A 1147011-nucleotide genomic window follows, 5' to 3' on the forward strand; every position below is an offset into this window, starting at 1 on the left:
CCTTTCTCAGGTGGGTTTCAGATATTAGACAAACATCTTTTCCTGTAATTCTAAGAATAACTGTAGATCAGTTGCATCCCATTTGCATTCAACATTGTACTTCTAATATCTTTATTTGCCATTTATGGTGTTTGAGGCCACTGCGCTATTGTTATTTTCAAATTTTTGGAGCCTTCCTCCAAAGTGCGTTATATCTTTTTGCATTTGGTCTTAACAAATACATAAGTCATGAAAACCTCAAGCGAGAATTATAGGGTGTACAAACAAGTTTTGACTTTTTTTGTAACTTAATTTCTTTTCATTTCAGCAACGATTAACTGAGTTGGGTTCAACTCGAATTATCGAGTGCCTTCTTTCAGTTCTTATGTTAATGATTCAAAACTGTTTTATAGACGATAATAAATTTAAATAAGCCGGTCTTTTCAATATTTGTATCATGGTATCGAGGAAAATTGTCATTTCATATACAGAAACAACAGGTCAATTTCTGCAGCATAACAAAACCCAGACCGCATGTTACTCAATTTGTATAAATACACGAAAGTCTTTTATTTACTCAAAATTATGATTGCACCAAATATTCTCACCAGTACTCAAGAAAACAAAGTTTAAGAAATGTTCAAACAAATAAAACAACTAAAAATTTATGAAACTTTTCATCGTCTGCTAAACAACTTAATTGTGGCCTACCATAACCATCGCTACCACCAGCGCTGCGGCCGCCATATTGAACCGTTTATGGAGTTAAATCCACTGAAAAGTATCGCGTGATATCACGGCGTAATGGCGGATAATTGAAGCGTTCAAAATATTTTTTGTGTTTCCAAGTTAACCAGCTATTTATAATGTTGGTAACAATAGTTTGGCGGTGCAGTAAAATTACCATCGATAAATTCGCTTCTTTTGTTGTTGTTGTAAAATACAGGATCAGCCCGCACGAAAGAATCAGTACAATGTCAATTTTTCGATCGTTTATTTTTATTTTCGACGTACAAGGTACAAAAACTCGTGAGCAATAATGTCGTAAACATTTGATGGATCGCATTTTTTGTATACGAAATATTGACGAAGGAAATAAAGTTAAAATGCAGGAATATTATTAGAGAAATATGTAAATTATGAAGAATAAAAGTCTACTAAGTTATAAACCAGTCCAAGTTTCGAGTTAAGTTTAAATACCCTAACTGATATAATCTTTCATTCAAACATTTAATAGACACAAAAATAAGAATTCAGAAAGATAAAGAAACTAGGGACAGGCAATTATAAAAACCATATCTAATAGAAGCTATAAGATAACAAATTAATTATGAAAGGAAAGGGGTGGAAAATTATAAAACTATGGATGAAGAAAAGGAAAAATCGAAGATTAAAAAAAGAATTGATCTGGCGACGTAAAGAAGAACAGTGCAATCAAAGAATATAACTTTTTTTTTACTCTTTGTGATTCCACAATCTGCCCTATAGGCAATAAGTATTTCTTATGTCTATATTATATTTTCATGGCAGGCAGAAAATCACTTCATTAAGCGATCTTCTGTATAAAATATTATCTTAATTAATTAGTCTTATTCTAAAGCTTCTTCTAAACTTTATATATGTCCAGTAATCAGATCAGGTGGTGTTAAACATTCTAGTCTACGCACTTCACTATCACGTCGCATATTTAGCTGATTAGCGAGTACATTGGGATGCACCGACACTCTTTCGAAGTACTTATATTAGATTTGCCTAGCGGTACCCCATAGTTGGATTCCATATGACCAAATAGGCTTGAGTATAGATACAGCAACACCTTGTTATCTAATGATAACTTGGATTTGCGCCCGATGACCCAATACATTTGATATAATTTCGGACGAAGTTGTTTTCGTTTATAGAGTATGTGCTTCTTCCAGGTTAGCCGTCGAACTAAGTACAAACCAAGATATTTAACTTGCTCTGCTTGGGGGAGTTGACGATGATTCATATTCACTGGTGGACATGTTCTTCTATGCAGGGTAAACGTTACATGGGTGGATTTTATTTCATTAACTTTAATGCGCCATGTCTTCAACCATAATTGTATTTGATCCAGATGGGTTTGTAGGTATATTGATACTGTGACCGGATCTTCATGGGATGCCAATATTGCTCTGTCGTCTGCCTATGTTGCCACAGTAGTTATTATTGTGGTGGGAAGATCGACAGTATACAGAAGATACAGTACTGGACCCAGTACACTACACAATCATGCGGAACTCCTGAATATATGGGATTTAATTCGGTATGTTCATTACCTTGATTTACAATAAAATGTCTATCAGTGAGATACGATTTTAGTAACTGATAGTCCGGATGAGGGAAGAAGTTTCTTTAGTTTAACCTGTAAGCCCGTATGCCATACTTTATCAAAAGCCTCAGATATATCTAGAAAAGCAACCGAACAATATCTTTCGGCATTTAAAGAATATAACACGGGAATTAAAAAAAAAGGAATATAAAAAATGGGCAGTGAGTACACCAGCACTAATAAAAAGTAAAAGATCCCATAAAGGAAAATGTTAACACTAAAATAGAATAAACAGAGCAAGTGGTATTTTCAAGTACCAAGAATTTACGAAAAATCCAAAAACGATCGCGAAGGAAACAATTACGAAAAATGAAAACTAAAATAAACAACTGGATTGCAGAAACGATTTAATGATTCAAAAAGTCACTCATTCTTTATCAGTAATGAAAACATCTACATATTTAATCCAAAAAGTTTTATGTTTTCAAATATGATTCGGTGTAATATTAATTATTATTCCATTCCAATTAGTCCAGATCCAGCAAACTAGTTACCAAACACCTTTCATGGATTCAAAATGGTACAAATTAATATTTCTAAATTAGTATAGAAAGAAATATATATTAAAATGTATTGTGATAGACTTCATGCAGTTTACAGTCGCCTTTCGCTGGTTTTTTCCCCAACATATACCTCCGAGGATAGATTACCTCCAAGGCGATTGTCACAGATAACTGTCGATCTTTCCATGAAGAGTTTACCAAGAGATAATTGTGTCTCTAGCAATATCGACACCCAATTCAATCAAGTTAAAACTGAGAAATATCATGAATACCGGCTCTAAGAGCAATGACTACGTAGCGGCAGCATTTTCATCGGTGATGTCAAAAGTTGAACTATTCGCCATGTATAAAGCCCTAATATCAGTACAAGTGATTCCATGGGCTCCTTAAAATGCCTCCAACCATCTCTACCTGTTCACCCCCTAGTAGTGCTTATCATTGAAAATAAAAAAGCGAATTACTTGACCAAAAAAAAAGGAAGAATCACTTACGGAGAACTTCCTCTCCTTTTAAAGCACAACTCTTCTAGGATCTTTAAGCATATAGACCAACTAAGATGGGACCTAATAGAAAACAACAAGTTTTGAGAGGTGAAAAAAGAGTATTATCAGGGCATTAACACCACCAACCTCATCAGACGCAACTTAAGCTTATTCTCACGTCTTAGAATTGACCACTGCACATTGACTAATGAATTTCTCATTAAGCGAAGATGTCCATCTCTGTACAACGAATGTAGTTCCTCCCTACCTATCAAACACATACTAACTGAAATCCGAAGATACAACTCGCAGAAACGGTTGAACAACCTGGGAGAGACGATGGATCAGTATCGTAGGCTGAAGAACCTTGACAAGCTGATGAATTTTCTAACTGTAACAGGACTACTAGTAGAAATATAATAGTGTATAACTATATAACATCATGCATGTTTGTTTACATATTTTATATCTCGTATCTTTATCACTGTCATGGGTTGTGCGACCATTGTACTATAGCATTCATATATTCATGCATCTGTATGCTTTTACATATTTTACTTGCCACCTTGTAATTTTACTCTTTATCCTATACATATATCTCTAGACTTAAACTTTATATCCGACCATATATTTAATATTGTTCTTTTCATTCTATACATAACATTGTATACTTTAATTGACAAAAGACTGTATAACTGTAAACAGACCCTAAATAGTCCAGGAAGCCGATGGGTTTATCATATGAAAATAAATAAACAAAATGTACTGAAAGATAATTATAAATAGATTATTGACCAGACAAACCATATCAGGAATAAACAGCAAACTTGCCAAAAGCAAAAGAGCAAACATATCAGTATTGCATTGTGGGATATGGCTATAGCTCCAACAATGATAGAGAGTATTATCATTCCATTTTATTTGGTCTTCTATTCCAAATTGGAAGCAACGATGAGTACCGGAGAAATGAAGCTTGGATATAATTTAGATTTTTTGGACATTGTGCAAACCCCTAACTGTAAACTTGCCGTATGATAGATCGACTCAAAACTCTTGGTTGTCTGATGAGCTTACAAGTTCACACCCTCGTTCACTTCCACAACTATCTTAAGTTTTTTGTGGAAAATATTTTCATTATTAAATAAAATTAAGAGTTTTTATTTAATTTATTTATTATATTGTCACTAGTCGTTGCATAAATTTAGACATACATCCAGAGGATCCATCGGTCCTATATTAGTCTCTAGTGTAATAATGTTTATGTATTAGCTGCTGTTTTTCTATTAAATCCACCTCACTACAATACACTATACAAGATCAAATATTTTCTGTGTTATTTGATCATCAAATGATCTTTTGAGTTTGTGTCCAATTCTGATATTATCCAAGATTTCTGTTACTTCCATATTGACATGATAATGGAGTCTGCCCTTATACCTCTTGATTTTCTGAGTTTCTTGTGTAGGATTCAAATCTTTGTTTAAATATTTTATTTTATTGCTTAGATTATATTTTCTTTATTTATTTTCTTCCATTTATTGCAATAAAATTTGTTAAATCATGTAACATTTCGACATTATTTGTCTACTGCGAGGAGTTATATAAACCTAAAGAAATAAAAAATCGCAAAGCTTCAAATCCTATGTTATCAATTTTTTCTAACCGTTTTCTATTAAGTACACCTTATATTTACACTATGCTGAAAATTCATGGCATTTCGTTTAAACATTTAGCTTTGTTCTTCTTTTGAAATATCGCTAAATTCGGAGAGATATAAGTATAATAACAAATAAAAAGAAAAGGCATATAATCATGATCATATTACATTCTTACCTTTACTATAATCTTCAAATAAGTTCTGTTTCCATATTATTTAACAAAAAATATACCATTTGTTCCATAGCAATCTACAAAATTGGTGTTATAAAATGATAATATTTCACTAATAACTTATACCTTCTATACTTATTTTCATATTATCGGTCGCTAATTTTGCCTATGAAATAATTATATTACCTGAACAAACTGTAAATACAAAATTAACCTAAAAATAACTTCTAACCACAACTGTAGTAAACATCAAAGCGTATATACAAAAGGACGCGTAGTTGTGAAAACTTTCAGTCTAGATTAGAACAACTGCGCATATGCAGGTCTAGCCAATCGAAACTTGTATAGGCATGGATGTGTCGGGTTTTTACTGTTGTCTGTAAGTATGTTAATCAGCCCTGTAGTATCTCAGTGTACCTAAAATACCTATATTAGTTTTCCTGGAATATCACCGTAATTGAATTCCGTATGTTCATATAGGTTACAATAATTGCTTCTGTAATAGCAATTTATTATGTACTGATAGATTGGTTAATAATATATAATTTTTTATAAATTTTAATATAAATTTTCCTATATTTTAACTCCAGTTTTTTCTTTCCCTTTTTACATGTTCCTTCCAGTATTTCCTTTTTCAACATTAGAGTTATATTGTTTAAAATATTTGCATTTTCAGGCGTTGTGTTGACATTTTTTTCGTAGCTCTCGTTTTTTAACTACCATTTCCTTGATTCCTTTCAGATAATTAATTGCCTTAAATGTATGTACTCTTAGTTTCTGGAGTACTATTCCAAGCAGCTTCTTGGATGCCTACAACAAATTTTTTCGCTTCAATATTTAATTGTTCGGCTGTCTTAAGGAGTACATTTAGTTAAGATCGATTGTTCAATTCTTCAGCAAATTTTTCCAGTGTGTTCTCTTGCTTGCTAATGTTGGGTTTTGTTGTTTTCTTATTATTTTTTCACTCGGTGTCAGAATCACTGGCATGTGATCTGAACTTAGGTCAAAGTTTTCTTCGACTTTCTTATAGTTGAATGTTATGTTTCTGAATATGAAGAAATCTAATAGGCCTAGGTTTTGTTCTGGATCGGTCAGCCAATAAGTTAGTTTTCTAGTTGACTTGTAACTACATCTTACCTCATCAACTACTTTATGATATACATTGTCTCTAGTTGTTTTCATTTTAGATCCTCATCCTGTAGCTTTTGTATTAAAATCCCACCAATTATAAATATTTTACCTAAGTTATTTAAGACATTCAAATAATGTTCCTTCATTTGATTGTATTTTAAAGGGCAATAAATTGCAGCCAATATATCTGGTTTATTTAACGGTTACTGTAGTTACCTGATTTTCTGCTAAATTAATCCCGAATTCTTGATAGTAGCAAATGTTCTTTTTATTATTACGGCACTTCCTTCTCTTGTGGTGTTACCGAGATAAAATGTGAGTGATAAAATGTTTTCTCACAGTATCTACGTCAACCAATAAGCTACACAGTACAAGGCCAAACAAAAAGGGATTTGTTCTCCGTATGAATATATAAAGATCTCCATTATTTTAAAACAACTTCCTATAACTCAATTTGAATAACGATATACTAAATCTATAAATCAGCCTACAAATACTATTTTAAAAAAGTATCCATTCATAAAGGATGTGTATAACTAACTAATTGAAAACCTCCTCTTTCAAAGGTGTCCCAGTACGTGGAGGATAAACAGACCTAATTATCAAGCATGCGTCCCATTTTAATGACCTCACGTCAAAACTGCAACAGTACAGATTATTCGTCCCATTTCCTGTGTATTATTAAGACACGGGTCGCCCTCCCAGGCCGCCCTTTTGACCGCCCCTTGCGCTAAGTAGGTCCCGAAGGTGGTCGCGCTCTCACAGCTGGATGGGGGTGTGACCCGCGTGTCCGTCACGACGACACACCGCGCGACGACAATACCCTATTTTTTTCCGCTACTCTTTAACGGGATTTTGCCAATGATCGAATATCCACCGTTCGATAGGAATCAGAGGCGGATCGCTCCTAGGGCGACTACCGAATCGAGGGAGCCAAAGAAAGGTGTTGCGGAAACACGATTTGTTTGTCAGACAAGCCATCGGTATTCATCGTTGATATAATGGACACAAAAGATTTGCACGGTGATTGTGATGTTACGTAAGCACGGTGGAAAAGGTTACACTAATTATGCTATATCCCCCCTCAACATTATAATTATTATGTTAGTACATAAAAAACCTTTTTTGATAAACCTTTATAGTAGTACATAAAAAACCTTTTTTGATAAACCTTTATAGTAGTACCTTTAGTTCTAGTAAGAAGTATAAATTACTTCAAGAAATTTGGCCTTTAATTAGACATCGGTTACAAAAAGATATTGCTTCAGAACTATTGTAAATTACTTAAATCATGTATTTCTTATCGTAGATTCAAAATATAATCGACAAAATGTTCAAAGCCAGAAAAACTATAATCATTGTAATTTTCAGGCTACCTGCGATGTCAAAACTATTTGAGAATCTGCTTTGAAAATTTTCAAAATCACCACTCGACAATCAATCAAGTGTATAAAGAAACAGCGGTTGTTAAAAAAGCATTCGAAGAAGACAAATACTGCCCTGCAATATTCTTGAACGTCTCACAAGCTTTTGACCGGATATGACATTTGGGATTAATATACAAATTTCCTACCGCGGAATTGCTGTCTACTGCTGGAATGATATATTTTCGAAAGAAAATTTAGTCTCGCATGTAGGGGTATTCTTAACACGTAAACCTATTTCGGCTGGAGTTCCACAGGGTAGTCTCTTCGAACCACTCCTATATCTGCTCGATATTGCTGATATCCCAACAGCAAAAGAAACAGTATTTGTAACATTTGCGGACGACACGGTTATCATGGAAAAAATTAATTATAAATTAAGATTGTACTAAGCATATCTAATGAGAAATTTTTGGTATTTTTCAATGTTGTACATACTTGTTGACAGACCATTTATTTCGGTTTTCTTGATATTTTCAATACGGTTATCATACATCACGTATTTATACATCATAACTTCCCAACTAGTCTCACTCAATTTCTACGAAGTAAATAAAAAAATAGATGCGTGGCCAAGCGTAACTGATCAGTTATCATCATTATCATCATCATCATCATCATCAATTCATAACCGGACTTCAGGCCACAGGACTAAATAGTCTCCACTAAATCTTGCCAATGTTGCAGATCAGCCTCAGCTGTTCTGGCCTCGGACAATGTTAATTTCCTATTTTTCAGATCGTGTAAGAAGATCAAGATCCATGTTTTCTATTTGACAACTGTCCAATGATTGCCACATCTTCAACTAATGATAAATATATATATATATATATATATATATATATATATATATATATATATCAAAATGATAGTGGTTCACGTCTTGGAGTCTCACAGCAGACTGGTCACAAGATAAGCGTTGGAAAGAGGATGGATTTTAAGGATTTTAGTTTTGATTGTAACATTTCGTACCTTTGAGAAGCAAAAGCTTCTGGGGCTTGTGAAAAGCAGTGGAGAGACGACATCTCCTTTGCAAACACCGGCTCAGATCTCAAAAGAATTTGGCAAAACATTCCGTGCACATATAGTAGAACCATCGTAAGATTTCTGAAGAAATTTTTAATTTTTAGGGGAACATGTTCATCTTCCAAAACTGTCTCACTTTGGGCAGGTGTATACAATCGCACACTTTCCACATCTAATAGGTTCCTCCATAAACTAGTGAAGCACGAAAATCTTTTCCACAAAACTGCCATTGGCCCTAAATCTTGCTTGCTTGTCTCCTCGTGAGCTCCTTGAACACTCATTTATATGATAGGAGACTTAAACGACGACAGTTTTTACAGAGTTCACTATTATCTTTTTTAATGAATTTAGTAATGGGAGTAATAGGAACATCTTTCCTATTTCTCAGTTCTGATCGTATTTTTTAATCGCCCGCTTCAATAGCATAGTTGGTGACAGTATGGAGTTGAATTAATGTTTGCCACTGTAACTGTAACTTCATAAATTCCAAGCATCGAGTTTTTTTCTGGCTTTCCAGAACATTGACATTTCCGGAAGAAAAATAAGGACAACAATTCTGATAATAGCGTTCACAATACGAGTACTCGTCGCCATAAACATCACACAATTTTCTGTAAGCCTGAACAACGTTTCTATCTTATGAAAAATAAAAAGCAAAATTTGAAGAAAGTGACCTGGAATCTTCATTCTCAAACCGTATTAATTTTTGACTGAGTAACTGAATGACGCTACCTTTGTAATATATGCCACTTCACGTCTTCACTGAATAAATATTACTATCCATCTATTAACACAAGAATAAACCGATATTGTTCTCCAACCTTATTACCTATTACAGTCGCGACGGTCTTATAAATATAAGGGAGGCTCTCACCCAGATACTGATTACTCCCTATCAGGAGATAATGACTTTTTTATTATCAATATTTAGAAATTCGTAAAGTCAGTATTGTCAATAGATAATACAAAGCATCATTGGTTTAAAACTATGAAAATTTAATAAATCATATTTTGTGATGGTTAAACAATTCAAATCGCTAGAAAATGTGCGTAAATTTGTCGATAAATTTATCACTTCACATCCTGCATGTTTCTTTCGCTACGGAAATCGAAAACAGAAAACAGCAACATCTGAGATACGGAATAAGACAGTAAAAAACAATAGATAATATTCTTCAAGATTAAGCTTATCGTTTCATGCATTTATTTAAAAAATATTAATTAGATTTGCTAAAATACGTTTTAAAAATTAATTCGTAGGGAAATACTACAGGTATGTACTGTAGTTTATTTAAACTAGAAGTATATGCTCAATTCATTCTATTCAATATAGAACTCAGTCAACTCTAAGTTCTAGATATCCGTCCCTTTACCTTCCATTGTTTCAATAACGTATCTATATTGTATCTCAATGGCTTGTTCGTATCAACATTAGTCTTATAAATATCTCCTTTTTACATCAATCAATCTAACATTCTACCAGTTCATCAGTTCTATTTGAAAATCTGCTTTCCTACTTTCCAGGAGATATAAGGCCTGTGAATGGGTTTAGAGAAAATATCAACTACAAACTTGCCGAACTGCAAGTATTTTTACTTCCCCTAATATATAATCAATCTGTTGCAAACTATAGAGCACTAAAAACTTAACAAGTAGTAAGAAAGTAAATTTACTCCTAACTATTTTCCACGGTTTTCTACGAAATACTCTTTTAGCTTGCTAAATCCAGAGAATAAGATCGATGTTGAAACATTTGTATTTTAATTAAATGTTTCTATCGTAAACAGAGTTATTTTTACGACTTTTTTTCATCTAATTACTACCAAAGGTTACAATAAAAATCTAAGTTAATTGTTTTACCAGTATGAAACTAATTGACAAAGAAATCTTTTACATACATTAAAGCTGAAATAAACGTCTTCTTGTAGGAAACAATAATTTCAAAATTAGTACTTTCAAAAAGTACTTTCAAAAGGTTCTAAAAATATAGGGGAGACATATGCATTAAAAGAATGCAATGAAAAACTTTAAGGATTATACGTGTCTCTGTAAATGACACGTGAAAATAAAATATCAAAAATTCTGAAATTACGATATAATACTCGAGATGAAATTTGAGATACCCAGCGATCTTATAAGCCTGATACACTCATATGCGAGAAACTCGGAATCCTACAGTTTCCCCACTACATCACTAAGATTGAAACAGTAAAATCTTCGTTTTATTTGGACGAAGCTGTTTTCTTTCTATACTCTGCAATGTCCTATACATACATCCTAACACAAATTTCAGGAAGTGTTTAATATAAACACTTAAATGGACACAATTTTTGAAGTTATAAAATAATCCACAAAAGAATACCAAGCGCTATTTTTTTACAGTAAATAATCACTAAAATCAATTTACTGATTGAAAAAAATCTCATTTCGTGGCTACAAAAAGTCAATGGGGCTTCATTTTAGATATATAGATTCCTATATAGATCAAGTAACCTAACAGTCTTAATTAAAATCCTCGTATATGATGCAATAGTACAATCTGTGTACATAGCAGATATGCCCTCAAACCTATTAAGATAAGAAAACTGCACGATTTCAAAAATAGCATGCTAAACGATGATTATGAATAATGATCAATATCAGATATCATAATCAATAACAACTTAATTAGATCTATTCCCTCTTCGGTACCATGTTACGCAAAACTACTGATTGGTAATTAAAAAAGGTCTTCATACCTTCATACCATAACGTTCCCTAGGGTTCTGTAATCCCGAAATTTTGTTTACGTTCTTATGAAAAACAAAATATTAAACCGGCCTGTAATTTTTAGTACTACTGCTGGTAAATAGATAAAAACAGAAATCTTAACACTAACTACCGCTTATTTATGATTTTATTCTCAAAAGACGTGGTATAAAGTTTAAATGCAGTTATATATAAAGAATTTTGCATAATAAGCCTTTCAACTTACGAAGTATCAATAATAAATAATAATTAACTCACAATCCTCATACTACAATTAATGATACAGCAAAAAATTATAAATAAACAATTTAATAACCCAGTCCATTTGTGAAACATGAATTCTTGGATTTTGATGTGCCTACACAAAATGTTTTAATTATTTAAGTCAACAAACTAAATATTAGTCATAGAACTATTTCGTCAAAGAAAGAAAAGCTAACCATATTGATGTTACTGGGATTTTTCTCAAATAAATGGTTACTACCTAATTATTACTGGACTTTTGTCCCACCACGGCCACTTATAAAAGGAACCATAAAAGTGTCCGATATCTAAGGGACGACATGCCTTTTCTTATAAGTGTAACTAAACCGACAGCGACATGGGTCAGAGGCCTGGAAGGCGACCGCCCGCAGCGTTGACAAATCCGCTGACACAAGTCAGTTAGGGCATTGTTTATGTAGTTGGCAATACCTTCAGATAAAAGAGCCACAACGGCATCACGTTGACCCTAAGCGATAGTAATAACTCCGATGATTCTTTTGCAAATAAAAACCCGTCTAGTTGAATATGAATTTTAAAGTGGCCCCGAATCACTTGATTAATATTAAAAACATATGGATGCTCAGAATTTACTTTAATATAATGTATTCGTTTATTAAGTGACCTTTCCAATTATTGTAAACCTGTTAGCATAATATTTGGAAAATAGATTCGTTCTCGAATAGGATATTCGGGCAGATTACATGACTGATATCCCTAAAATTGAAACAGTAAAATTCGCGTTCTATGAAGATGGCGCTGCTTTATTTCAAATGACTCAAATTCTAGATGTTGAGGATGATTCTGAATGCCAAATGGTATGTCAGAGACAAGTAACTACAACGAGAAATGCAGGTGTCATTAGTCTCTGAATTCACAAACTTAATTACCGAATAGTCCATAAAATTTTTAACTGTCAGCATCAATAATATGTCAAATCGGTCCATTCTGATTCAATTACCCTAATAATGTTACACATTGTGCAACGGTATACCGATTTGTAAGTAAGGAAGATCTTCTTCACGCCATTCCCGAGTCATCGTGTCATGAAATTAAAAAACGTTCTTGACATCCTTTGTATTTCCTATCACAATTCCGATTACAAAAGCAAAACTTAGAAAAGTAGTGTAAATATAAGCCATTCTCATTAAAACATTTGATTTCAACAATCTATAAACTAAAGGTGAGAAGAAACTATAAATTCTGATACACTTAAGCGTTCTTGGTCAAATCATATATATTTAATCCTATATATATTTAATCCAACATTCAAACATAACTCTAGTTGGAGCTTTATGGTTGATTTTAGTTGATTAGTTTCTGAATTCGCAAATAAAATCACCGAAAAGTTAAACAAACAAAACAAACTAATTCGAATAATTTCTAACTCTGTTACCATCACCCCGGATCCCTTCTGATCCCTTCAGTTTCTATAAAGACCTGGAACCCATCATTAAAAAAAACTTTCCGGAATAGCTTTAACTAGAGACAAGAAAAATATCGATATTTTGATATATCGATATTTTTTAAAATGTCACAGGAAAAAATTCAGATCAGATTTTTTTTTGCAATAACTGCGATATTTTTTAAGATACCTTTAAAATTAAATACTAAAATACACACATTATAAAATTACATACCAATTTTATAGCACTATTTATAATGTTTAAGAAATACCTTTATTTTTGAAATATCGGTCAAAAATATCGATATTTTTTCGGCATCCCTAGCTCTAACTCTGACGGTATAACTATCCGTCAACTTCAAGATCTTCCATACAAGCAGCTTACAAAGTGCAGTAAGATATATCTTTATTATAACGCCGCAACAATTTCTTATTATTTAAAAACATATATATCCCTATTATCCATTAAAAAAGCTATATTAGCACCCTCTAACTATCATTATTTAGCTGATAGTTATGGAAGCAAAGCATACTATGCAAGATGAACAAATCAAATTTCGAATGAAACACTTTTTTAACTATTGGTACTAAAGTTAGATATCCTCAGAGTTCTTCCAAAAGTGATACATATGTCATTATGCTCCATATAAACCAATCTATTGGTTGAAATAAATAATCAAATTGAATAGCTCAATCAAATCATTCAAATCCGAATGAAAATTTAAAACATTTGCATACCTTCCCTACATAATTCCTACTACAACTGTAAATTTCACATTGCAAGACCGAACATCATCATCATCAATGCACAAACATCAAATCAATTGAGAAGTTTGTTCATATTGAACGTCATGTCCCTTTTTAAATACTTTTCGCTTAATTAAATCTACTCTTACACTGAAAAACAGGGGAGAGATGACATCTACTAAACACACTGATATCATTACTAAACAAAACCGACTAACATAACGAGTTTATTAGGAAAATATTTACCATTCCAATTTTAATTTTGGTGCCAATGCAAAACTGATATTTTCCTGATATTAACCAGTTATTTAATTTAAAATATGTATATACGTATATAATTTATTAAATTATTGGGAATGCTCGACAAACTATCACCGATGTTCTTCCTGTATACGAAACCAACCCAAGTGTAAACAATATTATACAATTATAACTTGCGAACATGGCTACCAATTAATAATTCATAAAAACTCAAATAAACATGTTTGTTGGGCTGAAAATCAGTTGCAAATTCAGTTAATTATAATCAAAGAAAAAGCCAATCTTCATCCAACTTGTAGGTAATTTGGAATTTGTTTTCGTAATGAGGATTAAAAGCTCGAAAAGCACATAATTTTGTTATTATAACAAACACACACACAGATCTAATTTGTATTGATGTTGGCATTGGTCAACGTCGTTGCAATATGAGATCGCTAAGATTTATTAAGAATATTTTTAGAAGAATGGGAGTGGGTTTATAAAAGAGAAAGGCGTGCCAAACTGCGAAACTGAAGAAAACCTAAAAGACATTGATAAATATTACTAATTAAATTTTAATTAAAAGTTTAGCCTCATCGTCGTATAATGTTTCGTAATAATAACAGATAAACATCACTGATATATCTCCAATGTTGATTATAAGGTATCGTTACTCCTTCGATCACATTACATTTGCTTACATACATCCACTAAATTAAACAAAACTGCGTGAATAAATATTAGTAAGTTGAATAAAAAATTACGAAGAAATCGAAATGAAGAACTGCTTCAAGGGCCATTCCAAGTTAAAATCGATGATTTTTTCGACCAAATTCATCCGATATCCGGTTCCTTTCTGTGGCTACAAAAAGTTATATAAGTTGGACTTCATTTTGATCGCCATCTTAGATGGTCAGAGCAAATCTACCAAGCCACTGCGAAGGGTTACGCTGTATAGAGAGCACTATTTTCTCTCCTGTGTATCTCGTCTCCTCAAACAGGCTAGTCTCAAACGGTCTTCCAAAATAAGATGTTGAGGATGATTCTGAATACCAATAGTATGTCATACCAATAGTATGTACTGAAACGACTGTCTGAAAATACTCGAAACAGTTGATAGTCGCAAAACAGTCGAGAGTCAAAAAACTAAAGTAATTACTCCTTTCAGTCAAATGCGCGGTTCGAGTGTTTTTATTAATTCGTGATGTCAGATGAAGGTGTACGAATCCTTTCCTATATAAGTTGTGAGAGATGAAAGGATGGAGATAATTGCTTGGGGCAGTTAATTTTATATGTGGTTATATTTTCCAATGAATTAATTGCTATTTTCAAATAATATACTATAATAAATATACACAATAGAACTTAAACAAAACCTAAGAACTAAAAATGCACAATAACCATAAATACTAAATAAAAATTAAACTTATACCTAATCATAGAAAAACCTACCCTACTATTACTTATTTACCCTATTACATTAACAATCTTGAAAAATATTATAACAAAATGCTATAATATTAATATACAATATATTGTTATTTACAAGCAAACTACTAAAAAATCATAAAACTACATATATTACATATAAAGCAATGTAAGCATAAATTGGGTATATTTTTGTCAAGGTCGCGGCTAGAACGACAGAGCCAGAACATTAAAAATACGTACACAGATGACTAAAAACGAAAACTATTCAGCAGACATATAAAAACTAATAAAAAGAAAAAGAGAAGTCTGAGGGATCACAGCCTGAACCAGAGATGGACGGGAGAAACCAAGAGGATCAAGAGACCTAATAATATAATCTTTCTATAAGCAGCAACAATTGATTATGGGACAGAAGCAGTAAACCAAAATCAGAGCTCCTTGCTGAATATCCAGCTAAAGAACGTACTCCTAAAAAAATCAGTAAAAAAAGTAAAAATCTAATAAATAGAATAGCTATAAATATGTACAACTTAACCTAACTAAAAGGAGTTAAAAACTTGATGAGACGTATCCAAAAGCAGCGTACAAAAACACTAAATAAGTGATTACACAGATGGCTAAAAGTGTAAACTACCACCAGCAGTGAAACAAAAACTAAACAAAAAGAAATAAGAAAAGTGTGAATGACCAGAGCCTGAAAGACCTGATATGAGTCAGAGAAACCGAAAGAATCAAGAGGCCTAAACTTCCAATCTTTCTATAAGCAGCAACAACTGATTATGGAACAGAAGCAGTAAACAAAAATCAGAGCTCTTTGCTGAATATCTAGCTAAACTATATATACGACCAAAAAAATCAGTAAAAAATAAAAAAAGTAAAAATCTAATAAATAGAACAGCTATAAATATGTACTAAATAAAGATGTACAACTTAACCTGAATATCATTATCAAAACGAATGTTATTTGAATCTTAAAAACAAAATATCAATTTTCAACAAAGTTTGGTGTGAAAGTTTAATATAACTAAACAGAATACTTTCAAACCAATATTATCAACCAATATATCTAATAGATCAATAAGATATGAAACTATACCATTTTTATTATTTAATATTTACGTTGTTACTGGTTGTTTCCGTCTAACTTACAATTTGTCTCTATGATAACTTAATATATTATTATATAGTATTTGGATGCACCCACAGGACTTTGTTCTGAGAAATGTGTATTTTGTTACATATTATTGTTACGTACTATTGTATTATGTTACTCTTTGCAGAACATCCCCATAATTGAACTCCGTATGTCCATATAGGTTTCAGTATTTGCTTATGTAATAGCAATTTATTATGTACTGATAACTGTGATTTTCTTCCAATTAGCCAGTACATTTTCCCATATTTCAATTCCAGTTCTTTTCTATTCTTCTTTATATGTTCCTTCCAGCGAAGTTTTGCATCAAGATTCATTCCAAGATATTTAGCGATGTTGCTATATGGAATAATAGTATTATTTAATGTTATTGGTGCTTGTACGGTCTGTTTGTAGGCGAACTGCGCACGTACAGATTTACTTCCATTAATTCTTATTTTCCAAGCTTGTGTCAAATTATTTATATTGTCACTTGCCTGTTGTAAATTTCGTGAGGCTTCTTCACTATTGTCTCCGACAGCTATCATCGCAGTATCGTCAGTAATATTCTCCATTTGTGGTATATCACAAGTGTAGAGTAGATAAAGCATTGGTCCCAGTACACAAGTATTGTTTTGGTAGCATTTTCTGTATTTTATGAACAAGGCCTTCATGACAAACCTTATGGAAGGCTTGTGCTACATGTAACAATATAGCTGAGCATACCATTTTACTTTCGTAGCCTTTTTCAATAACATCTGTCATTCTGTGGGCCTGGTCAATTGTTAAATGCTTGTTAATAAACCCAAGCTGGTGTATTATGTTTTTTCTCTCTATGATGTAACTATATGAAATTTTGTTTTTGAACCTTGTATCATTTATTTTTACTATTTATTTTATAGATCTAAGTTTTCGAAAAATAAAATTGTAAAAAATATATTACCTAATTGTGTTATTTGATTGTTTAATAAACATGTTATTGTTTTAATATACATGCTAAAGACAAATATCAATTTCAGAATGGTTTTATTCATATATTATCTGGTTTAATATACAGATATGTATTACTTCATTTGTTATTCCATACTTATGTTCATAAGATACAAGTAAAGAAAGAAGTTAAAGCTGAAGTAAAGAGCTGAAGTTGTTACAGTTTGAAAGTAATCTTTGTTATGATACTTTATTATAATGTTCAGTGGCGTAGTAATTTATACTTATTAATATTTTGTAAATTATTGAAGGCTAATGGAAATAAGATTTAATTAAATGCAATTAAAAAAAATTTAGTGATTGTTAGTTCTTGAGATTTTTTGTATATATTTTAATATGTTCTAATATAACATTTATTGTTTTAATTAAAGTTATGTATCAAATACATTTCCGATCTTATATTGAAATTACTGTGAAAACAAGTTTTAATAACATATCATTTATAAATTCGTCCTTTTACCCTATTATGAGACAAACATATTACTAGTTCAAATAAATATGTGAAATGGTAATAATGATTTAGAAAAAAAGTAATGATTTACAATTGAAATATGACCAATGGAAGAATTGCCTTGTATCATTTCGATATATCATACAATATGTTAGAGAAATCATTTATGATATTGGACATAATCCTCTAACCAAATTTTAACTCAATATTAATCCTCCTCGTATTGTCGTCATAACTGTCATTAATGTCAATTTCAGTTAAGATCTCCATCAACTACCTGACACCCAGTATTGTCATCCACGAACACCTCGTTCAAAGATCGTCATTGGCATCGGACAAGTGAGCATCTATTATTTCCGAATCGTTTCCTGTCCCTTTCGACATCATCTACAGCACAAAGATGGCATCTTATGCGGACGGTAACGTAATATCGACGCATTATCATCACCGTTCGGACCCGATACCGACAAAAATAGCCGGTCCGGAAACGACGATTCTTGTGGCCGATTCAGGCAACAATTGCGGTTTCTCGACAGTAGCAGAAACGGTCCGGATGCCCTTCCGATGTCACTATTATCGTTCGACAGCGGCCGAATAAATTTCTTATGAAACAAGACGTCATGAACGACAGCGGCAGCGTCTTGGTGTCGCACAAAGCCGCCGACGTTCTTTTCGGTTGCTCTTTCTTCCGCTACATTGTACGCATCTTTTGTTACACGCACGCAGAATGATTACTTAAGAAATGCTATTTTAAACCCATCTTTACCAGCTGACATCTTTAAATTCAGTTTAATAATAACTAGTTGAACAAAATATCTATGTTACATCTAACTATCAATAACACAACTGTACGACAAAAATGTCGTTCTTTGTCCTAAAGTTTATTTTATCATTTTCCGCTTAGTTATGAACAAAAACGAAAAAGAAATATCTTTTTTTGTTATAAAGTTTGCTTTTTTAATAGTTATAGTAATAATACTCATATTTGAATCACTACATAGTATAAAACAAAGTCGCCTTTTCTGTCCCTATATCCCTATGTGCGCTTAAATCTCTAAAACTACGCAACGAATTTTGATGCGGTTTTTTTCAATAGATAGAGTGATTCAAGAGGAAGGTTTATATGTATAATACATGCATAATATACTAAGGCAACATTGCTAATTTTAGAGGTTTCTAACGTGATGTCGTAAATTAACCTATTTTTTTAGGCTTATTTAGCAATTAGCAAAAACGCTGCCTAACCCTACGAGTTAGATCAAATTAATGTACTACAGTATTGTACACCATAAAAAGGTCTACAAAAAAGTCCGCGATGGTATATGTTTATCTTTTAGGGATAACCCACATTAACCATTTTTATTGTTTACTTTTTACGTGAGAAAATGGCTTATTTACGAAGCTATTTTAAGCAATACGGCATTAATCCTTATCGAATAAGTACCTTAAATACAGTGTGCAATTAATATAGATCAATATGGTTCCTTACAGCATGTAAATTAAAGAAATATTTTCGGAGATATTACAAATTTAAAATTTGCGTTTAAAAATGTGTAATGTAATAAAAATTGTATGAATTCAGATATTCCAAAGATAGCAAGAAATCTTCATAGTAAGTATAGGGGAAGAGGAATTGTTTTACTCCAAATTTAATGCGTGCAGGCCAAGGGTAGTAATGAATGAACCAAAAATACTGGATCGATTTTAATCATGTTTTCATTGAGTGACATAGGCATATATATTTTATGCCCGTGCAAAGTCGGAGCGGGCCGCTATGTTTTTATATTCAACGTTCATATTTTTTCTGTAGTGTATTTAATTTAGTATAAGCATTGCACCCGTGCGAAGCCGGGGCGGGTCGCTAGTTATTTATAAATTTTAATTATTTTTAATATATTGAAAAAAACCGCGCGATCCGAGTGGGGTTTAAACGTTCACACAGGGCTGACAGATGGTACTAGAGTGTTAAACAATGATCAGGGTTTTGTACAAATCTAGAATACCTTAAAATGTCGTCGCGAAAGTGTAAATATGATGCTGATACATTTTATTATATATGTGGGCAATTTATTAAAATTCGAGACATAAAATACGAATTAAATACATCTCACGTTCTCTGTGAAGCCTACGAAGTATATTTTAACTGTCCTGTTCGGAATCGAGACAAGACATGTTGGTTGTAATAATTGTAAAAGATGTTTGGAAGGTGATCAGCAATTTTTTAATTAAATGGTGAAATTTAAACTAATGTCTATTAGACATTAAAATCTGTTTCTATATTTTAGGCTGGTATCGAGGTGAGAAAAGGTCAAAGAAATTTGCAACACCAAGAATCTGGCGAGAACCAAAAAATCACGTTAACGACTGCTACTTTTGCATTGTGAATCCGAGTAAAAACGTAAAAGAGGTAAAAATGCAAACCCTATCGAATACCCTGATCTGGAATCCTCTTCTGCTCCGAAAAAATTATATCGGAAAAGTAGCTCATCTCTTAGTTCTCAAAAAAGTAATTCCAATAGGACACCAGAACAAGCAAAACACCATCTTCTTACTACAGAAGATTTTTAATGTATTAAATAGGAATTTGAATTTACCAAAAATTAAAAAACACAGTTTTTAGGCTCTCGCTTAAAACAGTAGAATTTGCTTAATGATGTTAATATCACGGATCATGATAGGAGGATGGGATAAAAATTAACACCACAGATTTTGAAAAACATCGTTCAAGCGGTTTCCTCAATAAAAAAGCAACCTTTTTCATGTTATATATTTTTTTTCGTCTAATTACGGCCTAAAGAATTGGAATTTAATGCTTTAAAGTCAAACTCGAATTTTGTGTTGACCTGTGTAATCAGTACAATGACATATTTACTAAAAAAATAGGATAATAGATTTAGAAAAATGCGTTTATTTTTATTCTATATTAGAGCGAAAATAATAATCTTCCTCTGAAGCTTATTTAATAAAACAGCACGTAATGCAGCTGCACTGAATATTAATATGGGCACAGTCAGCACAGTTTGAAGGACAAGATCGCCGAAAAATGGCCGCATTTGAAGATAAAGGAAGTGCTACTTCACCAAGACAACACACCGTGTCAGAACTCCGTGAAAACGATGACAAAAATCAATGAATTAGGCTTCAAATTGCTTCCTCATCCACCGCATTCTCCAGATTTGGCCCCCGGCGACTATTTCCTATTCTCAGATCTCAAAACTGTCTGTATTTTGGGATGCGCATGGAATAATTTTCATTGACTACCTTGAAAAAGGAAATACCATCAACAGCTGCTATTGCATAACCATTATTGGACCGTTTGAAGGATGAAAACGGCCGCATTTGAAGAAAAAGAAAGTGCTGCTTCACCAAGACAATGCACCGTATCAAAAATCCATGAATTGGGCTTCGAATTCCTTCCTCATCCATTGTGCTTCCTGTATTCTCCAGATCTGGCCTGATTTCCTTTTCTCAGATTTCAAAAGAATGCTTGCTGGGAAGAAATGTTCATCCAATGAAGAGCTGATCGCCGAAATTGAGACCTATTTTGAAGCAAAGATCAAATCGTACTACAAAAATGGTATCGAAAAGTTGGAGGGTCGCTATAATCAGTACATCACCCTTGAAGGGATTTATATTGAATTAAAAAAAATAATTTTGCCAAAAAATGTGTTTTACTATGGCAGGCCGGGGACTTTTCAATTAACCTGTTATATTATCATTAAGTGTACTTCCTAGTTTGTTCTAAAAACAAACAAACTTTCTTACACTAGTTTAAAAAATGTTAAAATTTATTCAGAAAACATCAATGACAGGAAGTGTTTTTGCATCATTTTATTGAAAGAATAAATATCACAAAATTAGTTATAATGTAGTTTACTATAAAAAAGAAGACCAACAGCGTAAGATTAAAATAGTGAGCATAAAAACATATAAAAGGGACTCAAAATATTTGTGAAAATTTGCTAAAGTTCAGAAAATATAACAAAAGACCAATAAGAATATTTATTACATGGGTAAAACATATTTATATATTTGTTTTTTAATTGTCGAAATTAAAATATTATAATGAAGATAAAGCAATAATTAAGTTTATAAATATATGTAAATCCCTGTAAGTAATAAGTAATAATATGCACTAGTAAAACATTAATTAAACACGTAACTGAAATTAGAATAATATACATGAATTATTATGAATTATATAGCCGTGACAATATTAACAAGATTAACAGTATAAAATGACTTTCAAAGCTAACAATTGTACAAAATATAAAAAGTAGTCTAATACTGGGGTATGTTAAATTCATATATATTAGCATCCTTGTTGATAGTAAATGTTAAAAACATACATATACATATGTTAACATGTTGCATACTGCATACTTTATAAGAATATATAAGAAATGTATGGGTATCAATAGTTTTACAGACAATATTATACTTATTATACAAAATACAAACATAGTTGTACTTTTGTAGACGATTACGACTTCTTACGATTCTTACTTTGGATACATCGATATTGAAATATAACAGGTCAATTGAAAAGTCCCCAGCCTGACACATAGATGGCGTTACTAGAATTAAATCCATATGTTTTTTAGACCTAACCCTCAAAAGATGCGTGCATAAATTTGACAGCTGTCGGATCATTAGTTTGTGAATTATAGCATTTTAAGTGAAGCAACTTTTGTTATTGTGGAAAATAATGGATAAAAGGGAATTTCGCGTGTTTATAAAATATTGCTTTTTGAAGCGAAAAATACAGTTGAAGCAAAAACTTGGCTTGATGCTGAGTTCCAAGACACAGCCCCAGGAAAATCAACCTTCAAGGATTGGTATGCTGAGTTTAGACGTGGTGAAATGGGCACCGAAGATGGTGAACGCAGTGGACGCCCAAGAGAGGTTGTTTCCGACGAAAACATTTAAAAAATCCACAAAATGATTTTGAATGAACGTAAATTGAAATTGGATGAAATAGCAGACACTCTAAAGATATCAACTGAACGTGTACATCATATCATTCACGAATATTTGGGTATGAGAAAACCCTGTGCAAAGAGGGTGCCGCGCGAGCTCACTTTTGACGAAAAACAACGACGAGTTGATGATTCGGAACGTAATAAACCCAAGTTTTTGCGTCGATATGTGACAATAGATGAAATATGGCTCCATAATTTCAGACCGAAGTCTAATCGACGGTCATCCAAGTGGACTTCACACGATGAATCAGGTCCAAAGCGTGCAAAAACGCAACAGTCGGCTGGCAAGGTTATGGCGTCTGTATTTTGGGATGCGCATGGAATAATTTTCATTAACTACCTTAAAAAAGGAAGGACCATCAATAGCGACTATTACATAGCGTTATTGGTCCGTTTTAAGGAAGAAATCACCGAAAATGGCCGAATTTGAATCAAAAAGGTGCTGCTTCACCAAGACAATGCACCGAGTCACAAGTCAGTGGAAACGGTGGGAAAATCCATCAATTGGGCTTCGAATTGCTTCCTCATCCCAGCGACTATTTCCTATTCTCAGATCTCAAAAGAATGCTCGCTGGGAAGAAATTTTCGTCGAATGAAGAGATGGTGGCCGAAACTGAGGATCGAAGGACAAATCGTACTACAAAAATGATATCGAAAAGTTGGAGGGTCGCCATAATAAGTGTATCGTCCTTGAAGCGAATAAAAAAATAAATTTTGTCAGAAAAAAATGTGTTTTACTAGGGTAGGCCGGGGACTTTTCAATTGACCTGTTACCATATTTGATATCAATTTTGTTTTACATCATTCATTATGTTTTCATACCATACCATTCATTATGTTTTCATTACATATTTCATATATATTAGTTTTCAGTACCTCAATAAAAAACTTTTGCTTTTAGTATTTTAAGTAATTTAAATTTTAATATTAAATAATAAGTTAAATATTGAGTTAACTTGTTCAATTTTCAATTCCATTAATTGTCCTAAAATATTAATAATTGCAATTGCATTATGATGAATTACATCTTAACGAACAACGTATTAAATAATAACGTAAACAATATCGTTAAATAAACGTATTCCTCGTCTAATATGGACCTTTGAACAATAAAAACGTGATACATAAACATACTGATTCGAAATGTTGTTAATTTTATTTAAGTGCGCATGTGCTCGATTAGCCAATAGAAAAAATTAAAATTTTTAAAGTGTCAAATAATAAAATGAGAATAAATATAACAGGAATTTGTTGATTTCTTAAGTTTGCAGTATTGCAATATTGGCCAGACACTGCATCTTCAGATTAATAGCAGATTAACAACAAAGAGTTAATTACATCGAAATTCGAATTCTAAAATCGCGTAGAAACCTATCAGGAATTGAATCAATTTATAATTCTTTAATATTAATATTACAAATATAGTATATGAAAGAGATTATTTTTATAAACGATCTAAAGATCAATTCAATTTTATACAATAACAAATCAGAGGAGGCCGTCCCTTAAATTAAAGATGGAGCAGCTAGTGACTCTACACATAAATTAAATCACAACATACGATTCTAAATAAGCATATATTAAAGCGTATTGGGCTGGTGAGTCAAAAACACTATCTAAATAACAAATAAACTTGCCTAATTCATTGATATGTTTAGCATTAGAAAGCTTACGACAATTCGCGTTTTAAATACGAACCACTTAATTTATATTAATTGTTAAACTTATTTATTAGACTTGTTGCAACATGTTAAACCACCCTATTTAATATTATATATCGATAATCACATTTTGCAGTTTATAAAATGCAAAAAGTAACATGATTTGATAAAATTAAATTAAAATTAAATGTATTCTACACAAATTAAATAAAATAATTGTTCAAATAATAATAAATACATTATATTTGGCACATTTTAAAACTAGGCTCGCATTTATGCAACTAGTAAAACCATCTGTAAAATACCCATATTCAAATATATATTATTTCAGTCTCTTCGGTATTTTTTTTAAAGATAGCAAATATTTTTTTAAAAGATAGCAAATTACAAGACTTACCTCGATTATACATTTTCAGAAAATCCATCACCTAGAAAATATCCACATTTAAATTAAGGACATATTTCAATGATTTGTAATACTCATACGGAAAAAATTGTTTTATTATCCGTGATACAGTAAATTAAAGGATAGTTGTTTAGTACTAAATAATTTTTCATTGATGAATATATTAATTAAATACAAAATAAAACTTACAAATAAATAAAAATATCTGAAAAATTAACCAACACTACTTCAGAAAATTGGGAAATGCACTAAACCGGAATTTGTTTAGCAGAAATAAAATCAAAGCCTTCTTCGCACCATATCTATGCAAACAACTAACCATTGTAAAAAATATGCTATGTTTGTTGTCGATGCTAATCGTTTTTTGTCTTATATATCTTTATATATATTTATATATATATATATATATATATATATATATATAGGTATATTCGATTAAAGGATAGATAGCGTCCGAACAGCTGTCGCTGTCACTTAACCTCTCGGTTGTGTTGATTTTCCAGTTATCTGGTATTATTTCCTAATTAAAACTATTCTAAGGCAGGAAAATTGTATTAAAGTAAGTGTGAATGGTTTAGTTTTGATATTTTATCATCGATTTTATGCGCGAAGTGTTTTTAATTAACCAACATATGATCTTTTAATATCGTGGTGTGATTTGGAGGTTAGAATAATTGGCCATTATATTACGGGGTTATTTTGTGGTGTGTATTGGAAACATTTTAAGGAATGTGAGTTTTCTAAACCGGTGATTTCTGTTCATGTATTTGTTTAACTACAGGGGTAAATTGTTAGTTTATTTATTAAGTGGAACAAGCACATTTTGCGTGCTGACATCTCTGGGAGCCGGGCGGAACGTTCACTAAGGCTGGGTTTACACCAGACGGTGGCGTGCCTATGCAAATTTCGACTTTTTTCGATTCCGCCGAGCTTATTTTAGTGTTTCAAACAATTTTATTGATTAAATCGGTAAAATCGTAAAATATATGTTCACGATATGCCGCCCGGGGCCGGTGGTACGTCAAATTATATTAATACGGAGTCGCGGAATTGCTAGTAAATTCGAAATTGCTGGTTGCGTAGGGTTCGGACTGGGTGATTAGAGCCGTTTTATACCGGCCAGTCTGGGGAAAAAAGCGCGCCGTACAATTTCGGTATCAGATTGAAAATTGCTATTTTGTAGAAATTAAGTTGCCCGACCGGCTAATACGTGTTATTACGCGGACTGTACCGGAGAGAAATTTGAATATTGCAAAAATCGCGAGAGCGGACCTTTTGTTTGTTCGCCCGCTGATCCGTATCATTGTCCAGACTCGTTAATACGCCAAGGCAACTTTCTCAGACGAGTCCTGATTCGTAAACGTTACATGCAGTTCTTGTGATTCAACAAATGTCTCGTTATTTTCAGAATGCCACCGAAAAAAGTCGCAGAGCCAGAGAGGAAGCCTATGATCGGCCGGGTCGGCACCAATTTGAAAGTTGGCATCGTTGGAGTTCCCAACGTCGGTAAATCGACGTTTTTTAACGTACTCACCAAGAGTTCGGCAGCAGCTGAGAACTTTCCCTTCTGCACCATCGATCCCAATGAAAATAAGTATCCCTTTTAGTATACATTGACAGTCACTAAAATATAACAGTATTATTTAATAAATATCAACTTATGTCCAACTGTACCAGAAATCACCATCAATATTTTTCTCAATTAAATATGTTGACCCATTAAAAATGTTCCAACACCATTCGTTAACTTTCAGCAGTTATTTTAATTATCATTTCTATAAGTTAGAAAGTTCTTCAGAAGTTCTATAAGTTACACTGTTTATTATAATTGCTTCAAATATGGTTGATAGTATTATATTTCCCCTGGAAAAAGATACGATCAGTTCAACACTTTTTATATAGTATTATAGAATAGTAGAACAATTTCCACTATGAATATTTTTTTATTTGAATCAAATATATTTTTCCAAAGCCATCATTTGCGTTTTAAAGACTGGTTGGTATGTGGTATATGGTGAATGGACAAGGAATGGGGAACTTCAATCTGTGTAATTACTTTTTAGAAATTAAGGATTTGTGACATTTTACCATTTCTTAATTCAAGCATTCAGGTGATTCAATATTTTTATGCCTGTGGATAGTTATTCTCTTTTCACAATAATCATTCAATATTCTCAGTATTTTTATAGCTTTGGAACGTTTTAACTTAATCTTCTATTCACCAAGCTAAGATTTAAGGTGTTCCTTTGATCTCAAAGTTTTTTCTTTAAATTACTTTTTATACTTAAACAAAAATAACTACTTAAATTTTGTTAATAAAATATAGTAGATATAAAAGAGCAACATTTAAACAATATTCAAGAGTGGACAAAGATATTAAGTTAATAAGAGTTATTAAGTGTAATTAAGTTATTAAAGTATAGAGTCCAATTAATAATTTGGTGAGATTCAAGTCATTCATGATGAACAATACATTTCCATCCCCATCAGACACTTGGCTTCACCTTTCATGGCTTCAATATGGGTTTTGCAACCGTTTTTTTTTGGGGGGCTTTTGGGTATCAACCACGATTGTTTCACACATTATTCCATTTTCCTCGCCTATAATCATCCGTATCTAAAATGGCTCGATTTAGTTTCGTTTCAGCTATTCACAAATGGAAATTCGGTTCATTCAATTTTATAATAATATATATATTATTATAAAATAATGTGGTATAAATTAATGTGGAACCCACGTATCCATCTTCCTTTAGTATCCAACCTTATGTAAGTGATTTATTGAGGCTGTTTTGTCGTCGATATTTAGTTCCATAGCAATATTGTCGGATGAAATATGTCGAATGATGAAAATATAAAATATAACACTGTTGAATTTGTATGAAATAATTCAGTAAGTGTTGTCGCTAGATAAGATATTCGTTATTTTATGGTGTGAAAACTCATACAACTATTTTACATAGCATTTTCCATCATTTTATTGCAAATATCAAAATATCGGTCGGAACTAAATCTGGCGAATAGGATCTCTATTGTGAGGATTAAAACTTTTATTCACTGGTTGATTTAATGTGAGGAAAATGATCTTACCTTGATGATAAAATATGTTTTTTTGAATTGCCAGCAAGGTTTTTTTTAACGAATTTTTACATACAACTTGTCCAAAACCTAACTCGCTTCAATTTCGGACTAGTAATAGTAATTACTATTTTTAGTCAAATGCACTATGCATTTCGGTGAAATCTTTCTTCTTTTGCTACTAAGTACGTCTTGTTACAAACTTGACATATTAATTTACTTACACTACAAAATTTAAGTCATTTAATTAATTTTACTCTATTTGTAACAACTGAAACTAAACTTACCTTTTACTCTCCATATTTGTAATCCTGTTAAAATGCTGAAATGTTAACTAAAAGGCCTTCTTTTTGAGTAAAAAGGAACGTCAAAATATAACTTTATAAATAGCCATATCAAACGCTTTAATAGTTAAACAAATAAATGTCCAACGTTTAATCAGAGCAATACGGTACATCGTCATTTTTTTTCAGGCACGCTTCTTGCAATACCATGCAGTGTTGCCAAATCTTGCAAAAACTATATATTCTACTAAATACTAAAAAAACGTTTCTACTCTATTTTTTTTGTCAAAACAAAATATTAAAGTTAATGTCAGAAAGTCTTGTTAAATATATTATTTTTCAAAATAAAACAAATAGTCTAGCTGTAAATTTGGCAACATCGACTTTTAGCATTTCGGCTTGCGGCGAGTAGATTGCGCCGATGAATAAACGAATAGTTCCGAAAGTAGCCGAATCTCTGGACCGCGATGATTTTTAATGTATACTGTTAAAAATAAGTCGAGTGAAACTAGTAGAACCAAAAATAGTAACTAAAAGTACACGACTGAAACAGTCGATAGTAAACAGTAACAAAATCAGTCGGGCCGAAAATAGCGACTGAAACAGTCGATAGTAAAAAATAGTCAATTACTAAACGGTCGATAGTCGTTATCAGTCGATAGTTCCCAACACTAATTATTATGATTTTCAAAGTCGCAGTCGAATATATGTTTGTATCATTGTTAAACACAAAGTTTATAAAAACTCTTTGAATTGGACACTAATATGCTCACTATCTTCGTGCAACAGGTCATTTCAACGGCCTGAAAGGGGTTGGTTGTTGTTGTGAAGAAACCCTTCGAGTAATGATTATTTCAATACAATCGGATATTCAACTATGCATTATGACTCATTTTGAATGTTTGAATCATAGTTTTTTAAAAATTTACTAATATATTATTACTCGTCGTTGCCAACTAACTTACAATTTGTCTACAGTGACTTAAAACTTGGTACATATCTAAGAAGGCCCATTGGCCTTTACTTAGTCTCCAAAAAAAGTTAGTAGCATTTTTCAGTATTTTTACCATCTAGTAGTTCACTACACAACTACATAAGATCACACAGTTTCACGGGATCACACAAGAATTGCAGCACTTTGGTATTAACATGGGAATGAATATCTTCATCAGGGTGTGTTGTGAATCTCTTGATTTCCTCTATGACAATTGGATTCCGGAGGTCTCAGTATAAGTATTTATACCGATAGTACCTGGGCGTATCCACCACTTGCATTACGTTGATAATACCTATCGCAGAACATCCCTTTAATTGTATTCCATAGGTCCATATAGGTTCTAGTATTTGCTTGTATCGCAGCAACTCATTATGTACAGATGATTTAAATTTTCTTCCAAATAACCTTTAAAATTTCCTATTTTGGCCGGCGATTAAAGGATTTTTTCTTATGTGCATTCCTGTTATTTTTCTAACCTTCGTAGATCCATTTGGTCTCGAGATCATTCATGTATTTTTCATTAGTTATGTAACTATAAGTTTGATGATTTAGTTCAACCCCATATTTGTCCCCATAAGTGCAAATAACAGGTATAAAATGGATAAAAAGAAATTTCGCGTGTTGATAAACGCGCGTGTTTTTGAAGGGAAAAAATACCGAAGACGGTGAACGCAGTGGACGCCCAAAAGATGTTGTTGGAATGGCCGTAAATTGAAATTGAATGAAATAGCAGACAGTCTAAAGATATCAACTGAACGTGTACATCATATCATTCACGAATATTTGGGTATCAGAAAACTTTGTGCAAAGTGGGTGCCGCGCGGGCTCACTTTTGATCAAAAGCAACGACAAGTTGATGATTCGGAGCAGTGTTTGAAGATGATCAAGCGTAATAAACTCGAGTTTTTGCGTCGATATGTGACAATGGATGAAACATGGCTCCATCATTTGACTCCGAAGTCTAATCGACAGTCATCCGAGTGGACTACACACGAGGAACCCGCTCCAAAACGTGGGAAAACTCAACAGTCGGCTGGCAAGCTTATGGCGTCTGTATTTTGGGATGCGCATGGAATAATTTTCATTGAGTACCTTGAAAAAGGAAGGACCATCAATAGCGACCATTACATATCGTTATTGGACCGTTCGAGGGACAAAATCGCCGAAAAACAGCTGCATTTGAAGAAAAAAAAAGTGCTCCTTCACCAACACAATGGGCCGTGTCACAAGTCAGTGAAAACGATGGCAATAATCTATGAATTGGGCTTCGAATTACTTCCTCATCCACCGTATTCTCCAGATCTGGCCCCCAGCAACTATTTCCTGTTCTCAGATCTCAAAAGAATGCTCGCTGGGAAGGAATTTTCGTCGAATGAAGAGGTGATCGCAGAAACTGATTGAAGCAAAACCTATTTTGAAGCAAAGGACATATCGTACTACAAAAATAGTATCGAAAAGTTGGAGGGTCGCTATAATCAGTGTATCACCCTTGAAGGGAATTATGTTGAATAAAAAACTAACTTTGCCAAAAAAATGTGTTTCTGTGGTAAGTCGGGGACATTTCAATTGACCTGCTAGGATTTATAATTTACTGATAAATCAATCTCATGATCTTAGGTCAAGTTGGGAGTATCTTCCGACTAACCAGTACAGTTCTTTGATTTTGAATTCTTTGCCTTAGAAATAAATCATCACAGGTCCGATAATGAATTGAAAAATAAAACGAATAACTTATCATAATAACGAATAACGATTAAAAATTACATAATTGTTTTATAAATCTAAAATTGATGTGAATAAAATATGTTTTTAAAGAAGGCGCTTTGGTGTGATGCAAACAAATGTGATGTTCATCTACAAAATGTTGATACTATTTAATTCCGCGTAACTATGCACAATTAAATATAATTGCCTGTCTGCAGGGTATTGTTTGTTCGAATATCGAACATATCTTTCCCTAGATACCAGTAATAAAAATAACGAATAATATCAATTACCTCTAGATGAAATTCTATACTTTAACCATAATTACAAGTAAACTGCGGACTTTTCAGAAATATGGAATAGTATAGTGTTATTATCAGTGTCTTATTACAGTCTTTCTAGCTGTTGTCCTAGCATTACTTACCTATTTCTTGACATATAATTTTATTTTTTCTTCGCCTCTCACAATACCCGGCGTATTTAATAGCGTTACGTAATTATATTTTATTCTGTTTTTACTATATTTATCGTTAGTTTTAATGATCGCTGAAATATTTACGCTTATCTGAAACCTGATATTAGATCGAATTATTGGATCGTACAATCGATAGCGAGCTTTCTTCTATGGTAGCAATGTTGACACTGTTGCGTATTGGAAATACCAACGTTTAAAGTGGTTATTTAACTGACTTTGAGATTAGTCGAGTGATTAGTGTCGAGGAAAAAATAATTTCGTTTTTTTATGTCGGTTTTATTCATATATATTTCCAACCTTAATCAGTGATCATAACTATCACTACAGAACTTCAGAAATTTCTGGGCGAAAACCATATGAAATTCACAAGCCTCATTTGAAGTTAGCTTTACGCTTTTAAGAGAGCTTTACAGATACTAGAAGAAAAATTTGTTGGTTCTCCATAAATACCCATCAAAATTATTTTAAGAAATGACGAAGTCTAAAATAATATTTATTTGTTATCTTTTCACAACATGGGTTACGGTATAATTCATGACATTCATCACTTTTTTCTCTATTTTCCTTGCATTCATTTTTTTAGGTTAATATTCACCCTTCCACCAGACACTACATTATCGGTATTTAGTCGGCATTATGAACACTAACTGCATCACTATTTTTAAGTTTGGGAACAAGTATTCTCCCGAAGTCCTTTTAGGACGAAACAATTTACACAAGTAGCATTCACCATCAATAACATCTTCATAAAGTTCAAGTCTATGTTGATCAAATTGCAGCATAGCATGAGCTCTCACTTCGTCATCTGATTTTTGGAACTGGAAATTGCTTTACCACTGATACTAGTGATTTAATTTGTAGTTGTTGAACTTCTGATGGATTTTCAGCGGATATAAAAGAAAATGTTGGCAATTAGGATTAATTAAGATCGCCGAAATCAATCGCCTGGTGAAAATTCTATAAAAATCTGCAATAACAACACGAGCTACGTTTTCATCTTCTTTCAAAAATTCCATACTTTCTGCAGCTTTTAAACCAATGTATGTCTTGGTCTATATCTAAAGAATGTGTTGAATTACTAAACTCAGCGTTTAAAATATTAGCGTAGGAATTCCTATCAATGTTATATTTGCGATGAGGTGTCAAAATCCCCGCATAATGACAATCCTCGATCAACATGAGATTTTTCGAGGATTGGGGAATTCCCTACAAATTGACGTTGTTCGTTACTGTTGTCGTAATGGATGACAATTCTTTCCTAGGTCTTCATCAGTTCTGGCCATCTTCTTGATTGTCTGCTTCAGTCACATTAATACTAGAGAATCGAAGTAATGATTTGGCAAACAGCTCAAGATGAATATTTGCATTCCAATGCCACCAAACACCACGCTTTCTTGGTGTCAATGTGGGTTTGCAACCTTTTGTGAAGCATCTCCGGGATTTGATCGCCCATAATCATTCATTAGCTCGACTTCATTTCATTTGAGGTCCTGTTCACTATTAATTCATGTGAAACCCGAGTATCGAGCTATTTAGGTATCCAGTCTTATATAAATGATTCAAAACATTTTTTATTGCTGATGTTTAACGATTCGAAACGATTTTATTGTGATATGATAAGATATGTCGACTTTTGCATACAAAATAGCAGCATTTTCCGCAAATTGTGTTTTGTCGACATAAAAACATTATTAGATAGATTAGTTTTTGACGAAATTTAATACTGTCTAATTCATATCTGTTTTCCAACTGAAAAAGCAGTTACGAGGGAAAAATTCTCGTGAGAAGAAAATATTGATATCATTATTAAGTCTTATTCTAATACTTAAAGGCAGTTGGTAGCTGAACCCGTTTAAATAATGGAATCTCCTCTTCATTTGACGTAAATGTCTTCCCAGCGAGTATTATTTTGGAATCTGAGAACAGGAAATAGTCGCTGGGGGCCAGATCTCGAGAATGTGCTGACTGAGGAAGCAATTCGAAGCATAATTCATGGATTTTTGCCATGGTTGTCACTGACTTGTGACTCGGTGCATTATCTTGGTGAAGCAGCATTTTCTTTTTCTTCAAATACGACCGTTTTTCTGCGATTTCGTCCTTCAAATGGTCCAATAACGCTATGTAATGGTCGCTGTTGATGGTTCCTTCCTTTTTCAAGGTAGTCAATCAAAATTATTCCATGTGCATCCCAAGGTACGGACGCCATAACCTTGCCAACCGACTGTTGCATTTTCCCACGCTTTCGAGCTGGTTCATCGTGTACAGTCCACTCGGATGACTGTCGATTGGACTTCGAAGTGAAATTATGGAGCCATGTTTCGTCCGTTGTCACATATCGATGCTAAAACTAGGGTTTAATACGCTTGATCATCTTCAAACACTGCTAAGAATCATCAACTCGTCGTTGTTTTTTGTCAATAGTGAGCTCGCATGGCACCCACTTTGCACAGAGCTTTCTCATACCCAAATATTTGTGAATTATGTGATGTACACGTTCAGTTAATATCTTTAGAGTGTCTGTCTATGTATCAGACCGGGGACTTCCAGCCTGCAAAATAGCCCTCTAGAGTGCTTTTTCGTTAGATAAAAATCGATTTTCACGAAAAACATTGTTGGGACATGTTGTATTTGTTATTTGTTTGAAGAATATTTGGAACAATTTGTTTTGTAATTCACTGATTTTAACGGTCTTCTGCACTGCGTGTTTCTTAGCCAGACAAAAACTAAAATTGACTTTATGAACTACAGATTTCGTTCATATTCACACACTACTACTCTTCGGTTTTTCTTTTTACGACAAAAGCTAAAATTGACGTTCTAAGCTACGGTTTCGTTCAAATTCACACACTAGGCACTTTTTGGCATGCTGGTTACGAATTGATTTATCTCATAGTTTCCAAGTTATAGGCCATCGAATATTTACATTCTTCAACTGTCCAATGCATTTTTCTTAATACTGCAAAACCTAAAATTGACATTATGAACAACGGATTTCGTTCAAATCCACATGCTAGGTGCTCTTCGACATATTTCTTTCTTTCTCTTTTTCTGTCCAAAAGCGTTTTTCCACTTATTCCATGAAGTATCTTCATATCGGTTTTCTCTAGTGTTGTTTAGTTTTCAATATGTCAGGACGAATTTCTGTGATAACCGCTACGTTTTATTATATTTAGTTTCATTAAACTGTTCTTAATTTGTAATGTTCAAATTCTTTTTATTTGATGATCGATGACCTGATAATTTTCCAAAGCTTGAATTTGTTTTTAAACACTATGGTAATGTTGTAATGCAAAACTTTAGATGAGCTGGGTAAAGATCGTCCTCATTCTGCAAGATGATAATTGAAAAATGCGTCATGTGATTTGAAAGTTTTGATTAAATTTTATTATATTTTTTTAAATACAATTGTTGATTTAAATATTTACTCTCAATAAGTAGAAACAGAAAAATTTGCAAAATCGCATAAAAAGAACATTAAAATTGATTTGTTTATCGAATCTTATAATCTTATGTTTATTGAATTGAATCTGAGGAAATTAGTATCGCAGCAGTATTTTATGGTATCGAAAAGTTGTTCCAATTGTTCAATATTTTAGAGTATGATAAAATAGTATGTGTATAATTTTTAATACTTTCTAACCAACAGAAATGTTAAGCACGACAATATAATACCTGACGGAATGCTTGATTTAGTGAACTTTTTTTGATAATTATAGCTGCAAGAGAATGGACTATTTGGATTCTGATCTTCCTAACTTTCTAACATTAATATGAAAGAAGCTACTATTTTTAACTCTAGGAATATATCTGCTTAAACAAAGTCAATCTCACACTGACATAGGCCTTAGCCAAACAGTGTTGTAGTCTATGTCCGATATCAATATACATTATGACAAGCAAGTACACAAAATACATGGCCATAACAAAAAGAATAGGTTTAAGACATAATACTCATTAAATAGTTAGTGCGACTTGTCAGCGGCTGCGTATGTTGAGGATACATTACTCCACAAATATCTCCGGATTTGGCGCATGCGCACCCTCCTGCATAGAATAAACCATAGAAAGAAATAAACTATATTGCCTTCCTTTTCTAATGGCGGTACATTCTTTTCGACTCGATCCGTACCGTCGATCAAATCAAAACAACAATAAATTCTAGAATATTTAGATGGTGTGTTACATTAATAATTCTATAGTTATAATAATTAAATTATTATGTTATTCTTGGTGGCCTAACATACATTGATTTTAAAATATGGAAGAACAAGGGTAAGTGAAGAATGTAAGGTTACATTTTTAAAAGTTATAAAATCCAATCGGTATCAATTTTATTTATAGTGGGAATGTTAGTTGCCAAATTTATAACACATCATTTTCAACGAAATCGAATAGGTATCAATATATGCCGAACAGAGAAGAAAATTATTATTGTTGTGTTGGAAATAGTCAAGCCATTAATGAGGTTTGTCCATCAAGAATAATAGCAAAAGTTATAGTAACTGGTAATAATTAGACATTTATTTTAGATATAATATATTTTAGTAATGATTTAAATTCTATTTTATAGCTAAGATATAGCTAGAATTTGTTAAGAGTGAAAGTCGAAGAATCTGAAATTGAGAGAAACCATTTTGCTAAGATTGAGGAACAGTGTACAGTGATACCATGAAATAATTAAATTTGCTAATAAAAGTAGACATGGATCAAATAAACAAAATCAACGGCACCCTAAAGATCTAAAGACAAGGAAAATACACTGCATTATTATGTAAGAGTATAAGTAAATAAATTATTGTTTTGTAAAAATAATGATGTATTGACTGAGATTTCTTTCAGCTTAAAAATACGATAACCCATTCATTTTAGGCTAGTAAATGTACAATATGATAATCGAAATCTCGAGGTAGTCAATTCTTTAATGGGGCTTATGGATCAAGAATAGTAGCGATCATAGTTGATCATATTTGGAGATTTTTAGGAGAATTTCACTGCTTTCATATATAGTGGTTGCTATTTCGTTTAGTTTTAACTATATTGGCTGTATTTGATCTTAACGAATTTGTTTTTTTTTTATGGTATGTGTATTTATATGGTTCTTGGAGTTCTTGTTCATTGTTCAAATATGTAAATTAATTTAAATATGGTGTTTTATAAAATTAGAAAGGTATATAGAAATTATTTTTATTATTTCGTTTTATTCACTGTGTGTACTATCGTACTATTGTTGTATTCGCTACTGTGTACAAAAAAAATTGTTATTTCCATAATTTTACCATTTTATGCGCCAAACTCGGATTATTCTCCGTTTTAACATTAAATGTAACGTAACGTATGTTGTACCTGTACTATGGTACTTAAGGTTTTGATATATAATACATAATAATATAATCATAAACTTTAGTTACAAATATTTTAGTATACTTAGTTTTTTCCTATTTTACATTAAAGAAAAGAATTGGCCAAGCAGCCTAATTTTTACCCAGCTCCTTTCGGTTATAAGCAAATCAATGCAATGTGTAAGCAACCACTTCAATTTAGATTTTCTTCACTTATGCTTAGATACATTTCAAATATTATTTTCACATTATCTTGTAGATTAGTCTGATATTACAATTCGTCCTATAACTGTTACTTCAGATTTCGTCTAGTAACTGAAAACTGTTTTTTTCTTTGAATGGCTTCATTCGCGCCTGGTCAATTAGGTTTATTTTATTTCATATTTATAGCGTTCAAGCTGCGTAATCATAATTTTAAATCTTAAACACTTTTTTATTACCCTTAGTAGTTAACAATCTGCCTCATCGGCAATATATATTTCTTATGATAATTAATATATATATATATATATATATATATATATATATATATATATATATATATATATATATATATATATGACATGTAGAATATCACCTCAGAGGGTATTTATTCTGTAATGTATATAAAAAAATCTATTTTATATTCTATATTAATTCTATATTTGACTAATCTATATTTTCAAATATTAACTCTTTTAGAATATGCCCTTAAGAGTATTCTAGAAATTTAAATTATTTTCCGAGAAATAACTTCATTCGCATCACTAATGTGGCATCTAAAATCGAAACTTTAAACGCGTTTTTCTCGAAATTACGTTTTTTCGAGAGTGTTGACATAATATCTCAAGTTCTGCTAAACCGATGTACTTCAAATTTGGTGTGTCACTTCTCTATACATTCTTCTATCTAAATTATTATTAGAGTTATATTATTTTAGTATTGAGTTTTCTTAAATTTATTTTCACCGATCTTTTTGTTATACCTGTAATAATACTACCATGACATCAGAGTGACAGATTTAATATGTCCTGCAACATAAAACCAAGCAAAACAAATTTTTACTTACCCCTTGATGATAATGTTCAGAATTTTCCCGTTGATCAGACCGTAATCTTCCGGGTTTCGAATTTGAAGCACGTACCCTTTCTAAACTACAATGAGGACGAGGAAGAACCGACAAAATGTGACGAATGGTATCCTGGCGCCAACTCTTACTACAACTCCGTTGAGGATATCGATCCTTTGAACAAAGTCAACTATCTTCTTGCCACGCCTGATGTTGCCAGCCAATATTGCCAAAACGATAAGCAAAATGTCTACAAATATGATGCTTACACAGAACGAGAAGCTCAAGTACGGTACTTAGAATCAAAACCAGTTTCGTTTATTATTATCGGGAAGCCAGACGTTGGCCAGAAGGAGCTCGGCAGAGAACTGGCCAAATTCTGGAACTGTACGTTCATCGAACCCCAAACTCTCATCGAAGAAGAGATCGAATCGGGTGGAAGAGCGGGACAATGCATTGAGTTTAACTTGCGATGTGGTAGAGCGGTCAGTATTGATGTCATCTTAAGGTTGGTTCAGAACAAGGTTAAGTCCGAGGTCAGTCGACATAGAGGGTTTGTAATTTGCGGTCTTCCGGTGATTCCCAACGACCTTTTCGAGGAGGACCCGGTATCATCCGAATCCGCCATATTCACCGCTAAAGATATATTCGATGAACTCGTTACAACCATTACCGAGCCTGTAATTGCACCCAGCAAACCACTAGTGTCGGTGTCATCGAAATTTCGGAGCGTGATGGGCCTGGATTCGGTTCAGCAGTCAACGTTGAATTTTGAATTTGCAGAAAGTAAAACTCCCGATCCTGTCCAATCGACAGAGTCAGGCACCCAAAGGGAGATCGGTCTAGATTACGAGAAACAGCTCGACTTTTTATTTAATCTCCTGGAAATGCCCTTCTTCATCATCTATATTTACTCCAGCGGAATCGACACCTTAAACAAAAGAGACAGTAATAGATTCCAAGTACAAACAGGTGACGTGTTGAATTTGCAACGCCTTTTCTACAACAAACTCTACCGGGAGATATTCATATCCGATTCCGGGATGGATTTTAACGAGGACCTTTTTGATTCCGACTTTTTAGATATCGACGACTTTAGATTGAAGAATCTTGTAAAGTTACCGAGCGATTTTAAGGCTAGCGTATCATCTCAATTGGATTACTACGACTGCACGGCCTTAAACTTTATCAAAAGCAGGGTGATATCTCATAATCCTGAGTACTTCATTAAATTAGATGCCAGGACCACCGTCACTCACATGTTAAATATAGTGAAATCCAGAATAAAGATTATGAACGTTCAAGTGGTCTTAGTTCCGCAAAAATTAAGTTCCGGTGACTTGGAGACGCATGAGACAACTCAGGTTACTTTGTTAGATACAGAAGATGAGAAAAGTGAGAGAACTACCGATACCAAGATATCCATAAGCCCCAAGGAGTATTTCAAGGAGCTGAGAAAGTTCAACGTTCCCAGCAATATGTTCATGTGGTCGTGGAGTGACTGGAATACATTATGTCCTGTTGCTATGAAATCTGGAACAATAAAACAAGGCAGCTCCAACTACGCTGTACAGTTCATGAACAAGATTTTCTTTTTATCTGACTATGAAGCATTCGCGAAATTTACTGACAATCCACGTCCATATTTGCTGTATCCATTCCCTCGAACTAGTTGCAAGATGATGATCTTTGGTCCGAAGCTCAGTGGAAAATCTGCTCTCGCTCGTTGTCTGGCTTATTGTTTCAACGGTACTGTGCTCGAAGCTGGTAGCATCATGAAAGAGTACATGAACCAGAGACACGACGAGTACCTGGAGAAAATCAAACAGCAAGCCATCGCTGAAGCTCTGATTCTGCTTAACGCTCAAAGACGCGCAGAAGTCGAAGAACTGGAGAGAGAACGCATCGAGAATATCAAGGAATGGCTCAAAACCGTCTTGTTGTTATTGGGACAAATGAAAGAAGTACTAGAAGAGTTGGAAAAGGTAGAGAACAAGGAACATTTCGAGATATCTTCGTTTCCCATGCAGATGAAACGAATTGCCACTCAAGATCTTCTGGATGACTCGGAGGGAGCGATCGCTCTGACAAAATTACGGGAGGAAGTTTACGGTATGGGGGTGCCAATATATAAGATGGACGTTAACACTTGGAAAGGCCTGATAACAGAGAGGAAACATTTACTTCAATATTTACCACCCGAATTGGCACAGAAGCACGTTGCCAAGCCAGCCACAGTTTTCGACGAATTCGTCCAAGACCACGTAGCTGAATGCTTGTCTAAAGCTGGTCTGGATGACATACAGATCAGTGGTAGTGGAATTTTGCAGATATTTCTAAAACACATTGATATCGCGGAGAAGAAGTATCAATCCCAGGGCCTGGGAAATGGAGGATGGATCATCGACGACATGATATGCAATCTTTCTGTGCTTCAAGAATTTTTCCCCTCATATATAGGCGACGAAGTGATACTTCTCCACGATCCAGATGGAGACTTTCTACTTGAACGTTACAAGAACCGAGAGAATACATACTTCGACGATTACAGAGATTTTTTCCGATCTCAAGGCCTAGTCGATGCTATCTGGCGTAGCCCTTCCGCGAAATCCACGGAAGTCACCAGGAAAAACTTCGTCAGGACTATTCTAGACAATATTCTGGATTCCGATGAGTTTTACACCACCCCTGTGCAAGATCAAGTCGATCAGAAACCCCGTCTCGATGAATGTAGAAAGGAACTGAATCAGTTTAACAAGAACTGGCCCCAAATAAAAGACTTTTATCTTCAGCACAATATCACCCCAATTGAAATCAATGTTCGTGGCAAGTCTTTGCCAGATATTTTTCGAGAGGTTATCAAAACTATAGAGAATCGTTACAAAGCTCTGCCGGAGTTGATTGAAGAAAACCCAGAGGAAATCGTCGATGTAGATAAGGATGAAACAGATCGAACCGATGCAGAAGACACGACAATTATAGAGTCAAAATCAGAGTATTTATCGGAAAAAAGTTCCAGTCAACGTGATACCTTTTACTGCCCGGTTACATTTTACGAAAAATGGATACTATGGAGAGGGAAGGACAGGTTCATGGCGAAATACAATAACCAAGACTACTCGTTCTGTACAGAAGATGACCTGAAAAAGTTTCTGGAGGATCCGTCGAGGTATGTTTTTTCGCAACCACAAAAAATCCCACCACCTAGGATATGCATCGTTGGCGTAACCGGATCTGGAAAAACAACTTTATCCAGGGCAATTGCGAACAATTATGGTTTAATGTATGTTAGTTTCGATGATCTATTAGGAAAATCATCATCCACTGCTAAATTACTTAAACAAGAAGATGACATATTAGAGAAAAATGTCGAGAAAATCGAGCGATATTGGTTAAAAGAACCTTTCCGATCTAGAGGTTTTGTTATCGATGATTTTCCGAGAAGCAGGTCTCACGTCGATTTCATGACGACGCACAAACTGATACCTGACTTGGTTCTGTACCCATCCTCTAAAGAGGCGTATTTGAAAACGAGGTTTGTTGATCGAGCTCTGAAATCGTGGCAAGAATCCGTAGAAAAACACCGACAGGAGATTGAATCCCGCCATAGCAAGGCCCTGGAGAGATGGAGAGACAACAGGACGACTCTATTCAACGAATTAATGGAAGAGAAACGCCAGCAACGTTACTCTAAAAAGCTGGAAGCTAGGGATGATGATGAGAAAGAAGAGACAATGTCACAAGTCAGTTTCGATTCAGTGGCGGAACAAGAAGATGTGGATGAGGTTAATAAATTAGTTGATTCGAAGCTACCGCCGTTGAAATTCGATGTACCTCTAGAAAATCCTGCTGAGTTTTTATCCAAAACAGAACCGTTGATTTTCAATAGGATACAAAAAGATATGACATTGATTGAGAGCATTCGAGAGAAATGTGTAGAAATGTTGATACCATTCGCTGAAATTGATCTCAATCTCGACAACTTCAATAAAACCATCATCGCTAGTTACCTTCTAATAGAACCATTAAAATTTCGCACTGCGTCTTTCCTGGAGAACACATACGAGGTGAGTTTGGAATTGGCCGACAGATTGTTGTTATCTGGATATTTTTTCCTAAGCAAATTCGGAAAAACTTGTCCTGTACAAGCCTTCAATAACACCGTCCCCATACAGTCCTATATGTTGGCCGAGGAAAGAAACTGTTTATATCCAGTGATACATCGCAGTTATATATATTTCGTCGTTGGTCCCGATAATAGAAGCAGGTTTTTAGCCGATCCTTTGAAGTATATCAACGCAGAATTTAAACATCCTTTGATAACCTTTAGAGTAGGTGTTACTGGACCTCCAAAATGCGGTAAAAGTAATTTAGCGCAAAGGATCCATGAAGAATACGGATTCAAGATCATCACCCGAGGTAGTGCGGTGAGGTACGTTTTAAAATATTTACCGTTATCGGACTTGGCTCAAAATATGGAGACAGTGTTGAGAAAAGGTTGGGAATTAACTGATGAAATGGTTATTAGATCCGTAGAAGCTGCGAGTTTCGATAAGAGAGCTGCAACTTTAGGAATTGTTTTTGATGGGTTCCCTAATAGCATCAACGAGGCGAAACACCTTTCTATTTTAGACATTTTACCCAATATCGTGGTGGATATTGGGTCTAGCTTGGAGCAGGTGCGACTTTGTTTGTCGAATGATGTTTCTAGAAGTCTCCCCAAATATAGCGATGGATTTATGACACATTTATATGACGAATGGAAACGGGAAGCTGACAATTTTCGAGCATGGTTCGACCGAGAATATCAAGGCCTGACGAAATTATCTATAGCTCCTTCTAGGTGGGCTTTATTTCATCAGTGCAAAGACTATTTGGAAACCATGTTCTGGGAGGTGATTCATTATCATCGTCATATTAGGGATGAATGGCCATTGAGACTCGGGAACATGCTGGTCACGCCTTTGGAGTTTCTTGAACGACAAAGCATCTTCAAGCATTATTGCCCGGTTTGTTTACATTTCCTCAATCGGTTGATTTCGAGTGGCGAACCGCCGGATCGTACGGGCTTGATACAGTTCCGATTCAACTTTTACTGGATCTGTAACGAACACGTCGAAATGTTCCTGAAAAATCCTGATAAGTTTCTTCCTCCCGTGAACAACCACAAAATGCCATCCAATCTCCCAAAGGCGTTGGTCTGCACTAAAATACCCGACAACGTGTATGAAAATGGTGCTTGTGCGATTTGTTACAAGGCAAACCGGGTCATCGTCAAAGGAAAATTGGAGTTTGCAGTTTCGTATAATGAGAAAACCTATCTCTTTGACTCGAAAAACTGTCTAAAAACCTTCCTGAGTAACGCCGAACAATACATGGTTGGTATAGAGTTCCATCCTCCCCAATACCCCGACCTTAACTACAAAAAACTACCAATTCTGGGCATGCTAGAACAATACTTGGCCAACTATGTCGTTAAGGGCGTTACATTCGTGGCCCAGAAACGTCCGGTGATACCGGGATTGAACGTGGAAGCATCCGCGTTAGTTGGTTTAGGGTTGTTCATCAAAACCCAAGACGAGAAATTGGATTTTCGGCTGAAGTGCTTTTATGAGGAAGGCTTGAAGCTCTACAACGATCGAAGGGAGAAATTGTTAGACCACATCGAGACAATGAAAACCTACAGGAATCCTTACGTCCACTACCAGGAGATACTTCCTCCTTTCAAGCTTCCGCCGTCTATTAAGAGCGAAAGTTTGACGACAATGGTATCGAGAATTGTAGATCAATGCGTGGATAATATGGACCTTTATCTCTATCGATCTCCTGATAATTTTGATTAATATGATTATTCAATATTTTTCTGTTGTAGTTTAATATTATATGATATTAATGCATTAATTATATTCTTTAAATATGTTTACACTAGATCTTTGTTATAATGGAACGGAACTTTCTGTTTCGCTAATTTAATAAAAAATATTGCCTACAAACATCAGTGCTATTTTGAAACATCCAAGAATCCTTACTATTTTTGCTATTTCAACGTATTGTTAAATAGTTGTCAGATAGATCAGAGGGATCAATATCAGGCAAATATAACCAGTGCTATGGACTTTTCCAGTCGACGTTTCCATCCAGTTATCAAGGCTTAACTCAGTTTTTGGTTTCAGTTTATATATCTAACAGGTCAATTGAAAAGTTCCCGGCCTGGCACATAGTTGGCGCTACTAGAATTAAATCCATATGTTTTTTTAGTTAGCCCTAATCCTCAAGAGATGTCTGTATAAATTTGTGAGCTGTCGGATCATTAGTTTGTGAATTATAGCATTTTGAGCTGCTTCACTTTTGTTATTGTGAAAAAAATCGTTAAAAAGAAATTTCGCGTGTTGATAAAATATTGCTTTTTGAAAGGAAGAAATACAGCTGAAACAAAAACTTGGCTTTATGCTGAGTTTCCGGACAAGGCCCCAGTAATATCAACCATCAAGGATTGGTATGCTAAGTTTAGACGTGGTGAAATGAGCACCGAAGACGGTGAACACAGTGGACACTCAAAAGAGGTTGTTACCGACGAAAACATTTATAAAATCCGCATGATTTTAAATGACCGTAAATTGAAATTGTATGAAATGTCAGACACTCTAAAGATATCAACTAAACGTGTACATCATATCATTCACGAATATTTGGGTATGAAAAAGCTCTGTGCAAAGTGGGTGTCGCGCAAGCTCACTTTTAACCAAAAACAACGACGAGTTGATGCGTCGGAGCAGTGTTTCAAGATGATCAAGCGTAATAAGCCCGAGTTTTGCATCGATATGTGACAATGAATGAAACATAGCCCCATCATTTCACTCCGAAGTCCAATCGACAGTCAACAGTCGGCTGGCAAGGTTATGGTGTCTGTATTTTGGGATGCGCATGGAATATTTTTCAATGACTACCTTGAAAAAGGAAGGATCATCAACAGAGACTATTATGTAGCGTTATTGGACCGTTTAAAGGACAAAATGGCCGAAAAACGGCCGCATTTGAACAAAAGGAAAATGCTGCTTCACCAAAACAATGCATCGTGTCACAAGTCAGTGGAAACGATGGCAAAAATCCATAAATTAGGCTTCGATTTGCTTCCTCATCCACCGTATTCTCCAGATCTGGCTCCCGTCGACTATTTCCTGTTCTCAGATCTCAAAAGGAAGGCTGGGAAGAAATGTTCGTCGAATGAAGAGGTGATTGCCGAAACTGAGGCCTATTTTGAAGCAAAGGACAAATCGTACTACAAAAATGGTATCGAAAAGTTGGAGGATCGCCATAATCAGTGTATCACCCTTGAGGGGAATTATGTTGAATAAAAAAATTGCCAAAAAAATGTGTTTTACTATGGTAGGCCAGGGACTTTTTAATTGACCTATTAAATATCTTGTGTATCGACAACTTAAAGTTGTCATACGACAGTCGACAACACGTACTTGCTAAAGTAATAGAAACATTGCATAATAATAGCAATAGATTGGACTTGAGGTAAACAAACCAAACAAATCTAATCTATATAAAATCTAAATCTATCCTAACATAACAATATATAGGCAACGGCTATAGGCAACTTCTAATAAATCTAATATAGTTATCATTCAACGGTTACAAAATAAAATTTTGGGTTCTATAATCGATGTGTGATATCCCTATAGAACCCATAACGAGTACAATTTAAAGGGTTAGTGTTAAGTACTTCAAAAGGATGTCAAGGCAGTGTAAGAAGATTTAAAATAAGATATTTTACACAGGAGACTGACTGACTGATCTCATACATATCATATTAATAATAATTATCATAAGAAATAATTTGTCCACTTAGAAGATTCTAGTTAAAAAAATGTGTTGATGTTTACAAATCCATTTAACAAACTTTTCGTTGTTCATTCTTTGTGAAAAAAAAATTATCGTGAATTAAAACAATATTCTAATCATATTTTATACGAAAAACACTTTTAAACTTTTTTTATTGCCAATATTTATACCACACAAATATTAAATAAATATAAAACATATCTATCAGTACTATCAGTATTTTATTTAATTGTTTTTTTTTAAGATTTTATCATGATATTTTTTCTTTTTGTTCAAGTAGGGTTCCAGTACCGGATGATCGATTTGATTACCTTTGCCAGTACTTCAAACCAGCTAGGTAAGTTACAATTTTCGTAACCTTAGAATCTGTAATCTTCGATTGGAATTGGTTAGGGAACCACCCAAAAAAAAAATAGGGAAAATAAGAGGTCGGAGCTGACGAAACAGTTTAGCCGTAATGTTCTTTCCAATAATCGAATTAACTTGTTTCTTCTGGTTGGATATTTTTACGTTCCCATGCTAGAGTGGGCGCCAGCTAAATTACACTGTAGTCTGCCTCCTTAATAGATATATAACCCTTATTTTACCTTAAGAGACCTATAAAACTATGGACAATATTCAAAAATACTTTAATAATCATTCGATGTTTTATTCGAACAAAATTACGATCGTTGAGTATTAATTTATAATGTTATTATTGTAAAATAAAGGTTCTTGTCGATTAGCATTTAAAATGGGTAATGAATTTTGAAAAACAACATATTTTTGGTCAAAGAAATAAAGAATTAAAGAAATAATTTGAATTTATAAAAAAATTAATATAAAAAAATCATATATGAGCATTATTACTATAACTATTACAAAAGCAAACTTTATACCAAAAAAGGTATTTTCTTTCAGTTTTTGTTCATAACTAAGCGAAAAATCATAAAGAAATAGGTCCAAATTGGTTTTATGGTTAACTGATAAACCAATCTCTTTGATTTTGAGTCTGATCTGCTAGACTTTTTGTCTAACGTAATTAATAATGTTCATTATAAGTAATGAAGAATTATAATTAAGTACAGACTGATTATCTCTTTTACATGGTATAATTTGTGTTCCACATTAGTGTATCACATGAAAATTTAACGTAAACAATATGATGATTCCGCAAGAGACAGAACATTAGGAACTTATAAGGAATTTCTTCATGTGAAGCAAAACCTTTCAATGTTAAATACTCACGTTCATAATAGTATGACGACGGATGAGTATAAACGCTGCCTTGGATGCTGGCGTTACGGGTTGTCACGCGTCAAGCATTATCCTGCACTTCATCCTCGCTTAGGTCGGCGAAATCATAGGCCGAGCCGATTCCTTCTGGCGTCGCACGAATCCGCAAGACCAAACGGTTTTCTATCTTTCCGTGGTTCGGTGAAATGACAGCGTTTTGTTCTACTATACAGGATGATTCTGTCATATTTTAAAACGGAAGCATTTTGCATCAAATGATAGGAGTAATGTAAAAATGCAGATTTTCGACAAGGGTGCGAAAAAACAATCCACGTTTATTAAAAATTATATTTTTTTATACAAATCATCAACTAAACTTGTCAACAACAATGTTATTATCATCAAGTATTGGTATGCTAAGTTTAGACGTGGTGAAATGAGCACCGAAGACGGTGAACGCAGTGGACGCCCAAAAGAGGTTTTTACCGAGGAAAACATTAAAAAATCCACAAAATTATTTTGAACGACCGTAAATTTGAAAGTGAATGAAATAGCAGACACTCTGAAGATATCAACTGAACGTGTACATCATATCATTCACGAATATTTGGTCATGAGAAAGCTCTATACAAAGTGGGTGCGGCGCGAGCTAACTTTTGACCAAAAACAACAACGAGTTGATGATTCGAAGCAATGTTTGAAAATGATCAAGCGTAATAAACCCGAGTTTTTGCGTCGATAAGTGACAATGGATGAAACATGGCTCCATCATTTCACTCCAAAGTCATCCGAGTGGACTGCACACGATGAACCCGCTCCAAAGCGTGGAAAAACGCAACATTTGGCTGGCAAGGTTATGCCGTCTGTATTTTGGGATGCGCATGGAATAATTTTCATTGACTACCTTGAAAAATGAAAGACCATCAACAGCGGCTATTGCATAGCCTCATCCACTGTATTCTCCAGATCTGGCCTGATTTCCTTTTCTCAGATTTCAAAAGAATGCTTTCTGGGAAGAAATGTTCATCCAATGAAGAGCTGATCGCCGAAACTGAGCCCTATTTTGAAGCAAAGGACACAAAAAAAATGTGTTTTACTATGGTAGGCCGGACACCTTTCAATTGACCTGTTAATAAAGAATCACAAAAATATTGATTTGTAATAATGATATACTATAGAGAGATTATTGAAAATACATTTTTATTTTAAAAATAAAAGTGGAATTATTAAGATCTTACTTACAAATTAAAACACAACATTTCAAAATTCGCCATATTAACCATAATCTCCTCGTTTTTATTTGGATTATTTATCTTATATTTTACATATTTTTAAATGTATATTATGCTTTTTCTGTTTTTACTATTTCTGCTTTGTTTACGTTAGAGCTTAAAGCTTCGGCTTCTTACTTTTTTGTGTCCAACCCCATTGATTTTATAATTTCGATGATTTTATTATTGTTTTTTTAATTTTTTTTTCTTTTCCCTTTTATTCAATTCATTATACACAGCTATTGTTTGATTTTTTTGAGTCTGATCTGAACGAAGCTCGATAATTGTGTTTTATACGAATGTGTCGTGAAATCGCTACTAAAACCAAATAAACTGGAATCATTTTTGAAACTAATGACTACGGATAATGAAAAGTAGATCATGTCCGACAATAGTGTGCAAAAACATCACGTCGAAGCTTAGAATAGCTTTACAAACGGCTAAGTTTTTCGGCTAAATCCCCATGAACTGCATAGACATTAGCTACTGGTTATTAGCTGCTTGTTAAGAATAAATGCGATTGAAACTATTAAAAAAAAACCAAACAGCCTTTTTATTACATATAGTTTTAATAATTTTCTAATTTCTTACTCTAGATATTCTTCAATTTTTATTCAAGCTTCTTTTTGATTTTTGTTGTTTTTTAGTATGGCTTTTTATTTTTTGTGTCCAATCCCTTTAGTTTTATAATTTCGATGATTTTGTTATGTTTTTTTTTTTTTGTATTCCATTTTTTCTCCTCTATTCTAAATGTTATCAGATTTTTTCTTGTTATTTATATCTGATTCTTGTCCACTTATGTATTAGTTATTTCATTTCTTTTTTTTTCAACTGTTTTCCCTTGCTCTGATCCTTGCTTTTTATTTATATATTCTCTTTTTCCTGATTTAACCTATCTTATTCATAGAAATCTTGTTCTCATCACCATTTTCTTCAATTCCCGAATCGGACTTTTTAGGATTACTTCTTTACGGACCTTAAATAAAGTCAGTTTTAAATTGATTTCTCTATAGAATATGTTTCAAATAGATCACATCATATTTCAAGTGGACCTGAGGGTATCTAGTTCACCCTGTACAAACTCGTGGGCTCTCGCGACAGCACCACAACGAATACGCCCGCTAAAGACGGCCTTTTAATTTAATAAACACTATTTTTCGGACCGCTTTACTTACCTGGTGTTGAATACAAAAGACATAATGACAAGATGAGACAGCCGCATTATAGAAAACGTCGTGATAAAAAGCCTCGAACGGTCCCAGGCAATTTGCCGGAAGAGGAAGAGCAGTCTCGGACCATTCGAGACATTTCGTGTGATATTTGCAACATCAACAGTTTTAATGATGGTTTATTTTAATGGCAGTTCTTTTCGGTCGGTCTGTAATACGTTCCCAAAATTAGAGTCATTTAGCAGGTTTATATTTAATGGGGAGTATTATTTTTCTTTTTTTAAATAATACTTTAAATTGTCATATATGAATGAAACCGTCAATCAGGATATAATAAATACCATTTTGTATAATCATTCAGGATGAACCATTGATGTTTTGTTCCACTTTTAAATAACCACTTTTAAATAAATAATTTTTAATAATTTAAAAAATTAAATAATTTAATTTTTGTTAAATTTCATCTGTGATTGTACTCAGATTTTGATAATAAAACACTAAGATTGTGTAAAAAAATGCCATGAAGATACCACCAGAATGTATCAATCAATGTGTGCTTCATTACTGTCTTTCTGGCATCAAGATTGACACGTGAGAAAAACTGATACAATCTTAGGTTCGGTCCATTTTAATATGCCTGAAATGCTCAAAACAATATAAACACAATGTAGTTTTAGTGCTACTTACTTATTTTGTTTAACTGTTCGTATTAATTATTCGACGTAAAAAAGCTAAACTAATCTAACCTTAATTATACTAAGCCACTCTTTCAGAAACCCGCGTATATATCTCTACCATTTCTGGTTTGACTGCTTTTTATCTATATCTTGATTACATGTTCTTATTTAAGATTCGTTGTAATATGATTTGTGGTTTATTTTTAATTTTCACTCACATGCCGGACTATATTATATATATATATATATATATATATATATATATATATATATATATATATATACAAACGTACAGTTAAACAAACTAAGTAAGTAGTATTAAAACTACATTGTGTTTATATTGTTTTAATACCATGAATATATGTATATATCCACCTGTAAGAGGCCTACGTGGAAATTGGACACGCAGCAATCAAGAAAAAGCTGAAGCATTTGCTGAACATGAGGTGTGAAAATTCAACGATTGAACAGTCATGCCGAATGAAGTAACCAAAATTATTAAGATTGACATTAACCCTATGTTATGACTTAGTAACAGGACAATTGCTGCAAAAACTACCAAGAAAGGCAATTATAAAACTCTTCAAATTGATCAATGCAGCATTTCGACTGAAAAATGTCCCAGACGTTTGGAAGATGGAAAATCACCAAATAAAATAAAAGCGTATGATCTATCCTAGACCTATCTAGCTGGTACCAGTAATATTTAAGGTATTTGAAAAACTCCTGTTGAAAAGGGTAAAACCTAATATAGAGAGAAAAAACCTAAAACCTACACATCAATTTGGGTTTATTAACAAACATTGACGAAGGACCATGTGTTTAGAATAACAGATGTTAATTGAAAAAGCCTATAAAGATAAAAAGATATGTTCAACATATTCTAGTCTTTTATTACAGCCAGAATGTTTAGTGTCCAACACAAGGAAGCCTACTCTACAATAAAAGAAACTAAAGCAGGTGTACCACAAGGAAGTGTACTCGGACCAATTCAGTACCTACTCTACACATGTGATATACCACAGATGAAAAATATCTGACACTGCGGTTCTTGCTGTCGGAGGCAATACTGAAGAAGCCACACAAAAATTTGAATAGGCAAGTGACAATATAAATAATTGGACCCAAAGTTGGAAAATAAAAATTAACGAAAGTAAATCTGTGCATGTGCAGTTCACGTATAATAAGACGGCACAAGCACCAATAACAAATAAAAATATCATTCCATATAGCAACAACGCTAAGTATCTCGGAGCGAAACTTGATGCAAAAGCTCGCTGGGAGAGAATTACAAGAAGACATGAGGACAGGCTTCATTCTCGTGTCAATACCGAAGTAACACAACTTTTGGATAACACCAGAACGGAACACAGGCTCAAATGAATCAATCCATTTGAAAAAAGCAATTTCGCGTGTTGATAAAATATTGCTTTTTGAAGGGAATAAATACAGTTGAAGCAAAAACTTGGCTTGATGCCGAGTTTCCGGACACTGCCTCAGAAAAATCAATCATCACGTATTGGTATGCTAAGTTTAGACGTGGTGAAACGAGCACCGAAGACGGTGAATGCAGTGGACGCCCAAAAGAGGTTGTTATCGAGGAAAACATTAAAAAATCCACAAAATTATTTTGAACGACCATAAACTTGAAAGTGAATGAAATAGCAGACACTCTGAAGATATCAACTGAACGTGTACATCATATCATTCACGAATATTTGGTCATGAGAAAGCTCTATACAAAGTGGGTGCGGCGCGAACTAACTTTTGACCAAAAACAACAACGAGTTGATGATTCGGAGCAGTGTTTGAAAATGATCAAGCGTAATAAACCCAAGTTTTTGAGTCGATAAGTGACAATGGATGAAACGTGGCTCCATCATTTCACACCAAAGTCCAATCGACTGTCATCCGAGTGGCCTGCACACGATGAACCCGCTCCAAAGCGTGGGAAAACGCAACAGTCGGCTGGCAAGGTTATGGTGTCTGTATTTTGGGATGCGCATGGAATAATTTTCATTGACTACCTTGAAAAAGGAAAGACCATCAACAGCGGCTATTGCATAGCCATTATTGGACCGTTTAAAGGATGAAAACGGCCGAATTTGAAGAAAAAGAAAGTGCTGCTTCAGCAAGACAATGCACCGTATCAAAAATCCATGAATTGGGCTTCGAATTGCTTCCTCATCCACTGTATTCTCCAGATCTGGCCTGATTTCCTTTTCTCAAATTTCAAAAGAATGCTTGCTTGGAAGAAATGTTCATCCAATCGCATCGTTCATCGCCGAAACTGAGCCCTATTTTGAAGCAAAAGACAAAAAAAATGGTAGGCCGGGGACCTTTCAATTGACCTGTTAATAAAGAATCACAAAAATATTGATTTGTAATAATGATATACTATAGAGAGATTATTGAAAATACATTTTTATTTTAAAAATAAAAGTGGAATTATTAAGATCTTACTTACAAATTAAAACACAACATTTCAAAATTCGCCATATTAACCATAATCTCCTCGTTTCAAATTTTTAGTGCGCCTTATTTGGATTATTTATCTTATATTTTACATATTAAATGTATATTATGCTTTTTCTGTTTTTAGTATTTCTACTTTGTTTACGTTAGAGCTTAAAGCTTCGGCTTTTTACTTTTTTGTGTCCAACCCCATTGATTTTATAATTTCGATGATTTTGTTATTGTTTTTTTATTTTTTTTTCTTTTCCCTTTTATTCAATTCATTATACACAGCTATTGTTTGATTTTTTTGAGTCTGATCTGAACAAAGCTCGATAATTGTGTTTTATATGAATGTGTCGTGAAATCGCTACTAAAACTAAATAAACTGGAATCATGTTTGAAGCTAATGACTACGGACAATGAAAAGTAGATCGCGTCCGACAATAGTATGCAAAAACATCACGTCGAAGTTTAGAATAGCTTCACAAACGGCTAAGTTTTTCGGCTAAATCCCCATGAACTGCATAGACATTAGCTACTGGTTATTAGCTGCTTGTTAAGAATAAATGCGATTGAAACTATTTAAAAAAACCAAACAGCCTTTTTATTACATACTAGCGACCCGCCCCGGCTTCGCACGGGTGCAATGCTGATACTAAATTAAATACACTACAGAAAAAATATGAACGTTGTATATAAAAACATAGCGGCCCGCTCCGACTTTGCACGGGCATAAAATATATATGCCTATGTCACTCAATGAAAACATGATTAAAATCGATCCAGTATTTTTGGTTCATTCATTACTGCCCTTGGCCTGCACGCATTAAATTTGGAGTAAAACAATTCCTCTTCCCCTATACTTACTATGAAGATTTCCTGCTATCTTTGGAATATCTAAATTCATACAATTTTTATTACATTACACATTTTTAAACGCAAATTTTAAATTTGTAATATCTCCGAAAATATTTGTTTAATTTACATGCTGTAAGGAACCATATTGATCTATATTAATTGCACACTGTATTTAAGGTACTTAATTCGATAAGGATTAATGCCGTATTGCTTAAAATAGCTTCGTAAATAAGCCATTTTCTCACGTAAAAAGTAAACAATAAAAATGGTTAATGTGGGTTATCCCTAAAAGATAAACATATACCATCGCGGACTTTTTTGTAGACCTTTTTATGGTGTACAATACTGTAGTACATTAATTTGATCTAACTCGTAGGGTTAGGCAGCGTTTTTGCTAATTGCTAAATAAGCCTAAAAAAATAGGTTAATTTACGACATCACATTAGAAACCTCTAAAATTAGCAATGTTGCCTTAGTATATTATGCATGTATTATATATATAAACCTTCCTCTTGAATCACTCTATCTATTGAAAAAAACCGCATCAAAATCCGTTGCGTAGTTTTAAAGATTTAAGCGCACATGGGGATATAGGGACAGAAAAGGCGACTTTGTTTTATACTATGTAGTGATGGTTGTAACAATTTTCTGAATCTCTAGTTTCTTACTCTAGATATTCTTCAATTTTTATTCAAGCTTCTTTTTGATTTTTGTTGTTTTTTAGTATGGCTTTTTATTTTTTGTGTCCAATCCCTTTAGTTTTATAATTTCGATGATTTTGTTATGTTATGTTTTTTGTGTATTCCATTTTTTCTCCTCTATTCTAAATGTTATCAGATTTTTTCTTGTTATTTATATCTGGTTCTTATCTTCTGGGTATGTATTAGTTATTTCATTTCTTTTTTTTTCAACTGTTTTCCCTTGCTCTGATCTTTGCTTTTTATTTATATATTCTCTTTTTCCTGATTTAACCTATCTTATTCATAGAAATCTTGTTCTCATCACCATTATCTTCAATTCCCGAATCGGACTTTTTAGGATTACTTCTTTACGGGCCTTAAATAAGGTGGTCTGTTTTAAATAGATTTCTCTATAGAATGTGTTTCAAATAGACCACATCATATTTCAAGTGGACCTGAGGGTATCTAGTTCACCCTGTACAAACTCGTGGGCTCTCGCGACAGCACCACAACGAATAGGCCCGCTAAAGACGGCCTTTTAATTTAATAAACACTATTTTTCGAACCGCTTTACTTACCTGGTGTTGAATACAAAAGACATAATGACAAGATGAGACAGCCGCATTATAGAAAACGTCGTGATAAAAAGCCTCGAACGGTCCCAGGCAATTTGCCGGAAGAGGAAGAACAGTCTCGGACCATTCGAGACATTTCGTGTGATATTTGCAACACCAACAGTTTTAATAATGGTTTATTTTAATGACAGTTCTTTTCGGTCGGTCTGTAATACGTTTCCAAAATTAGAGTCATTTAGCAGGTTTATATTTAATGGGGAATATTATTTTTCTTTTTTTAAATAATACTTTAAATTGTCATATATGAATGAAACCGTCAATCAGGATATAATAAATACCGTTTTGTGTAATCATTCAGGCTGAACCATTGATGTTTTGTTCCACTTTTAAATAACCATCTGTTTTTGTTAAATTTCATCTATAATTGTACTCAGATTTTGATAATAAAATACTAAGATTGTGCAGAAAAAATGTCATGAAGATACCACCAGAATGTATCAATGTGTGCTTCATTACTGTCTTTCTGGCATCAAGATTGACACATGAGAAAAACTGATACAATCTTAGTTTCGGTCCATTTTAATATGCCTGAAATGATCATAACAATATAAACACAATGTAGTTTTAGTGCTACTTACTTATTTTGTTTAACTGTTCGTATTAATTATTCGACGTGAAAAACCTAAACTAATCTAACCTTAATTATACTAAGCCACTCTTTCAGAAACCCGCGTATATATCTCTACCATTTCTGGTTTGACTGCTTTTTATCTATATCTTGATTACATGTTCTTATTTAAGATTCGTTGTAATATGATTTGTGGTTTATTTTTAATTTTCACTCACATGCCGGACTATATTATATATATACATATATATATATATATATATATATATATATATATATATATATATATATATATACAAACGTACAGTTAAACAAACTAAGTAAGTAGCATTAAAACTACATTGTGTTTATATTGTTTTAATACCATGAATATATGTATATATCCACCTGTAAGAGGCCTACGTGGAAATTGGACACGCAGCAATCAAGAAAAAGCTGAAGCATTTGCTAAACATGGGGTGTGAAAATTCAACGATTGAACAGTCATGCCGAATGAAGTAACCAAAATTATTAAGATTGACATTAACCCTATGTTAGGACTTAGTAGCAGAACAATTGCTGCAAGAACTACCAAGAAAGGCAATTATAAAAGTCTTCAAATTGATCAATGGAGCATTTCGACTAAAAAATGTCAGACGTTTGGAAGATGGAAAATCACCAAATAAAATAAAAGCGTATAGACCTATCTAGCTGGTACCAGTAATATTTAAGGTATTTGAAAAACCTGTTGAAAAGGGTAAAACCTAATATAGAGAGAAAAAACCTAAAACCTACACATCAATTTGGGTTTATTAACAAACATCGACGAAGGACCAGGTGTTTAGAATAACAGATGTTAATTGAAAAAACCTATAAAGATAAAAAGATATGTTCAACATATTCTAGTCTTTAATTACAGCCAGAATGTTTAGTGTCCAACACAAGGAAGCCTACTCTACAATAAAAGAAACTAAAGCAGGTGTACCACAAGGAAGTGTACTCGGACCAATTCAGTAACTACTCTACACATGTGATATACCACAGATGAAAAATATCTGATACTGCGGTTCTTGCTGTCGGAGACAATACTGAAGAAGCCACACAAAAATTTGAATAGGCAAGTGACAATATCAATAATTGGACCCAAAGTTGGAAAATAAAAATTAACGAAAGTAAATCTGTGCATGTGCAGTTCACGTATAATAAGACGGCACAAGCACCAATAACAAATAAAAATATCATTCCATATAGCAACAACGCTAAGTATCTCGGAGCGAAACTTGATGCAAAAGCTCGCTGGGAGAGAATTACAAGGAGACATGAGGACAGGCTTCATTCTCGTGTCAATATCGAAGTAACACAACTTTTGGATAACACCAGAACGGAACACAGGCTCAAATGAATCAATCCATTTGAAAAAAGCAATTTCGCGTGTTGATAAAATATTGCTTTTTGAAGGGAATAAATACAGTTGAAGCAAAAACTTGGCTTGATGCTGAGTTTCCGGACACCGCCCCAGAAAAATCAATCATCAAGTATTGGTATGCTAAGTTTAGACGTGGTGAAACGAGCATCGAAGAGGGTGAACGCAGTGGGCGCCTAAAAGAGGTTTTTACCGAGGACAACATTAAAAAATCCACAAAATTATTTTGAACGACCGTAAATTTGAAAATGAATGAAATAGCAGACACTCTGAAGATATCAACTGAACGTGTACATCATATCATTCACGAATATTTGGTCATGAGAAAGCTCTATACAAAGTGGGTGCGGCGCGAGCTAACTTTTGACCAAAAACAACAACGAGTTAATGATTCGGAGCAGTGTTTGAAAATGATCAAGCGTAATAAACCCAAGTTTTTGCGTCGATAAGTGACAATGGATGAAACGTGGCTCCATCATTTCACACCAAAGTCCAATCGACTGTCATCCGAGTGGACTGCACACGACGAACCCGCTCCAAAGCGTGGAAAAACGCAACAGTCGGCTGGCAATGGTGTCTGTACCTATCTGTGTAGTATAGTGTAGTGATGTGCATTTAATAAAAAAACAGTAGTATTAATACATAAATATTATTACACCAGAAACTAAGATATGGCCGATGAGTCCTCCTTGATATATACCTAGGTTTAAGTTAATGTAAAAGCAACGGCAACGACTAGTAACAATGTAATAAATAAATTTAAAAAATAAACGTGCGATAATGTGCAATACACATTGTGATCAAAATCTGGAGTAGCTTCACAAAGAGTTGTAAAGCCCGCATTTACGTCGAGCGAGGTGATAGGAAGTGTTTCGTGGAATTGTTGATCATGGATTCAGAAACTGTTCATCATAGTCAAACCATTAACTTGGTATATTTTCAACAATTAATGCGATTGAAGAAGGCGATTAAAGACTAATTAGTAGAATTAATTAGTAGAAAAGGCTTTATAGCATCATGACAACCCGCATGTACATAACATCTTTAGTAACTCTAACCAATTATAATTATATTTACTTACCTATTAAGTAAATAAGTAAGTTCTAAGAGCCTACTTTAGTAACACTATTCGGAGAAAAGTAATACAAGAGCTCCATAAATTTAACATTAATGAAGAATCAACTATGAAAATCTATTTATATCTAAAAACCGATTTTAATAGGCGAAATAATGAATCAATTAAATCTGGACACTTTTAGAGGAGTTCAATTCTCTGATTACGGATTACGGAGCGTTTGATAAAATATTGCGTTGATAAAATACGATAAAAAACGTTGATAAAATATTGCTTTTTGAAGCGAAAAAATACAGTTGAAGCAAAAACTTGGTTTGATGCCGAGTTTCCGGACACTATCCCAGGAAAATCAACCATCAAGGATTGGTATGCTAAATTTAGACATGGTGAAATGAGCATCGAAGAGGGTGAACGCAGTGGGCGTCCAAAAGAGGTTGTTACCGGCGAAAACATTGAAAAAATCGACAAAATGATTTTGAATAACCATAAATTGAAATTGAATAAAATCATTTCATCGTGTACATCATATCATTCACGAATATTTGGGTATGAGAAAGCTCTGTGCAAAGTAGATGCCCAGTTCACTTTTGACTAAAAATAACTACGACTTTATGATTCGGAGCAGTGTTTGAAGATGATCAAGCGTAATAAACCCGAGTTTTAGCGTCGATATGTGACAATGGATGAAACATGGCTCCATGGGAAAACGTAACAGTCGACTGGCAAGGTTATGGCATCTGTATTTTGGGATAATTTTCATTGACTTGTTATTGGGCCGTTTGAAGGACGAAATCGCCGAAAAATGGCCGCATTTGAAGAAAAAGAAAGTGCTGCTTCACCAAGACAATGCACCGTGTCACAAGTCAGTGAAAACGATGGCAAAAATCCATGAATTGGAGGGTCGCTATAATAAGTGTATCATCCTTGAAGGGAATTATGTTGAATAAAAAACAACTAATTTTGTAAAAAAATGTGAAAAGTTCTACTATGGTTGACCAGGGACTTTTCAATTGACCTGTTCACATATAATATAGCTGACGCGTCTGGTTAATTGTTAAACCAAACTGAGTTGCTCGTCATTAAATTTTTTATTTCTATATTTGTTTTAATATTTTCTATCTATATTTCTCCGTTTTCAAGCGCAAACAACTTTCCAGCAACTTTATCATGGCTTTGGAATCTGTATTTCCTCCTTTCCTATTAGTCTAAACTGTGTACGTTAAAAAGTAAAACTTTTGTTGCAGCAAAGTTCCTGCTTTCCTTAACATCGTTGATATCGCCGGTTTGGTAAAAGGAGCCTCTGAAGGCCAAGGACTGGGAAATGCTTTTCTCTCACACATCAGCGCCTGCGACGCTATATTCCACCTCTGTCGTAAGTACCCGCCGTTGTACAGACAGCACCATCATTCCAACTCGCAATCGCTACGTTTTTGTTTTTTTTTACAGGAGCGTTTGAGGACGATGACGTAACCCACGTTGAAGGCGACGTCAACCCCGTTCGCGATTTGGACATCATTGCTGAGGAACTGAGACTGAAAGACGAAGAGGTACTCATGAAGAACCTGGAAAAACTGGAGAGGACCGTGCTAAGGGGCGGTGACAAGAAACAGAAACCAGAATATGTAAGTCACCTTGTAATCTATTCAACGATATTTATGTGCGTGTGTCTTTACAACACAACAAAAATAAGAATGGAACTGATGTCACAGGATGACTCGCGCTTTTTTTGTATCGTATTCTTTTTCGTGTTTCCATTCTTCGGACGACGGTGATGAGGTGGCCGAAGGACGATGGGTAGGCGGGGGGGATCGTAACACGACCACATCAAATGACCGAAAATGCTTTATGGAAATCAGAGAAAAGTACGCGTGGCGTGTGGTCCATCCGAATCATGACGAAGCACTGATAGTTATCTGGGTTTTTAACACTGATTATGTCGACATTGCAAAGCATTTTTTTTTTCATGGTTTATATGTATATGATATGGCGGCCGTATATATATATATATATATATATATATATATATATATATATATATATATATAAGCATAGGCTCCATTTTGGGTCTTGTTCTATTTAAATTCTATATTTATTTAAAAACTCTAAAAAATAAACATTTCACTGATAGACCAAATTGAAATATTTTTTTGCAATTATAGTGCGTAAAGGTTCCTGTAACAAATGTATTCTCCTTACAGTTAATGAAGTTAAATTAATATCACCATATTTTGTGGGCCTAACTATAGCCTCTAAATATTCATTATTTTCGTTATACTAATCAATCTACGCAATTGTATTAATCTATAAGGAAATCTAGACAGAACTAACAATACTAAATCCATATTATTTGAAAAAGTTTTCTATTCTCAAAAACATATTAGGTGTTCTTCAGAATGTTTTCTTAACTAGTCGATGTTCTTTTATTCCAGGATGCTTTAGCCAAAGTCAAGACCATTTTGGTTGACGAGAAAAAGCACATTCGCTTTGCTGACTGGGACTCGAAAGATGTAAGTAATTTGTTCGTAATTGTTATTATTTTATCAGTACCAATTAGTAGTAGTCATTAGCGGCATTATACTAGTTATGTGCAGTCCATTTTATATAAAACTAACTAATATACTAGTGTTTTATAACTAACTGTACGATTTTTAAAATGAAACGCTAGCGGATTATTTATTTTTCCAAATTTATTTCAAAAAATTAACTCATATCATTGAAACAATCAATTACATCAGAACAAATCATAGTCGAAAAAAGGACTATCGGATTGCGATTTCACATTTAAAAGTTTTCATTAGATTTTTATCCATATTCAACAGTTGTCATGTTGTAAAATTCGTTTGTTATATATAACAAGCACCAAGTGTTTGTAACATTCATCCCAGCTCCAGCTAAATTTATATTGTAGTTTAGTCTGTTTAGACTGAGTTCTATACAGCAATCTGTATGAATCAGACTCACTTTTATTATTTCAAAAACATATAGTATAATCCTATAAGAAATTTTCGTCAAATGACGAGGTGATCGTCGAAACTGAGGCCTATTTTGAAGTAAAGGACAAATCGTACTACAAAATGGTATCGAAAAGTTGGGGGGGTCGCTACAATCAGTGTATCACCTTTGAAGGAAATTATGTTGAATAAAAAAAAATACATTTTTCCAAAAAATGTGTTTTACTATGGTAGGCCGGGAGTTTTCAATTGACCTATTATAATAAAACAGTATTGTTGGGATCTGGGGCATAAGATATTGCATTGCCTTTATAATATCAACTTGTCGGTCTACTGAGTTATTCATAATTTAATGTTATTCAAAAATTATAGTACAACGGAAAATTTTATTGTTTGTATAAGAACATCTGAAATTGAAGGTATAGACCAAGTTGCAATTTCTCAACTCCTGGTAATACATACCCCGTTAGTAAAGAAGTAAATTATCTAAAGCGCCCTCATGTTCAGACGACAGCAAAAGCTGCTGCCCATGCCCATTCATTTGAAAGCAGCTTGAAGTCTTTCACAAACGACAATTCTAATTTTGCAGCACTAATATTATAAATTGCTATGGAATAACGAGATATTTATGTTAAATAACTTGAAAACAGGAAAAAATTGTTTGTTTAAAAATTGTAGTAAAGGTAAAAATGCAAAATGGCCATAGTTGTATAATTTGTACCTATAACTCTTTGATTTTGCCGATATTTCAAAAAATTACCAAAAAGTAGATGTTTAACAAATAAATTGTCATGTAAATTGTAAATGTTTATACTACTGATGGACTAAAAGTGATAAAAGCAATAAGGTAATATGTTATATTGGGCTTTTGGAAAAAACATATTTCCATAACCTTTGTACATTTGGTTGCTGGAAAGTATTGTTGCGTTTCCATCTTACGTTTTCTTTTTGGGTGATTTTTTTGCTGAAATCTCTAGTGCATCACCTCGGTAGTCTTAAGTATTTGGTTTTGAGAATCTTGATCCATTAATTTCAAAATTTTATATATATTGTATATTCTATTACCAAAATCATTGTCTAATCTTCTTCTTCCGCTACTCACTGCGTATATTTTTCTTCCAACATTCTTTTAATTCCTTCTTTATCTTACGATTTAATTACCCGATTTTCTCTTAGAGTACTTGCTACATCATCTACCAAATAATTAGTACCCATTCTCTCCTCCTGCATATATACTAAATACACGTGCTTACACAGAGTATTCTTTATCGTATACTCTGAACAGCTACAGACATACCTATGCACACAAATCTTGCATACTCTACAATACAGTATTTTATAACTATAACAACAGAACAGTGGTAATAAATTAATTTATAAATTAAGATTGTACTAAGGATATCTAATGTAGGATGTAATTAATTTAAAGAAATGTTGTTAATTTAAATTATTTTGATGGCATGTCAATGTTTTTACTTATATTCAGCTAATTTCATATGCATTAATATATAAAAAAACAACCCGATTACATAACACAACAGTATCAAACACAAAAGGAAGAAAAAAATCTATTAGAGTCGCCTCGTGTCGTCCGACGGATCTTGCAGATCACCGTCGACCTGTTAAAAGACGCCCCACGTCGCCGACAGCGCCCCCAGGTGGTGATATTGTTGTGGCACATTAGCATTGTGCCGATCCTTGTAAATGGAATCATTCATCCGCCGCGATACCATCTCGCGCCGCGAGAGTCTTCGTTTTTTTCTCTTCTTATCCTCTGCCCGATTCTTTTCACGTCCTCTCATAATCGATTTGACGACGAGGACGACGCCCACACGCCTCGTGAATTGTCTGTTCCTATTAGCATAATAATGATCGATCGAACATAGTTTTTGATTCGTTTTGTATGTTGATAGCCCCTTTAAAAAGTCAAAAAGACCGAGGCCAATTTCGAGAAAAAAAAAGACTGCACGTTATTGTCAACAAATTTAATATTTAAAAAAAAACGTACATTTTTAGATTATTTGAAATAGTTCTAGTAAGCCTATTGAGGATCGTTCATACTCAAAACTCAAGCATTATTGTTGTTACTTATTGTTAATTATAACAGGTCAATTGAAAAGTCCCGGCGTGACACATAGATGGCGCTATTAGAATTAAATTAATGTTTTTTAGTTAGCCCTAACCCTCAAAAGATGCGTGTTTAAATTTGACAGCTGTCGGATCATTAGTTTGTGAATTATAACATTTTGAGTGAAGCAACTTTTGTTATTGTGAAAAAATGGATAAAAAGGAATTTCGCGTGTTGCTAAAATATTGCTTTTTGAAAGGAAAAAATACAGTTGAAGAAAAAACTTAGCTGCCGAATTTCCGGACGCTGCCCCAGGAAAATCAACCATCAAGTATTGGTATGCTAAGTTTAGACCTGGTGAAATGAGCACCGAAGACGGTGAACGCAGTGGATGCCTAGAAGAGTTTGTTATCGACGAAAACATTTTAAAAAATCCACAAAATGATTTTGAATGACCGTAAATTGAAATTGAATGAAATAGCAGACACTAAAGATATCAATGAACGTGTACATCATATCATTCACGAATATTTGGGTATGAGAAAGCTCTGTGCAAACTGGGTGCCGCGCGAGCTCATTTTTGACCAAAAACAACGAGTTGATGATTCGGAGCAGTGTTTGAAGATGACCAAGCGTAATAAACCTGAGCTTTTGCGTCGATATGTGACAATGGATGAAACATAGCTCCATCATTTCACTTTGAAGTCCAATCGACAGTCATCCGAGTGGACTCCACACGATGAACCCGCTCCAAAACATGGGAAAATGCAACAGTCGGCTGGCAAAAAGGAAGGACCATCAACAGCGACTATTACATAGCTTTATTGGACCGTTTGAAGGACGAAATCGCCCAGAAACGGCCGCATTTGAAGAAAAGAAAGTACTGTTTCACCAAAACAATGCACCGTGTCACGAGTCAGTGATGGCAAAAATCCATGAATTGGGAATTTGAATGAGGAAGCACTTCGCAATGCTTCCTCATCCACCGTATTCTCCAGATCTTGTCCCCAGCGACTATTTCCTGTTCTCAAATCTCAAAATAATGCTCGCTGGGAAGAAATTTTCGTCGAATGAAGAGGTGATCGCCGAAATTGAGGCCTATTTTGAAGGCATATCGTACTACAATAATGGTATCGAAAAGTTGACCCTCATCACCCTTGAAGGGAATTATGTTGAATAAAAAAAAACTAACTTTTCCAAAAAAATGTGTTTTACTATGGTTGGCCGGGGACTTTTCAATTGACCTGTTATATTCGAACATCGTTTTTGTTTCGTTTTGTATGTTGATACCACCTTTAAAAAGTCAAAAAGATCGAAGTCAATTTCGAGAATAAAAAAAACGATTGCACTATCGTCAACAAATTTAATATTTAAAAAAAACGTATATTTTAAAATTATTTGTTCTAGTAAGCCTAATGAGGATCATTCATACTCCAAACTCAAGTATTATTGTTGTTAACTTGCTGTTAATTATATATTTTTTACATTAGCCGATTAACCAATAAATTGTGATCGCCCTGTAGTTAAAATTCGACCACATTTTATAAAATTAATCAGGTTTCTCTCATAATACACTGAAAAGAATAACTTAGAAATGATATGTTAATAGTACTAAAACTATTTTGACAATATTTTCAATATAGGATCGTAAATATATTTGATTATTAACATTAATTACAGTAACAAATGTCTGTGTATTAAAATATATGCAAACTATCTCAAGAATTAACACTCACTAAGCCTTTTTAAATGGAATTTAATTAAATCTAATTTCCATCAAGTTTTAGTAGTCATCAAAGTATTAATAAGTTTAAATTTCTGTTGGACATTATAACAAAAGTATCATAGGTAAGATTATTTTCAGAACTGCAACTTTAGAGTATTAAATATATGTATATATGATTTTTATGTACTTTTATGTTATAATTATATAAATGAAATATTAAATGAAGTAATACATGTTAATTAAAACAATAACGAACATAATCAGGCATCAGAAATTATATTAAAGTAGTGTATTTATAATCATTAAATGAACTATTGACTTGACTGAAAAGTTAGGCCTATAAAGTAAATAACTAAAATAAATGATAAGAGGTTGCCTTAATTTTAAAATGAAATTGTATTGTTCCTTGCATATTTATTTCACTTTTCAATCTCTTTGCAGGTAGCTCATCTTTAGTTTGTCTTCTATTGCTTTCTACTTTGTCTTATATCCCACATAGGAACTAACAACTCACCAAAAAATGCAACATGTAACAAAAAAAACGCAGGTTTTTTTTGTTCAAAATTGGTTTGATTAGTAGATTTAGATTTTGGTAATCTCCATCAAAAGCCACACGATCGTTCCAGCGTGGCTCCACCAGTCAGCAGCTGCTGTCCACTCAGATGACGATCGTTTTGATTCGGGAGTGAAGTGAGTGATCCATGATCCATTGTCACATATCGACGCACATTCATGTTTGTTACGTTTAAACATTGCCAAACACTGCTCAGAATCATCAACAGGTTGTTGTTTTTGATCAACAGTGAGCAAACGCGGCACCCACTTCCCATACAGCGACAGAATGCGGAAATAATCATAGTTATGTCCCATTGATGCGAAAAGTTGATTGTCGGACGACGCAAGGTCTGGCAAGTACGGCAGGTGTGATAATATACCCTATCCCAGTGCTTTCAGCGCTTCCTTGACCGGTTTTGCTTTATAAGACCGCGCGTTATTGTACGATGTTAATATTGCCAAACACAGAGCATTGTCTTGCGACCAAAAGGATTCGATCTTGTTGTGGTTTTCAAAATTAATCCCGTCACTTTTCATCATCCGTCACTATTCGATGCAGAAATGACTTCTGAGCATACCTTTGAAGCAGCATTTCACAGACGATTTTTCGATTTTTCATTTGTCTGCCATGCAATTGTTTTGGCACCCTTCTTTCTTCCCATCTTTTGGATGTTCCCTATTGCTCGTAATTGGTCGCTAGTCGTTTCTTGGACCACATTTAAAGCTTCTGCCAATTGTTTTTGAGTTTGGGTTAGGTCTTCATCCAATAACTCTTCCAGTTTCGCATCTCCAAACTTTTTCGGTCTACCAGAACTTTATTTGTCTTACACATCGAAATTGGCACTTTTAAATCTTTAAAATCATGCCTCACGTGTTTTTAAGGTTAGAGGATGCTTACCGTAAGTTTCTGTCAGCAAACAATGACCTTCAGCTGCAGTTTTCTTTAATTAAATAAGAAAATGTATGCCTATCGCAAATGCACGTTTTCAGGCACGAAACTTGACATTTTCAAAGAGGTATAAATCTATGACGGTATTACTTTCGCAAAATATAACATGTATAGCGTTCAAGCTTGATGTCGGTAGATTAAAATGACATATGTATCAAATCATAACATTGCATAATTAGGCTTAGGGACATCTGTTAAAAAACGACGTCAATTAAACAAACTAAACCCGCAACATCGTTTTTAAAACGGTCTCTCCATGTTGTGAGATGGATGATGATGGTGGAAAATGGGAAAAGTGATTAAGTGGAAATTATTTTTATTAACGTACATAAATCCATATTTTCTCAACAAAGATTTAAAACCGCATTTGACAAAGAAAGAAGTATTGCTTCGTCAAAACCATGCACAATTATACATTTGTGCAGTCACCATTACAAAAAAAAACACAAATTGGCCTACGAACTAATACCCTATTCAGCATATTCTTCAGATTTAGTCTCCTGTTTCCCGTTTCCAAATCTGAATAAACGGCTTTTTAGGCGCATGAAGAGTTCATCACTTAAACAAATGCCTATTTTGAAGTATTTCAGAAAATTTTGAAAAAATTAAAATATTGGAAAAACACCGGAATAAATATATTATCATTGATTTCATTCAAAAATTCACTGACTTTATGAGACTGCCCTCGTAAATGTAGGACGATTCAAATGTATAATAACGATTTTGTGGTTCTTATATTATAACTAGCGTTGGGAACTATCGACTGAAAACAGTCGAAACAGTCGATAGTCGCAAAACAGTTGAAACAGTCGATATTCAAAAAATAGCGACTGAAAATAGTAATTACTATTTTCAGTAACGACTGTTTTTTTTGCATTCGTGATGTCAGACGAAGAGGTACGAATTCTGGTCTGTATAAAATGTGAGATAGGAAGGACGGTGATAAATGCTTGGAGTAGTTTATTTTAAATGTCTTTATATTCTCCAATGGTCGTATAAGCGAGACAGATATATATATATATATATATATATATATATATATATATATATATATATATATATATATATATATATATTCACTTGATAAATTTAAAAAAGAAAAGGAAAAAAATACTAATTTCTTTTATCATGTAATAAATAATATAATTTTAAAGGAAGTAGGATTACTTTTATACTGAATGTTCTGTGGATGTGTAAAAAGGAATGGAATAATAACACCATAAATGTTTAATCCTGTTTTAATATATTAATTTATTATTGCTATTATATACCTAATCATTGAATAATCTTATCCATGATGAATCTAAAAATAATCCTACAAACTACCAGACCCTTTTTAAATAAAGGTTTTATTTATTTTTGAACGGAAATATTTTTAAATTACTGTGAATATTATCATGTTCAACTTTTCTCCCGTGAGGCGATTTCTTCGATCGTTAATTATTTGCTCAGATTTTGAAAAAGCTCGTTCCCAGGGGACAGATGTTACGGGTATAGAGAAATATTTTACGCGTAACTGATATAATTCAGGTAGTTTCATTTTATGGGTTTGCCAAAAATCCAATGGGTTTTCTAAACGCCCAATAAATGGAATTTCCAAATACTGCTAAATCTGTAAAGTAGTTGCAGTACCTGGAATAATTACTTCTTTCATTCTAGCCATTTTTTTATCAAAATATCTCCAGATGTCAATACATTCTTGGTCAGTAGTTTTGTCTTGAATTTCTAGTTGTGGAACTATATTTGTATTTTTTGAAGTTAGAATGGAAGATACCTCTTTTATGATAACTTTTTGTATCGCCTCAGAATTATTCGCAATACCAAATCATGCCTTTTTAAATCCAGGATCTAAAAATGTGGATTTCCCGCATATCGTGTTCATTTCTAAAATTACCAGTCTTTTATTGATGACATCTCATAGACAATTTTGTCAATTTTTCCCCATTCACTTGTTGCAGTTCTCTTATTAACCGTATAATTAGAGACATCGTTGGGATATCTCACCAGATAACTCGGTGGTCATTATTTCAATAGGCTTTAAAAGTTGCACACATTCTGTTAAGATAGTCCTTTCATTAACAAATAAATACTGTGGTGCTCTTCTTTATAGCCAACAAAATATATTGTTGAATATTAAAGTAGTTTTCCTATCAGAAAATGTATTTATTACAAATATTTAATATACTTTATTCACCTCTTTACGGTTAATATTTTTAAAAGAAATTTAACAACTGCTACTGTAAAAAATTCTTCAAATCTTTTGCATCTATACAATTTCTGAAACCTTTGGAACCTAATTTTAATTTTCAATATTTTAGGAAAAAAGTTTCGACAAACAAGAGGCTTGGATAAAAATCGTGAAAGTTTATCAAAAAAGTATTACCTATTATTCCAGCCCAAAGTATTACCTATTATGCCAGTCAAAAGTATCTTACTATTTATCATTTACAATTTAATTTTTTTGCCCTCGAAAACTAGCGTTCCAAAATGCTGCTATATTAATTTACAATATATAGTTATTCACAAGCAAACTACAAAAAAAAACATAAAACCACATATATTACATATATATATATATATATATATATATATATATATATATATATATATATATGTATGTATGTATGTATGTATGTATAAGCATAAATTCGGCGCATTACTTTCAAGGTCGCGGCTAGGACGGAAAGCCAGAACGTTAAAAATGAGTCAAATGAACTAGTAAAACCGAACATAGTAACTAAAAGTAAACGACTGAAACAGTCGATAGTAAACAGTAATAAAATCGGACCGAAAATAGCAACTGAAAACAGTTACTAGTAAAAACAGTCGAACCAAAAATAGCGACTGAAACAGTCGATAGTAAAAAGTAGTCAATTACTGAACAGTCGATAGTCGATTTCAGTCGATTGTTCCCAACACTAATTATAACGATATTCTTTTTTCAGATTGAAGTATTAAACCGTTACCTGTTCCTGACATCAAAACCGTGTATATATCTCGTAAACCTGTCCGAGAAAGATTACATCAAGAAGAAGAATAAGTGGTAAGTGATATCATGTTTCCTCCACCGAACAAACCACATTTTCAATCAAAAGCAACAGCCGGTTCGATGTAATTAACCCGTAATGGTAGGAAAAAAGTCATTATCCCTCTTGACAGTTCGTTTTTGGTGGCCCCAGTTATTGTATTAAAATGCGATCAAGGCCAATCCTTTCGGCGGACAAACCCCCATCTTCTAGTCGAGTGGCATGTTTGTATTAAATAAGCTGGCTAACAAAAGACCACGAAATTTCATTTTGTTAACATGTGACGGGCGTATCGAATCCGGACAGGTAAACAAGATTGATGTTTTTTTCGGCAGAAGGACGAAGAAAAACCCAACCGGGGGACCAGGAAACCGCAGAGCGTAGACGAAAATATGTTGTTTGGGGTTTTTTTGTGTTTTGATTACTTTTTATTTAATTTAATCCGTTTAGTATTCACATTTTATTTTTCATCCACAATTTCTTGCTTAAAAATTCCTCGAAGGAGTTTATCTCTTTATATAATGCGTCATGAATATTTGTGACGTCGAAACGGCCAAGGATGGGACTTCAATGCCAAAAGTCGAACTATATTGGTTGATGTTCTTGATATGTTCTCGATCGCTTGTCTTGATAATTTACGTCAACAATTGTAAAAAATCATTGTACGAAAATCTTCACGAGTTAACTCCATTTTTTCCACTGAGACTGATTTTCAAGTCACTGTAAACAAAAGTTGTGCTCAAATCACAAAACGTTCTGAAGAAGGTTACGGTTATAAAAGTCAAATTTCAGATGGAGGATACATTATTTAACAAATATTTCCGGATTGGGCGCATGCGCACTATATTGCACGGAATAAACTATAGAAAAGAATAAACTCTATTATCTTCCTTTTCTGATGGCGGTACGTTTTTTTCGAGTCGATCGAGTGAAAACAACAAAAAAAACAGAATATTTACATTTTGTGCTACGTTAATTATTCTACAGGAATGATAATTAAATTGTTGTGTTATTCTTGGTGGTTTAACATACAACGGTTTTAAAATACAGAAGAACAAGGGTAAGTGCAGAATGTAAGGTTCAATTTTTAAAAGTTATAAAATCCAAATAGCAACTATTTTACTTATAGTGGGAATTTATAGTTAGGTGCCAAATTTATAACACATAATTTTTAATGATATCGAATAGATCAGCATCTAACAAAATTTAATGATAACAAGAACTGAGAAGAAAATGATTCTTGTTGTCTTGGAAGTAGCCAATTTATTAATGAGGTTTATCCATCATGAATAGTAGCAAAAATGTTAGTAACTGATTTAGTAAAGTGATTGAACAAAAATGTTATCAAATATAATTTATTTTAACATTATAGTATATATAATACATACATTACCGAAGGACTTAAAACTACTATTAATAACAGAGTGATAACAATTTGTAGGTTAGATTTGCTTTGTTTACATTGAACTCTTTTCCACACCACCCATAAGGTAGAGTTTCTAGGCGCTTTTTTTATGTAGTGGTATACCCCTGGAGGTCTAATCCACCTAATTAACAATTGTAGATATGATATATTGTTTTTACGTTTAGTTCTTGTTTCCTTCGATGGTGTGTTTACTTGTCAAGTCAACTTGGTGTCACTGTATATTTTATTTCTTTTGCTACTACCTGTTTACACCATTATTTATAAAATTAATCACTGAATTCTGTCTAATATATTTACCATATCTACAAAACAGTTAGTATTTATTCTCCCCTCATACGTTCTATCGTGTTATGGTTGACAATGCTTCCTTCCACATATCTAAATATTTTTTGATGGAATATCCTTCTCGATCAGCAATATATCTGCAATTAATTATTAACAAATATAACGACCAACAAAACCTAATCGAATGCTATTGCAACTTTTACCTTTTTCCATCAATTTTTGTTGTCTTTACACATTTTTTGTTACTATCTTACGAAGACACCATTTAAACCCTATGCCCTGTAAGACTGTATGAAAGGATGTCTTACATCCCTCAAAAAGCTGCAGGTCCCTGACTCTTTTATGTATTCTTTCCAGGCAGACAGTTTTCTGTAAAATAATTTTATTAAATTATGTTTATATCGATAAAATAGTTTGTGTACTTACTATTCTTATACATGTTGTATATTTGGTCTCGAATAGAGCCAATATCAGGATGGTCAAGATTCGTCACCCGCTTTGTATGTAGCCGGGGTTTTTTGGATGAATCTAACGTATTATTCTTAATTTTTTAAGGGATGTTATTCACAATACCCACACTAGTATTTAGCGCGGCAGGAACCCGCTAAAAACATTTTCAATACAATTGTAGGGACTCATATTATTTAATATCATCAGTAATTACCTCTCTAACGAAAATTATAGGCAAAAGGGGATCTCCATTATCTCGTTCCTTATCGAAATATTTTATTAAAGCCGCAATCAATTTGTCACCCTGACTATCTATTGTTTTCGGCATTTTCAAAGAAATGATATCATATATTACGGAGCGATTTAAAATTCATCACAATAATCAAAGCTCTAAAATAACGTTTGTCGGTCTTTAATTTGTAGTAATAATAACTAATATTTTGAATAATTTTGTGTACGTCTGACAATCGGCCACCGTCCGTTTGTATGGCAAAATCAAACTTAACTAAAACTCAGAATTGATGCGGCAACATTGCAATGTTTCGACGTCACAAATATCCATGACGCATTACTAAAACAACTTTGAGTAGCCTATATAATCCCTACTGCAATGTTTGCTACTATTCTTGATCCACAAACCCCACTAATAAATTGGCTACCTCCGGCTTTCGGTTAATATATTGTATATTTACTAGCCTAAATCGAATGGATGATCGTACTTTTAAGCTGAAAGAAATCTCCAGTCAATACATCATTATTTTTACAAAACAATAATTTATTTACCTAAACTCTTTTATAAAAATGCGTTCTCTTTTCCTTTTTTAACATTAGATCATTAGGGTGTCGTTGATAGTTTTATATTTTGTTTATTTGACGCAGGTCTACTTTTGTTAGCAAATTTAATAATTTCATAGTATCACTCTCCACTATTCTTGCATCTTAGCAAAAGCCTGTCTAATTTCTTCTCTGATTCTCTGAATTTCACATTCTTCGACTTTTACCCTCAACAAATTCTAGCTACATCTCACCTATAAAATTAAAATTAAATCATTACTAAAATATGTCATGTTTAAAATAAATGTCTAATTATTACCAGTTATTACAATTTTTGCTACTATTCATGATGGACAGATCTCATTAATAAATTGACTACTTCCAAGACAACAAGAATCATTTTCTTCTCAGTTCTTGTTATCGTTAAATTTTGGTATATGTTGATGCTGATCTATTCGATATCATTAAAAATGATGTGTTATAAATTTGGCAGCTAACTATAAATTCCCACTATAAGTAAAATAGTTGCTATTTGGATTTTATAACTTTTAAAAATGGAACCTTACATTCTGCACTTACCCTTGTTCTTCCATATTTTAAAAGCATTGTATGTTAAACCACCAAGGATAACACAACAATTTAATTATCATTCCTGTAGAATAATTAATGTAGCACAAAATGTAAATATTCTGGATTTTTTGTTGTTTTCACTCTATCGACTGTATGGACCGACTCGAAAAAAACGTACCGCCATTAGAAGAGGAAGATAATAAAGTTTATTCTTTTCTATAGTTTATTCCGTGCAATATAGTGCGCATGCGCGGATGCCCGGAAATATTTGTTAAATAATGTATCCTCAATCTGAAGTTTGATTTTTATAACCGTAATTTTCTTCAGAACGTTTTGTGATTTGAGCACAACTTTTGTTTACAGTGACTTGAAAATGTAGTCTCGGTGATAAAAATGGAGTTAACTCGTGATCATTTTCGTACAATGATTCTTTACAACTTTTGACATGAATTATCAAGACAAACGATCGAGAACATATCAAGAACATCGACCAATATAGTTCGACTTTTGGCATTGAAACCCCATCCTTGCCCACTCTGAAATATTGATATAACAAATTTAATCGTGACCGCAGTTTTTTCAGGGACGAAAGTCGTTCAAGATTAGGTGTTCCGTACCACGAAGAATTGATGCTGCGCGCGAAATGATATTGCAGGATCGTCATGTGACTTACCTTGTGCATTTATATGACACGCATCAATAAGATATTACCTGAACATTTAAACAACTGTGAAAAAGATTTGTTCACACAATTTGTGTTACAAAAATTAGCTCAATCTAGGTGGAAAAAATATTACGAAGATTGGCTCAAGCCCATACGAATGTGTCTTGATCGTCATGGAGAATACTTCGAAAAACAATAAAACCAATTTCGTTAATAAGTTACTATCTTCTCATTGTCATGCTCAAAATATAAATAGCAATCCTCGTATATTAGGTGTAATTTTGCAACTTTTATAGATTTTTCAAGAAATGCATTTTAAAATACAAAAATTAAACACTCATTTTACATGAGTTCCTTATAAAGAGCTAATTAGAAAAAAATTAATAATAACCTTTGGCATGGGTTCACAGTTGTTATTGGTGATTAGGCATATGTCCCGCGTAACTACTGTAAATTATTGCCGCTTATTATACACACCAAATCAACAGTATGCATACAACGTTGTAATTTCCATCGCCCTGACACCTCCTATGGCCTGGTGTTTCACTAATTTCCTTTAATACATCCAATCAAATATCCGACATCAATTCGCCTGTACCGGTCGCGATTAGCTTGCCAATTTCCATTAAGCTCCAACATTGACTGACACCATCATCTTAATTGGTTAATTAGCATATAGACAATATACGTACATTGTTCACTAAAAACATTACATGTAGGAGGTGACATTTTAAAATATATTTTGCAGGCTAATCAAAATCAAGGAATGGGTAGATAAGAATGATCCCGGTTCCCTTATCATTCCCTTTTCTGGCGCTTTCGAGCAGAAACTGGTAGAGGAATACGAGGATCCAGAAGCGAGAAGTAAATTTTTAGAAGAACATAAAACGACAAGGTAAGATTTTTAAGCATTTCAACATTGGAGATTTTTAGAGTTCGATAAGTTGTTCAGTAGAACCAGTAGAATAATAGAACTAAAATTTCACCGAAAAATGTATGTGAAATAAATGCGTGTACGATGTAATACGATTTTGAGATTGTTTAACACATGGACTGAAAAGTCCCGGTCCTAACACATAGATGGCGCTAGTATTATTGCATTCACCGCTTTTTTAGTTAATACTAACTTTTTAAAGAAAGCTGTTAAAATTTTATGATATTCTGCTCATAACTAAAACAATTTTGTATTTTAATTTTACACTGATTTTTCTTGATGGGAAAAAAAGTACTGTTCAAGCGAAGCAATGGCTTGAAAAGTGTTATAAGGACTCCGCTCTATCAGAAACAACAATAAAACTTTGGTTAAAACAGTGGACGCCCAAATGAGGTGGCAACTCCAGAAAACATAAAAAAATCCACAAAATCGTTTTGAATGATCGAAAGGTGAAATTGCGTGAATTAGCTAACATCGTAAAGATGTCAAAAGTAGGTGTCGCGTTAGCTCACTGTTGACCAAAAACAAAAACGTGTTAATTCTTAGCAGTGTTTGGCCATGTTTAAACGTAACAAACTAGAATTTTTGCGTCAATATGTGACAATGAACCTCGCCCAAAGCGCCCAAAAACACAACAATCCGCTGGAAAGGTTATGGTCTCGGTATTTTGCGCTATGCGTGGTGTAATATACATCGACTATCTTGAGAAGGGAAATACCATTAACAGTGAATATTATATAGAGTTATTGGAGCGTTTGAAGGCCGAAATTGCAAAGAAAGGAGCACATGTGGCAAAGAAATAATTTTGTTTAATCAAGACAACGCACCGTGTCACAAGCCAATCAGAACAATGGGAAAACTACAAGAATTAAACTTCGAATTGCTCCCACATCCACCGTATTTGCCAGATTTGGCTCCCAGCGAGTACAGCCTGTTCGCAAACCTCAAAAAAAATTACGCTCGAATGAAGAGGCCAAAGGTAAATCGTTCTACAAAAGTGGTATTGAAATGTTAGAGCGACGCTGGAATAATTGTGTGGCTGTTGATGGAGATTACGTTTATGAATAAAGCCAATTTTGAACAAAAAAAAATCGCGTTTTCTTTGATACGGCCGGGACTTTTCTGCCCACGTGTTACATCTCATCGTCACTACGGATGAGACTTGGATCTAGAAATTTTAGAAAATCATTTTTCTTTATATCTTGAAGGCTTTAAGAATATACCCTTAAAAGGATTTTTCAAAATTTAAATTATTGTCAAAGATATAACTGCTTTAGTGATGATCTAGAATATATAGATATTTTAGGCGCTTTTTTCTCGGTTTTTTCAAGACGGTTGACATGAGTTCACTGAACCGATTCACTTGAAATTTGATGTGATCCTTCTCCATACACTCTTCTCTCTTATCAAAGTAATTTTATCGCCAAATTACGGCTGGTGTACTTTGATGCGATAGAAGAATGTATAGAGAAAACAAGGCTCAGATGCAAGAATTTGCCAAAAATGACTAAGTTTAAAAGAGACAGATAGAAGAAAAAATGCTATCGCTAAAATCTCTAAATACATACTATTCGTATGTAACTTATACGCATAAGTTCCAATTGTTTCAATGTCCAACTTATTCGCCAAAATTAACTCCTCCTGACTTTCCGAAGCCCTATTTTACAGTTGTTGGAGATAATCACTATCATATTTTCCGGAAATTACTGTATTAATTTTTGTTTAACAAATAGCAATACCAATGTCTTTTTTCCTTTCTTTTTAATGTTATCAATGCCATAACCTAACTGATTATTAAGTATAGACGCTTTTATTAATAAAATATGGAAATAAATGAGTCAATTAATGTCAGTAAACATCTGCAGTAACAATTTCATCGGGTTTTACCAGTTCATAATACACAACATCTTGCTGATCTGGCCATATAAACAGCAAGATTTTATGACCATGATTATTCCACTTCGCTGTCAATGTATATGGATGGCTCTCTTATGATTTTTTGCACTTGGGATTGTAGTAGTAATATCTTACAGAAAATTCTTCTGTTTTGGATTGCAAGCAAAGAAACTGCGATGTTGAAACGGTTCGAAATGGCATTTTCAGTCAAATCTTGTGCTAACTATTATCCGTTCTTTTTAAACTTCATCATTCAAGTTGCAGTTGACTGTTCAATTCATGCTGGGTTTGCGTCCAATAAATCCAGTAAAACATTATGTTCGAATTTTGGAAATTTTGGTCCACCAAGCTGTTGTTTTTCATTAATATTAATCACTGAATCACCACTTCTAAATAGTACAAGCCAAATCACACAATTGGAATATGTTTGTAAAGGTCTTTAATGGGCTTTCCGCAAATCAAACAACAAAAGTTATGAATGTCGGAAAAGCAATTTTGACCGTTCCATGATTAACGCTAGATAAAGTGAATAATTTATAACAATACTAAATAGAAATTCATTATTTTATGTAGAAGATTTCAAACCCATTTTCATCAGTAAATATCACTAATCAAAATACATACAAGCACCTTTTAACTTTGAAAACAGTGAAATGCAATTTTGAAAAATCCTCTTCGAATATGTTGAAGGTTTTCATTATTTCAGCAGTTCAAAATTAACCACTTTTTGATATAATCAATTTAGAATTAAATCTAGAAAAAATCTATCTAGAAATTAATAATCTATAATCTAGAAATTAATCTCAAAAATAAATTTGTTATTTTAAAAAAATGGATAAAAAGGAATTTCGCGTGTTGATAAAATATTGCTTTTGGAAGGGAAAAATACAGTTGAAGCAATAAATTGGCTTGATGCCGAGTTTTCGGACACTGCCCTAGGAAAATCAATTGGTTGATTGGTATGTTAAGTTTAGACGTGGTGAAATGAGCACCGAAGATGGTAAACGCAGTGGACGCCCAAAAGAGGTTGTTACCGACGACAACATTTAAAAAATCCACAAAATGATTTTGAATGGCCGTAAATTGAAATTGAATGAAATAGCAGACACTCTAAAGATATCAACTGAACGTGTACATCATATCATTCACGAATATTTGGATATAAGAAAGCTCTGTGCAAAGAGGGTGCCGTGCGAGCTCACTTTTGACCAAAAACAACGACGAGTTAATGATTCGGAGCAGTGTTTGAAGGTGGTCAAGCGTAATAAACCCGAGTTTTTGCATCGATATGCGACAATGGATGAAACATGACTCCATCATTTCACTCTGAAGTCCAATCGATGGTCATTCGAGTGGACTACACACGATGAACCCGCTCCAAAGCGTGGGAAAACCCAACGGTCGAATGGCAAGGTTATAGCGTCTGCATTTTTGGGATGCGTATGGAATAATTTTCATTGACTACCTTGAAAAATGAAGGACCATCAACAGCGACTATTACATGGCGTTATTGGACCGTTTGGAAGACAAAATCGCCGAAAAACAATCGCATTTGAAGAAAAAGAAGTGCTGCTTCACCAAGACAATGCACCGTGTTACAAGTCAGTAAAAACGATTGCAAAAATCCATGAATTGGCCTTCAAATTGCTTCCGACTATTTCCTGTTCTCAGATCTCAAAAGAATGATCGCCGAAACTAAGGCCTATTTTGAAGCAAAGGACTAATCGTACTACAAAAATGGTATCGGAAAGGGTCGCTATAATCAGTTTATCACCGTTGAAAGGAATTATGTTGAATAAAAAAACTAATTTTGCCAAAAAAAATGTGTTTTACTGTGGTAGGCCGGGGACTTTTCAATTAACCTGTTAGATCTTTTTGAAATTTTAACATTATTTAGATTTTATCACTTACTACGAAAGTTATCCTAAAAATGTAATGATTTGTTAAAAGTTATTAACTGTTATTAACATTTAAAACAAGAGTCCTCAAAAAGATTTAAATGTTACTAATAGGAAATCGATATTTTTCTTAAAATTCTATATCTTTCGCATTATTATTAATCTAGTCAACAATTTTTTTAAATTTTATCATTTTGTTAACCATATGTTGAGCTATACAAACAAAGTAATTCCAAGGCCGGTTTATTAACTATTAATATGTTTTTATTATTGTTTTATAGCGCATTGGACAAAATAATCGTACAAGGATACAAAGCTCTCCAGCTGGAATACTTCTTCACCGCGGGACCCGATGAAGTCAAGGCTTGGACCATCCAGGTAATTCCAGTCTCCTCTTAACATGGATTCGACGAATTAAAGGGAATTTTCCATTTTTCGACCGTGCGGAAAATGCGCAAATCTCTCCACTTTTCCGGGCCGCAACGTTCCGCGGGCGGCAGGGCGGCCCATTCTCATGCAAATTTCGAAGACAATTTCATGGTAATTTATTTGGCTTCTCTTCCCGATTCGAACGGTTTCTGTTCGCTCGTTCCCCACCTTTTATTTAGTCAAGTCGCTGCCGGAATATTGGAATAACTTTTAGATTATGCAAAATCGGCCGGGGTCGGCCCGGGAGGGGTGTGGGTGAAAGGGTCGCGATCCCGCCCTTTTGTCGACGTCTCTGAGGGTCTCCAACAATTTTTTTAAACTTTATATTTTGACTAGTTCAGATGTACAACTGTAGAAAAATGTTTGGGGCTTTTAAATGTAACTGTACATCTAAATTCGCTTATCTGCCATAGCATGATTTTCATCACATGTTATTCGGTCTATCTTAGGAGTTCAGTAAAAAGTCATCTGAATTTTGACAGCTTCAGGTCAAGAATCAATTGATTTTTATTGAGATTTGCTTCCAATATTACTTCCACCAAATCATATTGAAAAGTTATACTATTAAATATCACCTCCAAACAAGTGTTCGTTAAGGCCACAATTTTATCCGACAGATGGATGAATGGCTTTGTTATTATATTATATTATATTTCATCATTGACCACATTGACAACATTGATTGATTATTACACTTACTGCTACTTTACGCTAATACCGTTTGTTTAAGTAATTGTGAAACTAAATTGAACCAACAGACATTTTGGAATAATTCATAAAAACTTTTTATAACCTCGAGCTGCTAAGTGTAAATTTAATCAATGTTTAATAATAAAATAATGTGTTCTTAATGTCATGAACACTGAGCAGGACACTGAAGACGGTTTAAAAACTATGTTTTGAAGAATCTACATTACAGCGAAATCACTAAATTTTTATTACAGAGGTAACAGTTCAGGCGCTACGTTAAGTGTGTAAACATATAAATTGGTGCAGTTGATGGAAACAAAAAGAATGAAAAATAGGACAGCTGAGATGGTCCAAATTGAATAATATGAAACGTCTTGCATTCCTTTATGATATACTTTTTTGACAATCCACCAAACATTGCGAGGGCTTGGTTAGGGTTTTATTGCCTTCACCATATAGTCCTGATATGTATCTCGCTTATTTTAATCTCCGCAAAACTCTCCTTTTAATTAAATAATTTTCAAATATCTTTTACAAACCTCTTGAATCAGTTTTTAACAAGAAATCACAGAAATGTTTACTGATGGCAACCTGCGTCTAATCGAAAGTTGGTAAAACCTTGTCGAAAGCTATGTAGCCTACCCAGTTTAAATAAAATCAATTTAAACTAAATTAAACCATAAACCTAATGTCGTTCGGTTTATAAGTAACATGTGGTCGAGAGGAAACCGGAAGGGAATGGTAGAAGAGCAACAGAGAGGAAGAATTTTCTACATGCATCAACACTAACCTAGATCCAAACGAATGGTTTTCGTAGATATTCTCATAAAATACGAAATGGTAGGAAAGCAAATGAAAATTTAGATTTCCAAACACATGTTGACACCTATCTTGTACTTTTAATATACAACATTTATAGAGTTTTCCACTCCTCTCGGCAAACTATTATACAATTTTGATATATATTGCGCTGGTTTCGTGCTAAACTCATCCGGTAACAATTCCTTCAACATGTTATATATAAATACGACTACATGGTATTTTAACCCTTCCCTTATGGATATTAAATTTAGTATCCCCTATTCTTACATACCTGTTTACTCGCAATATATCTCTCATGGCCCAGTTTTGACCTTTGGAAATGTACTTATCTCTGTTTTCTTCATATTTATCATCACAGTAACATGATTCCCAAAATAGAGACTCTATGATGATTTATAAACCAGATGTTATAAGTATGTACAATAGATAGAGACGACTTTTCAACTTAAATCATATGGCCGGTGATCCTTAAACTTTAATGTGCTTCCTATCATGATTTCCACATATTTCATTATTGAAACCCTCTCCAGATCGTTGCCATACTCCACTATAAATCTAATATACGACAGTGGTTCAAATATGATGGAGACAAACGCTCTAGGTGGCACATATGTATGTTTTGGAGGTCGTGGCTTGAGTATGTTATAGCTGGGTACCTTACGAACAGTGTGGTATAGTTTTCATCGGGTATAGTGAACGTCAAGTGCGACCGTCGTAGCGCAACGTATTATGATTCGTTTTTTAGTGAGGGAAGGCGTTAAAAAGAAATTTTTCTGCGTTTGCGAAATCAGTTCGATAGTGAGTGCCTGACTAGGGCTGCCATGTTTAAAGAGGCCAAAGCATTCGAGGATGGCCGCGTAACCGTCGACCGCGAACCAGCATCACACCAGACAACATTCGCCGCGTAGAACAACTCATTTTGGAGGACCATAGGATGAATGTTCGAAACATTTCGGCTGAATTCGGCATCAGTATTGGTAGTGTAGAATCATCCATGAACACCTTCAATATCACAAAATAACGGCGCGATAGGTTCCTAAACTGTTGAACTTCATTCAAAGTTTGTCGCCGCTTGCTGATGCGATACGAAGCGGAGAAGGGCGATTTTTTAACGCGAATCTTCACTACAGACGAGAGATCGGTCTATCTATAATGCTGCATACTACTCTAACCTTCTGAAAACACACGTGAAATCTGCTCATCGCTCGAAATGAAGGAGCATTCCAGCACCAGAACACCCCCTCCCCCTACATTCCGGATTTATCACCCTGCGGCTATCACATGTTTCTACCACTGAAAGAAGCCCTCGAAAGTCAAAGATTCAACACCGACGACGAGGTATAGGTCGTGCGCACATGGCTGTCTGAGTTACCCAAGAAATTCTTCAATATCGGCATCAAAAAACTTTCGGAAAGATGGACAAAATGCGTAACTAGTGAAGAGAAATACCTAGAAAAACTGTACAATTTTTTCAATAGTAAATAAACGTGTCAGAGTATTTGTCTCGATCATATTTGAACCACCCTCGTATCTGAATATGTATGATCTAATACCCCTTACAATCATTTATATCGTTTTAGTTGTATTCATTTTCATGTTATTTTCTCTCTATTCTTAGTTTTTCTATTTCTCCTGCGAAATATCCTATTATAAAAATAATTGCAATTATTCTATATACAATATTACTGTTAATTTTAATGTACCATATCATTAATATAGAATACAAGAAGTAAAGGACCTAATATGAAACACTGTGGTACTCCATTTGTTGTAAGCTCTTATGTCCAAAATATACTATTTTTTACTTAATTGACAAATACTACTCACTGTTACTATTAAAGCTTACACAAGGACATAAAAACCGATTTTTTGCTTTTCTATTTATTAGTGTTACATGGTCCACAAGAGAGTTCATAAAAGAGTTAAGGTCAAATTATAGTATACCGATAACAGAGAGATATCGTCCTATCATCAAAATACTCCCTCTCAAGTTGTTGAACTGTTGTTGAGTTTTTCTTCGTAAATTCTTCTTTCGTTTCTTTCGAATGATCGTAAAGCGTTTTTAACCACATATTTGCACGACAGGACTAATGGAGACCGGATACTGCTTGGAATAATGCGGAAGCAGAACGGTGTTCAGGTGTGCGATTTTGATGTTCGTATGGTTATTTTAGCTTACACATTCCAGCTTGTACAGCATTTGCTGACTTTTTAATGCATTTTCCCCGTAATTGTATCAAGAACAGGGATCTTCTTAGGTCTTGGGTATACTTGGAGCAGTTTGGCCACGTAGGGGTCACCAATGTAACGTACTATAGAAGCTTACATAGGAACAGAAATACTGTTCCAGTATCCAGAGTAGGATCAACAGGAAAATAAGTTAAAGATCATTGACTTATATATATATACCAGAAATTAATAAAAAGAGACCTTATCGCCCTGGCCATTTATGTTATATCCTCTGACGTCATGGTACCAATCCTTGCGCATTGCCAACAGCAGGTTCATCGCTTATGCGATCGTCACAACATAACCAGTAATAATATAGTCCGTTATACAATGTTACAGAAAGGAACTAAAGCACCACAGGCTGCTGGTCGCATCCACACCGACTTCGAGAAGGGATTCATCATGGCGGAGGTGATGAAGTTTGCCGATTTTAAGGAAGAGGGTTCTGAGACGGCTTGTAAATCTGCCGGCAAGTACAGACAACAAGGTAGGCGCCGATTATTGTGTATTTTGTATCACTGACTCACCTTAACGTGCTCGTATTCTAGGACGAAACTACGTGGTGGAAGATGGTGACATCATTTTCTTCAAGTTCAACGCCGGTGCCGGGCTGAAGGATGCGAAAAAGAAATGATTAACACTGAACCTAACCGTGTGCATCATGGTTTACCTCTACGTCAACATGATATTTTTTTACGCGAGCATGAATTGTTAAGTTATTGTTTGTTAAATCTTGGCTCTTCGCTATTTCTCTACATTTCGGTTCAGTTTTATTCGATTGGTAAAAATGAATACGCCTTAAAAATAACGTAATATAATGTTTATAATAAAGGATTACACATGGAAAAGTGAATTTTGTTTAAAATCATTCCTGATAATATGTTCTGCTATTCTATTTTTTCTTACACGATTTTCTGTTGAAATTGTAACCCAATATCATCAAAATTTTAGATAGAAATGGTTCAAATTTAGTAACGATTTTTTAGAAAGTTAATGTCAATTTTATTTTAAAAATTATATCCAAATTCCACAATCTTATGTCTTTAACATTGTTTTAAACAACTGATAAGAAATAATATCTTGTGTTGATTAAATTAACTTTACATTTGTTTGTTGACAAGAAATTCAGCGGTTCTTCCGGAAAAACTATACAACTGCAAAGTATAGAGCATTGGAAAAATTATTTTTATTTTAAATATTTCATGGATTTGCCTTATATAAGTCTGTTTTTTTTTTAATAAGACATTTTCTGTTAAAATTGTTACCCACTATGTAACGTATCTGATACAGCAATTTTAGAAGATTGATGACTGCCCAAAAGCCATATCTCTTAAATTCAGAGATATATTGCACAAGATTCTTGCTAGAAGTGCCTTAACTTTCAAAAGTAAATTTGAGGAAAAGGTAATTTAGATTTTTCGTAATAGATTGCATATCATTTTTCTAGTAATACTTATTCGATGAAGATATACAGCCGATAGACGTAAAGCTTGTGTTAGCCGTTGCTATTATTTAAATTGCATAGTGTTGAGTACTTAAGTAAATGCCAGGGTGAGAGTTGTTTTGCTTATTTTCGTTCCGGAAATTTAATGTCAAAGAAGAGGCTCGGCCCGATAGGGAAAAGGTCGATAGATTTAAAACACATAAGCTCAAAAGTCGCGGGCGTAACAAAAAAAACGCGGTTTTTGTTCAAAATTGGCTTTATTCATCAACGTAATCTCCATCAAGAGCCACACCATCATACCAGCGCCGCTCTGACATTTCAATACCACTTTTATAGAACTATATATTTTTTGCTTCACCGGTTGCTGTCCACTCAGATGACGATCGTTGAAACAACGTTGTTTTTGGTCAACAATGAGCAAACGCGGAGTCGGTGCCGCAGAGCTGCTTGAACAGAGCTTTCTCATCAAATGCTCATGCAATATAAAAGCAACACGTTCTTTTGGTATATTTACGATGTTAGGTAATTCAAGCAAGTTCATTTTTCGATCATTCAGAACAATCTTGTGGATTTTTTTATGTTTTCTGGTGTTACCACCTCATTTGGGTTCTCACTCACTGCGTCTGCTTCATCGGTACTTCTACGACCATGTTTGAAGTCAGCAAACCAACGTTTTATTGTTGTTTCTGATGGAGCGGAGTCTTTATAATACTTTTCAAGCTATTTTTCGATTATTTTTTCCCGTCAAGAGGCAATATAAAATTAAAACACCAAATTATTTTTGATTCATTCTTTTGAAAATAACAAAAGTAATATCACTTATAGCACAATAACTCACAAACTTATTATATGACTAGAATATCATGACATTTTAACAGCTTTCTATTGAAGGTTATTACTAGAAAAATTGGTGAATGCAATGAACCAAGCGTCATCTATGTGTTAGGCCCGAGACTTTTCTGCCCAAGTGTTGTATATCATCGCCACGGATTTAAACATCAACCATAAAACCGTTTTAAAACACTACATAAGACTGGGTACTAAAAGAAGCTTATTGGATACTTGGATTTCGTAAGAATTAATAGTAAAAATTAAATGCACGAAATGCGTATTTCTGAATTACTACTGAGAGTCGTAAAAAATTAGTGTTCGAAACTTGGGGAAATTTCACATAAATGTTTGGTGAAATGGAAGATAATTGTTCATCATGAGCTGCTTGAACTTGATCAGGTCATTCAACTTTCTTTTGAAAACAACTAAAACAATTGAACCATGGGACTAAAAATGGCCAGAATTGATCAATAGGAAAGGAATTGTCTTCTATTATGACTGCAGTAAACAATAAACATCTTTAATATATGTTAATGTCGTTTAAAATGCTTTTTTTACAGTTTAAAGAGAAAATCCTAATATAGCATTATAATATAAATGTTTTAAAATAATACATAAGGGGCTTACCTTGTTAAAAATATGTAAAATGAATTTCAACACCATAGAAACTATATTTACGTATAAGGGATACTTAGAGTACCTTTAGATAGATAGAGAGAAATAAACAGAGTAGTAGGTATCTCATCTCTTTCATTGAATCAGTGGGAGATAGTCTTTGTTAAGGCATGATAAACATAATCAAGCCAAACTTAGATCTCTCCTTTAATTTTCTGCTTTGGTATGTTTTTGGTCCCATGTAGGCTTTGATGGAGAAAAATGACAAAACTCCTACATTAATTCGCATTCACCATTTAGTCCAGATGTGACCAGTGATAGATCTGCTTTTTCGACGAGGGATATTATACTTCTAAATAAATTCCTGTTCAATATACTTCTCTTTTCTCGTAATATCACGAAGTATGATCAAAGCCTTTACATGCCTCAGACCAGACCGAACATAACAATATACAGTAAGGAGCTAAGAGAAAGATTTATGTCCAGTAGATGATATTGATGTAGATTGATTGACTAGTTAGTTACTGGAAATAGTTGATGATAATACCAGATAGTTTGATGCCAAATTCTATAAAACTCTGTTAAACTATAAATGTGTTAAAATACTAGAGACTAATAGCTTTCCTTTCATAAATGTGAATGATTAGGGTGTAGAAAATATCATATGGCATTCGTAATATTATTTTAAAAGGAGATACAACAAAAGAAACAACAACATCGTGTTTTATTGCATTTTATACAATTGCTAAAAAATCTAACCTAATATATACATATAACATTTTATAAAAATACTTATTCATGCAAATATTTATTATATTCACAGTCCTAAGTCGATGTGAGCATTTGGTCAGTCTTTTCGCTAGCATCTATCAAATTCACAACAGTGACATCACTTGTTCAGTCAATCTATTTTTAACCCATCGGTAAAAATTGTTTTCGGTTTCCAATGCCTCGTCCAGTTTCTTTCTCACTAGGTTCGGCACTTCAGGATCTTTTCTTTTTTTAAATATATCTACAAAATCAAAGAATGGTTAGGCCTAGATGCGACTAAAATTAACTGAAGTTTGGCAAGTTTGAATAAAAACATTATATTTGATGCTTTGAAGTTATTAGAGTTCTGAAAATAATTTTATTTTACTTATAACACTTTATTATAATGTTCAGTGGTGTAGTAATTTAAACTTATCAATACTTTGTTGATTATTGAAACTTAATGGAAATTTAATTTAATTAAATACCATTTGAAAAAGGCTAGTGAGTGATAGTTCGACTGGTGAGACAGTCCTTTTATTATGTTTTAATATACAAACAGTTATTATTTTAATATTTTAGATTTTATATTGAAAACTAGCGACCCGCCCCGGCTTCACACGGGTGCAATGCTGATACTAAATTAAATACACTACAGAAAAAATATGAACGTTGTATATAAAAACATAGCGGCCCGCTCCGACTTTGCACGGGCATAAAATATATATGCCTATGTCACTCAATGAAAACATGATTAAAATCGATCCAGTATTTTTGGTTCATTCATTACTGCCCTTGGCCTGCACGCATTAAATTTGGAGTAAAACAATTCCTCTTCCCCTATACTTACTATGAAGATTTCCTGCTATCTTTGGAATATCTAAATTCATACAATTTTTATTACATTACACATTTTTAAACGCAAATTTTAAATTTGTAATATCTCCGAAAATATTTGTTTAATTTACATGCTGTAAGGAACCATATTGATCTATATTAATTGCACACTGTATTTAAGGTACTTAATTCGATAAGGATTAATGCCGTATTGCTTAAAATAGCTTCGGAAATAAGCCATTTTCTCACGTAAAAAGTAAACAATAAAAATGGTTAACGTGGGTTATCCCTAAAAGATAAACATATACCATCGCGGACTTTTTTGTAGACCTTTTTATGATGTACAATACTGTAGTACATTAATTTGATCTAACTCGTAGGGTTAGGCAGCGTTTTTGCTAATTGCTAAATAAGCCTAAAAAATAGGTTAATTTACGACATCACGTTAGAAACCTCTAAAATTAGCAATGTTGCCTTAGTATATTATGCATGTATTATACATATAAACCTTCCTCTTGAATCACTCTATCTATTGAAAAAAACAGCATCAAAATCCGTTGCGTAGTTTTAAAGATTTAAGCGCACATAGGGATATAGGGACAGAAAAGGCGACTTTGTTTTATACTATGTAGTGATACTGTGAAAATAATGTTTAAATTATTCCCTTTATTCTGTTATGAGAAAAACATGATTAATTTGATAAATTATGGTCGAATTTCGACCATAGGACAATTACTAGTCCGTTTTAATATGTTTATTTTTTCTTACACCTAAATTAAAGGAACCTCTGGTGAAACACTGGTTCTACCCAAAAATCCCATTTATCAAGAAATATGTTGTAGCTATTAAAAATTGATACTTACCAAATAAGGTACTGTTAAAAATATCCTCAGCGCCTCGAAAGAACTGTGGAAGCTTCTTCTCTAATACTTTTAAAGTGTCTTCGAAATTCTCCAACACTCCTACCACCGGATAAAAACGAATTACGTTGTCTTTGGCTGTTTCCAGAGCCCACTGGCTGTTGATAACCCTAAAATAAATCGAATATAATCGGGTTTTGTGAAATTACATAATAGAAATCATACCGACACGGTGGATCATGTCCGCAGAATAAGGGAATTATTAAATCTTCCGGGTTGAGAGTGAAACTGCAATTCGTCTCGCTGGCCATCGCGCACTGCAAGAAATCGTCATGTGGTTTTCTAAAATTAAACCAGTTTATTGCAATTTTACTGTTTTCGCCAACATGTTGCTAATTATTAGATAATCTAGTGAGAAAACGAACAAAAGAATGGATTAATTGGTTGTTGCTTTCGTGTACTCTGATGTTCTGATGTTACATCATACTTCTTGCGTATTTGTATTTATTTGTAATGCTATTTCAAAACAAGGTTAATATTCAATTTTTGATTTATATACTATAAATAGAATAAAATAAAAACATAACAATATTTTTATATTCATTTTATTTGAAATGTTAGTCACAGTAGTAATATAACAGGTCAATTGAAAAGTCCCCGGCCTACCATAGTAAAACACATGTTTTTTTGGCAAAATTATTTTTTTTTAATTCAAAATAATTCCGTTCAAGATACACCGATTATAGTGACTCTGCAACTTTTTGATATTATTTCTGTAGCACGATTTGTTCTTTGCTTCAAAATAGGCCTCAGTTTCGTCGATCATCTCTTCATTCGACGAAAATTTCTTCCCAGTGAGCATTTTTTGTGATCTGAGAACCGGAAATAGTCGCTGGGGGGCCAGATCTGGAGAATACTATGGATGAGAAAGCAATTCGAAGCACAATTCATGGATTTTTGACACGGTGCATTGTCTTGGTGAAGCAGCACTTCCTTTTTCTTCAAATGCGGCCGTTTTTCCGCGATTTCGTCCTTCAAACGGTTCAATAACCCTATGTAATAGACGCTGTTGATGGCCATTCCTCTTTCAATGTAGTCAATGAAAATTATTTCATGCGCCCAAAATACAGACGCCATAACCTTATCAGCTGACAGTTGCGTTTTCCCACGCTTTAGAGCGGATTCATCGTATGCAGTCCACTCGGATGACTGTCGATTGGACTTCGGAGTACAATGATGGAGCCATGTTTCATCCATTATCACATATCGACGCAAAACTCAGGTTTATTACGCTTGATCATCTTCAAATACTGATCCGAATCATCAAGTCGTCGTTGTTTTTGGTTAAAAGTGAGCTCGCGCGGCACCCACCTTGCACAGAGCTTTCTCATACCTAAATATTCGTGAATTATATGATGTACACGTTCAGTTGATATCTTTAGAGTGTCTGTTATTTCATTCAGTTTCCATTTACGGCCATTCAAAGTCATTTTGTGGATTTTTAAAAATATTTTCATCGGTAACAACCTCTTTTGGGCGTCCACTGCGTTCATCGTCTTCAGTGCTCATTTCACCACGTCTAAACTTAGCATACCAATCCTTGATGGTTGATTTTCCTGGGCAGTGTCCGGAAATTCGGCGGCAAGCCAAGTTTTTGGCTCAACTGTATTTTTTTCCTTCAAAAAGCAATATTTTACCAACACGCGAAATTCCTTTTTATCTATTTTTTTCACAATAACAGAAGTTGCTTCACTCAAAATGCTATAATTCACAAACTAATGATCCGAATTAATACACGCATCTTTTGAGGCTTAGGGCTAACTAAAAAATATATGTATTTAATTCTAGTAGCTACTCTAGTATTCTACGTGTCAGGCCGAGGACTCTTCAATCGATCTGTTAGAATTCGAACAATTCAATTAGTCACACCGAAAGAGGTAACCAAAGTTATCAAAGTTGACATTAATCCATAGGAATTAAAATATTATGATAGAATCGAAAGTTCCAAGTTCAAGCAGATTGAGATCAGATATGGAGCAAACCAATCCAATGTTAATTACAGGAGAGATATATAGCGGCTTTCGCAAAACTTACACTACCAAAACCAAACTTTCATTAATGCTTTTTTAGATAACGTGTAAATGAATTGTCATCTTACTATCAGATCTTATTAATGCCAGTAACTTCCGAATTACCTGAAAGCATTCTATTTAAAATACTGAAGCCACTACTAATAATTGATAACAATATAATCCCAGATCTTCAATTTGGCTTCAACTTCCTACTGATATCATTACTGCCATTTTTCTTTACGTGGCGCAGGCTTTTGATAGAACATGATATGAAGGCTTTGATTTTAAGTTAAACAAGATCATTATCTATATAGCTTGCAGAATTATTAGAGGATGTCTATTCGGAATTGAAATAAGTAAAAGCAGGATAGTGTATTGGAATCAAAGACCACGAGGAAGTAGCAGTAAACGTGCGTAAACAAAATGAACAGTTAGGCCAAGCAACGGAGAGTCAGTTTGAATGAGACTAAAACACACTGTGCATTATGTGTCAATTTTACAAATAAAAGAGAATAAATAATATCCAAGTGATATATGCTAATGCAGCAAAATATTTATTAATTATATTTGACGAATTTAATATTAAATTTCACATAATGTGTTCGCTATTTGGGAAAAAATGTGTCCTAGTAACGTAAAATAAAGTACCGCTGTGTAAACAAATCCTTAAGTTTGTACATTATAACTCAGGGTTCAGTATCAGTATATACTAGTGTTGGGAACTATCGACTGAAATTCACTATCGACTGTTTAGTAATTGGCTACTTTTTACTATCGATTGTTTCAGTTGCTATTTTTAGTTCGACTAATTTTACTACTTTTTACCAGTGACTGTTTGACTATTTTTGGTTCTACTAGTTCCATTCAACTGATTTTTAACGTTCTGGCTCTGCGACCTTGACAAAAATGTACCCAATTTATGCTTATATAGATCTATATGTAATATATATAGTTTTATGATTTTTTTTAGTTTGCTTGTAAATAACAATATATTGTATATTAACATAGCAGCATTTTGGAATGATATTTTTCAAAGTTGTTAATGTAATAGGGTAAAAAGATTAAAATTGTTAATGATAAGTAGTGAAATACGTTTGACTGTTTTTATGGCAATAATAGGTAATATTTCGATTACTCTCTCGATTTTTCTTAAAAAATATTTCCGTTCAATAATAAATAAAGGATTTACTTTATTTAAAAAAGCTCTAGTAGTTATTGTGCGATCATTTTTAATTATGTCACGAACTAGTGATTTTTTCTATAATTAGGTATATGCTTAATTTTTATTTAGTATTTATGGTTATTGTACATCTTTAGTTTTTCGGTTTTGTTTATGTTCTAATACTGTATTGTCTATATTTATTATAGTATATTATTTCAAAATAGCAATTAACATCTTAAAATACGATAAAAGATTTGTGGGTTATTACTCCATTCCATAGAAAAATTCCATTACTTTTTACAGATCCGCAGAATATTCAAATATAAAAGTAATTCTATTTCGTTTAAAATGAAATTATTAATTTATAGTATTCAGTAATTTTTTTTCGTTTCCTTTTCAATGTTAGTACGTGAAGGAATATGTACATCTCCGTCTGGGTTATACTACCGTTGGAAAATATAAGCGCATATAAAATTAACTACTCAAAGCAATTATCTCCGTCCTTTTCTCTCTCACAATTTATAGAGGAAAGGGTTCGTACATCAACAAAATAGTCGAACCATGCATTTGACTGAAAATAGTAATTATTATTTTGTGACTGTTTTGCGACTATCGACTGTTCGACGGTAGTTCCCAATGCTAATATATACTCAGATATGTTGTGCTATTAGGGGCTTTGAGAAAAGGTTCTAGCGTTTCTCACGATAAATGGCGTAATTACAAATGATACCATACAAAAGAGCATACATAACAGACATGAAATCACATTACAATACTATCATACCAATTATCATGAAATAGCATTTATCATAGATTATAATAATTCACCTTCAGCTGAGAATAAGTAAATATATCAAAGTAGTACCTACTGTTTCACCATTTTTATCACTGGATCCCTGACTAAACTTAGGTACGTAGGCGACTGCTTGTCGAAGTAAGTGAAATTAATGAAATCAGTGTTCCTGTCGAAACTTAATGGTACTGCCATTTCTCGTCTGATAAGATTCATTTGTTCAGTGATGTTTTCCTGTAAAAATAAGAATGTATATGTAACGTTTGCCGGGCAAGATCAGATTATAATATATTAATTTTATTGTTACAAAATGAATAGTATTATTATTTAACCCAGATCTTCGCGTATTATATATTATCATATTATTATTGGGTGCTTACATGTATTCTGGTCATATTCTCACGTTTAAGAGACATTTATTGAAATATATTGGTATATATTTTCCAAAATTTTCCAAACTTATCTATTTAAGCTAAAGTTAAGAATACACTTATATACTAAACAAATTCGTGTGGTTTAGTTCGCTTCAATCTTCTGATTTCCTGCGTGTTGTCCAGTAGCTGTATTGCTTCCACGTTGCTGTGATTTAGCACCATGTGTATCCATTTGATTTCGAGGTCATCGTGTAGCTCTTCGTTGGTTACGTAGCGATCAGCATTGGTAATTAATCGCAGAACATCGTGCAACCACTTGATAAACCAATCTCTTCGATTTTAGGTCATGTTGAGAGTATCTTCCGACTAATCAGTACAGTTGCTTGACTTTGAGTCTAATCTGCTCTGCTTTTGCCTAACATGATGTTTCCAATTCAACCTACCATCGAGATGTATTCCCAGGTATTTAGCTGATTCTGATTGAGGAATCGGCCACTCGTCAAGTGATATAATTAGGTTTTTATCATTTCGCCGCAACGCAAGAATAACATGGACAGATGTGGAGCTATTAAGCTGTATTTTGCAGTTTCTAGTCCATTTGTAGATCTTTTTGACTGCTACTTGTACTTTTTCTACACTATTATGTAAATATACACCTTTTGCCATGATAACTGTGGCGTCGGTAAATGTTTCAAGTGTTACAAATCACTTACTGATTCGGGACGGGACGGAATTAATAACACTACTTATGGCTTTGGAACAAAAGAGAAACTTTATTAACATCGCTATTATTTTATAAATTTTTGAACAGTTTCCATACAAATTACAGCGCCCTCTACTAACTCTTCTTCTTTTCTACACTGGCTCTTGTATCTATATAAATCATGTATTTAACATCAAGTAAGTTAATATGAAAATTAATTTGTTAGGTTTATTGTCTCTTCTGGTATATTGTTTTTCTTTCGTGTATTATTTAGCGCCTTTTCTGTAAGGACATTGGTAAGTATCACGTCAAAGCCTAGTAGTAGATATCTATGCGTTCGATGAAGTGGCTTGAATTTTTAACGAAACCATTCTACCATTATTCATTATCCGTTATTGTCCATTATTTTTATTAAAACTATGGTCGAACGACATTTGAACAATTTATCTCTGGAAATCAGTTGATTTTGTTGTTTTTTATTGATGGAACTTATTTTAATTTTGGCCTTAGTAGTTTTCTGTAGATATGTGGTTGGATCTTTTGGGATAATTAATATGTCGGGTCATCTAGAAGTGCTGCCTCTCTTTATAGTTTTTCCTCTCCATTATTACGATTGCGTGTCTTATTTGCTGTGATGAAAAGATACTTTTGTTGTTTTTTTTAAGCACATAGGGCTGGGCTCGGTACTCAACACGGACAAAAAGATTAGAGCAATCTTACCTACTCTAAAAACCAATGTTGAGCTGAAGGCCAAGAAGTGTACAAAATATCCTATCATGACTGTAAAAATATTTACATAGTACAAATGAGTAGAAGAATAGGCGTGTAAAGGGAGAAACATTACTGTGCGGTCTGCGTCCTCTCACAACATACAAGAATGCCTTCACATAAGTTTGATTTTGACACACTTGAATCCAAGAATGGGAGTAAGAACTAAGGAAGAAAACAAGAACTAAACATAAAAAAGTAAATATGCTGCCGATTGAAAGTAAAATACATTATTTTTATATACAATTAGGTTAATTAGATGGATTAGACCTCCAGGGGAATACCACTACTTAATTTAAAATTAAAATATGTGCCTAGAACTCTACCTCATGGGTGGTGTGGAAAAGATATATATTGTAAGATATACCAAAAAGCTTACAATATTCGCTCCTTTATCAATAAATTTAATAAATAATTTGGAAAATTTGGCTTATTTGAATCCAATTTTGCTGTTGCGGAAATAACCGTCAAGTACTTTTATCTTCATGGAATCAAATAATGTCTAAAAGGCAAACCAGTGAGGTTTATGTACAGCTTTTGGTACTCTGTGGGGTTAGCAGATTTTGTTATAATTTTTTTTGCTATTTAGAGGCAAGAAGGCTCAAATTTCAGATGGTACTGGCGATGGCTTGAGTTCAAGAGTGATAAAAAGTTGCTTGAAGTGTGTAAGGATTTTAGTGCATATGCAGTTTGCTTCGATAACTTTTTCGTGCAGTTTTTTTGTATGCAGTTGTTGCATGAGCAAAGTCAGAGGCAATAGGACTAAGAAATGTCCAAATCATGACAAAATGAAAAAGAAATCCGCGCTAAATAATCATTTTGACAAAATGACAAAAATGTTTTTTTTTATATATATTTTAAAGTCTCCTTTTACCAACTATGGGTTTATCTGGACTGGACCTACAGTTTAACGCGGGATTCTAACCACGGTCCACAGCATTAAAGCCTACAGACTGGCGAGTGACCAACTTTAGAAGTCATCCCAGAAGACATCCGGTCTTACCCAGCCTGATTACTGGCGTGACTGGGATCGTTTTCCTCGTCGGATTTTACACTCTTGCCTAGAACATTCACAAATTTTAAACAATCAGAAACATAAATTTACGACCATGCCCCAGCAGGATTCGAACCCGCGGCTATCGCAACAGTAGAAAGTCTGTCCCATCGCCTTTACCACTGCGCCACCAAGCCGGCTTCCAATGTTTTTGATGGGTTAAACCAGAAATATGCAGAAATTTATTATGACTCATAATGGATCAAGCACAGATGATTAGTTTAAAAACAATGATTGATGTTATAAATATTGTTGTCAAGATCCAGTAATACTATCATGTTCCATCAAACATTATTCATTAGTTTAATGATTTTTATTTGTAAAAATAACTAACATACATCTGTTACTTCAACTTAATAGCTCCAAATCTGTATACGTTAATTTTGCATTGCAGTGAAATAATACAAACTTAATTATATCACTCAATAGATGCCCGATTCCTCAGGCAAAATCAGCTAAATACCTAGGAATCCAACTTGACGGTAGATTAAATTGAAAACATCATGTTAAACAAAAAGCAAAACACATTAGAACTAAAATAAAACAACTATACTGGTTAGTCGGAAGATACTCTCAACTTGACCTAAAATCAAAGAAGTTGATTTATAAGACAATCATAAAGCCAATTTGGACCTATGGGGTGCAAATATGGGGTTGCACTAAACATTCAAATCAACTAGTCATCCAACGCTGTCAAAACAAGGTTCTTCGATTGATTACCAATGCCTATCGCTACGTCACCAACGAAGAAGAACACGATGATTTGGAAATCAAATGTATTTGCGAAGTTATCCAAGATTTTGCCTTGAAACACGAAAGAAGATTACTAAATTATAATAACGTGGAAGCAATACAACTGCTGGACAGCGCAGAATGTCTGGACTTTGAAGTGAACTAAACCATACGAACTTATATAAAGTGTATACCTTTAGAGTAAACTATAACTATAAGTTATTATAGTTTTATAACTGAGGAATACATATTGATGTATTTTTGGCACTCGTCTTGCTTGTGAATTAATCCAAGTACAAATGAAAAGTAGTAATAAATTAATTTATAATTAAGATTGTACTAAGCGTATCTAATAAAGATGTTATAAAAAAATATTATAATATATATCACGTAAATTACAACATAAGAGCGCGCTGAAAACTGATCTGGATGTATAATATATCAAAATCGTAGTAGGCGAACGACTTTCTCTCGAGGCCTATGCATCAGCTGTCGCGAAAACCATTATAATTCGCATCATAAAGCATGAAGAAAAATGAAAGCAAATCAAACATACATAAATGTTCAAGCAAGATAACGATTTCGACATGCCGGTTGAATAGTTCGGTTGCTGTTAAAGCCGAACACCAGAGTCGATAGTCACTTGTTTACGGCCGGCGAGATTCTGCAATTGCTGTCGAGTTGGATTGGCGCCTGCGGACAGAAACTTTCTCTTGAGATATACGCATTGATTAAGGCAAAAGTAATTATGTTGCATAACAGAAATTATTGAGGTGATACAACTATTTGGAATACAAATATCGTAACGAAACATTCAATCTCGCTCTAATTATGGGAATGCAGGTTTAGTTAGTGTGGTTGTACATAATCATCAAGTATTATAAATATGCATATAGTGCTACAAATAAGTATTTCACTATATTATATTTCAATTTAAAATTGGTGTAGATCCAACAAGCTACTTGGAATAATACTCCAGAAATAAAGAGTACAATTGAATGAATTAATTATACCAAAAAAATCGCATGCAGCAATAAACAAAAAGTGGAAGCATTTGCTGACATCTAGAAAAAACCTTTAAATCAAACGAAACCGATATTGACTATAATTTACCGGACACAGAATGTAAAAATTCGACGATTCAATTAGTCACCCCGAAAGAAGTGACCAAAGTTATCAAAGTCGACCTTAATCCAAAAAATCACCAGGCTATGTCTTAATAACGGGACAATTACTGCAAAAACTTCCAAGAAAGAGAATTATAAAATCAACAACTTGATCATTTCAGTATTTCGAATAAAACATGTCACAGACGTTTGGAAGATGGCCTATCCCACTGCTGCAAGTAATATCCAAGTTATTTGAAAAACTCCTGTTAAGAAGAATAAAATCGATTATAAAGAGAAAAAATAATACTTACACACCAGTTTGGATTTATTAACAAACATTCAATAATTGACCAAATTCATAGAATAACAGATTTTTTTTATTATTTAATTATTACATTGTTACTAATAGTTTCCGACTAACCTACAATTTCTCTTTATGATAACTTCAATCTAGGTATATAACTAGGAGGACCCATCGGCCCTATCTCAGTCTCTCGTGAAATAATGTTTATACATGTCACTGCTGTATTTTTTATTATATGCACCTTACTACACAACACTACACAAGATCAGATGGTTTGATTCTTTTAAGTCTGTGTCCTGTTCTGGTGGTATCCAAAAGCTGTAATACTTCAATATTCTCATTAGAATGAAGTCTTTCCTCATGCCCTCTTGCAATTCTCTTGATTTCATTGACTGACTGTGGGCATCTGAGGGTCTCGATGTGGTAATCAGTCCTATAAATACTATAGGAGCGCCCACAATACCTCTTAGTACTTTGTTCTGAAAAATTTGTATTTTATTTATGTTACTCTTTGCAGAACATTCCCATAATTGAACTCCGTATGTCCATATAGATTTCAGTATTTGCTTATATAATAGAAATTTATTATGAACTGATAATTGTGATTTTCTTCCAATTAGCCAATACATTTTCCTATATTTCAATTCCAGTTCTTATTTTCTTCTTTATATGTTCCTTCCAACGAAGTTTTGTATCATGATTCATTTCGAGATATTAAGCGTTGTTGCTATATGCTTTCCAAGCTTGTATCCAATTATCTATATCGTCACTTGCCTGTTGTAATTTTCATGAGGCTTCTTCACTATTGACTCCGACAGCTATAATCACAGTATCATCAGCAAATGTAGCCACCGTAATATTCTCCATTTGTCGTATATCAAAAGTGTAGAGTAAATAAAGCATTGGTCCCAGTACACTTCCTTGTGGTACACCTACTTTATCTTCTTTTATTGTAGAGTAAGCTTCTTCTTGTTTGACTTTAAACATTCTGGCTGTAATGTAAGATTCTGATAGTTAAGAGTGTTAAGTTTGTTTGGGCAGCATTTTCATGTTTGGACAACATACTTTGTTTGAAAATGCCTAAAACAATAAATATTCAGGGTCACAAATTGATTGCGACTTTAATAGGTTATTTCGAAAAGGAACGAGATAACGGAGGCGTCCTTTTGTCGGTAAATTTCGTTAGAGAGGTAATTATTGATGATATTAAATAATATTATAAGTCCCTACAATTTTATTGAAAATGTTTTTAGGGGGTTACTGATATGCTAAATATTACTGTGGGTACTGTGAATAACATCGCTTACGAAATGAATAATACGTTAGATTCATCCAAGAAAACCCGTCTATATACAAAGTGGGTGACGAATCTCGATCATCTTAATATTGGCTCTATTCAAGACCATATATAAGAAATGTATAAGAACAGTAAGTACACAGGCTATTTTATAGATATAAACATAATTTAATAAAATTATTTTACAGAAAATTATCTCTCTGGAAAGTATACATAAAAGAATTAGGGACAAACGCGCCTATAAACTCTACCTCATGGATGTTATGGAAAAGAGTTAAATGTAAACAAGACAAATCTAACCTTCAAACTATTATACCTGTGTCCTTAATTGTAGTTTTAAGTCCTTCGAAAATATATGTATTAGATGTACTATAATGTTTAAATAAATTATATTTGATAACATTTTTGTTCAATTATTTTATTTAGATTAAAATTTTCTTGTGTCAAAGCCAAACTGAACTAAAACTCAGAGTTGATGCGGCAACATTGTAATGTTTGACATCACAAATATCCACGACGCATTACTTATAGTCACATATTTTATTGCATTAATTGTTAAGCATCTTAATATTTATCAGCGGTTTAAAGAAATTACTAATTTACAACAGTAACTTGGTACAACAGTTATTCATAATTTCTTCTATTTATTCCATGTGTTCCATCAAGGCAAATTATATAGTTTCACATTATCTTTTAAAAAATAACCTTCATGCTATTTTAGTTATTAATTAATTATTATTGTATATTGACGTTACAAGGGCCAATTTAATATAATTCAGATAAAACAGTAGACACATTTCTAAATCTAATTTATTTTTAAGGTGGGAACTGTTTTTTCCTATCTTTTGAGGCATTTAATTATCTATAATTAGTTGAAGGTTTTTTTTCTAAGTAAAAAGACACAGAAAAATATTATAAACAAGTTTTTTTTCGTCTTTTTTTTTCTAATTTAGTAACAGGAAATCGATGGATTTTTAAATCGAATTCGAATAATGAGTTCGTGAATATTTCGGCGCAGACAGGGTGGAGCGACCAAAAATCTCGACGGACTTAATGACTAACAAAAATGCCTAGAATGTGTCATTTAAAAGGCAAATCAGTTTCTGCCGAGAAAGAACGCTTTTTGGGTGTGTTGACCACCGTCGTTTTCATTGTTGTTTCATTGAGTTTTGCTGATTAACCCAATTCCAATGACTTAGTCATTGAAATTTCGAGGTTCATGACTTGCTACGATTCTGCGTCCGGTTGCGTAACCTAAGGTCGATATAATTTCTTTTGTTCTCATTTCTGTATCAATTTTAATTCATTACGTTCCAACGGATAGTTATTTTTGAGACTAAAAAAGGAAATGCAACAAATATTTATAGTTTTCTTTCTTACATAACAGGTTAATTGGAAGGTTTCCGGCCTACCATAGTAAAACACATTTTTTTGGCAAAATTAGTTTTTTTTTTATTCAACATAATTCACTTCAAGGGTGATACACTGATTATAGTGACCCTCCAATTTTTCGATAAAATTTTTGTAGTACGATTTGTCCTTTACTTCAAAATAGGCCTCAGTTTCGGCGATCACCTCTTCATTCGACGAAAATTTCTTACCAGCGAGCATTTTTTGAGAGCTGAGGACAGGAAATAGTCGCAGGGGGCCAAATCAGGAGAATACGGTGGATGAGGAAGCAATTTGTAGCCCAATTCATGGATTTTTGCCATCGTTTTCACTGACTTGTTGCACGGTGCATTGTCTTGGTGAAGCATCACTTTATTTTTCTTCAAATGTGGCCGTTTTTAGGCGATTTCGTCCTTCAAACGGTCCAATAATGCTATGTAAGTTGCTGTTGATGGTCCTTTTTTTTTCAAGGTAGTCAATAAAAATTATTCCATGCGCATCCCAAAATACAGACGCCATAACCTTGCTAGCCGACTATTACGTTTTCCCACGCTTTGGAGCGGGTTCATCGTGCGCAGTCCATTCGGATGACTGTCGATTGGACTTCGGAGTGAAATGATGGAGGCATGTTTCATCCATTGTCACTTATCGACGCAAAAACTCGGGTTTATTACGCTTGATCATCTTCAAACACTGCTTCGAATCATCAATTCATCGTTGTTTTTGGTCAAAATTGAACTCGCGCGGCACCCACTGCCCAGAGCTTTCTCATACTCAAATATTCGTGAATGATATGATGTACACGTTCAGTTGATATCTTTAGAGTGTCTGCTATTTCATTCAATTTTAATTTACGGTCATTCAAAATCATTTTGTGGATTTTTAATGTTTTCGTCGGGAACAACCTCTTTTGGGCGTTCACTGCGTTCACCGTCTTCAGTGCTCATTTGACCACATCTAAACTTAGCATACCAATCCTTGATGGTTGATTTTCCTGGGGCAGTATCCGGAAACTCATCACCAAGCCAAGTTTTTGCTTCAACTGAATTTTTCCCTTCAAAAGCAATATTTTATCAATACGCGAAATTCCTTTTTATGCATTTTTTTCACAATAACCAAAGTTACTTCACTCAGAATGCTATAATTCACAAACTAATGATCCGACAGCTGTCAAATTTACACACGCTTCTTTTGAGGGTTAGGGCTAACTAGCGTTAGCGGTTAGCTAACTAGGTTAGCGCTGTCTATGTGTCAGCCGGGGACTTTTCAATTGACCTGTTACACTACACACTTTGACGTTAGTTTCTAGTTTATAAAATAGTTACAATTCATAATTCACAATTGCAACCACAAAACTATTATCTTCGATTTACCGTAATTTAAGAATTATGTGGAATATACGAATATATGACAAGTCAGTGAAAACAATGGCAAAAATCCATGAATTGGGCCTCCAATTGCTTGTTCATTCACCGTATTGTCCAGATCTGGCCCCCAGCGGCTATTTCCTATTCTCAGATCTCAAAAAAATGCTCACTGGGAAGACATTTTCGTCGACTGAAGAGGTGATCGCCGAAGGACAAATCGTACTAGAAAAATGGTATCGAAAATTTTGACGGTCGCTATAATCAGTGTATCACCCTTGAAGGGAATTATGTTGAATAAAAAAAACTAATTTTGCCAAAAAAATGTGTTTTACGATGGTTGGTCAGGGACTTTTCAATTAACCTGTTCTTAAGTGATATTTATTTCTTTGATATTTCATTTATTAGTAAATGGTTTGGTACAATGAAAGTGTCAAAGTTTAGAGAATATTTCTATGAGTACTAGGAAAGGAAAACTATTGGAAATATTCAGCAAGTAAAACTCAGTAATACATTTGCATTTTCACTTTGAGCATATTAAGACCCAATTACTTAATGTACAATTACAATTACTTAACTTCTTCTAAAAACCATTTAACAAAGAATATAAATAAAACAGGTCAAACTCCAAAGCGCCGAAGTCGACTGAAACTAGATATTTTTTAAAATGTAATATATTTATAATATTTTTAAAAGAAAAAAACGTCAACTAATTTTTTCAAAGATAACTTTTAGTATTTAAAGAACCCATAGAAAAATTAGAGATATGCAGCTCTTTAAGGGACATAAGTCACTTGTGTATAGACATAGAAACAAAAAGATCCCAACAAGTAGTCGGTAAAGTAATTAAGGTTTGGCTTGCAAAACATAAATTAAGTTTTGCAGGTATATTAAAGAATGCAGTATTTCCATTTGGCACTTGGTAAATATAAATGAAATGTTTAATTGTTTTTTTGCAATTTACTTTTTTAGAAAAAGGCCTGAAAAAAGATACACTGTGTGTAACGTCTTCCTTCCTATCACAACATATACAATAGTCGAATTGTTAAAAGATTATGACAATTACTACAGTAGATATATAGGCCAAGAAAGATATACAAGCAAGAACTGTTTGGATATGTAGAAAGCAATATACTCTCTACAATAACACCCTTCGGTTGGGATGAACTCCATTAGACACGCAAGGAGAAGGCATTGACAAATGGTGGAATTGTGAACTAGTGTTAGATTGAAACAGCATAGTTAGTGACTTAGCTATTGAATAGTGGCTCAGAATGTGACAGTGAGTGAATGAAACTTTCTGGATGTGGGATTATAATTCAATGTTGACAACACCAAGTCAGCGTCATAAGAACGGAAACAACTGGAGGTGAGTATATAATTAATATAAGATAACTGTAAAAAATCATATTGTACAGAATATATATATATATATATATATATATATATATATATATATATATATATATATATATATATATATATATATATATATATATACGATAATTTACGAGGACAGGGAGATTGCAACCAAATTACTTAATATTATAATGTGGAATAGTTGGCGAATTGTTTACAAAAAGCCGGTTATTGATATATGTAAATAGCACAGAATCATTATGATCTAACCGAATGAAATAATTCGTTTAAAGCGCAGAAAATAAACATGCTTCACACAGACAACTGATGTTAACAAATCTATCTACATTCATGACAACGCAAACATCTCAACGACTACAAGGTCGATTATTAATACTCTTCTGCCGTTGAGTCGTCCTCAGGGTCAACAACAACGAAAAAATGTATAATTTTGAAAATCGATATATATTTGTTAATTCATACCTGTTCTGAAGATGTGAGATGCTTCGCAGGGGTCTCTTTCAATCTCACGTGCCTGAAACTGTTCATTCCTTGCACCTTCTCCAACAGGAACACCAAAATTTCGGCTCCATTTCCCGCCATCCAATTGATAAACAAAAAATGGGGATTGATGTCGTCCATCTTCCCCAACTCCGACATTGATTTCGTGGTGTACCTCTTTCTGGTACTGGTGGACAGCCTCCAAGTCTCTGTTGTGCTGTTAGGAGAGTACTCGACACTCAACAACGACTTCTTGGGAAAATGGTAACTCATATCATCACGTTCCGAGTCGTCCGACTTTATTATCTGACTGTAGAGGTATGTAAATGTACATATAGTGAAAATCACCACCAAAACCAACTCCTGTTTGAGTCTTCTTCGACGAATCATCCTGCTGCGAGTCTTGTTCGAAGAGAATATCGATTAAACCGTGCAAGAACGCTGAAGTCTTCCCTGCGCCGGGTCACACAGACATCTGAGCTTGGTCCAACAAAGGTGAAAGGTGCTCGAATTTTAGTTAAGTTCCACCACGTTGATTGTTTCCCAGGAGGGAGGAAACAACCACTCATGGAACGTTAACTATTTGCAATTTTCATACCAAACATCTATCTAAGAAATAAAATTATTTAACAAAAAATAACATTAAAAATACACCTTCTGCACAGTAAACAAGAAACACCACTATTATACTTTTATATAATTGTACGCATACACTTTATTATGCTTTGCAACATTTCTAAACGTAAAAGTTTTTATTATATTATGAAAAAGTTTTAAATAATTTATAATGTATAAAATACCTATAAAGAATACTGTACTACTAAACCTAGTTCAGTTTCAATTCTATGCTACAGATAGCGCTGATGTACACATGGTATTGATGGTTGACTAACGCTGATTTTTTCATTCTAATTTTTTAAGTTTTTTTAGAATAATGATGGAGTATATTTTTTACTAAGTTAATTTAAATACATAGTTAATATAAATATTTAAATAAACTTTTTAAAATAAGAATATAAAATAATGGTGTAATTTTTCGTCTCTAGATTTAAATCAGTCTTACTGTTGTACTATTAAAGATTATTGTTATAGTGCGTTTTTATTATTTGAATAATATGCCTCAATTCTTAAATAAAAAAATCATTTCGTTAGTGTATCAGTTTTCTTTTATTATAAATGAGTTTATCAAGTGTTCACTGATAGCTTTGTCCAATTCAGAGTATTACGAACACAATGATAATAAAAGTACTGATTCCCGATAAACCGATTCAAAACGGACGTTTTTAAATCTAAATGATGCAAAACGCTTATCTTTGACGTTCGATTATTTTAATTGGACTGATATGAATTTACATTCATTTGATATCAACAGAAAATTTAAGCATCGTGACTTATATTTTTATAAAAACAATCCTGACACTCGATGACCTATATTTTATTTCATAAATACAGATATTTTCCTGATATTCGTGCCAAAATCCCACACAGCCAGTAGATATTTCGTTTTATTTATCATCGACCAAACAACGCTAACTAACACACGGCTATATCAATATTTGCGTTTCGCTTTTCTACTTTACCATAGCAACATTATATAACATTTGAAGGTTGTGCCTTTGTGGAAGATTATTTCGAATTTCGCGGCTGCCGCTGATACCGGCTGTTTTTGACGGCTATACGTCTGTTGAACCGGCTGATTCGTCCACGTGAACCGCAACGGAATATTCTAGTTTTAGAGTGTTTGTTTTAATACGTGAATATATACACGTTTTTATCCGGCGTTTGATTTACGCATTTACCCAGATTATTTTCATACTGTTTTGTGATGGCACATTCATTCGATCGGCTCAAAGAATTGAATTTGTCCCGTGATGAAGTGAATCGAATCGGAGAGGCCTTAAAAAAAGAGGAATTTCGAAAACTGTTGGCAGATTACGTGGAAGAGATCCAAGATCCGAAAAATCGACAACTGTACGAGGATGAAGTATGTCAAATCGAAAAGGAAAGAGGCCAGGACGTTACTTTTTTGCATCCCTCGCCCGGTTATGTGATAAAAACTAGTGTAAACGGTAGTCAGAAGGGTTTTATAAATATCTGTTCGAATTCTAATATAAATAAGCCGTCATCGACGCCGACAACGAAGGAAGGAACGCGGGGTCTTCAGTGGTCATTGCCGCATTCTTTGTCGCCTCCTCATGAAGATCTAGACAACAAGGGCGTTCGCTGCCAGGTATTTGACGTTCTATTTCATCCGGACGCTCTCCATTTGGCCTACAAAAATGCCGGCTTTCGTTCGCTGCTCAATAACACGGCAGTCGAAGCAGTGGAGAGCAATTTCAATGTGGAACTGGATAAAAAGAATTTAAAATTCCCCAAGCTGAACTACAAGGGAATGAAGCGCGCCTGCATTATGAGAACTACATCCAAAGTTCAGCCATTGGAAAAAACGCCAGAAGAACAGGAGATGTACAACAAGCTTTTTGCAGATATAGATGCGCAACGATCGGCGAACTCATTCAAGTCTAGCAGTCCGAAAAAGACAAGATCTCGAAAAAATAGTAATGGGGATTCATCCTCCTACACAACACCCAAGTATGTGATTAAACACAGAAGCCATATAGATATACAAGAGTTCAGAGAAAGCAAAGATGCAAAAATAAATGCTGCCATTCCTAAGGAGCTGATTGTCGAGGTGGATTTGCCTCTTCTCAAATCATCTAGTGATATGAACTTGGATGTGACTGAAAAAACTGTACAAGTTACCAGTGAGAATCCTGCAAAGTACAAATTAAATTTAACTCTGCCATATCAAGTTAATGAATTAAATGGTAATGCCAAGTTTGATAAAGATATGAAGAAATTAACCATCACTTTACCAGTGAAGCAGAAGCTCACTCTACAGTCACTTAAGTTTGATGACAGTGGTGTTGAAAGTTCAGTGGATAGTGATACTCATAGCCCTACAAGTCCTGAGTCGGATGATGATTCTATTCAGGAACATGAAAATGTGATAAAACCCAGTGAAACATTAGTGAACACATTGAGAACTAATAAAAGTGATGATTTCCTTGACGCTAGTGATCTCTACATCTTACCTGAATACAAATGCAATGTTTTTGATAATACTGTTGTTTTTACATTTAATGTAAAGAATGTTGATGAAAAGACTGTTCAGAAAAGACTGTATTCATCTGAGTCCTATGTTAAACTTAAGTTTACAAGTATTAGTCCTAGTTTTTATCCATCTTGTTATTCATTTTATGTTAAGCTGCCATCCCATAAGTTCATTGAAGACAGTGTGACTGTTGAAACATGGGACAATGATGTTATATTGCAAATACCACTGATAGCTAATGAAACCCAGTTTTGTAGTTATTATTGTGGGCTTAATCAAGATTCATTATCAGAGAAATTTATGGAGAAACCTGTGATTATCAAGAGCTTAGAAAAACCCGAACCAGTGAAAGAATCAAAGGAACCATCCAAACAACTAGATAACAAACATGATCAGGGAACTCAAGAGGTCAATAATAATAATAATAATGCCATGAATCAAAGCAAAGCTATTGATATCGTAGGCTCTTTCTATGAGTCCAGTGGTGATGAATTAAGTTCGAGTAGTTTCTCGCCCAGAAAAAACAAAGGCATCTTAAAAAGAATGCCCAGATCCAAATTTGGTAGAAGTATATCTGAATCCAGTTTGGATGATATTGTATGCTCTTCATACGAAAATTACCATGGCAGCATTGAATGTGTGCCTGAAGATGACAGGGAACATGAAGAAGACATGTCTTCAAGTCTGAAGAAAACTGTACGCTTTAGTGATGTCATCATGAAGCAGTTATTCAGGTATCTTTTGTTATTTAATGTATAATATTATATGGCTTGTTTAATAATATTTATGAATGAATCAAAACAATGAAAATCATAACAAAGGACTGGCGTCTAATAAAAATTATCAGAACGTTGTTTTTGCACATATTATCACAGGTTAAAAATAAATACACTCATTGTTAGTCTGCACATGTGCACATTAGCGACTGTTATCACTGTTTATATAGCTGGCAGAATCAAGGGCTTTTCCCCTATGATTCTAGTGGGTTATTTATTTTTATATTATATATTTCGCGGTGATGCCAGTTGTGGCTTTATTTTCTTTGCTTTTAGGTAATTTGTCCCATGCTTCTTCCAAGCTTTGCAATCCGTAAAAATTCAGATGGTATTATCAGGTATTTAAATATTAACCTCCCAACCTCTTTTAAGGTTTAGTTAGATCCTGTGAATTCCACATTTATAGGGAATAACTGACAGGAAAAACTGGCCATTATGAAAATCGCATTGCTTTTTACAGATAACAAGTAGCAAATGTCAGATAATTTTATATCAGGCTTAATTAACCAGTTTTAATAGTTGTACTATAGTCTGAATTTTTGATATATTTTGTAAAATAGTATGATGTTTTCCAACGCTAAAAATTTTGTGCGGCGGCAAAACCTTGTCACACACCGTTAAAGTATACTATATTGTAATTGTAGCTAAATCCTTCAAAGTATGTTTAAACTAAAAATTCAAGTCAACTGAAACATTCGAAAGTGTCTGGCTGCTTTAAAATACTTTAAAAGGGTTTAGCGAGCGATGGCACTATCTTAAGTATCTCTTAAATTATATCATAAATTCATCATCCTATAGATGATCCTTGCTTTAACATTTGTAACCTTTTATCTATCAAAGCAACTGGGACCAATTTTTCATAAGTCATTTATTTAGTAGTATCTGTAGTGTAATTTATTAGAAAACATTTGATTTTTTTAGTTGGTGGCGGTAGTTTGGAGTCTGCAGTAGATGTAGATGATCAAAATTCTATAATTATTTTTGACATTGGTTGATAATTTCATCTAATCTAAGTTGTTTCATTTTGATGGTGGTCTTTATAGTTGGGAGTTGGGTAGTTGTAACGTTATACCCCCATGACAATAATTTGAATGGCGTAACTAACCCTTTATTGGCTTAATTATATGTGTTTGATTGAGTGATACTTGTTAGAGTAAATTAGGTAGTCAATAAACGTAACTTCGAAGTTATTCTGATGTATATACCTTTTATCGGTTGCAGATCCAATTCTAGTATTCTTGGACAGAAGAAAAAGAATCAGCGCAAGGCGCGTAATAAAAAACGTGCTCAAGAGCGTCGGTACAGCGAGAGCGAGGCGTCCGACGTCGACAGCAAAAAGGAGGGAGAAAATCAGACTAATATCAACCCGGAACGACTAGTGAAAACCGTCTCAAGCATCCAAGCCGACGAGAAGAAAGACGACGCCATTTTTCACCTGGAAATCAACAACTAAAAGTTGCGGCGCGTGTCGTTCGATTTTTATGTTTATTCAAAGTTTATAGATTGAAGATCCTTTATACATTATTTTGTGGTCCACAAGTACAAAACTCGAAAATAAAGCGACTTTTATATTGTTGTTAACATTTTGTACGCGTGTCCATCTTCACTTTATAAATATTTTGTAGAACACTAATACTATTTTTTATTAAATATTGTTGAAAAGTTGTGGCGGTTTGTTTCATTTATGGCTCATATTTGTACATACACATTAAAGTTATTATAAATAATTGGCGAATGCGCGGTCCTATTGAATTTTTTATTAAGTACATCTTACATTAGATACCCTTGGTATTATCTTAATTTACAAATTAATTTATCGCTACTGCTCTGTTGTAGTTGCATTAATACGCTTCAATCTTCTGATTTCCTGCGTGTTGTCCAGTAGCAGTATTGTTTACATATCGCTGTGATTTAGCAACCTTATTTCATGTTTTAATGAGAAATCTTGGATAACTTCCTGTATCTATTTAATTTCGAGGTCATCGTGCAATTCTTCGTTAGCTAACTTACTGAAATTGTGTCGTATTTCAGTCTGAAATTCACTGAGAAATTTCATCTTGTCGACGATGGTTGGCTCGTTGATTAGAGATTCCTTCTTTTTTACTTTAATTTGTTTATCACTAGATTTTTTGTGGCATATATTTTTTTGTTGTTGGAATTACTGTTTCTTCCAGTTTTTTATTTTCCATGGCAGATGGCTTTGCAGAATTTTGAGCGTTGTCGAGTTATCTTAATTGCTGTACCGCTGTCATTTTATTTGGCGGAATTTATTTTATTTTCTTCTGGTACACTACGCATCCTTTATAACTGGGAGAGTGTCGTTTTTCGTTCAATAATGCACATATTGCTACGATATTGCGTTGCTTTCTGTAATGATTTGTGTGGTGTTTACCTACACACTTCACACATCTAGGGTCCCTACTATAGACATTTTTAGTATGCTCAAGCTGTTGGCAGTTTGTGTATTGGAGAATACTAATATTTTTCTTTGGGCGTTCTACTGTTATTTTTATTTTACAATCAATTAGGTATTTGTTGAAACTGAATCTAAAAAATATGTAAATATCACTGTTATCAAGTTTATGATACTTTGTGCGTAGTATAAAAACATAACTGATATTGTTTTAGAAAGAATAGAGGTTATTGTAAAAGCAAAACAATTTTTTGGGATTTAATACTCAAAAATTTAAATTGATAAAATGAAATGACGAATGCACCAGTTATCCAACCAGGCTCCAATTTGTGTTAAAATGATGAATGCGCCAGACCATCCAAATGTTAAAATTAATAAATATAATCCTCCCTAATATTGCTGTAGTTTGATCAAACTTTCGAAAGATTAATGATATTTTTCCACTTCAACTTTCCAGGAAAGTTTTTAAAAAAATTGTTTTGGACGGAGCTTGCGTATTTTTTTGACTATTAATAACCACTAATGGCTGACATATTTGATATTTTCGTAATGCTACAGTGTCTAAAAAATATGATATATAATTGAGATGAAAGAAAGGTGCAGTATTGATATGTAATATGTTATAATTATATTTTGGACGTACCTCGTGATTATTTTGTGATAGATGCCTTCATTGATTATTAAACCACCTGTTTTTTAAAATAATCTGGAATGTAAATGTTGCCACGCTTTAAATATTGTCGGCTTTTTACTACATATATATTTTTACTATACTTCTTACTTTCATATATTGCATATCAGTCGTTGTACCGCCTGGACAGGTTATAGAATTAGTAAAATTATTTGCCTGTACCTTTGTCTGCTAGTTTGCCTTTGATTATTTTCTTAATTGCATTGTTTTGATCGAAATTTTTATGGTATATCCTATATAGAATGAGCGACTGTGTAACCGAGCTACTGCAATCTGTCTTTGGTGGATGTAGACCTTGAACTGTAAGCTTCTGTTCAAATTCCAATAGACTATTATTAATTCACAGCAGCTTAAGTGCCCTTTCGATGTTCTTATACTTTGAACTGCGATGTTTGTTTCAGGAATTCACTGACTAAGGATGTTTTCCAAATCATGAATGTTTCCTAATTGTAATAATTTATGGCTAGAGGACAATGAGCATCTTAAGCTCACCTTTTGTAACCTTTGTGGAACAATTGCCAATCCAATTTCAATTTGTTCTTAATAAAACGTTTATTTTATTGAAAAGTAGGTTGATTCTGACTAGTTCAATTTTTTATATAATTTTACATATGCTTAGTACAATTTTAATTTATAAAATTCATTTATTACTAGTGTTCTATTGTACTTGCATCAATATACAAGCAAGACGAGTGCGGGTTAAATACATCAATGTGTATTTCTCAAATTTAAACTACTTAAGTTAAAGTTTTAGTTCTGTACAAACCATCGCGGAGTGCAAGAGGTACCTTTCAGAACGTTCTGTTGTAAAAAAAACATCCGAGTTACTATTGGTGTCATAAAAGTGCCGGCCATAAAAAGTAAAAACTTAGTCTCAACCATTGTAGGGCGAGAACGTGATTTAAAACGTGAACTGCTGAACGTGAAATTTAAAATTTATTTTTTATAAGCAAGGCACTACCCTCTAGGTATGTTCTTTCTTATTTTCGGAACGGTAAATCGAGCGAGTAAAATATGAGGCGCGTAAATTTAAAAATTTAAATTAAACATTTAATAACTATTAAGTTATCTGTACGACTAATTTAAATACATGATGGCTAATCCACAATAAATTTCTGTCGATTTATTAATTGAATCACCCGCTATTCGAAATAGCGATCAAATGCCAATAACTAAAACCCCTCAAATGCCAGAATGGAATATTGTTTCAAACAAAAACGCTGGAGAAGTTCCGAAGAACAAGTCGGTCGAAAACAAACGGAAATCAGCGACTATTGGCTTCAAAAACCCATCCAAACATACAACAGTTTCAGTGCCCTGACAGAAGAGACAGAAGAAAATCAGAACAAAGAATACCAACCGAAAGCAATTCCAGACCACCCCCACTAACAATATATAAGGTAGGTGTTGTTAAACATCTGCATGACCTGCTCAAGGCAATATGTAATTTACGCAGTAAAAACAATGGGATCTGAAACAATGAAGATTCAAATATTTGACCCTGAACACCTCACTCAATATGTTAATAAGAGAATTGGACAATAGAAATACACAATACTATACTTCTCGACCAAAGCCCAAAAATACATTTAAATTCGTCATAAAAGGACTATATCACCCCACAGAATCCAAACACAATTAATATAGCCGTAGCTGAACAAGGCAACAAGTTGTAAATATACACAATATTAAACATCATGCAACAAAGGGGCCACTCCAATGTTGATAATGATTTGAAGCCAAAATAAAATAATAAACATGTTTACGCGATTAAGTATTTGGACCACAATGTCATTAAATGTGAACCACCATACACAAAAATAATCAATCCACAATGCGCCTGTTACCAAGCCTATGGACATAGCAAAACATCCTGTCGCAAGTTGTATAGATGTGTGAAATGCGCATTAGAGCATGCGACGAATGATTGCACGTGCGAAATACGCGACGATAAAGTAAAATGCGTCAACTGTATCGGTGACCATCCTGAAAATTATAGGGGATGCTTAGTCCATAAAGCGTTGTAACAAAAATTTTATCCAGCACTGAGAGAAAAAAGAAACTTACAGCCAACAAGACAGTCCATATCATTAAACTCGCCTAAAGCACCAATAAAACCTCCTCATATATCATACGCACACGCAGTAACCAATAGTCAGACCCAACCTAATACGCATACGACACCAATCACCACCGAACCTGTAAGTACTATTAGTAAATTAGAGGAAATGATGAGTAAACTTATGAAACAAATGAGTACAATGATGAATTTACTCACCGTCCTCGTTACCAAGCTAGCCTAATGACTGATAGCCATTACAGAAAATACAAAATAGCCGTATAGAATGCTAATGGACTCTAGAAACATGCCAGGAAGCTTAAAATGTCCTTATATGAACAAAATATTAATATTATGATGGTATCCGAAACACATTTCACGGGTATGGATTATTTACCGATTCCGAAATACAAGCTGTATCACAGAAAATACCCAGATGATAAAGCACATGGAGGAACATCTATAACTATCCGTGAAAACATAAGACACTGTGAAAGAGAGAAATTCAGCGAAGAATATTTACAAGCCACCAGTGTAGCCATTGAAGAAGTGCACGGGCCATTAACAATGAGTGCTATTTATTGTCCACCTAAACACAACAAGAAGGCAGAACAATACCACGGTTCCTTTAACACGCTGGGTAATAGATTCATTGCCGGAGGAGACTACAATGCAAAACATGTAATGTGGGGTTCTAGATTAATAACACCAAAAGGCAGAGGATTGGTTAAACAAATGAAGCCACATAATTTATAGTATATCTCCACTAGTGAGCCAACATATTGGCCATAAAATTCTCGATACCATCGACCTTTGTGATACAAAAAATATTGACACCAAAACGTGCAAACCTGAAGCATGCTTCGATCCATCATCTGACCACTCGCCAGTTATTATAACAGTGAACTCAAGTATTCTCAACAAAACTAAACCGCCTTATTTGCATAACACCAAAACTAACTGACCATTATTTAGAGAGAAACTTGAGAATCTAATAACCCTAAATTTACCTCTTAAAATAGAAAGAGACACAGAATTAGCAGCAAAAATATAACAAAAACTATACAAGAGGCCGCATGGTACGCAACACCTAATAGCGCAACTTATCAAAAGTTTAATTATATTTCATCTACAATTAAACAAAAAATTTCTGAGAAGAGAAAACTCCGAAAACCCAGGCAACAAATCAGAACAGAAGAAAATAAGAGAAAATTCTACAAGGCCACAAAAGAGTTGAAAGAGCTAATAAATAAGGAACAAAATCAAGGAATTCAAAACTAATTAGAAAACTGGAAAGTAACGAAAAAATTAATAAGTCTTAACAACATAATCGACCCATTGAAATTGACAACAATGCCTGGGCTAGGAATGATAAAGATAAAGCGGAATTTTTCTCTAAACACTTAAAAACAATATTTAATTCGTAACCGTCTGAAATATCCGCAACAGATGAAAATAACATAGTTGACTTTCTTAACACTCCGTTTCAAATGGATCTGCCACATGAAAAATTTACTGTTAAGGAAGTAACACAAACAATAGTTAAAGAAATCAATGATAAAAAAGCTTCTGGTTTTGACCTAATTGGAAGAATCTTAAAAGAGCTCTGAGGAAAGTGCATCAAACTAATTACATTCATATTTAATGCCATGCTAAGATTTAATTATTTTCCTAGCACTTGGAAAGTAGCTCAAATCATTATGATTCTTAAACCTGGGAAAAAATCAGAAGACGTCTATAAGCATATTACCTGTGATCCTTAAACTATTCTCTAAATTATACATTAAGAGACTCAAAATAATCGCAGAGGAGATAATTTTTATTCCAGACCATCAATTTGGCTTCCGTAATAAACACGGAACAACAGATCAAATACACAGATTAGTCAACCAAATTAACAAAACTTAAACGATAAAAAATATTGCTCTGCTGCATTTCCCGACATTTTTCAGACTTTCGACAATGTGTGGGACATTGGACTGCATATTAAATTGAAAAAGCTTTTTGCCCCATACGCACTTTCAACTGCTGAACTCATACCTCACAGACATACATTTTATTGTCAAACAGGGTGTCGAATACACTGTCTTACACCCAATATATTCAGGTGTTCGGGTGTTCTTCGCCCATTGTTATATATATTGTATACAGCTGACCTACCGACCTCAAGAAACACTACTGTTGCAACATATGCTGATGATACAGCAGTTATATCATCACACGAAGATCCAATATCAGCCACAAGAAACCTCCAACTTCATCTTAACAAAGTCGAATTGTGGTTGAAAATGCGGTGTACCAAAGCAAATGAGACAAGATCAACCCATGTGAACTTCACCCTTTGTAGAACAACATGTCCTTCAGTAAAATTGAATAATTACGAATTTCCGCAATCAGACAACGTTAAATATATGGGAATGCATTTGGATCGACGTTTGACATGCAAAAAAACATATAGTGACAAAAAGCAAACAGATTGGGCTTAAACTAAACCAAATGTATTGGCTAATAGGGCGTAAATCTAAATTATCATTAGATAACAAGGTTTTGCTATATAAGTCAATACTTAGGCCCATTTGGACCTATGGTACTGAACTGTGGGGTAGTACTAGTAAATCTAACAAAGATATCCTCCAGAAGATCCTGAAAAAAGTATTGCGAGTCATCGTCTTTGCCCCATATTACGTGTCAAACAAACTGATTTAGTGCGATATCCCCTTAGAATCCCTAACGAGTGTGATTGGAAGTGTTAGTGCAAAGTACTCTGAAAGATTATTAGTGCATCCCAAGTGCATGCACTCGCCAAACAGTTAAATGTGCGCGATGACAGTGAAGTGCGTTGGCCCAAACGCAAACTATCATACGAACTGATTAATAGACACATAGTGTAGTTAGAATAGTCTTCAGAATAAGTTAGGATAGATTTTAAAATAAGTTAGAATAGTATCTAGAAAAAGATTTAGATTGTTATTGTTAGATTGTTAGTTGTACAGCAGATCACTGAAGTGATCTTCTACATGTCAGGATGGTTATATTATATAACGGAAGTCATATAATAGTACTTACTGCCCACGGGTAGATCGTTGACGTTCTAAGAGATTAATAAAAAAAGTTAAAATTTTAAATAAACACTTATACGCTATACAAGTTTATTTGGTTTCGTTCGCTTCAATTTTCTGATTTCCTGCGTGATGTTCAGTATCTGTGTTGCTTCTACTTCGGTATATAATCTGATTTATTAACCTGAATTATGTTTTAGATCGAAATCTTGGTTCGAGATCATCCTGCAGTTCTTCGCTGATTACGATATACTTTGGCAATTAATCAAAGAACTTTGTTTTAGCATCGTTAGTTTAAGGCTTTTGACTGATAAACCAGTCTCTTTGATTTTAGGTCAAGTTAGATGTCTTCCGACTAACTAGTACACTTTCTAGGTTTTTACTCTGATCTGCTCTGATTTTTATCTAACGTTAGATGAATTAATTCAAAGACCAATTTATATTTCTGTCACGTACACAACTTTATTATAGTGAGCTGCTGATGTTTTGGTGAAAGTAAATTTTTTCAGGTGGTAATATTGGTTCTGTTTCACAAAACAATCGCCTTGTTGGTAGTTTAGAACAAAATTTCCAAGATTTAATGAACCAATTAATTGAATCAATGCGTTGAAGATGTCAAAAATTAAGAAAATGTTTCGCAATCGAATATCAAGATATATTATTTTTGTGTTCTTAATCTTAGTTTCTTAATTTATAACCACATTTTACTATTATTGGTTAGTCTTTGACGAACATATAAATAATATTTTTGAAATATATTTATTATTTGTCCTACTATAATTAAAACAAGGCTGATAATGCAACTAACTTGACTTGTACTTTAAACTTTTCCATTATATCTACAACTTACGAGATCTTGATCCCCTCCCTTCGAAGTGGACTCGCTAAATATCAAAATACCGTCGATCTATCTAGCCTAAGGCCTCTTTGGAAGGCGTTCTTGTCACATAACACATATCGATTAGGACATTCCTTAAGGGATAAACCTATTCGACAGACTAAACAACAAAGATAACAGATAGTACAAAGCTCCATTCATGATTTATGCCCTTTACATATTTGAAAACGTTGGTAGATTAATTTTATATAGCATGTCTTTTCTTAATTATCATATAATTATAATATAATACAAAATTGTTATTAAATGTTTATTTCCACCAGTAAATATCAATCATCGTCAACTCCCCCAAGCAGAGCATGTTAAATATCTTGGTATGCATTTAGATCGACGCCTAACCTGGAAGAAGCACATACTCTCTAAACGGAAACAACTAGGACTAAAATTATATCAAATGTATTGGCTCATTGGGCGCAAGTCCAAATTATCATTAGGTAACAAGGTATTGCTGTATGAGTCTATACTCAAGCCCATTTGGACATATGGAATTCAACTATGGGGTACCGCTAGCAAATTTAATATATCCATCATTCAACGGTTCCAAAATAAGGTGTTGCGTGCCATTGTTGATGCTCCGTACTATATTTCAAATAAAATGATACAACGCGATATTCCTCTAGAACCTATAACGAGTGTAATCCAACGTGTTTGTGTGAAGTACTTCGAAAGAGTGTCAGTGCATCCCAATGTACTCGCTAACCAGATAATATTTTATACAGAAGATTGCTTAGTGAAGTGATTTTCTACATGCCATGTATATATAATATAAACAGAAGAAATTCTTATTGTCAATAGGGCAGATTGTGGACTCACGAAGAGTAAAAAAAAATATTTATTAAAAATAATTGTAACAGGAATAATGTATGATGTATGTAAGATTTCTTGTTCATTTTGCTGGTCTCTTATAACTGTATGACACATCTTATTAGATCTTATCATTAATATACTATGATGAAAGCACGCGTGTAAATTTCAGCGTTGGAATCTGAAACTTGAGAATTAGTCTTGATATTTAAACAATCTCTTCGGCTGAATTATTTAGTACACCTTGACAAATAAAATATCTGTTTTCAGGTACCAGTGAAATATTGTGATTGTGAGTTGGTTTGTGCTGAAGTTTTCGATAGGATGTTACTTACGTATGGTTACGATAGCACTCATCTGCATCTTTTTCTTCATTGGTGGTTGTGATAGTAAATAGTCCTCAGTATGAGGAAACAGTAATTGGTAACCGATTCCACAGCAGGATATACATTTTTGTTATTGTTTTATAAGGTTATTCTTTTAGTTCTGTATATACAGAAGTAATAGTTAGTAACAAGATCTTTTATTTTCCTTTAAATTATACGATTAGATAGATGCTTCTTATTAGAGGTACGTACTTTTTCCTTCTTCATTTTTTTGCCTTCTCTTATTCTCTCGATCATCCAACCACATACATCTCCAAAAGCAGCTGAACAATCAATCAATTGCTAAAAATTTGGATTCTGTAAATTAATGGACAGAAACCCCAAGTGATAATTTTCCACCGTAAATGGTTTCTTACTGAAACTTATTTACTGATTAAAAAGTTATCATTCCGTTGCTACAAAAAGTTACACACCTTGGGCTTTATTTCGACTTCCGTCAAGTTCGTCAGATCAAATCCATTAAGCCACTTCGAAAGGTGATGGCGTATCAAGAAAAAGAAAAGTAAACTACCTGTCTCAATTAAAATCCTTATTCATTAGCCTATGACACGTTATATCATTATATCGGGTTGTTTGGTTCGCAAATATGATCTCGATTCCTCAGACCTATTGAGATTCCAAAATAAGATATTGAAAACTACCAAATACATCGACAAATGGGAGTGTCATTAGTCTTTAAATTCACAAACTTAATTACCTACGCATCAGAAATACTGTAGGTGGCCAAATTATTAGGGACAGTATTCGTATTTATATAATTTATAATTTATTATATTTGTTAGAATAAATTATATTGTTTCTAAAGGGTTATTTTATCTTAAATAGGTACTGGTATCATTATTATTGTTTTTGTGAAGTGGCAACAAAGTACGAGGGTCACTATTTATTTTCCGGGAATAGGAAAAAAAAACAAATAGTTAAGCTTCGAGTATATTTTTATTGTTTTTCAAAGTAATCACCACGATGATCGATACACTTTTGCACACGCTTAAACCAATTTTCAAAGCATTTATTAAATTCCGAATGAGGCGGCATCTTCAAAACATGATTTTTGAACGCTATTGAATTCTTCGGGCGATGAAAATTGTTGACCACGCAGTTTATTCTTCACGGATGGGAACAAAAAGAAGTCATTGGGTGCCAAATTAGGGCTGTACGGCGGGCGACCCATCAATTCGATGTTTTGTGTGCTCAAATAGTCTCTTGTTGGAGAGCTCGCATTATCATGATGAAGAACAATCCGGCGTTTCTTGTTTGATTTTCTTATTTCATCGAAGACTTCTGGCAAACAAATGACTATGTACTAATCATAATTTACTGTTCAAGAATATTCTAGAGGCACGGTTGCAAAATGACCAGTTTTCCCGAAGAAACAGGCCACCATTTTCTTTGAAGTGCTTCGTGTGCGAACAACTTTTGTTGGCTTTGGTTCTTGGAACACCCATACTGCTGCTTACTTTCGGCTTCATATGATATATCCATGATTCGTCACCTATCACGGTTTTATAAATGTCTTTAGAAGCACTGCGATTGAATTTCTTAAGCATTTCTTTGCACCAATCAACACGAGGCTTTTTTTGAGCGATTGTCAAATTGTGTGGAATTCCACACGAACATAACTTTCGCACAGCTAAGTGTTCATGTAAAATCGCATATATGTTGGTGGAGCTAATGCGTATTTATGCCTCAATCTCACAATAGGTGACATGACGATCTTGCTTAATTATTTCGCATACAGCATCGATGTTTTCTGGCACAAGAGCCGATTTTGGACGACCTTCACGAAACTCGTCGGACAGCGAACTACGAGCACGATTGAATTAACTAAAGCAGCGATACACGGTTGTTTTTGATGGAGCTTCATCGCCAAAAAATCATCGCACGGAAATGTTCACGATCCAGTTCCATTTCTTGCCGAGACGAAACTTTCAACTAAATATAAAATAAACAAATAGCGTCCGTGTGAAATATATATAGTGACCCTCATATAAGTGCATGTATGCATTTGTCAATTGTGTGATGTTTCTTCTCATTCAGTCATTATTGTATTGTCTAGCTATTATAATATCATTGCTTTCAATCGACTTTTGCGTCTAAAACAATATAAAAGTTAGTAATGCTCCGTATTACTTTTGCTGTTTTGTCTACGAATTTATATTTTTTTAATTGTTCGAACGCGATTACCTCAATTTTTCAACTCTTCATGATGGGTAAGGTTTTGGATACGCCTCCAAAAAAATATAAAGATATCCAAACGTATACCAGAGAGAGGTGCAGCTGTTGCTGGAGTTTCAAAGCCTGTCGTCAATTGAGTTAAAATTAAAATTAATAATAAAGAATCTCTTGAGGCAGATCATATTGGCAAGTGTGACCGAAAAAGAATCAACACACCTCGTACTGATCAAAATATTATAAATATTTGTTTTGAAAGTTGTAAAAAGAGCGTTGCTGATTTGACTACGATAACAAACGACGAGGGTGTAAAGATTTCGGAGAGGACAATGCGGAGCCGGTTGGTTGAAGAGAATCTAATAGGACGGCGGACTTCCAAAAAACAACGTCTAACCGACAGTATGAAAAAGAAACTACTCCAATGGGCTAGACAATATCGAAATTTGATTTGTTGCAGACTGGAGTTAAGTAAGTATGACTTTTTTGAACAATTGTTTTATAACGATTTTCTAGTATTAATTCTATTAATTTATAGGTATGCCTTTCCGAAGAATCAACCTTCCAAATTTTGATTGACAAACGTTCTTTTGCAAGATGGCGGTCTGGTGGATCATTCTACGCCAATTGCATTGTAGGGAGGTTCTCTGACGATAATAACTACATTTTTAAGCATTCGTATTTTTACCAATTTTTATCATAAAACACATTCAGCCACCTAAAATTACATTAAATTACTGCTATTGAATGACTGTGCAACATAAATTTCTTCTTCTGGGTTACTTATTCTTGTGCTTAAACTTCTGAACTTGTTTTAACTGGACGAAATTTATGGTAGCAAGTGATCTGTCGGTTGACAATATTTTAGCTTTTTGTTTTTTAATTGACGTTGAGAGTCTGCAGCATTCACGATTTTTTGCGATGACCGATTTGTAACAGATCAATTGAAAAGTCCCCGGCTTACCATAGTAAAACACATTTTCTTGGCAAAATTAGTTTCTTTATACAACAAAATTCCCTTCAAGGGTAACACACTGATTATAGCGATCCTCCAACTATTCGATACCATTATTTGTAGTACGAATTGTCCTTTGCTCCAAAATAGGCCTCAGTTTCGGCTATCACCTCTTAATTTAACGAAAATTTCTTTCTAGCGAGCATTCTTTTGAGATTTGAGAATAGGAAATAATCGCTGGGGGCCAAATCTGGAGAGTACAGTGGATTACTAAGCGGTTTGAAGTCCAATTCATGGATTTTTGCCATCGTTTTCACTGACTTGTGGCACGGTGCATTGTCTTGGTGAAGCGGTACTTTCGTTTTCTTCATGCGACCGTTTTTAGGCGATTTCGTCCTTCAAGCTGTCCAGTAACATTATGTAACAGTCTCTGTTGATGGTTCTTCCTTTTTCAAGCTAGTCAATGAAAATTATTCCATGCGCATCCCAAAATACAGACGCCATAACCTTGCCAGCCGGCTGTTGCGCTTTCCCACGCTTTGGAGCGGGTTCATCGTGTACAGTCCACTCGGATGACTGTCGATTGGACTTCGGAGTGGAATAATGGAGCCATGTTTCATCCATTGTCACATATCGATGCAAAAACCCGGGTATATTACGTTTGATCATCTTCAAACACTGCTCCGAATCATCCACTCGTAGTTGTATTTGGTCAAAAGTGAGCTTTCTCATACCCAAATATTCGTGAATGATATTATGTACACCTTCAGTCGATATCTTTAGAGTGTCTGCTATTTCATTCAATTTCAATTTACGGTAATTCAAGATCATTTTGTGGATTTTTTTTAATGTTTTCATAGTTTCACAACACCTTTTGGGCGTCCACTGCGTTCACCATTTTTAGGTGCCCATTTCACCACATCTAAACTCTGGGGCAATGTCCGGAAACAAGGCATCAATCCAAGTTTTTGCTTCAACTGTATTTATTCACTTCAAAGGGCAACATTTTATAAACACGCGAATTTCCTTTTTATCCATTTTTTTCACAATAACAAAAGTTGTTTCATTCAAAATGCTATAATTCACAAACTAATGTTCTAAAAGCTGTCAAATTTATGCATGCATTTTACGAGGGTTAGGGCTAACTAAAAACCTATGGATTTAATTCTAGTAGCGCCATCTATGTGTCAGGCCGAGGACTTTTTAATTGGCCTGTTAAATTGTAAATAAAACACTAATTATGATCAGTAAATTGTTACTTATGACAAACAAATAACAAAACTATATTAAGAAAGAGGGCCAAAAGAAATATCAGAACTATATTAATACGTGTGTTACGTTTAAATGATATTTAAAGAACTGATCGAGTACATAATAAACATCGACGGATCATTGCACTTAAAAGCAATAAATATGACGAAGAGAGGCAACTTCCAGGTATAAAGCTCACTTTTTATTACGCTTCCTGACTCATGTCTCATATTATATCACCGTATCCCGCTTTATACCCTTTTGTTTTAAAAGCAATATAACCGATGTATGTACCCATCAGTATATAAAAAGTTACAACGATATTTAGCGGCAATTTTACATCAGCTAGGGAGGCTTTATGATCAGCTTTAAGTTTTAAGTGACCTTTCAAAAAGAATGTTTTCCCAGACGGACTTGATGCCTCTGGTTCTGAAAGTTTAGTTAAGATCAACAAATGTTTGCACTGTCAAAGTTTAAAAATACACCGATGACTAGTTATTTTGATTTAAGATTAAAAATATACCCGTTCTTTTATGTCTAATTATTTTTTGATATAATGTTTTAAAAGATTGAGAAGTAGCGGGAACATCGCCTGTAAAAAAATTATTGTATGAAACAAAAAAAAACTAAAATAGAAGTTATAAGGAAATATTTAAAAATCAGAATAAAGTTGTTAAAAAAAAAGAAACTATCGGAAAACGTCCTTGCGCCTTTTGGTATTTAGTATCACAGAAAGAAGTTCTTTTGTATCAGAGCTTTTTGCTTGTTTTGACATATTTCTAATCGTTGCTTATTATTACTCTGATTGAACATTCCGAAGTCAGACAGAACAGTTGGCGTCTCTAATCTGCTACTTCGGACAGGAACGAGATAATGGAAGCCCCGTCTTGCCAGTAAAATTCGATAGAGGGAACTGAATTCACTGATTATTAGTATGGGCACGGTCATTAAAATATCTCAAAATATGAAAAATATGATCTTGAATTCCCCAAAAAGGAACCGTCCTCATAATAAGCGGTTGACGAATCCAAATAAGCTTGATGTAAGCTTTGTCAAAGATCAGCTATATGAAATGTGTAAAAACAGTGAGTAGTTTTACCAATATTAGCATAATTTAATACAATTACTTCAGAGGAAACTGTCTCGGAAGTATCCATAGACAGTTTAGAGGCATGTAGAACATCTCTCCGTACACTGTAAAGTAATATAGGGTTTAAATGTTGCAAATACATCCCATGAAGGGTTCTAATGGAACTCGTAGATACTGTTTTTGAAAGAATACAATTTTTAAAAGCATACAGTAAACTCAATGAAGACTTATTATTTCAATTTGTGTATTCAGATGAAACGATGAACGAAAAATTAATATTTCAGAAATGGGCATTGGGTCATTCAAGACAAGATGATAATCACAACTGTTAAGATAATAAATGTTGATGGAAGAACACATTGAAGAAGAAATTGACCAAAGATGAAATAGTGAACAAATGTTAGATAAATTAGAAATTAACAGCTTAGTTATTCACTTGAATTAAACTTTCTTAATGTGGTATTATTTTTTAATGCTGACAATTTCCAAGACAGGGTAATGAGAGTGGAAACAACTGAAGGTCAGTATATAATTAATATAAGATAACTATAGGAAGTTGTATTGAAGAGTTTGAATGATTTGTCTGCATAGATACGTGTGCAATAGTTCAGAAATATACATGAACATTACGTTAAAATGTATGAAGAAAGGATGAATATTAACTCTTTTGTAGTTATAGTAAAGGCAATTCTATCAAGAATAGTGTATACAGGTAATAACAAGAGAAACAAAAAAATACGATAATATGGAAATGACTTGACAAGGAAATACACCATCGAATACACTATCTAATGACAGTAAAATACATTACTTGTATATACAACTGTTTATTAGGTGGATTAGGCCTGCAGAGGATACCACTACATAAAAAACGCACCTAGAACTCTACCTCATGGGTGGTGTGGAAAAGAGTAAATGTGAATATAATAAAATATCTCTAACCTATAAACTATTGGGACTGTGTTCTTAATTATGATTTTAACTCCTTCGATAATATATGATGCATTAGATGTACTACAATATTAAAATAAATTATATTAGATCACATTTTTGTTTCATTATTTTATATAGACTAGAACTTTGTTACATGTCAAAACCAAAATAAAATAAAACTCACAGTTGATGCGGCAACATCGCGACGTTTGGACGTCATAAACTAAGTTGACGTATGTTTACTGCTTCTTTGAATAGATTATATACAATTTTTCTCGATGATCGATGATCTTTTGCCCCTTTTCTTGTAAAATCATGATTTCATCAGTTTAAAACTTCTGATAGTTTTAGACAGAAAACTGAAACAAGTGATTTTCATAAGACTCTTTTGAAGTCAACTTGGCACCATTAAGAGTGTTTTGCAGGGCGATACCGTGTTATACAGTCGATATATATTATATAATATTGGTTACGGTTCGGACTACCTGTTTTCTAATAGATCAGAACCCTCAGTGTCGCTTTGTATCACCGCTCAGTAAGTTGCCTTTTCCTTCCGTAAAATAAAATAATTTTCATACTAAATTTGACAATGGATTTGCAACCTACATTTCCAAATCTTAGTAACTTCAGACCAAGTGGGCAAATGACATTAGCGTTATGTCTAGAGTATTCTATGGTGTGTTACCTTTAAAACGCGCTATAGAAAGGCTTTATTGAATAAACAGTACTAGAGATAGATTTTATAGCGATTTATTAGGAAAAAAGCAAAATGTTTTTTCCACAACTCTATATTAACAAAAACAAATAAGTTTTTCTGATGATACGACTGAACGGATGATTTAAAGTCTTATGAAGGGACTTCATAATTTCTTAAACTCTGTTGTTTCATTTTTCATTTTATTTCATTTTTATTCTGTAGTCATTCATTCCCTGCAGTTCTTATTAGCGCCAGTATAGTCGTTAATATTTTTCATTCATAATATTTTAAGTGTAATTATTTAAATTTTATTTTATTTTAGTTCAGTTCCAACCTTCGTAGGGTGAAGACGTATTTTCAATACGGTCCAAGCTATAAAAAGATACCTTTCTTTAAAAAAACCCAGTATTTTATTACGGTTATTTAATTGAGTGTTAAAAACGCATAACAGATGCGGCTATCCGTCTCTCAGTGGACCTAAAGTGTAGTGAATACGTGTTTACGTGACCAGACAAAAGGACTGCATCTCATTTTTATTAGTGTTTAAAATAATTTCATCTTATTTTACAACAGTCCTTTTGAAATTCATTTATAGTATTTATAGTAAAAAAACTAGTGCTAAAATAACGTAAGTGAAAAATGAAGTGCGTGAAATAAACAATGTATTTATTTTATTTTTTTTATCCTCTGGAAGTAAATTAAATAAAATATTAAAAATTAAAAAATGGCAAACAATAGCGACTCAACCAAATCACCTGCACACTTTGATATAAGATTAGAACAAACAGCAATAACGCAAACTCCACCATCAGAATGGACTACAGTCGTTAACAAAAAACGATTGAGAAGTCCAGAAGAAGAAATCGCGAGGAAACAAACAAGAATCAGTGACTATTGGTTGCAGAAACCGATAGAGACAAAAAACAGTTTTAGCAACCTGTCGGAAGAAATTGAAGAGAACATACAACCAAGCCCTGAAAAAGTTGTTCCCAAACCACCACCAATAACAGTCTATAAGGTAGGAATAATAAAAAACATCCATGATTTATTAAAAACCATTACTACGAACTACACAATTAAAACAGTGAGCTATGAAACAATTAAAATCCAATTGTTCGAAGCGGATCACTTTAAAGTTCTTATAAAAGAATTAGATGAAAGAAACACCCAATACCATACATTCAGGCCAAAATCCGAGAGAACATTTAAATTCGTATTAAAAGGATTACATCACGGGACGGACTTTAACACCATCAAGGTAGCACTAGCTGAAAAAGGCCACGAGGTCGTAAATATTCACAATATACGACATCACACGACAAAAAAACCTCTGCCTATGTTTTATATAGACATAAAACCTAATGGAAACAATAAGGCGGTGTATGAAATCACCAAATTGGAAAATAATATTATTAAATGCGAACCACCACATATAAAAAGAATTATACCACAATGCACAAGGTGTCAAGCGCACGGGCACACAAAGACTTACTGTCGCAAATCATATAGATGCGTAAAATGTGCAGGAGAACATAAGACAGGAGATTGTACTCGTAAAGTTCGCGATGAAAAAGTGAAATGTGTCAACTGTAACGGAAATCATCCAGCGAACTACAAGGGTTGCGCAGTTCACAAGCAACTACAGCAGAAACTCTATCCTGCCTTAAGGGAAAAAAGGCATCAACAAAAACAATGCACTACTACCAATCTACCACTACCCACCAGAACAAGTCAACCAGACATAACTTATGCCCAAATAGTTGAAAATGGTTCAGCACAAAAACGAGAGACAATATCTCAACCTACTGAAACTAGCAACATCTCAAGATTAGAAAATATGATGGCCAAACTAATGGATCAAATGAGTACGATGCTTGGTCTACTCACAACCGTCGTAAGCAAACTTGCCTAATGCCTGAAACCAATAGCTACAAAATCGCCGTCTGGAATGCCAATGGGCTTCAACAACATGCCAGGGAACTAAAAATGTTCGTAATTGAACAAAATATTGACGTTATGATGGTTTCCGAAACACACTTTACGGACAAAAATTATTTGAAAGTTCCTAAATATAAGCTTTATCATACAAATCACCCTGATGATAAAGCACATGGAGGTACAGCCATAATAATTCGAGATGATATAAAGCATTTCGAAAAAGAAAAATTCCGCAAAGACTACCTGCAAGCCACCAGTATAACCATAGAGGAAGCCCATGGACCATTAACAATTTCTGCGATTTATTGCCCACCCAAACATAACAACAAGGCAGAACAATTTCAAGAATTCTTCCGTACGCTAGGTAATAGATTTATAGCAGGAGGAGATTATAATGCAAAACATTTAATGTGGGGTTCAAGAATAATAACCTCAAAAGGTAGAGAACTGCTCAAAGCCATAAGGATAGATAACTTACAACATATCTCTACTGGTGAACCAACATATTGGCCTTCAGACAGAAATAAAAAACCAGATACAATAGATTTCTGTATTACAAAAAATATTGATCCAAAAAAGTGTCAGGCAGAATCATGTTTCGACCTGTCTTCTGATCATTCACCAATAATAGTAACAATTTCTTCAAAAATTACCATCAAAGATAAACCCCCTTCTCTGTGCAATAATAGAACTAACTGGCCCTCATTTAGAGAAAACTTAGACCAAAATATCTCTCTAAACTTACCGTTACAAACTGAAATGGATATAGAAATAGCAGCAATAAATCTTACAAAAAATATACAGGAGGCAGCATATTCCGCGACTCCCTACATTGAAACATTTCCAAGGAAAAATACACATATATCATGTACAATACAGAAAAAGATAGCAGAAAAAAGAAAGTTACGACGAAATTGGCAACAGCAAAGGACTGAAGAGAATAAAAGAAAATTTAATAGGGCCATAAAAGAGCTGAGAGATCTAATCCAAATCGAACAGAACCAAGGCATTCAAGAATACCTAGAAAACTTGACATCAACTGAGGCTACAGACTATTCGTTGTGGAAAGCAACAAAAAAGCTTAGGAGATCCCAGCAGCATAACCCACCTATTAAAACAAGCGAAAATAATTGGGCGAGAAGCAATAAAGAGAAGGCCGACATTTTCTCAAAACACTTAAAAAATGTTTTTAAACCTTTCCAGTCTCAGCTACATAAAGATGACGAAAATAAAATTACTAGCTTTCTAGATTCGCCATTTCAAATGGATTTACCGCACGAGAAATTAACGGTCAAAAAAGTTAAACATACAATAATGAGAGAGATTAATATTAAAAAAGCTCCTGGTTATGACTTAATTACTGGCAAAATTTTAAAAGAACTATCAGAAAAGGCTATAAAACTATTAACATATATATTTAATGCTATGCTACGAATTAATTACTTCCCTAGTATCTGGAAAGTAGCTAAAATATTAATGATACTTAAACCAGGAAAAATACCAGAAGATGTGACCTCCTACCGACCTATAAGTCTATTACCAATAATCTCGAAAGTTTTCGAGAAGTTATACATAAAAAAACTAAACTATATAATAGAAAAAAGAAAAATTATTCCAGAACATCAGTTTGGCTTTCGCAATAAGCATGGGACTATAGAACAAGTGCATAGACTTGTAAACCAAATAAACGCTGACCTAAATGCCAAAAGATATTGTTCGGCTGCTTTCCTAGACATATCTCAGGCTTTTGACAAAGTATGGCATACGGGCTTGCAGGTTAAACTAAAGAAACTTCTCCCTCATCCGGACTATCAGCTACTAAAATCGTATCTCACTGACAGACATTTTATTGTAAATCAAGGCGATGAACATACCGAATTAAATCCCATATATTCAGGAGTTCCGCAAGGTAGTGTACTGGGTCCAGTACTGTATCTTCTGTATACGGCTGATCTGCCCACCACAAAAATAACTACTGTGGCAACATATGCAGACGATACAGCAATCTTAGCATCCCACGAAGATCCAGTCACAGCATCAATAAACCTACAAACCCACCTGGAGCAAATACAATTATGGTTGAAGACATGGCGCATTAAAGCCAATGAATCAAAATCCACGCATATAACGTTTACCCTGCGTAGAAGAACATGTCCACCAGTAAATATCAATCATCGTCAACTCCCCCAAGCAGAGCATGTTAAATATCTTGGTATGCATTTAGATCGACGCCTAACCTGGAAGAAGCACATACTCTCTAAACGGAAACAACTAGGACTAAAATTATATCAAATGTATTGGCTCATTGGGCGCAAATCCAAGTTATCATTAGATAACAAGGTATTGCTGTATGAGTCTATACTCAAGCCCATTTGGACATATGGAATTCAACTATGGGGTACCGCTAGCAAATCCAATATATCCATCATTCAACGGTTCCAAAATAAGGTGTTGCGTGCCATTGTTGATGCTCCGTACTATATTTCAAATAAAGTGATACAACGCGATATTCCTCTAGAACCTATAACGAGTGTAATCCAACGTGTTTGTGTGAAGTACTTCGAAAGAGTGTCAGTGCATCCCAATGTACTCGCTAATCAGCTAAATATGCGACGTGATAGTGAAGTGCGTAGACTAAAACGTTTAACACCATCTGATCTGATTACTGGACATATGTAGAGTTTAGAATAAGCATTAGAATAAGACTAATTAATTAAGATAATATTTTATACAGAAGATTGCTTAATGAAGTGATTTTCTACATGCCATGTATATATAATATAAACAGAAGAAATACTTATTGCCAATAGGGCAGATTGTGGACTCACGAAGAGTAATAATAAAAAAAAAAAAAAAAAAAAAATTTTATTTTATTTTAGTAATTTGAACAAATCATTTAAAATATTTCTTATTGATATAGAAGTTTCTGTTTGTCGCCATTATTATCTCTTATCTTCGCCTCTACATTCCTGTTATAATTTTGTTGTTATTTGTTGACCCATTCCTTTCACTTTATTGATTTTTCTAAAATATTTTCCATCACGTCTTTTGTCTTTAGTTGTCATAGAAATAATATCATTCCTATATGTTAATAGTTGGCTTATATCTGATCTGATTACGGCTTTTTGATTTGATTTCCTTCCTTAACTCTTTTATATACTCTAAATCAGCTGTTTTCGCCCTTTTGTTCACTGGTTCTTGTTTGGGCGATCGTCATATTGATAATATTTAGTATGATTGATTGCCGTTCATCTGTCCCAACAATTTGTTACTATTAATAGAAATAAACACCTGTTCTTTGTTGGTCTGTTTTATCAGATACTATGCGGTTTTAACAACTGACCAATAATATTTTTTATTTGTTTCAGCTACTATAATAATGACTAAAATATAACTTATAAGGCTATCAATAAAAGTAATTGTTCGGGTTCAGAACCCTCATATGATATATCTGTTCTCGTATAGATGAAGGCAATAATTGAGATTATTTTTCAGTTCCACTAAAGAAATAGTTTTAATAATTTAAAAAGTTCTACAAATAGCGTACAATACGAGGGAGCACATAATAATGACAAAAATATAAGGCTATCAATAAAAGAAATTGTTCGGGTTCAGAACCCTCATATGATATATCTGTTCTCGTACAGATAAAGATAATAATTGTGATTGTTTTTTAATTCCACTAAAGAAATAGTTTTAGTAATTGGAAAAGTTATACAAATACTGTACAATACGAGGGAGGTTTCACTTCGTTGGACTATTACGAATTATTAATATGAATTTAAACGCTATTTAGTATTTAACTATTTTCTTTGATAAAACTGTATTACGATTTAGTGTAATGTCGTGGTATTTCTTATATGTACTTTTATTTGTCTTAATGCTATATTATCTCATCTAAGAACTTATGATTACTTGTTGCGTATAACGAACTGTTACTTGTACAATATTAAATTTTTATGGTGAATTCAAGCATTTTACGAACCGTAAAACTTTCGAATTGTCTTATCGAGTTTCAACTGATATTTGAAAAGTTCTATACGCGCGGCCCTCTGTCTGTATTCCTAAAGCAATAAAATTTCCCGGTCCCGATCCCGGTCCCGTTCCTTGCTGACCGTTAGCCTCTAACTTTGTTCCTTCGATAGCTCCTTCGACAAAAGACCGCAGCTAGATTAGTTAAGGGTTTGTGCAATATCGAGGTGAAACTAATATATAAAGTTTTTCATTAGAACTGATTTTGATTCGTTCGCAATACGCAGTATGAAATTGATTATATATAAGGACTGTAAGTTAATATGGATTTATAGCTGACATTATAGTATTTATATTAACGTAATAGTTTTGTTATGACAGGAAGTTTAGAATTTAGAAAAAGAAGAGTTAAATGTCATTAGGTGCTACTTTTTGTTGTTAAAAGATTTATGGGGAATGGGTTAATTCATCTTCCAATTAGTTTCTCTTCCTTAACACATTTATAAAATAGAATGATCCAATTGTTAATAGATAATTCCTTGAATTTACGTCAAGTGTCTTGAAACGTGACTTGGAAAGATCAAATTAAGAAATCAGAGGAAACTGTCTTGAATGTATCCATAGATAGCTTTGAACTCTGATATATGAACTTTGAGGCATATAGAATATGTCTTCGTACAATGTTAGGTAATATAGGATTTAAATGGTGTAAAGATAACCCATGAAGAGGTCCAAAGGAACTTCCAGATATTGTTTTTAAAAGAATACAATTTTAAAAAGCATATAATAAAGTCAATGAAGACTTATTATTTCAATTTGTGTATTTAGATGAGACATGAATATTTCAGAATTGGACATTGGGTCATTCTTGGCAAGATGATAATAAAAAGTGTTAAGATAATAAATATTTATTTGATAAAATATTTATTAATAATTAATTACAGATATATTGTCCTTGTTCTTCTTACACTTTTGGTTTGGATGAACTTGGTTGAGGGATTTATAATTCATATTATATTTATATTAACGTACCCAATTTTGTTATTGCAGTATGTTTAAAATTTACAAAAAGTGCAGTTAAATGTCATTAGGTGCTATTTTTTGTTAAAAGATCTTCGAATTAATTTCCCTTCCTTAACACATTTACAAAATAGAATGGTTCAATTGTTAATAGTTTATTCCTTGAATTTACCTCGAGTGTCTTGAAAAGACCAAATTAAAAAATCAATCTTTAAGTTTCCTATCGACTGAAAATTGGTGTTTTGAAGAGATAGAGGTTGACTTATGTAGCTAATACCTGCTATACAATAACTAGAATTATATTTCGAGATATAATAGAAAATAAGCGTAAAATTAAACTAAAACTAATATAGAATAAAAACAACTAAATAAATTATCATTTACTTTTCATTTTAGGTAGTAGTTTTTCATTAAAATGCAATTAAATTAATTATCTTTTACACATCGTTTTACATTCTTATTGTTTATGAGAATTGATATTTATATATTGAGCCTTACTGTAAGTTAAGTGTTGTTGGGCTCCATCTGACAAAAGTTGTTGACCATCTGGCTGAAAGGGATTTGTTCACATTCGATCCCACATATGTTCATAAGAGTTCAAAAATATTCTCGTAATGAAATTTTATATTCTCGTCAATTATTGTAAATAAATCGCGAAGAAATAGTCTGGGTGCATCAAAAGCAACGTATAACATCTATACAAATGGTTTGGTTTGGTAAAGGATACAGTGTTGCAGCTCGAATGTATTGTAATTACTGTAATTTTACTTATCAGGTGGACACGACATCGCCATGTTGCCAGAAACATTTGAAAAATTCTCAATAAAGGCACTTCTAAAGTGAAAAATAATGAGACATATGCAAACATCTAATATAATAAATAACAAATGTTCTTTCGATAGACAGGTTACCTTTTGAAACAATTATGTAAGTATTTTATTTTGAGACATACTTGAAAATTACCCAATTTATAATAAAATGAAAATTATTCAACAGTATTTGTGTATACATTAATTTTTGTTAATAACCTATTTTTATGAATAGCGACTTTGTTTTACTTGACTATTTTAATTGCAAATAAAGTTTTGATTAAAAATATGGAGAGCTTTATTCAAGTTACTAACAGCATTTAAAAATAATAAAAGCTTCAATATTGATACACCTGGATGGTACTAATCGGACTCATTGATTTTTTTTATCATATACAAAAAATTTAACAACTAATACATTTTAGACCAGCGGAAAAGGGGTCGCGCAAGCGTCAGTAACTATCCAACGGGATCGCCGATTTAGTTACACGGAAATTGTTGAAAAATGATCAGAATACACGCAATAATCTAACATAATAAATGATAAATATTTTTAGCTTATAGACAGACTAATTACTTTTTTTTTGAATAAATCTATTACCAGTTTATTTTGAGATATATTTGTAAAGTATATACACAAAAACTCAACAGTATTTATGTATATCGGCTTGGTTAGCGCAGTGGTAAAGGCGACAGGACCGTCCACCTACTGTTGCGATAGTCGCCGGTTCGTATCCTGTTGGGGCATAGTCATAAATTTATGTTTGTGATTGTTTAGTATTTGTGATGGTTCTAGGCAAGGAAAATGACACCAGTCACGCCAGTAAACAAGCTGGGTAATACCGGATGCCTTTTGGGATGATTTCTAAGTTGGTCATTCGCGAGTCGGTAGGTTTAATGCCGAGGATCGTGGTTCGGAGCCCACGTTAAGCTGTAGGTCCAGTCCAGATAAACCCTTAAACCCAGATACTTTAAAAATATATATAAAAAAGTATTTATGTGTAAATCAATGTCTGCTAATAATAAATTCTTGTAAACAGCGACTCTGTTTTACTTGACAATTTCAAATAAAGTTTCGATTAAAAATATAGAGAGCTTTATTCAAGTTACCAACAGCATTAAAAAAAAGCTTCAATATTGATACACCTGGATGGTACTAATCGGACTCATTGATTTTTTCTACCATAGACAAACAATTTAACAACTAATGCATTTTAGACCAGCGGAAGAGTGGACGCGCAAGCGTCAGTAACTATCCAACGGGATTGCCGCTTTGTATTCCCGGGAATGTAAGCTCGTAGTTTCTACGTGGAACACGCGACGGGCGTCTTGCTATCAAGCTCACCAGCGCCGCGACGCTTGTCGACTGCGTTCCGAATTCGACGCTCAAAAGTAATAATTGCGAATAAATAAAAAAACGCGATCCCCAACTATAGCAGAGCATTCGAACAGCATTTAGTCGTTTGGCTTGATACTAATTTTTTTGTTGTTTGTTGTTCGGCGAACAGGTTTTTTACATGATGTTTATGGTTGTGGTAAAGTGCGTTGATATCTGCCAGTTATTTAGTTTAACGTAACGTTGATTTTAGTACTGACGACAGTGGTTCCGGTGTTAGAAGGATACGATTTCTATTTTTCTGTAAGTATTTCTTTGATTACATTTGACCTGTTGCATGCCAGCGAAATGTTATATGGTTTAAAAAACGTATCGCAATAATATTAATGGTGGTTTTCTTATTTCTTGACACATAAAATACATAAATACTATTATAAAAGCTGTTATGCATGTTATATATTAGGCCTATAATTTTAGTTTTAAAGGATTTTTGAAATTTTATGCTCTGTTGTGAGAAATCGACACAATGTATTTCATTCAAAATATTCCGCCACCACCACTTTTTCCAGGCTTTCGGACAATTTTCGGATTTAGCCTTGAAAAAACAATGTGTCTTTTCATAAGAAGTGACGCGCTACTCAGAGAGGTCACGACTCATATGTCGGAACAGGTCAGAGCTAATCAGAAGGAGTAAAGGTCTGGAGAATCCGCGGGTGGGGTAGCACTTCCCATTTTAATGCTTCCAAGTATATTTTCGTGTGGTCGAGCGTTGTCATACTGAAGAATAACATTGTTATATCTTTGTTCGTATTCCGACCGTTTTTCGTGCTGTGTTCTGCAAAAAGACATCATCAAACGCAGTCGATAGCGATCCCCATTAATGGTTTCATCGAGTAATGTCTTCAAATCCTCCTGATCCAATTATTTGGTTCTCCAGAACGCTCTTTATAAAAATTCATAATAACACAAACTTCACATAGCATTTGATGACCTTCAGTCCACTTTTTCTTCAGTTTTAAGTAAAGAACTAAAATTTCCGACAAAAGACTGTTTCAACATATTGAAAAATCTTTTTAAAAGATAAACATATACCATTACGGACTTTTTTGTAGACCTTTTTATGGTGTACAATACTGTAGTACATTAATTTGATCTAACTCGTAGGGTTAGGCAGCGTTTTTGCTAATTGCTAAATAAGCCTAAAAAAATAGATTAATTTACGACATCACGTTAGAAACCTCTAAAATTAGCAATGTTGCCTTAGTATATTATGCATGTATTATACATATAAACCTTCCTCTTGAATCACTCTATCTATTGAAAAAAACCGCATCAAAATCCGTTGCGTAGTTTTAAAGATTTAAGCGCACATAGGGATATAGGGACAGAAAAGGCGACTTTGTTTTATACTATGTATAGAAATCTGAATATTTTTAACCTTCTTCAAAGAGTTTTGTATAGTTAATAACGAGAGCATATAATATATAAGTGAAATATTTTATAAAAAGAATACTGGAAACGTTTTGATACGTTTTTAAAACTTTTGATCAAATAACGCCGTGTTTAGATATAAAATGTTCTATGAACTGAAACATTTAACTTCAAACTCGTTATAATATCATAATAATATCATATAAATCATAATTAAATTCATTAAATAAGTATCACTTGAAATATGGCAATAATAGGAAAAAGAAATATACAATATAAAGAAAAATCTAAAGGTTATGACGAAGTCAGTCAAAAAATAATATTAGTCCCAGATAATCTGCAATAAAGTTAAAATTAATAACTACCGTATTATTATTAATAAAAACCCACCCTTTCTTATTATATATCAGAATATTTTTAACCGTGTTCAAAGAGTTTTATACAGTTCATAAAAGGAGATACTATATAAGCCGAAACTTCTACGAATATTAAAAAAATCTTTTATAATTTCATCTATTTAATTCAATGAAACTTTTACAAAAAGAAAACTCATGAATACCGAAAACTTTTTAATATGTTTTTAAAACTGCTTCTATATTAAGATTTTGTTATCTTTTTTATATAAAAAGAATATAATATAAGATTGGGCGAAATTTAATTTTGGATTTTCTTAAAAATTAATAATTTTAAAGCCGCATATCTGAAGTAGTACTTACTCAGTGAAGTCATATTTTAGCACGTTTTAATGACATCTATACAAGATTCTAGATGTAAATGTAGCGCTATTTACTTAGTCAAGAATTTTTTGATTTTAAAAGTCACAAGGTTTTTTCTTCGTGCTTTACTTTTTTATTTCCGAAAAAGGAAGATTGCAGACGTATCAAGAATTATGTGGTCTTTATGGTGATGGGTTCTTAAATGAACGTCAATGCTGAATTGATTTCCTAGTTTCCGTCTCAGAAATTTCGATATTAAAGAAATTTATTAATTTATTTATTTATTATTAATTAACGATCCAACAGCCTATCGGGCTTTTTAGTGTCAGCGTTTACATAATTTCTTTACAAAAATATTTTGCTGGCTAGGAAGAAATTGAATATATATATATATATATATATATATATATATATATATATATATATATATATATATTTAGTTGATCATTAACTGACTTGTGACATTGCTATAGAGATTGTCAAGTGCATTGTCTGCTGCACTTTCTTTTTCTTTTTCGTTTTTCGCCGATTTAGTCATTCAAACGGTCCAGTAACGCTTAATGTAATAGTCGCTGTTGATGGTCCTTCCTTTTTCAATGTAGTCAATGAAAATTATGATATGCGCATCCCAAAATACAGACGCGATAACCTTGTCAGCCGACTGTTGCATTTTCCCACGCTATGGAGAGGGTTCATTGTACTCGAATGACTGTCGATTGGACTTCGGAGTGAAATGATGGAGCCATGTTTCATCTATTGTCGAATATCGATGCAAAAACTCGGGTTTATTACGCTTGATCATCTTCAAACACTGTTCCGAATCATCAACTCGTCGTTAGTCAAAAGTGAGCTCGCGCGGCACCCACTTTGCACAGAGCTTTCTGATACCCAAATATTCATGAATGGTATAATGTACACGTTCAGTCGATATCTTTAGAGTGTTTGCTATTTCATTCAAGTTCAATTTACAGTTATTTATAATCATTTTGTGGATTTTTTAAATGTTTTCGTCGGTAACAACCTCTTTTGGGCGTCCACTGCGTTCACCGTCTTCGGTGCTCATTTCACCACATCTAAACTTAGCACACCAATCCTTGATGGTTGATTTTCCTGGGGCAGTATCCGGAAACTCGGCACCAAGTCAAGTTTTTGCTTCAACTGTATTTTTCCCTTCAAAAAGCATTATTTGATCCACATGAGAAATTTCTTTTTATCCATTTTTTTTCCACAATAACACAAGTTGCTTCACTCAAAATGCTAATTACTCATTAGTATCATTAGTATGCTAATTTACATACTAATGATCCGACAGCTGTCAAATTTATACACCATCTTTTGAGGATTATGGCTAACTAAAAACATATGGATTTAATTCTAGTAGCGCCATCTATGTGTCAGGCCGGGGACTTTTCCATAGACCTGTTACATATAAACACAGACACATAAATACATAAGTACAGACTTGCACGCATATATGCAGATTATAATTAAATGACGTCACGGTAGGACCCCTCTTAACAATAGGGGTTATATTTCCCTACAAGGACGAGTACCCCTTAGGAATGACTTCAATCTATCCAAATTTCGCAGTCTAAGGCAAGCCTCCTAGTAGTTTCCAATTTCGAAACTCAGTCTTAGATTTGTGTATTTTCTGCATTTAGTTAAAATATATTTTATTTCATCTTACAATGACCTATTTTTAATCGGGTGTATCTAAATAGACTTTCCCTTGGTGTGTCCTCGATATTTGACCGTTCATAGTAATTTCTTTTGATCTCCCATAGTTTATTTTAATCCAAAAAATCCCAAAGTAACTGGTCAAGTTACTTTTACCGTTCTAGCATATGAGTATTTAGGACTCTATACCAAAATAAATTATTCAGTACCAGTAATTCCTATACCCTTTCTACAAGGTAGTCAGCACGCTCATTAACCTCTATGCCCGTATGAGATGGCGGCCACATGAACGAAATCGATTTCTGATTTAGTGATTTAATTTTATCAGTAATGATCTCGGCCAGAGGGTGTTTGGGTTGTGTGGAACTAAGATTATTGAGGAAGCTCATGGAATCTGTCGCAATTATATAAAATTTGTAATTTTCTTTTTTAATGATTTTTAATGCTTTAACAATGGCAAACAGTTCTCCAGTCAAAATACCAATCATTATGGCTAGGCTAAAGTGTTGCTCTTACATCAACTTCGTAAATCCCGATCCAACGTAATAATCTCTCTTGGAATCGTTAGTAAATACGAAGTGATGATCCCGGTATTGTTCTTCCCTTATCAAAAATGTCACGAATGCTATACGAGTTGATCTCACTTTTGGGGAATCTTTTCAGAGATAGATTAATTTCAACATTAAGTCGAGCCCATGGAGTTATTTCATTATTAGAGATGAAGGCAAGGGCATAGGTCAGTTTAAGTCTATTTATAATATTCCAGAACCAATGATTTGATTCTGAAGGTGATATTAAAGGAAAATTGAAAAAAGACATTTTTGAGCATATCGAGGTAAACATATTTCATATCGAGTTATTTGTTATTGGACCTAACTTGTAGAATATTTTAGTTGAAATAACTTGAATATTATATTTACATAACAGAAAAAAATATTTCAGTTCTACACCAGAACTTTTACAGTGAGGGAATTAATATTTATCACAAAAATTATTTTATCAGTTTAACATTTCTTTGAATGGATTTTCTTGGGTTTTAACAGCTACATGATACCTTCTTTTGTTATTATTTGTTTTCTTTTATGTATGTAGGTACGTGTGTATTGGTTCACGTCACTCCTTGGCGGTTTTTGCCTCCAGATCATTGCTAATTAATAGTAGAAGATATTAATTTTTGATGTGATGATTGTTTATTATCAGATTATACACTTTTGTTTATAAACATCTACATTTACGTGGTCTTAAAAGCTTTGACGTTTTCTCCATACCAACATTCTGAAAGTAATAACAGACGAAAAAAATACATATTTTAGATTTTCGAAGGCTTTTAAAGAGACTATGAAGCGCGATCGTGAACATTATTAATGAACTGCGTCAATGCGGTATAGCAACAGCAATAGCAATATATATTGTAAGGCTGTACACACTCCTATTAACTATAATCAGAGGATTTTTTGACGGCACGTGTTGAGATGCTACGTAAAGGAAAAAAGTGTTTGATTTTATGATCTGTTAAGTTGTAGAATAGAATAGTATATTATAAATATCCTGTTTGTTACTCCATTTGTATTAGACTTATTTATTTATTTGTTATTCTTGAGTTATTACTTTCTTATAACAAATTACTTAGTCTTTTTATAGAATTAGTGTAAGTTTGTATTGCGTTTTGAGATAAGACCAATATCTGGAGAATTATTGCGAGAAAAACTTTCCTTAAATTGTTAGCTATCAGTATAAAAGAGCCTCTAACTCGCAAAATTCACAGTTGTGGGACAATTTGCCTGACTATTGGCTTGACACACATTGGGAAACTGTCTGATTTGTTCGTGTACGTACCAGACGGAAACACAAACAATAATGTGTATCCTTACTAATTTCAATAAACCCCTTATACAACCAAACACTTCTTTACTTTACGTAGTATTGCAACACATAGCGGGTACAGGTATATACATTTTGTTTTACTGACGTCTCTTCAAATACGACAAATATCATATATAATTACTTTTTAATTGTATCTATTTTCGTAGTGTAAAACATGAACTAAAAAAATCACTTGTTATTTATATATATTATATATATTAGATATATGATTAAACTTGCACTAATATGAAACCTAACCAATGAAGATTTTCGCGAGGACTTGGAAATAAATTGGATATACTAAGTGATCCAAGATTTTGCATTAAAATATGAATTAATGTTGCTAAATAACATCAACGTAAAAACAACACAGTTAGTGGACTACAAGCAGGAAATTAGAAGATTGAAGGTAAACCAAGTGTTTTCTTAACTTTAGCTTAAGTCGTTTAGTTTTATTTTAGTTTAGAAAATACTGATTATGTATTAATACCGTACTCGTCTTGTCTGTCTATTAATGCAAGTGTAAGAATACAAAAAATATAGACAAAATACATAGACAAATCGTCTACATCTTTATTTTTGGCTGCTAAATAGCTCCTTTGTTAAATAGCACGGAAACAGTTTCACTACTTTTCATTTTTCAATACGATTCTTCAAACATTTTCTTTCATATAAACCTTGTCCTGGCAATTACAAACACACACAAAAGAGAATTAGGTAAAAACAAGTTAAAATTATTTACTGAAAAATTACGAACATGGGAATGTCAATAACTAATTATTCTGCTTTTTCTAAAACGTCTTTTTTTCAAGTAATTATATTATACCGACAGAAGTTTCATGACGAAATTATTTAATGTACTCTCTACAAAGGTTGGACAGAAATTAATATGAAAACTTTTACATAAAATAATATATTTCTTTATAATTTCGGATATTTAATTCAAGGAAACTTCCACAACAAATTTGTAAAGCCTACAAAAGTTTCAAACTTAAATTATTTTTTTTCGTGTCGTTTATTATTTTTACAAAGGGCACATTTTAAAATATTATAAAAACTTTTATAGCATAAAGGCGTGAATTTCTACAAATATTCACTCTTATAAAGATGCCATTGATATTAGGTCCTTGCAAGTATTGCAATAACTTTTTAACTATCGAAAGGTATTTATTATATTTATTTTAAAAACATTTTTTACCATTTTTCTTGAAAAAATTATGGTAGTTTAGCAGGGATCCAATCATTTATCCATTTTCGCCATGCTACATCGATCTCAAAAGTTCTAGTAATCAGAAGACGCTATGAGAACACTGGGTGTTCAAAAACTACCCATTTCAGGTGCGATAGTGTATTCTTCACAATTCTTGTAAGATGTAGCTGAGCATTATAATACAAGGCGATTTTTGCTAGTTTGTTTACATCGTTTGCATTTTTAATATTTTGTAATTTAAATTGCTAAAATTTATTATAAATAGTTATAAATTTAATATCTTTTTGGTATGTCTGTTGAATATTTGTGTATTTTTACATATTTGAAATTTCAATTAATATAGCGGGGAAGCTCTAAATTAAACCCTTTAGCACAGTATATAATAGCTTAAGAAAACAAAATTTTTCGATATGCCTGAATAATATTGTCAATTTTTGGTTTGGCTTTATCGTAAATTTCCCTGTCACATAAGTAAGTTTAGTATTGGTACTGACTTACTTTATCTAAGTTTATTATTGACTTGCATTGTACGAAACTCACAAATGTTTTTGATCAAGCTTTGTGATAAATTACTTCGAGAAAGGTGTGAGCCCCTTAAACGTGGTCAACCATATGTATCACAAGCACCATGTATAGCACAAATGGAATATAGTCAAATAATCTCACAACACAGAGAGGGGTGTCAAAGATATTCAAGCTTAAATCTTAAACCAAAAGGAAAGGCCAAGGTGTGGTTGAACTGACTTTTTCGCGGGTCTTCAGTTGATGTGGTAACCTGAGCAGGTTCGCGCTCTTCGTAGAGGAGTCTATGAGTCGTGGGTCGATCTGACACAGCGTTTCTTAAAGGAGTTTTGCTCAATGGGCGCCACGTAGCTATTAGATCTCTCCGGGATCTCTAACCTTGAAGGGCATACGAGTTACTCTAAATAGTAATACTGAAAAGAGAAAGGGTTCAAAGAAAAGATAACAAATCGTAACCTAAACTAATAACTAATATCAACACAAAATCAATAACTGCTCAATTTTAGATCTCCCCAGAACTCCAGTGATGCTTGCTACATCGTCATAGATTCATGAGACAACTGGAGGACTTCGCTGAACGGTCATACAGCAACTGGCGAACAAACACCAAGATGTCCCAGCTCAAAAATGTCCTCATGCTATACTCTGTGTACAACGGTGTCAGATCACGTACAATAAAATGAAATGACTTTGCAGAGAGTTTTGTAACTACTGGAAAGTCATCAATCGACCGACACCCAGTCCAGGCCGCATATATGTAGGAAATACACCAAACAGTTCCCGATGTACCTCCGCAGATCCAATGGCATGAAATTCTGATTACATTCTTTAAATTTACACACGATTTTCGGCACAGCGATCAAAAACGAACGCTACAATCTTGTGTTCAGAAAAAAGTGTTAGTGTCTGTTTCTTAAGCGTGCTAAAATAAGTTAGTTCGTGGACTGCCTCCAAGCTGACAAATCATTGAACTGAAAATTATTTCTGTAACATTTATATGAACCGGGTACAAAAACCATGGAAAAATACATTTTTATTAAGATAATTTACATGCAGAATTTCCCGAATAAACTAGTTTTTCGCTAGAGTTAGTTTAGTTCTCTCTGATTTTGGTTCTATTTACATCAGAAACAATTTTGATCAAACGATGATTCTGTATATTTAGTAGACCTTCCGGCACACCAATAACAACGGGATCGTTAACATAAGTGTATTGAAGTTAAGAGAAATTATATTTTTACAAAAATCAAATAATTTTTAAAAATTTCCACGAACTTACCGTAAAATCTAATATGTGTGGGCGATAGCAATTATTAAGAACAGACATCTGAGAGGGGTTTCGGTATTGTGAGTTGTTGAACAAACTAATTTGTTAATTAATTGAATGGCGATCGTCCAATATGTGGGAGGCTAGTCGAAATTGAAGAACTAAAGAGCATAGCAATTTAGTTTTACTAGGGATATTCATTATGTTGATAAAACTTGCCCAGCAAATACATTCAGTACAGAAACAAGTTTCTATTAATATCTAAAATTATTTCAAAAATAAATACTTATAGTTTGTTGTTCTGTTCACGTGGCGTCATTTAAATAGAAGGAGTAAAAACGACGCAATGTTACAGCATTTACTATGAGTTTTAGTTCGTTTTGACTCCGATATAACAAAATTCTAATCCAAGTAAAATAATGAAAGAAATATATTACCAAATATTATTTATTTTAACATTATAGTACATCTAATGCATATATTATGGAAGGACGTAAACTATAATAAATTATACAGCCACAATAATTTATAGTTAGAGTTGTTTTATTATATTTATATTGAACTCTTTTCTTGCATTCTCTCTAATGTATTTGCCATATCTGCAAAACACTTAGTATTCTTTCTCTCCTCATACATTTTAACCAAATGCTCATGTATATTCTCAACAATTACACACATACTTATGCGCATAAATATTCATTTTATAATTATATACGCATCTTTAGTTGTTTCCACTTTCATCATCTTATATTGTCGGCATTGAATCATAATCCCACATTCAGAAAGTTTCATTTAAGTGAATAATTAAGCTGTTAGTTTCCAATCTATCTAACATTTGTTCACGATTCCATCATTTGTCAATGTGTCTGATCAAGTTCATCCAAAGTGAAAGTGTTGTTGTTGCAAGCATGAAAAACAATATATCTGCAATTAATTATTAATGAGTGTTATGACTAATAAACATTCATTCTGAAATATCCGTGTCTCATTTAAGTAAACAAATTGAAATAATAAACCTTCCTTGATTTTCTTATATTCTTCTGAAAATTGTATTCTTTTAAATGCAGTATTTGGAAGTTTCATTGGACCTCTTCGTGGGTGATCCTTATACTATTTAAATCCTCTATTACCCAACAGTGTTTGAAGGGATGTTCTACATCCCTCAACGAGCTGCATATCTCTAAGTTTTCTATCGAAGCTGATGTTGATTCGTCACCCGCTTCGTATGAGCACGGTTTTTTTGGTGAATCCAAGCTTACATTTTTCTTTTACTGAGATATTTTACCTACCATATTCATACTAATATTCAATATTTATCGCTACGTAACCAGCGAATAACTGCAGGATGGTCTGAACATCAAATGGTTTTACGAAGTTATCCAAAATTTCAAGGTTACTAAATTAGACCAATATGGTTAATGGACAAGGCATAGGATAGAAGATTGAAGCGAACCAAACCACATAAACTTGTAGTATTGTGTCACTCTAAACTTTGGCTTAAATAGTCCAATTTAAGTTTAATTTGGGAAAAAATATACTGATGTATTTATCTCACACTTATCTAACTTGTGTATTGATGTAAATACAATATAATCATAGTTAATTTTTAGTAGTTAATTAACTGGTACTAAAATGTAAGTAATAAACAAAATTAAGAAAAATAGTTTATTTGCGTTTTTAGACCGTATATATTTATTTAACGAGGTACCGATCTGCTCTATTTTCCCTATCTCAACAATGTGATATGTGTCGCGATTTATCGCATTTCTCGAATTTGGTCGAGTGAAATACGACGTAGTTATGTAGCAGTCAATAAATTCCCACATATTTTGTGATGAAAACTTTGGGTGAAACACTTCGATTGAAATTTATAAAATCCTTGTGTATATAACGTCAACTATACACTATACTTAAATGAAGATCGAGTATGCACACATACTATCTACATTCAGTGCAATTGGAATGTATTTCAAATTATTTAAAATTAGATAAAAGTGTGTGAAAATAGTAAACAACTAATTACAATAATATTAAGGTGGATCACTAGAATGAGGATGGGTATAGGACGAAAGGAAAACAACTTACACTGAAATGGGATAAATCCAGATTAGTTTACTCTATTATACCGTTCTTATCCATTATATCTACTATTTCCGGTTATCTATCTTAGGGTGAGTCGATTATTATCGTGTTGCTTATTTCTGTCACTCATAATGTTTCCTTTTTCCTTGTTGTTTTCAAATGCTGTTGTACATTTTGATGTGATTTTCTTTTACAGAAATAGTAATGCTTCTTCGATTGTGCTTTTCCGTTTTATACATCGTTTTGGTCACTGATTTGCAAATTTCCTGTATTCCTGCCTATCATTTCGTTGCCTAGTGACTACACATTGTTGTTTATGAATGTAGAGGTTAGGTGCATTTTTTGTTAACTTCATGTTTGTGAACATTATTCCTCTATTAGTTTATATAATTATTTATTACCTAACAAGCAAAATTATCAGTAGACAATACGCGTGTAAAGTATGAATTATAGGTAAAATATTATAATTTAGTAACGTTAATTTCGTATATTTCTTAGGAACAAAAGTTTATTTATATCAAATAATACGAAAAACTGAGCAGTATGACGTAGTTTTGGTAAGTGTGATATGCGAAAAGGACTACCGAGGAAGGTACTGCTACTAATAAAATATATGTTTAAATCTATATAACTGCCAGTGCCCTGAAAATAATATCAATGACAAAGGAATCATATTCATGTCTGTTTTTTTCATATGAGAAACTGCCCTACCACAGCTATATATAAGCCAAAATGTGAGAGAAATTGGTGAAGATTACTGTATGCTGTTGTAAAGAGCAGTTGTAGTACTTCGACGTATTTATATTTACGTAGTATTTCGTGGTGTTTTTTCACAAGCCGTTTAATTTCTTCGCTGACCGTTGGTACCCATCATCAGAGATTGTCTGGTTTATGTGGTTCTATAAATATAGAGCCACTTATTAGTAAACAAACCACTGTAAACACGTGCATAAGTTATCTTGAAATAATCAGGCTTGTGGTTCAACTTAAAATACATTTTCACGAAATTTCAACAAAGCTTTCTGAATTCTTATAACATTATTTTAAATGAAGCTTAATTTTAGAGCGACATTGATACGTAAAACGTAATTTTACATGTTTTTTTTTATGTTAAAGGAACACTATTTGTTCCCTAAGCCCATACTGTTCTATTTAGGACTATTTAGTTCTATTTAGAGAGAAATAAATCCAATATTAATATAATTCAAACTAAAATAAAGTTCTTCGCAGCATTGTTAACACCGAATGCTATATTAGAGATGAAAATATCCACAAAGATCTAAGGGTGTCTTTGTAATGTCGTAGTAAATGCACGTTAATGCACTACACTGTACTCTGCTATTCTGTTGTTATTTAGAACGGTCTGAAGTTGCAGTACTTATTTGCTTACGATATTGACATGAGAATGGAGTTTCTTCCCATGTATCCTTGCGATTCTCTTGATTTCCTGAGTGACAGTCGGTATCTGAAGATCCAGGTATCAGTAATCCTGTAGTATCCGGGGGCACCAATAATACTTCTCAGGACATTGTTCTGGAAAACTTGTATTTGTTTATAACATATGACATTTTATGTGGCTTATGGACAAGGCCGTCATTAAAGGCTTGACCTGTATCTAAGAGTACAGCTGAACATATTTTTAATTATATCTGTTATTTTATGTACCTGGTCAACTGTTGAATATTTGTTAATAAATACAAACTGGTGTGTAGGTATTATGTTTTTCTCTCTATAGTCGGTTTTATTCTTTTTAACAGGAGTTTTTTAAATAACTTATATATCACTGGCAGCAATGAGATGGGTCTATAGGTTCTTGTTTCATTTAGTGATTTTCCAAATCTTAGGATCATGATAATTTAAGACATATTTCAAATGTCTGAGATTTTTTTAAAGTTTTAGTCGAAATGCTTTATTGATCAAATTGGTGAGTTTTTAAACTCCCTTTCTTGGTAGTTTTTGCAGCAATTATTCTGTTATTAAGTCATATAGCCTGGTAATTTCTATGGATTAATGTCAACTTTGATAACTTTGGTTACCTCTTTCGGTGTGACTAATTGAAGTGTTTGATTTCTAACAGATCAATTGAAAAGTCTCTGGCCTGACAAGGACTTCGAAAAGAGGTTGTTACAAATCAACACAAATGAGAAATGTTATTTATGGATTTGTTTTTAATTTTCAGTATTTCTTCTAGGGAATTGCTTAAATATTTTTTTATTGTTTAGATTGAATCCTGCTGTTTTCCTTTGGTTAATCTTTTTACTTGTCTCCTTCTTTTCTATTTCTTTTGAGATAATAGGTTTGACAAAATAATATAAGTTATTACTATTAATTATGGTGTAATTCAGATATTCAGTAAAAAGCTTTGTTTGTTGCTTCTTATCGAAGGTTGACTATTTATATGCTGATAGCAAATGTCTGGTCTGATCATTTCAGTTTCATTGTTAAGTGTACTCTTATCTAAAGGATTCCTAGTTTGTTGTCACCTTTTTCTAGCTTTTGGTTCTCTTTAACTAGTTTTCGGATGTGTGTTTGCGATTTGGATTTAGATATTTAGATATTTTTATAATGAATGGGTGAATAATAAACAATAAGATAAATATCGATCCATCTCAACTGAAAAAAACCTTATACAAAGAAGATCAAATGCAACAATATAATTTCTCCGTCTCTTTGCGTCTTTTTAAACGTCCTAATAAAGATGATTACTTGCTTATATTTAAGTCTACAGACATTCAAATTCGACCTAATTGTATTTTATATCTTCTCCAAATATTCAGGATAATTAACATTAGATCCGACGTTTCATTAACTTATTCCTTCATTCTCAGACCTTCTTCTGGTTTAGATTGGAGAGCAAACAATTGAAATTACATGTATATATTTTACTAGATTAATGTAAAAGTAACGGGAGTATTTTTAAGGGAAACTCTATTTATCTTTTATATCTCATCGATATTTTTATTTTACTTTTTGTATTTCACTCGACTGGCATTAGTATTAAATAAAAACGATTAATTTACATGGTGTAATTGTTTTGATCCGGTCGGCATTTTTTATCATGAAAAATATGACAAAACGACATCAAAGCTTTTATGACTGTTAAATTGCCACTTTGACTTTCCTTCAGTAGAGACATGTTGAGACATTTTATCGTGTTTTCTTTCATCTTAAAATTCCAGAATATTATAGAGAGATCAAAGAGGTTCAGTAGGATTAGGATTTGGAGGAAATATATTAAATATTTTATAAAAAAGTGAAAAATATTTCTGAAACACAAAGCTAATAGAATAAAACATATAACGGATGACATTCCTTTGTTATAATGTAGTAGTGAGTCATCATTTATATAATTTTTATATCCCAAAAATTGTTTTCAATTCATATTCTATGACGTTAATTCACAGAATATACACTACCTTTTACAAGTGAAAAAAACATACTCCAATAAACCGTTAAATAAATATGTTGCTTTTTAGGACTGCGTTTATAATAATAATGAACAAAATTATTAGTATTATCCATTAAACCTTATTTTGAAAAGACTTCATCACACATAAAGTTTCCTGCACTGCCAATAGTTGATTTCTTGGAAGCGCCCGGTTTAGCAATTTATTTTATATTATATATAGTTTAATATTTTATAAAGATGGGCTTAAAATTTCAAAAACTATTAGTTTAAAGTTCAGTGAACTTTAGACGTTCATGCAATAGTTACAACATTTCATAAGCGCACAAGATAGGTCAAAAGAAAATTGATTTCTTTCGAATAGCGGAGTGCTATAGGTACTTTAAATGCATAAAAGCTCGAAGCTTCATATGAATTTGAACATTATAAGGGTATAATTTTACAGGAGAACAATATACTACAGGAAATTAAGACCGAAAAAGGCCTGGATGTATCAAGTCTACAATAAAGCAGGAAAATAAGTTTATTGTATATGTTATTATAATATTAATGTTTTCTAAAAGAAAAGCCACTTACAGATACAACTTAGGCAAAGCTTACCGGGCATTTAACCGAGTCTAACCAGTACTCTTGAGAGAAGTACACTGGAGTGGGCTAAAATACATTAAATTTTATCGAAAAAAAACTGTCTGTAAAAAAATATACTGTGGTTACATATAAACTTCAAATATTTGGATTTGGATGTAATGGATGTCTGTGTGCTGATAAAAAAGGGAATGAGCTTCAGAAGGGTGCATAGTGAACGGTGCTTAAAAATGTTTTGAAAATAATAAGCACGGTCATATGACTAATATTAATGGAAAACTGAATAAAGAAGGCTATCTGAAAGTACTTTAGGAAAATGCGATACCTTTTGGAATGAATGTAATTAACATAACGTTTGTGGGTATATTTACAAAGTAAATGAAAACACTGGACTCCGAAAACTTAAATAAGTTAATAAAAAAATTAGTAAATGTTATTAACAAGTAATTGAAAATAAAGATGACTATTTTGACGAGACAAAAATTTAAGGAAAAATGTATTAAATTTTTGCTTTGTAGTAAGTTTAACTAAATGTTACTAAACTAAAAACTAACTAAAAGTTTTGACTAAGATTTGAGTGTAATATATCATAATATGTCTGTTTTTTTTAATCCGTTTTTAAATTACGTTATTGTTTTCAACTTTTGAACTGTAGTGTATATATAATATTTTGATGTCCTCTCGTAATTCTTAAATAATGGGACCGAAGGTTCCCGAAAAATGAACTACAGAAGTTAGACAACCTCTCATAATATCAAGTTTTACTATGATGACTAAGAAATATTGAAACAAGCATATAAATTAATATAAATAAAATAAACATTTTTTCAAAACAAAGTCTTAAGAGGTATAATTATATATCTTGAATATATATATATATATATATATATATATATATATATATTTATATATACTATAAGAATAAATACTTACACCGATGTGTAGTGTATTTAGTATAAAAAACAGCAGTTTTAATTGATAAAGGAACATTATTACTATAAAGAAGGACCAATGAGTCATTATATATATATATATATATATATATATATATATATATATATATATATATATATATATATATATATATATATATATATATTATGCATTATATGTTGTATATCATGTTTTTAACTTCTTATAAAAACTTAAAAAGTTATTTGGAAACTATTAGTGATGATGTATTAATAAAATAATCAGGTAATTTTGTATACTATTGGAGGACATCAAATAGTGAAATGAGTAGATGTTATTTTCGCTGAAATTTTGTTTAATTTTAATTTGAAAAAAATATTGCAAATATTTAAAAAATTCTTCTTCTTTTATTTAAATATATCTGGAGAGGATAACTATTAATTGAGACCCTCATAACATTCATTTAAGTGAAAAAAAAAAGAGGCGGAAGTGTCCAAAATCTTAAGAAATGTGAATTTAACATCGAAGGTAACAGATACAACAGAAGCTTGAAAATATGTGAATTTAATCATCATGAGATATTGCTTTTAATTAAAATAAAATTGAAGCGTTTGAGTAAAGTATTTAAAACAAATTATCACTAGAGTAATTGTAACATGATAATTTGCATTATCACATTATAATAATATTGTATATCGTCGAAAATCCAGGAAAATCTACCAGGATACATGGAGTCTAATGAATGGACAAATGGATAAAAGTAGTTCTAAAATGAAAAATAATGTAAACAAATAAAGTTTGCAACAAGTTGCCAGAACCCCAAAACTTATTTGTACCTGCTACAGAAGCGGAAATAATATCCAGTCCCATTTTCGATTTTAATGTCGAGCCACAAAAATATAATGGACCAATAAAACATTAATAACCTAACATTTTCACTTTCAAAATTTGATTTTATTCGAGTTTTATCGGACGAAAGTAATATATCACTTTGATTTACGCTTTTCTTTCGAAAAAAATAACTTTCTATCGGAGTTTACAGGCGAGCTTGTGTATGTTTACTTATTTCCAGTGGGAGATATGGTCCAAAAACAGCGAGAAACCAAAACCAGTGGATGAAGATAAATTAATTTACGACCTGGTGAATGCTGCGCAAGGATATTGTCGATGAGGGACTAATCCGAACAAATTTGAAAATACGTCCTTTTTTTACAGCAGGATATTTTTTATATTCGCGTTCGCGGCAAAGCTTTTAACTGATAAATTTCGATATAATTCGAGTTAATCTTCTAGTATGTTGTTGTTGTTGTATGTTGAGATAAACAATTTTATACGCTTCACAACTAAATCATCATAATTAAAAAAAAGGATCGTAAATGTTCGCGAAAACGAAATTAAAATTTGCGGAATCGGAATTGAAACAATGGATTTGCAATTGTAAAATCTACTTGATTTTTTGAGTGTTACCTCTCTCTTTTTTCTTGGGCCTGATTTATCAGCTGAAAAGGTTTCCTTGCTGATGTTAACTCAATTTGTAAGAAAGGATTGCCCGTGAATGAGCTTTATTTTGGGGTATAAGAACCTTTGGCGGCATGAAGAACCGCTTTTGGGGGTGTGGTAATTTTTGGAGAGAGCTGAGATTTCATGGAATTTCTTGTATAAGGAGAAAATGAACCGTCTTATTTCTGGTGTGTCAGTTTCCCGATGAATTTGGGTATTTCTAACAAACCACGGCGCGCTCAGTGTTTACCTGAGAGGTTTATTTGCATTACCTGAAGCTTGTCCCCTAGTTCCGGCCTGACAAACCGATGCCAAGTGTTAGATCCATATAACATGACGGGTCTGATAAGCAGCTTGTAAAGCAAAACTTTAATCATCGACATCGAGACAATTTACTTTTTCTACAGATGAGAGGGTTAAGCACTGTGGCGACACCGTAGCCTTTGGAGATTGCTTTATTTATCTGTGTTGATCATAGAAATCTACGGTCAAAGATGAGGCCGAGATATGTGGCTTTTTGTCGCCACGTGATTGGGACTCTTTCCACTCTCAGCTGGTAGGCGCGGATGTCTCTATGATTGTGAAAGATTATGGCCTGGGTTTTTTGGGGGTTGATTTGCAACCTCCAGAAATTTAGCCATTGGACTATGGCATTTAATTGAATTTGAAGTTTTCTCTGAGCGGCATCTAGAGAACGGGAACTGGTAAAGATAACTGTGTTATCCGCGTATTGGGCGGTTTCCACATCTTTCTTCATTGGGATGTGTGACATGAAGAGGTTGAATAATGCTGGGGCTAATTGGGAACCTTGGGGGACTCCTGCTTTGACTGTTTTTGGACTGGAGGGTGTATTACCGATCTTTACTTGAAAGGATCTATCCGACACAAAGGAACGCAGTACAATTATCAGGTCTTTGGGTAAACCTGCTTCGATGGCTTTGGCACCGAATTTCTGCGGCCAATTTGGTGATCTTTTTGGGTTTAAGATTGCTGATGATTTTTTGTAACACCTTTGGTGAAACTACATAGTTTTGGAGATAGAGTTACCTCTCTCTTGGCGATTATAGATATAACAGGTAATTTGTTCTTGGCCTATTTCTGACTATTGTTTTGATTTGGTCTCTCTTGAATTTCTTAAAATTAATTATATCTTACATTGAATATTCCTAGTATAATTTTAATTTAGCCAGTTAATGAATGTCGTCTAACTTATTTACTGAACTAAATTTATGATTTTATGGAAGTAATACAATGAATGTAAAATAAACCTTAAGCTCAGTACTTTATTCAGATTATAACACAAAAGAATATAAAAATCCTAAAATCGACTATATCGATCGACATAATTCTTCAATGAAGCATCTTGTGAAAAACTATATTTTGTTTTATTTATCAGGTGCAAGAGCAAATAGAGCGGATGGTTTACCGACACGTGAACAGGCCACGTACAGTTGACTATGAGAAAAACATGAACTTTTTAAATTCAAACCACAAACAGTCAATTATTAGCCTTGTGATTTATTAATCGTCATGGCGAAAGCAAGACGAATCGGGAACTACATTCGTTTAAACTCAAAGGGCATATCCGTTGGGATAATCGGAAAGAGAACCAAAAAAATGTGAAAAATGAAAAGAAAGTGAATCACATTATCTATTAGTTTTCTTAACACTAAGAGCATTCCATTGGTTACTATTATGAAATTATTAAAATTAGTGATCATTCAGGGGTCGATGGTATTTTATTAAGTTGTATATGTCTTTTGTAAAATAATAAAGCGGAGGTAAGAAAAACTCTCCTATTGTTTTATAGGTAAAATAAATTTAAAAGTTGTATTAGTATACTAAAACTTTCCTCATTATTACTAAACTATTTTTGGTTGTTAATAACCTTTGCAATATTTACTTTTACTTAGTACAAAACCACATTCATATAATTACTATCCGTAATATTTGACAAGCTCTTTTTAGATTTACTGATTTTTTACTTTTGCTTAATATATTTTCTTAAGTAAGATGTTTCCCTGGGTTTTTCTGTCCCGTGTTTTCCAAATTTAAAATTCATCAACAATTTTAAAACTCAAAGTGTATCCGTTAATTATCGTATTATTTGAAAAATATGTTTGTGAACATTCTCCTCTTGTGGACAGAGAGTTATTTTGCTTGTTTTTTTAATTTTGTTAAATTATTTCGGGATTTAACTTTTCGCAACTGCCGTTCTCCTCACAGCTAATCTTTCGACAAAGGGGGTACATTAATTTGGTTTTAGAACACTTGTAAAATGTTTTAACTTTCTATATTCTAACAATACTGGAAGGTAATACAAAAATTTAAACAATATTGTAACCTTGGTATTGGATACTCGTGTGATAATAAAACCACTGTATCGTCAGCATATGTTGCAACAGTAGTGTTTTTTTGGGGTCGGTAGGTAAGCTGTATATATAAGATATAACAATGGACCAAGAACACTGCCCTGCGGAACACCCGAATATATGGGCTGTAGGTCAGTGTATTTGACCCTGTCGTCACCTTGTTTGACAATAAAATGTCTGTACGATCTCAGCGGTTGAAAGTACGTATGGGGCAAAAGCTTTTTCAATTTAACGTGCAGCCCAGTGTGCCACACCTTGTCGAAGGCCTGAGAAATATCGAGAAAGGCAGCGGAGCATTATTTTTTATCGTCTAAATGTTTGTTAATTTGGTTGACTAATCTATGTATTTGTTCTGTTATTCCGTGTTTATTACGGTAGCCAAATTGATGGTCTGAAATAATATTTATCTCCTCTGCAATTAATTTTAATCTCTTAATGTATAGTTTTTCGAAAAATCTTGAGATGATAGGTAACTGGCTTATAGGACGATAAATCTTCTGAATAGTTTTGAATTAGTTGATTTTGTTCCTTATTTATTAACTCTTTCAGCTCTTTTGTGGCCTTGTTGAATTTTCTCTTGTTTTCTTCTGTTCTGATTGGTTGCCAGGTTTTCCGCAGTTTTCTATTTTCAGCAATTTTTTGTTTAATTGCAGATGAAATATAAGTATAATTAAACTTTCGCTCTGTTTGGTGTTGCGTACCATGCGGCCTCTTGTATAGTTTTTGTTATATTTTTTTGCTGCTATTTCTGTATCTCTTTCTATTTTGAGAGGTTAATTTAGTTATAATAAATTGTCTAATTTTTCTCTAAATAATGGCCAGTTATGGTGTTATGGTGATTTTGTTTTGTTGAGAATATATGAGTGCACTGTTGTAATAATTGGTGAGTGATCAGATGATAGATCCAAGCAAGATTCAGCTTTGCACGTTTTGGTATCAACATTTTTTGTAAAATAAAGGTCTATGGTATTGGGAATTTTATTTCTATCTGACGGCCAAAATATTGGCTCACCAGTAGAAATATGATGTAAATTATGTGCCTTCATTGCTTTGACTCATTCTCTGCCTTTTGGTAAAGGATTTTTAGTTCTCAACTTGTTTGGAACTTACACTGCTACAGCAGGCTTTTGAGCATGTTACACTTGAATTGAAATTATTCCTAACATCTTTCAGTTGTTTCAGTAGCAACTGAGGAAAAATATGTATTAATTGAACGCCTGCATACAAAGATATTATAAGTATTTGCGATATCAATCAAACATGCCTCCATCATTGCGGTGAAATAAATATAAAATTAATAGTCAGCTATAAAAATATATTTGTATCCGTATATATATATATATATATATATATATAGATATTTTCAACATAAACAGTAATTAAAATAATTTTAAGGAAAATACCACTTGTAGCAAACAAATCTAGTAATTAAAGATAGTCTAGACGAGGGGTCAGCCAGTGATTTTAAGTGGGATACGGATACTGTTGGAAAATTCTATCGAGGCAGAGGAAAAACTTACAATACTTACTAATTTTTATTTTGTCCAATTTAATTATTTATATAACACAAAATAGATCAAATCAACGCGAGAAATTACATATATTATCTTGAGCCCGTTTTCATAGTTTTGTTCATTTAAAATATTCAGTATTAGAGCATTTGTCCTGAATATGAAATCTGTAACGATACGAATAGTATGCCATCTTTAGTCAATAAATGCGGCTCCCAATCACAAACCAATAATTCAAAACAAACAAATTTCAAACAAACCATAACTATGAATAACCATGTAGGTTTAAAGGGTTTAATATAGATAATTTTAGTGAATGAGGCTTTTATTTTTAGTTAAAGTGAGATGTATATATATCACAGATACACTCAGTACAATCTTAATTTATAAAATTAATTCATTACTATTGTTCAGTTGTACTTTATTTTCCAAATCCAAATTATAATCTTAGTACATTATAATCTACTTAAATATATTTGACTTCAAAGTCATCGTATGATTATTCGTTGATCATGTATTGATAAGCATTAACAATTAATCAAATAATTTTGTTTTGGCATCGTCCGATTATAAATTGGTTTGATGTTTTAGTGAAGTCCAAAATATCTTTCATTTTAAGTTAAGATGGCAGATAATCTTCCGGCTAGTTAGTACAGTTCTTTGATTCTGAATCTGCTCTGGTCTGCTTTTTGTCTAACGTGATATTTCGAATATTTTATTAATATATTTTCCTTTCAATAAAATATCTTGATATAGTTTCAATTAGAATAAATTAGCAAGATATTGAACTGAAATATTTATGCTGTATTAATGCGAAATAACCGAACTGGATAAATTTCAAGAAAGTTTATGTAACAAGATGATCGACAATGATATTAAGTTTGATAACAGGCCTTCTAACTATTTCATATTAGTATTATAAATTAGAATCCAAGAATATAGGCAACTTAGAAATAAAATACGATGATAATTCTCTTTTATAACAGTAAACGTCTTAGATTCGGCTACTTTGAGTTGTTTATATGGCGGTTTAACGTACCTGACCATGCCCAACAACCGTTGCCAATGAACTCGGACATTACGAATTTATTTTGGTTTATTCTTAAAAATAATCCGACTTATAAATAAAACAGCTGTGCACAGAAATAAATGCAGCTATGTTAGACCAGTAAACTCAAGTTTAAACGTTATTTTTTAAAATAATCATAAGGTATGAAGTAAAAAACTATATAGTTAATATACCAAAATAATGTATAAAATATGGTTTGTTTGAGAAAAACAAACCATATTTTCTGCATATTTGTTTGTTTTTAGTATGTTTCTTGATCTAAAACATGTGCTGAAATGTCCCGGGCCTAAAACATAGATGGCGCTAGTTTTAGTGCATTCATCGCAATTGTTACTAGTTAGTTAGTACCTTAAACACAAGCTGTTAAAATTCCATGAGATTCTCATAATTTTGTGAGTTATTGTGTTAAGAGTGACACTACTTTCATTATTTTCAAAACAATGGATCAAAAATAATTTTGTGTTTTAATTTTACACTGCTTTTTGATGAGAAAAACTACCGTTCAAGCGAAGTAATGGTTTTTAAGTGTTGTGAGTCCGCTGCATCAGAAACAACAATAAAACGTTGGTTTTCAGACTTCAAACATGGTCATAGAGACACAGATGATGCAGAACAAAGTGGACGTCCGAAAGAGGTGGTAACACGAGAAAACAAAAATAATCCACAAAATCGTTTTGAAAGATTGAAAAATGAACTTGGGTGAGTTAGCTAACATCGTAAAAATATCAAAAGATTGTGTTGGTTTTATATTGCATGAGCATTTGATTATGAGAAAATTCTTTTCAAAGTGGTGCCGCGTTTGCTCATTGTTGACGAACAATAAAAGCGTGTTAATGATTCTGAGCAATGTTTGGCCCTGTTTAAACGTAACATACCGGAATTTTTGCATGTGACAATGGATGAAACATGGGTTCTTCCCTTCACTGCGGAGACAAAATGATTGTCATCTGAGAAGACAGCAACTGGTGTTAGGCCTATTTTGAGGCAAATCATAAATCCTCTTGCGACAGTGTTGTTGAAATATGGCGGCGCTGCAATGGATTGTGCGGCTCTTGATGGAGCAACAAAAAAAAACACGTCTTATTTGTAACGTCCGGACCTTTTCAGTCTCTATGTTATATTGTATATTGAGTTTGTTTTGAACATTCTTATTAAAGATAATATTGAACGAGTTATTGTAATGTTTCTAGCATTATAACAAATAGAAGGAATGCCTGTTATAGCCTTCTTAGCGAAAAATAATACATAACCCAAAAAGTTGTAAATTTCAAATCGCTTTCGTTTTACTCATAAGGGTCGGTTTGTCTTATAATTTTTATTTCATAAATGATGACTAAATTATGATTGTGAATTAAACCTCCTCGCGTGCTCACCGGTAAGTGCTTTGTCAGATTTTATGATATACTGCTGTCAGATGGCATCCAATCTAGTGCTATTTTGCACATTGTTGACTAAAATGTTGTTTTGATGAACGAACGTCTATAGTAGTTCTCTTCACTGCTGGATTATGAACCCAATGCATATCAATTTTCAAATCCGGAGTGGCCATATAATAAATTTGATTAAGAATAAGATAAAAATTGATGATCTGCATCTGGTAGTGGTAACAGCGCTCTTAGGAAGTGATAACTTTGTCCTTGTATCTGTAATTATCTGTAATTATGGAGGTCTTCGTGTAATTTATTGAATGAAACTATGTTTCATATGGTCTAATCTCGTGAGTGTAGTAAGTTTTTAAGGGACTCATAAAAGTCTTGTCAAGAGGTTGCATCTTGTTGAGGGATCGCATTTTGCGTGTTGAACGTGGAGGTAAACTAATAATTGTGATATTGCTAGCTCTATCTGGCCTAGAATAATGGCCAGCCAGAATTAGGAGAACAGGTGAGGCTTCAGTTGGGTGAGTCTTGTCAACGAAATGATTGATGGTATCTTCCTATTGAACCGTGACCGTAATATTTTTGAGGGCAAATATCAACAACGGTGGAATAAATATGCGTTTGTTTCCGATACCATAGTCACCAAAGAACCAGCTTCAGCGGCATCTACTTGTTTTTTTAGCTCGCAGACCAATCACTTTCTCCATTTTACTTTGTACGATAAATAGCCCGGTTTCGTCGCATGAAAAATTCTCTCTCGAAGATAATTATCTTTATTAAATGCTTCTTCAATGATGTTAAAAAACGTATTCATTGTTTCTTTATTGAACCCTCGAACTCGAACATTGGAAGTTCCTGTTGGTGATCGAATGGAAAGTTTGTGTTTGTCGCATAATAAAAAATCGTCATGCTAAGCTCGCCCGGTTATATCATTTCTAAACGGATGTTGAATATTATTTATCACTGCCAACTTTTAGGCCATTTTATGAGCATCCTGAAATTACTTTCCATGACGAGAATATATAACACGAGGCTTTCCTCAAGGTGAGATTGTAGGATAGGTCTTCTTCCTGTAGTAGCACTGACAGCCTCCTCGGGGGGCTGGTCAATGTGCGATGGCCGCGGGCTCGAATCCTGCTGGGGCATGGATGTACTTTAGGTTTGTGATTGTAATTGTAAATGTCTTTATAGGCAACAGTGGAAAATACGTCAAGGAACAATCATTCTTGTCACGAATCTCTTCAGTGTGGTATATTTTGGTTCACAGTAAAGTTTAACGGCTTTTTTCAAACTCATTTTCCTTTCTCACTGGTTCTACAACTTAAATCACGTTACTGGTTCAACTTTTTCTTTTATCTTGGGCTTTGTTGACAGTTGAGTTCGCCGCATGACTAAAACCAAAAAAAAAACAAGATAAAGACGATGATAAATACGGTGCGGGTAATTTTGAACCCGATAACATATCACCAGCACCTGTAAGGTTCGAAATGAAAACCTTACGATGTTTTCAAATAATCAAGAAAACGAAAACTAGTTTACAACTCGTTCCTCCATTGTTAAAATTAAATAGTTAGGTATATTTGACTCAATTTTAAGTGCCGGCTTGGTGGCGGTTCCTCCATTAATAAAATTAAATAGTGGTTAAGTCGACAGGATGGTCCTCCTACTATTGTAATGGTCGCGGGTTCGAATCCTGCTGGGGCATGGATGTACTTTAGGTTTGTGATTGTAATTGTGTATTTATAGAACAATCATTCTAGTAACGCTAGTAACCAGGCTGCGTAAGACCGGATATCTTCTGGGATAGTCGCTAAGTTGGTCACTGGCCAGTTGGTAGGCTTAATGCTGAAGGCCGTGATTCGGATCCCACGTTAAATAGGTCCAGTCCAGATAAATCCTCCTTGGAAAAAAGGAAACAAAAGTGTTAGGGTGGCTTGTTGCTGACTATCAGTCTAAATTTTCGATAAGTCAGTTTTTCGTAATATTTTTAACGGATTCTTTTGTGTTTTTTTTAATACAATTTGTCTAATATTAATAACTTGATCATTTTCGTTGATTCTGACTGGTCTATATTATTTAACCAAAGTAAATTATGACCGTCGTTACCTCTTTAATGTATTTATGTATAATTTGTGTAGTTTGGCGTGACTTCAGCGTAGAAAATTAAAGGTTGGATATTAATATATTTACACATTGTAGATGGTAAACTATATACTTAAGGGTAAATACATTTTGACTATCGATAAAATTAGACAGAAACTGCTTTGGGAATGTGTTAAAAGAAACGAATAAATAATGAACTAAACTAAGGAAAAAATGTAAAGAATCTTCTCTTATCCAATTAAATTTTGCAAACGTATATTGGGCTATTTACTTTATCCAAAATTTATTTCTGCAAAAAATGAAAGTTATGAAGTATTAATTGATGTTTGAAATGATATAGTATTAAATGTGCGACAAAGTGTGACACTCTGAGTGTGACGTAACCGCTTTAGTAAACATTTTATTATTGCTTGTATATTTACAAAATGTTTGTTAACATTTCATTGAACGGGAGTGTTTGCAATATAGACTCTTATCACAATCTTGCAATGAGACCACATATATATCTTCAAGAGCCTACAAGAGCTCCTGTGAAAAATATTATAATTTTGATATGTCTTAGAACATTTAATGTCAATAATATTATTCTATCATGTAATTTTCTCAGGCAGGCCACCTGGTGCTGATATTATGATTTCCTCACAGGGTTGGCTGCTAAAAGTCTAGCTTCCTTAGTACTATCTAGTATTTGAAAAGATAACGTCTGCATATTGTAATGTAATTCAAAATAATTAAATAAAATATACAAGGGATCGACAAAATAGTATTAAGACTTGACATAACAGGTCAATTGAAAAGTCCCTGGCCTACCATAATAAAACACATATTTTTGGCAAAATTAGTTTTTTGTATTCAACATAATTCCCTTCAAGGGTGATACATTGATTAAGCGACCCTCCAACTTTTCGATATCATTTTTGTAGTATGATTTGTTCTTTGCTTCAAAATAGGCTTCAGTTTCGGCGATCACTTCTTCATTCGACGACAATTTCTCCCTAGCGAGCATTATTTTGAGATCTGAGTACAGGATTTTTCACAATATATATATATACATATATATATATATATATATATATATATATATATATATATATATATATATATATATATATATAAAGAGTCTTCTCTTATCCAATTAAATTTTGCAAACGTATATTGGGCTATTTACTTTATCCAAAATTTATTTCTGCAAAAAATGAAAGTTATGAAGTATTAATTGATGTTTGAAATGATATAGTTTTAAATCTGTGACAAAGTGTGACACTCTGAGTGTGATGTAACCGCTTTAGTAAACATTTTATTATTGCTTGTATATTTACAAAATTATGGTGATACATTTTTAAAATTATTTTGAGTTTGACCAGGTTTGCAAGTTTTGCAGCAAGTTGTTTGTTATCATTTCATTGAAGGGGAGTGTTTGTAATAAGACTCTCAATCTTGCAATGAGACCACATATATATCTTCAAGAGCTCTTGTAGTCCTGTGAAAAATATTATAATTTTGATATGTCTTAGAACATTTGATGTCAATAATATTATTCTATCATGTAATTTTCTCAGGCAGGCCACCTGGTGCTGATATTATGATTTCCTCACAGGGTTGGCTGCTAAAAGTCTAGCTTCCTTAATACTATCTAGTATTTGAAAAGATAACGTCTGCATATTGTAATGTAATTCAAAATAATTAAATAAAATATACAGGGGATCGACAAAATAGTATTAAGACTTGACATAACAGGTCAATTGAAAAGTCCCTGGCCTACCATAATAAAACACATATTTTTGGCAAAATTAGTTTTTTTTATTCAACATAATTCCCTTCAAGGGTGATACCCTGATTATAGCGACCCTCCAACTTTTCGATACCATTTTTGTAGTATGATTTGTTCTTTGCTTCAAAATAGGCCTCAGTTTCGGCGATCACCTCTTCATTCGACGACAATTTCTCCCTAGCGAGCATTATTTTTAAATCTGAGTACAGGATTTTTCACAATATATATATATATATATATATATATATATATATATATATATATATATATATATATATATATATATATATATATGTGGCCTTTTGCAACCAACGAGTTGTGGCATTATCAATGGTAAGTCCGGAGAAACTCCCTCTTGCAATGGAAAACAATTATTTAATTTGAGTTTTGTAGTTAAAAAAACAAAATTACATGACCGGGAAGTGTCTCATGCAGTATAACATGTGACACCGTTTAATTGTTAAGTTTAGTTGTTAATTGTTTAAAAAGTATCTTTTTTTTGGATGTTCAGAAAATCTATTCAACGAAGTCTTTTGTATGTATATGACCATTACAGATTGTTTGTATAACAATTAGATTTTCTAAGTATGGACGTTCAGATCTTTAGTGAGTAGACATTACAGATAACTTCTTTGAAATTTCTATTATTTTCTACGATGCCAAATTGATGTATCTTAATGTTTCAAAAAAAAACCTTAACTTTCAAAAAATAACAAAATTAATTTAACTATAATCTGTTATATTTCGTACAATATTTGTAAACTCTGGTTACTACATTTTAATGAATAAACAGTGAATACGTTTTTTTAGTTGTCAAAGTTTATTACACAAAAGGTGGTAAATTAAAATATTTTCATTCTTTGCTTTATTATCATTATTAGATATTTGCTTGTATTTTGATTATTGGTAAAAATGCTAAGTATCAATGTGAATAACTGTTAAACAAGCTAACAAGCTAACTGTTGAATTCGATGGCTTTGGCAAAATAACTGTTTTATATTTAGTATCATTGAGTTATTGCGTGTATATAGTCACTAATCATTAAACGTTCAAAATTGAATTCATTATTTTATTACTTTTTATTGTACAATGTTGATTACTTTTGTTTGAATTTAATAAATTTATATGGCGATGCTGCTACGCCATAACCCAATAGTTGGTTTCAGTTTCAACTATACAAAAATGGCGACATTGAAGTCAATAACAAAGAACAAAAAGGTTTGGAGACAATGAATTGCAATGAAATTATTATACGAAGACCCAACACAAACCCTCAAAGAATTTTCCTACAACTTACCAGGTGATGAATTCACTGAAAGTGCCATTTGGGAGCGTTTTCTGTTTCTTTCTGTTTTTATGACGTTTGTGGATGGACATGAACAGTAAATCTACGTTGATCAACCCAAGCGGCAAAAATCATCGGTTATTCCAGGAGGCCATCCAGATCAGCACCTAAGCGGTATACTCATGGTGATTAAGTCTTGTTATGCACATTGTGGGATCATCAATGTGTAGTGTATTACCAGCTACTAAAACCGAATGAAGTTGTTCAGAAAAAAGTGTACGTCTTGCATATACTGTTCTACCGCATCTAGCACCTTGCGTACTTATCAGACATAGCATAGATCGTTGCAAGACTGCTTAGTTAGCATATGGTTTCGAAATGCTGAAGAAGTGCTAAAATTTACTGGTGATTGAATCGCTGCGAAACCAATATCGTTCTTTCGACACGGTATCGACATTTTACCAGAAAGATAGGAACAATTGGTAGAAAATGATGTAGCAGCTTTTTGTCAATACATTCTAGCAATTTTTCTCAATGAATGGCAATTTAAAGTGAAAATATGACGAGGATCCTAATTTTAAAAAGAAAATATAAATGTTAATTTGGTTTTCTCCAATTTTTCAATATTATGGTAGTTGTTTACTATTCATAGCCTTCGTAATATAATATTTAACATAGTACTAATTAATATACAATTAGTTTTTATATTTTAGTTTCGGTTCCCCAAAAATTCAAAGTTTGGAAATGAGTCAAATAGGTTTCAAATTCGCTAGCGTCTATACACATTCGTACTTTAACCTCAACGTTCCCCAAGCAATTTGGTTTTTTTATTTGCACAATATTTTTCGGCAAAGTTAATAGATTCTTTTCTTATAAAACCCAGTCTATTGGATGGGTTTTATTGACCTTTTCGTTATCCCTTATTTCGTTTTTTTTCTGCCTTGCTGAAAGAAGTATTAAGGATTGGTATTAGCAAGCCCCGAATCATTGTCAGTGGATAAGATGCTGCTTTTGCACATTTCTCTCCGCCTAAATCACATTTTCAAGTTTCAATGCCTGTCCGTGTTATAGAAATTAAATTAAATTTTATTTTATTTATTTGCTAATAATATTTATTTTATCAAATTTTGATACTAATTATATACGTAAGAACTGTGAATTTATTTTGAAGTCTTTTTTGTATTTTTACAAAAGATGTTTACACTAAGTTTGCCCACATATTTAAGGGTAAAGCACGAATAAGATTACACTGAGGTGAAAGACATTAGTGCTGAGTTTGAGCAAATATTCCACCTTATATCTAGAGTGTTTTATGGTATACTACGTTTCTAATGTGCCATAGTTGAATAACTATTAATAGAGATTGAAATTAATTATTATACATATCCCATCTATGAGGAAAGACTAAAATTTGTAGTTGTATTACTTGTGGGACGTTGATATAGTAAATGTAGTTGATTATACATTAATGATAAGATAGAATGTTTATATTAAAAAAATTAATTAAAACTAGTTACTATTTTTCTAATCGTTTTTTAAAAAAATTATTAATTAAAACTAGTATATAGCTAACAATTATCTCTAATCTGATCTACTAACAAACAACTACAACTAAGTTACTTTCCACTGAATCACTTAGTGTTCAAAGATTTACAGAATCAGGAGTTTTTTTTGTCCGTTTGAGACGTTTAATGATATTATGCACGTTTAGAAGTCTGGACGCTTTCGTTTTGACGTGGTTCTGGAGTTTTCTTTGATGGGAATCCGCAAATCTTCTGACAATGTCCGTAACAATGTCAATTTCTAGATCGCGATGGAGATCACACACGGTTACAAGCCACATTCACAATACACTTCAGAACCTAATTTTGGAAGCTCTTCACTGACTTGTGACACGGAGCATTGTCTTGGTGAAGCAGCACTTTCTCTTTCTTCAAATGCGGCTGTTTTTCGGCGGTTTCATCCTTCAAACGGTACAATAACGTTATGTAATAATCACTGTTGATGGCCCCTCCTTCTTCAAGGTAGTCAATGAAAATTTCCATGCGCATCGCAAAATACAGGTGCCATAACCATGCCAGCGGACTGTTGTGTTTTCCCAGGCTTTGGAGCGGGTTCATTGTGTGCTGTCCATTCGGATGAGTGTCGATTGGACTTTGAAGTGAAATGATGGAGCCATGTTTCATCCATTATCTCATATCGACCAAAACTCGGGTTTATTACGCTTGATTATCTTCAAACAATGCTCGAATCATCAACTCGTCGTTGTCTTTCATCCTTTTTGACAGAGCATTCCCAAATATTCGTAAATGATATGAAGTACACGTTCACTTGATATTAGGGTATCTGCTAGTTCATTCAATTGCAATTTACAGTCATTCAAAATCATTTTGTAGATTTTTTAAATGTTTTCGTTGGTAGCAACCTCTTTTGGGCGTCCATTGTGTTCACCGTCTTCATTGCTCATTTCACCACGTCAAAACTTAGCATACCAATCCTCGATGGTTGATTTTCCTGGGGCAGTATCTCGAAACTCAGCATCAAGCCAAGTTTTTGCTTCAACGGTATTTTTTACCTTCAAAAAGCAATATTTCATCAACACGCGAAATTCTTTTTATCCATTTTATCACAATAACAAAAGTTGCTTCACTCAAAATGCTATAATTCACAAACTAATGATCCGACAGCTGTCAAATTGTACACGCTTCTTTTAAGGGTTAGGGGTAACTAAAAAACATATGGATTCTAGTAGCGCCATCTGTGTGTCAGGCCGGGGACTTTTCAATTGACTTGTTAATGTTGTGGGGAGATCATTGATGTATAGGAGATAAAGCACTGGCCATAACACACTTCCTTGGTTCACGCCATGCCTTATCGGTTTAAGATCAGAGTATGTTAATTCATGTTTAACACGAAAGTGTCGATTAATCAAATAAGATTTTAATAGCATGTTATTAAGAAGGCCAGTGCAACATCGAGAAAGACAGCAGATCACACATCTTTGTTTTCTACAGATTTTTCAGTTACATCTGTAATTCGATGTACTTGGTCAATTGTTGAATGGACATTCGTAAAACCACACTGGTGAGATGGTATCAGCTTTCTTTACTCGAGTTTAGGTTTGAGGCCTTTAAAAATGAATTTCTCAAAGATTTTAGCCATAGCAGGCAATAAAGAGATAGGACTTTGATATGATTCAACTTTATTTAAATTTTTACCAGGTTTTGGTATTATTATTACTTCAGAAACTTTTCAAACATCTTGTACGCAGCTCAACCGAATGCAAGCATTAAACAGGTTGGTTAATTTAACCTAGGGTTTTCTTTGGAGTCTATTAAGAATCTCTTCCGTAACAGAGTCTTAAGCTGGTGCTTATTTCAAATTAAAATGGTGTTTAATTTCTTTCAAAACTTCCCTAAGATTAACCATTGCAATCCCCTGAGAACAGTTATTGGGATTGATAGGTGGTCGAACATTATCTTCTTAGTTTGGCTGGAATATCTCTTCCAGGTGTTCTGAAAATATATTTTTTAAATTTCCAAATTATTTCAATCCCAACTATCATCAGGCTTCCTAATAGAAGGCAAAATATCTTATCTTATCTTTTCGGTAGCATTCAAGTTCCCCATTATTACTTTTTTGTTGAATTAGAAACAGAAAAGTAAGTAGTTAGCTAATGATGTTTTACGAGGCGGGAAAATCATAACAGTTGTTTTTTGTGAAGTGTTTGATATAAAACAGTTGTCGCGTGAATTATTATTAATATATTTTATACTATTTTGTTGGAAAATTTAATATTTTCTCAGAATGGGATTGATGATGTAGTCAGAGAGCACTGTATGCAGTATTCACACATGAGAAGTCTAAGAAATAATTCTGTAGTTAAATGTTGCCTAGTTTACCATGTTGTATATAATTAGTTGTAAGAAGTATTTACTCATATGTTAAATATGTTAATTGTTAAATATTGTGATGATTTGATTGCATCGAGGTAGTTGAAGTTTGATGGTGAGTTACCAAGAAGCCACCAGTTCGTAAGTAGCTGACGTCACTAAATATAAACAAAACGGATACAATGGTAGTTCCATTCAAGAACTATCGAAGAGGTTCTCTAGTGTAGGTATGAGAACACATTACCATTCACTTTTTGAAAGACAAATCGGATCAAGAATTAAAAAAAATATACCGATTTCAGTTGAAATTCCAAAGTTTAAGCTTCTCTATTATGAAACCCATTAGAAATTATATTCAGTGAAATATCACATATTTGACTCGAGTCAGGGTGTTTTTTTTAATCGCTCATAAATATTCTGTAACTTTTCTCACGACAATTTCAATATTACAACAGATTAAGCAGGCTTCCGTGCGGGTGAACTTAAAATTTCTCGCTCCTGGTGTTACGTTTTTTTCGCCAACTTTCAATCCTCCAAGGAAACCAACTCAAATCTAATCCGTCGTCGTGGCTTGGTCGACTTTCCAGTCAATTTCAATATTGTCGGATAATTGAGGGTTTTCTTAACCTATTCCCTCATCGGACATGTTCGTTTCCAGAGGGAGTTTAAAAAGTTGAGTTGGTTTTCTCTCCTATTAAATGAATACTCCATGAATTACTTTTATTATTGGAAACGACTACTGAAGTATAAGAATTGATACACTCTGTATTAGAAGATACAAATATATATCTTTCGCAAATTATCCGTAAATATGTAATTAGTTTTAACATATCTATTTTAAGTAGCGATAATCTACTGCTCTGATGAAGTCAAATGTGTTATTCGATTTGGATTTGAACGGAGTTTATACTTTGCTACACTGATAAATGTTCACTTATTTGTGGTGCAGTCCAACTTGTAAGCGTTGATGACAAGAATCTTCTTATGGGTTTGTTATTCGCGTGCTTTATTTCGACGGCTCTGATGATAAGAAGACTCTGTGCTTATTTGATTCTTGATTTTATATGCATGGTTAGATATATTGTATTTTATCGTTGATGCTCCTCGCGTTGTCCGTGTAAATTCTTGGAACATTTGCACAACTGGGCCTCTTGTACTGGCGCGCCTGAAAAGCCATTATCTTGAGTTCAAATCTTATCTTCAATTTCAATATTGTCGGATAATTGAGGGTTTTTTTAACCTGTTTCCTCATAGGACATGTTCGTTTCCAGAGGGAGTTTAAAAAGTTGAGTTAGTTTTCTCTCCTATTAAATGAATACTCCATGAATTACTTTTATTATTGGAAACGACTACTGAAGTGTAAGAATTGATACACTCTGTATTAGAAGATACAAATATATGTCTCTCGCAAATTATCCGTAAATATGTAATTAGTTTTAACATATCTATTTTAAGTAGCGATAATCTACCGCTATGATGAATTGGGCTATTTACTTTATCCAAAATTTATTTCTGCAAAAAATGAAAGTTATGAAGTATTAATTGATGTTTGAAATGATATAGTTTTAAATGTGCGACAAAGTGTGACATTCTGAGTGTGACGTAACCGCTTTGTAAGTTTGCAAGTTTTGCAGCAAGTTGTTTGTTAACATTATCTTCAATTTCAATATTGTCGAATAATTGAGGGTTTTTTTAACCTGTTTCCTCATAGGACATGTTCGTTTCCAGAGGGAGTTTAAAAAGTTGAGTTGGTTTTCTCTCCTATTAAATGAATACTCCATGAATTACTTTTATTATTGGAAACGACTACTGAAGTGTAAGAATTGATACACTCTGTATTAGAAGATACAAATATATATATTCTGCAAATTATCCGTAAATACGTAATTAGTTTTAACATATCTATTTTAAGTAGCGATAATCTACTGCTATGATGAAGTCAAATATGTTATTTGATTTGGATTTGAACGGAGTTTATACTTTGTTACACTAATACATGTTCACTTATTTGTGGTGCAGGAAAACTTGTAAGCGTTGATGACGAGAATCTTCTTATAGGTTTGCTATTCGCGTGCTTTCTTTCGGCGGCTCTGATGGTAAGAAGACTCTGTGATTATTTGATTCTTGATTTTGTATGCATGGTTAGATATATTGTATTTTATCGTTGATGCTCCTCGCGTTGTTCGTATAAATTCTTGGAACATTTGCACAATTGGGCCTCTTGCACTGGCGCGCCTGAAAAGCCATTATTTTGAGTACTTAGTTTGTCATCGCTAATGTGTTTTCTGATGTTGACTGACTCTACCAGATTTTGTATATACGTGGGTGGTCCCACTTATATGGTTCTTAGCGTATTTTGACTTATAGTACTTAGAAACTGATACTAGTACTTTTAGCTCCATACACTTGATCTAGCGATGTTCAGACTTCTTTAACCCATCTGAAAAATACGTTTTCTCGAGGTCTGTATGGTAGGCTTCCGTGGCGGCGATGATCTTCTCATTCGAGTCAAATTTCTCCCTGGAGAGTGACTATTTCAAGTTCGGAAATAGAAATAAGTCGAACGGGGCTAAATCTAGAGAATACGGTGGATGGGGCAGCAGTTCGTTGCTCAATTGGACCAATCAAAAGACCTCAATTGGTGCTTTGTCATGGTGGAAGAACACTGTTTTCTTCGCCAAATCGTTTTTCTGCATTTTAGTACAGCTCTGTGTGTTAGTCGATTACCTTTTCGGCCGATGGAACAATCTTTGCCATCTTCGGAGTACGTTTGTTTCGACAGGTGTTTTCTGATATTTCGACTGTTCTTGGGTCTCTGGTGTGTTCCAGTGGATTCTTGTTTCGCCGACGGCTGTGGAACGATGCAGAAACCCTTTCGGCGTTTAAATAGCGTCAAACATCGCTCTGAAGTGGTCTGGTGGTTGCGCTTGTTGTCCGGAGTGAGGAAACGCGGCACTCATCGCGCCGATAGCTTTCTCATGCTGAAAATTTCGTGTGGGATTTGACCATCGCAGTCTTTTGAGATGCTTACACTCTCAGCTCGAGCACCTTCAGTTGGTGGTCTGCCAATATGAGATCGTGGATTTTTGTCATGTTGTCCTCCGTGGTTGCCGTATTCGCGACACCTGAGAATGGCTCATCAAAAACCGACGTCCGACCACACTTAAACTGGTTAAACCAATTTTTGACAAAACAAGAATCGAATTACCGACCGATGTTGCTTTATTTTTTATTTTTCTGAAATTCGTGGACATGCCCGCTTCCACAAGCGGTCAAAACAAAATTACGAAACCGATTAGGCTGAAATTTCGACTACTGTAAAGTTACAAGTATTCGCTCTGTGGTCAAAATTCGACAGAAAGATAATAGAGTAAAAGGACTAATTTAAAACGATATGTGACTAAAACTTGTTTTCACAGTATTGTCTATATAAGATCCATAAATTTATTTGATTTTTGATAACATTAATTAAAATAATAAATATCTGTATGCTAAAACATATTAAAACAACTAACTCAAGAACTGACACTCAAAAACCTTTTTTAAATGTTCTTTACTTAATTCTAATTTCTATTAAGTTTGAATAATCATCAAAGTATTGACATGTTTAAATTACTGTACTGCTGAACATTATAACAAAATATTATAAGTAAGATACCAATAGTAAGAACTAAATTAAGTAATTTATTTTTTTTTACAATTTGAAAACGTATATTAAATGAATGTATTTATAATTACTAAATTAACTATTGATTTTTCAATAGTTAGGTCTATAATGTAAATAATTAAAATAATTGATACAAAGTTCAAATAATAAAATGTCTTATTGTCACCTATATAATAATAATAATCATTAAACACCTTAATATTTGCCTTAAAAATGTTTACAAATTTACCGTTAATAATTTTTTTTTTATCTTTTATCCATATTTCTTACTTCAATGAAGCTATTTTATAATTGTTAATATTCTATGCAACAACATTTTAGATCTTGATGCACAAGTTAACGTATTTATTGCCTGAAATACTCCGTTAGTTCTTTGCGAAGAAACCATTACCAAAGGTCAATACCACTAAAACTTACAGAAAAATCTTAACAACCTTTAGAATTACCTTTAGTACATTGATATACTATGTCTCCAGAACTATCGATTTATAACAGTCCTTAAGCAAAAACAATTTTTCTTTTTTTCTTTTTCTCCACCAGACATCAGATTTAATTAGTATTGTGATGTCGCAAAAGCAGACGATTCTTGTTATTCTCGAGTTTTGTTAACCAATGTTGGGATGAAATTTTCACGGGCCTTACTTTCACAACTGTATATTCCGATAAAGCAGGCACATTAATTTGTGTGTGAAACACAAACGTGAAAAACAAACATTCACAGAATTTTACCTATCACCACTTTATTTTATTTTATAAAGTTAAAAAAAACTTTACCCCTAGCGAGATTCGATCCTAGTACGATATTGTTCACGAGCTAAACTCTTAGCCCGCACGACTACCTGCTAGGTTTGTACATCTTGTGTGACCAATCTGATGGCTATTCCTGGTTGCTTGATTTGGAAGTTATATTGTTATATTAGAATATATTTATTTGTAGAGAGTATATATCACAAAAATATTATGCCTAAAATTTCTTCCTCGATATATACTTTAACTGTGCGAAATTCGACGCCTCCAGGTGCACCCGTTTTCTTCAAAAAGAGAGCCAAAATTTTCGCTATGCCGATTAATATACAGATTTATAGGTAAAAACCATAATTACTTTTTCGGCATATTCAACTTTTGACCTTCAACCTCTCCCAAATTCTCGCCAACGAAAATTATATTAAAAGGTCTTCGCTCTTATCATCTTAATTAATTTGGTGATTTAAACATTATTCCAAATTTGACCATCTGAACCTTTTTTTCGGGTTCGTCCAGGCTGTCGTCTCTCTCTAGTCACCTGTTTTTCATTAAACCTGCCGGTTAGATGACTCCCGGTTAATTCCAAGGCGTGTCGATGGTTAGACCGGTAAATTTGTAAATCAAATTTGGGCCGCCAGAGGTCCCTGACGGGTTAAACGACACGACGTCGCTGTTTATTAATTCATTATCACGACGGAACCGGAACGGTAATCAAAATGATGCCGGGGCGGCAACGGTGCCATCGTAATCCCTGCGGTGCACATCGAAAATAAGCCGCAGGATTTTCGTAAACGCCGCGATGCGGTGAGGGTTTAATCCAGGGAGACATGGAGGATGTGCATTTTCGAGGATTCTTTTCTGTATAATCCACGGAAATGGGGAGTTATGATTTGTTTATTGCAGATATAAGCAGAAGACAAAAGGAAACAAGAGTTGAATACATGAAATACGGCTAATATCGGAGCCTGCTTCAGCCGGTATGCAGTCTCGAGCAAAAATATAAATTAAACATAAATCCTTGAACGTATATATAGGAGCTTACACGTACTGTCAATTTTTTACTTTATAATAGCATTTTTAATCATCGACAGTCAGTAAACCATACTTTAAACATATTCCTCTATAATATTTCCTAAACTAAGTTATGGCTCCACTCTATTGGCCGCTGCTCCCAGTCAATTGAAACGTTCCCGACCTGACACATAGATGGCGCTACTATAATTAAATCCATATGTTTTTGGTTAGAGCTAACATTTAAAAGATACATGTATAAATTTGACAGCGTTCTTATCATTAGTTTGTGTATTAAAGCCCTTTGAGTGAAGCAACTTTTGTTATTGTGAAAAAAATGGATAAAAGCAATTTCGCGTGTTGATAAAATATTGCTTTTTGAAGGAAAAAATAGAGTTGAAGAAAAACTTGGCTTGATACCGAGTTTCCGGACACTTCCCCAGGAGAATCAAGCATCAAGGATTAGTATGCTAAGTTTAGACGTGGTGAAATTAGCACCGAAGACGGTGAACGCCGTTGACGCCCAAAAGAGGTTGTTACCGACGAAAACATTAAAAAAACCGTCAAAATAATTTTGAATGACCATAAGTTGAACCTGAATGAAATAGCAGACACTCTAGAGATATCAACTGAACGTGTACATCATATCATTCATGAATATTTGGGTATGAGTAAGCTCTGTGAAAAGTGGGTGCCGCGCGAGATCACTTTTGACCAAAAACAACGACGAGTTGATAATTCGGAGCAGTGTGTCACAAGTCAGATGCTCTTCAGAATACTGCCTTAAGAATATTGCTGGGGACTTCCCTAGTAATTAGCGTGTACAGTCTTACATCAACCTCATCTCTTACTTATCGCATCTTTCTCAGACTTGACCTCCTCTTGGCGACTTCCACTAATCCTACGACATCCGCTCTCTATCCTTTACCACAATTTTCCCTCTTGGACCTTTACTACCCTACTTATAAAAATATCCCTGAAGGTGTCTAAAAGAAATTTCACGGATCTTTAAGATAACGTAATTGTAAGATTGTTTAGATAAGATTATAGATATGGGATTCTAAAGTGCAATATTTCACAAGCATTAAGCAATATTACTTTGGTATTGTCTGCTGATACTTTTCTTTATTTAGTAACAAATTACTATATAAACTAATCGAAGAATAATTTACATATTTCATTAATCTAAAAAAGACTACCTAACGACTACACCCATAAATAATGACTCGTGGCATTCGCCGTCACCACCATCCAAATACGGCAAGAGCACCAAAATGTTCGAACACTCGCAATGAGTGGAGGAGCTGGTGAAAATGCGTGTATGGTAAAGAAAACACACCCTCTCTCTCTCTTGTTCTGCACAAGTTCTGGAAACTTGTTATTACATTGATGGTTTTATATTCACAGTGGGCATTCAGTGGTAAAGAATGGTTCACCCTTACTGATTCCCGAAAGTCAAATGTTTCCTAGAAGAGAGCCTGGTTACCCTAATAATCTAGAATAACTCTAGAGTGCATCTCGTCTCATATTAGCATACAAGATATAGAATTGGACAAGCCTGGTCTGGTAAGTGACACCCAAAATGTGTGGGTTGCTTCCAATTCGAGCTGCAATATCCTCCACAACTCTTGTAACGTATGACCGAGCGCTGTTACTCGCTATTACTGATCCTTCTTGCAATAACACATTGTTAAATTTGCCCAATTTACGTTTGCAGTCATCTGCACTAAGATTATCAACTGGTTTTAACAGCACGACACTACATGTTTCTGTTCCAATGACATGTTCTCTGTTCCCATAATATGCATTCTGTTCCCATGATATGCAGTCTGTCCCAGATTTAATCTATGTTGTCGTACTAGATCCACTTCTAATCGTCAATATCAGAGAACGTTATAGAAAACTCTTCATTTGTTTCTGGCAAACAATAAATCCGTGATGTTGAAATGGTGCGAAATCGCATGTTCAGTCCATTCTAGTATGCATCTCATTCTGTTTTCATTCCTTTCGAATATGTACTATCTTACTAAATGCGCGAATGGCTGAAAACAGTTAACTTATGAACTACAAAGCTTTCTAAAGTTCCTTGAGAGTTTGAATGGGATTTTTGTCCAATAACTCTTGAAATTCATCATTTTCGAGCTGTTTTTATCCCCTAAACAGTTGCTATTGATATCAATATCACCATTTTTAAGTCGTTGATACTAAAACCGACAATTAGGATAATATAAACTAAAAACTCGATAAATTCAAATTTCTTCAAATAAATTATAAATACAAAATTATTGATCGATTCCGATGATACTAAATGATATTAACGATATCGATGATGAAAAATATGATATATGAAAAATAGAGTATATATATATATATATATATATAATGGATTAAATACATAAATAAAACTTGCATCCCAAATAAATGTAGAGGCTATTTAACAAGAAACTTTGGTATTTATGTAAACCAATATATTTTTAAAAAACTATTAAAAAATTTTTAAATTTAAGAAAATGCCTTCCACACTTTTACTCCACTGCCCCAATTATTAATAAGTCAGAAATCTAATTCTAGGTCACAACACTAAGTTTCAGAGTAAGCAAAATTAAACGTACAATATTGTTAATTTTACATTGCTTAGGATATCTCTTTGGCTCAAATACGCTGATACCGCAGAAATTTCTACTCGTACCCTATTAATTCTAACCCATTTATGTCAAATGAACTACCTTCATATCAACTAATAATCAATCAGGTTGAGAAAAATGTAATTTCTGTTTTTGCTAATAAATTACTCTAAAGTTTCATCTATCTAGTGTATAATACCAGGCATTCAGAGAAGTCGTTACCGGTTTTTATAAATGAGGTAGGCAATGTTAGGCAATGTTATAATTTGACACATATGTCATTTTATTATACTAACATCAAATTTCACAGCTATACACATAGAATAGAGAAACTTAGAAGCGCATGTCCCATGTTAAAATTGGTTCTAAGTTACGTTCGGTATCCCTGTGTGAGGGCGCTTACGCATGCGCCCTATAACGGTTAGGTACGGCGGAATATTTAAAAATGTTTAGCGGGAATTTCAAAAATTTGAGCGGGAAGTATAGTAAAAAATTTTACTAGAAATTTTAAAAAATTCTTATAATTTTATTGGAAAATCAAAAAAAATCTATTTGAACATATTTTATTGAAATATTACAATTACATCAATTTTCCTTGACCATGAAGACATTGACGTAATCACAGAGATATCTTCATTACCCAAAACACGTAATCCGCTGATATTATCTTCTATCTAATATTTAAAATAAACCTGAAACAAACATTAAAATAACATGATATAACTATTAGTTGTTCAGTTATTTCATCTTTTAGAATCAACTGAATTAACAACCTACCTAAATTGAGGTACATTTCATGAAATATGACAACTGTAGTTTCATCTATTCAGTCAGGTTTCTGAGCTACAACCACTAACGACCAAAATCAGAGGTACTAGTCTAGCAGCAAATAGAAACCTTATTCTGTATGTGCATTAATGTTCTTCTAGAAGACAAGCCGAGTATCCTCGATAACAGCTTATATCATCTGCCACTACATTTCAGTAAGCATAAAGCCGTTGTTTTTTCATGCAACCTGAAACGAAGCTGTTGAGACAGGCTGATATATCTGCAAATAATCTGTAAACAAACATATAAATGTAATTTCCAGTTTAGAACCTCCATTCTCTAATAAATAAGCATAAGTTTCTTATTATATACTTACTTCTGGGTCCTTGGTCCTTTAATTGGCTCAAAAAATTTCTGTGATTGTAATATTGCCATTGGGGGCTTTTTGGTCTATAGTCTTCATCTTTAAAATGTTTATCAAATCAATATATTTTTTAGGGAGACTACTAAGATAATAATAGGATTGTGATAAATCACCTGTCATTTTGTTTATACCACTATTGTTACAAAATATATGCGTTGACTGTTTATATTAGAATATTATTTTGATTGAATGTTGATTTTCATTAGCCTTCAACTGAACGTTATTTTAGCTGTAATAAACATACAAAATGTTTTAACTTAAACAACTTAACTTTAACTAAATACATGGGTTAATTCCGGAAAATCGTCGATATTATGATCTAAACCGAACATCCATACTTAACAGATCAATTGAAAACTAGAATTAAATCCATAAGTTTTTCAGTTAGCCTTAACTCTCAAAAGATGCTGTATAAATTTGATAGTTTTCGTATCATTAGTTTGTGAATTATAGCATTTTGAGTGAAGCAACTTTTGTTATTGTTGAAAAAAAATGGGTACAAAGGAATTTCGCGTGTTGAAGGAAAATCAATCATCAAGGATGGGTATACTAAGTTTGGATATGGTGAAATGAGCACCGAAGATGGTGAACGCAGTGGACGTCCAAAGGAGGTTGTTACCGACGAAAACATTTAAAAAATCCACAAAATGATTTTGAATGACCGTAAATTGAAACTGGATGAAATAGCACACACTCTAAAGATATCAAGTGAGCGTGTACATCATATAATTCACGAATATTTGGGTATGAGGAAGCTCTGTGCAAAGTGGTTTCCGCGCGAGCTCACTTTTGACCAACGACGAGTTGATGATTCGGAGCAATGTTGGAAGATGATCAAGAGTAATAAACCCAAATTTTGCACCGATATGTGCCAATAGATGAAACATGGCTCCATTATTTCACTCCGAAGTCCAATCGACAGTCATCCGAGTGAACTGCACACGTGAACGCGCTCCAAAGCGTGGGAAAACGCAACAGTCGGCTGGCAAGGTTATGGCATCTCTATTTTGGGATGCGCATAGAATAATTTTTATTGACTACTTTATGAAAGGAAGGACCATCAACAGCGACTATTACATAGCTTTATTGGACCGTTTGAATGACGAAATCGCCGAAAAACGGCCGCATTTGAAAAAAGAGAAAGCGCTGCTTCACCAAGGCAATGCACCGTGTCACAAGTCAGTGAAAACGATCGCAAAAATCCATGAATTCCATGAATGGACTTCGAATTGCTTTCTCATACACCGTATTCTCCAGATCTGGCCCTCAGCGACTGTTTTCTGTTCTCAGATCTCAAAAGAATGCTCGCTGGGGATAAATTTTCGTCGAATGAAGAGGTGATCGCAGAAACCGAGCCTATTTTGAAGCAAAGGACAAATCGTACTCTTACGCGACAATGCTGGATCCTCAAAAAGACATTTTAGACATCCGAAATTATAATTTACCTTCTTTACTGCTCTTTCCTTATCATTACTTAGTATTTTGAAACGGCGCGAAAAAGTGTAAAAGAGTGGATAGCGTCCAAACTGACATATTTCTATCGACACAGTATCATGTTGCCAAACAAAGTGAAAAATTTAGAAAATAATAAAAAATATTTTGATTGAATCTATCTTCCAAGTATCTTTGCTTTTTCTCAAGATGATTCAAATGTTATCAACAATCATTTTAATAATTTAATATTTAAGGGGGTATATAAATGTGACTAAAAAAAAATCATCAAAACAGGAAAAGAATGATGAAATATGAAAATGTTGTCGAATTTTAAGTTATTTTATGTATGCATTATCCAGTGCGCGGATGTGTGAAATCCTATAAGAATAGCCACTCCAGTTACACTAACAACCAAGTTGGAAGGTATTGGAGAGCATTAGATCTAGTACAGATAAATCATAGTTGGTAAAATGAGATTCCATAGTATTAAAAACATGTATTTTCGAGACGAAATTATAAGGACACATAGGTACATCACCGGTAAAAATATAATTACAAATAGGCGCCGATTTTTATTAAATATTCAATTAGCCATTTTACCGAAGTAAAATTTCCGCTAGCAGAAATTATATCGTTGGAAAAAAAGTGTCTACCTCCGGTGTTTCGGGTTTGAATTTCCAGATATTTTTTAATTAAAATTCAACACCGCTACAAACTACACTTCAATTAATATTTTAGCGTCGGTGCCAACTTTTTCAACCGTTATGTCGATTATTTTCCCGCCCCAGTTCGGAAAATTATTTTGTTAACTCACTATACTGTGTTTTGTCATGTGTCGAATAGTATAATTGTTTTTATTTATAACTAAAATTGTCGTAACATGCCAATCATCAATATTGACCAAAAATTGTTTTCACCAATTTTTCGTTTAAGGGAAATATTAATAAAGTTTCTCAATAAAAATATTTTATTTAAAATGGAATTGGACAGATATTTACTACGGTAATAATACTAATAATCGTTGCCCATTAACTGACAATTTCTCTTTATAGTGACTTATAATTAGGTACTTATCTAGGAAGACCCAAAGGTCCTTAGTATCTAATAAAATAAAATAAAAGTAGCAGTTTTCAGCAATGGTGGCTTGTGCAAAAGCGCTGAAGAGCTGCAGAGCTTCCAAAAAAACTAAAGAAGCTCCCAAAATATAGTATATTAATCTCACTATTTTACTTACCAAAAAGCAAATCCCACTTGGCATTCGTGAATTCTTGTTGTAATAAATTATAAAAAAACTGCAATGGAGGTCCGAGCTCCGGAAGTAAAGTGGACCAGTGCAATTACCTACCGTGGGTAGGCTACCGACTCACGCTATCGCTATGGCTATTATATATCTAGGCCACACGATCGTGCTCTGCGAGCTCCTTCAAACACCCGCCGGCACTCATCTCCCCCATGCCAGACCAAACGGTCGATATTTAAGTGGAGATTTCGCTGCATTTAGTCCAGCGCCGTATGACCCGTATCTAATATCAATTATATGTATCGGAATTTTGCGCGATTTTCGGTCAGTTAATAATAACAATATTAATAACTCTGACTATGGAAATGGTCTTTGTGAAGACATTTTTTAAATATTCTTATGAAAAAAAGTTGGAATTTAAAGGAAAAGGTACACCAATACCAGATCCGTACCAGAACCCGTAAATTTAATAGATATTTATTCAAAAGATGATTGAATGGACAAAGCTATGATACAGCAGGGGTGATTAGTGACAAACATAAAGGCGTTCAAGCATTAATTAATAAAAAGTGTCTCTTTGCTCACTATGTAGACTGTTATGCGCACCAATTAAATTTGATTATGTCTAAAGCTGCTTGTCCGTATAAGCAAGTCCGTGTATTTTTTGGCAATCTACAGGACATTTCTGTTTTAATAACTCACTCCAACGACTGCAAGTGTTGCACAAAATTGTGAACAGAAGGATTCCACACAACGCTCCAACCCGTAGATATGCCCCACGTAAATATCCTTTTTAACAATTACAGCAAAGAAAAATCGAACCTGCAGATAGAAAATACACTATGGGTAATTTTGAACGCAGTATTATTCAAGTTTGACATAATACTTATAACATCATTAGTGAAGCATCAGGTATAATAAATCATGAGCTACCGGAAAATAAACGCAACCATCCAGGCAAAAAGCAGTTGCATCACTTTTCTTTTTGGAATATTTTGGAGAGTATTGCAGTAAAATTCCTGAGGATAAACTCACATCCATATGTTTCTTTTATTCCCACTTCACAAAGAACGATTACGAACTGAACTGTCAGTTATTTATTCAACAAATTATTGCAGAACTGTAAATAGTGCACTACCTCTTCTAAAATGTTTAATAGGAAACAATCTAGCAGACACGTTGAAGGAGACCAGACAATTATTAGAAATCGTGGTAACAACATGACAACATCATGATGATCATGATGACAACATCAGAGGCCTAAAGGTGTTGCTCGACACGAAAGCGCATCAAAGCGTTTCTCAGAAATTCAATGGCCGAAGATCGTTTAACCGCTCTTTCCATATCTATTGAAAACCAGTTTATTTCCGAAATAGACAATTTTAATGACAAAGTGATCAAATTTACAAGCAGAAAATAACGTAGCATGGACTTAATTAAAAAAAAAAATAGGTAAGCAATAATTGTTGAACACCTTAACATTTTTTAACAGGAGCCGCCACTGTTTTTCAGTATTTTTACCATTTAGTACACTTCACTACACGAGTACACAAAATCACATAATTTGGTTCTCGTGTGTCTGCATCCTAGTTTAGTATTGTCCAAGTTCTTCGGTATTGGCATGGGATTTGAATATTCCTTATGTCTCGCTGCGAATCTCTTAATATTCTCTGTAATAGTTGGAATACGAAGGTCTCGGTGTAAGCAGTTTTTTCTATAGTATCTGGGTAAGTCTACAATGCTTCTTGGGACTTTCTTCCTCTGAAATATTTGTATTTTTTTAAATATTATTTCCCGCAGAACATTCACATAACTGAATTCCACAGCTTCTAATAGGTTTTAGCATCTGCTTGTACAGCGTTAACTTATTATGTACTGATTATGTAGATTTTCTTCCACATGAACGATATATGTTATTGTATTTTAGTTCGAGTTTTTTATTAAAATATTAAAATTCATCGTAAGGTAACGTTGTTACTATATGGGATAATAGTATTATTCATATTTATTGGTAATTGAACAGTTTGGTTGCAGATAAATTCAATATGCACTGATTTACTCTCTTTGTTTCTGTTTTTATTGTTTGGGTCAACTTATTTATATTTACATTATACTTGCGTGTTCTAACATAATTTTCTGCTTGATTTTTTGCTGTTTTCTCTAATAGCCATCACCGCTGTGTCATTAGTAATTTTAATCATAGGAACATTTTATATTTATGGTTCATGTATTGAGAAGGTAAAAAACATGACCCAAAACGTTGTCTTGCGGGACACCTGCCTTTGTTTCTTTCAGTGTTGAGTTAGCTTCTTTTTTAACTTTAAAGATACTGACTCAGAGGTAAGGGTTTAACGTTAAATTTATTGCTTATGTCAAACTTTTTTGAGGGATTGGGCTATGTCCAAGAATTAGCTGAGCAAACTTTGTCGATGATGTCTGTGATTCCATGCAATTGATATATTGTTGAATGTTTGCTCATTTTGCTCATAAAATCAAAGTAGTGTGCAGCGCAGGTATTAGATTTTTTCTTATATTTTTAGCAACTGGCCTATCTATTTCGGTTTGAGATTCTAACTCATATACAGTCTCAGCCGGTACTGACTGGGAAGGAGTTTTACGAGAGTTTAGCTATGGAGAAATTAATGACAATGTTTTTGTTTATTGTAATTTACCAGAGGTGAAAATCTAAGAAACTTAGCGTTGTTACTGTATGTTATAATAGTATTACTCATTTCTATTGGTATATGAACAGTATGTTTGGAGGTGAATTCAATATGCACTGATTTACTCTCTTTCATTTCTGTTTTTATTTTCTGTGTCCACTTAATTATATTTATGTTATACTTGCGTGTTGCAACATAATTTTCTAGCTGATTCTTTGCTGTTGTATCTAATAGAAACCATCATAGTGTCATCAGTAAATGTAATCCTAGTATCATTTTTATTTGTGGTTCATGAATAGAGTAGGAAGAAAACATGATCCAAAAAATTGTCTTGCGGGACATCTGCTTTTGTTTCTTCCATTGTTGAACTAACTGCGTTTTAATTTTAAAGATACAGGCTCAGATGTAAGGGTTTAACGGTTAAATTTATTGCTTATGCCAGACTTTTTCTAGGGTTTGCGCTACGTCCAAGAAGTACCTGAGCAAACTTTTTTCTTTTCGCAGGCTTTGTCAATAATTTGTGTGATTCCATCCCCTGATATATCGTTGAATGTTTGCTCATAAAACCAAAGTAGTTTACAGGTATTAAATTTTTTCTATATATGATTCGTTTAAATTTTTTTAACAACAGTTTTTTAAATAATTTGGGTATTGCTGGTAACAGTGAAATTAGTTGATAAAATTTTAGAATTATTTATATTCCAGCAACTAACCTATCTATTTCGGTTGGAGATTTTCTCTCACCTACAGTCTCAGCCGGTCTGACTGAGAAGAAATTTTTGATTTATCCTCCTTGATATCTGGTTTGTATTGGCTGGGTTTACTTTTTGTCTACTGTATGGAGTTGTGAATCTGACCACTATCTTCACTATACATTTGACCTTCGTGCAACAGAATGGAGTTTTTTTTTAAATACAATATCAAAAATCTTATCGGATTTTCCATTTAATTGTCGCTATTTTTTGGAAATCACTATAACATTTTCATTTATCCTATATCTCGAGGTTTTGGAAAATTCCATATATAGAACATCATATATTTTTAACTGTATTATATATTCCAAGCAAGTCTTTGCGAAAATAAGCCGTAGGATTTTCGTAAATACCCGGATGCGGTAACGCTTTAAACTTCAAAAATGCCGCCAAAGTATATTCTCACATATTTTGCGAAACAAAAGGTTATTGTTTGTTTATTTTCAATAAATAAACAGTAGACGCGTGCAGCATTTAAAATAACCGCACAAACTGTGCGAACAGCTGACGCAAAATTGTCCTCATTTACTGTCACTGTGTCTTTTTATAGATTGGTTTAATCTAAAATTATATATACTATAACATACTATACAGAGGCTGAAGAAATTATCCGACATATACACAACATTTATTAATTAATAAGGTGCATTATTAACAACTAAAATTCTTCGCGGAATGGATTCGTAGAGTGTCTGAATAGTTTTCAAAGGAACATTGTCCCATTCTTGTACCAAAACATCCGCCTATTGCTTCAATGGAGTTGGACATTGGAGATAATTCTACTCCTCACTCCCTGCTTTAGAACTCCCCATAACGGTTAATTTATGCTGAGGTTTGGCGATTGTGCTAGCCAGGGAGGATGTTCTATGATATTCTGATGTTCCTGAAACCAAGGCGTAAACAAAAAAAATTTTTTTTTGGTTGTTTGTGTGGGTGCATTATTATACTGGAATATCGCAGTGCTTCGTAACAAAATTCTGGTCATAGGGATAACATCATCATTAGGATGTTACAGTAATCCAGCTAGTGCAGTAAATGAGAGAACCTGCTGAATGCCACGACAGTTCTGAAAAATCAGATGCAGAACTTTCTCCATACTTGATTATAGAGAACAGGCAGTCTGGATCGTAGGCTTCTTTTGGAGCTCTCCATTGGCCGTTTGTAGGAAACAAAGCAAGCGATTGCTCATCAGACCATGTCATATTCATCCAGCATTGAGCACACAAATTCATTCGAATTATGAAGTATACAGGTTTTGTTGTACCTCTTCTTTCAGAGTTTAGCAATCGCAATCTTTCTATGAATGTTAGCTTTGTGGAACTCCTGTGCTGTTTTTGTCGAAACGGTATTACTCATGTATGAGTATTAAATTCTGCTGTTGTTCTGCTATTGCTCTTGCTACAGTGCTTTGCTAAGTTATATACGATATTAATCGGCTTAGTGAAAATGTTGCCTCCCTTTGGAGGAAACAAACGCGCTAAACAAATGAAATATGCTCAAATCAAGCAACCAGGAAAGCTGCCAAATTGGTAATATAAAACATATAAACAAATATCTTAGCTTCTATTTTCATTGGACTTGGCCTACGCGCTGAGAGCTCCAACTCTTATACAGTAGATTATTCGTCGTTTTTGTTGTACGTAAATCAACTACGGAAGTGTATTTTTAGGATAAAAATCTGGCAAACTCAAACAAACCATAGAGACAAACAAAAGCGTTATAGAAATGAGCCAATAAAATGTCTTTGTAGGGCAATTCAAACGAACCAATCATAAAAGTGGTCTCAGCGCCTGCGTTGATGGGACCACACAAAACATTTCCTCGGTTTCGCCTATTTAAGTTAAATCTCTATATAATACTCTATGATTCAGATCAGATATCAATTTAATCATATCAGTTTAGTAACCTTAATTTGAATTGTTTCACTCTATAGTCTACCCAATTCAAATAACAGGTTAATTGAAAAGTCTCCGGCCTGACACATAGATGGCGACACTAGAATTAAATCCATATATTTTTCAGTTAGCCCTAACTCTCAAAAGATACGTGTATAAATTTGACAGCTGTCGGATTATTGGTTTGTGAATTATAGCATTTTGAGTGAAACAAGTTTTGTTATTGTGAAAAAAATCGTTAGAAACGAATTTGATAAAATATTGCTTTTTGAAGGGAAAAAATTAGTTGACGCAAAAACTTGGCTTGATGCGAAGTTTTCGGACACTGCCCCAGGAAAATCAACCATCAAGAATTGGTGTGCTAAGTTTAGACATGTTGAAATGAGCACCGAAGACGGTGAACGCAGTGGACGCCCAAAAGAGGTTGTTTCCGACGAAAACATTTAAAAAATCCACAAAATGATTTTGAATGACTGTAAATTGAAATTGAATACTCCAAAGATATCAACTGAACGTGTACATCATATCATTCAGAAATATTTGGGTGTGAGAAAGCTCTGTGCAAAGTGGGTGCAGCGCGAGCTCACTTTTGACCAAAAACAACGACGAGTTGATGATTGGAAGCAGTATTTGAAGATCATCAAGTGCAATAAACCAGGTTTTTGCTTCGATATGTGACAATAGATGAAACATAGCTCTATCATTTCACTCCGAAGTCCAATCGACAGTCATCCAAGTGGACTGCACACGATGAACCCGCACCAAAGCGTGGGAAAACGCAACAGTCGGCTGGCAAGGTTATGGCGTCTGTATTTTGGGATGGGAGAAAGGAAGGACCATCAATAGTGACTATTATATAGCGTTATTGGACCGTTTGAATGACGAAATCGCCGAAAAACGGCCGTATTGGAAGGAAGTGCTGCTTCACCAAGATGACGGATCGTGTCAAAAATCCATGAATTAGGCTTCGAATTGCTTCCTTATCCACCATATTCTTCAGATCTGGCCCCCAGCGACTATTTTCTGTTCTCAGATCTCAAAGGAATGTTTTCTGGAAAGAAATTTTCGTCGAACGAAGAGGTGATCGATGAAACTGAAGCCTATTTTGAAGCAAAGGACAAATCGTACTACAAAAATTCTCTCAGAAATTTGGAGGATCGCTATAATCAGTGTATCACTCTTGAAGGGAATTTTGTTGAATAAAAAAAACTAATTTTGCCAAAAAACTGTGTTTTTCTATGGTAGGCTAGGGACTTTTCAATTGACCTGTTATGTGTAGGTATAAAGAATAAACTCACATTTTGGAAGAGTTAAGAAATAAAAATCATAAATATTAAACATTTTGTAGGATCCGTGAATTAGATCTGAGAAATTCTTTGCGTTATGGTAAAAAATATGTATCTGAGGCTTAATTCTTATAGACTTTTACTTTGAATTTACTATTAAACTATCGTTTTACCCAGGACATTTCAGTTAACCTGTTACAAAAATATATATTTATTTATTGTTAGATATAAATAGTTTAACGCACGTAATAGTAAAACTATATCAATAATGCGAAAATCTAGAACATTATTTACGAATTATTCTGTTTTCAACGACTTTCAACGAAGACAACTTAACGATCTGTTTACCCAAACTTCATTCAAACTAGACATATCTCAGGCACAGTTAGATCTGGTACATTTGAATGTAAATATTTTGGAAAAAGCCGTTAATATACTGTGTTTATCACTTAAGATTGCTCGGAAATATCTTACAAACACTGATGACATTGAATTTTTTTTTGAAAGTTGTTACTGCAACTAATCAAATGGATTCGAGTTTAGCGGAATAGACCGAGATAATTAACTTAATTTAGCTAATTGGGACGTTATCCCTGAAGAAAATGAATCAGGATACTGTATGTTTAGATAAATTACTCAGATTTAAAAATATTTATGTGCGTTTACACGCTATTTTTGAACCAATGCTAACATTAGTGCCATCTGTTGTTAGTAGTTGTTAGTTGTTAGTTGTTAGTACTGTAATAAGATTTGGATTGATTGAATAATATTGTAGTAATTGTGTAATAATAATATAACAGCAATTCTTAAGGAGGTCAAAATATTAAAATATGTACAAAACTAACAGGTTAATTAAAAAGTCCCCGGCCTGACACATAGATGGCGATACTAGAATTAAACACATATGTGTTTTTCTTAGCGCTAACCCTCAAAAGATGCGTGTAAGAACTTGACAGCTGTCGGATCATTAGTTTGTGAATTATAACATTTTGAGTGAAGACACTTTTGTTATTGTGAACAAAATTATTAAAAAGAATTTCGCGTGTTGATGAAATATTGCTTTTTGAAGGGAAAAAATATAGTTGAAGCAAAAACTTGGCTTCATGACGAATTTTCGGACACTGCCACAGGAAAATCAACCATCAAGGATTGGTATGCTAAGTTTAGACGTGGTGAAATGAGCACCGAAGACGGTGAAAGCAGTGGACTCCCAAAAGAGGTTATTACCGACGAAAACATTTAAAAAATCCACAAACTGATTTTGAATGACTGCAAATTGATATTGTATGAAATAGCAAACACTCTAAGGATATTAACTAAACGTGTACATCATATCATTCACGTATATTTGGGTATGAGAAAGCTCTGTGCAAAGTGGGTGCCGCGCGACCTCAGTTTTGACCAAATACAACGATTAGTTGATGATTTGGAGTAGCGTTATTAGGCCGTTTGAAGGACGATATTGCCAAAAACCACCGCATTTGAAGAAAAAGAAAATGCTGCTTCACCAACACAATGTACCATGTCACAAGTCAGTAAATACGATGGCAACAATCCATGAATTGGCTTTCGAATGGCTTCTTCATCCACCGTGTTCTCCAGATCTGACCCCCAGCGAATATTTCATGTTCTCAGATCTCAAAATAATGCTCGCTGGGAAGAAACTTTCGTCGAATGAAGATATGATCGCCCAAACTGAGGCTTATTTTGAAGCAAAGCACAAATCGTAATACAAAAATGGTATCAAAAACTTGGAGGGTCAATATAATCGGTGTATCACCCTTGAAGGGATTTATGTTGAGCAAAAAACTTTGCCAAAAAATTGTGTTTTACTATGATAGGCCGGGGACTTTTCAATTGACCTGTTAACACAATCATAAATAGGAGTTTTATTTTTTAACTTTTCTTTGATTTTATTTTATCTACAAGCTTATAATGTTAATCGTATAGTGAATTTTTACTTATGATGATCTCATTGTATATGTCTTACTGTTGAAATAAATGAATTCTCCTAAGTTAATACTCAATGTTTGGATAGGTTAGCATCAGTTTTCTGGGTATGGCTTTATCGGTTTCTCTTTAGGTCTATCTTGAATTAGATATATTTATCGGAAAATTACAAAGAGCGTGTTTTTACCATTATGTTATTAAATAATATAACTAACTTTCAGTGTAGCTAAGCAGACAGGTTATCTGAGAAGAACTCATACCGATAAATCCAAAAATTCTACAATTCTACCTGAAGAGGTTATCAACCTATCAATTGACTCCACCATATTGGAAAGCATTCAAAAATATAAGAAGTACATAAAATATATAAGAGGAAGGGCAATAGTGCCAAATATCTGTCCAAAGTATGTATCATTAAATCACCAAAGTTAAGCATTAGTTACCCCGAAAAAACTGAGCAGAGAGATATGAATACATTGAAATCGGAGGAAAATATGGGGATTCTATCTAATTACTCTAGAAATGTTAATTTAATTGCCTACAAAAGCTATAAAAGTTTACTAATTGATTTAACATATCTTTTAAACTGAAATATTTATCTGCGAATTTGATGGTGGCGAAGGTGATTATGCTTACCAAAACCTGATAAGCAACTGAATAATAGTAAATCCTACAGATCTGTTAACAATGGCGTCGAAGCTTGAACTTCAGAAAATATTACTTAAGAGAACGAGGCTAATAATAAAACAGAACAACTTCAATACCGCCATCAACAATCCCATACTACCAGGTTGCATTTAGACAACATACTCGACTATCCACCTATTCTATTCTGAAAGAGAAACAAATATGATCGCAATTCATATGGCACAATTCTTTGACAAAATTTGACACGAAAGCTTGATATTTAAACTAAAGAAAACGCTTTATAAGTAATATGTACATATGTTAACATTCTAATCTCCAACAGATTGTTCAGAAACAAACAAGAGGGTGAATATTTCGAACTGAATGAAATACATGAAGAAATATCAACAAAATACAGGAGACAAACATTGTTAAGTGAATAAAAACCAAGAAATATTTATAAAAAGAAAGTTCAGGCGATAAACTAACAGATTAGTCCAAAAAAAAACAGCTAATAATATAAATGAGCTGTTCTGTGCAAATACTTTCAAATCTGTTTCTATCAACTTTAAAGACTAAATAATCTATTGGTCTTGAACTTAAAAAATTGCATTCATGTACGTTTTGATAATATTGTCAAATATGTAGGTCTGTCATTGGATGTCATGTTAATTAAAAAGTAATTGGCTTAGTGCAAACTAAAATATATACAGCTATATTTACTTCTTAGAAGAACGTTCAAAATGTTGGTATACAATAAGTTTATGATTTATAGTCAAATACTGAAACAAACCTGGCAATATAGTGGACGTACTTTGGTATGTATGCGATGACGGCTTGCAGTCAAGAAAGAAAACATAAGGTTGGTCGAGTAAGACGAAGACAGCCAAGACCTCCATGGAAATCCAGAGGCTCTCCAGCTACCAGACCGACAAGATATAAATTTAGACTGAAAAGGGCCAAAACAAACCCTGAAAATTTGCATTTCAAGTGAGGATAGGTGACGCAGTCTCCTCTCGAAAATAGATTTCCGCAGGAGCCCCAGACATGTTCAACCTATATATGGCTGATTTCCCACTCCAGAAACACTTACACACAGCATTTTATGCAGATTATACAGCTCTTTACCACCGTTCAGTCCCGACGCCATCCGCGAAAGACTTCAAATCCAACTGAACCAGGCGATTGCATGCTATAAATTCTGACATCTGCAGATTAACCCAGGCTATTCTGTTCCATCGCAAGAAGGATTTTCGCGCTTATCGTCTCCAAATCGATAAAGTTCGTGTGCTCTGGCTCCAGAATCTATCATAATTCGGTCTCTAGTTCGACCGCAGGTTCCAATGGTCAGCTCAAATCCAGCACGCTATTTGCAAAGACAATGGCGTGTACAGTCTACTCTTCCCACTCCTTTGCAGAAAAAGTAAACTCCCAATCCTTCAGAAAGCGACACTGTATAAGATGCTAGTCGGTCCAGTCTGCCTCTACGGAGCACAGGTATATCTCTGAGAGGTAACTTGAACGACTCCAAGTGTTCCAATCCAAAAAAGTCCGCGAGTTACTCAATGCTCCATGGTTTATGAGAAACGTCAACACACCTCGAATCAGGCATCCCGTTCGTGAAGAGTTTCACGAACACGTTCAGTGTAAGGTTCTCCCTAGGTGCCTTAGAACACGATATCAATTTGATAAAATCCCTACCCATCCACAAACCTCGGTAGATAAACAACTACGACAATCCTAGTGGAAACCCAGGGTCTCTGTCGCCCGCAAAACACTCACTATCCCGAACCCGAAGCGACAGCAGCAAAAGACCATTTGGTTTTAGCTGGTCAATCTGGAATAAGAAAAAATAAACCTGAAAATTGTCGAAATTCTACGTGAAAGAAAGGGATGTCAAGTGGTAAAACAAGAATGAATCAATGTGAATGTGAATAAGAAATCTCAAGTTTATCAATTATGTTATATTTGTATCTTACACGAATAAGGGTTGTTTAAAACAATAAAGAATCTGTAGAACAATACAGAAATTGTACAGGAATCTCTTAAACTACTTAAAAAATATTAAAAACCCAATTTAAAAATATCCTATTGTTGTAAAAGATAAAAATCCAATTACTTTCGACATCTCTATACAGAACGAACAGACGGTAGAAGTACATTACTTAATAAATCTAAGAATATCCTCACCAGCTTCATTAAAAGTCTGCTGTTGATAATTTAAAACGTTTATTTAAAGCCGAGCCGAGTTTAAATTAAATATTTCGGTAGATGAAAATCAAATTTAGCGAGGCGTATTGACCGCGAATTGAAAGATAATAAACAGGCATTTTTCATTTTTACCGGGTGGGATTTGGAGTCTTTTTCTCGTTTAAACTGACGGAAATTAACAAATTATTTAATTTTAAAGAATTTTTTTATATATATTTTAAAGTCTCCTTTTACCAACTATGGGTTTATCTGGACTGGGCCTAAAGTTTAACGTGGTCACCAAACCACGGTTCTCAGCATTAAGCCTATCGTATGGCGAGTGACCAAATTTAGAAATCACCACAGAAGACCAGCCTGGTTACTGGCGTGACTGGGATCATCTTCCTTGTCGGATTTTACATTCTTGCCTAGAACATTCACAAATTTTAAACAATCACAAACATAAATTTAGGACCATGCCCCAGCAGGATTCGAACCCGCAACAGTAGGAGGACTGTCCCATCGCCTTTACTACGGCGCCACCAAGCCGGCAAAAAGAAAAAAATAATCTAAAAATGCAGATTCAAATTAGTTGATGCGATATTTAAAATATAATGTTATTGAATTTTCAATATAGTTCTATAAGGGAAATATATTAATTGTAAAAAACTTCCGGATATTAACAGAGAATGACTTAAGATTAATATTTAACGCCATATTACGAATTAATTATTCTCCTCTATATGAAATGTAGCTAAAATAATTATGACTAGTGATCACTCTGTGATCAAAATTCGATCACAATTTATTAAGTTAATCATACTTCTCTCATAATAGAGTAAAGGGAATATTTTAAAAATTATATGTTACTAAAACTTGTTTTCAGACAAAACAGTATATTTGATATAAGATCAGAAATGTATTTGATATACCACATTACTTAAAATAATAAATGTCTATGATTTAAAGAAAATAAAAAAAAATATTCAAACTATATCAAGAACTAACACTAATATGTTTAAATGGCATTTAATTAAATCTAATTTCTATTAAGTTTCAATAATCAACAAATAATAACATAAACACCACTAAACATTATAATGAATTGTCATAAGTAAGATTATTTTTACTGTAACAGCTTCAGAGAATCATATATGTTATAAGCATATATAATCTTTCTTTATTTTTGTGTTATAAGCATAAATATGGATTAATAAATGAAGTAATACATGTTTATATATTAAAATAGACAATATATGAATAAAACAATTTTGAAATTGGTATCTGACTTTAGTATGTATATTAAAACAATAATAAGCACAATTAGGTAATATATTTTTTACAATTTGGTAATGTTTATTAAAAGAATGTAATTACAACCATTAAATGAACTATTGATTTTTCAAAAATTATAACAAGTCAATTGATAAAAAGGAATTTTGCGTGCTGATAAAATATTGCTTTTTGAAAGGAAGCAATACAGTTGAAGCAAAAACTTGGATTGATGCCGAGTTTTCGGACCCTGCCCCAGGAAAATCAACCATCAAGGATTGGTATGCTAAGTTTAGACGTGGTGAAATGGGCACCGAAAACGGTGAACGCAGTGGACGCCCAAAAGAGGTTGTTGCCGACGAAATCATTAAAAAAATTTACAAAATTATTTTGAATGACCGTAAATTGAAATTGAATGAAATAGCAGACACTCTAAAGATTTCAACTGAATGTGCATTCACGAATATTTGGGTATGAGAAAGCTCTGTGCAAAGTGGATGCCGCGCGCGTGCTCACTTTTGACCAAAAACAACGACGAGTTGATGATTCGGAGCAGTGTCTCACAGTTTGAATTGCCCCAGAAGCAGAATAGTCGGCTGGCAAAGTTATGGCGTCTGTATTTTGGGATGAGCATGGGATAATTTTCATTGACTCCTTTGAAAAAGGAAGGACCATCAACAACGACTATTACATAGCGTTATTGGACCGTCTGAAGGACGAAATCGCCAAAAAAACGGCCGCATTTGAAGAAAAAGAAAGGGCTGCTTCACCAAGACAATGCACCGTGTCACAAGTCAGTGAAAACGATGGCAAAAATCCATGAATTGGGTTTCGAATTGCTTCCTCATCCGCCATATTATATTATCGTATTCTCCCTATCTCTTTTTTTTTGCTTCTACTGAATTTTTCCATTCAAAACCAATATTTTATCAACACGTGAAATTCCTGTTTATCCATTTTTTTCACAATAATAAAAGTTGTTTCACTCAAAATGCCATAGTTCACAAACTAATGATCCGACATCACGCATCTTTTAAGGCGTAGTGCTAACTAAAAAACATATGGATTTAATTCTAGTATCACGATCTATATGTCAGGCCGGGGACTTTTCAATTGACCTGTTTGTGATGAATTTTCTCCAGCATCATAATGAATCTGATGCATCTGAGAAAAAGTGGAGAAAAAGCTCTCTTACATTATCGATAGTGGTGAAGAGTATTTCCTAGAATAACTATGTAATTGTATAAATTAATTTTTAAAAATAATGAATCCGTTTACATTTTATATCAAAAATCTTATTCTTTTCCTCACTTTGCTTCAAACTTTGTCCCCGGTATCAAAATCAGCACTTTTAGAACTTCAGAATCAGTATTTACATGGTTGCAATAAGCTTCACACAGTATTCGATGAACTTCAGTCGGCTTTTTTTTTAAATCAGAGTAAAACTTCCCCCAAAAGCGATTTACTAAGTATAGTATAAACTTAATGAATTGAAAACATTTTTTGTTCACACTTTGACGAAATATCATTTACTGAAATATGAAGCCTGAAGTCAGGCTTTAGCATGAAGTTGGTTACAATTGTACCTAATGCGATATACAATGGATAGTTAAATGCATTTATTCAAAGCTTTGGCCATTTGATTTTATTCATTTTGCTATTCGTCAGACAGATTATGGAGGTCATTCAAAAAGAATACATTCTCTTTTGAGATAAACCATTTATTGCTGTTCTGCAAGCGCGTATCCCATCGATGAGGAAAGGCAATAGTCGAATAGTCATGTCTGGATTGTGCGGCTGGTACGATAAGACTTCCTATCTAAGTGATTTGTATACTTCTTTGACAGGTTTTATTGCATGAGATGGCACATTGTCAGATAGAAAAATCACTTTATCCTGTCTTTTAGACGACATATACGTACTGAACGTATTTTAGACGACGTATATCAATTTTTCAACACCCGTTACTGTTAGATACAGAAATCTTTTGTTGTTCATACGTTTCAAGCAGTTTGTTGATGACTTTTCGATTTTTTAATTGCCTGTAATTCAATTCATTTCACATCCATCTTCTCACCTCATGAAATAGTCCACAAATTACCACTTGTCTTAACAGTTAAGTTCTTGCCAACGATTTTTGAGTTCGTGATGGGTCTTGATTAAAATTTACTATATTGAATATGAGAAAATTAATTTTAAAATAAAATAAATCGGTTTATATTTTATATAAAAAACATACTATATTTTTTAGCATCAGTAATATACTTTTAGGTATTTAACGCAGCGGCTTACATTATACAAAGATAATGAAAGAAAATTAAAGAAATTAGAAAACTGAGAAGGTTTTATATATTTTAAAAAGTAATTAATAATATATTGAAGAAATAAGCTTCTTAATTATTTCTTTGAGAATGATTAAAAGTGCCAAAATTACGCGGTTGAAAACCGATGGTTCTTTATTTCTTTGACATCAAAAAGTAATTACTTATTCAGTAAAAATATTACGTATATTTTACACCTTTACTGACTATTCCGCGGATCTCTTCTCATCCCATGGCTAACAATATTTAATCTTCATTTGTCAAATTCGAGTCAAAGTCAAAATCAAATTCGCAAATCAACTGATCGAATAAATTTCAATAGATTTAGATGGATTTTCTGGTAAATTCCGACGATAAAAGAATGTAAACCAATTGATTTCGTTGCGAGCTATTCAGATCGATCTCAATTTAGATAATTATAGCTCGGCATTGAATAGATCTGAATCAATTAGGGGGTATTCATTAGGTTTAATTCTGCATCAGCATCGATAACTTCACAATATTTACTTCAAAGCGTATTTGTTTTTGAATGAATATTTTTTTAATATAGATATTTATATATATAGAATATTGAAAAAATAATTATAGAAATGAAGAAATTTTAATTAAATTATAAAAAGGGACAAGTAAACCTGTTGGTTCTGTGGCATTTACTTTTCTCTGTGTGTGTATTTTAAATGTTTTAAATGTGGTTTTTCGGAAAGTTATCTTTTTCATTCTTAGATGGATATAAAATGGTGTTACAGGTTAACAACAGTTAACCACTTTTAGTTGCCTATCGATCAGAGAACAAATTAATTAAACAAGGTTCGACAAAATACCAAACAAAACCAATACTACAGTCTATCCAAAGTAGCAGTGAACTTACGTCATCAAGATGTGCAATGCATTGCCTATTACAATTTGTAAATTCGTTTTAATACTAGCCAATATTTTTCTTTCCTCGTTTTAGTCCAGGTAAAAAGAGATACAATGCTATCTGATACGTTTGAACATGTAACCGAATCAGTCTGCAAAAGTCGTTCCATTGTCAAATGTCTGCAAAATTCTTAAAAATATTAATGATTAGTGGTTATAAGCTTTGCTTGTTTTGATATATTTCAAATTGCTGCTTAATATTTGAGATTAATCTGATTGGCAGATTACATATCTAGTCAATAACTTCGAACAAGAATGAGCTAATGGGGCCCCGTAATTATTCATACTATTTTTATGGGAAATATTATTATTGTCTTCCAGCTGCAATGAATTCAAGTATGGACAACATAGAAAAACAATATAATGTTGGAATTGTTAAAGAGAGAAGTATTTGTTTAAATGTTTTATGCAATTTACTTTTTTAGAAATAGGCCTGAAAAAAGATACACAGTAGATCAGATGGCAGCATAATATGGTCACTGAGTGTAATATCTTCCACTCTGTCATTACATATTCAATCAAATCGAATTGTTGTTATGGGATGTGGGAAAAATTACTACAGTAGATATGCTGGTCGAGAATGGTATACAGGCAAGAACTCTTTGAATATGTGGAAAGTATTGTCTACAAAACCTTTTGATATGAATAAACTCAGTCAGACACACGGATACACAGAGAAGAAATTGACAAATGGTAGAATTATACACTAGTGTTTGATTGGAAATTAACAGATTAGTTAATGATTTGAATAGTGGCTGAGAGGTATTATGATTCAATGCTGACAATACCAAGACATGGTGATGAGACTGGAAACAAATAAAACTGAGTATATAATGTAGGATAACTGTAGGAAATTGTATTGTAGCGTTTGAAAGATTTATGTGTAATTTTTCCGAATATATATGAGCATTAGGTTAAAATGTTCGAGGAGGGAATGAATACTATCTGTTTTGCAGATATTTCAAATGCATTAAAGATAATTTAGTCATTAAAACTAATTTTATCACACACTAAAAATACTAGAAACACAGTAATATTAAAGACATTTGACAAGAAAATACAACAACGAAGGAAACAAGAACAACATAAACAAAAAGGTAAATATGTCCTCTAAAAAAAAATACATTACATGCTCAAATATTAATTTAGTGTATTAAGCCTGCGGGCCATAGGTGGTTTATAAAATAATTCAGAAAATGTAAATATAATAAAATAACCTCTAACAAACTATTCTGGCTCTTTAATTAACTGTAGTTTGAGTCCTTTATTAATATGTGCATTAGATGTACTATTATGTTAAAACAAATTATATTTTATAACATTTTATTATGCAAAAATATACAACATGTTATTTTATTTATATTAGAACGTAAAATCAACTAAAATGTCAAAGTCAATACTGATACTTTGTATACAGTGTAATATATGTTGCTCTCCGATAATACAACATAGGGTGTTGTTTTTTAATCTTCTTTCACTCAACACAACCTTTTTTAAATTGGCTTCGGGATTTCTCTTTAAAGAATTTATTTATTCAAAATATTAGCGATTTTGCCCATTTCTCAGGAAAATAACTGATTTTGCTGCAAAATACGTTGTGGAGCGCGTTGTCATTCTGCAAAATCATCTTCTCATTGTATGTGAACGTGTTGTGGGCATTTTTCGATTAATTTACAGTTAAAATTGATCATAAGTGTACAGTATTAACTGTTTCTCTAGGTTTCAACAGTTCATAATATACGATACCAACCTGGTGCCGCTAGACACGCTCACACGATGAGCCGGTTTCGCCAGGTGATAACAGTTGCTGCAAATCAATTCATGTGGCACCCACCTTACTATTTTATGAGACGGACTTAGAATGCGATCTCCCATGTTGTAATCAAGTTTTGTTCGTACTAGCCACGTGAACGCGCGCTAGTTTATTTACTACAGTATTATAACTAAAAATTATTTATATTACAGGCAGAAATTAAAAAATACAATTTTAATAAAATATTTTATTTAAATACTGGTTAAGATTTGTATAAAACGCTTTCAAAAGTCATCAAATAAACAATATCTAATCTGACAACTAATAACTTTTTTTCTAATTGTACATTGTTATTGCCTTATGTATTATAAAAGAAAAATCTATATTACAACTACAATTTGACTAACAATGTAATAACTAAATAATAAAAAAAACAATTATTGATGTAGATTTTAATGAAAAGCTTAGAATTAAAATTACAATCAGGAATTGTGACTTGGACCCATAAACATCTGGCCGGTCTGAAATGAAAAGAATAAACCTTTCTGCTCAAATTCGATATCGATAAGAGGTTCCTTGAAGTTCATCATTATTAACTGATTTTGCTGCAAAATACGTTGTGAAGCGCGTTGTCATTCTGCAAAATCATGTTCTCATTGTATGTGAACGTATTGTGGGCATTTTTCGATTAATTTACAGTTAAAATTGATCATAAGTGTACAGTACTTTTAATAACCGTTTATGCGTTAGAGCAGAATTCTTTGGAAAATAATTAATTTTATTTGAACCTTCACATCCCAGAAATTAACACTCTTAATAATTTTACATTTAAACAAATAATATATAGTTTAAATGCTAAAAAACAACGTCACAACAACAAATTTCCTTACAATTATACACAGTTCTAATTCTATATTAATATGTTTTGTAGACTAGGCTCAGATTTAACTTTTCTGCCAATTATTTATGAGTTTGTGTTGGGTCTTCATCCAATGATTTCTGTAATTCCGAATGTCGAAATATTTTCGGTCTACCAGTTCTATGTCTTGAACGTTGAAATCACCACATTTGTATTGTCGAAACCACGTTTCACATATCCTTGTGGTTGCAACATTCTCACTGTAAGTCCCTACCAGCCAACGACGACATCTCAGTAGCCTTTCTGTTTTAACGAAAAAGGAAACAAAAGCGTGTCGCAAATGCACGTTTTCAGTCATAAAACTGGACATTTTCAAAAAATTTAAAAAAATTCCAACGCTGTTATTTTGGCAGAATAAATCTTTTGTAATATCGAAGTTATTGTCAGTAGAATAAAATTTCATATGAGTCAAATCATAACATCATATATTTATCGCTAGTGAAATCTATTACAAAAACTTTAAAATAATTATCGACACGCTTGGTAGTTCCAGCAGGTCAGCCTTTATGTGTCCCATATTGGCCACCACAATGAAAACTCTACAAAAATATCGGAGGGTATAATTCTTACTGATTCATTTCATTTCAATGTCGCTTCATCGTTAATGAAAATAACGGTTGATAAGTGGACATTTTGACTCCCTTTTTGAAGAAAACGGGAGTACCGAGATGCTTGCAATTTGGTACGGTTAAAGCTTATACGGAGGAAAAATTTTAAGTTTTATATTGTAATATGTAATTAGTTTTTTATTCAACATAAAAGGGCGAGACACTGATCATAGCGACCCTCCAACTTTTCGATACTATTTCTGTAGTACGATTTGTTCTTTGCTTCAAAATAGGCCTCAGTTTCGGCGATCACCTCTTCATTCGACGAAAAGTTCAAGTTTTAGTAACATATCATTTTATAAATTGTGGTAAAATTTAATCGCCAGGGCTAATTACACTAGTTTAAATACATTAGCAACTTTTTATGCACAGTAAATGTGCTGATTCTCTATATATAACCAACCACATTTTGTATAGGTACCAAGATTAAGGAATATACTTTTGGAGCGATTTATATTATGTTTTATATAAAGTAATTAAACTTGAAATTTCTTCTTCAATGGCCGCTAAGCCTAATAACACAAACCATCACATAAAATTGCAATATTTCCTTTCTTACCGTGCCGTTATTAAATAAATTTTCTCCCGTTATTAAATTTTAACTTGTTCATTTCGCCGAAAGTCACGTTATGTTCCCGGTGAATGTGGCGGCTCGTCAAGAAAGGAAAGCGTCCAGAAAATGTACGTGGCTTAGTATATATCGTCGTAAAATTACGAACACTTTGCCCGTGCGATAATGGATTGGGCCATTTCTAATTTGACGGGATTATTTTTTCCATTCTCCTTTTTATAAATAAAAGAAAATATTTTTGAGACTTTTTTGCTTTATATATACATTGTTACTAATTTTACTCTAATTTAAATCTAAGTACCAGAACATATCGAAACCATAAACAAAATTGTAACTCTAGTAAGTAAAATGTTTTTCATGTCGCACATATTTTAAAACTATAATATGTGATATAGTATAAATCATTTAAAAAATTTCAGTTAATAGGTGACTCTAATAATAATCAATATCCGGCCATTATATAAAACCTTGAAAAATTACTTAATTTGTCAATGTCACTTCATAAGTCAATTGAAAAGTCCCCGACCTGACACATAGATGGCGCTACTAAAAAAGGGTGTATAAATATCATTAGTTTGTGAATTATATATGATATATATATATATATATATATATATATATATATATATATATATATATATAATATATATATATATAAATAATATAAAATCTTATATATATATAATCTTATCTTACCTCACAAGTCAGTGAAAAATGATGGCAAAAATTTATAAACGAAGACTATTTCCTATTCTCAGATCTCAAAACAACGCTCACTGGGAAGAAATTTTCGTCGAACGAAGAGGTGATTGCCGAAACTGTAATCGCCCATTTTGTTGATCCAAGGACAAATCGTACTACAAAAATGGCATCGAAAAGTTGGAAGGTGGCTATAATCAGTATATCACCTTGAAGGGTATTATGTTGAATAATAAAATCTAATTTTGCCATTAAAATGTGTTTTACTGTGATAGCTTCGTTCCTTCCATAGATTTTATTTTGCATCGATTTAAACACTAAGTATTACTTGTAAATAACATGTAAATAATCATTATAATTCACTGTGAACGTGTTCTTTCATCATCAGAATAATATTGCCTAAATTTTGGGACACTTCACAAAAAAATACAACATTTAGAGTTCAACAATGCGAAAATAATTAAATATGCTATTATTACTAGTTAAATAACATTTTGTGATTAAGAAAACGTATGAAATCACAAGTAGTTAATTTTGATTAAAAAAATTGAATAAATAAAGCTGAAGGTGAAAATATATGTAGATTATTTGAAACATTGCTAGTAAAAAAATGTTAATTTGGTTTTTTATGTGAAGAAGTGGAATAGCATATTTAAAGGAGCGTTGGATTAACTGATAAATTGATTAACGACAAATAAAATACAAATCATCAATTAATTAATTAAAACTTTTAAGCATTTAGCGACCGCTACAACTCTTTGGGCCACCACACATTCACCTACAACAAAGTCAAAGGTTGGCAACGCTGGTGGATTGGTATCATGCGGTTCTCTATCGCTCTCTTTTCCTTTCTCTACCTCCTTGTAACAGTACTACTTCCACAGCGCTACCGTACTTCCCTTACCTTAACCTAATATCCTGTCAATTCTCCCGTCGACTACATGTATAATTTAATATCGCAACAAACAAGTTTTTATTTAATCACTGTTTTCAGTTCCCGTGCGAATTTCTTCCAGAAAATAGTAGTAATTGTTCGGAGAAACAATCGCATCGACTGCCACACATTCCAACCGACCGACCGACCAGACACACATACCTACAAGCACATCTCAATAGTTAAAGCGCCAATAATATATTGTTATGTTGTTCTTGTTTGTTGTCCATATTTTTAATATTGTTATTTATAGCTTTTGCTAACTTTTCGATAAAAATGTTCTAACCATAATTGGAATACAAATGAATACAGAACTTAAGACTGTAACATGGTCAAATCCTCGGAGCTATACAGAAGAATACGCAAAATAAGCATTGAACAAGAATAGATTTTAGTTTGTATGGTAATAATTCCTCCTCTCTACATCAGCTGTAGAGGCCACTTGCTTCTTCAGTATTACTGATCGCCAAGTACTTGAACTTTTACACTTACTTTAATATCAGATATTTTAAGTTTATAATGTTACAATGTCAAAAATATTTATAACAGCAATACATTTCTGGACGTTTGATATGATATAATTACTTTGGTAGAGTTATTTTAACCTAATAAAATTTTCTGCAATAAAGAAAATTGAAAATATTATAAAATATAAGTACGTGCTGGTAAATATTATGTCAATAATGATAATGTACTAGTGAAGAGACAGTACTTCTTGAAGCTTTAGTGAGTTGTGAGATTTAGACCGTTTAATATGATAGGAGCATCAAGGACATGACTTACAAGAAGGTTGAAGAAGGTTGAAGATCCGACGTTCGACATGAATGACTTTGTGAAAAAATTTAAAAACTTAATTTAAGACAATTAGTAACGTAAATAAAACTTATTTGATTTATACCATTGTGCATTGACTGGATGGTCGTCATCATCGACCAGCAATGAAAGTGATTTCATTATGGAAGAAAAGCATTTAATTTATTAAAGAATGTTTATCCAGATTGATATTTAAAAACTAATGGCCGACAGAAGGTTTGCATAATATTTAATACCTGATAAAATAGCAGCAAGGACATGTTTCAATCTGTTATCCACAATTTTCTTGGAAAGCTTCAATGGCACGTAACCCATAATTTGTTGCAAAATTACGCTAGTAAAAAGACAGTGTTAATTTGGATATAATAGTGTTTTTTATGTGCAAAAGTGGATTAAAATATTTATATAAGTTTTGGATAAACTAATAAATTGATTAACGACAATTAAAATTCAATTAATTAATTAATTAATTAGAATTTATAATCACATCTCATTAGTTAAAGCGTCAATAATATATTGTTATGCGATGTCCATATTTTTAATATTATTATTTATAACTTTTGCTACATTTTGAGATTAAAATGTTCTAACCATAATTGGGCTGAAATATAATCTGTTTTCATATGACATTTCAAACAACGAAATGGAAACTGATATTGTCAGAGATATACGACCTTTGCTATATCTGTTGATAAGAAACATAAAATCGTAGCATCACTGAATACCCATCCATCTTATTCAGTTTTGAAGCTTCGCACAATTTTTTTAAAGGAATATTAGGGAAGGATGAGTATACGGTAATAATTATCGGGTTTTGTGCCAATTAATATTATTAACTTTTATTCAAATTCACGTTAATAATATATAGGATGTACAATAAAAAAAAAGGCATGATGAGCCCTTACTCTTGGACCACGGTTTCTGATAATTCACGATAATAGTTCCTTAAAAGGTTCCATAATTGAATTCAATAGAAAAAAAAATCGAACGCCGAAAGACGACGAAGAAGGGAAAAAAACGAAGACCAGCTGATACTATGAAAATTGTTGAACGTCGTGTTTTTTCGAGGATTTAATAGATGATCTGGCTGGTTGTTTGATATTGAGCTGGTACTAAATTCGTTAAATTCGAGTTTAAGGTAAACTGTTAGGAGCAGTTAATTTTCTCTATAGGATATCTATTAGATGTTCATAGAAGTAATCTACATTCTACAAAACAAGATATCATAAGCTACAACGGACCAAATAATATGAAAACCTGACATATACACCATATTTATTTATTAATAAGGCGTCAAGCCACCATTTACTTTTAAAACAGCTGCATTTCTTCGTGGAGTAACGTCTGAATCCTGCGGAATGTTATCTCATTTTTGTAACAAGACAATCGCTAATTGCTTCACAGCGATATTGCAGATGGAAATTTCCGCACTCTAAGGTCTAAAACTCCCCATTAAGGTTGAACTATATTGAAATATGGCGATATTGACTTGACTAGAAAAAATATTTGATGATATTCTGATGCTCTTTAAAACAACACTGAATCTTCTTGGTTCTGTGTATGGAGGCATTATCATCACTTTGGAATTTGGTAGTGTTTCGCAATCGCAGCACTTCTAACACGTCAATTTGTCAGGACTGTTGCGTTTTCTCACGCTTTAGAGCGGGTTCATCGTGTACAGTCCACTCGGATGACTGTGGATTAGACTTCGGAGTGAAATGATGGAACCATGATCCATTATCACATATCGACACAAAAACTCGGGTTTATTACGATTGATCATCTTCAAACACTGCTGCGAATCATCAACTCGTTGTTGTTTTTGGTCAAAAGTGAGCTCGCGCGTAACCCACTTTTCATAGAGCTTTCTTATACACAAATATTTGTGAATGATATGATATACACGTTCAGTTCAGTTGATATCTTTAGAGTGTCTGCTATTCCATTCAAATTCAATTTACGGTCATTCAAAATCATTTTGTCGATTTTTTAAATGTTTTCGTCGGTAACAACCTCTTTTGGGCGTCCACTGCGTTCACCGTTTTCAGTGCTCACTTCACCACGTCTGAAGTAGCGCCATCTATGTGTCAGGTCGGGGACTTTTCAATTGACCTGTTATAAATGTGTAGAGCTGCCGTCGTACTGTTTTCATCGGAACGATATTACTCAAGTGAGTTAAGTTGAGTTGAGTTTTGCTGTCACTTTTGCCGGTGCAGTTTTACGTTCGCCACAATCTTAACATTCGTAGATCAAAACCGGGTAACTTTGGGTTTCGTTCACTATACCTCTTGGCCGATGAGGTGTTACTATATTCCATGTCTCATTACCGCTGATAGTGTTGCTGTGTAACATTAAACAGGTAAATTGTTTTCTGTTGCTCTTTCAACCACCGCAGAACAAAGCGTATACTACAATGAAATTTTACTTACAAGATTTGAGATGTAAACCGTGTTAATAAAAAACTAGTTATTTCTTCGTCGTTGGACAACTTCTTCGATTGCTCACATAACGAACTGTAATTGGAGCACTTTTATTTGTTGAATCAGTTTGCGCCTTAGTTGCTCAAGGTTGGAAACACTTTGTAGTATCTTAGTAGTTTATTTGTACTATTAAATACAAGTTAGGTGAATCAATGCGATCGTTAATATGGATCTTTCTATCTAGACTTCTCGACTCTGACTCATCAACTATCGCGAATTGTGAGTTTAGTGAAATTAGTGAATTAAATGAATTAATTAAAACTCCTCCGTTCGTCCTATTTAAGGTGGCATGTATGTCACACCATGAAAGTGTAGGAATGTTCGTCGGGTCGGTCAGTCGGTCGCTGCGATTATTTGTCAGAACACTCACTACTATTTTTGGAAGGAATTTGCACGAGAACTGAAAACACTGGTTGAAGAAATACTGTTTATTTCAATGTTAAATGATACATATGGTCGACATTAGAATTGAAAGGATATTAGGTTAGGTAGAGTAAGTATGGTAGTGCTGTGGAAGTGGTACTATTACAAGGGGATGGAGAAAAGAAAAGAGAGCGAGACTTAATCGTGGTGGTCTTTTATAACCTGGAACTGCATGGTACCAATCCACCGGCGTTGCCAACCTTTGTAGTTGTTGTTGATGAATTCCTGGTGGCCTAAAAGGTCGTGGCGGTCGCCACAAAAGTATGCTGTACCATCTTTTCTTCCAACCAGTCACCAATTATAGAGGTTTTTCAATGTTTTCCACCTTTGTCAATGTTCCAACAAAATGTAATCAAATACTGACCGGCTATATAAACTTTAAAATTTTGTAAACAAACCGAGTAATGCATATATATATATATATATATATATATATATATATATTTGTTATATTATTGAATAAATTGAGCTCTTCCTAAACGGTTGAACTGATTTTGATGAAATTTTCCAGTATTTTTGATTTTTGCTGGCGTATATAATTCAGACTGATATTTTCATGGTAGTCGCCACATTGCCTGATACATTAGTAATGTAGATAGAACAACTAATATTTACAACATCGATATCGCATATATTGCTCCATCATCACATGTCTGATGCTGCACACAGACCGGGCCAACGAAAGCCAACGAATGGGTTAATTGGGATATTTTTAGTTCTATTTGGACGGTCTGACGAGGGCCAATGAAGGTTTGTTGGTTTGTTTGTTTGCATCCGTAGAGTGTCGGTAATATATAAAAATGAACGGAATCGACAAATGCGGTATGGATCGCCACCGCCATTGAAAAATACGGATTCACGCTCAACGAACGTTAGCTCCATTCGTTGTCCTTCGTTGGTCCGGTCTATATGCAGCATGATGGTCTGTATCATATCCAAGAATATATTCAAGACATACTGTCGACCACATCTGTTCATTACATTTACGTAGAATCCAAACTGGGATGAAATTAACATTTTTTGTTGCTAGGTCAAATATCCATGTATAGCTATGAAATTCATGAACAGCACGTGCATTCAAATAGAAATTACAATCGTTGATAAACTAAAAATTACACATCACTCTACATGAAAAATGTGGTTTATACCGGACAGCCCCTATCGGGTCTGCTAGCATATTTACAATATTACAGAATTATATGATTAGAGCTAATTCTGAACCTTTTATTTCCAGATCTGAAGTGGTACATCAACTTTGAATCCTGATGCCCGCAAGGAGGGGGCTTTTAGCGCCCCAAAATACCTTCCTAGATACTATAGCTACCCGATTCGATGGAACTCGTAAGTCCTCTTGTCTTATCTTCCTTTATTCTAAACATATCATTATAATTTAGTCAAGGGTAATAAAAACACACCACACTTATTATTTTGGAACATGCTTTGCTCTAATATTAACGTACTTCAAGCATTATCTGCCATAATAACCCAGTGTTTATTCAGATTGCTGGTTAACGATAATAGTTCTCAATTAAACCATATTTGCTTTGCTGTATTCGTCTAGTAATTTCTGCGAAACCACTGTCATTTAAGATAAAGATGAAATATATATGCCATCCATTTGTGCTCGTTTATCCTGCTGACATATAGCGGGACGGGACAAAGCAAACAAACTAGAGATAATGAAAAACAATTGCCACTTATTAGGGTTGACGTGGCTTTATCAGCATCGATTCAAATATGACATATTTATATTGATTAAAATTAATATATTAACGTGATAAATATGTGGTGGGTATTACAAAAATAATAAAATAATGTTATAGTGCGTTATATTAGAAGCTATGAATAAAGTTGTATGATAGTGAGATATTTATGTTTATAATACTAGAAATATCAGGAATATATTGCCTCGAAATGGAAGTTTTCGTAGTTTCGTAGTATTAGAAAGGTTTATGGTTTTAATATTAGGTTCTTGTATGTATTTTGATTATCCGTAATATTTACGAAATGTCTATAATCCGTTCAACAAAACAGCGAACTCAAGTCATCTGAATTGATGACGTCAAACGTCGCAATGTTGCCGCATCAACTGTGAGTTTTACTTAATTTTGACTTTGACGTACAGCAAAGTTCTAATCTCAATAAAATAATTAAATAAAAATACTGTTACCAAATATATAATTTACTTTAACCTTATAGTACATATAATGCATATATTATCGAAGACAACTACAATTAATTTTACAGTTATAAAAGTTTGAAGGTTATGGTTGTGTTTAACACTGCATTCTCCCTAATGCATATGCCATATCTGTAAAATAGTTAGTGTTGTCTCTCTCCTTACACATTTTAATCAAATGCTCATATATATTCTGTACAATTACACATATATCTGTGCATATAAATCCTTCACACTCTGCAATAAGATTTCCTACAGTTATCGTATATTAATTATACAACTTTGTTAAAAAAAGATAAGTTTAGGATAAAAAAGGAATTTGGTTTTCACAAACATTTTATTTGGTTTTTTTGTTATGTTTGAAAAATTATACCGGCTAAATGGTGACCGCGATTCGTTATGTAACTTTCGGCTCTTTTAAAGGCATTTTCATCCTGCAACATCTGAGTTGCAATTTCTTCAATTTCGTGACGAATATTGTCTTTAAGATGTTTTATAGTTTGCGGCTTATTCACATAAACTTTTGATTTTGAAAAACCATAAGAAAATGTCTGGTGCTGTTAAATCTGGAGATCTGACTGGCCATGCTAAATCGTCACTTCGTTAAATCAGAAAAGCCGTGGAAAAACGTCATTCAATAATTGAATTGTTGAACGATATGTGTATGTGCTGTGACCCATCTTGCTGAAACTACATGTCCTCTAGTCCTTGCTATGCCATTTCAGGCACCAGAAAATTTCTAATGATGTCTTGGTTCCGTTCAGCACTAACAGTAAAATAGGGACCAATGATATTTCCGGTATAAATACCAAACCATAAAGTGCTTTTTAGTGGATGCAATAATGTTTCATGAATGAATTGAGGATTCTGTGTTCCACAAAACCGACTGTTCAGGTTATTGACGTGGCCTTCAATTTCACCAGATAGCCTTAGCATTGCATTACTGTACTAAAATTTGCCTTAAACTGCGTGCAGAAATGTGTAACTGGGAACTACGTTTCCAAATTGATGTTTCTGGAGGCTCTGCAACACTATTGCGCACCAAAGCCACATTTTTAGCGTTACGAGACGTCCGTTGTGTTACAGAATGAAGCCTGTCTGCTGTAGTATCGTATTGTCGAAAATTCTCATGTTAGTAATAAATTGTGGTTTCGTGAGGCACTGGCCTATTAGAATATTTTTGACAAAATTTCCGCTGAGTGGAAGTTATGGAACTATAATTTTCAATAAGTATTGTCACTATTTTTGTCCGTTCTTGTGTAGTATATTTATGCATAACACATTTTGATGTCTACGCAACACAATGGTGCGCAATCAAAAGAGTAGCGGTACTATTGCCTTACCTCTTATATTCACCTTTAGTTGTTTCCACTCTCATCACCCTATCTCGGAAATTGTCAGCATTTCTTTTCTGTTTCTGGACAATAAACAATAAACAACCCTACAATTCCTCGTTGTCACGAAATCATGCTTCATGTATTTATAGAGAGAACTTGTTCTAGACTTTCCAACAAAGCGCAATACTAACATTGTGAGCAAGTTTCTGACTAAAAAACAACCACCGTATTCACCAGATCACCAGATATCCTGTTTATTTCTCTCTTTTCTTCAAGAATAAATTACCACTTCGAGACCTCCGCTTCCAGGCGATAAAAGACATAAAAGATAATTCAAGGCTAGAGTTTTCACAATTTGATTACTCTTTGGCATGACTATATTATGATGGAGGCGTCTTTTTTGTAGTAGATACAATAACATTATATATGTAATAATCACTACATAGTATAAAACAAAGTCGCCTTTTCTGTCCCTATATCCCTATGTGCGCTTAAATCTTTAAAACTACGCAACGGATTTTGATGCGGTTTTTTTCAATAGATAGAGTGATTCAAGAGGAAGGTTTATATGTATAATACATGCATAATATACTAAGGCAACATTGCTAATTTTAGAGGTTTCTAACGTGATGTCGTCAATTAACCTATTTTTTTAGGCTTATTTAGCAATTAGCAAAAACGCTGCCTAACCCTACGAGTTAGATCAAATTAATGTACTACAGTATTGTACACCATAAAAAGGTCTACAAAAAAGTCCGCGATGGTATATGTTTATCTTTTAGGGATAACCCACATTAACCATTTTTATTGTTTACTTTTTACGTGAGAAAATGGCTTATTTACGAAGCTATTTTAAGCAATACGGCATTAATCCTTATCGAATTAAGTACCTTGAATACAGTGTGCAATTAATATAGATCAATATGGTTCCTTACAGCATGTAAATTAAACAAATATTTTCGGAGATATTACAAATTTAAAATTTGCGTTTAAAAATGTGTAATGTAATAAAAATTGTATGAATTTAGATATTCCAAAGATAGCAGGAAATCTTCATAGTAAGTATAGGGGAAGAGGAATTGTTTTACTCCAAATTTAATGCGTGCAGGCCAAGGGCAGTAATGAATGAACCAAAAATACTGGATCGATTTTAATCATGTTTTCATTGAGTGACATAGGCATATATATTTTATGCCCGTGCAAAGTCGGAGCGGGCAGCTAAGTTTTTATATACAATGTTCATATTTTTTCTGTAGTGTATTTAATTTAGTATCAGCATTGCACCCGTGCGAAGTCGGGGCGGGTCGCTAGTAATGAATGTAATTAATAATTTTGTTTATTGATCTATCTTCTGTATTTTCGACATAATGATGAATCAGTTCTTTCTAAAATTTCTTTCCAGTTTAGCAAATGAATATTGTCAAGAACATATCCCTTAAATATATACAAATAAATAAATAACGAGTTAACACCATTATCCAGAAATAGTATAATAACCCGCTAGCGATTATATCGAAGAAATACACACGATCGTCAAATCTGTCTTTGGCAGGTCGTTAACTACTTCACAGGGCAACATTCTCTGTATTTCGAGATGAAAGTTTCGAGCTTATTTATGAGGATTTAATGAATTGCGATGCGAATTTTAATACTACCATTCAGGTTTTGAATGTTTATTGAGCTATTTTCTGTATTTTTGCCCTAATGTTCAATCAGTTCCTTCTAAAATGTCTTTCTAGTTAAACATTTGAATATTATTAACACTATATCCCATAAATATATACGAATAAATAAATAACGAGTTAACACCATTGTCCAGAAATAGTATAATAACCCTTCTAACGATTATATCGAAGAAATACACACGATCGTCAAATCTGTCTTTGGCAGGTCGTTAACTACTTCACAGGGCAACATTCTCTGTATTTCGAGATGAAAGTTTCGAGCTTATTTATGAGGATTTAATGAATTGCGATGCGAATTTTAATACTACCATTCAGGTTTTGAATGTTTATTGAGCTATTTTCTGTATTTTTGCCCTAATGTTCAATCAGTTCCTTCTAAAATGTCTTTCTAGTTAAACACTTGGATATTATTAACACTATATCCCATAAATATATACGAATAAATAAATAACGAGTTAACACCATTGTCCAGAAATAGTATAATAACCCTTCTAACGATTGTATCGAAGAAATACACACGATCGTCAAATCTGTCTTTGGCAGGTCGTTAACTACTTCACAGGGCAACATTCTCTGTATTTCGAGATGAAAGTTTCGAGCTTATTTATGAGGATTTAATGAATTGCGATGCGAATTTTAACATTCCCATTCAAGTTTTGAATGTTTATTGAGCTATTTTCTGTATTTCTGCCCTAATGTTCAATCAGTTCCTTCTAAAATGTCTTTCTAGTTAAACATTTGAATATTATTAACACTATATCCCATAAATATATACGAATAAATAAATAACGAGTTAACACCATTGTCCAGAAATAGTATAATAACCCTTCTAACGATTGTATCGAAGAAATACACACGATCGTCAAATCTGTCTTTGGCAGGTCGTTAACTACTTCACAGGGCAACATTCTCTGTATTTCGAGATGAAAGTTTCGAGCTTATTTATGAGGATTTAATGAATTGCGATGCGAATTTTAACATTCCCATTCAGGTTTTGAATGTTTATTGAGCTATTTTCTGTATTTTTGCCCTAATGTTCAATCAGTTCCTTCTAAAATGTCTTTCTAGTTAAACATTTGAATATTATTAACACTATATCCCATAAATATATACGAATAAATAAATAACGAGTTAACACCATTGTCCAGAAATAGTATAATAACCCTTCTAACGATTGTATCGAAGAAATACACACGATCGTCAAATCTGTCTTTGGCAGGTCGTTAACTACTTCACAGGGCAACATTCTCTGTATTTCGAGATGAAAGTTTCGAGCTTATTTATGAGGATTTAATGAATTGCGATGCGAATTTTAACATTCCCATTCAAGTTTTGAATGTTTATTGAGCTATTTTCTGTATTTTTGCCCTAATGTTCAATCAGTTCCTTCTAAAATGTCTTTCTAGTTAAACATTTGAATATTATTAACACTATATCCCATAAATATATACGAATAAATAAATAACGAGTTAACACCACTATCCAGAAATAGTATAATAACCCTTCTAATGATTATATCGAAGAAATACACACGATCGTCAAATCTGTCTTTGGCAGGTCGTTAACTACTTCACAGGGCAACATTGTCTGTATTTCGAGATGAAAGTTTCGAGCTTATTTATGAGGATTTAATGAATTGCGATGCGAATTTTAATACTACCATTCAGGTTTTGAATGTTTATTGAGCTATTTTCTGTATTTTTGCCCTAATGTTCAATCAGTTCCTTCTAAAATGTCTTTCTAGTTAAACACTTGGATATTATTAACACTATATCCCATAAATATATACGAATAAATAAATAACGAGTTAACACCATTGTCCAGAAATAGTATAATAACCCTTCTAACGATTGTATCGAAGAAATACACACGATCGTCAAATCTGTCTTTGGCAGGTCGTTAACTACTTCACAGGGCAACATTCTCTGTATTTCGAGATGAAAGTTTCGAGCTTATTTATGAGGATTTAATGAATTGCGATGCGAATTTTAATACTACCATTCAGGTTTTGAATGTTTATTGAGCTATTTTCTGTATTTTTGCCCTAATGTTCAATCAGTTCCTTCTAAAATGTCTTTCTAGTTAAACATTTGAATATTATTAACACTATATCCCATAAATATATACGAATAAATAAATAACGAGTTAACACCATTGTCCAGAAATAGTATAATAACCCTTCTAACGATTATATCGAAGAAATACACACGATCATCAAATCTGTCTTTGGCAGGTCGTTAACTACTTCACAGGGCAACATTCTCTCTATTTCGAGATGAAAGTTTCGAGCTGATTTATGAGGATTTAATGAATTGCGATGCGAATTTTAACATTACCATTCAAGTTTTGAATGTTTATTGAACTGTTTTCTGTATTTTTGCCCTAATGTTCAATCAGTTCCTTCTAAAATGTCTTTCTAGTTAAACACTTGGATATTATTAACACTATGTCCCATAAATATATACGAATAAATAAATAACGAGTTAACACCATTGTCCAGAAATAGTATAATAACCCTTCTAACGATTGTATCGAAGAAATACACACGATCGTCAAATCTGTCTTTGGCAGGTCGTTAACTACTTCACAGGGCAACATTCTCTGTATTTCGAGATGAAAGTTTCGAGCTTATTTATGAGGATTTAATGAATTGCGATGCGAATTTTAATACTACCATTCAGGTTTTGAATGTTTATTGAGCTATTTTCTGTATTTTTGCCCTAATGTTCAATCAGTTCCTTCTAAAATGTCTTTCTAGTTAAACACTTGGATATTATTAACACTATATCCCATAAATATATACGAATAAATAAATAACGAGTTAACACCATTGTCCAGAAATAGTATAATAACCCTTCTAACGATTGTATCGAAGAAATACACACGATCGTCAAATCTGTCTTTGGCAGGTCGTTAACTACTTCACAGGGCAACATTGTCTGTATTTCGAGATGAAAGTTTCGAGCTTATTTATGAGGATTTAATGAATTGCGATGCGAATTTTAATACTACCATTCAGGTTTTGAATGTTTATTGAGCTATTTTCTGTATTTTTGCTCTAATGTTCAATCAGTTCCTTCTAAAATGTCTTTCTAGTTAAACACTTGGATATTATTAACACTATGTCCCATAAATATATAGGAATAAATAAATAACGAGTTAACACCATTATCCAGAAATAGTATAATAACCCTTCTAACGATTGTATCGAAGAAATACACACGATCGTCAAATCTGTCTTTGGCAGGTCGTTAACTACTTCACAGGGCAACATTCTCTGTATTTCGAGATGAAAGTTTCGAGCTTATTTGTGAGGATTTAATGAATTGCGATGAGAATTTTAACATTCCCATTCAAGTTTTGAATGTTTATTGAACTATTTTCTGTATTTTTGCCCTAATGTTCAATCAGTTCCTTCTAAAATGTCTTTCTAGTTAAACATTTGAATATTATTAACACTATATCCCATAAATATATACGAATAAATAAATAACGAGTTAACACCATTGTCCAGAAATAGTATAATAATCCTTCTAATGATTATATCGAAGAAATACACACGATCGTCAAATCTGTCTTTGGCAGGTCGTTAACTACTTCACAGGGCAACATTCTCTGTATTTCGAGATGAAAGTTTCGAGCTTATTTATGAGGATTTAATGAATTGCGATGCGAATTTTAACATTCCCATTCAAGTTTTGAATGTTTATTGAGCTATTTTCTGTATTTTTGCCCTAATGTTCAATCAGTTCCTTCTAAAATGTCTTTCTAGTTAAACACTTGGATATTATTAACACTATATCCCATAAATATATACGAATAAATAAATAACGAGTTAACACCATTGTCCAGAAATAGTATAATAACCCTTCTAACGATTGTATCGAAGAAATACACACGATCGTCAAATCTGTCTTTGGCAGGTCGTTAACTACTTCACAGGGCAACATTCTCTGTATTTCCAGATGAAAATTTCGAGCTTATTTGTGAGGATTTAATGAATTGCGATGCGAATTTTAACATTACCATTCAAGTTTTGAATGTTTATTGAACTATTTTCTGTATTTTTGCCCTAATGTTCAATCAGTTCCTTCTAAAATGTCTTTCTAGTTAAACACTTGGATATTATTAACACTATATCCCATAAATATATACGAATAAATAAATAACGAGTTAACACCATTATCCAGAAATGGTATAATAACCCTTCTAACGATTATATCGAAGAAATACACACGATCGTCAAATCTGTCTTTGGCAGGTCGTTAACTACTTCACAGGGCAACATTCTCTGTATTTCGAGATGAAAGTTTCGAACTTATTTGTGAGGATTTAATGAATTGCGATGCGAATTTTAACATTACCATTCAAGTTTTGAATGTTTATTGAACTATTTTCTGTATTTTTGCCCTAATGTTCAATCAGTTCCTTCTAAAATGTCTTTCTAGTTAAACACTTGGATATTATTAACACTATATCCCATAAATATATAGGAATAAATAAATAACGAGTTAACACCATTATCCAGAAATAATATAATAACCCTTCTAATGATTATATCGAAGAAATACACACGATCGTCAAATCTGTCTTTGGCAGGTCGTTAACTACTTCACAGGGCAACATTCTCTGTATTTCGAGATGAAAGTTTCGAACTTATTTATGAGGATTTAATGAATTGCGATGCGAACTTTAACATTAACATACAAGTTTCGAACAATGCAAATATCCTTTTAACAACAGATGTCTGATATCTTGTTCAGTAAACTGGATGATTTGATTCAGGACAAGAAAGCGGATATACATGCAAACTTCCCAAAGAATAAAAACAATTTTCGGTTATTTAATATCTGAATGACATAAAATAACTTTCATTATTTTTCTCTTATTTATATTTGCTCAACCTAATAGAAGGTTTGAAATTTATTACATACAAATTATAACCTGTGGTTATTATAATTAATATTTTGAAAAATTTTTCAGACGTTTGACAACTGGAAAACTGTTGTAGGGTAGCTCGGTTACATTTTCAAACTTATTAGACTGCATTGTGTCTCTTTTTATCTAGAATAAAATGAGAAGGAACTTATTGTCTCATTCTAAAACGAATTTACAAATTGCAGCAGGTAATACAGTAAACATCTTGATGACGTGAGTTCACTGTTCAGGACGACTTGTTAATTAACCCTAGTGAACCAGCGTCTGATTGCTGTTTCATGAAGCACACAAAGTAACTAAACTCTTGAAGGACAATATTGCTAGAATTGACAGACAAAAGAGACATTCATGGACCTCGAGCTAGATACGTGAGTTATGAGTTTTTCATTATCTATTGAACCATCGCTTCGAATATTATTTTATGAATTACATCAGGTAATTCCATAGTTGGATATCAAGAAATCGGATAAAAGTTCATAAAATAAATGAACAATGCCTATGTGTAGGAGAAAACTTGTATTGAATTAAATTATTGTGAAATATTAAAAATTGTATTATTTTAAATGCAATATCCGGTTTCATTAGACCTCTTGGCGTGTTATCTTTACGTCATATAAATCCTATACTATGCAAGAGGGTATGACGGGATGTTCTACATCCCCCAAAGAGCCGCATATCTCTAAGCTTTCTATGGATACATTCCCGACTAACAGTTTCCTCTGAAATAATTGTATTAAATTATGATTATACTGAAAACACTACTCCCTGTTTTTATACATTTCGGTTTCTTTTTAGTGAAATTAATATTATATCTTTAATTTTTCAGATATTTGAGTGACTGTTTCCATATTAATATTCAGTGCAGTGCAGCTGCAACAGGCTAAAAAGATTTTCAATAAAATACACCACAACTTAATATTTATCAGTAAAAATGCTTACTTCTCTAACAAATTTTCATGGCAAAAGGGGGCCTCCATTATATCGTTTCTGATCAGAGACATAAACCGTTCTGCCAGGCTTCGGCATTTTCTATCAGATTAAAAATAAGCAGCGGTTAATAACCCCTAGTTATTATATCTAATATTTTGAAGAATTTTGCAGAGGTTTGACAGCTAGATGACTTTCGTAAGTGTTCGAAAGTATCGGACAGAATTGTATCTCTTTTTAACTAGAACAAAATTAGTTATGAATTTATTGTGTCAGTCAACGTAACACCTATGGGAATTACTCTAAATTTAAAAGTAAATGAGAGTCAGTAAGTTAACCGGCTTTTACTGTATTTTACTTCCAGAAAAAGACACTACATTGTTAGGATCATTATGCCGGAGGAAAATTGAAATAAGAGTTATAAAGTTATGTTAGAGAACAATAAAACATTTTTAGTATTATAAAATAATTTTTATATTCTGATTTAGAATTTCCGCGAACTTGTCTATTTTCTATCAGATTAAAAATAAGCAGCGGTTAATAACCGCTAGTTATTATATCTAATATTTAGAAGAATTTTGCAGAGGTTTGACAGCGAGATGACTTTCGTAAGTGTTCGAAAGTATCGGACAGAATTGTATCTCTTTTTAACTAGAAAAAAATTAGTTATGAATTTATTGTGTCAGTCAACGTAACACCTAAGGGAACTACTCTAAATTTAAAAGTAAATGAGAGTCAGTAAGTTAACCGGCTTTTACTGTATTTTACTTCCAGAAAAAGACACTACATTGTTAGGATCATTATGCCGGAGGAAAATTGAAATAAGAGTAATAAAGTTATGTTAGAGAACAATAAAACATTTTTAGTATTATAAAATAATTTTTATATTCTGATTTAGAATTTCCGCGACCTTGTCTATTTTCTATCAGATTAAAAATAAGCAGCGGTTAATAACCCCTAGTTATTATATCTAATATTTAGAAGAGTTTTGCAGAGGTTTGACAGCTAGATGACTTTCGTAAGTGTTCGAAAGTATCGGACAGAATTGTATCTCTTTTTAACTAGAACAAAATTAGTTATGAATTTATTGTGTCAGTCAACGTAACACCTATGGGAACTACTCTAAATTTAAAAGTAAATGAGAGTCAGTAAGTTAACCGGCTTTTACTGTATTTTACTTCCAGAAAAAGACACTACATTGTTAGGATCATTATGCCGGAGGAAAATTGAAATAAGAGTAATAAAGTTATGTTAGAGAACAATAAAACATTTTTAGTATTATAAAATAATTTTTATATTCTGATTTAGAATTTCCGCGAACTTGTCTATTTTCTATCAGATTAAAAATAAGCAGCGGTTAATAACCCCTAGTTATTATATCTAATATTTAGAAGAATTTTGCAGAGGTTTGACAGCTAGATGACTTTCGTAAGTGTTCGAAAGTATCGGACAGAATTGTATCTCTTTTTAACTAGAACAAAATTAGTTATGAATTTATTGTGTCAATCAACGTAACACCTATGGGAACTACTCTAAATTTAAAAGTAAATGAGAGTCAGTAAGTTAACCGGTTTTTACTGTATTTTCCTTCCAGAAAAAGATACTACATTGTTAGGGTTATTATGCCACAGGAAAATTGAAATAAGAGTAATAAAGTTATGTTAGAGAACAATAAAACATTTTTAGTATTATAAAATAATTTTTATATTCTGATTTAGAATTTCCGCGACCTTGTCTATTTTCTATCAGATTAAAAATAAGCAGCGGTTAATAACCCCTAGTTATTATATCTAATATTTAGAAGAGTTTTGCAGAGGTTTGACAGCTAGATGACTTTCGTAAGTGTTCGAAAGTATCGGACAGAATTGTATCTCTTTTTAACTAGAACAAAATTAGTTATGAATTTATTGTGTCAGTCAACGTAACACCTATGGGAACTACTCTAAATTGAAAAGTAAATGAGAGTCAGTAAGTTAACCGGCTTTTACTGTATTTTACTTCCAGAAAAAGACACTACATTGTTAGGATCATTATGCCGGAGGAAAATTGAAATAAGAGTAATAAAGTTATGTTAGAGAACAATAAAACATTTTTAGTATTATAAAATAATTTTTATATTCTGATTTAGAATTTCCGCGAACTTGTCTATTTTCTATCAGATTAAAAATAAGCAGCGGTTAATAACCCCTAGTTATTATATCTAATATTTAGAAGAATTTTGCAGAGGTTTGACAGCTAGATGACTTTCGTAAGTGTTCGAAAGTATCGGACAGAATTGTATCTCTTTTTAACTAGAACAAAATTAGTTATGAATTTATTGTGTCAGTCAACGTAACACCTATGGGAACTACTCTAAATTTAAAAGTAAATGAGAGTCAGTAAGTTAACCGGCTTTTACTGTATTTTACTTCCAGAAAAAGACACTACATTGTTAGGATCATTATGCCGGAGGAAAATTGAAATAAGAGTAATAAAGTTATGTTAGAGAACAATAAAACATTTTTAGTATTATAAAATAATTTTTATATTCTGATTTACAATTTCCGCGAACTTGTCTATTTTCTATCAGATTAAAAATAAGCAGCGGTTAATAACCCCTAGTTATTATATCTAATATTTAGAAGAATTTTGCAGAGGTTTGACAGCTAGATGACTTTCGTAAGTGTTCGAAAGTATCGGACAGAATTGTATCTCTATTTAACTAGAACAAAATTAGTTATGAATTTATTGTGTCAATCAACGTAACACCTATGGGAACTACTCTAAATTTAAAAGTAAATGAGAGTCAGTAAGTTAACCGGTTTTTACTGTATTTTCCTTCCAGAAAAAGATACTACATTGTTAGGGTTATTATGCCACAGGAAAATTGAAATAAGAGTAATAAAGTTATGTTACGGAACAATAAAACATTTTTAGTATTATAAAATAATTTTTATATTCTGATTTAGAATTTCCGCGAACTTGTCTATTTTCTATCAGATTAAAAATAAGCAGCGGTTAATAACCCCTAGTTATTATATCTAATATTTAGAAGAATTTTGCAGAGGTTTGACAGCTAGATGACTTTCGTAAGTGTTCGAAAGTATCGGACAGAATTGTATCTCTTTTTAACTAGAACAAAATTAGTTATGAATTTATTGTGTCAGTCAACGTAACACCTATGGGAACTACTCTAAATTTAAAAGTAAATGAGAGTCAGTAAGTTAACCGGTTTTTACTGTATTTTACTTCCAGAAAAAGACACTACATTGTTAGGATTATTATGCCGCAGGAAAATTGAAATAAGAGTAATAAAGTTATGTTAGAGAACAATAAAACATTTTTAGTATTATAAAATAATTTTTATATTCTGATTTAGAATTTACGCGACCTTGTCTATTTTCTATCAGATTAAAAATAAGCAGCGGTTAATAACCCCTAATTATTATATCTAATATTTAGAAGAATTTTGCAGAGGTTTGACAGCTAGATGACTTTCGTAAGTGTTCGAAAGTATCGGACAGAATTGTATCTCTTTTTAACTAGAACAAAATTAGTTATGAATTTATTGTGTCAGTCAACGTAACACCTATGGGAACTACTCTAAATTTAAAAGTAAATGAGAGTCAGTAAGTTAACCGGCTTTTACTGTATTTTACTTCCAGAAAAAGACACTACATTGTTAGGATCATTATGCCGGAGGAAAATTGAAATAAGAGTAATAAAGTTATGTTAGAGAACAATAAAACATTTTTAGTATTATAAAATAATTTTTATATTCTGATTTAGAATTTACGCGACCTTGTCTATTTTCTATCAGATTAAAAATAAGCAGCGGTTAATAACCCCTAATTATTATATCTAATATTTAGAAGAATTTTGCAGAGGTTTGACAGCTAGATGACTTTCGTAAGTGTTCGAAAGTATCGGACAGAATTGTATCTCTTTTTAACTAGAACAAAATTAGTTATGAATTTATTGTGTCAGTCAACGTAACACCTATGGGAACTACTCTAAATTGAAAAGTAAATGAGAGTCAGTAAGTTAACCGGCTTTTACTGTATTTTACTTCCAGAAAAAGACACTACATTGTTAGGATCATTATGCCGGAGGAAAATTGAAATAAGAGTAATAAAGTTATGTTAGAGAACAATAAAACATTTTTAGTATTATAAAATAATTTTTATATTCTGATTTAGAATTTACGCGACCTTGTCTATTTTCTATCAGATTAAAAATAAGCAGCGGTTAATAACCCCTAATTATTATATCTAATATTTAGAAGAATTTTGCAGAGGTTTGACAGCTAGATGACTTTCGTAAGTGTTCGAAAGTATCGGACAGAATTGTATCTCTTTTTAACTAGAACAAAATTAGTTATGAATTTATTGTGTCAGTCAACGTAACACCTATGGGAACTACTCTAAATTTAACACTAAATGAGAGTCAGTAAGTTAACCGATTTTTACTGTATTTTACTTCCAGAAAAAGACACTACATTGTTAGGATCATTATGCCGGAGGAAAATTGAAATAAGAGTAATAAAGTTATGTTAGAGAACAATAAAACATTTTTAGTATTATAAAATAATTTTTATATTCTGATTTAGAATTTACGCGACCTTGTCTATTTTCTATCAGATTAAAAATAAGCAGCGGTTAATAACCCCTAATTATTATATCTAATATTTAGAAGAATTTTGCAGAGGTTTGACAGCTAGATGACTTTCGTAAGTGTTCGAAAGTATCGGACAGAATTGTATCTCTTTTTAACTAGAACAAAATTAGTTATGAATTTATTGTGTCAGTCAACGTAACACCTATGGGAACTACTCTAAATTGAAAAGTAAATGAGAGTCAGTAAGTTAACCGGCTTTTACTGTATTTTACTTCCAGAAAAAGACACTACATTGTTAGGATCATTATGCCGGAGGAAAATTGAAATAAGAGTAATAAAGTTATGTTAGAGAACAATAAAACATTTTTAGTATTATAAAATAATTTTTATATTCTGATTTAGAATTTACGCGACCTTGTCTATTTTCTATCAGATTAAAAATAAGCAGCGGTTAATAACCCCTAATTATTATATCTAATATTTAGAAGAATTTTGCAGAGGTTTGACAGCTAGATGACTTTCGTAAGTGTTCGAAAGTATCGGACAGAATTGTATCTCTTTTTAACTAGAACAAAATTAGTTATGAATTTATTGTGTCAGTCAACGTAACACCTATGGGAACTACTCTAAATTGAAAAGTAAATGAGAGTCAGTAAGTTAACCGGCTTTTACTGTATTTTACTTCCAGAAAAAGACACTACATTGTTAGGATCATTATGCCGGAGGAAAATTGAAATAAGAGTAATAAAGTTATGTTAGAGAACAATAAAACATTTTTAGTATTATAAAATAATTTTTATATTCTGATTTAGAATTTACGCGACCTTGTCTATTTTCTATCAGATTAAAAATAAGCAGCGGTTAATAACCCCTAGTTATTATATCTAATATTTAGAAGAATTTTGCAGAGGTTTGACAGCTAGATGACTTTCGTAAGTGTTCGAAAGTATCGGACAGAATTGTATCTCTTTTTAACTAGAACAAAATTAGTTATGAATTTATTGTGTCAGTCAACGTAACACCTATGGGAACTACTCTAAATTGAAAAGTAAATGAGAGTCAGTAAGTTAACCGGCTTTTACTGTATTTTACTTCCAGAAAAAGACACTACATTGTTAGGATCATTATGCCGGAGGAAAATTGAAATAAGAGTAATAAAGTTATGTTAGAGAACAATAAAACATTTTTAGTATTATAAAATAATTTTTATATTCTGATTTAGAATTTACGCGACCTTGTCTATTTTCTATCAGATTAAAAATAAGCAGCGGTTAATAACCCCTAATTATTATATCTAATATTTAGAAGAATTTTGCAGAGGTTTGACAGCTAGATGACTTTCGTAAGTGTTCGAAAGTATCGGACAGAATTGTATCTCTTTTTAACTAGAACAAAATTAGTTATGAATTTATTGTGTCAGTCAACGTAACACCTATGGGAACTACTCTAAATTGAAAAGTAAATGAGAGTCAGTAAGTTAACCGGCTTTTACTGTATTTTACTTCCAGAAAAAGACACTACATTGTTAGGATCATTATGCCGGAGGAAAATTGAAATAAGAGTAATAAAGTTATGTTAGAGAACAATAAAACATTTTTAGTATTATAAAATAATTTTTATATTCTGATTTAGAATTTACGCGACCTTGTCTATTTTCTATCAGATTAAAAATAAGCAGCGGTTAATAACCCCTAGTTATTATATCTAATATTTAGAAGAATTTTGCAGAGGTTTGACAGCTAGATGACTTTCGTAAGTGTTCGAAAGTATCGGACAGAATTGTATCTCTTTTTAACTAGAACAAAATTAGTTATGAATTTATTGTGTCAGTCAACGTAACACCTATGGGAACTACTCTAAATTTAAAAGTAAATGAGAGTCAGTAAGTTAACCGGCTTTTACTGTATTTTACTTCCAGAAAAAGACACTACATTGTTAGGATCATTATGCCGGAGGAAAATTGAAATAAGAGTAATAAAGTTATGTTAGAGAACAATAAAACATTTTTAGTATTATAAAATAATTTTTATATTCTGATTTAGAATTTACGCGACCTTGTCTATTTTCTATCAGATTAAAAATAAGCAGCGGTTAATAACCCCTAGTTATTATATCTAATATTTAGAAGAATTTTGCAGAGGTTTGACAGCTAGATGACTTTCGTAAGTGTTCGAAAGTATCGGACAGAATTGTATCTCTTTTTAACTAGAACAAAATTAGTTATGAATTTATTGTGTCAGTCAACGTAACACCTATGGGAACTACTCTAAATTGAAAAGTAAATGAGAGTCAGTAAGTTAACCGGCTTTTACTGTATTTTACTTCCAGAAAAAGACACTACATTGTTAGGATCATTATGCCGGAGGAAAATTGAAATAAGAGTAATAAAGTTATGTTAGAGAACAATAAAACATTTTTAGTATTATAAAATAATTTTTATATTCTGATTTAGAATTTACGCGACCTTGTCTATTTTCTATCAGATTAAAAATAAGCAGCGGTTAATAACCCCTAATTATTATATCTAATATTTAGAAGAATTTTGCAGAGGTTTGACAGCTAGATGACTTTCGTAAGTGTTCGAAAGTATCGGACAGAATTGTATCTCTTTTTAACTAGAACAAAATTAGTTATGAATTTATTGTGTCAGTCAACGTAACACCTATGGGAACTACTCTAAATTTAAAAGTAAATGAGAGTCAGTAAGTTAACCGGCTTTTACTGTATTTTACTTCCAGAAAAAGACACTACATTGTTAGGATCATTATGCCGGAGGAAAATTGAAATAAGAGTAATAAAGTTATGTTAGAGAACAATAAAACATTTTTAGTATTATAAAATAATTTTTATATTCTGATTTAGAATTTCCGCGAACTTGTCTATTTTCTATCAGATTAAAAATAAGCAGCGGTTAATAACCCCTAGTTATTATATCTAATATTTTGAAGAATTTTGCAGACGTTTGACAGCTAGGCCACTTTCGTAAGTGTTCGAAAGTATCAGACAGAATTGTATCCCTTTTTAACTAGAACAAAATTAGTTATGAATTTATTGTGTCAGTCAACGTAACACCTATGGGAACTACTCTAAATTTAAAAGTAAATGAGAGTCACTAAGCTAACCGGCTTTTACTGTATTTTACTTCCAGAAAAAGACACTATATTGTTAGTATCATTATGACGGAGGAAAATTGAAATAAGAGTAATAAAGTTATGTTAGAGAACAATAAAATATTTTTAGTATTATAAAATAATTTTTATATTCTGATTTAGAATTTCCGCGAACTTGTCTATTTTCTATCAGATTAAAAATAAGCAGCGGTTAATAACCCCTAGTTATTATATCTAATATTTTGAAGAATTTTGCAGGCATTTGACAGCCAGGCGACTTTCGTAAGTGTTCGAAAGTATCGGACAGAATTGTATCTCTATTTAACTAGAACAAAATTGGTTATGAATTTATTGTGTCAGTCAACGTAACACCTATGTGAACCACTCTAAATTTAAAAGTAAATGAGAGTCAGTAAGTTAACCGGCTTTTACTGTATTTTATTTCCAGAAAAAGACACTACATTGTTAGGATCATTATGCCGGAGGAAAATTGAAATAATAGTAATAAAGTTATGTTACGGAACAATAAAACATTTTTAGTATTATAAAATAATTTTTATATTCTGATTTAGAATTTCCGCGAACTTGTCTATTTTCTATCAGATTAAAAATAAGCAGCGGTTAATAACCCCTAGTTATTATATCTAATATTTTGAAGAATTTTGCAGGGGTTTGACAGCTAGATGACTTTCGTAAGTGTTCGAAAGTATCGGATAGAATTGTATCTCTTTTTAACAAGAACAAAATTAGTTATGAATTTATTGTGTCAGTCAACGTAACACCTATGGGAACTACTCTAAATTTAAAAGTAAATGAGAGTCAGTAAGTTAACCGGCTTTTACTGTATTTTATTTCCAGAAAAAGACACTACATTGTTAGGATCATTATGCCGGAGGAAAATTGAAATAATAGTAATAAAGTTATGTTAGAGAACAATAAAATATTTTTAGTATTATAAAATAATTTTTATATTCTGATTTAGAATTTCCGCGAACTTGTCTATTTTCTATCAGATTAAAAATAAGCAGCGGTTAATAACCCCTAGTTATTATATCTAATATTTTGAAGAATTTTGCAGGGGTTTGACAGCTAGATGACTTTCGTAAGTGTTCGAAAGTATCGGATAGAATTGTATCTCTTTTTAACAAGAACAAAATTAGTTATGAATTTATTGTGTCAGTCAACGTAACACCTATGTGAACCACTCTAAATTTAAAAGTAAATGAGAGTCAGTAAGTTAACCGGCTTTTACTGTATTTTATTTCCAGAAAAAGACACTACATTGTTAGGATCATTATGCCGGAGGAAAATTGAAATAATAGTAATAAAGTTATGTTAGAGAACAATAAAATATTTTTAGTATTATAAAATAATTTTTATATTCTGATTTAGAATTTCCGCGAACTTGTCTATTTTCTATCAGATTAAAAATAAGCAGCGGTTAATAACCCCTAGTTATTATATCTAATATTTTGAAGAATTTTGCAGGGGTTTGACAGCTAGATGACTTTCGTAAGTGTTCGAAAGTATCGGATAGAATTGTATCTCTTTTTAACAAGAACAAAATTAGTTATGAATTTATTGTGTCAGTCAACGTAACACCTATGTGAACCACTCTAAATTTAAAAGTAAATGAGAGTCAGTAAGTTAACCGGCTTTTACTGTATTTTATTTCCAGAAAAAGACACTACATTGTTAGGATCATTATGACGGAGGAAAATTGAAATAATAGTAATAAAGTTATGTTAGAGAACAATAAAATATTTTTAGTATTATAAAATAATTTTTATATTCTGATTTAGAATTTCCGCGAACTTGTCTATTTTCTATCAGATTAAAAATAAGCAGCGGTTAATAACCCCTAGTTATTATATCTAATATTTTGAAGAATTTTGCAGGGGTTTGACAGCTAGATGACTTTCGTAAGTGTTCGAAAGTATCGGACAGAATTGTATCTCTTTTTAACTAGAACAAAATTAGTTATGAATTTATTGTGTCAGTCAACGTAACACCTATGGGAACTACTCTAAATTTAAAAGTAAATGAGAGTCAGTAAGTTAACCGGCTTTTACTGTATTTTACTTCCAGAAAAAGACACTACATTGTTAGTATCATTATGACAGAGGAAAATTGAAATAAGAGTAATAAAGTTATGTTACCGAACAATAAAACATTTTTTACTATTATAAAATAATTTTTACATTCCGATTTAGAATTTCCGCGAACTTGTCGAACTATCTGGTATAAAGCTATTTGAAAATTCTGCCCTTCATAACAACATTCCCTTCTCTTACTGCGATCCCAACTGAATATCGCGCGAAAAGTTTCTAACATATTTTACATTATTTAAAATCAGAATCTGGATGCTCCCTTTTCAATTATTACGGGTCTCCCGTTCTCGTGCGGAACATTTTATTGCGTGCATAAAACCTTATCTCGTCCTAGCGATTTCGCATTCCGCCGTTCTATTTCCGAACAATTTTTACAACTGGAAACGATGTGCCAGACAGAAGAGGGAGAGAATGGCTGAGAATAGTCCGATGACGTGAATAGAGTTCCTTTACCTTTTTGGAACGGTGACGTCGTCTGAAAAACTGCACCGACACTGAAACCATCATCTCCGTCCGGATGGTTTTGACATGTATTAGCAATGACAACAAGAACGGATACTTCACGTTAGTTTTTATTGTCGCTAATGAATTCAATGCGCCTTGTTGTACTGTATACGTTTCGTCAAAAAATACAAGGGATTGATAATTTAAAAAGTTCTTTTAAAGGGTTCTCAATTTGCAATTAATGAACAATATATGCATTTGTTTTTTTAAATCGCCCTGATACACAGTTATATATTATATATATATATATATATATATATATATATATATATATATATATATATATATATATGTTCATCACATTTTGTTATGATGGAGGAATGTCATTATGTGAATAAAAAAATATCTGACTCGTCTTCGGCCGCAGAATTCTTGAAATATATATATATATATATATATATATATATATATATATATATATATATATATATATATATATATATATATATATATATATGACATGACATTCCTCCATCATAACAAAATGTTTGGCTTTGCGCTCAATGATGGACATAAAAAGATTAATAAAATTCAAAACTTACTTATCGAAGATCCAACTAAAAACTCAGTTAACGTTTAGAATGCTTAGCAATTAAATAATCAACTGTTTCTGGATTCAAAAGAAAGAAAAATGGCCACCGCTTGAATTAACTGAAAATCCATTTCGAACCGTTTCAATATAGTTGCTTCTCAAGCACAAACGAAACGTTTTTTTGTGGCGTATTGTGACTGGCGAACATTGATCAATTTTAACAATACTAATAATAATTTTAATTTAAAATTATCAAAGCTCGGCCACTCGTTGTAAGAGTTATGAAGGATACACTATTGCAGCTTGAATCACTAGATGTAGTGCCTTTTCATCATCACTTGTTTAGATCGGTGCATTATGGCTTGGCGGTTGCTAGCACTCGGTTGTGAAATGACGAAGGAGTGCTAAAATGGATTTATTATAATGTATTTTAGAAAATATTTTAAAACTTATATTTGTAAAACTTTAGATACATTGCGAAAAAGACACAATTCTATGAATTAGAACAAAAATATATACCGAATTCAATATTCTATTCAGGATTCTGTTATGTAATTTGTCATGTATTTGGTGTAATAAGATAGGAGCCTACCTATAAGCCTATATATAACCTTCCAGAAATTTCCAATTAGGACACTGAGCATTTAGACACATGATTTCTTACCTTTAAGTATTCGAAGTTTCGAGAATATATATAAATGAACGTTTTTCAGTCGCTTGAAACAGCTCTGTTAAGCAAAAGTTAAGGGGGGGGGGGTCAAAAAATCAACTTGGAAGACCGGATTCAGATTGAAGAACTGCATTTTGAGGTCGAGAAATTGATTAAGGATATTCAGCACACATTGTGGTAAAATACCCCAGAAATCATACGGTAACTACATAGTAACGACTACCCTAATTCTAATTTTAATAGAAACTAATATCTATTTTCCAATTGACCATATTACCGGGAAAATATTAAAGGAATTTTCAAGAAAAGCACCAATTGAGATCATCAACCTAATAAATACTTCATTCAAGCTGCAATATGTACAACAATTGTGTGAAGGGTAGTTGAAGTAACTATGATTCCTAAACCAGGAAAGGCAACCTCATGAAACAGCATACTGGCAGGTATGACGTACAATATTACTATTGTCGACAATATTCAAATTATTTGAAAAACTACTATTGAAAATAGTACCCAATCATTGAGAAGAAGCATCTTATTCTAGATCATCAATTTGGTTTAAGGAAACTACATTCCACGATTGATCAGATTCTCAGAATCACATAGAAAATATCATAGAAAATTTACTAAAGAGAATACAGTTTTTCTGCAATATTTTTAGATGTTGCTCAAGTTTTCGGTAAAGTTTGTCATTAGGGTTTAAAGCACAAGGTTAAAATGTTTTTCCTTGACCGATATTCCGATTAAAATTCAGAGTCATACGTAGCTTTAGAGACAAAAAATAAAATGCCTCTTTTGATTTGAAAAATATAACTAGGTTTTCTGCAGGGAAATGTATTGGGACCAGTTGTTTATCTGATGTACCCTCTAGACTTTTCCACAATCAAGGAAAATGTTGCTACATTTAAAATTTTACCGAAAATTTACTATCAGCTATTGCTTAAATACATGGCTCGGGAGAAAAATGGCACATCAAAATGGGAAAATCCGTGCATATTGATTTTACCAACAAAAGAATCAAGCACAAGCTGTATATAAATCAGCAAGTAGTTCCTCATGGAAATATATCCAAATAGCTAAATATCCAAAGCCATATGTTAAGAGTTCAATCACAAAAAAATTTACTGGCTATTAGGTAAATATTTAGCCCTGTCTGTATATAACAAGCTTTTGCTTTACCAACAAGACGTTAAGTTTCTGGATTTTTGGTGTTTAACTATGGGGTTAGACTAGCCAAAGCAATAGAAACATCATACTGAGATTCCAAAATAAGGTGCTGGGAGATATTGCTGTTGTTCCATGGTATATTCGTAAGAACAATCTGTATAAGGACCTGAAGATAGAATCTGTCGGTAACGTTATCAAGGACTATACCCAAAGACTGAGCAGATCTCGTGCAAATTAAAAGCAGTGAAATATAAGTCCAAAGTTTCTATTGTGGAATAAGTACTTTGTAATTTTAAAAATAGGATAAACATAAATAGCTTAATAGTTTTAATTTATTAGATTGCTAGTTTAGTGAGATTACTGTTATTTTTTAGATCTCTTTTGCATGGAAGATACAGAGAACATCTCCGAAAGATACATGACTCAAGATTATAGAAAATATAGCTTATTAGTGTTAATTTATTAGATTGCTATAATAAATAATAATTAAAAAACATAACAAAAGCTCATGTAATAGAGTCTTCAGTCAATAAAGTCTAATTTAATTGAAACAAGCATAACAGCAATTAGTCTTGCAGGAACATTTATTCTTTCACATCCATTTATTCTTCGAAAAACTCCAGTTCTATGTTTATTTTGTTTTAAATAGCACAGTTGTATGATTGCTTTCAAGTCAATATATTACCGTTTTGAACCACTATTAAAATATATTTTAGGCAGAAAATTTTTTACTTTTTCATTCGAGATAAAGTATTGATGATACTTGAGAAGTTACTGTCGATATATACAAACAATTATTTGCATTTTATAACGTAAAATAAAATTTGTTATAAAACTAATTGATGCTCTTCACAAAACAAATCTAAATCAGTAAAAAACCTAAATTATTTTGCATAAAATGTGAATAATCATAAGACAATTTTTCATTGTACTGACTATTGTAAAATTTGATCTAAAATTGTAGAAATGTCTGTATGATTATAGTTAACGGGTATTACTTTCTTTTTCTTATTGTCAGTTCAGACTAGCTCGAGACACGGACTATTATAAATTTAAAATAATATAAAAAAGAATCCTAACATTTTTATTAGTTCATAGTAGTGTTCACATTATTTTGTCTATAGAGCCTGAGTTTACTGTTTTCTAATATGGAGGCAATTCTTGAACATTTTCACGACTAATTTAACCACTTTTTTTAACGAAGGTGGTGGTAAAAATAAAAAAGAATTATGGATGTGATAATGATGAAATGATGTACAAAATATTTTAAAGTCGTAATGGAATGTGTTTTAGTACTGTTAGCTACACAGCTTGTTATACCTTTAGAATGAAATTTAGAATTTTTGGTTAAATTTTTTCGAAAAGTCAAATATTACTATGGCTTCGCATTTTTGCTTTTCTGCTATTCTGCTATTGAAAAACTTAGTATAAGCCATATGAAATAATTTCGAAGTATTATTTTACATATATCTGAGTTGTTATACATGCATTATAGAAAAACTTTCGCTCTATTCATGCAAATGTAAACGTTTCCTTCGAAAACATAAACGCAAAATAGCCATTGCTCGACCGTTTTGACCCGAGACAGAGCTCTTACACAATGCGAACGAACAAAAAGAATCAGCGACAAAGAAGCGTGGATGAAAAACCAAAATGACAGAAATTCACGGAGTATTTCGCGGAAATTCAAATTTAAGTTTCCTTCCTCCGTCCTGGCGCAAACAAAGCGTACCGCCACGGAGTTTTATTTGTTTTCGATTTCAATAAACTTGTAGCTGGCGTTGGCGTAAAGGGATTCTTACCAATTCTATTTCTAAAACCCATCTAAGAAATATGATGTTCTAAAAGAGCGTGATATATAATTGTTTTATAATAGAGTTTTGTGCTCGATGGAAGTAGACGCGATTAGCTTGATCTCTTTTACATTTTTATTAACAAATTTTTGACAAAACCGACTCAAATGCGATTTAAAAATAATTTAATCTTCTACATGCGCTTTAAGAATGACAATAATTAAAAAAAACATAAAATTAAAGTTCTTCTTCGTTAATAAGTTCTTCCAACGTGTCTACAAAAGTTCCTATTATTACCATTTGATATTTCCATGACCGTGTTATATTATCACCTGTGTTTTTTCGATAACAAATTTTTATTCTATAGAAGATTTAAATATATTTACCTATTAACTAATTTTTTATATATCCTCTTATAGATTTCACTGATTAACTGGGCAAAAATTCTGCTACCATTTTGATTGCTCGTCGCCTTTGTTATGTAACGTTTAGCTCAGTTTCGTTTCATTATGGATAAATATACGCCACCAGAACTAGTAGAAATAGTGACAATATTTATTAAAAATAATCGTTCTATTATTGCCACTCAGTGGAAATTGCGTCAATGGTAGCGGGGCCCCATATATATATATATATATATATATATATATATATATATATTTGTTTTTTTAATGAGATACGTTTCATTTCTATTGGTAAAGTGTGTTATTTTCTATATTTGTAACAAATTTGTAGATTATATTGTATGCTTCATATTTTATTTTATATAACTATAATCATATATTTTTATCTAATTAAATTCATATTGTTTTTTTATTTCTTTTTAATAAATAATTTTAGATAATTAATATTTTTCAATTCTCAAGGAATATTTAGGGTAAATGATGTCGCTCGGTGAATGGAGGTAAAACGAAATGAAACAGTGGTGTTTACATTATGTGACCGTTATTTATTGAAGTAATATAAAAATAAAAATGATAAAACGGATGGCAGCGGTGTTACCTGGTAACGAGGCTTGGGCAGTCGATGGTGGCACGTCTAAACCAAACGAGGGTTGAGCACTGAATGACCGAAATTCCCTTCAATAACATCCATAACATATATTTCTAGGTATTTTGTAGACCCTTATTCCACGATGTAAAATTCGACATGCTTCAAGGTCGCTACAAATATATAAATTAAATATATCAAACCCCTATAACAACAATGGTAGACTAACCAAATTCAGCTAAATTTATACAAGAGTTGGCCGATCTATTGTATTATATATTCATTGAAATTAATTCACATGCGTCTTTCTAATAAACCTTTTTGAAGCAATCTATTTTTAGTGAAATATATCTCTTAGAAGAAATCAATTTATCATATTGGGAAGTCGTAATGGAAAGTGTTTTAGTACTGTTGCCTACACAGTTTGTTATATGTTTAGAATGAAATTTAGAAATTTTGATTATATTGTTTCAAAAAATTTCTATGGCTTCACAATATTTATTTGATATAAAAAAGGGGGATGAGTTAGATTAGGTTGTTTAAGAGTTCTTTAGATTCATACTTCGCATTACTACACCTAATAAAAATTGACATTTCGTTAAACGTTTACTATATATCATTAAGACTTTTTAATTCATGAAGTAAACAGAACAAGATTAAGCTGGTGTACCGCAAGAATGTGTATTGATGCCAATTCTTTACTAACCCTACAGATGTGATATATCACAAATATGAAGAATAAGAATTAACAAAAATAAATATGTGCATATCCAGTACTATAATTAGACTGCACAAGCACTAATCCATATAGCAACAAATTTAACGATCTCGGAATAAACTTTGTTACAAAACTTTTCTGGAAGGAATATATAAAAAGGAACTGGAATTAAAATATAGGAAAATGTGTCGCTTAATTCGAAGAAAATAGCAATTACCAGTACATAATAAATAGTCATTATAAAGCAAGTATTGAAACCTATATGGACATGTCGAATGCAATTATGGGGATTTTCGCGAAAAGCAATATAAATACAATGCAAGTTTTCTAGAACAAAGTCCTGAAAAGTACTTAAACTGAGACCTTCATATACCGACTGTCACTCAGTAAATGAAGAGAATTGCAACGAGATATGAGGAGAGACTACAATCTCATGTCAATGTCGGAGTAATAAAACTCTTGAAAAACACCAGAGCAGGACACAGACTGAAAAGTATCAAACTATTTGATCTTGTGTAATATGCTGTAGTGAAGGCATTTAATAAAAAAAAAAGCTTTAGGGCCTATGGATCCTATTAGATATATACCTAAATTTATACATCACTACATAGTATAAAACAAAGTCGCCTTTTCTGTCCCTATATCCCTATGTGCGCTTAAATCTTTAAAACTACGCAACGGATTTTGATGCGGTTTTTTTCAATAGATAGAGTGATTCAAGAGGAAGGTTTATATGTATAATACATGCATAATATACTAAGGCAACATTGCTAATTTTAGAGGTTTCTAACGTGATGTCGTAAATTAACCTATTTTTTTAGGCTTATTTAGCAATTAGCAAAAACGCTGCCTAACCCTACGAGTTAGACCAAATTAATGTACTACAGTATTGTACACCATAAAAAGGTCTGCAAAAAAGTCCGCGATGGTATATGTTTATCTTTTAGGGATAACCCACATTAACCATTTTTATTGTTTACTTTTTACGTGAGAAAATGGCTTATTTACGAAGCTATTTTAAGCAATACGGCATTAATCCTTATCGAATTAAGTACCTTAAATACAGTGTGCAATTAATATAGATCAATATGGTTCCTTACAGCATGTAAATTAAACAAATATTTTCGGAGATATTACAAATATAAAATTTGCGTTTAAAAATGTGTAATGTAATAAAAATTGTATGAATTTAGATATTCCAAAGATAGCAGGAAATCTTCATAGTAAGTATAGGGGAAGAGGAATTGTTTTACTCCAAATTTAATGCAGTTTATTAGTGTAGGCCAAGGGCAGTAATGAATGAACCAAAAATACTGGATCGATTTTAATCATGTTTTCATTGAGTGACATAGGCATATATATTTTATGCCCGTGCAAAGTCGGAGCGGGCCGCTATGTTTTTATATACAACGTTCATATTTTTTCTGTAGTGTATTTAATTTAGTATCAGCATTGCACCCGTGCGAAGCCGAGGCGGGTCGCTAGTCTAAATATATACCTAAGTTATAGTAAAGACACATTTTAGTGGCAATATTTTAATCGGGAACGACTATTAACTATGTAGTAAATTTTAAAACCTTCAGGAAGTTAATATTATAGGATCTGTTTTATTATATTAAGCGCTGTCATCAATAAGAATAACGCCCCAATGCTGTCTCCTCTTAATTCCGAAAGGAAGACGTGTTTTACAAAATCCTCTTTGTCGGCACTCACTTACACCATCATCAAACTGAGAAAACAATCGGCCTAAGCACCGCTATAAAGCTTTGCAGTAACAATTACTGGCAGCAATAAAAACCTAAGTGGTATTCGCCGATAAAATTTAATCGGCAAAAAATAAAACAAGAAATAACAGAATTTTAAACACCAAATTTTACATAAATTGTCGGATGGGGAATCGATGCGATATTTGGTCGAAAAATGCAATATTCGCAAATATGCAAATTAGTAGGAATAGCCGTCGATTTGCAGTCATTTGTTCGCATTTTTATTTATATTTATTTATTTAGTCGTGGAAAGACTGAACGTGCACGAATTAGCCCGATATAAAATCAGAACTATTTACGACCGACTGTTGATTATTATTCAATCAAACAATCGATCTGTATTTACCATTTATTGCTTTTGCAAGCGAATCGGCTTTCATACTGAACACCTGTTTGCGATTGTTTCAAAATATTCAGTTAGATTTATAGCTTGATTATTCGATATAAACTAAATGAAATAATAAATATAATAGAAATAATAATAAATACATGGGTGCATTTTCAATTTTTTCTGGCGTAGAAATAAAATTATATTTAAGTAAAGCGATAAAATACAATCTATATTCTAATACAATTATAGTTTTATAATATTTTGAATATGTGGAGTTTGGTATCTGAGAACGTACATTTGCACCACGCATTACTTTTCTCATTTCATCAATATACAAAGCCACGGAAGGTTGTCATTTGCTAACATCGACTTATGCTTAGGATACTCTAATCACAAGAAGAAAACGTGGTTTCGACAATTCGGATTTGATGATTTCAAGGTTTAAGACACAGAAGTTTTGGTATTGTTGCCTTTGCTTTATTGGATGAAAAAACAACTCAAAGTTAAAAACAATTAGGATAAAAGTTGACTGTGAGCTGAGTCACAATTTGTGAATGATCACAAGCGATGGGAAAGATCCAAAAGATGGCAGATGGGTGTCACATGAATTGAATGACAAACAATTGGAAAATCGAAGTGAAATGTTGCTTCAAATGTATGAAGGGAAGTAATATCTGCATAAAATAGAAACGGATGATAAAAAATGGATTTATTTCGAAAATATCAAGCAAAAGAATCATGGTTATTACATGTCCAAGTCTGCCCATCGACTGCAAGTCCAAATAGCTTTGATCGCAAGACGATGCTCTATTTCTGGTGGCACCAGGTGGATATTATGAACGGCTCTAACTTGAAGATACAGTGAATACTGATCGTTGCCGACGACAAATGATCAATATTAACTGTGCATTGACCGAAAAACGTCCATAATACACTCGAAGATTGTTAATTTGTAGTATAAGAATGCCTCATATAAGGAAACCAGTCAAAGAAGTCTTGAATTACTTGTATGTAAAGAAATCACTTGTACAAAAAAGAAACTCTGGCAGTCACAAAACATAGAGGAATTGGAACTGTATCTCCAATATATTACCTGTAAAAAAGTGTAGCGCTCATTTGCCACCAGAGGGCGCGACTAACAATATGCGTAGCGGGAAATTTAAAACATAGTAAAAATAAAAATGCAATAAAATTTAAAAAATACATGTTAATTAAATATATGTAAAATTTACATTGCAAATATTATTTCATAGGACAATTCTTAGAATTTTCTGTTTAATGACATTATATTATTTTTCATGAAGTTAGTCAGACTAAAATGCGACAAAATTTCAGTCAGTTAGCAAAGAGGGTAGAAACATTAGAAAAGTCCCAAAACAAGTTAAAGAAAAACAAAAATGAGTAATTCGTTCTTAAGAATTATAACATTGAGCGCAAATGGGCTAAATCAGTGAGTTCGGGAACTAGAACTATTTCGGAGAAGATACAACATAGATATGGCTCTCATATCGGAGAATCATTATTCTAAAAAAAAATAAATTAAAATATGGGGGTTATGACACACACCCCAGTGAACGTTCTCGAGGAGGAATTACCCACCCCACCGACAGTAATAAAATACCAGACCTACTGGTCTTTCTCATTTCGCAAGGCATCTCATCATATAAAATACAGATCGAGAGCTTGTTCGAACTATCTTCTAATCACACTCCAATATAGTTAACACTAGGCGCGACAATTCTGAACAAAACAAAGAAGCCCAACTTTACTAACAAATTTACTAACTGGGACACGTTTAGACTTATACCGCAGGAACAAATCAGTTTAAACGTAAGACTCAAATCTATAGACGATCTTAAGCTGCAAACCCGAAATATAATTGAATAAATTCGGTCTGCCGCAAAAGAAGCTACCCCGACATTTAGAGATAAATCAGAATATGATGTAAATTATCCCCTCGGAATTAGGGAATTGATAGAAGAAAGACGAAAAACTAGAAGAGTATGGCACAGAACCAGAAATGATCTGGACAAGAAGAGTACCGCCTATTAAAAATTATCAGAATGAATGGGTTCGACGCAATGACGAAGAAAAAACTGAATTAGTCGCAGAGCATTTAGCTAACGTAATCCAGTCGAATGATTAGAGTCTACAATAGATACAACTGTTCTTCAATAGAAGTTGCCAGAGAAATTGACAACAATCCCAATCCTAAAAGGACTCCTGGAATTGATGATAATTCACCTGGGTTATTAAAAGAGCTACCATGAAAAGCAATCATCATGTTGACATATATATTTAATGTCTGCTTAAGGCTGAAGCAGGTCCCGGAATGATTTAAGATGACAGAAATAATTATGCTCAAAAAACCTGTCAAACCTACAGAACAAGTCGAATCTTACAGGCCTATTTCGCTACTACCTCCGATATCAAATACTTGAGATACTAATAAAATTATTTGAGAAATTGAGATTCTCAATCGACCAAGTGCACAGAGCGGTTGTTGAAAAGGCATTCGAAGAAAAGACATACTGCCCTGTAATATTCTTGGATGTCTCACAAGCATTTGACTAGATATGAAAATTAACTGAACATTTGCTGACAACCCAGTTATAAAGGCAAAAGGTTTATCTCTGTCTAAGGCTATAGAGATTGTACAAGTAGAGATCCACAAGATCTACAAATAAAATAGAGACTGGAAAATACAGCTTAATAGCTCCAAATCTGTCCATGCTAATTTTGCGTCGTGGCGAATTGACAAAGAATTAACTATATCACTTGACGGATTCCCGATTGTTCAAGCATAATCAGCTAAATACCTCGAAATATATATCGACGGTAGCTTGTCAACTGGAAATATCATGTCAGACAAAATGCAGAGAAGATTAGACTCAAAGGCAAGCCACTGTACTGGTTAAAGTTTATCAGTCAACCATAAAGCCTATATGTTGCTGTAAAACATCAAACCAAGTATCGTTACGTAACCAACGAAGAGCTGCATGATGACCTAGGAATCAAATGGATACACGAGGTGATCTAAGATTTCGCCTTAAAACATGAAATAAGGTTGCTAAATCACAGCAACATGGAAGCAATGCAGCTACTGGCAACATGTAGGAAATCAGAAGATTGAAGCGAAACAAACCACACGAGCTAGTTTAGTGTATAAGTGTATTCTTAACTTTAGATTAAATAGTTTAGTTTTATTCTGATTTGGCAAATACATATTGATGTATTAATCCCGTAGATGCCCTGCTTGTATATCAATGCTAGTGCAACAGAATAGTAATATTAAATTAATTTGTAAATTAATATTGTATTAAGCATATCGAATGTAAGATTTAATTAGTAAAAAAATGAAGTTAATAAGTAGCGTTTTTAGAAGATTTTCTACCTCTCTACCTCTGGTTCTAATTATTATGAAATTATGTTTCTGATTGATTGATTTTGTATTGAAATTCATTAGTAGTTAAAGTATATGAGACATGAATTGTAAATGTAGGACAGTGGACTGGTTGTTCATTGTAATCAGCATTTCTTCGCTAGTCTTCCACGGAACAGAAAATATTGTATTTGTTAAATAGTATTTTAATGGAATATATTGGTCTAGCAAGCGGTCTACACATGCTTTTAGTTAGGCCCATGAAGTTTGAGGTGGTACAAGAACTTTGAAATTTTAATTTACGACGAAATGATAAAAGCTCTACATTTTCCACAAATAGTACCAATCCCCAGTCAACATGACATTCCCCGCAGATTGGGTAATTCCCTATAAGTTGGTCACGCTGCTTATATATTCCACAAAACCTATTTATTTATGGAGTAAACCTGAGAAAAAAATCCCGAGTACGCCGGCTTGGTGGCGCAGTGGTAAAGGCGACAGGACGGTCCACCTACTGTTGCGATGGTCGCGGGTTCGAATCCTGATGGGGCATGGTCGTAAATTTATGTTTGTGATTGTCCTAGGCGAGAGTGCAAAATCCGACAAGGAAAATGATCAAAGTCTCGCTAGTAACCAGTCTGGGTAAAACCGGTTGCCTTCCAGGATGATTTCTAAATTGGTAGAGTGATTCCCCATTGGAGCCCACGTTAAACTGTAGGTCTAGTCCACATAAACCCCTAGTTGGTAAAAGAAGACCTTAAAATTCATACTAAAAAAAAACGAGTACTTTGAAGTGAAGTAATTAGAATAGAATATGAGATAGTGGTTTTATTAAAATTATAGCTCATCATTTATGAAAATATCTGAATGGGGATAAAACTGGTAATATGGAATTTTTACAACGAACAAAAACTAAAAACTACCTCTTTAACATGTACCAGATAGAAGATTTTAGTAGTGCCACTTGATGTAATGCTTTCTCGGTCAATATTTATTTATAATTCTGGTCGTAAAGTCTGCTGCTTTGCAAAACGTTTCTCTTCATCCTCGAATAATGTCGAATTTAACGATCAATTTTATGCCGCACATTTCAAGTATACGATCGTATACGGCACGAATTCAGACGGTGACGACCACTTTTATTGAGTTAATATTTTCCCTTGCGTTACACTGTTTGTCTAAATATTAATATACAGCCAGGCTTCATGACTATTTTTAACAATATGGTCTTTAAAACAGGTTTGATATTAAACATAATTGTTTATCAAATTGGCAAATTGACTTTCATGTATTTCAGCGTGTGCAGTTAAATATTCTCATCTTCTATGAAGATCAATCTAATTTTCATATATAGGGTGTCCCACAATTTACGCAAAATTTTAGTTAAATTAAGAACATAGCAATTTGCTTTATTGAATCACTAGCGACGCACCCCGGCTTCGCACGGGTGCAATGCTGATACTAAATTAAATACACTACAGAAAAAATATGAACGTTGTATATAAAAACATAGCGGCCCGCTCCGACTTTGCACGGGCATAAAATATATATGCTTATGTCACTCAATGAAAACATGATTAAAATCGATCCAGTATTTTTGGTTCATTCATTACTGCCCTTGGCCTGCACGCATTAAATTTGGAGTAAAACAATTCCTCTTCCCCTACACTTACTATGAAGGTTTCCTGCTATCTTTGGAATATCTAAATTCATACAATTTTTATTACATTACACATTTTTAAACGCAAATTTTATATTTGTAATATCTCCGAAAATATTTGTTTAATTTACATGCTGTAAGGAACCATATTGATCTATATTAATTGCACACTGTATTTAAGGTACTTAATTCGATAAGGATTAATGCCGTATTGCTTAAAATAGCTTCGTAAATAAGCCATTTTCTCACGTAAAAAGTAAACAATAAAAATGGTTAATGTGGGTTATCCCTAAAAGATAAACATATACCATCGCGGACTTTTTTGTAGACCTTTTTATGGTGTACAATACTGTAGTACATTAATTTGATCTAACTCGTAGGGTTAGGCAGCGTTTTTGCTAATTGCTAAATAAGCCTAAAAAAATAGGTTAATTTACGACATCACGTTAGAAACCTCTAAAATTAGCAATGTTGCCTTAGTATATTATGCATGTATTATACATATAAACCTTCCTCTTGAATCACTCTATCTATTGAAAAAAACCGCATCAAAATCCGTTGCGTAGTTTTAAAGATTTAAGCGCACATAGGGATATAGGGACAGAAAAGGCGACTTTGTTTTGTACTATGTAGTGATAAAATACATAGTAGAGTAGAGACATTAAAATATTATTATTATACATTGCAAATTATCTCAAGAACTAAAACTCACTAACATTTTTTAAATTGCATTTAATTAAATCTAATTTATTATTAATATTACTACGACACTGAACATTATAACAACGTAAGATTAATTTCGAAACCGTAACTTCAGTGCATCAAATATAAGGATACATGGAAAATTATTTTTATGTTATAAACATAAATACCTAATAATAAAGGAACTAATGCATGTTTGTACATTAAAACAAACAATATATGAATAAATAAATTTTGAACTTGATATTTGACTTTTGCATGTATATTAAAACAATAACGAACACATTTAGATAATTTATTTTTTACAATTTAGAAATGTATATTAAATGAATATATTTATAATCATTAAATTAATTATTTATTATCGGAAACTTGGCTCTATAAAGTAAATTATCGAAATAGTAAATTACAAGGTTCAAAGAATAAAATGCCCTATAGTCTGAAGTCACCTTAATATTTATCAGTGCTTAAAAGTATTTACAAATGCACTCTTAATAATTCATAATTTCTTCTATTTGTCCATCTATGTGTTCCATCTATATACATTATGTAGGTAGTTTCATTTTCACTCCTGCATATTTTCATTACTTCATTTATGCATTAATATAGTCTTTACCTTTAATCCATATATCTCACCTAAAATATATATTACAAAAAGAATACATCCACCAGGTTGATTAAAATAGTAATTTATTTAAGTTTTTAAAAAAAATTATATTGTTCTTTGCTTATTTATTTCACTCGTTAATCTCGCCCTTGCAGATAGTTCATGTTTAGTTTGTCTTCTATGGTTCCCACTTATCTATTGCTTTCTTATTTTCTATTGCTTTCTTATTATCTTATGTACCATGTGCTCCAATTAAAATTCTATAAAACTACTTTATAACTGTTAATATTCTATGCAATATTCATTTTATCTCTTAATACACAAATTAATATATTTATTACCTGCAATATTCCGTTAGAGATTTACTAAGATTTGAATTACGTGTAAAATATAGTAATTTTATTTCAATATATATATATATATATATATATATATATATATATACATTGTATGTTGACAACATTGTATACTAATGTATAGCTCAGTTCACTTGCCAAGTCTCGCAGCAGTACGGCAGAACCTTCATAACATTCATGGAAGAGTTGCGATTGCAAGACCCTTTATAACAGATGTTTTTGCGTTGATAGAAAAAATTGGTGCAACGATCATAAAACCTAAACACTTTAGGTTTGGAAGAATTTGATAAGTGTGATTAATAGTTTATACTGTTTCTTATAAACTGCCGGTTCTATGTATGGAGAACCCCAAGAGAAGTTTATGATCCGGACTCCCTGCTTCTCACAGTCAAGCCTGGGGAAAGTTCCGTTATGATTTGGGCGGCAATATTCTGGTGCTCAACTGGTATTCCTATTCACTTCACTGGCCGGATTACCGAGAATGAGTATCTCGACATCTAAAGTGAAGTTGTGACTAGTAACCAGAGAATTAGTTAGAACAGTCGCTGCTTGATCAGCACCATTTTAGAATAAATACGCTGCAATGATGCATTCGGAGCATATGAGTTTTCTAAATCAAATAGCTCAAATTAATTACGTTTGGTAATCAAACAATCAAAGTGAAATATCATTTGCTGATGTCCAATAATCCATTCAACCAGATCTGTTCTCTCTGCATGGTGATTAGTTTTTCTAGTAATTCTTGGTCAGCAGTACTATGATGAATTGGTTTATTGTTAAATTTTGAACGGTTTGTTATTTGACGGCTTGTGTGCTTAACAACAATAGCCTTCCTATTGTTGTTCCTCTTTACAATTGACGATGCTGAATCAATATTAAAACAATATTTTATAAAATCTGTAAGAACTGTAGTTAGTATATTTAGATTATTTCTTATTTTTGAAATATTATTTAATGATGAAAACCTATTATTATATCATATTGATGAATATATATAGTGGATACTATCGCCAAAATACCAATTGTGGTGCACAAATGGCGGTAAATTCGAATCTTTTGTAAATTTCAAACATCAAACACCATAATAATGGGGGACTCCAAAAGTAATTTTATTCTACATTTTGTTTTATATACTACTAAAAGTGCAATACATATAATACTTTATTATAGGTTCCAAGGAGATATGCAAATGAATTAACCAAAGTTAAACGTTTCAAACCTAATCTTCACAATTTCATACCACTCTTTCTACATTTAACATTATTTGTAATTTAATTTCAGTTATGTAATAAATAAATAAATAATTTTACACTAGCTACGTCTTTGGGAATTATATTGAGCAAAGAAGAAAGCAATACTCTTGAATTTCCAATACAACGTTTGTTCATCTCTTATGCTTCAACAAGAATATTTACCATTTATTACAAAATTAATTCCAGAGCCTATAAAATTATTTCGATAAATATTTTAATTAAAGTACAATGTCTTCTTTTATTGAAAAAATATTCTAAAAAGAACTAATTAATATAGATAAATAGAAATGTTTTCGTTATGTTATTAGGAAAGTTGACATATTAAAATAACATCAATATTTTAGTTCTACTGCTCCACAAGCATAAGAAAGATTAATTGATTAAAAACTTTATTTAGCTAACAGCTACTATATAATAACTAACTAAAAATAAAATAAGTAAGTTTAAATATAAAATCGAATAAAACAATAATAAAGCCAACGAAAATTTAGATTTGTATGCATATAGCAATATTTATGTTCTACTTTTGATCTCAAATCTTTTACTCTCTCTTAAAGACACTAAAATTTTTATAATTTTTCACTGCTCTCGACTGTCCTCCTATGAATATTTTATTCTGTATTCGTCAACTTTGTTTATGAGCTTATCGTTCTTCCTTTATGAGATTTTCTATCTTGTGCTTGTGTCGTGACAGTGCTACCAGTCCTCATATTGGCCCTATCCGATTGTCATGTTCATCCGGTAATATATTTTTTAATATTTTATGTATCAGGATAAAATATGTGTGTTGTATTGTGCATTATATTCGAGAAATATTTCTTTTATGGACATGAAGTTTAGCGTATCAGTTATTCTTGCATACTCGCAATAGATTCCCCCGGCTTTATGGATTAGCCCGGGTGTCCGTTTCCTCCTAATTACCTATAGTATCATATACTTGTACTTATTTATTCACTATAATTGTGAAAAATTGTGATTAAAATGATGCATTACGATGTTTTTATAAAAAAAGAGTAAGTATTCTGTTAAATTATTCTTTATACGCTAGAGAAGGATTAGTTCTTTCAACTTTCTTTAGAATATATCACTAGTCAGCCTTAATCTTCAACCTGAAATCTGTCGCCTATCATGATCCCCAAATATTTCTTTATTGAATCCTCTTCAGTTCACTACCATTTTCCGTAATCAAATTAACGATTAATGATATGTTAAACCAAAAACAGTAAACTTACAATAATATTTTGCGTCTTTCTTGAATTCATTTTATCCAGACAGTTTAAGCTATTCTGTACTCTTTTAACTTTATTTCTATTTCTGACAATATTTTCAGTTACATCAAGTAAAATAATCTTACTGTTGATTTCTTTCTCATTATTTGTACAATATTATTAATATGTAATTAAAAAAAAACATGGAGCCCAATACTAAACCTTGTGGTACTCTATATATTGGAAGCTCCCTCGCTAAGATATTCTCACTCATTTATACTTGTTGATATTTACCCAATAGTTTACCTAAACGAACTCAGTTAGTTTCCCTTTTATGTCTTAATTTTCCATTTAATTTACACTTGTCCGTCAATAAACCACTTCAACTACCTTCTTAGTAGACATTTTGATGTCAATTTGTCTCACCACCTGTGACTGATGCTCTATCATCTGTTACTGATGCCTTGCGATGAAATATTGATGATTTGTTTCTTTACTATCAGTTCTAGAATTTTAGTAGCACATTGAACGAGTATTGACTGATGTATACTCGCTTAATACTAATTTAATATAATGAATACTTTTGGTACTTTTGGTATGGTTAAGTAGATGTCCATTAGTTGGGATATTTTACTTGTTTTAGTATATTTTCTCGCTTATTTGCGCAAATGTGTCCGAAAAGATTTATTAATTTAATTTAAGTAAGCAAATTTTCTGGAAACAAAGTCCTGAGAAGTAGTGTTGATACATTCAGATACTATAGAATTGAGTACTTATACCTTCAGAAACCAGCTTTTACTCAAGACAATTAAGACAATCGATCTTGTGTAGTTTAGTGCAGTGCAGTGTATTTAATAAAAAACCAGTAGTGTTAATATATAAACATTATTAGAAACTAAGATAGTGCCAATAGGTACTCCTAGATATATGTACCTAGATTTAAGATATTGTAAAGATAAAATGCGTGCAACGACTAATGACACTGTAATAAATAAATTAAAAACCATTGATAGAAAAATTTGAAAAGAACAACGAAATTACGGCCAATAAAAAACTCCAAGTAGTTCTAAAAATAAACTTAATTAAAAATCGCATTTTTGAAGAGAAACCTGGGCGCGTCCTGAAATACGACAAAAGATTCTACAGGAAAATATCGTTAGTACGAAAGAACGCAGAAAGACGGCGGAAGGGGGCTCAGATATTTTGAGGTTTCCGTCGCGTTATATCGCTAATTTCAACGGAAAACGAATAGGACGGGTCCCTTTTCTACCCGAATTATTATTTTATATTCAATTCGGCCTGATCCAGATGAGGGAGGACCGAGCTCTGTTAAAAAAAACAGGTTTTTTATAACCAGCCATGGCGGTCGTTAAAAAACATCTCGCTGACGAGGAATATCGAATATTTTATCTTCATTTCTTCCTTTTTCGGTTAGTGTATTGTTGAATTTTCGAGCAAATCTTCAGGAAACGTCATTCCTACGTATTTATGAAATGGTATAAATTATTGGTATTATGTGGTTATTTTTTTTTCCTTTTGTTGGTCAAACATAATTACGTACTAGTAGCTGTTATTTTGTTATATATATATATATATATATATATATATATATATATATATATATATATATATATATATATATTCTTTTCTTCATTCATTTAAAATTGAAACTTAATTTTAAATTTTGATTTAAAAAAAATTCTCATATACATCGACATTTTTCTGGACAGCAGACACCCCGAAGTGTTAGTTCACAATGGTTTCTTTGTATTGTATTTACATATACTTTTGCGTAACTAGTTTATCATTGTCAATGGAAATTTGTGTTCTTTATACATCGCAAATATTATAACTTAAGCAAGTTTGCAAAATAACTCAGTAAATTGTCCTTATTTTCTTCGTTTCTTACCAAAATACCTAAAAACCATTTTTATGATATTATCCTTTATATTCTCATTAAATATTCAATCGTATAATTGATTATATGAAATAAATTTTTGAAAAGAGTTTAAAAATGGAGTTAATCGGTACAAGTAAAAGGCTTAACACAAATGGCCTTAAAATATAATCCGTAGAAATCTAATATAATCACAGTAGTTCCAATAACTACTGATTCATGCATAAACAGCAACTACAAAATATGGCACCTATTCATTACTCATCGCTACAGCAGTAAAATGGTCTGCTATTATCGGAACGCCATTGGACATATCTAAATATGCGATCCCTATCCACTTACGGCCGATTAAATTCTCAACGCGCATGGAATTTTACTGCTCTCGTGGATTTCAAATAATCGTTAGCCGGTAATATACCATCCAAAAGCTGCACCAAACCTTATGCAATATCGGAATTAGCTGCATTTGGTTTCTTCTACAGTATATAATCGAAATATTGATACAACGTCTTCTGCTTCTTTTCTGCGAAGAACTTAACTGAAGAGTTGCAAAGACTGAATCTATTGATGACGCTAAATTCGCAGATGGCCTAAATGTTAATATCGAAGAAGTTCTTGAAAATATAATACAAGTAGCGTCATAAATAAGAAGTACAAATTTCCACAAGTTGTCTCTAGCGAAGACTCACCAAAGGTAAACTTCTGCCTGGTTATAAAGTTTAATTAGTACAATAACTGAATCCTAACAATAATACATAGTTTGGAATGCATTATCGAATATCAACTGATGCTATAGATGTTGACCTTTCGACCAAAAACGCCTTAAGTGATTAAACCGATTCATCATTTAATGATTGAATCTGCCGCATTCGAATCAAAAGCATCCACAACGTGTGACTTTTTGGTGCAGTATTTGAACTCTACTTCTTCAAAAATGAGGCTGATCAAAAATTTTTGATGCGCGTTTTTGATACTCCAACATGTTTTTCATGTTTTTTCTTACTAAGATGCTTGGTATTGATATGAACGATATATGATATGGATATAGAGTAATGGAGAGAAAGCTCAATAAGGGTCTCTGGAGAAAAGTCTTACTTTGCCCAATATCTATATAGGGTTATAATCGACCATTCAAGTAAAATGAATGGCCAATTTAAATCTCTATTATAGGCTGTAAGAAAAACATTTTCTATTAACACATTTGATTGGCTGTTTGATTTAGCACTATATATATATATATATATATATATATATATATATATATATATATAACAACATCCAGGTATATATATATATATATGCCGTGGTGAAACAAAACAAAACAGACTAACAATAGCAAAGCCATATTCTTGACTTGACAATGCTCGGCCACACATTGTAAGGGCTGTGAAGCAACAAACTGCACTGTTGCAGCCTGAGGGGGAACTTCTGTCGCACCCAGCGTTAACCATCACCCAAAGCGCCTGATTATTACTTTTTCAGAGTGACGCGGTATTCCTTTGCTGGCACACGGTTACCTAATGCTGAAGAAGTTCGAAACTGTATGGAAAACTGTCAGCCAATATCAATATTTTGACACATTATCGTCACGTTGCCTGAATTATGGGAAAAAATTGCAGAGAATGATGGAAAATATTTTAATTAATATAGTTTTCTCAATAAATGCCTTTTTAAAGTAAAAAAAATGATCAGAAAACATGCTTATATTAACCTTATATATTTAAGTTTAACTATCTAGCTTAAATCTTGGGATACTCTATATTAGAGATACCATCAGACCAAAACTAATACCAAAATTGTATTATTTTTAAATTTAGTTTCCTAAGCTGGGAACTATATTAAAATTCCCGCGCTAATAAACACAGCATGGATATTTACATTAATGTAAAGCGAGAAATACGACAGAGACCCGGATATTTTAATGTTGTTTGTTATCGTTGCTATTTTTTTCCTGTCTTGTCGTTCGCATTACTGTCCACCAAAATACGACGAGATCTCTGGACTTGTTTTTCTGGAAAACCAAATTAAACCGTATATTTGTAAGGTGTCAGAAAGCGAATCTCTGGGAATATACAGGTATACGTTCTTTATCGAGACAAGAAAGTCGCCATAGGTTAGGCCTTCTCCTCGAAATCTTAACATTTGAGGCTACAGAACAAGACTTCTGTACAACTATAAAGAACCTGAGGGATAAATGATAATGTTTTTATTAAATATAGGGGTGAGCTTAAAAGCTGATGCACCTTGTTCTTGGAACATTTTCTTTTGTGTGCTATAATACGTCGATATTTTTGCAGTTAGAATGCGGATCTAATAATCTTCGTTGTAGGTAATAATTACTAGTGAATTTGAGGTGAATGATTAGGTGTGTTGAAAACTGTACTTGAATTACACATAATAGATGAGATATCTCCCTTGCTACGTTTATAATAGGCCGTAAATGACTAACTATGTAGTAAAATCTTTATTACTAAAACCGAGTACCTTCATTAATAAAACCCAATAAAAATAAATTGATATCGAGGGTCAGAGGTACCGATAATGAATATGCATCTGTATATGCAAGACCAATCAATTTTTTAAATTTATTTATTACATTGCTACTAATTGTTGCCGACTAACCTACAATTTGTCTTTACTATAATCTAAATCTAGGTATATATCTAGGATCAATCATATCTTAGTCTCTAGTGTAATAATGTTTGTTTGTTAACACTAACGCTAGCTGGTTTTCTATTAAATACACTTCACTATACTACACCACACAAAATCAAATATCTTAATTCTTTTGTTTCTGTGTTCTGTTCTGGTTCTATCCAAGAGTCGAACTACATCGATATTAACATGAAAGTAGAGTTTCTCCTTATGCCTCCTTGCGATTCTCCTAATTTTCTGAGTGATAGTCGGTATCTGACGGTTTCGGTGTAAGTAATCAGTTTGGTGAGTATTTCGGTGCACCTACAATATTTCTCAGGGCTTTGTTCTGGATTGTATTGTATTTATATTAGTTTTCGTGGGATATCCTAGGGAGATCAATATTTGCATGTATAATGGCAATTTATTATGTCTTGATAATTGTGATTTTCTTCTAATTAATCAATATATTTTCCTATATTTTAACACCAGTTCTGTTCTGTTTTTCTAAATGTTTATTCCAGTGAAATTTTGCATCAAGATTCATTCCAAGATATTTAGCATTGTTGCTATATAGAGTTGTAGTGTTATTTATTGTTATTGGTGCTTGTGTGGTCTGATTATATGTGAACCTTACATGCACAGATTTACTTACGTTAATTTTTATTATCCAAACTTGGCTCCAATTATTTATATAGTCATTTGCCTGCTGTAATATCCATATGACTCCTTCGTTATTGCATTCGACAGCAAGAGTAGCATTGTTATCAGCAAATTTAGCCATCGCGATATTTTCGATATGTAGTAACACTTCCTTGTGTTACACGCGCTTTAGCTTCTTTAATTGTAGAGTAGGCTTCTTCTGGATTGACTCTGAACATACTGACTGTAACATAAGATTTTAATAGTTTAACGTGTTATTTCAGTAATAGTTTGTTTGGCTTATGGATAAGGCCATCACCTTATCGAGGGCTTGTACTACATCTAAGAATATAACTGAACATACCTTTTTACCTTCACAGACTTTTTAAATTACATCTGTTATTCTATGCACCTGATCAATTGTCGAATGTTCAATGGGAGTTTTCAAATACTTTAGATATTACTGGAAGCAGTGAGATAGGTCTATACGCCTTTATTTCATGAGGTGATTTTACAAGTTTGGAGGTCACGATAATTTCAGCCATCTTCATCCATCATTGATCAAGGTGGTGAGTTTTATAATTCCCTTTCTTGGTAGTTTTTGCTACATTTGTCCTTTTATTAAGTCATGGCCTTGGCATTTATTTGGATTAATGTTAATTTTATTTTTATAATTTTGGTTAACTTATTCGCGTAACAAATTATACTCTATATCAGTTTCGTTTAGTTTGATGGTTTGAATAGCAAATGGCCAGCAAATGCTTCTGCTTTTTCTTGATTGCAAGACCAAGCAATAAAGCAAACTTTTGTGTAGTCTTATGATGTTTCACTAGCTGAGAGATATAAAATAATTGCACAAGTAATATGAAATCAAAGTAGATTTGTCAATTTTGAACAAGGCCAACTTTAGATGTTAGCGATGTTATATTAGCATAATTTTATATCTTTTCTTCTATAGGTATTTTGAGTGGTGAGCCAAATAAGAGCCAATAAATGTACAAACAAATAATGTATTTTACTTTCATTAGACTGCATATTTACTTTTTTAAGTAAATTAAGTTTTTTTTTTCTTCGATTCAGCGTTTTCTTGTAAAATGATTATGATATCAGTGTATTTCTCTCTAGTTTGTTCTGTTACTATTTGTATACATATTTCGTGTAAACTACTAGATTTAACTACTGCCTTCTCCCTAAAGCATTTGCGATTTCTACAAAGCGTTAGTATTCTTTTTCTCCTCAAACATTTTATCCAAATGTTCATTTGTATTCTGAACAATGACACAAATACCTCTGCACCTAAACCTTTCACACTCCACAATACGATTTTCTACAATTATTCTATTTTAATTATATACACACCTTCAGTTGTTTTAATTCTTATCACCCTGTCTTAGTAATTGGTAGTATAGAATTATAGTCCCAAATCCAGAAAGTTTTATTCAAACAACTGAGCTGTTAATTTACAATTTATCTAACACTTGTTGATAGTTAAAATAAATATATAAAACTGACCAGGGAACTTCCAAAGGCAAAAACACCTGTCAACATAACCAGCAGGAATAACTTAATGGCATCAGTTTACGTATACTTAAAATGATTAATATTCCATAACTATAAAATCAGTACCTGATATCCATTTTAGCGACAGTTTCTGGCTTAGAAATATAATTATATCTTTTATATTATACTCGCAACCTACTATCATCAATTTTATAGTGATTCAAAAATTATAATATATATTGATGGGAGTTCCTTACGTCGCTAAAATTCTAGTCACTGGTCCTACTCTTTGCGACTTTAAAACTGAAGTATTATGAAACTGTACTGATCCTTGAAGAGACATTGCATCTAGCAATAATAGTCTGCGAAAAGGGACCAACACTGTTGCCATTCATAAATGCCTCTGTTGTTGGGTGAATGCAAAGACGCTAGAACCCATGGAGAAGAAGAGACGGTCACCCCGCCTTGTAGAGTCACTAAATAAACACAATATTTTAAAAATAATTAAAATGTCTAATTAAAATTAGTGTTTATGTCGCATATATTTTTGAAATATAATTTTAAAAAATCGTTTTTATACTTGTTAATAATATATACGATTAAAAAAATCGTTCAATATGCTTCTATTTACAGACACGTGTTATCTTGTACAGCGTGATGTAAAAATATAGTTATTCTATTTATCAAATCCGCGCTGATCTCTGGTCTTATCATTTTGCCATACACGCAAGATCTTCTCATGGATTATTTAAATTAAAACTCGAAACCAGTACAAATAATGTATTATATAATATACCTTTGAATATATATATATCGAAAGCAACACCTTCCTAAAGCTGCCACATATTCACGTTTTTCACGGAACGATTCAGTATTATTAAATATAAATCTTGTTTTTGGCGAATTCTCTTCTCTAGAGGAATCGATATAAAATCGTGATCCCTCGCAAAACGGTTTATTCAAAGGTCAACTAATAACTTACAAGGAAAATCCATTTTCCTTCGATGCTTTAACTGTTTTTCGTTGATTCTGTTCGCCTGTTGACCCGGATAAAAGACTGAAGCATGAAAGCACCGTTCGGTCAACTTGATGATTAATTATAGCAAAACCCTTAACCGAAGCGTCCGACATTTTCACTTGGTTTTAGAAGTGGCGGCAATATAATGAAAAAATGTCTATCATATAGTTATTAATTATGAGTTGCAAATATTTTTTGTATTATATAAGAAAGACTTATCGAATGTTTGATCATATCATCTTTTAGATCAATTAATCACTACAACATTTCTAAATATTTCTAATTTTTAAGCACATAATTAATGTGGTAATTAGTATTTCTTTTTTTGAAATGTTCCTCCATCTAAATTATTAATTTTTTAAGAATTTTATTTAAAATTTATAATTGAAGGTGATTTTAAGGTTAAAATTACAAGATGGTGGTCTAGAATGAGCACAATTAAAAATAATGAATTACAAAGAGTTTCTATGGATAATAAAGAACCAACTTATCGGCGGATTGATACAAACAAATCCCTATACCTATTACGTTCCTTCATAGCAAGAAATAGCATGAGACTATATGGAAGTCGAAGAAAATTTTAATCTGTGCTCAGAAAACTGATCACTAATTCTGACCTTGAATGAAAATATAATATAGATGAATCGAACTGAAAGCCGATGATCTGAACAATCGAATTCCAGTAAACGTATCCCTGAAAACTATCGAACAATTAAATCTAGAAGCAGAAAAACTAATGGTTTACAGATATACAGCAATCAGCTTGGAACAGAACCTCAGAAATTAGGAGCAGAGTTTTAAGAAAGAAGTTATATATTCTAAAGAAATTAGGGAGGCGGTAAACGTAAAGCAAAAACTAAAAAGAATGGCAACAAAAGAAAATACCGAAAATGTAAAAACATAAACACGTAACTGGCGCTGTAGGCATTATTATAAGGCTTTTTAACTAGATTCATATTACTTATCAAGAAAAAAAGACAGGTTGATGTCAGATTGTCAATCGTTCAATCGCAGTTACTCGAAACGTTTCTTGGTGTAGTTAAGTGGAGTTTGGGTAAAAGTATCGCAGCTGAAGCGATAAGTTCACAAAAGGGTAATTGAAAGTGCTCAACTACCCCCAGCTATGAACTTTCCTAATTACTTGAATGTATAGTGCCCCTAGCTATAAATTATTTCAAGTAAGAAACATTCAAGTTTTGAAATACACTCCTAGTCCCTGGATTCCAGGCACCTGCATCACAGTTCAAGGTGTGAGGTCAACATAAATGGACTGAAATTGCTGTGATTTAACGGAGATTACTGGATTTTGAACAGACAGCTTACATGCAGATTACAGTAGCTCAGTTTATTTGCTGCAGACTATTGGAATCTGGACTCAGTTAAGCTAGAAAGTTATTCCATAGAGGAATACCATAGAATTTTGGGTAGAAATATTGCCATTTTGAAGATCTTCAAAGGCAATCTAGCCAATGAAGTTACAGGAGATATTCAAATATAATTTTACAATAACTATAAGCTGCCCAGGGGCAATAACGACTACGTATATATCTGTGGCTTTTTCTTTAGGAGGAAGGTGTCGTGTCGGTCTCTGAATGGTGAACTAGGGAGGTGGGTTTGTCGGTTTTTACCTTCAGCATCATTTTGTATCGCCGTGTAACCAATCGCCTCTTTTTTTCTTGAATAATTCAGTTTTAAAGTAAAATAATATTTTTTGTTTAGAACTCATTTAGATTTCATAAAATATAACTTATATCGATATGTACAATAAAAATGTATGTTCGCGCAGTCCAAATCTAATAGATCTAGCTGGAAATTTGGCACGCAATAATCAACAAAAAGTTGACTTTTCTGACAATTTAGAGCAAAACTTCAAACCAATCGAGAGTAAACTTGAATATAATTTATGATTCAGTCAGTACAATAATTCGACCTTTCATCCAGTTACGCCAAAGCAAGTCATCAATGTTATAAAAACTAACATCAACCCAAAGGAAGTACTTGGCTGCGACTTAATGGCTAGACAAGCGTCACAATGTGTAATTTAAATTAGTTATAAAACCCACCGATGCAGTGTTTCGAGTAAGACATGTCTCAAATATTTGGGAGATGGCTGAAATTATAATGACGCTAAAATCAGGAAAAAGTGAGTGAAATTGGAAAGAATTATTTCACTGTTACCAGTAATAGCTGTATTATTTTTAAAACTTCTGCTGAAAAATCTAAAATAAATTATCAAGAAAATCTGCCTATCAATTTTGTTTTAGGGGAAAATCTTTATTAGTGAAAAAAATTTCTGTTCAGCTGTATTGCTCGATGTAGTTCTAGACTTCGATAATGTTTGGCATACGGGAATTATTTAGAAACTTTAGAAAATGTTACCAAATCAGCACACTGAATTATTAGAATATTATATTACAGCCAAAATATTTAGAGTCAAACAAGAGGAATCCCATTATGCAATAAAATAAGCTAAAGCAGGTAGTGCAGGTAGCAGTTGCATTACAGAGAAATGTATTGGAGCAATTATTCCTATATTTTCTGATAATACTGGAACATATTTCTGTTGAAAACGACAGGGAAGAAGGAATCAGAACATTACAATAGATGAGTAACAAAATAAATAAATGGACCAAGACTTGAAGAATGAAATTGAAATTACTTACAATCAAGCTACACATACCATAATAACAACGTTAATATTTCGGAATGTAATGGCATGCAAAACTTTGTTGAAAGAAGCATATTAAAAATGTATTGGTTAAATGGAGTTATCCGTATTCATAAAAAATATTCGTGCATAATAAGATGGTGTTTAGTAAGTAAATTCTAACGACTATATGAACCTATGGAATCCAATTGTGAGGATGGTCCGCTAAAAGTAACATAAATAAAATACATTCAAAAAAATTACATAGAAATTAAGACAAACTAATAACTGAATGGGTTTATTTAGTTCCAGAATAGATATTAGATCATGAAAGTGTTGAATCCATAGGTAATTCTGGAAGTATATGAAAGCTAGACAGTAGTAATTTTAGTTAGTTTTAAAGTATCGACAATTGGAACATTAGTGGGGAGGGAGTTTATGTCAAATATAACGTGGATGTCGTCCTCAGGATTGCTTCGGATAGATTTTATTTTCCTTTAGTCCTTGCAGATCTTATTCTTAAATATTTAAATTGGAATTTGAATAGAACAATATCAGCAGTAGAACGTTAAGGTAGTTGCATTTAGGAATACAATAAATAAAACAGCCTCCATGTTATATATTCATCTAAAATATTTTACCTTCTCATCATTACATTTGAAGCGCAAAGTCAAACCATTAGATATTGTTTTCAGCGCAACACTGATAAGTTACCACTGTTCTATGAAACGCTGCGTTAACATAACGTACCCTCATTTAATTTAATTCAACCCTCTACTTAGCGGTAATTGATTTGTTGCTTATTTGTTTCTAATTCCACCGATGTCACTAGTATTATTTCACGGTTTTCTTAATTGCTTATTATACCATTGTAGAGGTTTCCTCTTCTTTGATATTATTCCTATTCGGCCTCCTTGCAGAACGGAAATATCAAAAATTCTTTTTCTTAACAAAAAAATTTAATAGCATTCAAAATTCCAATGATATATCTAAAAATATAATCTTTTCTGAAATATAGAAAATAAGATACAAAAGTAAATATTGTTGAAGTTGCTTTCGAGGAGGAAAAACACGTCTTGACACTAGAGAGATTGAAATCGAACTGAAATCAAAAATGAAACAAATACATTTTAGAATAAATGACCATCACATTCGACAGACTTGCCTCCTACAGAATTAGTATGGGATATACTAAGTTTTGATTAAGATTTCAGTGTAACAAATCATAACCGTTCGACTGTTTTGTTATTCGTGATGTCAGACGAAGATGTACGAATCCTTTCCTGTATAAATCGTGAGAGAGGAAAGGACGGAGATAATTACTTGGAGCATTTAAATGTGTATATGCTTATATTTTCCAACGGTAATATAAGACAGAGATGTGGTATTCCTTCACGTTCTTTAAATTTTAAAAATTGTTCTGAAAAAGAAAAGAAAAAAAAGTTAGTGAATACTATTATCATGCATTTAATAATTTCATTTTAAACGAAGTAGAATTACTTTTATATTTGAATGTTACGTGAATGTGTAAAAAGGAATAAATTTTTTTTTGGAATGGAATATTACCCCACAAATATTTTATCGTATTTTAATATTTTAATTGCTATTTTAAAATATACTATAAGAAATATAAACAATATAATAGAAATTAAATAAAACCTAAAATCTAAAGATGTGCAATAACCATAAATACTAAATAAAAATTAAACATATACCTAATCATAGAAAAAAAAACTAATTCATGACATAATTAAAAATGATCGCACAATAACTATTTTTAGAGCTTTTTTAAATAAAGTAAATGCTTTATTTATTATTGAACGGAAATATTTTTTAACAATAATCTAGAGAATAATCGAAATATTACCTATTATTGCCATGAAAACAGTCAAAAGTATATTTATCATTCACAATTTTAATCTTTTCACCCTATTATAATAACAATCTTGAAAAATATCATTCCAAAATGCTGCTATATTAATATTGAAATTGAGCACATTGTTATTTATAAGCAAATTACCAACAAAAAAAACTATATATATTACATATAAATCTATGTAAGCAAAAATAGGGTACATTTTTGTCAAGGTCGTGGCTAAGACGACAAAGCCAGAATGTTAAAAATCAGTCGAATGAAACTAGTAGAACCAAAAATAGTAACTAAAAGTACACGACTGAAACCGTCGATAGAAGATAGTAGCAAAATCAGTCGGACCGAAAATAGCGACTGAAAACAGTCGACTGAAACAGTCACGGGTATAAATCAGTCGAACCAAAAATAGCAACTGAAACAGTCGATAGTAAAAAGTAGTCAATTGCTAGCAAGTAGTCAGTCGATAGTCGATTTCAGTCGAAAGTTCCTAACACTAGTTATTACCTTATCGATTAAACTGTCTCTAGTTAGCAGTAGTTATAACAGAGTTGACCATAATCACTCATAAACTGTAGTTAATGATAGTAGATATACCTAATTGGCAATACCTAATCAGTTATTTCCTAATACAAAATATTTTTGATTGACTATTTTTCAAATCATATTAACACGAATATCAGGATTTATATTAAAACTTACACTATTTACCATGTAACCATTTGTTTGGTAAAGTTAACTAGAATTTTCTAACTCTCAAGGTTTCATGGATATATGGTAAATCACAATACATTGAATATGAAACAGCAAGATATTCAAAACATGAGATCTGTACCCAGCAAGGCTACAGTGACTCTATCAATATCTATCAGTTCGAAGCCAAGGCCAAAATCCTGCGTGATTTGCGCCATATAGAACTGTTCTCCATAGTCCTAACAGGGAAGCATTCCGATAGATTATTTTAAATGTTTGCTTTCTACATAAAAATATATTCTAATTTTATGAGTATTATATTATGGAAGATATAAGTTCTTAATTTCCAGTATTCATAACGGACTAACAAATAACAATGCATATCTTAATTTTTTTAAAAGTATTAAATCAGCTTAGTTAATATAGGTTAACCCAAAAGCACGTTGTTTTGGTTACTGATTCGTCTTTCTACCCACATAAAAATTAGTTTAAACGAGAAAACAACTTTATAATTGCTCAAGTTAGCCATGAGTTGCTAAATTTCACACCGCAAAATAAAAATACAGGTGATTTTATTCAAAGTGCCGCCACATCAAAATATTTACTACATTCCGAGTGCGAGTTTATAAATTGAGATATTGACAACATTTTGAAAGCAAAATAATGAAACGATGAGTATAAATGGCACCAGATATATTAGGAAGCAAAATAGCAGTCACAAATATATGTTTCATGTCCATTATCTTAAAAAATATACGAGTATATCAAGCCCGCGAATTATTTTTAAGGGATTTACCAACGAACATATAACGTAACAACGTAGGCTTTACGATTAAGTGTCATTTTGGTGAGATGTAAACAAAATATTTTTCTCACGTCTGAATATGTCGAATTGCGAGATAACAAAGCAATTGAAAAAACAACCAATAACAACATTCGATTATTTTTTTTACCTAATATAAAGCAAAGCATTGAGTTCTGATTTTCTGTATATATAAAATATATTTGTTCATAGTTGAATTAAATTTCAACAGTATTTTAATATTCGATATTTCAAAAGAAGATAATTTGAAATTGTTAAAAATGTAGCAAGCTCTTTGCGACATGGATGTAACAGGTTAATTGATATGGTTAATTGAATTGGCATATGAATAGTGTGTTTGTGGTGAGATCAATATGCACTGATTTACACTCGTTGACGTTTATTCTCCATATCTGAGTCCACTTATTTATGTTAATGCTGGCGTGCTGAAGTAGTCTTTAGCTATAGTAACATTTTCTATTTATGATATGTTAAATGTATAGATAACTACCCAAAACACTGTCTTGCGTTTCACCTACTTTTATTTCTTTCATTGTTGTGTAAGCTTCTTCTTGTTTAACTCCAAACATCCTGGCTGAGATGTAGAAGTCTTATCTATTTCTTCGGTAATATTTATGGGATTTATACATGAGTTCCTTAACTGTTTTCTCTTCGTAGGCTTTTTCTGTAATGACTGTGTTTCTATATATCTCATCAATTGTTGACAACTGATCAACTGTCAGTTTTGACGCTGACAACATAAAAACTTTTTTCCTTTTTCCCTTTAAGAAAAGAAAAAAAGTTAAGAACAAAATATCACGGATATCTAGAATCTCCATGTTAAAATCGTAATGTATTTTTACTGTGTAAATGAATGATATCATCTTAATATCGAGATTGTTCAATGAACGACTTGTTCATAGAACAATCAAGAATAGACCTTTCAAGCGTACTATAGTAACAGATCAATTGAAAAGTCCCCTGCCTACCATAGTAAAACACATTTGTTTGGCAGAATTAGTTTTTCTTATTCAACATAATTCCTTTCAAGGGTGACACATTGATTATAGCGACCCTCCAACTTTTCGATACCATTTTTGTAGTTTGTTTTGTCCTTTGCCTCAAAATAGGCCTCAGTTTCGGCGATCACCTCTTCATTAGACGAAAATTGCTTCCCAGCGAGCATTCTTTTGAGATTTGAGAACAGATCGCTGGGGGCCAGATTTGGAGAACACGGTGGATGAGGAAGCAGTTCGAATCTCAATTCTTGGATTTTTCCATCGTTTTCACTGACTTGTGACACGGTGCAATATCTTGGCGAAGCAGCACTTTCTTCAGCAGCAGGACGGAAAGTGGCATCAAGCCAAGTATTTGCTTCAACTGTATTTTTTAATTGAATAATTGAAGTGAATATTTTAAAACAATCTATTTGGGAAAAGTGAAACTACTTTTATTACTTTTTAAATCTCCATTTTTATGTACAAAGACAAACTTATTAAATATTTAATTTCATATTATATAAACTTTCAGCTGCTATGTAATTTTTATTGAGAACACTATCAAAACTCTACGTAAATATTTCCATACACTAAATGAAATTAAACTGTATTTGAATTAGTGTATCTGATAAATCAGCATCTAGTTAATAGAGTTCTCGAAAATGCATATTCTTACTTCCACCTGTTCGTATGCAGCAGCATTCCGCATAAATGAATAGCGTCGGGGAACAGAGAGGGGATGTTATATGAGCGAGAACGAAATAGCGTTAAAACAGACATAAGAGCGTTCGACAGCACGAGGGTTAACTATAAATTGCAAATCCCCATCTTTTACTTAAAATCGAGAACTCTCAAGGATAATCGAATTTTCAAATTATCTCCCGGATCTTAAACCACGGAAAAGAATAATGCACTTCCGCTATTAAAGGCTTTCGAGCGTTTTGTCTGACCCAGTGGCCTGCACTTGAATATTTTATGTATTAGAACATTAAAATTCCACTAGAATTAGAACTAGGGTAGATCGATTCTATGTTTAGTAGAATATGAATTACTTATTTCTTAGTGATGAAAGAAATAAGTACATATTATCAGGTATACTACCATTTTGCACATTTATTATTTTCCTATTTTAATTTTCTTTGAGAAGTTAAAGCAATCAAATTCTTTAAAAATTTTTTTTTTATTTTTGGTTTTGTTGCCATTATATATATATATGTTTTGTGTTATATATATATATATATATATATATATATATATATATATATATTTATATATATAATATCCAATATATCATTTATCGATGCAATATCTCCAATCAACAGTAACTGTTCTGGACTCGGATAAAATTAGTCCCGCAATATTTAGATCATTTTTGGTTTGGTTTGATTTGGTTGGTGATTTCGATCCATGTCTATTTTGGAGCTGTTTGCTGTATGTTCCACTAAAAAAGCCTATGAGGGTTTTGTTCTTCAATTTTGCACTGATTGTCGCATACTAATCTAATGCCTTGGAGGGACCTCTGGATCTCGAAGACGAAATCTTGTTAGAGGGATCGATAAAACAGTATTGACTGTAATATTTCCTCACCTCCATATCTATCATAATATTTTTTTAGAGAAAGGGAATCTCCTGTAGCTTAGACGCTTAAACTTATTGCTTCAAGCGAAGATATCACTTTTTTCTCCTGAATGGCTGGTCTCAAGTTCCTAACTTCTACATGTGTTCTAACTAGGTGCCGTTGAGATTTACAATTGCAGTCAATACTTTGATTTTCTGTTCAATAGTTGAAGCCATAATGACCTAAGTTAGAATACGTGCGTGTTCTTACATCTATATTAGCAAACATAGCATATTCTTCATCATCAGATCGATCAAGAAGTTTAAAGTTCTCGGAGAGCATTGCTAAAAATTTACAGAGTATCTCACCTACTTGATAAAAAATAAAGATAATTGGCGAACTACCTCTTCTAGATTTCTTAATAACAAACAATCTAGGAAATATATTGGAATGAAATAATCAATTATTAGAAATTATGGTGACAACTCCCATTAATACTGTGGCAATATCACAGGTCGAACGATGTCTATCTAAACTAAAATGAATCAGAAAACCTTTCTCAACAATCCAATTACCAACGATTGCTTATAAGTTCTTTTTAAGCTACCTATTAAAAACAATACCGAAATCGTCGATTAAGTCGTAGATTTATGTACGAGGTAAAACAACAACGTCAACGATACAGATACAGATGTTACAGCAGAAATTAATTAACCACAACTAATTATGAGTGAAATCCAGCAAAAGTTCTAATAACATGAACTACATAAGCAGTTGTGGATATGGAGCGGTAAGTAATGGAAATATTTCTTAACTTCAAAAAAACAAAAATCAAATGGTTTTACTACACTGAGCGGATGAAACCTCTGTTCATGTCTTTGGATTTAGTTATTGATAACGTTATCGACAGTTTCTATCTTCAAGTCCTTATGCAGACTGACATTACGAATATACCATGGAGTACCAATAATACCTCGCACTACGTTACCTTGTTTTGCAATATTTTTATGATATTTCTATTGGTTTGGCCGGTACAACCCCAGAGTTGAACACCACAAATCTACACTGGTTTCAAGACTGTTGGTAAAGTTCAAGTTAATTTTATACCGACAGGGTTGAACATCCTACCAATAACCAGTATATTTTTTGTGTTTCGGATTCAGTTCTTTGCATTTTTTATCAACATGTGTCTCCGCGTGAGTTTAACACCAAGGGCCTTTTTGTTATTCAATTCAACTTCAATTTACTGTTAGTTGTTAGTTGGTTCGAGTTATTTCCTAGACTTATTTTGAATTTAACTGATGATTATCGACACAAATTTTCCCTTTATGGGATGGAAGAAGAAATTTTCCAGGTGTGTTTTTATTTTTTGATTAATCCAACTGTCCAGGCACCGAGGGCCACTGTCTTTTTTGTGGTTTCTATGGTGTTCTTTTTGGTCATAATCGGCTGTCTTAAAAGAGATGGTCAATATGATCGATGACAGGGGTCGATTTACGGTTCGATTTAAATCATCAGAATGTCATATAGAGGGTTTCATTATGAAGGCATCAATAGTATGTAACAACGCAAATATATTAAATTTTCTATGCTTTTGTAATATGCGACTAATTGCAGCAACAAATATATATCGTTTGAAATTAAAATTGAAAAAAGATACTCGAGCGGGTTTAACATATATATTAAAACTCTTATTTAGATAATTACAAAGCAAATATGAGCAATATATAAAGACAATAAAGGAGATATAATAAACAGGTAAATATTAAGAGACATGTGAACTGTACGAGGTGGTACTGTATCCTTTTGTAAAAATTTGCTATAAAAATTACATTATCAATTTTCAGAAAATTTAAATTTTTAAATTCTTGAATGCAGAAAAAACATATTATATAAATATTTTTTAAAAATTTCGAAAATTATACATCTTAATATTTTGCAGGGTATATTCTATATACTAATTATTACTAATAATGCAAATTTAAATATTGCTTAACTTTTGGGACTCTATAAAATCATCTATATGTTTTAGGGTAAGTATATGTGGCTCGGTGAATGGAGGTAAAATGAAATGAAACAGTTATGGTTACATTATGTGACCGTTATTTATTGGCAAAATACTGTAGATAATAGGTAAAAGGGATGGGAGCGTTGTTACTTGAAGACTAGGTTTGGGCAGTCGATGGTGCCACGTCTGAATGGAACGATGGCCATTGACTGAATGATCGAAAGTTCCCCTCAATAATATCCCAGATAAATGCCTCGGGGTTGCCTTATATCCGTAATCGTTTACTAGTTGGCGCTGCTAGCAACCCGCACGTGTTTAACACCTGGGATAATCTTTCTGGGTATTTTGTAGGCCGTTATTCTAACATGTAAAATTTGATATGTGGCTACTATACTCCCCTGCCAGAATTTTACTTACAATTGTTAACAAAAAAAAAAAGAAAAATATATGAGGAAACCAAACTGATTGACTGACATGTCAACATTTGAGGATGCTGGTACGGCTGTCGATATCTCTTGTTCCTACTGATATCGTTGCTTCATCGTCGCTTTGGCACTTGAATGTGGTCTATGAACGACGTTGGTAATAATTCTGATACCGCGGCGAAGACATGAGAAGTCTACGGTAACTGCAATCGATACCAAGCTTCTGGGGATTCTCTGTAACTAATCCGTGGCCACATATGTTACAGTATTCGAGGGAAAACAAATAACGTCGGTATCCGACCGAAGCTGCTCAAAGCCTTAAAAAAAATGTCTGCCAATATGACTAAGACAGCTAGCGAAGGAAGATATTATGTCTTCCTTCGCTAGCAGCATTGTCTTGTAAGATTGTCTGATACTATTATCTTCGTAAGATTTAATTGTTTCAGCACCAAAATAAAATTTAATTAGAAACAAATATTAGAAAGAATGTAATGTTGCAAGAAAAAAAAAAAAAATGGAAAACGAATCGTATTAAAATGATAGAACATTTTGTATCAAAGAAAAAATTTAACGGTGACTTACATCACATCATGTTTTACGAAATTTCCATTCATGAGACCAAACCCTATTTTGCGGAAGATCACGTCGGGGTCACCACTTACGTAAGTATACGTGGCTCGGTAAATGGAGATAAAACAAAATGAAATAGCTATGGTTACATTATGTGACCGTTATTTATTATACAAATACTGTAGATAATAGGTAAAAGGGATGGCAGCGTTATCATCTGAAGACGAGTCGATGGCGGCACGTCTGAATTGAATGATGGTCAGTGATTAAATGATCGAAAGTACCCTTCAATAATACCCCAGAAAAACGTCTCGGGATTGGCAGATATTCGTTGTCGTGTACTATTTGGCGCTACTGGCACCCCGCCCGTGTTCAATATCTGGGATGATATTTCTGGATATTTTGTAGGCCTTTATTCTAACATGTAAAATTTGACATTCCTCGAGATCGCTACGATCTTTTAAATAAAAAATGAACCTTCAAAGCAGAACGAAGATATGTGCATATTCCGAGGCAAAGTTAATTTTAATAGAAGCACTTTTTTGCACTCCGTGCAATCTCCGGACAGCGTCAGTCCGTCCCGACTAAATTTAACCTGATTACATATAAAATGCTTTAATTGACAATTAATATTCAGCGAACGGTGAAATTTTAACACTGGCACACGCGTTTCATCGCACATCCCTTTACACGTTGTTCCATCGATCCATTATTTGTTGATGGAGCGAGTATTTCAGCTTTCAGAAGGGCGAAAAAAAGAATAAAGGTAAAAATCGTGACATATATATATTCTATAAATAACATAAAAAAATTGAGTGAGTTTGCATGAAAGCTAAGGAAATATATTGGTTACTTGATTGACTCACTAGAATCTATCTGAACCTGATAAATTTCGGCTGAACAAATACATTCTCAAATTGCCTAAAATAGCCTTGCCTTATTTCATGAAAACTCAACACTGTTTACGCTGAACTATAGACATGATGATATATACCTTTTAAAACTGTTTAGTTTCTGCTATTTCCTACAAATATTTTATAACAGCAGAAAATAAAGGTTTTTCGATTTTTTTAATTTTAGGTCTTCAATTTGCTCTAAAATTGTCTTTGTCATGCGGTCTCATATATTCCGTTCAATAAAAAGTATTTTTTTAACTCTTTGTTATTCCACAGTCTGTCCTATAGGCAATAAGTATTTCTTATGTTTATATTATATTTACATGGCATGCAGAAAATAATTTCATTAAGCGATCTTCTGTATGAAATATTATCTTAATTAATTAGTCTTATTCTAAAGTTTATATATGTCCAGTAATCAGATCAGGTGGTGTTAAACGTTTTAGTCTACGCACTTCACTATCACATGGCACATTTAGCTGATTAGCGAGTACATTGGGATATACTGACATTCTTTCGAAGTACTTCACAAAAACACGTTGAATTACACTCGTTATAGGTTCTAGAAGAATATCGCGTTGTATCGCTTTATTTGAAATATAGTACGGAGCATCAACAATGGCACGCAATACTTTATTTTGGAACCGCTGAATGTTGGATATATTAAAGTTTCTAGCGGTAGCCCATAGTTGGGTCCCATATGACCAAATAGGCTCATACAACAACACCTTGTTATCTAATGATAACTTGGATTTGCGCCCGATGAGCCAATATATTTGATATAATTTCAGTCGAAGTTGTTTTCGTTTATAGAGTATGTGCTTCTTCCAGGTTAGGCGTCGATCTAAGTACAAATCAATATATTCCGTTCAATAAAAAAAAGATATTTAACTTGCTCTACTTGGGGGAACTGCGTATGTTGCCACAGTAGTTATTTTTATGGTTGGAAGATTGGCCGTATACAGAAGATACAGTACCGCACCCAGTACACTACCTTGCGGAACTCCTGAATATATGGGATTTAAATCGGTGTGTTCATCGCCTTGATTTACAATTAAATGTCTGTCAGTGAGATACGATTTTAGTAGCTGATAATCCGAATGAGGGAGAAGTTTCTTTAGTTTAACCTGCAAGCCTGTATGCCACACTTTGTCAAAAGCCTGAGATATATCTAGAAAAGCAACCGAACAATATCTTTTGGCATTTAGGTCAGTGTTTATTGTGTTTACAAGTCTGTGGACTTGTTCTATAGTCCCATGCTTATTGCGAAACTCAAACTGATATTCTAGAATAATTTTTCTTTTTTCTATTATATAGTTTCTATTATATAGTTTCTATTATATAGCTTCTTGATGTATAGTTTCTCGAAAACGTTCGAGATTATCGCTAATAAACTTATAGGTCGGTAGGAGCTCACATCTTCTGGTATTTTTACTGGTTTAAGTTTCATTAATATTTTAACTACTTTCCAGATACTAGGGAAGCAATTAATTCGTAGCAAAGCATTAAATATAAATGTTAATAGTTTCATACACCTTTCTGATAGTTGTTTTAAAATTTTACCAGTAACTAAGTCATAACCAGGAGATTTTTTAATATTAATTTCTCTCATTATTGTTTGTTTAACTTTTTTGACCGTTAATTTCTCGTGCGGTAAGTCTATTTGAAATGGCGAATCCAGAAAGCTAGTAGTTTAATTTTCGTAAACAGAGCTGAGACTGGAAAGGTTGGTGTTAAATTTTCTAGGTATTCTTGAATGCCTTGGTTTTGTTCAATTTGAATTTGTTCTTTCAGCTCTTTTATTGCCCTATTACATTTTCTCTTATTTTCTTCAGTCCTTTGCTGTTGCCAATTCCGTCGTAACTTCTTTCTGCTATCTTTTTCTGTATTGTACATGATATATGTGTATTTTTTCTTGGAAATGTTTTATTGTTAGTAGTCGCGGAGTATGCTGCCTCCTGTATATTTTTTTGTAATGTTTATTGCTGCCATTTCTATGTCAATCTCAGTTTGTAACGGTAAATTTAGAGAGATGTTTTGGTCTAAGTTTTCTCTAAATGAGGACCAGTTAGTTCTATTATTGCACAGAGAAGGGGGTTTACCTTTGATTGCAATTTTTTAAAATAATGTTACTATTATAGGTGAAAAGTAAAAAATGAAAATAAAAAAATAAAACGACGAACCACGTCACTTAAACTGATTAAGACGTTGCAATATGGCCGCATAAACCCTAAGTTTCAGTTCAATTTGGCATTGACAATAAAATTCTGATCTAAATAAAATAATAAAACAAACTTTTTATTAAATTATTCCTTCGGTATGTTTCCTTGTAAAGTAATTTTGATATTACTGTATTTCTCCTTAGTTTGTTATGTTACTACCTGTATACATCTTTCTTGATAGAACTAGATTTAATCAATGGATGCTTCCGAAATCATTTGCCATATCTGCAAAAAGTTAGTATTCTTTCTCTCCTCACACATGTTAACCAAATTCTCAAGTATATATTGAACAGTTACACACATATCTGAAATTGTAGACCATTAGTCTTTGGCTCTCGTGCTTGTTAAAGCTCTGAGCTGGTCGTTCCTACATAAAATCCCCGAAACGGTTCACGGATGAGCCTCCGAGCGCCTGTTCGGTACCGTCGCGACATTATAGCGCTATTTATTCTCTTAGTTCCCTGTCATGTTCAGTCCCTGATCTCTAGCCTGGCCGCTTTCTTGCGCGCCAGCATTTGTCTCCTCTTGGCTGCCATTCTAGATATCCCTTACCTCAAAATCAATTACCGTTTCGGCTCAAACGTTAATCCTTGTAACAGTTTCCTTATCGACTAGCCCGTCTATGTTTCTTAGCTGGTACCTACCGTCGGCTATCCGATGCCTCTTTCGGGCATCTACAATTTTTCAAATTTCACATATCTCCAAGATATGCGTAATGTGTTCTGGTCCTGTGCGACACTCGCATAGTCCATCGGTCCTTCAGTTCCTTCAGCCTTCAGTTTGAATCTGTGCAGGTAAGCTTGTATATTCCCGTGGCCTGTCATCAGTTGCACAGCCTTCCTGCTCAGTCCTATTTTTCCTGTCCCTACTTGTTGGCAGTATTTGGGTAATGAATTGCTCCCAAATATTTGCCACCTTCTTTTTTCCTCTCCTTCTTTGAACCTTTTGATGGTTTTAGTGCTGATCCATCCGTGGTTTTCCAGCCCTATTTCTTTCTTTCCGGTGGCTTCTCTGGAGTCTATCCACGGTTACCATTCCCTCGGTTGTCATTCTCCGGCACCATCTTAGCGATATTTTACTGCCGGTTTTCTGCAAATCTAGCAAGGTTGTTTTGATTTGCATTATGTTCTTGCTTCGTATGTTTGCGTACTCAGTTCATCATATGGACATCCTAATGTGCGTTCGTATGGTGATTGGTCCCAGGGGGCTTCTGTCCCGTACCAGTTCTATGGTGTTCTGTACCGCCACGAATTCCGCCGCTCTGGAGCTCGATTCATCTTTTATTCTAATTACTTATCTCTTCCTGGGCGTCTGTTCTTATCTGAATCACTATTCCCATGCCTGCTTTTCCTTCTTTAGGACTAGCGTCTGTCCATATCTCGGTGGTTTGGACGCTGTTTGTCCGATTTTCCCACGGTTCCCCCCATGGCCATGGCATTTCCTTCGGTTCTAATCCTTTTGACCCATTGGGTATTCGTATTTTTCTGCAGCTTAGACCTGGACACGCATAACTATGCACACAAATATTTCACATTCTACAATAAGATTTACTACATTTATCGTATATTAGTTATATAGTCACCTTTAGTTGTTTCTGCTCTCATCGAGAGGGTGATGAGATTTGAAATCGTCAGCATTGAAATATAATCCCACATTCAGAGAGTATTATTCAAGTGAATAACTAAGCTGTTAATTTCCTATCTATCTAATATTTGTTCAGGAAGCCATCTTTTGTCAATTTCTTCTTCAATGTGTACTCAAGGTGTTATTGACCATTCCTGTTTCCAGCATGATTAACAATACATTTGCAATGAATTATTAATAAATGTGTTGACTTACAAAACCTACACATTTGTTATTCTAACCTAACCATTTTCCGTCAACTTTTGTTGTTTTTACATTATTTTTATTATCATCTTGCCATGAGTGACCCAATGCCCATTCTGAAATATTCATGTCTCAACTAAATGCACCAATTAAAATAATAAATCATGCTTATATGCTTTTAAAAACTGCATTCTTTAAAACAATGTCTAGAAATTCTATTAGATCTCTTCTTGAATTATCTGTACACATTTTAAATCCTATATTACTTAACAGTATATGAAGCGATGTATAACATCCCTCAAAGAACTGCATATCTTTATGTTCATGTATGGATATTTTGTAAACTAACGACTATAGTATTAAATTATGTTTGTATTGAAGAAACTACTTACTGTTTTTATAAATTCCATATATTTGATTTCTGTAGAAGCTAATTTCAATGTAATATATAAGCGTTTCGTGTAAGGACGGTTTCTTTTCGGTGAATTCAACATTATATTGCTTTTCATTTTTTGATATATTTTAATTGTCCCGATAATTAATATTCAGTGCAGCTGCAACACTCTAAAACTATGTTCAATAAAAAGCTAGTTTAGCGCATCTTACTGGCAAGAGCACTTATCTCGTTTCTGTTGGAACTAACTGATAAGAGACACAATCTATTTCTGACTCAGACTATCTCATAGCTAGGGCATTACTTAGGCTCAACCAGAGTGATAATAGGTAGCGATTTCAAATTTATGGGAACAGGCAAAGCGCTAAAAGAACATTTGCCACTTTATAACCTGCAGTTATTATAACTAATGTTTTGAAGAATTTTATAGACTTTTGACAAGCGAACGACTTTTGTAGACTGATTCGGTTAGATATTCGAACTTATCGGAAGCATATAATAAAAATGAGAGAAATATAATATAATATAATATAATATAATAAAATGAGAAGAAAAATATTGTCTGATTGTTTACTGTTATTTTGAATAGATTATAGTAACTACAGCACAAAAAAAGTATGGATGTTTGATTTTCTTAAACTTTTATTATAAACTTTTTGTATATATATATATATATATATATATATATATATATATATATAAATATATATATACAAATAATAGCCTTACAAACTTATAAGCATATGCAACTGCAGTAGTTGGTAAAGCACTTTACAAAATCTGTGTTTAAGCATGCGATATTAAATTCTCCTATGAATTCCTAAACTACATCTCCGTTTAGTTTATTTTACTTTATTTGGGTTCAAAGACACAACTTTTGGCTCATAATGTTTGGTAGACAATGGCCTATACGTAAGTGTTGTTCGAAACTTCTGTCTGTCAACAGACATACCGGGCTGTAGAAGTTCAGTTAGTAAAACCTTAAATTTTATCAACAGTATTATTTACCTCGATTTTACGTTTATAAGATACTTAAATACTTAGAATGGTCTTCACGGCAATAATTTACCGATGTTCTAGTTATACCGGTTGGTACGAGTATTGCAAGATTTAACATTTTTCTGTTTATATGATTAGGTAAACACCACAGATAAATATAAGCATACACATACACATTTCATCTCAACATTTCCATCGCCGGGTCCCGAAATTATTATAAATTATAAATTATTCTTGGATATCCTCAAAAATGTGTGGCTTTCCTAATATATAATTTATTCGATAGCAATGACGAGTAACATATAATAAGTTCTTGTATCTGCAAATATACTGGCACATAAGGGAATCATCAATCCTCAAGCCGTTATGAAGCAGCATGGTTAATGGCTTGTGATAAATGATAAATTACATATAAATTACATTACATACAATAATAAATCGAAAACTGGAAGAACATCTAGATATATATATATATATATATATATATATATATATATATCCTAAAAGTGTCATAAAATTACTGGTGGATATCTATTTCGTTTTGTGAACTAATCTCTACTTTATAGAAAATATTTAACGAACACCCCGTTCGAATTTCCTTCCATCCCCACAAGCTATTTAAGAATATCGGCTTTATTGATTGAGACCGTAAATCGCACATAGTCTTACCCACAATCCGAACGATGGGGAACAATAAGAGAAATACAAATAAGAGCATTTGCGAGCAACAATAAGTTTATAGGATTATTCGAAGGTTGGATTTTATCTATCGATTTATTTCGTCCTGATCTATCCGAAACTCGCCAGACGTCTCTATGTTGTTATTCTAAAAATAAAGTTACAGTCTTTTCGAGGATCCACTTTAGAATCGCCAAAAAAATCGACTTAAAATTATTCAGATGTTAGTCAGCTTAACTTTATTGTCAAATTGGTAACACTGGTACACATGTAATTACTAAGTATTCATATATTAATTATAATACGGAAATTGCTGGTTTTGGTACAAAAATTACTTAATTTTTCGCTATAACTACCTTAGTAGTAGAAGTAAATATTCAAACAACAAAATTCAAAAAGCCGAAACACAATGAGAAGCCCTAAAGTAGGAGCAAGCTCTTCAATCAGATCTATAATTATGATCCACCACGGCGTTTAGCAATTACTCCAGCAATTGATTCAGAAACTTTAACGAAGAGTGGCCGAATTGCGAACGAGACTGCCAGAGTCAAAGTGACTATATGTATGCAAAGCCAGTGTAATAATATTGTTTCAATGGCTTCAAGTGATCCTCAAACAAACTTTGCGATCGGAAAGGGCACCGTTAACATAGAAGAAACCCATATATGTTCTTGTACCGGACAAAAGAGAGTACATGTTTAACATGTTCATGAAGGTCATACAAGTATGACTTCAAGCAGCTTGCGAGACAAGATTTAGGCCCAATCGCGGTTGCACGATAGTCCTATATTCACTGATATAGATTTTAAGATATATATCCATGGATTGAACGCCGAACATTCTTCATGCTATTTGTGCTGTTGTAATATACATTCTGGAGTTCACTTACTTGAGATCAGTAATACTCAATAATAATTATGAGAAGAAAGTGCCAAGCTGCAGGAGCTTTTGCTTCTATAATATGACAAATACAAAATTTAACCTTGAGGTTCTTCATTATTATAATGAATTAATCATCACATAGGATGATTAATTCCATATGTTTCTTTGCGAGATTTTTGAAGAAACCATTTTGATAATAACCATAAAAACCTCCAAATTTAAACAGAAATAACAAAGATATTTAAAAAAGATAATAGTTTACTTTATATATATACACAAATCTACATATAAAAACAGATAGAAATCACCCCGATCCCTATTTTAGATATCTCACTTGTAACACCATTCAAAACAGATGGAAATCCCTCAGTTCACAGTGCAGTCCGTAGCCGATGAGTAGTTCGATAATGTAACATCTCCCTCCTAAAGAGTATAACATAAGCATGGACATGGTCGTTCTCCCGCCTGAACAGCTTATAGTTCTAATAAAATAATGTTTGAGTATTGCCTGTACCTTTGTCCGTCAGTTTGCCTATGAACGTCTTGAAAATGTCACTGTTTCTACGAATATGTGTATGGTGTCCATTTATGGAATGGCTCTGCAAGTTTTGGGATACTGATAGTATTGCTATTGTATTGGGAAGTATTGGGAACTATCGACTATCGACTGTTTCATTCGCTATTTTTGATACGACTAGTTGTACTACTTTTTACCAGTGACTGTTTCAGTTATTATTGTCGGTCCAACTGATTTTGTTGCTATTTACTATCGATCGTTTCAGTCGTGTACATTTGGTTACTATGTTTGGATTCATTCGACCGATTTTTCGTTTTAGCGATTTAGCGTTCTGGCTCTGTCGTCTTAGCAGCGACCTTGATTTATATGTAATATTTTAATGTTTATGTATATAGTCTTAAAATTTTTTTGGTAGTTTACTTGTAAGTAACAATATATTGTATATTAATATGGCAGTATTTTGGAACGATATTTTTCAAGCTTTTTAATGTAAAAGGGTAAAAAGATTAATTGAATTGTGAATGATAAATAGTAAAATTCTTTGACTGTTTCTATGGCAGTAATAGGTAATATTTCTATTACTCTTACGATTTTTGTTAAAAAATATTTCCGTTCAATAAAAAATAAAGCATTTACTTTATTTAAAATAGCTCTAGTAGTTATTGTGCGATCATTTTTAATTATGTCACGAATTAGTTATTTTTTCTATGATTAGGTATATGCTTAATTTTTATTTAGTATTTATGGTTATTGTACATCTTTAGTTTTTCGGTTTTGTTTATGTTCTAACACTGTATTGTCTATATTTATTATATTATATTATTTAAAAATAGTAATTAACATCTTAGAATACGATAAAATATATGTGGGGTGTTACTCCATTCCATAGAAAAATTTCATTACTTCTTAAAGATCCACTGAACATTCAAATATAAAAGTAATTCTACTTCGTTTAAAATGAAATTATTAATTGCATATTAATAGTATTCAGTAATAATTTTTTTCCTTTTCTTTTTTAAAGTTAGTACGTGAAGGAATATGTAAATATCCGTCTCGCTTATACTATATACGTTGGAAAATATAGGCACATATAAAATGAACTCCAAGCCTTTTCTCCAGCCGTCCCTTCCTCTCTCAAAAATTTATCCAGGATAGGGTTCAGACATTTTCGTCTGCCATCACGAATTGATTAATGCAGTCGAACTGAAATGAAACTGACTGAAAACCGAATTTGACTAAAAATTTTTTCTTTTCGTTCTGAAGACTTTTGAGTAAATATTATTTTCAGTCTCTAATTTTTGGACTATCGACTGTTTCGACTGTTTTCGAGTGAGTGTCGGTGGTTTCCCAACTCTAATATATATATATATATATATATATATATATATATATATATATATATATATATATATAGATTGGAATGGATGTAGAATAGATGTAGAAGAAAGCATTAACCTGAATATTCCACTGAAACCAATCTGAATTGTTGCTACTTAATTTAGAAATGGAATATCCCGATATCAAAAAGCAAATCACCAGCCAAGAGGAATTAGAGAACACATAACAACCAAGCCTGAAACGAGCATCAGAACAAATAAACTGTGCTAATTAAAATGAGTCAAGAAGCACAAGCAGGAAAGTTGTATTTTCAAAAACGAAATAAAATGAGATATTAAATCAACCAAAAAAGAAAATCACCGATCTGTAAGGAACACGAAGGATGGACAAAAAATATAACGAGAGACTTTTTGAAGAATTGTATGCTTAGTACATAACAAACCCCACCTTGGTTACTTATTCTAACTCTACCTATTACTAATAAATGGAAATATACAGTTCAGACTGACGACTGCTCAGAATCTATGCATTATATGTCAAGAATCTATGTATATATCTATTTAACTTTGAATCTGATACCTTTGGTCTCGACTTGAAGAACGATATTCTGATTAAATTATTTTATAGTGAAAAATTAGTTTTAAATATATTATTTGCGATGCGTTTGAAGTAAGAAATCCTATTAAATAAAATTAAGATAAAATAAAAATATAAATAGTCTCAATGTTTTAGGTTTTGATTAGTTATGGGATTACTGGTTCTAGATTTAGTAAAATATAGATATTGTAGATAGATTTCGAAAGTTTGAGATTCAAAAATATAAAAGAACTAGCTTAGTTTCACCCTAAAATGCATTTGTTATTCTAATATTATTGTATTTTATTGTTTTACTGTTCCTATGAATATTTGTTTAATACATTTCGATTTATAAAAAAAACAATATAAATAATTTATCAACGTCAATTCATATATTCAAGAATGGAAAAAATGTATTCATATTTTATTAGTATTGTCTTAAATGCAACAAAATGAATTTGTATTATATTTTGAATCACGCTTTTGTTCTTCAAATATCTCTGTGATCAAGAACACTTTTATTTATATACAGTTGGTTAGAAAGTTATAAAAAACATTACAAAAAGAATAGACTAAAATAAAATTACTTCATGAGTTACGACGGGATAAGAACAAGCTTTTATCGCTCTCTGGGATATATAACGTTAAAGTCTTTTTAAAGTCCACCTGGAAAACTTTCAGCAATTTATAACACAGTAGAAGACAAGAATTCCAAGTATTCCAAAAGAATTGTTGCCCTTTCTAGGGTATTCTAGATATACAAAGAGCGTCTCAGAACGAACTTCTAAAATCTAGTAAAATTTTGTTTCAAGTTGAAAGTGTAAAATTTACCCAATTATAATAAATTTAATATCCATCAATGAGTTATACATTTAGTTGGTTGAAAAATTTTTCAAATAACCGCCATTATCTTCATTCAACTGGATATCTGAAATTACTACACTAGTACTTTCAGTAGTAATGGAAATCCTCAATCACTTCAATTTATTTTTTCCAATAATCCTTCTGTTTATAGATCCCATCAATGTAGTAATTCTTAAAAAAACTATAAAGCATCTCCATAAAAGAGCTTTTGAGATATGGCAGGAACTATAGAAGTTAAAACTAAGAAATAAGCTGAATGTTTAAAGAATTCTGCTGGAACAGTTTGAATTAAAGGTTGCTATGTTCCATATACGGTTTTTTTACAAAATTTCCATGAAAATAGTTCAAAAACGATTAAATAACCATTTTTACCCTTTGCAGACTTGTGGCACAACCGCAAATCGAGCAGCGTATTGATTAAGCAGTAGACAATCTTCACGAATGCTAGTTCAATGACAATTTCAGACAAAATAAAAACGTTGGAACAATATATCAAGTTCTCTGGTGTAATCCACCCGAATATTATATAAAACAAAGAAAATTAATAAAGCAGTCCGTAGGTTATTTTGTACATATTCCCTTCAATAAACTGACTCCATTTACAGTTTATAAATACCGTCAGACGTCTGACAGACTATAACAATTTATTAGGTTATGCGTAACATTTTTCCCAGGCTAATTGGAATGGGATTTTGGCTTAACACAGTTTTACCGATATGTCAGGACCATTATTCATCATTCTCTTTTGCGAATTAGAACAACCGGGCTGACGTACGGGTTTATTGAACATAACCATCAATTGTTTTACCGTCAGTATAATTAACTCAAATAGTTGCTCAGGTTATGTCAGACTTTATGTGGCAGAAATTTACTGCTCTGTTGGCTTTCGTTATGGTTTCACCAAACATAATATATTTTAATTAAAATAGAATAAATACTGTATATATATATATATATATATATATATATATATATATATATATATATATATTATATATTATATATATATATAATATAATATATTTAATACAAACATAAAATGAATTAGTTAAAAATGAATTAGAACATTACAACCGATGTTTGTTTTCACCGTTTTTTTTTATTTTAATATTTTGAAATTAGGTGTTAAAACTAAAACTTGGGGTTTATCTTGTAAAATAACTTCTTAGGAAGAGTTCGAGTATTTCCTCATTTCTTAGATACCATCAGAGGACGAGGAATTTTGTTAACTCGGAGTCCGTATGTTGTTTGAAAAATGGCGAAGACTTATAGCTAACGATGGACAACACTTCGACTAAAATATATTTTTCTAGATAATGCTTAAATGTTACCGGAAAAATACCATTAGAAAGTATTTTGTAAACTTTGTACGTTTTTCAAATAATTTTAAATTTGGAGTGTTTAAATATTCTTCGTCTTTTAATCAAATTCGTTATGTATTTTCCAAATTTCCTTTTTTAATTTTTCAGTTTACGATCATTATTTTTACTCAATTTTCTTCTGAATTATCCAAAAAAATGTACTAAAAGGTATTTGAACTGAGAATATTTAATATATTATAAAAGGAAACTTATATAACTTATATAATATATTATATAAGTCGGATCAGTACTTAACCTCACCGTAGACGGCTACTGTCAGCCGAATCGGACTGGTATTTTTATTTTGACTGCGAGTGGAAGCAAGCGGATGTCCACGGATTTTAGAAAAATGGAAAATTGAGGGATTTGATTCTTGTTTTTGGAAATCGTGCAGCGAAATCGAAGAGCGCTTGGATGTTGTGTCAAAAATTGCTTTAACGAATGTCAACGTGGTCGCACGTCGATTTTTGATTGACAGACTATAACAATTTATTAGGTTATGCGTAACATCGCACGTCGATTTTTATTGAGCCACGCGCACGTACCACGGAAGATAACATGACAAAAATCGATCGAGATGTCGTATTGGCAGACTATCGATTGAGATACATGAAATAGCTGAGAGAGTAGGCATCTCAAAACACTGCGTGAGTTATATCCTGCATTAAATTTTCGTCATGAGAAAGCTCTCGCCGAGATGAGTTTGCTCACTCCGGATAACAACCGTAACCATGTGACCATTTCAGACCGCCTACGAAACATGGCTCTACTGGTCCACACCAGAGATCAAGGAAAAGGAACACCCGGAGAACGTGTTCCGAAGAAGGCAAAGACTGTCCTATCGGCAGGAAAAGTGATGGCCACAATTTTCTTGGATTTACAACATGTGATCTGAATACGTGATGATGAACACACAGGGCTGTACTATGCCGAATTATTGGGTCGATTCGATGCCAAATTGCAGGAAAACGGTCTTATTTGGTGAAGAAAAAGATCGTCTCACAACTCCGCACTCTCCACGGCCTGTATCAAGTCGTCAAATTTAGTAACGAACTGCTGCCCCATCTACCGTATTCTCCAGATTTGGTCCCGTGCTTTTTACTTCCGATCTCGCTCACTGTAAGGCGTTGGCGTCGATGTAGGTTTAAAACCATTTTGGAAGCCTTTCCGGGATTAGACCACGATATTTTTCACATATTCTATTACAAAAGCAGCGACTCACACATGTATAGTCTCGATATATAATATGTTTCAGCGTTAATTCATGTAGAAACAAAGTATTGAGCTTCTCTTGGTATCTGTTCTTATTTAAATGGTTAAAAGCTATTGCATGGTCATTGTTTAAGGCCGTAGTGATATTGAGATGGGAGATACGCCCGTCTACCTCCGTATTTTAAGAAATTTCGTCGATATTTTCAACGATTGGCCACCCAGACCCAGAAGGACCATTTTTTATATCCAAATTTCTAGAACGAAAACCAAACTCACACATCCGTAATTAAAAAAGTAAATGTGATGAAGAACAGAAAAACTTCTGAAATTAGTAAACGAATGAACCTACCCGGATATCTAGGAATATTTTATTGACTGTTATATTACTCTTCAAATTCTTCATTTCAAAGATTCATTGATTAAGTAATTATACTAGAGAAGTGCTACTTTAAAGACATCTCTTTCAAAAACTAAAATTACTTTTTCTGCTTCATAATGTTATTATCATCTTACACGATATTAGTGTCAAGCTATTCGTCCCAAGGCGGCGAAGTTATAATCGGATCTTGATTTTCATAATCATAGAAATGCGCTTTGTTGTACCGATTCGAGGGCATCATTTTAAACCACTTGAGCAAATTAAAACAGAATTAAAGAAGGTTTTAAAGACTAGTCCAGCTAATTGAATTCAACGGCAGTTTCGAATACTGGAAAAAATTCTGCCGTAAATTTATTGAATCCGATGTGGATATCTCTGATTAGTGTCTAGAAATGTACTATTTTTTTATAAAAATTATAATCAAATTAAGACTACTAATATATCAGCTCAACAAAATGAATAAGATTTGCCCTTAATGGAGATTATCCTTATCATGTCAACTTCTGAACTTAGATTCCAGTTTCTCATTGCACAAGCAATTAAATGTGTTAAGATATGAAATGGAATACCAGGTGTGTCGGTAGTTATCTCCGAGGATAGTTTTTCACAGGAAACAGATTTCACTAGCCATAGAAGAAGACGAAAGAAGATTACTAAATCAAACTAACGTGGAAGCAATACAACTGCTGGACAGCGCGCAGGATGTCAGAAGATTAAAGCGAACCAAACCATACGAATTTATATAAAATTAATACCTTTAGTGTAAACCATAGCTATAAGTTATTATAATTTTATAATTGAGGAATATATATTGATGTATTTCCTCGCACTCGTCTTGCTTGTGAATTAATCCAAGTACAAATGAAAAGTAGTAATAAATTAATTGTAAATTAAGATTATACTAAGCCTATCTAATAAAGATGTTATAAAAAAAAGTATGCTATGATATCATTGCACAATTGAGGATAATAAATATATCGAATATAATATTTATAATATATAATATTATATATAATATATATATTATATATTATATATATATTAATAAATGTTAACTATCGAGTATATATACGTATACGATTATACGTTGATATATACAGTTTAATTAGCGTTGGGAACTATCGGCTGAAAATGACTATCGACTGTTTAGTAATTGACTGCTGTTTACTATCGACTGTTTCAGTCGCTATTTTCGGTCTGACTGATTTTGTTATTATTTACTATCGACTGTTTCAGTCGTGTATTTTAATTTACTATTTTTGGTTCTACTAGTTTCATTCGACTGCTTTTTAAAGTTGTGGTTCTGTCGTCCTAGCCGTCACCTTGACAAAAATATACCCAATTTATATTTACATAGATTAATATGTAATATATTATATATATTGTATATTATATATATATATATATATATATATATATGTGTTACCCTCTGTGGCCATATTCTTCAGACATCGGAACTACTGTGTATAGTTATGCTATGCAGTCCCTGTAAACACAGTAATATATAATTAAGAAATATATATAATAATGATCCGAAAATAATTAAATCATGATAATATATAAAGGTTTTTATTGGCATTGTCATTATTAGTATTATTTTAAAATAATTCTAAATATTATATTAAAATAATTTATTTAATTGAAAATTTATTTTATATCTAACTTTAATTTTCTCTACCCAAACAAATATGCTCTAAAATTATTTTACTAATTGTATGTAACAGTTTATACTTATAGGTTTACATACTGAATTATTTGTTTCCGTTTCAGTTTTATTTTCTTTTTATGTATTACTTAACTTGAAATAATCACTATTAAAAATATATAGTAATCAATTAACACTAATTAAAAATAATTACAATATAATAGAAGTTAAAAACAATATAAAATAAAATTCTATCTAATGAGTTTTATTGATACTCATTTATGTACGGAATGATACAAATTAATAATACAGAACAAACGGGGCCTTATGATGCTTTCATATTATTTTATGAAACTAATACTCCAATGTAAGCTATGAATAATAGTTGAGCCGAACTATTGTTATTATGTAAGTAATGTGTTCTTTATCGAAGAATCAGTAAAAGAATTTCCGAATCACAAGGTAGATAAAATGTGGGCAAATTAAGGTAGGTTTATTAAATATTTATACCCGAGGTACAATTGTTACATCTAACTAATCGAGTGGAGATGGCAACATAATTTTTAGTTATTGAAATAATATGCTAAATATTTATTTTAATTTACCACAAGCAGACCGGTTCATATTGCAATAATTATTGTTGAATAACTAACAATAATCATATACAAAAAACAATAGTTTTGCATTATTTTTTAATTAAAACTATTTCCAATTAACACTAGATCTAATCAGACCAAGGAAGAAAGCCTACAAATTCCCTTAACACACGGTAAATATAAAAACAAATAGCCCTCTCGCTCTTAAGTCTCGAGAAAAACATCTTTTTTCGCTATCAAGTTTCGTTGTTTTCCTTGCCGTTGACCTCTTGATTCTCCGAGAGCACAAAACAAATGGTTATTTCCCATTCTCATCCCCCTTTCGTTCTTTATAAGGATTGCCAAATAAAAGTTTTCAACGCTATTCCGTTCCGAAGTCATTAACGCTTAAATTTTCGTTTACTTGTATACTTACCTGAACATTATAGAAATAGAAGAAAAGCTTGATTTTTTAACCGACTTCAAAAAAGGAGGAGGTTCTATGTTAGGCTGTTCGCCGATTTCTCCGTCAATTATTTACCGATTTTCAAAATTCTTTTTTTATTCGAAAGAGTGCCCTTATGAGGTAAACCCATTCGAACCAAGTTAGGATCAGATAGGGGAAATGGGGAGAAATCGATGAAAAAACCTTAAATTTCAAAGGCCCTACAATGTTTTCACATATTTTTTATCTAAAATAATCAACCGAACCGGATAAGGCGATTTTTATGATATATCTATCTAACATATATCACCAGATTCTATAGAATTAAATAAGAAGATAAATATTTTGAATACAAGGGAATGTGTTAAAATAACAAATTCAGCAAATGAAACAACTTAAATTAATACAAACTAAAACAATTTACAATTATACAATCAATATAATTTAAGTTGTTTCAAGTAATTTCTGAATTTGTTATTTTAAGTGAACTCCATAACAAAATCATGTCTTGGAACCGTTCAGAAGTAACAGTAATTACAATACCTAGGTAATTTTTAGAGAAATAGGGACCAATGATGTTTTCAGCATGAATACCACACCGTCCAGTTGTTTTTAGTGAATGCAATGATGTTGCGGATTGTTGTGTAATTGCGGATTCAGTGCGCCCCAAGACCGACAGTCCTGTTTATTGATGTGGCTACTGAGAAGAAAATGGGCTTCATCGGTCATTAGACCAAAAATCTTCACTTTCACTAGACAGCCATAGGGTTGCATTACTCTCGTTGATTAAGATCTATCGATAGTAAATTGAAATTTGAAATTGATTGATTTTGAAAACTATAAAATTCGCCTCAAAAAGTATGAAGCAAAATACGTGCAGAAATATGTAACTGGGAACCACGTCTCCGAATTGATGTTTTTGGAGACTGTGCCACACTATCGCGCACCAGAGCCACACTTTCAGTGTTACGAGACGTCCCTTGTCTTCTAGAACGAGGCATGTCTGCTGTCGTACAGTACTGTCGAATGTAATCGAAAAATTGTGGTTTTGTGAGGTACTGGATGATTAGGATATTCTTGACGCAATTTGCGCTGAGTGGCAATAATGGAAGCATTAGTTTCATTGAATATTGTCACTATTTTTGCTCGTTCTTGTGACGTATATTTATTCATAATAAAATTTGAGCATCTATAGAACACAATGGTTAAAGCTAAACTGAGCTAAACATCATATAACTAACATGGTATGTAATCAAAATGGTAGCGGGACTTTTGAACCCACTTGTTATGTAATATTAGATATAGAGAGATGAGTATTGATAGAACGCATGCCATTGTAGTTTTTATTGATTTGCTCTCTATTTTCGACTGCATACTATGGTTTTGACTTTGGACAGCTTTGGAAGCTCAACATATTGTCCATTTGTGTATTTAGACTGACATCTACGGCTGAAGCAATAAGCCGAATCCGCCAACACGCCGGAGCTTCCGCTTCTCTAATTGGGCGCATATGGAAGAGAGTAAATATTTCCACTATTAAGGCCAAAAGCTCCAGCTCTTCCGACATGGCACTGCACATGGCAAGAATCATGGAATCACTAAGACAAGAAATATGGAACACATATGACAAATAGAAAACAGTATGAATTATTAACAGTACATTTGTAAACATATTAAAGCATTAATAAATATTATAGGTGACGTTGTATTCTTCGAACCTTGTATCAATTATTTTAATTATTTACTTTAGAGAGCTAAGTTTTGGAAAATCAATAATTAATTGGTTCGATAATCTATATCTCGGAAACTATAAGAGTTAATTCAATTTAGCAAACGACTACGTAATCAGCCTGCCGAACATTACTTGGTATGTGAATTGGAACGAAATCACAAATTCATAAGACCAATTTACAATTTCGGCGAATATCGAGAAACAGAGCCTGTAATGTAAAATTTCGATAGCCTATATCTCGGAAACTATAAGAGTTAATTCTATTTGGCAAGCGACTACCTAATCAGCCTGCCGAACATTACTTGGTGTGTGAATTAGAGCGAAATCCATAATTCATAAGACCATTTTACAATTTCGGCGAATATCGAAAAACAGAGCCTGTAATGTAAAATTTCTATAGTCTTTATCTCGGAAACTCTAAACCTTAATTCAATTTGGCAAGGGACTGCGTAATCAGCCTACCGAACATTACTTGGTGTGTGAATTAATAATTCTAATTAGAGTGTATATACATTCGAAAAAAAAAATGACCTAATTGGGTTCGTTATTGTTTTAATATACCTGCTAAGGTCAAACATCAATTTAATTTTTTTATTCATATATTCTCTGTTTTAATATACAAACATGTCTTTTCTATTATTCCATATTTATGTTTATAACATTTAATATTTGATGCTCTGTAGTTCTGACAGTTCTAATAATAATCTTACTTATGATACTTTGTTATAATATTCAGTGGCACCGTAATTTAATTGAAATTAGATTTAATTAAATGCTAAAATAAAATCAAGAATCATATACAATCATATGCATCTAAATACCGCAATCAAATTTAAACTTCGAATTTAACCGTCAGAAACTAAGGGAGGTATAGCACAGACGTCATATTATTCAAATTTATCGTTCACGACAGTCAATTCTGTAGATGTCACATTTGTTTCGCATAGAATTTAAATATATAAAACTTCTTGATTTTGCCCGACTCGATCCTTTTCGATCCGATTCGATTTCAATGACCTGCGGCTAAGGTTTACCCGTAAAGCTGGGTAAAGCCTTACGTGATTCGACGCCCTATAAGACTCCAAAATTCGTTCTTACCTTTGATAAATCCATTTAGTTCACTCGGCGATTAATTGCTAAAGTTTCTTATAGGAAATACAGTTAACTGAAGCTAATATAGGAAATACTCGGTGATTCAATATAGAAAAATAAAAACAATTTCAGTTTTTTCTATTAGATGGCTTTTATGTCGCACAGGAATACTCAATAAATGAAGCAACAATAAAATACGATCCTTAGATAGTTTTGAATATAAAGGTTGCGTCATTTCAGTAAAAGGTTAATCCGTTTTAAAAATGGAGATTCGGGAGGTTTATTTTAATTATATTTTGGTTTTTTTCCACATAATGCGAAAAATAGAGTGCAGACTAATACAGAATTGTATAGTATTTGAGATAATTGGTGGTAATATAAGGTAAACATTTTTTAATAGTTTCAATAAGTATTCAACCTTTTTAGTCACTCTATAAATTTCCACACCTATAAATGTTTCTGAAGTTAGTGATACTTTTTATGAGAAAACGAAAATTCTTCTTAATATCTTCCAATTTATTGTTTTATTATTTTTATTTAATATTTTAAAATTAACAAAAGTAAGCTAGCTAAGCTAAATTAAATAAGCTGTTCTCGTATATACATACATATATATATACACTCGATACGTATTATTTGTTGCTGATCCGACGTTGGATAAAATTAAATTTACCCAGAGCCTGAAAGATTGAGCCATTTGCTTTATAATCTAGGCCTATTATCTAATGAACAAAGCATGAAAACATATTGGCAACGCGTGACACGACCAAAACAAATAAATCCCCGCGCCGTTTCTGTTTACCGACCACTTAATATTCGGGTAGCTTACCGAGAGCGGCACAAGCCTAAATTCGTTAAATTTTCGTTTTAAACTGGAACGTTCCTTAATAATTCAGATTGTTTTCCTGCGCCAGCCAGCCATTCGCACATTACATAATGGATTTAGGGCCTGTCTTGGGACCCACCGCGTTCAGGTAAATACGAACGGATAATTGGTAATGGATAAGCCGCGCGCCAACAGGGGACCACTTCAATTCCATAATTCCGTCTCGGTTAATTCGGCTTATCTCTCAAGAATTTCCTAATTTCTGAAGGCCTGCATACCTGTTGGCGGGTTCTGAACTGTTGTTAACGTCTGTTTTGCTTGTTTCGTCTGGTGGCGAAATGCACTTGAAGCAGTGGCGGCGCCTGATAAAAATTTGAAGATCTGGTCAGTAATATTTGCAAAAGAATCTTACCTATTTTTTATAAATTAAGTCCATCATTTGTCATTAAAATTGTCTATTTCAGAGATAACCTGTTTTTCATTAGGTAACATGGAAAGAGCTGAATGATCTTCGGTCATTGAATTGCTGAGAAACGTTTTGATGCGCATTAATGTTGACAAACACCTTTCGATCTCTGGTGTTGTCATGGAAATTGTTATCACGATTTCTAGTAATTGTCTAGTCGCATAGAGTGTCTCCTAGATTATTTGCTATTAAAAATATTAGAAAATTTATTGCATCATTTATGATTATGTTCTGCAATAATTTCTTGTATAACTAACTGACAGTTCAGTTTGTAATCATTCTTTATTAAGTGTGGTATAAAAGAAATATACGAAAGTGAGTTTATCCTCAGGAATATACCGCAATACTGTCCAAAGCATTCCGAAAGGAAAAGTGATGCAACTATTGGATGTTCTTTAAAATTAAATCTAGCTTATGCACAATTTATTTTTAAAATCACAAACCTCTAACAATAGATAATCGGTGATCAAATTCGCTGCTGCCTGGACGACAGTGTTGATGCTCTGGTGGCTCATAACTTGAATAATACTGCATTCGAAATTATGGATAGCATCTCTTTATTTCAGTAGGTTCGATTTTTCTTTGCTGCAGTTGGTTAAAAATGATATCTACGTGGGGCATCACATGAAGGAAACAATTTAGCCAATAATTTAAGGGATCATTTAATATACGCCGAATAGATTCTGCTGCAGTACAGTGTGTGCTGGAGAATTGATCTTCTATTTCATCTATACACTCACTACATCATTCCATATAGCAACAACGCCAAATAACTCGGAATGAATATTGATGCAAAACTTCGTTGGAAGGAATATATAAAGAAGAAAAGAAAAGAACTGGAATCACAGTTATCAGTACATAATAAATTGCTATTATATAAGCAAATACTGAAACCTATGTGGACAAACGGAGTTCAATTATGGGGATGTTCTGCAAAGAGTAACATAAATAAAATACTCATTTTTCAGAACAAAGTCCTGAGAGATATTGTGGGCGCACCCAAATATTATAGGACTGATTACCTACATCGAGACCTACAGATAGCCACAGTCAGTCAACAAATCAAGATAATTGCAAGGGGCATGAGGAAAGACTCTATTCTCATGAGAATATTGAAGTATTGCAGCTTTTGGATACCACCAGAACAGGTCACATACTCAAAAGAATCACACTATCTGATCTTGTGTAGTGTTCTGTAGTGAGGTACATATAATTGAAAATACAGCAGTGACATGTATAAACATTATTTCACCAGAGACTGAGATAGGGCCGATAGGTCCTCCTAGTTATATACCTAGACATAAGTTATCATTAAGACAAATTGTAGGTTAGTAGGAAACGACTAGTAACAATATAATAATTAAATAATAATAAAAATCTATACACTCAATGAGATTATTTATAATTTCGAACGCAACATTAATAGTTCATATGTTAAATTTCCAGCGGGTTGGAGCACCTTCTGTTCACAATTTTGTTCAACACTGGGATGATTTATTAAAAAAGCTAGTAATATCCTGTAGATTGCCAAAACATACACCTACTTTGTGGAAGTAACTTAAGACATAATCAAATTTAATTGTTGCGCATATCAGTGTACATGTGATGGTGAGCAAAGGGATATTTTTTTAACGCTTACACTTTGGTCGCTCATCACCGCTTCTCTATCATAACTTTGTGCCATCCATTTGTTGGGTGAATTTTGAACTAAATGATCTATAACGCTTAAAATTGTTTTACCAAGTGTTTCTGCATCACATTTTTCAGGAATTAAGTAGTTACGCTCAATTGCCTCACCATCGCGAACATATCTAGAAACAGCTACCAGTTGAGATTTTGCAGCAAAATCAGTTCTTTCGTCCGGTATGATCGCCAAAAATTTATAATTATTAAGTGATAGTTCAAATGCTCCACAAAATTTAAGGAAATTTATATTTTTTTGTAAAACATACCTATTTTTTTGACATATTTCCATTATGTTTTTGTATATTTATCCAATACGCAGAACCTAATTGAGCCATATTATTAGTTGATCCTAGTAATGCATATTTTATATATGTTAATTATAAAGATGGATTTTAGAGTTTTCATGTCTTTTTATTTTTAAACTTAAGTGCTCTAGATCGGTGGCACATATTTCCGTCCAAGCTTTATCGCCACCAAAATGTAGGTATGAAGAACAATACAACGCATTTTTTTTACATTCACAAATCCATTAAATTTTAAAAAAATCTCTGTATTAAACTATTTACAGGTGTAACTTTTCCAGATTTCAGAACTTTTCTTCTAAGAATATTTACAACATTTCTGCACATTAATTAAATTAAAGACCACTTACTTAGTCACAGCCATTAATATTGTTTTTATTAACTGATCGAAATTCGCGTAAAATTCCGACAGAAATAAGTGATATCACATACGGATCATACAGCGCTGAACTAAAGGCAGCGAAATCTCCACTTAAATATCGGTCTTGATTAGACCGTTTGGTCGTGACATTGAAAGCGGAGTATCGCTTTTTTTGGCCTGGAAGACTGCCTGGATCTAGTGGGCTACCCACTAGACCCCACCCTATCAGCTAATCCAATGACCCTAACTGATATTTCTTACTGTTAGTAAGTACGGTGCCCGTAACCGGCACCACCGTTAAGAGACACAATGGCCAGGAAAGGACGTGGCGTCATTATGACACAACGCAGCTTGCGGTACATGAGTTAATCGCTCGCCGGAGAAGTTCGAGACAATTTTGAGTTAGAGCACGACGGATAATGGTCGGCTGTGATAGAATAAGGCCACGAAGAGCCGAATGAGTTATTGGCCTAAAATATCGGCCAGGTCGGTAATACATCTATTGTCAGAGAGACGAAGACTGCAGAAATATCTCGAGTAGAGCACGGATATAAAATCTTGAACTTGGGGGACGTCTGTTTCTCTGTGAATTTCATTGTTCCTGACGAACCAGGGGGCAGTGATTATTCTCCTGAGAATTTTGTTTTGAAAGACTTCAAGACGTTCCATCTAGCTAGGCGAGACGTATTTTAGATAGACACTGGAGCCGTATAGAATGACTGATCGAACCAGCATCTTGTACAGGGGAGATGTTATAGAGAGAGGAAGCCTGCTGGCCCGAGTGATAAGCGGGAACAGCAAATTAACAATACCTTGACCTTTATGGAGGGACCTTTGAATGTGGGAATTCCACCTAAACTTGCGATCGAAGACAAGACCGAGATAGGTGGCTTCTTCTGGCTCGGAATTCGGCTTCGGAATTTCGGCGTTCTCGATTTTAAGATGCTCGGTGTGAAACGCTTCGTGTGGAAGAACAGAGCCTAGGTTTTCTGCGGGTTAACATGCAACCTCCAGAAATATAAGCACTGAACCGTCTCATCGAGTTGTTTTTGGAGTCTGCTTCGGATGTACGGTGCTACTCTTGAAGAAGCAAAGTAAGCAGTGTCGTCAGCAAGCGGAGTGTCGCGCAGGTGATTGAAAGAGCTCGGAGAGCACAATGGTGTAGCCCAGATAAATAACAGGTCTACGTTACTTGCGTGGCTCGCACTTTCATTGCAGCTTATTTTTATCAGAACAATAATTCGCGAATGCTAAATGGGACTTGCTTTGGTTACATAATTATTTTTTGGGAGCTTTGCAGCACTACAGCGTTTATGCACCAGCCGCCTCTGAATTGCATTTTTCACCTCTTAGTTGGTATTTTGTATTAGTTATTTCTGGATTTATTTCTAACGAAAAATGAAAAATTGTTGCAACGTAATAATATTTATTTATATTTTAGAAAATTGTTTAATTTTTAGTTTACTGTTATTGTTTTTTTCATAGTTTAGGGGTCTAATTTATTAGATTTAATGTATTTAACTGGTTCTTGTAATATTGGTGATATTAACATTTCAAATTAACTTTATCTTTTATATTTTTTTATATTTTTCATTTAAATAAACAAACTCGTCTATTTGCATTAGTAAAAATTGTACCAAAGGCAATTTCAGGACGATACTCTATCCACAGCAAGTATTTCTATTTTATATAAATTGTTTAAAAAATATAGGTCATAATAACATACTTATTATTTGTTTTATGAAAAAGGAATCGATATAAATTTGGCAATATAAGCAAATCGTTATTTTCCATATTCGCAGCAAATACAAATATATTTTTAGCTTTAGACAAAATTATCATTGCTAGTAATCATGCAGTAACATACTTGAAATTTCGACAGTTCGAATTCAGTCGAGTTAATTATGTTCTAGCCTACTAAAAAATAAGCAAAATAATTGGAAAAGGTATTTTAGTATGCTAAAATTTGACACCAATCTAAAATTAAAATTCAACAGTTTTTTCAAAAATAATTTTATTCTTAACACTTCTGGTATTGTCATTAGTTTACAAATATATCAGAAAATATATGTTGTTATTATACCAAAAATCAAAGAGTTTTAAACAAAGATTAACCTTTTAAATATGAATACACTCATTTTAGCTAATTACTGTTTCATGTCATTAGAAACATTTTAGGGAGTTAGCAATTAACCTTTGACGAGTAATGACGTGTGTATTGGGATGGGTATTGGTAATATCACCAGTTAGACAAATCAATGAGATAAATCAACTGATAAGAGGACAAAATTAAAAAGAAAGATAAGTGGAAAAAGATAAAACTTATTTTAGGAGAACCAAAAGAAAAGAAACAAGCCCAATATACATCAGTATCAAAAAGAAAAAGAAAAATTGCCTAGAGATACCAACCCATAATATATTTGAAGTACTAGAAGGCGAACAAGTGCAGGATGGTGGAAAATAAAACAAAAAAGGAATACGTACCTAATCCAGAACCTATCTTTGTGGCAGAAGTTTTAAACGTAACATCACCAACGGGTGAGTTAGATAAGATTATTAAAAATTCATTATATGCTATTATCACTCTAAGATCAGGTTATGTAATCAAAATAATACCCTGGGATATAAAAACTTACAAGTGCATTAGAGAAAGTTTTATTTCCAGTAACATATCACACTACACATGTCATTACATGTCATATTATGGGGCCTACACTTTTTAGAAGACACCATATTAATTGCAAAATAGTTTACTGTAATGGGACACGAGATGAGGCAAATCAGTCAACTACGTACGACTACAAAGGGCCATCTATCAACTAATAACAAGGGCATATTTAATATAAAGTATATTAACAATCTTAAAGTTACGTTAGAAGGTCAATATAAAATAAACCAAGAAAATTTTACCATGCAAAAGGTGTCGAAGATTTGGCCACACTATAAACTAATGTTACAGACCCATTACGTCCTACCACGAACTGATCAAAAAGTCCAGAGACTAATGCCAGCGGCTATTCCCTGTTCTCCGGTCTTAAAAGAATGCTCGCTGGGAGAAGATTTTCGTGGAATGAAGAGGTGATCGCCGAAACTGAGGCCCATTTTGAAGCAAAGAACAAATCGTATTACAAAAATGTTATCGAAAAGCCGGAGGGTCGCTATCATCAGTATATATCAGTGTATCACTTGAAGGGGATTATGTTGTATAAAAAATGTTTGTCAAAAAAATGTGTTTAAGTATGGTAGAAATAAATATATTTGTAGCGAACAAAAATATTAGGCCTAAAAATGTTTCTTCGATATAAATCTTTAACGGTGCCAAATTTTACACCTCTAAGTGCCCTCGTTTTCCTTAAAAAGGGAGGCAACATTTTCGCTAAGCCGATTAATATATAGAGATAGATAAGGGCGTTTGTTATTGAACATACATTATATATTTTACTTTATTAATTAATAAACAAATTAAAGCTGATTTAAATTTAAATGACCTATCAAATTGTTCATTCTCTTGATTACATCTTTCATCGATTTACACTACGTCATTCGTTTTCCTTAATTTTCTCCCATTATTTCATCCATATAACCTACTAATAAATCTTAATAGTTTTTTCTCTTAATATGGATAATAAAAACAATTAACAATTAGTGTTATTATGCATTTACTTGGAAACTTAACCTAATACTAATCGCTGGCTAGTGTAAATCCAGTTAGAGAAAGTGGAGAAGTTCAGGTACTTGGAATCAGTGGAGGGAAAGGAAATGATATTCACTGCTTAAGTACTAAGCAGAATTAGCTTTTTGTGCCCTCCGAGATCGGAGAGAGGAATTATTACTACAATCAAGACTAAAATCTGCCTATTTCTTACGCTTATATTATCAATCATTGTATGGTTAGAGCTAAGTCTAAACCCTGTTGCAGTCTTGCACCTGTTAGCTTGATAATTTTTAAATGCGATTCTTACGACATATTTTAAATGTTTCTCCCTGTGATCATATTGGAAATGAAATTGTCCCTTTAAGATCCGACAATCAGTGCACAGTTGAGGAACAAATTCAGAGGCGCAGATTGCAACGATTTCCTCATAGACTTCTGTCAAACATCAAACAGTTCATAAAAAGACATGAAACTGAAAATCAATGTAAAGTAGAAGATTAACACAGTCATCACCAGCTGTAGCGAGAAATAGTGAAAATATTTGAAGTCTATGCTAGCAACAGCAGAGCGTATTAGATGAGAACGATGAGGAGATAGAGAATGAGGGACAGCGTCTACCCCCAACTCCGGAAATTGATTGATGATAATAAAAATGAATGAAAGAAATCTTCTCTTCTCCTTATTTAGTGAATATTAGTTATATATTTTAGCCCTCTCCATATAAACTTTAACAATGCCAAATATATACAATCAATCATCGTTTACGCCATATTCTTAAAAAATCGAGGAAATGTTGACATACAAATCTGAATAGGTTCAATCAAGCAGCTACAGTTATTTCTAATTCACATTTACTTTATATAGCATTAAAAGTATTTCATTTCAGTAATATTTTAGGTATACAAAATATTCTTTGAATGATGCCTTTAACTGCAGTAATATTAATAGAGAGAAATATCAAAGATGCCTTTAACTTCAGTAATATTAATAGAGAGAAATATCAAAGAATATTAACTTCCAGACATTTACAGGATCTTGAAAAATATATTAAATTTTACGTATATAATACCGAAGAACTGCTTGCAATCATTCAGTAAAAGTATAATATTTTATTTTTAGACAATTTCCTAAAAGATCGATTTATTAAAATGTTCCTATTTTGTGAAATAATATTACTACTTCGTATTCTTTTATTGCTTAAATGGCTTGAATGACATATTGGCATTTCTCTGGCATCCCAGATATATAAAGAGATTAAATTCAATTCCGAACACAGTTCTAAGGATTGCTCCAGGAGCGTTCCATACAAGTCCAATTGACAGTATACTCTGTTAGGCGGATATTTCTTCCCTGGACTCTCGACGAGAATTTTTGCTACTAAGGTACGCGGCTCTTTAAAACTCAAGCCGGGGATATCTCGTATAGGTAATTCTTCCCCATCAACCGCAGTATCAAAATAAAAGGGCAAACATACAAAGGGTCTGGTCATTGCTTCCAGAAAATCTGCAATCGCTTGTCATTGGAGATAACTACGATCTGTAAATTCGTGAATAAAATACCTCCCTGGCAGAACGCACCTAATTACCATTGATTGCTCAATGAGAATTCTTCCTAAGGATGCTCTTAATTCTTTTAGTGCACGCTCCCTTTTCAAACAATTGATCTTCGAAAAATACCTTAATCATTGTCAGATTTACACTGCTGGATCTAAAAACAATGAATATACAGGAGCTGCATATACATCAGTATTGAAGAAAGAACATTCCAAATTGTCCTCTTTGACTAGTGGATTTACTGCCGAATTTCTAGCCATACACAAAGCTCTTAAACGCGTTTAAGACAGTCCAGATATGATCTCGGTGGTAATCATCACTGACTCTATGAGCTATCTTAAGAGCTTAAAATCATCACAGGCACATCATCATCACCACTGACAATACATATTCGAGTGACAATGCACCTATATGTGGGTTCTACCTCAGATGAGAATCGAAGGTAACCAAAGAGCCGACCATCTTTTTTTACCAGAGAGACCATCGAGTTTTACCAAGGTCTCAACTTTGGTAACTTTAGCAGGCGAAAATTGGCTATTTTCCAGACTCAGAATAGGCTGACTGAATAGTCTCTACTCAAAGGAAAAAGTGCGCTCATTTGTGATAGATGTAGATCCCCGCTGAGCATCAAACACATCCTGGTTGAACGCCAAGGGCACGCTCTTCAAAGACAACTCTCTGGCCTGAAGGGATCCATGAAACAACTTCTACAATTTGAGAATCTTAAACAACTGATGAACTATTTGGCTGCCATCGGAGTACTCCAAAACATAAAATAAATTATGAATATTACTGCCGTTAAATTATGACTTTTAAACTGTTCATTTCTCATAATATAGATTCTAAATAGCCCTCGAGGCTGATGGGACTTTAATAAATAAAATCTATTTATAAATCTGTCTATCTGGCATCCCAGAAGCACGTTCTAGTCAGGACAGTTTGAATGGATATGAACGACAAATGAACAGAAGGCGCCAAGTATGATAAATGCATAAAGTGTTCGAAAAATTCCTATTAGAATCGTAATAGAATGCCCTTCGTATCACTTGCCCTGTATCTCTTAATGTTGTCACGTAAGTGGACGATACTGTTTCGGTTCGTCGTTATTACTGACCTTTTTCGAAACAGTTCTCCATTAAAACTGTCCATTTAACATTGGTATATTAGTAGTGATGATTTTATTGTGCTGTACCAGCGCTTATAGTAATCTTCCTTGTTAAATGCAAAATTATTATTAAAGTATATAGAGTAGTGGCTGCGATTTTTTAGAGTATCATAATGATTTTCTTAAATACTAGAGACAGTAAATACTAGAGACAGTTACAAAAATATCCAATTTTTTTCTTGCGAGCTAGTATACCACGATCTTGAATTTTCTGGAAAATTAGCTGAGTTTACTCACTACTTAACCGCTTACCCGTGACGTACCTAAACGTAAATTGCGACCACCAAATCCATGGAGGTTATAGTTAAAAACCTACATACTTCCACCCGAGGAGGAAATCAGAAACAACATCTAAAGTGTCTCTAATCCAAGTATGCTTGTATAAGTATGCTATAAGAATTTTCTAGTATAAGAATAAACCTGAACACAAAGAAGTCACCGGGATTTGATTTAGTCACTGGAGAAATCTTAAAACAACTGTTTATAAAAGCTATAGTAAAGTTTACTAATATTTTTTTACGCAGCTTTTAAACTGAAATGTGTGCCGGCATATTAGAAAGTAATTATAATACCAAATCCTGGTAAACAACCTGATGATATCAAGTCGTATAGACCTATTTCTCTACTGGAAGATTCTGAACTGAAAAATCGAAAAGAAAATCTAAAATAAAGGCGAGAACGAAACCATACATCCTCATTGGATAGACTATAGTGTCTAAATTAATAAAAAGTAAATTAAGGGTAGGTCTAGCAGATCACTATTAATAACAAATAAATCTAAAAAATGATAATTTTTACATCATTGAAACTAAATATGATACCTCACATCAGATTTCTTCTAATAACGAAAATTATGGAGAAATTTCGTAATGACGGGATCTACGGTGGAGCACTTTTTCGACATCGAGTTCTATCTTTACAAGTTCATCAAAACTTTCGATTTAAAAATCAGCAAAAAGAGGCTCACTGTATACACTGTATAAAGTTGCGATAGACAAGATGTAAAAATAAATAGGTTTAATGGAAGCTTTATTGTGATTCTGATGTAACAACCAAAGATCAACAGATTTGACCGACTAATCACGTAAACATTTGTAACATACATGTATGTAGTTGATGAAAACGTATCGTGTTAAGACTTTCGGGTATCGTATTTAATTAATTAAATCTAGTTTTGTCAAAAAAATTGTATACAGGTATTAACAGAACAATCTAGGAAGAAATGCAATGATATCAAAAGGTCTTTACAAGGAGACACTGTAACGAAGGACACAAAAACTAAGTTTTGAAGGTAAATATGATCCTTAAAGAATGTAAAATATATTACTTGGATGCACAATTGTTAATTAGGTGGATTAGGCCTCCAGGGGATATAACTACAAACGCACCATAAGTATGGAAAAGACTTCAATGTAAAAATAATCAAGCAAAACCCTCGCCTACAAACTATTATAACTGTATATTCCAATCCCTACGAGAATTTTTTCTTTCCTTCAGTATTTTTGTTTAATTATTTAATTTGGATTAGAATTTTGTTGTGTGTCAAAGCCAAACTAAAACTCAGAGTTGATACGGCAACATTGCGACGATTTGACGTCACAAATTTAGATGGCGTATGTATAAAATTTCTTCTTATGTCTTCGTATGTATTACTTCGTCTCTTATGGACAGAACATTCCTACAACTTACTTCCATAGGTTCATATAGGTTTTAGTATTTGTTTGTATAGCAACAACTTATTATGTATGGATAATTTAGATTTGAGTTCTTTCCCCTTCTTTTTGAACTGCTTTTTGTATCAAAAGTTTTGCATCTAGATTCATAACAACGTACTTGGTTGTAGGTTAATCCAATATGCACTCATTGACTTTTGTTCTCCATGTTTGGATCCATGTATTCATTATTTACTTGATTTTCACATCATTGAAATGAAATATGATACGTCACCTCAGATTTCTTCTAACAACAAAAATAATGGAGAAATTCCGTAATGGCAAGATCTACGGTCGAGCACTCTCTCGACATCGAGTTTTCTCTTGACAAGTTCATCGACACTTTCGATCTAAAAATCAGCAAAAGGAGGATCAAAACTGTATAGAACTGCGATAGGCAGGTGTAAAAATAAATAGGTTTAATGGAAGCTTTATTGTGATTCTGATGCAAAAACCAAAAATTAACAGGTTTGACTTACCAATCACGTAAAATTTTTCCTATACATGTATGTAGTTGATGAAAAAGTATCATGTTGAGACTTTCGGTTATAGAATTTAAGGAACAAGTCTACAATCATAATGTCTAAGAAGCACCGAGTTGATATATACTTTATTTTATGGTCGGTTTTGGATTCAAAGCGTTAAAGTAGCGATTTTGATGTCGATGACAAAGAACAAATTAAAGGGCCGCGAAAATGCGAGGATAAATAAGTGACTAATGTGAAACTACATGATCCATGAATAACATGACGATCTGCAGATGTGCTATTACTCTGCTGAATTGGGAAGGTCAAGTACCTTAAAAGATAAATATTCGGTTTCAAAAGGATCCCAAAAGCAACATATATATAGAATTTCAATTCAATTATGAAATAGGACTGTACTAAAAAATTTACTACCTAAATTATACGTAAAAATTGCAGCTTTCTAAGCAGTGCTTCTCCGGATTTTAAGCTTTTCCACAAACCAACATTTCTATGAAAGACCTAAGACCTCATTAGGCAATCCTTAAAATATTCTATATGAGGACATTTACATGGTTTGGTTTTTTCGTTTTCGTTTTTTTTACATTAATGATTTCGACTGTAAGGATAACTAAAATAACTTCCTATAAAACAATTAAAAAATATCGAACGAATAGTTTCTTAAACAATAAGAAGCTTGTTGAATAATAAGCACATTTCAACAAAGGACCAAGTACATAAAATTTTTGAAAAAGCTTGCTAAGGGACAAGAATAGTTTGCTCAGTTCTTGGATGTAACCCCTGAGAAAGTCTGACATAAGGGACTGAAAAGGATGTATAAATTTCATAAAATATTACCGAATCAACACATAGAACTCTTAAACTTCCACATCTCAGCCAGGATGTTTAGACGTAAACGAGAAGTAGTTTACTCAATAATGAAAGAAACAAAAGAATCTGCAGCGTAAGATAGTGTTTTACAGTACAGAGTTATTTACCTACTATATACATATGACATACCATAAATAAAAAATTGTTACTAGGGCTACATTTACTGATGACACTGCGGTACTTGGTAATGAAGAAAATAGCGAAGAAGGCAAACCTTCTACGAAGTACTTGAAAACATACAAAGTTAATCAACTTCAAAAAGGAGGAAGTTCTGTGTTCTACTAGCTAGGTAGCCGGGACCTGAAGCGTTCCTTATTTTTTTATCAATGTTTCGTTATTCCTATTTTTCCTAATACATGCTGCACATTTACTTGGCCTATCCATTGTAATACTTACTAAAATAACTGTCTAATTTATTGAATAAATATCTAACGCTTAAAAGAGAAAAATAAAATATTTTTCACAAAAAATTGAACCCACTTCAAGAAATAAATAAGGAACTTACAAAAAGTAAAAAATAATCAAACTTAGATTTTTAACACAAAACAAGAACCTTTTAAAACCAAGTATGTACATATTAACCATTGTCCTCAGCAATAAGCCTATCGACTGGCGAGTGACCAACTTTAGAGATCATACCAAAAGACATCCGGTCTTACCCAGCCTGTTTACTGGCGTGACTGGGATAATTTTCATTGTCGGATTTTACACTCTTGCCTAGAACAATTACAAATTTTAAACAATTACAAACGTAAATTTACGACCATGCCTCAGTTGGATTCGAACCCGCGGCTATCGCAACAGTAGGAGGACCGTCCTATCGCCTTTACCACTGCGCCACCAAGCTGGCTAAAATATTTTTTATTATATTATTACATATATACATTACACATTCATATTATTTCGAGTATTACTTATTTCCAATTCATTTAATTAATATAAAACCAATAAAACTTTTAAGCATTATATTTATTCGTCATACATATATTTATTCGTCCCTAATTTTTATTGATATATTAATAAAATTATCAATTATTTCACTTTCAGACAGCAATTTCGTCCTGGGTAATGCCCAGGTGCCCACGTTATATCCCATCGTGTACTGTTCGGATGGTTTTTGCGAGCTGACTGGGTTCGCTAGAGCACAAATTATGCAGAAGGGGTGTGCCTGCAAGTTCTTGTACGGACCCGAGACGAAGGAGGAGCACAAGTCCCAAATTGATAAAGCTCTGGAGTCAAAAAACGAACTGAAACTAGAAGTAATATTCTACAAGAAAAATGGTAAGGTACAACTAATTAATTATGAAATTATATAGCATGTTCAATAATGTATGCAAGACCTGAAATAACTACAAAACATCGGCTATTTTTTAAAACAGTAGTTTTTTGTTTAATTGGATCATAAATAATATGGAATTAAGCTTGATGTTCTAAATCCTTATGTATATATTTTTTATACTAAATATAGTGATATTTGCGACCGCCGAGTAGTCGAGACTCGACCACGAGATATTAAGTTAATCTTATTTCTCATACAATAGAGGAGGGAATAATTTCAAAATTCCACGTTTTACTACTTTGTTTTTACAATATTTTCAACATAAGATCAGAAATATATTAGATATATAACATTAATTATGTCTGTATATCAAAACATATTAAAATATATATATATATATATATATATATATATATATATATATATATATATATATATATATATACCTGACCAAACTTTTTCAAATTGCATTTAATTAAATATAATTTCTAGTAAGTTTCAATAATCAACAAAGTATTGATAAATTTAAATTACTACAATACTGAAACATCATGTTAGATTAGGTTCAAAGTCAAACCAACTAGTAAACCTATGCACCCAAAAAAATTTCTACGATTAATTACCAATGCTTATTGCTACGTAACTTACGAAGAGCTGGCTGATGACCTCGAAATCAAATGGATACAAGAAGTGATCCATGATTTCGCCTTTAAACATTAAATAAAGTTACGAAATCAGAAGATTGAAGCGAATCAAACTACACAAACCTTTCTAGCCTATAATTGTATCTTTAACTTTAGCTTAAGTAGATAAGATTTATCTTTATTTGGGAAATGCATACTAATCCCGTACCCGCCTTGCTTGTTTATTAATACAAGTACAACAGGACAGTAGTGATATATTATTTTGTAATTTGAGATCGTTCTAAGCATATCTAATGTAAGATGTAATTAATAAAAAAAATATTTTTTCCTTTCTGATGAAAAGGGAAATGATCTGTGAATATACATTGTTATATCATGTATTTCAACTGAATTATCGATGTACAACACGGTGTACATATAAATGAAATATTTACTATTGCCTCTAGGTGAAGCAATGATATTCCACAATAGGGTCCATAATCATATATATCATTTTTCAATAATCAATATAAGAAATAAATTTTCCTATTCGAAAACTTCATGTAAACAAATAATATTTACCTTAAATGCAACAAAAATAATATCACATCAGTATCATCTTACAATTATACACAAAAATAGAAAAACCATCACACATAGAAAACCTGTCACAAAATTTCAAATCGAATGAACGAAAAGAAATCTGCATTCTTGTTACCTCCGGCTAATGATTCGGATGCGATCATTGTTACAGTTGTGCCCATTTAAGTTCCCATTCTATGTTTGTATATTTTATGTTCTAACTCTATTCATGTCAATTTATTATTCCGACTTTTATGGGTAAAATACTGATCTTGGTTTAAATATTTAAAAACTGAAAATAGAACAGTCCATTTAAGAGACTCACCATTTGAATAGAATACATTCGAGTTGTGGTATAGAAATATAACGCTCATATACTGTTTTAAATTTCATATACTATTATAGATCTATCAGTAATGCTTATAGTGCTTTTATAATGTTGAAGTTTGAAGCTACTCTGTATTTTTTTAAAATTATTATTTAATTAATACATTGTTACTATTCGTTTCCGTCTAACCTACAATAAGTCTTAACTTAATGTAATAACTTAAAACTAGGTATATAACTAGGAGGACCCATCGGCCCTATCTCAGTCTCTGGTGAAATAATGTTTATACATGTCATTGCTGTATTTTTTAATATATGCACGTCACTACACAACACTACACAGGATCAGATGGTTTGATACTTTTGAGTCTGTGTCCTGCTCTGGTGGTATACAAAAGCTGCAATATTTCAATATTCTCATAAGAATGGAGTCTTTCCTCATGCCCCCTTGCAATTCTCTTGACATACTGTGGGTATCTCCACGGTCTCAATGTAGGTAATCAGTCCTATAGTATTTGGGTACACCCACAATACCTCTCAGGACTTTGTTCTGAAAAATTTGTATATAATTTATGTTACTCTTTGCAGTACATCCCCATAATTGAAATCCCTATGTCCATATAGGTTTCAGTATTTGCTTATATAATAGCAATTTATTATGTACTGACAATTGTGATTTTCTTCCAATTAGCCAGTACATTTTCCTATATTTCAATTCCAGTTCTTTTCTTTTCTTCTTTATATGTTCATTCCAGCGAAGTTTTGCATCGAGATTCATTCTGAGATAGCGTTGTTGTTATATGGAATGATAGTATTATTTAATGCTCTTGGTGCTTGTATGGTCTATTTATAGGTGAACTGCTCATGTACAGATTTACATTCATTAATTTTTATTTTTCAAGCTTGTGTCCAATTATTTATATTGTCACTAACCTGATGTAATTTTCGTGAGGCTTCTACACTATTGTCTCCGAGAGCTATAATCGCAGTACCTTCAGCAAATGTAGTCATCGTGATATTTTCCATTTGTGGTATATCATAAGTGTAAAGTAGATAAAGCATTGGTCCCAGTACACTTCCTTGTGGTACACCTGCTTTAGCTTCTTTTATTGTAGAGTGAGTTTCTTCTTGTTTGACTCTAAAGATTCTGATTGTAATGTATGATTTTAATAGTTCGGTGTGTTATTTTGGTAGCATTTTTTGTAGTTTATGAACAAGGGCTTCATGCCAAACCTTATCGAAAACTTGTGCTACATCTAAGAATAGAGCTGAGCATACTTTTTTACTTCAATTATTACTTTCAATCATCAAATTTTCAGCTTCTATGCCCGGTAAATTATGTTCAATCAGTTTCGTTTGGTTTAAAAGTTTTTTCTAGATATTCAGCAAATGCTTCTGCTTTTTAGTGATTGTCACGTGCCCAATTCCCACATAGGTCTCTTATAGGTGGACCGTGTAGGCATGACATAGACTTTATCATCTGTTAAATTTCTCAGATAGTCATTACCAAACTATAGTTTGGTAACGTTGTTACCGTAAAGCTATTGAACCATAACACCATACAATCCTATTACAGATTTAGAAAAAAACTCAGTGTTTTTATTCATATATTAGCTGTTTATCTAGATATCAACTATCTTTGATTTCACCTTGAGATACTCCATATTTTCGGACACTCCACTAATGGAATATTAAAGAAAATATCCTGCACTTTTCTATGTGCTTTGTTGGTATCCACTTTGTTGGCAGCCGTTTGCAATTTGCTTGTCTTAACGTTGTTACTTGACGATATCACTAATATAGAGAAAGTGCAATATTAGTGTCTTATTGAAATATTATTACTGGCTTTTGATACATGTGATATTATTTATGGGTATCCGTAACCATATCTTACTATGAACTGAATATGTACGTTATACGTTGTACTTGGCCAATTGTCGTATATATTTTTTTAAAGAAAATAATTCAGAAAATCAATGCCATCAAAACTCAATCAACGTCGACCATTTTCTCGATTTAAAACCGTCGAAAACAAGCCGACAAGTTCTTTGTGATTGCGAAGTATCGCTTAAAAAAGTTGTCAGGTGATATTCACTTATTGGTATCCCCTTTTAAAGAAAATGGAATGAAGGAAGCGGCGAAAGCGAGTAGGAAAAACAAATTTTCCTTGGGCTTCTTTCCCCCTAAGAGTGATTTATATTCATCGGGAAGATAACAACTTGCGGTTATCTAATTTTAAAAATGGCAAATGATATACAACGAATTTTACAGTTTTTTGTTTAATCAAACTCTCTAGTTTTTATTTATTTCATGTTTGATAATGATAATGCGAGACGCTGAAGTTTCCTCGTATTTTCAGCATAAATTATGATGAATGACTTTCTTATATACTGTGTTGCCATTTTACAAGAATTACTCTTTCAATAACTGCTTAATCTATTATTGTCTGTTTTACAAGTTGAGATATATTTCTTGGTGTTGTCCCCGTATGCGTTATATATTTATGGATGTAAAACAAAATTATAAAATAGATGGATATAATGAATGATTCATGATGACAATCTTCACACTCTCAAAGAATGTAGAAGACTGGTCAACATTGTTGTGAAGACTAGTGAAAACTGTTTTAAACTGTATGAAGACTGGTGAAGACTTTGTATTCTGATAAAAAAATAAAAATTTATCAAACAATGATCGCCAATCTGCCAGAGAGACTGTCATAAATCGACAAAAGTGCAAACAAAAACGGTATTAAGGGGTATAAATATTACAATTTTCGTAATTAACGTACGTAACTAACTAATTTATCTCTAGCATACTGAACAAGTATTTTATACAATAACTAAATAATGGAAATGTGAACTCAGAAAGATATCACTAAATCACCTTTGTGTTACATTAAACATTTTTAATGACTACAAAAAACAATATCCAAATCCAATTAAACTAGATTCAGATCTCCAGAAATTTTTAGTTTTAGAAAATTTAGAATTCACTAAAAATGTAAATGTTACAAACAATTTTGAAAACAAGCATTATTTATTTTATTATATAAATTGTTATACAGCAATCGATCATTTACACATTAAGCTTGATAACAGTGTTATCAGTTTTTCTTGCTATTTGACATATTTCGTTGGTTTTAGAAATGTATTAAGGATTGAAATCTAATAGCCATTGAAATAAAATTGCTTTTGAAATCAGAGGATTGAAGCGAACCAAACCACACGAACTTGTTTAGTGTATAAGTGTATTCTTAAGTTTAGTTTAGGTAGATTATTTTTGTTTTATTTTGGGAAATACATAGTGATGTATTAATCCCGTACTCGCCTTGCTTGTGTATTAATTCAAGTACAACAGAACAGTAGTAATAAATTAATTTATAAATTAAGACTGTACTAGGCATATATAATGTAAGATGTAATTCATCGAAAAAAAATATATCAGAAATTGTACGTAAATAAACCAACCATTATTTAAAAACATAACGCTTACACATACAGTTTCAATGTCCTTACTAAATAGAAAGGAATTATTGAATAAGGCGTTATATGATTTGGAGAAATATGGAAATTTTTCTAATATTTTCAATATTAATTTTCTAGGATATTAAACAAATTCGATGAAGATATTTACATATTCCCAGTTATAATTTCCTGTAGTTCCATTATTGTAGTGTTTTCTGGAAGATTTTGAAAATGCAAGTCTGTGGCAGTTAATAAATTCTCGTTTGTACAAAATCGATTTCTAAATAGAACAAAAATTGAACTCGAAGAAAAGTAAAACTGGCAAATACGTTGAAGAAGGATTCATAATTTAATTCAATGAATTTAACCATTTTTTTTATCTTGATACGACATCAGTTTTTTCTGTCTTTTGTTACTTTTTTAAAAAAAATCCCAAAAAATTTTTTTAAATTAATTACATCTTACATTAGATATGCTTAGTACAATCTTAATTGATATATTAAGTTATTATTACTGTTCTGTTTCTACAAGTTCATGTCGAGTGTATAAGTACCCCGTATTTTTATGCAATTTTATTTAGAAAAATGAGTTTCCGATATAAGAGTTATATCTGTCAGAGGCAGGGTGTCCTTTTTCATTACATATAAGATTATGTTACTGCACATATCCCGTTGCTTTCTGCAATATTTACCCACACACTTCACACATCTAGGTTCCTTACTGCAGAACTTTTTGGTATGGTCAGGCTGTTGGCAGTTTGTTAAGAATACTGTTATTATTCTTCGCGTTTTCAACTTTTATTTTCAGTCAACTAGACATTTTACGTCATGTTTTTCTTTCCTTTTATATTGAATAGAAGTCAAATAGCGGAATCATCTTAATAGGTTTATCTCCATTTAAATTCGTCGTTTTTTTTTCACTATAGGCGTAACGGTAACGACACATGTCCGTGAACCTCAAGTTCGCTTTTAATATCATCCTGATTTGTTGACGGTAATCCTTTATTAGCGAATCAGTACCATTTATCACTTTTTAATTGATATGTGTGAAACTCAAGTTTACTAAAGTTATTTAGTTAAATAAACAGAGCTTTGAACTGTACTTGGTTAGTGACTACTCCTTTTATCTGTGTTCTGACTATATTAAATTGGCCAATATTGCTTACCTTGATAAAGGAAGGCAGATGAATTTTATCTTCTTGCTTCTTTCTTAATGTTCTGTACAATATGTCCTTGATGATTTATTACTAGCGGGTAAGTTGTTATCTTGGGCTTACTCATTTTATCCTTCTTGTTTTTTTTTACTGCTGTCCATTTGAGTTGTTCTCCTACCTCTCGTTCTAATTCATCCTCGTTGGTGAAATACACGCCTATATAGTTTTCTCGCTTTCTTGGTGTATCTTTGAAGGTTTGTAACTGCATTGATATAGCTGCAAGATCATTAGTTAGTTCCAACAGTTTTTGGTTTAACTGCTGATTAATTATTTTTAATTCGTTGTTTTGTTCCATAAGTGCAACTAGATTTATTTCGTATGATATTTCTAGTATATTATTTAAGAGATCAAGAGTCCTTTTCACTATCCGGTTATTAAAAGGGTAAAACTTTATTTATTTTGCAGCACATATTCACTTCAGTTTGGGGACTACCTGGGAACTCTTTGAGACCGTTAACTAAAAGTTGACTGCAATAATATACAGTTATATTTTTTGTAATATTTGTAGAGGGGTGTTTTCGAGTAGGGAAAAACACGTTTTGATCCTAATAAGGTTGAGACCGAACTATTCCTGAAGGATATATTAACTAACTTTGTTGAACACGAACAACATAGTAACTGATTTGGAGAGATGGCAAATGCTTTAAGGAGAATGCAGTGATCTAGTTTTATCAAGAAATATGTATACAGGTATTATCAGAACAAACTAAGGAGAAATATAGTGATATCAAAATGTCTTTACAAGGAAACACTGTACCAAAGGACCCAATAACTAAGCGTAAAAATAATTATGATCTCTAATGAAAGTAAAATATATTACTTGGATATAAAATTGTTAATTAGGTGGATTAGGCCTCCATAACCTCTAATATTCTAACTCATAGATGGTATGGAAAAGAGTTTAATGTAAATATAATCAAATACAACCCTAACCAACCAATTTATTATGTAGTCAATAAACTATTATAAATGTGTACTTAATTGTAGTTTTAAGTCCTTCGATAAAATATGCATTAGATTTGCTATAATATTAAAATAAATTATATTTGATAACAATATTTTTGTTTAGTTATTGTATTTAGATTAGAATTTTGTTGTATGTCAAAGCCAAACTGAACTAAAACTCCTAAAGTTGATACGGCAACATTGCTACGTTTTGACGTCACAAATTTAGATAACGTATGTACAAAATAACTTTAGATTTTCATTATTTTCTTCTGTGTTGATTCAATTTTTGGAAGTGAACAGTTTTTAACCAAACGACCCACTTACAAGCTATTGATCTTAATATAACAACTTGCACTTAACACACTTAATATTTGGTCTGGAATTTCACAGCCTTTAAACATAAAATTCTATCAATTCACGATGCTCAATTTTTGTTAAAATGCACTAACAATAAATATCTTGTAAACAAAGAATTAATTTACAGATTGTAATGAAATTTTGGATATATTCTAATTAAATGTGAACTATTAAAATGAAGTGGTAGTCTTGCCTAAAAGTGTCGTATACATAGTCCTCCTATAAGATACATATGAGGAAATTTAAAAGAATCAACAATATTTAAAGGAAATGAAACTGACTTTAAATATAATTTATCATATGAGTGAGAAAATTTGACGAACAGCTAGTTATACCAGAAGTTAGCTGAGATATCAAAACTGACAACGACCCAAATAAAGTATCGTCTTGATTTACTTTGGCTGAACTTTTTAGATTTTTGTAATCGATTTAATTAGTCACACGTTTGCATCGCATCATAATATCATGAGAAAGAATATCATCAAATATAACAAGAAAGCTTGCTTTGAAGTATCCTGGGATGAATATAATTATAAAGCTCTCTGAGAAGCAGCACTTTAGAAAGAAAAGAAAAAAACTATATGTGAAATATAAAAATGCTTTTGTCAATTAGATGAAAATTGCAATTATTTGTACATAGCAAGTTGTTCTTGTACAAGTAAATTCTAACACAAATATGGATCTAGTTCAAGTTTTCGGATAAAATTTCTAAAGGCATCGCAGATGCACCCAGATAATTTAAGGAAATCAAGAGAGTTGTATAGACACTTGATGAGGATTCTCACGTTGATACCGAAATATTACAACTCTTGGATATGACTAGGCCATAGACTCAAATGAATCAAACATTTAATATAGTGTAATGTATTGAAGTATATTTTACAGAAAAAAACTGCTAAAAAGTTATGATATGTGAAAGACTATATAGCTGGATAGTCAGGGCTTTATTACATAACACCTCCCTTGTAAAGAAACGGCCATAGTACAGACGTATGTGATCGTCAACAGCTCAAAATTGTTATAAACATGGTTTCTGAGCATGGATTGTAAATTCGACCTCCAGTTTGCTTTTGAATACCTTCAAAATGGTACTATTTCTACCCAAATTTCCATGATACCCTACGGAATAGATTTCCAAATTTGATTAACTTTATATTTCAATAGTCTATGGTTAAGAAGCTGAGCTACAATTCGCCTTTGGTTTAGTTGGCCTTACACCTTGAACTGTCACGCATGTGCTGGGGATCCACGGACTAGGAGTATTTTTCAAAGACTGAAAGTTCCTTACTAGGAATTGTTTATGACTAGAGGTCGTTGATCTACTTTTTGCGGCCTTAGCTACAGCTGCTACTTCAGATTTTACCCGAACTTTACTTAAATACATCAAGAAATACTTTGAGTAACAACGGCACAATTGCCAATCCTTCATCAACCAAAAGGGGACATCCCTATGATATATCCGGAATACCACCGACTGTGCCAGTTGTAATATGTAAAAGGTTTCTTTACGGAAAGAAGAGAATATTTGAATGACAATAAAAAGCGAACTAAGGGTTCTTATCTATTAGAAAACAGACAAACACGTCTCACTTGTTCACCATTCAGCTATTTTTAAATCAGATGGCTAAATAGTCAGGGTCATTTTACATAATACATAATAGGTAAATTGAAAAGTCCCCAACCTTCCCATCATAGTCCACATAGATGGCGCTACCATAATTAAGTCCATATGTTTTTCAGTTAGCCCTAACTCTCAAAGGATGCGTATATAAATTTGAAAGCTGTTGGATCATTAGTTGGTGAATTATAACATTTTGAGTGAAGCAACTTTTGCTATTGTGAAAAAAATTGATAAAAAGGAATTTCACCTGTTGATAAAATATTGCTTCTTGAAGGGAAAAATACAGTTGTAGCATAAACTTGGCTTGATGCCGAGTTTCCAGACACTGCCCCAGGAAAATCAACCATGAAGTACTGGTATGTTAAGTTTAGACGTGGTGAAATGAGCACCGACGACGGTGAACGAAATGGACGCCCAAAAGAGGTTGTTATCGACGAGCGCCTTAAAAAAATTCATAAAATGATTTTGAATGACCGTAAATTGAAACAGAAGGAAATAGCAGGCACTCTAAAGATATTAACTGATCGTGTAGATCATATCATTCAGGAATATTTGAGTATGAGAAAGTTCTGTGTAAGGTGGGCGCCATACGAGCTCATTTTTGAACGAAAATAACGACGATGATGATTCCGAGCAGCGTTTGATGATAATCAAGCGTAATAAACCCGAATTTTTGCATCGATATGTGACAATGGATGAAACATGGCTCCATCATTTTACTCCGAAACCCAACCGACAGTCATCCGAGTGGAGTGCATACGATGAACCCGCTTCAAAGAATGGAAAAACCGAACAGTCGGCTGGCAAGGTTATGGCGCCTGTATTTTGGGATGCGCATGGAATAATTTTCATTGACCACCTTGATTCACCAATACAATGTACCGTGTAACAACTCAGTGAAAACGATGGCAAGAATCCATGAATTGGGTTTCGAATTGCTTTCTCATCCACCGTATTTTCCAGATCTGGTCCCCATCGACTATTTGCTGTACTCAAATCTCAAAAGAATGTTCGCTGGGAAGAAATTTTTGTCCAATGAAGGGAGATCGCCAAAACTGAGGACTATTTTGAAGCAAAGGACAAATCGTACTACAAAAATGGTATCGAAAAGTTGGGGGGTCGCTATAATCAGTGTATCGCCCTTGAAGGGAGTTAAGTTGAATAAAAAAAAATTGCCATAAAATAGGCTCCGTTATCTTAGCGTATAAACCAGTATATACGACCTAAGAATTATTAAACAAATCAATACGATACAGCTCTAAATAATCGCCATTTCCTGTTTTAGATACTTTAAATAAAAGAAAAGTTTCCTTTACCCGGCAGACGACGGAAAAAACTGGAATCCTGCCGTGAACTGAAACTTTTATACGTCGTAAAAATAAACTTCCTAACTAGTGGTGAGATTTACTGGCCTAAGAATGAGGGAGAAAATTCAGAATATCACCAAGGAAACTGAAAACGTCAGACGTACGCTGAAAAGTTTTCTTTTTTTGTCCACTACTCTCGACTTCGCTTATCGTAGAAAGAAATTAGTTGTGGAATACGAGCTGGACGCTCTCGGACGTATTTTTAGTTTAGATGAAGTCGAAACCGATCTTATGATTTTCCATTTTTGTTGTTTGCATTGTTTAGCTTATAGTTAAGGATTTGTTTTCAGTTTTCGTACTTCTCAGTTCATTGAAGCATTTGAATTAAATTGCATTTTCGTCAAATCGTCTTTTTTACATAAACCAATGGTTTCGAGCTCAAATTCGCATAAACTAAAAGTTGGTTTGTCTGGTTTTGAGAGCTTAATTAAAGTACAAATTACAAAATACTATTTCGCATATATTTAGAATACAAAATATAAATACAAGTATTTTAAATATTTGTATTTAAAATTCTAAATAAAAATTACAAAATGCAGTCATGTCTAAGGTTATGTAGATAGAATACAACTCATCTAGCTCAGGATACTGTAAACTGAAGGTAATTTCAGTTTAGCACATGCGGATTTTTATTTATTTCAATTAATAGTGTGAAGAAGTGCTCTCGTGGCAAACTCTAAGCAAGCCTATATACCTTGTTTTGTAACCGGTGTTTAAACTTTTACTGTAATCGCTCCGCAACGGAGAAAATAAGCCCTACGAATTTGAAAAATAATCAAACATGTTACAATAGTAACGTAAATCCTGGGAACTCATTTGATGACTAGTAAATATAGTAGTATGAAAATTATCGTTTATTTTTTATAATATATTTTAAATCAAATGCTAATAAAAATGTACATTTTAATAACTGAATATTGTAATTTTGTTTACCGAGTAAATAAAAATTGGAAACCATTTGAAAATAAAACTCATGCTCCATTAGAATATTTTATTACAAATCTTTAAAACGGAGTGAGAAAGACCATATTTATATAGAGATTACATTGATATTATCATATATATATCATATATATCATATATCACTACATAGTATAAAACAAAGTCGCCTTTTCTGTCCCTATATCCCTATGTGCGCTTAAATTTTTAAAACTACGCAACGGATTTTGATGCGGTTTTCTTCAATAGATAGAGTGATTCAAGAGGAAGGTTTATATGTATAATACATGCATAATATACTAAGGCAACATTGCTAATTTTAGAGGTTTCTAACGTGATGTCGTAAATTAACCTATTTTTTAGGCTTATTTAGCAATTAGCAAAAACGCTGCCTAACCCTACGAGTTAGATCAAATTAATGTACTACAGTATTGTACACCATAAAAAGGTCTACAAAAAAGTCCGCGATGGTATATGTTTATCTTTTAGGGATAACCCACATTAACCATTTTTATTGTTTACTTTTTACGTGAGAAAATGGCTTATTTACGAAGCTATTTTAAGCAATACGGCATTAATCCTTATCGAATTAAGTACCTTAAATACAGTGTGCAATTAATATAGATCAATATGGTTCCTTACAGCATGTAAATTAAACAAATATTTTCGGAGATATTACAAATTTAAAATTTGCGTTTAAAAATGTGTAATGTAATAAAAATTGTATGAATTTAGATATTCCAAAGATAGCAGGAAATCTTCATAGTAAGTATAGGGGAAGAGGAATTGTTTTACTCCAAATTTAATGCGTGCAGGCCAAGGGCAGTAATGAATGAACCAAAAATACTGGATCGATTTTAATCATGTTTTCATTGAGTGACATAGGCATATATATTTTATGCCCGTGCAAAGTTGGAGCGGGCCGCTATGTTTTTATATACAACGTTCATATTTTTTCTGTAGTGTATTTAATTTAGTATCAGCATTGCACCCGTGCGAAGCCGGGGCGGGTCGCTAGTATATATATATATATATATATATATATATATATATATATATATATATATATATATATATATATATATGATTGATATGTTTACATAAAGTCTATGTGCCATATTTATATAGACAACATCATATTGAAACATTTTTAGACAAAGTCCATAAATTATATTAACTTAAAGCCTTGTTATTATCTTATATTATTTAGGAAAAGTCCAGAAACTATATTTGTATATGTAATTCATCTATCCCAAAGCAAAATCTTCACTTTGCACACCATCGTATATTTTACCTGAAAGAAGTCACCAGTCAATACATCATTATTTTTACAAACCAACAATTTATTTACCTATGCTGTTTTATAAAAATACATAATTTTGTTTCACTCCTCCACCTTCAGAGTAGTAGTTGTTAGATCGTTAGGGTTTCATTGACGATTAATGTTATATGTTTTGTTTATTCGATTCAGGTCCTACTGGTAAATTTGATATTTTCAATGTATCATTCTTCACTACTATTTCATTCTGCAAAATCCTATCTATTTTTTCGATTTTTATAATTTAACTTTCATCAGCTGTGCCTCGACAACTACTAGCAAATTCACCTAAAAAGAAAATTGTTATAAATTTAAGTTGTTACTAAAATATATCATGATTGAAGTATAGACATTTTTATCAGTTACCGTAATTTTTGCTACTATTTCTGATGGAAAAACCGACCATTTCAATGAATCGACTACTAGACTGATCACCTTTTAATTGACGTATTCTATATTTGCTAACCTAAAACGAATGGATGGTTAATTACAACAAAATGTGTATAAAAGTTATAATTACCTTTTATATTACTTCTAGTACAATTGTATATTATTTCCCTCATACCCTTTGTAATATTTTTATTTCAACAAAAAGAATTGGTTTGAAATCGTTAGCAATATCGGGGTGAATGTTGGCATATGTTGACTTCTATTTGATGTCCAAAATGTTTTGCTACAAGTTTGGCACTTAATATTCTGGCTATAAACAAAATTGACGGTGTTTGGATGTTTTAACATTATAAAACTTAGCCGGACATTCCTTACTTACCTTTGTTCTTCCATATTTTAAAACCAATATATGTTACAATACTAAGAATAACACAACAATTTAATTATTATTGTTATAAACTTGTTAATGCAACACAAAATTTTAACTCAATCATTTTTTTTAATCTACATATTCCAGGTTATTTGTTTTCACTCGACCAACGGTTAATTTTAAAATAGCCCACAATATTCCATCATTCCCTGCAGTTTAGCGTATTCTATCTAGCCTATTAATCAGTAATAGAAAAATTTTCTTTCATGAGCCTCATATTTTTACTATCAGTCAAACAATCTGCCGTTGGGGTATGAATAAAACTTGAAGAAGAAAACAATCTTTCTACAGGTCCTGATGAGCACAAATTTGTAAAGAAATTGTTTGAACACAAGTTTTGTATTTGGATAGCATTTTCTTTTTATCCATTAGGAAGCTTACTAACTCCTTTTTTCACGTCTATGGTTGATCCCTGACCAAAAAAAGAATAAAAGCATGATCCTTTTTACTGGCTTTCTAGTACTGATGCTCCTGTTAGTTAAGAATAATTTCGTGTTTTTTGAAATTTGTCTTTTAGGCAAATGCATTGCTAGATTTTGAATTAATTGGCTCTGATCTGTTGTGATACTTTTCGGGCAAGCAATTAGTTTGGTAAAATGACGATAATATGGCCCCATTTATTTCAGGTGACAGTTTTAATAATTTGTAAAATCTTCGTTCTAAGTCCTCTTTTAATTGTAGCAGTCAAAATTTAGTACATAATAACAATAATAAAAAAGTGAACAGTAAACATAACAGTAAAATACCTTAAAATGAAATCCTGCAACTGATCTGCTCTGATTCACATAGACATGGAATAGACAGAAGTATGCCATAGTAACAATCGTAGTCCTGAGTTTAATCTAAAGGTGCAGCAACTAGTTTCAATACTTCAACAAATTACTTACTGGCGGTACAGAAGGTGGAATCTATTATTCGTTATTGGACCGTTTGAAGGACGAAATCATCGAAAAACGACCGCATTTGAAGAAAAAAAAGGAAGAGAAAAGTTAAAACAAACAAGTATATATTTAGATGCTAATATCCACATTTAAGCAAGCAGAAATCTATAAGCATTGCTTTATTTAAGTGGCCTTTATATATTCATTTTATCGTAAAAAAAATCACCAGAATACAATGCAAGGCATACTCATTGAGGATCGAGACTGATTACTATCAAGGGTGGATAATTTCTAAAGGTTATTCAGAAAAGTAAACCCACATTATACTGCTAGATTTCTACACCGTTAGATAAAATCACAAAGTAGAAATATTACACAAAGATTTCAAAACCACTACGAAGTTTTTTTGATGCTTCATGGTATATTCGTAATTAAAATCTGCATGAAGGCCTGTAGGTATATACTGTCGATAACATTATCAAGGACTATGTCCAAAGACATGAACAGCGGCTTCATCAGCACATCAATGTTGAGATTCTCCAGATCCTAGATGGTGATGCCTTAGGCACAAGATTAAATAGATTCAGTTCAGCACAACTCAGTGCACACTAAAGAACAGTAACATGGTTATGAAGCCCAAAGTGACTATAAGAGTAAGTACTTTGTAATTATTAAATAGTAGCAAGTCAGGATAAAAACATATAGCTTATTGGTGTCAATTTATTAGAGTTTTATAATACATAATAAAAAAAAAGAATACGCCACCTAACGCGAACTACGACCACGGTGTCGTGCATTTTGGGGTGGTTCAATTCTAATCCCAGTTGTAGTTAAGTTAAACTTCAAAGAGTTCGGCATTATTCGTGTATTATATTGTGTGTTTATATATATGTTTGTGTTATTATATGTTATATTTAGTGCCCAAATGGATTCAAAAAGATCAGAACTAACTTTTCATGAAATAAAATCACTACATAGTATAAAACAAAGTCGCCTTTTCTGTCCCTATATCCCTATGTGGGCTTAAATCTTTAAAACTACGCAACGGATTTTGATGCGGTTTTTTTCAATAGATAGAGTGATTCAAGAGGAAGGTTTATATGTATAATACATGCATAATATACTAAGGCAACATTGCTAATTTTAGAGGTTTCTAACGTGATGTCGTAAATTAACCTATTTTTTTAGGCTTATTTAGCAATTAGCAAAAACGCTGCCTAACCCTACGAGTTAGATCAAATTAATGTACTACAGTATTGTACACCATAAAAAGGTCTACAAAAAAGTCCAGGATGGTATATGTTTATCTTTTAGGGATAACCCACATTAACCATTTTTATTGTTTACTTTTTTACCTGAGAAAATGGCTTATTTACGAAGCTATTTTAAGCAATACGGCATTAATCCTTAGCGAATTAAGTACCTTAAATACAGTGTGCAATTAATATAGATCAATATGGTTCCTTACAGCATGTAAATTAAACAAATATTTTCGGAGATATTACAAATTTAAAATTTGCGTTTAAAAATGTGTAATGTAATAAAAATTGTATGAATTTAGATATTCCAAAGATAGCAGGAAATCTTCATAGTAAGTATAGGGGAAGAGGAATTGTTTTACTCCAAATTTAATGCGTGCAGGCCAAGGGCAGTAATGAATGAACCAAAAATACTGGATCGATTTTAATCATGTTTTCATTGAGTGACATAGGCATATATATTTTATGCCCGTGCAAAGTCGAAGCGGGCCGCTATGTTTTTATATACAACGTTCCTATTTTTTCTGTAGTGTATTTAATTTAGTATCAGCATTGCACCCGTGCGAAGCCGGGGCGGGTCGCTAGTTATTTCAATAAAGTAAAAGCGCATTTTTATCCCAACAATAGAAAAGACAACTTATGTACCATTATATATATATATATATATATATATATATATATATATATATATATATAAAACTAACCTAATACTAACTAATATATATATATATATATATATATATATATATATATATATATATATATATATTAGGTTAGTCAAAGGTTTGTATCGGTCGATTTTTAAATTTCCCGTAAATACACTACTACCAAAACTAATCCATATGATATATATCTTTGCTTTGACCTTTTTTATCATTTATATTGAAATGACACATCAAATTTGAAATCCTCTCCTAAAACGTATCCTTTTATTTCATTGGCATTATTTGAACGTAGGGCACACTCTCGAAATTTTGAAATTCAAATTTGCTAAAAGCTTTAAGTTCTCAACGTCGACGCATTATTTATTCGTTCCCTTTCACTCACTCTCTTACGCCGGTTATTCCTTTCTCTTTTTTTGAACGCGCAATACAATTTGCCTTAACCAGAGTGACAAATTAACCAGAAAAAGGTCTTTTTATGATGCGTAATGGCCGACCTCAATAAAGGAAAGTCATTTCGGCCGAGAGAGCCAGGCTCAAATTTAATACAAGTAATTTATTTCCATCGCTGTACACGTGAAATGCGCGTGTGTGTTGATGTGGTACCGTTTCGCGATGTTTGCCTACTGTAAAAGAGAAAATCGCTTCCGCCCGAGGGAAAGATAAAATCACCAATTCTGACATATCCTCAGGATTTAAACACATCCCGTTCTAAGAACATATAAATTTTAACAATATACTAACCGACCCGAGAGGCGACGTCCTATTCAAACGTCGTTTCTCATACCGAGTGATGTGCAACCAAGTTCATCATCGATTAATTTTTATTTGAACAGACGTGCAGTGATATCATGGCAATGCATTGATGTTTGACCTGACAATAACAAAATTTTATATTCATTCCAGTGTGGATAGCACGTAAATATAAGGAACAGATCTGGTCAACTGTATGTGCGTTTAAAAGTATTAACGCCTTGAAATTATTCTTGCATATGACGAGATCTCATTGATGATGAAATAATATATGTGTTACCGGTGTTGTCGATATAAGTTGTTTCATATCCTCTACATATCCTCAGGATTTAAACGCATCCCGTTCTAAGAACATATAAATTTTAATAATATACTAACCGACCCGGAAGGCGACGTCCTATTCAAACGTCGTTTCTCATACCGAGTGATGTGCAACCAAGTTCATCATCGATTAATTTTTATTTGAACAGACGTGCAGTGATAACATGGCAATGCATTGATGTTTGACCTGACAATAACAAAATTTTATATTCGTACCAGTGTGGATAGCACGTAAATATAAGGAACAGATCTGGTCAACTGTATGTGCGTTTAAAAGTATTAACGCCTTGAAATTATTCTTGCATATGACGCGATCTGTATGATGATGAGAGAATACATGATTTACCGATGTTGTCGATATAAGTTGTTTCATCTACGTTACTGATGATCAGACAAATTTTTGTAGTTTTCAGAACGAATCTTCGCTTGATTAAACTTAGTTTTTCGTAATGGCTCACTCTCAGTTTTCGCTCACATACCAATATTGTTGTTGCAGCGAAATTTAAGTTATTTATGTTCGTTTAAATTTGAATTTACGAAAATTGTAATATTTATTCTCTCTGTATTGTTTAGGGGTCTAATTTATTAGACCTTTTAACAGTTTTTAGTAATATTTATGGCAAGGGAAAAGAATTATAACTTGAGAAAAAATAAAATACCGCATGGTATCAAATGTCTGGTGATAATGTGCCAACCAAGAAAGGGTTATCCCATCGGCTCGTTGTCGAGTGTTTCGGATAATGGAGTTTCAAGTACCGAGGCTAGGCGAAGCGTGTCAGCACCTTATGTCACCTGTAACCATAAACATCAAGAAGATCTGAGATCGCGGAATTTTCGTGAATTCCTTATCACGTTCGCTGCCGATCTGGGATCTAATACTTATCCTAGAAGCCGACTACGTTTTTTCTGATTACAACAATAAAATATTCCTAATAACGTTTTTTAAAGTGTGTCTAATCTAGAGTTTAATATTTTTTGATATTTTTTTTGTGTCATTAAAATGGACAGAATAGGAAAATACATTGTTGATTAGAAGATATAATTTAATATACCATTACTAAATTATATATATACAATGAGAATGAATTTACTACAAAAATAATTTTAAAAAATATTCAGTAGAAAAACGAGAAAAATATAACTAAGTAAAAGTTACTACAAACAAACAAAATATCTATTCAAGTAAATTGAGAAGTAAATAGAAATAAATGAACGACCATAAGCTAATAAAAGTTGTCACTAAAATTCACAAAGTAAATAAAATCCGTATTTAGATAAATCATAAGAGGTTATTTTTTTGTCCAGTTTAAACAGTAACCAGAGTATACAGGACATGCAGGCAGTGCATACATAAATAGTGTCTTTTCTTCTTTTTGGCAAATAAAAATGTTTACTTAAATGCATGATAATGTTTGCATTTTGGCCATATTGCCGATAACGACTTGTGCATGTGACGAATAGTTTATTTCTTCGTGATATTCGAAAGTGACGTGTCTCTCATTATTTTAGCTCGAAAACGTTCATTGTGTTGCTCTCAGCTTTCATTTGCACGTGAGTTTGCAACCTAATCTCTTAAATAATCTTAATTTTCTGTCGGCTCTCTAAGACGTGGTATTTTGTGTTGATAAATGCAGAACAAATAAAAAGCTACTTATTTTATTATTAGTTATTTTTAAGTTGAAACTAATCGAAATAGTAAATAAAATTTCGCATTGCTTTTTTATTACCCATCCTCCTTTCTTCTCCCCTTGTATTTTCAAAAACAGGTTCGCTGATAACCGCTCTGGAAGTAGGTTTGGGCGGAGTAACCTTTTTATGACAGACAAATGAAAGTCGTAAATTGGAATACGATTGCTTGAATATTTATTGAATATGTATTTTTCGATTTGATATATCGATATTTTTCCCGCCATATGCAATTCTGTAATTCATGTCAATCAAAAAGGAAAAATCGAGCTCAAGCACGTAAATGACTCACCTAGAGTCATCAAATAATGCCGATATCAATTGTACGGGCGCACTGCTAATTCCGAACTAAATACAAGCCTTAAAAAGACCACCATACATATAAGGCCCTGGAGCGTAAATAACGTCCAATGAAACCTTCACAATACGCGCTACAGCGTTATTGGCAACAAACTTCTTAAGAGTCCGAAAGGCACGTGCTCTATCGGCGTGAGAAGTTCCTAGCTAGAAGAGACTTTCCCACCCCGATGTTCCGAACGAATCGGGGTACAGGAAAGGGTGTCTTCCGCCGGCCTTGTCCACCGACACCAAGAACCCCTGGGAGGAAGGGAGGTAGAAGCAGTAAAATGTTAAGGGACAAATATATTATCAGAATCCGAATGAAGCAAGAACAGTAGAATTCGTATCGTGTTTATAATAATCATTTAGTAAGATCCTATGATTTCAGTATTATCCAAAACCAGGCATGCGATTTAGTAAGTTAGTTCCATCTAATTCATAATTATTTTCACCATAACGTACCGATTTAACATCTTTAAATATTATTAATGTAAATAAACAACTCGTCTCTACATATTAATTTATGCAAGGAAGAGCGAAAGTAAATTGTAAATAATGTATAACCTTGTTTTCTCTCCAACAACTCAACAATTTTATCGATAAAATAGCTGGCGGAATCGGAGAAAATTATTATCTTGATTGGCGGGGATCATAGATCGGCTTACGTAGTTTATCGCAATAATTTTTTTCTTAATTTTTGGGCCTGAACAATAAAAAGGTAAACGATATATAAAGAAATTACTTGTACAAAAAAATATGTTGGACATGTTACTGAATATTTTGTAATATTTAAATTATATCCATCTTCTGCTTTCTGCTTTTGCGGATATAGTAAAGCATCGGAAGAACGATCATTGTCTTGTATTGAATCATCAGCACCATGCTACGTATATCGTTACGTATACGGGTTATACAACGTGGGTTAAAAGCCCCGCTACCATTTTGATTGCCTATAACTTTGCTCAAAGAAAAGATAAGTAAGTTTGGCTTTCATAGAAAGTTTATTGATAATATTTAAATAGGCACCGCTCATTATCAATTTAGACGGAAAATCTTCAATTTCACCAGACAACCTTAGGATTGCATTACTGTACTCAACTCGTTGATTAGGATCTCTCATTACCAATTTAGGACTAATTGAATTTTGTATGGAAACATTTTTGAAATTAGTTTTCCAGGGATCCACGTCTTAGAATTGATGTTTCTGGAGACTCTGCAACATCATCCCGCACCAGAGTCACATTTTTCAGCGTTACGAGACGTCTGTTGTCTACCAGACAGAGGCCTATGTGTTGTCGTACGGCACAGTCGAAAATTCGCATATAAACGATAAATTGTGGTTTCGTGAGGCACTTGCTGAGGCGTTGCCCTACCCGTTATCGCTAGTCATAACAATTGCAACTTTACTACTAGTTGATACATTGTATATCCCTAAGTGCTGTCCATATGATATTTTGTCTGGTTTAATGATAATATTGTACTTGTCATTTCATAATTTACTGTAAATGATGTTGTTGCAACAGTTTCTCCCTCCTCCATCTGCTCTTGGCATTGAGCAAAAAAGACATTGATTCAAAATTACAACCGTCTTCATTCCGAATGATTTTTGTTGTTCCCAACAATACCATTTGGAAATAAGAATTAAATTTACAAATTTTACGCAAAAACAATTTCGTTTGAGATTTGGCTCCAACTAATAGTATTTTCATCGTAAGTAGCATGTTTAGTAATAGCATTTAAAGATTTCCCAATGAATAGCAAGTATCGGTCGATTCACATTTGTACTTAAATGCATGATAATGTTTGCATTTTTTCTATATTGCCGATGACGACTTGTGCATGTGACGAATAGTCTATGTCTTCGTGATATTCGAACGTGACGTGCCTCTCGTTGTTTTAGCTCGAAGACGTTCATTGTGTTTTCGTTTTCGTTCATTGTGTTTTCGGCTTTCATTTACACGTGTGTTTGCAACCTGATCTCTTAAATTTATATTTTCTGTTGGTTCTGTAAGACGTGGTATTTTGTTTTGTTAAATGCACAACAAAGAAAAATAACTAATAATAAAATGTGTAGGTTTTTAAGTAAAAATTATCAGAAATAGTAAACGAAATTTTACTAATATAACTAATTACATTAGGAATAAAAGAGACAATAACAATTTCAGAATATTGCCACATCTTGGCAATGCTACTTTCATTCATCTGTACGTTACTCTAAATTATTTACACACCCTATATACCATGAAAGGGCTAAATCAACATATATATGCGAGGCTGGATTATTATTTTAGTGTTATGGTATTTAAGTTCAGTTGATTTGTCGAAAAGACTACGTTTTACTTTTATTAAAACAAATAATATTTCCACAAATTTCCTTTATTCCAATAGTTTTCTTAAATAGGTTCGTAACACGATGTTCCTGATTAATTCTCGAGTATTTATTTCTAAATCCAAATTGGCAAAGCAAAATGACTTGTTCTTGTTCAATAATTAATCAAAGAACAACTTTTTGAACAATTTAGGTATGACTGACGGTAGTGATATCGGTCGATGTGCTTTTCGTTATCATTGAGTGATTTACCTTGTTTAGAGGACATAATTTCGTCAATTTTCTACTCATATATATGAGCTTATATATATGGTGGGGCAAAAGTCCCACTACCATTTTGATTTGAGACTAAGATGGGGCAAAAGTCCCGCTACCATTTTGATTGCAAGCCATCTTGATTATGTGACGTTTATGTCGGTTTCGCTTTAACCATTTGTGTTGTGTGGATGTACAAATTTTATAGTGGATAAATATACGCCAGAAAAACCAGCAGAAATAGTGACAATATTTATTGAAAATTATCGTTCGATCATTGCCACTCAGCGGAAATTGCGTTAATGGTAGTGGGGCTTTTACCCCGCATTGTATTTATTTATTGGTGTTTAAAATGCATGTAGATTAATTCATTTTAAAAAACATAAAAAAAACAAAATTCTAATTTAATTTTCAGTCTATTAAATGAATTCAAAAATATTCTTATATTCTATTCAACAATAATCTGCAATACCATTAGCGCATTAAATTCATAATGATAAAACGTTTAATTATTTTTTGCTCTGATATCTAAATAATTTAAAAAATAAATAAAATAGTCATAATCATCCCAAACCTAAGATAATGAATTTAATAACTCCGAACGCAACGATATTTTTTAATCAGAGTCTTTCGCTGCGTAATCATATTTCGTTTCGACTTTTCCATTACAACCGACCCCCTTTTAAATCAATTAATATCCGATAGCAGTCGCCTAAAATCTCCACGTTTAATCGACGATCTGTTTCGTCTTAATTGATCATTAGATAAATCGCCGAATTCCAACGAGTTTACAGATTTAGACGGTACGAAAAACAAGAATATAATACCGCCTTTTATTGCAGGAACTCCGTTTTGGTGTTTGCTGGATATAGTACCGATCAAAAATGAGAAGCGGGAAGTGGTGCTGTTCCTGGCCTCGCACAAGGACATCACAAACACGAAAATGGCGGAAATGTCGGAATGCGAACTCTATGACAGTGGTAAGATCTTTGTGTAGGTGTGAATATTATTACCGAAACTATTCCCCGTTTCTATCTCGTTGTTTATTGAATAAAATCAATTTTATGGGCATTAAATTAAACTAATCAGCTCTGTTATTGTAGTTTAATCAAGCGGATAACGTGCAGTATTAATTAGCAACAGATATTGGTTGGATATGTGCCAGGGTCGATGGTATATACAAAAACGTGAATTAGTTCCGATCCTATTTGAAAGCAACTATGTTGCTATTTTTTCGGAATGATACAGGAACTCAAAAATTAAATAATCAATATTGTAATTTTTACGGTGTTTATGTTTTAATTTAGGTCTTTTGTATGATACTCTAAATTAAAATGTATATATTTTCGTAAAAAATATTAAAAACATACCTACAGATGTTGAGTAAGACTCGCAATTGTCATTTTATTTATCTTCTCCACAGCAGAGAATACTAATTCCAGTTAATTTATCTAATAATTAATATCTAATAGGAAGGAATGCAGAGAGTCCTTATTAGAGGATAAAATATATTATAGTTACGATTCTGGCATATCCTAAGCGATATCTACTGGTAAAACTGCGGAGTATCTAAGTAAAAAAAACTAAATAACCCAACCTAACTGAAAAATTCCATATTTTTGACATTTCTTCTTATTTTTTTAATTATCTGGGATGTTATGTTATGGTTCGGTGCATGGATGTAAAATGAAATCAAACAGTGATGGTTACATTTTGTGACCGTTATTTATTGATGTAATATAACATGTTTTGAAATGAAAATAAATGTACGGTAAGTACCCCACGTAAAGGTTTGCCAGCGGTGTTACATGTAGTCGAGGCTTGGATAGTCGATGGTGGCACGTATAAACTGAACGATGATCAGTGAGTAGATGATTGAAAGTACCCTTCAATAATATCCCAGATAAATATCTGGGGGTTGCCAGATCTTCGTTGTCATTTACTGGACGTCACTGCTGCCACCCCGCACGTATTCAACATCTTGGATAATATTTTCTGGTTGTTTTGCAGACCGCTATTCTACGATGTAAAATTCGACAAACGTCAAGGTCGCTACAATTATTATTCTCTTAGCATTCTATAATATGCGACAATATGATATTTATGTTATACAATAGTGATGTCCTGTACAAACTTGAACTAGAATTAAACTTAATTTAATTTTCTATTCTATGTTATTCTAAGAACTATTTTATGTATCTATTAATCAGGTTGGATATTAGTAAACATTTTGCCCTATGCTCTCCACTTTCAAGGTACATTACACTGACACTTCGGTCATACTCGTTATAGTTTTCAGGGAGAACTAGGTTATTACTGGCATAATATGGGACGTTAATGATGACACGTAGCACTTTATTTTGGAATATCTGAATGATGGCTCACTTGTATTTGCTAATAATACTCGACAGTTCGATAGCATACGCCCAAATAGATCTAAGAATTGACTTATACCATAATATATTATTACCCAAAGATAACTTGAGCGTCGTGTTGCAAAAAACTTTTATCTTTAGGTTGATTCGTTAGAAAAGCAGATCTGTAAATTAATAGAATTCATACTGGAAAACCATTATTGACCAATTCTATTGTTCAAAATACGTTTAGTTGCTCGACTCCAATATTCAACAGTCATATTTCAATGTTGTCTAGCCCATTGGAGCCCGTTTATTGTGCATGCTGTTGGTTAGGCGTGGTTTTTTGGAAACCCTGTTAGACTCTTTTCAACTAACCTCCTCCTCGTTGTCCTCTCCGAAATCTTTACACCCTCGTCGTTTATTATCGTAGTGTCATGTCAAACGAGCAATGCTCTTTTTAGAATTTTCGAGGTATATATTCCTGATTTTGTGAACGGGACGAGATATGGTGATTCTTTCATTTCATTTTTCATTTGTAGACCGGACTAAATGATCAAGTTTTTTGTTGCTGATATAATTATACGACACATTATCCCCATATAATCGTACTGATCTAACTAGCCTTTTATACACACTTACCAATATGAAACTAGGAAGTTTACTATTTCTGCAGAATAATGGGAATAACAGACTCTACATGCTGTTGTCCTCGCAAAGAAGGGATCTAGTTGTTCTACCAGTATATCCCATCTTACCACCGCATGGTTCGCTGCTGGTGAATGTGGTGTTGTTTAATAGGTTATAGCAGGCGCCACACATTTTAAATCTAACCATTCTAACCTTCAAACCTCTAACAACTTTTTTGGCAATCTGACATGTGTGTTGACAAGTGAGTTATATTTATAAGTGTTATTCTACCTAATTATTAGTACACCTCAACAGAAGATGGTGATGTGGTTCAGCTTAAATAAAGAAGTGATTGTGGAAGTTCGCCTGACGAAAAATACTGCATACAAATACTACTCGAGTGCTAACCGGCCCGATAGCCGCGGGTTTGAACCCTGCGGGGTTATGGTCCTAAATTTATAATTCTGATTGTTTAATATTTGTGATTGTCCTAGCCAAGAGTGCAAAATCCGACAAGTAACATGATCCTGGTCACGCCAGTAACCAGGCTGGGTAAGACCGGATGTCTTCTGGGATAATCACTAAAAAATCCAAGAGGACGTCACGTCAAGACCAAAAACAATATAAAATTTAACGTTACTCGAGTGCTAAAATTAATATGTCACTCTTTGTCTAAAATTTGTTACTAAAGGTCAAGAACTAGTTGAGTGATGTGCTCCATCTTTTACAGATATATCCATTATAAAATCTGTTTCCCCAACATGAAACCGTATTGCACTAATTCACAAATATCAAAATACAGAGCCTCTCTCTTACACCAAACCTAAATTTACTCCTTCAATGTAAATTAGTTTGCATTAGGCCCTTAATATTTATAATTATACGCATTTACTACACTGAATTTAAATCAAACTTTGTTTATTTTACACATTTCACACAAATTCATTCATTTTATTTCCCTCATTACATTTATAATCAGGGTGTAATACTATTCAGGTAGATTGACTTAACCAGCTGTATAGTATCTAATGAGTAGGCAGCGCTCATTTAACAATTAATTAATTACATTACAGCCTTACAGGGATTTTTGAACTTTAGTCATTGGTATTTTAATAGTTTCTTCCTGTACTTTATAATTTTATCATCTCTTTCTATTATATATTGTATTATATATATATATATATATATATATATATATATATATATATATATATATATATATAATACTTCTAATAACAACAATTAGGATGTCATTTGGCCATTGATCCATTTCATTACATTATTGTATAATTAATTTATGGTCTGTGTTTTTTCCTGTTGTTCATTATTATAAAAATTCATGTGCAACAAATCAGTTTTATTTAGTATTAAGTGACTAGAAAATGGTAACAACCACGGATATTTGATACTTAGTCATTGGTATTTTAATAGTTTCTTCCTGTACTTTATATTTATATCATCTCTTTCTATTATATATTATATTATATTATATATATATATATATATATATATATATATATATATACTTCTAATAACAACAATTAGGATATTACATTTGGCCTTTGATCTACTTCATCAACTGTATTTTATACATTATTGTATAATTAATTTATGGTCTGTGTTTTTTCCTGTTGTTCATTATTATAAAAATTCATGTGCAACAAATCAGTTTTATTCCCTATCTCTATCGACCTCATATTTAATTAGTGTTATTTTTAGATATTATTATGATTATGCCTATAATTATATCTCTTAAGTGACTAGAAAATGGTGTTCCCTTTTCAAACCATCTTCAGACTTGGTGTACACGTTCAAATATTGCCAAACATAAACTTTGGTTAGTATTTTAACATGGTTATATATAATATTAAAATTTTTTTTTTGTTTTTTTAGTTAAATATTTTTAAATATCTTCATTTTTCTTTACACTGTTTGATTTAAATATGCAATTGCCGGATATCTTCTTTATAATATATTTTTTATATATTATATTATTATTATAAATAAGGTTATTTTTACGGTAACAATCATTAAATGTGAAATCCATACAGAGCCTTGAAATGTGCTTCTAAAATTTCGAGACAGAATAAAATTGCACGTTTAGCAAAGAAAATATTGTAAAACACTTTTTTGGCGCAAAGGAAAACTCATTGAATGATACAGAGATAGCTCAGTAAGAATACAAGTGTAAAGTATCATTTAATCATTTAAACTGCATGAAAATTTTTTCCAAATTTGAAACACATTTTCCTCGAAATTATAATATTTTGCTGACTCTCGACATTTCAAATTCTACTGAATCCATTTACTTGAAATTTGATTGGAATCTTCCCTACAGATAACATCCCTTCCAGCACCTATATTCAAAATTTCCATAGTTTAAAAGGGTTAACAGCCCTTCCAAACTGCGACTTCTCAAGTTACAAACTATTATATCGTATTTAATGGTCAAAAATCTATTTTAAAAAATTCTAGATAACTATAATGTGCGAAATCATGTATAATGATAAATCATGTATAATTTCCGAAACCCCACTTTACTAGCCTCTATTTTAAATTGAATTTCGGTTTGTAATTTTTATAAATATTTTTATTACTTAATTATTACATTGTTACTAGTTGTTACCGACTAACGCACAATTTGTCTCTATGATTACTTAAATCTAGATATATAACTAGGAGGACCCATCGGCCCTAACTCAGTCTCTGGTGAAATAATGTTTATACATGTCACTGCTGTATTCTTTATTACATGCACCTCACTACACAATACTACACAAGATCAGATGGTTTGATACTTTTCAGTCTGTGTCCTGCTCTGGTGGTATCCAAAAGTTGCAAAGCTTTAATATTGTCATGAGAAATGAGTCTTTCCTCATTCTCCCATGCAATCCTTTTGATTTCTTGACTGACTATGGGTATCTGAAGGTCTCGATGTAGGTAGTCAATCCTATAGTATTTAGGTGCGTCCACAATAGTTCTCAAGGTTTGTTCTGAAAATTTTGTATTTTGTTTATGTTATTCCTTGGAGAACATCCCCATAATTGAACTCCGTATATCCACATAGGTTTCAGTATTTGCTTATATAATAGCAATTTATTATATACTGATAATTGTAATTTTCTTCCAATTAGCCAATAAATATTCCTATATTTCAATTCCACTTATTTTCTTTTCTTCTTTATATTTTCCTTCCAGCAAAGTTTTACATCAAGACTCATTTCGAGATATTTAGCATTGTTGCTATATGGAATGATAGTATTATTTAATGTTATTGGTGCTTGTACAGTCTGATTGTAGTTTAACTGCACATGTACAGACTTACTTTCATTAGTTTTTATTTTCCAAGCTTGTGTCCAAACAATTGGATATTGTCACTTACCTGTTTTAATTTTCGTGTGGCTTCTTAACTGTTGTCTCCGACAGCTATAATTGCAGTATCATCAGCCAATGCAGTCATCGTAATATTATCCATCTGCGGTATACCACAAGTGTAGTATGGATAAAGCATTGGCCCGAGTACACTTCCCTGTAGTACACCTGCTTTAAATTCTTTTATTGTGGAGTAAGCTTCTTCTTGTTGTAACTCTAAATATTTTGGTTGTAATGTACGATTTTAGTAGTTTGGTGCGTTGTTTCGGTAACATTTTCTCTAGTTTATGAACAAGGCCTTCATGCCTTATCGAAGGTTTGTGGTTTTTGAAGGCTTTTTCTATAATATATATTATTCTGTGGACCTGGTCAATGGTTGAATGCTTCTTAATATACCCAAACTGGTCTGTTGTTATTAGGTTTTTTCTCTCTACGATCGGTTTTATTCTTTTTAACAGGAGTTTTTCAAAAATCTTAGATATTACTGGCAGCTGTGATATAGGTCTATAGGCTTTTATTTCATTTGGTGACTTTCCAGGTTTTGGGATCATTATAATTTTACAAATATAATCTTAAAATATTAAGCGAAGAAATATTATCCCTTTATTGCACTAAAAATATCCTTCATTTGATCCAGAAATCTCCATTAAATCCAATATTGTAAATTGGTAAAAATATTCAATCTATATATATATATATATATATATATATATATATATATATATATATATATATATATACAAATAAATCATTCATACGCTCAATACAATCTATATTATTTATCAGAACTCAATAATATTTGATGTTAGCCTTCAATAAGTTGTTAAATCCAGACAATATATCGAATAAATATCAGGAAAATTATAATCCTAAAATTAATGTATGATATTTAGCAAAAACTACTTTTGCTTTACAATCTCTTTTCACATTTTTCCCAGTTGGCTCATTTATAAGCGCCAGTTTGCCTATAAACTATTTATATTAATATAGCAGGATAGCGAATCAATTTTGAGTGATTTAGCATGCATAGCGTATCATATATCATATTACACTGAATACGTTTGAAACCCTATTTATTTTGGAGCTCTGTCATTTAAATGTATTTAAAATTCTGTGCCATTTTACTGAAATCTAAACCATATGTAATATTTTATATCAATTCCGAAGATATCGAATTGCGAAGCTAGTAAAATTCCATTTGTCACGTTTGAGAACTATGGACTTTTTGAACATTTATAGCCATTGATAAACATATATGAGTACAGGTTTAAATTTTTTCGAAATGATGATTTCGATATAATTGACAAAGAAAATCCTGATCGAGTCAACTGACAGTTCTGTGATCCAAACTGAGAAACATCGACAAATAATTGATTCGTACTAAGAACTGAAAGTGAAATGATCGTTTAACAAACTGAAAGACAAGACCAAACAACACAAAGCTAAATGTTGTAAAACCTGAATGGAAACGTCAAATTCATCATTCATTGGTCTTTCCATTTCTTTCAACTAATGACACATGATGTGATTAGTCGGTACATCTGTTGTTCTGTAGCCTCAAATTACGCGCAAGTATCGATAGACTAACAAAAAATAACATTCGATGGACAATGCTTTAAGAGATAAAATTGAGTTGAGGGAAAAGTAATTTCGTTTATTCAATACTACAAAACAATTTTACTTATATACATTTCAAAAATGTATTAATGATTCCTATATCTTTGATCTTGCTTCATTTTACCGATAAAACCAAAATTCTGCCTTTCTAGAACTTAAGAGATTTGTGGGCAAAAACTTGGAACGAACTTGAACTCTTTTGAGATCAAATTCAAACTTCTGATAAGTTGTTCCTTTTAAATCCCACCAAACAACGCAAACAAACTTCAATTCATTTCAATTCAAATACATTCAAATTCAAATTAATGGCTTCATTGAATATATATATAGTAAGATATAACATATGCAATTTATTGCTATATGAATCGAAGCTATTTATTATAAAAAATCATATGCATGATGTAATTTACTGACATACAACTTTGATTTCTAAAAAATCCTCAACATTAATTAACAGTCCATTGCAACGAGATAAGACCAACATTGTCATAAATATCTGGCGTTTTCTTGCATGTTACAAATCTAAAGTGTTCATTGTCATTTTAGTAAAAGGACAGATCCACATTCTCTTAAAGTGTTTCGTTATTCTCTGGTATCCGCAGCCGCGGTCCTTGGAGCACGGTTCCGTGGTACCGCCGAGTCCTGCCTGCTCGCGGACAAAGCCAACGGGAACCTGGACGACCCCGAAGCACCTCCAGCCAACTACGGCCGAAGAAGATCCCGAGCTGTGCTGTACCAGCTCAGCGGCCATTATAAACCAGACAAAATGAAAACGAAGTTGAAACTGAACAACGTAAGTAATTTTAACATCAATGTTTTTCAGTATGTCCTTTATTAACAAATTTGTATAATTATATTCTCATATAAAAATATGGACAGAATCTTTCAGGCAACATGCTATTCTGAAAGAAACTTGTAAGCTTCGAGACGAGAACTGTTCAAATTTACGTACATTATCCAGTAAATCACTAGTTCTGATCAAATTCTGAGCTCAATTTCTGGCTAAAGTTTTCCCAACCAGTTAAGAACTCCTGCCTAATTAAACATTTCCTTTACGTCCCATCTGGTACAAAAGAAAACCTTACAATTTTCCACAAAAAATCAGTTTTCCATCATCACTTATATGAAAGAATGTTAAAATAACAGGTCAATTGAAAAATCTCCGGCCTACTAGAGTAAAACACTTTTTTGCAAAGTTTTTTTTATTCAACATAATTCCCTCCAAGGGTGATACACTGATTATAGCGACCCTCCAACTTTTTGATGCTATTTTTGTAGTATGATTTGTCCTTTGCTTCAAAATAGGCCTCAGTTTCGGCGATCACCTCTTCATTCGACGAAAATGTCTTCCCAGCGAGCATTCTTTTGAGGTCTGAGAACAAAAAATAGTCGCAGAGGGCAAGATGAATGCGGTGGATGAGGAAGGAATTCGAAGCCCAATTCATGGATTATTGTTACCGTCTTCACTGACTTGTGATACGGTGCATTGTCTTGGTGAATCCTGTTTCTTTCTTTTTCTTCAAATGGAGCAAATGTGTAATAGTCGCTGTTGATGGTCCTTCCTTTTTCAAGGTAGTCAATAAAAATTATTCCATACGCATCCCAAAATACAGATGCCATAAAGTTTCCAGCCGACTGTTGCGTATTCCCAGGCTTTCAAACGGGTTCATTGTGTGCAGTCCACTCGGATGACTGTCGATTGGACTTCGGAGTGAAATGATGGAGCCATGTCTGTTATCTATTGTCACATATCGACGCAAAAACTTGGGTTTACTACGCTTGATCATCTTCAAACACTGCACCGAATCATCAACTCGCCATTGTTTTTGACCAAAAGTGAGCTCGCGCGGCACCCACTTTGCACAGAGCTTTCTCATACCCAAATATTCGTGCATGATATGATGTACACATTCAGTTGATATCTTTAGAGTGCCTGCTTTCATTCAATTTCAATTTACGGTCATTCAAAATCATTTTGTGGATTTTTAAAATGTTTTCGTCGGTAAAAACTTGTTTTAGGCGTCTACTGCATTCACCGTCCTCGGTGCTCATTTCACCACGTCTAAACTTAACATACCAATCCTTGATTGTTGGTTTTTCTGAGGCAGTATCCGGAAAGTCGGCCAAGTTTTTGCTTCAACCGTATTTTTTCCCTTCAAAAAGCAATATTTTATCAATACGCGAAATTCTTTTTCTTCCATTTTTTTCATAATAACAAAAGTTGCTTCACTCAAAATGCTATAATTCACAAATTAATGATCTGACAGCTATCAAATTTATACACGCATCTTTCGAGGGTTAGGGCTAATTAATAATACGATGCAGCATATCATGGTTAGCACACACTATAGATTCGAAATGCTGATGAGACGCGAAAATGTATCGATGATCCATAAAAGCCAAACCAACATCGTACATCGTACTGACACGATATCGACATGTTGGCAGGAATCTGTGAAAAGCTACAGGAAATAGTGGAAATATTTTTTGATTAATGTATGTCATACCAGTTTTTGAAATAAGTGCCTTTTTAAAGTGATAAAACCGTGAAAATTATTAACCGTAACTTAGATTAAAAAAATACAGTTGGGATGTTTTTAAATAATATAGATTTTGTACCGCCCCGAAAATACACGTATTCATTCCACAAAGGTTACAATTGATATAATAAATTGAGAATATAAGGTTTTATTTGATTTGTGTATAACAAAGAAATAATTTAAATTGTGAAAAATAACTTATTTAAAATTATGACAAACGATTTCCATTTTTAGCGCTTATCTTCTCCAACTTCTATCCCCCGCGGAACACAAAACCAAGAGGGGGATAGTCTATCAGCCGCTCTTGATGATTTCTCGTCCCAAGGAGCGTCACCTCTTTATTAATATTTACGAAGAATCGGCCCCACACAATATTTTTTCCACATTTTACCGTTCTATCAGTAGAAACCGCCAGCGAAAAAAAAACAAATTATTTTCGAAAACACTTTCCCAAGTAACGTTTCAATAAATAAAAAAAGAACGTCAAAAACGATTTTCAAAGTACTCGCCTCTCAAACGGAGACCCACAGAATACCCTAAAGTATTAAATAGAAAATAGTATCGAGTTTAGAATTCAATTTAAAAAATCCTTAATGAAAATGTATTTGATTCGAAGAAAAGTTGGTTATTATTGAAAACTAATTGATATATTTTAACTCAAATTCCATTAGTTTGTTTAATTGATAGATTATTATTAGTTGCTGATGGTTTTTAAAATCACTTAAAACTAGAACGACCAGTTGATCAGGATCATTGTTATAGCGACTAAAGTAATAATGTTCATTAACTAATTATTACTTGAACATCAACAGGATCAAATGCTTTGATTATCTTGAGTTTGCATCTTACTCCAGTGTTATCTGAAATCTGTAATAATTAGATGTTAACACGAAAATCTCTTTGTCCCGTTGCGAATCTCTTAATCTTATCAGCCAGTTGGTACACGAAATCACCAATAACCACTTAAAGGTTTCAAAGACTAGCTGTAGAGCAAATATTTGTAATATTTAGTATATATGTGAGTCTCCCAACATATCATGTAAAAGAAGAAAGATGATATCTTTTAAGAAAATATTTATGCGTGAACGTGCCAAATTCCAATGTTTACCGTGCCAGTCCCAATCTTTACCTAATGCCGAACGATAGTGTTGATGTTGCGATCATAAAGATATTTAGATTTTGGTAAAAAAAACTTTTTAAGCTTCCCAAATCATATTCTCCCTGATCAAGTCTCAGCTTAACTGGGCTAGCTTCCGATATGAATTGAAAAATAGCCATTGAAAAAATGTTAATAAATATAAAGACTAATGAAACCTCAATTGATCAATTGTTATTGCAACGTTTACCTTTTTCTATCAACTTTTGTTATCACAACACATACATATTTTAATTATCATCTTGTTATGTCACTTTAGGTATATTGATACCATTCTGAAATATCCATGTCCCATCTAAACACGTAAATTGAAATAATAAGTCTTCCTTCGTATTATTTTATTGCTCTTAAAAATTTTATTCTTTTAAAGCAATATTCGGAAGTTCCATTTGACCTCTTCGATACTTTTTAGACTAATTAATTATATTTTTATTGAAAAACTACTCATTGTTCTTATACAATTCATACATTTAATTACTGATAGAGCTAACATCAAGCTAATCTTGATAAGTCACCCCTTCGTATGAGGACGGTTTTTGTTCGGTGGATTCAAGATCACATTTTTAATTTTTTGAGATAGCGACCGTGTCCATACTGATATTCAGTGCAGCTGCAACTCGCTAAAAATAATTTGAATTAAAATCGTAGAAAATTAATATTTAACAGTAAAAATGCTTACCTCTCGAATTAGAATTTTACTGGCAAGAGGGGGCCTCCATTATCTCATTCCTGGTCAAAGTAACTGAATGAATTTTGCATACGTTTGACAACCGGACGACTTTAACAGGCTAGTTCGGTTACACGTTCAAACTTGTCAGACAGCATTGTGTCTCTTTTTAACTAGAATAAAATGAAAAGGGAAATATTGTCTACTTCTAAAACTAATTTTCAAATTGTTAAATATTTTGATGGCGTATGTATCAAAATTTCTGAATAGACTATACAAAACTTAGCATGTACACTGAACTATACGGGTCGCAGTATTTATACGAAAGCAGTGTTGCCAACATGTGTAGGGTTATTTTTAAATCCAGAGCGTTAAATAAAATTATATTTAGTCAAACAATATAAAATAATCAAACATCTTAAATATATATAAACAGAGATCAAAATAAATGATATAACAACTATTTACTCAAAAAATGGCAGCCTAAATAATGCAAATAAGCCTGCGAGATCTTGATGTTCGAGGTAGCCGGGCGATAATTCTGATAACAGAATAAAACGTACCTCAGCAACCAATTTTCAATGACAAGAAGAAATTAACATACTATCGATAATAATGTATTAATATATCGACAAATACTAGGAATGGATGGTGTCGATAATCTTAAATAAAGACGAAGTCGGTGGTAGCCAACAAAAGGATAGATTAACCCGGATGATTAGCAATAATCTTAGTCTATAGTAGTCATAATAATTGAGGGACAATCATTATAAAACAGACAATAACGGGTACTGGTGATAATTATAATGATAAACTATGCTAGGAAGAAGTATGACATGTGCACACGGTATGAAGAGAAGGTAACGCGCAACGTTTCAGCTTATACCCTAACACTAACAATAACGGCGTGTAATGAAATCAAGAGAAGTAGCGCGCGAGATCTGCTGCCACTATGGTTAATAGACCTCGCTAGGATTAAGCTAAATTCTCAAAATAAATAAATAAATAAATGAGCAATACTCTTATTAGTGCACTCACTTCTCCAGATCCAGCTATGATGGACGTACAACGCGTACAGGAGAGAAAGCTAAAAGCCACACGCTAGATACACTGCCACAAAGAGCCAGCAGAAAACACTTTCGGTGGCGTTTATGTAGGCTTCAAGTTATCCATAGATCATAACTACGCATCAGTAACTTTAGCCACTTTGACGTTAATTTCTGGATTATGAAATAGTTATAATTTATGTTTACAGTGGCAACCATAATACTAATATCTTTGATTTGCCATAATCTAAGAATAATGGAGAATATACGACGAGTCGAAGAAAAAGTAGAGCATAATGAATAGAGAATAATAAGATAAAATAACAAATGGAGAGTTATAAATTAGCAATAATAAGTAGAAAATAATAAATAGAATATGAAAATTGGACGCTAATAAATAATAATTATAACATAATAAGTCGAGATTTAAAATATAATAAATGATAAATTAAAAGAGAAAAATGGAATACACTGTGAATAAACTCACCGTTTGATGAAACTCAGCTTGGACGGCACAAAACACAATAAAATAACTGGACGATGAGAACGTAGTAACTCTGACCGTTGTGTCTTGGACCTGGACGTGAAATGGACTTTTATGAAATTCCAACATCCCTAGGACGTGATCACAGCTAGCAACTACAACCCCCGAAGAAAGATCCACAATGTTACCGTTCATGGTAATTATTTCTGTTAATAAGTATTCACAATGGTGACAAATCATATAATTAAAAAGAAACGGCAATCCCGCCTAGTTCCTTTACATCATCGTTCAAACTTTTTTTAAAAAACACTGGAACGACCCAAAAAATTCTAAAATATCGAACTACGAGATGGACGGAACGATTTTTGATCTCCTTGAATGCTACATGTCTGCGTCTGTATTTTAGGAAAAAAATACGATAAAATATAAACAAATAAAACTCGGTTTTAGACATGCAACTAGATGTACTGTATTACATGATTACTACGAGTATATGCTTATTTTCTATCACTGGTTTTTACTTTCCATTCCTAGGCATAGGTGCGTGTGTGATAAGTAATAAGTGTCGCAATGTCTTATGGAATATGGTATTTTCCATTTATGGTAATATATTACGTATCTAAACTAGATAAATAATTTACCACAATTCACTTTCTTACGGTAGATCTGCTTTATTTTTAATTTGCCCTTACTTGAGAATACATTTTATCACATTACCAATATTTTCTGAAGCTTGTAGATTGGTTCTTCATATCAAATCTTGTTGGCTTCGGTTACGTCTAATAAGATTGTAACGGAGCCTTTTTCCCTTCATAGATTTTTTCAATGATGTATGATACTCTCTGCATCTCATAAATTATTAACTGATGTACAGTAGCACTCAAACTGGATGATAGTATTTTAACCCATTTGATGGTTTTCCAAATTTAGAAATCCTAATAATTTCAATCGTCCTCTAAATATCTGGAACAAACATCAAGTTGGTGAGTTTTATTGTTAGTTACTTTTTATTTTTTGTAGCACTTTAGCTTCCGATTTTTAAATTATAGTTTAGTGGTTTCGTTAGGTTGCTGTGAGTTTTATATACTTTGTAACTATATACAAATATTACATATATTTTGTTTCATGCTTGTCCTCTATAATATTTCAGACATATTTTCCTTTGTAATCACATTAATTTTTAAGCAACCGTTTTTTTATCAAACGTCGTCTTGACTTTTCTATTTCAGCATCACCTTTAAAATATGTAAGAGCCACCAACGATATATTTCGTTCTCACTGGCCATCATCTGATTTATTGATTTTCAACGAGTTTATATATTTAGAATCGAAAATAATAAATGATCCAAAGTCAAGGGGACCGTGTCGAGTATATATTTAAGTTCTAGTAATATTGAAGCTTGGTATATATTAACGTATTTTATTCCCGAGTATAATTTATCGTTAGCTATGACTTTTGTTCATATGTCAGGCTGCATATAGTTTCCTTGTCGAGTTTCTCGTTAAAATGTAATGCTAGTCAATCAAGCAAATAGTATTTGGAAGGAGTTATGACTGATGAATAAGGCGGGCAGGAGTTTGCACTGAAATATTTCCATACATTTTAGCAGTATATTCTCATATTACAAAAGCATTTGATCGCATTTTATGATTAACAGTGCCTGACTAAAATATATCAAATACAATGCGTAGCGGCCTACTATGTTTATTTAGGTTTGAACTTTCAATTTCTTGACTTCTATATCTTTGTCCTATCACAATCTCCAACCTTCTAAAACCACTTCATCTTTTCTGATTTCATTTTCAAAACAGCATTACCATGTGCTTCAATATAATAATCCATTTGTCTCATGCGCATGTTTCCTCAAATGTGAAATAATAATTCAAAATTCGAAAACAAGTAAATAAGAAATATCGAAGGGAAATATATGATCGGAAAAAGTGCTAGCTGGTGGCCCAGTAAAAATACAAGTTCAAGATGATTTCGGAACTAAATGACTAAATATTATTCTACGATTTAATGGTTTGCACGAGCTTGTAGTTTCATCAACATAGCAAGAGAGTTCTGTCAAAGATCGATAACACTCATTGCATATTGATTTTAATAACTGAAGGTATTAATTTAATTATTAATATTCTAACATTGTATAAATGGAGAATTGTATATTTTCCACGCCAAGTTTAAGTTAATAAACATTTAATTAATTTTTTTATTATTTTAAATTGCCCTTCGTTCGGCATATTATCATTAAATTATACATACATATTTAATACTTATGAGTTCAAAACTTGGCAGGCGTGTTAATTATCGATAATTTGTCAGTAAATCAGAGAGTACTGCATAGTACGCACTTGTTCCATTATTTTATATGGCAGATCCCAGTAGGCGTTAAAACTACTTGATATCCAAAGTAATCCACATCCGTGGGCGTACTTACCCATAAGTAAAAAGTACCGATCTTCAAAAATTTTAATTAAAAATATAACTTAAATAGAGCGTGCTGCTTTACACATCCACCGTATTCGCCAGATTTGGCTCTAAATGACTACCGGCTGTTTGCAGATCTCAAAAAAATGCTCACCGGTAAGAAATTTCGTTCGAAAGAAGAGGCTATCGCTGAAATTGAGGCGTATTGTGACGCTATATATAAATAGTCCTCCAAAAGTGGCATCGAAATATTGGAGCGGCGCTAGAATAATTGTGTGACTCTTGATGGACATTAGGTTGATGAATAAAGCTAATTTTGGATAAAAAAAAACGCGTTTTCTTTGTTACGCTCGGGGTTTTTTTGCCCATGTGTTAGGAGCTCATAAAGGGCACGATAACAATTAGCAATTTTTTTTCATATAAGTTACCAGAGAGCATTTAAAGCCAATCTTCCTGTTGTTTTTCTTTCCTGCAATATTTAAGTTTACCAGTAAATACTGAGTCACCAAAGAGCATTTAAAGACAATCTTCCTGTTTTTAATTATGCAATATTTAGGTTTAGCAGTAATTACTGCACTTTAAGATATCATGATCGAATTTCAAAAAAAAAACTTATCATTTGAGGATTACAAGTTTATTTATGTAGCGCTAGTATTATTTGACCTGGGTCAAAAAAGAAAATATTGGGCTGATTTATTGTGTGTATATATATTAGAGAAAAAAAGATGATATAAAGTAAAACAGAGTATAAAACTTTTTATCCGACTAATTCGACCGGAGCCAATGATTTATTGCGATACGTGTAAAAATCTCAGCACTTTTTTTCTCCTGTGCTAAATCCCAAACGTTTTGTCTACAGGATTTCCCCAATGGTCAGCTGGTCGGTCAAATATATCGTGGTATTTTATTAAACAGGATCAAAACGAAAGCCGGCACGCGGCCAGTTATACAAGAGCTGTCGTTTTTCTTATCTTATTCGTAGCCTTTAAAATATAGATCTAGATAATAGATCTGGAACTGGCAAATGGATACTTCTTTTTTTTACTTTAATGCTATTTTAGATGCTTGTTATATCAGCGATGTCTCAATATAATAACGTATTACGACCGAACGATATTGACACTTCTTTACATAAATAATAGACTTATTCCGTGTAACAGGTCAATTAAAAAGACCCCGGCCTGACACATACATTGCGATACTAGAATTAAATCCATATGTTTTTTAGTCAGCCTTAACCCTCAAAAATGCGTGTATAAATTTGACAGCTGTCGGATCATTGGTTTATGAATTATAATATTTTGAGTGAAGCAACTTGGCTTGGTGCCGTGTACATCATATTATTCACGAATATTTGGGTATGAGAATGCTCTGTGCAAAGTAGGTGCCGCGCGAACTCACTTTTGACCAAAAACAACGACGAGTTGATGATTCGGAGCAGTGTTTGAAGATGATCAATCGTAATAAACCCGAGTTTTTGCGTTGATATGTGACAATGGATGAAATATGGCTCCATAATTTCACTCCGAAGTCCAATCGACAGTTATCTGAGTGGACTGCATACGATGAACCCGCTCCAAAGCGTGGAAAAACGCAACAGTCGGCTGGCAAGTTTATGGTGTCTATATTTTGCGGTGCGCATGAAATAATTTTCATTGACTACCTTGGAAAAGGAAGGACCATCAAAAGCGACTATTATATAGCACTACTGAACCGGTTGAAGACAAAAATCGCCGAAAAACGGCCACAATTGAAGAAATAGAAAGAGCTGCTTCGCTAAGAAAATGCACCACCGTGTCACAAATCAGTGAAAACGATGGCAAAAGTATATGATTTAGGCTGTGAATTGCTTTTTCATCCATTTTCTTTTCCAAATTTGGCTACCAGCGACTATTTCCTCTTCTCAGATATCAAAAGAATGCTCGCTGGGAAGAAATTTTCGTCAAATGAAGAGGTGATCGCCGAAAGTGGGGCCTATTTTGAGGCAAAGGACAAATCATACTACAAAAATGATATCCAGAAGTTAGAGAGCCGCTATTATCAGTGTATCACACTTGAAGGGAATTGTGTTGAATAAAAAAAACTAATTTTGCAAAAAAAATGTGTTTTATTATGGTAGGCAGGGGGACTTTTCAATTGACCTGTTATGCAGTAGCCTAATGTGGAACGTCCAATATTGCATTTTAGACATTCATTAATTTTTTTGTCTGATTTGAAGCAATCTGTTGCCGACGCCTACCAAACATTTTTGTAAACTTACTGTGATGCTGCTCTATGATATCCCAACAGTTAAATGAGAACTAACAACGGCCTGGAGAATTAAAAAAAGTTGAATACAAAAAATTGTAGAACTTGTTATGTTGTCAAATTGTGAACTTGTACCACACGAATTGATAGAAAATGCCATTTCGCATACTTTGAAAATAGCGGTTCCATTGCTTCTGACGTAAGAAAAGAAAAGTGTTCTATGGCGTACTGTGACTAGCGATGAATATTGTATATGCTACGACAATATCTAGAGAAAAAAATAATATATTGGTACAAAAGAGACATCCATATGGACACCAAAGTAAATATTCATGTCATAAAATTTTGCTATGCACATGGTGGGATTAATTAGACGTAGTTTATTACCGGTTAAGTCAATTAAACTGTCACTACAGATGTCTAGGGACGTCAAAAATAACGTATTATTGCAAAAAAAACCAGCAATATTAAATTAAATACGCAATCTCATCCCATTTCTCCAGTCAGGCCACCCGTCTGACCGCACACATCCATCACGCTCTTAACCAACGTAAAAAGCTTGGAGCAGTTCTTCTGGATCTAACAAAAGCTTCTGACAAGGTCTGGTATAACGGTTTGATTACAAAATGCGTACCGTCAGGTCACCCAGGAGACCTAGCCGCTCTCCTCGAGTCCTATGTATCGGACAGATCTTTCCAGGTCACTATGAGGAACATACTTTACAGTCGAAAAGAAATCGACGCAGGTGTACCTATAGATTCTCCATTGGCCCCAGTTTTATCTAACCTCTTTATTTCATATCTATCGAGAAAAGAGCACATTGACGTCGCGTTTTACGCTGACGACACTACTTTCTTTTGGTTGTACAGGTGCAAAACGAATATACTTGTGTAATTTGGGAGTACAGAAGTGCCTTAAATATACATAAATGATCAAGCTGCACCATCTCAAAATTTAATGGAAATATGAAGTAAAGCCCCAGGTTGGCAGGCAAATGCTTGACTTCGTAAATCAGACAATTTAAAGCCTTTCACCGTTTACCAATATCTTGTAAAAACATTATCAAAATATCTGATTGTAAATTGAAAAATCTATGAATCTCCTATCAGTTGTTGGGAAGACAAAATCACACAAATGAGATTTCAAGGATCTCACGAGAAAATTACTCCAAAGATTATTATATTTCTCCAGGCATCTTATTATCATATTGTGATTATCTTATATATAGTTTATACATAATTTGTATTGCTTCTTATATATAGTCAAAAAGTTCCGTTAAAATATTCGTACTTGCTTGCATCACAGAATTATGAACATGGAAATTAAGCAATACTCTCCTAAATTTGCATCCGAAATTTACCCATTCAATCTAAAATGTATACTCTAAAGTCTTTATAAGACACTACCTTGAGGTTTACATTACATAATCTTAAAAGCTATGTCACAACCTTCATAATCTGAAACAACACATTTTTAATTTATGGTTAAAGTTGAACTAATAACTAGGCTTTTATATTATTTTGGCTAACGTAAAAACTTAATAAATCTATAAAAATTTCGCAATAGGGTATTGATTCCTAACGCAACCGAAAGACTATAAAGATATAAAGGGAACATTGAGAATGACCCTGTAGGAAGTCACGAATAAAACCTTTAAATATTTTTATTGTAAAAATATTAGCTGAAACTAGTAGGCGGTAAGAATATCTCGAGATATAAATTAAATATGATATTATTAAGGTTAAAAACTAGAAATCGTAATAAAACCTCCTCATTCGCCTACTCTCTGGAAACAGACAATAAAGCAAATCAAAATAAACACAAAAACAACATGCAACAGTTTACTAATTCGCCATTAAAAATAAACAAAACGTATACAAAAAAAACATTTTACTTTGACCATGACACAAAACGTCACGAACAGCAAAACAAATGATATTTCCATTGCTTTTCTGTACACATTTCTTTGTATAAATTATACTGGACCAATGGAAAAATAACAAAGACAGAATAAAATCAAGCCAAATGGAAACAGTCTGGAAATTAATAAATTCCTTTGATGATTGTTGGATTGTTGACGTAGTTAAACAATCAGAACAACTATACAGAGTAAATAAATTTTGTCGTAAATACATATTCTGAAATTTAAAAAAAAACGCAACAATCAATATAGAATTATTAAAAACAAATATTTAGTTAACCAAATAAAAACAATGGTGTTAAAATATTATAATTACGTGTTAACCAAAAGCAATATGTATATTTTTATATTATGAATCTTAGTAGCTCAACAATCTGTCCAGCAGGCAATAAACATTTATTATGATTGTAATTAGCGTTGTGAACTATCGACTGAAAACAGTCGAAAGTGTCAATAGTCAAAAAACTAGCGACTGAAAATAGTAATTTCTATTATTAGTCAAATGCACAGTTCGACTGTTTTATTCTTCCCGATGTGAGATGAAGATGTACGAATCCTTTCCTGTATAAATTATGAGAGAGGAAGGGGGGAAGATAATTGCTTCGGGCAGTTAATTGTATATGTACTTATATTTTCCAACGGTACTATCTTTAAAAAATAAAAGGAAAAATATAATTCATAATTTAAATTTAAACGAAGTGGAATTACTTTTATATTTGAATGTTCTGTGGATCTGTAAGAAGGAATGGAATTTTTCTATGAAATGAAATAATACCCCACAAATATTTTATCGTATTATAATGTATTAATTGCTATTTTTATATAATATACTATAATAAATATATACAATACAATAAAACTTAAAGAAAATCTAAAAACTAAAGATGTACAATAACCATAAATACTATATAAAAATTAAACATATACCTAATCATAGAAAAACAAGTAATCCATGACATAATTAAAAATGATCTGAATAAAACGATGTAAAAATTTTTTAACAAAAATCGAGAGAGTAATCGAAATATTACGTATTATTGCCAGAAAAACAGTCAAAATATTTCACTATTTATTATTCCCAATTTAAATCTTTTTAACCTATTATATTAACAATCTTGAAAAGTATCCTTCCAAAATGCTGCTATATTAATATACAATATATTGTTAATTACAAGCAAACTAGCCAAAAAATAATAAAACTACATATATTACACCATATTAATTACTAAACAGTCGATAGTTCCCAGCACTAATTGTAGTATAAACATGAAATGTAGAAAATCACTTCATTAGATGATCTTTTTTGTAATATATTATCTTAATTAGTTCAATATATTCTAAATGTTATTCTGAGGTCTATATATGTCCTATAACCAGATCGGATGATACTAGACGTTTTTGTTTACACACTTCACTATCACGTGGCTGAGTTAGCTGATTAGCGAGCAAATTGGTGTGCCCTAACACACTTTTAAAGGGTTTAGCACAAACATTTTAAATAACACTAGTTATGGATTCTGGACAGCTATCGCGTTGTATTACTTCATTGAGAGCTTCACGGGGCATCGACAATGGCACGCAGTTTGTTTTGGCACCGTTGCATGATGGCTCTATTAGACTTGATAGTTTTAAATGGGTAGGTTTTGATTTATTTGCTTTTAAACGCAATGTCTTCAGCCAGCGTTCAATTTTATCAAGGTGTGTTTGGGGGTTACTCGATGATGATCTTCGTGAGATGCTAAGATGATGTGTCGTCTGCATATGTTGCCACAGTAGTGATTTTTGTCGTCGGTAGATCAGCTATATATAATGTATACAAGAATGGGGCCCAGTAGACTGTTTTGAGGGACTCATGAATATATGGGATGTAATTCAGTAAGTTCATCGTCTTTTATCGTCATATCTCTACGATAATATTTTAGTAAATTAAAATATGTGTAACCATATTATTGACTTAAATCTAGGTATATATCTAGGAGGACCCATCGGCCCCATCGTAGTCTCTGGTGTAATAATGTTTATGTATTAACACTGCTGTTTTTCTATTAAATAAACCTCAATACATTAGACTACACAAAATCAATTGGTTTGATTATTTTGAATCTGTGTCCCATTCTGGTGTTATACAAGACTTGTTTTACTTCGATATTGTATAAGAATAGACTCTGCTCTTATATCTCCTTCCAATTCTCTTGACTTCCTGAGTGACAGTCGGTATCTGAAGGTGTAAGCAATCAGTCCTGTAGGATCTGGATGCACCAGTAATACTTCTCATGACTTGGTTCTGGAAAATTTATATTGCTTTTCGCAAATTTAATTGAATTCCGTAGTTAATTTATAGTTTTCAATACTTGTTTGTATAACAGAAATTTATTAGGCAGTGATGATTGTGATTTTCTTATGCAGTCTGATTATACCAGAACTGCACAAGTTTAGGTCCAATTATTTATATTGTCACTTGCTTGTTCTGCGTGTCTCCAACAGCAAAAATCGCAGTGCATTCAACAAATGTAGCCATCGTGATAATTTCCATTTGTGATATATCACATGTGTAGAGGAGGTAACGAATTGGCCAAATACACTTCCTTCTGATACACTTGCTTTAGTTTATTTTAGTATAGAGTAGTGTTTCTCTTTTTTAACTCTAAAAAACAGTCATAACTCATTCTAGCTGTAATATAACATTTTAGTAATTTAGTGTGTCTTTTTCGGTAACGCTTTCAGTAGCTTATGAACAAGGTCGTTTTGCCTTGCTTATATTTATCCAAGGCTTGTGCTACATTAAAAAAAAGTTAAACATACCTTTTTACTTTAATAGGTTTCTTCAATTACATCTGTTATTCTATGCACCTGGTCACTTGTTGAATGGCTCTTAATAAACCCGAACTGGTGTGTCAGTATTAGGTTTTTTTCTCTATAACTTTTTAAAGGTTATATTCTTATATATAGTTTTATTCTTTTCAGCAGGAATTTTTCAAATAGCCTAAATATTAGTGGTAGAAGGAAGATAGGTCTTCTTTTATCTTTATCTTTTATTATTTTATCTTTTATTTCATTTGGTGAATTTCTTGATTTTATATAATTTTAGCCATCTTCCACACATCTGGGGCACATTTTAGTTCAAATGCTACATTAATCAAGTTGGTTTATAAGTGCCTTTCTCGGTAGTATTTGCAGCAATTGTCCTGTTATTAAATCATAGACTAGTGATTTCTTTACATGAGTGCCAACTTTAATAACTTTAATTGCTTATTTTCCAATTAATAATAAACGATAATTGTGTTTACATTTTTTTTACATATTTTAAAATCTCCTTTTACCAATTATGGGTTTATCTGGACTGGACCTACAGTTTAACGTGGGCTCCGAACCACGGTCCTCGGCATTAAGCCTGACGAGTGACCAACTTTAGAAATCATCCCAGAATACATCCGGTCTTACCTAATCTGGTTACTGGCGTGACTGGGATCATTTTCCTTGTCGGATTTTACACTCTTGCCTAGAACATTCACAAATTTTAAACAATCGCAGACATAAATTTACGACCATGCCCCAGCAGGATTCGAACCCGCGGCTATCACAACAGTAGGAGGACAGTCTTGTTGCCTTTACCACTGCACCACCAAGTCGGTTTGTGTTTACATTTAATACTTAAATATCGGGCCAAATGATTGTTAGATCTTAAATGAAGAGAAATGTTTTTCGAACTAAATATTCACGTGCTGGTATTATTTCGTATTTTCAGATATTTATGATTGCTCTTAACGGATATAGAACGTTCGAATTTAATTATGGCCCCGGCTTGACCATTTTTTCGCTGCCTACCCATCGCGCAAACAAACAATCAAAATGGAACAAACAAGAATTATCTAGTAGCTTCAAATCGGACCCGAACTGTTTGTTTTATCGAGCATCGCTCGATAATTGTGATGCTGTTTTTTTACGTGATTCCCAACAGACTCTATACTGTAATCTTCATTGTTTTTATTTTATCATCGATGAAGTATATAATTTACATCGCTAAAACTGAATATGAACTGATATTTAACTGGTATTTTAATGATTTCCGGTTGTACCTGTTGATTTTCATAAAGAATTTACATATTAATTTCATGCTTTCACACTAAGTAACAATTCAAAAAATTCTTATATATAGTTGCTTTTCAGAATTTTGATCTACACAACACTAGTAGTGCACAGCTTGTCTAAAATACTTGACAATTTATTTATTACTAGCGACCCGCCCCGGCTTCGCACGGGTGCAATGCTGATACTAAATTAAATACACTACAGAAAAAATATGAACGTTGTATATAAAAACATAGCGGCCCGCTCCGACTTTGCACGGGCATAAAATATATATGCCTATGTCACTCAATGAAAACATGATTAAAATCGATCCAGTATTTTTGGTTCATTCATTACTGCCCTTGGCCTGCACGCATTAAATTTGGAGTAAAACAATTCCTCTTCCCCTATACTTACTATGAAGATTTCCTGCTATCTTTGGAATATCTAAATTCATACAATTTTTATTACATTACACATTTTTAAACGCAAATTTTAAATTTGTAATATCTCCGAAAATATTTGTTTAATTTACATGCTGTAAGGAACCATATTGATCTATATTAATTGCACACTGTATTTAAGGTACTTAATTCGATAAGGATTAATGCCGTATTGCTTAAAATAGCTTCGTAAATAAGCCATTTTCTCACGTAAAAAGTAAACAATAAAAATGGTTAATGTGGGTTATCCCTAAAAGATAAACATATACCATCGCGGACTTTTTTGTAGACCTTTTTATGGTGTACAATACTGTAATTTGATCTAACTCGTAGGGTTAGGCAGCGTTTTTGCTAATTGCTAAATAAGCCTAAAAAAATAGGTTAATTTACGACATCACGTTAGAAACCTCTAAAATTAGCAATGTTGCCTTAGTATATTATGCATGTATTATACATATAAACCTTCCTCTTGAATCACTCTATCTATTGAAAAAACCGCATCAAAATCCGTTGCGTAGTTTTAAAGATTTAAGCGCACATAGGGATATAGGGACAGAAAAGGCGACTTTGTTTTATACTATGTAGTAATATATAAGATCAATGTTGGTTTATTGTTCTTATTGATTGTTCTTATGCTATATCAATATAAATTGTTTTAGAGTACCGTATTTAGGTTCAAAAGCTAACGTCGTAGTGTATCAGACTTTGCTTTTCAGAATTTTGATCTACACAATAGTAATAGTGTATAGCTTGTCATAAATACTTAAAAACTTATTTATTATAGCACATAACTATAAAAAAAATAAAATATAATAATTTAAATATATGTTAAAATAAATATTCTCTCGAAAATATGTATGGACATAAAAAAAAACATCCAATTATTATCAGGAAACCTCGTTTTTTCCTTTTTCCTGCCAATTTGCGAAACTGATTCGAGTCTACTCTATATTGACTCGCATTTTGGGGACAATACAGGATAAGGCGGGGGAAAAATCATTTTCTTCCCATTTTCTTGATTCAATATCGATGGGATCTCGACAGCGCACGATACAATCCCCGTCTCGAGCAACAACTGTCCGTTCTACACTTTATTTTCCATATTCAAATTTCACGTTTTCACTACGACCGACGACAAAAAAGGGTTTAACTGTTATCGCAAAGATAAGAGGACAGAGTAAATTATACGACACGGGGCACCTGCCTGAATAATTGGTGGACTGAATGTGTTTATGGCTATATTTTTTCTGCTTGATACTTCTGTGAGAGAACAAAGAGTGGGGTCAATGATGAAGGATGAAAGCTTAAAAAGAAAACAGAAAGGTAGACCTTTACCAAAGAAAGAGGGTATATGAAAATAAAATACTAGTAAATTGTAGTAATATTAACAAGTACAAGAGATAAAATTTAAATGTATATGGGTCAGTTTATTATGAAAAAGAGTAAGTTTACTAATTAAAATAACTATTCAAAATCGTAAAGATCTTTGAATAGTTTTATTATATCTAAATACGCCCAATATATCAAAGCAATATTTACCTAAAAAGTTGTAATGGTGTTTATATATATGTAAATTAACAATCAACAAAACTTTTCTGGTTATTATAGACTAAAAATGCTACAATGCTGTAATTTATAAGCCTTAGCATTATATATCTTGGCATATATATAGATCAATTGATCTATATACTAATCGGCTTGAGAAACATTTTGCCGCGCTTTTTGAGGACCACGGGGGCAACAGGAAGCGTGAAACTTGGCACGGTTAAAGCTTAACAGGTAAATTGAAAAGTCCTCGGCCTGACACATAGATGGCGCTACTAGAATTAAATCCATTTGTTTTTAGTTATCTCTAACCCTCAAAAAATACGAATATAAATTTGATAGCTGTTGGATCATTAGTTTGTGAATTATAACATTTTGAGTGAAGCAACTTTTGTTATTGTGAAAAAAAATGGATAAAAACGAATTTCGCTTATTGATAAAATATTGCTTTTTGAAGATAAAAAATACAGTTGAAGCAAAAACTTGGCTTAATGCCGAGTTTCCGGATACTGCCCAAGGAAAATCAAGCATCAAGTATGCCAACTTTAGATGTGATGAAATGAGCACCGAAGACGGTGAACGCAGTGGTCGCCATAAAAAGATTGTCACCGACGAAAACCTTTAAAAAATCCACAAAACGATTTTGAATGACTATATAAATTGAAGTTGAATGAAATACAGACACAACAGACGCAACAAAGATATCAACTGAACGTGTACATTATATCATTCACGAATATTTCGGTATGAGCAAGCTCTGTGAAATGTGGGTGCCGCGCGAGCTCACTTTTGACCAAAAACAATGACGGGTTGAGGATTCGGAGCAGTGTTTCAAAATTACCAAGCGTAATAAACCCGAGTTTTTGCGTTAATATGTGAAAATGAATGAAACATGACTCTATAATTTTACTCCGAAGTCCAATCGACAGTCATCCAAGTCGACGGCACACGATGAACACGCTCCAAAGCGTGGAAAAACGTAACACTCAACTGGCAAGGTTATGGCGTCTGTATTTTGAGATGCGCATGGAATAATTTTCATTGACTATCTTGAAAAAGGAAGTGTCATCTACAGCGATTATTATATAGCGTTATTGGGCCGTTTGAAGGACTAAATCGTCGAAAAACGCATTTGAAGAATATGATAGTGCTGCTTCACCAAAACAGTGCACCGTGTCACAAATTAGTGAAAACAAGGGCAAAAATCGATGAATTTGGTTTCGAATTGCTTCCTCATCTACCATATTCTTCAGGTCTGGCCCCCAGGGACTATTTTCTCTCTTCAGATCTCAAGAGAATGCTCGCTGGGAAGAGATTTTCGTCGAACTAAAAGGTGACTGACCAAACTAAGGCCTATTTTGAAGCAAAGAATAAATCGTACTACAAAAATTGTATCGAAAAATTGGAGGGTCGCTATGGTCAGTGTATCACCCTTGAAGAGAATTATGTTGAATAAAAAAAGCTAATTTTGCCAAAAAAATTGCTTTTACTATGGTACTATGAACTTTTCAATTGACGTGTTATATATAGGAAGAATTTTTAGGCCTAAAATTTTTGTGCTATATGCGCTACAAATAAATAAATTCTAAAAAAAGCCAATACGCCTAACTCAAGCCTCTAGGAATAGCCCTCAAATCGGTGATACAAAATATATAATCAACTCAATCAACTCATCAGCTCCAACTCTTGTACGAGTGTTTGATTATTCGTCGATTCTGTTCTACGTAAAACGGTCAAGGGCGCGTGATTTTTAAAATCAAAATCTGGCAACGTTGTATCGCGAAATACATCCCGTATAATAACAACTCGAGAATAACAACATGTATACAACATACAACAATAATAACAGGAATTGCCTGTCCTCTTTGTTTACAGGATATTTAAAAATTCGAAATCAGCCTTTGCTCTTATTTAATGTCTGGTAAACAGATGTCAGATTGACGGCTAAGAAAAATTTTTCTTGCTTAAGAACTGCTGGTAACTGATATGGTTCTGGAGACATTATTATTGCGCTAGACGTAATTCTAAAGGTTATTAATTTTTTTCTGATTCATTTTAAGTTTCCTTAGTAAAAGCCTTTCGTAACAAGGCCCTAACCGAACATCGCAGGTAATAAATACGTTAACTTGTACATCAAGAGCTAAAACGTTGTTGCAAATAATATTAACAATTATAAAATATTTTCATTGAATTTTAGTCCCTCTTTTGTTGGTAAATTGCTAGTTCCAGCAACTTACAGATGAACTATCTGCAAAGGTGAGATCGAAGAGTGAAATAAATAAACAAATAACGATGCGATTTTATTTAAAAATTAAGGCAAATAAATTATTCTTTTAATCAGCCTGCTGTATTTTTTTTGCAATATGTATTTTAGGTGAGAAATATAGGTAAAAGATAAATACTATAGGAATACATAAATGAAGTATTGCAACTATTATTTTATTTATGATATTTATAATTGCACAATTTACACATATAAAAAAATAGAAGGAATTATGAAGTATTGACAGTAAATTTGTAAACATTTCAAAGTATTAATAAAGTGTTTAACGACAAATGTTATAAGACTTTATAACATTTTATTTTATGAACTTTGTATCAATTATTTTGATTATTTACTTATACTTAAGACCTAAGTGTCGAAAATTTAATAGTTAATTTAATGATTGTAAGTGCATTCCTTAAATATAATTGTGTTCGTTATTATTTTAATATACATATAAGTATTACTTATGTTCTGAAATTGTTACAGTCCTAAAAATAATCTTATTTGTGATACTTAGTAGATCAATAGTGTAGTAATTTAAACTTATCAATATTTTGTGATTGTTGTGACTTTATGGAAATTGCATTTAATTAAAATCAATTTAAAGAAAAAGGTTAGTGAGTGTTAGTTCTCGAGTTAGTTATTTTAATAATGTTTTAATTAACGACACCATTACTATGGCAAATGATATATCTCTGCCTAGGGCAGTAGAAAAAGTACAAGTGGCAGTAAACAAAATCTACAAATGGACGAAAGTTTGGAAAATTCAACTTAATAGCTCCAAATCTGTTCATGTTAATTTTGCATTGGGGCGAAATATTAAAAACTTAATTATATCACTGAATGGATGCCTGATTCCTCAAGCAAAGTCAGCTAAATTCCTCGGCATCCATCTTGACGGTAGATTAAATTGGAAATATCATATTAGACAAAAAGCAAAACACATTAGAACCAAAATAAAAAAACTATACTGGTTAGTCGGAAGATACTCTCAACTTGATCTAAAATAAAAGACATTGATTTATAAGTCAATCATAAAGCCAACTTGGACCTATGGGATGCAAATATAGGGTTACATTAAAAATCAACTAGTCATCCAACTTTGCCAAAACAACATTCTTGGATTAATTACCAATGCCTATCGCTACGTAACCAACATAGAACTGCACGATAACCTGGAAATCAAATGCATTTGCGAATTTATCCAAGATTTTGCCTTAAAACACGAAAGTAGATTACTAAATCATAGTGACGTGGAAGTGATACAACTACTGGACAACGCTGCAGGAAATCAGAAGATTGAAGCGAACCAAACCATACGAACATATAAAGTATATACCTTTACTGTAAACTATAGCTTAAATTATTATAATTTTATAATTGAGGAATACATATGGATATATTTATCTCGCAGTCGTCTTGATTGTGAATTAATCCAAATATAATAAATGAAATGTGGTAATAAATTAATTTATAATTAAGATTGTACTAAGTATAATAAAGATGTTATGAATAAAAATATATAATAATAATACATTTCATATCTTGTATTTAAAATACTGTAAAAACAAGTATTAGTAACATATCATGTTTAAATTATTCCCTTGACTTGGTTATGGAAGAAACATAATTAGTTTAACAAATTGTAGTCGAATTTCGACCAGGGGCGATCTCTAGTCAAAATAAATACTAAAAAAAGTTACTGAGATTAAAAAATGTAGACTTACAAAATATACAAGTTTTTCCATTAATTAACAATTATATACCTAAAACTCTGTATATGTTATTTCACCTTTACTATACAACTTCAGCCCAGCCTCTTTTGCATCTGCTCATTATCCTTTCTTTAGTTGTGATTTTCCTTATTTTCTGTAGTATCTCGCTGCTCCAGGATTCCTCTTAAGATTTTCCTTCAGACTATTAATATTTCTTGCCTCTTTCGTACGCTATAAGTTTCCAGACCTGCCAAGTTGTCTCTGTCTATACACTTCTAATAGTTCCACAATGAAGTATTTTCTTATCTCCGCGTTTCTCATCTTACAAATTTTTATTATTCTTATTATTCCTCAAAGATATTTCTGCTACTGAGATACAAACATTTTCAATTATAACATTGTTTTTCCTGGGTTCCGTTACGTTACATTTCTATTCCCATACATTTACTTTTATATATTTACATAATATATATTAGTTATCCCCTAGAAATTACGGAATTGCTAAAAGAATGACGAATGGCTAGAAGAGTACCGAACCAGAAATGCCGTGGGCAAACAATATTTAACAGAATTGGTAATCAGAGAAATAAAAGTTTAAAGAATATAAACAGAGTTCCTTCGAGAAATATGTAAGTGAATTAAACTTGGACGCAGACAAAGATTACTCGCTATGGAAAGCAACTCGGAAACAACTCTTATTACCGCCTATTAAAATTGATCAAAATGAATGGGTTCGACACAACGATGAAAATGCTGAATTATTCGCAGAACATTTAGCTAACGTATTTCAACTGAGTGATATAGAATCTACAATAGATATAAATCCTGTTTATCAGCCCAATGTAGCTGTAAATCTAATTTCTCCAATAGAAGTTGACAACAATTCTAGAAAGGTTTCAAAATAAATCTAAATCTAGAAACCTATTTTACTATTTGACTAAAATTTAGTAGACGCGTACAATGTTTTCACATATTTTTTACTAAAATAATGAGATATTTGTGTATAACGTTAATGAGTCATCAACAGACATCAGTACCATCAACCAAATATCAAAACGAAAAAAGAAAGAACGTGTTGGTTTTATATTACATGAGCATTTGACTATGAGAAATCTCTGTTAAAAGTGGTTGCCGCGTTTGCTCACTGTTGACTAAAAACAAAAACTTGTTGAGGATTCTGAGCAGTGTTTGGCCATGTTTAAATATAACAAACCACAAACCTAAAACTAATTTTTGCGTCGATGTGTGACAATGGATAAAACATGGATCCGTCACCTCACTCCGGAATCAAAATGATCGTCATATGTGTGGACAGCAACTGGTGACAGGCCTATTTTGAGGTAAAAGATAATAAATATCAGAGCGATGCTGCAGTGATTCTATGGCTCTTGATGGGGGTTACCTTGATGAATAGTACTTTTTCTAAATTTTCTCAATTACAATTCTCATTGTACTTTTTCTAAATTTATTTAAGTCCAAACTTAACCGATTATAATTAAATTACCAACTAAATCATTAACTATTATTAATAGTGTTATTTTTTCTTATTTGCAGAATCTTCTCAGTTCCACTCCGCAACCATTACCCGAATACAAGACGTCTGCAGTGAAAAAAAGTCGATTCATCATCTCCCATTATGGTATATTCAAGAATGCTTGGGACTGGCTGATACTTATCGCTACGTTTTACGTGGCTGTAGTCGTACCTTACAATGCCAGTTTCCTGAGACCTGAGTCGGAGAGACCATCCGTCATCATGGATGTTTTCGTGGAGGCTTTGTTCTTTATCGGTAAGCTACTCGTTATCTATAATTAGTGTATGAGTAAATTTTTACATATTTTCCACCATATTTATTAAAAATAAAATGTAGAAAACAACAAACTTAAACTCCAAATTATTGTATGTTATTGTAGAGAAAATGTTATATACATTAAATAAACTCACATAAAATATGATCTCCCATTTATAAATTTGTTGTTATAGGAAATTGGGTCTATCTTAACAAATCTTAACATTTCTATAAATCATTTTAGAAATATCAACCAAATTTATTTTTTTTATCCACCAAAACAAGCAACACCTCATTATTATATTTCTTATTACATTGTTTTGATCACTGATGTTGTACACAATTAATATTTTTAAAAAAGTTTATTATATGCGACGTAATATCTGAATGAGAGTTTTCGTTATATATAAAACACTCTTTTGCCAATAAATAAAGTCTAGAGATAGCTTCGTACATAAATGACTTAAAATAGGTTCCAGCTACCGTTAAATGTAGATAATACACACAACACATACACACACACAGAACATAATAGCAAAATCATAAAAATATATGTAACATTCTGGGTTGCAGTATTACCACATATATAGAATTTTCTTGGCCTTTGTGGTGTTATACTGTCGGGTTTTTATCTACATGAAGTTGAAGATAAAGGTGTTATAATTTTCAGTCTTCAAACCTCTCAATTTAATTCCTCTGAAAAAAATATTATAACAGGTCAATTGAAAAGTCCCCGGCCTGACACATAGATGGCTCTACTAAAATTAAATCCATATATTTTTAAGCTAGCTATATCCCTCAAAAGATACCTGTATAAATTTGACAGCTGGCAGATCATTACTTTGTGAATTAGAGCATTTGGAGTGAGGCAACTTTTGTTATTGTGAAAAAAATGGATAAAAAGTAATTTCGCGTGTTGATAAAATATTGCTTTTTGAATGGAAAAAATACAGTTGAAGCAAAAACTTGGCTTGATGCCGAAAATACGGACACTATCCCAGGAAAATCAACCATCAGGGATTGGTATGCTAAGTTTAGACGTGGTGAAATGAGCGCCGAATACGGTGAACGCAGTGGACGACCAAAAGAGGTTGTTACCTATGAAAACATTTAAAAAATCCGCAAAATGATTTTGAATGACCGTAAGTTGAAACTGATTAAAATAGCAGACACTATAAAGATATGAACTAAACGTGTACTTCATATCATTCACGAATATTTGGGTATGAGAAAGCTCTGTGCAAAGTGGGTGCCGCGCGAGCTAACTTTTGACAAAAAACAACTACAAGTTGATGATTCGGAGCAGTGTTCGAAGACGATCAAGCTTAATAAACCCGAGTTTTTGCATCGATATGTGACAATGCATGAAAGATGGCTCCAGCATTTCACTCTGAAGTCCACTCGACACACACACGATGAACCCGCTCCAATGCGTGGGAAAACGCAATAGTCGACTGGCAAGGTTATGGTGTCTGTATTTTGGGATGCTCATGAAATAATTTTCATTGACTACATTGAAAAAGGGAGGACCACCAACAGCGACTATTACATAGCATTATTGGACAGTTTAAAGACAAGACAATGCACCATGTCACAAGTCAGTGAAGACGATGGCAAAAATCATGAATTGGGTTTCGAATTGCTTCCTCATTCACCGTATTCTCCAGATCTGGCCCCCAGCGAGCATTTCCTGTTCGCAGATCTCACAAAAATGCTCGCTGGAGCACTTTTGTCGAATGGGAGGTCATCGACGAAACTGAGATCTATTTTGAAGCAAAGGACCAATCTTATGCAAAAATGGTATCAAAAAGTAAAGAGGGTCGCTATGGTCAGTGTTTCACCCTTGAAGGAATTATGTTGATAATAATAAAAAAAGTAATTTTTCCATAAAAAATATTTTACTATGGTAGGCCGGGGACTTTTCAATTGACTTGTTATATACTTACTTCTAATACTTTTTGAATATTCTAATGTGCTCCAAATAACTACAGATTTCAATATTTAACTTTTAGCCATAACATGTTCCTTTTGGATGGGTTAAAGGATATGATCTGTAAATACACACAGATTATGTATTTCAGATTAATTATCGATGTATATTTTAATAAAAAATTTATTACTAAAATTACAATTATCATTTCCGTCTTAGTTAAGTAATCATCTACCACATTTGGGTCCATAATAATCTGGTCCGACATGCAAAGAATAAACCCTGTCCAGAAGCTTGACGTAAATCTTTTCTACGCTAGAGCAGAATCCTTTCGAAAATATAATTTTTTGAAGCTTCAGATCCTCTAGAATAACACTCTTATTATGATTTTGCATTTAAATAAATAATATTTACCTTATACACCTCTAAATACCCAAATTGGCTAATTCAACGAATATTAATAAAAAGTGTTCAAAAGATATTGAATTACAACTAACATAATATTCATACAGCTTCTTCCCTAAATTAACAAATTTGTAGTTGGATTTTAATGGCATTATTTTTATTATATTTATTTTAATATTCTTTAACTTGAAACAAATAAAAATGTGTTTAACAATGAATACCTTATATTCAATAAATTTAACATAAATTAGAGATACAAAGTAATGGTTATTATATTCATAACAATAATAAACTTGGGGAAACCGTTCAAACTTTTAATCGTATTAAATTTCCTGGCCATGAAGACTATTGTACCCTTTGTCTAGATAAATTATGTGCAAATTTAAGAGATGCTCTTTAATTTTCTTATTCAATGTAAAGAATATTTGTAGCATTTTATTAGGATATATATATTTTTTTATAATTGCTACGAACTGATGTTAATATATTTGTTCTATTACTGTGATCAAAGAAGTCTTGTCTCCGTCTGACTTCATTTTAACAAATTTTTATTGATTAGAATTAAAATTAAGATAGGAATATATTCGTTCTTTTGCAATTTCGAAAGGATCAAACGTAGATTTTCAGAATACTAAAGGAATACGTAGTATTATTAGCACCAACGTTCGGAACTGGCTATTTCAATCTTAGTGACGAAAAAGCCAAGTCAAATCATCCCTAAACTTGCCGAAAAAAGTAATATTACTCGCTCCAAACCGTTCCACTGACGCGCAACACATAATTCCTAACGAACAATTGGGTTTCCGTGTCAAACGCTCAAGCCTCCATCAAGCTACTCGCGTTATAGCAACCATCCATCGGGTACTTCGATCAACGTTCATCTTCGAATTCAACGCTTTCGATCAAGAAAGCAATTAGGTCAACCGGATAACCTAATTTCCCTGATCCACTCATACTTGGAAGACAAATCCTTTCAAGTAAAGATCGCCGATCTGAAACAAATCTTTTAAGAGTCCCGCAAGGTACTACAGAAAGCCCAGCCCTATTCAAGACGTGCATGGCTCACTTTCCAAGCACTCACACATAGCATTTCACGCAGATGACACGGCTTTCTTTACAACCGGTTACGGTGCCGACGCCAGCCGCGATAGACTCCAGGTTCAACTCAACCAGGCGATCGAGTGGTATGAATTCTGGCGAGTGCAGATTAAATCAAACAAAACTCAGGCTATTTTGCTCCATTGCAAGAAGGAGTTACACGCATGCTGCCTCCAAATTAAAAAAGTCCTTATCCCCTGGCTACAGAAGGTATCATACCTCGGGCTCCAATTTGATCGCAAATTCAGCGCGTTATTAGCAAAGACAATATGTATGCCAACTATTTTCAGTTCTCCGCAGAAAAAGCAAACTCCCAATCGCCCAGAAAGCAACTCTGTACAAAATGCTGATTCGTCCAATCTGTTTCTAAGGAGCACATGTGTGGTACAGGTACCTCTCTGAGAGATAACTTGCATTTCTCCAAGTGTATTTTATTTTGTGTATTGTATTTTAAAATTGTATTATTTTAAAAGCAATGTCTGGAAGTTCCATTAGACCTCTTCGATAATTTTCAGACTAACAGTTTCCTTTGTTATAATTGTATTATATTATATTTATACTAAAAAATTACTCATCTACTCCTAATAACTAACCTAATCACTATATATTTGACCTCTAATAGAGCTAACATCAAGCTGATACTGATTCGTCACCCACTTCGTATGAGGACCGTTTCCTTTCCGTGTATCCAAGATTGTATTATTCATTTTTTGAGATATTTTAATGAATGTGCCCATACATACTAGTTTAGCTGCAACACTTTCAAAAATATTTTCAATAAAAACCAGAGCAAATTAACATTTAACAGTACAAATACTTACCTTTCTAACGAATTTTACTGGCAAGAGGGAGCCTGCTCTATCTAGTTCCTGTTCGAAGTAACTGATAAGAGCTGCTATCTGTTCTATCTAGCTTCGGCATTGTCAATCAGAATGATAATAAGCAAAGCGTTAAAACAACCTTTTGCTGTTTATAATCTGTAGTTATTATAATTAATATTTTGAAGAATTTTACGGACGTTTTACGACTTTTGCAGGCTGGTTCGATTATATGTTCGAACTTATTAGACAGCATTGTGTCTCTTTTTAACTAGAATATTTTTTTTATTATTATTATTTAATTAATACATTGTTACTAGTCGTTTCCGTCTAACCTACAATTTGTCTTTATGATAACTTAAAACTAGATACATAACTTGGAGGACTCATCGGTCCTATCTCAGTCTCTGGTGAAATTATGTTTATACATGTCACTGCTGTATATTTTAATATATGCACCTCACTACACAACACTACACGAGATCAGATGGTGTGATTCTTTTGAGTCTGTGTCCTGTTCTGGTGGTATATAAGAACTTCAATATTTCAATATTCACATGAGAATAAAGTCTTCCCTCATGCCCCCTTGCAATTCTCTTGATTTTTTGAGTGACTGTGGATATCTGAAGGTTCCGATGTAGGTAATCAGTCCTATGGTATTTGGGTGCGCCCACAATACATCTCAGGATTTCGTTCTGAAAAATGTGTACTTTATTTATGTTACTCTTTGCAGAACATTCCCATAACTGAATTCCGTATGTCCATATAGGTTTCAATATTTGCTTATATTATAGCAATTTATTATGTACTGATAATTGTGATTTTCTTCAAATTAGCCAGTACAATTTCCTGTATCTCAATTCCAGTTCTTTTCTTTTCTTCTTTACATGTTTCTTCTAGTGAAGTTTTGCATCGAGATTCATCCCGAGATATTTAGCGTTGTTGTTATATGGAATGATAGTATTATTTAATGTTATAGGTGCTTGTACATTTTGTTTATAGGTGAAATGCACATGTACAGATTTACTTTCATTAATTCGTATTTTCCAAGCTTGTATCCAATTATTTATATTGTCACCCTCGGGTTCGTGAAGCTTCTTCACTATTGTCTCCGATAGCTATAATCGCAGTATCATCAGCAAATGTAGCCATCGCGATATTCTCCATTTGTGGTATATCACAAGTGTAAAGTAGATAAAGCATTGGTCCCAGTACACTTCCTTGTGGTACACCCGCTTTAGCTTCCTTTATTGTAGAGTAATCTTCTTCCTATTTGACTCTAAATACTCTGGTTGTAATGTATGATTTTAATAGTTCGGTGTGTTGTTTTGGTAGCATATTTTGTAGTTTATGAACAAGGCCTTCATGCCAAACCTTATCAAAAGCTTGTGCTACATCTAAGAATATAGCTGAGCATGCTTGTTTACTTTCGTAGGTTTTTTTAATAACATCTGTTATTCTGTGGACCTGGTCAATTGTTGAGTGCTTGTTAATAAACTTAAATTGGTGTGTTTATAATATGTATTTTTTCTCTATGATCGGTTTTATTCTTTTCAACAGGAGTTTTTCAAAAACCTTAAATATTACAGGCAGCAGTGATATAGGTCTATAGGCCTTTATTTCGTTTGGTGACTTCCGAGATTTTGGGATCATCATAATTTCCGCCATTTTCTAAATGCCTGGGATATGTTTTAATCTAAATGCAGTATTGATCAAATTGGTGAGTTTTATAATTCCCTTTCTTGGTAGCTTTTGCAGCAATTCTCCGGTTATTAAATCGTAGCCTGGTGATTTCCTGGGGTTAATGTCAGTTTTAATCATTTTGGTTAACTCTTTCAGCGTGACTAATTCAATCATCGAATTTTTAGCTCTTATGTCCGGCAAATTATGTTCAATATCAGTTTCGTTTAGTTTGAAAGTTTTTTCTAGATATTCAGCAAATGCTTCTGCTTTTTGGTGATTGTCACGTGCCCAATTCCCACATAGGTCTCTTATAGGTGGACTGTGTAGACATGAGCGCTTTAGATATTTTGTGGTTTTCCAGAGTGAGTAATCAGTTTCTTTATCATCTGTTAAATTTATCAGATAGTAATAGTCATTTATGGCTTTGTTTCTAATTTCCAGTATTTCCCTTTTCAGTATTTGGGTTATATTGTTTTAACTATTTTTATTTTCAGGTGTTCTGTTTTGTTGCCACTTTTTTCGTAATTAACTTTTTCATTTCAGTTATCATTTCCCTCACTTCTTTTTAATAATTCATTCCTTTAGTTGTACTCTTAGTTTCTGGAGTATTATTCCAAGCAGCTTTTTGAATACCTTCTACGAGTTTTTCTGCTTCAAAATTTAATTGTTCAGTTGTCTTGAGGCTGTTGAATTTTTTTGTTCAATTTTTCAGCAAATCCTTCCCAGTCTGTTCTTTTGTTTGTTAATGTAAGGTTTCTTTCTTTTCATATTATATTTTCGCTCAACGTCAGAATCACTAGCGTATCATCTGAACTTAATTCAAAATTGTTTCTTACTATAAAGAAATCTAACAGGTCTGGGGTTTTCTCTTGGTCAGTCGGCCAATAGGTTGATTTTCCAGTTAACATATAACTACTCTTACTTCAGCAGCTGCTTTATGCAGTTCATTGCCTTTAGTTGTTCTCATTCTGGATCCCTTCTTCTATTTTTTACATAGAATAAAATGAGAAGGAAAATATTGTCTGCTTGTAATATGAATTTATAAATTGTGACAGGCATTACATTAAACATATTGATGACGTGAGTTCACTATTATTTTCAATAGTCTATAGAAGCTGTCGATAATGTTAGCAAGGACTATGCCCAGAAACACGAACAGAGGTTCTAGCAGCACATCAATGTCGAGATTCTCCATCTCCTAGATAATGGAGGCTTAGTCAGAAGATTAAAGAGACTAAAACGATTTCATCTAGTTTAGTTAACTTATAAATAAAAATTAGTACCCATTAAAAAACAGTGCCATAGATATTAAGACCAAAGTGTCTGTTGTTAAATAAGTATTTTGTAATTTTAAAGCATAGCACATGAGGATAAAAAATAGCACATTTGTGATCATTTACTAGATTGCTTTAATACATAAAATACATATATTAAAATTAACTTGCTTCGAAGCCTTATTTTAAACATCATAGCTTCTTGTTTGGGTTTAGGATTGTCGTGATAGATCCAAACTTAATCCACAGTGATTAAATAATGTCCAAAATCATTCTAATTTAATTACGATGCATTAATTATATTTTTCGAAAATAAAATGTTAAAACAGAATCAAATGTTATGTTCCGTTGTTGACAAATCCCAGGACTTACTGAACAATTTAGTATTTCTAGATCTTCTCTTTTATAGTTCCTCGCCTTAAACACATTTTAACACATTTTTATTAAAATATTTGAATTCTGAATCGTTTCATCCAACAACACAACAAGAAAATGAAAAAAAACCCGTTCAATATTTTTTTATGTATTTCCCAGTGATTTTTCCATTTTTAATATAAGATTATAATAAATATTTTGCGAACGACAACCCCATATAATACATATTTAAAAGAGATAAAACGATCTATATTCCCAGATATACCTTCGGGTCTTTAACCTCAAAATCTGTCATGTACAGGCAGTCATACCGCTACAACCCTACAGATAATATTTTATCTGCTACGTCGGCGATATTATCAATTTAATATAGTCGACGTAAAAAAAGATAAAACGTTCATTGATTTATCTCATCTTAGACATTTTAAATAAATTAAATTACTGATATTGGTTATTTTTTTGTTAGTTAGAAATTGAAGAAGTTGTATTACTAGATACTTGTATAGTACTATTGTACTATAGTTTTAGTTAACTAAGTTGAATATTAACTAAATTGATCAATAATTTCATGGAACGCTCTCTAGTGCAGTTATGAAGATGAAGCATACTCTATAAGAATATAACCAGGATTTGATGACGAACTGTTGATTCTTTGTTTACAAACAATTTAAAATATATGTCTTTAATAATATAAAAAATAAACATCGTACAATTATTAAATCATTTGTAAAATTTCAAATAGCTCTGAAAATATATATGTTTACCAAAATTTTAAATTCGTTAAACGAATATGTTCATATGAATAATTTATAAAACAAATATTTCCTTTCACAATAATGGAGGATATAATTTTGAAAGAAGATCCTGGACATGCCGAAAGAGATTTAATAGAATTTCCAAGTTTTTCAGTAGCCACAGTGAGTTTCTACTGAGTTACGAACAAAGTAATGTCGTTTTCTTTCATACTCTTTCAAAGTAAATTCATGTACATTTCAAACACTAACACCATTTATTGTCCCACCTTCTAACATTTCTGGTCGAAAAACTGAACCAACACATTTTAACAAACCTCTTTTGAATCCACTTTTACACCGTTAAGAAAATGTTGCAGAGACCAGAACAAATGGTGGTCAGATCGGGCCGGGTCAAGGTCAAGGTCATACACTGAAGATATATGTGGTCTAGCGTTGTCATGATACCAGACAATATTTTCCCTATTGATAAATTCTGATCATTTCTTTTGTCCTGTTTTAGCTAATTAGTATTTCAGTCGCATTGGTCGTTTGGTGAGTTGGTGAACAATAATTTGAACTGAGGTTCGAGCAATCTTTCGAATTTCACCGTACACTTCACATCGTTTTTCCTGTCATCAGTATCGGCTTTACAACAAGATTTGCAAAGCTACAGAATTCGATCTTAATCCTCCTATACACATTATTGTTATATGACACGTTTCATAGCCCAAAATTATTCGTCTAAGAACTTCGGGCGTTTCCTTCAATTTCAGATGAATTTCAGAAGGACCCAAAATATACAGTCAGTATTCTTTATACTTTTATAGAGAAAAAAAACTTCCACAAATTTTAGTCATATTAGAATCAATAAATACAGAAAATTTTAAAATATATTATCTATATGATCGGAAACGTAATGGCAGTCTACCTTTTTGCGATTCGATTTGGTTGATGGACATATTTTATGTTATGCAGGTCATGTTATCTAGACACTTTATATAGCCAGCAAATATCAAATATATTCAAGTATTAACATTATATTACAACATATCTGACACAGCATAAGATAAAGTGTACAAGTAACTTCAACATTTTTTGAAGCTCGTTTCAGAGAAATTTGTACAATTTTTTTTTACGTAGTTCTATTTCTCATTATCCATGATAATATATCTTAACAGTTGCGGAATATTTTATCCGGATATGAGGTACTTCAATGTATATCATTATTTTTCCAACGTCAATGCCTTTCCACGCATTCAGTTACAACAAGTTCAAAGGTTGGCACCGCCGGTGGATTGGTACCATGCAGTTCCAGGTTATAAAAGACCATAACAACGACGTCTCGCTCTCTTCTCTTTTCTCCATCCCCTTGTAACAGTAAAACTACCACAGCGCTACCGTACGTCCCCTACCTAACCTAATATCCTGTCTGCTAATGCTAATATTGTAGTGCTGACACTTGTCAACATATTAATAGGGTGTAACATCAGCTATTTTAGAATTTAATTCCCTTTTACTTTACTTACTTGTAGTGTTCTAAAAGATAATAAAATATATGCAAAAGGAATCAAATTTTCTAGAATAAAGCACGATAATATATCGAGAATGTTTTAAGTTATCGTATGTCTTGTTTTGTTTCAGACATACTATTAAATTTTCGAACAACATTCCTGAATAAAAAAGGCGAAGTGGTTTCAGACTGGAAATCAATTTCGCTCAATTATTTGAAGACGTGGTTCCTTGTGGACTTCTTGGCGGCTCTACCATTTGATCTGCTCTATGCTCTTTATGGAGAAGAGGTAAACATATTTTATTAACGATATAATATAAATAAAATATATATAAAAGTTAATAAAAGAGATTTTTTAAACAATAAAATATAGAACGTAAATAAAACTTGTTACATTAATAAATAACTTGTCTTTAAATCTAATATTTTTTATTATAAAATAAAGGATTTAAAGGCAATTACATTTTAACATAATGTTTTTATAAATAATTTCCGATATATATCCACCAGGCCAATATAACATATGGGCTGAAAAGTTCGGGCGTAACACATAGATGGCGCTGGTTTTATTGCATTCACCATATTCATCTTTCAGTTAGTACTAACCTTCAAAAGAAAGCTGTTAAAATTTCATATTATCCTGCTCATAAGTTTGTGAGTTATTGTGCTAAGAGTGACACTACTTTTGTTATTGTTAAAACAATGTATCAAAAACAGTTTCGTGTTTCAATTTTACACTTCTTCTTGATGGGAAAAATACCGTTTAAGCAAAGCAATAGCTTGAAAAGTATTACAGGGACCCCGCCTCCTCCTAAAGAATAGTAAAACGTTGGTTTGCTGACTTCAAACGTGGTCGTAGAGACACCGATGATGCAGAACGCAGTGGACGTACAAATGAGCTGGCGACACCAGAAAACATTTTTAAAAAATCAATAAAATCGCTTTGAATGATCGAAAAGTGAAGTTGCGTGAGTTAGCTAACACTGTAAAGATATCAAAAGAATGTGTTACTTTTGTATTGCATAAGCATTTGACTATGAGAAAGCTCTGTTCAAAGTGAATTTTTGTCTTGATATGTGACAATGGATGAAACATGAATCTATCACTCCACTCGGGAATCAAAACAATCGTCATCTGAGTCAACAGCAACTGGTGATAGGCCTATTTTGAAGCAAAAGATAAATTGTTCTACAAAAATGGTATTGAAATGTTAGAGCAGCGGTGAAATGAAAGTGTGGCACTTGATAGAAATTACGTTGATGAATAAAGCTAATATTGAACAAAAATAAAACGAGCTTTCTTTGTTACGCCTGGGACTTTTCAGTCCATATGTTATATAGGAACGGAGATAATCGTAGTATATGAGTATGGATGATTCCTCTAACATGTAAACTATACCATGCAGTCAACTTGTGAGAAGACCACTCTATTTAGTAAAATTATTGAGTATTTTTACTTTAAATTCAGCAAATATGTTTGTTTTTAGCCAAAGTTGAAAATATAAACATAACAATTCACAATGCTCTATAAATTTACTAAATAGAATATTGGTTATACCTACAAAAAAGTTTTTTTCAAAAATGTCTGTATGTGCGATATTAAATTAATCTACAAAACGAATTGACTAATTGACATTTTTTTAATAACATCTTTATTAGATACGCTTAGTACAATCTTAATTTACAATTAATTTATTGCTACTTTTCCTATGTGCTTGGATTAATTAACAATCAAGACGAGTGCGAGAAAATACATCAGTATGTATTCCTCAATTATAAAATTATAATTATTTATTAATTATTAACTTATAGCTATAGTTTACACTAATAATACACACTAAATGTTCACACAAGTTGTATGGTTTTGTTCGATTCAATCTCCTGACATCCTGCGCGCTGTCCAGCAGTTGTATTGCTTCCACGTTAGTATGATTTAGTAATTTTCTTTCGTGTTTTAATGCGAAATCCTGCACAACTTCGCAAATCCATTTGATTTCCAGGTCATCGTGCAGTTCTTCATTGGTTACATAGCGATAGGCCATGGTAATCAATTGAAGAACCTTGTTTTGACAGCGCTGTATGACCCCATATTTGCACCTCATAGGTCCAAACTGGCTTTATAATTGTATTATAGATCAACCTCTTTGATTTCAGATAAAGCTGAGAGTATCTTCCGACTAACCAGTATAGTTGTTTTATTTTGGTTCTAATGTGTTTTGCTTTTTGTCTAACGTGATAACTAATTGACTAAGCACGTTTTTGGGAATAGAAACATATAATAGGGCGAGGGAAAATAATGTAGTTGTTTGATGTTTTTTCGAAACAAATATATTTGAAATGTATTCCCAAAACGGTAATTCCCCCACTAGAATTGAAATTTCTACACTAAAAATAAAATCGAGTGATCTTCACGAGCGTCTTTTAAAGTCAGCGTTACACCATAAAGAGAGTTTTGCTGGGACTAGAGTACATTATAGTCGGACCCGGGAAAGTCTTGACTATAGGGTAGATGCAGCAAAATTTCCATTAATTTTTAAATATATGTACGGTGACGTTATATATGGGACAAAATAGACGATAACATTTTATATTAATAAACTCTGGCATCTTTTTATTCCACAACCGCTTTAGTAGTCGACAGTAGAAGATCGAACGAAAAAGGCTTTTCAATACCAGAAAATACTTCAAGCATCTCTATCCATGTTACCAATGCAGTCTGTACGACCGTTTGTGAAATATGTTCAGGCTTCAACGACGTTTTTATGCAATACCGTGCCTCATATTTAGATCCAATCAATTTTTCACCGTTAATTCATATGAACCAAGTGTCGAGTTTGTTTTGGTAAACAATCTTATGAAAATAGTTTAGTACCGCAAAGATTTTGAGATTTTACCTTTTATACCGAAAGATCCGAAGCAAAAATTAGAAAACCAATGTTGACACTGGCGTTAATTTAAGCAGCTTTAACTAGTTTAATAAGCATGTGTCGCGTTTGACCCGTTTCTACGGATTGCTATGTTTCAAATATGTTACATTATTAAAAAAGTTTTAATAGAGATATGAGACTTCAAAGATATGTATTGAGAAAAACGGAAATTACTTTTCTCAAACCTAATATAATAGTGAATTTCCGGATACTGTTTCCAGATACTGATATACTCTCTACGCTCATATCCTCTTTGTCTCATCATCTATTCTCTCGCATGTGCTGTAAGATTCGCCGCCAATAGAGTTGTCTCTTTTTATATTAAGTATTTTATTATGTCTTTACTTAACGTCCTGTCCATCTTCTTTACACCCCTAATACTTTTTAGTTATTTCATTTCTGCTGCTTGTATCTCCCTTATGCGACAGTACCCAAGTTTCGGAACCCAAAATTAGTATTAGTCCGTAAAATGATTTGTTGAATTCGTTATTTATAATTAACGGGTCAACTGAAAAGTCTCCGGCTTACCATAGTAAAACACACTTTTTGGCAAAATTTGTTTATTTATTCAATATAATTCCCTTCAATGATGAGATACTGATTATAGCGAACCTCCAACTTTACGATACCATTTTTGTAGTGCGATTTGTCCTTTGCTTCAAAATAGACCTCCGTCTCGGCGATCACTTCATTCGACGAAAATTTCTTCCCAGCGAACATTATTTTGAGATCTGAGACCAGGAAATAGTCGCTGGGGGCTCGACTTGGAGAATATGGTGGATTAGCTCATTTCATGGATTTTTGCCATCGTTTTCACCGACTTGTGACACGATGCATTGTCTTGGTGACACAGCACTTTCTTTATCTTCAAATGCGGACGTTTTTCGTCGAGTTCGTCCTTCATATGATCCAATAGCGTTATCTAATAGTCGCTGTTGATGGTCCTTCCTTTTCTAAGCTATTAAATGAAAATTATTCCATGCGTATCCCAAAATACAAACACCATAACCTTGCCAACCGATTGTTTTCCACGCTTTGGAGCGGGTTCATCGTGTACAGTCCACTCGGTCACTGTCGATTGGACTTCGGAGTGAAATTATGGAGCTATGTTTCATCCATTGTCACATATCGATGCAAAAACTCGGATTTAATACGTTTTGTCATCTTCAAACACTGCCCCGAATCATCAACTCGTCGTTGTTTTTGGTCAAAAGTGAGCTCGCGCGGCACCCACTTTGCACATAGTTTTCTCATACCCAAATACTCGTATCGTATTCTATATATTTAAGATTTTATGTAGATGTTCTGTTCTATCAGTTGTTAATATTACCACTTGCTGAAGCTCCCAAATATAACGTACAAAATATATTACTCCAAGGAAAACTGCAATAAAATAAAATATATGCATTTGTTTGGGTTTAGTAAGCTCTCACACGTACCGTAAATGTTAAACCAGTACTCAAAACCTCAATATTTAAACTATATTTTTATATCCATATATGCATTATTTTCATTTCTCTTTCTGTTTCTCTGCATGTCGAATTTTTTGCGAGCTCTTGCTGAGCGACCAAAATATTCCCAGTAATTTTTTCAACAAAAAAAAAATATCAGAGGGAAACCTAAGGAACGGGGAAAATTTGAATTCCTAAAGTCGCACGGTTCCAGCAGGGTGAAAATACCAGTATCAGACTGAAATTTCATTTTCATTTTTTGACTGTAAAACGCATAAAATAGCTGAGATGAATTTTAATCGCTGGTATCGATCCGAATGACAAGAAATAGTTTTATAGCTAAAGGGAATTCAGCATTAGAAGTTTCCATATATATTGAGACTCTCAAAAGTTTTAATTGATTTACAGCTAATTAGATTTAAAATATAACACTATATCATGAGTTAAAATAACAATTAGATTAAATAAGTAAAATAATGAACAAGACTACTCAGTCGAAAATTACTCCTTGGTGTTTCGTCATTCCTTAAAATTATTAATGTTTTACGTTCGTACTATATATATATATATATATATATATATATATATATATATATATATATATATTATTCTGAGATACCTGTTTTATATTGCTTCTCGTAGAACTTATAGGTTAAAATATTAGCTTGCATTAGCAGCAAGTCATTGTCTACGGAGAATTTGGATCTTCTTCCAAATAATCAATAATTGTTTTTGTATTTTGATGGAAGGGCGATGAAGGTGAATTCAATACCTATTGATTTTTATTCTCCATATCAGGGTCCATATATTTACAAGTAACGCAGTGGCTTCAACAATTATAGTCAATCACATGTATAAAGTAGGTAGAAAACAGGACCTAAAACAGTAACCTGACGTACAGATATTTTTGTTGCATCCTGGCTGAGATGTAGAAGTTTAAGAGTCCAATATATTGCTTCGATAATATTTTTATGAAGTTTATTCATGAGTCCCTTTTGCGAGATTTAATCCATTACTTGCGTTACGCCCGAGAATATAGCTAAGTAAATATTATTCTCTTCCTAGGCTTTTTTAATAAAACCTGTGATTCTGTGTACCTGGTTAATTGTTGAATATTCATTGAATAAACCAAACTGATATGCAGGTATTAGATTTTTTTCTACCTATGATTGGATTTAAGCTTTTTGATAATGATACAACCAGTACCATACAGTGACCAGTGATGGTCGATACAATATTGCTTCATTTTCTTTTTTCAAGTATCAGAAACATAAACAAATTAAGAAACATAATTAAAAACTGGGTATTCATTTTTATAATTATTTTTGTTGCTAGAGTTTTCAGCACATATATATAGTTCGGTCCCGGCGTTCATAGAGTCAAGACGTGTTTTTTCCTCCCCGAAAAAAAAACTCTGTAAAAATCAAATAAAAATACATCTGTATTTTAGTACGGGTAACTTCAGTTAATGGTTTCAAAGAACTCCAATCTTCAAGAAAGGTACCGGATACGGTGAAACGGTCAACCCAAAGTGAAGACGTGCTTCGAAACAAAAGACGTTCCACGTTTGCCAAAAAGTGAAAAAAGTTAAAGTTAATGAAGAAATATTTAATACAACATAATGGATTTAAATATATTAATGAAAGAAAACGAAGAATTAAGGACGAATAACGAGCGTCTGAACCAACGTCTGTTATAATTAACCAAGAATATGGCTGCTATCCGTTTGAAGCTGCCAGGTTACACGCAAGATAAATAAAAATGGCATACTAATTATGTAGAAGAAGACGGTACTGATGAAGATGAACTAGTATTAAAGGTAGAAGTACAGTCTGATTGAACCGAAGTACGAAACAAGAAGGATAAAAAGAGGAAGAAGTCAGATATGACGCCTTCGGCAATCGCAAAAAGTATTATAAACATTAAAACAAAGAAGCAAGAAGACAAAACTCCTCTGCCCTCTCCGATTAAGGTAAGCAATATTGGCAATTTTAATTTATTTATATACCAAACAAAGGGAGTAGCTACTAACCGAGTGTAGTTTAACGCTTTTATTTTTGATTACACGAATGTAAAAAAACATCTCATTGAGATGAAGAAAACCAATTCATTCAATAAACTCGAATAGCACACTTATCACTTAAAAAGTGATAAGTGGTACAGATTTATCATTAAAGGATTACCACAACAAATCAAGACGATATTAAGTCGAAATTACGGGCCTACAAGCACGAAGTGGCTACCGTCACGCCTAAAACGAAAAGACTAATGTAAATGGTGAAAAACAAATTAAAACTTTCCGTTGTTCTACGTAAGCATGTTACAAAATGAAAATAATAAAAATATATATGATATAAATTATTTAGTTGACTGTAGGATAAAAGTAGGACCTCCAAGTAAAAACAATAATATACCATTATGCACAAACTGTTAACAGCTTGGACATACAAAAAATTTCCACACCAGAGAACCAAGGTGTGTGAAATGTACCGGTAAATCACACAACTCAGTATATAAAACAACGCAATAGCGTAACAACATGCGTTTTATGCAACGAAAAAGGTCACCCCGCAATTACAAAGGATATGTGCAATATACCAACAAAAATAAATACAGCAGAACAGCGCTTAATACAAATTGACAAAGCCCAAAACTCTGAAGAATTCCAGACTGAAGTGAAACAGAAATTCAGTTAGTTAGCAGACAGGGTGGAAAAATTGAAGAAATCCGGATTGGAGAAAACTACCCAAAACAAGCTAAATAAAAAAAGAGTAATTCGTTCTTAAGAATTATAACATGGAACGCAAATGGACTAAAATGGATTCCCGGAACTAGAATTATTCTTGAAAACAAATAACATAGATATAGCTCTGATATCGGTAACACATTTTTCTAAAAAAATACATTAAAATTCGAGGTTATGATGCTTACTGGATACTACACAAGAAGAGATTAAAAATGAAGAAACACAAGCTACGATAGTTACAATAGAAAAAACGAGGCGGAAATAAATATTGACGCTATATACTGTCCACAAAGACATAAAATGACAGAACAACAATATAAAGATATATTTTCAAAATTAGGCCCAAGGATTATTATTGGTGGAGACTTTAATGTTAAATATATAGCTTGGGGTTCACGAATAATAACACCCGGAAAAGGAAACGAAATACACAAAGCCATTGCTTTACATATTGCAATTATCATTCAGGGCGCGAACCCACTTACTGGCACAAAGACAGTAATAAAGTCCCAGACCTGCTACCCTGACCATATTTCTACATTTCAAACACCACCTCATTAAATCAAATGGATGCCCGATTACTGAAACAGAATCAGCTAAATACCTCGGCATCCATCTTGACGGTAGATTAAATTGGAAACATCATGTTAGACAAAAAGCAAAACACATTAGAACCAAAATAAAACAACTATACTGGTTAGTCGGAAGATACTCTCAAATTGATCTAAAATCAAAGAAGTTGATTTATAAGACAATCATAGAGCCAATTTGGACCTATGGGGTGGAAACCTGAAGCTGCACTAAAAATTAAAATCAACTAGTCATCCAACGCTGTCAAAACAAAATTCTTCGTTTAATTACCATTGCTTATCGCTACGTAACCAACAAAGAAATGCACGATGACCTGGAAATCAAATGGATTTGAGAAGTTATCCAAGACTTCTCCTTGAAACACGAAAGAAGATTACTAAATCATACTAACGTGGAAGCAATACAACTACTGGACAACGCGCAGGATATCAGGAGATTGAAGCGACCTAAACCATACGAACTTGCGAAAGTATATCATTTTAGTGTAAAGTATAGCTTAAGTTTTTATAATTCAGGAATATGTATTGATGTATTTATCTCACATTCGTCTTGCTTGTGAATTAATCCAAGTACAAATGGAATGTGGTAATAAATTAATTTATAATTAAGAGTGTACTAAGCATATCTAATATAGATATTATCAAAAAAACTTATCAAGGTATTCAGTCATAGCATGATGCTTTCTTTGGGTTAATGTCACTTTTTATAATTTTAAGTGTTATTTGGTTTGAAAGTTTGTTTGAAATAAACAAAGGAAACGAAATGAAAACGGGGAATGTTTCAGCTTCTTGTTGATTATTGCGTGCCCTAGGTCTGATAGGTAGACTGTACAAATTTGACCGCTTTACGTTTTTAGTGACCACCCAGAGTAAACAGTCTGTTTCCTTCATCATCTGTTAGATCTCTCTGATAGTTATTTACGGAACCGTTTTTCCCTTTTCAACCTCTGTTTTATACGGTATAACTATTTTGTTGTCATTGCTTGCGTTTTTCAGTTACTAACTATATGCTTAATTTCATTGGAATAATTGAGTACTTTGTCAAATATAAAACATTTTTTTTTAATTCCCCTGCATCATTGGATGCGGAATTTAATTGCAAAGATAACGCCTTACGAACCGATAAAAATTCTAGTATAAAAAAATATTTATTTATGCTATTATATCACAGTATAAAAGAACATCGTAAAAAACAATGTACTTTGAATAAAAATTCTGTAAAATACTTGTATTATAACGTAAAGTTATAAAAATATTCTTTCATTAGAAACAAAATTGTTTTACAGAATATTTATAGAGAAATATTAAACCAAAATAATATTTTACCGTTATCTGCATATTAGTCGTCTAGCAATATTATTTTGTATTTATTGTTTGGGCTTGTGCTAGCAGTCTGGTCCCTCACACACTCACTTGATCAAGCTGACGAGGTTACTGCGCCTCTTGCGTCTACTGCAGAAAATCGATCGTTACTCACAATACAGCGCCATGATCCTCACCCTGCTGATGTTGTCCTTCACCCTGGTAGCCCATTGGTTAGCATGCATCTGGTATGTTATCGCCCAGGAAGAATTAGAGACTGATTTAGGTAAGTTTGTCTTTCAAATATTACCAATAATTGTTATACAATGCGTATAAATAATGCTCCCACATTCAACAAAATAAACGTCACGAAAATAAGTAAAACTAACTTAAAAAATAATATTTTAAAATTAAAACCAGCCACCTATGCAATACACTTTTAGTTTAAATAGGCTTTAATGAAGCAAAATAATAAAAATGAAGTAAAATAATGAAGCAAAAAATAACATTATCACAGGGAAGATATTTTAACATTATAATCTTACATCTTTAACTATAATCTTTAACATTACATCTAATGCATATATTATCGAATATTTAAACTACAGTACAATTATACAGCTACAATACGTTAGGGTTGTTTTATTATCAGGTCATTGAAAAGTCCCCAGCCTGACACATAGATGGCGCTATTAGAATTAAATTCATATTTTTTAGTTATCAACCCTCAAAAGAAGCGTGTATAAATTTGACAGCTGTCGGATCATGAGTTTGTGAATTATAGCATTTTGAGTTATGCAACTTATGTTATTGTCAAAAAAATGGATAAAAAGGGATTTCGTGTGTTGATAAAATATTGTCTGTTGAAGGGAAAAATACAGTTGAAGCAAAAACTTGGCTTAATGCCGAGTTTCCGGACACTCCGGAAAATCAACCATCAAGGATTGGTATGCTAAGTTTAGACGTGGTGAAATGAACATCGAAGAGGGTGACGCAGTGGACACCCAAAAGTGGTTGTTACCGACGAAAACGTTTTAAAAATACACAAAATAATCGTAAATGACCGTAAATTAAAATTGGATGAAATAGCAGACACTCCAAAGATATCAACTGAACGTGTAAATCATATCATTCACGAATATTTGGGTATGAGAAAGCTCTGTGCAAAGTGGTTGCCGCGCGAGCACACTTTTGACCATAAACAACGACGAGTTGTTGATTCGGAGCAGTGTTTGAAGATGATCAAGCGGGATAAACCCGAGTTTTGCGTCGATATGTGACAATGGATGAAACATGGCTCCATCATTTCACTCCGAAGTCCAATCGACAGTCATCCGAGTGGACTGCGCACGATGAACCCACTCTAAAGCGTAGTGAAATGCAACACTCGGCTAGCAAGGTTACGGAGTCTGTATTTTCAGATGCGCATGGAATTATTTTCATTGACTACCTTGAAAGAGGAAGGGACATCAACAGAGACTATTATATAGCTTTATTGGAACGTTCGAAGAACGAAATCGCCGAAAAACGGCCGCATTTGAAGAAAAAGAAGTGCTGTTTCACCAAGACAGTGCACCGTGTCAAAAATTTCCTGTTCTCAGATCTCAGAATAATCCTCGCTGAAAAGAAATTTTCATAGAATGAAGAGTTGATTGCCGAAACTGAGGCCTATTTTGAAGCCAAGGACAAATCGTACTACAAAAAAGATATCGAAAAGTTGGAAAGTTGGCCATAATCAGTGTATCACCCTTGAAGGGAATTAAGTTGAATAAAAAAAACTAATTTTGCCAGAAAAATGTGTTTTAATATGGTATATGATTTAATCTATAGTTTTTGATTTAGCCAATGCATTACTCCTCATATATTCCAACTCAATTTTTATATACAATACAGACAACTGAACTCATACACACACACACACATGAAAGTGTTATTGCAAACAAGTCTCTGCGTATTTCCACAAGCTTAACCGATATGATAATTCTTGATAAACCCCCCACCCCCTAATATCAATTCGATAGTATTACTCGCGCAATACTCTGTGACCGTATTGTTCATCACCACCATCACCTGATGTACTGTATAACTTTTTCAGGCTTGTTTTCAAAATAAAGTAAGTTACATAAAGCATAAACATTTAGTGAATATTTACTCAGTGACAATTTCAAATAGTTCTTCCTCAAAGAGCTGCATATTCCTGAGTTTTCTGAAAGTGCTTGTCAGTTTAACAGTTGTAATGTCCTATAAAGCAATTCGCATGTAGACGGTTTCTTTTTGGTGAACCTAACATTATATTGTTCTTTACTATTTGATGGCTTTTATGCAGCAGCATAGTATTTAATAGTATTAATAATTGCTTAACTGGCTCTAATGCAATTTACGGGCCAGATGATGCTCCCATTATCTCGTTGTTTTTCGACGTAACTGATTGAGACGCAATGTGTTTCTGACTGACTGTTTATGGGTATTTTCAATCAGAGTAATCATAAATATTAATCAATGATTTGAAATTTATCAAAGCAAGCAAGCACCAAAACAACGCTTGTCTGTTTATAACCTCTAATTGTTATAACTGTTTTGAAGACTTTTGCAGACATTTGACAACCAAGGGAATTTTACAGACTGATTCGGTTACATGTTGGAATGAATCAGAAGGCACTAGAAGGAAAAATACGGCCAGCTTGTAAAACAAATCTACAAACTGCAATAGGCAATACATAACATATAAGCATTTACGATTTTGTATCAATACCAGATACGTTTTTATTTTCCTGTCTTCGAGTTTTGCTAACCGTTTTTGGAAGGAATTTCCATTCTGGATATTTATGAGCACATGGCATAATGTTAAACTAATTGAAATAATTTGTCTCTAGTGGCTTTAAAATTGAAAGCACTTTAAATTTGATGCTGATGATACAATACGTAATGGATGGTTTAAAGTATATAAAAATTCGGTGTTTAATATTCAAGCCGAGATAAATATTCATGGGACATCAATATATTAATGTTTAACTTAAACATTGAATAGAAACTGTCGCCATAGTGCATTAAAAGATTTTACACCTTAAAGAGATAAATAGTTTTCACTAAAAAGCCAAAACTTATTTGTACACCATATAATTTTGATAATATACAATATGATAATCATATTTAGACAAATTATGAGCTCAGTAAAAATATACTAGATTGATTTTTTCGTCATAAGGTATTCATCAAACTATAAAACGTTGTTCAGTACGTATTGTCGTTATCTAAGAAAAACAATATATTTTACGTGTCATATTCTTGTAAATTAATTTAGGAAGAATTAGCTAGAGAATCCGAAAAATTCTCGAAATTCGCGTTCTGTTAAATCTGTCTTCAATCTTCGCTCTATAAAACTTGTTCTCCTATTAACGATCATCATATATCAACAACAAGATATCAGTAGCAGTTATGCTCACAGTTCTCTAAATCTCAATACGTCAACCTAACACATATTTCATTACTCAATGAAATAATTAAAATTCTTCTAATAACACCATTGTGTAGTTGTTTATAAAATTTGTTTATACTTAATATTACTTTACAATTGCTATATTCAAACATCATTGAATCTAAATAATCTAATATAATATAATTTTAGAAGTCTTAAAATAATTTTGTTATGAGATTTAGGGCTTCTTTCCTAATAATTAATATTGTCATCGAATATAGTTTTTTCAAATATTAAAAATGTATTTAATTTTAATCTGTAACGCTTATTAATAAATTAAAATAATAGAATGGAATGCCAAAGAATACTATAATAGAATAATAATTTCATCAAAAACTTAACTCGCATCATTTCACAACCACCACAATAATTTATCATATTTAGCTCCATTCTTGGACATCATTGAAAAATAAATTAAGGAAGTTGTTGAAATAGTGACTTAAGGAATCACAATTAACAATTATTTTCATAACTAAAAAAGTATTGAAGAATAGTTTGGAATTTTAGTTGACAACAACAATCAGTAAGAGTGTATTTAAATTATCTAATCGCAAGCTATATATATTAAGGGAAAATGAATGAAGGAGATTAAAAAAACTGTCTGTAAACTATTGTAATTTCTATTATCAATCCATGTTATGGTATAATTGTCATTTCGAATATTAATATGTTCTAATATGTTCGCTCTTTACAATTTAGTATGTTTGCAGTTTTTCCAGTGAAAAACAACTAAGACATCATCAACAAATTAATCAAAATGCGATTTTAATAAGTTCAACTTAATAAAATAAAATAAAACCGAGATATTTCACAACATTATGATACATTTTACCAACCTCATCCATTTACTTCAACATTGAAGATAAACCGATATTTTTTCATACCACCCTCAATGACACAAAAAGTAACATTATCACAGACAATTTATTTTAACATTATAGTACATCTAATGAATATATTATAGAATATTTAAACTACAGTACAATTATAGAGCTACAATAGGTTAGATTTGTTTTTTTAACACGTCAATTGACAAGTCCCCGGCGCTACCATAGTAAAACATATTTTTCTGGCAAAATTACTTTTTTTTATTCAGCATAATTCCCTTCAAGGGTGTTACACTGACTATAGCGGCTCTCCAACTTTTCGATACCATTTTTGTAGTGCGATTTGTCCTGGGCTTCAAAATAGGCCTCAGTTTCGGCGATCACCTCTTCATTCGACGAAAATTTCTACCGTAGATTAGAAAGCAATTATAAATCCAATTCTATGTAGGTATAGGATTAAGTGTCGCAATTTATCATAGGTTTCACAATAAGTTCCTCTGATTGTCTTCTTCTTCCACCGATTTATTCGTAACAAAATACACCCTAAAGCTCATAATTTAACTCAATCGTCATACAAACACCTGGCTTATATTCTCCGGCTCTCTCTTAGCAGACTATTGATAATGCTCACCACCGCTACTTGTTCAAGTTCTTGGTTCAAGCCAAAAATGGTATCGCACAAAATGATACAAGACATATAAAAATTTAAATTTAAATCCAGTGAAAACAAAAGCTTGACATTGAAAAAAGAGAAACAAAAGAAGTGTAATCTAAAATAACACATTAAAACCTTAAAATATTGAAGACCATAGGGCATAAGATTATGTACATATTAATTATACTCCCTCTTGCTTCTTGCCATTCACCTGTGCGTATATATATATAACATACAAACACCACGAGGGTTAATCATACAGGTTTTCAGAGTGACTAAACACACCTAAATGGAATTGGGGCCGTAGGGAAATTGCACACAAAGGTATAATACTCGTGTCTTTTCAACGCTCAATCTTATCTGAATGGATAGCGTAGTACGTCGAAATTAGACTGAGGAGATATCAGAACGGTTACGAAAGGTCACATCTACCGCATAGTATTATTCTCCATAGAAAAGCCTAAATCTATTTAGGAATTAGGCGACTTACGCTTTCGAGCTGGAATATATAGGCGGTTTAGTTGGCGGCTGCGGATCTATCTTTTTGCGTTCAAGCGAGGCCCTCCGTATACAGTTTTTGTGATCAGGCGGTGGCTGTATGGATGACGATTAAACGAGTTTTATCAACCGCATTTTACGGAATATTAAGAGTCTCTAAATGTTATATTAGGGGAGGAAAAGATGTTAATATTTTTGGAAGAGATTTTCAATTAATTTTAATTTTCATTATATACCGTGTACTTTCTAAAATAACGCAGGTCTGCAAAACAATTCTAAGAGCTGTAATCTTTCAAAATGATTTCCTTTTTGTCATAGGATGTCACGTTCCTTGACAATTTGTATATAAGCATATATAACGTGGGGATAAAGTCCCGCTACCATTTTGATTGCCTATAATTTTCCTCAAAACAAAGATAAGTAAGTTTGGTTTCCATAACAGCTTTATTTAATTAATTAACATGCATATTAACTGCTTTAATAATTTAAATGCATGTAGTGGCATGTAAACGATAAATTGTGGTTTTGTGAGGCACTGGACGATTAGGATATTTTTGACGCAATTTCCGCTGAGTGGCAATAATGGAACGATATTTTCAATAAATATTGTCACTATTTCTGCTCGTTCTTCTGACGTGGATATCCATAAAAAATCATTTGAATCTCCACACAACACAATGGTTCAAACGAAACTGAGCTAAACGTCACCTAATCAAGATGTTAACCACCTGTTATTAGTATTAAAGGATTTTCTTTAATTTAAACTTTTATTGTGGGGAAGCGCTACAATATATTTTATTCAAATCCTACTTCTACGCACAGCCGCCACTTTTTCTCACTTTTTACACAATTCATGAATTCTATTTCATAACAATGATGTATCTTTTGAAACTATCCACGCAACGATCTATTTTTCGCATATTCAGAACAAGTGAAGTGCTGCTCAGACAAGTCATGACTCATTTGTTGGAAAAAATAATCATTATAATAAGCAAGATCTGGACAATTATATAGGTGGGATAGCACTTCTGGTTTTAGTGTTTCCAAATATGCTTTCACTGGTTTTATAACATGTGGTCGAACGTTATCATGCTGAAGAATAAGATTATTGTATCTTTGCTCGTATTCCAGATAATTCTCGCGCAGTGCGCGACTCAAACGCATCAACTAAAGAGTAATATCTACAAGTCCTCGTCTTTAAATGTATTTGCCTATCCAAGACGCTTTTGTCCTCGGCATTTATCCAGAATTCGATGACCTTCAGCCGCCTTTTCCTTCAAATTAGAATAAAAGTAAAACTTGCCGCAAATGCGATTTACAGGGTACAAATTCAAACTTCTTAAACGCACTGAAAATAACTTTTATTCACACTGGCCAACATATTGAAAAGGGAAGCCTATCACTGAGGCTTTAACATGAAATATGTTACAAATGTGCCCGAGGCAATTTAATACACAATAACACCATGACTGTAAATACTTTAAAACTAATTTATTTGCCGATATATTAAACAATTTATTATAAAAAATAAAATTGAAAATACTTGAACTTGAAAAATATTATTTTATTTACAAACCATTAACTCATACTTATAACACATGATCTTTCTTTACCTTTGTGGTATAACTATAAATATGGAATAATAATTTTAAACTAATTTATTTGTCGATAAGTTTTTTGAAATAAATTTGAAACATATTGTTTTATTTATAAACCATTAACCATACATATTTTTGATCTAATATATATATATATATATATATATATATATATATATATATATATATATATTCATTAGAATACATTAAAACCTTAACAACCACCGTCTGTCGTAAATCCTTTAAAACTAATTTATATGCCGATATTTTAAACGAGTTATCATAATAAAATAAATTTGAAAATACTTGTGCTTGAAAAATATTATCTTATTTACAAACCATTAACTCATACTTATAACACATGATCTTTCTTGACTTTTATGGTATAACTATACATATGGAATAATAAATGAAGTTGTACATATTTGCATATTAAAACAGAGAATATATGAATAAAACAATTTTGAAATTTATATTTCACTTTAGCATATATACTAAAACAATGACGAACACTATTAGGTATACTGTATATTAAAGGAATGTATTTACAATCATTAGTTAAGTAAATCAAGTAAATAATTAAAATAATTGACACAAAGTTCGAAGAAATAAATATCATATATTAATCGTTAAACAACTTAATGTTTATCAATGCTTAAAAATAGTCTATTAATTTATTATTTTCATTTTTAGTAATTCATAATTTCTTCCATTTGTCCTATATGTTCCAACTATGCAAAATTATGTTATAATTAAGTTTCATTTTAACTGCTGCATATTTTCACTACTTTATTTATGTATTCGTTAATCTTTTTTAACTTTTATCCATATTTCTCAGCCAAAAATGTATATTGCAAAAACAATAAATACACCAGGCTGATTAAATGAATAATTCCTTTACCTAAATTTTTAAATAGAATTGCATCGTTCTTTGCTTATTTATTCCACTCTTTGATCTCACCCCACCATCTTTAATTTGCCCTCTTTCTTTTATCTACTTTATCTTATTTACAACATAGGAACTAACAACTCCTTAACAAATTAAAATTCTATGAAGTTATTTTATAATTGATAATATTCATTTTAACTCTCGATGTACAAATTAACCTATTTTTTACTTGTAATTATATTTTAATAAAAAAATTACCTTTAGAATTAACTCAAGTACAATGATATAGCAATTACTATCAATCTTTAAGCAAGAACAATTTCCCTTAGCTGTTCTCTGTTCACCAGACATCAACTTAAATTAAACCAAAAGCTGATTTCATAATTCTAAATATCTTGTGGATAAAGAGGACGGGCGATTCTTTTTATTCTCTTTATTTTATACAGCTGGATATACCTTCCAATAAAGCGGGCACATTAAGTTATTCTCTATAAAAAGGTAAAATATAATTTTACGTCACCATACTATTCTTACCAAACCAAATAAACATAATAAATAACAAAGATAACACTAAACTTTAAAAATAAAATTAAGTAACTTCGTTTAATGATGTTTAAAGACATTTACTACCCGTCTAATATCGTTTCAAATGTAAAATATAAGGATTTGTTATCCGATTCAAAATTTCCAGCCGCCATTTTGCGACACAATGTTGCCTGAATTTGATTTTAAAAATAGGTGCCCGTAGTTGATTTACGTACAACAGAAACGACTAATAATCCACCGTACAAAAGTTGGAGCTGGCAACGTCGGCCAGAGCATAAAAAATTTGTTTTGCTTTCTTCAAGTATTTTATGGTCTTCTTTATACTAACGAGGGTTTATCTGGAACGGACGTACAGTTTAACGTGGGCTTCGAACCACGGTCCTCGGCATTAAAACTACCAACTGACCAGTGACCAACTTAGAGCCCATCCCAGAAGACATCCGGTCTTACCCAGCTTGGTTCCTGTCGTGACTGGAATGATTATTCCTTGTCGGATTTTCCACTGTTGCCTATAAAGACACTGACAATTACAATCTCAAATATAAAGTACATTCGTACCCCAGCAAGATTCGAACCCGCAACTATCGCAACAATAGGAGGACCGTCCTGTCGCCTTGACCACTGCGCCAACGAAGCCGGCAACAATTTGCTTATATATTCCGCGTCTGATGGCTATTCCTGATAAACCAAATATACTCAAAAATGCTTTATCTAAGCATGTGATAAAAATATATATAATTATAAATATTTTCATGATATCTCGGAAACCAACTTAAGCGTATGTCTAGCTCTAAATATTGACCGAGAGTGATTTTAGTGACGCTAAATAACATATGGCCAAAGCAATCATAAAGAACGAAATTATTCAATAGATTTGATAATTCTGATATTATCATCATTTTGGGGTTTCTATTGTTTTTATCCATCTCATTTTCCGAACTTGTCACTGCGTCTTCCTCTGCAAAATTGATTTCGCCACAGAAATCTATGAGGGTTCAACTAAGCACAGATTGTCCATCTTAAATAAATAACATAAATGACTAACATAAATGTCTAACATGGGAGGGGATAATACAAGGAAAGAGAGGAACGTGTAGAATGTGGGGTTGTACCATCATCATTTTGGGGTTTCTACTGTTTTTATCCATCTCATTTTTCGAACTTGTCACTGCGTCTTCCTCTGCAAAATTGATTTCGCCACAGAAATCTATGAGGGTTCAACTAAGCACAGATAGTCCATCTTAAATAAATGACATAAATGACTAACATAAATGTCTAACATGGGAGGAGATAATACAAGGAAAGAGAGGAACGTGTAGAATGTGCCTTCTTGCCATTGATACTCAAGTACTAAAACAACTCAATCTTACTTGTAAGAGTGTATACAAGGTTTGGCAAGATAAGCGTTCCAAAGAGACAGATTAGCTCTTGATTGTAATAGTACTCCACAGGCACTATTTTAGAAAATCAAGAACTACTTGCTTACTACTAGCTTGGCCGATTAGGTAGTACCTTCTGCTCCTGTATTACTAACCAAAAATTTCCTGAAATTGGTCTTATTAGGTCCAGTTGAGATTTACAATAGCAGGCGATCTGTTATTCGTTAATACTTTGGTAATGTCTTCATTATCTCTCAAGTCTGGATCTACAATGCGAACTATATCATGACGAATGCTAGAAGCCTTAACACAACTATCTACACAACCCTGACTAGATTTTTTCGGCTTGTTTATTTCCAATTTCTTCGAAGCCTCATTTGTATGATTTTCATAAATAATGTCCTGAAAATTGATAGAACTCTTATTCCTTGAGAATTTGAATATAAACATATCAACACACATCTCAAAAGAGCCCGCCATTATTTACATTAAATAAAACATAAACCTGTTGATTTAGATACATTTATACGTGTTGGTTATATTTTAAACGAAAATTTAACATTCATAAAATAACATCAAAACATTTTAAGCAATCGTAAATGTACTGCTTTTATAAAAACAAGTGGTATTATTATATACGGATTGCCTCTAGAGAATACGTTAAAAGCAATAAAGAGGTAACAAAGGTATGTTTTTAATATTATTTGTATATTATTCTGTCATAAATATCTCTTTATACTTATTAAATATTGTAATTAATTAGTAAAAAATTTTTCATAAAAAAATGTTTTAATTGAGATTTAAATATTTATCAACGCTTCTGTAATAGTTTGAATGTAATAACAGGTTAATTAAAAAGTCCTCGGCCTGACACAGATTGCACTACTAGAGTTTAATTCATATATTTTTAATTGGCCCTAACGCTCAAAAGATGTGTCTACAATTTTGACATCTGTAGGATCATTAGTTTGTGAATTATAGCATTTTAAGTGAAGCAACTAAAATAGATAAAAAAGAATTTTGCATGTTGATAAAATTATGCTTTTTGAAGGAGAAAATACAGTTGAAGCAAAAACTTGTATCAAGCCGATTTGCCTGCCACTGCCTCAGGAAAGTTAAACATCAAGGACTGGTATGCTAAGTTTAGACGTGGTAAAGTGAGCACCGAAGACGGTGAACCCAGTGGACACCCAAAAGAAGTTTTTACCGACGAGAAAATTTTAAAAACCACAAAATGATTTTGAATGACTGTAAATTGAAATTTAATGAAATAGCAGACACTCTAAAGATATCAATTGAATGTGTACATCTTATCATTCACGAATATTTGGACATCAGAAAGCTCTGTGTAAAGCGGGTGGCGCACGAGCTCACTTTTGACCAAAAACAATGACGAGTTGATGATTCAGAGTAGTGTTTGAAGATGATCAAGCTTAATAAACCCGAGTTTTTGCATCTATATGTGACAATGGATGAAACATGGCTCCATTATTTCTCTCTGAAGTCCAATCGACAGTCATCCGAGTGGACTGCACACGATGAACCTTTTCCAAAGCGTGGGAAAACGCAACAGTTGGCTGTCAAGGTTATGACGTCTGTATTTTGTGATACGCATGGAAAAATTTTCATTGACTACCTTGAAAAAGGAAGGACCATCAACAGCGACTATTACATAGCGTTATTGGACTGTATGAAGGACGAAATCGCTGAAAAATAGCCGCATTTGAAGAAAAAGGAAGTGCTGCTTCACCAAGACAATGCACCGTGTCACAAGTCATTGAAAACGGTGGCAAAAATCCATGAATTTAGCTTCTAATGGCTTCCTCATCCACTGTATTCTCGAGATCTGACCCCCAGTGACTATTTCCTAATATCAGCTCCCAAAAGAGTGCTCGCTGGGATGAAATTTTCGTAGAATGAAGAGGTTATTGCCGAAACCCAGGATATTTTGGAGCAAAGGACAAATCGTACTACAAAAATGGTATCGAAAAGTTGGAAAGTCGCTATTATCAGTGTATCACCCTTGAAGGGAATTATGTTGAATAAAAAAAATAATTTTGCCAAAAAATGTGTTTTACTATGGTAGGCCGAGGACATTTCAATTGACCTGTTAGTATGAGGTGTAATTGCAACATCTTTGTAATGGTTTAAACTGTTTGCCTAACTAGAACGCGATACTTTTTCAAATATGTTTTTTTTTATAAAATTACTTGCGTTAGCCATTCTTAGTTCTTTTACATAAAAACCAAAATAATTTTTTAGAAAACAATTTGTAGATCATACTGTAATCATACTTCGATGAGACGAAACTGCAAAAATTCTGAGGAAATGAAATCAATCCGCTCGTTTCGTCGACAGGAACATGGCCATTAGTCAGTTAGGCCTGATAATCAGCAATTACTTGGAGAAATATTCAGCATATGGGTCCTTCAACAATGCTCTCATGTTTGCTGTCAATTGAAGTTTCTTCACATAGCGCCACAGATTTAATGATTGGATGCAAGCGTCTAATTCATCGGCAGCAGTCGATCTTGGAATAACTGTCAGTGTTTGACGGAAATCATCAGATAGTAAAATCATTGCGCCACCAAAAATTCTCGAGACATTGCGTCTCTTCGCGACTCGTCCCAGATGATGATTTTTGGGGCTACCTAGTAAAATATTTGCCATTGTAGAGTGTTTTACAATGTTAGATGTCGGTTGTTCAGTAGTTTGAAGATTTAAGTTTTATGCTGAATGAGCCGTACGGCAATCTTCTAACAACATGGTCGCTATTCCAGAAGAAGCAACTGCTACCACAATTTTGGATCTCGCGGCTGTCAACAGTGACTAAAATCAGTGACATGAGGAATGCCTTTTCATTTCCACCAGAGGCATCCAGGAAATAGAACCCACCAGGCCATATTAGCTTATAGTCATAGTTACATTTACCAAATCGCTATTAACATTATACTGGGTTATTATTATTTTAAACCTAAAACAGTTTGCCACTTGTATTACTAGATATAATGGTGTAATTAAAACAAAATAATCATTAAATTTTAATCGTTAAGATTTAAGAGATAGAGAACGTTTGGTACGAAAAAAAACATTACTATTTTCGATTTTTTGCCTAGGACACTCACAAATTTTAAACAATCACAAACATAAATATACGACCATGCCCCAGCAGGATTAGAACCCGCGGCTATCGCAACAGTAGAAGCTGCTCCACCAAGCCTGCTGTAAGAAAACTTAATGAGTATTTCAACTTCGTGCGTTTGATAGTTTTCCAATGGCAGTTTAAAAAATGTCATTTAACTATATCAGTCGGTATATATCCACTTAAATATATATTTATTAATTTCTTAGTGCATAGCTTATTCAATTTGAATATTAGGGGGGCTAATTTTTCATTTTCATTTGAATTTGGCTATTTCTAAAATATTACCAACGAGACGTACCAAATTAGGTCAGAAAAACTGCAACGCTGCTAGTTAATGAAATAAGCGTGAAATTAAGTTTAATTCTGGTTGATCTCGTAGAAATGTTGCTCTTAAACCCTATATAACTACATTCAATTATAACACGGCAAACGATTAGAGTTCATAGTAAATCGTTATTATTGGACCAATGAACGTTACGCTACGTGTCCACATTTACAAGACATTTAAGTTTAAAAATAAAGCTTTTAGAGAGTGTTGTGAGGCAAGATTGGCACCTTTGATACGGCCACAAGCACCACAACATTAGCTTCCGGAAATTGCTTTTTAACCGATTTCAAAAAAGGAGAACGTTCTATGTTCGGCTGTATACCATATAAATATATATATAATTATAAAAAATATATATAATTATAAAAAATATATATAATTATATAAAATTCTTTCTTTATTTTGTGGGACAAGTGGGAGAAATCGAGGGAAAACCTCAAATTTCAAAGGCACGTTCAATGTTTTCACATATTATTCATCTAAAATAATCAGATGTTGGTGTATAATATTATTGCTGAACTGATTTGATGATAAATCGGAAGTAATTCAGTGTAAAAGGGAGTCAGTTTGCTTTTTAAGCACTAACCATATCATATGAGATTTGGTAGAAACATTGTAAGCAACTGTTTCTATGGTATAATGGTTAAAACGTTGAGCTCACACGCGAAGGTCGTGGATTCCCAACAGGGCAGTAACCTTTTTTTGTTCCAGTTTGAATGGAAAATATGTCAAATCACCTAGGTAGCGGATCCCAGCGCCTGAAACATTCCTTACATGTAATCATTGTTCATTTATTTATAATAATTGTTTTAACAACAAATTGAACCGACTTTAAAAAATAAATAAGAAACTCACTAAAAAGTAAAAAATAATGAAACATAAAGTTTTAACACAAAAGAAAACCGTTTTAAAATAAAATATGTACATAATAATCATTATAATAAGTACATAATAATCGTTGTAATAACTACATAAAAGTAAACAAAAAAAGACCTTTTTCACCTATATACTACACGTATTTTGTATTCTACTAGCACAGACTAGCAGGTCTCCTAGCACAGTCATCAATTTATTCTTACACCTATTATTATTAGAATTGTAGCATTAGAACGTCTACGTCTACGTTTGTCTCTGCCGCCAAAGATTCTTTGAGTTCTGTTATGCATTCATCAATATACGATCAATTTGTCTTGATTTGACATTTTTCCTATCGCAAAATACCTCAAATGATTTTGCAATTTGGAGTTTCATTAGTTCGAATATTTAACGGCATCTTGAGTGTTGAATAAATTGTTCGACCGCTTTCCAACAACTTTGTTGAAATACCTGATGAAGCTTGATGTGCAAGTACAACTGCGTTTTGCCATCGAATGGTTGCCAAATTCAATGATATTACAAATGTTTCGAGGAACTAAGGAACAAGCGAGTGGGACTGGCTATGTGGAGACCCCACCCTATCAGCTGATCCTATGAGCCGAACTGATACTTCTTACGCCATGCAGCTCGCGGTACCTGAGTTAATTGTCGACCAGAGAAGGTCGAGACAATTTGGAGTTAGAGTACGACGGGGCAGTGTCGACTGCGATAGAATAAGGCCACGAAGAGCCGAATGAGTTAATGGCCTAAAATATTGGTCAGCTCGCTAATACATCTATTATCCGAAAGACGAAGAGTGGAGAAATATCTCGAGTAGAGCTAAGATATAAAATCGTGAATTATTCCTGACGAACCAGGGGACATTGATGAGATGAGTATTTGAGATAGACACTGGAGCCGTATACCAATCGAACTAGCATCTTGTACAGGAGAGATTTTATTGAGAGAGGAAGCCCGCTGGTCCGGTTGATGAGCGGAAACAGCAAATTGACAATACTTTAACCTTTCTGGAGAGACCTTTCAATCTGGGAGTTCCACCTAAACTTCGCGATCGAAGACAAGACCGAGATAGGTGGCTTCTTCTGACAATGGAATTTCGGCGTTATCGCTTTTAAGACGCGAAATGCTCGATGCCAAACGCTTCTTGTGGAAGAAGATGACCTGTGTTAATATCCATCGTTCACTACCTTCATGAGCGTACCGTAGACATATTTTTTTAGCCGACTTCAAAAGGGTGGGGGGTTTCTTTGAACCGTTTTCCCGCAATTGTAGTCGGTTTCGCGTCTCAACTCTTGATCAAATGTATTGTACATTGAGCTTTATTAATTCCTATTGTATGGTACTATATTCCTATTGTGAATTTCCTGGTTCAAAAGATATATAATCATCAACGTTACTTATTTAAGTAGCAGAGAACAAAATTAATGACGTTGTGATGATCTGCAAGAAGAATTACAACAAACACTATGTTTTTGAATTTGTTCCACTTCGAATTGAATATTCATAGCTGCAGTATTGGTCAGCTGGTTTTATATATTTTTGGTTGGTTATTTTATTTTAGTATAAAGACAATGAAGAAAAAGCTACTAGATAATAATCGATCAATTATTATTATCACTCATAAATAAAATTATATATAAAAGACTCTATGATCGTATTCTTTTTTTAATACAAAAAATAAGCAAATAATAGCCGACTCGGGAGCTCTAACTGGTACAACCATGAAATTTTAAATAGGTTTAAGCGTCATGGCTGGTCGGGTCCTATTTATTTTTAATAAGGCCGAGTTTTCAATTCTGACAGAGAAATGTATACAGACTCCGCGAGAGTAATTTAAAACCCTCCCGTAGAATTAAATGGAGAACTTTCGGACTCACAAATAGGTCTGCACGTGGATTCGACAAAACTATATTATGCTTTATAACTATAACTTTCTGTATATGTTTTCTAGAATAATTATGTTCTTAAAATCAGATTATTATGTTAATATTTTCGACAGGCTACAAATAAAAATTTCAAGGGAAAAATAATTTATCATCAAGGCTAAGTATCATCTAACGCAGGTCAAAACTACATGATAACTCAATTAATTAGAGTAGAATTTATTGCAACATGAAACTTATTCACCAAATTTAACTACCCACAACTATAGGACTTACATAATTCTAAATTCTAGCGCGTAAAAATATTCACTATATGCATAAACTAGAATTTATCAGAGCACATAGACTTTGAAAAATTATTTTTATACTCTATTTTACCGCTATAACCACAAAACTACTGGAATATAAACCATGTATAATATAGGTTTCAATTTAGTTTGGTTATGTATGATGTTTTGACTGTTTATAGACTAATATTTCGTATATGTCGAGAAGTAAATTCAGTTAACCGCATTGTTAACAATATTATGTATACTGTTTTTCTTTTAAAATTAATTCATCACAATGGGATTACAATTATAAATATTTTAAGACAATTAGTGGAAATCCAACTTGTATACTTGTATTATTGAATGCTTATTAGGTGCCAAAATGTATTAATTTACGATTTTTTTTGTTCACTAAACTTGAATATTTAAGTTCATAAAGTAGATTTGTAGTTTTTAAACAATTCGATAACCTCATTTATATTAAAACCAGCATGCTTGTTAAAACGTGGCAATCTTGCTACCTCAACTTTTTAATTTTAGCTCATTTAGGCTATGACAAAATATATAACAAGATTCTAATCTAAATAAAGTAATTAAACTTTTATAAATAAAAAAATTATAGTATTAAATTAAAAATTACTGTTAGTTTATTACGTTACTCCTTAGTTTATTATGTTGCTACCTGTAGGTAAAACTAGATTCAATCACTGCATTCTCCCTATTGCATTTGCCATATCTGCGAAACAGTTAGTATACTTTCTCTTCTCACACATTTCAACCAAATACTCATGTATATTCTGAACAATTACACATATATCTGTACATATAAACCTTTTACGATCCACAATAAAATTTCCTACAGTTATCGTATATTAATTATATATCACCATTAGTTCTTTCCACTCAAAATCGAAATTTCCAGCAATGTCAGAAAATGTCATTTAAGTGAATAACTAAGCTTTTAATTTCCAATATATCTAAGATTTGTTCACAATTCCATCATTTGTCAATTTCCTCTTCAACTTGCCTGGTCGAATTCTTTCATACCAAAGGGATTATTAATCATTCCTGTTTCCAGCACAAAGAACAATATATCTGCAATGAACTTTTAAAAATGTTTAAATTGTTATTTAAATCCTATATTACCTAAGAGTCTATGAAAGGATGTTTAGGGTAAATGATGTGGCTCGGTGAATGGAGGTAAAACGAAATGAAACAGTGGTGTTTACATTATGTGACCGTTATTTATTGGCAATATAAAAAATGTGAAAAATACAAATAATAAAATGAATGGCAGCGGTGTTACCTGGTGATGAGGCTTGAGCAGTCTATGGTGGCACGTCTAAACCAAACAAGGGTTGAGCATTGAATGACCGAAATACCCTTCAATAACATCCCAGATAAACGTCTCGGGGTTGCCTCCAGCTATTCGTTATCGGGTCCTAGTTGGCGCTGCTGGCACCCCGCCCGTGTTCAACATCTGGGATTATATTTCTGGGTATTTTGTAGACCGTTTTTCCACGATGTAAAATTCGATATGCCTCAAGGTCGCTACAATACTCCCCTGCCAGAATTTTACATAAAATTACTCCAAGTAACAAAAATACAAAAATGTATGAAAAAATATCAAATATAAAAAAAATTATATACCAAACAAAATGTGCTGCATGAAAAGGGCTTTGAAAAATATGGTAAATCGAAACGGTTGTAGTTGGTACGGTTGCGATCTGGTACGCCTGTTGATATCTTCCGGTCCTACAGAAACCGTTGCTTCATCGTTGCTTTGGCACACGATGTGGTCCATCGACGACGTTGAGAACAAGCTATTTTTCTGACAGGGCTCCCGTAATCGACGCTGTGGGAGGATCGATTGTTCGACGACGTGGTAGCTTATTTTCTTCGACGACGAGACGTTAGCAATTCTGGTACCTCGGCGAAGACATGACGAGTCTACGGTGGCTGCAATCGGTACCTAGCTTCTGGAGCTGCTCTGTTACTAATCCGCAGTCACATACGTTACGGTAATTCAGAAAAAAAAAATAACGACGGAATCCGACCGAAGCTGCCCAAAGCCTTTCAAATCAAAATGTCTGCATTATGACGGAGACGGCGAGCGAAGGAAGACATTATGATTTAAACATAGCGCTGAAAGAAATGTTTAGCCGAGACGCTGATGATTAAGCAGTGATGTAAAAATATCTATGAGTTCAAAAGATTGTGAAAGAAAATTTTGACAAAAAATTTAAAAAAAATTAAATGCAAGTGAAGCTTTATTGTTCCAGCACTAAAATAAAATTTAATGAGGAACGAATGTTTGAATGAATGTAATATAGAAAGAATTTGAATAAAATTAACAGGAATATTGAAGGTAAAATCGAAAACGAATCGAATTAAAAATGTTGAAAATTTAGAAACAAAAAATATAATGGCCACGTAAAATACACCATGTTGCACGTACCCTCTATTCACGAGTCCAAACCCAATTTTGCGAAAGATCACGTCGGGGTCGCCACTTTAGGGTAAATGATGTGGCTCGGTGAATGGAGGTAAAACGAAATGAAACAGTGGTGTTTATATTATGTGACCGTTATTTATTGACTATATAAAAAATGTGAAAAATACAATTAGATAAAACGGATGGCAGCGGTGTTACCTGGTCACGAGGCTTGGGCAGTCGATGGTGGCACGTCTAAACCAAACGAGGGTTGAGCACTGAATGACTCGAAATACCCTTCAATAACATCCCAGATAAACGTCTCGGGGTTGCCGCTAGCTATTCGTTATCGCGTCCTAGTTGGCGCTGCTGGCACCCCGCCCGACATGCCTCAAGTTCGCTACAGATGTTTTACATCACTCAAAGAGCTGCATATCTCTAAGCTTTCTATGGATCCTTTTCAGATTAACAGTTTCCTCTAAAATAATTGTATTAAATTAAATTTATATTCAAAAAACTACTCTACTGTTTGACCTCTGATAGAGCTAACGTCAAGCTGATCTTGATTGGCCACCTCGATATAAGGACGGCCCCTTTTTGGCGAATCTAAGATTATATGTTTCATTTCTTGAGATATTCCAGTGACTCTGTCCATACTAATATTCAGTGCAGTTGCAATACGCTAAAAATATTTTCAATATAAACAGCAACAACTTACTAATCAACAATAAATATGCCTACCTCTTTAAATAATTTTACTAGTAAGTTTTTGCTCCATTATCTCGTTCCTGTTGGAAGTAACTGACTAGAAACGCAATATGTTATATTAAACATTTGTGCTAACGTATTAAATGGCATTTATTCATAAACTGAAAGTGTCCCTTATTTTTCATTTCCAATAAAAGAGTCGTGATTTGTTATATTTTTCCGAATTTCATCAAATTCTCACAATAACATATAACAAAATAAGAAGCAAATCAAAACATAATGATAGGGTTGGAAAGAAAAGCATACCGAGAGTTACCTTATCGAAATGCATATGAAGAGAACAAATCAATCAAATACTACATCTTGTTTAAATAACATTCGTTTTTTAACGTGTTGTTAAAATAATTTTTAATGAAACATGATCAGAAATCATTCAACTGTAATTAAAACTAAAAGAGAATGGATTCTACAGAGCTGCTATAAGGAAAAGCACCCTCAACATTATATTCATAGAGAATAGATGAATTGAATGGTAGGATTTGGCCTTGAACCAAATATCACTACTAGTTCAAATAGTGGAAAATAGAAAGTGTGTATTATCTAGCGAAACAGAATTAGAAGTGACGTCCTGATGAAATCAAAAATACGATAGAGAAAAAAGATGAAGGAAATAAAGACTGGGTTCCCTTAAATTGGATGACGAAACCGTAGAGAGATTTAATATTACTTAGACTATATATTTAGCACTCCAGTATTTCCAACACCTTAATCCTTTCTACAACAACGATATGAAAATCCTACATACATCTAAATTTGTTGAATATGTATCCCAAGATAACAGTTTATTTAAAGTTTACACAGAAAAACACTCTGTTTATTGCGCTGTGTTTTTGGTGAACTATGAGTAGGCTGGTTTAAAAATATACACTGTAGCTTCACACTATTGTCATGTCTCCTATTTGTTCTATGATATCCTTATTTTAAAGTCCATAACAAAATGACATAAATGGCTGCAGCTTTCTGATATTTAGAAATATTTTGAATACCCTTGGGTGTTTTCTCAGTCAGGAAAATCTGCTTCCAAATATATTCTTGTGTATGCACCGATAGGTTCTCGAGCAGCTCGAACAACAATATTATGGATGTTAGATGGCATTCGATCCAATGCTATTTTGAACATGTCTACTAAATTGTTGTTCTGATGAAGAAACATTTTTAATTCTTGGACAATGGTTCTCTTCACTATTGGATTATAACCACAATAGCCACACTATTGGCCTATCAACTTCCGCATCTGAATTTCCCATAAAATAAATTTGTAAAAATTGATGATCTGCATCGGGTAGTGGTGACAGCGCCCCCAGCAAGTGATAAATTTGTTCTTGTACCTGTAATTTTTAAAAATTTATCCAATAATTATTTCTGATTTTACTTTGCCTCCAGCACAACATAATCCAGTAGATTCACCACTGTATTTTAACGCCTTACAATATTTAGAAATGATTGTCATTTTCCAATTGTTACCGATATGACGGCATAATAATCTATTGCCGCATCTTAGTGGAATGCAGCTTGTTCCAGGATCACAGTGTCTGCGGAATCGCTCAATTTCATTATGTCGTGCCCGCTGTTATTGTGTTTGATAAGCACGAACTCCTAGCATTCTAAGCCTCTCTACTTCATTGTCACTCTCTAAAGAACGCAATTCTGACATAGTAATACGAATATTTTCTTGATCTGTCTCTCTCTGGTCATCAGTTCGGTGAGCACTTGAGGTAGCTTTTCGCACATTTGATTGACTGCGACTACCTAGTCAGGTCATCTTCTCGACGCCATCGTAAATTTGACTATGACACTATGACAAAAAATCAACAGAAAAAAGAACACATAATTTGAAATGTCACTATCACAAAGGATCACCGAAGTTAAGCAAGCTCTCGCGCACGTAGCGGTAATCGTCACTCAAAAGATAGAGGAATGCATTCTTTGTCTGAGGTATCGATTGATATAGAAGATGGATCGACATATTAGTTGCTTTTCAAATGTCAAATATTACGGTAGCGGATAGAAATTTAATTTGTGACCAAAAGACATATTAGTTGCTTGTCAAATGTCAAATATTATGGTTGGGTTCAGAAATTCAATTTGTGACAAAACTTAAGATTTATCTAATCTGCATAAAAATAATCTGATAGTTAACAACTGCAGTTAGCTAAAATTAAGTTTATTTTTTACCTTCTGAGAATAAAGATATAAAAATTCTAATTAGTTATTTATTTTAAACTACTCTTTCTATTTGATTTCTGAACGACGGGGAATACATAAAAGAAAAAACAAAATAGTTGTTTTTATTTAATTTCGAGAATGTTCGTATTTATTCACCATTTAAACCTTCCCTGAACTTCCGCAAATAATTCAAAATCAAAATTATCCAGATGGGTCCAGCCGTTCTCGGATTTTGGTGAGACTAACGAACAACGATTCATATTTTTATATATAGATTTTTAATAATTTCCGAACTACTAGTTTAAATTGAAGCAACTTTTCAATTTCCTATCTTTAAACTTATTATACTAATCAGCGCTGAATGATCTTTCCTAGGCAAAGTTTAAAATAAAACTTTCATACCAATCTCAAGTAAAACTTTTCTCCAACGGTACATGTTTCAATATAATTGAATAGATTTTAAACTAAAACAAGTACGAAATGTTAATGTTTTCTAAAATGTTTTAAAATTTAAAGATTTTAATTAAAGAAAAAATACTAATCCCACGACGTAATCATATATATATAAAAACAACCTGGGTCAAAAGTCTTGCTACCATTTTGATTGCCTATAACTTTGCTCAAAGAACAGACAAGTAAATTTGATTGTCATAAAAAAGTTATTTGGTCTTTACATTTTTTTCGTTATGATTGAAAAAGGATTTTGGCTAAATGGTGACCGCGATTCGCTATGCAACTTTCGGCTATTTTTAAGGCATTTTTCATGACATCCTGCAACATCTGAAGCTGATTTTCTTCAATTTTGTGACGAATGTTATCTTCAAAATATTGAATCGTTTGGGGCTTATTCACATAAGCTTTTGATGTTAAAAAAAATAGCCGGTGCTGTTTTATCAGGAGATCTGGCTAAATCGCCACTTCGCGAAATTAGACTTCGTGAGAAAACGCCATTCAATAATTGAATTGTTGAATGAGCTGCATATGCTGTGGCTACATCTTGCTGAAACAACTTGTCCTCTAGTCCTTGCTCTTCCATTGCAGACACAAGAAAATTTCGAATCATGTCTTGGTACCGTTCAGCAGTTCAGTTCAACATTAACCGCAACACCTTGGTCATTTTCAAGAAAATAGGGACCAATAATGTTTCTAGATGAATTCCACACTCTGCAGTTGTTTTTAGTGGATTCAATGTTGTTTCATGAATTAATTGAAGATTATGTGTTCCCCAAAACCGACTGTTCTGTTTATAACGTAGCCACTGAGAAGAAAATGGTATTCATCGCTCATTATCAATTTAAACGAAAAATCTTCAATTTCACCGGACAGCCTTGGGATTGCATTACAGTACTCAACTCGTTAATCAGGATCTCTCGGTAACAATTTTTGGACTAATTGAATTTTGTACGGAACCACTTTCAAATCCGTTTTCAAATTTCGCTTTAAACTGTGTGCAGAAATGTGTGACTGGGAACCACGTCTCCGAATTAATGTTTCTGGAGACTTTGCAACACTATCGCGCACCAGAGCCACGTTTTCAGCGTTACGAGATGTCCGTTGTCTTCCAGAACGAGGTATATCTGCTGTCGTTCGGTATGTTGAAAATTCGCATGCAAAAGATTAATTGTGGTTTTGTGAGGCACTGGACGATTTGAATATTTTTGACGCAATTTCCGCTGAGTGGCAATAATGGAATGATTATTTTTAATAAATATTATTACTATTTCTGCTCGTTCTTGCGGCGTATATTTATCCATAACAAAATTTGGACATCTACACAACACAATGTTTAAAACGAAACTGAGCTAAACGAAAATGGTAGCAGGACTTTTGCCCCACCGGTTACCTGTGATATGGGAGAAAAATCATAACTTGGGAAAATATAAAATATCGCATTATATCCAATGTCTGATGAAGCTACGCCAAGATCAAAAAGACACCTACCAAACATAAAACACGTGGCTAGCAAAAAGGATGTCTCATCGGCTCGTTGTTGAGTATTCCGGATAATGGGGATGCCAGACGTAACGTGTCAGTAGTTATACCCGTAGGGGACCCTTTATGATGGCTATAACCATAATCTTCAAGAGAACCCGAGTTAGATTAAAAATCCCTAACGTACGTTCGCTCCATCGACGTGGAGGGATCTTTCCCCTTCCTAAAATTCTGAATGAATCAGGACGCAGAGAAGTATTTCTTGGGCCAACCTTCTCAGCCACCACGAAGAATCCGAGGGATGAAGTTGGGCGATATAACACGGTGCATTGAGAATGAGAATTAGCGAGATTCACACAATTAACAGAATGAAAAATTTACAGAACCAAGACCAGAAACAGCTAAATGTCAAGAGTATAGAATTAGCAAAAGAACAGTCAGAACCGAACAACATAATAAGACAAGTATCAAGATTGAAATTGGAAAAATGTCAAATTAAGAAGAAAGAAAAAGACAACAATAAGCGATAATATAACCATAAGTTGGGTGCGTTGTTAGAATTAGTATTAGCCAGGCATACGATTTATCAAGTTATTTCCATCCAATTCATAATACTTTTCACCATTACGTATCGATTTTACATCATTCATTGTATATGTTTTTATATTGTTCATTAAGAAACTCGCCTTCTGCATTAATTTACACAAAGAATAGTGAAAATAAGTTGTATTTTAATTACAAAATTGTTGTATTTCCTTAACAACTCAAGAACTATTGTATTTTGAAAACTTTTTTTTTATCATAAAGTACATAGGATATATTTATGTATAGAATGGCCTATTAGACAAAAGGTCTCAGCAACTGATACAATAACATAGTTTTGTCGGAATTTTATTTGACCACTTTACATAAAAGTGGATGAATTTCGTTAAAACCTTAAAATAGCAGATTAAACTGTACTCATTCAATATACTGGTAGTTATGTTTTTTTCTGTTTTTTTGGTTTTTCTTCATAATAGTTTCAAGTTATAATTTTGGATGCAGTACAAACTGTTAAAATGTCTATATAGAGAATATCAAACAAGACCCATTGATTGTTGTTTTATCTTTCAGTTATTCCTGTAATTATAACTGAATATGTGTTATAAGATATATCAGGAGCCCATGAAATTTTTGGTGAGTAATACCAATTCCAGATTAACGTGCCTGTAAATATTATACTAAAAAGTCATTTGTTTATTTGTTACCATAAAATTTTTAAACAAAAATCTAATTATACCCATTTGATAACTCCATTTATAACCGAAAGCCATGCATTCCCTAAAACTATTCACTAAAAAGTATTTGTTCTGACTACTACTTGCTCCGGTCGAAAACCAATGACCCAGGTCGATTCTTAGATCCAATAAAATTCATTGTTCCAATTTTTCCAAATTAATCTTTCCAAGTAACAAAACACCCTCAAGACTTATTTGTACACCCTGTAATTAGGGAATGGAGAAGCAGCGGCATGTTTAGATAAGCTATCATACCGAGCAGCGTTTTAACTATGGATCACATTATTATCTAATGGGTTTAATAGTCTCCACTGCCTATGCCTTTTATTAAAACATATTTCAAAACCATGTAAACGTTCAGCCGTGATGGAGGACCTGCTAATAAAATGCCGTTACATAGTAGGAGGATTTCCCGATTATAGCGTTCTCTGTGACTAACGTAAACAGTGTTAATGTGATACGATGGTTATCATAACAATGTTAGGGGAGAGGAAGAGGAAAGAATGCATACACATTATCAAAAACTAATGAAACATTTTAAATAACATTTTATTTACACTTTAAGGTAAATGAAGTGGCTCGGTGAATGGAGGTAAAACGTTATGAAACAGTGGTGTTACATTATGTGACCGTTATTTATTGGCAATATAAAAAAATGTGAAAAATACAATTAGATAAAACAGATGGCAGCGGTGTTACCTGGTGACGAGGCTTGGGCAGTCGATGGTGGCACGTCTAAACCAAACGAGGGTTGAGCACTGAATGACTCGAAATACCCTTCAATAACATCCCAGATAAACGTCTCGGGGTTGCCGCTAGCTATTCGTTATCGCGTCCTAGTTGGCGCTGCTGGCACCCCGCCCGACATGCCTCAAGTTCGCTACAGATGTTTTACATCACTCAAAGAGCTGCATATCTCTAAGCTTTCTATGGATCCTTTTCAGATTAACAGTTTCCTCTAAAATAATTGTATTAAATTAAATTTATATTCAAAAAACTACTCTACTGTTTGACCTCTGATAGAGCTAACGTCAAGCTGATCTTGATTGGCCACCTCGATATAAGGACGGCCCCTTTTTGGCGAATCTAAGATTATATGTTTCATTTCTTGAGATATTCCAGTGACTCTGTCCATACTAATATTCAGTGCAGTTGCAATACGCTAAGAATATTTTCAATATAAACAGCAACAACTTACTAATCAACAATAAATATGCCTACCTCTTTAAATAATTTTACTAGTAAGTTTTTGCTCCATTATCTCGTTCCTGTTGGAAGTAACTGACTAGAAACGCAATATGTTATATTAAACATTTGTGCTAACGTATTAAATGGCATTTATTCATAAACTGAAAGTGTCCCTTATTTTTCATTTCCAATAAAAGAGTCGTGATTTGTTATATTTTTCCGAATTTCATCAAATTCTCACAATAACATATAACAAAATAAGAAGCAAATCAAAACATAATGATAGGGTTGGAAAGAAAAGCATACCGAGAGTTACCTTATCGAAATGCATATGAAGAGAACAAATCAATCAAATACTACATCTTGTTTAAATAACATTCGTTTCTTTAACTTGTTGTTAAAATAGTTTTTAATGAAACATGATCAGAAATCATTCAACTGTAATTAAAACTAAAAGAGAATGGATTCTACAGAGCTGCTATAAGGAAAAGCACCCTCAACATTATATTCATAGAGAATAGATGAATTGAATGGTAGGATTTGGCCTTGAACCAAATATCACTACTAGTTCAAATAGTGGAAAATAGAAAGTGTGTATTATCTAGCGAAACAGAATTAGAAGTGACGTCCTGATGAAATCAAAAATACGATAGAGAAAAAAGATGAAGGAAATAAAGACTGGGTTCCCTTAAATTGGATGACGAAACCGTAGAGAGATTTAATATTACTTAGACTATATATTTAGCACTCCAGTATTTCCAACACCTTAATCCTTTCTACAACAACGATATGAAAATCCTACATACATCTAAATTTGTTGAATATGTATCCCAAGATAACAGTTTATTTAAAGTTTACACAGAAAAACACTCTGTTTATTGCGCTGTGTTTTTGGTGAACTATGAGTAGGCTGGTTTAAAAATATACACTGTAGCTTCACACTATTGTCATGTCTCCTATTTGTTCTATGATATCCTTATTTTAAAGTCCATAACAAAATGACATAAATGGCTGCAGCTTTCTGATATTTAGAAATATTTTGAATACCCTTGGGTGTTTTCTCAGTCAGGAAAATCTGCTTCCAAATATATTCTTGTGTATGCACCGATAGGTTCTCGAGCAGCTCGAACAACAATATTATGGATGTTAGATGGCATTCGATCCAATGCTATTTTGAACATGTCTACTAAATTGTTGTTCTGATGAAGAAACATTTTTAATTCTTGGACAATGGTTCTCTTCACTATTGGATTATAACCACAATAGCCACACTATTGGCCTATCAACTTCCGCATCTGAATTTCCCATAAAATAAATTTGTAAAAATTGATGATCTGCATCGGGTAGTGGTGACAGCGCCCCCAGCAAGTGATAAATTTGTTCTTGTACCTGTAATTTTTAAAAATTTATCCAATAATTATTTCTGATTTTACTTTGCCTCCAGCACAACATAATCCAGTAGATTCACCACTGTATTTTAACGCCTTACAATATTTAGAAATGATTGTCATTTTCCAATTGTTACCGATATGACGGCATAATAATCTATTGCCGCATCTTAGTGGAATGCAGCTTGTTCCAGGATCACAGTGTCTGCGGAATCGCTCAATTTCATTATGTCGTGCCCGCTGTTATTGTGTTTGATAAGCACGAACTCCTAGCATTCTAAGCCTCTCTACTTCATTGTCACTCTCTAAAGAACGCAATTCTGACATAGTAATACGAATATTTTCTTGATCTGTCTCTCTCTGGTCATCAGTTCGGTGAGCACTTGAGGTAGCTTTTCGCACATTTGATTGACTGCGACTACCTAGTCAGGTCATCTTCTCGACGCCATCGTAAATTTGACTATGACACTATGACAAAAAATCAACAGAAAAAAGAACACATAATTTGAAATGTCACTATCACAAAGGATCACCGAAGTTAAGCAAGCTCTCGCGCACGTAGCGGTAATCGTCACTCAAAAGATAGAGGAATGCATTCTTTGTCTGAGGTATCGATTGATATAGAAGATGGATCGACATATTAGTTGCTTTTCAAATGTCAAATATTACGGTAGCGGATAGAAATTTAATTTGTGACCAAAAGACATATTAGTTGCTTGTCAAATGTCAAATATTATGGTTGGGTTCAGAAATTCAATTTGTGACAAAACTTAAGATTTATCTAATCTGCATAAAAATAATCTGATAGTTAACAACTGCAGTTAGCTAAAATTAAGTTTATTTTTTACCTTCTGAGAATAAAGATATAAAAATTCTAATTAGTTATTTATTTTAAACTACTCTTTCTATTTGATTTCTGAACGACGGGGAATACATAAAAGAAAAAACAAAATAGTTGTTTTTATTTAATTTCGAGAATGTTCGTATTTATTCACCATTTAAACCTTCCCTGAACTTCCGCAAATAATTCAAAATCAAAATTATCCAGATGGGTCCAGCCGTTCTCGGATTTTGGTGAGACTAACGAACAACGATTCATATTTTTATATATAGATTTTTAATAATTTCCGAACTACTAGTTTAAATTGAAGCAACTTTTCAATTTCCTATCTTTAAACTTATTATACTAATCAGCGCTGAATGATCTTTCCTAGGCAAAGTTTAAAATAAAACTTTCATACCAATCTCAAGTAAAACTTTTCTCCAACGGTACATGTTTCAATATAATTGAATAGATTTTAAACTAAAACAAGTACGAAATGTTAATGTTTTCTAAAATGTTTTAAAATTTAAAGATTTTAATTAAAGAAAAAATACTAATCCCACGACGTAATCATATATATATAAAAACAACCTGGGTCAAAAGTCTTGCTACCATTTTGATTGCCTATAACTTTGCTCAAAGAACAGACAAGTAAATTTGATTGTCATAAAAAAGTTATTTGGTCTTTACATTTTTTTCGTTATGATTGAAAAAGGATTTTGGCTAAATGGTGACCGCGATTCGCTATGCAACTTTCGGCTATTTTTAAGGCATTTTTCATGACATCCTGCAACATCTGAAGCTGATTTTCTTCAATTTTGTGACAAATGTTATCTTCAAAATATTGAATCGTTTGGGGCTTATTCACATAAGCTTTTGATGTTAAAAAAAATAGCCGGTGCTGTTTTATCAGGAGATCTGGCTAAATCGCCACTTCGCGAAATTAGACTTCGTGAGAAAACGCCATTCAATAATTGAATTGTTGAATGAGCTGCATATGCTGTGGCTACATCTTGCTGAAACAACTTGTCCTCTAGTCCTTGCTCTTCCATTGCAGACACAAGAAAATTTCGAATCATGTCTTGGTACCGTTCAGCAGTTCAGTTCAACATTAACCGCAACACCTTGGTCATTTTCAAGAAAATAGGGACCAATAATGTTTCTAGATGAATTCCACACTCTGCAGTTGTTTTTAGTGGATTCAATGTTGTTTCATGAATTAATTGAAGATTATGTGTTCCCCAAAACCGACTGTTCTGTTTATAACGTAGCCACTGAGAAGAAAATGGTATTCATCGCTCATTATCAATTTAAACGAAAAATCTTCAATTTCACCGGACAGCCTTGGGATTGCATTACAGTACTCAACTCGTTAATCAGGATCTCTCGGTAACAATTTTTGGACTAATTGAATTTTGTACGGAACCACTTTCAAATCCGTTTTCAAATTTCGCTTTAAACTGTGTGCAGAAATGTGTGACTGGGAACCACGTCTCCGAATTAATGTTTCTGGAGACTTTGCAATACTATCGCGCACCAGAGCCACGTTTTCAGCGTTACGAGATGTCCGTTGTCTTCCAGAACGAGGTATATCTGCTGTCGTTCGGTATGTTGAAAATTCGCATGCAAAAGATTAATTGTGGTTTTGTGAGGCACTGGACGATTTGAATATTTTTGACGCAATTTCCGCTGAGTGGCAATAATGGAATGATTATTTTTAATAAATATTATTACTATTTCTGCTCGTTCTTGCGGCGTATATTTATCCATAACAAAATTTGGACATCTACACAACACAATGTTTAAAACGAAACTGAGCTAAACGAAAATGGTAGCAGGACTTTTGCCCCACCGGTTACCTGTGATATGGGAGAAAAATCATAACTTGGGAAAATATAAAATATCGCATTATATCCAATGTCTGATGAAGCTACGCCAAGATCAAAAAGACACCTACCAAACATAAAACACGTGGCTAGCAAAAAGGATGTCTCATCGGCTCGTTGTTGAGTATTCCGGATAATGGGGATGCCAGACGTAACGTGTCAGTAGTTGTACCCGTAGGGGACCCTTTTATGATGGCTATAACCATAATCTTCAAGAGAACCCGAGTTAGATTAAAAATCCCTAACGTACGTTCGCTCCATCGACGTGGAGGGATCTTTCCCCTTCCTAAAATTCTGAATGAATCAGGACGCAGAGAAGTATTTCTTGGGCCAACCTTCTCAGCCACCACGAAGAATCCGAGGGATGAAGTTGGGCGATATAACACGGTGCATTGAGAATGAGAATTAGCGAGATTCACACAATTAACAGAATGAAAAATTTACAGAACCAAGACCAGAAACAGCTAAATGTCAAGAGTATAGAATTAGCAAAAGAACAGTCAGAACCGAACAACATAATAAGACAAGTATCAAGATTGAAATTGGAAAAATGTCAAATTAAGAAGAAAGAAAAAGACAACAATAAGCGATAATATAACCATAAGTTGGGTGCGTTGTTAGAATTAGTATTAGCCAGGCATACGATTTATCAAGTTATTTCCATCCAATTCATAATACTTTTCACCATTACGTATCGATTTTACATCATTCATTGTATATGTTTTTATATTGTTCATTAAGAAACTCGCCTTCTGCATTAATTTACACAAAGAATAGTGAAAATAAGTTGTATTTTAATTACAAAATTGTTGTATTTCCTTAACAACTCAAGAACTATTGTATTTTGAAAACTTTTTTTTTATCATAAAGTACATAGGATATATTTATGTATAGAATGGCCTATTAGACAAAAGGTCTCAGCAACTGATACAATAACATAGTTTTGTCGGAATTTTATTTGACCACTTTACATAAAAGTGGATGAATTTCGTTAAAACCTTAAAATAGCAGATTAAACTGTACTCATTCAATATACTGGTAGTTATGTTTTTTTCTGTTTTTTTGGTTTTTCTTCATAATAGTTTCAAGTTATAATTTTGGATGCAGTACAAACTGTTAAAATGTCTATATAGAGAATATCAAACAAGACCCATTGATTGTTTTTTTATCTTTCAGTTATTCCTGTAATTATAACTGAATATGTGTTATAAGATATATCAGGAGCCCATGAAATTTTTGGTGAGTAATACCAATTCCAGATTAACGTGCCTGTAAATATTATACTAAAAAGTCATTTGTTTATTTGTTACCATAAAATTTTTAAACAAAAATCTAATTATACCCATTTGATAACTCCATTTATAACCGAAAGCCATGCATTCCCTAAAACTATTCACTAAAAAGTATTCGTTCTGACTACTACTTGCTCCGGTCGAAAACCAATGACCCAGGTCGATTCTTAGATCCAATAAAATTCATTGTTCCAATTTTTCCAAATTAATCTTTCCAAGTAACAAAACACCCTCAAGACTTATTTGTACACCCTGTAATTAGGGAATGGAGAAGCAGCGGCATGTTTAGATAAGCTATCATACCGAGCAGCGTTTTAACTATGGATCACATTATTATCTAATGGGTTTAATAGTCTCCACTGCCTATGCCTTTTATTAAAACATATTTCAAAACCATGTAAACGTTCAGCCGTGATGGAGGACCTGCTAATAAAATGCCGTTACATAGTAGGAGGATTTCCCGATTATAGCGTTCTCTGTGACTAACGTAAACAGTGTTAATGTGATACGATGGTTATCATAACAATGTTAGGGGAGAGGAAGAGGAAAGAATGCATACACATTATCAAAAACTAATGAAACATTTTAAATAACATTTTATTTACACTTTAAGGTAAATGAAGTGGCTCGGTGAATGGAGGTAAAACGTTATGAAACAGTGGTGTTACATTATGTGACCGTTATTTATTGGCAATATAAAAAAATGTGAAAAATACAATTAGATAAAACAGATGGCAGCGGTGTTACCTGGTGACGAGGCTTGGGCAGTCGATGGTGGCACGTCTAAACCAAACGAGGGTTGAGCACTGAATAAATCAAAATACCCTTCCATCACATCCCAGATAAACTTCTCGGGGTTGCCGCCAGCTATTCGTTATTGGGTTCTAGTTGACGCTCCTGGCACCCCGCCCGTGTTCGACATGTGGTATTATATTTCTGGATATTTTGTAGACCGTTATTCCACGATGTAAAATTCGACATGCCTCAAGGTCGCTACAGCACCATAGCATTTGAAATATAAGTAAACTAATACCATTAATCAAATATATAAAGTTGGGGAAAAATTAGTTTTAGTTTTTCCTAATAGATAGATTTGAAGCACAGTATTTTCTAATTTGGTCACTCAATCGGATCTTCAATCGTAGATCGAAGCCCACACTAAGCAATATGTCTAGTCCAGATAATCCAGAATTACTGAAAAGGAAACTCTAAAATACAAAAAAATAAACAAATGATTTTTTACTATAATATTAACAGGCACGTTAATCTGGAATTGGTATTACTCACCAAAAATTTCATGGGCTCCTGATATATCTTATAACACATATTCAGTTATAATTACAGGAATAAATGAAAGATAAAAAAACATGGGCCTTGTTTGATATTCTCTATATAGACATTTTACCAGTTTGTACTGCATCCAAAATTATAGCTTGAAACTAGTGTGAAGAAAAACAGAAAAAACAAGCCTTCAACATTTTATAATCCTGATTTTGAGAGAAAACGCGACCAACCGCAGAGGTTTAGAGGCAGAACTGGCGGCGGAAGTAGTTTGTTAGTCCGTTAATCTTCTGTAGAATAAAGGCAGGGTCTCCAAGAACATACACAGTCACTTTTATCGGGTTCCTGGTTTTGTAAAGGAAAACAGTATTGTTTCTCTTTGTTACATTAATGGTTTTTTTATGAAAACCTAAACTAATTAACATAGCTTCTCTGTTATATCAATATTCCTTCTCTGTTACAATTATAATTAATTTTCTGTTATATTTATATTCCTTATAACCGAAGATTAGCGAGCCTTAATTCATGATGTAAAGAAACAAATATTTTCTTGTGAAGCAGTGTTATTTCGTGATTAAAAAACACACCAAATATATTTCAAGCAACCAGACGATGTCTTTATGTGAAAAATGAATGGTGTGATAATGATGACGATTTATGTATATTTGATTAGATTTTAACTCGCAGTACCGTCTCGTATCGCAGTTTAGCAAGTCGCCGATTTCTTCCGTAAAATTTATTCGTTTTTATAGTAAGATAAACGTTTTCGTTGTTTTAAACTTTTCGTAGTTCATCACTGATTTATATACTTAACTGTCACAATTCCCTTAACACATATATTCATATTATAAAATGATCATATGGTGAAATTATAATGGCGCCTCTTGACAGAAAAAGTTCGATTATTCCAGGGGGTTTATACTTCACTCATTTAAAAATGGCTTTCTTTCCCAACAAAGACGGGAAAAAGGAGAAAAACAGTAGGATTTAAGCAGCGTACGAAACGCTTCTTATTCTTTTGTTTGCATGTCAACGTCAGTTTTTTTTTAATTACCTACTCGGTTGCTGACAGACATTTTATCATTTTATTAAGATGACTGTATTGTTCCTTAAAAATATATAATATTTAAAAATGAAATTATAAATAATTTCACGTATATTCTTGTAAATAAAGAAGATAATAAATAAATAAAATAAATAAATAAGATAATAGATGCGTCCATGTATTTTGATCAGCGATATCTATAGGTGAAAATGTAAAGTGTTAATGTATAAATCCGAAAAGCACAAATGCAAGTTAGCAGAATCAATAGTAGAAAATTTTCATTGGATGTTATTGAATTCGAGATACATTCGAGACCGACTTTGAATTTTAAAAATTAGAAAGATTCCTGGAACACTGGATCCTTTTAAACCGTGGACCTATAGGTGAAAATGTAAAGTGTTAATGTATAAATCCGAAAAGCACAAATGCAAATTAGCAGAATCAATACTAGAAAATCTTCAGTGATCAATTATATTGGTCAAGTTACTCGACTTCACTCTGCGACAGTCTTATTTCGATATTGTCTAGCCCACTAGAGTCATTTATTTTTCATGCTATCGGTTAGGCATGGTTTTTTGGAAGTCCAATTAGATTATCTTCAACCAACCACCTCCGCATTGTCCTCTTCGAAAGTTTACACCCTCGTCATTTATTATAGTGGTCAAATAGCCAACGCTCTTTTTACGATCTTCAATTTTTTTCTGATTTCTCAATCGGTACGAGGTGTGGTGATTCCTTTTATGCCACATATTCCAATACGATATGCCTCAAAAGGCTTTTATTATTAATTTTAAGTTTAATTCGATTTTTACTTCGATTCGATATTTTAAAACTCCGGTAATAGCTGCTATCTCTCTCTGGGAATGTGCGGAGTGCAACATTTGTGTCCCTCTATATTTTCTTGGAGATGTGTCTAAAGCCTTAGTCATCCTGAAAACTTGAAAATTTCAAGTAATCGTCTCGAACCATTAACAATAGTTCGTAGAGAAAACATAGCCAAAGTATTAATATACAGAGCACTTTACAGATACATAGTTTATTATTACATTACAATATACAGAGTATTAATATACATCCTTTGATTATTATAGACATAGAAATCGGTTAAAAGCAATGAAATAATAGTATCTAGACAACACAAACAAAATAGTACAAAGCGCGCAATTTAATTCACGATAACTGAATAAGAAAAAACGTCACACAATTGACAAATGACGCTATGTAAAATAAAATAACCCATTAAAAACAACATAATTTATTCAGACAAATATAACAATTTGACCACCTACTGCAATTGCCTGCACACTTTTACATGCAACGGGAAAGACTCAATAGGAACCAAAATGGCCATACAAATTAAGCAACAAAGAAAGAGTTTTATGTGGCATATTATGAATAACGATGAAAACTGTATCTAATACAACAAAACCAAGTGCAAAATGCCATGTGTGTTAATCCAGAATACCTACCAGCATAACAGGTTAATTGAAAAGTCCCCGGCCTGACACATAGATTCTACTAAAATTATATCCATATGTCTTTTAGTTAACACTAACATTCAAAAGATGCGTCTATAAATTTGACCGCTGTGGGATTATTAGTTTGTGAATTATAGCTTTTAAGTGAAGAAACTTTGGATATTGTGAAAAAAAATGGATAAAAAAGAATTTCGCGTGTTAATAAAATATCGCTTTTTGAAGGGAAAAAATACAGTTGAAGCAAAAACTTGGTCATCAAGGATTTGTATGCTAAGGTCAGACGTGGTGAAATGAGCACCGAAGACGGTGAAGGTAGAGAACACCCAAAAGAGGTTGTTACCGACGAAAACATTTAAAAAATTAACAAAATGATTTTGAATAACTGTAATTTCAAATTGAATGAAATAACAGACACTCTAAAGATATCAATTGAACGTGTATATTATATCATTCACGAATATTTGCGTCTGAGGAAGCTCTGTCTAAAGTGGGTGCCGCGCGAGCTCATTTTTGACCAAAAGCAACGACTTATTGATGATTCGGAGTAGTGTTTGAAGATGATCAAGCGTAATAAACCCGAATTTTCCGTCGATATTTGACAATGGATGAAACATGGCTTCATCATTTCACTCCGAAATCCAATCGACAGTCATCCGAGTGGAATGCACACGGTGAACCCGTTCCAAAGCGTGGGAAAACGCAAAAGTCGGCTGGCAAGGTTATGGCGTTTGTATTTTGGGATGCGCATGGAATAATTTTAATTAACTATCTTGAAAAAGGAAGGACTATCAACAGCGACTATTACATAGCGTTATTGGGGCGTTTGAAGGACGAAATAGCCCAAAAACGGCGACATTTGAAGAAAAATAAAGTGATGCTTCAACAAGACAATGTACCGTGTCATAAGTCAATGAAAACCATGGCAAAAATCCATGAATTTTGCCTCGAATTGCTTCCTCATACACCGTATTCTCCAGATCTGGCCGCCAGCGACTATTTCCTGTTCTCAGATCTCAAAAGAATGCTCGCTGGGAAGAAATTTTCGTCGAATGAAGAGGTGATCCCCGAATCTGAGGACTATTTTAAAGCAGTGCAAATTTAAAGCAAAGTTTAAATCGTACTACAAAAATGGCATCGAAAAGTCGGATGGACGCTACAATGAGTGTATCACCCTTAAAGGGAATTAGATTGAATAAAAAATATTATTTTGAAAAAAATATTTGTTTTACTATGGTAGGCCGGGGACTTTTCAATTGATCCATTAGACACCGAAGTTTCTGTAAAGCCATTTTTGAAAGCCAAATTCATGACTGTAAAATATTGCAGAGCATATAGTGGGGTCATCAAGGTGTTGTCTATTACGAACTGCTAAAACCGAACGAAAATATTATAGCAAATATCTACCGACGTAGTGTTGCAAAAGAGACCAGAATGAATGATTATCAGAGTCAAAGTGATCCTCTTGCATTACAACAGTCGGTTACATGTTGTAAAGTTATGAAGGATACAGTGTTACTGTTCGAATACTCACCACACATAGTGTCTTTTGATTACCAAATTTTTTTGCGTTTCCATAATGTATCGCCATGTTAATGAGAAAAAGATGAGAAGAAATATTGCTATACATGACGGTTTATTATATGTTATATATTAAAAGTACTATTATAACATGCTGTGACACCAAATAAATAAATAAATATATTTATATATATACATTCTTTGCAAAAACATTTTATAGTATATGTAATATCATACTTAAGCATCGTAAAAATCGTTTAGAAGCCATGAAGGCGATCCATCTGAAGAGAGCTCAAGCACTGAAACATCAACATTAGAAATTGTCTTTAAAATACAATGTATGGTTTTGCAATATCGTTGAAATATAGTAAAGCTCCAGGCATTTCACAAATTTCGTAACCCATTGCATCTCTATGCTAGAGAATGTAAAACAATTATCTATATATTAGTCAGCTTAGCAAAAATTTTGCCAACCCTTTTTGATGAAAAGGGGAACACTGAAAAGCATTAACAACATTCAACATTGTTAACAAACATTCTTAACAAGCAAAATGCAACTGAAAATTGCAGGTAATAAATACGCTAATTTGTGCATCAAAAGTTAAAAGTAATGTTCTACAAAATATGAACAGTTATAAATAGTTATATAATAATTATATATAGTTTCATAGAATTCTAATTCCTCATTTGTAGGTGAGTTGTTAGTTCCTACGTGGAACATAAGAGAATGTAGAAAGCAATATATAAATGAAAACCCTAGAGGACAAACTAAATATATACTATCTGCAAGGGCGAGATTGAAGATTGAAATAAATAAGCAAAGAGCAAAGCAATATTATTTAAAAATGTATGTAAAGAAATTATTCTTTTAATCAGCCTGATATATTTATTGCTTTTGTAGTATATATTTTAAGGCATATTATATATATATATATATATATATATATAAACTATATGACTATATGAATCTATAAATGAAGTAATGAAAATATGCAGGAGTTAAAATCAAACCTACTACATAATTTGCAGAGATGGAACGCATAGGACAAATAGAAGATATTAAGAATTATTAACAGTGCATTTTTAAAAATTTTAAAGCATTGATGAAAATTAAGTTATTTAATAATTAATATAAATATATGTGACCATACGACATATTTTTCTTTGACCTTATATTGATTGTTTTGATTATTTACTTTATAAACCTAATTATTGAAAATGTAATAAGTACTTTAATGATTATAAAAACATTCCTTTCAAACACACTTCTAAATTGTAAAAAATAAAATATCTAATTGTGTTCGTTATTGGTTATTGTTTTAATATACAATAGTTAAAATTGTTTTATTCATTTATTTTCTATTTTAATAAACAAACATGTATTAGTTCATTTATTATTCCATACTTATGTTTGTAATATAAAAGTAAAGAAAGATCATGTATACTTATAATCTTACTTATGATACTTTGTTATAATATTAAGTGCCCTAGTAATTTACAGTTATTAATACATTATATTTTATGTATCAATTACTATCAGAAAAGGCTATAAAACTATTAACATTTATATTTAATGCTATGCTACGAATTAATTACTTCCCTAGTATCTGGAAAGTAGCTAAAATATTAATGATACTTAAACCAGGAAAAATACCAGAAGATGTGACCTCCTACCGACCTATAAGTTTATTACCAATAATCTCGAAAGTTTTCGAGAAATTATAACTAAAAAAGCTAAACTATATAATAGAAAAAAGAAAAATTATTCCAGAACATCAGTTTGGCTTTCGCAATAAGCATGGGACCATAGAACAAGTGCATAGACTTGTAAACCAAATAAACGCTGACCTAAATGCCAAAAGATATTGTTCGGCTGCTTTCCTAGACATATCTCAGGCTTTTGACAAAGTATGGCATACGGGCTTGCAGGTTAAACTAAAGAAACTTCTCCCTCATCCGGACTATCAGCTACTAAAATCGTATCTCACTGACAGACATTTTATTGTAAATCAAGGTGATGAATATACCGAACTAAATCCCATATATTCAGGAGTTCCGCAAGGTAGTGTACTGGGTCCAGTACTGTATCTTCTGTATACGGCTGATCTGCCCACCACAAAAATAACTACTGTGGCAACATATGCAGACGATACAGCAATCTTAGCATCCCATGAAGATCCAGTCACAGCATCAATAAACCTACAAACCCACCTGGAGCAAATACAATTATGATTGAAGACATGGCGTATTAAAGCCAATGAATCAAAATCCACGCATATAACGTTTACCCTGCGTAAAAGAACATGTCCACCAGTGAACATCAATCATCGTCAACTCCCCCAAGCAGAGCATGTTAAATATCTTGGTATGCATTTAGATCGACGCCTAACCTGGAAGAAGCACATACTCTCTAAACGGAAACAACTGGGACTAAAATTATATCAAATGTATTGGCTCATTGGGCGCAAATCCAAGTTATCATTAGATAACAAGGTATTGCTGTATGAGTCTATACTCAAGCCCATTTGGACATATGGAATTCAACTATGTGGTACCGCTAGCAAATCTAATATATCCATCATTCAACGGTTCCAAAATAAGGTGTTGCGTGCCATTGTTGATGCTCCGTACTATATTTCAAATAAAGTGATACAACGCGATATTCCTCTAGAACCTATAACGAGTGTAATTCAACGTGTTTGTGTGAAGTACTTCGAAAGAGTGTCAGTGCATCCCAATGTACTCGCTAATCAGCTAAATATGCGACGGGATAGTGAAGTGCGTAGACTAAAACGTTTAACACCACCTGATCTGATTACTGGACATATGTAGAGTTTAGAATAAGCATTAGAATAAGACTAATTAATTAAGATAATATATTATACAGAAGATTGCTTAATGAAGTGATTTTCTACATGCCATGTATATATAATATAGACAGAAAAAATACTTATTGCCAATAGGGCAGATTGTGGACTCACGAAGAGCAATAAAAAAATGTATCAATTACATTTCTGATCTTATGTTGAAATTACTGTGAAAATAAGTTTTAGTAACATATAATTTTTAAATTGGTCATTTTATTCTATTATGGGATACTTGATTAATCCAATACATTGTAGTCGAATTTCGGCCATAGGGCGTTCACTATTTTATATAATTTTGAGTAAGTATCCCGCGTGATTTCTAAAATCAAGTAAGCGGTTAAACGACTTGATATCGTCGATTTACCATATGCATATTACAGTAGAATTTAATCAGCTGAGACTAATTGTGAATGGAATATGAGCCGTAGTAAATATCGTCGATAATGAAATGAACCGTAAAAGTTTCAAGGCGAGTTGAATAACAAGCCCTGTGGATCGGGGAAAAATATTTTTATTCCATTAGAGATTCTTGCTTATGTTAATGCGGAAATACTGGATGTTATTGAATTCGAGATACATTCGAGACCGACTTTGAATTTTAAAAATTAGAAAGATTCCTGGAACACTGGATCCTTTTACACAGTGGACGCATCTTCATTATCTGTATAAAAATAATAAAGGTCTTTTTGTCCTACAACAGGTACCACATTTATAACAACGCAGATATTTAAATTCTTTAGGTATTGTCGCATAAAATTTTATATATTAAATTGTTCTTCGCCGGTCTCATTGACGCAGTAGTCACGGCGCCAAGACGGTGCTCCTACTGTTTCGATAGTCGGTTTCGAATCCTGCTGGGGCATGGATGCACTTTATGTTTTGTAATTGTAATTGCAAATATATTTCTAGGCAATAGTGGAAAATCCGACAAGGAATAATCATACCAGTCACGCCAGTAACCAGGCTGGGTAAGTCCGGATGCCTTCTGGGATAGTCTCTAAGTTGGTCACTGGCCAGTCGGTATTCTTAATGCCACGGACCATGGCTCCAGCCCACGTGAAACTGTCGGTCCAGTCCAGATAAACCCTCGTTGGTATAAACGAGACTTTGAGATATTCAAAGAGAAAATATTCTTCACATTTTATTTTTTGGTAATTACATTATACAAAATTATCGAATAGTCGACGCTTCCCGCAAAAAACAAACATTCTTCTGAAATGCAGTGGCTCCTTTATATGTGAGATTGAGGAATCCATTTTTCATAGAGACTCTTATATTAAAGTATGCTTCATCCAAATAGATGACAGTAGATGGATAGATAAAGATGGACTGCAACATGTTTCAGAGCACGCAAATAAATAAGACTCACTTTTTTCCACAATATCCAATACCTAGATGGTACTATGACATGCTTTCGAGTAATTTGATTGCCTAGTTTACATCACATTTTATTGACATTTTGTTGCAATTCAACAAAATAAAAAATAATTTAATTTCTGATAGAGATTTATTGAATAAAATTTAATATAAACATAAGGGGTAAATACAAGAAAGTCATACATCTTATCATTCATCTCTTATCATAATATTAATAACATTTTATCCTGAACACCCGAAAACCCTTATGTATTATACGATGAAAAAGTTTAAAATTTACTTTCTTAAAAAGAGATCTCTTATAGACATGGCACAGAATTAATCATAAAAAATTGTAAACAAAAATTGCATTTAATTTCATTTTTTTATAAATTTTTGTGGTGTGAATATTTTTCACTGTATACATTCTAGTAGATCATAAAAATACCAACAATCCCGATTAGTTATCCAGAATATATTTCTTTATATAAAATAACCCGTTAGAACATGTATTCTACTTTAATAAGCATAATTTTAAAGGGAAATGCAATTTGACATTAATCAATTGTTCATTGGCTTTGCGATACAAATTTTCTTGTGGTTTAATCATGCCTAATTCAAATAATTTTATTATATTTAACAGCATCTATCTATCTTTTAAATAGAGCCAGAAACTTCTTGAAAGGAAAACTATGTCTCATTTCTTTGCTTTGTGTACATCCGCTTACAGAACACTTAGGAAAAGATGCCTTATAAGGAACCACTGTTGATTAGAATCTAGTCACGAAAATGCAAAGAATTATTAAACATAATCTCCTTTACGTCCTGCACACAGAAAATGGCACCCAAAATATATAACAACAAGCGCACCATTGAAACAATATGAACCAACCACATTCCTTCGCGGATATTTACATAGCGGTTCAAACAAACTAAAAAAATATATCGAAAAAGCGATTGTATCGTTATCAAAGTTAAATCTCTATTTATTCCAGCTCTATAACATATAAAGAGTATAATACTTTTTTATAATTTTAATATATTGAAAACAGGTGACTAGACAACTAGAAATAACATATATTCTTCTTCTTTCAGGATGGATTCGAGCATTAGCTGACAGACTAAAGATCATGGAGGTGTTCAATGTATCCAACACGGACGCTTATGTCACAGCCCTTTATTTCACCTGTTCCAGCTTAACCAGCGTTGGATTTGGCAACGTCAGCGCCAACACAACCAACGAAAAGATCTTCAGCATTTGCGTCATGCTGATTGGCGGTAAGCTGCACAAATCATATAATGTTTACAAACCAAAAAAATTCAAAAACTCAAACTTTTTAATTGATATGGTTTATTCAATAAGTTCTAATAACATGTATACGTCATATTCTTCGATCTGTCAATGTGTTCTTAGTTTATAACCTGTTTAAAATTGACGTATGCCGGCTTGGTGGTGCTGTGGTAAAGGCAATAGAATGGTCGAATCCATGGTATGAACGTAAATTTATGTTTGTGATTGTTTAAAATTTGTGATTCTCCTAGGCAAGACTTTAAAATCCAGTAACCAGGCTGGGTAAGACCGGATATCTTCTGGAATTATTTCTAAAGTAGGTCACTCGCCCCTCGGTAAGCTTAATGCTGAGGACCGTGGTTCGGAGCCCACGTTAAACTATAGGTCCAGTCCAGATAAGCCCCTAGTTGGTAAAAGGAGGCATTAAAATATATTTTTAAAAAAATTGGCGTATCAATGAATTTTTATTTTGATAAATAATAAATAAATAATAAATCGTTAGATTTTGTTGAAATAAATATTGAAAATTTGTGGTAACCCCACATCACTAATATGTAGATTTTGAATTTTCTCGGGCAATATAAGTGACATTTTATATGCATATGTAAAAAAGAGATTTTTTCAATATCCAGGGTCCAAGCAGGTATCTCTACCGGCGTAGATAGGTATATATTTAACAAAAGTATAAAATGGTTCCCATCGGTGATAATGCAAATGTAAAAGTTTTTATATTTTCAAAGCTCTAGTAAATTGATTCGCCATTTCAAATGGATTTACCGCACGAGAAATTAACGGTCAAAAAAGTTAAACATACAATAATAAGAGAGATTAATATTAAAAAAGCTCCTGGTTATGACTTAATTACTGGCAAAATTTTAAAAGAACTATCAGAAAAGGCTATAAAACTATTAACATATATATTTAATGCTATGCTACGAATTAATTACTTCCCTAGTATCTGGAAAGTAGCTAAAATATTAATGATACTTAAACCAGGAAAAATACCAGAAGATGTGACCTCCTACCGACCTATAAGTTTATTACCAATAATCTCGAAAGTTTTCGAGAAATTATACATAAAAAAACTAAACTATATAATAGAAAAAAGAAAAATTATTCCAGAACATCAGTTTGGCTTTCGCAATAAGCATGGGACCATAGAACAAGTGCATAGACTTGTAAACCAAATAAACACTGACCTAAATGCCAAAAGATATTGTTCGGCTGCTTTCCTAGACATATCTCAGGCTTTTGACAAAGTATGGCATACGGGCTTGCAGGTTAAACTAAAGAAACTTCTCCCTCATCCGGACTATCAGCTACTAAAATCGTATCTCACTGACAGACATTTTATTGTAAATCAAGGTGATGAATATACCGAACTAAATCCCATATATTCAGGAGTTCCGCAAGGTAGTGTACTGGGTCCAGTACTGTATCTTCTGTATACGGCTGATCTGCCCACCACAAAAATAACTACTGTGGCAACATATGCAGACGATACAGCAATCTTAGCATCCCATGAAGATCCAGTCACAGCATCAATAAACCTACAAACCCACCTGGAGCAAATACAATTATGATTGAAGACATGGCGTATTAAAGCCAATGAATCAAAATCCACGCATATAACGTTTACCCTGCGTAAAAGAACATGTCCACCAGTGAACATCAATCATCGTCAACTCCCCCAAGCAGAGCATGTTAAATATCTTGGTATGCATTTAGATCGACGCCTAACCTGGAAGAAGCACATACTCTCTAAACGGAAACAACTGGGACTAAAATTATATCAAATGTATTGGCTCATTGGGCGCAAATCCAAGTTATCATTAGATAACAAGGTATTGCTGTATGAGTCTATACTCAAGCCCATTTGGACATATGGAATTCAACTATGTGGTACCGCTAGCAAATCTAATATATCCATCATTCAACGGTTCCAAAATAAGGTGTTGCGTGCCATTGTTGATGCTCCGTACTATATTTCAAATAAAGTGATACAACGCGATATTCCTCTAGAACCTATAACGAGTGTAATCCAACGTGTTTGTGTGAAGTACTTCGAAAGAGTGTCAGTGCATCCCAATGTACTCGCTAATCAGCTAAATATACGACGTGATAGTGAAGTGCGTAGACTAAAACGTTTAACACCACCTGATCTGATTACTGGACATATGTAGAGTTTAGAATAAGCATTAGAATAAGACTAATTAATTAAGATAATATATTATACAGAAGATTGCTTAATGAAGTGATTTTCTACATGCCATGTATATATAATATAAACAGAAGAAATACTTATTGCCAATAGGGCAGATTGTGGACTCACAAAGAGTAATAAAAAAAAAATTTTCAAAGCTCTAGTAAATTAATTATCCAAGCATCATTTTTATTAAATTTACCGTAAAAAACTGTTACATTGCTGTGAACCCGAAAGTCAAACGATCGCGTAAACATTTCGAATGTATTAATTATATTTCAGTTTTATTCATGAATCTGAAATTTACTAATTTATAAAAGTTAATGTTTCGAAAAAAATCCATTTCCCATTCGTGGAAATTAAATATTAAAATTATGAAATTATATATACAAAAAAACAATTTTTACTAGATATAGACAAAAGATTTAATTTAATTATAACTACAGACGTACGTTTTTGCGTTCCTATTTGCTTGGTATAACATTTCTATATTTTACAGTGAGCTAGAAAGGATAATTAAATATAAAAATGTACCCATTGCTGGAAACATATTCAGTAAATTGATGTGGTTCCTAGTGTATTTTATACTCTTGCATATGGACTATCACAAAAACAAACTAAATTTTACATACATGAATAATTTCTTGGATCGTAATGAGAACTATGAAATAATAAGATAAGTAAATTAGTAGATTAGTAGATATCAAAATATCAAAATAAATATATAATGACAAAATCTAGAAATTTATAGTAGTAAGATTATACATTATTTTCACTCAAATGACAACAAGGAACAAAATAATGAATTTATACTAACCATTATGCATGTTTTTAACCCAGATATGCCTACTGTTCATTTTAACAATTATCGTACATATTTATACATTCCATCACATTCCATATTGAGAAGTACTGACTGCTAACTTCTATCACTTGAAGCTAGTTCTAAAAACAGCTGTTTAGTATTTGCATTCTTTACAAACGATTTTTGAAGTGAATTCTTTTGTGGGATTCGCAAAAATGACGCATCCTATTAACCTAAAGCTTGTAGGTTGAGTTTTTTTAAACTTTTTAATTTTAAAATATATTGTAGGGTATTAACAGGTCAATTGAAAATTCCCCGGCCTGACACATAGATAGTGCTACTTTAATTAAATCCATGTCGGACCATTAGTTTGTGAATTACAACATTTTGAGTAAAGCAACTTCTGTTATTGTGAAAAAAATGGATAAAAAGGAATTTCGCGTGTTGATAAAATATTGCTTTCTGAAGGGAAAAAAATAAAGTTGAAGCAAAAACTTGGCTTCGGACACTGTCCCATGAAAATCAACCATCAAGGATTGGTATGCTAAGTTTAGACGTGGTGAAATGAGCACCGAAGACGGTGAACGCAGTGTACGCCCAAAAGAGGTTATTACCGACGATAACATTAAAAAAAACGTAAATTGAAATTGAATGAAACAGTAGACATTTTAAGCCAACTGAACGTGTACATCATATCATTCACGAATATTTGGGTATGAGAGAGCTCTGTGCAAAGTGGGTGCTGTGCGAGCTCACCCTTGACCAAAAACAACGACGAGTTGATGATTCAGAGCAGTGTTTGAAGACGACCAAGCGTAATAAATCCAAGTTTTTTCACTCGGAAGTCCAATCGACAGTAATCCGAGTGAACTGCACACGATGAAGCCGCTCAAAAGCGTGGGAAAACGCAACAGTCGGCTGGCAAGGTTATGACATCTGTATTTTGGGATACGCATGGAATAATATACATTGATTACTTTGGGAAGGACCATCAACAGCGACTATTACATAGCGTTATTGGAACGTTTGAAGGACTAAATCGCCGAAAAACGGTCGCATTTAAAGAAAATAAAAGTGCTACTTCATAAAGACAATGCACCGTGTCACAAGTAAGTGAAAACGATAGCAAAAATCCATCCATCCACCGAATTCTCCAGATCTGGCCCCCAGCGGCTATTTTCTGTTCTCAAATCTCAAAATAATGTTCGCTGGGAAAAGTTAGAAGGTCGCTATAATCAATGTATCACCCTTGAAGGGAATTATGTTGAATAAAAAAAAATAATTTTGCCAAAAAATGTGATTTACTATGGTAGAGCGGGAACTTTTCAATTAACCTGTTGTATATATTATTAATATACATTGTAGGATAGGGCTAAAACATATTGAAGTTAGATTTTTTATAAGCATCACGCACACATTTATTAGTGCTTAGTTACTAATAAAATACAAAACTATTATATTTGGGAATTATTCGTCAATTATATCATTTCTATTTTGTTTTATAAGTTCAACTCTTACTCAGCTGCTAACAGAGCTATAACAAAATATCTATGACGGCAATAGTACTGAATATGATATTGGTATTCTATCCCCAACAAACGCAAACCAAGACCCCACTGACAAAGTTTCGGGAGATTAGCGAAACGTTACCATTGGTAGTCTACCTGCCTCCGAGTTATTAGCGGAAGCAGAAATTTTAGGAGTACAAAACGAACAAGGCCAACAAAATAATGAAAGAGTTGTGGAACAATGGGAGGAGGATGATTACTGGTCGCTACAGCATGATATAACACCAAAGCAAAAAAAATAAAGTCGTACCAGTGGCTAAAAAAAATGAGCACCATTTTTTCTGTAGTCCGCGAAATTTTTTAATTACGAGGTCATATCAATGTTGGTCCGATATACCAATCTATATGCTGCTGGAAGAAACAGAAAAACTGATATAAGTACTAAGGAAATGAAATGTTTTTTTTTTGTAAATTGTAGTAGTAAGTGGATATTACACAGTGAGTGGGAAAATAATGTACTCCAAAAATTCTGACAACACAAATAAAGGTCTAGATCCCAAAGCAATAAGCAGAGATCGATTTGAACATATTATGACCAATATGTACTATTGTGACATCATCGGATAAACATTAATGAAATAGATGAATAACGAAAAAACGCTTAGCTAAAATTATACCTTTATTCGATAATATGAATATAAATACAGTTTCATACCTAGTTTTTTAAACCATTTAGAGAAATCTATTATTTTAAAATGTAATGTAAAAACTATACGATTTATTCCAATATTTCAAAAATTCCGAAAAATAACAGAAAAAATAGTGTCAGGTATTTCAGGGTAAATCGAGAAGGATTAAAATTGAAGGAAGAGTTAAAAGTGTTAGAGAGAAAATGAAATTCATAAATCATAAAATTGTGAAAATTTAGTTTTATTCAAATATATATTAAGTGCCTGCATAGGCCCTTATCATTTTTTCACTGCAAAATATTGGTTAATATCTATTAATCAAGATATGTTTCCATCATTCTCTACAACTGTTTCCATCTCTGTGGGAACGTGGAGATACCGTGTCGAAAGAATGATCTTGATTTTTTTGTGCCAACCAAGGCAGGCAGCAGGGTAAGTACAGAATGTAAGATTATATTTTTAAAAGTTATAAAATCTGAACAGCATCAATTTTATTTACAGTGGGAATGTTGGCTGCCAAATTTATATGGTTCTTGGAGATCTTGTTAATTATTCAAATGTGTAAATTAATTTAAATATGTTTTTTCGTTATAAAAATAGGAAGGCATATAAAAATTATTTTTATTATTTCATTTTATTCAATAATTTTCGAAATAAAATGTGTTATTTCAAAAAATGTTCAATGTTTATTTCCCTCCTTATATATAGTTTCAACATTAAATCCATTGTTTATCAAATTTGTGTATATTTATTTATAAAAATAATGATGATTTGTAATATGATGTTTTTATAAAAATAAAATGATTGGACATATATTAATTATATCTTTATTATTTCGTTTTATTCAATAATTTTTTAAATAAAATAAGTTATCCAAAATTTTATCATATTTATTTACAATATATATATATATATATATATATATATATATATATATATATATATATATATATATATATATATATTGGACATTAAATCTAATAATAACGATTAAAAAAATGTAAGTAAATAAAGCTGTACGTACGCATGCACCAAATTTGGATTATTGTCTTTTTTAAAATTAAATGGAGCTCATTATGCGCATGCGCCAAAGCCGGAGATGACTGAGGAGTAACGGGAGTATCCTCGACTTTGTGGCCATAAATATTCCGCTTCGTTGTCGATGAAGACGGCTCTTCTGGACTGACCCATGACCTCTTGGAACTGTCATAATAGTTCCGCTTTTCATCACTAGTTACAATACGTCACGTAGAACTCTTCTTTTTGCCCGGTAAATGCCCAATTACTGCGGTAACCATTTTCCATTCTTCTAAATCTCTCTCATTGCATATCAACGTATAGAAAAAGCTGATTTGCCATCGCTCAACTTTTTTGACTTTCTAGGTCATTCCTTGTCACTAAAATCGATATCGTGTTTTTAAATAATTGAAACTAAAACCGATGAAGCAACATATCTATAAATTCCTGAAGAGTGAGATCCATGATTAGCGTCTGTATATACTTAATGACGTAACAATACTAAATGGAAAACTGTTATGACTGTGGAAACCATGTATGATAAAATAACATATACGCTTTCGACACACAGAAACCCGTAAGTTTTCAAACTCATCTTTTGTGAAATACTACGAATTGAAGTTTCTAATGCTTGCTTAAATGTAGTACCAAATATAGGATTATACCCATAGACTAATAGAGATGCAACTCAATAGGGGACTCTGGTGCAAAATTTTGCTTTGTCCAATATCCAGAGGGCGCCATAATTGGCCGTTCAAGTAATTTGATTGGTCAATTTAAATCTCCATTATAGGCACCGGTAAGAGAAATATTTTACTGTGAAGGCATTTGATTGGCTCATTAGTAATGTGACAGTGACGTGACAGCCGTTGACGTCATATTTAATTGACCAATGACATTTGAATTTAAAAAAATTTTCTGAATAAATTTATTAAATTTATTAAACTTATTAAATTTATTAAATTAAAATTTCAAATTTAAAAATAAAAAATATAAATGTAATCTTTAACAATAAATAAATATAAATATGTAATGTAAATTTAACTATAAAATATAATTATATACATATATATAAAACCATCAAAAGTATGTATGGCACCTTGTTATTAATTTTAATATTTTATCTGAAAGATCATTATGGAATGTACGATTGAAGGGTTTTAATTTTTTTTTGTTTTTAAATACATTTGACAAAAATTTTATTACATTATCGACATGGTAAAATCACTGAATAAAATAAACGAGATAGCTCAAAGACCTACTGACAGTATTTTCATTTCATCCCAGGTTAGTACAAAATATAAATATTTAGAGCCTTCATGTTCATCCTCCTCACAATTACCTAAAGGTCAATGAGTTGAAAAAAATTAACTTATGTTGAGCGCTTCAAATGATTCCTAAAACATACTAGCCAAGGATGTATATTCTCGAATCCATGAGCTAGATTCAAAACAAACCATCTTGGTTAAGTAGCCTTAAGTCAATATCTTTATTTGGATAATTACACTTTTTTTTCTTTAATGAAATGAACCGCTCAAAGTAGTTATTAAATTGGCACTTTAACAAATTTGTTCTTACTTGGGCAATAAATTTTATACCAAAATACCTTGTTTGTTGGATATAAGTTAATCCTCTCTTAATAGATTTGTATTCAGGAGCTATTATTTTATTGGAGCTGCAAGAAAATTACATAACCATTTGCATAGTGTTTTTCGGAAGGGGATTAATTTCTACAATTAAAAAAATAAATATTTGATATTTATATATATGAACAAACTTACCCCAACTTACAACAATGAAACATACTGTAACTATCATTAATTTTCTTCGATACTTAATCCAGTCGGTTTGGAATTTTTAATATTATCAACCTTTTTTTAATACTTCTTCGAACGAAAACGATTCTGTATTTCTTTACTATCTGTGCATCCGGATACACTTTCAAGACCGATAATTCAGTTTACTTCTTGTACTACCTACTTATATATACTAATGAACAAGTAGTTTAATCTGTAAACGTATTATTTCCTATGTCAGCCATACTGAAAATGGCGTTCAAAATAAATAAACAACAAACGTACCATAGAAACGAAGTAAGCCAATCAGATCCCATAAGGGTTTATAGCGTAGCGATTGAAGCAAGTAATAAGTTAAAAGTAGCGACATCTAGATGTTGGACGTCGCGAAACATTTCCCCAAAATATTCTATGAAGTTAAATCTCAATTTTTCTATGATTATACCCGATATTTTTTAACTTTTTGTTAAAAAAATCATTAAAAAATTATAATAAATATATCTATTTTCGTAATATACTTAAAATGATTTAAAATGGTATGGTTACTACGATGCATTTAACGTAATTAAATTATTATGTAGTTCTAATTAAATAGAGAATCAATTTTCCATCGGCCGCTATTATATTATGTGCTTTTATTAAAATATTATCGCACCACTTTTAAATATAAACTTAATTAATTATATTACAGTGAACTGAAAATCAAATTGAAAACAATGTTGTTGCTTGAATTGATACTATTTATATAGCTCAGATAACTATAACGGCTTCAAAATTAGTATATAAACCGCACGTAATACAAAAATAAAACTAAATCACACAGAAGTATATGCAGCTTCCTGTCACATGCCAATACATAATCGTTGACTTATGATATTTCATTCCTGCTTAAATTATTATAAAAAATTATTAAAGATTCACTGGAATCAATGGTTCATTGGAATCCTCTTTAATATTTCTAGTATGTTTATAACAGTTCAATTGAAAAGTCACCGGCCTACCGTAGTAAAAAATATTTTTTTGGCAAAATTAATTTTGTTTTATTCAGCATCCATCTTTCGAGGGTGACACACTGATTGTAGCGACCCTCCAACTTTTATATACCATTTTTGTAGTACGAGATGTCGTTTGCTTCAAAACAGGCCTCAGTATCGTCGATCACCTCTTGATTTGACGAAAATGTTTTACCAGCGAGCATTCTTTTGAGATCTCAGAACAGAAAATAGTCACTGGGGGCCAGATCTGGAAAACGCGGTGGATGAGGAAGCCATTCGAAGCTCAATTTTTTGCGGTTTTGCTCTTCAAAGGTCTAATAACACTATGTAATAGTCGCTGTTGATGGTCCTTCCTTTTTCAAGGTAGTCAATGAAAATTATTCCATGCGCATTCCAAAATACACACGCCATTTCCTTGCCAGCCGACTGTTGCGTTTTCAAACGCTTCGGCTTCTCGCACGGCACCCACTTTGCACAGAACTTTCTCATACCCAAAAATTTGTGAATGATATAATGTACATGTTCAGTTAATATCAAAATCATTTTGTGGATTTTTTAAATTTTTTCGTCGGTAACAACCTCTTTTGGGCGTCCACTGCGTTCACCGTCTTCGGTGCTCCTTTCACCACGTCTAAACTTCGCATACCAATACTTGATAGTTGATTTTCCTGGGGCAGTGTCCGGTAACTCGGCATCAAGCCAAGCTTTTGCTTCAACTGTATTTTTTCCCTGCAAAAAGCAATATTCTATCAACACGCGATTTCCTTTTTATCCATTTTTTTTTCACAATAACAAAGGTTGCTTCACTCAAAATGCTATAATTCACAAACTAATCATCCGACAGCTATCAAATTTAAAAAGGCATCTTTTGACGGTTAGGGCTAACTAAAAAACATATGGATTTAATTCCAGTAGCGCCATCTATGTGTGAAAAGGTGGACTTTTCAATTGACCTGATATGCATTATACATTCTTTATTTCGCTTCGAACTCAATACTCATTTGAGTAATAGCATTTGTAACGGAAGCCAATACTAAGCTGATCATAAAGATATGAACACTTAATATAATCAAGTATTGAAACCTATATAGGCACTAGGAATTCAATTATGGGGATGTTCCGTGAAAACTAATATAAATACAATACCGATGTCTTCAGATACCAACTGTCATCCAGGAAATCATAAGAATTGCTAAAAGATATGAAGTTAGACTCTATTCTCATGTCATTATCGAAGTAATAAAACTGTTGGATAACACCAGAATAGGTCACAAATTAAAAACAATTAAATCATTTTATCTTGTGTAGTTTAGTCTAGTGAGATTCATTTAGTAGAATAACAGCAGTGTACACATAAACATTATTACACCAGAAACTAAGATAAGGCCGATGAGTCCTTCTAGATATATACCTAGATTTAAGTCATTTTAAAGACAAATTGTAGGTTAGTCGGCAACGATCAGTAACAATGTAACAAATAAACAAACAAACAAAAATTGGTGGTACAAACGTGTGATTTCCAATCAATCATAGCGATTTGTCATCAGTAACTCTATAATAAACAACATGTTAAAAAAGCAAGCAATGATCATAATCAATGTTACTAATAAAACACTATTGCTATTATTCACATGTATTATTCGAAATAAATACTTGCACCTAAGAAACAGATATCACTTAAATATTTCGACTGGATAAATGGTATTTTCACCCTCGGTAGTAAAAATGTATATCAGTGCTTTTAAATTTGTCTTCTCTCTTTTTTTCTCGTCTGTCGTTTAACCAATAAATAAGAGATTTCGTTATATTATCTTCGCCATATCGTATTAAGCTCGAGAATTTTGACGATGCCTGATAAATTGAAACAAGTTTGATAAGTCTCGCGTTGTAAATTTCAGTTATATTACACGGGATATTGTTGTCGAACATTAAGGGGGAACCGTTGTTTCTTGGAACATATATTGGGCTACAGATTTTGCTTGTTTGCCCGGGCTTGTTGTAGACCTACTGTTAAATTCAAACAACAAGCCTGCTATTGTATTCAAAATACGTAAATACTTTACAGTATGGGGTATATTTTAAATTTAATAACCTCTTTTATATGTACAAATAAGGTGCACAAATAAATTTTGAAGGGTTTATAAGAAAAACAGTGTACGATTAGTATTAAATCCCATCCGATAATCTTACAAATTTTTTCAGGTTGTCATAGGATGTGATCACCCATATATAAATCTGTAGCCAGCCTGCTTGGTGGCGCAGTGGTAAAGGCAACAGGACTATCCTCCTACTGTTGCGATAGCCGCGGGTTCGAATCCTACTGGGGCATTGTCGTAAATTTATGTTTGTGATTGTTTAATATTTGTGATTGTCCTAGATAAGAGTGTAAAATCCGACAAGGAAAATGATCACAGTCACGCCAGTAACCAGACTGAGTAAGACCGGAAGTCTTCTGGGATGATTTCTAAGTTGGTCACTCGCCAGTCGGTAGGCTTAATGCCGAGGACATGGTTTGGAGCCCATGTTAAATAGATGGTCCATTCCAGATAAACCCATAGTTGGTAAAAGGAGTTGGTAAAATATGTAAAAAATAGTTTAAAAAAAATATTATATATATATATATATATATATATATATATATATATATATATATATATATATATATATTAAAAAGGGAAATTAATAAATGGAATTTTAGTAAAATGTTTTATTTAACTACTAGTTAAAATTTGTAAATAAAGCCTAAATATAGCTATATATATATATATATATATATATATATATATATATATATATATATATATATATATATATATTATATATATATTTATAAACATTTATTATATATTTTTCATTTCCAACCCTCCAACTTTTATATACCATTTTCAAAGCTTCAAAACAGGCCTCAGTATCGTCGATCACCTCTTGATTTGACGAAAATGTTTTACCAGCGAGCATTCTTTTGAGATCTGAGAACAGAAAATAGTCGCTGGGGGGCAGATCTGGAAAACGCGGTGGATGAGGAAGCCATTCGAAGCTCAATTCATAGATTTTTGGCACGGTATATATAATATAACATAATATGACAATCGTGAAATTATATATAACAATTCTTGCTTGCGATATTACTCAGTTTACTAACAGGTTAATTGAAAAGTTAACGGCCTGATACATAGATGGCGCTACTAGAATTAGATCCATATGTTTTTTGGTTGGCCCTAAAACTACTCCGCTCAAAAGATGCAATAGAGACATGTATTTGACAGCTGTCGGATAATTAGTTTATAAATTATAGCATTTTGAGTGAAGCAACTTTTGTTATTGTGAAAAAATTTAATAAAAAAGAATTTGACAATTGACTGAAGAATTGAATTGTCATTTTTGAAAAAGGATGTTGACAAAATATTTCTTTTTGAAGGGAAAAAATACAGTTGAAGCAAAAACATGGTTTGATGCCGAGTTTCCGGATACTGCCCCAGGAAAATCCACTATCAAGGATTGGTATGCTAAGTTTCGACATGGTGAAATGAGCACCGAAGACGATGAACGCAGCGAACGCCCAAAAGATGTTACCGAAGAAAACATTTAAAAAATCCAAAAATGATTTTGAATGATCATAAATTTAAATTGAATGAAGTAGCAAACAGTCTAAAGATATCAACTGAACGTGTACATGATATCATTCATGAATATTTGGGTATGAGAATGCTCTGTATAAAGTGGGTGCCTCGTGAGCTAACTTTTGACCAAAAACAACGACGATTTGATGATTCGGAGCAGTGGTTGAAGAAGATCAAGCGTAATTAACCCGAGTTTTTTGCGTCGATATGTGACAATGCATGAATCATTTCACTCCGAAGTCCAATCGACATCCATCCGAGTGGACTGCATACGATGAACCCGCTCCAAAGCATGGCAAAACGCAACAGTCGGCTGGCAAGTTTATAGCATCTGTATTTTGGAATGCGCATGGAATAATTTTCATTGATTACCTTGAAGAAGGAAGGACCATCAACAGCGACAATTACATAGCGTTATTAAACCCTTTTAAGGGCGAAATCGCCGAAAAACGGCCGCATTTGAAGAAAAAAATAGTGCTACTTTACCAAGACAATGCACCGTGTCACAAGTCAGTGAAAACGATGGCAAAAATCCATGAATTGGGCTTCAAATTGCTTCCTCATCCACCGAATTTTCTAGATACACCGAAAGGCCCCCGGCAACTATTTGCTGTTCTCAAATCTCAAAAGAATAGCCGCCGGGAAGAAATGTTCGTCAAATGAAGAGGTGATCGCCGAAACCAAGGCCTATTTTGAAGCAAAGGACAAATCGTACTATAAAAATAGTATCGAAAAGTTGGAGGGTCACTATAATTAGTGTATCACCCTTGAAGGGAATTATGTTGAAAAAAAAAACTAATTTTGCAAAAAAAATTATTTTCCTATGGTAGACCTGAGATTTTTTAATTGACCTGTTAGTTTTTTAAAAAAAAACATTATATTTGTACTTCTAATTATTTTTAAAGATTCTTAAAGAGTGTGGCCCGATTCCAATATTTTACTTGTTGCCAAAGTTTCATTTTCGACAGGTTAAGGTAAGTGATATCTGAATATACACATATTATGTATATTAATTCAATTATCGATGTAGATCTTAATGAAACTCTTACTGTTAAAATTACTATTAGGAATTGCATCTTGATTAAGCAATGATCTTCCACATTTAGGCCCATAATCATCTAGTCAGTATAAAATACAAACATTAAACCTTCCTGTTCAGAAGCTTGATATAATCTCAGGAAACCTCGTATGGAGTCATAGGAAGTTTCCTGGAGTTTATCATTGTTTACTTTAAAAATCGTTTCTGCGCTAGAGTAGAATCCTTTAGAAAATAATTAATATTACTTGAATCTTCACACCCTAAAAAACTACACTCTTATTATATTTTCGCATTTAAATCGAAAGAAAAGAAACTGTAGTGACTTAGACACACATTGAGAATATTGTTACAGGCATGCCTATTATACCTCATTCTATATATTGTTTCATATATATGTTTTGAGAATCAGTGAATGTAATTTAACTGAAAATTTAAACAGTATACTTTCCAACAGTAAAAATTCAAAAAAGTTATCGACCTAAAGGATACATCAGTGATGAATAATGTTTGAAATTTAAATAAATTCACTTTAAATAACATAAAAGAAACATAATTATTTTTACAGCAATCCATTAGTCATCGGGTAATTAGTTTTACTTTGTATACCTGCTTTATATTTTCACGTTATAATTTATTATTTTCAGTAGATTTTATTTTCAATTAATACTATGAATTCAATAGGTAACCAGAAAGTTTTGAACTGTAAATTGTTTTGGTTTTTTTGTGTATTCTCCCAGTGATTTTATTCTACTCAAGAGATATGAATATTCATTATCGCGATCCAAAAGTTTTGCAATTAACAACGGTAATCTCGCAGATTAAAACAAACAATCATTATCTTTGAACCGTCCTGTTCTCATCCTTCCATATTCCAGGTTCCAGATAAAATAGTATTTTATTCTTTATTCAGTAATATATTAAAAACTTTCAACATTCAGAGAGTTAACTGTGAAAATTTTAACACCTGGCTTGGTAACTTGGCGGTCAAGGCAATGTTCCCGCCGGTGTGAGTTTGTCAAAGTCGCAGGTTTGGATCTCGTTACCACATGTGTGTTTTTAATTTAATTTTATAGTGATAGTCTATAGGCAAGAATAATATTCGACAAGAAGCATATCACAATGCCGCAATGTTGCCGCCCCAACTATAATTTTTAGTTTATGTTCAACATACAATCAAAATCTAATGAAAATAAAATAAGTAAACAAAAATAATTTTATTAAATATAATTTATTTCAACATTATAGTAGATCTGATGCATATATAATAAAATGACTTAAAATACTGTTAATTATATTTATTATATAGCCACAAAAGTTTGAAATGTAGGGTTGTTTTATTGTATTTACATTAAACTCTCTTCCACGCCACCATGAAGTAGACTTCTAGGCAAATTATTTTTTGTAGTGGTATCTCCTGGAGGCCTAATCCGCCTAACTAACAATTATATATCAAATTATTATATTTTACTTTCATTAGAAACCATATTTACCTTTTTACCTTTTGTTCAACTTTCCTTCGTTGATATGAATATATTTCACCTTATTTTATTCCGTTAATAACTGGTCAATTGTAAAGTCCCCGGCCTACCATAGTAAAACATATTTTTTAGCAAAATTAGTTTTTTATTCAACATAATTCCCTTCAAGGGTGATACACTGATTATCGCGACCCTGCAACTTTTGATACCATTTTTGTAGTACGATTTGTCCCTTGCTTCAAAATTGGCCTCAGTTTCGTCGATCACTTCTTCATCCGACAAGAATTTCTTCCCAGTGGCTATTCTCTTGGGATCTGAGAACAGGAAATAGTCACTGGGGACCAGTTCTGGAAAATTCGGTGAATGAGGAAGCAATTCTAAGCTCAATTCATGGATTTTTGACTCGGTGAATTGTTTTGGTGAAGCAGCACTCTTCTTTTTCTTCAAACGCGGCCGTTTTTCGGCGATTTCGTCCTTTAACGGTCTATTAACGCTATTTAATAGTCGCTGTTGATGGTCCTTTTTCAAGGTAGTCAATGAAAATTATTCCATGTGCATCCCAAAATACAGACGCCATAACCTTGCCAGCCGAGTGTTGCGTTTTCCCAAGCTTTGGAGCGAGTTCATCGTATGCAGTCCACTCGGATGACTGATATGACGTACACGTTCAGTTGATATCTTTATAGTGTCCTCAATTTCATTCAGTTTTAATTTACGGTCATTAAAAATCATTTTGCGGATTTTTTTTAATGTTTTCGTCGGTAACAACCCCTTTTAGGCGTCCACTGCGTTCACCGTCTTCGGTGCTCATTTCACCACGTCTAAACTTAGCATATCAATCCATGATGGTTGATTTTCCTGGGGCAGTATCCGGAAACTCGACATCAAGCCAAGTTTTTACATCAAATGTATTTTTTCCCTTCAAAAAACAATATTTTATCAACATGAGAATTTTTTTTCACATTAATAAAAGTTGCTTCATTCAAAATGGTACAATTCACAAACCAATGATCCGAAAGCTGCCAAATTTATACACGCGCTCTTTTGAGGGTTAGGGCTAACCAAAACCATATGGATTTAATTCTAGAAGCGCTATCTATATGTCAGGCCGGGCACTTCTCAATTGACCTGTTAACATGTGTACATTTTTCTTGCAAAATCCTACCGATCTATATCTTCTGATTTCATCGCCATATTCCCCCTCATACATTAGTTTCATCATGTATAAATGAGTTAGTACCCATTCTCTCCTCATACATTTCAACCAAATATTATATTATATTAGTATATTCTGAATAATTACTTGCAATTATTTTCACAATCAGAATCACTGTTCAAGTAAATTATTACATTATTTGTCAATTTCTTCTTCTGCGTGTTTGGTGCAGTTCACCCAAACTGAAGACATTATTTTAAACAATTCTTCTTTACACAACTCCAAACAGTTCTTCATTACAGATCCCGGTCGACCAGCATTCTAATAATTCTTGGCACTTCAGTTCGGTAGTATTAAACATACACTCATAGGCAGGGGTACGTAATACTCTGTGGCCATATTCTTCTGCCATTTAATGTACTGCGTGACCTTTTACAGGTTTGTTTCTAAAAAAACGTAAATTACATCAAACACATTAATTTGCAACATTTATATTTACTAAGTCACAATTTGAAATAGTTTCCCCTCAAACAGTTGCATGTTGCTTAGTTTTCTGAAAATAGTCCCTATATTAAAAATTTCCCCTGAAATAATCGTATCAAATTATAATTATTTCGAGAAAATAATATCGCAAGTATCAATACTTACTTCTATAATACTTCGAAGTAACTAATTAGATATGTGGTCTGTTTCGGACTCTGACCATTTATTGGAGTAATGATTAATATGTAACCCAGTAAATTTTATAGGCTGATTGATTTATATGTTCGGATGCATCAGACAGCAAGAACTTTTTTGGGAGAAATAATACGACCTAATTTCAAATCTAATTTACAAATTGGAATAGGCAATATATTTGACCTCGTGATGACGTTAGTTCACTATTATTTTGAAAGGATTAGATCCAATAGGTGCGTGCATTTAATATATTCTGATCATTTTTTAAGTTTAAAAAGGAATTTACTGAGTTATTGGTACCCTATATGTTACACAGAAAATACCATCATGGTTCGAAATAACATTTTCAGTCAAGTCGTAACCATTTTTCCATCTTTTAGATTTTTCTTTCACATATAAACATCAGAACATAGTTAATCCATCAACTGCTCAGCTAATTTCTTTGAGTTTGAACTGGATTTTCGCCCAATAAATCTTGCAATTAATTTTTCTCAAATGCTATTTTAGCATTCCATGATTAGCGCCTGTATGCATGGAATAAGTCATTATTACCAAATGTAAAGTTGTTATTTTATAGACAGTAGAGATATTCAAAGCCATCAAATTTAATGGTAGTCTAAGTTGATGCTTCACATTTTCCCCATGATTTTATCAGTTCAGAAAACTTGAAAAAGCTTGAGTCCAATATCGCTTCCAACTTAGTGTAGTTATAGTTTATTCGTTCCCCTTCATGCTCTTTGCCAACAAAGTTGAAGTATGGTTGAAAATGTAGCGTATCAAAACAAATGAGATAAAATCTACCAACGTGATATTTACCCTTTGTAGAAGAACTTGTCCCTTAGTAAAATTGAATAATCATGAACTTCCGTAAGGAGATACCGTTAAATATCTGGGAATACATTTTCATCGACGTTTGACCTGGGAAAAATATATAGTGAAAAAACGCAAATAGCTTTAATCTAAACCAAATATATTGGCTGATAGGGCGTAAATCTAAATTCTCATTAGATGACAAGGTTTTGCTGTATACGTCAATCTTAGGCCCATTTGGACTTAAGGTATTAAACTGTGAGTTACAACTAACAAATCTAACCAGCCATCCTCCAGAGAATAATGTGTTGCGAGTCATCGTCGATGCCCGATATTACGTGTTCAACAAACTGATTCAGCACGAATCTCCTTAGAACCCAAAAAGAGTGTGATTCGAAGTGTGAGTGCGAATTACTCTGAAAGACTATTAGTGCATCCCAACGCACTTGCCAAACATTTAAATGTGCGCAATGACAGTGTAGTGTATAGGCTCCAACGCAAACTACCATACGAACTGATTAATAGACACATAGAGTGAGATCTAATAATCTCTAGAATAAGTTAGGATAGTCTTTATAATAAGTTAGGATATACTTTAAAATAAATCACAACAGTATCTAGAATAAGATTTAGATTATAAGTTGTAGAGCAGATCACTTACTGAAGTGATCTTCTACATATCAGTGTCTTCTACATATTATATAACTGAAATTATATGATAATACTTATTGCCCACGAGCAGATTGTTGAAATTCTAAGAGATTAATAAGAAGAAAAGTTCTTTGCCACTGATATCAAAATTATAATTTTTGAAACACCGACTACTTCTCACATATTTTTATTGATGGGACATATTTTTCACATTCGTTTTTCTCCAAATTAGTATGCTGTTTACACTTCAAAAGAATGAAATATACCGATGTTTAGAATAAAATGGTAATACTGTGACGTAAAAATAATTTAGAATGTTTGGGTTAGTTACATTATCTATCCATCTATCTATCTATATCGAGTCCGGGGAAGGTTTATATATTGAGAAAACATGGAATAATTGCGAGAAAATTACTAAAAACAACAATTTAATTTCCCCAACAAAATGTTACTGTCACTATCATTCATAGTTTCCCGTCACAAAGGATCGACATTTTTGTTGGTTGACTAAAAATATTGAATACCTAAAAAAAATATAAAACTACCGGCCACTATCAAATCATCAATCCGCTATAAGAATATTTAGCTTAATAAACATTGAAGATAATTTTTCGATATTAAATACTTCACAATAATTTATATTCCATAGATGGATGTATTTTATATAAGTACATTTATAACATGAAAATCATGTAAAAAAAACGTATATATCAAATATGCTAATAGAAATTTTGATTCGTTTTCTAACTTCGATCGAGTGAACATTTACCAAAAATGGAGATGGGATTTCTAGGTACTGTTTATGATAAAGCATATTTTATAAATGTATTTCTCTCAATGTTATTAAATGGTCACAAATTTAGCGTCGAAAAACTTTCTCTACTTCTGTTATTAACCATGACAAGGACAAGACGATCTGACTTAGGTCGTCGAAGTCAATCAAATGCGCGACGAGCTATCTCACTTACTAACCGCGCTGATAAACAGCGAGAGTCAGAAAATGATAATAGTATGTGACAATTGCGTTCGATTGTAACTGGAAATGAACTGGATAGGCTTAGAATACAACGAGAATGTACACATTAAATACAACAGCGAACACGTCACAATGTGATCCAAGAACAAGTTGCATTCCACTATGGTCCGAAATACAATTGGAGAAAAAAAACTCTATAACATCTTAATTTACAATTAATATATTACTACTTTTCCTATGTACTTGGACTAATTCACAAGCAAGACGAGTGCGAGAAAATACATCAATATGTATTCCTCAATTATCAAATTATAATAACTTATACGTATAGTTTAAACTAAAGATATCCTGCGCGCTGTCCAGCAATTGTATTGCTTCCACGTTAGTACGATTTAGTAATCTTCTTTTTTCAAGGCGAAATCTTGGATAACTTCGCAAATACATTTGATTTCCGGGTCATCGTGTAGTTCTTCGTTGGTTACGTAGCGATAGGCATTGGTAATTAATCGAAGATCCTTGTTTTGACAGCGTTGTATGACTAGTTGATTTGAATTTTTACTGCACCCCATAGGTCCAAATTGGTCTTCTAATTGTAGTATAGATCAACCTCTTTGATTTTAGATCAAATTGAGAGTATCTTCCGACTAACCAGTATAGTTGTTTTATTTTGGTTCTAATGCGTTTTGTTTTTTGCCTAAGGTGACGTAATTGGAGAAATGACCGTCGTTATTCAATTAAGTCAATTAACTAATTAATGTCAATGTAAGGCATTAAAATACAGCGATGAATCTACTGTGTTATGTTCTGGCAGTGGAAGACTAAAATTTTCATAATTGTTTAGTTCGTTTCGTAATTCTTAGTTTCTGTAATGGGAAATAATTCTAACCATTATTTGAACAATATGTCCACTTTCAAGGTATACTATAAAATTACTAAACATTTTGTTTCAACATTGAAATTTTATTAGAAAGACAATAAAATCTTAAACAATTACAGGATGGTTAAATTAATTTTTTTCTAGGAGAATTGCTACCAGATGACGGTCATTAATTCTTAGAATTTTATAGTATTGTCATTTTCAGTTAATTAATTTCAGTTTCAGTTATTGTATTTTATAGACAACCCGAACAGCAATTTACCGTACCGGATGCCATTTGACAGCCACAATATCGTCATAAGAACTGACAAAATACCAACCTAAGCTGTAGTTATTGTCGGCGAAAATTTACAAGATAGATACAGGTGATAGAAGACAGACAGACAATTCGATATATTCCAATTACAAGCACTATTGCTTGAGAAACGTCATTCAGAGATCACTGATCGCTCCAACAACGAAACGGAACTTTTCTAATTAGAAGTAAATGAAATTTAATTAAAAAAAAATTATTTCCGCAAAATTTCCTTCCAGTAAGTCACCAGCTCGTGCGGTTGTTCCGGTCCTTCGAGCCCTTTATACCGACGACCGTTCACTGTTTTTATGTCCCTCGTCATCGGCCGACAGAAGCAAATTAATTTGAACTGGATCTCGAGTATTTTGATTGGAGTTTGTTCTGTCTGACTTTAATAATAAGCAGGCTTTTTTTGGAGGAGACCGTTATTGTACAAATTCTGAATTATGTCTCATTATATTTTCTTGGACTTTTAACAATTACTAGTCATTGCCCTGTTCTCGATTTTCGTCCACAATTCATTAAGTTAATCATGTTTCCCTCATAACGGAGTAAAGTGAATAATTTCAAAATGATCTGTTTCTAAAACCTGTGTTCACGGTATTCTTCATGTAAAATCAGAAAAGTATTTATGATCAAATATATATATAATCATTCGATTAAATATAATTTCCATTAACTTTCAATAATAGACAAAATATTAATAAATTTAAATTACTACACCACTGAACATTATAGCAAAATAACAGGTCAATTGAAAAGTACCCGGCCTACCATAGAAAACACATATTTTTGGCAAAATTAGTTTCTTTTATTCAACATAATTCCCTTCAAGGGTAATACATTGATTATAGCGACCCTCCAACTTTTCGATACCATTTTTGTAGTACGACTTGTCCTTTGCTTCAAAATAGGCCTAAGTTTCGTAGATCACCTCTTCATTCGACGAAAATTTCTTTCCAAAGAACATCCTTTTGTGATCTGAGAACTGGAAATAGACGCTGCGGGCCAGATCTGGAGAATACGGTGGATGAGGAAGCAATTCGAAGCCCAATTCATGGATTTTTGTGACGATGCATTATCTTGGTAAAGCAGCACTAACTTCTACTTCAAATGCGGTAATTTTTCGGCGATTTCGTCGTTCAGACGGTCCAATAACGCTATGCAATAGTCGCTGTTGATGGTTCTCAAAATACAAGCAATAGTGCTTAGACGCCATAACCTTGCCAGCCGACTGTTACATTTTCCCACACTTTGGGGCGGATTCATCGTATGCAATCCACTCGAATGACATCGACGCAAAAACGGGTATATTACGCTTGATTATCTTCAAACACTGCTCCTAATCATCAAGTCATAGTTGTTTTTAGTCAAAAGTGAGCTCGCACTTTGCACAGACGTTTCTCATACCTAAATATTCGTGATTGATATGATGTACACGTTCAGTTGATATCTCTAGAGTGTCTGCTATTTCATTCAATTTCAATTTAGGGTCAATCAAAATCACTTTGTGGATTTTTTAAATAATTTCCTCGGTAACAACCTCTTTTGGGCGTCCACTGCGTCGGTTCTTCGGTTCTCATTTCACCACGTCTAAACTTAGCATACCAATCCTTGATGGTTGATTTTCCTGGGGCAGTGCCGGGAACTCTAGCCAAGTTTTTGCTTCAACTGTATTTTCTCTTCAAAAAAGCAACATCTGGTCAACACCTTGCCTTTTCATCCATTTTCTTCACAATAACAAAAAATGCTTCAGACAAAATGCTATAATTCAGAAACTAATGATCCGACAACTGTGAAATATATAAACGCTTCTTTTGAGGCTTAGGACTAACTAAAGACATATAGAAAACATTTAATTCTAAAAGCGCTATATACGTGTCAGGCCGGGGACTTTTTAATTGACCTGTTATAATAAGCAAGATTATTTTCAGGACTGTAAAAACGTCACAGCATCAGATATAAGTATACATGACCTTTCTTTACTTTTATCGTATAAACAAAAATATAGAGTAATAAATAAAGTAATTCATATTTGTATATGTAAACAGAGAATATATGAATAAAACTCAATAGGGTTTCTTATTTTTTACAATTTAGAAATGTATATTAAAGAAATGTGTTTACAATCATATGTTACAATACAATACATTTGTTACAATAATATTTTTATGATTCTTTATCATAATCGTCAATTAGCGTATTTCCTCAGCATGACTTGAACAGTAGTACAAAATAACATCGGTCATATTGAAATAAGCCAAATGAAATGCTTGGAGCATATTCACCCTGTTTGTCTTCGATATCGTATTAAACTTAATAATGTCTTGCTATAAAGGAGGAATGCACAAAGACGCAGTTTATGCACGTTTGTCGAATGGGATATGAATTAAGGGGCGCAATACTGACCCATTTTATCAATATTAGTATTTTAGATGCTGACCGCAAAAAGATATTCGAATTTTAAAGATGTTATAGATATTCATCAAAGTTATTAATTAAAAGTCGATTTTTTACAGTTTAATGGTTAGTAAATATGGGCATTTTCAATAAATGACAATAAAACTATTTTCTAGATTGTTCATACATATGTTATACATATGTTAAAGCTTCAAGCATTCTTCACTTATATAGCCTGAGGATTAATGAAGAAAATACCAAAGCATTAGCAACTGATGGATCACCTACTTTTTATCAACATCAAAAGTGGCATACGCAACTGAACAAGCAACAAGCAAAACTGTAGCCCAAACTGCAGGAGCTTTTGCTTCTTTCATACGGTGTGTGTGGCAGAGAGGTAATATTACAATCAATACTATCATCCAGGTCTTTCATATGCTTAGTTGTCTATTCTGTATAGCTCCGGGACTCCGGACTAATTCATTTCTTTTAAACGATTATTTTGTCAGTCGTGTTGCATAGCTTCTAGACTTGGACAATATTATAGTTTGAAATCTGTAAACTTGAAATATTTCAAACGTAATGCTTAACACAAATTCTGCTATTTCTCTCCGTGGCCGTATAGTAAATCAAGTTATGGGCACTCTTAGTATGAATATCATTTATATAGACCGCTATAGAGTCTCCGCAGCACCTAAAAGTAGTTTATTGATTATAAAATATTTTTTTAATTGAACCCACTTCATAAAATAAATAAGGAATTCGCTAAAAAATAAAAAAATAATCAAATCTAGATTCTTAACACAAAAAAAAACGTTTTAAAATAAAATATGTATATAATTATCGTTGTAATAACTAAATAAAAATAAATAAAATCCATATTTAACCAATGTACTACAAGTATTTTATATTCTACCATATACACACAATTTAATTTAATACCTAACAAATAAATTAGCAACAAATTAGATATGTTTTATTCGCAATTTAATTTTTTGTATATGACAAAAAATTATATTATTATATTTGGTATTGCTTAGACTCGGCGCCGACTCAACCTCCACGTGTCAGTTGAACACTTTAACCTCTAAAACATAGATTCAGTTATCTACAATACTTCTACGACTTCCCATATGATATGGTTAGTGCTTAAAAAGCACACTGAACGGTTTTTGCACTGAAGGACTTCCGGTCTTCCATCACATCAGTTTAAACATTATACACAAATATCTGATTATTTTAAATAAAAAAATATATGAAAACGTTGTACAGGCCTTTGAAATTTTAAATTTTCCCTCGATTTCCTCGAATAAAACCATCAGATCCTGACTTGGTTCCATAAAAAAAAAAATATGGAAAATCGGCCCAAAATTGAAATACAAAAATATAAAGTCGAACATAGAACCTCCTCCTTTTTTGGATAAAAAACTTAAGCTTGTTTTACGTAAAAAATAAAAATGTGTAAATAATAATTATTTACTACTAACTAGGTCTCTTGACGGTAATATTAGGTGTCATAATTGCACTTTCAAACCAAATCGAACAGGATACAACTTCAACCTGTCCAGAAGAAGTAAAAATATTAAGAACGAAAGTAATAACAGTTAAAATGATCGAGTTGTACATATCCAAACCTTTATATTATCGTAGTTGTTGAAAGGTCGGGGTCTCGGAGAACAGAGAAAATAGAGAAGGAAAAACGGTTTTCCAGTATTACATGACGGTTTAATTACTAGGGAAGCCGAAACCCCTCTTTCACTAATTACATATGCGCGGCTGCCCTGGAAACCCACCAATCGGAAACAATCTCATTTCGACAGTTTCGACGCGAAATCCTGCTCGGGGAAGTTTTAAAAGTCGAAAATCATACTCCATATTTTCTGTTGAAGCATACTTCACATTTTTGTTGCGACGCAATAACAGTATTATATATTTTACTGAGTATTTTACTGTGTGATGAAGAAAAACAAAAAATGGGCATGATTTTAAATATATGTATTTAAGCTAATAAATGCTTAAACTATTGACAATAATAATGGATTGGTCGATTTTTTTGTGTTTTTGTGGATCCGAGAATGATTCATAATCATCATATAAGGTTCCAGAAATATTTAACAACATTTTTGGTACCAACTGGTGTATATCTATCAGAGTCACATTTTCATCAAGCGAACCATTGGCTTGAAATATATGGGTACGAGCAAATTAGATTTCTTTTATTCGTAATTTAATTTTTTGTATTAGTTACCAAATTACATTGTTATTTTTGTATTGTTATTTATTTTTCCCTTTTTACTGTTAGATATTTTTTCAATAAATTACCCAGTTATTTGATTAAATATTGCTATGGGTAGGTCAAATAAAAGTGCAGCCCTTATGAGGAATAATAGGAATAAATTGTTGCCCCCGCCGGAAATCGAACCTGCGACCTCCGTATATAAGCTGAACGCTCTAACCACTACACCAGTTAATGTTTAAAAAGCAAAAGGTCTTCTGTTTTAATTCTATTACATCAGCTCAGCAATAATATTATACACAAATATCTGATTGTTTTAGATAAAAAATATATGTGAAAACTTTGTACGTTCCTTCGAAATATGTTTCTCTAATATCTCATCGCTGCATAATTCATCAGACAGCCATTTGTTCATAGAGACAGAAATGGGTTGATTTGTTTGTTGATGTTATTGATGGGTTAATGTTACACTAAAAGGAAGAATTCTGGATAAGTTGATTCATTTTATGATATCTTGTTATACTTTTTAGCACCGATAGATCGAAGAGTTTCTTTCTAAAGGTGATCCGGCGTATTCTTGCTATATAGAATGTTCATTGTACCTATCAAATTAAACCAAAACTTACGTACCCAGAAAGCAAGGTATGCAAGGAGCAATTAGTTCAAAACAAATAAACTCAATTTGGTATCTTAGCAATGGCTTTGGCATTGGCAAACATGGAGGATGTTTGAATTCTCCAAATTATAATTATTCTCCAATAACTGATTGACAGTTGAAAAATCCCTGAAGTTATTCTTCAACTATATACTGATATCGCATCTTAATCGAATAACTTTTTAAAACATTATCGGGTAGAAACACGCAAAATTGTCTTTAATAATCGAATTTAAAAGACTTTTTAATCTATGTACTTCTCAAAAACTTCGCCTTCCACTGTGTAGAGCAAAATAAGTTTAGTTTATCTTTTAAATTTACAATTAGTTTCGAAAGTATATCGAATCAAGGAATATCAAATAACCGTGCTGTAACATCTATAACCGATCTATAGAACACTAATATCGTAGTTTCACCACGCACGTGAATTTACTACTCATGAGTTAAAATACACGACACCATCACAATCATAAAATGGCCAATTCTAATTAGTTTCCGAATTTAATTTTATAAAATCTATTAGCCAAGATTTCATATACATTTACATATAGAGTATACTCAAACCAGCAGTCTACCTACATCATCTGAACTGATGATGCAATGTTGCGGCATCAACTCTGAGTTTCAGTACATTTTAACTTTGACAAATAACAAAATTCTAATCTAAATAAAATAATGATACAAAAATGTTATCTATTATAATTTATTTTAACACTATAGTACATCTAATGCATATATTATCGAAGAACCTAAAACTACAATTAATTATACAGCCACAATAATTTATAGGTTAAAGTTGTTTTTCTATATTTACACTGAACTCTTTTCCACACCTCCCATGAGGTAGAGTTACAGGCGTGTTTATTTATGTAGTGGTATTCCGCGAGGCTGTGGTATCCACCTAATTAACAATTATATATCTGAGTAATGTATTTTAGTTTCACTAGAGCACACATGTACCTTTTACGCTTAGTTCTTATGTCCTTCGATACATGTTTCCTTGTAAAGACATTTTGATATCGCTGTATTCCTCCTTAGTTTGTTATGTTAATACCTGTGTACATTTTAATTGATAAAACTAGATTTAATCACTGCATTATCCTTAATTTATTTGCCATATCTGCAAAACAGTTACTATTATTTCTCTCCTCATACATTGTAATCAAACTTTCATGTATATTCTGAACAATAACACACATGTACATAAAGCACATCACTACATAGTATAAAACAAAGTCGCCTTTTCTGTCCCTATATCCCTATGTGCGCTTAAATCTTTAAAACTACGCAACGGATTTTGATGCGGTTTTTTTCAATAGATAGAGTGATTCAAGAGGAAGGTTTATATGTATAATACATGCATAATATACTAAGGCAACATTGCTAATTTTAGAGGTTTCTAACGTGATGTCGTAAATTAACCTATTTTTTTAGGCTTATTTAGCAATTAGCAAAAACGCTTGCTTTATCACGCAATATTACATTGTTCAACAAACAAAATGCAGTCTCATCCCTGTCAAGATACTCATTTCTAATTCCTTTTTGACCTTACTTACCTATGCTTCAACATTTATACGCCTTGTCCTTTTGTACCTGTGAAATTTCATTAGTTTGCTTGCCGAATATCTTTACGAGTCAATAAGTATAACCCTTCCAAAATTCCACAACCTAATTTATATCAGATTTAATCTAATATGGCATTCATTTAACTCCTAGTTTCACTGCAATCACATCTGATTTTAATAGAAATAACCCACCCAAGTCATTTTAATGTCCTGCGTTTCCTTTCTATATATATATATATATATATATATATATATATATATATATATATATATATATATATATATATATATATATATATATATATATATATATATATATATATATACATATATATATATATATATATATGTAAATATATATATATATATATATATATATATATATATATACGTATATACATATATATATATATATATATATATATATATATATCTCTCTGAGTAATGTATTTTAGTTTCACTAGAGCACACATGTACCTTTTACGCTTAGTTTTTATGTCCTTCGATACATGTTTCCTTGTAAAGACATTTTGATATCGCTGTATTCCTCCTTAGTTTGTTATGTTAATACCTGTGTACATTTTAATTGATAAAACTAGATTTAATCACTGCATTATCCTTAATTTATTTGCCATATCTGCAAAACAGTTACTATTATTTCTCTCCTCGTACATTGTAATCAAACTTTCATGTATATTCTGAACAATAACACACATGTACATAAAGCACATCACTACATAGTATAAAACAAAGTCGCCTTTTCTGTCCCTATATCCCTATGTGCGCTTAAATCTTTAAAACTACGCAACGGATTTTGATGCGGTTTTTTTCAATAGATAGAGTGATTCAAGAGGAAGGTTTATATGTATAATACATGCATAATATACTAAGGCAACATTGCTAATTTTAGAGGTTTCTAACGTGATGTCGTAAATTAACCTATTTTTTTAGGCTTATTTAGCAATTAGCAAAAACGCTGCCTAACCCTACGAGTTAGATCAAATTAATGTACTACAGTATTGTACACCCTAAAAAGGTCTACAAAAAAGTCCGCGATGGTATATGTTTATCTTTTAGGGATAACCCACATTAACCATTTTTATTGTTTACTTTTTACGTGAGAAAATGGCTTATTTACGAAGCTATTTTAAGCAATACGGCATTAATCCTTATGGAATTAAGTACCTTAAATACAGTGTGCAATTAATATAGATCAATATGGTTCCTTACAGCATGTAAATTAAACAAATATTTTCGGAGATATTACAAATTTAAAATTTGCATTTAAAAATGTGTAATGTAATAAAAATTGTATGAATTTAGATATTCCAAAGATAGCAGGAAATCTTCATAGTAAGTATAGGGGAAGAGGAATTGTTTTACTCCAAATTTAATGCGTGCAGGCCAAGGGCAGTAATGAATGAACCAAAAATACTGGATCGATTTTAATCATGTTTTCATTGAGTGACATAGGCATATATATTTTATGCCATATGCATATAGGCATATATATTTATATACAACGTTCATATTTTTTCTGTAGTGTATTTAATTTAGCATCAGCATTGCACCCGTGCGAAGCCGGGGCGGGTCGCTAGTTAATTATATACTGACCTTTAGTTGTTTCCTCTTTCCTTACCCTGTCTTGGTAATTGTCAGCCCTGAATCATAAACCAACATTCACAAAGTTTTATTCAGTCACTGCACTTTTAGAATCACTACTCAAGTGAATAACTAAGCTGTTTATTTCCAATCTATCAAAAATTTGCTCATGGTTACACCATTTGTCAATTTCTTATTCAATGTGTCTGATCGAGCTCATCCAAACCGAAGGTGTTATTCTCAACAAGACTTTTTTCCTTAAATCCAGACAGTTCTGGTTTGAATACCCTCCCCGACCGAAATGTCTATTGTAATAATTCTTTGCAAAACTCCATATCAACTCATTTGGATTAAATATGCAGTTACAGGGAGGAAGGCGTAATACTCTGTGGCCATAACATTCAGTAATCTGATCTATCTTTTCTCAGGCTTATTTCTAAAAAAGTAAATTACATAAAATACAACTAAATATTTCATTTATATTTACCGAGTAACAATTTGAAATAGTTCATTCTTTAACATGGTTTCTTCGAAATTTATTTTATGTACTTTAAAACATTCCTTAGTTGCAGCCTTTGTTAATGCACTTGTTGGGATATTCTCTACCAATCTACTATGACAATGTCCACAATAAAAACTGATGGTTCTTCCAATTTCTTTAAAAGCTGATTTTCAAACCACTGCAAAAACAAGTTAGAATTCATTTCCCCATGGTAATCACCCTTGAACTTACAGGAAAACACTAATTCTCCACCAGGAATAAAACAATTCCTTTTTCCAGCATGGAGAACCATAAATCTGCAGCGAATTATTAATAAATGTTATGACTAACAAAATCTAATCCATAGTTATTCTAACGTTTACCTTTTTCCATGAACTCTTAATGTCTTTACACTATAGTGTATAGTGTTGTCATCTTGCCATGAGTGGCCCAATGTACCATTCTGAAAAATCCATGTCTCATCTTGTCTATCTTGATTTCGTTATAAGTTTTTAAAAATTGTATTCTTTTAAAAGCAATGTCTGGCAAAGTTCCATTAAACCCCTTCGTGGCTTATATTTACAACACTTAAATCCTATATTACCCAACAATGTGTGAAGGGATGTTCTACATCCCTTAAATAGCTGCATATCTTTCAGCTTTTTATGGATACAAGATTTTATGGATACTTTTCAAGACTAACAATTTTCTCTGAAATAATTGTATTAAATTATGTTTCAATTGAAAAGAACTACTTACTGTTTTTATACATTTCATATATTTAATATCTGATACAGATAACATCAAGCTGATGTTGATTCGTCACCTGTTTCGTATATAGGAGGTTTCATTTTGGTGAATTTTAGGTTATATTGTTTTTTATTTTTATGATATTTTACTATAATAATACACGATTACGTGAATTCACTGCTGTTTTGAATAGACTATACATTTTATTTCTGATTTGGAAAATCTAAATATATTGTAAAGCAAACACACCTGTGGTCCTGTTATTCTCGATTTTCACCTATATCGGGTTTTTCTTACACAGCTGTCTATACCTTCCGATAAACTGGACACATGTATCACAAAACACTGGTTAAACTTAAATAAATTCGTTTAATAACGTTTTAACCATTTACTCTCTTAATATAGTCTCAAATGTAAAAAACAAACATTCACATTTTAACAAACACTAACTTTTAATTTATTTTATAACCTTTATAAAAAACCTTTAGCACCAGCGAGATCCGATCCTAGTACGTTATTGTCGGCGAGCTAAACTCTTAGCTCGCATGGCTACCCACTGGGTTTGTTTTATATTTTCTGTTACCGATCTGACGTCTATTCCTCGTTGCTTGATTTGGGCGTTATTCATTTTATTGGAATATATTTATTTATAGCACATACTACACAAAAATATTAGGCCTAAAAATTATTCCTCAATATAAGCTTTAACAAATATGATTTGCGGATCAATATACAGACATTACAACAACAAACCAAAGTTATACTTCTATAAAAATATACGAGAAACTTTATTCCATACCACTCATGAGGTTGTTCTAGACGCAATTTTTGTATGTGGTTTCCCCCTTAGGTCTAGTCGATAAGCATCCATTTATCACGCAATATTACATTGTTCAACAAACAAAATGCAGTCTCATCCCTGTCAAAATACTCATTTCTAATTCCTGTTTGACCTTACTACCTATGCTTCAACATTTATACGCCTTGTCCTTTTGTACCTGTGAAATTTGATCAGTTTGCTTGCTGAATATCTTTACGAGTCAATAAGTTTAACCCTTCCAAAATTCCACAACCTATTTTATATCGGATTTAATATAATATGGCATTCATTTAACTCCTAGTTTCACTGCAATCACATCAGATTTTAATAGAAATAACCCACCCAATTCATTTTAATGTCCTGCGTTTCCTTTAATTTATAATATTATATATATATATATATATATATATATATATATATATATATATATATATATATATATATATATATATATATATATATATATTTCTTAATTCTGTAGAATGACTATAAGATGTTATATGATAAATGTGAAACTTTAATGAGGCATTTAATGACATAAAACGAACATCGAAGAATTAATTAAGCTTAAAATATAATGAATTGGTTATAGGATTGAATCCAATTTGCAAAATTAAAATGAAAATTGAATAGATACGCGCTTTTCTTATGTCTCTTCACATTAGAACTGCTACAAAATATTTTTGACAATATTCACAAATCAATGATTTAAACATTTCTGCTGACTAGTTATAATCAAAATGTGAACTGTACATTAACAAATAAACTATAAGCAACAAGATTCTTAACCTTACTTAAAAATACAACACTTAAGCTAGCTTAATCCAAAACGAAATAAACAATTAACTTAAAAAAAATTTAAACAATGTATTCACTATTTTGCATGAACATTTTTCCGTAAAAGAGTTGTGTTGAGAGTTTGCTCACTGTCGATTCCGAGCAGAGTTTAGAGCTGTTCAAGCTAAGTAAATAAGAATGTTTACATGGTACTATTGGATATCCTTAGATCAGAATTAATGAAAAACATTATCAAATGCAATGTAACAACTGCTACTTCACAAAAACAATACATACTTTCACAATCGGGTGAAAGCGATGTTCGAATTGAAGAAATCATGCTTCGAATGACTTTGCCACCCACCAATTATGCCAGATCTGGTCCTCAGTAGCTACTGGGTATTTTCAAGCCTCAAAATAATTCTCGGGGGAAACTGATTTTTACTCAAATAAAGAACTGATTGTTGAAGTTGAAACCTATTTTAAAGACAAAAACAACTATATTTATATAAAGAGTATGAAATACTAGTGAAACCCGGACTGACTGTATGAATATCCTCATTAATAAAAGAGAATCTTGCATAAAAATAATAATCTACGTCGGAAGGCTTATATTTTATTGAGTAATTTATACTCTTTACAAGTGCCTCTGTTGCCACCTTTGTATATATTCAAAAATAAGAATTATAGTGAATTATTAACGCAATTTACCTCTAACTCTATCAAAATAACTAAAATGTTCATGAAAACTATTATTCCAGATTACGTTCTTTAAAATTGCTACATTACGGTTATGTCTTTAATTTTAATTCGCCAGCTAAACTCGCTGATTCTTATGACCGTAATATCACGATTAAATGGTCACTTAAACAGCGAACAAACTGAGCAGCGGCATCTTTCTGCCTTGCTAATTAGTTCGGTTAGTGACTAGATTCAGTTGGCGGGCTTGCGGTTTATTCAGATTAACTCACTTGCTAATGCATGATGTCATTTAGAGTAAATTACCTCAAACTGCCACGTGAGGGGACCTTATTTAATTGTTTCATATTAAAAACCCTTAATCTGTCAGCGATTGATAATGTTTTGTCCAGTATAATGGGAATTAATTATTTTTTAATACAACAGAGCAATTGAAAACTTCCCGGCCTGACGCATAGATGGCGTTACTAGAATTAAATCCACATGTTTTTTAGTTAGCCCTAACCCTCAAAAGATGCGTGTATAAATTTGACAGCTGTCGGATTAGTTCGTGAATTATAGCATTTTGAGTGAAGCAACTTTTGTTATTGTGAAAAAAGGATAAAAAGGAATTTCGCGTGTTGATAAAATATTGCTTTTTGAAGGGAAAATATATGCAGTTGAAGCAAGAACTTGGCTTGGTGTCGAGTTTTCGGACACTGCCCCAGAAAAATCAACCATCAAGGATTGGTATGCTAAGTTTAGACGTGGTGAATTGAGCACTGAAGACGGTGAACGCAGTGGACGCCCAAAACAGGTTGTTACCGACGAAAACATTTTAAAAATTTAGAAAATGATTTTGAATGACCGTAAATTAAAATTGAATAAAATAGCAGACACTTTAAGATATCAACTGAACGTGTACATCATATCATTCATGAATAGTTGGGTATGAGAAAGCTCTGTACACAGTGGGTGTCGCGCGAACTAACTTTTGACCAAAAACAACGACGAGATGCATGCGCATGGAATAATTTTCTTTGACTACCTTAAAAACCATTACCGCGCTGACCATCAACAGCGATTATTACATAGCGTTATTAGACCGTTTGAGGGACGAAATCGCACTTGAAGAAAAAGAAAGTGCTGCTTCACCACGAAAATGCACCGTGTTACAAGTCAGTGAAAACGATGGCAATAATCCATGAATTGGGTTTCGAATTGCTTCCTCATCCAATGTATTGTCCAGATCTGGCCCCCAGCGACTATTTCCTGTTCTCAGATCTCAAAAGAATGCTCGCTGGGAAGAAATTTTCGTCGAATGAAGAGGTGATTGCCGAAACTGAGGCCTATTTTGAAGCAAAGGATAAATCGTACTACAAAAATGGTATCGAAAAGTTGGAGGGTCGCTATAATCATATGTATAATATATATAATAATATATCACCCTTGAAGGGAATTATATTGAATAAAAAAAAACTAATTTTTCCAAAAAATGTGTTTTACTATGGTAGGACGGGGACTTTTCAATTGACCTGTTATAGTTAAGTCTTACCAAACCTTACACCAAAAAGGTAGACTTATGAATTCTATATACGAAGGTAAGATGAAAAATTCTAGAATTGCCATTACTAAAAATATAGATGCAGATAGGAGTTCTTAGGAAGGAACCTAGATACACATGCCATTAGTTGTACAAGATGTTTGAACTAATAATCTAAAGTTCTTTTTCGTTAATATAAGCTCGATGGTCGTTTTGGATGAATTAACACCTGACGAGACTCATCCGAAGTTGATCCTTCATCATATTCTTCATCCATATTCTCTCGCTCTCATCAAGTTCTACCTATCGGATAGATCTATCCAGGTCAAAATCATTAAAATACTTTTCAGTCGAGAACAAATCGATGCTGGCGTACCTCAAGGTTCCAAGGTTCCACAAAGTCGTGTGTTAACTCAAGTTCGCGAATCAATAGAATCGCCGTGTCCTCGTGCCCAATATCGGCTCTCCGATCAGCGGGTGCCTTATCCCCAAATTTAATGCAGTAGCAGTAGCGACCCACAGGGGTCAACTGTGAGGCGGTTTCGGTTTAGTGTATTGGTAAGCCCAGGAGCGGTCCCACATAAGCCGGTCCAACTGGTCACTCCAGGGCAAGTCTCCGCGACCAGGTATGCGTCATGCTTTCCACGGTCTGGTTTTAGGCTAGATCAAAAAAAAAACTTTCTTTTGATGAATTTGCATCATGTTAATATTAAATTTCCTTAGGCAAGTTTATTCTACAGTATTAATTCGTATTGTTGTCCAAGCAACCATGATGTTTTTGGAAAGTCAGTGAGTGGAAGTTCCATAGGAAGGTAATGGTTTTGGACGCTGGTCATGGTCATGGGATGCGTTAATTGATTGTCTTGAAAATGGCGAAAAACAATTACCGCTATATATTAGTTTAACCTTTTTGACCAACTGCCAAACTTGAAGTTTTTTTCCTGAGAAACACTTCGTGTCTAATGAGGAAGTTGAGAGGACCAATAATTATGGGTTTTTCGTAACATTCAGGACTATCGTCTCCAGGAAGGAATATTGATGTTGGAGAAATACTGCACCAACAAAATCATTTTGATTTACAATCTTAATCCTTCATTTTAGAGCATTTTCGCCCAACCCTCAAAGATAAGGCAAAGCATGTGAAGGAACTTAAACTCAATCAATAAACAGTATATTGTTAGTGTATAGTAGTCAGGATTAGAATGACATTGTTAAAAGAAATGATATATAAAATGATAAAATATAAGTTTTGGGATTTTATTTTTAATACAACTTATTATTTGTGGTCTATGCTGTACTGAAAGTACTATTCTGCTAAGCTATGAATTATTGACCGGAACAGGTGATATAATCTCGCTGCACCTATATACTTTTCAGAACTTTGTTCTGAAAAACTTGTATTGTATTTATATTAGTTTTCACGTCCATGTATATTTCAATACTTTGCTACATACTATACAATTGCTAATAGCAATTTATTATGTAGTGATAATTGTGATTTTCTTCCAGTTAATCAATATATTTTCCTATGTTTTAACTTCAGTTCTTTCCTTTTCCTTTTTCGCGTTCCTTCCGAAGTTTTGCATTAAGATTCATTCCGAGATACTTAGCGTTGTTTCTGTATGGAATGATTATGATTAAGAGTATTATTTATTCTTGGTGGTGTTTGTGCGGTCTGATTATACGTGAACTGCACATGCACAGTTTTACTTTCGTTAATTTTTATTTTCCAAGTTTGGCTCCAATTAATTATATTGTCGCTCTCCTGTAGTAATTTTCGTGTGGCTTCTTCGCGATTTTCCACTTGTGATATATCACATGTGTAGAGTAGATAGAGAATTGGCCCCAATATACTTTCTTGTAATACATTTGCTTTAACATCTTTTAAGGTAGAGTAGGCTTCTTCTTATTTGACTCTAAACATTGTGGCTGTTATGTAACATCTAATAGATCAGATCAGTGTGTTGCTTCGGTAACATTCTGTAACTTATGAACAAGGTCGTCATCCTTATCAAATGCTTGTGCTACATCACCTGTAAAATTGTCGAACATTTGTTAATAAACCCAAACTGATGCGTAGATATTAGGTTTTTTCTCTCTATAACAGTCATACAAAATATAGTCAATGAACGAATTTCTCAACATCAAGTTCTTTCATTTTATTTTATATTTTTTCATGAAATATATTCCTTTTCAACGTATTTTCTAAGAATAACTTTTTTACTAAACAAATATATTTTTCTCCGACATTTTGACTTAACATTTACATATATTTTCCATTTTTTTTCAGCACTAATGCATGCCGTGGTATTTGGCAACGTAACCGCAATCATCCAACGCATGTACTCAAGAAGATCCCTCTACCATACAAAATGGCGCGACCTCAAAGATTTCTTCACCCTCCATCAGATACCTAAAGAGCTACAAAACCGAATGCAGGACTACTTTCAAACTACCTGGTCCCTCAACAACGGTATCGATATACACGAGGTAAAGAGAAAAGAAGAGAGAAGAGAACATTTTTCTTTGTGATCTTTATTAAATATTCAAATTTTCCCCTTAATAGAAATTTAAATTGTGATTTTTCCCGTCCCTGGACGGTTTCCAAATAAAAAATGCCCTATAGCTCTGGGAAATTCCGTTTAAATTTATTCTCGGTCATTATTGTTAGTGTCTAGAGGTGAGAGGCTTCGTTTCATTTATTTTTCATTGAATTTTTACGAATAATGAGGGGATGAAATCTGTCGAGGGCTTTTTTGTTGACTGTTCATTTTTTAATTATTAAGTATATGATTAATCTTTACGAGTTTATATCTTACAGCTTAAAATTATATTTAAAATAGAAATATTTTCGTGCTCTTTTGTGATTTTTGATTAACTTGCACTTAATTATACTTGAGTTACATAACCTCGTAGAATATGAAAGTTTTCTGATAAGAAAGATTCTTTCAAAATTATGTGGAGCTAATTTGTATTGTTCTTAGCACCGATACATGGGACAAGCAATGCTGGGGGAGCCCTAAAATTAAGAGATACGAAATTGCATGTTCTGGTGCATAAAGACTCCAAATGGAACAATTTTAAAAACTTGGAAGGCTTGTGAAACATGTGTTACCCGAACACAACAGATCAATGTTTGAACACATATTTTCGCTCCAAGAAGATTTTGTGGTTATCATGAAATGATTTTTGGATTAAATTATTACTGCAAAATTAATAGCATAGCCAACAATTAAATAAACTAAACGAGCGAAAAAGTTGATTGAAAAATAACATTTACTGTGCAATAATAAGACAGATCATCCTAGACTCAGAGAACTCCCTTAATCTTGGAAGGCAACTTATTAACTAGACTTGATAATGAAGTTAAGAACTTTCACTCATATTCTTCGTTATAATTTAGGCTTGAATACAATACCAAGGTCTATAAATGACCTGTTTGTCACAGCTAGACGAAAATATACACTAGAAAGAATTAATACCAGAAGGATAAATACTTAGATAGAGAATCAGACACAGACCAAACAAGTTAAAGGAAAAAAAGAGTAAAAGAAAAATAAGAAATAGTTAGTGGCTAAGACGTATATTGAGAAGTAATCAAGATATTACAAATATATTGTACATCATAAGAGAAAAATCAAAAATGACACCAATGATCGAGATGGTTAGATAAAGTTAACCATTAGTTCGCTTAAGCCGCCCCCTGGTTTTTCTCCTTATCTCCTTGCTTTCCATTATATTTTCCTGTCTTGTGTCCTCCATACATTGTCTGTACATTGTCTTCACCAAGGGAGTTTTCTTCTTTCTATATACTCTTGCACTAATTCAACACTGGGATCTATTCGTATTTCTTTACTTCTCATCCTGTCCATCTTTGTTACACCTCCGAATCTTTCGAGCTATTTCAGTTTGCTGATTGTACTTAGTTTTATCTCTTTTCAAGAGTATCCACGTCTAGCAAGCGAAAGTTGGTTTGTAAATTGCTTTATACACTTCCATATTGCTATTTATTTATTTATTGAATTTGCTATTTATAGCGAAGTACAGAATGATGGTTTTTCCAATTCTGACACTAATATCCACCTCCTGGCTTCCTTTTTCCTTTATCCACTTTCAATTTCTATAGGCTGTTATTTAAAAGCATTTACTTGTTCTATTGTTATATCATCAATTGATGACTTTTGTTTTCGTTTATCAATTGTTCTTACCTTCAAAAGATTCCTACCGATATTTATATTTTTTCCATTTTTTACCCTATATATAATCCTATTTCGCTTATTTGACATTTCCTTATTATTTCATCTATTAATATCATAAACTGAGTTGGACTTAAACATTGGCCCTTTCTTAGTGCTTAGAGTTTGACGGTTTCTAATTCCTTGTTGTTTAATTATTCTTACAACTTTATTATTTTATCAAATGTTATTCAGCAGTTTTTCTATCAAATGTCTTTTCCAAATCAATGAATGTTAGATATATCTGTTTTCTTTTTAGGCTTCAACTTTTTCACTATCCCTCTTAATTGAATCTATGGTATTATAGAGTCAGCCAGCATCTTATGTACTACTGATTTTAAACGTTTTTCTATAATTTGCTTGTATTTCTTTATGGATTAGACTAATCCTTCCATAATCATTACAACCCATGTTATCACTCTTTCTTTATATCGCAACAATAAGTGCCAATCATGTGGAATTTTTTCCTCTTTTCAATCTCTGTTGTAAATTACCGCTAATGATTCAGTAGATTTCTGGTCCATTCTCCAGTAAAATTAAACAAAATTTGTTAAAAATGCGAATACAAGAACATTAAATAAGGAAAAAGTTAACGACAGCACAGAGTAGAAGAAGATGTGTCAATAAAAAAAAATAAAAGGAAATGGTTAGAAACTCATGAGCTCCAAAGAATTAATAGGTTTCTCCAGAAGCGATTTTAAACTAATTATCAATCCATTGATGCGTATTAACAGCATATATTAATCTCGAAATCTATAATTGCATGATTCTTTTGTGTTTATTCCTCAGCCAGTACCATTTAATCTATCGATATAAATTCTCAACCATCGTGTAAAACTTTTTTTGTGAATCAGAATGAGAATAACCGCTTGTATTCTAATTGTTATAAAGCTTACGAAACAAATAATCTATGTATCTTTCACAGACTTTGAAAGAGTTTCCCGAAGAACTAAGAGGGGATGTATCGATGCATCTGCACCGAGAAATCCTCCAGTTACCAATCTTCGAAGCGGCATCGCAAGGCTGCCTGAAGCTGTTATCGTTGCACATCAGGACAAACTTCTGCGCCCCAGGAGAATATCTGATCCACAAAGGGGACGCTCTTAGTTATGTCTACTATATTTGCAATGGATCGATGGAAGTCGTACAGAATAATATGGTCGTAGCGATATTAGGTAAGTTGTTTCTTGTTATATTGATGACATCGAAATTCTCAATGGGAAACTTACCCTAACAATCCTTATAATAAAGTTATATTAAATATTATTTATATCTATAGTATATCCAAAGTACCAGTGAACTTACGTCATCTCAACTTATGACATCAAAACGATACAATGTAGTCGCATTTAACGTTGACATTTTACCCATTTTAGTTTATTTTAGCTTCGATATAAACAATATTCCAATACAAATAAAATTATGAAACAAAAATATATAATTTATTTTAATATTGTAGTACATCTGATGCATATATTATCGAAGGAGTTAAACTACATTAATTAAACAACCACAATAGTTTGTAGGTTAGAGTTATTTTATTGAAGAAGCTTCTGAATGCTCAATCCACCTAATTACTAATTGTACAACTAAGTAATGTATTTTATTTTCATTAGAGAACATATTTGCCTTTTAAGTTTAGTTCTTGTCTCCCTAATTAATGTATTTTCTTGTCAAATCATTCTGTTACACATCCAGAAAGTTTCATTGACTCATTGACAAATTCTGAGCCAGTTTTCAAATCGGTAACTAAGCTGCTAATTTCCAATCTAACACTGCTTCAAAATCATGTATTAATTTCTTCTTCTGTGTGTCTGATGAAGTTCATCCAAACCGAAGAGTGTTATTGTAGACAATCCTTTCCACATAATCAAACAGTTCTTGTCTGTATAGCTTTCTCGACCAGTAGATATGCTACTGTAGTAATTCCTTGCCACATCCCATAACAATTCGATTTGATTGAATATGCAGTGATAGTTAGGAAGATGTTATACTCTAAGGCCATATTATTCAGCCGTCTGATGTACTGTGTGTCTATATTCAAGCCTATTTCTAGAAAATATTGAGATAGTTCATTCTTTAACACACATAACTTTTTGGGGCCTTTTTGTTGGATTCCTGTTTCTAGCATCAAAAACAATATATCTGCAATGAATTATTAAAAAATAATATGATTTACAAGACCTAATCAAAATTTATTCTAACTTTTACCTTTTTCCGTCAACTTTTGTCTTGCCAAGAGTGGCCTAATGTTCAAATGTCTGTATACAGATTGAAATAACAAGCTTACTTTAATTTAATTATATGCTTTTAAAAATTTGTATTCTTGTACAGGCAAGGTCTAGAAGTTGTACTATATAAATTTTATTTTATTCTATTTAAATACTATATTTCCTCACAGTGATCGAAGTGTTTACTCAAAGAGTTGCATATCCCTACGTTTTCTATAAATACTTTTATTGGTGTTAGTTTGGTCTGCAATAATTGTATTAAATTATGTTTATATTGAAAAAATTACTCACCATTTTATAGATAGTACACAAGTACAAGTTTACATAGTACACATAGTACAAGTTTTGTAAATACTTTCTGTTCAGTGAATCCAAAATTATATGATTTTTCTTTTATTTGAAAGATTTTAGTTATAGCGCCCTCACTCATATTCAGTATATCTGCAACACAATCAAAATGTTTCCAGTAAAAACCCCAACAGCTTAATATTTAATGATATTAATAACTAACTCTAACGTATATCTCCATTCCTGGTCGAAGTTACTGGTTATGGACGTAATCTGTTTCTGACTGACTATTTATTGGACCTTGACATTTTCAACCAGAGTAATCAAAAATATTAAACAGCGATTTGAAGTGGATCAAAGCAAAGGGCCAAAATGGCGTTTTGTTTTGAAAAAACCGAACGAATTTTGCATACTGATTTGGTGGCATGTTCGAACATATCAAGCAGCAGTATATCTCTTTTTAAGTAGATTAAAATGAGAAAATATTGTCCGACTCTAACAGGAATGAACAAATTGGGACAGGCAATTTATTAAACATCTTGATGACGTGAGTTCACTGCTACTTTGGATAGATTAGAGAATATCTTTTTTAGCATGTCACTGAAAAGTGCTGCATTTATCGTAATTTTTCTGTTGATCGGAAACCAAGAAAAATCCTTATCAAACACATGCAAAAATAAACCTATACAACTTTTTATAAAATATAAACTAAATAATGTATTATAATATAAATATATATTTTTTGAGAATAATTTTGTTCCCAAAAAAGTATCTCTATTCCCGAAATATTTTTAAAAAATCTAAAGATTCATCCTTTTTTTAAAAACATGGGTTATGTGGCAACAATTATATCCTATTTAGTCAAAGATTTCAGCAATTTTTAGTGTAAACTGTGAGTATTTCGATAGCGTTTTAACTATGGTCACCGAATCATCATTGTAGCTAATTATCCCTGGAGACATCTTCATAAAATGGGAAAAGTAAAAGTATTAATTTTCCTCGTACCATTAATTATGTGATATTTTCGAATTTATTGTTATTGTATCATATCAATTCTACCTCTTAAGGAAAAAATATTCCATCAGTTGTATGAATAAATAACAATTTCTAAACCTATATAACTTTTATACTAAGTACGTGAATTAATTTTAAGTTTTCGATGCATATTCATATATATTCATATTTAAGAAGCCGAAACATAAGCTATATCGTAGGCTTTACATTATATTTTATTTCAAATTCAAAGATACTAATTTACAGGTTAGCAAAATTATATTCCCAAATATTTTACTTTTCTGAATTTTAATTTCCATAGCTTTAGAAATAGTAATCTCATTATAATTAAAATAGAACCATCTGGTCATCTGAATAAGTTCGAAAGACTAGAAATGAAAGCAGAGATTCTTGAACTATTAGATTATTCCTTCCTAACAACGTCCAAATACAAATTTCAGTCAGATGGGCCAAGATCCAGGCTATGCGATAGATTTAATTTAATAAATTCTGCTCATTCTTTTAATAGCCTTCTTCAATTGTACTAGTATCGCATCAAACACTTAGCATCATCTTCCTTGGTATTAACTCGAGCTTTGTAACCGCTTGTGAAGCTTCTCTGGTTTTTTTCAAGATCTTTTTGGCATATAATTGTAGTACGTAATCAACATATTTAAAAATGATTTGGTTTTGTGTTTCGAAATTATTGATATATTTAAAAATATCATCGACTCTTTCAACGATTAGCAGGTCAGAGTCCATTTTTACATCGAAATTTCCAGAGATAAAGCAAACCAAATGAACCTGTGCTACATTTCTCAAATACTTTAGGAGTATATCAAGGACCTTTTTTGAATATTTTTGAATTTGAATATTCTATGGGCTGCTAACTTTAGAACGCTTATAGTATGGCTTCATGGAATAAGTAAAAACTATTAAGAAAGACCGAAATTAGTTTTTCTCCTATCTGGTATAAAATAACAATATAATTATGAAACAACACGAACTAAAATATATCCGCAATAGATTGTAAACGATCATTTAAACTTATCGAAAATTATTGCAAAAAACACTTCTTCATCAAAGTTTAGGCCCTTAGTGTAAGTTTAGCTATAGCAATCAATGTACCGAACTTTTGCTACCGTATTCCCAGACCAATTTAAACTTTAAGATGGTCCCTAAACGTTTATAACTCCACAGAAACAGTTTTCCAGACAACAGTAATATTTAATTGAAATTGAGAAATCACAAAATATTACAAGAAACAAATGTTTATTCTTTCCGAATATATCCAGTGATTCGCAAAAATGTTAACAAAAAGAAATTTTGTTGGTTTTTTTGGAAGTGGTTTATAACAATAATCTGAGTTTATTATTTTATTAGAGTTGTTTCATCAATCACGAATAAAATATTAATTGAATCCTAAAAAAATTTCGCCAAACCCTTCGTTGGTCGATTTCTGGACAGATTTGCTTGGATTCCAAAAGCTCAAAATATCTTTCGTGGTTTCGTTGCATTATAGTTCTCCTAAATATTTGTTAGTGCGAAACCATATTTCTAGTTTAAGTTTAATAGATATTTTCTAACAGTGTTAAAAAGATAGTTCTGACTATTGATGACAATTATAACGATATTAATTGAATTAAGAAAAATTTGAATGTGTCACCAAAAATCTAACAACATCAGAGATAAAACAGGAAATAATCATAAAAATATTAAATTAAAAAAAATTCAAAATATCATTGGATGTTATCAACTCATCCTAAGAAAGAAAAATCTCAATAAAAAACATCGACTATTATAATAATAATCGACTATTGTACCCAATACAGTGGCAACAAGTGAGCAGGCTAATGAATATACGGGGGTGGTTCAAATATAATGGAGACAAACGCTGTAGATGGCGCGCATGTAAGATTTGAAGATCGTGGCTTGAGTATGTGATAGCTGGGTCTCTTACGAACAGTGTGGTATAGTTTTTGTCGGAAGTTCATGTTTCACGCGCGTGTTACCATGAGTGAACGTCAAGTGCCGACCGCCATAGCGTAACGTATTGTCATTCTTTCTTTAGTAAGATGGCGTTCAAAAGACGGAATTTTTTCTGCGTTTGCGAAATCGGCTCGGTAATGAGTGCCTGAGTAGGGCTGCCGTGTTTAAATGGGTCAAAACATTCAGGGATGGTCGCGAAACCGTCGAGAATGAGCCGTATGATCGTCGACCGCGAACCAGCATCACACCAGACAACATTCCTAAACTGTTGAATTTTGGGACGTGCTAGGTAGAGGAGTTCGTGCGTACATGGCTGTCCGAGTTTCCCAAGGAATTTTTCGATACCGACATCAAAAAACTTCCGCAAAGATGGACAAAATGCGTAACTAGTCAGGGGAAATACCTACAAAAACTGTACATTTTTGAAAATTTTTTTAATAGTAAATAAACGTATTTGCCTCGAGCATATTTAAACCACCCTCGTATTTCCAATGTATAAAAAAATCTTAGAATTCGTAGTAATGAGAGAACTACACAAGTTAAATGCAGAAAATAAATTACTTATAAAACTCTAATCTTGATTTAGATTATTAAGTAGACCTAATTGTATTAGAAGATGATAAGGAAATGGTTAGACTGATTTTCATAGACCTAAACAGTGCGTTTGGGACCCCTGACAGAGAAGCAATGGTAAAGAAAATGAAGAATTACGGTACAAAAGGGAACGCGCGTTGATGAGAATCGTATTTGCATAGGAGATATCAACAAGTGATATATAAAAGAGAGTTGTTTTGTAGAGTCCGTCTTTCTACCTGTTTCAAGCTTTCTTGCTTTTTATATTGGACAAGTAAAATCAAAAGAGGCAACAATAAAATGATACGGTGATTTTTTTCAATGACAGATTGTATGGGAGAAATTGAATTAAAGCTCCAACCGGCACTGAATAAGGTAGAGCGCTGGTTGTATGATAGAATAAGGAACATTAGAAAAGGCATATTTAGACGCATTATTAAAATTCATAACAGTCGGCTTGGTTGGCGCAATGGTAAAGTCGACAGGACGGTTCACCGATAGTCGCGGGTCCGAATCCTGCATGGGCATGGTCGTAAATTTATGTTTATGATTATTTAATATTTGTGATTATCCTAGGCAAGAGTGCAAAATCCGACAGGGAAAATGATTCCAGTCACGCGAGTAACCAGGCTGAATTAGACCGGATGTCTGGGAGATTTCGAAGTTGGTCACTCGCCAGTCGGTAGGTTTAATGCCGAGAACCGTAGTTACGTTGAACTGTAGGTCTAGTCCAGATTAACCTACAGTTGATAAAAGGAGACTTTAAAATATGGAAAAAAAAAGATTCATAACAATATCAATAATAACTCAATAATGATCTGAATTTGGAAATCACGATGGACTTCAAATTGTAGTTTAAGGATCTCAAATATTCTGAAAAAAAAAACTAAATAAATATTATAGCAATTAAAGAACTATATTTGCAACACAAATTACATGAAGTAGTCCGAAATGATATGATAATGATAAGAAGTTGAATAAATAGTACCTTGATATGTAAGAGCAATGTACGCAAAGGAAATAAAAGGAGAGAAAGAATAATGTATGATCTACACAAAAATTATCCAGACAGGATATAACAGTAAGTATCTACGGACTTAACGAATACGATCATTCACACATCTTTCACAGAATCATACATCCAGCAGAGAACCTAAATAGATATGAGTTTTAATAAGAAATTTTGAAAACAGTGAAGAAATAGTGGGCGCTTGCATATATTCTGATAACATTTTCAGTTTAAAAGGACATTTATTGAGAAACATTAGAACAGTATATTTATTATTAATTACAATATATATCATTTTCCGCAAGTTTGTTATATGCCTCTGGAAACCGCCTTAAAATAAGTTCAAGTTGAAATATTGTATCATCATGCAAGATGATGCCTTTAGATGCAAAGTCATGGCGTAGTCATAGGCACTATTTGCTCTCCAGTTTGGCAACAATACGTTGTTCAACTTGGTCATTTGTTGACAGTTTTATTTGGTTTTAATAGTACGTCATACACTTCACCTTGCTAATCCGACCATATCCACAGAAACACTTTATGACCATGAATATGAGGCTTTTCTAAGGCTCTCCTGGACTAACATCACTGTTTGCTCTTGTGTTTGTTGCAGTAGATCCACCTTTGATCGCCAACCACAATACTACATAGAAAACTCTTCTTTTTCTCGTAGTAACAATAAAACAGCTATTAAAACAGTTGAAAGTGTTTATATTTTCAGTCAATTCATATGATAGCCATTTTCCCTCCTTTTAGATCTTTACATCGTAGTAAACACCTAAAAACAGTTTATTCATCAACTTTGAGCTGTCTGAAAGCTCTTTGAAAGTTTGAGTTGGGGTTCCCTCCATTCCTTGGATTCCTTGTTTCCGAACTTTTCAGGTTCTTTAGACGTTCCTCGGTCATCGACATCAAAATCACGTGTTTGAAATCGCTGAGACCAAATTCGGTAATTAACATATAACAAATTTATTAAAACCAAACAAATCATCTTTATTTTAATCATAGACTAATAACGGGAAAAGTCAACAGGGGTTGCTACGTCCAGCATCTATAAGGGGTTATAATCGCCCATTCAAGTAATTTGATTGGTCAGTTTAAATCTCCATTATAGGTAACAGTAAGGAAAATATTCAGCTGTGAATACATTTGACGTCACGTTTTATTGTATATTTAGTACGAAGTACCCTGAATATATATGAATTTTATCGGCCATACATGACAAAAAAAATGACATGAAAAATTTGTTATATTATGAACGTGATAATTAATGTCTAATAATATCTCATTAAAATTTACAAATTGATATAATAATGCTTCCTTGATTTTGTTGTATGTTTTGAAAAATTATATTACTTTAAAAGCAATATCTGAAAGTTCCATTAAACCCCTTCGTTGGTTATCTTTACAACACTTAAATCCTATATTACCCAACAATGTAAGAAGGGATATTCTACGTCCCTCAAATAGCTGCATTTCTTTTGGATTTTTATGAATACTTACCAGACTAACAATATCTCTAAAATAATTGTATTAAATTATGTTTAATATACAATGCGATGTTATATTTGGTATCAAACCATAATTCTTTTCTCATGTCATAAATATTAGAAACATCAGTTAAAAGTCTAATAAATTAGACCCGTTAACTATACAACTGAAAGAATTCTACAATTAACGTAAACTTAAATTTACACGACTGCCCCAAATATAAATAATTAAATTTGCGTCGCAACAGTATCAAAATCCATAACCTATAAACATTTCTTTACAAGAAGTGTGAGTACTCCATGATGTTTTTAAACGTTAAAATTTTTAAAATCTAAAATTGATATATGTTTTCCGACTTCTTTCACATAATTGAACAGCAGGAAATAACGTAATGTAATCAACAAAACATATAAGTGAATTTATTAATAAAAATCGCTTTCTTCTTCTTAAATCTTACCAGTTTTCTCCAATAAAATTCCTCTCTATGAAATACTCTGAAAATATACAAAAATATAAATGAAAGGTCAACATTTTCACCAAAACTCCAAACATTAATCGAATACCTTCCTATTATGATCCTAACCGGGAATGTTTATGGGGCATAAACCCTTGGAATTCCTCCGAAACAAACTCTTCCGGATCCCGTCGGTACGAATGAAGCGAGAAAAAAATGATAATTCTCTATATAAGAAATTTATACGGACCATTAAAACTCTTCGGGAGTTTCGGATTAATTAAGGAACAAACGAGAGGGTGGGCAGAAGCGTTGGTTGCGGGAAAAGAACCAACAAAGGGTGACGTGGGCCTTCCCCAAATTTATTCTCATTTAGGACCCTTAATAGGAGATCGAATTTTTGTTTATTGTGATTTTTAAGATAAGATATTCCGAGGGGAACTTCTGCCTGTGGGATCCGAAGGCTGTCTACACCATAAATATATCAACATAACGTGTACTTCATATCATTCACGAATATTTGGGAATGAGAAAGCTTTGTGCAAAGTGGGTGCCGTGCGAGCTCACTTTTGACGAAAAACAACGACGAGTTGATGATTCGGAGCAGTGTTTGAAGATGATCAAGCATAATAAACCCGAGTTGTTGCATCGATATATAACAATGGATGAAACATTTCTGTGGTGGACTGCACACGATGAACCCGCTCCAAAGCGTGAGAAAACGCAAGAATCAAGGTTAAGGCGTCTGTATTTTGGGATGGAATGCACATGGAATGGAATAATTTTCATTAACTACCTTGAAAAAGGAAGGACCATCAACAGCGACTATTACATAGTGTTATTGGTCCATTTGAAGGACGAAATCGCCGAAAAACGGCCGCATTTGAAGAAAAAGAAACTGCTGCTTCACCAAGACAATGTCACAAGTCAGTGAAAACCATGGCAAAAATCAATGAATTAGGCTTCGAAAGGCTTCATCATCCACCGTATTCTCCAGATCTGACGCCAAGCCACTACTTCCTGTTCTCTGATCTCAAAGGAATGCTCACTGGGAAGAAATTTTCGTTCAACGAAGAGGTGATCGCCGAAATTGATGCCTATTTTGAAGCAAAGGAGAAATCGTACTACAAAAATGGTATCGAAATGTTGGAGGATCGGTATAATCAGTGTATCACCTTTGAAGGGAATTATGTTGAATAAAAAAAACTAATTTTGCCAAAAAAAATGTGTTTTACTATGGTAGGCCGAGAACTTTTCAATTAACCTGTTAAATCATCAAATTAAACCTAAAATGGGAATGACAGTAATCAATCATTACAGTAATCGGATTAATCGATTTAAAAAATTGTACTTACTTTCATATTTAGGCCTAATTGATAATTTATTTGATGAAATACTACCAGAAAATACAGCAATCCGCCATGACCAATTCATCACCGATTAGATCGAGTTACATCAGTATTCAATAACATTTTATACATCAAGATACATCGATTTTTTCAATAAATTATAATTTGACTACCCCGACTACCAAAATAAGATTGATTTTGATACCTTTTATTTATTTTTATTTATAGATATGTCGATATTTGTGCAACAAGTCAACAATCACTTCAAGTATCGATGTAAAAAACTGTTAAACAACCTAACCTAACATCGTAACAGTATTTCATTTACTGTTATTGCCATAATTTTATTACGAACTGCTAAAACCGGCTGCAAAAAGTCAACAGATGTTAAATAAAAAATTGAACTGTAGACTGAAAGTCATCCTTTTGCATGACAACACTCATCTACATGTTACAAGAGTTGTGAAAGATACGATGCTGCAGTTTTATTGGAAAGTTCTTCGAACGAAAGACACACCAGATATAGCGCCTTCTGATTTAAAAATGCTGAAGAAATGCGAACATTGATCGATGATTGGATTGATGTCAAAGCAAAATCGCATTTCGGACTCGATATCGCCATGTTGTCAGAAAGATTATTTAGTTAACTACATTTTGCATTAAGATAAGCTTAGTACAATCAGATAATCTTAATTTATAAATAAATTTATTACTACTGTTCTGTTGTACCTGCATTAATAGACAGGCAAGACGAATATCTATTTCCCAAATGAAAATAAAACTAAACTACTTAAGCTAAAGTTAAGAATACACGTATACACTAAACAAGTTCATGTGGTTTGCTTATCCAGCTATGATTTAGTAACCTTATTTCATGTTTTAAGACGAAATCTTGGATCACTTCGTGTATCCATTTAATTCTGAGGTCATCGTGAAGCTCTTCGGTGGTTACGTAGCGACAAGCATTGGTAATTAATCGTAGAACTTTGTTTTGGGTGCGTTGGATTAGTAGTTGGTTTGATGTCTTAGTGCAACCCTATATTTGCACCTCTATAGGTCTAAAATGGCTTTATGATTGACTGATTAACCAATTTGTTTGATTTTGGGTCAAGTTGGGAGTATCTTCCGACTAGCCAATACAGTTGCTTGACTTTGAGTTTTATTTGCTCTGCTTTTTGTCTAACATGATGGTTCCAATTTAACCCACTTATCGAGATGTATGCGGAGGTATTTAACTGATTCGGCTTGAGGAATCCGGCATCCATCAAGAGATGTAATTAGATTTTTGTCATTTTGCCGCACCGCAAAATTAACATGGATAGATTTGGGGACCAATACGGAGACTTACAGACTGTATTGAGAAAATTGTCGTAAAGAGCGGAAAATCACCGGGTTAATATACTAGGTGTATCGAAAAGTCATTACCGCTATTTTTTTTCGGGGAATAAACTACGTAATTTTAAAGAAAATGGAAAAATGTACTTATTCAAATTATTAGTCACTTTATTCTATACATCTTGTCCATATTTCTGGCAATTTATGAATGCCATCCCAAAAAAACTGGTGGTCCTTTAAGGAAAACCATTCATCGAGTCATTTTCTAACATCTTCGAAATTGGCGAAATGCTGCTCTGCAATATAGCAATAGTCTCTACGATAATCGAACGGAGCAAGGTTTAGAGAGTACAGCGGGTGCGATAATATGTCCCATCCAAGTACTTTCAAAAATTTCTTGGCTGGTTTTGCTATATGAGACGCGTTATCGTGATGTAATATCGTTAACCGTGTCTTACACCCCACTCTGAAAGTTTTTCGTTCAATGCATGGTTTAAGTTGATCACTTGTTATCGGTAATGATCACTATTAACTGTTTTACCAGGTTTCAACAATTCTACCAATTTATGGCATTTTAAAAATTATCCTAAGTGAAAATTTTATATGTTATTCTATATATCATATTTACCTGATATTTTAATTTTTGAAATATATTAAAGTTTAGGCATGTTCTTGTTATTAAATGAAAAATACTAATGAACAACCTGAAAATAATAACCAATATGTATACGTTTATAAAGCAAATATCGGGCTTTCAAACTATTTTAAAACAAATCCACAGCATTATGAGCTAATAAGGACCGAAACGTAATTAATTCGTAGACCAAACGAGATTAAAACGATTCATCATTGTTAGGAAACAAACAACCCTTAATCATATTAAAAAGGTAAATAATTCGAAAGCCGAGCTATCATTTATCAGCACCGGAAGAATATTAGAGCTGTCAGGCGTAGCGCGCTTGCGGTAAACTTTTCTCCGATATCTTACCTAACGATATCTAGCGTCAAAAAAGATGATGTTGCATGCGAAACAAAAGCTCAATCGTTTATCACGTAAAATAAATGTGTTTGTGAAAAATGGAAATATATTCGCTTAAATCTATTAATAGCGGTAATATATTAAGTTGCATTAATACGTTCTTTCATATGAAACCATAAAGTCTAATGATAAAGACTAGTGATCGCCCAATGGTCACAATCCGATCACGATTTATAAAGTTTATGATGTTTCTTTCCTAATGGAGTAAAGGGAATAATAGTAAAAATGGTATTTTATGCTACTAAAACTTTCTTTGATATATAATATTATTTAAATTAATATATGTCTGTATATTAAAACATATTAAAATATATGCAAACTATCTCAAGAACTAACGATCAGTAACCCTTTTATATTGCAATTAATAAAAGAATTAAAGAACATTGTCCGTACCTTATTCGGTCCAAGTTCTGTGAACTTCTCCGCTCTTACCCTAGCCGCAAGCACGTATATACCGATGTCTCCAAATCTCGCACAGGGTTCAGTATTGACCGCTGAACTCTTCGCGATATTCAAAGCTTTATCGTACATCTCAACCCAAACCTTCAAAGAATTGTTAATCCTGACCGACTCCCGAAATGCTCTCGATTTTTTCCTGGAGCAGAAGTTCAACCATCCTTTGGTCACCTACTCACTGTCAGTACCCTCTATCTGAATGGGATCAGGACAAGTTTATTGTGGATCCCTTCTCACTTTGGAATACCGGAAAATGAGCGCGCGGATAGTACGGCTAAATCGGCAGCCTAATCTCCCCTCCCCATCACGGATATTTGTGTCCATACCGACCTTATACCATTCGTATCTTGTTTCACAAATAGCGAGGTACAATGTCGTTGGGCCCAGGAGGCCAACCACAACCGTATGGGCTGCAAAATCTTCGAATTTCTACGGGAGATCGATTTTTTCCATAGAATCTAGCCTATGCTATAAATTTAGAGTTACTGACCAAATAACCATTACCACTTCGGTATATGTGCTGTCTGGATAGAACCTCTACTTCGTTATGGTTGTGTTTGTAGTCCTGTATTTGTGTTCATTTTTAAATTGTATATACACTATTTATTATTTTAGCCCCCCTGTTTGTGTTATTAATTTTATTTATTTATTAATTTATTATTTTATATATACGCTTTATGTGTGTCCCAGCCCCCTTAGATAAACACTAGTCTTGGGAACTATCGACTAAAGTTGACTATCGAGTGTTTAGTAATTGATTATTTTTTACTATCGACTGTTTCAGTCGCTATTTTCGGTCCGACTGATTTTGTTACTATTTACTATCGAGTGTTTCGATCTCTTTCGATCTGTCTTCTGATCATTAACTAGTAATAGTAACAATTGTTTCAAAAATCATCTTGAAAAATAAACCTCCTTCTCTGTATAATATTATAACAAACTGGCCGCTATTTAGAAAAAAAAAAGAAAATTAGACAGAATCACCTCTTTAAACTTACCATTGCCAAACCGAAATTGATATAGAAACAGCAGCAATGAATATTGCAAAAATATATACGAAGCAACATATTTCGCTACTCCTAACAGTAAAATATTTCCAAAAAAAAAGCATACACACATCATGTACAATTCGGAAAAAGTTACAGAAAACAGAAAATTACGATTGAAACAGCTAACAGCTGAAGAAAATAAAAGAAAATTTAATAAAGCAATATCCGGCATCTTCTCAAAGTATTTAAAAAATGTCTTTAAATCCTTCCCGTTTAAGCGATCTAAAGATGACGAAAATAAAATTACTAGCTTCCTAAAATCGCTATTTCAAATGGATCTACCACACAAAAAATTCACCATCAAAGAAGTCGGAGTATCGGCGGATAGAATAAAATTGTTAACATTCACATTAAATGCTATATTACGAAATATTTATTTTCCTAGCATCTGGAGAGTAGCTGAAATAATAATGATTCTGAAACAAGAGAAAACATCAGAAGATGTCACCTCCTACCGGCCTATAAGTTTACTACCGATAATCTGGAAAGTTTTTGAGAAACTGTACACAAAGAGGCTAAATTATATAATAGAAAAAAAAGATAATTCCAGAACACCAATTTGGTTTGCGCAATAAACATGGAACAATAGAACAAGTGCACAGACTTCTCCATAACATAATATCCATAACAAAATAAAAATGTATTTAAACGCCAAAATATAGCATTCAGACATGACTGCATTTCTAGACATATCTCAGACTTCTGACTAAAATATGTCATACAGGATTGCAGGTTAAATTAAAGAAACTTCTCCCTCATCCGGATTATGAGCTACTAAAATCTTACCTCACAGATCATCATTTTACTGTAGAACAAGGCGATGAACATACCGAATTAGTACTGTACTAAGTCCAGTACTATATCTTCTGTACACAGCCGATCTACCTAGAACAAAAATAACCACTGTGACAACATATGCAGATGACGTGGCAGTCTTAGCCTCTCATCCAGCAATAGCATCAATTAACCTACAAACACCTAAAACAAATGTGGCTGAAAACATCGTATCTTAAAGCCAGCGAAACAACAATCACATAACATGCAGTCATATAATTTTTGCTCTCCGTGGAAGAACATGTCCACTAATCTATGTCAATAATTGTCAACTCCCGCAAGCAGAGGATGCTAAATATCTTGGTATGGACCTAGCGCATACTCGCCAAACGGAAACTGAAACTCTACCAAATGTATTGATTGTGCTTATCACATGAATGAAGTGCTTATCAGGCGCAAGTCCAAGTTATCATTAAATAACAAGTCATATGGAATCCAACTATGGGGAACCAATTCTAATATATCCATCAAATAACGATTCCAAAATAAAGTGTTGCGTGCCATTGTCGATATTCTGTACTATATTTCAAATGAAGTTATACAACGCGATATTCCTCTAGGACCAATTAGGAGTGTAATTCAACGTGTTTGTGTGAGGGCTTCGAAAGAGTGTCAGTGCATCCCAGTATACTCGCTAATTAAGCTAAACATGCGAAGTGACAGTAAAGTGCGTGGACTAAACGTTTAACACCATCCGATCTGATTATTGGACATATATAGACTTTAAAACAAAACTAATTAACTAAAACAGTATTTTATACAGGAGATCACTTAAGTGATTTTCTATATGCCATGTATATATAATATAAATATAACAAATACTTTTTGCACTTTGGGCAGATTGTGATATTATTGGATAGAATTGGATTGTAAAATAGTAATATTTTTTAAAAAATGGCACTGTTGATAAAAGTAAGAAATTAAATTAATAGCTTGGCAATCTCAACACTTAGTATCACCTTCCTTGGTATTAATGAGAGCTTTGCAACCGCTTGTAAAGCTTCTCTTGGTTTAGACCACGATTTTTTCACACATTTTTGTCGTACGTGATCTACTTGTCATCACTCGTAATCACTTTCAAAATGCAATAAATTTTGACTGAATAGACGAATGATGCAATCTCAAATTTTTTACTGGTTTATCGACTATTATGTTTCAAAGGCGCTACAGTATGATTTCGTTGAATAAGTGTTGCTTATGCGACTTTAAAGCCATCTCTTGAGAAAAACAGAAATTCCCTACTCCACAAGTCGTATAGGCGAACATTAACAGCATATAACATTTTCTTGCCATTCTAACCTTAACAGCATCAGACAGAGAGAAAATAAAAAATTATAAGACGAAAAATACAACCAGCGCTAAAAGGAGATGTTACCCCGTTTATCGCCGATTCCTAGAAACATATATTGTAGCCTTACAGCTGCGGGATCCCCAGCTGCAAAAAGACAAAACAACCAATTTATACATCTTAACGTTTTCCTTGCAGGAAAAGGCGATCTCGTGGGATCGGACATTAACCTGCATTTACAGCACTCCAACGGCATGAACTGTCCCGAAGGCGGAAACAGAGGCGGCGGGGCATCGGATATAGTGATTAAAGCCAGCAGTGATGTTAGGGCCTTGACATACTGCGATCTGAAATGTATACACATGCAGGGACTGGTGGATGTCTTAAGGTACGGACAACAATTTTTTATATTGCATGTTTTTAGAAAATTTATTCTATGGCCATATGGCCTGATAAAAAATAAAGAAAAGACCAAAGTGTTGGTGATGATCGAGGAATACTCATTTAATGATATGTACAAATGTCTCTCAATACATACAAAGTTCTAAAAACAGGTCAATGGAAAAGTCCCCGGCCTGAAACATAGATGGCGCTACTAGCATTAAATCCATGTTTTTTAGTTAGCCCTAACCCTCAAAAGATGCGTGTATAAATTTGACAGCTGTCGGGGATCATTAGTTTGTGAATTATAGCATGTTAAGTGAAGCAACTTCTGTTATTGTGAAATAAATGGATAAAAGGAATTTCGCGTGTTGATAAAATATTGCTTTTTGAAGGGAAAAAATACAGTTGAAGCTAAAACTTGGCTTGATGCCGAGTTTCCGGAAACTGCCCAGGAAAATCAACCATCAAGGATTGGTATGCTGAGTTTAGACGTGGTGAAATGAGCACCGAAGACGGTGAACGCAGTGGATACCCAAAAAAGGTTGTTACCGACGAAAACATTTAAATAATACACAAAATTATTCTGAATGACTGTAAATTGAAACTGAATGAAATAGCAGACACTCCAAAGATATCAACTGAACATGTACATCATGTCATTCACGAATATTTGGGTATGAGAAAGCTTTATGCAAAGTGGGTGCCAAAGTGGTTTAAAAAACAACGACGAGTTAATAACTCGGAGAAGTGTTTGATGATGATCAAGCGTAATAAACCCGAGTTTTTTTCTCGATATGTAACAATAGATGGAACATGACTCCATCATTTCACTCCGAAGTCCTATCGATAGTCATCCGAGTGGACTGCAGACGATGAACCCGCTGCAAAAGACAAATCGTACTACAAAAATTATATGGAAATGTCGGGAATTATGTTGAATTAAAAAAATACAAATTTGCCAAAAAAATGTGTTTTACTATGGTAGGCTGGGGACTTTTCATTTGACTTGTTTCATTGCGCACCGGTATTTATGTCAAATAAAACGTTGAATTTTCACCCGCAAAATTTCTCTACGATATCCTATATCATGTAATGCGAAAGGAGAAAGTAATTTCACCCCCTTGGGTCCTGTATCTCTTCGGGAAATATTCGTAAATATGGTTTTCCGTACGCCGGCATTCACCTGATCCCTTCCGCAAAGTATTAATTCAATAATAGGGAAAGTACAAATACCCCTATCTCTATATTTATGTTATTCATTATATGATATCGATCTATATTACCTGAATTTCCTTTAGAGAAGAAAATGAAATATGGTTAAATTCCACTGTAAGCTAAACACTATACGAAATAATATTTTTGTTTTTATATAAATTGTGAATTAATTTTGAGGCGCATTTTTCGTGTATCCAACGAATTCAGTGTTATGTTCAAGTCAGTGCAGTGTTATATTTGAAAGAGGAGACAGCGATTAATAAGGCAATTACGGTAGGCGTTGTAGTTTCTTCCAATATTTCAGAATCACCTTGTCGCCTTGCATGCTCAGTATCTATATCCGATGATAATTTACATGAATTTAAATTTCCTTTTTCCATCTTAAAATATTATAGCTTCACCAGACTCCATTATCAAGAATATCCAACCCACCTCATCTAACATATAGAGTTTTTCATAATATGTGTGTCGTCAGCAAATGTTCCAAGTACTGTATCTTTTGTTGTAATGATATCAGCAGCGTTGAGCAGATACAGGAATGATCTCAAGACGCCATACTGAGACTCTCAAGCCGAAATAGGTTTAAATGTTGAGAATGCTCCTTCGTGCGATACTCTACATTCAAGATATGACTCTGGTAGTTGACAATAGTTATACCGTAACAACTTGTTCATTCTGTGGTTTAGTCCCAAATGGACAAACCCTAGCTAAAGTTTATGAGCTGTCCAAGAATATTACAGGACAATATTTTTTTTCTTTGAATTCCTTTTCAACAACAATTATTACTATGTGCACATGGTCGAATGTTGAGGGGTAATTCTCCTTTTTCAAGTTAATCAATTAACAGAATCTTTTTGACAATCCAGAACACGCTGATAAAAACCTTTCCGGTAAATACGATGGACTTCACTGTCTTTGGAGTTACCAGCGGTTCAATATACTGCTTCAGCAGCTATTTCCTCTCTGACGTGTAGCGGTAGACCCATGTCTTATCCATGGTGACAAATTGCCGCGCAAAATCGATCGAATTCGAATTCCTGAATCGGTCCAAATATTGCCTGGAAAATCATTTGCGCCTTTGCTTTTAGTCGACTTTCAGTAAATGAGGCACTCATCTTATACATAGCCTTCCTAATTCCTTGTGCAAGATGTATTCTCAGGCCATCTGTTATGATACCCACAACCTCAACTCTTTAATGGTCGAGATAGAAGAAGCCGTTTGTCTACATCGGATAATGAACCGCACCATATTCAAATTTAACCATTTTAGCGAAAAACACGCAAAAAGTGTAAACAAACTACTTGAGAGAACAAGTTGAAACTTGTCATATGAACTGATAATACGTGCGTCCAGAGAGGATACACACTTTTAGCAAATTTTACAAATATGACAGGTCTTAAACCTTCTATTTTAGTGTAGAGACATGAATTTTAGGTATTTTTTCAAGTGAAATAAAAAACAAAAAATATTGTCACCATCCGTTTCTCTACTAGAGAGAACAAACACATAAGAGTACAGAATAGGAAAAACATTGATAGGCACGATTGCAAACTTCCTATAATCCGAAACAATAAAAATTCTTAACCTAGAGAAGTACTGGTTTTCACGATGAATTTTTTAACTTTTGACATATTTCCGATTTTTTTTTAATAGTAAAAATTATCCAACATGTTTACCTTATACGATAGAAGAATGTATAGAGAAGGCTCACACAAAATATCAAGTAAATCGGTGAAGTAGAACTTGAGATATTAACAGGTCAATTGAAAAGTCCCCGGGCCACCATAGTAAAACACATTTTTTTGGCAAAATTAGTTTTTTTTATTCAACATAATTCCCTTCAAGGGTGATACACTGATTATAGCGACCCTCCAACTTTTCGATATCATTTTTGTAGCACGAATTGTGCTTTGCTTCAAATTAGGCCTTAGTTTCGGCGATTACTTCTTCATTCGACGAACATTTCTTCCCAGCGAGCATTCTTTTGAAATCTGAGAACAGGAAATAGTCGCTGGGGGCCAGATCTGGAGAATACGGTGGTTGACGAAGTAATTCTAAGGCCAATTCATGGATTTTGCCATCGTGTTCATTGACTTGTGACACAGTGCATTGTCTTGGTGAAGCAGCACTTTCTTTTTCTTCAAATACGGCCATTTTCGGCGATTTCGTCCTTCAAACGGTCCAATAACACTATGTAATAGTCGCTGTTGATTGTCCTTCCTTTTTCAATGTAGTTAATAAAACTTTTCACGCACATCCCAAAATAGAGACGCCATAACCTTGCCAGCCGACCGAAATGATGGAGCCATATTTCATCCATTGTCACATATCGACGTAAAAACTCAGGTTGATTACGCTTGATCATCATCAAACACTGCCCCGAATCATCAACTCGTCATTGTTTATGGTGAAAAGTAAGCTCACGCGGTACCCTCTTTGCACTCATACCCAAATATTCGTGAATGATATGATGTACACTATCAGTTACTATCTTTATAGGATCTACTATTTCATTCAATTTCAATTTACGGTCATTAAAATTCATTTTGTGGATTTTTATAATGTTTTCGACGTTAACAACTTCTTTTGGGCGTCCACTGCGTTCACCGTCTTCGGTACTCATTTCATCACGTCAAAACTTAGCATACCAATCCTTGATAGTTGATTTTCCTGGGGCAGTGTCCGGAAACTCGGCATCAAGCCAAGTTTTTGCTTCAACTGTATTTTTCCCTTCAAAAAGTAATATTTTATCAACACGCAAAATTCCTTTTTATCCATTTTTTCACAATAACACAAGTTACTTCACTCAAAATGCTATAATTCACGAACTAATGATCCGACAGCTGTCAAATGTATACGCACATCTTTTGAGGGTTAGGGCTAACTAAAAAACATATGGATTTAATTCTAGTAGCGCCATCTACGAGTCAGGCCGTGGACTTTTCTGTGCCGTGGACTGTGGAAGTTGTTTACTGGTCACTTGGTAGGCTTAATACCGAGGACCGTGGTTTGGAGCCCACACTAAACAGTAGGTCCAGTCCATATATACCCTCGTTGGTAAAAAGGAGACTCTAAATTATATTTTAAAAAATACCCCCGTAATATCCTACCAACCTGATGAATTAAATTATAATTTTGTATTACAAAATATTATAATAAAATAAAAGAAAAAATATCTCCTAGCAATCTAAATATTTACCAACGGAAAATCGTAAGCAGTTTTTATTATTAACAATACAACCTGTACATTTAAAGCGATAATCTCAATTCCTGTTACACGGCAAAACTCCGGCGCTCCGACTGTCAAATAAAGCGTAAAATAAGCAGGAATATAACGAGACTGCAGGACGTCGCCCAACTTTTTAATCGAATCTTTCGTTCTACTTTCCAGGCTATATCCGGAATATCAGCAACAGTTCGCCAACGACATCCAGCACGATCTCACTTTCAATGTGCGGGAGGGCTACGAAGCAGAGGTAAGAGGGAAAATTCGAACGGGGAAGTGCGGGACGGGTCAGCGGGAACTCGATTAGTTCTGTCGTGATTTGTCAAGGGAACTGAGAGGGTGGGGGCGGTTTAAATAAGAGGAAGGGTTCGTTAAAAATTGGTAGTGATGAATGCAAACGCAAACTGGCGCTACGTTTCGTGAGTTTGGAAGTTTCGAGCAATTAATTATTTAACTTTTTCTGGATAGAATATTGTCTCAAGGATTCCAAACTTACAGATAGAATTTATTAATAAATTGTTACTAGCCGTTGTCGAATAATCTACAATTTAATTTTGCAATAACTTAAAAACTAGGTATATATCTAAGAGAACCCATCGGTCCTTACTTAATATCTAGAGTAATAAAAGTCATGCACCAATTAACACTGCTGTTTTATCTGTTAAATACACTACACTGCATTACAGGATATATAGTCCGTTCAACTAAACAGTGAACGCACGTCATCTGAATTGATGAAGTCAAAACATCTCACCTTTAGCTGTTTCCACTGTCATCACCTTGTCTTGCAAATGTTCAGTATTGAATCATAATCCCATATTCAGAAAATTTCAATCAAGTGAATAACTAAACCGTTAGTTTCCAATCTATCCAGCATTTGTTCACAATTCAATCATTTGTCAATTTCGTCTTCAATCGGCCTGAACGAGTTCATCCAAACCGAAGGGGTTATTAACTATTCCTGTTTCCAGCATAAAGAACAATGAACTTTTAAAAATTGTTATGACTAATAAAACCTAATCTATTGTTATTCCAATATTTACCTTTTTCCATTAACTGTTGTTGTTTTAATTTATTTTTATTATTACCTTGCAATGAGTGACCATTGGGTATAGTGGCCCTCTTCTGAAACTTTCATGTCTCATCTAAATACACATATTGAAATAATACGTCTTCCTTGATTTTATTATATGATTTTAAAAATTGTATATATTGTATTGCTATTTTTATGCATTTCATATATTTGATCTATGATAGAGCTAACATCAAGCGGATCTTGATTCGTCACCCTCTTCCTATAAGGACAGTCCCTTTTTTCGTGGATTAACTTTACACCATTTAAATCCTATATTACCTATACTATGTTCTACATGCCTCAAATATCATCTCTCAAGCTCTAAGCTATCTATGGATACTTTCCACACAGTTGTCTCTGAAAAATTTTTATTAAATTAGATTAATACTGAATAAAATACTAATTTATTGTTATTCCAATATTTACCTTTTTCCATTAACTGTTATTGTTTGAACACTATTTTTATTATCACCTTGCAATGAGTGACCATTGGGTATATTAGCCCTCTTCTGAAACTTTCAAGTCTCATCTAAATACACATATTGAAATAATACGTCTTCCTTGATTTTATTATATGATTTTAAAAATTGTATATATTGTATTGCTATTTTTATGCATTTCATATATTTGATCTATGATAGAGCTAACATCAAGCTGATCTTGATTCGTCACCCTCTTCCTATAAGGACAGTCCCTTTTTTCGTGGATTAACTTTACACCATTTAAATCCTATATTACCTATACTATGTTCTACATGCCTCAAATATCATCTCTCAAGCTCTAAGCTATCTATGGATACTTTCCACACAGTTCTCTCTGAAAAATTTTTATTAAATTAGGTTAATACTGAATAAAATACTAATTTATTGTTATTCCAATATTTACCTTTTTCCATTAACTGTTATTGTTTGAACACTATTTTTATTATCACCTTGCAATGAGTGACCATTGGGTATATTAGCCCTCTTCTGAAACTTTCAAGTCTCATCTAAATACACATATTGAAATAATACGTCTTCCTTGATTTTATTATACAATTTTAAAAATTGTATATATTGTATTGCTATTTTTATGCATTTCATATATTTGATCTATGATAGAGCTAACATCAAGCTGATCTTGATTCGTCACCCTCTTCCTATAAGGACAGTCCCTTTTTTCGTGGATTAACTTTACACCATTTAAATCCTATATTACCTATACTATGTTCTACATGCCTCAAATATCATCTCTCAAGCTCTAAGCTATCTATGGATACTTTCCACACAGTTCTCTCTGAAAAATTTTTATTAAATTAGGTTAATACTGAATAAAATACTAATTTATTATTATTCCAATATTTACCTTTTTCCATTAACTGTTATTGTTTGAACACTATTTTTATTATCACCTTGCAATGAGTGACCATTGGGTATATTAGCCCTCTTCTGAAACTTTCAAGTCTCATCTAAATACACATATTGAAATAATACGTCTTCCTTGATTTTATTATATAATTTTAAAAATTGTATATATTGTATTGCTATTTTTATGCATTTCATATATTTGATCTATGATAGAGCTAACATCAAGCTGATCTTGATTCGTCACCCTCTTCCTATAAGGACAGTCCCTTTTTTCGTGGATTAACTTTACACCATTTAAATCCTATATTACCTATACTATGTTCTACATGCCTCAAATATCATCTCTCAAGCTCTAAGCTATCTATGGATACTTTCCACACAGTTCTCTCTGAAAAATTTTTATTAAATTAGGTTAATACTGAATAAAATATTAATTTATTGTTATTCCAATATTTACCTTTTTCCATTAACTATTATTGTTTGAACACTATTTTTATTATCACCTTGCAATGAGTGACCATTGGGTATATTGGCCCTCTTCTGAAACTTTCATGTCTCATCTAAATACACATATTGAAATAATACGTCTTCCTTGATTTTATTATATGATTTTAAAAATTGTATATATTGTATTGCTATTTTTATGCATTTCATATATTTGATCTATGATAGAGCTAACATCAAGCTGATCTTGATTCGTCACCCTCTTCCTATAAGGAGAGTCCCTTTTTTCGTGGATTAACTTTACACCATTTAAATCCTATATTACCTATACTATGTTCTACATGCCTCAAATATCATCTCTCAAGCTCTAAGCTATCTATGGATACTTTCCACACAGTTGTCTCTGAAAAATTTTTATTAAATTAGATTAATACTGAATAAAATACTAATTTATTGTTATTCTAATATTTACCTTTTTCCATTAACTGTTATTGTTTGAACACTATTTTTATTATCACCTTGCAATGAGTGACCATTGGGTATATTAGCCCTCTTCTGAAACTTTCATGTCTCATCTAAATACACATATTGAAATAATACGTCTTCCTTGATTTTATTATATGATTTTAAAAATTGTATATATTGTATTGCTATTTTTATGCATTTCATATATTTGATCTATGATAGAGCTAACATCAAGCTGATCTTGATTCGTCACCCTCTTCCTATAAGGACAGTCCCTTTTATCGTGGATTAACTTTACACCATTTAAATCCTATATTACCTATACTATGTTCTACATGCCTCAAATATCATCTCTCAAGCTCTAAGCTATCTATGGATACTTTCCACACAGTTGTCTCTGAAAAATTTTTATTAAATTAGATTAATACTGAATAAAATACTAATTTATTGTTATTCCAATATTTACCTTTTTCCATTAACTGTTATTGTTTGAACACTATTTTTATTATCACCTTGCAATGAGTGACCATTGGGTATATTAGCCCTCTTCTGAAACTTTCAAGTCTCATCTAAATACACATATTGAAATAATACGTCTTCCTTGATTTTATTATATGATTTTAAAAATTGTATATATTGTATTGCTATTTTTATGCATTTCATATATTTCATCTATGATAGAGCTAACATCAAGCTGATCTTGATTCGTCACCCTCTTCCTATAAGGACAGTCCCTTTTTTCGTGGATTAACTTTACACCATTTAAATCCTATATTACCTATACTATGTTCTACATGCCTCAAATATCATCTCTCAAGCTCTAAGCTATCTATGGATACTTTCCACACAGTTCTCTCTGAAAAATTTTTATTAAATTAGGTTAATACTGAATAAAATACTAATTTATTGTTATTCCAATATTTACCTTTTTCCATTAACTGTTATTGTTTGAACACTATTTTTATTATCACCTTGCAATGAGGGACCATTGGGTATATTAGCCCTCTTCTGAAACTTTCAAGTCTCATCTAAATACACAAATTGAAATAATACGTCTTCCTTGATTTTATTATATGATTTTAAAAATTGTATTCTTTTTAAAGCAATGTCTGGAAGTTCCAATCGACCTCTTCGTGTGTAATCTTTACACCATTTAAATCCTATATTACCTAACAGTCTATGAAAAGATGCTCTAGATCCCTCAAAAAGCTGCATTTCTCTAAGCTTTCTACGGATACTTTTCAAAATAATTGTATTAAATTATGTTTATGTTGAAAAAAATACTTGCTGTTTTTATGCATTTAATATATTTGATCTATGATAGAGCTAACATAAGCTGATCTTGATTCGTCACCCCCTTCCTATAAGGACAGTCCCTTTTTCCGTTGATTAACTTTACACCATTTAAATCCTATATTACCTATACTATGTTCTACATGCCTCAAATATCATCTCTCAAACTCTAAGCTATCTAAGGATACTTTCCACACAGTTGTCTCTGAAAAAAATTTATTAAATTAGGTTAATACTGAATAAAATACTCACTGTTTTTATATATCTCATATGTTGGATCTCTGATAGAGCTAACAACAAGATGATCTTGATTCGTCACCCATCAGTTTTTAATTTTTTGAGATATTTTAATGACCGTGCCCATACTAATATTCAGTGCAGTTGCAACACGCTAAAAATATTTTCAATAAAAACCGAAGCAACTTAATAATTAACAGCTTACCTCTCTAATTATTTATATTGTCACTCACCTGCAGTAAATTTATGGTTACATCTTCACTGTTGTCATCAACAACTATCGCAGTATCATCAGGAAATACAGCCATGGTGCTATTTTACATTTGTAGTATATCACTTATGCAGAACATATAAAGAAATTACCCAATATACTTCCTGTGGTACATCTGTTTTTAGCTTCCTCTATTGTAGAGAAACATTCTGGTTGAGACGTGATAGTTTTTGAACATTTGTTCATAAAACCAAACTGGAATTAGATTTTTTCCTTTTGTATTTTGTTATAATGTTTTCAACAGGCCTTTTTCAAGTTTCTTAACTATTATTGGTAATAGTGATATAGCTCTGTAGGATTTTAGTAGATATGGCGATTTTGCTAATTTTGATATCATAATAATTTCAGCCCTCTTCTGAGCATTTGAGACATCTTTTAGTCGATATATTAATCAAGTTGGTAATGTTTATAATTCCCTTTCTTGGTAAATTTTGTAGTACTTCTCTAGTTATTAAATTAATGATGTCAGTTTTGACAACTTCGGCCACTTCTTTTGGCATGGCTAGATGAATCGTTATTTCATCGTTTCAATCGTTACTTGTTCGTTGGATTTGCTCTTTTAAACACGCAAATAATATTAGTTTACTCCAGATTATCGAGGTTAACTTAAGTCGTATGGTATCACACTATCGATTCATCCTAAGCTACATTTTTAGCAACCCGGCACAAAAAGTTATATTGAAACACAAAATTTACGACGAATTGTTGGTTTGATGTTGACATGTAGACAAAAATAATGTTGACAGTCCCTTTAAGAGAAGAATAATCAATTCTCAATAAATTATTGACAGAAAAAATTTAACGAATTTATATATTAATTACTTACATGTATTCTGGTTATTTTTTCGCTTTTCTAAAGTTTAAAATTTAAATGAGTTTAAAACTATGTTCACCTTAATGTTACTTACGCCCTACTTCATCGGTCTGATGGCTGTATTGCCAGTGAGTAAAATGGGTTTTACTGTTTTCTTTTCGGTAACAGTTTCATTCGATTTTAATGGCTCGTAATACACCACACCCTGCCGATCCTGTCATTTACATTGTCACACAACAAGGCTTTATTGGTCATGAATATTCCTCTTCCATGTCGATGTGAATTGGTCTCCTAGACAGACCCATGCCTTTATGCTCTTGGGACTCTCATACTAAATGATTTGGTCTAAACGCAGAAAACTACTTTTCTTTTTGTCTGACAGGCAATGAAACCGCGATATTGAATTGGAAATGACATTTTAAGAAGTATTTCTTTTGAAGTTTTCTCATCTAATGTAGAGATCTAAAACAGCTTATTCATGTTCTGATAAGCTGTCTAAAAGTACTCTGTCAGTTTTAGCTGGATATTCGTCCAATAAATCTTGTCTTAGGACTTTTTTGGTCATCCAAGCCGTTCTTTGTCACTTCTTCAAACCTTACTTTTCAATGGTTGAGTTCTAAATAACAATTGGGATATGATGGGGTAACACCACAATAAGGTTGCAAAAGTAAATTGTAAATTTGTTCAAACGACAAAAATAATGAATATTGAAAATGCAATGTTATGCCATTTTTGACATCAAATTTAACAGATCGATTAAGTGATTCAACAGTTGTTTGCATTGATACTTCGTATTTTCACTAATAGATGTCGCTAATAAAATACACGCCAGGCCTTAATATAATAAAAAAGATACAAGACCAACACCAAGAATTCAATCTTAAAAATCACATAAAGATTCTCTTTTACTTCCCAATAAACAGCAAGAATCCGAAGGAAATGGCGGACCTTCATTAACGCTTCCCAGTATCAGTGAAGATGACGAGAACGCCCACGAGGAAACTGCTTCATCGCCTGTTTCACCTAACAAATCACCCATCCACGCCATAACCAACAGTCCCCGTCACACCAAATTTAACTTAAGGTAAGTAATTAGTTTTAATACGCGGCAGTTGATTATCGTAAGGTTCCCGATAGGTTACAAGAGATCCACGATCAAATCCAGCCTCGACGACATCGATTGGGCGGCGTAGCAACCAACCATTTGGCCATGCTACGCGAGAGAGTCGAACGCCAACGCAGTCTGGTGGTACCACACTCCAAGGTCAACTCTTTCGAAGAATTGGAGACCAAATCGGATAACGAGAGTAACAACAAAGGCAGCGTGGAGCGACTGGACAGCCAGATCACGTCGTTGCATCAAGATGTGGCGGCACTCAGCATAGAAGTACGAAAAATAACCTTTGTCTTATTCTCGCACAGACTGACTTTATTTACATTATATACAGGACAAAAAATACCGATGTAAAGCTGATTCCGACATCCCCTGTACCCTTATGCTATTAACACACAGTTACCTACTAGCACAAAAGATTCATAATCCATGTTGACAAAAGTGTATGCCAATGAAAATTTGGACCCAAACCCCCAGCTGTCTGTAAATACTTAAATTCTACCAACTTATCAGCAACTTCATCACGAATGAAAGAATCTATATGCTATGTATTTACAGACAACCTAAGAGAGCTGTGATTATCACTAAATAATATAATACAGCTAGCAATCGTTAACAGTTTGATTACATAGCAGGGTTAGCTGCTGAGCAGTCACTTTTTCTTGCAGACACCCACTTGCACTAATCTCCATTCTTAAGGAATATCAACTAGCTCCCATGCTTATTTTTTCTCAAATGTATTCAGCTATCTTCCATAGGCTTCTTCCATTTGTCAACATCGGGTCATTGCGAAGTATCCCTGACAGTTTCTGTATCATCTGTATGTGAAAGTTTCAGACACATATAAGTCTTTAAACCGGCATGGATTCCTTCTTAAGCAGTAGATGAATCGCTTTCATTTCAAACATCTTTCTTATTATCATTAAAGGCAATCTGAAGATGTACTTTCTTCGAAGTCCCACTGGAACTGATATTTGCCCATTAACAGGTCAATTGAAAAGCTGGGGACTTTCTTTTCACTTTTTTTTTTTGAAAACACGTCTTTTTGGCAAAATTTGGTTTTTTTTTATTTAACATAATTCCCTTCAAGGATGATACATTGATTATAGCGACCCTCTTACTTTTCGATACCATTTTTGTAGTACGATGTGTCCTTTGCTTCAAAATAGGCCTCAGTTTCGGCGATCACCTCTTCATTCGACGAAAATTTCCAGATCTGGATACGGTGGATGAGGGAGCAATTCGAAGCCCAATTCATGGATTTTTGCCATCGTTTTCACTGACACGGTGCATTGTCTTAGTGAAGCAGCACTTTCTTTTTCTTCAAATGCGGCCGTTTTTCGGCGATTTCGTCCATCAAACGGTCCAATAACGCTATGTAATAGTCGCTGTTGATAGTCCTTCCTATTTCAAGGTAGTCAATGAAAATTATTCCATACGCATTCCGAAAATACAGACGCCATAACCTTGCCAGCCGACTGTTGCGTTTTCCCACAATTTGGAGCGGGTTCATCGTATGCAGATGATGGAGCCATGTTTCATCCATTGTCATATATCGACGCAAAAACTCAGGTTTATTACGCTTGATCATCTTCAAACAATGCTCCGAATCATCAACTCATCGTTGTTTTTGGTGAAAAGTGAGCTCGCGCGGCACCAACTTTGCACAGAGCTTTCTCATATCCAAGTGTTCATGAATGATATGATGCACACGTTCAGTTGAGATCTTCAAAGTGTCTGCTATTTCACTCAGTTTCAATTTATGGTCATTCAAAATCATTTTGTGGATTGTTTAAATGTTTTCGTCGGTAACAACCTCTTTTGGGCGTCCATTGCGTTTATCGTCTTCGGTGCTCATTTGATCACGTCTAAACTTAGTATACCAATCCTTGGTGGTTGATTTTCCTAGGGCAGGGTCCAGAAACTGGGCATCAAGCGAGGTTTTTCTTCAACTGTATTTTTCCCTTCAAAAAGCAATATAATATCAACACGCGAAATTCCTTTTTATCCATTTTTTTCAAAATAAAATAACAAAAGTTGCATCACTCAAAATGCTATAATTTACAAACTAATCATCCACAGCTATCAAATTTATACGATTCCTTGAGCCTACCGATTTGAGTGTTAGGGCTAACTAAAAAACATATGGATTTATTTCTAGTAGTGCCATCTATGTGTCAGGTCGGGGACTTTTCAATTGACCTGTTATTTGCTTCTGTGTTCACATCTGCAATGTTTTTCATGGTGGTTACATCTGTAAAAAATGTATGTATCTTTGGATTATATACTCAAAAGCTCATGGTTTCTGTATAACTTCCTTCCAAAATACATTTTGAAGCCTCCTTGTCCCATTTCTATAGTTATTCTTTAGGAACGTGAACCATAACTGATTTACAAAGTATTCATAGGTTTTTAATTGCACACACTCTCCCTGTCCAAAGCTCATATGGATTTTAATTAAGTCCAGAGGGAAGCGATCTGTTTCGTTGGTAAACGGCCAGATGAGCTTCAGCACAGAGCTTCTCCAATTATGCCTCAAATTACATACGTTTGTCATTTTCGACCAGATGAATCATACTATTTGATATCAAGCATTTCTCAAACTTCTTACGGCAATATCCTCTGTTCATTCTAGAACTTGACCTTTCGTTTTTAAGAAATGTATAAGATTCATACAGCTAAAATCGTTCTCAAAAGTTGTCTGCTGGTTAAGGTGCCCAAAACGGCAAACTTCCCCTGTATTGTCTATTGCTGACTATAAACACTTATCAGCCTTCAATGAATTGGGTTTGTAGACTCCTCTTTGCAAATCTGCTGTCCCAACCAACCTTCTGTTTGCTGAATATCTAAAAACCATTATTCAAAAACGTCACAGCGTATCCGTTGACTAACTGATAACAAATTTGTAGAAACCGTGTGTACCGGAAAGTCATTGCCGTTTTTTTTTCGAAATCAAAACCATTCATCGAGATATTTTCTAACTTCTTCGAAATTGGCAAAGTGATGCAAGCGCGTATCCCATTGGTACAAAAAATGGATAGTCGGACGAGACAAAGTTTGAAGAGTACGGCAGGTTCGATAATATGTCACATCTAAGTACTTCCAACGCCTTCTTATGGTTTTGCCTTATAAGACGCGTTATCATGATGTAAAATCACATTACCGTGTTTTCGGACCCATTCTGGACGTTTTTTCGATCAATGCACGGCTCTAATTGAAATTTTGTTGATAACTATTACTATTACACTAGGTTTCAATAATTTGTAATACATCACACCATTCTGTTTCCATCAAACGCAGAGCATTGTCTTACGACCAAAACGACTTGGCCCTTCTTGAGCCACGTTTAACCCTTCTGAAAATTGTTTTTGAGTTTGGGATGGGCCTTGATCCAATAACTCTTGCAGTTTCGCATATTGAAACTTTTTCAGCCTATCAGAACATTCTATGTCTTGCACTTCGAAATCATCACTTTTGAATTTTCGAAACCATGCTTTACGTGTTCCTAATATTAAAGCACGCTCACCGTAAGTGTCTACCATCTATGATTTTCGACGGTTTTTTTCTATTGGTTAAATAAGAAAAGTAATGCTGCAAATGCACGTTTTCCGACACTAAACTTGACATATTCAAAGAGGTGTAAATCTATGACGGTGTTAGTTAATAATATGAATAAAATGACATAATAATACATTCTTAAGACTAGCGATATCTGTTAGAAAAACCGCAAATGACTTTCCTACATATGGTAAATTTGGAACATATAATATCTTTTTAACAGTAACTTCGTACTTGTCTGGTCCAACAACTATCATTAGATTTGTATCCCCTGAAAAAGAAAATTTGTTTCATTGAACAACTATTGGGGTCTGAATGTTTTAAACCCAGTCTTTGATGGCAGTTAGACGTACATTCACAGCAAAGTCTATATACACATTTAATTTACTAAATGACTTATTCAAAAAGACGAAAGAATTTTCGTCTCGCCATCGTATTTCTCCTTGTTGAAGCATTTATTCTTGAAGCGTCCGATTTCTTTACATGTGTAATACTTGCTTGCCCCATTTTCGACGTACTTCTTAAGTTCTGTCCTGTTTCAACGTATACATAACTTGTAAGTAACAAAATCAGGTTTCTTAACAGGCCAATCTTCCTTGTGAATCATTTATCGTTAAAGAAAGTCTTCAGCTTGTTCCACAGCTGCATAGTCGTTTTTTGCTTCTCTTATATAGAGGTAACATGCAAAGAAGCGTCGATTGTTAAAATTAGATTTTCTTTGACCTTGGCGTCATCTTCTTATACAACTATTAATACCCAGGTAAATAACCCTTCATCGTAATTTTCTCCTCGGTTCAGTCTTGGAGCATTAACGATGTAGTAAGTAACCATTCTTGTGCAAGAATTGAATTATTTCAAAATTATACTAGCGAAGAAAAAACGTGTTATCAAACATTTAGAGGTTAGCGTGGGTTTACAAATAATTTCCAACTGGGACCATAACCTATTCCAATTAAGCACTTTTGCCTAATTTCCGGCATAGACTGACTTTGTTTACATTATATATATTATAGAAAAAGGAATACAAATGTAGCGCTGATGCTGACATCTCTTGTACGCTAATGCTACTAACCCAATTATAGATATGATTGTGCAATAATAATAACGCGATTCTGTTTGTAGGTGAGAAACGCCATCCAAGCACTTCAGGAGATGGCCACTCCATCATCCGGACACGGTTCTGTCCATTATTCGGCCCATTCCAACCCAAACATAGCTGACTTCCGATATTCCTCCTCTGTCCTGGCTAGGAGCAACTCCCACCCACCCGAGATGTTCTGTTGGGAAGGCCCGCCGCCCCCTTCACCCCGACCGATAATCTCCATCACCCTGGCCGAGAAGGAAACGCAGACAGATAACGAGGAACTCCTCAGGAATCTAGCCATGGACAATCCGAAGATGGTCCTGGAGATGCTGGGCTTAGACCCCGACAAGGTACTGAACAAGGTCAATTTGAAAAAGAGTCACAGCAATCCGGAATACACCTGTCGAAGCGATAAACTATTGGAGAAGAACTCCGTAGGGGTCTCGAAGAATGAGTGCAGCATAGCCGTAGAAGAGGAGAGTGAGGACGACTACGAACACACGCCTTTCTTGTGGAATCAACAGGGTAACAACGGGAAAAGGGTGCAGATATTCGAGAATATAAACCTGGGGAGGGGTCCAGGTGTGATAAAGTATAGGAAAAGTATCGATAGCTAAACAGAAATGTGACTGAGTCATTGTATGTCTTAATATGCTAATATATCGCAAAAAACTAATTTCTCCATTTTCGTCGTATATCTTGGGTTGCCTATCAACAACTTTTTTCAACTATAAATAAATTGCAACATATCTAAACTGCCAAAATATTATTCTCTTTTAATTAGAGTATATATACACTATAAATATTATTATATTAAGACATTGTTAGAGTAAAATTGATAAACGAGCACACTTTTTTAACTGACATTATTTTTATAACCTCAACATTTTTTCACGAAGAAAAATAGATCCAAATTACCGAACACCCGTCCCCGATGGTGATGACTTAACGTCAAATTTAGACGATAATAAACGTGTACTGTTGTCAATAACACATACGAGACCAGTCAATATATAATTACAGAAATACGCCGCAGAGAGTAGACAAAATAACTATAATAGCTGAAACAATGAAATTAAACGCAAATAATTGAGTCCTATTTCATTTTAATTAAGTTAAGCAACTAGAAATACAATGTTGCTACGGACGTATGTTCCAATTACCTTTATGTTGTGTCCTTATAGCTCCAAACAAACGATGATATTATAACCATATTTATAAGGCCTTTAGGGAGACTTGGAAAGTTGTTTCGTTTTATGCGATGCTATCAATTTCCTTTATATGACTGATCCTTTATAATAATGAAACCACAAGAAGATAAAAATTGTAGTCATTTTGCTTCTCTCTCTGACAATTCTAGAGGTTCTCACAGGAATTGAATCAAAAGCTTTTGTAAGAGCCTCGCATCGATTATGTAACAAATGGAATTCTAAATTAATTGACGTTCACTAATGATACGAGTTGTATATAAGAAAATATGTATAATTTTCGAATAACTATTGTGTAAATATATGTAACAAATTTTAAAGTTGTAACTAATTTATTATATTCTTCCTTTCTCTTGGGATGCTGTATCATATTTGTTGTAAATATATGAGAAGTTATTTAACAACATAAGCAAGCATATCATGTGATTGATCTACGAAGGTAGTGCCTCTATTGTGATGTTTATAAATATCTGTCCCGTATTATTTTTATTATTATTGTAATATCAATATGATATGAAATAAAGTCAATGTAGTAGTAACTTTATAAGGTATTCGGTTCATGATAATTCTGTGAATAATATTTATATATATTTTAGACTATTCTAATGACATTCCATTCTTCATTGTGTCGACAATTTGTTGCTATAAAATATTGTTATGGTACATGTATGTTTCTTTTTAAAATGAATAAATGAAAACCGATACCCTTAATTGTTTTATTTGTAACTTGACGACCCGACGAACTTCGCATCACCTACATCTGTTATGTAAATATTTTCCAACAATAACGACAATACCGGCAGGTGCTTTGTCAGGTCTGATGACGATATTATGGCTGTCAAATGGTATCCGATCCAATGCTATTTTCGAACATTTTTACTAAACAGTTGTTCTGATGAAGAAACACTTATAGTTCTTGGATAATAGTTCGCTGATTGTGAGCACAACGCCTACAATTTCCGTATCCGGATATGACGTCAAAACATCACAATGTTGCTGCATCAACTCTGAGTTTTAGTTTATTTTGGGCTTTGACATATAATAAAATTCTAGTCGAAGTAAAATAATAAAACAAACATGTTATCAAATATATCTAATGCATATATTATCGCATAATTTAAACTACAGTTAATTATACAGCCACAGTAGTTTAAAGGTTAGAGTTATTTTATTACATTTACATCACGCCACCCATGACGTAGAATTCTAGGCGCTTTTTTATGTAGTGGTATCCCCCTGAAGTCCTAATCCACCTAATTTAGTCCTTGTTTCCTTCAGTGGTGTGTTTCCTTGTCAAGTAATTTTGATATCACTGTATTTTCGTTTTCGTTTGTATTTTTATTACTACCTATCACTGAATTATCCGTAATGTATTTCCCATATCTACAAAATAGTTAGTAATTATCATCTCCCTGAATGCTCCTCATATGTTCTAACCTAATGCTCATGTATAACTCTGAACACTTACACACATACTTACGCACATAAATTATTCACGCACTACAATACAATTTCCTACATTTATCGTATATTAATTATATACTCACCTTTAGTTCGTTCCACTGTCATCACCCTGTCTTGGAAATTTTTAGCAATAATAAACTCTCATTCAGAGAAGTTAATTCAAGTGAATAACTAAGCTGTTGATTTCCAATATATCTAACATTTGTTCACGATTTCATCTTTGGAAGAAATTTCTTCTTCAATATGTCTGATCGAGTTCATCCAAATCAAAGGTTTTATTAACCATTTCAACTCAACATTTCTAAGAAGAATAAGAACAATATATCTGCAATGAACTACTAATAATTGTTATGGCCAATAATACCTAATCAATTGTTATTCTAACGTTTACCTTTATCCATCAAGTTTAATTTCTTACCATGAGTGACCCAAAGTCCCATTCTGAAATAACCATGTCTCATTTAAGACATAAATTGTAATAATAAGTCTTCCATGATTTTATTTTATGCTTTTAAAAATCGTATTATTTTAAAAAGCAATGTCTGGAAGTCCCATTAGATTTCTTCCTGGATTATCTTTACATCTTTTAAATCCTATATTACTTAACAGTATACGAAGGGATGTCCTACATGCCTCAGAATCTATATCTTATAGCTCTAAGCTATCTATATATACTTTCCAGGCAGCTTCCTCTAAAATAATTGTATGACATTATGTTAATATTGAAAAAACTACTCAATGTTTATACAAGCTGATCTTGACTCGCTTCGTATGAGGACCGTTTCTTTTCGGTCAATCCAAAATTATATTTTCCATTTTTTAGATATTTTAGTGACCTTGTCCATACTAATATTCAGTGCAGCAGCAACACGCTAAAGATAATTTTAAGAAAACCGTTGTAACTTAGTATTTAGCAGTAAATATATTTGCCCCTCTAATGAATTTTACTGGCAAGGGTCCCCATTACCTTGTTCGTGTCCGAAGTAACTAATTAGAGTCGCAATCTGTTCTGCCTGGAGTTTGAAAGCAGCAATTTGCAGCGATTTGAAATTTATTAAACAAGCAAAGCGTTAAAACGTTTGCCGGTTTATAACCTATACTTGTTATAACTAATATTTTGAAGAATTTTGCAGAGATTTGACAACCGGGCGGGTTTTACAGGCTCATTCGTTTACCTGTTCGAACGTATCAGACAGCATTATATCTCTTTTTAACAGGAATTAAATGAGAAGGAAAATATTGTCTGATTATAAAACGAACTTACAAATTACGGCAGGCAATACGTTAAATATTTTGATGATGTGAGTTCACTGCTTCTTTGGACAGAGTATAGTTAAAAATTGATGACCTTCATCTGGTAGAAGTAACAGCGTCCCTAGTAAATAATAATCTTGTCCTTGAATCTTCAATACTTTAAGAATTTCTTATATTATTTTACAACAAATACTACAATTAGTTTGTGAATTATCACATTTTGAGTGAAGCAACTTTTGTTGAACGTATCATTCACGAATATTTCGGGTATGAGAAAGTTTTCTGTAAAGTGGTTGCGGCGTGAGCTCATTTTTGACTAAAAACAACGACCAGTTGATAATTCGGAGCAGTGTTTGAAGATGATCAAGCGTAATAAACCCGAGTTTTTGCGCCGATATGTGACTATGGATGAAACATGGCTCTATCATTTCACTCGTGGACTGCAAACGATGAACCCGCTCCAAAACGTGGAAAAACGCAACAGTCGGCTGGCAAGGTTATGGCGTCTGATGTTGGGATGCGCATGGAATAATTTTCACTGACTACATTGAAAAAGAAAGGACCATCAACAGCGACTATTACATAACGTTATTGGGCCGTTTAAAGGACGAAATCGCCGAAAAACGGACGCATTTAAAGAAAAAGAAAGTGCTGCTTCACCAAGACCATCGACCACCAGATACAAAGTGTCACAAGTCTGTGAAAACGATGGCAAGAATCCATGAATTGAGCTTCGAATTGCTTCCTCGTCCACCGTATTCTCCAGATCTTGCCCCCAGCGACTATTTCCTGTTCTTAGATCTCAAAAGAATGCTCGTTTTTCCTCGATTGAAGAGGTGATCGCCGAAACTGATGTCTATTTTGAAGCAAAGAACAAATCGTACTACAAAAATGATATCGAAAAGTTGAAGTGTCGCTGTAATCAGTATATCACCATTGAAGGGAATTATGTTAACTAAAAAAAACTAATCAAAAAAATTTGTTTTACTATGGTAGACCGGGGACTTTTCAATTGATCTGTTATTATACTTTAGATTGTTGGCTAAAACGTAGTTAGAATTATTTCCCACTCAGAAACTAATGAGCGAGATAGCTCTGGTGGTGGAACCAGTTAAATAATTAACAAAATATTTGTTGATTAAAATGAAGAAACCAGACAGAAGTTGTAAATATAACAGGAATATAACAGGAATGTAAATATAACAGGATAAGTGTAAATTAAGTAAAAGTAAATTATTAGCAAGAAGTAAATTTAAATGTGATTTATTGGAAATAGATATATGCGAAAATGTTAAAGGAAGAAAGGCGAAGAAAGGTGTAGAGGGAGAGAGTCATCAAGTAAAATAAAAACTGGAGAATGAAATATTTTTTAAATGTATTTATTACCCTTAGAGTTTCAACAATCTGCCCAATAGGAAATAATAAGTATTTTTATCATAATTGCATGTATATCACTTCAGTGAGTGATCTGTGTAAAATATATTTTTTTTAAATCTTGCTCTAATGTTTTAGCCTGTGCGCTTCGCTGTTTTCATTCACAGTTCATTGGGATGCACTGGTACTCTTTCGAAGTACTTAACACTAAAACTTACACTAACGAAATATCATGCATATACTGTAACACGTAACACTTTGTTTTCAAACCGTTGAATGACAGCTATATCAGATTTGCAAGTACTCCATGGATGGATTCCATAGGTCCAATTAGGCCTAAGTATTGATTTCAACAATATTTTGTATATAATATGGGGGTTGGGAATTACTAATCCTCGTCGCTCTACCGACCATAACAATCAGCGGTGATTTTTAATAAAACAAAAAAAGTAAACTGTCTAATTGTGAGATAAGATTCTGTTAGCTAAAAGTGTAACGTTCTGTAAAGCAGAACTGTCTTGAATAAGAAATACATAATTATATTCACTATACTTGATTCATACATTTATCAGATAACAGCAGAGAAAACAAATGAACATATCTGTATTAATATATATCTGCAAATATATCTTCAGTCACTTATAGATGATATATTACTTCATTTTAAAATAAATAACTCAAGATTGACACTTATTATTTCTCAACGGTATCTAGATTATCAATCAACAAACTAAAACTTCAAATTAGCTAGACGTCATTATATTACTTCATTTTAAAATAAAGAACTAAAGATTGATACTTTTATTATTTCTCAACGGTATCTAGATTATCAATCAACAAACTAAAACTTCAAATTAGCTAGACGTCATTATATTACTTCATTTTAAAATAAAGAACTAAAGATTGATACTTTTATTATTTCTCAACGGTATCTAGATTATCAATCAACAAACTAAAACTTCAAATTAGCTAGACGTCATTATATTACTTCATTTTAAAATAAAGAACTAAAGATTGATACTTTTATTATTTCTCAACGGTATCTAGATTATCAATCAACAAACTAAAACTTCAAATTAGCTAGACGTCATTATATTACTTCATTTTAAAATAAAGAACTAAAGATTCATACTTTTATTATTTCTCAACGGTATCTAGATTATCAATCAACAAACTAAAACTTCAAATTAGCTAGACGTCATTATATTACTTCATTTTAAAATAAAGAACTAAAGATTGATACTTTTATTATTTCTCAACGGTATCTAGATTATCAATCAACAAACTAAAACTTCAAATTAGCTAGACGTCATTATATTACTTCATTTTAAAATAAAGAACTAAAGATTGATACTTTTATTATTTCTCAACGGTATCTAGATTATCAATCAACAAACTAAAACTTCAAATTAGCTAGACGTCATTATATTACTTCATTTTAAAATAAAGAACTAAAGATTGATACTTTTATTATTTCTCAACGGTATCTAGATTATCAATCAACAAACTAAAACTTCAAATTAGCTAGACGTCATTATATTACTTCATTTTAAAATAAAGAACTAAAGATTGACACTTTTATTATTTCTCAACGGTATCTAGATTATCAATCAACAAACTAAAACTTCAAATTAGCTAGACGTCATTATATTACTTCATTTTAAAATAAAGAACTAAAGATTGACACTTTTATTATTTCTCAACGGTATCTAGATTATCAATCAACAAACTAAAACTTCAAATTAGCTAGACGTCATCATATTACTTCATTTTAAAATAAAGAACTAAAGATTGATACTTTTATTATTTCTCAACGGAATCTAGATTATCAATCGACAAACTAAAACTTTAGATTAGCTAAACGTCACTCAGTTTACTGGCTTCATTCTAAAACATAAGGATTTTTTCAGCTCCTTTAAAATTTAAAAAATTCGTATATTTATGACAATCGTTTTATTTCAAAAAGAAATCATAAGTATTTACAATGCAACCATTAATAACAAAATATAATCACGATCAAGGCAACAAAATAACTTTTAAAAAGGTAAAATGTATAATAATAAAACCGAATTTTAAAATCATAATCTGTTGAAGAATAAGCTAAAATATTTCAATAATATACAAATCACAATCGACAAATAAATAGTTTTTTTATGAACTACATTCATGTAAAAAAATTAACTGGCCAGTTTGTTTGTAGTGGTGGTGGTGGTAGTGTTATGGATAACTGCCAGAAAATACACCGAAAGAAGTGATGTAGTTTGCACCTTTTGAATTTTATGGTTCTTTATCACTTTTTTGGTAGTTTTTACAATTCGTCCCTTAATAGAGTGTAACGGTTCTTTGAAGGAGCCAATTTTTTGAAGGTACTTTCTGGTGGTTTCGTAGGCTGTTTCTCCGTTTCGCTGTCGGTGTCCGGCCCGTAATGGAACTCACGATGGAGCTTGCCTGAATACAGGTCCTGGATGAACTGTTTCAGTTTGCCAGGTGTCTCGATATCCTGATAATTACGGAAGAGATACATGTGCCGAAAACTGTCGATCGCTATAAGGGGCAAGTCCTGTTCACTTTTACCCAGATGGTGTAAGGGATGAGCGAATTTTTGCCCATCCGCGGTTAAAAAGTTTATTGACTCTGAAACAACATTACTTTGTTACTATGAACTTGTCTCGTAAAAAAAAACTTACGTTTTTCTGATAACAATTCATTTTTCACTACATCATTGAATTTTTTTATACTCTCCTTATCATCGGGAGAGTGGAACAGAATTAAAAAGGGTAGACCTTCTTCCGTGAGTTCTTCTGCGTTCTCAAATGTAATTTCCCTGATAAGTGGAACGCATTTATCCTACAGAAAAAAACGCGACTTCAAATTTTATTTATATTGTCAAATATTATAATGTTATCGCGAGTGCAACAACGAAAGTAACGGGTGCAAACGAACATCACGATTAAAAGTAAAGATAACAAAAATTAGTACCTGAACCCAAACATGTAACTCATCGAAATTTGTTAAAGAACCTGGATAGGTTTCATCCAAATCAGTGGACCGATCCTTATCGGGTCGGAAAACGATAATGGGCGTACCAGGCGGGTGCATCTGACGAGACGCTTCTTCAAATCCAACATGGAATTGACAATCATCCTTTAAATTTGTAGCAACCCTCCTGAATATATTATATTCTGGTTGATCCCGCCTATCAAAATAACCTTGCAAAATAAATAAATAAATATTATTCATATACCACAGATAATGATTCTGAATGATAAACACTTACTGTAGTTAAACAATATCATATTTATTCTAAAAATATCTGTAAATTTATACTAAACTCACCTATAATAATTCTTTTGTTGGATTCCAATTTCCCCAATTCGGATAACTGTTTGAACTCTTTTACAGGATCTTCCAACTGTTTTTTTATAAAGGTGGTGAAAGCTTCTACTGACCTCTGTCCTCTATATTCTCGTTTGGCTGGTGAACCATTTCTTAATAGCTTTAAAGTTGGATATTTTGTAATATGAAACCTGGAAGCTATTGAACTCTCCTTGTCACAGTCAACTTTTCCCATCACCACTTTGCCAGCCTCTGGAAACTCTTTCTTTATCGCATCAGCTGCCTCATCAAATATCGGCATTAACATATTACTAAACCTACACCAGTCTGCATAGAAATTTATGAAAACCAGTTCGTTTGAAGCTAAAATGAATAATGGTCATCATTGTATGTTAATTGGATTTATATGAAATTAACACACCTATAGTTGTATCAAAACTTTGTTGATCAAGCTGGACAGATTCACTGTCTGTAGGTTGATAAAATGTGCATGTAATCTGAAAAACAATTTCAAAAATTAGGTTATGAATTCAATGAAGCACCTTAATATATACAAGCAGCTCACACAAAGCTAAGAAAAAAGGTACAAAGTTGAAATTCAAACGAATATATGAATTTTCACTTAAAAATTGAATCGTGGCACAACAACCGGACACTTACCGTTAAAAATAATAGGTATTGCAAGTGTGGACTTATAAATTGAACCATTTTGTATATTTACTCTAGAAGTGCTTAAAGTCTAACTATTTAGTTATTTACAAAACTAATTAACAACAGAGTTAGCCCGGTTGAACCTGAATTTCCTTAAAAACTTATGATAAACTAAACATCCGAAATTTCAAGGTAACGTCATCTTGACAGGTTGACGCGAGCGCGATCTAACCGCGACGTTGATAACAACGAAAGGGACAGTGTCGTTTATCGAATTGTCTGTTCTAAACATAGTTACACAGGAAACTAATAAAAACAACTGAAAATATTAATGATTTATTTTTTGAAATTAGTATCTGTATCACTCATTACATATGGAGGTATAAAGTCTCTAATAACACTAATAATACAAATAAATATGATAGCTAGAAATAATAGAAAGGAAGATGGTCTAGTAACGGACTGGTTGTTTTTGTTACAGCCATTTCCTTTACAGCATGATGTGCACATATAATCTTCTTTGCTTCTATCGCAGTTCATGCCTAAACCTTTAGCCGCCATCTCGTCATCAAATAAACAAGGAGCTAGACCGCATTCCCGTCTTACTTCCAATCCAGTAACCTCTGAAAATAAATACACTGATTAAAAAATTGTCATTTATTTTTCAATACATACTTGATTTTGTAATGTGAATGGCACATCGATCGTATCTTGATGAACAAGGTTTTAAATCTTCCAGTCCACATTCAGCTTCGGTCGGTTTAACGCATTGATAGCAACTCAAATTCGAGCTTGAGGAAACTAAAAGAATATTTAATTACAACAACTTTGAATGTACATAATGTATTTTGTACAAACATAATGAACTAAACCATAACATTTTAAATGCAAAATGTATAAAAAATTTAAAATTGGATTATCACTATTGCTTTTGAAATAAAAAAAGATGAAAATTGATGTCATATTACACGAAGAGAAATGGGAAAAAATGTAATTTGCGACAGTCTGCTGTGCTGCAGTATGGGATCAATAATATCCCGCGACCCTTCCTGTTCACAATTTTATCCCAAGCTGGCTATAAATAGAATTTTCTTAAATTTTTTTTACTATATATATTTCTTTGTTTATAAATACATTTTTAGTCTATATTTGAACTATAAAGTGTATGATTATTTTTTATTCAACAGATAATCAAAAATAATAAACAAATTTACAATTACACATTTTATTATATGTATATAAGAAATTACTACATCTTAATTAATTTAATTAATAGTTTGATATAAATTAAGTAAGATATGTGAAAAAACTTACCATAAACTATAACGGAAAATAAAGTCACACAAATACAGATTATCTGCATTTGATTTAGTTTTTAAAAATTTAGTTCAAATAAGGAATAATATTTTATATACACTCCCACTCACAATATCAATAGGTAACCAGAATATACGGAAATCGGAAAAACACATGCAGATTTCTGGATCCGGTGGAGTTTTAGCACAAGAGCGTAAAAATGGATAGGGAATTTTGAAAATCTCTAGATAATGATGCAAGGATTTGATAATTACCTTAGAATATATTTATTAAATAAATTGTATTATCAATATTTATCACTAAAATCTATCCCTGCATTTATGGTAAATAAATAAATCATATGACTCTAAATCACTAAGTTGAGTAAGGCATTCCAGATAATTTAAGACGAAAACTCCCTGGATACGGAACAATCAAAAGGCAGAGACATCTATTTTCAATAATTCCTGTTAGGGATCTACAGCAGCCTTGATTGACCTTACTTGTTATTACTACTATTCACTAGATGTCGCTTATCTATCTATCAATGTGTAAATCATTCATTTATTTGTCAAATCACTAAATCATTATTATTCACTACATTATTTGCTAATTATTTTTGAAAAGATGTGTCAAATTAAACACATAAAAACATTAAAACAAATTATCTTATCCTAAATGAGTAATCGTGGATGTATTTTAATTATATATTGAATGTCTTTATATTATAAATACAAACTTACAAAAATGTATGACGTCATCTCGACTTGAAGTGATTAAATATTTGAAAGTGCTTAGAGTAGTGTTCACATTTTATTTGACAATTGTGGGTTTATTATTAAAATATATGTTTTTAAATAGTAAGCCGGTTTATAAATAAATTAAAGTTCATAACTATAGAGTTTATCATGGAGAATACTAATCCTATAACAGAAAAATATCATTTTAAAAACGACTATGATGATTATACCGAACACAATGCCAAACCGCACATTGAAAATAAATCTATTAGTGCCCAAAGTCAAATTGCTTCAAGATTGAACTTTAAATGGGATTCAACACTGAAGGAATTACAGCATTGGTCATCTAGTGATTATTCTGTTTATACTGGGACTTCAGGTGTAGGGTTATTGTTGTTGAAAAAAGCGCCAGATGATAAACGAAATTTACGAGTAAATAAATTACTCTCTGTATACTTTACTCGTTAATATATGATTCTATATATTTTAGAACATACGCAAGAAGTATTTCCAATTAGAACACCTAAAGAACCGCTGCATTACTTTTCTCTGTGGTGACGCGGGGCCTTTGTCTATTGCTGCAGTGATATCTCATAAACTGGAAGATCAGAAAATTTTTGATTTTTGTATTAAAAGGTACATACATATTTAAAGGAACATCAACATTAAAAAAAGCATTTAAATGTCAAAATTTAATTTTTGCAATTACTATATTTTTTAAAAATATTTTAGAATATATATATTTTAACACTATATATTTAACACAATTATTAGATTAACAGCATTCTTAAAAGTTGTGAAGAATACTAGTTCAGATTTACCCAATGAGTATCTTTATGGAAGAACGGGTTACTTATATGCATTGTTATTTGTAAACAAACATGTGTCGCCCCCACCATTTAGTGGCACTGTAATAAGAAGTGTATGAGTTTATGTTTTTGTTTGCAAACATAAAATTAACAAATAATTGTAGGTTATTACAACTATTTTGTCTTGTGGTGAAAATCTGGCTAGACATTTAAAAATGGAAAAGGAATGCCCATTAATGTTCGAATGGCATGAATCAAAATATTTGGGCGCAGCTCATGGAATATCCGGAATAATCTATCTTCTGTTGCAAGCCAAGGAATATCTCCTAGAGGGAGAACTGAATGATTTAATAAAGCCTACTATAGCATATCTTACAACTTTAAGGTAACAGACAAATTCCTTTTTATTGTAATTACATATTAATATTTCAGATTCCCTACGGGTAATTTTCCATCATCGATAGGTCCAGGAAAAAAAGACAAATATGTCCAATGGTGTCATGGGGCTCCAGGATTTCTCTATATGTACTGTGCAGCTTACAGAGTAAAACTTGAAATATGATTTAGATATATATTTAATATTGATACCATATTATATTTTAAACTTAGGTTTTTGGTGATCAACTTTATGTATACAACGCGTTAAAATGTGCGGACATAATATGGTGGAGGGGCTTATTAAAAAAAGGATATAGCCTTTGTCATGGGGTTGCTGGAAATGCATATTGTTTCTTGGAATTGTTTCAGACTACTAAGGTAATATTGGTAAAAAAATGTTTATGTCTATAACCATAATAATTTTTTTATAGGAGGAGAAACATCTGTATCGTGCGATTAAATTTGCAGAGTACTGCCTGGATTACACAGAACAAAGAGAAGAATGCACTCCGGATCGTCCCATGTCATTGTTTGAAGGTATATCTGGTCCCATGTATTTACTTCTAGATATACAGGATCCGATGAATGCAAAATTTCCGGGATTCACTTTGTAATTGCTTTTTTTTTCGTATGATGCTGACAGACTGAAAACTTCGGCTATCGATGATTTTTATTAAATGAGATTAAACGACTCATGTATGTTTGTTAGCTCTCTGAGTTTGCTTTGGTTGTGCTTATCGATGTTATGCACAAGGAGATTCAAAGAGTCTTTTCAACATGAAAAAATACATAAAGCATTAGGTTTTATACTGAGTTTTTAAAATTCTATCTGATTTATGAGTACAATATATCTCGTCACAACAAGGTATTACAGAAATAATTATATAATATTTAAATACTGATCATATTCTAAAATCTGAACCTGCCAATATTTTCATAATATCTCTCTATAACTATGGTCTAGTAACAGAATATAAAATTATTTTGTTACACTATTCATAACTCAGCTTCTTGACCGAATCATATAGTAAAAAGTGGGATGTAGAATATAAAGGATATAAATGTCTAGTCCTAAAGGTCTAAGTAGGCCTTTTCCAGAAGATTATAAACTATCATTAAACGAAAATGTGCCGATAATATAACCTGAATTTTTATATGAATATACCTCGGATTAGTTGTAGATATTCATATGATGTAAACAAATCTATATTTAATTGTTATTAAAATTATGGCAGTGATCAAAGTTGTTGGAATTTTCTTAGATATCCATAAAACTTTTTTCACAGGGTAATACAGCGTTACGCCTAAAAACAATTGACTACCATGAAAATTCGGTCGGATGATATCAAGTCAACATCATCGTACTATAAAGCGCGACTTCTTGATATTGTTCAAGAGTTTGTTTCTCATTTATTCATACTGAGGATTCATACTCATTTCTCATACATTTAAACTCGAGGCACTGGGAATATAAATTGGCCCGGGAATTTGGTTTCTTGGTTTTTTTTTATTGTTTCCACTCATTGTCATTGACGAGGCAAGACTTCTTTAAAATCCGTTAAAATGTAATTGTCATTTCTAAAATATTTTAATACATTTTTACAGTATCATAAAGCATAACTTTAAAAAAATTCAATGACTTTAATCCCGACCTGGATATTAAATAAGTTGAACTTTGGATAGGAGTATTCTTGTATGAAAGTGGTTTATATAGCATATTATAATGTATACGTGTAATATGAATAATAAGTGTTTAGTTGTTTATATCATAAGTATATAAATCAGCTTTAAAACTGTTCATGGACAAGTTAAAATTATCAATAGTGTTTTTGTAATCAGTTAAAACTCGTACGAAAGGTAATGAAGATGTTGGAATATACCTTGTGATACCGGTACGATAGTGCCTTAAAATTAAACGGAACAATTTACGTTATGTTGACTCAATCAAATTAATAATAAAGTTGAATATCAGTTTAACGGGTGCCAAAAAAAAACTTTCACAATGTCCACAATCACGGTTTAGAGTTAATTGTATGATGAATCAAAATTCTGTGCTATTAAATTATTTCAACAATCTTCCATCATCCTGTAACGTTTTGTTCTTCTACTTCCTGATTCTTCCACGTGCAAAATTTCTGTAGTCTTCCTTTATATGAGTTTGATTGCAGCATACAATTATTTAAAATTATTACTTTGTTTACTGTTTGTTTTTTATTCAAAGTATCAGCTGACTTTCTATTTGAACTTATATTTATGGGTATTGATCTTATATATAAGTGTACTTCAGCTATTATATGAATACACCATCATGGTTTATTAGATAGAAAATTGATAACCGTTTATAAATAGCAAGTCTTAATAAAATATTTATTACAAAACAAAACGTCTTTTTATTTTTAAAGTTCCTTAATACCAGGAGAATATATATATATATATATATATATATATATATATATATATATATATACAATATAATAGCAATATACAAAATATGGCGTTAATACCGGGCAGGTTCCTTACAATTTTCAATGATAATAGCACTGTATGCTTACGACCAACTTGCGATTAAACATAAATTCAATTCGTTTGAGAAAATCATGAGGAACCAGAAATTTAAAACAATTGAAAAAAAAACAATAATAGAACAAAATTTTCACAACTTTGGCTGTGCACAAGTAGTTAGTTTTTTTTTATTAAATATATATAATTTCTTTGATATGTAAAAATACATAATTATACATTAAAATACAATATGTACAATGTTTTAAGCCTATCTATAGACCAACAGTTGTTTTATTATACTTACATTGGCATATGAAAACAGTGTCAATCAGTATCAACACAAACCGAATTTTATAGACCGATTTGGTTACATGTTCAGACGCATTAAACTTCATTCTGTTTCTTTTTAACTAAAGTAATGCTAATTAGTAAAATAAGGAAGGAAAATGCTCGAGTTTAAAAGTGATTGTACATTTTTATAAACTGAATTTGACATTACGTTCGACGGTGTTGATGACGTGCATTGGCTGTTTGATTGGAAGGACCATCGGTAATCATTGAATATATACAGATATTATGAATTAACTTTCTATTGCAACCACGAAAAATGATTCTCCCTCCTAGCTTCTTTATTATTGCTCGATTGATTGTTTATTTGTTTGTGGATTTCAAAATTAATTTTTGTCAATGACTTGTCAGGGATTTCCATCACTATCGCATTTTTCTTGATAACCCTAACAATCGTAATGCTGGTAACACAGTCCTGATTCAGGTGTGTTAGAATAGTGTTATATAAATACTGTTAGCGCCTGTAGTTCCATAGCATAGCACAACATTTTGAGTATACATTATTTTGAAACCCAGTGTTTTAATTTTGAAAATTGATATATTTGCATGTGTGAACTGTAACTGGAAAAAGCCAGAGTGATCATTCAACGACTCATCTCAATCGTGGAGGTTAGAGCAAGTTGAAAGATCACTACAGCTGTACATATACATATTTTTCGATGACAGTTCTGTGGTATGGGATCACAATGTAACCGTCGCAAACTAAGGTATCGTTGCCGACAAATGACAATCATTAATAATGAAACAATGGGCCAGACATATATATATATATGAGTATGTCAATGTCAACTTCTTTTGTCACGTCTGGAGGTAATTATAACAGCATCGATATCAGTCTAGTAATTGCTAAGGAAAAAAGAGCAATCTGGCCTAGAAGCAGATATTCCGATGCACACTCTTTTGTTCTGGAGTTTTAGAAAAATAATATCGTAGAAAGCGCGGGATTAAACCAAGATCAAATGTTTCAAAGGTTGGGCTCTTCTGGAACAGTGGGGAAACATTTCAGTAGTGCGTTATATCTACTGACGAATCCTGAGGGTGACTACAGGAATTTTACGAGAAGAGTTAATATACTATAAGAGTTTATAACAAAAATAGTTTTTAAAGATTCCAAATAAACAAAAGGCGCTTTTAATAATATTTTATTTATAAAACTGAATAATAAAAAAAAGAAACAAATTTCAACATATTAAAATATTCAATTTATTTTAATAATTCAACTAATACTTGTAACATCTATTAAATTATAAATCTTATTTACAAATTCGCTAACTACAATATCACTACCAAAAATAGCAATATACAAAATATGGCGTTAATACCGGGCAGGTTCCTTACAATTTTCAATGATAATAGCACTTTACGCTTACGACCAACTTGCGATTAAACATAAATTCAATTCGTTAGAGAAAATCATGAGGAACCAGAAATTTAAAACAACTGAAAAAAAAACAATAATAGAACAAAATTTTCACAACTTTGGCTGTGCACAAGTAGTTAGTTTTTTTTATTAAATATATATAATTTCTTTGATATGTAAAAATACATAATTATACATTAAAATACAATATGTACAATGTTTTAAGCCTATCTATAGACCAACAGTTGTTTTATTATACTTACATTGGCATATGAAAACAGTGTCAATCAGTATCAACACAAACCGAATTTTATAAACCGATTTGGTTACATGTTCAGACGCATTAAACTTCATTCTGTTTCTTTTTAACTAAAGTAATGCTAATTAGTAAAATAAGAAAGGAAAATGCTCGAGTTTAAAAGTAATTGTACATTTTTATAAACTAAATTTGACATTACGTTCGACGGTGTTGATGACGTGCATTGGCTGTTTGATTGGAAGGACCACCATCGGTAATCATTGAATATATACAGATATTATGAATTAACTTTCTATTGCAACCACGAAAAATGATTCTCTCTCCTACCTTCTTAATTATTGCTCGATTGATTGTTTATTTGTTTGTGGATTTCAAAATTAATTTTTGTCAATGACTTGTCAGGGATTTCCATCACTATCGCCATTTTTCTTGATAACCCTAACAATCGTAATGCTGGTAACACAGTCCTAATTCAGGTGTGTTAGAATAGTATTATATAAATACTGTTAGCGCCTGTAGTTCCATAGCATAGCACATTTTGAGTATACATTATTTTGAAACCCAGTGTTTTAATTTTGAAAATTGATATATTTGCATGTGTGAACTGTAATTGGAAAAAGCCAGAGTGATCATTCAACGACTCATCTCAATCGTGGAGGTTAGAGCAAGTTGAAAGATCACTACAGCTGTACATATACATATTTTTCGATGACAGTTCTGTGGTATGGGATCACAATGTAACCGTCGCAAACTAAGGTATCGTTGCCGACAAATGACAATCATTAATAATGAAACAATGGGCCAGACATATATATATATATGAGTATGTCAATGTCAACTTCTTTTGTCACGTCTGGAGGTAATTATAACAGCATCGATATCAGTCTAGTATTTGCTAAGGAAAAAAGAGCAATCTGGCCTAGAAGCAGATATTCCGATGCACACTCTTTTGTTCTGGAGTTTTAGAAAAATAATATCGTAGAAAGCGCGGGATTAAACCAAGATCAAATGTTTCAAACGTTGAGCTCTTCTGGAACAGTGGGGAAACATTTCAGTAGTGCGTTATATCTACTGACGAATCCTGAGGGTGACTACAGGAATTTCGAGAAGAGTTAATATGCTATAAGAATTTATAACAAATATAGTTTTTAAAGATTCCAAATAAACAAAAGGCGCTTTTAATAATATTTTATTTATAAAACTGAATAATAAAAAAAAGAAACAAATTTCAACATATTAAAATATTCAATTTATTTTAATAATTCAACTAATACTTGTAACATCTATTAAATTATAAATCTTATTTACAAATTCGCTAACTACAATATCACTACCAAAAATAGCAATATACAAAATATGGCGTTAATACCGGGCAGGTTCCTTACAATTTTCAATGATAATAGCACTTTATGCTTACGACCAACTTGCGATTAAACATAAATTCAATTCGTTAGAGAAAATCATGAGGAACCAGAAATTTAAAACAACTGAAAAAAAAAACAATAATAGAACAAAATTTTCACAACTTTGGCTGTGCACAAGTAGTTAGTTTTTTTTTATTAAATATATATAATTTCTTTGATATGTAAAAATACATAATTATACATTAAAATACAATATGTACAATGTTTTAAGCCTATCTATAGACCAACAGTTTTTAGCTCCTGATCTTCGATGCTCTGCATAACTTCCGCACGCTCGTCGAATTTTGAAAATGATATGGCACTGAACCAACTTAAAACCGACAAGCAATGTCAAAGTTACATAGTGCCGAGAATCAATGCTATACACATAATATATAATCAAGGCACTCATTAACAGGTCCTGACTTAACAAAAATCTCGTCCAGTTTTCTTTCCAGCTACCCTCAAGATCCTCAACATTAAAATGATTTCAACGTACTGGAAACCGAAACTGGACAGATTCATTCTTTACACAAATTTAAAACTATGTACAGTGTCACAAGCCTTTATTTGGTGTATTTAAAAAAAAAGAACTTTCAAGGCAATCCAAATCTTTCCAACGCGAAAATATTTACAATTTTAAAATTCAATAATCCTAAAACTAAAATTCTCTCTCCTATAAATTCCGGTTTCGTTTCTTTTTTCGCCAAATGTTCGCTACGAGTTTCTATGAGATTCAATTTGAATCAGTGAACACAAAGATATCAACATTTTTTTACGCAACTTGATACTTATACAATTTCGATGCATCAGGTTCAAATTCCACATGTGGCATCATTTATACTATATACTATAATTCTGAGCAAATATCTTCTATAATACAGCAAATTCTGGTTGAAAATTATGTTGAATAAATTATGTTCGGTAACTGTAAATATATTTTGAGGTGATCAGGTGATTTTTAAGCGAAAATTTGAATTGATAATTGTTATGTTTCAAAACTAGGCATTTTATGAAATACTACTTCTACATAACTAGTTTTTTAATTAATTTTCACCTGAAAAGTATTTATTATATCACCACATTATTATACTTTTGAATGAATATATTATTCGGGTATTTACGTCACGAAATTGTGTAAAAATGAGGAAAAAATACATAACTCATCTGAATCGCCTTGTTTACAGTTCCATTTAAAAACTGAGCCTTTTTTCTTGTTACAAGATAACAATTTTCTACATGTTCACCTTCAACTTCAGCATATAAAAACAAACAAGCTTCATAAAATACAAATTTAAGGGGGACTTGTCCTCGCCGCAATCCCCAAAATTAATAACAGTCCCAAAATTAACTATAAACCTAAGACATGTGAAGGCCTCAGATCCCACCTATACACCACGATCTTCTGTAAAAAATTGCACCAATATCAATTCTTCGTCGTACAGTCCCTAGATCTACATGACCGTTAATCTACAACCCCAAATGAACGTTCCACTTTTGTGATCGACAATTGTTAACGATTTTAGATTTACGCTTAACCGCCACTCTCATTCCGTTTTCTGCTGACAGTAGAGTTCTTTTAGCGTCTTCAATTCGTCAATGAGCGCCTTGTTTTGATTTTCAAGCACAGCCACCCTGTTTTCCAAACATTTGATGTACTCTTTCTTTTTTCTTCGACACTCCCTTGCCGCCTCTCTGTTCTTCAGTAGCCTCATTTCTCGTTTTCTCGCTTGATCTTCGTTACCACCTGAGTTGATATTACCCCCTTGAGCTACAACTTAAACAAAAATTAATTTATTGCTTCGTACCAATGCGTTCGAAAATATTACACTACACTACCAGATGCACTAACTAAAAAAAGTTTAATTCTTGGTAGTTTAAAGTTTGGTCCTTTACCATCAGAATAGTATGTTTGATACAAAATAATAATTAGTGACAGTTTAATTTAAGTTTTATTAATACCTGGTACAAAAAATTCTTGTCCGGTATACTGTACTATCGCGCCACCCGCTGTTGCATTTGTCATAGTTAAGGTATGAATACCTTGGCCACCTTCAGAACTTGAAAGCTGTATCGCTGCTGCCGGTAAGACTGAAACCAATAGAGATTATATTTGAACATGCTTCATGGTGGTGCATAAAAGGCTAATTGTGATATTTCGACGGTAAGCGAAATGAGGTTTTTGTACAATGAGTAGTACTAAATTTTATTTTAAATTTTGATGTAAATGATTGAGAATATCTAAAGGTTCCCTCTTAAATCTAGGTATAGTTGGCATTAACAAACATTTCAAGTAAAAGGTAAACATAATTGGCAATAGTTAAACCTTTTCCTTCAATCATCTCAAATAGTTTGACAAATAATTAACGAGCAAATTATAGGGCTTGTATTTCTAGCAGACAAAAAAAGACAACTCGTCAAAATGTGTATCAATTTTACCTATCTCTTGAACATTTTTTCAGAACAACAGTACATAATATAAATACACTCAGATATCTAGAACAAAAACATTTTAAGATAAACATTCATGCAAAATCATGGTTTTAAGTAAGTAAAATGTAATATCACGGTGTTTTTAGATAACTTTTTGTTTAACGTTCGATTGTTAGCGAATTTAACGCATAACTTAAAACCTCATTCTGGTATTTCAATTCACAATAGAATCTAACTGATAAAAATACACAAAAATATAAGTCTTTAATACCACTAATTTATCTGGACACTCAATTGAGTTTATTTCACTCATTAGGTTAACGTTTGGTTTTAGTTTTTAATATTCTGGATATAAATTTAATTCCAAATGGATGAAGATTTATATAACGAAGCAAAACATACTAATTGATAATACTTGATTTCATAGTAGCCAACTATACTGGTCTTCTTCGAAGGAATTATTAGCATAGTGGTAACCTCTTTAATCAGAGTATTCCCATTTACTAATAAAATATAGTATCATTTCACAAATACCTCAAATTGATTAGTATGAATGAAGTGTAATAAAAAAAAAGCAAAATCAAACTTTATATGTGAAAGACTGGTTGGTGAGATCCATTCATCCATAGAAAATCGATCAAACGTCTCTACAATCTAAGCCAACTATGCCATCTAACGAAACTAACCTGTGTGGTATGGGATAGCGTGTGAGGATAACTCACTGTCTGCCTCCGATGACGTCTGCTCGACCTTGGGCTCTGCGAACATCGTAACAAAACCTTTAATTTAGAAAATTTCCACCAGTTACATTACTTTCTGATTTTAAACATAAACTTCTGTCTGGCCCATTGTTTCATTATTAATGATTGTCATTTGTCGGCAACGATACCTTAGTTTGCGACGGTTACATTGTGATCCCATACCACAGAACTGTCATCGAAAAATATGTATATGTACAGCTGTAGTGATCTTTCAACTTGCTCTAACCTCCACGATTGAGATGAGTCGTTGAATGATCACTCTGGCTTTTTCCAGTTACAGTTCACACATGCAAATATATAAATTTTCAAAATTAAAACAATGGGTTTCAAAATAATGTATACTCAAAATGTTGTGCTATGCTATGGAACAACAGGCGCTAAAAGTATTTATATAACAATATTATAACACACCTGGATCAGGACTGTGTTACCAGCATTACGATTGTTAGGGTTATGAAGAAAAATGGCGATAGTGATGAAAATCCCTGACAGTCTGGGTCATCTCTTATTAAACCCTGGTACTACTTGAATTGTGTTAAAATTAATTTTGAAATCCACGAACAAATAAACAATCAATCGAGCAATAATTAAGAAGGTAGGAGAGAGAATCATTTTTCGCGGTTGCAATAGAAAGTTAATTCATAATATCTGTATATATTCAATGATTACCGATGGTCCTTCCAATCAAACAGCCAATGCACGTCATCAACACCGTCGAACGTAATGTCAAATTCAGTTTATAAAAATGTACAATCACTTTTAAACTCGGGCATTTTCCTTCCTTATTTTACTAATTAGCATTACTTTAGTTAAAAAGAAACAGAATGAGGTCTAATGCGTCTGAACATGTAACCAAATCGGTCTATAAATAAACATAACTGTAATACATACTATATATACATCTATAATAAAACAACTCTAACCTATTTTATAACGTTATTTTTGTTTATTATTTTATTTACATTAGTATTTAGTTGAAATAAAGGAAATTTGAAATTTGGTGCGGCAACATTGCATTATAAATTTTGATGACGGACATTGGCTGTTTTATTAGAAGCACTAGAAGTGTAGGTTAGTTAGCGATGAATAGTAACAATGTAATATAAAATTTTAAAAAAATCAGTAATTTAATATATTTATTTACATTATAACAGTTTTAATTGTAATACAACATGTTGGAAAATTGATGGGATCATTGTTGGGAGATAGTTCGCACAACGATGATGCGATTTTATTGATAGTCTTTTTAAAATCTTCTGTATGAAGGATTTATAAAAATGTAAGCAAGTGGTACCCCATATTATCAAGGGATGAGGGTTTTTTACAAACCTGCTGAGGTAAAAACTATACTATTTGAACAGAATGTTGAGTGTTACTTTAGAAAATGAATCACATCAAGAGAAATGATCCTGGCTGTGAGTTTTCGATCCAAGCATTGTCTTTTTAATTTAAACTCCTCTCGAGATGCTTCACATATTTTGAGTATATATCATTTCATGGAAAGCATGCACGATATTTCCATAATTTGTTTACTGCAAGCAAGCATAACCCTGTACAAAATAACAGAAAATCCGATCCTTCTAAAAACTGAGATGAAAATATTTCGGTTATTGTTATTTTGCACACAATTTTCAATTTAGTAATCAAAATAAAAAGGCATGCATAAAATATGTATAACAAACCAACCTGACGCCAATATAAAGGTGAAACAAATTTAAACTGATGCTTGATGAATGAACATCTGTTTTTGAACTAAAAACCTGTTCTAAACATCACTAATAGTTTGTTGCGGTGGTAGTTCCAGTCAATGGATATGTCAAAAACAAAAGAAATAATAAAGTATCGACTCTCAGAGTCTAATGGCATTTATATCCATTAACCGAAAACGAACAATAAGATGAAAGCCCGATAGCATGCATAAAACATACCAGCTATCTCACCCCCGCCAAGATCGTTGAGAATCTTTCTATATGATGGCCTTCTCGTCAACAGGTCTCTTCGCTTCTTTGGAGATTCATCGTCCGAATAACTATCGTCACTGCCTGTGGTTTCCAGTACCTAAAACAATTAGAAATGAAATTATCACCTTAATAGCTAGTTCTTATTGTTTCTTGTCTATTATGTGGTGAGTAACGTAATTTAAATGATTCTTAAAAACATGCCGAACTACCTTTCAATTCTTCCCTCAATATCAGTTAACTAATAATTTAAAGCCACAAATAATGAAAATAGGAAATAACCCAAAATGTATATTGTTTAAAAAAATTCCTTAAAAGTTTAAACATTTTCTTTAGTTTATTTGAATTTATATATGTTTCAATATTATTGGTTTAACGGAAACAATGAAAAAAAAAATCAATATTACCCTCGTTTTAGTAGTCTGCGCAAATTTTTTAATTTAAATCTTGGATACTAAAAATGTTAAAGTAATCAATAAATTAAGGTAATGTCATCAAAGTGTCATTTATCAAATTAAAAAATATTACAAATAGATTATAATAATATAATATCGGAAAAAAACTTAAAAAATATATAAGAACTGATATATTAACTAACCTGAAAAAGACACAGATTACAATAACCCACTTTTTTTCGCACAGCTGAAATCGATACCATCGACAAAAATTACATGGATTCAATTGGTTAATCCCTATTATATCAAAATCCTAGCTGTATTCGAGAATGTAACAGACTGGTCCGTGGACTAATTAACATAAAATTAATTACAATTTTTAAAAAATGTCGAAGTAGTTTTGTGACGTCATTCGAACCATTATTTGGTTAAGCGATAAATTATGGCTGCCGCATTTATAATGTGAAAAAAAGTAGGATAACAAGTACCCCGACGACGTCAAAGTGGAAGGTTAAAATTGCACTCATTCTCAATAGATTTTTCAGAACGTTCTTGACATTCGGACGCTATCCCTCAGGTAAATAAGTAAACTAAAAATAGTTTTATTCGGACATACCCTAAGCGTTCCCTGTGTCGTTTGTATTACAGAATTCGGTTTGCTGGTAACTAGTATTACGTTTCCTTTACTTAACATCGGCTGGATGTTCGCTGCCGTCTGTATGACCGACTGTTGATTTGGTTGAATCACACTTTGAACCTAGAAAATATAGAACCTGTCAAAGAATATCAATGTATAATAAGAGAATCGGAAATATATCAATAATGTAATAACCGTGACATTCTCGCAAGACAGAGACGTGCAAAAATTAAGTGAAAACACGTAAAAAGCAAAGGACAATCAGTCTTTTGCGTGATTTATAGTAAAACTCTACTTTTATGACATTTAAGCATATGGATAAGTAGCGAATTTGAACGAAGGCGGGAAATTTCAGCGCACGTATCGGCCTTGAACATTATACATTGCCACATGATAAAAATAGACACGATTTGCGACGTTACACGGTCTTAAAATATCATATTATTCAGCCAGAACTGTTGTTAATATTAAGAAGTTTGATGTTTCTAAGCCTATGGGTGTCACGATTGACTCTGTGACGATCTTACATCATCGCCTGACGTCTAACGACATTGTGATTTTTATCAAAGCATACGTACGAAACTTTGATTGGTGTTAATCCCGTTCATTCTCTCGTGGTAAGCGAACGATCATCACAAGACACTATCAAATGCGATTTTTTCCAAGCTCGACGACCGAATACGAACATCTAAGAATATATGATAAGGTGGGAAATGTTAGTGCTCACTGGCATGCGCTTATTGGGTAAAATATTTTATCAATCTTTATCAATAACAAATTTAGCGTTTGTTGAGATAAAAATTGTAAATAACTTCTCTCAATGACCGGTGATATTTTTTAATGATATCATCTCAAAAATTGATGTTACTTTGAAACACTATAAAAAGTCTTTTTTTAATGTAGTTTCCTTATATTAGAAAAAAATTCATTTTCTGTCGATTCTTACTAAGGAAATAGTTTTACATTAATCCGATTAATACTAACGACGTCTTTATTACAAGCATTTAATTAATGACATATTCACTAGATGGAGCAGCAACCAGCCAATCAATTTAACAATACGTCACTAGATGGCGCGTAAACTTATCATTTTCACCATCGGTAACAAATTCAGAACATTGTTTTAATAGTCTGGAATTAATATTATTTTGTATGTGCGTGTGTACAATGGCGAAAAGGTAAATTGAGGATATTTCAAGATTACTATTTACATACTCATACAATAAAATAAATCAATACGTGTAAAACTTAAAGGTTTTAACGAAGTATAGGGTAAGCTGTCTAGACTCCTAAAATACTGAACATATTCCAAGACGTTTTTTACATCTACTCGCTTCAAGTTTGTAAGTACACAAACAAATGTATTAAAATATTTAACATATTTAAACGAAACAATAGACGTGTTGATTATAACGTACCTCATATGCCGGTAATAACTTCGTGGTTTATAAAATTGTACCAAAGGCCACTAAAATCGACCTATTGTATTTGCAAATAAAAAAAATCATTCATTATGAATCTAAATGTTAGTGGTATTGAAAGGAACTTTGGTATACATAATGTAATTTAAGCATTTAATTTTTATTAGTATTTTAGATGCCTAACCTATATTTTTAATTAGTATTTAGCTTATATTTTGATATTTGATTAAATGTTCGATGACAAATACTTCTAAATCTCATTAATTAACGTTTTATTAAGCTTTCAAAATTTAGTTAATAACATTAGTCTACTAGCTATATAATGGTGTGATAAAGTCATCCCAAACGTTTATATATTTTTTGTTCCAGTTGGTTTAGCATTTGATTGAATTATTTTGTTTATATTGAATAATAAAAAAAGTCAAGCTCCAATTATAATTCCTGTAACATGGTTGTTATCAGTAGAGATCTTTTGTTTACTTTTAAGACACTATGGTTGATAACTATTATTATCTCTATGGTCTGTGATATAAATGGTATAATTCTTTATATATATATATATATATATATATATATATATATATATATATATATATATATATACATGTGTGTGAGATTGAAGAACTGTATTCTTCAACTTTGTTTTAAAACCTCATTGTTAAAGATAATAAAACCTCAAACATGCTGATAACGATAAAACACAAGCACAACAGATCAACAAGCAACAAAAGTCAATATCGTAAGGGGGATTTAGTTACGACGCAGGGGGGCAGGGTCAACCCCTACCTGCGCTTGCTCATGGGGAATAGTTAGCTGGACAATATTAGTAGCCGTCACCATGGAGGGTTGGGAATTAGTGGTTTTTACCGAAGAGGCTATTGGACTAGCCGGTGCTGTTGACAAAGGATCACCATTTTCCTCAATCGCTTCCATCCTCAAGATCTTGGTGGCCACACCTGAAACAAATCATCTTTCATTAACATTTGCTTGGATTCCGTTGCGCACATATATTTTGTAGTTATACATTTGCTCAAAGAATAATCAACAGGGCAAAATTTATATAATATAGAAACGTGAAGTTAAGCAGTCTTATTTTCGTCATAATTATCTCACACTGCATGTCATCTCTATCATGCTATCACTTTGTTCCGTCAGTCCGATAAGTCACAAAATGTTTTGTGGTCAAAGTGACACGTATGGATGATGCCATTTGCAACGTCAAACTTTGGTGTGATATTTCTGTAAGTACGTATTTAAAGGTAGCAACAATCGATGACGGATTACTCATCAGTTATTTATTTAGTTCATGTAATCAATTTTATAATCCATATTATATTTAATAAAAAAACATCTAAGAAAAATAATATGTGAAAAAACATGACTTTTCCACGGCGTTCTTGCCTTATAAATTATATTATATTATAATTAAATTATACATACATTATTTAGAACTAGTTGGATAATTTAAATTAGAATCAAATGTCAATTAAAAATTGCTTGATATTATAACAAAGGATAATAGTTTAATCGTCGTTTTATTTCGATTCATACATGTTTGAATGATAACTGGGTAGTTTTTTGTAATTAAAATAAATTGCTTTAATGATATTTTAAAGCAATTTTTATTACCCTTATTATAAATTAGATTTCACTCAGACTAATAGTATTTTATATTTACCAAATAAATTATGTTTTAGTTCTCAATGTTGTAAAATATAATAGTACACCTACAGTTTTTTATAATTATCTTATTAGCTTAAATTAATTCATAATTATTTCAAATTTTGATCATTTGAACGTTTTCTAACACCATATAATTGTTAGGATTTTCAAGAATGTTTCCTTCTCATTTTATTCTAGTTAAAAAGAGATAGATGTAGTCTGATGCGCCGGAACATGTAACCGAATCAGTCTATAAAACTCGATTTGGATTGGTATTGGTGGGCCATGTTGCCAAATGTCCGCAAAATTCTTCAAAATATTAGTGATAATAATTAAAGGTTATAAATCGGCTAACGTAGACCAAAAGATACATTTTTGATGATGCGTATTGGATGTTTTATTAGACGGGCTGTATAAAAGGATCAAGGTGGATTATACGTGCAAACTCCTTACTCATAATATTTCACCACACCTAACCATTGAGTTTTAAATACATTATTGCAAATTTTTTGGTGGTTCCAGATCTCAGAGCAATGCAGTTGACTTTTTAGCTTTTCGTACATTACTTGAAGCAGCGTTCCAAATCAATCAATCAGTCAACTTAAATATTCCGCAAAAACTAAACGAAATGGCTTTATTTATAACTATTTCTGGTTAGTTGACAGATCGATGTCCGTATTAATTTTAATAATTTGCGTAAATTTAAAAATATACTTTATCAGGTTTCGTATTAACGCCGAAAAAATTCCGCTGTGCATAATTAACCAGCTAATGATTTAATGTCTCTTTTAGATAACACCGACAATGAACCAATGAAAATATAAATGGTATTTGAATAAATAGCGTTATCGTATGTAGATATGAAGCGCGTAACGAAAAAAGATACTCGCTGGAATTTGATTTTTAGACATTTTCGTTTATTTCATTTCCTATTCCATCGGGATCAGTTATTTAGCTGACAAGAAAATAATTCCGATTTCGCGCAAAAAAATTTGAAAATTTCGTCCGATGTTGCCAATACTTTTAAAAAATCTAACATAATGGAAAATTACTCTAAATATAATATTATAATTACACTAGGATCTTAGTAATTTCTTCTTAGTTAAGTATTTTATGTTTTCATAGATTTTGACAAGCAGTCGGTCTTGCGTGTTTTAATATTTTGTTTCAACTTTTTAATATATGGGCTGTCCATAACAAACTACGCTCACTAACATATGAATATTACTACACATTACGCGATAAAAAATAGCAAGACCGACAACAAAACTGGGTTATTGTATGATTAACAGTTGTTGGACTTAAACCATAAAAATATATTCTTCCATTCGGTTTAAATCTCAATAAACGACCAAAGATGACCAAAAAATGCCAAGAAATGTTTTTTTTTGAGTGTAGGGAATAGTCGGAAGTTCAACGGAGTTCAGGCGAATGGGTGATTTTTGTTTGAGAACTTTGAGAACCTTATTTACAGAAATTTTCTATATGATGTAATATAGTTATGATTCAAAAGTTCTAAAATAAAGTGTTGTGTGTTTCATGCTCCGTACAAGCTTTGTAATGAAGTCACACAGAGTGGTGATATTTCTCTAATATCTGTAACGAGTGTAATCCGAATTCTTGGTGTTAAGAACCTGTTAGTGCACCCCAACGTACTCAATTAGCTTTAAATGTAAGTGATATTAGCGAATTGCTTAGAAAACGTTGCCTACTTAGTAGTAGATTAGAGTAGATTTTAGATACTTTAGAGCAAGATCTGTTCTTCTAAATGTCATGGATCTAATAATTACCATAAGAAATACTTATTGTCCATTGGGCTTATTGTAGAAACACTAAGGGTAAGAAACATTTTTTAGAGGAAATTGGTACTATGTATTTTATTCGGTGTGATGTGGGATATTAGCTACGATTCTCCATATTACAGGCAACATATACGGATCCTTATATAACAGCAGCAAGTTGACTTTGTATGGCTTATTTTATTGAATGTGTGTGTGTTCCTGTTTTATATACATTTCTCACATTTCAGTAACAATAAAAGTGTACAAACATATTTCTTCCGCTAGTTAAGTTAGCTATATAATGTAAAATTGTCTGATTGGAAGAGTGTCTTAATCTGATCGCGAATTTCATTCTAACAAACCAAACACCAAACGGATGTTTCAGTATGAACGTGTCGAATGTTGAAATTGAAGGAAACAAGCACAGTGTGTGGAGTATTAACGAGATTCCTTTTTTATCTAATAGGTCCATTTTAACGACGGTCACTATGTGCAGAATATGTTTCGTTCAAATATCTGCCACCGTTTCTCATAGGGTTATGGATTCGAACGTTTCAATTTTGAGCGATGGTCTGGTTTACGTTGATCTTAAGGTCTATTGTAATTTGTTGACATAAACTTGCGGTTTCAGGAAATGGGAAAGATCGCATGACTTTGGTGACCATTTTTTTTTTCCATTATTGCCTCTGCTCCATGTTCAATTTGCTGCCAATGATCCAAAAAATACGTCTTATGGCTAAAGATGATTTTTCGTTCAAAACTGACGTCCTAAAGAGAGTTTTATCGCATGTTAGACTTGTTGTCTAGTCACAACCACAAACATAAATTTACATGCAAGCCCTGAGGGAATCGAACCTGCGACTAGCAGCACTATGAAGACTCCCCTGTCCCCTTGACCACTGTAACAAAATAAAAACACTCCACCCTGTTGATACGCCACAGTTAACTTTCTTGTTAAGACAATATCATTAGTAAATTATATCCCCTAGCGGATTCAAACCAAATTACTGCTCATTAAAAAACAATTAAGAATATTTGGTGGCTTGTATACAAAAAAACAATCTCATAAATCAGTGCCTCATTAGCCCGACAGAAGACGAGTTTCTAATATGTATTAATTAAATTATTTTAATACTTGGGGAACTTGTACGACCAAATCAATTTAAAAATAAATTAATTAACAACTAAGAGCATATATATTGCATCCATAAAATAAAAATAGTATAGGAATTTTTCGATTAATTAAGGTTCATTTAGTATCAAATAATACATTAAATCATAAAAAGTAAAGTGAGAGCAATTAAAGATATTTTAAAAAATTAAATAGCTTATAAGTTTAAAACAATAGAATATTTTAGTGTTGAAAATAATACTAAGCAAACAAATTTATTAAGAAATTAAAAATTTGCACTATAAAGGCACCATTTATATTTTAAAATTTACAATATACCTAAATTAAAAAAAATACTACATGTATTTTATACAATCAACGGGGGTATAATTCAGGTTATTTATTTTTTCTATGGCTTTTTCTTAAATTCAGATCGTCCGATAAAACAGCCAATGCACGTCATCAATATGTAAGACGTCAGCACGTCGTAATGTTGCTAATAAACTTAGAATTTTGGTTTACAATGTTTTCCGGGTTTTAACCTCTAATAGTTATAACTAATGTTTTAAAGAATTTTGCTGATATTTGACTACATGGCTCACCAATACCAACCCAAATCGAATTTAATACACTACTTCGGTTACATGTTTCGATGTATCAGTCTCTTTTTAACTGGAATAAATTGTCCCTCGTTTAAAACGAATTTTACATTTTTACAAATTGCAACTGACAATATATTCGATGTCAACGTTCATTGGCTGTTTATTGGACGGGCTAATGCTAGAATTCAAAAACTATTTTGGGGAGACATGTTGGTAACATTATAGAGTGATGAATTTCGAAGACATTTAAGTGTTGTGAGCACCCTTCAACTGAAGAATAATACAGAATTATATAATATCATGTCATTTAATATCGTATAGATCATAATATATATAGTACTGGTGCTCTAATGTGGTGATTTTGCAAAGTACCGGTAAAAAGTTGGCACGCTTATAATTCGTTTGTTTTTCGTACAGTTTCTAATTGGTGTATATACAAACTCGTTCAATTTTCATTGGGTTGACGTTTAATTTCAAATCAAGCTTTTCTGATAGATTATCGGATTATAATAGAGAATTTAATTAAGGTCGACTTTTCTTGTTCAAAAACGAAGTTGCTAATTTGAAGAAAAAATTTTTTTTTTCACATTTCGCTATTCGAATTTTTACGACACCATTATGCGTGTAAAAATGTTTATTGTAAAAAGCATGTCCGTATACCTGAAGACATATACCGAAATTTCATTTAAATCCATTCGGTAATTTTAAAGAAAAAAATATTCGAAAGAATCATTTTTCATTACGTGAAAATAGTAATCTCGCGAAAAAAACAACAACTAATATCTCTATTTGCACAATAACATTTATAGAAATAATGAAGTTATTAGAAGCAAAATCACGTAGAGCAGGATAGCTTCGTTTATTTTCGCAGAAAAATGATTCAGACAAATTTTCTATTTCCATGTCTTTTTATATAGCCCTCAACAACAACATTTCGCAACAATTAAAATATGCGTCATTTACTCGTCCAAACTCAAAAGTGACGACGATATTACTGGACAGAAGGCCACAAACCGCCAGACGTAATTACCGGCACTTCAAGTCACAATAACCCATCCACACTGTTATTTTTAATATCATATAAGGCAACCTCAACAAAAAGTTAAAATCTGCCCTATCGCACTCTACAATAGGTTGACTAAGGTCCCATTCACTCTCACAGTGTCACATTAAAATTGATAAAAAGACAAACTATAGATTCATTGACACAAAACAAAATTACTGACATTTATCCACATCATAGATATGTCTTTTTTCTACAGTATCTTAATTTAAAATATTAACATCGATTTCTTAGAATTACGAATGATTGAATACAAAATAAATTTATCTTTAAGTTGTTATTATATTATAAAATATCAAGCTATTTGTGTTATATACATAATGCAAAGAATAAGCATTATTTAAATTTGAATAAACCAAAAGCACACAGCACAAGAATTTAGCTAATAAAAGCAAAACCCTTCTCGTTTCAGTGTAATACTTTTTACATCAAGGTTAAGAACCAAAGAAAAAAACTGAACAAGTCGATTAAAACTTTTATTTTGGTAAAGTTATCGGTATCAGAAGACACTGGTGGTAATTAATTGCGTCGATTCGGCAGCGAATAGTATGTTTTACAGTGTAGTGGAAATTATTTAAAAAATGACGTAAATGTTTACAGTGTTATTATCGCACGAAATGTACGTTAACGTAAAAATATCGGATATGAGAGAAAAACCAAGCACCTAACCACAATTTTCGAAATATCTCACGGATTCAGGTTCCCCGAAAAACAACACGAGCCGTGACGATGTTCGTTCTTGTCCGTTTTATCGCGGATGGAGACGGATTCTTAACCCATCTAAATTTAAAACCGATTCACCGATATGACGCCATATTCACTACGTTTCCTAGCAAAAACCGAAAAAACATCCACGAGGCCTCCCGACACCGTGCCACCGTATCACTTCGACATGTTTCGATGGGCGAACGAGAAGGGTTGCCTGGGCCATGTCAGATTGTTATTATTCTTCAGCTGGGCACTTACCACTTACGTATTCCTCGTCACAAGTTTGCTGCAACCGGAGTGGGTGAACTGGGTATACGTAGTAGCCACGTCAAAATTTCTGGGCGGTCGTCACCGGGCGAACACTAAACACGAGTGCGCGTCACAATAATGGCGGTCGGGAATACGATTCAGACCGCTCCCCCTGCCTCGCCCGCTCCGCGGCCCTCCACGATCCGCATGCTGGTCGGCTTTTGTTGACGACACCGGCCGAGCGCGCGCCGACTTTTGCCGAACTATACAGGGTTGTTGTGTATTTGAAAGTATTTTTATCATTTTTTTTTTCAACTAATCCTTACTATTTGTCGCCATCCGAACAGCTCTGTTTAAACGTTTATTTAATTCCTTGTGTCCCTTACATTTAGAAAGACGACCTATATTTTACGCCATGAACATATTTCTCCGCCTTTTTTAATACAGTAAAGCGTATATTTAAAACTATTACGAAGTTTGCTTAGTAATATCAACAAACATTTCCTTTTTAGTTATAATATATTTTTAACCTGTTACCCGATATGTTCGCTGTGAGAAAACCTGAGATGTTTTTACGCTAAGTGAATGGACCTGAATAAAAACGGCACGACACCCCTTCGACGTGACGTAAGCCCGCTAACAAGTTGACCCAGAGCTTACGTCAGCCGAATATGACGTCATTCTGACTCATTATCGTGATATCTGCGTTTACGAATTGCATAAACGTACGGAAAATCATCATAAAAGGACTATATGTTTTGATATCTCATATTATTATTCCTATAAAAAAGAAAATAACCGTAGGATGTCTAAAAAATAAGACGATATACCGATTTGATTTTTTATTACTATTCGTTTTTTAAATCAGTTAATTTATTCTGGAGCCATTCCGTCAGTTTGTTGATCTGATCGAAAACACTGTTTTTGGCGGTTCCGCCGATGGCCTGATACTGTTCAATGCTGTTTTCGTAATTCCAAACCCTGCCTATGCCGATTTCAAAATGCGGACTAAAATTAAACGATGAAAAGGACGTGCGCCCGTCGCATTCGCCAATATATGGTTGACGTACCTGATCTCCCGTAATTCCTCCAGAGTTAAGTCGCATATGGTTACTTTCTTTCTCTCAGCTTCCGCGACGACTTTTCCTGCGATATGATGTGCCGTTCTGAAGGGTACCGATTTACGTACTAAGTAATAGGCAATATCAGTCGCCAACATTTCGAAACTGAGTGACGATCTACATTTGTCCACGTTTACTTGCAAAGTTTTAACAGTACCAGTAGTAACCTATAAAATATTTTAGTATTGTACTGGTAAAAGTACTAAAACTTAAATTATTGAAAACATTTTAACACTTATTTCATACAAGTAACAATATAAAGACATTCCATGTTAAACACATACCTCAAGAATAGATTGCAGCTTATCGAAAGTAGAAAACATGGATTCTTTGTCGTTCTGAAGATCTTTATTGTAGGTTGATGGTAAACTCTTCAGTACCATCATAAAGCTGCAACACTATATTTGCATGTGCAATCATAACTCTTACATTATTAAGTAATACCTGGCCGAAGAGACTACCACCAATACCCCTGATTAGTTCCAAGCTATCAGGATTCCTTTTCTGTGGCATTAAGCTACTACCAGTTGAAAAGCTTTCATGTACTGTAATAAATTCGAATTCCTTGGAGCTGAAAATTATGAGGTCTTCGGCCAAACGACTCAAGTGGATCCCAACCATCGATGCCCAGAATAAGAAATCAGCTAAAAATGTATTGCGACTTATGATATTCTCTTATAAGTTTTTTACGATTTACTAGATACCTATAAAATCTCTATCGCCAACTGTTTGCATACTATTCTGTGTTATATGAGAGAAATTTAGTTTCTTTGCCAATTCCAAACGGTCAACGTTAAATGGGTTTCCAGCCAAAGCTCCGCTACCTAGAGGCATTGTATCTAGAATACTTATGTTGTTTTCTAGTCTTTCGCAGTCATTTTTCAAGTTCCAAGCATGGCTAAAACGAAGAAAAAAAAATTGCATTTAAAAATTACGTTTTAACTAGGGTTTATTTTAAAAATATGTTATAAGTAATAGTAGCCAAAAGCTTAATTCTTAATTTAGTGAATATAATACCCGAATGGTGATTTTAACACTGAGACATTACCTTAAAAGATAATGAGCCCATCTGACAGGTTGAGCTCTTTGTAGATGAGTATAACCAGGCATAATTACATCGATTTCTTCTGTTGACCGTTTCACAATCACCTGTATCAATTCACATAATTTCTCTTCTAATACACCCAAATTGGCCTTCAACCATAGTTTCATATCTGTGACAACTTGGTCATTACGGCTGCGACCGACATGTAATTTCGTGGCTGGCTCTCCAATGAGTTCCTGACGATGTTCTTTTTAATTATTATATCAACAATTAACATGAATCATCTTACTTTTAGTCGTCGTTCATTAACAGTATGTATATCCTCCTCTCCAGCTTTGATCACGAACTCATCGTTATCCCATTCGAGTTTGATTTCATCTAGTCCAGCGCAGATAGAGTCTGCTTCAGTTTCGGTCAGCAAATTGATGTCCTTGAGACTCTGAGCGTATGCCTTGCTTCCTTCTATATCTTCCGCGTACATTCGCCTATCTAAGTTTAAGGAGCAGTTTAGTTTCTCCAATTTCGAGTTGGTTTTGCAAGTGAATCTTCCGCCCCATAGCTTGTGATTTTCTTGCGCCTAAAATACCCGATATTAAACGCTAATTATATAATTTTAACTTAGTTTCCATTGAAACATTGTGTAAGTTATATTATTATCAGTTTATAGAAGAACTTAACGTTGTTGTGAATGAAACCTTCAAAATGAGCATTGTTGTGAAGTAAAATGATAAATTTTAGATCCTTACCATTCCTTAAACGATTTAAATTAATTTAAAATAATATCAAGTGTTGTTTTGCTTATTTTGTTTCGATATGAACTGAAGATTTTTTCAAAATATTATAGTATATAAGGTCGTACCATTCTGTAATGTTATCTTACGAGGTTAAAAAGATTAATGTGTATGTTAAAAGAGAAGAATAAACCTATGTACATGCATGCATAACACGCAGTTTTAATATACACAGTCAGATACTGCCAGTTAGTGTCAAAACTCCGCGGTAAATAATGTTTTTACTTTTGGTTGCAAAACTGTTTGATTTCATGAATTTTAAACAATGGCTAAAATTTATCTTTTATCAGTAATTTAACGCTATAATAATCCAGCAGCGAATTTGTTAACAGAAACAAACTAGTGATTTTAAAATATAAATATCACATGATTGATAAGGCGGTGACAATCACAACTAAATTGAGAAAGAGTTAAGACATGAATTGTATAATTCTCGATGTATATGTTTATGGAACTGGAAGATGATAGAAATAAAGTAGGCGATGTAAATGAGAGGAGTTTCATATAAAAACAAAATATTGTTGATTAGCATTTCTGTTCATAATAATAAGGAAGAAATCTTTAAAAAATATTGTGTGTGCAGTAGAATCATTAAACCATCTGTTTCGTGACAGAAACTTGCAGTAGGGATAATGTTGTAGAAGGTTCATCCCGGAATAATTAGTTAGTTCATAAATTATTATTATTATGTCTGTAAAACTTTGACAGAAACTGACTTAAATTTTATATAAATCATTGTATTTTAATAGAACTGTGTTTTGGTGAATTACTGAATGTAGCTACTGTACTTTTAATCTTTTTACTAGTTTCTGATATTTAACGCCAGTCTCACAGATTGCTGTTTATAAACCTACGAGTGATTCCTTTGTCTTGCAATGTAAATTCTGCTGAATGATCCTATTGATAGATGTGTTTGAGTTTAGAATGACAGAATGCAAATTCTTCTTGACAAATTTGAAAAGTAGCCAAAACAATTTGAAATAGTAGGATTAACAATTACTTTATATGCTCAACATCTATGAAACGTAAATAATTAAAAAGTTTGAGGCTAAATTGTTTAATTCCCATTTTTATCCACACAACTGACAAACAAAAAATGTCATTTCACTAGCTGACTATAAGTACAATTTTCAGTGATAACATTTTTTCTTTCTTTAAATAATACAATATAGTTACAGTAGAGCAATATGTTTAAATGTGTCCCTAATGGATTATCTCTAATTTGTGTTCTGTTTTAACTAAAAACCTAATGTTACCTCTAATAATTGATATCGGACCAGGGCACAGTAAAACTGGTTAATATATTTTTCAAAATTGGGAATGATTCAGACAATATGACCAAGGACTTCTATGTAGTTTAAAAAAATATATTAAGATTTTTTGGAAAAGGATAAGATATCATAATGGTAGCATATAATCGGCCAACTCAATATTTAAAATAAAAGAAGAAATAAAGAGAAGTTTTAACATTATGTAAAACCATAACAGATTCATCCTGCTTCGATTTTGGTCAGCCCATTATTGTCCTTTAGACCGTGAACACGTATACACACAAGACTACATTGTTTGATTTCATGCCTTCAGCATATATTAATTTGTATGAATTTAAGAAATAGTTTCATTTATCCAATTATGAGTTGGTCAGGTAAGTTTCTTCTGCCCCGTAATAACCCGTAGTAAGGGTATCTACCTGTACTAGAAAAATGTCGATATTACAATATATCGATATTTCAAAAAATATCGATGTTTCGATTTCGATATTTTTAATAAAATATATTGAAAGAAATACATGATGGTAAAGTTAAGTATCAATTTAAAAAGTTTATTACATATAATTATTTGGTTTTTTATAATGTTTAAGAAATATATTAAATTTTTTTTTGTAAAAAAATATCAGCTAACAAAAATATCGATATTTTTTCAAAAAATAACTACGGGCTAGTAAAATATAAAATATATAATATATAACACTGCTTGAACGATATCTTCAATATGAAGGAAAATATATTATGAACAAGCTGCTAATTCTATAAGTGAACATATTTCTGGCAACATGGTGAAGTAATTTTATTTATTGTTTTAATATAATTTTCTTCTTTCAATATCATAATAAATATGCTACATTGTCATTCAAGCAATCATGGTTAAAATACCTGAGAGCTTAAAAAAAAACAACAGAGCTCTAGTCAGCCAATTCAAGATTTAAAATAAAAGAAAAATATATAAAAGCGTTAACATTAAGACATTTCAGTGGTAGTTACAAACCTCAATGGCAATATTAGACGCTTTCCAACGTTTATTTTTCCTATTGAGTTTATTCAGTTAAAATTCAAACAGACAGAGATCCAGAGACATAGACTGCAATGGTCTGGATATGTTTGTTAAACTTATTTGGTTAAATTGACCATTAATTCTAAAGAAAATCTAGATTGGTGTTATAGGGTTTGATATGAATAATAAAGTGACAATCTTTAAAACTAAGAACGCTACACTTAAAACAAACACACTGATTATTTTAAAATATTATTTATTAAAATACAAACATCACATGATCGATAAAGCAGTACACAATCACAATTAAATTGAGAAGGAGTTAGGAAATAAATTACAAAATATATGTATAATATATGACGTAATAGACTTAAAGCATTAAAAAGCGATATAAAAATAAGAAAAAAAGTCCAACGGTACCAACTATAAGGATTACTTCTCTTAGTGACGCCTAACGATCACTTGCATCGTCGGTGCGGCCAAGAGATCAAACATTTACGTAATTATGTTATCGATTGAGCTAGTTAATAGATTTTTTTATCATCTTCATTATTAAATCTAGTTTTGAGGAACTTATAGCTAATAGGGCGGAAATTATCGTTGATCGTTACTTGTCTAAATTAAATATAAATTAAGGAGATAATTATATATGTATAGTAACAGTTCGGTGGGGATCTACTAGTAATGTTGGGAATGGTTTGATTCTCTTAGTGTCTGGATCCTTCAGATCGATGGCATTTCTTGATATTCCTGAAGAAAGAAATTTAATTAGAAGAATAGAGTTTAAAAAGTGTTTCAATATATATGGACTGTTAAAAGCGTACACTTTAAATATTTAATACTTAAGCGGAAGATAGCTTTTAATCTCTAAATAATTGCGTCTTTAATTAAAAGTGTATTGAACAGTGATATTACTTTATCTAAAAGGGCCAGGTCATATTAGGAAAAAGTACACTTTTAACAGTATTAGTGAAACACCCAGTAATATACAATAAGTAAATAATTATAATATATATGTGTATTCATATATGTCATGTATTCCAGATACAGTATTTGAAAATATTTTTGACAATATGGCGAAGTAGTTTTCATTTATATTTTATTGTTTAATTCCATATACATATTGTTTTATACTGGGCGTTTAGTAATATTTTTCTAATTAGATGTTTTTTAAATAAATAATCTAAATACATTATTAGGTTCTACTTCTACTATGATGATACTACATTAGGTAATGAACAAGATCAGTATCTACTCATCGCAAATACACTAACTAGATCATGCAGTACAGTTTTGGAAAGTCTATCACTATTTCAAAATGTTTAAATGAGATTAGTACGTGGTTATGAATGAGTAATGAGTTATGTGTAAGAAGTAAGTGTGTTAGTTATGGTAAGTATGTATGTATGTAATTGTATATCTTGATTGAGATCGGTATGGTGTTAATCAACAATATAATGTAAAACAAATTTGTAATGAAATCCAAATGTGGATATTAAGTTAAATGAGTTCAAATGATACAATATAAGATTGTACAAAGTTTATTACTGGAATATGAGAAACATATTTGGTGATGCTGTGTTGGAGTATATCATGTAGCAACATAGAAATATGATTTGATATGAAATATGAAAATATGATTACAATAAAAAGGTCTAAAAGAATGAATACTCCGTACATATTCATAAAAGGGTAACTTGTTCCCAAACATATTTTTTGTACCTGAAAAATTTACGTCAATCATTAATAGAATGTAGAATAACGAAATAGTGTCATATATCTTAAGAAAAAAGAGAAACTATTTTAATGAATAGAGTTGTTATGTGTAGTAAATAAGTCATTGGCACTTTAGGTATACATGCACTCCAATAATAGTATATAATGAATGCCTATTAATATGTATAATACGAGGGTTGTCCCAAAACATGGGGCTTGAGGTACAGATACTGGTTTGTTTTTAGCAAGCATGATAAATGTCAACAAACAATTGTTTACAAAAAGTGTCAAGAGGCTCGATATAGAATGAGATCCAAGCCAAGTTGAATGAAGTTCATACCAAATCTGTTTCTGAGTTTTCAACTATATTATTTACAGTTGACTGACTATCCGAGATGATTTTAAGTGATCGAGGAACTAAAGTGGGCTAAATATTGTGGGTAGTATTATTAGTTTTATACGAAATTAAATGAAATCATCTCGAAAAGATATATTGGGGTTAAGAGCCAAGTTAATGAGTTACTCCTGCGAATTTTGAATGATTTCTAGTGAAACTGATGAATAAAATGTTTGGAGGGGGAAGTATACGGTCATCGATTTCAAGAGCGGGTTTTTGGAACATTATGTGTCAACGAGATGAGATTCCTGGTAAAACAGAAGGAATTAAATATGTTTACGACCTTTTTAGACTGAAACACGGGTATTTGCTCAAATTAAATAGGCCGATCGAAGTAGATGTTGGTATATTGCGGATTAGATGGAAAAGGCGATTTTTAGGGATACACATTGAATAATCTACGCCGTTTACATGGAAAAAGAAAAACAGCAACTTTAGAGCGGAGAACTGGGGTGAGAGAAGAAATGAAGAGAAAATTAATGGAACTAAAATTCACGTTATTCTACAATAACATTCACCATATTCAAGAAATGACACAAATCACATTTTCTAACCGGATTAAAAAAGATAAAATGCTTGGAAAGCGGACTAAAAAGTGATAATGTTGAACAATCCTTGTGGTAAAACCAGAAAATGTTTTAGTTAATAAAAATGTAAACACGTGTGCTTTTAAGTAAATGTAATGAGACATATATAGTGCCAATAAATGATATAACAGGTACGTGCTCGAAGTTGCTATTCATATGTTAGATGAAGTTGATATTTAAATAGTAGATTGAAATGAGATGAAAAGAAGGAAGTATTTCAAAGATATGTCTTAGAGCATATTGGTAAGTAGAAATTGTATATCTTAAGATAGATTGCTTCTGACTTTTATTTAATGAAATAATGTTGTGATCTGATATTGATACTCAAATAACATTTCGATTAACTGAAAATTAATTGCAATCAACACTAAATGAATTCATTATATAGGGTTTGTTTTAATAAGGACGGGTCGTTGTTGAAATAAAGTGAAATAAGCTGCATGTCTGTCTAGTAACTTCTTTCTTTATTCACCGTAATATAACACCGTTTGAATTGAGTGAAATTGAATTTAAGTGAAACATAGTGTAATTACTGATTATTTTCCTTGCTATAGATTATTTTTCGAGCAACATTTGGACGTTCTGTTTACTTGTGTAACTTGTCATAATGATTTGGCATCAGTGACTGAACATCGACCAGCCTTTATCGAAAAACCCCATATAAAACAAGAAAATAACGAATGTTAAGCAATAGCCAATGCATATCTGGCGTTACGGTAGCAAAGCTGTTACGAATATATCTCGTTCGCTCCAACGCAAGTACCTAAGTCTGATACTGATCGTCATTCACTACCTAAGTCGAACCATCGAGACCTAAACCACGAGAAGTCACGAGCACAAGCACGGGCACTCATCCTCCCGCGTGTACGCGTGCTTGTGGCGTCTTCGAACGGCACAAGCGGGTACGTACGCTGTGGAGATCCGGTGCTGGGTCACACCAGACTCTTTGTGCGTCGAGGTCATCCGTTGCGACGCGTGATGGTGACCTCTGGCGACGCTGGAAGACGTCGGCCGACCTGATGAGCTGCTAATTGTTTCTGTAAAAACAGAATGTATAAAAACGTTGTTTAATCGGTGATAATTATTAGGTGATGGAATTAATTCGTAGCGTAATTAACCAATTAAGGGGTTATTAACAACAATATGTTGAATTTTATGCACGATCTTTTTCACCAGAATAACAGAATGCACTATCGTCTCAAAAACAGGGATTTTAAATGAGACCGGCGAACGAACAGGGAACTGTGTTGATAAGTTACAAATATTTGCAATGCAGCAGTATATAAGTATGTAAGTTTTTGTAGTCACGGAAAATTGGTTTCAGTGAGGCAATCTGTACGGAGGTTAATTTGTAGCTTCGAAAATTTGAACCACTTATCAATTACGAGGATTAATATTTATATTTTGAGCCTAATAATGAAAATACAGTACATGCGCTTAAACCAATCGTCGTAACACTTTTTTCCATTCTGACTGAGGTACCCCCAAAACCCGATTTTCAATTGCATTGGATTTAAAAAGTCACTTGTTGCCAAATCAGAACTGTACGGAGGGCACTGAGCTGTCAAATAGGTGGTAATTATTAGAGTACCGCCTATTACAAATAATCGTAATAAACGCAACGATGAATAAGCTGAATTATTCATAGAATTTAGTGGAATACGTTTATTCCAGCTGAATGATACAGAATCTACAATACATACAAATCCTGTTTATCAGACCGATATATCTGTAAATTTCTTCAATGGAGGTTGCCACAGAAATTGATACAACCTCAATGCTAAAAGACTCTCACGCTGAGAAGTCACTAAAGAGCTGTCACGAAAAGCAATCATCATGTTGACATACATATTCAATGCCTGTTTGAGACTGAAGCATGTTCCGGAATATTTTAAGGTTGCTCGAATAGTTATGCTCAGAAAACCTGGCAAATCTTACAGGCCTATTTAGCTGCTACCTGCGATTTCAACATTATTTGAGAATCTGCTGTTAAAATGTACCATTTATAGAAATACCAGTTTTCCAGTGTGGATTTCGAAATGACCGATCACGAGGTGCAGAGGCCAACAGCTGTTGTTGAAAAGGCATCGGAGGAAAAGAAATACTGCCCTGTAATATTCCTGGACGCCTCACAAGCTTTTAACGGTGTATGGCGTTTGGGGTTAATCTACAAAATGAGCAAATTGTTACCGCGGAATTACCGTCGACTGCTGAAATCATATCTTTTCGAATGGGGTTCACCAGGGTAGTGTCTTGGGACCACTCCTGTATTTGCTCTATACTGTTGATATCCCAACAACAAAAGAAACAACACTTGGAATAGGTGCCGACAACATAGTTATTATGGCAAAAGATTATGACAAATGAACTGGTGCTGAAAAATACAGCTTAATAGCTCCAAATCTCCAAAAATGTATGTCTACCAATTGATACGAACATCTTTTTGAGCTGTTGTCAAACAATGCGGGATCAAACGTGAACAAATCTTTTGCACAGCTAAATGTTCATGCAATATCTTGTCGATGCTCTTTATATTACGAGTAATGCACAAGAATGACCCAATCTCACGCTGTCACATCAAATAGAGCCTAACAACAGAGTATTGCCAAGGCTAAAAATATAAATAGCAAACCGCCTAAACTTAATTGCTCTAGGAGTTTAAGATGTATGTGTAATAAATATGTATATGTACATAAAACGCGGATTTTACAATTTTGGGGATATTGGCCATATAGATATTAAACAGTACCCAGATGAGTGGGGAGCCCTGTGGAACACCAGAGTGGATAAAAGAACTAGTCGAAAAGAATCATCGACTTTAACTTGGAATTTCTTTAGTTCATTTCTGAATGTCTATCCATAAAAATGCGAGAGTCAGGGACCAAGAGAAATTCTTTTCTTTTCTGCGCTAATTTCTCGAATTGTAACCCAAAAATGTACCTCGTTGTATTGAAAAAGAAAACGAGTTATCGCTATACAAGTTACGAGTTTAACATTTTTAACAGTTAATGTACTTTACCTTTACTGTTACTTTCTCGCTTGTTGTAACTTCTCGATCTTGATTCTTCGTTTCTTGTTCTCGATTTATCTCTGGAACACTTCTCGGCTGTGCTTCTTATGGTAGAAACAGCGGTTTTGTGTCTTATTTCTGGTAAGCTACCCAAAATCCTAAAAAAAAATGTCATTGGTATAGTAACAGTAGAGGCAGAACACCCGCTACCATTTTAATTGTGCGCCATCTTGGTTATGTGAGGTTTAGCTCAGTTTCGCTTTAACCGTTGTGTTGTGTAGACGTCCAAATTTTAGTATGGATAAATATACGCCACAAGAACGAGCAGAAATAGTGACAATATTTATTTAAAATAATCGTTTCATTATTGCCACTAAGCGGAAATTGCGTCAATGGTATCGGGACCTGCCCCACGCTATATAATAAAAGTACATAGTTTTTAAAAAATCTGCATGTTATTTAACTTTATGTTGAAGCATACTGACTCACTTAGCTTCACTTTTCAGTATGTGTCATTTCGTCAATGAGTGAACTAAATATTTTTCAGTGCGTTGAAGGTCTAAATTTGTACCGAGTAAATCGCTTTTGCGGGAAGTGTTACTTTTTTACTTGAATTTTGGGAAAAAGACGGCTGAAAGACATCGAATTGGTTGCAAAGCTGATGGTAACCATGTTCCATCGTTTTCAACTTGTGAATATTGGATTCGACATTTTAAAAGTGGTGATTTGGTGTTCTGGAGAGGCAAGAAACTTAAAGACGAGGATTTGGAGGCATTACTCGATGATGATCTGTGTAAAACGCAAGAAGATTATGCAGAATTGTTGGGAATAACACAAGAAATAATTTCCAATACCTTAAAGAACATGGAAATGATCAAAAGATTGTAATAATAAGATGTGTAAATATACGCCACAAGAACGAGCAGAAATAGTGACAATATTTATTTAAAATAATCGTTTCATTATTGCTACTCAGCGGAAATTGCGTCAAAAATAACCTAATGGTCCAGTGCCTCACAAAACCAACCGAAACACCAAACCGAATTTTCGACAGTACGGTACGACAGCAGACAGGCCTCGTTCTGTAAGACAACGGACGTCTCGTAACGCTGAAAATGTGGCTCTGGTGCGCGATAGTGTTGCAGAGTCTCCAGAAACATGAATTCGGAGAAGTGGTTGCCAGTTATACATTTCTGCGCGCAGTTTAAGGCAAATTTTGAAAATGTTCTGGTACAAAATTCAATTAGTCCAAAAATTTCTACCGAGAGTACAGTAATGCAATCCTAAGACTGTCTGGTGAAATTGAAGATTTTTCGTCTAAATTGATAATGAACGAAGCCCATTTTCTTCTCAGTAGCCACGTCAATAAACAGAACAGTCTGTTTTGGGGAACTAAATGTCTCACGAAATTGAAGACATTTAGCTTCAGACGTTACAGGATGTCCTGAACAATGCCTTAAAAAAATCGAAAGTTGATATAATTTTTCAATCATAACGAAAAAAAAAGTAAAGACCAAATAAACTTTTTATGAAAACCAAACTTACTTATCTTTGTTTTGAGCAAAGTTATAGACAATCAAAATGGTAGTGGAACTTTGTCCCACGTTGTATAAGTCAGACGAAAGATATTAGATGCTTGCGTGTATTCTGATCGATTTTTTTCTTTAAAAAGGCATTTATTACAATATATTATATAATATAATTTTACAATATCTGTTACCATGCAGTTAAGAAATGTGGCATCGATCTGAAAAGTGGTAATAAGATGGTGGTATGTTTGGCGAGTACGCTGACGTTGGTAAAATTTCTATTTCACGCTGCAATAGTGTATCCTTGATAATTTTTAGAACGTGTAACCGAGCGTTGTCATGCAAGAGGATTACTTTGCATTTATTATTTGATATTGTATTTTTCCAATAATACGTCGTTCAATTTGTTCAAGTGACATCGGTAGAGATTTCAGTTCAGTAGAGAAGCAGTTCGTAATATAATATAACCTGTTGATGCCACCATATACACAGCAAGACCTTATGGTCGATTCATCAATTGCTAAGCTGTCCGAAAGCCTTGAGAATTTGAGCTGAGTTTTGGTGCAATAATTCTTATAATTCATTATTTTTGAACTTTTCTGGATCTTCAGGCCGTTCTTTACGTTCCTAAAAGTAGTTCATAGGTTTCGGCAGTAGATCTCTTCAAATAAAACACCAAAAGTAATAAATATCGGTTTGGATTAGTTTTTTATAGTTGTTTACTTTTATATTTTGCGTTTTCACTAATAGATATTGTTGATCAAAATACACGCAAGCACTTAATTTATTGTTTTGTTCTGTTGTTGTTATTGGATTTTAAAGTACGAGAACATTTTAAGTAAAGGACCAGATGAGTATCTCATTTTGGTCATGCTTTAAATGTGATTATTATGTGACAATATGCATGGAGGATCAATATTGAATATGAAGATATAATATTGAATATAATAAGAAGTTATGTTGGTAATTGTATCTGAAGGGGACAGGAGAAAATATGCAATGTCACATTTTTATGTTGTCTGGATAGGACATCTCACTCATCACCATAAATTCTAACCTATTAAAGCTACATGTTAGAAAAACATCGAAATTGTATGTAATATAGTTTTGACTGCTAAACGGTTTAATATACGATCTATAAGCGAAACAAAAAACATAAATTATTGTATAGACTTTCTAAATGGCCAATTAGTTATTATTAATGGCGCCCTGGAATTTAATTTGCACAGAGTGTCCTTTTTTATAAACATTTTTATAAACAATTTCTCTCGTATTTATTGTATGAAAAAATTTCATTATAATCTCAATATTTGAAATATTTTATTTGAATGTTCGGGTCTTTTGATTGACACTAAAATCCAATAATAAGAAGCCAAAACATTTTATTACCTGAGAAGTTAGGGCTTCTTAAGTCAGTTACCATGCAGTGAACCTCTGGTATCAATTTAATTCAACTTAATGTGTAACGTCTTAATGTCCTTCTGCCAGTCCGATGATAAAAGAAGACAAGAGAGATCAAAAGAAGTCTGTGCTTTATCACAGTCAATAGGGGAATGTTTAGACATTATTTTATGTCGGGATTTATGAGATTAAGTTATACCTAGTACCGGAAAGTAATTACCGGTTTTTCTCAGATATCAACAGATATCATTAGGCTTAAGTATGAAATGTTATGATTTGACACATATGTCATTTTATTCTACTGACATTAAGCTTTAAAACTATACTTCTTATATATTGCGAAAGTAATACCGTCATAGATTTATATCTCTTTGAAAATGTTAAGTTTCGAGACTGAAATCGTGCATTTGCGACACGTTTTACTTTTCTTATTTACTTAAAACAAAAAGCCACTGAAAGTCACCGTTTGCTGGTAGAAACTTACGGTAAGTATGCTCTAACCTTAAAAATATGTGAGGCGTGGTTTCGAAAGTTCAAAAGTAGCGATTTCGATGTGTAAGGCAAAGAACGTTCTGGTAGACCGAAAAAGTTTGAAGATGAAACCCAACCCAAACACTTGGCAGAAGCGTTAAATGTGCCCCAAAAATTGTTTAGCGACCAATTACGAGCAATGGGGACAATCCAATAGACGGGAAGATGAGTGCTACATCAATTGAATGATAGGTAAATGGAAAATCGCCCGTGGCAAAGTGCAAAAAAAATCATGGTTATTACTTGGCGAAGCTGGCTGATCGAATCCAAGGCCAAATTGGTCGTTTTGGTAGCAAGAGCTGCGCGCTCTATGTTTGGTGCAGCCAAGAGTGGCCACACGTGGTAATACACTATGAACTGTTGAAACCTGGTGAAACAGTTAACAGTGATCGCTACTGATAGCAAATGATTATTTTGAATAATGTATTGATGGAAGGTACGGTAACGTGATTTTACACCCCAATAACGCGCTATCTCATGGAGCAAAATCGGCCAAGGAAGCGTTAAAAGCCTTGGATGAGGCATGTTATCACACCCGCTATACTCTCCAGACCTTGCCTCCTCCGACTATCAACTTTTCGCATCAATGGGACACGCGCTTGCACAGCAACATCTCGCCAATTTCGAAGAAGTTAAAATATGGCTTGATGAATGGTTTTGCTCAAAGGACGAACAGTTTTTTTGGGAGGGCATCCATAAATTGGCTGAAAGATGGACAAGATGTATAAAATCAAACGGCCAATGTTTTGATAAATACATTTTTCCATTTTCTTGAAATATATGTAATTTTTTCCGAAAAAAACGGTAATGATTTTCAGTAAGGGCGAAAGAACAGTTAAATACTTTTATTTATATTATTATTTATTATATTCTTACCTTTCGTCACTTTTCGTGTGATTTTCCACTTTCTCCGTTCTACTCTTCCTCGCCGGCTTCTTCAGTTCCAACCCGTTGCTCACCGTGAGCTGCGTCGCTTTCGTTTTCTTGATGAGCCTCGGTTTCCTGTGAGGCAATTCGACGATCGCCGGGAGGTCCTCCGACGAACTGCCGTGCGACTGCAGGAGAGCTTCGCGACTCGAAGCTCTCTGAAGCCTTCTAGCTTTAGTAGAAGCCTTGGCCGAGCTGGAATCGCTCGATACCTTCTTCCTCGGTTTCTCCGGCTGCTGCTTGGCGGTGGGCGTAGCCGTTTTCCTCTCCATCGAGGAGGTTTTTCGCCGATCCTTCGGTATACTCTCCACCGAGGACGTGGACGACGTCCTCTTGACTCGGACCTTAGCCGCGCTGGCCAGGGTAGGCCTCATGCGGGCCTGGTTCTTGGCCTGTATGTCTTGGGCCGTGTTCTTCCACGATTTGGTTTCGGAGATCGTGTCGAGGGGCTTTCGAACCTCCTCCTCGTCGGAGGTCAGTCTATTTCTGCAGTCCTCGTCGGTGTATCCGTTTACAGCCTGTAAAATTTGGTCAGCGGCCTTCGTCAACTCGTCTAGGATGCTCGAGTCGAACTCTCGGGCACTGTGATACTTGGACTTGACCATTTTAGTAAGCGGTTTCAGGTTTTCGTAGATTGGCGAAGATGGTGATGATTGCCTTCGACTCGGCGATGACTTTCTCGGTCTCGTTGGTGATGGTGTATGTTTAAAATGCTGCAGAAGGTCCGGTTTTTCCGAGATCTTATTGTCTTTAATCACAGCCGTTTGAATCGTGTTCTTGGTGGCCTTGGAAGGCACGTCCACCCCAAAGTAAGTCATTTCGGACTTCTTCGGTTGTCTCAAGACAATATTCTCGTTGACGTACTTCGATTTGAGTTGAGTGTCGACTATGTTACGGTACTCTTTGTCGGAGAAATACTCTTCTTTGTCGGACCGAAGAGAATCGTCCGTTTTTTTAACTATTTGCGACGGACTAGAGTGGTTTCCTGTCTTGCGGAGATCAGTCGGTGCGACAGGAATCGTTTTCCTTAAGACTACAGGAGAAAATTTACTTCTGGTCGTCGGTACGCTGTATTTCGTATACGATCGATTCAGCTTACTGAAGTCCGTACAGTTGACGTAATTATCTAAAAAGAAAAACGAGAAAACACAAATAAGATTAAAAGGATTCCATTTTTGGTTATTTAATTTGATAAAATATTAGGTTTAATGATTTCGTTTTACTTAAGTTATATTTAAAATAGAAATAGAACTATTTTCGTTATTTATAGTGGTTTCGAATATCAATCCAATGTTTTAGAAGAGTGTACGTTAATTTTGCGTCAGTTACATAACCTCTTAGAATATCAGATACTAGAATATACTAAATTTTAGGGTTAATTAAAGGATATAATTCTTCTGATATATTTACATTTTCGATCTTAATGGCTCTGAACCTCGACTGTTAGAAGATGCACATTTGCAAACTCTGCTGGAGGAAGACTCGATGTAAAGGCAACAAGAGCTTGTCTCTGATCTGGTAGTGATTCGACAGGTATTTCCAAAGTTTGTATCGAATGATGACTCAACATAGTCTAGACCAATTTATTTCAGCATAACAGTCGATCCAATAGTGCAAAAAGTTTTTGAAAAACAGACAGGAGTTCAATGCTGCCAACTCCTTGAGCGATCTGATGTTCGTTGATAATAGCGCTGTATTTGCAGATACTGATGTCGAGGATTCTATATATCATTCTTCATGATATAGTTTGAAACGCACAGCCATATGGCTTGAGATTTAACGAAGAAAAGACTATTAACACCTACTATTGTAAATATTAACGGGATCAAGTTAGAGCAAGTTCAAGATTTCAAGTACTTGTGATCAGTAATACAGCAATTAGCTAAAGTAGTAAACCGAATAGGCCAAGCCACAGGAGCTTTTGCTTCCCTAAGATGGTACCTGTAGGGTTACAATAATCCCTGTTACAATAATTTGGACATGTCTAGCAAATAAAGGCGTGAACGAATTCCTACCTTCTAAATAAATCAAGTGAAGAGTCCAGAAAAGGCCGTATACTATATAAGTAAAGTCTTGAATTGTTGAATTTCTTTTTTGTAGAAGTATATGGACAGACATAATTTAAAAAAATTGTGAATGGCTTCAAAAATTTAAGAATGGACGACAAAGGACATAGTTTAATGTCGCAAGTGAAGAAAGGCGTAAACTATGAGCTAAAGAAACAATCATTTTTCTTAGCAGAAATGCGAATAAGTATTTTTGCAATATATCCTTTGTCTATATATTGCAGAATCTGTGAAGATACCAAAATTGGATTGATTCATATATATATTCAAGAGAAAATATATTCTTTTGTCATAGTAATTGTATAGCCATGTAAGAATGCTCATGTATGTTTTATTTATGTTATATTAATTTAGTATTTTATTATAATTTTATTAAATATAAAAACCAAAATTATGTTCCCGCTAATATATCCAGAAACCGTATTTTCTCAAAGCACTTATTTATAACATGTTATAAATTAATATATAATGTTAGAATAGTGTGTAGTTTTTACGGTGTTTGATCATACATGTCTCTTCAAATGCCATATCTTATAATAATATTTATATGTGCAATGATGATTGATTATGAACTTGATTAAGTTTGTAATTATTGCTAAATAAACTTCTATATAATTAATAAAAAATTCTATATAATTGTCAACAGATAACCTAGATTCTGCTTAGGTACCTACCTTTCCTACAGAGATAATTTATGCCAAAAATACTATCTAAACGCAAATATTCGATATCGATTTAAATTTAAATTCACTGTCACCGTTCACTATTGGGGTCGAATTTGCATAATTGCAACCAAAAGATATTTTTAATTAACCATAAAGTTCATTAGAACTGTATACGAATATTGGGCAATAATATAGTTTATGTAAAAAAGTTTGATAATTATAAAGTGTAAAACACTTAAGAGGCGGTTTCCCTTGTGCGTTGGAATATATACCTTGCAAAACTTATACACAAATTATTGGAGGTAAGTTATCCAATTGATTATGAAGTAAAAAATCTTCCAACACTGTAGCATAATGTAGTTTTAATAAATAAATTCGCCTTTTTCAAACAACAGACTCGTTACTTTAAGAGGTCATACCATCTTGAAATTCATTTTTTATTGGTTTAAACTATCTGAGTGTGCTTTGAGCTTAACGTGTGAGCTTCACAATTTTATTTTAATTAATTGTGCCGTTTTTGAGAAAAACACAACAAAAAAAGGTTAATTTTGCAAAACACCAAGATAATATAACCCCTTAATATTGCACAGTGCTTTTTGGTGGTTTAGTTTTAGATTTTTTTACGTACTTGCAATGTTATTAAATTACATTTCGCATATCTCCAATTGCGGTAAAATTTTTTAACAATATATTTTAAAAAAATAATGAATTATAATCGTGATATCTCTGAACTTTGTTTTTATACCTTTTTCCTCCTTAATATCACCATTTTTGAGATCAAATCTTGACTTAACAGCCCTAAAACTACCCCTTCCTGCATCGTTGAGGTTTCTGAACGCCCTCATCTTACTCCAACTGCCCGACACGATGCTACTGGTGTCGCTCTCCATCATGTCCACCTCCCGCTCCGTTATCCGGCTCATCAGTTGCTGGACCTCCTTGTCGGCGTCGCTATCCGTATCGCTAGGAACATCTTCGTAGAGTTTTTTCAGAGCCTTTCGATATGACGATAAAGAAATTGTGCGTTAATTTCGAAACTATTTTTCGCGAATAATTTGATAAAGGGGTTGTTGTAAAGCATGCGTCAAACGTGTCAACTAAAATTGTTCGAAAAATATCAAAATATATAAGTGGAAAATACAAAATTAAAATACATGAAATTTTTGTATGTGTATTAGGTGCTTGTATATATTTTCCGTTATTTTGGAGAAAATGCGAAGTATCAACTGTGTATTAACTTAATTTAACCGTTAAATTCGATGGTTTTGACATTTCTCTATATAAAGTAATAGTTTTCCATTCAGTATTGCTGAGTTATTTGGAGTATAAAGGGGCTGATCATAGAACGCTTAATGTTGCATTTTCTACACTCATTATTTTTGATATTTTAATTAAAAAAATCTGCTTCCTTAGGCTATTAAACATTTTTAGAAACTTATAAGTTTCAATGATTTAAAAGACAATAGATTGCAAGACTTATTGAACCAAAACCTTAAATGAACTTTCAGACAGCTTACGAGTTGACGGATTAACTGTTCCAGTCATTTATATGCGTGTGAAAAGATTCAAACGCAAAAAAACCATTTCGAACCGTCTCGATATTGCTATAGAGTGTTCTACATCATTGTGACTGGCGATGAGAGTAAATCAACTATGATAATCTCAAACGCAAACTGTCATGACTTAGTTCAGGAGAACCATTAATTGAACAAATTAACTGACGTATTGCTGGACAAAAGACCAGCAATAGAGAGTAATAAATGCAAGCAACAGGTTATACTGTTGCTCGAATGAGAAGTTCTGTTGCACTTAGTGCACTCAACAGATATAGCATATTCTGAATTCATATCGATGAGGCATAGCTTGAATGGCACACGGTTTCCAAAGAAGTGCGAAAGTGCCCTCCAACATTGTTCTTTCGACACAGTATAGCCATCTTTCCAGAAAAATCAGGAAAGGTAAAAAATTATGGAAGATTAAACCAATTTTTCTCTATAATAGCCGTTTAAAATTAAGTCATAATACTAATTCTAGTAAAATGTTTGCATATTTTACATTTGGTGTACATATTGCTTTTGTCGTACACCATGATATGCATCGTGGTATAGCTGAAACTTATGATTCACGGTACCAGTTTTATCTGCTGCATCAATCATTTGCATCAAGATATACAGAAATTCATTGTTTTTTAGGTCAAAATAAATTTGCATAAATATACCGAACAATGACAGTACTATTGGGTTTATAGAATATTTTAAAATCAGGACAAGCATATACGACAATATTATTTAGCAACTCAAAGCTATACAATTAGAAAACTTCTTTTTCAACAACCATTTTATATATAATACTGTGATTATTATATATTATGTTGCTCACACTATCAATGTGTGATCATCAATCAATGAACGTTATGATCGATGAGATTAAGCGTTGGTCTGGTAAAGACCATAAGAGTATATAATTTCATGATAATATCTTCAAAGCAATGGATCCAAGTCGTAAATGAATATTTTTCTAACCTTTAAATCAACATACAACAAAACTCTATTTGTGTTTCATTTTCTTCATTTCATTAAAAGAAAAGTGTTGCTAAAGTCATGGATTGCTCTTGGAAATTTACTGTCAACAATAATTCGGCAATAAAAGCTTGTGTATTGACGCTCGCTGAGGTTTTTTGGATGAACCGGATTTTGCATCACAACAATGTTGAAAAACATGAACAAAAGAAGAATATGGAAGTATTAACCTGGAGGCTAATTTACCGGAAATAAAAAGGAAAAAGACAATGGAAAGAACGGTGCAGAGGTCATGTTAACAACTTCAAAATACCTATAAGATAACTAAAAGAGACTGTACTTCAGTAGCCAAAGACATGCTAATGATCATATTTTCATGTTTTTAAATAAAGTTACTATTACTTGTGAACGTTAAAAAAAAGTATAAAATAAACATATTTTATTAAATATTATTTACCATTATTATCATAAAATCAAGGCATGTGATAATGCAAATTCGATGAGTCATGGCTTTAATTATTTAATATTAAACATCGGCGACTCGTAGAAGACTATAGAGAATAGTATAAAAAAGGAATTGAACGTTCTCGAATATTGTTTAAAAATAGACATCTCTATTTATAATAATTGCGATCCAGCATTTAAACAATTAAATAGACAAACTGATCATTTGTCTGGCATTGAAGCGTCAATTATTTTTAATAAAAATGTTAAATAACAATACTATGGTGAGCAGTTATTGAAATTGATTAAATACACTGATAAGTTTATTACACACTATATATAAAAATAAACGAACTAGGATATTAATAACTAGCCTGTTCAGTTAGTTTTATATTAGACGTAGGTCAAGTCTTCGATAAAGTTTGGTATGAAGGAGTTTCAGAAAATATTATCGAAGTAATGCACTGACCTCTTCGACAATATTTAGAATAAAACACAATGAATTAAAGCAGATATGTGTTACATATACAAGATATAATACATATAGATGATATTATCATGGCTATATTTCCCTTACATTGGATACAATAGCAAAGAAGCAACAAAAAAACGGTAACACAATAACAAAATAAATGAGTAGACCGAGATGGAGAATAGAAAATATACATAAACCAACGATTACAAATAACATCATCATTCCATATGGTAACAATGCTCAGTATTTTGGGTTAAATTTTGATTGAAAACGTTTAAATGGCCAAAAGAAAAACATCTATAACAAAATGTCTTTTCAACAAAAAGATAAGGTTATTGTGATTATATTTATTCATTTCTGCAGTTGTTGAGCAACAATTGAAAAATCCCCGGCCTGACTGAATGCACTAGAATTAAATCTACATGTTTTTTAATTAGACCCAACCCTCAAAAGATACGTGTATAAATTTGACAGCTGTCGGATTATTAGTTTGTGAATTATAGCATTTTGAGTGAAGCAACTTTTGTTATGGTGAAAAAGAAATGGATAAAAAGGATTTTAGCGTGTTGATAAAATATTGTTTTTTGACAGGAAAAATACACTTGAAGCAAAAACTTGGCTTGATACCGAGTTTCCGGACACTGCCTCAGGAAAATCAACCATCAAGGATTCGTACGCTAAGTTTAGACGTGGTGAAATGAGCACTGAAGGCGGTGAATGCAGGGGACGCCCAAAAGAGGTCACCGACGAAAACATTTAAAAAGTCCACAAAATGATTTTGAATGACCGTAAATTGAATGAAATAGTAGACACTCTAAAGATATCAATTGAACGTGTCCATTATATCATTCACGAATATTTGGGTATGAGAAAGCTCTGTGCAAAGTGGGTGCCGCGCGAGCTCACTTTTGACCAAAAACAACGACGAGTTGATGATTCGGACCAGTGTCTATAGAGCCCAGATTTTGCGTCGATATGTGACAATGTTTTGGAATGGATGAAACATGGCTCCATCCTTTCACTCCGAACTCCAATCGACAGTCATCCAAGTGGACTGTACACGACGAACCCGCTCCAAAGCGTGGGAAAACGCAACAGTCGGCAAGGTTATGGCGTCTGTATTTTGGGATGGTCAGATCTCAAAAGAATGCTCGCTGGTAAGAAATTTTCGTCGAATGAAAAGGTGATTGTCGAAACCGAGGCCTATTTTGAAGCAAAGGACAAATCGTACTACAAAAATGGTTTCGAAAAGTTGGATGGTCGCTATAATCAGTTTATCATCCTTGAAGGGAATTATGTTGCATAAAAAATACTAATTTTGGCAAAAAAATGGTTTACCAAATGGTTACAGCTCGGGGACTTTTCAATTGACCTGTTATATCAGCCCCTTTGATAGGATCAAAATAGCTGATGAGATGGTTGTTAACTAGACTAAGTTTTCGATATTTATATTATTTATGTACCATAGTATAAAACGACTTGACATATATAACTGTTTTGATAATATATTGATTGCAAGAACTTGAGAAAGTTAGGAAACCTTGTAATGAAAGATCTAGTGGTGAGAATAATAAACATCGCTAGCCATAAACTATCATTATGACTCAGATACGTGGACGACACTTTTGTAATATAGATGCATGGAGAAGAAGCACTACGAGGATACCATGAATATATTTTGGATAGTATATATCCTAGTATATACAATATGTTTATATAAACAGCAAAACGGCATCCTCAAGAATCTAGTAAACTCAGGAATTTTGCAATTTTCCTAAAAAGTTACTACACTTACTAAAAGTATCAACAGTATTCATATATTGGTTTGAAAATAAACGCTTCAAATATAATGTCGAAATGCTCATACAATTTTGAAGGATGCAAATCATGAAGATGAATAATATGTCAGGTCCTAGTATTGTAAATAATTCGAACGATCTACCAATTGTAATTCCACCTCTTCATTCATATCTTAACTTTTCCGATTATTTAATGGTCTGCTTTTAGGTAAATTTAATCCATATTCAGTCAGATAAAAGAGAAAAAGATCTGCAAGCAATATAATAAATACTTATACCGATACATACCCAAGTAGGTGTAAGGTAACAAAAAAAAAACAAGTTTAAAATCCATATTTTTACACATATTTAAAATTATAATCATTGCATTCGAGGTATGTAAAAATGCAAATCTCATGAATCATTGTTATGAAAAGCTTTTGTTGTTTGTTATGACGCATAGAGAACTAGACAGAAATTTATAAACAAAAAAGAAAATGTCATTCATTGCAAACATTCGTAGATTAAAGCAGCGAAATTAAAGAAAAATTACTCAATACGAAATCGCCAATTACCTCAATAAAATTACGATATTGTTCATAAAATTGATTTAATTGAAATCTTAAATAACAATTCGTTGTGAAAGACATATTGGAGCTAAGAGAAAAGTGTCATAATTTTATATATACTGGGCGTATATTAATAATAAGATAATAGCATTGTTTATTAAGTGAGTATATATTTCATCTGTTATTGTTGTTTGTACTTTGTACTTTAGCTATTTTTTCATATAAATATGGGAATGCGATAAATACGAGAATGTGTTTTATGTAATCTTCTGTTACAAAAATTATATTATTATATATAGAATAATTTACAATAATATCTGGTGATTGAAATTGTATAAAGGTTATTGTACCTCTAGAATAAAACTATTTCTTCCCTGCAGTGTATTTTAAGATTCATCAAGGAATTTTTAAGTTATAAATTAGGGTTTTAACATAAACTAATACGGTGACAACAAATAAAGGCATGATATGTATAATAAATTGAATTAACTTATTCGATATATCGAATTATTGTAGACGTGTCTTCATTCTAAAAACATTTTCACCATGTATGTTATGCTCGATTGTTTCAGGTGTTGTGCAATTATTACGTAGATTCTCAAGTTGCTTAGAAAATAGGCACGAAAATACTGGGCCAGCAAATTGATTTTGAGGGATTTGTTTACCATAAAATGGCTACTTACTAGCCAACAAAATTTCTTTTGCTGATAATTCAGTGAGAATCATAAGTAAAATGAAAAAAGTCTTTTAATTTTAATGTTTTAGAAGCAGTCCGATGAGGTTTTGGAAGCTTCAGTTGGATGACTTATGATATGTTAATTTGTATTGAATAATTGTAATAGATAATGGTATTAGGTCCTTGCATGTATTTTCATCAAATATATCTATTAATGGAAATGCGAATATCAATTTAAGCAACTGTTAAAACATGTATATAAAATAACAGTTCTCCCTTTAGTACTAGTGAGTTATTCAGTGTATATAGGCGCTAATCACGAAACGTTCAGACTTGTTTAATTGGAAGAAATCTACTGCCGAAACCCATTAACACTTTTAGAAGATGTTATGTTGATGCTACTCCATCATATCCCAATTATCGGTTTTGGTCTCAACGATTTCAAAGTTTTAATTTTGTTGTCAACGATAAAGAATGCTCTGGAGAACTAGAAAAGTTCGATGACAGTGAATTGCAACATTTATTGGACGAAAATTCAGCGCAAACTCTCTACAGGAAGGAAAATTGCTACCGTATGAATTAACTGAAAAACAACAGTTTGATCGTTTGCGGTATCATCAGATTATCAGAAAGAAATATCTTGATTAATATAAATGTATACGATTATATACTATAATGCCAATGATAATGGGAGGGGTAGTTATACGTTGGAGCCAAATGTCAGGGATAATAATATTTTATAATATGATAATACTTCGTAAAATCTATATAGACATACTTAGAATACATACATATATACATAGATAATATACAGAATATATATTGATGTGGATATATTGATAGGTTTCTGACCTCTGTGTGTTGTTTTTCGAAATAGAAATAATACAAAATGGTGTGATGAAAATACATCCCTCAAAATTAATTCGCAGCCTTTGTACTGAAAAAAGTTATAAAGGTTATTATACAGGGTGGACCTATAGTCCTACGACCTATAGTAGTTTTACTGAATAAGGACCCAACAGATATAAAAAATACAATGAAGAGCTGTAGAGTGATCTGTGGAAGGTGTTTCTTTTTTAAGACCATTTGTAATGTTTTTTTGGTCACTATAACTCTCTTGTATAATACAGATAATTTCAAGCCTTAATCCTTCCAGTAAAACAGCCAATGCACGTCATAGGTGACGTGGAATATACTGTCATGTTTACTGAACATGTAAATGAATCAATCTATAAAATTCGATTTGTGTTGGTGGTGGCCCACCCTGTTGTAAAATGTCTACAAAATTATCCAAAATACCGTTTCGTTGGCGCAGTGGTACTCTTGCGATAGTTGCGGGTTCGAATCCTGCTGGGGCACGGATATTCTTTTCGTTTGTGATTGTAATTGTAAATGTCTTCAGGCAACAATGGAAAATTCTACAAGAAATAACCATCCCAGTCACGCCAGTAACCAGGCTGGGTAAGAACGGATGTCTACTGGGGTAGTTTCCAAGTTAGGATTAGAGTTAATGTCGAGGACCGTGGTTCAGAGCCCAGGTTAATCTGTAGGTCCAGTCCAGATAAACTCTCGCTGGTAAAAGGGAGACTTCGAATATCAAAAAAAAAATTAGAGTGTATAAACCGGCACGTACATTGGCTGTTTTATTGAATAGACTATACAACGTTAACTGATTAAAATCAATAAGCTGAATAATAAATATTTTATAGAAATTACTTAGTATAGAAAATTTTAGTTGACACGCTTTGATGATAATAACATTTGGTTAGTCTACCTCTAACTGCTCAGGTATCTTGCTAATCGGTCTTTGGTCTTTCAACGTGTTCAAGACCAAAGGCGTGGACTTAAAGCTATGCAACGTGTCGGACCGTTTGAATCTGGTGTAAGTAAACGACGGCTCCTCCTGGGGTTTCTCGTTGGTCGGTGGCGATGGCGACAGATCGATCGTGATCTTCGTGGTGGTGGTCGAATTATTGCTTTCTCTCGATGTGGTTGTTTTCGAGCAGAGGGTGTGTTTCGAATCCTGCCGTCCTATTCGCACCACCAATCCTTTGTTAAGTATATGTTTCGAGTCTGCAAGTTGTAACACTGATTGGTAATGTTTGCGATGCGATTTTGTCAGTTTATTATATTTGATAGTCATCACACTTGTCTGTTCTAAATGTTAGAGTACATTAAATAATGCATTGTCATATAATATAATAGTTACTACAATTATTGCGATTGGAAATCGGTAAGAACAGAATTTTTTTTATATATTTCAACATAATATTATAGAATGGAATTTTATTGTTTAACTGGTCGTATTATAGACAGATATTAGGTTGTTTAATACGTTCATTAAGCTGAAATGAAAATGGAAATCGATAAACGGATTTAAATTTGCAAAAGGGCCTTTAATTCCTAGTATAATTTCTTAAGGCTTCAATACTACAATCAGCTTTTCGTTTGATGAAAGTCGATTGCACTTTTGGGGTACTAAATCCGGCGAATAAGCTCAGCATGTTGAAACAATTCGTATTTTAGTTCACTGATATTGGTGTTGACATCTTGGACAGTTTAAGAAGTTGAGTTATTTTCATATTTTTGTTCTGTAGACAATTTTTATGTTAATTTAAGTAATACAAAGGGTCACAATAATAATCTGAGATCATTGTTTTACCTGTTTGGAGTTAATTTAAAAGCAAATATCCAAAAAACTGACTGAACTTCTGAACTCGAACTAACTTTCGAACTGTAACTTTCGTATTTAAACTGGGGGCAAAATTTTTATTCCTACTATTAACGAATAGATGGTGTATTGAATAATAATTGCTGAATAATCTCATTAATTTGTAAATAAGAAATATTTTTTGAAGCAGATTTGTTTTCGTGTAACATTTTAATTATGCTATCAACTAAAATAAGTTCAGTTTCGCTAATCTTTATAATTTAGAATAGTAATTAGTGCAATTTTATAGTTAATTTGAATAAACGAAAAACTCTTGATGAACGCAAATAGTATTTGTAACTAATATATATGATTCTAATAGCTTGGCTTATTTTACTTATATCTTAAAAGAAAAAGTGTTTCGCATAGTGAAGAATTAGGAAAATTTATTTTTGTTTATTATTTTTTAGATTCGATATGGTGAACTTATAACTAACTTTGTACCTTATAACGTAACGTTAGTGTGAACCAATTATTGTTTACATTATCAAAATATTTACATTAACGAACGTGATTTAAGATTTAGATAATAATAATAAATATTGTAAAACTATAAAAACGAAACAAATATATCAACAGCAATAATTATTATTTAGTAAGAAGAGAAATAATCTGCAATTTTTGTCCCATGTTTTCATTATTGCGTGTTTACATTATAGAGCGTATGCTGTATATACATACTATACATGATATATTAGAAAAATGAGAAAATTAACTTTAGAAGGCGAACGCATTTTAATTGCAGTTATACAGTTGTAGAAACTATATATATAACTATATATATATATATATATATATATATATATATATATATATATATATATATATATATAACTTTAAATATAATCACATATATTTACAGATTTTTGATCTAAATTATCTAGAGAATTGACAACGTTGAATTTGTGATTTATTAACGCTTTATATAAAATGACATATAACGGAAAGTAATAAGGAAATTAAAATGATCTTATAGCGTAGGATAAGCATTTCCCAGTGAAATAGATATATGTTATATTTCCTTGATAAAAAGAAATAACTACTACTTTTACTTGCTACATATTCAAAGTACCGGATATTAGTGCAATTAATCCGAGAATTACATGTCATTAAGACGAATAAAAAGTGTCATGTCCACATTGTTATGATTTATTTTCTATGTAGCTATTCGATGTAATATAATTGTTTTTTTTTTGTTTTAAATAGATATGTTAGTTAACAAGAGTCTTATTTTATGACAAGAGCTTTATTATTTGTTTTAATATTTAAAGTTATAATTGGGTATAGTACATAATCATAAAGGAATTTTAGTAAATGACATTACTAATGAAATTGTTTTGGTGAATAAAAGAGATATGAAATGGGGGTAGTGTTTTTATAACATAATTATTTTAGAGATAAATTTATAAATTAATCATTAACGTAAAGCGTCACTGGTCATTATTATTTGCTTGTTGAATTTTCGGGTAAATAAATATTGTCAATTTCAAGTTTCAAATATTAGTGCTTTTGTAGAAGCATTTTGTATTAATCATTATTGTCGAGGAATTTTTATTTTGCGTCTTGTTAATTTAAATAAAACTGTAGACGAGAAAGAGAAGCATATCGCTCCATCATGAGAAATAAAAATTGATACACTCTTTTCAAGCATTGAAGAAAAACTATTATAGAAGTAAAAATACGATAAAGTTATTCTGTAACAATACAACCAGATAATTAAATGGAAAGCCCTGTCCAACATGCCGTATTTTCCGGACATTGCTTCCCCCAACTATCACTTGCATCGACCGAAGACTCATGACCCTCTTCATCTTCTCACGAAGAATAAAAAAGAAGATCCAAAAGAAGAGGAATCCATGTTAATAGAAAGTTGGGAAAAGTAAGGACTATTCATTGTTCCTCACCTACTGTATCCACATGATTTCATCAACTATCGATGTTTGGATATCAGTGACTAACAACGTTTACTTTAAATGAGAGGCAGGGGGAGAAGGTTGATCAATCGGTAGCCTGGCACTGGAGGTTTCCATGTCAATAGCGGCGATTCAAGATTGAATATTGGAGGTTTTCACCACTTAAATGATGCGCCAAGCATTCCTGTTATTCGAAAACGCGCGAAGCAGTTTGAAGAGATCGAAAAATCACAGGAAAATGGAAATTTGTGTGACTAACGTCTTCAAGAACGACAACTTACTTATTGCGACGAAAACTTATCATCAAAATCTAACTGATGCTAGTTAATAATGAAGTTTGAGAATCAAGCTTGAATGATTACTTTGAATTGACGTTGAATTCACTTTTAAGAAATGAATTGCCAAATTCTGTGCTTCAACAGGTAATAGTTAATAAACATTTTCTCCGATAGATGGCTTACTTTTTCTTAAATTATTGTATTAAATATATATTTTCGTATGAGACAATTGACATTTTATATATTTACAGTAGACTTTGACACGAATAATAGTAATATATAAACATAATGATTTGATTAGTTCGTTAGTAACATTTAAATTGAATTGATTTTAATTTTGATGTCACTGTAAGTTAAAAAGTATTTTTAAATTAAATACAAAATGATTCTAGTTTGGATTGTATTAAATATAGTGTATTAACTCAGTTGAAAACTCCTATTAACTTTCGTATCATATTTTTATCTTAATTGAGTAATGACATTGAAATGAAATGAAATGAAATCTTAAATAACTTCACAAGAGTCTGAAAAAAATATTAATATGCTTTCGTTCATTATTATTTCACTGCATGACTACAAAAGAAACCACAAAATGTACGTCATATTTGTGATTTATTGCGACATTGTCTATGATTGTCTAATCATCCTAATCATACGTGAAATGAAATATTATAAACTTACGTTGCAGCGTTACCACCAAAAATATTCTATTTGTAAATAGTTCTAAATATCTATGTGATAACGAACTTGTAATAATGTATTTAACATTCAGAACAGACAGCCGTGTGCGCGTTATTTACCGACAGTACAATCTTCAGTTCCTTTTTCGCATTACATTTTTATGATACATAACATATATGGTTTTCTACAATATCACACTGCACTACTAAACATTCTACACAAAGTCTACGGGAAAGTATGAGTAGGAAACGTCATGCATAGAAGAACAAAATTACAGGCTACATATGATATTCATGATGATAAAATGCAATATTTCAATGGTAGGTTTGGTCGACTTGCTATTAGATATTTAATTAGATAAAGCTAAAGCTTATATCGATAGCGTATATATATATATATATATATATATATATATATATATATAAAGCTTTTTATAAGTTATATTTATTATTATTGCTATGCTTTATAGCAAATTATTTGCTGTTTAGCTGTAGAAGAAATGAATGAGCATGTTTTAACAATTTTAATCAACTTATATTTTTATATCTAAATCAAATTTATTTCGAGTAACTTAGAGTTTAATATTCATGAAATATATTCTGAATATATAATATTGATGGAGTGTTATTCAATAATGCAGGGGCATGTTTTTATTAACACTCATGAAGGGCTGGGTGTTTTCCCAATATTTCAGGCAATTTACGGATTCTACCTCGAAATTACGATGTACGCTTCGTCATTTTTTTGGTAACTTTATAAAGCGCTTCTTAGATAGGTCACGACTTCAACGGTCACGATTAGTCGGAACAAGTCGTAATCAGAAGGATCAAGGTCGGGAGAATACGGCGGGTGGGGCAACACTTCCGATTTTAATGTTTCCAAGTATGTTTTTACCGGTTTTGCAATATATGATCGAGCGTTGTCATGTTGAAGAATAACACTGTGCTGTCTTTGTTTGTATTGCGGCCATTTTTCACGCAATAATCGGTAGACGATATGAATCGTCATTTCAATCAAGCTGATCCCACAGAGCATTATCTTAGAGCCATGGATATTCGGCTTTATCATCCCCAAGATATTTTTCACTTCGGATTATTGTAATGAATCACTAGTAATAATATGAACCTTTTCGATCTTGCAGTTGAAGTAGAATGTCACACATTTCCAAGTGCCCTTCAATATCTCTTGTCTTCAATTCATGCGGCACAAAATATACCAGCTTTTGGATCATTCCCATGTTCTCCACGTGATTGGGAATGGTTTCTTGTATTACTCCTAAATTGTCTGCATATTCTTCTTGCGTTTTACATGAAGCATCATTAGATCCTCGCCTTCCAATTTTTTTAGTTGTTTAGAAGACTATTTGTCTTCGGTATCAAAATCATTTATGCCCCTCAGGCGCCTTTTTCTTTTTTAATAGCCAATTTAAGTAAAAAGTAAAAGTGCCAGCAAATGCGATTTACTCCATACAAATTCAGACATTTTGAACGCACTGAAAATGTCTTTTCATACTTCAACGAAATAACGTATTGAAAAGTTAAGGCTGTCAGTGAGGTTTCAACATGAAGTTGGCTACAAATGTACCCGATGCGATCTAATATACAGTCACACCATTTATTGTAAATCCTTTAAATTATTAATTATATTAAATTAAGTTAATTCATGGGCCAATAACATTAATAATAAAAATAAATTAGGTAAAATTCTATATATTTTCATAGATTTGAGATACGGTACGATTGTGAAAATAATAAATGTATAAAATAAAATATAACATTAATAAAGTAAAATAATAAGAGTATTTCTAATAAACAAAAGATATTACTAACTGTAAAAAAAGTAACTTCTTCTTAACTGTATAATAGCTGGTAGTGATTATCTTTATGTGGTCTGATCTGATTCTCATGTTTCATACCATATTTTATCCATTAATTGCAAAATTTAAAGATCATGAGGGTATTATCACGCGGACAACCAAAGAATAGTAAAACCAGTGTGACCGTTACAATAATCAAGTGGTCGTCCAAGAGTTGAAGTTACTGGACGATAAGATTTTTCTGAAAAAGTTATTTTAAGAACTGTATCAAGAGCCAGATTTATAAAAATAATCAAGCTGCTGAATCATTTTGTAAATACATTCTGTTAAGGGATTGTTAAAACGTGAAGTTTTATCGTAATCTGTCATTTAATTTGTTTATAGAGTAGAGTTTTCGTGAGGTCATATTAACATCAACGTTTTCGATGAAGTTAATATCACTAAATGGAAAGAAATACTGACAAAATTTTGGATGCTGCATCAAGGAAACATTGCATTTCAAAAAAGTAACATAGTGAGCATAACATAGTAACATGAGTGAGTGAGCGATAACAAATACTACTGAAGAACCATCGTATTCACCTCAGTCTTTTTCTAAAACTCCAATTACACTTTTAACCAAAATGCATTTAATTTCTTTCCTGAGCATTTTATTAGTTTCTTGGTATAAGTATATTATTTCAGAAGGGGTTCACTTTGAAGATGATATATTGGTTAAACAATAAGAATTTGGGGTGTTATTAGCCAAATTTAATAATAAATGTGACCGCACATCCTGACCATGTCACCACCATGAAGTCACCGTTGTATCTTTTGAATTTTTTTTTTTGAATATTTGTAAGTTTTTGTCTAGACAGTTTGTTTACAATTTTACAGAATGCTTTTTTATATAATATAAATGCTATATAATTCACGCGATTTTTTAACCGACTTCAAAAAAGAGGAGGTTCTATGTTCTACTGTATGTTCTATGTTTTGTATGTATGTTCACCGATTTCTCGGTATATGTATCAATTGTAGACAGATTTTCATCATTATTTTTTTATTTCAAAGAGTGCACTTCCGAGGTGGCCCATTGGAACCAAGTCAAGATCTGATGGTGGAATCCCGGGAAATCGAGGGAAACATCGTGGGCGGTTTCATTGATTGCCAGGCAAAAAAGATAAGTTTTCTGTGGGGTATTGTGACTGGCGACGAAAATTGGACCTACTACAACTATCTTGACGACAAAAAGTCATAGGTTAGTCAAATAGAACCATCCATATCGAAACTGATGCAAAATATTCAGTCTTGCTGTGAATATGGTGGGATTCGCAAGGTGTAGTATATTACGAGTTGTTAATATCTCACTGGTTGCAAAAAAACAGCAATAGTGAGTAATAAATGCAAAATCACCCTCTTGCATGACAACGTATTGCAAGAGTTGTTGTGTTTAAGAATGGAAACTTCTGCCGCACCCAGCTTATTGACAAGACATAGATTACTACTTGTTCAGATCAATAGAAAAGGGCGAAAATATATTGATCGGTGGATCGCTGCCAAGTCAACATCTTTTTATTGATTTAGTATCGCTATTTGTTTTTGCCATGATAGCTGCGACGTCGGCAAACGTTCCCAGTACTGTTCCTTTTGTTGTTGAGGTATCAGCAGTATAGAGCATATATAGGAGTGGTCCTAAGACACTATCCTGTGGATTTTCAGCCGAAATAGGTTTAGGTGTTGAGAATGCCCCTTTATACGAGATTAATCCCAAATGCCATACCCGGTCAAAAGCTTGTGAAACGTCCAGGAATATTGCAGGGCAATATTTCTTTTGTCGATTGTCTAGTGGTGATTTCGAAATACAAACTGGAAATCCTGTATTTCTATAAGTGGTTTAATACGTTATAACAACAGTAATATATATAGGATAATTAAGATTTCATATATCTTTCGGTTGGAATACGTTAGCTAAATGTTCCATTTATTAGTTCATTATTGAAACTTATACAAATTTTAATTGGTATTTAGTAATGTCGTAAGTTATTTTCGATTTGACGTAAAGCCAGCAACAGATTTACATATTAAGTTAGACCAATTTAATTGAATTATGGATGTATCGAAATATCGATTTTTTTCTTGTTATCAAACGTCAAACATATTCATACACACGCCTGACTGAAACGAGAACAGTACCAAAAACAGTACTTTTCGCGTTTGTTTACAAGTTTTTGTTTTCAATCGTTTCTATTAATATGTAAGTGTAACAGTGAACGTAATACATTTACCAATATGTCTCTCGAATCTAACTGTTGCTAGTCGCTGCTAAATCCTTGACGATATATCGAATATTTGAAATAAAAGCAAGGCTAGCCGCGCGTTAGCTGGGATTGTCACATTGGAGGGGTTTGTTAAAGATTATTCTGTTATTATATAAGTTCGCGGAGTCGCGTTCAATATTTATGCGCTTTTGATACGGGATTGGTCGGATCTTGCTGTTTATGTTGTTTGTTTCTTCGCGAATCTTCCGATGGTATTTTTCGTAATAAATTGGTAATAAAACAATTATATAAATATCACTATAGTTCATCTATGAATAATTCGAGATATTAAAGAAGTAGATATATATATATATATATATATATATATATATATATATATATATATATGATATGCAACGACGTTATTCTACATTATTGTTAGAAGAAAACACATTAAAATAATGGTTTAAATGATATAAAAATAACGAAGGCTTAACAACATTTTGATGAAGATAGATTATTTTTATTTAAAAACACATGGCACATATATTATTTATTAACTACAACTACTAGGTGTACCGAAAAGTCATTACCGGTTTTTCTAACAGATGTCGCTAGGCTTAATTTTGCAATGTTTTGGTTAGACACATATGTCATTTTATTCTACTGACATCAGGCTTCAAAGCTACTCATCATAGAATAAAGAAATTTAGAAGTTATATGGAAAAATCGGATCCCACGTTTAAGCTTTTCGGAATCCCCCGTTACGTGGCCAAATGTAAATGAAAGATGCAACAGCCATATGTGTGTTTCTCTCTCGTTCGGCCTCGGTATTAATAATTCTAACCTAAGCAGTTAACGGCCATTTTTAGGTGATATAATATGTATCGTTTATTTACGTCAAGTTTTTCGGAATTTGTTTTTATACATATTTGACAATTACTTTAAATTATTGTGTTTAATTTATTAGTGTAATAAAAAGAAAACCTTAAGGGGTTTCTTATGATCTCCTATGTAGGTCCAGGAAAGTTTGTAATCATTTTAAAGATGAAGACTATAGACCAAAATGTGGAAAGCCATGGCTGAAACAAGATGCAATTCCTACTAGTAATTTAAATAGTAAGTATTTTGTTAAATAATAATGATTTATTGCATTGAAATAATTAAGCAATATTTATTGTGATTCTTTACCTTTAGTACATAATAAGGAAGATATGCCCTCAATGGCAATATTACATCACATACGTTTTTTGAGGCTTTATTCTTATTGAAATGCAGTGGCAGCGGATATAAACTGTTATTGAAGATATTCCGCTTGCCTTCTAGAGGAACATTAATGCAGATACTGAATAAGGTTCCTTTTTGCTGCTGGAGTAGTAGTCTGAAGATGCGAAACTGCAAAAGCTATTGGATGAAGACTCAATCCAAACAGGCATGGAATAATAGGCAAATGGAAAATCGAAAAATCGTCTGTGAAATGCTTTTTCTGTATGATTGGAAGTCATTTCTGCATCGAATAGTGACGGACGATGAAAAGTGGATTTATTTAGAAAACCCTAAGCGCAAAAAATCATGGCGAAGCCTGCCGATCGACTCCAAGGAAAAATCGTTTTGGTCGCAAGACAATAATGCTCTGTGTTTGGCGAGACTAGAGTGGCCTGGTTTATTATAAATTGTTGAAACTTGGTGAAATAGTAAATAGTGATTGCTACCGATAACAAATGATCAATGTGAACCATGAATTGACCGAAAAACGTCCAAAATGGGCCCAAGGACAATGGACAATAATTGGTTAACGGTCTAAAAAAAACTTAAAAACAATTTACTACAAAATACAAAGGTTCGTGGAATTATACCATTTCATTAATTCATCATCTTCATTCATAAGGACTTTTGAACGCCAAAATTGAACAAAACCATCTTGGGAAATCGCTATAGACGCATTTGATCACAACATCGAACGAAAAGTGGTCGTTATGTACGACAAAGTGATACTGTGACACTCCTGAATGTTGAAAAATAATGATTGATATAATTTTTCATATTACAGGCTTGAATTTAAACGCTAAATTTAATTTTAGAGAAAAAATAAGACACTAAATGAATACTTGCTGTTTTTTAACGCTTATTACTTTCAGGATAGTTTAGGATGGAAATGTTTCTATATTTTCAAGAAATTCTTCAAGCAGAATTAGCGGAATACTTTTCCGTGGTAGTTGCAACAACAAAAAATTAAATAACTCTATTGGTTAGCCGGAAGATACTCTTATTTCATATTCTTACTCCAACTTTATCTAAGATCAAAGAGCTTGGTTTATCAGTCAAAAATAAAATCTATTTGTGTTAGTACTCCAACGTTGTCAAAATAAATATCTTGTTTTACTTATCAATGCTTATTACTTCATAACTTTCATAACGTAGTTTTCCGTAAGTGTTACTATTAAGTTACTAAATCTGATATATTTGATGTATCTTCTGTAAACTATGTCTTCAATTGGTGTAATACGGTAAAGTTGATCTATGAAATAAAACATAACTGAATGAAATGCAGATATAATAGGTTTATGAAGTAGAATTTTATGTAAATCTAAATAAAATGCCAATAGAAAGTACAGACGTGAAAATGTTCTTATGAATAATAATAACGAATACGGTATAATAACACCGTAATTAATTGACTTGTTTCTCGTTCTAATTTTCATAAAAAGGCGCGTTGTTCTATAAATACACGAATAGAACAAAGATTTTATTATTTGTTTGAATTAAAAGGGAAAACATGAATATGTTAGACCAGCATGACACAGTATGATTTAGGAATATTTAGATAGTTTATATTTATCTAGTTAACATAACACTAATTCAGCGTTATTCAAAAACATTCTTATGGAAGTTGTTTTAAAAGTAGAAATAAAAAAAATTCGATGCCTTTTGAACTTTTCATATTTCATAAAATCACAACAAGTATTTTAAGCTTCACTGGATGGTGGCAGTCTTCAATATGAGGAATACATTTCATATCTTTCATATAAACGACATTATCAACAAAAGTAACTTAGTGCTTAAGATTTATTATTGTTTTTTTTAATAATTACAACTTACATTAGATCTGCTTAGTACAATCTTAATTTACAAATTAATTTATTACTACTCTTCTGTTGTACTTACATTAATACACAAGCAAGGCGAGTATGGGATTAATACATCAGTATGTATTTCCCAAATTAAAATAAAACTAATCTACTTAAGCTAAGGTTAAGAATACATTTATACACTAAACAAGTTCATGTAGTTTGGTTCGCTTCAATCTTATGATTTCCTGCGTGTTGCCCCTAGGTCCAAATTGGCTTTATGATTCACTGATAAACCAATCTCTTTGATTTTCGGTCAAGTTGAGAGTATCTTCCGACTAACCAGTACATTTTCTTGACATTGAGCCTAATCTTCTCTGCTTTTTGTCTAACATGATGTTTCCAATTAAACCTACCATCGAGATAAATTCTGAGGTATTTAGCTGATTCAGCTTCAGGAATCGGCCATCCGTCAAGTGATATATTAGGTGTTTGTCGGTTTGTCGCAACACAAAATTAACATGGACAGATTTGGAATTATGCAGCTATATTTTCCAGTCTCTATAGCCTTAGACAGATGTACATCTTTTTTCATTATAACTGTGTCGTCGGCAAATGTTCCAAGTACTCTCCCTTTTGTTGGTGGGATATCATCACTATAGAGCAGATATATGAGTGGCCCCAAGACACTATCCTGTGGAATTCCAGCTGAAATAGGTTCAATTGTTAAGAAGGTCCCTTCATACGAGAGTCTAAATTTTCTTTCGAAGGGATTTGATTCCAGCTATCGACAATAATTCCGCGGTAGCAACTTTGCCATTTTGTAGATTAATCCCAAATGCCATACCCGGTAAACAGCTTGTGAGACGTCCAGGAATATTGCATAGTAGTATTTCTTTTGTCGATTGTCGAGTGGTGATTTCGAAATCCAAACTGGAAACCACTAATAATAATTCCAACAAAGAATCCACAGTGACACTTTCAACCACCGTTCAACAATTTGACCCTTTTTTCCGTTAAGTAAAATAATATTTTTAAATAAAATAATATTTTTTTGTTTAAATACCTTTTCGCATATTTTAATTTTACGATTAGTTTTAACAAAAACGACTTTTGCTTCATATTATAATTAGCTTCAGTTGATGGCTGACTAGAGGGAGGTAAGTTCGCCATTAAGTATTTGCTCGATATTTCCATCTATTGTAAAAATCACGAAAAAGGCTGATGAGATTAACTGATAAGATCAAGCACTGTAAACAAACCTAATGACACATTACTTCATTCTCCCTATCAGTATAGAGGCGAGTTGTGTCCATTTAGCACCACCAATTCCTTTAAGAAGCCTTTTGCTAATAAATTCTCCTCATTTTTGACAGAAAATATAATCCATACATAATCACAGAATAGGACAATCACAGCCCATAAAGAAGTGCAAAATTCGACAAGGAAAATCATCTCAGTCACGTTAGTAACCAGGCTGGGTAAGGCCGGATACAGCTTAGGATAGTTCACGTTAAGCTGTGGGTCCAGTTTAGATAACCCCTAGCTTGTAAAAAGGACACTTTAGGATTTGAGATTAAAATCCCATTAATTTTTAAGAATCTATATATTCGGTTAAGCTGAACAACATTTTCTATGACGAAATTATTATGAAATACTTAATTACAGCACCCCGACCAAAAAAGAAAGTATTTAGCAGTATTATTAACAACTGCAATTATTCAACAGATATTTAAACCATATTAAAAACCGGCGTTGAATAGCAAACAGTGACTATCAACATTCCACTTTTTAATATTGTAAATAATCCGTTAAAAAATCAACGGCTTCTTAACCGAATTTCAATTAATTTGCGCTATAAACAAATTAGATATACGCATACATAAAAAACGTATCGCCAGTCAGTTTTTTTTTTGTATTACAAGGCTAATAAATGTCTTAATATCGCCTAGCTCAAACAATTATTTTTATGTTGTGCAACAAATAAAGAAATATCAGTTACCGCAATTTTGAAATTAACCATTAAAAAGTTTTCGAGATTTATTTACGCTAGATGGGTGTTATGTCATAACGGACCGCATAATATACAGGATAGATTCTCTTCGTACATCTATAATATTGTCGAAAGTGTCATAAATTACACGGTGCTTAAAGGTCGCGACCCAGTATTATTGTTCAATATATTCGCAACAATGAAACAGAAATTAAAGAATAAAAATGATTATAATTTTTTATAACATCTTTATTAGATAACAGGTTACTTGAAAAGTCCCCCGCCTGACACATAGATGGCGCTACTAGAATTAAATCCATATATTTTTTAGTTAGCCCTAACCCTCGAAAGATACGTGTATAAATTTAACAGCTGTCGGATTATTAGTTTGTGAATTATAAGCATTTTGAGTGAAGCAACTTTTGTTATTGTGTTATTTCCAGTGTTGATAAAATATTGCTTTGTGAAGGGAAAACTAAGTTTAGACGTGGTGAAATGAGCACCGAAGACGGTGACCGCAGTGGACGCCCAAAAGAAGTTGTTACCGACGAAAACATTTAAGAAATCCACAAAATGATTTCAAATGACCGTAAATTGAAACAGAATGAAATAGCAGATACTCTAAAGATATCAACTGAACGTGTACATCATATCATTCACGAATATTTGAGTATTAGAAAGCTCTTTGCAAAGTGTGTGCCGCGTGAGCTCACTTTTGACCAAAAACAACGACGAGTTGATGATTCGGAGCAGTGTTTGCAGATGATCCAGCGTAATAAACCCCAGTTTTTTCGTCGATATATGACAATGGATGAAACATGGCTCTATCATTTCAATTCGAAGTCCAATCGACAGTCATCCGAGTGGACTCCACACCACGATGAACCCGCTCAAAAGCGTGGGAAAACGCAACAATCGGCTGGCAAGGTTATGTACTGCAGTTTTTATTGAAAATATTTTTAGCGTGTTGCAACTGCACTGAATATTAGTACCGACATGGTCATTGAAATATCTCAAAAAATGAGAAATATAATCTTGAATTCACCGAAAAGGAACTGTTCTTATACGAAGGCGGTAACGAATCAAGATCAGCTTTATGTTTGACAATTTCCAAGATAGGGTGATGGGAGTGGAAACAACTAAAGCTATGAGTATATAATTAATATACGATATCTGTACGAAATCTTATTGTAGATTGTGAAAGATTTATGTGCACAAATACCTGTTTAATTGTTCAGAATACACATAAGCATTTGGTTAAAATGTATAAGGAGAGAAAGAATATTAACAGTTTTGGGGATATGGCCAAGTAAAGCCAAGAAGTAAATGCTGTACCGACGGAAATAAGAACTAAGAGTAAATGATAAAAATGCTCTCTAACGGAAGTAAAATATGGTGCTTGGACATACACTTGTTAACTAGGTGGATTAGGCCTGTAAGGGATACCACTACATAAAAAACGCGCCTAAGTCACAACTCGAACATGAACACGAACTCAAAGTCATAGGTGGTATGGAAAAAAATTCAGTGTAATTATAGAAAAACACAACCCTAAGCTACAAACTATTATAACTGTATAATTAATTATAGCCTTCGTTAATTTATGCATTAAATATACTGTAATGTTAAAATTAAATTATATAGTATAACAGTATTTTTTAATTTAGTAATATTTTTTTATTTTATTCAAAATGAAATAAAACTCAATGTTGATGCGGCAACATTGCGAGGTTTTGACGCCATCAATTCAGATAACGTATGTTCACTGTTTTATTGAACGGATTATATGCTAAAACGTTTGTCATCGTTCATTTGTTTCAACCAGATAATTTGTATTTTTTAACATGGTCAATCGATCTTAGAAATAGAGGTACATTATTCCTAGAAGAACGTTTGTTTGGTTTCTGTACATCCGGCTACAAAAGGCTTCTTAGACCGAAGCTGCATTATAATCAACTAATATTGAGACTATTCTCAATGTTAGGAATACAGAAATTTGCAGTTTAAGGCAGGAAATGTGCAAGAACAAATGTAAAGTACCTAGCTACGGATATACGATCGCAGTGCCATCTAGTTAGTGGACGTCGCGAAACAATTTTCCAAGGTCACGTATAAAGTTAAATCTCTATTTAGTGTATATGGCTATAGTTTCATTAAAGCCGTTTGTATGTTTTATTTGAATTGTTCCATTTTTTGTTATTTTACTGTACAATATAACTTGTTGGTTTTGAAGCCGTCCGAAGTCGCAGCAGGACAGCATTGTTGAGAAGTTTCTCTTTTCTTGTTTGGTACAAGGAAGAGTGCTAGAACCATTAGTTAGGACGTTTCAGAAGTGATAATTTCGGTAGTTGAATGTCGTGCTCACCAAACTTTGCCCTATCCAATTATTATTTGTTTTGATGCATACCATATCAACTGATTCAGATCACTTGGATAGCCTTATAGAAAGGATGTTATTTTTGACATTGAATTCAAATGCTTCTATAAAATGGGAAAGTGTTCTTGCTGAATTTACTACAATAAAGTATTTAATATTTAAAAAAAAAGTCCATTGAAGCTAAGGCATTGCCCTTATATAATAATAATTGTTGTAAATTGTCTTCTTTCAAACAAATAATAAAAATATATGTTAAAATTTAGTAACGTTAGACAAAATTCTTAAAATCATAACGACTTTAGTATATTCAATGATAAATAATACGATTCATATTTAGCACCAAATAAACTTTACCGTCATTAAAAATAAGTTCTACATAAAACAGCCGCAAGTAAAACCACCAATTTTCGTGATATTTTATTCTAAATGTGGGTGGGTGTGTGTATTTCACGTCGACGACAATCCTATTAGATTGCGATCAACGCAAACATTGATGTATCGATTGTTATTGTTCTCGCAATTCGATCAAGGCGAAATATTAACCAATGTCAAAAAACGCCAATCATTTATTTGTAAAGTAACCATTTAATTAATGTCGTATATATCGTTTATGAAAATAATAGACGTTTTTTAATATTAGGTGTGGTATTTAATCATAAAGGATTTTAATAGGTGGCGCTAATAATGTTCGTAGTGGTAAATCGCTAGTAGAGTTCAGAGTTTCCCTTTCAGGGTCAACAATTCCGAATAGTTTTAATTAACGACAAATTTATATCGTTGGTGTATGTTTCTTTAAAATATATTTTAGAGTCTCCTTTTACCAACTATGGGTTTATCTGGACTGGACCTACAGTTTAACGTGGGCTCCGAAGAGTGCAAAATCCGACAAGGAACATGATCCCAGTCACGCCAGTAACCAGGCTGGATAAGACCGGATGTCTTCTGATTCTTAAGTTGGTCACTCGCCAGTCGGTAGGCTTAATGCTGAGGACGGTGGTTCGGAGCCCACGTTAAATTGTAGGTCCAGTCCAGATAAATCCATAGTTGGTAAAAGGAGACTTTAAAATATATTAAAAAAAAAATAAGTCATCAAAATCATTGCTTGCTTATAGAAATGTATAGCGTACACATTTTATTGATTTATAGATGTAAATAACTCAAAAAGTCCTAATCTTCCAAAACTTTACGTAATAGCTTAACCTTGAAACTACATGTATAACAAAATGATGATAATCTTGTATTTAGCTTAAGAGTTGCAGTGATTTTCGGGAATCAACCTCACGTTACTTGTTATTATCAAAATAATGGATAATAAACGACTTTGTGTGTTTATTGAATATAGATTTTCGATGGGAAAAAGAATGTTAAAGCAAAACATTGGCTTTGAAGTGTTATTTGGAATAGGAACATTTTTGGAGAAGGCATAAGAAAGGAAGGAATCCGGGAATGATAATATATAAAGGAATAATAATATTAAATTGCAAATTAGAGGTGTAAAAAGGAGATGGAAATAAATTCATGAATTCGAAAAACCAGGAATTTGTATTTAGCTATAAAAACAAATTCCTTAAAAATCGAAATATCAAGCAAAAATACTAAAAAGCATATCAAGCAAATTACCAGACCAATCCTAATGTTCGGTTGTGAAGAAATAAAATTCTTCAGAAGAAAACAAATCAACAAGTCAACAAAGATGAACAGGATGAAAATGCAAGAAAGCAAAGAAGACCTCAATAATGAACGAGTGGGTATATTATGTTATTCGGATTCTCCTCTATTAATAGCCACGATTAAAAGGTAGTATGCTGATTTTAAATGTAGTTACACGGATAATTATGTTACAAACAACACAAAAAAAGTCCATAAAAACGTTTGGGTTTATCGTATATTGAATTTGGGTGAGATAAAAAAAGTTGAAAACAAGAAGTGGGAGCGAATTCACTATCTTGCATAAATGTTTGTCAATGATAAAACTACGTTTACAGTGGGGATTGCATTTGTCCACTTGAGATAGTTTGAACCATCAATATTCAGTATTACATTGGGAATTGTTGAATACTATCCGCCATGTAGTCCAGTTCTAGTCTCCAATAACTACTGGCTGTTTACAGACCACAAAAGCGGGCACCACAGAAAGAGGTTTGGCTCAAATGAAGAAGTGTTTGTTGAAATTGAAGCATATTTTGTAAGAAAAAGACAAATTGTATCACCAAAAAGGAATAAAAAAAATTAGGAACTCTTGAATGAATTTATTTTGATGAAAAAAAATTGAATTTTGTTTTACAGAAAAAAATGTGGAGGGAGACAAAAACAAGTTTATCCTTTATCTTATGTTTATTTATAAAATATAAATAAGTTTCTTCATCTATATTTATTCTATGTTCTTTTTTAAAGTAATCATTCTCATAATTCAAAATTCGCATTAGCGACAATCAATTCGACTAAATCGAGAATTTAAGTTGAAACATCTTGAATATATTAACATAAACCGTGCATTTGTTTTTCAGTCATTATTATAAGTCAACAAATTGATAAAAAACAAGATCCTTTAAAATTAAATACCATACTTAAAATAACTATCTATACGTCCGGCATTGAAAAAGACATGAAGTATTAACTTAAGCAGACATCTAGGCGAAATGTTTTTTTTGTCTGTAAGGCGTAGCCCGCCAAATGTTAGACTTGACTGGTGAATATAGTAAATGTGCAATGAAACCAGATTATTAGAGTGTTTTTTTTACTGTGTACTACTTTCTACAGAACTAAAAGTGCAGTGTGGTCTGTGTACTACTACTTATGGTCAATAATGTTAGTTTTAGTATAGATTTTTTCACGCAACATTAGACATAATTAATGTGATTAATTAATAATGTTGAATAAATTGTTACACCTTTTTTCGTTTATCTCTAATATTATATTCTATCACTTTAGATCTATTTAAAAAATATGACGTAATATTTGATAATATTATTGTGATTTTCATAAGATGTAATAATAATTCAACAATATTATTACCAACAGCATGCTATATATACACACGATCAACTATTAAACGATAAATAATTATTAATATGTAGAAAAAAATTATTCTTATATATTTGTTAATAGTTTATTGTTGAATACATTTAGTCAATTTAGACATACTTTTTTATTAACGTATTTTATTGTAGTACAATTACTGCTTTATTAATATAGCTATTTAATGAAATATTGGAATAAAGTGAGAAAATAGACCCTAAGTAATTTAATTCTTTAAAAAGGATCAAATATTGGTGTGGCGACCGCCACGACCCTTTAGGACACCACGCCTTCACCAACAACAAGTTAAAAGGCTGGCAACGCCGATGGATTGGTACCATGCGGTTCCAGGCTATAAAAGACCATCACGACGACGTTTCGCTCTCTTTTCTTTTCTCCACCCCTTGTAAAAGTACCACTTCCACAGCGCTACCGTACTTCCTCTACCTAACCTCATATCCTGTCAATTTTCCCGTTGACCACATGTGTAAATTATAAGTTAAAATAAACAAGTTTGATTCAACTAGTGTTTTTAGTTCTCGTGCAAATTCCTCGCAAAAATAGTAGAGAATGTTCAGACAAGCAATCGCGTCGACAGCCATTCATTACGACCGATGGACACGACGGACATTCCTACAATTGGTGACCCCGACATGATCAAACTGCCTAACAGATAAATCAGCTCAATATAAGCCACTCGACAGGTGCTTGACACGTGCATGGAAGGACAGTACGAGGAATGGAACCCATCAACATCACATGGTCGACGACATCCCACGAGACTAGCCTGATGAACGAAAACCACAGAAGCCCATCATGTATAACATCAAAACATGAACACCCTTGCATCACGAAAGGGGACACGTAAGGCACCACACTTATAGGTACCCTCAAACAAAGCGGAACGCTCCAAGACGAACGAGGTTCTGCTACAACTTCGATGGCAGCTGATCCCGTAAAACTCCTCGCTCAGGTTAGGATCCTCATCTCATCAGAAGTCCCCGGGCCTTTGTTTGCATTATTGCGGGTGCACTCCGGAACCTACACCACATAGAGGTACGTTCCACGGCAGTTCTACTAGGAGAGGAGTTATGTGGCGACCGCCACGACACTTTAGGCCACCACACATTCACCAACAACAGGTTAAAAGGTTGGCAATGCCGGTGGATTGATACTATGCGGTTTCAGGCTATAAAAAACCATCACGACGACGTCTCGCTCTCTTTTCTTTTTTCCACCCCCTTGTAAAAGTACCACTTCCACAGCGCTACCGTACTTCCTCTACTTAACCTTATATCCTGTCAATTCTCCCGTCGATCACATGCATAAATTATAAGTTTAAACAAGTTTGATTTAACTAGTGCTTTTAGTTCTCGTGCAAATTCCTTCCAAAAATAGTAGTGAATGTTCAGACAAGCAATCGCGTCGACAGCCATTCATTCCGACCGATCAACCCGATGGACATTCCTACATTAGTAATTTATAGGTTATAATAAGAAATTCTTTGTATCAAATATCATACCAGCATAGCCGCTACAATTAAATAGTGAAATTACATCAGTCACGTCAGTAACCAGGCTGGGTAAGACCGGATGTTTTCTGGGATGACTTCTAAACTTGGTCACTCGCCAGTCGGTAGGCTTAATGCTGAGGACCGTGGTTCGGAGCCCACGTTAAACTTTAGGTCCGGTTCAGATAAACCCATAGTTGGTAAAAGGAGACTTTAAAATATATATAATAAAAAAAAAATGAAATTAGATTAAGTAATGTTTAAAACGAAAATAATCGCAATCTTCAATAAAATAGTTAAAAATACAAGCTTGGCTATAGAAGATTTGTGATTGTCCTAAACAAGAGTGTAAAATCCGACAAGGAGAATGATCCCAGTCACGTCAGTAACTAGGCTGGGTAAGACCGGATGTTTTCTGGGATGACTTCTAAAGTTGGTTACTCGCCAGTCGGTAGGCTTAATGCTGAGAACCGTGGTTCGGAGCCCACGTTAAGCTTTAGGTCCAGTTTAGATAAGCCCATAGTTGGTAAAAAGAGACTTTAAAATATATATAATAAAAAAAATTAAAATGAAATTAGATTAAGTAATGTTTAAAACGAAAATACAAATACAAGCTTGGCTATAGAAGATGCACCTCTTGTATAGACTTAACAATTCTTTGATTAAAAAAATCGTGAGCGAGAGAAAGAGAATACTTGTTAAAATGGTCATTTTTTTCTATTAGTTTTAAGGATATATCTTAGAAAAACTAAAATTGTTTTTATCCAACCTTATGAATATGATATAATTTATAATAATAGATAATAATAACGTTAATAGTTGTTTGCCTCTAATCTCTATGTAACGTTGATCCTATATATGGCGATGAAATTGTAGTAATGTTGTATCTATTAAAATATACCCATACAATTATAACATTTTAGGTGTTCTTTCAAGTTCTTTTGGGTGTATGCTTTATTTTTACGACAAATCTTTTTCACAGATGTTATTTATCATAATTTGCCTATATATAGCTATGAATTATTTATACAATGTTCAACCACTCATTAGCTTTATATCACATCCTATGAGCATAAGGAAAACACAATAATTTGTGGTATAAGTCATCTTTTCGAATCGTTGTTAATAATAACATATGAGAACAATATTAACGTGACCTTGTTTTTTTTTATTCCGCTTTTTTAATTTACATGGCAAATTAAAACGTTTCCGTTTATAAATCACCAAACCGTAAGGTAAGTAAGATATTGACCCTGAGGATTCAGATTATTATCTGTTATTGCATATAGTTCAAGTATATACAAACATAATAAATTCGAAGTAAGGACTTAAGAATGCCCTGTTAAAAAGTATCGTTTTTAATTTAAATGCTGAATGTTCATTAACATATTTTAAATCTGCTAATTGTTCTAGAAAACTCTTTGGTGTGACAAATTAGTTTTTTCTTGTTGATTTTACAAACTATCATCATAAAGATCATTTGAGAAGATATCCGTCTCTTTTTTTATTTCTCCTTCTAATATGATTTGTAGTACGTGATATTTGTTTTTTAGTTCTTGCTAAATTTTCTCAATGATTATTTATAGCAGTTTTTTTATTCTGAGTGACACGCTTTTAAGATGATTTGTAATACGTGGTATTTGTTTTTTGTTTCTTGGTACACGTCATAGGTATATACGTTTTCTTTCACTGATTTTTATTTTATGTGTTTTTGGTCCTGAGTTACATGCACACTAGTCACTCTCTTGTTTGTGCACTATTACTACTTCTACACTAGTACATTTTCTTGCTATTCGTCTATATAACATTTTAAAACCATTTTGATTGTTGTTATTGTCAGTGTTCAAGTTTATAGACCATATAACAATATTACAATTAGAGTTTTTAAAATTTTTTTTATTGTCACAATCTTTGATGCACATTTTTCTAGCTTGCTAGAGGAGCGTTTTATTTTCTAATTTGTGATTCAGTTGTTTGTTTATTATTACCCCAAGATATCCGAAATGTTGTACTTTTTCATGTTTCATGGCTTACCTTTCATCGTTTTTTGCCCTATTTTTGTTTAATATCAGAACTGGTAATTAGTGAGGTTATAGTCTCCATCAACTCATATGCCATTATTCTTTCCAATTAATATCACATCAAAAATAATTTCAGAGTAGAAAAATGGGAAGCCTTGTCTGAGGCTTTTTTTTGAAATTGGAATTAATATAAAATATACAGTTATATAATCCAACTGCACCAGTACATTTTCTTGCTATTCGCCTATATAACATATTAAAACCATTTTGATCGTTGTTATTGTCGGTGTTCAAGTTTATAGATCATATAACAATATTGACCACATGAAGCATTTCAATGTTTTTAATTAGTTTTTTAAATTTTCTTTTATTAACTCAGAATGTTTGATGAACATCTTTCTAGCTTGCTAGAGAAGCTTTTTGTTTCCTAATTCGTGATTCAGTTGTTTGCTTATTATTGCTCCAAGTTATTTGAATATTTGTACTTTTCATGTTTGATGGCTTACCTTTCATCAGACAAAAAGTCTTATTTTTGTTTAATATCAGAGCTGGTAATCATTGAGGTTATTCGCATATCATAAGTTGTTTATATAGTCTCCATTAACTCGTATACCAATATTATTTCCAATTAAAATCACATCAAAAATAATTTCAGAGTAGAAAAATGGAGAGCCTTGTCTGAGGCTTTTTTGAAATTGGAATTAATATAAAATATACAGTTATATAATCATTTAGATATAGATTGGTGAATTCTCTTAAGAAATTTGTCTTAACCATAGCTTTTATTTTCTTCTTAACACAAACTATGGGTGCCAAATAGATAAAAGTAATGCACAATGTAATTTTAAATTATTTAATATGTTTTGAACCTCTTGGGTAGCTGGATATCGATATTTTTAATGATACATGCTCGATTCTGACATCTGACAATTTTAGTAGAACAAGAAACTTTTATTAGGTTAATTCAATTAAGATGTGTTTATTTTCTATAAAAATATTTATACATATTCTAATAAAAGCCTTGCATTTCTATGTCAAAAACACATTTCGTAAGACATTGAAGGGAGTTATACGTAATATTATTGAAGCTTGATTTGTTGCATCCCCAGTATCCTTTCTAGATAGATGCTAAATAGCTGGCTAAAATGCTTGGTCAATTTAATATCTGTAGGACAGAGTATCCTAGTTGGCTATTGTATCACATAGTATCTTCTTGATAAACATTTTCGTCTTCCAGTGAGTAGTGATATAGGTCATTTATTATTTCATTTTTTATTGTTTTATTGTTAGTATTTTTTTTGTTTAAACATAGGAAATTATTCATTCTAAAGGGTCATATTTTTAAAAAATTGTATTTTAGATTCTTGTTTTTATTAATTAGTGTTCTTCTGGACTAGACCTCTTGCTTAACCTAAGATCCGAGTCAGGGTCATCAGCTTAAAGTCTACACACAGAAGAAGACTCTAGACTTATCTAGCTTGGTATTAGTATAACTCAGATGGTTGTTTATTGTAGCATTTTATTTTAGACAAAATATAGTATGATACTAAAGGTTTTCAATTTTAGCAGGCAATAATAATGAAATATAAATAATTTATTCAATGTATTACTTTCTTGTCTATGTTTTAATAGTTTTTCTAGTTGATCATATGTTTAATAGTTAAATAGCAACCCTTAACCTTATGTTACCACCACCAATATTGCTTTATGATGATTGACTTACCCTTTGATAGGTTCTCTGTTCGTGGCCAAGTGGACTGATCATTTTCAACAACAATGGCTTCCCCATCACCGAAGTTAATTTTAGTCGAATAACCTTTGTTTTCCTGAATGTCTTCGTTCTTATCCGCCACAGACCAGGAGGATCTTCTGTTATCTTTAGTCGCGGACACTACACGAATATTAGCCAAATTGTCAGAGTATCTGTTCTCGTTGTCTGACAAATAATCCGGTTTTTTGATGGGTCTCAAGTTACGGAGAAGCTTTTGGAACTCCGGTGGATCGGTACTAGATGGCGTGGTACTGTTACTATTGTAATTCCCGTCGTTTTTGGTTGTGAACGTACTGTGTACGGTTACGGTGGATTTCCAAATTGGCGGGTCGTCTTTGGGGACGTGTCTTAGACGGACTCCCCAAGTCCTGGAGTCCTCATCGGAAGCGGATTCGGAAAATGGGAGGGTTTCCCCCAGATGGTATGGTTTAGGTTTGGTAGGTTTGTTTTTCAAGATGCCTTTGATGTTTTCGTCGGCAGTTTCTTGTTTCCTGTCTTCCTCGCTGTAGTCTAGAGGATTATTCGAATTAGTGTTAACGGTAACCACACCAAAAGCTGCAGGTACACGGCTCTCTTCGCTCGACACGTTCTCGTAGAGTTCTTGCACGATGGACGTTTTTTCTTCGTTGTTCTCGGTGATTTCCGAGTTGTACATCGCCTTTTCGTATGAACTGTCGCCAAAATGCAGTATGGGTAAGCCGTTCCTGTTGAAATCCTCATTGAAATTTGTTAGGATACCGGAATTTCGACGACGTCTTCGGAAGTTCTGGGTGGGAGGCGGTTTCTCGTCGGTCTCCACTATGTTAACCTTACCGGATTCGGCGGCGAAATGCACCTCGGTCTTGCAGAACTCCACTTTCTTCGTTTTGCGGTTGCTGTTGACATCGTCCTCGACGCCATCGGTTCCGATCAGACTGGTTTTTCTCAAGCGGGTGTCTGTGGTCGCGTATTTGGCCTCATCGACCGCGATCGAGTGCCTTTTCGTCTCCTTCTCGGGCTCGTCATTCCACGACAAGTCTATAACGTTGTTGTTCTTCACTATCGGTATCGTGATGGTCGTCGACTTGATGTCACCCTTCTTCCATTCAGCGTCTTTCTCTTGGTTGAACTTGCTGGTCATTTTTTTCACGTTGCCATAATGAATGCCGTTGAGCCCATTGGAGTTATCCTGCTCGCTTTCGCTGTCCGAGTTGAACCGGGAATTTTGCTTAGTCGCCGTAGGCACCACGAGAATGTCATTGGAACGACAGATGCCGCTGTCCGTGCTCGACTCCACCAACTTCTTGTTCTTCAGGGAGATCGCGGCATTCTCCTGCTGGGTGTGGACCTGCTCGAACCCGTACGACTTCCTCCTGTTATACCAGTCCTCGTTTTTGTGATTGCTGTTACCGTTCACCAACTTCGAGCGCGATTCCAAGCTTCCCGTACTGATGACTGGCTTTTTACTCTGCGCCATAGTCTCCATTCCATACACATACGACTTCACCCGACCCGATTTATCTTCCCTGGTGTCTTCCGTCACGATACCGTCGTCCGTCTCCTCGCTTCGCGGTCTCGTCCCGGGCTTATAAATATCACTACCGGGCGAGCTAGTATGTCTCAATCTACCTTTTACTTCTTGCAGCGATTCCACCGTGACGAAGGAGTCTCGCTTCGTTTTCGGCTTGGAGATCTGCTGTTCGTTCTCGTGCTCGTCCAGGTTGTCATCCACGGAGCTGCGCTCGATCGAGCTGGTGCTCGATATCGACTGGATTATCTGATCCAGAGTCTCCAGGTTGGCGGAAACCGAATTGTTACGCAGAGCGGTGTTCAGACGCCTCCCCTTCTCCAAATCCTCGCGGATCTTCTTCACGTTCACGCTGCTCTCGGACAAGTCGGGCGGTTTGACGGAGGCTTCCACCGGAGACGCGATCTTGGGGTGTTGCAGGCTGCGTCGCACCTTGGAGGTCCTCCTCCAGTTCTGGAGCTGTTCCAGTTCCTCAAGGCCCTCGAGAACTCCCTTGGCTCCGTTGTCTTTATCAATACTGTTGTATATGTCCTCGCTGCTGGTGCTCTTGGTCCTCGCGAGCACGGAGGATGCGTTTATTTCGCTGTTGGATCCGATGCTACCTTCGATTTCCGTAATCTCCACTCCGCTGACGCTGCCATCGCCGCTTCCTCGCCGAGAGACGGTCGGCGATTTCCGTCCGAAGGCGTTTCTCACGGCTGATTCGTGTATCTGATGACAGAGTCGGGAGACTCGGTGCTGGTTAGTAGCCGCTGTTAGATGCGAGTGTCTTAAGGGGTTACTGAGATCATTCTGGAACACAGAAGACAAGTTGCGCGGCTGTCTGGATGGAGGTCGTCTGTTTACGCTACGACCCACTGAAGCTTTCGATTTCTGTGACGATATGTCCAGGGGATTTAGTGGTAGCTGAAAATGAAGAGAAAAAATACATGAGAAGTGGTTCGAATTGTGGGAATATAAGAAGGAAATGGGTAATTGCCGGCGGATGGTTATTTAAAATTCAAAACGCCGATATAGACGTTATAATGTTTTTATATTAACATAAAAAACAACGAGTGTTCTACGAGCTCGTTTCCTGTTTGAAGTTGTAGGGGATTTATTCATCTGTTATTATACCATTAAAGCTATTATACAAATTTATATGATTATAATAGACAAGGGAAAATAACAACAGTTTTTTTTGTTTTTAGTAATTAAATGTATTCATACTAGTGATCGCCCTCTGGTCGAAATTCGATCACAATGTATTAAGTTAATCATGTTTCTTCCATAACAGAATAAAAGGACTAATTTAAAAATTATATGTTACTAAAACTTGTTTTCATAGCAGTTTTAGTATGAGATCAGTAATGTATTTGATACATAACATTAATTAAAATAATAAATGTCTATATATTAAAATATATGCACACTATCTCAAGAAGTAACACTCACTAACATTTTTACAATTGCATTTGATTAAATCTAACTTCCATTAAACTCCAATAATCAACAAAGTATTAATAATTGTAAATTACTACGCCACTGAATATTATAACAAAGTATCATAAGTAAGATAGCTTTCAGATGATCTCTGGCCTGGTCTGGCTCTAACAACTTTAGAGTATCAAATATAAGTATACATGATATTTTTTTACTTTTATATTATAAACGAAGATATGGAATAACAAATGAAGTAATATATGTTTATATATTAAAACAGAGAAGATATGAATAAATTAATTTTAAAACTGATAGTTGAGTTCATGTATTTTAAAAGAACAATCAACACAATTAGGTAATTTATTAAAAAATAAATAATAATTTGAAATTTGGAAATGAATTTTAAATGAATGTATTTATAATTATTAAATTATTATAATATTATTAACATATTATATTATATTAAAACTATATAAATATATTATATTATATTAAAACTATATAAATATATTATATTATATTATATAATATATTATATTAAAACTTAGGTCTATAAAGTAAATAATCAAAATAATTGATACAAGGTTCAAAGAATAAAGTGTCATATAGTCACATATCTTATTGTACTAATCATTAAACACCTTAATATTTATCAATGCTTTAAAATGTTTACCAATATACTGTTAATAATTCATAATTTCTTCTATTTGTCTTACGTGTTCAATTTTTGCAAATTATGTAGTTAGTTTCATTTTAACTTCTTCATATATTCATTATGTCATTTATATATTCATATAGATCTTATTTTTTAATACATATTTCTCACCTAAAATATATATTACAAATACAATACATACATCAGGTTGACTAAAAGCATGACATTTTTAGCGAATTTTTAAAATAATATTATGTTGTTCTTTGCTTATTTATTTTACTCTTCGATCTCGCCCTTGCTACTTTGTTCTATGTCCCACGTGGGAACTAAAAACTCATCTACAAATGAAGAATTAAAATTCTACGAAACTATTTTATAACTGCTAATATTTTATGCAATTCATGTTAAGTCTTTATGCACAAATTAATGAATTTATTACCTGCAATATTCAGTTAGTGGTTTGTTAAAAAATGCGTTTACTAAAGAAAACTGAAATTAATCAGAAATCCATAACACTAAAAATTACAGAAAATTCTTAACAACCTTTGGTAATGTCTCTAGTACAATGATATACTATGTCTCCAGAACCATATCAATTAATAACAGTCCTTTTTTCTCTTTTTGTTCATCAGATATCAAATTAAATCAAAAGCTCAGATAAAAAGCTTATGTTGTGTTTTTCTTTCACAGCTGTATATACAACGTGAGGCAATAGTCCCGCTACTATTTTGATGGCCTATAACTTTGCTCAAAAAAGAGATAAGTAAGGTTAGTTTCCATAAAAAGTTTATTTGGTCTTTACATTTTTTTTTCGTTATGATTGAAAAATTATATCTGCTAAATGGTGACCGCGATTCGCTATGCAACTCTCGGTTCTTTTAAAGGCATTTTTCATGACATTCTGCAAGATCTGATGCTGAATTTCTTCAATTTCGTGACGAATATTGTCTTTAAGATGTTGAATCATTTCGGACCTATTCACATAAACTTTTTATTTTAAAAAACCCCATAAGAAAAAGTCTGGTGCTGTTAAATCCGGAGACCTGGCTGACCATATCGCCACTTCGCGAAATTAGTCTTCGTGGAAAAATGTCATTCTATAATTGAATTGTTGAACGAGCTGTGTGTGCTGTGGCCCCATATTGCTGAAACCACATATCCTGTAATCCGTGCTCTTCCGTTTCAGATACAAGATCATTTCGAACTATGTCTTGGTAATAGTAATAGTAACTGTAACACCTTGGTCAATTTCAAAAAAAAGCTAATGATATTTCCAAGATTAATACCACAACATACAGTTGTTTTTAGTGGATGAAATGATGTTTCACGAATTAACTGAGGATTCTGTGTTCCCCAAAATCGACAATTCTGTTTATTGGCGTGACCACTGAGAAGAAAATGGGGTTTATCGCTCATTATCAATTTAGACGAAAATTGCCTCATCTGTTACATTCTGATAAAGCGGTAGACTACTCACTTAATTTTAACGAAGACTATCCTTTATATTATTTTATAAATTTTAGCAATCGTCGTATGTTAACCATAATTCTTAGATTATGGTAAATCAAAGATAATAGTTTTATGGTTGCAACTGTAATTATAAATTATAACTTTTTCATAATCCAGAAACTAAAGTCAAAGTTGCTAAAGTTACTGATGCGTAGTTATGATTTATAGATAACTTGAAACATACATAAACACCACCGAAAGTGGTTTCTGCTGGTTCTTGGTGGCAGCGTATATAGCGTGTGGCTTTTAGCTTTCTCCCTTGTACGCATTGCACGTTCATCATAGCTGGAGCTGGAGAAGCGAGTGCAGTATTAACAGTACTGTTCATTTATTTATTTATTTTGAGAATTTGAGATCTCGCGCATTACTTCCCTTGATCTCATTGCACGCAATTATTGTTAGTGTTGGAACATAAGCTGCTACGTCGTGCGTTACTTTCCCTTCGTACCGTGTGCATATCATGTCATACTTCATCCAAGCACAGTTTATCATTGCTATCAATTATCGCTATATTCGTTATGCTTATTTATTGAAGGACACATTTACATATGTACTTCCCGATATATTCATTTATTCATACCATTATTATCTATACTGTTATAATTGCCAGTATTTTGACTGCCTGCACCATTCTATTTTAATTACCTGACAATAGAAGTATCTATCTACCTAATATGTCAATTATATTTTAATTTCTATTATGTTTGCAGATTTATCACCCGACCACTTCGAACGTCAAGATCTCGCACCCTTATTTGCATCATATATTTTACCATTTATTGAGTAAGTTGTTGTTATATCATTAATTTTGATCTCCCTTTTTATATATTTAAGATATTTGATTATTTTATATTGTTTTACTAAATATAATTTTACTTTACCCCCGGGGATTAAAAACAACCCTACAGTATTACTGGAGATATGCGACTTCTGAAATTCATCTGCTTCCAACTTCTATTTATAAAATGAAAGAATCACCTTTTAATAATCAACTAGTAAAATTCAATTTCTGATCAACAATTTAAAGTTATTAACACCCGGAACACCACGACTCAACTAATTTGTCAGCCAATCGACTCCTAACGGTCATAAATAATCCGATTTCCTTTTTTGAAGAACATTAGGTGACTCAATATAATTCACATGCATATTAAATGGTTCTGTTGGCTGGTGTTGTGAATTCGATGGCGTGGCAAAAACAGTGTGACTAATAGTTGACGATAACAATTTATGCAAACTGTCAGCTTCCATATTATGTGTGTATATATTATATTTTTGAATTTCGTTGAAATTATAAAGTTCTAGTAACCAAACAAAGCGAGTGTTATTTGTTTATATTTTCTGAATATTTTTTTCTTAAAAGGAAATTATAAATCGTTCCGAATGTCTATGGTACTAAGGATTCCATCATTGGTAATTCAATATTTTAGACTTTTTAATCTTAGGTCGTTTTTTATAAAATGTTTAAACAATTATGTAAAGGAACTAGGCGGATAGGAAACAGAAATAATTATAAGGAATGACAACATAGTTGATGTTTCTTCGTGAGCTGTATTTGCCAGATGTGATATCTAAACATGTCCAAGGGACGTTAGAACTTCATAAAAGTGATGCCGTGATGCTCAGAGTCACTACCATTTTCTTATTCAGTTGATTTTGCTGTGTTTTGGGCCGCCCAACGTGATTTTCGTCAAATGGTGTGGTGAATTTGTTAACAGAGTATTCCAATTTTCTGACTTTAATTCTCATTTATTATTTATTAAATCTCCATTTATTATTTTCTATTTATTATTCTATATTCATTATCCATTGTATGTTCTTTCTGAGTTATATGTTGTAAGTATGGTTTATTGACATTCGGAAGTATATATAAACGCCACCAAAAGTGGTTCCTGCTGGCTCTTGGTGACAGCGTATCTAGCGTGTTTACCTTTGGCTTTTTCCCTTGTACGTATTGCAGGTTCATCATAGTTGGAAGAGGCCAGAAGAAGTGAGTACACAATAGCAACAGAGTAGGTTATTTACTTACTTATTTATATATTTGAGATTTTAGCTTTAGTCTTGACGATCCTCGTGCATCTACTTCCCTTGATCTCATTGCACGTCTATTATTATTAGTGTTAGGGTATAAACTGGTACGTTGTGCGTCTTCGTACCGTGTGTATATGTCATACTTCATTCCAGCATTGTTTATCATTGCTATCAGTTATCGTTATTGTCTGTTTTGTTAGTCAATATTATTGTTACTATAGCTTGACTACTAAGATTGTTGTTAACCATCTTGGTTATTTCATTATTGCTATTGATTACCATTCTCATAGTCTGTTTTTGAGATTAACGTTACCATCCATTATCAGCACTTGTCGGTATATTTATTTATCGATACTATTATTTATCAATACTATGATACTCCCGTATAATTAACTACCCGTACATTTAGCTGTCAGTATCATCAGTCAGTACCATTATATTTCAATATTACCTGATTTTAGAAGTATTTGTCGTGATAGTCACCGATCCCTGTTATATTTCATGTATATTTCATCCTTGTCATTGAAAATTGGTTGCTTAGATACCTCATATATAAAATCTCGCAGGAAGAATTCGCTTTATTTATTTTGTCACTTTTTGAGTAAGTAGCTGTTTTATCATTTATTTTGATCTCAGTTTTTATTTATTTAATATGTTAAATTGTTTTATATTGTTTTATTAAATATAATTTTAATTTTACGCCACGCGTTTAAAATTAGCTCTACAGATGTCCAAGAAGTTTTCAGTAGATTTTATATCTCTACAGCGTTTTTAATGAAAACTCTTTCCAGGAAATATCTTTTTGGAATACATATTTTCTGGATATATGAATTTCTTTAAAAATTTAAACGTCTAGTAACTAAACATGTCACAAGCCAGCTCAAGAAGCTCGAGATTGCAAAAATAGATTTATTTCTCAGTATCCATCATTGCAGTTCATTTGTTTTCGCTCAAATAATCAATTTTGTGAGAAGCTATAGGCCCAAGGGAGCTAAAACTGGCAAATAAACTGTAAAATGAAACAAATCGTACTTTAATTCTCCAATTTTGGTGCTGCTGGGCAAAGCTGGCCAAAGAAGTACGTTATATTGATTGGACATTATTTTATTTATTATAACCGAAGTTAGTGAAGAAGATATTCAATAGTGATATATGGTCATAGCAATTATCAAGTGCTTTGATGTATTCTGATCATTTTTTGCTAAGCTAACTTTCAGACGTTCTTTGAGAGTTTGAGCTGGGCAAGTCTTACAGTTCATTGCCTTCGAACTTTATTATTCGTTCCTTGTCATTGACATGAGAATCGTCATTATTAATTCGTCGAAACGAAAATCAATAATTGGGATATGACGGAGCAGCATCAGTATAAGTTTCTAAGTATATATGATGGGCTTATGCAGTAGATTAATTCCAATAAAACTATAAGTAATGAAGGTTGAAAATGAAATTATTAGCGTTCCATGAGTCTGTATAGTCTGAAGGACTCAGTAACACAAAAATAGAAATTGTTATTTTATGTACAAAATTTTAAAACCATCAAATCTAACTGGTATCGCTAGTCAAAGTACAGTTAAGCACAATATATTAAGAAATTCAAAAGTCAAATATTTTGTAATGTAGTTAAGTGTCACTGTTCGTATACTTTAAACGATCAATACCAACTGAAAGTTAAAGGTTTTCAAAGGTAAACAATTGATTTGTCTGTGAAAGAAAACCACCGAGAGGAATGGAGCTAAAGAAAGCGGGTTTAAATAAACAGACAAGCCATGAAAATCAAACGGTCCATTCGATATGGGAACAATACAAATCAAATTATAATTTCTCTCAGAACCAGTACGGATTTAAATTTGGACCGTTTTCTTATAATTGAAGAATGAAATTGACCGCTTTGGTACTGTCGAAAAGTAACAAAACCGAACAATGACGGTGTTTATCAGACTATAACAAGATTTATAATCAGTTGATAGTTGGTTGTCATGAAATATTGCGATATTTTGAACTAAAGTACAACGATATGTTCAAATTCACACAACCAAACTATTCGGTTAGGTTTTTGTGCATAAAGGTTGTCAGAATTTGTGTAGTATTAAGCATCAAAATGTAACAATTAAATATATTCTAATGATTAACAAGAATACATAAGAATAATTTTAATAATGTCATAGTAGGTGTAGAAAAATAAATCCTTTATTCTTTAATGAAATTGAGGGTTTTATTTAAAAGATATGCGTCGATTTGTTCATTAACTTGCCGCCATTTTAAAAGCAATTCCATTATGCCTGCCTCAATGAAGCTTTTGTCGATTTTCTCACATTTATCTTGATGATGAAGTTTCTTTTCACCAGCAAAATAGTTCTATAAGGTGGCATAAGAATGTCTCACCCAAGCTCTCGGATTTTCTGGTGAGTTTCTGTCAATACGTGGCCTGGCTTTGTCTCGGTGGAACAAAATTATTGTCCTAATGGCCAAAGTTGGGCGATTGCTTTCTTCAGACGGTCCAATTGTCCACAGTATAGGTTTAAATTAATAGCTCGGTCGTAGAGGAGCTCATAGTATATTACTTGATGTTTCGGCTTGACGTCGTCGCAGATAATCTATTTTTCATGTCAGTTACCATCAGCTCAAGAAATGTGACGATTTTAATACGATATAATAACTAAGCTTGACTATGTCTATGATTTAATCATCATATTTGACGAAACCAATACTACGCTTGCTTGATTCTTGCAGTTTCATAATCATAAACACTATTCACATTTTCATTCTCTATCTGCAGTACTTTGATTTTGTTTTAGTAAACGCTGACAAGTGTAATTGTTGTGTAAAGCATGTAAGAACAAAGCTGTATAAGTGATCACTTGGTGAAAATGTATACTTTTCATTTTCATGCTAATGCTATGGAGAGAACAGAAAAATTATGTAGATGATTGTTACTTTTACTCTATTATTGCCGTCGATATAAAATCAAAAAGAAATAGCACCGTATAAATATTCTGACCTATCATCGTGTCGAAGCCACTTCCACATACAGCCAGTGACCCATTGCCAATTTATTCAGGTACAAGCGCAATAAAATGCCCTAAGAATTTAAAATATAGCGAGAATCGAAAGGTGATACCAAGGATTTTGGAACAAAAGCATGATGAGCGATTACTATTGGACCCAAACGCGTGAAACATGTCCCAAAACAGTATAAAAGACTGTGATTTATACTTTTTAATTCAATAAATGCCTATTAATGGCCAAAAATAGTAAAATAATGAATTTATTAAACATTTCGAAAACTAGAACCAATTTTAAAAGGCGAGCTGCTGATCTAGATTCAATTTACTTACCTTATAAATAACTTTTAGTTGCTCAGGTCCAAAACCGTGTATATTTGTTTAATTATCATATACACTCTGTTAAGAAAATATAGGGAATTTCTCAATAAACTACAAAATATATATTGTTTATTCAAATTATGCCAATAAGCTTGATAATTGCTTAATTATGTTATAATAACATTAAAATAAGCTTAAAATATATTCTGATTTAATATCAATAAGAGATCATTTGAATAGTCTCCGGCCTACCATAGTAAAACACATTCTTTTGGCACAATTAGTTTTTTTTATTCAACATAATTTCCTTCAAGGGTGATACACTGATTATAGCGATTCTCCAACTTTCCGATACCATCTTTGTTGTACGATTTGTCCTTTTCTTCAAAATAGGCCTCAGTTTCGGCGATCACCTCTTTATTCGACGAACATTTCTTTCCAGCGAGCATTCTTTTGGGATCTGAGAACAGGAAATAGTCGCTGGGGTCCATATCTGGAGAATACGGTGGATGAGGAAACAATTCGAAGCCCAATTCATGGATTTTTGCCATCGTTTTCACCGACTTGTAACACGGTGCATTGTCTTGGTGGTGCAGCACTTTCTTTTTCATCAAATGCGGCTGTTTTTTGGCGATTTCGCAGTTCAAACGTTCTAATAACGCTATGTAATAGTCGCTGTTGATGGTCCTTCCCTTTTTTAAGGTAGTCGATGAAAATTATTCCATGCGCATCCCAAAATACAGACGCCATAACTTCGTCAGCCGACTGTAGCGTTCGCCCACGCTTTGGTGTGGGTTCATCATGTGCAGTCCACTCGGATGACTGTAGATTACACTTCGGAGTGAAATGATGGAGCCATGTTTTATCCATTGTCATATATAGACACAAAAACTCGGGTTTATTACGCTTAATCATTTTCAAACACTGCTCCGAATCATCAACTCGTCGTTGTTTTTGGTCAAAAGTGAGCTCGGGCGGCACCCACTTTGCATAGAGCTTTCTCATACCCAAATATTCGTGATTGATATGATGTACACATTCAGTTAATATCTTTAGAATGTCTGTTATTTTATTCAATTTCAATTTACGGTCATTGATAATCATTTTCTGGATTTTTTTAATGTTTTCGTCGGTAACAACGTTTTTTGGGCAGCCACTGCGTTCGCCGTCTTCGATGCTCATTTCACCACGTCTAAACTTAGCATACCAATCCTTGATGGTTGATTTTTCTGGGGCAGTGTCTGGAAACTCGACATCAATCCAAGTTTTTGCTTTAACTGTATTTTCAAATAGCAATATTTTATTAACACGCGAAATTCCTTTTTAGCCATTTTTCACAATAACAAAAGTTGCTTCCCTCAAAATGTTATAATTCACAAACTAATGATCCGATAGCTGTTAATTTTATACACGCATCTTTTGAGGGTTGGGGCTAACTAAAAAACATATGGATTTAATTCTAGTAGCGCCATCTATGTGTCAGGCCGGGGACTTTTCAATTGACCTATTATATCGTTACATATTACATTAATATATTAATACATGTTACATATTTAATATAACATTACCATTCAATTTTTATGATAATTAATCATTACGATATAAATTTAAAAATATTTAAAATAAATTCGTTGCCACATCTATATTTAGATTTGCTCGAAAAGTTCTTTAGTTTACCACGGCGGATGTTATTCTGATATCATCTACAGGACATTCATCAGGACATTGACCGGTTGGGATTTGTTTATAAATTTGAGCTTCACTTGACTATTAAAGAAGTGTAGAATTTGTATTTATTCTCGAACGTTATAGCTACTTTAAGCACATTTTAGCGTGACTTACGTTTGTCGAAGAAAAAAAAACAGGTGGATTCTTTTTCGTCAGATTACATTAGTGTTCAAGTATATTTGTTGGCCACAAATATTAGGGATATATAAATTAATGTTAACTGACATAATATAAAAATAATAAAAATATTTAATTGCTTTTCTTATTTAATATATAATTTAATTATATTATATATATATATATATATATATATATATATATATATATATATATATATATATATATATATATATATATATATATATATATATATAGTAGATATAAATATTCTTTAAATAATAATCTACTGAAATAGTTTTACTGTTCAGGAATTCAACAGTTGTATTGTTCTTTACAAGCATTTATTTAAATGTTATATTAAATATTTCCCAAAAAATAGCTTTGTGAGGGAATAAATTTAAACTATTTTTAGAGGAAATGTTGTAGGAAAGTGTTGTCACTCACTAGATATTTATTGAAACTTCTGTTTCAATAAATATTTGCTCTAAATCAGCTGTCCTTTCTCTTTAAATTGTCGACGATGACGACAATATATCTTTATATTTTATCTTCTGTTTTATTAATCGATTTGTTCTTTTCAGTTCTTTTCCTATTTGTATTAATTAGGTTAGTGGTTAGTGCAAGATATTTCAGTTTTTTTTCTGTTATTTATTTATATAAAATTAAAAAACTAATCGTTATTATATATATATTATTTTGATCGTTCACCTTTTGCTACTTTTTTGCTAAAACTATAATTCTGCCACTGCAATAACTTCTGAAATTTCTGGGCGCAGAATGTAACAAGGACATTTTAAGTGACATTTGAATACATTAAAAGTGGTTGCAAATTACTGGTGTGATGAAAGACAACCGCTTTCCTAGTGATCCATTCTGGTCCTTTTTAATTGACTGTCTAAAAGACTTTAGTTGTTCGCGGCCAGGTTCGAGAAGGTCATGATAAATAATTTCTGTCCAATCCCACCAAAAGCTTCAATTATTTTTTGCACATTATAGTGACTGGTGACCTTATTATTATTCCCTATAATTATTTTTTTCTATTAGATTCTGTTTCTTACTAAATATTTATTGCAAGTTGTTGTACAAATCACTTTTCACTTCTTTTTAAATTCCTGAATCGATAATATCTATTTAATAATAATATCTAATTAATTTCATTGTACTCTTTTTCTTCTGTTTTCTTCATATGACTATAAATTGCACTTTAATTGAATTTACTGATTTTTTCTAGTATAATAGGTTGAAGGAGAGAGGAGATTTTGTTTTTTTGTAATAATGTTTTTGCTAATATAGATGGGATAAACAAAATAATATATATTTCACTATATTATCACACACAGTCTCAAGAAGCTATAGGTGATGATTGATAAGACATGATCGGATTGATGATTGGAAGTATGTAGTATGATGAATAATCATATACATTATTTTCTATAAGCGGTGGATTATATGTGTGGAGAAAAGAAAGCCTATGATGCCGACTACCTGTTTCCTACGGTTAAGCATAGAGGTGGCGGATTCTGTTATGATTTGGGTGAGAATATCGTTGTATTATATTCAGTTGCTCTATCTCGTTTACGTCATTGACCGGAATTACAGCGAATTAATGTCTAGACATCCTCAGTGATGAAGTTCTTAATGTGATTAGCATATTGCCACCAAACACTGCTATATTCTAAGATGATAATGCGCCCGTACACACATTTAAAACAGTTCAATTGATTGATTCAGTCAGTCAGACTTGCATTCAGTCAATCAACATCATTGAACCATTATGGAGATTTTTGGAGCAGGGTGTGAGGACTAGGAGATTTCTACCTCCAAAATCATTGCAACAATTGGCGGATCTGTTGGTATAAGAACGGTATTCCGTTGGAAACTATTCAAACACTTTAGGAATCTATTCCGTGAAGAAGTGCAGCTTTTAAAAGCAAATGGTATGTGTATTGTATGTTGTTTCAGGTGTTCATATTATTTTGTACATCCCCTGTACGTGCCGTTTTAATTGATGAATTTTTATCACTATTCTGATAAAACTATTGTTTTTATTATTCTGCCAAATCCCGAAATTTTTGTGCGAAAAATTGAAACAGGTAATATCCATAAACTACTTTTTACACTATTAAGATTAGTTTGCTGAAAAAAAAACAAATGGTATTCTAAGGGGACAAGATCTGGGCTATATCAGTATTATACTACTTTCTTCAGTAGGCACATCTCATGTTGACAGATTGTTCACCTTATCTTAAGAATCCTTCGGTTATTTCTTTTTGAGCCGATAAATCTTCGATTGTTGCAGATAATAATACTTTCGCAGTCCGTGCGTGAAGATATATAAAACGTCCGTAATACAAATGGACGAAGTGACAAATTTCATTTCAGTCATGCACGGTTTTCTCTCGGAATAAATTACATATGCCGGTTCCCGTTGTTTTACACCGAAACTGCTAAAAATCGAACCGAAGAAAGTAAATCCAAGCGATGCTATCGAGATGCTTTATATGCGAAATAGTACGACCTGAATTACGATGCACCACATGACATTTATAAAGAACTGCATTATAAACATATTTAACATTTGAGTACTACGGAGAAAAAGAGAAAGAAATGTTGACGTTATTGAATGCATTGCGTAACGTTATTGCAAAAAAGTTGTTTATTGATCTGGTTAATACATATATTAACCTTACTTAAATCTTAGATAATTATATCTATGATTAATTCAATATATTCCAGAAATATTTTATTAGGCATAGAACTCTGGAGGGATTCTTGGAAGGCATTTTTTACTCCCTCCAACGGTTCCTGATGATGTCTTTTCAGATTTCCTGACGTTCATCAATTCAAATTACAGATCAGATGATTAGATATGGAAAAATAATAGCAGAAAAATCTTCATTTGGATGAAAATATTCAAACAATATTTCAACAAACTGATTCAGCGCAATATCCCCATAGAACCCATAACGAGTGTGATTCGGAGTGTTAGTGTGAAGGACTCTGAAAGACTATTAATGCATCCCAATGCACTCGCCAAGCAGCTAAATGTGCGCGATGACAGTGAAGTGCGTAGGCTCAAACGCAAAGCACCATACGAATAGATTAATAGACACATAGACTAATATTTAATAATCTTTAGAATAAGCTAGAATAGTTTTTAGAATAAGTTAGGATAGACTTCGAAATAAGTTAAAATAGTATCTAGAACAATATTTAGATTTTACTCCTTCCAACGGTTCCAGATGACCTCTCTTCAGATTTCTTGATGTTGTGGGAACAAGAAGAATCAAATTACAGATCAGATAATTAGATATGGAAAAATAATAACAGAAAAGTCTTTATTTTGTTGAAAATATTCAAAGTTTCAACGGGTTTTATTTTATGTATAAAATGCTCTGCAATATATTTTTCATTCATTTTTACACATCCATTGTTCCTCTCTAGCCATATTGGAGACAATAATGAAATAAATAAAATATTGATGATCGAAATTGAATTTATAGTTCTTAAAAATATTCCCCATGAAACTCAATGTATTATTTCATGCACTAGTATCAAGTTTCGTAGCAATTTCCAATCTGATTGTGGTCATTCCAAGAAACGAATTTTAAAACGTAGTTTCTCTCACTTAGGCGACGTTTTATCCATTTTTGTCATTTTTCATGGATTTTAGGTCATTTTAAAATATACACCATTATTTTTATAGTTTAAAGTGAATTGAGTTATTGAGTTAGACTGTGTAAATTGTTATTTGTGGAACAAAAGCTCCTCATAAATTAGAAATTAATGGCTCTAAAAATTCGGACTTTAGCCAGAATTTGACGCCAGTCATTAAACCACTTACTGTTCTATACAATATTCTAAGAATATAAAAAATTCTTTCATATAATCTGCCATTTTTTCATTGAATTGTATTGAATTGAATATAAAATTTAGTTTTCAAGTAAACTTTTTATTTATTTATGTATTTATTATAATTTTGATTCCATCAGTCCCTTGGGATTTTTATCGTCGGTTAATGCGCCCAAATACAGAGAAAAAAAGGTCCAATATTGGTATGAGGAGCACCAAAATGCAATCAAATATCTTCCATTGTCAGTACAATCGCCAGTCCTCAGTATAATTGAAAAATTATGAGGAATTTTAGAGCAGAGGATGAAGAGTAGATTTCCTTCTCCAATATCATTGAAGCAATTTGCTGGTGTTATGGTACAAGAATAGGACAACGATCTGTTGGAAACTAGTCAGCCACTCTACGAATCTATTATGTAAAAACTTACAGGTGTTTTAAAAACAAATTGTGGCTGAACGCCTTATTAATAAGTAAATATTATGCATAGGTCAGATTTTCATTTTATTTTGTCCATATCCCGTATATAATAAGCAATTAGGTTTATACATAATCAAGTAAAACATAGTGTGAAGTATACTCAGCTGGAGTCCAGAAGATTTTGGGTTTTAAATATGAGTGTGTTAAAATACAACAAAAGCAAGTACAAATACACAAAGAAGGCAAAGCCGACTAAAGCCTAGGAAACTTACAAAAGTGATAGATAAGCTGAAAAATTGTGTTAACCAGAACCAGGCCGGGAATGAATCATGCCTTCATGTATTGGAAGTATTTTCCTAGATTGCCTTTGATTCGATTAATATATATATATATATATATATATATATATATATATATATATATATATATATATATATATATATATATATATTACTAACAGGTCCGTATTGCAAAAATCACAAATAGGGGCTGATTCAATTTTTAATAGAAACTCATGTACCATTTTAGTATGAACTATTCTCAGACAATTTAACAGATGTAGCTTTTTTGAGGATATGTTAGCGAAATCGAGGTGAAAATGGAAGTTGTTCTCTCTCCCAAATTAAATAAGTTTTACCGTCTTCACGTTCACGTCTTTATCAATAACCACGAGAAAAGGCTCTTATCACTTTCAAACATACTTTTTTCTTGTACAGCGACACGTAATACAGGTCGAGGGCAAATTGGTCTTATCTCATTCAGAGAGCTCATAGAAACCATGGTAATAACGAAGTTACAGGCGTCAATTGTTATAATTTCGTCTAAAGCTTTATATAGCAAATAGCTCTGCAGTGAGGATATCAGTTGCCAGGTACAGATTAAATGACTATTCAAATAGGTTAAAGCTTACTGCAGCACCAACATCGTCTGCTCTTTTGGAACCCTTTTATTATTTGGCTTCTCCCCTTTGGTAAAGCTGAAATAATTCTGGATTATTTTAACACTAAAACTATTCTTATGAAACTGTTTCATAGGTAGATCAACAGCGATATTAGGAAATATTACTAGTTAGAAAGGCATATTCTGGAGGTTGTCTTTTGAATTAATTAAATTAACCGGAAACAATTTATTTAAGGAGAAAATAATATCTGTATTAGTTTCCACAATTCCATATTCTAATACGCAGTGTTGGATTGGAAATCATTTCGCTTGAATTCACCTTGAAGCATTCGATGATAGATGATAGATCCTTGATTGAAGATTTCTTGATATAGTTTAAGTCCCCGCCCTGACACAGATGGCACTACTAGAATTAAATCCATATGTTTTTTTAATTAGCCCTAATCCTCAAAAGATGCGTGTATATATTTGACAGTTGTCGGATCATTAGCTTTTGAATTATAGCATTTTGAGTGAAGCAAATTTTGTTATTGTGAAAAAATGGATAAATAGGAATTTCGCGTGTTGATAAAATATTGCTTTTTGAAGGGAAAAAATACAGTTGAAGCAAAAACTTGTTTTGATGCCGAATTTCAAGACACTGCCCCAGGAAAATCAACCATCAAGGATTCCTATGCTAAGTTTTGACGTGGTGAAATGAGCACCGTAGACGCCGAACGCAGTGGACGCCCAAAAGAGGTTGTTACCGACGAAAACATTAAAAAATTATTTTGAATGACTGTAAATTGAAATTGAATTGAATAAAATTGAATGAAGTTGATGATTCAGAGCAGTGTTTGAAGATGATCAAGCGTAATAAACCCGATATGTGACAATGGACGAAACATGGCTCTCTCACGATGAACCCGCTCCAAAGTGCGGTTATGGCGTTTGTATGGGATGTGCATAGACTAATTTTCATTGACCACCTTGAAAAAGGAAGGACCATCAACAGCGACTATTATATAGCGTTATTGGACCGTTTGAGGGACAAAACCACCGAAAGGCCGCATTTGGAGAAAAGGAAAGTTCTGCTTCACCAAAACAATGCACCGTGTCACAAGTCAGTGAAAACGATGGTAAAAATCCATGAATTGGGCTTGGAATTGCTTCCTCATCCAACGTATTTTCCAGATCTATTTTGAGGCATAAGACAAATCGTACTACAAAAATGGTATCAAAAAGTTGGAGGCTTCGCTATAATCAGTGTGTCACCCTTGAAGGGAATTTTGTTGTATAAAGAAACTAATTTTGCCAAAAAATGTGTTTTACTATGGTAAGCCGGGGACTTTTCAATTATATATATATATATATATATATATATATATATATATATATATATATATATATGTATGCCGTAAAAGTAATTTGAATTGCAACCTATTTCGTTTCTGACAATTAACATTCTACATGTAATGCGATCAATTTCAAATGGAATTAAAACATCTATATTTCAGCTCTCGTATCTGCACAAACGTGATTTCTTAATAAAGTCGAATAAAATATACGCGCACTTAACGTTGCACAATATTCAATCGGGACGTGATGAAGAAACTACGTTCCTTACCACTGCCTGTTTGGTAGTCCCCAAATGGTAAATATATTTTATCATGTGCAGTTCCGAACACGATGTAGTCCATTATAATTTAACTTGAAATATATGGCGTTTAAAACGGTTGATTAAATTGCTATAGTTCACTCTTCTTTATATATACAGAGTGTCCATTCGCAGAGGTTACATTTTAGTATTATGTGAAGAATAAAAGTAATTATAGAAAAGTTATTTATTTACTATTGATAGTTAATTTTGCTGTTTTTTACAATATTCTCCGTGGAAATCAATGCACTTTTTTCCATCTGTTGGAGCTAATTTTCGTAGCACTTTTTTCACTTTGATTACACTAACCAAAAAACACATTTTTTAAAAGCATCAACCGCTTCATTGCATACTTTGGACAGTCAAAAATCCATTATTTTAATCGAAGTGTTACTTATCATATTAATGCCCAAGAATACCTTATTCTCATGATACGTCACATGACAATTTTGCTTTATGTATGGTGTCGATATTTTCTGGTACAAGATATTTTGAACGACCCTCACAGAATTCTTCTTGAATCGAGCATGTCGGATGTAGGATGGCGCTTTATCACCATTTAAAGAACTAAGTTTATTGACACACTGTTTATCACAAAACTGATCGCCCGAAAATTTCAGGAGTTAATTTAGTTTCTTGCTTGAGATAAATTTTTCAGGTTACAGTGAACAATACAATACAAAGCCCAAGTTTCTAATCATAAAAGAGATGGTATTTGCCTTGAAAAAAACAGAAATATAAATAGCAACTCTCATATGATATGTTAATAAAATATGTTTAACAAAAAAAATGAACCGATATCAAAAAATAAATAAGGAACTCACTAAAAAGTAAAAAATTATCAAACTTAGATTTTTAACATATTAAAAAAGGTTTTAAAATAAAATATGTATATAATAATCGTAGTAATAACTAAATAAAAATGAACAAAAACCTTATTTAACCCATCTACTACAGGTTTTTATATTCTACTATATACATGAAATTTAGCTTAATACCTACCTAAACCTATTTATCTATTTATCTATTACGAACCCAAACAGTTATATTAATTCAGATTTTCAGATGTCACGAAATTATATTATTATTTTTGTATTGTTTGGTCTCGGCACCGCCTTCAAACTCAGTTGGTAGTAGTTAAAATAATATTGTAAATTGATAAATAGATTTTGGTAGGTATGTTATTAAGCTAAATTTGATCTAAATATATTTTATTTCTTCGTGAGTTCCTTATTTATTTTTTGAAATCGGTTCAATTTTTTTGTTAAAAATATTTTATTTTTATCTTTTTAGTTTTAGATATTCACTCAATGAATTACGCTGTTATTTTATTAAGTATTACAACGGGTAGACCAAGTGAAGGTGCAGCCCGTATGAGGAAAAATAGGAATAAAAAAACAATGATTGAAAATAAGGAACGCTTCAGGTCTTTGGGTTCACTGGCTAGCTTAGGTGATTTGACAAATGTTCTAACTAACCTAGAACAACAACAAAAAGTCGTTGCCTCCGCCTGGGATTGAACTCTCGACCTCCGCATGTGGGCCGAACACTCTAATCACTATACCATACAAACAGTTGCCTGCAACATTTCAACAGCATCTCATACGATATGGTTAGTGCTTAAAGGAAAACTGATCGGCTTTTACATTAGTTTTATATTAGTTCAGCAATAACATTATACACAAATAGCTGAATATTCTTGATAAAAAATATATGTGAAAACATTGTACGCGTCTTTGAAATTTGGGATTTTTTTTCGATTTTTCTGGATTCCGACATCAGATCCCGTTTTGATTCCAATGGGACTACCTCGGAAGTGCACACTTCCGGAGAAATCGGCGAACATACATGAAGAAAGATATACAGTCGAACATAGAACCTCCTCCTTATTTGAAGTCGGTTAAAAATTATGTTAATTTCGAAAAAGTATAGATTTAAATGTGGAAGGCAAAAAATGTTTATGAGTGAAGAAAGATTGAATGGAGTATGAAGAGCTGGAAATTTGTAGTCTTATAATAGAATAGAATAGTAATGGGAGTTAGTTATAAAGACGAAAAATAGAACTAACATTGTCTGTCAGAAAGAACCACCTAAACTGATGATACTTGAAAATCTGTTTGAAATACAAATATTTAACTTATTTATAGATCGAATTATGGATAAATAAACCAAGGATAAAATAAAAAATAAAAAAGTAAGTGTAAAGAAGCGCATAGTAAATGAAGTAACCTAAAAAAATAACAATTAATTTTTGGAGAATCCCCAGAAATATAAAATTAATCAATAATTGGCGGACTCGTAAGATTTATATAACTATCAAGTTGAATATATGGAAAAAAATGTGTAAAAGATAGCTTATTAATAAAAATAAATAAAAGATAGCGTGATTATTGCTAGAACTATCGTTTACCTGCAGGTCTTCGAATCCGCCCTCAATTAGATTCCTAGTGGCAGCATCCAATTTCCCTGACCATCTGCTGCTGCTGACGGTTTTGGTTTTTACCACCTGTACGTGGGCCCCTGCAGCTCTGCTCTGAAACACTTCCAGCTGCCTGCTGGCCTGCTGTTGCACCGAACCATCAGCGCCAGTTCTTGCCCTTGAATCTACCACCTGAAATCAGACACACCACCATTTAACCAAATAATTTTTTATTTTATTTTATGTTGGATAATAATATTATTGACTTAAAATTTTAATGCCAAGTTAGTTATCATATAATTTTGATGTATTGTTTAAGATTTATTCAGGTATCTAAAAACGTTAGTAATGCATTTCACATTCAGTTATATTTGTTATATATATATATATATATATATATATATATATATATATATATATATATATATATATATTATAGTCTCCTTTTAGAAACTATGGATTTATCTGGATTGGACCTATAATTTAACATGGGCTACGAACTACGGTCCTCGGCGTTAAACCTACCGACTGGCGAGTGACCAACTTTAGAAATCATCCCAGAAGATATCCGGTCTTACCCAGCCTGGTTACTGGCGTGACTGGAATCATTTTCCTTGTTGGATTTTACACTCTTGCCTAGGACAATCACGAATATTAAACAATCACAAACATAAATTTACGACCATGCCCCAGCAGGATCCGAACCCGTGGCTAGCGCAAGAGTAGGAGGACGGTTGTGTTGCCTTTACCACTGCACCACCAAGCCGGCCACATTTGGTTTTGACATTTGTCGATATAAATAACAGCTTTCCATTTATTATTGTTACTGAGTCATTCAGTATACACATACCCTAATCATCGAAAGCTTAAAATTACAACATTCATTACATTTGTTGTTCAATTCGAAGAAATCTTCTGTCGAAACTCATCAAACACTTTTAGAAACGTATGGTGATTCTGCTCCGGCGTTTCACAGTTATTTTGGTTTCAACGAATGACACGGATGACCAAAAAGTTCGAAAACAATGCATTGCAAGACTTATCGCATGAAAACCCAACTCAAAAAACCAAAGAACTTTCAGAATATTTAGCAATCGATCATTTAACTGTGTCCAGCCGTTTAGATGCGATGAATTATATGCAAAAGGAGGGGAAATAACTATCACAGAAATTGATTGAATGCTATTTGCTATTTCGAACAGTCTCAACATCGCGGTGTCATTGCTTGCCAGGCAATGCCTAACCAGGTTGGGTAAAACTGAACGATGACTTCTAAGTTGATCACTCGCCAATCGGTAGACCAGAAAAAGAAGTCTACTTGGTAAAAAAAGATTTAACCGTTCTTTTCAAGTTCTAAAATATAACAAAAGAAAGAGCATACTATTTTTATCTAATTAAGAAAGAGGCTCTTGGAAGGAGTCTTGGATGCTTGATGATCCATAAGAAGCACAATTAAAGCAGTTGAGAAAAAAGAAAAACTTGTAAAACCTTGTATAAATATGGCAGTTCTATATATGTGGAATTAAAATTGGACCTGCAAGAGAAGAAGAAAAAAATTATATTGTAATTTAAGGGGAAAACTGACTTTGTGGAACGACATTAGTTTTATATCAATTGGAGCTTTCTTTGTTGTCTCAATATTTATCTTAGCCAGAGAATCATAGAAAAAAAATCCTCCAATAAAAAACATTGGGACTAGAGAACATTTCATGTCAAATTATATGATATTTAGGATAATTGCTCTATGACAATTCAATACAATAAGTATAAAAATACAACAGTAGCCAAATATCTATATGCCTCAAGTTAACTTGATAAATAAGTAAGAACCTTTGGGACAATGAGAAGCATTTTTTGGCGGATTGTTCCAAAACCACTAAGTTGTAACATCGGTAGAAAAATGAAGCATAACCAAAACTGGGAATAGTTAATCACCACTATTGATGGAGTTCTTGAACGGTGTATTGATGAATAATCAACACGACAATTCATTTACACGTTTTAAAATCGAAAAAAGTTTGAATGTACTCAAATGGGTCCTGCCCCACCTAACCGTATTCCCTAGATCTTGTTCCGCGCGACAACCACTTACTTCGATCAATGACATATGGCTTATCGGGACGGGAGTTCGCTTTTTATGAAGAACATGACATATAGTCTATCCAAAGAAATTTTGAACATGCGCCATCAAGATGTTTAATGTATTGCCTGTCGCAATTCGAACCCTAACCTACAAACTGTTATAACTGTGTAGTTAATTGTAGTTTTAGGTCCTTCGATAATATATGCATTAGATCTACTATAATATTAAAATAAATTATATTTGAATTGCAACGTTTTGACGTCACAAATTTAGATGACGTATGTTCAAAACTTCTTGCGGATAGGCTATAGATACGGTTTAAATAAACCTCTATAGTATAATCAAAACGTTGGTCTAAATAACTGCCATTAATTTATTATAGAAAAATATAATTAGCCATTTTGTCAGTTAGCCAATTAGCCAAATTCACGATTTAATAGTGCATTTTTAATTTGCAATAAACCAAATTCGTTTAATTAAATTTAACAAGTGGATATAATTAACAACGGTAATTGTAGTAGTAAAGTGGCAATATTAAATAAAACATCTCCGTCGGTTGGGTGTTCTGACCTTGACTGAGTTTATGGGCTTGACGCTCACCAGTCAAGCAAGAAAGCATGGATTTCAGTCCTGGTCGTCGAGGAAAGGATATTATTGTGGATTATTGATAATTGGACATTAATATTTGTATAATAAAGTTACGTAATGACAATTATAATAATACAGACATATTATTAGTGCACAAATGAAGATAACCAGCTTGGTAGTCTACTGGTCAAGGCGACGGGACATTTTCTTAGTATTTGTGATTATTGACAGTTGGTTCTTACAGTTATGAGGGCGTGAGGATAGAAAATGAATAACCATCCTAACCACGCCAATAACTAAACAAGCTGGGTAGGACCTGATGTCTTCTAGGATGGACATCTAAGTTCATGAACATCTGGCCTCATTTAGTTTGAGCAAGACGATTTTTTTCTGTGTGGTTATACTACTAAAGTAAAGCTAGCTGTTTCTCATGTATCAAACGCCTTTTCAACTTTGTTTAACATTTCAAATCTAATTTTTAGTGACATTATTTTATATATATTTCGTATTAAATATTCCTATATATAATAGAATTCATTTTAGAAACAGAACTTACTGGAAGACTATAGTAAAGGTAAGAATGAAATATGGTCATGTTGGTATACCTTTTCTTTGTCTATTTGTTATTATACTTATATCTTTTTGACTTGACAGGTATTTCAAAATAAGAAAAAAGCTAAATGTTTAAACGAAGTGTCATGAATTTTCAGTATAGTGTAAATATAAGATGTACTTAATAGAAAGTGGTTGGAATAAATTGATAATATAGGATTTGAAGCTTTGTAACTCCTCGGAGATAAATGATGTCGAAATATTACATCATTTAACAAATTTTATTGGAATAAAATAAACAAAGAAAATGTAATCCAAGCAACGCACGTTTAGAGACACAAAAACTATATAAATAATAAGCACTATATTAATAACAATTTCGATTTGTGATATATTGTCTATTCTGTTATCGGTGGTATTTTCCTTATTTGCTTCTTTTGCTTCTCACTGTGTGTGTTTTTTTTTGGTATGATTTTTCTAATTTCTTGTCCCGAACACTAGCTACATTATCTGCAAAAGAATTAGTGCTCATTATATTCTCATACATATATACCAAATGCATATGCTTGCACAGAGAATTCTTTATCATATACTCTGGACAGCTGCAGACATACCTATACATACAAATTTTATACACTCTACTATACAAAGTTTTATTACTATTCTCACAGGTTTCCATATTATTTGACATAAAAACATATCCTTTGTTTCATAACAATCTACAGAATTAGTGTTATAAAACGATAATAGTTTACTAATGTACACATACCTTATACACTTATTTTTACATTATCTGCCGCTAATTTTGACTATGATATAATTATATTACCTCAATAAAATGTAAATACAAAATTAATCTAAAAATGACTTCTAACCACAACAAGGAGTATATGGAAAAGGACGCGTAGTTGTGAAAACTCTCAGGTTAGATTAGATCAAGTGTGCATGTGCAGTTCCAGCCAATCTAAACTTGTATAGGCATGGCTGTATAGGTTTTTACTGTCGTCTACTACCCACACCTTTTCCCCCCTCCTCATAAACCAAAGAACACTGGCGCATCAAATCTTCTAGATCGGAATTACGTAATAAGTTAAATCGTAAAATTACCGTTTATATTTGATTCCCCCTCGTATTTAATATATCTATATCTTTTAGTTTTATATAGTAAGAAATAATATATTTCATAGATATACTGTAGAAATAGTGTAGATTATACTTGAAAAATTCAGAAAGACTGGATTAGTTGGCTATGTTAAATACACTGACTGTCCAATAACAAAAGATCCATGTACTTAGTTAAGTTCTCAGTATCAATGGATACAGCGTACAATTAACACAAGAACAGAAGGGTAATAATCAAGAATAATGAGGAAAGTTTTTTGAATGGACTATTGATGTTGAATTGAGTGTAATAATAATATATTATTGTAATAACTGAATATTGTAATAACTGAATTGGAGATAATCTACATGTGATTCATAGGACATAGCCATCACAGGACTTTACTTATTTATAAATTTATAAGTGACAGTTATTGGAGTTGGATGATTATATTAATAATGATGATAAACGATGGATAATATTGAAGAGCAGACAATTCAATGACTTCATGAGCTGTTATTTGAATTTTAGGGTCTATATAAACCAGCTTGCAACTACCCAATAATGCGCTTAATCCATAGATGCGCTTGCGGAGAGTTGCCTACTTATCAATAAATACGCTTCTGTTGGTGTCGCAGGACTTCGAATGTTCTTCACTAAATCTCGGCTAACGGCCACAGCTGTTCTGGTTTCGAACAGTATTAGTCACCTATTTTTCAGATTGTTTTCTATGATCTTGGTCCCAACGAAAAGTAGGATTTCCTCACAAAAGTCTGTGAGGAATTTGTTCACCTTTAATGCCCAAGTCATTTTAATGTGCGTCTCTGAATTGGTTCTTTAACTATGCACATGTTGTATGACATCATTTCTAATATGAACTTGGAGAGAACCGTGTACCAAAGAAGAAGATTCGAGCTTGTTAATCAATGTCAACAATGTTAGCCAGCCTAATTTTTAGTTTGTTCTTCACAAAAATCTGTGAGGAATTTGTTCACTTTTCATGTCCAAGCTATTACAGTCTGCGGCTCTGAATTTGTTCCTTTACTGATTTTCACATTTTAAATGAATTACATCATTCTTAATAACATTTGGGAGAGAAACATCGAAGAAGAATATTCGAGCTTCTATCAAGGAAAATAGTCAGAGGAAACCCAAAGAGTGTCTAAATATGGGCAAAACAGTGGAAGTGATTCTTACTAATAGTATTCTATGTATCGTGTATCACAATTAAAAAAGCATTTAAAATTTTGCGCATAGTATTATTTTAACAAATTAGTCAATAGTTATATTTAAGATTGCCAATGTTTCTATAACACCGAATGTAGAGTTTATATTTACATCTTTTTCAGGTTTGGGCCAGAAGATGACTATATTCATATTATTTTTTGATAGTATACAAAGTAGTAATAAATATCGGCTATCAGCCACAGCTGTTCTAGTCTCGAACAATGTTAGTCAACCTAATTTTTAGTTAGTTTTCGATGATCTTGATCTATGTCTGTTTGGGAGTTGTTGTCGATTTCTTCAGAGAAGACTGTGAGGAATTTATTCACATTTCGTGTCCAAGCCGTTGTAATCTGCTACTATGAATTTGTTCCTGTATTGATTTTCTCATCTTAAATGAATTAATTTATTTTTAATATGATTTCGGACAGAACCATCGAAAAAGAATGTTCGAAGTTGTATCAAGCAATCAAGGACAACCGTGGAAGCGAACTAACTTAAATTTACTTAAATTTTGGGTATAGCATTATTTCAATAAACTAGTTAATAGTTATATTTACGATTGTAAATGTATCCATAACAGTAAATGTAGAGTGAATATTTACATCTTTTTCAGTTTTTGACCAGAACATGACTATATTCATAGTAATTTTGATAATATACAAAGCAATAATATTTGATAATGAAATACAAGATATATAATATGCGAAGAAACGTTGTGTTTCAGTGAAGTGATTGTGTTTTAATCGCGTAATATGGTAGCCGGTTAACGTTACCTTTTCCAAGGCCACGATCACCAATAACGCCACATAAATCTTCCAACAAAAATATCGATCACTTTTCGGTAGCAAGTCAAGTTTACGAACCGAACAAGGCAAGAACCGCCGAATCCAATATGGTTTAGAGCACGGCGTCGTTAGTGGCGGCGGCAGCAGCAGCACTGACCTGCAAGCGCGTTGAAAAATTACGGTACGAACGAGTGACCGGTGTCTTGGTGTTGTCGGGGAGTTTTCGCGAGAGCGGTACCCACGGTCCGAACCAGGTCGATGTCGCCACGGTACTGCGGTTCTGCTGGGTACCGGCCGCTGGCTGTACCGGTGCATTTGCGATGCAACAGGAGACACTCCGTTGACGCAAGAAGTGGGAGGAGGTATGGTGGACGAAAAACCCCGACGGGAAAGTGTTAATGTGCGTTGGCCTTTTGGTTTTTCTTTAGATGCAGTTTAACCCGGTAACAGCATGTTTTTAATCTATTCGTTAATATGAGAAGCGACAACTTTAGACTAATTTTTAAGAATATTGCGTGCACGAAGAAGTGTGAATTTTAAAGCGTGTGGTAAAAGAGATTTTGGTGGACCAACGACCATTGTTGGTCACGTCTTGTAAATGTATATTTACCGCATAGTTTATTCTTTTTTAAAACATTTTCTACCACCGCTGCCTTACCCCGAATCTGATTTATTGCATGTAAAAACCTTCTATAGACCTTTCCATAAAACTCATCAACACCATCGAACCTTTTGGCAAATTCAGTTTACAAAAACGTAAAATCCTTTTTGAACTCAAAGAATTTGTCTTTCTCATTGTAGCATTATTCTAGTTAAAAGAGAGAGAATGAAGTCTGATGCGTCCGAACATGTAACCAAATCGGTCTATAAAATTCGATTTATGATGGTGCTGGTGGACACCGTCATATGTCAATATAAATATAACAAAACAATTCTAACCTGTAAACTATTTTGTCTGTTTAATTGACTGTGGTTTAAATCCTTCAGTAAATATGTATTAGATGTACCATAATGTTAAAATATATGATATTTGATAACGTTATTTTTGTTTCATTATTTTATTTACATTAGTAATTGTTGTCAGAGTCAAAATAAACGAAAACTTAAAATTTGGTGCGGCAACGTTACGTTATATATTTTGATGACGTGCATTACTGTTTTATTGGAAGGACTATAAGGTTTATGAATCTCTATTGCGACCATTTGTGCGCCTATTGATGGGTTCTTGCAAAATATAATATTCTCTCTATATATAATATTCATGACTGTCTGTCAGAAAGCTCCGTATGAAGCATTCATATTCGAGAGATCGAATTAGAAGAACTGTGAACGAAGTGAATCAAGGCTTCGTGGTAAATAGTGGAATTAATAGATCAGTAGTAAAATAGTACAGTGAGTGCTTTAATTTACATCTAGTCAAATCTATCTGAATATCTTTATAAATGATTGGTGCTAATAAAACAAACAAACAAAAATACTTCAAAGGAAGTTTCGCTACGAGAGCTATCGAAGAGGTTCTGTAGCATCGGTAGAAGAACAAAGTTTTTGGACATATCTAGTTCTTATAATCAAGATATAGACAAAATTTGTATACACGTTATGTTACATTTGTACTGTTTTTACAATCCTCTCCCTTAAATGTTATGTTTTTGTTTATGTTGTTATCCGACCTGTTATGTTTTTTCAATCCTACCTCTTAAATAAAATAATATTTTCAATTAAATTAGTAGTTTCTGTTTGCTGAAATCTTTTAGATATTTTAACTGGCGCAGTCGGTAGGATTCCGGGGAGATAGAAGCTGTTCTCTTTTAAATCAATTCAATTAACCGGAATAAAATTAATTATCAAGAAACGAAGACAGGGTGATGTTAAATTGGCAACCGTTCTGCAGTTACTCGAAGCGTTTCTTGAGGTAGTTATGTGGAATTCGGACAAAAGTTTCGTAGCTGAAGCTGTAAGGTAAAGGTGGATTGATGGTGCTCAAAAACCTATACAGGATTAGGAGATATCCTTTGACCTAGACATGCTTTTATACCTAGTCTGTGAATTCCCGGAACAGCTTAGGGAGTAAGGCCACTAAAAACGAACTGAAGTTGCTGTTGATTAATATAGTCCATTGGAATTTGGACAGAAGTTTTTTTTAACTATTTATGACTATTAATGGTTATTTATTGAATAAAAAGTATAAATTAGAAATCAACAGAGGTTGAACTAAGTCTTATAATATTTGGGATAAGTTTTACATATTAGGGTGTAACATTATTCGCTTATCATGTCTTCGAACTGACATTCGAACGCCAATCTTGTGGTAATTTTGCTACAAATTGTCTATTATGTGCTGGTAATCCGGTAATTTGTGGTTATCGAGAAAGTTGTGAATAACACTTTGAAACGATGCCTATGCTGCTGCTTCATCAGGTGTTAAATATTAAACATTTTGTAAACTTGGAGTCAGTCATTATATTTCGAATATCAGGTCCGATAAATGTTCATTAATAAATTAAATGATTTTCTTCCATAACAACGTCGCTTTCACTGCTCTCTGGTGATAAAGATTGAGGAAGTTCTCAGTGCATTTTTTGCACTTGTACTTTTGACAATGGATCACTGTCTGTACGTGGAACTGGCTTTGACACTGATTATACGTCACTATATTTATACTGTGCTATATTTTTTGCATTTATGCCGTCGACATTCATGGAGCAAAGGTATCAATAATTTATATGATTGCAGCTTTTTTGGCGCAGTGGTGAAGGCGACAGGGCGGTTCACCTACTGTTGCGATAGTCGCGGGTTCGAATCCTGCTGAAGCTTGGTCGTAAATTTACGTTTGTGACTGTTTAATAAATGTGATTGTCTGAGGCAAGAGAGCAAAATCCTACAAGGAAAATGATCCCAGTCACGCCAGTACGCAGGCTGGGTAAGACCGGATGTCCTCTGGGATGACTTCTAAGTTAAACTGTAGGTCTAGTCCAGATAAACTCTTAGTTGGTAAAAGTGGACTAAAATATATAAAAAAATAAAAATTTACATGATTTTCCTGTTCTTTTCAATAACAGTGACACAGAAAAAGAAAAGCATATATTTTACACGTGTCACAAAACAATTTTGCTATCCATGACGTATCTTTGAGTGTCACGTTTATTAAGCAGATAATATCCACAAACGTAACAAAAACACTTTCAATCTACTTTACAACGTTGTCTCTATATTTTCACAAATTCCAAATGATGCTTAATGCAAAATGGTGCTGTTACCATGCGCGAACTCAACTCAATCTTGACACAGGGATTCGAGATCTGAGTACAGGAGATCGAATAACATTTCCAAGAATCGTTCTAATCTTCTCGTGTCCAAAAATTGACTCGAACTAAAATAAATTTGTGTTCTTATTTCGTGAAATTTGTTTTAACTATTCTTGTCATCACCTGTTCATCAATATTCTTTATCGATGAAAAATAAGTCACAAGTACTAACTATTTCTTCAATTTCGCAGATGGATCACTGTCTGTACGTGGAACTGGCTTTGACACTGATGATACTGTGATTACTATATTTATACTGTGCTATATTTTTTGCATTTATACCGTCGACATTCATGGAGCAAAGGTATCAATAATTTACATGATTCCATCTTGGTTGGCGCAGTGGTGAAGGCGACAGGACGGTCCACCTAACAGTAACAGTGTGGCCAATAACAGTGACCAAAACCAAAATACTGCAAATGCGCATCTTTGAGTGTCACGTTTATTAAGCATATAATATCCACAAACGTAACAAAAACACTTTCAATCTACTTTACGACGTTGTCTCTATATTTTTATAAGTTCTAAATGATGTTTAATGCAAAATGGTGCTGTTACCATGCGCGAACTCAGCTCAATCTTGATACAGGCATTGGAGATCTGAGTACAGGAGATCGAATAACATTGCGAAGAATCGTTCTAATCTTCTCGTGTCCAAAAATTGACTCGAACTAAAATAAATTTGTGTTCTTATTTCGTGAAATTTGTTTTAACTATTCTTGTCATCACCTGTTCATCAATATTCTTTATCGATGAAAAATAAGTCACAAGTACTAACTACTTCTTCAATTTCGCGGATGGTATCCTTACCCACATTCGCTAATGAATATTTCAAATAAAGTAATATATCAACGGTGGTAATTACCGGTTATAAAACTGGTACATAAACTGGATAGGACTGTAAGAAAAAAATCTCTTTTAATTTCATACTTTCACGAGATCTCCACGGACGATTACTATTTTCGCTTCGGGTATTCCTCCTTCAGTCATTTCCACCGTTCGTTTGAATTGAACCGGGGAATATATTTTGAATTATTATATAGGGTTTTGTGGTAGTTTTTGCTTTGTTCGGTTCGGAAACGTGGGTAAAAAGTGGTCGATATTTATACTGATGGTATGATTTATAAGACGTTATTGGCGATCGCGGCCTTGACGAAACTTCATTCTACTTTCAATTATTTTACAACACCATTTTTAGCATGTTGTTAGTTTTTAACATTTGCGAATAGTTTATTTAATGTATGACATTAATCAGACATGTTTTAGGCATGTGTAATATTGAGCTACTTGATGATAAGTAAACATTTGATGTCGTTTTAGTATCTCATGTGGAATCGAACAGGATGTAGTATATAATTGGCTAGTTTATTGAATGTGCACTTAAATAAAATGAATAACATTTGAATTTAGATTGTTTATGTTTGATGTTTTTATTATTTCAGTATCCGTATTCCTTTGAAAAGTAAATTTAGGTAACGAAATAGTACTTCCGAAACTTCTATACATATATATGCTGTTGCTTATTATGTTGCTTAGATTTACTAATATTCGTTTTTCACTTCTGAACATCTTATATGGATAAAAACTTTTTTACTGAAGTATTGAAAACATTAATGATTAATAGAAGAAACATAACAGAATTGAGGGCATATATGGTATATTTCATCATCGAAGTAACACCATCGGTATATTCAGTTGTTTATTCATTTATTATTCAGGTATTTCCTTTGAATTTTGTTTTTTTTTTCACACCAATTTTGCTCTAAATGTACCTTGTATGTCTAAATTATTCTTTTGCATACTCCAAATTATCATAATTTTATCTATAGCACCATCAGTACCAATTGTTTATATATTCTTATCAAATGTAATTGTTTACATAATATGTTATTTAATAACTATGTGAGTGTTATATAACTTGTTACTTCTTACTTGAAAATGTTTACAAAATGTACCGTTAATAATTCATAATTCCTTCATTTGTCCTACGTGTTCCATCTATACAAATCATATAAATTTTCTTGCATATTTTCATTGCTTCATTTATGTAGTCATAAAAGTAAAAGAATATTATTTTTACCTAAATTTTTAAATAAAATTGCATTGTTCTATGCTTATTTCACTTTTCGATTTCGCCCTTGCATATAGCTTGTCTTCTATGGCGTTCATCTATCTATTGTTTTCTTCTTTGTTTTATGTCCTACGCGGGAACTAACAACTCACCAGTAAATAAGAAATAAAAATTCTATGAAACTGTTTTATAGCTGTTAATATTGATGCACAAAGTAATGTATTTTTTACGTGCACTATTCCGTTAGTGTTTTGCTAAGAAATGAATTTACTAATAAAACTTGAAATAAATCAGAAGTCAATACCACTAAAATTTACAAAAAAGCTTAAAACAACCTTTAGGACAATAATACTATGTCTCCAGAACCATATCAATTAATAACTGTCCTGAAGCAAGAGCAAGCAATTTTCCTTTCTTTCTTTTTCTTCACCAGATATTAAAAGCTGATTTCTAAAATTCAAATATCTTGTATCCAAAAAAGACAGAGTTATTCTCGAATTTGGGATGCTATGTTGGGATGAAAGTTTCGCATATGTCGGGTTTTTCTTTAACAGCTTTATATACCTTCCGATAAAGAAGATACATTAATTTGTTTTCTCTACAAAAAGTGTAAAATATAACTTTACGTGACCACACTATTTTTAATCATTTCTTATTTAAACCGTCCATATCTGGTTAATAATTTCAACAATAGAGGAATAATCGAAAGAAATAAAAGAACACTGCTTAAAAATATATAACTTCGTTAATAATGTTTTTATCACTCACTTTCAGTTTTAATATCGTTTTAAATGTATAAAATAATATTTTTTAAAAAGCCTTTAGTCAAAGTGAGGTTTGATCATAGTACATTATCGTCGACGAGCGAAATTCTTAACCCTGCATAGCTACCCGCTGGGTTTGTTATATATTTTGTGTCACCGATCTGACAGTTATTCCTAGTTACTTGATTTGGCCATATGGAATATATTTATTTTGTAGCGCATATGTTCTTACCCAAAAATATTAGGTCTAAAATTCTTTCTCGATATAAGCTTAAACCGTGCCAAATTATATAGATAAAACAACAGGTCAATTGAAAACTCCCGTGCCTAACACATAGGTGGCGCTACTAGAATTGAATCTATATGTTTTTTTAGTTAGCCCTAACCCTCAAAAGATGCATGTATAAATTGGACAGCTGTCGGATCATTAGTTTGTGAATTATAGCATTTTGAGTGAAGCAACTTTTGTTGTTGTAACAAAACGGATAAAAAGGAAGTTCACGTGTTGATAAAATATTTCTGTTTGAAGGGAAAAAATACAGTTGAAGCAAAAACTTGGCTTGATACCAAATTTCCGGACCCTGCCCCAGGAAAATCAACCACCAAGGATTGGTATGTTAAGTTTAGACCTGTTGCAATGAGCACCGAAGACGGTGAACGTAGTGGACACCCACAATAGGTTGTTACCGACGAAAACATTAAACAATTCACAAAATGATTTTGAATGACCGTAAATTGAAATTGAATGCAATTGTAGACACTCTAAAGATATCAACTGAACGTGTATATCATATCGTTCACGAATATTTGGGTAATAGAAAGCTCTGTGTAAAGTGGGTGCCGCGCGAGTTCACTTTTGACTAAAAACAACGACGAGTTGATGATTCGAAGCAGTTTTTGAGGATGATCAAGCTTAATAAACCCGAGTTTTTGGTTGGTATGTGACAATGAATGAAACATGTCTCCATCATTTCACTCCGAAGTCCAATTGACAGTCATCCGAGAGGACTGCGGATGATGAACCCGCTCCAAAGCGTGGGAAAATGCAACATTCGGCTGGCAATGTTATGGCGTCTGTAATTTGGGATGCGCATGGAATAATTTTCATTGACTACCTTGAAAAAGGAAGGAGTATCAACAGCGGATATTACATAGCATTATTGGACAGATTGAAGGACGAAATCGCCGGAAAACGGCCGCATCTGAAGAAAAAGAAAGTGCTGCTTCACCAAGACAATCCCCGTGTCACAAGTCTGTGAAAACTATGGAAAAATAGATGAATCTGGCCCCCAGCGACTATTTCCTGTTCTCACATGTCAAAAGAATACTCGCTGGAAAGAAATTTTTGTCGAATGAAGAGGTAATTGCCGAAACTGAGGCCTATTTTGAAGCAAAGGACAAATTGTACTACCCAATTGTATCACCCTTGAAGGGAGTTATGTTGAATAAAAAGAAATTCCAAAAAAATGTATTTTATTTTAGTAGTCCGGGGACTTTTGATTTGACATTTTACATTGTACCGAATTTTCACAAAACAGTTTCAAATTTAAGAAAAACCTTTAAAACTATTTTATAGAAATCGAAGATATGTGATTAAGCAACGCGAAATTAGAATTTACACGTCCGCAGGAACCGTGTAAAGCCGAACCCAAACCGAAGATGTAGCGAGTCGCCGCAAAAAAAAGGTTGGAGTAGGTTGAGACCCATCCTTCTCATCTGCCTCGATTATTTGCATAATTTTCGAAGGCGCTCTCGCTCCTCTCCGGACGGGTTAACAAACCGTCCTGCACGATGGCTTGGTGCGATCGCGTGATTCTTGAATTTTACGTCTGTAATCGTCGAACAATGCGCCAATCCGAAAAATCACGTATTGTGTCGGTCTCAGTTCTATGCAATTTAAATTATCGAAATGAATTCGAATTGTTGTGTAATTTATAATTTAGCCGTGGTGTGTGATTGTTGTCGTATAATAATTGGATGATCTGAAATGATAAACGAAAAATGATTGATGGAAATGATTCTTCAGTGTAACGGAATTCGTTTTAATCGATTCGTTTAATTTTTCAGAAATTTCAGTTCATTCGGTTTCCTAATTTTCATTAATTATATTATTGGTTGTATTTTTAAGTTTAATCTAAATATTAAGCTGTATAAAAAAGATAACTTCATACTGTTTTTATGGAATGATTGATTTGACGAATTTCTTTTATTCATCATCATCTTCACAACTTAAGTTGAAGACCACTTATGTTAAAGAATAACGTTTTCTATATAGTATATAGTCTATCCAAAGAAGTGTTGAACATACGTCATCTAAATTTGTGACGTCAAAACGTCGCAATGTTGGCCCATCAGCTTTGAGTTTTAGTTCAGTTTGGCTTTCAGATACAACAAAGTTCTAATCTAAATAAAATAATTGAACTATAATTATTGAAAAATATTATAGTAGATCTAATGCATATTACGGAAAGACTTAAATCAATTAAGTACACAGTTACAACAATTTGTAAGTTAGGAGGCTGCTGAGGCCTGGTTGTAAATTTACGTTTGTGATTGTTTAATAAATGTGATTGTCTGAGGCAAGAGTGCAAAATGCGACAAGGAAAATGATCCCAGTCACGCCAGTAAGCAGGTTGGGTAAGACGGGATGTCCTCTGGGATGACTTCTAAGTTAAACTGTAGGTCTAGTCCAGATAAACTCTTAGTTGGTAAAAGTGGACTAAAATATATAAAAAAAAATAAAAATTGATATGATTTTTCTGTTCTTTTCAATAACAGTGACACAGAATAAGAAAAGCATATATTTTACACGTGGCACAAAACAATTTTGCTATCCATGACGTATCGATATTTATTAAAGCAAAACCAAAATACTGCAAATGCACATCTTTGAATGTCACGTTTATTAATCATATAATATCCACAAACGTAACAAAAACACTTCCAATCTACTTTACAACGTTGTCTCTATATTTTCATAAGTTCCAAATGATGTTTAATGCAAAATGGTGCTGTTACCATGCGCGAACTCAGCTCAATCTTGATACAGGCATTGGAGATCTGAGTACAGGAGATCGAATAACATTTCGAAGAATCGTTCTGATCTTCTCGTGTCCAAAAATTGACTCGAACTAAAACAAATTTCTGTTCTTATTTCGTGAACTTTGTTTTAACTTTGTCTCAGTTCTATGTAATTTAAATTATCGAAATGAATTCGAATTGTTGTGTAATTTATAATTTAGCCGTGGCGTGTGATTGTTGTCGTATAATAATTGGATGATCTGAAATGATAAACGAAAAATGATTGATGGAAATGATTCTTCAGTGTAATGGAATTCGTTTTAATCGATTAGTTTAATTTTTCAGAAATTTCAGTTCATTCAGTTTCCTAATTTTCATTAATTATATTATTGGTTGTATTTTTAAGTTTAATCTAAATATTAAGCTGTATGAAAAAGATAATGTCATTCTCTTTTTATGGAATGATTGGTTCGACGAATTTCTCTTATTAATCATCATCATAAATTAGACTACTTAAGTTAAAGAATAACCTTTCCTATATAGTATATAGTCTATCCAAAGAAGTGTTGAACATACGTCATCTGAATTTGTGACGTCAAAACATCGCAATGTTGGCGTATCAGCTCTGAGTTGTAGTTCAGTTTGACTTTGATATACAACTAAATTCTAATCTAAATAAAATAATTAAACAAAAATATTGTTATCAAATATAATTTATTTTAACATTATAGTAGATCTAATGTGTATATTACGGAAGGACTTAAAACTACAATTAAGTACACAGTTATAATAGTTTGTAGGTTAGGGTTGTCTTTGATTATATTTATATTGAACTCCCTTCCAAACCACCAATGATTTAGAGTTCTAGTCGCGTTTTCTTTAATATAGTTGTAACCTCTGGAGGACTAATACACCTAAGAATTGTAGATCCAAGTAATATATTTTACTTTCATTAAAGAGCACCTTTTACGCTTAGTTGTTGTGTCCGGTAAAGACTTGTTCTTGTAAAGACATTTTGATATCACTGTATTTCTCCTTAGTTTGTTCTATTAATACCTGTAAACATCTTTCTTTATAAAATTTGACTATTTGTATTTGCGATAACTGCAAAACAGTCCCCCGACACATTTTAACCAAAAGCTTTGTTGTCATAACACTATCTTTATCATCATCTTGCCATGAGTGATCATTGTGTATATTGGTCTCATTCTGAAATATCCATGTCTTATCTATATATATGTATATATATATATATATATATATATATATATATATATATATATATATATGTATATATATATATATATATATATATATATATATGTATATATATATATATATATGTATATATATATATATATATATATATATATATATATATATATATATATATATATATATATATATATATATATATATATATATATATATATATATTGAAATAATAAGGTCTTCCTTCATTTTCATTTCATTTTTCATTTTCTTATGTTTTCAAAAATTGCATTCTTTTAAAAGCAATATCCGGAAGTTCCATTAGACCTCTTCAATACATTTCAGACTAACAGTTTCGTCTGTTATTCGTCTGTGTATTTCGAAATAATTGTATTAAATTATATTTGTATTGAAAAACTACTCGCTGTTTTTATACATTACATATATTTAATCTCTGATAGGCCCGTCGCTATTTTTACAATTTAACTTTTTTCTGAAGATGTCCCTCAAGTAATTTAATTAGATTTTTGTCATTTTGTTGTACGTTTGTACGTTTTCTATAGCCCCAGGCAGAGATATATCTTTTGATATAAACACTGCAAATATCCCAATTATCTTTTTTGCTGTTGGGGTATCAGGTGTAAAAACAGATACAGGAGTATCATTATTGGGGAGAGAGTCATAATATCACTTTCAAAGATATTCATTACCTATGAAGGACACTTACAACATTTTTAACATAATTAAACAAAAACTAATATAGCTCTTGATTGTAAACTGTGTGGATATTTAAAAGGGAGGTCTTTCCATAGCTCTTGGACTCCAACAAACATAATTTGCAAAGTTTACTTGTGTTATATATGAGTTGGACCTCAAACGAGGTGATCAATGGCCTTTAGTACAAACTTTGATATGCTTATTGCAGAAACATATTACACAAAACTCCTTCTACTTTCGGAAGTAGATTCCAAAAAGATCCAGAAATATTTAACAATTTTTTAACAATGAGAAAATCTCTAATTAAATACTTTACGCTTACAAAATTATAGCTAACAAATATGCAATCTCCTGATTTTTAGTTGTTGATGAGCCTTTTTTTCAAATCCATTTTCCTCCATAACCATCTTGGATTTTCTTGAAAACTCGCAAGGTGAATGAAGAGCGGATTTGTTTTATCATATGTGAGTATAGTTGGTCACTTCAAAAGCATCAAAATGGATTATATAGGAAAAAAGATGTGTAAAAAGCGTTTCAGAGAAGAAGGAAAGAAAATACAAAAATAGGAACTCCTAATATTTGATTTCTAGTAACTCGAACTGAACTTTTTATGCTATTGTACTTTTGATTGTTTTAGTATTGTTGGGTAATTTTAGAACTTGTCATTGAAATTATTGAAATGTATTGCCTAGGAGTAGTAGTTGAAGCCTAGGAAAGTCAAGTAAGTTGACTAGACAAATACAAGCGTTTGGTCGGACATTTGTTCACAATAACAGACTTGTGATATAGTACATTATAGTAACATAAAATTAAAAACTTCTCTCTGTCTCCAAAAACAAGTCCTTTTGGATTGGAATTTCTTCCGTCATCATCATCATTTCTTTCAATTTACCAATTATAATATTATTAATATGACTGTATGTGTTTATTTACAAATAAACGTAAAATAAAGAACAAACAATTAAAGAATTCTTAACAGAATAAGTTATAAGTTAGTATCATCATGCAAGTAAGTTGACTAGACAAATACAAGCGTTTGGTCAGACATTTGTTCACAATAACAGACTTGTGATATAGTACATTATCGTAACATAAAATTAAAAACTTCTTTTTGTCTCCAAAAATAAGTCTTTTTGGATTGGAATTTCATCCGTCATCATCATCATTTCTTTCAATTTATCAATTATAATATTATTAATATGACTGTATGTGTTTATTTACAAATAAACGTAAAATAAAGAACAAACAATTAAAGAATTCTTAACAGAATAAGTTATAAGTTAGTATCATCATGCAAGTAAGTTGACTAGACAAATACAAGCATTTGGTCAGACATTTGTTCACAATAACAGACTTGTGATATAGTACATTATCGTAACATAAAATTAAAAACTTCTCTCTGTCTCCAAAAACAAGTCTTTTTGGATTTGAATTTCATCCGTCATCATCATTATTTCTTTCAATTTACTAATTATAATATTATTAATATGACTGTATGTGTTTATTTACAAATAAACGTAAAATAAAGAACAAACAATTAAAGAATTCTTAACAGAATAAGTTATAAGTTAGTATCATCATGCAAGTAAGTTGACTAGACAAATACAAGCGTTTGGTCAGACATTTGTTCACAATAACAGACTTGTGATATAGTACATTATCGTAACATAAAATTAAAAACTTCTTTTTGTCTCCAAAAATAAGTCTTTTTGGATTGGAATTTCATCCGTCATCATCATCATTTCTTTCAATTTATCAATTATAATATTATTAATATGACTGTATGTGTTTATTTACAAATAAACGTAAAATAAAGAACAAACAATTAAAGAATTCTTAACAGAATAAGTTATAAGTTAGTATCATCATGCAAGTAAGTTGACTAGACAAATACAAGCATTTGGTCAGACATTTGTTCACAATAACAGACTTGTGATATAGTACATTATCGTAACATAAAATTAAAAACTTCTCTCTGTCTCCAAAAACAAGTCTTTTTGGATTTGAATTTCATCCGTCATCATCATTATTTCTTTCAATTTACTAATTATAATATTATTAATATGACTGTATGTGTTTATTTACAAATAAACGTAAAATAAAGAACAAACAATTAAAGAATTCTTAACAGAATAAGTTATAAGTTAGTATCATCATGCCTGTTGTGGTATTGGTAAAGCAATCTTGGAATTTCCATTATTTTGCGATTATGTATACCATTGGGGTAATTTATAAATATGTCGTCTAAGTAATATTAAAAAAAAATTATAAAAAATATATAATAGCGAAAAATTGTGCTGTAACGATCGTAATTAACATAAGTTCCTTTCATTGAGTTTTTTAAAAATGATTTTGAATGTATTTCTAGAAAAATCTGATTTTAAAATAATATATTCATGCTATTTCTTACTTGAGAAATAATTAAATTGAAAAATCCCATTATATTGAATAATAAGATAATTGAGAAGGGCTGAACAAACATTTTTCACTCTCGCATTTCAGATCACTAAACATATAACAATCTATAAATAAAATTTAACTAATGATAAAAGTAAACGTTCTAATTCAAACAGAATTTCTCATAGATCCGAGGAACCAAGTGTCTGCGAAATATCGCAACCTCATGACATTAATTTACTCAAATCCTACACTATGTCTTTCGAATCCCACTGAAACAATAACAAAAGCTCGTCATCGTGAATGAATAATGATAAAAAAGAACATCGTACATAATAACGTATTTTTTTCTGTCTGTCTGGGTACCTTTGAATCAACACGTGGGTACAATCAGATGTGAATTTGTCAAATATTCTACTCATTATAAAAAGTTACAAAAATTACTGCTGGATACATTTTTGGGTAAAAATATACACATTTAGCATACTTGGTAATCTAACTAAATTTAGAAAGAATACGTATTAAACAATTCTCGAAAACAAACAGATATATATACTATTATTTGGGTCGAATATATTATGTCGTTTCGTATATTTTTGGCGGTAAAATAATCTTAGTCAAGCTCACGTGGGAGGGAATACATTTCTTCGAAACGAGAACAATGGAGATGTGATTTCGTCACCGTTTACCGACCAGGAGTGACGCAAATATATGATTTAATTCTTTCCTATTCGCGTATATCCTATTTTGGAAAAGTTTTGAGTAATTTAATCAATTATAACATCAGATTTGAGAGTTAAGGCTTATCAGTATCACCTATCGGTTGTAATTTTAATGATATGAAACACTTACTACATACTTTTATCATATAAACTACCACAATAAATAGTTACAAATTATCAAAACCTTTTATTAGAAATTTATATAATATTAGAAAGAATGAAATTGTTTCACCATTTTGTTAACGCATATTTTTTAGAGCTGTTTAAGTGTAAGTTGAGAATGACACATTGTGATATAAAATGTTTTTAACAAAAAGATTGAAAGATTGAAATAATCAAACTTAGATTTTTAACACCAAAAAAAAAGTTATATAAATATGTTTAAAGAAAATATGTACATAATAGTCGTTGTAGTAACTACATAAAAATAAACAAAATCCTTATTTAACCTATCTACTACACGTATGTTTTGTTCTACTATATATATACAATATATTCTTCCTACCTAAACCTATTTATCTATTTATAATTATATTTTAACCACTACCAATTTATCACTTTGAAGTCAGTGCCGAGCAATTGTATTAAGCTAAATTGTGGGTATATAGTAGAATATAAAATACGTGTAATAGATGGGTTAAATAAGTTTTTTGTTTATTTTTATTTAGTTATTCATTATAACGATTATTATGTACAAATATTATTGTAAAGGTTTTTTTGTATTAAAAATATTATTTTTATTTAGTTTGATTATATTTTACTTATTTATTAATTCCTTATTTATTATATGAAGTCGGTTTAATTTTTTTTTGTAAAAATATTTTATTTTCCTATTTTTAGTGTTAGATATTTACTCAATAAATTACGCAGTTATTTTATTAAGTGTTAAAATGGATAGCCAAAGTAAAAGTACAGCCCGTTTGAGCAAAATCAGGAATAAAGAAACAATGATTGAAAATAAGGAATGTTTTAGGCCCTGGTGTCCGCTACCTAGTCTAGGCGATTTGACAAATGTTTCAATCAAACTATAGCAAAAAAGGTGCTGCTCTATTGGGAATCAAATCCACGACACTCGCGTCTGAACCTAACGTTCTAACCATTACACCACAGAAAAAGTTGCCTACAATGTTTCTACCACGTCTCATATGGTATGGTTAGTGCTTAAAAAGCAAACTGACTGACTTTTGCACTGAAATACTTCCGATTTTTTTCACATCAGTTCAGCAATAACATTATACACCAATATCTGATTATTTTAGATAAAACATTTGTGAAAACATTGTACGTGCCTTTGAAATTTTCCGTCAATATCTCCCTACCTCCCCCCTTCCAGTGAGACCACCTCGGTGGTGCACTCTTGCGAATAAAAGAGGATTTTGAAAATCGGTCCATAATTAATGGAGAAATCGGCAAACATACATTAATATATATATAGCCTAGAATAGCCATCAATGACAAGGAACGGTCTGAAGGGCCAAGAAAATTAGAGGATAATTAATTACAGAACTTATTGGACGAAAACTTTTGTCAAATTGTTGGAGAATTCTTAAACAGCTTACCAGCAGACGAATCAAATATTTCTAGGAGTGTAGATCCAATGGGAGACATGCAAAAGGAGGGAAAATCTCTATCATACGAATTGAGTGAAAATATCATCTGGAACCATTTTCCAGACAAAAAAAAAGAAGATTGATTGATTGATTGTTTCTTTATTGTATGTCACGGACTAGGAGAGTCATCCATATCGACACCCAAGGTCATAAAGTCTTGTTGTCTGTATGGTGATATCAGCAGGGTGCATTAAGCCAGCCAAATGCTGCTAAAACCGAATACCAAAGTTAATCGAATAAATCCTCATGTTGTTGCAAAAACAGACCAACATTAGCAGGTAATAGACGCAAAACATCGCCAGGTTCGATCTTGTTTCAAGGTATGTAAAAGATACACTATTGCCGTTTGAATAGAAACTTCTGCCACAACCAGCATTCGCACTAGACATAGTGCCTTCTGATTACTATTTGTTCAGATCGATTCAGCATGCCTTGTAGAAGGTTTCGAAATGTTGAAGAAGTGAGAAAGTGGATGTATGATTGGATCGTTGCCAAACCAACATAGTTCTTTCAATACGCCACCGCCATGAAAGATGGAAAATATTTTGATTAATATACTAACGCAAATTATTCACAATACATGCGTTTTTTAATGAACAAAATATAAGAAAACCTGTAAGCATGTAACAAAATAAGGACAAATTAAATTGAAAAAAAAGTAAAGCAATAATAAATTTTAGTAAATATTTAAACATTCCCAGACATGTTAAAGACCATAAAATCACTATATATCCTTGAAGAAGCCCCCTCCTTTATTCGAACCATAAGTTATTTTCTCTCACTTCGCATCATTCTGTACTTAATTCACACACGCTATAAATAGAGGGATAACAACCTTTTAATTCTCTCTAATTATCTAAAATTTCTCAACCATAATAATGACGCGCTTCGTTTTTCCTATCCGAACCCATCAAGCTTACTTTCAGCGAGAAAATGTTTATCATCGACTGGTAGAAGCTATCGTATTTAAATCTCGATCCAAAATAATTAGCAGAATCGAAAAAGAAATAAATTCCACATTAATTAATCTGGTTTAAAATATAATTGTTATAGGGCGAGTGTATATTAGTCTGTTGTTGAAACATACATTTTGTGTTATTAATTTTGTGTTATTAAAGTGTTAGAAGAAGTGTTAAGTGTTAAAAAGATAATTTTAATTGGTACATATAACAAAAATGAAGCTGAAGCACATGGTGATAATGTTTTGATTGATAAATGTTGATTAGTACAACGATGATGATGAAAACTTCTATTCATCATCTCTTTTTTTTTTCATTTCATTTTCAATATTAAATCAGTATTCTTTTGGTGTTTGGTTTTAATTACTGTATCACTATAATCATTTTTTGTATAATTTCTTGTTCTTATTTTTATGTTTTTTTACGTCCTTGAGTCCTTTTTTTCTATTATTTTTTATCGTTTTTATCTTCTCTGTGTTTTTTTAATTTAAATCTTTTCCCCTCTCTCAAGAGACTTTATGATTCTCTAATTTATATCGCTCTTCAGCAACTTATTATTTATTATGCTTCTTTTAAATATTATTGTGTTTCTGTTTTTTGTGCCTTTGTAGTTAGTGCTAAAACGATAATTTTGGTGTTTTTTTTATTCTTGTTATCATCTATATTCTTACCATCTACACTTTTTTGTTACGTCTACTTTTTGTGTTTTAGTGGGTCTGCGATATCTGTTGATCTCTTACATATATTATTAACAACTAACTTTGTTTCGTCTCTTCTATTTCATTATTTTGTTCTCCCATTTGACAGTTCATATTACAATTTTTGATCTACATTTAAAATATTTTTAACTTGGAAACTTGTTCTTCTTCTAGTTTTATTGGCGTTTTAGTAAATCACTTCCCAAAGATGGAGGTTGGTTTAAATAAATAGATTCAAAGTGTCTCAGAAGCAAAGGTGAAGGAATATGTTTGAATGTGTTTTCGGGGGACTAGATATTAGAGGGCTTATCAGAACTAGAATTCATCAAAATGACTGAGTCTCTAAACGAAAGGTGGATTGCTTTACGAAGGTCACGGAGAAATTTTTAGAAGACCCTAAGTGTAGACAAATAGTTAAATGAATGCTAAAATTATTTCAAGTTTTGGTTGCCTTTATGAGTTTTTATACTCCTTTTCATTTTCTTCATTTCCACCTTTATTATTTTTCGATAAATTTGGAAAGTATGATTGAAGAGCTAGGTAGACAAGTTCATCAGGACGTAAAGAGATGCAGAAAAGATATCAAGGGAAAAGGAGTGCATTAATGACATCAGACCACTGTTGAATGCTTACAAAGAGGACTCTCATTGAGAAATAGAAAAGGTTTTTCTCTTAGCAAGTAAACTTATATTATTAGATAAGATTGTTAATGGTTTGTAAGTCAATATTATTTTATTATTTTGAAGTCTATTCCCTTTCATTTTAATGCACTTTTTCAGCGTAATTATATGTTACTAACATTATCAGTGTTAAAGACCTCAAACGTACACCACTGTTATGGTGTGTTCAACTCTTTAAATTCACTCAAATTCATCACTGCTGTATAATTAAAGCATTATATGAGATGAGGAATACGCTGATAAGATATATAGTCTATATATAGTCTGCAAAGTATGCAATGCTAGAAATTCATGAGACAGAGTGATGAGGGTGGAAACAACTAAAGTATGCACATAATTAATTGAATATAACTGTAGAAAACGGTATTGTAGGGTGTGAAAGATTTGTGTGCACAGATATGATTGTAATTGTTCAAAATTAAACATGAGCATTAAGTTACAACGTATGAGGAGAGAATGAATACTAACTGTTTTGTAGATATGGTAAATGTATTAGACAGAATTCAGTGATTAATTTTATGAATAATGGTGTACACAGATAGTAGAAATAAAGAAATAAAATATATTGTGATACCAAGATGACTTGACAAGTAAACACACCATTGAAGGAAGCAAGAACTAAACGAAAAAAGTAAATATGCTCTCGAATGAAAGTAAAATACGTTTCTCAAATATACAGTTGTTAATTAGTTGGATTAAGCCTCCAGGTGGATACCACTACATAAAAAAAGCGCGCCTAGAAACTCTACCTCATGGATATGGATGGTGTGGAAAAGAGTTAAATGTAAATGAAACAAATCTCACCTACAAACTATTATGCCCGTGTTCTTAATTGTAGTTTTAAGTCCATCGATAATATATATATATATATATATGTATATATATATATATATATATATATATATATATATATATATATATATATTAGAGTTAATATAAATTATATTTCATAATATTTTTGTTCAATTATTTTATTTATACAACATTTTTTTTGTATGTCAAAGCCAAACTGAACTAAAACTCGGAGTGAATTCGGCAACATTACAATATTTCGACGTCACAAATATCCATGATGCATTACTAAAAAAATTATAGACTATACATCATGGCGTGCACAATTTTAACTATCAGACTGAAATTAGCGATAAGGTCACAACATGATATTTTTATTAACGCAATATGATTCGACTCCAGAAGCGTTGTCGCGCAAACCATTGAAACGTATTAAATTTATAAACAAAACCTTGATTGCCTTTGAAAACCTTCATTTTTAACGTCCTGTTAAGTGTACACATTACATTAACACATACGTTAATTAAATATATGTACTCACGTAAATGTCCAGCTCGTAATTTAGAAGAAAAAAGGAAAAAGAAGAGTGCTAAAGTTAATGTGGTAATATCGTATGACCATATTCGGAAGAATGTCTCCTATAAAAGTGTAAAAAATATTCTACAAGGCGAAAGGTGTAATATGTTGTCACTGCTATTTGAAATATTGTTTTGATGCATTGAATGAGGAAACATTTAAGGCAACAATGTTATTTTAAGTAACAATAACAATATATACATTTATTTAATTAAATCTAACTTCCATTAAATTTCAATAATCCACAAAGTTTAACTACTGAATATTATAACATATTATAACAATATTATAACAAAGTTAGAGTTTCATTTAATTTGCTGCATATTTTAATTACTTTATATATTCTGTATCTTATTCCATATTTGTAACCTAAGATATATATTGCAGAAACAATAAATACACCAGGCTGATTAAAATAATAATTTCTTTACCTACATTTTCAAATAAAATTCCATTATTATTTGCTCATTTATTCCACTTTTCAATCTTTCCACTGCAGATGGCTTATTTTAAATTTACCTTATTTCGTTTATCTGCTGCTTTCAATATTGTCTTATGTCCCACGTAGGAACTAACAACTCACCAACAAATGAATAATTAAAATTCTATGAAGCTATTTTAGAATTGTTAATATGTTATACTTTGCAACATTAATTTTAAGTCTGGATGAACAAATTAACCTACCTATTACCTGCAATATTTGGTTAGTGATTTGCTAATTGACTAAAGAAATCTGAAATGAGTCAGAAGTTAGTACCACTAAAATTTACAGAAAAATCTTAATAGCCTTTATAATTACCTCTAGTACAATGATATGCTATATCTCCAGAACCATATCAATTACTATAAGACCTTAAGAAAGAACAATTTTTCTTGGTTGTTCAATCCATAAGCTGATTTGGAAATTCTTATAAACAAAGGGGACAGGAGATTTTTTGTTATTTTTGCATGTTGTTAATGTATGTTGGGATGAGATTTTCTTTTCTCTACCTCCTTCTAACAGTACCACTTCCACAACGCTACCGTACTACCTTTACCTTAACCTAATATCCTCTCCATTCTCCCGTCGACCACATGTATCATTCAATATCATAATAATGCGAATTGTTTCCACAAAATGGTAGTGAGTGTTCGGACAAACAATCGCATCGATAACCACACATTCCGACCGACCGACCAGACGAACATTCCTACACAAATGTAAAAAATTAGGGATGTGTCTTCCGATATTCGAAATTGCCTCTCGGCATTTTGCGATACAACGTTGCCAGATTTTAATTTAAAAATTACGACCACTAATCTACCGTATATGAGTTGGAGCTGGTAACCACAGAATAATATATAGAGTGTTAACTTAATACATACAATTTCAGAACAGTTTTGCGTGGTCTCAGTAGGAAGGCGCTGAGAACATCATATCGTCGAATTTTATTGGTTAGTTCAGATTACCATTACAGGCACCTGTAATGAAAATGTTTATTAAGAGAGCATTTCATTGGTCGACGTTTCATACGCATCACGTGACTAAGACTCCTGACGTCACATTCTAGTGACCAATTAAATTTCAAATAAAACCAAAATGTTATTTTTCAAAACCATTTATTAATATAAAATTATATATATATAAAAAAATATTATACAAAAAGCTAAAATATAAGATATATATATATATATATATATATATATAATGAATATATACAATTTATATAAATATTATACAATATCAAAAAGAAATAATAAAATATAAATATGAAATAAAAAATAATGAAATGTGTATATAAAAATGACTGCAATCTAACTGAAAACATATCTCGTGGCAAATATAATCATCATTGTCTTTTTCCCTTTTTCATATTTATTTGGTACTATAAATTCAAATAAGATGTATTAACGTATCTATCTTTTTGTTCCTTTACACTGAAAGCGAAGCAGCACAACAGAAAGTCTGTGTCAGTTAATATTTTATTTACTTGTTCAACACGAAAATGTATTGAGGCAAGTTATAATTATTTTTACGATGTTTTTGTGAAAATTATGAAACGGATAATTAAAAGAGTTAAATCCTATGATATATGTCAGAATGGAGAAAGCATACCAAAAAGTAATAGTTTAAAGAACAGCAACAAAAAATTAAAATGCATGATATATGCCAAATTATTGATATGCTCTTATGGTAAAATCGAGGAGTTAAAACGACAGCTTAAGCATCTATTAGTATTATAATAAAACAAGCAAGAGCATCCTCTTGTCTATAAAATCAAGCTCATCTTTTTGGTTTACAAATTGTGTTATATTATCTTGTATTAATATATTAACATTCTTGTTGAAAAGGTTATCTCGATTAAGGAGATTTAATCCAAAATATTAATCATAAGTAACTTAACCAATATATATTTGTTTCAAGTAAATGAACCCCTTCAAAATAATTAAATTTTAAATTGATGGTACTTTACAGACAACTCTACAAAGGGTAACAAAGCTTTTTATGCTGTTTAATCATCTTCTTTAATTTACCATCTATATAATTTCATCATTTGAACAGATTTTGGTTTTAAAGTGTGGGTAATATTTTAACGATTTCTTCTGTCGTATTTCTGTAAATAATAATAAACACAAATGCTTCATATAAATAATTGTATACATGTCAGATAAAAGCAATGCCAAGTCACACACATATCCTTAATTTGGGTTCTTTCTTCCAAGGAAAACTACATTTGGTTTTTTATTTCCGCGCATACACTGGATACACAACACTTTTGAGAATGAAGATACATTATAATCAAATGCAATAGTAGTTTTCTTCAAAAAGGGAGACAAAATATCCATGGAAGATATGCAATTTTACCAAGTAATATCCCTCATCGTATATCACTTAAACTCATATATTATGTAAATAATTCGGTACATCGTTGCTTGTTGCTGTCGATCCTCTTTTAGCGAAGAGAACGTCAGACTGAAATATGTTACAAGAAATAATCGTGTTTTAAATCTAACGCTCCGAAACAACAAAAAATACGTCGCTGATTTGAATAATAAACCGATCTGTATCATACAATGGCAGTTTAGAGGCAAAAAGCTCATCCTGTCCTCCTTGTTGGGATATAATGCGACTTTCATACCGATTTATGAGACCGCTCGCTCATACATCTCCCCATAAACACCATCGAAACGATGGCATTCTTCGTTGTTGTCGCGTTTTGTTGTTTTTCTGCCTCTTCTCCTCGACGCACTCGATCGGTTCTCGAACTATGCGAGGAACAACGTGCGAACTATTTTAATTCTAATTATGTCGTTAGATTGTATTTCGCCAATATTTATCTTTATATTGAAAGGATTCCAAATAATTATACCGTCTGCAAATAATCGAGGTCGAGGTGATATTTCAAGATTATATATCAGTTAATTTCTTCTATTTTCTAACACGATGCATATATATGTACTTCTTCTACTCGCTATAAAATCAGTTATAGTTGAGGGTGAAGGTTGCCTTTTATAATTCGGGATTTTATATCAAAAACAAATATTTTTTTATGTTTAATAGACTTTAGAAGCTCAATTATCCCTTACTAACTAAATAGACGAGGGTGAGGGTTGCCTTTTATAATTCCGGATTAGACTGTTAACATTTTGTTCTTCGAATTTTTTAATAAAGTTAATACGAAAACTTAATTTTAGAAGAAAAAACTGATGGTAAGGGTTACCTTTTATTTTTTGGGATTATATATTAAAGATACTTTTTATCAGTTATTTTTTTAAAGAAGATGAATATAATGGTAGAAGGCCGCCGCTATTAAATTGGTTATAGTTGAGTTAGAAGGTTACCTTTTATAATTCGGGATTAGAAATCATAAATAAATGTTAATATATTTTTTTCTTCGGCTTTCTAAAGGAAAGTAATATAATTTTCTAACATTGGTAAAACGCTGATGATGAAGGTTGCTTTTTATGTTTTGGGATTGGACATAAAAAATAATTGTTTATTTATTTTTTCTTAGCGTTTTTAAATAAACCTAATACAATGTTAGAACATTAGTAAAAAACTCATACAACGGTTTCCTTTTATTTTTTGGGATTATATATTAAAGATATTTTTTTATCAGTTGTTCTTGTACTTTTTTAAAAAGATAAATATACTTGTAGAAGACCCGCTATTAAATCGGTTATAGTTGAGTTAGAAGGTTGCCTTTTTTATTTTGGGATTAGACATACAAAATAATTGTTTATTTATTTTTTCTTATTCCCTTTTAAATAAACTTAATAATGTTGGAACATTAGCAAAAAACTGATGGAAAGGGTTGTCTTTTATATTTCGAGATTAGATATGAAAAATAATTATTTAAATTTTTTTCTTTGCTTTTGAAGAAAAATTAATATAATTTCAGAACATTAGTAAAATGCTGATGGCGAAGGTTACCTTTTATATTTTGGGATTGGATATTAAATATATTTTTGATCAGCTATTCTCATCCCTTTTTAAGAAAATAAAGTACTTTTAGAAGACCCTGTATAAACTCAGTTATAGTTGGTTAGAAGGTTGTATTTTATAATTCGGGATTATATATGAACAATAATTATTTCTATTTATCTTAATTCAATTGAGAAAATTAAGAGAATTTTAGAATATCAATGAATAACAGATAGAGTGGGTTGCCTTTTTTAATTTTTATGCTATGTTATACATTATATTATATTTTATATTATATTTTTATAATAATTGTTATCAGTGTTTTTCAGATCTTCTTATAAGGAGGTGTATATACTTGCGTAATATTAATTATAAAATCAGTAAATAGCCTGTGACCAGTATTGCCTTTTATATTTCGGAATTAATATATTAATTTTCTTATCGTCAATTTTAAGCAAGTGAACATACTTTCAGAAGATTAACTAGAAAATATTAAAATATCAAGAGTGAAGGTTCTCTTTTACAATTTGCGATTATTCATGAATTTTTATATATTTAACATTAAAATTTTACTTTTTGATTAAAAAGTTATACAATATTTTAATTTTACAAGATTAAAAATAAGTTAATAGCCGAATACTATGGTTACCTTTTATATTTTGTGATTAGATGTAAAACACTTTTTTTCTCATATATTCTTTAAAAATACGGTTAAACTGAAACAATTTTATATTCGTTTTAACGTTGAATTATAAATCCACTGAATAATTGATGTAACCTTTAAGATTATTGTGAGTTAGATGAATATAATTTTGTTAACAAATGTCCTACTGTTTAAAAAATATATAGCTGTTAGTTATCTATTTTGATATAGTTTGTTATTTAAAGTATTTGAAATTTAATACATATTTCGAAATACTAGTAAAGATGTAAAAGATATGGGCACGATGTATAAAAGGAGTTCAACAAACATCGAAAAGACTTTTGCAGTAATAGTCTAAACAACGTAGGCAATAAGGGACTAAAATAACAATTAAAAGGAATCGAACGTCGCTAGATAAAGGCCATAAAAAGATTTCCTTTAAATCATCATCGTTACGGTGGCAGTATACACGTACTATTACAGCGGGAAAAAAAGCCATTGCGGCTGGAATTTTATTTTCCGACCCCCTGTATAATAGTTCGTGGCGCCACCATCTATTTCCAGCAGGCCGTAAAAACGCAGCAGAACAAGATAAATACCAGAGGTAATTTAAGAAGCATGCCACCGATATCCTAGATACAAGCTTTTTACAGTGCGTTGAGAATGTCCCACCGTTACGGTCGAAGACGGACGCAGACACGGATACCAGCAATGCACCTATGTAGCGGGGTATGTTTTAAATGCGTGTACATGTTATATCGGGTACGCCAATACGACAGACACGAGAGACTGTTACTGGATATCGAATTTGAACGCTTCCAATTAAAACAAATTGCTTGTTAAAAGATTATTGTTATCGAACATCAAAATCCTCAAAATTAAGATTATTTTGTAAACTCAAAGAGTTCTGAACTGAAGAATAGAAAAGTATCTGGTCAAAATAAGTTAGTGCAAAAATGTTGAAAAAAACTGGTCTGAGAGCTACTGTTATTACTGCAAGTAATGTTTAACCGAAAGTAGATTTCGGCGATCTCTAAACTCAATTTATCGAAGGGTCACAATGCCGGTTCACTGGATTATAAATATATATAGGGACGGCCCTGAAAATGTTAGCGCCTAAATTACAAGAGCCTGACTCAATATGCAATTTTGCTATTAACTATGCTGTTAGTATTTAAACTATTGTATAGGTATATATTTTTAGAGAAAGTTGATTTTGCAAAGGCTCTTTGGAATATGGTGCTTATATAGTATACTAGCGACCCGCCCCGGCTTTGCACGGGTGCAATGCTGATACTAAATTAAATACACTACAGAAAAAATATGAACGTTGTATATAAAAACATAGCGGCCCGCTCCGACTTTGCACGGGCATAAAATATATATGCCTATGTCACTCAATGAAAACATGATTAAAATCGATCCAGTATTTTTGGTTCATTCATTACTGCCCTTGGCCTGCACGCATTAAATTTGGAGTAAAACAATTCCTCTTCCCCTATACTTACTATGAAGATTTCCTGCTATCTTTGGAATATCTAAATTCATACAATTTTTATTACATTACACATTTTTAAACGCAAATTTTAAATTTGTAATATCTCCGAAAATATTTGTTTAATTTACATGCTGTAAGGAACCATATTGATCTATATTAATTGCACACTGTATTTAAGCTACTTAATTCGATAAGGATTAATGCCGTATTGCTTAAAATAGCTTCGTAAATAAGCCATTGTCTCATGTAAAAAGTAAACAATAAAAATGGTTAATGTGGGTTATCCCTAAAAGATAAACATATACCATCGCGGACTTTTTTGTAGACCTTTTTATGGTGTACAATACTGTAGTACATTAATTTGATCTAACTCGTAGGGTTAGGCAGCGTTTTTGCTAATTGCTAAATAAGCCTAAAAAAATAGGTTAATTTACGACATCACGTTAGAAACCTCTAAAATTAGCAATGTCGCCTTAGTATATTATGCATGTATTATACATATAAACCTTCCTCTTGAATCACTCTATCTATTGAAAAAAACGGCATCAAAATCCGTTGTGTAGTTTTAAAGATTTAAGCGCACATAGGGATATAGGGACAGAAAAGGCGACTTTGTTTTATACTATGTAGTGATTAATCGAAATATTTTCCATCATATTCTACAACTTTTTCCCATTTTGCTGGCAAAATGGCGATAGCGCGCCGAAACTACGAAGCACTTCTTCACCATTTCGAAACCGTTTGCCTGTCAAGCCATGCTGCATCGTACTTAATACAGAGAATTCAAAAAAGAAACCGCAATGTTGAAACGGTTCGGAATGATATTTTGGGTCGTGTAGCAACCATTTCTTTCATTTTAGATGTTTTAGCTTGAAACGTCCAGAAACAGTTGGTTTGTTGAATTATTTTTTAACAGTGACATCAAAATCAGTTATTGATTGATGAATCAGTTGAGAGCAAAAATCGAAATATGTTTTTTAATTTATTACATGTTACATTGGATACGCTTAGTACGATCTTAATTTTTAATTTTTTTTTTAATTTATTTATTTTCTTTTTTATTTAGGAAACAGCTTGAACGATATTTTTCAAAATCTGTGGTGTTAATTTTTACTATCTATGTTAGTTTTACAATTAAAATAACTTACAAAGAAGTAGAAAATAATTTAAAAGTGCAAGCTTTTATATTTTCTTTTATGTTCATAGGCACTATCTCTTAATAAATTATAATTATCTGTGATATTAACATCATCAAGCAATTTCCACTGTTTCAAGCGAGAGCCTAAAAGCTCTGCTTTACTTTTTGGCAAACTTATATCCCGAATTAAATCATTTAAATCTTCTGTAGTAATAATATGGTGTTTTGGTTGTTCTGGTATAGGTAAACACTCCTTATCAGAATTACTTTTATGAGAACTAAGAGATGAGCTACTTTTCCGCGATAATTTTTTCGGTGGCTCAGGTATTAATCGTGTCAGATCATGTGCGACTAGAGCACAAGGGCATTCTAGATCAGGATATTCGATAGGTTTTGCATTTTTACCTCTACGTTTTTTACCCGGATTCACAATGCAAAAGTAGTAGTTGTTAACGTAATATTTTGGTTCTCGCCAGATTCTTGGTGTTGTAAATTTCATTGAGCTTTCCTCACCTCGATAGCAACCTAAAATATAGTATTATAATTTAATATGTCTATTATATTTAATTCACCATTAATAAAAATTTACTGATTACCTTCCAAACATCTTTTACAATTATTACAACAAACATGTGGAAACCATGTCTTGTATTGATTCCGAACAGAACAGTTAAAATATGCTTCGTAGGCTTCATAGAGAACGTGAGATGTATTTAATTCGTATTTTACGTCTCGAACTTTAATAAATTGCCCACATATATAAAAAAATGCATCAGCAGCATCTTCACACATTCGCGACGACATTTTAAGATATTCTAGATTTGTACAAAACACCTGATCGTTGCTTTTCACTCTAGTGCCATCTATTAGTGCTGTGTGAACGTTTAAAGCCCACTTTTATCGCGCGGTATTTTTAAGTGTATTACTATATAGTATAAAACAAAGTCGCCTTTTCTGTCCCTATATCCCTATGTGCGCTTAAATCTTTAAAACTACGCAACGGATTTTGATGCGGTTTTTTTCAATAGATAGAGTGATTCAAGATGAAGGTTTATATGTATAATACATGCATAATATACTAAGGCAACATTGCTAATTTTAGAGGTTTCTAACGTGATGTTGTAAATTAACCTATTTTTTTAGGCTTATTTAGCAATTAGCAAAAACGCTGCCTAACCCTACGAGTTAGATCAAATTAATACAGTATTGTACACCATAAAAAGGTCTACAAAAAAGTCCGCTATGGTATATGTTTATCTTTTAGGGATAACCCACATTAACCATTTTTATTGTTTGCTTTTTACGTGAGAAAATGGCTTATTTACGAAGCTATTTTAAGCTATACGGCATTAATCCTTATCGAATTAAGTACCTTAAATACAGTGTGCAATTAATATAGATCAATATGGTTCCTTACAGCATGTAAATTAAACAAATATTTTCGGAGATATTACAAATTTAAAATTTGCGTTTAAAAATGTGTAATGTAATAAAAATTGTATGAATTTAGATATTCCAAAGATAGCAGGAAATCTTCATAGTAAGTATAGGGGAAGAGGAATTGTTTTACTCCAAATTTAATGCGTGCAGGCCAAGGGCAGTAATGAATGAACCAAAAATACTGGATCGATTTTAATCATGTTTTCATTGAGAGACATAGGCATATATATTTTATGCCCGTGCAAAGTCGGAGCGGGCCGCTATGTTTTTATATACAACGTTCATATTTTTTCTGTAGTGTATTTAATTTAGTATCAGCATTGCACCCGTGCGAAGTCGGGGCGGGTCGCTAATTATACATATAAGCACTTAATAAAACAATTAGTATTGTTTCAGAATAGAGCTTCCAAACTTATTTGGACACTCTATATTAATCGGAAAAGGATGGTTCTTTCTCAAGAAGACCTACCATAATTTACAGCGTGTTATCGTTAGCAAAATCGAAGAAAAAAAGTCCGATTTACGCTTTCCTGTGCCCGGTCCTCATTGTGTACCTAACCCGTCACGATTTAGCATCCGAACGGAGAGAGTTCTCCCTAAAAGGACGCCATATTCCGACAAACTTAATTGTTAGCCAACGTGGCGGGCCATAAATCAGGGCCCACATTTGTCGTGTCCGATGAAAAATTGCAATTTATGCGCTAATTAAAATGAGATTATTTATTAACCGATGGCCGATTTTAAAATGTAATTTAGATGTTATCGGGCGACGAAAGACCGCCTTCCACTTGGATTAAATGATTGTTTTCGATATATCTCTTAATTGGGGTGTTATTGGATGTACTTAGCATGTGATGCTGCTAATGAACGATATCCTGCGGAGCGCTACATACCTCTTCATTCAGCTCTGTCGCATTTACGAGCTGTAGTGTATCAAATTTAAATTCTACAGTTTCCTTCTAGTTGTTCGTAATTTTGTATATGGTCTGTTGCTTGGTTATGAGTTTATAGTTTCGTTAACATGGGAAAGGTGAAGTTCAAATTATAGTTGAGGTGTTTCAGAGTCAAAATCGCGTAACTGTGTTGATTAGTCGGAAAACACCTTCAACATGACCCAAAATCAAAAAAATTGGTTTATCAGTCAATTATAAAGTCAGCTGGAAACTGTGGGGTCCAAATATGGAATTGCATTAAAACATCAAACCAACTAGTAAAGCAAAACTGTCAAAACAAAGTTGTACGATTAATTACCAACGCTAATTTCTACGTAACCAACGAAGAACTGTACGATGACCTGGAAATCGAATGGATTTGCGTAGTTATTCAAGATTTGGTCTTAAAATATGAAGTGTTGCTCTTGCAATTAGCTTAAGTAGTTAGTTTTGTTTCGTTTGGTAAATACATACTGATGTATATCCTGTACTCGTCTTGCTTGTGTAAATTAAGATTATACTAAGAATATCTAGTGTAAGATGTAATTAATATATCAAAAGAAGCTGAAAGACTTATATAAGTTCAAATAGGTTACTAGGTTTGATTTTAGAATTGTTGAGGACCATCGTTTAACAAAAAATCAGTTCCTACTTGTATATTAAATAGTGTAAATTAAATAATATTATTATTGTAACTCTGTATATATTGATTTGATGTAAATAATTATATGTTTTTATTTATAGGTCCTTTTGCATTACTAATCGGAAATAAAACATGGTATAAGTTCGATATTGGTATCATCACAAGTCATTCTATCTACATTACTAAGAAGGAAATCTGCAAAAAGAACAAGTGAGTACAATCATATTTTTTAAACCTGCTAATGGTAATGGAGAGGGTATCCAAATGCAACTGATGTAACATAAGAGTGTGAGCAATATCTTTACTTTATTTGATACCAACATTATATAATATAAGATTACACCTTAGTAAAATAAATGGTATCGCCATCCCCAACAAGATATTGTAATTAGCAAAATAATAGTTTGCGGAGGTCAATAAAATTGCCAAGGTAAATATGGAACTTTTTTCACTGCTGCATCTAAATATTACATTGTTTATGTTGATAATGAACAATTATATGCTTACAATAAATAAATATCAAAGGAGAGGTTAAAATATAAACGATTTTAAACATAATTGTGTTTTTGAAAATAAATATTTAGAATGGATTTGATTTTTTAAAATTTTCTTTGATCTTTAATTTAATTAAAATTGAACCATATGTTGTTGCAAAAAAATCAGCAATAGTGAATGTTAACCTCTTGTATGACAACGTTCGGCCACACCTTACAACAACTGTGAAGTACATTGTTGCAATACATCCGCAGCAAAATCTCATTCTGAGGTTTGCATTTTTTTCATATTTTTGTATCTGTACAATCCTGTCCAATCTGTGTAAATATTATTTTAGAATTTCATCATGTCTTAGTCATTATTGAGTTCTGAAGCTGTTTGATTTTTTATTGATCGTAATTACATTATTTATGTTTGTCTATCATTTTCTATGAACCACTCATATTATATTTTGTCAATTTGATTTAATATTATTTTATTATTTCATCCATAAATAGTATGAACAAAGTAAGGTTTAGAATTCCATTATGTCTTAGTCATTATTGTAATTACATTATTTATATTTGCCCATAATACTTCTCTTCTTACTCTGCCAAATACTTTTTTCAAATTTATGAATGCTAACAAAGTTCATGCAAAGTTATATGGAGTTGCTTTAATAGCCGAATGAAGTAATTAAATTAGCGTAATGCTGTTACAGTGAAAAATTTCAAAAATGTATGCTTTGTCGTTGTCCTGAGACATCAACAGCAGATTGATGGCTGAGAAGTAGACATGGATTGATGTATTTGAAATTATCTCTTTTTATAACAATGATATCAATTTCGACTAGTGTAAGGAAAAAAAAAACAGTAGCTTTATTTGCCTTCTAGATCATGAAAAAGTTGCTTGTAAAAAATTTTGGGAATTTTTTTTATAAAAGGTTATTTATAAATTATTATATAATTACTATTATTCCTTATTTTTAGTACATATATTAATTTATATATTTCATTTTGGTGACATTGTCTTTTAATAAGATAATTGTTGTTTTTAAATGTCAAGTATATATAATGTCACCGACGTACTGTCGTTTATAAAACTAATTCTCCTGTAGTAATTCGACTAAGATGAATGCCAACGTTATTTATTACAGTAAAAATATATTCCAGGGAACTTAATATTCTGTTCAGTGTTGTTTGAACACTGACATTATTATTTTCTTTTGTATATCTTTCGTTAAATGACCTACCGCTATGCTGACATGACTAATTACTTAAACTTTGCCATTATAACTTTACATTTATTAAAACATTTTATTTAATTGAATCATAATGACTTTGAATAACTTGTTGTTATTATAAATGAATTATCTTTCTCTTTCTGGTACCTTTTTATCTTTCTTTCCGGTAGAGTAGAAATTCTACCATCGATAGATCGGACTATCGGACTTTTCTGGAGTGATTTTGCGCTTGGAAGAGGAAAAAGCATTTGGAATATCTTAAACATAGCGGATACTCCATTTACGAAATCACTCAATCGCGTTTTCATTTGAATTACGGCTGTTCTTAATTTAAATGTATTTGTTGTAACATAAGAGTGTGAATGAAGCAGTGTCTTTACTTTATTTGATACCAACATTATATAATATAAGAATACACCTTAGTAAAATAAATGGTATCCCCAGTTAAATGTATTGATAGCGATCTGTTACTACAATAATTACAATAAATGATATTTAGTTATTTTTACAAAATGAAAAACTGTATATTTCAATAAATTTGATTTTGGTCCGATATTTCAGTTTCTGTAGCAACTTTTTACATGGGTCCTACATCATTCCTTACAATCTCAGTATTTTTGTCAAAATATCGGATACTGAATTTTAGATGTGGTTATAGCTCAATTTTACAAATAGTCTGGCATTTTAGAAAACAATAGTACATCTCTATACTTTTTAATACTATTTACTATAGTAATCTAGTAAATTAAAACTAATAAGCTGTGTGTATTTATCATAATATACTACGGACCTTCTACATAAAGAAAAAATACTTACGCATGCTTTCGTTATGCTGTGGTAATGAATTTAGCCTCTTACCTGAAAAAAAATTGGTTATTAGTGTTGACAATTTTCGATAAAAAAGACAGTTTCCTTTTTATTGACCCTCAAAATTGTATTCTCGATATTTATTGTTTTTGTCGTTTGTTTTGGAGAAATCCTATCAAAGGGTTTTTAGAAACTTATTGTGATGCTGCTTGATTTGTTGTATTTTTGGTTTCAATGATTATAAAGTTGTATTTTGGATACAATGGCACGAACGACTTGGATGAAAAACGGTTTCAATATAATGAATTTGAAGGTTTATTGGGGAAAATCAAGTTCAAAATATGGGTGAATTGTTACACAGCTTGCCAGTTAATGATCTCTCATCTCTGTTTCTAGACATTTGCATATTATGGGAGAGATCCAAAATGAAGGAAAATGGGTACTACATGAATTGACTGAGAATGCAATTTCGAAAATACGTTGAAATAATGAGTTTTCAGACAGTTTAATATATATTGTACCAATTTTTGTTAATAAATGTCTTTTTGAACTGAAAAAATGAACAGGATATATGCAAGATTATTGTTTCAATAAGTCGATGGTAATTCACGAAAAAATTTTTTTTGGATCCTAAAAGATTAGACGTGTTAGTCTTTGGTCTGTTCGAAGTGGAATAGATATATCCACAACACTCCTTAGTTTCTATTCGGACTCAGCTCCATAGTGGTAACCCAAGTCTATTCCATAGAGACGAGTCGAGACAATTTATTTTCTGTTTGTGTGAGTGTTCTAGATATAAGCTGCCGAAATTCATTTTGTGTCGGTGCCAAGTTTGCTTCCGCTCCACAATTACTAAAACCGCCGCACTAAGTGAAGCATTTACCGAAGATTTTGCCCTAGGACACATAGGAATTGTTAGTTACGAATCTGACCAGTATTTTGGCATATTTAATTAACGTTGAGAACTGTCGCCCGAAAATAGTCAACAATTAAAAACAGTAATTACTATTTCAAAATATGTGTTTTAACAATCGTGATAACAGACGATGATTAATTCCTTTCTTGAGAGATAAAAGGCCGGAGATAATTGCTTGAATATTCCTACCATATTGATCAGTTGATTTTAAATAATTTTAAATGATTCTCAATAAGATTAATCATATTTTACGAATTGGAAAGTCAGAATAACATAATATAATTTGTTTATTTCGTTCCAATAACATGTGCTTACGAACCTTTTTTGTTTTTTTTATCCGTATCATAAGTGAGACTCAGATATACATATTTCTTCTCGTACTAATTTTGGGAAAGAAAAGGAAAGAGGTAATTGCTGGATTCTATTTTGATCGAATGATTAGTTTTATTTTGAATTATGTAAAATTATTTTTATATTTAATATATTTAATTTAGTTGTAAAGAGGAATGGAATAATGACCCCCAAATATTTTTATCGCACTTCAATCAATCAATCAATCAATCTTTATCAACTATTTAACCATTACGTCTTTTTTAAATAAAATACTGATTTTATTTGCCGTTAATCAGGAATATTTTAAATTATTCAATGAAAGAAATTTTAATATTTCAAAGACCTGAATAAACATCGAGATACTTAGAAGTCAATAAAAAAGAGACCTAATAGTTGACAAGTCCTATTATATTAAAAAATAATATTAAAAATATAGAGAATATGTAGATTGTTACAACATAAAACCATACATTTACATATAAACATAAATTCGGCCACATCACTGCAAGGTTAAAGTTAGGACGGCACAGCCAGAATATTAAAAACCAGTCAGTATAAAACTAGTCACGACTGTTTCAGTCACTGAAATAGTCGAATGAACTAGTCGCTACTGAAACTAGTCGAACAAAAGTAGTCGAATGAAAGAGTCGATAGTAAAAAGTAGTCAATTACTAAACAATCGATAGTCGTTTTCAGTCGATAGTTTCCAACGCTAATTTTAATAATAAGTGAAGGATTGCCTATAGGACTTCATTCTTTGTCATGTGAGACTAGCAGATTACGAATCTGGCTAGAATTTCAATATATCTCTTAAATTTTTTGAGATATAGGTTGTGGAAATTCATTCTGTGACTGTTCCAAGATTTTTTCTACTTTCCAATTACTGAAACCTCCATATTAAGTGAACGATTGACCAAAGAACTTGAACTAAAGTATATAAAATTCACTGTACACGAATCTGGTAAGCGTTTCAATATATTTAGTGCAGTTTCCGAGATATAGGCCGCAGCAATTTAATTTGTGCAATGCCTTCTTCTTTAGTTGAAACCACTTTTTTGGGTTATAAGCAATCCGTGCTATGTACATTAGTAATCGACAAGTGTATTTTATTAAGACGCGAAGAAAAACAAGTGACTTTAAGCGATTATCCGTGCTGGTCCACAATTAGCGCGCTGGCTCTCGCGCAAACCGGTGATTTCGTCCTTTTTTTCCGCCATCCAGTTTCAATCGGACTTTGCATGCGAAACTCAAGCTCGTCCGCGATAATCTTAATCGACAAATATGGCCGATGGTCATCCGTGCCCCTTCCCCGATCCGTACTATTAACATGTCATCCGGCACAGACCCGATAATTATAACAGAACGTGCTCTAATTTACGATTGTCATAATATTTTTCGCCGGTAAGGAGAGCAGCGTTAAAGTCACGGCGGCGGCTACATCAGCCACTGCCTTATACGAGAGTAATTGGACTGGTAATATGCGTATGATTATTGAAACGAACGTCTCCTATTAAGTAGGGCTAATTTAGATTAATAATTGTCGGAGTTTATTCAATTAATGACCGTGCATGGATTTTAATGGGCCAATGGAGTCCTTAAGTATGAATCCTACATGAAGATGTAAGTTGTTTTGTGAACAGCAAATTGTTTGTGAGTTATTAGCACAAAATCAACCTTACACAGTCACAGGAAAATTTACCTATATGCATCGTAACTGGTTTAAAGTGAATAAGATATTCGTTGAAAATTTCAGTTAAGTTTATTTAAACTTTATGTTAGTGAGTTACTAGATGCCCATTAAAAAACAATATAATTGAGAACAAAATAATTATGTAGCAGACATTTTAACAAACAGGAATATAAATATCTATCCAATTTAAAAATACAGTAGATAAATAAAATAATATGAACCCAAACATCTGAATTGCTTCACGTTTCAAAACCTGATAAAATATCATCGCTGAAGGAATAGTGGGCGGAGCCTAAAGTTAGCTGTCAAGAATGTTCATAACAGGTCAATAGAAAAGTTCTCGGCCTACCATAATAAAACACATTTTTTTGGCAAAATTAGTTTTTTTTTATTCAACATAATTTCCTTCAAGGGTTTTCGATACCATTTTTGTAGTACGATTTGTCCTTTGCTTCAAAATAGGCCTCAGTTTCGGCGACCACCTCTTCATACGACGAAAATTTCTTCCCAGCGAGCATTCTTTTGAGATCTGAAAACAGGAAATAGTCGCTGGGGGCCAGATCTGGAGAATACGGTGGATGAGGAAGCAATTCGAAGCCCAATTCATGGATTTTTGCTGTCGTTTTCACTGACTTGTGACACGGTTCATTCTCCTGGTGAGGCCTGGTGAATCTTTTTCTTCAAATGCGGCCGTTTTTCGGCAATTTCGTCCTTCAAACGGTCCAACAACGCTATGTAATAGTCGCTGTTGATGGTCCTGTTCTTATTCAAGGTAGCCAATGAAAATTATTCTATGCGCATCCCAAATTACAGACGCCATAACCTCGCCAGCCGACTGTTGCGTTTTCTCAGTCTTTGGAGCGGGTTTATCGTGTGCAGTCCACTCGGATGACTGTCGATTGGACTTCGGAGTGGAATGATGGGGCCATATTTCATCCATTGTCACATATCGACGCAAAAACTCGGGCTAATTACGCTTGATCATCTTCAACACTGCTGCGAATCATCAACTCGTTGTTGTTTTTGGTCAAAAATGAGCTCGCGCGGCACCCAATTTGCACAGAGCTTTCTCATACACAAATATTCGTGAATGATATAATGTACACGTTCAGTTGATATCTTTAGGGTATCTGCTATTTCATTCAATTTCAGTTTACGGTCATTCAAAATCATTATGCCGATTTTTTAAATGTTTTCATCGGTAACCATCTCTTTTGGGCATCCACTGCGTTCACTGTCTACGGTGCTCATTTCATCACGTCTAAACTTAGCATACCAATCCTTGGTGGTTGATTTTCCTGAGGCAGTGTCCGGAAACTTGGTATCAAGCCAGGTTTTTGCTTCAACTGTATTTTTTCGCTTCAAAAAGCAATATTTTATCAACGCGAAATTCTTTTGATCCATTCGTTTCACAATAACAAAAGTTGCTTCACTCAAAATGCTATAATTTACGAACTGATGACCCGATAGCTGTCAAATTTATACACGCATTTCTTGAGGGTTGGGGCTAACTAAAGGCATATGAATTTAATTCTAATAGCGCCGTCTATGTGTCAGGCCGGTGACTTTTCAATTGACCTGTTAGAAGAGCTGTGATTGCAAAACCCTTAATAATGGAAGATAACGCTAAGCTGCGAAATAAGTGGTGAAATAATGATAAAACCTGGATACTTGATGATTGGAGAAATATGGTATGGTCGGACGAATTAACATTTACATGATTTCCTACAAACTATAGCGCTAATTTATAGAGAATCCCAAAAAGACACGGGGAGGTTCTGCTATGATTTGGGCGACAATATCGTAGTATTCAGCGGGTTTTCTAATTCACGAATGAATCGATGAATAAATGATGAACTTCTTACTCTGTCTAGTATATTGTTGCCAAACGCTGCCATATTGTAAAATAATAATGCGTCCATACATACATGCAAAGATTTCCAGTTTTGGTTTATGAAGCATCAGTATACTATCAAACATCTTCGTTAATCAGTACAGTTTTAAAACAACTAAAACAACAATTTAATTGAAGACTTATGGGCAGTTTTAGAGCCGAGAAAGTAGGTTTCCATCTCCAAGATTAATGAAAAATTGGCGGATGTTTTGGTACAAGGAAGGGAAGCCATTCTATTGAAAACTTTTCAGACACTCTACGAATCTATTCCACGAACAACTACCTCAGTTTTAAAAGCAAAATGTAACGCCCAGCACCTCACTAATAAATAAATATTTTGTCTAACCCCTTTAAATTCAAGCTATGTAATTTCATATTGTTATGGAATATTGAAGTGACACTGTTCTATTTTTAATTGTTATTAAACGAATTTGTTTAATCTCTATCTATTTCGATTATCTCTAACTTTGCTCAAAGAAAAGATAAGTAAGTTGGCATACTTTCGGCTCTTTATAAGGCATTTTTCATGACATCTTGCAATATCTGAGGATGAATTTCTTCAATTTCGTAACCGATATTATCTTCAAAATGTTGAATCGTTTGGGGTTTATTCACATAAAGTTTTGATTTTAAAAAATCTCATAAGAAAAAGTCTGGAGCTGTTAAATCCGGAGATCTCATCTTGCTGAAACTACATGTCCTCTAGTCTCCCTGTTCCATTTCAGGTACATGAATATTTTGAATCATGTCTTGGTACCGTTCGGCAGTAACAGTAACTGCAACGCCTTGTCATTTTCAAAAAAATAAGATCAATGATGTTTCCAGCATGAATACCACACCGTACAGTTTTTTCTAATGGATACAATGATGTTTCATGAATGAATTGTGGATTCTGACTGTTCTGTTTATTGACGTGGTCATTTAGACGATACATTTTCAATTTTACCAAATAGCCTGAGGATTGCATTACAGTACTTAACTCGTTGATCATGATCCCTCGGTAGCAATTTTTGGACTAAATGAATTTGTACAGAAATGTGTAACTGGGAACCAGGTCTCCAAGTTGATGTTTCTGGAGTCTCTGCAACACTATCGCACACCACAGCCACATTTTCAGCGTTACGAGACGTTCGTTATCTTCCGGAACGAGACCTATCTGCTGTCGTACCGTACTGTCGAAAATTCGCATCTATATTTTTGACGCAATTGCCTCTGAGTGGCAATAATGGAACGATTATTTTATAAGTATATTATAAGAAAACCTTCGATTATTGGAATGAAAATGTGCAAAAGTTAAATCCCCTTCGGTTTGATTGTACTCAAAGTAGCTTCTTATAGTGTTTATCAGTAGAGTGATGAGACAGATACAAATATATAAACAATAAAATAAAAAGTTACTTTTCATATAAGAAGTAGATTAAAATGAAAAAGGGCATTATCAATTTATTATTCCCTGTTAATAATATAATAATAATAATAATAATAATCAATCTATAAGAATAAAGAATATCCATGTTAGTACCATATGATACTACAGCAAAATATTTAGGAATGATGATGTGATTAGGATACGAAGCTTTGCTGGAAAGCATAGCTTCGTATATCGTTATGTAGAGAAAAAAGAAATATTATATAATAAATTTAGAGGAATGTATTGGCTATTTGGGAAATATTCTGCTCTCTCAAGTACAATATGGGCATAATTCAGCATTTCCCGAATGAAGTTGTGATATATCAGAATTAGGCATTTCCAAAGAGGTATGGAATAGACACCATTAAACAGACCATTAAAAAACTTGCCAAGTGTTATAAAAAAAAACCCGTAATGTCAATATTCAGGAATTCCAGCTGTAACCTTAGGTAACATATTCAAAAATTCAAAGAAATATGTTTCATATGAAGACGCTCCGAACTTCTTGCAGAATGTTCCAACATTGTAGGACTACAAAGAAAATCAATATAAACACTATCACATTTTTTAAAACATGGACATGTTCAATGCATTTTAAAAAAATCTACGTATAAGTAGACATCTTTTGTCATAATTAAATCTGATTATAGTAACTTGTATCTGTAGGGGTTGACGGGTGCAACTCTTCAATGGAGACAGTATGGATGGAGAGTAGAGTCGTGAAACGTCTGATATTTGTTTAACTTTTATTCCATTATGATTTAACGAGGTTTCAATCCAATAAATGTATAATTTCGAACTATTCTGGTGGTAATTCGCCATGGTAAAGGGTCGTTTTGGTGCTATTTGTTATACAAACACAATTTTTCCTTTTACGTTTGAATGATATATATTTATATTTTAATGTGTTGATGTGGTATTTAATAATAAAGCATTAAACGTACAAGAAAAATGTTGAAAATTAATTCTTAGTGGTTTATAGATATTTTAATTTTATCCCAGGCAGCGGTTCAATAAAAATCGTAACTCCGCATCGGATCGGTGGATGTCATTTCTCGTTATCGTCGTCATAATTACGTTCATGATAGGTTAAGTAAATTCCACTTGTTCTATGATCATAGCCGATGCCTATAAAGGATATCTCAATTGAGACCACTGGCCGTTACCGGTTGCTGCGGCAACCGTTTGGCCATAATGGGTCAGCGATTCGTTGTGCCGTAAGAGTATTTATCGGCGACATGTGTTTAAAGAATTGCTTATTAACTTTCCTGTCGGTCGTTTCTTCCTAATTGTCCAATGCACGAATAGAAAGCGATACATATACAGTAAATTATTAATTGTTACAGCATTGTTGCATTACAGTGACAACAGTTATATTATGGTTATATCTCTTTATTATAAGGTAATGGATATCTCGATTTAGAATTTATATATGTGATATTTTATTGCCTCTAAAAGTTTTATTTTATCGCCTGAAAACGTATTTGTTTTTTAATATTACGATGTTTAATCAGTTTCAACGATGGAAGTATAATGTTGCTGTACGTCAATACCGTTAATACCACGAGCTTTCTTTGAGGTGTAAGAAGAGCCAGATGGAAATGAGATAGAGAGATAGTTAGTCAGTCAGTTCTTTATTTTCATTAATATTTGTATCCAATTGGTTAAAAAGGTAACAATAGTAATTTTAGTTTATTTTTCTAACCGTTTGGCAGTAATCCATCCTTTTGCATCTTTAAAATTGAGGCTAACACAGTTTCTGACCACCGTCTCGTTCAGAGTGAAAATCTTGTTTTCATTCAACTCTTTAGGTGTTGTTTTCATTCATTATTATATTAGTAGATCCAAGCTTCATTCATAGTAATAAAACAATGGCAAGAATTAATTTCATCCTGCTTAAAAATCTCCAAACGTTGATAAAGTCTGCATTCACTGTTTTGAATTATTAATAGATGTGGTACTTTACCTGTGGGTTGTAAATATGGAATTGCATCAAAACATCAAATCAACTAGTAACTCAACGCTGCCAAAACAAAGTTCTACGATTAATTATCAATGCTTATCGCTACGTAACCAACGAAGAGCTGCATGACGAACTCGAAATCAAATGGGTTTATGAGGTGGCCCAAGGTTTTGCCTTAAAACATGAAATAATATTACTAAATCGCAGCAACGTTAAAGCAATATAGGGAGAGCGGATGTCCAGAAAATCAGAAGATTCAAGAGAGCTAAACCACACGAACTTGTTTAGTGTATAATTGTATTTTTAACTTAGCTTAAGTATTTAGTTTTGTTTTAATTTGGAAAATACATATTGGTTTTATATTGGTACAACAAGTCAGTAGTAATAAATTAATTTGTAAATTAAGATTTTATTAATTATTTATAATAATAGATGTAACTAATATTAAAAAATGTGGTACCAATTGTGGACACCACTTTTTAGACACAAAACTTAAAGAAATATTGATTGCAATGCCTCGTGAAATGTCTGTAGCTTCAATTATAAATATCTTCAGAACAGATCACATCGCCCTAAAAATCAAGGCATTGTACTAGGTAGTCGGAAGCAACTCGCAAAACTACATCTAAAATCCAATAGATAGATTTATCAGTCAATTATGAAGCCTATTTTGATTTAGGGGGTGCATTGCACCAAAACATCAAACCAATTAGTAATCCAACACTGCCATAACAAAGTTCTTTCATTAAGTACCAATGTTTATCGCTATGTAACCAAAAAACTGCATGGTGATCTTGAAATCAAATAGATTTACTAAGATTTTTACTAACATAGTAGCAGTACAACTACTACACAATACGCAGGAAATCAGAAGATTGAAGCTTACTAAAAACATGAACCTGTTTAGTCTGTTGTAAGTACAAAATAATAATGGTAATAAATTAATTTTATGAATTGAGATCGTGCTACACATATCTAATGTAAGATGTAATACAAAAATGTTCTGTGGAAAAAGTTTTTGAACTTGCTTTATGTGGAATGTCTTAATAACCACTTTTTGAACAAAAACGTCTACTTATCATGTAGGTATAAACCATTGTAGCTTTTAAATATAAAAATATGTAATCACTACTCAATGCTAAAACATTCTAATAATGCAAAAAAATATCATTTAGGGTATTAGTTGTTCGTTTACCTGGATGGAAACTGGATGAACAAACAACTTGATGCAGAATGCTCTGGAAATTGGGGAAATAGAAGCAATGTTGAACCACACTATCATAATAAATCATTATCTATAGAAAATGAGTATTTAAGTAGATATGAGTGATAAACGTTCTTCCGCAGGAAGCAGGAAAAAAAATTGTAACGTGAATCTGTCCTACCAAATGATGCGCCATCTGTGATGTAGGAAATATTGAAATATGAAGATGTACCCTTAAAATCGTATTTACCAAGTTTGATAGCTTTGATTAGGCTTTTATTCCGATTGATTTTCATGGCTTAGTATAGTAACACTTTTATAATAAAATTTTGAATTTACAACAATAAATCAGCACGAACATAAAATATGAAAAAATCCGTTGCCTTCAAGAAACTTTATATATGTGTAGATAAAATTATTTGGTTAACCATGTTTTAAAAGTACTCATAAAATAACCAAAGTCAATGGTTGTGGACATCATTATCCAGTGTTAATTACTATATCAATACAAATTTGTTACTAAGCTGAAAACGTCTTAAGCTAAAAACGATAAAAAGGTAATTATCAAGGAGGTCAAATATCATTATTAAATAGTTGATTTGGGTATTAAATCGTTAAATCGCCTAAAATAATTTGTTTTTAAAATTAACGATAGATTACATACAGTGTTAATTTCTGATAACCGATATCCGATATCCGACACAAAGCAAAGTAGGAAGCAAACAAATTAAAGAAAGCCATAGACAAGTTAAAGAAGAGCTATCTGTAATGACGAGATCCCAGAATATTGCATAAAATAATAGTATGAAATAAATTTACTGTCAGGAAAAAATATGGGAGCTACTCTTAAAGATTAAATAACAGGTCAATTGAAGCCCCCGTTCTACCATAGTAAAACACATTTTTTGGCAAAATTAGTTCTTTTTATTCAACATAATTCCCTTCAAGAGTCACTGATTATAGCGACCCTCCAACTTTTCGATACTATTTTTGTGGTACGACTTGTACTTTGCTTCAAAATAGGCCTCAGTTTCGGCGATCACCTCTTCATTCGACGAAAATTTCCTCCCAGCGAGTATTCTTTTGAGATCTGAGAACAGGAAATAGTCGCTGCGGGGCAGATCTGCAGAATACGGTGAATGACGAAGCAATTCGAAACTCAATTCATTGATTTTTGCCATCGTTTTTACTGACTTGTGACTCGGTGCATTGTCTTGGTGAAGTAGCACTTTCTTTTTTTTCAAATGCGGCCTTTTTCGGCGATTTCGTCCTTCAAACGGCTCAATAACGCTATGTAATAGCCGCTGTTGGTGGTCCTTCCTTTTTCAGGGTAGTCAATGAAAATTATTCCATGCGCATCCCAAACTACAGATGCCGTAACATTGCCAGCCGACTGTTGCCTTTTCTCACGCTTTGGAGTGGGTTCATCATGTGCAGTCCACTCGGATGACTATCGATTGGACTTCGGAGTGAAATGATGGAGCCATGTTTCATTCATTATCACATTTCGACATAAAAGCTCGGGCTAATTACGCTTGATCATCCTGAAACACTGCTCCGAATCATCAACTCGTCGTTGTTTTTGATCAAAAGTGAGCTCGCGCTGTACCCACATTGCACAGAGCTTTCTCATACACAAATATTCGTAGATGATATGACGTACATCTTCAGTTGATATCTTTAAAGTCTCCGCTATTTCATTCGATTTCAATTTACGGTTATTCAAAATTATTTTGTCGATTTTTTAAATGTTTTCGTCGGTAATAACCTCTTTTGGGCGTTCACTGCGTTCACCGACTTCGGTGCTCATTTCACCACGTCTAAACTTAGCATACCAATCCTTGATGGTTGATTTTCCTGGGACAGTGTCCGGAAACTCGGCATCAAGCCAAGTTTTTGCTTCAGCTGTATTTTTTCCCTTCAAAAAGCAATATTTAACAACACGCGAAATTCCTTTTTATCCATTGTTTTCACATTAACAAAAGATGCTTCACTTAAAATGCTATAACTCACAAACTGATGATCCGACAGCTGTCAAATTTATACACTCATTTTTTGAGGGTTAAGGCTAATTAAAAACATATGGATTTAATTTTAGTAGCGCTATCTCTGTGTCAGACCGGGGACTTTTGAATTGATCTGTTAGTGGAATATATAAATAAATTAGTCTTTATTTGTCATTTTTTACCAAATAAACCTGTTTTTTATTAAGTTTATTGTTTTTCAATGTATATTTTAGGTGAAAAATATGTATAGAAGATAACAGTTACTTAATACATAAATGAAGTAATAATAATATATAGATAAAATGAAACTAATTACATAATTAGCTAGATGAACACATGTGATAAATAGAGGAAATTATGAATTATTAACAGTCATTTGGTAAATATTTCAAACCGCTGATAGGTACTAAGATTTTTAACAATCAATGCAATAAAATATGTATATATTTGATTATTTATTCTTTGAACCTTCCATACACTTTATAGACCTAAGTTTTGAGATGTTAATATGATATATAAATTCTATATTGTAAAGGCCTAATTTAATATTCCTATAAAATTATATATTAATAATCCATATAATTTTATATTATATTTGAAGCTCTGACATTGTTGCAGTTCTGAAAATTGTCTTACTCATGATACTTCTCTTATAATGTTTAGTGATGTGTTAATTTAGCCTTATGGAACTTTATGCTACTAATAATACTACTTAAATTAGATTTATTATATATCATTTAAAAGAGTTAGTGACAAAATCAAATATATTTATGATCTTATATTGAAAATATTGTCAAAAAAAGTTTTAGTAATATTAACATATAATTTGTAAGTTATTCTCTTTAGTCTATTTTTCGAGAAACATTATTAGCTTAATAAATTGAAAGAGCGGTTTATAGTTTATATATTATATATATATATATATATATATATATATATATATATATATATATATATATATATATATATATATATATATATATATATATATATATACCTGAGACTATATAGAGACAGAATATTTCAAAAGAGGATCAATTTACCCAATGGTCACTCGTGGCAAGATGATAATAAAAATAGTGTTAAGACAAACAACTGTTGATGGAAAAAGGTTGACATTGGAATAAAAATTGATTAGATGTTATTAGTCATAATATATTTTTTTAAATTCACTGCAGATATATTGTTCTTCACTCTGGAAATAGGAATTGTTAATAACCCCTTCGGTTTGGATAAACTCGATGAGGCAATTTGAAAAAGAAATTAACAAATAATAGAATTCGGAACAACTGTGGGATAGATTGAAATTTTTTTTTTATTACTCTTCGTGAGTCCACAATCTGCCCTATTGGCAATAAGTATTTCTTCTGTTTATATTATATATGCATGGCATGTAGAAAATCACTTCATTAAGCAATCTTCTGTATAAAATATTATCTTAATTAATTAGTCTTATTCTAATGCTTATTCTAAACTCTACATATGTCCAGTAATCAGATCAGGTGGTGTTAAACGTTTTAGTCTACGCACTTCACTATCACGTCGCATATTTAGCTGATTAGCGAGTACATTGGGATGCACTGACACTCTTTCGAAGTACTTCACACAAACACGTTGGATTACACTCGTTATAGGTTCTAGAAGAATATCGCGTTGTATCACTTTATTTGAAATATAGTACGGAGCATCAACAATGGCACGGAACACCTTATTTTGGAACCGTTGAATGATGGATATATTAGATTTGCTAGCGGTACCCCATAGTTGAATTCCATATGTCCAAATGGGCTTGAGTATAGACTCATACAGAAATACCTTGTTATCTAATGATAACTTGGATTTGCGCCCAATGAGCCAATACATTTGATGTAATTTTAGTCCTAGTTGTTTCCGTTTAGAGAGTATATGCTTCTTCCAGGTTAGGCGTCGATCTAAATGCATACCAAGATATTTAACATGCTCTGCTTGGGGGAGTTGACGATGATTGATATTTACTGGTGGACATGTTCTTCTACGCAGGGTAAACGTTATATGCGTGGATTTTGATTCATTGGCTTTAATGCGCCATGTCTTCAACCATAATTGTATTTGCTCCAGGTGGGTTTGTAGGTTTATTGATGCTGTGACTGGATCTTCATGGGATGCTAAGATTGCTGTATCGTCTGCATATGTTGCCACAGTAGTTATTTTTGTGGTGGGCAGATCAGCCGTATACAGAAGATACAGTACTGGACCCAGTACACTACCTTGCGGAACTCCTGAATATATGGGATTTAATTCGGTATGTTCATCGCCTTGATTTACAATAAAATGTCTGTCAGTGAGATACGATTTTAGTAGCTGATAGTCCGGATGAGGGAGAAGTTTCTTTAGTTTAACCTGCAAGCCCGTATGCCATACTTTGTCAAAAGCCTGAGATATGTCTAGGAAAGCAGACGAACAATATCTTTTGGCATTTAGGTCAGCGTTTATTTGGTTTACAAGTCTATGCACTTGTTCTATAGTCCCATGCTTATTGCGAAAGCCAAACTGATATTCTGGAATAATTTTTCTTTTTTCTATTATATAGTTTAGTTTTTTTTATGTATAATTTCTCGAAAACTTTCGAGATTATTGGTAATAAACTTATAGGTCGGTAGGAGGTCACATCTTCTGGTATTTTTCCTGGTTTAAGTATCATTAATATTTTAGCTACTTTCCAGATACTAGGGAAGTAATTAATTCGTAGCATAGCATTAAATATATATGTTAATAGTTTTATAGGAGCCAGGAGCCATATATAACCAGGAGCTTTTTTAATATTAATCTCTCTCATTATTGTATGTTTAACTTTTTTGACCGTTAATTTCTCGTGCGGTAAATCCATCTGAAATGGCGAATCTAGAAGGCTAGTAATTTTATTTTCGTCATCTTTATGTAGCTGAGACTAGAAAGGTTTAAAAACATTTTTTAAGTGTTTTGAGAAAATGTCGGCCTTCTCTTTATTGCTTCTCGCCCAATTATTTTCGCTTGTTTTAATAGGTGGGTTATGCTGCTGGGATCTCCTAAGCTTTTTTGTTGCTTTCCACAACGAATACTCTGTAGCCTCAGTTGATGTCAAGTTTTCTAGGTATTCTTGAATGCCTTGGTATTGTTCAATTTGGATTAGATCTCTCAGCTCTTTTATAGCCCTATTAAATTTTCTTTTATTCTCTTCAGTCCTTTGCTGTTGCCAATTTCGTCGTAACTTTCTTTTTTCTGCTATCTTTTTCTGTATTGTACATGATATATGTGTATTTTTTCTTGGAAATGTTTCACTGTTGGGAGTCGCGGAATATGCTGCCTCCTGTATATTTTTTGTAAGATTTATTGCTGCTATTTCTATATCCATTTCAGTTTGTAACGGTAAGTTTAGAGAGATATTTTGGTCTAAGTTTTCTCTAAATGAGGGCCAGTTAGTTCTATTATTGCACAGAGAAGGGGGTTTATCTTTGATGGTAATTTTTGAAGAAATTGTTACTATTATTGGTGAATGATCAGAAGACAGGTCGAAACATGACTCTGCCTGACACTTTTTTGGATCAATATTTTTTGTAATACAGAAATCTATTGTATCTGGTTTTTTATTTCTGTCTGAAGGCCAATATGTTGGTTCACCAGTAGAGATATGTTGTAAGTTATCTTTCCTTATGGCTTTGAGCAGTTTTCTACCTTTTGAGGTTATTATTCTTGAACCCCACATTAAATGTTTTGCATTATAATCTCCTCCTGCTATAAATCTATTACCTAGCGTACTGAAGAATTTTTGAAATTTTTCTGCCTTGTTGTTATGTTTGGGTGGGCAATAAATCGCAGAAATTGTTAATGGTCCATGGGCTTTCTCTATGGTTATACCGGTGGCTTGCAGGTAGTCTTTGCGGAATTTTTCTTTTTCGAAATGCTTTATATCATCTCGAATTATTATGGCTGTACCTCCATGTGCTTTATCATCAGGGTGATTTGTATGATAAAGCTTATATTTAGGAACTTTCATATAATTCTTTTCCGTAAAGTGTGTTTCGGAAACCATCATAACGTCAATATTTTGTTCATTTACGAACATTTTTAGTTCCCTGGCGTGTTGTTGGAGCCTATTGGCATTCCAGACGGCGATTTTGTAGCTATTGGTTTCAGGCATTAGGCAAGTTTGCTTACGACGGTTGTGAGTAGACCAAGCATCGTACTCATTTGATCCATTAGTTTGGCCATCATATTTTCTAATCTTGAGATGTTGCTAGTTTCAGTAGGTTGAGATATTGTCTCTCGTTTTTGTGCTAAACCATTTTCAACTATTTGGGCATAAGTTATGTCTGGTTGACTTGTTCTGGTGGGTAGTGGTAGATTGGTAATAGTGGATTGTTTTTGTTGATGCCTTTTTACCCTTAAGGCAGGATAGAGTTTCTGCTGTAGTTGCTTGTGAACTGCGCAACCCTTGTAGTTCGCTGGATGATTTCCGTTACAGTTAACACATTTCACTTTTTCATCGCGAACTTTACGAGTACAATCTCCTGTCTTATGTTCTCCTGCACATTTTATGCATCTATATGATTTGCGACAGTAAGTCTTTGTGTGCCCGTGCGCTTGACACCTTGTGCATTGTGGTATAATTCTTTTTATATGTGGTGGTTCGCATTTAATAATATTATTTTCCAATTTGGTGATTTCATACACCGCCTTATTATTTCCATTAGGTTTTATGTCTATATAAAACATAGGCAGAGGTTTTTTTGTCGTGTGATGTCGTATATTGTGAATATTTACGACCTCGTGGCCTTTTTCAGCTAGTGCTACCTTGATGGTATTAAAGTCCGTCCCGTGATGTAATCCTTTTAATACGAATTTAAATGTTCTCTCGGATTTTGGCCTGAATGTATGGTATTGGGTGTTTCTTTCATCTAATTCTTTTATAAGAACTTTAAAGTGATCCGCTTCGAACAATTGGATTTTAATTGTTTCATAGCTCACTGTTTTAATTGTGTAGTTCGTAGTAATGGTTTTCAATAAGTCATGGATGTTTTTTATTATTCCTACCTTATAGACTGTTATTGGTGGTGGTTTGGGAACAACTTTTTCAGGGCTTGGTTGTATGTTCTCTTCAATTTCTTCCGACAGGTTGCTAAAACTGTTTTTTGTCTCTATCGGTTTCTGCAACCAATAGTCACTGATTCTTGTTTGTTTCCTCGCGATTTCTTCTTCTGGACTTCTCAATCGTTTTTTGTTAATGACTGTAGTCCATTCTGATGGTGGAGTTTGCGTTATTGCTGTTTGTTCTAATCTTATATCAAAGTGTGCAGGTGATTTGGTTGAATCGCTATGGTTTGCCATTTTTTAATTTTTAATATTTTATTTAATTTACTTCCAGAGGATAAAAAAAATAAAATAAATACATTGTTTATTTCAGGCACTTCATTTTTCACTTACGTTATTTTAGCGCTAGTTTTTTACTATAAATACTATAAATGAATTTCAAAAGGACTGTTATAAAATAAGATGAAATAATTTTAAACACTAATAAAAATGAGATGCAGTCCTTTTGTCTGGTCCCGTAAACATCTGTTATGCGTTTTTAACACTCAATTAAATAACCGTAATAAAATACTGGGTTTTTTTAAAGAAAGGTATCTTTTTATAGCTTGGACCGTATTGAAATTACGTCTTCACCCTACGAAGGTTGGAACTGAACTAGATTGAAAATTAACAGCTTAGTTATTTACACTAATGAATTGAATGAAATGAATTTTCTGAATATGGAATTATGATTAAATGGTAAAAATTTCCAAGATAGTGTGATGAGAGTGGAAACAACTAAAGGTGAGATATAATTAATATACAATAACTGTAGGAAATCTTATAGTAGAGTGTGAACGTTTTATGTGCACATATATGTGTGAAATTGTTCAGAATATACAGGAGCATTTGGTTAAAATGTGTGAGGGGAGAAATAATACTAACTGTTTTGCAGATATGGCAAAAGCTTTAGGGGGAATGCAGTGATTAAATCTAGCTTTACTAAGAAATATACATACAGGTAGTAACATAACAAACTAAGGAGAGATGCAGTGATATCAAAATGACTTTAAAAGAAAACACTGTGCCAAAGGAAATAGGGACTAAGCGTAAAAGGTAAATATGTTCTCTAATGAAAGTAAAGCCTATTATTTGGAGATATAAATGATAATTAGGTGAATTAAGCCTCCAGAAGATACCACTACATAGAAAAAACGTGCCTGGAACTCCAACTCATAGGTGGAAAAAAAATTTAATATAATAAAACACAACCCTAAACTTCAAACTATTATAACTGGATAATTAACTGTAGATTAAAGTCCTTTGATAATGATACATTAGATGTACTGTAATGTTAAAATAAATTATATTTTATAACAGTAGTTTTTGATTTAATATATTTTTATTTAAAACAGGTTAATTATTTTATTTAGATTAGAACTATGTTATACGTCTAACCTGAAATGAACTAAAATTCAGAGTTGATAGTATAATAATGGATATCATATACACTAATAATGAAACAATACTAGAAATTTGTTGACATCGGTTTGTTGGGAATAAAATTTAAAAAAAAATCATAATTGTAATCTTTTCAACCTCTTGGATGTAAAAAACCATTTTGTATCGGTTTATTGAAGAAATATTAGTTCATCATGTGATACATGGAACATATTAGCTACCGTTATTGACAATAATATTATAAGAGATGATTTCTGATCTTATATGGAAAATATTGCCATAACAAATTTTGTTAATATTAACATATTATTTAATTTTCTTTAGCCTGTTATGAAGAGCCTGAATTTCGACAACAGATTAATCACTAGTTTATATAGAAACAGGAAAGTTCACTAAAGAAAACCTATGCAAAAAATTATAAATAGCGCGATACATATAAGATATTGCCGTCCTGCAATAACTAACTTAAAAAGACGTTTTAAAAGATGATTATGTTTACCACGGCCTAGAAATGACTACCTGACATGTAGGAACGTTTAATTTTCAATTCCAGTCGGCATCAGCTTGTTTATGGCTTAATATAAATTGCCGCACAAATTATAGCCAATTATTCATATAATAATTCGTAATTTCGTATAATTGTTTATTGAAGACGATGGTTTTAATGAATATAAATGAATTGTGGGGCATTACGGAATGTCACCCGTTCCGATAGTCCGTGAAGAGATAATGAAACGCGCGAGGACGCGCAGACCGCCGATTTATCTTCACTTTATTTGTTCATTTTGAATTTACTTTCGAAAAGATCACATCGAAATTATACCTACTATTTATTTTAAATTGAACAAAGTGGACATTTTTCGTTCTTTAAAATATTGTTTATTAATATAATGCTAGTGAATCTGAGAGACTATATCGAGAATGACTTTTATATTAAGGGAGTCTATAATACTCTAGAAATTTGAAAAAGAAATAATTTTTTTAAGAGAATTTTTCAAAATTTATGCTATTTTCGGATATATAGCTGTTTTAGAAACGCGACATCAAAAAACGAAACCTTCTAGTTAAAAAATTCAAGTTAAAAAGAGACACTTTGCTGTCTGATAAGTTCGAACATGTAACCGAACTAGCCTGTCAAAGTCGTATAGTTCTGCTATTTTAATGCTTTGCTTGTTTTGATATTGAAATGTATATATAGCTTCTTGTTATTACTCTGGTTGAAAATTCCGAAGCTAGATAGAACAGATTGCACAGAACAGTCTCCAGTCAGTTACTTTGGACAAGGACGAGATAATGCAGGCCCACTCTTGCAAGAAAAAATTGTTATAGAGTTGAGCATTTTTACTTTTAAATATTGATTTGCTGAAATGCATAAAAACAGTGAGTAGTTTTTCAATACAAACATAATTTAATACAATTATTTCAAAGGAATCTGTTAGTCTGATTAGTATTGAAGAGGTCAAATGGAACTTCCGGATATTGCTTTTAAAAGAATGAAAGTTTTAAAAGCATATAATAAAACGAAGGAAGATTTATTATTTAAATTTATGTATCTAGATGAGACATGGATATTTTAGAATGGGACCAATATACCCAACGGTCACTCGTGACAAGATTATAATAAAAATAGTGTTAAGACAACTAAACTTGATGGAAAAAGATAAATGTTGGAATAACAATTGATTAGGTTTTATTAGTCATAACATTTATTAATTATTCATTGTAGATATATTGAACTTCGTGCTGGAAACAGAAATGGTTAGTATCAGGTTATTTAATGACAACTTGGATTGGCGTCCGATAAGCTAATACATTTGATAGAGTTTAAGTCCAAGCTGTTTCCATTTGGCGAGTATGTGCTTCTTCCAAGTTAGGCGTAGATCTAGGCGTACACCAAGATATTTAGCATCCTCTACTTGCGGGAGTTGACAACTATTGATTTAGACTTGTAGACATGTTCTTCTACGCAGCGGAAAAGTTATATGATTGGATTTTGTTTCGTTGGCTTTTATACGTCATCTTTTCAGCCACATTTGAATTTGTTTTAGGTGTGTTTATAGGTTAATTGATGCTATGTCTGGATCTTCATGAAAGCCAAGACTGTCGTGTCGTCTGCGTATGTTCTCACCGTGGTTATTTCTGTTGTAGGTCGATCAGCTTTGTACAGAAGATATAGTACTAGTTCAGTGCACCACCCTGTGAAACTGAATATATTACATGTAAATTCGGTACGTTCATCGCGTTGTTTTATTGTAAAATAACGATATGTGTGGTAAGATTTTAATAGCTCATAATCCGGATGAGGGAGAAGTGTGTTTAATTTAATCTGCAATATGCCATATTTTATCAAAGGCTTGAGAGATGTCTCGGAACGTGGCTGAATAATAGCTCTTAACGTTTAAGTCCATATTTCTTTTGTTAACAAGTTCATATACGGCATCCATATATAGAGATGTGCCAAGAAGAGCAAGGGCAAAGTATCAAGTAGTGCAGTTAATGTTAAACTTCAGAAATAGTGTCTTCCATTGAGACCTGTAAACAAATGCCAATAACCAGATCATTGTCCATTGTGAAACTTGTCCATGGTCATGAACAAATACTTCTTCGCCATATCAGTACAGTGTTGAGACTAAGCCTTTTGAGCTATTTTGGTGTGATTTTAATCCAAAAGCAGAGCAGAGATTTTACGAGAAAGATACGAAAAGTTCTATTCATAAATTCATAAATTGAAGGTTTGTTAGAGTTAAAATTAAATGAAATTATGTCAAAAATAAAATAAATATAATAATAATAAAATCATTTCCATCAAACTATAAAACTATATTTTCAATTTCGATCATTTATTGAACAATTGTGTATTTGTATATGCAGCATCGGAATCTTTAAAGAATATATCTGGGAACGTGAAATTATATATATTCGCAATACGAAAGATGTAAATTTAGTAGGTGTCATTAAACGCCTCCGAGGATTTCAGGCAATGGGACACCATATGGTGAGATATATTAAATACAGTAATGTCAGATATGTTTTTCAATCACCAAATGGCAAGGATGTTATGACCTGTCCTAAGAAAAGAAACACATTGTTCGTAACACATGGTACGGTTTTTCTTTATTTATAGATTATTTTTGACTACAATAACCTTCTTTATAAGTTCATCATATATCTCGAGCTTTCTCCTGGTTTCATACAACAGTACACCTACTACAACACTTTATGTGGACATTTTAAACATCATATATCATTAGTATTGTTTTTAATTATAATTCTATTCGTATAACATTATAAACAAGTAACAAGTTTCTTAAATTGATCTGTTAAAATAATCGAAAATTTGAATGAAAATTACAGGTACTATAAAGTAATTCATATAAAGTCGAATTAAGTGGCGATATACCTATGTTTGTATAGTCCTAAGTTTTAACTTATACATAATTAGTATCATCTATCTATAGACGGTATTGGGGTAGAGTAAACTTTTCAATCAATACGCTGCTGTTGTTGTAGCAGGACTTTGCATAACTTTTTAAAATTCTCATCTGTATAATTTGTCCTATTTGTATAATTTACATAAACACTTTCCCGACAATTGATAGAAGACTTAGATCTTGATAATTTTCACAATTTTTACTACCTTCTTTTATCAGTAAAGGAACAAATTAAAAAGAATTATTAAAGTTAATGTATACAACGAAAAGTATATTTAAAAATTGAATAGATTTCTAATTATGTCACCTATCTTATAAATTACAAATAATAGAGCAATTGAACATATAAGTATATTTTGAGAGTTTTTATCTTAGAGGTAAAATATTTTTGGCACATTTTTCACAAATACACAGTCGGGAAAATTTGCGTTTTTTCAATTTTTCATATTTTTGCCATTCAAATAATGGCAGATTAATGAAAATTACAACGATTTAAAAAATTACATTGAAACAAATGGTAGTATAAGTATAGTAAATTATCTTTGTACAACCCTTAACTTTGAAGTTATACAATGAAAAGTTAATTTTCAAAAAATATCTTGATTTCTGATTAAGATAAATGCTTAAAATATATATGAAAATAATTTAATATACGTTTTCGTATATAGCCCCAAAATACATTTTTTAGATTATTTTTAGATATTTTTAGATTTTTATCATTATTTGAGAGGTGACAATTTTTTCTCCACTTTTTCGATGATCGAGGGGTAAACATTTTTGATGTTTTTTCCTTTTTAAGATTCTGTAAATGAACCAGTAAGGGTTTATTGGCGCATTTCCTATTATATTCAAAGGAAAATCAGAAAATAAGAAATAGGTAAAGATAAAATCGCATGGAGACATATCTGGACTATCTGGACCGAGCTGAAACAAGGAACTAGGAATAAGTTCCACCCAACAAATTACTTCACTACCAGTTGGTTATTATATGTAAGATCAAATACGTACTTTTTCTATTCTTTTATTCGAGCATTATGTTGAGTAAGCGTCATGGATAGAGAACGTTGGTTTTACTTCTTTAATATGAAAAATACAGACGGATTGTTTATAGAGCATATGGAAGTGATGACACGTGAGTAAAGTAATCCGGAGTGTTTTTAAGAGCTTAAGGAATCTTGCGTGAAGCAAAAGACATAATGAAAGACCGAAAATGTATAAATACGTAGTATATAAGTTTGTACCAAATTGCGTTTCACATCACAACATTTTAATTTAGTGATTTAGTGATTTTACAATGTGACAATGTTAATTAATATATGTTGCCTGAAGATTCGTGAATGTTGTTATTTCTTGAGCATATAAATTTAGATATATACAATATAATTAAGGAAACCACCTTGAAAAGAAAGAACAAATAAGGAACTATATCTCTTTCTGTCTTCGATCAGCTTTCCTGAATTTTTGACATTAAATATACCCTTACGTTGATAACCATACCCAAATTTAATCAAAATCTGGTTGTGTTGACTAGTTCAACATGCATCAAAATCGGCAGGACTAATATGGTTGCGATTGCTCGAAGGAAGAAGACTTGCTTGTGTCATACTGGAAGACGTGACGAGTATTGACGATTTATTGTTTTAAAATATTTGGTTTCGTAAAATAAAATATTTAAAGAATTCAGTCAAATAGTTGTTAAAAGTACCCTAGCTATCAAGACCCCTAGTTTCAATCCTTCTAGGATACCAGAAAGCGTCGCAGCTCAGAATGTAGGGCCACTAAAGATGGACTGAAACTACTGTAAACTATTCAGGTCAATAGCTGTGGATTATAGGAATTTGGGGACACCAAAATGTGCCAAACCATACAGGTCATGGATAATATACCATGGAAATTTGAGTAAAAACAATGTAATCCAGGAAATAATCATGGCAAACTAGCGGGTGAAGGTAAATGCTCACAAATAACTTTACTCCAACTGCAAGCTGGGTAGAAGAGACAACAATCACTGATATATCATTCTCAGGTTCTTCAGGATGGAGATGCTATATAGGGCGACTTATGTCTAGCTATGATATGTTTTGAGTGAAAAGTAAATTAAAAATTTAATTTTTCACCACTTTAATAGATGTTATTAATAATCTCTAATAATTCATGTATTTAAGAATGTATTTTACGAAAAAAAAAAACAAACTACATTGTTTTAGAAATAGGTTGCTTAATAATCCAGATAAATATTGCTCCTGTTTGCTTACAAAATCGGTCCAGGAATATTATTTCAGTATGCCTGTATGATTATTACATGTTAAATATGTTATTATGTATTTATCAACTGTCACTAACATCCATGTCCATATTGAAACAGAGATGTCTTACCACAACATGAAACTTCGGTTTTGTAATATTAAATTTCTTTTATTAGTTACATCTTACATTGGATAAGTTTAGTACAACTTTAATTTACAAATTATCTTCTAACTAATGTTCTGTTGTACTTGCATTAATACACAAGCAATGTCAGTACGGGATTAATTTCAACATCGGAATATATTTCCCAAATTAAAATAAAACTCATATGCTTCAGCTAAAGTTAAGAATACACTTATACGTTAAACAAGTTCGTGTGGTTTGGTTTGCTTTAATCTTCTGATTTCCTGTGTGTTGTTCAGTAGCTGTTTTGCTTCTACGCTGCTATGATTTAGCAACCTTATTTTAGGTTTTAAGGCGAAATATTGGATAGCTTCGTGTATTCGTTTGATTTCGAGGTCATCGTGCAGCTCTTCGTTGGTTACGTAGCGATAAGCATTGGTAATTAATCGTAAAACTTTGTTTTGGGTGCGTTGTTTTATTAGTAGGTTTGATGCTTTAGTACAAGCCCATATTTGTACCCCATAGGTCCAAATTTATGATTGACTGATAAACCAATTTCTGTTATTTTAGGCCAAATTGAGAGCATCTTCGACTAACCAGTACAGTTGCTTGACTTTGAATCTAATTTGCTCTGCTTTTTGTGTAACATGATGTTTCCAGTTTAAGCTATCATCGAAATATATTCTAAGGTATTTAGCTGATTTTGCTGTAACTTCATTTCGCCGCAACGCAAAATTAACAAGGACAGATTTGGAGCTATTAAGCTGTATAATCCAGTCTAGTTCATTTGTAGATCTTGTTGACAGCTATTTGTACTTTTCTACAGTCTTAGACAGAGATACATCTTTCGCCATGATAACTGTGTCGTTAGCAAATGTTCCAAGTACTGTTTCTTTCGTTGTTGGGATAACAGTAGTATAGACTAGATACTGGAGTATCGAAATAGGTTTAAGTGTTGAGAATGTCCCTTCATTCGAGATTGTAATTTTTTAGGTAGCAACTTGCTCATTTTGTAGATTAATTCCAAATGCCAGACCCTGTTAAAAGCTTGGGAGATGCCCGTGAATATTGCAGGGCAGTATTTCTTTACTTCGAATGCCTTTTCAATAACCGCTGTTACCTTGTGCACTTGGTCGATTGTCGAGTGGTGATTTTAAAGTTCATACTAGAAAGCTGGTGTTTATATAAATGATTTAATACGATTTAACAGAAGTTTCTTAAATGACTTTGATATCGCAGGTGCCAGTGGAATAGGCTTGTAAGATCCAAATTTTTCTGCCGGTTTGTCAGGTTTTTTTATTCATAATTATTCGAGCAAACTTAAGACATTCCGGAGCTTTCTTCAGTCTCAAACCGGCATGAACCGGAACTCAGGTAAGATATCATCAATTCCAGGAGCCTTTTTAGGATTGAGGTTGTTGTCTATTTCTGTGGCAACTTCCATAGGAGAAATCAGATTTACAGCTACATCGGGATAATAAACAGGATTTATATTTGTTGTAGATTCTATATCATTCGATTGGAATGCGTTAGCTAAATGTTCTGCAAATAATTCAGCTTTCTTATACTTACGTCGAACCCATTCATTTAGATTATTTTTAATTTCGAAGCAACTCTGTTTATATTTTTTAATCTTTTGGTTTTCCTGATTACTACTTATATTAAATATTGTTTTGTCTACAGCATTTCTGGTTGTGTGCCATACTCTTATAACTTTTCGTCTTTCTTTTATCAATTCTCTAATTTCTAGGGGATAATTTACCTCATATTCTCATTTGTTTCTTGATGTCGGGGTAGCTTCTTTTGCAGCAGACAGAATTACTTCATTTATATTTCGTGTTTGTGGTTGAAGGTCGTCTATACCTTTAAGTCTTACGTTTAAACTGATTTGTTCCTGCATTATAAGTCTAAACGTGTCTCAGTTATTACATTTCTTAGTAAGATTACGCTTCTTTGTTTTTTCTTCAGAACTGTCGCGCTTGAATACTGGAGTGTGATTTATATTAAGTAGATAATAAAATATTAATCTGAATTATAATAATTATTAATCGTGTTATTTTGTTTTAAGCTTATTTTTAATAAATATAAACCTCAGCGAGTGGATCATAAGTTACTACGTCTACTGATCTAGACAAAATACTTAATAGAAGTCATTCTGATTAAAATCAGTACCTGTAGCTGATTATTTAACAATGAATCATCTTTGATATAACCGGATAGATCGACGATAGCTAAATCAGCGGAGAGTGAAGCCATTATGTAATACAGAAAGTTATATTTTTTCTATATTTATTGTACCTATAATTTATAATAACTTTCATTAAAGGCCCTGAAGAGATATAAATCACTACGCGATCAATATGGTTATATTTCGATGCAAACTCTATACACTTTCTATGTGTTCGATTGAAATCAATTATATAGATGTTAAAAGTGGCTTATATCTTGTGGGGATTTTCACTGTAAATTTACTTCAGTTCGATTTATCTATTTAAATTAATGTGACCATTAGATTAGGACTGATGCTTATTCCGATAGTATCCGATGCTTAGTACAATCTTAAGTTACAAATTAAGTTACAACCATTGTTCTCTTGTACTTGCATCCATACAAAAGAGAGACCAATGCAGGATAATCAGTATGCATTTACCAAATTAAAGTGAAATACAAGTTTACGGTGGTTTCCTGTGCATTGTCCAGTTCCTATATTTCTCCCAGGTTACTGTGATTTAGTAACCCTATTTAATGTTTTAATCAAAGTCTTGGATAATATGGAAATTCCACTCACTAGTTACGCATTTTGTCCATCTTTGAAGTTTTTTGATGCCGTTATCGAAGAATTCCTTGGGAACATCGGGCAGCCACGTGGGCACGAACTCCTTTACCTCGTCGTCGGTGTTGAATATTTGACCTTCGAGGGCTTCTTTCAGCAATCCAAACGTGTGGTAGTCGCAGGGTGATAAATCCAGACTGTAGGGGGGGTTATTCCAGTAATTCCCGCCCTAATTCCGATATTGTATCGAGCGTGAGACGCGCGGTATGAGGAGGCGTGTTATCCTGGAGAAGAATCGCACTTCGTGCTGGAATGCTCCCGCGTCTCGAGCGATAAGTGGATTTCACGTGTGTTTTCAGAAGTTTAGAGTAGTATGCAGCATTAATGGTACGTTGGATGCGCAGGAAATCGACGTACAGCACGTCCCGCCGGTCCCAGAACACCTTACACAGAACCTTACCCCCGGACCTGGTTGTCTTCGCTTTGACTGGCGCCCCTTCCTCCTTCTTCCTCCAATCTTTAGACAACATCTTGTATTCGAGGGTGTAATAGTGTAATGTCTAGTCTGTAGTGAAGATTCGCGTTAAAAAATCGTCTCCCTCCCCCTCGTATCGCATTAGCAAGCGCGGCAAACTTTGAACAGCGTAAATTTTTGCTCGAAGTTCAACAGTTTAGGAACCCATCGCGCCGTTGTTTTGCGATATTGAAGGTGTTCGTGGATGATAGATTCTACACTACCAATAATGATGCCGAGTTCAGTAGAAATGTCTCGAACATTCATCCTACGGTCCTCCCAAAATGAGTTGTTCTATGCGGCGAATGTTGTCTAGTGCGATGCTGGTTTCATGTCGACGGTCATGCGGCTCATTCTCGACGGTTTCGTTGCCATCCTTGAATGCTTTGGCCCATTTAAACACGGCGGTCCTACTTAGGCCCTCACTACCGAACTGATACCTTCCCATACTAAAAAACGAATGACAATACGTTGTGCGGTCGGCACACAGACGAAAACCATCCCACACTGTTCGTAAGGGACCCAGCTATCACATACTCAAGCCACGACCATCAAAATATACATGCGCAAAATATACATCTATAGCGTTTGTCTCCATAATATTTGAACCTCCCTCGTATTTGATTTTGAGGTTATCGTGCAATTCTTTGCTGGTTATGTAGCGATAAGCATTAGTAATTAGTCTAAGAATTTTGCACATCATAAATCCAAATAGCGATAATTGACCGATAAATCAATATCTTTCTCTGATTCTTTCTCTATCTATCGTCTGATTAGATTTTGAGTCTCGTTGAAAAATGACCATAATTCAATTTTAGTTACAGATATTAAATATCAATGGACAAGCATTCATAGAAAGTTACAGTGTCGAGTAATGTGTTAAAGTGAATAAGCATGATAATTCGAGATGTTATCATTATGCCTCTTTGTCTCATTTGGGGATGATGTTTAATTTTTATTTAAAAACAGCAAGATCGCTGCCTCGCACCTCTAAAATCACATCATTACAACTATTACTAGAAGTCACATGATTTTATGAAGAGGGCGCTTCCTGTCATACACGGTATGCAGCTGTTCATCTTGTAGTTTCACTATATATGTATATTGAAAGATATTTCAGTGATTCACTAAAAGATCTGGGTTAGATGTATGCTAGAGTGGATACCTCACACGCTGTATTCACCAGAAATATGATGTCTGATCTTTTGTTCATTACTACAGTATGGGATTGTTTAGATTTTAAACTGTTATATATAAAGCAAAACTAATTAGAGAAACTTATTTTATACTTTTCTATGATGCTAAGAAAACTAGTTTATTCACAGCAGGTTATCCTTATGTCATATATGTTTCGTTATTAATACCCTTTAGTAATCGTTCCTATATGATTATTATAATATTTTTTAAAGAATATATTTTCTAATTACGTTCGTCATCGTGTATTTTGTTTGATTTGATTTAATTTACCGTTGGATCTATTCCAATCAGCATACCAGCTTGATCAGGACAATGGATAATTAATTTTAATTAAAATACAACTATGTTTCTAATTATAAATGTTGAGTATTTCAATAGATTTGCAGAACACTCTATTAGTCCATTTAATTTTAATACTCCATTTTTGATAAGATCATAACCAAAATTACTTGGTTGAATTTTATTTGAAAATTGAAAATTTAAATACAATAAATTGTGTATGAAATGTTTGTCTCGTTTGTTAATAAGAAAAAAAGCTCATTTACTTCCCTCTGGCTCGTATTTAAAATCAATTTTTTTTTTGTGGAGGTACAAGTTACTACTATTACTTATATATTTTACTAGCGACCCGCCCCGGCTTCGCACGGGTGCAATGCTGATACTAAATTAAATACACTACAGAAAAAATATGAACGTTGTATATAAAAACATAGCGGCCCGCTCCGACTTTGCACGGGCATAAAATATATATGCCTATGTCACTCAATGAAAACATGATTAAAATCGATCCAGTATTTTTGGTTCATTCATTACTGCCCTTGGCCTGCACGCATTAAATTTGGAGTAAAACAATTCCTCTTCCCCTATACTTACTATGAAGATTTCCTGCTATCTTTGGAATATCTAAATTCATACAATTTTTATTACATTACACATTTTTAAACGCAAATTTTAAATTTGTAATATCTCCGAAAATATTTGTTTAATTTACATGCTGTAAGGAACCATATTGATCTATATTAATTGCACACTGTATTTAAGGTACTTAATTCGATAAGGATTAATGCCGTATTGCTTAAAATAGCTTCGTAAATAAGCTATTTTCTCACGTAAAAAGTAAACAATAAAAATGGTTAATGTGGGTTATCCCTAAAAGATAAACATATACCATCGCGGACTTTTTTGTAGACCTTTTTATGGTGTACAATACTGTATAGTACATTAATTAGATCTAACTCGTAGGGTTAGGCAGCGTTTTTGCTAATTGCTAAATAAGCCTAAAAAAATAGGTTAATTTACGACATCACGTTAGAAACCTCTAAAATTAGCAATGTTGCCTTAGTATATTATGCATGTATTATACATATAAACCTTCCTCTTGAATCACTCTATTTATTGAAAAAAACCGCATCAAAATCCGTTGCGTAGTTTTAAAGATTTAAGCGCACATAGGGATATAGGGACAGAAAAGGCGACTTTGTTTTATACTATGTAGTGATATACTGCTATATATTTTAATTTTTCAGTCATAATCTAGAAATTGTACTGAACCGATTTATTTGAAATTTAGTGTGAGCCTTTTCTATATATTCTTTTATCATATTAAAGTAAAAGTGTACATTTTTAAATTTTTGTTTGTTTGAAATGTTTTTATTACTTTGTTTACGACTTGTAGGTAAGAACGAACTACACTCTTTGCACACAATTTATGGCATTTGAATTTTTTATTTTCAGATAAAATTGAACGACGTAATTTTGGTTATTATCTTATCAATAACGGAATGTTAAAATCGACATTTTTAATTAGAAGCATGATTGTACTTTAATTAAAATTAATCATTCACTGTTGTTAACTCTTTTCCCTCTGCCTCCGCACCAATGTGGAAACGCTGGTCTAGCAGGAATACAGAATGTATTGAACTGAAAATTAATGCGAATCAAACAAAGTACATGGTGATAAATATTATCAGAAAAAAACGTACATAAAATAAGTTTCTACAATAACACCAAATTTTAAGTAAACCGGTTTAGTACAACTTAAGATATCATTCAAATCGTCTCGAAAATAGTGGTTTCGAGAAAAACGCCTTTAAAGTTCATTTTCTAGATGTTGTGGTTCATTGCAGGGTTATTAAAACTTTAGAATAAGTTAATCTCCGAAAATTAAAATTTGAAATACTCATAAGGACATATTCTTAAAGGGTGAAGTGAACTACATTAACTACGATATCATGAAATTAGTTAAATAGAAATTTAATATTTAAAAATCTACTTTAAATTAATATATTCGAAGATAAAATCCTAACAGATCGATTTCTGGATCCAAAGTACCTAATTAATGCTACAATATTTCTATATAACTAGTTCTGTATATATAGGTCCAAAAGAAATTTTCTGTTTAATAAAATAAGGTTTAACCTCCTTCCTTATTTGGAGTTCATAACAAATGACTACAGTATGCTAGTGCTATGCTGGGTATTCAACATATAGTCACCAAAAGTACAGAAGAACTGCTCCAAGCTTTTTGCGTTGGTCAAGAGCATGATGGATGTGTGCGGCCAGACGGGTAGCCTGATGGACGGATGAGTGGTGAGCGCGAAAGCCGAATTGTTCATCTGGAATGATGTTGTTTTCCTTTGTGAAAGAGTTGAGAGCGTAGAGTATTGCCCTCTCGGCAAGCTTCGAAATGGCGCTGAGAAGGCTGATAGGCCTGCAATCAGATGGAGATGATTTTGCTCCTTTCTTGGGTATAACCCCTATATGTGCGTGTTTCCAAGACGCCGGGAAGTGTTGCAGCCTCATGATGGAGTTAATGATGTTGGCCAGTTCTGCGAGATGCTTATGCGGGAGCTTTTTTAACTGGGTAATCGATATTCCATCGAAACCTGGAGATTTTCTGGTTTGAAGTTTGCCGATCATAGTCTGTAGAGACTTTGGAGACACGAAATGGTTGAGAAGAAAGGCTGGGGTTACTGCTCATTTGACGCAGTTGGATTCGTTGATGACAGTGTCAATGTCTATAGCTTTAGTGTTCTGTGCGGGTGGGAGGCATTTCATTTGAGCTTCGTAGGTCTCTGCAAGGAGCTCGAATTTTTCTTGGTTAGTGACTGCGAAATTTCCTGTGACCGTTGACTTCAAGGGGGGGGGTGGCATTGTGCGTCTTCCCCACGAGGCATTTGGAGACACGCCAGAAAGAAGGAGGGCCATCCAGCCTTTGGTCCGCGATAAATGAGTTCCATTTCATTGCTGGCCAAGTCGAGACGGCCGCCATAAGGACATATTCTTAAAGGGTGAAGCTTTTTTAAACTACGTGAACTATGATAACATAAAATTAGTTACATAGAACTTTAATATTTAAAAATCTACTTAAAATTAATATGTTTGAGGACAAAATCCAAACAGATCGATTTTTGGATCCATAAAAGTCCTAATCTTAGATTTTCAACAATATCGCCAAATTTATTAGAATTTTATATATACAACTACCTGATTAAAGATATAATATTTCTATATAACTAGGTCTGTAAACATAGGCCCAAAAGCAATTTTTTGTTTAAACAAAATAAGATTTAAGCATCTTCCTTATTTGGAGTTCCTAACAAATGACTACAGTATGCTAGTGTTATACTGTGTATTAAACATATAGTGACAAACAAATTATAAATTAATATGATATAAAGCATGTTAGTGTTTTTTTGTTGCAAGCTGGATATCATTGGCACAATTCTTAATTAAAAAAAGTCTTCAATATAAAAAGAAACGCATTGAGGAGTAATCTCCGAAAATAATTTAAAATTTTAAAAATCCTTATAAGGGCTTATTCTTAAAGGGCCAGGCTTCGAAAATATGAAAAAACACGATTATTTTTGATTTCTAGACTAGAATGTCGCCTTAAACAAGCTGTTTTGGTAGAAAAACAAAAAACCGAAACTGTATCGCGACAAATCCAGGAAACCATTAAATAGAAAAACGACCGAACGTATAATTTAACGGGATGCAAACGACCTCCACCGGTCATGGGAATCGATCCAAAATTTACGAAGAAAAAACGATCCGCGCAGACAGGTTTCGGCGTATCGGCTTCCGACCGAAAGTAATGGCGGCGTAATGGCGTTTTCCTTAATGCGAATTAGCAGACATCCTGGATAAATATCGCGTTGGGCGAAGAACAAATATGCTAATAGAGTTGATGAGGCCAGCTGACGGACGATTCGAGGCCACGCTTAAATAGTTTTCGGTTTTGTTTTAATAATTTAATTAAGGGTTTATCGGGAACAATTTATTATTTTAAAAGACGACATGCGATTTGTTACGTAGGGCTTCGTAAAAGTTTGTTGTAGAATATATTAATAAGTGTTAGGCTACGAGGGTAGTGCCTCAAATCCTTGCTTAAGGTTGTAACAGATCAATTGAAAAGTCCCCGGACTTACACATAGATGGAGCTACTAGAATTAAGTCGATATATATTTTTTTAGTTAGCCCTAACCCTCAAAAGATGCGTCTATAAATTTGACAGCTGTCGGATCATTCGTTTGTGAATTATAGCATTTTGAGTGAAGCAACTTTTGTTATTGTGAAACAAATGGATAAAAATGAATTTCGAGTGTTGATGAAATATTAATTTTTGAAGGGAAAAATACAATTGAAGCAATAACTTGGCTGGATGCCGAGTTTCCGGACACTGCCCCAGGAAAAGCAACCATCAAGAATTGGTATGCTAGGTTCAGACATGGTGAAATGGGCACCGAGGACGGTGAACGCTGTGGACGCTCTAAAGAGGTTGTTACCGAAAACATTAAAATAATACACAAAATGATTTTGAATGACCGTAAATTGAAATTGAATGAAATAGCAAACACTGAAGATATCAACTGAACGTGTACATCATATCATTCACGAATATTTTGGTATAAGAAAGCTCTTTGCAAAGTGGGTGTCGCGCGGGCTCACTTTTGACCAAAAACAACGACGAGTTGATGATTGGGAGCAGTGTCTGAAGATGATCAGGCGTAATAAACTCAAGTTTTTGCATCGACATGTGATAATAGATGAAACATGGCCCCATCATTTCACTCTGAAGTCCAATCGACAGTCATCCGAGTGGACTGCACATGATGAACTCGCTTCAAAGCGTGGGAAAACGCAACAGTGGACTGGCAAGGTTATAGCGTCTGTGTTTTGAAGGGAATTATCACTACATAGTATCTGTCTGTCCCTATATCCCTATGTGCGCTTAAATCTTTAAAACTACGCAACGGATTTTGATGCGGTTTTTTTCAATAGATAGAGTGATTCAAGAGGAAGGTTTATTTGTATAATACATGCATAATATACTAAGGCAACATTGCTAATTTTAGAGGTGTCTAACGTGATGTCGTAAATTAACCTATTTTTTTAGGCTTATTTAGCAATTAGCAAAAACGCTGCCTAACCCTACGAGTTAGATCAAATTAATGTACTACAGTATTGTACACCATAAAAGGTCTACAAAAAGGTCCGCGATGGTATATGTTTATCTTTTAGGGATAACCCACATTAACCATTTTTATTGTTTACATTTTACGTGAGAAAATGGCTTATTTACGAAGCTATTTTAAGCAATACGGCATTAATCCTTATCGAATTAAGTACCTTAAATACAGTGTGCAATTAATATAGATCAATATGATTCCTTACAGTATGTAAATTAAACAAATATTTTCGGAGATATTACAAATTTAAAATTTGCGTTTAAAAATGTGTAATGTAATAAAAATTGTATGAATTTAGATATTCCAAAGATAGCAGGAAATCTTCATAGTAAGTATAGGGGAAGAGGAATTGTTTTACTCCAAATTTAATGCGTGCAGGCCAAGGGCAGTAATGAATGAACCAAAAATACTGGATCGATTTTAATCATGTTTTCATTGAGTGACATAGGCATATATATTTTATGCCCGTGCAAAGTCGGAGCGGGCCGCTATGTTTTTATATACAACGTTCATATTTTTTCTGTAGTGTATTTAATTTAGTATCAGCATTGCACCGGTGCGAAGCCGGGGCGGGTCGCTAGTGTTGAATAAATAAAAACTAATTTGGCAAAAAAAATGTGTTTTACTAGGCCGGGGAATTGACCTGTTATATAACCAGCCTTTAAAAAAGCCATCTTGCAATCCGTGCTTATAATCTTCATTCAAATGGAATGAACTTTAGTTTGCTTAGTAGCCTTTAATTGCAGTAGTTAAGATAATAGTACAGTTGTTATAGTGCTGAAATTGTGTCGGGTTGGAATGTCCGAGTACGAATGTAGACGATGTTCCCAAATTCGATTTATCATCGAAGAAGTTACCACCATAGCAAACTTTCGGTGAAAAGTCTTCGATATTTTTCAGAACAAGCTTCTCAGGCGTGTCATGAATGTTCTAATTGAACAGAAACTCCCAAGTTCGCTGTGATTTTGTTTTTTCATTACTCCAGACATTTATTTGCTGCGTTTAACATGAAAATCGTTACTACTTCGTGCGCGTCCGTTAAGCATATAATTTCAATAAAGTTTTAATTGTGTCCGATAAAAAAGGAAATATTTGCATTTTTAAAATGACACAAACTGTCCCTACAGCGTCACATTTATCTTTTCTTTTAAGGTGGAAGAAAAGATGCAAATAAAAGTTAATTTTTTACAATATAAAACACCACGTATGTCAAATCCTTTGTCAAATACCTTACCTGTTAATATATTCACCAAGTAACTAAGTTTTAATAGTTCGTTGGACATTAAGTTACTTGAAAAATTAAGACCTCCTATTTCGAAAGAAATGCTAGATACGCTTTCATAGCATACAATAATTCATATATGTATTAAATTAACTAGCGCAGTCAGCAAGTTCTTTCATCGGCTGGCTCTTTTGAATTCATTGAATTAATCGGAGTCAAATTAATTATAAAGAAAAGAAGACAAAGAGTTCGGGCAAAAGTATCACAGCTGAAGTTGTAAGGTCACAAAATTTTAGGTGCTCGATGGCCACTACTCATAAAAAATTCCAAGTAAAAGCCATTCAGGCTTTGAAAAAACACTCTTAACAGGTCAATTGAAAAGTCCCCGGCCTGACGCATAGATGGTGCTACTAGAACTGAAACCATATGTTTTTTACTTAGCTCTAACACTCAAAAGATACGTGTAAAAAAAATACAGTTGAAGCAAAAACTTGGGTTGATGCCGAGTTTCCGGACACTGCCCCAGGAAAAGCAACCATCAAGGATTGGTATTCTAAGTTTAGACGTGATGAAATGAGCACCGAAGGCGGGGAGAGCAGTAGACGCCCATAAGAGGTTGTTACCAACGAAAACTTTGAAAATATCCACAAACTGATTTTGAATGACCATAAATTGAGACTGAAAGAAATAGCAGACACTCTAAAGATGTCAACTGAACCTGTACATCATATCATTCACGAATATTTGGGTATGAGAAAGCTCTTTGCAAAGTGGGTGCGCGCGGGCTCACTTTTGACCAAAAACAACGACGAATTGATCAAACGTAATAAACCCGAGTTTTTGCGTCAATATGTGACAATGGATGAAACATGGCTCCATCATTTCACTCCGAAGTCCAATCGACAGTCATCCGAGTGGACTGCATACGATAAACCCGCTCCAAAGCAGGAGAAAACGCAACAGTCGGCTGGCAAGGTTATTGCGTCGGAATTTTGGGATACGCATGGATCAATTTTCATTGACTACGTTGAAAAAGGAAGGACCATCAACAGCGACTATTACATAGGGTTATTGGACCGTTTGAAGGATGAAATCGCCGAAAAACGGCCGCATTTGAAGAAAAGGAAAGTGCTGCTTCACCAAGACAGTGCACTGTGTCGCAATTCAGTGAAAACGATGGAAAAAATCCATCCATTCACCGTATTCTCCAGATCTGGCCCGCAGCGACTATTTCCTGTTCCTAGATCTTAAAAAATGATCGCTGGGAAGATATTTTCGTCGAATGAAGAGGTGATCGCCGAAGCTGAGGCCTATTTTGAAGCAAACGACAAATCGTACTACAAAAATGGTATCGAAAAGTTGGAGGGTTGCTATGATCGGTGTATCACCCTTGAAGGGAATTAAAAAAACCTAATTTTGCAAAAAAAATGTTGCTTACTATGGTAGGCTGGAGACATTTCAATGGACCTTTTAGTCTATGGATTCCGTACATGCATCACTATTCAAGGTGTAAGGCCACCAAAGGCAGGCTGAAGTTGCTGTGAATGAACATGACTTACCGGAATTTAAACAGAAGCTTTCTGTTCGAGGTCAACGGTCACCAATTGCGTATTGCAACAGCTTAGCTTCTAAGCCGTGGATTATTGGAATCAGGAGTTACTAAAATTTGGAAGACCATTCTGTAGAGGCAAACTGGCGGACGAAGGTACAATCAATGCGCAAAAACAATTTTTATAACAATTATAAGCTGTCCAGTTTAGGAGGAAGGTGTTATGTAATATGGCCCAGGCTATCCGACCAGATGGAAAACAGATGTTTTTCTAACTACCTGACTGGTGAAGGAGTGGGACAGATTGGTTCTATTTTTACCCTCAATATCTATTTGTATAGCCGTTTAACCAGTCGCCTCTTGTTTTCTTGATTTAATCAGCTTTTAAGTGAAATAATATTTTTTGTTTAATATCCTTTCACATAATTTAACTCATTATTAATAATTATAACCACTACAATTTTCCATTTTAAGTTACAAAAACAGTATTAGTTATTCTGTGATTATAAATCGGCAAACGTTATCGGAACGCTTTGCTTGTTTTGATAAAATTTAAATTGCTACGTACTATTACTCTGATTGAAAATGTTGAAGTCAGACAAAACAGGTTGCGTTTCTAATCAGTTACATCGAAGAGGAACGAAACAATGGACTAAAAAACTGCCACTAAAATTAATTATATAGGTAGGCATTTTTACTGTTAATTTTTAAGTTGCTGAGGTATTTATTGAAAATATTTTTAGCGTGTTGCAGCTGCATTGAATATTAGTATGGACAGTCACTGAAATATCTCAAAAAATGAAAAAAATAATCTTGGATTCACCGAAACTTATACTAAGGGGGTGACGAATTAAGAACAGCTTGATGTTAGCTCTATCAGAGATCAGACCTAGGATCAGGTATAAAACAATGAGTAGTTTTTTGAACATATACTTAATTTAATACAATTATTTCAGAGGAGACTGTTAATCTGAAAAGTATTCACAGAAATCTTAGATATATGCAGCTCTTTAAGGGATGTAGAGCATCCTCTCATAGACTGTTATGTAATATAGGATATAAAGGGTATAAAGATAACCTACGAAGAGGTCGAATGCAAATTCCAGCAATACCATTTTTAAAAGCATATAATAAAACCAAGGAAGACTTATTATTTCAATTTGTGTATTTAGATGAGACATGAATATGTCAGAAAGAGGCCAATATACCCGATGGTCATTCATGGCAAGATGAGAATAAAAATAAAGTTAAGACAACACATTTTGATGGAGAAAAATAAACGTTGGAATAAAAATTAATTAGGTTTTATTATTCATAACATTTATTAATAATTCATTGTAGATATATTGTTCTTCATGCTGCAAACAGGAATGGTTAATAATACTTTCGGGTTGGATGAAATCGGTGAGGCACTCATTGAAGAAGGTATTGAAAATGATGGAATTGTGAACATATGTTAGATAGTTTGAGAATTAACAGCACAGTTATTCACTTGAATAAGACTTTCTGTATATGATTTAATGCTGAAAACTTCCAAGATAGATTGATGAGAGTGGAAATAGCTAAAGGTGAGATATAATTTATATATGATAACTGTGGGAAATCTTATTGTAGAGTGTGAATATTTTATGTGCACAGATATGTATGTGATTGTTCACAATATACATGAGCACTAAAATTAATTAAGGAGGTAAGCACTTTTACTGTTAATTCTTAAGCTGCTGAGGTATTTATCGAAAATATTTTTAGCGTGTTGCAGCTGCATTGAATATTAGTATGGACAGTCACTGAAATATCTCAAAAAATGAAAAATATGATCTTAGATTCACCGAAACTTATACTAAGGGGGTGACGAATTAAGAACAGCTTGATATTAGCTCTATCAGAGATCAGACCTAGGATCAGGTATAAAACATTGAGTAGTTTTTTGAACATATACTTAATTTAATACAATTATTTCAGAGGAGACTGTTAATCTGAAAAGTATTCACAGAAATCTTAGATATATGCAGCTCTTTAAGGGATGTAGAGCAGTTAAAATGTGTGAGGAGACAAATAATACTAAACTGTTTCGCAGATATGATAAATGCATTAGGGTGAATGCAGTGACTGAATCTAGTTTTATCAAGAAAGTTTCTACAAGAAACAGAGCAAACTATGGAGAAATAGAGTGATATCAAAATGATTTTATAAGGAAACACTGTACCGAAGGAAATAAGAACTAAGCGTAAAAGGCAAATAATATGCTCTCTAATGAAAGTAAAATATACGACTTGAATATATAATTGTTAATTAGGTGGATTAGGCCTCCATAAAATACCACTACATAAAAAGTACGCCTGGAATTTTAGCTCATAGGTAACACAGAAAAAAATCAATATAAATATAATAAAACCAAACCATAACCTACAAACTATTATAACAGTATAATTAATTGTAGTTTTAGGTCCTTTGATATTATATGGATTAGATATACTGCAATGTTAAAATAAATTATATTTTCTAACAGAATTTTTTAATTTAATATTATAATTTTGTATTATCAACAATTGTATGTCAAAGCCAAAATGAACTAAAGCTCAGAGTTGATGCGACAACATTGCGTCAAGTTTTGACGTCATCAATTCAAATGACCTGAGTTCACTGTTGTAATTTTTAAATTAATCTCTTTACTCTATGAATACAAAAAGGCAGCCGACGTCTACATTTATAGTATATAACCGTGCACTCAGTTAACGCAATATAACAGATGGTGATGGAAAAAATGGAATGATTATAAACCTTCTACAAAAGAAACATAATAAATTTAATAAATCATGATCGAATATCGACTATTGGAGGATCAGTAGTATTATTTTATTAATTTTTTATCCAAAAATAAACTGAAATAAACTAATTAATGCGAACAAATCATAGAACTATTAAAACGTGCCGTCAGAATAGAAAATAATGTAACAGATATATATCTACACAATGCAATTTACGTAATGCTTGTTTAACTCATTTCTTCATGTAATGGAAATCTAGTTAATCAGAGAAAATTAAAACCGCTGACATGCCGCTACCAACTGTCCCGTTGACATTTGAGTTCGGTGATATATTTATACGGATTTTCAGGAAACATAGATATAAATCAGATGGTTTCGCTAACGCAGTCGAACTGACGTCACTGCATAACGGTCCAGCGAACAAAAAGACCACCATTATCATGGCGTCTTAAGCGTTGTTCATCTTAAATGGGCATGATCGCGGTTGTATAAGGACATTTAAGGTAGAATTAATGGGCAACATTTGGGAAAGATTTGCGAAACGTTTTTTAACACGGCAAAATATCATTTCGTTGACTTGATTTATCAGCGCAAGAGGTTTAAAGCACATAAATACGAGGGAGGTCCGATAAGTACTCAATCTACAAAAGGCAAACGAAAATCTAGACGATTGAAAGTGGCGGTTTATTTCTCAACATAGTCTCCATTTAGCTCGATACATTTGACCTAGCGATGCTCCAAGTTTAACCCGTCATAAAGTTACGTTCTCTGGAGGTCTGCAGTGGTGGAGATGATCTCCTCATTCGACTCAAATTTATACCGGGAGAGATTTCAAGTTCGGAAACAACGGCGCAACGCAAACAATGCACGGAGCCAAATATGGAGGATACGGTGCAGTTTGTTGCCCAATTGGTGAGTACGAAGGTGTGAGCCGGTGCATTGTCATAATGGAAGAGCACTTCTTTGTTCGCTGAATGAGGCCATGTTTTTCTACAATTCGGCGTCGAATCAGCCCAATAATTCTGCCACAATGCAGCCTTGTAACCGTTTTTCCTTTCTCAAGGTAGCCAATGTAGATCCCACCTTGTGAATTCCAGAAAACTGTAAGTTTATCAGTTTGTGGATAAGTAGTTTGGAGTATCTCACTCAAATAAATCAATTACTCTACTAGAATCCTGAATTTTAATGTGACTGTAGAAATATTTGATGATGTTGAATGCTTTGGTTGCTCAAAATCAATAGTTGTTCCAGAAAATATAATAAACATCCCATGAAAAAATCTACAAAATATTCGGAAGGTAGTGTGTCACATCGGATAAAAATAGTTATTATTTTCATAGCCGTTTTTGAAGATCTTCAAGAATTTTTTTCAATTATATGTGTGACATTGGATGCAATCGATGGAAGCTGTTGAAAAGTAAAGAAAAACGAATATATCGATATTTTTTTTCAAAGGTCAGATATTTTTTAAAAATATATTTGAAAAGAAAAATATTGATATATCCACTCAAAAAAAATTATAGATGATACATATCTATATTATGAAATACAGCATGATATTTACAATTTGCCATAATAGGTTGAAGACCAATTGGCATGTTGGCCTCGAAGAAAAATATCGATATAGCGGAGAATAAAAAATATCGATATTTTTTTCCAACAGCCAGTAAAGTTATTTTTAACGAAATATTGCAAAACAAAAATATTAATATACCGATCCAAAATAATCTTGGCGAAATATATCGATATTTTTATCAAAAAAATATTTTTTCCAAAATATATTCTTTTTAATTATCGATACCTCTTTGTATCGACATTTTTTCGGAATTTCTAAAACAAATCTCAAGGAACTACGTCACTACAATAAAAACTGATATAAATACTTTTTTTGTACATTACGATTATCGATATGATTTTTAATTGTTTTACCTTTATTGTCTTGAGTTTTCTGTTGTTTCTAAATATTACTTGTTTTCAAATTTTTTATGACAAACTTAGCCATGGAAAAAGGATTTACTAAAGCAAACAGCTCTCATTTAACAAAAGTTCATTTGATGATGCTGATGGAGTTCTTGTCTTGAAACAAAAACTTCTTAAATAGAAATTACGAAATATGAGGAGGTAAGATGTAAGTAGCGGCGCTGGAATGACTGTGTTGGCCCTTAATTGAGATTACGATTATGACGAATAAAGCCAATTTTGAACAAAGAAAAACGCGTTTGTTGAATCCGTGTGTTCTGTGGTACTAATAAAACATTTTTATTATTAATAAAAGTGTTTTATTTGACCTAATCGAACCAGTTTGGTGGGCCACGAAATGGTAAAAATTACCGAACCATCGCAGAACAATATTTGAAACATATCATATAGGATGACAGTACTAGTACTCAAATACAAGTAACTAATTAATCTAAATTTAAAATTATTTTCAAAAATAATCTGGTATTACTGCTTTGCATGTTACTGCTGCCGTAGCATAAACTTACATATATTTGCTTCCTATCACGACTGGCTTATAAATAACTTTTGTTCTTTTTTCTTCATCGACTCGAACGAAAGCGAACGTTTGCTAACATAATCTTTACAATTAAGCCGTGAAGGTGGGCGTTCTCTCCAAGATACAATGCCAGTGAAAGTAGAGGAATGTGCAGCAGCGCTGGACGCGACGAGCACCGATTCGGACTCAATTTCATGACACGATTTGAATAATGCGCACGTTTATTTCATTTATGTGTAGATGGCGTACGGAGGTAACGAAGGATTGTAATTTACTCGGAGCATTTGTGTTCGTCACGGAATTGAATTTTATTTATTTATTTATTTATTCTATGTAGATAAGTTATATTTATTGTTAATCGCCATCAAAGAAGGAGGAGGTTCCATGTTCGACTGTATATATTTTCTTTAATGCAACAGGTCAATTGAAAAGTCTGCGGCCTACCATAGTAAAACATAATTTTTTGGTAAAATTGGTTTTTTTATTCAACATAATTCCCTTCAAGACTGATACGCTGATTATAGGACCCTCCTAATTTGCGGCACCCTTTTTATAGTATGATTTGTCCTTTGCTTTAAAATAGGCCTCAGTTTCGTCGGTCATCTCTTCATTGGACGATAATTGCTTCCCAGCGAGCATCCTTTTGAGATCTGAGAAGAGGAAATAGTCGCTAGGGGCCAGATCTGCAGAATACGGTGGATGAGGAAGCAATTCGAAGCCCAATTCATGGATTTTTGACACGGTGCATTGTCCTGGTGAATCAGCACTTTCTTTTTCTTCAAATGCGGCTGTTTTTCGGCGATTTCGTTCTTTAAACGGCCCAATGACGCTACGCAATAGTCGCTGTTTATGATCCTTTCTTTTTCAAGGTAGTCAATGAAAATTATTCCATGCGAATCACAAAATACAGACACCATAACCTTGCCAGCCGACTGTTGCGTTTTCCCATGCTTTGGAGCGGGTTCATCATGTGATCCACTCGGATGACTGTCGATTGAACTTCGGAGTGAAATGATGGAGCCATGTTTCATCTATTGTCACATATCAACGCAAAAACTCGGGCTTATTTCGGTTGATCATCTTCAAACACTGCTACGAATCATCAACTTGTCGTTGTTTTTGCTTAAAAGTGAGCTCACGCAGCACCCACTTTGAACAGAGTTTTCTCACACCCAAATATTCGTGAATGATATGATGTACACGTTCATTTGATATCTTTAGAGTGTCTGCTATTTCATTCAGTTTCAATTTACGGTCATTCAAAATCATTTTGTGGATTTTTTAAATGTTTTCCTCGTTAACAAACTCTTTTGGGCGTCCACTGCTTTCACCGTTTCCGGTGCTTATTTCACCACGTCTAAACTTAGCATACCAATCCTAGATGGTTGATTTTCCTGGGGCAGTGCCCGGAACCTCGGCTTCAAGCCATATTTTCGTTTCAACTGTATTTGTATCCCTTCAAAAAGTAATATTTTATCAACACGCAAAATTCCTTGTTATCCATTTATTTTTTTATATATTTTTTCGGTGTCCCTAATATAAAAGATATTTTTTAAAAGGTCAAAAGAATATTTTTGATTTTCTTTTTCGAAAAAGTGTCGAAGTGTCGGACCGCAAAAATATCTATATATCAATATATCGACCAAAATACCCATATACTGAAACAACCAAATACATCAAGAACATTAGTCTCTTAATTCACGAACACTTCTAGGTTGACTACCACAATCTCTATTTCAACCGCTAAATCGCGTACCGCAAGTCCGAATAAGGCTCAAAAAACAAAATTATAATGCAAAATCTATATACGATAACAGATAACGAAAATTGGATATTCAACTTCAAGACCCAATAATATAATAATAGAATACCAGACATGTGTTGTTCAAAATAATCAGAACAACGAAACACTGTATAAAAAATTAACTTATAACTAACATCTGGTGCCTGCACATAATTCTTCGTCAACGATAATAATTCCGGCAGAGTCTATAGGTACCAAAACAACCTACGGCCATATCTTTACTATGAAAGCCGTCAGGCACTCCTCTCGCACTTTTCTTTGTACCGTTGAATGGATGAATACGTATGGGCCTTTAACCTTTATTATTTTGCCGGATACCCAGCCACCATAATAGTAAAAGAGGGGTACTTGATAGATTTGATGCCTCGAAATATTTATAGGAAAACGGCAGTTGGGACTGTTGTCGGCAAAACCCGTAACCGTTCAATGCAAGTGGGCAGATTAAAGGCGATCTTGGTATAATGGCATCTTGGTATAATGGCAACTGTTCGCCGACGTGTTATTTATTCCAGACGGTTAGAACGGTTACTCAGGGGCACAACTAATTGTAATGATATTACATGGGTAGTCGTTAAACTCATAGAACTGTCTACTCAAATTTGTATCGTGAATTATAGACTTCCAAATGTTAATTATGTAACATTTTTGGAGTCAATTATTTACTTACTATGCTATCACCATGTAAAACAATAGAGCATTCCGGTTTCGGTCGCTTCATACAAAAAATATTTTTCTATATTTATTTTAACGTGTTTTTTTATTTATTTTTGTTGTAGTTTTAATAGATTATTATGCATATATGATGAAGATTATTATTATAGGGCTATATATGGAATAGCACATCGGGCTTTCACAATGATCAGAGATTTGCTGGCACGTATATACGCTTTTGTCTTTTTGTCTAAAATGTGGCTGAATTTTGTTAAAAAAACATTTTATTAGTATTTATTCAAATGATGGAGTAAATATAAATATAAAAACAATTTTATTATAACAAGAAAGAATTTAAATACAAGAAATAAAAATGAAAGAATTAACACATATGTGAGGAAAATGAAGAATTTTTTAAATGTATTTTAGTCTCCTTTTTACCAACGAGGGTTTATCTGGACTAGACCTAGAGTAGGCACCGAACCACAGCCCTCGGCATTAAGCCTAGCGACTGGCACTCACCAACTTAGAAATCATCCCAGGAGACATCTGGTCTTACCCAGCCTGGTTATTGGCGTGACTGGGATCATTTTCCTTGTCGGATTTTGCACTTTTGCCTAGGACAATCACAAATATTAAACACATAAATTTACGACCATATTCCAGCAAGATATGATTATCGCAACAGTAGGAGGGTCGTCCTGTCGCCCTTACTACTGCGCCAACCAAGCCGAAAGGAACTTGGTTGTTATATATATATATATATATATATATATATATATATATATATATATATATATAAATATATATATATATATATATATATATATATATATATATATATATATATCCCCATCCATAGGAGAGAAAAGGATATTGCAATATTGTTATGTACAAATACAAAAAAGGGGCAAAAAATTAGACTATAAATATCAAAAATAAACAACCGATCATGAAGAATCTAGATTATACACTAATGAGAACATCTAGAGAAATAAAAGAATAGTCCTTATGATTCCAATGTCAATTAATATACCGATATCCGTGATTTCCAATAATCTCAAAAAGGAATCAGGTGGTGTTAAATAAAAGGATCAAAATGATTGATTGCTCTTTTAGGACATGTTTAATGCAATAATTGATACGTCTCACAAGTTGTTTGATATAAGAAGTCATCCTAATATTGTTCACATTAATGTTAATAAATATACGAGGAAAGAACTCGGTTAAAATATTGGGATATTAAGTAGAATTAATCATCACGTCCTGATTAGCCTCATTCTTAAATGAATAAGATCTAATGGTGCTTCCAGCTGAAAATCCACACTAAACAGTGACACGTTGTGACAAATTCAATCAATTAATTTTTTTGCTGTGTATGATAATTAAGCTCCAGTATTATGTATTCGACTTTGTGATTATATGGATAGTTTTAGGCCTCTCAAGCTGTTAGCAGTACTCTTAGGAAATGCTTCATTGTTAACATATAAACAATTTGCTATTGGGTGGCCAATGAGTTAGAATCACAGCTTTTTAGAGGTGATAAGTTAAACCTTAGCTTATTGTCATTCATTATATTTTGATTCCAATTTCTTCAGCAAAAAGGCACAGATTTTGATTATATTACTTGACAGAGTGCCTTATTCCTTAAGCAGTATCAAAGAAATTCCTTGGAATCCACTTGGATTGAATCCCTGCAAAATAAGAGTGTAATAATAAAGCTTATTTGTACTTATGCTGTATAAGTATAGGGTTGCAGTAAGTCTTCAAATTGACTAGAGTCAAATGTTGTTAAAATAACGTTCTTAGATTAATTACCAATGCTTATTATATATTTATAGGTACGTAATAGTACCAACTAAGTACAACGACAATCAATTGGACATACGAATTTATCCAAAATGTCGCCGTAATAGATAAAAAAGAAACATTTGAAATTACAGCAACATGGAAGCAATAGAACTATTAAATTGAATCGAACTAAACCACACGAACTTTTATAATGCAATAGTGTTTTAGTATTAAATTTGGCTTACGTTCATTTTGTTACATTTAAATTTGGGAAATACATACTGTGTATTTATCCTGCCCTAATCTAGCTTGTGAAGTGTACCAAGAATTAATGAAACTATATATTAAAAGAACGATATTATATTAAAAATAGTTTGGAAATATTTTGTAATAATGGAAGTCCGTTTTTTTATATCCATAAAATTAAATAAATAAAACCATCACTACATAGTATAAAACAAAGTCGCCTTTTCTGTCCCTATATCCCTGTGTGCGCTTAAATCTTTAAAACTACGTAACGGATTTTGATGCGGTTTTTTTCAATAGATAGAGTGATTCAAGAGGAAGGTTTATATGTATAATACATGCATAATATACTAAGGCAACATTGCTAATTTTAGAGGTTTCTAACGTGATGTCGTAAATTAACCTATTTTTTTAGGCTTATTTAGCAATTAGCAAAAACGCTGCCTAACCCTACGAGTTAGATCAAATTAATGTACTATAGTATTGTAAACCATAAAAAGGTCTACAAAAAAGTCCGCGATGGTATATGTTTATCTTTTAGGGATAACCCACATTAACCATTTTTATTGTTTACTTTTTACGTGGCTTATTTACGAAGCTATTTTAAGCAATACGGCATTAATCCTTATCGAATTAAGTACCTTAAATACAGTGTGCAATTAATATAGATCAATATGGTTCCTTACAGCATGTAAATTAAACAAATATTTTCGGAGATATTACAAATTTAAAATTTGCGTTTAAAAATGTGTAATGTAATAAAAATTGTATGAATTTAGATATTCCAAAGATAGCAGGAAATCTTCATAGTAAGTATAGGGGAAGAGGAATTGTTTTACTCCAAATTTAATGCGTGCAGGCCAAGGGCAGTAATGAATGAACCAAAAATACTGGATCGATTTTAATCATGTTTTCATTGAGTGACATAGGCATATATATTTTATGCCCGTGCAAAGTCGGAGCAGGCCGCTATGTTTTTAATACAACGTTCATATTTTTTCTGTAGTGTATTTAATTTAGTATCAGCATTGCACCCGTGCGAAGCCGGGGCGGGTCGCTAGTAATAAATAAACAACATAAAGTTAAATATATCCATATTATTTAGATATATATAATTTACAAGTCAGTGGCCATTGTTGGTCGTAAAAATAAAAAATCTATAAAATATAGATATTTTTCTCGCCTTAGTTTATTCTATAGTATTCTATATACTGAGGGCTATAAATTGCATTTAAAAAAACTGTAATTGATGGTAATAAAAAAGGCCTTTCCGCAAATATTTTTTGTTTACATATATATTTTTTGTTGTTATTGCATATTTAATTTTTAATTTTTAATTTATAATTTAGTGAATATTTAGATAAAATACTACTACAAATAAATATTACACAATATCAACATATAACCTAATAACTTTCTGCTTCATTATTACATATTTTATAATCAAAGTGTATAGTTTCTAAAAGCAAGCAACATGGAATGTGGAAAAAATTGTGTGATATATATTAAAACAAATTAATAAAACTTTTATTTTACTAATTGATGTGATGTGACAATAACATTTGTCGGTTTTTCCAAGCTCAGCCTTTTCATCTGTGTTTGTTATTGTATTTTATCGCGTAGGTTGTCAGAAATAATGCTCCATAGAAAGGGGACACATCAAAACGTTTGTTGATTCCTTGTTTGGCATACGGTACCGTAGAAAGCTAAAAATTATGTCCACGGGACATTATAACGGTCTTCAATTCGCAGATTTACAAGCAACCAGGATCAGACGACGCGTCAGTGATGTGGGCAGGCTAAAACCGTTAATGCCATTATGCAAGTACCGAATAAAATAGTTTTAAATTCCAAAAATTATGACAAGCTAGATTAGTTCGGCTAGGTTTCAACATCAGGTATATGAACTTGTTTTTAGCCTCTTGGTATCATAGGTATAACATCATTATTCATACAAAACGTGTAATACATTCAAAAACTCTAAAAATTAATTATATGCTTATAAAAATTAAAATTATGTTGAGCTTTCTAGGATTTAATCTGTTATAATTACAATTTGTTATATATAATAGAAAGGAGAAATGAAACAGTACGTGATTTATTTTCACATTTCATATAAAAATTAACACACTTTTTAATGTGTTCTTTCACCTGCTGGCATCAACTGCTACTGTAGATTATCTGCTTTGTTTGTATTTTATACAGATGTATAAAACCGGCTACATTTTACATTAAACTGTTTTGACATATTGGCGTCTTTTGTTCACAAATTTTGTACAACTTTAACAACTTAATATCTGTTTATTTAATTTGGGTTATTGTTAATTTTTGTCTATATAAAATTATTTTTGCTGTCTAGCTGTGTCTTTGTAATGTTTCCATGAATAAAATGAAATAACAAAATATATAGTCGATGGATAGTCGCTATTTTCCCCATCTTTCAGGCAATTTACGAATATTATGTCGAAATCTCCATAAGAAATACAGCACTGATATGACAGGTCACGAGTTATATCGAAAAAAATAATAATCAGAAGAAGCAAGCTCTGGAGAATACGAGGGGTAGCACTTCATATTTTAATGTTTCCAAGTATATTTTCACCGGGTTTGCAACATATGGTCGAGCGATGTCATGCTGAATTATAATATTGTTGTGTCTTTGCTGGTATTTCGGCCGTTTTCGCACAGAACTCGTCTCAAACGCATCAATTGTAATTCATAGAGATCTCCATTGATGGTTTTATTGAGTAATGCCTTCAAATCCTCGTCTTCAATTTTTTTAAGCTATCTACAATGCTCTTGGTATTCGATGTCAAAATCACCACTTTTAACAACGAAATTAGTTCACATGTTGAAATCGACGAAGAGTGCTTCCCATAAGCTTCACACGACATTGAATGACCTTCAGTCGCCTTTTTTTTCCACGCAAAATTAACTCACTATTTATTCGGTTATATCAAATCGTTTTTTATATCGGTTATTACAAATTCAGATGTTTTCAGCGCCCAGAAAACACGAGGACCTCAAGATTACGTTAGTTACAAATATACTTGGTGCGGTTTAATACACAGCAATATCATCTGTTGTAAATCGTTAAAAATTAATTTGTAAGCCTGATAAATGCTAACCAATTATTTTTATTATGGGTTGTGATAAGCTTAATGCACATCAACATAATTTTTTCGAAAAGGATTCTCACAATAACCCCGCAGAAGTATAAAAGTAAATCATACTAATTGAAGTGATAGCTATTAACAAGGTAGGTCTTATATGTTCCAGGAATTAATAAAAACTCATATATATCATAACGACTCACCTCGAAAAGTGAGTAATGTTTTTCAGAAATCGTTTATTGCGAGTAGTAATTTTAGTACAAACACTTAACGAATTTTACGTTCATCGTGTGCTTTAGTTAGCACTTAAAGGACAGCTTAAAATATTAGCTTTATGCTTTTTATGTTTGGTAATAATATGTTGTCATAATTATATACCGAATACAATTCTGAGCATTTACCATCACATTTGTTTGTTTCGATATCTTTTTTGTGTCAGTTTATGGAACTCTCGATAATATTTAGTGTTTATTTTTACATATTTTAATGAAATCAACATTGAAGAAGTTGTATTCGTATTAGACTAAACTTACAAATTTGCTCTTAATTCTATATTAATGTATTAGGTGTTTGTATAAACTGTGACTTCCTTTTCTTTTTAAAAAGGCACTATTAGGAAAAAATATGCCATCCATCCAAGATTTCCCATCTTTTTGGCAACGTGATGATACCATGTCAAAAAACCAACGCTCGCGTGGCCGCTATCCAATTATCAATCCATTTTCGGACTTCTTCATCATTTTGAAGCGCAAGGTGACGTTTGCAACATGTGGCTAAGCAATGCCATTCAAGAATATGACTTCGTATCTGTTATTCGCTATTATTAGTCCTCTTAGCAATAATAAGTCGTCTAATTTTTTAATGGGAACTAGTAGGCTTCTGTAGTAACAGTTTCATTCGGCTTCAGCTTGTAATACACTACAACCTTGCGGGTCTCAACATATGCACAGCAAGATTTTTAGGCCCATCAATATTCCGCATTGGCGTAGATGTAGATGGCTCACATACAAGAATAAGTCTTGGAATTCGAGCTTTTTTGGTTCATCGGACCGTTCTCAATGTTGAAACCAAAATTGACAGTTGGGATATAACGGAGCAGCACCATAAGTTTTTAAAAGTGTCTGCAAATCAAGCACCAAAAGTAATTTATTAAACTATTATTATAAAACCATCGAGTTTAAAATGATAGCTTGCAATTTCACCGATTTGCATAACATATGATAATTTTTATTGAATGAGGAATCTTGCTCATGAATATTCGAGCTATAGTTAGAGCAGCTAGAGGAAGAAATAACCAATTACGATACATCTCTAGGTAAATTGAAAATGTTATTAGCATGGAATTTTTTAAACACAATTTTATATTAGAAAAATAACAGTAATTAATTGATTACAATTATTATCTAGCTATTCACGAAACCTATTTAATTTATAAATATATAAAAGTAAATTTGACAAAATATAATGTTTTTCCAGCACTTTATCATGTATCAATAAATATATTCGTCAAAAAGTCAAAATGCTTTTATAAGAACTTCACTAAAGGTATTTTTGCTAATTTTGTTTAACAATTTTGAACTAGTTCCAAGATATTGAAATAATGCTTTGAATGCTCTTCAATGAAAATAAACATGCATAATGAAAATCTATAGGGTTTACAGTTGTTTTTGTCGTTTAATTATTTTAGTCTATAAAAATTATCTTATTTGAGAACATAATCACAGAGATATAACTTAGAGTATTTACATAAGATAATCTTAAAAGTCTAAGTCAAAAATCTAAAAACTTGCAGTTCTGTATTTAATAATCTACAGTCGTGTAAAGTGAACCTGTTCGGATTTATTGGTCGGAGAGCGTTCGTAACATCCATTTTAATTGGTTGATTTATCGTTAAGCTTGAATCTGAGTTCAACCGTTAGATCGCTAATAAATATTTAACAGCACCATTTAAATATTTAAAGGTGTTTTTCTCGACAAAGATTGCATCCATTTCGTCAATTACATTTTGTAAAAAAACTAAATATAGTTAATTTATGTGAGAACCAACAAGGTCTGAACTATACAGAACGCCCTCAACTACATTTTAATATATAAATTTTCAGATATAGATATTTTTGTATTATATCCGTTGTATAATAATGGATAGCTGAACAAGTAATTTACGTTTTTGTTTATCTTTTTTTTTTCAGAGTGAATTTATGAATTTATATTTATATATTTTTTTATATATATTTTAAAGTCTCCTTTTACCAACTATGGATTTATCTGGACTGGGCCTAAAGTTTAACGTGGGCTCCGAACCACTGTCCTCAGAATTAAGCCTACCTACTGGCGAGTGATCAACTTTAGAAAGCATCCCAGAAGACATTCGGTCTTACCCAGCCTGGTTACTAGCGTGACTGGAATCATTTTCCTTGTCGGATTTTACACTTTTGCCTAGAACATTCATAAATTTTAAATTACCACACACATAAATTTACGACCATGACCCAGCAGGATTCGAACCCGCGGCTATCGCAACAGTAGGAGGACAGCCCCATCGCCTTTACCAGTGCGCCACCAAGCCGGCTTATATTTACATTAAATGTACTTTACTACACTACACTGCAAAAGATCAAGATGTACCTACAATACGTCTCAGGACTTTGGTCTGAAAAATTTGTATTGTTTTTATAATAGTTTTCATAAAATATCTAATAGCAATTTATTATGTAGTAAAAATTGTGATTTTTTTCCAACCAGTACATTTTCCTATATTGTAGCTCCAGTTTTTTCCTTTTCTTTCAACATATCATTCCAGGATACCTAGCGTTGTTGTTATATGGAATTATAGTATTATTTATCGTTATTGGTGCTTGTGAAGTCCGATTATACGTGAACTGTACAGGCACAGATTTACTTTCGTTAATTCCATAAAATTATACTATTATTTGCCGGAAAGCATGTTCAATCCTGTAAGTTCAAGTCGACTGTTTTCAACAACTAAAGAATTGATAATACTGATAAAGTGCCATAAAAATGGTACAAGAAGTATTGAATCATTTCGAAAGTTTCGGATATTTGAATCCAATTTAGCTGTTAATGAGATAATCTTCAAATACTTTGGTCATCATGGGATCAAGCAGTTCCCAAAAAGTAAACCAGTAAGATTTGGGAACAAGTTTTTGACACTGTGAGGAGTCAGTAGATTTTATTATAATTTTTCGATATATACAGGCAAATCCGCTCAAATCTTAGATGCTACCGGCGATGGTTTGGGTTCAGGACTGATAAAAAATTTGCTTGAAATGTGCACGGATTATAGCGAGCATGTAATCTACTTCGATAAAATTTTCAGTAGTATGTAATTGTTGACTCATTTTAAATTTCAAGTGTTCAGAGATACCAGAGCCAGAGAACCAGTGCTAATAGGACTAAGAAATATCTTATGAGGACAAAATAAGAGGTGAAAAAAGAGACCGAGGTTATTGTCATCATCATTTTGATAAAACTAATGAAATCGTATACATCAACTGGTATGACAACAGTTTTGGCACTGTTGAAACTTTTGTAAAAATTAATCGAATCAGCCAAGACTTATTCAATTCATAAATATAGTAAAACATGGTAAACATGAAAGTCGATACATATGATTGGTTGATTTATGAATAACCAATCCTAGTGAATGCATGGATTATTTAGAATCTGCTAGACTTTGGACGAAGTGTTTGTTTCTCGTGAATGAAAAAGGCAGGGCAAGGAAACTTTCTTTAGGATCTTCTGAACTTCTTTTATCACCTATCATGTCTGACAATTTTGGTCACTATAATGGTGAAGATGGGCAAACAGAGACGTTGTGAAGGACAAGATTCCGAAAGAAATTAATTTTTGTGCCAAACGCGACAAAAAACCCTTTGCAGTGATTGTTCTACACATAATCATATAAAGGGCTTTTAAAATTTTACTTTTAAACTATTTGTGGTCATAGTTTTTAATGCTGTATTTCATGATGTCTAATCATATATCACTCATTGTCATAATTATAGGACAAACTGAATTAGCAACCAGGATATTTTTTATTTAATTTCATATTATTTTTTCATAAATTATTAAGACCTAATTTGAAAATCTGATTAATAAATTCCCATGTTTCTGATGCTTGCGAAGTAGTGGCTTAAATCGCAGTCCCACCATAAACACTTATTTTTAACAAAAAGCCTCATGTATCATAATAATTATCTGAGGATAGCTTTCGATTTTAATAATTCTCGTGTTGCAATGATCATACACAATATACTCTAAGGTTATTTTCACTTGCACAACATTATGCAAATTTAATTGATAGATTTATTACCAAATCTTACTAAAAACCCATCTCTGAATCAAAAGAAAACAACATATTTACCCTTTACAATCTGATAACCTTTTACGCTTAATATCTCACACCTTTAATTGTATAAAAGTTTAAAAGTCTTATTACAATACTACTACAATGGGTTTTAGCGTTGTTGGTTTCGAACCAATTGAAAGGAACATTAAAATGCGGAGGGAGAAATCGAAGAAAAAGAAGCATACAGGAATCTTCACCCATTCTATATTCTTGCGCATGCTCAACTATTTTCGAATCCTTGCCAGTCATTTTGGTACTGGTTATTGTTTACGATAGTAGAGGTTAGATAGTATTTCTTAAGTTAATTTGATGTTTGCACTATTCTTTAATCGGTTTGTATAATTATTTATTACTTAATAGAGAAAATTAGCAGCATAATGTAATACGAAATTACATATGTATTGTATGGCATGTGGGGAATAAATTATTAGTAAAATGTTATAATTTAGTAACATTAACTGTGTAAATTGCTATGGGACAAAAGGATATTTATGTCAAAATATATGAAAATTGAACTTGTTTAATAATTAAGATTATAGTAAATGTAATAATGAAAAATGATCATAGTCCTTTATGCTTATACATTTCTTATATTGCAGATATTTGACAATATCAACAAAAGATAGAAGATATCTGAGGGAAATATCGCGAATATATGAGATGTAGTTAATAGAAAGTTAATTGCTAGTACTCTGAAAACAGTATCAAATGTATGATGTATAACCACATCCATGCACTCTGTCTTTTCGCAGCAAGTAATGGGCATATCACAGTCACAGCACTAGTAAACGATGACGACATATGAACCTCATCTAGCCGATCTAAATACATCCATGATGTTGAGTATTTAGTAGATAAACTTTCCAGTGATCAACAAGAAAATATGTCTATTAACTTCGATGTGATAAATATTACATAAACTCTTCTTAAGTTATTATTTATTCGGGCAACCCTTAATGGCCAGACAGTGGATATATCTTTATACTTGTATTATCCTTCAAAAGACTAAGAATAATCATAAAAAACTTTAGTTATAAGAAGTCACTAAAACTACATAATATTCAGTTGATGGAAATGATCCAGAATTGTATACAAATGGGATGTCAAATTCTGTAGACCAGGCCTTTGTTCAACCGAAACTCTAACAAAATTGTGATACTTATATAATAACGAAAACTCTGAAATGTCAAAAAAAAGAAAAGCAATCTAAACTTTCCTAATAAGAAGCTGTCGGAAAAGTAATATATTATTATAAGGAGTTTTTAAATGGATATGCCCCAATAGGGGAATTCCACTTTTTGGTAATTAAAGCTAAACTAAATTATCACTTATTTTAAATTATCGGTAGCTTGCTGATTTTTATTTTGATTTTATTAACCACTTTATGCTGTTGATTGACTTATAAATTCAATTGTATCTGACTTTTATTACTTTTTATTTGTTTATATTATTCCACTTATTGCAATAAAATTTATTATGCGATATATATTATATCAATATTTCTGTTATTTATCTGCTCAGGATAGTTATTTAAAATAAAAGAAACTATAAATTGCAAAGCTTCAGCTCTTATGTTATCAATTTATTTCACATACTTTCTGTTAACTACATCCTAAAAATGCATGATATTTCATGTCAGAAATTTATAAGTATATACTATAAGTATATACACACAAATATGACCATTTCGCCTAAATTCCTGTCTACGTACATTCAATGAAAATGTTGTTACTACATTTGCAGATGATATCTGGCCATTGGAGATAACGCCGAATCAACCGAAAAGTTATAAGCAGCTATTCCCGAAGTACAATGCTGAACAGAAAATGGCGCATAAAAATGTGCATATTAATTTCATCAACAAAATAATCAAGCACAAGCTAGTATATCAGCACAGCACAATCAGCTAATAGTCCCGCATGAAAATATAACCAAATGTCTTGGGATGGCTCTTGATGTCAAACCTATAGGGTAGATATCCATCTCTGTCAGTATAACATATAGCAAGCGCTTACTTTACCAACAAGTCGTGAAATCACTGTCGACTTAATATGTTCAACTCTAAGGTTGTATCAGCTAGTTAAAGGAACAGAAATATCATACACAGATTCCAAACCAAGGTACTGCGAGATATCGTTGATTATCTGTAGGTAGAAACTGTCGATAAAGTTATCAAGGACTATGCCAAAAGGCATGAATCATTCTCCAGCTCATATATAGTGATGGCTTAGACAGAAGATTAAATAGAGTAAAACCATTTGATGAAATTCAGTGAAGTTATAAGTAAAACTCTAAATATGTAATGGCTAGTATAATTTGCTAGATTGCTATAATAGATAGAAACATAATTATGTTAAAATGTATATCGTGCCACGTTCTATTAACAAGCGAATACCTGTTAATTTAGATTCATCTCAATACTCACTATACTACAAAAGTTCAAATGATTTGATTCATTTAAGTCTGTGTCCTGTTCTGGTGCTATCAAAGAGTTGTATTACTTATATAGTTGTATATAACATACAGTATCTGAACGTCCCGGTATAAGTAATCAGTTTGGTAGTCTCTCAGTGCACCTACAATACTTCTTAGGACTTTGTTCTAGAAAACTTGTTTTATATTAGTTATCTCGGACTATTTATAATTGAATTCCGAATGTCCATATTGTTTCAATAACATACTTGCTATATAATAATTACTAATTACTTATATACTGATAATTGTGATTTTTTTCCAATTAATCAATACATTTTCCTAGATTTTAACTCCAGTTCTTTCCTTTTCTTTTTTACATGTTCCTTTCAGTGAAGTTTTGCCTCAAGATTCATTCCGAGATACTTAACATTGTTGCTATATGGAATGATAGATTATCTTTTGTTTCATTTAACTTCAGTTTCAGCGGTTCAGTATTATTTGTCTTGATGAAACAATATTATGTTCTTCGCCATATGCGGTCGTTTCTTTGCAATTTCATTTTGCAAATTACATGATCCTTGCAGTGAAGTTTCGCCTGAAGATTCATTCTGAGATACTTAAGGTTGTTGCTATATGGAAGGACTACTATTTATTGTTATTGGTGCTTGTGTGTTTCAAATTTTTAATTTACCGTATTCCTGCCTATCAGTTCAGTACTTAGTACCCACGCATTGTTGTGTTATGAGAGTAGTGGTTAGGTCGTGCTTTTTATTAATTTTATGTTTACATTATTCCTGGATTAGTTTATATAATTACTTATTACTTAACAGAGTTAACTAGTAGTAGACAATACGCGTGTAAAGTATGAATTATAGGTAAAATTTTATCATTTAGTAAAATTAATTTTATAGATTGCTAAGGAATAAAAGTTTAACGGGCGTAACAAAGAAAACGCGTTTTGTTTTGTTCAAAATTGGCTTTATTCATCAACGTATCAAGAGCCACATAATAATTACAGCGCCTCTGTAATATTTCAATACCACTTTTGTAGAACGATTTATCTTTTGCTTCAAAACAGACTTCAGACTCAGCGATTCAGTATTTTTTTTTTCTTAATGAAACAATATTTGCTTCTTTGCCATATGCGATCGTTTCTTTGCAATTTCAGCATTCAAACGATCCAATAACGCTACGTAATATTTACTGCTGATGATATTTCCCTTCGCGATAATAGTCAATGAATACTGCAACACGCACATCCCAAAATAACGAGGCCATAACCTTTCCAGTCGATTGTTGTGCTTTCGGGCGAGGTTCGGGGTTTACCTGTTGCTGTCCAATCTGATGGTGATTGTTTTGATTCCGGAGTGAAGTGATGAATCCATGTTTCGCCTATTGTCACATATCGATGCAAAAATTCCAGTTTGTTACGTTTAAACGTGGCCAAACACTGCTCAGAATCATCAGCACGTTTTTGTTTTTGCACAACAGTGAGCAAACGCGCCATCTACTTTGAATAGAGCTTTCTCATTGTCAAATGCTCATGCAATATAAAACCAACATGTCCTTTTGATCTCTTTACGACATTAGCTACCCTACGCAACTTGACTTTTCGATTGTTCAAAACGATTTTGTGGATTTCTTTTTTTTTTCTGATGTTACCACCACTTTTAAATGCCCACTGCATTCTGCATCATTGGTGCCTCTACGACCACGTTTGAACTCAGCAAACTAACGTTTTATTGATGTTTCTAATAGAGCGGTAGCTTTTTTCAAGTCATTGCTTTGCTTGAACGGTATTTTTCCTATCAAGAATCAGTGTAAAATTAAAACATGAAACTGTTTTTGATTTATTGTTTTGAATATAACAAAAGTAACTCTAACCACTATAATTCACAAACTTACGAATAGAATAAAACTTGAACACTTTTCTTTTGAAGGTTAGTACTAACTGAGAAATGTAACAAAACTAGTGTCATTTACGTTATGTCTTAGGCCCGGGACTTTTCAGGCCAAATGTTATTTGGTAGTACTCTAAAAATAATATCAAAGGTATAGTGAGTAAAGACTTTAATTTTTAACTGGTGTTTTATAAGAGACAATAACAACAAAAATGTGAGTGGAATTGGTGAAGATTTCCTGTATGCTCAGAAAAAGAAGGTCGACGAGGTCAAGGCGCAGAGACCAGGCGATGGCCCGAAGAAAGAAGAGTAAAAGGAAATAGAAAACAATTTTCTTCGCTGGCTTGGGTAATGTATGGCACGGGCCCGCGGGTGAATCGAGTCGATCCCCGCTAGATTTCTATTAGTTCTTGCAATAAATACGTGTTCGAGTTGTTAGTTTTGCCGGTTAGAGCCGAACATCCTCGGTAATATTCACGATCGAAATAAATAGTCGTCGGTCGCGGCCCGCATTTCTTTGTCGGTAGTTGGATTTTCAATTTGTTCGGTCCATTAATGCCGTTGTTATAACTAGGACGTTCTCAAATAATTATCTCCATTGAAATAGGTTATGGTATTAGTCAAAGACAAGATATTAAGCGGATATATCAGGACTATGAATTATAATTTTGAATTTAACATGGGCGAAAACTAATATTTATATATATATATATATATATATATATATATATATATATATATATATATATATATATATATATATATATATATTAAGTGATAATTTTATTAAATCAGATAAATTTAGCAAAACGACAATAAATAATAATAACATGGACCTTTAATAATAATATGTTCAGCCGGTTTTGAAGTGGCCCTCTGCCGCGCCGATAGACAGGTTTAAACGCGACTTCAGTGAATGAAACTTTCGGTATGGGCCGCAAATCTTCTGGCGATAATCGGCCAATATGACCCATTCTCAACGCAGCGATTGCTTCAGCGACTTCAAACTTTTGTGGCGTGTAGCACAGGCCCTGGCCTTTAAAATGTACCATATGGCTGTAGTCTATTGGGTTGAGATCCGGCGAATAGGTAGGCCATTCTGCCGACGTGATGAAGTTTGGAAAATGGGTTCGGCACTAGTATTGTGTTGTTCATGCCTTACAGGCTGAAATGAAGTCCTATTGAAGTCCCTGCTGAGATCATGGAAGTACGACAACTTCGATAATGTCGCGACATACACTTCTTGATTGATTTTCAACCCTTGATCCACAGAAACTTTCTGCGGATTTTCGCGATGTCCCACGACCGCTGACCAGCTTCTGTCATTTTGGTGATTGTTCAGCGTTGAACAACTTCTCGTCTGTGGATAGGATGTATTCCCATCGCTCAACGGTGGCTCGACCCTTGAGTTGGCGATATCTTTCGAGCTGTACCCGCTTGTTTTCATCTGTGAGGAGCTGAACTTTTCGGCACTCGGTCGAGCTATTCGAGAGCTTTTAGTTATTCCATGAACCGCCGACTTGCCTATACCAGTCCCACGGGTAATTTTTCTTATGCAGATTCTCGAATTTCGCTGCAACCGTTTTTTGATAATTTTGCTGTTATCACATGTATTGATGGTACACTTTCTTCCATTTCCTGGAAGCCGACCATCATGGTCAAGCTTTTTGAAATGATCGATGGCGCGAGAAACATTCGACATGTTTGAACAAAAGGACAATTTAACATCCGCGTTTTCCTTGGCGAAACAGCTCCAAAACGGCTACATTGACACGACAAAATGAGTTAGTATAAAGTTGAAACTTAATGGTTTAACAAACAATGGTATATAAAGATATGAAGAATGGTTGAAATAGAAATTAGTTTATTACGGTACAATAATTTCGAATTAGAATAACTTAAACTATTTTCCAGAACAGAAGTCATGGGAATTATTGTAGATGCACCGATATACTACAGGACTGATTACTTACACTGAGAACATCTGTCCGATGAACTGCCACTCAGGAAATCGACAGAATTTCAAGGAGATATGAGGACACACTTCATTCTCATGTCAACATTGAAACAATACAACTTTTGAATAATAACAACGGTAACTTCAGATTAATATAAAAACAGCAGTGTTAATGTACAAATATTATTCCACTAGATACTAAGGGAGGACCAATGGGTATATCTAGATTTAAGTTATCGTAAAAATAAATTGTAGGTTAGTCTGCAATGACTAGTAATAGCACAATAAACATATTTTTTTAATAACCCTGGAGTGTTGAAGAAGTGATGATAGGACGAACATTGGCCAAATAATATAAGAGCCTAAGGCCAAAAATAATATTTAATCTCTTAATTGATGGCTGAATCAGTTTGGAATCTGGAAAAAGCACTCAATATTTAGGTTGAATTTTGAACATCAAATTGATGAAGTCCTAAATTGGTTTTGTACAGAAAGGTGGTAAGAACCTGTAGAGATGAAAAAAACCACCCTCGGTAATGACAGATCATACCTTAGCAACATCTGAAGCTGACGAAAGATTTATTGTGGATATTAAAAACATATATTCCTTCATCAAAAACAGGCAAAAAACTGAACTTTTGCTGGTGTCTTTTCAATATTAGTTGAAAAACAAATAGACTTCGAAAAAAAATCCTCACAATAATTAAAAAAGGTCGATTTCCGAAAAGCAACTAGTCATGACGTTATAACTATCCAACAAATTCAAAATCTTCTTCACAAATCTAATAGACGTCATATTCATTGCAAGAATAACAATTTAATAAAACATTTAAATTGAATAGAATACTTCCAAATCAGTACGTAGAAATGCTAACATACTATCGAAAAGAATCTTCAGAAGTGAAATGAATGACAAATATTGTACATCAAAAATATATACAGTAGGAGTGCCTCAGTATCTTTTTCTAAATATTTTAGAGTCTTCTTTTTACCAACGAAGGCTTATCTGGACTGGTCGTACAGTTTAACGTGCGCTCCGAACCACGGTCCTCGGCATTAAGTCTACCGACTGGACAGGACCAACTTAGAGACCAACCCAGAAGACCCAGCCGGTCTTACCCAGCCTGGTTACTGACTTCCCTGGGATGGTTGTTCCTTGTCGACTGTTATAAAGATATTTACAATTAGAATCGCAAATATAAAGTACATCCACGTACAGCAGGATTCGAACTCGCAACTATCGCAACAGTAGAAGGGCCATCCTGTCGTCATGACCAGTGCTCGGACAAAGTAGTCTGAGTATCTTTTATCTACTTTATACTAGTCATATATTTTTATTTTTATAAATAACAATAGCTGACTGTCAAGGATATTCATAAAGAAATTTCAAGCAGCTAGTGGAAAAATAATAGATAAATAATATAAAAGAATCGAAATGTTTTAAAAAACTCTTAATTTATTGTCAAGTGATAAAACTGAGGTTCGATTATATTGTATACATATATCGTAATTTCAAATTGATCTAGACAAAATGTCACATTACGGTAAAGGAAAACTAAAACCTCGGATGGATAGAAAAGAATCAGTTCCAAAGAAAGGTTAACTAAATTCATCTTCAACAGAAATGTCGAAAAGTGTATCAAGGTTTGTTTTCTTACCTATTTCCACCAGTATTTTCTCAAGAACACTTGAGAAAGCATAAAAAATAGCTGATGGTGAAACTATTTGTTGTGAATAAATTCTTACCTGAAACAAAATAAAAATAAATGTTAAATTGTATTAAAATACATATAATTAATATTTATGTTGTGCATTTTTATTATATACGATGTAGACAAAATTTCTGAGTAAATAAAACTGTTGAACTATTTTATGTTGTTAAGAACTGGAGAAACAGTTAATACTGATCATTATCGACAACAAGTGATAATTTTCAAACGTCCATAATACGTTCAAAGCATGATAGGTTCATTTTGACAGCGCAACAACAGTCTCATACATCTAAAGGAGTCAAAAAGTGTTCAATTCAATGATGGGATATTTAATCACGCCCGGCGTACTCTCCAGACCTGGCTCCATCCGACTACCATATTTTCGTACCGATGAGGCACGTGCTTGTGGAGCAACATTTCACCGATACCGAAGAAGTTTAAAAAAATGGCTCACTGAAGGGCTTAGCTCAAAGGAGAAGATATTTTTTTTGGAATGGCATCCATAAATTGCCTGAGAAATGGGCAATATATTTAAAAAATAACCTATACTTTGAACAAATACATTTTAATTACCGATAGAGCTGGTAATTGTGAAAATTTCAATTAGTTACTTTATATTAATTAATATTCCTCGTACACTAGAGTTGAATATATATAGTCGATATTTTACAAGTTAACAGATTTTCTACGAAGCATTTTAGTTGGATACAAGAATAGAGGAAAAATAAAAAGCAGTAAACCGAATATCAGAAGAATAAAAGAAAAAAAAGACAAAAAATTATCAATTTATTCAAATATTTAACAAAAAAAATTAAACCAATATTTATTTAAGATCAGTAAATATAAAAATATTCTAAGGATATTGTATTTATGTTGTTGGCTGGATGTTATAATACATTAATATAACTAATTCATAAACACTTCTGCTAGTTTTATTTTATTTTCTGCAGTTTTTAGATCTCGTAGTTATTACAACACTTATGATATGATATTATTTAGGTACAAAATATAAATATTTTAAATTGAATTGTGCTCTAAACGGGAAATAACAAAATCTTATATAAATTAGCTTCAAATTTATCTGACATTTACCAAGATTGGTGACTTTCAGTGATTTCTATCGATATCAATCAGGCAGCTATTGTTTACAGAAAATACGCTTACATAATTGTTTTCTAGTTGAACGTAGAATTCAAAAATACTCAACACAATCGATGCACTCTAAACGTCCCACAAATCGAACTGGGTATTAAAGAAAATCGAAACCGTGAGACTCGAATTCGGAGACGAAAAATCAAGAAGGCGTAGGCGTCGTCACCGCGCAAATATTTAGGAAGCTTCCCGTTTCTTTTTTTTTCGGTCCTTACTTCGAGACAAAGATTTGTTTTAAAACTGAAATCATTCGAAATTTTTTCCGGGAACTCTGATAGATATCTACTAAAATTATTGGATTGTTATTTTGAACCTTGTAATTATATCAATATTAATGTTTTACTTTGTTTGCTATTGAAGGCGTGCAATTATTATACGTTAATTGAAAAGTATCTAGTCTAACTAATACATAAAAAAACACACACTTCTTGTGTTAAACCTTCAATTAAGTAATTTAAAATTGTCAGGTTATCTGTGAGTAACAAAATCTTGAAACATTGGCAAGTCTGTATTAGCGTCATATATTTTTTTCATTTCTTCTATCCGAGTTTTGAGCCAAATTTGCAGAATATTTTTTAATGCCTTAAAATAAAGATATTTTCAAATGAGATATTAATGGATTAATTTTAGAAAAATATTGTAATGTTGATTTAAGCCAAATAACTTTTTGCATCAAAAGCTCAAGGGGGTGGAATTTGTCGTCAAAGGTCAAAAATGCCCCGGAAGGCTCAAAGTGTATTAAAATGCAGAATTGAAAGTCAATTTATAATTGACCATCCAGATGCTCATAAGGGATCACTATAAACTGAAATTAATGAATTAAATTAATATGTTTAAGTCAATGGTTGAATAGAAACTGATGTTATATAAGTGCAAATATGGTCTGAGTTTGCGGCATCAGAACAAAACCTACGAAAATGCTTATATTGTATTATACTATATTATATTATATAGTTCTACATGCTTATAAATACAAATGTATTTTCCGCCAGGAAAATTATAATATATCCAACAGTTCTATACCTTTGTACATATAGTACATAAACACATTCTATATTCTATATATTGTAACAGAAGAAACACATAGTATAAGAAATACAGTGATATCAGAATGATTTGACAAGAAAAAAAAACAAGGAAGGAAACAAGAACTAAACGTAAATAGGTAAATATATTCTCTAATGAAAATAAAATACATTACTTGGATATAACTATAATTATTAATTAGATAGAAAATATTATAATACAAATATAATAAAATAACTCTAACAAGTCCTTGGAATATATATATATATATATATATATATATATATATATATATATATATATATATATATATATATATATATATATATATATATATATATATATATATATATATATATATATATATATTTAAGTCTCTCTTGACCAACAAGCTTTTATCTAGACTGGACATACTGTTTAACGTGGGCTCCGAACCACGGTCCTCGGCATTCAGCCTACCGACGGGCGAGTGACCAACTTAGAAATCATCCCAGAAGACATCCGGTCTTACCCAGTTTGGCTACTGGTCTGATTAGGATCATTTTCCTGGCCGGATTTTACTCATGCCTAGAATAATCACAAATATAAAACAATAATACGCATAAATCTACGCTATCGGATCATTAGTTTGTGAATTATAGCATTTTGAGTGAAGCAACTTTTATTATTGTGAAAAAATGGACAAAATGGAATTCCTGTTGTTAAAATATTGCTTTTTGAAGGGGAAAAAATACAGTTGAAACAAAAATCTGAATTGATGCCGAGTTTCCGAACACTGATCCAGGAAAATCAACCATCAAGAATTGGTATGTTAAGTCTAGACGTGGTGAAATGAGCATCGAAGACGGTGAATGCAGTGGACGCCCAAAAGAGGTTGTTACCGACGAAAACATTCAAAAAGATCCACAAAATGATTTTGAATGGCCGTAAATTAAAATTGAATTAAATTGCAGACACTATACTCAAGCCCATTTGGACATATGGAATTCAACTATGGGGTACCGCTAGCAAATCCAATATATCCATCATTCAACGGTTCCAAAATAAGGTGTTGCGTGCCATTGTTGATGCTCCGCACTATATTTCAAATAAAGTGATACAACGCGATATTCCTCTAGAACCTATAACGAGTGTAATCCAACGTGTTTGTGTGAAGTACTTCGAAAGAGTGTCAGTGCATCCCAATGTACTCGCTAATCAGCTAAATATGCGACGTGATAATGAAGTGCGTAGACTAAAACGTTTAACACCACCTGATCTGATTACTGGACATATGTAGAGTTTAGAATAAGCATTAGAATAAGACTAATTAATTAAGATAATATTTTATACAGAAGATTGCTTAATGAAGTGATTTTCTACATGCCATGTGTATATAATATAAACAGAAGAAATACTTATTGCCAATAGGGCAGATTGTGGACTCATGAAGAGTAATAAAAAAAAAATAGCAGACACTCTAAACATATCAACTGAACGTGCACATCATATTATTCACGAATGTTTGGGTTGAGAAAGCTCTGTGCAAAGTGGGTGCCGCGCGAGCTCACTTTTGACTAAATACAACGACGAGTTAATGATTCGGAGCAGTGTTTGAAGATAATCAAGCGTAATAAACCCGAGTTTTTGCATCGATATATGACAATGGATAAAACATCATGGCTCCATCATTTCACTCCGAAGCCCAAACAACAGTCATTCGAGAGGACTGCAAAGACTAAATACAACGACGAGTTAATGATTCGGAGCAGTGTTTGAAGATAATCAAGCGTAATAAACCCGAGTTTTTGCATCGATATATGACAATGGATAAAACATCATGGCTCCATCATTTCACTCCGAAGCCCAAACAACAGTCATTCGAGAGGACTGCAAACGTTATACCCGCTCCAAAGCGTGGGAAAACGCAACAGTCTGCTGGCAATGTTATGGCATCTGTATTTTTGGATGCGCATGGAATAATTTTCATTGACTACCTTAAAAAAAGGAAGGACTATCAACAGCGACTATTACATAGCGTTATTGGACCGCTTGAAGGACAAATTTGAAGGAAAAGAGAATGCTGTTTCACCAAGATAATGCACAGTGTCAAAAATCCATGAATTGGGCTTCGAATTGCTTCCTCATCCACCATATTCTCCAGATCTGACTCCCGGCGACTATTTTCGATTCTCAGACCTCAAAAGAATGCTCGCTGAGAAGATATTTTCGTGGAATGAAGAGGTGATCGCCGAAATTGAGGCCTATTTTGAAGCAAAGGACAAATCGTACTACAAAAATTGTATCGAAAAGTTGGAGGGTCGACATAATCTGTGTATCACCCTTGAAGGAAATTACAATATGTTACTTAACTCAATAAGTGAATAAGAACAATATAAACGGTAGATCCTAATTAATGGCTTCTTAACTCTACTTATAGTATTACAAAATTAAGTTTAAAAAAAAGTAACTATATGTAAATAAATAAACAGAGGACAACACACAATAAGGAAACAAAAGATATATAAACTTTATAATCGATATAAACAAACCAATCATACGAGACATCCGGCCAGTTTCACCGCCAAAACAAAAATGGCTGTATTCTGCTGATTAGATTATCCAATTCTATGCAAGTAATGTTTCAGCAATGAAATCTTCCAGTGAACTATATTAAAGCTAGTACAGATCCGTTAAAACGATGTAGTCCATGCTCCATTATTTTAGTGAAGAAAATACGTATTCTTTTGTTGGCCAGTGTTATTTTACAGTGTGGACAGTACTGTAGAAACAGCATACTACTTTGGTTAATGATTATAGGAGAACTTTTAATGATATTTATAATTATTCTATTGCATATATGATATTTTCTCTAGAATAGGAGTCTGATGAAATGGACCACTGCGGCTACCAAACCAAGTTAAAATAAATATATTTCTAAATATTGTATTAATAAATAAAAGTCACAAATTACAAATAATCTTACAAATTAATAGGGTGATATAGCAATCTATTTAAACTAATCTGCAATATGGTGAACTCAATATATGGATGATGGTGTTGCAATGAATTTCGATCTGCATTAAAGGCCACCCTATTTTTAGAAAGTTGTGATGATACTGTTCCTATTGGGTATGTTCCTATTCCTATTTAAAAGAGTGGTAATTGTGATGTAAATGACAAATTATATATATAGTCATTTACATCACAGTTATCACCGGTATATATACATGCATCGTGTTATAAAACTTTGATTATTAAATTAACTTTAATTACAGGGTAACAGTAAAGCAAACTAGACATTTAACATCAATTAAAACACGAACATACGTTAAGAGTATCCTTCTTAACGATAGAAACAGGTTTGACATAAACATATTACAAGAGAAAGTAATTATATAAATGGTTTCATGAAGAAAAAAAAACCTTAATTTATTACTGGGGCAGCCACCTCAAGGTCTCTCGCTAGAAAAAAATGTATCAATCCCATTGACAGCGTCGAGTTGACCCACCCACACTTTTCGAAATCAATCGGTGCAATTTCGATCTGGTCTCATTGTTTCGCTAGGGTTTTTAAGGCCGTCGTATAACGAATAGGTGCATTACTCACAATTTCGCTTGTGCGATATGTCAATCAGATTTGACACAAGCCTACCGCGATTGCAATATAACGATAATAATTGATGTTTTTTTTTCTCAACGCGGAATATTCATCGATAACGTTGAATAATTTACGTTTGTAATAATTATCGTTGGACTTGTTTGACCTTATCTCTGAGACACCTATAATACAGTTCGAGATAAATAATCCAATTGTTCAGTAATTGTTCATAAAGTAACTGTACCGATGTTTATGAATCACACGGTGATAAAAAATACTGTTAGACAAATTAGTTGTGTCTTTAATTATTACATTGTTATTTAATAACATATTAATTAATGTTTCATTGTCACATATCTACAACTAGCGATGGAGAAAACATTCAGTCCAATTTAATTAGGTCAATTTGTCAACAGTTAGAAATATTAGGTGCTTCAATGTATTCTGATCCTCCTTTTTCACTTTAAAATATTAATTATTGATTATTTTTATAGATTCATTTTCGCGTCTTCATCTTTTCAAAACTGTGTGCCAGTGAAATCATGTTACATCGATATAAACAAGTGGTAATCAGATGGTGCTATGTCCGGTGAGTACGCGCAAATCTTGATGAAGATGACCTCCGTTAATATCAATTTGTTGTTCAATTTATTTAACTGGCCTCGATAGGCATTTGCAGTGATAGTTTCAATCGTATTTAGTAGTTCATACACAATATACTACATCTTGCTAATCCCATGATACAGACAGTAATATCCAATGGCCATGAATACTTCACTGGGATATCGATGTGAATAGCTTACCTCGAGTTACCTATAACTTCTTTCATTTGGGATTGTCACAGTAAACTATATAAAACTCTTTTTTTACTTTATTCTTCTATTCTCTTTGCTCTTATTCGATCTTTACCCTATTCTTCTTGTCACTTCGTGTGATAGCTATTTTCTCTCCTGGGTTTCCCATGGCATATAAACGCTTAGAAACAGTTAATTCATTAGCTGTCTGTAGGTTATTTGAACTGGGTTTTCATCTAATAAGTCATTAGTAATTCATTGTCTTCGAAGGTTTTCGGTTCTCTAGGTCGATCTTTGTTACTTACACCATAATTACTACTTTAAATCATTGAAATCATAACCGGCAAAAGGGATATGATGGAGCAGCATCTTCACAACTTTCTAAAAGTGTATGGTGGTCTTCAATGCAGATCAAAATTCATTGCAACACCATCACCTATATATTGAGTTCATCATATCGCAGATTACTTTAAAGTGTTTAAGGATATGTTAAAAAGAGATGGATATATCATGGTATTAATTTGTAAATTGTGACTTTTATTTATTAGCACAATATTTAGAAACATATTTATTTTAACTTGGTTTGGTAGTCGCAGTGGTCCATATCATCAGAATCCAATTCTAGAAAAAATATCATATATGCTATAGGATAATTATAAATATCATTAAAAGTTCTCCTATAATCATTAACGAAAATAGTATGTTGTTTCTATAGTACTGTCCACACTGTAAAATAACACATATTTTACCACATCGTTTTAACGGATCTGTACTAGCTTTAATATAGTTCTCTAGAAGATTTCATTGCTGAAACGTTACCTGCATAGAATTGGATTATTTAATCAGCAGAATACAGCCATTTTTGTTTTGGCGATGAAACTGGCCGGATATCTCGTATGATTGGTTTGTTTATATTGATTATAAAGTTTATATACTTTTTGTTTCCTTATTGTGTGTTGTACTCTATTTATTTATTTACATTTAATTACTTTTTTAAACTTAATTTTGTAATACTATAATTAGGGTTAAGAATTATTAATTAGGACCTACTGTTTATATTGTTTTTATTCACTTATTGAGTTAAGTAACATATTGTTATTTCCATTTTTAATGATTATTTTATTTTATATATATATATATATATATATATATATATATATATATATAATATATAACTAATGGGTAGTTAAAATCGTACTTACCCACTAATTATGATACATAACAATATATTATAATTAAACTAGTAATGACTATTTTATAAATGTCAAGGGAGAACTCATGCCTTTAAACATTCCCAGCTATTTGTATTCAAAATTGTGTATTTATAGTTATGCAAATTCGATCAAACGAAATATAAATAAATACACAACGACAACAAAATCATTTATCATCGTTGCTTAATCCTTCAGAGTAGACAATCTCAGAGACATATTACGGAGAGAACAATTAAATATTGAGAAACCCTCATACAAGCACGCACACACATACACACCTATACCAAATCCGAGCTCTCTGGCCATATCTGTATGGAAATGGCGAGATGTTAAATTTGCAATTACCCAAGATAATTACTCGCGCTATTTACATGACTATTGGGAATGTGTCGGTGAGTAAAATCTCTCGGTAACGTTGTAGGTGCTTTTTTGACTCTTTCGCATGATAAATGACCATCGAAATTGATGCCTAAACACACCACCACGTAATTAGCTTAATAAGCGTTGCTATTCGCAATTTATTGCTGTTTGGTTCGAAACGTGAATTTTCTATAACATCGTATGCACCAATTATGCTTCATTTATTTATTATCCGACGTTATAATTTAAGTAATTTCTTAACCTATTCACTTTCAATCAAGTGCTTCGAAAAAGTTGCTCAACAAAATCAATTTTCCATTCGATATCGAGTACTAAGTATTTCTGCTTCATTATCCACTATTAAGTATATAGAGATCTATTACCTTAGCATTATAATTATTGCTTTTTCCAATATAAAGCGGATAAAATATAACGAAAGTCAATAATTGAATAATTAAATGGATAGAGATATTTTTTAAGAAAAACCTTGCAATTTTGATTTTTTGAATATTAATACCGCAAAAAATAACATCTTATCTTAACAATCACTCTTTTAATATAATTGATGGTTTCATTTATATTTATGAGGTTAATTAAAATGGAAACACATTTGCTGAAAAACTATACAGGCCAAAAACAATGCTTTAATCTAATGTATCTAAATATAATATATTTTTTATCTTTTATACTGAAATATTCCTTATTTTCAGTCATTCTTTCATTATTCCTATTATTCTTCATACGGGCTGTACTTTTACTTGGACTATCCGTTCTAATACTTAATTTATTGAGTAAATATTTAACACGAAAAAGAAAAAAATAAAATATTTTTATAAAAAAAATTGAACTGAGTTCAAAAAATAAATAAAAAACTCACTAAAAATTATAAAATAATCAAATTTAGATTTATTAATCGTTGTACTAACTAAACAAAAATCAGTATGAAATCGGTGCCGAGCTATCAAACAATACAAAAATAGCAATATAATTTGAAGTCAAACACAAAATTAAATTAGGAACAAAACAAATCTAAATTAACTAACTGGTTGGGCACGGTATCAACTTGAAACTGATTTTTATTTAGTTATTACAACGATTATAACATTACAAAGACAGCAAGAACGAACACAATAATTAAAGAAGGAATGAAGTAAAAAAATATTTAAGATATTTGGAGTAACGCATCGAAGAAATAACAAAACAAATAATAGCAGAAATGAGGAAAAATAAAGTAGAGATGGTATAGAGAATATAAAGTATCAATTAAAAGGGAAACTATAATATTAAGGAACAAAAATAAAATTTCGAGAAGAAAAATAAAGAAATTCTTAAAGAAACAAGGGAGTTTAGAAAATTACTAAAACCAAATCTCCTAGGGCCCAATTGACTACGCCACTATAGTAATAATGTTCATATGTGAATTAATACTGCTATTTTCTTTGTTAACTACACTTAATTGCACTAAAAGGTGAATATGTTATCCAAAATTTCGTCAAGGCAGAGCTGGGTTTCAAGGATCCATATAGATTTTAGAATTTGTTTCTACAACAGGAACTTATTATGTACGGATAGTTGAGATTATCTTCCAATTGACCAGTAAATTTTCTTATATATCAATCAATTAAAGAGCTATATCAAATACATGGGATACATGGAAGTAAGTTACAAAACGAAAATAGACGCCACGTTCTTTAAAACAAGAAGTATCGAAACCATATAAAGAGAAAGGCGATAAATGAAATGAATTTTGAAGCAAAATGTTATACATTACCGGTGTAATGCTATATCAATAATTTCATGCCTCCCACAAGTCAAGTACCCTCCAGTTCGCTAAATTGCTCGTTCGGAACCATGCTGATGCTTTTAATCAATCGTCGGTGGCAAAACTATGGTTATGGGGTTTTAAAGGTCTCGTTTCTCGAGCGTAGTGAAACGATATGGTTTTATTTAGTACCTCGTAGTGGAAATCATAACAGTTGTAAATGAAATGGTACCGAAATCGTGTCTTGTAACTAACCAGACATAATATTTAACTGTCCGTAACGATTTCGCTCCAGAAAATACGAGGAATGGTTGGATTTTATATACTTCGTACTTTATCGCATTTATATTTATCGAAAATATTTTTACAACAAAAATTGAACCGACTCAAACTCACTAAAAATTAAAAAATAATCTTTATCCACTTTATTTTTCCTCATTGCTGCTATTATTTGTTTTGTTATTCCTTCGATGCGTTACTCCAAATATCACAAAGCTTTTTTTACTTCTTGTCTTCCTTAATTATTGTGTTCGTTCTTCCTGTCTTCGTAATTTTTATTTCATATCTTATTATATATCTGTTTTTTCATCTCTTGTAACCGTTCCTCCTCTATTCTTCTCACTGTTCCACTTCAACTTTTTATATGTACTCCCTGTTTATTCTTTAAATTACTCCATTTTATTTACTGCATGTTTATCTACCACAAGTCTGTTATATTTTAGAATTAGACTCATATTATCGGAAAATCTGTTTCTTTTATGACATACCATCAACTACGATATTGAGAGCTAAACCAATTTCAGTCCGATAACATTAATCGTTTCTATTATTGGTTCTTGAATGTATTTTGATCAGCTATATCTGTTGTTGAAAATGCAAAGTATGAATCTAAACGACTAGCTATGTATGTATCTATACAACCTAACTAAACTGTCGAATTAGATTTAAGAATAAAAAACTGGCTGGTAAACCCCATCAAATATGTTTAGAAGTTATGGAGCTGCAACTAGCTCCGTCATATTTCAATGGTCAGTTTTAGTGTAAACTATTTAAAAGGGGTGATTTTATTGTTAATGTCAATTTTGATGAATGAAAACAATACTTATTGGATGAAAACCAAAATTAAATTCACAAGGAATTTTCAGGTAGTTTAGAAGTCCATGAATTAACTGTTTTCAGAATCGATGGACAAGATCCCAAAGGAACGAAAATAACCATACGAATTGGTTAAAAATGCCATTTGCATAGCTCTAATTAATCTTGTAGTTTTTCATCCTATTCTTTGTCATGGTGTAACATTTTAATTTCTTCAATTCTTGACAATGTATTTTGACAATGCAATATTTTCAGATACATACTACATATTAGTATTAAAAATTGGGAAATACATTGTAAATGCCGCTGCTGTCTTGGAGATGCCTTCATACTCTTCTGTTTGAACGCATTTTCTCTCATTTGAAGCAATATGTTTAATTGTTTGAAAGAGAGATGTATACGTAAGAGTTCCCTGTCATTGATTTTATATATTCCTTGTGCATTCCACAATTTCTTTGAATATAATGCTATTTCCTTCAAACTATTGCAGTTCTGCACCTATGTTATTGAAATTATTGAGTCATCAGTATATAGTGTGAGTGGAAGTTCTGATTTTAGAAACGTTAGCATTGCGGTGTTTCCTAAATTGTCTTTACATCTTTCAAAGTTTCTTTTACTTCCATAGAACACTGTATTTTTCTGCGAAAAGATGAAAATGGCATATGGTTGGCTTATTGATATATAATATTAAATATTGTTGTAAAATGTTAGTGATAAAAATATTTCTTAAGCCTGAATTATACTGTAACAATAAAAAAAGTAGTTCAAGTTAAAAAATAAATCGTGAACTTTTACGTCATGCCAACTTCGATCGTGTCGAAGGCGACTAGGATTCTATTTAAAAAGCCATAATTAGCATATAAAGCTCGGTGAAACGTCAGTCCGCATGTTTAACAATAGTGACAAAACACCTATTACATATTACTTCAGTAAACACGATTTGGTTTCGTTTCTTTTCAGAAAAAAAAGTTAACGCGGGTTCGATTGTGTTCCGTTTGCATAACGGGTTCTTAAAATTGACGAATTAATTTCGAATAAACATCAGAAAACCGAAACGTTCCGATTCGACAGTAAAATATAATACTGTAGTGCCAAGGTTGCCAATTTTATTTTTCGGCATTTTATAGGTAAACAGATATACTAGGTTATTCAATAAATTCAAAGAACACCATAAATGTAATTGTCGTTTCAACACCATTTACAGTATCTAACTTTTGATTAACAAAATTTCAGATTGATACAGTGTGGCTTGATGGATATACTGAAGGAGCATTCTAAGAATTAAATTCTGAGGTAGTGCGAAAATGAATAGCTATGTTATCAGAAAGTTATATAAAATTATGGAAAATATTATGATACCGATTTTATTGTACCAATTTTTCTCAATAAATAACTAATTATCTGAATATAAATTATCAGAGCCGGCTTGGTGGCGCAGTGGTAAAGGCAACAGGACGGTCCTCTACTGTTGCGATAGCCGCGGGTTTGAATGCTGCTGGGGCATGGTCATAAATTTATGTTGTGATTTTCTTAGGCAAGAGTGTAAAATCCGATAAGGAAAATGATCTCAGTCACGCCAATAACCAGGCTGGGTAAGATCAGATGTCTTCTGGGATGATTTCTAAGTTGGTCACTCGCCAGTCGGTAGGCTTAATGCCGAGGACCGTGATTCGAAGCCCACGTTAAATGGTAGGTTCAGTCCAGATAAACCCATAGTTGGTAAAAAGAGACTTTAAAATATGTAAAAAAAATAATTATCAGAACATTTTATTATATTTTATTTTCAAGATTTGGTCTCCTTGACACGACTAGAGCTGTGTTCTTTTAATACGGTAAATTATGTGGAGTAACAGAATATTGTAATAGGAAAATAATAATTAAATATTGCTTATTTTGGTATATTAGGAATATCAATAAGTTTTCAAAGGCCAAGAATTAAAAATTACCCATCTGAAATGTGCTATAAAAATTGCAGTAAAAAATGTAAAGCAAATTGTATCTGAATATATCTTAGAAATATTAAATTAAAATGTTACTGATACTTTTTCTTATATTTTAGAATCTCCTTTATACTTAAGTATAATTTATTGTGTTATTTATATGTTACATTTAATAATATATTTAATCTAATGAATTTATAGTTTTCAAAACATCATATATTTTGTTTAGGTATATTGTAGTATTAATGTTTATATTAACACAAACGTATTAAGTTCAAGTACCTCTAATTCTTGTAAACCCTTCTTGATGCATTCTATTTTTTACTATTTATTATAACAATATAGTAAATTAACTCCTATAACTCCTCCTATCATTATCTAGGTGTTTGAGATGCTCAACATTGATGTATTGATGGAGTCTCTATTCATGTCTTTGGGTATAGATAGTTCTACCATCAGGTTGTTATGCAGAACGTCGTTACAACTGTACCATGGATCATCAACAATACCTTGCAGTACTTTATTTTGAAATATTTGTATTGCTTTAGATGTATAACCCCAGAGTTGAACACCAAGTCCACAGTGGTTTCAATACTTGTTAAAGTAAAAGCTTATTTTATACTGACAGGGTTGAACATATGCCTTCCACTTGAGTATAACATCAAGGGTCAAGATATTTGGCAGTATTTCCACACGAGTACTTGCTGTTTTATATATACTGGCGTGTGCCTGATACTTCTGTTCGTGATTTTTATTTTATTCATTGTCATACATCATTTTTCTATCAAGTATTGTATTTGAACAATAGCAATTTGTAATTTTTCGGTTCATTTAGTGTTGTTATGTCGAAGAGCTAGGGTTGTACTGTCATGTGTAATTGTGACAATAATATTTTCATTGAATATAGGAATGTCCTAAGTGTACAGCAGATAAAGGACTGGTCCCAATATACTTGCCTGTGGCACACCTGCTTATATTTTTCCTCAAGTTAGAATAGGCACCTTCTTGTTCGACTATGTCATAGAAAAATCACTAGATGAAATAAAAGTTCTTCTCCAATCTTTTCAGAGTTACTCAAGCTTTCGTTAAAATTTGGAACAGACTTAAATGCTTCTTCCTCCTTTATATTTTCTAGTTATATCCTCCAAATATTCAAAAATTTGCATTTACAAGTTGTATATATTTTATATTATTAGATATATAACTTAATTTTTCATGATTTTTTGTCATTAGAATAATATTTTAAATAGAACTATTTCCGCTACTGTTATGCTGTTGAACGAATCAAGTTTCGCGAGGCAAAGTCTACAATGGTTACTGATAAATGGTACTTCGATACTTTATTTAACAGGAAGAAAATACTTCTGAAGTACGGGAATTAACTTTTAGTGTTCTTAGTGACATTGTGTCTTATCAAACAAAATATTAATATCTAGACATGCTTTAAAAGGTTTCAGTGATCAGCTGCACTTTCTACTCCAAAAACTGTACAGTTATCGTATACTTTCTTGTGAAAATATAGTGTAAGCCTTAGTGTAACCTATCTAAAGACATTTTTAGTGACGAGCTGGCTTTAATGATTCTTACCTTTCCATATTTGTGACATGCATCATTGGTGCTGGCTGTCCAGCTGTCGGTTTCCAGCCTGGCACGTTCCAAAGCGCCGGTGATTGAGTCAATTCGCGACCACTCGCGAACGTCGTGATCTCTGAACGGGGCACCTCTCGAGGCGGCAGGTGGTGCTGCCACAACTTCCATGCTTTCGATTCAGGTACACGCACTAATCTCGTCACGGTTGATGCGCCGTCTAGTCTATGAGCGCGTGTTGCTAAATGCTATTGAGTTTCACCTGTAATAAATAAACATATACGTTTTAGTTATGAATTAATAATATTACAATATTTTTAAAAAATTAGTTCGAGATTGTTCTTCGAACATAATCTATTTGTCAACAGTAGAATTAAAAAATTGACGCTATTATACATAATAGAGAAGACAAATAGAAATACACAAGAGCAATAGCTAAAAAAAGATTAATAAATACTGACAAAATGCCAGAAGGATAAATATCAGACAAATGCAGATGACGCCTGCATGACTTGGCTGATGCACGTGTCAGATTTATCGCATTTACCGTCAGATTTTCGATTAACAAGCTATCGAGAAGTAGAATCCTATGAACTACATCAGCTATTTTAGGTTTGACCCTGGCACTGGTAAGAGCTCTAATAACACTTAATTGTATATATCGATAGTCTGATATTATTATATTGCATGTATTATTATATTATATTTATATATTATATAACTTTACATTAAGTTAGCATATTAAGTATTATATTGCTTTTTAAATATGGTAAAGAATGTTGTTGTTTGCTTGTTCTTCTACTGTTTTTATTTGGATAATAAATAGTAGGCAATAAGGGACATATCTTTTATTTGCGAATATTGTCAAAAAAGCTTTTATAAAACTTCTAATCTGAAGAGGCATATGACGAAATTTCATCCAGATGAGCATTTATTTAATTTTTATTTTAATTTTGCAATTTGGATTCAGTTCTATACCAAATCCATTATATTTTAGATGTAATTGACCTTGCGAGATAAATATTCAGAGAAAAAGTTAAGATAAATATAACTCGATGTTCTTTATGTGACCTCATCAAAATCACAACTCATCCTGATCCAATAGAGCCATTCCACAATATTGAAATAGAAAAATAAATATTGAAGGCATAATATATAGGCATAAAAGTGACACTACAATCGTTGAAGCAGGGGTAATTTCGGTCAAATAGAAAAGAGAAATGAGAGTTTTAATGTATATAGGTTTATTGAATAATGTAATCGAAGATGAAAAACCGAAGAAAATCTTCAGTTAATATGTTAAGCTTGAGGTGTGTGTAATTCTTATAAATATTATTGTATGATGGTAAAGATAAACGGATGCTGGTGGGCTAAACTTAAAGAAGACATCACTTAAAAAAGTACGCCTAAAAATATCTAATGGGTAGTTTGGAAGACCTTATCGCATATTTTTAGACCATCAACAGTGACTATTACATAGCGTTATTGGATCGTTTGAAGTACGAAATCGCCGAAAAACGGCCGCATTTGAAGAAAAAGGAAGTGCTGTTTTACCAAGACAATGCACCGTGTCACAAGTCAGTGCAAACGATGGCAAAAATCCATAAATTGGGCTTCGAATTGCTTCTTCCTCATCCACCGTATTCTCCAGGTCTGGTCTCCAGCGACTATTTCCTGTTCTCGGATCTCAAAAGAATGCTCGCTGGGAAGAAATTTTTGTCGAATGAAAAGGTGATTGCGAAAACTGAGGTCTATTTTGAAGCAAAGGACAAATCGTACTAGAAAAATGGTATCGAAAAGTTGGAGGGTCGCTATAATCTAATCGCTAAGAAAGCTAATTTTGCCAAAAAAATGTGATTTACTATAGTAGGGCGGGGACTTTTCAATTGACCTGTTAAAATAGAGAGCATTGTAATAATAAACTTAGTTAAATTTGAATTTGAGCTTCAAAGGAAATTTTAGATTAATTTTTGAATTCGAGAATATATATTCTATATATATTAGTCTCCAAATATATGAATAATTTAAAGGAACCAAAGTTATAGGTTTGTTATTGCAGTGTTTATATATTGAGAAATAATTACATATTGATTTATTTGCTATTTTTTCATTTCAAAATTAGTTTAAAATGAAATTTTTTTATAAAAGTTTCTTCATATTACATTTTTTATATTATACGAGATGAAAATTATATCAAAATATCTTAATTTGATATTCAAACGAAATTTTAGGTTAATTTGTGAATTCAAGAAAATTTATTCTAATTATATTATATTCTTCAAACGTGTAATTTATGAGAACTGTCAACGTTACAAATTCAAATTCTTGTCTGGTGCATAGAAGTGCGAAAATGGACAGATAATTAGAACGGTCATTCATTCATTGTCGCATATGTCAAGTCAATTAGCCCTAAATTCATTTTTCATGTCACGTCACGGCATTCCCATATGAGCATCCATACAAATCGATGAAAATGTCATGTTATATTTTTTTAATGATGCTAATTCAGATACGCCAAACCATAAAAAAACGCCGCATTGTCGATGATCTCATTTTTCATGATCTCGTCCTTTTCGTTGTAACGTATCGATCAAGAAGAGGCGAACAATAACACCATGGGCGTTCATCATGTATTTCATTTGCATAGGTCATGTTGTTTCGTTGGGAAAAAAGACTGTTCGCATTTAACGAAGAGGATCTAGTCGGGCCTTAATATCTAAATTATCGTTCTAATAAAATCTAACGATAACTTTTTTTTCTAGAATATCAATTAACATTGTTTAAAGGTTATTGGAATGAAATAATCTTTATTTCGATTTATTTTCTGTTAAGCTGTTGAGATTCATCATGTATTAAGAGGACCTGACAATTCCTGAAGAGTTTGAACACAATTATTGTCCAATGACTCCTGCACCTTGTTAGTAAAACTAACAAATAGGATATGGCGCAGCCATACCGCTCTTCATTTCTAAAAGTATTTGATCTAAGACCTTGGTAGCATATCAATTTATTCTTGAAGATCTTCAAATCAACTGTCGTTTTGTTAGAGAAACATCAGAACCGAATTTAACACTGAGGTTATGTTTTTTAATAGTTTTTTACGCTAATACTTCATATTTTCACAAATTTCGCTGGCAAAAATACATGTAACCACTTAATATATAACACATGAAAAGTTTAAAAGAAAGCTGCTAAAATTTCATGAAGTTTTGCTAGTAAGTGTGTGAGTTATAGTGCTAAGACTATTAACTTTTGTTATATTAAAAACAATGGATCAAAAACTTTTTAATCTTCCACTTCTTCTTGATGGGAAAAATAACGTTCAAACAAAGCAATGACTTGAAAAGTATTACAAGGATTCTACTCTATCAGAAACAACAATTAAACGTGGGTTTGCTGAGTCCAAACGTGATCGTAGAGATACCGATGATGCAGAGTGCAGTGTAGGTCCAAATGGGGTGGTAATACCAGGAAACAAAAAAAATCAACGTTTTGAATGATCGAAAAGTGAAGTTGCCTGAATTAGATAACATCGTAACTATATCAAAAGAGCGTTTGGTTTTATATTGCACGAGCATTTGACTAGGAGAAAACTTTGTCAACGTGGATGCCGCGTTTGCTCACTGTTGACCAAAACAAAAACGAGTTGATGATTCTGAGCAGAGTTCGGTCATGTTTAAACGTAGTAAACCAAAATTTTTGCATCAAGATATAACAATAATGGAAACTGGATGCAACACTCTACTACGGAATCAAATCGTTCGTCATCTGAGTGGACAGCAACTGGTAAACTTCGTCCAAAACGCTCGAAAGAACTACAATCGGCCGGAAAGGTTACGGCCACGGTATTTTGGGATATGCGTGGTGTTATATTTGTCGACCATCTTGAGAAGGTAAATATCATCAACAGTGAATATTATATAGTGTTTGTTATTGAAGTTTTTGAAGGTCCAAATTTCAAAAAAATACCGAATATGACTAAGAAAAAAAAACTGTTTCATCAAGACCACGCACAGTGTCACAAGTTAATCAAAACTAATAATTAACATCCTTCGAACCTCCCACATCTAGCGTATTGGCTCCCATGGATTACTGGCTGTTCGCAGACCTTGGTAAGAAATTTAGCTTCAATGAAGAGGTTATCGCTGAAGCTATTTTGAGGCAAAAGATAAATCGTTCTACAAAAGTGGTCCTGAAATATTAGAGCGGCGCTGGGATGATTGCGTGGCTCTTGATGGAGATTATGTTGATGAATAACGCCAATTTTGAACAAAGAAAACGCGTTTTCTTTGTTACACCCGGGACTTTTCAAACCACGTGTGTTATGTCGAATTATACAGATTATATTATCCGTTTTTTTAATATTAGAGCAATATTGAAGCATTGCCCGCTTTGGTTGGTGCCATAATAACATTTTTATTGTTAGTTATTTATTGAGACACATTAGAAACTTAGACATCTACGTTAGACATACTGCCACAATGCCTACGTTATGACAGGTAACTATTTCTGGTATTTCTTTCAACAGGTTATCTTTAATTGCGATAAGTTCTTTTAGCTAATTTAACACTATGAACCACTGTTACCTAAAAAACAACCATGTAGCAATATCCTAAGCAGAATCAGTAATGAAACGACTTCATCATACTAATGATTAACAACTAAACTAAATTGATAATAATACAAATTACTCAATCGATAAAAAATCATTTCGTATAGCAACAATGCTAAATATTTCGGATTTTGAATCTTCAAGGAAAACTTCGCTGGAAGGAACATGCAAGAAAGAAAACGAAGCAATTGCAGTTCAAATACAGGGTCCTCCTAGATATATACATAGATGTTTCTTCTATTTTTAATAAATATATTTTTTTATGTTTAATTTTTTTCATTTGTATTCCTAAGGTGTCTCATGCCAAGTTGTAAAGACAGTAGTTGCCAAAAATTATAAAAAATGTATATGTTTTAGATCAGTTTAAATTATTTAAATATTTACATTGTTCACAGCTATCTACATGTGATAGATAACAGGTCAATTGAAAACTCCCTGGCCTGACACATAGATGGCGCTACTAGAATTAAATACATATGTTTTTTAGTTATCCCTAACCCTCAAAAGATGCGTGTATAAATTTGACAGCTGTTGGATCATTAGTTTGTGAATTATAGCATTTTGAGTGAAGCAACTTTTGTTGTTCTGAAAAAAAATTGATAAATTTAATTTCGCGTGTTGATAAAGTATTGCTTTTTGAAGGGAAAAATACAGTTGAAGCAAAAACTTGGTTTGATGCCGAGTTCCCCGATACTTTCCCAGGAAAATAAACCATCAAGGATTGGTATGCTAAGTTTAGACGTGGTGAAATGAGCACTGCAGACGCTGAACGCAGTGGCTGCTCAAAAGAGGTTGTTACCGACGAAAGCATTAAAATAATCCACAAAATGATTTTGAATAACCGTAAATTAAATTTGAATGAAATAGCAGACACTATAAAGATACCAACTGAACATGTACATCATATGATTTAGGAATATTTGGGTATGAGAAAGCTCTGAGCAAAGTGGGTGCCGCCCCAGCTCACTTTTGATCAAAACCAACGACGAGTTGATGATTCGGAGCAGTGCTTGAAGATGATCAAGCGTAATAAACCCAATTTTGCATCGGTACGTAACAATGGATGAAACATGGTTCCACCATTTCACTCCGAAGTCCAATCGACGGTCATCCGAAGAGACTGCACACGATGAACCCGTTCCAAAGCGTGGAAAAACGCAACAGTCAGCTGGCAAGGTTATGGCGTCTGTATTTTGGGATGCGCATGAAATAATTTTCATTGACTACCTTGAAAGAAGAAGCACCATCAACAGCAAATATTATATAGCATTATTAGACCGTTTTAAGGACGTGACATTTGAAGAAAATGAAAGTGCTGCTTCATCAAGACAACGCACCGTGTCAAAAATCCATGAATCGGGCTTCGAATTGCTTCCTCATCCACCGTATTCTCCAGATCTGCCCCGCAGTGACTATTTCCTGTTCTCAGATCCCAAAAGAATGCTCGCTGGGGAGAAATTTTCGTCGAATGAAGATTGCCGAAACGGAGGCCTATTTTGAAGCAAAGGACAAATAAAGCGTACTACAAAATTAGCATCCAAAAGTTGGCGGGTCTCTATAATCAGTGTATCACCCTGGAAGGGAATTATGTTGAATAAAAAAAATTGCCAAAAAATGTGTTTTTCTATGGTAGGCCGGGGACTTTTCAATTGACCTGTTAAACATGTTTTATGTCCGCAATTTAAGATGGTTCATATGAAAAATAAAATGAAATTTTTCTGAAATAAATTTAAAATTTTTAGGAGAGAAATTATGTAGTATTATTATGTTGTACTGCGGATTAAGTAGATTTTAAACTTTTATGGTGTTAAAAATGCTAACTGTAAGTTGAAACTATTTGGGATTGCTCTTTTTGGAGAAAGTGATTTTCCTACACTAATGATAAACTAAACGTGAGAGATTCAAACGTAATTACGATAGGTAGCGCTGACAAAAATTAGATAATAAATTATTTTCTCTCGAAATAAACTACCTACAACATTAAAATATCACATACATAAAATAACCATTATATATAGATATATCATTACAGCATCCGATGAGAATTGTGAAGGTTTTTTTACAGTTTTGATATATTATAACGGAGATAATAGTTTACGATTTTTTTATGGTATTATTATTGAGATACCTTTTCAAGTTGTGATATTATCACGTGTATGAGTTGTTTCGGATCAACGTCCTTTAACTATTTGAATATAATGCGCATGAAGACAATGCAGGCAAAAATCTATGATTTAAATTGAATTTTAGAATGCGTAAAAACCGCATATAAAATGCGAATCATTGTGCCCTTCGTAGTATTCAACTCATTTAATAAGAATATATTCTAAACGGGAATATGAGCATAAAAATATTATGTATTGTTTCTTGCTTATACGAATATATTTAAATGCATTTAAAATATGTTTTGTTGTTGAGACAATATAAAGTATTAAATATACTATAACTCCAATGATACGGTCCTGGTTATCTATCTGTGTGTTTTGTAGACTACAGTGTGTGTGCGGGATGTCCTATAAGATTGGTTTGTTTTGCGCAAGCTCAATTTGTTCATCTGCATCACCTTGTGCTTATTTTTTGATAATATTATGGTTATGTTACATATATCTGTACTGACTTACTAATTTCTTGTATATGGTCATGACAATTTGACAGTGAGTAGTGTTTTCAAATTAAACATAATTTAATACAACTATTTCATAGAAAACTGTTAAACTGAAAAGTATCTATAGAGAGCTTAGAGATATGCAGCTCTTTTAGGGATATAGATCATCCTTATATAGATTGTGAGGTTATATAGGATTTAAATAGTTTAAAGACAACCCACGAACTTCTAGAAAATGCCTTTAAAAGAATACAATTTTTAGAAACATATATTAAAATGAAGGAAGACTTATAATTTTAATATGCGTTATTATATAGATATCGTATATTATGCGATATATTCAATGTTAATGTTAATGTAACTAAAGTTGATAGAAAAATGTAAACGTTGGAATAAAAATTAATTAGGTTTTAGTACTCATAACATTTTTTAATAATCCATTTGCAGATATTCTGTAGTCCTTCGATATATTATGAAATTCTTCATGCTGAAAATAGCAGTGATGATTAATAATCCCTTCGGTTTGGATGAACTGAATCAGACACATTGAGAAAGATGATCCAATTATGAACAAATGTTAAATAGATTGGAAGATAACAGCTCAGTTATTTACTTGAAACATTCTGAATATGAGATTATGATTCAGTGCTGACAATATTCAAGACGAGGTGATGAGAATGGAAACAACTAAGGGTGACTGACTATATAATTAATACATGATAACTATAGGAAATGTAATTGTAGAGTGTAAAACATTTATGTGCAGAGATATGTGTGTAATTGTTCAGAATGGATGCGAGCATTTGGTTAAAATGTACGAGGAAAGAATGAATACTAACTGTTTTGCAGCTATAGAAAATGCATTAGGGGACTGCAGTAATTAAATGTAGTTTTATCAAGAAATATGTATACAAGTAGCAAGAGAACAAAATAAAGAGAAATAAACCTATATCAAATTGACTTTATAAGAAACACTGTACCGAAGGAAATAAGAACTAAGCGTATAAGCTAAATATACTCTCTAATGAAAGTAAAATATATTACCTGGATATGCAATTATAAATTAGGTGGATTAGGCTTCAAGTAGATACCACTACATAAAAAAATAGGCCTGGAGCTCATGGATGGTATGAAAAAAGTTTAATATAAATATAATAAAACAACTCTAACTATGTTATTGTGACTATAAGATAAGATACCGTAGTTTAAGTCCTTCTATAATGTATGCATTAGATGTACTATATAGTCAAAACAAATTATATTTGATAACAGTATTTTTGTTTAATTATTTTATTTAGATTAGAATTTTATTGTATATCAAAGCCAAAATAAACTAAAATTCAGAGTTGATGACATTTCAGATGACGTGAGTCTAGTATTTTATTGAATGGACTATAGCAATGTTTTGGTTGAAGCACCGGTTAAAAAACAAATACGGTTTTTGAATGGAATGGTAAATTACTACGACATTACCATAACAATTGGAAACGGGAAGAATAATATGGTTTTAATAAAGACGTGACGGTACCGGATCGTTCGGGACATGACACCAACAATATTTTTCGAATCTAAACCTTGTCGAACACGTGCCTTTTCTGAAATTAGAACGGCAAAGGAAAAAAAAACAGATGGCCGAGCACATATTTCATGTCCGACCGCGGACGGGTATTTAAAAGTCAAAAGTCGATTTTGAACTTCACCGCCCACTTTGTCGATCTGTCCTGATGAATGATGGACGCAAAAACGTCGCCTGTAGGCACTCAACCTGCTTTTTCTACATACATTACTTCACAAATAATGTCAGATTTGGCGATGTGCACTATATTGCATAGAATGGATTATAGAAAAGAATAAACTATATTGTCTTTCTTTTCTAATGGCGGTACGTTCTTTTCGAGTCGATTCGTGTAGTCGGTCAGGTAAAATAAACAAAATAATCTAAAATATTTAGATTTTGTGCCACAGTAATAATTCTATTGCAATAATTTTTTTTATAACATTATTAGATAGGCCTAGTACAATCTTAATTTACAATTAATTTATTACTATTTTTCCTATGCACTTGGATTAATTCACAAGCAAGACGAGTGCGAGAAAATACATCAATATGTATTCCTCAATTATAAAATTATAATAACGTATAGCTATAGTTTACACTAAAGGTATACATTTTATATAAGTTCGTATGGTTTTGTTCGCTTCAATCTAATGACATCCTGCGCGCTGTCCAGCAGTTGTATTGCTTCCACGTTAGTATGATTTCGTAATCTTCTTTCGTATTTCAAGGCGAAATCTTGGATAACTTCGCAAATTTATTTGATCTCCAGGTCATCGTTCAGTTCTTCGTTGGTTACGTAGCGATAGGCATTGGTAATCGACCGAAGAACCTTGTTCTGACAGCGTTGTATGACTAGTTGATTTGAATTTTTAGTGCAACCCCATATTTGCATCCTATAGGTCCAAAGTGGCTTTATGATTATATTATAGATCAACCTGTTTGATTTTACATCAAGTTGATTAACCAGTATAATTGTTTTATTTTGGTTCTAATGCGTTTTGCTTTTTGTCTAACGTAATGTTTACAATTTAATCTATCGTCAAGATGGATTCCAAGGTATTAAGCTGATTCTGTTTGAGGAATCCTATTGGAATAATAATTGAATTGTTTTGTTATTCTTGGTGGTTTAACATACATTGTATATAAAATATGGAAGAACAAGGGTAAGTACAGAATCTAAGGTTCAATTTTTAAAAGTTATAAAATCCAAACAGCATCAATTTTTTTATAGTGGAAATGTTAGGTGTCAAATTTATAGCAAATCGTCGTCAACGACATCAAATAGGTACCAAAATATGCCAACATATTTCCTCGAAATTGCAGCAGGTTTGAAAACAGGACCAGAGAAGAAAATTAATCTTGTTGTATTGAAAGTAGTCAATTAATGAATTGGTTTAATAAAGTTTGGTAACATAAGGTTTGTCCTACAAGAATAGTAGCAAACATTTTAGTAAGTGGTAATAATTAGATATTTTTTCATCAAAATATGTTTTAGAAATGATTTAATTTTTATTTTATAGGTGAGATTTAGCTAGAATTTGTTGAAAGCGAATGTCGAAGAGTGTGAAATTGAGAGAATCAGAGAAGAAGAAATTAGACAGGATTTTGCTAGTATACACGAATAGTGGAGAGTAATACTATGAAAAAATTAAATTTGCTAACAAAAGAACTGGATCAAGTAAACAAAATATAAAACTATCAACGACACCCTAATGCGGATTAATTTCATCCAAAATTTGAGTAATTTGGGGCGTATAAGTTTTGCACGTGGAAAATATAGTACTTTTTTCGATTTTAGTGATATCGGCCATGTAGTCGGGGCTAGTGGAGTAATCTGTGGAACTTCAGACTGGATGAATCTCCTAGACCAAAAGGAAAGTATCAATAATCCCTGTTTTTTTAAATCTCTTTTGGTACAACTCCATATCTGGATACCATATGAAATTAAGAATGAATATAATTTGATATAGGTTGGAAGCTAGCATATACAGTTATTTTTTATTCTTCGCATGAACTTTTTAGCGTATCTTATATCTATGTATATTATATATACTAACAAAGATATGTTAATTTCTTTTTATATTCACCATATCGTATTTTATTTATCTGCAGCCGTTATAATTGTATCGTTAGCAAAAATATATATTTTATTATATTCTAATTGAGGAATATTACTGATAATTATAGGTAATAGTTACACACCAGAGAAAATAATAGAGATGATTCAACAATTTGTATATGATATCTATATATGGAAATATTTTGTAGTGTTTTAATGTCTTGTAATTAATTTAAACATGTACCATAAACAATGACTTTACCTATTAGCACATTAATTAATGATGTTTTTACACTAAATAATCGCTTCATTAGTAACAAATTATATATGTCCTTTTGGGGACTTTGCTGATTATTGTATTAGGTGTATCCATAAATATCACTAAATATATACGTTACTAAGCAATATGATGTCATATAGCTGGAAGAATGTAAGCTAACCACTACTACGTGAATATTAACATTAATAAATGTTTAGTATAACCGCCCCACTGTTCTGAATATTTCTGTTCGTTTCACTTAAGCTCAATAATATTTGGAATCTCGGACTAAATCTAGTAATACCAATTTATGTGGATCATCAATTATTATCAGAACAAGAACTTTTAACGCAACTTTCATAGGAACTTTTCAAACTACAGCCAAATAAGTAGCTGTAGAATGTAATCTCTTTTTTATGTCTTTAAAATTCACGATAATCTTTAAAATTCACGAGTTTTTTGGTTCAATTTTTTTTATTTCAACAACGATTTTTTTTATAACATCTTTATTAGATACGCTTTGTACAATCTTAATTATTATTATTATTATTACAATTAATTTATTACTACTTTTCCTATGTGCTTGGATTAATTAACAAGCAAGACGAGTGCGAGAAAATACATCAGTATGTATTCCTCAATTATAAAATTATAATTATTTATTAATTATTGACTTATATAGTTTACACTAATAATACACACTAAATGTTCATACAAGTTCGTATGGTTTTGTTCGTTTCAATCTTCTGACATCCTGTGCGCTGTCCAGCAGTTGTATTGCTTCCACGTTAGAATGATTTAGTAATCTTCTTTCGTGTTTCAAGGCGAAATCCTGCACAACTTCGCAAATCCATTTGATTTCCAGGTCATCGTGCAGTTCTTCATTGGTTACATAGCGATAGGCATTGGTAATCAATCGAAGAATCTTGTTTTGACAGCGCTGTATGACTAACTGATTTGAATTTTTAGCGCAACCCCATATTTGCACCCCATAGGTGAAAATTGGCTTTATAATTATGTTATAGATCAACCTCTTGATTTTAGATCAAGTTGAGAGTATCTTCCGACTAACCAGTATAGTTGTTTTATTTTGGTTCTAATGTGTGTTGTTTTTTGTCTAACGTGATGCTTCCAATTTAATCTACCGTCAAGATGGATTCCAAGGTATTTTGCTGATTCTGCTTAAGGAATTGGGCATCCATTGAGTGATATAATTAAGTTTTTATTATTTTGCCTTATGCAAAATTAACGTGGACAGATTTGGAGCTATTAAGTTGAATTTTCCAATCTTTTGTCCATTTGTAGATTTTGTTGACTGCCACTTGCACTTTTTCTATTGCCCTAGACAGAGATATATCTTTTGCCATAATAACTGTGTCATCAGCAAAGGTCCTAAGAAGTGTTTCTTTTGTTGTTGGAATGTCAGCAGTGTAGAGCAGATACAGGAGAGGTCCTAAGACGCTACCTTGCGGAACTCCAGCCGAGATATTTTTAAATGTCGAGAACGCCATTTCGTGCGATACTCTAAATTTTCTTCCGAATAAATATGACTCCAGCAATTGACAATAGTTACGCGGTAACAATTTGCTCATCTTACAGATTAATCCCAAATGCCAAACCCGATCAAAAGCTTGTGAGACATCCAGGAATATTGCAGGGCAGTATTTCTTTTCTTCAAACGCTCTTTCAATAGCCGCAGTTGCTCTATGCACTTGATCTATAGTTGAATGGTGATTTCGAAGACCAAACTGGAAATCTGGTATTGTTACCAAATGTTTAACACGTTTATATATCAGCTTCTCAAATAGCTTTGATATTGTAGGTAGTAGCGAAATAGGCCTGTAAGATTCGACTTGTTCTGCAGGTTTGTCAGGTTTTTTGAGCATAATTATTTGTGCAACTTTAAAGCATTCCGGGACATGCTTCAGCCTTAAATAGGCATTAAATATATATGTCAACATTATGATTGCTTTTCGTGGCAATTCTTTCAATAATCCAGGTGAAATGTCATCTATACCAGGTGCCTTTTTAGGATTGAGGTTATCAATTTCAGTGGCAACTTCCAGTGGAGAAATTAGATTTAGATCTACATCGGGTTGATAAATAGGAGATGTATCCATGGTAGATTCTATATCATTAGGCCGAAGAATGTTAGCTAAGTATTTTGCGAACAATTCAGCTTTTTCATTGTCGCGTCGAACCCATTCATTTCGATCATTTTTAATTGGCGGTACCCGAATAATTGATCTTTTAAATCTTCGAGTTGCTTTCCATAGCGAATAATCTTTGTCTGCTTGTGGGCTTAATTCACTTAAATACTTTTGAAAGCAATTCTGTTTATATTCTTTGATCTTTTGATTCGTCTGATTACTAATTCCATTAAACGTGGTTTTGTCAGCAGCACTTCTGGTCCTGTGCCATACTCTTCTAGCTTTTCGCCTTTCTTTTATCATTTCTCTAATTTCGAGGGGGTAAAGTACTTCATATTCTGATTTCTCTCTTGCTATTGGGGTAGCATCTTTTACAGCTGACCGAATTTGTTCAGTTATATGTTTGGTTTGTTGCTCAAGATCATCTATAGTTTTAAGCCTTACTTTTAAACTGATTTGTTCCTGCAGTATTAATCGGAATTTGTCCCAGTCAGTATATTTGTTGGTAAGATTAGGCTTTTTTGCTTTTCTTAGGATTGTCGCGCCCAGTGTTAACTATACTGGAGTGTGATCAGATGTTAGATCGCACAAGCTTTCTGTACTAATTTGATTTAATGAGATAACAACGATTTGTGAATACAAAATCTATACATGTATGTATAGTCTTATGTAAATTTATACGTGACTTACATCTAGTTCCGTAAGGATGTTGCAAGATGAAATATGTCAGTTTACTTAGATATTTTAAAGAATCGCATAGATTTTTTCAAGGAATTACCAGTTAGTACGAGAATCATCAATTTCAGAATGAAAACAAGCAAACCAATCCTGAAATTGAAATTAACTTAATCACTACTCCCTCACTATTCACTTAAGTCACACAATTTTCGATGGGTTCGATTTTTGAAAAGCCGAAATTACTTTTCCCCGTCCTTGATCATTACTGCAATTCCTTTCTATCGTTGAAAGTTATCCATTCTTAAGTTAATAATTAAGTTAATCCATGATAAAAGCGTAAAGCATCATCGTAACATAATATCGAAATATAAAAGGCAACCCTCGTATAATTGTCCGACCAACGAAATGTTACTCATCAAACCGACCTGGTTTTATGGTATTCAAATATAAAAGGAAACTTGAAACAAATTACGTAAACAGTATCATACGGTCCTCGTTATTAATTAGCATTTTAAAATCAAGGATTTCATTATTATTGGTCCGACATTCTCGCGGGAACAAGCGAATAAATAATAAACTTTATTGATAAAATGATGATAATAACATTATCGAACACCTGCAAAAGAAACAAACGCGATTGGAGGTGGGTGTTCTCGTAAGTGGACCGCCCATATGCACTTTATTTCGTAGATGTGAACTTTCATGTTTTTAGATTTCAATGGTCTCATATATGTTAATGAATTTTTTTAGTAATGACTGAAACGTCGAGGTTCTGTGACGATTATATTATGACATAAAGCATATGTTTCATGATGATGCTATTTAGGCGATTATTATTTCTGCGTCTTCGCGATACTGTTGTTGTTCAAATTATATATTTACTAAGAAGAATATCGTTTTATAGAAATCACTGAATCATTGGTAAAGGTTTTTTTATAGGTGTGATACAGTGGTTTTTGTACTGACTTCTGAGTAACTATTGAAATTTATACAAGTTTTATTTCATAAAAAATGGTTATGTTCGATTTTTTGGATGATTAGATCATACTATATGCATAAAGGCAGCTCTTGGTATCGTAGTATCCGCTATCACGCAAGAAGGTACAAAAATTGAACCTCTGCCCACCTACTACATGGAGACAGGAAAAACAGGCTGTTCTTTGCACTTTATATGTTGGTGTAATCATCGATATCACTGACTTCTTCGCTCTCGAATTATATCATTTGAACGTTGAGGAGTTGTATTTCGAAAATCAAAAAACCTTGATGAACGTTTAATGTTAATTAATGTACTACTAGTCCAATGAAATGGCGTACAAGATCCCACTAAACAGGATACATAAAGTCGCTAGTCTACACCGATAAACCAAAGATGATTGGTGAATTGGAAGACAACATCCAAGATTGAACCTCCACATTATATTACAACTGAAATAAATAATAAGGAATTTAATACATCAAAACATAATTATGTAAGAGGACAACAATATCGAAAAAAATTATTTGAAAAATTAAGAGTTTTTGGATTGATCTAAAAATAACTTCGTAAGAATTTAATATTTCAATCAAACTTAATATCTAGTACTTGTTACTTTGGTCGTCGATCAATGTTAACACCAAAAATATTTATCTTTATTTTTGCATACTGAATATCGATCATAAATAAATATCTGAAACGTTTAGTAAAGGAAAAGTATATACAAGGTCTTGCAGAGCTAAGAGCAGATGGTTGAATAATAAACACAATATGATTGAATAAGGATAATGTTATTTGAATATTAAAATAAAATTAATATCAAATACTAATTGCTATTTAGTTGTAATAATTTATAATTCAGAGTCAATACCTCTAAAAATATTGAAATTTTATGAATTATTTATAGTGTTTGGGTTATTTTATATTGAATTAATGGCCCAATTATGTTTATTAAAATGCCCGTGATGATATAGTGTGAATCAACGGCAATTCGAAGATTTTATTGTGAAGAAACGCAGATTTCTGGGGAAGTGCTATTTTTCCAAGTATGTTTTCTCAATTTATATTCTCATAGTTAACATTTAATAAGGAATGAGAAATTTTGGGAAAAGAGTTGGTTAATATTGGCTGCATTTCTTGAACAATTTTCAGGTATATTAGTCATAGTGAGTAGGCAGTTGAAAAAGTAACAGTAACTAAAAAATATTATAAAGGGCGTCCCAAAGCTGATGCATGATTTTTATTGTTTGAAATATTTTTCTAAATAAGTACACGCAACAAAAAAAAGTTTCAAAGTTCAAAAAAAGTTCAAAGTTTCAAGATAGAACTTTTAGGAGTGCTACACATACAGAAAAATATGTATTGAAATACAATAAAAATTGGAATAACAGTTTAACTTCGTTAATTTTGTTCGCTAACACTTTATGTTCAACAAGAACTTCGAACCTTCGCAGAAAGTGTCTATGTGCCAGCAAAGCCATTTTGTTTCATATTCTATTTCATACATAATCTTGTTCTATATGATTTATGATCTAATAAAAAATTATCATAATAACAATGTTTTTTTATTTAATTAAAATCTTTAATATTTTTAGACATCCTATATAACTTTAAGAATATAAATATTATATTATTTCTATATTTGTAATAATAATTAACAAATATAGATTCAATTAATGTATATAAACACACTTTCAGCAAATTATATTATTAAAATGTGAATTTATATTTCAGTTGTTTTATCATCATTATAATTTTGGGTTTTTTTGTATATTTTAAAGTCTCCTTTTACCAAAAAGGGTTTATCTAGACAGGCTACCGAGTGACTGACTTAGAAATCATCCCAGAAACCATCCGGTCTTACTCAGCATGGTTGCTGGTGTCACTGGGATCATTTTCCTTGTCGGATTTTACACTTTTGCCTAAGGAAAATTATCAATACTAAAAAATCATAAATATAAATTTACCATCCTGTCGACTTTACCACTTACAACCAAGCCGGCAATGTCGGGTTTTAGATCATAATCTGTTATACCAGTTCAATACAAATTAACAAATAAATATAAACCAAAAGAAGTGTCCCAACCCTATATAATTTGAAGAATAATATTATTTTAGAACAGTTATTTTATTTTTACATTGGTAGTAATAATTAACATATATAGATTGAACGGGGAATATATATTGTTATACATATACTATAACTTTTACAAAATTTAATTGTTCTATATATAAACACACTTTCAACATAGCATATTGTTAAAATGTAAATTTCGATGTTAATTAAAATGTTGGGTTTTAGATCATAATCTGTTATACTAGTCCAGTACAAGTTGCAAAAAAAATCCGAATTTTCACGCTCACATCATTGCTAAATGAGTTGCGTTGACCTTTATGCTAACGTCCTTGCCTGGATGGTTTACAATCGTCAAAATACATCGATAGAAAGGCTACGACATTTTTAAAAATACATTACATTTAATAAACAAAATTAGCGAACAATAAAAGCAGCAAAGTTAACAGATTTAAATATAAAAACAAGTGAGTAGGGAGGTCATAGTATCTTCGATTCTTTTGTCTATCTTACAGGATAGTCATATGGTGAACAAATACCTTTTAACGAGTCAATTAATATATTTGATTAAATGGAATTGCTGGTGATGTATAAACTAGAGCCGTCCGAAATACTACCATAATCGGAAAAAGGAAGAAAAAGTAAGTTTAGACAAATTAAAATATAAACGAAATACTACAATTAATTTTATTAAAGTTTTGGTAAATGTAAGAATGAATTAGTAAAGTTCGTGCATTAAACATATTAAGCTATATCGTAAAGCAAATTCCACATAAAAATTTAAATACTATTCAAGTGCAGTTTTAATCAATGATCGTTTTCCACTTTCTTAGTAAAATGACAAATCCTTGAATGTAAAACCACTTTGATTTCTGTGGAAAAAACTGTAGCAAGTGATTTTCCGGAATAGTACTGCTTTACACTATTTACACATATTGGAATAAATGAAGGCGACACTCGAGCTATATGGTGGATGCAACACAACTTTTCAACTAATGTCTCTCAAATTTTGCTGAATGCCTTAAATATTTGTGTGGTTTAGTGTTGTAGTGATGGCAGACAAAACTAATTCCATTGATCTTCTTTCGCTGGCCAGAGCGAGGTTCATTTTTTAGATCGAAGCATCCAGAACGAAAACGAGCAAATCTATCTTGACACTGTCGTTCACATTTTTCGCTATTTGGAAGCAAAATACGGCAAAAATGATTTGATAGAATCTCCATTTTGAAAGTGTAATTATTGGCAGAGTTACTATCTGTTACATTCCAAATATACTATAGTATGGCTGCATAGGATTTTTATTACATTTATTACATTTATAACAATTTGTTGATGGAACTTCTATGTTATTACTTTAACGTGTATTGTACTAAATCAGATTTTTGTCAATAAATAACGGTCATATAACGTAAACACCACAGTTTCATTTCGTTTTACCTCCATTCACCGAGTCAACTACCCTAAAATTCAATTGAAATAAAATAAATTTTTCAGTTATTAATAAAAATTGGTTTGTGCAAAAAAAATTAAAACAAAATATCATACCTAGTAGTGATCAGATGATATCAAATACAGACTATATAACTTTTCTAAAAATTATTTCTATAATTGCAGACAACTGCAACCTGGAAGTAATGATATAAATAAGTGGACCCACACATGGGCGATAAATAACAACGAGATTAAATTAATAAATATGAGTAATTCTATTATGCAAATAATCGCAAAACTTCATTGGAAGGGGCATATAAAAACAAAGAGAAGAACTCGAATTAATGTATCGCTTTTTTGGAAGAATATCTACATTATCCGTATATACCAAATTGCTACTGTACAAACAAATACTTAACAGGTCAATTAAAAAAGTCCCTGACCTGACATAGATGGCGCTACTAGAATTTAATCTATATGTTTAGCACTAACCCTAAAAAGATGTGTGCATAAATTTGACAGCTGTCGGATCATTAGTTTGTGAATTATGGCATTTTGAGTGAAGCAACTTTTGTTATTGTGAAAAAAATGGATAAAAACGTATTTCGCGTGTTGATAAAATATTGCTTTTTGAAGGGCAAAATAAGATACAAATAGAATACAGTTGAAGCAAAAACTTGGCTTGCTGCCCCAGGAAAACCAACCATCAAGGATTGATATCCTAAGTTTAGACGTGGTGAAATGAGGACCGAAGAGCGCAGTGGACGCCCGAAAAGGTTGTTGTCGAATCGACAGTCGTCCGAGTGGACTGCACACGATGAACCCGCTCCAAAGCGTGGAAAAACGCGACAGTCGGCTGGCAAGGTTATGGCGTCTGTATTTTGGGATGCGTATGGAATAATTTTCATTGACTACCTTGAAATAGGAAGGACCATCAACAGCGACTATTACATGGTGTTATTGGACTGTTTGAAGGACGAAATCGCCGAAAACCCACCGCATTTAAGAAAAAGAATGTGCTGCTTCACCAAGACAATGCACCGTGTCAAAAATCCATGAATTAGGCTTCAATTTGATTCTTCATCCTCCGTATTCTCCATATCTGACCTCCAGCGACTATTTCCTGTTCCCAGATCTCAAAAGAATACACGCTGGAAAGAAATTTTCGTCGAATGAAGAGGAAAATGACAGATCGTACTACAAAAATGGTATCGAAAAGTTGGAGGGTCGCTATAATCAGTGTATCTCTCTTGAAGGCAACTATTTTAAATAAAAAAAAACTAATTTTGCCATAAAAATGTAAAATGTCTTATCAATTGACCAGTTATATGAAGTTATATGTATTATCGTTAAGTTAAGTATTATTATTAAGTTATATATATATATATATATATATATATATATATATATATATATATATATATATGTTAGAAGTATTATCAACATAATACAAGTATATTAGTATAAAGTCCTGGAATGTATTGAAGATGCACGCAGATACTACTTACAGCGAAACCATCGTATTCCAACTATATTTGAGAGAAAATACTCCACTCGCATGTTAACAGCCAAATGCTGAAACTCTTGGATTACATTGAGCACTAGGACGCAGATTCAATAGAGCCAAATCGCGTGATCTTATCTAGCTGTGTATTGAAGTGTACTAAATGGTAAAAACATTGAAAAGGGCTAATAACTTTTATTTTAGTAAAGGTTAAGAAACGTTAAGTAAAGGTCTTCCTCGATAAATATCTACATTTAAGTCACTGTAGAGAAAAATTGTAAGTTAGTCGGCAACCACTAGTAATAATAAATTAATAACAATTATAAAAATCAGTACACAAAGAAAATAAGATTATTTCTAAAAAATGCATCTGTTTTAATAATTTAATTTAATAAAAACCAAATCCATCATACGTACACTAAAATAAAATCCCGAAACATCGACTGCGAAGTAAGAACGGTCAACAAAATGTTCGCACTCTTCGAGAGAAAAAGCCGAAATAACGACGCCAGATCGAATCGTACCGGTACCAGGGCCGATAGGGATCGAAAAACGATACCGTCCGAAGCGATAGAGATCGTCGAAGAACCGTCACTGTCACGACGCGCGGATTTTTACCGAATTCCGACAAATTTCGCGGATCCCGGATCGCTCGATTTTTACCGTTCGCTATCGTCACGACGAACGAACGGGTCGCGGCCGTCTGCGATCTGCGATCGCCGTGCGTGGACGATCTCGACGGATCGATGAGTCGTGAAAGAAGAGAAATAGCCGGGTGCGCCCGAAATGAGATCGCTTGATTTTTCACCGATCGATTGTCGAATCGATACAGCTAACTCGATCACCATAATTCAAATAACACAAGCCAGAGGTTCCACTTAAGAAAAAAACCAAAACTTATTAATATTGAGATTTATTTATACACCTAGTAAAATTTGAAATGTTTTGTTTCCTTTTTCCATTACTATAGAATTTTTAAATATCTGAAAGTACATAATTGTTTTGAGTTGATAATAGGCGAAGGAAATAAATAAATGTAAAATTATTTTCATGTTATCTACATATTAATCGGCTTAGTGAAAATTTTGCCTTGCTATTTTAAGAAAACTCATCTTTCTGGGTACATCTAAAGGAATTAATCATCCAAAAGAAGTGAAGGAAATGGTAGCTGAAAAACGCAAATTTCGATAAAGTGGCAACAAAACAGAACACCTGAAAATAAAAATAATTTAAACAATATAACCCAAAGACTGAAAAGGGAAATACTGGAAATTCAAAACAAAACCATAAATGACTATCTGAGAAATTTAAAACATGATAAAGTAACTGATTACTCACTCTGGAAAGCCACAAAATATCTAAAGCACTCATGCCTACACAGTCCACCTATAAAAGACCTATGTGGGAATTGGGCACCTGACAATCACCAAAAAGCATAAGCATTTGCTGAATATCAGCAAACAACATCACTGCTGACAGTAATATCTAAGGTTTTGAAAAACTCCTGTTGAAAATAATAAAACCGATCATAGAGAGAAAAAAACGTAATACCAACATACCAGTTTGGGTTTATTAACAAGTACTCAACAATTGACCAGTTTCACAGAATAACAGATGTTATTGATAAAGCCTACGAAAGTCAAAAAGTATGCTCAGCTATTGTAGCACAAGCCTTCGATAAGGTTTGGCATTGTTTTAGACCTTGTTCATAAACTACAGAAAACGCTACCGAGACAACACACCGAACTATTAAAATCATACATTACAACCAGAATGTTTAGAGTTAAACAAGAAGAAGTTTACTCTACAATAAAACAAGCTAAAGCAGGTGTCATAATAAGCACTAATAACATTAAAAAATACTATCATTCCATATAGCAACAACGCTAAATATGTCGGAATAAATCTCGATGCAAAACTTCGCTGGAAGGAACATATAAAGAAGAAAAGAAAAATCGCAATTATCACTTCATAATAAATTGTTATTATATAAGCAAATTCTGAAACCTATATGGACATACGGAGTTCAATTATGGGGATGTTCTGCAAGAGCAACATAAATAAAATACTAATTTTTCATAACAAAGTCCTGAGAGGTATTGTGGGTGCACCCAAATACTATAGAACTGATTACCTACATCGAGACCTCCAGATACCCACAGTCAGTTAAGAAATCAAAAGAATTGCAAGGGAGCATTAGGAAAGACTACATTCTCATACGAATATTGAAATATTGCAGCTTTTGGATACCACCAGAACATGACACAAACTCAAAAGAATCAAACCATTTGATCTTGTATAGTGTTGTGTAGTGAGGTGCATATATTAAAAAATTCAGCAGTGACATGTATAAACATTATTTCTCCAGAGACTGAGATAGGGCCGATGGGTCCTCCTTGTTATATACCTAGATTTAAGTTAGCATAAAGACAAATTGTAGGTTGGACGGAAACGACTAGTAACAGTGTATTAATTAAATAATAAAAAAAAGGTTTTGGCAAGTTTGGATAAAAAACGATTAAGAATACAGCTAGGAAAGAAAAACCCGACATCCCAACATAGATTAATAAATTCGAGAATAACAAGAATCGTCTGTTTTCTTTACTCATAAGATATTTAGATTTTCCATATCACAATATTGATTTAATTTGATGTCTAGTAGAGGAAAAGAAAATAAGAAAAATTATGGGCTGTTATAAACTAATCTAGTTTTGGAGACATAGCATATCATTGTACTAAAGTTAATTCTAAAGGTTGTTAAGATATTTCTGTAATTTTTAGTGGTATTGACTTCTGATTTATGTCAGGTTTTCTTAGCAAATACATTTCTTAACAAAGCACTAACCGAATATTGCAGGTAATAAATACTTAACGTATGAGATAAGAGATTAGAATAATAACAGTTAAAATGAATGTTGCATATATTAATATATTATTTATTATTATTAGTTATAAAATAATTTCACAGAATTTTAACATTTGGGTCTTCGAATCTAAATGGTTTTAAGGTTTTAATACAAACTAGAGTAACAAGTATAATATAAGCTGTATATAAGCTGTCGTAAGAAAAATTACTTTTAAACTTGTGAGTATAATTAACTAGTGGTTTAACATTATAATTTTGGTTTAAAAATACTGTTAAAAGCAACCATAAAAATTAGTTTAGTTCATAGTGGTATAATAAGGTAATAATATGGTAATTTCCATATCAGGTAGGGTATTATCTGCAATAGCTGCACTAATGACTGTATTATATTATATATCTGATCCAATTTAACATTTAAATTTGAGTTATGTTTATCAGGCACAAAATCTTATATTAATATAAATTTAATATATACATTCTATAATATAATATCTGAAGTAATATTTATTATTTTAATCAGTATCAGAATAGATAACTTTACCTTTATAATGCTGCAATTTATTTCTAATTATATAAACTAATTACTCGTTGTTCAATCATTTTCTTCTCGTTAACTGTTATTCATCCCCATTAAACATTTTCACAGATCCAATTATTTAATATGTTTAATTATAAATTTAGTAATGATGTAGTACTTCCTCTAAAACTGAAGATAAAGAATGGATTTTGTGAAAAACTAAATTTGCCAGTTTATAAGTTATAAGTGATAATAACTTAAGCAATCTATTGAACTTTTAGTCAGTTTATTATAAGTAATCTTAATGTTATCGATAGAGTAAAACACTTGAGTTTGAATCCAACCTCACTAGATCAGCATGATTTCAGGTATATTTGAAATCTATCAATATTAATTCATTAATAAAGTTAGTTAGAATTAAAATAAAAAGAAAGTAGTAAGTAATATAAAAAGAAAACAAAAAGAAACCTTCAAACATCTTTTTTTATTTATTACTCAGTATATATATAATATTTAATAAAGTAAACTAAAAGTAAAGTGTCAACTTTGGTTGAATAATCATCTTTAGTGATGAAGTTCAATCTTTAATTAAATCAGTTTCAGTCAAATACAGAAACTAGAATTTTATCATAAGGAAAGCACATGTTATCATTAAAATGTTGTTGAGTTTCTTGTTTTTTTTAATATTTACAATATTTCGTTATATTTTCATTGTGGAAAAATGTACTACTTTAATTTATATTTAATTCAAAATCAATTTTATAGTGATATTTAATTTTCTTAATAATTACTATTTGTTTAAAGGGTTTATTTATCCATTGGCTTATGTATATTTAATAATTATTTCTCAAGGATCAAAATTAATTGTATATACTGTATAATTTAATAAATGTGATTTATATACAAATTGTTTATATCTTACTCATCAATTTTTTACGGAAGTTTCTTTTCTTACCAGCTGTTGATATTACCTCGCAATAGTTTAATACCTTTCACAAAGTTTAACATATTGCCACAAAAGTTTGAAACTAAAAATACACGTTCCATAGAGAAACCATCGGATAATTACTGTTAAAAAATTGTGATTCATAAACCTGGGAAAGTACAATAATTAGCAATATTATAATATTTAATTTTTTTTTACTTTTCTACATAATATAATTTAATATTTTTTTCTATTATATTATGATAAATAATTAATTATCATGAAATTCGTTCCCTGAGTTAAAGGATTTTCTTTTTCAAAGTACATATGTTATGCTATTAAAACTAATTATGTCATTGCTGCTTCTCAGTTCCAATTAAAACAGTATTTAGAAGTGAAATTTGATTAGTTAACTTGTAAGTGTTATTAAAGTTTATGCGACCTGACGATGGCAAAGATAAATATAAAGAAACCTTATAACTCAACGGTGATTATAAATAGCTCGACTCATTTGCTGGATATTTCAAGTTAATATGAACGTTACCATATTGGATTAGATATTATTTCAGCACCAGTAATATTAATAACTATATCCCGTGAGGACAAAGTAAATATATATATATGGCGTCACCTTACAGATTCTTACTTCAAAAATATATTATTTTTATTTAGTAATACAAAAATATCTGTTTCAAATATATTTCCAGTTATTCCAAATCTTTGCACTTAAAATGAGTAATAATAATTTGGTAGTTCCCCCTAGAGTGAAGTTTTGGTCCTGCAAAACCACTTCGTAATACAATGCTGTAACGTCGATATTTATATGATGTTAAATGACTCTTTGTAGAATTTATTATTTGGTAAAATTATTATATTTTTAAGTAAAATGTGAGCTCAAAGATAAACAAGACTTTTGAAATAATAATTACTCTAATGACATTCTTTATTGATGAGTACAGGATCTTGTTAAATATCATACTCACGAATAGTTAGAAGCTCCTAATTCCTGACAAGTTGTGATATTTCATATTGTGTCAAAATTAATGTCGTGACACTGAACACTTTAACGTCTTATCAAACGTGTTTCGCATCGGACTGGATTAAAAAGCTTCCTAATTTATGTATAATTATATAATACTTCCAAAAATAATCACCAACAAAATATATACTTTAATTTAAGTGAAGATTTGGAGCTTTTAATCTAAATGGTTTTCGGAATTTAATTTAATATAATATGTTTGAAATACAAACTAGAGTAACAAGTATAAGTCCTGTGCTAAGAAAAACTGTTTTTAAAATTGTGAGTATAATTAAATAGTAATTTAATATTAGAATCATAACAACGTAATTTTAGATTCAAATTACTATTAAAAGTAATGTTAATAATTAGTTTAGTATATGGTGGAATAACAAGGTAATAATGTGGTAATTTCCATATGAGATATGGTATTATCTGCATTAGCAGCACTATTGACTGTATTATATTGAGACAAATAGTAAGGTATATAAGATATCTGATCCAATCCAACATTTAAATTTGAATTATGTATATCAGTCAGAAAATCTTACATGAATTTACATTTAACATTTCTGCTTTATAATATAATATCTTTAGTAATATTGATTATTTTACACAGTATTAGAAAAGATAATTTTATCTTTATAATGCTATAATTTATTTCTGATTATACAAACTAATTACTCGTTGTTCAAGAATTTCCTTCTCGTTAACTATTATTCATCTCCTTTAATAATATTAGCTTAATTTGTTGTAGTGAAATTTAGTTCTAATTATTTAACATGTTTACTATTAAATTTAGTAATGATGTAGTATCACTACATAGTATAAAACAAAGTCGCCTTTTCTGTCCCTATATCCCTATGTGCGCTTAAATCTTTAAAACTACGCAACGGATTTTGATGCGGTTTTTTTTAGTAGATAGAGTGATTCAAGAGGAAGGTTTATATGTATAATACATGCATAATATACTAAGGCAACATTGCTAATTTTAGAGGTTTCTAACGTGTTGTCGTAAATTAACCTATTTTTTTAGGTTTATTTAGCAATTAGCAAAAACGCTGCCTAACCCTACGAGTTAGATCAAATTAATGTACTACAGTATTGTACACCATAAGAAGGTCTACAAAAAAGTCCGCGATAGTATATGTTTATCTTTTAGGGATAACACATATTAACCATTTTTATTGTTGACTTTTTACGTGAGAAAATGGCTTATTTACGAAGCTATTTTAAGCAATACGGCATTAATCCTTATCGAATTAAGTACCTTAAATACAGTGTGCAATTAATATAGATCAATATGGTTCCTTACAGCATGTAAATTAAACAAATATTTTCGGAGATATTACAAATTTAAAATTTGCGTTTAAAAATGTGTAATGTAATAAAAATTGTATGAATTTAGATATTCCAAAGATAGCAGGAAATCTTCATAGTAAGTATAGGGGAAGAGGAATTGTTTTACTCCAAATTTAATGCGTGCAGGCCAAGGGCAGTAATGAATGAACCAAAAATACTGGATCGATTTTAATCATGTTTTCATTGAGTGACATAGGCATATATATTTTATGTCCGTGCAAAGTCGGAGCGAGCCGCTATGTTTTTATATACATCGTTCATATTTTTTCTGTAGTGTATTTAATTTAGTATCAGCATTCCACCCGTGCGAAGCCGGGGCGGGTCGCTAGTTTATTCTAAAACTGAATACAAAGAATGGGTTCTGTGAAAAAATAAATTGACAAGGACTTACAAAGACTGTCATTTCTCTCCGTGTTCTTGAAATTCGGAGTTATATATTGTATTATTAAATCCAATATCACTAGATTATTTTCAGAATCATTTCAAAATCATCTGAAATTCCTCAAAATTAATTCGCAATTCTAGTAAAATAAAAAGCAATCATATCTTTTTAAACATTATTTTTCGTTTAATTTTTAGAATTTTTGTTCAGCATTTTTATATCTAGTTTGTTTATTATTCTGGATATGTATAATATTTAATAAAGTACAGTACTTTATACTATTCGTTAAATTATATTTGTCAATTTTAGTTAAATAATCATATTTAGTGACGAGGCTCATTTTTGCTAAACCTCACCTATGAAGACTAAGTTTTTTCACATAAAATGAATATATTTTGTAGCCTTTAGTCTCATTTTTTTCTTCCTTGTTGCGATTGAGAAGTGATGCATGTAATTCTGACTATATTTTAATTTCTTAGGGACATAAAAATACAAATGGTATTTTGAGTATGATAGGTATGATTCTTAATAATACATTATCTAATTTAAATAAGCTCTTCTATTGTACTTTTTTTATTGACATACTTGAAGTTAGTTGGTCCCAAATAACCCAGAATACACAATTTTTTACCGCTACATTTTTGAAATAGGTTTCTTTGGTGTTAAATCAAAGTCAAAATATAATTTGAACAATTACGTTATAATGGTTAATTTAGAGCATTTGAGGGAAGGCAGGTTCTATTTTAAGTTCAAATGAAACAAAACCACAGAAAACAACACAATATAGAAACAAAAGCACTGTGAAAGATTCTTGTAGAATATTCACTCAAAAGGTAACATTTGTTTAAAATAAATAACCGAGTGCTACTAGATATCTACGAAATCAAATAATTATCTAAGAGTTATTTTGATACCACTTCATCTGTAATCACGAATCCTTCATTACATTGTCGCCGAGAATATGTTGTGTTAGTAAGTGTGAGATGGAAATTATTATATATTCTTGATTATTTACAGATTCTGCTAACAAGCAATATTCTCGATTAAATCAATATACCATTTAGAATCAACAATGTTCAAGTGGAACTTTTCTGAAACGGAATACAGTATTTTTCTTTGAAACGAAAATAATTTTTTCCAAGGATGTATGAATCAGTCTTTAATTAAATCAATTTCAGTCAAATAGAGAAACAAGAATTTTATCCTAAGAAAAAAGCACATGTTATTATTAAAATATTATTGAGTTTCATGGTTTTTTCAATATTTACAATATTTTGTTATATTTTCATTGTGGAAAAACGTACTACTTTTCAACGGAGTACAATTTTTCACGGAGGTTTCTTATTTTAGCGCCTGTTGATATTTCCTACTAATAGCTTAATAATTTTCAGAAAGTTTAAGGTATTTCGACAAAAGTTCAAAACTAAAAATACAAGTTAAATTGAAATAAGGATACCCATCTAATTTACGTATTATATTATGGAGTAGCCATTGGATTATCACTTAAAAAATTGAGTTTTATAAACCTGGGAAAGTACAATAATTAGCAATATTATAATATTTCAATATTTTTTTTACTTTTGTACATTATATAACATATTTTGTTTGACTATTATATTATAATCAATAATTAATTATCATGAAATTCGTTTCCTATGTTAAAGGATATTCTCTTTCAAAGTACATATGTTATTACGTAAAATTAATTATGTCAATGCTCCTTCTCAGTTCCAATTAAAAGAGTATTTAGAAGTAAAATATTATTAATTAGCTTATAAGTGTTATTAAAGGTTATGCGAGCTGGTGATGGCAAGGATAAATATAAAGAAACCTTATAACTCAACAGCCATTATAATTAGCTCAATACATTCGCTGGATATTTCAAGTTAATATGGTCGTTACCATGTTGGATTAGACATTATTTCAGCATCAGTAATATTAATGACTATATCTCATCAGGACAAAGCAAATAAATAGTTATATATGGCATCACTTTACAGTATCTTATTTCAAATGTATTATTTTTATATAGTAATACAAATTTATCAGTTTTAAATATATTTTCTGCTATTTCAAATCTTTTCATTTAGAATGAGTAATAATTATTTGGTAGTTACTCCTATAGTGAAGTTTTGGTTCTGCGAAAGTACTTCGTAATACAATAATGTAATATGTAACGTCGACATTTATATGATGTTAAATGGCTCTTCGTAGAATTTTATTTGGTAGAATTGTTTCATTTTTAAGTAATAAGTGAGCTCCAAGGTAAACAGGACTTTGGAAATAATAATTATTCTAATGACATTCTTTATTGATGAGTACAGATATTGATATTGCTAAATATTATAGTCACTAATAGTTAGAAGCTTCTAATTCCTCACAAGCTGTGAGATTTCATAATGTATCAAAATGAATACCGTGACACTGAACGGTTTAACATCTTATCAAACGTGTTTCGTTATAATAGAAGAACATTATGTTTTAAATAAAAACTAGAGTAACAAGTATAATATCTGTTTGAAGAAAAACTGCGAAAAAAAGAAATATATATATATATATATATATATATATATATATATAACATACATAACAGTCCCATAGTTTATGAAAATTTTAATACTATAATGATAAGAACTTCATTTAATTTCAAAATACTATTAAAAGTAATCTTGATAATTAGTTTAGGATATAGTGGAATAATAATGTAATAATCTGGTAATTTTGATTGAATAAATATCTATAGTGACGAGACTCATTTATGGTAATCCTAACCTATGAAGACGATGAGATTGATATATATGTATGACCGCCAATCGAAATCTACAAATCCCTTAATATATTTCACTTCATTAAAATCGTAGTACTTTAGGAAAGGCATGAAGGCTCCTTTGTACTCGACAACGATTTATTGCACCAAAAGGTGAAAAATAGTTACCAGTGGGTGGACGCGAACCCAAACAGGATATCTTTTATTGTACGAACCATAGACCGAACAAATCCTACCAGTCCATATGTTCACGATTTTACCACGGCTTACTCGACGATAGCGCTTTTTCTCTTGTTCTTATTCCTTTTTTTTTCTTCTTCTTCCTATGACCTTTATAGCTGAGAAAGCCATGCCGAAGGAAAACGGCCGATAAAAATAGTAACGTGCATTTCTTTTTGTGGGTGGATTGCTGACCGTTTCTGTATGTCGGCGAGTGAGCTTGACCTTAAACGTACAGGCGTCTGAAAGCGCGTAAATATCTTCAGCGATAAAGGAAAAACGAACACAAGGCATCGAATTTATGGTGCTTATTCGTTGATTGTTACAAGAAATTGCAATTTTTATTGATTATCTTTATGGGATGCCTTGAACTTGATGCAACATTCAGGAAAGAAGTTAATATACAAGGGGTTGATTCGAATTAGTCAGGAGAATCAAAATATTAAAAGATTAAAGAATATTAACAAAATTGCTTTGATAAATATGCAAAGCTCGAAGGCAGGAAAACATATGAAATATTACTCGCTATGGAAAGTAACTGGGAAGTTTAAATTTGTTACTTATTTGACGTGACGACGAAAAAGCTGAACTATTCGTACAACATTTAGGTAATGTATTCTAACGGAGTGATACAACGGATAAATAATCTACAATAATATCTACATAGAATAAATCTTATTTTTCTAATAAAAGTTGCCGCGATAGTTGTCATCTTTTAAGGTTTCACGAATAATTATGATTAAAAAAAATTGATAATTTATATGGGCTGGAGATTTGAATTTCTTAACTTTATAAATTTTAATGATAATTTTTTGATATTTTAATTCTTCTGATAAATTCGATATAACCAATTATATATTGATTTCTTTCCTGAATGAAGCATCAAGTTCAATGCATCTCATAAGGATGATCATTAAAAATTGTAATACCCATATAGCTTTATCTGGTTTCTTCTTTTTTTATAAATATACCTGCAAAAAGATTTAAAACTACCAAATTATTGTTATATGTTATGCTATATATTGCAAGTTCATTTAATTCCTGTGAATTTCAATAAATAATGAGATGATCGTCTGATCCAAGGAATAAGCATCAAAAACTCGATGCTTTGGATCTTGGGACTACTTCTATAATTGCCTTATACTGCTGATATCTCAACAACAAAAGAAGCAGTACTTTACTTTACAGGAATATTTATTGACGGCACACTTATCATGGCAAAAGATATATTTCTGGCTAATGCTGTAGAAAAAACACTGGTTTTATGTAGCTGTCAAAATCTCCAAATAAACTAGACACTAGAATGTAATCTTAATATAAATTATAGAGCTAATTTGGACCAGTAGTTCAACGCTGCCAAAACAAAGATCCTCAATTAATTACCAGTGCCTATCGCTATGTAAACAGCAAATGTACTGTAAGAACTGCTATTACCTCAATCTGAAATTATATTTACTAAGTTATCCAAGATTTGGCCTGGAAGAATGAAATAAGGTTAAATAAGGTTATTAAAAGACCACACGAACTTGTATAATGTATAAGTGTTGCTATTAAGTAGTTTAACTTTATATTACTTCGGGATATACATTCTGATATATATACATACATATATATATATATATATATATATATATATATATATATATATATATATATATATATATATATATATATATCCTTTGTATTGATGCAAGTGTAACAGAATATTAGTAATGTCTTGTTGTATCATTATTAGCGCAGAATATCTCGATTTGTCATTGAAATAAATATTGTCACCTCTTACATCTCGTTAGTTTTAGCTTCCTTACGCGAGATACATAGACAAATGTCAGAGAGCGATTATTTAGCGGCGTTCACTAAGCAGATGGCGTTGCGATCAGTTTTTCGAGCAGTTTTTTTGGTTTGTTTGTATCGCTATGATAAAGTGCCCTAATTGGTTCGCTTGAATGTCTGTTACCTAGTTACTTTATGCTTGTTATCACACCTTTATGAAATTTTTTTTTCTGTATGAGACAATTCTCATTAAGGTTTAGAATTATCCTAAGTTTTTTTAATTAATGTAATATTTAATGAATTTAAAACCAAAATTAAAATTCAAATATTAGAAACATTAGAAAAGCTTGCATAAAGGGATTTTCAGAATTCCTTTTGTTGCTAAGTAGATATAACAAATTTTTGGGAAGAAAGCTGTTAGATTTTGCTGGTCGATATGGAATGTGATCAATGTAAATGTATTTCTGAACGAAAATTCAGCAATCTTCCTCTTTTTCTCCTTCGTTTCTGTTTGCAAGTTTCCATTACTGCTGCGAGGTATCCATTTTCAGTTAATAAATGTCTAGGATAAAGGAGGTGATAATATATTTGAAAAACCAATAAACATTTTGTATTTTTGGTAAATATTTTAATTTATTATTTAAATATCTCCCGAACATAGTTGTAATTTATTTTTGTGGTTAAATTAGTTAGTTAATTTGTTTTTTTGTAACATATATATATATATATATATATATATATATATATATATATATATATATATATATATATATATATATATATATATATATATTAAAGTCCCCTTTTACCAACTAGGGCTTTATCTGGACTGGCCCTACACTTTAACGTGGGCTCCGAACGACAGTCCTTGGCATTAAGCCTACCGACTGGCAATTGACTAACTTAGAAATCATCCTAGAAGATATCCGGTCTTACCCAGCCTGGTTACTGGCGTGACTGGGACCTTTTTCCCATAAAAAAATGAATAACATTTATTGAATACTAGTTTCTTTTTCAAGTTTTCACAACTCCAAAGTATAAGCTTGGATAATAACAAGGTATTTTAAATATAGTTTGAACAATTTTACGTCAACACCAACAAAAAGATAATTAAAATGAAACAAAAGTGTGATTCAACGAAATTCCAACATCAGGTAATAAATCTTCTAGTCGGCGCGCTCATGAATTTTCACGGTGATTTTTCCGAGAACGATCTCCGAAAACACCTGTTAAAAAACCGCCGTAGCAATGTCCACAAGCGACAAATAACACCGATCTATAGATAATAAACTGGCCATTACCTTATACCACCAATTTGTGTGGGTTTGTTTTTTAGTTTCGCTCGCACAAACATATTTAGAATTTTAATTATCGATCCTATACGGTGACCTGGAAAAACAGCAACCCATATCAGAGCTCGTGGCTTATATGGTTATGGTGGAACAAGTTGTAGATCGCTGTTATAGATACATGTGATCTCTTAATCGACTGTATGTTTATATTGCATCAAATCCGTTGTATATTATTATTTTATTAAAGTATCATTTTAACATATAGTTTTAATTTAATTTTAACTGATTAATTCATGATTTGTGTGACCATATTATGTTGAAACATTTCTCTAAATTTTTCTCTAAATTTATTATATTTTATCATAAATTATTATAAATGATTGTATCCAACAAAATATTAAAAACAAACCTAAAGAAAAGGTGAAAAACTACAGTGAATATAAATTAACAAATTTAAATAATTGAATTAATTTTTTTTTAAATACTGGTTTAGAAATAACAATATCGAATTTCGTTCGAAAAGTACATATTTTAGTACTACACTGGACTATACTGCATAAATATGTCAACATTTACGTGGAGTTTAGCTCCAATTTAATGGAGTTATAAGATACAAAAGTGGTTTGTGTTGACAGAATCTGGGCCTAAATTCAAATCTTGTTAGAAAGTTAAGGAAAATTAGGGTCTATTAATGAAAACTGCCCTGAAAAAGAATCGTATACAAAATATTTCACTAGACTTAAAGTGTTCAGACCAAACCAAAAAAGTAGTTTGACAGGTTTAGTTAGAAAAAGCCAATACAAGAATAAGAAACGAACGACAAACATTATGAAACTTATATAAACTATTTCAGATGTTTTTTACATTTTTATTTACACAACTTTATTACTATTTAATTACAAATATATCCACTAACGGAAGTATCGTATCTAACAGCGGTTTCCACCAACTCCAAATCCTACCTATTCTACCTCCAAATATCCTTCGACACATCTATCCCAAGAAGAATTAATGTCCTTTTTTCCTTAAGATAATCCTTAAATTATAGTTACTTATATTTATAAATAGCTTCTGTAATAACAAATCTGTAAGTAGCGTTGGCAGTGGTTTTTATAATTTTAACACTCATTAAGAACAGTAGCATTTCTTTTAAACTACCTCATCATGCTCGGATTTTGTTTGTTGAGTATACCATCACCTCAGCTAATGTTCTCGCTTAATCCAAATTACATTTAACTATGGTTTGATAAACTATAGAAACGTAGGCTGCTCGGCTTCTTGAGGGAAATAAAAAACATTTTATATTGTTAGAGATTATTTATGGGATCTATTGTAGCCTAGTACTAATATTGGCTTAGCGTTTACTGTGTTGATACCTGCAGCGAATATGCTTCCTCCAGACATTCACTGATTTCGATCATCATCGAATTCATGATTTGTGTGACCATATTATGTTGAAACATTTCTCTATTTTTCTCTAAATTTATTAAATTTTATCATAAATTATTATAAATGATTGTATCCAACTGGCCCAAAATATTAAAAAAACCTAAAGAAAAGGTGAAAAACTACAGTGAATATAAATTAACAAATTTAAATAATTGAATTAATTTTTTTTAGAAATACTGGTTTAGAAATAACAATTTCGAAAACTACATATTTTAGTACTACACTGGACTATACTGCATAAATATGTCAACATGTACGTGGAGTTTAGCTCCAATTTAATGGAGTTATAAGATAGAAAAGTGGTTTGTGTTGACAGAATCTGGGCGTAAATTCAAAACTTGTTAGAAAGTTAAGGAAAATTAGGGTCTATTAATGAAAACTGCCCTGAAAAAGAATCGTATACAAAATATTTCACTAGACTCAAAGTGTTCAGACCAAACCAAAAAAGTAGTTTGACAGGTTTAGTAAGAAAAAGCCATTACGAGAATAAAAAATAAACGACAAACATTATGAAACTTATATAAACTATTTCAGATGTTTTTTACATTTTTATTTACACAACTTTATTACTATTTAATTACAAATATATTCACTAACGGAAGTATCGTATCTAACAGCGGTCTCCACCACTTCCACCTATTCTACCTCCAAATATCCTTCAACACATCTATCCCAAGAAGAATTAATGTCCTTTTTTCCTTAAGATAATCCTTAAATTATAGTTACTTATATTTATAAATAGCTTCTGTAAAAATAAAAAATGCGTATCATTTTTATATCAATATACAAATATTTTATCTAACTATATCAAACTGTGTACGATGGAATATCAGATAACAGAAGACATATCTAAACACTAATATAACTATTGCTAATGTCTCTGAAACATATTTGCCGTCTGAATTAATTTTTAAAAACACAGCAATTAACTAAAGGTTAATGACTGCCAGAGTTACAAGAACCTAATGCGAAGCGACGCAGTTCAGTTCCAAGTTCACGTCAAAAGTATGGGAAAAAAATCTAAACTAATTTATCTGGTTGACATGATATTAAATTTGAACTGTCCACCTACATGTTCTCAATATTGCTGCTGCGTTGCTGGGCGATGATAAATTATGAAGGCACACCATAATGTGCTGATATATAAAATAAATATGCCTCATATGGTTAGCAAAAAATACACACAACCGAACAATGATGTGTCTTTCACTAGCAAATATATAAATTACGAAGAAAAAGTACAAAAAACAAAAAGAAAATCATTCTATAGCATATATATATATATTGTTAATAATACTGCTCAACAAAAATTACATGTTTCGTCCACATTATTTCGTGAAGTTCAATGTTTACTATCTGCATACTCTTGTTATATAAGACTACAGGGAAGGGAACAATCTATAGTACACTATTGGCTCATTATGCACATGGCCGTTCCGAAATTGTTGTATGAGATTATGAAGTTGGATTAAAGAAGAAAAATAACAAAACACCTGTTTATTTATTAATAACGGAGGAACTGATAAAATTATATCGATATTCGAAATAAGTTTGTAAATCTGTTTGTATAGCATATATTATTACCACAAAAGTAATTGGAACATTTATAATATAAGGTCAATTGAAAAGTCCCCGCCCTACCATAGTAAAACACTTTTTTTGGCAAAATTAGTTTTTCTTATTCAACATAATTCCCTTCAAGGGTGATGCACTGATTATAACGACCCTCCAACTTTTCGATACCATTTTTGTAGTACGATTTGTCCTTTGCTTCAAAATAAGCCTCAGTTTCGGCGATCACCTCTTTATTCGTGGAAAATTTCTTCACAGGGAGCAGTTTTTGAAATATGAGAACAGGAAATAGTCTCTGAAGGCGAGGTCTGGAGAATACGGTAGATGAGGAAGCAATTCGAAGCCCAATTCATGGATTTTTGTCATCGTTTTCACTGATTTGTGACACGGTGTATTATCTTGGTGAAGCAGCGCTAAAATGTTTTCTTCAAATGCGGCAGTTTTTCGGCGATTTCATCCTTCAAACGGTCCAATAACGCTATATAATAGTCGCTGTTGATGGTCTATGAAAATTATTCCATGCGCATCCCAAAATAGAGACATCATAATCTTGCCAGCCTACTAATGCGCTTTCCCACTCTTTGGAGCGGTTTCATCGTGTACAGTCCACTCGGATGACTGTCGATTGGACTTCGAAGTGAAATGATGGAGCCATGTCATTATATCCATTGTCACATATCAACGTAAAAACTCGGGTTTATCACGCTTGATCATTTTCAAACACTGCTCCGAATCATCAACTCGTCGTTGTTTTTGGCCAAAGTGAGCTCGCGCGGCACCCACTTTACACAGAGCTTTCTCATTTCCAAATATTCATGAATGATATGATGTACACGTTCAGTTGATATCTTTAGAGTGTCTGCTAATTCATTCAATTTCAATTTACGGTCACTCAAAATCATTTGGGGATTTTTTTAAATGTTTTCGTCGGTAAGAACCTCTTTTGGGCGTCCACTGGGTTCACCGTCTTCGGTGCTCATTTCACCACGTCTAAACTTAGCATACCAATCCTTGATGGTAGATTTTCCTGGGGCAGTGTTCAGAAACTAGGCATCGAACCAAATTTTTGCTTCAACTGTATTTTTTCCCTTCAATAAACAATATTTTATCAACACGCGAAATTCCTTTTCACCCATTTTTTTCACAACAACAAAAGTTGCTTCACTCAAAATTATAATTCACAAATTATTGAACCGATAGCTGCCAAATTTATTCACGCATCCTTTGAGGGTTCAGGCTAACTAAAAAATATATGGATTTAATTCTAGTAGCCCATCTATGTATCAGGCCGGGGGCTTTTTGACCTATTAATTGGAACATTTATAATATATTCTAAATGTGACAAGATTACCAGGAAAGGGTCATTTTTGAAGCTCACATAATGGCAAGGAAAGTAAACTGTAACGGGTTATCTAACACTGTTTGATGGGGTATATTAAATTTGTATATATCAATATTAGTGTCATTTTTTATAGTGACTATTAAAACAAACGATGTGGCTGGAAATCAATATAGTATATGTTTCTAATTTGCAAATTATATAGATGCTTTAAGTACTGCAATGCCTGCAAAAAGCCAATCGCCATATGCTTAATAAAGTAATAAACTCACAAGTTGTCTACATTATTATTTAATAAAACATTTTTTCGATTTTGTATTTTTCAACCTAGTAAACCTTCTTGAGAGTAGAAGAACTATGTTTATGAACATTGGACGTCACTCATCATCACTTTCTAATGCATAATGCAGTTATAGTCTATTCAATATAACAGTGAACCCAAGTCATCAAGAAGTTTAATATATTATCTGCCGTAATTTGTAAATTCGTTTTAGAATCCGACACTATTTTCCTTCTCATTTTATTCAAACTAAAAAGAGACACAGTACAAGTATTAATTATAATATCTACAGGTTATAAATCGGCAAACATTGTTTTAACTTTTTGCTTGTTTTGATAAATTTCAAATCGTTGCTTATTATTACTATGGTTGAAAATAACGATATCAGACAGAACTGCCTCTCTAATCAGTTTCCGAAGAAGAATGAGATAATGGAAGCCCCCTTTTGCCAGTAAAATTCGCTAGAGAGATAAGATTTTTTCTTGTTAAATATTAATTTGCTGCAGTTTTAATTGAAGATAATTTTAGCGTGTTGCAGCTGCACTGAATAATAGTACGAACACGGTTACTGATATATCTCAAAAAATTAAAAATATAATCTTGGATTCACCAACAAGAAACCGCCCTCATACGAAGCGGGTGACGAATCAATATCTGCTTGATGTTAGCTCTATCAGAATCAAATATATAAAATGTATAAAAACAATTAGTAGATTTTTCAATATAAACATAACTTAATACAGTTATTTCAGAGGAAACTGTTAATCTGAAAAGTATTAAAAAGATCTAATGGAACTTCCAGATATTACTTTTAAACGAAAAAAATTTTTAAAAGCATATAATAAAATCAAATAAGACTCATTATTTCAATTTGTGTATTTAGATGAGACATGGATATATCAAAATGGGATCAATATACCCAATGGTCACCCATGGCAAGTTGATAATACAACAAATACAACAACAAAGAAACAACAAAAGTTGAAGGAAAAAGGTACATGCTGGAATAACAATTGATTAAGTTTTACTGGTCGTAACATGCATTAATAATTCATTGTAGATATATTGATCTTCATGTTGGAAACAGGAATGGTTAGCAATACTTTCGGTTTGGGTGAACTCGATCAGATCAGACAAGAAGAAATTGACAATTGATGGAATCGTGAAGAAATATTCGACAGATTGGAAATTAGCAGCTTATTTATTCACTTAAATGAAACTTTCTAAATATGGTGTTATTTATTGCCAATACTGCCAAGTTCCAAGACAGGGTGCTGAGATTGGAAGCAACTGAAGGTATATGATTAATGTACGAAAACTGCAGGAAATTTTATTTTATAGTGCATTGGGGAGAATGCAATGATGCTAGTGAATGCTAGTTTTAGCAAGAAAGATGTATACAAGTAGAAACAGAATAAACTAAGGAGAAATACAGAGACATCAAGATGATTGTAAAGTAAAACTGCAACTCTTGTTTGCCATACCAAAGGAGATAATAATAAAGCGTTAAGGTAAATATACTCTTTAATGAAAGAAAAATGTATTGCTTTATACAATTGTTAATTAGGTGGATCAAACCTCCAGGAATATCACTACATAAAAAATGCGCCTAGAGCTCTTACTCTTAGGTGGTATGGAAAAGGGTTCAATGTAAACAAAACTTAGCCTACAAACTATTCTAACTGTATAATTAATTAGAGTTTTAAGTCCTTCGATAATAAATGTGTTAGATGTACTATAAGGTTAAAATAAATTATAATTGATGACAGTATTTTTATTTAATTATGTTGTTTAGATGCGAATTTTGTTATATGTTAAGACCAAAATGAATTAAACTCAGAGTTGATGCGGCAACATTGCTACGTTTTGACGTCGTCAACTCAGATGACGCGATTCTCTATTTTATTGAACGGACTATATATATTCATCTATAGATCATAATAGCGTAGTTATATCGTTGGTTACGTAGCCGTGTAGAAATGTCTACCAATCTCTAAACTATATTCTGGTAACCATTTAATAATTATCAAGAAATCGCCCTTGTATATTCAATATGCCGATACGATTTTTCGTTATCACCCAATTTCCTGTACTTAGAAGCAGGATATTGAAAATTGTTTCAATTTTCTGAGATTTTTTAAAACAAAACGTCATTATCTTTCGTTCTTGACTTAAATTGGACGGAATAAATATAAATATTGCCGTTTCATAATAAATATTTCTGCGTAACGCTACAGTTGAATGTCATTGTCTCACGGAAATGACATAAGACTTATTTTGACGGAAATGAAATAGAAGGGTTTTCTGGAACAACATATTTCCTTTTGTTTAGTATATTAAAACCAGTTTGACCTTGTTAGTTAAAAAAAAAAAAAAAGATCGTCCATGTTAGTTAATTGTCGCAAAGCGATGAATTGCTTAAAAATATTAAGGTAGGTCGAAAAATTAAACCGAACACTTCTGCAATTTAAATTGGTCATTTAAAAAAAACTGAATTGGTCAAAAGGAACCGTATCTACCGTATAGCCAGGATTTTGTCCCATCCAACTATAATTTGTTTCAGTTTCTGCATAACTTCCTTAATGGGGAAAATTTGTCTGTTATTTGCCCATATTTTTGCTGCCTATATTGAAGAACCGTTTCGATAACTCATCAATGAAATAATCATGTGAGCCCTTTTGTTTCTATTTACCAGATTTGAAAGTATTTCTTTCCGGTTTTCCGCTAAAAATACGTTTAGTTTTTTATAGATATTTATATTTTATCTTTCATCGATGCGAAAAGGTGGTAGTCGAATGGAGTCAGGCCTGGAACCAATATTTTTGTGCCAACAATGTTCTGAGAAGTGTTGTAACTGCATTAGATATTACAGGTTTGATTGCTTATACCGATGTCTTTATATGAGGAAAGACTTCATTCTCATATCAACATCACAACTCTTGGATACCACTAGAACAGGATACAATTTTTCTTTTAATTATTTAATTATTTCATTGTGACTGGTCATTTCCGATTAACCCACTACTTAAATCTAGGTACATAACTAGGAGAGACCATCAGCCCTATCTCAGTCTCTAGTGAAATGATGTTTATACATATCACTGCTGTATTTTTTTATTTTATGCATCTCACTACACAACACTACACAAGATCAGATAGTTTGTTTCTTTTGAGTCTGTGTCCTGTTCTGGTGGTATCCAAAAGCTGCAATATTTCAATATTAAGAAAATGGAGTCTTTCCTCATGTCCCTTGCAATTATCTTTATTTATTGACAGACTGTGGGTATATGAAGTTCTCGATGTAGGTAATCAGTCTAATAGTATTTGGGTGCACCCACAATACCTCTCAGGACTTTGTTCTGAAAATGTGTTTTGTTTATGTTACTCTTTACAGAACATCCCCACGATTAACTCCGTATGTCCATATAGGTTTCAGTATTTGGTTATGTAATAGCAATTTACTATATACTGATAATTACGATTTCCTTCCAATTAGCCAGTACATTTTCCTATATTTCAATTCCAGTTCTTTTATTTTCTTCTGAGATATTTAGCGTTGCTGCTATATGGAATGATAGTATTATTTAATGTTATTAGTGCTTGTACGGTCTGATTGTATATGAACTGCGCATGTACAGGTTTACTTTCGTTAATTTTTATTTTCCAAGTTTGTGTCCAATTATTTATATTGTTACTTGGCCGTTGTAATTTTCGTGAGGCTTCTTCACTATTGTCTCCGAGAACTATAATCGCAGTATCATCAGCAAATATAGCCATCGTAATATTCTCCATTTTTAGTATACACAAGTGTAGAGTAGATCAAGCATTGGTCCCAGTATACTTCCTTGTGATACACCTGCTTTAGCTTCTTTTATTTATCTCCTGTTTAACTTTAAGCATTCTGGTTGTAATGTACAATTTTAATAGTTCGGTATGTTGTTTTGGTAACATTTTCTGTAGTTTATGAACAAGGCCTTCATGCCAAACCTTATCGAAGACTTGCGCTACATCTAAGAATATAGCTGAGCATACATTATTACTTTCGTAGGCTTTTTCAACATCTAATATTCTGTGGACCTGTTTAATTGTTGAATGTTTATTAATAAACCCAAACTGGTACGTTGGTATTAAGTTTTTTCTCTCTATGATATACTCAAAATAATTAAACCATTTGATCTAATATAGTTTAGTATAGTGAAGCATATTAATTACAAAAACAGCAGCGTTAATACATAAGTATTATTACACCTGAGATTACATAGATAGGGCCGTACATCCCTTTAGGTTTATAGGTTATATATTTATTGTAGGATAGTTGACAACGAGTAGTAACGACGTAATAAATAAATTAAAAAAAATTGTAGGTAGCGATCAGTATTAACAGATCCAACGCGATTTGGCTTTGCACTCGATGAGTTGGGTTCACTAAGTGATAACAAATATTTTTTCCTTGAAATATTCGAAATAAATCTATTTCTCATCATCCGTTACTACCTGATGGACGAATTAGGTCCTTTTATATATATGAAGCAACATTTCGCTAACGACTTTTTAATTTTCTAATTGCTTGTCATTAAATTCATGTAGCAACAATTTCCCCATCTTTTGGATCATTTCCATCGCTTACAATCGTTTATAAATTTTGACTCGGCATATATTCAAAGTTTAGCTCTTGAAATTTCGCATGTTCAAGCGTTTTTGATCTACCAGAACGTTCTTTATTTTGGACGTTAGAATAATCATAATTGAATTGTCGAAGCCCCATTACAAGACTATATGGTTGTAGTATGCTCACCGTATTGGACGGAAATATCTTGTATTCAGCTGGTCTTTTCATTCATATCACTATTCGGATTACTGTGAAAGTATATCTCGACATCCTCAGAGATAAATTTTTTACTAAGGCTAGCACATTGCCGCCAAACACTACCATATTCCAAGATGATAATACGTCCATACATATCAAATGGTAATATAATATAATCCAACATCTTTCCTGGCCAGCACAGTCACCAACCCTCAACATCATTTAATCCTTATGGAAAGTTTTGGTCCAGAGAATTTTGGTCTAAGGAACTATTCAGACACTCTAAGAATCAATTTCGCGTAGAATTGTCGCTGTTTGCGAAAGCAAATAGTGGTTCAACGCCTTATTAATCAATAAATATTGTGTATATGTCAATTATTATTGTTTTCCACGTCGATTGTATATCATTGATAAGTACTTGAAATGTATATGTATAAATTTGCTTTTAAAAACAAGAAAAAAATTGTATCGTTATATTGAATAAAAAACGATAATTTATAGACAATCTTTGAATATTTATCGAGAAAAAGTGCAATCGACACCCACTATACAATAATTTACGGTAAAATCGTTCATTGTTCATTCATAGCTAGCGAAATCGGTAGGTGTACCATTAGTAACATACGATTTATTTTTTCGTTCTTTGGCGATCGTTAAAATATGTTATATATGAGATCATCCGCATTATACGTAGGAACGTTCAACTCGGCTCTTGAAGCGTCTATAATAACATGTCATTTTTGAAACGAAAAGAAGCAATGTTGATAAACACAAATCGTTGACCTGGGTTTTACAATAATGACCGAGCAGCTTAATATAAGTGATTATTTTCAATGATGTTCCTTTGTAAATACAAGGAAGCATTTCCTAAATTAAATCTTGTGACCAACTGGTTTGATCCGCATTATTAAATAATCACAGAACTCTCAATATATTTCTATGTATTTGTACGTAACTATTAAAAAACCTAATCTAACTAAATACTAAATTCGATAGTTTTGATATACTTGTTTATACATAATAGTTCTCCAAACAGACAGTGTATAAAAACGCTAATCAAGGAAATAACAAAATTGCATTTGCATTTTTTAATTTAAGACTTTGTTCTGATAACTCGGTACAATGTATTTTATTCAAAGTGTTGTCCGTCGACAGTGGCATTTTATATATTTTATGCAATTTACGAATTATCTGCATACGAAGTTAACGGCTGATCAGATAGGCCACGATTCATATGTCGGAAAAAGTAGCAATTAGAAGGAATGTTTCCAAGTATGTTTTTATCGTAGTGCTGGACACAAATGCATCAATTGTGGTGGATAATGATCCCCATTAATGGTTTAATTAGATTTTAGCAGATCATATACCAAGCTCGTCGTTCCTAATACAGAGGATTACCCAGGCGTCCCCATGATATTTTTCGCTTTCGATCATCGTAGGGAATCCACATCTTATCACCATTTTTGTTGTTTGAAGTAACATTTCACACTCGATCAAACACCTTTCAATGTATCTTTCTTTCAATTCATACAGCAGAAAATATCCAAACTTTTGCTGGATCTGCTTTTTACATGGATCTTCATCGAGTAATGCCTTCAAATCTTCCTCTTCAGTGACTTTGACTGTTCAGAATACTCTTTAACTTTGGGGTCAAAATCACCACTTTTAAAGCATCTAAAAACGTACTCCCTTGTTGGAATTATTAGAACAGAGTTGGCATAACCTGCACATAGCATTCGATCACCTTCAGCTGCCTTTTTCTGCAAACTGAAGTAAAAAAGTTAAACTTCCCAATATGCGATACAAATTCAGATATTTTAGACGCTCTAGAAAGAAAGCTTTTGTTCACACCTCGACGAAGTGACATATACTGAAATGTGAAGCTTGTCGGTAACACTTCAGCATGAAGTTAGTTACAAATACACCCGCTGCGCCTTAATACATAGTACACGTATCACCATCTCTCGTAAAATCTTTAAGATTAATTCATAGGCCTAATAACTTTTGTAGGTTGATTTGTAGAAATCTACTGCCGAAGATCTTTAGAAATTTGTAGCGATGCTTCAATGTCATACCTCAATTGTCGACTTAGATTAACAGTGATGATTTTGATGTTAATGGCAAAGAACAGCCCGGGGGACCAAGAAAGTTCGAAGGCCATCAGCGAAAACTTAGCCAAAAATCTTAAGAGACTAACTGAAAGTTTCTTAAATTCTAGTGTGGCAGGTGATGAATTGATAGTTTCCAGATGTTTACATGTGATTGGAAAGACAACTCTAATTTTCCTTGTTTGTCAAGCAAAAAATTAATAATAACCTTCCGCTGCAAAAATTATCAGAATGCAAGCATATATTTAATAGTTTGGTTAAAAAACCCTGCTATATAATGTAGAGATAACTAACCTAACCAAACCAACAGGACTTAGGCAGGTGTCAGCAGTGAAACATCACTCTACATTTCAGGAAATCAAAACAGAGTCTTAAATAGCAACTGGTAATCTATAAACCACCTACTCTAACAGATAATTTCCAAAGGTTTTCCGTTATTAATTATGAAGTGAAATGAAGCATTGATTTGTATTATGAATTACTATTTCTTTTATTCATTTCTCCATATCCATGATTAGAGATCTGTACACTATTTTAGAGAAAAAAGAGCCGTGACATATATAATTAATATATCGTTCATAGTTTCGTGTTTTTTACTGTTGATATCTTTTTTAGCAATGCCCGGTTTCCATAATAAAAGCTAGAAGGCGTATTAAAACAGGTAGTGACTTGCTATGACAGTGACATGGCAGTAACTTGTCTCTTCGCGAGCTCAGCGAACTCGCATTTGTTTATTTCTCGCATCAGTATAAATATATTTATGATATAAAAGTATGAAAAATATTTCTTTTCAGATCTGGTCAATTAATTACTGACCAATAGCTTTTTATAACATTTTAATGCTATAAGGTAGTACGTTTTTGTAGACATTAAAATCATACTAAATAAACCGAATATAATAAAGTTAGTAAGGAAATATATATATATAGAGGATGTATTAGAGGCCTCAAAAGTAGAAATATATACAGGAACTGTCCTAAAAGTTTCTGGAATAATATCATAATGTAATTCTATAAATAATTACTATTAGCATATAACAATTTGTTTTAAATATACATTTATAAAAATTATATTCAATATATTATATTTTAATCTTTAAGATATTAAAACACAGATTAAATATTACAAATGAAAATATTTATTATCTAGTACGTTGCAACTAGGGAAATTCACCTGACGTTAAAGCACTTAATTCGTTTTATATATTTTCTTGTCCAAACATTCGCTTCATACCCATTATCTACAGTTATAATAAACCTCACTTAAGTCCGTAGACTTAAAACAGATATTCCCACAATTTTAGCGGGTAATAGGTATCTTGGCAGTGTTTTGAACTTGTTAGATTACGTTTTGAGCAAAAATTCCCGATAACTGTAAAACCCGTTAGACGTGACGATGTCCGAGGCATGTCATTACAGTTGTCGGTTAGCTGAAGCACCGAAAAAATGCGCTCATCCTTAAAATCACTAGTTTTCAATTAGAAGAACCCTGAAAAGATTATTATAATTACAAGGCTAATAAGGTAATTCCCATCGTGATTAATTTACTTGAAGCTAAATCGAAATTGAAATATATTGAAAATATAGGGTGGCTGCATCTATATTTTTGTTATATAATATTTGAATATATCGTGCTAGACCATACTTCACCATGGTGGTTAATTATAAAACGGTTTTGAAACAATTACACAAGCTAGACCCCAAGAGAAGTTGTATATATTATGTATAAACATGATGTATTAATAGTAAAATTATATTATTTGAATGACCCATAAAAGTTAACAATAATGAAGGATATAGATATCCAGAAATAAAGTTAATATTTTACTATTAACCTTTATAGAACTGATATGAAATCCATTTGATATAATCTTAGATTGATTTAAAATCAATTAATGGTAAGAAGACTGCAATAAATTATTGTGTGACATCTTTATATTAACAAATTTAATAAAATTCATTATTGCTGTACATATAAATTAATATGTTCTGTATTGATATTTCATCTTTCGCAGAAACATAATTTGCATTTAATTCTAAAGTATAGAAAAATAATTAGTTCAATTACACCAATCCATCGTATTGTATAATAATTGAATATGGTCTTACTTACTGTTTATTATTATTAAGCTGGATAGTATCACCATATTTTGTGACATACCTGAAATAAAAATAAAAATGTTCAGATAGAATTAATTGAAATCTAAATAAGTTATTTGATATATATATAATTTGAAATAATTTAAAATAGTAACATAGTAAATATAAGTCAATAATGTGACTGTGACCATATCCACTTGAACATTTGAATTAATTAGAAAACACGAACTTTGTTTGTACAAAATCTGTGAATTATATTGGAGAGTTTTGATCTGGCTAAAATACTGACAATTCTGGATGCATTTATTTTTAAACATCATTATATGGGTTCTTGGAACAGCAAAATTCTGCACTTTCTATGATATATTGGACCGGAGACCTCGCCAGATTGCATGCTAATTAGTATGCATTATGGAACAATAAATGTTTGCTTAAAATAGTCTGTTTTTTACTCTTCTTCGTCTATACCATAAAATTTTAGCTCAAAGCAATAAGAATGAAGGACATGGCGAATATTAGTCACCAGTGTTCAAAACTGATGATTACACACAAACACGGGCTATTACTTACGTGTTGTTTAATCTATCAAAAACGTAAACATTATATATCTCAATAATTACTTAAATATGGCCCAGGGTGTTAAGTTAACCTATGATAATCTATTGGAAAAATTTCTATTCAAAAGGCTGAAAAATCCTGCTAGCTACACATCATTTTTAAATTAACAACAGATCGACAGCTCAGACTATGCTTAAACATAACTCCAGTATTCAGCAATATTTTCCGTAAACTCATCAACAAAATCCAGAAAATATTACCAAAACAAAGAAAACTAGTAAACCCTTACATTCGTGAGAACATTTAAAATCAAACAAGAGAAAGGCTACGCAATAAAGAAGAAAATAAATTCATCTACATACTATAAGAATTATTACTTACACCGAGATCCTTTTTTTATGTTACGAAATTGAAAAAGAAACAATCATGTTACTCTGAAGTGTCATGAGTGTAAGTGGAGAAAAATGAGTAGGACGCAGACCCACAAGAATGGCTTCAAGACATTAAGAATCAATTGGCTATCCTAAATAAATACGTAGTTTTATTTGACTGCAAAATAAATTATAGGTTGATTGGCGATAATGATAATTGATGATTATAATGACATATTTATTGTTTTTGATGTTTGACTTGCTTCGGTTTGAAATTTGTCTTAATAACATCATTTTTATAGCTTTTACAGTAAATTTCATTTGATGTGAAAGTTTAAAGAGATTGCATTGTTTTCCAAAGGATATTCTCTAACCAAGAAATAACTTTTAAACGTAAACAATAATAAACTGAAGAGCCTATATATACTTGTTCTTTGCATGTCAGAGCGGATGATTATATATACAAATGTAGAAAAGCATTGCTTAACGAAGAAGCAATTCCTAAAAGTAAATTATATTAAACTTTTCACTATGTTTCATGTACATAATTAAATGTAAATGCATAAAATTTATTTATTCACAAATATTTTACTTTAACTTATCGAAAAGATATATATGATATTATCATATAAGTTCAATACTGAAAATAGAAGAATCTGTTCAAGCCACATTAAAATCTATAAATAGAAATAGAACTACAAATATTCTTTTAAAAATAATTAAATTGAGAAATTGGAAAATTGAAAATTACAACTGTGGATGAACACCCACAGATTCTTTTGACTTTTGACAGTCGAAACTAACAAGAATTGTTACATATACATTGAATAGCTCGTAATTGTTACACTTTCATGTTATTTACTTTATTTCTCTCTTTATTTTTATTCTTATATTTATTTTATTATTCTATTTTACTGCTAATATATAGTATTAAGTCTAAATCTTATTTAACTATGCCAATATGGTTTAATTCATTAGTTTAATGAATGATTCTACATCTGTATTTTAATACAGTTTAACACATAATTTAACTAAATATTTCATATTCTATATAGATCGATCCAAGATCAATGTAATAAAAAAATTAAGAATTGTAATTAATTAAGTTAAGTGTCTCTATTCCATGTGTTACGAGCTGTAAATGTTGACGTGCCAGACATGCCATGTAAAGGGAAATGCATGGGAACTCACCATATGAAATAAAAGCCATAGACTTATTTCATTGCTACTAGTAATATCTAAGGTATTTGAGAAACTCCTGTTAAAAATGATAAAACCGATCATAGAAAAAAAGCTAATAGCAGTTTGGGTTTGTTAGCAAACATTCGACGATTGACAAGGTGCGTAGAATAACTCATGTAATTGGAAAAGCCTATGAAGGTAGAAAGGTATGTTCAGCTATTTTCTTAGATGTAGCATAAGCCTTCGTTAAGATATGCATGACAGCCTTGTTCATAAGCTACAGAAAATGTTATCTAAACAACACACTGAACTATTTAAATCTTACATTACGGCCAGAATATTTAGAGTTAAACATGAGGAAACCTACTCTATAATAAAAGAAGTTAAATCAGGTATACCACAAGGAAGTGTTTTGAGGCCAATTGTTTACCTATACTACAGATGTGATATACCACAAATGGAAAATGTCACGATGGCTACATTTGCTGAGGACACTACTATTCTTGCTGCCGCAGATAACATTATCGAAAATAAATCTGTGCATGTGCAGTTCACATATAATCAGACCGCACAAGCACTATCATTCCGTATAACATTAACGCTAAGTATCTCGGAATACAACTTAATGCAAAGCTTCGCTGATAGGAAAATATAGGAAAATCTATTGGTTAATTGAGAAACAGCTGTTGTTTAGGCATAAATATTACTACAACAGACGTCAAGATAGGGACGATGCGTCCTCCTTGATATATACCCTGATTTAATTCAACTATTGCAAAGGCAAATTGTAGGTTAGTCAGCAACAACTAATCACAATGTAATAAATAAATTAAAAAAAATATATTAACAATAACTGAAGCTAATACTCGTTTTCCATGCAAAAAAAAACTGACTGGATATGTAAAACAAATACGCCTGCTTCGATAAGGCTTCGGTATGGCGTAGTCCTTCTTTTTTTGCATCTCCGAGATTCGTTACTGAAATACAATGCTGACCGTCGACGCCGTTTTTCCCCCGACCTTTTTGTCGATTTTCGCTTATTTAAGGTGCTTCGCAGTGTTTAAATTCCTTGAAATATCTCTGGTTTATTGTGTCGCGTTGACGGGACCATTGTTAAGGACGGGCCAGGATTTTTCAGCGTGCCGGTACCGAGCCGGATCTACTTTGACAACACGCCGATAAATACACGGTCGCCGGTAGTTTATGAAGTCGTTTTTAATCAGAGATATAAAAAGGTTGCTGTTCTTGCCGTGATATGTTGTATTGACAACGCGTGCTCTTCGGATGTTGTTCAATAATTTAAATGTTATTGAGCTTGCTCAAGTATAAAATGAAGGTTATATTTAAAATATATTTGACGTGGATAATTTATATATTACCTGAATGTTGTAGGAGTGAGACGCGTTAGTCTCTTTTCTAATAAACAAGAAACCATATAGAAAACGTAAAATATTTGTTAGTGTCATTAAAAGTTGAGAATACGTAAATTAATTAGGCTTCTTTTGGCTTCGAAATATTTGTAGAAGTCTAAAAAATGTTTATATAATGCCGAAATATGGATTAACTGGTAGGAAAATAGGAAAAAAGTTTCCCATACAAAATACTACTCTCACAGTCATCAATAGTTTTCACTATCACAACACTTTTGTTGGTAGTCAAATATTTATGGATGCGTTGGGAAATTAATCTTGCGATTAGAATATCTAATGAATTAAACATTCAATAATTTCCTTGCGCTGACCGTTTAGTACTTTACCACGTTTGTTATTTCATGTAAATGTAAGTATTTTTATGCGTATAACGTGAAAATAAAATGACACATAATGACATATATGCCAATTATGATATAAAAAACGATTAAAAACTAGCTCTTTAGTGAAAAGTTCCCTGCATAACACAAAGATGGCGTTAGTTTTATTCTAATCACCACTTTTTTATTTAGTACTAACCCTCAAAAGAATTATGTTAAAATTTCATGATATTCTACTCATAAGTTTGTGAATTATTGCGCTAAGAGTGACACTACTTTTGTTATTTTCAAAACAATGAATCAAAAGCAATTTCGTGTTTTAATTTTACATCGCCTCTTGATTCTCTCCGTTCAAGCAAAGCAATGGCTCGAAAAGTGTTACAAGAACCCTGATTCATCAGAAATAATTATAAAACGTTGGCTTGCTGACTTCAAACGTGGTCATACAAAAAACCGATGATGCAGAACACAGTATAACGCCAGAGAAATCAAAAATATATAAAAAATCGTTTTGAGTGATCGAAAAGTGAAATTGAAAAAGCGTCAGTTAACTAAGGTCCTAAACATATAAAAGGAATATGTTGGTTTTATATTGCATGAGCATTTGACTAGGAAAAACTCTGTTCAAAGTGGACGGCGCATTTGCTCACTGTTGGCCAAAAACAAGAATGTATTGATCATTTTCAGCAGTATCGGGTCATGTTTAAACGTAACAAACCTGAATTTTTGCGTCGATGTGTGACAATAGATAAAACATGGATCAATCACTACACTCCGGAATCATCATTATCCGGATCGTCATCTGAGTGGACAGCAACTGGTGACAGGCCTACTCTGAGGCAAAAGAAAAATCCTGATACAAAAATGGCATTGAATTGTTAGAGCGGCTCAGGAATGATTATGTGGCTCTTGATGGAGATTACGTTGATGAACAAAATCAATTTTGAATAAAAAAAGGCGTTTTCTCTGTTGCTCCCGAGACTTTTCAGCCCATATGTTAATTGCGACCCAGTAAATATTTACCAAGAATAGGGAATATGTAGTGACTGTTTATTGTAAAGCATACTTTATAAATGTATTTTGCATTCGTTATTTTCAACGTACAATACGTGCGAGAAATGGAATTGCTTTTGGCGGAAAGAAATTGTAAATTAGATGTAGATGATAAGAAATTCACCGGTTTATTTAGTATTATGTTCTTTTTTTTTGGAAATAGTGAAAACTGGGAGTAAAATAGAGCTAAAGTATATAAGAATAATTTCATTATTTACCAATCAAAATGTTACATTGTATAATATAGTAAATTCATTATTATAATAAATTATTAATCCCCTTCAGGCTATTTTAAAACAGACTATTTCAGATGTAAAATATTATCTGTAAAGCATACAGTGGATGGGAAAAATATTTTCCATATTTTGCTGCATATTATAGTTCTTCATGAATATTTCTTCAAGAGCTACAAAGAAAAATAGCCTCAGGAAATGTCTTTAGGTAGCATATATACTTAACTGGATGTGTAAGGAGTTTCTATGTAATCTGATAATTATTTCACCTTAAAAATATTTATTATTATATAATACTAATATTAATCAAAATATATCCGTTTCATAAGAATTTAGCCATCATATGCCAGTTAAGCTACACTTCATGAATTTGAACAAGTTGTAGCCAAAAGGTGAAATGTGCCATTAATATGCTGGTTTCGGCAGAATTTCCCATTCAATCTGCAGCAGTATATCTTTCACAACTTTTGAAACTAGTGGCCTAGCAAAGAGGATGACTTTGCCTCTGGTACTCACTATTTCTGCATCTTTTGTTGCACCAATACATCGTAAGTTTTAATATTCGGTTATATGAAAGATATCCAGAAAATGTTTTAGTTTAGTTTTAAAGAGGGTGGTCCAGGATTCAAGAATTCTGACAAATAAAAAACCAGTAGCAATTATTTTCTGCAATTTGTAATGAGTTTTTAAAATGTTCTGTTCAAGATCTCTGCCATAGTGGTATTATTGCAGAATGTTGAAAGGACTATAAACACATTAAGTAACATAGGTTGCGACATTTTTTAGCCCTTAGTTCACTAGTCTGTAATTTTTTATTTTTGTGTAGTTTTTAAATGTAGGTTTCTAAACCAGAGAACCCCCTTAAAAGCATCTACCTTTTCTTTCGTTTCTTTTAAACTTTGTCAATTACATCAGCGACACTACGTACTGATATTTTATGTTTATTTCCTCATTTTAGATACTAAACTATGTAGAAGTATATTAATAATGATTAACTATATTTCCTGTTTAGTTCTTGTATACATAACTAAAATAATAAGCTTTACACATGTTCTGTAGAGCAAGAGAAATCTTACAGATAACAGCTGTTTAACTGTAACAGTTTAAACAGTCTCCGTGCCTTCGTTAACATCAAGTGTGTTTACCCATTATAGTAATGGGAAAATAACGGTGCTATCAATTATAACCGCCATATAATTAAGGTCCAATCATCTATAATAGGTAGTTTACGGTATCTTAAGACAATCGACTAGACTCATAGATATAATGAATGCTCATCTTCCTAAATTATGACAATTAAAAGTTACAATCTTTTGTTAAACATTTATTTCCAATACTATCTTTTCATATAGCAACAGTGCTCTCAATTATTTTGAAATGAATCTTGGAATTTTTAATTGAATTAAAAGAAGAATGGAAAATTTATTGGTTAGTTGGAAGAAAATCACAATTATCAGTACATAATAAATTACTATTATACCAGCAAGTATTAAAACCTATATAGACCTACAAAATTAATTAAACGTGATGTTCCGCAGAAGGTATTGCAAATATAACAGAAATTTTCCAGAACAAAGTCCTAAGGAGCATAGTAAGTGCGCCCAGATTGTATAGACTTCAGATACTGATTGTCCCTCAAGAAACCAAACATACTGTATAAAATAATCCCATTTTCTTTATATAAGTTAGTGCTACACCGTGGCACTTATATAAGTAATTACCGTTAAACATCTTGATAAGAACAATAACATGAGAGTATAATTGCAGTAGTTGAGAAAAAGATATAACATCATTTACACCACATATCCCTGAAAAAATGAATTATAAACTGGATATAAACCAAACTACACTATTATAGGCGACAACTAACTCTATAGGTGATCATTAATAAAATAGTTCGTCTCTATTTTCTGTGAAATATTTAAATAATAGACGACTAAAAAAATTAAGAAGAAGGTGAGAACAAAATTCTCTGTGAGTGAAGGAAACCTTATTTGAAATAAACTGGAAGGATAATAAGTATACCGATGTTAGAACATAAACGATACACAATATCTTGAAAGAAAACATCGAGAATGTTGTTGTGATTTATAAACACCAAAACATTCCTACGAAAGAAAATGGATGTTAGATTAACTCCATCTGGCATTTGTACCTTTAATAGGCTTTATTATAGACTGCTAAACTATTCTCTGATTGTAATTCAAGTTAGAAGTACCTTCCCACTAACGTATAGTCCAGTACAGCAAATAAATGAAGTTACCTTTATATCTAAAATATACTAGGGACTTTTATTATTAATTTTTTAATAAGTATCACTAAATATATGCCATCATTCAGAAAACCGAAATTACCTTTTTCACAACCTAATACAATTCAAAGTTAATCAGCTACTTTAGAAGCACCATATTCTATAGGTCTATAATTTTAAAGGCTCGGCTATTCTCGTAGTAAAATGGATATAATGTATAACGGCATAGTGAAAGCAATTTGTTATGTGTCGGACACTTATAAAAACAGAACGGAAAAAAATTGATGGATTGGATGAACAAAAACTAGTTCAAATCTGATTAAGGCCATCAAAAATTACGTATTTTTTCCTGGTTGTTCATTCTTCGTCGTTACGTCAGATCATAGTCATCTAACTGTACATATACACTGTAAAGCGATTCCATTCTATTTAACATTATAGGCCATTAAAACTGATAATTTAGATATTCTAATTAGCCATTGGATAGGAATCAGGTCTTGGTTCTCGGGTTCTATTCGTTGTGGAATTTGGCTGCGAAATAATCGTCTAATTCATTTTGAGCGATATATTTTGTTAATGTAATTTATTGCTATGTCGGATTAGAGTTTAATGGTCGATTAACACAGAATATTGCTAATTAATAATGTTGAATATTGATAAATTATAGGTTAATACATGTGTTTTGTCATATATTTTATAACAATTCGATGGAGAGGAACAAGATTTATGCTTAAACATATTTGAAAGATATACATACATAAATTAAGTCAATTTGAACACTAAAATATAGTTATATTGTATTAAAAAATCAACAAATGTAGATTAAAATTTAAAAAATATATTTTATATTGCTTTCAAATAGCATTTTAGTTGCCATAATTAGTAATATCCTTAAGTATTAATATTATATTATTATAGCATATAATATTATATTAAGTATACACAATAATATAAAGATGAAACAAACAACAAAAACAACAGACTTATTAGACAAAAGAGACAAACAAGATAAACAGACCTAGACAAAAAATGAGACCTATTATAATAACTTTAGGTTTATTTAGAGATTATTTTCTGAAAACTATTAGATCAGAGAATATAATGTTTAGTCTCTTAAGTAAATCAATATATAAACTCTTTGTAAGCTAACGTATTAGTTCATAGAACATTTTGTGTAATACAAACTTGCCTACTACATTAAAATATATTTGATTCCATAGATTTAGAAGATCTAGAGTAATTTTCATCATATTTTCTATTTTAATTCCAAAAAATGAAAAATGTAATGTGTGTTCATTGATTTTCGTGCAGTGTTGATGGTGATGAGTGTTTAAAAGAGCGTTCGTGTCAGAATTACTCATTTTGATTTCCATAAATTTTTATTTTAAAGAGCAACTTTTTGGCCTATTGTCGATGTTATTCCTAAAAACATCACCTGGATGTTGCCAAATATTCTTATGAGGGCTATTATTTGAGCTACTTAAATAAGACTACCAACAGAAGTTCCATACGTGGGTATCACATAGATTAAGAGTTAAAGCCCTATTTGCATTTTTGGAAATGAACGATTGAACGATCAAAAGCGGATCTGTACTACTTCATGACTGTAACTCTGTGAGCTTCAAGAACGGCAGTAAAGCCTAATTTGGAAAGTGTTAAATCTTTGGTGGGCCTGGAAATGATTATTTCATGACCCAGCTCAATTATTATGCGTATGTGTGTATGTTATGTACTATATTTTATACATAATTATTATTGAAGGCTTGACCGTTATTGGGCCAATTACCCTTATGTAACGTTGAACAAGAATCAAATACTTCTTTATAACAAAACTCGACGTTAGTAATTATATATTGTACTATAAGCTTATATATGTTAGTAATTATATATTGTAATTCGGATCTGCACTATATCTGTCTGAAAAAGTGTTTTGACTTATATAACTTTACAATATTTCAATATTTCACATATTCAAATGAACTTACCTCTTACTTAAGAACTTACAATCTAATTTAACTTTATAACATTCGATAATTAACAGTTAACATGTTATATATTATACGAACTAAAAAGTAAGAAAAAAACAGTTGATTAGTGACTATTTCTATCGTCCCTAGAGGGTACAACACACAATCCACAATCATTTCAAAATACCTTCACAGTTGAAAGTATTAAAACTTAAAATTCACCAGTCTAATAAAATTTAACATTTCATAAACTTTGCGTATAAGTTTCTACAAGAACTAATAGCGATTTTGTTAAGTAACGTAATTAAACGCTAATGGGATGAAATCGGAAACATATGCGATAGACTTGGTTTCAAGTAGGTTCCCGTTCTTATCGCTTATTGATATCTCCCATCTAACGTGTTTATATTCGACCAGCCGGCCTGCGCGATAAATTGAAAATAAATAAAAACGCGAATATCCACTTAACTTCAATTCTGTAACCGCCGAGCTTCCTATTAATTTTAATTAAAATAATAGAATTAAATAGAGTATTGAGATATGAGTAATAAGGAAATGGTGGAGAAATCAAATCTAAAATTGTTTCTAACGTGAAATGTAAATTATACTTAAAAAATCTTTCATCTCACTTCTTTAAAATAGTGTGAAAATATGATTAGTTTATTTTAAATAGCCGTCTGTCGTTACTTGTCGTCTGGCTAAGCCTAAGAATATATTATACTATATTATACTAATTAACTTGGAATCAATTATATTATTCCCGTCTAATCTCTATATTTAATGAGATAAAGGCAAACAACGAAGAATTTATTTTGATAAAAATTAAAGATAAATCAGGTTTCTTTCCTTATCGCCTGTTGATCTCTCCGGGGCATACATGCCTGGCGGAGTCGCTTCATTGCCAATTTACTAAAAGTAAAACGTGAAAAATTACAAAGTACATAACCACGGAGCAATAAAACATACTCTTCGCATTCAATACTCGGACCGTTTAATTTTTCTTCCATTTTTTGTGTGCTTGGGTCTTTGTGTGTGTAGTAAGTTAAACCGTAAACTTATAATTTTATTTGCAAATATTTTTAATGGCTATTTTGAACCGGTAAATTAGCCACTGGACTTATTTACTGGTGATATCTCATTTGGTAGGTCTACTATAAGTCAAATATAATTATGTTAATTTGTATTGAAACCAAGAATGAAGATCGGGATAAATTTACATCAAAATTTTAATATTGAAATGAAACCATTATTATAATAATACTGTAATTATACCAATAGTTTCAAGGTTATCTGAAAATAAGAGTAGTCGTTAGATACAAATAAAGGTTGTCATGTTTTTCCAACTTTTATATAGTCATAGCAACCAAGTCGTTGAACAAATTCATGGAGCACCACTCGTCCATAAAAGAACTAAATATTTAACGCCATTTTAATTATTAATTTTCCATAAAAACAACCACAATTTTTCAGTTACATCAAACTAAATTTAATATGATAATTGTAAAGACACGACAGGCTCTATGCCCAATGGATACTAAATCTTGCCAATAGGACAATAACGTCGGTAAATGAAACAAATCTTGCTTATAGGACAATAACATATCCGACTGCAATTTTCAAATAGATTAAAACAATTTTATGGATAATTTTATCAGTATGATTGAGACTTGGGCCTCTTTCTTGGATCATTTTCCTAAAGCAAAATAAGATGCTAGAAGATGGTGTAAACCCAGCTTTTGGTTCGGTAGTAAATTGGGGTTCAGAAATGGGCAAACAAATAGCCGCGTAAGTTTTTTTCATATATAAAATCTTTCGACGCTTAGTACCTAACATGCCTGAAAAACCATTAAAGGGAAGCGAATTTTCATAAAAGCAATAGTATTGACTTTTTTAACTTCAAAAACGATTAGAAAGTCTGGCAGAACAGCGGGTTCCGGTAATTTTGATAGACATTAATTCAAATATATTGTAGTAATTAATAAATTCGTTTATTGTGCCTCAAAAAGATTTTCTTTTTGGATATAGATTTCTTTCTGTTGCCTTATCATTTACATGATCAAGTTAATATCAAAACTCTAATTATTATTATCTACTTTAACACATCCACTATCTTCTCTAGATCCGCTGATGTATGCAGCCATATTTCCGTGTCCTGATGTTAGATGTATCGCCTTTTTGGTTAAACTCAATCTCTCACATCTCACCGTCTCGCAGAAGTCATGGAGAGTTCTGCCATCGCTTGAGTTGTTCCATGCCAGCTGCCATCTGTCGAATGTTTCGCTTCTTTTTCGCATTTGATCTGTCCCTTAGTTATCCATCCCTGGTTATCCATGTCTATTCTTATTGCCTTCTTTGCCAATCTGTCCACACTTCTCATTTCTGGTGTGGACAGGCCCCTTTGCGAACCGTGTTCGGCCCACCATAGCGTTATCTTTTTTTTATTTTTGATAACAATGGTAGTGTCAAGGCGACGAATTTCGCCACCCCCGTGTTAAGGCCGCCATTTAGCTTAAGGCTATATGCTGTTTCCTGTCCATTCTTTTATCTTTCCAACATGCCCATACCTAATCAATCCAAGTCAGCACTAGCGTCCACCCATAATGTTGTATCTGATATTGCCAGTTCCATGTTTGTCCAGGCAGTCTCCCATGGCCACGGTTCGGATTTTGGATCAACTGCTTTGGGACCCATGGACTAACCATATCGTTTGCTCAAAGAGGTCTGCACCAGTGCTTCTGTGTGTAAGGGTGTAAAGCCCGCTAAAATCCTCAAGGATTGTGTTGATGTAGTTCTATAAGCCCCCGTAATAGCTATCAGGAGCGGCAATACAACAAAATTATATAAACTGGAGATATCAACAGCCGATTAGACAAGAAATTGGATAAAAAATTAACTACAATATTACAGTTTCATGGCAATAATGTCATTGCACAAAACTTATGACAACTTATATCAACATACGATAATATCATAAATGGGCACAGTCGTAGCCAAGATCTCAGTGTACTGCCACATAGCCAAAGGGCCGCCGATAAAAAGATTACAGATTTCTTTCTTTGGATTTGAATTTTAAATGTCAAAAATATAAGGTGAGCGTTTGTCAAGTGAAGGTTCTAAGCACAAAATATACACCCTCGATTTCAATGTTTTGTTTTTTATGTTAATGTTTTAATATTTCAATGTTTTCATTAAGACAGAAATGGCTTGATAAGGTAGACAATGATAAACTTAAGGGGCTCTCTCAGCAGTATTTATATATGTATATAAGGGTTTGCTCTTTGCATTTTAGAGCAGAAGATTATAGACCTAAATGTGGCAGACCACAAAGATGCAGTTACAAATTGCAACCTAAATAGTGTAAAAAGTAAGTACATTCTTTTTGAAATAGAGATACCTCAATACTCAAAATTATATTATGTCTATATAGATCATATAGAAATAGAGGAACATGCGCCTTCAAGTTCAGGCAGTCAGGAGCCAGACCCTACAACACCAAAAAATACAAGTAAGTGTGTGTAATATCTTTTTATTATTTTGTTAATTTTTATAATTTTTATTTTATAGAATCTAGAGGTTGGATACAATCTGCAGTTAATGTTACTCAATAACTTATGTTAACTCCAAAAAGCCGGGCATTTATATAAACAAGTAGTTTCTGCTTCTAAAGAAGTTAATAGAATAAATAGTACATACATAGTACTGCAAAAGAGAAAATTCGTAATGAAATTTCAGCAGGATAGTTTGGAATATTTTTTTGGAAATATTAGAAGCCTGGGCATTCAAAAAAATGTTTACAAGCGAAGTGGTAACTGGCAGCCAATCTACAATAGCCTTCACATTATCATCCATGCCTGCCATAGCAGTGCCTACACATATAAAAAATAAAATAGAAAGGAATATTAGAGCATGTTGAGAGGAGGTTGAGAAAGGAGGTTTCGTAATCAAAATTGTAACATGTAACTACTATCCTGGACTTATTTTATAGATTTTTATGTTGTAATATTTACAACAATAATTAATGTACGATTAGAAAATAAGTTATCAGTTGTCATATTACATGTTTGTTAAGTATTTAGAAGATATTTTAATCAAATGTTAACTAGTATTTAAATAAAATATTTTATTAATAATGAATTTTTTAAATTCCCCCTGTAATATAAATACATTTTATTATTATTTTTTAATACCACGGGGGATTAAATAAACCCGCTTTGTCCGACCTATAGTGGCATGGTAGAGCATATTTTGGTCACAGTTTTATACAGGGGAGATCGCATTCTAAGTCTGTATATTTTGTGGATAATATAAAATTTCAATAAAATTTTATGTTAGAAAATAGCGATATATCACTACATAGTATAAAACAAAGTCGCCTTTTCTGTCCCTATATCCCTATGTGCGTTTAAATCTTTAAAACTACGCAACGGATTTTGATGCGTTTTTTTTCAATAGATAGAGGGATTCAAGAGGAAGGTTTATATGTATAATACATGCATAATATACTAATGCAACATTGGTAATTTTAGAGGTTTCTAACGTGATGTTGTAAATTAACCTATTTTTTTAGGCTTATTTAGCAATTAGCAAAAACGCTGCCTAACCCTACGAGTTAGATCAAATTAATGTACTACAGTATTGTACACCATAAAAAGGTCTACAAAAAAGTCCGCGATGGTATATGTTTATCTTTTAGGCATAACCCACATTAACCATTTTTATTGTTTACTTTTTACGTGAGAAAATGGCTTATTTACGAAGCTATTTTAAGCAATACGGCATTAATCCTTATCGAATTAAGTACCTTAAATACAGTGTGCAATTAATATAGATCAATATGGTTCCTTACGGCATATAAATTAAACAAATATCTTCGGAGATATTACAAATTTAAAATTTGCGTTTAAAAATGTGTAATGTAATAAAAATTGTATGAATTTAGATATTCCAAAGATAGCAGGAAATCTTCATAGTAAGTATAGGGGAAGAGGAATTGTTTTACTCCAAATTTAATGCGTGCAGGCCAAGGGCAGTAATGAATGAACCAAAAATACTGGATCGATTTTAATCATGTTTTCATTGAGTGACATAGGCATATATATTTTATGCCCGTGCAAAGTCGGAGCGGGCCGCTATGTTTTTATATACAACGTTCATATTTTTTCTGTAGTGTATTTAATTTAGTATCAGCATTGCACCCGTGCGAAGCCGGGGCGGGTCGATAGTTAAAAATATTTTTAAATATTATCGGATTAGTAATACAAACGAAATATAATATTCTAGATCATTATTCCTTTAATGTTTTACTTCGGCGTGTATTTATCTTGCGGAATCGAATAATACCATTTATCTGCGCTAAATTTAAACCTCATAAAAGTATTTATGAGCATAATTATAAGAACGTTCACTACATTAGTCATACCTCATTCACCGCGCTTACTAAAAGCCAAACATAATTACAATTTCATCGCAAAGTAATAAATTATATTAATTTGCAAATTTATGCGCTATAATTTTCCGCTGTCGAAATTGGCTTCTCGCGTCTGACTTGACCAGAAATACCGTGAAAAAATCGCATGGGAACGTCCAACGCAAGGCTGAGTTTGTTTTTGTGCGCGGCGGTTATGTATTTTGTGACTTTTTACGTTTTTCTCTTGTTCGAATCGGCGAGGAAACGGCTTCACTTCACTAAATGCGTATATGCAACGGAGATGTTAACCAGAGATAAAAAACCAAACGATAAATCAGTTAATTTTTATCGCTTTTTTACATCTATATCGCTCCAACTGGAGGGTCTATCAAGACAGTTTTACATTGTGGTCTCAATACAAGTCTGCATAATTAACCTTGTTATTATTACATATCATTTTTGTTGATATAGATCGCTAGCAGCTTTAAATTGACAGGCACTTTTTTTTATAAAATAATTTAAATGAAATGTTATGGCTTTATATATATATATATATATATATATATATATATATATATATATATATATTTAAAGTCTCCTTTTTACCATCTAGGGTTTATCTGGACTGGGCCTACTGTTTAGTTTAGGCTCCAAGCCACGGCCTTCATTAAGCCTACTGCCTGGCGAATGATCAACTTGGAGATCATCCCAGAAGACTTTCGGTCTTATCCAACATGGTTACTAGCGACTGAAATAATATCCTTTGCCGGATATTGTACCCTTGTCTAATCACAATCACAAATGTTAAATAATCACAAACATAAATTTACAACAACGCCCTAGCAGGATTCCAAACCACAACAATTGAAACAGCATGAGGATTTTCCAGGAGATCATTTTCACAAATCAAAACTGTGTGAGGCTATGAAAATTTGAATAAAATTGTTTCTTTACCCATAGGTGTAGTTTAGAGCTTTTTAAAATAAATAAGGTAAAGCTTTAAATCGTTTCGTATTATATTGTAGAAAACCTAGAAGAGCTATTGCTTGATATTTATAACATAGTAATTTAAAACATTCTTGAAAACGAAAAAAATAAGTTATGTTCGGCACTCATAACTAAACATTTGTTTCTTCACAGATCATTCAGAGACTGTCCAATCTGTTACTATTAATATTTTTTTACTAAGAAGATAATATGAAGGAGAATATGCCGACAAGTACTGCTTTGGAACTAGTAGAAACTTTTATTTCTACTGCAACCAGAAAATGGAAACATTCAGGGATGTGCCGTCCATATGGACATCAAATGACCAACTTTATTAGAGTAAATTTACATAAAACCAAAGAATAGTATTCTACCTCTTCAGTTCAGTAATTCTATTTAATTCAATAGGTGGTCTGTTTTGGAAATCAACGATACAAGTTTAATGTTAAAATCTTCGTCGGATGCCAGATGGTCTAGTATAATTGATGCAATAACCTCTCCAAAATTCCTCTTTGAAGAAATTTACAATGTTTTTTTTTTGACAATTTGTCTGGAATAACCTGAATCCCTTTTTAAAGGAATATCGGTCACATAAATAGTTTAGTAACATGCTCGTAGATACCAAAGAATTAGCATATTGCTTGGAAATAAATGCGTCAAATATGTCTAAAATAAAATATATTATAAAAGCGGCCAATCTAAATATATCCTATTTAACCTATTGTTTTTTTACTTATATGGAATACGTGTTTTGGGACTGTGCAATAAAACTTTAATATAACTTTTTTGTGTATACACTTAGTGTATTATCAAAATCTTATAAAATATCTCATCAAATTATTCTATTTTGTCAAATCGTGTAAAAAGTTAAAAAGCCAACGCATATAAAAGCTCAACGGATGTTAAAATTTAAAGTAATCATATGTTTGGGTCAGTGGCAACATATATAGAATTGACATTCTCCAACTAATAGTAAAAAAGTAATTGCAAATAAATAATAAATCTTTCTATTTAAAACAAATAAATGTAGAAGTTTCAAAGTTGTCACTTCTTCAACTAAACAGTAACCAAGCCAACGAATATCAGTAATGATTATACATTAAAAATACTAAGAATTAGTATAATAATAATAAGCTTTCTTTTAAAGCTAATAAATTAAATTGTGTTTCTTTACAGATCCCATAGAAAAAAATATGTTGTTTCCGATGTAGCTTTACCAATGGAGAAAGACAATATTCTGCGTACAACTTAAGAAGACAAAAAAAAATAGGAACTTGTTAAAATAACTTGTCAGTTAGTGTCTACTCAATGGAGGGCATTTTCAAAAAAACTTATATATTTTAACAATGTTTGTTGTGATTGATTTTTATATATTGATTCAAGTTTTGCTCTAATCTTAGAATTGACATGGCTTATATGACGCTATATTATTTCCAAGTCTGGCGGCTGAAAAATGTATTTTACATATATATATTTCTGGAATTTAATATATGGTTATGGATGTTTAATACCTCTAGCAAATTAGATTTTCTTACGAAACTTAGCCAGTATAACTTTTCGCACAAAAAAAAACAAAAACTTTTATTTATAAGAATGCCGTTATTTTAAGGCCAACCCATTTTATGTTAAAACTTTAAACGCAGCCAGCATAGTTTATTATGCTATAAATAATAAACCGTATTTATGAAGTCATATAAGTTTCAAGAGAAATACTTGCTCTGCCCCACGAAATCGACGAGGTGGGGATGTAATATGTTTCACAAGACATAAAATTGGTTTATATTGGATTTTATAGGGAGCCGTGGTCAGAAAATGTCGACTTAGTCATTAACAAGAACATTTTTTTAACATTAATGTAGTCGAACGCTTTCTGCCGGCAATATTTTATAACACGCATATTGTTGAGGCTTAAAAATCATGTTTATTTACAGCCTAACAATTATTTATATTAACACGATTATTCGCAATATGTTATTTAAATATTAAAATGAAAAAAGTCGATAAAATATTACCGCATGGATAATAAATACAAAAACATTTAATAACAATATGGAGAAGTATTTCATGATTGAATTGACTTTTAATAGAAGACTCCAACAGCACATAACTTGGAGATATCAACAGGCGATAAGATAAGAAACCGCTTTAAAAAATACTCTTGTCTTAATATGATAACCTTTTAATATCAATTAATACATACTTTTAAATAATATATATCTACTTACATTAGGTATATATGTTGAATATAATTTTAGTATAATATTTAATTAAATATTGTTACATGTATTGGTGTGTTATTACCCATTAATATTTTTTTCCAAATTCCACGGCAAACATTTATATACATCTCTACTTGGATATATTAACTGTATAAGCACAAAGAAGCGATAGTTTATCATAGACTTGTTCATATTAATGTTCCATGAGTAAGATTACATGAAATGTGTACTCGTATGTAGCTTTTTATCGTTGGAGAATGGGGACATTTTCAATTAGTAAATGTATGTTGATCAGTGAGCATTTATACTGGAAAATTAATTATAAAAACGATTTACAAGAACACTCAAGTGTCACTTTAGCTTAAAATCCTTAAAAAAAGTCTCAAGAAATAAAAATAGTCTAATTTATTTAGAGTAGTTGAACAAATAATCACCACTCTATAGTGGTGATTATTTTGCCTGATAGATCGTATATTTAACGCGTTGGGAAAAAATGGTTTCAAACCCTGTTAATATAAGGTTAATAAAATGATGAAATTATTATAAATGAAGATGTGGTACAGTAAGGGTATAGATAAACGAACCGTAGCAGTTGTAAATAAGATATCTTGATAGTAATATTATTTCAATTGATGTCAATGCAAGGCTATTAAATAATTTGCTTCCATGTATTTTCGAAATTGATTTCATACGATGATTTAACTTACATATCTCTTAACTTACAATACTCTTTCCGTAACAAATCATCTACGTCAAATTGTGATCCATCTGCGTTCTCTGCTTGTCTTCAACGATTGCAACATGTAATGAATCGAAAAATGTGATTATTATATTCCTCCACCTTTAACTCACTTTTTATTTTATTATATAAATTGTTGATTGAGCGGTTCATTCGAAGCAATTCGTTCTTGAAAGGATCCTTCGATATAACAAAAAATGTAACCAATGGTTCAACAATTTTAATCTAAAAAATTATTGATTAACATACTTTTACTATTTTTGACATTATATGAACTTGTTATTATGATAAGAATTATATATATTAATATTATATGGAAAAAAAAGTATATTTATTTTTTCATTACGTTTCCTAAAATTTGGAGTGAATTTATTAATTTTTATTAGTATTTCAATATTTATGTTTTTTGTAGTTAATACGTTCAACTACTATATTCCTAATATATTAAAGTAATTTTTTATCAATCTATATAATTATGAATTACACTTTCAATCTAACTATGTGACAGAGTTTACGAATTTTATAATTAGTGATTTGCCAATCACATAAGCTAGAATTGAGTGTAATTTGCACTGTTTTACTGTTTAAAAATTTAAATAAAAAGGAAGCATTATAACATACTTTGAGTGAATATTAGTGAGTTCAAAGTTTTTACTGGAACTAAAAATTATCATATAACTCTGTTTTCAATAGAGTCTCAAAGACAAACATTTCATGCATTTGCTATTTTATTGTGGCAGTCAGAAACAGTCCTTAATAACATAATATATGGGCAATTTAACACTACAGCGATATATTTCCATAATTCCGTAGTTTATGAAATAATACCTTGTTATAAGGAACATTCAATAGATTATAAGAGGGCATTGAAGAATTAAATTTTACACAAATAGACAACTTTAAGGGACATGTTACAAAATGCACTATCAAAATGGTCTATCAAAACTAGTAACATATGGTCAAATTTGGAAAACTCGGCGAACTATTACTACTAAATAATTTAGTAATACAAATTACAGAATTTTGACAAACAAATGTAAGTAATTTTAATAAGATATGACGATTTACAAGAGAGTGTGTATACAATAAGCGTTTTAAAAATCAGTAGTTGTATTGTGTCAAACTAAATTAACCTAAAGTTTAAATAACGTATTGTTATTATTACATTGTTACTAGTCATTTCCGACTAGCCTACAATTTGTCTTTATGACAACTTAAATCTAGGTATATAACTCTCAGGACCCATCGGCCCAATCTCAGTTTCTGGTGAAATAATGTTTATACATGTCACTGCTGTATTTTTTATTAATTGTACCTCACTAGACATCACTCCACAAGATTAGATGGTTTGATTCTTTTCAGTCTCTGTCCTGCTCTGGTGGTATCCATAAGATGCAATACTCCAATCTCATGAGAATGGAGGTATAGGTATAGGTTTCAGTATTTGCCTCTATAATAGTAATTTATTATGTACTGATAATTTTGATTTTCTTCCAATTAGCCAATAGATTTTCCTGTATTTCAATTCCAGTTCTTTTCTTTTCTTCTTTATATGTTCCTTCCAGCGAAATTTTCGAAATTCAAGTTTTGCATCAAGATTCATTCCGAGATATTTAGCGTTGTTGCTATATAAAATGATAGTATTATTTAATGTTATTGGTGCTGGTACGGTCCGGTTGTAGGTGAACTGCACATACACATATTTAATTTCGTTAATTTTTATTTTCCAAGCTTGTGTCCAATTATTTATACTGCTACTTGCCTGTTGTAATTTTCATGTGGATTCTTTCACTATTGTTTGCTACAGCTATAATCGTCGTGCCATCAGCAAATGTAGCCATTGTAATATTTTCCATTTGTGATATATGATGAATGTAGAGTAGATAAAATAATGATCCCAATACATTTCCTTGTGGTACACCTGATTGAGATATTTTTTATATAGTAAGCTTCTTCTTGTTTAACTTTAAAGATGCTGGCTGTAATGTACGATTTTAGTAGTTCGGTGTATTGTTTTGGTAACATTTTCTGTAATTTTGGAACAAGGCCTTCACGCCAAACCTTATCGAAGGCTTGTGCTACATCTAAGAATGTAGCTGAGCGTACTTTTTTACTTTCGTGGGTTTTTTCAATAATATCTGTTATTCTGTGGACCTAGTCAGTTGTTGAATGCTTGTTAATAAACCCAAACTGGTGTGTTGGTGTTCTCTCTATGACCAATAATATATAAAACATAATAAATACATACCTATATACTAAATTGATATTATACAAGCCAGGGTTGAAAACTATATGGATGTACGGTTTTCAATTATGGGGATGTTAATAAAAATTACATCGAAAAGTCACTCCTTGATTTTCCAGAACAAACTCCTAACAAGTATTGTACGTGTACCCATATTCTACAGGGCTGATTATATTACTTACACCAAGATCTTCAGATACCAACTGGCACTCAGGAAATCAAGATAATTGCAAGGAGACATCAGGATAAACGCCATTCCCATATTTATATTGAAATAATACCAGTCTGGTATAATATCATAATGTGACACACACTCAAAATAATCAAATAATTTGATCTTGTATAATGTAGTGTAGAGAGATGCATACTTAGGTTTAAGTTAATGTAAAGACAAAATAAAAGGTAGTCAGCAACGACTAATAACAATGTAATAAATTGATTTAAAAAATGTTACTTGGGCTTTGGACATATCAATCTTTGTACCAGCAAGACATAAATTATTGGAAGCACTGCTTTTTATTTTAATATGAAGGAAAGTATAGCCGATAAAGCATATATTAAACATGCCCCATGAATACTGACACACCCTACATAATTAAAAAATAGATATTTGAGAACCTTCACCATTTAATCTAGTTCACGATGACTTGAAAAAATTATTCAATTAAAAACCATCTTATGGTGGAAAGGCAGAATATAAAATGCCTTATTCGTCCCATATAATAAATAATAAAATTATTAAAACGTTTCGCGTCAAAAATAATGACAGCCTTTTTCCCTCGTCGCTATTTGTCAAATATGCAAATCAAACTTACCGACTGGATATTAATGAGCCACTCATGTATACATCTCGAGGTCTCGGATGCCGCATAATCAACCGTGGACCGTTTAGGAGCCGCTGCTATTCTGCAAGAGTTACGGTTGACGTTAGACGTCCACCGTTTGCAACAGGACATCGACGTCTCTTGTTCAAAAGGCTGCACCCGCTGTTACGCGATACGATACGCTCCGGGACTAATCAAGACCGGTAGCAGGAAAATGATTTGCAACTTTTCGTTATTTTTTGCATATGTCGAATAGCTGCCGTGGTTATTAAAGGCGAAGTTCGTTCAGAGTAGATATGTTAAGTGTGTTGGCATAAACGTTATTTCGTTTAAGGGGGTTTTTTGGTCTAGAATTTTGAAAAAGTAATTTGCACATACTCAAAACCTTAAGAATATATTTCCAAGCAAATTTTTCAAATTCCAATTATTTTCACAGATATCCGCTATATATTAGTTTAAATAATTAGACTTACAATAGATGGTGTTACCGTGTATTAAATTATATTATATTATTATAATATTTAACTATGTCATGTCGCTGAAGTGTGGTCAAACACTTGTTTTAGTGTGCTAAAAATTTCTGAATTTGAACCTATTAAAGTATTATTATTTTACTTTAATTTGAACAAAAAGCCGACTGAAGGTCATCGGGTGCTGTGTGAAGCTTATGGCAATCGATATGTCTGCTTATGCCGTATCGATATCCATATGTGAACACTAGCTTCGACGTTTTAAAGGTGATGGTGGTGACACCGAAGACAAAGAGGTTCCCGGACAACCAAAAAGACGAAGATTTGAAGGCATTGCTTGGTGAAACCGTGAATAGGGATTGATCAAGCCAATACAAGACCCAACAATGTCATTCTTCTTCATTATAATGCCCGACGATATCCCGCAAAATCACTGCAAACATACTTGGAAATATTAAAATGGGAAGTGATACGCCTCGCGACATATTCCTCAGATCTTGCTCCCTCTGCTTACAATTTGTTCCGACATAAGTCGTGACCTGTCTGAAAAGCGCTTCACTTCTTATGAAGATGCCAAAAATTGGGTCGAAGAGGGTAGTTTAAAAATATACATCGTTATTTCGAGATGGAGTCCGTAAATTGCCTAAAACATGAGGAAAAGGAGAAGCTAGCGATGGTCTATACTAAAATGTTACTTGAAAAATCCTTAAAACCTAATTTATAGGTATATGTTGGCTAATACCTTACTCAGTAGATCCAGGGCATTACATATATAGTCTATTCAAAGTTTTTTTTGTACATACGTCACCAAGATGTTTAATGTATTTCCTGCCGCAATTTGTGAATTCATTTTAGAATCAGACAATATTTCCCTTCTCATTTTATTATAATTAAAAAGAGACACAATTCTGTCTGATTAGTTAGAAGACGTAAACGAAGGAGCCTGTTATAGTCGTCCTGGTGTCAGACCTATGCAAGATTCTTGAAAGCAATTGTGATAGAAGAATATAATTCTAACCTATAAACTATTGTGGCTGTATAAAAAACTTTAGTTTTTAGATGTACTATAATGTTAAAATAAATTATATTTGGTAACATTTTTGTTCAATTATGCTTTTTATGGATTCTTTCCAAACTAACAATTTTTTCTGAAATACTTGTATTAAATTATGTGTCGATTGAAAAAACTACTTATTGTTTTTTATATCTCGTATATTTGATCTTTGATAATGTCTTCTCTTTGTTTGGCATAAGTACGGTTTATTTTTGGTGAATTTAGGGTTATAATGTTTTCTATTTTTTGAGATATTTTATAAATAAAAACCCCGGCGATTTGCAATTTATTAAAACAACGTTTGCCGGTTTATAACCCGTAATTCTGATATTTTGAAGAATTTTGCAGACGTTTGACAAACGGACAACTTTTGCAGGCACTTTCTGTTACATGTTCGAACTTGTCTAACAGCATTCTATCTCTGTTTAAATGAAAAAATGAGAAGGATAATATTGTCTGACTGTAAAACGAATTTACAACTTTAGAGAGACACATATTCACAAACGTATCACTACTGTTTTGAATTGACTATATGCCATTAGTTTGATATTACAACTACGATTTCATACAATAATAGCTAATAAATTGTAACATTTGCTGGGGCATGGTCGTAAATGTGTGTTTGTGATTGTTTAAAATTTGTGATTGTTCTAGGCAAGAATGTAAAGTCCGACAACGAAAATGATCCCAATCACGCCAGTAACCAGGCTGGGTTTCTAAAGTTGGTCACTCTGTAGGCTTAATGCTGAGAACCGTGGTTCGGAGCCCACGTTAAACTTTAGGACCTGTCCAGATAAACCCATAGTTGGTAAAAGGAGACTTTAAAATATATATAAAAAAATTGTAACATTTATATATAAACTAAACATACACATATTCTCAAAGCACGTACACGTAAATTTAAAAGCTCCATTCTTTCTCCAGTTTCTTTTTTTTTAATGGTTATTTTTATGTTATCAAAATATCTGTGTACTGACAAATGTTAACGTTTACTCTGCCTTTATATAATTCTTTTATAAATTTAGCTGCAAGCTTAAATATTATTATAAGGGAAGAGGTTAGAGAAAGTGTCACTAAACAGAATAGATTGAATATTTTCAATTCGGCTGAAGAATGTAAAAAAAAACAAGAAATTGTGTAACTATTACAGCATCACTTATTATTTGAATCGTTATATATCAGACAAATTTATAGCGATATGAAAATAGAAATATAAACAATAGCAACTAATTGCTTTACTGTAAACTTCTAATTTATTATGAACTAATAGTAACTGCTATTTTAAGCAGGATTTTTAGATTAAACATTAATAAATAAATATAAAAATTATTTTTTACATTATTTAACCAAGATTGACGACCAGCAAAAACTAGACATCAATATACACGTTTCAAAAGACGCTCTATTTACTGTGGAATATCTAGAGGGCGCTCCTGCTTCATTCCAAGAATTATACTAGGTGTACGTCAAACGCTCGCCACAGTTAAAGGGCAACGACGCCTTTGCTACACCCGCTGCTGAAACCCTGACTAAAACCAGTAGCAGGAAAATGAGTTGCAATTTTTGTCCTTTTTTTCGATCTCGAATAGATAAGTAAATATATTCAGAAAGTGTTAAACGAAAAAACTAAATTTAATTAACTATCTATTATTAATGGACGATGTGAATAGTCACCAGCTTCTTTCGAAGGTCAACATATAGTGTTGTGATATTCCATAGATTTTGTATTAGTTTATTCGACACAGTACGTTTTGCTGTATCTCAGTTAGATATTAATTATTAAAAGAGTAACTAGAAGCACGATTGAATTTATCCTTCTCGTGGGTACTGATTAATAACTTTGTATCATTTTATTTAGTTCGTTGAAATCGCTAACTCCAAACCTTGCAAAACGCTTATCCTGTCATATCCTGTTACTCTGCATCCAATTAACCAAAGAGCTGCAGGTATAAAAGCAAGAACAACTGACAGATGTCTTTTCTTTGGTTCTACGCTATATCTTAGGCTATATTTATTATTTTATATTTTTGTGTTTAATTTGGTTGATACGTCATTTTTATAAAATTATTTGTCTAAATGCATAGATGTGAATAATTATTTTCGGAAGGATTCTGTTCTAGCGTAGAAATAGGTCTTGAATTTAAACACTGATAGACTTAGAGTTCTTGTTGTTCTTTGTTAAAGTTCTACTTGTTCTTTGCATTTCAGATCAGTTTAATGGCTCCTAATTGTAATTTAAAGAGTAAATCATTTATTAAATTCTACTTCGATAATTGAATTGAAATACTGTATATAGACAGATCCTTGGACAATAATATAAAAATAATAATGTACATGACATTTCATAATAAAAGGACGGTATTTACAAAAAATCAATCAAAATTAATTGTGTCTTATATACAGTGCGTGTGTATTTTCTCTGATCACGTTTTTTATAAACATTTTATACTGAAAAATTAATTTAAAACCGTCAATCAATCAATCAGTAGGTGAACGTTAGTCAAAGAACAAATTGGACTTATTGCTCTAAAAAACTAATAATTAATATATGCTGTTTCAAAATAATAATAAAAATGATTATTGTAACTGATACCCAAATAATGACTTAAATGTTAGGTACATAATAAAATGGTTTTGGTTTTTTCCTGTATATATTTAGAAGAAAAAAATCATTGATCTGTTGTTAACTAAACTATATCCGTTAATAAAAAGCAACAAGTTGCAATTCTAATCTAGAAACTTTATATTATACGATTCTATTAGACACAGGTATTTGGAATTTTCACCATGAAATTCATGATACCACCTTTTTCACAAAATGTTTAGAAATACAATTCGCTCATTTTCACTTATTTTGTTCTCCAAGACACATAATACTTTACATATTTTGAACTATCTCTTTAATTTTCGAGATATGATGTATTGAAATTCGTAAACATTTCAAAATAACTAAAATTTCGCGTTTTTCCGGCTCGTGTCTCCTTAAATCTTTTAATAAGAATTAATTATCATCGCTATATTCGATATATCGAGCGATCTACTAATAGATTGTATTGAATAATGGGAGAGGTGCATGTGAATGTTATCTGAAAGTTGTCCAGAAAAAGAGATCCAAGAAGCGACAAATATTCCGAAACTATAGAGTCTGTGCGAATAAGTCATTATTTGAGCTGTTCTGTTAAGATGTGGAAAAGTGTAAAGGGTTCGACAGAAATGCTTGGTGGTTTTTTACAAAGGCGTAGTGAAGCCACTTGTTTGATTGTAGATGTTCTAGGAATACAGATGTGTTTGTACGCCCAGGGAAGGAGAAGAACGATTAAAATTTTGGATAGTGTAAAAAAGGAGCAGTTTTCTTTCTTAAAGAAAGACTCACTGACAGACTCCATTTTTCAGTATATGTCACTTCGCCGAACTATGAACAAAATATTTTTCAGTACGTAAAAAAAATCGCATTTGCGAAAAGATTTACTTTTTTGCTTTAATTTAAACAACAAAACGGCTGAAGGTCATGGTAACCAAGTTATATCGATTTCAACATGTGAATACTGGTTTCAACGTACTAAAAGTTGTGACTTTGATACCAAAAACAAAGAGCTTTCTCTAAAATTCTAGCAAAGACACAAAAATATAAATCTCGAGCATGACAACGCTCGATCGCATGTTATAAAACTGGTGAAAACATACTTGAAAATATTAAAATGGGAAGTGCTACACAACCAAGTGTTTCCCGGACATTGCTTTTTCTTATTACTGTTTGTTCCGACATATGAGTGGTGACCTGTCTGTGTAGCGTTTCAATATTTATTAGACACCTGAAAATGGTCAAATCGTGGATAGCCTCAAAAGAATCCGTAAATTGAAATAATGAGAATCTGAAAATACATTGAACCGATTTTTCATAATAAAGCTTAAAATTTAAAAAAATTCTTTAAAACTAATGTATAGACTTAAAGCCATCTATTTGTAAAATCGATTACATTTTCATTAACCTAATAAACAAAATGACAATATTATGAATTCGCAAGATTATAAGAAGTATGTACTCAACATGGCAAAACATTATTCTAAATTACATACGAAAATGTAGCGACATTATCTACTTTATCTATTTTTGTCTGCAACATTTAAATTCTCTATATATTACCACTACTTATATATATTAATACCAAAAAAATAGTGTTAATAATTTATCGAAGCTAACAAAGTTACAAAAACAAAATAATGACAGATTTTTTTCCATAAACCATCACTCGCTTGACAGTTAGTTGAATGATTCGGTTAAATCAAGACCTGGCAAAAAAAACGAGTAAAAGATCAAATCTTCTATTCAAAATCAGATAACGTCATTTCCTGGCGGTACCTGTTCTTATTATATTTCTCACTGGACTCTACACATCCCGTGCGCGTAATAATTTGATTGAAAAATGTCACTAACCTCTAGACAACGTCTCGTTTTGTTTCCTAGGACGATCGCTGATTAGGTTTTCGTCGATTGCTAATAGGATCTAGGCTAGGGACGCTGAAATATATCGATATAATTTGGCCGATATTTGTCGATATATTATAGAGATAAAAACATAATACCTACATACCAATCCGGGTTTATTAACAAGCATTTAACAACTGACCAAGTTCAAAGATTAATAGATATAATTGAAAAAGTTTATGAAGTTAACGTAACAGATTAATTGAAAAGCCCCGGACTGACACATAGATGGCAATATTAGAATTAAATTCACATGATTATTAATTAGCCCTAAATCTCAAAAGATGCGTGTATAAATTTGACAGCATTCGGATTATTAGTTTGTGAATTATATCATTTTGACTGAAGCAACTTTTGTTATTGTTAAAAAAATTGATAAAAAGGAGATTCGCGTATTAGTAAAATATTACTTTTTGAAGGGAAAAAATACAGTTGAGGAAAACAGTTAGCTTAATGCCGAGTTTCTGGACACTGCCCCAGGAAAACCAACCATCATGGATTGGTACGCTAAGATTTAGACGTGATGGCGTCTAAAAGGTGGTGAAATGAACACCGAAGAAGGTGAAGGTAGTAGACGCCTAAAAGAGATTGTTACAGACGAAAACATCCATAAAATGATTTTGATTGACCGTAAATTGAAATTGAATGAAATGGCAGACACTCTAAAGATATCAACTGAACGTGTACGTTATATCATTCACGAATATTTGGGTATGAGAAAGCTCTGTGCAAAGTGGGTGCCGCACAAGTTCACTTTTGACCAAAAACAACGACGAGTTGATGATTCGGAGCGGTGTTTGAAGGTGACCAAGCGTAATTAACCGGAGTTTTTGCGTCGATATGTGACAATGGATGAAACATAGCTCCACCATTTTACTCCGAAGCCCAATCAACAGTCATCCGAGAGGACTGCACACGATGAACCCGCTCCAAAACCTGGGAAAATCTAACAGCCGACTGGCAAGGTTATGCCGTCTGTATTTTGGGATGCGCATGGAATGAAATGGAAAAAGGAAGAGCCATCAACAGCAACTATTACATAGCGTTATTGAATCGTTTGCAAGACAAAATCGCCGAGAAACGGCTGCATTTGAAGGAAAAGAAAGTGCTGCTTCACTAAGATAATGCACCGTGTCATAAATCAGTGAAAACGATGGCAAAAATTCATGAATTGGGCTTCGAATAGCTTCCTGGCCCACCGTATTCTTCAGATCTGGCCACCAGCGACTATTTACTGTTCTCAGGTCTCAAAACAATGCTGACTGGGAAGAAATTTTCGTCGAATGAATAGGTGATCGCCGAAACTGAGGCCTATTTTGAAGCAAAGAACACATCGTACCACAAAAATGGTAGGCCGGGGACTTTTCAATTTACAGAAAAATAGAAACAGCATACTCAACTATAAAAATCTTACATTACTGCCGGAATGTTTAGAGTCAAACGAGAGAAAGCCTACTCTACAATAAAAAAAACTGAAGATGTATACACAAATCAAAACTATTATTATGACACTAAATGAAAATATTACTTCACGAATATTATAACAAGCAAGTGACCATATAAACAATTGAACACAATCTTGGAAAATAAATATTAACGAAATATTATTTCATTAATTAAGAAAAGAATTATTTCATATAGCAGCAACGCTATCTCACTATATATCTCGGAATTAATTTTCATGCAAAACTTTATTTCAAAACAATTTGATTAATTGGAAGAAAATCACAAATATTAGAACGCAGTAAATTGCTATTATACGAGCAGATATTGAAATATATATGGATATACGGAATTCTACTATTGGGATGCTTCGCAAAAGTTAATATAAATACAATACATTTATTCCAGAACAAAAATATTCTAAGTATTACAGCTTTCGGATATCACCAGAAGAGGACACAATGTCAAAAGAGTAGTGGAGTATAGTAAGGTGCATTTAATAGAAAAACAGTAGTGTTAATGCATAAATATTATTATTCAAGAGACTAAGGTAGGGTCGATGGGTCCTCCTTGATATATACCTAGATTTAAGTAAATGTAAATCAAAGTGTAGGTTATCCCGAAGCTAATAACAATGTAATAAATAAATAATAAAAACAGTGTTGATATTTTTTCATAAAGTATCGATAGTTATATCGAGAGTACCGAACTTTGACTTGAAAATTAAAATGTATTAGAAACCAGTAATTTTTGAAGTGTATAGAAATTTTATTTTGAAAGTCCATGAATTTTGCATGAAAAACTAGGGCTGGACTGAAAAAACATCGATATTGTTAAAAATAAGCATCAATATTTTCTGTTCTCTAATATATTGATATATATATTTTTTTTATATCGAAGTCGATATATATGTATTACAACTTTTGGATATCACCAGAAGAGGACACAGTCTCAAAAGAGTAGTGGAGTATAGTAAGGTGCATTTAATAGAAAAACAATAGTGTTAATACATAAATATTATTATTCAAGAGACTAAGGTAGGGTCGATGGGTCCTCCTTGATATATACCTAGATTTAAGTAAATGTAAAGCAAAGGGTAGGTTATCCCGAAGCTAAAAACAATTTAATAAATAAATAATAAAAACTGTGTTGATATTTTTTCAGAAAGTATCGATAGTTGTATCGAGAGTATCGAACTTTGACTTGAAAATTAAAATGTATTAGAAACCAGGAATTTTTGAAGTGTATAGAACTTTTATTTTTAAAGTCCGTGAATTTCGCATGAAAAAATAGGGCTGGACTGAAAAAACATCGATATTGTTAAAAATAAGCATCAATATTTTCTGTTCTCTAATATATTGATATATATTTTTTTTTATATCGAAGTCGATATATATGTATTACAATTTTTGGATATCACCAGAAGAGGACACAGTCTCAAAAGAGTAGTGGAGTATAGTAAGGTGCATTTAATAGAAAAACAATAGTGTTAATACATAAATATTATTATTCAAGAGACTAAGGTAGGGTCGATGGGTCCTCCTTGATATATACCTAGATTTAAGTAAATGTAAAGCAAAGTGTAGGTTATCCCGAAGCTAATAACAATGTATTAAATAAATAATAAAAACTGTGTTGATATTTTTTCATAAAGTATCGATAGTTGTATCGAGAGTATCGAACTTTGACTTGAAAATTAAAATGTATTAGAAACCAGGAATTTTTGAAGTGTATCTAACTTTTATTTTGAAAGTCCGTGAATTTTGCATGTAAGAATAGGGCTGGACTGAAAAAACATCGATATTGTTAAAAATAAGCATGAATATTTTCTGTTCTCTAATATATTGATGTATATATTTTTTTTTATATCGAAGTCGATATACATATATTACAACTTTTGGATATCATCAGAAGAGGACACAGTCTCAAAAGAGTAGTGGAGTATAGTAAGGTGCATTTAATAGAAAAACAGTAGTGTTAATGCATAAATATTATTATTCAAGAGACTAAGGTAGGGTCGATGGGCCCTCCTTGATATATACCTAGATTTAAGTAAATGTAAAGCAAAGTGTAGGTTATCCCGAAGCTAATAACAATGTATTAAATAAATAATAAAAACTGTTTTGATATTTTTTCATAAAGTATCGATAGTTGTATCGAGAGTATCGAACTTTGACTTGAAAATTAAAATGTATTAGAAACCAGGAATTTTTGAAGTGTATCTAACTTTTATTTTGAAAGTCCGTGAATTTTGCATGTAAGAATAGGGCTGGACTGAAAAAACATCGATATTGTTAAAAATAAGCATGAATATTTTCTGTTCTCTAATATATTGATGTATATATTTTTTTTTATATCGAAGTCGATATACATATATTACAACTTTTGGATATCATCAGAAGAGGACACAGTCTCAAAAGAGTAGTGGAGTATAGTAAGGTGCATTTAATCGAAAAACAGTAGTGTTAATGCATAAATATTATTATTCAAGAGACTAAGGTAGGGTCGATGGGCCCTCCTTGATATATACCTAGATTTAAGTAAATGTAAAGCAAAGTGTAGGTTATCCCGAAGCTAATAACAATGTATTAAATAAATAATAAAAACTGTTTTGATATTTTTTCATAAAGTATCGATAGTTGTATCGAGAGTATCGAACTTTGACTTGAAAATTAAAATGTATTAGAAACCAGGAATTTTTGAAGTGTATCTAACTTTTATTTTGAAAGTCCATGAATTTTGCATGTAAGAATAGGGCTGGACTGAAAAAACATCGATATTGTTAAAAATAAGCATGAATATTTTCTGTTCTCTAATATATTGATGTATATATTTTTTTTATATCGAAGTCGATATACATATATTACAACTTTTGGATATCATCAGAAGAGGACACAGTCTCAAAAGAGTAGTGGAGTATAGTAAGGTGCATTTAATAGAAAAACAGTAGTGTTAATGCATAAATATTATTATTCAAGAGACTAAGGTAGGGTCGATGGGCCCTCCTTGATATATACCTAGATTTAAGTAAATGTAAAGCAAAGTGTAGGTTATCCCGAAGCTAATAACAATGTATTAAATAAATAATAAAAACTGTTTTGATATTTTTTCATAAAGTATCGATAGTTGTATCGAGAGTATCGAACTTTGACTTGAAAATTAAAATGTATTAGAAACCAGGAATTTTTGAAGTGTATCTAACTTTTATTTTGAAAGTCCGTGAATTTTGCATGTAAGAATAGGGCTGGACTGAAAAAACATCGATATTGTTAAAAATAAGCATGAATATTTTCTGTTCTCTAATATATTGATGTATATATTTTTTTTTATATCGAAGTCGATATACATATATTACAACTTTTGGATATCATCAGAAGAGGACACAGTCTCAAAAGAGTAGTGGAGTATAGTAAGGTGCATTTAATAGAAAAACAGTAGTGTTAATGCATAAATATTATTATTCAAGAGACTAAGGTAGGGTCGATGGGCCCTCCTTGATATATACCTAGATTTAAGTAAATGTAAAGCAAAGTGTAGGTTATCCCGAAGCTAATAACAATGTATTAAATAAATAATAAAAACTGTTTTGATATTTTTTCATAAAGTATCGATAGTTGTATCGAGAGTATCGAACTTTGACTTGAAAATTAAAATGTATTAGAAACCAGGAATTTTTGAAGTGTATCTAACTTTTATTTTGAAAGTCCGTGAATTTTGCATGTAAGAATAGGGCTGGACTGAAAAAACATCGATATTGTTAAAAATAAGCATGAATATTTTCTGTTCTCTAATATATTGATGTATATATTTTTTTTATATCGAAGTCGATATACATATATTACAACTTTTGGATATCATCAGAAGAGGACACAGTCTCAAAAGAGTAGTGGAGTATAGTAAGGTGCATTTAATAGAAAAACAGTAGTGTTAATACATAAATATTATTATTCAAGAGACTAAGGTAGGGTCGATGGGCCCTCCTTGATATATACCTAGATTTAAGTAAATGTAAAGCAAAGTGTAGGTTATCCCGAAGCTAATAACAATGTATTAAATAAATAATAAAAACTGTTTTGATATTTTTTCATAAAGTATCGATAGTTGTATCGAGAGTATCGAACTTTGACTTGAAAATTAAAATGTATTAGAAACCAGGAATTTTTGAAGTGTATCTAACTTTTATTTTGAAAGTCCGTGAATTTTGCATGTAAGAATAGGTCTGGACTGAAAAAACATCGATATTGTTAAAAATAAGCATGAATATTTTCTGTTCTCTAATATATTGATGTATATATTTTTTTTTATATCGAAGTCGATATACATATATTACAACTTTTGGATATCATCAGAAGAGGACACAGTCTCAAAAGAGTAGTGGAGTATAGTAAGGTGCATTTAATAGAAAAACAGTAGTGTTAATGCATAAATATTATTATTCAAGAGACTAAGGTAGGGTCGATGGGCCCTCCTTGATATATACCTAGATTTAAGTAAATGTAAAGCAAAGTGTAGGTTATCCCGAAGCTAATAACAATGTATTAAATAAATAATAAAAACTGTTTTGATATTTTTTCATAAAGTATCGATAGTTGTATCGAGAGTATCGAACTTTGACTTGAAAATTAAAATGTATTAGAAACCAGGAATTTTTGAAGTGTATCTAACTTTTATTTTGAAAGTCCGTGAATTTTGCATGTAAAAATAGGGCTGGACTGAAAAAACATCGATATTGTTAAAAATAAGCATGAATATTTTCTGTTCTCTAATATATTGATGTATATATTTTTTTTTATATCGAAGTCGATATACATATATTACAACTTTTGGATATCATCAGAAGAGGACACAGTCTCAAAAGAGTAGTGGAGTATAGTAAGGTGAATTTAATAGAAAAACAGTAGTGTTAATGCATAAATATTATTATTCAAGAGACTAAGGTAGGGTCGATGGGCCCTCCTTGATATATACCTAGATTTAAGTAAATGTAAAGCAAAGTGTAGGTTATCCCGAAGCTAATAACAATGTATTAAATAAATAATAAAAACTGTTTTGATATTTTTTCATAAAGTATCGATAGTTGTATCGAGAGTATCGAACTTTGACTTGAAAATTAAAATGTATTAGAAACCAGGAATTTTTGAAGTGTATCTAACTTTTATTTTGAAAGTCCGTGAATTTTGCATGTAAGAATAGGGCTGGACTGAAAAAACATCGATATTGTTAAAAATAAGCATGAATATTTTCTGTTCTCTAATATATTGATGTATATATTTTTTTTATATCGAAGTCGATATACATATATTACAACTTTTGGATATCATCAGAAGAGGACACAGTCTCAAAAGAGTAGTGGAGTATAGTAAGGTGCATTTAATAGAAAAACAGTAGTGTTAATGCATAAATATTATTATTCAAGAGACTAAGGTAGGGTCGATGGGCCCTCCTTGATATATACCTAGATTTAAGTAAATGTAAAGCAAAGTGTAGGTTATCCCGAAGCTAATAACAATGTATTAAATAAATAATAAAAACTGTTTTGATATTTTTTCATAAAGTATCGATAGTTGTATCGAGAGTATCGAACTTTGACTTGAAAATTAAAATGTATTAGAAACCAGGAATTTTTGAAGTGTATCTAACTTTTATTTTGAAAGTCCGTGAATTTTGCATGTAAGAATAGGGCTGGACTGAAAAAACATCGATATTGTTAAAAATAAGCATGAATATTTTCTGTTCTCTAATATATTGATGTATATATTTTTTTTTATATCGAAGTCGATATACATATATTACAACTTTTGGATATCATCAGAAGAGGACACAGTCTCAAAAGAGTAGTGGAGTATAGTAAGGTGCATTTAATAGAAAAACAGTAGTGTTAATGCATAAATATTATTATTCAAGAGACTAAGGTAGGGTCGATGGGCCCTCCTTGATATATACCTAGATTTAAGTAAATGTAAAGCAAACTGTAGGTTATCCCGAAGCTAATAACAATGTAATAAAAAAATAATAAAAACTGTGTTGATATTTTTTCATAAAGTATCGATAGTTGTATCGAGAGTATCGAACTTTGACTTGAAAATTAAAATGTATTAGAAACCAGGAATTTTTGAAGTGTATCTAACTTTTATTTTGAAAGTCCGTGAATTTTGCATGTAAGAATAGGGCTGGACTGAAAAAACATCGATATTGTTAAAAATAAGCATGAATATTTTCTGTTCTCTAATATATTGATGTATATATTTTTTTTTATATCGAAGTCGATATACATATATTACAACTTTTGGATATCATCAGAAGAGGACACAGTCTCAAAAGAGTAGTGGAGTATAGTAAGGTGCATTTAATAGAAAAACAGTAGTGTTAATGCATAAATATTATTATTCAAGAGACTAAGGTAGGGTCGATGGGCCCTCCTTGATATATACCTAGATTTAAGTAAATGTAAAGCAAACTGTAGGTTATCCCGAAGCTAATAACAATGTAATAAAAAAATAATAAAAACTGTGTTGATATTTTTTCATAAAGTATCGATAGTTGTATCGAGAGTATCGAACTTTGACTTGAAAATTAAAATGTATTAGAAACCAGGAATTTTTGAAGTGTATCGAACTTTTATTTTGAAAGTTCGTGAATTTTGCATGAAAAAATAGGGCTGGACTGAAAAACATCGATATTGTTAAAAATAAGCATCAATATTTCCTGTTCTCTAATATACTGATATATATATATTTTTTATATCGAAGTCGAAATATATGTATTACAACTTTTGGATATCACCAGAAAAGGACACAGTCTCAAGATAGTAGTGGAGTATAGTAAGGTGCATTTAATAGAAAAACAGTAGTGTTAATGCATAAATATTATTATTCAAGAGACTAAGGTAGGGTCGATGGGCCCTCCTTGATATATACCTAGATTTAAGTAAATGTAAAGCAAAGTGTAGGTTATCCCGAAGCTAATAACAATGTATTAAATAAATAATAAAAACTGTTTTGATATTTTTTCATAAAGTATCGATAGTTGTATCGAGAGTATCGAACTTTGACTTGAAAATTAAAATGTATTAGAAACCAGGAATTTTTGAAGTGTATCTAACTTTTATTTTGAAAGTCCGTGAATTTTGCATGTAAGAATAGGGCTGGACTGAAAAAACATCGATATTGTTAAAAATAAGCATGAATATTTTCTGTTCTCTAATATATTGATGTATATATTTTTTTTTATATCGAAGTCGATATACATATATTACAACTTTTGGATATCATCAGAAGAGGACACAGTCTCAAAAGAGTAGTGGAGTATAGTAAGGTGCATTTAATAGAAAAACAGTAGTGTTAATGCATAAATATTATTATTCAAGAGACTAAGGTAGGGTCGATGGGCCCTCCTTGATATATACCTAGATTTAAGTAAATGTAAAGCAAACTGTAGGTTATCCCGAAGCTAATAACAATGTAATAAAAAAATAATAAAAACTGTGTTGATATTTTTTCATAAAGTATCGATAGTTGTATCGAGAGTATCGAACTTTGACTTGAAAATTAAAATGTATTAGAAACCAGGAATTTTTGAAGTGTATCTAACTTTTATTTTGAAAGTCCGTGAATTTTGCATGTAAGAATAGGGCTGGACTGAAAAAACATCGATATTGTTAAAAATAAGCATGAATATTTTCTGTTCTCTAATATATTGATGTATATATTTTTTTTTATATCGAAGTCGATATACATATATTACAACTTTTGGATATCATCAGAAGAGGACACAGTCTCAAAAGAGTAGTGGAGTATAGTAAGGTGCATTTAATAGAAAAACAGTAGTGTTAATGCATAAATATTATTATTCAAGAGACTAAGGTAGGGTCGATGGGCCCTCCTTGATATATACCTAGATTTAAGTAAATGTAAAGCAAACTGTAGGTTATCCCGAAGCTAATAACAATGTAATAAAAAAATAATAAAAACTGTGTTGATATTTTTTCATAAAGTATCGATAGTTGTATCGAGAGTATCGAACTTTGACTTGAAAATTAAAATGTATTAGAAACCAGGAATTTTTGAAGTGTATCGAACTTTTATTTTGAAAGTTCGTGAATTTTGCATGAAAAAATAGGGCTGGACTGAAAAACATCGATATTGTTAAAAATAAGCATCAATATTTCCTGTTCTCTAATATACTGATATATATATATTTTTTATATCGAAGTCGAAATATATGTATTACAACTTTTGGATATCACCAGAAAAGGACACAGTCTCAAGATAGTAGTGGAGTATAGTAAGGTGCATTTAATAGAAAAACAGTAGTGTTAATACATAAATATTATTATTCAAGAGACTAAGGTAGGGTCGATGGGCCCTCCTTGATATATACCTAGATTTAAGTAAATGTAAAGCAAAGTGTAGGTTATCCCGAAGCTAATAACTATGTAATAAATAAATAATAAAAACTGTGTTGATATTTTTTCATAAAGTATCGATAGTTGTATCGAGAGTATCGAACTTTGACTTGAAAATTAATATGTATTAGAAACCAGGAATTTTTGAAGTGTATCGAACTTTTATTTTGAAAGTCTGTGAATTTTGCATGTAAGAATAGGGCTGGACTGAAAAAACATCGATATTGTTAAAAATAAGTATCAATATTTCCTGTTCTCTAATATATTGATATATAATTTTTTTTATATCGAAGTCGATATAGATGATATCGATATTTTTCTCGTGGCCGACATCTCTAATCTCAACGTGATGACGATGTTAAATCGACTTTTATAGGATAGATTTGTTGAGATCTATTGAAATATTGAAACCCTGATTACGCAGCAGAAAAACACGAGCTACATTTACTGGGTCATTAACATTGAAATTTAATTTATTCCTGTACTACCAGAATGATGGACAAAAAATTATGTTGCCTGTTATTAAAAATTGAAACATCGCTTCGATTCTGCCCAAGAGCGAAATAACATCATGGAATGTTTTACGTCTTTATAGGGATTAATCTGATTTTTTCTGAAATTATAGAAGTATTAACGTAAACCATTAAAATCGAAGGTTTTGGCCTTTATGTACATAAAATCACAGTTTTCCAATTGCTATTATATAGTTATTCAGCATATATACTAGTAATTGTAGGCTAAAAATTATATTATATAAAGTTATATTTGCCCTCATTTTAACAATGAAAACATAAATTAGGTGTTTTGAAGATATTGCGTGGATTCTAAATTTGCTTAGAGAATAAACTCGAAAATACTGGGACATCAAATTAATATTAAGGGAATCGTTTAACATAATGTATCAACTTACTAGCCAATCAAAGTTCTTTTGTTCATAAGCAGTTAAAGTCGAAGAAAAATTAATAAATCAGGTCAGTCAGGTTTTTGAAGAGCCAATTCAGAATGACTTATGATGATAAAATAATATGTAATAGAAAATGATATTAAGTGCTTGCATATATTTTGATCAGCTATATCTATTAACGGATATTATTAAATAACCACTATAAAATTAAATATATAAAATATATATTTAAATATAAAAAAGAGGTGTTTTTGGTCTATCAAAATAAAAACGATAGTGATGATTTTATCCTATATTAATCGAAAGGAGATATTATAAACAGATCTAATATACAGATATTCAACTGCGAAAAACATCGTCCACTGGCAAGAAGTAAATGACAGTTTAGAATAAAGCTGTTTTTATCGATTTTTTTTAACTTTAACAGCTATTAATGCTACTCTTTTAGTATTACGATAAATAATTAGTTGTTTTTGTAAAGCTAATAACACTAATAACGACTCAGATATTTAAAAAAATAGAAGACATAAAGAGATTACATGGTGTGAAGGTTACATATATAATTAGATATACTATTGTAGATATGTTTCATTACTAAAATTAAATTAAAAGCTTAACAGTTGTCATTAAGCAGACTAGATTATAATCTATAATGTACTATAATTATATTACAGTATATTTTTTATAAAAGATACCAAACTTAGTCGTAAACATTCAACAATTATTCGCAAACAAAAAGATGTTATATTTTTGTTTTATGATTTATTAAGATTTAAGAAGTTGTTAGAGCAGTATAATACTTCAATACCACTAATCAACCAAAAATCAATATTACTGCTAATATAAATAAATAAACTGGCGAAAATTAATCTGAAATCCTTACAGAACTACTAAAATTGAATATACACTAAAAATAATGACATTATGCATGAAATATAACATCGTTAAAATATTTGCTTTAATAAAAGTGTTTTTAATAATCGTGCCAAATAGATTTTAATATTTCTCATATAGTGTTTGCCCTAATAAATTCTTATGTTGATAATTATCAACATCAATGCATAGTAGGCACTTCTACTTTACTTCTTTAACAATCAAATTAATTGTAAAAGTTATATTAAATTGGTTGACGAACAGTTAGCCAAATATGGAACACAAATTGCTGATCAGAATTATATTTCTCACCAAGACAATTGTCCTGTTATTCAGAACACAAAATTAAAATTTCAAGGTGGCCAGCACATTTCTATGATTTCATTATTATAGAAAATTATTAGGGTAAGCTGGCACGTGTTTTGCACTCATTTTTTTATTATTTAATGAATACATTGTTACTAGTCGTTGCCGTCTAACCTACAATTTGTCTTTATGCTAACTTAAATCTAGGTATATAAATATGAGGACCCATCGGCCCTAACTCAGTCTCTGGTGAAATAATGTTTATACATGTCACTGCTGAATTTTTTAATATGTGCACCTCACTACACCACACTACACTAGATCAGATGGTTTTATTATTTTGAGTCTATGTCCTGTTATGGTGGTATCCAAAAGTTGCAATATTTCAATATTCGTATGAGAATGGAGTCTTTCTTTTCTGCTGCAAGTCTCTTGACTTGCATTCTTGATTACTCGACTGACTGTGGGTATCTGAAGGTCTCGATGTAGGTAATCAGTCCTATAGTATTTGGGTACACCTACAAACCTCTCAGGTCTTTGTTCTGAAAAATTTGTATCTCATTTATGTTACTCTTTGCAGAACATTCCCATAATTGAACTTTTATTGTAGAGTAGCTTTAGCTTCTTTTATTGTAGAGTAAGCTTCTTCTTGTTTGACTCTAAACATTCTGGTTGTAATGTACGGTTTTAATAGTTCGGTGTGTTGTTTTGATAGCATTTTCTATAGTTTATGAACAAGGCCTTCATGCCAAACCTTATCGAAGGCTTGTGCTACATCTGAGAATATAGCTGAGCATACCTTTTGACTTTCGTAGGTTTTTTCAATAACATATGATGCACTCATATGGTAAACAATTTTGAATAACTAAAAAATAAAAAATACTATCCAAGATGAATGGCAAAGGTAGATCAAGATTATGTTAAAAACCTGTATTAAACAGATAAGAGACTGGTCGAAATTTTGAAAAAAGGATTGATCAGTTATTTGTTTACATAACTGTGCTACAGTTTTGTCGCGTCGATCGATTCTCGATCTAGTGCCGAACCATTAGCTGTCTGTAATATTTACATATAGTCTATCCAAAGAAGTTTTGAACATACGTCGTGTTTAATATGATGTTTAATATACTGCCTGCAGCAATCTTTATCATTTTATTCTAGTTAAAAGGCGCAATGCTGTTTGATAAGTTCGAATATGACCGGCGTGTTAAAGTAGTCGGTTGTCAAACGTATACAAAATTCTTCAAAAATTAATATATGAAGTTATAAGCCGGCAAACGTTATTGTAGCGCTTTGCTTGTTTTAAAGATTTCAAACTGCTGCTTATTATTACTCTGATTAAAAATTCCGAAGCCAGGCAGAACAGATTGCGTCTCTAAACTGTTACTTCGAACAGGAACGAGATAATAGAGGCTCCCTCCTGCCATAAAATTGGTTAGAGAGGTAAGAAATTTTACTGTTAAATATTAAATTGCTGCAGTTTTTATTGAAAATATTTTTAACGTGTTGCAGCTGCACTGAATATTGGTATGGAGACGGTCCTTAAAATATCTCAAAAAGTTAAAAACTGATGGGTGACGAATCAAGATCATCTTGTTGTTGGCTCTATCAGAGATCAAACATATTAGATATATAAAATCAGTGAGTATTTTATTCAATATTAACCTAATTTAATAAAATTATTTCAGAGGCAACTGTGTGGAAAGTATCAATATATAGCTTAGAGCTTGAGATATGATAATTGAGGCATGTAGAACATTGTCTAGGTAATATAGGATTTAAATGGTGTAAAGTTAACCCACGAAGGGGTCTAATAGAACTTTCAGATATTGCTTTTAAAATAATATAATTTAGAAAACATATAATAAAATCAAGGGTGACTTTTATTTAGATTTGTGTATTTAGATAAGACATGGATATTTTAGAAAGGAACATTGGGTCACTCATGAGAAGATGATTATGAAAATAGTGTTAATACAATAAAAGTTTATGGAAAAGGGTAAACGTTGGAATAACAACTGATTTGTTCTATTAGCCACAACATATATTGTTCTTTGTGGTGGAACAGGAATGGTTACTAACATCTTTGGTTTGAATAAACTCGATATGACACATTGAAGAAAAAATTGACGTATGATCGAATAGTGAACAAATGTTAGATAATAATAGTTAGGAAATTGACAGCTTAGTTATTAACTTGAATTAAATTTTCTCAATGTGGGATTATAACTCAATAGTTTGCAAGACAGTGCGAGTGTGGAAACAACTAAAGGTGAGTACTTAATTAATATACAATAAATGTGGGAAGTTGTATTGTAGACTGCGAACGATTTATGGTTACAGATATGTGTGTAATTGTTCACAGTTATACAAGAACAACGGCTCCTAAGTAGTCGCAATTTAGAACGAATTTTTCGTTTTATTTTATGGGTAGTTTTTATAATTAAAAATATATATTTTTAATTCGTTTTCCGAGGCTATCTTTATCATGCATTTAGTTCTCTTTGTAAAGGTATTTTGAACGGAAATCGTTTCTAGAATAATCCACAGTATTTTATTTAATTAAAATCTAGAAAAATAATAATTCGATTTTTATAACCCCTTTAAAATAATCTCGTTTAACACCGACTTATATTATATGCTTAAGCCGAGTAAACGTTAGTGACATCTTACGGCTAATATGAGAGTATTTTGTTCTACACGGGATGTACAGCTGACTGAAGACGTAGGAGATATAATTACCGAGGAGTAGGTAAGCAGATAAAATATTAAACTTAATGACACTTTTAATATGCTCTTGTTCGCTATTCGATTAATTAACTTCGCTAATACCAGACGGTTTTTATTTTGATCCGTCCTAATTAAACGCTTATCATGCGGAGCCTTGGAAATAAGAACTATTTATTGGTATGGGTATGCGACTGGAGTTTGCTCATTTTGCTTTTAAATTGCAACATGATATACTTTTTATATTAACCGACTTCAAAAAAGGAGGAAGTTCTACGTTCGACTGTATATATTTTTTTAATGTATGTTCGCCGATTTCTCCGTCAATTATGGACAGATTTTCTAAATTATTTTTTTATTCGAAAGGTTGTCCTTCCGAGATTGTCCCGTTGGAACCAAGTTACAATCTGATGGGGGAAAGGGGGGGAAATCGAAGGAAAGCCTTAAATTTCAGAGGCACGTACAACGTGTTCACATATTTTTTATCTAAAATAATCAGATATTGGTGTATAATGTTACTGCTGAACTGATGTGATGAAAATCGGAAGCAGTTCAGTGCAAAAGTCCGTTAGTTTACTTTTTAAGCACTAACAATATCATATGAGGCGTCGCAGAAACATTGTAGGCAACTATTTCTATGATGTAATGGTTAGAACGTTGAGCTCACAGGCGGAAGTCATAGATTCGATTCCCAACAGGACAGGAACCTTTTTTTGTTCTAGTTTGTTTGTAACATTTGTCAAATCACCTAAATTAGGTAGTGGACCCCAGGGCCTGAAATGTTCCTTATTTTCAATCATTGCTTCTTTAATATTTTTAACACTAAAAATTGAACTAACTTCAAAAATAAATAAGGAACTCACTAAAATGTAAAAAATAATCAAATTTAGATTTTTGATACAAAAGAAACGTTTTAAAATAAAATATGGACCTAATAATCATTGTAAAAACTAAATAAAAAATTAATCTATTACACGTATTTTATACCCTACTATATGCACACGATTTAGCTTAATACCTACCTAAATCTATTTATATATTTACAATATTATTTTAAGTACTACCAACTGGCGAAAAAGTTGCTGCCGAGTCTAAACAATACTAAAATAATAAAACAATTTTGTGTCGGATACACAAAAAATAAATTTTGGAACAAAACATATCTAATTTGTTGCTCGACACAATAGGTTTAGGTAGGTATTAAGCTAAATTGTGTGTATATAGTAGAATATAAAATACGTGTAGTAGATAGTTTAGATATGTTTTTTCTTTACTTTTATATACATACTTTATTATAAAAGCTTTTTTTGTGTTAAAAATCAAAATTTTACTATTTTTTATTTTTAGTGAGTTCCTTATTTATTTCGGTTGAAGCAATTGTGGATCTTTTACAGATATTCAATGTATTGAGTGAAAAGTCTTCAGGCATATGGATGGTTTTTAAATTATCGTGGTCAAAAAATAGCAAGGCCTTTTTACAAATTTATATCATCTCATTCGAAGCAATATATTTAAGGTATCAAAAAATGTAATGATTTATTTAATTGAAATCAACTCAAACTGAATCATATCTTCGATTTTTCGAATCCGGAAAATAGCCAGGTCAACGAAAACTAAGTGGTCACAAGATGCTATAAGTTGAATCTCTAGTGAAATATCCAGAAAAAAACAATTTTGTATCAGGGTTATTTAACAATTATAACTACCTCTTAAGACGAACACCTTCATGTAAACGTCTCAAGCATTTAAATAACTTGATTGATGACAGTTTGACATGAAGGAAGTGACTAATAAGACCAGGAGTTTTACGTCTTACCACTTGTTGATGTATAAATACTTTTTTTATTTATCTCCTTACTGACTTTTCTGCTATGTGTTTGCATGTATTTTGATCGGCGATATCTATTTATCGAATCATTTATTATTATTGAATTATTCAGTTTATACACATGTTAATCATGGACCGTTTAAACAGATTTTCCGACCTTCATTACTTTTATTGTTGAAATATTGAAAAAATCCTCTAGCAAAGTCCATCAAATATTTTTAGAAGCTTATGGTGATGCAACTCCATCATATATCAAGAACTGAGTTTGATTTAAACGATATAAAAGGGGCTATTTCGATGACAATGTCTAACAACGGCCTCGAAGTCGAAGCAACTCCGAAAACGACGAATTAATGACAATTAAACTTTCAAAAGTCGTTCAAATAAGCTGGCAGTTGTCTAAATAATGTCGTCCTTTCGTAACAGTATCGCCATGTTGCTATAAAATGGAGTAGGAAAAAGTTATAGACAACGATGGAAAATATTTAGATTAATATATATCAGGTTTTTCAATCAGGCCCTTTTAAAGAGAAACATAATCAAAATAAGAACATTATTTAACATTCCAAAACCAAATTTCTGTTCTGGTTTGTGAATAAGCACATAAATAGTTATCTTTATATTTATCTCTTTGCTAAACTTTTTTTCTCTTATGACCAATTACAAGTATATATATATATATATATATATATATATATATATATATATACCTATATGTATATATATATATATGTGTATATATGTATATATATATATATATATATATATATATATATATATATACCAAATTATTGAAGAAAAACCGTCAATATAAACCAATTATGTCGACATTGGCATGAAATTATTTTTAACAAAGATATGCATAACGAGATAGATTATGCCAGGCAAATAAGCGATGAAATTATTCATTGTATAATCCGGATTTAGTACCATCTGAGCATTACTCATACCAATCTTTGCTTTGTTCCAATTTTTTGCCACTATGGTTCCATCCAAATAAAACGTTGCAATAGATCAATTTTCACATGATAAGGAAATTTAAATATAAAAACATCAGGTGCAATAGGTTGGAAATTTAAAAAACGATGAGCTGGTTTCTTATTTATTTTAATTTGATTTAATAGTGTTGTAATAACACCACCTTGTTTAACCATCTTATTATTTATAAATACTTTATGTGTTAACAGCTAATAATTTAAATGTTCCGATATTTTACCCAGTAATATCAGCTATTTCATCAAACTGAAAATTACTTTAATAGCTCCAGGTAGGCCATGATTAAAAACAGTTAACAAACGATGGATGATACTTTGCAACAACGTGCTTACCACACAAAATAGAAACAGTACAATGAACGCTGTTGCTACTAGAAAAACCATAGATCGAAGAAGAACAAAACCATCGATATCTAACGGTGTTGATGACAGGATGCTGCATCGATAAACCTTCGGTTTCGCGTATATGGACGAAAAGAAAATAAATTAAGTGCGAAAATACGGCTTATTAGTAGGTGAAAAACCAGAGACGTTTATGGTGAGGTTACGACGATTGCTTTTCTGCCAAGCAGTTTTATTAGATGTGCTTCTATATAAATTTACCGTAACTAGGTAGCTTAGTGCTTTTTTTCGATCGGGCAAAAAGTCATACAAATGTGGAATCCTGAAATTTATGTTATTTTTTATAAATACGACTTGAGTTTTATTCATAAAATATAACGATATAGAATGGGAACTTAAATAATCCGTAACCATGTTGTGACTGTGAGTTTGAGTCATTAAAGGACGGAAAGAGTTATTTTATTTAAATTTCAAATTTTGTAGGACATCTTGGAGGTTATATTTGTTTTCTTTTTGTATTTTTGGTTATATTTAAGGGCATTTATGTCACTTGTTAGCACTTTTAGGCAAAAACGACTTATTTAAATAGAGAAACAGTACAAAGGTGTTGATTTCCAGGATATGAAAGTTCACATTCATTTTTTATAATCAGTATACATTAGAATCTTCAAAAAGAATTAACTATATTCAAGAATTAAATTGAGAAGACTGGAAATTATAACATGTTCATTCTCTGCAGTTTCTTTTGAAGTAGACAAATCTATTCCTTTAATTTCATGCAGATAAGAACACTACTATCTAAACTAAGTATATATGTGGTAATATTGCTCGCTAGAATTGTTACATATCTTTTTATTATTATGATATTGTTAGGTTATGTTAACTAAATGTTATGATTGCTTTTCTGCCAAGCAGTTTTATTAGATGTGCTTCTATATAAATTCACCGTAACTATGTAGCTTAGTGCTTTTTTTCGATTAGACAAAAAGTTATACAAATCCTGAAATTTATGTTATTTTTTATATATACGACTTGAGTTTTATTCATAAAATATAACGATATAGAATGGGAACTTAAATAATCCGTAACCATGTTGTGACTGTGAGTTTGAGTCATTAGAGGACGAGAAGAGATATTTTATTTAAATTTCAAATTTTGTAGGACATCTTGGAGGTTATATTTGTTTTCTTTTTGTATTTTTGGTTATATTTAAGGGCATTTATGTCACTTGTTAGCACTTTTAGGCTAAAACGACTTATTTAAATGGAGAAACAGTACAAGGGTATTGATTTCCGTGATGTGAAATTTCACATTAATTTTTTATAATCAGTATACATTAGAATCTTCAAAAAGAATGAACTGTATTCAAGAATTAAATTGCGAAGACTAGAAATTATAACATGTTCATTCTCTGCAGTTTCTTTTGAAGTAGACAAATCTGTTCCTTTAATTTCATGCAGATAAGAACACTACTATCTAAACTAAGTATATATGTGGTAATATTGCTCGCTAGAATTGTTACATATCTTTTTATTATTATGATATTGTTAGGTTATGTTAACTAAATGTTATGATTGCTTTTCTGCCAAGCAGTTTTATTAGATGTGCTTCTATATGAATTTACCGTAACTAGGTAGTTTAGTGCTTTTTTTCGATTAGACAAAAAGTTATACAAATCCTGAAATTTATGTTATTTTTTATAAATACGACTTGAGTTTTATTCATAAAATATAACGATATAGAATGGGAACTTAAATAATCCGTAACCATGTTGTGACTGTGCGTTTGAGTCATTAGAGGACGAGAAGAGATATTTTATTTAAATTTAAAATTTTGTAGGACATCTTGGAGGTTATATTTGTTTTCTTTTTGTATTTTTGGTTATATTTAAGGGCATTTATGTCACTTGTTAGCACTTTTAGGCTAAAACGACTTATTTAAATGGAGAAACAGTACAAGGGTATTGATTTCCGTGATGTGAAATTTCACATTAATTTTTTATAATCAGTATACATTAGAATCTTCAAAAAGAATGAACTGTATTCAAGAATTAAATTGAGAAGACTGGAAATTATAACATGTTCATTCTCTGCAGTTTCTTTTGAAGTAGACAAATCTATTCCTTTAATTTCATGCAGACAAGAACACTACTATCTAAACTAAGTATATATGTGGTAATATTGCTCGCTAGAATTGTTACATATCTTTTTATTATTATGATATTGTTAGATTATGTTAACTAAATGTTATGATTGCTTTTCTGCCAAGCAGTTTTATTAGATGTGCTTCTATATGAATTTACCGTAACTAGGTAGTTTAGTGCTTTTTTTCGATTAGACAAAAAGTTATACAAATCCTGAAATTTATGTTATTTTTTATATATACGACTTGAGTTTTATTCATAAAATATAACGATATAGAATGGGAACTTAAATAATCCGTAACCATGTTGTGACTGTGCGTTTGAGTCATTAGAGGACGAGAAGAGATATTTTATTTAAATTTAAAATTTTGTAGGACATCTTGAAGGTTATATTTGTTTTCTTTTTATATTTTTGGTTACATTTAAGGACATTTATGTCACTTTTTAGCACTTTTAGGTAAAAACTACTTATTTAAATAGAGAAACAGTACAAAGGTGTTGATTTCCAGGATATGAAAGTTCACATTCATTTTTTATGATCAGTATACATTAGAATCTACAAAAAGAATTAACTATATTCAAGAATTAAATTGAGAAGACTGGAAATTATAACATGTTCATTCTTTGCAGTTTCTTTTGAAGTAGACAAATCTATTCCTTTAATTTCATGCAGATAAGAACAATACTATCTAAACTAAGTATATATGTGGTAATATTGCTCGCTAGAATTGTTACATATCTTTTTATTATTATGATATTGTTAGATTATGTTAACTAAATGTTATGATTGCTTTTCTGCCAAGCAGTTTTATTAGATGTGCTTCTATATGAATTTACCGTAACTAGGTAGTTTAGTGCTTTTTTTCGATTAGACAAAAAGTTATACAAATCCTGAAATTTATGTTATTTTTTATATATACGACTTGAGTTTTATTCATAAAATATAACGATATAGAATGGGAACTTAAATAATCCGTAACCATGTTGTGACTGTGCGTTTGAGTCATTAGAGGACGAGAAGAGATATTTTATTTAAATTTAAAATTTTGTAGGACATCTTGAAGGTTATATTTGTTTTCTTTTTATATTCTTGGTTATATTTAAGGGCATTTATGTCACTTTTTAGTACTTTTAGGTAAAACGACTTATTTAAATGGAGAAACAGTACAAGAGTATTGATTTCCTGGATGTGAAAGTTCACATGAAATTTTTATAATCAGTATACATTAGAATCTTCAAAAAGAATGAACTGTATTCAAGAATTAAATTGAGAAGACTGGAAATTATAACATGTTCATTCTCTGCAGTTTCTTTTGAAGTAGACAAATCTATTCCTTTAATTTCATGCAGATAAGAACACTACTATCTAAACTAAGTATATATGTGGTAATATTGCTCGCTAGAATTGTTACATATCTTTTTATTATTATGATATTGTTAGGTTATGTTAACTAAATGTTATGATTGCTTTTCTGCCAAGCAGTTTTATTAGATGTGCTTCTATATGAATTTACCGTAACTAGGTAGTTTAGTGCTTTTTTTCGATCGGTCAAAAAGTTATACAAATCCTGAAATTTATGTTATTTTTTATACATACGACTTGAGTTTTATTCATAAAATATAACGATATAGAATGGGAACTTAAATAATCCGTAACCATGTTGTGACTGTGAGTTTGAGTCATTAGAGGACGAGAAGAGATATTTTATTTAAATTTAAAATTTTGTAGGACATCTTGAAGGTTATATTTGTTTTCTTTTTATATTTTTGGTTACATTTAAGGACATTTATGTCACTTTTTAGAACTTTTAGGTAAAAACTACTTATTTAAATAGAGAAACAGTACAAAGGTGTTGATTTCCAGGATATGAAAGTTCACATTCATTTTTTATAATCAGTATACATTAGAATCTACAAAAAGAATTAACTATATTCAAGAATTAAATTGAGAAGACTGGAAATTATAACATGTTCATTCTTTGCAGTTTCTTTTGAAGTAGACAAATCTATTCCTTTAATTTCATGCAGATAAGAACAATACTATCTAAACTAAGTATATATGTGGTAATATTGCTCGCAAGAATTGTTACATATCTTTTTATTATCATGATATTGTTAGGTTATATTAAATAATATTATTTATTTCTGCAGCAATATATTTTTACTCGCTTGTGAATTTATCTATAAACTTTCTTTATCGTGAAAATTATACATAAAACAAGCAAATGGCTCTATCTTTTAAATTTTTTTATTATCAAATTTATTGTGCACGACATTCTGAGCAAGACTATGTAATAAGAAAAATAATAATTAGGTGTTTCTAGTTCTGGAGTATGAAAAAATCAGTAGGATTTCAAATGATGAAACATTTTGCAGGGCTGCATATAATATGAGGTGAATGTTTGTAAATGAAAATTCTAATATGTAAATCACTTTAGAATTTTAAAATATTGTATTTTTAAATATATTTTGGCAATATTGGTTTTAATACCAGTGCGTAGAACTAAAAATGTACTTCACTATGCCATAATATTTATGGCACTAACGATGTACAATTAGAAATAAGTTATTAATTAACAGATTAGATAGTGTTTTTGGTATAACTTCATTCTATGGCATTCTATGTATCTTTATTTTATGGTTTTATTGTATTATTGATGCTTACTCCCAAAATAATTTGAAGAAATCCGCTTGCGAAGCTCATGAATCATTTTTAGAACATTACGGTGATGTTATTCCATCAAAAAGCAACAGTTGGGTTTGATTTCAACAATTTAAAAGTGACAACTTTGATGCCAAATTGGCCTGGGGTCGGCAAAGTTAGAAGATAATGAATAACAAGACTTATTGGGTGAAAATCCAACTCAAACTTTGAAGGATCTCTTAAATCGCTTAGCAACTGACTGATGAATCCACATCGCTCTTTCGCAATTCTTTCTAGGACCGCATTTTATATCTTTTTATTTTATGGTTTTATTGTATCATCGATGCTTAGCCACAAGATACTAATGTAATAAAAATAGTGGGCGTCATTTTATTAATACGCTAAACCGAAATAAATGATAATGAAAAAGAAGTCCATAGAGCTACAATTTATACATAATATGTACTACAAATACATAAAAATAATTAAAATAACTAAATAAGTAACCATCCACACTTGTATTATCTTAGGTCCGGGAGATGCTACTCTCTCTGCCCTTCATAAGATATACTCACTCTTTCTGTTGGAAAATAAAAAAGGGACAAATAACGTAGATCTATCACGACAATATCAAATGTAAAATGTCAAGGGTTATTCTAGGAAAACCACCCACATCGGTACCGAAACAAACTACTTATGAGCATAAAGTCTTGGTGTGTATATGGTGGGATGAAGAAGATGTGGTGTATTACAAGCTTCTAAAACCTAATGAAACTGTTACTGCAGATGCCTGCCGCTGTCAATTGAACAAACAACAGACGTATTTTTGTCAAGGCCAGCAACACGAAATAGTAAATGCAACTTGAATAAGAAAAAATCATAGAAAATTACATGTCAAATGAAAAGTCCTCGACCTGATACACAGATGGCGCTAGAAGAAGTAAAACCATATTTTTTTTTAGTTAGCCCTAACAATCAAACGATGCGTGTATAAATTTGACAGATGTCGGATCATTAGTTTGTGAATTATAGCATTTTGAGTGAAGCAACTTTTGTTATTGTGAAAAAAATAGATAAAAAGACATTCGCGTGTTGATCAAATGTTTGAAAAAGTATATACTTGGCTTGATGCCGAGTTTTTGGACTCTGCCCCAGGAAAATCGACCATCAAGGTTTGGTATGCTAAGTTTAGACGTGCTGAAACGAGCACCGAAGACGGTGAACGCAGTGGACGCCCAAAAGAGATTGTTATCGACGAAAACATTTAAAATATCCACAAAATTATTTTGATGAATGACCGTAAATTGAAATTGAATGAAATAGTAGACACTTTAAAGATATCGACTGAACGTGAACATCATATCATTCACGAATATTTGGGTATAAGAGAGCTCTGTGTAAAGTGCCGCGCGAGCTCACTTTTGACCAAAAACAACGACGAGTTGATGATTGGAAGCAGTGTTTGAAGATGATTAAGCGTAATAAAACCGAGTTTTTGCGTCGATATGTGTTAATGTGTGAAAAATGGTTCCATCGTTTCACTCCGAAGTCCAATCGACAGTCATCCAAGTGGATTGCACACGATGAGCCCGCTCCAAAGCGTAGGAAAACGCAACAGTCGGCTGGCAAAGTTATTATGTCTGTATTTTGGGATGAGCATGGAATACTTTTCATTGACTACCATGAAAAAGGAGGGACTTCTTGACCAAGTCAATGCACCGTGTCACAAGTCGGTGAAAGCGATGGCAAAAATCCATGAATTGGGATTCGAATTTCTTCCTCATCCACCGTATTTTCCAGATCTGGCCCCTAGCGACTATTTCCTGTTCTCAGACCTAAAAATAATGCTCGCTGGGAAGAAATTTTCATCGAACGAATAGGTGATCGCCGAAACTAAGGCCTATTTGGAGTCTAAGTTGGAGGGTCGCTATAATCAGTGTATCACCCTTGAGGGGAATTATGTTGAATAAAAAAAACTAATTTTGCCAAAAAAATATGTTTTACTATGGTAGGCAGGGACTCTTAGCAATACTTCATAATTAATCTGCATCTAACTTAATTTCAGAAAAGTTCAATATTTCCTCAATCTGTGTTCGATAATCACACTTTATTTATGCCGAGATTCCCATTAATAACAACCTATCCAACAATTCACAACATAATTTCATTGCTATAATATTTCCTAATAATCAAGATATAATTAGCCATTCTATTATTCCGTTCCTATTACATTATTCGTTAAATTAGTGGGTTATAATTACGAACAGTAACGTTTATTAAATAGAAAATTATAAACAATAATTTAAAAATAGGTTACGCATCGACATCTTCGACAGACATTATGGTCATGGACGAATATCTCTCTAGGTTACGCTCATAACTGCTTTGTTAGTGTAACGAACACGTTACTACTCGCTATTCAAGGATTCTGGGTTATTAGTGTATTCCATGTCAGGAAATTTCTTAACGCGTTCGTTTACCACGCAACAATGTTAAAATTAATTAGAAAATCTCGGTTCCTTGTCGATTTTCCAGAGGCGTTACATTAATTGTTCTTTAAATAAGATTGTCTTATTGACAATTACTATATTAAGTAGTAGGCAATTGAACTATGGAAATAAGGAATCCTAGATTTTTTTCTCGTTAAATATTAAGGCAGAAAATTAATTTTAAGGATAATTTAAAAAGTAGTTCCCTTTGAATATAACGGAATTAAGATTATACCAAGTATATATATTACCAAATGTGATACCCAAAATAGCCACTATTGGCAAATGCAGTTTGTAAATTAGTTTCAGGATCAGACCGTAGTTTTCCTTCAGATCGTATTTTAGTTACAAAGAGATCCGAACCTGTAACCGAATTAACCTATAAAATTAGACTGGTTGTCAAATGATTGCAAACTTCCTCAAAACATTAGTATAAGCATATAATAATTAGAGGTTATAAACCGGCAAATGTTTTGGCGCTTCCCTAGTTTCGATACATCTCAAATCACTGCTAAATATTTGTGCTTATTCTGATTGAAAAAACCAACGCCAATAAACAGTCAGAGTCAGAAACAGATTGAGTCTCTATTAAGTTTCTTAGAACAGGAACGAGACAATGGGGCCCCCTATTGCAAGTAAAGAAACATTGTAGGCAACTGTTTCTATGTTGTAATGGTTAGAACGTTGAGATCACAGGCGGAGGTCATGAATTCGATTCCCAACAGGGCAGCAACCTTTTTTTTCTATATTATATATTCTTTATTCTTTATTATGCAATAAAATTCATGAAATCTATGAAGAAAGTAGTAGTTGCAGTGTTTTCCATATTATATTCTTTATATGATCATAATTTAATAGAATTCTGTCAGAAAAAACTGCAAATCTGGGAAGTATTCTTCGACAACTTAGAAATATGCAGCTCTTTGAGGGATATATGATCTATAGTCTATTCAAAATAGCAGTGAACTCACGTGATAAATATGTTCCTGTCGCAAATAGTAAATTCGTTTTAGAATCAAACAATTCTTTCTTTCTTGGCTTTTTGCTTGTTTTGACAAATTTCAAATTATATTTCAAAATTCCGACGCCGCACATAACATATTGCGTTCCCAATCAGTTACTTCGAACAGGAATGAGATAATAGAGTAAAAAATTGCCAGTAAAATTATTCGAAGAGGTAAGCATATTTATTATTAAGTTGCTGCGGCTTTTATTGAAAATATTGTTAGCATATTGCAGCTTCACTGAATATTAGTATGGACACAGTCGCTGAAATATCTCAAAAAATTAAAAATAAAATCTTAAATTCACCAAAAAGGGACCGTCCTTATACTAGGGAGGCGCTATCAGTGATCAAATATATGACAACAAAACTTGATGGAAAAAGGTAAAGATTGGAATAAAAAATTAGGTTTTATTAGTCACAACATTTTTTAAAAGTTCATTGCAAATATATTGTTCTTTATGGTTTTAATAACCCCTTTGGTTTGGACGAACTCGATGAGGCACATTGAGAAAGAAATTGACAAATGATGGAATTGTGAACAAATGTTAGATAGATTGGAAATTAAGAGCTTAGTTATTCACTTGCATGAAACTTTCTTAATATAGGATTCCGATGCAATGCTGAATATTTCCAAAACCGAGTGATGAAGTGAAAACAACTAAAGATCAGATATAATTAATATACGATAACTGTAGGAAATCTTACTGTAGAGTGTGAAGTTTTACGTGCACACACATAATCTTTCAGAATATACATGAACATTTGGTTAAAATGTGTGAGGAGACAAATACTAACTCTTTTGCAGATATGGCAAATGAATTAGGGCGAAGGCAGTGACTAAATCTAGTTTTGTTAAGAAATATATATACAGATAGTAACAGTATAAGCTAACGGGAAATACAGTGATAACTAAATAACTTTACAAGGACACTGTACCGAAGGAAATAAAAACTAAGCGTAAAAGGTATGCTCTCGAATGAAATCAGGACATATTACTTGGATATGCATTTATTAATTAGGCACATTATGCCTCCAGAGGATGCCACTACATAAAAAAGGTTCCTGGAACTATAACTCATAGGCGCTATAGAAAAAAAATTAATGTAAATTTAATAAACCACAACCCTAACCTACAAACTATTATAACAGTATAAGTAATTGTAATTTTAGTGTAATGTAAAATATTATATGTTAAAATATTGAATAAGAGTATTTCTTAATTTAATAATATACTTTTTTATTTTTAATAGTTATTTTACATATATTAGAATTTTATTATACGTCATAGTTAAAATGAACTAAAACCCAGGGTTGTTGTGGCAATAATGCCATATTGTAACGCCATCAGTTCAGATAACGTGAGTTCACTGTTAATTTGAATAGACTATATCCTATCCCTTTGTACATTGTTATGAGACATAATACGAGTTAACATAGAGAGGGCTAATGGAACTTCCAGAAATTGCTTCACTACATAGTATAAAACAAAGTCGCCTTTTCTGTCCCTATATCCCTATGTGCGCTTAAATCTTTAAAACTACGCAACGGATTTTGATGCGGTTTTTTTCAATAGATAGAGTGATTCAAGAGGAAGGTTTATATGTATAATACATGCATAATATACTAAGGCAACATTGCTAATTTTAGAGGTTTCTAACGTGATGTCGTAAATTAACCTATTTTTTTAGGCTTATTTAGCAATTAGCAAAAACGCTGCCTAACCCTACGAGTTAGATCAAATTAATGTACTACAGTATTGTACACCATAAAAAGGTCTACAAAAAAGTCCGCGATGGTATATGTTTATCTTTTAGGGATAACCCACATTAACCATTTTTATTGTTTACTTTTTACGTGAGAAAATGGCTTATTTACGAAGCTATTTTAAGCAATACGGCATTAATCCTTATCGAATTAAGTACCTTAAATACAGTGTGCAATTAATATAGATCAATATGGTTCCTTACAGCATGTAAATTAAACAAATATTTTCGGAGATATTACAAATTTAAAATTTGCGTTTAAAAATGTGTAATGTAATAAAAATTGTATGAATTTAGATATTCCAAAGATAGCAGGAAATCTTCATAGTAAGTATAGGGGAAGAGGAATTGTTTTACTCCAAATTTAATGCGTGCAGGCCAAGGGCACCAAAAATACTGGATCGATTTTAATCATGTTTTCATTGAGTGACATAGACATATATATTTTATGCCCGTGCAAAGTCGGAGCGGGCCGCTATGTTTTTATATATAACGTTCATATTTTTTCTGTAGTGTATTTAATTTAGTATCAGCATTGCACCCGTGCGAAGCCGGGGCGGGTCGCTAGTTTAAAATAATACAATTTTTAAAAGCATATACCAAATTAAGAAATATTAGATATTTACTTTTGTATGTTTAGATGAAACATGCATATTCCAAAATGAAACAACAGTTGGTAGAAAAGGTAAAAGTTGGTTGGTGGTGAATGGTTTATTCCTGGCTGAGCTAGTGTTTTCCTTCAATAGCGACTCCCATAGGAAAACGAACCTCAGTTTTTAGCCTGGTTTAAAAATATACTTTTAATGAAATGGATAAACCATCAGATATTGTTTTATGGAAAAGATTACAAGTATGAATTATTCAACATAAATTCAATTTTGATGATACCATGTTGAAGAGTGAACAAGTGTTGCTAGGTGGTTGTATATCAGACGGCCAAACAATATGGCTACTGTACATTTAACACAAACAAATTAATTTGGGGGTGACAAAGAGTTACTACAATGGATATGCAGGTCGAAAAGATATACAGTCATGATTTATCTAAACAAGTGGGTAGAAGTATTGTCTACAGTAACACCATTGCTCTGGGTGGACTCTATCAGACAGACGACAAGAGGAATTCACAAATGGTGCAATCGTTGAAAAATATTTAATAGATTGAGTATTAAAAATTTAGTAATTGGTTCTCTTAGTAACATCCACTCAGATAGTGAAAATGAGAGTGCCTAAATGAAACTTTATGAAATAATATATGCATTACATGCACTCTGTTTCAGTATTTTCTTTACATTAGAATGTTGTTTATGTCGAAGCCAAAATAAACTAAAAATGTTGATGCGACAACATTACGACGTTATACGATGTCATACATTTTGATAATCTGATATTTGGCACTGGTTCGACTAAAAGCCCATGTAGACGAAGAGAAAAATATATGTTATCCTGATATAAAATCGTCTGAAACTTATGTTGTTGCCTTAAAAGGTCATTACACAATTTCACGTCACTAAATAACTAAATTTAAATAAAATATATTATCTTAAAATAGTTGATATCTCCGTTCAATATAGCAACTGTAATATTAAACAATCTATAACATAACTACTAATTTGAGTTGTTTTATCAACCCAGTTTAAGAGAAATATTGCGATAGCCTAATAATAGCTCCCAACAATTTTGATAATGTCTATACAGAAACTGTTACTCCCTACTGACCACTCCCATCGAGCTATACATTCCAGTATTTTAAAATCACTGTTATTATCGATCGAAATTGGTTGTGAGCCGGTGGTTTACCGACAATTTTTCGACGTTGCAACGAAACGGTATTTTCGAAACATTTCCGGGAATAAACTAATGTACTATTAATATATGTCGTACTTTTTGAGGTAATAATTTAAGGTATAAGTTGGGAATATTATAACACACTCTTTATATTGTATATCATAAATTACTCTGTGGCATCATTGTGATATCTTGATCCAAAAGAACGGAAGAAAAATTGTTAAGTTAAATAAAAAGTTATTTCTAATATTTTAAAATTTTGATCTGAAATTAAAAATAACTAACATTAGAAACAGTATTTTTCCTAAAAGTATACATCAAGTGACATCTCTTACTGAATGATAGATAAGAAACGACTATAGAAAAAAAGTTGTGCGTCTCACTATTTCGTCGGACGGTATTTGAGAGCTCTCTATAATGTACGATAGATACTTTTGACCACTATGTTTATTAACTCATAATTCCAAAACTTTTAGTTAACAGCTTTTCTAAATCTAAACAACTATTCGTTTTTGTGGACTGAAAATGCTTATTATACAACATATTATTTCTTCGAGTTAATCAACCTAACACTTTAACAATTTATTTATTAATATTAAATTTTATTAATTAATTATAATATTTATTATAATTAATATTATTATTAATATTAAATTATAATCATTAAACCGCCAAAATTGCATTTTCGGTATTCTCATTACTTTTGTTATTTGATTTTAAAAAATCTTCTGCCGAAACTTAGGATGATGCCGTTTTATGATATTCCAGTTGTAGATTTTGGTTTCAACGATTTTAAAGTCATTTACAAACAACAGCCCAAAGGACTGAAAAAGTTCGAAGGCAATGAATTGGAAGAAAAATCTATCTGAAATACTCAGTGGGGTGCTTGTAGAGAGCTTATCAGTTGAATGAATGCATTCTTGGACATTTACATGCGATGCGATGAAAAATCCAAAAGAAGCCATAATGGCTTCCATGTGAAATGTGAAACGAAAATTTAATTTTGAATAGTTTGAAGTCTGCTGTTCCATTCCAGAATAGTTGAATGGTGACCAAAAAGTTATCATGTTGCCAGAAAGATGAGAAATAGTTGAAAAATATTTTGACGAAAATACATATAATCACGTTTTCTCAATAAATATCATGTAAAGTGGAAAAATTACCCGAATATGAATTTTATGTACTCAAAAAATATCATTAAAAATATATTTAATATTTGGGTGACACAAATGTGAAGCCCTTCATAGTCTTGTAGATCTGAACCGTATTCAGGAAAATATATTTTAACCCTAGGACTTAATTCTTTAATCTTGTAGTCCTTATGTCAAAATCGTCATCTTTCAAGCATTGAAACCAATCTTGGAAGTGGTTTCAGATAGATAGTATACTTCATAACCTTGACAAGAATGAGAAACACATTTTTTTGGCAAAATTAGTTTTTTTATTCAACATAATTCCCTTCATGGATAGACTGATTATAGCGACCCTCCAACTTTTCGATGCAATTTTTGTAGTACGATTTGTCCTTTAGTTCTAAATAGGCCTCAGTGTCGGCGATCACCTCTTCATTCGACGAAAATTTCCTCCCAGCGAGCATTCTTTTGAGATGTGAGAACAAGAAATAGTTGCTGAGGGGCAGATTTGGAGAATACGGTAGATGAGGAGCTATTCGAAACCCAATTCATGGATTTTTGTCATCGACTGTTGCGTTTTCCCCCGCTTTGGAGCGGATTTGTCGTATGCAATCCACTCGGGTGATTGTCGATTGGACTTCGGAATGAAATGCTGGAGCCATATTTCATCCATTGTCACATATCGACGCAAAAACTCGGGTTTATTACGCTTGATCATCTTTAAACAAATTTAGTAATAGTTAAATTTACGGTCATTTGAAATCATTTTGTGGATTTTTAAAATGTTTTCGTCGGTAACAACCTCTTTTAAGCCTCCATTGCATTGACCGTCTTCGGTGCTCATTTCACCACGTCTAAACTTAGCATACCAATCTTTGATGGTTGATTTACCTGGGACAGTGTCCAGAAACTTGGCATCAAGCCAAGTTTTTGCTTCAACTGTATTTTCCCATTAAAAAGCAATATTTTATCAACACGCGAAATTCCTTTTTATCCATTTCTTTTCACAATAACAAAAGTTACTTCACTCAAAATGATATAATTCACAAACCAATGATTCGAAAGCTGTCAAATTTATATACCTATTTTTTAAGGGTTAGGAGTAACTAAAAAACATATGTATTTATAGTAGCGCCATCTATATGTCAGGCCGGAAACTTAACATACACTCAATAACTGTTTGGAATATCTAAACACGGACAAAATAAATAACAAATCAGTAAAACGCATATTACACATATTATGTCACAGAATTATTACCATCAAACGTATACAAACAAACCAATACTATTGTATTCAAGATTAATTCATTTTACGTTACAACATTATTTAATATCGAAACACCTAATTTTCATAACAATTCTTATTTACACTGGTTAAAATTCGAAGCCACTCCCTTCAAATTATGTGTTGTGTTCTTCTCTCAGAGGCCATTGAACACGTGACTAAATCACTGTTATTAATTTGCTATAGATTTACAAATACCGCATCTTATATCATGCAATCTTTAGACAAACTACCAGTTTGTACGCACAATACCTTATTACATCGTTAATATATTTTAAATTTTCAATTGTTATCTGCTTTGTTTGATAAGGATCAGTTAGAGTTGTATGTAGTATGCATAAATTATAATATATAACAGCCAATAGCTTGAATCTATAGACTACACCTTTAATAGAAATTACATATGTTATTACGAAAGTAAATATGAAGGAAAATTTCATGGTACTAACATCTCTAAACCTCGATATACAACTATGGAGATATTTATATATAAAGAATCCCTGTTAATCAGAAGATAGATTGAACTCAGTGGATCATCCTTCTTCGAACGTACCACTGCAATTATTAATAACTAAAATTGACCCATCAGATCATGCATATTTATGGAAAACAAAAGTTATGAAAAAGAAGTTAGGAAAGTTATAAATAAAGGTGTAGTATTTTTAAAAAATCTTTTAAATTATTTCAAAATTATATAATTTCAAAGGACAGCAATGGTGATTAACTTAACCCATCGCATATCATAGCCAAACATAAAACACAATTTTTTTTTCAAAAAAAAAACAGGGTTGCCTTAGTTGCGCAATGTAACACCACCCTTCTGAAGAATCAATCAAAGTTATTGTTCAGTCTGAATGTTTTATAATTGTAGTACAAATATTTCTGATTATCGATTGTAACATCATCTGCCAAATTGCTTTTGATGATTTTCAAATTTGCACTGATTTCACTCAAATATCCAAAGTATAGATGATATCAAAGGGTTATTCAAGTTTTAGTATCTTAAAAACTTATATACTACCAGTACAACAATGTAGATGCCTTTAGTACACCCTGAACTACATACTTCAGTATACCTATGGCGGCCTTAAATCCTGATCTATGACTGTGCTAGGAACCCACAGACTACGGATGTCTTCAAATCATGGAGGTTGCTAATTCAAAGAATTCATCAAAAATAACTTTGAGTGGCTTTGGTGATTAACCAAGAAGTGTTTTGAGAACAGCTGAGTGTCTAATAATCAGGACTGCGTCAGTTATGAGAAGGATAGTATCTAAAGCTTTAAATTACTAGAAACAAATATTATTTTAAGGAAAAAAACTAATAACTTGTTGAGCCTTTAGTACCGACAATAGTAGCAATCCAATTCTAATAATTCATATAATAATTCTAATAATTCTAATAGAAATCACACCTTCCCTTCACTATCACATATCATAAACAAATCTAAACACATCATCTTTATTTTTATATTTTTAATATATTATATATTTATATTATGTATATTTTTAAATATATATTTCATCAATATACATTTAAAAATATACACTAAATTTTGATATTTACGTAATAAATGAAGTATTTAATAGTTAAAACCTTGCCGAATTATAATTCACAGAATATCAGATTATATCTGTAAAAACATAAAGTAAAGAATTAAATACAAATCGGCACTATGAAAATATGCTTTTAAATATTCACAACAATTCAATTAATAAATGTGCAAAGAAGAACAATTAAAGATATTTATGATAGTACGAAGTCAATGAGGGATGAAAGTAAGATACGAACAGAAGAAATGAAACAGCTAAGAATAGTCGGGGGTGTAACAAAGATTAATAGGATGAGAAGAAAAGAAATAATAAAATATCTCAATATTTAATCAGTGGAAGAGTATATAGAAAGGAGACAAATTACTTGGTGGAGCCACTTAGAGCATATGCAGGACCCAAGGCAGATAAAGAGAATACGGGAACCAAGGATGGGGTGGAGAAACATCTCTAGAGTGACCTAAGTCAACCTGGGATGATAAGATATATATATATATATATATATTTATATATATATATATATATATATATATATATATATATATATATATAGAGAGAGAGAGATAGAGAGAGAGAGAGAGAGAGAGAGAGCAAGAGAGGGACAGACATTAAACATAATGCATTTACACCACTTAGTGTGACAGGAGGAGTTTCTTGATTATAGTACAACAATATTTATTGATGGATGATTGTTGAAAACATAGATAACAATGTAACAGAACATGTAATGAACCCATTCAAAGCAACATATTTTATATAAGCAGTAGAAAAATCATAAAAACCACTGAGACAGTGTTTATACTACAATATAACTCACCCTAACATTCCACATCTATCTTCTTCAATACTATCCAAAACCGTTCACAGTCACCACACTGATTACCTCATGTATTACCAGACACAACACCGACCCAACTGACTGAAATACCTCCGAAACTTTTGATTTCATTCAATGCAAAAATAGCTTTAACGAAAATCGATCGGCCCACACGGCTTTGTTGGCCACATAATTAAGGCAAGCAGTTTAGTTTTTTTTATTATCTCTTCTCGAAAGCAAGGTTATGGACAAATAATTAAACAACAACAAAAAAACTGATTAGTAACCGAAGCCGAACTGGTAGCAGTTCTATGGCTTCGATTAATCCGTTAATTTAAGGAAACAATTATGAACTCGGCCTGTCGGTGAAATAATACGGATAAAATGGAAAATCGTTCGGGGATTTGGGTCAAGTTCGCGCCACTATTAGCGCTTATTTATCCATTACGTACTTTTGCATCGCTGGTGTGTGTTGGCGTTGAGACAAGGCTGGCAATTTGACAAATCGTTAATGGTTTACGCTGATGCTTGCGAGACTAAAACGGTTGACTCGACGTACTGGCGCAGATTAAGAAACTGGTTCTACGAATAACACGATCAATATGCAGGAATTAGGATTTGTTTTGAATAGAAACGGTAGAAGGCATCGTGTTTGTTTGGGATCGAAAAGTTTTTCAACTGCACTTTTAAAAGCAGTCCATTAACTAGAAAACAAAACAGAACAGAAGTAGGTTTTCCACTTCATTTCCTGGGAGAGAACCTTGCAACTCGAAAAACGATCGAGAAGACTATAATCGATCGACAATAATAGAGAAGCACAGTCCCCGAAAACCTCTGGGTCCTGACGATTTTACCATCGGACAACTTTAAAATCTTCAGAATCTCATTCATATTCTCAAAATCACGAAAACAACTGGCTGAGCTTGCGAATATCACAAATTTCATCTTCAGGCTGCAAAAATTTCCCTTTCTCTGAAAACACACCAGTATTGATATAATTTTGAAAAAAAAAGAAATAAGTCGGTAATCTTCAACTACCGTTTAATCGCTCTTCTGAGTGCACTACCAAAAATCGACCAGAGAATAATTATCTACGCTCTCACTGAAGCTGCGAAAATTACATAGTCAATTGAGTTTCATACAGTCGCTAATGGAGTCATCGGCCAACCAAGAGGACTACAGGGATACAAACAAGATGTAGTCTATGATTGGGTAGTTAAGCACATATGCACTTAAATCAAATCAATAACGCACCAATTTAATCTGGTTATGTATGATGTTTCTATTGTTTGAAGGCCCATATTTCGCAATCAATTAAAGCTGTATCTCTTTGAAAATCAATTCAATACTGTACAATCACAATTATTAATGCTTTTGGAAAGTTATTGAAAATCAAAGTTGAAAAACTTAACTCAAAAAAAAACAGAGGCCTTACTTAAAATTTTGATTAAAACAACTATTCTATTTTATTAAAAATAAATTATTAGTACTCTAACAATTACAGATAAATTACTTTATTGTCCCTATTAAAATTAGTAATAGATTAGTCATTAACCTAGAGGGGGTAGACGTATTTAGATCATATATTGGGTATAAGACAAAGGGTGGAAAAAGTTTATACCAAAAACAGATATATCTAGATTTATTGATTAAGAAAAGGTATTTGACAAAACAAAAAGTACTACATTATGTGTAATGTTAAAACAAAGAGGCGTAGTAATAAAATCGAAGTCAGAAAATCTTAAACAAATGAAAATCAAATCTTAAACAGATGGAATATGATAATGATAAGATATAATGGAATTGATAATGAATAAAAGCAAAACAAAAGTTATGGTGATGGGAGACCTAGAAGTAATAACTATTCAAAGAAGGTGTACAAATAGAACAAATACATGCATTTAAGTTTCTGGTTATAGAAAGCGTAAGCAATCACGCAATTTGCCGCAGGAAGAAATGAAATATCTCAGAAGGATGTAACAAAGATAAACAGGATGAAAGTTAAAGAAACAAGAAAAGATATCCATCTTGAATTAGTGGAAGAATTCATAGGAAGAAGGTACCTCAGTTGGTGAGGATACTTATGAAGCATGGAGAACATAAAACAGAAAAAGAGAATATGGAATGCAAGGACATCGACGAGACAAACCTGAGCTACCTATGTTAGGATGAATTAATCAGAAAAATACTTTAGAACAGAGTTTTCTTCGTCCTGCGCAAGGAGTCTGAGAAGAGACAGAAAAAAAAAACGGAAGGCATTTATATATATTGAGTTGTTATATAAGACAAAATCAACATCTATATAAAGGTATTATTCTACCCATAAGATGAGAAAGAGAAATAATAAAAATCAATCTTAATCGCATAGACTAAAATGCGCATTACTAATTAAAAAGATAAATGGTGTAGTTAGTAATTTTTAATGAATAATAATTGATTTAATATGCGCTCGGTTTGACAGACGTCGAGTACTTGCAATAATTATTTTTTACATATTGATTTATTGTTGGTAATGCGAAGTGATTAATCAATGGTTCTCTATTAAAATTATGCATACATTTTCAATAATAATAATATTCTAAAGGTAATAATTATGGTATGACTACCAGTATTGCTATTAACGATTTAAAAATAAGTTATTAGAAAACAAATATTGTGAGAACCGTAAATATATGAATAATTATAGATATAATACTACATACAATGATTGTCTACTTATTAATTACAATGCCCGACATAAAAAAATTGAAAAGATGTAAGAAAATGGTTAGTAATGTTGGATAATCATCAAATCGTCAAAAAGCTGAGAATACTGATTGGACAGAAGCAGGTCGCGCTCAAAAATAATGAGTCCCTATCAGTTTTATTCTTTTTTCAGTTACCAAATAATACAGAAACTTATAATTGATATAATGTGATTGGTTTAGTGGTATGCACGAAGTCAGTATATGTTTCTACAAGATTCGAGTTCCAACTTGACAGAATAAAATGAGGCCCCAACTGCATTCACTGAACATTCACTGCTATTCACTACCAACCATATATTTTCAAAATACAAAGAAAAATATTAATTAAATTCAAGCCTTCAACAACTGTCAATCGAATCCCATTATGGCTAGATTAGGAAAAACCAATAGAAAATTATCTTATTTCTTGTAGATTCAATAGTTCGATGGGTTATACTTCACTAGGTTAAGGGTAAGTGATATAAATTTGATTGAACAATGTGTTTTTATGAAGTTTTTAGAGCCTCGTATGTGTATTATGGAAATCAGAATATTAAAGTATTTCGAACAATACTTACGTACAGACAATATATGAACCACATGTTTTACTGAAGTCAATTAAAGTAAAAGAAACGAAGCATAGATGTACTCGTAGTTTAAGTATTCATAGGAGAACTTGATGTTAAAACACGTCTAAACCCAGATATTTGTAAAGTACTTCATAAATTAATGTAGTTGCACACGCTTACAAGATTGTAAGGCTATTATTAACATGAACTTGAAAATTATATGTCTGTATATTAATTACCCAAATATTACAAGGTAATTTAATGCAATACAGAGCGGCTAAAATACTTATTGGATAAGTCTTCAGTCTTCTCTTTCATTACAAATCAATATGTTTGTGATGCTTTACTACAGTCATATAGCCTATTACTGTCACATTAAAATAGTATCGTCTTCATATTAAATAAAACTTCCACGAAACCTTTATTACTTCTGTTATGGCACGCTGAGAAATCAATTATTTCTCGAGACAGGATGAATAATGTTTCACATCTTCATAAATAATATGTGGAACGTACATTTTCGATTTTTTCCCGTTCCTGGGGTTTTGTTCATCTTCCTCCTCTCCTTCTTCTTCTTTAGGAATTCGTACGATGACGCCGGCTTTACGGCTTCGCAGAAATGCTATTTTATTATTTTAATAGTTACTGGTTGGCAATTTAATAGCTGGCTCTTGCCATTGGCCATTCTTGTAACAGTAATCATAACGGTGGGATATCTATTTAATTTTTATCGTATTTTATCTGATAATAACGTACGATTCAATATAGTTCAGGGTTTGATTTAAAAAATATATTTATTTTAAAGAAATTCGATATTCATACCAACACATTATCGTAAAGCGATTTGGTTTGGACGACTTCAACTGGACTCTCTCTACTCATCTAATGGTTTTCTTTTGTACAGGTATCGGTAACAGATACGTGCTTCATTCATTATCACCTACTAATATACGAAATCCTCTTTTTTTATTTAAAAACTCTACATAGTTATGAAAAGTAGATCATCGCTTAATTTTGGTTTGGTAGATCTTAACTCACATGTGTCCAAATTATACTCGAAGTGATAGTGTTTTTATATCTTTAAAGTATTAACTATACTATGCAATTTCAATTCTTTAGTACTCATATAAAAGTTAGTATATTAGCACAGATATATCGCTAGTGCGTATCAAGCTCGTCTTCATTCGATAGTCTTCGGTAGCATTGTTTAAAATGCAGTTCTTATAATCTGTTTATGCTCTACAACTGTCTAAAATTTAAAGAACTCTAAATACTATTTCAACTGTTATTAATTCTATTAAATTATTAAATCCTACTGGGCAACTATTTTCCATTTTTAGCGAAAATAGCCCGTTATTTGCGATGGATAATTAAAATGTATTTACTAAAAATATTTCCCATTTGATTCTATTCATTTTGTGTTTCTTTCAGGAAATTTATAGATGTCATCGCAAACGAATAGTTTCTTCTTTGATCTAAACGATTCATCAGGTCATTTTTAATCTTATTCGAATTTAGCAAAGTATAGCTCTGTAAATGCGTATATCATTGATGTAAACGTGATCAACAGATTGAACTAGATCTGGAGAGTACGGTGAATGTGATAACACCTTCCATCTAAGTGATTTCAACACTTCTGTTGTGTAAGATGGGGTGTTGTGATGCTCCCAAAGTGACAAACTCAGCTGATAAACATTATCATGTCTTTAAGGGTATTATGGCCATTTTTCAATCAATACACAGTTCAAGTTAATCATAACATATGACACCAACCTGGTTCTACCAGAAACAAATGATTGTCTTGCCTCCAAAGCGATTTGACCAGCTTCATCATAACACTTCTTCGCTTAGAATTCTTGAACTAAATCAATTTTTTATCACCCATTACTATTCGATGCAGAAAATAATTCCATTCAATTTTAGATTTTCTAATCGATTTTCATTTAATTCATATGGCACCCACCTTCCCATCTTTTGGATCTTTCCCATAGTTTAGAATCATTGACAAATTAAAACTCGGCTCATATTCAACTTTTCTGCCAGTTATTTTTGTGATTATGACATTCTTTGGGCTTGAACATTGAAATCGCACCTTCTTGTGGCTGGAGCATGTTCATCGTAAGTCTCTACCAGCACTATGATGACTTCCAGCAGCTTTTTCTTTTAGTAGAACAAAAAAGTAATGCGGTAAGTACGCACAAAATATACTATAATGCTCTTAGTTTGGCAAAATGTAACTTATATAGTTTTGAGGTTAATGTCAGTAGAATAGCAGGACAATGTAAAAAATCATAAAATTGATACCTAACGCTAGATAAATATATTACAAAAACCTGAAAGTAATTACCGACACACTTGGTATATAAGATTATGTTATTAAGTTCTACTTTGACTGATGTTTCCCATGATCGAAGATAACATCCAAAAGAGACAACAGGCATGAACATATTACAAAAAGAAAATATAACCGAGCAGCTTTTCCATTTATCAAATATATAAACTCGCCGTTTTAAAATTATCAAATCAAAACGCTCGTCAATAATGGAAATTAATTTAATTTACTTTAGCGAATTTTCTTTCACATTTATTTTCGAATAGATGCTTCTGAAATAACTCCCATATCTAAATGGCACATACATAATTGAATCAAAATGAAGTCATTTTCCATTTGTATGTTAATAATATTGTCTATACTGCCTCTGCTACATATTTGTTTTCAACAATTAGCCAATTTACATACGATAAAGATAGGGCGTCTAAGTAAGATGTTAGTTTTTAAGCACGCACGGTGTATTTAACATAAAATTCGAATTAGAGTTGGAACCTACTTACGGCGACACTTATCACAGCAAATGAGACTTCTACTTGGAAATGGACAAGAATTGAATTTAAAGTTGGCTTACCTGAAAAAAAAACAAGTTATTATTAGTAAGAATATATACTGAATCCATAGAGTTTATAAATTAACATACTAGGTTAAAATTAGTTAGGCTTAGTCATATTTTGGGTGAATACAATTGGTATGATATTAGAATGCCTATTAGCGATAATATGAATAATAAAAATAGCTTTTGAAATAGAATGGGTTTTGATTTTTTTAATAGCTTTAGCAGACACTAAATAATGTCTTCAAAGCAGTTTTTAGAGTTTAGAGAATAATCTGTGAGAAGATATATTAACATATTTAATATATGAAAAAACAAGAAACGCGTTTCAATTTCAAATTAACCGAAAAATGGGGGTTCTTATGGGTCATCGTCTTCGAAATCGAAAGAACTTATTCTGAATAAAACATTATCAGCAAATTATGTTTTCATGATTTTGAATTTTCGGAAAGCTGAAAAACAATTTTCGAAATAACATTTAAAATTTTTTTATTAAATTTTATCACGTATTCAAATGACTATTTTAATGGCAATGATGACAGTCACAGTTCAACCAAATGAAACACAAAATTAAATACGACTTGAAAATGCTTATTATTTGATCACAAGATTAATTATTTAACCAAAAAATGTTTCTGAAAGGATTAGCTTACTTATTGCAACGTTAAGTCGGTAGATGAACTATAGGCACAAAGTATAAAGATTTATTATCAGGTGATGAGTCAGAGAAAGCTCCAAAAGTTGCTGTAAAGCGAGTGGTTATAAATGAAACTGAGATATTTTCAACTGACCATGGACGAAAAGATTTTCTGAATACGGTTAACAGGTGATAATGTGTTTTAGTGCATGATAAAGTTTTGTTGTTAACTGAAAGAAAGCAGGAAGTTCTTTGAAAAGAGAAAAAAAAGGAAACAATTCAAATTCTTGAGAAATCATCATTTTTTCTCATTACAGATCTCAACCATTTTAGTAAAATTATGGAGGATTTTTGAAACGATTAAACTGGTTGTCCTAAATCAGAAGAAACTAAAAGTGCTTCGAACAGGTCAATTAAAGTCCCCGGCTACTTCAAAAAATGCGTGTATAAATTTAACAGCTGTTGGATCATTAGTTTGTGAATTGTAGCATTTTGAGTGAAGCAACTTTTGTTATTGTGAAAAAAATTGTTAAAAAAGAATTTCGCGTGAAGATAAAATATTGCTTTTTGCAAGGAAAAAACAGCCGAGTTGCAGTGTGCGGAAACTCCAGGAAAATCAACCGTCAAGTATTGGTATGCTAAGTTTAGACTGTTCTTGACGTGGTGAAATGAGCACCGAAGACGGCGAACGCAGGGGATGCCTAAAAGATGTTGTTACCGAGGAAACATATATATCATTCACGAATATTTGGGTATGAGAATGCTCTGGGCAAAGTGTGTGCCAGGTGACCCCAATTTTGACCAAAAGCAACGACGAGTTGATGATTCGGAGCAGTGTTTGAAGATGATCAAGCGTAATTAACCCGAGTTTTTGCGACGATATATGACAATGGATGAAACATGACTCCATCATTTTACTCCTAAGTCTACTCGACACTCATCCGAGTGGACTGCACATGATGAACCCGGTCCAAAGCGTGGGTAAACGCAACAGTCGGCTGGCGAGATTATGTCGTCTGTATTTTGGGATATGCATGGAATAATTTTCATTGACTACCTTGAAAAAGAAAGGACCATCAACAGCGACTATTACATAGAGTTATTGAACCGTTTGAGGGACGAAAACATCGATAAAGGGCCGCATTTGAAGAAAAAGAAAAAGTACTGCTTCACCAAGACAATGCACCGTGTCACAAGTCAGTGAAGACGATGGCTAAAATCCATGAATTTGGCTTCGAATTGCTTCCGCATCACCGTATTCTCCAAATCAGGCTCCCAGCGACGATTTTCTATTCTAAGATCTTAAAATAATGTCCGCTGAGAAGACATTTTCGTCGAATGAATAGGTGATTGCCAAAACTGGCCTATTTTGAAGCAAAAGACAAATCGTACTACAAAAATGGTATCGAAGTTGGAGGGTCGCTATAATCAGTGTATCACCCTGGAACGGAATTATTTTGAATAAAGAAAACTAATATTGCCAAAAAAATATGGTAGGCCGGGACTTTTCGATAGACCTGATATATGGTGAGAGAAAAAAATTAAAATTGGTAAAATGTATATGTAAATTTCACATGACCAGTTATCATATCATACCGGATATAGTGTGGCCCCAAAAAGAACGAATTTGTCCAACTACATTATGGAAAAAGGTAATTCACTTTTGCATAAATCAATAGATCTAGAGTTTACGTTAAATCCTAAAATTTATATTTTAAGTTAAATGCGTTTACTCGAGATCACATAAAAATAACAACACTATTTTATTATTTTAATAAAGTTAAAAATCTGAGGCTACTTCGATAAACAAACAGCAATGTTCATCTTGTGCTTGTGTGACAATATATGAATATTTCGACACATTCCCATTAATTCACGTATAATTTAAAGTATACATGATCCTTATTAATATATTCAAAATCACTTTTGCTATCAAACAGCTGACTTTAATTTATACGTCAAATTACCAGACTCTTCTACCCATTAAACAACTTAATTGTATAAAGCACAAAAACAAATATATTATGTCAATGCTTGTTTATGGTTTACTGTTCCTTTTATTTCATTAATTTTTTTAAAATAAATATTACGTAATTATTCTTATTTTATAAAAATAAGTGAAAACCCAACAGAAAGGGGTTACTGTGCTGTGTGAGCATTTAGGTCCCCTAATTTATTAAATTATTTGCTAGCTTTACAAGGGAAAGATATTTCACGTCGAAAAATTATTTCTATTTTTCAGAAAGTAATTTCGAGTTTCTTCTTAAATTTAATAAAAAAATTGTTATAAATATTACGTAATAATCCTTATTTTATGAAACAAAATAAACAAGAAGAAAAAGTTACTGTGCTAATTTATTGCTGTACAGTACTGTACTAGTTTATTGAATTATTTGCTTGATTTTTAAGAAGTACCTCTCATTCTATGCTGCAATAAAAATGAATTCTTTTCCAAAATGGAATATGTATAACTATTAACTATAAACTTTTAGTTATTCCTATTTTATAAAATTAACTAAAGAAATTTAATAATCAGAAAAGGTTACCTTGCTGTGTGGGCTAAACTATTTTCTTGCTTCAAAAGAGAATCTTTCATTTCAGAAATAAAAATTATTTCTCTTTTTCAGAGAAGTAATTTCAATACAGCATAAAATAATAGTTGCAAAACTGAATATATCATTGACAGATAGAGATTAAATGTGGTCGCTCTTTATGTTATTTTTTGATTAAATAATTGATTCAACAGAAACATGAAAGACAATTGAAGATCGAACAATTGAAGAACTCGCACCAAACAACCATTGGAATGAGGGAATTATGAAAAAAAAACCGAATTGAGAAAATTCACATTTCTGTTTAGTATCTTGCACTGTGAAATATTTTCAAAGCAATTTCCGCAGACACTTAAACTCTATAACTCTTAGTATCTACTTTACTACAGGATGATGTTTGTATCAACAGTGGTCACATCGGATTAATCGAGTTGCATATCAACGAAATCTAAGCATTTGGTTAAAAACTGGACCACAAACTGGTTGTAACTCAGAAGTATATACTAATATGATAGGATATGGATAGAAATGACAGCTCATAATTAACTAAAGATTAAAAATATATAGCACAATACAGGTTTAAGATAAAACTAACATCAATTTCTTAAACACTAACCAATGCTTTGCAACCATCCTGGTAATACCATCATTCCGTCCTTATAGAACATACTTCTCATTCTGGTCTAAAGAAACTGAATGAAATGATTTTCACAAGACTCTTTTGAAGCCAACTTTACGCTATATAGATTATTATTAGTATTGTTGGACAGGAAGACGATGCCTTTCCCAATGATGAAATTTAACAATTTTTTAAAAAATCTACTGCTGGATCTACGATTGGATCGTTAGCTGGTAAAGTTCAAGAACATCATGTTAAATTATTACTTTCAACTACTAATAAGCACTTAAGGTTACCTTATTTAGCGACAAAAGAATTAAAGGAATTTTTCAACACTTTATGAAGCGTATTTGAGTGTGGGCCTACGATCTTCTTTACCCTATATTATCATACGTAATCCACTTTTCATCCCCTGTAGGTCATTAGTGGTTCAATTGCTTTCAAGTGGTGTTAGCAGTAATTCGCAAATGAAAGATCACATGGAACCCATATACCATTTTTTTTAGGTATCTGGTCTGACATAAATGGTTTTATGGTTATTGGTTTACTTCCATAGCATTGTCCACTTTTTGAACGTTAAGCTGCCAACATAAGATTTATCTTTGACATCGCAATTTCTGAGTTATTAAATAATTAACCATACCACAAAAACTCCATATTGGCTCCATTTGAATGCATTTTGATCAACGTTTGACATGTAAAAAACATATTGTGACAAAACGCAAACACAGAGAACATCCCAATGCATTCGCGAAACAGTTAAATGTGCGCGATGATAGTGTAGTGCATAGGCTCAAACGCTAACTACCATACCGAACTGATTAATAGACACATAGAGTAGATTTGGTAATCTCTAGAATAAGCTAGAATAGTATCTAGAATAAGATTTAGATTATAAGTTTGTACAGCAGATGACTTAGTGAAACGATTTTTTACATGTCAGGATAGTTATATTATACAACGGAAATCATATAATAATACTTGGTTCCAAGCCCATTTCAGATTTTATTAGTTTATTTATGTACGATTTTATTTAAATAATTTATGTATATCAATAACAAAATTAACAAAGTTGCCATTTACCTAAAGAAGTCACAAAGCTATGACTTAGTAACAGTATAATTGTTGCAAAAACTACCATGACAGAGAAGTATAAAACTCACCAGCTTTAACAATGCAGCATTTCGAATAACACTTTTCTTAGGCATTTGGAAGATAGCTAAAATTATTATGAGCCCAAAATGAAACTGGAGAATGACAGAATGAAATAAAGGAATATAGAATAATTCCACTGCTATCACTAATATCTAAGGTATTTTAAAAACTCCTGTTAAAATCTAATACCTACATATCAGTTTGAGTTTATTAACAAGTATTCAACGATTGACCAGGTACATAGAATAATATGTGAAATTGTTCAGCTATATTCTTATATGTAGCACAAGCCGTCGAAGAGATATGGACGATGATGACCTTGATCATAATCAACCCAAAATGTTACCTAAACAACACACTGAACTACTAAAATCTTACTTTACATCCAGAATGCCTAGAGTAAAACAAGAGGAAGCCTACTTTACAAAAAAATAAGTTAAAGCAAGTGTATACCAAAAATAAATATTTTGGGTCCAATTATTTATTTACACTACACATGTGATATACCATAAATGGAATATATCATGATGGCTACATTTGCTGATGATACTGCCATTCTTGCTGTCGGAGATAATGGCAAGGAAGCCACCCACAAATTACAACCGGCAAGTGACAACATAAATAATTTGACCAAAATATGGAAAATACAAATTAAACGACAATATAAAATCAAACCTCACAAGCATCAAGAACAGAAATTAATATTATCTTCCTGATGCAAAACTTTTAATACGTTTCATTAAATGTATTGATTAATTCAAAGAAAATCACAATTATAATATAAATACTATCACTTTTCCATTAAAAAGTTCAGAGAAGTATTGTAGGTGCACCCAGATACTTTAGGACTGATTACTTACATCAAAACCTTCAAATACTGACTGTCACTCAGGGTATCAAGATTCTCATGTCAATACCGAAGTACTACAACTCTTGGATAATATCAGAACAGGACACGAGGTCAAAAGAATCATACCATTTCATATTATGAAGTGTTAATACATAAACGTTATTACACCAAATAATAAGACAGTACCGATGGGTGTATATGGCAAGTTATAGGTTAGTAGGCAACGACCAATAACAGTGCAATAAATATAGAGTTTATTCAAAATAGCAGTGACTCGGGAAACGTCGCAATGTTGCCGCGGCTACTCTGAGTTTTAGTACATTTACTAACAAATATTCTATTAAATATAATTTATTTTAACCTTATACTACATCAAATGCATATATTATCGAATAACTTAAAACTACAATTAATTATATAGTCACAATAATTTATAGGTTAGAGTCATTTTATTTTATATACATTGAGTTTTTTTCCACGCTAGTATCGGTAGGGCTCTAGACGCGTTTTTATATGTAGTGGTATCCTCCGAAGGCCTAATCCTCTTAATTAACAATTGTATATCTGAGTAATGTATTTTACTTTCATTAGAGAGCATATTTATACGCTTAGTTCTTGTTTCTTGCGATCCAGTTCTTGGAAAGTCATTATGATATTACTATATTTCTCTTTAGTTTATCCTGTTACTATCTGTATACATCTTTCTTGGTAAAACTACATTTAATCACCACATTCTCCTTAGTGCATTTGCCATATATACAAAACAGTTAGTGTTACATGTCTACCCATACATGTCAACTAAACTTTCATGTATATTCTAAACAATAACACACATGCTGATAAAGCTTTCTTCCAATCTCTTAAAGACTTGCTCAAGATTCTACCATTTGCCAATTTCTTCTTCAATGTGTCTGATCGAGCTCATACAAACCGAAGGAACAATAACTGATGGTTCCTCCAAGTTCTTTAAAAGCTAATTTTCTAAAACTACTGCAAAGACTACTGCAAACTACTGCAAAGTTATGGTTCATTTCTTCATGGTAGTCACCCTTGGACTTAGGAAACACTAATTCGGCACAAGGAAAATAAAACCATTCCTGTTTCCAGCATGAATAACTATATGTCTGCAATGAATAAATGTTATGACTAATCGATAGTCATTCCAATGTTTACGTTTTTCCATGAACCTTTGTTGTCCTTACACTATATTTATTATCATCTTGCCATGAGCCAATGTACCATTCTGAAAAATTCATGTCTCTTTTAAATATATAAATTGATATAATTCTTCCTTGATTTTGTTATATGTTTTTAAAAATTGTATTGTTTTAAAATCAATCTCTGGAAGTTCCATTAGATCCCTTCGTAGGTTATCTTTACACCACTTAAATCCTATATTATCCAACAATGTATGAAGGGATGTTCTACATCTCTCAAATAGCTGTATATCTTTTGGATCTTTATGGATACTTTCCAGACTAATAATTTTCTCTGAAATAATTGTATTAAATTATGTTTCGATTGAAAAAACTACTTACCGTTTTATACATTACGTATATTTGATCTCTCAAACACCAAGATTGATCTTTATTCGTCACTTGTTTTGCCTAAACACGGTTTCTTTTTGGCGAATTTAAGGTTATATTGTTTTTTATTTTTTGAGATATTTTAGTGACCTTGTCCGTACCAATATAAAGTGCAGCTGCAAGACGCATAAACATTTTTCAGTAAAAACCGCGGCGATTTGACATTTATTAAAACAAAAAACAACGTTTGCCGATTTATAACCCGTGATTATAGTATTTTGAAGAATTTTCAGACGTTTGGCAAACGGACAAATTTTGCGATCTCATTCCGTTACATGTTCGAACTTCGCTAACAGCATTCTATCTCTTTTTAAATAGAATAAAATGACAAGGATAATATTGTCTAACTGTGAAACGAATTTATAACTTTAGAGATATATATTGACACTCATGTCACTGCAGTTTTGAATTGACTATATATAAAAAAAAAGTATATCGATATTCAGTAATAAAAAATTCGTATCAGTATAATGCCAATTATCAATCCTGTTAATACATATATTTGTTGTTAAAAATAATCCAAAAACCTTGAACTTCATACCAAGAAACATAAGAATAATGAACTTTAGCCATTCAAAAAGAATACCTAACCGATCTGTCTCAACGCAAATTTCATTCACATATATCTTGTTTGCTTAGTTTTAACAGTAAAATATCCGCAAATATTGATTCAGTAAATCAGCACTAATACCAACAAAAGACGTATTAAAAAATAGGAGGTGGCTATAGATTTCATCCATCGAGATAATGTCGTACAACAGCATTCGATCTATATTTGAACTGATGCAACATGTTGTACCATATTTTTTTGCGAACTAGTTCGTGACACAGTTATGAAAACAAGGAAATGTTAAAAAAATAGCATCGTTGCGAAATATTGACATAAAGATTTATCATCAGTTAACGTTCTTCCGAGCAATCTCCTTGAATAAGGTCAGATAACAATTAAATTTAAGTATTTGTTTTTAGTACCGTTCATATGCAGTTAAAATTTATTGATATCGTGTTGCTTGTATTGATGAATTGCAGCTTTCAATGTTATCATGTACTATCTGAATTAATTAGACAAAAATGACTGTAAAATATTTGTGTGCTAAGGTACAGGTCCGAAAAATCCTTGGTCTGACGTAAATAGTGATATAATCAATTTAGGAAAAAGTAATTTAATTTTTATTCATGCTTTTTCAACGAAAGACTGAATCAAGTGACTTTCACAAACTGCTTTTGAATTCAGCTTTACGTCATTATAGCCAATGCATCCAAATTGCTCAGCTAATGTCTTAATATGCGTGATCTAGTGCTGTCGTAATAGAAGACACTTTTCGTTCACATATTTCTGTACTGGGTCCATTAAATTTTCCAGTGTCAATTCATTGTCACCCCAGGTATAGAGCTCATCTTTATATATATATATATATATATATATATATATATATATATATATATATATATATATATATATATATATATATATATATTTATTATATAATACTTCATAAAAAATGTAACTTTTCTTTTTTATATCTATATTTTTATAAATTCATATCATATCTACCACACTATGAGATTTTAAAATATATTTGCTTTGATATTATTATTTTCAACACAGGTCCTCTTGTCCATTTTCTTGCAACCCTAAGAATATAGTTAAATAAAACATTCTTACACATTAACGGTTCTTTTCAATAGGTGGTATGATTCAATTTCTTATAATATAAAAGCGTTAAAAGTTAATGAGGGACGTATTTCATTTTGAGCTTCCTTTTATAAATATGAACAAAGTTTGGAATCACTAAAATTCGCATTAATATTATAATAAAGTCTATATATAAATTATAATTCTGAGATTTATAAACTAGGTTCCCTTTTTAAAAGTGACGAAGTGAAAGTGACTAAATTATTTTAATGGTTTATCGGTCTGGCCAACATATATCCTAAGGCATTATTCATATTTCTAAAAATTATAACGCTATATCTATTTGTTTAGATACAAGTTTTTGACTTACATATTATACATTGTAAATGAATAAATTAATTTTTTTAATTGTAAATTATATATCTTGCATAAAGGGGGATAAATAGTATTTATTTCCTAATAAATAGTACCTAATATTGTAAAAATTAATAAAGGCTCTGAAATTCATCTTTGGAACAAACTTTAAGAACTTTAGTAAACATAATTGTGTTCTCGAAAAATAATGTGTTACATCATATAAACATGTAAATGTTGGGTTCAATGTTTCAAAAATAATGATATTGATGTAGTTACCAAACAACAAATGATCTGATATTCATATAAAGGGTAGAACATGAAAGTACTAAACTGAAAAAGATAGAATTAACATAGTGGAATTTAGATAATCTCAGAAAAATGATACAAAAGAATGAATATAATACAAAATGTTTAATGTTAATAAAAAATGTTTAATATTTTTCACAACAGAGCGTTATATTTAAAATAAGTTTGATCAAAATTAATTCGTAGTCCTTATATCTGAACCACAACAAAATAAAATGGTTATTATTATGTTTTTATGCATTATTTGATTTAATTAACTATATAAAGAATATGAAATAGGTTTGGTCTATGGATAAGGTGCTCCAATAATGGTCAAGGCTTCTACTACAATTGTTACAGAGCGTGGTATGCTTATTATTGTGAGAAATTCACCAAAATTAATAAAGTCAATCGTGCCAACAATCAGGCGGGATATGATTAAATTATCTGGGATAGCATACACATTAGTCCGAAAATTCGAAGTAAGTCCAGTCGAAATTTCGGTTATAGGGTTTACAAATAAGTTTCATTTAGATAATTGATGCATTATGCAGTATTTTCTTTCTTCCCCTTTTATAATAAGTAAAATTTGATAGAGGGTTAAGCATTTTTTCTTTAAAATACTAAGTTGTTGAGTTTTCATATTGAACTGAGCACTAAATTGCCAGAGTTTAAAATATTTAAAAAAATCAGAAACAATATAATCTTGGATTCATCGAAAACAAATCGTCTACATACAAAGCGGGTAACGAATCAAGCCCGGCTTGATGTGAGGTCTATTAGAGATCAAATATATGAAATGTATAAAAGAAGAGAGTAGTTTTTATGTATAAATGTAATTGTAATAAATGTGATTTAATACAACTATTTCAGAGGGAATTATTAGTCCCGAAAGTATCCATAAAAAGCTTAGAGATGTGCAGCTTTTTGATGGATTTAGAACATCCCTTCTAATGGGTAATATAGGGATGAATGCATATAATAAAATCAAGGAAACTAATTATTTCAAGTTGTTTATTGAGACATGGATATTGCAGAATTGGACCAATATACCCAATGGTCACTCATGGCAAGATAATAATAAAAATAGTGTTAAGATAGTAAATGTCGATGGAAAAAGGTAAACGTTGGAATAACAAATGATTAGGCTTTCTTAGTCATAACATTTATTAATAACTATTTGCAGAGATATTGTTCTTCAGGCTAGAAACAGGAATGCTTTTATTCCTGGCGCAGAGTTACTGTTTTCCTTCAAGCCCAAGGGTGGCTACCATCGAGAAATTGAGAATAATATGTTTTTGTTGTAGTTTGGAAATCAGCTCTTAAAGAACTTGGAGGAACCATCAGGTATTGTTATGGACAATTCGCCATACCATACTACACTGGTGGTAAAGATCCCAACAAGTGCATCGTGTAATGTCTTTCACTATATAAAATAAATTTCCAAGACATCATGCTAAAGATTGAGCTATTTCAAATTGTTACTCTGTAAATATAAACGAAATATTTAATTTTATTTTATAACATACTTTTATAGAAATAGACTAGAGAAAAAATATTAACTTTTTGCCGATATGGAAAATACATTAGGAAGAATACAGTGATTAAATCTTTTAAAATGTTTTCAAGAAAGATGTATACAGGTAGTACAACAAACTAAGGATAAATACAGTGATATCAAAACGACTCTACAAGGAGACACCGAAGGAAACAAGAACGCAAAAGAACAACATATGCTCTCTAATGAAAGTAAAATACATTACTTGAATATATAATTGTTAACTAGGTGCTACTAACAGAAGATACAACTACATAAATAAATGCCCTTAGATCTCACAGAAGGTATGGAAAAAAGTTCAACGCAAATAAAATAAAACGCAACCCTAACCTACAAACTATTATGACTGTATAATTAATTAGAGTATAAGTCCGTCGATAATATATGCATTAGGTGTACTATAATATTAAAAAAATATATGTAATAAAATTTTTTAAAATTATTTTATTTAGATTAGACATTTGTTATGTTGAAAATAAAATGAACTAAAACTCTTAATGCGGTAATATTGCGATGAGGTTATTAATTTAGGTGACATGAGTTGACTATTGTATTGAACAGACTCTATATGGGTTTTCAGTAGCATATTTTGACTGTTGATCAAAATTGAATCTGCTATAACCCTAATTTTTTAAATATTTTTATATTTATACACTTTATTTTAATTGGTTTTAATTGGATTTAATGGTTTTATTCAATAAATACATAATATTACACACAATCATCTGAGTTTTATTTAAAAAATTCATATCACTCATTATCCTAATATAAGTCGTTTTGTGTACCAACTAAAAACCTAAATTCATTTTTCTTGTATCACGCTCCTGCTATCGAAATAGTTATAGGAAGAATCTTAAAAGGGCTCTCATAAATGTGTATGAAATTAAAAACATTCATATTTGATACCATACTTACTTAAGATTTAATTACTTTGTTAGCACTTAGAATATGGCCCAAACTAATATGATTCTTAAACCTTGGAAAGAATCAGAAGACACCTCCTCTTAGCGTCCTATAAGCCTATTAGCTGGGATATCTAAACCTTTTGAAAACCTATACATTAAGAAATTCAATTAAGAACAAATAGATATATTATTTCTGCTGCATATTTCGATATATCCCAAGCCTTAGACAAAATGTGGCACACTAGACTGTATATTAAATTGAGCTTTTGCCCCATACGCACTTTCAACTGCTGAAATCATACCTTACAGACAGATATTTTATTGTCAAAAAGGGTAACGAATACATTGACCTACACCCAATATACTCGGATGTTCCGTAGGACAGTATCCTTAGCCCATTATCTATTGTCCATATCCTTATCCCATATCTATTGTATACAATCGACCTACCGACCTCAAGAAACACTACTGTTGAAACATATGATGACGATACATCGGTTTTATCATCACACGACTATCCAATATTAACCACAAGAAACATCCAAATTAATCTTAACAAAGTCAAATTGTTGTTTGCATATTACGTCTCCAACAAACTAATTCACGAGCGTGATTCGAAGTGTTAGTGCAAAGTACTCTGAAAGACTGTTAGAGCATCCCAATGCACTAGCCAAACAGTTAAATGTGTCCAGTCTTGTCCATTGTCCAGTGTCTTTTGAATAAGATTTAGATTATAAATTTGTACAGCAGATCACTTACTGAAGCGATCTTCTACATGTCAGGATAGTTATATTATATAGCGAAAATCGTATAATAATACTTATTGCTCTCGGGCAGATTGTTGAAATTCTAGGAAATTAATAAAAAAAAGATTTCTTGTATCGTAAATCGTAAATTTGCCACAAGGTTCCGAAAATCGATCGAGAAGTGCACGATCATCGTTCTTTGTTTGGCTGCAATTTCGTACAGCCACGCAATGCTACGTTAGCTTAAAAAATGACATCACATCGACCGTCTTTTATTGTTATTAATTAATCGGTTCGAACTACCACGGTTTCGGCTTTTTTCTTTCGCGAGATCATGTTTATTCATGGATAAACCCACCGCATTCCCGTTTTATGGCAAGTTTTACAACATCCGGGTCATCAGGCGAGAAACGGAACGGGCTGCATCGGTATGCGAAGGATATGCGGACCCGTTTTATAAGTAACATAAGTACTAAATTACCCAAAAAAAAAATAGCAAAATAATCGCTTCGGATTAGGGTTTCTAACTTCGAAATGTCAACAAAATAAAGTCACAAAAATATTGAAGATACCTCTATGTTTAATTTCTAAATATGATTACTAAGACATTAGGCATAAATAAATTATAGCGACCTTGATGCATGTCGAATTTTACATCTTAGAATAGCGGTCTACAAAATACCCAGAAATATAATTCCAGATGTTGAACACGGGCGGGGTACAACTTGTAGCCAGCGCCAACTTGTACACGACAACGAATATTAGAAATAACTGGCAACCCCGAGACGTTTATCTGGGAGATTATTGAATGGTACAGTCATTGATTCAGTGTCGTAACAATCGTTCAGTTTAGACGTGCCACCATCGACTGCCCAAGCCAAATAACCTAAATTGGCCCATGATCAATTCGTTGAACTGTACTAACGTGTGACAATGACTGAAATAATAATTTTAAAAAGAATTCTATAACACTCATAATTTTTTTAAAAATATTGTCTTCTTTTCATCAACGATGGTTAATCTAGACTGGACCTACAGTTTAACGTAGGGTCCGAACCAAGGTCCTCGGCATTAAACCTACCGACTGACCAATTACCAATATAGAGACCATTCCAGAAGACATCCGGTCTTTCCCAGCCTGTTTACTGGCGTGGCTGGAATGGTTATTCCTTGTCGGATTTTCCACTGTTGCCTATAAAGACATTTACAATTATAATCACAAATATAAAGTACATCCATTCCCCAGCAGGATTCGGGCCCTCGACTATCGCAACAGTAGGAGAACCGTCGTGTCGCCTTGACCACTGCGCCAACGAAGAAATAGAATCGCTCTCATAGAATTTAACTGAGTATGTCAGCAGATGATGAAGTACAAAATTGTATTAGTACAACACTTGGAAGTAAAGTGAATAAATATAGAGGAGTCTAAAGTGTAGAAGAGTCTAAACAGTTGCCTACAATGTTTTTACGACTTCTCATATGGTATTGTTAGTTTTTGAAAAGCAAACTGAATGACTATTACTTCTACTTCCGATTTTTCCGATCAGTTCAGCGATAACATTGTAGCCAAATATATGATTATTTTAGATAAAAAATATGTGAAAACATTTTATGTACCTTTGAAATTTGAGGTTTTACCTCGATTTCCCCAACAGATCCAATGGGGACCACCTCGTAAATGCACTCTTTCGAATAAAAAAATTATTTTCAAAATCGGTCTATAATTGACGGAGAAATCGGCGAACATACACTCCTTTTTTGAATTCGGTTACTAAAATCAACTACCTGTACAAAATTAATTGAAAAAAGTGACTGAAATAAAAGAACGAAATATTCTAGGTATATAGTAACATACTATTCAGGTGTCTAAAAAATCTGGATATTCTAAGAGCAAGTAAATGTTTACATTATAAGAGTCCCATTAACATAGGATTATGAATTTGACCAGCAGTGCTGTCTGGGCAATAAGTCGTCATTTATCTCCATTAAAATAAAATAGTTTTAAAGTAAAAACAAAACTTTTTGTTTTTAAACTCAACATATCATAATTTACTATATCTGTTAATTATAATTATCACTTCTACAGGTTCTACCAATTACATTAAATTCCTTAATTCCTTTTACATATTTTAATGGCCACCATTATTTTTTAGTTTAGCTTAGATAAAAACACGAGAAATTAAATTAATTTTTAATTAATGATTCCATTAAATGGAAGATTCAAATTCTGAATATATTAATAATATAGTACTTGTTGGTATTTATTTTGAGTTTAATATATAAATCGTCACATTATTCAAATCGAAAACAATTATTATAAATTATTAGTGATATGGTTTGTTTATACCAGCATAATTTATATTGAAATTATGTAAATGTGTTTTATTGTCTTTGCTACGGTAATCTTTGTGATTTATACTCCGAATAAAAATGTTAATTTTTCTGAAACGACGAAGTGAGATTGAGAACATCGTGACGTCACGTTTTACTCTTTGTTTTGATCATAATGGTTTAATACGTGATACCCTGAGTGAGCTTTCCTTTTATATTATACCTTGATTTTGCAGCTGAAACATAACAAGGGTAATTAACACATATAGAGAGTGGCAGATCGTTGAGGAAAATTAGAGATTGAGGGGTGAAAATAGATTCTATATTGAGCCAAAAATATCGTTATATAAAATATTAACATCAGTTTTTTTTTCTTTTTACATGATTTGAAAAAAGACGTTTGATGATCGTTATTTGAAGCAAACAGAAACTAAGCACAAGGAAGAAAAATAGTATTAAAATGTTTGTTTCGCAGTAACAAATAAACAGTGTCAAATATATAAAATTTGTATTCCTAATTATTAAAACCACTTTCTAAATAAACATATTTGATGAAAAAAAAAATATCTTATAGAAATTGCACTATTCCAGCTTTATTTTTAAAAAATTATTTGATAATATTTTCAATATCGAGGTACTTTCCAACATAATTTTATCTAACTTTTTTTTTCTAACCGCTTGTGGCCATCTAGATCTTGACAAATCTCTCAGCTGTAGCTACACAAATTACTATAGTTAATAATGTATGTAGGGCAATAGTAATATTTGGGGATGAATGAGTAAAATTATTTATTATTATGTATTCGAGTATTTATACTACACACGATGTCACATTTTTATCGCAATATTACAGAAATTGCAATTTATGTAAAACTTCTGTCACGTTTAATCTTTATCATTTCGATATTTGTCGGTTAATATTTCATCAAGCTTCCTATAAAAATCAAATTGATCTTGGTCAGAATACTTGCCAAAATCCTCAATATTCCACAAAAATTTAAAAGCAAAATACAGAATGGCAGGATAATAGCGAAGATCTCTTATTATTATATGTTAATAACAATTTTAAAAATAATATTTAGTACTGCAAAGAAACAATTAACTTTAACTTTTAATTCTAAGTTTTCAATTGGCTGATCTACACACTATATCTCACAGAAAATTGTCTTTTATTAGTTTTATGATCTTTCTGATGATTCTGAATGTTGGACAATATACTAATTCTATAATAGAAAAAATAATGTAATATAAATAGTGTAATAGAAAAGATATAACTATAAAAAAGAATAATATAATTTCACAAACGGTCTAGCTGGTCAGTGTTGATGGATCGGTTTTTTTTAAATTAATTGACGATTCCCTTTTCCGCGTTCTTAGCATTCCATGGAGGCAATTGAGAAATAGGGCTCATTATCTGTATGATAAGCAAAGGAAAGCCAATTCAAGGATTGACTGGGAAGACGAAAAATGAGGATGAAAGAATGAGATAGAGAATTTCGTGCTTCATAACCTAGGTATATAAGTACCAATAAGAAAAGCGCGAAAAATGACATTTTCTATTAGGTATGTGTCTAATTACGATGGGAAATATGAAAAATAAGTAACTGGTCGTGAATAATACAGATAAACTTGTTAGATTGAAAGAAGCTATATTAATGAGGTATAACATGTCTAAGGAACAGAGACAAATACAAGGAAAAATAAAAAATAAAGTGAAGGCAGAAAGGCAAAACTGTAAAGACGAAGAGGAACATGTGGACATAGAACATGGAAATAAATGTATGGAATATAGACAAGAGGTGATACTCAAGAGACATTTAATAGTTAAATTAAAATAAACAGGCTAAAGGCAGGAACTTGTCAAAAGAAGATGGGAAAATGAAAAAAAAACATGATGGATCAGAGAAAACATTGGGAACCACAAATAATTTAATAGTATGCAAAATGGCACCATGGAACATACGAGGAGTATTTAATTTATGAACTAGGGTAATTCTAGTGCAACAACTTTTGTTATTCAAATCAATCCATTATGTCAGAATTCGATGAAAAAAATGATCACATTAAATTAATTGCTTTGCTACACTTCTTTTACTGCAGACTTAATACCTACTGCTTGTTTCTGAGCCTCGACATAGTACCCCAGGAAAATAAAGTTGAAGAAGTAACTGTTTAAATCTATTTTGAAAGCAAAAATAAATAGATCTACAAGACTTGAGTCTACAACCCTGATGCTGTATCCTACTGAGATGCTTAGGAGTGGTGTTAAACTGGTGATAAGGTCCAGACATCAATCAATTGTGACAGCATCATTTATTGGTGGATTATCTTAGAACTAGTAAAACAGCAAATGCAATAATTACGTTATATTTATTTTAATACAAACGAAAGCTTACGCATTGAAACACGGATATCCTCGAATGACTAGGAGCGTAAAAGTCACACGATATAACATACATTTCTTTCCTTTTCCATTAGAAACATGATAAAACTCAGCCTCACGCCTAAAGTAAAAAGCCACAAGAATAAGTAACTGAATAGCCGCGTTACAAATATATAACATATCCTTAAATGATTCATAATCAATAAATTCAAATCAAATTCAATAAAAAATTAATTAAAACAATACAAGGAGTGTTGAAACGCTTAATATAGATTACGTACTGCGAAATGGACATTAATAACAAACCACAACATTCGACAAAATGAGTCTTGTTCAAAAGTAGATTTGCCAATCAATACCTAACCTTAATACCCTAAATGGTATCAAGGCTACTCCTTTATCAGCGTTAGCTCTAAACGAACCGGTATCTTAAAACAGTAAAGGTTTCATAGAACATAATTTTATTAGGGGTTATTATGAGATATAAACGGCGATGAATTATTGACAAGCGTGAAATTTAAAAATCGCCAGGTACAACAAAAAATACGACAAAAGTGTTCTGGGAATCGGTCATACCCCAATGTGCTATAGCATATTTTTGGTTTACGATACGTTCAATTTTTCATTGAAATTTTTATTATACCTAAATGTACTTGATTGTAATTATGATCGTCCACAGACAACCATGACCGTAGGCTCTGAGTAATCATACTGAGTAATACCAGATATTCTCGATATGATTTCCAAGCAAACATATAACGAAATAATAGTGATTCTGATAGTTGACATACACTACTTTTTTTCATATTAATTCAAATTCATAAGGAAATCAACATCTTTCCTTATTTATCATTCTCAAAGATTTTAGATGTCGAAATAAAATGGTTTATTGTTGATAGTGTTTTGAACGGGTCCTCTATCAGCAGCAAATCTTCAGAAACTTTGTCAGCTGTCCAGCTCATATCAAAAGTATCACTTTAATTATATGTCTGTTCATATAGCCTGAAATTCACAAGAAAACACTTAGGTAGTATATTTTTCATATAAAATTGTTTATTTATTCTATTGATTTAACCTGTCTACATTTTAAAACATTTTAAGGTCTATTATATTTTTATAAATATATTATCGTGCTCTCAAAAATGTTCTCAAGATATCCACATTAGTTCAGGTCTTCAAGGTTTCATTGACTTCCTGATTTATTGTAGGAGTTGCTCATCTGAAGGATCTATTTCATATACTGTTTTGTGCCGCATTCTGTGCAAGAAGGTGGCAGATAGATCACCATTCAATAAATATGTTGCGTGTAATAGTTTTGGGACGTAATGCTTGAATTACATATGCCCTCATGATATATTTTTCTCCCATTATTTATGTATTTTCATCCAGCAAATTACAATTCAGAACATCTATTTTTCTAAATAGTGGCAAGGTCTAGGTCTTTGTTCTACATGGATAGGGGTTCCCTGCTGGTTCTGGAGGCAACTCATTGGTCTGCAAGAATGTCCATTACACCAGATCCTCGTGATATAAATTTAGTGAAGTAAAATTTCCCGGAAATATATTTTAATAGGCGGAAATCAAACAAATTTGATAATGGATAAATTGTTTTTATTCCTTCTATAACCACAAAATTGTATTGAACTGAATTGAATTGAATTTTTTTAATTTTCTAAATTGTAATCCTTGTTGACCTGTTTATTTCGACTTTGGAATAATAATTCGTGTACTAATATATTTTCTTAATAATTTTTCACTGGGGCAAGGATTGCAACTAAAAAAGAGCTTTAGTGTAGAAATACTATAGTACCTGCCATACGGACGTGATTTAATCTTCCAAAGATTGATACAAATACACTGAGTTTATATTGTTCACTAATTCTTTTTAATGTTTTCAAGTTGAATTAAATAAAAATAGCAGCAAATTATTCCCATAAACCTCCGCCAACCTTTCATTTTGATTATGAGTTTTATTTGCTATAGAAGTGAAGCCTATAAATATTTTATGTTGATTTCTGAAACGTATTGTCTGAGATATCTTTTTAGAGCAGCAGTTCTGAAGCAATTCAGCTCTTTAAAATTGAATCTTTTAAAATTCGAACTTATGATTAGTATGTGCACTGCACTATTGTTGCTAAGAATGGTGATGCTGAAGTGTTTCATTGAGATTGAAAAGGAATTGACTATCATGAATTTCTCAGACGTGAATGAATGGTATCATTTCCTTCTCTGCTGTCAACAACCAAGTGGCTTAAGGCAAGATATTCAATAAGAAACGTCCAGTTGATCAATATCGATGGCGTTGTCCTTCGTTGGAAAGGCTAGACGCACAATTTTAGTAACTTAGAGGGAGAGCTTTACTGAGAAGTTTTGATATATCCATCGTATAGCCCGGACCCCATAAAACTATTTTAGTGGCATAGAGTCGGCTTTAAAAGACTAGTGACCGCCCGGTGGCGAGAATTCGACAATAATTTACAAAGTTAATCATTTTTCTCTGATAACAGACCAAAGAGGTAATATTACAAAAACTTGTTTTGACAACCATCAAATTGACATTTCAATATAATATCAGAAATAGAATTGATAAATAACAGTCACAAATATCTGTATATTAAAATAATTGCAAACTATCTCAAGAACTAATACTCACTAAACTCTTCAAATGGTATATAATTAAATTTAATTTCCATTAAGTTTTCATAATTAAAAAAGTATTAATAAGTTTAAATTACTAGATCACTCACCATTACAACAAAAGTATCATGAAAAGATTATTTTCAGAACTGCAACAAATTCAGGGCATCAAATTTAAGTATATGTGATTTATATTTACTTGTTATAACATTATAATCACAAATATGGAATAATCATATTATAGTTAATAATCATAAATATTAAATGAAGTAATATATACTTCTATATTAATTAAAACAATAACAAACAAAATTAGGCAGTTTATTTTTTACAATATAGAAATTACACTAAACTAATATATCTATCATCATTAAATGGACTTAAACACTTCTTAAACATTAAATGACTTCTTAAAAATCAGGTCTACAAATATAATAAATACAAAGATAACTAAAATAATTGACAGAAGTTTCAAACAATAAATTGTCATATTATTTTCAGTTACATATGATTCTGAAAAAGCTGCTTGTAAAAATCTCAATACCTTGTAAAGAGAGCATAGACAATTCTTGTTATTCTGGAATCTTGTTAATTGTAAATGATATGTTCGCATATATTGTATTATTCTTTCATACTGAATATATCTTCCGACAAAACGGACACACTAATTTGTTGTCTCTACAAATATGACCTTTATATGATCATATTTTTGTTAATCGTTAAGTTATAGGCCTTTAATAGTTCCAACAAAACCGGAGTAACCTCAAATAACACAAAATCTTAAACAAAACTGTTTAAAATTAAATAAAATCACTCACGGTCCGCATTAATATCGTTTCCAATACAAAACGTAAGGACTTAAAATTATTCTGTCGGCATTTTGAGATACAGCGGAAGGAAATTTGCACCTGAACGTAAAATTACACATCGGTAGTCGATTTACGTACAAGAGAAAAGGCGAATAATCTACTGTATTAGAATTGGCGGTGGCAGCGGGCAGCGGATCGGCCAGGTCTAATGAAAATAGAGCTTAAAATATTTGTTAATATATTATGTTTCCCCGATGATGAGGGCGTATTACCCTTTATTAAAATTTACTTATTGTAGGCCCAAAAATTCTTCCTCCGTATAAGCTTTAAGATTGCCAAATTTCAAGCCATTCGATGCTTCTGTTTTCGTCAAAAAGGAAGTAAACATTTCCGTTAAGCCGATTAATATACAGAAGAAAAAGATTTACTAGTTCACATAAATTTACAACTTAAACATGTAGATGGTAATGTGGTATTTATCCTTGGCAGAATTTATAGATAATATTTACATTAATGAAATGAAAAGAGTTCTAAAAGGAAAGTAAACGCCAAACGCTGCACATGCATGCAAAATTTCTATTTTTAGCTGGCCATTGTCAGTGATGGGTATCTACCCACCTTGGCGCCATACATTATTTGAAGAAGACATCCTCGAACCAAGCGGACGATGATTAAAGACGCTTTTCCCAGGGAACCAGTTATTTTTTCCTTTTATTTGTGTGTGCTCTCTGGTACTCTTTGCATGTATTACCATTGGTCAACGAATCTCATTGCCCTCTAACTTTCTAAGTAGCTATAAAATAAATAAAGTAAGCCTCCTGCTATTTTATGCAACTAAACTAATTTATTCATTATTTAATATTGACCTAATGAAAAAAAGAAAATCTTTTTCTTCTTTGCATTTTTTAACTTCTTCTAAATTTATCTTTGTGAAGACCATTTTGATTGTTGATAAGTAAGTCGAGTAGAGTATTAGTACCAGTTAAATTTCATTTGCTTTATTTGTATAAGTATTTAAATAGTTTATTATTGTTATAATTACAAATAAGGAAAGTTCTCAAAAATTTATGAAAAATATTAAATGATAATCCTGAAAAAGATTAGTAGTGAACAGCTCATCTAAAAAATCATAATATTATTGAAAATCATTTTTTCTTATTCATATATTTATATTTGCTTCGGGTATATCTTTTTTTATTCGGCTATTAGGTACTCCGATTAGTTATATGCACATGATTTAACTCTGTACCTAGTTTATTGATAAAATTATAGATATTATCTATATATAGTTTATTACATAACCGAAGAATATCTAGAACAAAATTGGCTGATTAAATGGATAAACTTTTAGAAGCAAAATATATCAATTCGAAACTAAATTAGTAACCCAAATAACATCGCACATAAAATACGATTACTGCTTAATATCTACATTTCCGTTTAGAATTGAAAACTGTGGGACTATTTATTCAGACACAGGCTATTTAAGAAAAGAGAATATTTCCCATAAAACGCCAATTTGATTGACATTTCATACACACTGTAGGTAACTCAACAAAAATCACCATCATCGATATAAACTACGCAAGTGAAATCCACTAAGACTGCTGTGAATTTACTGCAGTGAAGAGAAAAAGAAAGCAGATTACTATAATAAAGTATTTAAAATAAGTTTTAATAAAATGTGTTTGTATATAGATTAAGTTCTGGTTATTTACTGTGTAGACTGTTCCTTTAAAAAATAGATTGAAATATGAAACAATTTTCAAAATAAATAGTAGAATGATTTGCTTTCCTTATATTATTTCCTTCGTTATTGTTTTAGGAGGAATTAATTCAAATATATAATTATATAATATATAATACGTAATTATATATAATCAAATTATATAGTTATAATATAATTACGATATATATACGTATGACACAAAATTCAACCATATGCGAAGCACGATTGAACTTGTCAAATCATCAATAAACAGTAGCCCTACACTGTTTTTTAGTCTACAATACAAACATAGTTTCTAGAAAATGAGAATTATTCAATTATATTTTTTGATTTTGTTCTAGAATTATTTTTCCATCACTTTAATAAACATTAATTGTGCTCTTGTATCAGCGATAGTTCAGGAATCCCTAAATATTAAAAAAATCCTTATATATTCTTAATTAACTACAATTATAATATCGTCATATTTAAACTATGTTTCTACAATACAATCTTTAATTTTCTAACAATATAAAACAACGTTAAACACATATTATAATAAAATCTAAAGAAGTTATTAATAGAGTTAATGTAATTGTACATGATATCATGGCATGCCAATTATAATTTTCAATAGGCATTGAAAAACTCAAGATTCAGGTTTTTCTCCTGTTTATTATATGGACAATGTATATTTTAAATTTCTTAGTAACCATTGTTTGCTATATACAAGTTTTTATATTCACTCTTATTAAGCGTGTCTCAAAATTCACGTAAAATGTGAAGTGAATGAGGTACAGTTTAAAGTAATCTTTTTTCCTACCAGCGTTTATTTGGTTGACGCTTAACGTGGGCTATAAACCATGGTATCCCCAATACTAAGCCCATCAGCTGGAGAGCGGCCAATTTAGAAACTAGTCCAAAAAACATCCGGTCTTACCCAGCTTGAGTTTTACACTGTTGCCTATAGATATTTACAATTATAATAGAAAACAGAAAGTACCTCCATACCCTGCGGGGTTCAAAGACCGTCCTGTCGCCTTAACCATTATTATTAATATTAATATCAAGTTTTTGTTTAATTGTTTACTACAAACCTTATAAGACGCTGCGTTGTCATGAAAGAAATCTAAGAGTTTCCTTTTTATAAATATAAGCTACGCTTTTCCCTCAAGATTAAGTTATGATTTCCAGTCACCATTTTCATCATTTCCTATTCGTGATCTACTATAGCGAAGCATATTTTCCTCACAGATGTACTAGTCATATGAAATTTCATTTGCAATAGAAAATTTAAGACAAATTCTTTGTTTGATGTTTTTATCCCCCACAATAATCGGAAAACATACTTGAAATAAGTGACTACTAGAGTTAGAGTTAATTAAACTAGATATATAAGGAAAAAGCATGCCTACCTCGTTAACTACTACACTATCGGTTACGCAAAATTGAATAATCATTTAAGTTTAATGAATATCCCCCGTAATCATAATAAATTAACCGATTATTTTTAATAAAATACGAATCCTATTTTTCATTTAAAAAATAATATATAATTCAAGGCTGCTATATCATTAACTTTTTGAACTAATCATTGGTTAAAGCATTTTACTACGTACCTGATTTTTATTTTAATAAATATCAGACACATTATTTACTTACATTATTTCAGGATCAGATCAAAAAAATAAACGTGCCCTTGAAAGTTTAGGGTTAGTACAAGTGAGGTATTGTATAAGATTTAATGTCCATTGTCTCAGAAGCTTTCAAAATAAAGTCCAAATATACTTCTTATATTTTAAAGTAACCTTCTTTCCCACCAGCGTTTATCTGGTTGACGCTTAACGTGGGCTATGAACCATGGTTTCCTCAAGACTGAACTTATCGACTGGACAGCGGCCAGTGTAGAAACTATTCTAAAAAACATCCGGTCTTACCCAGCTTGATCACTGGCATGACTGAAATTGTGGTGTTATTACTAGTTGGATTTTACGCTGTTGCCTATAGATATTTATAAATATAATAGAAAACAGAGAGTACATCCATACCCTGCGGGGTTCCAAGGACCGTCTTGTTACCTTAACCATTATTATTAACATTAGTATCAAGTTTTTGTTCAATTGTTGACTAAAAACGTTATGAGATACTGCGTTGTCATGAAAGAAATCTAAGAGTTTCCTTTTTATAAATCTATGCTACGCTTTTCCCCCAAGATTAAATTATGATTTCCAGTCACTATTTTCATCATTTCCTATTCGTGATCTACTATAGCGAAGCATATTTTCCTCACAGATGTACTAGTCATATGAAATTTCATTTGCAATTTTATCCCCCACAATAATCGGAAAACATACTTGAAATAAGTGACTACTAGGGTTAGAGCTAATTAAACTAGGTATATAATGAAAAAGCGTGCCAGCCCCGTTAACTACTACACTACCGATTACGCAGAATTTATTAATCATTTAAATTTAATAAATATCCCCCGTAATTATAATAAATTAACCGATTATTTTTTATGAAATACGAATCGTATTTTTCATTTAAAAAATAATATATAATTCAAGGCTGCTATATTATTAACTTTTTGAACTAATCATTTATTAAAGCACTTTACTACGTACCTGATATGCCGAAATTGTTATTTTAACAAATATCAGACACATTATTTCAGGGTCAGACATAAAAAAACGGACACAAGAAGCTATTGAGTTATTGACTTGTTCTTTTTTTTCGTTGTATTTTTCAATTATGCTGTAATAGTCTATTCGATGAGGCAATAAAAAATATTGTGACGTTAGTTCCAAATAAGTATAATATTATATAACATAGCAAGCAGGGGAATTTGTTTATAGAGTTTAATTCGATAGGTGAAGAAAAGTTTTCTTGTTTACGTCTTGAAGATAACATTAAACATGCTTACCACCCAGCAGTGCCCTCTCCTAAATGTGTAATTTGGAGGGAACAGAAAGATCATGCTAATGGATACTAATCCTGTTTAACAAAATAGAAGATATTTTTTTATAAAAAGAAGGAACATGTCCACTAATGGTGCAAATCTTCGAATCATGCAGTCTGGTTATCTCCAGGCAAAACATCATCCATATTCGTCTGGATCCCCAGCCGCAGGAGCTTATCTGGGAAGGAATTTGCTGATAACTTTACCAAAGATGCTGTTACAAATATTTTTCCCATTTGTAGATCGTAAGATAAACAACTTGGAGAAGTTGCGATGAAATAATTTATATTCTTCTGCTACCTCTTTAGAAAAGAGACATATACAAATAAAATTGAATAGGCTGTTTGTGAAACCATCAATGGGGATCGCCATCGATTACAATTGATGCGTCTGACAAACACAACACAACCGTGTTATTTCTCAGCATGAAAACGCTCATTAATATGTTGTAAAACCGACGAAAACATACTTGAAAACATTAAAATGGAAAGTGCTATCCCACCCACCGTATTCTCCAGACCTTGCTCCTTCTGACAACTACTTATTCCAACATATGAGTCGTGACCTGTCTGAGCAACGCTTCACCTCTTATGAAGATACCAAAAAACGCGTCGATTCGTGGATGATGCCAAAGGATACATCGTTTTTTCGAGATAGAATTCGTAAATTGCCTTAGAGATGGGGAAATCTAGCGGCTATTGGATGAAATGATAATTTGAATAAAATAACAAAATTAAGTTACAAGTCTAATAAATCAATGTGGTTTGGTACATCAAGAGTAAAAGTGAATCTTGCAAAACAACAAAACACTTCAGGTGTCATTTAGTTCCTTCTTTTTGGGTGAATACACTTTGTCAAAATACATATGCAAACAAGCAGGATAGAAAAAGTTTTGTCATTACAAATTTTAGACAAAAAATATAAAGGACTAAAGATGAACTGCGTTATATGAAAAAAAAAACAAGCTAATCAAGTAATCTATCTATATACAATTGTATTTATATATTTAATTATTTATTTGTTTGTCTATATATTTATTTTTTGTTACATAAGTTTTGTAATTGATTTTGTTTATTTATTTTAAAATGCCAAACATTATAATTGTTAATTAATTGTTGCCTTATTGTTTGGGTTTTCTTGGACCCAGCAACAAACGAAGAGGTCCTAGCCTTTTAATTTTCATGAATAATTCTTGATTCGTGTTGATGTTTGCGTCCAAGAAATGCCAATGAGACTCTAAATTAATAATATTAGTCAAACTAAAATTCAACATGACGGTTTCATTACTTGTTCGGCAAAAAAAGATGTGGAAGAATAAGAAGTGGAGCTACTACGATAATTACAAGTGCAGAAAGCATATATATATATATATATATATATATATATATATATATATATATATATATAAATATATATATATATATATATATATATATATATATATAAATATATATATATATATATATATATATATATATATATATATATATATATATATATATATATATATATATATATATATATATATATATCGTATTTTTCTCAATAAATGCCTTTAACCTTAAATCAGCAGAATAAACGCAAACACCATTATTAGAATTACTCGGAATTAGACAAATTCGTAATTATCAATTTGTTAAAGACAAACGAGTAGTAAGTCTAATTACACAACTATAATGGAAAATAATTATTCTAGTCTAATATATGCACATTTTAAAACATAATACCATAAATGTGCAGTAAAATACGGCGCCATGCATATAAACATCATAACGTTAAACTTTTATTATGTGCTCGTAAACCCGTAATATTTTGAAAATCACACTGTTCCCTTGCACAAGTAAAAGCATGAAACGTAATTACTTAATGCAAATTTTGAACAACAGCTGCTTTATTGCGGTTACGTATTCGAGAGAGACAGAGAGATAAAAAACGTAATTTTTCCAGTTTGGTGACTATGCTGGTTCAATAATCACGCGATTTCATTTCTTCTACCGACTATTACTCATTGTTTTTATAAAAGTTTCAAGCAGAACCTATCGAAAGAGAAGAATTGATCGTGACCACGATCGATATTTTTGATATTGAATTATGAGTATGAATTAGAGGTTGCCCCTTTAGAAAAAGCCCGTTTAATCTATCGCTACTTAAGACTAAAGCTAGCGTCAAGCTTAATGTTTTATTTTAACTGTAGATTCTAAATTTACTAGCATCAAAAACTAAAAAAGTGCTTCTATTACTTGCAGTAAATTATAAAACATTTAAGTATAGAGTGGGATTCTAAATAGCCTCACCCATTCATTTTTTTTTATTTCTTTCGATTTTAAACTTTGTAAGATATCTTAGGTTATTTTATTTTTAATTTTTATGTATAATTTGTTTTTATGGTATTATTTTTGGAGCTTTAAAGGTAAATATTATTTATTTAAATGTAAATACATAATAAGAGTCTGTAGTTTGTGAGTGTTTCCAAGATCTGAAGCTTCCAATAAAATTGATTATATTTTACAGGATTCTTATGCATCAAGCTCTCGGCCAGATGATTAAGGGCCCAAATGTGGAAGATCATTGCTTAACCGAGATACAATTCCCAATTGTGATTTGAATAGAAACTCTTTCATTAAAATCTAAGTCAATAATTGAACTGAAATACATAATATGTGTATATTCACATATAATGTCCCTTAACTTATTGAAAATAATAAAGCTACAAGTTAAATATTGAAATCAGCAGCTGCTCAGCCAATATTAAAATCTACAAAAAAAACTAGGAGTTATTCTTTTGAAACAGACAAATGTGTGCCTTCAACTTCATGCTGATAAGAACCAGAGTATAACTTCAAAAAGATTAAGTACTAAGTGTATAACAGGTCAATTGAAAAGTCCCCGGCTTACCATAGTAAAACACATTTTTTTTGTAAAATTACTTTTTTTATTCAACATAATTCCCTTCAAGGATACACTGATTTTAGCGACCCTCCAACATTTCGACACCATTTTTATAGTACGATTTGTCCTTTGCTTCAAAATAGGCCTCAGTTTCGGCGATTACCTCTTCATTCGACGAAAATTTCTTCCCAGCGAGCATTCTTTTGAGATCTGAGAACAGGAAATAGTCGCTGTGAGCCAGATCTGGAGAATACGATAGATTAGGAAGCATTTCGAAACCCAATTAATGAATTTTTGCTATCGTTTTCACTGACTTGTGACACAGTGCATTGTCTTGGTGAAACAGCACTTTGTTTTTCTTCAAATGCCGCCGTTTTTCGGTGATTACGTCCTTAAAACGGTTCAATAACGCTATGTAATAGTCACTGTTGATGGTCCTTGCTTTTTTAAAGTAGTCAATGAAAATTATTCCATGCGCATCCCAACATACAGACGTCATAACCTTGCCAGCCAACTGTTGCGTTTCCCACGCTTTGGAGCGGGTTCATCGTGTGCAGTCCACTCGAATGACTGTCGATTGGACTTCGGAATGAAATGATGGAGCCATGTTTCATCCATTATCACATATCAATGCAAAATCTCGGGTTTATTACGATTCATTATATTCAAACACTGCTCCGAATCATCAACTCATCGTTGTTTTTGGTCAAAAGTCAGCTTGCGTGGCTCCCACTTTGTACAGAGCTTTCTCATGCCCTAATATTCGTAAATGATATGATGTACACGTTCAGTTAATATCTTTAGAGTGTCGGTTATTTCATTCAATTTCAATTCACAGTCATTCAAAATCATTTTGCGGATTTGTTTTATGTTTTCGTCGGTAACAACCTCTTTTGGGAGTCCATTTCGTTCACCGTCTTCGGTGCTCATTTCACCACGTCTAAACTTAGCATACCAATACTTGATGGTTGATTTTCCTGGGCCTGTGTCCGGAAACTCGCTCAAGCCAACTGTACAACAACTTGCTTCAACCGTATTTTTTCTGTTCAAAAAGCAATATTTTATCAACACGCGAAATTCCTTTTTATCCATTTTTTTCACAATAAAAATAATTGTTTCACTCAAAATGTTATAATTCACAAACTAATGATCCGACAACTGTCAACTTTATATACGCATCTGTTGAGGGTTAGGGCTATCTAAAAACATATGGATTTAATTCTAGTAGCGCCATCTTTGTGTCAGGCCGGGGACTTTTCAATTGAGCTGTTATGTGGTAATATCCCATTACATAATAATTATTAGCAAAAGAATACACAAAACTAAATTTAACGAACATTTTCATTTAGACGTTGTGTCAGGAAACGGTAATCTTTTTAAAACTATTAATTGTGTACAAAATCTTGAGCAAAAGCAATGTAATAAATACGTATGGTTGTAAAGGGTAAACGTGCAAAATTTTGCATTGCAATATATAATACGGATAGGGTCCAAATACGTATCTAATATAAAAAAATAAAGAATATATAAAGAAGAATAGGGAGTTTCATATTCAAAATATAATTAATATATTCAGTAAGTGCTTTAATATACTTAAACAATGACAATGTACAATTAGAAAATAAATTATCGGTTCAGACAAATGTGTTTAAAGAAACAGACAGTATAATGAGAAGAACCAAAAAACAAGTAGGATCTAACAATGCAAGAAAGAAGTGTTATATATCACTACATAATATAAAACAAAGTCGCCTTTTCTGTCCCTATATCCCTATGTGCGCTTAAATCTTTAAAACTACGCAACGGATTTTGATGCGGTTTTTTTCAATAGATAGAGTGATTCAAGAGGAAGGTTTATATGTATAATACATGCATAATATACTAAGGCAACATTGCTAATTTTAGAGGTTTCTAACGTGATGTCGTAAATTAACCTATTTTTTTAGGCTTTTTTAGCAATTAGCAAAAACGCTGCCTAACCCCACGAGTTAGATCAAATTAATGTACTACAGTATTGTACATCATAAAAAGGTCTACAAAAAAGTCCGCGATGGTATATGTTTATCTTTTAGGGATAACCCACATTAACCATTTTTATTGTTTACTTTTTACGTGAGAAAATGGCTTATTTACGAAGCTATTTTAAGCAATACGGCATTAATCCTTATCGAATTAAGTACCTTAAATACAGTGTGCAATTAATATAGATCAATATGGTTCCTTACAGCATGTAAATTAAACAAATATTTTTGGAGATATTACAAATTTAAAATTTGCGTTTAAAAATGTATAATGTAATAAAAATTGTATGAATTTAGATATCAATATAAGCAGGAAATCTTCATAGTAAGTATAGGGGAAGAGGAATTGTTTTACTCCAAATTTAATGCGTGCAGGCCAAGGGCAGTAATGAATGAACCAAAAATATGGATCGATTTTAATCATGTTTTCATTGAGTGACATAGGCATATATATTTTATGCCCGTGCAAAGTCGGAGCGGACCGCTATGTTTTTATATACAACGTTCATATTTTTTCTGTAGTGTATTTAATTTAGTATCAGCATTGCACCCGTGCGAAGCCGGGGCGGGTCGCTAGTATATATATAAATCGCACCTTTAATAGCATAAGAAAATATTAAAACGCAAAGATTTAATACCAAGATGAGTTTAAAATGAGTAATTAGTTGGATAAAATGAGTAATTAATTGGGACTAATTTTGATCATAATCTCCGACATCAAAAAGTAAACAAACTGCTTCTTTTTATATAAAGTTCAATGATGTAACCAAAAAAATATTAAACATGTCCATATAACGCTAAATAATCTCTTACACAAAGTTATCCTTAATTTTGTAATTAAGTATCTGCATTTATTTCAGACAAGCGAAAACAACCTTGAAGGCAAGACGTATACCAAAACAGTCCCATTAATTAGCAGTGTTACGACCCAGAAGATGATTCTTAAGGTTTAAGTCCAGAATCACGTTTCAGTTCTTGGTCATATTTGAGGATTTAAAAAAATTAACACGCTTAAAATTAATTAACTTGCCGCTTCATTCAGGTGCTGTATTGATTGCGTCACAAGAGATACCAAAACCTTTAGAGATATTTAAATATGTTTGTTCAGGTACTTGCGTTGTTCTTGAACCTAGTAAAAATAGAATTGAAATATAACAAAATAGTATATTATATAAAGTTAATAGTTAATATCTTCAATACATTTATTATACAGCAAGCTGTGCGCACAAGATGTATTTCGTCCACTATCACGAAAATTAAAACACATTTTTGAACATCCTTAGTACGGATACATCTTAAAGTACTACAAGACCCTACTAAAAGGGTAAGAAACGATGTTAACTCGCCCCTTCAACATTGAAGGGACTTGGTGTCCATAAATCCACCCAGAAAATGTTAAGGTCAGTTTCTTTGAGATTCAACAAGAACTCTGTTCGTATATTATTGGCAAATTGGTAAAACAATAAACTCAAATTATTACTGAAACTCCTTGGACCAATTAAATGCAAAAATTCGTAAAGAAAAACACTGTTTACAAAAGAAAAAAAACATTTTACAATTATACAATGTTAATAGTTAATATCTTCAATACACCTATTATGTAGCAAGGTGGGCAAACAAGATGTATTTCATCCACTATGACGAAAACTAAAATACATTTTTGAACATCCTTATTACGGATAAATCTTAAGGTACTACAAGACCCTACTCAAAGCGTAAGAAGCGATTTTAACTCGCCCCTTCAACTTTGAAGCGCCTTGGTATCCATAAATCCACCCAAAAAATGTTAAGGTCAGTTTCTTTGAGATTAAACAAGAACTCTGTTCGTATATTATTGCCAAATTGGTAAAACAATAAACTCAAATTATTACTGTAACTCCTTGGACCATTTAAATGCAAGAATTCGTAAAAAAATACTGTTTACAAAAGAAAAAAAACATTTCCAATTATACAATGTTAATAGTTAATATCTTCAATACACCTATTATGTAGCAAGGTGGGCACACAAGATGTATTTCATCCACTATGACGAAAACTAAAATACATTTTTGAACATCCTTATTACGGATAAATCTTAAGGTACTACAAGACCCTACTCAAAGCGTAAGAAGCGATTTTAACTCGCCCCTTCAACTTTGAAGCGCCTTGGTATCCATAAATCCACCCAAAAAATGTTAAGGTCAGTTTCTTTGAGATTCAACAAGAACTTTGTTCGTATATTATTGCCAAATTGGTAAAACAATAAACTCAAATTATTACTGTAACTCCTTGGACCATTTAAATGCAAGAATTCGTAAAAAAATACTGTTTACAAAAGAAAAAAAACATTTCCAATTATACAATGTTAATAGTTAATATCTTCAATAAACCTATTATGTAGCAAGGTGTGCACACAAGATGTATTTCATCCACTATGACGAAAACTAAAATACACATTTTTGAACATCCTTATTACGGATAAATCTTGAGGTACTACAAGACCCTACTCAAAGGGTAAGAAGCGATGTTAACTCGCCCCTTCAACTTTGAAGCGCCTTGGTATCCATAAATCCACCCAAAAAATGTTAAGGCCAGTTTCTTTGAGATTCATCAAGAACTCTGTTTGTATATTATTGCCAAATTGGTAAAACAATAAACTCATATTATTACCGTAACCCTCTAGACCATTTAATTATGTTAAAATTGTTGTGAAGGTAGAAGAATATTTTTGGGGCCTATTAAAGTTTTATGCAAAATGTTCTTCTTACCAGGTTTGATACCTCAATTTTTTTTCAGACCCTTATTTTTGAACCAATATATATACACCACTAATATATAAAACATGAAAACTTGATAAACCTGCATTGTTAAACAAGAAACATGGAACCGACTTGGTTGGCGCAGTGGTAAAGGAGACAGGACGGTCCACCTACTCTTGAGATAGTCGCAGGTTCGAATCTTGCTAGGACATGATCCTAAATATATGCTTGTGATTGCTTAATATTTGTGATTGCCATAGGCATGAGAGAAAAATTCGACAAGGAATGCGACCTCAGTTACGCCAGTAACCAGGCTGGGTAAGACCGGAAGTCTTTTGGGATAATTTCTAAGTTGGTCACTCGTTGGTCCGTAGGCTTAATACTGATGACCGTGTTTCGGAGCCCACGTTAAAAAGCACGTCCACTTCAGATAAACCCTCGCTGTTAAAAAAAAAGAAGCATAAAGAAAACTTTTAATCTCCACACAGTATCCAATCAATTTATATAATTAATTCTACGTAAATTTTCTTTATATGAATTAAATGAAACATAAATTTTCTATGATGTAACAATACACATTCTAAACTTGTTTTTTACAAATTTCGTGAGTGATATAACCTTTTTATTATTATTTTCAGAATCAGCAATCCAAAAACCGTGTGAATAAGTTAAAATTATTCAAATAGTGTCTTCATCGCTGTCCTGTATTACTTGAATGACATCAGAAAAAAAAGATAACATCTAAGTCTCCTCTTTCCGTACCCATCTTCCGCCATGCGCCCGATCTTGGTACACTCGGTGACGCATTCAAAATAACACCATCACTTCGAACATAATAACGATTTTCATGGATCTTATACAGGCAAGGTTACATTGTTTCAATAAAAATGAACAAAAACGCATTGTGGAATCGATAAAAAATTACTTTTACTTAAGGTAGACGCTATAAATACGGGTATTATTCTTTAAATTAAATGAGCGAGTATTTTTTTATTGTTTAGTTCCATTTAGTGGTTAGTCATCGACTATTTTGCCGGTGTCTTTTAAGTCGGGTTTATATGAAAAAAAAGAACGCAAAAGAATAAACAAACCTAAAAAAGACATGTTACATGTTCAATAATAAAATATTTTTAAAAAATTCAACCGAAAAAATAATCGATTTTAGATTTTTAACATAAAAAAAGTTTTAAAAGAAAATATGTACATAATAATCGTTATAACACCTTACCTAACACATCTACTACACGTATATTTTACTATATACAAACAATATAGCTTAATATCGACCTATATCTATTCTATTCTAATTTCAATTACTACCAACTGATCACTCTGAAGTCGGCACCAAGCCCAAACAGTTATATTAAATTAGATTTGTTTTGTTCGTAACTTAATTTTGTGTATATGATACAAAATTATATTATTATTTTTGTATTGTGTTTGTACCCTGCACATAAAACCCCTGAAGGGTATAGCGGTCTGGTCTCTGCTTTCGATGATGAGCTTACCTAAATAATTCCAAAGTATACAATTAGTTGTCTGTACGCCCCCTAATATTTAAAGAAATATCCTGTAACTCCTAACCATTGGGGAGTTGCGTCTTCCGTCATATTAGCTCAGCAATAACATTATACACAAATATCTGATTATTTTAGATAAAAGATATGTGAAAACATTGTATATGCCTTGGAATTTTAAAAATCGGCCCACAATTGACGGAGAAATCGGAACATAGAAGTTTGCTTTGGGAGAATTAGATTGCTAGACGATTTAATGGCTTAATATAGCGCTATATTTATACTTTGTGAGCCCAAACAGGTTTTATTATTGATTGATCAACCAATCTGTTCGATGCTACGCCAAGTGGGGAATATTATGCGACCAGCCAATACATTTGTTTAAAATTGAGGCTGAAGTGATGTTATCGACCATGATGTTTCCTATTTAATCTGTACTTGAGATAATATAATAAAAATAAATGGGTCTAGAATGATATAGTACCCAAAAAAATATAAATTAGTTTGATGCCATCGCTATATAATTATTTTAGAAGAATTTTAATAATTATATTCAAGATAAACATGAACTACGTAATATACACAATTCCACAACTGTTTTTTTAGGACATTATAACAAATGAGATCGATTAATATGCTAAAAAGTATTTCTGTCGTAATTAAAATATGCAAAATATTTTATTCGCTATGTATGGAGCCGACGACAAGATCAATTTCTTATTTTCGATAATGAAGCGGTTTCTGCATACTGTTAACTTTGTCTCGGACCAATCAATTTCGCATTTTCACTCCGTGGGACTCTTGGTCATAATACTGATAAATATCAGCATTTTGGGGTGTCTGAGCCAATGTCTACTTGATTAACAAATTAATATGGTAATATTTTACGTTGTTTATGTTCAGATCGATATGTATGTTATATAACAACAGACGTTGTCCTGTCCGAATATTGGTTTCTTATTTGGATGGAATAATTTAACTTATTCCGGCAATAAAACAAATATTATAATAGGGTCTTACATGGTTGAAATCTCAAAAAATATCTATAGAGAAATATCAGATGTATGATGATAACTATTATCACTAATATATTCGTGGTATTAAACGTGTATAATATAAAACGAAAACCTGATAAAACACAAAAACAACTGATTTCAGATTTAAAATTAATAGTTAAATTAACAGGTCAATTGAAAAGTCCCCGGCCTACTATAGTAAAACACATTTTTTGACAAAATAAGTTTTTTATTCAACATAATTCCCTTCAAGGGTGATACGCTGATTATAGCGACCCTCCAACTTTTCGATACCATTTTTGTAATACGATTTGTCCTCTGCTTTAAAATAGGCTTCAGTTTCGTCGATCATCTCTTCCTTTGACGAAAATTTCTTCCCAGCGAGCATTATTTTGAGATCTGAGAACAGGAAATAGTGGCTGGGGGCCAGATCTGGAGAATACGGTGTATGAGGAAGCAATTCGAAGGCCAATTCATGGATTTTTGCCATCGTTTTCACTGACCTGTGACATGGTGCATTGTCTTGTTGAAGCAGCACTTTCTTTTTCTTCAAATGTGGCCGTTTTTAAGAGATTTCGTCCTTCAAACGGCCCAATAGCGCTATGTAATAGTCGCTTTTAATGATCCTTCCTTTTTCAAGGTAGTCAATGAAAATTATTCCATACGCATCCCAAAATACAGACGCCATAACCTTGCCAGCCGACTATTGCGTTTTCCCACGCTTTCGAGCGAGTTCATCGTGTGCAGTCCACTTGGATGGCTGTCGATTGGGACTTCGAAGTGAAATTATGGACCCATGTTTCATCCATTGTCACATATTGACGCAAAAACTCGGATTTATTACGCTTGATCATCTTGAAACATACAGTTCCTCTTTGTTTGCAAATCATTTACTGTCGAAGTGTTTTTTTTTACTTTAGATAGAAGAAATGACCTGTGACTTCATATTTATATGATAAATAAAAACGTGAGGGTGTGTGAATTGGTACATTGTTTTAATGAAAAGGACTATTTTCTCCAAATGCGACGGTTTTATAATATACTTGATGAATTAAACACTACAAGTTACATAATACCACTGATTATTTAAGATAAACTGAATATAATCGTTTATGTTCTGTCTTTCCCTTCTTAGAATCTAAAATTAAATTATAAAGAATTTAAATTATACTTTTTGGTAACAAAAAAGATACACAAAGAGATTTTATATGAGATCTCTTTCAAGTACATCCTTTGTCCCTCTCTAGACTCCTTTTATAGAAAGCTTCCTGTTATCCAACCATTTATACAATAGATATAAGAATTCTGCTTCATTATATTTTTGTCTGCAATACTCGATGGACTGACTAGAAATATTCACAAAATATTAAAAACATTTACATATAATTCTAATTTTAAGCCTTTCAAGTTAACTTGTACTTAGTCATAGTTATATTGCCATGATAATCGTTATCATGTTAAAGGAAGAAACTGTAATTACTACTTCATATCAACTCAAAAAGTAATGGATCAATTGACATACATCTGTCATAAAATATACACAATTTCAACAGTGTTATAGTTAATTAAATTTGTTTTATGATTACTATTAACTATTAAAAACTAACTCTTCGGTTGTTCTCTCAAATCAACGTGAATCTGCATCTGTCCGCTAAATATTTCAGTAAGTTTACCATCGTTTATCTGGTTAACGTTTCATTATTAATTAATAATTTTGTTTCATAACAGTATCTCATACTTTATTTATTAATATTGTACCACGCTCATATGCCTTAAGAGATTTATTTTATTCATTTATTCTTTTTACAACCAACATCATCATCAACAAAATGATCGTTGAGAATTTTGTCCCCATTTCAAACTATTGGTAGCACTAAGCTGATTTTATAACTATAAAATATTATATAAATACTGCAAGTAAAATCGAGCGGCAAAAATTATGTCTACGAAACCGTTACATCAGACACTTCTAATAGGTGCTTGACTTCATAAGGCACATTATTATGATTTGCGTTTTAGTTTCTACTAAAATCTTAGAAACGAACGAAACGATTTATCGAAAGACGATTATATTTTAACAGGATGACGAAAATAATGCATCGATAAACAAGCCGCACTTTCTTCAAACTAAATCGGAAAATCCGGTTATAGAACATCTCCGCTTTCTTCTCCGAGCAACATCTTTTCTTCAATTGTTCGGAACATTCACGGTTTTTAATTATGGCTCAGATGGGATATCCGAAGTACTGTTACTTCCTTTCCGATCGAGACAATGAAAAGTGCTAACGAATGCCCAGATGAAAGGACAGGAAAACTGATACGTAAAGTTGGCCTACGAGTCCAGTCTCATATGTATTAGGTTAACGAAATTAATTTAATATTAGGCTAAGCTGCGAAAAAAGTGGTGCAAGGATAATAAAACCTAAACACTAGGAATAATGTGGTATGCACTGATGCATTATTTTTTACATGGTTTCCTATTAATTACCGTGTATATGTATGGAGAACCCCAAAATGAGCTGACGATTTGTTCTGATTACTTCCTGCGGTCAAGCACCAAGGAGGATACTTTATGATTTGGATGGCAATGAACATCTTGACATCCTGAATTATGCGGTTTTTACTATGGCTAGCATATTGCTACCAAATGAAGCATCAAAATATTATCAAACATTTTCACTGGGCAGCTCAATTGTCAAACATTAATCTGATTGAGTCATTACGGGAAGTTTTACTACAAATAGTGGGGATCAGATTTCTATTTCCAACACCTCTGAAGCAATTGGAAGATGTTTTAGCACAAGAATGAAACAACATTTCGTTTGAATACATCATTAATAAATAAATATTACGTATAAGTCAGTTGTTCATATTATTTTATACATCCCCTATATATAATAATTATCCCAATACTTGTTGTCCATTGGATACATTGTTAAACACCTAAGGGTAATAAAAATGTTAAAGTTTAAGTTTAAATTACGAAAAAAAAGGCAGTAAACACGAATATATTACCCATACTGTACATAATAAAATCTCAAGAAAATAGATCATTTCAAACATTTATATACCCACAAATACACACTCATACGCGAAATTTTCCCATACAGCGTCAATGTCACGTAACAATACGTTCATGACCTGACCAAAGGATACCCAGTCGACTTCTACTGGGTCAAACACTTAACAATATAAATTTTCAGAAATAAGTTTCGCTGCGGTCGAGCGGCATTGAATCACGACGTATTCCCTTGACCTTGAGCATTTTCGTAGGAAATATGACGGATCGAAAGCATTAGATGTGTTGTTCTCAGCGATCAACTTCGTCGTTCTCGCTAAACTGACCAACGATCATGCGGGGACATTGACTGTGATCTGTCGCTACGAAGACGGGTATATCACTGAGGTTGAGTCACGAACAACTAAATTAAAGACCGTCTGGTCAAACATTAGGTCCTACGCTTGTTAGAATGGAAACAATTTCCGTTATTAACACATTATAATATGCAAAATATCTTCAATTTTATCGTTTTTTTTAACATAAATATTAATAGACGTCTGTAGACGTTAGGTACGACGTTATATTTTCATGTTTTTCACATAAATATATAGCATTAAAAGAGCAATGCCATTATTTCCTATACATTTTTTATTTATTATTTAAACAATGTAATAATAACTAATTTATATTATTGATTAACTTTTGAATATTAGTTTACGACATGATTAAATAATGACTATTACATATTTTTATATATTTCTTTAACCAAAACTGGTACTGAGAGTGAACAAAGAGAAAACAAAAATAATGAGAGTTGGGAACATAGTAGGAAAATAAAAACGAAAAACTAAGGATACGAAAAAACTATAAATTTAAATACCGAGGATTTGTGTATTGGAGACAAAGAGATACAAAGATAAATAAAATGTAAAATTATAAAAACAAATAAAGAATTCTAGACAAATAAAACGTTGAAAAGTAAACACTTAGAAATAATGTGATATACAACAAGGCAAATAAGAGTGTATAAGGTAATGAAAAAATTAATTTATTTTCAGTCCACTCGGATGAATATCGATTGGACTTGAAGTGAAATGGTGGAGCCATGTTTCATCCATTGTCACATATCGACGCAAAACTTGTGTTTATGACGCTTGATCATCTTCAAACACTGTTCCGAATCATCATCTCGTCGTTGACTTTCGTTAAAAGTGAGCTCGCGCGGCACCCACTTTGCACAGAGCTTTCTCATACCCAAATATTCGTGAATGATATTTCAATTTACGGTCATTCAAAATCATTTTGTAGATTTTTTAAATGTTTTCGTCAGTAACAACCTCTTTTGGGCGTCCACTGCGTTCACTGTCTTCGATGTTCATTCCACCTCGTCCAAACTTAGCATACCCGTCCTTGATGGTTAATTTTCCTGGGTCAGTGTCCAGAAATTCAGCATCAAGACAAGTTTTTGCTTCAAATGTATTTTTTCTCTTCAAAAAGCAATATTTTATCTACTGGCGAAGTTCCTTTTTATCCATTTTTTTCACAATTACAAAAGTTGCTTCACTCAAAATGCTATAATTCACAAACCAATGATCCGACAGCTGACAAATTTATACGCGCATCTTTTGAGAGTTAAGGCTAACTAAAAAACGTATTTAATTCTAGTAACGCCATCTATGTGTCGGAATTTTCGGGGACGTTTCGATTGGCCTCTTATAGTGAGCCTAGTAATGTAAAGATAGTAATTTATTTACAAAATATGGCTTTATAGCTTCTCAAGTTATTCTTCATGATGATCAATATAGTTTTACATGCGCTTACTCATCTTCGTTATAATTTTTCCACTCTAGAGGTAGCTCTTGTCAAACTGAATTAACCTCTCTCACAGCTAAATGTTCATGTAATGATTATTGATGCTCATCATACTAAGATGAACCTGGAATCTCACGAAAAGTCACATGATGATCTTGCAATGTTATCTCGCGCACAGAATCAATTTTTAATCGCACAAAAACTGATTTTGGGCGGCCTACCTTTGGACAGTGGCCAAGGATAAAACTTCATCGTCAGACGTCGAAGATCGTTGATAATCCACGTCAGTCTAGTCATAACAAATCACCGCACAAAAATATTCATCATTTAATTCAACAATGAGATTGAAGAGTGAAATAAATAAGCAAAGAACAATGCAATATTATTTGAAAATGTAGATATAGAAATTATTCTTTTAATCAACCTGATGTATTTAGAGTTTTTATAATATACAGTTTAGGTGACAAATATGGATAAAAGAAAAGGACCATATGAACTGAGAAAATATATTTAAACAAATATTTTAGGTTAGGATTAATGAAGCATAGAAAAAATAGAAATTTCACGGTATAGGCGACCTTGGGGAAATGTTTCGTTTAGTTCAATCAACGGTAGCGCTGCGATCGCAAATTGTGATTGGCTAATTGTGCATATTTTCTATTTTACATTAATTATTATGGAGTAATAATATAAAAATTGATGACAATGCGTCAGCGTAGTAAAAGATGTAGTATACCGGGGTAAAAATCTACTACGGAAATTAGACATCGTTTCCCAAAGAATGATCTCGCTCCTTTCCAAAAATGGGTTGATCAAGTAAATAGTAAGTTACCTGGATAAACCACAATGCAAATATATCAACGTCATGGTATCTGTCACGGACATTTTCGTGAAAAATTTAGAATTACCCTTCCTTCACAAACAGGTATTAGGGTAAATGCATATCCACATTGTTTTTATCAGGTACATATAAAATTATGTATCTACTACATGTCTGTTTATATAATGTTTGTTTACAGAAAATCAAAACCCACTTATGAAGATTAGTAGTAATAAAAATCAATTAATCTACCAAGTTGTTCGTGTGCTGTCAGTGTGATGTCTCAAAAACATAAACGTACATAAAGAAGTCTTAAAAGAAGTCTTACAATCAAGAATTATTACAATTAATATAACTGGATAATTAGTTGTAATAAATACTACTTTTAATTGTAAAATATCCCTAAAATATTTGTAATACTTTAACTTTTTAGAACAATCAGTGTTCAATAATTTTATAGTAGAGGTATTATATATTTAAATTTGATTACCTTGTTAAGAGAATATTTGTTACGGTGCCATCAATTAAAAATTTAATTGCTACTTTTAAAGGATTTATTACCTTAAAGAAATCTATTTTGTCTAAAATTATATTTACAAATAACTACATTTTTTTAACAAATCTTAACCAAGATTGCTTAAAGAATTTTGTTGGATCTATTAGAGGTCATGTAGGTAGAAACAGCATCCTTCACCTAGTATGTTCGAGAAATCTTTAAAAGGGCACATCATTACTTCAATTTTTTCACATCATTCTGCCGGAGAAAATTTTAAACAAGATGAACATGTTAGAAAACTTATATTCTTTTTTAACAGGAGATCTAGTATCACTTGAGGTTGTTAAATCACCAGATGAGTCTATGTTTTCAGTTCCAATCAAACCAATCAAATTCACGTTGTCAGCGCCGCCAATGAGTAATCTAAGCAAAATTTTGCCCCACTACTTACCATTGCAGTTGCACATCCCTGTAATGAAGTAATGAAAGTGTGGTGACGTCAGGCCTCTCTTTCTTATCGCGAACTGGCGACAGAATAAGATTGACCAAAAATAGACAGCAGATGCATTCATCTTTCGACGTCCAAGCATCTTACATATTTATCATATCATATATTCATTATTTTAATTAATGTTTGAGATCCAAATCTATTTTTGATGTTATATTAAAAATACTGTAAAAACAATTTTTAGTAACATATCATTTTTTTAGTCCTTTTACTCTATTATGCGATAAGCATGATTAATTTAATACGAGTACATTGTGGTCGAATTTACGCCACAGGACAAGCATTAGTGTTTATAAACGATCGAACTTCCTATTGCAACACTTAGTATGTAGGACTAAAATATAAATGACAACCCTCGTATTATCCTATTCTATCTAAAATGCTATTATTCTAAACACAGAAAAATAAGGTGGCAAAGCATTGCTATTAATATAGTTAATGGATAACATGATTAATTAATATGGTCCAAAGGGTCTCTAAGAAGAATGACATTAATATAAATTAGTATTAAAGACATTTTTAACTTGGAACTTTATTGTGACGGATCTTATTCTTTCGAAGAACGATGTATGTTTGGGGCTATGCACGAAGAAATGCAGCACTTAGTATTTGAATGCAACATATGTTAGAGGGTTGTCATGCTGAAGTATAATTTTATTGTGTATTTGCTCGTATTCCGTCCGTTTTCGCGCAGTACTCATCTCAAAAACATCAATTTTAGTCGACACCTATCACCATTGAGAGTTTCATCGAGATACGATTTTATACATAGTAATAAAATGTGTTGTAAATCCTTTAAAATTAATTTACAGGTCTGATAATAATCTCGTTCGTGATTCTGAGCACCAGTTTGCCGCTGGTGCCTCTTCTCTTAAACGACGGGTTTCAATCCGCACCCTAACATAAATATGGAAAAAATAAATAATTTTATCACAAAATGAACGTGAATGAAAGCTATATATGATCACGAATATACGCTACCTCATTGCGAATTATATTGTCAAGGTTCCACGCACCTTAAAATACATTAACACTCATCATAATAAATATAAAATAGCCAGTCGATAAAACAGAAGAGGATATTTATAAGCGTGCACACAGACCGACCGAGCATCAATTACGGTAATGCAGAAAAAATGGTAAATACCGAACCCGAATCCGAATTGCAAAGTGATTCATTGCCTTGACTCGATTTCATTTAGAAATAAATCAAATGCAATTCAGAACCATCGCCAGGTCCTGATCGGAACTGGTTCCATTTCTTTGTGATGCAATATTGTCAAGGCTTCGTTTCAAGAAATAAGGCGAAACGGTAACGATAGATATAGTTTTTTTTATTTCAATTGGAACTACGTACGGCGTGACCTTTCTCTTGATTTTACCAGATTAGTTATGTACTAGCGACCCGCCCCGGCTTCGCACGGGTGCAATGCTGATACTAAATTAAATACACTACAGAAAAAATATGAACGTTGTATATAAAAACATAGCGGCCCGCTCCGACTTTGCACGGGCATAAAATATATATGCCTATGTCACTCAATGAAAACATGATTAAAATCGATCCAGTATTTTTGGTTCATTCATTACTGCCCTTGGCCTGCACGCATTAAATTTGGAGTAAAACTATTCCTCTTCCCCTATACTTACTATGAAGATTTCCTGCTATCTTTGGAATATCTAAATTCATACAATTTTTATTACATTACACATTTTTAAACGCAAATTTTAAATTTGTAATATCTCCGAAAATATTTGTTTAATTTACATGCTGTAAGGAACCATATTGATCTATATTAATTGCACACTGTATTTAAGGTACTTAATTCGATAAGGATTAATGCCGTATTGCTTAAAATAGCTTCGTAAATAAGCCATTTTCTCACGTAAAAAGTAAACAATAAAAATGGTTAATGTGGGTTATCCCTAAAAGATAAACATATACCATCGCGGACTTTTTTGTAGACCTTTTTATGGTGTACAATACTGTAGTACATTAATTTGATCTAACTCGTAGGGTTAGGCAGCGTTTTTGCTAATTGCTAAATAAGCCTAAAAAAATAGGTTAATTTACGACATCACGTTAGAAACCTCTAAAGTTAGCAATGTTGCCTTACTATATTATGCATGTATTATACATATAAACCTTCCTCTTGATTCACTCTATCTATTGAAAAAAACCGCATCAAAGTCCGTTGCGTAGTTTTAAAGATTTAAGCGCACATAGGGATATAGGGACAGAAAAGGCGACTTTGTTTTATACTATGTAGTGATATTGGATGTTATAAAAATACAGGAATATTTCAATAGAGGGAAAAATTCACTTGAATCTTCAGTTTTTTTAAGGAAATTAGAGCCCGTGATTTCGTTTCCACTCGTCATTAAAATACATCAAACAGGATAGAAGAATTAGAAAAATCTCAAAATCTTAAAGAAAAACAAAAATGAGTAATTCGTTCTTAAGAATTATAATATTGAATGCAAATTGGCTAAACCAGCGAGCCCGGGAACTAGAACTAAGCTCTCATATCGGAAAATCATTATTCTAAAAAAATTACATTAAAATACGAGGTTATGGAGCATACTAGACAGTGCAAGACAAGATAAAAAAAAGAAGAAAAACAAGCTACAATACGTACCATTTAAAAGAACGGCGTTAAAAAAAACATATCACTACATAGTATAAAACAAAGTCGCCTTTTCTGTCCCTATATCCCTATGTGCGCTTAAATCTTTAAAACTACGCAACGGATTTTGATGCGGTTTTTTTCAATAGATAGAGCGATTCAAGAGGAAGGTTTATATGTATAATACATGCATAATATACTAAGGCAACATTGCTAATTTTAGAGGTTTCTAACGTGATGTCTTAAATTAACCTATTTTTTTTAGGCTTATTTAGCAATTAGCAAAAACGCTGCCTAACCCTACGAGTTAGATCAAATTAATGTACTACAGTATTGTACACCATAAAAAGGTCTACAAAAAAGTCCGCGATGGTATATGTTTATCTTTTAGGGATAACCCACATTAACCATTTTTATTGTTTACTTTTTACGTGAGAAAATGGCTTATTTACGAAGCTATTTTAAGCAATACGGCATTAATCCTTATCGAATTAAGTACCTTAAATACAGTGTGCAATTAATATAGATCAATATGGTTCCTTACAGCATGTAAATTAAACAAATATTTTCGGAGATATTACAAATTTAAAATTTGCGTTTAAAAATGTGTAATGTAATAAAAATTGTATGAATTTAGATATTCCAAAGATAGCAGGAAATCTTCATAGTAAGTATAGGGGAAGAGGAATAGTTTTACTCCAAATTTAATGCGTGCAGGCCAAGGGCAGTAATGAATGAACCAAAAATACTGGATCGATTTTAATCATGTTTTCATTGAGTGACATAGGCATATATATTTTATGCCCGTGCAAAGTCGGAGCGGGCCGCTATGTTTTTATATACAACGTTCATATTTTTTCTGTAGTGTATTTAATTTAGTATCAGCATTGCACCCGTGCGAAGCCGGGGCGGGTCGCTAGTGAGCTATAATCTGTCCATCAAGATATAAAATAATACAACAATACAGAGATTAATTTTTAAAATTAAGTCCAAGGTTTATTATTGGGGGGCTTTTAATGTTAAACGCACTGCCTGGGGTTTACGATTAATAAATACCTGGAAAAGGAAACGAATTACTCACAGCAATAAATATTACTAGTTATAACTATCGTTCAGGGCGTGAACCCATTTAATGGCCCACCGACACTAATAAAGTGCCATACATACTGGATTTTTACATCTTGAAAGGCAACTCATCGAAGCCAAATTGAAAGCTTGTGAAATTACAACAAGCTCGATCCTAAAAAGGCTCCTGGAATTGATGGCATTTCACCTGGGATATTAAAAGAGCTGCCACGAAAAGTAATAATCATGTTGACATACATCCTTAATGCCTGTTTGTGACTGAAGCATGTTCCGGAATGTCTTAAGGTTGCACGAATAATTATGCTTAAAAAAACTGAAAAACCGGCGGGACAAGTTGGAGAATTTTTCGACCATACGTGTAGTGTTCTTTTCCTAAAAAGCACTATTTATAAATAATATGTACCGTCCAAGCGTTTTTTGAAAGACTTAATTACTGTAAGTATGGTCGGTAATATTGAATGAATATTGAAATGAATGTTCACAGACTTCAGTCAAGTTTGTACCCACCATGAGAGTAGGCATTTCGATGAGAAAAATATTTTTTATCATGCTCAAAACTAGGTGTCTTAGGAATTTTTCATCCAGTTCGCACAAAATGTTACAATGATAATCTATAAGGGGGTATTACCATTTTACAAAAGATGGCGTCAGTAAAATACGGGGGCTCAAAATGTCCAACACTCAAAATGTTCACAATTCCTCATAATTAAACTTGAAAGCAACTAACACCATAGGGTCATACTTAGGCCATAAGCCATATTTGCTTTTTTGCTTTCAATTTGTAATTAAAGTATTTTTTAATATTATTATTAGTGGATTATTAGTGTTTTCGCCATTTAGTGCGTTAGTCTGAGTCTCAGTTTAGTAGTGGCCAGAAATTGCAGGTTACAGGTTGTTGGATATTTGGAATCCTAAGGTCTCGATGTAAGTAATTGTTCCTATACTATCTGGGTATATCCAAAATACTTATTAGGACTTTATTGACTTTATACACTTGTATTATTGCGTGTTGACATTTTCTGGTTGCTTGTTCGCTGTTGTCTCTAATGCAGGTATATTTTCTTAAATATTTTCTATGCTACATGTATAGAGTAGGTACCTAACAGTAACAAAAACACTGCCTTGCGGTACACCTGCTTTTGTTTCTTTCATTATTAAGTAAGCCTCGTCTTACTTAACTCTAAATATCCTAGATGAAACGTAGGGCTTTCGAGAGTTTAAAGTATTGCTTCGGTAATATTTCATAGAGTGTATACATGAGTCTTTTATGCTAGACTTTGTTGAAGGTTACTCTACGTCCAAGAATATCGCCGATAAAACTTTTTCCGTACAAAATAATTTTTCAATATTGTCTGTTTCTGTTTACCTGGTCACTTGTTCAATGCTTACTCATAAAAAGCCTATGGTGGCGAGTAATTAGTGAAAAAACCTGTTGGAAGTAGTTTCAGAGGTTGACATCAGGTGATATCTACATAGAAACTAAAAAGTGTACAGCAGCAGTAAAGAAGTTTGAGATGCAGAACTCGACAAATTGCTGGATAAATGTTTTGGCCAAACTCAGCAAAAACTTGCCTGCCCTTTAAAAGTTACCCTATTAACTAAATGTTAATCACATGGTAACGGACACTGAATGTACTGGGTCTTATAAATATACTAATTGATTATAGTGATTATTAATTTTCAAGATATGTATAATGTTGATTATTAATAGATATATGTTACTAATTTTTCCGCAAATACTAAGTTAAACAAACCAATAGGGTGAAAAATTACGAGAACTAATGCCTATTTTGTAATTGAAAATGGACTCATTAGTTAATTAAGTCGCAAAATTTTATTGTCATTGTCATTGCCATTGTTAATTTTCAAGTCAATCAAGTAAATTACTGAACTTTTGAATACCGATGACTTTTCAGTCCATGTGGTAAGTTGTTAGCAAGAATATTTTTTACTTAATAAGTATTCTAGCATCGTATGCCAACCCACTTTAAGATATTTACAGAATAAAAAGACAAAATATTAGCGGAATGACCTTGTTTTTTTTGGGTGAATTAAACCGAAATAAAATGCAAAACTGTGCTAATTGTTAGCTATTTCGTTTAAAGAGCACATAGCTTTAGATGTTAATTGCGGCCCGCTTTCTTAATAAGATTGTATTTATTTATAGCCCTTGTTCTAAATGTTTCTGTCTGTACTGGGTTACATAACTTTTTCTGCAACCGTGAGGTAATTTGCGGAGAATATTATTTTTGCATAATCAGTTTAATGTGTCCCACATAATGTTTAATGTCTTACTCTTGAACCGGCAATATAAATAGAATGTGCGTAGATGTTATGGTATTTTTCTAGTTTTCGTATGTTTTCTGAGTACAAGGTTAGGAACAATGTATTTTTTAACAAAATATTTCTAAATTATATAATAGGTGTTGGAATTAATTCGTAGCGGTTTAAAAAATTGCGAGACTTCAGAGCGAACATCCTAGAAATTATTCAGTGTAAAACCGATCCCATTTCCATCGCTACACCCACTTCTACAATACCTAACTACTGAACTATTTATAGTAAATCGGGCACAAATACTGCACCCGACACCTCCCCGTTATACTACTTCGTCAATCTATGACAGAAAACCACTGACTGACAAAGATCTGACTCAATTTACGTCCTAGTCATGGGACTAAAAAAATGGCACAAAACCTCACAAATAAAGAAATAATGGATACAAATGCCACATCGATAAATATTCTTTCTGAAATTTCCACTCACTATAAGGTAAGAAGGAGGTTACCTCACGTACTGATGTCATATAACATGGATATTGTGCTTGATACAAGAAACCACTTCTCAATTCCCAATTACAAAGTCAATCTAGACGACTGCTCTAAAAGCCCACATCAAAAATCACCATCTTCAAATTATTTCGATATAACAATTGTGTAGCAAATTATCTTCAGCAGTTCTCAGCAGCAGTTATCGCTCGAGACAATTCGAACATTTCCCACCATGCCTCCTAAAGCAGAAGCTTATAAAACTCACAAGAAATCCTCATAATTGACTTCAGCAACAGTTTAAGGCTAAGACTCATCATTCCTAACGAACTCAATCATTAAAATCATTTATAGATTTCTTTAAAAATAAAGACCTACACCATCCAATCAACCTTTCATCTAATCTCTATAAACTGGATTCATACCACTTTCAGAAGTTACTAACCGTTGGTGATAATAGATTACTCGAAGTCCCATTCAAGCCAACGAAAAGAAAAGTCAACTGGAAACTATATCAAGATTTATTACTAAAATGAAATAATATACTCCAAGATTACTAATAATATCTAAAATGTTTGCACACAAGCCACATTAACGATCTACATCCAAAATCAGTGCTTCACAAACTTAGACAAACAAGAGAAATAAAACCTCTAATCAGAGAAAAAAATAGACTGAAGACAAATCTCTGAAGGCAACGTGGATGTTATCAGGGAAAATAGATGCAAGCATAGACCAGCGGAAGGCTGAGCTATTATTGCAATTATTTTATATCTGTCATGACCAATCACGTGGACCAAAACTCAATACCAAAAAAAACCAAGATGTCACCAATGCGATAGCCTATGGAGGTAACATTTTGATACTAGAATTTTAGTAAAGATATTTTTCTACTTCAAAAACAATTGCAACAATCAATAAGATGCTGAAAACACACCTATATCACTGTTATTCTAAAAAAGGGACACAAATCAGAAACCTTCAACTACCGCCCAATCAGAGGAAATTTCAGGTTCAGAGGATAGTTTCCTAAACTATTACTGAAGCTGTACAAAATGAGGAGCATCATGCATTACGAGCTGTTTAGATTTAGACATAAATACTCGCCAATCTATCAAGCTACTAGGTTAGCAGGTGAAGTAAACTGCACATTTCACTACAAAAACCTCATAGAAGAGGTTATATATATATAGTCTGAATAAAAGAGATATTGATCATAATTGCGATTTTAACCAAAGTAGAGATGTATTATCGAAACGAAATTAGGAAAAAGTTTTCCATTTATGCCTAAATATTATTTATATTTTTATTTAATAGTTGTTTAAATATTTTCTTAAATCAGCAAAAATTATATGATTTGACCGACACCAGACAAATAATCGATTTACTTAATCGATTATCGTGATACACATTTTACATACTTTACAGATTACTTTAATGAATAGTCAGATTATAACAATTAACAACAATTTCATTACATCTAAAACTGTATAATGTATTGTATGTTATACTAGCTATGACAATCCTGTTTGGTGGATGACCCCTGGATCCTAAAGTCGGAATTTAAAGTATCTTATTTTTCTCCGATAAACATCATTTGAAAAAAAGCATTGTATTTAAAAATCGTGCATAGAAAATATTCTGAGAGTTGATCCTGATGGATAAGGAGATACGGTTCAATAATAGGAGCTTGACCTCGACCACAGCACATTTCTAAATGATCGTCCCGAATTTTAAATTACTACACCAAATACTGGGCAAACGATTTCCTATACTTATAATTATATCGTTTGAATAGTCAATAATTTTTCTATGTATTTCAGGTTGACTTTGGCCATACTTTCTAAGAGCTTCGCTTTGTACTTCATGAGATCTTTTAGCAGCTTCTTCTCTTCCTTCAGTGTCACTTTGAATTAAGTTATACACATCTTGCTTCTTCCTTGCTCTTGACTTGAATGTATTAATTTGGTTGCACATGTTCACTATTTTAATTTAAATCAATTTTTAAAATGTATATATATATATATATGTATATATATATATATATATATATATATATATATATATATATATATATATATATATTAATACATATATTAATCAATCACAAACATAAATTTGCCATGCCCCAGGAGGATTCGAACCCACGACAATCGCAACAGTAGGAACACCGTCCTGTCGCTGTTTCCACTGTACCAATCAAGCCGACTGATTCTGTAGTTAGGTGTGTACATACATTTCTCGAATTTGTCCTTATTTTTATAGATAATTCATCTTCAATCATACAAAAACTTTAATATTATGGAGGAATTTTATATCGTATATTCTATAATAATGAATATTAGTAAAAAAGTCACTACATATAATATACTATTATAATTTAGATATTTAGATTATTATCATTTTGTATTTTATTTTGGTATAATCTTTTGTAACTTTTTCTGGCATTTTATTAAACTTTTCTTATTTCATTCGCTGATGTACGAACTGTTTATAAACAATGAAGGCAGTACGTCATCTCTAAAAACAAAACAAAATCGTGGTTACGAACCTTCAACCGCAACCACCTTCTAATGCGTCCATCCAGCTGAATGCTGATACAAAAAAAGCGAAAGACCCACGGCTATGAAGAAGTCTAGTCTTATACATTTTTTTTCTTCATTTTACTGTTAGCCACCTCAAGGTCGGAACCATAATGGCCAATCTAACGTTCTTAATTTTGACACCGGCGATAGTCTCGTCCATCAAATGGCAACGTTAAAATTGGACAAAGAATTGTTATTAAGTTTTTGTTGTAGATTTGTGGTTGTCGGCGATTTAAAAGGTCTGAAACTTCCTAGTTGTTGTTCAAAGGAAAAATAACAATAAAATTATGTTGGATTTTAATATGATGAAATATGGTAATATAAATAATTATAAGACAATTACTACTTTCTGCAAATTATATAATAGGTGCTTGTATGTGTTTTAATCAGCGTTGAAAATGTATAAACAACATTTACACAAACTAAACTTAGTGTTAAATTATATGCTTTTAACATTTTTCTACATCAAATGAGTTGAGCTGTTTTAAATAATGTTAACCAGAAATAGACTCACGAGAAAATTGATAGATTTGCAACAAGACATAAGGAAAGGCTCAACTCTCACGTTATGTGGAAGTGCTGCAACCCTTGGATAACATCGAGCTAGGACGCAGATTTAGGAGAATCAAACTGTTTGATGGGAACTAAAACCAAAAAAGATCGAAGATCATGTGTTTGAAGACTTATTGGATGAAAACCCAGCTCAAAATTTTATAAATCTTTCAGACACTTTAGCAGGTGATGAATGAATCAATACCGTTCCTAAGTAAGCTCGCTGTCTATATAATTTATTTTACCTTTGTATTGTATTTTTTTATCCTATATTAAATTCATTTATATTCTACATTAACATATAGTTAATTAGACCTTATTTTTAGTAACATTAATTAATCTATCAACTATAATATTTTAAGAGAAAATTTTAAATTATTTTAACAATATTTGAAAGAATCGAAACTTTATAACTCATTATCGTAAGCTCATTGGGAATAATAATCCTCAAGCTTAAGCTGCTGCTAAAGTTCTAATAGTAGGGGTTCTTTATGAGGTTTGAGAAGTTCTGCCTAACGAAGGATGGTGAGCATTAAATCTCCAAAAATAAGTTTAGCTGAAGCTACATCGATTCTGTTTGTAATAGTCTGATGAAGATATTTTGTTAACAATACATATCTATACGTATAAAGTCCTTTAAACCACATTTGCTACGATATTTAATAAAAACTCCTCTATAATTATTATCTAGTTTCTTAGAAAAACTTGTGTCTTTGCCAATATCGTCTTAGTCGCTTGATTGCTTCATAGTTTGCAACTTGTAGCTTCAGAATAAATGTAACTACATTTTTCCATCTAATTTTAATCCTTTATTTCTCTCTAGCACGATATATTTCTTTATTATATTGAATACTATTTTATTAAACTTCGTGAAGCTGGCTTAGTTGGCGCTGTGGATAAGACCACAGGACTGTCCTAAATTTATGTCTGTGACTATATTTAAGTGAGTGCATATTTCCACAATTTTCCTTGTTTGATATCAGTCACGACAGTAATCAAGCTAGGTAAATCTCTAAGACTGGCCACTCATCAGTCGGCAGGCTTAATTCCGACGATGGTGGTTCGAAGCCCACGTTAAGTAGTAGATCTCGTTGAGATAAACCCTAATTGGTAAAAAAGAGACATTAAAAGAGAACAATAAAAAAAACTTATACAAATTCATGAAATTTTTTTCTAATTAAGTTTTCTCGTGCATTTTTATAGTTATTTATTTATATTAGAAATGCAGTACATATTTAGAACAAAAATAAATATTAAAAATCAATATTAATAATGAGAAATGCATATGATTTGGTTACGGGAGAGATTCTTAAAAGACTTCGAAGAAAGCCAACCAATTAATTAAACCAACCCATTTAATGATTGTATTCGGTTGTATTCTTATACATAACCGCCTGAAAAACTGGTGTAATGATAAAAATTATAATGATACCAAAACCGGATTAAAATCTAAGTCAAGTTGAATCATACCGCCCTATTCCTTTATTGCCAGTTATAGCTAAACTATTTGAGAAATTGATTGTTAAAAGTCTCAAAAATATTCTCGAGTAAAGAAAGCTGATACAATCTCACAAGCTTGGTTTCAGGAGTGTCCACTCAACAATTGACCACGTATATCGATCCAAAGATGTAATTGAAAAATCTGTAGAAAATAATGGTGTGTGCTCTCTTATCTTTCTCGATGTTGCATAGAATTTGGCATAAAGTCTTTCTATATAAAATAAAGTCACTATCCCTAAACATTCCAATAAGGACTGGCATGCCCTAAGGAGGTGTGTTGCGGCCATCTCCTTTATATCAGTGATCGATTCACAATACGGCAATATTATTAATAGCAGAGATTGTAGAAAGCTCAACCCGGAAACTCGAATCTTCTATTAATTAATGTTGCTATCTGGACTGAAAAATGACACACATACACACATTGAATGAACAAATAGGAGAATTACAGAACAGCGTATCTTTGTTAACGGCATGCAAATTCCATATGCCAACAGAGTCATACATAGACTGTATTGGTTGCTTGGTCAAGTTTCTGAAACATGCTTATTTTATCAGCGGTGTAGAGCCATGGAATTGAGCTGTGGGGCTGCGCTAGTGACTCCAATGTCCAAGTGCTTTAGAGGTTCTAAAATAAGATGTACTGTGAATGCACCTTGGTATGTACACGTTGGTAACCTTCATTGCGACCTAGAAACTGATATGGATACGGACACCTATGGATAGAGCCATGTCAACATGGAACTTCCAGACTAAATGTGTATAATGTCATTAGACGTCTCAAACGAAAAAAATCTTCGAATCTTCCAAATATTTGAACACTAAGTGATACACAATGAAAAATAACTTAGTTGCAGTTATTTGTTGGTAGGTTAAGTTAGATTAAAGTTAATTGTTTGTTATATTCCACTTTTAGTTTTTTTTTTAATATCGTTTGAAATTAACTCGTTCTGTTCGTTCCATGATTCATTATATGAAATTACACACATATATAATAAAATATTTAAAATTAGCATCAAATAATACACAAATTAATATTAATAACAATAATAATTCATACTAATGAAAATGTCTAAAATTAGTCATCTGTTGCGTCCGTCGAAGAATCCGAGAGAAGAGATATCTCATGCGCCTTAAATGAGCTAGCGCCAAAAAAGGCGACAGGTGCAAGTACGTTCAAGGCGATGGAGTAGAATATCCTATTTTTTACCGCTTCCTCTTGGTTCATTAAAACTTTATAGCCGGACGACCGTGTCGAAAAAAGTAGTCCAAGAAGAAATTAATTTATATTCCGGTAACGAAAAACCAGATTCAGAGGATGTTAGATGTTTAACATGCTATGTTTGTATTGTAATGAATTGGTATTTGTTCATATTGAAATAGAAATGATTACTGAATATTTACTGATGGACAAGATATCAAAGAGTAAACTGGGGTTACTAAACTGAACTTTGAATAATTTGGGGCTTTGAAATTATCAAAAAAAGTAATTAAAAGGTGATTACAATACTCAACAACTTAGTTAAGTTGCTTGGAAGATGGATACAATTATGCACACGTTCAAGCAACAATACAAATAATTAGACTCATAATCAGACAGTAACCATAAAGTCTATGAGTCTGTAGGGAGTAACTAAAAACCAATGGGTCATTGAACGTCTAATTATTGGCGGGTCAGTAGGTACAGCCTCACCAATTAATCCAGTCTACAGGTGGTAGCTATCAAAATAAAAGAACGAATTTGTCTTTTGTTACATTTCAACGTGATGTTTCGATTATGTTCCTCAATTTCGAAATAACATATTCTTTTTGTCAAGTGTTAATCAGTAAATTAGATATCATTTTAACAATATTTTCAGCAATCGATACGAATTAATTTTAATATATTTACAAAAAAATTATTAATGGTGACAAATTATACGATCTTGATGACTTATAATTTCGCATTACTCATATCCAAGTCATGTCATGACATTCACTCAAGTCAAGCCAGGATGCGCATGATGTTTTGAACCATTTTTTTATATTAATCACATCTTACATTCGAAATACTTAGGATAATCTTAACTTACAAATTAGTTTATAGCTACTGTTCTGTTGTACTTGCTGCTGTTCTATCCACGTAAGCTAATGTTAAAGATACACTTATACACTAAACTACTTCGTGTGGTTTGGTTCGCATCAATCTTCTGATTTCTTGCGTGTTGTCCGGTAGTGCTTCCACATTGCTGTGATTTAGCAATCTACTTTCATGTTTTCAGGGCGAAATATTGGATCACTTCGTGTATCCATTTGATTCCGAGGTCATGGTGCAGCTTTTCGTTGGTTACGGTGTGTTGAATTACTAGTTGGTTTGACGTTTTAGTACAATTCCATATTTGCACCCTATAGGTCAAAATAGGCTCTATGATTGACTGATAAACCAATTTATTTGATTTTAGATCAAGTTGAGAGTATTTTCTGACTAACCAGTACAGTTGCTTGATTTTGAGTTTAATTTGCTCTTCTTTATGTCTTACATGATGTTTAACTTACCATCGAGATATATTCCGAAGAATTTAGCTGATTTTGCTTATGGAATTGGACATCCGTCAAGTGACATAATTAATTTATTGTCAATTCGGAGCTATTAAGCTGTATTTTCCATTCTGTGGTCTATTTGTAGATCTTGTTGACCGTTACTTGTACTTGTTTTATAGCCTTAGATAGAGATACATATTTTGCCATTATGACTGTATCGTCGGTAAATGGTCCAAGTACTGTTTCATTTATTGTTGGGATATCAGAAATATAGAGCAAGTATAGAAACGGTCCCAAGACACTACCTTGTGGAACTCCAGCCGAATTGGTTTAAGTGTTGAGAATGCCCCTTCATGCGAGACTCCACATTTTCTTTCGTAAATATATTCCAGCAGTCGACAGTAATTCCGCGGTAGCAATTTGCTCGTTTTGTAGATTAATCCCAAATAAAATAACCGGTCAAAAGCTTGTGAGACATCCAGAAATATTACAGGGCAGTACGTCCATTCTTCGAATACCTTTTAACAACCGTTGTTACTCTGTGCACTTGGTCGATTGTCAAATGGTGATTCCGAAATCCAAATAGGAAATCTGGTATTTCTATAAATGGTTTAATTACAGGTAACAGCGAAATAGAGCTGTGAAATAGATCCAACTTGCTCTGCCGGTTTGTCAGGTTCTCTAAACATAATAATTCAAGCAATCTTATTTTGAATCATTTGAAGACCTAATTATTTTTTTCGTGAGTTATATTCTACTACTTTAGCTATATTTATTTGAAATATATATATATATATATATATATATATATATATATATATATATATATATATATATATATATATATATATATATATATATATATATTACATACAAAATATGTAAAATCTATATTACAAATTTAGGAACTAGTCGTGAACTATTAGAATTTTAAAATATCGAAAATCACGTTTAGTCGTGGCATAAGTGAGTGACGCATCACAGAAAAAAGTGTAATACCACCAAAGTTACATGAAAATTGTTCAAAGCATCTTTCGCAATGAACTATTGGAATTTGGGAATAAAAACGAAACTAAGATTTTAATCACTGCATCACATTTATAGCGTCGAGATTTGGATAAGGTAAAGACGGTGATGAAGGCAAAGACAATCGACACCCACAGTGAGGTTTAATTAAAGAAAACCATAAAGCCGATATCTGCTTCAGAACTTGCATTACAGTTTAAATTAGAATATATTTTATTCTTTTGAAATAATATATTATAAACCAAAAAAGTCCAATAATGGAGGATTGGACCTCTCATTTACACTGGTCACTGGCCAGATTACTGAGAATTAATATTTCGACATCTTCAGTGGTCAACTTCTTACTACGATAATATTGCTTCCAAACACTGTCGTATCCCAAGATGATAATGCCTCCATAGGCACAGCCAAATAGGTTCAGTCTTAATTTTGACAACCATCAGAATATCAACAAATATGTTCTCTAGCCAGAATAATTGCCAGACTTCGGCAGAACTGAACAATTCTGAGGCCATTCAGACCAGAGTGTGAAGTGCATTTCCAGTATCACTGAAAAAATGGAGGATGTTTTGATACAATAATGGAAAAACATTCCATTGAAGACTATTCAGGTACTTTATGAACCATTCTGTGAAGAATAGCAGGCGTTGTAAAAGCAAAGAATGTATCAACACTTTAAAAATAAATAAATATTATATAAGGTAAATGTGGTCAACCTTTTTGGAATGAGTGATTAACGTACAGAAGACAAACATTTAATAATCCTATCTAGTGTTGGTTTGTATTTTTATTAAGTAAGAAAATCATCAACATAATTTAATATCATGTGTTTTGTTTATTTAATTATAAACAATATAAAAAGGTCATATATACGAGTATTGATACCTACTACGTGAGTTAGATGACGCAAGGATGTTTTGACTCTTAAGATAGTTAAGTAAGATAGTGATGGCTCTGAGGAAAAAAATGAATATTCTGAGTTTTTTAATTTTAATCGATATTAACTAAATGGAAATATAGAAAAGAATTAAAATAATCCTATATTTTTGTAATCATGTATTTGGCGAAACAATATTGCGATTTTTCAGATGTAACAATTATATTTGGTACTTACTTTAGATACCCGATTAACATAAATTATCACAAATTCTTAATCAGTTCCCTATTCGATATTATTTATTTTACGCCTTGTATTATTTTTATTGTCCTTTATGTCTTAACTTTAATTAACATCAACGAAATGACACAATCGTCTTTGGTACTAATATCAAATACTTATTATCTTAAAAATAATCACAATCCCTTTCCAGCCTCTTTTTTCTTATTTCTTCCGATTTTTTCTTTTGTTTTCTGACTATATAAATTTAAGACATATTTTTTTCAGTGCGCAATTTTAAACGTTGATGTTGGTTATACTAATCACCGTAGGTTGTGTAAGTTTCGTGCAGTCATTTTTTACACATGACCCATTGAATCCAATCTACCTTAGATTTCGTTTTCTCAAAATCTCAGACTCAGACAAAATCCTGAGAAAAGTTTCCTGAAAGAGTTTCCTCTCTTTGATTCAAAACTTGACCTATTTTTTTTGGTTCCTGTGTTACTGTATACTATACGTTATATGTTACTATGCTATACCTCAATAGTTATACTCACTAAAATTGGAGCACCAAATTTCCACCAATAAATAATATTTAGTTGATTTTATTTAATACTTATATAGTTAAAGAATATAAAAATACAAGTACTTCACTACATAGTATAAAACAAAGTCGCCTTTTCTGTCCCTATATCCCTATGTGCGCTTAAATCTTTAAAACTACGCAACGAATTTTGATGCGGTTTTTTTCAATAGATAGAGTGATTCAAGAGGAAGGTTTATATGTATAATACATGCATAATATACTAAGGCAACATTGCTAATTTTAGAGGTTTCTAACGTGATGTCGTAAATTAACCTATTTTTTTAGGCTTATTTAGCAATTAGCAAAAACGCTGCCTAACCCTACGAGTTAGATCAAATTAATGTACTACAGTATTGTACACCATAAAAAGGTCTACAAAAAAGTCCGCGATGGTATATGTTTATCTTTTAGGGATAACCCACATTAACCATTTTTATTGTTTACTTTTTACGTGAGAAAATGGCTTATTTACGAAGCTATTTTAAGCAATACGGCATTAATCCTTATCGAATTAAGTACCTTAAATACAGTGTGCAATTAATATAGATCAATATGGTTCCTTACAGCATGTAAATTAAACAAATGTTTTCGGAGATATTACAAATTTAAAATTTGCGTTTAAAAATGTGTAATGTAATAAAAATTGTATGAATTTAGATATTCCAAAGATAGCAAGAAATCTTCATAGTAAGTATAGGGGAAGAGGAATTGTTTTACTCCAAATTTAATGCGTGCAGGCCAAGGGCAGTAATGAATGAACCAAAAATACTGGATCGATTTTAATCATGTTTTCATTGAGTGACATAGGCATATATATTTTATGCCCGTGCAAAGTCGGAGCGGGCCGCTATGTTTTTATATACAACGTTCATATTTTTTCTGTAGTGTATTTAATTTAGTATCAGCATTGCACCCGTGCGAAGCCGGGGCGGGTCGCTAGTGCTATATAATATTAAAACTTCCAGGTGCTTAAAGATATGATTTCAATGGTTTTTTCGCAACAACTCGTAACACGTTGATGCACTACGTTGACTGATGGGAGGGGCGAGGTAAGCTTACAGAAGACAAAACACTGCAAACTTCGTTTCCGTACAATTCGCTGAATGATTACTTCGGCATCTATCCCCCTATGGTACCTATCCCTCGTAGAAACCATTTTGTTTATAGAATATGTCTGATATTTAACAAACAACGAAAAACAATCAAAGTCAAGGATGAGACCCGTCCGAATACCAGAAAACAATGTTACAATAAAATAATCGGAATAACAAAGAAGCTAAAAACAAAGGAATGCTTTTTTACAATCGAACCCCATATCTGACAAGAGCACAAACGACAAAGAAGTCTGGGTTGATTTGTTCGTTTTTACTCTTAGTCACCTCAAGGCCGGAACCTTAGACCAACCGGCAGCCTAGCCTTTTCACTGCTGAGACCAGCAAACCGTTCTATTCTCGTTCATCGAAAATTGCAACTGGCACATATATTTTTTTGGAATCGTTTATTTTAAAAATCAGACGTGATCAAGAAGCCGACGCTCCGTTCACCAACCGTTTGCCATTACTTAACATTACAATGAATTTAAAAAAACGATAAAAATATTACTTAATGCTTTTTTTTAAATATATAGCTTTTTTTTTCAAGATACCGAACTTTCGATCCGAATCGGTGAAATCTCACTCAAGTTTCGGTGGCCGCTATCGGTTCTATGACGTCATAATTTTAATATTACAAAATCGATCAAACAGTGTTACCTCAGCCAGTGCACTCGATCTCGATCCGTAACTGTACATTAAATAATATTTAGTTATGTTTATTTATAGAATTCGTCTTGCTTACAATTATATTCAAGAGAAAGTGTCTCGGTTTAAGTGATTTATTGTGTATCTTGTTATATCTAGGTACCTGAATTCATAAAAATTTCAATATTTGCAATAGATTAAGTTATTATTGTACATTAAAAGTCAATCTGCAAAAATATCAAAGAAGAGAAAAGCAGATCTAATAAAAAATACTTGAAATATATATATATATATATATATATATATATATATATATATATATATATATATATATATATATATATATATATATATATATATATATATATATATATATATATATATGACCACGATGATTTTTAATGTATCCTAACTATGCTCTATGTTCAGAGAATCTCCGCCAAATTACAGTGTTACCTCCATTTGGCTTAATTTATTTAGGATTAAGCATTTGAAGATCTGGATCGGTCATTTAATATATAATCGCTGTATTTTCTATACTAGCTGAACCTCTGCCAATCTTTCTAAAACATCTGCAAATGATGCAAATGCATCATTGTGCCTCCATATCTATGCACCCTTTTATAATACAAAATTTCATTTAAATATTGCGTATTGGGCCTAGCAAAATACCTAAGACTGTTAAACAATACCCAGTACAAGCCATATTCTACACTTTTAGACAATTTTATGGTGTTGATAACGATGCAATTCATTTGGAATGTTTTTAAGACAAGTGCGGTCACTTTCAAACGAACAAATTCATTTGAAGTTCCATCCATGTGTGGTTTTTTAAGGAGTTAATTAAATCTATTTGTTTATAATAAATAAATTAATAGCTGCACAGTACTTTTTTAAATTTCAACAATGTAATGACACATAACAAGTTAACTGAAAATTCCCCGGCCCGACACATAGAAGGCGCTACTAGAATTAAATCCATACAATTTTTAGTTAGCTCCAACCCTCAAAGATGAGTGTATAAATTTGACTGCTGTCAGATCATTAGTTTGTAAATTATAGCATTTTGAGTGAAGCAATATTTGTTATTGTGAAAAAAATTAATAAAAAGGAATTTCATGTGTTGATAAAATATTGCTTTTTGAAGGGAAAAAGCCCCAGGAAAATCAAACATCAATAATTGGTATGCTGAGTTTAGACGTGGTGAAATGAGCACCGAAGACGCTGAACGCAGTGGGCGCTTAAAAGAGGTTGTTACCGACGAAAACATTTAAAAAATACACAAAATAATTTTGAATGGCCGTAAATTGAAATTAAATTGAAATAGCAGACGCTCTAAGATATTAACTAAACGTCTACATCATATAATTCAAGAATATTTGGGCATGAGAAAGCTCTATGCAAAGTGGGTATCCCGCGAGCTCACCTTTGACCAAAAACAATGACGAGTTGATGATTCAGAGCAGTGTTTGAAGATGATCAAGTGTAATAAACCAGAGCTTTTGCGTCAATATGTGACAATGAATGAAACATGGCTCCAATATTTCACTCCGAAGTCCAATCGACACTCATCCGAGTGGACTGCACACGAAGAACCCGCTCCAAAACGTGGGGAAACGCAACAGACGGCTGGCAAGATTATGGCACCTCTATTTTGGAATGCGCATGGAATAATTCATTGACTATTTTAAAAAAGGAAGAACCATCAGCAGCGACTATTACATAGCATTATTGGACCCTTTGAGGGAGGAAATTGCCGAAAAACGGCCGCATTTGAAGGAAAACAAAGTGCTGCTTCACCAAGACAATGCACCGTGTCACGAATCAGTGAAAACGATGGCAAAAATCCATCTATCCACCGTATCCTCCAGATCTGGCCCCCAGCGATTATTCCCCGTTATCAGATCTCAAAAGAATTCTTGCTGGGAAGAAATTTTCGTCGTATGATCGTCGAAACTAAGGCTTATTTTGAAGCAAAGGACAAATCGTACTACAAAAATGGTATCGAAAAGTTGGATGGTCGTTATAATCAGTGTATCACCCTTGAAGGGAATTATGTTGAATAAAAAAAATAATTTTTCCAAAAAAATGTGTTTTACTATAGTAGGCCGGGGATTTTTCAATTAACCTGTTAAGTTTTAAATGTTTTATAAATATATACACTTCGCCCCAATCTCCATTTTACTCAATCTATATTTGTAGACAATTTGTGGTATTGATGATGTGAGTTTTTGATGCCCTTGACTTGGAACGAGCCCTGCACTTGCCCTTCAGCTTGTCGTTTTCATGTATGATCACTTTCAAACGAACGAGCTTACTTAAGATCGGTTGTTTTTGAAGGTGTAAATTCCCATGAAACATTTCAATTTCGAAATAAATTTCCATAACCTTTAAATATTTTGGTTTAATAAAGAATTTAATCCACATTATTTTTGCACAGTTTTTACAGTTTTATGAACAAAAAACGAATTGAAAAGTTAAATTTTCGTTATATTCTTATAAAGTATGTTAGTGAAATAGTATGGCAACATATATTATTTCTAAATTGCAAATTTATGAATATCCCATTATGTATTACACAAATAATAAAATACTTATGGAATATCTTGACAAATGAACCAATAAAACCATCGAGAAAAATATAGCTGTGTTTTTAATGAAAATATTTCCAATGGTACAGCCAATGATAATTCTAAATAATTCTCTCGAAAATATTATCATTTAACTGATACTTGAGTAAATAAGCCGAAAAAATTAATTAAATAAGAAAAATACTGATCCTGCAACTTCTACAGTTCATTTTATTAAAGAGCCTCTAATGAGTTTCAGCTTCCATTCACAATTAATGCCATATACATACATTTTATGAATGCAAATGGAAATATGAATAACCGTTACGATATCAGTTTTCCGTAATAACTAGGCACCCCCGGTTATTTAAAAGTTATTTTTATATAATTTATATACAGCAAATGAAAATAAAATATATTTCTCTTATTTAAAAATGATTTCAGGACAAAAAGGAAATATTGTCAACAACTGGTGTCATATCCTTCCGAAAGAAAATTTAGAGTCTCACCTGAATGGGCATTATCACCACAAACATATATCGGCTGAAATTCTCCAGGGTATCTGTTTTACATTGCTAATATTCCAGCAATAAAAGTAACAGTATTTGGGATATATATCGACGACACAGTTACCATGGCAAAGGATTTATATCTGCTCAGAGCTGTAGAAAAGGTACAAGCGACAGTCAACAAACTTAACATAATAGCTCCAAATCTGAACGGTCAAACCTTTGAAGTTTAGTACTAAAACAGCCCTTAAATGAGCCTTTACAAACAAATGCCAAAAAAAATATTTTTAAAGCTTATTATATGCTATATTTTTATAAATTTTATTATTTATATTATATTTTTTAAAAAATATCAAAAAATATCGATTGAAAAAATATTAATATATGGATATATGGTACAAAAGAATATCGGCCAAAGATATCTATATTTTTTGGCATCCCTAGATGCAAGTACAGCAGCACAGTAGTAATAAATTAATTTGCAAATTAAAATTACACTAAACATATCTCTTGTAAGATGTTATTAATAAAAATATATTAATGCCTGTAATATCCATATCGCTGACATTCTCGTCTCACCACGTACGAGAATTTAATGAAATAATCCCTATTCTACGGTAAAACTTCTCATCCCGTACATATTTTTCCACTTACCTAATAACATCGAACACGCAGTCATGGACTGGATAATCGGGAGTACTTCCTCCAGGTGGCCGCTGTTCCGTAATCCGTATCCTTCGGCTTCGGTGTCGGTACGCGGAGAAATTCGGAGTGTCACGATCCCAGTCAAAGACGCCGGGCGGTGTTGCCGGATCGACGCGGTACTAACGATCGGTCGAATCTGAAACGAAACGAGAAAACATTACGGAAACGTCTTGCTTCGTTGCCCATTTCAATTGGCGTTAGAGGTAAAAAGCCAGAATTTTCGGCCGGTTTGTTTATATTCGGCATCTTAAATGAGTGGAACGTGAATCGCCCGAAAAATGCGAACAATGGCAATGCTGACTCGAATTTACGAACACCTGCGAAAGACTTTTTAATGATTGGATGATGTATACTCGTCGGTGATGTTCTTCCTTCATATACCATCATCATTTTATCATGTTTGCATCATTATTTTCACTTTACTATTGTCATAGTAAATAAACTTATTATCACAGTACGTCACAGAAAATCCTTTTAACAGGTTAATTTAAAAGTCCCCGGCCTAACACATAGATGGCGCTACTAGAATTAAATTCATACGTTTTTTAGTAAGCATTAACCCTCTAAAGATGCGTGTATACATTTGACAGCTGTCGGATCAATAGTTTATGAATTATAGCATTTTGAGTGAAGCAACTTTTGTTATAGTGAAAAAAATGGTTAAAAAGGAATTTCGCGTGTTGATAAAATATTGCTTTTTGAAAGGAAAAAATACAGTTGAAGCAAAAATATGGCTTGATACCCAGTTTCCGGACATTGCCCCAGGAAAATCAACCATCAAGGTTTGGTATGCTAGGTTTAGACGTGGTGAAATGAGCACCGAAGACGGTGAACGCAGTGGACGCCCAAAAGAGGTTGTTACCGACGAAAACATTTTAAAATTCCATAAAATGATTTTGAATGATCGTCAATTGAAATTGAATGTAATATCAAACACTTTAAAGATACCTACTGAACGTGTACATCATATCATTCACGAATATTTGGCTATCAGAAAGCTCTGTGCAAAGTGGGTACCGCGCGAGCTCACTTTTGGCCAAAAACAACGATGAGTTGATGATTCGGAGTTTTTGCATCGATATGTAACAATAGATGAAACATGGCTCCATCATTTCGCTCCGAAGTCCAATCGACAGTCATCCGAGTGGACTGCACACGATAAACCCCCTCCAAAGTGTGGGAAAACGCAACAGTCGGCTGGCAAGGTTACGGTGTTTGTATTTTGGGATGCGCACGAACTAATTTTCATTGACTACCTTGAAAAAGGAAGGACTACCAACAGCGACTATTACATAGCGTTATTGGACTGTTTGAAGGACGAAATCGCCGAAAACAGCCGCATTTGAAGAAAAAGAAAGTGTTGCGTCACCAACACAATGCACCGTGTCACAAGTCATTAAAAACGATGGCAAAAATCCATGAATTGGGCTTCGAATTGCTCCGTCATCCACCGTGTTCTCCAGATCTCAAAAGAATGCTCGCTGGGAAGAAATTTTCGTCGAATCGCCGAAACTGAGGCCTATTTTGAAGCAAAGGACAAATCGTACTACAAAAATGGAATCGAAAAGTTGGAGGGTCGCTATAATCAGTGTATCACACTTGAAGGGAATTAAGTTGAACAAAAAAAAAACTAATTCGCCAAAAAAATCTGTTTTACTATGATAGGCCGGGGACTTTTAAATTGACCTGTTATGCCGCCCGAAAAAATATGAAACCGTAACATTCAGATGGTTCGAAATAGAATTTCAGTCAATTTGTCTGGTAGTCATTTTTATTCTTCAAGTGAACCTTTTCAATCGCATGAAAATGTCTGGAAACAATTTACGTATCAACTGCAAAATTGTTCGAAGGCTGTAGCTAGATTTTTGCCCAATATTCGCAATTTATTGTCTTCGACCTTTACTGATTATCAAAACTACCACTTTCAAATCGTTTAAACCAAAATCGACAATTGGGCTATGATAGAAAAGTATAACCATAAATTTCAAAAGTCTTCGTTGGGCAACAGATGACTTTAAATCAAATAATGAGTGTTCCGTGATTAACATCTGTATACGCTAAATAAGTCAATAATTCTCAATGGAAAACTATTATTAGATTACATATAAAAATCATTTTTTTAACTATAAAATCTTTTTGCAACGATATCTCGGTATTTATTAAAAAATCTATTATTTCTCTCTGCTCTATACCGTACTGTATTATGTTAGCATGTAGTGTATTGTTTACAAACATTTATCTGTTAAATGCAGCGAGAAATACCGCAGAAGTTCGACTAAATTTGAGCGATAGTCTATTTTAAAGACATTAAAGGTATTAACTCTTTGCAGCTATTAGCATAGACCTGCGATTTCCTGCAAAAATCCCTAGAAGGAAAAGTGTAGCGAAATAAAATCGCACTGTGTTGGCAGCCAACCGCTTTAACGTCACTTTCTGAGCCATACTTCCAAATCATTACTGCACAATGTACATCATGAAGTCCACTATATGAGGTGTAAGCCCATTTGTACTAAAAGAAATCTTTTCACAGAAAAAAGTTCGAACAAATGACACCACCAAACCAAGATTCGCATCAACAGTAACTTTTTGTGGACGCAATATACCTTGGTGAAATTTATGTGCTTATGAATGATAAATAAAGTAAAAGAGACGCCGACAAAACATAACATATCCGCCACAGATTGAAAGCAATGCATAAAGTAATATCATATAAGTAACTTTTATGGCATAAGTAAATAAAATGTATCCATCTTTAAAATATTACCAGTATTTCTTTGACAATTAAATAAAAGGTTAATAATAAGGGTAAAATTATGGCCCACAAAACCGTCATCAAGCCAATCCGGACATATGGCATTCAACTATGAGGCACAGCAATCAACAACAATTTTAAAATAATAGATATATTCCAAAATATTCGTCCACGCATGAGCATGATACCATATGTAGACATTAATATGAGAACAGTGAAGCATCAAACAGGTCAGAATAACATAAGTGGAGACAAACATGCAAAGGAGCTGGCATTGGCTCTGAATAAAGTAGAAGGAAAGCAGCACGCAAGGCTGAAGAACTCCACAAGTAGTTTAGAAGATGAACAACACAATGGCTCATTATTTTGAGACAGATTATCACAACGCAGAAAAGAGAAAGAAAAAAAGTAATTTATTTTCACTCAATCTTCTATGAGGACAAAACAAACCTATAGAACAAATAGTCCTTTAAAAGCATTAAAAATAATAATAAATCTGTTATAGTGTTTAATTATTACTGATTTTCATTTATTATTTTTCCATTGCAACTGTTATGTTGTAAAATAATACTTCATGCATTAGGAATATATTAATCATATTATATATTAGATATGTTAATGTTATATTAATTAAACCTTTAAAATCATTGTTTTATGAAAATTAACTCAAACACAATGCACGTTTATTCAACATATAAATATATATATTTTGAGATTTTTTAAAAATAATAAATGTCCTTTAAAAATTTTAAAAATAATAATAAATCTGTTATAGCTTTTCTAATTTTTTCAAATTTCCAGACAATTTAATTATTACAGAATAACTCAACAAGTAGTTTAGAAGATGAACAACACAATGGCTCATTATTTTGAGACAGATTGTCAGAGCGCAGAAAAGAGAAAGAAAAAAAGTAATTTATTTTCACTCAATCTTCTATGAGCACAAAACAAGCCTATAGAACAAATAGTCCTTTAAAAGTCTTAAAAATAATAATAAATCTGTTATAGTGTTTAATTGTTACTGATTTTCATTCATTATTTTTCCATTGCAACTGTTATGTTGTAGAATAATACTTCATGTATTAGGAAGATATTAATCATATTATATATTAGATATATTAATATTATATTAAATAAACCTTTAAAATCATTGTTTTATAAAAATTAACTCAAACACAATGCACGTTTATTCAACATATATAAATATATATATATATATATATCTAAATCTGTTATAGCTTTTCTAATTTTTTCAAGTTTTCAGACTGACTAGTACTGAATAACTCAACAAGTAGTTTAGAAGATGAACAACACAATGGCTCATTATTGTGAGAAAGACTGTCATAGCGCAGAAAAGAGAAAGAGAAAAATTAATATATTTTCACTCAATCTTCTATGAGCACAAAACAAGCCTTTAAAACAAATAGTAAGAAACAAAAATACAAAACTATTCCCCACACAGGCCCAGACGACTAACTGTAAATGCTAATTTGCATGACCACACAAATTTTACAGAACACGTAAATGTTATACTTTGCAATTCTAATAAGCGGCAGCTAAATCTGGTAAAATACGAATACAGTAAATCTTCTCCACTAAACCATAAACAACACATTTCTACATAGGAAGTGTGTATGTGCCACAATGACAATGTGATATAATCCTGCCATTATTTATTAATATTATGCTCTATGAACATATATAATGGTTAACAGTTTTATTATGTTTGTAAATACTTAATTTTAATGACATTTATTTATCAATTAGTATAACTTAACCAGAATAAAAAAATATCAGTATTTTTTCCCAAAATATTGCTATTATTCTGAATTAATTTTAAGATTTACAACAGATGCGTTAATTGATTATTTTTATAGTGGTCAGAACACTGTTACAATCTTCAACGACTTGCTAGTACTTCAATAAATATTAGCTTATTTGACATAATATTAAGGTTACTTCTGTGAAGATTTTGAAAGAACTAATGCTAAATAGCAACTAATAGTTAGTACGAAATAGCCAAAAACCGACATAACTCTTCAATTTCATTCCTTCAATTTTTTCTTACTTTGATTGAGGTTTATCCTCTTTTCTGAAGAATTTCTCTGACATATTAATTCAAACTTCGCTTAGATCGCCAACTAACTTTTCTCCTCTTCGTTCCATATTCTTTATCTGTCTTGCGTCTACATGCACTTTAAGTTTTCCCATCAACTAGTAATCACCTTTTTATGTGCTCTCCCACTGATTCTTTCTTGAAGTCTTTTCTAATTCCTTTATGTATCACCCTGTGCATCTTTGACTCTTCTACGGTATTTCATCTCTACGGCTTGCATTTTAATTTTATATATCCTTGAAAATTCCCACTTTTAGCTACCAAATTAATAAAATAAAGAACTAAAATAATAATCGTAGTTTTATTTCACCCAAATAGTTAAAGAAATTATCTATATGTTAAAGAGTTTGATATATTATAATTAACTCTAAGAGTCTAAGCTTCCAGCACATGAGTGAAATGCAAGGCGGACTGGTTGCAAAATATTAGAGTAGATGGGAGATGTCCAATATGGGAAACTAATGTGTGTAGCAATAATGCGTGAATGAATTAATCGTGAGTCTGCTGAGAATTACTTATTTAAATCGATTGGGAAATAATATCTACTTATGGTGGAACGTATATAGTCTATCCAGAAGCAGTATCAAATATCTGCAAAATTCTTTAAAATATTAGTTACAACAACTAGAGGTTATAAACCGGCCAAAACATTTTAACCCTTTGCCTCTTTCGATAAATTTCAAATGGCTACTTATTATTGCTTCAATAAAAAATGCCGAAGCCAGACAGAACAGATTGTGACTCTAATCTGTTACTTCGAACAGAAACAAGTTAATGGAGGCTCCCTCTTGGCAGTAAAATTCGTTAGAAAGGTAACACTTTTACTGTTTCAGAAGTTTTTATTGGAAGTATTTTTAACGTGTTGTAGCTGTACTGAATGTTAAATATGGGCAAGGTCGTTAAAATATCTCTAAGAAATATATAAAATATAATCTTGTATACACCGACAGAAAACGATCCTCATATGATGATGGCGGGTAGTCAAGATCAGCTTGATTCTAGCTCTATTAGGGATGAAATACATGAAATATATAAAACAATGACTAATTTTTTCAATACTAACATAATTATTACTTTAATTATTAACTAAATAGTACAATTATTTTAGAGCAAACTATGTGGAAAATATCCATAAATAGCTTAGAACTATGATATATGGTCTCTAAGACAAGTATCCAAACATATCCCTTCGTACACTGTTAGGTAATATAAGATTTAAATAGTGTAAAGATAACACACGAACAGACCTAATGGAGCTCCAGACATTGCATTTAAAATAATATAATTTTTAGAAGGATATAATAAAATCAAGGAAGACTTATTATTTCAATTTGTGTATTTAGATGAGACACGAATATTTCAGAATGGGACATTGGGTCAGTCATGGCAAGATGAATAAAAGTTGATGGAAGAAGATAAATGTTGGAATAAAAATTGATTATGAATTATTAGTCATAACATTTACTGATAATTCATTGCAGATAGATTGTTATTGAAATGGTTAATGGCACCTATGGTTTGGATTAACTCGATAAAACACATTGAAGAAGAAATTGACAAAAGATCAAATCGTGACCAAATGTTAGCTAGATTGGAAATTGACAGAAGTTATTCACCTCAAAAAAAAACTTCTTGAGTGTGGGATTATGATTCAAACCTGACAATTTCCAAGACAAGGCAATGAGAGTGGAAACAACTAAATGTGAGTATATAATTAATATACGATAACTGTAGGAAGTTGCTTGTAGATTGTGAACGGTTTTTATGCATAGAATAGATAATAAAAAATTTAATTATATAATATAATAATAAAATAAATTTTAAAATTATATATAGAATATTAGAGAAGATAATGAGTACTAACTGTTTTGTAGATATTTTTTGTAGTAAATGCATTAGGGAGTATTCAGTGATTAATTTTATAAAGAATGATGTACACAGGTAACAACAGAAGAAACAAAAAATACAGTGATATCAAAATGACTTGACAAGGAAACACACTATCGCAGAACACAAAATCTTAGCGCAAAAGGTAAATATGCTCTCTAGTGAAAGTAAAGTACATTACTTGGATATACAATTGTTAATTAGGTTAATCCTCCAGGGGATAGCTCTACATTAAAAACACGCCTAGAACTCTACCTCATGCGTGATGAGGCGTGTAGTTTAAATTATTAAGATAATACATACATTAAATGAACTATAATGCTAAAATAAATTATTTATGATAACATTTTTGTTTCTTTATTTTATTAGAATTATTATACTAGAATTTTGTTATAGGTCAAAGCCAAAATAAACTAAAACTCAAGCGTTGATGCGGCAACATTGCGACGCTTTAACGTCATAAATTTAGATGACGTACTTGCAAACTGCTACTTTGGGTAGACTATATACTATACATTGATTGAGTTTTATCATATTCTAAAGCAACATTATGCAAAAAAAATCATTAGATCACTCAGGGTATAGAACAACAGAATTAGTAATAAGAAAAATGTTACAAATTATAAGTTTAAAATAACATTTATTACGCATATTTTAATATAGCGGTCTTATTAAAAAAAATAGAACAGCTTAAAATCTTTGATATAGTAAAATATAAAAAGGGGCATTAGTCATGGAAATGCACAAGAATTTGAGTTCAATTGTTAAGTAAATTAAAGCAAAGGAACGCATACAATTTCTAGCAGTATCGCTAGTACCTAAGAAATCATCTCTTATTACATCATTGTTATATATACGTATATTTTTTCAATTTGCATATATTACAGAGATGTTGACCTTTTCAACAGTTTATTTCTTAGTTACTAGATAGTATCATCAACTACCATTAAAAATATATATACATATATTCACGAATAATCCAAAGACATATTTTTATTGTAATTAATTTTCAAAAATAAAAATAAAAAATTACAAAATTAGGCATTATATAATATTTAATTGAAAAATGAGTGTAATACCAGTAAAATGTGACTTAATAATTTATATTTTAATATAAACATGTGAGTTTTTAATAAATATGTTTGTCTAAATATGTCTTTCTTAATTTTCAAATAATTCTTAATAAAACAATACAACAAAAAATTGTCTGAATGTAAATAAGTTGCAAAGCATAAATATCAACATTAACTATAATAATATTAAACAAAATCTAACACAATTAAAAGTAAATATATATATTTTCGTTTCCTTTAATCTATTCTAGACTAGACCTAAGAATATATACATATTATACAAACTTAAGAACATGATAAGAAAAACAAAGAACAAACCATTCTTCAAACTATAAATTATTCTCGAATATATAGCTTAAGACGCGTTTTTCGAGACATGATATCTAAAATTCTACTAAACCGTATTACTTAAAATATAGTGTGAGCCTTCCTTATATAATCTTCTATTGTATAAAAGTAACAAATAAATAATAATTAACAAAAAATAAAACAATCAATAGGAAACTAAATAAAGTCAAGCAATTTTTTCTCGCAAAATTACTACTATTCGAAAAGGCGACATATCTTGTTATCATTTCCGAATTTTTTTTAATAATAAAAATAATAAACAATAACAAATAAATGTGTTAGTTTTTTTTTTTAATTCTTCCAAATTTCTTCAAATAGTTATATATTAACTATTTTACTTATATACTAGATATATTAACATCATATTAATTAAACATTTAAAATCATTGTTTTATGAAAATTTACTCAAACCCAGTATATATTTATTCAACATTTCAATATATATATACATCGAGATTTTTTTAATTAATAATAATAAAAAATAGTAAAACACAAATGATCTGTTATATTTTAGTAAATTCTTTCAAATTTCTAGACCCTTTAATTGTTACTGCTTTTCATTTATTTTTATTTCATTGTTACTGTTATATTTTAAAGTAATAGTTCATGTATTATGAAGATATTAATTCTTTATTTAAACCGTTAAAGTAATTATTTTTATAAATTAACTCAAACCCTATATACATTTATTTAATATTTCAATATATATATATTTTGAGTGGAGTTTGTATATACATATTTCCTATATAAAAATAACCGAACGCTCTATGAATTAATCCTTACCACCAATTAACAAATTCCAAACAATGATAGTCAAAAAGGAAACAACCGATAATGCAAATACCAAAGTCTACCGAAATCACCGAAGACCTGGCAACGTCGTTTGCCGAAAAAACAGCGCGCACCAACCAATTTACGGACCCCGTAACGTTGCTGTCCTGCCGTTCGCAGGAAACTCAACACGAGCTGTCGTAGACGAGACGCGCGCGCCTTACCAAATGCCGCCGACGGCCAAGAGATCCTGCTTAAAGTAACGCAGCGAGGTTGCCAGATCTAGTCGGAGGCTACGCGGGGTCGGCGATCGGCGCCACGGAAAGCCCGCCGGATCGGGGATGGTGAGGATAACGACGGAGCCCGATGTGGCAACGTCGTGGCTACGGTGGCGGCAAAAATTTGAGGGAGCATTCACAAGGCGACTCTGTTGTTGTTGTGACCAAAATTGGAGTTACAAGTTTTCTTATCGAAGAATGTAGAAGACTGTACGTTTGAAACATAAGGTTGTATACCGGTTCTCGTAACGAAATAGAAAGAAAGTGTATCTCAGCCACGCATACAATAACAATCATCATTTAGCATAGGATTTGAACTAAATTATTTTCGAACATCAACCGTAACTGATAGTGAATTATTTAGGATTGAAGTAGTACCACAGAAGAAGAATATATGGATAATTGATTGCCTTATTTCAACTCACCAATAAAAAGTTTTATGTTAGTTTATTGTGATATTTAATATATAAATAATAAGAATAAATAATCAAGAATAAATTTTAAATGTCTGTTTTTAGGCTAGAGTCACATGTATTGACACTTTTTTATTCGAGATGAAAATAAAACACATTGACACATATATGGCGCTACTAGAACTAAATTAGTTTCTTATTTAGCCCTAACCCTTAGTTTTATATGGCCTTAGCCCATATCATTAGTTTGTGAATTATATCATTTTGAGTGAAGCAACTTTTGTTATTGTGTAAGAAATGGATAAAAAGGAATTTCACGTGTTGATAAAATATTGCTTTTTGAAGGGATAGAATATAATTGAAGCAAAAACTTGGCTTGATACCGAGTTTCCGGACTCTTCCATAGGAAAATCAACAATCAAGGATTGGTATGCTAAGTTTAGACGTGGTAACATGAGCACCGAAGACGGTGAACGCAGTGGACGCCCAAAAGAGGTTGTTACCGTCGAAAACATTATTAAAAAAATCTACAAAATGATTTTGAATGGCCGTAAATTGAAATTCAATGAAATAATAGAAACTCTAAAAATATCAACTGAATGTGTATATCATATCATATATTTGAGTATGAGTACCGCGCAAGCTCACTTTTGACCAAAAACAACGACGAATTGACGATTCGGAGCACTGTTTAAAGATAATCAAGCGTAATAAACCCGAGTTTTTGCGTCGATATATGACAATGGATGAAACATGGCTCCATTATTTTCAAAGCGTGAGGAAACGTAACAGTAGGCTGGCAAGTTTATGGCGTCTGTATTTTGGGATGCGCATGGAATAACTTTCATTGACTACCTTGAAAAGGAAGGACCATCAACAGCGAGTATTATATAGCGTTATTGGGCCGTTTGAAGGGGAAATCGCCGAAAAACGGCCGTACTTGAAAAAAAAAAATGTGCTGCTTCACTAGACAATGCACCGTGTCATAAGTCAGTGAAAACGATGGCAAAAATCCATGAATTGGGCTTCGAATTGCTTTCTTATCCACCGTATTTTCCAGATCTGCAAACCCCCCCCCCCCCTTCACTATTTCCTGTTCCCACATCTCAAAATAGTGCTCGCTGGGAAGAAATGTTCGTCGAATGAAGAGGTGATCGCCGAAACTGAGGCCCATTTTGAAGCAAGGGACAAGTCGTAGTACAAAAATGATATCAAAAAGTCGGAGGATCGCTATAATCAGTGTATCATCCTTGAAGGGAATTATGTTGAATAAAAAAAAACTAATTTTGCCAGAAAAATGTGTTTTACTATGGTAGGCCGGGGACTTTTCAATTGACCTGTTAAAAGAAAGAAAGAAAACTAACCTTATGAAAAAATGCAAGCAAATATAAAAAGTTACTTTGATAACAATCCTCCACAGCAAGAAAGTAACAATTGGAAAGCTGATAAATTTTGTATTATATTGTCGCAATAAATACAACCCTGAGGTCCTAGTCAGAGTTTTGATTTCGCTGACATGACGACTGAGCGCTTGAACAACTGAACTGATCTTGTGGTGAAGTAACGGTCATTCTCATATTAATGGGTCACGCAAATAATCAGAACTGCCACTACTGAAACATCAGAAACCCTTTCATTCACCTAAAGTCAACATAAAGGCTGTATTATTTTTAAGAAATAAATACCGGAAGAATTTGCTTTAATTACTTCACCCTGTTTTAATTTACAATTAAAAGTATAATAACAAACAAAAAGAAACAGTACCATATAATGTATTTTGTAATTAATTACACAAAGTACTAACGAACGTAGAATACATAATAATTAAAATAAAATTATGCTACGTTAATTTCAAATGTTTTAATCTTCTAATCTATCACTTACAATTTTCTCTGCCTTTTCAAATAATATACAGTAAACAGCAACAAACAAAATATTAACGCATTATTTAACGTAAACCACAACAAAACAGTGTATAAATATCAACATTTCTGCACGGATACAACAAATATACTAAAACCCGTATATCGAAATTCCTTGAAAATGAATAGTTTCGACAAAAAAATACATCAACAAAAACTTGATAAGCGAACGTGTTTACAAACCGTACCCAAATATATATTACTCGCTGTTTAAAAATCCCTTGTTTTATTTTTATTAGATTTAAAGTGCTTCATTTCGTTTTTTTTTTATTAATTTAGTTGCTGTCCACTCAGATGACGATCATTTTTATTCCGGAGAGACGTGATGGATCCATGTTTCATCCATTATCACATATCGACGCAAAAATTCCGTTTGTTACGTTTGAACACGGCCAAACACTGCTCAGAATCATCAACGCGTTCTTGTTTTTGGTCAACAGTGAGCAAACGCGGTACCCACTTGGAACAGAGCTTTTTCATACTCAAATATTCATGCAAAATAAAACTAATATGTTCTTTTGATATATTTACGATGTTAGCTAAGTCACGCAACTTCACTTTTCGATCTTTCAAAACGATTTTGTGGATTTTTTTTTATTTCTGGTGTTACCACCTCCTTTGAACGTAGACTGCGTTCTGCACTATCGGTGTCTCTATGAAAACGTTTGAAGTCAACAAACCAACATTTTATTGTTGTTTCTGATGGAGCGGAGTTGTTATAACACTTTTCAAATTATTGCTCTTTGCTTGAAAGACACGAAATGGTTCTTGATCCATTGTTTTGAAAATAATGAAAGTAGTGTGGCTTTTAGCACAATAACTCACAAACTTATGAGTAGAATACCATAAAATTTTGACAGCTTTCTTTTGAATATTAGTACTAACTGAAAAAGAGGTGAATGCAATAAAATTAGCACCATCTATGTGTTAGGCCAGAGACTTTTCAGTCGATGTGTTACATTTTTGATTGACAAAGCTGATATGTTGCCTTTTTTCCTTTTGATGCTTAAATACTCTATTCTCATAGACAAAACCACTTCTGATAATGATGGCTTCCATGCCCAGACACTTACATAAATTTACTTGTTCTATTTTTACACTCTCAATTTGGATTTGTATTATTTCAGGCTCTTCTATCGCCATAACTTTCATTTTAAATGTATTCATCATTATTCTGTATTCTTTCAGTATCATATTAATCCGTATGTAGATACGTCGGCCCATCAGTTGTTTTTATTTTAATTTCAAAAGCTCCTACAGACATATTTTTTCTTATTTTCCAAATTATTAAAATCAGTACTTATCTTCATTACTGCGCACAACAGAGTATATATATCTCTATATAATTATTACAGTCTGTTTTAATTTTTTTATCGCAACTATAACTGCTATTCACCAATTCTCGGATTTGTCTCTTTCCATACTTTGTGGTAAATTTCCAGTAATAACTTAGTAGCTTTCTGACCCTTTTTCAGCATCCCTAATACTATCTTATCTTGCCCCGAAGCTTTTCGTTCTTCAGTTTTCTCAATACACACTCTTCGATATTTGTCTCCTTTGTGATCTTACTTTCTTATCTTGTTCGTCGATATCCAGGTGTACTGGAAAGTTATTATTCATCGGTTTTCTAACAGATGTCGCTAGGCTTAACTATACAATGTTATGATTTGACACATACGTAATTTGATTCTATTGACATTAAGCTTCGAAGCTATACATGTTATATTTTGCGTCATATACCTCTTAGTCTCTATACTCAAGTTTCGTGCCTGAAAACGTGCATTTACAGCACCTATTACTTTTCTTATTTAATCAAAGGAAAAAGCTGCTCAAAGTCATATTTGCTGGTAGAAACTTACGATGCTCATACTCTAACTTAGATTGCGATTAGAGACTGATTATGAGCAATGGGGAAAATCCAAAGATCGTCTGTGAAATACCGCTTCAAAGGTATGATCGGAACTTATTTCTACATCGAATGGTGACGGGTGATGAACATTATATTTATTTTAAAAAACCTAAACATTAAAAATCACCTGGCGATACCGACCGATCGACTCTAAGGCCAAATCGTTTTGATGGTGTATTACGAACTGTTGATACTTGATGAAATAGTTACTGGTGATCGCTACCGACAACGAAAAACCAAGTATAGATCGAAAACGCCCAGAATGGGCCTGCAGACATGGTAAAGTGATTTTACAGCACGTAACGATTTTACGCCGTTTCATAAAGCACAACCAGTCAAGGAAGCGTAGAAAACACTTAGAAGGGATATATAATCGTACCCGCCGTACTCTCCAGACCTTGCCCCTTCCGAAACTTTAAAAGAAGCTAGAAAATGGCTCGATTGATGGTTGTTTATGAGATGGCATCCATAAATTGCCTGAACGAATTGCCAATTTCTTCCTTGCAGACAAGGCTATTTCTAAAAGTGTTCCTTCCATAACTCTGTTATTTTTTCATGTTCAGTTATTACGCTTCCTTTTTTGTCTTTTATAACTTTTTTGCCTCTTCTGTCATTTGTTTTACAATTGATCCGCTTTTTTGTAATTCTCGTATGACTTCCTTGATTTTTTATTTTCTTGTTTTGTTTTATTTACATTATTATTTTTTCGTATCTCCATGCCGTTTGTTTTTGATCAGATCTCTTTTGTTAACACTACAGGTCAATTTCGCTGCATCCAATAATGAGTTCTTCAAATAATTCCAGAGCTGTTCATTCCTTCTTCGTCGGTATTGCTTGATCTCTCTGTCAAATTTTTGGGTTAATCCAGCAATTGTTAGCTTCCGTTTAAATAAAGCTCCCTAATTTTTTCGTTGATGATCTCGTCAATCAACTGTTTCGAACTCACGTTATTATGATAGGTTTATTCATTATTTGAGGTAAAATGTCTTCAATACACAGAATCGCTTCCATTGTGCAACTATTTAAACTTAATTTTAACTTACAACAAGTAGAGCTTCGTATAAGCAATATTGTGATGGTTAAAAATAACTGTGATGCATAGTTTTCAACGTACTGATGCAAAAATCGGAGACCATTCGGGCATCGAAAAGAATGAGGCTGGTCGATCATCACCGCAACGTCAGGTCACGACTTCTTGGCCTGGTGAGTGACCTCTGCGGAAGGAAGGAAGGCGGGGAACGGCTCTTCTTCGCCATTTCGCAGGTCCGGTATCTCGGAGCTGTCGCCGTTGCCAGCTCTATCCGAAATAAATTTCGACGAATGATAATTTCAACAGTATGATTCAGGAATCACGAGTTGCCCTGTACGATGTTCTCATTATAAATTACGGTCCGACTAGATACGAGTGTGTACTTAAAGAATTAATGAAATTGTTGTAGAGACGTTTAACAGCAAATAATTGTACTTGATTTGACTGGTTTCACTGCGATTTAAGAATATAACATAAAACTTGATTAATCATAAGATAACACATGTGGAAAACATCGGATCGTTTGTCAATGCATATTACTAGACGTATGACTCACCAGTTGTACCGGAAAGTCCTTACAGTTTTTTTTAAACTTTATAATTTTCAAGAAAATGGAAAAATGTATTTATTCAAAATATTGGCCAATTGATTCTGTACATCTTGCCCATCAGGCAATTTATGGACACCATCTCAGAAAAATGTTCGTCCTGTTTCTATCTGCTTCTATCTGTCTATTCGCAAAACCATTCATCGAGTCATTTTCTAAATTCGTCGAAATTGACGAAGTGGTAGTCTGCAAGCGCGTATTCCATTGATGTGAAAAGTTTATAGTCACTCGGGGCAAGGTCTGGAGAATGCGGCGGGTGTCTTATAAAAGTTTACAAGTATTTTCAATTTCTGGTCACTGGGATCGAAATATCAGCTTTTAAATGGCTTGTACCAAAAATTATACATTCACGTTTATACAAAAATTTTACAAATTCATGTTTGTGCATGTTTGTTAAACTTAATTACTATGGAACGACATTTCACTATATTTAAAACATTTGTGTGAGCCGGCTTGGTGACGCAGTGGTAAAGTCGATAGGACGGTCCTCCTACTATTGCGATAGCCGCGGGTTCCAATCCCTCTGGAGCATGGTCGTAAATTTATGTTTGTGACTATTTAAAATTTGTGATTGTCCTATGCAAAAGTATAAAATCCGACAAGGACAATGATCCATGTTACGCCAGTAACCAGGCTGGGTAAGACCGGATGTCTTCTGGGATGATTTCTAAAGGTGGTCACTCACCATACGGTAGGTTAATGCTGAGGACCGTAATTCGGAGCCCACGTTAAACTGTAGGTCCAGTCCAGATAAACCCTTAATTGGTAAAAGGAGACTTTAAAATATATTTTTATATACTCATACATGGTCATATGCTCTCCATCTTTTACTATCTGAATAATTGCAAGAGAATTTTTTAGGAGCAGTAAGTTTTAACACGCAAGAGACAATTTTAATTTGATTTGATCAACGTATAATAATTAATACTTTTTACTCGATACTACAACTATTTAAACCAATAATGATATATATTCGTTCTTTTTTATTCATTATGAGAATTTCCTTTTACCAACAAGTATTCGTTTACATTTAGTTCTCATTTACATTACCATCCTGTACTTATCGACATTATTTATATGGAAATAGGTGCCTACAAGGGTTGACTTTTATAATTCGGTATTGTGCTAAATCAGTGATGTTATCTAGTTCTCTATCTTACTAATAATAACAATGATATTTCTACTTACAAAGTAATTCATTACAAACAAATTCTTTAGGTAGGTATAGTTTAGGTATAACTCAGCGTATTGCAGAATATTATTGTCGTCATATAGGCCAGACTGTTACTGTTAGAAAAACTCGAATTCTATAAGATATCTCAAGAGGACAAAACTTTTTGAGCTTTTATAATATTGTGTTAGTGTAAAAGCAGAGTACAGTGTCAAGTATAGTAAACACGTCAATATGATTGTAAATAAGTTGTTAGAATCTAATTAATATTTATCGAGTGTGAAAATCTCTAGTTTTTAATTTTGAAGCAGTAATTTAAGTTTGTACAAAATCATACATTGAACAAGTACTTCTTCAGGTAAATTTAACAAGGTATTGCTATACAAGTCAATTCTTAGGCAATTCGAACATATAGCATCGAACTGTGAGATACTACTAGTAAATCCAACATAGCCATCCTTCAGAGGTTCGAAAATAAAGTGCTGCACGCAAGAGACAATTTTAATTTGATTTGATCAACGTATAATAATTAATACTTTTTACTCGATACTACAACTATTTAAACCAATAATGATAAATATTCGTTCTTTTTATTCTTTTTGAGAATTTCCTTTTATCAACAAGTATTCAGTTTATTCTGAACCTTAGTTATCCGTATTAACTCTATCAATTGACCAATGACCATCGTAAAGATCACTTCAGAAGATATCGATATAGATTGATATTCGAACACGCGACTAAAGCATAAATAGAACTGTCATCGTAAGTGTGATATCATCTCATTCTTTGCTCAAATCATAGCTTATATATAATAACCAGCAACTTGACATTAACTAAATATTAGTAACGAAATTAATTTGAAACCCATTAAGATGTTATATCTTATATATCTTTTGGAGACAACATTTATAAATTTTAACAGTTCACATAAATAATAATAATTTGGGGGAAAAGTAATATATATTTAAAATACTAGTTCAATTTTCCACTTTTCCGGTAAAAACTAATAATTTTGTCACTGTAGAACTACTGAGATTTCTGGTTGAACATCACTAAGAGAGTTTAGAAGAGAATGGAATAAATTTGTGGTCGTAATTGGAGACAACGCCTTTTCTATTATATACTGATAATTCAAGTCATCTTCAAGCAATTCACGATGAACAATTCCTTTTCAACTCCACAAAACTCTTAGCAATACCTTCCTTTAAGATTGTAGGAATGTTAGTCGGGTCGGTCAGTCGGTCGAAATGTGTGGCTGCCGCTGCGATTATTTGTTAGAACACTCACTACTATTTTTGGAAGGAATTTGCACGAGATCTGAAAACACTGGTTGAAGAAATACTGTTTATTTTTAATATTAAATTATACATGTCGTCGACGGGAGAATTGAAAGGATATTAGGTTAGGTAGAAGAAGTACGGTAGCGCTGTGGAAGTGGTACTATTACAAGGGGACGGAGAAAAGGAAAGAGAACGAGACGTCGTCGTGATGGTCTTTTATCGCCTGGAACTGCATGGTACCAATCCACCGGCGTTGCCAACCTTTGTGCTTGCTGGTGGTGAATTCGTGGTGGCCTAAAGAGTCGTGGCGGTCGCCACAAGATAATGATGGCTTTGCAAATGTTTGTGAGGCTTCTCCCGCCATCAACCACGATGTTTTTCAAAAATGATCATCATACGCTTATGCGCTCCGCATTGCCCCTAATCACCCTGTAGCCACTCAGAAACAAAACAAATAAATCAACGATTCTACCCGCTACTCCACTAAATGAATTACGAAACGTTACGTTAATTGTTTATTCTCAAAACAGATTTGATAGAACAAATCAATAAGACTTTAGAGCAATTAGTAACAATATTTTAAGTTCAATGAAATTAATCTTCTTTCACTGAGTAAATGCGACAGATGGTGCAGTTACTTCCGACAATATATGTTTAATTAATAATTTATTGACTTGTAATGACTTATGTGACATATTAATTAATTTTCTATGATTTATGTACGTTAAAATTGCTTAAATAAATATAAATCATGGACGAAATTAGTGATTAACTGTAAAACCATAAATTTGTTTTAATGATTTAATTTTGCTTTCAGTGTTTTGCCGTATGATTTGTTATTTATATATTTTATGATCATCTAATATTCGTAGATCTTTGATGATTTAAATTTGGTTTAGTAATTTTTGAAACTAAATGATGTTTCTAGGCGCTTCAGTCGTTACATCATTATCTGAACATCATTTCATTATCATTTCTTAAAATTTTGAAAGGGACATAACCAATGAATCTGGGAGCAGATTTACATTTGTTTTGAATTATATAGTTAAAATAAGAAGTTAAAATAATAAGAGATGAATGGCAAAAAGCGCGTAGATATGATCTAATAACTGGGAATATTTTACAATAACTATCAGAGAAGATTAAAATTTCACGCAATATTACGAATGAATTATTTCATTCGTTTATTATTCAATGAAACTCGAAGCAAGGAAAACATTTGAAGATATTCTCCTCAAGAGGTTTATAAAGAGGCTTAATATGGTTCCTAATAAGCACAAAATTATAGAAGAAGCGAATAGACTGGTAAACAAAATTAATCTAGAGTTAAATATAAAAAAATAATTTTTTACTGAATTCCTGGACATTTCTCAGGTCATGAAAAAAACATACAGGGTTGCAGGTTAATTTCATAATGGACATATATTGACTTTAGAATAGGATACTTTCGATAGGATACTTTACACAGAAAATAACTTAACGAAGCAATATAAAAATATAAAGTAACAGGTAAATTGAAAAGTCCCGAGCCTGACCCATAGATGGCGCTACTAGAATTAAATCCATATGTTTTTTAGTTAGCCCCAACCCTCAAAAGATGCGTGTATACATTTGACAACTGTTGGATCATTAGTTTGTGAATTATAGCATTTTGAATGAAGAAACTTTTGTTATTGTGAAAAAAAATTAATCAAAAGGAATTTCGCTGTTGTCGCATAAAATATTGTTTTTTGAAGGGAAAAAATACAGTTGAAGTAAAAACTTGATTTGATGGCGAGTTTTCGGAAACTACCCCAGGAAAATAAACCATAAAGGTTTGGTATGTTAAGTTCAGACGTGGTGAAATGAGCACCGAAGACGGTGAACGCAGTGAACGCCCAAAAGAGGCTGTTACCGGCAAAAACATTAAAAAAATTAACAACATGATTTTGAATGACCGTAAATTGAAATTGCATGAAATTGCAGGCACTCTAATTTTAGAAATAATTTTTTTTTAAATATAAAATATCAAAAGTAAGTGGCGTCACTCTTTCGCAGACATAATTTTGGCGTGTGTAGAAAAATAGCAGAAGTAGCAAAATGTGATCAATCAAAATGGCACACATATAATTAATTATTGGTGAAACTTATATAAATAAATTCGTTTTGGAAAACATGAAAAAAGCGAAAATTACCTGTTCCACAATTCATTATAAATCTTAATTACATTAAAGGAAACTACCATTAAGTAATCTTCAATATAACTGTCAAAGTCAGTGTCAAAACAATCTTTATTATGTCCCTTAATATTATATTTAGAAATAAATTGGGAATTAAAAAAATCAATTGTAAAATATTTAAATCATATGACCTTAGATAATTCTCATGATACCATATTAAGGCTGAAATTGAATCGAATGTATCATACGACTATTTTCGGATACCCTTGATTTTGTAGTGCCTTCTTCACTGAAGCCGTCGGAAGAGCGTACACACAACCGCGGCCCCAAGAAATCTCGAGTTGTTTATGTTCCTCCATCGACTGGTCAAGGAGAAGGTCCCTGGTCTGAAGATTTAAGATTTACGACTCCGAATATTTATTGTACGGTTCCTTTTTGCTTGGTTCTCCTTTACATTACCATCCTCTACTTATCGACATTATTTATATGGAAATAGGTGCCTACAAGGGTTGACATTTATAATTTGTATTGTGCTAAATCAGTGATGTTATCTAGTTCTCTATGTTACTAATTATAACAATGATATTTCTATTTACAAAGTAATTCATTACAAACAACTTCTTTAGGTAGGTATAGTTTAGGTATAACTCAGCGTATTGCAGAATATTATTGTCGTCATATAGGCCAGACTGTTACTGTTAGAAAAACTCGAATTCTATAAGATATCTCAAGAGGACCAAACTTTTTGAGCTTTTATAATATTGTTTTAGTGTAAAAGCAGAGTACAGTGTCGAGTATAGTAAACACGTCAATATGATTGTAAATAAGTTGTTAGAATCTAATTGATATTTATCGAGTGTGAGAATCTCTAGTTTTTAATTTTGAAGCAGTAATTTAAGTTTGTACAAAATCATACATTGAACAAGTACTTCTTCAGGTAAATTTAACAAGGTATTGCTATACAAGTCAATTCTTAGGCAATTCGAACATATAGCATCGAACTGTGAGATACTACTAGTAAATCCAACATAGCCATCCTTCCGAGGTTCGAAAATAAAGTGCTGCATGCCATTGTCAAACAGGTTACGCCTGTAATAAACTAATTTAGCGATATATTCAAGTGTAAAAAATGTTAGAATTATTTTCTGTCATCTATTTGCTATCATCTGACCTACTTAATAAACGTGTAAGGTACTTTTTAGAATATTATAGTATATTAATTAAATTAAGTTCCAGTTTATATATTTGCACACGAGATCAATTGTTGAAGCATTCTCCTATATGTCATTATATAATGTAAATCACATTAAATATATATTGCGCTTTGCGCAGATTGGTGAATGATAACAGGATTAAGAAAGTTAATGATTTCAGGAATATCATTGATATTAGGCAATATGCAATAAAAAAGTGTACCTGCTATTCAGCAGTGTAACTTGTCATAGCTCTTTCGCGTTACTACTTTATTATTATAAAAACTTTCGACAAGTATTCAAAAACCTAATGTCATCAATTCAAGTGGTCAACAAAGTTAGATGCAATATTATATATAGGGTGGGACAAAAATCTCGCTATCATTTTGATTCGCGCCATCTTGGTTATGTGACGTTTAGCTCAGTAGTTTCGCTTTAACCATTGTGTTGAGTAGACGTCCAAATTTTATTATGGATGAATATACGCCACAAGAACGAGCAGAAATCGTGACAATCGATGCGAAAATAATAGTTCCATTATTACAACTCAGCGAAAATTGCGTCAATGGTATCGGGACTTTTGCCCCACGTTGTAGATACAATAGATGCTATATATTTTGATTAGCAATATCTGTAGGAAAAAATGCGAAGTATAAATGTAAACAACTGTTAAGCAACTTAATTAACTATTAAATTCCATAGTTTTGGCATTTTTATACAAAAAATAACACTTTTTCATTAGTATTATTGAATTAATCATTGAATGCTCAAAATTGCATTGGACGGAAACCCAGCTCAAACTCTGAAAGAACTTTCTTCTTAGCTTAATAGTAGATGAATTGACGGTTTCCGGATGTTTACATGCGATGGGAAAAATCCAAAAGAAAGAGAAATGAAGCCAACAGAACTTGACTGAAAATGCCATTTCAATCCGCAATTTCATTGCTTGCCAGGCAAAAAGAGTTTTTTTTAACGTGATGCAAGGAGAGCCATTCTACATAACGTTGCGTGTTATATATATATATATATATATATATATATATATATATATATATATATATATAACACGCAACATTATATGCTGGATATATTAGACTTGCTATATTTTATCAAAGTATATTTGGATGTTTTTTGATGATGTTAGATCTTCGGGAAATGCTAAGATGACGGTGTCGTCTGCATATGTTGCCAAAGTAGTGATTTTGGTCGTCGATAGATCGGATGTAGGAGGTATTTCTGCAACTTTGTATACAATGCTTTATTAAAAGCCTGACATACATCCAGCAATATATCCGAACAACATATATTGGCCTTTAAGTCCATATTTGTTTTATTTACAAGTCTATGAACTTGTTCTATAGTCGCACATACACAATTGATGTTCTAGAATTATATTTCTCTTTTCTACTATATTAACAAGCCTTTTTATGTATGATTTCTCAAAAACTTTCGAGATTATCGGTAGTAAACTTAGTGGTAGGACATTTACATCTTCTAGTATTTTTCCTGATTTGAGAATTATTATTAATTTTGCTACTTTCCAAATGCTATGAAAATAATTAATTCGTTCTCTTTTTAAACTTAAACTTTAAATAAAAATGTTAATAATTTTACACCCTTCTTTAGTAGTTCTTGTAATATTCTTCCGTTTATTAAATCGTATCCCGGAGATTTTTTAATTTATCCCTCATATCTCTTATATGGCTGGTCCATTTGAAATGGCGAATTTAAGATGCTGGTTATTCTGTTCTCTTCGTCTTTAGATAGCTAACAGATCAAATTGAACGACTTATTACTGCTGAAAAGACCAGAAATAGCAAGTAACAAATGCAAACTTAAAATGCACACTCTGTCATGGTTTCCACATAACAAGACTGGTGAAGGATACACCATTGTTATTCGAATGAGAGGTTCTGACGCATCCAGCATTCTCCAGAGACATAGTGCCTTCTGACCAGTTCAGCTTAGATGCTGGAGTGCGAAAATGGGTTAATAATTGGCTGGCTACCAAAGCAACATCGTTCTGTTGACTCTCTATCGCCATACTAACAAAAGGGTGGAAAGAAATTGTATGTTTAGTTTAATATATCAACTCTTCTCCATAAACGCCTTTTAAAATGAAGTGGGTAGAGAAAGAGTTAGTAAATTTAGAGCAAAAAGTACCCTTGTTGCGACATTTTAGTTAATGAGTATTTACTAGGAACCTTACCCCATCATCACAATCTGTTGATGGGGTAAGGTTCTTGAAAAATCTACTCGGGCCGGTCGTTCACATTATCTAGCAAAAGGAATAGCACTTTTGGTTTGGGTATATGGTGAATGGCGCAGGTAACAAATCATCGCAGAGCTTAATATTGCACCATACATATGGGGGAAGAAGAATCATAAGTTAGGAATATATTCTAGTAGTTTAAAAGGTATTAAGGAAGAGCCTACTCCTTCAAAATTGCGTTTGGGTAGCATTGCTTCAATGCATCTAAGCGCGACAAGCAGTATAATGAAAGCGAAAAGGTTACAAAGCTTCGCAAATGACAACGCATTTATGTAGTGTATGTTGATGTATTTAAGGCAAAATCACGTAAGTAGCCATCATTTATGTTTCAAAAAGTTGTTCTTCGTAAATTAAGTTTCATATATAAGTAGTTCACAGTCTAATATATCACGTTGCTGTTTCAATTTTATTGATAGCATATCATTTTATTTGCTTATAATTGATGATCATATACTGCTATAGTTTGTAAGGCTGTAGGGTCACTTATCTTTGTTATTTGGTTTAGGTTATGTATTTTGAAGGAGTTTTGGTTTTGTCTTGATTGGTTCAAAGTATATTATATCCTTTCAAGTCGGGCAATATATTAGGAAGTTTTTAATGAACCACTATTTTGGAGTACCCTTTTTCGAACATTTTTATCACGGCCGTAGCCGAAACCTATTGATGGGGTAAGGTTCTTAAAAATATAATATTCTCTCGAAGTGGGGTTGTATACTCGCTATGTTACCATTTACGTTCAAGAGGTCGAGTTGCGAAGACCTAGAAAACCATAGGCTTGATTCACTTCAGTGTAAATAGTAGATTATTAGTACTATGTACTGTGAGTGCTTAATTATCTATGTTAAAGACTAGCTGAAATTGTCAGCTGTGAACAATCAAGCCAAATTTCATTACTAAAAATACAAACAAATAAAAGAACCCCAAAGACAGTTTACTACGGCAGCTATCGGAGAATTTCTCCAATGACGACGAGTGAACTATTTTATTAACATGAAGAACGATCAGAATACGTGCAAGCGCCTAATAAAATAATAATCTTAACACCAACAAATGTCGGCATTGCTCTGACACTGAATCGAAAAGAAACTGCCAAATTTAGATAAATTAGAACGCGAATTGAACTTGACTTTTCTATCGACCGGCTGTATCGAAATTATGGCGGATGTACGGATCATTTCTACTCGATTTCGACTCGTCGTTGCCATTTCGAATGCTACCCGATTTGGACGGTGTTGCGGGTATTAGATCGGGTTTTGCCTAAACAATATTTTCTATTTTTGACGTGTCAAGATGCGTCCGACTCAAGGTTTCTTCTATATTGGTGTTATAGTTAGTAATAAGCAAGGACAAATTCCATGGCCAAACACACAGAAATTTAGATATTACATTTTTGTTATGATTGAAACGTTAAACACTATATCTTCAAAAACAGATATAATTTGCAATATTTGGTAATCTACTTATGCAGAACTATTCATAAAACAATTAACATTAAATGTTCCATGATATATTTTCAGAAAATTTTTCAAAATAATTTTAACTAATTCCTATATTATTATTTAAAAATTTGTTCGACTTTTTTACTTCGATACGATAGAAGAATGTATAGAGAAGGTTCACACCAAATTTAAAGTAAATCGATTCAGTAGAACTTGAGTTATCCAACCATCTTGAAAAAAATATTTTCCTAAAAGAGCTCTATCTGCGAAAATAAAATAAATTTTGAAAAATCCTTTTAAGGGTTTATTCATAAAGGTCTAAGTTTTGAAAATATGCATATAAAGCTCTGCAAGAAACTATACAGATAAAAGAAGTATCTAATTTAAGTAGTTTAATATTATTGTCAGTAAAAATTAAACATTTTATAAAATAAATTCTTCCATTTTGCCATATTATGTACGTCAAGGTACGCCCTTTGAAAATTCGATGCATATTGAAATATTTCTACTATTTCTATGCATATATATTTTAGTTTCCAAGATATGATGCACCTATATTTCGCAGTTTTTCGACATTTATCCATATACTATAAAAGATAAAGAATTGGGGTTTTCATCAAAAGATTCCCTGTTTTTTCTTCAATACCAGCGTTAGCATCCTTCTTCTGATAAAACGACTTCTCATAAAAAATTTCTATGGTCCCCTTTTGACATTTTTTTTCATAAAAATCTGTTAAATTTCAAGAAATAGATTTCACTAATCTTCTATTGTACGTCAAAGAGTGCCCTTTAAGAATCCGGCCAATCCAATAAGAAATCGCCAAGATTTCGTAAGTTTCCCATGATCAAGATTTTTCACACTTTAAATATTTCACATGTTATAAATTTATATATCAAATTCTGGACTGGACCTACTGTTTAACGTGGGCTCCGAACCACAGTCCTCAGCATTAAGCCTACCGACTGGCGAGTGACCCACTAAGAAATCATCCCAGAAGACATCCGGTCTTACCCAGCCTACGTCACTCAGGCGTGACTGAGATCATTTTCCTTATCCGATTTTAAACTCTTGCCTAGGACAATCACAAATATTCAACAAGGACAAACATAAATTTACGACCATGCCCCAGCAGGATTCGAACCCGCGACTATCGCAACAGTAGGTAGACCGTCCTGTCACCTATACCTCTGCGCCAACCAAACCGGCTCCCCAGTTTTTGAATGGGGATGTTTGAAAAAATAAAATGAGAGAATAAATTAAGGTTTGGCTTAAAATCAACGTAGCAAACTACTGCTGTATTCTCAAAATACCAAATGAATATAAAACAGACAGACAGATAGGAGAAAGCTATTGCCGGCTAAAATTTATTTTCTCATTAGAATATCTAGATGAAGGATGATAGAAGTTTTAAGATCGTTGAGAATGATCAACAGTAGCAATAATTTATTAATTTATCTATATTTATTATTATTCTCCTAGTAGATATTCAAACAAGATAATAAATAACAAATATTTTTCAATAACCAATAAAATAGCCAATGCACGTGTTCGGGTCGCAATGTTGCCAAATCAAATTGCACTTTTAGTTTACAACGTTTTATAATATCTAATTATTATCACTAATATTTGCAAGATATTTGTAGATATTTGAGAACAAGAGAGACAGGAAACACCGAAGAAAAGAAAATTTGCAGATTGACATTTTATTGCCAATCGTTCTGAAGTTACTCAAGGCTTCTCTTCGATTAGTCTGTATATAATATGGGTGTAAAATGCAAAATGGCAAAGAAATGTCTGTAATACAACCGCTTCAAAGTTGCTAAAACTACTCCTAGCCCCCACAGATTCGAAATTTGGGAAGAACAGAAATTTTGAAAACACTTCTAGCCACTAAATACATTGAATTTGGATATTCTGCAGTGAAGGAACTCCAGTTTACTGAAATTTGAATGGACGCATCACAGTTTAAAGTGTACAGCTACCAAAAGGCGCAGTGAAATTGCTGAGGCTATTTCCAGCCGTGAACTAAGAGAACTTCGCACATTGAATTTCTTAAATTACAGAAATATCTCTTATGCCAGTATACCGCCTACATTGCTATAACTCAGATTCTCAACCATAGACTGTTGGATTTTGGAGTCACCAAAACTTTAAAAATCACATCATATCTTGAAAACTAATAAAAGTTACTACTAAAAAACTACCAAAACCGAACTACAACCATTATCAATCAACCCTTTGATCATTTTCTTCAATAGGGAGGTGTTGCGCTATACGACTGGTACGCCGTTGATAAATCCTAAGGGTGATGTTTCTTTTTAAATGTTTGTTTTTGTAGTCCGGTCAATTTTGACATAAAAATTTTGATCAAATTACCAAAATTCTGACAGAGTTGACCTTTGGTTGAGACCTTGGTTTCACCATCATAAAGAGACTTTTTGAATGGCAACAACTTAGAAATGGTAATTCTTAAGGAAAAAATATAAACAACACTTTTGTAGATAATTTTATAGCGTACAAAAAAACTCACCGTTTAAGAGAAAAGTCGAAGAAAACAAAAATTTTTACTCAGAAATTGAAAACTATTTAGCAGATAAATTCATAATCTACAATTTTGGTCTGAACTATTATCACCGTTGATGAGAAAAATCCGAAACCCTAAATTTTTACCTTTGACCTTGAATAACTTTTTTTAGCAGACGTGAAATCGATGAGGACTTTTTTTCTATATTTAACCCAAGATCTCTACCTAAAATTTAACTATGTTGGAATTTTGGTAATTTAAATGTCCTAATTGGTGCCGAGTGTGTATATTTTAAAAGTTTCACGAAGTTTGGAACTTGTTAGCGCCTCAGTGAGCCTAACATATCACCCTTTGTTATTCTTGTTATAATATCGTTTAAGCAAAATAAGATAGTGGGTCCGTCCCCACAAAAAATCGAAACATGTATGGGTCTTAAACTTTATGCTTACTCATTCAAAGCCCTTCATAATAATGGTCAAGGAAACATAATCACATATCTCTTATAAACAGTAAAACACGCATTTCAGTAATAGAAAATATTGTGATTGACTTGACATTGGAGCGGGCGAACCTACCAAATTTAGATAAATTAAAACGCAGATTGAACTTGACTGTAATATTGTATGTTGGATCAAAATCGAGACGATACCTTCTAAGAAACTATCAGTCATTTATTTTGATCGCTGCCCGATTTGGATGGTGTGGCGGCATCACAACAAAAAGACGCGTGAATTGATGAAGATTTATGCTGTATAAGTCGCACGATTGACAATAATTTTATAAAATAACAATGAAGGATTATATCCATGGTCAAGCAAAAAGTGTTGGTTTTTTATCAATAATACTAAGATTAATAATAGTCAGATTGTTGTTTATTGCAGTGAAATGTATTTATACTGATCAGTAAACAATGAAGCACCAAACAGTTAGTAATTCATAAGAACATGGTATGAGAAGGAATAAATTCTGCTGCCATAAAAAAAAGGATCCTCAGTTTTCGAATACATTCATAAATATATTAAATTAACTCAGATTTTTATGATTCTGGTATACTTTATCTTTAAAATATCGCGAAATATTGTTTGTTATCTGGTATAATTTGCTTTCTGCACATCAATGTTCTTCATAGATACAGGAAATGGACAAAATAATAGGGAAATCAGAAGTTAGGAGTAGTGTCCAACGGAATGTTGTGTTATTCTTGTATCAAAGCATCCGCCAATAGCTTCAGTGATGTTGGAGATAGATCTACTCCTCATTTTCTGTTTTAAAACTCTCCATAACGGTGCAATTATGTTCTGGATATTGTGCTAACAAAGGAAGACTGAACAAACAAGACTGAACCTTTTCGAGCTGTGTATATAAACGCATTATGATCTTGGAATAGGGCAGTGTTTAGAGTGTACCAATATGCTGGTCATACTAATAATTTAATCATTAGGGAAGTTAAGATATTGATTGAGAGTAATCCGGCCAGAGTAATGATGTAAATGAGAGTACCAACTGAATACCACCATATTGCCACATTCTTAACTGTAGGAAGTACTGTAGGAAGTTCTTCATACATGTACCTAGCCATTTGTAAAATACAATGTAAACGATGATTTTGTATTAATAGTAGAAAATGTATGAGTAACATTAAAGCATCAAATAATAAGAAATCATATAAAAAATGATTCAAACTTTTCAATTTTAGGATGAAACAAGCATAAAGTTGCACTTTGATGACCATCACTGTCAATATAGGAAATTATAGTCAGGAACAAGGAGAGAGCTTCTAAATGAAAAACTTGGAACTAAAAGTAATGGAACAAATGTATTAAGACAGATGTTCTGAAAAAATTATTAAAGAAAATCTTATAAAAGGTATTTCTCAGAAGTATAACATAAGTTCTTCTCTCCTTCAACAGAACAAATGTAGAAATTATAGCTAATAATTTTCAATTAAAATGTAATATTGAATATATTTGTTATGTCTTTCTCATATTTACTGCTCTTTTAAGTATAATATGGTAATTAGTGTAATATAACAATAATTAAGCTTACATATGGCAGGCTGTAATAGTCTTCAAGTCTTGAAGCCACACAAAAGGCTTGGAAAGAAAACTTGCTTCCAACTATCACCATATATGTATCATCTTTCAACCGCAGATGCCACTTTCTTATCCTATATACTAAGTACCGGAAGTTCTGCACTTTCCTACAGTAGATCTTGTTGAGATTTACAATAGCCGGTGATCTGTCAGTTATACTTTATTTTTTTCTTCATTACTACTCAAGCCCTATGGCTCTGCAATACGAATTATACCATGAAGAATTATCGAAGCCTAGCAAATATAGCAAATATATCATCGGCGAAAATCAGATCGGTCAAGAAGTTTGCTGCATTATGTTGAACGGTATATATTTTTCGCATAATTGCATATATGTTGAAATATTTTACGAAAGTAACACCTTTTAGAAAATGACAAGTTTCATGTTTGAAAACATGCATTTGCGCCACGCATTACTTTTCTTAGTTAGCCAAAATAAAAAGCCGCTTAAAGTCATCGTTTGCTGATAGGAACGGTGAGCATGCTCTAGCCTTAAAAATATGCGAGGCGCGGTTTCGAAAATTAAAATGTGGTGATTTCGATGTGCAAGAAAAAGAACGTTCTGGTAGACGGAAAAACTATAAGTGTTATTGGTTGAAGACCGAGCCCACACTCAAATGCAACTGGTAGAAGCGGTAATTGTGATTGATTATCAGTAATATCGAATATACAGAATAAAGATGGGAAGATTGGTGCCACATGAATTGAATGATAGGTAAATGGAAAATGGAAAATTCGTCTGTAAAATACTGATTCAAAGGTACGATAGGAAGTAATTTTTGCATCGAATGGAATCGAAGGAAGTAATTTGCACCTGAAGTGTAAAATATCAAGGCTATAACATGGGGGGAGACAGCCGATGGACTGATCCAAAGCCAAATCGTTTTGGTCGCAAGAAAATGCTAGGTATTTCGTAGTTACAGTGTATAGTGATTGCTACCGACGATTTAAACCATGCATTGATCGAAAAATGTCCAGAATGAGCCCGAAGACACGGTAAAGTGATACACGATAACGCGCCATCCCATAAATTAAAACCGCACAAGAAAGCATTGAAACCACTTTAATGGGACACATTATCGCACCCGCCGTACTCTCCAGATCTTGCCTCGCCTAACCATCAACCTCTCGCATCAGTGGGACATGCACTTACAGAGTAACACTTCGCCAATTTCGAAGAAGAAGTTAAAAAATGGCTCGATGAATGGTTTTACTCAATAGACAAACAGTTTTTTTAGAATGGCATCTACAAAATACCTAAAAGATGTATAGAATCAAATGGCCAATACTTAAAATAAATTACTCTTTCCAATTTTTTGAAAATCATAGATTTCTTTTCGAAAAAACCGGTAATGACTTTCCGGCACACCTGGTATATAAAAATAGATTCCTCCATAACTTGAATGAATGCGAAAATATTATCCCTAAATCTGGTCCAATAATAGTATTAGAGAGTACTAGCGACCCGACCCGGCTTCGCACGGGTGCAATGCTGATACTAAATTAAATACACTACAGAAAAAATATGAACGTTGTATATAAAAACATAGCGGCCCGCTCCGACTTTGCACGGGCATAAAATATATATGCCTATGTCACTCAATGAAAACATGATTAAAAATGGATCCAGTATTTTTGGTTCATTCATTACTGCCCTTGGCCTGCACGCATTAAATTTGGAGTAAAACAATTCCTCTTCCCCTATACTTACTATGAAGATTTCCTGCTATCTTTGGAATATCTAAATTCATACAATTTTTATTACATTACACATTTTTAAACGCAAATTTTAAATTTGTAATATCTCCGAAAATATTTGTTTAATTTACATGCTGTAAGGAACCATATTGATCTATATTAATTGCACACTGTATTTAAGGTACTTAATTCGATAAGGATTAATGCCCTATTGCTTAAAATAGCTTCGCAAATAAGCCATTTTCTCAATTAAAAAGTAAACAATAAAAATGGTTAATGTGGGTTATCCCTAAAAGATAAACATATACCATCGCGGACTTTTTTGTAGACCTTTTTATGGTGTACAATACTGTAGTACATTAATTTGATCTAACTCGTAGGGTTAGGCAGCGTTTTTGCTAATTGCTAAATAAGCCTAAAAAAATAGGTTAATTTACGACATCACGTTAGAAACCTCTAAAATTAGCAATGTTGCCTTAGTATATTATGCATGTATTATACATATAAACCTTCCTCTTGAATCACTCTATCTATTGAAAAAAACCGCATCAAAATCCGTTGCGTAGTTTTAAAGATTTAAGCGCACATAGGGATATAGGGACAGAAAAGGCGACTTTGTTTTATACTATGTAGTGATAATTGACAAAAAATATGTTATATATATAAAAAATAAATTCAATTAGTGAGTGTTGCTTATGGTTAAATTTTTCAATTCAAAAACTATTGCGAAGAATTAGGGCAAATAATTAGAAATGATGATATGGTACACCCACACTCGCAGCCATTAAACCCCTCAGTTTGATTTAATCGTGAATTTTTAAATACGTAGTGATCAAACGGTGACAAATTAAAATGACATTAGTTCTTCTGTTGAACGAACGTCAACCAGTATATAAATCGTAAGGTATTCATTGAATTGGTACCTTTTCAAACAGCCATTGCTAATTCGAGATGAAAAGGATAAATGAGCAGACCGGAACGGCCACGTAATTCTCCGTGTAATTGACAACTCAAAAGATAATTGTTCTCCTCCACGTATCGTTGTCGGGTTCACCGATGCTGCAACTAACCGAAATCGATACGGATCTGAAATAATTTATCTTTCCGCGGCCATAAAAACCGTGTAAGTTATCGGGCAGAAGACGTCCGCCGCTTAAGACGTCTCCGCAAACTCAGAATGGTACATTGTCTTCGGATTTGAGCTTGCCGATTGGGTTTTTGTTCTTGTTCTGGTTCCGTTTCGAGATCGGCGTGGCGTATTGCGCGCACGAGGGGGAGCCCCAACGGCCGATCCCATCTCGCCGATACGGACGATCAAGGTTTAAAAACATGTCACCTTGAGGATTGAAGATGACTATCGGAGCTCTTGTTGCTTCGAAACGTCTTCAGATCGAGCGATAAAACTCTCGTGTGCGCAAAGCTGTTTTCAATACGGCATGAGACGAATTTATCAAGATCATAAGGTACGTTTCATCGTTTGTGAATACGAGAATCGTACTAAACATTTTTCAGATCGAATAAGGTGTATATATAAGGACCCTTCCAAAATTGGTGAGTTGTTTTGATTCGCGAACAAAACACAGTTTGCATTTACTGAAAAATCTATTATCATCCTGCTATAACAGGCTGTTCCGATGCACTACATATTTATTTGTTTATTGTTTAATTTTAGTTCCTTAATTATTTATGCTTTTCATCTTAGTTTTGATGTATCTTGTGGGGTAACTTATGACTGAAGAATTAATGAAGGAATCAATTCACGTTTTAATCGATACACATGTCCGAAGCATTAAAACTGCGTCCCTGGATATATTCCTCAGCAGCTTTGACTGTTGCATCTTAATTAAATAACTTCATTTCTAACATGGTCTTAGAGACAAACAATAAGATTTGCCTTAAGTATCACACGTATCAAGTTTACTGAGATCAAACTGTATTAGTTCTTGATTATAATATTTGTTCTCGCCCACATTCACCACTTTAGACAAACGAAATTTGCTGCAGCTTTAACTGTAGAAGTTTCCTAAAGCTTTCTACATCTCGTTGAAGTTTACAATATCAGGTAAACTGAAAATTTTTTTTTTTATTCGTTAATTATCAACCCATATGGCTTTGAAATGTGAACTATATCATGAAGCATTTTAAACCCTCAATATCTTTAACAGTTAATATAGCAAATATCACCAGTAAATTCGTTTTTAAAGAATTTTTACAAAGTTACACCTATCTATATGCAGTGCAGGTTTTCAAATAAATTTGACAAATCATTTAACACTCCCATGTAAGATGGCTGATATTTAATAATTTCAGGGGCTTAATAAATCATTACTTGGAAGCTATCGCAGAGAATTAGGATGAATATTACGAGCTAATGAAAAATTGGAAGACAGAAGATCGCAGCCAGCAGACTTCCCAGTTTGATTTAATCGTGAACTTTTAGATATATAGAAATGAAAGGTGACAAATCGAAATTCTGTAGAACTAACGCCAACCTGTATATAAATCGTAACGTATTTATTAAAATGTTGCCTTTGCAAACAGCCATTGCAAATGCAAGATGAAAATGATAAATGATCAGACCAAAACGGCCACGTAATTATCGACAGTGCTTTCTTCGTGGCCTCTAGGCTCGAGGTTAACATTCAAGAAATTTCATGGCTGGATAAAGTCACCCTAGGTCTCCACTTTGACCGATAGTTTGGTTGGCATTCTCAAATCCAGAAAGCAATCCAGAAAGTTTCGGAGATAGCAAACCTGCTATGTTCTCTGATCTGCCATTCCAGCAGACTTCCCATCTCCATCAAACTCTTACTTTACAAGATGTTAATTCGCTACGTACTCCTCTACGGATCTAATATCTTCTTCAAGTTTTTTACATCCAACCAGGTGAAACTGCTTCAAGTTTTCCAAAATAAGCTACTCAGGAGAATCTTCAACGCTCCATGGTTTGTCAGATATAATCAACTTCACAAAGAAACTCACACTCCAAAAATGAAGCATTTTATATCGCAATCCTTCCACAAACACCAACTCTGCTCAAGTTCTTCTGAAAACGAGCTTGTTCGAGAGCTGACCGACATCCGTCGCTGCAGTCATAACTTTCACCCCCATACGACAGCACTCAGTAGTGTTTTAATTCGCGTTGTTGTAAGTTAGCGATTCTATAGTTAGTTTCACTATCTGTTTCTTCGCCAGGTCTTCGTACCCAGTAAGGGCTGCCCGGTTAGCGGGTGCCATATCCCGAAATTTAATACAGTAGCAGTAGCGACCCACAGGGGTCAACTATGAGGCGATTTCGGTTTAGTGTATTGGTAAGCCCAGAGGCAGTCCCACATAACCGGGTCGAACATGTCACTCTAGGACAAGTCTCCGCAATTAGGTATGCGTCATGCGTTCCACTGGCTGGTTTTAGACCAGAACAAAAAAAATACTCACCAGAAATCTCTGTACATTATTCCCACCCATTTCATATTTTATCTTGTCTTTTATATTATTATTTCGTATCTATTTTTCAATTCTATGTTTACGTTGATAAATAAATTTACGCAACGATGTTCCGTCCTAGACTTCAACACAGGTGTCAGTAAGTGAAGTGAGTCACTTACACGTTAAAACTTTTGGCTACTATAGACATGAGTAACTTTATCAAAGATTCTCGTATTATCGGAGTTCACTATTCAGCAAATACTAAAAGTAATTTGTTATGGTATATGTCCAGAAACCCGAAATCGGCTGAAGCCATAGAAGACCATTGTTTTGGGTGTCAGTTAAAATATCTTTGTCCCACAAGATGGAACTCTCTTTATGGTTCTATAATGCAGTCTATGAGAAGCAAATTAAAAGTAAATGACTTAGTTGATAACTTAAACTACAATACTTGTAAGAATTCATAGAAATATTGAATCCAATTGTTACGTGTTTAGATTAGATTCAGGGCAACAATTGTTAGTATGATCGTTGAGTTGTTGGAGAGAAAACAATGTTGTAAATAAACTTCAGATTATTTTCTCCCTTCTTTGCGAAAATTAATATGCAAAGACGAGTGGTTTATTTGAATTTTAAAAAGAATTATAAATTAGATGGAACTGACTTACTAAATTATATGCCCGATTTTGGATAATACTAATTCATCGGACCCAACTGATTATCATAATCACGATACGAATTCTACTGTTCTTGCTTCATTCTAATTCTAATGATACTTTTGTCTCTTGACCTTTTACTGTTTCTGATCTTGGTTCAACTCTTGTCCATTCTTATATCAATTCTTTCTTGTATTCATTACATTTTCTTGCAAAATCTATTATCAATTCTGATTCTCGCACCGTGTTTTGTCATCTAAGCTCCTTCCTCAGGTTTTTGGTGGTGGTGGACAAGGCTGGGCCAAGAAACCCTTTTGTGTATCCCGATTCGTTCAGAATATCGGGATGGGAAAGACTCTTCAAGCAAGGAACTTCTCACGCCGATAGAACACTTCGGACTCTTACGGAATTCTCGAAAATTCCACGATCTCTAAACTATACTAAAGAAAAAATATTACAATTTTCGTAAACTTAAATTTGCACGACTTCCTTAAATACAAATAACTAAAATTGCACCGCAACAATGAAAAACGTCTGCTTTCTTTAATGTCTGCAAATTAGGTGGATTAGATCGGCATTTTAATGTTATTGCATCACAACTAAAAGAGATCTTAGAAAGAAGATTTGATAAGATGTATAAACTGGCATGTGAAATAAATGGAGCTATATTGAGATAACACTACCATAGTTACAAACTATACTTACTACTGCACTAGTTACAAAATGCTTTAATTCATGGCTTAAAGATAAATTACAGAAGACATTAAACAATCCTGGGAGTAATAGGAACAACAATACTAGTAAAAATTATGATGATTTTAATGTTTTTTCGAATAGGGATATTAACCACAGATATCTAATATGGAGTTGAAGTTAGTCAGCTTACTAAACGATAAAAGCAAAAAGCTAACATTATTTTTGTCTGATTTGTTCATATTTGTCTAATTATCTTTGTAACTAGATTATTTTTGTCAAATTTTAAACTAATTGGTTGAAATAGAATGGTTTACAGAATAAAAAAGCATATCTAAATCGGTAAATTAAAGTAAGAATAGTCTAGTAAAGTAAGAACGTCTAGCTCATTTACCAGGTTTAACTCCCTCTGTCCTCTGAAGGAAAGTTTCTAACTTCCATAGGGTAACGTGTCTACTAACAAATATTAATCCGTCTTTTATTTACATTACGAGAACTTATAGAACACCCTAATGCAATATAAAAGCATAACATTGACTGAAATTTAGTTTTATTATAACATTATTGTGAAAATGAACAGAGCAGTTCCAATAAAAAAGAAGTAAATAAAATTGCGAAACCCAATGAACGGAGACGGTACACTCTTTATTATTTTCAGTTATTTATATATAATGCCCCCAACAAATCTTGACTGAAGGTTCGTCGGCTCGCCTCTTTTATATTTAACGAGACAACGAGGAAGCGATGCAGAATATTTTTACCACATATAAGAACATTTATGGTATTAGATACCGTTTAATAGCAGTGTGGTGCGATGGTGTCCGTTAAGGAAAATGAAATTCTATCGTAATGATGATTGATCCGAACATCACCAAACGTATATTAAATTACATGAAAGCGTATTAAATTTGTTCCTTAAGTAGTTGGCGATTTTTATAACGGTACTTACAGCTGACGCTTTAAGCTGTAAGTATGAAGCTGAACAGTGTTTAAATCAATTTTCAAATAAAGTGCTACAACCGAAACACTTTAATATTTACTGATTTAATGTTTATCACTTATAATAACCATTAAGCCTATTGTATGCAATAACAGTATTTTCATTTCACTACAGTGAATGCAAGAAGAACGAAGAGCTTCAGCATACAATACTGAGATCTGAAGATACCAAAGGCAACTCAATGTACTTGGATGGCACCTAACTTAACAGCGAAAAATGCTGCTGAAACGAAACTAAGCCGACATATTTTTGAAACAAATTATTAGGAGCTATGAAAAGTAGATTACGTACGGCAATAAAGTGCAAAAAGATCGCTGTTGAAGTAAGAAGGAAGTAAGGAGAGAATTTACTGCTAGGTCGTTTCCGACTAACATACAATTTGTCTTTACAATAACATTACAATTTACGAGAGCTTATCTAGATATATATCTATAAGGACCCATTGGAAATATGGTGTAATTAGCTTCATAATTATTAGAAACTAAAATAATACTCAGGACTTTGTTCTTCAAAACTTGTATTGTATTTATATTACTTTCGCTTTTCGTGGATTTATATTATGTTCGATTAACATCCCCATAATTGAATTCCGTATGTTTAGTATGTTTATAGGTTTCAAAACTTGCTTGTATAATACTTAACCAATATATCTTCCTTTGTTTAAACTTCTTTTCAGTTTGTTCTTTTCTTTTTTACATGTTCCTTTCAGCGAAGTTTTGCATCAAGATTCATTCCGATATACTTAACGTTTTTGATATATAAAATCATAGTATTATTTATTATTATTGATGCTTGTGGTATGATTATACGTGAACCCCGCATGCAAATATTTACTTTTGTTCATATTATTATTTTTCAGGTTTACCAAGTTTCCAATTCCAGTTTCCGTATGGCTTCTTTGCTATTGTCTGTAATAGTATGAATAGCTTTATCATCTGCGAATTTAATCATCGTGATATTTTCCAGTTGTGGTATAACATATGTGTAGAATAGGTAAAGAATTCGTCCCAATACACTTCCTTGTAGTTACATCTGCTTTATCTTGTTTTATTGTAGAGTAAAAAACATTCTGATTGTAATGTAAGATTTAAATAGTTCTGTGTTGTTTTGGTAACATTTTCTGTAGCGTATGAATCTGACCATTATGCCATACCCCATCGGGGGCTTGTACTACATCTAAGAATATAGCTGAATATACCATAGAGGCTTCATAGCGCTGCCTTCCTTCACGATCACAGTAAATCATACATATTTGTAGGGGATTTGTCAAAAATTGAAAGAGATTATCTGAGAAGTTTCAATGCATCTACTGTATAACCCAGACCTTGTCCTTTTCGACTAAAATTTGCTCTGGTGTCAGCAACTTTCTTACTGGTCTAAAGCTGGATTGAAATCATTCTCGTCATTGAATTATGTGTGATTTTGTCAGAAAGTGACAAAACGTTTTTTCGATCATCACCAAAACCGTTAAGTTAACAGCATGATTAGTGTTTGGAATGTATATGAATAAACTCACTTTAAGAAACACGGGGAAAATAAAAAAAAACTTTTTTACCAACCCATTACTATTTCATATATTATATTTATATCTAAATGTTATTAAATGTTAAAAGATATCATTATTTACTAGAAATATAATATATATCAATAATGCACCAACATATGAATTTTAATCTAAATAAGTCTTTAAAAAAACAAATGAAAATTTGTTACATTAAATGTTATAAAAATTAAAATGTTAAAGTATGTAAAATATATAAATCACAAGTTCTGTATAGACATTTAATCTTTCACAGAAACATAATTCTTATTTCTAATCCTAGAATTCACACTAGAGTAGGGAAATATATTTACGTGGTTTCTTTTATATTTTGGAAAATGTTATTTAAGGTTTATTAAAATAATATATGATAAATTAACTTAACAGCATAATTAGCAACATTACTCGTGCATTATAACCAAAAAGATAGCTAAAAGTGGTTCAATATAAAATTATTTTTCTTGCACTTGCTTATAACAATTACAACCATTACTTATAACAGAATATTTTCTTTAAGATCATTTACAATTAAAATTTATATACGTACGTTATAAGAGATGAAGAAAATAAGAGATAAAAACACAATATTCAAATATAGTATCCGCCAATGCAAAATACAACAAACCTTTCCAATAGAAAGCACTGGCGTTTTAACTCGAATACAGTACAGGAAATGTTTTCACACCTCTTCGATTTATTGATAATTAATGAATACATTAATTGACTATCGAAGGACGGCGACTATATAGAATATAAGGTTTGCGTTTATTTACCATTACCGCTTTTTTGTGTGTATGTTATTACGTTAATAAGTCTACATTTAAAATGTTAAAAGTACTCACGCCTTGGAAATTGTTAATTTTGTTTTATTCATCCGCATAGTTGTTGTTTATGTTGTCAGAAATTTCGACTTTTTAGTTGTATGCATGTATTCTGACAAGTTTTTCATTTTAAAAAAGCATTTATTGAGAAAAACTGGTCAATCTTTCCGACAACATGGCGATGCCGTGTCGAAATAACAATGTTGCTTTGGCAGCGATCCTTCAACATTCCAAAACCATCTTCCAATCAAGCTACATCGATACGATCAAGTGGTATTTAGAAGGCACTAAATTTGTTTGTGCATTCACATTTACACAGATGTACCAGAGTTTGGGTATGGTTATGTTCATATAATGACTGCCAGAAAAAAATTAAACTTTTTTTGGAATATTAGGTTTGGTTGTAGTCGTACAAGCTCAATAAGATGTACCAAGACATGGTAGTTATTATCCCGCAAGAAATCTGAAACGACTATATGAATATATAATTCTAATAATAAACAGGTCAATCAAAAAGTCCCCGGCCTACCATAGTAAATCACATTTTTTTCTCAAAATTAGTTTCTTTATTCAACATAATTCCCTTCCAGGGTGATACACTGATTATAGCGACCGTCCAACTTTTCGATACCATTTTTTTAGTACGATTTGTCCTTTGATTCAAAATAGGCCTCAGTTTCGTCGATCACCTCTTCACTTGACAAAGTACAAAGGCCACAACCTTGCCAGCCGACTGTTGCGTTCTCCTATGCTTTGGAGCGGATTCATCGTGTGCAGTTCACTCGGATTACTGTCGATTGGACTTCGGAGTGAAATTATGGAACCATGTTTCATCCATTGTCACATATCGACGCAAAAACTCGGGTTTATTATGCTTGATCATCTTCAAACACTGCTCCGAATTATCAACTCGTCGTTGTTTTTGGTCAAAAGTGAGCTCGCGCGGCACTCACTTTGCACAGAGCTTTCTCATACCCAAATATTCGTGAATGATATGATGTACAAGTTCAGTTGATATCTTCATAGTGTCTGCTATTTCATTCAATTTCAATTTACAGTAATTCAAAATCATTTTGTGGATTTTTTAAATGTTTTTGTCGGTAACAACCTCTTTTGGGCATCCACTGCGTTCACCGTCTTCGGTGCTCATTTCACCATGTGTAAACTTAGCATATCAATCCTTGATGATTGATTTTCCTGGGTCATTGTCCGGAAACTGGGCATGAAGCCAAGTTTTTGCTTTAACTGTATTATTTCCCTTCAAAAAGCAATATTTTATCAACACGCGAAATACCTTTTTATCCATTTGTACAAAATAACAAAAGTTGCTTCACTCAAAATGCTATAATTCACAAACTAATGATCCGACAGCTGACAAATTTATATACGCATCTTTTAACGGTTAGGACTAACTAGAAAACATATGGATTCAATTCTAGTATCGCCGCGATCTATGTGACAGGCCGGGGACTTTTCAATTGACCTGTTAATATATTAATATAGTTTCGATAGATATATAGATTAATATAGATAGTATATATACTATCGATATATTTGTAATTATCCAGAATGTACCGCAGATAATGTGTTTTTTAACAATGTTGATATAGTTAGAATGTATAAGCAGAGAAAGGATTAACTGCGCTGCTGCTAACATAGCAAGTGTATTAGGGGAGAGTAAAAGTTAAGATATTCGTAACATGACACGAGGAAAGGACTCCACTCTCATGTTAACACCGAAGTGTTGCAACTCTTGGAGAACGCTGAACTAGGACGCAAACTCAAATGAATCAAACCGTGTGATCTTGTATAATTATGTAGTGAAGTGTACTAAGTGGTAAAACACTGTAAAGTGCTACTAACTTTTATTTTACTTGAGCCTAAGTAGCTAATGGGTCTTCCTAGATAAGTACCTAGTTTTAGGTTACTGTAGAGACAAATTGTAAGTTAGCCGACAACTAGTGACAATACATTAATAAATTTTAAAAAAATAAAAATAAAAATCTTGGGCGGTCAAACTAAAAGAACAGTTACAGTTCGATTAATGTCTTTGAATAGAATGTCAGCATATTTGTATTATCTTGGATTGATACAATTTATCCGCCATATTAGATATTATATTACGTACTTAACCGATAATTTTAACAGATTGATCTATGTATACGATCTAGGCAAACTTCTCGGGCGTTCCGCACATATCGAATGAGTTGTTACTGTCAAGCGTTTAAAGATAATTCACAGGTCAATTATTATAAGGCATTTAACTGATACGGGAAAGACAGTATAACAAATACCTTCCGCGATATAGCCGTTAATAATTAATGTTTGGTTGTCAAACTTTTGCTCCTAACAAATAGTTTTTGCGTCGAAATATTCCGGTGAACATTCTTCGGGAAATGCCGCGTACGAATGTTGCAATAGGGGGGATATCATGCATGGTGAGGTTTTAGTTATTTGCCAAAGTAACAGCAATACCATTAAAGCTGTACGAATGTTGACTTAAAAAACATTCGCTTACATTTTAAACTTGATTTATTAGTCAAATATAAAAGAATATTAATAACATACTAAGTATATTATGCTTAATTTTATTAGGTGATTCAATGTATTTTAATCAGTAATATCTATTGATGAAAATGCGAAGTATCAAAGTAAAATACTGTAAAAATCTATAGTTTTGATATTTTCCATATAAAATAACAGTTTTCCATTTAGTGTTATTGAGTTATTCAATATATACAGATGCTAATCATGGAACACTCAAAATTGCATGATGTCATTATTTGAGTTTAAGGCAGTGAGACTCCATTAAAATCGTAAAGTTTTGGTAGGTAGTTCATCCGTTTCTTTGACTTCAAGTTATTATTTAGGTCGAATAATACAGAAATATGTAACATATATCTATTTATTTATTAATAAATATAAAAAATAATTAAACAAAAACAATAATTGGATATACTTTATATTTTATAATACTTATATTATTTATGGTCATAAACTATCGACTTATAAATTAATTTTAAAATATTATGGTGTTGTTATACACTAACGAGCTTCACTTTTCAGTATGTTCCATTTCGTCGAAGTGTGAACAAAAAATGTTTTCAGAGAATTAAAATACGGTTGCCATTCTCTATCGATTTCAATACGTGAATACTGGTTTCAATATGTTAAAAGTGGTGATTTTAACACAGAAGGCAAAGAGCCTTCTGGATAGCCAAAAGAAGTGAAGACGAGGATTTTTAGGCATTACTAGATAAACCCATAAATGCAAATCGCTATCGATTAGAATTGATGGGTTTGAGACCAACAGTACGCGAAAACCGCTAAAATATGAGCAAAGACTCAGCAATATTATTCTTTAGCATGATAACGCTCGACCACATGTTGCAAAATCGGTGAAAACATACTTGGAAACCTTAAAATGAGAAGCCCTACTCCATCCGCCGTATTCCGCCATATTATATATTAATCATAACCTGCCTGAGCAGCGCTTCGGTTCTTGTAAATATACCAAAAAATGAGTTGGTTCGCGGATAGCCTCAGAAGATATATCGTTCTTTCGAGATGGAATCCGTAAATTTCCTGAATGATCTATAGACCTAAATAAGTTCTTTTCATTAATTATACCTTACCTTAGATATGCTTAGTACAATCTTAATTTACAAATTAATTTCTTACTACTGTTCTGTTGTAACAGGTCAATTGGAAAGTCCCCGGCCTACCATAGTAAAACACATTTATTTGACAAAATTAGTTTTTTTATTCAACGGTGATACACCGATTATAGCGCTCCTCCAACATTTTCAATACCATTTTTGTAGTACGATTTATAATTTACTTCAAAATAGGCCTCAGTTTCGGCTATCATCTCTTCATTCGACGAAAATTTCTTCCCAGCGAGCTGTTTTGAGATTTGTGAACAGGAAATAGTTGCTGGGGCCCTGATCAGGAGAATACTGTGGATTATAAAGCAATTCGAAGCCCAATTCATGGATTTTTGACACGGTGCATTGTCTTGGTGAAGAAGATTTAATTCTAGTAACACCATCTATGTGTCAGACCGGGGACTTTTCAATTGAACTGTTACTTACATTAATACACAAGCAATGAGAGTACGAAATAATTACATCAGGATGTACTTCCCAATAATTAAGATAATTAGCCATATACACCTGCATTTTCTTTGCAGTGAAGGTTAAATTAATCCTGAATAATATGATCAAATACTAAAAAATGATATTAATACCAAACCGAACAGTGCTTATAAACACAAGCGCGTTTTTTTGTGTGTAAAAAGTACCAGTTTAACTTAAGACATAAAACATGCGAACTGTTCGCGTTTTAACAGCAATAGAAGAAAAAAGGAGGCGCAGCAGAGCGAAAGAACGACAACTTAATGAAGGGTAACACCAGTAGTAGCACTGATTGCAGACCATAGCTAATGACGCTGATGGCGATTACATTGACATTGAGAGCCAAGGAATTGGTGAAACTGGTAATAATGAGACAGGAAACGCCGTACGTTCGTTTTGTTATTACACCTAATAATATAGTTCAGGCGGTAATCTGAGTAATGTTTGGCTTTCTTTTTCAAACGTTCTATCGGCAAGGTTACAACGCTTGTTTATTTTTGCGTGCTCCGCAAAATTATAATGTATTATCAAGGAGGTTCTATGTCCTACGCTTGAAAGCGTAACCTATTTTGTGTAACTAAATTGTTAATGAAGTAATTATCCCTCTAATTACTGATACCTACTATATATAGGGTGGCAAAATTAGCTTTGAGAACTTTTCAAAAACATTGCTAAAATATATTTTATTCAAATTATTGTCCACAAATTATAGACTATCCAGAGATGTCATCAAGTTCGTCATAAATTCGTTTCAGACTTAGACAATATTTTCCTTCTTATTTTATTCCAGTTGAAAAGAGATACAACGCTCTCTGATACGTTCTATGACGTAAATGACTACTCCTGTAAAAGTCGTTCGGTTGTCAAATATCTGTAAAATTCTTCAAAATAGTAGTTACAGGTTATAAACCGACAAACGTTGATTTAACGCTTTGCTTGTTTTGATAAATTTCTAATCGCTGCTTATTATTACCCTGGTTGAAAATGTCGAAGCCAAACAGAACAAATTGCGTCTCTAATCAGTTACTTCGGACAGGAACGAAATAATGGAGGCCCCTTCTTGCCAGTAAAATTCGTTAGAGAGGTAAACATTTTCACTGCTAAATATTAAGTTACAACGATGTTTATTGAAATTATTTTTTAGCATGTTGCAGCTGCACTGTATATTAGTATGGATACAATCTCATACTAAGCGGGTGACGAATCAAGATCAGCTTAATGTTAGCTCTATCAGACATCAAATATATAATATGTATTAATACATTGAGTAATTTTCTCAATATTAATATAATTTAATACAATTATTTCAGAGGAAATTATCTGGAAAGTATCCAAAGGTAGCTTAGAGCAATGGGATACGGTCTTTGAGGCATGCAGAACATCCCTTCGTACATTGTTAGGTAATATACGGTAATAAACCTACGAAGAGCTCTAATGGAAACTTCAGACATATGCTTTTAAAAGAATACCATTTTTAAATGCATATAATAAAATCAAGGTAGGCTTATTATTTCAAATTGTATATTTATATGAGGCATGAATATTTCAGAATGGGACACTGGGTCACTCATAGCAAGATGATAATAAAAAGTGTTAAGACAGTAAAAGTTGATGGAAAAAGGAAAATGTTGGAATAACCAATGATTAGGTATTATTAGTCATAATATTTATTAATAATTCATTGCAGATATATTGTATTTCATGCTGGAGACAGGAACGGTTAATAACACCTTTGGTTTGCCAATGCCAATGAAACAACTAAAAGTTGTAGAGTGTGAACGATTTACGTGTATATGTTAGATATCTGTATAATTGTTCAGATGAGAAGAGGATGAATAACAACTGCTTTGTAGATATGGTAAATGCATTAGGGAGAATTCAGTAATTAATTTTATCAAGAATGGTGTACACAGATAGTAATAGAAGAAACAAAAAATACAGTGATATTAAAGTGACTTGACAAACTTAGGCGGTGTGGAAAATAGTTCGATGTAAATAAAATAAGAGAGCTCTAACCTGTAAACTATTGTTCTAATTACTACTATTCTAACTAAACTAAACTATTCGATAATATATGCATTATATGTTGCACTACAATTTTAAGTTAAATTATATTTGAAACATTTTTACTTCATTATTTTATTTTGAGTCGAATTTTGTTTCATGTCAGAGCCAAAACAAACTAAACCTCAGAGTTGATGCGGCAACATTACGAGGTTTTGTAGATTTTTTGTAGATTGACGTAGATTCAATGGTAGTTTGTATATACTATATATATATATACATATATATATATATATATATATATATATATATATATATATATATATATATATATATATATATATATATATATATATATATGTATATATATTTCTGGCATAATTATGAAAATAATGATTTTTTTGTTACAGATATTGTATATTAGAAATCTTCACTGCAATCTTAATTTAAATAAAATTGATTACTACTGATCTGGTTACTACTGGTTGAACTTATATTAATACATAAGCAAGACAAGTGTGGGATACATGCAATAGTGTATAAGTTTGTGTAGTTTGGTCCGTTTCACTCTTCTGATTTCATTGCGTATTGCCCACTAACTCTATTGAGTAGTGGCTACTACTGGAGAACCCCAACCTTATTCGGTAAACTTCGGTAGTTTCCGCCTGATTATGCGACGTTGCCATTTACAGGATATGCAGAGAGTTCCAATCCAACATACTACAACACCCATTTTGGATTAGACACTGGCGTTGGCAGTTCTGTTTTACAAAGTTAAGCATTACTTATAATTTATTTGTTCTTGTATTGTTCAGATTTTGATTATAAATGGTAAGCAGTAATGAATAATTCATCGATTTGTGAATATTGTCTTAAACACTTTTAATCTAAACAGATATATGAGGACATTCCATCCAGCTGGGTGTCCATTGAATTTCTATTTTAATTTTACAAATTATATTCTATTCAATTCAACCTATCACAGGCCATCTTTACCATTAAACGTGCGCCCAACACAATAAACAGGCAAGTAAATAGCCATATCAATCTTACATCTAATATAATGGGTTAAAAAAAAAGTATATTCAGTATTTTTCATATTACTTAAATTGTAAAACTATAGTTGAGCAGCTTGAGATTTCTCGGCAAAAAAAACAGTACTAAATGATTTTCACAAGACTTTCGAGACTAGCTTTACACAATTAAGAGAATTTTACAGAGACCGAGAGAAATGATAACGTCTAATCTCTCTCAAAAGTGTCGTGATGCCAGATTTTACGTAGTGATAGATTTTAACAGTTTTTTAATTACCTTCTCCGATCGCATTAGTTGTTGGTTTGCTTTGGTCAGAATTGAACAGGTCATGATGAACAATTTATTCCCAATCTCTCCAAACGCTCTGTACTGACTTTTACGTCACCAACTTGTCATTATTCATCCTTACAGCAACGATTCACATACGGAAGCTGCAGACATTAAATTTGTCATTATGAATTCATGTGGACATCATGTATGAAGCCTATTTTAGCATCATTATGTAAATGGTTTCAAGATGTTTTGTGGTCGATGGTTACTTCTACAGCAATAACACAAGATAATAAAAGTCGGTCCTATATTTTAGTTGGTTGATGATTGATGTTGATAACTGGATAATGGTCATCATCGAAATTCCCGGAACTATAACTAATAAACCAATTCTGGCACTGGCATTCGTTATCATAAACATAAAATATTTTACGGACTGTTACCTCAGTACATTCAAACCTGCTATAGTATCAATTTACTCAATAAATATTCTAAAGATATGCGACTTTAAACCCATCTATTAGAAAAATCCTAAATTACTCTTTCTTCGCCTTATATATATAAATAACATAAGAATAAATTTCAAAAAAAAACTTAAACGGATAAAACGACCAAATTGGTAACCATTCAGGCCATTAATTTTACTTTAAAAATGTTTATTGCTGACTATTATGCACAATTTTATGACGTCCATATGTTTTGGCGCGACGTCTGTTCTATAACGCAATAAAATGTTGTTGCATATACTTTTCCTTTTAGTTGAGCTTTCCACTTTATGACTCCAAATACCACGAATGCTTTTGTGGTTCTTTAATACACAAGGTTAGTTAACTTCATAATAAACATAGCGAAAAAATGTTAGCACCGTAATAAAACGGACCAACATCAACAATACGATGAATTCCGCGATTATATTTACTACAAGCTTATTACGTATTCCATCATTATTTATTCAATTTGATAATAAAAAATACGGAGATCTATATAAATAAAAATGAATCTGCCACGGGTAACAAGTCAATTGAAAAGTCCCCGGCCTACCACAGTAAGCCACATTTTCTTGGCCAATTTTTGTTCTTTTTTATTCAAAATAATTCCCTTCAAGGGTTATACACTGATTATAGCGACCCTCCACCCTTTCGATACCATTCTTGTAACACGATTTGTCCTTTGCTTCAAAATAGGCCTCAGTTTCGGCGATCACCTCTACATTCGACTGAAAATGTCTTCCCAGCGAGCATTCTTTTGAAATCTGAGAACAAGAAATACTCGCTGGGGGCCAGATCTGGAGAATACGGTGAATTCCGCGATTATATTTACTACAAGCTTATTACGTATTCCATCATTATTTATTCAATTTGATAATAAAAAATACGGAGATCTATATAAATAAAAATGAATCTGCCACGGGTAACAAGTCAATTGAAAAGTCCCCGGCCTACCACAGTAAGCCACATTTTCTTGGCCAATTTTTGTTCTTTTTTATTCAAAATAATTCCCTTCAAGGGTTATACACTGATTATAGCGACCCTCCACCCTTTCGATACCATTCTTGTAACACGATTTGTCCTTTGCTTCAAAATAGGCCTCAGTTTCGGCGATCACCTCTACATTCGACTGAAAATGTCTTCCCAGCGAGCATTCTTTTGAAATCTGAGAACAAGAAATACTCGCTGGGGGCCAGATCTGGAGAATACGGTGAATTCCGCGATTATATTTACTACAAGCTTATTACGTATTCCATCATTATTTATTCAATTTGATAATAAAAAATACGGAGATCTATATAAATAAAAATGAATCGGCCACGGGTAACAAGTCAATTGAAAAGTCCCCGGCCTACCACAGTAAGCCACATTTTCTTGGCCAATTTTTGTTCTTTTTTATTCAAAATAATTCCCTTCAAGGGTTATACACTGATTATAGCGACCCTCCACCCTTTCGATACCATTCTTGTAACACGATTTGTCCTTTGCTTCAAAATAGGCCTCAGTTTCGGCGATCACCTCTACATTCGACTGAAAATGTCTTCCCAGCGAGCATTCTTTTGAAATCTGAGAACAAGAAATACTCGCTGGGGGCCAGATCTGGAGAATACGGTGAATTCCGCGATTATATTTACTACAAGCTTATTACGTATTCCATCATTATTTATTCAATTTGATAATAAAAAATACGGAGATCTATATAAATAAAAATGAATCGGCCACGGGTAACAAGTCAATTGAAAAGTCCCCGGCCTACCACAGTAAGCCACATTTTCTTGGCCAATTTTTGTTCTTTTTTATTCAAAATAATTCCCTTCAAGGGTTATACACTGATTATAGCGACCCTCCACCCTTTCGATACCATTCTTGTAACACGATTTGTCCTTTGCTTCAAAATAGGCCTCAGTTTCGGCGATCACCTCTACATTCGACTGAAAATGTCTTCCCAGCGAGCATTCTTTTGAAATCTGAGAACAAGAAATACTCGCTGGGGGCCAGATCTGGAGAATACGGTGAATTCCGCGATTATATATACTACAAGCTTATTACGTATTCCATCATTATTTATTCAATTTGATAATAAAAAATACGGAGATCTATATAAATAAAAATGAATCTGCCACGGGTAACAAGTCAATTGAAAAGTCCCCGGCCTACCACAGTAAGCCACATTTTCTTGGCCAATTTTTGTTCTTTTTTATTCAAAATAATTCCCTTCAAGGGTTATACACTGATTATAGCGACCCTCCACCCTTTCGATACCATTCTTGTAACACGATTTGTCCTTTGCTTCAAAATAGGCCTCAGTTTCGGCAATCACCTCTACATTCGACTGAAAATGTCTTCCCAGCGAGCATTCTTTTGAAATCTGAGAACAAGAAATACTCGCTGGGGGCCAGATCTGGAGAATACGGTGAATTCCGCGATTATATTTACTACAAGCTTATTACGTATTCCATCATTATTTATTCAATTTGATAATAAAAAATACGGAGATCTATATAAATAAAAATGAATCTGCCACGGGTAACAAGTCAATTGAAAAGTCCCCGGCCTACCACAGTAAGCCACATTTTCTTGGCCAATTTTTGTTCTTTTTTATTCAAAATAATTCCCTTCAAGGGTTATACACTGATTATAGCGACCCTCCACCCTTTCGATACCATTCTTGTAACACGATTTGTCCTTTGCTTCAAAATAGGCCTCAGTTTCGGCGATCACCTCTACATTCGACTGAAAATGTCTTCCCAGCGAGCATTCTTTTGAAATCTGAGAACAAGAAATACTCGCTGGGGGCCAGATCTGGAGAATACGGTGAATTCTGCTATTATATTTACTACTAGCTTATTACGTATTCCATCATTACTTATTCAATTTAATAATAAAAAATACGGAGATCTATATAAATAAAAATGAATCTGCCACGGGTAACAAGTCAATTGAAAAGTCCCCGGCCTACCATAGTAAACCACATTTTTTTGGCAAATTTTTGTTTTTTTTTTTTTATTCAAAATAATTCTTTTCAAGGGTTGGTTATACACTGATTATAGCGACCCTCCACCTTTTCGATAACATTCTTGTAGTACGATTTGTCCTTTGCTTCAAAATAGGCCTCAATTTCGGCGATCACCTCTACATTCGACGATAATTTCTTCCCAACGAGCATTCTTTTGAGACCTGAGGACAAGAAATAGTCGCTGGGGGCCACGGAGAATACGCAGGATGAAGAAGCAATTCGAAGCCCAATTCATAGATTTTTGTCATCGCTTTCACTGGCTTGGGACACGGTACATTGTCTTGGTGAAGCAGCACTTTCTTTATCTCAAAATACAGCCGTTTTTCGCCGATTTTATCCTTCAAACTGTCCAATAACGCTATATAACAGTCGCTATTGGTGGCCCTTTCTTTTTCAAGGTAGTCAATCAAAATTATTCCATGCGCATCCCGAAATACAGACGACATAACCTCGCCAGCCGACTGTTACGTTTTCCCACGCTTTGGAGCATGTTCATCGTGTGCAGTTCACTCGGATGACTGTCGATTGGACTTCGGAGTGAAATGATGGAGGCATGTTTCATCCATTGTCACATATCGACGCAAAAACTCGGGTTTATTACGTTTGATCATCTTCAAACACTGCTCCGAATCATCAACTCGTCCTTGTTTTTGGTTAAAAGTTAGCTCTCGAGGCACTCACATAGCACAGAGCTTTCTCATACCCAAATATTCGTGAGTGAAATGATGTATACGTTCAGTTGATAGCTTTAGAGTGTCTGTTATTTCATTCAATTTCAAATTACGGTCATTCAAAATCATTTTGTGGATTTTTTTAATGTTTTTGTCGGTAACAACCTCTTTTGGGCGTCCACTGCGTTTACCGTCTTCCGTGCTCATTTCACCACGTCTAAATTTAGCATACTAATACTTGATGGTTGATTTTCCTGGGGTAGTGTCCGAAAACATGGCATCAAGCCAAGTTTTTGCTTCAACTGTATTTTTTCCCTTCAAAAAGCAATATTTTATCAATACGCGAAATTCCTTTTTATCCATTTTTATTTCAACAAACAAAAGTTGCTTCACTCAAAATGCTATAATTCACAAACTAGTGATCCGACAGCTGTCAAATTCATACACGTATCTTTTGAGGGTTAGGGCTAACCAAAAACCTCTGGATTTATATCTAATAGCGCCATCAATGTGTCAGGCCGGAGACTTTTCAATTGATCTGTTACATTTATCTGATAGAAAATTATGCTTTTCTTTCACAGTATCAATATTACTACAGATTTCAAGCCAAATATATGTACTACGAAAAGCCGAAAATATGTTTTCCCGTATCTTTCAACGAACTTATTGAACAACTTAGTAAATGTATTTGTCTCCTAATTATTTATAGACTCGTGCATCAACCTACATACGTTCGGTATCACGAATATGATAATTGTGTCCATTATTGTTATTATTGTTCTTTCTTATACATACTATTGGTAAATCGTTATTAAATTACCATTAGCCGTGTCACACACCGAACGGTTGATGGTATCAGATTGAAACAGCAAACGGTGACGCCCATGCAGTCGTCCTACGATGTTTGCGACAATACTAAGAATCCCTAGTCGAAAAAAAATGTTGATCGATCGGCAGTGGCACGCATCGGAATTTTTCTCTTACCACTGGGTGACATTCTCTTTTATGTTGCGTTCGATTGCGTACGTATCAGGCTCGCTGATTTTCGCGACGTTGTTATAAAATGATAAATGATGCAATTATAGTAAAAGTAAAACAGGAAAATTAAAAATGAAACAAGAAATCGAATATTATGCAGTCAAGAAACTACTAGCGATTTTGTCAATCGAGCCAAGAAAATTCATATTTTTTTGTATATATTTTAAAGCCTCCTTTTACCAACTATGGGTTTATTTGGTCTGGGCCTACTATTTAACATCGGCTCCGAGTCACGGTCCTCGGCATTAAGCTTACCGACTGGCGAGTGACCAACTTAGAAATCATCCCAGAAGACATCCGGTCTTAGCCAGCCTGGTTACTGGCGTCACTGAGATCATTTTCCTTGTCGGATTTTACACTCTTGCCTAGAACAATCACAAATATTAAACAATCATAAACATACATTTACGACCGTACCCCAGCAGGATTCGAACCCGCGGCTATCGCAACAGTAAGAGGACCTATCGCCTTTACCACTGCGCCACCAAGCCTGCTAAAATCCTTCTGAACTCGAAGCTGATTTTTCTTTCTCCTTTTAATCTAATTAAAAGTAAACAGAATGTTGTCTGTAACAATCGATTTTTGTTGGTTCTGGTCGAACCTGTTGTTAAATATCTTTACAATTCTACAAAACATCGTTATCATAATTGCATTGCAAACCAACAAACGTTGTAAACCAAAATTCAAAGTTAATGTGGCAACATTGCGACTGGCTGGCGTCATTTTATTCAATAAACTAATAAATAAATAAATAAATAGAGAAATCATTATTATTGGTATGAAACATCAATAAACAATCAATGAAACATCTTCACAAGGCTGTTTTTGACTCATTGTACTAACTTATTTTCAAACTGATACTTTTGATTTAAACTCTACTGAGATTTACTGATTTTTACTCTAATTTACTGAGATAAACTGAAAAATATACTCCAACTTTATAAGCTAATTTATAAAGAAAATCGGACACTTTACGTACTCCGCTCATAACTATATAATTCGTACTATAGTCCTTGAATTGTCATCGAGTAACAGTCTCCTTGTACTTTTTCTACCATTATATTTCCATAAATGTCTAGTTTTTATCTATGCTCTTTGATCGTTCGATGACATCACAATTCGAAAGTTACTCTAATGCAATTTTCTCGATTGTTGTTTTGATTGAAATCTTAAAGAATTACATACTCAACTAGAACAGAAATGTTTTTCACGTTTTATCCGATTCTGTAGCTTTCAACTCCTCGATTTCTCAAGTATATTCTAATCTACGTTGGAAAATCGTTACTCAGAGTAGTGTGGGATATAATCGGTATAGGATTATAATCCGTATTATCGAAAAAATCGTTTGAACTAATCAAATGAAGATTCTTGTTATTTTGGGTAGCAAAAATAGATTGATTTGAAAAAAAATATCGATATTTTCACGTTAGACAAAAAGCACTCAAAGAACTGTACTGGTTAGTCGGAAGATACCCCAACTTGGCTTATAACCAAAGAGATAATTTTATTTGGAATTATAAAAATTACTAGCGACCCGCCCCGGCTTCGCACGGGTACAATGCTGATACTAAATTAAATACACTACAGAAAAAATATGAACGTTGTATATAAAAACATAGCGGCCCGCTCCGACTTTGCACGGGCATAAAATATATATGCCTATGTCACTCAATGAAAACATGATTAAAATGGATCCAGTATTTTTGGTTCATTCCTTACTGCCCTTGGCCTGCACGCATTAAATTTGGAGTAAAACAATTCCTCTTCCCCTATACTTACTATGAAGATTTCCTGCTATCTTTGGAATATCTAAATTCATACAATTTTTATTACATTACACATTTTTAAACGCAAATTTTAAATTTGTAATATCTCCGAAAATATTTGTTTAATTTACATGCTGTAAGGAACCATATTGATCTATATTAATTGCACACTGTATTTAAGGTACTTAATTCGATAAGGATTAATGCCGTATTGCTTAAAATAGCTTCGTAAATAAGCCATTTTCTCACGTAAAAAGTAAACAATAAAAATGGTTAATGTGGGTTATCCCTAAAAGATAAACATGTACCATCGCGGACTTTTTTGTAGACCTTTTTATGGTGTACAATACTGTAGTACATTAATTTGATCTAACTCGTAGGGTTAGGCAGCGTTTTTGCTAATTGCTAAATAAGCCTAAAAAAATAGGTTAATTTACGACATCACGTTAGAAACCTCTAAAATTAGCAATGTTGCCTTAGTATATTATGCATGTATTATACATATAAACCTTCCTCTTGAATCACTCTATCTATTGAAAGAAACCGCATCAAAATCCGTTGCGTAGTTTTAAAGATTTAAGCGCACATAGGGATATAGGGACAGAAAAGGCGACTTTGTTTTATACTATGTAGTGATTATAATAGTTGGGTAATAAAATAAGGTTACTTTAAACCATAAAACACGATAGTAAAACACGAAATAAAATCGCTAAATCACAGCAACGTGGAAACAACACGGCTACCAGATAATGCGTAAGAGATCACAAGACTGAAGCGAACCAAACAATACGAACTTGTATAGTGTTTAAGTGTTACCCTTATCTTTAGATATGTTATATATATTCTGAAACCTCTGTCTTACTTGTGTATAATATTGTTGCAAATCTAACAGAACAATAATATTAAATTAATTGGTAAATTAAGATTATTCTAAGCATATCGAATGTAAGATGCAATAAAGACATTCTAGATTTATTTACCTTTGGTGATGGTGAAAAATTCTAGCATTGTCCAGTATCGAAAGATCGGACGAAAAATCGATATATAACATATAGTTTATCCAAAAAATTTTTGTACATACGTCATCAAAATGTTTAATGTATTGCCTGCCGCAATTTGTAAATTCGTTGTAGAATCAGACAATATTTTTCTCCTCATTTTATTCTAGTTAAAAAGAGATACAATACTATCTCATAAGTTCGAACGTGTAACCGAACCAGCCAGTCAAAGTCGTCCGGTTGCCAAACGTATGCATAATTCTTCAAAACAACAGTGATAAGAAGTTATAAACCGGCAAACGTTATTTTAATGCTTTACTTGTTTTGATAAATTTCTAATCGCTGCTTATTATTACTCTGATTGAAAATTCTGAAGCCAGACAGATCAGATTGAGTCTCTCTAATCAGTTACTTTGAACATTAACGAGATAATAGAGGCCGCCTCTCGCCAGTAAAATTGGTTACGGAGGTAAGCATTTTTACTGTTAAATATTACTTTGCTGCGATTTTTATTGACCCAACGGTCACTCATGGCAAGATGATAATAAAAATACTGTTAAAAAAACAACAGTTGATGGAAGAAGATAAATGTTGGTCACAATTATTATGTTTTATTAGTCACAACACTTGTTAATAATTCATTGCAGATATTGCAGATTCATTGCACATCGTGCTGGAAACTGGAATGGTTAATCACACTTTCGGTTTGGATGGATTTAATAAGACATATTGAAGAAGATATTGACAAATGATGGAATTGTGAAGAAATGTTAGATTGAAAGTTAACAGTTTACCTATTTACTTGAATAAAACATTCTGAAAATGATATGATTCAATGCTGACAATTTCTGAGACAGGTTGATGAGAGTGGAAACGAATAAAGGTGAGTATAAAATTAATATATGATAACTGTAGGAAATCTTATTATTTATTGTAGAGTGTAAAAGATTTATGTGCACATTTGGTTAAAATGTGTCAGAAGAGAAATAATAGTAACTGTTTTGCAGATGTGGCAAATGAATTAAGGAGAATACAGCGATTAAATCTAGTTTTATCAAGAAAGACATATACTGGTATTAACAGAACAAACAAAGGAGAAATATAGTGATTTCAAAACGTCTTTACAAGAAAACACTGTACCGAAGGACATAAGAATTACGCGTAAAACGTAAATATGTTCTCTAAAGGAAGTAAAATATATTATTGGATATACAATTGCTAATTAGGTGGATTATGCCTCAAGGGGATAACGCACCTAGAACTCTAGCTCTAATAGGTGGTATGGAAAAGAGTTCAATGTGAATATAATCAAACACAACCCTAACCTACAAACTATTATAACTGTGTACTTAATTATAGTTTTTAGCCCTTTGTTAATGTATGCATTCGATTTATTATGATGTTAAATTATATTTGATAACAGTATTTTTGTTTAATTATTTTATTTAGATTAGAAATATTTGACATACAAAGCGAAATTGAACTAAAACTCAGAGTCATAGAAAAAATAGAAATTTCACGGTATAGGCGACCTTGGGGAAATGTTTTGTTTAGTTCAATCGACTGTAGCGCTGCGATCGCAAATTGTGATTGGCTAGTTTAAATTCCTGGTGCCGCCACTAACATGAAATGTGATTGGTCGATCAAATTGTGTGAAATCAGCTATGGGCATCCATTTTTATGTTAAAAGAAGGTAACAATTAATATAACTGGATAATTAGTAGTAATAAATACTACTTTTAATTGTAAAATATCCCTAAAATATTTGCAATACTTTAACTTTTTAGAACAATCATTGTTCAATCATTTTATAGTAGAGGAATTATATATTTAAATTTGATTGCCTTGTTAAGAAACTATTTGTTATGGTGCCATCAATAAATTGAATTGCTACTTTTAGGGGATTTATTACTTTAAAGAAATCTATTTTGTCTAAATTTACAAATAACTACATTTGTTTAACAAATCTTAACCAAGATTGCTTAAAGAATTTTGTTGGATCTATTAGAGGTCATGGAGGTAGAAACAGCATCCTTCCCCTAGTATGTTCGAGAAATTTTTAAAAGGGCTCATCACTTCAATTTTTTCACATCATTCTCCCGGAGAAAATTGGGAAGAAGATGAACATGTTAGATAACTTATATTCTTTTTTAATGGAAGATCTAGTACCACTTGAGGTTGTTAAATCACCAGTAGAGTCTATATTTTCAGTTCCAGTGAATTTTGCTCTGAGGAAAACGAGTATAATATTGTATTTTAGTCTTATTTCAGGCTATTTAACAAAACTTCTGAAAAAGAGACAACATGCAATATTTGTCTATATTCTATATTAAGTAGTTCCACAGATTAAATACTCTAAAATCGAAATATTTTTGAAAAACACATACATTTTTACTGTTTCAACTGTCCAATCCATAATGATTGTCAAGACCAAATTTTAAGTTATTATGAGGTGTGATTGTATTTTTGGTTTAATGAAGTTAATGCGATATCAACAGAGAAGGATTTAAAGTTTACCTTCAATATGTCAACTTAAGTTAGAACTCTAATAGATCTCATAAAATTGATGGTACTAAACATATATGGGAAGGCGTTATAGAAGAATTATAGATATTTTAATATTGCCTAGAATAGAGTTCATAATTGTTTTTTTTTTGCTTTTTGTTTATATATATTTATATTATTTACACTTATGTATATTTGTATAGGATTTTATTTTAATAAATTAATTTTAAATTTAAATTTGATTTTTATTTAAATACTATTGGCCAATAAATGTGACGTCACAAAATAACCAGGGGAAATGACAGACCAATCAAAGCAAAGTATTTTCCTTACAGGTTTCTATATAACTATTTTAAACTAACAGTGCCGCCAATGATTGGACTAAGCGAAACTTTGCCCCACTACTTACCATTGCAGTTGCACACCCCTGCTCAGAGTTGATACAGCAAATTCGCGACGTTTTGACGTCACAAATTTAAATGATATATGTACAAAATACCTTTGAATCCACTATATATAGGTATCCAGTGTAAAATTAGTCCAGAATATGATTTATGTGTTTATGCATTTACTATATATCTAATTTTTTCTTTTCTAATTTAAATCTGATTCTGCATTTTGCATGTTAAAATGTACATATTAAGTGCTTAGTTGTATTTTGATCAACCTAACCTAACTGTTAAATTCGATACTTAGACATTTCTCTACATAAAATAATACTTTTAAAATTAGTATTATTGTTTTATTCAGTGTATACAGGCGTTTATGATAGAACGCTCAAAACTGCGTTAATTACTTTTCGTTCATTCAAATCTACTGCCGAAGATTATTAATTTAGTTTACACGATTTAAAACTCGACGGATACCCTGGAGAAATAAAAAAGATTGAAGACAATGAAATGTAAAACTTAGTTGGTGAGAAATGCTCGAACCCTTGAACTTTTAGAGATCGAGATTTTATTGCTTGCCAGGTAAAAAAGAAATGTTTTTTGTAGAACATTGTGACTGGCGATAAAATGTAGATGTTCTATAACGATCGAAAGTTCAAAAAGTCATGGTTTAGCCTAGGATCCACATCGAGACCAAGCTGGAATATGACCATAAAGATTTGTTGCACACATGCAGAAATTTAATTAAATTTAATTAGATTTGTTTTGTTCGTAATTTAATTTTTTGTATACGTCACAAAATCATATTATCATTTTTATATTATTTGAGCTCGGCACCGTCTCCAAACTCATCTCTTGGTAGTAGTTAAAATAATATTGTAAATAGATGAATACGTTTAGGTGGGTATTAAGCTAATTTGTGCGTATATAGTAGAATATAGAATACGTGTAGTAGATAGGTTAAATAAGGTTCCTGTTTATTTTTATTTAGTTATTACAATTTTATTTATTATTTTTTTTATTTTTGTGTTAAAAATCGAAGATTGATTATTTTTTATTTTTTAATGAGTTCCTTATTTATTTGTTGAAGTTGGTTCAATTTTTGTTAAACATATTTTATTTTTCTCTTTATAGTGTTAAATATTTATTCGATAAATTACGCAGGTATTTTATTTAGTATTAAAATGTGTAGGCCAAGTAAAGGTGCAGTCAGGTATGAGGAAAAATAGGAATAAAGAAACAATGAATGAAACTAAGGAACGCATCAGGCCCCGATGTCCACTATCTAGCCTAGGTGTCAAAACATCAAAAAGTTATTTTCCCCGCCAAGAATTGAAACCGCGATTTGGGAGCTGAAGGCTCTAAACATTACACCATAGTTGTCTACTATATTTCTGCAAGGTTTTATATGCTGCGGTTAGTGCTTAAAAATCAAACTAAATGGCTGTTGCACTGAACGACTTCTGAGTTTTCGTCATATCAGCTCAGCAATAACATTACACACAATTATCTGATTATATTAGATAACAAAAATATGTGAAAGCCTTGTACGTGCCTTTGAAATTTAAGAGTTTTCTTCGACCCCCTCTCCTCTTTCCTCCCTCCGATTTCGAAAAAGGAGGATATTCTATATTCGTCTGTAACAGGTCAATTGAAAAGTCCGGCCTGACACATAGATGGCGCTACTAGTATTAAATCTTTTTTTATTAGGCCTAACCCTCAAAAGATATAATGTGTATAACTTTGACAGCTGTCGGATCATTAATTTGTGAATTATAGCATTTTGAGTGAAGCAACTTTTGTTATTGTGAAAAAAATAGATAAAAAGCAATTTCGCGTGTTGATAAAATATTGCTTTTTGAAGGGATAAAATACATTTGAAGCAAAAACTTGGAGTTTCCGGATACTGCCCCAAAAAAATCAGTCATCAAGAATTGGTATGCTAAGTTTAGACATGGTAAAATGAGCACCGAAGACGGTGAACGCAGTGGACGCCCAAAAGAGGTTGTTACTGACGAAAACATTTTTAAAATTGACAAAATCATTTTGTATGACCGTAAATTCAAATTGAATGAAATAGCAGACACTAAAAATATCAACTGAACGTGTACATCATATCATTCACGAATATTTGGCTATGACAAAGCTCTATAGAAAGTGGGTGCCGCGCAAGCTCACTTTTGACCAAAAACACGGCATACAACGACGAGTTGATGATTCGGAGTGTTTGAAGATGATCAAGCATAATAAACCAGAGTTTTTGCATCGATATATGGCAATGGATGAAACTTGACTCCATCATTTCACTCCGAAGTCCCATCGACAGTCATCCGAGTGGACTGCACACGATGAACCCGCTCCAACGCGTGAAAAAACGCAACAGTTGGCTGGCAAGGTTATGGCGTCTGTATTTTTGGATACAGACTTGGATTGGACCATCAAAAACAACTACTACATAGCGTTATTGAATCGTTTGAAGGGCGAAATCGCCGAAAAACGGCTTCATTTGAAGAAAAAGAAAATCTTGCTTAACCAAGACAATGCACCGTGTCACAAGTCAGTGAAAACAATGGCAAAAATCCATGAATTGGGCTTCGAATTGCTTCCTTATCCACTGTTTTCTCCGGATCTGGCCCCAAACGACTATTTTCTGTTCGCAGATCTCAAAAGAATGCTCGCTGGGAAGAAATTTTCGTCAAATGAAGAGGTGATCGCCGAAACAGTGGCCTATTTTGAAGCACAGGACAAATCGTACTACAAAAATGGTATCGAAAAGTTGGAGAGTCGCTATAATCAGTGTGCCACCTTTGAAGGGAATTATATTGAATAACAAAAATTTCTTTTAATATGGTAGGCCCGGACTTTTCAATTGACCTGTTACAGACGAACATAGAACCTCCTCCTTTTTCGAAATCGGTTAAAAAAGATGAGTGAGTATTAGTTCTCAATATAGTTTGCATATATTTTAACATACAAAGATTTGTTACTGTAACTAATATAAATATATGTGTTATTTTATATTGAAAATATTGTCAAAACAAGTTTTAATAATATTACCAAATCATTTTCAAGTTATTCTCTTTATTCTATTATGGAAGAAACATGATTAACTTTATAAAATGTGATCGAATTTATACCACAGGACGATCACTACAAGGTGATTTTATTACATCAAACAAATATTGAAAAGTTCAACAATCAACGTATACAACGAGCGATTAGTTACCTCCACAATATAACTTGATAAATCCTGGATGAATAGAACAGGTGTCCCGACTCGAAACGTTAATTCCTACGCCAAATCCTCGTCTGATGATGATATCATGTTTGTTTTAGTTTGTAGTGGGGGTGTGCTAACGGCTGTGTTTTTAAAGACTTATAATAATTAATTAATTAATGGTTATTGGTATTATTCGCGATTATTCAGTAACGTTACTTACTTAAAAATCACTTTCCGTCTAACTATACCGGAGTCGGGATCATGAATCAATCCGAATGTGCGAAACGCGCTAAAATATCCTGGATGAGAGGGAACAGGTGTCCTGCGATCGTTTCCTGTCCCAGAACGTCGTGATTCGTTGAAAATCGTTCGGCAATCAGTCGTTCGAGCGGACTGCGCGCTACATCGGATTGCCTTAGTCAAAAATTTCGATTTTTTCGGGTTAAAAATGAAGCGGTCGTGGTTGGTACGTAGTTAGTGTTTAGGCCGCGGTGCTGACTGAACGACAAGGCGGCCGAGAGTCAGTCACCCAGGCGCAGAGGCGTAACGAACGGGGTCGGAGAAAGGAAACTTGCAACTTTGGTCAGAATCTCATCGAGTGACAGACCTTGAATATAGCCGCGATAAATTTAGAGACGGTTTCGCGCCTTTCGCGTCACTAGCTCGTGCTACGACACGTACAGGACGATAGGCAAAATCGGAAAAGTAACCGACGCTCCAGCAGGTCCGCTACGTCTGTGTGTCGTTAGGTTTCGTCTCTCGTATTTTTTAAAATATTTCTTTGACAATCCTTGAATATTTCTTTATATATAAACACATGGCACATATATTACAACTATAATTTATTCAAAATAACAGTGAACTCACGTCACCAAGATGTTTAATGTATTACCCTCCGCAATTTATAAATTTGTTTTTGAATAAGACAGTATTTTCCTTTTCATTTTATTCTAAACAATTTATCTTCGAAAAATACCTTAATCATTATCAGATTTATACTAACGGATCTAAAAACAATGAATATACATTAACCTTGAAGGAAGAACATTACAAATTGCCCTCTTCGACGAGTGTTTTTACTGCCGAATTGCTGGCCATATACAAGACTCTTAAATACGTTCAAGACAGTCCAGATATGAAATCGATAGTAATCATCACTGATTCTATGAGCTCTTGAGAGCTTAAAAAATCGGCACAGGCACATCATCTAGTGAAAATGCACATTCGAGAATTAAACACTGCCTTTCGCAATAGCGGCAAGAATATTACCTACATATGTGTTCCATCCCCCATTGAGATTGAAGGTCAAGAAACAACCGACCATCTTGCTTTGAAAAGGAAAGGATCACTTTTGGAAACCAATCTATACTAGAAAAGGGATCTAAATACATATTAACAGCTCAATTGAAATGTCCCCGACCTGACACGTAAATGGCGCTACTAGAATTAAATCCATATGTTTTTTAGTTAGCCCGAACCCTGAAAATATGCGTGTATAAATTTTACAGCTGTCGGATCAATAGTTTGTGAATTATAGCATTCTGAGTAAAGCAACTTTTGTTATTGTGAAAAAAAATGGATGAAAAGGAATTTCGTGTGTTGATAAAATATTGTTTTATGAAGCGAAAAAATACAGTTGAAGGAAAAACTTGGCTTCATGCCGAGTTTCCGGATACTGCCCGAGGAAAATCAACTATTAAGGATTGGTATGCTAAGTTTAGACGTGGTAAAATGAGCACCGAAGACGGCGAACGCAGTGGACGCACAAACAAGATTGTAATCGACGAAAACATTAAAAAATGCACAAAATGATTTTGAATGTCCGTAAAGTGAAACTTAGTGAAATAGGATACACTAAAGATATCAAATTAACGTGTACATCATATCATTCACGAATATTTGGGTATGAGAAAGCTCTGTGAAAAGCGGTGCCGCGCGAGCTCGCTTTTGACCAAAAACAACGACGAGTTGATAATTCGGAGCAGTGTTTAAAGTCACACTGAAGTCCAATCGACAGTCATCCGAGTAGAGGCACACGATGAACCCGCTCCAAGCCATGGGAAAGCGCAACAGTCGGCTGGCAAGGTCATGGCGTCTGTATTTTTGGATGCACATTTAATAATTTTCATAGACTACTTTGAAAAAGGAAGGACCATCAACAGCGACTATTACATAGCGTTATTTGGACCGTTTGAAGCAGGAAATCGCCGAAAAACGACCGCATTTGAAGAAAAAGGGAATGCTGCTTCACCAAGACAATGCACCGTGTCAAAAATCCATGAATTGGGCTACTAATTGCTTTCCCATCCACCGTATTCTCCAGATCTGGCCCCCAACAACTATTTCCTGTTCTCAGATCTCAAAAGAATGCTCGCTGGGAAGAAATTTTCGTCGAATGAAGAGGTGATCGCCGAAACTGAGGCCTATTTTGAAGTAAAGGGTCGCTATAATCAGTGTGCGACCCTTGAAGGGAATTATATTGAATTAAATGGTAGGCCGGGGACTTTTCAATTGACTTGTTATATGCATTAAATTTACTATAATGTTAAAATAAATTATATTTGATAACAGTATCTTTGTGTAATTTTATTTAGATTAGAATTTTGTTGTATGTCAAAACTAAACTGAATTAAAATTGAGAGTTGATACGGCAACATTGCGACGTTCTGACGTCACAAATTTAGATGACGTATGTACAAAATTGCTTCGGATAGACTATACACGGAAACTTTGCACATTGTGCTACTCGACAAATTATGCATGCGCGTTGGTTTCACTTTAGATTATATTTTGTATTATTATTTTATATATAAAATCATGTATGATTGTTTAATTGGTAATTTTATTTTCTGGAGCAATACGCCAAAATGAAAATAATTGATATCAATAATTGAGTCATTTTAGCTTTTTTATATCATATGATCACCTCTGATCATTAAACAGCGTAATATATCTTCTAGTTGACATAAAATGTTCTTGCAAAATGACCGTATCAATATACAATTAATTGGGCTGGAACTGGATTGAATTAACCGTATATGATCCAAATAACGTTTCACCTAGGCGAGGAGACATAATGTAATAGACGTTGCATTCATTTCTGTTGCTGTGTACGCTCTGTCATTTATTCTAAGTTTATCGCTATCGCGAAACATTCAAAATCAATTTCAGTAATATCCTATACAACTCTAGATATGTAGCAGTATTTAAGGCATGTTAGAATTGGGGATGAAATCAGGATGTTGGTAGGTGAACATCATATGGAGGTAATAATCAGTTAAAACGACAACAATTTGTGCCGCTGAAAACATTAACACCATTAAAAACTCATACGGTAGCAGACATAACCTAAATAAAACACTCTTGGAAGCTTATTGTGATTCTCCTCCATAATCATCAACCCATCCATCTGAAGACAAAAAAACGCGTCTGACAACCAAACAAGCTCAAAGCCAGTAAATTGCAATTGCAAACTCCAAGCATAAAAAACATACAACTAAACAAACGTTAAAAAATCAAAAACCTTTCATATCTTGGTAGATGCAAAAAAAATCAGATGGAGTTACTAAAAACTGTGTTTTTGTTGCTCTCCAATCTATAAAAGAGAAGTTTCCTGGTTTATAATCGCATATCCCAAACGGTCAAGCCAGTCAGACTTGAAACTTTTTAACACTAATTTGTGAAGATTGACGCAATATGGCCTCAAATAGGTATATAGATTTTGTATTATAACCATTTTGCCAGAAAGATGAACAAAATTGGAAAAAATTTATACTGTTAAGCTCTCATAAAAATTTTAATGTATAACTAGTCACATAATCCTGTCACCTGTCAGATTGTCAATTTAATTAAGTTTAATGTTGAAAACCCAAATAATAAACAAACTTGATATCGCTAGTTGAACACAAAATAGACAGATTTCAATGTTTTGTGTAGTTGAACTAGTATAAAATTAATAATATTGAGAAAAACATGATCAAAATATAAGGTGTTTCATGTCTTTATACTTCTAGTTGATTTTTTGAAAGGTTATGTTGCGCTGCAATTAAAAGTTCTCTGCTATTAACAACTATATAAATAAATGTGTGTTGAATGACAGTAATGTAATAAATATTACTTCTTATGGTAAATAAAATGGATTTTAGTTGGAAAATATATGTAATTCCACCTGTTATATTCATATCGACATTTACTTGTGCTACATTGTTTCTATCATTAAGCGGATATGTACTTATATTTCTATTATTATTTATTTGGTTTGTATCAATGTGTGTCACTTTCGTTGGTCTCCACAAATTACTTCAGTATAACGAACCTATTCCATTCATATTGCTTCAAGACTATATGGAATATTTGGGTTTGAAGAAACCAAAATCAGAGGAAAGAAAAGTGCTGAAATCAAATCCAGAATCCATCAAACGACTAACAAATGATTTAGATAAGTATTTTATATCGAAATGGTACAAACACATAAGCAAAGATGAGAATTTTCCATCTGAGAGCAGGATTTTCATAGAGGAAATTTTAACTCGGCTTATAGATGTCCAGTTACAAATAAACAATAAGCAAATCTTAAATGGAATACTAAATATATTTTTAAGACATTTAAAAGAATATAGAAGAAGTGTTAAACGTAAGGGAAAATATCAAGGCTGCATAGAAGATCTGTACAGGTATTTTGGTTCTAGAATAATTTAAACAGATGGTAATACACATTATGTTTTAGGTATTCACATATATGTAGTACCATAAATATTAAAAAGCCAAAAGAATATTTTTTGCACCAATTAACTACTGATCTACTAAGACATTTTGTTAATTCAGAATTATGGAATTCATTACCATGTCACATTTTAGTATCAATACTTGCACGAAAATTTGTTAGCTACCTTTTAAATGTATTGTCCGACCCTGAAGTTATTAATTACTTAATACTAATAACACTTTGTTCTGATGAAACAAAAACTAAGTTTAAATTAAATCAGTATGGAAGGATATCATTGGTAGATTTTTGTACAGCTAATGAAATAAAACATGAGGTTGACACATCTAAAGAACTTGGAGATTCTGAGAGTGCAGTTACAAAAAGTGATACTGAATCACATAAAGTGGAAGATGAAGTGCAACAAAAAGACGATGCTAAGAAAACTTTATTGGATGACAAAAGTACTAAAACTACTAAAAAAGAAGAAAAAGCTGGTCTTGATAATAAGGTCATATTAAGGACTAGACAATCTCATGTGGAACCGGTAAGTGTAGATTTTTTTATATTTTGAATAAAACTTTAGTTAAAATTCCTACCTTAAATGTATTAATACTGCCAACACTGTATGTAAAACACTAACACTAGCCAATATTCTACTATTATCTTCTGTTTACTGGAAATAATAAACTTTAATTTTGACTGTTAGTCAATTGTTTCTTCTAGGTATGTCATAATTCCACAGCTACCTTGTTTATTTATATACACCAAATAGTAAATATTTTCAGGTTTTATGTTTTGTTTGTCAAATTCCATTTTTATTAACATTTAAAAAAAATTTAATTTGAGAGAGTTACATAAGAATAGCACAAAATAAATTGTATGTATATTCAGGACAGTTATTTGCAAGTGGAGAAGTCACCTAAAAGACATAATCCTGTAAAGATTTATGAACCTAAAAGTACATCAAAAACTTGGAGAGATTCTCGAGACCTGGCGTGTATCTCGTTAGGGCACGACCCGTTAGATGCATTACCAGTTGGTACCGACGTTGTAAAAACTACTTCCAAGCCTAATTTCTGGGAAACTTCAAGTACGTATGTTTCGTATATAATCCTAATTTACTATGTATATTGAAATATATATTTGTAATTCAATGATTTTAGAGAAAACCGAAGAAAATAAACAGGATTCGCCCACTAGCGCTGCCCAAATTTTCAATGAAGTAATTCATATAAGATCGATGGAGAGTCTCAAAAGTTCTATTAAACCAATCAGTAGGTCCGCGCTGTTTAGATTCGAATGTTGAATTAAGGTATGTGATGTTTCAGGTGATGTGACTGAAAGGACACTGCACAATATCAAGGATTTGCAGGAAACTACAGTTCATAATGCCCTGCATAAAATCGGTGATTTTCAGGTAACTCCCACTCACAAAAAGACAGTTGATAATCTTAACTACTTACACTATTTACCACCAAACACTCTTATGCATTCTTCCGTTCTATCGAACACTCAACGTCTCCTTCACGCTCAGCCGGAGGTACGTGAACTTTTTTGCTGACTGTTTTGAGTGCTGTTTGAGCGTTATATGAGTTCACTGTTCAAGCTTTTGAATGGCGCTTTGAATGTCTGTTTGCTTTCACTTGATATCAGCTACATTTCTTATAAGTGTTTTCGAGCTGATTACTGGTTAGTTAATTGAATTAAATTATTTTAGAACATGTGTTTCACTTCATTGGTGATAAATAAATGTTTACTACTGTAGGAAATTTATTTAAATCCAATTTACAATAAACTGATAATGTCAGTGTTATCTCTATTACATATATAAATGATATTAATACTTTGAATAACTTAACAAATATTCAGGCTGGCAACAAAGTATTTTTGATGACATCCTTTTAAGCAAACATTAACATTTTATTGAGATTTGCCATTGAAAATTTTTGTGGTAATCAGCCTCTTCACTAGCTGTATTATATTAAAATGGAGTGAATTATGTTTGCTTTTAATACTGTATATTGGTATTTTTGTTGATCTGAGACAGTATCGTCGGCATGGACGGTTAAATTATTGTAAATAGCAGATATTCAGAGAGTACTTCACCAGTTTATGGAGGAATGTTGTAGGAGGCGTAGGATTGTCTTTTTTGGCTTCTGATTGTATTCACAGGTCTTTATTTTGAAAGGCTTTGGGAATTGAACTTGTTCCAACAGCAGATATAATATCTCCTGAAAAAATCTGATACTCAGGAGACTTGGCGTCCAGTATAATGCTACAAACTTTTTAAATGATCGGATTCATTGTAAATATAAATGTTAACTTGTAAATATAAAGTCACCATATCCATAAAAATATGGTTTAAAAGTAAATGAACCAAAGACCAAGAACAAGGTTTTTACGCTTACTCAAAAAACCCAGGCATCAACCATCCACCAAGCGATATTAATTGGTGATGAAGTATTTGTAATGATTATCTGGTTTATTGGGAAATAATTTTTGTCTAATATATATATATATATATATATATATATATATTGTGTTAAGAAATGTATGGTATTTAAAACAAACAAAACTTTAAAACAATTTTATTGTAATAGGAAAAACTTATTGGCTCAGTCATATTCCAGAATACTTTGGCTCCAGCCTAATATTACATGAAACTTTGATACTTAAAAACACATTTATTATGAACACTAATCAGAATCAGTAACGATAACATTTAATACCGTAAAATATCAATCATATTTTAAATTGTATTTTACGAATTTGAAGGATGAGGCAGCTGGTGTGGTTGAGGGTATCCTGGATTTTGGTAGGGCAGGTTTCCGCAAGGGACTCCGTTTAACAGGTAAAGGTACTTCGGCTTAATGTTTGGTATTATTTAGGTTGTTTTTATCTGAAGGTCTTCAAGATAACATTGAGAACGCCAAAGCATCCATTACAAGTATCCCTATGGGTAAACCGGTTCAAAGATCCATGAAAGAACAAGTGAGAAGGAAGCTTGACGAACTAAGGAGGTCCGATTCGGAATCAATGGAAAAATTTATTTCAGCGGAAAGCGTCGAATCAGTTTGGATTAATCCACTGGAATCTCCAATCTGTGAGGAGCCTATTATATACGTAAGTTTGACAGTACATGTATTTTTGTATATAAGTTTTCTGTGTTACTAATGTCGTGTTAGATAAAATTACGAATAGCTGCGGATTGTTATTTTAAGTTAAAACAGTGCAGGTGAAGGTACAATTTATATTTTCTTGTTGGTTCAGTTATTAACAGTGGATTTTGAGAGACATACACTAATTTGGATACATATGTGTTGATCTAGTAATGTTGTCATTATTTTAGTAACAAATTATCATTGGATCAACGTAATAGAAACCATATGATAACTTCAATATTTGTGTAATGGAAATGTGAATTTTAATAATACCTTCCTTATTATTTTTATATTTATAAATATAGGATTAAAGTGAATATCATTAATATTTTCTAAGTATATCATCAATAGTTAATCCCAACTCCTAATAATAATAATTGAATAAGATATAACGTTTAAATATGACTAGAAGTAATAGCTACTTTCTCACCATATTATATTTTTGTAATAATCAAAATTATGTTAAACGTAAAAAATCATTACTCTTTAACTCTATATCATTTCGATCTATTTTCCTCAAATATTCCAACAGAACAACTTCCCTTCCACCTTCTTTTAAAAATATAATTAAATTCGTAAGACCATCAATTTTCTGAGAGATATTTCCATTGTAGTATCTGAACTCCAGTTCATCGATGAAAGAGTTATAAATTGTTTCTGATTCAGGATTATTTATATCTTGGTATTTATCGAAGTAAGCCGTATAAGATTCGTAATTCTTTCTACCTGTTATTTCAATCATACCATTAAATGCAGGGATTTCTTTCAAATTGGTTATAATAGAGAAACAGTGTCTTAGTGATTGTGGGGTTGCATCGGTCATGTAGCTATCGCCATACCTATCAACTTCGTTAGATAAGCAGTTGCTTGGATTCGTTCCTAGACAGTATATTTCATCAGTTTGATATCCTAACAAATTTCCATCCTGGAGTACGCGAAACAACCAGCTGGTACTGATAACGTCATAGTGGTGTCGTCTCGATGATACTTCTTTAGCTTTATCATTGTACGTTCCAACTAAAACAATGTCGACTTCTTCATCAATCGTGTGATAGACCTCGCCCCCTGCCTTATAAATGTTATTTTCCACCTCGCTCTTTGACTTTTGTTCATCACCGTTCAATACATGGATCTTATACCTCCTAAAAATATCGCATACCTCTTTTCTGTCCCCATAATTCGGTATATAAATCTCTTTTTTCTTTACATTTCTTTTTTTACCTATCAATATATCCTCCAAGTTAAGACTGTTCTTATTTAATTTAATGACGCTTTTGTTCTTACTGGTGAGCTCCAAAAGTTCATTGATAGTGAGACACTCTTCCACGGGTTTATCGTCCCGTATTTTCACCACCCTTGGAAATCGAAGTGTATAGCTCGTCTTGTAAGACTCATTGGAACGAACCAATTCTGTAGCTCGTATTTCGAATAATAACGAATCTTCCGGTTCAATATAATAATTTGGCTTTTCTTTCCCAAAACATAAACTGGAACTATGACCAGCACTTTTACCTAAAGTTTTCAATTTTTCGTTTATCATCTCTAGCTGTCTATCGGTTAGCCCACTAGATACTTTAGCAAACGCCAAATAAATATTTCGTCGGTCTTCGACTGACTTCACGCCGACTATAAACGAATTTAACTGGTCCGATGTAACGGATGCATATTGACCTCCCATTAGAATCACATCCAAATCATTCATAGTATCCTAAAATAAAAGTTAATGTATAGTATTCAGTTATAGATGAACCATTCATTTCAGAATATTATTTCATGTCATAAAATTCATTTTATGTGAGGGTATAAATTATCTTAGGGTGTACACTGTATCCGGCAGAATTAAGGGTCAATCTAGTTAACTACATAAGATAAATGCCTGGTTTCAATAAATGTACGAATAAGAATAAGAAAAGAATGAAATGTATATGTCATTTTGTTGGTGATCTCGTACCACCATTAACTAAATTATACATAATTCTTCTATATGTCACTGAACTCGATTTTCATAAAAAATCTTGTGTTCTCGGGAGATTTATGAAAAACTGAAAAACTTTTATAACAAAATTGCAAACTCAATTTTTTTCTTAAAAACTTATATAACAAAAACAAAGAATGAGTGGATGTACACTGTATCCGGCAGAATTAAGCGTCAATGTTCAATTGTCGAGCATAGAAAAATCTAGTTAACTACTGCCTGGTTTCAATAAATGTACGAATGAGAATAGGAAAATAATGAAATGTCAATTAGTATATGTCATTTTGTTGGCGATATCGTACCACCATTAACTAAATTATACATAATTCTTCTGTATGTCACTGAACTCGGTTTTCACAAAACATCTTGTGTTCTCGACAGATTTATGAAAAACTGAAAAACTTTTATAACAAAATTGCATACCCAATTTTTTTCTTAAAAACTTATATAACAAAAACAAAGAATGAGTGGGTGTACACTGTATCCGGCAGAATTAAGCGTCAATGTTCAATTGTCGAGCATAGAAAAATCTAGTTAACTACTGCCTGGTTTCAATAAATGTACGAATGAGAATAGGAAAATAATGAAATGTCAATTAGTATATGTCATTTCGTTGGCGATATCGTACCACCATTAACTAAATTATACATAATTCTTCTGTATGTCACTGAACTCGGTTTTCACAAAACATCTTGTGTTCTCGATAGATTTATAATGACATTCGATATGTGATGTTGTGATACAGTTCCAGGAATTTTTTTATTCTGAAAAACTTACATAACAAAATTGCAAACTCAATTTTTTTCTTAAAAACATATAACAAAAACAAAGAATGAGTAAGTAATGGGATACTACTCACCCTTTATTTTATTACATAGGTATAGGTATTTTATTACATGATTGTTTTCACCAACAATTTTACAATGTTATTTATTGTTTCCTAATTTATTTATTATATATTTTTTTTCTTTCATAAAAACTCAATTAATCAATGGATATTTCCAACCTATGCCAATTCACAAGTTGTTAATAACTCATTTTGTAACTTCTACAATTCTTTTCATTAAACTCTCCTCTAAATTCCTCTTCCATTCATAGTTTTATAGTCGTCTCACCTGTTTATCGATATTTTTAGGTCTATAATTCTAAAAGGTCTTTAGCTTAAAAAAAGATGGATACATCGAAATAAAAATGATGGATTATTTTTTAAAACTATCGCCAGTCTACGATGTATTCACCTTAACTTAAACAATTTGATACTTCTATATATTTATCATACCTGAAAATATTCCAATTTCATTTTAAACCATCCACTATTTCTGTCACTGTATTTGTAAATCGATTTTGGGTCTTTAATGATAATACCTTCTTCTTCGTTTTTAACACTTCGGTTTAATTCTTCAACGATTTCTACGTATGTGAAAACCTCTTTGATTTCACTAACAACCAATATGCCTGGTTCTTCTCGTTGGAAAACTTTCCTTAACAATTTCACGCGTTCACGTAATGGTCGATTTGTGAGAATCTCTTCATTAAATAATATTATGTCATACGCACAGAAGCATGGCTGGTACCTTCCTTCCTCTCTGAGTTTTTTAACATCAACTTCTATACCTTTCGAGCCATACTTTTTTCTATGTTTATCCCATAACATCATTTCACCATCTAATATTACACTCTGTATGCTAATCTCAAAGAGGTCTTTTAATTTTGGAGTTAAGATACCTGTTAACACCAAAGGATTCAATTATAAAAAGAAAAAAATATGTTTAAATAAATAAGAGAAATTATACTTAACCAAGAAAATGTATATTCATGACTATGTACCTTCTTCAAATGAAGGCCCATATGATGCAGTAAAGTCATAACCATTTCTCGAAAAGTATTTAAAAATGTTGTTCTTCATATGTATTTGGAATCTTTCACCATCAAATTTATTTTCAACATAAAATAATTTATTATCCTGCAAGTTCTTTTTAAATGAAAATTGATCAACTTTCTTAGATAACATAGGTCTAAATGGTTCAAATATAACAATGTCTAACTCATGAACATTGACATTGTCATCATACAATACATCAACTACTTTCCTTAAATTGTTATTAGATGCATAATATTGTGCTCCATCTTTGTGATAACAATTCAGGATTCCATTTCCATCGATTCCTAGTCTTAGATCTTTCAGTATAATTCGAATGACCCATCTGTAATAAATGTTATTACAAAAATTGTATTAAACAGAACCAATAAGTATTTATTGTAAAGTAATAATGTTACCTTATATCCTCTGCAGAGCATCTTTTGAATATTTCCAGGAGGATATTTTCAGCTTCTGCTTCATTTTTTCTGTATGCTATAGCATCTAGATATGCATCTAATTCAGATGTTGTCAAACTAGTTTTGCATTTTGATAGATATTTTCGTATAATACTGTATACAACCTCAGCGAAATCATTATTTTGTCCTAATGTTGATCTTTTTAAATTATTTTGATCTTTGCCTTGTGGCAAGCCTAACATCCTGATTAATAAACCTGTGATCTTTGACTCTTTCATATTATAGGATGGTCTTTCTCTATCAAATTTTGGGAGCATTAATCGTAACAAAGAAAACATATTTGATTTGAAACATTTTTTCCAATTAATAAACACATTTATTAAGATTGCACGTTTCTCATCTCGTTGAGCTTGTTGTATTTTGGTAAGATCTTCACAAAAACATCTAAATTCCATAGCTAACGTGTGATTAAATTACTAATGATCATGTGTAGCTATTATATATGTAAACACTATTTACTTTAACACCATTCTATAAATAATTTCAAACAGGTATAGACGAGTATTCTGACTAGAGAATAACCGATATTTTATTTTTGTTTTGTATATGTTTTTATCGAAAGATGTCGATTATATCCACATTATTGATACCACGATTAGGGTTGTCGAACAAATATCAGCATATCGACATTTTTTTAAGGAAAAAAAGGATATTTTTCGGGTCAAAACTTACAATATATATATTGTACCTAAAAATATTAATATTTTTTGTCGTTTCCAGACGTCGATGTGATTGAAATGTCATAGAGTGTATGTTTAGTTGACTAACTCATAATTATATTATAAAAATGAACTATTTCAAATAGAAGCCTGAACAAACATTGGCTGCTCCTGGAAAGATTACTGTAGGTGAGAATATATCCATTCCTTCAATTTCCATGGAACTGCCAGGAGAAACCGACAGTCCAGACCCAGAATATGAGGATACGGCCGATTTAGCATCGAGTATTGCAAAACTACGCTCCTTATTGCAACAAAGATCATCCGAATCAAATATATCAACTCCAGCGTTGAGTCCTATGTATTAATCATTGGATTTTGTTATGTAGGAAAAAGTATTAAGGACTGTGTTTTAGGCCTGAAGAATATTTTCAAAAACATCCTGAGACAGAAAATGTATCTGATGTGGAGGCTCTGGAAGTTGATGGGATGATGCCGAACTTTTACAAGTTCTGCGCCAAAACGGCATCGGGGGTTTTATCGAATACCTTGAATACTATAAAAACCGCCCTTCCTGGGAACAGCTCTGGGCATATATATACTGTAGAAAAGTGGAAGTTTAAATTGGAATCTAAGGTAACATAAATTATTGAAACCTCAAATTTCCACAGTATCTTAATTTTTACTAATATATGTTTAGTTATGAATTCCTTTAAAGTTATTTTTTTAGGAATCTGATACACTGAGCCGTATGAAGAAATTACTAACAGAACGAAAGGAATATTGCATTTTGGATAAAGAAATTGATACTGGTTACGACGCATTAGATTCAGTAGATATATTTCAGAAAAGCCCAGTAATGCTTTCAAATGTTCACTTTGATGGTAGTAGATAATATCAAGATATATATTGCCAAATGTATAGAATATATCTTCTTCCAGATGAATTAGATGACTTTGAGGGAAAAATGCCAATAACAAAAACACTCCTAGATATATTTTGTGAATTGCTTACTGATACAAAGTCACCTCTTATTCAAGAACCAGTAATAAAAGGGGTTCTTTTGTCATGTGGTAGTTTAATAGAGAGGAACATAGATGAGTGTATCCAACAAACTGAAGTGTATCTAGCTGATCATTTAGTTGATATTCCCGAAGAATCAAAAATGAATATTTTATCAATGGAACTAAATGAATATATTGAAGCGATAAGATCTAGTTTTCCAGGTAAAACAAATATTTTCCTTAGCTTGATTTTTTTAAAAGGCAACACTATATATTTACTTATTTATGTTTTTGTAGATTCTTTGAAATATATTATCAGAAAAGACACCATCAAAAATGCAATTAAATTACTGATGTCTTCACTACAAATAAAGAAAATCAATGAAGATATATTACTGCAAGTTTTCGAATTAGTTGCTATGAAGTTAATTGATGAGAGCACTCAAACTTCACCACCTGCTTCTGCATAAACTCATTCCATAACAGTAATCTTACCAAAGATGTATGTTAGTAATAAGATGCATTACTTTTTTAATATGGTTATTTCACAACTAAAACTATTAGTTTCACATACATATGTGTAACATACAAGATTTGGTTTGTAGTTGTTTTGATTTTTATATACAAATTTGTTATTAATTTTGATTTTCGATTAACTTTTGTTATATTTCTACATGAGTAAAATATGCCGTTGTTATATATTTATATGTATTTATTGAATAAAAATATTTGTTTTAAGTGTATATTTGGTTTATTTTAATGATTGTGCTGCTTATTACATATTAAGAAAAAATAGTTATTGCTGCTTTAAATTAATTACTAGCGACCCGCCCCGGCTTCGCACGGGTGCAATGCTGATACTAACTTAAATACACTACAGAAAAAATATGAACGTTGTATATAAAAACATAGCGGCCCGCTCCGACTTTGAACGGGCATAAAATATATATGCCTATGTCACTCAATGAAAACATGATTAAAATCGATCCAGTATTTTTGGTTCATTCATTACTGCCCTTGGCCTGCACGCATTAAATTTGGAGTAAAACAATTCCTCTTCCCCTATACTTACTATGAAGATTTCCTGCTATCTTTGGAATATCTAAATTCATACAATTTTTATTACATTACACATTTTTAAACGCAAATTTTAAATTTGTAATATCTCCGAAAATATTTGTTTAATTTACATGCTGTAAGGAACCATATTGATCTATATTAATTGCACACTGTATTTAAGGTACTTAATTCGATAAGGATTAATGCCGTATTGCTTAAAATAGCTTCGTAAATAAGCCATTTTCTCACGTAAAAAGTAAACAATAAAAATGGTTAATGTGAGTTATCCCTAAAAGATAAACATATACCATCGCGGACTTTTTTGTAGACCTTTTTATGGTGTACAATACTGTAGTACATTCTAGATCTAACTCGTAGGGTTAGGCAGCGTTTTTGCTAATTGCTAAATAAGCCTAAAAAATAGGTTAATTTACGACATCACGTTAGAAACCTCTAAAATTAGCAATGTTGCCTTAGTATATTATGCATGTATTATACATATAAACCTTCCTCTTGAATCACTCTATCTATTGAAAAAAACCGCATCAAAATCCATTGCGTAGTTTTAAAGATTTAAGCGCACATAGGGATATAGGGACAGAAAAGGCGACTTTGTTTTATACTATGTAGTGATAATATTAAATATATAGAGAATTATTATCATGTATTAAAATAATTTTTAGTATGACAAAAATATGTGATATGGGGCTGGTTATTTTTTTGCCTTCCGTTCACCTTGTGTGTTATTTGGCTGTGGTACCTACCTCTGAGTTTTTAAACTTTACAGCTGTTTATTACTAAGGATAAAGTAGATTATATCCTTTTTGTTGTTTTTTTTACTTTAGTGCTTTCACTATAATAAGATTACTTTCAACTATATTATGTAGCCTGGCACTAGAATTAAGACGTTTTCAACAACCTGTTGGTGGAGTCCGTTGTGAATACAGAAAAATCTCTTTCAAAGGAGTGCGAGTTATTGTTGGGGTCCCTCCAATGTGCGTACTTCTAAATTCTCATTGGAACTATATGAATGAGTCAAGTATAGCAAGCTACATGCTGAATCAACGGTAAGAAAGATACTATGTTATGGTTTTTACTTCTAGTAAGCAATTAAGTTGATAGATTTTAATTAAATTTTAAAGTAAGCCATGATTGGTACCGCCTGTTGAGCCGGATTACCTACCTAATGATTCAAGGATGTTCGCTCGCAACCAGACCAGATGGCTTGTGGTATCATTTTAGCTGGTAAAATATAATAAACTAATAACAAAATAATAGGTATATATATAATAATAATGCGTTAACAAAATACTATAAAAAAACGTGAATTATTTTTAAAGGTTAACATAAAAAATAGATATTTCTTATACATCCAACAACATCTTGAAATGTCCTCTACAATTAACTACCTGCCTATAACAAAAACTACACAACCGAGTTTGATTTAAGTTTTTATCTGCCCTTTGTCTTGTTTTTCCTTGGCCTCTTTTGTTATGCACTGCTCAGAGTCAGAACCTGGTAACGCCAAAGTTATGACGCAGTAGTTGAAGTGGTACGTATAACTGGTACTGGTGTTTAAGTCCGGTAGGGTTCCGTTATATTCCACGAGGTTGAATTTGGGTATTGGCGCGTTAATCGTGATGTTAGCGAAACAGGGCATCGAGAGTAAAGCGGAATCCGAATCTTCCGTTTTATTCTTGCAAAACTCGTCGTTATTACCGGTAGGGCACGGGACGCTGGTGTTAAGACATCCGTTCTTTGATTCGCATTCTATTACGTCGACATTGGAGACCAAACACATGATTTCATTGAAATTCGTACAGGTCGGTATAGCACCGGAAACGCAGATGGATTTGGCGTTATCAGGACATTTGGTTAGGACTGTGATAGGCATGTTGATCTCTCCGTTAGTTTCCATTGGCCTTTCGTTGTTGTAGACCGAATAATTTCTGCGGAAACCGTCCACTTCCAGAAACCACTCGTAGTTTCCCTTTAATATGGTTCTGTAATCGTTCGAATTGTTTAATTCCTCGCATATTTTATACTCAGGTCCGGCGATGGCCATGGTCGTGATGCAATACGTGTATTTCGTGTTGGGTTGAGTTTGAGTTTGATCCACCAGGTTCACGTCCAGAGTGAGGTTGGTAAAACACGGAACGGTGACGTCAGCTTCCAGCTTCTCTTTGTGCGTGGAATTTTGACAAAGAGGGTCCGTGATATCGGTGCATGGCAAAGTTGTGTTGACGCAAAGAGCCTGATTGCCGTTTTGGTCGCAGGGTGAGGCCTGGTTCATCGTGGCCACGCAGAGTACGGTGCCATTTTGAGTACAGATCTGAAATAGGCACATTAATATGAGGGGGAATTAAATATAAATGGAAATTTTACTATTTAGCTTCGCACATTCTAAAGGATTGGATGCTCGAGTGTTCTTTGGTTTATGAGGAGGGGGGAAACCGGTTTGGGCAGAAGGTGTACTCGGTAGCATACATTAAAAATCATCGTGGTCCGGTAGATTGAACGTAAAGCGCCAGGCGCATGCTTATATAATTTTATAAAGTAAAATAACGTATCTACTCTATTAGTATTATTTGTTCTAATACAAAATATATGTTAACTTCAAAAAATCTTAAATAAACTATTTTTCTAAAATAAATTACATCTCGTATATTTGGCAAAATCGACTTTCAGCATTTTTGTTTGCCCTACATATGTTACGCCGACCAATATACGAATAATGTCGAAAGTAACCGAATCTCCACACCATGATGAATTTTAATGTATCCAGTGCTCGGTTCTGTCCGATTTACAGCCGTGACTGAGCGCGAGGTAACTTCGTATGTTGCACAACGCATCATCATAAAGTTTAGCCAATGAAGGCGTTAAACCAAAGGAAATTTTCACTCATTTGAAGCCACAGTTTGGGGATACTATACTGTCTCAAAATTGAGTTTATATGTGGGTCAGAGAATTCAGAGATGGGCGAGAATGTGTCGAAAATGAAAGTCATGTTCTCACAAATGACAACATCTGGACTGTTCGAGATCTTGAAGGTGATCGCCGGTTGAAAGATTGAAGAAATCTTGTCAGAATTGGGTATCAACTACGGAAGTGTTCAATTCATTATCACTAGTCAACTTGGCTTAAAAAAAACACACTGCAGTTTTGACAAGGAATAAATTGGAAGAGATGCGCTGGGAAACCCTTGAGCACCCTTCTTATAACCCTGACTTGTCACTTTGTGATTATTTTTTATTTGCGCCCTTGAAAGAAGCACTTGGAGGCAAAAGAAAGAAAAGTTTATTTTTAGTTTGAAAGCAATGAAGAAGTAGAGCAGTATGCGCGCAATTGGCTGACAAATCGCCCTAAAACTTTTTATGAAGAAGGAATGTTCAAACTTCCATATCGGTGGCAAAAGGTGGCTACATAAAAAAATGTTAAATATTTAGTTTGTGTATACTAAAAATGTATTTGGCAAAATCACTGTTTATTGATGTTATATTTGATTCCCTCTCATAATTGGTTTATTTCATGAAATCGTTACTTGTTTTAGTATTATTTTCGCTTCTTATGAAAACACACGATATATAAAAAAGTTCTTCCTATAAAAGAGTCATTGTACCAATTCTGAATACTGACCCAACATATACATTACACAGAAAATTACACACATAACAATTCGATTGAAACGTTCCCGGCCTACCATAGTAAAACACATTTTTTTGTCAAAATTACTTTGTTTTACTCAACATAATTTCCTTCAAGGGTGATACACTGATTATAACGACCCTCCAACTTTTCGATACCATTTTTATGGTACTATTTGTCCTTCGCTTTAAAATAAGCCTCAGTTTCGGCGATCACCTCTTCATTTGATGAAAATTTCTTCCCAGCGAACATTATTTTGAGATCTAAGAACAAGAAATACTCGCTAGGGGCCAAATCTGGAGAATACGGCGGATGGATGGATTTTTGCCATCGCTTTCACTGAGTTGTGACATGGTGCATTGTCTTGGTGAAGCAGCACTTTCTTTTTCTTCAAATGCGGTCGTTTTTCGGCGATTTTGTTCTTCAAACGGTTCAATAACGCTATGTAATAGTCGCTGTTGATGGTCATTCCTTTTTCAAGGTAGTCAATGAAAATTATTCCAAGTACATCCCAAAATACAGACGTCATAACCTTGCCAGCCGACTGTTGTGTTTTCCCACACTTTGGAGCGGATTCATCGTGTGCAGTCTACTCGAATAACTATCGATTAGACTTCGGAGTGAAATAATGGAGCCATGTTTCATCCATTGTCACATATCGACGTTTCACTCAAAAACACGGGTTTATTACGCTTGATCATCTTCAAACACTGCTCCGAATCATCAACTCGTCGTTGTTTTTGGTCAAAAGTGAGCTCGCGCGGCACCCACTTTGCACAGAGCTTTCTCATAACCAAATTTGTGAATTATATGATGTACACGTTCAGTTGATATCTCTAGAGTGTCTGCTATTTCATTCAATTTAAATTTACGGTCATTCAAAATCATTTTGTGTTTTTTTAATGTTTTTGTCGGTAACAACCTCTTTTGGGCGCCCATTGTGTTCATGGCCTGAGCATACGGCTCGAGCTGATTCAGCGCATTCACAGTAAACACGTGCGTGCGCAGAGAATTAGGCTATATTTTGCCATTTTTTTTATCAATGCTCGAACCGAATATTCAGATCTATACCTACCTCAAGTGGTTTCATACTTAGTAATATTTCGGCTGACATTTTGTTGTTTCAGTAGACTGGCCTTTGAATGTGTCCCATGAAAAGTGGTGGGAGATATTAGATGTCTAAATTATTAAGAGTTGATCACGCAACAATGTCGCAATCAACTATTAGATACTTGCATGTATTTTGATCAGTGATATCTATTGTTGAAAATGCAAACAACCTAAACTAACTGTAAAATAACTGTTTTTAATTTAGTATTATTGAGTTATTCAGCGTATACCGATGCTAATCCAATGAATCGTTGCCAAACTAAAAAATTTGAAAATCTTCAAAAGCAATTTAGTAATATATCGATATACTGTATACGCTATTGTTAATATCATACCGACTGTGTGCCCTTTCCGCATATCTGTGTAGCATTCCCTTCACAAAGAACCAACACATTGGATGGTAACTTTATCTCTTCCACTTTCTTGTCCGGGTCCTGGTTGTAGTAGTTAACCACTGTGTATGGTCTCTTGAATCCCAGTCCGTAACTGATAAGGTTGGATGCCATGCTAGAAAACGAACATTCTTAATGTGACTGATTTTACTTTGAAGCTCTACGATCGGCTTACTTGTAAATCACCATTCCCGCTATAACATTACCAATTGTTCTACCGCTGAAGAAACTGCTTTTCGGTTTCATTGGCGAGTAACCTCCACCAAAACCTCCGTACCCTCCCATTCCCATTGTGTTGAACCCGCCTAAGAATATATATACATTTATACATACACGTTTAAGAAAACAAATTACATTAGGCAAAGGGAAAACTACTGTTGTTGGAAATGTATTTACATTTTAAATAATTAAATGCATTTTTCATTAACAAACACTTAACAATTGACCAGATTATGGAATAATGGATATGATTGAAAAAGCCTATGAAGGTAAAAAGGTATTTTCAACTATATTCTTAAATATAGCACAAGCTCTCGATAAGGTATGGTATAACGACATAAGCTACAGAAAATGTTACCGACTAAGCACACTGAACTATTGAAATCTTACATTACAGTCAGAATGTTTAGAGTCAAAGAAGAGGAAGCCTAATCTACAACAAGATTCCAATTCTTTATCTACTCTACACATGTGATATATCCACACAAATGGAACCTGTAATTCTTGCTGTCGCGGACAATAGCGGAGAAGCCACACAAAAATTACAATAGGCAAGTGACAATATAAATAAGTGGACCCAAACATAGAAAATAAAAATTAACGATAGTAAATCAGTGCATATGCAGTTCACGTATAATCAGACCGTATATCATTCCATATAGCAACAACCCTAAGTATCTCGGAATGAATCTTGATGCAAAACTTTGCTGGAAGGAACATGTAAAAAACAAAAGGAAAGCAGTGTAGTTCAAAATAATTCCCTTCAAAGGTGATAGACTGATTATAGCGATCATCCAACTTTTCGATACCATTTTTCTAGTACGATTTGTCCTTTTCTTCAAAATAGGCCTCAGTTTCGGCGATCACCTCTTCATTCGACGAAAATTTCTTCCCAGCGAGCATTCTTTTGAGATCTGAGAACAGGAAATATCCGCTGGAGGTCAGATCTGGAGAATACGGTGGATGAGGAAGCAATTCGAAGCCCAATTTATGGATTTTCGCCATCGTTTTCACTGACTTGTGACACGGTGCATTGTCTTGGTGAAGCAGCACTTTCTTTTTCTTCAAACGGTCTAATAACGCTATGAAATAGTCGCTGTTGACGGTCCTTCCGTTTTCAAGGTAGTCAATGAAAATTATTCCATGCGCATCCCAAAATACAGACGCCATAACCTTGCCAGCCGGCTGTTGCGTTTTCCCACGATTTGAAGAGGGTTTATCGTGTGCAGTCCACTCGGATGACTGTCCATTGGATTTCAGAGTAAAATGACGGAGCCACGTTTTATTCATTGTCACATATCGACGAAAAAACTTGGGTTTATTACGCTTGATCTTCTAACACTGCTTTGAATCATCGACTCGTCGTTGTTTTTGGTCAAAAGTGAGCTCGCGCGGCACCCACTTTGCACAGAGCCTTCTCATATCTTGAATGATATGACGTACACGTTCATTTGATATCTTTAGAATGTCTGCTATTTTATTCAATTTCAATTTACGGTGATTCAAAATCATTTTGTGGATTTTTTAAATGTTTTCATCGGTAAGAACCTCTTTTGGGCGTCCGCTTCGTTCACCATCTTCGGTGCTCATTTCACCACGTCTAAACTTAGCATACTAATCCGCACACTGAGACTACCACCTGACCAGACTCATCTAGTGGTTATTGGCCTAAAATGGTCGCAATATTTGAATTAACGAACACTGAATTATATAGTTTATAATTATTATGATACTATAGTTTTATTATTTAGATTATTAGATCTTAATAATAAGTAACATGGCGTGGTAATCTCGTATTAGTGACCGAGTAATAAATAAAAGGTTAAATAAGAAACAACATGTCCGCCACAAGCTGTCAACATTGAGCTGTCCGAACTGAAACAATCTATATCTTGATGAAACTATTGATTTTTTGATATACTAATTGCTTACCATGTTGATTATAACTGCCATATCCACCACCCATTCCCATTCCCATCCCTCCCATGGTCATTCCACCATAACCTGGATTATAGCCTCCAAATGACTGCTGCGGATAATTGCCATAAGGACTGTGACCTCCATAATTATTGGGCTGCTGATAATTCTGACCAAAACCTTTATAATTGGCTGAAACAATAATATATTAATACTAGAATGACAAAATCAGCTTGTCGAAATACTTTGTCCTGGATAAGCGGGTGGAGCACCCCAAGTTTGTTGTCCGTTGTAGGCTGGAGGGGCGGCATGCTGATGGGGATATGCTGGTGGAGCTGCGTGAGTTTGATATCCGGATTTCCAACCACCTGTTGTTGCAAGATATTGTTGTTGATAACATAAAACGAAATAAAGTCGGTAGTTTTACTCGCCTGTATTGGCAGAGGCTGGATTCGATGCTGGTACATTCCATCCAGGTTGGGGAGGTTGTGGTTGGTTCGGACTGGAATGTTGGACTTTGGAAGTTTCTTTTTTTATTGCCGGTTCCGCCTAATCAAATCATTTCAAGGATTGGTTTAAAAATAAAGGTGGTGATGAGTGAGACGTCTAGGCACGGGCAATTTTGTTTTTGTTCGAATAAACACATTTTGTTGTTTTAATAGTATCAATGCAAATGAGACAATATCTACCCATGTGACATTCACCCTTTGTAGAAGTCCCTCAGTAAAATTAAATAATCATGAACTTCCGCAAGTAGACAACGTTAAATACCTGGGAATGCCTTTCGATCGACGTTTAGTTAGACGAAAATATATAGTTACAAAACGCAAGTAGCTTGGGCTTAAACTGAACCAAATGTACTGGCTGATAGGGCGTAAATCTAAATTATCATTAGATAACAAGTTTTGCTGTATACGTCAATACTTACTTCCATTTGGACCTATGGTATTGAACTGTGGGGTATTATTAGCAAATCTAATATAGATATGCTCTAGAGATTCCAGAATAAAGTGTTGCAAGTCATCGTCGATGCCCCATATTAATTGTCCAACAACCATAACGAGTGTGATTCGGAGTGTTATTAGTGTTCTATTAGTGAATCCCAATTCACTCGTCAAACAGTTAAATGTGTGTCATGTCAGTGAAGTGCGTAGGCTCAAACGCAAACTACCATAGACACATAGACTGTGATTTAATAATCTCTAGAATAAGCTAGAATAGTTTTAGAATAAGTCAGGATAGTATCTAGAATAAGATTTAGATTATAAATTGTTCAGTAGATCACTTACTGAAGTGATCTTCCACATGTCAGGATGGTTATATTATATAACTGAAATCATATAATAATACTTATTGCCCACGGGCAGATTGTTGACGTTCTAGGAGATTAATTAAAAAAAATTGTTTTAAACCCTTTCATTTCAAAATTGGCGCAGTCGGTAGGATTCCTGCGAGATTCTTCTTTTCCCTTTCTTAACTCTACCTATACTAGCGTGGAAAAAAGTTTAATGTATATATAATAAAACAATTCTAACCTAAAAATTATTGTGGCTGTATAATTAATTAAGTTGTTTTAAGTTCTTCAATAACATAAGCATTAGATGTACTATAATGTTAAAATGAATTATAATACATAAAATTTTTGTTTTATTATTTTATTTGGATTAGATTTTTGTTATATGTTAGAGCCAAATTCTATTGAAACTCAAGAGTTGCTGCGGCAACATTGCGACGTTTTGACAGATCATGTGTGTCACTACTATTTTGAAAGACTGTAGTACACTTATGATTATACGTTGACGATCGATCAGATTAAGTTATTGACGAATTAAAAATAAAACACAAATCGACATATTAGAGCTGGAACACTACAGTTAGAATTTATATTTTTATTGAATAAGTATACACTGGTTCGAATTAAAAATAAAACTTCTATGTTTAACTAAAACTCTACTCCTCTACTTTACTTTTTTTTAAAAGCAAAGTCTTTTATTGTTCCATCAATGTTTAGAGCATCACACACCTGTTACACAATACAGAATATAGGTCTTAAATATACTCATTGTTGATCAAAAATAATTTTTGATCAATTTCAAACGCAAATCGACTTCCGGTTATAACTAGAACAATATAGCCAGACTGGTTAGCTTCACATTTTTCATCAATTCAATTTTGCACCTTTCACAGTTGGCATAACATGTGAAGAATATTCGGAGCATTATTATAACAATGGCCAGCGTAATTTTCAAGCTTGAATCCTACAGTTAATGTTAATAATTCAAGTAATTTTGCATAAATTAATTGATTTTCGTTGCCTGTAATAGCAATGCAAGTTCGCTGTCAAAGTCGCTCTAGCTTGCAGATGACTTACAGATTGCGAATCTAGCTAGCCTAACCATCCATCATTCTGTAGCTGCTGAATAGGCTCACGAATTTCTAAAATGATTCTATCTAACGAAGAAAACAGCTTCATTATTATCTATTTATTATCAGTGGCGGCTCCTGATAAAAATTTTAAGGTGTTCTGCAATTTTTGCAAAAAAACTTACAATTTTTTTATAGATTAAGTCCATCCTATGTTCTTTTATTTTCATTTTATTTGCTTTTATTTTCTGCTGGCCCATGACGTATTATATCTGATGCTTCACTAATGATATTATCAATATTATTTCGAACTTGAATAATATTGCGTTCAAAATATCGATAAAGTCTCTTATTTCAGTAGGTTAGATTTTTCTTTGCTGCGCTTGATTAAAAAGGATATCTACGTGGGGCATGACATGATGGAAAAAAGTTAGACAAAAATTGAAGATCGGATCATTTAATGTACGACGAATAGAAGCTGCTGCACTATAGACTGTGTTGCTGAAGAATTGATCTTCTATTTCATTCATACACTCAATGAGATGGTAAAAGTTCCAACGGGTTGAAGCGCCGTGGGGGATCCTTGTGTTTACAATTTTGTTCAACACTTTTAGTCGTTGGGGTGAATGATTAAAAAAGCCAGGAATGTCTTGTATATTGCCAAAATAATACACAGACTTGCTTATTTGTGTAAGCAGCTTTAGACATAATCAAATTTAATTGGTGCCTTTTTATTTTCAAACTTAAGTGCTCTAGATCGGTGACCCCCATGTTTAAGCTTTATAGCCACCAAAAAGTAAGTACAGAAAACAGTACACGTATTTCTTGTTACATCCACAAATACATTCATTTTTTAAATAAATATCTCTATTAAATAACTTCCCTCAACTTGCATTAGATTTCTCAATAATAATATCTGGTAATGGTCTACATTTTACTACCACACCATAGTCACAGTTATTAGTTTGTTATTATTAACTGACCGAAAGTCGCGCTTAAATTAAAATTCCGATACATATAACCGATATCAGATAGGGGCCATACGGCGCTGGACTAAATGCAGCGATATCTCCACTAAATATCGGCCTTGTTTTAGACCGATTGTACGGATACGGGTGTAGTGGGTGGAGTGCCGTGTAGGTGTTTGAAGGAGCTCGCAGAGCACGATCGTGTGGCCCAGATAAATAATAGCAATAGCGTGAATTGTTATCCTACCGACGGTAGGTTATTCCACTGTATTGTATATTACGTTTTTGTATCGTTTATTACGATTCGCGAATGCTAAGTGAGAATTGTATAATTGAATATCTTAGTGTTTTAGTGACATTACATAATTATATCTTGGGAACTTCTTAAAACCCTCTCTTAGGAAAAACTGTTTATTTTTTGAAAACAACTTTTCTCTCAATCTATCGTATACAAAGGACTTACTGGCTTAACATGTTGTTTTGCCGATTGCGTTCCAGTTTCAGAGGTTTTCTTGCGACCCCACCAACTGGTTGATCCAGATTTCGACCGTGATCTGCCCCCAAATGATCGTTTAGCGACTGATACATCGCACACCACCAACAATATCAACAGGAACACACCGACTGTTTCCGCGCACAGTTTCATTTTCGAACGATAGCATATAAAATTGTTACTGCAGAAATATCGCCGTGGACAGCGACGTGTATCAAAGGAGCGGAAATGCTCGTTAGTTCTTCTTAATTGGATAAACTGTAGTTTGAAAGGCTCGGGGAGAGATCAATGTCTTCAGTAGCGTTACTTCAACTTCTTGATAGATATGATCGAAAAATATTAACAAATAGTAACGATTTATCAGTCTGACAGTTTTGACACAGACATTTTGGTTTCAAACAATCATAAAGAGAAATATTTCGCGACGTCCAACATCTAGATATCGCTACTTCTAACTTATTAATTGTTTTAACATCTATGCTGAGACTGGATCTGATTGGCTCACTTCGTTTCTATGGTACGTTTGTTGTTAATTTATTTTGGGTGCCTTTTTCGGTATGTCTAATGTAAGGAATAATGCGTTTAGATTTATATAACCTTTAGATATAAAGTTATTAGTTCATTAGTGTATATAAGTCGGTAGTACAATACGTAAAGTAAATTCTAGAAAATATCCAGTTTAAGCAAAAACTTGGCTTGATGCCGAGTTTCCGGACACTGCCATCAAGGATTAGTATGCTAAGTTTAGACGTGGTTAAATAAGCACCGAAGATGGTGAATGCAGTGAACGCCCAAAAGAGGTTGTTACCGACGAAAACATTGAAAAAATCCACAAAATGATTTTGAATTAACGTAAATTGGAATTGAATGAATTAGCAGACACTCTAAACATATCAACTGAACGTGTACATCATACCATTCACGAATATTTGGGTATGAGAAAACTCTGTGCAAAGTGCATGCCGCGAGAGCTCACTTTTGACCAAAATCAACTACGATTTGATGATTCGGAGCAGTGTTTGAAGATGATCAAGTTTAATAAATCTGAAGTTTTGCGTCGATATGTGACAATTGATGAAGCATGTCTCCATCATTTCACTCCAAAGTCAATTCGACAGTCATCCGAGTGGACTGCACACGATGAATCCTTTCCAAAGTGTGGGAAAATGGAACAGTCGGCTGACAAGGTTATGGCGTCTGTATTTTAGAATGCGCATGGAATAATTTTAATTGATTACCTTGAAAAAGGACCGTCAACAGCAACTATTACATAGCGTTATTAGACCGTTTGAAGGACAAAATCTCCGAAAAACGGCCGCATTTAAAGAAAAAGAAAGTACTGCTTAACCAAGATAATGCACCGTGTCACAAGTCAGTGAAAACGATGGAAAAAATCCATGAATTGGGCTTCGAATTGCTTCCTCATCCACCGTATTCGGCAGACCTGGCCCCCAGCGACTATTTCTTGTTCCCAGATCTCAAAAGAATGCTCGCTGGGAAGAAATTTTCGTCGAATGAAAACGTAATCGACGAAATTGAGGCCCATTTTGAAGCAAAGGACAAATCTTACTACAAAAATGGTATCGAAAAGTTGGAGGGTCGCTATAGTCAGTGTATCATCTTTGAAGGGAATTATGTTGAATAAAAAAATAATTTTGCCAAAAAATGTGTTTTACTATGGCAGACCAGGGACTTTTCAATTGACCTGTTAATATAGCGTTATAAAATAATAAAAAAGTAGCGTTTTCACGCCACTGCCTGTCATCTGTTTCAATTGACATGATTATCTTCTATATAAAACGTTTCTTTGAAATTAAACCAAATCGGGTTAAATATTACTGCGACAAACATCCATTATTCAATTTGACTACAGCGTACACATTCACGGTGTCCTGTTTGATTTATTGCCACAAGAAGGACCAATATCAGTTTTGTAACAGTAACAAATGGGTTGGCGTTTCTTTTTTCTCATGTTCTTCGGAACAAGTTTATTAATATAAATTTGGGTCTTTTTTCTCTGTATGTATAATTTTAAAGCTCGACGTCAGTAGAATAAACTATGTCAAACATATGTGTCAAATCATAATATTGCATACTTAAGCCTAGATGTTAGAAATGCCACATATGTTAGAAAAACCGATGATGACTTTTTGGTACACCTACGAGAATGTTGTTATTGCCTCCAAATCTAAAGATGTAATATTTATTCCAATAAATATCGATATTTTAAATTGAAATTAAAGGGATGTAGCGACCTTGAGGCATGTCGAATTTTACGTCTTCGAATAGCAGCCTATAAAATACCTAGAAAATATTATTCCAGATCTTGAACACGTGCGGAGTGCCATCACCGACGTCCAGTAAACGATAACGAAGATCTGGTAACCCCGAGACGTTGAGCTGGGATATTATTGAAGGGTAGTTTAGATGATTCAGTCATAGTACTAGCATTCAGTTCAGACGTGCCACTAACGACTACCCAAGAGTCTCTTCAGGTAAAATTAGTGCCGCTTCCTGTTATCTACTTGAATTTTAACATTTTTATAACGTCAACAAAATGTAACCATCACAGTTTTCATTTCGTCTTACCTCCATTCACCGAGCCATATATACCCTAAAGATATATTTTAGGTCTAACTATATATTTATAGAGAAAAAAGAAAAACATATAAGAAAAAAAAACAAAGAAAATAAGAAATATAAGAATATAGAAAATAAGAAATATAATTAAAAAAATTCTAGAAGATTCTAAATCATCATATATATATATACATATATATATATATATATATATATATATATATATATATATATATATATATATATATATATATATATATATATATATATATTTGAACATACGTCATATAAATTTGTGACTTCAAAACGTTGTTAAAGTGCCATATAAACTCTGAGTTTTAGTTCAGTTTGGCTTTGACATACAACAACATTTTAATCTGAGTTAAATAATTAAACAAATACACTGTTATTAAATATCACTACATAGTATAAAACAAAGTCGCCCTTTCTGTCCCTATATCCCTATGTGCGCTTAAATCTTTAAAACTACGCAACGGATTTTGATGCGGTTTTTTTCAATAGATAGAGTGATTCAAGAGGAAGGTTTATATGTATAATACATGCATAATATACTAAGGCAACATTGCTAATTTTAGAGGTTTCTAACGTGATGTCGTAAATTAACCTATTTTTTTAGGCTTATTTAGCAATTAGCAAAAACGCTGCCTAACCCTACGAGTTAGATCAAATTAATGTACTACAGTATTGTACACCATAAAAAGGTCTACAAAAAAGTCCGCGATGGTATATGTTTATCTTTTAGGGATAACCCACATTAACCATTTTTATTGTTTACTTTTTACGTGAGAAAATGGCTTATTTACGAAACTATTTTAAGCAATACGGCATTAATCCTTATCGAATTAAGTACCTTAAATACAGTGTGCAATTAATATAGATCAATATGGTTCCTTATAGCATGTAAATTAAACAAATATTTTCGGAGATATTACAAATTTAAAATTGGCGTTTAAAAATGTGTAATGTAATAAAAATTGTATGAATTTAGATATTCCAAAGATAGCAGGAAATCTTCATAGTAAGTATAGGGGAAGAGGAATTGTTTTACTCCAAATTTAATGCGTGCAGGCCAAGGGCAGTAATGAATGAACCAAAAATACTGGATCGATTTTAATCATGTTTTCATTGAGTGACATAGGCATATATATTTTATGCCCGTGCAAAGTCGGAGCGGGCCGCTATGTTTTTATATACAACTTTCATATTTTTGCTGTAGTCTATTTAATTTAGTATCAGCATTGCACCCGTGCGAAGCCGGGGCGGGTCGCTAGTAATTTATATTAACATTATAGTAGATGTAATGCATATATTATCGAAGGTTTAATAGTTTGTAGGTTGGGCTTGTGTTTGATTATATTTATATTGAACTCTTTTCCATACCATCTATGAGTTCCTAATTAACCTAATTAACAATTACATATCCAAGTGATATATTTTACTTTCGTTAGAGAGTATATTTACCTTTTACGCTTAGTTCTGGTGTCCTTCGGTACAGTGTTTCCTTGTAAAGACATTTTGATATCACTGTATTTCTCCTTAGTTTGATCTGTTAAAACCTGTATACATATTTCTTGATAAAATTATTAGATTTTATCACTGCATTGTGATTAATGCATCCGCCACATCTGCAAAACAGTTACTATTCTTTCACTCCTGACACATTTTAACCAAATGCTCATGTATATTCTGACAATAACACACATATCTGTGCACATACATCTTTTACACTCTACAATAACATTTCTTACAGTTATCATATATTAACTATATACTTACCTTTACTTGTTTTTACTTTCATCACCCTGTCTTGGTTGAATTGGGAAGAAATTGGCAGCAGTTAATCAAATCATATTCAGAAAGTTTCATTCAAGGGAATTCATCATTTGTCAATTTCTTCTTCAATGTGTCTGATCGAATTCATCCAAACCCAAGGTGTTATTATCCATTCCTGTTTCCAGCATAGTACAATATAATAATTAATTAACTGCAATAAATTATTAATAAATATTATGACTAATAAAACTTAATCAATTTTTATTCCACCATTTACTTTTTTCTATCAACTTTTGTTGTCATAACACTATTTTTATTATCAACATCTTGCCATGAGTGACGATTGGGTATATTAGTTCCATTCTGAAATATCAATATCTCATTAAAATACATAAATTAAAATAATAAGTTTTCCTTGATTTTATTATATGCTTTTAAAAACTGGATTCTTTTAAAAGCAATATCCGGAAGTTCCATTAGACCTCTTCAATTCTTTTCAGACTAATAGTTTCCTTTGAAATAATTGTATTAAATTATGTTTGTATTGAAAAACTACTCACTGTTTTTATACATTTCACATATTTAATTATTGATTGATTATTGAATTGTTGACTTGATTATATTTTTCATTTTTTAAATATTTCAGTGACTCTATCTTCTTATATATAAAATTCTCATGTCACAATGTTCGTACTCATACTATTCCGAAACGGCTCTTATGATTCTTATGAAATTTTTTATGCATATTTAGTAGGTCTGAGAATTGGCTACTCTCTATTTTTCAAATCCCTAAGTGATAAAGGTTGTCGACCCCAATTTTTTTATATTTCTTGGATAAATTTTTTTAAATTATTTTTTTATTATGTGGCATTAAAAATATATACAACCTTAAATTTTCACTTGTCTATCACCAACACTTGCTTTTTAATAGTCATTTTAATAATTTTATCATTTTTTATCTCGCTCGATAAGATCAATTATTATCACTTGGTAAGTTATGTGCAACGGTACGCGATTAGTTATTAAAAAATTAATGAAAAATTGATCGAAGCCAACCTTTTAAATGGCAAGTTTCGCGGTGAAAATAAATTAATACCACGAATACCTATTATAGCTACAGATGTGCCAATTCAATTTAAGGGTATTCATTCAATTTCCGATTAGATTGGCATTTGCAATGACTATTAATAAATCCCAAGGCCAATGTCTGTTTGTGGCTTAGATTTAGACACACCATGCTTTTTACACGGACAATTATATGTTGCATGTTCTCTAGCTATTAGCTAAAGCCGAGCTAACAAAAAATATTGTTCACGCTGTAACATTAATAGATTAATATTATCTAATGAATTAATGATATAAATAATTATTACTTAAAATAAATTATAATAAATTAAAAAATTAATGTTTGGTGTTTTGTTATATTTATATCCCACATCCTTACACACTTCCAATAAGTTAGTTGTTTTTTTTTTCTACAGTAGAAATTCTCTAGAAATTATTTACATCCCAAAACAACGTTTGCCGGGTCAGTGTATATATATATATATATATATATATATATATATATATATATATATATATATATATATATATATATATATATATATATATATATATAGTCGATAATCAGTCCAGGAGATATATGAGTTATTATCTATAAGACAAAAAACATCTTAAAGAACAGGACAAGAATGAGTTAGTGTATCAAAATAAAAATTAATTTTTATATTGTATTAGGGCTAGTGTCGAAAATGTATATATTATCATAAGTGCTGAAAAGAAAAAAACTGTTATTCAAGGTAAATCATTTGAATATGTCAGAAGTACACAGCTATATATTGCAACATATTAAGTTAACAAAACACAAATTTACTATTTCATTTTTCAAGACCTTTAGACATGATGATTTCATGCCAATTGTTTTTCCAATCTTCATAACAGTTTTGACATTAAAACGTCTTTAATTAACCAGTCCTGGATTCGGCTTTAATATTATTAATCGACTATGAACTATATTATTGAATTTATTGAATATCTAAGTCAACATTTCTTTTTTTAGTTAGGAGTAAGAGAATTTTATTATGGAGTTGTGTAAATTTGAAGTTCTGAAGCTAGTTAAGATCTAGAGTAGAAAAGAAAGAATAATAAGGAACAATAAGGTTCAAGGAAGACAAGAATCTTAGATAATAGAATTTTTCTAAATAAAATGATAGTAGATGATGATTTTCAATCAGAATTTGGAATACTTTTCACGGTATTCGATTTCAAGGATAGCTGAGAATTATTTAAAGCAAACGATACAATTATTCTAAAGAGAAACAATAATAGATAAACAAAAGTATACTCTAAAAAGCCAATAAAATACAATAATTATTACTCCATATATATAAAAATTAATATTTCGTATGTTTATGTCCACAAAACTGGGTAGATAGTCAAAAAAATCAAGAAATAAGAGCATCTCAAAGAAATAATTTAGTTTAATCCGATCTCGACGAGAAACATGAAGAATTTGCCCTTGAAAGCCATCAAGTTTACAGAATCTAATAATAATCCCCAAGTATGCCCATAAGAATTGGTAATATAAGTCGATAATCAGTCGAGGATATATATAAGTTATTCTTTATTAGACAAAAAATATCTTAAAGAACAGGACAAGAATGAATTGGTGTATCAAAATAAAAATTAATTTTTATATTGTAATAGCGACCCGCCCCGGCTTCGCACGGGTGCAATGCTGATACTAAATTAAATACACTACAGATAAAATATGAACGTTGTATATAAAAACATAGCGGCCCGCTCCAACTTTGCATGGGCATAAAATATATATGCCTATGTCACTCAATGAAAACATGATTAAAATCGATCCAGTATTTTTGGTTCATTCATTACTGCCCTTGGCCTGCACGCATTAAATTTGGAGTAAAACAATTCCTCTTCCCCTATACTTACTATGAAGATTTCCTGCTATCTTTGGAATATCTAAATTCATACAATTTTTAATACATTATACATTTTTAAACGCAAATTTTAAATTTGTAATATCTCCGAAAATATTTGTTTAATTTACATGCTGTAAGGAACCATATTGATATATATTAATTGCACACTGTATTTAAGGTATTTAATTCGATAAGGATTAATGCCGTATTGCTTAAAATAGCTTCGTAAATAAGCCATTTTCTCACGTAAAAAGTAAACAATAAAAATGGTTAATGTGGGTTATCCCTAAAAGATAAACATATACCATCGCGGACTTTTTTGTAGACCTTTTTATGGTGTACAATACTGTAGTACATTAATTTGATCTAACTCGTAGGGTTAGGCAGCGTTTTTGCTAATTGCTAAATAAGCCTAAAAAAATAGGTTAATTTACGACATCACGTTAGAAACCTCTAAAATTAGCAATGTTGTCTTAGTATATTATGCATGTATTATACATATAAACCTTCCTCTTGAATCACTCTATCTATTGAAAAAAACCGCATCAAAATCCGTTGCGTAGTTTTAAAGATTTAAGCGCACATAGGGATATAGGGACAGAAAAGGCGACTTTGTTTTATACTATGTAGTGATTAGGGCTAGTGTCGAAAATGTATATATTTTCATAAGTGTTGAAAAGAAAAAAACTGTTATTCAAGGTAAATCATTTGAATATGTCAGAAGTATACGGCTACATATTGCGATATATTATGTTAATAAAACACAATTTTACTATTTCATTTTTCAGGACCTTTAGACATGATTATTTGATGCCAATTGCTTTTCCAATCTTCACCACAGTTTTGGCATTAAAACGTCCTGAATTCGGTTTTAATATTTTTAATCCACTCTAAACGATGTTATTGAATTTATTGAATATCTAAGTCAATCGAGTAAAACAACGTAATTTTTTTGCTAAGGGGTAAGGGAAATTTACTAAGGGGTTGTGAAAATTTGAAGTTCTGAAGCTAGTTAAGGTCTAGAAAGTAGCAAAGAAAGAAAGATAAGGAACAATAAGGTGCAAGGAAATCAATAATCCTAATTTATTATCGATTTTTTTTTAATCAGATGATATTAGAATGCATGGATATATATACTGTGTAGTGTTTTTATTCTATGGTTCTATGGTTCATTGAATTTTCATTGAATTGAATTTCATTGCAAATCAAACAATATCGATCAGCTTTTCCATTTGAGACCAATTTTCTTATCGAGAGCCGACAAAACACCTTATCGATACGTACCGTACTTTTACTTTCTTCACGCGTTACGCCACTGAATTCCTTGCCGATGGAGAAAGTCAATCGGATCGCCGCTCGACCGGTCACCTGGTGTCGTTACGGCGCGATTTTTCGTCTTCGACCCTGACTGCAGAAAGGGTAAACTCGGCTAATATTTTCACGCACGTTCGAATTTTGCTAGTTACGCGATCGTTAACGCTAATAACGATCAACGAGGAAATCGTTGCCTTTTTTCCGGTGTAATTTAGCCGTGGAAAAACGAAATTTAATCAAAAAACTATTACCGGTTGATGTAAATCGACCGCTGGCGCGTTTGACGGTTTGTTGTTGTTTGGTGAAGTAAACGATGATGATGCTGTGGCGAACGACGTGCGATCTCGCTCTGTAGGGTAAGTCGAGATGTGAAATTATGCCAGTAGGCTACTTTAAACTGGTTTCGGATGATGATGGAATGGGTTTTTGCGAATTTATTATCACGCGTTGTGATGAAAATAACAATATTATTATTTACGACACGACTCAGATGTTTTTCTCGATCTGTCTTAACAATTTTATTTAATTACTAACTAAATCTGGCCACAATTCAATTTAAGTAGTTTTGGGATAAAATTGTTCCCGAATGTTAAATGTTTCCCTATAAAACTAGCACCAAATAAATATTTCTAAAATAATGAATTATAATTTCTCAATGTTTTGAATTAACAGCTGATGGATACGATATTTATTATTGATAATTTGATAATTCTAATTATCAAATTTCTCACAACACATTCCCAGAATTTCTTCTTTATTTCATTTCTTTGAATGCGAACAAATTTATCAACAAATTTGTAAGGGAAACTAGCAATTCTATTATAAAATATAATTAAACATTATAAGATACTTATATATTATATGTTGACTAGCGACCCGCCCCGGCTTCGCACGGATGCAATGCTGATACTAAATTAAATACACTACAGAAAAAATATGAACGTTGTATATAAAAACATAGCGGCCCGCTCCGACTTTGCACGGGCATAAAATATATATGCCTATGTCACTCACTGAAAACATGATTAAAATCGATCCAGTATTTTTGGTTCATTCATTACTGCCCTTGGCCTGCACGCATTAAATTTGGAGTAAAACAATTCCTCTTCCCCTATACTTACTATGAAGATTTCCTGCTATCTTTGGAATATCTAAATTCATACAATTTTTATTACATTACACATTTTTAAACGCAAATTTTAAATTTGTAATATCTCCGAAAATATTTGTTTAATTTACATGCTGTAAGGAACCATATTGATCTATATTAATTGCACACTGTATTTAAGGTACTTAATTCGATAAGGATTAATGCCGTATTGCTTAAAATAGCTTCGTAAATAAGCCATTTTCTCACGTAAAAAGTAAACAATAAAAATGGTTAATGTGGGTTATCCCTAAAAGATAAACATATACCATCCCGGACTTTTTTGTAGACCTTTTTATGGTGTACAATACTGTAGTACATTAATTTGATCTAACTCGTAGTGTTAGGCAGCGTTTTTGCTAATTGCTAAATAAGCCTAAAAAATAGGTTAATTTACGACATCACGTTAGAAACCTCTAAAATTAGCAATGTTGCCTTAGTATATTATGCATGTATTATACATATAAACCTTCCTCTTGAATCACTCTATCTATTGAAAAAAACCGCATCAAAATCCGTTGCGTAGTTTTAAAGATTTAAGCGCACATAGGGATATAGGGACAGAAAAGGCTACTTTGTTTTATACTATGTAGTGATACTAAAAGATTCGGCTTAGTCCAATAACACTACTGTATTCATCCGGCCTTTCAGATAGCTATATGAATAGTGTAGGCTAATGAACTTATAGTAATATACTGAATAATAAAATAATATTGCCCACACAATGATCTGAAGCTTGGTTATTAAGATATATTATTTATCTTAGCGCCTGATCTATTTTCTATGTCTTCCTGGCCTTATCGAGACGAATTTGCTTCTTTTGTTCAAACGACGGAAGTATTTTTTCTTCTGCTAATCCACCAATTCCGCTACTCGCTTTTGAGAAGTTATAGATGGCTATAACACGTTCTTCGTGTATCTTCTAGACATTCTTCGCATATCTTCTAGACGTTCTTGATCGCTGAACTTACGTGTTAGGTACGACAGCTTATTTTTAAATATGGTCTCAAGCATTATAAAATTCTAAGTAAAAGTAATTCATAATTTTCAATAAGAAACAATTTAATTAGTTCTATCCTCTGTATATTTTCTATTCATATCTAATTCTTATTTTTGAAATTCCTTTTCATTATTTTAGGAAATCATTTTAATCATTATATATATATATATATATATATATATATATATATATTGCTTTTAATAATTCTCAACTATCCTTGGAATTGAATATCCATGCATTCTAATAATATCTGATTATCATCTGATTAAAAAAAATCGATAAGAAATTAGGATTATTGATTTCCTTGCACCTTATTGTTCCCTATCGTACTTTCTTTCTAGCTACTTTCTAGACCTTAACTAGCTTCAGAACTTCAAATTTTCCCAACCCCTTAGTAAAGTTCTCTTACCCCTTAGTAAAAAAAAGTATGTTGTTTTACTCGATTGACTTAGATATTCAATAAATTCAATAACATCGTTTAGAGTGGATTAAAAATATTAAAGCCGAATCCAGGATTGGTTAGTTAAAGACGTTTTACTGCTAAAACTGTGGTGAAGATTGGAAAAGCAATTGGCATCAAATAATCATGTCTAAAGGTCTTGAAAAATGAAATAGTAAAATTGTGTTTTATTAACATAATATATCGCAATATGTAGCCGTATACTTCTGACATATTCAAATGATTTACCTTGAATAACAGTTTTTTTCTTTTCAACACTTATGAAAATATATGCATTTTCGACATAAGCCCTAATACGATATAAAAATTAATTTTTATTTTGATACACCAATTCATTCTTGTCCAGTTCTTTAAGATATTTTTTGTCTGATAGAGAATAACTTATATACCTCCTCGACTGATTATCGATTTATATTACCAATTCTTATGGGCATACTTAGGCATTATTACAGTCTGTAAAGTTGATGGCTTTCAAGGGCAAATTCTTCATGTTTCTCGTCGAGATCGGATTAAACTAAATTATTTCTTTAAGATGCGACAATATTACTATCTACCAAGTTTTGTGGACATAAACATAGGAAATATGAATTTTTATATATATGGAGCAATAACTATTGTATTTTATTGGCTTTTTACAGCATACTTTTGTTTTTCTATTACTGTTTCTCTTTAGCATAATTGTATCGTTTGCTTTTAATAATTCTCAGCTATCCTTGAAATTGAATATCCATGAAAAGTATTCCAAATTCTTATTGAAAATTCGATAATTATCTAAGATTCTTGTCTTCCTTGAACCTTATTGTTCCTTATTATTCTTTCTTTGCTACTTTGTAGATCTTAACTAGCTTCAGAACTTCAAATTTACACAACTCCTTAATAAAATTCTCTTGCTCCTAACTAAAAAAAGAAATATTGACTTAGATATTCATTAAATTCAATAATATTGTTTATAGAAGATTAATAATATTATAGCCGAATCCAGGACTGGTTAATTAAAGACCTTTTAATGCCAAAACTGTTATGAAGATTAGAAAAACAATTGACATCAAATAATCATGTCTAAAGGTCCTGAAAAATGAAATAGTAAAATTGTGTTTTATTAACATAATATATCGCAATATGTAGCCGTATACTTCTGACATATTCAAATGATTTACCTTGAATAACAGTTTTTTTCTTTTCAACACTTATGAAAATATATATATTTTCGACACTAGCCCTAATACAATATATAAATTAATTTTTATTTTGATACACCAATTCATTCTTGTCCTGTTCTTTAAGATATTTTTCGTCTGATAGAGAATAACTTATATACCTCCTCGACTGATTATCGACTTATATTACCAATTCTTATGGGCATACTTGGGCATTATTACAGTCTGTAAACTTGAGGGATTTCAAGGGCAAATTCTTCATGTTTCTCGTCGAGATCGGATTAAACTAAATTATTCCTTTAAAATGCGACAATATTACTATCTACCAAGTTTTATTGACATAAACATACGAAATATTAATTGTTATATATATGGAGTAATAATTATGGTATTTTATTGACTTTTTAGAGCATACTTTTGTTTATCTATTACTGTTACTCTTTAGAATAATTGTATCGTTTGCTTTAAATAATTCTCAGCTATTCTTGAAATCGAATATCCATGAAAAGTATTCCAAATTCTTATTGAAAATCATCATCTACTATCATTTGATTTAGAAAAATTCGATAATTATCTAAGATTCTTGTCTTCCTTGAACCTTATTGTTCCTTATTATTCTTTCTTTGCTACTTTGTAGACCTGAACTAGCTTCAGAACTGCAAATTTACACAACTCCTTAGTAAAATTCTCTTACTCCTAACTACGACCTCTACTCTGTACTCGGAAGACTTTTTTCCACTGCTAATCTACCAATCCTTCTACTCGCGTTTGAAAAGTTATGACTATAATACGTTCATTATCTTCTGAACGTTATTAATTGCTGATCTTACGTGTTAGATACGACAGCTTATCTTAAAATATGGGCTCAAGCATTATAAAATGCTAAGTAAAAGTAATTCAGAATTAAAAAAAAAGTTAATCATTTCTACCTTCTTTTATTTTTCTATTCATATCTAATCGTTATTTTTGAAATTCCTTTTTATTATTTTAGGAAATCATTTCATTAATCAATCATCACTTATATGTATATATATATATATATATATATATATATATATATATATATATATATATATATATATATATATATATATATATATTGCTTTCAATAATTCTCAGCTATTCTTGTAAAAAGCAAAAAATGACTGTCAATGCATTTCTTTTCAACAAAGTAAAAGAAACCTCACCGCAACTATTTTATTTACAATCAAGCTATATAATGAAAAATAGAAAGTAGTAACTGACGTTTGGTAATTCGCAAAACCTTGTAAAACCAAACTGACAAAAGACGTTTCTTAAAAGTTTTTTCAAATAAAAACACAAATAATAAAATAAATGAATAATGAATTCCTACAAAATATTATAAGTTAGGGTCCTAAAAATATACGTGCTTCTTCTCCACTGGTCCTGTCTTTATATTTAGCTTTAATTTTCATACAATAACTAACTCAAGAGAAATTTTGAAACCGGCTTTAGGTTTCAATGGACAAACAATAACTTTTAGTGTTAATTCTTTTGCACAGTTTGTACGAAATTTTTACAATAATAAAAATCAAAAGCTTTTTCTCTCATCCAATCCAATCTCTAATGATATTACATTGTAGGCGATAACTGTAGTTGTTAGATATATTTAAAAATATAATAACTTACATAAATAAAAGAGCATGGTGAAGTTGGAGAAGAGTTTAATCTAAATATAATAAAGAGGTATACAAATGAACACCCTGCTGTCTTTTTATGTGTAGTTCTTCCTTTTATAAAAATGTATTCTATTCTACCTAAATCTAGTTTTTATTTTAATATTTTATATTATGATTTGTTCGTATTTTATTCCATTTATTGCAATAAAATTTGTTATATTTTTGCATTAATTTATCAGTACCGAGGAGTTATATAAACCGAAAGAAATGATAAATCACAAAGCCTCAAATCCTATATTATCAATTTATTCCTATCACTTTCTATTAAGTACATGTTATATTTACACTATCCTCAACGTTCATGAAACTTCATTTAAACATTTGGCTTTTTTCATTTTTTAAATATCTGTACAATCAGGAAGATATGAGTATAATTAGTAACAAATAAACAAAAAACTTATAGAAATATGACCATTTTTCATTCTTACCTTTATTATTTTCTTGAAATAAGTTCTGTTTCCTGTTATATAACTAAAAAATATCCTTTGTTCCATAGCAATCTAAAAAATTAGTGTTATAAAATTATAATATTTCACCAATAATTTTTTCGTATTATGTGTCGCTAATTTTCTCTATGAAATAATAAATAATTATATTACCTTAACAAAATGTAAATATAAAATTAACCTAAAATTACTCCTAAAATTCTAACCACAAATCTCGTAAACAAAAACGTGTAGGATATAGAAAAGGATGCGGAGCCGTGAAATCTCGCTGGATTAGAACAAATGCGCAATTGCAGTTCTAGCCGATCAACACTTTCTGTGGAGTCGTTTTACTGTCGTCTCCTAGAGGGACGCAATGGTTAAGACATCCCTCTCTTGTTCGGATCTATATACGACGTTATCAATCAATATTGTCGCATCTTAAAGGAATAATTTAGTTTAATTCGATCTCGACGAGAAACATGAAGAATTTGCTCTTGAAAGCCATTAAGTTTACAGACTGTAGTAAGCACCAAGTATGCTCATAAGAATTGGTAATATAAGTCGATAATCAGTCGAGGAGGTATATAAGTTATTCTCTATCAGACAAAAAATATCTTAAAGAACAGGACAAGAATGAATTAGTCAAAATAAAAATTAATGTTTATATTTTATTAGGGCTAGTGTCGAAAATGTATATATTTTCATAAGTGTTTAAAAGAAAAAAAAACTGTTATTCAAGGTAAATCATTTGAATATGTCAGAAGTATACGGCTACATGTTGCGATATATTATGATAACAAAAGACAATTTTACTAGTTCATTTTTCAGGACCTTTAGACATGATTATTTGATGGCAATTGTTTTTCCAATCTTCACCACGGTTTTGGCATTAAAACGTCTTTAATTAACCAATCCTGGATTCGGCTTTAATCTTTTTAATCCACTCTAAATGATATTATTGAATTTATTGAATATCTAAGTCAATCGAGTAAAACAACATATTTTTTTACTAAGGGGTAAGAGAACTTTACTAAAGGGTGATGAAAATTTGAAGTTCTGAAGCCAGTTAAGGTCTAAAAAGTAGCAAAGAAATCAATAATCCTAATTTATTATCCAATCCTTTTCTTTCACTTCGATTCTTGTCTTGTTCTTTAAGATATTTGTGTCTGATAGAGAATAATTTACATACTTCCTCGACTGATTATCGACTTATATTACCAATTCTTATGGCTCCGATACTTGGGCATTGTTACGGTTTGTAAACTTGAAGGCTTTCAAGGGCAAATTCTTCATATTTCTCGTCGAGATCATGCCGGAAACTAAGTTGTGTGTTTAAGATGCGACAATATTACTATCTCTCAAGTTTTGTGGACTCAAACATACGAATTTTTATATACATGGAGCAATAATTATTGTACTTTATTGACTTTTTACAGGATATTATTAGGATGTTTCTATTTAGAATAATTATATCTTTGCCATTAATAATTCTCAGCTATACTTGCAATTGAATATCCATGAAAAGTATTCCAAATTCTTATTGAAAATCACCATCTACTATCATCCGATTTAGAAAAATTCGATAATGATCTAAGATTATTGTTTTCCTTGAACGTTATTGTTCCTTATGGTTCTTTCCTTGCTACTTTCTAGACCTTAACTAGCTTCAGATCTTCACATTTACACAACTCCTGAGTAAAAAAATTATGTTATTATTCTAGATTGACTTAGATATTCAATAAAATCAATGATATCGTTTATAGCCGATTAAAACTATAAAAGACGAACGAAAGAAAAGGATTTATTAATTAAAGACGTTTTAATACCAAAATTGTTGTGAACATTGGAAAAACAATTGACATGAAATAATTATGTCTAAAGGTCTTGAAAAATGAATTAATAAAATTGTGTTTACGTCTTACATATTCAAATGATCTACCTTGAATAACAGTTCTTTTTTCCTTTCAACACTTATGAAAATATATACATTTTTCTCGCTAGCTGTAATACAATATAAAGATTAATTTTTATTTTGATACACTAATTGATTCTTGTCTTGTTCTTTAAGAAATTTTTTTGTCTGATAGGAAACTTATATACTTCCTCTACTGATTGCCGACTTATATTACTATTATGTCACTTATTATACAGCTTGTAGGACTTCACCGAAAAATTCTTCAAGTTTCTTAACGAGATTAGAAACTAAGTTCGTTTAAGAGGCGATAATAGTTTTAATACCAAGTAACACTACATATGTTGTGGTTATGTACAACCCTGTGGTGCCTCATCAATCATTGAAACACTTATTTTTATTATCTGAATTTAAACTATACATATTTTTAATAAAATATGTTTTAAAATAAAACGCCGCATCTAACAGAACTTTCATAATAAGAACGTCTTTTATAATACATATTGATATATTCATATGTATCAATATGAACTGAAATAAATCTCTTTTTTAGAGGAAATTAAAACAACTGGTGAATTAATCATGAGAGAGAAATTCTTTTAAACCTCTTTGGTGAATTCGATATGCAATGAAACATTAGTAAAAAAACATATTGAATATGGATAATATACGGAAATATTATAAGTATATGTTTATATAACTGGCAATTTGTATTTTATATACGAGAGATGTTTTATAACTATCCCACATCATGACATCATTAATACGAATATAATATTTTAGAAAACTATTGACTGTTAAGTAGGTTATTGTAAGTGTAATAAAAAAAACAAACATCTCTAGGAGCCGTTTTCCCAAAAGTGTTTATTATATGACCTTAGACCCAGCTGGTTTTAAAAACCCTTGCTGATTTCAATTAGAATTCCGGAATTGAAGTGAGTCCCGCGAAGGCATGGTTGCAAGGACCCGGGGTCGGTTTTTGACTATTTAGCCACTGGCGTTGGCGAGGTGTGAGCACCTTTTAGAGGGATTTCAAGAGGGAGTTTTCAGAAAGGCTGAGGATTGTAGGAATTTGTTGAAAAGATGGTTCACAAATTCGGTCACTGGTGGGGTGTCTATCTCTCTATGAATTTGGGAGTTTCTGACTAACCACGGGGCACAAGAGCTTGACGAAGTATTTTGTTCTGTATTAGTTGTAGATTTTTTACCAGGCCTGGCGCAGCATAGCTGGACCAAGTGTTTGAACCGAAGAGGAGGGCCACTCATCTGATTAAGATCTTGTATAACTTTTATCATAGGAGCAAGTTTGCTTCGACGGCATAGAAGAGGGTTCAGAACAGAGGAGATTTCGTAGCTTTGGATACAGTTTTATTTATTTGTGGTTTTCAGGTGAATCGACGGTCAAAAATGAGACCTAAATAAGTGGCCTTATCGCGCCAAGGGATTGGCGTTTTGTCCACCTGGAGCTGGTATCCTGACATCTTTTTTGTGGTGAAAGGTTGCGGCTTGAGCTCTTTGGGGGTTAATTTTTAATCTCCAAAATCTCAACCATTTCTCGGCTGCGGAAAGTTGACCCTGAAGTCTGCTGTACGCCTAGTCTGGGGAACGGGCACTTGAGAAAAAGGTTATGTTATCCGCGTATTGAGCGGTTTTCACATTATTTTGCATTGGAATGTCGGTCATGTAGAGGTTCACTTCAGAATTGATTATTTTGGTGGTAGAAAGGGATTTTTCCACCTTTACTTGGAAGAATTTTTTCAGCAAAAATGACCTCAAGAGTATTATCAGGTCTATGGGTAGGCCTGCTGTATTAAACCTTCATATCAAACTTTGTCGAAGGTCTTTGTGATGTCCAGGAAGACCGCACAAAGGATGTGTTTTCTGTTTAGTGCGCTTTGGATCTGAGCGGCCAAATGAGTAGTCTGATGAGCACATGAGTGTTTGGCTCTGAACCCATATCGGACGCTTGGGATGATATTATTCATAGTGTTGGTCTTAAATACTTCTTTAGAGAATTATATGACTCGGTAAAACGAAATTAAATAGCTATTGTTACATGTGACCGTTATTTATTGACGTACTTTATATAATATAATAGATAAAACGGATCGACACTAAATTACCTGAAGGAGACTCTTAAACCGTTGATGGTGGTACATCTGAACTGAACGATAGTCAGTGACTGAATCATCTAAAGTATTCTTCAATAATATCCCAGATCAACGTCTCGGGTTGCTTGATCTTCATTATCGTTTACTAGACGGTAGGTGCCTATTCTAAGATGTAAAATTTGACATGCCTAAAGGTCGCCACACTTCGAAAGCGAGTCAGTCTACACCAATGAACTTACCATCCGATAAATGTAAGTGATAATTGTGAAGTGCTCAGACTAAAACCTTTAATGCTATCCTATCAGATTAATGGACATATGTAGACTTTAGATAAGGATGTAGATAACATATTTTACATAGGGGATTACTTACTAAAGTGACCTTCTACATGTCATGTATAATATTTGGTTTTGGTATTATATTGGGCAGGTTGTTGAATCATTTAGGATAAATTACAAAAATAATGTAGCTCAATACTTAAAATTACATATTTCAACACTTCTAACCATATGATATTAAATAAGTAGTACTGCGGTTGTCCATACTTCCATTGTCCGTACGATGACCATTTAAAAAAGTCAAAATCAAGTTCATTGATGAAAAATACTCTATTCCTCTCAAAATAGGTAAGCGAAAAAGTAATTTCAGTTTTTGCTAAGACATGGTATTAAATTCGCATTATATTTATTCAAGATTTGATAGTTTTGGGAGCTAATAATATATAGAATACTCTAGATACAAAGGTAAGGTCATTTCTATATCAGAAGTTATTGCGCTTTGACGATTACTATTCAAGAAGGTAATTTTCGCCCTAAAATCCCAAAAGTTTGACCAGAAAAGTAGCTCAAGATAATCGATCATAACGGCATATATATGAACAAATTCTGTTTGAAAAATACGAAAAAAAAAAACGAAAATACTTTTCTTTACAACTCTCTATTAAAATCTATTTTCTACAGGAAAATGCTTTTTGTTGTGAAGGACAAGAATAGTTATTATAAAACCCTCGTATCTATCGATGTGCAAATAGTTAGATATTTAAATTATCTAGAAAGTTCACTGACTTTTATTCATATCAATACCCATAGCCTAAAAAAGTGCAACGAAAATTTCTAATTTCCATAAATCCATCTCTTGCCTCGCGAATTGGATTCTGAATTCATATTGAGTCATTACATCATAAGTTATTACTTAGAAATAATTAACAACAATTTTGTGTAATCGATGTTATATATGTTCGTTTAGATTGGAAATAAATATAAGTTATTAGAATACTATCAACAACAGTGCCAATACCCATATGTTCCTTATATAATGTATATACTTTTAGACCTAACGAGAGTTACTTAATGATACTTTTCTTAAGGTATTGGAAATTTCTTAATTATTCTCATAGCATTCCACTATCTGCCCAATGGGCCATAAGTACTTGATAAGATTTAGGTAATACATGTAGTACTTGTACAAGCTTATAAACTAGTATGATACTTAATTTATCGGTAGGTAGTAAACGTTTTAATATACGCACTTCACTGACACTCTTTCAGGACTTCTGATTCGGCACTTCTGATTATAGTGCTTATGGAATCCTGTGGGATATCACGATGAATTAAGATGTAATGGTATAATATGGGGAGTCAACGATGCCACATAACACTTATATTGAAATATCTGAAAAGTGGCTATGTTGAATTTGCTAGTGGTACCCGTCAGTTCGATACCAGACGTCTATCGATTAAGAATCGTCTAAGAATTGACTTATACAGCAATTTTTATTATCCAAAAATAATTTTGTATTTATGTCTTATGAGCCAATACATTTAGATCATTTTTTTGCCTAATTTCTTTATGAATAACAACACTTGACCGAGTAAAATATCATTTATTAATACTCTTATTCAAAAATCTGCCCAATAGGCAATAAGTATTTTTTATAATAATTATAAATACATGACATGTAAACGATAGTCCAACTATATTGTTTTATGATATGTATCATATTAAAAAAAGAAAGAAAAAAAATGGGGCCATTCAGCAAACTTAACTAATGTTGGGAACAATCTACTGAAATCGACTGTTTAGTAATTGACTACTTTTTACTATCGACTGTTTCAGTCGCTATTTTTGGTTCGACTGTTTTTACTAGTGACTGTTTTCGGTCCGATCGATTTTATTACTATTTACTATCGACTGTTTCAGTAGTTTACTTTTAGTTACTATTTTCGGTTCCACTAGTTCTTTCGACTGATTTTTAACGTTCTGACCTTGTCGTCCTAGCCGCAACCTTAAAAATAATCGCCGAATTTATGTTTATATAGATTTATATATAATATATGTGGTTTTATGTTTTTTTTTGCAATTTGCTTGTGAATAACTATATACTGTAAATTAATATAGCAGCATTTTGGAACGCTGGTTTTCGAGGGCAAAAAAATAAAATTGTAAATAATAAATAGTAAGATACTTTTGACTGGTATAATAGGTAATACTTTTTTGATAAACTTTCACGATTTTTGTCCCGCAATTGCATCCATTCTAAAAGATTAGAAAAATTTCTTGCAGTAGCAGTTGTTAAATTTCTTTTAAAGATATTAACGGTAAAGAGGTGAATAAAGTATATTCAATATTCGTAATAAATACATTTTCTGATAGGAAAACTCAAAGTTCAACAATTTATTTTGATGGCTATTAAAAAGAGCACCATAGTTTTTATTTATTGACGAATTGCCTATCTTAACAGAATGTGTTCAACTTTTAAAGCCCATTGAAATAATGACCACCGAGTTATCTGGTGAAAGATATCCCACGATCTCTTTAATTATACCGTTAATAAGAGGACTGCAACATTCCATCAAATTCAGGATTTTAACAAGTGATTGGGGAAAAAAATTACAAAATTGTGTATTAGATGTTATCAATAAAAGACTGGCAATTTTAGAAATGAACACGATATGCGGGAAATCCACATATTTAGATCCTAGATTTAAAAAGCAGGATTTGGTATTGCAAATAATGTTAATAATAAAAAAGTTATCACAAAAGAGGTATCTTCCGTTCTAACTAACGTTTTAGTTTCGTCATGGATTAGAATTCTCTTATTACTTTACTTAGTAGTTTAAATTTACATTTAAAATTAACTGCTCCAAGCATTTATCTCCTTCCTTTCCTATATCACATTTTATACAGACAAGAATTCCTACATCTTTGTCTGACATCACGAATGGAAAATAACAGTCAAACCGTCCATTTGACAGACTTTTGTATGACTATCGACTGTTTCAACTGTTTTGCGAGTATCGACTGTTTCCACTGTTTTCAGTCGATAGTTCCCAACGCTAATCTTAACCTACACTGATGCAATTATCCGTACGCTAGGTATGTTAAGCAGATAGCCCAATGAACACTTTCATTTAACTTTGATAAAAAGAAAGAGAAATTTAAACGATATCCCATTTATGTATATTTGTACCTCTTTATGGACATTTTAAATTATTCTACATATCTCTTAATTTATCCGCTTCTTTTTCAATACGAAACCCAATTTAACTGACTGTTATGTTAATTAATTAATAACTCGTCTACGCAGTGACCTTGTAAATTGAAGCTTAATCCTATACGAAACAGTTGTAGATTTAAAATTTAAATTAGGTAATAAAATTCTTGTGAAAGATTTTCTTAATGAAATTACGATTTGACTGTTATTTTACTATGCAGTGTTTCTCTTAAGTAAACGTAAATGGACGGAGAAAGTGTTTTTTTTCTAATTGTTGTTGAGAACTTAATTTTAATATATACTTTGGTTCACTTTTAGGTTAATTTATATGCAGTGTAAATGGGCTGGATGTTGATTATTATCTTTGTCGATTTACTCTTTCTGAACATAATACCATTACTAACTATAAAGCCTTAGTGTAGACACTATCATGGCAAAAGATGTATCTCTGTCTAAGGCTGTAGAAAAAGTACTAGTAACGGTCAACATGATCTACAAATGGACTAGAGACTGGAAAATATGGCTTAATACCTCCAAGTCTGTCGATGTTAATTTTGCGTTGCGGTGAAATGACGAGAACCTTATTATATCATAGTAGGTTACACTGGAAATATCATGTTAGACAGAAATCAGAGCAGATTAGACTCAAAGTCAAGCAACTGTAGTGGTTAGTAGGAAAATACTTTCAACTTGACTTAAAATGATAGAGATTGGTTTGTCAGTTAATATAAATATGGGGTTGCAATAAGACATCAAACCAACTACCAATCCAACGAACCCAAAAGAATGTTCTACGATTAATTACCAATTCTCATCGCTACGTAATCAAAGAAGAGCTGCATGATGACCTCGAAATCAACTGTGTACACGAAATGATCCAAGATTTCGCCTTAAAACATGAAATAGGGTTGCTAAATCACAGCAACGTGGAAGCAATACAGCCTTTGAACAACACGCAGGAAATCCGAAGATCAATTTGAACTAAACCACACAAACTTGTTTAGAGTAAAAGGGTATTTTTAACATTAGCTTAAGTAGATTAGTTTTATTTTATTTTAGGAAGTATATACTGATTTATTAATCCCGCACTCGCCTTGCTTGTGTATTAATACAAGTACAATAGAACACTAGTAATAAAAAAAAGTATAAACACACTTGAAATTCAGTGTCCATCGTTTCTCATTGATTGTGATCATGTAGTAGTTTCGAGAAGGTTGGAAACATTAAGAATTTTTCCAATAACCAATTCTGTTCTTTGAAATTTGGTTGTGTGTAGTTTACTGGAAAAAATTAAGTATAGGCATCTCTAATACGTCAAATTAGTCGCTTCGCTGACTAGGAATTATGGAATAACTGTTTCACAATTTTTTGAAATTTGATTATTCTATTTTACCTGGTAATGGTAATCGTAAATTTTTGCCAAAACTAATAATCAAATGAACCAAACTTTGGCTTCTTTAAATTCACATTCGCTACAGATGCTAGTAATAACAATAATGAGTTATTAAATTAATTTGCATCTAAACTCCATTAAGCGTTGCCATTACTGAATTGATCCTAAGTTAATCACCACGGATCAAGGATATATCCCATAATTGGCACTATATTTAATTGAAACGGATGTAGCGTCTAATTTAAAATTTATTATTACTCAGCAAGTAGGATCTATTGTATAATCCACGTGAGTCGTAAATCCACATGCGTGCTGTGACGATATCAACGATACTCTAAGTCAGTGTTTCCCAAACATTGTTCTGCCATGGCCCGGTAATTTTCACACTTCCCCTGTTGAGACGTAGGAAAGAAAATAAGGTTGTTGTAAATTAAATGCAATTAATTTTCTCTCTTCCTTGAGTAATTTAGTACCCAAACAAGTTGTTTTATTTAAATTAATAATAAAAAGAAATATATACATTTAAATATATTAATTAATACGTCTTGGGAAAAGGATGATGATTTAGATAGAATGTACTTAGTAAGAACCGAAGTCTAGTTTTGATTAATTCTCTTGTTTTTTCAACATATTCCCGCTTCTGGTCTTCCGGCTCAATTATTCATTAACTACATTTTCTTATCGATGTGTCTTTTAACAATTCTTTCTCATTGCTGTTAACATTTTTTTTTCTTGTTCCAAGCTGACCAGTTAGAACCAAATGGTTTTTTGCTGATGTCGCTGCGGGTTCGGGATAGTGAAGTATTTTGCGGGCGACGGAGACCCTGGGTTACGACTGGGATTGTTCGTAGTTGATTATCTACTGAAGTTTGTGGATGGGTGGTAATTTTATTAAGGTGTTGTCGTGTTCTTAGGCGCCTAGGGAGAATCTTACACTGAGCATGTTCGTGAAACTCTTTACGAACGGGATGCCTGATTCGAGGTGACTGTCCTTTTATGACGTTCCTCATAAACCATGAGGAATTGAGTAACGCGCAGACTTTTTGGACCTGTACTACATCTGTGCTCCGAGGCAGACTGGACGGACTAGCATTTTATACAGAGTCGCTTTCTGGGTGATAATGCTGTTAACAATTCTTTCTTCAATTCTTATTTCAAAATGCTGTTAACAATACTTTCTTTATTAATATTACCTCTCATTGTTGATGTACCGTGTTTTATCGCTGAAGCTCCTCTCGCGGGTTTTTGGTGGTGGTGAACAAGGTTGGTCCGAGAAAATCTTTTCTGTATCCCGATTCGTTCAGAATATCTGGGTACTACTCTTCCAGCTAAGAAATTCTCACGCAGAAAATTCCATGATTTCGGTCCTTCTTGATATTTATGATTATAGGCGCCATAAGGACTCCTCTACCAGGTCTAACCTCTGGAACGTTTCGTCTAGCCTCGGTTCTTGAACCCCCATTATCCGAAACATTCGACAACGAGCCGATGGGATATCCTTTTTGTTGGACACGTGTGTTCTGTTCTGTCTGTGCTCGGCATCTCTTTTGGTTGGTATAGTTTCACCAGACATTTGACACAATGCGATGTTATATTTTGTCTCCTAGTCACAATTTTTTCCCCATGTCATTAATATTATAAAATCAGTTCAAGGTATAATAAATTAGACCCATAATGCCATAAATATAAATAATTAAAATTGCATCGCACCAACCCTTTCGTGACTCACTTAATACTTTTAAACCCAAGCTGGTTCCATTAGATAAAATAATACACATTCATTAATAGTATAGCTGTTTTATTATACTACATAATTTGGTATCACCTATTTGGTCACTAAGTTTTAGTGCGAAAGTATGAAGTTGCTGATTATTTTTTATAGAGGAATCCGTTGAAGTTCGCGGAAAATGAGGAAAGTTTGATCCTAAGGTCTGATTCCACTTCAAGTCGGATTCTATATTTATTTTTAAGGTAAACGGATGCTGAAAACCCCGCTTCACATTTATAAGTTGTGACTGAAAGCATTAAAAATTATTACTTGATGAGCTAATTTTATGCATTTTTGACGATAAGATAAGATTTTATCAATTGTCTTGTGTCAAATATAGTGTTATGTCAGTTCACAGTTCACTTAACAAGTCAACATCTGAATATGGTGAATTACTTTCGGGATCTAACTTTGTGTTTCTTATCCAAGCTTTAGTACTGTCAATTGGAGGAAAATATTCTTGAACATTCCTCTCCAGTACTAATAAATGTCTATAATTTGAGTTAAGATGCCTTGTGGCAATGCAATTATGTCGTTTTTAACTTTGTATTTCACTTAAATTACTAAATGCTTTTAAGGTCCCTGTTTCCGCGCGTTGTGTCCACACATTAAGCTTTTTTTTTGCAGCTTCCACCTTGTCTTGCACTTTAAATATTGTTACATTGTTACCTTGCAGTGCCATGTTTAGATTATTTAAAAATTCAAAAATATCAGATATGTCCACAAGTCAGTTTTACTTACAGTTACATGCAATCTGTCCTTGGATTGTAATATTACATCTCTGGTTGTTGGGTGATATTGTTCTAAAAAATGTTTATTTCTTCTTTGAATTCAATAATCCTTTTTAAGACATTGCCTCTTGAGAGCCATCGCACCTCATAGTGTAAAAGATGTTCGTGATCACTTTTCAGTTTGTTACACAAAACAGAGAATAAATTTGAGTTCAGTGGACGAGATTTTGTAACGTTTATGAACTTGACACACTCTTGCATCGTTGCTGTCAAGGGTAAATGCATTTTATTGACAACCAATGCTTCTATTTGAATGCTACAGTACGTAAATACAAATTCCCGCGCTAAATTTTTGGATTTACCATTGCATGAAGCCCAGTACGAATGCTTGATATAGCTTCATGCCCCAACACTACTCAATTCCAGATAATTCTTCCATTCAATGTTATTTATAACATATCAATATAAGATATCAGATAGATAATTATATCAAGATAAATATTTCTTCGACTGTCGTTTGTGTTGGCAGAGATTTACAAAACAAAAACTCTTCATAAAGAGTATTCTCAAAATTATATGGTACAAAACATATCAGATTGGCATTATCGAATATGTCTTTCTGAAAAATAATGACATTATTTCAGATGGTATACGACTGTTTTTTCAATATCATCTGCTATATTCACAATCCTACATTTTACCGTATTATTCGATAAAGCTAACTGACTTACTTGGTTTTGTTGTTTTTTATTTCGAACAAATGAGATGCTGTAATTTTTGCGACGGAAGTATTATTTTATCACCAATAATATGTGAATAGCCGAGCTTGGCAATAAGAATTATGAGCTTGACTTCATGGAAAAAAAATAGAGTCCATATATTTTCATATTATTTTGTCTTCTCTTTCATTAGATCTGTCTTCTTATTTTCGAAGGACTCTTTTAAATGCCGCTCTTTTAAACACCGCTGCTTCGGTGGCATTCATGTATGTTTCAAATTATCAATAGATCATAACCACACATCAGTTACTTTGGCCACTTTGGCGTCAGTTTGTGTCTTAAGTTGTCATTTATGCTTTACAGTTGCAAATATAAAACTATCATCTTTAATTTATAGTTATTTAGTAATTATGAGAAAGTTACAAAGACACGAAGAAATAGTAAAATAGAGGAGAATAAAATTGATAAAGATAAACGGTTAAATAAAAAATAAACAAGGATTAATAAATGGAGATTTAATAAATAATAAATGGGAAATAAACAGAGAAAATTGGAACAAACTCACTCATTTAATATAATTATACTTTACGTTTATATAAAAAATAACCCGGTATATAAGGAATTCCGCGTAGCATTATTATTATATAAGGCCGCATAAAGGTTAAATTGCTTTTTGCTTTTAATGTCAGCGGGATTCGAAGTTTGAAGAGCGTGTAACAAACGGTGACGAAGCCGTAACGCTAAGACCGCGATCTTCAAGTGTGGCATCGCTTCCTGTACTGCCATATAGACACCAAATGAGTTTTCTAGGAAGCTTTCGATCGACGATTACGTAAAACTTTCATAACATCGAATTCGATCAAAAGCACGCGTTAAAATCGGTCAGAAAAAGTCGAAAGAAAACAATTTAGCTGTCCACACGAGTTATCTGGTCACGTATTCTTCGTTTTGAATTAGATATTGTTCGTACTGGTTGCATATCATATGGTGTATGATTTATTCTCTAGTTCTCGTAGAAAGTTTTTGATACTACTATGATCGAAGAATTCCTTTCGATGGTCCCAACTGTTAAAATGTCGAAATTGTTGGCTTTCTTGCATTTTCTTACACACTTTTTTTTTATTGGTCTGATTCATTTCCATTAAACTTCTGCCATTCCTTTAAACTTAAAAAAATCAGTATTTATATATTAAGTTACTATTACATTCCATTTCTTCTTTATCGTTTAATTCTTATGATATAGGGGAGCACAACCTATTAGGCACCATCTAAAGACTTTTTACAACAATCACCCTTTAACGTTTAACTACAATTTATAAAATTTAATCTAACAACATAGACATAAAAAAAATGACAAAAAAGACAATTACACTAATTTAAAAATTACTCATAAATTCATCGCCCAAGAGTATGCTATAATAGAGATGTCGCTGGCTTGATGGCATAGTAGTAAAGGCGACAGGACAGTCCACCTACTATTGAGATAGTCGCGGATTCTTGCTTGGGCATGGTCGTAAATTTATGTTTGTGGTTGTTTAATATTTGTGATTGTCCTAGGCAACAGTGTAAATAAAGTCTGAAAAGGAAATGATCTCGGTCACGCCAGTAACCAGGCTGGGTAAGACCGGATGTCTTCTGGAAAGATTTCTAAGTTGGTCACCCGAAAGTAGGTAGGCTTAATATCGAGGACCGTGGTTTGGAGCCCACGTTAAACTGTAGGTCCCGTCCAGATAAACCCCTAGTTGGTAAAAGGCGACTTTAAAATATATAAAAAATCGATATTTTTTTGAAACAATTAGGAAAAATATCAATATATAAAAAATATATCGATATTTTATTTGCAGCAACTAGGGAATATGTGGATATTTTACAAAAAATATATAATATATATATATATATATATATATATATATATATATATATATATATATATATATATATATATAATAAAATAAAATCAGACTAAAAAAATATCGATTTTGTCTAAGTATTTAAAAAAGTAGCGATATTTCTAATAATCTGAAAAAAAAACATGGGAATATATCGGTAAAAAAAATTTGGTCATAAAATAAAATATTGTTCAAAAACTATCTTATATATAAATATTTTTTCGGAATCCTTAGGCTTTAATAAGAACCAGAGTAAGAGGTAATAAGAACCATTATGGTCCACCATGGTAACCAGAATGTGAATATAAAACAAAATATCGAATAGTTGTTATAAGATATTTCTTATGCAATATAGCCAAAACGGTTTTTCATATGAAATATTATTATATTATCATTAGGAACAAGCAGAATCACAATAAGTTTTAGGTACTTAACAGAGAGTATTGTCTAATATAAAAATCGCACACATAATTGCTTTTTAAACTGGTCATAATATTCCAGCAGCAGCTCATTTGATATTCCAGATTCATCAACGTAATCACCACTATCATGATCGCAGATATTATGGTAATTTATCATTAAATAAGATTTTTTGGCTTTTGTCAGTTGCTTCGACAGTTAATGTTTTACCTTTCCTCTTGGTGTGTCTTGACCTGAGATGTGAACAGGCAGTGATTATTTGCAAATGTTGTTTATGTGTTTGTTATTAGACTTTTCGAGAGGCTGATGATTTTGCCGATATAAGTGGTGGTGTATAACTTCGATTAAGAACAATGAAATGTGACAATGAGAACCACTAAGGCGTTTTACAAAAATATATATTTTCATGTTTTCATATAATTCTTAAAGCACAGCTGATTATTGCATAAATTGAAATTTTATCCAATTTTCTAATGATCAGAGATACTAGAGATTGGAAAATACCGCTTAATACCTCGAAATCTGTTCATATGAATTTTAGGTTGTGATGAAATCTCATATTCTTCCAACAGGATCAGACATCAATATTAGATTAAATTGGAAACATTACTTTTGTCAAAGCGTTAAGCAGGTCTTTTTTACAGCGCTTTTTTAGTACTTTTATTTATTTTGACACGTTACCTAATATAATTTTTCAATCTTACTTTCTTAATTAATGCATATTTGTTTACTCTCAATTACCCTGGCTGCGTTTGAAACTAGTAGGCCAACGGTTGAAGGGATTCGTGAAAGTCCGTCATGATCTTCGCGGTACTTTCGTGTATTTAATCACAGCCTGAATCGTATACTTGTCTCCATTTGTTTTGACATTGTGAAAGTACGCTGTACTTGAGTAAATCTCTTTATTTTTCCGCGCAAACGATGAAATAGGCGTTGCAATACATATACTTAATTATAAAGAGTATAAATTAATTTGTAGCATTTACATACAAGGTGTCTCGAAAAACACGTTAGTTATTTATTAAAGCATAAAGTTTGCGAATTTGTTTCTTATAAATAATCAGATCCAAAATTAATTTGCGTTTATACATTATATATTATTATACAATCACTGATACTGATATGATATCCAATCACTGATACCAGTAATATCCAAAGTATTTGAGAAACTCTTATTAAAAATGTTAAAACCAAACCTAGATTTTTTTTAATTAATTATATCTTACATTAGATATGCTTAGTACAATATTAATTTACAAATTAATTTATTACTACTGTTCTATTGTACTTACATTGATACACAAGCAAGGCCAGTACTGGATTAATACATCAGTATGTATTTCCCAAATTAAAAATAAAACTAATCTCTTTAAACTAAACTTAAAAATACACTTATGCACTAAACAAGTTCCTGTGGCTTGGCTCGCTTCAATTTTCTGATTTCCTGCGTGTTGTCCAGTAGCTGTATTGCTTCCACATTGATTTAGCAACCCTATTTCATGTTATAAGGCGAAACCACCTTGTGCATCCATTTGATTTCGAGGTCATCGTGCAGCGGTTCGTTGGTTACGTAGCGATAAGCATTGGTAATTATTCTCAGAACTTTGTTTTGGGTACGTTGGATTACTAGTTGGTTTGATGTCTTAGTACAACCCGACATTTGTACCCCATAGGTCCAAAATGGCTTTATGATTGACCAATTTCTTGGAATTTAGGATTTTAGTTGAGAGTATCTTCCGACCAACCAGTACATTTACTTGACTTTGAGTCTAATCTGCTCTGTTTTGTCTAACGTGATGTCTTCAGTTTAACCTTCCATCGACATATCCGTCACGAATAAGCATATCCAAATCACGCATCCGTCAAGCGATCTAATTCGGTTTTTGTCATTTCGCCGCAACGGAAAACTGATATGGAAGGATTTGGAGCTATTAAGCAGTATTTTCCAATCCCTAGTCAATTTGTAGATCTTGTTGACCGCTACTTGTACTTATTTTACAGCCTTAGACACAAATATATGTTTTGCCATGATAACTTTGTCGTCGGCAAATGTTCCAAATACTGTTCCTTCTGTTGTTGGCAGATATTTTTAGAGATACCATATAGAGCAGATAATCCTAAATATTTAATAATTGAGCAGGTATATAGATAGAATCGCAGATATAATTAAAGAAACCTAGGAAAGGAAAAAGGTTTGCTTGGCTCATCTTGGACGAAGGGTACGCCGTGGAGATATAAACTCCATAAATAGACAAGAGCGAAGAAGCGAAGAAGCAACAAGACAAAGACATAAATAATAAAAGTCAATGAAAGCAAATCAGTGTATATTGACTTCACCTACAACCAAACTGTTATATACCCATCAATATTATACAATACACTAACAATGCGCAAGTACCTTGGGATGAAACTTGACGAAAAACTCTATTGCAGGGGGCGTATAAAAAAAGAAGATAACTCGTCAAATAAAAAATTAAATACAAAAAATGTATTGATTATTTGGAAGAAAATCTAAATATTCATATATAATGAGTTGTATAAGCAGATACTAAAACCTAATACTAAATACTAAATATGGGACCTATATAGGAAATTAGTTATGGGGATGTTAATATATTGTGGATGCATATGTATATAATATATCTAATTATCTAAGAAGTGAGCAACAACACTTGATGAAATACTCCACTACCATGTTAACACCAAAGTGCTGCAACTCTTGTAGAACACTGAATTAGGACGTAAACTCAAGAGAACCAAACCAAAGTGTTTTGTTTTATTAGGGGCTAAGTAAGAGCCAATGGATCTACCTATATAAGTACCTAGTTTTAAGCCACTGTAGAGACAAATTGTAAGTTAGTTGGCAACAGCTACTTATAATATTTTAATAAATAATAAAAATGTACCAATCAAGTTGAAAATGAGCTTCACTCGAAAACAAAATAGTGCTAAACCTTGAGAAACTCTCAATTATCTGGTTTAAGAAGTCAAGTCTCTGACAGACATCCTGGAGCCTTAATTTTTACACCAAGTTAATTTTGTAGGATGTTTTAACGTGCAAAATGTCATGTAATGATGATTTATGCAAATTTAAAATACTTTCGCTGTTCTAAACTCGGATGATGAACAGAATGATCAGCACTTTCCACGTTTTTCACTATTCTTGATGACCTTGACTGCTCAGATTTTGGTTTTTGGACTGTTGACTCGATTTCCGAAACCTTCTGGCCTAAAGCCCACGACAGTACAAATATAAACCTTTTTGGCACCCTGTACATGTGGTGTCTCTGGATAAATTTAACAGGAGAACATCACCAAATAACGTTTTAAACGCCTAAAGTGACTACGAATTTTTAAAAAATAACGACGGAATCTGCGTTGGCGATATATAATTGGTATATAACCCTCGTACTACATAGTACCGTAACTAATGTAATAAATCTTGATGTAATTAGTTCACAGTTATTCGAGGCCTCCTTTATTACAAAATATTATGAAACTACTGTTTTTTTTCTATCATGTTTGTTCCTTCATTGTTTTACGACTATATGTATACGGTCTGATAATTTAAAACTGAACGAATTTATATAGCGTAATTTATGTAATACAAAAAATTTATTCATGATGTATAAGTTCTTAGGTTGGCGTTCATTTTTTGGTGTTAAAATTATAAGTTATTTTATGATTTATTGATTATTGATTGACAAAAAATATTTCAATAGTTAATTTAAAATACGTAAATTAATTTTTCGATTTCATTATGTATTGACAATTGAGAGAGTAAGAAGAGAGACACTATGGGTTATATAATGCCAAACAATATATACTAGGATTGAAAAAACTGTTCTGTTTTCTATGTAATCCTCTAATATGTTAGTTATGTGTTGAGGTCTGATCTTATTTCTGTATTTCTCATTCTGTCCATTCTTTGTTATTATTCTTGCTCTTTTAGCACATTTTATGTCTCTGCTTCGATTTCGCACTTAACTTTTTTCGATAGTAGCCATATTTCGCAGCCAAACGTTAGAATTGGTCTATAAATCCTGCGTATAAAACAATTCTTGTATAGTCAGTGTTCTCTTACGACAGCATTCTTTTGTGAATTTGTGAATGACTCGAGCTCACTAGATCATTTCGCCGATTTATTTGATTGAAGCCTCGAAGGTCTATTCCAGTTCGAAGCCAGTATGGAAAGAATAAAAGAAAAAAAGAAGAAAGGAAGACTAATAATCTATTTATAGGTGAAATTTACGTGTGCAGGTTAAATGCTTTTAATTTTATTCATTGATAATTTTCGTTGATGATGTAAATGTTACTATGATGTTGTAAATGGTAGAAAGTAAGGCAGTTACTGCTTACAGGTATATACAGATACAGCCATAGTAATTGAATTATATTATAGGAGCAGCTTTTGGTATTATTTGGAATAATCAGAGAGTATCTACTTCACACCCAATACGCTGCTGTTGGTGCAGGACTTCTTCAGAAAGTGTCATCATAGTTGTTAGATTCGATTAGTTAGATTAGTCGATATTTGGCACAAAAGAGGCCGATTTCGCTGCGGAAGTCTCTAAAGCATTCGTCAATTTTTCATTCGTTAGACATGTTGAAACCATTCTATCTGTGTCTCTTAATTTGTTCCTTAACTGTACACTAATTGTCGCATCTTAAACGAATGACTTCACTACTTCTAATAGAATTTCGGGAATGTCCAATTTACATACGTCAAAATGTAACTGTGTCCAAATATCGCAACCATACAAGAATGATTAGCATGATAAGCGTTGGAAAGGGGTGAATTTTAATACTGACTGCAATATTTTCTCTCCCATTTTCACACCTGCCATCTTATACAAGCAAAAACTCCTGCAGCTTGGTGAGTTCAGCTTATTACTTCAGACATTGATGCCATTTTCCTTATATCAGATAGATATAGATTATCATTGATGGCAGTGATATTGACTGACAGAAAATTTTTCCAATGAATACTTTAATATATCCCGAAGATACATATTTTTTCTTTGTGTTGAGAATCTTTCAGTTAATTTGTGCACATATACAAGAAAATTATTTTCAGTAATATATTTGAAAACAAATAAATTTACTTAGTTATACCGTTGTTGCTAAGAGTATATACTGTATAAATTAGTCAGATACAATATAACAAGCTTATAAAACACAAGTACCGCCTGTCGGCCATAGCACTGAATTTTTACTGGCACCGGTTGTTAACCAGGCCACAATGTGTCCGGTCTATATATTTATTCTTGTTTTTTGCAAAAAAGTATTTCAAGGTGTACAACCTAAAGTTAAGTTAATTAAGGCCATTTGGCGCTAAAACTGGATGTAAATCAGAAATATTCATGTTCTTGTAAGATTATTTATTGTCTGGATTTGTTGATCAGTTTCATTGATCAGTTACTGATGATATAACTGTGGGTTCTAATGCCATCTAACTTATGGTAATTTTTTATTCATATTTCTGCGTGTTAAGGTAAAAAGGACTGTTCAGCTATATCGTTAGATGTAGCACAAGCCTTCGATAAGATTTGGCATGACGGCCTTGTTAATAAGCTATAGAAAATGTAAGCAAAATAACATACTGGACTATTAAAACCTTACATTACAACCAGAATGTTTAGAGTCAAACAAGAAGGAAGGAAGTCTACAGTAAAAAAAGTAAAATCAGGTATACCACAAGGAAGTGTATTGGGGCCAATACTTTATCTACTCTACATATGTGTTATACCACAAATGGAAAATATCACGACTGTTGCTGTAATAGTGACAATATAAGTAATTGGACCCAAACCTATAAAATAACGAAAGTAAATCTATGCACGTCCAGTTGATGTATAATCAGATAGCACAAGCACCAATAACAATAAATAATATTATTATTTCATATAGCAACAATGCTATGTATCTTGGAATGAATCTTGACGCAATGCTTTCCTGGAAAAAACATGTAAAAAAGAAAGGGAAAGAACAAAGAAAGAAAAAACAAAGAAACTTCAAAAGAAACTTTTGTCTCAAAATAGGCCTGTCACTAGTTGCTGTGTACTCAGATTACGATCATTTTGATTTCGGAGTGAAGTGATAGATATCGACGCAAAAATTTAAACATGGCCAAACACTGCTTAGAATCATCAACACGTTGTTATTTTTGGTCAAAAGTGGGCAAACGCGGCACCCACTTTGAACAGAGCTTTCCCATAGTCAAATATTCATGCAATATAAAACCAACAGGTTATTTTGATATCTTTATGATGTTAGCAAACTTACGCAACTTCACTTTTCGATCAATCAAACCGATTTTGTGGATTTGTTTATGTTCTCTGATGTTACCACCTCATTTGGACAACCAGTGGATTCTGCATCATCGGTGTCTCTACCACAACGTTTGAAGTTAGCAAACCAACATTTTATTGTTGTTTCTCATGGAGCGGATTCCTCATAATATTTTTCCAGCCATTGTTTCCTTTGAACAGTATTTTATCCCATCAAAAAACAGTGTGAAATTAAGACACGAAATTTTATATGATCCATTGTTTTGAAAGTAACAAAAGTAGTGTCACTCTTAGCGCTATAACTCACAAACTTATTAGTAGAATATCAACAAATTTTAACAGCTTTTTTTGAAAGGCTGGTACTAAATGAAAAAGGGGTGAATGCAATAAAACTAGCGCCATCTATACCTTTTCAGTCCATGTGTTACATGCCATCAGTACAGGACACAGAGTCAAAAGGATCAAACCATTTGATATTGTGCAGTATAGTGAGGTGATTTATTAGAAAAACAGCATTAAAATATAACTATTGTTAGAGTCTAAAATATGACCGATAGATCCTCCTAGAAATATAGGCATATTTAAGTCATTGTAAAGAAAAATTGTAGGTTAGTCGGCAACGCCTACTAACAACTAACTAGATTTTTTTGAACGGCTATAAATAATAATGAAAATTTTGTCAAGGAGTAACTATCACAGTCACGTCAGTAATCACGTTAGGTGGCATCAGATATATTCTACTTTTTCCTTAACCAATAAAAAAACCGTCAAATTAATTAAACACAGTATTATGTGACTTGCTCTAATTTGTAGTCTATGGAAGCAATTAGCGTTACGTTATGTTTACAGTACTAGAATATTACTAGCACAGCCACATGTTTGAAATTTAAATAATTGGTTATGGCCAATCTAACATTAAAATTATCACGTACACACTACAGAAAAAAAACACTTTCTCCTGTATTATTAAAGCATTACATTAAAGATACGGAAGAAACGTTTATATTCTCAAATATTTTAAGCTTACCACAACAAATAATAATAGTTTAGGCTATTTTTTAAATGTATTTTAATGTAATTTTATTGTAAAAACAAGGCGTTTTAATAAATCTACCATTTTTGATTTTTTGTTGGTCTGGGTTTCTTTTACTTGTCCATTGAAATGAAATTTTATAGAGTGGAAATGGATAGTTTCTCATTTTTTTAATTTAAATTCAATTGAGTAATACTTATGTTTCATTAAAAATTGAAAGAACGTAGTTCTAATTAATAATTAATAAGTATTTTTGTTTAGAACTTATTTAGTTATAAATATATCAGATTAATATAAAAATTAAGTTTGCCAATTAATTCAATCTTCTTTGAACCAAATTTCCATTAATGGGGCTTTAAGGGAATATTTTATGTTTTCTGATATTATTTACTTTTGTTCTTGAACCAACAAAACACAATAGTTATTTATATTTAATGTACTTCGTCAACACTGTTAAAAAAATTATAAAAGTATTATGTAGACCCCTACCCTAAAATGTCCGAGGGACTGTTGGGTTTTTAATTAATGATAAATAAAAATAAACGTTGAAAAGTTCTTAATTATGTGGTTTAAGAAGTCAAGTCTCTGACAGGCATCCTAGAGCTTTAATTTTTGCACCAAGTTGTTTTTGTAGGATGTTGTAACTTGAAGTATTTGTGCAGAATGCGATGTAATATTTACCACAACAAATAATAATTTTTCGGGCTATTTATTTGTAAATTTGTTTTATAAATAAGGCATTTAAATAAATCTGTTTTTATTTTTTTGTCGGTTTGGTTTTCTTTTACTTGCCAATCGGAATGAGCTTTTATAGAGTGGAAAATGGACCGTTTCTCCTTTTTCTTGTTTAAATTCAGATGAACAATAATTATATTTTTTTAAACATTGAGAGAATGCAGTTCAAATTAATAATTAACAGCTAGTTGTGTTTATTACTTATTTAGTTATAAATACATCAGATTAATTAGAAAATTATGTTTGCCAATTAATTCACACAATCTTCTTTGAACCAAAATAAGGGATTTTTTTATGTTTTCTGATATTATATATATTTGCTCTTGGACCATCAAAACACAATGCCTTATTCTTAATGGTTATTTAAATTTAAAATTGATATAACACTGAATTGTTGGAAACTATAAAAATATGCCATTGTTGAAGAGGTTTGATTTGTCGTCAGTTGTTCGATAGTTGATAAAAGACACCTGATAGATCAGAATGTTTCAAAGATGACGAATTGGGAGCTAAAACCGAAAATAATAATAGATCGCTAATAATTGAAATGCATCAACTTATATGAAAAATGTACTTTGTTGACGTTGTACAATCAGTAACGTTGTAAAGTGATTTTACAACAATGACAACGTATATGAATGTGAATATATGAGAAAAAAAATCAAAAAGCCTCATGATTTCATCCATTAGAGGCGAAGAGGTTATATCTTGTGGCCATATTATTCAGCCATCTGATCTACAGTGTATGTTTTTCAAGACTATATCTAAAAAACGAAATGTCATAAAACTCAATTAATCAGTTAATTTATATTTGTTTGTTGTTAACGATAAATAATTTGAAATATTTAACTCTTTAATATGGTATCTTCAAAACATCTTTAATTAATTTATGTTATGTATTTAATTTATGTTTTGAAAGCCACTCCTTATTTACAGCCCTTGTCTATCCAGCTTTTGGGATTTTTTCCATCAATATGTTATGGTATGATGCTTTATCTACAACAATAACTGATGGTTCCTCCAAGTTCTTTAACAGCTCGATTTTAAATCAGACCAAAAATATGTTATTGTTCATTTCTCCATGGTAGTCATCCTTGGATTTCGAGAAAAACATTAGCTCTGCTCCAGGAATATAACCTTTCCTATTTCCAACATGAAGAACAATATATCTGCAATGAATTATTAAAAATATTACGACTAATAATACCTAATCAACTGTTATTCCAACGTTTACTTTTTCCATCAAATTTTTATTTCTTAAAACTTTTTCTTTAAAACTTTCTTAAAACATTCTGACATAAATGACATGTCTCTTCTAAATACACAAATTGAAATAATAAGTCTTCCTTGATTTTATTATGTTCTTTTGTATTCTTTTAAAAGCAATATCTGGAAGTTATATTAGACCTCTTCGTGTGTTATCTTTACACCATTTAAGTACTATATTACCTAACTGTGTAGGAAGGGACAATGTTCTATATGCCTCAAAGATCATATCTCAGAGCTCTATGGATACTTTTCCCACAGTTTCCTCTGAAATAATTATATAAAATTTTGTTAGTATTGAAAAAACTACTCATTGTTTCTATACATTTCATATATTTGATCTCTGATAGAGCTAACAGCAAACTGATCTTGATTCGTCTCCCGCTTCGTATGAGGACCGTTTCTTTTCGGTGAATCCAAAATTATAGTCTATTCAAAGTTTTTTTAGGAATGCGTTGTGGATATTTGTAATGTCGAAACATTACAATGTTGCCGCATCAACTCTGAATATACTTTCAGTTTGGCTTTGACATACAAAAAAATTCTAATCAAAATTAAATAATTGAACAAAAATGATACCAAATATATTTTATTTTAACATTATACTATATCTAAAAACTACAGTTAATTATACAGCCACAATAATTTATAGGTAAGAGTTAAAAACCTCTTATCACTAATGCTTTCAAGAATATTGCGTATGACTGACAGCTGGTCGTCGTCCGGTTGGTAGATGTACGTTAAATTATTCAAAATATTAGTTACAATTATTACAGGTTATAAATCGACATTATTTTAGCCCTTTATTTTGATAAATTTTAAGTCGCTCTGTAATAATCATATTATTTTGTATGAAAATGCCGAAAACAATAGATACTCAGGATCAAAAATTGATTGCGGCTTTAATAGGTTATTTCGAAAAGGAACGAGATATTGGAGAGGTAATTATTGATGATATTAAATAATATAAGTCCCTACAATTTTATTAAAAATGTTCTTTAGCGGGTTGCTGCCATGCTAAATATTACTGTGGGTACTGTGAATAACATCGCTTACAAAATGAACAATAATACCTTAGATTCACCCAAGAAAATCTACGTACAAAGTGGGTGACGAAACTTGACCATCTTGATATTGGCTCTATTCAAGACCAAATATACGAAATGTATAAGAACAGTAACTACACAAACTCTTTCATCGATATAAACATAATTTAATAAAATTATTTTAGAGAAAAGTATACATAAAAGAATTAGGGACATGCAGTTTTTTGAGGGATATAAGACATCCTTTCATACACTCTTACAGGGTATAGGGTTTATATGGTGTAAATATAATCCTCGGGGAGGTTTAATGGAACATCCAAACATTACCTTTAAAACAATTCTCTTAAAATCATAAAATAATTTAAGAAACTTGAATATTTCAAAATGGTTCATTGTGGCACTCTTGGTAAGACAGTAACAAAAAAGTGTAAAGACAATAAGAATTGATGGAAAAATGTAAAAGTTGCAATAGCATTCAATGGGATTTTGTTGGTCATTATATTTATTAATAGTTAAATGCAGATATATTGCTGATTGAGAAGGACATTCCATCAAAAACTGTTTGGATATGTGGAAGGAAGAGAATATACTCATCAAATAAATAGATCAACCGTAAGACCTTCGGTTTGGATGAAGTCGATAAGACATATTAAGGAAATAATTGATAAATGGTGGAATCGTGAACATGTTCTAGACAGATTAGAAATTAACAGTTTAGTGATTGGATTGGACACTGATCCGTAAAGTGAAAGTGACTGAAGGAAACTTTCAGGATATGTGATAATGCTGGAAATTCCTGACAAAGAGTGATGAGAGTGGAAACAGCTAAAGGTATAAATGTAATTAATTGAATATAACTGTAGAAAATGGTATTGTAAGGCGTGGAAGATTTGTGTGCACAGATGATTGTAATTGTTCAAAATTAAACATAAGCATTACTTTAGAACGTGTGAGGAGAGAATGAATACTAACTGTATTGTAGATCTGGTAATTGTATTGGGCATAATTCAGTGATTAATTTGATCAAGAATGGTGTATACAGCTGGTAGCAGAAGAAATAAAAATACAGTGATACCAAGATGATATACACATATGAGTAAACACACCATCGAAGGAAACAAGCACTAAACGTAGAAAGTAAATATGCTCTTGAATGAAAGTAAAATGAAAGTACTATAATTGAAGTTTTAAGTCCTTCGATAATATATGTATTAGATATACTATGATATTAAAATAAATTATATTTGATAACATTTTTGTTCAATTATTTTATATAGATAAGAATTTTGTTGTTTGTCAAAGCCAAATTGAATTAAAAGTCAGAGTTGATGCGGCAACATTGTAATGTTTCGACGTCACAAATATCCACGACGCATTACTAAAGAAACTTTGCATAGACTATATATTTTTCATTTTTTGAGATATTTTAATAACCGTGCCCATACTAATATTCAGTGCAGTTGCGACACGCAAAAAAATACTTTCAAAAAAATCCGTTGGAACTTAATATTTAACAGTAAAAATGTTTAGTTCTTTAACGAATTTTACTGGCAAGAGGGGGGCTCCATTATCTCGTTGCTGTTCGAAGTAACTGATTACAGACGACTATTCTGTCTGGAGTCAGCATTTTCAATCAGAGTAATAATAAGCAGCGATCTGAAATGTATGGAAAGAAGCCAAGCGTTTAAAACAACGTTTACCGGTTTATGACCTGTAACTAATAATTTGAAGAATTTTGTAGACATTTGACGACCGAACGAGTTTTACAGACTCATTCATTTACGTGTTCAAACCTCTTTTTATCTGAAATAAAATGGGCAGGAAAATATTCTCTAATTCTGAAACAAATTTACCAATTGCGGCAGGCAGTACATTAAACCTATTGATGCCGTAATTTGGTCCCGACCTTCATAGAGTCAAGACGTGTTTTTTTCCTTCCCGAAAACGAGTCTCCGTAAATATCAAATAAAAATACATCAAATGAAGTAAATACGTGCTCCCAAACAAAATATTAAATGATAAACAAATAGATACGAAACCGCAGAAAGCTGCGGCCAACGAGCCAACTCTCGTCGACATGATGAAATTGCTCAAAGAATTCCAGACTGAAACGAAACAGAAATTCAGTCAGTTAGCTGACAGGGTGGAAAAATTGGAGAAATCCGGATTGGAGAAAATTACTCAAAGCAACCTAAAGAAAAACAAAAATGAGTAATTCGTTTTTAAGAATTATAACTTAGAACTCAAACGGAAAACAAATAACATAAATATATCTCTCATTTCGGAAACACATTTTTCTAATACAAACTACCTTAAAATACGGGGTTATGATGCTTACTGGACACTACACCCCAGTTAACGGGCTCGAGGCGGCACAGCTTTAATAGTTAAACAAAATATACAACATTTCGAACAAGAAGAGATTAAAAATAAAGAAATAGAAGCTACGATAATTAGTATCGAGAATAACGGGACTGAAATAAATATTGGCGCTATATATTGTCCACCAAGACATAAAATGACACAACAACAATATAAAGATATCTTTTCAAAATTAGTCACAAGGTTTATTATTGGTGGAGACTTTAATGTTAAACATACAGCTTGGGGTTCACGAATAATAACACCTGGAAAAGGAAACGAATTACTCAAAGCCATTAACCTTACAAATCGTAATTATCATTCAGGGCGCGAACCCACTTTCGCTGGCCCACAGACAGTAATAAAGTCCCAGACCTGCTGGATTTCTACATTACAAAAGGCATCTCATTAAATCAAATTACTACAGAAAGCTTGTGCGATCAAACATCTGATCACACTCCAGTATTGTTAACAATGGGCGCGACAATCCTAAGAAAAGCAAAAAAGCCTAATCTTACCAACAAATATACTGACTGGGACAAATTCAGGTTAATACTGCAGGAACAAATCAGTTAGTAAGACTTAAAACTATAGATGATCTTGAGCAACAAACCAAACATATAACTGAACAAATTCGGTCAGCTGCAAAGGATGCTACCCCAATAGTAAGAGAGAAATCAGAATATGAAGTACTTTACCCCCTCGAAATTAGAAAAATGATAAAAGAAAGGCGAAAAGCTAAAAGAGTATGACACAGGACCAGAAATGCTGCTAACAAAACTACGTTTAATAGAATTAGTAATCAGACGAATCAAAAGATCAAAGAATATAAACAGAATTGCTTTCAAAAGTATGTAGGTGAATTAATCCCATAAGCAGATCAAGATTATTCGCTATGGAAAGCAACTTGAAGATATAAAAGACCAATTATTCGAGTACCGCCAATTAAAAATGATCGAAATGAATGGGTTCGACGCGACAATGAAAAAGCTGAATTGTTCACACAATACTTAGCTAACATATTTCAACCTAATGATATAGAATCTACCATGGATACATCTCCTGTTTATCAACCCGATGTAGATCTAAATCTAATTTCTCCACTGGAAGTTGCCACTGTAATTTATAACCTCAATCCTGAAAAGGCACCTGGTATGGATGACATTTCACCTGGATTATTGAAAGAACTGCCACGAAAAGTAATCATCATGTTGATATATATATATTTAATGCCTGTTTAAGGCTGAAGCATGTCCCGGAATGCTTTAAGGTGGCACAAATAATTATGCTCAAAAAACCTGACAAACCTGCAGAACAAGTCGAATCTTACAGGCCTATTTCGCTACTACCTGCAATATCAAAGCTATTTGAGAAACTAATATTTAAACGTGTTAAACATTTGGTAACAATACCAGATTTCCAGTTTGGTTTTCGAAATCACCATTCAACAATCGATCAAGTGCACAGAGTAACTTCGGCTATTGAAAGAACGTTTGAGGAAAAGAAATACTGCCCTGCAATATTCCTGGATGTCTCACAAGCTTTTAATCGGGTCTGGCATTTGGGATTAATTTGTAAGATGAGCAAATTGTTACCGCGTAACTATTGTCAATTGCTGGAGTGATATTTATTCGGAAGAAAATTTAGAGTATCGCACGAAATGGCGTTCTCGACGTTTAAAAATATCTCGGCTGGAGTTCCACAAGGTAGCGTCTCAGGACCTCTCCTGTATCTGCTCTACACTGCTGACATTCCAACAATAAAAGAAACACTTCTAGGAACCTCTGTTAACGATACAATTATTAAGGCAAAAGATATATCTCTGCCTAGGGCTATAGAAAAAGTGCAAGTGGCAGTCAACAAAATCTACAAATGAACGAAAGATTGCAAAGTTCAACTTAATAGTTCCAAATCTGTCCACGTTAATTTTTCATTGAGACAAAATAATAAAAACCTAATTATATCACTCAGTGGATGCCCGATTCCTCAAGCAGAATCACCTAAATACCTTGGAATCCATTTTGACGGTAGATTAAATTGGAAGCATCACGTTAGACAAAAAGCAAAGCACATTAGAACCAAAATAAAACAACTATACTGGTTAGTCAGAAGATACTTTCAACTTGATCTAAAATCAAAGAGGTTGATCTATAATACATTTATAAAGCCAATTTGGACCTATGGGGTGCAAATTGGGGTTGCACTAAAAATTCAAATCAACTAGTCATACAACGCTGTCAAAACATGGTTCTTCGATTGATTAGCAATGCCTATCGCTATGTAACCAACGAAGAACTGGAAATCAAATGGATTTGCGAAGTTATCCAAGATTTCGCCTTGAAACACGAAAGAAGATTAGTAAATCATACTAACGTGAAAGCAATACAACTGTTGGTCAGCGCGCAGGATGTCAGGAGATTGAAGCGAACAAAACCATACGAACTTATATAAAGTGTACATTTAATGTAAACTAAATTTTATATAAACTGTGTAAAAGTTAATAATTAATAAATAATTATAATCTTATAATTGAGGAATACATACTGACGCATTTTCTCGCACTCGTCTTGCTTGTGAATTAATAAAAGTACATAGGAAAAGTAGTAATAAATTAATTGTAAATTAAGATTTTACTAAGCGTATCTAATAAAGATATTGATGACGTACGTTCACTGCTTTTTTGGTTAAACTGTACATGATCGAACGCATCATCATCAAATAGAGTGTGATTTTAACACGAATATACATACTACGATAGGTAATCCATTCGATATTATGATGAAGTGAATTCGCTACTATTTTGGATCGATTAGACGGTATGTTTTATGTGTTTACATTATTGAGTGCTTGCGTTATCGAGCGTTTATAAAAACAAACAACAGAACAACCCTGGTAACCGTGCAAATTCGCTCTTACTCCAAAAGGTAAATTTCTCGACGTTATTACATAATCCGTTCTTTTGTCTAGATCGAATTCCGCCGGTCGAAAATAGCGGGTTACGAAACAATAAATCCACCGCATCGTGATAAAATCAAAGTGACTGCGATGTTCCTGACGATATTATTACTATTATAGCATTATGTGAACGTACCTTTTACTGAAATTGAATTACCAGGAAACGAGGAAGTAGAAGGATCATTTTTCGTTTTGGTGAAAATAACATGGAAGAACGGTAACAGAATCAAAGGTATTCGGGTCGGCAAGGACGAAAGTTTCGTATTATGCAACGGTGATGGTCGTTATGTAATGTTGTGGCGCCGAAATTTATTATTGTTTTGATTCGATTTTGTTGTTGTGTATAGTTGGAGTCTTCATTAAAGATACATTTTCTATATTAATTTTCTATAGTAAAAAAAGAAAAATTATTCCTGATCATCGGATTCGTACATTTGCAAGTGTAAATATTTGTAAACTGCATTTCTGTACATATCTCAGGCTTTTGATAAAATATAGTACACAGAAGTGCAGATTGAATTTAATAAAGTCGTTCAACATTTACATCAACATTTCCCTTTAAATCAAGAAGATAACCCCATCCGTCCATAAAACGTTCCTTTATAAGATACAACTGTAGCTGAAGGCATGGCATTTTAAACCTAATCAAACAAAATCTACCCCTGTAAACATGTCCACCAGTGAATATCACTTATTGTCAACTCCTCCAAGCCGAGGATGCTTAATATTTTGATATACATCTAGACCGATGCCTCAAAGTTGATACTAAACGAAACTTGGACTTGGAATGGAATCCTACTATGGGGTACTGCTAGCAAATCTAATATAGCCATCATACAACGCTTCCAAAACAAAGGTGCCATTGTCGATGCTTGGTGATGATGACTAATGAAGTGATTCAGCGTGATACCCCTCTAGAATCCATAACAAGTGTAATCCAAAATGTTTGTGCTAAGTAAACTTACTTTAAAAGAGTTAATTAATTAGTAGATCCCAATATGCTCGCAATTAGCTAACATAAATGTGCATCGTTATAGTCCGTAGACTAAAACGTTGAACGATCGATCCATTTGATCTGCTTGATGTCTTACATAAAGATATTTATATAAACTCCGATAGTTTACAGCTGAGCAACTGACCAACTGTAATGTGGTTTTGGTAGCTGTATACCCTGAACTGTAAGCTTCTATCTGTTTCATTAGATAAGATTTGTTCAAACCACCGCGGAGTGCTTGCTTGCAGAACCTCTTGCGTGCCTTCCAGAACGCTCTGCTACAAAAAGAAACATCTGAGTTACTATTGGTGTCATAAAAGTCATAAAAAGTGAAAACCTAGTCTCAGCCATTGTAGGATGAGAACGTGAACTATTGAACGTGAAATTTAAAATTTATTTTTTATAAGAAAGGCTCTACCACCTAGAATTTTTCTTTCTTATTTTCAGAAAATTTAATAACTATTATACTGATATAACTATTGTAATAATTATTCGAAATAGCGATCAACTGCCAATAACTGAAACTACTCAAATGCTAGAATGGAACAATTTATAGACTGTCGTCGTTACCAAGCTAGCTTAAGGACTGATAGACATTATAGCATATAAAAAATAGCCTATACCAGCATATAGAAGTGCACGTGCCATTAATAATTAGTGCTATCTATTATTCACCTAAACACAACAAGGCAGAACAATACCACGGTTTCTTTAACACGCTGGGTAATGGATTCATTGACGGAGGAGACTACAATGCAAAACATGTAATGCGGGGATCTAGATTAATAACACCAAAAGGCAGAGAATTGGTCAAAGCAATGAAGGCACACAACTTACAGCATATCTCTATTGGTGAGCCAACATATTAGCCGTCAGATGGAAATAAAATTCCCTATACCATAGACTTTTGTGTTACAAAAAATATTGACACCAAAACGTGCAAAGCTGAATCATGCTTCGATCTATCATCTGATCACTCACCTGCTATTATAACAGTGAACTCAAATATTCTCAACAAAACAAAACCATCTTCTTTGCATAACACCAAAACCAACTGGCCATTATTTAGAGATAAATTAGACAGTTTAATATCTCTAAATTTACCTCTCAAAACAGAAAGAGGTACAGAAATAGCAACAAAAAATATAACAATCTCTATATAAGAGGCCGCATGGTACGCAACACCTAATAGCGCGACATATAAAAAATTTAATTATAATTATATTTCATCTACAATTAAACAAAAAATTGGCAAAAAGAGAAAACTGCGAAAAACCTGGCAACAGATCGGAACAGAAGAAAACAAGAAAAAATTCAACAAGGCCGCAAAAGAGCTGAAAGAGCTAATAAATAAGGAACAAAATCAAGGAATCCAAAACTATTTAGAAAAGTTGAAACATTTGAAAATAGTATTTAATTCGTACCTGCCTGAAATATCCGCAACAGAAGAAAATAACATTGTTAACTTTCTTAACATTCCGTTCAAATGGATCTGTCACATGAGAAATTTACGAAGGAAGTAAAACAAATTATTACTAAAGAAATTAATTCAAAAAAAGCTCCCGGTTTTGATCTAATTACTGGATGAATCTTAAAAGAGCTCTCAAAAAGGTGCATCAAATTAATAACATTCATATTTAATGCTATGCTAAGACTTAATTACTTTCTTAACACTTAGTAGAAAGTGGCTCAATTATTATGATTCTTAAACCTGGGAAAAAATCAGAAGACGTCTCCTTTTATCGATCTATAAGCCTGTTACCTGTGAACTCTAAACATTTCGAAAAACTATACATTACGAGACTGAAAATAATCGCAGAGCAGAGAAATATTAATCCAAACATTCCAGACCATCAATTTGGCTTCCGTAATAAACACGGAACAATAGAACAAATATATGATTAGTTAATCAAATTAACAAAAACTTAAACTATAAAATATATTGCTCCGCTACATTTCTCGATATTTCTCAGGCCTTCGATAAGGTGGCACACTGGACTGCATGTTAAATTGAAAAAGCTTTCACTTTCAATTGCTACAATCGTACCTCATAGACAGACATTTTATTGTCAAACAGGGTGACGAATACACTGACCTATACCCAATAATGGCCCATTGTTATATCTATTGTATACAGCTGACCTACCGGCTTCAAGAGACACTACTGTTGCAACATATGCTGACGATACAGCGGTTTTATCATCACACGAGGATCCAATATCAGCTACAAGAAACCTCCAATTTCATCTTAACAAAGTCGAATTGTGGTTGAAAACGTGGCGTATCAAAGCAAATGAGACAAAATCTACCCATGTGACATTCACCCTTTGTAGAAGAACATGTCCCTCAGTAACACTGAATAATCATGAACTTCTGCAAGCAGACAACGTTAAATATCTGAGAATGCATTTCGATCTATATTTGACAAGGAAAAAACATATAGTGACAAAACGCAAACTGCTTGGACTTAAACTAAACCAAATGTATTGGCTGATAAGGAGTAAATCTAAATTATCATTAGATACCAAGATTTTGCTGTATAAGTTAATACTTAGGACCTATGGTATTGAATTAGGGGGTACTATTAGCAAATTTAACTTAGATATCCTCCAGAGGTTCCAGAATAAAGTGTTGCGAGTCATCGTCGATGCGCCATATTACGTGTCCAACAAACTGATTCAGCACGATATACCCTTAGAACCCATACCGAGTGTCATTCGGAGTGTTTGTGCGAAGTACTCTGAAAGACTATTAGTGCATCCCAATGCACTCGCTAAACAGTTAAATGTGCGCGATGACAGTGTAGTGCATAGACTCAAACTCAAACTACCATACGAACGAACCATTTAATAGACACATAGAGTGAGATTTAATAATTTCTAGACTAAGCTAGAAAAGTTTTTAGTATAAGTTAGGACAGACTTTAAAATAAGTTCGAATAGTATCCACATTAAGATTTAGATCTAGTTGTACAGCTGATCATTTACTGAAGTGATCTCCTACTTGTCAGGATGGTTATATTATATAACTGAAATCATACAATAATACTTATTGCCCACGGCCAGATTGTTGACGTGCTAGGAGATTAATAAAAAAATTTCAGTAGATTATGTTTGTTCACAGCTACTTCAGTACACTTTTGATAGACTTACACTCTGAACTGCGATGCTTATAACAAGAATCCACTGATAATCCTGTTGTACAAAGGAATACTTTCGGATGAACAAGCAAAATCTCACCTGGATAGTACCGACTGTGTCAGTTATGAAATTTTTTGTCTGTAATGACCGCATTACTTATGCTTTGTTCTAATATAACCTACAGTATCTCTCTTCTTACCCACTTACACTTACTACAATTAAAGTTAGATATATCTGTGAACTTTTTCCACTATTTGTCTCATATTTATATTATATAATTAATGTGACTAATAATAAAAATTAGGGCTTAGACATAGACAAATAAAGCAAGATTGCTCCAATTAATGATTTTAATCTGTGGTACCACCAACGGATAATGAACGCATTAAATTCTGCACGTACTTAACACGGACGAATCGATTTGCATTAATTAACAGTTCTCATTAACAGTACTGGTCGAAAACGATCATGTTACACAACACTCGAACATACATGTTGACCTGAAAAGCAAGTGGAACTCAACTCGCAATTCGCATATTTCCCTCGAAGTCCGCCAACTCTCGATGTTGTCGTAAACAAAAACACCAAATATATGTTATATAATAGCCGGTCGCGTTTCCTGGTTGGCCGCAGTTCCAAGTCACCATTTCGAATTGGCGACCTCCATTATTTAGAATGCAGCGAGAATATTTCGAATTCCGATTAATTAATTGGAGTACCCCTGGCTGTTTGTTTATCGTTTGGACTTATATAATCAGTCAATCTGAAATTACAAGGAGAAATAATTATTTTTCTTATTTATCCATTCGTTCTTTTAATATTTGTTAATAGAAAGTATTGATTTGGTTTTATGTAACTTTTTGTCTAAGCCCTGATTTTACTTTTTAATTATGTGTTATCATTTAAATAAAATACTAGTTCGTTGCGGTTGTATATTTAGATTACACTTTTATTAGATACTTGCATATATTTTGATCACGGAAAATAATTGAAGAAACATCCAAATAAAATAACATTAGTAGAACGCTTAATGAAAGGAATTTGACAAAGTTCGGAACACTGTATAAACGTATTTATTTAAAAAAATCAAAAACCAACGAGAAAACCATCGTTGACGTGATGAATATGCTCAGCGAATTCCAAACAAACAAAATAGAAATGACTGTAAATCAAAGGAATTGGTTTATTAGTCAATTCTTATTTGAGCTTCTGTTGTCCAAATATAACTGAACCGGTTGCGCTAAAACATCAACAATTAATTACTAATACTTATCGCTAAGAAACTAACCAAGAACTACACAATGATCTCGAAGATTGACAAATATTTCGTTCAAAAATATGAACTAAGGTATCACGATATCACAGGAATGCATAAGCAATATAGCTACTGGACAACACGCAAGAAATCAGAAGATTGCATCGAACCAAACCACACGAACTTGTACTCTTAACTTTATCAGAAGTTCTCTAATGCAAGATAAATACTGTCAAGCAAAGTCAGAGCTGATGATGGACAAAACTTTGCATAATATAAAATTTAGCAATTTATCCGAATAATGCAGTCAATTTAAAATAGTACAAAAATAATTTCAACCTTGACTGATTTTGGAACGAATTTGCTTTGACCTATAACAATCATCCTATATTACAATTCATCAAATTCGTTCGTATTTATATTGAATATAATTAATTTGTCATTGGTATAGAACACACTTGCATATACAAGGAATGCTAACCTTCTTCTAATCACAGTGATGTATATGTAATTAGTAGGGTTGTAACAAAAAAACAATAACAGTAATCGAATAAATCATTAAAATATTTTAATGAGTAAACCAAGTCAATAATTTAATTATAAATGAATATACATATATTTAAATTTTGTTGAATATGTCAGTTCAGTTACGTAGGGTCAGAACTATGTGATGTTTATCTAAATTATATCAGCCGGCGTGGTTGGCGCGGTGGTAAGGCGACGGGACAGTCTTCCTGTTATTGCGATAGTCGCGGGTTCGTATCCTGCTGGGGCATGGTCGTAAATTTATGTTTGTAATTGTTTAATATATGTGGTTATCTTTAAGTAAGAGTGCAAAATCTTACAAGGAAAATGATTCCAGTCACGCCAGTAACCAGGCTGGGTAAGACCGAATGTCTTCTGGGATGATTCCTAAGTTCGGCACTCGCCAGTCGGGGTGGTAGGCTTAATACCGAGGACCGTGATTGGGAGTCCAGGTTAAATTGTAGGTCCAGTCCAGATAAAAATACTCGGTAAAAAGGAGACTTGGAAAAGGATTGAGGCGGAAAACATATTTAAAAAAATTATATAATTAAACCGAATGAAAATTGTATATATTCGCTTTCTATGTAATTACATTACTTCCCATCGGAATTTGATTCATTAAAAATAATCAATTAGTTCTTTTAATCTACAATAATTATGTATATTTTAAAAATGTATCTTGTGAACTAATTTCTTCGTAACTTTCAATTTAAACAGTCAGAAAAAAAAAGAAAGTCACAAAAGAAGAACAACCTACGTGATTTATTTTTTTTAGTTTGTTGATTTGAGACACATATAGAGTAACATGCTGTATTATATGGTATACAAATACATTTTGTGTAACTTTGAAGCTATATTACAAATCAGAATATTCTATTTTTCCTGTTTGGCATAGAGAAATGTGTAGTTAACACACATCGATAGCTCTCAATTGATAAGAAATTATGAGTTCTGATGGTGATTCAAAGCTGATGTTCTAGAAACACTGTACTCGATACAAGTTCGAAGATGGAGAATTGACTCAGGAAGATGAGACAATGTAGTAGCCAACTACTGGAATTGTGTCGGATTTGTGCTTGTATAATGACCTTTTTCCTGTCAATGCTCGGTTATTAAGGTGATTTCATTCAGTTTTAATTTTTATCTCCTCATACCAATTAACGTCGTTGTCTATTTGTTATATATAAAATTACTACTATTGATGTATTAGAATAATTAGTAATTTTGTATCCACGAAATTGTTTCCAGAATAACGTTGATGATTTCTGCCAGATCTCTTCTTTTAATTAATTGTTGACGTCACAAATTGGCTTCTAAATATGTTATTTATATTTCAACAGGACATACAATGATTGACTTTTAATATTAATTAAGCTACGTTAATTTATATCCTTTAATTAATTAACTTAATAATGAACGATCGTGATGAAGGTTTTACGAAAATTATTGGATGGTGTGTATAGAATTAATAGTTATCTACACGTCCCTTGGTCAGCTGCAATATTTTACATAATTTTCATATTTATTATGTGGACAGAGAAGCAGAGTAAGGGACAATATTGGCCCAAAAACTGACACTTCTAAAAGATGGTGATTGTTCCAAATGTTTGTATACAACTGAGAGAAGAAATTCTCGTTCTGTTTGGTATTCGTAAAATTATTTCAAAGTAACGATGAATGCAAAGAAAAAGGAGGTTTGAGCATCATGTAACTATAACAGTAAACAACCATCTTGACTCTATTCCTATTATTCTTTCATTATGATGTTTTGATCATGATTTTTGAGGAATATTGACGATTTAGACCAGTATTCTAAACTAAATCAATTTAGTTTTTGTATAAAAATTGCTGAAGGTTTATATCAGTTAAAAAAAAATGGAAATTGAAAAGTTATAGGCAAAATAGAACTAATACTTTAGCTCATTATTTTCAAATATTACTATTCCATTACGTACATTATTAAATATACTAATTTCTGTAGCTATAGCCCGAGATATCAATCTCTAAACAGAATGGGCCAGGAGCGGTTAGAAAATCTAGGTGAAAATCTGATTGAAAATCTAATTTTACAAAAATTAAACTAGAAGAGTGCAATTTCTATAAGATATTTCCGTCTTTTTCCATCAACCATGTCTGTTTAAGAAAACGTATCAAAGGCAATTAAATGTATTTTGTTTAACCTTTTATTTTTTAATAATTTACAATACATCTTTCGTAACTGTGTAGCGACCTTGAGGCATGTCGAATTTTACATCGTGGAATAACGGTCTACAAAATACCCAGAAATATAATCCCAGATGTTGAACACGGACGGTGTGCCAGCAGCGCCAACTAGAACCCGATAACGAATAGCTGGCAACCCCGAGACGTTTATCTGGGATGTTATTGAAGGATATTTCCATTCATTCAGTACTCGACCATCGTTTGGTTTAGTTTAGCCCAAGCCTCGTCACCAGGTAACACCGCTGCCATCCGTTTTATTATTTCAATTTTTACATTTTTATATTACTTTAATAAATAACGGTCACATAATGTAAACACCACTGTTTTATTTCGTTTTACCTCCATTCACCGAGCTACATCATTTATCCTAAAACTGTAACATTGTTTTCTTTCTTATTGCGCGAGCTTGTCTCAAATAAAAAATACAGACGAGCAATAAGTCTGAAGTGTTAATTCTGTAACGATTACCTATGTTCTCATACATTAAATTATTTTATTTTTTCAAATCATGTAAACAGTCAAAGAGCTAACAAGGACAAAAGCTTAACGTACTTTGAAATTTAAAGCAATCGTACTTGGGCTCAATAAAGGCGCTTATTTTTAGTAAAAATCAACAGTTAATTTTGATCAGGATACAGAAGACTTACAGAAACTATGGAATTTCACCATGATGGGTAATTACTGTTGGTTACTAAACAAAGAAAAGAAGCCAAAGTTGCCAAGTCGAGTCAAAGTCTTTTTGTTACGTTCGTGGATGTTAAATGCATAGTAAAGCTCGAAAAATATGTCCTGTGTACCACTTGTGAACGCACAGGACGTTTTCTTGCCACCTCTTTATATTAAACATGGACTGACTTTTCATTATTTATCCAAGTTATTTCCAAATGCAAAAATCTAAGGGGGAATATTGTCGGACCTGATATTCGAGAACAAATGGCTGATGCAAAGTTTAAAAAATGTTTAACACGTCATGAAGCAGCAGCTTGGACATCGTTTCAAAGTGTCGTTCTCGGTAACCACAAATCACAATCATGACTCGCAACACTTTATTCTGGACAAGCACGTAATCGAAAATGCGTTGCAAAGTTACGAAAAGATTATGGCTCGAATGTCTCTCAAAATATATTTTCTGTATTCGCACATTGATTTTTTGCCACAAAACTCGGGCGTCGATACGAGCGAGGAGCAAGGAGAGCGGTTACACCAAGTTATAGTTAAAATCTAAAATCGATACTGAGGATTTTGGAGCGAAGACTTGATTTTCGATTACTGCTGGAGTGATTCCAAGCAGTATCAAAGACTCAGTTCAATCCTTGTTTTTTTCTTGATTTGTACGTTTCAATTCAAAAATAGTAAAATAATGATTTGGGTTGCTCAGGCCCAAAAGATTGTATATTTGTGCAATCAAACATAAATGTGGTAGCTGGGGTTTCTGACCTGTCAATATTTTGAAGAACCAAATAAACAAATTAAATCATCAGTAAAACTTCGTACAAATAAATGTTCAGTTCCCCTCTAATACGGAATCTCTTTTAATTATTAGGAAGCAATTAAGATTGCTAAATTGCCATTAGTTGATAATGATTGAAACAAATTTAATGGAATTCCGTTCCGTTAGACCATAAAAAACGCCATAGTCGATGAGATAGTTCTTCGTCTGAATTTGTTTACGTCTTGGTACACGCCCAGCGGTTTCGGTGACACAAAATTGTATATTACAACTTCCTCCGCTGGAGAAGAAAGTAAACATACCGAAGGCCGACCATCATATCGGACTGTTTCTTCGGATAACATTATTTTGTTACATTTCCTTCACTTTCGTTTTTATTTATCACTTTAAAAAGATTGGTCCGATTTGATCTTTCACTGTAGGTAAAAAAATTAGGCAATATGAAGAAATTTCTTATTTTTTATAGCTGTTGCCAAATAAGTTCGTGGATAATAATCTATTCGTTTAAAATATTTTTTTTAATATAACATAGTTTGTTAGGTACGCTTAGTGCTATCTAAACTATAAATAAATTTTTGACTATTTTTTTTACATGGATCAGTTCTCAAGAAAGATGAGTGTGGAATATATATATCAGTATGTGCACTTTATAAAAGTTTATATGGTTTGATTGTTTTACTTCCGTGTTACTGTGATTTTACAGAATTACTTCATGTTTTACTACGTAACGATAATCATTGGTAATTAATCAAAGAACATTGTTTTGGCAGCGTTGGATTACCAGTTGGTTTGATGACTTACTGTGACTCATGAAGTTAAGCTGTATTTTCCAATCTCTAATCTATTTGTGGATATTTTTACTGTTACTTGTTGTTTCATAATCCAAGTAGTGTTCTTTTTTTTAATGGAATATCAACAGTATAGAGCAGACATTTAGAACGACAGACAGTACAGGTCAATTGAAATGTCCCCGGCCTGACACATAGATGGCGCTACTAGAATTAAATCCATATGTTTTTTAGTTAGCCCTACCCCTCAAAAGATGCGTTTATAAGTTTCACAGCTGTCGTATCATTAGTTTGTGAATTATAGCATTATCAGTGAAGTAACTTTGATTATTCTGAAAATAGATAAAAGTAGTTTCGCGTGTTCATAAAATATTGCTTTTTGAAGGGAAAAATACAGTTGAAGCAAAAATTTGGGTTGATGCTTGATGAATTTCCGGACACTGCTCCAGGAAACTCAACCATCAAGGATTGGTATGCTAAGTTTAGACGTGGTGAAATGAGCACCGAAGACAGTGAACGCAGTTGACGCCCAAAAGAGGTTGTTACAGACGAAAACATTTAAAAAATCCACAAAACGACTTTGAATGACCGTAAACTGAAGTTAAATGAAATAGCAGATACTCTAAAGATACAAAGATATCAACTGAACGTGTACATCATATCATTCACGAATATTTGGGTATGAGATAGCTTTGTCTAAAGTGGGAGGAGTGCGAGATCACTTTTGACCAAAAACAACGACGAGTTAGTGATTCGGAGCAGTGTTTGAAGATGATCAAGCGTAATAAAGTTTTTCCGTCGATATGTGACAATAGATGAAACATGGCTCCATCATTTTACTCCGGAGTCCAATCGACAGTCATCCGAGTAGAGGCATACGATGAACCCGCTCCAAAGCGTGGGAAAACGCAACAGCCGGCTGGCAAGGTTATGGCGTCTGTATTTTGTAATGCGCATGGAATAATTTTCATTGACTACCTTGAAAAAGGAAGAACCATTAACAGCGGCTATTACATAGCGTTAGTGGACCGTTTGAAGGACGAAATCGCCGAAAAAACGCACGCATTTGAATAAAAAGAAAGTACTGCTTCACAAAGACAATACACCGTGTCACAAATTAGTGAAAACGATGGCAAAAATCAATGAATTGGGCTTCGAGTTGCTTCCTCATCCACCATATTCTCCAGATCTGACCCCTAGCGACTATTTCCTGTTCTCAAATCTCAAAAGAATGCTCGTTGAGAAGAAATTTTCGTCGAATGAAGAGGCGATCGCCGAAACTGAAGCCTATTTTTAAGTAAATGACAAATCGTACTACAAAGATGCTATCGAAAAGTTGGAGGGTATCTATAATCATTGTATCACCCTTGAAGGGAATTATGTTGAATAAAAGAAACTAATTTTCCCAAAAAAATATGTTTTACTATGGTAGGCCGGGGACTTTTCAATTGATATGTTGGTTCATGCTTAGGGACTTAGCTGTGTTTGCATATGGAATAATAGGATTGTTAATAAACGTTGGAATTTGAACAGATTTTTTATTGGTAAAATTTGCATGCACTGATTTACTTTCATTAAGTCTAATGCACCAGCTTTTCGTCCATACATTGACTTGACTTATTGCCCCTTAGAGTTTTTCATTAGCTTCTTGTTTCAATTTTGCCAACTGCCAGTACACATGTGTTATCCGCAAACGTAGCTATTGTAGTTTGTTGGAATAGATTGCATTCATGATGTAAATCAGTTTTACCATTGCTATTATTGGCAAGTGCTTAAGAATTTCTCTTGCAATCAGATCATATCCATTTACTTTTTTCGGGATAATATTTGTTAAATTACTTGTATAATTCATAAATAATTTCCGGAACGCTGGTTCAATAGGGTCAAAAATAAGTTGTTCTTTGAGATGTCAGTGATTCACGAAACTGACATCATTAGTTCATGGGTATCTTTCTTTAAATAAAAGTAAACTGTTTATTAATTACTTATATTACTTATGTATACAGTTACAATACAATGGAACACTATGAAATACCCGAACTATATTCGATCATACGGATCGATCTTATTTAACAAACTTGACTAATAACTAGTCGTGAATATAATGTGAATATAAACTTATCGTCAATTGGTCATGAATATTTTGTCGTGAATAAGTGGGATTGTCGTAGTTGGATTACTACCGAGGTTTGTGTACGGGTACGGATCACAAAAGGAATACCTGATCCAACGTGAGTGTTGACGTTCCTCTTAAACCATAAGGCATTAGGTAACGCGCGGACTTTTTTGGATTGGAACACTTGGAGTGGACGGACTAGCACTTTTTAGTACAGAGTCGTTTTCTGGGGGATTGGGAGTTTACTTTTTCTGCAGAGGAGTGGAAATAATAGGCTATAGACGCCATTGGAATCTGCGGTCGAACTGGACACCCAGGTATGAAATTTTCTGGAGCTAGGGGATAGGTACTCTATTAATTTGGAGGCGATAGGCGCAGAACTCCTTCTTGCGGTGGAACAGAAGAGCCTGAGTTTTGCTTGAGTCTATCTGCAGCCGTAATTTGTACCACGTAATCGCCTGGTTCAGCTGGACTTGAAATCTGTCGCGAATATCGTCGGGACTATAACCGGTTGTGAAAAAAGCGGCATCATCTGCATAAAATGCATAGGGCTGGGACGAGAGCAGCACCTTGCGGGACTCCTGCGGAAATCTGTTTACGAGAGGAGACTGCGTCACCGATGCTCACTTAAAAGGACCTACCGTCCAAATATGAATCTATCAGGACGATTAGGTTATTCGGTAGACCAAGCTGTTTCGCTTTGAATATTAGACCGTGGTGACATATTTGATCGAAAGCTTTGGGGACTTCTAAAAAGACGGCTCCAGTTTTTGGAATTTTTCTTAATGCCTGGTGGATTGTTGCTGCGACGCGGGCAGCTTGGGGAAGGTGAATGCGAACCTCTCGGTTCGCCCTATTTAAGGTGGTGTGTATGTCACTCTGAACTATACTGTATCCCATAATTACCTTTTTTTGGAACAACAGTCCAGGCAGTGGCAATAAAATGTTCTGCCAGAAAGACCAAAAATACCGTCATAAAGCTATAAAAAGGCAGATGTTATAAAATCGGTATATTGGGATATACATATAAGAATTTGTTAATATGTTTTTATATTTAACAATGATTCTAATCTATCTCTCTAACATCCTGAACAATATTTGTCTTTATTTCTTCTGTAAGTTCTTTTGGTGTTACTGGTTCCATCTCCTTGGTAGTTACTTCATTTATTTGAGGTAGGATTTCAATTACTTCCGTTTCATTTGGTTGGAAAGTATTTTCCAAGTGGTTGGCAAGTAGAAGTGGTTTTTTGGGCTGCTCCTAGCCCATGTTCCGTTTTATCTTCTTAAAGGAATATTATGTGTTGTTGGTCTTTTTATTCCTTCAGTGGCCTTCCCAAGATAATAGTCAGTGTCCTACATATGTAAGCCCTTGATTATAAGAATTTATTGTTTCGTTCTTTACTTTATTTAATTCTGTTCTCAGTGTTTGTGTGATATTATTTAATCTATATTTATTGGCGTTCTGTTTTGCTGCCATTGTTTTCTCAGACTTTTGTTTTCAGTTGGATAATTATTCCCAGCAATTGTTCTATTTTTGTTCTTATAATTGGTCTCATATTGTATGTTGTATATCACAAACCAATTTCTCAGCTTCTATATCAAGTTCTTCTGTTCTCTTTATTTTAACGTTTGGTTTGATTTTATTATTAGATTATTATTTTATATTATATAGTAACTAATTTATTAGATTTCTATAGAACTAAAGTATACAGGTGGTCCAGTGGAATGAAAGACACAGCTATTTTCTTTAGTTGAACTGAGGAACTCTCTGCCTTCTGTAATAATTCCATCAAACATAATCTTGAACCCCAAAAGTTGTGTTTCGCGTTGATATCTACTCCTAGTATAAATATTTCTCCAAGATTGTGAAGAAGGTTGAGATAGTGTTCTTTCTTGAGGTTACATCTCGGTGACAGTAGCCGCTAATTTTATAGTCTCTCTTTGCAATAGATAGTCACAGACCTAACTTGCGTTTGTTCGTATTTTATTGGCATATCGTCAAAATGTTTTTATATTTTGTTTTATTATTATCGCGCATCCTCCCCTGAACGGTCTAGTATAGCTCAAAACAATTATTTCTCAATCGAAGTTAAATTAGTTAGGCCTTTAAAAAAATGCAACTGAACGATTAGGCAAGAAGCATGTCCATAACTGCAGCACGATATGTTTGAAGTTGTTGTTTTTGTTGAAAAATTATGCAACGTTTATTGTTTTAAATTAATGCTTGTTTGGAACGTTCCAATACGACACGTTCATTATCGTTTTTAATTAGATTCTCGTTCAAGGTTTAGGTACAAGGATCATCGATTATCAGCGATTAAATTTGTTGCTCAATCGTTCACGAAACCATAAAACCATTTTGATGTTTAGTTGACGAAAATAGAATTCTCATTATAACCTAACTGGTACCCGATATTCTATCAATCAACGGAATAAAAGTTGCTATTTTGAAATCGATAACCTTAGTAGGTTTAATAAACATGAAAAATATTGATAATAAGTCGGCCGAGAAGCCCTTGACCGAATTTTAATTAATATATTAACATATTTTTGAGCAAATATGAACTAATCATTGACAGTTTCTTTCAGAGAAATAATCAGATCAATGTTCTTCCTGAAAACATAGATACTCAAACTGAACATAAGTGAATTTGAGTGTATTATTCGATTAAATAGGAACGAAAATTCGAGGAATCACACCAAAATAAGTTTGAGTTATAAAAACTGAGATAAAACCAAAGGAATACCCAGGATATCTAATAATAGAGAGATATAAAAAACTTGCCTAATGCAGAATTTTGACTAAAAAATGTCCCACATGTTGGGAAGATGGCTCAAATTATTATGGTCCCTCTACCAAGAACCATAACATGAATCAAATTCTTACAGATTGGTATAATTGCTTCCGGTAACATCTAAGGTATTTAAAATACTGCAACTGAAAAGATTAAAACAAATTAAAGAAATAAAATCTCATACCTGAGCATCAAGGAGAAATTGAAGAAGATGAATAAAAGATGAAAAGAAGACAATAAAAAATATTACGAAGACAAATCTATTAACACAGTCAGAATATGTTACGAAATCGATACAATGAACTCTTAATATCTTATATCTCAACCAGAATATTTAGCGTTATACCAAAGGAAGCTTAATTTACAACAAAATCAACTAAAGCAGGTGTAATATTAAGCGTTTAGAAAAATCTAACACCTATATGGCCCTATAAAATCAAACTATGGTTACCGTTGTGAATAGTAAAAATAATTAATAATTTAGTTAACACATCATCCTATAAGCCTGTTACCTGTGATATCCAAAGCTTTTCAAATATATACATTAAAAGTCTCAAAATAATCACAGAAGTGAGAAATATTATTCCAGACTTATTTTGGCTTCTGTAATAAGCACGGAACAACAGAACAAATACACAGATTAGTCAACCAAATTAACAAAAACGTAAATGATAAAAATATTGCTCCACAGCATTTCTCGATATATGTCGAGCCTTCGACAATATGTAGCACACTGGACTAAACGATAAATTGAAAAAGATTTTGCACTTACCCACTGTCAACTACTGAAATTATACCTCGCCGACAGAAATTTTATTATAAAACAGGATGACGATACCCCGACTTACATCTAACATATTCAGATGTTCCACAGGGCAGTGTTCTTGGTTCATCGTTAAATCTATTGTATACAGCTGACCTACCGACCTCAAGAAACACTACTGTTGCAACATATGTTAACTACAGCCACAAGAAATCTCCAACTTCATCTAAACAAAGTCGAATTGTAGCTGAAAACGTGGCGTATCATAGCAAATGGGAAAAAATCTACCCATGTGACCCTTGTTAGAAGAACTTGTTCTTGTTCAGTAAAATTGAATATTTATGAGCTCCCGCAAGCAGACATTGTTAAATATCTGGTAATGTTTTCTGATCAACGTTTAACATGGAAAAAAGATATAGTGACAAAACGCAAACAGCTTGGGCTTAAACTAAACCAAATGTATTGCCTGACAAAGTCGTAAAGCGTAATTAACCTTAAATAATAAAGTTTTGCTCTATAAGTCAATACTTAGACTCATTTGGACCTATGAAGAACTATGGGGTACTACTAGCAAATCCCCATATTATATCTCCAACAAAACTAATTCGGTGCAATATCCTCTTAGAACCCATAACGACTGTGATTGAAAGTATTAGTGCAAAGTACTTTGAAGGACTGTTCGCCAAACAGTTAAATATGCGGGATGACAGTGAAGTGCATAGGCTGAAACGCAGACTGCCATACAATCTGATTAAAACACTGTGAGATATAATAATTTCTAGAATAAGTTAGAATAGTATCTAGACTAACATTTAGCTTATAAGTTTGTACAGTAGTTGACTTACAGGAGCGATCTTCTACATGTCAGTATAGTTATATTGTATAATGGAAATAATAAAGTAATACCTATTGCCCTCGAGCAGATTGTTGAAGTTTTAAGAGATTAATAAAAAAATTAATACATGAACATTGTCACTGTAGAAACTAAGTAAGGAATGATGAAGGAATTCTCTTAAATATATCCATAGTTTTTAAGTTACTGTAATACACATATTACAACTCATAGAAATTATCGTTTCTTTTTTGCTGTATAGTATATACTGTAACAACTTCACCAAAATATCACAAAAACATTTATCTTAAACACCATATTGCAGTTTAAATATGTTCCATCAAACATAGACTAAATTAATGGACAATACATCGAATGAATTCTCAAATTAATTGAACTTTCTATCAATAAATCTTGACGAGAATCTAAATACATTTCCTTGTCGCTGTAAAACGAAAATGTTACCATCTTCGCATTTACACTTGTAGGTATTTATTTATTTAAAATGGTTATGTAACATCAATGATTGAGAAGCAGTTGTTCATACAAAATAAGTATTTGAATTTTCAGGTTTTTATAGAGTTAAATTACTTAGTTAATAACGTAACGGTATAATATATTTAAACATTTTATTTGTTTGAATATAATTAGAGGTTTGTATAATCTGTAGGTTTACCTATATTAATTTTCAATGTGATATAGAGAGATAGTCTACTTTGAAACAAATATCAGCAGTCGCTAGATGTCGCCAATTAGGATTAGAATTTAGATAATTTATTATGAAATTTATGTCATAAACTGTCGTTGTGCGTACATTTTTAAATAAATAGATTTTTTTGAATTTAAGTAGTGTTAACTTATGAGTGACGAATGGGAGATGAAGTTCTCTCATCATAAAGAAAATATTTCATTTATCTCTCTTGTTGCATAGTTATCAGAGTTTAGCAAGTTGAGTAACTGTTGAGAGTAAAAGAATGCCATAAAATAAAGAAATATGAAGAGATGAAAATGCAAAAATATTGAAAAACACAAACCATACTGACAAGAATAAGGAAGCAAAACGTAACAATTAAAATATCCTCCAGGATATCTGACAGTAGTGCTGATGATGAACAGTTAGTGTTTTGCGATGCTTCAGATGAAGATGAAAGACAGAGAGAAGAAGATAACAGTATTACTTCGAAGTTAGCTTTATCGAAGATTGACATCAGTTTATCATTTGTTAAATTTTCCGTCCGTTTGTTGACATCTGTTTCTATCTGTCAATGTGTCTTCTAGACTGAGTATGAAAACAATAGGCTGAAAATCATTTTAGCGGTAAACAAAACAAAAGAAAAAAAATAGAGAACCACTCCTAATTCCAAAGTCATAATCACCACTTATTCCAGGAGAAATAGTGGATCGTAATTTTTGAAATTTCATATACTTAACAATATTATTCCTATTAAGAAATGAGAAATATAGTTTACATATTCGTATATTATACTTTCATTTTTACTAAAAATTATCGCCTATCCTATATTTATTTCACTTTTTCTTTTTTTTTCAGAATTTAAGAACTGAATTAGGTGAGGGATAATTTAAGTTAAAAAAATTATCTTGAGTGGCGTCATAAGAACAACGTATTTAACACGAATTCAAATAAGATCGAAGAACAGAGGAAGGAAAGGTGAGTCTTTTTAATTGCAAAAAGTTTGTGGAGAACACAAACAGACACCTAGACATATCTAATATTAAACGAAATAGTTAAACTACTTCCGATAATTAACTTATTAATCAGCAAAATAATAATAAGCAAAATCATTAATTAAACACATAATTGTTTTCCTGCAATTATGTATGTCTTCCACTTCTTCAGTCGATTATGTTGCCCAGTCCGCTTAATTTCCTGTAGATATACGCCTCTTGAGCAGTTAAACATTTCCGGCTTCCTTCATTTACAATCGTACAGGTAAAACTTATGAATCATGTAGGGTAGTAGTAAATTATTTAGAAAATGTTTCATTTTAACGGAAAGAAGTGGCGATTTGTTGAAACTACTGTAACGATAATATTACTGAAGCAATATAACCGAAACCCTTTTAAAAAAAAATTTTAAACATGTTAATCACCATATATCACAATTTTACCAAGCATACTGTTCTTCCTGAAAAACCAGGGCCATTTCTATAGTGCTATATAGCAGCTTCCTCTTGAATGAACGCCCAAAAGGATGTACGTGGTTGTCATACCTTCAGGACAGGTCAAAGTTGTAGTAACATTATTATTATTGAGAGCATCCGCTGTACCTTCGTCTGCTAATTTGCCTTTGATGATTTTCTAAAAGTTTTGATGTCTCCAACTTACAGTTATTATGAGTTTCCAATTTTCTCTACACTCATTTTCGAACTTCTTACAAACATCATGTACTGCGATGGTTGTACCAAGCATTCACGGATTAGATCTGTGTTTCAAAGCATGTATATTTTCTAGTTGTAACAGTTCATTGCTAAGGGATTTTTCATAAGAATTCGTCGACCTTTGGTGATGTTACAGCATGAATTAATATACTTTTGATCGAACTCCACTAAACCATGCCAAGGAATGCTTCGAGTAACTGGGGATTCCTTGAAGTGCGTTGATTAATTGGATGCATTCAAAAGAGGACAGTCTTATAATCTCCCTGGAATCCTGCCGACTGCACCAGCAATGAAACGGATTACTATACAAAACCTTTTAATGCATTTGAAAAAAAAAACATAAAGAAGTGGTGACATGTAAACACATCGTACCGTATTAATCGCGATATATAACATAGAGATGCGAAAAGCCAAATGTTGGCCAACATATTGTCCAGTCTATGGTGCAAACATCGCCTTTTAATCGTCTAACGGTCGTATATATTCTTTGGATCTAGTAGACTCCAGCTTAATTTGCCTATGAAAGAAGAACATCATAATAATGTACAAGTCATGATAAAAACCCGTATCTCAATGATATCTGTGCAGAGAAATTAAATATTCTGTGGTGTCCTCCATGTCTTCATTCGTCCAGGACATCAAGAAGATCAACATTAAAAAGAAACTCGTTGTTATAGGACGAGAAGAATTCAGCAATATCTCTCAAAATTTTATGAAACTATTGATCAGAAATAATTGTATTTAATACCTGGTAAAAAGAGAAAATTAAAATGAAAATGTAATTTCGTTAAATATATAATACATAAACCGTGGTTTTTATTATTATTACTCTTTGAACCGTTGACATTCTACATGAGTCGCGATACCGGAAGGTAATTCAGTTTTTAATAAATCATGTAATCAAATGTAAAAATTACAAGAAAATTTAAAAACAAATAAAATTAACAATAAATTGTGTTTTATTACCTAAGATTAACAGTTATGGCAAAGAATTAAATTTGGACATTTTTAAATGAGAAAATTATTGTGTAATATATTTATGGTAAGAAATAATTCTCCGGACTGACATATAGATGACGCTATTGATAGATCTATATGATTTCTGGCTAGAACCTGTCAACATTTCATGTCATTCCAACTCTTAGTCCACAAGTTATTCTGCTATTCTCAAAAGAACGAATAAAATATAATTAGGGTTGTTGTTTACATTTTCGAATTTCTAAAAAATGTCTTTTTTCAGAATTTGATCGAATCCTTACTCAGCAATAAGGACATAAGGCCTTGAAATTGGATAAATTTCATTAATATTGTATCAGTATGTTAAATAAGACAGTCAATTTCATAAGAGCTAGATAAATTAATATTTAAAAAGAATAGAGCTATAATAAAATTATTCCGAATTTTTAATAAATAGGTTTTACTTTTTTTCCATAACCTGTTGAAACGAAAACAAACAAATCTGTAATTCATATTATTATATTATGTTACGATAACTAGCTGTTTTAAGATTTTTGAATTATTTATATGGATTTCTTGATGTTGGTCGTTATGTCATAATAATTCGAAACGCTTTACAACAATCTGGTTAAGCACATATGTTTAATTCTGTTTCATCAGGTGAAAATGAATTGTAAATAAATCTGTATTATAATAATATTGCGTGCCTTATGCTACAATATATCATGTATTATTCGAAATACAATTAAGAAACCAATAACCCTAAGAAAGTGGCTGCTAAGACTACAACAAACTCTACATCGGATGAAAAAATAAACGTTAGAAAACTAAAATAAAAACTTAAAATGTGTGTTTGTTGAGAATATAAGGAAAATAGCCAGTATAGAACACACATCTAAAAGAATATCCCAGGAAGCTGTGGAGATGACGTGCAACGCTACAATAGAAAATAAATTGGAGACAAAACTTTAGCACATTACACATTTTTACATACAGTCTATCCAAAGTTATTTTGTACATACGTCATCTAAATTTATCACGTTAAATGGTCGCAATGTTCTCGTATCCACTCGTTTTAGTTCAGTTTGGCTCTAACATTCAAAAAAAAATTTAATCTAAATAAAATAATTGAACCAAAATACTTTTATCAAATATAATTTATTTTAATATTATAGTACTTCTAATGCATATATTTCCAAAGGACTTAAAACTACAATTAATTTCACAGTTATAATGGTTTGTAGGTTAAGGTTGTGTTTGATTATATTTACATTGAACTCTTTTCCATACCACCTATGAGTTAGAAGTTGTATATCCTGGAGGCCTGATCCACCTAATTAACAATTGTTTATCCAAGTAATATATTTTACTCTCATTAGAGAGCATATTTACCTTTTTATTTACCTTTTTCTAATTCTTGTGTACTTCAGTACAGTGTTTCCTTGTAAAGTTATTTTGATACCACTGTATTTCTCCTTCGTTTGTTCTCTTAATACCTGTATACATATCTCTTGATAAAACTAGATTTAATCACTGTTTTCTCCTTAATGCATTTGCCATATCTGCAAAACAGTTACTATAGTTTCTCTCCTGACATATTTTAACCAAATCCTCAGGTATATTCTGAACAATTGCATACATATCAGTGCCCATATAGTTTTACACTTTACAGTAACATTTCCTACAGTCATCATATAATAGTATTATTTTTCCACTCTCAGCACACTGTCTTAGAAATTGGCAGTATTGAATCATATTATATTCAGAAAGTTTTCTTAAGTTCCTCCACTTGGAAAATACTTTCCAACCAAATGAAACAGAAATAATTGAAATCCTACCTCAAATAAATGAAATAACTACCAAGGAGATGGAACCAGTAACACCAAAAGAACTTACAGAAGAAATAAAGACAAATATTTTTCAGGATGTTAGAGAGATAGATTAGAATCATATTATATTCAGAAAGTAAGCTGTTAATTTCCATTCTATCTAACATTTTTTCACAATTTCATCATTCGTCAATTTCGAGTTAATCCAAACTAAGGTGTTATTAACCATTCCTATTTCCAGCATGAAGTACAATATATCTACAATGAAATTATTATTAAGTGTTGTAACTAGTAAAACCAAATCAAGTATTATTCCAACTTATCGTTCAACTTTTGTTGTCGTAACACTATTTTTATCATCTTGCCATGAGTGTCCATTGGGTATATTGACTACATTATGAAATATCCATGTCTCATCTAAATATATAAATTGAAATAATAAGTCTCCCTTCATTTTATTATATGCTTTAAAAACTTGTATTCCTTTAATAGCATTATAGGGAAATTACATTAGACCTCTTCAGTACTTTTCAGACTAGTTTCCTTTGAAATAATTGTATCAAATTATGTTTGTATTGGAAAACTACTCACTGTTTTCTGACAGAACTAACATCAAGCTGATCTTGATTATATTTTTCATTTTTTGAGATATTTCAATGACGGTGTCCATACCAATATTCAGTGCAGCTGCAACACGCTAATATTATTTTCAATAAAATTCGCAACAAATTAATATTTAACAGTAAAATTGCTTACCTTTCTAACGAATTTTACTGGCCTCCATTATCTATTTCCTGTTCAAAGTAACTGATTATTTTGAGGAATATTGCATACCTTACGATTTTCGCAGGCTTGTGCGGTTACACGTTCACTTATATTTTAAATATCTAATTATTTAATAATATTTTAAACATCTTGATGATGTATGTAAAAAAAACTTTGGATAGACTATATATATTTTTCAGATAAATAATGCTGCTATTAAAATGTTATTAAAAACCATTTTCACAACACAATATTAGAATTTTAAGTGACCAGCTCGCTGCCCTGGTTTGAATACTATTAAAATTTTTGAGGAAAGTTAGCTGGTGCTGTGTGCTCAAATGTTAAACATGTTAACAATGTTGAACATTTAAAAATGTTACCGAAGATGAGTGAAATAATATTATGCCATAAACCTATATGAAACGCTGTGATTGAGGACAAGATTGATTGAACTTGTGGAAAATAGTGAAGGACCCACTAATGAAGTAAATATTAAAAATATTGATCAGTTCTTTCTGTTTTGCCTAACTGTGCTATACTTTTGTGGCGCCATTACAGTGCACGATTTTATACTGAATAATTTATCAAAAGTAAGCAACAGCTGTCTCTTTGTAGCATTTATATAAATACTATCACTATTGGTATTTAATAGTAAAATCCAAAACCTAAAAGTCTATTTTTATTATATAGGGTTGTAATGAAAAATGTGTAGTGTGTTAATGTTCCGTCTTGGAATATATATCAGTACTCTAGGAAACCGATTCTATTGTAATAACGAGAAGGAAATGTAACAACATCAGAAGATGGCGGATGTGTTTTTGTCGAAACAACATCGGAACAATCTTCTCAAAAACCAGATACGGATGAAAATTAGGAGAAAAACAAAACAATGAATAGAGAGAGGTAGGATGAAATAATAAACTTAACGGTACCTGTATGTTACTTATTGTCGAACTAAAACTAAAAAGAAATACAATTTAACAGGGTTTCAATGGGTTCGCATAAACAAGTGAATAAATCAAAAATGCAGTAAAATACGATATTATCCAATTATGAATGAATCGATTGAACCTTCCTTTCTGCCACTATTATTCTGGTAAAATCATGACTCTGTCACTGGTCAAATGTTCTCCTGTGATTTATAGGCGAAAAAGCTTCTTCAGTTTCCGATAACGGTTTTTATGTGCATTATTTCTGAAGGAAATACACTTTATATTGTCCGTAGTCATTTGTTCATTTCCTTTCAGTTCAATTCAATTCAGTAAATTTCAGATAAGGAAATAAATTAACCACAGTATTAATAATAGATATGTTAATATATTAAATATATTGCATTTTATTTTATTCAGTTATCTTATGAAACGTCATACAACATATAGATAATTAACGTTTATTTGACGTAAGTGGTGTGTCATGACGTAACAAAAAAAAACACATAATTCTTAATTCAATAAATTTCAGATAAGAAAACAAAGGAAACACTAATAGTGTTAAAAATAGATCTAGATATAATTACATATCCTGCAATATATGTTAATAGTTTCAGTAATAATAAGGAAATAAATGAACCACAGTATTAATAGTAGATATGTTAATATACTAAATATATTGCATTTTATTTTATTCAGTTATCTTATGAAACGTCATACAACATCTAGATAATTAACGTTTATTTGACGTAAGTGGTGTGTCATGTAACAAAAAAAACACATAATTCTAAATTCAATAAATTTCAGATAAGAAATTAAAGGAAACACTAATAGTGTTAAAAATAGATCTAGATGTAATTACATACCCTGCAATATATGTTAATAGTTTCCATATAACATTAGTTGTTTTTATTAATTATATCTTACATTAGATATGATTAGTACAAACTTAATTTACATATTAATGTTCTGTTACATAACTACTGTTCTGTTGTACTAACTAAAGTTAAGAACACACTTATACACTAAACAAATTCTTATGGTATGCTTCGCTTCTATCTTCTGATTTCCTGTGTGTTATCCAGTATGTAATGCTTCCACATTGTTGTAGTTTAGCATGTTTAAGACGATCACTCCGCATATACATTTGATTTCGAGGTTATCGTGTAGCTCTTCATTGGTTACGTAGCGATAAGTATTGGTCATTAATCGTAGAACTTTGTTTTGGATACGTTGTATTACTAGTTGGTTTGATGTCTTAGTGTAACCCCATATTTGCACCCCATAGGTCCAAGTTGGCTTTATTATTGAGTGATAAACCAATCTCTTTGATTTTAGGTCAAATTGAGAGTATCTTCCGACTAACCAGTACAGTTGCCTCACTTTGAATCTAATTTTCCGTGCTTTTTGCCTAACACGATGTTTCCAGTTTAACCTACCATCCAGATATATAACCAGGTATTTCGCTGATTCTACTTGACGAATCGGTCATACGTCAAGTGATATAATTAGATTTTTGTCATATCACCGCAATGCAAAATTAACATGCAAGGATTTGGAGCTATTAAGCTGTCTTTTCGAGTCTCTAGTCCATTTGTCTATTTATTAACCGCTACTTGCACGTTTTCTACAGCCTTAGACTGAGATACACCTTTTGCCATGATAACTGTATCGGGGGCACATGTTCCAATACTGTTCCTTTTGTTGTTGGGATATCAGCAATATAGAGCAGATATAGGAGTGGTTACAAGACACTACCCTGTGGAACTCCAGCTAAAATAGGTTTAAGTAGTGAGAATACCCCTTCATGCGGAACTCTAAATTTTCTTTCGAAAAGATACGATTCCAGCAGTAGACAGCAATTTTGCGGTGCCAATTAACTCATTTCTTATAATAATTCCAAAGGCCAAAACTTATGAGACGTCCATAAATATTGCAGGGTAATATTTCTTTTCTTCTAATGCCTTTTCAACAACTGGAAAATGTTACAAAACTGGAAATCTGGTATTTCTATAAATAGTTTAACACGTTTTAACAACAGTTTCTTAAATAATTTTGATATTACAGGTAGCAGCTGTATAGGCCTGTAAGATCAAACTTGTTCTGCCAGTTTGTCTAACATTAGTTGATCAAGATAAAACGTATATTGAGCTTTAAAAATATTTACGAAATGAAACCCACCATTTTACATCAAGTAGAGGCGGGAAAAGGGATCGCAAAATGGCGAACAGAAATGTTATATGTCAAGGTAAAATAAATATCTACATTGCCTCATTTGTGTAGTTCAGAAGGTTAAAGCTGATTTTGAAAAGCTAAAATGGGACATCTTATAAGTCCTAAAATATTCTCCAGATATTGCTCCTTAGCATTATCATCATCTAATTATTCAACAAGAGTTCTATTCTTTTGAAGATTTGAATAATTGAATCGAACCTTCAATAACCTCAAAAGAAGTTAAAGTCGTAGATAGTGGACAATAGTAAAAAATAACGATGGATAAAATAAGTGAATCTTAACATATAATGATTACGTTACTAAAGAGTAAAACTCTCTAGATATTGCTTCTTAGCATTATCATCATCTAATTATTCAACAAGAGTTTCGTTCTTTCGAAGATTTGAAAAATTGAATCGAATCTTCGATAACCTCAGAAGAAGTTAAAGTCGTAGATAGTGGACGACAATATAAAATAACGATGGATAAAATAAGTGTATCTCAACATACAGTGATTATGTTACTGAAGAGTAAAACTCTCTAGATATTGCTCCTTACCATTATCATCATCTAATTATTCAACAAGAGTTTCGTTCTTTTGAAGATTTGAAAAATTGAATCGAATCTTCAATAACCTCAAAAGAAGTTAAAGTCGTAGATAGTGGACAACAGTAAAAAATAACGATGGATAAAATAAGTGTATCTCAACATACAATGATTATGTTACTGAAGAGTAAAACTCTCTAGATATTGCTCCTTACCATTATCATCATCTAATTATTCAACAAGAGTTTCGTTCTTTTGAAGATTTGAAAAATTGAATCGAATCTTCAAAAACCTCAAAAGAAGTTAAAGTCGTAGATAGTGGACAACAGTAAAAAATAACGATGGATAAAATAAGTGTATCTCAACATACAATGATTATGTTACTGAAGAGTAAAACTCTATAGATATTGCTCCTTACCATTATCATCATCTAATTATTCAACTAGAGTTTCGTTCTTTTGAAGATTTGAAAAATTGAATCGAATCTTCAAAAACCTCAAAAGAAGTTAAAGTCGTAGATAGTGGACAATAGTAAAAAATAACGATGGATAAAATAAGTGAATCTTAACATATAATGATTACGTTACTAAAGAGTAAAACTCTCTAGATATTGCCCCTTAGCATTATCATCATCTAATTATTCAACAAGAGTTTCGTTTTTTTGAAGATTTGAAAAATTGAATCGAATCTTCAATAACCTCAAAAGAAGTTAAAGTCGTAGATAGTGGACAACAGTAAAAAATAACGATGGATAAAATAAGTGTATCTCAACATACAATGATTATGTTACTGAAGAGTAAAACTCTCTAGATATTGCTCCTTACCATTATCATCATCTAATTATTCAACAAGAGTTTCGTTCTTTTGAAGATTTGAAAAATTGAATCGAATCTTCAAAAACCTCAAAAGAAGTTAAAGTCGTAGATAGTGGACAACAGTAAAAAATAACGATGGATAAAATAAGTGTATCTCAACATACAATGATTATGTTACTGAAGAGTAAAACTCTATAGATATTGCTCCTTACCATTATCATCATCTAATTATTCAACTAGAGTTTCGTTCTTTTGAAGATTTGAAAAATTGAATCGAATCTTCAAAAACCTCAAAAGAAGTTAAAGTCGTAGATAGTGGACAATAGTAAAAAATAACGATAGATAAAATAAGTGAATCTTAACATATAATGATTACGTTACTAAAGAGTAAAACTCTCTAGATATTGCCCCTTAGCATTATCATCATCTAATTATTCAACAAGAGTTTCGTTTTTTTGAAGATTTGAAAAATTGAATCGAATCTTCAATAACCTCAAAAGAAGTTAAAGTCATAGATAGTGGACAACAGTAAAAAATAACGATGGATAAAATAAGTGTATTTCAACATACAATGATTATGTTACTGAAGAGTAAAACTCTATAGATATTGCTCCTTACCATTATCATCATCTAATTATTCAACAAGAGTTTCGTTTTTTTGAAGATTTGAAAAATTGAATCGAATCTTCAATAACCTCAAAAGAAGTTAAAGTCATAGATAGTGGAAAACAGTAAAAAATAACGATGGATAAAATAAGTGTATCTCAACATACAATGATTATGTTACTGAAGAGTAAAACTCTATAGATATTGCTCCTTACCATTATCATCATCTAATTATTCAACTAGAGTTTCGTTCTTTTGAAGATTTGAAAAATTGAATCGAATCTTCAAAAACCTCAAAAGAAGTTAAAGTCGTAGATAGTGGACAATAGTAAAAAATAACGATGGGTAAAATAAGTGAATCTTAACATATAATGATTACGTTACTAAAGAGTAAAACTCTCTAGATATTGCCCCTTAGCATTATCATCATCTAATTATTCAACAAGAGTTTCGTTTTTTTGAAGATTTGAAAAATTGAATCGAATCTTCAATAACCTCAAAAGAAGTTAAAGTCATAGATAGTCGACAACAGTAAAAAATAACGATGGATAAAATAAGTGTATCTCAACATACAATGATTATGTTACTGAAGAGTAAAACTCTCTAGATATTGCTCCTTACCATTATCATCATCTAATTATTCAACAAGAGTTTCGTTTTTTTGAAGATTTGAAAAATTGAATCGAATCTTCAATAACCTCAAAAGAAGTTAAAGTCATAGATAGTGGAAAACAGTAAAAAATAACGATGGATAAAATAAGTGTATCTCAACATACAATGATTATGTTACTGAAGAGTAAAACTCTCTAGATATTGCTCCTTACCATTATCATCATCTAATTATTCAACAAGAGTTTCGTTTTTTTGAAGATTTGAAAAATTGAATCGAATCTTCAATAACCTCAAAAGAAGTTAAAGTCATAGATAGTGGAAAACAGTAAAAAATAACGATGGATAAAATAAGTGTATCTCAACATACAATGATTATGTTACTGAAGAGTAAAACTCTCTAGATATTGCTCCTTACCATTATCATCATCTAATTATTCAACAAGAGTTTCGTTTTTTTGAAGATTTGAAAAATTGAATCGAATCTTCAATAACCTCAAAAGAAGTTAAAGTCATAGATAGTGGAAAACAGTAAAAAATAACGATGGATAAAATAAGTGTATCTCAACATACAATGATTATGTTACTGAAGAGTAAAACTCTATAGATATTGCTCCTTACCATTATCATCATCTAATTATTCAACTAGAGTTTCGTTCTTTTGAAGATTTGAAAAATTGAATCGAATCTTCAAAAACCTCAAAAGAAGTTAAAGTCGTAGATAGTGGACAATAGTAAAAAATAACGATGGATAAAATAAGTGAATCTTAACATATAATGATTACGTTACTAAAGAGTAAAACTCTCTAGATATTGCCCCTTAGCATTATCATCATCTAATTATTCAACAAGAGTTTCGTTTTTTTGAAGATTTGAAAAATTGAATCGAATCTTCAATAACCTCAAAAGAAGTTAAAGTCATAGATAGTGGAAAACAGTAAAAAATAACGATGGATAAAATAAGTGTATCTCAACATACAATGATTATGTTACTGAAGAGTAAAACTCTCTAGATATTGCTCCTTACCATTATCATCATCTAATTATTCAACAAGAGTTTCGTTTTTTTGAAGATTTGAAAAATTGAATCGAATCTTCAATAACCTCAAAAGAAGTTAAAGTCATAGATAGTGGACAACAGTAAAAAATAACGATGGATAAAATAAGTGTATCTCAACATACAATGATTATGTTACTGAAGAGTAAAACTCTCTAGATATTGCTCCTTACCATTATCATCATCTAATTATTCAACAAGAGTTTCGTTTTTTTGAAGATTTGAAAAATTGAATCGAATCTTCAATAACCTCAAAAGAAGTTAAAGTCGTAGATAGTGGACAATAGTAAAAAATAACGATGGATAAAATAAGTGAATCTTAACATATAATGATTACGTTACTAAAGAGTAAAACTCTCTAGATATTGCCCCTTAGCATTATCATCATCTAATTATTCAACAAGAGTTTCGTTTTTTTGAAGATTTGAAAAATTGAATCGAATCTTCAATAACCTCAAAAGAAGTTAAAGTCATAGATAGTGGAAAACAGTAAAAAATAACGATGGATAAAATAAGTGTATCTCAACATACAATGATTATGTTACTGAAGAGTAAAACTCTCTAGATATTGCTCCTTACCATTATCATCATCTAATTATTCAACTAGAGTTTCGTTCTTTTGAAGATTTGAAAAATTGAATCGAATCTTCAAAAACCTCAAAAGAAGTTAAAGTCGTAGATAGTGGACAACAGTAAAAAATAACGATGGATAAAATAAGTGTATCTCAACATACAATGATTATGTTACTGAAGAGTAAAACTCTATAGATATTGCTCCTTACCATTATCATCATCTAATTATTCAACTAGAGTTTCGTTCTTTTGAAGATTTGAAAAATTGAATCGAATCTTCAAAAACCTCAAAAGAAGTTAAAGTCGTAGATAGTGGACAATAGTAAAAAATAACGATGGATAAAATAAGTGAATCTTAACATATAATGATTACGTTACTAAAGAGTAAAACTCTCTAGATATTGCCCCTTAGCATTATCATCATCTAATTATTCAACAAGAGTTTCGTTTTTTTGAAGATTTGAAAAATTGAATCGAATCTTCAATAACCTCAAAAGAAGTTAAAGTCGTAGATAGTGGACAATAGTAAAAAATAACGATGGATAAAATAAGTGTATCTCAACATACAATGATTATGTTACTGAAGAGTAAAACTCTCTAGATATTGCTCCTTACCATTATCATCATCTAATTATTCAACAAGAGTTTCGTTCTTTTGAAGATTTGAAAAATTGAATCGAATCTTCAAAAACCTCAAAAGAAGTTAAAGTCGTAGATAGTGGACAACAGTAAAAAATAACGATGGATAAAATAAGTGTATCTCAACATACAATGATTATGTTACTGAAGAGTAAAACTCTATAGATATTGCTCCTTACCATTATCATCATCTAATTATTCAACTAGAGTTTCGTTCTTTTGAAGATTTGAAAAATTGAATCGAATCTTCAAAAACCTCAAAAGAAGTTAAAGTCGTAGATAGTGGACAATAGTAAAAAATAACGATGGATAAAATAAGTGAATCTTAACATATAATGATTACGTTACTAAAGAGTAAAACTCTCTAGATATTGCCCCTTAGCATTATCATCATCTAATTATTCAACAAGAGTTTCGTTTTTTTGAAGATTTGAAAAATTGAATCGAATCTTCAATAACCTCAAAAGAAGTTAAAGTCATAGATAGTGGACAACAGTAAAAAATAACGATGGATAAAATAAGTGTATCTCAACATACAATGATTATGTTACTGAAGAGTAAAACTCTATAGATATTGCTCCTTACCATTATCATCATCTAATTATTCAACAAGAGTTTCGTTTTTTTGAAGATTTGAAAAATTGAATCGAATCTTCAATAACCTCAAAAGAAGTTAAAGTCATAGATAGTGGAAAACAGTAAAAAATAACGATGGATAAAATAAGTGTATCTCAACATACAATGATTATGTTACTGAAGAGTAAAACTCTATAGATATTGCTCCTTACCATTATCATCATCTAATTATTCAACTAGAGTTTCGTTCTTTTGAAGATTTGAAAAATTGAATCGAATCTTCAAAAACCTCAAAAGAAGTTAAAGTCGTAGATAGTGGACAATAGTAAAAAATAACGATGGATAAAATAAGTGAATCTTAACATATAATGATTACGTTACTAAAGAGTAAAACTCTCTAGATATTGCCCCTTAGCATTATCATCATCTAATTATTCAACAAGAGTTTCGTTTTTTTGAAGATTTGAAAAATTGAATCGAATCTTCAATAACCTCAAAAGAAGTTAAAGTCATAGATAGTGGACAACAGTAAAAAATAACGATGGATAAAATAAGTGTATCTCAACATACAATGATTATGTTACTGAAGAGTAAAACTCTCTAGATATTGCTCCTTACCATTATCATCATCTAATTATTCAACAAGAGTTTCGTTTTTTTGAAGATTTGAAAAATTGAATCGAATCTTCAATAACCTCAAAAGAAGTTAAAGTCATAGATAGTGGAAAACAGTAAAAAATAACGATGGATAAAATAAGTGTATCTCAACATACAATGATTATGTTACTGAAGAGTAAAACTCTCTAGATATTGCTCCTTACCATTATCATCATCTAATTATTCAACAAGAGTTTCGTTTTTTTGAAGATTTGAAAAATTGAATCGAATCTTCAATAACCTCAAAAGAAGTTAAAGTCATAGATAGTGGAAAACAGTAAAAAATAACGATGGATAAAATAAGTGTATCTCAACATACAATGATTATGTTACTGAAGAGTAAAACTCTATAGATATTGCTCCTTACCATTATCATCATCTAATTATTCAACTAGAGTTTCGTTCTTTTGAAGATTTGAAAAATTGAATCGAATCTTCAAAAACCTCAAAAGAAGTTAAAGTCGTAGATAGTGGACAATAGTAAAAAATAACGATGGATAAAATAAGTGAATCTTAACATATAATGATTACGTTACTAAAGAGTAAAACTCTCTAGATATTGCCCCTTAGCATTATCATCATCTAATTATTCAACAAGAGTTTCGTTTTTTTGAAGATTTGAAAAATTGAATCGAATCTTCAATAACCTCAAAAGAAGTTAAAGTCATAGATAGTGGAAAACAGTAAAAAATAACGATGGATAAAATAAGTGTATCTCAACATACAATGATTATGTTACTGAAGAGTAAAACTCTCTAGATATTGCTCCTTACCATTATCATCATCTAATTATTCAACAAGAGTTTCGTTTTTTTGAAGATTTGAAAAATTGAATCGAATCTTCAATAACCTCAAAAGAAGTTAAAGTCATAGATAGTGGACAACAGTAAAAAATAACGATGGATAAAATAAGTGTATCTCAACATACAATGATTATGTTACTGAAGAGTAAAACTCTCTAGATATTGCTCCTTACCATTATCATCATCTAATTATTCAACAAGAGTTTCGTTTTTTTGAAGATTTGAAAAATTGAATCGAATCTTCAATAACCTCAAAAGAAGTTAAAGTCGTAGATAGTGGACAATAGTAAAAAATAACGATGGATAAAATAAGTGAATCTTAACATATAATGATTACGTTACTAAAGAGTAAAACTCTCTAGATATTGCCCCTTAGCATTATCATCATCTAATTATTCAACAAGAGTTTCGTTTTTTTGAAGATTTGAAAAATTGAATCGAATCTTCAATAACCTCAAAAGAAGTTAAAGTCATAGATAGTGGAAAACAGTAAAAAATAACGATGGATAAAATAAGTGTATCTCAACATACAATGATTATGTTACTGAAGAGTAAAACTCTCTAGATATTGCTCCTTACCATTATCATCATCTAATTATTCAACAAGAGTTTCGTTTTTTTGAAGATTTGAAAAATTGAATCGAATCTTCAATAACCTCAAAAGAAGTTAAAGTCATAGATAGTGGAAAACAGTAAAAAATAACGATGGATAAAATAAGTGTATCTCAACATACAATGATTATGTTACTGAAGAGTAAAACTCTATAGATATTGCTCCTTACCATTATCATCATCTAATTATTCAACAAGAGTTTCGTTTTTTTGAAGATTTGAAAAATTGAATCGAATCTTCAATAACCTCAAAAGAAGTTAAAGTCATAGATAGTGGAAAACAGTAAAAAATAACGATGGATAAAATAAGTGTATCTCAACATACAATGATTATGTTACTGAAGAGTAAAACTCTCTAGATATTGCTCCTTACCATTATCATCATCTAATTATTCAACAAGAGTTTCGTTTTTTTGAAGATTTGAAAAATTGAATCGAATCTTCAATAACCTCAAAAGAAGTTAAAGTCGTAGATAGTGGACAACAGTAAAAAATAACGATGGATAAAATAAGTGTATCTCAACATACAATGATTATGTTACTGAAGAGTAAAACTCTATAGATATTGCTCCTTACCATTATCATCATCTAATTATTCAACAAGAGTTTCGTTTTTTTGAAGATTTGAAAAATTGAATCGAATCTTCAAAAACCTCAAAAGAAGTTAAAGTCGTAGATAGTGGACAACAGTAAAAAATAACGATGGATAAAATAAGTGTATCTCAACATACAATGATTATGTTACTGAAGAGTAAAACTCTATAGATATTGCTCCTTACCATTATCATCATCTAATTATTCAACTAGAGTTTCGTTCTTTTGAAGATTTGAAAAATTGAATCGAATCTTCAAAAACCTCAAAAGAAGTTAAAGTCGTAGATAGTGGACAATAGTAAAAAATAACGATGGATAAAATAAGTGAATCTTAACATATAATGATTACGTTACTAAAGAGTAAAACTCTCTAGATATTGCCCTTTAGCATTATCATCATCTAATTATTCAACAAGAGTTTCGTTTTTTTGAAGATTTGAAAAATTGAATCGAATCTTCAATAACCTCAAAAGAAGTTAAAGTCATAGATAGTGGACAACAGTAAAAAATAACGATGGATAAAATAAGTGTATCTCAACATACAATGATTATGTTACTGAAGAGTAAAACTCTATAGATATTGCTCCTTACCATTATCATCATCTAATTATTCAACAAGAGTTTCGTTTTTTTGAAGATTTGAAAAATTGAATCGAATCTTCAATAACCTCAAAAGAAGTTAAAGTCATAGATAGTGGAAAACAGTAAAAAATAACGATGGATAAAATAAGTGTATCTCAACATACAATGATTATGTTACTGAAGAGTAAAACTCTATAGATATTGCTCCTTACCATTATCATCATCTAATTATTCAACTAGAGTTTCGTTCTTTTGAAGATTTGAAAAATTGAATCGAATCTTCAAAAACCTCAAAAGAAGTTAAAGTCGTAGATAGTGGACAATAGTAAAAAATAACGATGGATAAAATAAGTGAATCTTAACATATAATGATTACGTTACTAAAGAGTAAAACTCTCTAGATATTGCCCCTTAGCATTATCATCATCTAATTATTCAACAAGAGTTTCGTTTTTTTGAAGATTTGAAAAATTGAATCGAATCTTCAATAACCTCAAAAGAAGTTAAAGTCATAGATAGTGGAAAACAGTAAAAAATAACGATGGATAAAATAAGTGTATCTCAACATACAATGATTATGTTACTGAAGAGTAAAACTCTCTAGATATTGCTCCTTACCATTATCATCATCTAATTATTCAACAAGAGTTTCGTTTTTTTGAAGATTTGAAAAATTGAATCGAATCTTCAATAACCTCAAAAGAAGTTAAAGTCATAGATAGTGGACAACAGTAAAAAATAACGATGGATAAAATAAGTGTATCTCAACATACAATGATTATGTTACTGAAGAGTAAAACTCTCTAGATATTGCTCCTTACCATTATCATCATCTAATTATTCAACAAGAGTTTCGTTTTTTTGAAGATTTGAAAAATTGAATCGAATCTTCAATAACCTCAAAAGAAGTTAAAGTCGTAGATAGTGGACAATAGTAAAAAATAACGATGGATAAAATAAGTGAATCTTAACATATAATGATTACGTTACTAAAGAGTAAAACTCTCTAGATATTGCCCCTTAGCATTATCATCATCTAATTATTCAACAAGAGTTTCGTTTTTTTGAAGATTTGAAAAATTGAATCGAATCTTCAATAACCTCAAAAGAAGTTAAAGTCATAGATAGTGGAAAACAGTAAAAAATAACGATGGATAAAATAAGTGTATCTCAACATACAATGATTATGTTACTGAAGAGTAAAACTCTCTAGATATTGCTCCTTACCATTATCATCATCTAATTATTCAACAAGAGTTTCGTTTTTTTGAAGATTTGAAAAATTGAATCGAATCTTCAATAACCTCAAAAGAAGTTAAAGTCATAGATAGTGGAAAACAGTAAAAAATAACGATGGATAAAATAAGTGTATCTCAACATACAATGATTATGTTACTGAAGAGTAAAACTCTATAGATATTGCTCCTTACCATTATCATCATCTAATTATTCAACAAGAGTTTCGTTTTTTTGAAGATTTGAAAAATTGAATCGAATCTTCAATAACCTCAAAAGAAGTTAAAGTCATAGATAGTGGAAAACAGTAAAAAATAACGATGGATAAAATAAGTGTATCTCAACATACAATGATTATGTTACTGAAGAGTAAAACTCTCTAGATATTGCTCCTTACCATTATCATCATCTAATTATTCAACAAGAGTTTCGTTTTTTTGAAGATTTGAAAAATTGAATCGAATCTTCAATAACCTCAAAAGAAGTTAAAGTCGTAGATAGTGGACAACAGTAAAAAATAACGATGGATAAAATAAGTGTATCTCAACATACAATGATTATGTTACTGAAGAGTAAAACTCTATAGATATTGCTCCTTACCATTATCATCATCTAATTATTCAACAAGAGTTTCGTTTTTTTGAAGATTTGAAAAATTGAATCGAATCTTCAAAAACCTCAAAAGAAGTTAAAGTCGTAGATAGTGGACAACAGTAAAAAATAACGATGGATAAAATAAGTGTATCTCAACATACAATGATTATGTTACTGAAGAGTAAAACTCTATAGATATTGCTCCTTACCATTATCATCATCTAATTATTCAACTAGAGTTTCGTTCTTTTGAAGATTTGAAAAATTGAATCGAATCTTCAAAAACCTCAAAAGAAGTTAAAGTCGTAGATAGTGGACAATAGTAAAAAATAACGATGGATAAAATAAGTGAATCTTAACATATAATGATTACGTTACTAAAGAGTAAAACTCTCTAGATATTGCCCTTTAGCATTATCATCATCTAATTATTCAACAAGAGTTTCGTTTTTTTGAAGATTTGAAAAATTGAATCGAATCTTCAATAACCTCAAAAGAAGTTAAAGTCATAGATAGTGGACAACAGTAAAAAATAACGATGGATAAAATAAGTGTATCTCAACATACAATGATTATGTTACTGAAGAGTAAAACTCTATAGATATTGCTCCTTACCATTATCATCATCTAATTATTCAACAAGAGTTTCGTTTTTTTGAAGATTTGAAAAATTGAATCGAATCTTCAATAACCTCAAAAGAAGTTAAAGTCATAGATAGTGGAAAACAGTAAAAAATAACGATGGATAAAATAAGTGTATCTCAACATACAATGATTATGTTACTGAAGAGTAAAACTCTATAGATATTGCTCCTTACCATTATCATCATCTAATTATTCAACTAGAGTTTCGTTCTTTTGAAGATTTGAAAAATTGAATCGAATCTTCAAAAACCTCAAAAGAAGTTAAAGTCGTAGATAGTGGACAATAGTAAAAAATAACGATGGATAAAATAAGTGAATCTTAACATATAATGATTACGTTACTAAAGAGTAAAACTCTCTAGATATTGCCCCTTAGCATTATCATCATCTAATTATTCAACAAGAGTTTCGTTTTTTTGAAGATTTGAAAAATTGAATCGAATCTTCAATAACCTCAAAAGAAGTTAAAGTCATAGATAGTGGACAACAGTAAAAAATAACGATGGATAAAATAAGTGTATCTCAACATACAATGATTATGTTACTGAAGAGTAAAACTCTCTAGATATTGCTCCTTACCATTATCATCATCTAATTATTCAACAAGAGTTTCGTTTTTTTGAAGATTTGAAAAATTGAATCGAATCTTCAATAACCTCAAAAGAAGTTAAAGTCATAGATAGTGGAAAACAGTAAAAAATAACGATGGATAAAATAAGTGTATCTCAACATACAATGATTATGTTACTGAAGAGTAAAACTCTCTAGATATTGCTCCTTACCATTATCATCATCTAATTATTCAACAAGAGTTTCGTTTTTTTGAAGATTTGAAAAATTGAATCGAATCTTCAATAACCTCAAAAGAAGTTAAAGTCATAGATAGTGGAAAACAGTAAAAAATAACGATGGATAAAATAAGTGTATCTCAACATACAATGATTATGTTACTGAAGAGTAAAACTCTCTAGATATTGCTCCTTACCATTATCATCATCTAATTATTCAACAAGAGTTTCGTTTTTTTGAAGATTTGAAAAATTGAATCGAATCTTCAATAACCTCAAAAGAAGTTAAAGTCATAGATAGTGGAAAACAGTAAAAAATAACGATGGATAAAATAAGTGTATCTCAACATACAATGATTATGTTACTGAAGAGTAAAACTCTCTAGATATTGCTCCTTACCATTATCATCATCTAATTATTCAACAAGAGTTTCGTTTTTTTGAAGATTTGAAAAATTGAATCGAATCTTCAATAACCTCAAAAGAAGTTAAAGTCATAGATAGTGGAAAACAGTAAAAAATAACGATGGATAAAATAAGTGTATCTCAACATACAATGATTATGTTACTGAAGAGTAAAACTCTATAGATATTGCTCCTTACCATTATCATCATCTAATTATTCAACTAGAGTTTCGTTCTTTTGAAGATTTGAAAAATTGAATCGAATCTTCAAAAACCTCAAAAGAAGTTAAAGTCGTAGATAGTGGACAATAGTAAAAAATAACGATGGATAAAATAAGTGAATCTTAACATATAATGATTACGTTACTAAAGAGTAAAACTCTCTAGATATTGCCCCTTAGCATTATCATCATCTAATTATTCAACAAGAGTTTCGTTTTTTTGAAGATTTGAAAAATTTAATCGAATCTTCAATAACCTCAAAAGAAGTTAAAGTCATAGATAGTGGAAAACAGTAAAAAATAACGATGGATAAAATAAGTGTATCTCAACATACAATGATTATGTTACTGAAGAGTAAAACTCTCTAGATATTGCTCCTTACCATTATCATCATCTAATTATTCAACAAGAGTTTCGTTTTTTTGAAGATTTGAAAAATTGAATCGAATCTTCAATAACCTCAAAAGAAGTTAAAGTCATAGATAGTGGAAAACAGTAAAAAATAACGATGGATAAAATAAGTGTATCTCAACATACAATGATTATGTTACTGAAGAGTAAAACTCTCTAGATATTGCTCCTTACCATTATCATCATCTAATTATTCAACAAGAGTTTCGTTTTTTTGAAGATTTGAAAAATTGAATCGAATCTTCAATAACCTCAAAAGAAGTTAAAGTCATAGATAGTGGAAAACAGTAAAAAATAACGATGGATAAAATAAGTGTATCTCAACATACAATGATTATGTTACTGAAGAGTAAAACTCTCTAGATATTGCTCCTTACCATTATCATCATCTAATTATTCAACAAGAGTTTCGTTTTTTTGAAGATTTGAAAAATTGAATCGAATCTTCAATAACCTCAAAAGAAGTTAAAGTCATAGATAGTGGAAAACAGTAAAAAATAACGATGGATAAAATAAGTGTATCTCAACATACAATGATTATGTTACTGAAGAGTAAAACTCTCTAGATATTGCTCCTTACCATTATCATCATCTAATTATTCAACAAGAGTTTCGTTTTTTTGAAGATTTGAAAAATTGAATCGAATCTTCAATAACCTCAAAAGAAGTTAAAGTCATAGATAGTGGAAAACAGTAAAAAATAACGATGGATAAAATAAGTGTATCTCAACATACAATGATTATGTTACTGAAGAGTAAAACTCTCTAGATATTGCTCCTTACCATTATCATCATCTAATTATTCAACAAGAGTTTCGTTTTTTTGAAGATTTGAAAAATTGAATCGAATCTTCAATAACCTCAAAAGAAGTTAAAGTCATAGATAGTGGAAAACAGTAAAAAATAACGATGGATAAAATAAGTGTATCTCAACATACAATGATTATGTTACTGAAGAGTAAAACTCTCTAGATATTGCTCCTTACCATTATCATCATCTAATTATTCAACAAGAGTTTCGTTTTTTTGAAGATTTGAAAAATTGAATCGAATCTTCAATAAACTCAAAAGAAGTTAAAGTCATAGATAGTGGAAAACAGTAAAAAATAACGATGGATAAAATAAGTGTATCTCAACATACAATGATTATGTTACTGAAGAGTAAAACTCTCTAGATATTGCTCCTTACCATTATCATCATCTAATTATTCAACAAGAGTTTCGTTTTTTTGAAGATTTGAAAAATTGAATCGAATCTTCAATAACCTCAAAAGAAGTTAAAGTCATAGATAGTGGAAAACAGTAAAAAATAACGATGGATAAAATAAGTGTATCTCAACATACAATGATTATGTTACTGAAGAGTAAAACTCTCTAGATATTGCTCCTTACCATTATCATCATCTAATTATTCAACAAGAGTTTCGTTTTTTTGAAGATTTGAAAAATTGAATCGAATCTTCAATAACCTCAAAAGAAGTTAAAGTCATAGATAGTGGAAAACAGTAAAAAATAACGATGGATAAAATAAGTGTATCTCAACATACAATGATTATGTTACTGAAGAGTAAAACTCTCTAGATATTGCTCCTTACCATTATCATCATCTAATTATTCAACAAGAGTTTCGTTTTTTTGAAGATTTGAAAAATTGAATCGAATCTTCAATAACCTCAAAAGAAGTTAAAGTCATAGATAGTGGAAAACAGTAAAAAATAACGATGGATAAAATAAGTGTATCTCAACATACAATGATTATGTTACTGAAGAGTAAAACTCTCTAGATATTGCTCCTTACCATTATCATCATCTAATTATTCAACAAGAGTTTCGTTTTTTTGAAGATTTGAAAAATTGAATCGAATCTTCAATAACCTCAAAAGAAGTTAAAGTCATAGATAGTGGAAAACAGTAAAAAATAACGATGGATAAAATAAGTGTATCTCAACATACAATGATTATGTTACTGAAGAGTAAAACTCTCTAGATATTGCTCCTTACCATTATCATCATCTAATTATTCAACAAGAGTTTCGTTTTTTTGAAGATTTGAAAAATTGAATCGAATCTTCAATAACCTCAAAAGAAGTTAAAGTCATAGATAGTGGAAAACAGTAAAAAATACCGATGGATAAAATAAGTGTATCTCAACATACAATGATTATGTTACTGAAGAGTAAAACTCTCTAGATATTGCTCCTTACCATTATCATCATCTAATTATTCAACAAGAGTTTCGTTTTTTTGAAGATTTGAAAAATTGAATCGAATCTTCAATAACCTCAAAAGAAGTTAAAGTCATAGATAGTGGAAAACAGTAAAAAATAACGATGGATAAAATAAGTGTATCTCAACATACAATGATTATGTTACTGAAGAGTAAAACTCTCTAGATATTGCTCCTTACCAATATCATCATCTAATTATTCAACAAGAGTTTCGTTTTTTTGAAGATTTGAAAAATTGAATCGAATCTTCAATAACCTCAAAAGAAGTTAAAGTCATAGATAGTGGAAAACAGTAAAAAATAACGATGGATAAAATAAGTGTATCTCAACATACAATGATTATGTTACTGAAGAGTAAAACTCTCTAGATATTGCTCCTTACCATTATCATCATCTAATTATTCAACAAGAGTTTCGTTTTTTTGAAGATTTGAAAAATTGAATCGAATCTTCAATAACCTCAAAAGAAGTTAAAGTCATAGATAGTGGAAAACAGTAAAAAATAACGATGGATAAAATAAGTGTATCTCAACATACAATGATTATGTTACTGAAGAGTAAAACTCTCTAGATATTGCTCCTTACCATTATCATCATCTAATTATTCAACAAGAGTTTCGTTTTTTTGAAGATTTGAAAAATTGAATCGAATCTTCAATAACCTCAAAAGAAGTTAAAGTCATAGATAGTGGAAAACAGTAAAAAATAACGATGGATAAAATAAGTGTATCTCAACATACAATGATTATGTTACTGAAGAGTAAAACTCTCTAGATATTGCTCCTTACCATTATCATCATCTAATTATTCAACAAGAGTTTCGTTTTTTTGAAGATTTGAAAAATTGAATCGAATCTTCAATAACCTCAAAAGAAGTTAAAGTCATAGATAGTGGAAAACAGTAAAAAATAACGATGGATAAAATAAGTGTATCTCAACATACAATGATTATGTTACTGAAGAGTAAAACTCTCTAGATATTGCTCCTTACCATTATCATCATCTAATTATTCAACAAGAGTTTCGTTTTTTTGAAGATTTGAAAAATTGAATCGAATCTTCAATAACCTCAAAAGAAGTTAAAGTCATAGATAGTGGAAAACAGTAAAAAATAACGATGGATAAAATAAGTGTATCTCAACATACAATGATTATGTTACTGAAGAGTAAAACTCTCTAGATATTGCTCCTTACCATTATCATCATCTAATTATTCAACAAGAGTTTCGTTTTTTTGAAGATTTGAAAAATTGAATCGAATCTTCAATAACCTCAAAAGAAGTTAAAGTCATAGATAGTGGAAAACAGTAAAAAATAACGATGGATAAAATAAGTGTATCTCAACATACAATGATTATGTTACTGAAGAGTAAAACTCTCTAGATATTGCTCCTTACCATTATCATCATCTAATTATTCAACAAGAGTTTCGTTTTTTTGAAGATTTGAAAAATTGAATCGAATCTTCAATAACCTCAAAAGAAGTTAAAGTCATAGATAGTGGAAAACAGTAAAAAATAACGATGGATAAAATAAGTGTATCTCAACATACAATGATTATGTTACTGAAGAGTAAAACTCTCTAGATATTGCTCCTTACCATTATCATCATCTAATTATTCAACAAGAGTTTCGTTTTTTTGAAGATTTGAAAAATTGAATCGAATCTTCAATAACCTCAAAAGAAGTTAAAGTCATAGATAGTGGAAAACAGTAAAAAATAACGATGGATAAAATAAGTGTATCTCAACATACAATGATTATGTTACTGAAGAGTAAAACTCTCTAGATATTGCTCCTTACCATTATCATCATCTAATTATTCAACAAGAGTTTCGTTTTTTTGAAGATTTGAAAAATTGAATCGAATCTTCAATAACCTCAAAAGAAGTTAAAGTCATAGATAGTGGAAAACAGTAAAAAATAACGATGGATAAAATAAGTGTATCTCAACATACAATGATTATGTTACTGAAGAGTAAAACTCTCTAGATATTGCTCCTTACCATTATCATCATCTAATTATTCAACAAGAGTTTCGTTTTTTTGAAGATTTGAAAAATTGAATCGAATCTTCAATAACCTCAAAAGAAGTTAAAGTCATAGATAGTGGACAACAGTAAAAAATAACGATGGATAAAATAAGTGTATCTCAACATACAATGATTATGTTACTGAAGAGTAAAACTCTCTAGATATTGCTCCTTACCATTATCATCATCTAATTATTCAACAAGAGTTTCGTTTTTTTGAAGATTTGAAAAATTGAATCGAATCTTCAATAACCTCAAAAGAAGTTAAAGTCATAGATAGTGGACAACAGTAAAAAATAACGATGGATAAAATAAGTGTATCTCAACATACAATGATTATGTTACTGAAGAGTAAAACTCTCTAGATATTGCTCCTTACCATTATCATCATCTAATTATTCAACAAGAGTTTCGTTTTTTTGAAGATTTGAAAAATTGAATCGAATCTTCAATAACCTCAAAAGAAGTTAAAGTCGTAGATAGTGGACAATAGTAAAAAATAACGATGGATAAAATAAGTGAATCTTAACATATAATGATTACGTTACTAAAGAGTAAAACTCTCTAGATATTGCCCCTTAGCATTATCATCATCTAATTATTCAACAAGAGTTTCGTTTTTTTGAAGATTTGAAAAATTGAATCGAATCTTCAATAACCTCAAAAGAAGTTAAAGTCATAGATAGTGGACAATAGTAAAAAATAACGATGGATAAAATAAGTGAATCTCAACATACAATGATTATGTTACTGAAGAGTAAAACTCTCTAGATATTGCTCCTTACCATTATCATCATCTAATTATTCAACAAGAGTTTCGTTTTTTTGAAGATTTGAAAAATTGAATCGAATCTTCAATAACCTCAAAAGAAGTTAAAGTCGTAGATAGTGGACAATAGTAAAAAATAACGATGGATAAAATAAGTGAATCTTAACATATAATGATTACGTTACTAAAGAGTAAAACTCTCTAGATATTGCCCCTTAGCATTATCATCATCTAATTATTCAACAAGAGTTTCGTTTTTTTGAAGATTTGAAAAATTGAATCGAATCTTCAATAACCTCAAAAGAAGTTAAAGTCATAGATAGTGGACAATAGTAAAAAATAACGATGGATAAAATAAGTGAATCTCAACATACAATGATTATGTTACTGAAGAGTAAAACTCTCTAGATATTGCTCCTTAGCATTATCATCATCTAATTATTCAACAAGAGTTTCGTTTTTTTGAAGATTTGAAAAATTGAATCGAATCTTCAATAACCTCAAAAGAAGTTAAAGTCATAGATAGTGGACAATAGTAAAAAATAACGATGGATAAAATAAGTGAATCTTAACATATAATGATTACGTTACTAAAGAGTAAAACTCTCTAGATATTGCCCCTTAGCATTATCATCATCTAATTATTCAACAAGAGTTTCGTTTTTTTGAAGATTTGAAAAATTGAATCGAATCTTCAATAACCTCAAAAGAAGTTAAAGTCATAGATAGTGGACAATAGTAAAAAATAACGATGGATAAAATAAGTGAATCTCAACATACAATGATTATGTTACTGAAGAGTAAAACTCTCTAGATATTGCCCCTTAGCATTATCATCATCTAATTATTCAACAAGAGTTTCGTTTTTTTGAAGATTTGAAAAATTGAATCGAATCTTCAATAACCTCAAAAGAAGTTAAAGTCATAGATAGTGGACAATAGTAAAAAATAACGATGGATAAAATAAGTGAATCTCAACATACAATGATTATGTTACTGAAGAGTAAAACTCTCTAGATATTGCTCCTTACCATTATCATCATCTAATTATTCAACAAGAGTTTCGTTTTTTTGAAGATTTGAAAAATTGAATCGAATCTTCAATAACCTCAAAAGAAGTTAAAGTCGTAGATAGTGGACAATAGTAAAAAATAACGATGGATAAAATAAGTGAATCTTAACATATAATGATTACGTTACTAAAGAGTAAAACTCTCTAGATATTGCCCCTTAGCATTATCATCATCTAATTATTCAACTAGAGTTTCGTTCTTTTGAAGATTTGAAAAATTGAATCGAATCTTCAATAACCTCAAAAGAAGTTAAAGTCATAGATAGTGGACAATAGTAAAAAATAACGATGGATAAAATAAGTGAATCTCAACATACAATGATTATGTTACTGAAGAGTAAAACTCTCTAGATATTGCCCCTTAGCATTATCATCATCTAATTATTCAACAAGAGTTTCGTTTTTTTGAAGATTTGAAAAATTGAATCGAATCTTCAATAACCTCAAAAGAAGTTAAAGTCATAGATAGTGGACAATAGTAAAAAATAACGATGGATAAAATAAGTGAATCTCAACATACAATGATTATGTTACTGAAGAGTAAAACTCTCTAGATATTGCCCCTTAGCATTATCATCATCTAATTATTCAACAAGAGTTTCGTTTTTTTGAAGATTTGAAAAATTGAATCGAATCTTCAATAACCTCAAAAGAAGTTAAAGTCATAGATAGTGGACAATAGTAAAAAATAACGATGGATAAAATAAGTGAATCTCAACATACAATGATTATGTTACTGAAGAGTAAAACTCTCTAGATATTGCCCCTTAGCATTATCATCATCTAATTATTCAACAAGAGTTTCGTTTTTTTGAAGATTTGAAAAATTGAATCGAATCTTCAATAACCTCAAAAGAAGTTAAAGTCATAGATAGTGGACAATAGTAAAAAATAACGATGGATAAAATAAGTGAATCTCAACATACAATGATTATGTTACTGAAGAGTAAAACTCTCTAGATATTGCCCCTTAGCATTATCATCATCTAATTATTCAACAAGAGTTTCGTTTTTTTGAAGATTTGAAAAATTGAATCGAATCTTCAATAACCTCAAAAGAAGTTAAAGTCATAGATAGTGGACAATAGTAAAAAATAACGATGGATAAAATAAGTGAATCTCAACATACAATGATTATGTTACTGAAGAGTAAAACTCTCTAGATATTGCCCCTTAGCATTATCATCATCTAATTATTCAACAAGAGTTTCGTTTTTTTGAAGATTTGAAAAATTGAATCGAATCTTCAATAACCTCAAAAGAAGTTAAAGTCATAGATAGTGGACAATAGTAAAAAATAACGATGGATAAAATAAGTGAATCTCAACATACAATGATTATGTTACTGAAGAGTAAAACTCTCTAGATATTGCTCCTTACCATTATCATCATCTAATTATTCAACAAGAGTTTCGTTTTTTTGAAGATTTGAAAAATTGAATCGAATCTTCAATAACCTCAAAAGAAGTTAAAGTCGTAGATAGTGGACAATAGTAAAAAATAACGATGGATAAAATAAGTGAATCTTAACATATAATGATTACGTTACTAAAGAGTAAAACTCTCTAGATATTGCCCCTTAGCATTATCATCATCTAATTATTCAACAAGAGTTTCGTTTTTTTGAAGATTTGAAAAATTGAATCGAATCTTCAATAACCTCAAAAGAAGTTAAAGTCATAGATAGTGGACAATAGTAAAAAATAACGATGGATAAAATAAGTGAATCTCAACATACAATGATTATGTTACTGAAGAGTAAAACTCTCTAGATATTGCCCCTTAGCATTATCATCATCTAATTATTCAACAAGAGTTTCGTTTTTTTGAAGATTTGAAAAATTGAATCGAATCTTCAATAACCTCAAAAGAAGTTAAAGTCATAGATAGTGGACAATAGTAAAAAATAACGATGGATAAAATAAGTGAATCTCAACATACAATGATTATGTTACTAAAGAGTAAAACTCTCTAGATATTGCCCCTTAGCATTATCATCATCTAATTATTCAACAAGAGTTTCGTTTTTTTGAAGATTTGAAAAATTGAATCGAATCTTCAATAACCTCAAAAGAAGTTAAAGTCATAGATAGTGGACAATAGTAAAAAATAACGATGGATAAAATAAGTGAATCTCAACATACAATGATTATGTTACTGAAGAGTAAAACTCTCTAGATATTGCCCCTTAGCATTATCATCATCTAATTATTCAACAAGAGTTTCGTTTTTTTGAAGATTTGAAAAATTGAATCGAATCTTCAATAACCTCAAAAGAAGTTAAAGTCATAGATAGTGGACAATAGTAAAAAATAACGATGGATAAAATAAGTGAATCTTAACATATAATGATTACGTTACTAAAGAGTAAAACTCTCTAGATATTGCCCCTTAGCATTATCATCATCTAATTATTCAACAAGAGTTTCGTTTTTTTGAAGATTTGAAAAATTGAATCGAATCTTCAATAACCTCAAAAGAAGTTAAAGTCATAGATAGTGGACAATAGTAAAAAATAACGATGGATAAAATAAGTGAATCTCAACATACAATGATTATGTTACTGAAGAGTAAAACTCTCTAGATATTGCCCCTTAGCATTATCATCATCTAATTATTCAACAAGAGTTTCGTTTTTTTGAAGATTTGAAAAATTGAATCGAATCTTCAATAACCTCAAAAGAAGTTAAAGTCATAGATAGTGGACAATAGTAAAAAATAACGATGGATAAAATAAGTGAATCTCAACATACAATGATTATGTTACTGAAGAGTAAAACTCTCTAGATATTGCTCCTTACCATTATCATCATCTAATTATTCAACAAGAGTTTCGTTTTTTTGAAGATTTGAAAAATTGAATCGAATCTTCAATAACCTCAAAAGAAGTTAAAGTCGTAGATAGTGGACAATAGTAAAAAATAACGATGGATAAAATAAGTGAATCTTAACATATAATGATTACGTTACTAAAGAGTAAAACTCTCTAGATATTGCCCCTTAGCATTATCATCATCTAATTATTCAACAAGAGTTTCGTTTTTTTGAAGATTTGAAAAATTGAATCGAATCTTCAATAACCTCAAAAGAAGTTAAAGTCATAGATAGTGGACAATAGTAAAAAATAACGATGGATAAAATAAGTGAATCTCAACATACAATGATTATGTTACTGAAGAGTAAAACTCTCTAGATATTGCCCCTTAGCATTATCATCATCTAATTATTCAACAAGAGTTTCGTTTTTTTGAAGATTTGAAAAATTGAATCGAATCTTCAATAACCTCAAAAGAAGTTAAAGTCATAGATAGTGGACAATAGTAAAAAATAACGATGGATAAAATAAGTGAATCTCAACATACAATGATTATGTTACTGAAGAGTAAAACTCTCTAGATATTGCTCCTTACCATTATCATCATCTAATTATTCAACAAGAGTTTCGTTTTTTTGAAGATTTGAAAAATTGAATCGAATCTTCAATAACCTCAAAAGAAGTTAAAGTCGTAGATAGTGGACAATAGTAAAAAATAACGATGGATAAAATAAGTGAATCTTAACATATAATGATTACGTTACTAAAGAGTAAAACTCTCTAGATATTGCCCCTTAGCATTATCATCATCTAATTATTCAACAAGAGTTTCGTTTTTTTGAAGATTTGAAAAATTGAATCGAATCTTCAATAACCTCAAAAGAAGTTAAAGTCATAGATAGTGGACAATAGTAAAAAATAACGATGGATAAAATAAGTGTATCTCAACATACAATGATTATGTTACTGAAGAGTAAAACTCTCTAGATATTGCTCCTTACCATTATCATCATCTAATTATTCAACAAGAGTTTCGTTTTTTTGAAGATTTGAAAAATTGAATCGAATCTTCAATAACCTCAAAAGAAGTTAAAGTCGTAGATAGTGGACAATAGTAAAAAATAACGATGGATAAAATAAGTGAATCTTAACATATAATGATTACGTTACTAAAGAGTAAAACTCTCTAGATATTGCCCCTTAGCATTATCATCATCTAATTATTCAACAAGAGTTTCGTTTTTTTGAAGATTTGAATAATTGAATCGAATCTTCAATAACCTCAAAAGAAGTTAAAGTCGTAGATAGTGGACAATAGTAAAAAATAACGATGGATAAAATAAGTGAATCTTAACATATAATGATTACGTTACTAAAGAGTAAAACTCTCTAGATATTGCCCCTTAGCATTATCATCATCTAATTATTCAACAAGAGTTTCGTTTTTTTGAAGATTTGAAAAATTGAATCGAATCTTCAATAACCTCAAAAGAAGTTAAAGTCATAGATAGTGGAAAACAGTAAAAAATAACGATGGATAAAATAAGTGTATCTCAACATACAATGATTATGTTACTGAAGAGTAAAACTCTCTAGATATTGCTCCTTACCATTATCATCATCTAATTATTCAACAAGAGTTTCGTTTTTTTGAAGATTTGAAAAATTGAATCGAATCTTCAATAACCTCAAAAGAAGTTAAAGTCATAGATAGTGGACAACAGTAAAAAATAACGATGGATAAAATAAGTGTATCTCAACATACAATGATTATGTTACTGAAGAGTAAAACTCTCTAGATATTGCTCCTTACCATTATCATCATCTAATTATTCAACAAGAGTTTCGTTTTTTTGAAGATTTGAAAAATTGAATCGAATCTTCAATAACCTCAAAAGAAGTTAAAGTCATAGATAGTGGACAATAGTAAAAAATAACGATGGATAAAATAAGTGAATCTTAACATATAATGATTACGTTACTAAAGAGTAAAACTCTCTAGATATTGCCCCTTAGCATTATCATCATCTAATTATTCAACAAGAGTTTCGTTTTTTTGAAGATTTGAAAAATTGAATCGAATCTTCAATAACCTCAAAAGAAGTTAAAGTCATAGATAGTGGACAATAGTAAAAAATAACGATGGATAAAATAAGTGAATCTCAACATATAATGATTATGTTACTGAAGAGTAAAACTCTCTAGATATTGCTCCTTACCATTATCATCATCTAATTATTCAACAAGAGTTTCGTGTTTTTGAAGATTTGAAAAATTGAAACGAATATTCAATAACTTCAAAAGAAGTTAAAGTCGTAGATAGTGGACAATATAAAATAACGGTGGATAAAATAAGTGGATCTCAACATACAATGATTATATTACTAAAGAGTAAAACTAGGAAGACAATCGGTATAAAAAAAAACGCGATTTCAATAAGGAAAATCTTGAAAATCACTATGTTACCTTTCATGTAAAGGCTGGATAAAATTAATTTGTAGAAAGCACTGTAATATTCCGTCAAAATACATAAAACCAATTACCTTAAGTTGCAGTTTGTATTATTGTGAGAGAACATAAATAGAATTCCCAGATTTGTTAATTTAAAATTTATCGCTAAATACTACTATTGCATTTATTGCTAAACTGTTTGCTTAAATATGCAGCAGAAGTCAAAATAAGGAAATATTAAAACAATATATACAAGAATTTGCGTTTCCTTATTGTTTACTATTAAAATTATCGTAGAGTCTTTTACATAAATCAGTTCGGAATGTATATAAATGAAAATAAATATGTTACCTTAAAAACCTCTTTTTGATTATATTGGTTGCACTTCTAAAGCTCTGAAATTAATACTAAAAAAACACTTTTAAAGTCAAGAATATTCGCCACATATTACCAATATTGCTTCTTCACCTTTAGTGGCGCGTTTATTTAAATTTCCTCTAGGAGAATTAAATTGGATATCTTCAAAACTAAGGAAAAATTTCAACAATTAAAAAATAATCACTTGACTGCAACTATCTCGACAAATCATATTATAGATATTTTGGACTAGACCTCTTTAAGATTAACTGTGAATAAAGGTCCACACTTTTTCCAACTAGGTTTTACATCAAGATTCATCCCAAGTACATAACATTATTACTATATGGGAAAAGAGTATTATTCATATTCTCCAGCTCCAGATGTGACGGACGTGCAATGCGTACAAGGGAGAAATCTAAAAGTCACACTCTAGATATGTTGCCTCCAAGGCCCAAAAGACACCACTTTCAGTGGCATCTAGGTATGCTTCAAGTTATCCATAGATCATAACTACACATCAGTAACTTTAGCGACTTTGACCTTAGTTTCTGCATTATAAAATAGTTATAATTTATATTTACAGTTGCAACCATAAAACTATTAGCTTTGATTTGCAATAATCTAAGAATTATGGAGAACATACGACGATTTATTCGAATAGAATATGAGAAATGAACGTCAATAAATATAAAATAATAATTAGAACATAATAAATAGAAATTTAATAAATAATAAAGCATAAATAAAAAGAGAAACCTGAAATACTCTGTAACAAACTCACCATTTGATAAAACTCAATTTGGACGGCACAAAACGCAATAAAATATACTGGGCGATAAGAACGTAGTGACTCCGACCGTCGCGCCTTTAGAAATGGACATTTATGAACTTCTAACATCCCTAGGACGTGATCACATCTGGCAACTGCAACCCCCCTAGAAAAATCAACAATCATGCAATTAAAAGAAGCGGAAATCTCGTCTAGTTCTAGATAATGTTGAATTATAGTTTAAACTTTTTTTAAAACTCTTGAACGACCCAAAAATTAAAAGATCTAAAATATCGAACTAAGCGATGCAATTCTAACTGCCATAGACATTCGGAATGATTTATGATTTCCTTGAACAGATTATAATGTCAATGTCTGTGTTTTAGAGAAAAAATATTGAGAAAATTTAAACAAATAAAACTCTCTTTTACACACTGTACTTTCATTTTATACTTTTACATTTGCAAACATAGAAAAATTAAAAACTACTTTTAATTACCTATTGAGGCTAATTACATGATAATATGTTAGCAAAAGTACAACGTAAACAACAAACAACATCGCAACTTAAATAACAGCATCAGCATCGGCCTGGATACAAGTGTCGAAGGATTACTTTCGATCAGGTACGTAACCGGAGCTGACCCAGTTGGAATCAGGACAACGCCATCCTTTTCAACAGCTACCTACCGTTTCCTAAACGAATTGTTCCGTGCATAAAAAAGAGCACCAAACAACATATTACGTAACGGCGACCGAACCAAAACAACAACAATCTGACTAATCATCCGCACTATTCCACCCGATGGCGTCGCTTTCATGGAATGTTCTCTCTCTGGCGCCTTAACCGACCGATTTCGGTTATATAATGCCGAAATACCAGATAAAGAACGATATTTTAATATTTATCAATGATGCAGCTCGATGCGGTGACTGTAACCTGATCTCGATTTCAAATTTCCGCAATACTGACGATAATCATAGAAAAAATTGCATTAATTTTTTATGCATGCTTAATACAATGAAACAGAATGCGTTATTCTATTTAATGTTTAATATATAAAACAATATAAAACAATCTAACATCTAAAATAAATAAAAACAGAGATCAAAATAAATGATATACTACTTACTCAATAAATGACAAAATAAATAATGCAAATAAGCATGATGTATGATGAAATAATCTCGATGTCGAGGTGGTCGGGTGATAGTTCTGAAAACATAATGAAAAGGTATCTGTGCAATCAATTTTCAATGACAAGGGTGAAACTAAAAATATACTTGAATTATAACGGCACTGACAGTTAAAATACTGCCAGCTAAATTTACGGGTAATTAATTATGCTGGAGGATCATAATATTGATAAATTATAGTAATTTTAAATAAATTTATCGACATATACTGATAATGGATGGTATTAATTTATTAATGATGCAGCTCGATGCGGTGACTGTAACCTGATCTCGATTTCAAATTTCCGCAATACTGATGATAATCATAGAAAAAATTGCATTAATTTTTTATGCATGCTTAATACAATGAAACAGAATGCGTTATTCTATTTAATGTTTAATGTATAAAACAATATAACATCTTAAAGAAATAAAAACAGAGATCAAAATAAATGATATAACAACTACTTACTCAATAAATGGCAAAATAAATAATGCAAATAAGCATGATGTATGATGAAATAATCTCGATGTCGAGGTGGTCGGATGATAGTTCTGAAAACATAATGAAAAGGTATCTGTGCAATCAATTTTCAATGACAAGGGTGAAACTAAAAATATACTTGAATTATAACGGCACTGACAGTTAAAATACTGCCAGCTAAATTTACGGGTAATTAATTATGCTGGAGGATCATAATATTGATAAATTATAGTAATTTTAAATAAATTTATCGACATATACTGATAATGGATGGTATTAATTTATTAATGATGCAGCTCGATGCGGTGACTGTAACCTGATCTCGATTTCAAATTTCCGCAATACTGATGATAATCATAGAAAAAATTGCATTAATTTTTTATGCATGCTTAATACAATTAAACAGAATGCATTATTCTATTTAATGTTTAATGTATAAAACAATATAACATCTTAAAGAAATAAAAACAGAGATCAAAATAAATGATATAACAACTACTTACTCAATAAATGGCAAAATAAATAATGCAAATAAGCATGATGTATGATGAAATAATCTCGATGTCGAGGTGGTCGGATGATAGTTCTGAAAACATAATGAAAAGGTATCTGTGCAATCAATTTTCAATGACAAGGGTGAAACTAAAAATATACTTGAATTATAACGGCACTGACAGTTAAAATACTGTCAGCTAAATTTATGGGTAATTAATTATGCTGGAGGATCATAATATTGATAAATTATAGTAATTTTAAATAAATTTATCGACATATACTAATAATGGATGATATTAATGGTATTCAATAACAATGATAGAATAACCAGGATGGTTAACAACAATCTTAGTCCATAGTGGGCATTCATTGACTGACTATATATAAAGTGTTAATACAAATAATTTCAGAATCGTTTTGCGTGGTCTCAGCAGGAAAGGGCTCATCATTTTGCTGAATTTCATTTGTTAGTTTAAATTACCATTAAAGGCACCGGTAATGAAAATATTTTATTAGGAATACATTTCATTGGTCGACAATTTCACGCATCACGTGACTAACCTCTGACGTCACATTCTACTGACCAATTAAATTTCAAATAAAACCAAGATGTAATGTTTCAAAATCATTTATTAATATGAAATTCCATAAAAATACAAATATTATACAATATTAAAAAGCTAAAATATAAGTGTATAATGAATATATATAATATATATAAATAAAAAATAATGAAATATAAATATATAAATTAATAATAATTAAATGTGGATATAAACAGGGCTGCAATCTAATTTAAAAAAAAACATAACATATCTCATGTCAAATATAATCAAAATTGTCTATAGCTCCTTTTTCGTATTTCATATTTCTTTAGTGCAATCAATTCAAATAAGTTGTATGACAGTTTCTATCTTTTTGTTCCCTCATACTGAAAACAGAACAACACAGCTGAAAATATGTGCTGTTAATATTTTAGTTACCGGTTCAACACAAAATCTATTGAGACAAGATATAATTATTACTACAATATTATTGTGAAAATTAAGGAAGAGATAATTAAAACAGTTCAGTCAATACACGTCAGAATGGAGAAAACATACCAAAAAGCAATACTTAGCAACAAGAAATTAAAATGTATGATATATATCAAATTTATTGCTGTGCTCTTATTATGGTAATATCAAGGAGTTCAAAAGACAACATACGCATCTATTATTAACAATATAATAAAACAGCCATGATAATCTCTTGTCTATAAAATCAAGCTTATCTTGTTTGTCTACAAATTGTATTATATTATTTTGTATTAATTTATTTTATTAACATCCTTGTTGAAAAGGTTATCTCAGAACAACATTGAGATTTGAAATGATTTTATTGAGAGAACAGGGTATACCACTTTTGGAAATTTTGCCCTTTATGTAAATTAGTTAGTGTAATTAAGTATATGTCCATTCCTATCCATGGTTTTATCCAAGTTTTAGTTAATATAAAAATTTATTATGCAAGAAAAAAGCGCAGTTATAGGTAATATATGAACATGATAATCATATGATATTTATGAACTCACAGTCTCCTAGCGTTCACAGCTTTCTCATAGCTTTCGAGGCAGGAGCTTTATAAATTCAACCTCAATGACGTTGGAGAATTTTTAAAAATAACAGGTTTTAGCTGCAAAAAGTAATTCATTCATACATTCATATCACTACATGCACAAATATGATTATTCTTCAATGCTCCCTCTTTTTCGATACTTCCCATTGCTGGTAAACGCCTGGAAATAGTTGATTCCTTAACTGATAAGCTGTTTGAAAGTTTAAGCTAGTTATTTGTCAGTTTAAGCTGGATTTTCGTCCAATAAGTCTTGCAATTCGTTGTCCTCAAACAGTTTGGCCCTACTGGCCGTTCATTGACATTGAGATAAACATTATCGGTTTTATATTATTGAAAAACCTTCAAAACCGACAATTCCGATATGATTTAGTTAGCAGCAAAATGTCTCACAATTTCTAACATGTTTTCTTGAATGCCAAAATTGGAATTTTCAGCGATTCACGATGTAACTATTTTGTTGTGTTGTTTATACTTCGCATTTTCACCAATATATACATCTTTTATCAAAATACAGGCAAGCATTTCATATTTGACCGAACTGCAGTAGTAATCCTACAAGAACCATATTGATTTAACCATCATTTTGGGGAACATGATCTGTTAAAACAATTCCATAAAGTATATTACAAAGTTGATTCTAAATTTATTTATTTAAAAGTTGTTCCTACAATTCCAATAAAGTCATGATATTCCGGAAGCTGCTATTTATATTTTAATTATTATAAGAAATAATGATGTGAACGACACGTGTTTTGAACATTTTGAGCACCAAATTTGTTTTTTTTTTCGAGATCTACAAGATCTTTTAATTGAATAAACTATAGACAGCTATAACAAGCTATATTTATTTACGGAAAAGAAATTAATAACATAAAATAATCTTCTGGTTATTAGTACTAATAAAAACAATTCCGCATTACTGCCGCGACACATTATCAAAACAAAGTTAATTCGTTATTATGTAAAGAAGAAATTGTGCTGCAACAATGAAAAGCTTTCCATCGAGGTCGATGTGAAGGATTAACCGACCGAGAAAAGCCTCTTCGGTTCGTTTGCAGCCTGTACAGCGTGTTACACGAAGACATTCGAATAGTTTCATTTTAATAATACAGGAAACGACGAATATTTTATAATGATCGTACGAAATGTTCGTATTCATCTTTCGGTTGAAATAATACGTCGTTATTGTCGTCTGTAATTTGATAAAATCGTTATTAAAATGACTGATAGTTAAGTTTAATTAAAATATCTATTTTTTAAACTAATTCTAACTGAATTATAAAATTCATTATTTAAAATATGCGAGAAAAAGATAGCGCTACAGTTTTTTAGCTGAGTTGGTCGCACTGTACCAAAATTCGATATTTGACACCTCAATATTCTAATATGTTTCCGAAAATTGTATTATTTCTGCAAGAAATAAATGTTTTCGGTGTCCTGTGACGTCAATTCTATGTAAAAAGATACTAAACGCCATGAACCATAGCATCAAAAATCATTTATTGTGAGTCTTAATTGCGAATTATAAACGCTATAGCATAACAGGTCAATTGAAAAGTCCCCGGCTTACCGTAGTAAAATACATTTTTTTGGCAAAATTAGTTTTTTTTATTGAACATAATTCCCTTCGAAACGACCGACCGACGAAAACATTTAAAAATCCACAAAATGATTTTGAATTACCGTAAATTGAAACTGAATGAAATAGCAGACACTCTAAAGATATCAACTGAACGTGTACATCATATCATTCACGAATATTTGGGTATGAGAAAGCTCTGTGGAAGTGCTCTGCGGTGCCGCGCGAACTATTTTTGACCAAAAAGAACGACGAGTTGGTGATTCGGAGCAGGGTTTGAAGATGATCAAGAGTAATAAACCCACGTTTTTGTGTCGATATATAACAATGGATGAAACATGGCTCCATCATTTCACTCCGAAGTCCAATCGAGAGTCATAAAAGTGAACTGCACACGATGAACCCGCTCCAAAGCATGGGAAAACGCAACAGTCGGCTGGTAAGGTTATGGCGTCTGCATTTTGGGATTGGCATGGAATAATTTTTATTAACCACCTTGAAAAACGAAGGACCATCAACAGCAATTATTACATAACGATATCGGGCCGTTTGAATGATGAAATCGCCGGAAAACGGCCGCATTTGAAGAAAAATAATGTGCTGCTTCACCAAGACAATGCACCGTGTCAGAAATGCATGAATTGGGCTCAGAATTGTTTCCTCGGCCACCATATCTCCAGATCTGGGCCTCAGGGACTATTTCTTGTTCTCAGATCTCAAAAGAATACTCGTTGAGAAGAAATTTTCGTCGAATGAAGAGAGGATCGCCGAAACTGAGGCCTATTCTGAAGCAAAGGATAAATCGTACTACAAAAGTGGTATCGAAAAGTTGGAGAGTGGCTATAATTAGTGTATCACCCTTGAAAGGAATTATGTTGATTAAAAAAAACTAATTTTGCGAAAAAAAAATGTTTTTTACTATGGTAGGCCGGGGACTGCAATTCACCTGTTAAATACATGTTCAGGGGCTAGTGTTTCATCAAAAGATCACTCAAAACAAAATACCATTTACAATAGTTTACTTGGCGCTGGCGTATTTCGATCTGATTGGTGTTCAACTTATCATACTCATAGATCTTCAGTCTTGCTCCAAATATGATAATATATACATTTTTCAAACATCTCAATCCTATTTCGAGATTTTGCCTTAAATTTTATGTTCCAGTATAATGTGTTTGGTGATCTTTGGTTTGCTGACCAAAATCAGATATAGGTGAATCCTGTATGCCAAAAACACAAACATATTGATCGTCCATTTTCCTCATTTTATCAACAATTACACATCGACCAAAATTGATGCTTTATATCGTCAATGGTTTGACATATGAGTGTCTCTTAACATTGGAGATAACATTTTCATTTGAAGGAAAGTTCAAGTCGAGTTTTTGTGATATAGTATACAAGGTGTCCCAAAAGGAAGTGTAGCTTGGCTATTTGGAATTCAGTAGCCAGGGAGCTTTTCTACAAATATTAAAAAAGTGCATAGTTCATCATTACACCAGATCTCACATAGCTGAAGATAAAAAACTTAAAGCCCTATGAAAAATATGCAGATATAAACTTTCTTTGAGATATGTGATATTTGCATATGTAATTTGCATTGATAATGTGTAATTTTAATGACTATTTAATTTTGTTTCAAACTTTTAAAGGGTTTTCCGACTATTTAGATACTAAAGACCTAGTTAGTTATTTCTGCGGTATCACAAAATTGACTACATAAATAGCGATAAAAGAATGCTTGACAAATTAACTGTTGATGCGTTAAGGTAAAAAATTAACTATTTATAAACGAAAGGTCATCGCACCAAATGACTGATAATGTGGAACAATTCGCATGGTGTTACCAGATGCATAAATTGATACTATAAACATACTTCGTGTGCTTATAACAGATATAACCGTTATCTTTGTAGTTGTTATGAGAACGGTCATTTGGCTGTAAAACACAAGTTATCATGCTATATTTTTTATTACATTTAATTTCGTGCGGTTTAGTTCGATTCCAAAAGAAGTCCAAATAGACTTTATAATTGACTAATAAACCAACCTCTTTAACTTTAGATCAAGTTGGGTGTATCTTCCGGCTAACTGATATAGTTCTTTAATTTTAAGTTATATTTATTCTGATTTTTACCTAATCTAATGTTACCATGCCATATGACTAATATAATTAAACTACCAAAAATATATAATTAATATAAACAAAACATTTTATTATTAAGTCATTAAGTCAACAACATTAGAAATATATATTAATTTTTGCAGGCTGCTGATAAGCAAAACATTCAGTGCTGAATTCGGTGGGACTTAATAAATGAAAAATTTTTCTGGAGCACGAGAATATATTTCTTGGTGTCAACGTTGTATCTTACAAAACATACATTTACTGGTACAGTGTTTTAAATGGTGATGATTTCGATTTTATTAACCAGCCGAGTCCAGGGCTTCGAGATCTAAGTTGCGGAACTTCCACTATTTATACTATTTACACCAAATGAGACAAAGTGTAGTTAAACCATATATGTGAACAAAATACAATCAAAGAATAATATCGGTGTTGTTAAAAAAAGTATGCTAAATTATTGATATAAATTACTCATATAAATTACAAAACACTAATTAATTATATATGTGCAGCTTTGACCATTTGCAACTTTTATGTCAAAATTATAATCCCACCACTGTAGAACTTCAGGGAGTTCTGTGTGAAGAACTAAACCAAGTAATATTGACGGACTTCTCGTGAAACCAGATTTACACCAATTTTTCAAGAATCACAAAATATGTATGTAGTTCAGGTTTGTTGTAATGCCTTTCCCATTGATTTCCAATACGAAGCTCTGAGCTCAGGATGATGTTCCTCTTTAACATCAATACAGTATTTGCCAAATTTTGTGAAATTTATCCATGCCGTCGACCATTTTCTTCTTCATTATTATTAAATGTTGTCCACTTTATATTTAAAATATTCTACTGACTGTTGCCTTTTAAATATGTTATAGTATGGCTTCATTGAATAAGTTTTATTATAGATATGCGACGTTAAATACATGTACTATAAAAAAATTACATTTCTTTTTAATAATAAAATATAATAAGGTTACTGACGTTGATCCTAACTGAAAAACCGTATAGCTGCACAGAGGTCTAACTTTGGTTGAGAACTCACTTCATTTTTGAACTCGAGTTACACACGTTGTATTACAGACACTGTAAGGGATTATAGGTTATCAAAATGTAGCACAACTCTTGTTCTTCATACCCTATTGAACATAATATTTATTTTTTGATATACCTTTTAGCAGTGACTGTTCTTTTTCTTCTGTTTTAATTCTAACCACCAGTCCTTTTAAGAAACACTGCATATGTAACTATCTTTCGAAAGTTTATTCCTCATCTAAAACATCTATATCTAGTATTTGTTAGTGTAATTTTAATATTGTTAATAATATTGTGCTAATTGTTTAATGATTTCTAATATCTAATATCTTTAAATTATAATTCTAACCAAATTAGTTCGATTTCTTGTAAAGATATGATATCTATCTCCGATGAAAAATGTATGGTATAAGATTCAGTTGTCTTTTCTAATTACTTTACTGCAGCAATATTTTGAGATTAATATTATCTATAAACTATTACCATCATCATAAATCACATTTCATGATAACAGCAGTTACCTTATGTAGAGGACTTAAATGAAGTTTTTTATAGCACCTTTAAACCGTAGCTAATAATGGTGTGCGAGAACACAAACAGGCGATTTCAAACTTTCATTTTGGAACACCCTGATAAATACACACTTGAAACGGTCCAAAGTTCTCTCCTGAAAATTCTGCTTATTTTATTTTTATTTATTTGTTTCGTGATAACAGGCTCAATGTTATTGTTTTCATATTCACAAACACAATTGATACAGAGAAACTTAATTAAGGCAAATGAAATGTTTTATGCATATTCAGTAGGTTTGAGAATCTATCTATTCTTCAAACTCCAAAGGGATAAGGGGTGTCCACCCCAAAAAAATATTTGGAATTTTTTTAAAAATGTTTTTATTATGTGGCATTAAAAAATACATACAACCCTAAATTCTCATTTCCTCATCACCAACCCCTGCTCTTTAAAAGTAATTTTAATAATTTTATCCCGCTCGTTAACATCGATAACAACCGCCGAAATTGGTAACCCTGTCATCCTACCATCATCGTACGTAGGAAGTCCACGTTATATGCAAGATTATATACAGGATGCTCTGACTTTCGTGCGCGAATATGGGCGGCCGTGTTCATTTATCACGTTCACATGTAATTCAAAACGGCCAGAGATTACATCTTTGCTGTTGCCTGGCCAAAATACAGTACATCGTCATGACATTACAACACGTGTGGTTAAACAAAAATCCATCCTGAAGAAATAGATAATATAATTTTTGCAGAAATTCCATCTCCCTCTACTGATCAATTGCTGTTTGATATCGTTAGACCAATTTTCACTAACGATACAATCACAAATGTCGACGGATATCCAATATACCGTCAAAGCAATCCCGATAGCGGCGGACAATCATTTATTAAAAACATCAGCAAAAGACACTGACATTGACAATCGTTGGGTCGTGCCATATTCGCCCCTACTGAGCAAAACATACAATACTCCCATTTTTTTGACACGGATAATTAAACGTTGCATGCTCTCGAGTGGATAAACCATTTGTATTAGCTAAAGACGGACAAACAAACAATAATGTTCACGCTGTAGCATTAAGAGATTAATATTATGTAATAAATTGATGATATAAATATTAATGTTTGGTGTTTTGTTATTTTTATATTCCCTCATCGTCCACAGCGCTCCATGCCTTTTTCACTCATATATCCTTGCACAATTCCAATAAGTTTTTTTTCTACACTAGAAATTGTCTAGAAATTATATATATTACACATCACCATTTTATTATCACAGTATTTCATATATATACATATATATATATATATATATATATATATATATATATATATATATATATATATATATATATATTGTTTATAATTATTAATTATATATGTGCAGCTTTGATCAATGACCATTTGCAACTTTTATGTCAAAATTATAATCCCATCACTGTAGAACTTCGGGGAGTTCTGTGTGAAGAACTAAACCAAGTAATATCGACGGACTTCTCGTGAAACCAGTTTTACACCAATTTTTCAAGAATCACAAAATATGTATGTAGTTCAGGTTTGTTGTGATGCCTTTCCCATTGATTTCCAATACGAAGCTCTGAGCTCAGGATGATGTTCCTCTTTAACATCAATACAGTATTTGCCAAATTTTGTGACATTTCTCCATGCCGCCGACGATGATTTTCTTCTCCATTATTATTAAATATTGTCCACTTTATGTTTCAAATATTCTATTGACTGTCGCCTTTTAAATATGTTATAGTATGGCTTCATTGAATACGTTTTATTATAGGCTAGCGACCCGCCCCGGCTTCGCACGGGTGCAATGCTGATACTAAATTAAATACACTACAGAAAAAATATGAACGTTGTATATAAAAACATAGCGGCCCGCTCCGACTTTGCACGGACATAAAATATATATATATATATATATATATATATATATATATATATATATATATATATATATATATATATATATATATATATATACATATATATGCCTATGTCACTCAATGAAAACATGATTAAAATCGATCCAGTATTTTTGGTTCATTCATTACTGCCCTTGGCCTGCACGCATTAAATTTGGAGTAAAACAATTCCTCTTCCCCTATACTTACTATGAAGATTTCCTGCTATCTTTGGAATATCTAAATTCATACAATTTTTATTACATTACACATTTTTAAACGCAAATTTTAAATTTGTAATATCTCCGAAAATATTTGTTTAATTTACATGCTGTAAGGAACCATATTGATCTATATTAATTGCACACTGTATTTAAGGTACTTAATTCGATAAGGATTAATGCCGTATTGCTTAAAATAGCTTCGTAAATAAGCCATTTTCTCACGTAAAAAGTAAACAATAAAAATGGTTAATGTGGGTTATCCCTAAAAGATAAACATATACCATCGCGGACTTTTTTGTAGACCTTTTTATGGTGTACAATACTGTAGTACATTAATTTGATCTAACTCGTAGGGTTAGGCAGCGTTTTTGCTAATTGCTAAATAAGCCTAAAAAAATAGGTTAATTTACGACATCACGTTAGAAACCTCTAAAATTAGCAATGTTGCCTTAGTATATTATGCATGTATTATACATATAAACCTTCCTCTTGAATCACTCTATCTATTGAAAAAAACCGCATCAAAATCCGTTGCGTAGTTTTAAAGATTTAAGCGCACATAGGGATATAGGGACAGAAAAGGCGACTTTGTTTTATACTATGTAGTGATATGCGACGTTAAATACATGTACTATAAAAAACGACATTTCTCTTTAGTAATAAAGTATAATAAGGCTACTAACGTCGATCCTAACTGAAAACCCATATAGCTGCTCAAAGGTCTAACTTTGGTTGAGAACTCACTTCACTTTTGGGTAAACTCGAGTGGATAAACCATTTGTATTAGCTAAAGACGGGCACACAAAAAATAATGTTCACGCTGTAGCATTAAGAGATTAATATTATGTAATAAATTGATGATATAAATATTAATGTTTGGTGTTTTGTTATTTTTATATTCCCTCATCGTTCACAGAGCTCCATGCTTTTTTCACTCATATATCCTTGCACAATTCCAATAAGTTTTTTTTTCTACACTAGAAATTGTCTAGAAATTATATATATTACACATCACCATTTTATTATCACAGTATTTCATACAATGTATATATATATATATATATATATATATATATATATATGTGTGTGTGTATGTGTGTGTGTGTATGTATATACATTTTTTTGCTTAAGGCATCGTCCCTGTCGATGGTAAATAAATAAAACTGAACCACATACCGGGTGATTGTCCACTTCTTTACCGTCAGTGGAAAGCGCCAAGTGGTGAATGTTAGTCGCAGACGAAGAACGATTCGGAGACGATGTGCAGTTTGTTCGAGTAATCCATCGAACTGGGACGAGACCAAAAAAAAGTTCAGTAGGTAAACGTGAACCAGTTGATCCGTGAGTGAAGCGGTAAATTTTATTTTTGTTTATTCGTCGCGTTTTATCACGATTTATCGAACGAAACCGGCGGTGAAGAAAGGACACGAGGCATCGAGTTTTAAACAACAAAAAGGTAATTTAATTCAGTTCGTTTTATATACTTTGGGTGAATGTCCGACATCTTCAACCAAATAAACTAAAAGCGGAAGAAAGTTTTGCTTAATTTTTGTTGTGTGTTCGGATTAAACTGTTTGTTGATGCTGTACATTTATAATGAATTTTAAGGGAAAAGGATTTTATTTTAAAAAGGGCGAATTATTAATTTATTGGTCAAAATATCATATTTACATCAGATGTATATTTAAATGTAGTTTTATTTTTAACTATCCATCGAGTAAACTTTTAAAAAAAGCCACATTATTCCATAAAATAATTAATTAAAATGTTTTTAATAATAATCTTGAATGTTCCATTTACATCAGATGTATATTTAAAAATAGTTTTATTTTTAACTATCCATCGAGTAAACTTTAAAAAAAAGTCACATGATTCCATAAAATAATTAATTAAAATGTTTTTAATAATAATCTTGAATGTTCCATTTACATCAGATGTATATTTAAATATAGTTTTATTTTTAACTATCCATCGAGTAAACTTTTTAAAAAAGTCACATTATTCCATAAAATAATTAACTAAAATGTTTTTAATAATAATCTTGAATGTATTTATAAAATACGAATCATCATTACTTTTTTTCACAGATATTACAATATTTATTCCATAAATATATTACTACTAACAATATATTGATACATTTGAAACTACTGTAAATATGTTTAGAAATAAGCCATTTTATTATGGCGAAAATGTAAATGAATGAACAATAATTTAAATTACCAATTCCTGCACGATTATTAATGTTGTTAAATAACACATGTATTTATATACACAATAGATTGTTTGTTTATTGATAACTACTAACTCAAGCATATGTCATCTGATTCATTGTTGACGTCTAAATAAACTGATTCATATTAGTAGATATAAGCGATATTGCTTGACAAATCATGCAATTATTCTGCTCCCAGTTAGTTGGTCTGCCCGCATGTTTCCATTTATTCAACTGCATGGAATATAATGAACGATGTGTGTCCTTGAATGCGATTAGCAACCTTAAATAAGTAATAAGTACATCATAGTGAATTAAATAATTATATCTAGTACAATAAAAATACTTGGCCGTAAAGATTCTGCTTTAAATTTGACGACAAATGAATTTCATAATGAAAAAATTGAATATCATTTGAAACAATTTCTGTCATTTACGTTTTAATCAATGGGATTAAAAACTCAGAAAGAACAGAGTTTGATGACTAAATCAACTAATCAATTCTACTATATCCGTAACATATCGGCATATTTGACATGTTTTTTTTTCGGTGCTCAGTTTAACGTGATTTATTTTTATTAATGATGTTTAGATGCACTAATTTCATTAAACTTTAATGGTTCATAAAACAACGTGTAAATATATGTCACAATACGAAAACAAATTGTTTTTTCAATCTTTATTAGCTGACCTTTTCAATATTATCTTTTTATATTTGTTTTTCATAATTGTTTGTAGTGGAATACATTGCAGGCCAATCAAAAATGTGTTTTTATATGAAAATCACAATTTACAATTGATTTTTTCTTATTTTTTTTAACTAGGTATTACAAATAAATATAAATCAGTATCAATAAAATATGTAAATACTACTTGACATAAACTGTAATTAAAATGATGTATACTAATACTTTATAACTTTACAAAAATTAAATAAGTATAAATGCCAATATTTGAAGCTAAAATTAATTAATAAATTGATATTAATTGTACTTATTTATTTCAAAGGAAGTATTTATATTTCAACGTAGAAGGTTCTATTTCTGTTGTCTTAATGTCATCTTAATGCTTTTATATTAGGCGTTTTCATATATTTTGATCAGCGATTCTATTTATGAAAATATTCGTCTACAGTAAAGCCAAGGCTAAATTCGATGTTTTGACATATACCTACATAAAATAACAGTTTTCCAATTACTGTTAATGAGGTTATATATTATCCGGTGTATACCGATGATAATCATGGAGCATTCAAAATTAAATTTTCGACAAATGTAAGGTGCCTAGACTCAACAATTTAAAAGTAGCAATTTTGATGTCATTGACAAAGGGTTGCCGTGAGGATCAAAAAAGTTCTAAGATAATGAATTGCAAGATTTATTGAACGAATTCACAACTCTATTCTCTTATTTTATCGACAATTTTCTTAACTGTGTCGGCTGGTGTGTTGTCTTGATGCACGATGTCTTTTATAAAGTATTTTAACATTTACAATACTAATTTGTGTTCATTGTTTCATACACGCTTCGGAGACAATAATCTGGGTTCATATCACCCTTCAGACCCTTGTTTAATTCAAAATCATGTCAATGAAAACAGGTCAATGGATCCCATCAAAATCCTTTTAACATTAGTAAAATAGTTTGTAAAATTAAACTAAATTTATTCCCAATAACCCGGTTCTACTCTTATAAAAGAAATACTCTTAAGAGATATTAAACCTGTCGAAATATTACCTCAACTGCTGACGAATAAAAGTTATTGAACCACAGATTAACTACATAAAGACCATATTTCAACTATTCACTATAAATAAATTTGTTATAAATATATTTGCTCTGTCTTTAGTAAATAATTTTTTTTGACTAGGACTAGCATATTAGTGAAAAATTAGGCTAATGACCCGTGTCCTTTAATATCAAGAATTTCTTCACTTAATAACATTTGTTAATATAATATTTAACAAGAAACAGCTTTTGAAATATCTTGCGGTATTATTAACATATAAATCTTTCCCTTTAGCAACAAACTTCTGTTGATTTCGTTTCGGTATCAGTTGCCTCATCATCGAGATGGATGGGATTTTTATTTTGATGTACTTCTGCAAAATGTTAATCGTTCTTAAATGTGTTTTCAGGCCCATGCACTGGCAATTTTGCTTTCTTAATTTCAACATATAATGCAAAAAAGTATGTTAATGGTAGTTAGTGATACTGATATCATCACTATAACGATTCGTAATTATTCACAATAGTATGCAACGTATTTTAAAAATAAAACCTTCGTTAATCGTTACATAACAACGTTAATATATAAAATATCGCTGCTCTTGAATGGTGAAGGTTAGGTTACGTAAGTCGAAATAATATGAACTTTCTTAATTTAGATGTACTTTCCTTCAAATAGATAAGAATCTATTGAATGTGTCGATTTTCCGAATCTGAACGTGTGTAGTTTACCAAGTGTAATAATAAAATTGATGAATTTTTAAAAATAATATTTATAGTCCCATTTTTCACTTTATTAATACTTTATCTTAATAGATAATAGCTAAATATGTACAGTCAAAAAATCTACTAATCTAATTAGCAATCAGATATCATTTCAGTTCTATACATATTTATTTCAAGCAAGGAAACTGGCAAAAGCAAATTGGCGTGGTAGCCATTTTCCCTCCTTTTGGATATTGGGTATACACCACATGTAAAGGTCTAGAAATAATTTTTTTATATTTCTTAAAGTCTCCTTTTACCAACGAGTGCTTATCTGGACTGGACCTACAGTTCAACGTGAACTCCGAACCAGGGTCCACGGCATTAAACCTACCGATTTGCGAGTGATCAACTTAAAAATCATTCCAGAAGACATCCGGTCTTACCCAGCCTGGTTGCTGGCGTGAATGGGATCATTTTCATTGTCGGATTTTGCATTCTTGTCTAAAAACAATCATAAATATTAAACAATCACAAACATAAATTTACAACCATGCCCCAGCAGGATTCAAACCCGCGACTATCCCAACAGTTCGAGGACCGTACTGTCACCTTTACCACAGTGCCAACCAAGCCGGCTCTAGAAACTATTGATTCATTAGAGTTTAAGCTAAGTTTTCGTCCAATAAGTCCAAACAATCAACATGGAGAGTTTGAATATGAGAGAACGGCAGCAATATAAGTTTCTAAAATTGATTTTGATGGGCTTGAGCTCCAGATTTTTTCATATCAAACAACAAAAATAATGACTATAGAAAATGCAGTTTTGAACGTTCTGTTAACGTCTGTATACACTGAATAACTCGATAATACTACAGAAAAAACTGATTTTATGTACAGAAAAGTCAAAACCATTGAATTTAACAACTAAGTTAGATTGGTTAAGAGCTAATTACATTAAAACTTCGCATATTTACCAATAGATATCGCAGATAAAAATACATGCAAGTATCTGAAATCTATATTTCGTTAAAGACTATACTTAAACATATGGTATACAGTGTTAAAATGTCCTTCAACCTTGTTAATTTCTAATATATTTTATAGTGCTACATATATTTCTTCGAAATATAAATATTTTATTTTCATAATAAAACATTGCGATAAAAATCTTGCGAAAAAATTGTATACACTACATCTGAGAGAATTTATGTAATATTATTGTCTATTTACTCTATTTTAATAATGTTAAATGAATAACGTTTGTCTTTTGTGATAGTAAGAACTACGATGTTTGGTATTTAGAAAACGGTTTTACACCTTCAACACTCACCGCATTAAAATGTTATTATAGCGTAATAAAATCTTCCTAGACGAGACTTTTATTTCATTGATTAACATTTTTTTTTCAAATTTAGTAATTTTTATTGCAAATAAATATTTAAATATGTTTTTAGGTAAAAATAACAGGTCAATGGAAAAGTCCCCGGCCTGACACATAGATGGCGCGACTAGAATTAAATCCATATGTTTTTTAATTAGCCCTAACCCTCAAAAGATGCGTGTATAAATTTGACAGCTGTCGGATCATTAGTTTGTGAATTGTAGCATTTTGAGTGAAGCAACTTTTGTTATTGTGAAAAAATTGTTAAAAATATAAAAAAAAATTGAAGGGAAAAATACAGTTGAAGCAAAAATTTGGCTTGATGTTGAGTTTCCGGACATTGCCCCAGGAAAATCAAGCATCAAGGATTGGTATGCTAAATTTAGAGGTGTGAAATGAGCACCGAAGACGGTGAACGCAGTGGACACCCAAAAGAGGTTGTTACCGACACGAAAATATTTAAAAAATCCACAAAATGATTTTGAATGGCCGTAAATTGAAATTGAATGAAATAGCAGTCACACTAAATATATCAACTGAACGTGTACATGATATCATTCACGAATATTTCGGTATAAGAAAGCCACGTGAAGAGTGGGTGCAGCGCGAGCTCACTTTTGACCAAAAACAAAGAGGAGTTGATGATTCGGAGCAGTGTTTGAAGAAGATCGACCATAATAAACCCGAGTTTTTGCGTCGATATGTGACAACGGATAGTTCCTCCATCATTTCACTCCGAAGATCAATCGACAGTCCTCCGAGTGAACTGCACACGATAAACCCGCTCCAAAGCGTAGGAAAACGCAACAGTCGGCTGGCAAGGTTATAGCGTCTGTATTTTAGGATGCTCATGGAATAATTTTTATTGACTACCTTGAACAAGGAAGGACCATCAACACCGACTATTACATAGCGTTGTTGGACAGTTTGAAGGACGAAATCACCGAAAAACGACCGCATTTGAAGAAAAAGAAAGTGCTGCTCCACCAAGACAATGCACCGTGTCACAAGTCAGTGAAAACGATGGCAAAACTCCATGAATTGGGCTACGAATTTCTTCCGCATCCACCGTATTCTCCAGATCTGGCGCCCAGCTACCATTTCTTGTTCTCAGATCTCAAAAGAATGCTCGCTGGGATGAAATTTTCGTCGAATGAAGAGGTGAGCGCCGAAATTGAGGTCTATTTTGGAGCAAAGGACAAAATGGTAGAGAAAGTTGGAGGGTCGCTATAATCAGTGTATCACCCATGAAGAGAATTATGTTGAATAAAAAAACTAATTTTGCCAAAAAAATGGGTTTTACTATGGTAGGCCGGGAACTTTTCAATAGACCTGTTATGTGCTCTTAAATAAATATTATGTTACGTAAATAAAAATAATATTAACTTTCTCGTTTTAGTCATACTTTCCTTCAAGTAGATAGGATCCATACCAGTGTATTATTTTTCCGACATTATTTAGTATATTCGCAATTGTTTGTGTGGTTTTTATTACCGGGTAATATTTTTCTATATAATTTAATTTTGTGACTAACGCAAATTATATACAAACTTAGCTATGAACTAAAGGATATGATAGGTGTTCATTTAATTTAACTCTTTGTTTTTCATTAATATTTAAAAGATAATATATTTGTGTCATTGATATCTCAATTAATAATAGCAAGCGACTGTCTTTTTCTTTTTCTGCTGTATCTCCCTAATACAGCAGAAAATAATCTGTCTCCCATTCAGTCCATGCTTTCCAGACTCTCCTTGCCTGTCTTGTGTCCTCCATACACTGCAAGTATCTCCACCAATTAAGCTGTCTCAACTCAATGTACTCTTGCACTGATTCAAGATTAAGGTCTTTCTTATTTCTTTAATTCTCGTCGTGTCCAACTTCACCGTCGCACACCTAGCTCCTCAATTTAGTTATTTCAATGTAGTATAGTATTCTGTTTCAATTATTCTTCTAGTTTCAGTTCTAGTTAATTCAATATCCTCCTTTCATCCTTTCTTGACAGTACCCACGTACCGCAACTGATCTTAGAGTTGTATATTTTGTTACGTACGTGTACTACAAACTCTGAAAGACAGTTAGTGCATCCCAATGCACTCTCCAAACAGTTAAAAGTGCGCGATGACAGTGAAGTTGCGTAGTGTTAAACGCAAACTACCATACGAACAAATGAAGAGACACATAGACTGAGATATACTAATCTCTAGAATAAGTTAGAATAGTCTTTAGAATAAGATATAGATTATAAGTTTGTACAGCATATCACTTACTGAAGCGATCTTCTACATGTCAGTATAGTTATATTGTATAACGGAAACCATATAATAATACTTATTGTCCACGGGCAGATTGTTGAAGTTCTAAGAGATTGATAAAAAAATTGCTTTGTATACTTCCATTTTTATTTCGCTTGATACGTAATTTTGGTTAATTCATTTTAGTTATTTATAGCGAAGTATAAATTCGTGATTTCGCCAACCTCAATTACTTGTTCTATTACTGCATTTTCAATTTAGATATTTATTCCTTTTGACTCTCCGATCACGATGTTTCTCAGTTTGGTTTTAGTTTTATGCATTACCATTCATTACAGTTCTCTTAAGCTCTTATATATTCCATATGTTTAAGATGCTCTCTAGATGCTCTATCCTATCAGTTGTTATTTAAAATTAAAAAATATTAAAAATTAAATAACGAAGTATATAAATTAAATATTGTTATGTATGTTACAAACATCAACCATAAATTGCTCTATGCCGTAATTCCAACAGTAAAAGAATAAACATAGACTACCGTAATGAAATAGCATACCATCAGATATATATATTCTTTTAAAAGAAAGTTTATGTAAATTTCTCTTTTTTTGTGTCAGTAGAATCATACTACATTTTTTCAATAATAATACAATAATTGCCTCAGTAATATATTTATTTTACCAGCATATGTGCTAAATTGTTCAAGTATTGTACTAAAGATATTGGAATAATTTCAGCCTTTGAAAATTATCTGTGCCTCAGATTACCTATAAAAAGAGTATACCACAAGTTTTTATTATCATAAACTCTTTAATCGTTTTAAATTGATACGACTCAAATTACAAATAATGTTTTCATATATTTGAATTGTACGGCAACTGTTAATGCAGGGTGAAGATAGATGGTATATTGATTAATCGTTTCACCGTGAATGTTGGTGAGCCAATATTAATTGATTACAAAAAATTGAGAAATAAGTTCCATGAAGCAGAATCAGCACTCAATTGAAGAGAACCGACGAGAGTTATTGTTATTGCAGATCCAATGTGTTATTTATATAAACGTTCCACTAGGATTGCGGAAAGGATATCGATATATTGATATATCGATAATTTTTGATCGATATTTAAAAAATATATGTTATATTTCTTAAACATCATAACAAACCATTTAATAATTATTTATAAACTGTTTAAAGTGGTACTGAATTTTAATTGTTTAAAGCATTTTCGTACATAATTTTAAAGAATGGTTAACTTTGGTACTTACTAGTAAGGGTTTATTAAAAATATCAATATATATTGCAAAAAAATATCGATATTTTTATTTCTCCGATACATCAATAAATCGATACATTTCTCGGTAGCCGACACCCCTATTATTATAGTATTTCTTAGCTGGCACAATTTAATTGTGAGGAAAAGATTGTATTTCTATCTTTTTCCATTTTCAAAGCACGATCAGTGAAAATTTTAAACAAGAAACATTACACTATTTTCAGAAAAACTTGGGGCTAAAATTAACAATAACATTTTGATATAAAAACCCCTTTGTTGAATTGCTTTTGCTTTGTTCCTATTTGTCCTATTAATTTACTCTATTATGAATCTAAATTAATTAAAAATATTAGCTAATTCGTATATAGTATAGATATATAATAATAAATGGAGTTGTTTAACAAAATTGACAATTGATGAAAACCATATTCTATTTTTTCTGTGTCTATACTAGGTTTTAATAGCGTATAAGAATAATTAAGATGATGGAAAAAATATTAACTAAAATAAAAAAGAAATGCTGAAAGCTCAGGAAACAATTTCACTAATTTCTAGTCATTTTATCATCAATTTTATTGGGTAACTAGCATAATTATCGGATGTAACAGACTGTATTAAAGGATACAGCTTCATTTATTAATTTCTATAATTGGAGGTGAAAAATTAACCACACCTAACCTCGACCTGGTTCGATCTCGAACCCTGCAAAATGTGTGTTAACAAACGGACAAGGTGAAAGTCGCGAAGATGGTGTAAAGACTGGTTTGTATGCGGTGTATATCGTAAAACCTCATTGAATCGTATAGGAATCTGGATACTCATGTCGGATATAATATATATAGTTTTCAAAAATCAATTATTTTATGAAACCCGCAGTGCACAATATACGAGGGTCACTATTTATATTTCGAGAATAGGAAAAAAAACAAATAGTTAAGCTGCGAGTATATTTGTATAGTTTTTCAAAGTACTCGCCACGATGATCGATATACTTTCGGATACGCTTAAACCAATTTTTAAAGCACTTATTCCATTCCGAATGAGGTATCTTCAAAACATGATTTTTGAGCGCTTCAATAGCTACTTCGGGTGATGAAAATCGTTGACCACGCAGTTTATTCTTCACGAATGAGAACAAAAAGAAGTCATTGGGTGCCAAATCAGGGCTTCACGGCGGATGACCCATCAATTCGATATCTTGAGTGCTCAAATAGTCTCTTGTTTGAGCCGAAGTGTGAGAGCTCGCATTGTTATGATGAAGAACAATCCGGCGACTCTTGTTTGTTTTCCTTATTTCACCGAATATTTCTGGCAAACAAATGATTGTATAGCAATCAGAATTTACTGTTCTACGATCATCTAGATGCACTGTTGCAATATGACCAGTTTTCCCGAAGAAACAGGCCACCATTTTCTTTGAAGTGCTTCGAGCGCGAGCAACTTGGTTGGATTTGGTTCACCTTGGAACACCCATATAGTCGACTGCTGCTTATTTTCGGGTTCATACGAATATATGCATGATTCGTCAACTGTCACCATTTTATAAACGTCTTTCGAAGCATCGTGATTGAATTTCTTAAACATTTCTTGGCACCAATCGACACGAGTCTTTTCTGAACAATTCTCAAATTGTGCGGGATCCAACTCGAAAGCAACTTTTGGACAGCTAAGTGTTCATGTAAAATCGCATATAAACTGGTGGAACTAATGCTTATGGATGCTTCAATCTCACAATAGGTGACATGACGATCTTGCTTAATCATTTCGCACACAGCATCGATGTTTCCTGACACAACAGCCGATTTTGGACGACCTTCATGAAACTCATCGGACAGCGAACTACGACCACGATTGAATTTACTAAACAAGCGATACACGGTGATTTTTGATGGAGCTTCAGCACCAAAAGTGAAATTAAGTTGATTGATGCACTCTTGTTGTGATAATCCACGTCGAAAATTGTAAAAAATCATCGCACGAATATGTTCACGATTCAGTTCCATTTTTTGCCGAGACGAAACTTTTGACTAAATATACTCACTTGATATTTTGAGATAGTTACCTATCGGAAAAAAAGTACCCTACTCAAAATGAACTCATTGAAGGTGATAAGAGATCTTAAAATACATGCCATACTTATATTGTTACATTTGCTTTTGATTTGAATTTTATTTTATATGAATTATATACAAATAAATTCATCGCTGAAAAACTAAATACCATAAAACCTTACCAAAAATCTAATGAACTATACGTGGTAATCTTTGTTTTATAATAATATTTCTTAAATATTACATTTAATAAATACCATCTACGTTCAAAAACATACAAAAAATTTAAAAAAACTGAATAAACAGAAGGAAAATCATTAAAGAAACAGGATTATATTTTGAACAAAAGTGTATGTAAATATTGTTCTTTTTACTTAATTTTAATATTTTCTATTTATATCAGTGTTTCTTAATACATCAATAATTTTAGTTTTTTTAGAATCGATTCTCCCTGTCACTTATTTATAAATAATTAAACTCAGATGAATTTTAATGGTTAATTTTTTCTGTCTGGTACCTGAAAATGAAATCTCTCCTCAATCAATGAATTTTTTCTTATCTTATTAAAGAAATTGTTCGGATAATAATTTGCATTAAAAAATTTACCAAAATTTGATACCATAAAAACAATCACTTTCATTTTCAATATATAGATAGAGAGGTAGATTTATTTGCGTGAAAAGTATTTGGAAAAAAATGTTATGACGTCAACTTCCAGTGTAGATTTACCACCTATCAGGAGAATATAAGCCACCTAGGATGGTACAGCAGAATCGAATACGGAAATAAAAAAAATTAAAAACAAATTTGCCGGAACAGGCAGGAAAAATGCAATATTAATAATCAATTTAAAATAATAAAAAATAACTTAGCAGGAAGCGACCTACTAAGAGAAAATCTCCAGGTCCAGTTTTTATGACAAGATAACAGAAATTGTGGGAGGATATATAAAATGATTTGGTACGTTCTGGTCATAGATGAGATAATAATTTTAAAATATAATGAGTATATTAAAATATAGTAGCAGCCCGTTTAGGGGTAAGATAAAATAATTTTATATACCATATGTGAAAAAAAAAGATGTCAGAACGCACATACTTATTCAGTCTAATACTTCTCCACGAATAGGATTGCAGAAATATAGGAGAGCTTATAAAATGTCGAAAACCGAACCCAAAATGACTCTGTTTATCGAAATTAAATGAATTGTATTTACGAGTTTATTCAAAAAATACTATGGCATATTAAGTTGGGGAACAAATAATTTCGGTTTAACTGATAGATACAGATAAGTCGCTTAAGTCGCGATAAGATATTATGGTCGAGGTCTGGAAAATATCCGAGTTTTTTTTTCTTTAATTTTATACATAAATAAATTAATTTTGAAAAACATAAAAAATATCGAAATTACTTTGTTACCAATTCAGTAATCACCTTCAATATGTACAAGTTTAGAAGAATTTCAATACGAGAAACAAAGACTGTTTGTGAGACAAATATTGCTGGAACTAGCCAAAACGTCACCACAGATTGCAGTAGCATTTAGTGTCTTTTAAAATATAGTTAAAAATGTGCTTTGAAATAGAACAATAATACAATAATTAGTTAAAAATATTAAAACGTGCCATAAAGTTCAAAATGTTATTTATCTGTAAATATCAATAAGTCAAAGTATATATACAAGTACGAAGTGTATATACAATTAGAAATATCAAGAAATGTCTAATTATTCTACAACATAATTTTCAAGTACTCAGAAGTCAAATGTAATTAATTTGATTCAATTTTAATAGTATATTATTGTAGTCTAAACACTTTTTAAACTTTTGATTGCATTAGATACAAAGATAAAATAAAAGCTGTATGTATATGTGATTAACAATTAACTAAATTAAATTGTTGCTTCTTAAGCCAAAGCAATAGAAATGTACAAAAATTTCAAGACAATGTATTATGAGTTATTGCTGTGGTATATTCCGCAAGTTAGAAACTGTCGATAACATTATCAATAATTATGCCCAATATGAATACAGGTTCAGCACATTGATGTTAAAATTCTCCAGCTCCTATATAACGATGGCTTTTGATGTAATTCAGTGAAGTTCAATGATTAGCAAAACTCAGTGCGCGTTAATAACAGTGGCATAAATGTTAAGCCCAAAGTGTCTGTCGTAGAATAAGTATTTTGTAGTTTTAAACCCATAGCAAATTAGGATGAAAACAAATAGATCATTATTGTTAACTTAGTAGATTGATATCACAAATAATTGTAAAAAATATTTTTGCCAACAACAACCTCGAAAAAACGATTTTAGTTCGCCTTTCTTCAGCATTTCGAAACATGGGGACAGATTTGAACAGTCAAAAGCAATTTTTTAAACATATTAAGTAACCGTTTCATATAAATATATTGCTATATCAAATACAACGATACTCAAAATGTATACTAACATATTTTAGATAATTTAGAGCGTCACTGTACGACTGTACTTACGATTATTTATTAGTTATTATCTAATAATTTAATTTGCATTCAGTGGACCATATGACACGTGAATTTTTCTTTTTGTTTTTCTATATTATAATGACGTATGTTCTTACCAATAGACATAAATTACAAATATTATTTACTCAATTCCAATGAAGACACTGTAAACAAAAAAGTGTTTATATCACCGAGTAAAATGTATCAAATAATTCTGGGTCAGGGTTAGCTCATAATTTGACGAAAATAAAATGAAGCAATATTCCCATCAGTAAATAGGGAATATTAATGAACAATTTAAATAAAACATTAACATAACAATGTAAAATACATAACGTGGAAATAATGTGTTTAACGACGTTAAATATTAGATCACCTTGGGATAATGCCGAAAGGATCAATGGCGAATTTGCCAATCGGAAATTCTTTGTTATGATGTAAAACGAAGCAGTACACTTTCTTTTTTTTTCAAGTCCAAGTTAATTGAATTCGTTAAGTAAATACTAATTTTGATCAAAAAATCGAAAGTAAATAACAATGAACTTTGTTTTTTCTTTTTGTTTTGTTTCACAAGGGTTTTGCTCTTAATGATTATGTATGGCATGATATGTGGAAAGAATTGATGATTATAATGATTAATTCTTCTTCAAACATGTTGTCTCTCCATTGAAATTTGCTTGTATGCATAAGACCAAATTATTCTACCAAATGTAGATGCTTTCAAAAAAGTGAAAATGCTAATTTGAAATGTTTAATGGATAAAGCGAATTTGACATGAGTTTCTACTTTTTTGGAAATGTCATATATGTTATATAACATTTTTAAAAGAATACTGCAGGTGATATTGTAATCTGTTATTATGTGTGTGATATTAGAATCTGTTAGAATCTAAGTTTATTACAGCCAATTGTTATAAATAACAACAAAGCATTAAACCTACGTAAATGCATTTCGTATACAATATATATGAAAAGTTGTACCAAGACCTTTTTCACTGATACAGAAGACAATTTCACTGGTTAAATAGTGGTATGAGATATGCAAATATCTTACATCGCAACTGATCATTGAATAATAAAAAAATATATTAATTACATCTTATATTCGATATTACTACTATTCGGTTGTACTTGCATTAACTAATATACAAGCAAGACGTGTACGGGATTAATACATCAGTATGTATTGTTTAAAATAAAACAAATTAGAATAAAACTAATATACTTAAGCTACAGTTAAAAATACACTTATATACCAAACCAAACAAGTTCGTGTGGTTTGGTTCGCTACAATATTCTGGTTACCTGTGTGTTGTCCAGTAGCTGTATCGCTTTTACGTTGCTGTGATTTAGCAAACTTATTTCAAGTTTTAGGGCGAAATCTTGCATGGTGCAACTCTTCGTTAGTTACATAGCGACAAGCATTGATTACTAGTTGATTGTTGTTGATTTGATGTTTTAGTGCAACCCCATAATAGCACCCCATAACTAAATAGTCTTTATGATTGACGGATAAACCCATCTGTTTTATTTTAGCTCAGATTAAGAGTATCTTCCGACTAACCGGTAGTTGCTTGACTTTGAGTCTAATTTGCTCTGCCTTTTATCTGAAGTGATGTTTCCAGTTTAACCTACCATCGAGATATATTCTGAGGTATTCGAGAGGTATTTGGCTGATTCCGCTAGAGGAATCGGCCAAGAGATATAATTAAGATTTAATAAATTTGCCGAAACGTAAAATGAACATGGGAATGTAGAGATTTGGAGTTATTGCGCTGTATTTTCCAGTCTCTAGTCGATTTGTAGACCTTGTTGAACGCTACTTGTTCTTTTTCTATTCCCTTAATTTCAAGTATTGTCTCTTTTGTTGTTGGAATATCGGCAGTATAGAGCAGATATAAAAATGGTCCCTAGACACTACCTTGTGGAACTCCAGCCGAAATAGTTTTAAGTTTAAGGTAATAGTTTAAGTTAAATAATATATAATGAATACTATATTTTCGATTATAAAATGAAATTATTAATTATTCTCTTGTATGTTAAATATTTTCCGAACAAAACATCAAAATGACTACATTTAGATTTCAGAAAACTCACATATGATCTTTCAAAAACGAAAAACAAAACACAATCTCTGGTCTTCACTCATTTGGACTTTTTCGAAAATGTAGCTAGTGAATCAAGAACTATTATTGAGCTGTATAGATGTATAGACATCTGGTTTCAACAAGACATAGTACCACATTGCATACTACATGAAATATTTCCAGGCCATGTACTGTCTCTTTTTATGGAAGGAATATGCTCTGTAGATCATGTTATTTAGCAACACTTGATTTCTTTTCATGAGGTTATTTAAAGTAAACACTATTCCAATAAGATCACAACCACCAGCGTATTAAAACTGAATTTTCAATGATAATGAGATTATTGACAGGCGGTTCAAAATAAAGGCACACACTGATGCTTCTTATCGGGATCTCTCTCTGGAACTATTTAAATGGAACTTGGAATATTTTAAATGGACAATGGATAGATATCCAAACAGATGTTCGGATCAATATCACAAGGCAGGGCCACCAAAGGGTACTTACTTTACTTTCTGCTAGAAAATATTTAAACAGCATCTTATTATACCTATGTCGAAATCTACACAAAAAGTGAATAAACAAGACAAAAAGTGGAATGACGTCAAATAATGGCTATTTTCAATTTCACTTTTTGCTAAAATTATTGATATTTCTGTCGAGTTAAGTTATTGAGTGAAAGTTAATAATGAGTTTGGGAGTTTTAGTGGCTATTTGGTGAATAATATACGAATTGTTATCTATAGCACATAATAATGATGATGCATCTTGAAGTTGCCTATTGAATTGAGCTAATTACTAAGAAGAATCTAAAAGTGTATTATTTGGTTACTCTCTATGTGAGAATGTTTCTTTTACTCCACGTGTTTGCTATTATGCTTGCATGTATTTTATTCAACGATATATATCAGCGAAAGTGCGAATGATAAATATCAATATAAAGAATTTTTAAAAAACCTAACATAACTGTTTCGACATTTCTTTACATATAATCACAATTCTTCATTTAGTATTATTGTTAATATCATTCATTTAGTACTACATACTAAAAACTGACATTGATATTCATTGCTTGTTTCTGTTTGATTTGAATAAATCTGCTACCAAAGCCGATTAAACCGTCATATCCCAGTCGTCGGTTCTGGTTTCAACAGTTTAAAAGTGGTAATTTTGATATCAATAAACAAAGAGAAGCCTAGAGGGCCGAAAACACTGGAAGTTAATGAGTTGCAAGACTTATTGCAAGAAACAAATTCTCAAAGAATTTTCAGAGTTTCCAGACATTTACGTGAAATGAAAAAGGTCACCAAAATGGCCACCAAACAAATTGACTGACAATGTCACTACAACATCGCGTTATCACTGCTTGCCGAGCAAAACAAAAATAAGATTTTTAAGCAATTTTTGTTATTGTGAAAAAACATTAATAAAACGGAATTTCGCGTGTTGATATAGCGTGAAAAATATTAATTTTTGAAAGGAAAAAACACAGTTGAAGCAAAAACTTGGCTTGATGCCGAGTATCCGGACACTGCCCTAGGAAAATCAACTATCAACTATAACATAAATTGAAACTGAATGAAATAGCAGATACTCTAAAGATATCAACAGAACGTGTGCATCATATCATTCACGAATATTTGGGTATGAGAAAGTTCTGTGCAAAGTGGGGGCCGCGCGAGCTCACTTTTTACCAAAAACAACGACGAGCTGATGATTCGGAGCAGTGTTTGAAGATGATCAAGCGTAATAAACCCGACATATGCGACAATGGATGAAACATGGCTCCATCATTTCACTCCGTAGACCAATCGACAGTCATCCGAGTGAAATGCACACGATAAACTCGCTCCAAAGCGTGGGAAAACGCAATAGGCGACTGGCAAGGTTATGGCGTCTGTATTTTGGGATGCGCATGTAATCATTTTCGTCGATTATCTGGAAAAAGGAAGGACCATCAACAACGACTACTACATAGCGTTATTGGACCGTTTGAAGGACGAAATCGCCGAAAGACGGTCGCATTTGAACAAAAAAGTGTTCTTTCACTAATATAATGCAACGTGTCACAAGTCAGTGAGAACGATGGCAAAAATCCATGAATTGGGCTTCGAATTGCCTCCTCGTCCACCGTATTCTACAGATCTGGCCCCCAGCGACAATTTCCTGTTCTCACATCTCAAAAGAATGCTCGCTGGGAAGAAATTTTCGTTGAATGAAAAGGTGATCGACGAAACTGAGGCCTATTTTGAAGCAAAGCAAAGCAAAATTGTATTACAAAAATAATAACGAAAAGTTGGAGTGTCGCTATCAGTGTATCACCCTTGGGAATTATGTTGAATAAAAAAAACTAACTTTGCCAAAAATATGTGTTTTACTATGATAGGCCGGGGACTTTTCAATTGACCTGTTATACTACATCTTGTTCACTTTCCCGTTATCAAATACGTTATGGTTATGGCAATCCCCAACAGATGTATTTGACGTACGTAACGCGGTAAAGAAAAATATATACAATTCAATAAATCCAGGGATAAATCGATATACATATTTCTCACTATTCCGGAACTCAGTTCTGGAAAACTTATACAACGTGGGGCAAAAGTCCTATTGACGCAATTTCCGCTGAGTGGCTATAATGAAATGATTATTTTCAGTAAATATTGTCACTATTTCTACGCGTTCTTGTGGCGAATATTTATCCATAATAAAATTTGGACGTCTACACGACACAATGGTTAAAGAGAAAACCAAGATGGCGCTCAATCAAAATGGTAGCGGGTCTCCTACCTCACGTTAGTGTAAATCAAAAGGGTAGAGGGAATTTTGCTCCACACTATATTATATTTATTTAGTCTACTCAGAAGATCCCTATGATTGAATTCTAAATGTCCATATAGGTCCATATCGGTTATGTACCATAACAATTTCAAGGGCAAAATGGCAAGGGATTTTTCAGGAGAGTCATCATCAACCATGCATTATATGCATGACAAAACCGAATGAAACTACTGCTTCAGATCAGTCTATTGATGTCATTGAACAAATTGAAAGGCGTATATTGCAAAAATACCATCAATAATGAGTAACAACCGCTTACATGAACACTCACACGGTTGCAGCTCGAATTGGAATCATGCAATAACCCAATAATTCACGAACCACGGTTGTGAAATACAAATTTCTGTTCTTATTAATTTAAGATAAATGTATTACAGAGTTGAAAATTACATTTGGTCATTAATGTAACACACCATTTCCGTTTTTATTATCTAATTTCAATAACATGTCAATTTATTTACCATTTAAATACAGAACGCAATCATTACATTTTTTTTAGAAATAGATTCCAAATAGCGTCGAAATAAAACGACACAATACATTAACATACCATGTCCGTTACATAACCCATCGACCTCCCAAGTACGAAACCAAATGTACCAACGCCAATTTTAGAAAATAGCATTTTTCATAAAAGCACTCGGACCTTTGTACCCTAAGAATGGCCGTGACGTAATCACGATCCGCGCCACCTTAATTAAAATCGATTGTTTTCTTTATTGGTTCTTTATCAGTCCGTTCCGTTTCAGCAGATCAATAATACTGGCGTTGTTATGCTCATCAGGTTCTTGATCGTTTCAGGCTTTGGTCATCGTGGTACGGGTTTCGTCATTTAACAGTCGGCTATCAGTTGCATTTTAAAGAAGACCCAGCGCGTAGTGTTTTTGCTAGAAAACTTATTGTGTAATGTTCGACGAGCGAAGAAATTTACTAGTATTTCTTGTCGATCGGGGATGAGAACTGGTGCTTCTGAGCACTGTGAGTCTGTGCAGGTTTGCAAGTGATTGTTTAGAGTTCGGTTGCCAATCATAATAGCTCTCGTTCCTTGTAAGTAATTGTTATTGTTGCGATATTAGAAAGCTTTTATTCTTACATATTTCGTTTTAACAAATCAATTGTTGCTTTTTAGAATGTTATTAGATATCGCGAAAATTTGAATCAAGTTTTTTAAGGACGTTTTTTTGGAGGTTTTTAGAAAATAACATACACTATAGTAAATATATATATATATATATATATATATATATATATATATATATATATATATTCCTTTTTTATATTCCCTGTATGAGTTGTCTTTTTAAGAAACTGTGGTATAAACATACTTTGAACGTTTACACTGTTGAAAAAATATAACCCTACAAATGACTAATTAATTACTATTTTTTTAAATGTGTTTAAATATATATTTTTAAATAATAAGAATATATTAAATAAAATAGATAATTCCTTATTAATATTCTAGAGATTATTAAATCTCACTCTATGTGTCAATTAATCAGCTGATTAACGAGTACGTTGGGATGCACTGGCACTCTTTCGAAGTACTTCACACAAACACGTGGAATTACACTAGTTATAGGTTCTAGAGGAATATCGCGTTGTATCACTTTATTTGAAATATAGTACGGAGCATCAACAATGGCACGCAACACCTTATTTTGGAACCGTTGAATGATGGATATATTAGATTTGCTAGCGGTACCCCATAGTTGGATTCCATATGCCCAAATGGGCTTGAGTATAGACTCATACAGCAATACCTTGTTATCTAATGATAAGTTGGATTTGCGCCCGATGAGCTAATACATTTGATATAAATTTAGTCCCAGTTGTTTCCGTTTAGAGAGTATGTGCTTCTTCCAGGTTAGGCGTCGATCTAAGTGCATACCAAGATATTTAACATGCTCTGCTTGGGGTAGTTGACGATGATTGATATTCACTGGTGGACATGTTCTTCTTCTACGCAGGGTAAACGTTATATGCGTGGATTTATCACGCACATTTAACTGTTTGGCGAGTGCATAGGTATGCATTAATAGTATTTCAGAGTACTTCGCACTAACACTGCGAATCACACTCGTTGTAGGTTCTATGGGGATATCGCACTGAATTAGTTTTTTGGACACGTAATATAGGGCATCGACGATGACTCGCAACACTTTATTCTGAACCTCTGGAGGATATCTATGTTAGATTTGCTAGTAGTACCCCACAGTTCAATACCATAGGTCCAAATGGGCCTAAGTATTAACTTATATAGCAAAATGTTGTTATCTAATGATAATTTAAATTTGCCAGATAATATAAATAGAGATATAAATAATTATATAATATCGCAGAAGTTCCCTATTCATCTATGCCAATGTCATACTCAATACGTTTACGATTTTGATATTATTTAATACTTCACAAATATAACTAAATATATAACAAAAGCCTGATAATTCAATTATATTAGAAAGAAGAAGAGAAAATAATAGGGTTTGTAAAGCAAGCAATTTTTTAATTTCAAGAGAAATATAGATAAGTAACCTACTAATGAAAGTTGGACTAATGTATGTTTTAATAGATTAATTTAGGGTAAATTTCAGATTTTTTTAAATAAAATATAGATAATATCATATCACAATGTATAAATATTCATATTTTGATATATATATAATATATTTTATTAATACTGATTGCAATATACAGTAAAATTACAGAAAATGTGTTTTTAGAAGATATATAAAATAACATCTCCCATAACGTTATTAGTACTAACAAAATTCCAAGTAGTACCAATTAGAACATTTTTCGTGTTAATTCAAGACAGGTAACTGTGCGTTTTACATTAACTTAAGGCATTAACTGTTACGTTGCACTGTGGTGTGTTGTGACATAGATTCAAAGCACAATTCATGAGTAATGTGGTTTAGGTTTCTTCAATTTTCGAATAATGTCATGGCTATTTGGGCCTCTATGTAATTCCACTAAGACACACACGATGTCTCGAAAATATTTGTTTTCTGATTTTCTATATAACTGTTCAGAAGAAAATGTCCAACATTGTTCCAATCGCAGCATCACCTCAATTAATTAGAACTGAACTGCATTCGAGTGATATATGTAATGCTATAGAGTATCGATTATTTGTATATTCTTTTGGTATTGTATGAATTATTTCTCCATCTCCAAAGTTCTTTTTTTTGAGTATTTCAATAGTTGGTTATTAACAGTTAAAAAGTCCAAATCAAACCAAACACTTCTGGTCTGTAATAATACTGTCTGGTATCTTCCGTACGCTGTGTTCTCACCAACTAAACTGTTTCCTTTCTATACACTGTTCTAATGATTTTGTATTGATCTCTTTTCCTTCTTCTTTCTTTAATCACAAAGTTCTTTGTTTGAGTATTTCAATAGTTGGTTATTAACAGTTTAAAACCCAAATCAAGCCAAAGAGTTCTGATCTGTAATAATCTTCTCTGGTTTCTTCCATACGCTGTGGTCTCACCAACTAAGCTGTTTCCTTTCTATATACTGTTCTAATGATTTTATATTAAGGTAGTTTACTTCTTCTGTGTTTCTTATCCTAACCATTTTTGTTACTCTTCTGATACTTCCAAAACATACTGGATTTTGTTTTTATCTCTCTTTAGTCAACCAAACGTTAGATATAATATATATCGTTTTGTATACTTATATTTTCGTTTTTTTTTCGGTATCGTGATTGTTTATAAATAAACTGTTCATAGATAAATTCATAGATCTTTTAGTTAGTTTCCTTCTCTTGGCTTCCACTATTTTCAATTTATCTTCGCAAATGTTTATTTGATTTATATGTTCTATATTCGCTCTTTCAATTTGGATATTTGTTTCTTCTGCTTATCCATAACATAATTTTTATTTTGCTTTTGTTCAGTATCATTTAATATATTTATTGCTCTTTTTATAAGTATAATATGGACTATCAGTTTTTGTTAGTATAATGTACCATCAGTAAAAGTTTTTTTATTTATATTTATTTCTTATTCTCCATATACATCCATATTATCCATATGCAGTCTTTCAGATCTGGTATTTCTTTGTTTTCTTCCATAAATATTATGAACAAAATATGTCCCTAAATGTTTGCCTTGTCCTAGTCCTGCTTGAAGTTTGTTTATCGTCTATGTTCCAATATAGTATAATCAGTTTTTATGGTAATACTTACTTTTTAACTAATGAAATATAAGTACTATTAATTTGTCTATACAGTATCTATAGTACTTAAAAGTTTTCATAAATAATTATAAACAAAGGAAAAGAGGATGCTAGATATAGCTTTTGAGAGGTTTTTTAATCACATTTTTTTCATCACAAGTGCTGTCCAACGTTATTCCCTTATCTCTTCCATTATCCCTTATCTTTGAACTTATTTCACATTGAAAAATGTTGTTGATTTTTTTATAACGTCAGTTGTGTTAATCAGATTGAATTTGTGTATTCATACACTGTAGTCCTTACACCAATTTTGTTGTCATCGGTGCCAAATTCACTATCGTTAAGTTTTTTTGTGGACAACTTTTTTGTGACAAAGTGTTTAATGCGTAAAACCTAGGTTAAGAAAATTTAAGATCTAGTTATAATAGAAAACAAAACGTAAATTTATGCAATACCATTTTTATTCTTGTTTCTAATTACTGTTTCTGTTCGTTGCAGATTTGCGGTGGCTACATTCAAGATTCATTTCAATACGGTGGACGTTTCGAACATTTGGACTGACAGATCAGTCCACAGTGAAAATCTATATGTTAAAGACAGTGAACGGGCAGTGCGCGCAGAACTATGAAAATCGTCTATCTCGTGTTTACAGTTTCCGTTTTTCTGGTAGTGGAAATCTCCTTGGCCGGAATCATTGACGTTAACTGGTCCAGATCAGATAAGCTTGGTATCGAGGTCAATTTAAACTTACCTTGGCTACCATGTAAGTATACCATTCAATTTATTGCTGTTTATAAAATAAATATATAATATAATTATAAATTTTTATAACATCTTTATTAGATACGCTTAGTACAATCTTAATTATAAATTAATTTATTACTACATTTCATTTGTACTTGGATTAATTCACAAGCAAGACAAGTGCGAGAAACTACATCAATATGTATTCCTCATTTATAAAATTATAATAACTTCTACCTACAGTTTACACTAAAGGTATACACCTTATATAAGTTCGTATGGTTTGGTTTGCTTCAATCTCCTGACATCCTGCGCGCTGTCCAGCAGTTGTATTGCTTCCATGTTAGTATGATTTAGTAATCTTATGTCGTGTATCAAGGTGAAATCTTGGATAACTTCGCAAATCCATTTGACTTCCAGGTCATCGTGCAGTTCGTCGTTGGTTATGTAGCGATAGGCATTGGTATCCAAGAACCTTGTTTACACTAAATGTATATACTTTATATAAGTTCGTATGGTTTTGTTCGTTTCAATCTCCTGACATCTTGCGCGCTGTCCAGCAGTTGTACTGCTTCCACGTTAGTATGATTTAATAATCTTTTTTCGTGTTTCAAGGCAAAATCTTGGAAAACTTCGCAAATCCATTTTATGTCCAAGTCACCGTACATGTCTTCGACGGTTACGTAGCGATAGGCATTGGTAATCAATTGAAGAACCTTGTTTTGACAGCGTTGGATGACTAGTTGATTTGAATTTTTAGTGCAACCTCATATTTGTACCCTATAGGTCCAAACTGGCTTTAGAATTATCTTATATATCAACCTTTTTGATTTTAGATCAAGTTTGAGAATATCTTCTGACTCACCAGTATAGTTGTTTTATTTTGGTTCTAACGTGTTTTGCCTTTTCTCTAACATGATGTTATATAATTATACATGTATAGTGTTAAACTCACATAGTGTCTGCTTTTGTCTTTTTCGATGTCTCTTTTGAAAAGTTATCTGTTACTGATCGTTTTAGACATCTTTCAATAGTTGGTTTCCACTCAACTAACGACATTCACTTTGGGTTAACTCACTTTATTACATTATATAATATAACAATATAATTAAGATCTTACTAAGGTGCGAGATCTTTCTAAGGCCTAAGGCTGAGAGCTATATTTTCAAGGTTCATCTAAATCTCTTTCAAAATATTTTTGTGACTATTTTTATTTGTTTGTTTGTTTTGGAAATTTTAAAAATTGTTCGACTAAACCTTTTGTAGCTTGCAGCTATTGGTCAGAATGACATGACATTTTACTGCAGCTAGTTTAATCTTCCATAAAAAGTAGCATCTGGCACATTATAAACAATCATAAAAAGTCGGGCAATGAATTAAATATTTTTGTTAAGCTCATCAAAAGTCATTAAAAAAATTATCCATTCTTAATTAATTTAAAAATTGAATATTTTACATGTACAACAGATAGGATGCGCACTGGTAAACCCTATCGCCAGCCAGATGGGCCGTGTGCTGACCGAGAAAGTGAAAGAGTTAAAGTGTCAAAAGATTAACAGGTCAATTGTAACAGTCAAAAGTTCCCGGCCTGACACATAGATGGCGCAACTCGAATTAAATCCATATCCATTTTTTAGTTAGCCCTAGTCCTCAAAAAATGCGTGTATAAATTCGACAGCTGTCGGATCATTATTTTGTGAATTATAGCATTTTGAATGAAGCAACTTTTGTTATTGTGAAAAAAATGGACGAAAAGGAATTACGCGTGTTAATAAAATATTGCTTTTTGAAGGGAAAAAATAATAAGGAAGGACCGTATTGTATAGCCGTATATATAGCGTTATTGGACCATTTGAAGGACGGAATCGCCGAAAAACATATTCACATTTAAAGTAAAAGAAAGTGCTGCTTCACCAAGACAATGCATCGATCACAAGTCAGTGAAGACGATGGCAAGAATCCATGAATTGGGCTTCGAATTGCTTCCTCATCCATCGTCTTCTCCAGATCTGGCCCCCAGCGAACACTTCCTGTTCTCAAATCTCAAAAGAATGCTCGCTGGGAAGAAATTTTCGTCAAATGAAGAGGTGATCGCCGAACCTGAGGCCTATTTTGAAGGAAAGGACAAATCGTACTACAAAAATGGTATCGAAAAGTTGGAGGGTCGCTATAATCAGTGTATCACCCTTGAAGGGAATTGTATTGAATAAAAAAACTAATTTTGCCAAAAAAAATGTGTTTTACAGTGTTAGGCCGCGGACTTTTCAATTAACTTGTTAGAATACCTAAAATTCTTGTTTCCTCTACTTTGCTAGCTCGCGTGCTATAAATAATGATACATTTTCAATACGTTTTTTATAATTTTATTTGTATTTTAGTTGAAAATGAGACCCGTTGCTACGACGAACTGGGTTGTCTCAATATCACAAGGAGTTGGTATCACCTGATAAACCGGCCATTCAACGTGTTCCCCTTGCCCAGATCTGTGATAAATACTAGGTTTATTTTATATACCCGACTGAACCCTTTTGAGGTAAGATACCGCATCCTATTAGATTATTAATAATTTTCAGCAGTTATTACATTGACGTCACTTACTCTGTTTCTATCTAGAACGTAATTATTTCAAGTACTTTCTAAGTGTAAGAATTAAGCAACATCTATTCTCCGAGACTATCTCTGGCGGTACTCTCTGAAAACAATTTCAAAAATAATTGCTTCACCTATATTAATACAGCGAAAGGATGTTACTAAGAGAGACCATAGCAACTATGCTAAATTAGCATGTTTTCTATGTTATTTACAGAATGGTTTTAATAATTGCATTGACTATCACCTTTAAATAATATAATTATGCGATATTAAGACAGAATTAATGTTTAAATGAAAGATACTATTAAGGGATACCATTAAAACTTTCTTAGAGAAAATCAAATAATTTAGGCAAATATTTTGGCGAGCAAACATTCTCTAATCTCCAGTTGTTTAAGGAAGAAATGAATAAGTTGACAGTAATATATTAAACTTTGTATATGTGTCTATACTAGAGAAATCGTAAGAGAAAAGAAGTGTTTCTTGAGGTTATTTATCTTCGTCCAGGAAGGACCACTCAAGGTGTATCAGGCTGTCTATGATATAGTTTATAAATGAAAAAAAATCTTTGCAATGCAATATTTGTGATAATACCATCTTTAGCAAGTACGAGGGTGGTTCAAATATGATCGAGACAAATGCTCTGACACGTTTACTTTCTATTGAAAAGTTTACAGTTGTTCTAGGTTTGTCCATCTTTCCGGAAGTTTTTTGATGCCGGTATCGAAGAATTCCTTGGGCAACTCGGACAGCCATGTCCGCACGAACTCCTCTCGTCGTCGGTATTGAATCTTTGAAATCCGAGGGCTTCTTTCAGTCGTCCAAACATATGGTAGTCACAAGGTGATAAATCCGGACTCTAGTGGGAGTGTTCCAGTACTTCCGACCCTAATTCCGATATTGTATCGAGCGTGTGCATTATCCTTGAGTAGAATCGCACTTCGTGCTGGGATGCTCGTCCGTTTCGAGCGATAAGCGGATTTCACGTGTGTTTTCAGAAGGTTATAGTAGTATGCAGCATTTCACGTTGGGTGCGCAGAAAATCGACGTACAGCAAGCCCCGCCGGTCCCAGAACACCGTACACAGAACCTTACCCGCGGACCTGGTTGTCTTCGCTTTGACTGGCGCCCCTTCCTCCTTCTTCCTCCACTCTTTAGTCGACATCCTGTTTTCGGGAGTGTAATAGTGTACCCACGTCTCGTCTGTAGTGAAGATTTGCGTTAAAAAACACCCCTACGCCTCGTATCGCATCATCAAGCGGTGACACTTTTTAGGAACCCATCGCGCCGTTATTTTGCGATATTGTAGGTGTTTATGGATGTTAGACTCTATACTACCAATACTGATGCCGAGTTCAGCCCAAATATCCCGAACATTCATCCTACGGTGATCCAAAATGAGTTGTTCTCGCGGCGAATATTATCTAGTATGATGGAGGTTCGCGATCGACGATGATGCGGCTCATTCTCGACGGTTTCGCGGCCATCCTTGAATGCTTTGGTCTATTTAAACACGGCAACCCTACTCAGGCACTCACTGACTTCGCAAACGCAGAAAAATGTCCGTATTTTTAACGCCTTCCCACACTAAATTTTGATCAAGAATAGAATTTAGAATCTTTTAGAATCTCATGGTGATACTGCTTTATCATGTTACAATTGTCGGTTTCAATGATCAACAAATGGTCTGCAGTTCAAAGAAAATAACCTATTAGACGAAAAACCAGATCAAACTCTGAAAGAGCTTTCAAACAGCTGTGAAATTGATATATTCAGACATTGACATGCAATAGGAAAGAAATTTGCTACCATATGAATCAACTAGGAATTTTATTTCGAACCATTTCAAGATTAATTTATTTTCATTGATTGCCAAGCAAAAAGAAGAGTTTGTATTGAATTGTATTGTTACTGGCGATGCAAAGTTCCGTTTCCATAATCTCAATCGCAAAGAGGCCTCGACTAAGAGCCATCCACATTGACATGGAAGCGGAATATTCTCAAGCGGAAGTCATCACAAGCTTATTGAAACTGTTACAGTTACTATATTGTTGCAAAAAAAGCAGCAAAAGGGAGGGGCATCACAACGCTCGGCCACACGATGCAAAAGTTATTAAGAATACAATATTGCCAAGTCGATATCGTTATTTCGACTCAATATGTCAATGATAATGTAGCAAAAATTCTCAATAAATGCATTTTAAAAGTGAAATAATGATCAGAATACCTGCAAGTATCGAATACATGGTGATTTTGCAAAAATATTTATCTGACATGACATGTTTTTTAAATAAAGAGATTAGTATTTAGCAACCGAAAACTCAAAAGGCCACAAGTCGATCCACCAGCATAACTCTCGGGCCAGAAGCAGTAAAGAAAAGGCCGACATATTCTCAAAGGATTTAAAACATTTCGTTAAACCTTTCCCGCCTGAGCTGTCTAAAGAAAACGAAAATAAAATTACTAACTTCCTAAATTCCCTATTTCAAATGGATTTACCACATACAAAATTCACCGTCAAAGAAGCTGAAGAAATAATAATCAGAGAGATTAATAGTAAAAAACAGCTAGATATGATTTAATAACTGGAAAAATATTATAGGAACTATCATAGAAGGGGGTAAAGTTACTAACAGTCATATTTAATGCCATATTACGAACTAATTGTTTTCCTAGCATCTGGAAATTAGCTCAAATAATAATGATCAGATGTTTAAGGAAGAAATGAGTAAGTTGACAGTAATATATTAAACTTTGTATATGTCTCTATACTAGAGAAATCGTAAGAGAAAAGAAGTGTTTCTTGAGGTTATTTATATTCGTCCAGGAAGTACCACTCAAGGTGTATCAAGCTGTCTATGATATAATTTATAAATGAACAAAAATCTTTGCAATGCAATATATTTGTGATAATACCATCTTTGCCAAGTACGAGGGTGGTTCAAATATGACCGAGACAAATGCTCTGACACGTTTATTTTCTATTGAAAAAATTTACAGTTGTTCTAGGTTTGTCCATCTTTCCGGAAGTTTTTTGATGCCGGTATCGAAGAATTCCTTGGGCAACTCGGACAGCCATGTCCGCACGAACTCCTCTCGTCGTCGGTATTGAATCTTTGAATTCCGAGGGCTTCTTTCAGTCGTCCAAACATATGGTAGTCGCAAGGTGATAAATTCGGACTCTAGTGGGGGTGTTCCAGTACTTCCCACCATAATTCCGATATTGTATCGAGCGTGTGAATTATCCTTGAGTAGAATCTCACTTCGTGCTGGGATGCTCCTCCGTTTCGAGCGATAAGCGGATTTCACGTGTGTTTTCAGAAAGTTATAGTAGTATGCAGCATTAATTGCACGTTGGGTGCGCAGAAAATCGACGTACAGCAAGCCCCACCGGTCCCAGAACACCGTACACAGAACCTTACCCGCGAACCTGGTTGTCTTCGCGTTGACTGGCGCCCCTTCCTCCTTCTTCCTCCATTCTTTAGTCGACATCCTGTTTTCGGGAGTGTAATAGTGTACCCACGTCTCGTCTGTAGTGAAGATTTGCGTTAAAAAACACCCCTACGCCTCGTATCGCATCATCAAGCGGTGACACTTTTTAGGAACCCATCGCGCCGTTATTTTGCGATATTGTAGGTGTTTATGGATGTTAGACTCTATACTACCAATACTGATGCCGAGTTCAGCCCAAATATCCCGAACATTCATCCTACGGTGCTCCAAAATGAGTTGTTCTCGCGGCGAACATTATCTGGTGTGATCGACGATCATGCGGCTCATTCTCAACGGTTTCGCGGCCATCCTTGAATGCTTTGGTCCATTTAAACACGGCAACCCTACTCAGGCACTCACTGTCGAACTGATTTCGCAAACGCAGAAAAATGTCCGTATTTTTAATGCATTCCCACATTAAAAAATAATGACAATACGGTACGCTACGACGGTCAGCACTTGACGTTCAATCATGGTCGTAGCACGCGCGTTAAACATGCGCTCCCGACGAAAACTATGCCACACTGTTCGTAAGGAACCGACCTGTCAGATACTCAAATCACGACATTGAAAATATACATGCGCGTTCTCTAAAACGTTTGTCTCCATCAAATTCCAACCACACTCGTATATCAGTATATCAATTCATAGCTAGACTATATCAGGAGAAATCATAAACTTGAATCTCTAGTGTATGTGAGTGAAAAGTATTGTCAATGGTCGGCAGAGTGTTTTGAAGTAAGTCGTGGATCTTTATAAGCAAAGAAAATATTAATTTCAGTCTATTTCTCTTTAATATTATAAATATTATTCTGTGCATACAGACGCTAATCATGGAACGCTCAAAACTGTATTTTTTACATTCAATATCTCTATTGTTTGATTTTGATCAATCACTTTTAGAATCTCATGGTGATACTGCTTTATCATGTTACAATTGTCGGTTTCAATGATCAACAAATGGTCTGCAGTTCAAAGAAAATAACCTATTAGACGAAAAACCAGATCAAACTCTGAAAGAGCTTTGAAACAGCTGTGAAATTGATACGTTCAGACATTGACATGCAATAGGAAAGAAATTTGCCACCATATGAATCAACTAGGAATTTTATTTCGAACCACTTCAAGATTAATTTATTTTCATTGATTGCCAAGCAAAAAGAAGAGTTTCCTGCATTGTATTGTTACTGGCGATGAAGAGTAGATCTGTTTCCATAATCTCAATCGCAAAGAGTCCTCGACTAAGAGCCATCCACATTGACACGGAAGCGGAATATTCTCAAGCGGAAGTCATCACAAGCTTATTGAAACTGTTACAGTTACTATATTGTTGCAAAAAAATCAGCAAAAGGGAGGGGCAGACGTAAAATTATCCTTGGCCATCACAACGCTCGGCCACACGATGCAAAAGTTATTAAGAATACAATGTTGCCAAGTCGTTATTTCGACTCAATATGTCAATGATATTGTAGCGAAAATTCTCAATAAATGCATTTTAAAAGTGAAATAATGATCAGAATACGTGCAAGTATCGACTACATGGTGATTTTGCAAAAACATTCATCTGACACGTCTATTTTTTAAATAAAGAGATATTACGATTAGTATTTAGCAACCGAAAACTCAAAAGACCCTAAGTCGATCTACCAGCATAACTCTCGGGCTAGAAGCAATAAAGAAAAGCCCGACATATTCTCAAAGGATTTAAAACATTTCGTTAAACCTTTCCCGCCTGAGCTGTCTAAAGAAAACGAAAATAAAATTACTAACTTCCTAAATTCCCTATTTCAAATGGATTTACCACATACAAAATTCACCGTCAAAGAAGCTGAAGAAATAATAATCAGAGAGATTAATAGTAAAAAACAGCTAGATATGATTTAATAACTGGAAAAATATTACAGGAACTATCATAGAAGGGGGTAAAGTTACTAACAGTCATATTTAATGCCATATTACGAACTAATTGTTTTCCTAGCATCTGGAAATTAGCTCAAATAATAATGATCAGATGAGTCACCTCCTACCGGCCTATAAATTTATTACCGACAATCTCATAAGTTTTTGAGAAACTGTAGATAAAGAGGCTCAATTGTATAATAGAAAAAAGAAAGATCGTTCCAGAACACCAATTTGGGTTTCGCAATAAGCATGGAAGAATTAAACAAGTGCATAGACTTGTTAACAAAATAAGTATGGACGTAAACGCCAAAAGATATTATTCAGCTGCGTTCCTAGACATATCTCAGGCCCTTGATAAAGTATGGCATACGGGATTGCAGGTTAAATTAAAGAAACTTGTCAATAAACAAACAAACTTCTGTCATATTATGAGCTACTAAAATCTTACCTCACAAGTTGCCATTTTACAAGTAAAACAAGGCGATGAACATACCGAATTACAAGCAATATATTCAGGAGTTCCGCCAGGTAGTGTACTGGGTCCAATATTATATCTTCAGTACACACTGATCTACCTACAACAAAAATAACTACTGTGGAACATACGCAGGCGATGCGACAATCTTAACCTCGCATGAAGATCCAGCCATAGCATCAATGAACCCACAAATACACCTAAATTTAATGCAAATGTGACTGAAAAGATGGCGTATAAAAGCCAACGAAACAAAATCCTGTCATATAACTTTTACGGTCCGTAGAAGAACATATCGACCAGTCTATATCAATAATTCAACTCAAGTCAACTCCCGCAAGCAGAGGATGTTAAATATCTTGGTATGCGCCTAGATCGACGCCTAACTTGGAAAAAGCACATACTCGTCAAACAGAAACAACTTGGATTTAAACTCTACCAAATGTATTGGCTTATCGGCCGCAAATCCAAGTTATCATTAGATAACAAGTTATTGTTATATAAATCTATACTCAAGCCTATTTGGTCATATGGAATCCAACTCTGGGGAACTGCTAGCAAGTGTAATATATCCATCATACAGCGGTTCCAAAATAAAGTGTTGCGTGCCATTGTCGATGCTCCGTACTATGTTTCAAATGAAGTGATACAACGCGATATTCCTCTAGAACCAATAACGAGTGTAATTCAACGTGTTTGTGTGAAGTACTTCGAAAGAGTGTTAGTACACCCCAATATACTCGCTAATTAGCTAAATATGCGAAGTGACAGTGAAGTGCGTGGACTAAAAGGTCTGACACTATCCGATCTGATTATTGGATACATATAAACTTCAGAATAAGCTTTAATTAATTAAAATAGTATTTTGTAAACGAGATCACTTAATGAAGTGATTTTCTACATGCCATCGAATTACTACTATCAAAAATTAAGAGATTTATTAGCCCTTGATTTTATTTCAAAAATCATAAAACCCACCCATTTCATCGTCATTTATATTAATTTAGCATTATAAATCGATTCTCGGGATCAGAAAGCTGCGTTTATTTTGCAACTAACTAATAATCATATATTTCAGGGACAATTAATTAAAGCCAAAAACGATTCAATCGAGAGATCGAACATAGACGTCGAGAAGAAAACGAAATTCATTATCCACGGTTTCATCGATACTCCCCTGTCGAATTGGGTAAGTACAATTTCATGCTGTTGCGTCAACAATAATGAAAAGTTTTTTTTATCACTGAAATGAGGAGAAAATCGAACGTACTTGAACTCAGTCACGCTCACGTTAGCTGTATATATATATCTAAAGATTTATTGGAAATGATAAATTGTACTGTAAATCGTGCTAAAAAAAATTGAACTGAACTTTGTTCAATCACTGAATTTGGCTCTATAAAATTTCTTTGTGTTGTTGGAGAAACATTTGTACTTAGTCCCTACTAATTATGAAACAAATTCAGAATTTTCATAGCCATTAAAAATGTATTAATATAAAGACTAATAAATCTATAACTTCACTAATTATATAACTTAAAATATAACTAACAGGTCAATTGAAAAGTCACTCGTCTGACACACAGATGGCGCTACTACAATTAAATCCATATGCTTTTTAGTTAGCCCCAACCCTCAAAAGATACGCGTATAAATTTGACAGCTGTCGGATCATTATTTTGTGAATTGGAGCATTTTGAGTGAAGCAACTTTTGTTATTGTGAAAAAATGGATAAAAAGAAATTTGGTGTTGATAAAATATTCCTTTTTGAAGGGAAATACAGTTGAAGCAAAAACTTGCCTTGATGCCGAATTTCCGGATGTTTCCCCAGGAAAATGAACCATCAAGGATTGGTATGCTAAGTTTAGACGTGGTGAAATGAGAACCGAAGACGGTGAACGCAGTGGACGCCCAAAAGAGGTTGTTACCGACGAAAACATTTAAAAAATCCACAAAATGATTTTGAATGACCGTAAATTGAAACTGAATAAAATAGCAGACACTCTCAAGATATCAACTGAATATGTACATCATATCATTCACGAATAATTGGGTATAAGAAAGCTCTGTACAAAGTGGGTGCCGCGCGAGCTCACTTTTGACCGAAAACAACGACGAGTTGATGATTCGGAGCAGTGATTGAAGATGATCAAGCGTAATAAACCCGAGTTTTTGCGTCGATATGTGATAATGGATGAAACATGCCTCCATCATTTTACTCCGAAGTCCAATCGACAGTCGTCCGAGTGGACTGGACACGATGAACCCGCTCGGCTCGAAAACAGTCGGCTGGCAAGGTTATGGCGTCTGTATTTCGGGATGAGTACGGAATAATTTTCATTGACTACCTTGGAAAATGAAGGACTATTACATGGCGTTATTGGACCGTTTGAAGGACGAAATCGCTGAAAAACGGCCGCATTTGAAGAAAAAGAATGTGCTGCTTCACGAAGACAATGCACCGTGTCAAAAATCCATTAATTGGGCTCTCTTCAGATTACTCTTCAGATCTGGCCCTCAGTGACTATTTCCTGTTCTCAGATCTAAAAAGAATGCTCGCTGGGAAAAAAACTTGCGTTGAATGAAGAGGTGATCGCCGAAACTCAGGCCCATTTTCAAGCAAAGGACAAATCGTGCTACAAAAATGGTATTAAAAAGTAGGAGGGTCGCTATAATCAATGTATCACCCTTGAAGGGAATTATGTTGAATAAAGAAAACTGATTTTGCCAAAAAAATGTGTTTTACTATGGTAGGCCGGGGACTTTTCAAGTGACCTGTTATACTACATCTTGTTCACTTTCCCGTAATCAAATACGTTATGTTTAGGCAATCCCCAACAGATTTATTTACTATTACTGTATTTGACGTACGTAACGCGGTAAAGAAAAATATATACAATTCAACAAATCCAGGGATAAATCGCTCAAATTGGCCATTAAATCGCTACGCCTATATCTAACTATTAAAATAACGATCGCCTTTCGTTTTAGACCATCCCATCATCATCACTTTGTCGTAAATTCATCCATATAGTCAGCTCGTTAGACGCCAAGCCGAAGTATATCTCCGCTATTTCCAGTTTCACGAAAATAGCAAAAACAACAGCAAATTGAAATGAACGCTTTCTATCGAGATCTCGAGGCGAAATCGATCAAACCGGAACTGAACGCGACTTCAAAGATATTATCTCGTATCATAGCGTTAGTTCTTACGAGGGGAAATTATCTTTATAGGTTATGAGTTGACGTAAATAGGTTAAGTATTCGTTATATACAATTAATTATTTGTGAGAAAAAGTCCATGAAATCGATTAATAAACCGAGAAAAAATATGAGAAAGTTTGTTTTTACGTGTTAAACAAATGAATCATTGTTTTGCATTAAAAAGGTTTTATTTAAAAAAATACGATGGAATAAACTAATTGTTTAGAATAGAAATTGAATGAAGTAGGTTAAATGAGCATTTTTGTTTTTTTTGTCTATTGTTTTTTATGCTTTTTGTCTTGTTATAATTAATAATTAAGTGACAGTTGTTTGATTAGAATAACAGTGAACTCACGTCACGTTGTTGTTTGTAAATTCGTTTTAAAATCACAGCTTCTCATTTTATTCTATGGATGGATTCTTATTATAACACATTTTTTACACTTATTCCTTTCTCTCTGGCAACATTAGTGAGATACGTCAGATAAACCACATGACTAGTAACTCAGACGAAAATCCGACCTAACTGGATCGGGTTTGGTCTAAATTATCCATAAGAATTTCATTGATATTACCTTGAAAATGCAGAGTAGATGGAAGTTAACAAGATGTCGGATATAACTGGCTCGTTCTACTTCAGATTATGTTTATTATTTGCTCATTCTGGGGTTATGTTTTTACTGACCTGTTAATTTGTCATTTACAGTTGTGGACATTTGATTAAATTCGGAAAAAACAAACATTAGTTTTTTTATTGACAATAGAGGAAATACTACGAGTAGAAGAGTAAATATTAGGGAATTGGAATAGAGGAGATGCTTTGCATAATATTTTTCATAATTCACATAAAGATGCAAGGTATATCAAGACATTGTCAGTTAATATGATTACTTCATCTATTAGTCAATAGATGGCACTTCACAAACCAATTGAACCACATAGGGGGAATGTTAATAGACCAATTATGAAATATTTAAATAAATATTTTAACACATTGTTTTACTCCTATTAGCTATATAATAGTTTTCATTTGTTAAGCACTATACGAAAGTGAAAGTACCAACTGTCTTTAATTTAATTTGGTTCGAATGCATTACTAATATCAATATGTCTAATGGTTCTTAGTTACGTAACGAGTAATCATTCATGTGATATTGTATTGAGGTAATACCTTCTTTCCTGTATATAGGTGAAAGATATGAGAGACGAGCTTCTTAAAGCTGAGGATCTCAATGTGGTCGTCGTGGATTGGGCAGGAGGAAGCCTACCGCTCTACACTCAAGCGACTGCTAACACAAGATTGGTCGGTTTAGAACTAGGATATCTCATAAATTATCTAGTGGTAAGTACCCAAATCAGTTTACATACTTCCAAAGTATGGAAATCAATTTATATGATGACAACAACATTACTTGAAAGTTTTAGCAATAATTTCAATATTAGCGATAATTCGCCCTTTAGACAGCTTCGGAAAACTTATAGATTCAGAATTACATGCTTGCTAGATGAAGACACAAGGCAAATACAACAAGAGCTTGTAACTCAGCTAACATAAGGGTCACCTAAACTAAGAAATAACCCAACTAAAAATGCACCAAATTCGAATAATTAAAAAACTTGTAAGGTGAATCTCACATTTGATGACTGAACACAACCTAGGTCAATATATGAACACGTGGATTTCACTCATTCATCAAAAAAGAAATTTTTTTAGAATACGAAATAAATTGAAAATAAATAATTTTAGTTATATATTTTCCGGTTGTGCATAGTTTGATTATTCCTCAAAAGACATATAGACATTGGCGCATTCGTTATATTATGCCAATGTATATTGTGTTGCATATAAAAGGGTCAAATCTATCTTTATGCAGATTTTATGCGTTATCCATTTATAACTTCTGTTATCCTGATGAATATACATTCAAATGATCACTTAACTATATGTTTTATCCCCACCCTCTTCCCTTCTTGGTGGTTCTTTCCATCTTAGCAACCAAATAACAAAAAATAATGGTATCAATTAATTTTTTTTTAATAACCCAAGTATAAAAAACAAATTTGAAATAATTAAAGTTGGAAAACATTCTTAATAAATTTACACCCCATGTGACGATGAAAACAAATAATAAATAACGATCAATTTACCCCCCTTTATTCAAATTAATTTGCCTCGTTTTATTCCTTTAAAATTCCGAGATAAAATTAAATGATGAATATGGAAAGTTTCTTTTTTAAAGAAATAATTCTGCTATCTTCAAAATTCGGACCAGGACGCCATAAACGGATGGGGCAGATTTTAAAGACGAGGGGTGCTTTTTAAGCTGCCGGTTTAGCGATTTTACACGTCACGGAGAAATTTGCATGCGGTCGACGCTAGGTTACCTCCCCCGGCTTCTGATTCCCTGTTAGAAGATTTGGACATGGCACTTTCGTGTGCTCTTTGTAGTTTAATTTAATTAAGGAGGAGGGTTTTCGCGTCTATTAAAGTTTAATTGACACGTGTTTGTGACGCCTCTGTTCGAGTCTGGACACCAAGGACCCAACAAACAGCAACAAAAATATAGCACGTGTAAAATGACGAGGTATATAACAAAATATCACTTCTTCACTTTCTAATATCCTGCTGAAAATGGACTTCTAAAGAAGCCCGTTTTCACGCGTTTAACTATGGAATAAAAAAAACCTTTATTTAACGTTTTATGCAAAATCAGCACAACCAAAAAATATAACATATTTGTTAAAAAATTAAATTAGTACATGTCATGGTATTGATTATAATAACTCCACAAGATCTGGACAATAATAGAGAAAATGTAGCAAATATGTAGGAGCAATCTTTAAAAAAGAAAACATTCCAAAAATAATTATTAATTTATCATATATGATATCTGTATATGGTGCTCCTATATTGTTTATTTTAACCATTAAACATGAACATGGATAATTTTATGATTAATTTGCAAATAGATTCCCAATATTCAGAAACATTTAAAATAAAATGGTTTTTTTGTACAGTCTATTTTCTTTTTTAGAAAAATTATGAAATGGACCCCAAGAATGTTCACATTATCGGTCATTCACTGGGCGCTCACACAGCCGGTTATGCAGGCGCTCTGGTCCCAGGATTAGCGAGAATAACAGGACTGGATCCAGCCGAACCTTATTTTCAGGTAAAAAAAAACAAGTAACCATTAAAAAGTAATTTAAATTTAAACTGAGTTGTTTATTTCAGGGAATGCCCTCCCATGTTAGATTAGACCCATCTGATGCTGACCTAGTCGATGTTATCCATACTGATGGGAAAGGAATTATTTTTCTGGGTAATTATTTAAAAATCTAAATCAACATGCGTCATCGCCAATCACTGCTAGAGTAGAATCGCACTAATTCTTTCTATACCTATTTATTAGGTATGCATACTCCCTTTTTTGCAGGATATGGGATGTCACAACCTTGTGGTCATCTTGATTTTTATCCAAATGACGGTAAGGAACAGCCCGGTTGTGATATCACTCAGACACCCTTGGTTCCTTTAACTTTAATCAGGTAAATAGAACAAATAGTTATTTCGATGTATGAAAACCAATTTTTCTTGGCAATGAAACTCTCTAGAACTACAATCTGTATAAACTTATTAAATATTTCAACACGACGCATTGTAACCGTTCATTATTTTGACAGAGATGGCCTGGAAGAGGCATCAAGGGTTCTGGTAGCTTGTAACCATGTTCGAGCAATTAAACTCTTCATTGACAGTATTAATTCGAACTGTCCTTACATAGGTACGTTCCATATTCCAATAACCCATTTATTCGAGTGAAATCCATATATAGGTAAATTATTATAGGCAGACAGTGTTCAAGCTTTAAGGATTTCATGTCAGGCAAATGTTTCGGATGTAAATCGGGAATGTCATGCGCTGTAATGGGTTACAAGGCGGACACTTCACTGGGATTCTTGGAGAATGAAGTACAACCACAGGAAAGACTCAACGAGGTAGTTGGAAATAAATATTTCCTCACAACTGGGAAACAATATCCGTTTTGTCGTACGTATTACTTTATTTTGCATTAATCGATGCAGTAAATCTTAATATTTATTTTCAGAACAAGTCTATAGAGTTAGTGTGGAATTGGCAAAACCAACATATGCCGAAGACTGGGTACAAGGAAGAATTAAAGCATCTCTGTACAGCCCCAATGGTGTTATTAAAACAGACTTGACACCAGCAGAAACTAAACTCGAACATGGAACTACTTACACTACTGTGGTTGCAAATCCAGTAGACTTAGGTAAAAACATTGGATAAACAAACAGTATTAATCTACCATAAAACTCTTTGAATTTGTTGTTATAGCTGGCAATGTTAGAAAAGTTGAACTCAGCTGGGTATACGACATGAACGTTTTGGAACCTAAATCATTATGTTTGTTTTGGTGCAATGATCATCTATATGTAAAAAGTGTCATGGTAGATCAATTGGAAATGCCAGGGAGAGGGTGAGTAGTAACAAATGTTACTTATAACAAAAAATCTAAATAAACTCATATATTTTCCAGCAAACGAGATGCAAAATTCACAAATAGATTGTGTTCCAAAGGCAAAAAACAATACGTAGATATTTCCAATAATGGAAGAGGAATTTTTCTAGATTCTTGTGCTATATCGTTGTCAGACAAAAATGATATTAGTTAGTAGTAAATGTTACTGTAAATAAAGTTGGTGTTTTTTATTTAATAGTTCACTAGTTGACTTTAATCATAATAAATCATAAGCCAGTACCGAGATATAAACACATATAATGCATATCATGCTGGATGGTAATATGTATTTATCTATAATTATTTATTACCCCCTTATATATATCTATAAATAACTATTAATATAAGACGTGAACTTAACCTTTAAAACACTCAAGATAAACGTTTGCCATCCTGGTATGAAATTTTAACATGTACTTTCTCCATGTTTTTTATATATTAATGTGCACTCGTTATTTAGTTTTTGTGAATATTTCCATGGCTAAAAAGGTACAAGAAAAAGTACAAAAATATAATTCTTGTGACTTTTGTTAACTTTTCTAAAGGAAGTGTTGTGAGTAGTTAGTAATGTTTATCGTCCTATTGTTTGTGTTTTCAATTGAAAAATGTGATATATATTAATATTTTTATATAAAAAAATATTTAAAGTTAGCAGAGTTGTTTCATTTTTGGTAAACCTCGTTTACTGTTATTTATTCTCACATAATAAAATGACAATAAAACTAAAATATAGATACACAGAACCAACAGGAAGAGAAATTAGAGAAAAGATCAGAAAGATTTCTTCAAAAACAGCTTTCAGCACCTTTCTGTTATGTTTTTATTTTGAGATAATAAAATGATAGTAAAACTAAAATAATTCACACTAAAGGTAAACAGATACCTAGAAAAAGCAGAAAGCACTGCAAAGAAATTGAGGAAACTTGATTTCAAAAGTATAACTAGTATGTGTACACATGAATACATTGAAATTCTCCAGTAACAAATATTTTTTGGTGTTTACCTTGTGTTGGATATATAAATAATTGGGTGGGTGCGCTACATCTGACGTCATCGTGTATCTATAGTTGCATAGTCGATATTAAAGTAGTTTCCTGTAAATTATAATAAACGCTACGGCGCATGCTCGTACTAATGCCGCCCGGGCAGGATGAAGATCCCGCCATCTTGATTCATTCTGTGTTCGTCGAAATAAATAGAGAGTGACTCAGTTGAATCCAGTGTTTTAATTGCCCAAACACCTTCACCAAATCGATTCTACAAAATCGGTTCTAACACTACCCAAAATTAAAATCATGTATCTGCTACTGGATCAACTACTCCTTCCCCAAATCAAACCATGTATCTGTTACTGAACCACATGTAAGATAAGCAAAGTCTTCAAAAATCTTTTTAGTGTTAGATATTTACTTAATAAATTACGCAATTATTTTATTAAGTATTACAATGTATAGCCCAATTAAACGTGCAGCCCTTATGATGAAAAATAGCAGTACAGAAAAGATGATTAAAAGTAAGGAACGCCTCACGACCCGGGGTTCGTGCTGCCTAGTCTAGGTTATTTGACAAATTTTATAACCAAATTTAAAAAAAAGGAACTGCTGTCCCCTTGAGAATCGAAAACGCGACCTCCACGTGTGACTATAACGCTCTAATCGATACACGAATCCAACCGTTGCCTTTTTGTTTCAACGATGTCTCATATCATAAAATTAGTGCTTAAAAAACAAACTGAATGGTTTTTATACTAAGTTACTTCCGATTTCTCGTCACATCAGCTCAGCTATAATATTATAAACAAATATCTGATTATTTTAGAAAAAAAATATGTGAAAACTTTGTGTGTGCGTTAGAAATTTGAGCGTTTCCCTCGATTTCCGGGGGGGAAACAACCTCCAACAGATCCTGATTTGCTTTCAATGGGACCACCTCGGAAGAGCACTCTTTTGAATAAAAAAAGAATTTAGAAATAAGAAAGAAAATTTTGAAAATCGGTCCATAATTGACGGAGAAATCGGCGAACATGCATTAAAAAATATATATATATACAGCCGAACATAGAACCTCCTCCTATTTCGAAGTCGGTTAAAAATTCAATTGGAACCCCAAGAATAGTTGGTCAGTAATACCTACCAGTAAGTCAACACTCTTTTTGAATATATTAAATGTATTTTAGTGAGTCCAGGATATCATATACATATAATAATATTATTATTTTGGCAAAGGTAATTTAAAGGACAAAATAAAACACCTGTTGATCAGCTAATCCTAACAACACAAATATAATATATAAATAAGCTTCTTACATTATCACAATCCTGAAGTTTAAACCTATCCTATTTATTGGTTACTCATCAATCTTGATCAGAATCTTGCCAGTACATTTTTTATCCTCAATAAATTTAATAGCCTCATTTATTTTATCTAGAGTAAATTCTGCACTGATGTGGGCCCCAATCAATGACTCATTAGCAAGCTCTAGGGTATCATTTACTATAGTTTTATACATATGTTTATTCTGACTCCTAAGTGCCTTTAAACTAACTATTGTAGAGAATGAGTGTGGAGTTGGGGCAGGAATTGATGTGAAGAAAAATGGAGAAGCATAGAAGATTTTACCACCATTGGCCACACTAAAATATATACATAACTTATTTGTATATACTATAAATTTTAAAGACCTATCACTTCAAATCATTTCAATGCCAATTAAGAAAATAAAATAGTTTACTCACCATTTGCCAATAACTTCCATCATATCCTCTCCGAATGCATCATAAATGACTGGAACACCTTTGTTATCAGTTTTCTTTAATATTTCTTTTACTAATTTAGGACTAAAATGCACTGTTGTAAAAGCACCTCTTTCTCGAACTAGTTCCCCTCTTTCTTCTGTGTCCACAACTCCTATAACCTAAAACCCTACCTGTGTTAGTTAGTTAAAAAAATAAGAAGAATACTAGTTACCTCTGCTTTATATATATTAGCAGCAACATCTACAGCTGCTAATCCCATTCCAGCTGGGCCTGTTGTAACCACAACCTGATTTTTTTCCTTGAGATTACATAGTTTTGAAAATGTGTATAAAGCTGTTGAGTGACCATAAGCTATAACAGCAGCATCTTTAACATTTAATTCTGGAGGTATTCTGAATACATCGTCAATCTCTAACTAAAGCAGCAATATGTTTACATTAAATTAATAAAATGTACATTTACTTACCACACACTCCTGTGCGAGACCGCCAAAAGACTCCAAATTAAGACCAACTACTTTTTCCCCAACATTGATTTGATCTCCGCGAATATCAGTACCAACTTCCACCACTTCCCCAGAAAGTTCATAACCAGGAACAAAAGGAAGTTGGCCTCCGCCTTTTCGAAATTTATAACAATCAACTGAATTAACGCTACAGTAATTTACTTCTACTCGTACTTGATTTGGCTTCAAAGATTTCTGATTTTGTTCAAGAATTTCTAGAGGTTTTCCTTCTTCTTTTATTACCGCTGCTTTAAAGGTACTTGCTGGTCTAACATTTTGCTTCAATATTTCTGTTTTGTATAGTTTACTTAACGTTCGTACAAAAACTTTATTCATATTTCTCAATATAAATTCACACAGTTAATAAACATTAGTATATAACCTACAAATATAAATTAGACTTTAACCGTGATACCTTTATGGTCTAGGCAACCAGATATATGTATTGATGGTTATTTGCATATATTATATATATTTCAAAATGAGCTCAAAACTATGAACCAAAAAGCATATGCACTGTAACAGTGTTATCTGATAAATTGGGTTCTGAGAGAATAAGAGCATGATGACCTTTTGAGCTAAAAGGTACAAATCGTGTATGGTGGTAACTTTCTTTACTGTGACATTTGAACATTGTATTGATTGAAAATTGAATTGGGAATAAACAAAATTTGAAGGGTAAGGAAATATATTTTGTTTAAAATTGTCAGAAGGTATATTATTAATTAGTTGTGCCATATATTTGGCAATGAAGGTCATGATTTGAAACAACCCACTCGAAATAGCATCTTCTTTATTGATTAATAATAAACCATATATTTTACCTGGTTCATCCGAAGGTTAAATTTTAATAGAATTTCGTTTATTCATTGCAAAAAAAGAACTGGTTGAGAAACCTGTAATTTTCTCACGATATTAAGCAATCGTCTGGTAGGAACAGTAATTCCTTTTCTCATTTTACACAAAGGTATTACTCGCCGTTGATATACATTTGTAGGACAGGGTGAAGATAATTTAGTTTTTCTAGCTTTTGACGTCCTTCTCCGCAATTAATTATACGCTTGTTAAATCATGTTAAATATGATTTTTAATATTTTTTCGGCACCTTAAAAATTCGTGTTATTTTTGCGTATAGGGTTTTCTATAAAAATGTTAATGCAAGGAGAGAATACATAAACATGTTGAAGAAGTTAGATGGAAGAACCTTTCGAAATTACACAGAGCTTTTTTTGACAATATTTGACTGGTGTCATAAAGAACAATAAGTTGCCTGTGTTCTTTAAATATTTCGTCTTGTACTAGGATACATTTTATACATTCTATTGTGCTTAAAATTCATTGCGTGTTTTGTTTTGACAAGTTATGGATTTCTTTAATCTTTGGGATATCTACATTTTCTTATAGAATAAGTTTTTTCAGATGCTATCATTTGCGTTATACCTTTAGGGTTTTTGTTATTTTACAATTTTTATATCGTAGTACTATTGTGGGTTACCTTATTGTATCAAGTTTATAATTTTTTTAAAATTTATTTTTGTATTGAGTAGCATAAATGCAGAAAGAAAACCTAGTGACCGTGTGTTATGGTCGATGATGATTATAAAATTCTCGTAAAAAACATCTAAAACCATATACGTAATAGAACGTAATAGATAATATAGTAATAGAATTATATTGTATTATCGCTTATAACTATTGTTAAATGTTTAGTTGCTATTTGATGTCAATAATCATGTAATAGACCTACATGTACATCTAATGCATATTTAGAATATTTTTCCTGTTTGTCTATCTCAACCTTGTATTTGATTTACGACAAGTTGTAAAATGGAAATAAAGATGATGCTCTTTGTCGTATAAATGCAGGAATTGTTCTTGTGTTCCTTTGCTCATCTGCTTCACGTTGATGCTTATCCGTGTGGTAAAGGTGAAGGCCGACAGAAGTTGCAGAATGCTAAAAACCAGAAACCACGATTTAAAAATGGCCGCGCATGTCTCAGTGGTAACGAACAATTTTGTTCGTTATGTGGAAAACACGGGTGGTTTTCGTAACATCTCGATTCTAAAGGTTACCATCATGCTCTTTAAATGTAATTGAAGATTTAGAATTCTCATATCCGCAATTGTTCTTTTTCTCTATTTTAAATAACAAATACGAAAGTTTAATTAGTCGTGATTTATTTAAAATGTGTTTGATATATTTTATAAGATAACATACGTGCTGAAAAGTGTCCGGTCTATCTCTGATTTTAAAAGCACGACTAAAGAAACAAAGACAATCAAAAACTGGAGTTAATAAAAGAGTGTTTTTATAAAATGCGTTTTTCTTGTGAAGTGAAAGAACCATTCCTTTAATTATTTTTTTTATTAGGCAGTGTAATAAGTACCAAAAACAAGATATACTAAGTTTTAATTAAATAATAAAGGTTAATCAGAGAAAATCCAAAATGATATAATAGGAACATTAAATATTGTTTTTTTCTCTCTTTTGTTACGTGATGCAATATCGGCATGGGCTTCTTATGCTATTTCCAAGTGCGAGCAAATCTTCCTGTTATAGAAAGTAGTGAAATGATGAGAATTACTTAACAAAACAATGTATCAGAATTACATTGACTTTGGCTTACGTCACTCAGTTATAAATTATTAAATCGCAACGTGAACTTCCTCCTAGATCTTTGTGCGATACTGACGATAATTACTGGCCATCTTCGAAGATTTCCTTTAACGGTATGATGATTACGTAACTGCAAGCTGATTTTTTAAAATCTACTCGAAAAGACATCTGCAATACTCTATTCTATGTATTTTTTTTTCAAGACTAAATTTCAATTTTACGGATAAGTCATAGTATATTAATACATAATTCGAAATTTTTCATTTAACTAAAAATATTAACGAAAATCTTACTAGGAATCAAATAGATATTCTAATTAAATCTATTTAGAACCGTTTGGGTTTGTATTGTAGTGATGAGTGATACATATAAATATAGATGTGATTCATTTTGTGAATTTAATTTTAAATAATTGGTAACAAGTCATCATGAACAATGCTATTTTGGTTAAATAAAATGTCAAGGGTTTTTTCACTTTTTGTGAATATATTATGACCACTTTTGTTAACTCTTCACGTGTATTTTTATACTTTAAGTAATTAATTTGTTCTTTTGTTTTAATATTAGGTTCATACAGGATTTTTAAATTGGAATGTGATGAGGTTGATAGCTTTTTGTAAGGTGGTTGCGTTGCTTTAGTTGCAAATCACCATGACAAGTTAAACGAACCACTTATTTGGCAATCGAATTATTTATTATAAGTTTGAATGTATTTTGATTGGTGATTTCAACAACCTAACCTAACTATTAAATTTAATGGTTTCTCATTTAATCAGTTCTCCACATAAAATAAGAGCTTTCCATTTATTATTATGGAGTTACTCAGTATCTGTGTTACATATCCTGAATGCATTTTTGACATTATTAATTTTGTTTGATTTGAAGAAATCTGTTGCCAAAGCCCATCCAATATTTTTAGAAACTTGTGGTGATTCCATAATTCCAGGCCATAATCTTTCGCTATCAGAGAGATATCCGCGCCTACCAGCTGAGAGTGGAACAGTCTCAATCCCTCTGATGATTAAACTTTTGCTTTATAAGTTGTTTATCAGATTCGTCATGTTATATGAATCTAACACTTGGTATCGGTTTATCAGGCGGGAAGTAGTGAAAAAGCTTCATGTAATGCAAAATAAACTTCTCAGGCAAACTCTGAACGCGCCACGGTTTGTCAACATCAGCTCTCTCCAAAAATTCCCACATCAGATCCCGGCCAGAGACGTTCCCAATCTGGTAACCCCGAAGACTATTCCCCAAAAGCGACTCTACAAGCTGCCTAAATAAAGAACCTTCACGGGCACTCTTCTCATCTGAATTGAATTAACACCAGCAAGGAAACCTTTTCAGCTGGTAAATCAGGCTAAAAAGAAACTCGATGGTCTTTTCTTTCTCCGGGCTTCCTTGGGTAGCTGTGTCGTAACTGTAAATTGTCAATCACTCCAATAAACAATAAATAATCTGAAACACTGAAAAGTCCCCGGCCTACCTTAATAAAACATATTTTTTTGGCAATTTTTTTTTATTCAACATAATTCCCTTCAAGCGTGATACACTGGTTATAGCGACCCTCCAATATTCCGATACCATTTTTGTAGTACGATTTGTTCTTTGCTTCAAAATAGGTTTCAGTTTTGGCGATCACCATCTTCATTCGACTAAAATCTCTTCCCAGTGAGCATTCTTTTGAGATCTGAGAACAGGAAATAGTCGCTGAGGACCAGATCTGGAGAATACGCTGGATGAGGAAGCAATTCGAAGAGCAATTCATGGATTTTTGCCATCGTTTTCACTGACTTGTGACATGGTGCTTGGTCTTGGTGAAGGTGAAGGTGAAGAACTTTCTTTTTCTTCAAATGCGACCGTTTTTTCGGCAATTTCGTCGTTCAAACGGTCCAATAACACTATGTAATAGTCGCTGTTGATGGTCCTTCCTTTTTCAAGGTAGTAAAAGAAAATTATTTCATGCGCATCCCAAAATACCAACGCCATAATCTTGCCAGCCGACTGTTGCGTTTTCCAACGCTTTGGAGCGGGTTCATCGTGTGCAGTCCACTCGGCTAACCGCCGAGTGAAATGATGGAGCCATGTTTCATTTATTGCCACAAAATCTCGGGTGTATTACGCTTGATCATTTTCAAACACTGCTCCGAATCATCAACCCGTCGTTGTTTTTGGTCAAAAGAGAGCTCGCGCGGCACCCACTTTACCCAGAGCTTTCTCATACCCAAATATTCGTGAATGAAATCATGTGTACGTTCAGTTGATATCTTTAGAGTGTTTGCTATTTCATTCAGTTTCAATTTACGGTAACTCAAAATCATTTTGTGGATTTTTTAAATGTTTTCGTCGGTAACAACCCCTTTTGGGCGTCCACTACGTTCACCGTCTTCGGTGTTCATTTCACAACGTCTAAACTTAGCATACCAATCCTTGATGGTTGATTTTCCTGGGGCAGTATCCGGAAACTCGGCATTCAGTCAAATTTTTGCTTCAACTGTATTTTCTCCCTTCAAAAATCAATCAATTTTATCAACACGCGAAATTCCTTTTCATCCTCTTTTTTCCACAATAACAAACTAATGATTCGACAGCTGTCAAATTTATACACGCATCTTTTTAGGGTTAGGGCTATTTAAAAATCATGGATTTAATTCTAGTAGTGTCATCTATGTGTCAGGATGGGGACTTTTTAATTCCCATATTATAATAATTTATTAGGAATTAAGATAATATTAAGTTCTTTCAGGGAGTAATTCGACTGATATATTTTTTTTTATAACATCTTTATTAGATACGCTTAGTACAATCTTAATTATTATTATTATTACAATTAATTTATTACTACTTTTCCTATGTGCTTGGATTAATTAACAAGCAAGACGAGTGCGAGAAAATACATCAGTATGTATTCCTCAATTATAAAAGTATAAATATTTATTAATTATTAACTTATAGCTATAGTTTACACTAATAATACACACTAAATGTTCACACAAGTTCGTATGGTTTTGTTCGTTTCAATCTCCTGACATCCTGTGCGCTGTCCAGCAGTTGTATTGCTTCCACGTTAGAATGATTTAGTAATCTTCTTTCGTGTTTCAAGGCGAAATTCTGCACAACTTCGCAAATCCATTTGATTTCCAGGTCATCGTGCAGTTCTTCATTGGTTACATAGCGATAGGCATTGGTAATCAATCGAAGAATCTTGTTTTGAATTCGACTGATATAACTTTCATAAAGATTTTGTTTTAATTAGCGCACTGCAATTATCTAGAAGGTCACACTAACAAATTTCGCTTCCTCGAGATGTTTTCGGTTGGCTGGGAATTGAGTGGTTAATTTCGATCAATGTATCATCACGTTTTACAAAAAAAAAACAAGACCTGAAATCCGTCTAACCATCTACGATTAAGAGGAACAACTATTAATCATTTCTTGGGTTCAGGGGAATATCTAAATTGCACGTATTCGATTCGTTAGTTTCGACAATATCAAGATAGTCACGGCGAGTGAGTCTCTTGATTATACCGCAATAAAAGATGCTATAAAATTACCAATGATACAGAAATCGAACAGGAAAAATAAAAAACTAATTCTTTTCGCGTTAGATTTCAATAAAACTAATTTTATTTCTATGGATGATCTATCTACGGTTTTGTTATATTTTTGAGTCTCGATTTTATCAACTATGATTCGGATCTCCAACTGTCCAGCTTAAAAAATCATTCTAGAAGACATCTCGAATGTTATAGCTTGGTTACTGGCGTTTGGAATAGTCGCATATCTCTTTTCTATGGTGGCGTTTACAATTGGATTTTGGGCGGATAGTTTTGATTAGTAATAGAAAAATTAACATATATGGATAACTATCAATCTAATAATATATTGGTGGGGCAGCGGTAAAGGCAACAACGGTCCTCCTACTGTTGCCATAGCTGCGGGTTCGATTCCTGCTGAGGCATGGTGGTCAATTTATGTTTGTGATTGTTTAATATTTGTGATTGTCCTAGACAAGAGTGTAAAATCCGACAAGGAAAATGATCCCAGTCACGTCAGTAACCAGGCTGGGTAAGACCGGATGTCATCTGGGACGATTTCTAAGTTGGTCACTCGCCGGTCACTCGGCAGTGGTTCGGAGCCTACGTTAAATAGTAGGTCCAGTCCAGATAAACCCGTAGTTGGTAAAAGGAGACTTTAAATATGTAAAAGAATAATGTATTATGTATATAGCGATAATAATAAAATTTGGTAAGTTTAGATTAATATTTTAAGGTTAAGTTACCTTATATTGTTATTTTATAGCTAGAATTACCCTCTTAAAATAATTTACTAAGTAGACAATACGAGTACGAGAGTACGCATGTAGTAACAGAAGAAACTAATGAAAATTACAGTGATATTAGGATGATTTGACAAACAAACACGGCAACGAAGCGAACAAGAACTAAATATAAAAAGGTAAATATGCTCTCTATTGAAAGTAAAATACATTACTTGGATATACAATTGTTAATTACGTGGATTAGGTTTCCTGGGGATACCATAGGTGATTTGGAATAGAGTGTAAATGTAAATATAATAACACAACTTTATTTTACACATTTTTGTAGCTGTATAATTATAGTTTAAGTCCATTTATAGTTTAGACGCACTATAACGTTAAAATGAATTATGTTTTATTGAATTGGCTATGTATTATTACCATCATATTTAAAAGAAGAAAATAAATTTAATTATAGACAACTAGCGACCCGCCCCGGCTTCGCACGGGTGCAATGCTGATACTAAATTAAATACACTACAGAAAAAATATGAACGTTGTATATAAAAACATAGCGGCCCGCTCCGACTTTGCACGGGCATAAAATATATATGTCTATGTCACTCAATGAAAACATGATTAAAATCGATCCAGTATTTTTGGTTCATTCATTACTGCCCTTGGCCTGCACGCATTAAATTTGGAGTAAAACAATTCCTCTTCCCCTATACTTACTATGAAGATTTCCTGCTATCTTTGGAATATCTAAATTCATACAATTTTTATTACATTACACATTTTTAAACGCAAATTTTAATATGTAATATCTCCGAAAATATTTGTTTAATTTACATGCTGTAAGGAACCGTATTGATCTATATTAATTGCACACTGTATTTAAGGTACTTAATTCGATAAGGATTAATGCCGTATTGCTTAAAATAGCTTCGTAAATAAGCCATTTTCTCACGTAAAAAGTAAACAATAAAAATGGTTAATGTGGTTTATCCCTAAAAGATAAACATATACCATCGCGGACTTTTTTGTAGACCTTTTTATGGTGTACAATACTGTAGTACATTAATTTGATCTAACTCGTAGGGTTAGGCAGCGTTTTTGCTAATTGCTAAATAAGCCTAAAAAAATAGGTTAATTTACGACATCACGTTAGAAACCTCTAAAATTAGCAATGTTGCCTTAGTATATTATGCATGTATTATACATATAAACCTTCCTCTTGAATCACTCTATCTATTGAAAAAAATCCGTTGCGTAGTTTTAAAGATTTAAGCGCACATAGGGATATAGGGACAGAAAAGGCGACTTTGTTTTATACTATGTAGTGATAAAATAACTCAGCAAACTGGTAAGGATACGTGCTATCATATACATACTTTAAACAGATACTGTCAGACAAGAAAGACTTAAGATTCCGTAAAACTATAATCACAACCTAGGCAAAAGCCTAGCATACAGACGTACCTACGATTAAATTATATTAAAACGTCCCAAACACGGGACGTAAAAAAAATTCAAGAGACTCAGTTGAATTGATCCCCGCCACGGAAATCTTTAGTAAAAGGCGAAAGATTTATTCGCTCTGACGGGAATCCAGAGTACCATTGTCAACGATATGAGACCTACTTCAACTTCGAAATGCACAGCGACATAATAACTTTTAGAGTGTTGCGCCATCTATTGGAATAATCAAGGAGCATCGAGAATTAAGTATACTGCGCTTGTGTGTTATATTTTACGTGTTGATCGATTTTAGGAAGTTTAGATCTATTTTACCACACAGATTTTTTTGTTTCAATATACTACCAATATAATTATTTAACAATAGGGTTTGAATTTTTATTTATTCTTGAGTTTTAAAACATAGCATTTAGTAAAAGGTAAAAATGAACCAAATAAATATTTCAAAAAATAGAAGTAATTAATAACCTTGTATTAGCCGGCTTAATAGCGTGGCGTAGTGGTAAACGCGACAGAACGGTCCACTTACTGTTACTATAGTCGCGAGTTCGAATCCTGCTGGGGCATGGTCGTAAATTTATGCTTGTGATTGTTTAATATTTGTGAATGTTCTAGGCAAGAGTGCAAAATCCGACAAGGAAAATGATCCCAGTCACTCCAGTAACCAGGCTGGGTACGACCGGATGTCTTCTGGGATGATTTCTAAGTAGGTCACTCGCCAGTCGGTAGGCTTAAAGCCGAGGACCGTGGTTCGGAGTCCACGTTGAACTGTAGGTCCAGTCCAGATAAACCCCTAGCTGGTAAAAGGAGACTTTAAAATATATATAAAAAAAGCTTGTATTATTTGTTATGTTATATTTATTTTTTAAGTTATGGAAAATTATGAGTTTAATCATAACATAAATAAATCATCATTTATTGATTTGTAATACTAAATAAGAAAAATAAAAAGAAATTAAATTAAAAAAAGAAAGAAATAAAAAGAATGAAGAAAATCCTCTAATAAAAGTTTTAAATTTCCAAATCAAATGGATAATATCAAATATAAAAGTGAGCATTTCTCGACAAATATATAGCGGTCGCTACAGATACATAAGTCTAGCGACGTCTGTTAGAAAAATAGGTAATATCTTTTTGGTACACCTGGTATTCACTCTACAAATCTATTCCGCGCCGATTTGTAGCTAATAAGTGTCTCAACACCTTATTAATTAATAAATATTATTCATCCCCTGTGTATCAACAGCGTGGTATTCACTTGAAATAAACCATAAGATGGTTTGTAGTTATTAAATTGTTTTTTCTTAACGAAAAACAATTTGATGATTAGTTTTTTCTACGCGAATCAAAACAACATGTCCAAATCGCGAAGATACATATCTCGAATGGAGAAAAAAATACAAATCCGGACTGCGACCTTCTGAAACAAATGAACGATTACTCAGCGCGACAGGTTCTATTCATCGGAATAAAATGTCTGTGAAAACGGTTTCACTTTGACCGATTCTTTTAATATAAATGACTAATTCGTAACGTCTTTCGATTTCATTCAGTGAATTTCATTGATTGAATGATGGAATTTGTGAACAACGACTTTCTATTGAGTACAATCAGTGAAATTAAATAAATCAGTTCTTTTCTGAAATAGATTTGGTACATTTCAGATTATATTCATAGAGAGAGTATGTAAAAGTCATACGTAGAGTCTATTCAAAGTTTTTTGAGTAATGCGTCATGGATATTTATGACGTCAAAACATTACAATGTTGCCGCAACAACTGTTAGTTTTAGTTCAGTTTGGCTTTGACACAAGAAAATTCTAATCTAAATAAAATAATTGAACAAAAATGTTATCAAATATAATTTATTTTAGTATTATAGTATATCTAAAAACTACAGTTAATTTTAAATCGCTCCCTAATATATGATATCATTTCGTTTGAAAATGCCGAAAACAATAGATAGTCAGAGTCACAAATTGATTACGACTTTAATAGGTTATTTCGAGAAGGAACGAGATAATAGAGCTCCCCTTTTGCCTATAATTTCCGTTAGAGAAGTAATTATTGATGATAATAAATAATATAAGTTCCTACAATTTTATTGATAATGTTTTTAGCGGGTTGCTGCCGCACTAAATATTAGTGTGGGTACTGTGAATAACATCGTTTACAAAATGAAGAAAAATACGTTAGGTTCACCCAAGAAAACCCGTCTACATACAAAGTGGCTGAAGAATCTTGACCATCTCGATATTGGCTCTATTCGAGACCAAATATACGAAATGTATAGGAACAGTAAGTACACAAACTATTTTATCGATATAAACATAATTTAATAAAATTATTTTAGAGAAAATTGTCTGTATCGAAAGTATACATAAAAGACTTAAAGACATGCAGCTTTTTGAGGGATGTAAGACATCCTTTCATACACTCTTACAGGGAATAGGATTTGAATGGCGTAAAGATAACCCTCGGAGAGGTTTAATGGAACTTCCAGACATTACCTTAAAAATAATTCAATTATTAAAGGCATAAAATAAGACCAAGGAAGATAAAAAATTTGAATTTGTATATCTTGATGAAACTTGAATATTTCAAAATGGTCACTTTTGGCAAGACTATAACAAAAAAAGTGTAAAGACAACAAAAATTGATGAAAAAAAGTTACAATAGTATTCGATTACGTTTTGTTAGTCATCATATTTACTAATAATTAATGGCAGATATATCGCTGCTCAAGAAGGATATCCCATCAGAAACTGTTTAGATATGTGGAAGGATTCATTGTCAACCATAACACCTTCAGTTTGGATGAACTCGATAAGACATACAGAGGAAGTAACTCATAAATGTTGGAATCGTGAACATGTTTTAGACAGATTAGAAATTAACAGTTTAGTGATTGAATTGCACAGTGAGTTGGAAAGAAAAAGTGACTGACGGAAACTTTCAGGATATGTGATAATGCTGTGTAATGCTAGACATTCCTGAGAGAGAGAGAGAGAAGTGTGGAAACATCTAAATCTATGCACATAATTCATTTAATATAACTATAGAATATGCTATTGGGCAGGGCGTGAAGGATTTGTGTGCACAGATATGATTGTGGCTGTTCAAAATTAAACATGAGCATTAGGTTAGAAGTATGAGGAGAGCCTGAACACTAACTGTTTTGTAGATATGGAAAATGCATTAGACCTAATTCAGTGATTAATTTTATGAAAAATGCCGTACACAGATAGTAGCACAAGAAATAAAATATACAGTGATACCAAGGTCACTTGACAAGTAAACACACCATCGAAGGAAACAAGAACTAAAGGTAAAAAAGTAAATCTGCTCTCAAATGAAAGTAAAATACGTTTCTCAGATATACAACTGTTAATTAGGTAGTTCAGGCCTTCAGGGGATACAACTATAAAAAAACGCGTCTAGAAACTCTATCTCATGAGTGGCGTCGAAAAGAGTTCAATATAAACAAAACAAATCTAACCTACAAACTATTATACCTGTGTTCTTAATTGTAGTTTTAAGTATTTCGATAATATATGCATTAGATGTACAATAATCTTAAAATAAATTATATTTGATATCATTTTGGTTCAATTATTTTATTTAGATTAAAACTTTCTTGTATGTCAAAGCCAAACTAAACTAAAACTCAGAGTTGATGCGGCAACATTGCAACGTTTCGACGTGATAAATATCCATGACGCATTACTATAAAAACATTGAATAGATGATATTACTATCATGATACTGCTCAAGAAAAGATCAGGTGATTTTAGGTTGGAGACATTTAGGTGGAGGATTTGGATTGAGCTGCTATAGCTTTTGAAAGAAAGACAGAAATAAAATTATTTTCTGAGAAAATTAATAGTATAAGTTAAATTGATCCACAAAAAGCGAGCCCCCTTGATTTATATGTTATTGAAAATTGTTAGGGTAAACTAACACGTACTGTATACTCAAATGGTAAACAGAAAAAAATTCAAAAAATACAATGTATAACAACCAAATATTTGAAACGGTGCCGAGGAGACTGATTAAGGTGGTAAAAATAAAGGAGGATGTACTTATTACTAATTTTTTTTAAATTTAATTACATTTTACGTTAGATATGCTTGGTACAATCTTAATTTACATATTAATTTATTATAACTGTTCTGTTGTACTTGCATCACTACATGGTATAAAACAAAGTCGCCTTTTCTGTCCCTATATCCCTATGTGCGCTTAAATCTTTAAAACTACGCAACGGATTTTGATGCGGTTTTTTTTCAATAGATAGAGTGATTCAAGAGGAAGGTTTATATGTATAATACATGCATAATATACTAAGGCAACTTTGCTAATTTTAGAGGTTTTTAACGTGATGTCCTAAATTAACCTATTTTTTTAGGCTTATTTAGCAATTAGCAAAAACGCTGCCTAACCCTACGAGTTAGATCAAATTAATGTACTACAGTATTGTACACCATAAAAAGGTCTACAAAAAAGTCCGCGATGGTATATGTTTATCTTTTAGGGATAACCCACATTTTTTATAGTTTACTTTTTACGTGAGAAAATGGCTTATTTACGAAGCTATTTTAAGCAATACGGCATTAATCCTTATCGAATTAGGTACCTTAAATACAGTGTGCAATTAATATAGATCAATATGGTTCCTTACAGCATGTAAATTAAACAAATATTTTCGGAGATATTACAAATTTAAAATTTGCGTTTAAAAATGTGTAATGTAATAAAAATTGTATGAATTTAGATATTCCAAAGATAGCAGGAAATCTTCATAGTAAGTATAGGGGAAGAGGAATTGTTTTACTCCAAATTTAATGCGTGCAGGCCAAGGGCAGTAATGAATGAACCAAAAATACTGGATCGATTTTAATCATGTTTTCATTCAGTGACATAGGCATATATATTTTATGCCCGTGCAAAGTCGGAGCGGGCCGCTATGTGTTTATATACAACGTTCATATTTTTTCTGTAGTGTATTTAATTTAGTATCAGCATTGCACCCGTGCGAAGCCGGTGCGGGTCGCTAGTTAATACATAATCTGCTTAAGCTAAAGTTAAGAATACACTTACATCCTAAACAAGTTCGTGTGGTATGGTTCGCTTCAATCTTCTGATTACCTGCATGTTATCCAGTAGGTGCATTACTTCCAGAATGCTGCGATTTAGCACTTATTTGATGCTTTAAGGAGAAATTTTGGATTATTTCGTGTGTCCATTTGATTTTGGGGCCATGGTGCAGCGTTCTTGGTTGGTTACGTAACGATAAGCATTAGTAGTTAATCCTAGAACATTGTTTTGAGTGCGTTAGATTACTAGTTGGTTTGATGTTTTGGTGCAACTCTTTTTATGTATTATGATGTTTCCAATTTAATCTACCATCGAGATATATGCGGAGGTATTTAGCTTGAGGAATCGGGCATGTAATAAGGTTTTTGTCATTTCGCCGCAACGTAAAATACATATTTAACAATTTTTAAACAATTGTATTTTTCAGTCTCTAGTCCATTTATAGATCTTGTTGACTACTACTTCTACTATTTCTACCGCCTTAAACACAGATACATCTTTTGCCATGATAACATGATAACTGTGTCACTAGATAACTGTGTCGCGGGATATCAGCAGTATAGAGCATATATTGGAGTGATCCCAAGGCACTACACTGTGGAACTCCAGTCGAATAAAATAGGTTTAGGTGTTGAGGATGCCCCTGGATTAATTCCAAGTGTGAGACGTCCAGTAATACTACAGGGCCGTATTTATTTTCTTCCAATGCCTTTTCAACAACCGCTCTTACTCTGTGCACTTGGTCGATTGTCGAGTGGTGATTTCGAAATCCAAATTGAAAATCCGCTATTTTTATAAATGGTTATAAATAGGTTTTGACAGCAGATTCTCAAATAATGTTGATACCGCAGGTAGCAGCGAATTTGGCCTGTAATACCCAACTTGTTCCGTCGGTTTCTCAGGTTTTTAAGCATAATTATTCGAGCAACCTTAAGGCATTCGGAAATACGCTTCAGGTTTAAACAAGTATTGAATATATATATGTCAACATTATTATTGCTTTTCGTGGCAGCTCTTTTAATAACCCAGGTAAAATTACATCAATTCCAGGATTCCAGGATTGAAGCCAACTTATGTGGCAACTTCCATTAAAGAAATCAGGTTTACATGTACATCGGGCTGATAAACATGATTTGTATCTATTGTAGATTCTATATCATTCAGTTAGGAAACATTAGCTAAATGTTTAAGTTTTTTAATATCTCATTCTTTTGATTTGTCTGATTATTAATTCTACTAAATATAGTTTTGTCTACGGTATTCTGGTTCTGTGCCATTCTCTTATAGCTCCTCGTCTTTCTATTGTCAATTCCCTAGTTTCAAGGGGATAATTTACGCCATATTCTGATTTGTCTCATGACGTCGGGGCAGTTTCTTTTGCAAAAGACCGAATTTGTTCAATTATTGTTTCCGTTTTTCCCCCAAGTAGAGCATGTTAAATATCTTGGTATGCATTTAGATCGACGCCTAACCTGGAAGAAGCACATACTCTCTAAACGGAAACAACTGGGACTAAAATTATATCAAATGTATTGGCTCATTGGGCGCAAATCCAAGTTATCAATAGATAACAAGGTATTGCTGTATGAGTATATACTCAAGTCAATTTGGACATATGGAATTCAACTATGGGGTACCGCTAGTAAATCTAATATATCCATCATTCAACGGTTCCAAAATAAGGTGTTGCGTGCCATTGTTGATGCTCCGTACTATATTTCATACAAAGTGATACAACGCGATATTCCTCTAGAACCTATAACGAGTGTAATTCAACGTGTTTGTGTGAAGTACTTCGAAAGAGTGTCAGTGCATCCCAATGTACTCGCTAATCAGCTAAATATGCGACGTGATAGTGAAGTGCGTAGACTAAAACGCTAAACACCACCTGATCTGATTACTGGACATATGTAGACTTTAGAACAAGCTTTAGAAGACTAATTAATTAAGATAATATTTTATACAGAATATTGCTTAATGAAGTGATTTTCTACATGCCATGTATGTATAATATAGACAGAAGAAATACTTATTGCCAATAGGGCAGATTGTGGACTCACGAAGAGTAATAAAAAAAAAGTTTCCGTTTTCAGCTTAAGATCGTCTATACTTTTGAGTGTGTACGTTTAAACTGATTTGTTTCTGCATTACGAGTCTAAACGTGTCCTAGTTAGTAAATTTATTAGCAAGATTAATCTTTGTTTTTTTTTCAAAATTGTTGCACCTAGTGTCAAAAATACTGTAGTGTGATCAGACGATAGTTCGCACAATTTCTCTTTTTGTATCCGATTTGATGAGATGCTTTTCGAAAAGTCCAGTAGGTCTGACACTTTATTACTGTCGGTGGGCCAGTAAGTGGGTTCACGCGTTCTCTTTGTAATGTTTGAACGAATACCGTGACCAACCGTCTTTAAACGTAAAATTGAAGAACTAGACATTGATATTTATTAGCAGTTATAATAAAAAATGTGTAGTATGCTAAAATTTTGCTGCCAAAAGCTACTGTAATCTCATCTCAAAAGTCTCACAAAATAAGTCTCACAAACTCATCTCTTTTGATGAAGTTCTGGTGGGTGTATTAGCTTATAATATGTACACTGTAATTTCATTTCATTTCTTCGATCATAATTGCTCGGCTTACGTACTATAGGCTGCACTAGATTTGAACTCAGTCGAAACAAACAAAATAAACCGATCAAACCAAGATATTTACTGAGGAGTTTGTTTTTCGACAGAGAAGTGGAATTTTAAAAGCAAACGACAAACGAATCCATTCCAGTTTACTGAAAAACTATGAAATTTAACTATATCAACTAACCAACAAACTATCAACTTGATATTACTGAGATTTATTCTTTGAGTATCCAGTATGCCTTTCTCATAGTTGTTTTAATCTATACTGTTTTATATTAGTCTTTTGTTTTTTTTGTTCTGGCCTAAAAACCAGGCGGTGGAATGCATGACGCATACCTGGTCGCGGAGACTTGCCCTGGAGTGACAAGTTGGACCGGGTTATGTGGGACTGCCTCTGGGCTTACCAATACACTAAACCGAAACCGCCTCACAGTTGACCCCTGTGGATCACTACTGCTACTGCATTAAATTTGTGGATATGGCACCCACTGATCGGGCAGCCGTTATTGGGCACGAGGGCCCGGCGATTCTATTGATTCGCGAACCTGAGTTAGCACACAACTGGGTACTGTTGTATGGGGGCAAAAGTTATGACTGTAGCGACGGATGAGGTCGTTTCAGCCTGGAAAAGGGGGGAGCTTGGCGGTGACGCGGTGCTAAGCTCCCAGCATGTCGACCAGCTCGCGAACAAGCGCGTTTTCAGAAGAACTTGAGCTGAGTTGTTGTTTGTGGAATGATTGAGATATGAAGCGCTTGATTTCTGGAGTGTCAGTTTCCCTATGAATTTCATTATTTCTGACAAACCATGGAGCGATCTGAGGAGCTTATTTTGGAAAACTTGAAGCCGTTTGACCTGGTTGGGTGTAACAAACTTGAAGTAGACATTAGATCCGTAGAGGAGTACGGACCGAATTAACATCTTGTAAAATAAGCATTTGATGGAGATGGGAAATCTGCTAGAAGGGCAGATCAGAGAAGATAGCAGGTTTGCTATCCCCGAACCTTTTTGGACTGCTTTCTAGATTTGGGAATGCCAACCGAATCGCCGGTCGAAGTGAAGGCCTAGGTATGTGACATTATCCAGCCATTTCAGGGGGTTGATTTGCAACCTCCAGAATTTGAACCACTTGACCGCATGATCGAGCTGCTTCTGTAAACGTTCATGAATTGTAACTTCGAACCTAGCGGCCGTGAAGAAAGCAATGTCGTCAGCGTAAAACGCGACGTCAATGTGCTCTTTTCTCGGCAGATCTGAAATAAAGAGGTTAAATAAGGCTGGGGCCAGCGGGGAACCTTGAGGTACCCCAGCATCGATTTGTTTACGACTGGAAAGTGATACCCTGATCTTGATCTGGAAAGATCTGTCCGAGAGATAGGATTTGATGAGAGCGGTTAGGTCTTCTGGGAGGCCTAGCCGCACGCACTTTGCGATCAATCCGTCATGCCAGACCTTGTCGAAGGCTTTGGTTAGGTCCAGAAGAACTGCTCCAAGCTTTTTACGTTGGCCAAGAGCATGATGGATGTGTGCGGCCAGACGGGTAGCTTAATGGACGGATGAGTGGTGCGCGCGAAAGCCGAAATGTTCATCTGGAATGATCTTGTTTTCCTTCGTGAAAGAGTTGAGAGCGTAGAGTATTGCCCTCTCGGCAAGCTTCGAAATGGCGCTGAGTAGGCTGATAGGCCTGTAATCAGATGGAGATGATTTTGCTCCTTTCTTGGGTATAACCGCTATATGTGCGTGTTTCCAAGACACAGGGCAGTGTTGCAGCCTCATGATTGATTTAATTAATCTTTTGTGTTATCATATGTAGTTTTTCAGATGTGGGTTTAGGAATATATATAATCTAACCACAAACGGATTGTTCACCCATTTTAAAAGAAAAACTTAAGGAAGTTGGTGTTTTTGTCCTATGTAATAATATAATACATAATAAACTGTGTAAAACGGAAATATTTTAGTAAAAGTATATAGGAATACCATTTAACTGCAACACACGTAAAATGACAATACACCATTGTTTACACCTGCGAGATGTCATCAATTTTATATGTCACGTAGGATTGGAGGCCGGAGCCTGATTGTGCAGTGTACAAACTGTACCAGCTGTAAACCAGGAGAAGGTCATCTACTGGTACATTGAGAACAATGAGGTTTAATTAAATCACAAAATATTGTTATAGAAAGCACGTAATAAGTATAGAAAATATTGATGTAATCTAAGAATAAACAAATAAAAAAAAATTAAAGATACGGTATTTTTATCAATAATACTATGGGATATAACACTTAAATATATACGAGGGGAATCAAATATAAACGGTAATTTTATTATTTAGCCATTTTAGTCTGTTGCACAACGTATCATCGTAAAGTTTTTAATCAATGAAGGCGTTAAACTATCGAAAATTTTGACACAAATGACAAAGTCCGTGCTGTTCGAGAGCTTATTGGTGATCGCTGGTTAAAGAAGCTGAAGAACTCGCATTAGAATTGGGTATCAGCTATGGACGTGTTCTATCCATCAGCACTAATCAACTTGACTTTAGAAAAAATAGTACTCGCTGGGTTTTAAGGATGTTGACCGAAAATCAAATTAAATTGGAAGAAATAGGTGGTATAGAGCGTTGCTGCTTATTTTGGGGCTCTGTTTTGGCTTTGTTGCATTTGTAAGGTTGCCCGCAATTTTCGTGTCTACATTTGTTCTCAAATCTAAAATGAAGGTAACAATATTTACCTGCTTCGTTGAAATTTCTACCCCTGTTGTGAGAACTAGATTTGCTTCGGCGGTGGCTTCTATATCGTGACTCTTGTCCTCCTCTATAGCTTAAAATCGCTATATGTTGCTGCAATTGTTTGATTTGATCTGGCAAGTGATTAATAGCTGGTTGTATAGGAGACTTAGTTGAATGCATTTGGGATCTTGGATTCGATGCAATCGTTCTATCAGCCCATTCAGCCCTACTTATCTAATACCAAGATATTTTTTACGCTTTCTGGTAGTATTTCGATCTGGAGATTTCTTGTCGCCTGCTCTGAGATGTACCGACATCTGTCTTTTAGGTTTTTGTGTACCCAGATTCAATCTTGTCATAAACAGTTTTAATTTATTTTCTGACATATCGTCATGTATTTTTAGTAATCTCACCTTTGCTTGGGTTTATCTCTCCTTGTCTTTGTTTTTAACTATGTCATACATACATTGGAGGAAGCGAGGTTAGAAGCCTCTAAGATGAACCCACCAAGTGGTGGCAATTAGTTTATTCCTCTGTGATTTTACACAATTATTGTGCTTCATTTGTATGAACCACAATTCTGTATTATTTGTCCAGAAAGGGGGAAGGTTAATACTCACTGGCTCGATATCTTTTCGAACATCTCGGCTTCTCGGCCACGTGCTCTTGAGGATCCATCTTCTTACCTATTTCTATTCATTTTTATCTCTTTATGGGGTTTGGTTAATTTTTATTAAAAAGGACACTGCAACAGAAATACATTTATTTAATAGTACTCTACTAATTTATAACACAATGTAGTGAATTTTGTTTTATAGCTTCTCAATTTCAACTTCTTTAAGGTGGTTACGATGCTCCTCTAATGATCGTGACACTATCAGGATATTGTTCAAGTAAGGAAATAAGAAATTCAATCCTTGGAAAACTTCACTTATAAAACGTTGAAAAGTTGAGGGTGCATTCCGTAAACTAAAGCTCATTACGTTACATTTAAATAATCCAATGTCTTCTTCGCTAATTTTGGCTTTGTGATGCCTGGAAATAATATTAATATATCTAGGAATTTACAGTTTTTCCCGATGAAACTTACCTTACCTTGCACAACTGAGTGAATCTCAACATCGATTGTTAATTTTGTTTCTCTCCATCCAATAGATTCTTGTTTTAAGAGTTTGCTCAAGGAGTTTTTTAAGGTTAGTTGGGATCTAATAATAAGCCTTAAAAAGATCGATTTTTTGCTAACTGAACTACTTCTGTAATTAAATACAATTTTCTGGCTCTGAAATAAACTGCATTGCACTTTGATTGAATCATTTTCTTACTTTTTTCTATTAAATTTAATCTCGTCGGGGTCACAAAATGCTATGGCTTATTTTGATTAAGAACAGAAACAGACAGAAAGATCCAAAAGATCCAATAGAAATAAATTTATTTAACAGAACTTTACTAATTTACAACACAATGTATATAAGACAAAGGACTTGAACATTCTTTTATGGCTTCTCAATTTCAAAGAAGCAGGCAGTCTGGATCGTGGGCTTCTATTGGGGTTCTCTATATTTAAACCCATCTACTTGCGAGAAACAACGTAAACGATAACGGATCGAACCATACTACATTCTTCCAAGTACGATGTTTGGCAGTGATGTTACTTCTCCGACTCTTTCGATGTCAGCTCGCTGATTTTTTCATTTCATCATCAACCATAAACACCTTCAGACAACATTTCAAGATATGATACTTCGATATGCTATTTTTGTACAAAAAAGACAGTCTTATTATAAATTATATTTTTTAAGCATCAATCAAGTGAAATAAACAATCAGATCAAGTCATAATTCGTCTTCGAAACTGAGCATAAAAAAGCAAAGCCATATTAACTAATATTAATGAAAAAAAAAACACATTTAACATTTAATTGGTGCCAGTTTTTGTTATACCTTCCTAGAAGATTCACTAGTAACGCCTTGGGCTTTGGCCAAACGTTACACATCATCCTAAACGTAAACATTATCGTATTGCTAAGACAATCGATGAACCAAGGACGACAGGTTAAACATAATAACTTAGTCGATATTACATAAGAACAAACAAAAACAATTATATTATGAATATATTTCTCTTGAGAAGTTTGTCCAATATTAAATGAAATAGTTTTAGGTTTAATATACATTTCTATCTCAGTAAGTATTAATAACATAAATTAACTTTTTATATAGATTATGCTTATGTGTCAGTTAACTTCCTTCTAACAAAAACAGTCCGTTATTTGTTAACAGTATTAATTGTTATATAAAACTTACTAGAAGATTCATATGTACTTAAATTAATTAAAACGCAAACCAGCAATTTTTAATTAATTACCATATAAATTACTTGTTTATGATGTGTCAGGTGCAGCGTTGCCTATTTGTGAGGAATTCTCGAATCTGTGGGGAATTTCACGTTGATTGGGGACTAGCATTGTGCGGGAAAATGCGGAGATTTTAAAATATCATCAGAAATAATACATTGACTGAAAATAAAAACGCGTTTTCTTTTGTTCAAATTTTGCTTGATTCATCAATGTAATCTCTATCAAGAGCCACACAATCATTTCAGCGTTGCTGAAACATTTCAATATCACTTTTGTAGAACGATTTATCTTTTGCCTCAAGGTAGGCCTGTCACCAGTTGCCGTCCACTCGATCATTTTGATTCCGGAGTGAACTGATGGATCCACGTTTCATCCATTGTTACATATCGACGCAAAAACTCGGGTTTTTTTGGCGTTTAAACATGGCCAAATAACAGGTCAATCGAAAAGTCCCCCGTCTGACATATAGATGGCGCTACTACAATTAAATCCATATGTTTTTAGTTAGCCTTAATCCTCAAAAGATGCGTATATAAATTTGAGAGCTCTTGGATCATAAATTTGTAAATTATAGCATTTTGAGTGAAGCAGCTTTTTTTTTGTGAAAAAATGTATAAAAAGGAATTTCGCGTGTTGATGAAATATTACTTTTTGAAGGGAAAACATACAGTTGAAGCAAAAACTTGGCTTGATGCCGAGTTTCCGGATGTTCCAGGAAAATCAACCATCAAGGATTGGTATGCTAAGTTTAGACGTGGTGAAATGAGCACCAATGGCGGTGAACGCAGTGGACGCCCAAAAGAGGTTGGTACCGATGAAAACATTAAAAAATCCACAAAATGATTTTGAATGGCCGTAAATTGAAATTGAATGAAATAGCAGACACTCTAAAGATTAAATAAAGAATCTCAACTGAACGTGTAAATCATATCATTCACGAATATTTGGGTATGAGAACGCTCTGTGTAAAGTGGGTGCCGCGCGAGCTCAATTTTGACTAAAAACAACGACGAGTTGATGATTTGGAGTAGTGTTTGAAGATGATCAAGTGTAATAAACCCAAGTTTTTACATCGATATGTCGTAATGGATGAAACATGGCTCCACCATTTCACTCCGAAGTCCATTCGACAGTCATCCTAGTGGACTGCATACGATTAATCCGCTCCAAAGCGTGGGAAAACGCAACAGTCATCTGGCAAGGTTATGGCGTCTATATTTTGGGATGCGCATGGAATAATTTTCATTGACTATCTCGAAAAAGGAAGGACTATCTACAGCGACTATTACATAGCGTTATTGGAAAGTTTGAAGAACGAAATCGCCGAATAACGGTCGCATTTGAAGAAACAGTAGCTTCAGCAAGACAATGGACAGTGTCAGAAATCAGTGGAAACGATGCCAATACTCCATGAATTGGGCTTCGAATTGCTTTCTCATCCACCGTATTCAACAGATCTGACCCCCAGCGATTTGTTTGTTTTGTTGTTTGTTGTTTTCATTGTTTTCTTATTTCTTGTCTTATTTCTTGTCTTATTTCCTTCATTATTTCTTGTTTTCAGATCTGAATAGAATGCTCGCAGGGAAGAAATTTTCGTCGAATGAAGAAGTGATTGCCGAAACTGAGGCCTATTTTGAAGCAAAGGACAAATCGTACTACAAAAATGGTATCGAAGAGTTGGAGGGTCACTACAATCAGATTATCACCCTTGAAGGGAATTTTGTTGAATAAAAAAACAAATTTTGCCAAAAAAAGTGTTTTACTATGGTAGCCCTGGGACTTTTCAATTGACCCGTTATCAAACTGCCCTCGTATATTACTTTAGTCTAGATAAATAATACGTTTAATATTTATATAACATAAAAATGTTTCGCCCTTCTTGGAAATCCTCGAGAACATTACATTATTCACATACTCCGTCTCCAACGTTACGTTTTTTTAATAATCGTCGGTAATTGCCAAATAAACAAAAAGAACACCATCCCGATGTCGAAATGTCTTGCAGCAAGGTTGGAGGAAATGTTATTTTCAGTTGATAAGTCGTTTGGATTTCGACAACGTTACGTTTCATCGAAAACGTTCATTTTTCTTCACGTTCGAAAACCATCTTTTTATGGAAGTTATCATTGCGTAAAGATCGAAATCTTCGATCGGATATCATGAAATATCAAACGACTGTAACGAGGGCCTGCTGTGTATTTTCGATGCAATAAAAAGTTAATAGATACTAAACTTTTAATATAAACACAATGCTAATTTTATTATTTTATATATTATTAAAAAATATTGAAATATTTTAGGTCAAGGTTTCATGGAATCGAAATTTAGGAATTCTTGCAATTAAAAAAAAACCTGCAGTTTTTCCAAGAAGCAACAGGACACGCTATAATTTCGTGAAAACCCAGGGGTTCCTCAGCTACGAAATGGACAACATATCGTTTATAGACCCAAGAGGAGCAAACATTAAAGCAATATTAAAACAATTACTTGAATCAATATAACTTTTTTTGACATAGTATTTATATATAATACCTTTTTTATAAAAGGAGACAACTATGCTCACAGAAGCAGCAGGTTCTTAGGTTATATTATTGTCCTTATTATATTCGCATTGAATTCTTCTCTACAACTATAACGTAGAGTTACAAACGCGTTTTTTTATTTTGTTGTGGTGGCCTCTGTAGGTCTAATCTGCCTTTTGCAAGTTTCCATTAATATTCCTGACTTCTATTTACATATTGCTACTGCTATTTTTATATATTGCGTTTTGCCAAAACATGTCTACAAACATTTTCTGCTTTTGGTTGTTGGAAAGTATTGCCATGTCTCCATCTTACGTTTTTTTTCTCCATCTTTCGAAACACTTTTTTGCTGAAATTTCTGAAGCACCACTTCTATGTTATTAATGATTTGAGATTATTGATCTACTGATTTCAAAACTTTATATGTAGTACCAACTAGGGAAGTTGGCCACCAAAAAAAATATCGATACACCATTTTCGATACTTGAAAAAAATCTAAACCTTTAAAATTATGTACCATTTTAAAGGTTATTAAAAATTGTAATTTATAAAAAAAAGAAAAACCTCGGCTACAAAAATATCGATATATCCAACCATTATTCTCCTTAGTTGGTTTTCTTACTATATATATATATATATATATATATATATATATATATATATATATATATATATATATATATATATATATATATATATATATATATATATATATATATATATATTGTTCTCTTGTTTTGTTGTTGTTTATAGTTCTCTGGCATCTTGCTGGATTTCATTATGATTCCAGACGGCTATTTTGTATTTATTATTATTAGGCTACTACAGGCCTAAAAATCAGTCATTAGGCTAGTTTGGTAACGACGACGGTGAGTAAATTCATCATTGTACTCATTTGCTCCATAAGTTTAGTCATCATTTCCTCTAATTTACTAATTGTACTTACCAGTTCGGTGGTGATTGGCGTTGTCTGCGTATTAGGTTGGGTCTGACTGTTGGTTACTACGTGTGCGTATGATATATCAGAATGTTTTGTTGGTGCATTAGGTGAGTTAAATGGTATAGGCTGTCTTGGGGTAGGCATCCCCTACAATTTGCAAAATGTCACCGTTACAGTTGACGCATTTAACTATATCGTCGCGTGTTTTGCACGTGAAATCATTCGTCGCATACTCTGCTGCGCTTTTCACACATCGATATAACTTTAGGCAGTATATTTTGGTATGCCCATGCTCATTTGACGAATTGTGGGATGATTCTTTTTGTGTTTGGTTTAATGACATTGTGGTCCAGATATTTAATCACATAAATATTGTTATTATTTTCTATAAAATATTGTTCAGCTAGGGCTGTTTTAATTGTGTTTGAGTCTGTGGCATGATGTAATACTTTTATGGTGAATTTAAATGCTTTTTCGGAATTTAGTCTAAAGGTATGATATTGCGTATTGTTATTGTCTAACTTAGAATAAGTGCGCATGGGCAGTTCTGGTCAATACGTATGCACTCCAGGGTCGTTTTACTGTCGTCTTAGTCAGAAGGCACTGTGTCTTGTGACGGCTATATGTTGACTCCGGTAGAAATTCCTATTCGAACTGCAACAGTGTATTCTTCACAAGATTTGAAATATTTGGATGAGATTTGTAATGCAAATGATAACTTAGCTTATGTTACTCTATAGTTATAGCTGGTTTTCTTTGAAACAACACGTCGTCCAATTTATTCACAAGAGACATCTGTTATATCTATTCCATTTGGTTTTAGGAGCATAAATCATTGAGACTGACATTAAACCTTCAAATTTCTCTTTCATTTCGGCGAACTTCTTAAACAGCTTAGTACATATCGACAAAACATTTGTATATATGTATTGATGTACTCATCGAATAACCAATATTCTCTTGTAATCACTATTTTCCCTTTTCTTTTGTTGTGGTGCTTCCAATTGTGTTTAATGATGCTAAGGTATCTTAACAAGTTTGCATTAAAGATTTACATATTATTTATGTCTACTGAGTCTTTGTATTAACGAGATTAAGTAGCTATAAATTGGTTTTATTATCTTGAGACAAGGCGTCAGAAATAAGCTCGTTAAGTAACTCGAATGATATTGTATAGAGAAGTTTAATAGTGATGCCTCATATATCTAGTAGAATATTATTGTTTTTTTTTCAATAAATGCTTTTGAGTAATATATATTTTGAATAAAGCCATACTATAGCGCATTGGAATATTCATTATATTCATATAAATCTATTCTTCTTATTCTTCTCTTTTTTGTTGGTTGATAGTTTAGTATGTTTTAATATAATCAATTTATAACTCATTCACTCAATTTTTATTTAAATGTATATTATCTATATGGTATACGTTAATCAGTATGTCTTTATCTACACATAGATGGCGCTATTTTTTAGACTCGCCGCTTTTTCAGTTAATACTAATCTTCAAAAGAATACTCATAATTTTGTGAGTTATTGTGCTAAGAGTGTTTTAATTTTACACTGCTTCTTGAGGGGAAAATGGCTTGAAAAGTGTTACAATGACTCCACTCCATCAGAAATAACAATAAAACGTTGGTTTGCTGACTTGACACTTGACAAACGTGGTAGTAGAGACACCGATGATGCACAACAACTTTTCAGCCCATGTGTTAATAAGGATGCACGATTCATTGATATTCATCGTATGTGGGTAGAACAGATAAATTAGTTGGGATTGAAGTATGAAATACCATAGAACTGGTATATGATTCAATGCTGCCAGGTTGGATTAATTGCAAAGATGTAATTATAAATATTTCTCGTAGGTAGAACAAACGATAACCAAAAGAGACTTGATTCATAAATATGAATGAATTTAGTGCAAATGGTACGAGTATTAGATTCCTATTGTTTATATATTTCTAGGTATTACTAATTTAACAACATAATGTTCAAAAAATCTGCGTCATATTATTATATTTTATTCAATTACTATAACTGTTGTGTCAGATTTTTATCGTATATATTTTAAATAATAACAGTATAATAATACTAAAAACAGGTCCATATAATTTAGATATATTTATATGTATATATATATATATATAAACCAAAAGAAAGTAAAAGGAAAGCTTTCTCGACAGATATATACCATTAAATATTAAATATTCAAACGTAGAATGCTATTTATCTATGAGTGAAATTCATGGGAAATATTATAATTTATAAAATTACTATTAGATTCAGATGAAGCTACTAAGAGCGGTAGATCGATTGTTACTAAAAAAATTATGTATATGCCAAATCCCGAAATATAAAAGACAACCCTCTTATGTTTAATTGCATTTCATTCAGTTGTATAACAGTTTATTGATGTTAGAAGGCTCTTTTACAGATTATTCTAAAGAAGTAACATATTATTTTTTAACGGTTTATTTAAATGTTTATCAAGAAGAATGCATAGTGGAAATAACAATCAATATACAGAAACTTTTATCTGGAAGCTTTGACGTGGAGTTTAAAATGGAAGTTCCAGGCTATTTATCAATTTTTCTCAATTTTGATGACTTACTAAGATGTGTTTGAGCCAAAGTCGAATAAAGTTCAAGGAATCCTTACTGTACTATGATATATCAGGAACTCCACTCCCACTTTCATTCTGTATCACCCTTGAAGGGAATTATGTTGAATAAAAAACTAATTTTGCCAAAAATATGTGTTTTACTACGGTAGGCCGGGGACTTTTCAATTGACTTATTACATACTATGAAGTAAACCCTTTCATTAACATGATTGTGATCCAGGCGGCCATAATTTTTTTAAAAAGAAATTTAATATATTTTAGTTGCGGAATGAAATGGATACCCGGGTGCCCGGTTATTGACCGGACGGTTAAAATAAAATATTTCAATTTTAATATAGTTTTAAATTCAAATATAAAATCTATAGAAATTAACTTATACACTTTATAAATTAGGAAAAATAAATAAATTATCTGTTTGAATGTTATTTTAATATATTTTAACTACATTAATGAGATACACGTTCAATAAGACTGACTTGAATGGCAAAATAATTAGTGTCTTTTTATTCTTGTTATCATTTTTTATCATTTTTAATTGTTTTTTTCTGTTTATAATACAATCAGTTATCAGACAGTTCGTAAAGTTTCATCAGGGTGGTGTCTTCGGATCAATCCTGTATCTGATTTACTCTGATGTATTCCAACAACAAATTAAGCAGTACTTGGAACGTTTGACAATATAGTTATTATGGCAAAAGACATATATTTGCCTAAGGCTGTAGAAAAAACACTAGTGCCTGTAAACAGGATCTACAAATAGACTAGAGTAGAAAATAGAACTTAACAGAGTTACGGCGAGATGACAAAAACCTAGTTATATCAGTTGACGGATGCCCGGTTCCTCATGATGATAGATTAAATTGGAAACATCATGAAAAAAAGTAAGGCTGTAGACAAAGCACTAGTGCCAGTCAACGAGATCTACAGGTGGACTAGAGGCTGAAAATACAGCTTAATACCTCCAAATTTGTCGATGTTAATTTTGAGTTATGGCGAGATGACAAAAACCTAGTTATATCACTTGACGGATGCCGGGTTCCTCATCATGATAGGTTAAATTGGAAACATCATGAAAAAAAGTAAGACTGTAAACAAAGCACTGGTGCCAGTCAATGACCTCTACAGAAGGACTAGAGACTGAAAATACAGCTTAATACCTCCAAATTTGTCGATGTCAATTTTGAGTTATGGCGAGATGACAAAAACCTGGTTATATCACTTGACGGATGCCCGGTTCCTCATGATGATAGATTAAATTGGAAACATCATGAAAAAAAGTAAGGCTGTAGACAAAGTACTAGTGCCAGTCAATAAGCTCTGCAGATGGACTAGAGACTGAAAAATACAGCTTAATGCCTCCAAATCTGTCCATGCTAATTTTGAGTTATGGCTAGATGACAAAAACCTAGTTATATCACTTGACGGATGCCCGGTTCCTCATCATGATAGATTAAATTGGAAACATCATGAAAATAAGCAGAGCAGATCATATTCAAAATCAAGTATGATGGTTAGTCGGAAGATAATCTCAACTTGAAGCAAAATCAAAGAGGTTGGTCTGTTAATCATAAAGTCAGTTTGGACCTGTCCCTGTATACCTGTTAATATGGGGTGTAAATATGGGGTTGCGCTGAAACATCAAACTGACTAGTAATCCAAAGCTGTCAAGGCAAAGTATTTAATTATCAATGTTTATTGCTATGTGCTCAAGAAAGAACTATAGGATGACCTCGAAATCAAATGTGATTACGAAGTTATCCAAGATTTTGCCTTAAAGGATGAAATAGGGTTACTAAATCACACCATTGTGGAAGAAATACAGCTACTGGGCAACACGCAGGGCATCTGATGAGAATCTGATCATACTGATGTATTAATCCCGACTTCACCTTGCTTGTATATTAATCCAAGTACAACAGGTCAGTAGTAATTAATTAAGATTGTACTAAGCATATTTATTGCAACATGTAATTAATTTTTAAAAAA

General features: G+C 32.3%; 17 protein-coding genes, 1 long non-coding RNA gene and 1 other non-coding gene across 63 annotated transcripts; 8 read left to right on the plus strand and 11 right to left on the minus strand.

Annotated features, from left to right (window-relative positions):
• The first annotated feature begins 25618 nt into the window (after positions 1–25618).
• LOC143199700 (obg-like ATPase 1) lies at positions 25619–83155 on the plus strand. Of its 2 annotated transcripts, none has more exons than XM_076409689.1 (11): positions 25619–25741; positions 26591–26776; positions 46239–46295; positions 59210–59337; positions 59412–59587; positions 60395–60472; positions 69160–69257; positions 74158–74304; positions 78419–78515; positions 82647–82794; positions 82856–83155. In XM_076409689.1, the coding sequence occupies exons 2-11, from the start codon at positions 26592–26594 to the stop codon at positions 82939–82941; spliced, it is 1200 nt and encodes a 399-aa protein (XP_076265804.1). In that variant the 5' UTR covers positions 25619–25741; position 26591; the 3' UTR covers positions 82942–83155. The 2 variants fall into 2 exon arrangements, with proteins under 2 accessions (XP_076265804.1, XP_076265805.1); XM_076409690.1 differs by lacking the exon at positions 25619–25741 and adding an exon at positions 25786–25913.
• LOC143199696 (adenylate kinase 9-like) lies at positions 37933–44096 on the plus strand. The gene has a single exon (XM_076409680.1). The coding sequence runs from the start codon at positions 38065–38067 to the stop codon at positions 43948–43950; it is 5886 nt and encodes a 1961-aa protein (XP_076265795.1). The 5' UTR covers positions 37933–38064; the 3' UTR covers positions 43951–44096.
• A 2747-nt stretch (positions 83156–85902) lies between the features above and the next one.
• LOC143199703 (heparan sulfate 2-O-sulfotransferase 1) lies at positions 85903–103161 on the minus strand. The gene is made up of 5 exons (XM_076409692.1): positions 102608–103161; positions 91748–91905; positions 87870–87986; positions 87648–87814; positions 85903–86209 (listed from the first exon to the last, which is right to left on the minus strand). The coding sequence occupies exons 1-5, from the start codon at positions 103013–103015 to the stop codon at positions 86073–86075; spliced, it is 987 nt and encodes a 328-aa protein (XP_076265807.1). The 5' UTR covers positions 103016–103161; the 3' UTR covers positions 85903–86072.
• Positions 103162–104107: 946 nt separating this feature from the next.
• On the plus strand, positions 104108–108181 carry Nop17l (PIH1 domain-containing protein Nop17-like). 2 transcript variants are annotated; one of them, XR_013006523.1, is made up of 3 exons: positions 104114–106474; positions 106793–106854; positions 107738–107854. XR_013006523.1 is itself a non-coding variant. In XM_076409685.1 (2 exons), the coding sequence occupies exons 1-2, from the start codon at positions 104451–104453 to the stop codon at positions 107967–107969; spliced, it is 2256 nt and encodes a 751-aa protein (XP_076265800.1). In that variant the 5' UTR covers positions 104108–104450; the 3' UTR covers positions 107970–108181. The 2 variants fall into 2 exon arrangements, 1 of the variants encoding a protein (XP_076265800.1); XM_076409685.1 differs by lacking the exon at positions 106793–106854 and having other exon boundaries at positions 104108–106474; positions 107738–108181.
• Positions 108182–133187: 25006 nt separating this feature from the next.
• Elk (Eag-like K[+] channel) lies at positions 133188–481860 on the plus strand. 3 transcript variants are annotated; one of them, XM_076409682.1, is made up of 16 exons: positions 133188–133299; positions 203768–203874; positions 294080–294313; positions 317221–317358; positions 324927–325144; positions 348432–348666; positions 358625–358782; positions 367599–367794; positions 409671–409853; positions 446257–446456; positions 449127–449376; positions 464778–464967; positions 469571–469655; positions 476274–476434; positions 476488–476737; positions 481145–481860. In XM_076409682.1, the coding sequence occupies exons 2-16, from the start codon at positions 203799–203801 to the stop codon at positions 481721–481723; spliced, it is 3153 nt and encodes a 1050-aa protein (XP_076265797.1). In that variant the 5' UTR covers positions 133188–133299; positions 203768–203798; the 3' UTR covers positions 481724–481860. The 3 variants fall into 3 exon arrangements, with proteins under 3 accessions (XP_076265797.1, XP_076265798.1, XP_076265799.1); XM_076409683.1 differs by having other exon boundaries at positions 324954–325144; positions 367596–367794; XM_076409684.1 differs by having other exon boundaries at positions 324954–325144.
• A 6482-nt stretch (positions 481861–488342) lies between these two features.
• ERp44 (Endoplasmic reticulum protein 44) lies at positions 488343–490593 on the minus strand. Its single transcript, XM_076410306.1, has 6 exons — positions 490403–490593; positions 490164–490239; positions 489743–490105; positions 489386–489615; positions 489094–489253; positions 488343–489040 (listed from the first exon to the last, which is right to left on the minus strand). The coding sequence occupies exons 1-6, from the start codon at positions 490448–490450 to the stop codon at positions 488715–488717; spliced, it is 1203 nt and encodes a 400-aa protein (XP_076266421.1). The 5' UTR covers positions 490451–490593; the 3' UTR covers positions 488343–488714.
• Positions 490594–490716: 123 nt separating this feature from the next.
• LOC143200051 (uncharacterized) lies at positions 490717–491866 on the minus strand. 2 transcript variants are annotated; one of them, XM_076410307.1, is made up of 3 exons: positions 491708–491866; positions 491069–491194; positions 490717–491016 (listed from the first exon to the last, which is right to left on the minus strand). In XM_076410307.1, the coding sequence occupies exons 1-3, from the start codon at positions 491754–491756 to the stop codon at positions 490730–490732; spliced, it is 462 nt and encodes a 153-aa protein (XP_076266422.1). In that variant the 5' UTR covers positions 491757–491866; the 3' UTR covers positions 490717–490729. The 2 variants fall into 2 exon arrangements, with proteins under 2 accessions (XP_076266422.1, XP_076266423.1); XM_076410308.1 differs by lacking the exon at positions 491708–491866 and adding an exon at positions 491252–491337.
• A 441-nt stretch (positions 491867–492307) lies between these two features.
• LOC143200071 (glutathione S-transferase LANCL1) lies at positions 492308–495999 on the plus strand. The gene is made up of 7 exons (XM_076410335.1): positions 492308–492861; positions 492920–493065; positions 493204–493351; positions 493403–493623; positions 493671–493782; positions 493848–493994; positions 494048–495999. The coding sequence occupies exons 1-7, from the start codon at positions 492598–492600 to the stop codon at positions 494228–494230; spliced, it is 1221 nt and encodes a 406-aa protein (XP_076266450.1). The 5' UTR covers positions 492308–492597; the 3' UTR covers positions 494231–495999.
• Positions 496000–499311: 3312 nt separating this feature from the next.
• On the minus strand, positions 499312–514418 carry CrebB (Cyclic-AMP response element binding protein B). 30 transcript variants are annotated; one of them, XM_076409484.1, is made up of 7 exons: positions 514279–514418; positions 507961–508049; positions 505652–505792; positions 504623–504740; positions 502608–502679; positions 501451–501579; positions 499312–501259 (listed from the first exon to the last, which is right to left on the minus strand). In XM_076409484.1, the coding sequence occupies exons 2-7, from the start codon at positions 508024–508026 to the stop codon at positions 501036–501038; spliced, it is 750 nt and encodes a 249-aa protein (XP_076265599.1). In that variant the 5' UTR covers positions 508027–508049; positions 514279–514418; the 3' UTR covers positions 499312–501035. The 30 variants fall into 30 exon arrangements, with proteins under 30 accessions (XP_076265599.1, XP_076265596.1, XP_076265589.1 ...); XM_076409481.1 differs by having other exon boundaries at positions 499312–501265; XM_076409474.1 differs by having other exon boundaries at positions 502608–502700.
• LOC143199574 (uncharacterized) lies at positions 506778–647049 on the plus strand. Of its 2 annotated transcripts, XR_013006496.1 has the most exons (5): positions 506899–507015; positions 568458–568535; positions 569987–570059; positions 571849–571908; positions 646921–647049. It is a non-coding gene; the product is annotated as an uncharacterized LOC143199574 (long non-coding RNA). The 2 variants fall into 2 exon arrangements; XR_013006495.1 differs by lacking the exons at positions 568458–568535; positions 571849–571908; positions 646921–647049 and adding an exon at positions 506778–506850 and having other exon boundaries at positions 506927–507015; positions 569987–570061.
• On the minus strand, positions 515097–517428 carry Argl (Argininosuccinate lyase). Of its 2 annotated transcripts, none has more exons than XM_076409460.1 (8): positions 517295–517428; positions 516725–517012; positions 516439–516671; positions 516095–516288; positions 515835–516034; positions 515675–515788; positions 515340–515557; positions 515097–515277 (listed from the first exon to the last, which is right to left on the minus strand). In XM_076409460.1, exons 1-8 carry the CDS (start codon positions 517295–517297, stop codon positions 515118–515120), a joined length of 1410 nt encoding a protein of 469 aa, XP_076265575.1. In that variant the 5' UTR covers positions 517298–517428; the 3' UTR covers positions 515097–515117. The 2 variants fall into 2 exon arrangements, with proteins under 2 accessions (XP_076265575.1, XP_076265574.1); XM_076409459.1 differs by having other exon boundaries at positions 517182–517316.
• LOC143199566 (uncharacterized) lies at positions 519737–880538 on the minus strand. Of its 6 annotated transcripts, none has more exons than XR_013006488.1 (10): positions 880401–880538; positions 700952–701213; positions 585695–585895; positions 564136–566596; positions 540562–540860; positions 533072–533321; positions 529545–530721; positions 525217–525365; positions 522961–523234; positions 519737–520247 (listed from the first exon to the last, which is right to left on the minus strand). XR_013006488.1 is itself a non-coding variant. In XM_076409454.1 (10 exons), the coding sequence occupies exons 2-10, from the start codon at positions 701120–701122 to the stop codon at positions 520205–520207; spliced, it is 4878 nt and encodes a 1625-aa protein (XP_076265569.1). In that variant the 5' UTR covers positions 701123–701213; positions 880401–880538; the 3' UTR covers positions 519737–520204. The 6 variants fall into 6 exon arrangements, 2 of the variants coding, with proteins under 2 accessions (XP_076265569.1, XP_076265570.1); XR_013006491.1 differs by lacking the exon at positions 880401–880538 and adding an exon at positions 747646–747693; XR_013006490.1 differs by lacking the exon at positions 880401–880538 and adding an exon at positions 721275–721403.
• LOC143199889 (uncharacterized) lies at positions 619277–620165 on the minus strand. The gene is made up of 3 exons (XM_076410012.1): positions 619845–620165; positions 619498–619773; positions 619277–619449 (listed from the first exon to the last, which is right to left on the minus strand). Exons 1-3 carry the CDS (start codon positions 620050–620052, stop codon positions 619277–619279), a joined length of 657 nt encoding a protein of 218 aa, XP_076266127.1. The 5' UTR covers positions 620053–620165.
• Positions 880539–944905: 64367 nt separating the features above from the next.
• Positions 944906–955643, plus strand: LOC143199568 (uncharacterized). 2 transcript variants are annotated; one of them, XM_076409456.1, is made up of 12 exons: positions 944906–945732; positions 945786–946308; positions 946656–946854; positions 946928–947038; positions 947093–947304; positions 948540–948615; positions 948670–948887; positions 954043–954257; positions 954313–954532; positions 954627–954780; positions 954838–955122; positions 955198–955643. In XM_076409456.1, the coding sequence occupies exons 1-12, from the start codon at positions 945182–945184 to the stop codon at positions 955368–955370; spliced, it is 2937 nt and encodes a 978-aa protein (XP_076265571.1). In that variant the 5' UTR covers positions 944906–945181; the 3' UTR covers positions 955371–955643. The 2 variants fall into 2 exon arrangements, with proteins under 2 accessions (XP_076265571.1, XP_076265572.1); XM_076409457.1 differs by having other exon boundaries at positions 947093–947181.
• Positions 948339–953927, minus strand: DNAlig4 (DNA ligase 4). Its single transcript, XM_076409458.1, has 4 exons — positions 953178–953927; positions 952728–953104; positions 952180–952625; positions 948339–950633 (listed from the first exon to the last, which is right to left on the minus strand). The coding sequence occupies exons 1-4, from the start codon at positions 953630–953632 to the stop codon at positions 949383–949385; spliced, it is 2529 nt and encodes an 842-aa protein (XP_076265573.1). The 5' UTR covers positions 953633–953927; the 3' UTR covers positions 948339–949382.
• Positions 955644–957231: 1588 nt separating the features above from the next.
• On the minus strand, positions 957232–967258 carry LOC143199575 (uncharacterized). The gene is made up of 7 exons (XM_076409493.1): positions 967038–967258; positions 963674–963791; positions 963488–963610; positions 963258–963434; positions 961282–961411; positions 961050–961221; positions 957232–958291 (listed from the first exon to the last, which is right to left on the minus strand). Exons 1-7 carry the CDS (start codon positions 967218–967220, stop codon positions 957404–957406), a joined length of 1791 nt encoding a protein of 596 aa, XP_076265608.1. The 5' UTR covers positions 967221–967258; the 3' UTR covers positions 957232–957403.
• A 108307-nt stretch (positions 967259–1075565) lies between these two features.
• Positions 1075566–1115151, plus strand: LOC143199576 (pancreatic triacylglycerol lipase). 3 transcript variants are annotated; one of them, XM_076409494.1, is made up of 13 exons: positions 1075566–1075791; positions 1098045–1098309; positions 1100669–1100823; positions 1107830–1107940; positions 1111146–1111298; positions 1112992–1113129; positions 1113192–1113279; positions 1113370–1113505; positions 1113641–1113741; positions 1113807–1114007; positions 1114066–1114251; positions 1114317–1114458; positions 1114519–1115151. In XM_076409494.1, exons 2-13 carry the CDS (start codon positions 1098171–1098173, stop codon positions 1114652–1114654), a joined length of 1686 nt encoding a protein of 561 aa, XP_076265609.1. In that variant the 5' UTR covers positions 1075566–1075791; positions 1098045–1098170; the 3' UTR covers positions 1114655–1115151. The 3 variants fall into 3 exon arrangements, with proteins under 3 accessions (XP_076265609.1, XP_076265611.1, XP_076265610.1); XM_076409496.1 differs by having other exon boundaries at positions 1113394–1113505; XM_076409495.1 differs by lacking the exon at positions 1075566–1075791 and adding an exon at positions 1094210–1094408.
• Positions 1115152–1116754: 1603 nt separating this feature from the next.
• On the minus strand, positions 1116755–1118146 carry LOC143199577 (quinone oxidoreductase-like protein 2 homolog). Its single transcript, XM_076409497.1, has 4 exons — positions 1117723–1118146; positions 1117468–1117671; positions 1117236–1117414; positions 1116755–1117133 (listed from the first exon to the last, which is right to left on the minus strand). The coding sequence occupies exons 1-4, from the start codon at positions 1118095–1118097 to the stop codon at positions 1116848–1116850; spliced, it is 1044 nt and encodes a 347-aa protein (XP_076265612.1). The 5' UTR covers positions 1118098–1118146; the 3' UTR covers positions 1116755–1116847.
• A 7996-nt stretch (positions 1118147–1126142) lies between these two features.
• LOC143200397 (U5 spliceosomal RNA) lies at positions 1126143–1126259 on the minus strand. Its single transcript, XR_013006721.1, has one exon. It is a non-coding gene; the product is annotated as a U5 spliceosomal RNA (small nuclear RNA).
• Between the last annotated feature and the right edge of the window lie 20752 nt (positions 1126260–1147011).

The sequence above is a fragment of the Rhynchophorus ferrugineus genome, unplaced genomic scaffold (assembly GCF_030347505.1).
Source record: "Rhynchophorus ferrugineus isolate W39M unplaced genomic scaffold, kcgeb_rfMv2 rfM7, whole genome shotgun sequence".
Lineage (NCBI taxonomy): Eukaryota > Metazoa > Arthropoda > Insecta > Coleoptera > Curculionidae > Rhynchophorus > Rhynchophorus ferrugineus.

Excerpts from the sequence above, each read along its gene's own strand:
- LOC143199568 (XM_076409456.1), top strand. The coding sequence starts at position 945,182 with ATGGTAAATAAAATGGATTTTAGTTGGAAAATATATGTAATTCCACCT. Across the intron at positions 947,039-947,092 it reads AAGTTCTATTAAACCAATCA|GTGATGTGACTGAAAGGACA; the intron begins GTAGGTCCGCGC and ends GTGATGTTTCAG. Across the intron at positions 954,258-954,312 it reads ACTCCAGCGTTGAGTCCTAT|GCCTGAAGAATATTTTCAAA; the intron begins GTATTAATCATT and ends ACTGTGTTTTAG.
- Elk (XM_076409682.1), top strand. The coding sequence starts at position 203,799 with ATGCCCGCAAGGAGGGGGCTTTTAGCGCCCCAAAATACCTTCCTAGAT. Across the intron at positions 203,875-294,079 it reads TACCCGATTCGATGGAACTC|ACAGCAATTTCGTCCTGGGT; the intron begins GTAAGTCCTCTT and ends TTTCACTTTCAG. Across the intron at positions 446,457-449,126 it reads ACGGTATCGATATACACGAG|ACTTTGAAAGAGTTTCCCGA; the intron begins GTAAAGAGAAAA and ends TATCTTTCACAG.
- LOC143200051 (XM_076410307.1), bottom strand. The coding sequence starts at position 491,756 with ATGCAGATAATCTGTATTTGTGTGACTTTATTTTCCGTTATAGTTTAT. Across the intron at positions 491,195-491,707 it reads ATTTTCCGTTATAGTTTATG|TTTCCTCAAGCTCGAATTTG; the intron begins GTAAGTTTTTTC and ends ATATTCTTTTAG. Across the intron at positions 491,017-491,068 it reads CATTCACATTACAAAATCAA|AGGTTACTGGATTGGAAGTA; the intron begins GTATGTATTGAA and ends ATTTATTTTCAG.
- LOC143199575 (XM_076409493.1), bottom strand. The coding sequence starts at position 967,220 with ATGAAACTGTGCGCGGAAACAGTCGGTGTGTTCCTGTTGATATTGTTG. Across the intron at positions 963,792-967,037 it reads CAAAACAACATGTTAAGCCA|GCGGAACCGGCAATAAAAAA; the intron begins GTAAGTCCTTTG and ends TGATTTGATTAG. Across the intron at positions 963,435-963,487 it reads ACCCGCTTATCCAGGACAAA|CCAATTATAAAGGTTTTGGT; the intron begins GTATTTCGACAA and ends TTATTGTTTCAG.
- Argl (XM_076409460.1), bottom strand. Across the intron at positions 516,035-516,094 it reads TGGCGATAGAGATTTTATAG|CTGATTTCTTATTCTGGGCA; the intron begins GTATCTAGTAAA and ends ATACATTTTTAG. Across the intron at positions 515,278-515,339 it reads GAGGAATTACGGGAGATCAG|TCCGCATTTTGAAATCGGCA; the intron begins GTACGTCAACCA and ends GTTTAATTTTAG.
- DNAlig4 (XM_076409458.1), bottom strand. The coding sequence starts at position 953,632 with ATGGAATTTAGATGTTTTTGTGAAGATCTTACCAAAATACAACAAGCT. Across the intron at positions 953,105-953,177 it reads TGCTCTGCAGAGGATATAAG|ATGGGTCATTCGAATTATAC; the intron begins GTAACATTATTA and ends CATTTATTACAG. Across the intron at positions 952,626-952,727 it reads TGGGCCTTCATTTGAAGAAG|GTATCTTAACTCCAAAATTA; the intron begins GTACATAGTCAT and ends TGGTGTTAACAG.
- LOC143199703 (XM_076409692.1), bottom strand. The coding sequence starts at position 103,015 with ATGATTCGTCGAAGAAGACTCAAACAGGAGTTGGTTTTGGTGGTGATT. Across the intron at positions 91,906-102,607 it reads ATCTCACATCTTCAGAACAG|GAAAACATCACTGAACAAAT; the intron begins GTATGAATTAAC and ends TTATTTTTACAG. Across the intron at positions 86,210-87,647 it reads TTTTAACAGTACCTTATTTG|ATATATTTAAAAAAAGAAAA; the intron begins GTAAGTATCAAT and ends TTGATTTTGTAG.
- ERp44 (XM_076410306.1), bottom strand. The coding sequence starts at position 490,450 with ATGGTTCAATTTATAAGTCCACACTTGCAATACCTATTATTTTTAACG. Across the intron at positions 490,106-490,163 it reads AAGTTTTGATACAACTATAG|CTTCAAACGAACTGGTTTTC; the intron begins GTGTGTTAATTT and ends TATTCATTTTAG. Across the intron at positions 489,616-489,742 it reads CAACAAAAGAATTATTATAG|GTTATTTTGATAGGCGGGAT; the intron begins GTGAGTTTAGTA and ends TTATTTTGCAAG.
- LOC143199889 (XM_076410012.1), bottom strand. The coding sequence starts at position 620,052 with ATGTCGTCGCGAATGTGTGAAGATGCTGCTGATGCATTTTTTTATATA. Across the intron at positions 619,774-619,844 it reads TTGTAAAAGATGTTTGGAAG|GTTGCTATCGAGGTGAGGAA; the intron begins GTAATCAGTAAA and ends ACTATATTTTAG. Across the intron at positions 619,450-619,497 it reads AAGTAATTCTGATAAGGAGT|ATTTAAATGATTTAATTCGG; the intron begins GTTTACCTATAC and ends TTACTACAGAAG.
- Nop17l (XM_076409685.1), top strand. The coding sequence starts at position 104,451 with ATGGCACATTCATTCGATCGGCTCAAAGAATTGAATTTGTCCCGTGAT. Across the intron at positions 106,475-107,737 it reads ATCATGAAGCAGTTATTCAG|ATCCAATTCTAGTATTCTTG; the intron begins GTATCTTTTGTT and ends TATCGGTTGCAG.
- LOC143199576 (XM_076409494.1), top strand. The coding sequence starts at position 1,098,171 with ATGAAAATCGTCTATCTCGTGTTTACAGTTTCCGTTTTTCTGGTAGTG. Across the intron at positions 1,100,824-1,107,829 it reads CCCGACTGAACCCTTTTGAG|GGACAATTAATTAAAGCCAA; the intron begins GTAAGATACCGC and ends CATATATTTCAG. Across the intron at positions 1,107,941-1,111,145 it reads ATACTCCCCTGTCGAATTGG|GTGAAAGATATGAGAGACGA; the intron begins GTAAGTACAATT and ends TCCTGTATATAG.
- CrebB (XM_076409462.1), bottom strand. The coding sequence starts at position 508,026 with ATGGAAGCGATTGAGGAAAATGGTGATCCTTTGTCAACAGCACCGGCT. Across the intron at positions 505,793-507,879 it reads TTCCCCATGAGCAAGCGCAG|GTTCAAAGTGTGATTCAACC; the intron begins GTAGGGGTTGAC and ends TATATTTTCTAG. Across the intron at positions 504,741-505,651 it reads CGACACAGGGAACGCTTAGG|GTACTGGAAACCACAGGCAG; the intron begins GTATGTCCGAAT and ends TAATTGTTTTAG.
- LOC143200071 (XM_076410335.1), top strand. The coding sequence starts at position 492,598 with ATGGAGAATACTAATCCTATAACAGAAAAATATCATTTTAAAAACGAC. Across the intron at positions 493,624-493,670 it reads GCATATCTTACAACTTTAAG|ATTCCCTACGGGTAATTTTC; the intron begins GTAACAGACAAA and ends TTAATATTTCAG. Across the intron at positions 493,783-493,847 it reads TGTACTGTGCAGCTTACAGA|GTTTTTGGTGATCAACTTTA; the intron begins GTAAAACTTGAA and ends TTTTAAACTTAG.
- LOC143199696 (XM_076409680.1), top strand. The coding sequence starts at position 38,065 with ATGTCCTGCAACATAAAACCAAGCAAAACAAATTTTTACTTACCCCTT.
- LOC143199700 (XM_076409689.1), top strand. The coding sequence starts at position 26,592 with ATGCCACCGAAAAAAGTCGCAGAGCCAGAGAGGAAGCCTATGATCGGC. Across the intron at positions 46,296-59,209 it reads CAGTACTTCAAACCAGCTAG|CAAAGTTCCTGCTTTCCTTA; the intron begins GTAAGTTACAAT and ends CTTTTGTTGCAG. Across the intron at positions 82,795-82,855 it reads CGGCAAGTACAGACAACAAG|GACGAAACTACGTGGTGGAA; the intron begins GTAGGCGCCGAT and ends CTCGTATTCTAG.
- LOC143199577 (XM_076409497.1), bottom strand. The coding sequence starts at position 1,118,097 with ATGAATAAAGTTTTTGTACGAACGTTAAGTAAACTATACAAAACAGAA. Across the intron at positions 1,117,672-1,117,722 it reads GTCTCGCACAGGAGTGTGTG|TTAGAGATTGACGATGTATT; the intron begins GTAAGTAAATGT and ends TTGCTGCTTTAG. Across the intron at positions 1,117,134-1,117,235 it reads ATGGAAGTTATTGGCAAATG|TGTGGCCAATGGTGGTAAAA; the intron begins GTGAGTAAACTA and ends TATATATTTTAG.
- LOC143199566 (XM_076409454.1), bottom strand. The coding sequence starts at position 701,122 with ATGGAAGTTGTGGCAGCACCACCTGCCGCCTCGAGAGGTGCCCCGTTC. Across the intron at positions 585,896-700,951 it reads CATGTCACAAATATGGAAAG|GTGGTAGATTCAAGGGCAAG; the intron begins GTAAGAATCATT and ends GTCTGATTTCAG. Across the intron at positions 533,322-540,561 it reads AGATACCTGAGCAGTTAGAG|GCTCTGAAAAAACTCTACGA; the intron begins GTAGACTAACCA and ends TCATATCGAAAG.